This window comes from Heterodontus francisci, chromosome 30 (genome assembly GCF_036365525.1).
Source record: "Heterodontus francisci isolate sHetFra1 chromosome 30, sHetFra1.hap1, whole genome shotgun sequence".
NCBI lineage: Eukaryota > Metazoa > Chordata > Chondrichthyes > Heterodontiformes > Heterodontidae > Heterodontus > Heterodontus francisci.
Window position 1 is genome coordinate 55937093 of NC_090400.1, and position 1103394 is coordinate 57040486.

Sequence of the window (1103394 nt, forward strand, 5' to 3'; positions counted from 1 at the left end):
CACAGCGCAGGAGTGGGGTATAGGCCAGACCTGCGCCACGTACAGCAACAACGTGAGCGCCTTGCACTTGATGACCAGGTTCTTACCCACAATGGAGAGAGATCGCTGCTCCCACTTGCTCAGCTTGTGTTGTACCCTGGCTACTCACTCCTTCCAGGTTTTGGTGCATGCCCCGGCCCTTCCGAACCATATCCCCAACACCTTCAGGTAATCTGACCTGACGGTGAAGGGGACAAAGAATCGGTCGGCCCAGTTCCCAAAGAACATGGCCTCACTCTTGCCGTGATTTACTTTGGCTCCCGAGGTCAGTTCGAACTGGTCACAGATGCTCGTCAGTCTGCGAACGGACAGCAGATCCGAGAAGAAGACAGTGACGTCATCCATGTACAGGGAGGTTTTAACCTGAGTGCCTCCACTGCCTGGGATTGTCACCCCTCATATGCTCGCATCCTTCCTAATAGACTCAGCAAAAGGTTCAATACAGCAAACAAACAAGACAGGGGACAGAGGACAGCCCTGTCTGACTCCAAATTGGATCGGGAAACTTTCTGATTCCCACCCATTGATTGAGACTGCGCTACTGATGTTTGTGTAGAGCAGTTTGATCCAATTGCAGATTCCCTCCCCAAACCCCATTTTGGAGAGCACATCCATCATGTAGGTGTGCAATATCCTGTCAAAAGCCTTCTCCTGGTCCAAGCTGATGAGGCAGGTGTCCACCCTCCTGTCCTGTACATAGGAGATTATGTCCCTGAGTAGCGCGAGACTACTCAGATCTTCCTGCCGGGTACAGTGCAGGTCTGGTCAGGGTGAATCACCAACTCCAGAGCAGACTTGACCCGACTGGCAATGACTTTGGACAGAATCTTGTAGTCTACATTAAGCAGTGAGATGGGCGGCCAATTTCTGATTTCTGCTCTCCCCCTTCTGCTTGTAGATGAGGGTGATGATGCCTTTCCTCAAAGATTCTGACATTTTTCCGGCCAGAAGCATACTCTCGTATACTTCCAGCAGGTCTGGGCCGACCCAGTCCCACAGGGCCGAATACAAACTCAACCGGTAAGCCGTCGCTTCCGGGAGTTTTACTCGTCTCGAAGGACCTGACAGCCTTTGTCAGCTCATCCAGAGTTAGCAGTTTGTCCAGATTCTCCCGCATTCTTTCATCTAAGACCTTCGTGATAGATGACAGGAAGGACTGGGAAGCCGTGCTGTCCGTGGGCTCCATGTCGTACAGCTCAGCATAAAAGGATTTGCTGATCCTTACTATGTCGGACTGCGAAGACGTTACCAAGCCATCCTCTTCCTTCAGGCTGATGATCACAGAGCTCTCTCTGTGTACCTTTTGGAAGAAGTAACACGAGCACGTCTCATCCTGCTCAATGGAGCGGACTTTGGACCGGAAGATGATCTTGGAGGCCTCCGTGGCAAAGAGCGAGGCCTGCTGGCTCTTCACCTCTTGAAGATCCTCCTTGACCTCTAACCCCATCGACTGCAGCCAGAGCAGATCTTGCATACTTTTCGGAGTTGGGACATTTCCCTCTGTCTCTCTCTCACCCTGTGAACACCTTTGAAGATAAAGAACCTCTTGATGTTCTCCTTGATCGCCTCCCACCAGTGAACTGGAGACTCAAAGAGGGGTTTCGCGGTCCTCCAACCTTTGTAATCCCTTTTGAGTTCCTCAACATTCTCTGAGATTAGCAGTGTAGCATTGAGCTTCCATGTCCCCCTGCCAACCCGCTGGTCGTCCTGTAAGTGACAGTCAGCCAGTAAGAGGCAATGGTCGGAGAAGAACTTGACGTCGGTGGATCTGACCGTGACAGCACGGGACACAACCAGGAAGTCAATCCTGGAACGGGCAGACCCGTCCAATCTTGACCAGGTGTATCTACACTGCGCTCCGTCTGCAGGTTTTCTGGCAATGTCGTGCAGTTTGGCATCTTTTACTGTTCCCATTAGGAATCTGGACGTAGCGTCCAGTTTGCTGTCGTCACTGCCGGATCGTCCAGCTGCATCGATGATGCAGTTGAAGTCACCGCCTAGGATGACCGGCCTGGACGCCACCAGCAGCAGTAGGAGCTGCTGGAAGACGGTCAGCCACTCGCTGCATTGAACCGGGGCGTACACGTTGATCAACCGGAGCGGAGCCTTATTGTACATTACATCTGCTACGAGGAGGCAACCGCCCACCACCTCCTTAACTTCGGAGATGGTGAAGTTACCTCCCCGCAGCAGAATACCCAGGCCGGAGGAACGGGAATCATTACCCCCTGACCAGATTGATGGCCCGTGGGACCACCATCGCGACCACTGCCTGTAGGTGCTGAGGTGCGGTATCCCAGCTGGAACAGTAGGTCAGCTTTGACCTTGGCAAGGTAACACAAGGTCGAAACACATCGCCGAGTGGATTTAATGCTACGCACATTGATAGAAGCAATCTTTATATCCATTTAAAACTGGATGTTGCTTACCACACCAGGTGTCCTTACTAGTCCCAGTCCTGGGGTATGTTCCTGCGTACCCATAGTGTACACAAGCTGTTGCACATGGGTTGGGCTCAGAAAACCCTTCTGGTCACTCACAGGTGCTTTGGTCTGCTGGGGTAACATTGGGGGGGGGCGGTGTTTAGTAGGCAGCAAGGTTTGGTCTGTCCTCTTCTGGTGGTGTCTTTCCCCTCTGTTCCTCCTCGAGGATGTTTCTGCTCCCGGCTTTCTGGAGCTGGAGTGCTCTGGACACTTTGCTGCTCTCGATCTTTCGGAGCTGGGGTGCACTGGGCATCTTGCTGGGCTCAGCATTTTAGTGTTGGGGCACGCTGGGCCCATCGCTGTTTCCAGTGCCACAGAGCTGGGAGGCTTTCTCTTCCAGCTCCTTTGAGTTCTGCCACTTCTTTTGCAGGTGCCGTCTTTCCAGTCCTTCCTCGTCCAATGAGGAGCAGTTGCTGTAGTCCGTCTCAGACGGTAGCCTCCTCTTGCCACTGGTTTGGATGGTGACCTGTTCATTTTTTTGGGGCTTCTACTTTGTGGTTTTCCTTTTGACCACTTGTCAATCATCCGATTGTCCATCTGCTGCCTCCTCCTCCATGGATTCTGTGTGTCGAGGAGGAGATTCCAGGCACGGGGTAGGTGTTGGTTGCAGCTGCCTCCCCTTTCCTCTCCTTCTCAGATGGATTTTTCTCGCTGCGGAGAGGGTTGCTGGTCTCCTTTGCAGCACGAGGCGCATTTACTGTTCCTTCTTCCGGCCTTTCCTTGGACCTTGCCGCCTGAGCATAACTGAGGCAGCGTTTGGGACAGGTTTTGTAGAGGTGACCTGCTTCACCACATAGGTTGCAACACTTACTCTGCTTACAGTCCTTGGTCTGATGGCCTTCCTTCTTGCAATTCTTGCAGACAACTGTGCTGCAGTTAGCTGCCACGTGACCAGATTTGCCACAGGTGCGACAAACTCTGGGCTGCTCCGCGTAAACCAAGAAGCCTCGACTTCCCCCGATAGCTGGAGGGAGGATGGATGATGGCTCCATTGGCATCGAACTTCAAGGTCGCCTTGACCTGCCGCTTGCTGGTCCAAATCCCAAAAGGGTCCTTGACATCAGTACTGCTGCCGGCCACCTCGACGTACCTGGCAAGGAAGGTGAGTACATCCAGGACAGGAACATAAGGGTTGTAGACGTGAATTGTCATCACCCAGTCACATTACGATGGCAGTGTGAAGAGTGGCTCCACTGTGAGGATCGACAGCATCGCCTGGTTTCCCTTCTCCTTGAACACCTTCAGGAACTTGATGCACTCCGCCATGTTCTCGAACGTCACGTTGAAATATCCACTGCTGGGGAAGTCCTGCAGGAAGAAGATGCCCGTAGCTTGGAATTCACAGCAATCGATAAGGATTTTCTTAATGAAGGCGCGGTCGATGGTTGCACATCCTTCGCTATCTTTCACCGCCACCTTAACGGTGTTACGCACTCTCTGGCCTGAAGCTCTGATGTTGGTGGCCGCCATTTTTTGCTTGAAATGCCGTAAATACAGTGCTGAAACCTCCCCAAAAAAATCCCCAAAAAAACACAAAAACAGCACCTGCAGGATCAAAGCCCACTGATCATTGTCTCTCCCCTGCCAGGTAAGTGCATGTGTGGAGGCGACACATATCGCCCCATGAAAATTGCGCGGAATCATTTGAATGCTAAACCTGCCAGTGTCTGTTTTAGCGTCTGGAGATACATTTAAGTCATGGCAATCGTCAGTTAGTCCCAAAACTGTGGGTTAAAATTAGACTTTCGAACAGGCTTGTCTTATTAGCACAGCACCCACTTAACACCTGATTTCATCATTTCCCCTAAATAACACCCGAACAGTCAGTTAAAAAGAAGTTTAGTCGTGTGAAGTGTAAATGGACACCTAAATACTGTAGGGCACTAGGACCATGGGGAGTGGAGGAACCAACTAGGCTATCAATAAGTGATCTCAGGTGGCTCTGATTAAGTTTACAAGCAAGGCACACAATGTCTCAGCTCATGGGCAGACCTTGAGGGAGGGGAGATGGGGTTTTGTGCTAAATGTGTATGTTTTTTGTTGTCTTTGTGAACAAAAGTGTGCAGGATTCCTGAACTGTCATCAGCTGAACAGGTTGAATTGGTGCTGAGCTCATGAAGGGATGACACAAGTGTAGGCCATCCTGACATGAGAGGCACTTGGTCACAGTGGGGAAACTTGAAAGCTGGGAGGGAGTAGTTAGGTGAATAGATTTGGGGAGGGAGTTGCAGAAAGCACCAAGATAATGACTGTAACAGTCTCCAATGATAGAGTGGTGGCTATCCACGGTATAGGGTGCCTGCAGAGATGTATGACGATTGGATATTGCTGAGATAGGATGGGTCTAGGCCATGAAGGGATTTGAAAGAGAGATGAAATAAGACTTTTAGAATAAATTACTGTTGTATGTTCTTGCCTGTCGAAAGATAATGGTTCATAATGCTCATGTTTGGAAGAGAGAACGTTTGTGCTTTTTATTAGCCTAACATACAGAGCCAGTGAGTAGTGTCAAAAGGAAGATGCCCATGCAGGAGGGAAAATTCATCTATTTTCCTATAACATGCAGTAATTTACTGGAGTGTGTGAGTGAAAGATGGACAGAGATTCAGTCTTGAATTGCTCTGAAATGTGTTCCAGGTGCTTTGATCCATTGTGTTTGACAGGTGGTTGTAGAATGTCCCCACCCTATTAACTGGTTGTATGAATTCCCCATTAGTAGACAGGTTTCAACTTTCTTTTTGTGTTCTTTAACAGCGGATGAAAAATGAGTGTACATGACTACATGACTAGTCAAAAAGAAAAAGGAAGCATTTGTAAGGGCTAGAAGGCTGGGAACAGACGAAGCCCTTGAGGAATATAAAGAAAGTAGGAAGGAACTTAAGCAAGGAGTCAGGAGGGCTAAAAGGTGTCATGAAAAGTCATTGGCAAACAGGATTAAGGGGAATCCCAAGGCTTTTTATACGTATATAAAGAGCAAGAGGGTAACCATGGAAAGGGTTGGCCCACTCAAGGACAGAGGAGGGAATCTATGTGTGGAACCAGAGGAAATGGGCGAGGTACTAAATGAGTACTTTGCATCAGTATTCACCAAAGAGAAGGACTTGGTGGATGATGAGTCTAGGGAAGGGAGTGTAGATAGTCTGGGTCATGTCGTTATCAAAAAGGATGAGGTATTGGGTGTCTTGCAAAGCATTAAGGTAGATAAGTCCCCAGGGCCTGATGGGATCTACCCCAGAATACTGAGGGAGGCAAGGGAAGAAATTGCTGGGGCCTTGACAGAAATCTTTGTATCCTCATTGGCTACAGGTGAGATCCCAGAGGACTGAAGAATAGCCAATATTGTTCCTTTGTTTAAGAAGGGTAGCAAGGATAATCCAGGAAATTATAGGCCGGTGAGCCTTACTTCAGTGGTAGGGAAATTATTAGAGAGGATTCTTCAGGACAGGATTTACTCCCATTTGGAAACAAATGAACTTATTAGCGAGAGGCAGCATGGTTTTGTGAAGGGGAGGTCGTGTCTCATTAACTTGATTGAGTTTTTTGAGGAAATGACGAAGATGATTGATGAAGGAAGGGCAGTGGATGTTGTCTATATGGACTTCAGTAAAGCCTTTGACAAGGTCCCTCATGGCAGACTGGTACAAAAGGTGAAGTCACATGGGATCAGAGGTGAGCTGGCAAGATGGATACATAACTGGCTCAGTCATAGAAGACAGAGGGTAGCAGTGGAAGGGTGCTTTTCTGAATGGAGGGATGTGACTAGTGGTGTTCCACAGGGATCAGTGCTGGGACCTTTGCTGTTTGTACTATATATAAATGATTTGGAGTAAAATGTAGCTGGTCTGATTAGTAAGTTTGCGGACGACACAAAGGTTGGTGGAGTTGCGGATAGTGATGAGGATTGTCAGAGGATTCAGCAGGATATAGATCGGTTGGAGACGTGGGCAGAGAAATGGCAGATGGAGTTTAATCTGGACAAATGTAAGGTAATGCATTTTGGAAGATCTATTGCAAGTGGGAAGTATACAGTAAATGGCAGAACCCTTAGGAGTATTGACGGGCAGAGAGATCTGGGCGTACAGGTCCACAGGTCACTGAAAGTGGCAACGCAGTTGGATAAGGTAGTCAAGAAGGCATACGGCATGCTTGCTTTCATCGGTCGGGGCATAGAGTATAAAAATTGGCAAGTCATGCTGCAGCTGTACAGAACTTTAGTTAGGCCACACTTAGAATATTGCGTGCAATTCTGGTCGCCACACTACCAGAAGGACGTGGAGGCTTTGGAGAGGGTACAGAGGAGGTTTACCAGGATGTTGCCTGGTCTGGAGGGCATTAGCTATGAGGAGAGGTTGGATAAACTCTGATTGTTTTCACTGGAACGATGGAGGTGGAGGGGCGACATGATAGAGGTTTACAAAGTTATAAGCGGCATGGACAGAGTGGATAGTCAAGCTTTTTCCCAGGGTGGAAGAGTCAGTTACTAGGGGACATAGGTTTAAGGTACGAGGGGCAAAGTTTAGAGGGGATGTGCGAGGCAAGTTCTTTACACAGAGGGTGGTGAGTGCCTGGAACTTGCTGCCGCGGGAGGTGGTGGAAGCAGGTACGATAGTGACTTTTAAGAGGCATCTTGACAAATACATGAATAGGATGGGAATAGAGGGATACAGTCCCCGGAAGTGCAGAAGGTATTAGTTTAGACAGGCATCAAGATCGGCGCAGGCTTGGAGGGCTGAATGGCCTGTTCCTGTGCTGTACTGTTCTTTGTTCTTTGTTATGACTTAATGTAAGTGCGATCCCAAAAAAGAGAGAACACAAGATGTGCAAAGCAGTTTTGTTCAAATGTTGTGCAGACACTGCCAAGTTGGTCACTATTGATACCTGGTATCCAATGTGTGAATGGCACTTGGGGTTAAAAGGTATGCTGTTGTCAACATTTAGTTACATATTCATTGTTTCTACACTGTTCTTGTATTTTTACATTTGACTTGCAGTGAAAAGCACATTTTAAAAAAGCACAAGAAATGCAGGTAGTCCGTGTGTAAGAAGGTGCAATCTCCTTCCTTGTCCTTCACAACCACCCGAACGGTGTTACGCACTCCCTGGCCTGAAGCTCGAAGATTGGTTATAGCCATTTTATTCAAAGCATAACCAGGATCAAAAGCCACTGATCATGGTTTCTCCTCATCCAAGTAAGTACTGATAAGAACAGATACTACACTTGATCTTAACCAAAAGGCAGAGAAACGAGTTGTGAAACAAAAGTCTGATTGTAACTGGGCAATGCTGTCTACCAGGAATTTGTGCTGCAGGTATGTGCAAGCATGTAAAATTAATTCTGCACTTTTAGAGTGCTTTCAAGCATTATAAATAGTCAAAGTACCATTTGACAATACTATGGTCAAAGTTCTTGGAGATTTATATTCTTTGCCTGGTTGCCAAGTTGGCAACTTGTCAAACGTTTTTTCAAAAGCATTATCAGTGAATAATTGTTGACACCAGTGATTTAAATACCTTCTCAAAACAGAAGCATTCTTGCCCTACTACTTAAATATATAATCCTTTAGTCTTTGCTTATCTGTTTAACCATCTGTGTTCTTGATGTTCAAAGGTTGTTGTTGATCTCTGACGAGCAGCATAATAGGAGCTGATTTGTGAAGTGAAGAAAAAGGAAGAGTTAAATCATTGATTACTTTTCCCATGTTTCTAGTCAGTATGCTACAGCCTTAATATTAAAAAAAAAAGCACTGTTACACAATTGTCATCCCTTGCCTGTCTGTATTCTACAGAGCCTGTAATCTGTAGGATCCAATTTTGAGTAATCTTTGGCATATGAGGTAGCAGTTGCCATGCTTCTTTTAATATATATTCTCCATTCTTTACAGTCTCTCAGAATCTGTGGCTCCGAGGTTTGATAATTGACCACCTTCCATAATGTATTTAAATGAGGCCCAAGTCCATATTGCTGTTGAAAGGCTGAGCATTGCTTAATTTGCTCAGTGCAAGTGGTAAATGGGGAAGCCCAGTAAAATGAATAAATCCTGGGTATCCCTGACTTTGCATTAAGATCTAGCTTTCAGAAGCCAAAAGTTATTTACATATTGCTGTTGCCTCAAACCTCACCCACCAATCCTCCTTCCTGAGCTCTGAGCATTCCAAGCACATTCATTTGCTGGGAGCAGCAATTGTAATATTATAAATGAGCTTGTGGCCTGGGGGCAACTCATTCAAGCGCAGCCCCGGCCAGAACTCCGAAGTGTCAATCATTAATCCCCAGGAGCTGAGTGCCCTTCTAGTGACTTCCCTTCTGATATTTGCCCCACTCAAGTTACCAACCCCCACCCCCAACCTGGCACCTCTCTGACTGGGTAGTTTGCATTTGAATCATGGACACAATCCCACAGCCACCCTTCTCCAATGTTTGTTTTCTTGTTACTATAGTTTCTATTCTTGACTTTTCTTTCTTATGCAAGAGTAAATCCTTGTTTTACAGTGCTGTTGCTACACTAATGGGGAAAACCCACTCCTCTTCTTAGGCAGTTCCTCGGAAACGAAGATGACTTTCTTCCACTCCAGGGATGTGGGTCCTTAGGTGACTGAATAGTCCAATTCTGGATCCGCACTCTGCCACAGGTGGGGCAGGTGGTGTTTGGTGAGGCGAGTGAATGGGATGCTCAAATTTCCGAACGCTCCTTCCGCTGTTTGCGCTTGGTCGCTGCCTGGACATGTTGACGTTGTTCGAACTAGCTGGCACCTTCGCAGATGCTTCTTCTCCATTTTGGGCAAGAGATTCCTATGAATCAGTGGAGATGTCATATTTTTTCAGGGAGGCTTTAAGTGTTCCCCCTGCCCTCCTGGCAGCCTCTTGCTGTGACAGAGCTCGGAGTAGAAAGCTTGTTTTAAGAATCTTGCGTCAGGCATGCGGACGATGTGGCCCGCCCAGTGTAACTGACTAGCCATGACCAATGTCTCGATACTGGGGGTGTTGGCCTGAGAGAGGACACAGATATTGGAGCCCCTGTCCTGCCACTGAATTTGTAAGATCTTGCGGAGGCAGGTAATACTGCGGCCCTATAGACCATGAGTTTGGTGCCTGGTTTGAAGTCTTTGTCGTCAAACACTCTTTTTCTTCAGATAACCGAAGGCTGCGCTGGGACACTGGAGGCGATGCTGAGTTTCATCGTCGATGTCTGCTCTTGCTGAGAGGAAGCCCCCAAAGTATGAGAAACGATTCACATTGCCCAGTGGTTCGCCGTGGATCCTGATCGTCAGAGGGCAGTGTTGCACTGCGGGAGTAGGCTGGTAGAGGACTGTTGTCTTCCGGATGTTTAGCTTAAGGCCCCTTCTTTCAAACGCCTCCATGTATACATCAAGGGTTTGAAGCTCGGCCTCTGGGTGTGCGCCCTAGGCCCTAGTTATCAACTCCATTTTTTCATTTTATCTTTCCTAGTCTGTTTTTCACTTTCCTTCACTGTATTTTGATTTTGGTCTTCTCCCCTGCCACTCATTATTCCCTCTCTGCAATGAATTATTTTTTTAAATTCAATATCTTTCGTTAATACTCCAAATCAGTCTGGCCAGAGACTTTTGAGCCATAAATTTCATCTTGCATTTCTTTTTAATTAGTTCAATAAATTATGTAGAAAAAGGAAATCCTTCAGAATAGCTAAGCCTTTCCACCTATTAGGAGTGCATTTGTTTTTAAATAACGAGGATCTTTTAACAAGTTCTAAATTAATTTCTGTCCACAAAGGATTGGGGGGGGGGGGGCAGGGGAAGGAGAAGGAAAAGGAAAAGGAAAGAGAACCTATCAAGTTGGTTTAGACCCAGTCATCAAACACACAGACTCCATTCGGCCCATCGTGCCTCTTTGAAAAAGCTATCCAATTAGTCCCACTGTCCTAATAAATAAAAACAAAAAGTGCTGGCAATACTCAGCAGGTTTGGCAGCATCTGTGGAGAGAGAAACCAAGTTAACATTTCAGATCTGTGATGTTTCACCAGAATTGGCAAACATTAGAAAAGAATTAGGTTTTAAGCAAGTGAAAGTGAAGGGGGTGGGGGAGAGAACAAAGGGGAAGGTGTTTGATAGTGCAGGAGAGATTAAATAACAAAGCTGTCCTGGGACAAAGGCAAAGTGTGTGCTAATGTTTATGGTGAAAGACAAAGCATTAGTCCGGAGAGTGTTAATTGCAGAATAATGAGCTGCTCTGTCGATATAAAAAGCAGGCACATGGTTAAAAATAAAATATTAAAAAAAGGTCAGTTCCATTGTCCTCTTTCCCCATAGCTGTTCTTTTTCACGTGTATAGATCTCTCCAGTTACAATTGAATCTGCTTCCACCACCCTTTCAGACTGTGAATTCCAGATCATGACAACTTGTTATGCAACAATAGTGAGTTTTCCTTAATAGTGTATCTAATTAGATTAATATTCCAATAAACTGAAACAGAAAAATAACTGGGTGAAATTATTTACATATTTTCCGAAATGAAAGCAAATGTTGAGAGAATGCACTAATCCCACAGTTATTATCTCCAAGTGGCAGTGACCAAAGGAAGCAGCCAGTAAAAAGCTGCGTGGACAGGTACTGTTATCTTGTGTTTTTTTTTCCTTTTGTGTTAATGAAGTTCATTTCAAGGTCATGTTGCAAATGAACCTTGTTACTAAGGGCTGTAAACAGGCTAATGGCAGCTGTTGCAGTTCTGATAAAGCCACAAAACTATTAGTTCTGTAATTCCGTAAAGAGCATAGGGGTCCTAAGTTTACTTGTAAGTAGGCTTCTAGTCAACTTCTGACATGACTCAAACCACGCTGGGTTTCCCAGTTTAATCCTTGACAAATGAGTTGCGTTATCTCTTCACAGTCAGTAACCACAGTATGTGTTGCCTGAGTTGGCATTCTCCCTTAGCCCGAACTGGATTGAATAATATGGTTTATATTTTCTGTTGATTCAGGATTGGAATTACCTAACTATTGAACTTGCAGCTGGAATCCAGTCTTACAAATCTTTCAGCCACCCTTTCCTCTCGACAGGGTATGTACAACTAGGTTTGTTTGTCTTCAGTAAATCAGGTGTAACTACTGTTTTTAAGGCTTACAACTGATGAAATGCCTACTTGTTGGTATAGGAGAAATATTTTGTTGAGGATGAAACAGGTTTTTGCGATAAATAAATTAATATTTGTATAGAATCTTCAGGCTTAATGATTGCACTCATTAAAAGTTTCAACCATAAAAATGCAAACAAAGTGTTGGGGTTCATTTCTAGAGGGGTGTAATTGAAAAGCAGAGAAGTTGTGTTAAACTTGTATAGAATCCAGGTTAGTACTATGCACAGTTCTGAACTCCATATTGCAAAATGAATGTATAAACACTGAAGAGGGTGCAAAAATACAAAGATGATTTCTGAATTGAGATTATAAATCATCAGGAAAGACTGAACAGGTTGGGGTTCCTTTTCTCTAGATAGGATAGACGTAGTGAAAATGTTTTCATTTATAGGGGAAACTAAAGGTAGGGTTCAAAGATATAAGATAGTCACTAATAAAGCCAGTATGGAATTCAGGAGAAATTTCTTTATCCAGATAGAATATGGAACTCACTATGACACGGAGGCGAATATCATGATGCATTTAAGTGGAAGCTAGATAAACACTTGAGGGTGAAATGAATAGAAAGATATGGATGAAAGAGTTTGATGAAGGTGGGTGGGAGGAGGCTCCTATGGAGGAAACACTGGCAAAATTGGATCGAACGACCTGTTCAAAAAATAAAATTAGAACTTATAGCTGTTACGGCAGGAGGAGTGCACTGTCTTTTCTAGTTCCACTTCTCCACAGGTCACAGCATATATTTAATTTATTTCCCATTGACCGGTACGGTCAATCATAGACTCTGGCCGGAATTTAACGGTAGGCAGATGGGAGCCAGCCACTGACTGAAAAGTCGGTGGCGCACCAGCTTCCGCCTCACCTGGGGATCCGACCCGTATTTTGCGAGTCTCCGGGCTTCAATTGGTGTGAGGCGGGACTTCCACCCGCTTGAGGTAGGAAGTCCCGCTTAATAGAACTGCCGGCCAATCAGCGGGCCGACTGCTCTTAGTCCCTGCAGTGCCACTGGGAGTGGTGGCCACTGCTGGGACTGCAGCCCAGCATGAAGACAAGATGCCTGGGAGCCGGGAAGGCAGGTACGTTTTGGTTGCCTTGCCGGGGGTGATCGGTTGGGCCCCGGCAAGGCAAGGATGGTCAATTGTGGGGGTGGGGGAGGCATGTTGGTTCTTGGGGGTGGTTGGGATAGCAGGGGTGGCCCTCATGATCGGGAGAAGCCACCTGCTTTTGTTAGACGGCTTCTCCCGGCTTCAGGACACGCACTTGCCATGCATAAAATTCGCATGGAGGCAGGTGAAGGCCCTTACATGGCTGTTAAGTGGCCACTTAAGGGCCTTGATTGGCCCGGGCCGGGTGGGCTGTTTTCCGCCGCCGCCCTGCGTAAAGTGGTGGTGGAGGCAGGAGCGGGTCAGGAAGGTCTCCTGGTACCTTTCGCTCCGTTTTACGCTGCCCCTCCATCACCATCCTGCTCGTCGGGGTGGTGTAAAATCCCAGCCTCTATTTTTATCCCAGAATAAAACACACCAACCAGGTTTCTTGAATAAACAAGTCTTAACCAGTAATGAAGTAAAGCATAAACACACAGATTGAAGTATAACAGTTCTCTTTTTACCTTAGCCCCTCACACTCACACACGTGCATACATACACACACACGGCACAAGTTGGGAGTGCGATGGAATACTCTCTACTTGCATGGATGGGTGCAGCTCCAACAACACTCAAGAAGCTCGACACCATCCAGAAAAAGCAGCCCGCTTGATTGTTTGTGGATGGGGAGCCAGTCACCCCCTCCACCACCGACACACAGTGGCAGCAATGTTTACCATCTACAAGATGCTCTGCAGCAATGCACCAAGGCTCCTTCGACAGCACCAAGGTTCCTTCCAAACCCGTGACCTCTACCACCTCGAAGGACAAGGGCAGCAGATGCATGGGGGAACATTACCACCTGCAAGTTCCCCTCCAAGCCACACACCATCCTGACTTGGAACTATATCGCTGTTCCTGGATCTCCCTTCTTAACAGCACTGTTGGTGTACCAACACCACATGGACTGCAGCGGTTCAAGAAGGCAGCTCACCACCATCTTCTCAAGGGCAATTAAGGATGGGCAATAAATACTGTCCTAGCCGGCGACGCCCACATCCATGAACAAATTTTTTAAAAACTCCCTAAGGCAGCGAATTCCACATTTTCACCTTTCTTTGGGTATTCTGAATTTCCTATTGAATTTCTTGGTGACTATTTTGTATCGATGGCCTCTAGTTATGCTCTTTTTCACAAGTGGAAACATTCTCTCTTCATCCACTCTATCAAAACCTTTCATAATTTTGAAGACCTCTCTTAGGTCACTCCTCAGAGAAAAGAGACCCAGCCTGTTCATATTTTTTCAGAAATATACCTTATTCATAAAAATTTGTAAAAATTACATTACAAAACAATTCAAATTTGACATTTTGGAAGTGCAATAGAAATCCGATTCATTTGATACAGAACATGAGGTGCCTCACAACTCTTGCCATTCCATTTTATATACAATATACGTTGGCAATATGTGGCAAAAAACATTTTTTGGTGCATTCAGCCTGGAAGGTTTTACACAGTTTTCAGACCCTCGGTCTAATATAGTGGGTGGACCTTAGACAGTGGTCTTTCCCCATTGAGCCTTTGCTGCGGCTGCCCCAAGCTTTAGTGCATCCCTCAGCACATAGTCCTGGACCTTGGAATGTGCCAGTCTGCAACACTCGGTTGTGGACAACTCTTTGCGCTGGAAGACCATCAAGTTTCGGGCAGACCAAAGGGCGTCTTTCACCGAGTTGATGGTCCTCCAGCAGCAGTTGATGTTTATCTTGGAGTGCGTCCCTGGGAACAGCCCATAGAGCACAGACTCCTGTGTTACAGAGCTGCTTGGGATGAACCTCGACAAAAACCCACTGCATCTCTTTCCACACCTGCTTTGCAAAAGCACATTCCAGAAGGAAGACCAGCAAGTTTTGGGCAGACCAAAGCATGTCTTTCACTGAGTTGATGTCTATCTCGGTAGACTTCCCTGGGAACAGCCTGTTTCGGAGGTGTTTGGGATGGACCTCAACAAAAACCACTGCGTCTCTTTCCGCATCTGCTTTGCAAAGACACATCTGATTAGGATCCACCATTCTCAGTTCAGTCTTTCCTGATATGTATACCCATGCATTTCTGGTATCATCCTTGTAATCTTCTCTGCACCCTCTCCAGTTTCTCTATATACTTTTTATAATATGCCGACCAGAATTGCACGCAGTACTCTTTGTGGTCTAACTAAGGTTCAGTACAGATTCAGCATAACTTTCCTACTCTTCAATTTTATTCCTTTTAGAAATGAAGCCTCGTGCTTGGTTTGCTATTTTTTTTATGGCCTTACTAACCTATGGCAGAACTTTTAGTGATTGGTGTATTTGTACTCCGAGACCCCTTTGTTCCTCTACCGCACCCCCCACCCCTCGACTTCCAAATAATAAGTGGCCTCCCTATTCTTCCGACCTAAATCTACTACCTCACCTTTATCTGTGTTGAACTTCATTTTCCAATTATTTGCCCATTCTGCAAGTTTATAAATATCCTCCTGTAATTTTTGCAGTCCCCCTATCAGTATTGACTATCCTCCCCAATTTGGTGTCATCCACAAATTTAGAGATTGTATTTTTGATTCCAAAAAAAATCTGGTCATTGCTATTTGTGGGAGCTTACTATGAGCTTACTTGGCTGCCATGTTTCCTACATTACAAAAATTACACTTGTCATGCTCGCCCCCCACCTGCCAAGAAGGAGGCACATAAATTTTGTCATGAACATTGATTTTTAACTATTGGAGCGAGGAAATGACTTGCTAAACAGATCAGCCATGATGGGAAAAAAATGTACATACCAAAGACTTGCAGGTTGATAGGTAAATTGGCCATTATAAATTGTCACTAGTATAGGTAGGTGGTAGGGAAATATAGGGACAGGTGGGGATGTTTGGTAGGAATATGGGATTAGTGTAGCATTAGTATAAATGGGTGGTTGATGTTCGGCACAGACTCGGTGGGCCGAAGGGCCTGTTTCAGTGCTGTATCACTAAACTAAACATAAACAGACATCAAAGGTGAGGAAGTGCATTCCAGGGCCTGCTAAGGAGGATACAATCCACAAGGGCCAGGACTGGTTAGACCAGCTGGTCACATGACTACTGTTCCAGGGTTTTCTTTTGAACTGGCCACAGAGAGTTTGAAGGCAGAGTGTCTGTTTGCTCCTGGACTGAAGATCTCTCCTGTCTGCTCCCATCTCTTTCTCACAAGCCTCTGAATCCACTGAAGACACATGAACCCCAAGAGAAAAGTCTCCTACAGTGAACAAGGTTTAAGAAGAATACTGGGCCCCAACAAAAAGCAAGATCTACCTACAATCAAGGACTCTACAGTGAGCTCGAATAACCATAACAACAACTCTTCAGATATTGCCTCAAACTTTTCCACTTTATTTTCTTCTCTTTTCTGTCTCTATTTGCATGTGTGTATCGTGTATGCATGCTAGCGTGTGTGCGTTGTGCACCTGTATGGGTCAATCGAATTAGAGTTTAAGTTTAATAAATTTCAACTTTTCTTCTTTAAACCTAAGCCTGTTTGTGCTGGTTTCTTTGCCTTATAATTGGAAAGCAGTGAACAAGGATTCACCAAGGGGGAGCTAAAAACGCTGTTTAAAAATAAAACCCTGTTATTGTAAGACCAGGTGAGAAAGAGGCCTTGGGTTCCCTTTCAGCCTTCACCTGGTCATAACACTTTAAAAAAAAAGTACTTCATTGGCTATAAAGCACTCGAGTCATGAAAGGCTGTAAATAAATGCACATTCTTTCTTCAGTGATCAGGAGTGGAAAGCTTCTCCCTCACTCATCCCCTTCCAAATTCTGGAACCCTGAGTTGATCTGTAGTTGCCACACCAGCTTAGATACCATATCTCTGTATAGACAAGGGAAAAGATCTGGAACTTTTCTGCTCTGTATTGCTCAGTTACACACTGTTTAACAACTGAGCCCCTAGGGAGCTTATATTTTTAATTTTATTTATCATTTTAGTTTCAACCTCTTTAAAGAAGCTGTACACCATAAATAAAACTGTTATATGTTATTGCGTAGCCCCACTGGGAAACAAGTGGAACTGATGAGAGTTACTTAATAAAAGCAAAATACTGCAGATGCTGGAAATCTGAAATAAAAACAAGAAATGCTGGAAATACTCAGCAGGTCTGGCAGCATTTGGGGAGAGAGAAGGGTCACTGACCTGAAACGTTAACTCTGCTTCTCTCTCCCCAGATGCTGCCAGACCTGCTAAGTATTTCCAGCATTTCTTGTTTTTATTATTTATGATGAGAGTTACAGCCTTTTAGAGAGAGATAACTAGAGGGATGAGAGGGGAGAATTCTTCAATTATTTGAAATTTAGACGTGCATGAACAATCTATGTTTAAATTTTATGGTTCTTTTCAAAAACTCAGCCTCATTGATCCAACTTCTCTTTAAGATTGTCAGGATTGCCCTTTTGGAAACTGGCCTCCAAACACCTATATACTGCTTTTCATATTGGTACCATTTAATTAAGACTTGCGGGCTGGCTCTTGACACTGTTGCTAAATCTGGTTAACTTATCTTGGCAGCAGTCTTGTGGTCCTGATTTTGTTTTCCCCGTGGAAGCAACAATATTGGGAATAATTATATCCAGGTGTTGAATTGCATGCACCAGTATTAACCCCTTTAAAAAGAAATAGATATATCCTTTTTGATGGAGATCTGTATATGGGTTAACTAGATCAGATTTTTCACACTCTGAGACTGGGTCTATTCATTTGTGAACGGTTTGCTTTAAGGGTGATTGGTTACTACAAAACTAAAAAAAATCAATGTTTTTTTAAAAAAAAGATCTTTGTTCAGGAGCAACAAATTTATAAAAAAACAGAGTTGGCAAGTACTTGTTTTAAAACCCTCAGCCTGCTTAAAGCTTGTAACTCCTTAAAACCAATGTTTATCATTTCATTTTGGGTCACTGGCAGGTAAAAATACAAAAGATCAAATGGAGAGGTATCGTCTTTGTTTTGTCCTCAGTTCCTTGTATGTGAGTTTGAGAGAGAGGAAAATTGAAAATGTTGGAAATCTCATGGGATCAACTTGGCTTGTACTTCCTTGAGTACAGAAGATTCACGGGTGATCTAATCAAGCTGTTTACAATGTTAAAAGGATTTGATAGTTTTCCTGTATCCAACCAATTTCCTCTGGTGGGGGAAATCAGGAATAAGGTGACATCTTAAAATTAGCCATTTAGGAAAGAAATCAGGAAGCACTTTCTCCACTCAAAGGGTAGCAGAAATCTGGGAAAACTCTCTTCCCCAAAAGGTTGTGAATACTGGGACAATTGGAACTTTCAAGATTGAGATCAGTAGGTTTTTGTTAGGTGGGGGATGTGGAGATAAATTGAGTTGAGGTACAGATCAGCATTGATCCAATTGAATGACTGAGCAGGGTCAAGGAGCTACATTTGAAAGAAAAGATGGGTTAAGGTTTTGAGTGGGTGTCCTTCATTAGAACTGGTGTAGGACAGACATTTGGCCCTTATATTACAATGACAAAAACAGAGGGAAGTGACAACAACTGGTATTTTCTGGAATAGAAACAAGCTAATGATGTTTACAAAGAAGAAGCTACCTTTTATTGGGCTGAGAACAAGTCTCACATGAGGTTTTTTTTTATCTTGCCTGAACCCTTTGGGCTCTGTATAGGGAAGCAGGAGCATCATTGGCCACAGAATGTTTCCAGAATGACGTTAGAACAGGTTGATTGCCAGTCAGCAGGGAAGTGATGTTTGGTCAGAACTGAACAGAAAATAAAGGGGAGGTAAAACGTGGAGCAAAATTGCAATAGTTAGTTACTTTCAGAAATACAGGTGAGGAGGTATAAGTGAGAATCCTTGTCTTGGGGAGAGAAAAACTTGCGAGTGTTCTGTTTACTATCCGGTGACACCTGCTTAAAGGTGCGAGTAGATATCAGGCGACGTATGAATCAGGGTCACTTGCTATGAATCTGTGGAGTGGCTGCTGACACTTGCTGTTGAGGCTCAGTTGCAAAGAATGGCTATTTGGGTCCTGTATTGGCTACAAGTGTGTACTGGAATGTTACAGGTGTATGCCTTCATGAGAGATGGGGATAGGTTTTGGATAGTGCATGGAAAAAGATTGCAACACAAACTTCTGTAATACAGCTGCCAATTTTGATGGAGACAAAAGCTGTTGTTAAGATTTTTTCATTTTAATATAAAATTCACTTTTCCTTATATCTGTCATTTTTGTAGTATTTACTGGAGATGGACTGAAACAGGAACTTGCAGCAGAAGGATTAGGAAAGCCAAGAGAACAGAACCACTGATAACAGATAAGTGGGCAGGCATTCAGAAGTATGAATGCAATGTCTTATCTGTGTTTGTCAGCAGAAGTTGTTTTGGTTAATAAAAACAAGAAATGCTGGAAATACTCAACAGGTCTGGCAGCATCTAGGGAGAGAGAAACAGAGTTAATGTTTCAGGTCAGTGACCCTTCTTCAGAACTGGCAAATATTAGAAATCTAAAAGGTTATAAGCAAGTAAACATTTCTAATAGTTGCCAGTTCTGAAGAAGGGTCACTGACCTGAAACGTTAACTCTGCTTCTCTCTCCACAGATGCTGCCTGACCTGCTGAGTATTTCCAGCATTTCTTGTTTTTATTTCAGATTTCCAGCTTCTGCAGTATTTTGCTTTTGTTTTGGTTAGTATCTGGTCTGTTTTGCATTCGTTGTGGAGCTGAGTTGTATATGCCGAATTGGTGCCAGTTTTAATGACCTGGACTGCATAGATAGGCTTCAAATAAGTGCCGTTGTAGACTTGGGCCAAATAAAACTTGAGCCAGCCCAGCAACCAAATTCTACCTCTTCCGTCCACTTAATGCCAGCTGCATCCGTGTACCCAACTCCAATACCTGATATCCATTCCAAGTGTCTTTTATGCCATCGTATTGCTTTTAACAGGTGCAAGTATAAATCATCTAAGTACATGCCCACAAGACTCAAAAGTGTGGGAAGCTTCCTGGATTGACATTTTTTGGTTTTAGATATTGTGGAGGGGAGGGGTAGTGGATGTGTGTGGGGTACTTTTCTGCTGACCTTCCTTGAAAACCTTAACCTCCTCTATGCCTCCATATCATAAAAAGTTGGTCTTTATTTCGGAATAAGATGAGTTCATCTTTGTATTTAATTTTGTGGACAGCAGGTTGGCCACACACCACACTTGCAGGTTTATATACTGAACCCAGATTATGGCTCTGGCTCTTGGTAGGAACAAAAGCAAATGTTTTCTTCCCTGAGCAATATTGGCTGTGTCCTTAATATCTATCTATCAAGTTGCTAGGAGTTCAATATTCCACTGTGGAGTGAAACTGCTCCACACAGATTGTGCACCACTTTCTGTCTGAATTCAAGATTATAGGCTCACTGCAGAAACGTCGACAGAGCATTAGTTGCTTTAGTTTTTCACAGGATCTGCATTTAATGTACCCATCTTTTTGTGTTTTATTTCCTCCGTCAGAAGTTTAACATTTTACGTAATTTCCCTTGACCATTTTCTTTCTATTCTATAGAGGGCTTTCTGAATAGTGGGGATTGTGGGTAAGCAGAGCTTCCATTATTCTTGTATTTAGGTTTTCCATGCTATTGATTTACAATTGGGGAAGAAAATTGTTCTACCTAATTTTAAAATCTTCTTGCTTTTAAGATCTCTTTAATATTGCATGGACCAGATCATATCTGAAGTAATCTGAAGTGTGAGACGCATCTGTAATGAGAAACTTGAAGGTATATTGCATCTTTACATATTTATTGTTACCAATTTTATCCACTCTCCTCCTCTCCTGAAGCTTGGTTATTTCATGTGAACCTGGGCAATGATTGATTGTCACCGGATTGTTTTATTATGGGGGAACCCCATAGCTCATCCTGTTCTTTTCCGCTGTTCGCCCAAGTGCACTTTGAGCAGCAATTACTGGATAATAAGGAGCAGGGATCACATGTTTATTCTTCTCCCTAGCTACAGGGGCCCTGAAACCAATTGTAGCATTCCCACTGCCACCCCAGCTGAGATTAGTTTAATATACATTTCAAAAATCATTTTGCTTGAGATGATGCAAGTCATACTCCATACAATAATTAGCCAACTTCTCTTGGAATGATCTTTGTCCTTCCAATTTAGTGTAGCACCCTTGTCATGTTAAATAGAAAAAACCCAATTAGCTTACTAAAGTTCTAAATGAATCAATAAAACTGTTGCTGCTTTCTGCTTTTGTATCGAGAACTTCTGCCGTGATTTAAATGATCATTTATATTTATGATGTGTGTTTAAAGTAGTAAAAATAAAAAACCCTATTACATTATTTTGTAATCACTAACCACTTTAGATAACTGTGTGAATCTTTAAAATTTCAGGGCAAATTTAACTGTTTGAACATCTGAGGTTTACCCCTTTCACTCCCTGTCCCCAGCCCCGTAATCTAAATTTGACTCTGCTTTTAAGTGCTCTGTTCCTACCTAATGTTGAGACAATGACTGCAAAAGAAGAATGAAATTCGTAATGCAATCTTTTTTCACGTATGTCTCCGCTTTGCCACTCTGCATCCTCTATATAATACTGAACAGCCGTTTTTATTGGTAATCCATAACTGCAAATAAAATCTCAATCAAGATTGTTATGGCATTCAATTTTTCTGTCCTTTGTCCTTATGAAGTTTATTAGTTTTCATCTAGATCATATTATCTGGACTGATGTTCAGCTGGCAATACAAAAAGGTAAAAGTGGTAAACTTTTTTTTGTAAAATTCTTTGTAAATTGCAAACAGTAACAAACTCTTGACCATGAATTTAAAGTGTAGACTTTCTGACTGGGTCTATGGACCCTAGGGAATGTGAACTCATCAGATTTCTCTTGGGCTGAGGCCAGGCATATTGTAGCCCATGAGGGCTCCAATATCTCAAGAATTCTGAATTCTATATGCTTTTTTCATGTTTCTGTTGACTCGCAATATTATTTCTATACATAAGCAAATGTTCTCTGTAATGGCACTGTTTTCCTTTGGTTAGCTAATGCTGTCTTTTTAATGTTCGAATAGGGATTTCATTGGAGCTTGTCAGTATTTGCAAGGGGTGCCATGTAGTGTGTCAATGTTTGCGTGAGATCTTTTGACGCACAACCTTTTCTCACTGTTTATGACACTTTTGAGCAGTGTCGTTAAATAACTAGTTTACAAATACATACCATGATTATATGTCCGGGAAGGTGGTGGCGTAGTGGTAATGTCACAGACTAGTAATCCAGAGCCCAGGCTCTGGGCACATCTTGCATTGGCAGATGGTGAAATATGAATTCAATTAATAAAAAAAAGCTGGAATTAAAAGCTAGTTTAATGGTGACCATGAAACTATTGTCGATTGCCGTCCTTACCTGGTCTGACCTACATGTGCCTCGTAACTGCCCTCTGCAAAACAATAGCAAGCCACTCAGTTCAAGGGCAATTAGGGATGGGCAATAAATGTTGGCCTAGCCAGCGATGTCCATAAGGGATAACTGGGCAGGGGTTCAGAAATATGAATGCAATGTCTTACATGTGTTGTCAGCAGAAGTTATATTGATTAATATCTGATCTATTTTGCAGAGTCACAGTATGTTATGATGGCATATGGAAAAATTCACTTTCTTCCCTTCCCCAATAAAACATTTTTAAATGAGAAAATTGCTTCCTGAAGGATTTTAAGTACATTTAAAAGTAGAATAATGGAGTAAATTGCAAAATGTACATTTTTCTATTATTTGGTAAAATATTGGCACATTATGAAAGGTGGCATATTGCAACGTAACCAATTTCTTGGAGTAACACAACTGGAGTGTCTTATGCATTAATAGTTGCAGACCTAATTTTACACCTGACAGTCTTTTTGGTTTAAATATAACCTGATCTTGTTTATTAGGTTTGCAATTTGTGTAAATGTTGCCCTCTCTCAACATATTCCTAATGTCGACAGCTCTCGAGTTAGAAAGAATTTTTTTTTGTATTTACACAAGACGTTATCAATTCTGGAAACATTTCAAAGCACTTTGCACAGACCTAGAGTTTGTGACTGCTGTGTGGCTAAATTTGAGTTTTTAATAGAGAAAACATCTGAAAATGGGAAGGGAGGAAGAAGAATCAAGTGCAGACATTGTGTTGTACTAAAATGCGAGACAGTAAGTTAAAGATAAAGAAAAATAATTAAAAATAAGTGCACTGGACATCTTGTTTGTGTGTGTGTGTGTGTGTTTATTTAGCCTGCCTTCGTTCAGCGCCCCCAGTGGCCGCGGGTGGGCAGTGCGCCTGCTTGTTGGGCTGCGCTCCATCGCGCCCCCAGCGGCCGCGGGTGGGCAGTGCGCCTGTTTGGGCTGCGCTCCATCGCGCCCCCAGTGGCCGCGGGGTGGGGGTGGTGGTGGTGGTGGGGGGAAGGAGGTGGTCGGAGCGCGGCTGTCGACCGCGTCACGTGACGGTGCCTCCGCCATTAAGTCTGGGACTGAGGCTCTCATTAAAGGCCAGGGACTGAACACAAACCCGAGTCGCAGAGAGAGAGAGAGAGAGAGAGACGAGTAACGGGGGGGTGGGTGGGAGGGAGGGAAAGGAAGGAAGGAAGGAAGGAAGCGAGGAGACAGATGCCTTCACCTCGTTCCTCTCTCAGAGGAGGAGGAGGAGGAGAAGAAGAGCGAGGAAAAAAAGAAAAGCAACCAAAGGGCAACTAAATAAAAACACCTCAGCTTTCATGTGGAGAAAATATTTGAGGGAATTTTCCTGAGGGGAAGGACTTTTTAAATTTTTTTTTTCTGTGTACATATTTTTTTTCCTTTCGAAGTGCGCGTTAAATATTCGTCGACGATGCAGGGATCGTGATGATGAGTTCGTCCGGCTGCTGGGTGGCGAACGGGGCGAGTTTGGAGGATTGCTATTCCAATCTCTTCTCTCTGGTGAGCGATTGAAGCGGCCGTCGCGCAGCCATTTTCAAACCGCGGCCTTTTTACTCAGGCGCAGTGAAGGGAGATAGTGAGGAGGGGGTGTTTAAAAATACCTCATAACCTCTCATTTTAATATATTTCTAAAACAGACCAGATCCAAACAACTCCAATTTCTCTTCTTTAAAAAAAAAACTTTAAAAACCGTCCACTTTTTAAAAAAAGAACACTTTCCCTTTTAGTACTGTTAATGTTTTATTAAATGTACAACTTGCACACGTTTTGTAAATGTCTTGAGATGAATACCTGTGATTTCTGGCGATAAACATTGTTTATTAGGCCAAATGTCTAAACTCTTAAACTTGCCGTCAAATAAAAGGCGACTTTGCCTCTTTTTTTCCTCCTTGGCTAGTCACTTATACTGAAGGTAGCCTTTTCTGAAAATATATCTGCCTGTACTTTTAATTTTTACATGTTGAGCTGTGGGTATTTTAGTTGCCATTTTCCAGTCAATTTCGGAACGGTATTTTAACAAACAAAACTGGGGGTTGAAATGTTTAAAAACATAAAAATTACGAAAGGCTCCAAAGCTGTCATTTTATCTAAGACGATTTAAGTTTTTAAATAATTATAATGAAGGGTTGCATGTAGAATGTAGTCTATCTTTTTTGCACTACCCCCCCGGAGGCGAAGAGAGTAACTGCGTCGTAAAAGGGAAGTGTGTTTTCAAACCCCAGAGAAAAGCAAAAAAAAAAGCAACCAGTTTCAAAATGAGAACTCCAATCGGCTGAGGAGAGAAAAATTGAACTGTCAGAGTTTTAATGTAATGGCAGGGAGGTTGTTTTCTTGGGTGTGTAACTTTTTTCCCTTGTGGAATGGAAAATCTTTCTAAATTCACGAAGTGAAGGGAAGTTGTCAAAGGTCACTTTTTACTTGGATTGTATTTCTAATTGTATCGGGTGGAGAGAGTATATGTTTCAGGCACCTTTTTGTCTTGAGCAAGGCAGTCGAAGCGATATGTGAAATAAAAACTTTAAAAATATTATTTCTAATCCAAGCTTGTTGATTGCTATCGGAACAAATTTGGCCAGTGCATTCCTCTAAGCTAACAAAGCTTGCTCATATCGTCTTTGATTTTATTAACATTGGATATAAGGAAAGGGGGTGATGAAATGGAAAGTTTCAGACCCAGTGTTTCCTTTTTGGTCATATGGGAGTCTTAAATGATCTTGGACATAGAATCATAAAGATTAAGGCACAGAAAGAGGCCACTTGGCCCATCGTGTCTGTGTGGCTTTTAAAAAAAGTTTTTTTTAAACCTCAACTTCTTGAGAAGGCAGCTGGACAGCCATATTAAGATGACTACAGTTGCACTCATTCCAGTTGAATGTGTTGCTGCTTTTCAGCATTTTTTGAAGTGGAAAATGTGGATGAGTTTAAAAAAAATGCAAATAGAACATGGAAAATAAAGTGGACTTCACTCTGGGATTTCAAGGAACAAATGTTGTGGTGGAAAGTGACCAGTACAGTTTGAGCCAGAAAAGTAGAATTGACTTTTAATTTTAAAAAGACCCTATTTTCGTTCTTTTCTGCCCTCCCCTACACCTCAAATCCATGAGGAACTCTCATTTTGTGACGACAACGCCGCCTCCTCTAGCTGAGATAACATGAATAATCTAAGCTGTAGACTTCATGACTGCTGTAGTTTTCATTGGTGCCTGGCAAGAGATCTGATCAAATGGAGTCAGAACAAAATTAGTTCTTCCTCCTGTTCTGTTCCCAAAAAAACATGAGAACTTTCATCTTCAGTTTGGCTGAAAAATATTACCAAATGCTGAAGGAGGTTTCAAGCAAGCTGTTAAACTGACACTTGAACCTGTGATCTCTGGTTGGGATGTGGGTGCTTTTGTATTTATTTCCTGTATTGGTTTGCCACAAGGTCCTGCCGACATCAGTGAATAATATTTTGAAGATCTACTGTTGGGGAAACAATCTTTCTCCAAGCGAAGTGCCAATATAATTTTTATAATTTAGTTGATCTAAAGTAGATGGCTAGCACAGGCTTGTGCTCAAGATTTATGGTTTTGTAGTGAGTGGTACAGCCTGCACTTCTTTAAATGAAAAGATGTTATGCAGTTTTCCTCCCTTTTTATTAATTTCCATTTCCTAATGTCACTGTCAGTGCAGACCTGATAGGCCAAATGGCCTTCAGCTGTGCTGTGCTGGACTGTACAATAATTCTACGATTGTTGCTGGCGTTTGGCTTCACGGATGCTGGCTAACCTTGTGTTACTTCTGCCAAGCAGGCCTTCTTCATATTACATGTAGACAGTGAAAGCTGACAGCTTATTCATTTGGTGGTGGGGTGTGGAAATCACAGCCAAGCCCAACCCTATGTTAACTGGTGTACACTTTATAGTAAGAAAGAAAAGAGACTTGCATTTGTATAGTGCCTTTTATGACCACCGGATGTCTTAAATGCTTTCCGGCCAATGAAGTAGATTTGACGTGTAGTTACTGTTGTAATGTAGGAAACATGGCAGCCAATTTGCGCACAGCAAGCTCTCTCAAACAGCAATGTGCTAATGTCCATATAGTCTGTTTTTGTGGTGTTGATTGAGGAATAAATATTGGCTAGGGTATCGAAAATAACACCCATGTTTTTTGAAATAGTGCTATGAGATCTATTGCGTCCACCTGAGAAGGCAGATGAGGCCTTGGTTTAATGTCACATCTGAAAGATGACATCTGACAGTTGGAGTGTCATCCTTGATATTTGTGCTCAAGTCCTGGAGTGGGACTTGAACCCACAACATTGTGATTCAGTGGTGAGAGTGCCAGCATCTGAGCCACGGCTGATGCACAGTAAGGCTTAATAGATGGCAATTGAGTGTGAACCATGACTCTAGTTCCTCACCCCCCCCCCCCCCCCCCCCCCCCCCCCCCCCGGTCACACTTCCCAGTCCACTATTACTCAAGTCCAGTTTTTAGCAGCGTCTTTGCTCATCTGGCTGATATCAACACAGACTAAGAATTGAATATTCTTATCTGTGTTGCTTAGCACATTAAGGTGGTGACTTTGCTTAATAGGCCATAAGGAGGGCTGCGTCTTAAGCGGAGATAAGTGCTTGTACTTCATTATACCAGGCTGTTCTACATTGTTTGCTACCCTGTTGTCAACTGAAGAGTAGTCTTTCCGTAATTGATCCCTTCCAGTAGTAGCAGTTTGTGACTGAATTCTGCAATGAAAGCTGTCAAGAACATCATGCTGTGCTGTTCTCTATGGTATAGTATCTTCTTAAAGGGGGAATGCCTAAGAGGAATACAACTTTTTATAAATAAATCCATGCATATGCATACTTTCTGGCCAGAGGCTTGCCAGATCTGATCTTGCGGTTGGGCTGCTCTATGATGTCACTGATAAAATATCCTGGAGTGACTCCATTGAAAACAATTGATTTCAGACTTCGGAGCAGATCTAGAACCAGTCAAGCCCAGGAAACCTAGCCTGGGTTTGGCAGCACTGCATTGGCTGTCTCTAGCCAGTCCAAGGTTGTGGGCTACTCCTCTTTTTTTTTTCCCCCCATTTGTTTCAGCATAGCCACTCTGGGATCCATGGGACTGCTGCCTAGTAGCGATGTCATCTGAGCACCCGAATAGTGAGGAGATCTAACCTGCAGGTTTCTGTTCTGGTTTAAAAAGAAGTTGTATTTAAAAAAAAAAACTGTGGGGAGGAATTGCTCAACATATTGCACCCCCCCCAAACCCCCCAGCTTACTTTCCCCTTAATGAAAACAATGATGTTGAGTACATACAGAATTTGGAAGAAAATAAATTGATGCCTGTCTTTTGGGACCCACTCTGGAATTGACTACATATTATTATCCTTGATTTTGAGGCCTAGCCTTTAATAGGAGCTATATCAATCCTGTCCTCTGCCAATGTGCTTGCCTGTGCTGCAAGGTCATTACCTCGCAATCCAGAATGGGAACTCTTGTTATTTTTCCCCCAACTTGCTGCTTTCTCTTTCTCCTGTCCCCCCCGCCACCCCCAACAAAACCTGGGATGTTGAGGCCAATTGTAGTGCCTCCCTATTAAAACTTCTTGATCCATATAGCTATGTTACTTATTGACCCATTGGGAAGCTTACAGTGTGATGTACTTTGATTTTTAAATTTTCATTTCCTTCTCTCCTGACTCGCTTGAATTTGACACTTGCTGAGGCTTGGGTATGCAGTTAGCTACTGTACATTGTTCACTCGTGAGCTTTGGCAGTGAATAATAAACTGTAATATTTATATTGGGAGTATTGTGGCCAAGCCCTGTCCATCTTGTCAACACAAGCACTTTTCATAATGGTTGGTGTTGGTCTAGGGGAACCCTGTTACGAACATTTTTTTAATTTGTTTGTGGGATGTGGATGTCGCTGGTTAGGCCAGCATTTATTGCCCATCCCTAATTGCCCTTGAGAAGGTGGTGAGCTGCCACCTTGAACCGCTGCTGTCCATGTGGGGTAGGGACACCCACAGTGCTGTTAGGGAGTTCTAGGATTTTGACCAAGTGACAGTGAAGGAATGACGACTTACATACGAACATACAAATTAGGAGCAAGAGTAGACCACTGCTCCGCTATTCAACGCTATCATGGCTGATCTGATTGTAACCTCAACTTCACATTCCTGCCTCTAAAGTGTGGCTACCTGACCTGAACCAAACTGGACCAGACCCGACGACAGGTTTGGGTCAGGTCTCTCTTCTGGGTCCAGCGTTCGGGTTGGGCTGGGCGTGGACAGTGCTGTCTTGCTCCAGGAAGTAATCTTAAATGAGTATTCAGGACCTCAAGGCGGGAAATGTGCAGTCTGGACTCCGCACTCTGCAGTAAAGCCTGGCTACCTCACCAAACCTGACTACGTGTGTCTGGGTCGGCATTTAAAAAAATTAAAGGACTCTGGCCCGGGTTGGGTTCGGGTTGGCTATTGTTGGGGTGGGCCCGTGTCAGATTTAAATTTTATACCCGAGCCAGGCTTTACCTGCCACACGCAATAACCTTTCACCCTCTTGCTTATCAAGAATCTCCCTACTTCTGCCTTAAAAATATTCAAAGACTCTGCTTCCACTGCCTTTTGAGGACGAAAGTTCCAAAGACTCATGACCCTCTGAGGAAAAATCTATCCACATCTGTCTTAAATGGGCAACCCCTTATTTTTAAACAGTGACCCCCTAGTTCGAGATTCTCCCACAAGAGGAAACATCCTTTCCACATTCACCCTGTCAAGATCCCTCAGGATCTTGTATATTTTAGTCAAGTCGCCTCTTACTCTTCTAAACTCCGGCAGATACAAGCCTAGCCTGTCCAACCTTTCCTCATAAGACAACCCGCTCATTCCAAGTATTCTAGCATACCTGCTCTGAACTGCTTCCAACACATTTATATCCTTCCTTAAATAAGGAGACCTGTACTGTACACAGTACTTCAGATGTGGATTTGCCAGTGCCCTGTATAACTGAAGCATAACCTCTCTACTTTTGTATTCCATTCCCCTTGCAATAAACGATAACATTCTATTAGCTTTCCTAATTACTGGCTGTACCTGCATTCTAACGTTTTGCGATTAATGCACTAGGACACCCATATCCTTCTGCATCTCAGGGCTGTGCAATGTCTCACCATTTATATAATATGCTTTTTTTATTATTCCTGCTAAAATGGATCTTTGCCAACTCACTTAACCTATCTATATCCCGTTGTAGCCTCTTTGTCGTCTTCGCAACTTGCTTTCCTACCTATCTTTGTGTCATCAGCAAACTTAGCAACCATACCTATGGTCCCTTCATTCAAGTCACTTATATAAAATTGTAAAAAGTTGAGGTCCCAGCACTGATTCCCTGCGGCACACCAGAAAATGACCCATTTATGCCTACTGTCTGTTTCTTGTTAGCTAGCCAATCTACTGCCCATGCCAAAATGTTGCCCCCTACACCATGAGCTTTTCTGCAAAACCTTTGATGTGGCACCTTATCAAATGCCTTCTGGAAATTCAAGTACAGTACATCCACCGGTTTCCCCTTTATCCACAGCACATGTTACTACTTAAAAGAACTTGGCTATTTTTCAATGTAATGGAGCCTTCCCCGAATCTAGGGAATTTTGGAAAATTAAAACCAATACATTAAGTATCTCACTAGCCACTCTTAAAACCCTAGGATGAAGTCCATCAGGACCCGGGGACTTGTCAGCCCGCAGCTCCAACTATTTGTGATTGTAATTTTCTTGAGTTCCTCCCTCCCTTCCATTTCTTGATTTACAACTATTTCTGGGATGTTACTTGTATTCTCTATAGTGAAGACCGATGTAAAATACTTGTTCACTTCATCTGCCATCTCCTTATTTTCCCTTATTAATTCCCCAGACTCACTTTCTATAGGACCAACACTCACTTTTTGTTAATTTTTCTTTTTAAAATATCTATAGAAACTCTTACTATCTTTTTTATATTTCTAGCCAGCTTTCTGTCACTAATTTTTCCCTACTTATCAATCTTTTAGTTTTTACTGTGTTTATATTCTGTCCCATTTTTGCGGAATTATATGCTTTTTCTTTAAGTTTGATACTAACTAACTTTTTAGTTAACCATGGGTGGTGGGTCCACTCCTTGGAATTTTTCTTTCTCGTTGGAATGTATCTATTCTGTATATTTTGAGATATTCCCTTAAATGTCTGCCACTGCGTCTCTATTGACCTATCCGTTAACCTACTTTGCCAGTTCACTTTTGCTAGCTCTGCTTTTGTGCCCTCATAATTGCTCTTGTTTAAGTTTAACATACTTGGACCCACTTCTCTCCCTCAAACTGAAGTAAATTTCAATCATATTATGAACACTGCTGCCTAGGCACGCCTTCACTGTGAGATCATGAATTAATCCTATTCTGTCCAGAACGGAGCAGAACAGGGTGGCGCAGTGGTTAGCACCGCACCCTCACAGCTCCAGGGACCCGGGTTCAATTCTGGATACTGCCTGTGCGGAGTTTGCAAGTTCTCCCTGTGACTACGTGGGTTTTCGCCGGGTGCTCCGGTTACCTCCCACCGCCAAAGACTTGCAGGTCTTTGTAAATTGGCCATTGTAAATTGCCCCTAGTGTAGGTAGGTGGTAGGGAATATGGGATTACTGTAGGGTTAGTATAAATGGGTGGTTCTTGGTCGGCACAGACTCGGTGGGCCGAAGGGCCTGTTTCAGTGCTGTATCTCTAAATTAAAAAAAAAAATAAATAAAACGTGCTGTTCTAAGAAACTATCCGGAAAACATTCTATGAATTCCTCATCTAGGCTACCTCTGCCCATCTGATTTTTCTAGTCTATATGTAGATTAAAATCCCCTGTGATTATCACCATACCTTTCTGGCAAACACCCATTATTTCTTCCTTTTATACCCGTCCTACAGTGTTGTTACTTTTAGGGGTCCTAATTACCACTCTTACAAGTGATGACTTGCCTTTATCATTTCTCATCTCAAATCAAACTGCTTCTACATCCTGGTTTCTTGAACTTGGGTCATCCCTCTCTATTGTGCTAATACCATCATTAATTAACAAAGCCACCCCTCCACCTTTTCCTAGCTTCCTGTCCTTCCTAAATGCCATGTATCCTTCAATGTTCAGGTCCCATTCTGTCATCCTGCAGCCATGTCTCTCTAATGGCCATCAGATAGTACTTATTTCTTTCAGTTCACCTGCCTGCTGGACTCTTGCTCTTGGCTGCAGAGAAAAGTGTCAATCCCCCTCACTATACTGTCCCCTACTACCGCTACTTCCCTTGCTCCCCCCACTTGAATAGCTTCTTGTACCATGGTCAGTCTGCTCATCCACACTACAGCCCTCACTCTTGTCTATACAAGCTGCAAGAACCTCAAACTTGTTGCTCAATTGCAAGGGCTGAGGCTCCTCCACTTCCACCTTCTCAATTTCCCCTTACCAGCCTGACTGTCAGTCACACCCTCCTGTCCCTGACCACTGACCAAAATAGATGACCCTATCCTAAGGGGTGTAACTGCCTTCTGGAACGGTGTCTAGGTAACTTTCCCTCTCCCTGATGGATGGCATTGTCTGCAGCTCGGCCTCCAGCTCAATGACTCTTAGCTGAAGCTCCTCAAGCCGCAGACATTTACTACAGACATGGTTGCCATGGATTGCCGTGGCATCTAGGAGCTCCCATGTAATGCAACCGTGACACATCACCTGTTCTGCCATCATTATTGTGTTAATTTAATTAACTTTATTTTCCTTAATTAATTTATAGTGCCCTTCCTTACTGAACTCCCTCACTTACCAAACTTCCTTCTCACTCTGTGCCCTCTAGCAGTACTCAGTGCAGACTGTTTCATTTGTTTCCTTTTCCACATGGAGGCACTGAGACCTATTTTAACACCTCTGCTGCAGTGACTTGGCACAGAGCAAGGATCTAACCTAGTATGTATATAATTGCTTTTAATTTGAGCTTGAACTTGTTTTGAGAGACGCTTTACTGATTTTTATATCAGAGATTTTACGTTCTGTGTCTAAGCTGAGGTGTTCTGGACTCAATTGCAATTATTGAGACCCAAAGAATGGAGGGGACTGCACCCTGTGTTTAACATAACTGAAATTGGCAGCCTTATCGGCTCAGAACAAACTTGCATCCAGAAACACTACGCAGTCAATGAACTACTTTTGAAGTGTAGTCACTGTTTTGTAGGCAAATGTGGCAGTAAGGCCCCATGAATGCCATTGAGATGAATGACCAGTCGATTTATTTTTGCTGGTGTTGGTTGAAGAGTAAATGTTGACTAGAACACTGGAGTCATTTTCCCCCCCCCCCCTTCAAATAGAGCGAAAGGATATTTTGCATCCACCTGAGCCGGCAGACAGGACCTCAGTTTAATGTCTTGCATGGAAGATAACCGCTCCAACAATGCAGCATTTGCTCAGCATTGCACTGGAGTGTCAGTTTAGATTATGTGCTCACGGCCTGGAGTGGGATTTGAACCTGACATTTCTGATTCAGAGCAAGAATGCTACCAGCTCACCCAAGGCAGGCAGTTAAAGTTGGGATTTGTTTCTTTTGTAGCCTCTGGTATTTATGCTATGGAGTGTATCCCACCAGTGGCAGCTGTACCCTGTCTTGTACTTTTGTAATGTAGGACAATTTATGATGCACCATGTTGTAAGTAGATTTACCTATTAACCACATGAGTTATTCAGATTGTTTTAATGTGGCTAGGTTCCATGATGATCCATAGTCCTGTGATATCAGTGTACAGAAGAATAGTTTTGAGGCGAGCTGCTGCAGATTGTCTTTTAAGTGCAAGGCGGATGCAGTGTGCAGCAGACTGTGTGTATTTTAATAATGGCAAGGAACTTCTTAATGGGTGCTATTAATGGAATTCTTGCAGGCCCAAAATTTAGTTTTGAAGGAAGGTAAGGTATTTTGGCTGGCTTTGGAGGTTAACTAGTTTTCATTGAAATCAAGATATAAATATCTCTAAAGCATATAGCAATGGATGCTGCCTAATCTCTCAAGAATTAACTGTCCATTTCCTTTGTTTTAATGTGGTTATAATGCTATGTTTTTGAGTTTCTATTTAAAAAAAAGTAATGGGCAATCTCTAACAGTTGTAGATTGCAGAGATTGTGTGTTGGAACTTGGGATAAATGGCATGAAGTTGGCAGCAATAAAGGAGAACATTACTTGCAAAGGGGTTGTATTTTCTGTGTGTTGCATGTCTCTTGATTTTCTCTCCATTTTTCCCCACCCAAATAAATCTTGTGTTGTCCACAGAATACGACTTAGAAGTCTCTCTTGCTACAATATTTGGTTTAATCTCTACCTGTAACAGCTTATTTGAATGGGATGGGATTCTTCATACAGGAATGAAGTGCTAGCCAAAATGCTAACTCGTATCTTTCACCTGTCTTTGTCTCTGGTTCCACTGGAATGCTTGCAGTACTCCTGACCTAAAATATCAACTGCTCATATTTGTGCAGAGGGTGCTGGTTGTGGATTACAACATTTTGCACTGGAAATACTTCCTTTCCCTCCTTCATGCAAATTATATTTTTTACATGAATAAATAGGCAAAAAGCCAATTTATTTGTGAGGATAAATTAAAAGTTTATGTATTTTTTTTTATATGCACAAGCTACTTGCATTTATATAGTACCCTAACTTTTAAAATTGCCCCAAAGTGTTGCACTGAGGTGTGACCAGGGCAAAAAAAGGATGCTGAGCCAAAGGATGAGATATTAGGTGGGGTGGCCAAAAGTTTGGTTGCTAATGTGGGTTGGGGAATTTTTAAAAGTGGAGAAGGTTTGGAAATTTGGGCTGGTTAATTGTTTGGGTTCAAATGTTTTTAAAAAGTTTATAGTTCAGATAAGTGTTTTGTATATTCCTGAAAAGGATTGCTAATATGGTTCCCTGTTGTTTGTCTCATTATTTCTGTAATAGAACAAATTTTTTAAATTAAAATAACTGCCTTAAAAACTTTGGGTATTGCCGTTATTTAAAAAAAAAAACTAGCACATGTTTTGGCCGTTGGTCATGAGACCATGTAATATGCTGTTGAGCTGCTATTGTATTTGTATTTTTTACTGAAAGGTAGCAACATTAATCATTCAATATGTTACATACCTAAATTGAATGTTCATTTTCTTAAATCAAATTTAAATCTTAGAATTTCATGGGGGTTTGCATTAGGTTAGAAGCTTAGTAAAATAGGCAAGTTTTTTTTTTTTTGTCTTTCACTAGTCAAAGGAACAGATAGGTGACCTGCATTTGTCTTTCGAGAATTGTCATTTAATAAGGTGACTGTTAGGAAATGAATATGACATGATACAGTCTTGTATTTGTTTTCTTTGCCTCCCAGTAGGGTTCTGATTAGTAAAGGGCTGAGATCTTGAACCTGCGACGAGAGGGTTGCTGGCATTGAATAACTCCACCACTCAGTGGCACAAAGCATTGAGGACACTTAATATGCTATCCAAATTTTAAATTTATATGAAATGGTATTTCAGGAACAGCATGAGCAGCAACTGTTATGTTGAGACAGGCAGAGTAATTAAGTTATTGCTGTGCTTGTTGGCGAATATGTACATACATACATACATACGCCCGCGTTAGGAGCAGGATTAGGCCACTTGGCCCTTCGAGCCTGCTCCGCCATTCAATAAGTTCATGGCTGAACCGATTACTCCACATTTCCACTTACCCCCGATAACCTTCCACCCCCTTGCTTATCAATTCAAAGACTCTGCTTCCACCGCCTTTTGAGGAAGAGAATTCCAAAGACTCACGACCCTCAGAGAAAGAAATTCTGCTCATCTCTGTCTTAAATGGGCAATCTCTTACTTTTAAACAGTTCTAGATTCTCCCACAAGGGGAAACATTCACCCTGTCAAGACCCCTCAGGATCTTGGATGTTTCAATCAAGTCGCCTCTTGTAAATTCCAGCGGATACAAGCCTAGCCTGTTCAATCTTTCCTCATAAGACAGCCCGCCCATTCCAGGTATTAGTCTGGTAAACCTTCTCTGAACTGCCTCCAACACATTTCCATCCTTCCTTAAATAAGGAGACCAGTACTGTACACAGTACTCCAGATGTGGCCTCACCAATGCCCTGGATAGTTGAAGCATAACCTCTCTACTTTTGTATTCAATTTCCCTCGCGATAAAGGATAACATTCTATTAGCTTTCCTAATTACGTGCTGTACTTGCATACTTACCTTTTGCGATTTATGCACTAGGACACCCAGATCCCTCTGCATCTCAGAGCTCTGCAATCTCTCACCATTTAGATAATTTAATTATTCTTTATTCTTCCTGCCAAAGTGGACAATTTCACACTTTTCCACATTATACTTCATTTGCCAGGTCTTTGCCCACTCACTTAACCTATCTATATCCCTTTGTAGACCCCTTATGTCCTCTTCACAATTTGCTTTCCTACCTATCTTTGTGTCATCAGCAAATTTAGCAATCATACCTTCGGTCCCTTTTATCTGAGTCATTTATATAAGTTGTAAAAAGGTAAGGTCAGAGCACAGATCCCTATGGCACACTGCTCGTTGCATCTTGCCAACCAGAAAATGACCCATTTATACCTATTCTGTTTCCTGTTAGCTAACCAATCTTCTCTCCATGCCAATATATTACCCCCTACACCATGAGCTTTCTTTTTTTCTGCAATAACCTTTTGAGGCTCCTTATCAATTGCCTTCTGGAAATCTAAGCACATCTGTTCCCCTTTATCGAGAGCACATGTAACTCCCTCAAAGAACTCCAATAAATTGGTTAAACATGGTTTCCCTTTCACAAAACCATATTGATTGATTACGTTGAATTTTTCTAAATGCCCTGCTGTAACGTCTTTAATAGTGGCTTGTGACATTTTCCCTAAGACATGTTGAGCTAACTGTTTTCTGTCTCCTTCCCTTTTTGAATAAAGAAGTTACATTCGCTGATTTCCAATCTAACGGAACCGTCCCCGAACCTAGGGAATTCTGGAAAATTAAAACTAACGCATCAACTATCTCACTAGCCTCTTCTTTTAACACCCTAGGATGAAGCCCATCAGGACCAGGGGAGTTGTCAGCTGGCAGCTCCAACAATTTGTTCAATACCACTTCCCTGGTGATAATTTTCTTGAGTTCCTCCCTCCCTTCCATTTCCTGACTTACAGCTAATACTGGGATGCTACTTGTATCCCCAATAGTGAAGACCGATGCGAAATATCTGTTCAGTTCATCTACCGTCTCCTTATTATCCATTAATTCCCCAGACTCATTTTCTTTAGGACCAATGCTCACTTTTTGTTAACTTTGAATAGATTGTGCATGAGGCAGGTGGCTTGTTCTTGGAACTTACTGTAGCCAGATCATGGTGATGGGAGAGTGATTGAAGTCACATATCCATGTAGTGGGAATAAATTTGTATAAGTAGACAAGGGGGTACTGTGTAAATGGGACACGAAGATTAAACTCTAGATGGATTTGTCAGCTTTTTTTCTCTATCTCTCTCTAGATGAATGAATTCCAGAACTATTGATGCAGGGCGAATCTCTTGAAAGTACTATTTCCGTTTCAATTTAAATTGCTTTTGCGTAGTTAAAACCTCATTGAAGTCTTCGTGTTAGAACCACATGACGCACAAGCCATGTGAGTAAGCTTCTGGGAGGAAATCCAAGTTTGTGGCAAACTCGTACTTGCTACCTTTAGGCTAAACTGCATTAATTGTATCTGTAGTTTTTTTAGTGGTGGTTTCTATCTTTTTTTCAGTGGAATCCTGGTTTTTGAATGATTTGTGTGTGGCCCAAATGAATTGCCTGTGTGCAATAGTTATAAATGTTTGTATATTTTCACTCGAAATTAGGGGACTGAGGGCTGACTAATGCCTTTACTTAATTTGCTGGAGGTCCCCAATACCTAGATTAAAATCTAAACTGGAGTGTCTACGGTGGTCTTTTGAACAGGGCTTCCCTGTAACAGTGAGTGAGAGCAGATATGCTAGAGTAGCAGCTGGTGGGGGTGGAAAGTGGGAGACGTGAGCACCTTCTGTGAATTTGCTTTACAGTGTGAGGTTTGATGTTTATAGTTTGGGCTGGGTTTGGTGCGAAGTAATCCCTACACAAAAAGTTAGTCTGATTACTTATGAGATGATGGATTTTGAGATCTGTATTGTGTAACAGATGTGCTCAAGGGGCTTGCCACCCAAGGTATTCGGTGCTACTATGTGAAGTGAACGGAGAAGCCCTATTTGCAAACAAAGTTTTTAATAAAGCAAACTTGAATATACACTTGATTATTTTTCCATGAAAATTTTGGAGTTTGAGGGTGTGAACTTTAGCTGGAAAAATTGAATTTGTTCTGAGTGTCACTTTTTGGTATGTGTTGATGGCTGTATCCCCATCCAGTCACATTGAGGGTACTGTACTAAAGCTACTGGGTAAAATTTTAATAGTCATGACAACTTCTATGCTTGAACAATGGGCGTAGCTTTCATGTAGATGTCAGCCGTGGCTCAGTGTTAGCACACTTGCCTCTGAGTCAGAAAGCCATAGGTTCAAGTCTTGGCTTGCACTTCACTGCAGTTCTGAGGGAGTGTTACACTGTTGGTAGTGTCATCCTATAGATGCGATAGTAAACTGATGCCCCATCTATCCTCAAGATCACATAAAAGATCCCATGGCACTATTTGAGCTGGGGAGTATGTAATGTAATGCATTGATCCCTCAACCAACATCACTAAAACAGGTATTCTGGTCTTTTACCACATTCCTGTTTGGGGAACTTGAGTGCATAATGACTGCAGAGTTTACCAATTTTACCACAATGAGCCAGTCGAGTCAAGTCTGCTCTGGAGTTGGTGATTCACCCCGATCAGACCTGTACTGTACCCGGCAGGAAGATCTCTGATAGTCTCGCGCTACTCAGGGATACGATCGCCTACGTACGGGACAGGAGGGTGGACACCTGCCTCATCAGCCTGGACCAGGAGAAGGCTTTTGACAGGATATCGCACACCTACATGATGGATGTGCTTTCCAAAATGGGGTTTGGGGAGGGAATCTGCAATTGGATCCAACTGCTCTACACAAACATCAGTAGCGCAGTGTCAATCAACGGGTGGGAATCTGAAAGTTTCCCGATCAAATCTGGAGTCAGACAGGGCTGTCCTCTGTCCCCGGTCTTGTTTGTTTGCTGTATTGAACCCTTTGCTGAGTCTATTAGGAAGGATGCGAGCATAAGAGGGGTGACAATCCCAGGCAGCGGAGGCACTCAGGTCAAAACCTCCCTGTACATGGATGACGTCGCCGTCTTCTGCTCGGATCCGCTGTCCGTGCGCAGACTGATGAGCATCTGCGACCAGTTCGAACTGGCCTCGGGAGCCAAAGTTAACCACGGCAAGAGCGAGGCCATGTTCTTTGGGAACTGGGCTGACCGATCCTTTGTCCCCTTCACCGTCAGGTCAGATTACCTGAAGGTGCTGGGGATATGGTTCGGAAGTGCCGGGGCGTGCACCAAAACATGGGAGGAGCGAGTAGCCAAGGTACGACAAAAGTTGGGCATGTGGGGGCAGCGATCTCTCTCCATTGTGGGTAAGAACCTGGTCATCAGGTGCGAGGCGCTCACGTTGTTGCTCTACGTGGCGCAGGTCTGGCCCATACCCCACTCCTGCGCCGTGGCAGTCACCCGAGCCATTTTCCGCTTCGTCTGGGGATCTAAAATGGACCGGGTCCGGAGGGACAGGATGTTCAAATCTCTGGACATGGGCGGGAAAAATGTACCCAACGTGGCCCTCATCCTGATGACCACCTTCGTGTGCGGCTGCATCAAGCTATGTGTAGATCCCCAGTACGCAAACTCCAAGTGTCACTACGTGCTGAGGTTCTATCTGTCCCCGGTGTTGCGAAGGATGGGCCTGGTCACATTGCCGCGGAACGCACCATGCAGTTGGGCCGTGCCGTACCACCTATCCTTCGTGGAGCAGTTTCTGCGGGAAAACACCTTTGACCACCGGTCCATCAGGCAGTGGTCTGCACGGAATGTCCTCAAGGCCCTACGGGAAAAGGAAACGGTGGATCCTGTCGGATGGTTCCCCGAGCAGACCGTCAGTCATTTGGCGGAATGCCTCATCACCAGAACTTTCAAACAAGCACCAAGACGTAGCTTGGCTGGTGGTGAGAAGGGCCCTCCCCGTCAGATCCTTCATGCACACCCGAAGTCTCGCCCCCTCCGCACAGTGCCCCCGCGTTGGCTGTGGTGGGGAAGAGACGGTCGCCCACCTCCTCCTGGAATGTGCCTTTGCAAAGCAGGTGTGGAAAGAGATGCAGTGGTTTTTGTCAAGGTTCATCCCAAGCAGCTCTGTAACACAGGAGTCTGTGCTCTACGGGCTGTTCCCAGGGAAGCACACCGAGACAAACATCAACTGCTGCTGGAGGACTATCAATTCGGTGAAAGACGCCCTTTGGTCTGCCCGAAACTTGCTGGTCTTCCAGCGCAAAGAGTTGTCCACCACCGAATGTTGCAGACTGGCACATTCCAAGGTCCAGGACTACGTGCTGAGGGACGCACTAAAGCTTGGGGCAGCCGCAGCAAAGGCTCAGTGGGGAAAGACCACAGTGTAAGGTTCCCCCACCAAGCTGGACTGAGGGGCTGGATCCATGGGAAACCCCTCGAACTGTATCGTTAATATTCTGAATTGCTGTAAATGTAAAACTGTAATTGACATGACAATTGTGAAAAGGAAGGGTTGGGAAGAAACTCATGACAGTATTGAAGGAAACTGATCTCCCTTGCAATGTTTGTATTTTTTGGTGCTGTTTGGAAACTGTTTGGCAATGTAATTTTTACAGATTTTTATGAATAAAGTATATTTTGGAAATAAAAAAAATGATTATGCTTCAAAAATAATATTTTGGCTGTGAAGTGCTTTGGGACATTGTGAAAGATGCTATATAAATCCAGCTTTAATTTTTTAAAGGAGGTTGTTTAGTCTATTCTACACTTGTGTAGAGATCAACTTTTTGTGTGGCCACTCAAAACAATTTAGGTGCGGAATTTGGTATAGGTGAATATCTACTTGTAATCAGTGGTTAGTACATGGGTGAGAAGGGCAAGTGACCATGCATTTGTTACACAGCCTGCAACTGAGAGTGATGTAAACAAGCTCAAGTAAATAGTTTTCTAGTGGGGTGATCTTTATCTGAACATCCCCAGCTTATCTTTTTATTAATCTTTACCAGGAGTGGAAACAAGTTTGTTTTCAGCATTCTTTTCAAATCTGTGGTGGTTGAGAAAACTTTTGGTCCACTTCAGAAATTTATATAGATTTCTGCTCAAATACAAAAAAACACAAGTATCGGAGTTCTTTGAGTAAGTAGCCTTCAAACAGGAAATTGTGACTCAGATACTGTAGTCTTTAATGTGTTGACTTGCAAAATAACATAACATTTTAGCAGTGACTTCCTGTTTTCAAATTTTAGCTGTAGTCTTGCATAGAGGATAGTGTACATAACCATCTATATTTCTATACTTGTTGGATTTTGACCAGAGTGTAGACTCCTTCATAATGTAGTCTGGCGCAGCACCCTGTAGTTGAACATCATCCCAGCATACCAGTATATTTGTGCACAGAGTTCTCCAGTAGTTTTTTTAGCTGTACAAATGCATTCCAAAGCAGCTAGAAAAGTATTAAATCTGCTGTTTACTTTGCCATAAATATCTGTAGTAAAAGCCAGGAGGTTGGTCCAGAGTACTTAATGGATTTTCTATTGTTTTAAAAGTTTAGTTGGAGTAAGCTTCTTGAAGTTGTAACATGGGAATAATTTCTTTTAATTGTGTTTTTCTTCTTCATATTTTCCCGCATCCCACCCAAAGGCATTGATTCCCTTACTAGGATATACAATTCTACAGATGCTTGTCACTCTGAAGGAATCCTGAGGGATATTTTGACTATTATTAAAACTCAGCTTGGAAAATTTTTCCAGACTGTGAAACTTAGGGCTGGAAAGAAGTTCTGTACTTTTCAGGCTTTTTTGCCATACATCAACAGAATGTCAAAGGCCTTTTTTGTTAACAGGATTGGGGGAAAGGGCAATGATAAGTAGATTGAGAAGAGAAGTTCGCAGTTGGCACTGAATTGACTTGAAGAGTGGGATACAGGTAGCCTGTAATTGAGCATTGAAATTGAATATTCAATTTTGGCATATAACTAAATCTCTAGAAATTAATTTTAGTTTAACTATAATTATTCGTAGTGAACTGTGTATGCAGTCTCAAATGAAACTCTTTAATCCCTTGTAAATAAGGACCATAATTGGGATTTTAATTTTATGATCAAAGCATTGTTATCTCTGCAACCATTTATTGTTACTGGGCTCAAAATTAAAGGCATCGTAGGAAGAATAACTGTCTAGTTAATCTGTACACTGCTCCTCTATAATAACTTTGAAATGCCTGTACATAAAGAACACTGACTTCATTTTTAAGCAGTTTATAATAAGTACAAGGAGCTTCTTGCATGTGGGAGTGTACAATGTAGTAAGCATGTGTTGGTTTTGGAATGTGTTAACTTGTGTTATACTATTGTCATTGATTCACAGTTGCAATAACTGGTCTTAATTGAGTCTGCCAGTACTAATTTTGAAGCCTGTGAACAGTACAACTCCTAGTTAATGTTGCAAGGAGCAAGTTGTACTTTTGAATGTTCCTTCATGACTCTGAGTCTATGCATTGAAGTCAATACAGTACTTTTAGCATACATCCTGAAGCTGCTTATTATTGAATTACTTGAATATCTTCTTCTGCATCTCTTTTTTTTCTTCTTCTTTCTATCCCACCACCATCACCTGTTAGTCATAGTACATCGTTGGAGATTCATCTTTTTCAGAAAAATTAAAACAAAACCACTGTGATGGAAGAAATTGAAGAATAGAGTACCTTGTTTGGTTATCTTGCAATCTTTGATCCTGTGTTATACTTTCCTAAACATTTTTGCATGCTCTTCCCATGGAACTCATTTCAGTTGGATAGAATATGGTGTTCTAGATCACTGTTCCCATGGCTGTGCTTAATGTGTTCTGTGGTAGTCTAATAGATATGTCAAAAATCACACATGATGTTTTTCTGCCCTCGAACTGGTGACCTGGCTGAGAATTGCTGAAACTTGTTGGTGGTTTCAGTGACTGGCAGTCCTGGAACTTGAACTTGTGCGCGTCTGGCTGCAAATCAAATGTGCCAAAATTTTGAAAGTTATCTTTACAATGGATTATACACTTGTTTCCTGTTATGACACAAACTGCTGTGGGCAGTTGATTCTTTAATAGCTTAACCTCTTGTTTTTCTGTTTCCCTCTAGGCTGACCTGCCTGGAATTAAATGGCGACGTTATTCGTGGCAAGGTCCTGTAGGGACACCGCTTGTTATCCCGGTAGCTGAAGACGATGCCATTCTCTGCAGTTTTAGCCGCTGCTTGAAGGCTAATGTACTTTGTGTGTGGCGAAGGGACATGACACCAGGCCACAGAGAGCTTTGGATTTTCTGGTGGGGTGAAGTGCCAAATTTTGCTGACCTCATTCACCATGAACTCAAAGGTGAGAATGAATCTAAAGTTTTTCAAGAAAAAGTTTGATTATCTTATCAACACCCTGATCAAATAGTTTGACAAGCCTCTCCATGGAAACTTGTATATAAAATAATGAGGTCCACAGTGATTGGTGCTGCATCCCAACAAAGGATTGGGTAAGGGACGGATGGAGCTGGCAAGATGAGGGTGGAGCAGAAGTGAGAGCAACTTGCAGTCATTTTTTGTTTTTCCAATTGATGCTTTTGGCCGTGGCAAATGGTCAAGATCGTTTGCCAGATATAGGTGGCTTCCCAGGGTGCGCAGGGATAGTTTAAGTGGTGGAAATTGTAATAAGATAAACATTTTTAAAAAGTCTCTGTCGAAGCTTTTTTTTCCCTTTGCTGAAGGACTTGCTCCAAAATAAGCAGATAATTTGGCAAATGGACTTTAAGCACCACCCTTGACTCCTGGTCCTCCCAATGCCTCAAATTTAAAATTCTTCTACTCCTGTTTAAATTCTTTCATAGCCTTGCTCCTCTCAATCTCTGTAACCTCCTCCAGCTGCCCCCACCCACTTTGACCACACCATGGCATCTGAACTCATTCCTCTGACTTTGGCCTAGCATGCACTCTCACTACCTTTTTATCATTTGGTGGTTGTGACTTAAGTCAATTAGGTACCATAATCTGGAGCTCCATCCCTTAATCCTTCCTCTTCTCCATCTCCTCCTCAGTCTTTTAACGGCCTCCTTAAAATCCACTACATTTGATCATCCCAGCTAATGTCGCCTCCTTTGGTTTGGTTTTTTATTACATCTCTTGGGAAGCTTCTTGAGATGTATTTTTACACGTCTGGTGCTATTTTTAAATTCAAGTTGTAGAATTATTTTCACTAGTAAGCCATATTACCTATTGGAATAAAATTAGTCTTATTACTCCTCCATGCAAAGATAAGGTTAATATTTTGCTAGTTTTTGTGGTATTCAGTGTATTTCAGCTTGTCTTGCAGCTTTAGCTCCTTAGTGGTCTGTAAGCAAGAAATATCTTTTAAGTAGTTTTTTTTGGTTCATGTCTTCCAAGGGAAGAGCATGAAGTAGAGGAAGAAGGATTTGTAGACTTGATTAGCTTTCTGACAGGCTGTGATTATGGTAAACCTTTATATCAGCCGATGGGGTGATGAGTCATACGGTTAGTGGGTTTTCTGTGCTGCGATAACTCTAATGTGATTGGTCGGGGGGAAAACACCCAGACCCACACCCAAGTGAATATTCTGGATGCCTACTCACAATTCAGAGCTGGCACACTGGTCTTTGCACCTGTCTAGTTCGAGCCCTGCAAGCGTGCTCTCAGACTGTGAGGTTATTACATTACTGAGATGTGTTATGATAACTTCATTATCTAATGGAATCACACTACCTGTTTTACAAATGCGAATAGCCATGGTTAAATTGTTTTGTATTCTGAACATCTGATTTACTCGAATGATGTTGTGCAGAAAGAGTATGAGATTTTTCAGCACTTCTTTAATGGGGTGGGGGGGGGGGGTGGATTTTGTTGGTCATTGTCCTTTATCTTAATATTGGACTTCAGCCACATGCCCTCATGAGCATGTTTCAAGTTAAATCTGTTGCTGCTTTCCTTGATAGTTCATTTACTGCATAAATGAATCTAAAAGTAGGTTCGCTACTAAAATTGGAAAATCCGGGGTTGGTTGGGGGAGGATAGAAGATGGAAGAAATTTATAACTGGTTTTTAGCACCTATAAGCAGACAATGTATGGTGTTTTCAGTGTGTTGGATAGGTTCTGATGAAGGGTAGATGCCCAAAATGTCAGTTATTTTTATTTCTCTTTACAGATGCTGAATGACCTATATATTTCTAGTATTTTTTTGATTGTGCACTTGCAATTCTTTTTCCTCAAATTTCCTAAGTTGTTTCAAGACATAGAGTAATTCCTGTTGCACGGATGTAATTGCATTAAAAGCAGTTCAGAGAAGGTTCACCTGACTGATTCTAGGGATGGAAACAGTCGAGAAGGGGTTATCTTGTAAAGAAAGGTTGGACAGATTGGGCCTGTATCCATTAGAGTTTAGAAGAATGAGAAATGATCTTACTGAGGGGACTTGACCGGGTGGATGCTGAGAGGATGTTTCCCCTTGTGGGAGAGACTAGAACTAGGGGACGCAGCTTAAAAATAAGGGCTCTCCCATTTCAGACTGAGATGAGGAGGAATTTTTTCTGCGCGTCATTAGTCTGTGGAATTCTCTTCCCCAGAAAACAGTGGAGGCAGGGTCATTGAATATTTTTAAGGCTGACTTAGATTCTTGACAAGCGAGTCAAAGGGTAGAGGGGGTTGACAGGAAAGTGGAGTGGAGGCCACAATCAGATCAGCCATCATCATATCAACTAACGGAGCAGGCTCGGGGCCGAATGGTCTACTCCTGCTCTTTGTTCGTATGTACGTACGCATTGCCACCTGCAGGCAGCATGGATCTTGCTCAGTTAATCATTTTATGAGCAATTTCTGGTAAGTTAGAGGTCTGACCCAGGGACACTGCTCAACTATCTGTGTTTGAAAAGCATGCTGACTGTAAAACCTCCGCTGCAGTCCGAGTTATGATCTTCTGCTCCACGCAGGGCAAGCGTTAAATGTGGTATCTTAAAATTCTGTACTACCAAGTACTCTTGATGCATTTTCCCTTTGTAGAATCTTCTAATGCAATACTTTCCATCAGTATCTCCTTTTTTAAATATAGTTAAATTAATTTAGTCAGCTTCTGTGTTGGTGATCTCATCCGGCACTATCTATTGGCTTTCAGGAATTGCTGAGAAACAGTGATGGAGCTGAATTAGCTCAGACAGCTGAAGCGTTATGTTAATTACTTTATCTTTGATCAGAGATTGTCTTCAGTGTGAAAGATCGAAACTAGGGTTGTTACAGTGCCCTGTAAGACGGTACAGTGACATCAGAGCTTATCTGGAAAAAAAATTTAGGTTAAAGTAAAAGGATGTAAATGGCTTTTTCAGCAGGATGCTGTTGATCACCAGTTGGGGACAGACATTTGATCTGTAGTTGTAATCTTTTTCTTACTTTGATTAACCCTGATTAACTTATTTTGGTTGCAGTATGCAAGTTCATGTGTGACTAGACATATTGGGGCTGCTTGTTACATATTCACTTAAAAAATACAATTCTTTACTTAACAATTTCCTTGAGGAATCCTTAATCTTGAAGTTGATACTGGGAGAAATGTGTGTTTTTAAATGGAACTTGTACTGTAAGGACAAGTCCTCAGTTCAGAGTCATTGTTAATGAAGCAAAGCTTAAATATTTTTGTGTCCCAATAATACAGTAAAGTTCACTATCAATTTCTTTTGAAACATCATGTGCATTTCTTTTTGTAATGTTTGTTATAATTTATACTCCTGCTTCCTTGAAAGTTTGAACTTAAGCATATTGTTCTCAGTGGCAGCTTGTAGCATGGTGTAATAGGCCATGGTACGTCATCTAATTTCTTGACATGAGCAACTCTCTGTCGGAGAGGTTGAACCCAGGTCTTGCTTGAAGGGGTGGAAAATCTGGGAGTGGAAAAAAAAAACTTCTCCGGGCACACACACACTCTTCCTAGCAGCTGGCATTAGTAGAGATCTGGGAGCAGATTGCTTATCTGTCTGCCCTCTTGGTAGTAATTGGTATAAAGTGGGGGTAAGATTTGTTTACAAGGAGGGAGATTTGACGTGAACACAAACACCAAAGAAGTTCGGGCTCGAGCAGCCATGTCGAGCAGAGAACCCAGAAGAATTAATCCAGATTGCTGTTGACTTTTTTTTTCCCGATTCTCCTCTGTCTCCTCTTGCCTGCCCTTCCCCCCTCCCCGGCCAATCCCCAGAAGAACTGTCTCTGGTTTTTCCTGTCACCAGTCTCTGTCTTCACGTTGTTACCTTTAAACATTTATGGGTAAATTTCCTGCTTTGCAAAATGCCAGAGTGTATTTTGAGGAATTGAGCACCTACTGTCCATGATTTTCCATCCTTTGAAATGAGTACACCGAAATGGCAAGCTGTAGAAATTAATTTCCCGAAATGTGCCAAGAGCACAAGACTGAAAATTTAGCTGTTGGATCGATGTGTTTAATTTATACTGTCTTCAAATAAGAAATGTCCATAAAACAGAAAATTACATTATAATCAATTTCCTACAGTTGCCATATTTTAATAAAAATCCCTTAAGCCTCAAGTGATTCAGACTAAAAATATTTATTCAAAAAAGGAGGGAGACAGAAAGCAGGAAACCACAGGCCAGTTAGCTTAACATCTGTCTTAGGGAAAATGTTAGAAGCTATTATTAAAGACATTGTAGCAGGGCACTTAGTAAAATTCAAGGTAATCGGGCAGAGTCAACATGGTTTTGTGAAAGGGAAATCATGTTTAACCAATTTATTGGAGTTCTTTGAGGGAGTTACATGTGCTGTGGATGAAGGGGAACGGATGGATGGATGTTTTGTACTTAGATTTCCAGAAGGCATTTGATAAGGTGCCACATTAAAAGTTGTTGCAAAAAATAAAAGCTCATGGTGTAGGGGTAACATTGGCTGGCTAACAGGAAACAGTAGGCATAAATGGATCATTTTCTGGTTGGCAAGATCTAACGAGTGGTATGCCACAGGGATCTGTGCTGGGGCCTCCACTTTTTACAATTTATAGAAATTACTTTGATGAAGGGAACGAAGGTATGATTGCTAAATTTGCTGATGAAACAGAGGTAGGAAATCAAGTTGTGAAGAGGACATAAGGGGTCTACAAAGGGATATAGATAGGTTAAGTGAATGGGTGAAGATCTGGCAAATGGAGTATTATGTGGAAAACGTGAAATTCTCCATTTTGGCAGGGAGAATAAAGCATATTATCTAAATGGTGAGAGATTGCAGAGCTCTGAGATGCAGAGGGATCTGGGTGTCCTAGTGCAAGAATCGCAAAAGGTTAGTATGTAGGTACAGCATGTAATTAGGAAAGCTAATAGAATGTTATCCTTTATCGCGAGGGGAATTGAATACAAAAGTAGAGAGGTGATGCTTCAGCTATCCAGGGCTTTGGTGAGGCCACATCTGGAGTACTGTGTACAGTACTGGTCTCCTTATTTAAGGAAGGATGGAAATGTGTTGGAGGCAGTTCAGAGAAGGTTTACTAGACTAATACCTGGAATGGGCGGGCTGTCTTATGAGGAAAGATTGAACAGGCTAGGCTTTTATCCGCTGGAGTTTAGAAGAGTAAGAGGTGACTTGATTGAAACAGGTAAAACCCTGAGGGGTCTTGACAGGGTGGATGTGGAAAGGATGTTTTCCCTTGTGGGAGAATGTAGAACTAGGGGTCACTGTTTAAAAATAAGGGGTTGCCCATTTGAGGCTGAGAAATTTTTTCTCTGAGGGTCGTGAGTCTTTGGAATTCTCTTCCTCAAAAGGCGGTGAAAGCAGAGTCTTCTGAATATTTTTAAGGCAGAGTTAGATGGATTCTTGATTAGCAAGGAGGTGAAAGGTTATCGGGGGTAGGTGGGAATGTGGAGTATTCAGTTCAGCCATGAACTTATTGAATGGCGGAGCAGGCTCGAGGAGTCGAGTGACCTACTCCTAATTCATATGTTTGTATGTATTTGGAACTAAATTTTCTACAAAATTGAATTAGCAAGTGATGCCCATATATTGCCCACTCATTTTATGGGTTTCACAGCATAATTGATTGTAAAATTCCCAGGGCGCTATTTTTAATAAAGCTGGAATTTGACTTATTTGGTGGCGCTGATGTTAGCTCCTACGTAGCTAAATACTGCACCCCTACATGGTATAAGCACTGCTATTACTGTGACCGACATTACAGAATATTTACTAGTGTTCTAAGTATGGTATGAACAGTCTGTAGACTCATGCTGTTCATAAGTATTGCATTTTAACTATCTTGCTTCTATATATTTATTCTGTAAGTAAATAGTGACTGATTTTAGCTTGTTCATTCTGGTCTGATGGCATGATATTTTCTGCTTTGGAGAATATTGCATCCTGCATAATCTGTAGTTGGATAACTGTTGATTCTAGTTGTGTCACGTGGGATAATAAAAGGATGAAGATTTTTGTATCATCAGAAGCTCTGCTTTGGAAATTGTTGGGAACACAAGACAATAATGGTAGGTTGAGGTGGGAGGTGAAGAAGCCCGAATTGCAACTCGAGGGTCTTGGAACAACCTGAAGCATTTTGATAACTGGGTGCAATTTCATTATTCTCCTCCTTTTAGAAATGAATGCTTTTTATGGGCCAAATTTATAGTAGAAATTGATAATTCAATCTGTTGAACGTGAATGCCCACTGTCCGAGAGCTAAGTGTGCATTTCTACTGATTAATACTTCCAATAAACATTGTACTAATGGCACCAAAAATTAGTATTTAAAATGTGTTCCTTTTTCCTCATACTTTTGGACCTTTCTCATTTAAACTTGTTGGGACCAACTTGTCTGTAGACAAACTGCAGTTTCACAGTTTAATTTGGCTAAAGCTTGTTCCACGTTAGATTCTTCTATTGTTTGTTTTTCCAGAGCTCTGACTCAAAATTGCAGCTTGGAAAGCTAAATCATCCCCTTATCCCAAACCTTTGTTTTTGTACACAATCGTTGGGTGAGGCTATTTATAAGTTCAAAGTGGCCCGTGAGCAACTTCCACCTGTCATGAAAGGCTGAATGCTTAAAATGTATCTAGAGTCTTTTTCTTTATGGGCCATGCAGAGCATGAACTTCATGCAAAAACACCCAATTTAGATCAGACTTGTGGAGCTGAGTAGTGCAAGTTTCAAAATTGTGTAACTTTACATCAGTTAAATGAATGCTCAACCTACATTTCAACTCTAAACACTTTTTTTATTTATTTCTTCCCAAGCCCACAATAAGTTTTGCTATCTGGTAAAACAGATGGACCAATACATTTATCCTCAAATACATGGCATGCTGTGCACTTTGCTGAAATTGGGTGCTTCCTCATTGACTTCTATACTGGTCTAAAAGTGTTAGGTTCTTGAGATTTGTGGAGCTGCTTTGAGATGCTTCCCGTTGATCTTGTCAGAACTGCTGTGGTGTGAAGGTGACCTGGGGTGCCTTTGGGATGATAATTACACACTACTTTAGCTTTTTTTTATTAGCCCAGATGTTGTTCTTGTGTTGCATTTTGAGGTACATTTTTTGAGGTAGTGTAGAAGGATATGTGAATTAGATGTTGAAACAACTATAATTGCAAAATCAGGGAAAAGTACTGATATTCTCTCTCTTCATTGTCAATTGACAACATGTTTTGAGTAAACTGATGTTTGTTTTTGGAACTTGCTTACACATGATTGGCATTTCCTTGTTTTTCAGTTGACTCTTGCACTAATTAATATTTCTACCAATACATGTGATTCATTCATGCAGGTAATATAATGGAATAAGGCCTTCTGTGATAGTCTGCTTCCTGTTCAGACATTCATTGGCTTTATCAACCATGATACTTAGCAATGTGTAAAATTCCAATTAAGTGAATAGAAGATTCATGCATTTTGTGGGGAAAAGCTAGGTAAAAATTACTAAGATTGGCATGTGTCTGCAACATTGTTGCCATCAGTGATGTGTAATGGTTGTGACTTTTTCTTTGTATTTTGCCAAATTAAACTGGAAAAACATCCCTGAGTGCAACTGCAGGTCTTGGCTGAAACTTTCTGCCTGGCAAGACCATATTGAACTTGTACTAATGAAAAGTAATGGTGAAAGTGCTCTTTAAAGTATTAAAGTACATGTATTAGTTTTTTAAAAAAACACTTAAAACAGACTTCAATCTTGTACTGATGGTCGGCATCCTTCCATCTGTGAAAGATGATGGGAATGTAGCCTCAACTAGGCTGAGGTCAGATGAAATCTGCTGCACTTCTTTTGATGGCTAAACAAGCTGATTCTGCAGAGGCAAAGTCTGCCACACATGAAGTTGCCCCATGCCGGTGGTGTGGGACGATCTCTGCTGACACCTTTTTCACACGGCTGGCATTGGCTTTGGAGCTTCTGAACTGCCATCTCTGCATGATGGCGAATTCCTGCCCACAGCTGCTGTTACCATTTGTATCAGTCGTCAACTAGAGTTTCTCGCTTGTCGTGATTGATGAGAGCATGCATTCTCTTTTGACAGCACCCTTGATTTCAGAGCTTTGGGCACCCAGTTGGTCTCTTGGCATGGGCTACCTCCCTATACAACATATCGTCCGGGATGTAGCCATCTTGCATCCTGTCCACATGCGACTGGGAGAATTCCATCTCCGCGCATCTGTTCTGATGATGCAGCCTTCCACAGCAGCGCTTCTGACATGTCTTCCTTTTCCTCAACTGAGGATTCACCCCCCCCCCCACACTGTGGTTAGCAGGGGCCTCATTTCCTGCACTTCTGCCCACACCCTTTCCCCTCCCTCCCAGAACCATGACAGGGTTCCCCTTGTCCTCACTTTCCACCCCACCAGCCTCCACATCCAAAGGATCATCCTCCGCCATTTCCGCTACCTCCAGCGTGATGCCACCACCAGACACATCTTCCCTTCCCCTCCCGTCAGCATTCCGAAGGGATTGTTCCATCCGCGACACCCTGGTCCACTCTTCCATCACCCCCAACACCTTGTCCCCTTCCCACAGCACCGTCCCATGCAATTGCAGGAGGTGTAATACCTGCCCTTTTACCTCCTCTCTCCGCACCATCCAAGGCCCCAAACACTCCTTTTAGGTGAAGCAGGGGTTTACTTTTACTTCCTTCAATTTAGTATACTGTATTCGCTGGTCACAATGCGGTTGCCTCTACATTGGGGAGACCAAACGCAGATAGGATGACTGCTTTTGCGGATTTCCTCCACTCAGTCCGAAAGTATGACCCCAAGCTTCTGGTTTCTTGCCATTTCAACGACCCCCCCCCCCTCTGCTCTCATAACCACATTTCTGTCCTTGGCTTGCTGCAGCGTTCCAGTGAACATCAATGCAAGCTCAAGGAGCAGCACCTGATCTTTCGATTAGGCACTCTACAGCCACGCGGACTCCACCTGATTTCAACAATTTCAGAGTATGACTGGCCTTTTTTATATTAAATTTTTATTTTTTAACCATGCCTGTTTTTTCATGTGGACAGAGTTGCTCATTACTCTTGCCATTAACACACTCTGGACTAATGCTTTATCTTTCACCACAAGCATTAACACACACTTTGCCTTTGTCCCATGACAGCTTTGTTATTTAATCTCTCCTGCCCTCTGACCTATCACGCACCTTTCCTTTTGTTCTTTTGCCACCAAACTCCACCCCCACCCCTCGCCCCCTGCCTTAGCTTGTGTCAGGCAAACCCCACCTGCCAAGACTGAGGCACACATTATTTTGCCACATGAACATTAAAACTTAAAATTGCAAAACTTGACCGGAAAGAAATTTCCATGGTAACAGACAATGTTGAAACAATGGGAATCCAGCAGTTGCTTCCCCAATACACAGAAGTGGTCAGACCAGTTTTAGTCACATGACTAGCTGTTGCAGAGTTTTGAACTCCCAACAAAAGGAATTGCCAGACAAAGCCATGGTCTCGTGGCGTAAACACCTCTCTTGGAACTGAAGCAAGAATTGCAGCCTCTTCTGTCTGCCTTTATCTCTTCGCATGGAACTGAATCTTGTGAAAACACGTGAAGCTAAAAGAGAGAAAGATTTCCTACGTGAACAAGATTTAAGACTAATACTGGACCCCAACGAACCACAAGACCATATCTTAAATCAAGGACTACAGCAAGTTCAAAACAGTGACCAGATGTTGCCTCAAGCTGTTCTAGTTATCTTTTCTTTATTCCTATCTGCATGTTTATATTGCGTGGGCATGCAAAGGGGAGCTCAAAACGTAGCGTGTTTATTTAAAAAAAACCCTGTTGCAATAAGACCAGGTAAAGACAGCAAAAAACCCTTAGTCATTGCTCGCCTGGTCGTAACACTAGCTTAAAACCTAATTATTTTCTAATCTTTGCCAATTCTGATGTAAAGTCACAGACCTGAAACGTTAATTCTGCTTCTCTCTCCAGAGATGCTGCCTGACCTGCTGAGTATTTCCAGCACTTTGTTTTTATTGCAGATTTCCAGCATCTGCAGTATTTTGCTTTTATTTTAATTAATCCTGTTGGTACCAATATGCAGTATATCCATTATTAATGCCAAAATTAAGTAAATTTGGGTACAAAAACATTTTTTTATTATATATGTGGGTGATCTGCTCCCAGATCAGTCAGTAACAAAAAAAAGTTGCAATGTGTCATTTTAAAGTTCTTTTGTTTTGTATTTCTGCTGGAACTGCAGGAGAGCATCTGTGATGCCAGTCCTAGGTTGGCCAGTAGAAAGCATTCCAACTGTTGCCCTTGAACCCATAAAATTGTGAGGTGAGTCTCAGGTGCTGATGCAGGTGTGGAATTTGACTTGTTTTACGGTTGTATTATAAAATTGATGTATTACTGTGCTGCTGACACTGGCCTTCACACTTGCTACAGAAGTACAATTTAAACTTGCTGTTTACCAGCATGTAATGCTCCCTGAACATCTGTTAATAGCACTTTGGAATGCTAGCCATTCCAACTGTGATATGCCTTGTGTCTTGTAAAATCACACACAAGATTATTGTATTTGGTCTTGGAAAACCAAAAGACATTTTTAAACTATCAAATGTTTCGCTGCCAACTTGCAGAAGGTTTTAAAAAGTTCTCCCTGATGCCAGCAGTTTTTTGTGATGGGAAGCAATCACTGCCATATTTTAACTTTTTTTTAAACTAACTACAATGCTTGTAGCAACATTTAAACAATTAAGTACCTTGCTTCACATTGCCAGGTTTGCAGTTTTAGTTCGAAAAATAACCACTCCTGATGCACAACTGATTTAACTGTTTAGGGTTGCAGTTCCACAATCGTGTTCATTTTGGATTTATGTAAAATGGAGGATTGAATAAATTTTGGTTTGGGGTGTGGGGAGGGTGATGGTGGGAGAGGAGATTGTGAAATGTCCACAATACAATTATGCTTAGAAAATTTAATAATTGAAATGTGTTGACTGCACTTTTCTCAGTATATCCATGCGTGAAAAACACCACTTACCAAGATCAAGTCGGGAGATGTTCATTAATTAGTAACGTGCAGTCAGATAATGCTATCAGACTATTACTTTGGGGAGTAAAGGGATGATTTTGCTCTGCTTAATGACCTCTGTTGTAAGCATCCTTCTGTGCATTATAAACGCTGCACTGGTCAAAAGAAATTAATCGGTGGAATTAATGGGTAAGTATTACTGTAATTACTGGTATATAAACTTGCACACTGCTTTGAGATTCACTGGGCCATTTTCAAATTTTCATATTGATTGTTTATTGGCAGTTTGGGTAGTTGGATTGTTGAACAATTGACTCAAAGGTTTGAACTTTGATGCCCAGTGTTGGCTACAATCCAAGTTTAACTACTGTTGAGTGTGTTTCTTCAATGCTAATTATTGCCTCTAGATAGAACACTATGGATGTTTCTCATGAGGTTAGTAGAACCCAATTCTCTGGGGTGTGGAGACTAATTGCAACATCCCAACTGGGGATTGGGCCTAAGACTTTCCTGGTCTGTGTGGCTCAGCTTCTTGCCAGATAAACCTGCTGAGCCTTGAAGGACCTGGGCATTGTACTTGTTTGTTTAAATGGAGGAAGTTTCTTTTTCATTTACTTGGAAAATATACTTTCACTTACACTAACACTGTAGTCTGCAACCTTTTTTAACTTGAAGTGCCTTTTTAAAAAAAAAATTGTGGCTCCCAATAGTTCGTTCTTTAGACAAGATGAAAATTCAGCGTTTCTAACCCAAATACGTGGCAAATTGCCAAGCATCTTTGGTAGACTGCATAATTTGCATATTGAATACTTCAACACATTTTATTTATCAAAATTAAAACAACTAACTCTGAATTATTGTGTTTTTTGACTTACTATAATTTTTGTCAGTAACGTCATCTTTAAAACAAACTTTAGTCTAATTCTGTGCATCTTGAGATTATTTTTTTCAAATATTTCCTGTGATTTTTAAAAATAAAAGCTTCTGTAATAGCACATTCAGAATAATTTATCATCTCCGCTATATTAGAAACAATAACAGTCGCAACCATAAAACTTATTCCTTGAATCAAAGGCATAATCTATAACCATGGTGTAGCTATACCACTTGAACAGGTTTATTTGGAGAATGATTATGGTTTTCGTTGAAATCATTTGAAACTATAAAGTGTACCCACAATAAAAACGCAGCTCTTTGCTTTTCTTTGACATTTTTAGGCTTTTAACATGTTAATGTGATCCAACTGGAAAAGATTGGGAGCCGCAAATGAGATGTTAGAGCTGCATGCGGTTCTGGAGCTGTAGGTGGTAGACCCCTGCACGCACCAATTGAATCTCCCAGTTGTGACCTAACATTGCCTTGTACAAATTTATCACTGCTACTTAACTTGCCCTTTTATTATTTATAAAACTCAAATGGAATGGCAATAAGGGGACCTTGTATTTTTAGTGACAGTGCTGTTTTAAGTCAACCAAGAGTTGTGGTCTCTGTGGAGTGAGTTGTCAGTATCCTGTCCCAAATGCAGTTTGTTGACGAGATGATTCTAGTTAGACAAACGGTGAACAGCTTTTCGTTGCTCTGTGCTGCATGATTTTAGTAAGTCAAACTCTTCCAGTACATGGGGCTCCCCCTTTTGCCTCTTGCCAATTGCCACCTAATTGAGTAACTGAACTGTACCCCTAATGGGGAGAATGTGTGCATTCCATAGAGAGGAAAATGTTGCTCGTGTGGATGTCTGAGTAGTGTGGTTTGGAAACAAACTTGGTGAAAGGTATCCACATATCTGAATATATTTAAAAAAAAACACTCTGTTCAAATCTGCTGATAGTTTACTTTCCCACCGAACTTTCTGAAGAGGCCACAGTTTGCAAAGGGTTATAAATGGGTTGAACGGGCAAGAAGGTGGCGGATGGAGTATAATGTGGGGAAATATGTGATTCACTTTGGTAGGAAGAATACAATAACTTGTATTTTATATAGCACCTTCAATGTAATAAAATATCCCAAGGCATTTCAAAGGAGTGTTGGAAAGCAAAATTTGACACCAAAGTAGGGCAGATGACCAAAAGTTTGGTCAAAGATGTGGGTTTTAAGGAGCATCTTTAAGGAGGAGAGAGGTAGAGTGGCAGTGAGGTTTTGAAGTGAGTTCCAGAACTTGGGGCCTTGCCATCTGAAGGCACAACCACCAGTAGTGGGGCAATTAAAGTCAGGGATGCTCAAAAAGCCAGAATTAGGAGTGCTGATGCATTGGAGGGTTGTGGGGCTAGAGAAGATTAGAGATAGGGAGGAAAGGGAGAATTAAGAACTATTACACCAGTGTACCAACTGGAGTGAATTGTTGTAGAAGGACACCAGTCTTGCACCTGTTTCGTGATGTGTTCTAGCTAGGTTGTGGGTAAGGCAGCAAGCGAACGGCCGTCATCCATTTCCTTCAGGCACCTGAATAATCCTGGATTACTCTTGTGGATGTCTTGGGAGTCAGTATAGAGCTTCCTTGGCTGAACAGTGGGATCAAGGATTCTTTGCTCTTCTAGAGGTGAAACGGATGGGGTGAAGAGAGGGGCAAAACGCAATGGCAAGAAAAGTAGTCTTGTTTACCCACTCAAAAACAGATACGAGGTTGCAAGCTACCATCACGTTATGAAGTACAAAAGTAAATCTTGAATGTTTAATCAAAATTATGCAGTACGTGCCAAGTTTAAAAGGACGTTTACTTTGGAAGACTGGTGAAGTTATGCAGGTAGATTATCCTAGTCCCAGCACTTCAAATCTTTGTTATGACGTTGGCATGACAGTATTTATCAAGCTTATGAAGTTGTATCAAAATTGATGAGTTTAAATTTGTTCCGGCTTTAAATGAGTAGCTAATTTGTGTAACTTTCAAAAATAAATTGGTCTGTTGATGTTTGCCAAGTGTGTAAAATAAAAGGTGAAGTTGATGTAATTTCACTTTTTTGTCACCATCTTTACTTTTGCAAAATGTATGACAGCTGTGAGGTGTATTATATGATTGGTCACTGCACAACTACTGTTTTTCTCCAGTTAAATTTTGGAAGCAGGAGTAGAACAAAGGACACAAGCAATACTCAAAGCCCTCCTTTTTCTTCTGCTCATTGCTACTGTTGCCCTTGTTTGCTTAAACTCTTATCTGTTAATACCACAAATCTGCCTAATTTGCATAATACTATGTGCAACTGTGTATACATCTAATTTGCAGGAATATGAAGTAAATCTACCCTTTTCATTACATTTTCTTCTACCAAATTTTAAAAATTAAATTTGCCCATGTTAATGAGATACTAAATGGTCCCACTGTTGCTGACATGTATTTTTCAGTCCTGTCTTTTTCAAATGGTATTGTGCCAGGATCTTTGTGGTATCCTCTGCAAATTTTACCAGATTATTTTAACACCTAACAATGCACTCTGTGCATTAAATGCATATCCTGCTGTTGGCTGTGCATTTAGAGAGTTTGAAAATAGTTGCTGCTGATCTATGTCTGAAATTCCTGCCAGACAGCCTGTCAAATCTCTAAAATGAAGACTTGGATTGATGAGGGCTCGCAAATCCATGTGCAGCATATGTATCTATGCCTCCTAAAAGAAAAATCTATCTGCTACCCTTTTGGCTGGTTAAAATGTATCCTGCCAACATTTTGAATGGTCTAAATGTAGAGTATGCCATGTTTAAGCAGTAATTTTATAAAGGAAACACCATCTTCTTGGAATTCTATCTCAAATTAAACAAAATCACATTTAGGACCTTCAAACCACTTTTGGAAGGCTGGCTGTGGCTTAGTATAAATGATATGGGAGCGGGGGGTGGGGGGGGGGGGGGGCGGTGGTGGTGGTATTGTAATTATTGCAATCAACCCTATTTTGCATACACCTTGTGTTTTCCAATGTTGTCATTCAGATTCTGACATTTAACTGTTTGGTATACTACTATAATTAAAATCTGACTTGCAATTGTTAAACAAAAAATCAGGAAGCATTTTGAATTTAGAAAATTCAGGAAGTGTAATGGTAGGTGCCATGTATTCCTATGAGGGAGGTTCTGATTTACTTTTGGCAGCAAGTTTTGGTTATGTTTAGAAAGATGTAAATCTCTAACGAAGGATAGTTTGTGTATCTGTGGAAATTTTTAAATAGGCAAGTAGTTTATGCTTAACCTTGATCCTTTTGAGAATTGTAATTTCATTTTTGCACCTCCTGCTTTGCAAAGAAGAATCCAAAGAAAATATTTTCTATTGCAAACACTTGCTGAATTTTATTTTAATCACAGTTCAGCAATTATTGTAACTTTATTGTAGCAAGTGCAAAATATTAACATGTTAGGATTTCTGTAGAGTGTAATAGGGTACAAGATTTACTTTATGATGCAATATCCCGTTGAGTAATGGAAAATGGAGGATGTGAAAGAGGGGGTACCAGTGTAAAAACTATAGACCAAGCCTGTAATTCTGCAGGAAGCCAAAGAAAATGTGGCAGGAGAATATAGATTCTGCATTCGGCTGCCAGCAATGCAGACCATCTGTTTGGCTACTGTAGATGAAGGATATGTTGCAGAAAACACAGAAGCTGCTTAATGAGTGTCCAACACCAAGTAGACAACAGGGTGTTTTGAGGGAACCCTTCACAAGGAAGTAGTTCTGTGATTTTTAGCTGGTTGGGTGGCACATAGTTCACTTCGTTTTCCTTGAATTTTTTTTTGTTGCAACCTCCGGCAGTTCAGGTGCTGTGGGTTGGACTTGCTCCTGTTAACTGCGTTTGCTGACTATGAACACTTTCCAAATGTTTTTGGAATCTACAATAAGCAAATAGTCATGGTGGGAGCTGAAAACAACAGTCTCCCAGGCACACTTTGAAAATTAGGTTGGAGGGGAAACTTACCATGTTTTTTCAACCACCTGAACCAGTAGAGGTCCTGGTTCTAGGCTGTTCTTCCAAGTATGTCTGGAGTGACTGTTGAGCTGTATAATAGTATGTTGGAGTACTGCTAGATATTGGTTTGTAATTTGTGATGGAGCCAGTTTGAAGTGATGAATTAAGTATCACACAGGCAGCACATGGCATAACATTAAAGTATATTCCCTTAAGTAATAACTAGTTTTACTTTTTTAAACCTTTCCTTAGTACTTCTGTGCAAAATATACCCAGTGACAGTATTGCTGAAGTATTAAAAGGTTGTATCCCAGTGAAAAGTTACTATATCTACTGTTTGTGAATGTTGTCTAAACAATAATATTGTATTATAACCTTGAACTCTGAGCAGGCATTTGTTACTTTGTAACTTTGCTTTTATGAAAATCTATCTGTTCTATGTTTCGTGAGCTCTTTGTTCCCTTGTGTTCACGTCACACTGAGTGGCATCAGGAAAACTGTTGCAACACTACATGGGTGATTGAATGTGAATTATATGCAGGGCTGTAACAAAGCTTGAATCTCTGGGACTTTGTTCAGTCCAGCTGGATTTTGGCTTTCAATTGTTGGGTGCCAAATAGTCATTTGAGCTTCTGACCCGAAGTGTTTTTACTGTCTTTGGCACTTGTATTCCTGTATTTCCTGCATTTGTGTGGCACAAAATACTGTTCAAAGCATTGGTAATGTAGTCAGTCAGAGGCTTGAATATACAGATTTGCTGCAACTCTAATTAGAAAGTTGTAGATTTTAGAGTATTTGTTTCCAGATTGTGTGCCAGAACTTGTACAGGATAGTTTACAGTCTCAGAAGATTGAATGGGACTAGAATGTTTTACTGCTGCTTATTCAGAAAGCTGTTAGCGATCCTCTTATTAAATGGCATGCACCCCAGCAATATAGAAAGGCAAATATCACTGAGTTTGCAATGACTAACACTTTCAAAGTCCCTTTTTACTTAGTTGGTTCACAGGATAACCTTAATGATTTGTGTTTTCCAATTGTGACATTGTCTGAGGAGAAAAAGGCCATCTTTTTAAAAAAAGATAGTCTTTTCTACACTGCATGGAACTAGCGTTTCCATGAAAAGCAAAGCAAGCTGTGGCAGTTTCCGCAGCACAGTTGGGTACTTGCCAAAGTTTAAATGGATTGTTGATTTTTCTAACTTCTTGCAAATGGCAGTAGTTTATTCACTGGTTTCATTCCAGTGGCTACCCCAGATTGATTGATTTAACTTTGTCATTGGGAAATTGTATTCCTTTTCTAATAAGGGAGATGAGAATTGCACAAATTTTAAATTGTGAAACAAGTTATAAGCTACTTGACTGCCAACAGCCATTCAGATATAACCTGAAATCCGCATATGGATATTTATATACGCACACACACTTCTGCTTGGATTGTTAAGGTGTTTACTGCCTTGTTAAAATCCATTGGTAAATCCAATCGAGTTGATGTTTGTCCAGCTTCTGCTGCCTGCTTTTGGCAGCAGTTGCAGTTTTCTGTTTTACAATGCTCAGCTTCTTCAAGGTCTGCCAAGAGTGTCAAAACTCACTACGCATTGTTCCCACCCTCCCTTATGCTAGAATTCTTTAAATGCACTTTTTTTAAAAAACTGGTTCATGTATGGGACCCACATCTTCCTCATGCTTTTGAAGTTTTCTCTGGTTAAGCATTCAAATGCAGATAACTACATCATGTGATCATCACATTGACACTGATAGTTATAAGCGCAATTGCATTGGCTGGTTAGAGAATTGCTTGCAGAATTACTGAGTGTTCTACTTGGCAGCAAATGGTTGTACTGTAATCCAAACCAACACATTCTACTGTACGTGGATGTCCATTTGACATTAAAAGAATAGCATCAAACTGAATTCTGAACCCTCTAGGTAGCTGATGTCTACTATATTAGATTAACAAACCGCAAGCATCAGTTCAACAATATTGCTGGATGTAGACCCTTTCTTTAAAATTATGTTTGATAGGCAGCTGATAGTTACAAGAGAGCAATTCATTTGATTAATTCTGATATGACTTCACAATTTGAGTTTGTGAACACCAGCAAAATCATGCAATTGAATTTACTACCTTGAGGCTTACTGCCAGACTTTTTTGTTTATGCAGTGCAGTCACTTTTACAGTATTCATTCATTTTTCAAACTGTTATGCAGTTGCTGTAAGTGTTGTAGAAACAAGTGTGACTTAAGCAAAAGCCGAATCTGATGCACAGTAGTGTGTAGTATTTTTTCTTTGCAGTGGGGATATTTTTATTATAGACTTTCTTCATGTTTGCATGGAATTGATGCCTTTTCTTGTTTGTTTTTCCCTCTGCCTCCACCGAAATGTGATTTAAAAAAAAAAATTGTAACTGTTAAATGGATATATTTACCTAAAGCTTTTGCATTGAGCAGATATCCGACTGGTAGCTGAGCTTTAATATAAGTTGTTTTGGTTTTTTTTAAAGTATTCAAATAGATAAATATTCCTTTTTTTTTTTGGAAAGAATATGCTCACACTTGGCGAAGGAACGCCTTGATTTGCTTCAGTAATCCATCAGCCTGACAAAATTTTCCCTAGTTGAGCAAACAGATTGCAGTGACAGCAAGTCTTGGGACAAGCTTACAACCTTCTAATTGAGTTGGACAATTCCTTTGCTTCAGCTTAGCCCCCTTGTGGTTTGTGCTAAACTGTCTTGTAATCCATCTATTCAGCTACAATATTGAACTGTAGGTATTTTTCTGTTAATTGTATACAGAGTTAACTTTTTATTTCTAAGTACTTACTGAATAAAACATATTTCTTGTCTTAAGCAACTTTTACAACTCCTATCAATTGGGTGTGCTATTCTACCCCATGGATTTTCAGATAAAGCAGGAGGATGGAAACTTGGGAATGGGAGACAAAGGGCAAGTAAATAAAATGCAAAACTCTAGGTGAAGCTTGCTAACTTGTCAGTTCTGTAAAATATATCTAGGATACTACTACATCATTTAACTCTGAAATAAATTTGTTGTTTTGAAGACCCATAGGAGCAATGTAGGCATTTAGCCACTGTTGTGGGTCACCCTTAGTAGGCCTCAGTGATTTATTTATTGAATGAATGGATATGTTAAATTTGAGCTCTGGAAAATAGTGAAATATAATTCTTTTTTTAAAAAAAAAGGTCTTATAAAGATGACAGTGTGTTATATTACTCGAAGCTGGTTATATTAGCATGTAATTCCTGTTGTTCACCAGTCTTTAGTTTGGCTATATTAAATCAGTGGTATCCATTCAATATTTTTGACTTTGTGTGTTACATAGTTACGGTGAATGTGAAGTTTAAGTTCCATATTTCCTTTCATTTTGGCTGAGTTGGTGATACTAATCTTGGTATTCTGACTAAGCGTTGTTGGCTCATTAAGTGTTACTTTTAGGCTGAATTCACTAAACAAACACTCAAGTGCAGAAAATCTCAACAGGACAAAGTAGTAAATAAGAAATACAAGTGGAAATGGGACTAAGTTACCTGTGATTATGGGCCATAGTTTGGACATCATTGATCTCTGGTCTCGAAGAGGGGTGGCAGGAAGAGCAGCAGTCAGAATGACTGATCAACAGTTTATTTTCCTGTGATAACTAAATGCAAGTTGTCTTCACTGCGTAGTTTTTTTAAAATTACGTTTTGTCAGGGAATAACTTTTAAATTGCCTTTTTCGTTTTGCAGTTGAAGAGGAGGGATTGTGGGAACAGGGACTGTCTTACGAGTGCCGAACATTGCTTTTTAAGGCCATTCACAACTTACTGGAAAGGTATGTGCTATAATATCCTATCAGCTATTCAGTGGAACTTATTTGCTGTGCCTATTATCAACATACTCTACTGATCGCAACTTTAAACCTATTCCTGATCATTTTGAAAGGCTGGATTGTTTGCAGATATTTTTCTGCTTTGACAGCCAATCTTCCTGATTGAAAAATGTTGTTTGAGGGAAAATTGGGGTGGGGGGTGGTGTTGGCAGGTTGAAGTTTGAGATGAAGAAAATTTGATCTTGTAAATTCTTAATACTTTTTCATTACTAGCATCCTCAAATTTAAATATGAGAAGGCTAGTAATAGTTATTGTGTAGTGTGGAATAGGTGCAGAGGAAATCTCATTACACCTGTCCCAGCAATGCGTCTTAACCACTTGCAGAAGAATTTTATTGCACTCGTGACCTTTCCATTTCCTACACCAGTAATATCTCTCTCGTCTTTGTGTGAACTTCCTGAAGTGTTCCAAATTAGGACTAGTCATGTGTTTTAGACTCTCGCTTGCTTGTAGCTGGGTTGTTATGGGTCCTAAGCTCGTGGCTTTCATTTGAGCAGTACCAGATGGATTGAGCCCAGTTTCAGAAAGCTATGTTGCAGTTCACCACACCACCCCTAGTTACCTACAACATATTTTCATTTTCTCAACTATGAATTGATTTTGTATTGTATCCTGTTGTTTAGATAGAACGTAGACTATCTGCCTTAAATCCCTCCTTCACTCCCCACCCAACTGTATGTTAATCCTATAAATGAAACCCCTTGTCTATTTGCAAATACATTATTTTCTAACTTTAGAAATTTCTTTGGTAAATTTTATGTTTTCATCTCCCTGGAATTTTACTGTTCTCATACAGTTTAACTCTGTACCAGTCTTGGATACAATTGAAGGCTGATAGTGTCCTAATTGAAAGCTGGAACAACCATGTATTTTCTATTCCTATTTTGCCAATTGAATTCTGCACATAAACTGGGCTGCTCCTGTCACTCATAGCTAAATGCTTGATAAGCTAATGTGAATTTTGTATGCAAGGCCGTAACACTTTTCCCATTTTTTTTTTCCAGTTTAGCTTTTTTATTGCAGTTTAATAAATATATTGTGAAACTTGTGTTAGTCACTGATTTTTGATGATTTGAAAACATTGTGGTGTGATTTGAATAGGTCAGCTGCATTTAATTATATTTAATTTACAGTACAAATAAACTAAGCTTAAATTAAAATCACGTGCTTCGGCCAAGAGAAATTTGTCGGAATCTAGTCTGTGTTTCTGGTCTACAATCAATGACCAACTGATAAGTCAGCATTCTATGTGTAGCCCAGGCACCATATAGGATGAACATGTTGATCCACCTGACTAAGTTAGTTGAGTGAGTTATGCCAGACATACATATGGTATGCAGTTATCACTTATGATTGCTAATGACAGCAAGGTAGATATGGACGAGGGCGGCCATTCAGCCGTCTTCAAATCAAAGACCCTTAGCTCCCCCACGGCAACACCTACTGTTTTTCTTAAATGATTCCAGTACTCTACCTGAAAGCCTATGCCATTTATTAATCAGCTTTTGTATGAAATCAGAGCAAAATTTGCATTTTTCCAGTTTAAACCTGACCACTTCTCGGATTTTAATTTCAAGTAATAGTCGCAATTGACTGTTTACATATCGTTTATCATCATGTATATTATAAATGAAGTTGCCCTCTTTTCCAAGGCTGAAAAGTTCCATGTTTGTCCAGTCTTTCCTCATAACCTCCGACAAGGTGGGGGTTTGATCAGCCTCATGGCTCTTCTCTGAATTGCTTCCTGCACTTGGATGTCTCCTTTACGTAACTGACCAGAACTCGGGATAGTATTTAATTATCTGTTCACTAGTTGTGATATGCTTTGCGTACCTTGTACGTCTTGTATCTTGTGCCGTAACTGAAGAAGCATTGCAGATCTTAAAAACCTTGCTGTAATCCAAAAAATATTTTGTTTTTATGTCATTCCTGTAGAGTTTCACATGTATTGGGTTGTGAGATGTCTGCTTTATAGATTTGTTTTTTAACTAACCGTCTGGAATTAAAGGAGTGGTCTTCAGAAAGCTGAGAAACTGCTGTTTTAATCCAAAATTCTAGCCTATTGTGCACATTACACTCATTCTGGCAGTAATGGGGCCAGTTTTAAAAAGGAAAGCTGGATCTAGTGACTTTCGTCGAAGAGAACACAGATTAACTTCAAACATTTATCATTCTAAGTCTACTAATATTCATTATAAGCCTACCGACTCCCACCGCTACCTTGACGACACTTCACACCCTGCCTCCTGTAAGGACTCCATTCCATTATCCCAGTTTCTCCGTCTCCGCATCTGCTCTGATCATGCACCCTACCATGACAGCGCTTTGATATGTCTTCCTTTTTCCTGAACCGAGGATTCCGCCCACTGTGGTTGACGGGGCCCTCGACCGAGTCCGGCCCATTTCCTGCATCTCTACTCTCACCCCTTCCCCTCCCTCTCAGAACCGGGACAGGGTTCCCCTTGTCCTCACTTTCCACCCCACCATCCTCCACATCCAAAGGATCATCCTCCACCATTTCCACCACTTTCAGCATGATGCCACTACCAAACGCATCTTCCCCTCCCCTGTCAGCATTCTGAAGGGATCGTTCCCTCCGCGACACCTTGGTCCACTCCTCCATTACCCCCAACACCTCGTCCCCTTCCCACGGCACCTTCCCCTGCAATCGCAGGAGGTGTAATACCCACACTTGTACCTCCTCTCCCCTCACTATCCAAGCCTCAACCACTCCTTTTCAGGTGAAGCAGGGATTTACGTGTACTTTCAAATTAGTATATTGTATTTGCTGCTCGCAATGTAGTCTCCTCTTCATTTGGGAGACCAAACGCAGATTGGGTGACCGCTTTGCAGAACGCCTCTGCTCGGTCCGAAAGCATGACCCCAAGCTTCCGGTTGCTTGCCCCCCCCCCCCGCCCCCGCCCCCGCCCCATTCTCGCACCCACATATATGTCTTGGGATTGCTGCAGTGTTCCAGTGAACATCAACGCAAGCTCGAGGAACAGCACCTCATTTACCGATTAGGCACGCTACAGCCTACTGGACTGAACATTGAGTTCAATAATTTTAGAGCATGACGGGGGGGGCCCCCTTTTTGTTTTCCGTTATTTTTTTTCTTTTTCTTTTATTTTAGTTTGTTTCATCACTCATTTTTCTTAGCATGTGCCTGCCCACTGTTTTTTTCATGTTGGTGCTTTGGGCCAGGGCTGTTCATTTTTCTATCCATTAGCACCCTCTCTGCACTAACGCTTTGTCTTTCAACATGCCATTAACATACCGTTTGCCTTTGCTGCGTGACCTTCTGGTTAGTTATTCTGTGACTCTGTCTTATCAACACCTTTTGATATCACCTGCCCCACCCCTGTTTTATTTGCTTAAAACCTGTTGCATTTCTGACCTTTGCCAGTTCTGATGAAGGGTCACTGACCTGAAACGTTAACTCTGCTTCTCACTCCACAGATGCTGCCAGACCTGCTAAGTATTTCCAGCATTTCTTGTTTTTATTTCAGATTTCCAGCATCTGTAGTATTTTGCTTTTATTATAATTCTAAGCAATTTGAATAAGAATTTTCAAGCCAGATTTTTTTGATCCACCAGGATGCAAATGGGAAAAATTGCAAATGATGGCAATTGGAAATGAAAACAGAAAACGCTTTTTAAAAAAAAAATCTGTCAACTTCTTTAGAGAACAAAACCTCATTCATGTTTCAGGTATAAGTCCCTGCCTGAAATCCTCGAGTTTGGAGGAAGGAACTTGCATCTAAATATTAACCTGTCTCCTAACATGCACTGACAGTATATTTCCAGCACTGAACGTAGATATGCTTGCCTTTTTTCCCCTGCTGAATTTACTGACTTGCTGAGCGATTGATATCTTGCCCATTTGTGCTCGAGCATAGAGTGTTGATAGGCTGTTCGCAGGAGGGACGGGGGCAAACTGTATAATAGCCAAGCCTTATTTTGACTACGTGTTGTCTACATATACATTTGCATCGGAGGTTACCGTTCCTTTAGCCAGGGCACTGAGGCTAATTATAGTGCTGTTTTGTCACCTGGCTGAGATTTGTTAACTTAGCAGAGAAAATTTTATTTTGTGTTTTTAAATATTGATTGACAATATTAAATGTTGTTCCAACTAGATTTCCATACTTGAAGTGGGTGTGGTGCTAATGACTAAAATAGGTACAGTGCTCGAGTTTAGAAATTGTTCCCTCCCTCTGTCTCGCACTCTTCTCTCCTCTGCTCTTCCACCACCCCCCCACCCTGAGTCAAAAACCGTCCTGCTTGCTTTTCTACTTCTCTCCCTCCAAAAAAAAATTGTTGAGCAAGCATGTTTTAATAAATTACTGTAACATTGAAAAACCAGTTACAGCAGCTGCTGATGAGGGGATTTGGTTGTGATTAGGTGAAAAGTGGCTTATGGTTAAGACCAACTGCTCCTTGCATCTTGAAAGAGGGAGTTTGTTGAGACTCTTCACACTAGGGAGAAAAAGTGATGATCCCATTTTAATGCTCACAGTCGTGCCCTCCACCCAGAGAATTGCACTTGCCAATCTGAGGAACACTAAAGCTCAAAATTCCTCTTCCAATCCCCAGGTCTTGCAGGCCTAACCATATTGTATCGGGTACATTACGATTTTCTCTCGACACTTTTTTCCCTTGCCAACCACCCATTATGCAAAATTCCATTCTGTGAATCTTGTCAGATTACACCAATTTTTCCTGAACAGCGATACATAGCTTTCATATGTTATTTTTGTTCTTCTCCGGTACCCAATTAAAAAAAAACACACACAGGTGTTGATTTTATATTTAAACCTCTCTTCATTATACAATGTTTACATCTCTTCTGCTCCTGTATAATGTTTTCTGTCCCAGTCGAATTCCTTATTTGCCTGTAGCTTTTCCTGTTTTTTTTTGTCTTCCTTTCCATGCTGCCAAAACACTAGCTGAGAAGATTTCAGAATCTATTATCCAGTGAATCCTACTGGTAAGAGTGTGGACAGCAGGCGAAGACAGAATTGGATTCTCCTTAATGCCTCCCCACAGTTGAATAGCCTGCTCCCATTTGTGCATGCATAAAGAATGGCCACTAGGATAGGCAGCTGGAAGGTGACTGACTTCCATGGACTTGAGCTAGCAAGAGTTATTCAGATTAGCCATCTGGATAACACCTGCGAAAATTCATTACAGCCTGTGCTACTCTTTCAGGAGAGGATTGAGTGATAAAAATGAAGAATCCACAAGTAGATTAATGGCTTATTTGCCTTGTCTTACAATTGCAAGTTTACTATTTAAGTAGGAGAACCTGCTGTTTCAAATAGAATGCAGACACTGTATTATCTCCATGGCCAGCTGATTAATGTCAGGCCTGGCTTGAAATTACTTTGCTTATGCCATGACTTTGTAGCTATTTCAAATTAACTACTTATATTTGAACTGATAAAGCAAAACATAAATAGATGTCACACATATTGCTGCTATTTCCAGCAGTTAGAGGCAACTGTTAACAGTCAAGTTCAAAAGTTACCATGTTACCTGTAGGAAATTCTTCTGTACTTTGTAACAAAAGCAGGAGTAACATGAAAATGTTCGCATTTTCTGGGAGGAAAATACTGGCAGTGTCAATTTTGCTCTTGTGATAGATAGCACACGGTGTTTAAAACCAAGACAAGGTGTTGGCTTTCTCAGAGTGCAGCTTGAGGTTGTAACTGCTAAAGTGCCATAGGTGAACTCCAGGCACCTTGGGTCCTGGCCCCCTGCCCCATGTATAATCTCAAGCTGAATTTATTCAAGATCTTGCATCCGTAAGTTCCAGAAAATAATCAGTAAAGCAAGTGACCAAGATCACCCTCTGGCCACCCAAATTCTGTGACTTCCAGTCTATGCCATCTGTTGAACCTGTATTGGGTATTGATGAGCTTTTGTGGTGTGCCTCCGTTAAGATAAATTGTACAAACCTCTTGCATATACAATCTGTTTATGAAAAGCTAGAAAAACAATGAGCAAGTAAAACTGAATGCAAATATTCTTGACAGCTTTTCAATGTATTTCATATTCTTTAATGATTATCCCTTGAGTTTCAAAATCAGTGACTGAAATCGCATGTGCATTTGACTTAATTTTTGAAGTAGAATGATCAATAGAAGGGCAACTGCAGCGAGTTTTAAATAACTTTTACAATAGTGTCGTTTTTCTTTTTGCAGCATTTTCTTAACTTTTCTTTCCCTCACTTGGGTCTCTCCATGACCTGTTTGAACTATTTCAAGGAATCTGCCACTTAGTCTAGAGCTGATAATTTGAAAGTAAATGTGAACTTGGATTAAATATATTTTTGGCCTTCCCTTCTCTGGGGAATGGCTGGGTGTTTGCTCAGTGTGTCTCCTGTGTGGTGAGCTTGGCATGTTGAGCTGGAACCCAACTCCAAACAGGATCAGAATTTCTAATTTCTTACATTATTTCTTTTCTAGGAAAGAAAATCAGTTTGAATATTTGCAGTGACTTGCAGAGATTTCCAGTGGTGCAGTTCAGAGTGCTTTGATCTATGACCTTGTGTTCCTTTTATTTTCTTTCTGAAAGATGCCTGTTGAACAGGAACTTTGTGCGGATTGGGAAGTGGTTTGTGAAACCATATGAAAAGGATGAGAAACCGGTGAACAAAAGGTAAGAATAGTGACTTTTGCAGCAGAGCTACTTTTTATTTTATATACATCTGTGGAATTCTTGACTGAGAATTTGGGTTTCACATTTTGCATATGCTGACTTTCATTTTTGCTGAAATTTCGACAATCGACTATACTTTTCCAACCTGTTTGAATCATGGGTTAGACATTGCTAATCTCTAGAAAATTTCTAGCCTCCACTGTCTCTGGATAGATCTGACCTTTGAGTTTCTGTTACCTGGCCTCTGAATTCCTAGGTGAGTTGTTTTCTCGTGTGTGCGTGTGTGTATATGTATGTATATGTGTATATATATATATATATATACAGTCTGCACCTGTGGGCCTGGTCCTGTGCATCCATCGGGCCAGCTGAGGGAGCATCCACCCGTGCGCCGTGGCAATTGCATACTGCTATAACCAAGAGGAACCACCCCTCCGTCCCCTGCTTCAGAGCATGGGCAGGACAAATGTGAGAATGGATAGATATTATGACGTGTTGCTTGAATACCTCCTGGAATTATAGAATATTCATTCACAGGCTTTCCTTGTATATTGTTGCACCCCATGTTCAGTTCCTGCACTGTGGAAGGGATAGACTTGATGGCCAAATAAATTCCATGTTCCCTGACGAGAATGGGAAAGAAGCATAAAATCGACAACCATCAAACTATTTTCCCCTCTGAAAGCTAGTTGACTGCAAGCCAGCAGAATGTGACTAAAACTACAGACTACTGTCAGTCTGGAGTCTATGATCTTTGGTGTTGTGGTTGAAGATTCTATCAATAAACAAAAATATAATTGGTTTATCAAAAATTCCAAACACATTTAATTCCTTCATTATTGCTTAATGTATCTTTTTACACCCAGATGGAATGGATATAGTGTTTAATGTTGTGATATGCATGGTCATGTGTGTGTTTGTAGTTTGTTCAGAGTTATCATTGGTCCCTAATTTCTGTCTTTAGTTTTGTGGCCTTGTTCATTCAGATCTTTTACAAACTTCATCAAAACCAGTTGGAATAAAGACCCTCTTTCCTTGGTTTGCAACTTTAAAATTTCAGTTCTCATTATGTGGCATTTCACAAGGAAAATTTAAAAATAACTTTGAAAAATGGAATCTTGCCAGTAATGCTATTTTAAAGAGCAAACCATTCAGGAAGAGTCATGATTTAACTGACTTTTTTTAAATTTTGGCTGAAGCAATGGGAGGGGTTATTTGTATTTTCTCTGAGGAAACACAGTTGAAATGGCCAGGTTGTTAAGCTACCCTTTTGTTTAGTGAAATGCCACCGCACATATCCAAGCTTAACAACTGCACTAATCTGTTTTTCCTCTGAAGTTGGTAGTATTCAATATATTAAAGTGAATCAAAGTTAAATGAAGAGGAAGAATGATGTGGGCAAATGGACTGCTGTGATAACTGAGCCGCATAGACTAGGAAAGCACGTTTTGATTTGAGCTGATAGCTGGAGTTGGCTGTGGCTTTAGTACTTTTTGGTGAAGGAAAAGAATAAGCCAGGGTTCCTCCTGATTTCTATCTAGTGACCTCTGCTGGAAAGTGAGCCAATGGATATCTAGTGAGGACCAAAATGACTACAAAGCAGTTATGAGTGGTTTGGATGTGCATCTAAACCACAAAACCAAAGCGGGAGCATTTGATGGTGTCTGTCTGAGCCCTGGAGGCAGGGCTACAGTGAAAGGATTTCCTGTAGATAGGCTTCACATACAATTTTTTAAATTAAAAAAAAAAATAGATTTTGGCTAGGTCGCTTCATATAGTTGATGAAAAATAAAGGGTTATGACCTAATGGCAGCAGCTTTTGTTTTGCAGTGGTCTGCAGCTGGTTACCAGAATTCAGTCTATGGGATGTTGAGAGTTAATTTTAAAAAAGCTGATTTGGAAACCTCATGCATATGATGAATTTTACTCCTTATTAACTTGGAGACTTGCATTCACTGCACCATCTGGAGCTTTTATCAAAGAATCACAGAATTGTTACAGTGCAGAAGGAGGCCATTCAGCCCATCGTGTGCGCACTGGCTCTCCGAAAGAGCAATTCATTCAGTTCCATTCCCCCGCCTTCTCCCCGTAACCCTGCTTCAGTTGAACCTGCCTCCACCACACACTCGGGCAGTGCATTCCAGACCTTAACCACTCACTGTGTGAAATTTTTTTTCCTTGTCACTTTTTTGCTTCTCTTACCAAATACTTTAAATCTGTGCGCTCTCGTTCTTGATCCTTTCACAAGTGGAAACAGTTTCTCTCTATCAACTCTGTCCAGACTCCTCATGATTTTGAATACCGCTATCAAATCACCTCTCTGCCTTCTCTTCAAGGAAAACAGTCCAAACTTCTCCAATCTATCTTCACAACTGAAGTTCCTCATCCCTGGAATCATTCTCCTGAATCTTTTCTGTGCTCTCTCCAATGCCTTCACGTCTTTCCTAAAGTGCAGTGCCCAGCACTGGACACAATACTTCAACTGAGGCCAAACTAGTATCTGATACAAGTTCAACATAACTTCCTCTTGTACTCTATGCCCCTATTAATAAAGCCCAGGATACTGGATGCTTTATTAGCCACGCTCTCTCTGTCCTGCTGCCTTCCTCCCAGGTCCCTCTGCTCTTGCTCCCCTTTCAGAATTATACTCTTTATTTTATATTGTCTCCATGTTCTTCCTACCAAAATGAATCATTTCACGTTTCTCTGCATTGAAGTTCATCTGCCACCTGTTTGCCCATTCCACCAACTTGTCTATGTCCTTTTGGAGTTCTACACTATCCTCTTCACAGTTCGCCATGACTCCAAGTTTTGTATCATCTGCAAACTTTGAAATTGTGCCCTGTACACCAAGATCTCGGTCATTAATATATATCATGAAAGCAAGGTTCCCAATACAGACCCCTGGGGTACTCCATTACAAATCTTCCTGCAACAAGAAAATTATCCATTAGCTGCTACTCTTTGTTTCCTATCGCTCAACCAATTTCGTATCCATGTTGTTACCATCCCTTTATTCCATGTGCTATAACCTTGCTCACAAATTTGTTGTGTGGCACTGTATCAAACGCCGTTTGAAAATCCATGTACACCACATCAACAGCATTGCCCATATCAACCCCCTCTTACCTCCTCAAAAAAAACTCCAGCAATTTGGTTAAACATGATTTTCCTGTAAGAAATCCATGCTGGCTTTCCTTAATTAACCAGCATTTATCCATGTGATTATTAATTTTGTCCCAAATTATTATTTTTGAGATGTTTCCCCACCACCGAGGTTAATATGACTGGCCTGTAGTTGCTGGGCTTATCTTTACACCCTTTTTTGAACAAGGGTGTAACTTTTGCAATTCTCTAGTCCTCTGGCACCACCCCTGATTCTAGGGAAGAGTGAAAAATTATCTAGTAAATGGATGAACTGTACAGATCGAGTAGTATCCAGGTTTGATCTCTGCCTTGTTCTGGGGTGGCAGTGGAGCACTACAATTGCCCTTAAAGCCTTAGTTATGGAGAGGAAGTTGATCCAATGTTCTGGATCATGGTTGATCTGTGATCTGCGCCCACTTAAAATTGTGTGTGTGGGCAAGGGCTCAGCTTGTTTCTTCTGGCCCAGTTGAATGAAAAACCATGATTTTAATAGCTGAATGTACAGTTTTGAGCTATAGTTTCAAGCTCTCCTTTTCAAAGTTGTAAACTTTTTTTAAAACGTCAATCCATCAGTGTCTCCTTCCCTGCTTCACTCCCTCCATGTCTCTTGAAAATGGTGACTCGTGTATGAGGTAGTTTAAGTGTCTTGTGATGTTTTACCATGTTATGGGTTCTACGAGTGCAAGTTGTTGGTGCATCGTTTAAGTAGTTCCTTTCTACACGAGTACTGCAAGGCTACTTAACTGTAGTGGAGCAGGAAATTGCTGTTCTGGCTAAGTCGGTGTTGCACAAGTACATTTTCTTGTACTTTTTTTGAGATGTTAAATTTTGAATTTGAGTCTGCATAGTCTTTCAAAAGTTAGAAAGATAAAACAGTAAGCTTGCTTTTCTTCTAACAGCTTAAAAGTCCTACAAGGGATAAATTGCGATGAAGCAGGACGCTAATTGCAGTTGGAGATATAGAGAAGGAGGACATTCTAGCATATTCAGTAAAATGCTGTTGGATCATAGTGGGAATAGTTCCAGACGCACACATTTGCAGGGTTTTGGGTTGCACAGAAAGTGGATACTCTGCCACCCTAATGGCTGAATGTTTGTTTGATAGTGGCATGCAAGTCAGTAACCAACATTGTTACTGCAATGCTGCTAGGCAAGATAATCATGGATACATCTGTTAACTGACAGGAGATTATTCAAATAGATATGTGCAGCTCCTGAGGAGTGACTTTAGAGACTGTTTGGGGTAGGGTTATGATAGTGAGGAGGAAGTACTTGTAGATCCTGGATTTTAAAAACAAGTTGGTAATGAAGTTATTATTTTTTCAGGTACAAGACTGATTTTGATTTTGCTAGGCTGGAGAGAAACTGATGTAACTGGAATTTATCTTCCAACAACTTTGTCACTTGAAGGCAATATTATATGAACCTCTCCAGATACTTTATACCCGACACAAAAGCTAATTCCCAAAGATAGATGCATGCTTGTTATGAAATGCAACCTTGTTCACAGAGTAACTTGGGATAGCTTGCCCTGCATGAACATGAAACCTGTTTGCTCTTCCCGGATTACACACCAGGATTTCCAGTACATGCGTGACGTTTCAGAAGGCTACGAATATCAGTCAAATTAAACAAACTGTCTTGTAGCAGGCAAAACTGTCAGACTGATTTACTCGCTGATAGTTACTGAGCTGCTTTTTGATATAAATTACTGAGGAGTTGGTTAATTAGAATAGCGCAGCAATTTTGAGCCAGTTCGTGAAAGATTTAAACCTTTAGCACTTTTCAAAACAATGGGCAAGCTCATCTTGGAAGGGAGTGGCTGCCTGATTAATATTGGCTCGTTTTTCTTAGAATTATGCAAGTGCTCCTACCCTCAGTGTTGCATCGCTTGTGGCTGAGTCAAATCCATAACCAGCTGGTACATCAAACACAAAAGGCAAATAATATAAATTTGAAATAATCTACATCACAAAAGCAGATTATCTGGTCATTATCATATTGCTGTTTATAGGATCTTGCTGTGTGCAAATTGGCTGCCGTGTTTCCTCAACAGTGATTACGCTTCAAAAATACATGCTTTGGGAGGTCTGAGGTGGTGAAAGGTGCTAGATAGAAGTCTGTCGTCTTGCCTTTGAGAAGCAAATCTGAGACACAATGATATTTGATGAATGGACAGCAAGCTGCATAAAATATACAAAAAGGCATTCCAGTAGCCATCTGTGTTCACAGTTGCTATATATGATAGGGCTATCCTGATTTGGATTATGTTGTTGACGCACATTCTGTTTCTAGAAGTTTGGGTTGCTTATTAATTTTGTTTTCCCCAGACAGGCGAATAATCATGTTTCTAATATATATGCAGAACTAATGAAATAGAATATATTCTCCCATTATCTAGTTGCAGTTTTTTAAATGAAACTTTTAAGAGCCTGCAAACTATGGGCAAAATTGCATTAACATTTTTGCACATTTCTGTTACAGAACTCTTCAGTGATCATATCTGATCTTTCTCAAATCTAGCTTTAATTAGTTATGAAAAAACACTCAATGTTATGAACTTTTTCCTTTTGGCTGGAGCAGGAGAGCTGAATGTTGAAATATATTTTTCATACTGCACAAATTTGTTTTTCATACTGCAGCAAGTGATTTTTTTTCTAAAATCCTGGTCAACTATCCAGAGTGAGAAGATTATGTACTGTCTAAAATTGATCAGTCAACTATTGCTCAGGGTCTTTTTGTGCAAACTGCAACTTGAAGCTTTGGAGAGGGTAACTGAATTAGAACTATTTGTACTTGGCTTAAAATGAACTCTGCTATAAAGCTGTATACACAGTTGCTTGTTGAAACTTTCATGGCACTGATCTATTTCCATAAGTAATAAATTAGTGACCTAACCCATTCGTTTATGGGTTAAGCTGTTAGAGAAGGGTCACATTGCTTTTTTAAAAATTGAGAAATATGATTGAAGGTTGCACACCTTGATTTTTTTTTGTCTTTCTAACAGGTAAATAAATTAGTATTCCCTTAACCTAGGGGAGCAGCAGGTACTCTAGTAGAGTAATTGTACATGAGCTATGAATGGATTAAGTTGATAGGTGGTCTGGCTTTTAATTTCAGAATTTATTGTGGCTTTTCATTTGAATATACTTTGAAACTTTTTTCTAGCTTTGTATTTATCAATTTGTTTTATATCTATAGGGTTGATAGCTGCTATATTCTGTTTTTGACGAAGGTTCAAGAATTAAAGTAACTGACTCTGAATGTAAAACTTGGTTATCCTGTAATATATACTTTCCTCAAAATTGCTGTTCATGAACTATCTATATCCAGTAAAATTTATAAGTATTATATACAAATGATTAGGACTTGGTATTTGAGCATTCAAGCACCACTTCGGATGACGTTGAAGCCTCTGAGCTTGACTCTTGTGACTTATGTATACTCTGAACTCCATATGTATTTCCCATTTGTTCCTCATTTTTAACTGAGGGCTGTTTTGGACTTGTCCATTGAAACTTTTGACGCCATAAGTTTGTTTTAATATGTAGGCCTGGCCAGCAGCTGTTTGCAAGATAGTTATGATCTGTATGTGTGGTATAGTGCCATGAAATATAAGAAATGGGCTTATTTATGGGGAAATTGCAGCCAACTTCCTGGTCTTTGGATAAGATGGTTGCTTCAAGCCCCATTCCAGGACTTGAGCACGTAACCTAAATTGACACTGAGTGGGAAGTGCTGTTTTTTGGATTAGATGCCGCATCTCCTGGATGCGTGGAAAAGATCCAGTTTATGTGCAAATCCCTTTATAGATAAACTATTTATAATTAAAACAAAAAATATAAATAGTACTTGTACCATAAATACTATCTCTGCAACTAAAAGAAAATAATACATGCACACCTAATGGGCAGCAGTTACACAGTACCACTAGTTAGATCAACAAGTACAGGTTACAGCCTGAAACGCCTTAGTTAGACTGTTGGCTGTGAATCTTGCTGAGTAGTTTTGTGCACTGGTAGAGAAGAACGAATGAGCAATTTTGCACTTGTATAGTGCCTGAAAACGGTGTGCAGATTGCAGGCAGAGTGTGGAGATACAGGTTTGGGTATTTTTAAGTGTCAATATCTTTCTAAATATCTGGTCTGTAGTTAGCATTTAACTGGGATTTACCATCTAAACAAATTAAAGTAAGTTAAAGTAAATTGTTTCTTCCAGCCTAAGGCAAGTATCAACCAGCTCGACTGCAGAGGAGCAACATCGACTGCAGACCCCATGAAGTCTCATGGCATCAGGTCAAACATGGGCAAGGAAACCTCCTGCTGATTACCACCTACCGCCCCCCCCCCCCTCTCAGCTGATGAATCAGTACTCCTCCATGTTGAGCAGCACTTGGAGGAAGCACTGAGGGTGGCAGGGGCGCAGAATGTACTCTGGGTGGGGGAACTTCAATGACCATCACCAAGAGTGGCTCGGTAGCACCATTACTGACCGAGCTGGCCGAATCCTAAAGGACATAGCTGTTGGACTGGGTCTGCGGCAGGCGGTGACGGAAGCAACAAAAGGGAAAAATATACTTGACCTCATCCTCATTAATCTGCCAGTTGCAGATATATCTGTCCATGACAGTATTGGTAGTTGTGACCACCGCACAGTCCTTGTGGAGACAAAGTCCGGTCTTCAATCGAGGATACCCACCATCGTGTTGTGTGGCATGACCACCATGCTAAATGGGATAGATTTCGAACAGATCTAGGAACTCAAAATTGGGCTTCCATGAGGTGCTGTGGGCTGCCATCATCAGCAGCAGAATTGTACTCGACCACAATCTGTAACCTTATGGCCTGGCATATCCCCCACTCTACCATTACCATCAAGCTGGGGGACCAACCCTGGTTCAATGAAGAGTGCAGGAGGGCATGCCAGGAGCAGAACCAGGCATACTTCAAAATGAGGTGTCAACCTGGTGAAGCTGCAACCCAGGACGACTTGCGTGCCGAACAGCATACACAGCATGCGATAGACAAAGCTAAACAATCCCATAACCAACGGATCAGATCTAAGCTCTGCAGTCCTGCCACATCGAGTCGTGAATGGTGGCGGACAGTAAAACAACTAACTGAAGGAGTTGGCTCCACAAATATCCCCCCCCCCCCCCCCCCCCACCAATGATGGGGGAGCCCAGCACATCAGTACAAGAGATAAGGCATTTGCAACAATCTTCAGCCAGGAGTGCTGAGTTGACGATCCATCTCAGCTTCCTCCTGAAGTCCCTTGCACCACAGATGCCAGTCTTCAGCCAATTCGATTCACTCCACGTGATATCAAGAAATGACTTGACATTGGATACTGTAAAGGCTATGGGCCCTGACAACATTCTGGCAATAGTACTGAAGGTGTGTGCTCCAAAACTTGCCGCACCCCTAGCCAAGCTGTTCCAGTACAGCTACAGTACTGGCATCTATCTGGCAATGTGGAAAATTGCCCAGGTATGTCCTGTACACACAAAGCAGGACAAATCCAACCTGGCCAATTACCGCCCCATCAGTCTACTCTCAATCATGAAGTGATGGAAGGTGTCATTGACCGTGCTATCAAGCGGCACTTGCTCACTAATAACCTGCTCAGTGACGCTAAGTTTGGATTCTGCCAGGGCCACTCGGCTCCTGACCACATTACAACTGTGGTTCAAATATGGACAAAAGAGCTGAACTCATGAGGTGAGAGTGACTGCCCTTGACATCAAGGCAGCATTTGACCGAGTATGACATCAAGGAGTCCTATCAAAACTGGAGTCAGTGAGAATCCGGGAACATTCTCTGCTAGTTTGAGTCATAGCTAGTGCAAAGGAAAATGGTTGTGGCTGTTGGAGGTCAATCACCTCAGCTCCAGGACATCACTGCAGGAGTTCCTCAGGATAGTGGCTGAGGCCCAACCATCTTCAGCTGCTTCATCAATGACCTTCCTTCAATGATAAAGTCAGAAGTGGGGATGTTCGCTGATTGCACAGTGTTCAGCACCATTCGCGACTCCTCAGATACTGAAGCAGTTTTAGATTTAGAGATACAGCACTGAAACAGGCCCTTCGGCCCACCGAGTGTGTGCCGACCATTAACCACCCATTTATACTAATCCTACACTAATCCCATATTCCTACCACATCCTCACCTGTCTCTATATTTCCCTACCACCTACCTATACTAGGGGCAATTTATAATGGCCAATTTACCTATCAACCTGCAAGTCTTTTGGCTGTGGGAGGAAACCAGAGCACCCGGAGGAAACCCACGCAGACACAGGGAGAACTTGCAAACTCCACACAGGTAGTACCAGAATTGAACCCGGGTCGCTGGAGCTGTGAGGCTGCGGTGCTAACCACTGCGCCACTATGCCACCCATAGTCTGTGCAGTCCGTACAGAAATGCAACAAGATGTGGACAATGTCCAGGCCTGGGCTGATAAGTGGCAAGTAACATACACGCCACTCAAGTGCCAGGCAGTGACCATTTCAAACGAGGGAATCTAACCATCTCCCCATGACATTCAATGGCGTTATGATTGCTGAATCCCACACTATCAACCTCCTGGGGTTACCTTTGACCAGAAACTGAACTGGTGTAGCCATATAAATACCGTGGCTGTAAGAGTAGGTCAGAATGGAGCTGGGCGAATAAATTGGAGTCAAAGGTTGGCAGGAATAACAGTAGATGAACAATGGGCTACCTTCAAAGAAGATATAGTTTGGGCACAGTCAAGGTATGTTCCCTCAGCCAGGAAAAGTAGGGCAAACAAATTTTGAGCTCCCTGGATGACAAAAGAAGTAGTGATTAAGATAAAGAAGAAAAATTGTGCTTATGATTGATGCTAGGTAGAAAATACTATTAAGAACCAGGCTGGATTATAGAGGTCCAGAGGGGAAGTAGAGAAGCAAAGAGCATGAAAAAGACGGGCAGCTAACATTAAAGGGAATCCCAAAGTTTTCCATAGACTTATAAATAGTAAAAGGGTGTTAAAAGGAGGAGTGCGGCCAATTCGGGACCATAAAGGGGTTTTATGCATGGAGGCAGAGGGCATAGCTGAGGTCTTAAATGAATACTTTGCATTTGTCTTTACCTGGGTTGCATCATCTTCCTTGGTAATGGTGAAAGAGGAGGTAATTCAGACACTAGAAGGATTTAAAATTGATAAGGAGGAAGCATTAGATAGGCTGTCTGTACTTAAATTGGATAAAGCATCAGGACCAGATGAAATTCACTCGGATACTGAGGGAAGTAAGGATGGAAATTGCGGAGGCACTGGCCGTAGTTTTTCTGTCTTCCTTAGACTCGGCGGTGGTGCTAGAGGACTGGGGAATTGTGAACATTACACCCTTGTTGCAAAAAGGGTGTAAAGATGAACACAGCCATTACAGGCCAGTCAGTTTAACTTTGGTGTTTTTAAAAAAATATATTCGTTCATGGGATGTGGGTGTCGCTGGCTGGGTCAGCAATTATTGCTCATCCCTAATTGCCCTTGAGAAGGTGGTGGTGAGCTGCCGCCTTGAACTGCTACTGTCCATGTGAGGTAGGTACGCCCACAGTGCTGTTAGGAAGGGAGTTCCAGGAATTTGACCCAACGACAGTGAAGGAACTGCAATATAGTTCCAAGTCAGGATGGTGTGTGACTTGGAGGGAAACTTGCAGGTAGTGGTGTTCTCATGCATTTGCTGCCCTTGTTCTTCCGGGTGATAGAGGTCGTGGGTTTGGAAGGTGCTGTTGAAGTAGCCTTGGTGGGGAAACTTCTAGAAAAAATAACTCTGGGCAAAATTAATAGTTGCACGGACAAATGCTGGTTAATTAAGGAAAACGGGCATAGATTTCTTAAGGGAAAAATCATGTTTAACTTGCTGGAGTTTTTTTTGAGTTAAGAGGGTTGATGAGGGCAATGCTGTTGATGTGTACATGGTATTCACAAGGCATTGGATACAGTACTGTGCAAGAGTTGTGAGCAAGGTTATAGCTCAGGGAATAAAAGGGAAGGTAGCAACATGGATGTGAAATCGGCTGAGTGACAGGGCACAGAGTAGAAGTTAATGGATGTTTAACGTGCTGGAGGAAGGTTTGTAGTGGAGTTCCCCAGGGGCCAGTGTTGGGACCCTTCCTTTTCCTGATTATGTATTAATGAGCTAGACCTTGGTGTACAGGGCACATTTTCAAAGTTTGCAGATGATACGAAACTGGAAGCATTGTGAACTGTGAGGAAGATAGTGTAGAACTCCAGAAGGACATAGACCAGTTGGTGGAATGGGCAGACAGGTGGCAGATGAAGGTCAATGCAGAGAAATGTGAAGTGATTCATTTTGGTAGGAAGAACATACAGACACACTATAAAATAAAGGGTACAATTCTGAAGGGGGTGCAGCAGCAGAGGGACCTGGGTGTATGGGCAGCACAGTGGCGCAGTGGTTAGCATCGCAGCCTCACAGCTCCAGCGACCCGGGTTCAATTCTGGGTACTGCCTGTGCGGAGTTTGCAAGTTCTCCCTGTGACTGTGGGTTTTCGCCGGGTGCTCCGGTTTCCTCCCACAGCCAAAGACTTGCAAGTTGATGGGTAAATTGTCCATTATAAATTACCCCTAGTTTAGGTAGGTGGTAGGGAATTGAGGGAAGGTGGGGATGTGGTAGGAATATGGGATTAATGTAGGATTAGTATAAATGGGTGGTTGATGGTCGGCATAGACTCGGTGGGCCAAAGGGCCTGTTTCAGTGCTGTATCTCTAAATAAAAATAAATAAAGTCATTGAAGGTGGCAGGGCAGGTTGAGAGCACGGTTAATAAAGCATACAGTATCCTGGGCTGCTTTAATAGGGGCATAGAGTACAAGAGCAAGTTATGTTGAACTTGTATACCAACACTCAGCTGGAGTATTGTGTCCAGTTCTGGGCGCTGCACTTTAGGACAGACGTGAGGGCATTGGAGAGAGCACAGAAAAGATTCAGGGGAATGGTTCTAGGGATGAGGAACTTCAGTTACGAAGATTGAAGAAATTTTGGACTCTTTTTTTTTTTCCTTGGAGAAGAGAAGGCTGAGAGGTGATTTAATAGAGGTGCTCAAAATCATGAGGGGTCTGGACAGAGTAGAGAGAACCTCATCCCACTCGTGAAAGAATTGAGACCGAGAGGGCACAGATTTAAAGTATTTGGTAAGAGAAGCAAAAGTGACATGAGGAAAAACTTTTTCACGCAGCAGTGTTTAAGGTTTGGAATGCACTGCCTGGGAGTGTGGTGGAGGCAGGTTCAATGAAAGCATTCAAAAGGTAATTAGACTGTTATATGAAAAGGAAGAATGTGCAGGGTTGGGGGAGAAGGCGGGGGAATGGAACTGAGGTGAATTGCTCTTTTGGAGAGCTGGTGCGGACATGATTGACCGAATGGCCTCCTCCTGCACTGTAACGATGCTGTGATTCTTTTATGACCGTGGGCATTCTCGGGAAGGGCTTGCCCGTATGCATGATTCAGATGGTAGAAACTCTGCATGTTTTGAGAATGTAGGTGAGACTTGCACTTTATATTAAAAAAAAAACGCAGTGCTTCAGTTTAATAAGTGACTTGGAAAATGATCAGAATTAAGTACTTTTTTGCAGGTCAACATGACATTGCCATTCCCAATGGGATTTTATACCACTGGTTTCACATCTGCTTGGGACCCGAGTCCAGAACTTTACTGTCACTTCTGCGTTGTTCTGAAGCAGAAATTTTATTCGCGACAAGACGACTAGCAGTATAAGTGCGCCTCTTGCAGTTGGATTAAAATGTAGTTTAGATTGTAACTAGGGAGCAGGTCACCACCTTGTGCTCTGAGATTGTGCAGCAAGCAGGTGGCTGGCGGAGTGGGGAGGAAAAAGACAAATTCAAGCACGATCCATCCTGAAAGGATCACAGCTATTTGGTCATACTGCACTGCCATGGTACCCAAAAAAGTACTCGACCTAATAAAAGCAGACAATGCATAATTCAGTGAAATCAATTTATTGGCATCATTCCAGCTTGTGCGAGTGAAACGTATGTCAACATGCTGCTACTCAACTGTTAACAGTAGAGCAACAAGAAACTTTGCTTCTGTGGTCCACCATTTCCTCGTATGTGCCAGTAATTTGAAAATAGTCTGCAATGCAAAATGAGAAGTACATTGCATTCACTGAAGTGCCAATTCATCAAATTCCCTCACTCTGCTAATTGACATTACTTTTATTAGTGCAGTGATTGAAAAACTGAATTTTTGCTTGTTCATATCTCCCTCTCTAACCCCTTTTGAGCCTTCGGAGAAAAATTTTGGCCTTGAGGAAGAACTATTGTGGTCTAAAGTGCTAATTTTATCTCCCGGCTTTCTCTAGAACACACTATTCCAGGGGGGCTATCATGTGACCAAGCTACTCCTGAGTTTATGTAGCACTTTACCAGATCTAATTTCAAATCGTCTGCAATACAAGCTAAATGTCATCACTTCTGACTGCTACTCTTGAACAGTTACAAAATGATTGCGCAATTCACTTGAACATGCAAATTGAATGATCAAATGTTAAAGTCCAGAAGCCATCCAGATTCTAAAAAAAAAATTGGCTATTGAACTAACTGGGACTGAAGCATGCGCACTTTTACCCCCCCCCCCCCCCCCCAAAAAAAAGAGTTGAAATGCTTTATTGATACTTGAACAATGCAGCAGTTTTACCCAGAGCTAAGAACTAAGATCTTTTTAATTTTGAAAGCAGGGCTCTACTCTTTGCTCCTCCTCCTGACACCCTCTGTTTCTCTTTGCCCCCCCCGCTCCATCAGTGTGGCACAGAAGCAGTAAGAAACACACTTATAAATTCCTTTTGTGGGGGAAGTAAAGCCATAGGTGCAAGGATCAAGTGCAGTTAGGTACCTCAGTAAACTTAATGAATCTAGCTTCATTTAAATTTGTCTTATGACTTGTTACCAATGTTTTAATAAATTTATGACCAATGAATTTCAGGTTGTCTGGGGCAAGATTCCTGCTGTAAATTGCACTCCAATAATCTATCATATAGGTTTCCTTCTGATCTTTTTTTTTAAGACCGCAACCCATATTGGCATACAGTTCCATGGATGCCAACTGTTCTTCAAGAGCTCTGCCAGTCCTTGTGAAATGAAGACAAATGTCACTCAGCCAGTTCATTTTAGGGGCATTACCATTGGAGCCAAATCTTGCTCTTAACAGAGACACTTAAGTCACTGGGTATTGTGAGCACTGGTTGATTTTCCGCCTTGCATCTATCAAGCAACCTAAAGTCAGTTCTAATTATAATTGACCCAACTGAAGTCCGTTAACTCAAACCAGGGATCAAACCCAGTTCTTCCTGATTGTTTTGGCACAGTATTACACCAGTCATTACATTTACTCACTAAGCCATCAGAGGAACTGGTGTATTTTCAGGTCAAGGTGGTTTAGGTATCAGCCATGGCCAAGTTGGTAGCACTCTCGCGCCTCGAGTCAGAAGGTTGCGAACGCAAGACACTCCAGTACGGTGACTGAGGTATGTTGCACTGTCTGAGGTGCCATCTTTGTTTGATATTTTGAAGCGAAGCCCTTGCTGCTTTTTCAAGTGGATGTAAAAAAAAAATCCCATGGCAATCTATGAAGAGCAGGAAAGTTTTTCCCCAGTGTTCTGGTGCAAATTTATCCCTTAATCAACATCGCAAAAACATATTATCTGGGTCATTATCACATTGCTGTGTGGGAGCTTGCTATGCATAAAATGGCTGCTGCAATTTGTACCTTACAACAGTGACTACACTTCAGAAAGTACTCCATTGACTGTAAAGTGCTTTGGGATGTCCAGTAGTCGTGAAAAACACTATATAAATGCAAGTTTTTTTTTGAGACTCATAATGAGAGAAAATAAAAGTGGAAAAAAACTATTGATTTAGATCAATTAAATTTTGTAATTGGAGGGGAAAAAAGCATTAAGCTAGCTAATGTGTACATAGCAGCAAAGCATGGATTTCCTCAAGGGAAGAAAAATCCCCACTTTAGTGCTCTTCAGAGGATCGGTGTTCATTTCCAATTACAGATGCCAAACTTCAATGTCAATAATACAGTGTCAACAGAAAGGTTGCTGGCTCTCATATGCTGTAGCTCTCACTTGCAGTATGCTGTAGCAATGAAAGCTTGGATACCAGAACTTCTGGTATCGTGCAGGTCGCTTGCCAGCTCTAGGGGTGGGGGCTGGGGCCTCATTAAAAGGCACTTAGTGCCTGAACGAGGGACCCAGCATCAGGTGGGGATGGGGAAGGCAAGACCCCTCCTGCCCTGATCTACCCGTAGCCTGGGTCCAGTGCCACTCCTAGGCTTCGGGTGGGTGCTCCACTGGCAGCAGACACCGCCTCTGTGGTGGCGTTGCTCCATTAAAAGAGCTGCCAGCCTCTCATTGGCAACTCTGAGGGCGGGACTTCCATCACCGGGGTCCTTGATCCCATGGAAGGCCCGCCACAGCCCAGTTAAGTGCCTAATTGGTACTTGACTTGGGCCTCCCACAGAAGGGGCGACGCAGAGTTCTCGCCAGCGTTTTGCCAGAGGTCAGAACCCCCAGCATCCAGATAAAATCCTTGCCCCTCCCTCTCTCTGATAATGCAGTACTTCCTTTTAGTATTGTTTGACAAGATTGTTACTGTGCTGAAATGTGACTTGAAACCATACGATTTTGACTCTGAGGGAGTGCTACCACCAGAGCAAGCTGACATCACTTCTGACTTGCATGCTACTATTTTGGCTATGCCGTTAAACATTCTATTTGATTTTGATTTTATGCTCTTTATTTGTTGAAAATGTACAGCATTGAGTATCAGAACATCACCTAATATTCATTAGCTATTTCTACACCATCTATGTATGTTTGTCCATTTTTCCTTCCTGCATGTATTCTTTACACTGGTCCGGATCAAATTCCATCTGCCATCATTCTGTCCACATATTTTGTTCAACTTTTGTAATTTGAATTTCCTCCTTTGATTCTACTGCCGTCTGGGTTTGGTATCATCAGCAAATTTTGACTAATTGTCATTGAGTTTCTGAATCATAAGTTGTTGAAGCAAATTTTAAAATGGTAAGTGGTGTTAGCGCTCAGCCCTAGGGCAATCCCATTCATTACTTTTTTCCCCTCTACGCTCATCCTGACTTGGCAGCTTTTGATGAAGCCCTACTCTGTAATTCAGATAGTGTCTTTCAAGACTTTAGGATGCTTTATCGCCGATGAAGTGCTTTTGAATTGTAGTCAGTTATAATATAGGTTTATCATTTGCATGTCATGCTTCAGATGATGCTGTTTTCACGTGACGATCTGTTGCACTATAGAATTTAATAACTTCTCTGAACCAGTATATCTAAAGCAATTGGCAACATGCATAATTTAAACAAACAATTACAAAGCTCATAGTGTAAAATTTTATTTGAAAACTGGTGCTAATGTTTGTAACCCTGGTTGTTTTAGTTGACATTCCCTTTTTGTGTCTGTGTCCTTCCCCACCCCATCCCAACAGCAGCCATTTGGCCTAGATGTGGTACACCACCTTGCTAGATGTGCAGCAGTAACTGTCTGCATTGTTGCACACACAGGAAGCATTGTGACCACGTAACTGTTCTTGTCTTGTACAAGCATTTTGCAGTAACTGAAGGGGTTCACACAGGTCAATACTTCCACTCAACTTACAACTTGTCAGTACTTAAGCGCACCCAGCGACCATGATCTATTTGATTCAGTTCAGTGAAAGACCAGAGGGTTAGGGAGTAAAGGCCTGCTCATGTCTGCAAAAAAAAAACCTGACCTGAGCCTGACCCAGCCCGAGTCCTTCCATTTTTACCCGACCATCAGTTAACCTACCTTCCGTTTTACACTTTGTTGCTGATCTGCACAAGCTTAAAATAATTGTAACAAAACCACGTTTTTAGTCCAAAAATGAAATTAACATTGGAGCCACTTACCTGTGATAGAGCATGCTGGACCCGGAGGTGCGACCCAACCCGACACGTCGTCTGGTCCTGTCTGGTTCGGGTCAGGTAGCCAGCCTTTATTTGGGAGTAAATATGGTGGGCTAGAGAAGAAATGACTATCCTTTTTAGCAAATTAGAGTATTGCTATGCATGTGCATGAATTGGTTGTGTACAAGAGAGGAGTGTTGGTCTAGAACTTTTTTTAGAAAAAGCAATTAAAAAAAAAAACAAATATTGAAGGAACTAGTAATGGGAATATAAAGCTTTGAGTGAGAAAAGGCCACCAGACCCATCAACCCCACTCCACCAGTCTGAGAAACTTACCAATTTGTGAAAACTAAGGTTAAAATGAAAAAATATGAATGCTCGCTTGAGTATTTATAACCTGAAACCTACTTTACTTTTTCAGATGCAGATTCACTTTGTGTGCGTTTTTTTTAAAAGCCTTTCTGTTTCGCGTAAAGGGACGAATTACATTCCAGCACAACTGTGTGGAATACTCCATGTACATCTTCAAGTAACTTTCTGTAGCAATGTTAGCATTTTGCTGATTGTGTTACACTAAGGATTAAAAAAAAATTGTCCTGAACTACCTTTGATCTGAAGTCTGTTTTTTAATTTAGATTTTTCCATTTTCTGTAGGTAGCTTACATAGAGTGCATTGGTCATAAAATTTGTACGCAGTTAATTTTTTATGGATTTACTGATGTGTTCTGACAGCCTGTGTTCTTGGGTTGTGAGGGACTTAAAACTCATGTAACAGTAAGAGTTACAAGCCATTCAGTGTAACATCTTTTAGTTGGTCTGATTTTTGTCTGGGCTGATGGAATAATGGGCAGCCATAAAGGCGGGGCTAAAGTGTGGCGAGTCGAAGAGACTTAGCAGTTGGCAGGAAAAAAGACAGAAGCACAAGGGGAGAGCCAACTGTATAACAGCCCCGACAACCAATTTTATCCGCAGCGCCTGTGGAAGAGTCTGTCACTTTAGAATTGGCCTTTATAGCCACTCCAGGCGCTGCTTCACAAACCACTGACCACCTCCAGGCGCTTACCCATCCTCTCTTGAGACAAGGAAGCCAAGAAGAATAATAATAATGGTGGGCAGTTGTCATGCTAGATTCCTACCTGCCAAGAACGAGGCACATTAATTTTGTCATGAGAATTGATTTTAAACTGTTAATGGAGTTAAGAAAGAACTTGTTAAACAGATCAGCCGTGGCTGGAAAAGACACTTGCATATTAACAACCAGTGTTTGGAAGGAAAAGCAGCCATTCCCTGACGTTGAACTCTCAATGGACTTTTGATCACCAGATGTTGAAGGTGGGGGAGCTCGCATTCCAAGTTGACTGCTAAGATGGCCGAATACACAAATGGACATGGTCAAATCAACTAGTCACATGACTAACCTGCTGGGCAACCTGAGTTTTTTTTGAATTTGTACAAACAGTTTGAGCAAAAAGTCTGTTTGCTCTTGGACTGAAGATCTCTCTCCTGTCTGCTCCCATCTCTTTTTTGCAAGCCTCTAAATCCATTGAAGACGCATGAATCCCAAGAGCGAACAGTCTCCTACAGCGAACAAGGTTTAAGAAGAATACTGGGCCCCAACGAAAAGTAATATCTACCTACAATCAAGGACTCTATAGTGAGCTCGAAGAACTGTAATTAAAAACTCATCAGATATTGCCTCAAACTTTTCCACTGTGTTCTTTTTTCTGTCTCTAATTGCATGTGTGTATTGCATATGCGTGCTAGTGTGGGCGCATCGTGTATCTGTAGGCGTCAACTGAATAAGAGTTTAAGTTTCATAAATTTCAACTTTTCTTTAAACCTAAGAAAGCTTGTTTGTGCTGGTTTCTTTGCCTTATAATTGGAAAGCGGTGAACAAGGATTCACCAAGGGGGAACTAAAAACAGTGTTTAAAATTAAACCCTGTTATGGTAAGACCAGGTGCAGGCGATATTTGTGTGTGTGTGTGTGTGTGTGTATGTGTGTATATATGTACTGATTATGTGGAAAAGGTGTTTACATAAACCTCCCATCTCTTCTAAAGAAATTGTTTATAAAAAACCTCCTCATCCAGTTGTCAACTAATAATATATTTTGAGAGAGACTCAAGTGCTATGGTTAAGTCAAGTTCTTCTTTGGCCTCCTTATCTCGAGACACAATGGGTAAGCGCCTGGAGGTGGTCAGTGGTGTGTGGAGCAGCGCCTGGAGTGGCTATAAAGGCCAATTCTAGAGTGACAGGCTCTTCCACAGGTGCTGCAGAAAAATTTGTTTGTCGGGGCTGTTACACAGTTGGCTCTCCCCTTGCGCTTTTGTCTTTTTTCCTGCCAACTGCTAAGTCTCTTCGACTCACCACACTTTAGCCCCGCCTTTATGACTGCCCGCCAGCTCTGGCGAACTCTGGCAACTGACTCCCACGACTTGTGATCAATGTCACAGGACTTCATGTCGCGTTTGCAGACGTCTTTAAAGTGGAGACATGGACGGCCGGTGAGTCTGATACCAGTGGCGAGCTCGCTGTACAATGTGTCTTTGGGGATCCTGCCATCTTCCATACGGCTCACATGGCCAAGCCATCTCAAGTGCCGCTGACTCAGTAGTCAAGTATAATATAGCTAACTGCAGTGTCTTTGTTCTATTAACCATCCCAATGCAAATTCAAAAAAACCCCCAGTAATCGATTACCAATGCTTCAGTATAAGCGCCAGCCGTGGCTCTGTTGGTAGCACTTGAACGCAAAAATGTAGGTTGATGTTCCAGTGCAGTACTGAGTGCTGCATTTCGGAGTGCCATCTTTCAGGTGAGATGTTAAAACAAAGTCCAGTCTTACCCCCTCAAATGAACGTAATGGATCACGTGGCATTATTTTTGAAGAGCAGGGGAGTTATCCCTGGTATCTTGGCCACTATTTATTCCTGGCCAATACTTATCCCTCAATTAACGTCACAAACAGATTATCTGGTTGTTATCGCATTGCTGTTTGTGGGAGCTTACTGTGTGCAAATTGGTTGCTGAGTTTCCTATATTATATCGGCGACTGCATTCTGAAATACTTCATTGGCTGTAAAGCGCTTTTGGGACATCCTGCCATTGTGAAAGGCTCTATATGAATGTGTCTTTTTTAATCTGAAGGTAAAATTGCATTTTCATTTATCCTTTCCCTTTTATTTAAGAAAGACTGTTTAGATTCTTGAATTAAATTTTTGAAGACAGCACTTGAGCAATATTTGCCTTCGATCCTTTTTATTTTCTTGATTTTTAAAATTCTCTTCCTTATTTTCAATCCCTCCACAGCCTCGTCCCTCCCCTATCTGTTATCTTCTCCAACCCCACAAACCTCAAATATCTGTGCTCATCTAATTTTCTCCTTCTTAAGCATTCTTGTTTGTTTTTTTAATTGCTCCACTATTGGTGGCTGTGCCTTCAGTTGCCTAGGACCTAAACTCTGGAATTCCCTCGCTACACCTCTCCACCTCTCTACCTAGCTTTCCTTTTTAAGACACTTTTTTAAAAAAAAAACCCTACATCTTTGACCAAGCCTTTGGTCATCTGACCTGACATCTGCTTATGTGGCTTAGTGTCCTTTTTTTAATCATGTAGCTGTGAAGTGCCTGCGGACTTTTTATTATGTGAAAGGCACTATATAAATACAAGTTGTTGGGATGTAGGAATTTGAGAATTGCCGCAATTGTCTGAATGGTAGTAGTAATAAATCTCTAACTCAATCCTTTAGCAAAATTTAACGATGTGCCAAGGTTTTTCACTAATGGTGTCCTAAATAAAGTAGCAGTCTTGGTAATGCAGTGAGCACAAGATTGCTGGCTTTTTATATTGTTTTGGCTTCAAGCGAGCAGCAGACCAGTAAGCTGTGAGGAACAGTTAATGAGGGCTACCTGCAAACTGCTTCCTTGTTTATATTCTACTGATTCTCTGCCATGTACATTCAACTGCCATCTAGTTCGGGAAAGTTTTCTAGAAGAGAAAAACAATTATATTTGACTGTGTCTGGGGAGGCTGCAGACCATCTCGAGCCTGCCACTCAAGCAATAGTATTGGGGTTTGAACCAACCTGGCTATTTATTTGCCTGTTATTATTGAAGGCCATGTTCTCGATCAGTTTCTCTTGAGCATTCAAGTACACCACACTGCATCAACAAGTGGTTGCACTTCTGTGGTTTTTTTTTTTTAGCTCCTGCCCCCCCCACCAGCAAAATCAACTTCATACTTTCATTGTGCATGTTTTGGTTAAGAGGGGGAGGAAAAAGAACCAGTTCAGTAGTGCTATTTTAACAGGGCTCTTACTTTTATTAGAAAGTAAGAGGGAGCAATGCTGAATCCCAACCTGGTCAACACTGGGCAGTTGCACAGGCTGTAAATACAGGCCTAGAGCTGCAGGAGGGAGGCGGTCAGCCATTGAAAGTGTTATGAAAGTGATACTGTTTTTGGTTAAAATATGTTTTAAAAGAATTTATAGTTAAATTGAATAAATGTTGGACCAGGTTTTTAAAAAAAGAAAGCGGTCAAGAGGACACTGAGGGAACCGGAATGACAACAATGTTGCTGGTTGTTACAGACTCAAGTTAAAGATAGAACAGAAACCCTGGTAATGGGCAGAGAACAAAGTGACAAGCTCCCCTTTAATTGGACAAGCCCAGTAGCAGCAGAACATCTGGGGTGGCAGAAAGCTCGAGCTTTCTGGACATATGTCAGTGTGTGTTTTACCTTCAGAACTGAGAGTCAAATTTGCTGAAGTGTAAAAAGGAGAGAAGACGACAACTCAGCTCACTTTCCAAAATCTCTGAAAGACCTGTGAAGTCCACTGTGTCAATTCATCTTGTCTCCTGTCTCTGAAGAAAGCCTGCTAATATTGAATCGCAATGCGGCCTGAAAAAAACTGTTCTAAAAGTTCCCAGTGACCTGTCTACGTGTACTCAAGTTAGACTGCATGCCACTTTTGGAACAATATATCTCTCCTGTTTTCTTCAAAAATGAGAAAGTAATCTGCCCAAGCTTTTTTTTTTGTCTGTAACAGAGCTCTGAATTTATTAAAAATCCTTTTTTATCTTTTTTTGATTAACCGGTGTATATGTGTGAGTGTGTGAAGGGACAAAGTTAAAAAGGGAACTTGAAAATTTAAAATCTGTTTGTTTTACTTCATTACTTGTTAAGACTTGTTTTATTATAAACTGATATTTTTGTTCAGTAAAGAAAACTGGTTAGTGTGTTCTATTCTGTATATTGACCATATCTATAAGTGGGAAAATTTAAAATATGTTGTGACGTGTGGAGAAGTGCACTCAAACAAACCGTGCACTCATCCTGCCTCGATCGTAACAGTCACCACACTATTATTTTTATTTTTATTTAATTTATTTTATTTAGAGATACAGCACTGAAACAGGCCCTTCGGCCCACCGAGTCTGTGCCGACCAACAACCACCTTTTTATACTAACTCTACAGTAATCCCATATTCCCTACCACCTACCTACACTAGGGGCAATTTACAACGGCCAATTTACCTATCACCTGCAAGTCTTTGGCTGTGGGAGGAAACCGGAGCACCCGGAGGAAACCCACGCAGACACAGGGAGAACTTGCAAACTCCGCACAGGCAGTACCCAGAATCGAACCCGGGTCACTGGAGCTGTGAGGCTGCGGTGCTAACCACTGCGCCACTGTGCCGCCCATGCATTATGAATCTGTCAAGAATGTTGTGGAGATGTGAATATCGGAGAGACTTGTTTCTGTTAGTCCTATTCAGTATATTATTACAGGCAACCAAGCCCACAGGATAAGGTATATAGCAGAGTTAATGCATCCGATGAAAGGTCATCGACCTGAAACGTTAATACTTTTTTTTTCTCTCTCCAGATGCTGCCAGACCTGCTGAGTATTTCCAGCACTTTGTTTTTATTTCAGATTTCCAGCATCTGCAGTATATTGCTTTTATTTTAGGTATATAACCATATTATTTTTCTCCCTTCTATAGTGAGCACTTGTCCTGTTCCTTCACGTTTTTCTTGCATGGAGATAGTAAGGTCTGCACCAGTGTTGAGATAAACCAGCACCAGCCAGTGTACCACCTGAGTGAAGAGCATGTTACTGCTGCCCAGGGATCCTCCAACCCCTTCCAAGGTAAGAAAAGGATGCTTTACCTCTGGCAAAATAAAACTGTCAAAAGGTTCTTTTGGTATATGTCAGTTTGTGTGTGTGTGGGGAGGGGGGGGGGTGCGGTGGCTTGGTGGGGAGCGCGAAAGAAAGAAGTAAGGCTTAGCTGGGATTGATTTTTGGTAAATGTGTTGGTAGCTATATCAACCACGCCCCCCAATGGCCTTGTGGATAAAGACAATGTCTGGACTACCATTAAACAATACTGGCAAAGAGAATACAGCCTGTCCTAAGTTAGCTGATCTCATTTGGGGTGCAACAAATTGTCTCCAAGCTTCTGATGAGCATCCATTGATCTCGACTGGAAAGTGCACATCTATAGCTCTCTTTTGAGAACAGAATTTGGCTTGGCTGTGATGCTCTCCATAGACAAGCAGTAAGCACCTTACTCTTGTCTATATTTTTCTGTGCTGAATGACCAGAATGAAGGGTTGAGAGACAGCTGGAACCTATCGAGTTTGAGTCTGTACCTTCAGAAAGGAGAGAGAAATGTAAAATTGTAATATGCAGTTGTTTTTGAATTGGTTTAGAACATAGTTCTTCAAAGTTGTTTAAGTGAATAGGGCATTCACAGTGCAGAAGGAGGCCACTTGGCTTGTGTCTATGCTGGCCCTTCCCACAGCCTTCTATCATCTGCCTCAAATATTTATTTCCCTAAAAGATACATTGGCTTATATCAGAACTATATTCCTTGTGACAAGGCATTTCCTGCTGCAACAATCTATGTAAAGATTCTTCTCTAAACCTCATTCTTTTGAGAGATCATCAATCTAAAAGTCACTTATCACTGGCTCCTAAACTAATTAAAAAGCCTTTCCTTATTCACCGTTCAAAATCCTTGATCATTTTATTTTTTAAAAAATGTCCTCAATTTGTTGATGTGGCTTTCTATTCTTCCCCTTTTACTGGACATGTGGATGATCTGTATCTAGGTCTATAAGAATGCAACTTCAGCCAGCTGCTGAAATGTGAGGGTGGTGTGGCAATTCTTAACTTAAATTTTTTTTTCCATTGTTGTTGCTGCATCCTCAGGAAATGCAGCATTTTTACCCTTTGGGCACCCACTGCTGGTATCAAGTACTCCCAGGTTAGGTTTGGAATGCTAGATACTGAGTTAATCTTCCTTTTACTTTGATCCAGCAATGTGCCTCAATTAAACTTCAGAAAGCACCCTTTGTTGCAGCATGTAAATTTTTTCCATTATTTACATCATGCATCCTCATGCTGACTCTCTTGACACTCCGTTCCTGCCAAAATGGAGGGAAATTTTTGCTCTGAGCTTGTACTTGGTTGGACCCAGTTTTGAGATTGCCCTAATTCATTCCACATAGGTTATTTTTATTCCATGGAAGATACTTACAGACGGTAGATTTGAAGAGTATTTAATCCAGTCAATCTGTATTGCATTAGAACTAGGTCCCGGAGGTGAGAGGACCGGTTGCCAACTCTTAACATTCAGCTCTAAATTTATTCAGTCTTTGTTAACGTATTTTGGTTCTTTACTTGCAGTGATCCTCAGCCCTTTTGGATTAAATGGTACCCTGACAGGTCAGTCATTCAAGCTATCTGATCCTCCCACTCTTAAACTGATAGAAGAATGGAAGCAATTCTATCCAATACAGACCAGCTCAAGGGAATCAGACGACAAACAGGAGGAGGTAGACTGGGATGATGACTCAATTGCAGCTGTAGAAGTCATTGTTGGTAAGTGGAAATGAAAAGGCTGAACCAGTTTAGCAGATCCAATGGAGCTTTCTGTAAATTACATTGTTTTAGTTTAAAATATCTACAAAATAGTTGGTAATTTATAGCAAAAAAAATCAAAACATAGAAAGCACAAAGCAAACAGATCTTTTTGTCAGTGAAAGTATCTGAGCCAAATAAATTGGTGAATTTTTGTTTGTTTAAAAGGCATGTCTTAAGTGATAACTTATTCCATGATCTATGCCAGGATAATTTTGGGAGAAATGTAAAGGTAACAATTTGTGGGTAGAATCTGGGGTTTTCCCTTTCATTGAGAAATTTCTCAGCCATTTTATTGGAAATGCAGAAGAGAGAAAAAGTCTATTACAGAGATTGAGTACTAAGATTAACATGGTGTGTTTTAGTGATTCTGTTTCACTATTTTATGTCACAATACATTTGATTTATTTACTTAGCAAGTTGTAAGAGAAGTGTATGTTGGAAATTAATTGAGAAATAATAGATTCTGCTCTGCTTCGCATTTTGCTTTCCGCTTCCCTTGTCCTTTTGTATTCCATATGCCTTTGCTTGTTGAGACCACCTGTATTCTATAGGTTGGCTGTATCAGCCCTTTATTTTAGTTTTTGTTAATTAAATTCAGTAATTTAACAATGTGATTCAACATTAGGTCCACAGAGGTGCTTTCCCTTGCTGTTTGCTGCTGGTCACCACTCACTCCCCACTCACAGCTCCTTCGCCGCTGGAGCAATTGTCTAGGCCCCGAGCTCTGCGATTACCCACCCCCACACCTCTCCACCTTGCTTTCCTCCTTTTAAGACACTCCTTAGAACCTACCTCTTTGACCTAGCTTTTGGTCATCTTACCGTGACCTTTTGTGGTTTGGTGTCATACTTTTGTTTTGTAATGCTCCTGTGAAGCGCCGTGGGCGGTTTTATTATGTTAAACGCACTACATAAATATAAGTTGTTGTCGGTCCTCGTCATTGTGCCTTTATTAGATCAGTATTGTTTTGACATTATATGCAATTTGATTATGAATATTAATATCTATCAAGTACAAAAAAAATGCATTTAAATCAAAAGCTGGTTTTTGTTAATTATTTTATTTTGTTTACAGCTGGTGTGCGAATGGTGTACCCAGCTTGCTTTGTGCTAGTGCCTCAGCCTGATGTTGCCACTGGCATCTTGAGCAGCTCCACTGGGACTTCACATTGTACAGCTGCATACTCAAGTGCCCACCAAGTGCCTGCCCCAATGAGGGATCCAGCCATTTCCTCTGTGACCTTGACTCCACCCACATCACCAGAAGAGACTGAAACCGGTAATGTGACAGGGAATTGTATAGTTATGGATGTTGCAACTTATTTCTCACCACAGATACTATTCCCAGCATCCACGGTATTGTGCTTTCTGCATCTCGTGTATATTGCCATTTAAGGAAATTTTGAAAGGGGTATTAATTTATTCAGCAAGTTTTAATATTCTAACTTGCTCAAAAATCATTTTTGAACTATAGTGGTGTGCTGGGCATGATACTTTGGTGTTTGCAACTCCCGTTTATTTTCTTGAGATTGAACTGCTTTCCAGTCACATGATTGACATAGCATCTTACAGCACACAGTGGCCATTCGACCCATTGTCTGTACTGTCCCTTTCAAAGAGCTTTCAATTTCATTCCATACCTGAGCTTTCTCTGCATAATTCTGCAAGTTTGTTTTCTTGCAGGTGCAATTTAATGTGGCTAAGTGTGAAGTGATGCACTTTTAGAAAAACATGGCGAAGCAGTATAATCTAAATTGAATTATTTCAAACATATTCTCAGTTGCCTTTTGAAAGTTCCTGTGGAATCTGATTCCACCACCTTTTCAGTGCTTCCAAATCATAATCCTGCTGTATTGTTGCTATACTTAAACATTAAGTAAAGTTTTAAAAAATTGATAATTACAATTTTTCTTTCCTTCTAGCTGAAATTCAGTCCACCCAGAAGTGGGCGAAGCTTACTTCAATGTCTGAGGTGTTTAATATGGAGAATTCTGGGCACGGTGGAAAAATTCCTAGAAAATTAGCCAATCAGGTAGTAGAGAAGGTGTGGCAGGAGTGCAATCTCAACAGAACCCAGAAAAAGTGAGTACTTTGTGAACTGTTATTCTCGACAACTTTCGGGCAAAGAAATTGAAAGGTATGGTACAGTGAGCAGTCCTAGATTACGCTACTTTCTATCCCCCAGCCCAATTTTTGCTCTCAGCAGAAAGAAAAGGAATGCTCTTGGGGTAATATTAGTATCTACAGCTCAAATTCAAGTACTGTAACTGTTAACACTCTTTAGGCTCGGATGGAAATAAAATGCTTTTACTTCCTCTTTTCCTTCTTGGGGAGGCTGAGATAACCGGTGCATCTCCTAATTGCCACTCAGTTGCATGGAGCAGGAGTAAGAACAGCACTGGTTTCTGACAACTGATGGTGTCAGGCTAGGGTTGTATAGACAGTGGGGTGGCAGGAAGGCATTGACTTACGAGATGAGCAGGATCAGGAGTGTGTGTAACTGAGAACATGTGGCCTTTGTTAAAGACCTGGATATAATGGGATGCTTTTCTTTGCAGGTGATATTAATTTGTCTTCAAAATTATGATTTGAAAACTTTGTAAAATGTACACTAAATTCTCCGCTCAAAAGTTAAATCATAGTAATGTTAAGTTTATATTAGTGAATCATGGAAATTCTTGTGCCAAGTGAACCTATCCCCCTAAACATTCACCATTTTATTTAGTTAAAAAACTACTTGTGCCAGTAATCGTTAATGTTGTCATACCTTGTGTGCTTTAATATCTCAAATTGCTGCCACAAGTACCATTGCCAGCAGCAGACCTATAACAACTCGTACTTCACTCTAATGTGTGATAGTTTAAAGTGCACTAACGACAAACTGTTGGGTGTTCATCACAATTCAAGTGGACATTGTACAATAATTTCACATACTTCCCATTTGTGTTTACTGAAATTTCAGTGCCAGCCCTGATCCAAGCTGCACTTAGTTTTGGTGCTTAGATATTGCACCTGCATTATATTTTATGAATATTTGAGAATCTTCAATGTATTTAAATTTGTTTTCAAATTAGATTGTTTTTATTCTGTCTTTAATCTGACACCACTACTGTGTATATTTTTTAAAAGCGCATTTAATATCCTTTCCACTTTTGTTACTACATATTGTTGAGAAGGCAGGCAAAGCATCCTGATTTGAAATCTTCGGGAGTTTTGCCCAAGTGAACACCGGGAAGTGTATGGGCCTGATGGTCCTTGAGCATCTTCGGTTCAGAGTTGTTGAGCTGGAGTCCAAACTGCAGACATTGTGGGGCATCAGGGAGAGGGAGAGTAACCTGGACACTTTTTGTTCGAGGAGGCAGTCACATCCCTTAGATTAAGTAGAACTTTAGAATTGGTCAATGGTAAGGGACAGGAGGGTGTGACTGCGAGTTAGGCAGGTAAGGGGATCCAGGATGTCGTGATGGAGGAGCCTCAGGCCTTTGACTTTGACCTACAGTTATGAGGCTTGCTATCTGTGTGGATGAGAACAAGGATTGCAGGATGGATGGGCAAATTAACCATATGGTGCAGGAAGCCATTCAAGTGGGGGGAGTGTAAAGGAATGTGGTAGTGATAGGGGACAGTATAGTCATGGGGATAGATTACAGTTTTCTGGAACAGTGACTGGGAATTCCGAAGGTTGTGTTGGTTCTCTGGAGCCATGGTCAAGACACCTCCTCGCGGGTGGGGAGAGTCAATTGTCGCAGTCCAAGTAGGAACCAGCTACATAGGTAGAACTAGGAATGATGTTCTGAGGGAGTTTGATGAGTTAGAGTCCAAATTAAATCACGGAACCTCAAAGTTGATCTCTGGATTGATACCTGAGCCACATGCCAATTGACGTAGGGTCAAGCAGATTAGAGAATTAAATGTGTGGCTGAGTGTGGTCCGGGAAGAAGGGGTTTTGATTTGTGGGGCTCTGACACCAGTACTGGGGAAAGAGGGAGCTGTTCCATTGGGATGAGCTCTACTTAAACCAGGCTGGGATCAGTAACCTGGTGAATGGTATAAGTATGGGCTGCGGATAGGGCTTTAAAGTAAAAGGTAGGGGGGAGGGGTTAGATGAAGGGAGGTTTAGAAACCTAAAGAGAAAAGTTGAGACCAAAGAGCAGTTCAGCGGTTTGGGTAAAGACGAGCAATGCAGGGCAGGAAGGGAACAGTGTTTAATGGTAATAGTGCATCAGTGAGTAAGGTCCATGCAAAGAACAGGGTGGGTGGGGGGGGTGGTGAAGAGTGATCATCATATAATTGAATTCCATGTTAAGTTTGAAAGTGACAGACTCCAGTCCCAAACAAGAATCTTGAACTTAAAGCCAATTACATAGATATGAGGGGAGAGCTGGCTAAGGTTGATTGGGTAAATGTGTTTAAAAGGTATGGCAGTAAACAAACAGCGGGGAAACATTTAAAGAAACAATTCAAAATGTTCAACAAAAATATATTCCATTTAAAAAAAAAACTCAGCAAGCAATATCCATCTGTGGCTTACTAGGGACATTAAGGGTAGAATTAGATTAAAAGAAGAGGCTTATAATCTTGCAAAAATAGTAGTAAGCCTGAGGCTTGAGTGTTTTAGAAACCAGCAAAGGGTGACCAAAAAGATAGAATGAGAGTAAACTAGTCAGGAATATAAAAACAGATTGTTCAAGCTTTTACAAATATATAAAAAGGAGAGTAAATGTTCATCTCTTAGGCAGAGGCGAGAGAAATTATCCTGGGGAGTGAGGAAATGGCAGAGATGTTGCATCCAAACTAGTTGTTCAATCAGGTTTCTGCCCCCACCACAGTACTAAAACTGCTATCAAAGTCAGAAATTACATCTATATGACTGACAGGTAAACTTTCCCTCCTCGTCCTTCTCGATCAGTCTGCAGCCTTTGACACAGTTGACTACACCGTAGTCTTACAATGTCTCTCTACTATCGTCCAGCTGGATAGGACTGCTCTAACCCAGTTCTATCCTTAGCTATCTAATTATAGCCAGAGAATCACTTGCAATGGCATCTCTTCCTGCTCTCGCATCATTACCTCTGGTTTACCCCAAGGATCTATCCTTGGCCCCCATCTACATGCTCCTCCTCAGTGGCATCATCTGAAAGCGCAGTGTTAGTTTCCACCTGTATGCTGACTACTCTCAGCTCTACCTCACCACCACTTCTCTCGACTTCTCCACCATTGCTAAATTATCAGACTGCTTCTCTGACAGCCAGTAGCCAAATGAGCAGAAATTTCCTCCAATTAAATATTGGGAAGACTGAAGCCATTATTTTCAATCTCCGTTCCCTAGCTACCTACTCCATCCTTCTCCCTGGTAACAGTCTGAGATTAAGCCAGTCTGTTTGTAACCTTGGTGTCACATATGACCCCGAGATGATCTTCCGACCTTGCATTCATGCCATCACCAAGACCACCTACTTCCACATCTAATGTGTCTGACTTCACCCCCCCCTTCTCAGCTGATCTGCTGAAACCCTCATTTATGGCTTCGTTACCTCTAGACTTGACTATTCCAATGCACTCCTGGCTGGTCTCTCAATTCTATACTCTGTAAACTTGAGGTTATCCAAAACTCTGCTGCCTCTGTCTTAACTCAGTGCAGGTCCTGTTCCATTATCAACCCTGTGCTCACTGACCTACATTTGCTGCCGGTCAAGCAACGTCTTGATATTAAAATTCTCATCCTTGTTTTCAAATCTCGCCATGACCTCATCCCTCCCTATCTCTAAACTCCTCCAGGCCAACAACCCTCCACGATGGAATATAAGCAGGGAGCTATATAAAGCACTATTTAGGCCACAGCTTGAGTATTGTCGGCAGTTGTGGTCACCTTCATTACAGAAAGGATGTCATTGCACGAAAGAGGGTACTGAGGAGATTTATGCAAATGTTTACAGGACTGGAAAATTGCAGTTATGAGGAAAGATTGGATAGGCTGGGCTGGTTCTTCTTGGAACAGAGGAGGCTGAGGGGAGATTTGATTGAGGTGTACAAGCTTGTGAGGGGCCTGGACAGAGTGGATGGGAAGGGCCTATTTTCCTTAGGGGAGGGGTCACTGACTAGGGGGCATAGATTTGAAGTGATTTGTCGAAAGATTAGAGGGGAGATGAGGAAAATCTTTTTCACTCGGGGTGGTGGGGGACAGGAACTCACTGGCTGTAAAGGTAATAGAGGCAGAAAACTTCATCTCATTTAAAAGGTGTCAGGATATGCACCTCAGGTGCTGTAACCTGCAGGGCTACGGACCAGATGCTGGAAAGTGGGATTAGGCTGGATGGCTTTTTTTTTTCAGTCGACGCAGACGCAATGGACCAATTGGCCTCTGCTGTAAAATTTCTATGATTTTATATCTGTACTCCTAATTCTGGCCTCTTATGCATCCCTGATTTTAATGGTTCCGCCATGCCCTCCCTACACCTCTCCACCTCACTTTCCTCCTTTTTAAGGCATTCGTTAAAACCTACTTCTTTGACCTATATCTGACCTATATCTCCTTTTGTGGCTCGGTGGCATACTTCGTTTTATAATTTTTTTATCTGTTCATGAGATGTGGGCGTCGCTGGCTAGGCTAGCATTTATTGCCCATCCCTTATTGCCCACTGAAGGCATTTAAGAGTCAACCACATTGCTGTGGGTCTGGAGTCACATGTAGGCCAGACCAGGTAAGGACAGCAGGTTTCCTTCCCCAAAGGACATTAGTGAACCAGATGGGTTGTTACAACAATCGACAATGGTTTCATGATCACCATTAGACTAGCTTTTAATTCCAAATTTATGAATTGAATTCAAATTTCACCATCTGCTGTGATGGGATTCAAACCCATCTCCCCAGAGCATTAGCCAAGGCATCTGGATTACTGGTCCAGTGACATTACCACTACTGTTACCATTGCCATTACTGTTAGCACTACGCCACCACCTCCCTCATACTCTTGTGAAGCACCTTGGGATGTTTTATTACATTGAAGGTGCTATAAGTTGTCTGTCTCATCAGTAGAAGACACACATTACATACCAGAAAGAAAGGATAGCCAAGGGACTAAGTGAGGAAATTAAGGTAACTAATTAAAAAAAATTCTTTCTTGGGATATGGGTGTCATTGGCAAGGTCTGCATTTGTTGCCCATCCTTAATTGCCCTGGACCACTGATTGGCTTGCTAGGCCATTTCAGAGGGTACTTGAGAGTCAACCACATTGCAGCCGGTCTGGAGTTGCATGTAGGCCAGACCAGGTAAGGATGGCAGGTTTCCTTCCCTGAAGGACATTAGTGAACCAGTTGTGTTTTTATGACAATCGATGATGGTCTCAGTAATGGTGCTATGAAACTAGCTTTCAATTCCAGATTTTTATTAATTATCAAATTTAAATTCCACCAGCTGACATGGTAGAATTTGAACCCGTATCCCCAGAGGATTAGCCTGGACCACTGGATTTACTAGTTAAGTGACATTACCAATATGCCACCATCCCTATCAGCAGAGATGAAATATTGGAGCAAACTAAGGGACTAAAAGCTGATAAATCCCCCAGGACTTGATGGCCTACATCCTTGAGTTCTAAAAGATTTAGCTGCAGAGTTAGTGGATACACTGGTTATGATTTTCCCAAATTTCTTAGATTCTTGAATGGTCTCAGCAGATTGGAAGTTAGAAAATGTAACACTGCTATTCAAGAAAGGAGGGAGAGAAAAAGGGGATCTACAGACCAATTAGCCTGACATCAGTCATCAGGAAAATGCTGGAATCTATTAACAATGTACTTCGAAATAGTATGATCAGGCAAAGTCAACATGGTTTTACAAAAGGGAAATTGTGTTTGACGAAACTTATTGAGTTTTTATGAGGATGTAACTAGTAGGGTAGATAAAGGGGAGCCAGTAGATGTAGTATTCTTGGATTTCCAAAAGGTGTTCGATAAGGTGTCACCAAAAGTTAATTTTCAAGATAAGGGCTCATGGAGTTGGAGATAATAGCATGGTTGGAGGATTGGTTAACAGACAGGAAGAAGAGAATAGAGGTGAAAGGGGCATTTTCATGTTGGCAGGTTGTAAGTAATGGAGCACCGTAAGGATCAATGCTGGGGTCTCAGCTATTTTACCATCTATATTACTGACTTAGACCAGATTGGCCAACCTTTTCGCGTGGAGGGGTCACATTACAATTTTTGTGTTAAGTGGGGGACTGGTGAGACAATTTCAAAAAGATAAGGCATTAAAAAGTAATACTATTCAAAATAACGTGCATTTTTGTGAAGTTTTAAATGAGAAGATTGATTGATTGACTTACTTTCTCATTATGTTGGACACTGATTTAGTGCGATACCTGTCATTTGTTTGCTTACACAAGTAGTCACTGCCTGCCTGCTCACTTTTATGGCGATGCGGGGTATTCTGGAGAGATAATCCTCTCTTTTCTCTCTCTTTCTTCCTTCCTTTCTTTCTTTTCTTCCTTTCTTTTCTTCCTTTCTTTTCTTCCTTTCTTTTCTTCCTTTCTTTTCTTCCTTTCTTTTCTTCCTTTCTTTTCTTCCTTTCTTTTCTTCCTTTCTTTTCTTCCTTTCTTTTCTTCCTTTCTTTTCTTCCTTTCTTTTCTTCCTTTCTTTTCTTCCTTTCTTTTCTTTCCTTTCTTTTCTTTCCTTTCTTTTCTTTCCTTTCTTTTCTTTCCTTTCTTTTCTTTCCTTTCTTTCCTTTCTTTTCTTTCCTTTCTTTTCTTTCCTTTCTTTTCTTTCCTTTCTTTTCTTTCCTTTCTTTTCTTTCCTTTCTTTTCTTTCCTTTCTTTTCTTTCCTTTCTTTTCTTTCCTTTCTTTCCTTTCTTTCCTTTCTTTTCTTTTCTTTCCTTTCTTTTCTTTCCTTTCTTTTCTTTCCTTTCCTTTCCTCCCCCCCCCCCCCCCCCCCCCCGATGAGGAATGGCCCATGGTACAGTGAACATCCGCGGGCATGTTCCTAGCACGTGGATCGTATGTAGGACAACGGTGACGCTGAGAGTGATGTATCTAAGTTTGCTTACGATACAAAGTTAGGTCGGAGTGTAGGATGTGAGGCTAATACAAAGATATTGAGAGGTTAAGTGAGTGGGCAACAGGATGGCAGAGGAGTATAATGTGGGAAGTATGAGGTTATTCACTTGTTAATAAGAATAGGAAAGTAGAATATTTTTTAAAAGGCGTGAAACGATGTTCAGACTTGGGTGTACTCATTTAAGGAATGCAAAACATTAGCACGCAGGTGCAGCAAGCAAAAGTCATGTTGGTCTTTACTACAAGTGGCTTGGAGTACGAGTAAAGTATTCCTACAATTGTACAGGGCTTTGGCGAGAGCACACCTGGCGTTTTGGTCTCCCTATCTGAGGAAGGATATACTTGCTTTTGAGGCAGCGCAGTGAAGGTTCATTAGGTTGGTTCCTGGGATGAGAGGCTTGTCCTATAATAAGAGGCTGTGTAAATTGGGCCTATACTCTCTGGATTTTAGAGGGATTAAAGGTGATCTCATTGAAACATACAAGATTCTGAAGGGCTTGACAGGGTTGTTTCTTCCTTGAACAGAGGCCCAACCAGTCCCCATCCACCACCCCCTCTGCTTGGCAGAACTTGTTCTTGCATTCAACAACTTCTCCTTCAACATTCACTTCCTTCAAGTAAAAGGGGTTGCTAGGGGTACCCACATGGGTCCTAGTTATGCCTGTCTTTTTGTGGGATATGTCGAGCATTCCTTGTTCCAGTCCTACTCGGGCCCCCTCCCTGAACTCTCTTTCTGATACATTGATGACTGTATCGGTGCCATTTTCCTGCTCTTCACCCACCTCCCCCCACCCCCCCCCGAACTGGAAAACTTTATCAACTTTGCTTTCAGTTTCCACCCTTCTCTCTCCTTTTACATGGTCCATGTCCTACACTTCCCTTCCTCGACTCCTCTGACTCCATCTCTGGGGATAGGCTGTCTACTAATATTCATTTATAAGCCCACCCACACTCTCAGCTACCTTGCGTACACTTCTTCACAACCTGCCTCCTGTAAGGACTGCATTCCATTCTCCCAGTTTCTCTGCCTCCGAAGCATCTGTTCTGATGCAACCTTCCACGACAGCGCTTCTGGTATGTCTTCCTTTTTCCTCAACCGAGGATTTCCCCCCACTGTGGTTGACAGGGCCCTCAACCATGTCCTCCCATTTCCCGCACCTCCACTCTCACCCCTTCTCCCCCCACCCCCCCCCCCCCCCCAGAACCGCGACAGGGTTCCCCTTGTCCTCACTTTCTACCCCACCAGCCTCCACATCCAAAGGATCATCCTCTGCCATTTCCGCCACCTCCAGCGTGATGCCACTACCAAACGCATCATCCCCTTCCCCTCCCCTGTCAGCATTCCGAAGGGATCGTTCCCTCCATGACACCCTTGTTCACTCCTCCATTACCCCCAATACCTCGTCCCCTTCCCAAGGCGCCTTCCCGTGCAGTCGCAGGAGGTGTAATACCTGCACTTTTACTTCCTCTCTCCTCACTATCCAAGGCCTCAAACACTCATTTCGGGTGAAGCAGGAATTTACTTGTACTTCTTTCAATTTAGTATACTGTATTTGCTGCTCACAACGTGGTCTCCGCTGCGTTGGGAAACCAAACGCTGTTTGGGTGATTGTTTTGTGGAACGCCTCTGCTTAGTCCGAAAGCATGATCCCATGCTTCCAGTTGCTTGCCATTTCAAGCCCCCCCCCCCCCTCCTGCTTTCATGCCCAGATATCGGTCCTGGGCTTGCTGCAGTGTTCCAATGAACATCAATGCAAGCTCGAGGAACAGCATCTCACTTACCGATTAGGCACGCTACAGCCTGCTGGACTGAACCATGGGTTCAATACTTTCAGAGCATGAAGGGCCCACCCGTTATATTTTGTCTTTTTATTTAATTTTGATTTTATTTTAGTTTGTTTCATAGTTCATTTTTCTTAAAAATGCCCACTTTTTTTTTTGTGTTTCTGCTTTGGGCCAGGGCTGTTCATTTTTCTGCCCATTAACACCCTCTCTGCACTAACGCTTTGCCTTTCAACACACCAGTAACGTACCGTTTGCCTTTGCTCCATGACCTTCTGGTCAGTTATTCTCTGACCCTGTCCTATCAACACTTTCACTTTTGTTAGCTCTTGCCCCACCCCTGCTTTATTTGCTTAAAACCTATTACATTTCTAACTGACCTGAAGCGTTAACTCTGCTCTCTCCGCAGATGCTGCCAAACCTGCTGAGTATTTCCAGCATTTCTTGTTTTTATTTCAGATTTCCAGTATCTGCAGTACTTTGCTTTTATTATAGATAGAGAAGTTGTTGCCCTGGTTAGAGAATCTGGAACATTGGGCACAGCCTTAAGGTAAATCGATCATTTCGGACTGAATCGAGGAGAAGTTTCTTCACTCAGGGTTGTGAATCTTTGGAACTGTCTACCCCAGAGGGTTGTGCATGCTCTGTTGCTGAGTATATTCAAGATTCAGATTGGTAGATTTTTTTTTTGATCTCTCAGGGAATTGAGGGATTTGGGGAGCGGGCAGGAAAGTGGAGTTGTGGTAGCAGATCAGCCATGATTGTATTGAATTGTGGAACAGGCATAGGGACTTGAATGGTTTACTTATATTTCTTTGGGTTCTGTTTAGGCCCCTGTTTTTTTTTTTTGAGTGAGGTTAATGTCACAGAGTGCTGGTTAAGTGTTGCTCCTGCTGATCTTTATAGGCCTTTTGGGTTGCCAGTATAAAATGTTTACTTTGGAACCACAACCATTGGCCTGTTTCTTCCACTGATACATTTAGTGCTCCAAGAGGTGGTTGAATTGTTATTGCAGTTACCTGATGAGCAGGTCATTGCCAAGTTGAACTTCCAACCCAGGAGTTCAGAGTTGAAATCTTGAATGGGAACTGACATTTGAGCTTATCTGTTTAACTGGATAACTTTAATCTATTCTTTGCTAGGTTTACTTATTTTAAGATTGGTGAAGAGCAGAGACGGAACCATCTTAGAAATAATTCCACCTTGAAATAAGTCTCTGTATAAAAATACTTAAATTGATTTAAGTATAGAATTGAAAGAGTTGGGAATAGGCCATCTTTTCTTGGGATTGGGAAATACTTATTCACTGTTCTATATTTAAGAAAAAAAATCTCCTGGCCTCTTGAGTTTTGCATATAGGTGAACTTGCTCCAGGTCTCTGTACTACTTGAGCCATTGCTGGAACTAAATAGTTGGGGGTCATACTTGCGTCCCATTGTTTCTTGAATGTAAGAACATAAGAAATAGGAGCAGGAGTAGCCCATTTGGCCCTTCGAGCCTTCTTCGCCTTTCCGTAAGATCATGGCTGATCTTCTACCCCAATTCCACCTTTCCCGCACTATTCCCCCTATTACTTAATTCCCTTGGTACCCAAAAATCTATTGACCTCTATCTTGAATAGAACGGTCATGGCTGATCATCCACTTCAATGCCTTTTTCCCCACACTTTCCCCATATCCCTTTGTAATTTGTATTTAGAAATCTGTCAATCTCTGCTGTAAACATACTCGATGACTGAGCTTCCACAGCCCTCTGAGGTAGACAATTCCAAAGATTCACAACCCTCTGAGTAAAGACATTTCTCCTCATCTCTGTCCTAAGTGGCTTCCCCTTTATTTTGAAATTGTCTCCCCTGGTTCTAGACTCCCCAACTGGGGGAAACATCTTAGCTGCATCTACCCTGTCTATCCCTTTAAGTATTTTCTAGGTTTCAATGAGATCACCTTTCATTCTTTGAAACTCTAGAGAATACAGGCCCAGTTTCTCTTCATAGGACAGTCTTGCCATCCTGGGAACAAGTCTGGTCACCCTTTGTCACACTCCCTCTATGGCAATAATATCCTTCCTAAGGTAAGGGAACCAAAACTGCGCACAGTACTCCAGGTGCGGTGTAACCAAGGTTCTATACAATTGAAACAAGACTGCGCTACTCCTGTCTCAAATCCTCTTGCGATAAAGGCTAATATACTATCTCGATCCTAAATGACTGACCCCTTATTCTGAGCCGGTGACCCCGTGTTTTAGATTTCCCTAGGTAGGGGAACATTTGCATCTACCCTGACAAGCCACTTAAAATTTTACATGTTGCAATGAGATCACCCCTCATTCTTCTAAACTCCAAGTCTATTCATCCTCTCCTCATAGGACAATTTCCCCCACCCCCCCAACATCCCAGGTATCAATCTTCGTGAACATCTGTTGCACTTTCTTCAAGGCAAGTATGTCCTTCCTTGGGTAAGGAGACCAAAACTGCACACAGTACTCCAGGTGTGGCTTCACCAATGCCACGTATAATTGTAGTAAGATTTCAGCCTTATACTCTCATCCCTTTGTAACAAAAGCTAACATACCATTTACCTTCCTAATTGCTTGCTGTACCTGCATGTTAACTTTGTGATTTGTGTACAAGCACAGTCAGGTCCCCCTGAATGCAAACATTTCCCAATCTCTCTCCATTCACAAAGTATTCTGCTTTTCCACATTTCACGTCATCACTGTTTTAACTTCACACTTTGCCGCATTGTATTCCATCTGCCATGTTCTTGCCCACTCACCCAATCTGTCCGTAACCCTTCTGCAGCCTCCTTGCATCCTCCTCACCCCTTATTTTCCCACCTAACTTTGTATCATCAGCAAAGTTGGATACGTTACACTCAGTCCTCTCATCTGAGTCCATAATATAGATTGTAAATAGCTGAAGCTCAAGTACTGATCCTTGCAGTACCCTGCTGGTAACAGCCTGCCAACCCAAAAAATCTCGTTTACTCCTGCTTTCTGCTTACTGTCTATTCAACCAATCCTCAATCCATGCTACTATATTACTCCAGTCTCATGAGTCCTGATTTTGTGTAATGACCTCTTGTTTGACACCTTATCGAATGCTTTTTGAAAATTCAAATCCACTAAATCCACTGATATCCCCCTTATCTGTCTTAATAATTAGATCCTGAACAAACTCAATAAATTTTTCAAATACTTATTTCCCTTTCATAAATCTGTGTTGACTCTGCTTAATCATATGATTTTCTAAGTGACCAGTTACCACTCGTCCCTAATATTAGATTCTAGCATTTTGCTTACAACTTATTTTAGGCTAATTGGCTTATAGTTCCCCTTAGAATTGCATTCTAGTGGTTCTGGTTGAATGCATCACCTGCTGTATTTTTGTTTCTTTGGGGTGGGAGATGGCAGTAGTGCATTTATAGTAGACTTTCTAATTTTTAAAGACCACCCAATAAAAAAGGAGTCTGCAAAATGGGATTGTGAATAATTGCTGTTTGCCCCATGTACAAATTCCTGTGATTGTTCTTTGCAATTTATAAACTGGGTGCTAAGTTGAAATGAAGAGTAATTATTATCATTTATCTAGTGAAGCAGATTTTAAGGTCACAATTTCTGGACGTGTGTGTGTCCATGATTTTTCTTAGTATGAACAGGTATCCTTTTGTATTGCATGAAGTGACCTGTTTAGGTTCTAATTCTGTCTTTTGTTACCTGTTGCACTTTTAAATATTGATTGCCAGGGCAGTGTTATGATTGTAAGAGTTCATAAAATAGCTTTTCAGTACTGTTCCTGCTTCCTATTTAAAACATTGGGAGTTTTCCTTAATTTCTGACCGATCACTGAAAACTTCTCCATCTGTTTTACACAGGATATAATGGATTTTAAAAAAAACTTTCCGAAAATCTCTTGTCTCCCAATCTGTGGAACATGATTTTGAAACCTAGCCTTTAACATTTGGTAACTCCATTAGTGATTTGTCTTTGCATGTTACGTGCCGTGAAGGTGTTGAGCTAAAGGAAATGAAGGGCTTTGTTGTCACAGAGGTGAGCCAGAGACCAGTTCTACTGTGATTTTAAACAGCAAAAATACTGATATCTCCCTGTACTGGACTGAGCTGCTTGTGAGCCAGCCAACCTAGGAAGGCAAAATATAGAGTGGGAATGCAGATTTCCTAGCCTGCAGCTGGTTGTCTAGGTTCTGACAGTCTGAGTTGCTACTCAAGCTGGTTTATAGGCACGTTATAGTCTTATTTTGAAATGGTTTTGGGCAGAACTTCGGCAATAACATTGATCAATATCAAACTTACTTCAAATGTGATCACTTCCAGACGAAAATATTCCACTGTGAATGGTTGTGAAGAAAATGCAACTGGCAAAGAGACATCTTGGGATTTTGTTGAAGCTACGCATAGAGTGAGTTGCAACTGTTCAAGGTAGAGTGATATTTTCAAAATATTCAAATTTAAAAAAAATGGGACAGGAACATTGTGATGCTTTAAGGTCAATAATACTTTCTAATATGTACTTTTTGTGGTTTTCTTTCTTTGTTTAAAAAATTTAGTAAGTAAAACATTTAATGTGGAAAATCTAATAAATGACATGCTGTGCATTTTCCACTAAGAGGAAAGATGATAAACATGTTGGTTGGGATCCTTCAGTCAGGATCTCTTCTGATGATCCAAATAGTGGCACTGAAGGAGGCCATTTGGCTCATCATGTCCATGCTACCTCTAGAGCAATCCAGTCAGTCCCATTCCCTTGCTCTAACCCTGTAGCCCTGCAAGTTTATTTTCCTCGAGTGCTCATCCAGTTGCCTTTTTAAATCATTGATCGTCTCTATTTCCACCATCCTAGTAGGCAGCGAGTTCTTGGTCATGATCATCGGCTGCGTTTTAATAAACAAAATTCTTCCTCGCATCCCCCTTGTATCTCTTGCCCAAAACCTTAAATCTGTGTCCCTTAGTCAATACCAATCTCTTTCACATGTTGACTGTGTGTTTTTGAGTATTTTCTTTTTTTTTTAATGAACAGTTAATCCCCGAGGTGCTGCTTATGGGCAAAACTATGTCAGTCATAATGCACAGAAGGAGGCTGTTCGGCCCAGAGTCCATGCTGGCTTTGTGTAGAGCAACCACATCAGACCCGTTCCCCGGCTCTATCCCCATAGCTGTTCCAATTTAGCGAACTGTCCTGTTAGTTGCCCTGGACCTAGCATAAAATAGAGTTATTCAATTAAAAAGGCCACAGCAGGTGCCACTCTAGACTGGGGTTGCTGGTTTATCCAGTATGCTTGAGCTTCCCTCAGTGATTGGCCAGTACTTCTCTTCAGCTCAGCAGAGTTAGAATCAAGCTAGCAGACTCCCAACCTTATTTTGTTATAAGCTAAACTTTTGGTGACAACTTTTATATGTTTAGTTATTTCTATTCATATTGGAAATGGGGTTGAAGGACTGATTGGTAAATGGAAAACTGTTATGGCTGCTGAAAGGGAGCTGAACTTTGGATAGAAAAAAGAACAGCAATCCTCACTACTGTTAAAGATGTTATCCATTCATTAGAGCATTTAATGCGATTAAACACTAGTTCATCTCCTGTGGAGTTGCTGATGGACTGAAATATCATTATTTGTTTCGGAGTGTATACTTTTTTTTCTTCATGTCTGTTTTTTCCTCTTCCCTCTATTTTTCTGTTACTCTGTGCCTGTCATTGTTGCTTTTCTGGTTTTACTTATTTGTACCGCTTCCCCCTTTAAAAAGCCAAAGCATTCAGGCAAATGTCAGCCAGCAGGTGCTGCATTGGAGAATATGGGAACTACATTAACATGTATGGACAAATGAACTCCTGGGCTAATGGGCCTTGGGCTGTGAGGGGGTAAAGCCTTGCGTTGAGGGTGTAAAGGAGTGGTGGTTAGTTACTTTTCCATGAAAGTTCTTTTCTGTCTTCAATTTTTGTTTCATTTAAGTGTCTTTTCCTCTGTTTTGCTGTTTTGATGGAGGGTGATGGAGCAAAATCATTGGTGGAGGGAATGTTTGAGAATGAAGAAATAATTTAGTCTTGATGAGAGCAAGGTCAAGGTCGGGTATTGGGAGGTTGCATTGATGGTAAAAAGAATCTACCTACATTCTTGCAAACACTTACAAACTCAAAACTTTTAATACATGTAACAAATTCACACATTAATATCTTTATGGGGGAGGTGGTGGTGTCGTGGTAATGTCACTGCACTAGTAATCCAGAGGCCCCAGGCTAATGCTCTGGGGGCACCGGTTCGAATCCCACCATGGCAGATGGTGAAATTTGAGTTCAATTAATAAATCTGGAATTAAAAAGCTAGTCTAATGGTGATCATGAAACCATTGTCGATTGTTGTGAAAACCCATCTGGTTCACTAATGTTCTTTACGGAAGGAAATCTTCTGTCCTTAGCTGGTCTGGCCTAATGTGACTCCAGACCCACAGCAATGTGGTTTACTCTTAAATGCCCTCTGAAATGACCTATCAAGCCACTCAGTTTCTCAAGGGCAATTGGGGATGGGCACTAAATGCAGGCCTAGTCAGCAAACGCCCACATCCCATGAATGAATAAAAAAGAATCATTCAATGAGAGGCACTCTTCTGTGCTGTATCGGCCCATTGTACCTGTGCTGGCTCTTTAGAGCTATTCAATTAATCCCAGCCCCCTGCTCTTTTCCTATAGCTCTGTAAATTTTTTCCTTTCAAATATTTATTGAATCCGCTTCCACCACCCTTCAGGCAGTGCATTCCAGATCACTGTAACTCGCTATGTATATTAAGAAAAAGTTTTCTCGTGGTGTCCCTTGTTTTTTTGCTAATTGCATTAAATATGTGCCCTCCAGTTGCCAACTCTTCTGCCACTGGAAACAGTTTCTCCTTATTTACTCTATTGAAATCATTTATGACTTTGAGCACTTCTACAAAATCTCCTCTTAACTTTCTCTGCTGTAGGGAGAACAATTTCGGCTTCTACAGTCTTTCCGCATAACTGAAGGCCCTCATCCATGGTGCCATTCTTGTAAATCTCTTCTGCATTCTGTCGAAGGTCTTGACCACCTTCATAAAGTGTGGTGCCCAGAACTGAATGCAATAGCGGAGGCCTAATCAGTGTTTTATTATCCGTGCTTTTCTGCTCCCTTCCTCTACTAATAAAGCCACGAATCCCATATGCTTTTTTTAAACAGCTTTTTCAACGATTTGTTTGGATACATCCTTGGGTCTGTCCACTCCCTTTTAAAGTTGTACCATTTAGTTCATATTGCCTCTGCTCCTACTTCCTACCAAAATGTATCACTTCGTACTTATGTTAAATTTTATCTGCTATACCGCTTCCCATTTTACCAGTCTGTTTTGTGTCTGTCCGTTTCCGTTGTTAACTGCATTTGAGTTTCATGTCCTATGCAAACTTTGAAATTATGACTTGTATATCCAGGTCATTAATAGATATCAAAAAGAGCAGTAGCCGTAATACCAACCTCTGGGGAGCACCACTGTATTGAAACACAACAGTTGACCACTACTCTCTGCTTTCGGTCCCTTAGCCAATCTTATATCCATGCTGCTGCTATCCCTTTAATCCTATGGGCTTTAATTTTTCTAACGAGTCTATTTATATTTGTAGTTTTGGCTCAGTAGGGCTTTGGGAATATTAAAATTGGACAGCAATGAGAATCAAAAATTGGCAAATAAAATTAAATCCTGTGACATTTTTTAATGGCAATTTTCAGTCCTTTTCTTTTCCTAGGAGGATACTATTAAACACTTCTGTGCATTTGACGAGCATGATTAATCGCATCCAGAAATCAGTGTTTATTTTTAGCTAGTGTGTCTAAATTTTTTAATCCCTACGTATCTTTGATTATTTGCGAGGTCTCCTGCTGCTTGAACTGTACTGTAATAAATGTAGATATTTTTGTAAAAATAAGCAATATTTCATGACAATTATTTGCTACTCAAAGAACAAAAATAAGTAGAGCGGTTTGCAGTGCTGGAGATCGGGGGTGGGTGAGTGGTGCAAGATACAGGGTGCAAACCCATGAAGGGATTTAAATATGAGGATGATGGGTTTTTAAATTGGAACTGCAGAGGGATTAGGTGGTGTAGGTCAGCAAGGACAGGAGTGAATGGGATTTGGTGCAGAATAGTATGTGGCCAGCCATGTTTTGCATGAGCTGGTTTATGAGTTGAAGTTAGTGGAATAGTTGAGTTGGAGGTGATGAGGGCATGGATGACATTTTCAGCAATAGATGGGCTGAGGTAGGAGCAATGAGGAAAACAAGTTAGTACTGTAAGCAGTGGTCATCTGATGTTGAATTAGACTATCTCATCAAGTCAACAGTAAGCAGTCTTACATTTCTGATCTATCTAATACCATTTGATCTAAAAGATTTTGATAAAAGAAGGCTTCATTCTCTCTAGAGTAGTGGTGCCTTCCCTGAGTTGAGTTACCTCATATCCTCAGTCAACTTGATGTGAATTCGTGCATGTGTTCTATTTTTAAAATACATTTTTTTGTAAAAGCAAAATGCTTAATCTGACCACTATTAATCTTGCAAATATTTTTGCAGGCATAAAAATAAAAGAGGCACTGGTGTACAAGGACAGTCTCAGCCTCCTGGCCCACAACAGTCAACCGCACTCAAGCACAAAACGAACGACAAGCAAGAGAAAGGGGAAAAACAACAGAAGCGACCACTAACTCCTTTCCATCACCGTAATTCAGTATGTGATGATGTTGCAATGGAGCCGGACTCGACTAATCACAGACTTGGAATCAGGCCGCAGGACAGCAGAGGGAGATATCCAAACACAAGGCCTAATGACCTTGTTAGCTCCACAAAATCCTCACAGTTACACATGCCAGAGATGGCAAACTCTCCACCACCACCACCCCTCAGCCCTCATCCATGTGAGAGGGGTGAAGATGTAGGGGATGCATTTAAAAATCCATTGACACCTCATAGTCAATCATTCTGCCAGATGCCTGCACCTGATCCACAACTTCCAGCCAAAGCTGTTGAAGACAGGATGGAGACTCTTCCCACCCAAGCTTTCCCATTGGGTTTTTCTGAAGTGTTGGAGCCTACAACCTACAGCAGCAGTGTGGTGCAGTTTGCAGATGACGGGCCTGATGTCACTTGGAAATGTTATCGACTGCCCACTCGGAAGGAATCTGAGTTTGCACCACCACAGCTGCCATTAGACAAATACAGGGACGAGTATACTGCAGTGAGCAACCAAGGACATGCACTTTCTTCTGTCTCAGAGTAAGTGTTTACAATGAACCATTCTAATGATTAATTCTCAAATGTGCATCCAGTGCTATTTTTATCTACAGCCAAGCAGGTCTTAATTTGGTTTATGGGTTGATGGTTGTTTGTATCCATAGTATTTTTGGAACACTTCAATTTCATTAGTAAGAAAGGTCTTTAAAGGTACCCTTGGTTGTTCACTGTTTCTATAGCAAATAGCTGAACCGTACAGATAAAGAAAATCCTAAATTTGATCCTTCTCACATACTGAGTCAGCTGTCAGGACAGAATTTAGGGACGTTATAATTGGGCGTAGTGCCCCTTGTTCAGGGAGGCCAGCTGCTGATAACTGAATCCAACTTGGGAAATTTGTATTGAGTGAGAACAAAACGACTTGTCCCCTCTTTTTCCTTGATATGGACATGCAAAAGCATAGTTGAATAGCTGACTCTGGGTGTCTAGGCTCACAGCAGAGTGGCTAATGCTGCTCATGACCTAACAGGGCTTGCTGCGGTGAGATGAAAAAATAGGAGAAAATTTAGCAGCTAAGATGAATTGTATGCTGAGCAGTGCACTTGCACACTAATGCAGTGTTTTGTCCAGTATGTAGGCTGAATCACCCTGGACTTTTTTTTATCTTTATAGAATGTCAGCAAGATGAACAAGATTATTTCAACAGAGATGAAAAACTAAACGTGTGGGAGGGATGTATATGTGTGCCATCTAGGAACTGCTTTTAAGCATTGCATTGGCAGAAACCAAAGAGTAAAATACTGGTGTATATGTCTTGAGGTTTGAGGAAAGACAGAGAAGCAGAAAGGAAAGAGAAAATGTAATAGATAACTGGCGAGGATAGTGGCATGCAGCCAGCATTGTTAAGACACTGAGTCATGAAGCTGAACGGTCAAAAGGTTTCTGCCAATGTAAGCCATTCCTTGTGAAAACTGTAATTCCACAAGAGCACAAATGATTTATTTAGAAAATATATTTTGGGATATATAATCTCTTGAACCTAAACAAAATTCTATAAGAACTAATTATACAATAGATTCTCCCATCTGAGGGACACGAAAAGAATTACTGAAGCTAATATTTTATCTTCCCTCAACCCCCACCAAAACTGGTTAATAGTGTATTTGATAATTTCATCAAATATGAGCCACTGTCATTAATCTAGCTTGAAGATTATGGGGAAATGTTGAAACCGAGTACTTACAGCACAGAAACACACCTTTATGTAATTGTGGCTGCAGTGTTGCTCTGGCGCAGAATCTTTGATACACCGATGATCAAGCTAGATGATATTAGGTTGATATCCTGGTGCTTTCCCTTGATTACTTTTGAATTGGGTTGTAGGAATTTCTGAGCTTAGTCAGGGAAATATCTGCTGTTATGGTTCCGAAGTCTGTCTTTCCCTCGCTCCCCTTTTTATCTTCTCCCCAAATCTTTTTCTTAAGATTTTAACTGTGACTAAGCTCCACCTGCATTTATTTTATGGTTTCTTGCCAACTTCTGTTTTAGGACTCGGCGATGAAGTGGAGATGATCTCTATCTGTAATATCTCTACCCCTATCCTTTGTCAGCATCCCTCAGAAGACTGCATAAATGAGGTTGATCCTGACCATTAAAATTGTCAACCCATTAGAGTAGAAATAGGTCACTGCTGAAACCCACTTTTGAGTTCATCCTTGGGATATGGCTGGCAAGACTGGCATTTATTGCCCACCCTAGTTACTCTGAGATGGCGCTGAGTCTTCTTGAACTGCTTTTGCTTGGTATGATTGGCTTGCTAGGCCACGTCAGAGTGCAGTTAAGAGTGAACCACATTGGCATGAGTTTGGAGTCCCATGTAAGCCAAACCAGGGAAGGGCAGCAGGTTTCTGTCCCTAAAGGATATGAGTGAACCATTTAGGTTTTTTATGACCATTCAACAGCTTTTACTACTCTAGCTTTAAGAAAAAAAACTTTTTTTTTTCCAAAACTAAAATCTTCCCCATAGATAATTACTCCAGGCCTACTAGTCCAGTAATATAACCACTACATTTGAACCAGCTTCTTCTTTGACCTTTTTATGCTTTATATGAAATGGGAATAGAAGGTTGTCCTTGTTCTATAAGTGTTTCCTTTTTGATTGTATGTTTCATTAATGTCCATTGTTCAAGGACAGCTACTAAACTCAAGGCTAGTAGGAGTGCATTTGGCAACCAACAATTTTTGAAAAGCAGGTTTTACGTTTTACTGAAGCAAATATGAAAGTTAATTGGGATTTCTTAGTGTTCAGTTGTATTATCAATAGGACCAGATACTTTCGGTCCCCTTAACATCAATTAATATTATGAGGTGAGAATAATAATATGGATGTGAGTGTCGCTGGCAACTCATTGCCCATCTCCAATTGCCCTTAAGGTAGTGAGCTGCCGCCTTGAACTGCTGCAGTCCATCTGGTGTAGGTACACTCACAGTGCTGTTAGGAATGGAGTTCCAGGTTTTCGGCCCAGGTTGGGATGGTATGCAACTTGGAGGGGAACTTTTGTTCCCATACGTCTGCTGCCCTTGTCCTTCTAGGTGGTAGAGATCACTAGTTTGCAAGATGCTGTCGATGGAGGCATGAAAAGTTGCTGTAGTGCATCTTGTAGTTGGTGCACACTGGTGTCACTGAACGCCAGTGGTGGAGGGAGTGAATGTTTAAGGTGGTGGATGGGGTGCAAATCAAATGGGCTGCTTTGTCCCAGATGATGGGTGAGCTTCTTGAGTGTTGTTGGAACTGCACTCATCCGAGCAAGTGGAGAGTATTCCATCTCACACCTGACTTATACCTCGTAGATGGTGGAGAGGCTTTGGAATTGGAAGATGAGTTGCTAGCTGCAGAGGTGGCTAATGAGGTCGTAGATGCATTGGTGTTAATTTTTCAAAATTCTCTAGATTCTGGAAACTTTTCATCAGACTGGAAAGTAGCAAATATAACTCCTCTATTTAAGAAGGTGGGGAGGCAGAAAACAGGTCATGGGCCAGTTAGCTTGATGTCCTGTCATGGGGCAAGCGTTAGATTCGATCATTTCGGAGGTTATAGCTGGGCACTTAGAAAAACTCAAGGTAATCGGGAATAGTCAGCATGGTTTTGTGAAAGGGAAATCCATGTTTAACCAATTTATTGAAGTTTTTTGAAGGAGTAACATGCACTGTGGATAAAGGGGAACCCATTAACATACTGTACTTGGATTTCCAGAAGGCATTTGACAAAGTGCCACATAAAAGATTATTGCGCAAAGTAGGAGCTCATGGTATAGGGGGTAACATATTAGCATGGATAGAAGATTGGCTGGCTGGCAGAAAATGGAGCATGCATAAATTGGTCCTTTTCTGATTGGCAGGACGTGATTAGTGAAGTCCTGCAGGGGTCTGTGCTGGGGCCTCAACTTTTTACAATTTATATCAATTACTTAGATGAGTGGGGTGATGGCGTGGTAGCTAAATTTGCAGATGACCCAAAGATAGGTAGGAAAGTATGTTGTGAAGAGGGCATAAAGAGGCTGCAGACAGATAGGTTGAGTGAGTGGGCAAAAATCTGGCAGATGGAGTATAATGTGGGAAAATGTGAAGTTGTTCACTTTAGCAGGCAGAATAAAAAAGCAGAGTATTACTTAAATGGACAATGACTGCAGAATTCCAAGGTGCAGAGGAATCTAGGTGTTCTAGTGTGAGAGTCACAAAAGGTTGGTATGCAGGTACAGGTAATAAAGAAGGTGAATGGAATGTTATTATGAGAGGAATTGAAAATAAAAGTAAGGATGTTATGCTTCAGTTATACAGGGATTTGGTGAGACCACTGTGTGCAGTTGTGGTCTCCTTATTTAAAGAAGAATGTAAATGCATTGGAAGCAGTTCAGAGAGGAGGCTTACTAGATTGTTACCTGGAATGAGTGGGTTGTCTTATGAGGAAAGGTTGGACAGACTGGGCTTGTTTTCACTGGAGTTTAGAAAAGTAAGGGGAGACTTGATTGAAGTATATAAGATCCTGAACGGTCTTGACAAGGTGGATGTGGAAAGGATGTTTCCTCTTGTGGGTGAGTCTAGAACTAAGGGGCATTGTTTTAAAATTAGGGGTCGCCGTTTTAGGACAGATGAGAATTTTTTTCTGAGGGTTGTGTGACTTTGGAACTCTCTCTGCCTCAGAAGGTGGTGGAGGCAGGGTCATTGAATATTTTTTAAGGCAGAGGTAGATAGATTCTTGGGCAAGGGAATCGAAGGCTATGGGAGTGTAGAATTCGAGAGACAGACAGATCAGCCATGATCTTAATTGCAGAGCAGGCTCAAGGGGCCTACTTCTACCCCTAATTCGTATGTATTCCCAGCCTCTGACCGCTCTTGTAGCAACAGAATTTATATGGCTGGTCAGTTACGTTTCTGGTGAATAGTAATCTCCAGGATATTGATGGTGGGAGAATCAGCAATGCTGTTGACTGTCAAGAGGAGTTGGTTAGATTTTCTCTTGTTGGAGATGGTCATTGCCTGGCACTTGTGTGTGCGAATGTTGATTGCCACTTAGCTCAAGCCTGAATGTTGTCCAGTCTTGCTGCATGCATGCACAGACTTTTTCCGTTTCTGAGGAGTTGCGAACGGTACTGAACACTGTGCAATCATCAACAAATGTCCCCACTTCTGACCTTATGATGGAAGGAAGGTCATTGATGAAGCAGCTGAAGATATTTGGGCCTAGGGCACTACCCTGAAGAACTCCTGCAGCAATGCCCTGGGGCTGAGATGATTGGCCTCCAACAACCACAACCATCTTCCTTTGTGCTAGGTATGACTCCAACCGGTGAAGAGTTTCCCTCTAATTCCCATTGATTTAAATTTTCCTGGGGCTCCTTGATGTCACGCTTGATTGGTCAGATGTTCTCTTGATGTCAAGGGCAGCCATTTTCACCTCAGCTGTAGAATTCAGCTATTTTTGACCATGTTTCGACCAATGAGGTTTGGAGCTGAGTGGCCCTAGCGGAACCTAAACTGAGCATTGGTGAACAGGTTCTTGTTGAGTGCCACTTGACAGCGCTGTCAGTGACATCTTCCATCACTTTGCTGATTTGAGAGTAAACTGATGGGGCGGTATATGGCCAGATTGGATTTGTCCTTTTAGTGGACAGGACGTACCTGGACAATTTTCCACCTTGTCGGGTAGATGCCATTATTGTAGCTTACTGGAACAGCTTGGCTAGGAGTGTGGCTAGACCTGGAGCACAAGTCTTTAGTACTACAGCCGGGACGTTGTCGGGGCCCATAGCCTTTTACTGTATCGTGCTTTCAGTCATTTCTTGATATACCGTAGAATGAATCTAATTGTTTGAAGGCTGGCCTCTGATGGTGGGGACTTGCATCTTTTTCTTGTGTTCTTGTTCAGGGAATCAAGGGATATGGCGAGCAGGCAGGTAAGTGGAGTTGAAGCCCAAGATCAGCCATGATCGTATTGAATCGCATTGCGAAAGGGATTGAGTTTAAAAGCAGAGAGGTTATGTTGCAGCTGTATAAGGTACTGGTGAGGCCGCACCTGGAGTACTGTGTGCAGTTTTGGTCTCCTCACTTGAGAAAGGATATACTGGCACTGGAGAGGGTGCAGAGGAGGTTCACTAGGTTGATTCCGGAGTTGAGGGGGTTGGCTTATGAGGAGAGACTGAGTAGATTGGGATTATGTTCATTGGAGTTCAGAAGAATGAGGGGGGATCTTATAGAAACATATAAAATCATGAAGGGAATAGATAAGATACAAGTAGAGAGGATGTTTCCATTGGCAGGTGAAGCTAGGACAAGAGGGCATAGCCTCAAGATTAGAGGGAGCAGATTTAGGACTGAATTAAGAAGGAACTTTTTCACCCAGAGGGTTGTTAATCTATGGAATTCCTTGCCCAGTGAAGTAGTTGACGCTTCTTCAGTAAACGTCTTTAAAGCTAAGGTAGATATCTTTTTGAACAATAAAGGAATTAAGGGATACTGTGGGAGCGCGGGTAAGTGGATCTGAGTCCACGAAAAGATCAGCCATGATCTTATGAATGGCTTGATGGGCCATATGGTCTTCTCCTATTTCTTGTGTTCTTGTGAGATGGATTATCCGCTTGGCACTACTGGCTGAAGATGGTTCCAACTGCTTCAGCCTTTTGCACTAATGTACTGGGCTCCCCCATCATTGAAGATGGGGATATTTGTGGAGCCGCCGCCTCCTCTGATTTTCCACTACTATTCACGACTGGATGTGGCAGGACTGCAGAGCTTTGATTTGATCCGTTTGTTTTCGGGTCGTTGTCTGTAACATGCTGCTTCTGATATTTGGCATGCAGGTAGCCCTGTGTTGTAGCTTCAGCAGGTTGGTACATTTTTATGTATGTCTGGTGCTATTCCTGGCATGTTCTCCCAGATGGTAGTGCCACGCTACGTAATGGAGAGCGCCCTTAGTCTGAAGACTGGACTTTACAAAAGCTGTGAGGTGGTCGCGTCTACCAATGCTGTATTGGACAGATTAATCTGTGACCGGTAGATTGGTGAGGGCGAGGTCAAGTAAGTTTTTCCCTCGTTTGGGCCTGCAGCAGTTGGCGAGAACACATTCTGGCAGATGTGTCTTTCAGGGCTTGCTCAGTAGTGGTGCTGCCAAGCCACTCTTGGTGATGGAGATTGAAGTCCCCCACCAAGAGTGCATTTTGTTTCCTTGCTACCCTCAGTGCTGCTTCCAGGTGGTGTTCATGGAGGAGGACTGATTCATCTGTTAAGGGAGGTTTCCTTGCTGATGTTTGACCTGATACCATGAGACTTAATGGGGTCTGGAGTCAATGTTGAGGACTCCGAGGGCCTCTCCCTCCTGACTGTATACCACTGAGCCGCCACCTCTGGTGGGTCTGTCTTGTAGATGGGGCCGTGCAATAGTGGGATTTGAACTCGTGTCCAAAGCATTAGCCTGGACCTCTGGATTAGTACTCCAGTAACACTACCATTGTGCTACCGTTCCCTCCTTTTCCTCCTTTAAGACGCTCCTTAAAATCTACCCTAATGCTCTGTTTGCTTTGATATGGCCTTATTAACCTGTGTCACTACTTTTAGTGATTTGTGTTTATTTGTACTGCCAGATCCTTTTGTTCCTCTACCCCATTTTGATTCTTATTTTCCAAGTATTATGTGACCACCTTATTTCTCATCAAAATGTACTAGATTTCACTTGGCAATGTTGAAATTAATTTGCTAATTTTTGTCACTGCAAGCTTATTAATGTTCTCTTGTAATTTGTTGCAGTCCTTGGCTTCTTCAAAAATAAAGTGCTGATGCCACTCAGGAGGAGAAACCAGTTTAGTAAATTATTGAACTTGACTGAGACGAGATGAATATTGCATATAGTTGATTCTAAATCATCCTAAGGTTTATAACTCATCTGTGCTAAAGTTATTATGTTCCACAGGCAGGCTTGGTGGCTCCCAGAAGGCAATATCCGTAATGATGCAAGTTGCGAGTGTCCAACTATTTGGAGTTGGGGGCCAAATCTACATTCACGCAACCATTGGGTGGATTATTAGAATTAAAATGCTTGGGGGTTGTGTAGTATTGCATTGAAATGCCAACAAATATTTGAACAAACATCTGCAAAACGCAAGTTTGCTCATATATTAAATTTCAAAACAGTAAAAATCCACGCCCCACCTCTGCCCCTCCCCCAATCCTATGTAAACTGTTTAAGGCCCCCACGTGCTAAGAACCCCAAATACTTGCATGCTGTAAATTTGATGCATTGTGCCCCCCTCCTGCTGTTCCTCTTCTACCACTGTGGGGCGGCGCAGTGGTTAGCACCGCAGCCTCACAGCTCCAACGACCCGGGTTCAATTCTGGGTACTGCCTGTGCGGAGTTTGCAAGTTCTCCCTGTGTCTGCGTGGGTTTCCTCCGGGTGCTCCGGTTTCCTCCCACATGCCAAAGACTTGCAGGTTGATAGGTAAATTGGCCATTAGCAATTGCCCCTAGTATAGGTAGGTGGTAGGGAAATATAGGGACAGGTGGGGATGTGTTAGGAATATGGAATTAGTGTAGGATTAGTATAAATGGGTGGTTGGTGGTCGGCACAGACTCGGTGGGCCGAAGGGCCTGTTTCAGTGCTGTATCTCTAAACTAAACATGCCAATCCACTGCCACCTACTCCCTGCTTCTCACTGTGTCCATAGGACCATATCTCAGCTAACAGTCAGCACATTCAGGAGAGGTATTTTTTCCTCTCTATATTAGGTGTGTGTGGACCCTATGATGTTATTTCTTACTTAACTGGCAGGGCAGAGACCATGATCAGCAGAGCTTGATCCTGCAGGTGGAGGTTATGTTTTTTTTTGGGGAGGTTTCAGAGCAGTTTTTACAGCATTTCACACTTTGGGATTGGAGATCTATTGTGGTGGTTGTTTTCCTGTTGGTTTGGATCTTAGTGCCTGTCCTGGGAAGGCTTCAAGCCTAAAATGGCTGCAACCAACGCCAGAGCTTCAGGCCAGGGGATGCGTAACACCATTAGGGTGGCGGTGAAAGATAGCGAAGGAGTTGCACCCTTGGACCTGATCTCCTTCATTAAGTGAGTCCTGTTTGAATGCTGTGGATTCGAAGCTGCGGCCATCTTCTGCCTGCAGGACTTTCCCAGCAGCGGCTACTTTGTGACGTTCAGGAACGTGGCGGGATGAACAAAGCTTCTGAAGGTCTTCCAGGAGAGAGGCAACCAGACGCTGCTATCGATCCTCACGGTGGAGCAGCTCTTTATGCTGCCGTTGCAACGGAACCGGGTGATGACCATCCACCTTGACAACCCCCATATTCCTGTCATGGATGTGCTTGCCTTCCTTGCCGATATGTTGAGATGGCCGGGAGCAGCACTGAGGCCAAGGACCCTTTCAGCATTTGGACCAGCAAGCAGCAGGTCAAGGTGACCTTAAAGGTGGATGCCAGTGGAGCCATCCTCCACCTTCTCTCCAGCTTCGCTATCGGGGGAAGTCTGGGCTACCTGTTCTTTGCGGGGCAGCCAGGGTTTGTCGTACCTGTGGCAAATCTGGTCATGTGGCGGCCATTTGCAGCAGAGAGCTCTGCCGAGCTACCAGCAGGAAGGCCATCAGACAAAGGATTGCAAGCAGAGTAAGTGCTGCAACCTGTGTGGTGGGGCAAGCCAACTCTACAAGACCTTCCCAAAGCGCTGCCTCAGTTACGTACAGGTGGTGAAAACCAAGGCAAGGCAGGAGGAAGGAACGTGGAATGTGGCTGGCGCCAGGGAGACCAGAAACCCTTCCCACACTGAGTCCCCCATTGAGGAAAATCTGTCAAAGGAAGACGAGAGAAGGAACGGCATCAAGCGACCAAACACCAGCACTGTGCCTGGAGCTGCCGCCTCAGCAAACAGAATTAATGCAGGAGGAGCCAGCTGAGTGACAAGTGGTCAAGAGGAAAACCACAAAGAAGGAGGCCCAAAAAAAGGAACAGGCCACCCCCTAAACCAGTGGCAAGAGGTGGCTAAAGTCTGAGACTGACTACAGTGGTTGCTCCTCATCAGATGAGGCAGGGCAGGAAAGACGTCACCAGAAAAAGTGGCAGAATGCAAGGGGGCAAGCCCCCCAGCTTCGAAACACTGGAAGCAGCAATGGACACAGCTCACCCAACCCCAAAGCGCCGAACGTAGTGAGACGCCCAGTGCATCCCAGCTCTGGGAAGCTGGGATTAGCAACGTCTTCGAAGAGGGACAGAGGAGAAAGACATCACCTGCAGAGGACAGCCCAAACCTTGCTGCCTACTAGACAACACCCCCCCCCCACACCCCCCATCCCGGATGTCACCCTGGTGGGTGAGTGACCAAGACAATTTTCTGAGCCCAACAACTGTGCAACAGTTTGCGAACACTATGGGTATACAGGAACATACCCAAAGACTGGGACTATAATGACAGCTGGAGTGGTAAGCAACATGCGGCTTTAATGGGATTGAAGATTGCTTCCATTAACGTGTAGTGTTAAGTCTACTACACAATGTGTTTTGACCCTGGGGTACCTTGTCAAGTTCAAAACTGACCTGTTTTTGTGTGGAATACCGCACCCCAACACTTACAGGCAATGGTCACGATGGTGGCTCTGTGGGCCATTGATCTGGTCAGGGGGAAATGATTCCCGTTCCTCTGGCCTGGGTGTCCTGCTGCAAGGAGGCAACCTCACCTCCAAAGTTAAGGAGGTGGTGGGTGGTTGCCTCCTTGTAGTAGACATAACATACAAAAATGCTCTGGTTAATCAATGTGTACTTCCCAGTTCAATGCACCGAGCAGCTGACTGTCTTCCAGCAGCTCCCACTGCTGCTGGCGACGTCCAGGCCGGTCATTCTAGGTGGTGACTTCAGCAGCATCATTGATGTCTTTGGACGATCCAGCAGGGCCGACAGTCAAATGGGCGCCACATCCAGACCCCTGATGGAAACTGTAAAAGATGCCAAGCTGCATGATGTCTTCAACCCTGCAGGCGGAGCACAGCATAGATGCACCTGGTCGAGACCAGACGGGTCCGTTCATTCCAGGATTGACTTCCTGTTTGTGTCCAATGCATTCACGGTCAGATCCACGAATGTCAAGCTGGTGTTCTTCTTTGACCACTGCCTCCTACTGGCGAACTGTCACTTGCAGGACGACCAGAGGTTTGGCAGGGGTATGTGGAAGCTGAACATAAAACTGATCCCAGAGAGTGTCGAGGAACTCAAAAGGAATTATAAACGTTGGAGAAATGTGATGGCCACCTTTGTTTGTGGCTGCATCAAGCTGTGCGTTGACCCCAGTACGCAATCACCAAGTCACTAAGTGCTGAGGTTCTATCTGTCCTCAATGAGAAGGATGGATCTGGCCACTTTGCCATGGAACACCTCATTCAGTTGGACTGTGCCGTACCATTTGTCCTTTGTGGGAAAGTTTGTGCAGAAAAGCACCTTTTGACCACAAGTTTTAGGTCAAATTCTTGGAACTCCCTTCCTAACTGCACTGTGGGTGTACCTACCCCACATGGAATGCAGCGGTTCAAGAAGGCAGCTCACCACCTTGAGGGCAATTAGGGATGGGCAATAAATGCAGTCCTAGCCAGTGATGCCCACATACCATGAACAAATAAAATAAAAGGTCTATCAGGCAGTGGTCCGCACATAACATCCACAAAGCCCTGTGGGGAAAGGAGATAGTGGATCCTGTTGGATGTTTTCCTGAGTAGACTGTCAGTCATTTGACTCACTGCCAGAACTTTCAAACAAGCACCAAGATGTCACTTTGCTGGTGGTGAGAAGGGCGCTCTCAGTCAGATCCTTCCTGCACGCCCCGAGTGTCTCCGCCTCTGCACACTGCCCTTGAGGTGGCTGCGATGGGGAAGAGTCAGTCATCCATCTCCTTCTGGAATGTGCCTTTGCAAAGCAGGTGTGGAAAGAGATGTATTTTTTGTTCATTCCAAGCAGCTCCGTAATGTAGGACTCTGTGCTCTACAGGCTGTTCCCAGTGGTGCACACCAAGATAAACACCAACTGTTGCTGGAGGACCATCACCTCCGTGAAAGAAGCTCTTTGGTCTGCCCGAAACATGCTGTTCTTCCACTGCAAAGAGTTCATGACCGTGTTGCAGACTGGCAGATTCCAAGGTCCAGGACTACATGTTGAGGGATGCACTAAGCCGTCGCAAAGGCTCAGTGGAGAAAGGCCCTCCTGCCATATTATAATGAAAGGCTGGAAACTGTGTAAAATCCCTGGGGCAGTATGCACCAAAAAGTGTTTTTTGCCATGTAATGCCAATGTATGTATTTAAAATGGAATGGCAAGAGTTGTGAGGCACCTAGTGTTGAGTATCGAATTAATCTGATCTCTATTACACTTTCTGAAATGTCCAATTTGATTTTTTTTTAACAAATTTTATGAATAAAGTGTATTTTTGGAGAAAAAAAGTTATTTTGAGGTGGTTAACATCAGATCCTCTGGTATTAAAGAACACAGTTGCTGCTCAGTGACCCAGGTGGTTGGCACAATCAAATGTGTTAACACCTTGTTGATTTGATCTGCAAATCTTTTATAGGCTGCCAAAAATACCTTTAACCAATTTGTGTTTTTTTAATTTTAATGGAATAATAGAACACTCCCAAATTATCGAGATGAAAAAAAATCCCCCATTACTGAGATGTGAAGTACACTAACAAAGTTGTTCACCTTTAGAACTATTAGTCATTACCTGTGTGTGCAAACAGACCCCAGGCTCCTGCCAGACTCTGGAGCCTGTGCTCAGTTGCACCCACATTGTTGCCAAACCATGGAAGGATAAACGAACAGAACTAATTGACATTACTGTATCTTGCAGGAAACTAAATTGTAGGCTAATTTTCAGGCAGTGGTATTTCCAGTCTTGCCTTGGTTTTTAAGCAAATGTTTTGAGTTTAAAAAGTTGCTCTTGTTCAAAGTAATCTTGAAGTTATTTTGCAAGTGCTAGCCAGCAATGTACCCTTTAATTTATTTTTGGAGTGGGTGGGTGATTTATTTAAGTGCGTGGCCCCTTAATATTTTTGTGCATGAGTGGTAACTTAAAGGGGTCGACTTGCATTCAGCCTGTATATAGGGAGCGCTGCTAGCCAGTTACTTTTGGGAGGCAGTTAATTATCTCTACTTTTTGCTCTTGACTTCTGTGCACCAAACTGTGCCTGAGCAACCTAACCCTCAAGGTACTTTTTAGTTGAAAGGAAATGCAACAGTGGGCTGCAGTGGTTTGCTTGCTGATTTTTGTTATTCTGATGTGCTGCTTTCCACCCCCCACCTTGTTAGGAAGTGCCAAGTCTCTGACACCTTTTTGGTTTCTCCTTCTTCCTTGTTCCCCACTCTGCTATGAGGAGAGGGAGATCTAGGTGAAAACTCACATGTTATAATTCCTGGCACATTGGAAGACCCAAGCTTAGTGCCATCTAGTTACATCTGACTGTAAGTTAGTAAACCATACACATATACATTTGATGCTTTGTATTGTCTCAAAAGGAACAGTGTAGCTTGGGTGTGAAGTTGCCTGAATAAACTCAGGTGGGGAATTCGAGACCAGGTTGAAGAAATTAGTTTGGCACTGCTTTGGCGTACTGTTATATTCCTGTCTACAAATTTGAGACTGAAGTCCAGTGACTAGTAGCCCTTTACATTGAGAGAGTATTTGGTTGAATATGGCACCGAGGAACTCGAGCAAAACTGTGGGCAGTGGAGGGGGGGTTAAAATGAAAACCGTGCAGTGGCTGGAGTCATGCCTGACCAAAGAAAAATGTTTATGGATGTAGGAGGCCAGTCATTACAGCCTTAGGGCATAGTTGCAGAAGTTCATCAATGACCTTTCCTTTATAAGGCTAGGCTGTTCACTGACCATTCCATGTTCCACCCCATTTACAAGTTCTCTGATCATGAAGCAACTCAAACCAGGTTACAGCAGGACCTGGATAATATCCAGGCTTGGACTGACAAACATGTGTTCTTCTGTTACTTTGACAGATGAGCGTTCAGCAAGGAGACTGGTTGTTCACATTCTAGGTTGGCGCCACCTCATATGTGATAAACCAAATCTTGATTTGCAGATTCAATTGCAAATATTACATATGAAGTCATTGGAGGGGTGGGTGAAGGCACTGGCTTTGTGGTGTGCTCACTTGTCCTGTAGGGACCTGACTCTCCTTTTCTCCTCAAATGTAGAGATTGCTTGATGACCGAGATGGAACTGTCCATGGTGGTTGTTTTATCCCATGTAGTGATGTCCAACTTACAGGCTCGAAGATTGGCTTTCAGAATGTCTTTGTATCTAAGTTTGGGACGCCCTATGTTGCAGGCTCCTGTGCTCAGCTGGTTGCAGAATACCGCCTTTGGTATGTGGGAATCCTTCATGCGAACCACATGGCTGATCCAGTGAAGCTGAGTTTTGAGCATGTTCTCTATACTAGGCATGTGGCACCTTGCAAGAACTTTGGGATTTTGTCCTGCCACTTGATGCAGATAGATCTTGAGCAACAAAAGTAGAATGCATCTCGCTGCTTTGTGATGCCAATGGGTTGTTCATGCCTCATAGCCATGGAGAGGTGGTGTGAGAACCACTATCTGGTAGACTCTGATCTTTGTTTTGAGACAGACTCCATGCTTTCTCCAAAGCCTATGGGTGAGTCTGTTGAATGATGAGCTTGCTTTTGCCAGACAATGGTGATTTCATCATCCAACGTGGTGGTGTTGGAGAGGATACTCCCAAGATAGCAGAACTTCTGAACTGAGTTGAGGGGTGTATTGTTGTTTGTGACTACGGGGTCTTGGGTTTTGTGGCCGGGGCAGGTTGGTATAAGATCTGTCTTTTTCAGACTTATTATAAGGCCGAAGTGCTCTGAGGCTTGGGCAAATATACACATTTGGTAATGACTATTGAACAAAATAAAGTCTAGTCACTCCCACTGCCCTTTTAAAGCCATCATCATAGACATCTTCGGGGTTGCCACGGACCAGAAACTTAACTGGACCAGCAATGCTGATACCATGACTACAAGAGCAGAATAGAGACTGGGTGATTTGTGGCGAGTGTTTCTCCTGCCACCTCAAAGCCTCTTCACCATCCACAGGGCTCAAATCAGGAATGTGGTGGAGTGCTCGCCACTCGCCTGAATTAATGTGTGACACTAATATTACCTGCCAGATTCTATCTCTCTCCCCTCCACAGTAGCACTAAGTTTACTCACCAAGGTTACTCTGTTCCCTTGCGGAGAAGTGCAGGAGCAGCAATGTTGTGGGCACATCATAATGACCAGGTTCCCCTCCAATTGTACATAATTCTGATGTGGGCTTATATTGCTGCTCTTTCATTGTCACTTGGACAATGTCCTGGAATTCCTTACCTAACAACATTGTGGAAGCAGTATATATATGTACGCTGCAGCAGTTCAAAGAGAAGGCCCTCTTTTTAGGGTAACTACATATGAACATACAAATTAGGAGCAGAAGTAGGCTACTGAGCCCCTTGAGCCTGCTCTGCCATTCAGTAAGTTCGTGGCTGAACCGATACCTCCAGATTCCTGCTTACGCCCAATAACCTTCCACCCTCTTGCTTATCAAGAATCTATCTACCTCTGTCTTAAAAATATTCAAAGACTGAGCTTCTACCACCTTTTGAGGAAGAGTTCCAAAGACTTATGACCCTCTGAGAAAATTTCTCCTCATCTGTCTTAAATGGGTGACCCCTTATTTTTAAATAGTGACCCCTAGTTCTAGACTCTCCCACAAGAGGAAACGTCCTTTTCCACATCCACCCCATCAAGACCCCTCAGGATCTTGTATGCTTCAATCAAGTTGCCTTTTGCTCTTCTAAACTCCAGCTGATACAAGCCGAGCCTGTCCAACCTTTCCTCATAAGACAACCTGCCCATTCCAGGTATTAGTCTAGTAAACCTTCTCTGAACTGCTTCCAACGCATTTATATTCTTCCTTAAATAAGGAGACCAATACCTCTATCAAATCACCTCTCCACCTTCTCTTCAAGGAAAGCAGTCCTAACTTCTCCAGTCTATCTTCAGAACTGAAATTTCTCATCCCTGCAACCATTCTCGTGAATCTTTTCTGTGCTGTCTCCATTGCCCTTGTGTCTTTCCTAAAGTGCGGCACCCGGAACTGGACACAATATTCCAGCTGAGTCCGAACTAGTGTCTGTATACAAGTTCAACATAACTTCCTTGCTCTTGTACTCTATGCCCCTATTAATAAAACCCATGATACTGTATGTTTATTAACCACTCTCGCAACCTGTCCTGCCACTTTCAATGACTTATGCACATATACATCCAGGTCCGTCTGCTACTGCACCCCCTTTAGAATTGTACCTTTTTTATTGTGTCTCCATGTTCTTCCTACCAAAATGAATCACTTCACATTTCTCTGCATTGAATTTCATCTGCCACCTGTCTGCCCATTCCACCAACTTATCTATGTCCTTTTGAAGTTCTACACTATCCTCTTCACAGTTCACAATGCTTCCAAGTTTCGTATCCTCTGCAAACTTTGAAATTGTGCCCTGTACACCAAGGTCTAGGTCATTAATATATAATCAGGAAAAGCAAGGGTTCCAACACTGGCCTCTGGGGAAATCCACTACAAACTTTCCTCCAGCCTGAAAAACATTCATTAACCACTACTGCTTGTTTTCTGTCACTCAGTCAATTCCGTATCAATGTTGTTACCGTCCCTTTTATTCCCTGAGCTATAATTTTGCTCTCACATCTGTTGTGTGGTACTGTATCAAACGCCTGAAAGTCCATGTACCCCACATCAACAGCATTGCCTTCAACCCTCTGTTAGCTCCTCAAACTCCAGCAAGTTAGTTAAACATGATTTTCCCTTAAGAAATCCATGCTCATTTTCCTTAATTACCCACATTTGTCCATATGATTTAATTTTGTCCCAAATTATTTTTTTCTAGAATTACCCTACCACTGAAGTTAAAGTGACTGGCCTGTAGTTGCTGGGCTTATCTTTACACCCTTTGTTGAACAAGGGTGTAACGTTTGCAATTCTCCAGTTCTCTGACAATACCCCCAAGTCTAAGGAAGACAGAAAAATTATGGCCAATGCCTCCGCGATTTCCACTGGCACTTCCCTCAGTATCCTTGGATGCATCTCATCCGGTCCTGGTGCATTATCCACTTTAAGTACAGACAGCCTATCTAATAAGTCCTCATCAATTTTACACCCGTCTAGTGTCGGAATTACCTCCTATTTCACCATTGCCTGGGTTGCATCATCTTCCTTGGTAAAGACAAATGCAAAGTATTCATTTAAGACCTCAACTGTGCCCTCTGCCTTCATGTGTAAATCCCCTTTTATGGTCCATAATCAGCCTAAACCTTATGATACAATGATCACTATCCCCTAAATGCTCTCCTACTGATTGATTCACATGGCCCATCTCATTTCCAAGAACCAGGTCAAGCGTGCCTAGTTTCTCGTTGGATTAGCAACATACTGCTGTGGAACATTTTCCTGAATACGCTCTAGGAATGCTTGCCCCTCACCTGCCCTTTACACGACTATCCCAGACTATGTTTGGATAATTCAAGTCCCCCATTATAACTACTCTATAATTTTTGCACATTTCTAATTTCCTTGCAAATTTGTTCCTCCATGTCCCCGTCTCTAGCTGGTGACCTGTAGACAACGCCGAGCGATGTAGCTGCACATCTTTTGTTCCTTAGCTCTAGCCAAATTGATTCTGTCCTCGACCCCACTGGTATATCCTTTTTCTCCAACACCACAATGTTCGCCTGAATCAATACTGCCACCCCACCCTGTTTTTTTTTCTCTTTCCTGTCTTTCCTGAATAGCTTGTAACCAGGAATATTTAACACCCTGCCCTCCTTTGAGCCAGGTCCCTGTTCTAGCCACGCCGTCATACTTACCGCACTCAGTGCATTCACATACATGCACATGAACCCTGATTTAGACTTTATTACTTTCTCCCTTCCAGGCGCTGCTCCACACACCACTGACCACCTCCAGGCGCTTACCCATTGTCTCTTGAGATAAGGAGGCCAAAGAAGACTTTCTCCCTTACTCTGACCTCACCTAATAACATAATATTCCTTACTCTAGTGCTATCTATCTCCCCCAGTATTCTGTGTAACTTGATATTCCTCTGATATTTCCTCCTGGTTCTCGCACCCGACAAATTACCAGTTTTGCTTCCCTCCAATTTGACCTCCCTCTCGGGTCCCTATCCCCCTACCAATCTAGTTTAAACCCTCCCCAACAGCAGTAGCAAATCTCCCTGCGAGGATGTTCATTCCAGTCCTGCTAAGATGCAACCCGTCCATCTTGTACAGATCCCAGAGCCTCAGAAATCTGATGCCCTCCCTCTACACCAGTTCTCCAGCCATGTGTTCAATCGCTCAATTCTCCTATTCCTGTGCTTACTTGCACATGGGACTGGGAGTAATCCTGAGATTACTGCTTTTGAGGTCCTGTTTTTTAATCTTCCTAGCTCCCTAAAATCTGCTTTCAGGACCTCTCCCCCTTCATTAGTGCCAACGTGGACCATGACCTCTGGCTGTTTACCCTCTCCCAGAAGAATATCCTGTATCCGCTCCTTGACCCTGGCACCATCCTGGAGTCACATGTATAGCTTCAGAAAGACCTGTCTGTTTCTCTAACTAACAAATCCCCTATCACTACTGCTCTTCCACTCTTCCTCCCCTCCTGTGCAACTGAGCCACCTGTGGTGCCACAAACGTGGCTCTGACTGCACTCCTCTGAGGAACCATCATCCTCACCAGTATTAGATTACAACTTTATTCTTGCTCGACACAGTGGTTTACCCTCATTAATGTAAAAACCCCAATCCAAGCCAGCATTTCCTGGCAGAAGTGCTTGTGCATTTATCAAGATTCTGCTGTGTTTGCTAAATGTTCAGCAGCAGTACCAGCTGTTGCTTTCTGTGCTTATACGTGTACCCAGGAATTTTACTTTTCTCAATTAAAGGAGCCCAACTTTCTTTCCAAAAATGCAGTTAAGGCAACAAAGTTCCAGATCTGCCTAATGCAGGTGGGCATGATTTTCATCCACTTGAAAAGGGGCATTGTTGCTGCTCTGGCATGTTTTTGAGCAGGTTCAGTACAAATAGCACTGTTCAGAAACTGGGAATTTTCCACTACAGCAAACGCTATACAAGTGAATTGGGAGCTTCTGTAATTCAGCTTTTGCTTTTCCTCAAGGTCTAGTGGTGCACTCACTTCACTCTGACATAAAGTCATAGAGTTGTACAGCATAGAAACAGGCCCTTCGAGCCCACCGCGTCCATGCCGACCATAATGCCTATCTATATTAATCCCACCTGCCTGCATTAATTCCATATTCCTCTATGCCTTGCTCATTCAAGTACCTGTCCAGGTGCCTCTTAAATGTTGCTACTGTTCCTGCTTCCACCACCACCTCAGGCAGCTCGTTCCAGATACCCACTATTCTTTGTGTGAAAAATTTACCCCTTTGATCCCTTTTAAACCTCCTCCCTCTCACTTTAAATTTATGCCCTCTAGTTTTAGTCACCCCTACCATGGGAAACAGACTCTGGCTATCTACCCTATCTATGCGCCTCATAATTTTATATACCTCTATCAAGTCACCTCTCAGCCTCCTTCGCTCCAGGGAAAACAGACCCAGCCTATCCAATCTCTCTTTATAACTCAAGCCCTCCAAACCAGGCAACATCCTTGTGAATCTTTTGTGCACCCACTCTAGCTTAATCACATCTTTCCTGTATTGCGGCGACCAGAACTGCACACACTACTCCAAATGCGGCCTAACCAATGTTATGTACAACTGTAACATGATGTCCCAACTCTTGTACTCAATGCCTTGGCTGATGAAGGCAAGCATGCCATATGCCTTCTTCACCACCCTGTCTACCTGTGTTGCCACTTTCAGGGAACTATGTACTTGCACCCCAAGGTCTCTGCTCAACAACACTCCCCAGGCCCCTGTCATTCACTGTATATGTCCTGCCTTGGTTTAACTTCCCAAAATGCATCACTTCACGCTTGTCTGCGTTAAATTCCATTTGCCAATCCCTTGCCCATTTTCCCAGTTGATCTATATCCTGTTGTAACGTTAGACAACCTTCTTCACTGTCCACTATACCACCAATTTTGGTGTCCTCTGCAAACTTACTAATCATGCCCTTTACATTCATATATCCAAGTCATTAGTATATATGACAAACAACAAAGGGCCCAGCACCAATCCCTGCGGCACACCACTGGTCACCGGCCTCCAATCTGAAAATCAACTTTCCACTACCACCCTCTGCCTCCTATCACCAAGCCAATTTTGTATCCAATTGGCTATCTCACCCTGGATCCCATGTGTTTGAACCTTTTGGACCAGCCTACCATGCGGGACCTTGTCTAAGGCCTTGCTAAAGTCTATGTAGACAACGTCCATCGCCCTGCCCTCGTCAATCCTCTTGGTCATCACCTCGTAAAACTCAAATTCGTGAGACATGATTTCCCACGCACAAAGCCATGCTGACTATCCCTAATCAGACCATGCCTTTTCAATGCATATTAATCCTGTCTCTCAGAATCCCTTCCAGTAACTTTCCCACTACTGATGTAAGGCTCACCGGCCTGTAGTTCCTTGGCTTATCCCTGCTGCCCTTAAATAAAGGCACAACATTAGCTATCTTCGGTCAAACACCTTGTAATACACTCCTGTGGTGATATTACAGTAGTCTGAAGATTTGGCTGACTTTTGGTTGCTGTAGACGATCCATTTTTTTATTTGATTGTTTTGACCACACGAAGGCAAAGTCTTCGCAGAACAGGAGGCGCAGTGGTTAGCACCACAGCCTCACAGCTCCAGGGATCCAGGTTTGATTCTGGGTACTGTCTGTGCGGAGTTTGCAAGTTCTCCCTGTGACTGCGTGGGTTTTCGGCGGGTGCTCCGGTTTCCTCCCACAGCCAAAGACTTACAGGTTGTTAGGTAAATTGGCCGTTGTAAATTGCCCCTAGTGTAGGTAGGTGGTAGGGAATATAGGATTACTGTAGGGTTAGTATAAATGGGTGGTTGTTGGTTGGCACAGACTCGGTGGGCCGAAGGGCCTGTTTCAGTGCTGTATCTCTAAAAATAAAAACAAAAAATCAGTGCTGAGTGCCTAATATTTTATGAAAGACTGTAAAAGTAGTAAAGAACAGTATTGTAGTTTGTTTTAAAGCAACTGTATAATGTTACAACCAAGGCGGGAGCAATGCACTGTTAATTCAGCCACTACTCCATAGGTCATTAGCATATTAATGTTTCACACCTACTGGAAAATAGCCAATTTTGCATATGGCAAAATGCATATGGCATATGGCAAAATAGACACTGCTATTTGTTGCCTAGAATAAAGCACACCAAACCAGGTTTCTTTTAAACAACAACAAAATTAACTCTTTTTATTAATAAAGTAGTCTTAAACAAATCTAAATCAGGGGACACAATCACTGACCAACGCAAACAAATGGACCGCTGGGTGGAACACTACCTAGAACTGTACTCCAGGGAAAATGTTGTCACTGAGACCACCCTCAATGCAACCCTGTCTCTGCCAGTCATGGATGAGCTGGACGTACAGCCAACAAAATTGGAACTCAATGATGCCATTGATTCTCTAGCCAGCGGAAAAGCCCCCGGGAAGGACGGCATTACCCCTGAAATAATCAAGAGTGCCAAGCCTGCTATACTTTCAGCTCTGCACGAACTGCTTTGCCTGTGCTGGGATGAAGGAGCAGTCCCACAGGACATGCGCGATGCCAATATCATCACTATAAGAACAAGGGTGACCGCGGTGACTGCAACAACGACCGTGGAATCTCCCTGCTCAGCATAGTGGGGAAGGTCTTCGCTCATGTTGCTTTAAACAGGCTCCAGAAGCTGGCTGAGCGTGTCTACCCTGAGGCACAGTGTGGCTTTTGAGCAGAGAGATCCACCATTGACATGCTGTTCTCCCTTCGCCAGCTACAGGAGAAATGCCACAAACAACAGATGCCCCTCTAATATAAAAGCAAAATACTGCGGATGCTGGAAATCTGAAACAAAAACAAGAAATGCTGGATTCACTCAGCAGGTGAGTGATGCTGCCAGACCTGCTGAGTGAATCCAGCATTTCTTGTTTTTGTTTCAGATGCCCCTCTAAGTTGCTTTCATTGATCTCACCAAAGCCTTTAACCTCGTCAGCAGAAGTGGTCTTTTCAGACTACTAGAAAAGATTGGATGCCCACCAAAGCTACTAAGTATCATCTCATTCCATGACGATGTGAAAGGCACAATTCAGCATAGCGGCGCCTCATCAGACCGCTTTCCAATCCTGAGTGGCGTGAAACAGGGCTGTGTTCTCGCACCTACACTGGGATCATCTTCTCCCTGCTGCTCTCATGCATTCAAGTCTTCAGAAGAAGGAATTTTCCTCCACTCAAGATCAGGTGGCAGGTTGTTCAACCTTGCCCGTCTAAAAGCGAAGACCAAAAGTATGAAAAGTCCTGATCAGGGAACTCCTCTTTGCTGACGATGCTGCATTAACATCTCGCACTGAAGAGTGTCTGCAGAGACTCATCGACAGAATTGCGGCTGCCTGCAACGAATTTGGCGTGACCATCAGCCTCAAGAAAAGAAACATCATGGGACAGGACGTCAGAAATGCCCCATCTATCAATATCGGCGACCACACTCTGGAAGTGGTTCAAGAGTTCACCTACCTAGGCTCAACTATCGTCAGTAACCTGTCTCTCGATGCAGAATTAAACAAGCGCATGGGAAAGGCTTCCTCTGCTATGTCCAGACTGGCCAAGAGGGTGTGGGAAAATGGCGCACTGGCACAGAACGCAAGTCCAAGCGTATCAAGCCTGTGTCCTCAGTACCTTGCTCTACGGCAGCGAGGCCTGGACAACGTATGTCAGCCAAGAGTGACGTCTCAATTCATTCCATCTTCGCTGCCTCCGGAGAATCCTTGGCATCAGGTGGCAGGACCGTATCTCCAACACAGAAGTCCCCGAGGTGGCCAACATCCTCAGCATATACACCTTACTAAGCCAGCGGTGCCTGAGATGGCTTGGCCATGTGAGCCGCATGGAAGATGGCAGGATCCCCAAGGACACATTGTACAGCGAGCTCGTCACTGGTACCAGACCCACCGGCCGTCCATGTCTCCGCTTCAAAGACATCTGCAAACGCGACGTGAAGTCCTGTGACATTGATCACAAGTCGTGGGAGTCAGTTGCCAGCGTTTGCCAGAGCTGGCGGGCAACCATAAAGGCGGGGCTAAAGCGTGGCGAGTCGAAGAGACTTAGCAGTTGGCAGGAAAAAAGACAAGTGCAAGGAGAGAGCCAACTGTGTAACAGCCCTGACAACCAATTTTACTGCAGCACCTGTGGAAGAGCCTGTCACTGTAGAATTGGACTTTATAGCCACTCCAGGCGCTGCTCCACAAACCACTGACCGCCTCCAGGCGCTCGCCCATTGTCTCTCGAGACAAGGAGGCCAAAGAGTGAAGAGTGAGTCTTAAACAATATTAACCCTATATTTGTGAAAGGATTCTTTTCAAACAACTTCTTCCTAACCCTCATGCACACGAATATACATTTAAAATAAATGGTTAACCAGAAGAAAAGGATGTTTTAGTTTACAACTGTTTCTTGGGCATGATATAATTAGGTTGTCAAGTTCTGCTAGGATATTTCTGGGTCGTTGAGGTGTCCCAGAGTCGAATAGTCGGATGCCACTCGAAGTGTCTCGAGGTGAGGTTGATGAAGTGTGATGGGTAGGCGTTCACGGAACTTGGTCTGCAGCAGGCATCACACACATCTTTCAGCAAAGGGTGCAGCAACAGGTCTATTTGGCTTTTTAAAAAGCAGTCTAGCAATAGAAGCTTTCTTGAATTTTCAGAATCTCCCAAAACATAAGAGGCAATAGGAATCACTCCTGAGGCAGAGATTTTTCGAGACTGGAATTGATAGGAATCTGCTACCTTTTAAAATGCAGGGCTTCTTCTCAGTAAAGGAGCCTTTCTCCACAGAGAGCAGCAACTCCAGTTTTCCTGGGTCTTTTCCTCTGTCCAGGCAGACCACAGCCACCACCTCAAATGTAGAAATTCTTTTTGAGAGAGGCAAACCTTTTTCAGGAAGAGATCTTTTTATTTGTTCTGCAAAAAACAGGTCCCAGCTATTTTGTTCCGCCTCCTGCTTGTCCAGCTTACTGGTCTCCACAATGCAAAAAATGAAACAAATACTAGCAATCAAGTCATGTGACCTGTCATTTCCCTTGCTGTTTGGAACAGGTGTCTTGCAGTCTGTCTCTCAGTTCAAGTATCAGGTTTTAGCATTCAATGTTCACAGAAAACTCCCCTTTCTCAGTTTTTAAAAACACACAGAATTGTTAGCTTTCAATATATAAAAAATTTGTGACAATGAACAAACTATTTATTCCCAACTTCTTTCTAGATAAAGCAGGTAAATATTATTTTTCAGCATTTGCAATTAGTTTTTGGAGGAACGATTCCGAAACCTCAACCGTATAATTTTGTGTCTGGAAAAGTCAGTTGGAACAAAATTGGGCTGGAAATTGGTGCTTCAAAGCCTTTTTTTTTGCTTTTTACATACAAATCGGGCAAGGCAACTTTCAGTGCTTATTCATTGCTATACAAGTTGAATAATTTTGTTTTTGCTTTTAAGTTTGGTGGTACGCTCAAATAAGCCATTGAAGATTTCTGAAGAGCGAGTACAGGGATACATCCAGAGTAGAAACCAGCACTACAAGAACTTTCGCCTAGAGGCTGATTCCAAGTTGGAAGTTGATCCATATGCATTTGATGATGGTGATGAGGAGTTCAGCTTTCTTGATAAGAAAGACAAGCAAGGCAGTGAGAGGGACCCGGGAAGGAAACATGCACAAAAGGTGAATTATAATTGATGTGTTTTCCCATTAATGTTATATTTCAGGGAAAATTTAGTTTGTGCATGGTTTTAGTGTGGTCGCTAGGACTTCAGTAAGCATGAGCATGTGAAACTTTACAGTATGCCTGAATTGTGAACAAAGAACTGCCTAAATCACTCATCCTTATTAAACTTGTATAATTCAGAAATGCTTTCTATGCATAAGAACACTATAATGGTCATGGATCTGTCATTCAATAATGGAACCCATTTGAGGTACACTGAAAATATTGGTACAAAATTAAAGCAGATTATTTTTAACTGTTATTTTTTTTTTCTCCTGAAATACTAACTGAACCTAATGGCAACACTTGCTAAATTTGCTGAGAGCTGCTTTACGGTGTGTTTCTGCTTTTAGTTGCAATGTGCCCGAGTATTAAACTCTGCATTGCCAGATTATAAAATCCTTCTTACTTAACTGATTATCAACTGAAGTAATCTTATTCCTCCAACAAGTATTTTGTGCCTAAATTTCCTGTTTATTCAGTGAGTGTTGCTTTGGATCAGAGTTGCATTTTATTTTGATATTTCCATTTGCTTTGTAAATATTGACTGTTCAGAAAGTTGAAAGTGGAAAAGATCTGCTAACCAGTTAATTTCTAATAACACCTCTCTTCCCTCCTTTTTGAAGTTCATATTGCTGCATTGTACTGTCACACCATTTCACAGCTGGGAAAACTTGCTTGGTCTATGTTGTGGGCTTTGTGGTGGTGGTGGGTGGTTGAGCCTCAGGTAGGACTGGTCCTGCCAGTTATTCCTACACCTACCCCTGACTCTGAACAGCTGCTATTTCTGTTCATTGTCTCTAAAGTGTGTCATTGCCTTGTTTGTGAGGGTGATTAAGTGATTAAAATTTTTTAACAAAAAACTTGCTTTTATTTAGTGCACTTCGCAACCTCAGGATATCCCAGAGTGCACCATAGCTACTTCTATTACTTTTTTGAAGTGTTAATATTTGTCCTGTAGGCAAACTGCAGCCAATTTCCCACAAGCAGCATGAGAAATGACCTATTAATCAGTTTCTTGATGGTGTTTGATACTCGTGTATAGACTTCACTAATGACGAGGGCAGGTGAAATCTTTTCAGCCTGACGTAACATAACTTAAATTAATATACTATGTTTTGCGTTGAAAACTGTCCCAAGGCAGTTCAGTGGCATAATTGGGAAAAATGGACACTGAGCCAGGGAAGGAGATATTAGGAAGGATAACCAAAACCTTGGTCAAAGGGGTGGATTTTAAGCAGGTCCTTTAAAGGAGGAGTTGGAGATGGAGAGGCAGATGGGTTTAGGGCAGGAATTCCTGAGCATGTGGCTGAAATGACTGAAGGCATGTCCATCAAAGGTGGAGTGAAGGGAGAGGGAGATGCACAAGACATAAGAGTTAGAGGAATGGAAAGTTCTGGGGTGGAGTTGGATGGTATGGCTGGAGGAAAGTTAGAGATGGGAAGCGTTGAGGTCATGAAGGGATTTAACCACGAGGATGAAAATTTTAAATTGCATGCACTGTGGGCCTGGGAGCCCATTGGTTCAGCAAGGAATGGGGGTGATAAGTGAACAGAACTTGATGTGGGTATACGGGCAGCAGAGTCCATAGTTCAAAATGTACTCTGCTGTATTTAGGTTGGAGATGGTTGTCAAATCCAGTGCATATGGAGCTCCATGCACTGTTCCAGGCAGAAGTGGAAGCACAATTTATAGACTAATTCTGTATAAAGTCTGTTACAGAAGCAGAGCATATATTTTCTATCTGTCTACCCAGTAGATTCTTGCATTTAGCAGCAGGTTGATGGTGTTGGAAAGAACAGTGAAGTTTATAGAACAAACATTTATATATATTTGTATAAGAAAATTGCAAGGTTTGCTTGTAGTGTGTAGTTTTAGTCTATTGTAATTTTAGTGATGATTTTGATTTAGTTAAGCTGTATTGTTTGGATAAAAACCACACCACTTGTTAACTCTGCTTGTGTTGTGGGAAAGGGTTGCCTGTTTGGCTTTTTCAGGCTGCGGCATGAAATGTAGAAAAGACAACTGATTGTTTTCTCATTGTCACTGTTTTCAAACTGCAGAGACGTATACAATTACTTACAGATTTTTTTTTTTGGTTGCACTTTATCGATCTCTTAATTCCTCCGTTTCCCACCATTCCTTTTTGAGTGCTGTCCTTCCTTCAGGCCTCTGCCTATGGTACTCTAAAGCTAATTGCAAAGTGTGTAAGATGTGTTCAGGTGATTTGCTGCCACTTTAACTTCCTTTGTTGTGAAAAGCCTTGTGGCCTATGCTTGGTGTGCCCAACCGCCCCTTCCAACCGTACGTCAGGAGGATTGTGACTTGAAGGCATTTTATTTAGATTTCAGTTAAAGGAACATGTTTTTAAGTGTTGGTATAATGTTGTCAGTTACATCCATCTTCCACTCTCCACCTATCCAAATTAAATCTGAATGTGAATTGCATTAGTTAGACATGGATATGTGTGTAAATTTCAGTTTCTGTATTACAGGGAGACAACGACAATGCTGGTGTATCCCACTCAACACTACCAGCGGAAGGGGAGGATGCCATGTCAATATTCAATTCTGGAACAAAGCCAGGTATAATATATTGTATATTAATTGCATATTAATTGTGTTTAATTATATGCAGGTGATGGGCATTAACTAGGGATTCACATGTGCTCCTATAAATAGGAGCAGACAAACTGCAGTGGCTAGGGTAGGAGGTGCATGTTTGTAATACATCTATCTGTAAATAAAGCTTATAAAAGTGTGTAAAGATTTGTCTCCTGTTCTATCCCCAACCTCTTGGCTTTCTGAACAGAACATAGTTGACAGTTGCTTCCTCTTTTCTCCTGCTGCTTCTCTCCCCAATAAACCATCATCTCTATGACTAATAAAAGTGCAACATTTGGAAGTATATGTTTTTGTTTTCATGTGACTGCATTTTGTTTTGATACAAATAAGTGAAAGATGCTGCAGGTTGCCCATCATCTGAAAGTAGGTTAACATTTTGGGTAGAAACACTTGGTCATAATTTTTGTTTTTTCTGCTTGGTTACTACCTTACTTAAAGGTGCTGACTGCATGGTGATGAACAAGGTTAGTGCTGTTGAGGGAGAAAGGAAAGTGCTGGAAATGCTCAGCAGATCTGGCAGCATCTGTGTAGAGAGAAACTGAGTTAATGTTTCAGTTCTGTGCCCTTTCATCAGAACTGGCAAAAGTTAGAAATTAGTTTAGTTTAGAGATACAACACTGAAACAGGCCCTTCGGCCCAACGAGTCTGTGCCGACCATCAACCACCCATTTATACTAATCCTACACTAATCCTATATTCCTACCACATCCCCACCTGTCCCTATATTTCCCTACCACCTACCTATACTAGGGGCAATTTATAATGGCCAATTAACCTATCAACCTGCAAGTCTTTGGCATGTGGGAGGAAACCGGAGCACCCGGAGGAAACCCATGTAACTGTCTTTGAGTAGTCCTGCTCAGGCCCCCCTCCCCTAACTCTCTCTTTCCGGTACATTGATGACTCTGTTGGTGCCGTTCTCCTGCTTTCACCCCAACTGGAAAACTTCTTAAACTTTGCTTCCAATTTCCACCCTTCTCTCCCCTTCACATGGTCCATCTCCAACACTTCCCTTCGCTTCCTCAACTTCTCTGTCTCCATCTCTGAGGATAGGCTGGCCACTAATATTTATTCTCAGCCTACAGCTACTTCAACTACACTTCCTCACATCCTGCCTTCTGTAAGGATTCCATTCCATTCTCCCAGTTTCTCTGTCTCCGATGTATTTGTTCTGATGCAACCTTCCACAACAGCGTTTCTGTTATGTCTTCCTCTTGCCTCAGTTGAGGATTCCCCTGCACTGTGGTTGACTGGGCCCTCGACAGGGTCCACCCCATTTTCCACACTTCTGCTTTCGCCCCTTCCCCTCCCTCCCAGAACTGCAACAGGGTTCCCCTTGTCCTCACTTTCCACCCACCAGCCTTCACATCCAGAGGATCATCCTCCGCCACCTCCAGCGTGATGCCAGCACTAAACACATCTTCCCCCTCCTCGCCCTTCAGCATTCTGAAGGGATCATTCCCTCCGTGACACCCCGGTCCACTCTTCCATCACCCGACACTTCGTCCCCTTCCCACAGCACTTTCCCATCCAAGGCCCCAAACGCACTTTCCAGGTGAAGCAGCGATTTACTTCTTGTACATTCAATTTAGTATACATATTTGCAGCCCACAATGCGGTTTCCTCTACATTAGGAAGACCAAATGCAGATTGGGTGACCGCTTTGCAGAACACCTTCGCTCGGTCCGCAAATATGACAAAAGTTTCTGGTTGCTTGCATTTTAATTCACCAACCTGCTGTCGTGCCCAAATTTTTGTCCTTGGCCTGTTGTTGTGTTCCACTGAAGCTCAATGGAAGCTTGAGGAACAGCACTCATTTTCTGATAGGCATTCTACAGTTTCTGGACTCCATATAGAGTTCATTAATTTCGGACCATGAGCCCTGTTTATTTTTATATCTTTTAACAATGTGCTAGTCTTTCGGACAGACCTGTTCATTATTTTGGTATTAGCACACTCTCTGGACAAATGCTTTATCTTTTACTACAACTATTTAGCACTCTGCTTGCCTACTATTCCATAAGATCTGTCATTTAATCTCTCCTGTCCTCCATCGTGTCACAGATCTTTCCTTTTGCTGCTGCTGTTCTATTTCTTCCCCCACCCCCTCCCCCCCCTCTCCCCCATCCCCCCCCCCTTCACTTGCTCAAAGCCTATTTCATCAGAACTGACATAAGTTAGAAATGTAAGGTCACCGACCTGAAACATTAACTCTGTTTCTCTCTACACAGATGCTGCCAGACCTGCTTAGTATTTCTAGCACTTTCTGTTCTCCTTTGAGTTCCAGCATCTGCAGTATTTTGCTCTTATTTTATGCTGTTTGTGCTTGAACAGTATCTTCAGTTTCAAATGTTTCTTTTCAGAGCTAGAAATCAAAGAATAGTAGTTACGTTGATGTGGGAAATCGCTGATTATTGGGCACTTGATGTAATTAAATACTGTCAGAACTTTTTTGTGCCAACCTAATGTATATTTTATTGTCTTCAGGCATTTGCCAAATTTGAAAAAGTGATGCAGAAGAGAGGATTGTTTAGATGTTGCCAGTTTTAGAAAATTATCAAATTTCTGTTAGCTGCCCTCCCCTTATTTTGAGTTGAAAATAGTACAATACATTGATCTACTGTTTTGTTAGCTTGAGTAATTATTAACTAAATGATGCCTGATTCCAACGTCAGGTATCTTTCAGTTTCAGAATAGTCTTTTTCTTACATGTCATTGAAATATAATTGCTTTGTGGGTGATTAAGACTGCTGTTTGGACCTTTATTTGATCTTTGGCAAAAACATTTTTTAAGATCGATGTTGATCAGAAACTTAACTATACTCGCTAATAGTAAAATAAATCAAGTGAATGAACAGTAATCCTGCTTACAGTGACCACTCGACTGCTAATGCTTGTTTAGTTCATATATCGGGGTGTGGTATCTGTGAGCTACTTCCCTAAATTTACATGGCTAAAACCAGTTATCTCATCCTGATGGCAAGATCGTAGACCTATGAAAAACTGAGTCTGTCGGGGTAATAACCTAACTTAACAGGCAAGGATGCCACGGGAACGGATGAAATTTACACCCCACCCAATATTACTCTTCCTTGACTTCAGTAGGGAACAACATTGGGCAGGATGTAGACCCAGTGTTGCACCTGGTTCCATAAGTTTCTCAACAGGCATGTTAAGTTAAAATTGAATCCCCTTGATTCTGCTGTTGGAGATGGGAGTTATTTTAGCAGTGTAAACACATGAAGCTAGTGTACAGATGCCAGTCTCCTACATCCAGATTAAACAAAGGGCAGTGTAAAAGTGCATTAAATCAACTTCGTTCACATTCTGCATGTTAAATAATTTGATTTGGAATGTGAGCTCATTCACAATTGACAAAGTAAATGCTTTGTCCTGATTTACGAACATATGAAGTAGGAGTAGGCCATTTGGCCCCTTTGAGCCTACTCTGCCATTTAATATCATGGCTGATCTGATTGTGGCCTCCACTCCATAAGGGGAGACATCCTTTCAGCATCCTCTCTGACCAGATCCCTCAGGATCTTATATGTTTCACTAAGATCACCTCTCATTCTTCTAAACGCCAATGGATAGAGACCCAACCTGTCCAGCCCTCATGAGATAACCACCCCATACCCCATCCCTGGAATCAGTCGAGTGAATCTTCTCTGAACTGTCTCTCATACATTTATATCCTTTCTTAAATAAGGAGACCAAAACTGTACACAGTGCTCCAGACGTGGTCTCACCAATACCCTATACAACTATAGCAAAACATCCCTACTTTTATATTCCATTCCTCTTGCAATAAACGACAACATTCCATTTGTCTTGCTGTATCTTCATACCAACCTTTTGTGATTCATGCACCAGGACACTCAGATCCCTCTGTACCTCAGAGTTCTGCAGTCTCTCTCCATTTAAATAATCTGTTTTACTACTATTCCTGCCAAAGTGGATAAGTTCACACTTTCCCACATTAAACTCCATTTGCCAAATTTTTGCCCACTCATGTCCTCAGTGCAACTTACTTTCCTACCTGTCTTTGTGTCATTAGCTAATTTAGCAACCATACACTTGGTCCCTTCATCCAAGTCATTGATATAAAATGTAAATAGTTGAGGCCCCAGCACTGATCCCTGTGGCAATCCACTCATCACATTGTGCCAACCCAAAAATTACCCATTTATGCCTACTGTTTCCTGTTAGCATGGATAGAGGATTGGTTAGCTAATATGTTACCCCCAATGCCATGAGCTCTTATTTTGCTTAGTAATCTAGTATCATCACCTCATTCCATGACGATATGAAAGGCACAATTCAGCATAGCGGTGCCTTATCAAACTCCTTTCCTATCCTGAGTGGCGTGCGACAGGGCTGTGTTCTCGCACCTACACTGTTTGGGATCTTCTCCCTGCTGCTCTCTCATGCATTCAAGTCTTCAGAAGAAGGAATTTTCCTGCACACAAGATCAGGGAGCAGGTTGTTCAACCTTTCCCGTCTTAGAGCGAAGACCAAAGTACGGAAAGCCCTCATTAGGGAACTCCTCTTAGCTGACGATGCTGCTTTAACATCTCACACCGAAGAGTGCCTGCAGAGTCTCATCGACAGGTTTGCGGCTGCCTGCAATGAATTTGGCCTAACCACCAGCCTCAAGAAAACGAACATCATGGGGCAGGATGTCAGAAATGCTCCATCCATCAATATCGGTGACCACGCTCTGGAAGTGGTTCAAGAGTTCACCTACCTGGGCTCAACTATCACCTGTAACCTGTCTCTCGATGCAGAAATCAACAAGCGCATGGGAAAGGCTTCCACTGCTATGTTCAGACTGGCCAAGAGAGTGTGGGAAAATGGCACAGAACACAACAGTCCAAGTGTATCAAGCCTGTGTCCTCAGTACCTTGCTCTACGGCAGAGAGGCCTGGACAACGTATGTCAGCCAAGAGCGACATCTCAATTCATTCTATCTTTGTTCCCTCCGGAGAATCCTTGGCATCAGGTGGCAGGACTGTATCTCCAACACAGAAGTCCTCGAGGCGGCCAACATCCCCAGCATATACACCCTACTGAGCCAGCGGCGCTTGAGATGACTTGGCCACGTGAGCCGCATGGAAGATGGCAAGATCCCCAAGGACACATTGTACAGCGAGCTCATCACTGGTATCAGACCCACCGGCCTTCCATGTCTCCGCTTTAAAGACGTCTGCAAACGCGACATGAAGTTCTGTGACGTTGATCACAAGTCGTGGGAGTCAGTTGCCAGTGATCGCCAGAGCTGGCGGGCAGCCATAAAGGCGGGGCTAAAGTGTGGCGAGTCGAAGAGACTTAGCAGTTGGCAGGAAAAAAGACAGAAGCGCAAGGGGAGAGCCAACTGTGTAACAGCCCCGACAACCAATTTTATCTGTAGCACCTGTGGAAGAGCCTGTCACTCTAGAATTGGCCTTTATCGCCACTCCAGGCGCTGCTTCACAATCCACTGGCCACCTGGAGGCGCATACCCATTGTGTCTCAGGACAAGGAGGCCAGAGAAGAATCTTTGTGGAACCTTGTCACATGCCTTCTGGAAATCTAAGTATAGCACATCCACAGATTTTGTGTACAAAATCATGAGAGGTATAGACAGGGTGGATAGCAAGAAGCTTTTTCCCCAGAGTGGGGGATTCAATTACTAGGGGTCATGAGTTCAAAGTGAGAGGGGAAAAGTTTAGGGGGGATATGCGTGGAAAGTTCTTTACGCAGAGGGTGGTGGGTGCCTGGAACGCGTTGCCAGCGGAGGTGGTAGACGCAGGCACGATAGCGTCTTTTAAGATGTATCTAGACAGATACATGAATGGGCAGGAAGCAAAGAGATACAGACCCTTAGAAAATAGGCGACATGTTTAGATAAAGGATCTGGATCGGCGCAGGCTTGGAGGGCCGAAGGGCCTGTTCCTGTGCTGTAATTTTCTTTGTTCTTTGTTCTATTCCCTTTTATCCACACTGTTTGCTAGCTCCTCAAAGAACTCCAATAAATTAGTCAAACATGATTTCCCTATCATAAAATCATGTTGACTCTGCCTGATTGTATTGAGATTTTCTAAGTGCCCTGCTATAACCTCCTTAATAATAGATTCCAGCATTTTCTCTGACCGATGTTCAGCTAAGTGGCTTGTAGTTTTCTGCTTTCTGTCTCCCTCCTTGAACAGAGGAGTCACATTTGCTATTTTCCAACTTGATGGGACTTTTCCAAAATCTAGAGAATTTTGGAAAATTAAAACCAATACATCTTCTATCTCAGCAGCCACTTCTTTTAAGACTCTAGGATGAAGTCCATCAGGACCTGAGATCTTGTCAGCTTTTATTTATTTATTTTATTTAGAGATACAGCACTGAAACAGGCCCTTCGGCCCACCGAGTCTGTGCTGACCAACAACCTCCCATTTATACTAACCCTACAGTAATCCCATGTTCCCTATCACCTACCTACACTAGGGGCAGTTTACAATGGCCAATTTACCTATCGCCTGCAAGTTTTTTTTGGATGTGGGAGGAAACTGGAGCACCCGGCGAAAACCCACGAAGACACAGGGAGAACTTGCAAACTCCGCACAGGCAGTACCCAGAATCGAACCCGGGTCCCTGGAGTTGAGGCTGCGGTGCTAACCACTGCGCCACAGTGCCGCCCAATCTTTCAGTACCCTTTCCCTGGTAATTGTAATTGTTTTAAGCTCCTCCCTCCCTTTCACTGCCTGATTCACTATCTCTAGGATGTTATTTCTCTCCTCTACAGTAAAGACAGATACAAAATATCTGTTCAATTCCTCCATCATCTTATTTTCCATTATTAATTCCCCAGGCTCCAGAGGACTAATGCTCACTTTAGTTACTCCTTTTTCTTTTTAAATACCTGTACTCAATGGTGTTGTGTATTCAAATGAAACAGACTGTGAACAATGAAAAATTGTTTAGAGGGGACATTGCTCAGTACTTTACCACATGGTTATTAAAGTAACTGCATCATCATGTAGTCTTAACTATGGTTGCTATTTGATATGTATATGTTGTTTGGCTACTTTGTTTCCCCTCATTCCCATTGACCTTTACTACCTTATTTGAAGTTAATGACTTTCTCCACCTGATGAGTATTTTGAATACGTCTTGGTTGTAATGTGCCGTATTTTGTGATTTGACCTGGTTTGCAGGTGACCATTTATGTTATGAATTGCTCTGGATGTCAGACCTACAGTTAAATATATTACAGCTGTCTCTAGTTATAATATTGACTGGGCTGGATTATGAGAAAAGGCTGGTTAATAATATAGTTTGTAATTCTTAAAATAAAGGTAGTGAGGGTTACGGACAGCAAGGAGGAAGTGAGAGCAGGGAATCAAATTTGTAGAATTCTTTACTGTTAATCTGTGTTAAGACCGAGGTGGGAGCAATGCACTGTCAATTCAGTCCCATCACTCCACAGGTCGCAGCATATTATTTAAGTTTTCCCTTCCAACCGGAAAACAGCCAAATTAAACACTCTAGTAACCCCCAGAATAAAATAGACCAAACCAGGTATCTTTAGACAACAACAAATTAACTATTTATTAAAAACTAAATCCTAAACCAATGTGTAAAGACCTTGTAACTTATTTTACCTTAACGGCCCCCCCCCCCATTCTCACTCAAAAATCAATGGTTACCGTTTTTAAAAATTAGCTGTTTCTTAAGAATAAATAAATAACTAGATTATATTATTTTGTGGGTTACGTTCCTGATGGGTGAAGTATCCTAGTTTAAACATAATCAAATGCCACTCAAAGTCTTCACGCGGGTTTGATGAAACTGTCTTTTCTTGGGCATTCAAAGCACTTTGACACTTCGGCTGCAGCAGGCGTCAAACAGTTCTTTCAACACTAGGTATAATGCCAGGTCTATGTTTGGAATTTAAAATTGGTAGGTTTCAGTCGAAGCTTTACTGCGAATTCCACAAAACACAATCAGTCGAGAGAAAGTCAATCTTGAAGCAAAGAGTCTTAGATTGGAAGTAAAGAAAAAGGAATTTTCTCCCACCAGTAATACGAATGTTCTCTTCAGAAGGGATTTTTTTCTTCTTAGGCAATTAACACAGCCTGTGGCTCATTGTAGAATTTCTGCTGAGAGAATTCTCTTCTTTCAAGGCAAGCACGCTTTGCTGGAGTCTCAACTGGTTTTAGCTGGTTTTTACTCTGTTAAAAGTTACGTTACACCATGTGATCTCTCCACTCTCCAGCTGTTGCCTAGGTAGCAGGTGCAGCTGTGCTATTTTAATCCTAAAATTGAATTTGAGTACACAGGGGTCTGCAACAAAGGGACGAATATATTAAAAACCATAAAATTTAGGATAGAGAGCAAGAAAACCTTTTTATTTTTTCCAGAGCTAGTGATTAAAGTGGAGATCATGTCAATATTTAAGAATATATTATGTAATTTTATGTAAAAACTTGTGTTTGGGTGATCATACATTGGTAACATCATGTGATTTCTTTTAGTCAGCTACTGTTTGACTTTATAATCTGTCAACAGGTGAATAAGATGGACTTTTTCAGAGTTTCCTGCTGCCTTAACCACTAAAGCTACCAGACTCTGGTTTCAATTGAAAGAAATAACTTGCATTTATACAGTGCCTTTTACATCCCCAGGATGTCTCAAGGTATTTTACAGCCAATGAAGTAGTTTAGAAGTGTAATTATTGTTGCATTTGTAGTGAGACATGGGAGCCAGTTTATACTAATTTACTGCATTTGTCACTTGCCACATTAAGGTTTAACAGTAATCAGAAGTATGAGTCTAGAACTTGTACAAGTCGTCATGTGCATTTTTAACAGATTTTCTCTATTGTATTGTAGATGGACAAAAATCACCCTCACACAGTCGCACTGCATCCACCAGTCTCATGAATGAGGTTGATCTGGTTGTCTCATACAAAGACCTTGACAATCTGTTTGATGATGAGGATGAACTTGGGGTGAGTTATTTTGCCCGGTTTGAAATGTTTGTTTACCCATGCTTTCCTTGGTTGTTCCAGTGGGGACATAAGGCGACCTGAACTCTGGTTCTGTCAGCTGCTAGTACATGCATAGCAGAAGATTGGGAACTAACTGCCATACGTGTAGGATATTACTTGACTTGTGCTGACCACCAGGCTTCCGTGCTGTATGATGTGGGCTACTCTCAAGGCAGGGATCTTTCATACATGCATAACAAACTGCACATGGGGGTGCATACTTTTTTGGGAGAGGAGAGCACAATTTGGTTGTATTATTTTTAAGAGTATGCTATTAAAACTTTCTGACCGTGTGCCACTAGAAAGCTTAACTTTTTTCCCTCTTAAGTCAACAAGATATTGTCTTTATTAAATGTAGAAGAAACGTGAACAAAAATGTGTTCTTACAAAGCAATAATTGAGGTTGCACGGTTTACTTAATATAGGTGCAAATAGGTCTTGGAATTGGTTTCTCTACCAGATTATGCATCATTTGTAACTATGGAAAGGCAAAATGCCAATAGATATCAGTCAGAGTTTTGGGATCCACTATTCAGTAAAGAAATGACTGTTCATATTTTTCAGCAGACTGGTTCTCGAAATGCACATGTTGGATCTGATGAGAAAATGGGAAATAGGGATTCGAAGGCGGGGCCTTTTGACACATTCCCTTGTATAAGTAAGCACAATTATTTTGAAAAAATATACTCCATGAATAATCCAAAATCCATTATAATTGTCTCCCTGATTTATACAAATTGTTTCCTTTTAAAAAGGAAAGTGCTGTTGTACCTTTTTCTTTTGACCATTGAAGATGGCACTGTAATTAATCATTAAGATTAGCCATGTCCCAAATAAGTATTTCACAACTTACACTTGTTTTAAACAACTGAGAGCACCTTATTACTTGTGTGGGAGGAGTTGGTTGTTCATTTGTGCTTTCAGCTCATTAAGAAAAGGTGTTTATATAACATTTAACTAAGAACCTGAATGGCTTATTCTTATATCATGGGTATCTTAATGATCATAAAAGTTATAGCCCTCGCTATATAGATTAATAGAGCAGAGTGTTCTGCCTTGGGCTTCAGGCCTCTGTGCATCCTCCTAGAAGCTGATTAAAGAATAGTGGTATGGACTTGAACTAAGCATAAGTATAGAAATGTGACAATTGTGGGTTGTGTAGTTAAGTAAACTATTGACTCAAAAGTTACAGCAGGTGACCACAGTGTTACTGGCTTCAGTTAACTTCTAGCCTGAATAGTTTAATAATCTTACAATCCTGAATTTTTCCCCCCAAGTTTATTCTTGGATTACTTTGTTCTTGTAGGTTCTGCAGATCTGCAGCAGATGTTTCCAACGCCTCCATCCTTGGAACAACATGGCCCAGGCTACTCTCCAATGAATATTAACTGCAAAGAGTTTGGAGGCCTGGATAACACTCCAGGAATGACTCTGGATGGCCACCATTTTACTGCAACAAGTCTGAATCATTTCAAGGTTGAAGTGGAAGAGGGAATGGGTAGCCCTAAACCTTCAGAGATCAAGGTGACAAAACTAAAAATGTATAACTCTCAACTACTTCAAAACTCTATTTGTAAACCTGAAGTTTTTAAAAGGATTATTTGTTGTCATGAATTTAACGGATTAATTTGGTTATATAGACTGTAATGACATGCCCTCATGCTCAAAGACTTTAGTAACATGGCTGTGACGATCTGTTATCAAAACAAAAACTTGCATTTATGTAATGCCATTATAGTAAGGAATCATTCCAAGATGTTTCACAGGAGGAAATGAGAGAAAGTGGACTGGTTTCTATGAAGCTGTCTATGGATCTAGCATTGTTACTCATGTTGTAATAAAACCTTACCTAACGTCGTCCTCTTTTTTCTTCCTCAGGATTTTTCTTATGTTTATAGCCCCGAGAAGTGCCAAGGTTATGTGGGTTGTACTATGTTTGCACCACTGAAAATCTTACCAAGCCAGTGTCTGCCTCCTGTCAAACTGCTGGAGGAGTGTGTTTACCGACCTTCTTGTTCGTGGACTGTGGGCAAGCTGGACCTGCTTCCTCCTGTACCTCCCATGCCGTACATCCGGGACATGTAAGTTTAGGCTGCACATTGGTAAAGCAAGTGCAGGCAGTTTACCTGCAAACTGAACTCAAACATAACAGGTATCAAACAAATTGATTCCAATGTAGCAGAGAAGATTTAATAAGTTTTAAAAATATTAAAGATTCTCATTGGGCAAGACTATTTCACTTTCACTATTTCCTCTGGCTGTCGGTGATAAGGAGGTCATGAATTTAAAATCAGTAAGAGAGTGAGGAGCGTGACGTGCTTTGCTGCAGGGAGTAGTTGCAGCTTTTAAGGGAAAGTTGAATAAATATTTGAAGCGGGGAAGATGCAGGGCAATGCGAGAATAGGATTATTTTTGAAATAAAAACACTGTGGGAAATAGGTCTGGCAGCATCTGTGGAGAAAGAAAGAGTTAATGTTTTAGGCCAGTGACCTTTCATCAGCACTCCTCTTCACCACCTCCCCCCTCCCCCCAAAACTTTCTTAACAGCCTTGCTGGTAGCCTTTGCACTTTTCACCTGGCATGATTCAGATCAGCAACAGGAATCCATTGGAATGGAACCTTTGTGCATGACTGGTGCTGTCGATGCCATGAATAGGGGAGTTAACTCCAATGAGCATTTTGGATCTGTAACTTTTAGAGCAGGGGTTCAACCCGTGTTTATCGCGTCTTGTAACAGAGAATACTGTAACTCTCAGCTGCTATGCTACCCTTCCAACAGTTCATGATTGCTGCCACCTATTTAGAGAGTTTCAACTAGTGTAGGTTTTGGTGTGGAATTGAGTGGTGCGTTTTGTGTATGCATTGCTTTTAGATGAAATGTAGTAATTTATAACTCAAGCATCTTAGTTTAGTTTAGAGATACAGCACTGAAACAGGCCCTTCGGCCCACCGAGTCTGTGCCGACCATCAACCACCCATTTTTTACTAATCCTACACTAATTCCATATTCCTACCACATTCCCACCTGTTCCTATATTTCCCTACCACCTACCTATACTAGGGGCAATTGCTAATGGCCAATTTTACCTATCAACCTGCAAGTCTTTGGCATGTGGGAGGAAACCGGAGCACCCGGAGGAAACCCACGCAGACACAGGGAGAACTTGCAAACTCCACACAGGCAGTACCCAGAATTGAACCCGGGTCGCTGGAGCTGTGAGGCTGCGGTGCTAACCACTGTGCCGCCCACTGTTGCAACATTTTACTGATGACCAAGTGTACTTGGAATATATACTGTATGCCAGTGTCGCAACTTATTTTGTATACGGAATAAGTAGACTACAGATTTGAGGCTATTTTAGTCCTAAAATTGAATTTGAGTATGCATTTCAAGACTTGATGGTGGTTACTTTCTTTGGGTTTAACTGATGATCTGCTTTGTTATCTAGAAACATTCCCAGTGTTGGCAGTGGTATGGATCAGGATTACATTCAGACCTGCACGCCACAAACGCATACCCCATTTGGAGTGACGAACAGTGCTCCTCCCAGTAATAGTGGTGCCGGTGTCCTTCCATCGCCTGCCACTCCACGCATCTCTGCACCAACTCCAAGGACACCAAGGACCCCACGCACTCCTCGTGGATGTGGGGGTCCAGCCAGCGTTCAGGGCTCTGTGAAGTATGAGAATTCCGATTTATATTCACCTGCCTCTACACCTTCGACTTGTCGCCCACTGAATTCAGTCGAACCTGCAACGGTGCAATCCATCCCTGAGGCGCACAGTCTTTATGTGAACCTCATCCTATCTGATTCTGTCATGAATCTCTTTAAAGACTGCAGCTTTGACAGCTGCTGTGTCTGTGTCTGTAACATGAACATCAAAGGAGCTGATGTTGGATTATACATCCCAGACCCTACCAAAGAGTCACAGAATCCATGCACTTGTGGATTTAGTGCTGTCATGAACCGAAGGTTTGGAAACAACTCCGGGCTCTTTTTGGAAGATGAAGTGGATATCATTGGGCGCAATACAGACTGCAGTAGTGAGGCTGAAAAGCGATTAGAGGACCTCAGGAATGTTTCTCTTGAACAGTGCGAAGGAGGCCCCAAGGAACCTGAGAATTTGCCTGATGAGTTGATATTGCTACTTCAGGACCAGTGCACTAATCCCTTCTCCCTGTTGAGATCAGTGGATCCTTCAGTAGTGGCAAAATTGCGAACAGTGGGACCGCCAGTACGTGTGGAGGATAGAGACTACTACAGGGAATGTTACACTGCTTTGGAACAGGGGTATCAGTTCATGGATAATATGTCAGGAGGGAAGCTTGATGAAGCACTTGTGAAAAGTTCTTGTTTACATCTCTGGTCAAGAAAAAATGGTGAGTTACTCGAATTTGATGGACCAGGAATAGAGCTCATCTGTTATTCAGAAATGGACTAATTTTTCACTAATTGTTCCTCTTTTCCAGTTCTGTACAAAAGTGCTCCAGTTAAAAAATCACATCAGATTCTGTTTTCCTTTACTTGAGCATTTTGTTTAATGATATCTGGCAAGCTATTTAGAAATGTTACGGAAAAGCTTTGAAGGAAGCTGAATTAATTTTTGGTGAAAGGTTGATTTAATATTTGAAGTAGTCCCAGGTTTGTACTTCTGTGTCTGAATGTAGCTCTTTTGCATTATCAAACTTCTAACTTTCTCAAGCCTAGTTTCACAAATGGTCTTCAACACTTGACTTGTGTGACAGACCATTCAAGTTCTTTTTTTAAAAACTGAGGTTGGCAGCAGCTCATGGCGCTATTTTGAGCCTTCCTACTAGAAATAAATTATGTAGTAGGACTCATTTCTAGCAGATGTGTAGTTCAGTGAGAATTTGCACGCTTCTGCTCCGGCACTCAGACTATGTCAATTCACTGTTCGCACGTTGAAGGAATTGATTTTTCTCCCTTTTAGCTTTACCTTTCGATTTACCTGGTCATTATCCCTTTCTGTCTCTTATCTCCTCCCTCCCCCACTCCAACTAAAAAGTCTTTTTTATTAAGCTTTTACTATTTTGTCTGAACTAATATATTTTCTTACATAGAATTGTAGAATGGTTGCAGCACTGAAGGAGGCCATTTAGCTTGTGTCCGTGTTGGCTCTCTGCAAGAGCAAATCCACTAGTCCCACTGCCGTGCCCTTTCCCCATAGTCCTGCAATTTTTTCTCTTCAGTTGCTTATCCAATGCTCTTTTGAAAGCTGTGATTGAATCTGTCTCCACCACGGTCTCCAGGCAGTGCATTCCAGATCCTGACCACTAGCTGCATTTTTTTATATACTTAAAAAAAAAAAGCTTTTCCTCATGTTGCTGTTTTGTTCTTTTGCCATTCACTTTTACATCAATGTCTTCTGGTTCACAACTCTTCTTCCAATAGAAACACTTCATCTATCTACACTGTCTAGACCCCTAGATTTTGAGCACCTCTATCAAATCTTCCCTCAACTTTCTCTAAGGAGAACAACCCCATCTTAAAATTTAAAAAAAAAATGCAATCCTATGTGTGCATTTCTTCTCACCACCTAATTTGGAAGTGGAAACAACTTTTCAAAAGTACTTTTAGTTGGTTAAGGGGTGGTACCATGGTTCAAATGTTTTACACCTTTATAATATGTTTTGCCCCATTCTCCCTTTCCTACCAATTCTTAACCTTACTTTTCTGTTGTCCAGAACTGCCCTGAGTTAGTGTTGGTTTGCAGTAGTTTTAACATAACAGGAAAGTGAAGGAAAAACCTGGATGTGTATAATGCTTTTCACATCCTCAGGACATCCTAAAGCACTTTGCAGCCAATGAATTACTTCTGAAGTGTGAACATTGTTTTCTAGGCAAACCTGGCAGCCAATTTTGTAACCAGGAAAGTGTCGCAAACGGCAGTGAGTTGGTTAAACAAGCAGGTGATGGTCAAGGGGTAAAGTTTGGCCAAGACCCTTTAAAATGTTAAGCAAAAAGTACCTTCAAAACATAGTGCTTCCCCCTGTTATTCCCTTCTCTCCAGTTGATTAGAAGAAACTGATTTGATGTTTCAGAATGGTAAGAGCCTATGTCGCACTCTGACGTGTGCTACAAGATCAATCTGAATACCTGCATGGTATGGTGTTCTTTGCAGCCAATTTGTTCCCAGCTATCATCTCCTAGCTGAGTAAATTCATCATAAAAACAATGCTGGAAATACTCAGCAGGGCTGCAGCATCTGTGGAGAGAGGAATAGAGTTACTGTTTCAGGTCTGTTTATCTGAGTAAGTTCATAGCCACTCTTTTTTATTCATTCCTGGAATGTGGGCGTTGCTGGCTAGGCTAGCATTTATTGCCCATCCCTAATTGCCCTTGAGAAGGTGGTGGTAAGCTGCCACCTTGAACCGCTGCTATCCATATGGGGTAGGTACACCTACAGTGCTGTTTGGAAGGGAGTTCCAGGATTTTGACCCAGTGACAGTGAAGGAATGGTGATAATAGTTCCAAGTCAGGATGTGTGTCTTGGAGGGAAACTTGCAGGTGTGGTGTTCCCATGCATCTGCCCTTGTCCTACTAGGTGGTTGAGGTCGCGGGTTTGGAAGGTGCTGTCTATGGCGCCTTGGTGTGTTGCTGCAGTGCATCTTGTAGATGGTACACATTGCTGACACTGTGCATCAGAGGGAGTGAATGTTTATGGATGGGGTCCCTGTGAAGCAGGACGACATAACATACTTCTACCTTGATTTTGTTTTATGATTACATACTATGCTTTGGATGTGAACGAAGCCTAGAAATTACCATTGGGTATATTAGCTGATGAGCGCTTAACCTGTCTATATGGCATTCATCTGTTCATTTTTTGGGAACGATCATTGATCCTTATTAAAATAAACAGTTTAATGCCTTTGTTAAAATAGCAGACAAACATGTCATGAGAATGTGTTCTGTTTGTCTTTTTAATAGCAACAACTGTAGTTTCTAGCCTAAAATTAAACTTGAAGAAATGTTCTGAAATTTTGAGTATAAACCAACTCATAGAAACATAGAAAATAGGAGCAGGAGTAGGCCATTCAGCCCTTTGAACCTGCTCCGCCATTCATTATGATCATGGCTGATCATCCAACTCAGTAATCTGTTCCTGCTTTTCCCCCAATATCCTCTGATCCCTTTCTCCCAAAGAGCTATATCTAACTCCTTATTGAAAACATTCAATGTTTTGGCCTCAACTGCTTTCTGTGGTAGCGAGTTCCACAGGCTCACCACTCTCTGGATGAAGTAATTTCTCCTCATCTCAGTCCTGAAAGGTTTACCCCGTATCCTTAGACTATGACCCCTGGTTTTGGACTCCCCTGCCATCGGGAACATCCTTCCTGCATCTACCCTGTCAAGTCCTGTTAGAATTTTATAGGTTTCTGAGATTTCCCCCCCCCCCCCCCCCCCCCCCACCCCGCTCACTCTTCTGACCTCCAGCAAATATAATCCTAACCGACTCAATCTCTCCTCATACATCATTCCTGCCATCCCAGGAATCAGTCTGGTAAGCCTTCGCTACACTCCCTCTATAACAAAAACATCCTTCCTCCGATAAAGAGACCAAAACTGCACACAATATTCCAGGTGTGGCCTCTCCAAGGCCCTGGGTAATTGCAGCAAGACGTCCCTGCTCCTGTACTCGAACCTTCTCGCTATGAAGGCCAACATACAATTTTGCCTTTTTTTCCCGCCTGTTGGACCTGCATGCGACTGGTGTACGAGAACACCCATGTCTCGTTGCATATTCCCCCTCTCAGTTTATAGCCATTCAGATAATCTGCCTTCCTGTTTTTGTTACCAAAGTGGATAATGTCACATTTATCCACATTATACTGCATCTGCCATGCATTTGCCCACTCACTCAACTTGTTCAAATCATCCTCAAGCGCCTCTGCATCCTCCTCACAACTCTCCCTCCCACCCAGTTTTGTGTAATCTACAAATTTGGATATATTACATTTAGTTCCCTCATCTAAATCATTAGTATGTATTGTGAATAGCTGGTGTCGTAGCACCGATCCCTGCGGTACCCCACTAGTCACTGCCTGCCATTCGGAAAAATATCTGTTTATTCCTACTCTTTGTTTCCTGTCTACCAACCAATTTACTATCCATCGCAATACACTAACCCAAAACCCACGCGCTTTAATTGTACATGCTAATCTCTTATGTGGGACTTTGTCAAAAGCCTTCTGAAAGTCCAAATAAACCACATCCACTGGCTCCCCCTCATCAACTCTATTAGTTACATCCTCAAAGAACTCTAGTAGATTTGTCAAGCATGATTGTCCTTTCGTAAATCCATGCTGACTGTCAGATTCTACCACTGTTCTCCAAGTAGTCTGCTATAAAATCTTTGATAATGGACTCTAGAATTTTCCCCATCAGCTGACTGGTCTATAATTCCCTGTTTTCTCTCTACCTCCCTTTTTAAATAGTGAGGTTACATTAGCTACCCTCCAATCTGTAGGAACTGTTCCAGAGTCCATAGAATCTTGGAAGATGACCACCAATGCATCCACTATTTCTAGGGCCACTTCCTTAAGTACTCTGGGATGCATTCCATCAGGCCCTGGGGATTTATTGGCCTTCAATCCCATCAATTTCCCCAATACCATTTCTCTACTAAAACTGATTTCCTTCAGTTCCTCCCTCTCTCTAAACTCTGTGTTTCCCCAACATTTCTGGTATGATATTTATGTCCTCCTTTGTGAAGACAGAACCAAAGTATGCATTTAGTTGGTCAGCCATTTCTTTGTTCCCCATAATAAATTCCCCTCTTTCTGACTGTAAGGGACCTACATTTGTCTTTACCAATCTTTTTCTCTTCACATACCTATAGAAACTTTTACAGTTAGTTTTTATGGTCCCCGCAAGCTTGCTCTCGTACTCTATTTTCCCCTTCTTAATCAATCCCTTGGTCCTCCTTTGCTGAATTCTAAACTGCTCCCAATCCTCAGGTCTGTTGTTTTTTCTGGTGAATTTGTATGCCTCTTCCTTGGATTTAATGCTAGCTCTAATTTCCCTTGTAAGCCATGGTTTGGTTACCTTTCCCGTTTTACTTTTGTGCCAGACAGGAAAATATAATTGTTGCAGTTCATCCATGCACTCTTTGAATGTTTGCCATTGCCTATCCACCGTCATCCCTTTAAGCAACGTTTCCCAATCCATCATAGCCAACTTGTGCCTCATACCTTCGTAGTTTCCTTTATTAAGATTCAGAACCCTGGTCTCAGAATCAACTGTCAGAATTCTTCATCAGGATGAAGAATTCTATCATATTATGGTTGCTCATCCCCAAGGGGTCTCGCACAACTAGATTGTTAATTATTCCTCCCTCATTACACAATACCCAGTCTAGGGTGGCCTGTTCTCTAGTTGGTTCCTCAAGGTATTGGTCCAGGAAACCATCTCTTATACGCTCCATGAATTCCTCCTCTACAGTATTGTGACTAATTTGATTTGCCCAATCTATATGCAGATTAAAATCACCCATAATTACAGATGTTAATGATCTATTCTCATGTAATGGACAACATTTATGTTCTTTCTCCAGCCGTGGATGTCAGCATGCTATGTTCGCAAGATCTTCTGCGCCTGCTTCTTTCACTTCAGCCTGTTCTGCAGGATGCCATTCAGAAGAAACGAGCTGTCAGGTCGTGGGAGAGCATCCAGCATGTGCAAGGGCCCCTCACTTGGCAACAGTTCCACAAATTAGCTGGTCGGGGATCTTATGGTAAAATGCTCTTAACTTCCACCTATTACCTTTGGATGTAATATATTTTTGGAATATTTACACTACATTAATGCAGATTACAAGAACAAACACTACTCTGATGAGAGCAATGTTTTAAACAATATTAATCATCTGTTTCTTCTCTGGATGCCTGAATCCAACTGAAATCATGATTATCAGGATAATTTAAGGTAGTTTGGACATCATTCCCCACCCTCTTTCCCCCCCCCCCCCCCAAACTGTGAGTGTGTTAGTTGCAGGAAAGGTATATTGTTTTTAATCATTGTTGTCCTGTGTTGTACTGTGAAATTGAAAAAGTGTTTGATACCTGCCAAAAGTCTAATAGTCTGATCAGTTTCTCGTGCACTATTGAGGAAGAATTTGTAGGTTTTCGGCATGGGGCTTGCGTTTGAGCCAGTAGTGGATTCCATTGACTATAGTTAACTTGTAATGTATATTGAGAAGTTTAAATCAGATTTTAAATGTTATTTCTTTGTGCGCATATGTCTAACTGAATTTGTGCCATTGTCTTGGGCAATGCAAGAATAGAGCTACATCTGGTATGTCAATAATTTCTGCTGACCAAAATAGTACAAAATGCTGTTTACATTTTTTTCATGCAATACGCTGAGGATTGTCCTAAACTTAAAACATGTAGTTAAGAAGCAAAGGTGAATGAAAATTGAATTCTGTTGCTGTCCTAGAGTAAGTAGTTCACAGCTGCTTGAGCAATCTAAGTTGCCACAGTTTGATTGGGATTTGCAGTTTTTGGTCTTTACTTTTTCACCTTTCCCTCCCTTGTTTTTGTCTCTGTCTTCAGCTGTTTATCATTTGTACCAAATTCAGTTGCTTGGTAATTTGGTTTTCTTCGGCTTTAAAAATTGGGTGAAATCCTAAGCTTCACATTGGGAGCAAATATTAAAACAGCAATGCCTATGGGAAAGGTGGCTGGTGAGTTCAATTCAATGAGGATATCACCAGTTTGGTAACATCGGCTTTAGCAAAAGAGAATTCAGGAGGACTGAAGGGTGGAGAGTTCCATTCAGTTGAGACATTTACTCTGTGCTGCAAAGGGTGGGGATGGACACACGAGATTTGGAACAAACATATTTCAGTTCTGTTAATAAACACTGGAGTTTAAAGTTTTACTTGGGTATTGGTGGGGTGAGGCAAAGGATGAAGAACAATTATTGGATCTCTTCAGTCTAACTTGAACATTGAAAAGCATATTATGCATAAATAGGAAACTTGAAATATGCTATGTAATCCATGAATGAGGAAAACCACATAACCCACAAGGGCTAAAGTAATCTGTTTATAAAAGAATTCCTCATGAATGGTGAACTTGGGCTACTGGGCACAGTTTTGCTTATGTGTTTTGTAGCTGTTCAGTGCATAGAAACCTCCATTGTGATCATATTTTATCTTTACAGAACCTCTGCCCATTAGCTATAAATTACACATGGCTAAATTGTCCCTTAAAAGATTCCTGTCGAACTAAAGGTGAATTCCAGACTGCTGGCAACTGAAGTTTAATTCAAAGAGCCAATCAAATCATAACTACTTTATTTTGAGGTGCTAGTGTGAACATAATGGCCAAAATTCAATTCTTTTAATTCTTCAGCAATGCCAACTGAGTTCAGGATGCCCAGAACTTCATTTATGTAGAGTGATTATCTTTCCCTTCGCTTTGTCCCCCTCCACTCAATGTCTAGAAGAGAAAATAAATGCTCTAGCCCATTTGTTGGACAGCGTGATCTTTTGACCTGCTGTTTGTTGTTGAATGCCTATACTAACTGGATGATTAATCACAGATTGTAATGGTTCTCACCTGTTCACAATAGATCATAACTAGGCGTGATCTTTGACGACATGCTAGCAAAAAAAATGCAAATGAAAAGTTAGAAGAAAGTTAGATATCACGTAAGCCCCCTCCCCCTACCCTGGCAGTCCTCTCCCGATCTCAATCTATAGCTGGTAAGTGTATTAAAATAGTGTTTATTAAGATACAACGCTCCCAGTCAAACAGTATTACTATTCCTGTTTATTGGACAAAGCTGTATTTAATCCAAATCCTTAAACCTGAACAGAGCAGGGGTATGCTGTGTTAAAGCTGAGGCAACATATGAAGAGTTAGTTTATATCAACTAGTTGATGCTGGTTAAAACTGGAGTGGAGCGTGATGTAAAACTACTCATTATTGTGTTTTATGTCTTTCAGCTGTCTCATTAACATTATGATTGCCATGAATGCTGTTATACTATTGAACAAATGCTGTACTGTTGAGCTAGAAATGCGTGTTTTCAAAATAAAAACATCTCAATAACAAGCAATTTATATTGCTACCACGACATTTACTGTAACTCCAAGTTTAAGCCATCTAACTGCAAAGAAATTGCTTCCAGTATGTTTTCCTTGAGAAGTGGTGAGGGGAGCACAAACCTGCTACCTTCAAGAGCTACTTTGCTGCCTGCATCATATACTGCACTGTACCACACATCTATCATCCTGTCCTTGCTGACCTGGTGGTCAGAGGTTGATTTTAAGGATGATCTTGAAGGAGGAGAGGGAAGTTTTTAAAAAAAAAAAAGCAGTAGGTCTTAGGAGGGAACTCCAAAGTGTTGGGCCTCGATGGTTGAAGGCATATCTGCCAATGGTGGGATAAAGGGAGGGGCGATGCACAAGGCCAGAGTTGGAAGAATGCAGAGTTCTTGGGGACATCAAACCCCTGAAGAGAGTTTAAACACAAGGATGAGAATTTTAATTTGGGGGAACAGGGGATCACTAGGTCAGGAAGGACAGGATGATAGATGAGTGGTACAGTGCAGGATATGATGTGTGCTGCAAAGTTTTAGATGAGCTGAAATTGAGGGAGGGTGGAGGATAGGGGGCTGACCTGAGGAACATTGGAATAATTGAGTCCAGAGTTGACAGAAGGCATTGATGAGGGTTTCAGGAACAGATGGGCTGCGGCAGGGGTGGAGATGGGCGATGTTATGGAGGTTAGAAGCTGAACTTGGAGTTCACGTAGGTCACTCAGATTGTGAACAGCCTGGTTCAACCTGTGGCAGTAAGGATGCCAGAAAAGGGATGGAAACAGTGGCGAGGGTATTGGGTAAGTGGCGGGGTCTGGAAAGTGACCTTGGTCTTCATGTTTAACTGGAAGAAATTGCAGCTCATCCAAGATGGAATGCCAGATGAGCAGTCTGAAAAAAACGCAGTGACTGATTGAGTTAGATGGTGGAGAGGTAGAGGTAGAGCTAGGTGCTGTCTATACATGATGTCACTAAGGGCCAGCATGTAGATGAGGAAGAGGAGGCAGAGAAAGGATTCTTGGGGGACTGCAGAGGAAACATTGCAGGGCAGCAAGAGAAGCTGCCTTTGGCGATGCTTTGGTTGCAGTTGGATTGGTAAGGGCAGATCTGAGTGGAGGTATTCTAACTGAGCTAGACAGCAGAGGAAAGTCAGTATAGTATGGTTGACTGTTAAAGGGTGTACAGAGGTTGAGAAAGGATAGTGCATTATTGTTGCAATCACAGCATGTAATTTGTAACTTTGGCTAGTGTTTCAATGCTGTGGCAAAGGTGGGAAAATTCAAACGTGAAATTGTGGGAAAAGTGGCATGGAGTTCAAGAACTTTGGAGAGGAAGGGGATGTTGGAGATGGGGCAGTAGTTTGCAAGGAAAGATTGAGAGTCTTTTGAAGAGGTGGGGAGCTAGTGGTTTTGAAAGTGGGAGCAGTATCCAATAGGAGGAAAGCATTTATGATATCAGTTAGCAGAGGGTCAGGAAGAAAAGTCGGCTAGTCAGCAGTTTAATGGGAATGAGGTTGAGGGAGCAGAAGGTAGGTGTCATGAAAAAAATGGGCTTGGAGAAGCCGTAAAGGGAAATGGGAAAGAAACTGCGAGTTCAAGAGCTAGGGTAGGGAAGAGCCTTGAGGTAGGTTTAGTCTGGAAATTGCTTGTTTGGATCACTAACTATTTTTCTTGAAAGTACTGGAATGTTGTAGTTGTGAATTTCCCTAAAATGCAAACCTTCATCTTGTGTCGTTGGCCAATGCTGAGCTTGAGCATTCCTTCCTTTATGATTGATGAGTGATTGTCATTTAACATGTCATTTATCATGGAGTAACAATTTCTAATGGTTTCTGTAGAGAAAGAACTTGTGTTTATAAATGATGCTCCAAAGTGCTTTACAACCAATGAATTGCTTTTTGAAATGGAGTCACTGTTGCTTAGTAGGCAGCTAGTTTGTGTGTAACAAAGTCCCACAAATAACAATGAAATAATGACTAATAATTTTTGTGATGAAAGGTGACCAGAATATAAGGTGAACTCACCTGCTCCTTTTTTGATTAATGCCATGGGATTTTTTTTTACGGACTCCCTAGCGGGCGGACGGGGCCTTGGTTTTATGTCCTATCTGAAAGACAGCGCTTCCAGTAAATCAGCATTTCCTCCGTGCTGCATTGAAGTACCAGCCTAGATTATAAGATCAAGTCTGTGGAGTGGGATTTGAACTCACACCCTTTTGACTCTGGCAAGAGTGTTGCCACTGAGCTCCTTTTGTGCTCATCCTGCAGAAATATAGAAAATAATCTTAAAGAGCACTTCCTTTTTTTTCTTGGATTACGATATTGTCAAAACATCTTCACATGCTTCACAATTTTGGAGTAGAGTGACTTATGTCGACAAATGTGGTAACCGTTTTGGTGTTGCATTCTTCAACACTTTTGTTTTTAGAGTTTCTTAACATAGTGGGCACATGGCATTAGCAGTACTGCTTGGGCCAAAAAGCCTGTTTCCATGTTGTAATTCTGTGCCTGGATTATGCACTCACTCCTGGTGTGGGACTTAAAACTAAAGAGGTGTCATCAAGGCCAGGTTGATGCAATAACCTCCAAATGTGTGGTTATAAAGGTGCAGCTGTATTGTACAAATTATCAGTACTCCATTTATAGAGGGGAGGCTATTTGGAACACAGCAGAAGCACCTCACATATTGGCTATTTTGAGCAAGCAGGCCTTGACTAATAGTCTCTCTTGTCACACAGGTACAGACGAGTCTCCGGAGCCGCTACCTATCCCAACATTTATGTTGGGTTATGAATGCGATTTTCTGGTGTTATCTCCATTTGCGTTGCCATACTGGGAGAAGCTGCTTCTGGAGCCATATGGATCACAAAGGGATATTGGCTACGTTGTGGTGTGTCCAGAAAATGAGGCACTTTTAAATGGAGCAAGGAGTTTCTTTCGTGATCTCAGTGCAGTCTATGAGGTAAATTGTCATGCTTGAATGACTTCTGTGAATGTATCTAAGTATGTTCAAAACTAAATTCTCACATTATCAACTTGTATAATAGTTTGATGTACAAACCTCAGCATGCAGAATTATTGATGAGAATTTTAAAATTACTTTGAAATGTAGTCCTGCAGACTTGGGCAGCACAGGCCCATCTCAAAATTACTTCCTGATGGGATCATGAAAGTGGGGACCAAAGCAGCCTTGAAAATTGCAGAGCAGCCGGTAAATGACTGGTTCTCTCAGCACTGTGTGAACGCTAGCAGTGAAGCATTTTCCAAACTGAAACTTTACGCTCAAGTGTGCAGACATGATCTGGGTAAGTATTTGTGACAGCAGTAAAGGTAATGTAATATTACTTCAAGCTATTTCAAAAGTGAACTAATATCTTGATCACTGTATTGGCTGAGGTTTACATTGGTTGCTTTCTGTCTGAATAAAAACAAAATATTGAAAATAACAGAATTTTCATGGACATGGGTGGTCATTAATACGTAGAAACCCTACAACAGTTTTGAATCTGACTGCCATGCGCGCGCTCTCTGCTGCTTCTGTCTGTCTTCGTGGTGCGATGAGAATCTAACGGGTGCAGAGTCTGACTGTCTAGTACTACTATTATGGATTGTACAAGCATTTACCTCTCTGCAAATCGGAGACATTTCCTGACTACTTTTAGTAGTGAAAGTTGCCATGTCTGCCATTGTACAATCTTGTTCTAAAGGAAGGCTTTAGGATGCTTTAGCTTCACACACTCATTTACTCCCATGTACTACTACTACTACAGTCCCAGGTTGTGCAGACATCAGACATATGCTGGAAATAGGAACAAAAAAATGCTGGCAGTGCACAATGCTTTTGTCAGCATCTGCAAAAAGAATTAACATTTCAGATTGAGAACCTTTATCAAAACTATTAAAAGGTCTCAACCTGAAAAGTTAACTTTGTTTTATCTTTCCCCTTTTCAGATACCTGCTGTGTATTTCCAGCATTTTTTTGTTTTTTTCCTTTGAGAAATGCCTGAGAGATTTGAAGTTAATGTATTTAAAAGATAAATTGTTTCCTCTTGTTTCAGGCCCATATCTTGCTGGTCAAACGTTGGACAGTTCTTTGCTATCCCAGTCCAACCCCATTTCCTCTTCTAGCCGGTCCAGTACATCTCAGACTCCAGTACAGGTTCCTGCTGGGAATTCATCTGCCACATCCTCCACCTCTGCTCCTGTACCAGCCAGTACTTTAGCAAACACTGCCATAACTGCCACAGTCACCAGTAGTACTACATCGAGTGTTGGCTCAGCACCTGTAAACTTGAGCAGTGCATCATCTGCAGTAAAACAGTCTTCCTCCTTTCCTCCATTTGCACATTTGAACAACTCCTCTAGTGCTCTGATTACACAGGGTTCAGCCTCCCAGAGTGGACAGCTAGTCCAGCAGAATAATGGAACATCTGGTGACTCAGCAGGTGGAGCAGGGCAACAGCACCAGGAGCCTCCAGAGAGGTGAGAAGGATGTATTTTGCATGGTGGTAAAAATGTTTACCTACACTATTGCCTTCCATTTCATGTGCAAACGTTGGGGACGTTGAAGCTTAGTTACCTCATTTGTTGTCATTATTTCTGAATGCAACCAGATTATAAGAAACTTGGTTTCCTCCTTGACCTATGTGAAATTAACCACTCTGCACAATCAGCAGGCTTTTTAAATAAGTATAGATACTATCATACTGCACTGCAGTTTCAGGCTTAACATCAGGCAATCAGTGCATAGGAACAGGAGAAGGCCATTCAGCCTTGTGAGCCTATTCTGCCGTTCATGAACAATGAGATCATAACTGATCTGTATCCTAACTCCATCTACTCACCTTGGCTAGCAAAATATCGATCTCAGATTTGAAATGATTAATTGAGCTAGTATAAGAATTGTTTCCAAACTTCTGTCTTGAATGGCCTGGCTCAGGTTTTAAGGTTATGTCTCCTTGTCCTAAACTCCCCCACCAGTGGAAAAACTTGCTCTGTATTTTTCCTATTCGTTCCTTTCAAAATACTAAAAATGAGAATAAAATCACCCATTAACCTTCTATATTCCAGAGGGTGCAGACTCCTAGTTTATGAAATCCCTACTCATAATTTAATCCTTGGAACTCTGACAACCTTATGGTGAATCTGCATTACACTCCTTCCAAGGCTGATGTATTCTTTCCAAGGTGTGGTGCCCAGAACACACTCCATACTCCAAATGTGGTCCATCCAGGGCTTTGTAATATAATCTTTCTCTTGTGCCTTGTAATACTTTAAGGATTTGTAACAACAGTACTTAAAAAAAAAAAATAATGCAATGATAATGGAACAAATCTTAAAGGGCATTTCACTGATTTTTGTATGTGTTCCTCTGTGGATATTACATCTGATGCTGATTTTGCACACTCTAGAGATCTGCACTGAATCACAGATCTAAGAAAATATATAAAATACAGAACAATGTATTTTTTAAAAAAAAGTTGACCTGGAGCCTGAAATTTTGCAAACTTTGACTCCAATTTACAAGCAGTTACATTTCCTTGTTTGGACCAGTTTCCGCAAAGAGAGTTACTTGAGCTGTGGCCTTAAAACAATTATGCCAGATAAATAGCTAAACATCGCAACTCTACTCCAGTCTACTCGTTAGCAACATGATCTGCCAGTATGAATAAATCAGAAGTGGTGCTTGTGGTACTATCCTGGTGGTGTTGCAGCCCCAATCTGCCACACTTGGGAAATCAGTTACGTGTGTTCCTTTGGTTTCCATTCCTAGCCTGCCAGCATTGAGAAGATGGGATTCTGTGGTCCTTGACACAATAGTGAGCAGCACTTTTATAGCTATTAATGGATTCCTCTTGCAGGAATTGAATATTGACTTTAGCTTTCAGTTCAGAAACCTATTGAATATCTCGTGTGGTAGCACCCCACTTGGTTTGCTGTTGCATAATTTACCTTTTTGAACTCCTTTTTTGGGAAGGTTGCGGGGGGGGTGGTGGGTGGGTGATGGTGTTGGTGGGCAGGGTGGTGTTTTTCCTCCTCATGCCTGAATCTTTGAGGAGCTCGAGATAAGGTTTCTATTTTGAACTTTAGAAATAAGTTGGTGGCTAGAATTGACTAGTTGAATTATCAAACGGGCACTTTTGTTTGGGGCTGTAAAGTCTGACATGTCTTTGTTTAAAAAAAAAAGGTGTGAAAATGTTGTGCATTTTCCCATGGGGAAGGAAAATTGGTATGAGTCACAGTAGACTGCTCTTGTGCACTTCCTGGTAATAAAATAGAGACCTGGTAGCAACTAGTCTTTGACTGTACCTTTATCGTGCTTTGGGATAATCAAGCAGAAGGAGAGGAACTTTTTTTTCAAAAAAAGTTGAGTTCATGAAACAGGGATGTTAGTGTGGGGAAATGTAATATTTGCTATTTCAGACAGCCAGTTTCAGTATTAAACACTCCCAGCTTCAGTGAAACATATTTAGACACAGAATAAAGCTCCCTCTACTCAGACCAACAATATGTTACAGTCCCAGTCTCAGAAGAGCATCCCATGCAACACCACTGATTTTTTTTTCCATTTCCCGTGTCAGCCAATCTTGAACCTGAGTGACATTGCCAGTTAATGTCGACTTAGTAGACATATGCCTATAGCACAAACTATCCTATGAGCTGGATTGAGACTGCCCAAACTCATTCGTCTTGTGTTTCTAATCCGCTACCTCCAGAGGACTTGGATCCCTTCATTGTGGCTGGATTTGAACCCAGGTCCAAGAGAGAGCCATTAGCTAATTCTGTACTCCCAGTTTCCACAAAAGGTGTTTATCAGGTTAATTGCTGAAGCAACTTGAGTAATTATATGCGGTCTGTGCTGTGCTAAGGTGTGTGCTGATTTGATTTTTGTACTTTTATTTGCATTGTAGCACCATGGAAAGGGATAAAATTGGGGTCCCAACAGAAGGGGAATCTCATGCCATCAATTACCCACCGTCCATTGTTGTGTATATTGTGGATCCTTTTACTTACAATGCAGAGGATGAAAGGTCATCACCTTCAAATGTTTGGACGCTCGGGCTATTGCGCTGCTACCTAGAGATGATTAATTTCTTACCGCAGAACATCAGGAATGCAATATCTGTACAGGTGAGTGCAGTTCTTTTAAATGTAGAACAGTCAAAAATAATTGTAGAAGACAAAGTAGTGTACTAAATTTTCTAATATATGTTCCTTCTGTACTGTTGCCTTCAGTAGTCAGAGAATAACTCTTATTCCACTTCTAAGAACTGCATGTGGTGTAACTTCAGTTGAAACCAAGCTATAGCCACTGTTTAGAACCCATATAGTGGATTTAACACTTTTTTTACCGTACTACTTAGAGTGGTAGGAATGGATTTGTACAGCAGAGATTTCCTACTTTACTGAGGCTATAAAGAGGAGCATCTGTTGAGCACTAACAGTACTGTGTTACAGCAAGATGAAGATTGGAGGGTCAAATCATCCCATTTACTCTTGTACAAGCCACTAGAAGGGAACACAAATAAGAATTGGCAGAGGCTTATGGACATATCAACCTGGCGTTTCAGCCAGGGTGCATGGTACAAGGACAAATTGAATCCTTTTCCAAACTGCGGTGCCTCAAGTACTAACTTTCAGTTAAATCCCATCACTAATAAAGTTAATAGCCCCGTCTTTCATTAAGTGGGAGTTAAAATAAATATATTGCAAGCTTCAAATGTTCCAATAAAATAAAGAATGTGTAGAGCTTTCTTCAAAAAGCTGTGTAAATGTTCAAAAGCATCTACTCATTTTCTAAGAGTTGCATAGGGCTGTTTTTGCTAACCTAATCCTTTTAAACAATATGATTATAATTGTACTGTTTTAAGTATTCTCATAATTACAAAAGTGCCCTGGGTTTTTTTTTCCCCCAGAGTAAATGTTTTTAAACTAATCATGTAGGCCTGGAATAGGAGCTGTTTTAAAAATCGGAGAAGTTTGCAGTTGGTTTAACTTGGTAGTTATAGTATACTAATCCCTTTAAATGTGTTCGTAACACTTGTCTGGCTTTTCTAATTTGGCTCCAATCGCCCTATTACTCATTTTATGGACTGGGAGGGAAAACTCAGTGGCTATTTTGCCCACCCTGCTATAACTTGCAAATAAAATAATAAATGTATACCAAATTGAAGTATTCTTAAAAACATATTTTACTAGTACTGTTACCCATTATGTTTTAGCCATGTGTTGGTCAATTTTTACCTCCCCAACCTTGCCTTTTTAAGTAATCTTGCCTTTGGCCTCTTTTTTTTTACTATTTTCATCACCCTGCTAATTCTGAGGCCCTTGAGTGTTCTAATGACCTCCCTCCTGCCTTTGTGCTAATGTCGGGGCTATCCCAATGTATTTATATCTGGTGAGTAATGCCATGGAGAATTAGCCAATCCTTACAAAAATTCGCAACCTTTTAGGAAGAAATGCATTCTTTTGTAATACTGTCACTGGACATTCTATTAGCTATTTAAATTATTTCTAATATTTGAAACTGTTCAGGGATATAATAATTATTATGAAAGTCTCTATTTGGTTAAGCAGGAAATGTTTGGAGTGTGTCACTTGCTTGAACTGTGTTTTCTCAGCTTGCGCATACGTAATCCGTTTGTTTTGATCTGCTGTAGTCTTCAGTGGCATAGGATCTGAAAAAAATAATGGATGTGTGTGTATTTGTAACCGAATGGTTCCTGTGCCAGTACTAGCTAGCCTGAGGACAAGAGAGTAGCTGATTCTTATTTTTGTTTGTTGAGATGCTTGCTGTTTGATCAGAACTATATAATTTAGTTGAGTTTCAATTAAATACTAACATCAATTATCATCACTTGATTGGATCCTTTACTTTGAGCCGAGGGAGGATGTAAATGGGAGCATGGCCTTAAAATGGTCTATGCTTCAGTAACACTGCTTGGTTACGGCATGTAGCATAAGAAATGGGTTTTGCCCCAAAATACATTGCTAGACCCAGTTAAGTAAATTGGCACAGCAACATCTGAAGGTGGAGAGAGGGGAAAGTCCACTTGTGCTGCTCTTATCTCCTAGTGGCTAGCTTACGTGTTAGCAGAGGCTGAGTGTTTTGTTCCTTTAGGCCAGATGCTGTGGTATGTTGTAGCTGAGGAAAAGTGTTCCAAAGGCACAAGAAAATAAAGTGTTAATGATTCACAAGGGTAATTAAATTATTGAGAAGCTTCCATTTTGTCACTATATGGCCTCTTGCAGTGAATGAGGTGTTTTTTTATTCCTTCACGAAATGTGAGTGTTGTTGGTATGGCTAGCATTTGTCCATCGATTATCCATTGCCCTCGAAGTTAGTGGTGAGTTGCCTTCTTGAACTGCTACAGTCCATCTGGTGTAGGTGCACTCGGTGCTGTTGGGGAGTTTCCCATACATTGAATACATAGCATTCAATGGGGCAGCTTGAAGTGAAGAAGGGGCAATATCAAATTGGATTGTTTTAAAGTACCAATTGGTTGTCAAAATTTCCATGTGCAAACGATGGAAAGGAGCATAGGATCAGGAGTAGACCATTTAGCCAATCGAGCTTGTTCTGCCATTCAGTGCTATCATGACCATTTACCTGCCTTGGCTCCAAATACCTTAATACCCTTGTCTAGCAAATATCTGTTGTTCTCAAATTTAAAGTTATTTATTGAGCCCCAGCATCTTTTTTTCTGCGAATTCCATACTTTTACCATCCTTTGCCTGAGGAAATGCTCTTGAATGGCATGGCTCTGAACAAAGAACAAAGAACAGTACAGCACAGGAGCAGGCCATTCGGCCCTCCAAGCCTGCGCCGATCTTGATGCCTGCCTAAACTAAAACCTCCTGCACTTCCGGGGCTGTATCCCTCTATTCTCATCCTATTCATGTATTTGTCAAGATGCCTCTTAAACGTCGCTATCGTACCTGCTTCCACCACCTCCCCCGGCAGCAAGTTCCAGGCACACTCCACCCTCTGTGTAAAGAACTTGCCTCGCACATCCCCTCTAAACTTTGTCCCTCTCACCTTAAACCTATGTCCCCCAGTAACTGACTGTTCCACCCTGGGAAAAAGCTTCTGACTATCCACTCTGTCCATGCCGCTCATAACTTTGTAAACCTCTATCATGTCGCCCCTCCACCTCCGTCGTTCCAGTGAAAACAATCCGAGTTTATCCAACCTTTCCTCATAGCTAATGCCCTCCAGACCAGGCAACATCCTGCTAAACCTCTTCTGTACCCTCTCCAAAGCCTCCACGTCCTTCTGGTAGTATACACGCAATATTCTAAGTGTGGCCTAACTAAAGTTCTGTACAGCTGCAGCATGACTTGCCAATTTTTATACTCTATGCCCCGATCGATGAAGGCAAGCATGCCGTATGCCGCCTTTACTACCTTATCCACCTGCGTTGCCACTTTCAGTGACCTGTGGACCTGTACGCCCAGATCTCTCTGCCTGTCAATACTCCTAAGGGTTCTACCATTTACTGTATACTTCCCACTTGTATTAGACCTTCCAAAATGCATTACCTCACATTTGTCCAGATTAAACTCCATCTGCCATTTCTCCACCCAAGACTCCAACCGATCTATATCCTGCTGTATCCTCTGACAATCCTCATCACTATCCGCAACTCCACCAACCTTTGTGTCGTCCGCAAACTTACTAATCAGACTGCTATATTTTCCTCCAAATCATTTATATATAGTACAAACAGCAAAGGTCCCAGCACTGATCCCTGTGGAACACCACTAGTCACATCCCTCCATTCAGAAAAGCACCCTTCCACTGCTACCCTCTGTCTTCTATGACCGAGCCAGTTCTGTATCCATCTTGCCAGCTCACCTCTGATCCCGTGTGACTTCACCTTTTGTACCAGTCTGCCATGAGGGACCTTGTCAAAGGCTTTACTGAAGTCCATATAGATAACATCCACTGCCCTTCCTTCATCAATCATCTTTGTCACTTCCTCAAAAAAACTCAATCAAGTTAGTGAGACATGACCTCCCTTTCACAAAACCATGCTGCCTCTCGCTAATAAGCTCGTTTGTTTCCAAATGGGAGTAAATCCTGTCCCGAAGAATCCTCTCTAATAATTTCCCTACCACTGACGTAAGGCTCACCGGCCTATACTTTCCTGGATTATCCTTGCTACCCTTCTTAAACAAAGGAACAATATTGGCTATTCTTCAGTCCTCTGGGATCTCACCTGTAGCCAATGAGGATACAAAAATTTCTGTCAAGGCCCCAGCAATTTCTTCCCTTGCCTCCCTCAGTATTCTGGGGTAGATCCCATCAGGCCCTGGGGACTTATCTACCTTAATGCTTTGCAAGACACCCAACACCACCACCTTATTGATAATGAGATGACCCAGACTATCTACACTCCCTTCCTTAGGCTCATCATCCACCAAGTCCTTCTCTTTGGTGAATATGATGCAAAGTACTCATTTAGTACCTCGCCCATTTCCTCTGGCTCCACACATAGATTCCCTTCTCTGTCCTTGAGTGGGCCAACCCTTTCCCTAGTTACCCTCTTGCTCTTTATATATGTATAAAAAGCCTTGGGATTTTCCTTAATCCTGTGATTTTAAGTTTACTTCCCCATGTCTTAAACTCCCCCATCAGCAGAAGTTTTTGTATGTACCCGAACAATTCCTTTCAAAGTCTTCCATCATATCACACCATAACCTATGTTCCAGTGAATACAAGCCTAGTTTGTGTTATCTCTCCTCATAATCTAATCCTCAGAGTTCTGGTAACATTCTGGTGAATACTTGCTGCACTCCTTTCAAGGCCAGTATAGTATTTCTAAGATGAAGTGCCCAGAACACTACACAGTATTCCAGGTGTGGTCTAAACAGGGATTGTATAACTGTAGCAAAATTTCTTCCCTTAAAATTTCAGCCTAGATAAATATAGATAACCATTTTGATTATTTTTTAGAACCTGACAGCTCAATTTTAGTGACCTGTGTATATGGACCCCCTAAATATCTTTGGAGTTCCACTGTTCCTACCTTTTCAACATTTAAAACATATCTCTAATCTAATCATGGTGGGCCGAAGGGCCTGTTTCAGTGCTGTATCTCTAATCTAAAAAAAAACCTCAGATCTATCATTTTTGGTATTAAATGGTTGACCTCACTTGCCTATGCTGAAACCCATGTGCCACAGTTTAGTTTAGTTTAGAGATACAGCACTGAAACAGGCCCTTCGGCCCACCGAGTCTGTGCCGACCATCAACCACCCATTTATACTAATCCTACACTAATCCCATATTCCTATCACATCCCCACCTGTCCCTATATATTTCCCTACCACCTACCTATACTAGGGGCAATTTATAATGGCCAATTAACCTATCAACCTGCAAGTCTTTGGCATGTGGGAGGAAACCGGAGCACCCGGAGGAAACCCACGCAGACACAGGGAGAACTTGCAAACTCCGCACAGGCAGTACCCAGAATTGAACCCGGGTCCCTGGAGCTGTGAGGCTGCGGTGCTAACCACTGCGCCACTGTGCATGCTCATTTAATCCATCAATGTCTCTATGTAATTTTGAGGCCCCAACACAGATTCCTTTGGGACAGTACTGGTCAGAGGACGGGAGGAAATAGAAAGATGAGCTTGGGATATCTGGTTCTGGTTTGCTGTCCAATTCCCAATGTTAGAAGGAGCAAGTATGAGCACTTGGATTGGTTTTGGCCTGTGTGTCTTTCCTCCCTCTGCTACTCCTTATAGTCACCATTGTCACTCTCATACAGTCTAAGATTTGTTTCTGAAGCTTGTACATGTAGAAATGCCATTTGGGCAAGAAACTAAAGGACTTCCAGTACTGTGGAGCTACATCTCAGCATAAACACTGCTTCCCTGGAGGGATTGATAGTCCCAACTAAAGGCCTGCTCGGTACAAAATTAAAACCCGACCTGGGCTGGGCTCAGCCCCACCCGAACACAGCCAAACCGAATCCACTGGAGCCCGAGTCCTTTAATATTTTTTTCATGCCCAACCCGAATAGCGCAATGAATTTAATAATATCAAACGTTATTGAAATAGAGAAAAATCGTGTCAAAACTTAGATTACGTGTTCGGGTTGGGTAGCCAGGCTTTAGTCCCAATCTCCTCACTGTTAGGTACTGTACTAATCTAGTGTGTTAGAGTAGTAAAAAGACATAAAAGGAAAGAGTAACTTGAATTTTTATAGCGCCTTTTCATGACCTCCGGGCATCCCAAAATATTATCATGAACTACTTTTGAAATGTAGTCACTGTTGTAATGTTGGAATTAGTTCGCAGTCTCTGTGGAACTGCCCTTCTTTCTCCTTTCAGAAGGAAGGATTGTAAAGTCTGGCCCCCTTGCAGTACTCTTGCATACTGCAGGAGTGGTATTGGAGAAACCTAACTGCCCTGACTAAATATTCGACCAGGACATAATGCATCTTATTGAGGCTAGAACTTTTCCGAGTATAAGAGTAAGATTTTAATGAGGCTTACTTGATTAAAAATTTTAACAAACTGGGCCTAGGTTCACTTCCATATTTTCTTATCTTTCTTTCTCTTCACAGATTGTTCCATGTCAGTATCTGTTGCAACCTGTGAAAAATGATGATCGGCACCTGTACTCTCAGCACCTTAAATCACTGGCGTTTTCTGTGTTCACTCAATGTCGGAGATCCTTACCACCCTCCACCTATGTCAAAGCACTGACTGGCTTTGGCCCAGGATTGGCCTTAGACAGCACCTTAAAAAGTCCAGATGTAAGTAATGTGTCTGCCTTTTTTGAAAAAAAAAACTCTTCATTCCCCACATAACCTAGGAGTCTGGTCCACTTCTGGGGGAATTGCCACCAATGTGGCCACCATGACAGTATGTCTGTTTGCTTTTCCCCAGCTCTAGAATTGAATTTGTTGCTCCTACCATTGTTTGTTTCAATTCTTGTGCCTGCCTGTAAGAAATGGGTTATGTAGATTTTCCCTTGGGCCAGAGTGTCATGGTCCTGATAAAACTCCTGCTTGGCATTTTCAAGGTGCGCTGCTTAAAAAGAGGAATGCCAACAAGCAGAATTTCTATGCTGTGATTTCTGATCCACTTTGAATGGAGAAGATGGCTCCTTCAATCCCTTTTGAAGTGTTTTGTAAAGATTATAATTGCCCCTCGTTAGTAATAGATGGGCATGAAACATAAATAAAAGGTCTGACACCACAACACTGGGAATTGCAGCACTTGCCTTGGGGTCTCTGTACCTGTAAGGGGAGAGTATTTTGCTCAACCTGCATGTAGTGTGATGAAGCAAAAAGCAAGAAAAGAAAGACTTTCATTTAAACAGTGCCTTTCGCGACCACTAGACGTCTCACAACGCTTTACAGCTAGTGAAGTACTTTTGAAGTCTAGTCGCTGTTGCAATGTAGGAAACGTGGCAGCCAGTTTGTGCACAGTAAGCTCCCACAAACAGCAATGTGATGATTTGTTTTTGTGATATTGAATGAGGGATAAATATTGGCTAGGACACCAGGGGTAACTCCCTGCTTTTCTTTGAAACAGTGCCATGGGATCTCTTACACCCACCTTTTTTCTTTATTTGTTCATGGGATGTGGGCGTCGCTGGCTAGGCCAGCATTTATTGCCTATCCCTAATTCACCTTGAGAAGGTGATGGTGACCTGAGTGGGCAGAGGGGGCCATCCGTCTCATCCAAAAAATGCACCTCTGACAGTGCAGCACTCCCAAAGTCATGAAAACTGAGATTACAGATGAAAACTTACAGAATTTTCTTTGGAGTATTCTGGCACTAAATCTCCATTGGATTTGAGCCCATGGGAATCTTGCCTAGTACTAGCTGTGCATAGGTATCCATAGGTACCAAGTGCACAGATGCTGCCTGTCTGCAGATACCAGTGCCTTTTTTCTCAAAATATACTTTATTCATAAAAATGTGTATGTAAAAAAAAAAATTACAAAACAGTTCCAATTTGACTTTCCAGAAAGTTCAAAGAAATCTGTTGCCTTCGATACAGAAAGTGAGTTGCCTCACAACCCTTGCCATTCCATTTTACATGCAATGTATATTTGCATTGCACCGTAAAACCATATTTTGGTGCTTACAACCAGAGAGGTTTTACACAGGTTCCAGCCCCTCAGTTCACTATGGCGGGAGGACCTTACACAGTGGTCTTTCCCCATTGAGCCTTTGCGGTGGCTGTCCCAAGCTTTAGTGCATCCTTCAGAACGTGATCCTGGACCTTAGAGTGTTGCAGACTGGCACATTCTGTCGTGGACATCTCTTTGCACTGGAATACCAGCAAGGTTCGGGCAGACCAAAGAATGTCTTTCACCAAGTTGATGGTTCCCCAGCAGCAGTTGATGTTTATCTCTGTGCGCGTCCCTGGGAACAGCCTGTAGAGCACAGACTCCTGTCTTACGGAGCTGCCTGGGATGAACCTCGACAAAAACCACTGCATCTCTTTTCACACTTGCTTTGCAAAGGCACATTCCAGAAGGAGGTGGGCAACGGTCTCTTCCCCACCACAGCCACTTCAAGGGCAGCGTGTGGAGGCGGAGAGACTCCGGGCATGCAGGAAGGATCTGATGGGAAGGGCCGGTCTCGACACCAGCCGCACTACGCCTGTTTGAAAGTTCTGGTGATGAGGCATTTTGCCAAATGACTTTGGCAGTCTGCTCGGGCAACTATCCGACAGGATCTACCATCTCCTTTTCCCGTAGGGCCTCGAGGACATTCCGTGCAGACCACTGCCTGATGGATCGGTGGTCAAAGGTGTTTTTCCGCACAAATATTTTCATGAAGGATAGGTGGTATGGCACGGTCCAGCTGAATGGAGCATTCTGTGGCAATGTGGCCAGACCCATCCTTCGCAACACCGGGGACAGATAGAACCTCAGCATGTAGTGACACTTGGTGTTTGCATACTGTGGTTCTGCGCACAGCTTGATGCAGCAGCACACGAAGGTGGCCGTCAGGATGAGGGCGAAGCTAGGTATATTTTTCACCTTTATCCAGAGGTTTCAAAATGGTGTCCCTCCAGAGACGCTCCATTTTCGATCTCCAGGTAAAGCAGGAGATGTCTCGGGTGATCGTCACATTGCAGAAGTGGGGTATGAACCAGACCTGCGCCACATACAATAACAACGTGAGGGCCTCGCACCTGATGACCAGGTTCTTACCCACAATGGAGAGAGATTGCTGCTCCCACATGCTCAGTTTATGTTTTACCATGGCTATACGCTCCTTCCAGATTTTGGCACATGGCCCGAACCATATCCCCAGCACCTTCAGATAGTCTGATCTGACGGTGAAGGGAACAAAGGATTGGTTGGCCCAGTTGTCAAAGAACATGGCCTTGCTCTTGCTGTGATTTACTTTGGCTCCGAGGCCATTTTGAACCGGTCGCAGATGCTCATCAGCCTGCGAACGGACAGTGGATTTGAGCAGAAGACAACGACGCATCCATTTACAGGGAAGCTTTTACCTGAGTGCCTTCGCTGCATGGGATTGTCACTCCTCTTATGCCTGCATCCTTCCTAATGGACTCGGCAAAAGGTTCGATGTGGCAAACAACCAAGACGGGAGAGAGGACAGTCCTGTCTGACTCCAGATTGGATCGGAAACTTCCTGATTCCCACCCATTGATTGAGACTGCGCTACTGATATTTGTGTAGAGCAGTTGAATCCAATTGCGGCTTCCCTCCCCAAACCCCATTTTGGAGAACATGTCTGTCGTGTAGGTCTGCGATATCCTTTCAAAAGCCTTCTGGTCCAAGCTGATGCCCACCCCCCTGTCCTGTACATTGGTGATTGTATCCCTGAGTAGCGCGAGGCTATCGGCGATCTTCCCGCCGGGTACAGTACAGGTCTGATCGGGGTGAATCACCAACTCCGGAGCAGATTTGACCCAATTGGTGATGACTTTGGACAGAATCTTGAAGTCTACATTAAGCAGTGAGATGGGCTGCCAATTTCTGATAGCCGCCCTCTCCCCCTTCTGCTTGTAGATGATGCCTTTTCTCATGGATTCTGACATGCTGCCGTCCAGAAGCATATTCTCATATACTTCCAGCAGATATGGGTTGATCCAGTCTGAGTCGAATACAAATCAACCGGTAAGCCATCGCTTCCGGGAGTTTTACTGGTCACAAAGGACCTGATGGCCTTTGTCAGCTCATCCAGAGTTAGCGGTTTGTCCAGACTCTCCCGCATTCGGTCATGTAAGACCTCATTGCAGATACTAATGCCCAGCTAGAGACTGGGCATAGAGACCAAATCAACAAAGCATGCTGCCAGCTCAACTGTTAGCACTCACTACTGACCTCCATTTAAGCGCCACTGGTTAAGATTGTTACCATGTGACATTTTTACTCATTAGGCGGTGATGGATGCTGAAGAAATATAGCGTCACCCTGCGCTGATGACTCATCAGCAGTGAGGAGGCTCTAGTGCTATGGTGTATCTCAGAAGGTCTTCAATGAATTTATCACGCAGCATCTGCGAATTGTACTGGAAGTATCCTGCAGTCCTGGCCAAAGTACCATACAATTTTAATAATCTAGTATATCCCATAAACTAGAGTGAATGTCCTAAACATGCAAGCCCCCCACCCACTGCCGATCCTCAATCAAACTGTCATTCCTGTTAAAACCAAATACTCTTGGGAAGTGGGATGTCGCTTGAGAAATCTGCTGAACCCATATTACACAAGACTGGGATAGAGCCTTGGACCTCCCCATTATGTATCAGTCCTGCACTAAGGTGTATTTACTCACTCAGCTATTTGTAGAGCTGAAATGTTTAAAATGTGACCCAATTCTGAACCTCTGTTTTTCTTTTTGCTACAGAGACCAGAGTATTTGCGGATTTACAGCCCTCCGTTTATCTTGGCTCCAGTGAAGGATAAGCAGACTGAGCTGGGAGAGACATTTGGAGAGGCTAGCCAGAAGTACAATGTTCTTTTTGTTGGCTATTGCTTGTCACATGACCAGAGGTGGCTGCTTGGAACATGTACAGATCTCTATGGAGAGCTGCTGGAAACCTGCGTCATTAATATAGATGTACCAAACAGGTATATAGACTACTGAAAAAACATCAAAATATAAGCTAATTCACCCAATCTAGTCAAAAAGCTTGTCTTAAAATTGCTAGCAGCCCAGACTTGCAAGTGTTTACAGAAAAGAACAGATCATCCTAGTTAGACTAGATGCATCTTCCAATCTGTCTTCACATAAAAAGACGTGTATTTAGAAGGTGTTGATGCACAAAAAAAAAATTAAGCAGGCATTAGAGACACATGCTGGTAACACATGGCGAGTCATGTGCAAAGTACACTCAATTGCTACTAAAAGCTCCTGTTAGGAGTCTCAAAGCTGTGTAGCCTTAAGTAGGGTTGGCACCACTTCAGCAGCAGACTTTCGCCAGTGTTGAAGGTAATGAATTTTTTTGAGCATTGATTGGTTTGTTCTGCTAACCCAATTTTAGCTTTTGCCTGTGAAGGGTTAGCATAAAATATTATGATCAGCAAAATGATTTGAGAGGAAAATTGTAAGAAAAAAAGCAAGAAAATAAACCCTTTTTAAGGTCCCAATCCATTTTATCAATCCTAGGGTTCTCTTATTTCACCCATGTGATAGCGCTGCCATGAGTCAGTATTTTGGAGAATTGTGGGTGTGTACCTACATATCTGACCATTCTGTGACTCAGCAAATTGATGTTTTCGTGTGCTGCAGTATTCAGCTTTTGCTCCTATATCTGTTTTTCTTTGTACCCCTTTACTTCCTCCTCAAGTTAAATGCTGAGAAAATCCTCATGCCCTAGAAGGAATTAACTCGTAGTGTTACTACTCTTCTATGGGTCCCAGTCAAATTCCTATGTACCTTGCCCAAGTGGCCATTGTTTGAACCTAGCCAGTAAGTGTTGGACTATTTGACCAAGAGTGATGTTACAACCAAGCCTAATTTTGATCTTTCTCAGGTTGCTGAATGATTTTTCCCTACCAAGACAGAGATTGATAGATTTCTAAGTATTAAAGATATCAAGGGATATGGGGATAGTGTGGGAAAATGAGGTAGATGATCAGTCATGATCTAATTGAATGGCAGAGCAGGCTTGAGGCCTGCTCCTGCTCCTAGTTCCTATGTTCCTAACCCAAGCAAATAATAATGCCCCTAGATCAACTAAGTCCATGCAAGGAACAGGCTGGGGACCTTTCTTTTTTGTGTGGCTCAGCTGAGCAAATAGGTGAGGTGGATGCATTTTTGGTTTAATACCCAATTTAATTGGAGGCCTATAATACAATTATTTGCATTTTAAAGGAAAGTGGGATGAGTGAATCCATTTTGCACAGTTAAAGTGGTCATCCAGCCTCTTAGTTCCTCAATCACACAGTCTGCTTCTACCTCCTTCCTAAAATCCACAAACAGGACTGCTATGGTCGACCTGTTGTTTCAACTTGTTCTTGCCCGATGAAGCTTATTGCTCCTCATCTTGACCCTTTTTTTCCCCCCCTCCCTTTGTCCACTCTCTTATCTACATTCACGACTCTTGCGACATCCTTCACCACTTTGACAGTTTCCTGGCACTAACCATCTCCATTTCACTATGGCTGTCCAATCCCTCTACATCTTCATACCCCACCGAAACGGCCTGAGGGCGCTCATTTCTTCCTTGAATGGAGGCCCAACAAGTCTCTCTCCACCACCACCCTCCCCTGCCTGGCTGAACTTGTTCTCACATTGAACAGCTTCTCCTTTGACTCCAGTCACTTCTTCCAAACTAAAGGTGTTGCTATGGGAACCTGTATGAGTCCTAGCTATGCCTGCCTTTTCATGGGATATATGGAACATTTTTTTTGTTCCAGTTCTACTCGGGTCCCCTCCCTCATTCCTTTTCTAGTGTATTGATACTTGTAGCCGTGCTGTTACCTGCCCCAAACTGGGAAATTCTTACCAACTTTGCTTCCAATTTCAGAATTTCCCTCGCCTTCACATGGTCTGTCTTTGACTCTTCCCTTACTCGACTTCTCTGTCTCCATTTCTGGAAATAGGCAGTCAGCCAGTCTACACTATAAGCCCACTGCCCCTCTCAGCTACCTCAACTATACTTACTCCCCCCTCCCCCCCCCCCCCCCCCCCTTGCCTCTTGTAGGCACTCTTCATTCTCTCAGTCTGTCAAATCAGTTCTGATGAGGTCACCTTCCATACTAGTGCTTTTGATATGTTTTCCTTATTCCTTAACTGAGGATTCTTTCCACCCCTCCCGTGGTTGCCAATGGCCTGAACCGTGTCTGTTCTATTTCCCACATGCCCTTTCCCCTCTCTCCCAGAACTGCAACAGGGTCCCTCTGTCCTCTCCTTCCATCCCATCAGCCTCCAAATCCAACTGATTATTTTCCGCCACCTTCAGCATGATGGCACCACCTAACATATCATCTCCCCACCCCTTTCGGCATTCCAGAAGCACCGTTGCCTTGGAGAGACACTGGTCCACTGCTCAGTCAACCCCTCCCCTTCCTACAGCACCTTCCTGTGCAAGCACAAGAGCTGTAACACCTGCCATTTTACCTCCTCCCTTAAGTCTAGGGATTTGAACACTCCTTCCAGGTGAAACAGCGCTTCACTTGTGCTTTCAATTTAGCATACTGTATTCCTGCTCACGATGCAGTCCCCTCTGTACTGGACACCAAATGCAGATTGGGTGCCTGCTTTGTGGAACACCTCCGCAAGAGTGACCCTGACCTTCCGGTGGCATGCCATTTTATTTCTCTGCCCCACTCCTACTCTAACCTCTTTGTCCTTGGCCTCCTACACTGGTTCCTGTAAAGCTCAACATAAGCGCAATGAACAGCACCTCATCTTTGGATTAGGTGTTTACTCAACATTGAGTTCAATGATTTTAGATAATAACATCTGACCTAATTTTTCTTTTTGGATGACAGCTGTTGATTCATGCTCATTTACATGTCCTCGTGGCTCATTTACATGTCCTCGTGACTCATCTTTTACTTTCCTTGTTCTGTTACCATCTCCTTTTGCCTTGCACCATCATTCCTTTTGTCATTTAATCCCTCTTGCCTTCCACCCTATCTCAGACTTTCCTTTTTTGTTCTTTCCCCACCTCCCCCCTTTCCCTGCCTCTACTTGCTTAAAACCTGTCCAGCGTTTCCCAGTTCTGACAAATGGTCATCGACTTGAAATGTTAACTTTCTCTCTCCATATGTACTGCCTAACTTGCTGAGTATTTCCAGCATTTCCATTCTTATTAAAGTGGTGATTCGTTATTATCTGACAGGGCTCGTAGGCGGAAAGGTTCACCCCGGAGAATGGGTCTTCAAAAACTTTGGGACTGGTGTTTGGGCATCATGCAGATGACATCACTACCCTGGAGGGTTGTTATTGGGCGTCTTGGGAGGATAGGACACGGAGAGTTAAAAGGTAAAGCAAATGAACATCCTGCGACATCTTACAAACTGGCACATGGCATATTTATTTAATAATTTTCTTCGTATGTTACTGGAAAATATAATCATTCTTGAAGTATTGGTTCCAGATGTGAGCACTGCCTAATGGGGATTGTTCTCATTATAGACACATATGAAACAGCTATACATATTAAAGAACAATTTTACCAGACCTGTGCTGTTCCTCACTAAATTGGGTGATATGCTACTTTATAAGAGGAATGTTGTATTGTGTAACCTACAACATATTTTTCCACTTTTAGAGAGAGCTTTGGGCCAAGCAGAGTTGTCATTTGAGAGAACTGCACATTGCAAGATGCTTATAAATTTTAGGCTGCATATCAGCACTCTTTTGAGATTGTCTTATATCTGTAACAATGCAGCATACACTCTGTCTATCACACTGCATTTTGTTTCTATTCTGTCTTATCTATCATGACTGCCATGGATAGAAAATTATGGGAGACCTATATACAAATGTTACTTCATTTTCTTTTTCATACTGCTTTATTATAAAGCATACATTAGTGCTTAAAACATTGTGTATTTGTAGAAGAGCACTATTGTCCTCGTTCCCTTCTCTCCTGGATGCTAACTCCTGGTAGATACTAGCAGTCCTCATTAAATGGCCTTTGTTTATGTGTGAACCAAGATTAAAGTGGCAGGTTATTTGACTTTAGGGAGCCAAGCCCAATCTTTTCATCTGATTTCTAAAAATGTACTTTCTAGTGGGGCTCATTTGATAGTGATCAGGAGCAGGAACTCTTTTTTTTTCACTGTTTTCAGTGCACTGAGGCCAATTATAGCACCATAACCCGACTGAGATCAGCTAACTGGGAACATACTGGGAATTGAACATGTTTTTTTAATGTCTAGAAGTTAACTTTTGGGAATATTGGACAAATGCTTCACCCTTTGATATGGGATTTCTTTACTGGTTTAGTAGAGTCTCTAGTTCATTAAACTACAAATTAATATAGCAGATGAAAGAATGTCATACAAATGTTAAATGTCCGTCTGCTGGTCCTAAAAAATGACTTCTGGGTTGAACATATACCAACAAAGCCATTGGGAGAGCGTTAATAGAAACGTGCCTTTATCTTGAGTGCACGTTTATGTTCTGACTGCTGTCTCGGCAACTCATGCTGTTCTTTTTCATTTCCTACAGACTGGAGTTGCTTGCTTGGCCGTCGCACTTTGCAGTCCCTCAGCCGGCACCTGAAGGACACTTGCAGAATGTGCGGTATTTCTGCAGCTGATTCTCCAAGCATCCTTAGCGCTTGTTTGGTTGCTATGGAGCCACAGGGATCATTCGTGATAATGCCTGGTAAGAATAGTTTGTGGAATGTACAGTTTGTTGATCAGTTTCAACCTGGTAAAGGAAGCAACATGTAGTATGGTTTTTAACAAATGATTAACCTGCTAAAGAATGTGAATTGAATCTATGTTCTGGTTGGACTTCTCAACTCTCCATTTGAACAGCAGCTCTTGGTCACTTGGCAAATGTTTTACTTTCATAATTTACATGTGAAATGTTGAGTTTAATATTGATTTATACAACCACCTCTGCCTGATGAATGGATATGTTTCAGACTGGGAAATGGCTTGTAGTGTTCTTCAAGGGTCAGTTTCGGCTGCGTGAATCGTTTCAATTCTTATCAATGACCGACTTGGGCATAGGGAGCAGTATTTGCCATTTGGAGATGATACTAAATTTGGCAAAGTAGTAAATAATGAGGATAGTTTTAGACTTTCAGGTGGTGAAATGGGCAGAAGCATGGCAGATAAAGATTACCGTGGAGAAGTGTGAAGTGCTTCATTTTGGGAGGACTTGTATGGAAAGACAGTATACTACAAATGGCACAATTCTGAAAATGTAGATGAGCAGAGTGATCTTGGTATCCATATATGCATGTCCTTAAGTCACAGGGCAAGTAGATAAAGTGGTTAAAAAAGGGTTAATTGGGTTTATAAATAGAGGCATAGAATATAAAAGCAAAGAGATCATGCTAGAACTTTATAAATCAATACAACAGGGATATTGTGGCCAATTCAGCAAAGATGTAAAGACCTTAGAAAGGATATGCAGGAAGTTTACCAGGATCTTCCCAGGGATGTTGGACATCAGTTAGGAGGAGAGGCTGGAGAAGTTAGGACTCCTTGTTGGAAAAGAGAAGGTTAAGAGGTGACCTATTAGAGGTTTTCCGGATGATGGGTTTTGATAGAGTGGATAGAGAAAGACTGTTCCCTCTGGCAAGTGGGTCAATAACCAGAGGTCATTGACAAAAGCTCTGGAGGAGAGAAGAAAACCTTTTTTCAGTTGTTAGGATCTGGAATGCTCTGAAAAGGTGGTGAAAGCTGATTCCATAAATAATGGAGTTGTGCAGGCATTTGAGGATGAGGAACTTATAGGGTCACAGACAAAAAGCAGAGATGTAGGGCTAAGCACGACTGCCCTTTCGAAGAGCCAGCACAGGCATGAAGGGTCGAATGGTTTCTTCCTGTGCTGTGCATTTGTGATCTTTGGTGCCATCATTGCTGAGACCATAGCCAACAATATTCTGGAGATCACCATTGAGCAACTAACTAGACCAACCATACCAACACCGGCTGCAGGAGTAGAACAAAGGTTGGATATAATGCAATGTGCAATGTGTGACTCATCTCCTAAACCCTCAGCCTCTCCGCTTTCTACAAGATTCAAGTCACGAGCGTGATGCAATATTCATCACTCAATGGATAGGCGCAGCTGAAACAATCAACAAGTTCAATGACATTCAAGACCAAGTAGTCTGCTTCATTGGTGCTCCCGTGGCTACACTCTGAATCCATCACCTCCACTCTGATGCATTGTTGCCCCAGTATGTACTATCTACAGGATGCACTGCAGCAACTCACTAAGCTTACTTGAACAGCACTTCCTAGCCCTGTGACATCTACTGCAAAGAAGCGCCAGGCCAACCAAATCTCGAACACAATCGCATCCAAGTTACCTTCCCAACTCTTGTCATTGTGATTTGGAGATGTATGCATTGTTGCTGCTGAGTCAGAATCCTGGAATTTGCTACATAGCACTGTATTGGAACTACCATCAGTATGTGGATTACAGTGTTCAAGGAGAATATCCACCACTACCTTCACAGGACAGCTAAGAATGGATGATAATTGTGGCCTTGCCAGCATCATCTATATCTTGTGAAGAAGAAATGTTTTAAAAAAAAAAAAAAAAAAAAAAATTTTGGATTACAGTTGAGTGTCATCAAAAAGAATCATAGGAACTATGCCACTAGGCCAAATATTGAAATGGGGAGAAGGGCTTTATGATATGTATTGATGCCCCACTGTGGGGCATCGTGTATTGGTAGACTTTGGCTTTATCTGTGATTTACTAAGTGTTGAAATTTCCCTTTGTTGTTGTGGTGCAAACGTCACTGGAAAAGTAAATGCTTCACATTGAGAAGGGGTGAAGAAGTCATCCTGGGCATACTGCTTCATGTTTCTTGCCTCATATAGCCACTGTACTTGAGTTTCCACCAGCAGCAGGAATTTTATTAGAGCGAATCCTGTTGTGTTAAGGACCTGATGCTGTTGTAATTGAAGATACCAAAACCCTTCAAAGTAGGGTTATTTGGTGACTGTCAACTTCATTGCTTAACAGTTCCTTCGATGTAATTTCGGTTGTATTTGCTGTTGGATTCATCAATTTGGGTCTGCTTGAGAGTAAGTTAGCCTGTCACCCTATTTATATATAGACCTCACTCAATATTCGAAGGTCCAAACAGATTGACGAAAGTTAGGAGTGTGACTTAACTGGGCATCTGCATTACGCAGTTGCCATTTATGAGCAATTGCCTTTGAATATATACAATTTTTCACTTATTTTCATTGGGCATGGCTGTAATCTAAAATCCAGCATCAGTTCTGGGGTAGAACTGAAGCAACTTTGGACAACAGAAGATGAATGTTGCCACACTCTGCATTCAGAGGCAAGGGGTGAGAAAATGAAAGACCACAGATAGGATCCAAGTTATACATACTAAAAGTAAATATATTTGAGAAATACTGCGCTATGCACCCTATTATGTTGTCAAAGAGTGCTCACAAAATTAGTTTTTGAAATGCAGCTACTGTTGACGGAAGCAGCTATCTATAATGACAGTGTCTGGGAAGCAGTGACTTGAACGATGACCTGTTTAGTGGTTAAGGGAGGAATGTTGGGCAGGACACTTGGAGAATTCTGTGCTGTTTTTTAAATAGTGCCATGGAATCTTCAGCATTGACAAGTTTTGCCTTCATTGTACAGCAGAGCGAGTGCATAATTTTGAAATTGTTAAATCTTTCTAGCCTTGGTAATTAAAATCAGGGGTTCACAAACTATTTCAGCTCTTCGAGGGGTGAATGTGTTGCAGATCTCTAAGCTATCAGCAAATCGTATTTTCAACATTTTTTTTCAAGTCGCACACTGGTGTGAACCATATGAACCAATTAGTTGCATCAAAGAGCTGAAGGTTCTTTTGAACTGAAGGTTCATATTCTGAAGTCATTAGAAGGAAACTTTCTTTTTATACCTATACTTGTTTGGCCTATTGTTGAGGACTTAACAGAAAATCTTTATTTTGAAATGTTTAAGACTAAATTTTTTGTTGTTGCTATAGACTCTGTGTCAGTCGGATCGGTATTCGGTCGTGGCACATCTCTCAACATGCAGACATCACAGCTCAGCACTCCGCAGGATACATCGTGCACTCACATCCTGGTGTTCCCTACCTCTGCAATGGTGCAGGTGCCAACTGGGAGCTACGAAATAAACGTTGGTTAGTCTTGTGTGTTGTCTTTCCCTGGTATCAACTGGATTCTTAGGTGGTAGATTTCCAGAGTTTGAATTGGGGTATGATGTCTCTTCTGTATTGGATCTGTTGATTTATGGAATACTCTGACATCCATCTAGTGGATGGTGGCTTAGTTGGTGCATCAATTCCTGATTCAGCAGTAGACGTAGGTTTGATAGTTTTTTTTTAAATGGTCAGATTGGTCCTGAAGCAGAAACTGGCTCAATGGCATCGTATTTCTGGCTGCTGCAATGGCTCTGAGTTGAGCTGCTAATTAGTTAGCTGTTCAGAACCAGGAAGCCAATGGTAGCCACACTCCTAGGAGTGTACTATAGACCCCCAGATAGTGAGGGGGAGATACAAGAACAAATAAGTAGGCAAATTCCTGAGTGCAAAAACAATAGGGCAATAATAGTTGGGGATTTCAACAACCCTAATATCAACTGGGATACAAACAGTGTGAAAGGCACAGAGGGAACAAAATTCTTGAACTGCATTCAAGAGAACTTTTTTAGCCAGCATGTAACAAGCCCAACAAGAGGGGGTGCAATTCTAGGTTTTAGTTTAGGCAAGCATCAAGATCGGCGCAGGCTTGGAGGGCCGAATGGCCTGTTCCTGTGCTGTACTGTTCTTTGTTAGGTTCAGTCTTGGGGAATGAAGCTGGTCAAGTAGATGAAGTAGCAGTAGACCATTTTGGAGATGGTGATCTTAATACAGTTAGATTTAGCATAATTATGGAAAAGGACAAGGTTAGAACAAGAGTAAAAGTTCTAAATTGGGGAAGGCAAATTTTATGAAGCTGAGAGGTGATCTGGCGAAAGTGGACTAGATACAGCTACTTGAAGGAAAATCAGTGGCAAACCAGTGGGAGACTGGTGATTCTATGGACATAGTGTATACATGTCCCCACAAAGAAAAAGGGTGGTACTGCCAAATATAGAGCCCTCTGGTTATCTAGAAGCATACAGGGTAAGATAAAGCAGAAAAAGAAAGTTTATGACAGTCGCAGAAAGCTTGGAGGAGTCTAGAAAGTGAAGTAAAAAAGGAAATTAGGAAAGCAAAGAGGACATGAAAAATTATTGGCAGGTAAAATCAAGGAAAACCTCTGCTCCTAATTCGTATGATTGTATAGCACATTAAGAGTAAGAGGATAACTAAGGAAAGGGGAGGGCCTATCAGAGATGTACAAGGTAACCTGCATGGATGCAGAAGATGTAGGCAGGGTTCTTAATGAGTACTTTGCCTCTGTCTTCACAAAGGAGAGGGATGAAGCAGACATTGTAGTTGAAGAGTGTGAAATATTAGATATGATTAGAATAATGAGGAGAGGAAGTACTAGAGGATCTGACATCCTTGAAAGTGGATAAATCACCAGGGCTGGTTGGATTGTATCCCAGGCTGTTAAAGGAAGCCAGGGGAAAATAGCAGATGCTCTGAGGATCATCAAATCCTCACTGGCTATAGGCGAGGTACCAGACTATTGGAGGTCTGCAAACATTGTACCATTGTTTAAAAATGGTGCAAGGGATGGATCAAATAATTAAAGGCTGGTCGGTCTGACCTCGGTGGTGGGCAAATTATTAGAATCAATTCTGAGAGATCGGATAATCTGTCACTTAGAAAGGCATGGATTAATCAGGCATAGCCAGCATGGATTTGGTAAGGGAAGTTCATGCCTTACTAACTTACTTGAATTTTTTTGAGGAAGTAACCAGGAGAATTGATGAGGGTAGCGCAGTGGATGTTGTCTATGCGGATTTTAGTAAGACATTTGACAAGGTCCTACATGGCAGACTGGTCAGAAAAGTAAAAGCCTATGGGATACAGGGGAATGTGGCGAGTTGGATCCAAAATTGGCTCAGTGACAGGAAACAATGGGTAATGTTTGACGGATGTTTTTGCAAATGGAAGGCAGTTTCCAGTGTCGTTCTGTGTTGGGTCCCTTGCTGTTTGTGGTATGTATTAATGATTTGGACTTAAATGTAGGAGGCATGATTGAGAAATTTGCAGATGTCACAAAAATTGGCGTAGTTGATAGAGAAGAGGATAGCTGTAGATTCCAGGTATCAATGCTTTGGTTGAGTGGATGGAAAAGTGGCAACTGGAATTCAATCTGGAGAAGTGTGAGGTAATGCATTTGGGGAGGGCAAACAAAGCCAGGGAATACACAATAAACAGGAGGATATTGAGAGGGGTAGAGGAAGTGAGAGACCTTGGAGTGAATGTCCACAGGTCCCTGAAGGTGGCAGGGCAGGTAGATAAAAGTGGTAAAGAAGGCATATGGGATGCTTTCCTTTTTTGGCTGAGGTATAGAATACAAAAGCAGGGATGTAATGCTGGAACTGTATAAAACGCTGGTTAGGCTACAGCTGGAGTATTGCGTACAGTTCTGGTCACCACGTTACAAGAAGGACATAATTGCTCTGGAGAGAGTACGGAGGATATTGACAAGAATGTTGACAGGGCTTGAAAATTGCAACTCAGGAAAAATTGGATCGGCTAGGATTGTTCTACTTAGAACAGAGGAGGCTGAGGGGTGACTTAATTGAGGTGTACAAAATTGAGGGTTCTGGATTGAGTAGACAGGAAGGACCTCTTTCCCCTAGCAGAGATGTCAGTTACCAGGGGACACAAATTTAAGGTAATTGGTAGGATTAGAAGGGACATGAGGAAAAACTTTTTCACCTAGCGGGTGGTGGGTGCTTGGAATTCACTGCCAGGTACGGTGGTGGAGGCAGAAACCCTCAACTGCACCTGAAGTGCCGTAACCTGCAAGGCTACGGACCAGGTGCTGGAAGATGGAATTAGATTGGGCGGCTAGTTTTTTTCAGCTGGCGCAGACATGATGGGCTGAATGGCCTCTTTCTATGCCATAACTTTTCTATGGTACCAAGTTCAGTGTCTGATGCTTGCTAGCTTATTGCAGCTGTAGTAACGGCAGGGGTGCTACATTTGGCTTCAATACCCCATAGTTTGTGGTGGATGGAAAACCAGAACTACACTTGGATTCAATGCTGTTGAGTTATGAGGGAAGCTGAGCTAGGATTCCTGCTCCATGAACTCTATGGGGGAATGCATGTCTGAATACTTGAACAAACTATTTCCTGGTGTATTCAATTGAAATGAAAAATAATTGTTAATAGGAGGGATACAGTGTGTCAGCAGAGGACTTGGATGGCTTATGAACCATGAAGGTGAAATTTTAGTAGTTTATAAAAACGTTTGAACTTGTGGTTTGTGGCCCCCTCCCTACACCCTGAGCTGATGAGATAACGACCCATGCTACTTTGTGACATAATATCCTGCTCATTGAGTAACAATCTGCTATAGATCAGTGCTAATCTGCACACCTGGTCTGTTTCTACTGTGAGTGACGTCATGATTAAAAGCACCATCTGGTGTACTAACCAGTACAGACCAGGTCTAAGATTCAGTCCTCCACTAGGGCAGAGTTTGGGATATTACAGTTTGGTTTGTGAGCTAAGAATGGGAAAATTCAACCAGGGTTCCCACTTCTATTGAATATGTGGTGGACAGGGTCCTACATGGTTAACTAACCTGTTGATAATTGGCAGAATTACACGTGAAGAATGGTTACTTGTGGAAAGGTACTGGGGGGCTGCTTCGGATGGGGTAGGGGAAACTGAATTCGCACACCAGTGTGAATTGGGGTGGGGATGGGAATCAATTCCTCCTGTCAGTTTACAAATTATACAATGCGATGTTTTGGAACTAGGACTTGCTAGAATCCTGCATATACTGGTGATGGATTGATGATGATCCAGCATCTTGTGTTGCTCTGAACTATTCAGCCACGTTCTGCCGGTGATAACTAAGTGTGGACTGAATTTTCCACTGGACCATCTGTCTTTAGATATACCTTTTTTAATTGGGCTGTGGTGAATGAAGCAGTATCACTTAACGTTCCTGGTAACTGAGCAACTCTTAATATTGAGTTGATTGCTGCAACAGGTCACTCGGAGAATGCTTATCCTTTTATAAGTTGTTTTTGAATATCATGTTCCCCTATTCTTACCTGACTCCCTTCGGTTTGATTTGCAGAGGAAATGGGGATCTTTGAATTACTGGATCCAGACGATGATCTCATAATTAACTTGCCAGCATCTCCATCCACATCTCCAGTACATTCACCAGGCTCTCATTATCCACACGGCGGTGACACCGGCAAGGTGAGGCTGTTGTGTCATCACATCTGTTGCCCTTTATTAAAATTTTCAGCCAATGGTTCAATAAATCACCACCAGATACAGGGGAGACTGGTGCATTTTAGTTCATTCATCAAGACTCTGCTGCCTTTCTTGCTTATTTCTCCCCAATATCAAGTTAAATAATTCCAAGGTTTTGCTTTGTTCCTGTAAGAGCTTTCCACATGTTGAGCTACCTCTGTGAAAAGAATAGCTTCTTGGTGTCCATCCTAAATTTGCTGTGTTTTGGTTTCACACTCTGCCCCTTTGTCCTAATGTCATGGTCTAGCTTATATTGATATTCTGGATGTACCCTTTTCTACATCATATGTTGTTGCTAGGTTTCCTTGCAATTGTCTCCATTTCCCTTTCTGTCCCCTCCCTTGCTCCCAGGTTGTCCTTGTTTTCCATGGATCCATAATGTGTCCTGATATTTAGTAAGTGGTACAGCATGACATCAGAACGTTGTAACAGTTGCCAAACTCCAATGTGAGTAAATTGCCTTGGGAAGAGTTTCTTCTAACTAGAGACCTCTGGGCTGTGATATGTTAACAAGATGGTGCTGGAAATCTGCCAAGAATTGAACTCTCTTTTCGTGCAGAATGCCATAAGCATTCTATAGGAAAGTTTTTCTATTCTGTTGAGGGTTGACCCTTAAGATGTTTGATTTTTTTTGTTTTGGGGCCATGTTAAATACTCTTTCTTTTTTACCTCCTTTTGTGTCATGACTCATGAAAACATTGATACTCTTACAACAAATCTCTACCTTCACTACACATTGCAGCGGTTCAAGAAGGCAGGCCACCACCACTTTCTTGAGGGCAACTAGCGATGGACAATGAAAATTCTAAGCATATGCTGCCTTACACTCTGCTGAAGGATAGACTGTAAAGAAATATATTATCTCAGGGTTATTCACTGGTTTTCAAAGGCCCATATTTCTTCAAACAAAACAGTTTGTTTCCAGGATAAATTTGCTCAATTACCACAAATAACCTGCTGCAATCTTTTAATTACTAGAACTAATTTGTTGCTTTTACGTTTTCAGGGCCAGTGCACAGACCGACAGGAATCTCATGATGAAGTAACCATTTTGCAGCAGCCCCTGGCACTAGGATATTTTGTCTCGACAGCTAAGGCCGGGCCACTTCCTGATTGGTTTTGGTCAGCCTGCCCTCAAGCACAGAACCAATGTCCGCTTTTCCTCAAGGTAACCCAACCCACTTTTTGCATGTGTTTTTCAGTAAACTTGGGGAGTTTGAAAGTCAGTTGGGACTCCTTTGAGTAAATTGCTGTTGAACCTTGCTGACCGTTAACTAGTAGCAAATGTTATCTGTAGAGCATTAAGTTGCTGTCCAATCTTAAGCTGCATCCCTGGTTAACTACTAAACAATGTATTTTAGCCCAGACACTGAATTGCTAGGAGTATATTTCTCTACTAGAACACAATCCTTTTTAAAATAGTGCTCCTGCTAATAAGTAAATACTGTTCCTCATAACTATTGTTTGTAATTTCCTCTCATCCACTGCCTCCTGCCCCTGGCCACCCCCATGCTGTTTAGCAAAGCTTTGGAACAAAAATCAAGTTTAGTAGGAGTGAAACATGGATGCTGCAGAGTTGCCCAAGTGAGGGGGCCAGGCAGTGATCCCTCTTGTTTTGGAATGACCGAAAGCATGAGATTTCACCTAACTGCTTCTATTTCTCTCTCAACATCTGTTGAGGAGAGATGCTGACAGTAGCTGGAGAGCAGGGATGTCAGCAAAGGAGAAACATATCACTTTCCTGGCCAGTGTACTTGAATGGTAAAATGCCGATTGTTGTAAAAGCCCATCTGGTTCACTAATATCCTTTTGGGGAAGGATATCTGCTGTCCTTACCTGGTCTGGCCTACATGTGACTCCAGACCCACAGCACAGTGGGCGGCACAGTGGCGCAGTGGTTAGCACCGCAGCCTCACAGCTCCAGGGACCCGGGTTCGATTCTGGGTACTGCCTGTGTGGAGTTTGCAAGTTCTCCCTGTGTCTGCGTGGGTTTTCTCCGGGTGCTCCGGTTTCCTCCCACAAGCCAAAAGACTTGCAGGTTGATAGGTAAATTGGCCATTATAAATTGTCACTAGTATAGGTAGGTGGTAGGGAAATATAGGGACAGGTGGGGATGTTTGGTAGGAATATGGGATTAGTGTAGGATTAGTATAAATGGGTGGTTGATGTTCGGCACAGACTCGGTGGGCCGAAGGGCCTGTTTCAGTGCTGTATCTCTAATCTAATCAATGTGGTTGACTCTTAAATGCTCTCTGAGAATTAAGGGCAATAGGGATGGGCAATAAATGCTGGCCTAGCCAGTGAAGCCCACGTCCCATGAACGAAAAAAAAAAGTTGATGGTGGGGGGATTCACCTCAAGTTGGAATCTTTTTAAATTCACTATATGATTAAATTCAAAGTAAGAAACTGCTTTTGAAATCTTAAAAAAACTGGTGCACCCATTACTGTGGTAACTTCAGAAATCATTTGCTGGCTGTAATTTTGTGTAATAAGGTTATGTTACACTGGTAACAATGACTGCTACCATCTAGTGGTGAATATAGTAATGAAATAACATGCTGAGTTGAACCATGTGTATATCTAACATTTACGTGAGTTTTAATTTCTTGGTTTTCAGGCCTCGTTGCACCTCCATGTGCCTTCAGTGCATTCGGATGAGTTGCTTCATAGTAAGCACTCTCACCCACTTGATTCAAACCAGACCTCTGATGTGCTCAGGTATGGGATGCTGCATTAGTTCATAGAGAGATACAGCACTGAAACAGGCCCTTCGGCCCACCGAGTCTGTGCCGACCAACAACCACCCATTTAGACTAATCCTACATTAATCCCATATTCCCTACCACATCCCCACCATTCTCCTACCACCGACCTACACTAGGGGCAATTTATAATGGCCAATTTACCTATCAACCTGCAAGTCTTTGGCTGGATTATTCTGGAATTAAATTAGAAGTAATTTTGGAGGGCTTAGTGTGCATTCAGATACTTCTCATTTTGTAAGTTATTGAATGTTTTCCCTACTTTTTAAAATTTAAAAGCAATGATCCCTTGTGGGGAAAATAAAATACCTGGCTGTACAATTGTACATAAATGCCCTGTCCTATGTGGGTTGTTTTGTGAAGGGAATTATTGGGATTTACGCAGAACTAAAGTGCTGGTAGATCTGAATGAATGCTGCACAGTGAGTAGTATCATCCTTCCTTCTGGTAAGGCATTAAACCAAGATCCCCACCTGTCTGTTTCCATGTTGCCGTATGAAGAAAAGCAGCAAGTTCTCAATAATGTTCTGACCAATGTTAACTCCTCATCCAGCACCCAACAGCATTTGGCCATTTATCACATTGCTGTTCTGTAGGATGTTAGTGATTGCACACAGTACTGCACTCTAAGTGTGCGAAACGATGTGTTTCAACTGTGTGCTCAGGAGCTATTTCGGAGGTAGCCTGACAGTTCACTTTTCTTGGTATTTGTTACTTCATGTAATTGCTTCACCAGGTTAACAAATGCCAATTTAATGTTTGTGGCCCGTGAAGTGCCAAAGAATGTGACCCAGAAATACAAAGAATTTGGACATCCCTGGGTTTGTAAACAGTTATTTTCTTGCTTTTTCTGTAAGTGGATTTCAAATTGTAAAATTCCTTAACTCTAGGTTTGTTCTCGAACAATACAATGCTCTTTCTTGGCTGACCTGTGACCCTGCCACCCAAGACCGCCGCTCCTGCCTCCCTGTTCATTTTGTGGTGCTGACACAGCTGTACAACTTCATCACGAGCATGTTGTAGACCTCGCAGGGAAGCTGCGAGGGATTCAGGACTAACTCTTGGAAAAGGGATATCATTTGAGAGGTTCATCGAGGGCAGGAAGGGAAGCGGACATTACTCATGGAGAACACGGAGGGATTCTTGGAATTGGGTCTGAAGGACCCCAGGATGCCCCCCTTAATTGCTTGGTGGGTTTGAAAGCCACAGGCAGTTATCCAAAAATGCCTGCATCTTAATTTATTGTAAGTTTTTAAATGTTGTATAAATTGTCTTATATTTTGTATTTTTTTTAATTTTTCAAGAAGGTTTATACTACCTTCAGGCTTTAAAGCATTTGTTGTACTAAAATATCTATAATCGTCTTAAGAGTTTGCAGTAGGTTGCTATAAAGTTGGGGGAGGGAGAGCAGCAAATATCTATTGGCTCAGTGTACATTTTAGTAGGGGTGGGGTTAGTGTTAACCATACCTTGTGTGTGGTGAAATCGCAGCGAAGCTGTGGATGCAGAGTACTTGTACAGTAAATATGTTCACTGTGTTTATAACTGAAAAGTACATCTTACAGCATTTCTTATCATGCATTGTGAAGCCAGCGCTAAAAAGTGGAGGGGGTGGTGGGGGGAAACGGGACTGAGGAGGGGGGTTGCTCTGATCAAGGTCAGTCCCAGTGACCTGCCTATTTGTATATAACAAAAAAAGTCAGTAACTTTAATTTGTTACTACTGTATAAAAAAGAAAAATTGTGCAGAATGGTAACTAAATTTTGTAGCAACTGAATTTTTTTCCAAAATTGAATCAATGCAATGCAGGTGTGTTGGTCTGTTGTAGTGTTAAGGTTTCTAGGCCCAGACTCTTATCATTGTCTGAACTTTAGTGGCTTTAGTAAATGGACCGCTTGACTGATCCAGGTACCACCTTCTTGAGAAAGTGACACTAGTGTGCTTTCTTGTTTTGTTCCCCTTACCTTTTTATATTGTGATTTAATAATCACCAGACTTGATATTTTTCCACAATTAGACTCCATAGCTCCTTGATCTATTTTTTGCATAAAATACAAGTCTTTTTGCCACTGTTAATTCATCACTGTGTACAATTATAGACCTCAGTTAAGATTTGGAATATTGAAAATTATTGGGACATCTGAACTTTTTTTAAAAAAAAAGCTTTAGCACTCAATTGTGGGTAACGTAGATTAAGATACAGTTCCTCAAGTGAGAGTAAATTTAAAAAAAAAAATCTGAACTTGCATCACTTCATTTCCCCTGTCATGTTACACTGAGTCTCTTGCAGGGGTTTTATTTTTGAGAAGTAATGTTTCTAAGTATTTTTAATGACTGGTCAATTTCCTATGTAGACACAGTGCCTTTCTTCTTAACTTAACATTTTTAAAAACATGCCTGAAGTAAAATATACAATTTCAATAAAATGATTTTAAGTGCAGCTAATTAAATGGCGTAAATAATTTGAAGCTAAAGTAAAGGGTGTATTTATTTTAGAAAGTTAAATTCAAAACTCTCACTTCAGAGGCATGTTTGCCTACAATGGAATTTGAAAGAAAAATCAAGAGTTGCTTCATGACTTATTTTATTATTAATCAATCTCCTGTGGTGGTGTTGTACATGGGGAGTCGAGACCAATTGTTGGCTCCAGCTGAAGGGTACAGAAGAGGATAATTGGACCAGGCCATGCAAATGTAATTCAATCCCCATTTTAAAGTCCCACGTTCTGTCCTTGTTTTTTTAATATATTCCTGTTATAAATTCTTGTGTCCATATGAAACTGTCTGGGAAAACATGTCGGGCTGTAATAATAATACCCTTCTGCCAGTAGTGATGCTATAATACTTCCACTTGGAGAGGAAGATGTAATTACAGCCTGTCAAATTTACATAGGCAGTTTCCCTTATAAATATGGACATAAGAACCTCTGAAAAAAGTTCACAGGAAGATGTGCAGATAGATTTCTAATTTTGTATTTCTGTATGTGTCTAACACAAACTCGACCATGAAGTTACTGTAAATAAAAGTACTATAACTGCTAAATGATATTTTAGCCTTGGCAGCAGTGAGATCAAAACAGTTTTGAATTGAAAATATTTTAAAAATAAATCCTAAAATCTCATAGGTTTACAAAATATGCCTCCAGCATCCATTAACTTAAAATTAATTTATTAAATTACCACTTGTCTGAGTTGTTTATATCTTGATAATTTCTGGAAGTCTTTGATCAGGTTTCTGTGAAATTTGATTAAAGTTGTTTCCTTGAGTTCTTTGAAGATGGGATTAATGAGAGCGCCTCTCTAGTACTGAAACATTTTGTTAGACAGTAACTCCTTGAAACCCTGATCGGCACTACTTTGTACAGTCCAATCCTTGAAAAATATAAGTTGTGCAAGAACACTAAAATGAGACCCAACACTTCAAGCCTTTCACATTCCATTGTTTCGGCTTTAATAAGTGTGCGCTTAACTTGTGAACACCCTAAATAATTTAACAAACTAAATTACTTTTTTTGGGAGGGAAAGAAAGTTTTTTTAATAAAGATTGCACTGAGCCTTAAATGCTAATACCTTCATGAATAGTGGGCACAGGAATTTTACAAGAACATGTTTCTACATTCATTACTAATGTACAGTGTAATCTCAGCCCATCCTCTACTCCTTGAACTGAAGGCACTCTTGTTTAAGCTGTTGAGCACCTGGCTCCCAGCCTTAAAATCAGCGAGTTGGAGTCTTGAGTCGTCAGCCTCTTGAGTTCTTCGACCTTTTTGCCTGACTTGAGCATTTTCTTCTCGTCACTGGACGAGACCGCTTGTAGCAGCAAGATATTCGCTTTCAAGTTTCTGCAAAGCCACGTGGGAAAGATGAGACCAGTGTGTTTTGACCAAAGCAGTATAGATAGGGTGCAAATGTGTATTAAATCTATAATAGAGTGTATGTTGTATTCAGACTTCCAAAAACCATCCCATCTATTGAGCACAATGATGAATTTGTGTACATTCTTGATACATTAAACCTTTAATGCAAATAAACTGAATACTTGCTGTAGAAGATGCAAGCAATTCAACTCTTCAGTTTTGTTAAATTCTAAAATCATTTTAGGTCATTTGAATCATGTCTTATGTTGTGGAATAGCCCTTCCTTCTTAAAATATCCCCAGCCAATCTTAACAATTATATCACAGAAGGACAGTGCTCTGCCCAATGTGCTTCTGTGGGTGCTAGTCCCACATTGGAGCTATCGGTACTAATCCCATTTCCTGCTCTTTCCCTGAACATTTCTTTGTATTTTATCTAGTTCCCCTTTAAATGCTGCAAGTGTTACCTTCCATGTTGAAATGTATAGCAGAATAAGCCCCAGTGCCATATTTGTATTTGTCATGGACAGTGTTTAGCTCTTAAAACAGGTGCACAGTGATTCCCTTGTTCATTTAATCTGTGTTTAAGCACACAATTCCAGAACAGAGCTGAGCTATAAAGGAATTGTTCTTGGGAACACTGACATTTGAAGAACTGCAATATCTGCACACTTCGTTCCTAAATATAGTATGTCAAAGATAAAAAAATTAAGTAAATTAAGTTTAATGTTTTCTCCCTTCCCCAGCATCCACCTGGCAACGTTGTGTTCATTTTCAAATTTTAGACCCCTCAGCCCACTAGTTCTGTATGAGAAGGTGGGTGCACAAATTGTTCAGAAGGCAAATAGTAGGCGATACCTCTGAACTCTGTGTACCTCCACTTGTCACAGGTTGTTTCGTCTCAAAGGCGAGATTGGTAACTATGCATGGGGAATAGCAGGCACTAAGCTGACCTCTACAATATGATACATTGGTACATTAAACATGCAGAGCTGTGAATGCTGTGTTTTTACTTCTCATTGATGCTGATCACAGGACATTAGTGAGTAGATATGTTACTACTTGCCCTACTGGCTTTAGCGCTGCTCTGCTCACCTTTTGGTTTCCATTGATGTTGCTTTACTTTGTCAAAACATTGGAATTTTTATTACAAAATTTACCTATTTTTAAATTTAGAACAGTAGGTAAAGGATTGTTCATAAAGCAGCAGTAAAAATATATATTTTGCTGTCAAATTTCAGTTCATTTAAATTTATAATTTTTTGAAGACCAGTTCTAGCAGCTGTGGGTTTTGTGAAATATTGTTTGCATTAATATTTACAATAATTGCAATCACTGTTTGCTTTAACTGGAAGACTTGGTCTTTTCCTGTACATCGCCACCTAAATTGTATTAGTTGTATTCATTGGCATTCTTGACACCTGATGCTTGTGCATGGCCTTGTGGTTACACAGTAGTTCTAAATAAATAGGTAACCATGGCTTTATTAAATGAGTGCATAAAAGTTGCATCACAGTGCAAGTTTTCTACTGTTACCCACAGTTTATTGCTAAGGTTGTTTTCCAATGTAGAGAAAAGCAGTCATTTAACTGGGTTGTCATTATAAGGTATGAATGCCTGAAAGCAGATGCTTTTCTCTATTGCCAGAGTTTGACTGTATGGTCCCTGCAGACCCTCTTCCCAATGTAGTTAATTTTTCCTGACCTCCCCGTCATGTTGAAACCAGGATCTGAAAGTGGTCCATTTCATTGTGCAAACACTAGCAATCCCAGTACTTTAATAATGCATTGCTTAAAAGTTTTTTTGTCTTATTTAAATTTCATAATTTAATCTTTTGTCAAAATATTTATAGATTTTTTGAGCTGAAATTGCAGTAGATTTTAAAAAAACTCCTTAAATTTTATTAATTGTTGGATTTTACAGAGTTGATGCCTTGCTTATTTTTTAAAAAGAGAAATATTGGGAGAATAATGTCATGTTTTACTGAACAGTTGGTTGCCTGTAACAGCTGGGCAAGCAGTGATGAAACCCCAGATGAGATGAGGACCAGTCCATTTTTTTTGTGTCCTACTTTGGTATAAGAACATCCTGCTTGCAAAGCTGCAGTTGTAGTTCCTTTTGAGTCTTTCAATGAATTATGAACAAATTTTAGTCTGGAGATTGTGGCAAACACTAAAAGCTACATACAGTCCAAAAAAAGCTTAAAGTACAAATTATGGTTGAATTGTTGAAAAGGTTTATACTTTTTAAACATTTTCAAATGAAAATAAATAATTTATTCATAATATTGGTATGACCCTGTTTTGTGTTTTCATTTCTCTACTTACTGCAGACTATTCAGAGAATGTATTGCATCTACCCTATTGAGATTGCAGAGCTAATATAGCTGGTATGACTATTTCTTGGTAGTATCACCTGCGTGGAAGTATCCTGTGAATTTAGTCACCTGAAACCTCATGTTTTCCAATTCCAACCTCCCTTCACTTTCCCAGTAAAAAGACTGGAGAGAGAGAAGTAATGATTAGTATCTAATGATTCTCGCTGCAGAAAGAAGCTTTTTTGACTTCTGGTGCTTGTTTATCACAATGATGCATAAATCTTTTTAATCATAATTAAGAGGGTGGCAACTGACTCATCAAATTACTGGGAGGGTAGAAGTGGATCACGGAGGGCTGTTGTGCTACAATAAAATTAAAATAGAACTTTCTATATGAGGTAATTCCAAAGTTGCATTTTGTACAGTTCCTTTCAATTCCCCAGGTGTACTTTCTAGCCAATGATTTACTTTTGAGGTTTAGCCAACATTGGTTGCCACATTTCCCAGCTAAACAATTTGCACTGTTTAACCTAGACACTAGAATGGGACTGCTCCCTGTGGAGTCATTCCTTTGATGCCATTCTTAATATGGTACCTCAACATTAGTTAAATTGGCATTGAAGTTTTTAACAGTTTTTAGATATTGTGCATTAAAGGGGATGATGATTCAGCTGTATTATCACAATTCAAACTCCTGTTTTTGCTTTAAAACTGATTAGGGGCAGCCTGCATGCAGATTTGCCTTTGCAGCAAGAGTAGAAAAAGGTGCAGAATTGACAGGCAAGCTTGGAGATTTAACTACTTGACTTCTAGTTTTAGAAGTCTAGGCATGAATTAAATTTGAAAAGCCTTTTCAAAGTTGCCCCATTCAATGTCCATATAAATGATATTACTATCATGCACTGCCTTCACCACTCCCTACTTTTTTTTCCTACTTTCCCTGTAAGGAATACTAAATTCCTTCACCACCTGCCTTTTATAAAAAGTATGAAGTAGTGTGTTATCTCTTCAACCTATGTTTTCCCTTCTTGAATGCTATTGATCCAGTTCCTTGATTGCATCAATTAATTCAATCAACTACTTTCCCTGGGAGTCTTGAGCTCAAGCCTTATATTTAATCTGCAGTGTTAAGAACTGTCATAAATAAAATATCAAGTGACATGGTACAGAAGCACTGTGGAAGGAGATAAATGTAGCAATGATCTGTTAACATGAAGCTATAGAAAACAGAAGAAATTGAAGACAGGGAGGTAAGGCATGCTAATATAAAATTGGCCCAATGCTTATTCAATATACAAAAGTTTCTTTGATACCACAATACTGAGACAAATTAATAGAAGTTTTAAAAATGCCTGGAAGGGAGATAGAAAATTATCTTTGAAAGAGAACATAAAAATGATCAAGTTCTGATTCTTGTGGCTATATTGTCAGGTAATTTTACATTTTGGATGTTATGTCTAAATGGGGATTCTTTATTACAAAGCAAGTATAATCTGCAGTTTTACTCATATATAAAGGATCCCCTCATGGGGGGGAAAAAATGTACATTTAAAAACTTTCTATGACAACATATTCAACTTACCACCACATCTAATGGTAGTCACATGCTGACATTGCAATCCAGTTCAGTATTTAAACAAAGATTGGATTCTTCACAAAGTATAACCAAATACATCTGGTTCTGATGCAAAGTTGCAGTTTCAAGTGTCCCAAACCATGCCAGTCACCACATTTTGTGGTAGCACCAAGTTGGAGCTGGTGTAGTGGCTCTCATCTTTTTGACATGCAGCTTTCTTGATTCTGATGCTAAACTCCAACAACAGCTGTATTTATTATCTCCAGAAATGTTGCTTCAACACGCTGGCACAGAAGCACATCAGGGTCCAAACTCTCTGGCGTGATCTCGCCCTTTTTAATCCTGTCTGAAGCTGCACTGCGGTAGAGGTCAGGGGTCACTTCCAACTTCTCCTTTAGATACTTAAGACCTGTGTAAAATATCTCCCATTGTGAATGAGCTAGAGTACTTACCATGAGACAATTAGTCATGTACTCAATTGTGTTCTTGAAATGTATAGGAGGAGGTACCCAATGCACCTCCAAAGCTGCTGGTTTACACAAATCTGGGGCCAGACAGTCTAGCTACCCTCCTTTTCAGGATCTGGCGAGGTCTAAAGCAAGTGTTGTATTTTCCACATTCCTGCAGTTAAAGCAGAAGCTATTTTTCCATGTTGTATTGCTTTCTCTTTCTCTCTTTCCCTCCCCTCCAGCCCTCTTTGCTCCTCTCCTGAAAGTGGAGACTCCTGTTTGGATATATTTTCATGTCCTCCAGTATCTCTCATTTTTCAGGGAGCTATCACTGAGACACATCAGGACTGAGCCTTATCCTATTGCCACACTTTCCAGTGCGTCATTAGCCGGAGACCAGGAACCTAGACTAAATACATTCATTTTTTTTTTTGTTTCCCTTTCCAACCCAAAGATGCTGAAGCCAATTGGACAACTCCAATTACTACTCCGCAACTACCTCAATACTGATTCAATCTTGTGTTCAGGGCACGCAAAGCATCATCTCCACTAATTGACAGAACTAAAGTTTAATTACATAATTTGATTTTTAGTTAATACTCAAATACATACGTGTAATGATGGGGTCAATATCCTGTGCCTGAGTGGCAATATGTGAGGCACAGACTTGTCCAGTCTGGATCAGTAATGAGGTTATGTCATCATATAGTGGAGGAAAAGCTCGGCAAAAAGACACCAAACATGGCAATGTAGGCATGAAGAAGGCAAACCGCTTAGCCTGAGTTAACACTACGAGGAGAAAACAGTACAACAGTGAATAATGCTTCAAAGTTTATTCATTGTGGAGGTTTTACTCTGCATATACCACTCTAACTATCAGCTTTCAACCTCCATTACAATGTCAACAAAATAAAGATACCAGTTAGTGTGCCTCTGAACACTGATAAACTTCAAATACCCTCAGACATGGAAGGCAGCTCACCACCACCTTCTCAAGGGCAATTGGCAATAGAAACACAGAAGGAGTAGGCCATTTGGCCCTTCGAGTCTGCTCTGCCGTTCAATATGATCCTGGCTGATCATCCAAACCAATAACCTGTTCCTCCCCATATCCCTTGATCCCATTAGCCCTAAGAACTATATCTAACTCTTGAATATATTTAATGATTTGGTCTCAACTGCTTTGTGGTCGAGAATTCCACAGGTTCACCACACTCTGGGTGAAGAAATCCCTCCTCATCTCAGTCCTAAATGGCTTACCCCTTATCCTTCAACTGTGACCCCGGGTCCTTGACTCCCCCACCATCGGGAACATCCTTCCTGCATCTAACAGTTAGAATTTTGTAGGTTTCTATGAGATCCCTGAAGCCAGCAATACCCACATCCCATGAACAAAAAAAAACAACCACTTGCTCCACCTGCATTGATTTGATTTTTTGATTTAGAGATACAGCACTGAAACAGGGCCTTCGGCCCACCGAGTCTGTGCCGACCATTAACCACCCATTTATACTAATCCTATATTCCCCTACCTATACTAGGGGCAATTTATAATGACCAATTTACCTATCAAACTGCAAGTCTTTTGGCTGTGGGAGGAAACCGGAGCACCCAGAGGAAACCCTCGCAGACACGGAGAACTTGCAAACTCCACACAGGCAGTACCCAGAATTGAACCCGGGTCGCTGGAGCTTGAGGCTGCGGTGCTAACCACTGTGCCGCCCATTGTCAATGTTTATTTAATAGAAGACCTACCACGGATGCATTCTTTTCCAAACGGTCAGAACTGTGGAACACATTACCCTGTCAGTTTTCCCCATCCTTCAATCTGCAGGCTTTAAAAAGCCCAGCATGAGAAGTGCCAATTTAGACATTCAGAGCAAATCCTAGAATTATTTATGATCAACATATGGTGACTTTGGCCACTGTCCCATAGATAGATGTTTCAGCAGGTGATTACCCCTCATTTTGAATTTTTGATCTTAATTTGTGCTTTCTGGAAAACAATAGGAAATGACTGGTACCTTCCCTCCAGGAGCAAATCTAGCATTCAACACACAATGGACTTGTGCAGGCTCTACAGAATGGTTCCGATCAGTGACAGCAGGGGTTACAAAGATGGATATGTACCCCTTTAAAAGGGGTTGAGCAAGGTCGATCTTGCAGATAATGAAATGCAGGCATATGCTCATATAAAGACTGTGATACATTTCATGCTAAAATTTAAAAAGGATATTTTAATGTCTTACCAGCAGTAGGGAACCTCACCTGTGAGTACTGTTCCCATGACATTGATGGATAACCGTGCTACACTGAGAGACTTGGGTAATGCATACTGGATACACAAGTGGGACAAAAGCTGAATGGCAAATATCTAAACAGAAAATGAGTTAGATTTTAAAAAAAATAACAAAAACATTTAGGGACCTGTGTATATAGTTACATTTCATTCGACAGTTACTGGTCAATTTAAACTGATTAGTACAGTGGGTTTACCTCAGGAACTTAGTTTTGGAGCTAGCATTGACTAATAGGACCCTGACAATTGGCACAGAGGAGACCTTCACAGCATCAGTACTGTTTTATGCAGTTTTCATGAAGTAAGAATCTATAGGATAAAATTGCTCAGTTCAACGCAAAACAGCAATAAGGCCCAAAGGACAGCTAGTGTAGAGAAATAAAAACAAACCTCAAACTCGGGAGCAGCACTGGCGTCAAGGCATGATTTTGGGGGAAGCTTTAATGTGCATTAAACCTATACAATGCCTGCATGGGAAAGTTGATGCCAACATTTCCACACCTTAAATGAATGCAAAAAACTTGAAAAAAACGTGACCACTTAACATGCAGAGACAGTTCAGCTCTCTTACATCTGAAAGTAGAAAGTACCGAATTTTTCTGGTGGTGTGGATTATTTTCCTTAATCAGTTTTAATGAAGTTCATGATGGTATAGTGGTTTTAAACACACTATTCACAAATTGGTCAAAGGTGGGTTTAAAGCCATGACTCTCCTTCTCCAGGTTGTCAGCTAAACTGGAAGTCTCTGTCTCTCTCACACAAACACAAGTTGGCTAGAGGCATAATCTGCAAGTCAGAGCTGAGTTGCTCCACTCCCTCCCTTTCTAGGAGACTTGGCATAAAACGGGCAGGAGCTAATTTTTGCTGGAATTTTTCTCACTTTGTGGTCAGAGGTAGTTTTTGGGAAAGGACAGGTAGTGATCGAAGTGCCATCTTAAGCAGTTCGTCACTTAAATTGAAATGTTAATTTGCAAGTGTTCTGCCATTCTGGAATTCAGGATGTCAGATTAAATCACACCCATATAAAGTATGTGCAGGATTACTAGATGGCAGTAAGAATACAGAATGTTATTGTAAATGTATTTCAACACTTAGTTTTTCTTTCACTCAGCCTGCCATTCATGCATACACGCAAACTGTGTGTGTGTGTGTGTGTGTGTGTGTGCACGAGAGAGATACAATAATTACATTTATAGATTGATAGTTATTGAATTACCTGTTTCTCCAGTTGTGGTTGTGCCAAGAGTTCTGGAATGAAATCCAGGCATATGTGAATGGAGGGAATTCCAGCCACAGTTAGGGGCAGCAGCTCACTCGGGTAACCCTGTGTAAACATCACCTAAATTAATATTCTCAAATTACCAAGACATAATGACCAGACAACAAAGTCTTTCTGAAATCTTGCTATATGGGAAAGGGAGAAATAAACTGGGGTAGAGGGCCAATCTTTGCCGGAGCCCAAAACCACTTCGAAGAGATGAGCCGGCTGCAAATTGTTATCCAAGTAGAGAGCAAATCTTTAAGACTCAATAATATATTTAAAATTACAAATGTTATTGCATAAACCTTTGCTTTTGTACCATGAAACCTTTTGCCAATTAATCTTTCCTGCCCTCAACCCATCGCAGACCTTCCCTTTTGTTCTTCTTCCCACCCTCCCCCCCTTTCACTTGCTCAAAACCTATTACATTTCTAGCTTTTCCAGTTCTGCTGAAAGATCACAGATCTGAAACATTAACTCTGTTGGTCTCTCCACAGATGTTGCCTGATCTGCTAAGTATTTCCAGTTTTCATTTCCAGCATGCACAGTATTTTGCTTTTGCATAAATCAATGTTTGATTTTCTAGCCCTCTTCTCCTGAAGGTGCTGCTAGTTTGAGTCCATGGTGCCCTGTGTTGGCTCACTCGGCCATTTCATGTGCACTGCACGAGTAAAAGCTTTTTGACCATGCAGCAGTGTCAGAATGCACCTGGATTTTACCCTCATCTGAGGTGTGCATTCATGCACTTTACAACACATGCCACTGGAAAAGAAACCCTTGGGAAGATTGAGGTCCGTCATGGCATTGGAACTGCCGTGTCTGCTGCAGGAATGCTACCACTGAACCAAGTGTTAGGTTGGCTCGCTGGTGAGATTAAGCACCACCGCAAGATCTGAACATGAGCTAGACTGACAATCCAATGTAGCACTTAGGCACTGTCTGAGGAGCTATCTTTTAGATGAGATTTTAAATGGAGGAACAATTTCCTTGTTCATGTGGATGTAAAACTATTCTCTGAGTAGGAGGGGAGTTCTCCCATTGCCCTGGGTAAGTTTTTGTCTCAACCACCACCAAAGAGATTAAGTGGTTATTCGTCTCACTGGACATTTGTGGCACTTTCTTTTATGTGAATTGACTGCCATATATGCCCATAAAACAGTGAGTACACTTGAGAAGTAATTCATTGGTTGTGCAGTGCTTTGGAACATAATGAGGATGTGAAAAGTGCGTTACAGAAACACAGAAAATTTACAGAACAGAAGGATGCCAGTCAACCCTGTCCAGGCTAGTTACAAAAAACACCGTTTCAGCCTAATTCCACTAACACCTTTTGGTCTTGTAGTCTGTGTAGCTCAGCTCTACACTGGTTGGTGAATTTTCCAACTAAGACATTGAGAGAGTGGTTTTTCTTTTCTAATAATAAACCAAATTATCTAGGATTCCCACTAAGATATCAGTTTCAAAGTATTACAGGGAGAAGGAAGTTCAACACTCAATAATACCTGTTCCAGTTAGTCTATTGCAAATGAATGTTTTAATGACAGGATAATTTTCCATGTGGTAAGAGCATGATGCCACGCCCTCACTTTTCCAGCAAGGTTGAGTTCAATTGGCTCAGCACACAGGACAAGCCATGACCAACTTGCTCGATGCCACTGTGTGTAATGAGACTGCACATTCTTGCTTTCTGGATTGTGTTTGTGGACTACAGCACATTTTTCAGCCAGAAGTATTAAATACAGAAGAGGGAAAGGAAGAAAAAAGGGAAATTGCAAGACAAAAAAACAGAAATAGCAATGAACAAACACAATCCTGAGCAGTACGTGGGGAATGCTGCACTGCCAGAGGTGCTGCCCTTTCTAAGAGACATCAAACTGAGGACCACCACTCCCCCCACCCCCCCCCCAAACAACACTGCCAGCTCTGGTGGTGTAGGTGGACAGTATAGATCCTGTGGCTCACTACTGTGTTCTCCTGGTGTTCTAACCAACATTCTTCCCTTAACCAATAGCACCAAAAACGATTAAACCAGTCAATCATCTCGTAGCTGTTGGGAGATGTTCCTGGCACATGTACCTGCCACATAACACAGCGTTTGCACTTAAAAAGCAATTTCTCCTGTGAAGCACTAACAAACTTGATGAGGCACCATATAAATGCAAGTATTAGAGTCATATTTGGCACAGGAGGCCATTCGGCCCATCGAGTCCATGCCGGCTTTCCACGGAGCTATGCTGTCAGTCCCACTCCCCGCTCGATCCCCATAGTCCTGCAAGTGTATTTCTCTCAACAGGCCATCCAACTTCCTCTTGAAGTCATTCACCAACCTTGTGGGCAGCGAGTTCCAGGTCATTACCACCTGTTGCATAAAAAAAGTGCCTCCTCATATTCCCCCTGCATCTTTTGCCCAAAACTTTCAATCCTTGTACCAGTTGTTAATGGGAACAGCTTTTCCTTGTTTAACTTATCGAAGTCTGTCATAATCCTGTACACTTCTATTAAATCTCCCCTCAATCTCCTTTATTCAGAGAACAAACCCAGCTTTTCCAACTTAACCTCATCACTAAAATCCCTCATCCCTGGAACCATTCTGGTAAATCTCCTCTGCACACTCTCAAGAACCCTCACATCCTTCCTGATGTGTGGTGACCAGAACTGGATGCAATAGTCTAGTTGAGGCCGATAAGTATATATTGCCTTTCCCTATTCCTTCTGTCAATCTGCATCACCTTACATCTGCCACCTGTCTGCCCATTCTGCTAGCCTATCTACGTCCTGTTGCAGGCGGTTCATATCATTGTCACTGGCCACAACTCCAAGTTTGGTGTCATCAGCAAATATTTAGATTCTACTCTGTATTCCAAGATCCAAGTCATTTATATACATCAAAAAAAAACACTGGTCCCAGCACTGGGGAACACCACTGTCTACCATCCTACAGTCTGAAAAGCAACGATTTACTACAACTTGCTGTAAATTACTTAAATATATAGTACTGACCTGAAAATGAACGAGTTTGGCAATATTTGGATCTGCAATAAACATCTGATGCAGGAGACAGCAGATGAGACACTGCACCTCCCGGACATTGCTAAGTAAAGTCTCCGGAGTGTTTTCCAAGGATTCAGAGAGACTGTTGGTTTGGTGCTGCTTCTTCAGGACCCTTCCTGCACCCCGAGACCTCTCCTCGTCAGTAGGTAAGCAGATCTCCAAAAGAATCTGAACGGCTGCACTGTCCTATAAGGAGAGTCCATTTACGTTAAGGCATCAGATTCACCTTCTTTAAGTAACCAAAACAAAAAATTGCCATATTATGTAAAGGCCATGCAAAAATAAATTTTTAGTTCAATTCAACTGGATACTATTACTGGGACTTTATATATCTCAGCATAACCACACTTTAAAGAGTTATGATCTAGAATGCGCTGCCTGAAAGGGTGCTGGATGCAGATGCAATAATAACTTTCAAAAAGGCAACTGATAAATACTTGAAGAGGGAAATATTTGTAGGGCTACTTGGGACTAATTGGACAGTTCTTTCAAAGAGCCGGCACAGGCATGATGGGCTGAATGGCCTCGAGTTGTGTTATTCTAGGCTTCTGATTTTTTTTTTTTGGTAAGTGGGGATTGGGGCTGGCTTTCAGTTAAAGTTGGCTTTACATACGAACATATGAATTAGGAGCAGGAGTAGGCCACTCGACCCCTCGCGCCTGCCCCACCATTCAATAACTTCATGGCTGATCTGATTACTCCACATTTCAACCTACCCCCGATAACCTTCTACCCCCCTTGTTGATCAAGAATCTATCTACCTCTGCCTTAAAAATATTCAAAGACTTTACTTCCACTGCCTTTTGAGGAACAGAATTCCAAAGACCCGACCCTCAGAGAAAGGAAATTCTCTTCCTCTCTAACCAATCTTCTATCCATGCCAATATGTTACCTCCTACACCATGAGCTTTTATTTTCTGCAATAACCTTTGATATGGCACCTTATCAAATGCCTTTTGAAAATCTAAGTACAGTACATCCACTGGTTCCCCTTTATCCACAGCACATGTAACTCTCTCAAAGAACTCCAATAAATTGGTTAAACAGGATTTCCCTTTCACAAAACCATGTTGACGCTGCCTGATTACCTTGAATTTTTCTAAATGCCTTCCTATAATATCTTTAATAATAGCTTCTAACATTTTCCCTAAGACAGATGTTAAGCTAACTGGCCTGTAGTTTCCTGCTTTCTGTCTCCCTCCCTTTTTGAATAAAGGAGTTACATTCGCTATTTTCCAATTGAAAGGAACCTTCCCCAAATCTAGGGAATTTTGGAAAATTAAAACTAACGCATCAACTATCTCACTAGCCACTTCTTTTAACACACTAGGATGAAGTCCATTAGGACCCGGGGACTCATCAGCCCGCAGCTCCAACAATTTGTTCAGTACCACTTCCCTGGTGATTTTGGAGGGATCAACTTCCCAACCAGCTCCAGATAATCCTGCTAACCAATACTCTGGACCACAGTCCTCTGTGCGGGCAAACTCCGAACTTTTAAGCTGATTAACCCAAGGTACCTCTATAATCATATTCAGAAATATGGGCGGCACAGTGGCGCAGTGGTTAGCACCGCAGCCTCACAGCTCCAGCGACGCGGGTTCAATTCTGGGTACTGCATGTGCGGAGTTTGCAAGTTCTCCCTGCGTCTGCGTGGGTTTTCGCCGGGTGCTCCGGTTTCCTCCCACCATCAAAGACTTGCAAGTTGATAGGTAAATTGGCCATTATAAATTGCCCCTAGTGTAGGTAGGTGATAGGGGAATATAGGGACAGGTGGGGATATGGTAGGAATATGGGATTAGTGTAGGATTAGTATAAATGGGTGGTTGATGGTCGGCACAGACTCAGAGGGCCGAAGGGCCTGTTTCAGTGCTGTATCTCTAAATAAAAAAGAAATAAAATAAAATGAAACCCCCAAACCTGGTCTCTGAGCTACCTTCACCCATGTTCTGCAGTGACAGAGAGAGAGAGCATGCATTTTACATCAGGCAAACTAACAAATTGTGACTTTCTCAGCAGTTTGGTTTGGAGAAACAAATGGGGGTTTCTGTGTGGGTCTGATAATTGGCTTCGTTTTTGTACCACCCTGCTCTGATTTTCATTCTTCCAGGCTTCAGTCTATTCTAGGACTAACACTGCTTCATAACGGAGGATGCAGAATACTCACTTTGGAACACATACCAAATTATATCTGAGATGCTGCGGCACTGATCATCTGACTCCTGTGTTTTTACCTGGGCTGATAACAAAGCGTTTTTCAGCTCCTCTTTTGTGACCTCTGGGGCTTCAGGTTGTCCCACAACTCCCATGGTGTTATTCTGATACGGTTTGCTGTCCTGATCCACGTTCTCCTTGAGGTGAGCACTCAGGTAGGCCTTTGAAGCCAGAAGGTAACCATTGAGCATATGCAGCGTAATGTCCATTAGTGGAGGGCACCTGGGGTTAAGACACAAACAAAAAAAGGCACTGAAACAACTGGACTGCTGTAAACATGGAACAACACATGTCTAGCCAAACAATAAGTATTTGTTTGATTTTCATGTTTCAATGAAACCTGGGTAACTTGAATCTGAAATTAGAATTTTACTCTTAGGGTCACTGAAGGCCAAACACCATAATCATTCCAAATATCACAACCCACAGACATTGCTATGGAGATGCACCAAGAACTCTGAGAATACTTACTTAGTACAATGCACAGCAAACCTGATAAGAACCCAAGATCCCAGAGCTCTGCATAAACACAGGAACATAGGAGGAGTAGTAGGCCATTCAGCCCATCGAGCCTGCCCCGCCATTCAATATCATGGCTGATCATCCCCTTTCATGTCTTTTTCCCACACTATCCCCATATCCCTTTATGTCATTGACAGATTTCTTGATACCAATCTCTGCTTTAAACATACTCAATGACTGAGCTTCCACAGCCCTCCATAGTAGAGAATTCCAAAGATTCACAACCCTCTGAGTAAAGAAATTTCTCCTCATCTCTGTCCAAAGTGGTTTCCCCCTTATTTTGAAATTGTGTCCCCTGGTTCTAGACTCCTCAACCAGGGGAAACGTCTTACCTGCATCTACCCTGTCTATCCCTTGAAGTAGTTTCTAGGTTTCAATGAGATCACCTCTCATTCTTCAAGACTCTAGAGAATACAGGCCCAGTTTCCCCAAACTCTCTCCAAAGGACAGTCCTTCCATCCTAGGAATAAGTCTGGTTAACCTTCGTTGCACTCCCTCTATGGCAATAATATCCTTCCGAAGGTAAGGGGAACAAACTGCACACGGTACTCCAGGTAGGTCTAACCAAGGTTCCATACAATTGAAGCAATACTTCGCTACTCCTGTATTCAAATCCTCTTGCAATAAAGGCTAACATACCATTCGCCTTCCTGACTGCTTGCTGCACCTGCCTGTTAGCTTTCAGTGACTTATTGACGAGGACACCCTGGTCCCTTTGTACATCTACACTTTCAAAGCTCTTACCATTTAAGAATTACTCTGCACATCTGTTCCTCTTACCAAAGTGGATAACCTCACATTTTTCCACATTATATCCCATCTGCCATGTTCTTGCCCACTCACTAAGTCTGTCCAAATCCCCTTGAAGCTGTTCAATAAGATCATGGCTGATCTGCTTTAACTCCTCTTTCGTGCCAGCTTCTCAAAGCCCTCAACTCCCTAATATTTCAAAAATCTATCTACACCCTCTTTAAATACTTTCAGTGACCTAGCCTCCACAACTCTCTGGGGTAGAGAATTCTAGACATTCACTACCCTCAGAGAAGAAATGCCTTCACATCTCAGTTTTAAATGAGTGTCCCCTTGTTTGAGATTCCCCCACTAGTGGAAACATCTTCTCAACATCTACCCTGTCAATCCCCCTCAGAATCTTGTACTTTTCAACAAGATCACCCCTCATTCTTCTAAACTCTAATGAATAAAGGCCTAACCTGTTTAGCCGCTCTTGATGAGTCAACCCCTTCATCCCAGGAATCAGCCTCGTGTATCTCTTTTGAACTGCCTCCAATGCCAGAATATCCTTTCTTAAATATGCAGGCCAAAACTGTACACAGTACTCCAGGTGTGGCCTCACCAACACCCTGTACAGTTGTAACAAGACTTCCCTATTTTTAAACTCCAACCCTCCAGCAATAAAGGCCAAAATTCCATTTGCCTTCTTAACTACTTGCTGCAGCTGCATGCTAACCTTTAGTGTTTCATGCACAAGAACACCCAGATCCCTCTGTGCTGCACTCTTTTGGAGTCTCTCTCCATTTAAATAATAATCTGCCTTTTGATTCTTCCTACCAAAGTGCATGACCTCACACTTTCCTACATTAAACTCCATCTGCCAAGTTTTTGCCCACTCACTCAACCTATCTATATCCCCTTGCAGATTCCTTATGTCCTCTTCACAACATGCCCTCCCACCTATTTTTGTATCATCAGAAAATTTGGATATATTACACTCTGCCCCCTCCTCCAAGTCATTAATATAGATAGTAAATAATTGAGACCCCACTAGTTACATCTTTCCAACCTGAAAAAGATCCATTAATCCCGACTCTCTGTCTTCTGTGAGTTAACCAATCCTCAATCCATGTTAATACATTACCCCCAATACCGTGAGCTCCTATCTTGTACAATAATCTTTTATGTGGCACCTTATCAAATGCCTTCTGGAAATCCAAATACACGACATCTACCGGTTCCCCTTTATCAACTCTGCTTGTTATATCCTCAAAGAACTCCAGCAAATTTGTCAAACATGATTTCCCTTTCACAAAACCATGTTGACTCTGTTTGATTGCATTAAGCTTATCTAAATGTCCTATTTCTTCCTTAATAATGGACTCTAGCATTTTCTCAACGACCGATGTTAGGCTGACTGGCCTATAGTTTCCTGCTTTTAGTCTCCCTCCCTTCTTGAACAGGGGCGCCACATTAGCAGTTTTCCAATCCGTTGGGACCCACCTGGAATCCAGTGCGTTCTGGAATATTTCAACCAATGCCTCCACTATCTCTGCAGCCACTTCCTTTAAAACACTTGTCTGCCTTTAGTCCCATTAGTTTGTCAAATACTTTGTCCCTCATGATAGAGACTGTTACAAGATCTTTCCTCCCATTAGCTCCTTGCTTATCTGATATCTGTGGGATGTTTATAGTGTCCTCCACCGTGAAGACCGATGCAAAATATTGGTTTAAATTATCTGCCATTTCCCTGTTCCCCGTTATCAATTCTCCAGTCGCATCCTCCAAGGGTCCCACGCTCACTTTAGCTACTCTCTTTTTATATACCCGTAGAAGCTCTTGCTGTTTGTTTTTATATTTCTTGCCAATTTACTTTCATAGTCAATTTTCTCCCTCTTTATTAGCAATTTAGTCATCTGCTGCTGGTTCCTAAAAAATTCCCAATCCTCTGGCCTACCACTAGTTTTCGCTGCTTTGTATGCCTTAGTTTTTGATTGGATACTCTCCTTGACCGCCTTTGTTAACCACGGGTAGTTCATCCTTCTCATCGAGTCCTTCTTTTTGACCAGGATAAATTTTTGCTGAGCGTTATGAAATATCTGCTTAAATGTCTGCCACTGCTTATCCACTGACCTTCCCCTTAGTCTATTTTCCCAGCCCGCTTTAAACAACTCTTTCTTCATACCTCTGTAATTGCCCTTGTTTAAGTTGAGGACACCGGTTTGAGACCAGAGTTTCTTGCCCTGAAACTGAATTTGAAATTCTACCATATTGTGATCGCTTCCCCCTAGAGGATCTTTAACTATGATATCTCTTATTAATCCTACCTCATTACACATTACTAGATGTAAACAACTACCGTGGAATCTCCCTGCTCAGCATAGTGGGGAAAGTCTTTGCTCAAGTCGCTCTAAACAGGCTCCAGAAGCTGGCCGAGCACGTCTACCCTGAGGCACAGTGTGGCTTTCGTGCAGAGAGATTGACCATTGACATGCTGTTCTCCCTTCGTCAGATACAGGAGAAATGCCGTGAACAACAGATGCCCCTCTACATTGCTTTCAATGATCTCACCAAAGCCTTTGACCTCGTCAGCAGACGTGGTCTCTTCAGACTACTAGAAAAGATTGGATGCCCACCAAAGCTATTAAGTATCACCACCTTATTCCATGACAATATGAAAGGCACAATTCAACATGGTGGCTCCTCATCAGAGCCCTTTCCTATCCTGAGTGGCGTGAAACAGGGCTGTGTTCTCGCACCCACACTTTTTGGGATTTTCTTCTCCCTGCTGCTTTCACATGCGTTCAGGTCCTCTGAAGAAGGAATTTTCCTCCACACAAGATCAGGGGGCAGGTTGTTCAAACTTGCCTGTCTAAGAGCGAAGTCCAAAGTATGGAAAGTCCTCATCAGGGAACTCCTCTTTGCTGACGATGCTGCTTTAACATCTCACACTGAAGAGTGCCTGCAGAGTCTCATCGACAGGTTTGCGGCTGCCTGCAATGAATTTGGCCTAACCATCAGCCTCAAGAAAATGAACATCATGGGGCACGATGTCAGAAATGCTCCATCCATCAATATTGGCGACCACGCTCTGGAAGTGGTTCAAGAGTTCACCTACCTAGGCTCAACCATCACCAGTAACCTGTCTCTGGATGCAGAAATCAACAAGCGCATGGGAAAGGCTTCCACTGCTATGTGCAGATTGACCAAGGGAGTGTGGGAAAATGGCGCACTGACTCGGAACAGAAAAGTCCGAGTGTATCAGGTCTGTGTCCTCAGTACCTTGCTCTATGGCAGCGAGGTCTGGACAACGTATGTCAGCCAAGAGCGACGTCTCAATTCATTCCATCTTCGCTGCCTCCGGAGAATACTTGGCATCAGCTGGCAGGACCGTATCTCCAACACAGAAGTTCTCGAGGCGGCCAACATCCCCAGCTTATACACACTACTGAGTCAGCGACGCTTGAGATGGCTTGGCCATGTGAGCCGCATGGAAGATGGCAGGATCCCCAAAGACACATTGTACAGCGAGCTCGCCACTGGTATCAAACCCACCGGCCGTCCATGTCTCCGTTTTAAAGACGTCTGCAAACGCGATTTGAAATCCTGTGACATTGATCACAAGTCGTGGGAGTCAGTTGCCAGCGTTCGCCAGAGCTGGCGGGCAGCTATAAAGGCGGGGCTAAAGTGTGGCGTGTCGAAGAGACTTAGCAGTTGGCAGGAAAAAAGACAGAGGCGCAAGGGGAGAGCCAACTGTGTAACAGCCCCGACAAACAAATTTCTCTGCAGCACCTGTGGAAGAGCCTGTCACTCTAGAATTGGCCTTTATAGCTACTCCAGGCGCTGCTTCACAAACCACTGACCACCTCCAGGCGCTTATCCATTGTCTCTCGAGATAAGGAGGCCAAAGAAGAAATGTAAAATAGCCTGTTCCCAGGTCAGTTCTGGAACGTATTGCTCTAAGTAACAATCCCTGATGCACTCGACAAATTCGTCTTCCATGTTACCTCTGCCAATCTGATTTGTCCAGTCAATATGCAGATTAAAATCACCCATGACAATTGCAGCACCCTTCTTACACTCCTCCATTATTTCCTGATTTAATCTTTGTCCTACAGTGAAGCAACTCTTCGGGGACCTATAGACGACTCCCACCTGTGACTTCTTCCACTTGCTATTCCTTATTTCCACCCAAACTGATTCCACATCACGATCTATTGCACCTATATCACTACTCACCACCGCACTGATAGCTTCCTTTATTAACAAAGCTACCCCATCTCCTTTTCCGAAACATCGAATACCCTTGAATATTGAGTTCCCAGTCTTGGTCACCCTGCAACCACATCTCTAATAGCTATCAAGTCATATTCATTTATTTCTATTTGTGCCGTCAACTCATCTATCTTGTTACAAATGCTGCGTGTATTCAGATAAAGAGCCTTAAGCTTTGACTTTTTACCATTATTACTCATTTTGGTTCTAATTTCTGCTACACTCTTCTGCTTATTTTTTCTGGCCCTTCCTGTCACACTTTGATTACCATTCGCCTCTTCATTACCATGCACCTCTGCTCTCTCGCTTCTTTTTGATTTTTTAAACTTCCCTTCAATTGAACCCTCCCCCCAACTAATTAGTTTAAAGTCCTATCTACAACCCTAGTTAGACGATTCGCCAGGACACTGGTTTTAGCTTGGTTCAAATGAAGCACGTCCCAACAGAACAGCTCTCTCCTTCCCCAGTACTGGTGCCAGTGCCCCATGAATCGGAACCCATTTCTCCCACACCAATCTTTGAGCCATGCGTTTACCCCTCTGATCTTATTTACCTTACGCCAATTTGCACATGGCTCAGGTAGTAATCCGGAGATTATTACCTTTGTGGTTCTGCTTTTTCATTTAGCCCCGAGCTGCTCATAGACCCTCAGCAGAACCTCTTTCCTAGTCCAACCTATGTCGCTAGTACCTCCGTGGACCACGACAACTGGATCTTTTCCCTCCCACTCCAAGTTCCTCTCCAGCCCAGAAGAGATGTCCTTAACCTTGGCACCAGGTAGGCAACACAGCCTTCCGGACTCCTTGTTTTTGCTGCAGAGAACAGCATCTATTCCCCTAACTATGCTATCCCCCATTACTACTACATTTCTCTTTTCTCCCCCCACTTGAATGGCACTCTGAACCATGGTGCTGTGGTCAGTTTGCTCATCCTCCCTGCAGTCTGTGCCCTCGTCCACACCGGGAGCAAGAACGTAGTACCTGTTGGATAAGGGCACTGGCTGAGGCTCCAACGCTAAATTCTGGATCCCCATACATGCCTCACTCGCAGTCACACCCTCCTGTCCCTGACCACGGCCCAAATTTGATGTAATTATTCTAAGGGGTGTGACTGTCTCCTGAAACACAGTATCCAGGTAACTCTCCCCCCCCCCCCCTTTTTGTGTCTCAATGTCCACAGTTCGGACTCCAGCTCATCAACTCTGAGCCGAAGGTCCTCGAGCAGCCAACACTTGCTGCAGATGTGGTCACCGTGGATTGCACCAGCTCCCACATACTACAGCTGCAATCAGATCATTATTCTACAAGTGTCAATTTATCACATCCTTTAGAATAGATTCTAGCATTTTCCCTACTTCTGATATAAGGTTAACAGGTCTGTTGTTCCCCTTTTCCTCTCTCCCTCCTTTCTTAAATAATGGGGTTACATTTGCTACCTTCCAATTTGCAGGAATCGTTCCAGAATCTAGAATTTTGAAAGATAATCACTAATGCATCCACTATCTCCATAGCTACATCTTTCAACACTCTGGAATATAGAATATCAGGTCCCGGGGACTTATCAACCTTCAGCCCCATTAATTTCTCCAATACAACCTTCTTACTAATACTAATTTCCTTCACTTCCTCAATCTCCCTTGTCCCTTGGATCTCTAATTCTGGGAGATTTCTTGTATCTTCCTCAGTGAAAACAGACACAAAGTAATCATTTAATCATAAACAGGTGAGAAAATTCAGTTCCGGGCACCACGTTAGGATGGATATATTGGCCCTGGAGGGAATGCAGCATTGATTTACCAGAATGGAAGAGAGAGAGGAACCGTGCTGTTTGGGGAATCTACGGCTAGGGGACATAGTCTAAAAACAAAAGCCAGACCGTTCAAGAGTGAAGTTAGCAAATACTTCTACACACAAAAGGTGGTACAAGTTTGGAACTCTTCTACAAACAGCAATTGGTGCTAGATCGCCGGATGCTCCGGTTTCCTCCCACATCCAAAGACTTGCAGGCTGATAGGTAAATTGCCCCTAGTGTAGGGAGGTGATAGGGAATATGGGATTACTGTAGGGTTAGTATAAATGGGTGGTTGTTGGTTGGCACAGACTCGGTGGGCCGAAGGGCCTGTTTCAGTGCTGTATCTCTAAATAAAATAAAATAAAATAAATCAATTATTAATTTTGAATCAGCGATCAATAGAATTTTGTTAACCAAAAGGTATTGAGGGATATGAGGCAAAGGCATTTTGGGGTAAGGTTACAGTTTTAGTTTTAGTTTTAGAGATACAGCACTGAAACAGGCCCTTCGGCCCACCGAGTCTGTGCCGACCATCAACCACCCATTTATACTAATCCTACACTAATTCCATATTCCTACCACATCCCCACCTGTCCCTATATTTCCCTACCACCTACCTATACTAGGAGCAATTTATAATGGCCAATTTACCTATCAACCTGCAAGTCTTTGGCATGTGGGAGGAAACCGGAGCACCCGGAGGAAACCCACGCAGACACGGAGAACTTGCAAACTCCACACAGGCAGTACCCAGAATTGAACCCGGGTCGCTGGAGCTGTGAGGCTGCGGTGCTAACCACTGCGCCACTGTGCCGCCCAGACTAGCCATGATCTCACTGAATGGCACAGCAGGCTTGAGGGGCTAAATGATCTCCTCCTGTTCCTATGTTAGATGGCTCCAGTTGAAAAGCTTCTACCTCAATACATTCAGCAGATAAGTCTTTCACCAGGACGTCTAAAAGGTCACATTCAGGCTCCAAAATAGTTATGGTAATCCAGAGAATACGGTTCAAAATTCACCATGGCAGTTTGAGGATCTTAATTCAATTTAAAAAAAGGATCTGAAAATTAAAAAGCTGGAATCAGTAAAAGTCACCATGAAGCTGTTGGATTGTTGTAGAAATCCAACTGGTTCACAAATGTCCTTTAGGGAAGGAAACCTGTTGCCTTTACCTGGTCTGTGCCTATATTTGACTCCAGTCCCACACCAACATGGTTGACTCTCAACTGCTCTCTGAAGCCACTCAATTGTATCAAAGAATATCTCACAGACTGTAGCAGGTCAAGAAGCCCATGACCACCTTCAAAGGCCAACTAGGGGAGGGCAGTAAATGCCAGCCTGGTCAACGCACCAAGGTTCCTTAGACAACATCTTCCAAACCCGCGACCTCTATCAACGAGAAGGACAAGGGCAGCAAATGCATGTGAACACCACCACCTGCAAGTTCCCCTCCAAGTCATACACCATCCTGACTTGGAACTATATCGCCGTTCCTTCACTGTCGCTGGGTCCAAATCCTGGAACTCCCTTCCTAACAGCACTGTGGGTGTACCTACACCAGATGGACTGCAGCGGTTCAAGAAGGCAGCTCACCACCACCTTCTCAAGGGCAATTAGGGATGGGCAATAAATGCTGGCCTGGCCAGCGATGCCCACATCCCATGAATGAATAAAAAAAAGGTGTCCAAATCCAGAGGATAAAGAAAAACTGAAAATGCACGAGAATGTTTAAGAACAGGAAAAAGCTCAGTAGGTCTGGCAAGTCCATCACTTTTAGATTTCAAACCAGATCTTCCAACTGAGAAGCAACAGTGCTACTGAGCCAAGTTAATACTTTGACTTAGTATATTCATGGTCCTGTCATTATTGGTGACTCACCTGTACACTCTCCGGTCACATCGCAACACAATCAGCGGATCAATCATCAGGTCGTTCTGAGTGTACTTCTGTTGGCGCAGCAGCTTGGCTTTTGGCTGCAAAGCATTCACTGTCATCACCCACAGCCTTCACAACACATAGAGACATGATGTTAGCAGTGCTTCACAGAGGTTATTGAAAGCTGACAAGGCTGTACTCAAGCAAGATGCTTACAGTGACTCCCCTTTACAGAGAACACTGCCAATGATAAAACTCTTTAAAGAGAAAATTTCAAAATGATCCGAATGATTAGGGAAGAGAGCCATACGTTCATACTGATCATAAACATGTAAATTTACCCATCTCACACCAAACTCTGCAATGATCTTTGGAATAAAGACAGACATGTAGATTTAAAAAATAATGCTGCTGCAAAGCTTCCGCTGGTCAATTCACTGTTCAGTGTGAATCAGTCCCATGGACAGGGAGAGTCCAGGTTCCACCTCCAATCTCTGATAAGTTAACTGATCTCACCTGGGGCTCTAGAATTGATCTCAGCAGCGCTGGTCAGAGAGAGGAAAGAGAGGAATCAGGGTCCCTGCTCCTGATTATCATCTTGTGACCACTGCTGGCAAGATGGCACATGTGACTATCAAGATTAGACTTCATGGCGATGCTATCCATTATTATATATCCTGTCAACACTCACCAAAGGATCACATTTTGAACATTGATCACATATTGAACTGGTCATTTAGATGAGGTAGCTAAGAGAACTGTACCCCAGCATGAGTCAGTCAGCACCTTCAGGATAAGAGAGGAGCATGGTACTAACTGGTAAGTACAATATATTTAGACAAAAGATCTGATTAAAAACAACAGATTTTGGTGATTGAGTTACATCAGTTGATTCTCAATTAGGAATTCCATGTTCAGATCAGTCTTCGTTGATGACAATCAGTGTGGATGGAGGAATATTTGTTGAAGCTTGCCAGAATCATTTAGAAGTATAACAGACTCATACTGACGTGACTGACAGTGCTCTCTCCTGACTGTTCAACTGAGCAACAGTCCCTGGACTGTTCCCTTCTGACTGGAGATAGTTTGGGTAAAGGAGTGCACTTTCTGATGCATGTCATTGAGAGATTATAAAACACCCCAGCTTAGAAAGATGACTGAGGTCCTAGGAAGGGCTTTTACACATCAACTTCTCTTAAGATTATTTAAGGCAATGATGTTTAAAATACCAGATAAATTAATTCGCAGACGATTAGGTAATATGTGTATCAAAGGCGCTGATACCTCCTTGGCATAACGGTGTTGAGAAGCATCCAAAGCTGGTTGACTGTCTGGAGAATTCGTCGGGGAACGCCTGGATCCAGCAACCGGTACAAATCTGACATTAATTCTTCTGCAAATGGAATCAGCTCGCTGGCTGACAGGAGCGTCAGGTCCTCCAAGGTTTGCATCAGTTGAGTGTAATTGGTCGAAGCCATCTGGAAAGCTGGAGATGACAGGACTAATTGGAATTGTACAACAGATAAGCAAATGATACAAGAAAGGGAATGTCAGAATGCAGGTTATACTCTCAAATGCCTGGCAAATACCAAAGTGGAAGTGATCAAGGAACTATAACCAATTTGTTACAAGCAGCCAGCTAGATACAATATACAATACAAAGGACGGCACAGTGGTTAGCACAGCAGCCTCACAGCTCCAGTGACCCGGGTTCGATTCTGGGTACTGCCTGTGCGGAGTTTGCAAGTTCTCCCTGTGACCGCGTGGGTTTCCGCCGGGTGCTCCGGTTTCCTCCCACAGCCAAAGACTTGCAGGTTGGTAGGTAAATTGGCCATTGTAAATTGCCCTTAGTGTAGGTAGGTGGTAGGGGAATTGAGGGAAGGTGGGGATGTGGTAGGGAATATGGGTTTAATGTATGATTAGTATAAATGGGTGGTTGATGGTCGGCACAGACTCAGTGGGCCGAAGGGCCTGTTTCAGTGCTATATGACTCTCTCTCTCTCTAAATATATATGCATGACACCAAAACACTCTTTTGCATTGAAATGCTCAAACATTTTTCCACTACTAGTGATATTTGAATGATTTATAGGCATCACCTGAACAGCTCAGAGGCTCCTCTGGTTTGTGCATATAATCATGAATCAGTTTGCATTGAATTACCTTCCTGCAGCTTCTTGGGCGAGTGGTGCTTGGCTCGGCTGGTCAGCAGCATCCTGGCGAGCAGCGCGTCTGTGCCCGTCACTTCCTCCTCGCACATCCAGTCATCCACCATGCACAGGTGAGGATAGTTAGTAGCCAGCAGACGCAGCAATGCAGAGTGTAGGCCTAAGGGACAGGAAAACCTCAAGTCGGTTTAGGATGTGCCACACGGTATATATTCATCATTTTCTCGACATCTGATTTATCAGCCATTCTTCATTGTATCATTTAGCTACTGTGACCTCCCCCCAACAATTAGAACGTACATTTAGGGATCCCAGAGAAGCCATTTAAAACATCCACTTGGCCAATATTCTGCTTCACACTGCTGTATGTTTCCACCATGTCTGGTGCTTGACTTAAACTAATATAGTCTCTACACCAGGCTGCCAGCTACACATAGAACTTCGTTGGAAGTTTAGATGGCTCTCTAAGATCAAACATCATGTTAAAAGAGGGTGCTAACTATTTGGAAGATTGTAGCTAAAGCTATGCATTAGAATTAGAGCAAGATTACAGGGCAGTCGTGTAGGGCAAGTGAGTTGAGTTTGAAGTCCAGTCTCTGTGCTCCTTTCCCTCTACTGACGATGCTCATGCTTGCTGAGTTCCGAGCTCACCAACAGCATCCTAATAACTGTTCTTCAGTTGCGAGTATTGACAGCAAGTATGGGAAGGCATCATAGTTTTTAGTTTAGTTTAGTTTAGAGATACAGCACTGAAACAGGCCCTTCGGCCCACCGAGTCTGTGCCAACCATCAACCACCCATTTATACCAATCCTACACTAATCCCATATTCCTACCACATCCCCACCTGTCCCTACATTCCCCTACCACTTACCTATACTAGGGGCAATTGCTAATGGCCAATTTACCTATCAACCTGCAAGTCTTTTGGCTTGTGGGAGGAAACCGGAGCACCCGGAGGAAACCCACGCAGACACAGGGAGAACTTGCAAACTCCACACAGGCAGTACCCAGAATTGAACCTGGGTCGCTGGAGCTGTGAGGCTGCGGTGCTAACCACTGCGCCGCCCCAAACATATCTTCCTCTCCCCTTTCAGCATTCCGAAGGGACTGTGCCCTCTGCGACACTCTGGTCCATTCCTCAATCACCCTTAACACCCCTTCCATGCAGGTGTGGGAGATGCAACACTCGCCCTTTTACCCCCCTCCCTCCTCACTGTCCAAGGTCCCAAACACTCCTTTCAAGTGAAACAGCAATTAAATTGTACTTCTTTCAATTTAGTATACTGTATTTGCTGCTCACAACACTGTCTCCTCTACAATGGGGAGAACAAACACAGATTAGGCGATAGCTTTGCAAAGCACCTCCATTCAGTCCACAAGCACGACCCCGAGCTTCCATTTGCCTGTCAGTTTAATTTTCCACCTTCCTCCCACTCTGTCCTCAGCTGAGACTAGTTAACCCGGTACAAACCTGAAATCTTCCCCGATTGGAATGGCCCAGTACCACACTAGGCACCACCTATACTCACTAAACCATTGGAGGACCTCTAGTCATAATATCTGGAGATGAATCCCAATGGAATTTTCTTTCAATGAGGCTGAATGGATTACAAAACAATCATTTGTGACAAGACGCATTTTCAAATACAAATGGCTGTACCAGAGAATAAAAGTATGAGGGCTGGCTTGCAATTTGTTTGCATCAGAACCTCTGGATTCCATTGGAGCCTGAAGACACTACTGAAGCCCCTGCATTTACCTCCCAGCTCCTGTTGCAGCCCCTGTGCCTGGCGAATCAAGTACTTGATAGGAATCTGGTCCATCAGTGCAGCAGAGTAAGATTTGGGCTTCTTCTGTACTGTCGCTGTTAGAAATATGCAAGAGTGAAGGAAATGGTCAGCATGTGCACCAGTGAGCCACTTCGACAGCAGTAATCTAAATGTTTCAAATAAAAAATAACAAATACAGGCTTCAAACCAGAGAAGTAAAACCTTCATCAGGTCAACTCAATCTGATAAAAAAAATAGGTGGTGGCTATCTGGCCAACTCAAAGAAACAAAATAAAACCAAACTTCAAGACACCCAAAGCACTTTGCAGCCACTGAAATACTTTTGAAGCGTAGTCACTCTTGCAGTGTGACAAATGCAGCAGCCAATTTGCACACAGCAAGCTCCCACAAATAGTAATGAGATAATAAGCAGATAATCTGCTTTTGTGATTTTGGTTGAGGGATAGGGGCGGCGCAGTGGTTAGCCCCACAGCTCCAGGGACCCGGGTTCAATTCTGGGTACTGCCTGTGCGGAGTTTGCAAGTTCTCCCCGTGTCTGCGTGGGTTTTCGCCGGGTGCTCCGGTTTCCTCCCACATCCAAAGACTTGCAGGTGATAGGTAAATTGGCTGTTGTAAATTGCCCCTAGTGTAGGGAGGTGATAGGGAATATGGGATTACTGTAGGGTTAGTATAAATGGATGGTTGTTGGTCGGCACAGACTCGGTGGGCCGAAGGGCCTGTTTCAGTGCTGTATCTCTAAATAAAAAAAAATATTGGCCAGGAGACTGGGAAGAACCCCCCTGCTCTTCAAAGTACTGCAATGGGACCTTTTACATCCACCTGAGAGGACAGTTGGGGCCTCGGTTTAATGTCTCATCCAAAAGATGGCACCTTCAAAGCTAAGTACTATACTGAAGGGTCAGCCTGGATTTTGTGCTCTACGACATGAATGCATAACCGTGGGACTCAGAGGCGAGAGTGCTACCCTGGAGCCATGGCTGACACTGATAACTTGGATGATCTCTCCGTATGGGAAAGACCATGTTTGGTCTGCCCTGCTTGTGCTCTGCAGGTTGGTCTGTTGGTGAATGAGACAGAAGAAGAAAAAAACAGCCAAGCTACAAGTATGGAAAGCATTTCCCTCGAAAGTTGTACCCACTGTAGATTAATGAGGGGTGGGGTGCTGTGGAGGAGAGTGAGTGCGATAGCGTGAGCGTGTCCGACTACCTGCCTTCAACTTGAGCTACTGAACCTGATGGAGAAATCCTCAGGGTGAGGGTAGGGGTAGTGAGAGAAAAGAGGAGGTTAAAACATAACCCACTCTCCTGGGTGAGGCAGAAACACACAGACACACACACACACACACACCCCCATACCTAGTGGCTTCACATTGGACAATAGAGTCTCCTCATATGACAGCGTGTAATAGAGGACCAGCAACTGGGCTGTGATGCTGTGTCTCTGTCGACATCGGTTGTTCTCACCCTACGTACAAGCATAGGAAAATGATTAAAGTGGTTCCCTCTAAATGGTTGATTTTGTATTTCATGTTCTATACCCTTGTAACTTTTTCCACATGTGCCCTTCAGTCACAACTTTAAAACAAATCCACATTCAATAAAGTGATGAATAATAGGGATACTTCAAAGAGCTAAATCTTTCGTTACTTCTAGGATTAAAGTGAAGGAATGTTGAGTGGAATGCAAAACCCTTCACTGGGTGGAATTTGTCTCATTTTATTTATAGTGACAAGCAGCTCTGCAGGAATACCAGTCAGAAGGCAAAAATTATACGAAGAGCTCAGTCACCCTGAATATCACAATTCTACACCAATGAACCCAATAACATAAAATCATACTGGGTTGAAGGATGGGCATTCCATCAAATGTTCCCACTCATTAATACTGGCATTTAACTTTGATTCCCAGTTAGGAGTTTGAATACTAGCATTTTATTTTTGCTCGTAAGGTTTTTAGCCCTTTACTGGGATTATGGTCCCAGAGACAATGACCGTTATCCTATATCTCAGTCACATGGCCGTTCTTCCTGCTTTGGCAGGCTTTGTAACTGTTAAGGCACCATGCCAAGCCTAATCCTGTCCTTATCCTGCGTTTACACTTGTGCACTTCCAGCAAAGGAGTCAATCACTGTATAGTAATCGGGTATGGAAATCCTTGCAAGGTATTGCCTTATGCTGCCCAACATAACTCAGTGCAGACTGGGATTGAATATGGGTCCTTCCTCATTTATATAGTTCAGACACAGTGGACCTGATTTTCATTTGCTTAATGCACCAGTTCCCAAGATATTATGCCCAAGGATTAGGAGTGGAAACTCACTGTGTAACTTCCCTTCCCCAATTTCCTGCATTAATTCCCCAGGTGGCGGTAAAGCTTTGTGCTCATATAAGTTATTGAGACAAGCTGAATTTAGAAATAAGGGCAGGTCTGGAGAGAAAGCAGGCCTGTGACACGGAACTGGGATAGGGGAGGGGGGAGGGATTAGCAGAGCAATCTTTTTCAGGTTTTTCATGTTCATGCTAGTGGCATACAGTATCTTGACAATGCATTTGAAATGTACCATCAAGGTATAGTAGATATGCATTATATACAGCATAAAGCACAACTCTTAACACTTCATTTCAGACCCGTTGGCTGTACAGATGCTGGTCTCACCCAAGTCAGGCCATTGAACACATTGAGAACTTCCTGTTCTGTGATTGGTTGATTTGTGGCTTCAGGATTGGCTTTGGATGCTGGGGTTAGGATGGAGTTGATGTAAACATCGATCAGAGGGATTAGCTGAGGGTGCAGAGGGGTTGTCGTCTCACACATCTGTCTGTAAATCCAATCCTAGAAGTGTAAACAACAAACAATTCTTAAAAATGGACTACTTATTCTCATCAGCTTTCAAAAGAAACACAAGTACAGTGGCATTGTCACTGGCTACTAGAAACCGGACTGCAGACAGAATTTCCAGTGTCCTTAAGGTTTGGATCAGGTAACTAGGCTAAGTCCTGATTGGAAAATGCCTAGACCCCAGACACACACACAAGCTGGACTGAGAACAACAATTATTAATTTCACTGACAAGTCTTACAGCAGAAATGTTCATGCCAATTGTCTAGGTTGGATTCAAATCCAGGTCCCTGAATGTTAGATATTTACGCATAGATATTTGATATCAGTGACTACAGAACCTCCCAGCATCTGCAATAGCCATCATAGGAGCAATAAATTGGAGAAATAAGATGCTCTTCAGGCACCGACCCATTTTCAGTAGGTATTCAGGCTATTCTCCCTGCTCCGCACCAAGGAAAGTCACATCACTTATTTTGTAACATGAGCTTTTCTACATTTTCTTAATTATTGCTAAGGTGACATTCAATGTTGAACTTTTCTTAGCAATTAATCCTTCTTCCTCAGTGCGAGACAGATAAAGTACAAGTAGCCTCTAGGACATGGCCTGTAATCATCTGGGAAAGTCAGCAGGGATTGCAAGAGAGTAATACTGACTTGCAATTCCTTTCCCCTCCCTCCTCAGTGCTGCCCAGATTAAGAGAAAGAATTCAACAGGTGGGAATCACAGGACTTCAATTCCAAGAGCACAGGGTCAAAGCGGAGTAAAGAACAGCACTGCTGCAAGTGTCTTTTAGATTCTAGTTTTTAATGCAGTCACTTCAATCTTTTGTCTCACTCATTAGCAGGAAAGTATTTCTATTCTTTGTTTCCACAGCATTTTCAGAGGGGACAGGTAATTTCACTGTTTTATAGCTTTCACCTTGGTGCTGTTTTGTATCTGATGGCTGCCTAGATTGATCCAGTTTCATATTTTCCCTTGTCTGTGGATTGGCAGGTAGCTCCTGTGTGGGCTCCTTCAGAGATCAACCAATCAGTTTTTTTTGTATCCTTCTCTGCAATTTATTTCCTTTCCCATAGTGAATTAGGGCTAAGCTGATCATTGTATGATATATTGTAGATACTGGTTTGAAACCAGTAGCTATAGAATCTGTTCCAGCTGGGCAGCACACAGTCATTATATTTTCTGGACCCGAGTCAATCTCAGGAGAAGAGAATTCTGTGTATGCGGAAAACCCCACTCCCTGCACCTGAATTTTACATGCTGTGAGAGCACAAATCATTTAAAAGCAACTCTGCAAACTCAAACCAGGTTTGATGCTATGCAGATGTTATATATAAAGCAGTCACAAGATAATTACAGATGAGGACAGTATACTGTACTATGTTCTATGCAGGATTTAAATTATACAAGAATTATTCCCAAGTTGTCTCTGCAAAGACATTAGAGTGAAGTGTAAAATGATGTTAGAAATGAGCTGATTGACATTCTCATTTTATGTTTGTGATGCAGTTTCACAGCAGCAACCTAGAATTGTAATAAATAACCTTAGTGTTCAGGCTATGTTTGCGTCACTAGAAAGCGATTTCTACTTAACTACACAAAAGTGTGGGTGTTATTCTGGAGTCGCATCTCAACCTATCTGTGGAGCAAAGCATTCATTGTCTGACGGTGGGTAACGTCGTGGGCAAACTACAAGTCCACATTTATATAAAAGAAATTACATTTCCGACTACAACAAATGCAGTAAAAGTACTTCAGTACCTTGATGGAAACCTTGTGCTTGGTGAAAGCACGACTTCTTAACAACTGGTAAATACAGTGTATGGGCAAGAACCCAGTGATGGTGGCACTCAGGTTGCTGGTTACAGGTACTCGCACAGCATGGGCAGTAACTACCTAGAATTAGAAAGAATTGAGAAAGTGATTGGCATGTCATTCAATATTATATTCAAAATTCAAGTCTCCCCCATCAAAATTTATCCCATGCATTGCCATCACACAATGGCAGGAAGGAGATTTCCATTTGTCATCCTTCTACTTGCTCCGGTTTCTGAGCTTAGGCCTGCAGGAGGTGCTGAAGAACTTCACCCCTGGCCAGGAAAAAGTCAGCAGGGTGACCATTACTGCACACAACCTGGTAACTGGTTATGAAGGGCCACTAGCAGCTGTCTGGAAATGCACCAATTCACCCAACAGCTGGACATTCCACTAAATGATGGGGTAACAGACAGGATGAAAAGCTTCTTCTCATTTTCACTCTCTCAAACTAAACATATAAACGTGAAAACTGAGAGGACAAAATAATCTTTAAAAAGACAGCATGGACAGCAAGAACTCTAACCCTCAGTGCTACGAAGTGGGAGGAGCACGGTTGGTCTTCCAGTCCTCAGAAAGTTAGAGGATCCATCCTGGTTGGTGTCTCAGGCATCCTGGAAGCCAACAGAAGACACACTGGGCACCAGGCTGCATCTCCACTCTCCAAGTTGCAAAGATATGAATCTAGGTGATAAAGAAAAACTTAAATTCTGTTTTATAAAGGTTACTGTTTCCATGGAACCTGTCTGTGTTCTATACTATGCTTCCCCAACACAACAGAGATAAAGCCAGTTGCACCCACATAAACTGTCCTGTGACTGATACTTGTTTCTGCCTAATTAGCAACTGTGTATATTTTCCTTCTAGTTTTCACCTACCTCTCCTGATTCATGCTGTGGTATATCTCCACAGCATCCGTTTATGTGGTACCTTGCTCAAATGGCAGCGGTTTATGTGGGAGCTGAGACAGTGAGCATTAGCAGGGAAGGTGCTGGTGTCACCCAACGTCCACACACATGCATGTTTCATGTGGGATTCACTGGGTGGCATTCAGGTGCAAGAATTCTGCCCACTGTTTCCTCTAACAAGCCCAGAAATAAGAGCAGGAAATGTTACCATCAGTCTATCATGGGGGTTAGACAACAGTATGTGTATATAACAGGCATGTGGAGTGTGGTGGCTCTAGGTAGGAATCTTAAAACGTTAAACTGAGGTCCTATCTGCCAGTTCCAATGGTTCAACTGAACATTAAAGATCCCATGGCACTATTCTAAACACATCTCTGTCTCCTGACAAACATTGCTCCTTCAACCAACACTGTCAAAAATAGATCAAATGGTTATTCAGCTCAATACTGTATGGGGAATCCTGTTGTGCATACAATTGCTGACACATTTGCTTAGAGAGCAATAGTGACTACACTTCAAATTAGCTCATTATATGTGGCGCACTTTGGGATGCTTCTGCGAGATGTGATGAGGCCTGCGTAAATGCAAGTTATTTTTTTCTAAGTTTGCTGAAAAACAATGGAAAGTGCAGAGGGTCATAGATGAAAGTCTCAAATCAAGAACAAATGAGATTTGTGATTCAAATTGGTCAAGAATTGAAAACTTTACAGGCACAGATAGTATTCCCATGTACAAATGTAAAGGTAAAGGTGCGTGCAAGCTGTGGACTCACCTGCTCTGTGAATATTTCCTGCGTGAAGATGGTTTTCATCCTGTTCAGTGAGCTCGGTTTAATTGCAATCTGAACCAGAAATTACAAGGCTGTTATTTTCAGTTTCTTTCAACATGGACGACCAGATAGAAAACAGCAGCATGGCTTCAACACAGCCCCAACAAGCAAAGCTTCATCTCAGAGCAATGTACATTTACAAAGTTAACTTGTAAAGAATCAATTTCTGACTTCACATAACTGGAATTTCCAATATGCACTACAGGTGAGGGAGGCTCTCTTCCTGAAGGGTGCAGTCAGAATATTGGCCACCTACCACAGCCCATCTGTTAATGAAACTTTCATCCATGCTATCACCACCAGACTTGGCTATTCCAATGCTCTCCTGGCTGACTACTTGAGCTCATGTAAAACCCTGTGGCCTATATCCTATCAAACACTAAGCACTACTAACCCAAAACACCACTGCCTTTGTTGACCTACGTTGGATCCAATACCTCAAGTTCAAAATGATCATCCTTCTGTTTAAATACCTTCATGGCCTAACACCTCCCCAACTTGTTTAACTTCTCCAGCCCTACTACCTCTCTTACTCCTGCTGACCTCTCCATTACTCTGACAATGGTCTGTTGTGTATGCCCCCTCCCTGTGCCCCATAGCTGGCAGTATGTCTTCAGCCATCTGGGTCTCATTCTAAACACCTCCAATTTCTCATTCTCCTTTAAAAACCTCTAACACCCACCTTTCACTAATCTTTTGGTCACCCCCACCCAATATCTCTTTCTTTGTCTTGATTTTTCTACATTGAAGATGCAATTTAAATACAAGTTGTCGTTGTTTAAATGCAACATTCTTCCCCCAATCACACTGTATATTTATTACCTTTCTTGCTGTCACACCATGTTTCAAGCCTCGGTTGAGGGAATCCTCTCTACTTCTGGAAGACTACCCTGTAATCACGTCATCAGGATGAAGTAGTGGACTCAGATGGCCCAATACATACTTCAGTTTTTACCCTCCATTCTTCAGGGGAGAAGAGGAAAACTCCCCTACACTCTGCTCAGTTTCTCTTCCCAATGGGAAAGGCAAAATTGAGAACTTGCTACAAGGAAACTCCCGAGTAAACTTGAATTTTAACACTTGAGGGCAGCACTTCAACGTCCTGCCCAGTCATATTATTTCTATTCCTGCAAAATTCAGTTTCTTTTTTGTATAAAAATGTCACAAATGTTTTTCAATGTTTTTGTATTTGACTGGCAAAACATTAAAGTTTCACTATTCGTCATGAACAGCTAGAAATTAATGAGGTTAACAGTCACAGCACCACCACCAGCAACTTCCAACATCTGCTCCAATACGACAGCAGAACCCAGAGGGAGGGATCTTTAGCCCCTGTTTTGATGTTGTATGGGCAAAGTAATTCATGACAACGCTACTTCATCGGACAACGTCATCAGGATGCGCCGCGGTGCGCACATGCGCAGACGGTCTCATGCCCCCTGCGCATGCGCTGCAGTCCGGCTTACCAGGACCGCTTTGCGCATGCGCAGACGACACGGTACGCGCATGCGCACACAGTCTCCTCATCTCTGCGCATGCGCTGCGGTCCGACCTGCCGGTAAGGTTGTGCGCATGCGCAGATGACGTCATCGCGTTATTTCGTCTTCCTCGCCGACGCGCCAGTTTGGCCTCTGCGCATGCGTCAAAGCTTCGGCGCGACTTTTTGAAAGTGGAAGGAGGGGAGGTTTCGTCGGGCATTTTATCTGAATTATTTATTCGTTTTGGAGACTTGCTTCATTTTTATTTGACACAGGAGATTGTTCCAAGGTAAGTTGCTCTGCCTTTGTAAGTTGCTCTGAAAACATTTCCATTGTCTGGGCCACCGCATGTTCTCCAGTCCCTGTTGTAAGTTGCTCTGAAAACATTTCCATTGTCTGGGCCACCGCATGTTCTCCTGTCCCTGTTGTGAGTTGCTCTGAAAACATTTCCATTGGCTGGGCCACCGCATGTAGCAGGATGAAGGCACAGTGACTGTGATTTCTGGCGCCAAACAGTACACACTGCAGATACATGATGGCCAGGCTACCTGCAGCTGCATCTTCTCCATTCAGACTTTGTTGCCCTGCAAACATGCTGTTGTTGTGCAGAGGCATCTGGGTCTGCCTTTGGACAGGCTTGCCCCCAATTGTCACTGGCGTGCATCTCAGACACCAACGACGACAGGCATGGCTGCTGCCATTGTGATTACAGAGGAACAGCCAAGGCCCCTCAGCCACAATGAAAAATACCGCTTGCTTTCAGATCAATTGTACCAGCTACAACAGGCCATTCTGCAGAGTGGAACGGCAGCATTCATGAGGAGACTGGACTGGCTGCGGCAACAGACTCTCCGCTGGCAGCAAGGACTGGCTGATGAGATGGAGCCATTTACTATGCCCAACAATTGCCCGGAAGCACCTTCGGATGGAGGTGGCCGCGCGCTGGACATCAGTCACGTGTCACAAACCCTGGATCCTGAGCGTCTCACCCCCTGGCCTAATGATCTGATGGACCATACATATGCCTACCTGTTCAAATCTCCACTTCCCCTAACTGCGGTACCCTCTCCTTGCTGCTCAGTTACACAGTCACCTGCTCCTACACCCATCAGGGCAGTGCACATGGGCACACAGTTACCTGCTCCTACACCCATCAGGGCAGTGCTCAGTTACACAGTCACCTGCTCCTACACCCATCAGGGCAGTGCTCATGGGCACACAGTCACCTGCTCCTACACCCATCAGGGCAGTGCACATGGACACACAGTTACCTGCTCCTACACCCATCAGGGCAGTGCTCATGGGCACACAGTTACCTGCTCCTACACCCATCAGGGCAGTGCTCATGGACACACAGCCACCTGTTACCCCATCTGACGTTGAAACAACCATGCAGAGCCTTGTGAGACTCCGCAATTGCCAGTTGCTGCCTGTCAAGCAGAGAGGGCGTCCAAAGGGGTCAAGCACTTGGGGAACATTCAGCAAGAAGAGACTGAGCACTAAAAGAAACAAGCATGCCGTGTCCAGTGGTAGCAGAAATGTGAATGCTCTTGCTGTGAACACAACTGGTGATAGTAGTAGGCAGGATTAAATGGGAATGGATGGAAAGACGCACGAGTAACATAACCACTGGCAGGGAACTGCTGGGCTAAATGGACAGCTTTATGTTCATAGCCCAAAAGAAATGTGCTTCTTTTCCAGCACCCTCACATCATTCATGTTTTCCCTGAGAGCAGCATTGAACCATCACGAGATAGGGACAGTAACATCATCCTGCCTCCTACAGCTGAGGTGGGTACTAAGTGATTCATTGGCGGTGTTATCAGTACATGCCTTTACCGCAGAACACAAAGCATTCTCAACAGTAATTTCATTGGAGGGAGGGAAGCTCTGACACTGATGTTCTTTCCTTATTTTCTTTCATGTAAAACGTGCCCTTGAGAAAACAATCCTTGACACTTAAGGACGGCATTCAAGCAAAGGAGGCAGTGCGGGAGAGGACGCAAGGATGTGCTGATTCCTGCATCTGAGGTGGGTAATAAGTGCTTCATTGGCGACGTTATCAATTGGTGCCTTCACTGCAGAACTTAAAAAGGTGTGCACAACAGTAATTTCAGTGGATGGAGGGAGGCAAGCTCTGACTCTGATTTGCTTTATTTCTTTTCATGTAAAACATGCCGTCGAGAAAACAATCCTTGAGACTTAAGGTCAGCATTCAAGCAACGAAGGCAACTAGATCATGCTGCGGAGCTCATCACGATGTGGAAAGGAACATTGCATTTATGGATGAATTGGGAATGCACATTGGGATGCGCTTGGGGAACATTCACCAAGAATAGACTGAGCTCAGACGCTTGTGACTTTGCCTTCTTCACATGGACAATACAGTAGTGGAATAGAGAGCCAAGCATTCATTCACCACAAGGCTCTCCAGGAATAATCTTTTTAGCTGTGCATAGCAGAGACTCGGCCTGTCTGTCTAACGGGAATGCTGGACACAACACTCATGTATCCATGCACAGCAGTTCCTCGGATACTTAATGAACTTAATAAAACTTTTCAATAATTAAACCCAGAATTGTTGAGGTTTTGTTTTGCATGCTATTTCCCCGACTTTGCAACTGCACTTCAGATATTCAACTATGGTGGGGGGGGGTAGAGGGAGGGGTGGGTGAAGAGGGGGAGGGGTGGGGAGTGCGGGGAGGGGTGGGGAGAGGGAGCATGCAAAATGCAGGGACCAAACAGTTGCAATGCCTGAAGTACTGAGGAGAAGTAGAGAAAGCAACTGGGTAGGGGAGAAAGCAACTGGATTGGGCATCCGCAGCTGGAGGGAACGGCTGAATGGAGAGGGCCGGAAGCGAGAGGCCGTAGAGAGCCGCGGGGAGCGAGCGTGCGAAGACCTTGGTGTCACCGGGTCCAGGGACTGGCCAGTAAGTCTTTTGCTGTTGTGTTTATGGCGCATGCACAGAAAAAGGCACTCCTCTTCCGTTCTGCTGCTCCCCCCCCCCCCCACTCTCTCCCCTTCCTCCCTCTCCCCCCAGCTCTCCCCCTCCCCCCTTCCTTACCCCTCCCTCTCCCTCTTTCACCCTCCCTCCCCCTTTCTCTCCCTCTTTCTCCCCCCCTCCCTCTTTCTCCCCCCATCCCCTCCCTCTTTCTCTCTCTTTCTCCCCCCCTCCCTCTTTCTCCCCCCCTCCCTCTTTCTCCCCCCCCTCCCTGGCACCGCTACCGCTGGTCTCCCCGCGCTGCTCTCCACGGCCCCCCGCGCTGCTCTCCACGGCCCCCGCGCTGCTCTCTCACTCCAGCCATTGTATTCTGCCACGTGTTTGTTAGGTTTCATCTCTGTGATTTTTTGAGCAGCGCCATCTTTAGTCCTGGCAGCTGCAACAGTCGCAGGCTGTGACGTTTTCGTGGCACATGCTGTATCTGCGCATGTGCCAAAACAGCACCACCTACCGATCGCCTTGTCAACAATTGCGGTCTTGTATGGGCCCTGGTGACGAAGACAGTATTAGCTGCAGTGTGGGTCAGGTCATTTACAAATGATGGACAGCCCTGGGTGAAGAGAATGAAAAAGTGTGTGTGTGTGTGTTGAACATCCCCCCGAAGAAAAATGTTTTGAAAGAGAAGTCTTTAGATCAAGGCAACTGCTTTTGTTTTCTCAACTCCAGTAAACTATTACAAAAAGGGATGTTGTCAGACTTACCTTCATACCCAGAGTGGAACAGACTAAGTCGATGATGGCGTTGAGTTGATTGCTATGGAAGTACATTGCAACCAATAGCAGCATCTCACCAAATGAAGCAGAGACCCCTGTGGTACTGGAACATACACAAGAAAACAGTTTTACTTCATTCTATTCAATTGTTGTGGGTAAGCCATTATCCTATCAAGGTGAAAGTGGAAGTTTGGGGACAGCATAATGTGTTGAAACATGTGACCTATCTTCTAACCCGGCCCAGTCAGATCTAAAATGAATCATATTACTGAGGTATTTTCCCCATTTCGGTTTCTTTGTCCCTCCCCATTGGGCGCTCAACAGGCTGCTCACAGGATGCTGTCAATGTTGTTCAAGTTGGCCATTTGGAAGTGCACTGTTTTGAAAAAACCCATCACACTTTAGCTGCTCTTTGTTATCTTCATACAAATTGAAAATTCTAACCAGAGACCTTATCTTAACAGGTATTTTTTTTTTCCAAAAATATACTTTATTCATAAAAATCTGTTAAAAAAAAATACATTACAGGACAGTTCCAAGTTGACATTCCAGAAAGTGCAAAAGAAATCAGTTTCCTTCAATACAGAACGTGAGTTTCTTCACTACCCTTCCATTCCGTTTTACATGCAATGTACATTTGCATTACACAGCAAAACCATATTTTGGTGCATACAGCCCGAGGGGTTTTTCATGGTTTCAGACCCTCGGTAAACTAGGGTGGGAGGACCTTACACTGTGCCCTTTCCCCATTGAGCCTTTGCGGCGGATGCCCCAAGCTTCAGTGCGTCCCTCAGCACGTAGTCCTGGACCTTGGAATGTGTCAGTCTGCACTCGGTCATGGACAACTCTTTGCTCTGGAAGACCAACAAGAGCATCCGTCACCGAATTGATGGTCTTCCAGCAGCAGTTGATGTTTATCTCGGTGTACGTCCCTGGGAACAGCCCATAGAGCACAGACACCTGTGTTATGGAGCTACTCGGGATGAAGCTCGGCAAAAACTACTGCATCTCTTTCCACCTGCTTTGCAAAGACACATTCCAGAAGGAGGGCAGCATGCGGAGGCGGAGAGATTATGGGCGTGCAGGAACAATCCGATGGGGAGGGCCCTTCTCACCATCAGCCAAGCTACATCTTGGTACTTGTTTGAAAGTCCTGGTGATGAGGCATTCTGCCAAATGACTTTGGCAGTCTACTCAGGGAACCATCCGACAGGATCCAACATCTCCTTTTCCCGTAGGGCCTCGAGGACATTCCGTACAGACCACTGCCGAATGGATTAATTGTCAAAGGTGTTTTTCTGCACAAACTTCTCCACCAAGGATAGGTGGCAAGGCACAGTCCAACTGAATGGAGTGTTCTGCGGAAATGAGGCCAGACCCATTCTTCATAACACTGGGGACAGACAGAACCTCAGCATGTAGTGATACTTGGTGTTTGTGTACTGGGGTTCTACACACAGCTTGATGCAGCTACACACAAAAATGGTCATCAGGATGAGGGCGACGTTGGGTACGTTTATTCCCCCTTTACGGATAAAATGTAGAAATACTGCATGGACCCAACATTAAATCTCACCTCTCAAAATATGCCTCTTCTCTGATCATCCAGCTTAACCACATCACGGTCATTTGTTCCTGTTCAGGAGTGCTGCAAATAAAATTAATTGAAATATAAAATTCTGAACACAAGGGTTAAACCTGCAGTCAACATTTTTTTGTCTCTTCCCTCCCTCTTGAAGTTATTCTTCACCATGCATCATCGATCATTTAATAATAAAACTTCCATTTATAAAAAGGACCTTATTCTGTAGAAACATCTCAAAGTGCTTCCAACAATGAATTACATTTTAAGAGAGTGTAGCGATTATGTTAGCAAATGCACCAGCAACCTTCCAAGAAACATCTATGAGCTGATTAACTCTTTAATCTGTTTAATGGTGGTACAGGTTGAGGGAAGAGTGTTGCCCTGGACACCCTTGCTCTTTAGAGTCACCTGTAGCTCAGTTGGTCGCACTTTCACCTCTGCATCACAAGGTTCTGGTTTTAAGTCCCACTCCAGGGCTTGAGCACAAAAATCTACTTTGACATTCCAGTGCAGTACTGAGGGAATGCTGCACTGTCAGAGGTGCCGTCTTTCGGATGAGACGTTAAACCGATGCCCCATCTGCCTGCTTGGGTGGACGTAAAAGATCCCGTGGCATTATTTTGAAGAGCAGCAGGGAAGTTACCCCGGGTGTCCTGTCCAATATCTATCCCTCAATCAACACATTATCTATTTTTTTTAAATTTAGAGATACAGCACTGAAACAGGCCCTTCGGCCCACCGAGTCTGTGCTGACCATTAACCATCCATTTATACTAACCCGACACTAATCCCATATTCCTACCACATCCTCACCTGTCCCTATATTCCCCTACCACCTACCTATACTAGGGGCAATTTATAATGGCCAATTTACCTATCAATCTGCAAGTCTTTGGCTGTGGGAGGAAACCGGAGCACCCAGAGGAAACCCACGCAGTCACAGGGAGAACTTGCAAACTCCACACAGGCAGTACCCAGAATTGAACCCGGGTCGCTGGAGCTGTGAGGTTGCAGTGCTAACCACTGTGCCGCCCCTCATGATCATATGATCATATTGCTGTTTGTGGGAGTTTGCTGTGTGCATACTGGCTTCCGCGTGTCCTGCATTACAAAAGTGACTATACTTCAACAAACACGTAATTGGCTGTAAAGCGCTTTGAGACGTCCGGTGATCGTGAAAGGCACTATATAAATGCAAGTCTTTCTTTTCTTTTTTTGTTCTGTGTAGCATTTACAAGATGCACTGCAGCAACTCACCAAGGCTTCTTTAACAGCACCTTCCAAATCCATGACCTCTATTGCCTAGAAGGACAAGGGCAGCAGATGCACGCTAACACTGCTACCTGCAAGTTCCCCTCCAAGCCACACGCCATCCTGACTTGGAAATACATCACTGTTCCTTTATTGTCACTAGGTCAAAATCCTGGAACTCCCTACCTACTTGCACTACGGGAGCACCTTCACCACAGAGACTGCAGCAGTTCAAGAAGACAATTCCCCATCACCTTCTTAAAGGAAATTAGGGGTGGGAAAGAAATGCTGGTCTTGCCAGTGATGCCCACATTCAGTGCATGAATAAATAAAAAAAAAAGGTATGGGACTTTTAATGTCCATCTGATGAACTACTGGAACTTTGGAACCCAGGACTCATCTGGGGGTACAGCACAGCTAACAATACAGGACTCCACTTCTGTGCTGCACATCTTAACTAACCCCTAAATCTCTACTGTAGCAGACTGGCAACAAGCTGCTGGGTGGTGAATGAAACTGCCTCCAATTCTCTCTTCCTTTGCGAACGCACCTTTATCTGCTGCCCTTCGCATCATTAAAACAGAGCTAACGTTTCAGGTCGATGACCTTTAATCAGAACTGGAAAAAATAAGAAATGTAATAGGTTTTAAGTAGGTGAAATGGGGGAGGGTGGAAAAAGAACAAAAGGGAAGTTCTGTGATAGGGCAGAAGATGGGAGACATTAAATGACAATAGAGTTGGTGTTGTAAGGACAAAAGGGAGTTGTAATGGAACAAGTAAAGAAACAGAAGGAATGTCCAGAGGAGCTGTAAATGGCAGAATAATGAATAGCTGCCATCTGTAAACTGCCCAGTCAAAAGATGATCTGCTGTTTCTCAAGCTTACGCTGAGCTTCATTAGAGTACTGCAGCAGGCCAAGGACAGAGGTCAGTGTGAGGGCAATGTGGAGAATTAAAATGGCAGGACACCGGAAGCTCGTGGTCATGCTGCAGACTAAAGAGAGATGTTCTCACAACATTTACAAAGTATTTAGATGAGCACTTGAAATGCCATAGCATACAAGGTTACGGGCCAAGTGCGGGAAAATGGGATTAGAATAGATAGGTGCTTGATGGCTGGCACGGACACAATGGGCCTGCTTCTGTGCTGTATAACTCTATGACTCTATTAAGAGCTACCGCATGAGGGATGGTATACAGAAATCTAATCCAGCTTTATCTGTGACTGTTCAATGGGACAGGCTTTGCTGCAAAAGAAACTAAATTTTTTTTTAAATTATAACTTCGCTCACACCGTCTTGGTAAGGAAAAGGACAAACATTATATAGCATCTGAGATGTCATTTCTATCAAGGAGCTGGAGATTTATTAAGATTACTTAACCAGAGTAAACAACCTTGGATACTTAGCCAAAACATGTAGGTTTGCCCTGAAATAATTGCAAACAAAGATTTAAAATGATCTTGGTTAAGAAAGTAATATTGTCGAAATGTTTCAGATTCTGATATGGAAAGCAGATTATCAGAGAACAAGAATCCACATGTGACACATGCTGAGCCTTACAGAATAGTTAGCGGATGGTGGGGTAAAGAGAATCATGACCTTGGTTATAAAGAACCGAAATGATACTTGCTCATTTAATCACTTCTAGAGAAGGAACCATTCAGCCATTTTGTTTATGCATTTGTCTGGTATTGATGCGGCCACATCTGTAAATTTTTTTCGGAAGGGCAGAGATTCTCTTTGTCTGGCCCTTTCATATTGATCACCTTTGGGTTCTGCATGAAGAACATGAATTGTTAACTTGTCCCAAGACACCCATCAATGATACTCCAATCCAGTCACTTTTTGACCTGGGCATGACACTTCCTCTGTTTGTGTTCCTCCCTGTGCTCAGTGTCTCCACTAAAAACAGTGAGGCTTTGAACAGAATGTGGTAAAATGAAGGAATTGAACTTGTGCTCTCTACTCTGTAGATTTTATGACTTTTTAAACAAACTTCACAGCATTCCAACTCACTAATGGAACCAGGCTTCTGTAAAGTATTAAACTATGATGAAAGGTCACAGACCTGAAATGTTAACTCCTCTTCGCTCTCCACAGATTCTGCCTGACCTGCTGAGTAATTCCAACACTTTGTTTTTATTTCTGTAAAGTATTTTCTTCTTACACTTTTCTCTTTTCTGTATAGGTTCTTCTGGTCCAAACACCATACCTTAAGCATGAAGGCAACCTATTTCCAGACTGCAGTTCATGCCACCCTGTGATTAGGCAACTGGAAATCACTTGGGATTGATTCTCCCTTCCTTCTGGCAGCTATAGGACAATGTTCAAGTGGCAATTTGTTACAAGTGAGCCGAGGCAGCGCCAATCACACACATTGTCATGGAGTCCAACCCTGTACTCCCACTGTCCACACTCCTGCGCTTCTTAATTTGAATCACATTTCTTGTGGCAATTTTCTTCCCTTCCTTGGTTCCCTGGGTGCTGTTTCTTTGATTAAGGGCCCTTTCTTTTCATTTATTTTAATTTTAAACATTGAGCTCAGCCTAGACAATAGCTCATCAGGGGAGCAAGATGTTTATGAAGAACTGTGCTTACTTTTGCTTCAAAACAGGTCACTTACTAAACCAAAATGAGTGACTACCAAGGAAGCCATTCGGTTTCTACTGAGACACGCAGGAGATGTTTCTCACACACCTGTGTGTGCATGCAAGTTAATGATTGCATATAGGGTAAATGACTACAGGGCACTAATTGAATCAAGGGGTTAAAGTGACTTCGTAAACCAAAGGATAAAAATACGTGGTTTAGACTATCCTTTGTAACGGAAGATTAGAATGGTTTTAAATATCGCTCCCTGGTTTCCACTGTTTAGTCTATTTTCAATTATTCAGTGCTGTCAACAGCTGTCAAGTGTGGATGCAGACTGTCAAAGCGTATTGTGTCCTTGAAGCATGATGAGGTTTGTTCAGGGATAAATGTGTGGTTAATTACTGTCAAATTCTGTGCTCAGCATATAGATTTACAATCAGATGTTAAAATCCTCAGCTCTTGTGTTACAATCAGTGCATGTGTTATTTATTTTCCTTCTCCTCTCAATTTCCTTTCCTTGTCTCTTCAAGGCACTGACTCTTGCTAAGGTGCAGGCCACAGGCACCGCCATCCCTCTAGGACCTTTCTTCACTTGTGACTGTTTATTTGCAGTCAAGTCTGATCCTGCTCTTGCCAGATTTCCACACTTGCACTTTCGAGCAAGGTGGTCACTAAATAATGAATTGGGACGAGAACCCTGGTTGATTTTATGCACCCCCCCCCCCTCAATCATGGGGCCCTGAGCCAACTGTAGACCTCTTACTTACCTGACTAAACTGGGGAATGCCAGCAGCATGCAGAAGGACAAGGACACAAAGCGGACACCAGCTGGAGTTGCTGGTGGACGGCTTGTCATCAGCTGTAAAAGCTGCTCAGCTTCTTCATCAGTAGGCCTGAATAACAAGATCACACACAGCATTATAAAACAAAGGCACTGCTGATTACACACAGGTTATGATTGGACTTCCACTAGGAGCTATCAATCAGGTGTGGCAACTAAATTCCGTCTCTCTGGTCCATGAGCCTGCAAAGCTGAATGTAGCATCCCTACCACTATCCCAAGCAGAGATCTGCTAGCTCAGTACACACTAAGGATTGAAGCTGTAACTTTGCTGCTTTAATGACTTGCTGAGCTGACTGTGTACATTTTCATGCAAATATAGCTTACCAATTATAACACAAAACAAACCCCATCCCCAAAGTAATAGATCTACAGCAAAAGCATATATGGATTTTTCACATTCCTATAACAGGGTATGATCCATACCAACAAAGACAGCATGATCAAGCATACATAATCAAGATATGAAAAAATTGGTTATAATGGTTAGTTACAGAAAACGTTGTTGCTATTAAACAGCTTAGTTCTTAAGTGACTTTTGACGGCATCACCTGCAAAACTGGTGAAATGTGAATCTGCATTTTTACCCTGACTTCTGGTTCCCTTTTCTAATAATTCAGTAAGCTATGACACACAGCTCGCATGCAATATCCCTCGAACAATAATCCCTGCCCAGAAACCTTTTATGTATTATCTCAGTCCGTACTTGAGTCCAGCGATTCCCATAAGTGCACAGTACAGCCGCAGCATTGCGCTTGCCTTCACCACGTTTTCCTCCTTCAGTGCAGAGTACACGGATATGTTAGGTTCCATGTCTGTGTCTGCCGTGTCCTCGCCAATGCGACCGCTGCTGACCGTTGGGAGAATTGCCATTAGTTCCAGCAGCAGTTGCCGCCTCATCTGCCACAGCACCGAGCTGCTGCGTTCCCGCTTCCGCTGCATGACAAAAAACTTGGGAATTACACTCTGTTCTCAAATAGTTTTCACTGGGGCAGGGGAAAAGACTAGCAGGTTAGTAACCAAATATTTGTAGCGAAGCCATCTCTACAACCTCAGATTGCAAGAAATAGGAGAAGTAGGCCGTTCAGGCCCTCAAGCCTGCCCCGCCATTCAGTAAGATCATGGCTGATCTTCTGCCTCAGCTATACCTTCCCGCATTATATGGGAACAGCACCATTGTGGTAATGTTACTGGACTAGAAATCCAGAGGCCTGGACTAATGCTCCAGAAACAAGTTCAAATCCCACCACGACAGCTGGGAGATTTTAAATTCAATTAATTATTAAATTTGGAGCATCAGTAATGATCATGAAACTTCCAGATTGGCACATGTGATTCCAGACCCGCAGCACAATGGTTAACTCTTAATTGCCCTCTGAAATGGCCTGGTAAGTCGCTCAACCCACTTAATTGGCAACCCATCCACCATTCACTCCCTCCCTACTGGTGCACAATGGCAGCAGGGTGTATCTACAAGCTGCATAGCAGCAACTTGCCAAGCCGCCTTCGACAGCACCTTCCAAACCCACAACCTCTACCACTTAAAGGGACAAGGGCAGCAGATGCATGGAAACTCCACCATCTGCAAGTTCCCCTCCAAGCCACACATCACCCTGACTTGGAATTATATCGCTGTTCCTTCTCTGTCACTGGGTCAAAATCCTGGAATTCCCTCCCAAAGCAGTACTGTGGCTGGAGATACACCACATAGACTACAGCGGTTCAAGCGACTCATTACTACCTTCTCGTTGGTAGCGACACCCACATCCCATGAACGAATATTACAAAAAGAAAAGCCTCGATTCCCTAGAAAGTCTCTCTCAAAATGGAATCCATAGAGAAGTTTCAGGGGAGTCTGTGAAATAGTCGATCAATATGCAAATGAGCTACCGATGGAGGCAGGATTGATGTGAGCTGGGAGGAGGAAGCGGAGCAACACCACCACATGTGCAGCACAGAGTGGGCTAGCTGTCTTACCTAGGATGGGAGCATGTATGGAACAGTGAGCAGAGTGGTAGGAAGATGGTCAAGTAGACCTGTGGTTACCAAGGCTGGAGGTGGGAGTCCGGTAAGTTCAGCCTTGTTCAAGAGAGGGGAGTTTATAAACATATTTTTACTGCTTAAACTCAAAGAAAGGGGTCAAAGTAAAAGTTCACCCAGCTATTATGAGTATTATAGTTTTGATTGCCAGGGGGTTGGAATCAGTGATTACTAATTGTTAAGAGGTGAGAAAGATGTCTAGGGGTCCCTCTCAGCCTTCACCTGGTCTTACCATAACAAGGTTTAATTTTAAACACACCATTTTTTTCGCTCCCCCTTGGTGAATCCTTGTTCACCGCTTTCTCATTATAAGGCACAGTGGCGCAGTGGTTAGCACCGCAGCCTCACAGCTCCAGGGACCCGGGTTCGATTCCGGGTACTGCCTGTGTGGAGTTTGCAAGTTCTCCCTGTGTCTGCGTGGGTTTTCTCCGGGTGCTCTGGTTTCCTCCCACAAGCCAAAATACTTGCAGGTTGATAGGTAAATTGGCCATTATAAATTGTCACTAGTATAGGTAGGTGGTAGGGAAATATAGGGACAGGTGGGGATGTTTGGTAGGAATATGGGATTAGTGTAGGATTAGTATAAATGGGTGGTTGATGTTCGGCACGGACTCGGTGGGCCAAAGGGCCTGTTTCAGTGCTGTATCTCTAATCTAATCTAATCTAAACCAGCACAAACAGGTTTTTTTTAGGTTTAAAGAAGAAAAGGTGAAATTGATTAAACTTGAACAAACTCTAATTCAATTGACACCTATGGATACACAATGCGCCCACCCAAGCATGCATACGCAATATACACATGCAAATAGAGACAGAAAAGAGAAGAAAAATAAATTAGAAAAGTTTGAGGCAATATCTGAAGAGTTTTTGTTACGGTTCTTTGAGCTCGCTGTAGAGTCCTTGATTGTAGGTAGATCTTGCTTTTTGTTGGGGCCCAGTATTCTTCTTAAACCTTGTTCGCTGTAGGAGACTTTTCTCTTTTGGGGTTCATGTGTCTTCAGTGGATTCAGAGGTTTGTGAAAAAGAGATGGGAGCAGACAGGAGGGATCTTCTCAGTCCAGGAGCAAGCAGTCCTTTAGAGTTCAAACTCTGCGGCCAGTTCAAAAAAAACCTCCTGAAACAGGCAGTTAGTCATGTGACCAGCTGGTCCAACCAGTCCTGGCTCTTGTGGATTGTATCCTCCCTAGCAGGCCCTGGAATGCGCTTCCTCACCACTGATGTCTATTAGTATGTAAATGTTCTTTTCCAGCCACGGCTGATCTGTTTAACAAGTGATTTCCTCGCTCCAGAAACAGTTAAAAATCAATGTTCATGACAAAATTAACGTGCCTCATTCTTGGCAGGTGGGGGCCTAGCATGACACTAATCCATTTGAAATGAGCTCCTTCAACCACAACAGTTTGAGAATCACTGGCCTACAAGATAGTAAAGCCTGGAAAGCTTTTCAACAGAACCTTCCTGCTCATGAAGACTGGAGACAGAGCGAGAGAGAGAGGAGCAGGCGGGAGTGGAGGTGTAGAAAGCACGCCAAAAGCCCACAGTCGGAGACCAGAGACAGAGAGAAGAGCACAGAGGAAGCAGCAGGAGCTGAGCAGGGAAAAATCAAAAAGTGACATCACAATCAAGAGAGAGAGCAGGGAAAGAGAGATCCACCGGAGTGAATATACAGGTAAACTTTTAATTTAATTTAAATCAAACATCACAGACAAGCAGGTAGGTGATTGGTTTGGGAAGAAGCTACCTGTTTGAAGAGTATCTGTTAAGTGATTAAGGTCCATTCTAATCCCAATGCTTAAAATAGTAAAGGGAACTTATATTAAAAAAGGAAAATAAAATAAAATAATTAAGCAGTTAATTAAAACACATTAAGGATGTCAGGACAGGTAATGAGTCACAGGTGCAGCATGTGGGAGCTCCTGGATGCCAGTATGTTCCAGGGCAAACACGTCTGCAGTGTTTGCGGCTGGAAGAGCTTTTACTCAGAATCATTGAACTGGAGTCCGAGCTGCAGACACTATGACACATCAGGGAGGGGGAAAGTTACCTGGACATTTTGTACCAGGAGGCGGTCACACTCCTTAGGATAGGGTCTTCTGATTCGGTCAGTGGTCAGGGACAGGAGCGTGTGGCTGCAGCTGAGGCAGGTAAGTGGACCCAGAGGGCAGGAGTGCAGCAGCCTCAGCCTTTACGATTGTCCAACAGGTTTGAGGTTCTTTCAGCTTGTTTGGATGAGAGTGGGGGTTGCAGGGTGGATGAGCAACCTGACCATGGCACAGGAGCCATTCAAGTCAAAGGCCTGTTACCCAACCCGAACCCGACAGTCCCTCTTCCGGGTCCAGCTTTTGAGCTCGGGTTGGGTCGGGTTGGGTCGAGTCCTGGTTGGGCCAGGCCCGACACACACGGTAAGCGCTCTGCTGCTAAGTATTGAAATTTAAAAACTGGCATAGGGCAAACAAGATTAGAGAAATTAATGCGTGGCTCAAAGACTGGTGCAGTAGAAGTGGATTCCAGTTTGTGGGGCACGGGCACTAGTACTGGGGAAAGTGGTGGCTGTACTGTTGGGACGGTCTACACCTGAACCGTGCTGGGGACGGTGTTCTAGCAAGCCACATAACTGGGGAAGTGGAGAGGGTTTTAAACTGAATAGTGGGGGCAAGGGATCAAATTTGGGAAGATATGGTAAATCAAGGAGTAGAGACAAGGCAAGAGAGAAAGGTATTAATATGGGAAATGATAAATAGACTGTGACAGGAAGGGACAGAGCACATGAATCTAAGAATAAATCAACAGATAAGGCTAGAGGTTATAAAAATAAAAGAACAAAACTAAAGGCTCTGTATCTGAATGCATGTAGCATTTGAAACAAAACAGATGAACTGAGAGTGTAAATAGTAATAAATAAGTATGATCTGATAGCCATTACAGAGACATGGCTGCAGGACGACATAGATTGGGACCTGAGTATTGAAGGATGCATTAATGACCTCATACTTAAGGCGCCCCTAGGTAGCAGCGATCATTATTTGATTGAATTTTACATTCAGTTTGAGGGACAGAAGAGTGGGTCCAAGAATAGTATTTTATACTTAAATAAGCGCAATTATGAGGGCATAATAGCAGAGCTAGCTAAAGTGAACTGGCAAATCAGGTTAAAGGATAGGTCAATAGAGATGCAGTGGCAGACATTTAAGGGGATATTTCAGAATACACAGAATAGAAACATTTCAACGAGAAAGAAACATTTCAACGAGAAAGAAAAATTCCAAGGGTGGGACCCGCCATCCGTGGTTAACTAAAACAGTTAAAGATAGTATCAAACTTAAAGAAAAAGCCTATAATTGCACAAAGATGGGAGGCAGGTCGGAAGATTGGACAGAATAGAAAAAACAGCAAAGAATGACAAAAATTGATAAGGAAGGTATAATTAGAGTACAAGAGAAAGCTAGCTAGAAATATAAAGACAGATAGTAAGAGTTTCTATAGATATTTTAAAAAAGAGTTAACAAAGTGAGCGTTGATCCTATAGAGAGTCTGGGGAATTAATAATGGATAAGAAGACGACAGCAGATGAATTGAACAGATATTTTGCATCGGTCTTCACTAATGAGGATACAAGTAACATCCCAGTATCAGCTGTAAGTCACGAAATGGAAGGGAGGGAGGAACTCAAGAAAATTACAATCACCAGGGAAGTGGTACCGAACAAATTGTTGGAGCTGCAGGCTGGCAGGTCCCCGGGTCCTGATGGACTTCATCCTAAGGTGTTAAGAGTGGCTAGTGAGGTAACTGATGCGTTAGTTTTAATTTTCCAAAATTCCCTAGATTCAGGGAAGGTTCCGTTAGATTGGAAAATAGCGAATTTAACTCCTTTATTCAAAAAGGGAGGGAGACAGAAAGCAGGAAACTACAGGCCAGTTAGCTTAACATCTGTCTTAGGGAAAATGTTAGAAGCTATTATTAAAGACGTTATAGCAGGGCATTTAGAAAAATTCAAGGTAGAGTCAACATGGTTTTGTGAAAGGGGAATCACGTTTAACCAATTTATTGGAGTTCTTTGATGGAGTTCCATGTGCTGTGGACAAAGGGGAAATCGGTGGATTACTCGGTACTCAGTGGTACTTAGATTTCCAGAAGGCATTTGATAAGGTGCCACATCAAAGGTTATTGCAGAAAATAAAAGCTCGTGGTGTAGGGTGCAACATACTGGCATGGTTAGACGATTGGCTAGCTAACAGGAAATAGAGAATAGGCATAAATGAGCCATTTTCTGGTTGGCAAGATGTATCGAGTGGTGTGCGACAGGGATCTGTGCTGTGGCTCAACTTCTTACAATTTATATAAATGACTTAGATGAAGGGAACGAAGGTATGGTTGCTAAATTTGCTGATGACACAAAGATGGGTAGGAAAGTAACTTGTGAAGAGGACATAAGGGGGTTACAAAGGAATATAGATAGGTTAAGTGAGTGGGCAAAGATCTGGCAAATGGAGTATAATGTGGGAAAGTGTGAAATTGTCTACTTTGGCAGGAAGAATAAAAAATCGAATTATCTAAATGGTGAGAGATTGCAGAGCTCAGAGGTGCAGAGGGATCTGGGTGTCCTAGTGCATGAATTGCAAAAGGTTAGCATGCAGGTAGAGCACGTAATTAGGAAAGCTAATAGAATGTTATTGTTTATCGCGAGGGAAATTGAATACAAGAATAGGGAGGTTATGCTTCAGCTATCCAGGGCATTGGTGAGACCACATCTGGAGTACCGTGTACAGTACTGGTCTCCTTATTTAAAGAAGGATGTAAATGCGTTGGAGGCAGTACAGAGAAGGTTTATTAGACTAATACCTGGAATGGGTGGACTGTCTTACGAGGAAAGATTGGACAGGCTGGGCTTGTATCCGTTGGAATTTAGAAGAGGAAGAGGCGACTTGATTGAAACATAAGATCCTGAGGGGTCTTGACAGGGTGGATGTGGAAAGGATGTTTCCCCTTATGGAAGAATCTCGAACTAGGGGTCACTGTTTAAAAATAAGGGATCGCCCATTTAATATAAAGATAAGGAGAAATTTTTTCTCTCAGAGGGTCGTGAATCTTTGGAATTCTCTTCCTCAAAAGGCGGTGGAAGCAGAATCTTTGAATATATTTTAAAGCAGAGGTAGACAGATTCTTGACAAGCAAGGGGGTGGGAGGTTATCGGGGGTAGATGGAAGTGTAGAGTAATCAGTTCAGCCACGAGCTTATTGAATGGCGAAGCAGACTCGAAGGGCCAAGTGGACTAATCCTGCTCCTAATACATATGTTTGTATGTCTACATTACCATATCTCCAATACCCACTATCACCAGTTTGGAAGGCAGGTAAGTGATCAGTTCCAGAATCACACTCTCTTCCTTTAAGGAAGCGCCTCCACTCTCCGTCAACTTTGCTTCCCTCTAAACCTACAAAATGTTATTTTATTACACACACAAAAATTCCTTCTTGGCCTCATGACGACCATTAACATTTATACAGCATCTTTAACATAGTAAAATGTCAGCAAGGTGCTTCCCCGGAGTTTTCTCAGACAAAAACTGACACTGAACAAAAGAAAAAGATATTATGACAGGTGATAAAAGCTTGGTCAAAGAAGTAGGTTTTAAGAAATGTCTCAAAGCTGGAGAGAGAGGTAGGGAGACAGAGTGCTTAGGGAGGCAATTCCAGAGCTTAGAGCCAAGGCAGTTGAAGGTATGACTGCAAATGGAGGTGGGGCGGAAAGGGAAGGATGGGCAAAAATGCAGACTTCTTAGAGGGTTATAGAGCTGGAGGAAGTTATAAAGGTAGAAAGCAAGATCATGGAGGCACCTGAATATGAGAAAAAAAGTTTAAAATCGAGGCCTTGGTGGATCAGTAGTCAATGTAGCAGCAAGCACAGCAGTGAAGGGCGAGCAGAGGGTGGCCTTGCCTATGACTGAGATACTCTGAAAAAAGGAGGTCGAGGTGCAGAAAGGGTTTGGAGGAGGAATTCCAGAGCTTAGGCAGTTGAAGGTCCGGCTACCAATGGTGGAGCCATGAACAAAGAACATATGTATGTCATGATTTAAAATTGCAATGTGGTATTAGCACATACAGCGTACTAGGCTATCCATGGTTCATGCTCTAATGTTTAAAAAACCCTCATTAATCATTTATACAGCATGAGGTAGACAAGAAGGCATGCCCATTAGACCGCAAATTCATTTTCCAAATCAGCTGGATGAGGCTACTCTTTCAGTCTGTCCCTACTTCTCACCTGCTGCCCATTGCGGATGAACATTCCAAACCAGGTTCTCACTTTCGCATTAGTTCCCAGCAATAAGCCACTAACAAAGGAGACCAGGTCAGTCACAGTATCTTCGGAGCCATCATTCTTGCACTGATCCAGAGTCAGAGCTACTCCAAGGCCTGGGAGGTGACATTCCTCCACCTGTTACACAATACAAAAGAGGAGATAACAGAAGAAAATCCAGAGTCATGAAAGGCCATTCAGCCTGCTCCATCCACAATCCATGTATGATCATTTTACCAGTGGACACCTCCGCCTCCTGTTGATCCTCCACTTGCAGCACCAAGTTCTTATCTCAACCTTCCTTCAAATATAAAAAAAATCAAGTCATGTTATTGGCCAAGAGTTTCTGCTTTGGATGCAATCTACGATCTGGACTTAGTGCAGTTTTGAGGACAATTTGTTTTCCAAAGTCAAGTTTTTGCTCAGACTGATTTGCCAATTGAATGTAAATCTTCCAAGAACCAGTGCAAATAAGGCAACATTTTCATGGACTCATAGAATGATTACAGCATAGAATTCAATTTTTAAAAATTTGCATTAAAAATATTCCTTGATATATTTAAGAATGGTTACCTGAAGTTTACTAATACAGCTGAAAATGATTGTCACAAAAAATAAGCATTTTTAATCAGTGTCCACCACCTGATAAACTGACTAATAACCGAAAATAACTTTAAAATTTAGACGATTTACTAGTATATTGGTGCACAGTAGTCAGATTCTTAATAAATTAGAAATAAAATTTAAAAATTTAGTGCCCTTGCATCAAAAAAGCTTTAATTTTAAGAGCCTCTTTGAAGGCTGGAAAACGAGCACAATTAGTGGACACTCCCTTGGTGATTAATTCAGCCTGAGGGTGTAGCCAGTTTTGTGGGCGGGGCCAGCTTCCAGCATGTTTTTGCACTGGAAATTCCTCAATCTTTGGTACTAGATTGCTCGATTTTGGGCGAATTCACAGCACAACCTAGCGGAAACTCCAGGCCATTATCTCTATATAACTCAATCCTCATTCTTAGCAGATCCTGCTCCCTTTTAAAAGCAGCCAGCTGACTGCAAAGCAACGGGATTTCTATAGTTCTTTTAGAAAACACTGATAGCTTAAGTAAATTTTACTGAATTTAAAAATGAGATGTGATGGATATGGATAAGTACTAGATGTTTTCATTATAATGACAGACAACATAGCTATAAAACTCCATTCCAGTGTGTCTGCAGCATTGCCAAGAATGCTCAGCAGTACCAACAGCTGAGCAAACAAATTGTATCCTCTTTAAGGGCTGACACCAAATCCACTCAGGTATACTCTGAAGATGAACGTAAATGAAAATGGACTGGTTCTCAAGTTGAATAGGTGAATGAAATGTTACATTGCTCTACTCTGCTGCTGTACGCTACCAAGTTTCTGCCAGTGCCTCCCCACGAATTACAAAGTGCAAAAACATCTCTTACCACCATGGCTCGGACATTTAAGGCTTGGGTAGGATTCATTTTGCACAGCTGTCGAAGCGCCTCAGTTCTACGTCGACCCCCGACACTCTCCTCATCCTGTCGCTCACCGTTCTTTATTAAGCCCCTGCAAACTGAACAGCAAAAGGCTCCGCGTTACACACAATATTGTCACAGGGAAAATCACAATTTGGTGAAAATCAGAGCTCAATTATATTTGTATAACTATAGTTATATTTTTAATTACTATTTTTCTTCCATTGTGAACTTCCCCAACACCAAGCACCTCCTTTGGCCAAGCAAGTAGATGGATAACTAGCTCCTAGACCTCTGCCACCTTATAACTAGCTACCAGAAGTGGGTTTGGTGGCAGGAATGGGCAGGTGGGGGGGGGGGGGGGGGGGGGGAGGGGGAAGCGCAATACTTCTCTTCCATATAAAAATAATTGGATCCCATTTGGAACTTCTCCATGACAATATCATAGAGAATAGTAACTCACTGCGAGAAGGTGGCACAACCCCTTAGTTTATCACTCTGGCATACTTCAGAGGTGGCATCATGGCACTTTTGATACCTTGTGGTTTTCTCTCTCTACCTACCCGATACCCAAGTGAATGATCTTGGCAAGAACGAACATAAATTCCTACAGAATAAAAAGAAAATCTCATTCATGGATCCTTGGATTTTCTCAGGCAGTTTATTAAACCAGTGACAGTATTAAAGGAAGTTTGTTACCTTCATTGAAGCTATCAGGGACGTTGGCTACTAACAAACACATGAACCAGGAACCATTCCGAACATGCAGCAAAGCCTCAGCTACTTCAGTAATTGGCAACAGCGATGGAAGTTCTGGGAGGTGGAAGGAAGAAATAAAGCATCATACAAATTATATATTAACAGTATTTTCTCCTTGTGCTGCCCCAAGCAATTTATTTTGGAAAGTTAAAATGCTAAAATTGTATAATGATACCAAGGAAATCAGGATAAGCAGATGATTCACTTTCTCCAAATTAATCAGTTATTTTCAATTCCCTGGCCCTGCACCATCAGCAAACTAATTTCTGCTATCAGTTTAGCTATCTCATCAGCCACTACCTCGTATTTCTTGTTCTTATCAGTTTTAGAGGGAATCTCTCCACTGCTGCTGATGTCCTGCAGTGAGCGACTGATCCACAACTCGTCTAAATCTATATTTTAAAATACACACTACTTAAATCCGAGAAGCGTTATGATCTTTAATTTCATTGATGCTATAAATCTTACCTGCTTGAAGGATACACAGCACATCTGCAACTTCATCCAGATACACCGGGCTCTCAAACAGTTCTGAAGACTTCATAAAAAATTCTCCATTTGAATCAGATACCTTCAACACACAGACACACACACACAAAAAATGTTTGTGTTAACTTAAATTTGTTTATAAATGAATTTCTCTGCTCCCTTCTTTCTCTTATAGTCTTCCCATTCTAAGTGCCTCCTTGCCTGAAAATACAGGCTGCAGACTTGCTACCAGTCTCCTGCTGCTTTTGAGCTAGCTAGGTTTTGAAGTAACCCGGGTACTTTTTTTTTTCACACTCCCTGTTAAAAAAAAACTTTATATTGAGAAATGGATAACATGTTCCACTGGGTCAGGTGGATGTTAAAAATTTCATGGCAATGTTGAGAGGAGCAGAAATTCTCCCCAATAATTCTGTTGGGAGAGGATGCAAATCCACATCTTACCACCATGTGGCACCACTGTGCCATTGTCAATTTAAAAGGATTGGGGACATTTCAAAAGGAAGGTATTCAACAGGAGCTTTGATATTATTGTATTAGACCATTTAGAACAGAAGGAATTTTCATTTATGTAGAGCTTTTTGTGTCAGCAGGACATGCTAAAGTGCTTCACAACTCTTGACTGACTATTGAAGTATAGTCACTTTCCCCTCCCAAAAATATACATTATTCATAAAATTTGTAAAAGTACATTATATAACAGTTCAAAATTTGGAATTACATAAAGTGCAATACAGATCAATTTCTTTCATTACAGCATGTGGCACTCTAGCTGTAGTGAGGCATCTCAATTACAGGTTTATTTACAACGTATATTTCGTGTCAAACATACAGCCCGAGAGGTTTTATACGGTTTCCAGCCCCTCAGTGTACTATGGCAGGTCTCAGACAATGGCCTTTCCCCACTGAGCCTTTGTGGTGGCTGCCCCAAGCTTTAGCGCATCCCTCAACATGTGGTCCTGGATCTTGCAGTGTGCCAGTTTGCAACACTCGGTGATTGACAGCTCTTGGCACTTGAAGACCAGCAAATCTCAGGCAGACCAAAGAGCATCTTTCACCGAGTTGATGGCCCTCCAGCAGCAGTAGTATAATCACTGTCGTTATGTAGGCAAACCTGGCAACCAAAACTGCACACAAGATGCCACAAATAGCAAATTAAATAAATGACCAGTTAATCCCTCCTGGAGGTGCTGATCAGTCCCTATAACCCTTCCTTGCTCTTCTCCAAACAGTGCAGTGGGATCTTTCGTATCCATTGAAACAGGTAGGAACACCTTCAATTTAATGTTTCATCTGAAAGATGATGCCTACCACCATGCAATACTCCCTTAGTACTGACCTGAAGTGTCAGCCTTGACTTTGTGCTCAAGCACAGGGGAAAACCTTTACTGAGAGATGGAATTAAAAATCACTCCTGTGTTTCTCTACAAACAATATAATTGCATAGCTGTGGACCAGTTCTCTGCACAATTGGTAACTGACAAAAAAAAAAATTGCCATTTCATCCTTTTTCCTCCAACCTCTTCTGAGGATTGCACCATGTGTACAGGGACAGACTCCATAGGGAAGACGATGGAAGCAGTTAGCACTGATCCATTTAAATGCAAATTAGATTATTTTATTTCAGAAAATGACAACATTTGAGCATGTTAAAAGCACATAAGAAACAGGAGCAGCAGTAGGCCATTTGAGCCTGCTCCACCGGTCAATAAGATCATGGCTGGCCACCTACCTCAACTCCACTTTCCTGCACTATTCCCATATCCCTTAATACATTTTATATATTGAGACATTATATATTAGTAGGCTTGGGAGGAACAGGGACTTTGGACCCATGGTTCCCAAAGTTCTCCATCACTGGGGTTTTCCTCCCCTCATGTCGGGATCTGTTGTAGACTACTTGATAGAGATTGATTGTTAGGACTAGCGAACAACTCCATTATCATTGGATCATATGACAACCAAAATGGGAGAAGGCGAACTAGGTGCCATTTGGTCTTTTTCCGTCTCACAATTCCTATGTATAGTATCATGGGCAGCTGCAGCACTACCACAATCCACCCTGCCTGGCCACAGCCAACCTTCAACACCACCCCTATCCATCAAGGCTACTCTCAGCATTTTGTCCTTTAATTAGGATTTCTGTAAACTGTAAGTTAAAAAAAACACCCCAGCAAATTTGCAATTCTGAGTAGAACAGAAATTTCATTGCTCATTCAGGGATTCAGCAAGGATAAAAAACAGAACAATGCCCTGAAACAATCATTGGTTTCACTGTGATTGTGGCTCCTCCCTGAATAACGTTTTTTTGGCCATATTGTTACGATTGCACCTAGTTTATGAAGGTTTCAGTAACTGTGCTGCTTGTTATCCAGTGGAACCCCCCCCCCCCCCCTACTATTAAGTACATAAGTGTGGAGTGTGGATGAGGAAAGTTTCAGTCCCCTCCAAGGTCAGAGAGCACACGTGGATCAGGTATGAGCTTATAGAGTCATAGAGAGATACAGCACTGAAACAGGCCCTTTGGCCCACCAAGTCTGTGCCGACCATCAACCACCCATTTTATACTAATCCTACATTAACCCCATATTCCCTACCACATCCCCACCATTCTCCTACCACCTACCTACACTAGGGGCAATTTACAATGGCCAATTTACCTATCAACCTGCAAGTCTTTGGCTGTGGGAGGAAAATGGAACACCCGGCAGAAACCCACGCGGTCACAGGGAGAACGTGCAAACTCCGCACAGGCAGTACCCAGAACCGAACACGGGTCGCTGGAGCTGTGAGGCTTGGGTGCTAACCACTGCACCACTTTGCCGCCCAATCTGGACCTAAATAATGGGAATGTCAAGGAGCAAGATGTTGAAAAAAAAACACAAGTTTCTACCTCAGATTTATTCAGGCCCTTTTCCATTACCTTGTTCATGATCACCAGCAGCTCACTCAGTGCTAGGCGGAGGCGACGAGGAGAGTCGCTGTGTTCAAACTCCAAAGCCAGACCGTGCTGCAGCTGTGACACTAGGATACTCTCTCCATTTGCTCCACCTAACTTGTGCCTTTCAAGAGAAAGTAATGGCTTTCAGGTACATTCTTAAAAAAAACAAATTACAGTGGAAGTAATTCAAGCAAGAAAGAAAGAACTTGCATTTATGCAGCACCTCTCACTACCTCAGGACATGCCAAAGCACATATTTTTGAAATGTAGTCAATGCTATAAAATAGGAAACAGGGCAGCCAATTTGTGTACAGCAAGGTTTTAGAAACAGCACTGAAATAATGACCAAATAATCGGTTTTAGTGATACTGATTCTATGATTCAACATTGGTTGAGGGATAAATATTGGCCATGACACCGAGGAGAACTCCCTTCTTCGAAACAGTGGCGGTGGGATCTTATGCATCCACCTGAGAGGGAGGATGGGGCCTTGGTTTAATGTCTCATCTTGGGCTACTGACAGATTGAGCGAACTTAACAATTACTTGATATTTACATTAACTTGGGATATACAATAAATACCTCAGCTGCTGTTCTTTGGTAGCATCCTGCTCCAGTGCATGAAAATCCACTGATAATAAAGCCACAATAGAGTTGACAGCTTCGACCCCAGACAGGAGACGCAGGATGAGTTTTTTGTCTTGAGCCCAGGCCTCACTCTGATCAGCTGGGGCACAAAGTGCCATTCTCACCAGGCAGGGCAAGAGTAGCCTCAGCTCTGGATCACTCAGAGCTGCCAGCTTTACCACATCTACCTTCTGCATTGCCTCAAATGCAAAGGAACTCACAAACTGCAGGCATGTAAACTCCGCCATCTTCACCAAAGGCACCTAAACAGAAAAACATTTCATAGAATCATAGAAAATTTACGGCACAGAAAGTGGCCACTTGGCCCATCGTGTCTGCACCGGCTGAAAAAGAGAGCCACCCAGCCTAATTCCACTTTCCAGCATTTGGTCCATGGTCCTGCAGGTTACAGCACTTGAGGTGCATTTCCAGACACCTTTTAAATGGGTTGAGGGTTTCTGCTTCTACCACCTTTACAGGCAGTGAATTCCAGATCCCATCACCCTCTGGGTGAAAAAAAAACTTTTCCTCATCTCCCTTCTAATCTTTCTACCAATCACTTTAAATCTATGCCCCCTAGTCACTGACCTCTCTGCCAAGGTAAATAGACCCTTCCCAACCACTCTATATCCAGGTCCTTCACAATTTTGCACATTTCAATCAAATCTCCCCTCAGACTTCTCTGTTCCAAGGAGAACAATCCCAGCCTATCCCATCTTTCCTCATAGCTGCATTTTCCCAGGCTTGGCAACATCCTTGTAAATCTCCTCTGTAGCCTCTCCAGTGCAATTACATCCTTTCTGTAATGAGGTGACCAGAACTGCACACAGTTCTCAAGTTGTGGCCTAACCAATGATTTATACAGTTCCAGCATGACCTCCCTGCTCTTATATTCTATACCTCAGCTAATAATGCAAAGGATTCCATATGCCTTCTTAACCACCTTTTTGATCTGTCCTGCTACCTTCAGGGATCTGTGGACATTCACTCCAAGGTCACTCACTTCCTCTGCACCTCTCAGTATTATCCCATTAATTGTGTATTCCTCCTTGTTTGACCTCCCCAAATGCATCACCACACACTTCTGAGTTGAATTCCATTTGCCACTGTTCTGCCCACCTGACCAGTCCATTGATATTCTCCTACAATCTACAGCTATCCTCCTCGCCATCAACCACATGGCCAGTTTTTGTGTTGTCTGCAAGCTTTTTGTTCACACCCCCTACATTTATACCCAAGCTGTTAATATAGACCACAAAAAGCAGGGGACCTAGTACTGAGCCCTGCAGAACCCCACTGGAAACAGCCTTCCAGACGCAAAAACACCCATCAACAATTACCCTTTGTTTCCTGCCACTGAGCCAATTTTGTATCCAGACTGCTACATTTCCCTGGATCCCATAGGCATTTATTTTTTAACCAGTTTGTCATGTGGGAGCTTGTCAAAAGCTTTGCTAAAATCCATGTAGACCACATCAACTGCACTATCCTCATCAATCCTCCTTGTTATTTCTTCAAAAAATTCAATTAAGTTAGTCAGACACGATCTTCCCTTAACAAATCTATGCTGACTATCTATTTATTTTTATTTATTTATTTAGAGATACAGCACTGAAACAGGCCCTTCGGCCCACTGAGTCTGTGTCGACCAAGAACCGCCCATTTATACTAACCCTATAGTAATCCCATATTCCCTTCCACCTACATACACTTGGGGCAATTTATAATGGCCAATTTACCTATCACCTGCAAGTCTTTGACTGTGGGAGGAAACCGGAGCACCCGGCGAAAACCCACGTGGTCACAGGGAGAACTTGGAAACTCCGCACAGGCAGTACCCAGAATTGAACCCGGGTCCCTGGAGCTGTGAGGCTGCGGTGCTAACCACTGCACCTTTATTAATCTGTGCCCTTCTAAGTGACAGTTTAACCTGTCTGTCAGAATTGATTCCAATAATTTGTCCACTACGGAGTTAGACTGACTGGTCTGTAATTACTCGATCTATTCCTAGCTCCCTTTTTAAAGAAAGGTACAATATTAGCTGTCCTCAAATCCTCCGGCACCACACCTGTATCCAGCGAGGACTGGAAAGTCTCCGGCATCTTTTAACAGCCTGGGGTGGATTTCAACTGGCCCTGGTGATTTATCCACTTTCAAGGATGCTAACCCCATTAATACTTCTTCTCGCCTTATGTTTATTTAATACTTCACACTCCTCCTCCTTAACAAGATAGAGTCATATTCGGCACTGGAGGAGGCCATTCAGCACATCAGTGCATGCCGACTCTCCACGAAGCTATGCTGTCAGTCCCACTCCTCTGCTCGATCCCCGTAGTCCTGCAAGTGTACTTTTCTCAATTGGCCATCCAACTTCTTCTTGAAATCATTCGCCACCCTTGTGGGCAGTGAGTTCCAGGTCATTACCACCGCTGTGTAGAAAAGTGTTTCCTCTTAACCCTCTTTTGCCCAAAACATTCAATCCGTGTTCCCTAGTCCTTGTACCATTTGCTAATGGCAACAGCTTTTCCTTCTTTAACTTATCAAAGTCTGTCATAATATTGTACAATTCTGTTAAATCTCCTTTATTCCAAGGAGAACAAAGCCAGCTTTTCTAACCTAAGCTTGTAACTAAAATCCTCCATCACTGGAACCATTCTGGTAAATCTCCTCTGCACCTTCTCAAGGACTCTCACATCCTTCCTGATGTGTGGTGACCAGAACTGGATGCAATACTCCAGTTGGGACCTAACCAGAGCTTTATAAAGGTTCAGCATAAGTTACCTGCTTTTGGACTCAGTGCCTCTATTTAGGAATCCCACAATCCCATATGCTTTACTAACCACTCTCTCAATATGTCCTGCCACCTTCAAAGATCGCTGCACAAGCGCCCCCAGGTTCTTCTATTCCTGCACACTATTTGGAACTTTGCATTAAGTATATATTGTCTTTCCCTATTCCTTCTGCCAAATTGCATCACCTTACATTTGTCAGTATTAAATTCCATCTGCCACCTGTCTGCCCATTCTGCTAGCCTATCTATGTCCTGTTGCAGGCGGTTCATATCATCCTCACTGCGTGCCGCACCTCCAAGTTTGGTGTCATCAGCAAATTTTTAGATTCTACTCTATATTCCAAGATCCAAGTCATTTATATATCGAAAAAACCACTGGTCCCAGCACTGACCCTTGGGGAACACCACTGTCTTCCATCCTCCAGTCTGAAAAGCAACCATTTACCACAACTTGCTGTTTTCTGTCCGTAAGCCAATTTTTTTTTATCCAATTGGACAATGACCCTCCGATTCCATGAGCTTCAATTTTCTTAACCAACCGTTTGTGTGGTACCTTATCAAAAGCTTTATAAAATCCATACAAACAATATCCACTGCATTCCCTTCCTCAACCTTCTCTGTTACTTAACAAATCTAATTGAATTTTTTGATGAAGTATGATCTGCCTTTTATAAATCCATGCTGGCTATCCTTAATTAACTCAAACCTCTCTAAGTGTCTGTTGATATTTTCCCCGATTATAGTTTCTAAAACCTTGCCCACGACTGATGTTTAAACTAACTGGCCTGTAGTTACTAGGACTGTATTTATACACTTTCTTGAATAAGGGTGTCACATTTGCCACTCTCCAATCCTCTGGCACCTCCCCTGTATTCAGGGCAGATTGGAAGATTATGGCAAGCCCTTCTGCTATCTCCACCCCCACCCCCTTTAGCAACCTGGGATGCAAACCATCCAGACCAGGTGCCTTATCTACCCTAAGCATACCCTTTTTAGTACCTCCCCCCTCTCAATTTACATCCTATCCATTGCCTCTACTCTCTATGCTTTTACTGATATTTTGTCAGCCTCCATTTCCTTAGTGAACACTGATACCAAGTATTCATTAAGCCTTGCCCTGCGCCTCTAAGCATATATTACCCTCTCGGTCCCTAATAGGCCCCACTCCTCCTCTTTCTACTCACTTACTATTTACATGCACCATTTCCCTTTTTGTGAAAACAGATGCAAAGTATTCATTTAGAATTATACCACTTTGGTAGGAGGAACAGAAGTGCAGAGTATTTCTTAAATGGCAAGAGATTAGAAAGAGTAGATGCACAAAGGGACCAGAGTGTCCTTGTCAATAAGTCACTGAAAGCTAACATGCAGGTGCAGCAAGCAATTAAGAAGGCTATTGGTATGCTAGCCTTTATCAGAAGAAGATTTGAGTACAGGAGTAGTGAAGTCTTGCTTCAATTGTATAGAACCTTGGTTAGACCACACCTGGAGTACTGTGCGCAGTTTTGGGCCCCTTACCTTAGGGAGGATATTATTGCCATAGAGGGAGTGCAACGAAGGTTCACTAGAATTGTTCCTGGGATGGCAGGACTGTACTATGAAGAGAGATTGGGGAAACTGGGCCTTTATTCTCTGGAGTTTTGAAAAATGAGAGGTGATCTCATTGAAACCTAGAAAATACTTAAAGGGATAGACAGGGTAGATGCAGCTAAGATGTTTCCCCTGGTTGGGGAGTCTAGAACCAGGGGACACAATTTCGAAATAAGGGGGAAGCCACTTAGGAAAGAGATGAGGAGAAATTTCTTTACTTAAAGGGTTGTGAATCTTTGGAATTCTCTACCCCTGAGGGCTGTAGAAGCTCAGTCATTGAGTATGTTTAAAGCAGAGATTGACAGATTTCTAAATACAAATGACATAAGGCGATTTTTTTTTTTAAGAGATACAGCACTGAAACAGGCCCTTCGGCCCACCGAGTCTGTGCCGACCAACAACCACCCATTTATACTAACCCTACAATAATCCCATATTCCCTACCACCTACCTATACTAGGGGCAATTTATAATGGCCAATTTACCTATCACCTGCAAGTCTTTGGCAGTGGGAGGAAACCGGAGCACCCGGAGGAAACCCATGCAGACACAGGGAGAACTTGCAAACTCCACAGACAGTACCCAGAATTGAACCCGGGTCCCTGGAGCTGTGAGGCTGCGGTGCTAACGTCTGCGCCACTGTGCCGATATGAGGATAGTGTGGGAAAAAGGCATTAAAGCAGATCAGCCATGATCATATTGAATGGCAGGGCAGGCTTGATGGGCTGAATGGCCTACTCCTGCTCCTATGTTCCTATACTAATATCTCCGCCCCTACACATAGCTTACCTTTTTGGTCTTTTATGGGCCCTGCTCTTTCCATAGTTATTCTCTTACTGTCCATTGATAAAACACGCGTCTGCAAACACAACATGAAGTCCTGTGACACTGACCCCAAGTTGTGGGAGTCAGTTGCCAGTGATCGCCAGAGCTGGCGGACAGCCATAAAGGCGGGGCTAAAGAGTGGTGAGTCGAAGAGACTTAGCAGTTGGCAGGAAAAAAGACAGAAGCGCAAGGGGAGAGCCAACTGCATAACAGCCCCGACAACCAATTTTATCTGCAGTGCCTGTGGAAGAGTTGTCACTCTAGAATTGGCCTTTATAATCACTCCAGGCGCTGCTTCACAAACCACTGACCATATCTAGGCGCTTACCCATTGTCTCTTGAGACAAGGAGGCCAAAGATGATGAAGAAGAATGCATTGATAAAACATCTTTGGGTTTCCCCTGATTTTGCTTGCCAATATTCTTTCATATTCTCTCTTTCCTTTCCAAATTTCCTTTTTGATTTCACCCCTCCATTTTCTATACTCCTCTCAGCTTTCTGTAGTATTGAGTTCTCGGTGTTGACATAAGCTTTCCTTTTCTGCCTTATCTTACCCTGTAAACTCCTGGACATCCAGTGGGCTCTAGATTTGGCCGTCGCACCCTTTTCCTTAGTGGGAACGTTTACTCCGAATCCCTTGAATCTGCCCTTTGAATACCTCCCATTGGTCTGACACGGATTTACCTTCCAGTAGCTGTTTCCAAATGAACTTATTCTTTTCAAGATGATTATAAATCCTATCTCTTATAACCTTTTCCAACATTTTACCCACAACCGAAGTAAGGCTCACAGGTCTATAATTACCAGGGCTGTCTCTACTCCCCTTCTTGAACAAGGGGACAACATTTGCTATCCTCCAGTCTTCCGGCACTACTCCTGTCGACAATGACGACATAAAGATCAAGGACAAAGGCTCTACAATCTCCTTCCTAGCTTCCCAGAGAATCCTAGGATAAATCCCATCTGGCCCAGGGGACTTATCTATTTTCACACTTTCCAAAATTGCTAACACCTCCTCCTTGTGAATCTCAATCCCATCTAGCCTAGTAGGCTGTATCTCAGTAATCTCCTCGACAACATTTTCTTTCTCTACTGTAAATACTGACGAAAAATATTCATTTAACGCTTCCCCTATCTCCTCTGATTCCACACACAACTTCCCACTACTATCCTTGATTGGCCCTAATCTAACTCTAGTCATTCTTTTATTCCTGATATACCTATAGAAAGCCTTAGGGTTTTCTTTGATCCTATCCGCCAATGACTTCTCGTGTCCTCTCCTTGCTCTTCTTAGCCCTCCCTTTAGATCCTTCCTGGCTAGCTTGTAACTCTCAAGCGCCCTAACTGAGCCTTCACGTCTCATCCTAACATAAGCCGCCTTCTTCCTCTTGACAAGTGCTTCAACTTCTTTAGTAAACCACGGCTCCCTCGCTCGACAACTTCCTCCCTGCCTGACAGGTACATACTTATCAAGGACACGCATTAGCTGCTCCTTGAATAAGCTCCACATTTTGTTTGTGCCCATCCCCTGCAGTTTCCTTCCCCATCCTACACATCCTAAATCTTGCCTAATCGCGTCATAATTTCCTTTCCCCCAGCTATAATTCTTGCCCTGCGGTATATACCTGTCCCTGCCCATCGCTAAGGTAAACCTAACCGAATTGTGATCACTATCGCCAAAGTGCTCACCTACATCTAAATCGAACACCTGGCCGGGTTCATTACCCAGTACCAAATCCAATGTGGCATCGCCCCTGGTTGGCCTGTCCACATACTGTGTCAGAAAACCCTCCTGCACACACTGGACAAAAACAGACCCATCTAAAGTACTCGAACTATAGTATTTCCAGTCAATATTTGGAAAGTTAAAGTCCCCCATAACCACTACCCTGTTACTCTCGCTCCTGTCGAGAATCATCTTCGCTATCCTTTCCTCTACATCTCTGGAACTATTCGGAGGTCTATAGAAAACTCCCAACAGGGTGACCTCTCCTCTCCTGTTTCTAACCTCGGCCCATACTACCTCAGTAGACGAGTCCTCAAACGTCCTTTCTGCCGCTGTAATACTTTCCTTGATTAACAATGCCACACCCCCCCCTCTTTTATCCTCTTCTCTGTTCTTACTGAAACATCTAAATCCCGGAACCTGCAACATCCATTCCTGCCCCTGCTCTACCCATGTCTCCGAAATGGCCACAACATCAGGATCCCAGGTACCAACCCATGCTGCAAGCTCACCCACCTTATTCCGGATGCTCCTGGCGTTGAAGTAGACACACTTTAAAGCAAGTTCTTGCTTGCCAGTGCCCTCTTGCGTCCCTGTAACCTTATCCCCTATCTCACTACTCTCAACAGCCTGTACACTGGAACAACAATTTAGGTTCCCATTCCCCTGCTGATTTAGTTTAAACCCCCCCGAAGAGCACTAACAAATCTCCCCCCCAGGATATTGGTACCCCTCTGGTTCAGGTGAAGACCATCCTGTTTGTAGAGGTCCTGCTTGCTAATTTTCTACCTAGCTCCCTACATTCTGACTGCCAGACCACATCCCTCTTTCTACCAAGTCTTTGGTTCCAATGTGGACCATGATTACTGGCTGTTCCTCCCCCCTCAGGATGCTCTGCAGCAGCTCAGTGATAGCCTTGACACTGGCATCAGGGAGGCAACACACCATCCTGGAATCATGTTTGCTGTCACAGAAACACCTATCTCCTCCCCTAACTATAGAATCACCTATCACTATGGCTCTTCCATTCTTCCTTGTAGCCCCCTGTGCAGATAAGCCACCTGTGGTGCCATGGCCTTGGCTCTGGCTGCACTCCCCAGATGAGCCAACACTCTCAACAGTATTGAGAACTGAATACCAGTTGCAGAGTGAGATGCATGCAGGAGAGGAGACTCCTGTACTACCTGCCTGGTCCTTTTTGACTGCCTGGTGGTCACCTCTCTCCCTGCATACTCTTAAGCTGTGGGGTGACCACATTTATAAACGTGTTATCCTCACAGCTCTCAGCCTCACGGATGCACCACAGTGATGCCAACTGCTGCTCAAGTTCCGAAACCTGGAGCTCAAGCTGCTGCAACTGATGACACATCCTGCACATATAGTTATCCAGGAGCGGAAAAGTGTCCTGGAGTTCCCACATTGCACTGGATGTACAGTCCAGAGATTGGAGCAGCCCTGCCATTCCTTTATTTATTAAATTATAAACTCTGCTACAAATAAACCCTGCTACGAATGAATACTATGAGTTGAGAATAAAAGTTTAAAAAAAAGGAAAAAAATAAAAATACTCGCCAACAAACCTGATTCCCACTAATGTCACTCTATTTTCCTTAGAATGCTGTTAGTCATTTCAGAACCCATAGACTGGTTAGTTCCTGCACAGGCCCGCTGTTTATCCTTCTTTATTGTGTTAATTAAATTAAATTTATTTTTCTTAATTAATTTGTAGTTCCCCTCTTCACGGAACTCCCTCACTCACCAAACTCCCGTCTTCATACTTTGTGCACTCAAGCAGCACACAAGGCACTCAAAACATCTGTAAGTCCTTTTCAATTTAATAAATCGGGAATGCAGTAGTTTTATAGCATCAACAAAAAAAATTTCCAAAATGTACCAAATTCAGAAATGTTCCTCTGTACTGGTGTATCATGCTCCTTGCAACTCAAAATGTGCTGTCCTACATGCACCTCCTCCTCTCTACGTCCCCACAATGACGAAATCCAGATTTATTGCAGTCTCCTGTCCCTAACTTCGTCTCTGGAGTTCAAAACCATGAAATAGATGACCTCTATCGGATTTTCCTTCCCCTTGAAATCTAGAAGGTTTTAAAAATCCATCCTAGGCATCACTCAAGAAACATTAGGAATAGGTCATATGGTCATGGCTGATCTGCACCTCAACTCTGTTTACTCACATTTGTCCCATATCCCTTGATACAATTACCTAACAAAAATCTATCCCAGTCTTGAAAGCTGCAACTGACTCCCAGCATCTGCAGCTTTCTGAGGAAGAGAATTCCATATTTCTACCAAGCTTTGTACAAAAGTGCTATCTGATTTCTCTCCTGAATACTGTAGCTCTATTTTTAAGATTACGACCCCCCGCCTTGCTCTTGGTTTATTCACCAAAAAAATTGTTTGCCTGTATTTACCTTACTGAACCTCTGCATTGTAAATACCCTCAACATAGAGTGATCTGCTCATATTTTTATCAAAAGATTGTTATTCCAAAATTCCAGAGTTTACCAAATTCAGAAATGTCTGCGTCAAACAAAATTTGTACAATAGCTCAGCAACCAGTTTCCATGACAGCATGTAAATATGAGTGCACACCTTATTTGCTGGCAATTTTTATTTTAATAATGTTTTCCAAATGTGCCAAGCACTTGAAGTGATCCCAATGTCATTGTGACAGCAAATGCAAGGAACTGGCCAGTTCGAAAAACAAAACTTCCCACCAAGACAAGTTGACAGGAAAATGTTGCTTCATAAGGGCTTCCTGTATATTGGGCCTATTTGTAGTGATAATCTGCAAAAATCTTTTAAAGCTTTCAAGCAAGGAAATTAACTTAATTATACAAACATATGAACTAGCAGCAGCAGGCTATTCGTACCCTGGAGCCTGCTCCACTATTCAATAAGATCATGGCTGATCTGTCTGTGGACACAACTGCACTTTCCTACTTATCCCCGATACCCTTTGACTCCCTTGTTTTTCCAAGAATCTGTCTACCTCTGCCTTAAAAACATTCACTGCTCTCCAGGGAACAGAGTTCCACAGACTCATGACCCTCAGAGAAAAAATAATTTATACTTTATAATTACCTTGTATATAATTCATAAACAAAATATGGTACACAATAATTTAAAACATTGAGAGCAATAACATTCCTATTATCGTAATGTGCAATAAATGCTCTTTGATGATATTTTGCCTATAGAAATAATACAAGATTTTTAAATTATTCTATCACAGGAAAACTTTCATAATAAACTGCCTCAACATCTCACTTAACTATAATTTAAAAAATTCACCACTTAGTTTTATTTCAATTAAATTACGTACCTTTTAGGAACCAAATAATATCCTTTTCTAAAAAAGGAATGAAAGAAACTTGATGAACGGGGCCTAGTTCTAACTTAGTCCCCAGAGTCGCGTAATCCAGTTAGCCGAGAAACTCATCCTGATCAGAGGCCTCACTATCCGCCGATCCCCTAGTTTTAACTCCCTTCTTCCCTAATTGGCGAAATTATTAAACTGAAATTTAGCTAAGTGGCCTCAAACAATTCCACACAGTTACAGTTCGAGGAGGGAAGGTACAGTACATATAACAACTAATTTTGATTTTCACAATTAATTTTTCTCTCAGCTCTTGGGTGCTTCTGACAGAACCGAAACACGATTCCACTAGAGACACCGTACCAACCACCACATGGGATTATGGGCCGTGCCGAGTAACGATAGCAACTGCCCGTGAAGGACTGTCATCATCCGCCGAAACCATTCAGTTGACCTCCCCTCACTCAAGTGCCGATTGGTTATAAGGTTGCCCATTTTTCTATTGGCTTACTAAGCTGTCACTCGGCGCTCACTGGCCGGTTCGTGACCACTAACCAATCGTTGATTGGCTGCAGTGCCGCAGTTTGTTGTACGCCGATTGGTGCAAAATGGTATTCAATTCCCACCCGCCGATTGGCTCCAGATGTTTCGACCGATTTCTGATTGGTCGACAGCTCGAGCCGGAGGTGATCAAATTTGCGTCTTGCGCATGCGTGGTGATCACGAGCTGAAGGCGCGAAGTTATGTTGTTGGATTGTCTGAAGTGAAAAAATATTGAAGAGCTGTGAGTAAAATAGTTTTCCAAAGTGAAGTTAATTAGAAGCACATTGTGCCTCACAGCTTAGAATCCATGGTTAAAAAAACTCATTCATTCTTAACAGGTAATAGTAACTGAATTTGCAGGATATTTGTTTCCTGCCACTGAAACCGTCATCTGTCTCCTCACCATCCATTCATTCTAACATATAAAATTTGGCTGTACAAAGTCTCACTCGCCCATCAGCTCCTTGCTGATAACATTGGCTGCATATCCTCCACTGTATGTCGTTCAAACCTGTTACATTGAATTTAAGTACGGAAACGGGCCATTCGACCCCATGCTGTTTAGATTATACGAGCCTTACTTCATCTCACCCTTTCAGTTTATCCTTCCACCCCTTTCTCCTTCGCCTGCTTGTCTAGCTTCCCCTTAACAGCATCTATTTTGTTTTTTGTAACTACACCCTGTGGTAATAAGTTCCACATTCTAACCACTCTCTTGGTAAGAGTTCCTCCTGAATTCCCACACCTCTTGCAAGTTTAGTTTAAACTTTCCCCAATAACACTAGTAAATTGCCCTGCAAGGAAATTTGTCCTGACTCTGTTTAGGTGTAACCCATCCAGCCTGTACAGGTCCCATTATACCTAGAGCCAGTCCCAATGCTCCAGGAATCTAATGCCCTCCCTCCTGCACCATCTTTCCAGCCACATATTTATCTGTTTTATCCTCCTATTTCTCTACTCACTTGTGCATGGTACTGGGAATAATTTGGAGATTATTACTTTTGAGGTCCTGCTTGCTAATTCCTTACCTAACTCCCTAAATTCGTACTGCAGAGCTACATCCCTCTTTCTGCCTATGTCATTGGTACCAATGTGGACCACGACTGCTGGCTGTTCACCCTCCCCTTCAGGGTGCTCTGCAGCTGTTCAGTGACATCCTTGACCCTGGCACTAGGGATGCAACACCCCATCTTGTCTGCAGCCACAGAAACGCCTGTCTGTCCCCCTAACTATCGAATCTCTTATCACTACTGCTCTTCCAGTCTTCCTTGTGTCCCCCTGTATAGCTGAGCCACCCATGGTGTCATGGACATGGCTCTGGCTGCACTCCCCAGATGAGCCATCACTTCCATCACCATTCAAAACCGAATATTGATTGGAGATTGAGATGCACTTGGACTTCTGCGCGACCTGTCTATTACTACTTGATTGTCTGGTAGCCACCCATTCCTTCCCTGCATAATATTGAGTTGTGGGGTAACTACATCTATAAATGTGCTACCCACAAAATCTCTCAGATACACCGCAGTGATGCCAGCAGCTGCTCAAGTTTTAAATCCTGGAGCTCAAGCTGCTGCAACTGAAACACTTCCTGCACATGTGGTTATCTAGGACCCGAGAAGTGTCCTGGAGTTCCCGTATAACAGGATGTGCACTCTAGAGGTCAGAACAACCCATCCATTCCTCTATATTCAATAATAAACCTTAGTACTACTACTAAAAAAAATCTTGCTACTTGTTAACAACAGACCTGTTGATATCTTTGCAGGCAAACTGCGAACAGCTATGATATACACAATCCATCCGTGTTGAATTAGTGTAGGATTGGTATAAATGGGTGGTTGATGGTCGGCACAGACTCGGTGGGCCGAAGGGCCTTTTTCAGTGCTGTATCTCTATAAAAAAAAAAAGACTTTTACTTAGATTTAATTTTTTATAATGAGTATATGGTGTGGGAGATGCTGCAGTTAGCAACACTATGAAATATTTTGAAGTATTGGTATTTCTTCATTTAAAAACTGAATCATTTTAAAGTAAAATAAAAGCAAAATATTGCAGATGCTGAAATAAAAGCGAAGTGCTGGAAATACTCAGCAGGTCAGGCAGCATCTTTTGGGGGTGGGAGTGAAGCAGAGTTAACATCTCAGGTCTGTGACCTTTCATCAGAACACTTTAAAGTAAACCTATATTTCTATAAACTAAAGGAATCTAATACTCAACTAAACAGATTTGAGTATAAGGAAGTAATGGCGAAAGCTTTTTCAGTTATGTGAAGAATCAGAACTGTCAAAAGGTCTGTTTTGGGCCCTTGAAGGACATTCAAAGATCGATTACAAAGGATCACTGGGTATGGTAAAATATTAAATGAGTACTTTGCATTTGTCTTCACTCTTGAAGATGATGCTTGACTATTAGAATTCATTTAAATAAAACTAGTAATAAAATAGCTGAACATATTGTTTTAGCTCGAATTAAGAACTTGAAAACTGAGCAGCTGGACTGCATAATATTCACCTGAGGGTCCTTGGGGAGATGGGATTCATGCTGTGTGAGTCCCTAGCCCATATTTTTAATAACTTGCTGCACCCTGGAATGGTTCTCATAGACTGGAAGGAAGTTAATGTAGTCCCATCTTAAAGGTGACAAGACGGACCCGGATAACTATAGGTCCATTAGTTTGACATCAGTAATCAAAGATGCTTGAAGGAATCACTAGGGAAGTGATATATAATTTTTTGGATCCAGAGGGACATAGTAGGAACACCCAACATGGCTTCATTAAAAAGGTCATATCTTACAAACCTGGTTGTATTTTTTGATGTTATGAAGTTGGTGAATGAGGAAAGCCCAGTAGATATTGTCTACTTAGACTTCCAAAAAACCTTTGATAAGTTATGGCACAAGAGGCTTCTCTCCAAAATCGAAGTCACTGATATTAGTGGTAATAGGCTGAGCTGGGTTGCGAACTGGCTCAAAGCAAGTAGGCAAAAAGTTGTAGTTAATGGATTTGGATCTGTTTGGAGACTGGTCACAAGATGCCCGGTAGGGATCTGTGTTGGGACCGTTGCTCTTTACTATTGTTACGACCAAGGTGGGAGTAATGCACTGTTCAGTCCCACTACTCCACAGGTCACAGCATATTAGTAACGTTTCCCACCTACTGGAAATTAACTAAATTAAACACCCTATTTGTTCCCCAGAACAAATTCTGGGGAATTGTGTTCATGTGGGCAGGGCAAATGCTCAACATATTTATTCCCTTCATAAGAGAAAGAAAGAGATGTGGCCATTCTAGTGCATACATCTCTAAAGGTACACGAGTAATGCAGTGAAGCAATAGCTAGAGCATATAGGGTGTTCTTAGAATGATTGTATCTTTATACATGACCTTGGTCACGTCTCACTTGGAATACTGTGTCCCATTTTGGTGTCCTGGTGGATAATATTGAGGCTTTGAGAAAGGGTGCAGAGGAGGGCCACTAGACTAATAGTATAAAGTATCTTCGTTATCAAGATGGGCATTTTAGAGGTTTATAAGATGATGAAGGAAACTGATTGTTTTTGTTGACAGTTTGTTTCAATCAGATAGTTTAGGGAGGATCAGGGCAAAGTTAAATTGCATAAGGCCAGTTCTAATTTATATGTCAAGAGGATAGTGAACTTCTGGAACAGGCTGTTGTCTTGCTGAATTCCTACAAGCGAGAGCTGGACCTGTTTCTGGCTGGGGTAGACATCCCCTCTTACAAAGGTGGGTACTGCAAGGAATTCGGGGCCAGAGCGATCTCCTGGACTAATAAAAAAAACTTTGTAATGATAATCAGCAGTGAGTAGAAGTTGAAAGACATACACATCCACCTATTACATACAAACCGATATAAAATAAACACTACATACAAATTTTCTATTTTTCAGTACAAAGAATAACTGAACATAACAAGAACTAGGAGCAGGCGTAGGCAATTCAGCCCCTTGAGCCTGTTCCGCCATTCAATGCGATCATGGCTGATCTCATCTCGGCCTCAACTCCACTTTCCTGCCCGTTCTCCATAACCCTTCAACCCATTGCTAATTAAAAATCTGTCTATATGCTCAAATTTACTCAATGTCCCATCATCCACCGCACTCTGGGGTAGTGAATTCCACAGACTCATGACCCTTTGAGAGAAGTAATTTCTCCTCATCTGTGTTAAATCTGCTACCCCTTATCCTAAAACTATGACATCTCGCCTAGATTGCCATACAAGAGGAAGCATCCTCTCTACGTCTACTTTGTCAATCCCCTTAATCATCTTATATACCTCAATTAGATCTCCTCTCATTCTTCTAAACTCTATAGAGTAAAGGCCTAAACTGCTCAATCTCTCTTCATAAGACAAGCCCCTCATCTGTGGAATCAATCGAGTGAACCTCCTCTGAACTGTCTCTATTGCAACTACATCCCTCCTCGAGTAAGGGGACCAAAACTGTATGCTGTACTCCAGCTCTGGGCTCACTATTGCCTTGTACAGTTGCAGCAACACTTCCCTACTTTTATACTCTATTCCTTTAGCAATAAATGCCAAAATTCCATTTGCCTTCCTTATTACCTGCTGTACCTGCATATTAGTTTTCTGCGATTCGTTGCTGAGGACACCTAGATCCCTCTGCACCGAAGTACTCTGAAGTTTCTCTCCATTTAGATAATTTGCCTCTCTATTCTTCCGACCAAAATGGATAACCTCATGCTTATCCACGTTAAACTCCATTTGCCAAATTTTGGCCCATCTCTAATGAAAACAGTTACTAGGTACTGTACTTTGTGGAAACAAACTATTAAATAATTTATGGAGACGCTCAGAAGGTCTGGTAGCATCTGTGGAGAGCGCAACAGAGTTAACATTTCAGGTCTGTGACCTAAACTGATGAAAGGTCATGTCACAGACCTGAAACATTGGGCTGCATTTTATAAGCCCGCTGCTGAAATTCGCGGTGGGCAGAAAAAAGGTGGCCCGCACGCGTAGGCTGCATGCCAAAGAGCTGCTGCGATTCCAAGCTGCTGCGGTTTTACTGGACGGGGATCCGACGGTTCCGGCTGCTGGGGTGAAGATCGCAGTGGGACATCAGGAGGTGATGTGAAACTAATTAATTCAGATATTTTAATTTACTTAAATATTTAAATTGCAGTCCTGTTGCTGAGCGGCGGGGATGGGGCTGCCACCGCTGGTAATATTGGGCTGGGCCCTGCCGGCATTGAGGTCCGTGGCGGGCCTCATCCGGGGCCATTTTCAGGCCTCCCACTGCCACAGATCCCGACATCGAGGTCTCCTTAAAATCCAGCCCATTAATTCTGTTTCTCTCTCCACAGATGCATCTGACCTTCTGAATGTTTCCAGCATTTTCTGTTTTTATTTCAGATTTCTAGCATCCCAAGTATTTTGCTTTTGTATTAAATAATTTGTACATGTTTTTGAAAAGGCTTATGCTTTCCAAAAGGTATTTCCATTTATAGAATGTCAATAGGCATTTCAGAATTATCGATCTGTTTTAGGGTACAATTTAGATATGGAAAGATTATTAGTAAGCATCTTGTTAATTGGTGTTTACATGAGGGACTATGTCAATATTGTTCATTGTGTCACACAGACTTGTAAGTCTTTTAAGGTATTCCCACAAGATCATGATGCTTAGAGATGAGCGAGGCCTATCTAAATTCATCCTTCCATTAAGATCCTAAAGTCCACTTGTTTCTTGAATGAATCCAAGAGTTTCAGCTCCATTACTGTAACTGAAAGTCAATTCCACAAGTTTATCACTTTGCTCAGAAGCATTTTCTGTTATCCCTAATTTTACCCGTTTACTAGTTTGAACCTTTGTCCACTTATTTTACTTTCACATCTGTAAATTTGGCAATACATTTCTAAATTCATTTCATTATATAAATTAAAAACAGCATAGTCCCAAAACTGAACCCGGGATACCCCATTCAATATACCCTACCCAGCCCGACATATCTCTTACATTGAGTACTTTAGTCTGTTTTTTATCTTATCCAGTCCCAAGATTTACCCTGAATCCCCACAGCTTTGAGTTTAACTAATCATTCTTTGTGTAGTATTGAAAATGGAAAGGAATACATTTTAATATTGAATATGTTAGGGCGGCGCAGTGGTTAGCACCGCAGCCTCACAGCTCCAGGGACCCGGGTTCGATTCTGGGTACTGCCTGTGCGGAGTTTGCAAGTTCTCCCTGTGTCTGCGTGGGTTTCCTCCCACATGCCAAAGACTTGCAGGTTGATAGGTTAATTGGCCATTATAAATTGCCCCTAGTATAGGTAGGTGGTAGGGAAATATATAGGGACAGGTGGGGATGTGATAGGAATATGGGATTAGTGTAGGATTAGTATAAATGGGTGGTTGATGCTCGGCACAGACTCGGTGGGCCGAAGGGCCTGTTTCAGTGCTGTATCTCTAAACTAAACATGTTCTTCTGTCTAGATAAAGTGTTATAAATCTCCTTTGCAGATTGAAACACTAAGGTGTCATTTTCTTGATGTCTCATGATTAGCTAATAAAAATGGCATCATCAACCTCGGAATACACTATTGGTGGAGTGAAAATTATTTTCCCATGCAAGGCGTACCCATCTCAGCTTGCCATGATGAATTCAGTAAGTGTATTGGTTTCATATATTCTGTTAATTGAACACAAAATTGAATGACTGGTGACCAGTTTGTGACTATTCATAGGGATGGGCAGGAGATAGGTGGGGTCTCTTTGGGACTAAGGTGGTTCTAAGATAACACACCCGGTGATGGAAGTTTGAAATCACATGAACCCTATGTGGCAGCATTGGTAATCTAATACTTGTGCAGACAGGTCCACAACATTTTTAAGATTGATCAGCTAGGCATGTCACTGATGGAATCTGGAGGGGCAGACCTATCACTGGAAGCTGGGATTCTTCTAACTCAACTGAAAATAACTGCCAAGTAAAGCCCTAAAGGGTAGTGTTGTAGCTAGGCAAGCAATGGAAAGCCTATAAGCAAGTTATGCAGCTGATTTGCTCTAGTAAGCAGTATGGTATTAGCTTCTTAAATGCCAGTAGAACCTCTGTACACACTTCAGGGTTCTTAAGTCATAACTCTGCCAACCTAATGTTTGCAGATTTAAGTGGTTTGTTACCCTAAAGGAAGAGTGTGTATACTCTGTATTGGGCAAACAGAAACTCTGTGGTGAGTATATAGTTTTCATTAGCTTGAATTGGAGACTCTTAAATATGGTGATGGGTTCCTGCATTTGTTGGATGCCTGGTGACCAATAAAAGGAGTTTGTCGAGCTTAGCAAGTTTTCTTTAATGGTAACTTAGCATTACAGCCTAAAATACAATCGTCTTACTGTTCGTTACTCTTTTTTTATCTTGATGTTGTGATTGGCTGAATTAATGCAGAGATCCACATTGGTCTGATTTGCTTTTGTTCAGATTGTTCGAGGTTTGAACTGCCAACAGCACTGTCTGTTAGAGAGCCCAACTGGAAGTGGAAAGAGTCTTGCACTGCTTTGCTCTGCATTGGCCTGGCAACAATCTCAGTATGGTATGGTTTACTGTTTATTTCTTCATATCCTGTCTGAAGCTGTGAAGGGTTAACGATGCACCTTTGTTGTTTGCTACTGCTTGCTTTGATAAAGTTATCTTCACTGCAAATGAGTAATAATTCACTTGAGTGAAAAATAAGTCAATTTACACAGGTAAACTATCATGTTGGCAGTGCTATAATGTATAGCAGCCAATTTGATACATTGAGAATTAACCTCAACTCCATCTTAAAGTTCCTTGTTCTGGCTAAGCGAGTGCTTGATTTGCTAATTGGGGTAAGACTAGGGGACGAGCTGATATTTTGATATGTAATGTTTTTAGAAATCTTTCAATTTTTGTCCTACATCATTAGGCCATGCCTTTTGGCATAAGCTCGTATATTTTATGGAACTTGATTTTACTGGCCTTAAATAGCAAATCTCTAAAAATAGTGTTTACTAAAGCCCCTCTTCCTCCTTCTGATTGTGGACCAAATCTGGGACCTGACTTGTTTTGAGTCAGCCTCTCACTCAATGACTGAACATGTTGAACCTTTCTAGTTTGAACCCTGTATCTTTTTTGGCATAATAGAGCTACAGAGTTTGAGGGCACATGACTGATCTGGCATTATGCCTTTTCTAATGCTGGTCTTTACTGGCCTTTGAGAAGTATGGAAGAGGCCCATGGGCAATCTCTCCCTGATTTACCCTCTATATTGTAGGAAGCTTCTTGATCTGACTTGCAATATAGTGGAGATGGAAAACTTGTTGAACATTGAACCTGTACCCAACAACCTTGTGCTGCTCCACATTACTGTTCTCAATATGCTTTACTGCCTAACTGTTTATTTGCACTATAAGCATTTTTTAAATACTGTGATATATTAGTACAACATTGTGACATTCCTAGTATTGGGTAACAGAAATTGTTGCATAATAAATGTATTACTTCTGGTATTAATAAGCAATTTGTCTTATACAGAGAAAGCTGAAAATAGCAGTTGTCTAAATGATTGTAAGAAACAAGAAAACATGCCTGTGTGCGATTGTGCCTGTCACATAGCAAGAATGCCTTCTGCTCAAACAGCAGGAACAAGCCAGACCAATTCTGCTGTTGCAGAAAATGGAAAATCCTCACCAAGTTCAAACCAAGGTAACAACCTTCTGTAATCTATTTATTCACTGCATGATCATTTAGTATAAGAATATTTCACTTAAAATCCATTTATTTGGACAAATAGTAAGTTAAGTACTAACTGGCTGTTTTTAAGATTGTGACTGTTCATGCACCCTATTCACTGCTAAATGTTCTGTTTGATTGTGTCATTTGAGAGTCTCTTGTCCGAGAAAGATACCAAAAATTACAGCAGCCAAGGATGGGCTGAATGGTTGCTTAAGATGCCAGACTCAAAGGAATGAAGAATTTTGACGGTGGGGGAGTTGTATTGTCGGAGGGACGAAGCTCTGAAGGAACTTAAAGGCTAGGACATGAGTTCAAAATTTGAGACACTAGGGGACTGGAGGCCAATGCAGGGACTGGAGCATCAGGCAGATACTTAATGAGTTCTTCCATTGAGTACAAAGAGTAAACGTTTGGAGCCATTATTGTATATTCCCTACAAAACTATTAAATCTCCCATGTTGTTGCTCACAATAAGTGGGAGGATATATTTAAAGAGTCTGAAGAGTGAGAAGGAGTGAAATTCATGGTGTTGCTGAGGTGAATTGAAGGATATGTTTTTTAGAATAGCAGCTAGTTAGGTAAACCGTATTGGAGCTGAACTAGCAGGCCAGCAGATGTGCTTGGAGTCCATGAATTAATTAAATTATATCAATGGCCAAGGTATAATATTAGGAGGCAGGAATTATATAAATAATATTGTAGGTCAGAAATTAGAAGAAAGATAGCTACAGAATTAAATAAATAATATTGGAGCAACCGAATAACAATTTTGGGTTCAGGAATGAAATAAATATCGGTTTCAGGAATGAAATAATAATAGAGTTACAGAATTAAGTAAATATGCTGTAACAAGCAATAGTTAATATTAGAATCACATAATTAAATAACATTAGGTCAAGAATAAAACAATAATCGAACTGGCCGGGCTCTTTGGCAGTATGCATGGAATCCATAATATAATATACTTAATATATTTAGAGATGTATTGGGGAATCAATAACATAAAAACTTAGTTTGGTTCGGAACAAAATGACAACTCATTTATGGCTGACTTGTGCCACAGGGACATCCAGTGGTGTCATGCCTGAAACTACAGCATGACAACCAGATAAATATTTCCCATTATCAAAAATGTTGATAAAGAATGTTGACAAAGATCTAGCGCTCATTATGACATAGCAAGTAAGCTTATGTCAAAAGTGCACCATATGCAAAACATCCAATATAGTAATGATAGATCTGTGTTGTTGCTCATGGTTATTCCTCTCCTCACCTGATCTTTTTTTGTCTTCCACTTTCTATCTGTGTGTTTCTTCCCCCCCCCCCCCCCCCACAACCTTGCTTATCTCTCCAATCTGTTTTCAATAATATCTCTTCTCTGCTCTGTCTCCTTTGCACTTTTCTCTACCACCAATTCTGTCTTTTCTTCCCTCTCTGCCCCTTCGACTACATCTCTTTCCCTCCCTCCCTCTCTTCCTTAGGGGGCTGGGGGTCATGCAGGGTTACAGTGTTTTCATTTTTAAAAAAATTTGGCATGGTGGAAAGGACTGTGGGACCAAAGTTGCCTTAGAGTGGGGAGTGGGCTGCAGAGTTTGAGGAGATTAATTTCTGGCTATATTGGGACAGGTAGGACAAGGCCAAAAATAGGGTATAAAAATTATTTTAAGGCAAGGCCAAGCAGTAGGAAACTGTGGTACCAGAGGGACTGCCAAGACAGTAGCAGGACCAGAGACAAAAGGCAGTAAGAGCCGAGAGAGGACACGCATCTGAAATAATTTTTAAAGGAATTTTTACTCACCTGCAGTTGATTGCTTGCATGGCAGAGAAACTGGCAGAACAAGATACAAAAAACGTCTTCACCTTTTGTTATCTGTACATAAGGATGGGGAAGGCTCAAGACCACCATGTGGTGGTTTGCTAGTGGAACATGAAGCTCTAGTGTGACAGGGAGCCATGAGAGGCTAATGGACTATTAACATTGTAATCCCATTAGGTCAAGGCCACCTACTTGCATCACAGGAAAAGTGTAGTAACTACTTGTGGATATTTTAAAGTGGAACTTTCATAGGAATGCTTACGTTAACTATTTTTCAATGGAGTGACTGTCCCTGTAAGAGTTTTAATATAGGATATAGACAGTTAATGTTTTTTATTTCCCAGATGCTGCAAGTAGACCAAGAAATACCTTAGCCTCCAAGTTGCACACCATGATGAAAACACCTCTAAGAGAGGATGGTGATGATTTTCAAACAGAGAGAAAAAGGATCCGTATGCCTTTAAATGACCCACAGGTATTTTTCATACTAATATTTATATGTGCCTAAATAGTGTAAATAAGTTAGCATACATTGGATTTTTCCAATTAGGTTAACATCAGGGTTCCATTCTGGCATCTTGCGTTTGCACCAATTGCACAGGTTAATACAACAGATGCTAATCAGAAAATAGCTAAGTTTTGCAAACCAGCTAGGGTGGTGTTGGATAGTCTGTTAGAATTCTTCTTCTTTGGCCTCCTTATCTCGAGAGACAATGGGTAAGCGCCTGGAGGTGGTCAGTGTTTTGTGGAGCAGCGCCTGGAGTGGCTATAAAGGCCAATTCTAGAGTGACAGGCTCTTCCACAGGTGTTGCAGAAAAATGTGTTTGTCGGGGCTGTTACACAGTTGGCTCTACACTTGCGCTTCTGTCTTTTTTCCTGCCAACTACTAAGTCTTTTCGACTTGCCACACTTTAGCCCGCCTTTATGGCTGCCCACCAGCTCTGGCGAACGCTGGCAGCTGACTCCCACGACTTGCGACCAATGTCACAGGACTGCATGTCGCGTTTGCAGACGTCTTTAAAGCGGAGACATGGACGGCCGGTGGGTCTGATACCAGTGGCAAGCTCGCTGTCCAATGTGTCTTTGGGGATCCTGCCATCTTCCATGCGGCTCACATGGCCAAGCCATCTCAAGCGCCGCTGACTCAGTAGTGTGTATAAGCTGGGGGATGTTGGCCGTCTCGAGGACTTCTGTGTTGGAGATACGGTCCTGCCATCTGATGCCAAGTATTCTTTGGAGGCAGCGAAGATGGAATGAATTGAGACGTCGCTCTTGGCTGACATACGTTGTCCAGGCCTCGCTGCCATAGAGCAAGGTACTGAGGACACAGGCTTGATACACTCGGACTTTTGTCTTCCGTGTCAGTGCGCAATTTTCCCATACTCTCTTGGCCAGTCTGGACATAGCAGTGGAAGCCTTTCCCATGCGCTTGTTGATTTCTGCATCTAGGGACAGGTTACTGGTGATAGTTGAGCCTAGGTAGGTGAACTCTTGAATCACTTCCAGAGCGTGGTCGCCAATATTGATGGATGGAGCATTTCTGACGTCCTGTCCCATGATGTTTGTTTTCTTAAGGCTGATGGTTAGGCCAAATTCGTTGCAGGCAGCCGCAAACCTGTCGATGAGACTCTGCAGACACTCTTCAGTGTGAGATGTTAAAGCAGCATAGTCAGCAAAGAGGAGTTCCCTGATGAGGACTTTCCGTACTTTGGACTTCGCTCTTAGACGGGCAAGGTTGAACAACCTGCCCCCTGATCTTGTGTGGAGGAAAATTCCTTCTTCTGAGGACTTGAACGCATGTGAAAGCAGCAGGGAGAAAAAAAATCCCAAAAAGTGTGGGTGCGAGAACACAGCCCTGTTTCACACCACTCAGGATAGGAAAGGTGTCTGATGAGGTGCCGCTATGTTGAATTGTGCCTTTCATCTTGTCATGGAATGAGGTGATGATACTTAGTAGCTTTGGTGGACATCCAATCTTTTCTAGTAGTCTGAAGAGACCACGTCTACTGACGAGGTCAAAGGCTTTGGTGAGATCAATGAAAGCAATGTAGAGGGGCATCTGTTGTTCACGGCATTTCTCCTGTATCTGACGAAGGTAGAACAGCATGTCAATGGTCGATCTCTCTGCTCGAAAGCCACACTGTGCCTCAGGGTAGACGCGCTCGGCCAGCTTCTGGAGCCTGTTTAGAGCGACTCGAGCAAAGACTTTCCCCACTATGCTGAGCAGGGAGATTCCACGGTAGTTGTTGCAGTCACCGCGGTCACCTTTGTTTTTATAGAGGGTGATGATATTGGCATCACGCATGTCCTGAGGTACTGCTCCCGTCCCAGCACAGGCAAAGCAGTTCATGTAGTGCTGAGAGTATAGCAGGCTTGGCACTCTTGATTATTTCAGGGGTAATGCCGTCCTTCCCAGGGGCTTTTCCGCTGGCTAGAGAATCAATGGCATCACTGAGTTCCGATTTTGTTGGCTGTATGTCCAGCTCATCCATGACTGGTAGAGGCTGGGCTGCATTGAGGGCAGTCTCAGTGACAACACTCTCCCTGGAGTACAGTTCTAGGTAGTACTCAAGCCAGCGTTCCATTTGCTAGCTTTGGTCAGTGATTATGTCCCCTGATTTAGATTTGAGGGGGGCGATCTTCTTGATGGTTGGCCCAAAAGCTCTCTTAATGCCATCATACATTCCTCTGATGTTTCCGTAGCACTTGAAGAAGCAAGAAGCACTGCACAAAGAACAGCCAGGCGCTGCGCAAATGACTACTGGCAACACCTATGCAGTCATATTCAGCTGGCCTCATACACCGAAAACATCAGAGGAATGTATGATGGCATTCAGAGAGCTTTTGGGCCAACCATCAAGAAGATCTGTTAGAATTAAGGATAACCATTACAGCTAGAAAACACATTGTTAGTTTAATATATTATTGTGATGAGATTAAATCATATGACAAAGCCAGCCAAGGGGTTAAAATAAATTGAACAAGTGTTTAAGATATAAATTATTTGAGTAATGCAACATGCAGGGAATTCAGATGTCATTCAACCTGTAATGTTGAAGCCAGTGCACCTGCATTGCCCAGAATTATTGAGAACTACACTATCAAGGAGGGAAAGTTAACAAAGAAACAAAAAATAAACCTTTAGGTAATGTTATTGATTTTCAACTGAAAGGTGAAATTGTATACTTAAAGATCATATATGTAACAAAAAATCAAACCCATATGTCACAATATAACTACAGGTGATGACCAGTTCCTTTTGATTTTTAGTATGCACTCTGTGTTTTCCTGTGCTCTAGTACCCTGTGTTTCCCACACACATTGAGGACACTAATGAGATAAGAGTTCATGGGCGAGTAGTTCCATTTATCTGTGGTGTTATTTTGTAGGCTCGAAAGCGTAGGTGTATTGAGAAGGGAGTCCATTATATTGATAAAACTACAGTGGATGAAGGCAACGCCGGATTATGGTCATGCAAAGTTAATTTGAATTCTGAGGCCCAGCATGTTCTGCCTCCTCCAGAAATATTGGTAAGTCTCCTTGTTGAATACATTTGGCGCCAATTTTCTTTTTTGAAGTAATGCATGTTTTGTGCAATCCTGGATATCAGGGAATTGACATACCAATACAATGTCCAATTTTAAATCCCGTGCGAAAACAACATCATGACTTTTATGCTGAAAGATTGACTTTTAGACTTTCAGATTAAAAAGTCCCGTTTGAAAATTCAATTTGTGCTGCAGATTTTAGGGTAGGTATTTTATCAAAATGACAGCCATGGGAAGGCTTTGTATAATGTGATTTATAATCTGAATTTTTCAGTAATTTGTGTGACAAGTTAGTGTGCCATATTTTGTCTGTGCAATTGTGATGGAACTCATTTCTGTATTTATTTTACATAGTTTGAAGTAGAGAGGATTAAAATGGCGATTGCACTCTATGTACTAAATTTCAAAATGAAAAGTGGGGCACTAATTTGTAATCTTGTCTAGCTCATTCAGACACTCTCAAAATTAATTCAGATAAAGGTATTTTCATCTTGGTGGGTTGTACTCCATACTGTAAAAGACTAGCAGTTACTTGAGACTTGGGCCGTGTGGAGTTAACTCCTCATGGGGAATTGTTGTATATTGTGCCTTTGAATGTTAGCCCCATTGCTTTTAGAGACTAAACTGTAAATTTTCCAGTTTTGATACTTTTTTTTAGTCCTGTAAAGATAGCAGTGGCAGTGAGAAAAGCAAATCAGATGTTGGGATGTATTAAAAGGTTAATATTGAACCAAAATAGAGAGGTAATCCTGCCACTTTATAAATCATTGGTGCAACCACACTGTGCATGCTGTCTACAGTTTTGCTTGCCACAGTACAAGAAGACTATTGCAGTTATTGAAAGGATACAGAAGAAAGCAGCCATACTGATCGAGGGTTTGGATTATGGAGAGTGACTATGTATTTTGGGCCTGATCTCACTGGAAAAGAGATGGCTGAGAGGTGATTGCTTTTTTTTAGGATTCTAAATGGACTAGAGAATGTAGACCATGACCAGCTATTTCACCTTGTCCAGAACAGTAGAACCAGAAGACATGACATGTGCTTGAATTGGGTAAATTCAAAACTAATCTGCAAAAATAATATTTGTGAACAGGTGTATCTATGGATTAGATTTCCTAGGAAGATGGTGGAAGCTGTTACAATACATTTAAATTCAAATTAGGTAAACGTCTTTCTGAAAATAACATTTTGGGACACAATATATGAGTAATTTGAGACATGATATATGGAAAGTGTAATATGCTTGGGAGGAACAGGTGAGTTTGGACCTACAATTCCCAAAGCTCATTTCCCTCGTGTCATGTCTGGCTCTGCTGTAGACTAATTGAAAGTGATTGATTACTATGATTAGTCAACAACTCCATCGTATCATACGACGCAGAATGGTAGATGGTGAACTAGATTGAACTTGGTTATTTTTCATCTAGCAATTTCTATCTTCTGACATCCAGACCCCGAGTACATGTGACTTGGGCATAGTACCTGTAACCTCATTGGACAAGGACAGAAAAACTGGTGTAATTTTCTCTTCAACAGAGGATGTATCAAAATTCTCTACATGAAGAAGGAAACACTGAACAGGAGGAATAGGGGAACAAAATAAGAGTTGGGAATAAAGATGCCAGAAAAGAGGATTTGAGAAGGAAATGGTGAAGGAGGTGGTTACACAGAGTAATCTTTGGAGGAAATTTCAGAGGACAGGAACATAGTGGTGGAGTAGTAGAAAAGGAGTAACCTTGTGCCAGAGGGGCCGATTATGTATATGCCTTGATTAAATGTTTTAACAACAGTGTCCAAAGCACAGAATGTCTAATGAACCAACCAGCATGTCTGACTGAAGGAAATTGTTATCATAGGGTGGGATAAGGCTGGAGGGATTTGAAAGGGAGGATGGGGAGATTGAAGTTGACTGGATGGGGCAATATCATTTGAATCTTTGACGAGACAAGGAGGCAGAATTGGGTGTCTTCAGTGTGCATGTGAAAGTTGGTCCCATGCTTCCAGATGGGACCAAGGATAACACACAAATGCTGAACAGTTGGGGACCAAGGATGGAGTCCTAGGATTCTATATGAAGAAATTGTAAAAAGCATCTTAATGGAAGGGTATATATACCACTTTGTAGACCAGTTCCAGTTCAAATTGGACTTTTCAGAGTCTTTCCTGTGTCTTTTGCTTCTGTGTATCATTTTTATTCATACATTTTTGCTGTAATTTCAGTGACTGCATAGTGGTCTGGTATTTTCCATTGGTTGAGTTGACCGAAGAATGTGGTGAGCAATTTACTGCGATTCAGGGTTAATTGAGTTATGCTAATCCAAACAGCAGAGAGTAAAATGAAGGCTTTTGTTCATTGGTTTAACAACAGTTTCCATAAATCAGCATTTAGTCAAGAAAATGTAGTTGTGGGGGAAACCAAAACTGTAACAGTACTATGATGTATAATTTATTGGGCTGTTCAAATGAACCCACAACCTTCTAACTCTCGAGTCAAGACTGGCACCTAAATTATGGGGAAGATTGCAATACGGGGAGGAATTGAAAAGATTGGACAGGCTAGGCTTGTATCCGCTGGAATTTAGAAGAGTAAGAGGTGACTTGATTGAAACATACAAGATCCTGAGGGGTCTTGACAGGGTGGATGTGGAAAAGATGTTTTCCCTTGTGGGAGAATCTAGAACTAGAAGTCATTGTTTAAAAATAAGGGGTTGCCCATTCAAGACAGTTGAGGAGAAATTTTTTCGCTGAGGGTTGTGAGTCTTTGGAATTCTTTTCCTCAATAGGCAGCGGAAGCAGAGTCTTTGAATATATTTAAGGCAGAGGTAGATAGATTCTTATATAAAAGCAAAATACTGCGGATGCTGGAAATCTGAAATAAAAACAAGAAATGCTGAAAATACTCAGCAGGTCTGGCAGCATCTGTGGAGAGAGAAGCAGAGTTAACGTTTCAGGTCAGTGACCCTTCTTCAGAACTTAGATTCTTGATCAGCAAGGGGATAGAAGGTTATCGGGGGAAGGTGGAAATGTGGAGTAATCAGTTCAGCCATGAATTTATTGAATGACGGAGCAGGCTTGAGGGGTCGAATGGCCTACTCTTCTCCTAATTCATATGTTTATATGAATCTTTGAGAAAATGAATCACATTTTTTGCTGTTGTGAACCTCTAATAGGTCAGCCATCAAAATAATAGATCACATTTTGAATGTTTTGACTTTTTTTTACTTGTGTTGGATGTGGAGGCAAAAATTAAACAATGTTACGGACAGAATTGCGAGAGAACTGAAACCCCAGTTCTTTTCCCTTTTCTGTCTGTAATCAGTGTGTTTTTGACCAGGAAGATGTGTGTGTTTCTTAATCCCTGAGAGTATGGCCAATTTGAATAACCAGCCGCACACTTTTTGTGCGTTTAAATAAGATTATTTTTATTCAGATGTTCAACCCGAAACTCACTCACTGGCCCCTCTCTCCTGCGTGCGCCACACGCGCTCACACACACTCTCACTGGAGAAAGTCGTTAAAACGTGAGTACGCTTTTACAAATTGCAAACAAAGGAATAGTTCTTAAGTCACGTGATTTGGATCGTCTTGGGGGGGGGAAAAGGCATGTGTTGCGGGCCCAGCGAAGAAGGCGTTTTCACTCCTGGTGTGTAGTTAGGTGGATTTGATAGCTGGAGTCATATATTGAAGTCGCTGCCAGATTCTCTCGAAGAGGTGGATTTTCAGCATGTTGCAAAGTTAGTTTCTTGTAGTCTCATCACTAGGATGTTGGTTTTCTGTACTGGTGGGCTGAGAAAGGAACAGGGTTGGAAGCCTTAAGATGTTACAGCCTCCAGTTCTTTTAAGGCACGATGGTACTGCCTTGTCTGCTTGCTACCTTTTTCTGCAGATTGTATTTTAAAGATTATGGTGGCTGCCCCACCATGTGATTTCTCTCTTCCTTTTCCAAATATGGTGAGGGTCTAGGTTGATTAGTCCTTTCCTAATTTATTGTTGTAAGACAGTCATCCTGAGGAGGGTTAAGACAATCACCTTTGTTTCAGAAGAAACCCATTCAATTCAGGAATGTCTCCTGATGGTTTCAGGATGGGTGTTGATCACAACTCGTAGTCTTTTTGCGATTGTGAGTCAGTTTTTGAATACACAGGCCAAAGGTCAGCTGACCTTTGGTGGCCATCTTTGCAGCCCATGTCCACTTTTCATGTCCATTGTGGTTCATTTAAAACAAAAGGAAAATTCAATTCCAGAAGATGCTAAGCTCAATATACTCCATATTTAAAGTTATGTATAGGGCATGCCTTTACTGGGCATGACAACAGGAAAAGGAGTCTTTTGTGCTGTTAAGTAATTAGAGGGAGGTTATGCTCTACGTACTAACTGCTGACCGTTAATGTGCATCCCAATGAAGGGAACAACAAAAATAATGTTTTCCAGTATGATAGACTAAGAGACATTGAAGTTAGTGAATGCTGAGAAGATGCCAGAAGGAAATTTCTTTGTTTAAAAAAAAAAATTGCAGGAATGAATTTGCATTTTTTTTAAGCACTGTTATTCAATAACAGGGTCCTTTTGAAATTGTCAGATGACTCTTGTTCTTATTAGACATGGAAAATTATGGGCACAATTTCTATATACTGAATTGCAATATTTCTAAATATAAATGACAACCGTAAGTTAAAATTCAGTTAATTGTTTTGGGGTGCTAAAGTATTTTCTGTGTTCAAAAATTTAGTTATAAAACAAAAAATGCAAATGAATTTTTAAAAAACACAATAGTAAAGCACAATAAAGTAAATATTACAATTAGAAATACAGTCAAAATTAACATTGCATTTTGAAAATAAATCCTGTTTGCCCTTTCCAAACGTCATGTGGGTATTGAAAAAGTGCGATGTGTAGTTCAGTTCTATGGACAGTAGGGGATGTTATTGTTCTGTAGCAGCAGGCCTACATACATGATACAGGGTTTCACATCTCGCACTGAGGACCTATGAAGGCGACCACCTCTGATTGAGGTACCATATTGCATTGCCTGTGAAGGAGGAAGAACCTCCGCTCAGAACATACTTGTCTTCTTTCAGGTACTTAAGATGTTTACGGCGCAGAAGAAAGCTATTTGGCCAAGTGGACTGAATTTCACTAGCCTTCCAACATCGGGGGATGTGGCGAGGGGCCCTGGAAAATTCTTTCGGGAGAGGCCCGCCACGACCCCCGATGCCAAGAAGGCCCTGCTGCATTTTACTGGCGGTCAAGAGGCCTCGGTGTGGCCCTTTTTCCCCCCCTACCCCCACCCCGGCCACTGGGCGGCGTCACCTTAATTTTATTTAAATTAATTGAAATATATGCAAATAAACTTAGCTTGTCCCGGTGCCTGTCCCATGCCGATATTCCAGCCACCGTGTTGCGAGGCGTGACACTCGTGGGGAAGGGGGAGGAGTGAAATTATCAGGGCAGGAGGGGGGTAGTGGAGAAAATACTTTGTATTGCCTGAGGGGATGGTGGGAAGGGGTTGAAGGGCAAAGATAACTAGGTGGGGGGGTGGGGGGGGGAAAGGCCTACAGATTTTATTTAATTTTTTGAACATAATGCACAATAATACTTTAAAAATTCAAATTTCTTCTAAGGGCTTAAAGCCGGACGCCATTGCCAGGGACGGAGGTACCGCCCCCCTCTAAGTCATTGGGGGCGGCCGTTCCGTCCCCACTCTTTAAATGAGCCCCCGTGGGGGCTCGGCAGTGGCCACTCCACGCGGGCAAACTGCTGACTTCAAAGAACACTGCTGCGATGTGCGGCACGCGCTGGTAAAATTCAGGCCATTGTTTCTGTGAGCTAATTTTTTGAGCATTCCATATCCAATCTTACTGTCTTCACACAGCCATATATGCTACTTAGCTTCAAATGTTTATCTGGTTTCCCCTTAAAGGCAATGGCTTCTGCCTAAATATTCCATATTCCATCCGTGCTCTGTACTGCCTAAATATATTTCTCCTAACCTGTTTCCTCACCCTCTAAGAAGCATTTTTAATTTGATGACCTCTTGCCACTGACTCCCCATCAGAAATGGAAATAGTACATTTAAAAAAAGACTGTAGAAAAGAAGCTGTTGCTTGATTTTGGCCATGAGATCAGGGTTAGTGCCAATTGAACACAAGGCACTTTCACTGGTAGGGAGGGAAAAAGTCAGAAGGCAATTGGCTGACTTGAGAGTGGTGTTAGCAGAGATCTGGAATCAGATTACATGTTTGAACTCTTCGCTGGTAACTTAAACAGCAAAGTAAATGCATAATATATTCTTTTTAAAGAGGAAGGAACTGGTTCATAGATGTGAAAATTAAAAAGAAATAAATACTTTGTGACTACTAAAAGTTTGGAGTTTGAGAGGGTTAATTTTGTGTTTGCGATGATCTTCAATTAACTGCATATAAATTTTACCAGAACAGCTGTTTCTTATTTACAGTGCCAGATTCATATATCATTGATCCATAATAAAAATCTAAAACTACTTTCTCTTCTTAAACCCCACTTGAAAAAGAACAGTTACAACATTCATATACAATCAATATTGGGCATACAAGTCGATGCTAATGAGGGAATGTTGACAACATAACTCATTGGAGATTTGTTAAAACAAGATTAACTGATGAAATATTAAGTGTCCAGAAATGCACACGCAAGTACTGTTCTCATGTGAGGGTTACATAGTACTTACCAGCCACCCTATATTTCTGGAGACAGACTCCTGAAAGAATGGTCATGTCTAGAGGTACAAGGATCCTCGAATTTAAATAAATTACATATTTGGCCCAAAGTTAATTCCAGGCTAGCAAAATAAGTTGCAAATTCTTGCTGTGATTGTAAATTGCTGTGGGCTTAAGTTTGGAAAAACTGTGCAATAAAAGTATAAATACTTTTGAGGTTGTCATGAAAATACTTTAGGTAATTTTCCCCATAAACTATGTGTGCTTTTAGGCGGAATACTGGCACAACTTGTGAACCTACATGCTGCGTAACAGATTTGCCAAAGGTCCATTTAAACTTCAGTTTTGCTTTGCATTAATACTAAGGTTTTGCAGTGCTAATGCAGAACATTTCCTGATCATGTATTCCAAGTGTGTGCTGCCTTTTAGATGGGAAGTTTTGTGATTTCTCTTATTTCTAACTTCCTAATTTGTATACTTATTCTGATATGTTTTGTTGTAACTGAATTAAAAAAAAATGCATATTCTCACATATGTACACACTATAATATAAATTATTGTACTGTTGGAGAGAAGGACTGAATGTATTTAGCTGCACAGCACTTGTATGTTATGAGAATAGATTTCACCAATGACCATTGTTACGACCAAGGCAGGAGGAGTGCACTGTTTTTCTAGTTCCACTTCTCCACAGATTGCAACATATATTTAAATGTTTATCCAGTTGCTGATATGATCAATTGTAGACTCTATTTTTATCCCAGAATAAAATAAAATCCACCAACCAGGTTTCTTTAATAAATAACAAAATTATTAGTTTATTGTAAAACAAGACTTAACCAGTAACGAAGCAAAGCATTAATACACGGATTTGAAATATGAAAGTTCCCTTTTTACCTTAGCCCTCACACACACAGGTTAATCGAAAAATAGAAACTTTCTCTTTAGAGCTCTGTTACAAAAAAAGACAAAACAAAAATACTTGGGCCAAATACTTCCTAATTCTTGAAGAAAAAGATCTGGAAAGATGTCAGTTGACCCTTTTTGGTTTGCCATCCCGAATTCGCATAGACTGCTGTCGCTGGGCTATATCTAGAACAGTTCTTTTCTGGCGACGTTGAAGATCAGTTTGGCAGGCTTTCCAGGAGAAATGCAGCATCAATTTCTCTCTTTCTTGCACTTGATTCTCAGGAAGTTCTCAGAGATGGAAGAGGGTGCTGATGGTGACTGCTGTCTTGGCTGGTTTTCTCCAACTGCCTTCAAAACAGTTCACACCTCAACACGCTGTCCAAAGTGAAACCAAAAACAATATATCGAGTCAATCCTCCTGACCCCTATAAATCTTGACCTGTCACTTCTTTGTAAACATCTCCCTCAAGTCAAAAGCCCCTGCTGGATATTTATCTGAAGACGGGTGACTTCCAGTAAATATTGTTTTCAAACAAGATCTGTGTCCTTTCAATAACCCCAGTGGAAAAAAAATATTCATTGAACCCTTTTCAGTTTTCCCAAATAATACAATGTCCATAATTCTAAAATACTTGAGTCCTCAAAAAAAAAACTTAAATATAGAAGCACCATCATAACAGTGTTTATAAAATTGAGCAATAGTCTGCATTAAGTGATGTCAACATGCTGTAGAACAGCACAGTCATGCTTGAGTTAGGAAACCCGAGGTGTGAATCAAACTTTCATTGTTAACTGCTGTGGCGCAGCATGTGCTGTAACAATACCATACTGTGGTACCATAAAGGAGGTTTAATGAAAGAGAAATAAGCTGGGATGGGAAAGAAAGCAAGGGGAAAGTAGAGAACATAAGCTAAAAAAGACACAAATAGCAAAGCGAAAACAAAGCACAAGTAATACAGAGCATAAAATTACGCCATTGTATACAATCTCAGATTTGCTGATGACATTGTCCTTACAACAACGACTAAACCAGATTTGTAGAAACTAATTGATAAGGTATATGTGGAAAGTAGAAGATCTGGATTACATATTAACCTGAAGAAGACAAAAGTCACACCCATAATTTGCTGTCAAAATAATGGTGAGGCGAATGGTGCTCGTTATTATTTGCAAATGATCCAGCTACTTCAGGTGAGGGCAGATGTGCAGGTAAACACAGAAATCCATAAGTTGCTATCTGAGATGCACTGCTTCACTGTTACCTTCAGGAAAGATGCATCTCGCTGACTTGCTCACCGTTAATGCATAGAGCAATGTGAAGTTGCTGTATTTGTGTGGTTGATAGGAACTAAGCTCACACAGAAAGTTAGAGCTGATCTGAAAAGACACAAGTAGCCTGATTTGGAGCCATTTAACATCAGTGTATATTTAATTAAACCTGGATTGGCTATCAGTTTCTTTTAATGATGTGTGAAGTGTTAATTACTGTCATTGAACCTCTGACAAAAGTTAACTGTTACAAGTGTGGAGTCTGACTCCTTCAGGTTTTAATTGTTGCTGGTTATTTTAAAAAGTTTAATTTTTTTCAACCTTTCTGTCTCTTTTCTCTGCCCCTTTTTCTAATCTTTCCCTCTATTTCTCTTTCTGTACCTGATTTGCTGTTGAATTCATCCAATTTATAATTTATACTTGTCAATCCTGATGCTGTTAATTTCATAATCCATCAATCTGGTTAAAGAGATGAACAGTTGCTTACCAGCTCACACTTTTCCAGCAACTTGCAGTTCAGAATATCGAGATTAAACAGACAAGGGAAAGTCTAACTAATGGCGGATGCTGTTCATTGCCCTGCTACATCAAATTATGGGGAGGGTCTTTTAGAAGCATCAGGAAGATCCCCACACTACAGTGGGAGAGGTGCTGCTGGACATGCAGAATAGTTTCTATAGATTGGTTGGTGAGTGTCAGAGAATGGGTGTTGTGAAGACATCAAGAGAAGGATTGTACTTGTTTCTGCTGCTTTTTGGAAGATTAACCAAGAAGTGGAAGGCTAAAGACATTTTGGCAAAAATGAAGGTAAGCGTTTATGAAGCAATGGTTACCCCCATATTGTATGGTTTTGTGTTGGAGAAAATTTGATGAGCGAAGGATATAAATAGAGATGAGTTGGTTAAGATAAATATTGGGGTTATTCAAGATGCAAAGGATCAAAAATGATATAAAAACATGGCTTGGACAAGAAACAACACTTGCACAAAAGATTCAAGAAAGGTAACTGTGATGCTTGGCCATGTTTCAAGAGTGGAAATGACTGCAATATTTTTTATGGCCCTGCATACAGAGGTACATGGAACAAGAGCTGAGGAAGACTAAGGAAGCGCTAGATAGACCCTGTCAAGCGTGACTTATCACAGAAAGGGATACTGATGATTGAAACGGCCTGACCAGTTCAGAATTGACAGTAGTGGAATTAATTCAGTCGGCTCTATGGTTTCTGCTGAACCAATGGATAGGAATTTAGTGGTATTGATTGTGCGAAAGTGACTTATTTGAAACACTTTTACTGATAGTGGTGCTGAGTCAGACCTCTGAAAATGTGGTGCAGTAATATAGAAATACATTAATAGCATTATGTAAGGTTATAGAAAGATGTAAAGATGAAGTCACCTTTTCAGGATAAGTTGTAAACGTTACGTCAGGATGTGGGAGGAAACCAGAAGCTGCCTTTAAAAAATCCAGCAATGTATGCAATGTAGATCAAGACTAATTTAGAGTCCACAGTAAATTAGAAAAAGGTAGAAGTAGCCATCTTAGAGTGTGAAATGGTTGATGTGTTGATGTCTCATTGTTGTAGCAATGTGTTATAGCCGCATAATGGATCATATCATGGTACTGTTCTGCCTCCCAAAAAAATAAGTTGCTCTTTTCCCCATAAATGCAAATTGTTGTTGAACACACTCCGAACTAAGGATTAGAATTTGTTTTTCTGTTCATGGAATGGTTATTTGTAGCAAAACTCAGTTAAGGCCAAGTTAATTAACTATTACAAAAAAGTTGGATAATGTTGTAAAGGGTTTGGAGACTATGGGATAGATGTTGTTTTGAATTTTTGATTGCTTAATCTGGAAGACTTATTTCTGGGAGCAAACATCTTGTGTGCTGCATTTTGCTATGCATTCATCATTTTTCATGTGCTTATATATTTATACACACATACACAGACACCTATTGCAGGTTGAGAGAGAGCTGGAAGTTCTGAGGACTGTTAAAGCACTTGGCACATCCAATTATGCATTGAAAAGAATCTTTGTGCTAGTATGGCAGTCTTTCACACAATGCCGTACTGCATAGAGGTTTCTTTACAACGTTCATAATAGATTAAGAGCGACTTCAATTACAAATTTCTGGAGACTGGCAGTCTATTACAATGGAAGTCATAGCAGTGTCTGAGGGTAATTTACAGTAATAGGATGAAGAAAGTTGAGGATTTGTATTACACTCTCTCACCTGACACTGCATTTGATCCGTTTCCTGTTGATTGACATTTTGAATGGGCTCTTTGAAATAAGCTCCAGCTTAATTAAAATGTTCGCTAAGTTAGCTGCGATCAGTGAGTGCCTGTGATAAATATTGAATTGAGTTCACCTGCTGGTTACAGAGAGTGCATAAACAGCTGCTTTGTGCCGTGTACCATGAGATCATTGAAGGAGAGCACCACTCTTGTAAGAAAAGGAACAGAAAGAATAGATGATGAGTGATAGTATTGCAAGCTCACTTCACTTCTGGTATCTTTTTCAGGTGTGAGTGTGAGATTTCACACGGTAGGAATTCAGAATTGTATCATTCAGATGCCTTTGTAACTGTATGAAGTGGAAAAAGTTTGCTTTATGTGGCACCTTTTTTCTCCTTTCATTTTCAACAGTGAAAGGAACAGTCAGTTCACAGAATATTAAACTACACTCACAAGCGTGTTTGTTGATTAAAAAGTTCAATCCATAATAGTTTTTTTAATGGTTCCAAGTTACGAGTCCAGAAGGTTACAATGCTTTCCAAGGGTTACAGTAGTCAGCAGACTACCATCTTAAGTGTACTTCATAAACTACAATAGATGGCAGCATATTCCGCCTTTGAAACCAGTGCATCTGTGTTCTGCCAACAGGAGGCAGCCTTGTGGGATAGAGGCAAGCTACATGCATTTGCTACCCATTTAGCCCCGTCACTTACTTGGCATTTGAATTGATCTAGACAGATGATGCAAATCTTGGGAATGGCTGGCCATTTCCATTGTAGACCAAGTGAAGTTTAGATCTAGGAATTATGAGTTTTAAAAGTAGAATCTCGCCTGTTATTCTTTAGAGTTGCTGCTTTGATAGTATTTAATGGAAATCTAACTAGTGTGGTGTAGCAATGTTGGCAGTTTCAGTTTGAGTCATTGGTTGGCAAGACCTCAGTGCTTGGGCTAAAATGGTAGCTGGAAGTAGCAGCAAGATTGTGGTTGAAGGAAGGGCTGAAACTGGAGTCAATAATTATTTGGAACTAAGATAATTTTTTTTTTTATTCGTTCATGGGATGTGGGCGTCGCTGGCCAGGCCAGCATTTATTGCCCATCCCTAATTGCCCTTGAGAAGGTGGTGGTGAGCTGCCTTCTTGAACCGCTGCAGTCCATGTGGGGTAGGTACACCCACAGTGCTGTTAGGAAGGGAGATCCAGGATTTTGACCCAGCGACAGTGAAGGAACGGCGATACAGTTCCAAGTCAGGACAGTGTGTGACTTGGAGGGGAACTTGCAGGTGGTGGTGTTCCCATGCAGTTGCTGCCCTTGTCCTTCTAGTTGGTAGAGGTCGCGGGTTTGGAAGGTGCTGTCTAAGGAGCCTTGGTGCGTTGCTGCAGTGCATCTTGTGGATGGTACACACTGCTGCCACTGTGCATCGGTGGTGGAGGGAGTGAATGTTTGTATCACTAATTACAGCAGCAGCTTGAATTTATAAAGCACTTTTAACATTAAAATGTTTCAAGGTGCTTCACAGGAGCATTATAAAGCAAAACATGATACATTATAAAGCAAAATAGGGGTGGCGCAGTGGTTAGCACCGCAGCCTCACAGCTCCAGGGACCCGGGTTCAATTCTGGGTACTGCCTGTGTGGAGTTTGCAAGTTCTCCCTGTGACCGCGTGGGTTTTCGCCGGGTGCTCAGGTTTCCTCCCACCGCCAAAGACTTGCAGGTGATAGGTAAATTGGCCATTGTAAATTGCCCCTAGTGTAGGTAGGTGGTAGGGAATATGGGGTTACTGTAGGGTTCGTATAAATGGGTGGTTGTTGGCCGGCACAGACTCGGTGGGCCGAAGGGCCTGTTTCAGTGCTGTATCTCTAAATAAAAATAAATGACTCTGAGCCACGTAAGGAGATATCGGGGCAGATGACCAAAAGCTTGGTCAAAGAGGTAGGTTTTAAAGTGTGACTAAAGGAAGAAAGAGAGGTCGAGAGGCAGAGAGGTTTAGAAGGAGAGTTCCAGAGTTTAAGGCCTTGGCAACTGAAGGCACGACCACCAGTGGTGGAGAATTAAAATCAGGGATGCTCAAGAGGCCAGAATGAGAGGATCAAAGATATCTTGAGTTATGGGGCTGGATCAAGTCCCACTTCATGACTTGAGCACAAAACCTAAGGCTGATTGTCCAGTGTAGTACTGAGGGAGTGCTGTGACATCAAGAGTTCTCATCTTTCAGATGAGAGAGCAGACAGGACCTTAGTTTACTGTCTCAAGATGGACGTAAAAGATTCCTTGCCACTATTTTTGAAGAAATGTAAGGAAGTTATTCCTGGTGTCCTGGCCAATATTTATTCCTCAATCGACATCACAAAAACAGATTATCTGATCATTATCACATTGCTGTTTGTGGGCGCTTGCTGCATGCAAATTGGCTGGAGCTTTTCCTACATTGCAACGTCCAGTGGTTGTGAAAGGTGCCATATAAATAAAACTTTTTTTCTCCTGGAGTAGATTACAGAGATAGTGGGGTGGGTGGGCTGAGACCATGGAAGGATTTGAAAACAAAGATGAGAATTTTAAAATCAAGGTATTGTTTAACTGGGAGCCAGTGTAGGTCAAGAAGCACAGAGGTATCGGGTGAACAAGACTTGGTGCGAGTGAGGACATAAGCAGTAGAGTTTTGGATGATCTCAAGTTTGTGGAGGATAGCGTGGGAGGCCAGACAGGAGTGCATTGGAATAGTCAAGTCTAGAGGTAGCAAAGGCATAGATGATGGTTCCAGCAGCAGATGAGCTGAGGCAGGGGTGGAGCCTGGCAATGTAGTGGGTTACAATGTATCTTTGTCGATAAATCCTCAGCTTTGTAGACCTGGAACAGTTACAAAAACAGTTATAAAGCAAAATACACAAAAGTGTGTTATGAATGCTGGACTTTGGAGTATGATTACGTTTTTAAAACTGTAATCTTTAATGCAGTGTAAAACGGACGTTTGGAGGAAACATGTGACCTCAACAAAATCTGCCCAGGGACAAGCCAGGGGTCCTAGTTACCATGAGAACAAGGAACCCAGATCAAAGACCCTTTTGAAAGCAGGGTGCAAGGTTGTAACACCTAAAGAACAATGGGTTTCGCTCTCCCAGACTGTCAGATTGCAAACAGGGAGCCAGGGGTTCTAAAATGCAGATTTTAGTTTTAGTTTAGTTTAGAGATACAGCACTGAAACAGGCCCTTCGGCCCACCGAGTCTGTGCTGACCATCAACCACCCATGTATACTAATCCTACACTAATCCCATATTCCTACCACATCCCCACCTGTCCCTACATTTCCCTACCACCTACCTATACTAGTGGCAATTTATAATGGCCAATTTACCTACCAACCTGCAAGTCTTTTGGCTTGTGGGAGGAAACCGGAGCACCCGGTGAAAATCCACGCAGACACAGGGAGTACTTGCAAACTCCACCATTGAGTTGCAATTTTTAACATCTGGAAACAAAGGAAGGCACTGGTGGTTTTGCCCTGGTCAGACTTATGGTCTCTGAGAATTGTCAAAGGCAAGCAACTATTGACTTTGATCTGGATAAATCTGAGAGACTTTCCTAGGTCTGGAGACTGGAAAGGAAAAAGTGAAGACCAACAGTCAGCCTAGAGAGAGAACTGTGGGCTGTTTTCTGGGAAACAGCTGCTCTCATCACTGATCAAGCAAAAAGCTGCAAAGATTTGAACCTGATTCAAAGGTGCAAAGACCAACTGGGTCACCAGAGATTGCCTTATTAACAGAAGTCCAGTCGAATGTGCTCAGAAGTGAGCAAAGAGGATGTTGGCTTTGAGGACACTGGGAGATTCAACCCATTGCAGCTGGGAGGAGTTTGGGACTTTTAACTGCAAGGATACCTTTTCACTGAGAACACTGTGTAATGTATAAATGTGATGTGGGGTTTTCGAGTATTTAGTTAATGGGAATTATCTTTTTCTCTAATTTATGTGATAGCTACCTACTAAATACTGTTTAATGTTGATTTTTAGTTTAGTTGTAGTAAATGTCTTAAAATGTGAAATCTGGTTCTTTAATCGGTCACTGGAAAGTTCATATCTCTTGTTTTAGTGGTCTCTACTGACGGAACAAGTGAAAGAGCCATTAAAAAAAATCTTCACTCTTGGAATTGAGTATTAATGAGTTGGCTGGTAATAACTTGTCTTGCACCTGAGATTGATGATTTGCTTCACGTTGAAGGGCCAGGAAATTGTCCTGGCAGTAGTATTCCTGCCATAGATTGTCTTAATAGGGCACAGCAGTAAAGTTCCAACGTGCTGTGAGCTGGAATATTAAGATAGGAGTTTGTGTCAGTGATTCCCAGTACATTGAGTTCCCAATTTCACTCTTGGTTTTAGGGAGATGTTAAATTGAGGCCAAAATGCTTCCCCACAGTAAAGGAAATAGCTGGTTGCAGGGTAGCATTGGTGGAGATTTGTTTGCCCTGCCAGGCCTCTTGGACAGAGCTTGGTGTAGAAATCCCTGAACTAGAAGAAATGTAGACACAAAATAACAACAACAACTATTGCGTTAAAGGTGCTATATAAATATAACGTCCCAAGGCGCTTCACAGGAGGATTATAAAACAAATTATGACACCAAGCCGTATAAGGAAATATTAGGTCAGATGACCAGAAGCTTGGTCAAAGCGGTAGGTTTTAACAAGTGTTTTAAAGGAGGAAAGTGAGTTAAAGAGGTGTAGGGAGGGAGTTCCAGAGCTTAGGGCCAAGGCAACTTAAAATACAGCCATGAATTGTGGAGCGATTAAAATCGGGGATGCTTAAGAGAGCAGAATTTGATGAGCGCAGATATCTGAAGGTTGTGGGGCTGGAGGAGATCACATAAAATAATTTTAAAATGTCATGGAAAGGAAAATTAAGTAATGCGTTAGTGTAAATCCAAAACATAATTGCACAATTTTTGCAAGAAGCTATGTAAATGAAAGCATCCTTTTGTAATGTCTGATCTAGGTCAAAAGTGCAATAATTGTATAAGCAATCACTGAAGAACTTCAATGAATTTCTGTGAAAAAGAATTTTGCGAATTAATTTCTTGTGTTCACTGATCTTAGTCAAAAAGAAGGGTTCATGGTCATGTATTTAAAAATAAAGATGGTGATTCCACCAATTTATAGCAAACAATTGACTACATTTCTAATGTCTGTCGTGGGAATGTGCCCTATGAGTGCTATTTATACCACACCTTCATGTAGCAGTTTCTTAAAAATGGCTTTTACAACAAGTATGCATTTAAAATTATTCCTGTTTGAGTTTGGCTAAATATTCCAACATCAATTTAGTGAACGAAACCTGATAGCAATGTGGGCAATGCCGAGCAACACAATAATGCAGATGATTCAATGAGGTCAAGTAAAAGATTTAATTGTACCAGACTGATTAAAAAAATGCGGAGGAAAGGAATCTTTATTTGCAAAGAATTTTGTAAGAAATGGGAAACTGGTACAGGTGGCCAAGAAGGATACTATCATCTGAGTTTCATAATCTAGATTAAATATTGTGAAAACCATGGCACCACCATGTGATTTGACATGGTGATCCGTTGACCTTAGTGGATTTAGGTGGTGGCTTTCCATCATGATTACTCCAATGCAGAAAATGCAACTGCTATCTTTGGGTGAAACAGTATGGTGTAAGGTATTAAAAGCTCAGAAGATCGTAAATCGCTACTAATCCATATACGGCATAGAAAAACAATAGGGATTATAAAATAATTTCCGATTTAAATCCCTTCTATGAACTCAGTTTGTTATTACACTTTTTGTTTGCAGCTAGATGATAACTGCAATTTTACAAAGACGAAACTGAAGCTGACCATGCACTAGTGCTTTTCATCATGTTTTAATTTCCACACATTTATGTTTTAACTGTTTTAGGTTGCCACTGCTTGGCACGCTGATAATCTCTCAATCACAACTGTTCCGAGTTTTAAAAAAAAAATCTTCCTTTTTAAATTTAATTAATTCTTTATATTTGTTCAGGCTTAATATTTGTTCATTATTTCATGGTTGAAAAAAATGAGCAGGAGGCTCATTTCTGTTGGGTTTCTGTTAATGAGCCATGAGATGTTTAATAGTGGCTGGGTGCATCATTTGCTGATTTTTTTTTTTTGTCCTAACTTTTCTGTTGGTAAGCACATAGTTTTGTTTGATCCTTCTCCTTGACAGCAAGGGCAAAATCAAAAACTTCTTTATTGTTTCTAAACTGTTATCGGCTGTCTCAATTTCTCTGCTCTCCTTATCTACTCTAACTTACTGCACTCTTTTTGCTAAGGTCCAACCCTGACGTTGTCATTTAAACTCTCTGGAAATGTTGCCTGACCTGCTGAATACATTTACAGCATTTTCTGTTTTTATTTCAGATTTCCAGCATCTGCCATATTTTGCTTTTGTATTGTCACTAAACCTTTTGACAAGGGTGTTACTGTTATTTTGCGAACAGACTTTTACCTTGTGGAAACAGAATGATGACTCTCTGGCACATCTTCCTGCCTTCCCCCAGACCAAAACTCCATCACCAAACATCAAGTCATTGTTTCCCAGACCATTACTCACCTCATCACCTCTGATCTACCCCACGGCCTCCAACACCATGGTCCCCCAACCCTGCACAGCCCACTTCTATCTCCTTCCCAAGATCCACTAGCAGGACTGGTAGACCATTGTTTCAGCTTGTTCTTTCCCCATGGAACTTATTTCTTCCTATCTCAACTCCTAGTTTTCTCCCCCTGTTCAGTGTCTCTGACCTAAATCTGCAACTCTTATGACTCCCTCTGCTACTTTAACAGTTTCTAGTTTCCTGACCCTTTTCACCATGGGTGTCCAGTTCCTCAACGCCTCCATCGCCCACCAAGATGACCTGCGGGCTCTTGGCTTCCTCCTTGAACGGAGGCGCAACCAATTTCCATTCACCACCAACATCACCCTCCTCCGCCTGGCTGAACTTGTCCTTCCATTGATCAATTCTCCTTTGACTCCACTCTCTCCAAATAAAAGGTATCCATATGTGAACCCGTACGGGTCCTAGCTATGCCTGCTTTTTTGAGGGATTTGTGTTTTGTTTCATTCCTACTTGGGTGGCCTCCCTTGCCTGCTTATCCAATACATTTATCAGTGTATTGATACCGCTTCCTGCTCTCCCCCTGAACTGGAAAATATTAACTTTGCTTCACGTATCCATCTCTCCCTCGAATTCACTTGGTCCATCTCTGACTCTTCTCTTCCCTTCTCTTCATTTCCTCAACTTCTCTATCTCCATTTCTGGGAATAGGCTACCAATCAATATCTACTGTAAGCCCATTGATTCTCACAGTTACCTTGATTATACTTAATCTCACTCTGCTTCCTGTAAGAACTTTATTCTTCCAGTTTCTCTGTTTCCATTACATCTGTTCTGCTGATGCCACTTTCCACACCAGTGCTTTGATATGACTTCCTCATTCCTCAACTGAGGATTCCCTCCACTTTGGTTGACAGGGCACTCAACTGTGTCCGTCCTGTTTCCTGCACATCTGCCTGCACCCTTTCTCTTCCCTCCCAAAACCACAATACGGTTTCTCTTGTCCTCACCTTTCAACCCACCAGCCTCCACGTTCAGCAAATAATACTGTGCCATCTCCAGCATGGTGCCACCTTCAAACATATCTTCCCCCTCCCTTTCAGCATTCTGAAGGGACTGTTCCCTCTGTGACACCCTGTTCCACCTTTTAATCACCCCTCCTGTCCCCCAGACATCTCCCCTTCCCACTGCATCTTCCCATGCAAGCGCAGGAGATGGAATGCCTGCCCTTTCACCACCACCTCTCCCACCATCCAGGGCTCCAAACGCTCCTTCCAGGTGAAAGTGATTTACTTATACTTTCAATTTAGCAAACTATATTGTCTGCTCATGAAACTGCCCCCTCTACATTGGGGAGACCAAATGCAGATTGGGTCACTTCTTTGTTAAAACAGTTCAGTCCGCAAGTGTAACCCCGAGCTTTCGACTGCTTGCCATTTTAATTTTCTGCTCCACTCCCTCTCTGGCCTCTCTGTCCTCGGCCATCTGCACTGCACTAATGAAGCTCAAGGAACAGCAGCACCTCTTTCAACTAGACGCTTTAGAGCCTTCTGGACTCTCCTAAGAGTTCAATAATTTCAGATCACAACCAATAGCCCCATTTTTTCCCGATAACTGGTGCTGGTAATGATTCTGCTGTTGCCAGTTACAGCTCCTGAAGACCCATTTTTTTGTTTCTTTACTTCCATTACCACCCCCTTTCCTTGCACTGTCATCAATCACTTTTTATTTTTTAATCCATCCTGCTTCCATCCTATCGCCAACTTTTGCTTGTATTTTCCCCTCTCCCTCCCCCACCCTGCTTCCCTACCTGCTTATTTGTTTAAAAGCTTAATCTCTAACATTTTTCAGTCTGCTGATAAGTCATTGACCTGAAAAGTTTAATATTTTCCTCTCTTCAGATGCTGCTTGACCTGCTGTTTGCAGCATTTTCTGTTATTTCAGATGTCCAGCATCCGCACAATTTTGCTTTTGTAGATATGAATACCGCGTTTTATTTTTGAAGGAGTTAATTGAAGTACTATCAACTGCTTTTGCTCGGAGTCAATTTCTCACACTTTATTTTTTGAGAGCGGGGAAAGGAAGTTTCTTGATAGATGTAAGTTAATTTTGAACTTTGATCCTATAGCTCTGCAATTACAATCCAAATTCTGATGGAAGGTCATTGACCTGAACGATTAACTTTTTGTTTCTCTCTTCTCAGATGCTGCCAGACCTGCTGAGTATTTTCAGCATTTTCTGTTTTTTATTCCAAATTAAATAACCTGTTTAAGTCCAGGCTATATGTGCCCCTTTTAAGTATTATGTGCCCTTTCACCCTTCTTTTCTATAAAAATTCCTTGAGTCTTTCTTAATAGTTTATGCCTGAAGTCCCAGGATCATCTTAGTCCTCCTTTTGAGCTCTCGTCAATGCTTCAATGCTCTTTTTATAGGGGAACCAAAACTGCACAGTATTGTTTGGCCCTGGCTTGTAAAATAAAAATATTTCTGGCAATCACGTGCTATAGAATCATAGAAATTTACAGCACAGAAGGGGGCCATTCAGTCCATTATGTCTGTGCTGACCAAAAAACAGCTATCCAGACTAATCTCACTTTTGGTCTGCAGCCTTGTAGGTTTTGCACTTCAAATGCAAATCCAAGTACTTTTTAAATGTGGTGAGGGTTTCTGCTTCCACCACCCTTTCAGGCAATGAGATCCAGACCCCCTGGCTGAAAAAGAAATTTTCCTCTACTCCCCTCTAATCCTTCTAATTACTTTAAATCTGTGCCCCTGGATAATGACCACTCTGCTAACAGAGATATCTAGGCCCCTCATAATTTTACATACCTCAATTAATCTTTCCTCAGCTTCCTCTTCCAAAGAAAAAAAACCCAGTCTACCCATTCTTTCTTCATACCCAAAATTCTCTTGTCCTGGCAACATTCTCTTAAATCTCCTATGTACTCTCTCTAGTGCAATCACATCCTTCCTGTAGTATGGTGACCAGAAATGTACACAGTACTCTAGCTGCAGCCTAATTAGTATTTTATACAATTCTCGCATAACCTCTCTGCTCTTATGTTTGATGCCTTGGCTAATAAAATAAAGGAAAGTATCCCTTTTGCCTTCTTAACCACCTTATCTATCTGTTCTGCTACCTCAGGAATCTGTGGACATGCACTCCAAGCTCTCTCTCTCCCTCTACACTTCAGTATCCTACCATTGTGTATTCCCTTGCCTTGTTTCCCTCCCCAAATGCATTACCTCACACCTCCTGATTGAATTCCATTCGCCGCTTTTCTATCCACTTGACCAGTCTATCGATATCTTCCTGCAGTCTACAGCCTTCTTTCTCATGATCAACCACGTGGCCAATTTTTGTATCAGCTGCAAGCTTCTTAATGTCTCCTACATTTAAGTCTAAATCATTGATATTTACCACAAAAAGAAAGGTACCTAATATTGTGCCCTGCTAAACCTGCTCGTGAGGCGTTCTAGGACAGGATTCACAATACTGATAGCTTCACTTTGATTTGGATAATATTGTGTTCCATAAACATGAAGGATAATTTAAATAACCAGCCAAATAACCAGCATTTTCATTGTCTTGGATACAGGCACTGTTAAGCAAATTAGGCATTATTCATTTGCAACTAAAAATCAACTAGTGAAGTATCTTATCATGCTTGGTTGTTTTTGGCAATGTTATACAATATAGAAAATTGTCTTTTAATCCTGATTCTATTACCAGCACATGAAATGTACAAAAAATTTGATTGGTGATTATCAACCAAAAAATATGAAATAAATGGAATGGAGAGGGCTGTAATGCCATGTATGCTAAATATTAATTCTCTGTTTTGTAGCAGAACAAAGAAATGTTTTCAGTCTGTTTAATAATGAATAGACTGACTTGCCGCTACAGTAATCCCTACCATGGATTAAGCATGCAGTATTACTGATGTTGAAGGGTTTTCCACACCATTGACGTCAGTGACATTCAAGGTGATCTGGAATTGAAAACAAAATATTTTTCAAAGCACATGATTAAATCAGTAGCTGGATTGACTCTCCTCTTAGCAGAAGATGTTTGCGTGAAGTGGAGAAAATTATGGATCGGGGAGAGTGCATAGGTTAAATATAACAAAAGATATTTGTTTCTTAACTTTACTCTGCCCTTTCCTGGTTGATTGAAAGCTCTTTGCAAATAGTTTTGAAATTAAGTAACTTAAACACAACTTAAATTGAGAAACAGTTTGTTTCCATTATGAATTTTGTATAGCCAATTGAACTCAATTCAATGCATTGTTACTTGTAACTTTTTGAGTGCCATGTTATCAGAATCATACCTGTGCTGTGGACTCTAAACAAATGGAGGACTCAAAGGCTTGCTGCAGTTTTCATTTCAAGCGACAAGTATTACTATACAGGCACAAACTTGTCCAACATCACAGCACATATAGCTTAAGCCCATGTGTCAGCTGATTCCTGGCTTTCTGCTGACAAGAGTCCCATTCATAATTCTTTTTATCCTTGCGATGAATAAGTAATTATTCAATATGAGGCAGGATATTTCGATCAGGCTATTTAGTGTGCCAATGTAATGTAACAAAATCTGATGTCATTGGCAACCTGAGAGGAGAATGTTAGAGTTCCTGCACCGATGTAACATTAGCTGCTTTGAACGGCTGTTTATTTGGCACATCAATGAACCTTTTATTCCAGTAACTGACAGCACAGGATGGGTCACATTTACCCCTATTCTTTTATGTATTGTAATATTTAATGGCAGACAAGGTTGAGTGGAATGGTGGGTAATTTGAACTTGGTTTTCCACAGATCAGAGGCTAAAAAACAAGTTGATCCTTAGTATTATGCCATAACCCAAATAGTGATTTAGCATTTGTTGCTGGTGAATGATCTTACTGGTTTAAAAGGAAGGAGTGTTTCTTTCTATTTGAGTATGGTCTGGTTGGAGTTGGATAGCACAGAACAGCAACAGGGTAAATCTCTGAACACAATAGCTTGAAAATTTTCCTGACTGCTGTTTTTTTTTCCCAAGAGCTCTTAATGTTAATATTTCACATTTTTTATTGGTCGACTAGGTTCGTTTTCTCCAATTTGTTAAAAGAATAGAGAATATTTTACATTTTGCATGTTTACAGTCAATATTTGGGAGAATAAAGCTGTGCTGCAAGTCGGGAGCTGCCGGGCTTCAATGTTTAATTGGGAGAATGCAAATACAGGGAACATCCCCCTACTTTTATTACCTAGACATGTTTACACACTGGGGTCCAGTTGATGGAGGGCGAACGGGGTGTCTATCTGAGGCTGCACACCAGTACTGTAAAAGAATTATAAATCTGTAGAGTTCAAGCTGATAGTGCTAGGTTCTTCCAGAACTATGAACTATTTTACAAATGTCAGCTAACTTCTCCGGTTAGTTGATATGATGTGTGTTAATATGTGTTAAGTCCTTAAAAAAGGATTTAGAAATCTGAAAGGTATGCCAAAATGAATTTTAAAATCCAAGAGTAAAGTTATAATTTTAACTTCAAAATGTTAGAAAATAAATGGACTGAAATGTGTTTTGTATTTCAACTCTTGCTGTCTTGTATTTTTCCTCATTGCGTTATTTGAAATACAAGAGAAAAGTGATGTGTGTATAATGAAATAGTGCGTGTTAAAGCTTTATAGATTTTAGTTGAACTTTATACTATGAAAGTATGAAAACTCCTTGAAAACAATTTAAGGATGAAAAAATCTTGATTTGTGATGCAAAGCCTTTGGGCTTGAAAAAGAAAATTCAGCAAGGGTTCCTTTTTTTTTTAATGTTTGTTTCATGGGATGTGGGCGTCATTGGCAAGGCCAGCATTTGTTGCCCATCCCTAATTGCCCTTGAGAAGGTGGTGGTGAGCTGCCTTCTTGAACTGCTGCAGTTCATCTGGTGTGGGTACACCCGCAGTGCAGTTAGGAAGGGAGTTTCGGATTTTGATCCAGTGACAGTGAAGGAATGGTGAGATATTTCCAAGTCAGGATGGTGTGTGGCTTGGAGGGGAACTTTCAAATGATGGTGTTCCTATGCATCTACTGCCCTTGTCCCTCTAGCTGGAAGCGGTTGTGGGCTTGGAAGGTGCTGTTGAAGGAGGCGTGTTGAGTTGCTGCAGTGCATATTGTAGATGGTATGCACTGCTGCCATTGTGCTTCGGTTGTGGAGGGAAAGAATGCTTAAGGTGGTGAATGGGGTGCCGATCAAGTGGGTTGCTTTGTCCTGGATGGTGTCCAGCTTCCTGCGTGGTGTTGGAGCCGCACTCATCCAGCAAGTGGAGAGTATTCCATCACACTCCTGACCTGTGCCTTGTAGATGGTGGACACGCTTTGGGGAGTCAGGAGGTGAGTTACCTGATGCAGAATTTCCACCCTCTGACCTGCCCTTGTAGCCACAATATTTATGTGGCTACTCCAGTTCAGTTGCTGGTCAGTGGTAACCCCCAGGATGTTAGTGGAGAAATTCAGCAATGGTAATGCTGTTGTAAATGTCAAAGGGAAATGGTTAGGTTTTCTCTTGTTGGCAATGGTCATTGCCCGGCACTTGTGTGGCGTGAATGTTACTTACCACTTATCATCCCAAGCCTGAATGTTGTCTAGGTCTTGCTGCATATGGACACTGACTGCTTCAGTATCTGATGAGTTGCAAATGGTAATGAACATCGTACAATCATCAAACGTCTGCACTTCTAACCTTATAATGAAGGCGATGTCATTGATGAAGCAGCTGAAGATGGTTGGGCCTAGGATGCTCTCCTGCTCCGGATGAAAAGTGTGTGTGCATAATGTCCCCTACAGCTGAACAGTCATTCAACATCCCAGTTTAGACTCATGAAGAGTGGTAACTTGGCAGAGAACGCTCCTGCTCCCCCTCTCTTGCACTTGTTCCTGTGCTTTTATTCGCTTCCCCTCACTTTCTCTCTTTTTCCCCCCCCCCCTTTTATATTTCTATCTCAGTAATCCCTTTATCTTTCTCTGTCGTGCTGTTATCCCAACTAAAGACAACCTCCACAAATGTCATGATGTAGCTTTCACACTCAAACTGCTGTAGTATTTCTTTTCAGACTTTACTAAAATGCAAAGCCTACAGAAATTCCTTGTATAAGATTTAGACAATAAGAGGAATGGAGTATATTGCACATCTCAGGAGGTTTGGAAATGAAACTGTCATCAGTAGGACTATTTACTGGAGTACTTTTGAGGAGATTACAGAATTGTTGGATAAGGCTGAGGCAGTGGATGATAGCTATCTGGATTTCAGAAGGACATCGACGCTATCGTATATTACAGACATTCTAAGGTGTGAGTATTAGGCTGGATTAATACATGACTGAAAGGCATACAGTAAAGGATGGTGGCATATGTGGAGGTGCCAGAGTGGAAACTAATTGCCAGTAGTGTCGTACCTGGGTTGGTGCTTGGGAAGCTTTTTAAAATTATTTTATTGGATGTGGGCGTCGCTAGCATTTGTTGCCCATCCCTAATTGCCCTTGACAACTGACTGGCTGGCTTACTAGGCCATTTCGTAGGGCAGTTGAGAGTCAACCACATTGCTGTGGGTCTGGAGTCACATGTAGGCCAGACCAGCGAGGAGTTTAAAAGAGAGGCTGCAGTGATGGGAAGAAGCAAGACTAGCGAGGAGTTTAAAAGGGCTATCCTAGCCAATCCAGTCTGTAGCTCCAGAGCAGCCCAACCGTATTCTGAGAGGAAAAAAATTCAAAGTTTGAGGACACAGGAAAACAGGTAGTTGATAAGTATTTTTCTCATATATATCTGTCAAAATTTGGGTGATTGTAAGGTTTTATTAGCTGTAGTAAGGTTTACCAATAGCAAATCTCATTAGATTGGCTGGGAGTATTTCCTAGTTATCACTAGTTATTACTATTGGTGACGTTATTAATACTATTGGTATTGTTTTAGCATTGGTTAAGTTTAGTCGTATTGGTAGGAGCAGGGTTTATTTGTAGTACCAAGGTTTATTATCTAATAGATAGAGGAATGGTAGGGCTGCCTCAACCTCTGCAGTGAACATCCTCTGCTATGTGGGAACTCCAGGACACTTCTCAGGTTCTGGATAACCATATGTGTGGGAAGTTGGCTCAGCTGTGCAGGGATACAAAGAAGACTGGAAGAGCGATAGTGATAGGAGGTTCGATAGTCAGGGAAACAGACAGATGTTTCTGTGGCCACAGATGTGAATCCAGGATGGTGTGTTGCCTCCCTGGTGCCAGGGTAAAGGATGTCACCAAAGGGCTGCAGCACACCCTGAATGGGGGAGGGTGAACAGCCAGAAGTCATGGTCCACATTGGTACCAATGACATGGGTAGGAAGAGGGATGTGGTCCTGCAGAAAGAGTTTAGTGAGTTAGGTAAGCGATTAGAAAGCAGGATCTCAAAAGTAGTAATCTCCGGATTACTCTCCGTACCATGCACAAGTGAGTATAGAAGTAGGAGGAGAGTGCAGATGAATGCATGGCTGGAAAGATGGTGCAGGAGGGCAGGCTTTAGATTCCTGGGGCATTGGGACCAGTTCTGGAGAAGGTGGGACCTGTACAGGCCAGATGGGTTGCACCTGAACAGAGCTGGGACAAATTTCCTTGCGGGTCGATTTGCTAGTGCTTGGGAAGGGTTTAAATTAACTTGGCAGGGGTGTGGGAACCAGGAGATAATACAAGAGAGAAACACCAAGATACACAGAGTTGGAAGAGACCTATAGCACTTGAGTAGGAAATAGTAAAGTATTAGGTGGGGTCAGAGTGAGAGTGTTCGACCGTACCAGAGAAGGGAGTAGTTCCATATTAGACAGGAGTGGACTGCGAAGGACTACGAGGAATTCAAAGACAGGATTACAATGCATGTGTGTAAACGCACAAAGTGTGGTGAATAAGGTTAGTGAGCTACCAGCACAAATAGCAGTATGGGAATATGATGTAGTGGGAATAATGGAAATGTGGCTTAAAAATGGCAAGGACTGGGCACTCAATATACAATGATCTAAAATGTTCAGAAAAGATAGAGAAGGGAAAAAGGAGGTGGGGTGGCAGTCCTGATGAGGGAAGGCATTGTAGTGCTGGAAAGGGAGGATAAGGGAAAAGGACAGAATCCATTTGGTTGGAGTTGGGGCGCCTAAAGGGTATGATCACACTACTAGGGGTATTATATAGGCCTCCAAGTAGTGAGAGAGAAGGGAGCAAATCTGCAGGGAAATCTCTCAGATGTGCAAGAACTATAGAGTGGTGATATTGGGGGACTTTAACTATCCAAATATAATTTCAGAGTAAAGGGTAAGGAGGGGGGAGGAATTTCTAAAATGTGTTCAGGAGAACTTCTTTGGTCAGTATGTTCTCAGCCCAACTAGAAGCGGCATTGCTGGATCTGGTGCTGGGAAATGAGGCGGGCTATGTGGACCAAGTGTCTCTGGGGGCGCATTTGGGTAAGAGTGATCATCGTATCATGAGGTTTAGACCAGTAATACAGAAAAGCAAGGAACAAAATACGATGGAATGTCTAGGTTGGAAAAGGGCTAATTTCAACACTGTGTGAGAGGATCTAGCCAGGGTAGAATGGAACTGAAGACTGGCAGGAAGAGCTGTATAATGAATAATGGGTTATCTTTAACGAAGAGATGCTTCAGGTACAGGCTAGGAACATTCCAACAAGGGTGAAAGGTAGGGGAACCAAGAACAGGGGTCCTTGATTGACAAGGGAGATAGAGGTGATGAAACAAAAAAAAGTGTATGATGCATGTCAGGTCAACTCATCAAGTGAAAACCAGACCCTATACAATAAGTTGAGAGGGGAGGTGAAAAGGAAAATAAAACAAAGAGAGAATATGAAAATAGAATGGCAGTCAACATAGAAGGGAACCCAAAGATCTTCTACTGGTATGTAAATAGTAAACGAGTAGTAGGCGCAGGAATAGGGCCTATTAGGGACAGAGAGGGTAATATATGCTTAGAGGTGCGGGGCAAGGCTAATATATTTAATGAGTGCTTTGCATCATGTTCACTCAGGAAATGGAGGCTTACAAAATATCAGTAGAAGGGGAGAGAGTAGAGGCAGTGGAGAGGATAAAAATTGAGAGGGGGGAGGTACTGAAGAGGTTGGTTATGCTTAGGGGTAGATAAGTCACCTGGTCCAGATGGCTTGCATCCCAGGTTGCTAAAGGAAGTGGGGATGGAGATAGCGGAAGGCTTGCTGTAATCTTCCGATCTTTCCTGGATGTGGGGGAGCTGCCAGAGGTTTAGAGTGGCAAATGTGACGCCCTTATTCAAGAAAACGTGTAGGTATAGTCCTAGCAACTACAGGCTAGTTAGTTTAATATCAGCGGTGGGTCAGGTTTTAGAAACAATAATCAGGGAAAATAGCAACAGACACTTAGAGGTTCGAGTTAATTAAGGATAGTCAACATGGATTTGTAAAAGGCAGATCATGCTTGACAAATCTAATTGGCTTTTTTGATGAGGTAACAGAACAGATTGATGAAGGGAATGTGGTCGATGTTATTTATATGGGTTTTAAGAAAGCATTTGATAAGGTACCACATAAAAGGCTGGTTAAGAAAACTGAAGGTCATGCAATAGGAGGGTCATTGTCCAATTGGATAACAATTGGCTTTTGGCTAGAAAACGACAAGTCGTAATAAATGGTTGCTTTTCAGACTGGAGGATGGTATAGACAGTGGTGTTCCTCACTGTTGGTGTTGGGACCAGTGCTTTTTTGATGAGTGTATTGGATCTTGAAATATAGAGTAGAATCTATAAACAATTGCTGACGATACCAAACTTGGAGGTGCAGCAAACAGCGAGGATGATCTGAACTGCCTACAACAGGACATAGGCTAGCAGAATGGGCAGAGAGGTGGCAGATGGAATTTAATACTGACTAATATGAGGTAATGCATTTTGGCAGAAGGAATGGGGAGAGGCAATACAGACTTAATGGTACCGTTCCAAAGAGTGCAGGAACAGAGGGACCTGGGGGTGCATGTGCAGTGATCTTTGAAGGTGGCAGGACATATTGAGAGAGTGATTAGTAAAGAATATGGGATCTTGGGATTTCTAAATAGAGGCATTGAATACAAAAGCAGGGAAGTTATGCTGAACCTTTATAAAGCTGTGGGGTTAGGCCCCAGCTGGAGTGTTGTGTCCAGTTCTGGTCACCATACTTTAGGAAGGATGTGAGGGTCCTTGAGAGGATGCAGAGGAAATTTACCAGAATGAAATCCTCCATCACTGGAATCCGTTACACGGTTAGGTTGGAAAAGCTGGATTTGATCTCCTTAGGAGATTGAGGGGTGATTTAATAGAAGTGTACAAGATTATGACCGACTTCGCTGTTCCCATTAACTGATGGTACAAGGACGAGGGGGACTCATTGAAAATTTTGGGCAAAAGATGCAGGGGGGATCTGAGGAAGCACATTTTTTATGCAGCAGGTGGTAATGCTCTGGAACTCGCTGCCCACCAATATGGTGGAAGCAGAAACTGTCATGGACTTAGTTGGATGGCCAGTTGAGAGAAATAGACTTGCAGGACTACGGGGATCGAGCTGGGGAATGGGATTGATAGCATAGCTCTGTGGAGAGCTGGCATGGACTCGGTTTGCCAAATGGCCTCCTTCTGTGCTATAAATGACTCTATTACAGTGATTGGGTAAGGATGGCAGATTTCCTTCCCTAAAGGACATTAGTGACAATAAAAGGACAATCAATGATAGTTTTATGGCACCATTACTGAGACTAGCATTCAATTCCAGATTTTTTAATTAATTAATTGAATTTAAATTCCATAAGCTGCCATGGTGGGACTTGAGCCTAGCATACAAGATCCAGGCATTAGCCTGGACCTCTGGGTTACTAATCCAGTGACATTACCACTACGCCACCACATTCCCTGATGCTGTATCAATGATTTAGAGCAGACTATTTTGTATGAACTATCTAAATTTTCATAATACCAAATTGGGTGCAGTGGCCAATGATAATTAATGTGCAATAACCCAAAAGAATCTGGGAAAGCTAGGTGAATGGGCTGCTGCAGCATATGTGTAAAGCAATGAAATTGAGTAAAGGAACGTGGATTACATGTTGAGTGGCAATGTGCATGTGTTAATGGAGCAGGAAAGAGATTTTGGAGTTTTGGTGGATAGATTGTTAAAACTTCCAGTATTTGTAGGCAGTGTAATAAAGCAACTAAAATGTTGGGATGTATTGCTAAGTGTATGATTTACCTCGTCTGAGGAAGTGATGTTGAAGTTGTATCTGGCCTTGTGAGTACTGTGTTTGGTACTTTGGCCTGATGTGGGATTATTGGTGAGAGACTGGAGAAGGCTAAGAGGTTGATTTTTGAACTTTGGACTCACTTATGAGGAGTAATGGTCCATCATTAGATTTTACTTTCTGGATCCAGGCAAGTTGTTCTAGGTACATGATTTGGGGACTTGGGAAACAATTTAAAGTGAAAGGTATCATAAGATGATAGGAAATTTAAACAACTTTAAATTGTGGAATAGATTACCACCTGGGGTGGTGGAACAGGCATTTTATTTTATAGAAAAAAAGGTCTGGATGAATTTCAATTTAAAAAAATTTACTGAATTTTTTAGTTGCAGAAACACAGTACAGAAACAAATAGAATTTGAAAGGTAGGCTAGATGGACCAGTGGGCTTCTGCCAAAACATTATTATGTACTGTTTACTTGGGTAATCCTGCTAAGAATTAGAGCTTCATTAATGGGATTGAAGACATTTGTGTAGTTTTTTATGCTATGACTGAATCAAAATTCTGGAACTCCCTCCCTAACAGCACTGTGGGTGTACCCGCACCAGATAGGACTGCAACGGTTCAAGAAGGTGGCTCACCACCACCTTCTCAAGGGCAATTAGGGATGGGCAACAAATGCTGGCCATGCCAGCGACGTCCACATTCCATGAAAATACCATCAAGACTAGTACAGTAACTCTTTGGAAGATATTGATCTGTATAAATTATAGGAGGAGTAGTTGCTTTTTCTGAATTCCAAGATACTGTAAATTAATTACCAGCTGTATCTTGGTTTGTACTGTTTTATTTTCTGTTCATACAATTAACATAGTCCTTTTATATCATATCACCATACAGATGTAAAGCTAACAAAATTCCAATTATATTTAAAATATTAATGGAATGATTAAAATGTAAACTGTAATGTAATAGTCACATTTTGCGCTTCAGATTATTCCAGATATGGGCGGCACAGTGGCGCAGTGGTTAGCACCGCAGCCTCACAGCTCCAGCGACCCGGGTTCAATTCTGGGTACTGCCTGTGTGGAGTTTGCAAGTTCTCCCTGTGTCTGCGTGGGTTTCCTCCGGGTGCTCCGGTTTCCTCCCACATGCCAAAAACTTGCAGGTTGATGGGTAAATTGGCCATTATAAATTGCCCCTAGTATTGGTAGGGAAATATAGGGACAGGTGGGGATGTGGTAGGAATATGGAATTAGTGTAGGATTAGTATAAATGGGTGGTTGATGGTCGGCACAGACTAGGTGGGCCGGAGGGCCTGTTTCAGTGCTGTATCTCTAAATAAAAAAGTAAATATATATGCAGTGATATTAAATTGTTTGCTTACTTTCCCTTACAGGTGCCTAGCCCCTGTACTCTCTGTACTTGCACTAGTGCAAAGACGAGAGGAAAAAATGAAGATGGTGCAAAAGGGAAGAATAATGGGAAACCACAAGTCCCAAAGATATTTTTTGGGACTCGTACGCACAAGCAGATAACGCAAGTCACTCGTGAACTGCGTCGTACAAATTACTCATGTGTTCGGATGACTATCCTGTCTAGCAGAGATCACACCTGTGTCCACCCCGAGGTGTCAAGTAGCTACAACAGGAATGAGAAATGCAAAGATCTACTAGATGGAAAAGATGTAAGTAATATTTACTCAATTTTTATTGTTAACCAGCCAGGCAGAGGTGTGATTCTCTTGGGGTATCTTGGACAGTCTCCTTTGTTCCCCAATATGAGATACTAAATGAAGCTGGAAACTGCAGATGGTTTGCTCAGTGTCATTGCTCATCAGAATTGCAACATTTTAATTGTATGTCTCGTTAAGTGATTTGGCCATTATGGAAACTCAGCTGCTTCATTTTGACTCTTGATTAATGCAAGCTAGCTCTGCAGTCTCAAATATTTATATTTCTGTCTGCTTTGCAGGGACTGGTGGAGTAGTCATATTGTCTGCATTTATTTTAGATGTCATGTAGGAATCTGCCTCCCTTGCCATAAGCAGCAGCATAGATGAACAGCCTTTGGTCATTGCAATTGCAATGGACAGCCAGAAATAATTTAATTTTAGAAAACTAGATCTAACAACAGAAACTTTGAAGCAATCATACTGGTGATCACTGAATAGTACAATAAAATTAAAGGAAATATTAATTTTGCTTATGAACACTTTTTTCTGTTTGTACTTGGGGCTGCAAAAAATTCCTTTATGTTTAGAAACTTGCAATAGAATTGCAGGAAGTGGACAATATTTAGTTAAAACAGATTTTGAAGTATTAACCTAGTCTAGTAACAATTCAGAGCACCTATCTGATGTGTGAACTGGATATGGAGGCAGTTCTTTAAGTTTGTGCTGATGACTTGCTTCTCATGGTGAAGGATCCCTCAAATCTGCAGAGGATGCCTGTGTGTTGGCAACTGTGCTCTGTAGCAATCTGTAAAAATCAACTGGGATAGGTGCTCTGAAGTTTTGGTAGACTAGTGGAAGATAGATTCCCTGTTGGAGGATCTCTGTGCTTTTAGCTGGAGCACCACATATATGTATCTGGAAGACTACCTGAACCCCACAGAATAGCTGGCTCTCAAATTGGATAGAACTGGAAACAAAATCCACTGCTTGTCTCTGATGTGACGAGATGGCTAAGTGTTTTTCTTTAGGGGCAGAATGTTGGTCATAAACCACCTGGTGGCTGCTGCACTTTAATATTGGTTTGTCACTTTGATCTCTTCCCCCTGAATTTGTCACCAGTAGCCAGAAGACACCGATTTCTTAAGGGACAAACTTCTGAGTATCTTGCTTGGAGAGGTTGGTCAGGCACCCAGGTGACCACTTCTTGCCTTCGGCCTTTGTAGAGATACCCTTTTACATTGAGGATCCTTTGAATTGGCATGTGCGGGCAAATAGCTGTTCTAAATTACCTACAAAGGATACCTCTGCTTGCATTGCCTGTCTTTTATTGGGAAGTGGTAAAAGCCTGGAGCTTGGTTGCTTCCAGCATAGTTTCTCTTGTGGATGTTTTATCTGATAATTTACCTTTTTTTTCCCCCCAGTAAAATAAATTGTGTAGAGTCCACGACTGTGCTATTTGCATGTGGTCTGTTCGAAGAATTTGTGCAGAATGTTTGGCCCAAAAGTTTAATGAGGTAATTGTTTTTAAAAAAAACCCCTGAAAATGAAAGTTTGAGTGGCAGGTTTTGGATATGCCGCAGGTGCACCTGTGGCTTAGTGTCTGAGTCGAAGGGTCCAGAGACCTGAGCACAAAATCTAGGCTGCCTTCACTCCAGTGAAGTACTGAGGGACTGTTACCCTGTTTGAAGCTGTCACTTTCAGATGAGACTTTAAACTGAGGTCCATTTTGCTATCTCAGGTGGATGTAAAAGATCCCATGGCACTATTTTGAATAAGAGCATGGGAGTCCTGGCCAATATTTATTCCTCAACCAATATCACTAAAAACAGTAAAATAAAAGCAAAGTACTGTGTCTGCTGGAAATCTGCAATAAAAACAAAGTGTTGGAAATACTCAGCAGGTCTGGCAGCACCTGTGGAGAGGGAAACAGAGTTGATGTTTAGAGTCAGATATGACGATTCTTCTGAACCCAGGGTTGACTTGAGTGTTGCCAAAGCTGCAAAGTTTATATAAAAGCAATCAACTTTTGGGCTATGGCCTTTGTGACCTGGTATTCATGTTAGAACCGAGAGCCATCTAATATAAACTTTTAACTTAGATTTATAATTCATTATATTTCTGCCAGGGCTGACTTCATAGCATGCTTCGACTGCGTATTCTGTTTGACAAAACAAAAGTGTATATATTTTTTGAGTTAACTTAAAGAAGGATGCTGTACACTACAGCTTTGTTGTAAGGTTGATTTCCTGTAAAGTTGTCTTTTATTACTGACAAGCTTGTCTAATTTAATTTCTAATGGATCATAGCATTAACAAGAACTGAGTGTACCTTGTTCTGTTATAAACAGTACAACTAATTGCAGCTAGTTCATGTAAGGTATCATTTTAAATTCCTATGCACTGACTCCTGGAATTTTATTAATGAATGGAAACTGGCATAGATGGGATAAACACTTTTAACCTAGAGTTTACACATAATAAAAAGCAAGGAGTTAGGGGGCAAAGCTCCTTGAGGACTGGGTGTGGTAGAAGAGTCTAACAGACAACTATACAATTTGAGAGATACCGTCAACTATTGTAATATAAACGCTGTGTTTGGGTTTACCTTTACCACAGCCCCAGGTGGCAATTAACATGAAAAATGCAGCCACTCAATTACTGAGTTGTGTTATAGTTCATGTCAGAATGACAAAAACAGATTTATGCTTATCGGGTATAGCTGAGCATTTATGTTACACGTTCTACAGCCTGAGGGAACTTGGGATTTATAATGATCAGCAATTACACTGGCAGCATTGGTGCGTCTGTTTAGAAACACTGCATTGTCCTTACAGAGATGAGATGATAAATAGATAGCTGACATTGAGAGTGAAAGGATGTTTAAGACCCATTTAATGTGTGATCACACTTCTAGTGACAGCTATATCCGAATGCTTGTGTTACAGTATTGTAATAGATGGTCTTTTTCATTCTGCCATCAGTCTTCAAGTCAACAGTGTTAAAATCAGAGAATTGATCTGGGAATGCTGAATCAAATGCTATGCTTTAAATTAGCACTATTACCATTTTATAAGCCATCATTATAAAACTGTCCAACGTATCTCTAAATTTACACTTGCTTTCAGTAATGTAGAGTCCTAAAATTGTTCCATTTGGAGTTGAGCACTATTTTCTTGTGATCTGTTTTTTAAAAAAAAAACAATTGTAATGAGAACCACATGGTAAATTCAGAGGAGCCTCTGGTAATTTGACCTATTTAGAACTTCATGTGAATAGAAGTAAAAGTAAATTTTTTTCATTCAGTTTTGAGATTGTATGTCTAATGTGGTTTTAAGAGCAAGAAACTGCATCTTACATTTCATTTACATGTATGGGCTTGGATGAATTGTATTGGCAATTTGGTATAACAATTGATTAAAGGCATGGAAAAGACATGGAACACTTATTTCCCCTATTATAAGAAATATCTTTAGAACCTCTCTGTGGCAAACATTACTTGACTGAGTAGCAAGACCTGTTCCGAGGCTGCTGCCTATGAGCTTGCCATGGGATGCATGCTACCCTTGTTAACTCTTTCTCTTCATCAGTTTTTATGCTGGTTTACTTGATTTGCCAGGAGGTCAGTTGAATGACAAATTCAGTGTCCTTTGCGATGACTTGAGTTGTGATCTAAGATCCCGTAACAGAGTGGGCTGCAAGAAGGCTGTCATCATCAATGCTGATATAGTTTTAGTTTGGATTCTGGGGAATTGGAGTCCTAGATGCTAAATTCAACTCTTGCATCCCTGTGGTGAGCCTGCCGATCCAGTTTTCTGAGGATCCATGGATAAGGAAGATAGATTTAAAAGCTTAAACTCCAAGACTGCTCACGGTTGGTGGTTTCTTGTAATACACATTAACACAGTGCTAGTATAAAAATGCTCTTGCACGCGCTGTTCCCTTCCCTCCCTTCATGTGAGGAAGTACTTAATCTCTCCTGGTGACCTGTTGATCAAAGGTTGAAAACTTTGAATGATGGAACTCTTGGGTCGAGGTGGTGGGAAAAGAGAAAAACTATATTCTACTCCTCAGTGGCATAACATGCCATTGTGTCAACACTATACCAACATGCTGCCTTAAAGGTTCAACTCAGAAATTATGAATATGGGGTCTAAAAGCATAAATAAACTTAATTACATAGTATTTACAGCATAGAAACAGACCATTCGGCTCAACTGACCTGTGCCAGAAGTTATACTCCACCCAAGCCTCCTGCCAGTACTTCATCTAACTATCCTTCTATTCCTTTCTCCCTCGTGTTTATCTAGCTTCCCCTTAAATGTATCTATGCTAGCCGTCTCAAGTACTCCATGTGACAGCAAATTCCACATTCTCAACACTCTGGGTAAATGTTGCTTCTGAATTTTTATTGGATTTATTAGTGCTTATCTTGTATTTATGACCTATAGTTTTGGATTCCATCACAAATGGAAACATCTTCTCTACATCTACCCTATAAAACCCATTCATAATTTTAAAGACTTTAATTATGTCACCCCTCAGCCTTGTTTTTTTTGTTGAGAAAAGAGCCCCAACCTGTTCAGTTTTTCTTGCTAACTAAAATCTCTCGGTTCTGGCATTATCCTTCTAAATCTTTTTTGCACCTTCTCCAGGGCCCCTCTGTACTTTTTGTAATATGGAGATGGAACTATGTATAGCATTCTAAACATGGTCAGCCAAAGTTCTATATAAGTTTAACATAGCTTTTCAATTTTATTCCTCTAGAAGTGAACACCAGTGCTTTATTTGCATATTTTGTGTTTTTAATATATTACAGTTGCTAACAAAACTTGTAAGTTTTCCTGAAGACTCAAATGTTAGAAATGTTTCAAAATGCCCCACTATTTGAAGACGGAATGATATAAAGTGAAAAGAAAGGAATTTATGGAACTATAGAATACAGCTACTTCTAAGTTATTTCTCTTGAAACTGTGTGTTTCTATTTTGCGGAAGTTATAACTATTTGACCATACATCTTGAAAGGATTTCTTTTAATGCTGGGTTACAAAGAAAATGGATAACATTTTAATACTTGTAGAAACTATTATCTAAATATTACATCTTGGAACATTAAGTTTACCTTATTTAAAGGTGAAACAGCTATACTGGCAAATGGAAATAGTTACCAGTAACGTAAGTAAAAAAACTGGTACAAGTTATTTAATTGTAATAGTTTAGGGCAAGTTTTTGGCAGACAAGTCTTATTATCATCAAAAGGCCAAAACTTACTGACAGGAATCCAATAAAATTGAAGTAATTAGATCAGAACTTTCTAGTTATTAAGTCTGGAGGATGGTAGCATAGTGGTAATATTACTGGACTAGTAATCCTGAGGCCTGGACTACTGCCCTGGAAACATGAGTTCAAATCCCACCACAGCAGCTGGGGAATTTAAATTCTATTAATTAATAAATATGGAATCAAATGTGGCTCAGTAATAATTATGAAACTACCAGATTGTCGTAAAACCCATCTGATTCACTGATGTCCTACAGGGGAGGAAACCTGCTGTTCTTACCCGGGTCTGGCCTACATGTGACTCCAAACCCACAGCAATGTGCTTGACCGTTAACTGCCCTCTGAAATTCTATCAAACTGCTACAGAAAAAAGACAGACCAATGGCATCAACCTAGGCACCGGAAATGACAAAGGCACACCCTGCCCAGTGAACCCTGCAGAGTCCTCACTAACATCTGGGGTCTTGTGCCAAAATTGGGAGAGCTGTCCTACAGACTAGTCAAACAAAAGCCTGGCATAATCATATTCACTGAATCATACCTTGCAACTAATGTCCCAGAATCCTCCATCACCATCCCTGGGTATGTCTTGTTCCTCTGGCAGGACAGACCCACCAGAGATGGTGGCACAGCGGTGTAGCGTCAGGAGGGAGTGGCCATGTGAGTCTTCAACATTGACACCAGACCCCATGAAGTCTCATGGCATCAGATCAAACACAGGCAAGAAACCTACTGCTGATTACCACCTACTGCCCTCCCTCAACTGATGAGTCATTGCTGTACAATGTTGAACACCACTTGGAAGAAGCAGTGAGGGTTAGCATGGGCACAGAATGTACTCTGGGTGGGGACTTCAATGTCCATTACCAAGAGTGGCGTCAGTAGCACCACTACTGACCGAATCCTGAAAGACACATCCGCCAGACTGGGCCTGCAGCAGGTGGTGAGAGAACAAACATGGAGGAAAGTCCTATTTGACCTCGTCCTTCGCAATTTACCTGTCATGGATGCATCTGTCCACGATAGTATTGGTAGGAGTGATCACCGCACAGTCCTTGTGATGAAGTCCCATCCTCACACTGAGTGCACCCTCCATTGTGTTTTGTGGCACTACCATCACGCTAAATGGGATAGGTTCAGAACAGATCTAGCAGCTCAAGACTGGGCATCTATGAGACGCTGTGGGCCATCAGCAGCAGCAGAATTGTAATAAACCACAATCTGTAATCTCATGGCCTAGCATATTCCTCAATCTGCTATTACCATCAATCCTGGTTCAATGAGGAGAGCATGCCAGGAGCAGCACCAGGCACGCCTAAAAATGAGGTGCCAACCTGGTGAAGCTACAACCCAGGACTATATGTGTGCTAAACAGCGGAAGCAGCATGTGATAGGCAGAGCTAAGCGATCCTACAGCCAACAGATCAGATCAAAGCTCTGCAGTTCTGCCATGTCCAGTCGTGAATGGTGATGGGCAATTGAACAACCAACTGGAGGAGGAGACTCCACAAACATCCTTATCATTAATGATGGGGGAGCCAAGCATGACAGTGCAAACGACAAGGCTGAAGCATTCGCAGCCACCTTTAGCAAGAAGTGCTGAGTGGGTGGTCCATCTCTGCCTCCTCCTAAGGTTCCCAGCATCACAGATGCCAATCCTCAGCCAATCTGATTCACTCCACGTGATATCAAGAAATGGTTGAAGTGCTGGATACAGCAAAGGTTCTGGGCCCTGACAACATGCCAGCAGTAGTACTGAAGACGTGCTCCAGAACTAGCCGTGTCACTAGCCAAGCTGCTCTAGTACAGCTACATCACTGGCATCTACCTGGCAATATGGAAAATTGACCAGGTATGTCCTGTACATAAAAAGCAGGACAAATCCAACCTGTCCAATTACCGCCCCATCAGTCTACTCTCAATCATCAGCAAAGTGATGGAATGTGTCGTTGACCATGCTATCAAGCAGCACACGGCAATAACCAGCTCACTGATGCTCAGTTTAGGTTCCACTAGGGCGACTCAGCTTCTGACCTCATTACAGCCTTGGTCCAAACATGGACAAAAGAACTGCATTCAAGAGGTGAGGTGAGAGTGATTGCCCTTGACATCAAGGTAGCATTTGACTGAGTATGGCAACAAGCAGCCCGAGCAAAATTGAAGTCAATGGGAATCGGGGAAACTCTCCACTGGTTGGAGTCGTATCTAGCACAGAGGAAGATAGTTGTGGTTGTTGGAGGCCAAACTTCTAATCCCCAGGACATCACTGCAGGAGCTCCTCAGGGTAATGTCCTAGGCCCAATCATCGTCAGCTGCTTCATCAATGACCTTTCCTCCATTATAAGGTCAGAAATGGGGATGTTCACTGATGATTGCACAATGTCCAGTACCATTCACAACTCCTCATACAGAAGCAGTCTGTGTCCACATGCAGCAAGGCCTGGGCTGATAAGTGACGAGTAACATTTGCGCCACACGAGTGCCAGACAATGACCATTTCCAACAAAAGAAAATCTAACTATCTCCCCATGGCATTCAACAGCATTACCATTGCTGAAATCCCCACCATCAATATCCTGGGGGTTACCATTGACCAAAAACTGAGCTGGAGCAGCCACATAAATACTGTGGCTACAAGAGTAGGTCAGAGACTGGGAATTCTGTGGTAACAAACCTGATTCCCCAAAGCCTGTCCACCATTTACTAGGCATAAGTCAGGAGTGTGATGGAATGCTGTTCACTTGCCTGGATGAGTGCAGCTCCAATAACAATCAGGAAGTTTGACATCATCTAGGACAAAGCAGCATGCTTGATCAGCAACCCACCCACCACATTAAGCATTCACTTCCTCCACCACCGATGCACAGTGGTAGCAGTGTGTACCGTATACAAAATGCATTGCAGTTACCCCAGGATGGTGATCACGGTGTCTGGGATATTGGCTGTAAGAGATGATTCGGTGAGTATGACTATGTCAGGCTGTTGCTTGACTAGTCTGTTGGACAGCTCTCCCAATTTTGGCACCACTCCCCAGATGTTGGTGAGGAGGACTTTGCAGGGTCAACAGGGCAGGATGTGTTAGTGCTGGGTAGCCCATCCGGTTTTATTATTATTCGACTTTTCTTTAGCGGTTTGGTACAACTAAATGGCCATTTCAGAGGGCATTAAGAGTCAGCCACATTGCTGTGGGATGGGAGTCACAGCAGATTTCCTTCCCTAAAGGGTATTCGTGAACCAGATGGGTTTTTACAATCTGCTAGTTTTATGGTCACCATTATTGAGAATAGCTTTTAATTCCTGATTTATTAATTAATTAAACCAGCTGGTTTGGTTGGATTTGAACTCATGTCCCCAGAGCATTAGTTGGGGCCTCTGGATTATTAGTCCAGTAACATTACCACTATGCCACTGTCCCCTCTGGTCTCATTCCATCTACTCCTGGTAGACTTGAACGAAGTTTGTGACACACTACTGCTTTTATTTTCCAAATATCATCAAACCATTGTCAGGCAAACCCCCCCATCTGCCAAGACTGAGGCACATATGATTTCGCCACATGAACATTAAAACTTAAAATTGCAAGACCCTGACTGGAAGGACATTTGCATAGTACTAGCAGTGTTGGAACAAAAGGGACCCAGTCATTGCTTTCCCAATACACAGAAGAAGCGGTCAGACCAGTTTTATTCACATGACTAGCTGGCTGTTGAGGTTTGAACTTCCAACAAAGCATTTGAACAGAGAAAGTTCCTGGCTTGATGAGATCTCTCTCCAGTCTGCCCTCATCTCGTTTTTACCAGCTCCGGAAATAATTGAAGACAAGTAAATTCAATGAGAGAAAAAGTCTTCTACGTGAACAAGATTTAAAAGGAACACTGGGCCCCAATGAAATGCAAGACCATATCTTCAATCAAGGAGTATAGCGAGCTCGAAGCACAGTAACAAGAGATTGTCTCAAACTGTTCTACTTATCTTCTGCCCTGTTCTTTCCCTATTTGCATGTGTGTATCGCGTGTGCATTCTAGTGCGGGTGCATTGTATATCCACAGGCGTTAACTGTATGAGTTTAAGTTTAAGGTTTAATAAATTTCATCTTTAGAACAAAGACAGCCTGTTTGTGCTCATTTCTTTGCCTTATAATTGGAAAGTTGTGAACAAGGATTCACAATGGGGAAGCTCAAAACAGCGTGTTTAAAATTAAACCCTGTTACAATAAGACCAGGTGAAGACAGCAAAAGACCCCTAGACACCCTTCTCGCCTGGTCATAATACCATGATTAACTCTTTATTTTCTAACTTTGTTTTCATGGATTAATTTTGTAATTACTAAATGCAGTCAGTAGGTTTTTGCAATGAATCCAGTAAAATTTTTCCAAGGTATATTGCATCTAATGCGAAATAGATAAGCTCACTTCCAACCTTCAAAATCTAATTTCAACTGGTTTTGTTCCTTCATATTTTATATGACTGCTAGCTGAGTGTCTCATCAGTGTTTTCTGGCATCTCTATATTTACTCCTTTGTCATCCATTGGTCTAGCAGCATTTAAGTTTGAAAAAAGTGTCTAATCTTATTCCCAGGTTCCTGTCATTGTTGATCTGAAACTGGCTGCAGGAGGGTTGTGCAAAAGACCGTGTGGTTTTCTATCTGTTTTCCACCCTCCCCACCCACTGTGGGGATGCATCAGTGTTCTGCTTAAAATAAGCCTACAATTGGCAGAACTTTGAGATAACTCAACTATTAGTGTTAACAGCAAAACACATTTAATCAGATTAAAACCAGAGCCAAGTCGAGATTTGAAGTTTGATGTGTATTATTATAGATCGTTGTGTGTTTGTGCAGAGGGCTTTCCTCTGAAGGTGTATTTTTGGTACATATTTAATTGACTTTAAAACTGAAAGAATATGTAGTACAGTACTACTTTCCTCCTTTGCATAATGGACTCTTTGGAACTCCTGTGGAAACCTTTCATACCTTTTGAAAGAGTGGTATTCTGAAACCGGGAATGATTTTTCTACATGTCACTAGAGGGAGTTACACACCAAATTTGCCTATATTGTATCCTCACTATTTTACCTTGAGCACTGAATGATTGATACTGTCACCAGATCAAAAATGAAATGCTGCCTTTCCCTGTACTGTCATCCCCTTTCTTGATGAGCACAAATGTCTATTATCATCTTTCACTCCCTTAAAAATAATGAGAAATATTTGAGAAATACACATTTGTTCAATAAATGGTATTTTCTAATAACTTGGCACAGTATAAATGAGATGCAAATTGATGCAAGTCGCAGCCTAATTAAATGTCTGTTCAGAACTTGACTACAGATTTCTAAGAGATTCTAAAGTGTTAAACAACTACGTGTTAATTCTTGATCTGGTTAGAGTAAATGAGAATATACAAAGGCATCAACATGATTTCTTGAAGCTTTTGAAGTTAGTTTACAATCAGACTATTCTAGGTTTGGAAAGAATTTTTATTTTAAACACTTTATGCAAATTTTTCATTGGCTCTGTGGCAGAAATCTGACCTCTGTGAGACAGAGAACTTTTTTTTATTCTTTCCTGGGATATGGGCGTCACTGGCATGGCCAGCATTTGTTGCCCATCCCTAATTGTCCTTGATAACTGATTGGCTTGCTAGGCCATTTCAGAGGGCAGTTAAGAGTCAACCACATTGCTATGGGTCTAGAGTTACATGTTGGCTAGACCAGGTACGGATGGTAGATTTCCTTCCCTCAAGGACATTAGTGAACCAGATGGGTTTTTACAACAATCAATGATAGTTTCATGGCACCATTACTGAAACTAACTTTCAATTCCAGATTTTTAAAATTAATTGAATTTAAATTTCACCAGCTGCCGTGGTGGTATTTGAACCCATATGCCCAGGGCATTAGCCTGGGCCTCTGGATTACAAACTCAGTAGCCTTACCACTACACCACCATCTCCCAAGAGCATGCTCCATTCCAGGACCTGAACACGTAATCTAGGTTAGCACTCCAGTGCAGAACTGAGAGTATTTTATCGTGCGAGGTCCTGTCTTTTGGATGAGATGTTAAACTGTGGCCCTATCTGCTTGAGTAGGGTGGTTGAAAAAGATTTTTGCCTGGTTATAATGTAGGTTTTGTGACTTTAGTGTCATATATATGCAAAAGCTGCAATGCAATCTAATAATGAAGCCACCAGTTTGAATGACACATCAGTTTCTACCCCCTGAGTGCTACTGCAACTTGCAGTTATGTTTTTGTTACTTAAAGCCTCAGCTAAGTGAAAACAATATTAACACTATTAGTTCAAATAGTGCTTAATGCTGTTTTTTAAAAATAAAATGAAGACTGCAGAGGTAGTGCTATTCTTTCAAATACATGTTAAAAATCTATGAAAAATTCTGTATAACTAAGGATGCATTGTTATATGATTGTGAAGGATTGCAGAGTAAAGACTCCAAAATTGCTGATTTGTCCATGCTAACCAGGTGGCCAACGCAGACCAATCTGATTCCAAAACCAAAACCGAAACTTGCTATCAAGCCTAGTCTCCTTCACCTTCAGTCTTTATGGCCAACTCCAGTAACCTCATCATTGGCAATTCCTTGAGTTGTTGATGATTCTTCCTTGCCGATGGCTGGGTTGAAGTAAAATGTCATTGTTGACTGTGGATTTGCACATGGCTTATGAGCCCTATCTTGGCGTTGAGGCTCTCCCACAGTGAGGACATTGGTTGTCAGCCGGTAGAAGTGGTGTCAGATTGTTGGCTTTCGCTGCTGTCCTCTCTTTCCATCATTGTTGCTGTTCTCTCTCAGTGGCTGCTGATTGGAAGGTCTTGACACCATTCTTGATGATGAATCGCCATTTTGGTCATGATTGCATTTCTGCTTCCCATGATAATAGAGCAGACCTTCATGGCTTTGAGATTGTCTGTCTTTTGTAGTGTTTCCTTTGGCTCCCATGTGAACAGACTCCCTGGCGTAGCTCTGCGTAGAGCACCTGCTTGAGCAGTCTTGAGTTGGCCATCCTGACATGTCCCATCCATCTACGCTGATGTGAGATTATCGTGGTCTCTATACTTGGCATATCTGTGTCTTGGAGAATGCTCATGTTTGTTCTTTTATCTTCCCAATTGATTTGCAAATCCTTATAAGACAGTGTTGCTGATGATTTAGGGCCTTGATATGGTGTCTATATGTTGTCCAAGCTTCAGCATCGTCGAGAAGCGTGGGAGAACCAATGCTCAATAGACTTTGAGTTTAGTGTCAGGTCTGATAGCATGATTCTCAAAAGTTCGAGTACGTAATTTACCCTAGACTGAGATAACACATTGGATTCAGTGGTGTACTTCATCAATGTCAGCTTTTTGGGATAGATAACTTCCAAGATATGGGAGGGAAGAGATATTTTCCAACACTTCACCATGAATCTCAATTGAAGGCATTGAATTTGATACATTTGGTGTGGGTTGGTAGAGGACTTTCGTCTTCCTGATGTTTAGGGCAAGTCCCATGCTCTCATATTTCGGTGAATATGTTAGCTATCGTAGTTCTTTTTCAGAGTGAGCACTAACTTGTGTGTCGTCAGCATACTGTAGCTGTATTATAGAAGTGGTTGTTGTCTTGGTTTTAGCCTTCAGCTGGTTGAGGTTGAAAAGTTTACCATCAGTGCGATAAGTAATTACCACGCCTGGGGGGAGCCTGTCAGTAGTGTGCTGCAGCATTTCTGCAAGAAAGATTGAGAATAGTGTTGGTGCAGTGACACAGCTCTGTTTGATGCCTTTTTTGACAGGGAAGGGGTCTGTAGTGGAGCCATTGCATAGTACTGTTTTTTGCATATTGTCTTGTAGGAAACAGATAATGTTTGTGATCTTAGCTGGGCATCCATATCACTGCGGACAGCAGTGACAGGGAGTGTAGGGTGGGCGAGGTAGAGAGTGTTGCCTCTACATCATTCAAAATCCCCATAAACCTACTTTGCAGCACCCTGTGACATGGCGAGCAAGGGCTGCCATTCAATAAGTCCTACCATGACAAAATCCTTCAACGGTGGATCGGCTAACGGCTACGAAAGCAGACGAAAGGTTGCAGAAGGGCTTTGTCCTCAATTATGCAGAATCATCTGAGCATTGAAACCAGACAATGCCCTGCCAAGTCAGCGTGGGGTCTGTTGTGCAACAGGCCTCCCACTCTAAAATACACCATGCACACGCTCTTCTACAGATGGCAAATTTTCTCAAGCCCTGTGGCGATCAGCTAGTGGTGACGGAGGCAGGGTCATGATATCTGGGAGCTTCCAGTCACAATCTGACACAAAGGCGGCAATTGCCAATTAACTGCTTCACTCTAAATCAAGGCAGAAGGGTGGTTTGGGGTTTGTAGCTGTGTCTGAGCAACCCGCTTCAGGATTAGCTCTGCTCACCCTACTAGGGGAAGGGGCTAGAAAAGGTGCCGTAAAATAGCCTGCCTCACTCCAAATCCAGCATCTAGCAGGATCATCCATCAGTGGTCGAAACTCTCAAAAACAAAAAATTAAGATAGGATCTTGGAATATCAGGTCGCTAATGGATATTGACCTAGATGCAACTTTGGCAGCTCTACAATCTCCGTCAAAGATCATACTTCTGGGATTTCGATGCCAGGGTGAGGACAATCACACCCTTTGGCTGAACACCATTGGAAAGCATGGAGTTAAAAAGTCCAATTCCAATGGTTTATGCCTCCTTACTCTGCACAATACATCTTGGCAGCATCCAAGATCAAAGCACTGGCACTTAATAGACTATGTGATAGTCAGGACCAGGGATCGAAAAGATGTGCACATTACATATGTATGTTTACAGCTAACAAATGCCGGACAGACCGCCGACTTGAGGCGGCCCCCAAAAGGAACAGACAGCCGCACAGCTACAGAGAAAACGCGAGGTTTCTGGCCTGTCAAATGACACCATGCTCAAGGAATTTCAAGAACAAATCAGATGGAAACTACAGGAATGGATGGTTACACTATCAAGCAACATCCAAGATGACTGGCAATCCAGTAACCTATCAAAAAGTAAATGCTATACAACAACTCACATACCAGTGCTGTGTGTGTTGCCTTTGATGATTTTAGTCACCTGATGTCATTCCCACCACTTGCGTTACTGTCGCTTACTTGAGTCCATCTGTTTCCCACACATTCCCTACCATTGGATCCCTTTGACCCCCACTGATTAACTCCAGATTTAGACTGCCTTCCATCAGCTCTCTTCCAGCAAGGCCTCTTGTGCTTTGTCACTATCCTGGACCCACTTTATTCTGTTTTAGGCCCAGCAGAGATTTCCCTGTGTCTTTGTGAGGAACCTGCTGCTCCACAATAGGGTAGTAGCTTTAAGCATCTGTGTAAAGTCAGTCAGAGTCAGGCAGATTAGTTGATTTTTGCCACTGCTTTACAGTGGAGCAGTGGTTGGCACCGTGGCTTCACAGCTCCAGGGACCCAGGTTCGATTCTGGGTACTGCCTGTGCGGAGTTTGCAAGTTCTCCCTGTGACCGCGTGGGTTTTCGTTGGGTGCTCCGGTTTCCGCCCACAGCCAAAGACTTGCAGGTTGATAGGTAAATTGGCCATTATAAAATTGCCCCTAGTGTAGGTAGGTGGTAGGGAATATGGGATTACTGTAGGGTTAGTATAAATGGGTGGTTGTTGGTCGGCACAGACTCAGTGGGCCAAAGGGCCTGTTTCAGTGCTGTATCTCTTTTTAAAAAAAAAAAGTGGCAAGAATGATGTTCTGTGAATTAGCTTATCCAACAGTCCTACTATTCTAACAGTATGCAAGATTGTGCAGCTGTTTAAAACTCCAATCCCTGCTTGAGGTACCACAAGCAAAGACTGCCAGTGAGCAGTGAGAATAATTAAAAAAAAAAAATCTTACCTGATGTCCTTTTAAAAGGATTGCCCGTACATGAATCAGCTGCTTATTTCCATTGTAAAATTTCTATTTATAAATAACTGATTCTGCCTCATTGTTGACCAGGAAACCAGTTCTTGTTAAAATGCTGCATCCCTTTATTGTACATGGGTTTTTTTCATCTCTGCAGTTAAAATTTTGTTTGTTTTCCTATTACAGGGAAGATCATGCCGTTACTATCAGGGTGTCCATAAAATGAATGAACAGAACATTTTACAATGGAGTCATGGTATGCATTTGGCTTGGGACATTGAAGAGTTGGTGAGCCTTGGAAAGAAACTTCGTTCATGTGCCTACTTCGTAGCGCGCGAGTTGATGCAAGAGGCAGACATTGTATTCTGCCCATACAATTACCTAATGGATCCACAGATAAGGGAGAGTGTAAGTGTTTTTGAACATAAACTATTTATTACACAATTTTTTTGTTCCTCATGGACCAGCTGAGTAATCTGTACACGGTACTTTCCATTGCTATTGCTTTTTTACATTTTCTTTTGGTCTTGTAATAGATGAAGATTAGCTTGAAAGACCAAATCGTTATCTTTGATGAAGCACATAATGTTGAAGACTGCGCACGGGAGTCATCTAGCTTTAATGTCATGGAAAGCCAGCTATTGTTTGCTCGAGAAGAACTGGATAGCATGGTTAACCAAAACATCAGGAGAAGTGATCACGAGGCACTGCGTGCTGTCTGCTATAGTTTTACCAAGTATGCAACGTTTGGCTTGCAATGCGTTCTATTTAAACATATTTATTAAGTGTTTTTAATTTTAATTATCTGCTAATGCTTGATAAACTTGCTTTGAGAAAGTTACAATTGCTGATCCTTCAGTATAGACATCATTACATGTCAGCTACCTGGAGCATGAGAACTGTTAGTGACACCTCTCTTTTAAAACAAAAATTGAATAAAATTGCTCCCACAAACTCCATCGTGTATATATTATTTAAAAGAGCTTATGTGGGAGTAATTATAAGGCTGCAATCCCATGTGGATCAGATGATTGTGTACTGATCCCTCTTCACTGTCCCATCTCATAGTCATAGAGTTATACAGCACCAAAACAGGCCCTTCGGGCCACCATGTCCGTGCCGGCCATCAAGCCTATCTATTCTAATCCCATTTTCCAGCACTTGGCCTGCAGTATTATATGCTATGGCGTTTCAAGTGCTCATCTAAATACTTAAATGTTATGAGGGTTCCTGCCTCTACCACTCCTTCAGGCAGTGTGTTCCAGACTCCAACCACCCTCTGGGTGAAAAAATCTTTCCTAAATTCCCTCTATACCTCCTGCCCCTTACCTTAAATCTATGCCCCCTGGTTATTGACACCTCCGCTAAGGTAAACAGTTTCTTCCTATCTATGCCCCTCATAATTTTGTACACATCAATCAGGTCCCCCCCTCAGCCTTCTCTACTTTAAGGAAAACAACCCTAGCCTATCTAGTGTCTCTTCATAGCAGAAATGCTCCAGCCCAGGCAACATCCTGGTGAATCTCCTCTGCACCCCCTCCAGTGCAATCACATCCTTCCCATAGTGTGGCAACCAGAGCTGTACACCGTACTCAAGCTGTGGCCTAACTAGCATTTTATACAGTTCCATCGTAACCTCCCTGCTCTTGTATTCTGTGCTATTTCAGCTTTCATATTCTATGACGTATGACTGATGAGATATTGCTCAGGTTTCTACTATTCTAGTGTATTCAATTTTAAGACATCTATTGTACAATATTGCAGGTGGAAGATACAGCTTTCTTTATCACTACCTTCTGTCCCGAAAGAAAACTAAACTGCTTACAGTGGATTACAAATTATGGTCAGTCCACACTTAGTGTTCAGAAAGCAAACTGAGATAATTTGGTTTTCATCAGGGTCTGTGAACTAATTAATTTTGGATTTTCCCTGAAATATCTGGTGCATTCTGCTTTTTCTCAGATCTGTGTGCGGTTGGGAGGTTGTGCTGAGAGGAATATTGATTTTGCTGAAGAATCGGGTGGCCAACTTTTAAAATGAATTATATGCTGCCCTTTGAAATATGCATTACTCATGTGTATTGTACACTGTTCTTACTGTAATTACAAATATATCATGCAAGAAATATTAAAACCTAACTCACAGATATGACTTTTGACATTTTGTTTCCAGTGACTTATTTGAAATCCAATTGTACTTTTTCATTTCCTCTCTGATTTTTTTCTAATTCTTTCACTTTCCCTAACTTATTCACCTGTTTCCTCCTTCAATCCCTGGTTATCTAAAAATTTTGTTTCCTGGTTATTTTGTGAACTTGGGAAGAAATACAGTTTTTCTTGACGCTGCTTTGCTTCATGATATTTTCGCTTTTTGGATGATTTGCATCTGATTTTGACATGGCACTCTAGTGACATGAGAACCTAAGTGAAAGTCTTCTGAAGCTAAAACGCAAACAGTTTTCATCCTAAGTGGAGAAAATATCAGCTGATCCTTTAATATCATTTCTCAGTAAGATTGCTAATCATTAAATTGGCGATGCTTTTGTGGAGTTCTACTGTAATTATTAATGGCTGATTGTGTAAGTTTCTTGTTTACAGCTGGCTAAAGGAGAGTTCTGGCAATCTGGTGGAGAAGGAATATGAAACATCCTGCAGGGTCTGGAATGGGAAGGAAATGCTAAATATTTTTCATAACTGGGGATTAACCAGTGCTACGTTTTCCATTTTGCAGGTAAATTGGTTATTTAATAAGAGTAGCGAGACTTTCATAAAATAAGAATCCTTTGATAAAGTATGAAGCCCTCTGTTTTCAGGCTTTGGACTTTGTTTGTAGTTCTTATCTTGCTTCCCCCTACGACAATCGGATTAAATGCTGGCTGAGAGCTCAGTGTAAAGAACTTGCAAAGAATTAGGAGTTCAAGCAATGCTGCTCTAAACTAGTTTTTAGACCACTAACATTGGTGATGATTCCTGAGTTGGTGCTGTAACGCTATTGTAACTACCAGGAAACGACTGGTAGTTCCCCACAATGTGGAAAGGAGAACTGTTTTTATATTGACTGTGATTTGTAGCTGGCAAGATACCTGCTACATAGCTGTGAGCTGCACTCTCTCACTGTCTCTACCAGAGCTCTCTGCATAAGCATTTATTTTTCATTTTTATATAATCTTCAGTGGGGTTAGAGGCTGGAGGGACAGTTGAACCTAGTCTGTAATTTGGTCCCCATTTTAACAGCATATATTCTGTCCTTATTTTTATATTATAAATTCCTATGTTTGCATTTATAATGGAAATTGCCTATGTAAACCTGTCACGTCGTAATTACACCCTCCTTCCTCCCACTGGAGATGCTGCAGGGCCACAACTGGTGGGGCGGTATAATTATAGTGTAGTAAGTTTACATACTGTTTCTGTTGTAAATGTGGAGGTCAAAATAGTTAACAAGTGCATATTTAATATATTATAGATGGTTTTAGAGTGAGTATGAATGTTTTTCAAAGCACTTTTAAAAAAAAACTCTGCTTAAGTTTCTGAATCTGTTGGCCATCTGAGCACGTTTTAAACCTGGTTTGAAACCACATTGGGTTTACAGTCTACATGACATTTAGACCTGAGAGGTCTTGCACTGCTGTCATCTGGAATCAGATCAGAAGCTGAATCTAGAGTTCCGCAGTGCCGAGGTGGGAATATAATTGCATCCTTTAGTTGCTCACGTACCAGCTTATGGTCAATTATAGGTATGTTTTGCTGAGATCTGGGAGCAGGTAGTCTGTTCGGCCCCCTTTCAGTTAAGGATGGTGTATGAAGACCAAGAAGGGAGAAGAGGAGAAATGCAATACAGTTTAAAAGATTAGTAGTATGTATTTAATTTCTAAAACTTGGTTAATTCTTCTGAATGGCAAGTTAAGGTCTCTGCAGTACAATTAGTATTAATAAATGGCTTCAGAATTCCCGCAATTAAAATAATGGAGCCAGTATCCCAGGTTTACTTCTGTGAGATAGGTGACCACAACCCAATGACTGATTCATAGAACTATATTTTATTGGCCTACAGTAGTCAGTTCCTTGTTTATATTTAGCAGTGCAACTTATGGAGGGAGAACTGTATATTTGTAGTCAGCTGCACTGTTTTAAAGTAAATGATTTTACTGTGCTGTACAGTCTACTTCTACAGCTGTTTACATTCGGAAGTGCAGCACTTAATGTAGGTGATTAATGGGCAAAAGCCATAACTTATTCAGTAGTTTCTTTAATCTGTGCTGCTTCAGGCTGTGTTTATTATTGTAACTTTCCTTAAATGGTATATATGAGTGAGCTTTTAATGTGCAGAAACAACTGGATGCTGTGCTTGAGAAAGAAGAGAAGGTACTTGTGCTGAATGGACAGCAAGAGTCAGTAACAGTTCCAACCGTATGTGCTTCAACACAGATGGTGCTGAAAGGACTCTTTATGGTGCTTGATTTTCTCTTCAGGGACAGTAGCAGGTGAGTGCTGGAATCTTTTTGATGGATCCGTTCACACTTTGGAAGCTATGTTTTTTAAAAAACTATTAAAATGAGTTGTGGTATAATTTATTTGGAGCTATATCGCTATAAACATTTTATGCTTTAACAAGCTAACTATAAAGTTCAGAGTACTTGTAATTTGAGCACAATCTGATTATAAAGTGCAATTTCTAACCATAGTGGGAATCTCCATTACATGTGCTCTAATCATCTGACAGAGTTTTGTAGGACAAAGCCTTGAGTGAGCTGGCACCTCATTCATATTTTGTGAACTACAGACTCCTTGTTTGATGTAAATCAACCACAGAACAGAAAAAGGCTTCCAATTCTATTTGTTACTTTTATTGTGCTTGTTTTCATTCCCATCCCTTAAGCTATTGGAATACCTTAATTGTAAAACCAAAATTTGGGGTATCTCATTTATCTGCCAATTTCCATTATCTACCATGGCATTCATTTCTATTATGGTCAACAATTAAGTTTTCACTATGTTTGTAACACTGTATGTGGATAAATTAAAAGCCAAGAGAAGTTAAATTATCCATAAATTCATTTTCTAAAATAGTAAAGAAAATAGTTTCAGCACTTGGCAATAATAGGGCATTTGGATGGCAGTTTCATAATGTCACTTGAATCTTTGCAATTAACAATAGTAGTAGAGTACTGAGCTTTTATGCAAGCCTGATATGGAAGGCTGTAACATGTCCATCTCTCAGCAGATAGTTGTAGGTTAATTATTTTTGTGGACTTTGTATTGATCAATTAAGGAATGTTAGTACTGGGAAATGGAAAATTCACTATTTCAGCTACCTAATGTCTTTATTAAGCACTCTGGTCTAACTCCCCGTATTCTGCCCAAATAATGTTTCAGTCTGACCTTGGAAGAATAGTCCATACTGCAGCAATATTAGTATTTTCCTACTTTCAAAGCCTGTTATCCTTTGCGATATTTTCTGAATTAGTTGAAGTTTTGCGTTGTGGCAGTTTCAATTCAGTCACTCCTGAGCACTCCCCTTAAAAAAAAAAAAAAATACTGGATTAATATTGTTTGAGCACATTTCATATTACAGGCAACATACAAGATTTTAACCCTGGTCTTAGAGGTGAAACACCAGTATCTACTTCAGTGCAACACGCAGTTTCCACAAGTGATTGTAGAATCAAGACCCAGGATTGTGCCAATTAAATGTACCTGCAGTTGTTTTAGAATGAGTTGTATGAATACTCATCACTAAATGAAGCTGCTTACAATGAAAAGGGTGTTTCATTTTGATTGTTTCCATCTATGAGTGAAAATAAATGTTTTAAAGTTTTAAATGAAATGTGAAAATTTTAGAAAAGCGGGTTTCAGGTTTTACTTAAATCAACTTGCATGCAATTAATATTGTAAAAATTATCATTGCTCACCTAAATTACTAGTTGTGGTACCCTGTAAAAATGCTCTCATCTTGGAAAAAAGAAAAATTAACGTTGTCCATATCACTCCAAAGTAAATATATTATTGGCTGAATATGGAGCTGCATTTGTGTTTTCAAAGAAGTTTCTAACTTTGCACAGTTCATCATTCTAACTCAGGGAAGTGTTACGACCAAGGCGGGAGAAATGCACTGTTAATTCAGTCCCACTTCTCCACAGGTCACAGCATATCAATGAATTATCCCACCTACTGAAAGAACAGTCAATTAGAAACTCTATTTGTCCCCCAGAATAAAGCACACCAACCAGGTTTCTTTAAAGAACAACAACATGAACTATTTATTAGAAAAAAAAGTCAACCACAAATGAGATAAATCTATATATATGAAAAGCTCCTTATTTCCCTAGCCCTCATGCATGCACACACACATACATTCGAAAAAAAATGGTTAACTAGGGGGAGGGTTTGGGTTTACATCTGTTTCTTAGGAATGGAAGGAATAATAAAATAAATGAGTTTGTCACGTTCTAGTAGGAAATTCTTTGGGTTGGGTGAGGTGTCCCAGAGTCAAATAGTCTGAGACCAGTCGAAGTCTCTCCAGGCGAGGTTGATGAACAGTCTGTGATAGGTAGGCATTTAAGGCAATTGGGCTACAGCAGGCATCACATAGTGGGTAGCAACAGGTCTGCTTCGGACTCACAGTAACCGTATAGCAGTAGAAGCTTTCCAGGTTCCAGGATTTCCCAAAACACACAGGAAACAGGAGCCACACTGGATGCAGGAATTCTTCAGAGACAAGAAGCAATAGGAATCTGCCACCTTTCAAGTACAGGATTGCTTTTCAAGAGATGCAGGTTTCCTTTATAGAGAGAGGTCTTTTTCTCTAGTCTCCAGGCAGGCCAGGTCAAAGTTTCAAATGCCTGCTCTTTGCACAACTCACTTGTTTTTAAAAGGGTCCAAAGTAAAAGTAAACCTTCCTGAGCTGATCACCTGACCAGACACTGGGCTGAATTTTATTAGTGCGCCACACATCGCAGCGGCGCACTTTGTAGTCGGCAGCCTTCAGGCGCAGAGGCGCCGTCACTGAGCCCCCATGATTTTTCGTGCAGGGGCTCATTTAAATGGAGGGGGTGGAGCTGCTGCCCCCAATGGCGCACAGGTGCTGGCACCATTTTTAAAAGGGCTTCAAGCCCTTACTTTAAAAATTATTTTTTTTCCTAAATTTGCTGTGGATTTTCTTTTTTTAAAAAAAATTAAAAGCTGGAGGCCCTTTCCCAACCCCCCCAATGTTCTTTTTATTGGCCTTTATCATGAACATTAACTTTATTCCTACCTCGAACTCCCCCCAACCCCCCCCCCCCCAATCTCTTCATATTTGCCCTTCAACCCCTTCCCACCATCTCCACAGCCAATAAAAATGTTTTTCCCACTCCCCCCCCCCCCCCCCCCCCCCCCCCCACCCCCACTCCCCACCTCGAACTGCAAAAGGGCTTCCGAAGACATGGGAGTTGCAGCCAGTGACCGTAATATTGGCCGGACCCAAGGTAGGTTAATTTGAATGATTTAACCTTAATTATAATATTAAAATGAAGGCCCCGCCGCCGAGCAGCGGGTGGGGCCGCACTGAGGCCTCGCTGCCACCAGTAAAATGCGGCGGGGTGTTCTCCGCATCCGAGGTCATGGCAGGCCTCTCCCAGAAGAATTTGCTAGCCCCCCCCCCGCCCCCCACCACGATCCCCGACGCCAGAGGCCTCATAAAAATTAGCCCAGTGTCTCCCCTGTCATTCAAAGTGTTGCTTTGAGGAGGTCAAAAGCCCTGCTGGCTTCCTTGAAACTGCTTGCTTTCCTAGTCTTGTATACAAAGTCAACATCCATAAAATCTCAGCTATTTGCAGGTGTCCATGTCCACTGAAAATTCTTTTTTCAGTTTTGTAAAACACACAGACTTCTAAGATTTTAGTACAAAAATAAAACCTCTTGTAACAGAAGACTTTCTGATACCATTGGGATAACAATTAGTACATTAATAACAATTGTGTCTTTTGATGGGAAGGTTGCTGTGATAAAACATTAGTATCATATTTTTGATATGGTAAATTGTTTCCGTAGATTTGCAGATGACTATAGGGTGGCAGTGCAACAGACTTACACATGGACCAACCAGCCAGATTTTTCAGATGAAAATGGTTTCTTTGCACGCCCTCGAAACAGGAGAAGTTCACGCAAAAAGACAGCTGTACTAACCCTAAACTTTTGGTGTTTAAATCCAGCAGTGGTGAGTGTTGTACTCCAGTGGTATAGTTTCCTTTATTTTTTGCTAAGTTGCATGGTTGGAAAGGCAGAGTCTTGTATGGGTAAGTGCACATATTGAAAACACTGAATTTTTAAGGTATGTACAGTGAAACCTATGCTCTGTTATTTACCATAAAACCTGTTGCATTTGTAGGGATTTTAATTTGTGAATTTATCTCTCTTCCCTCTGTCCTCTGTGTTCTCTCTTCCCTTTCTCTGTGTGCTCTCCCCTCGCTCGCACTCCTTTCGCTCTTTTTCCATCTTCCCTGCTACCAGAATGAGAACCATATGGCTTCCTGCTACCCACTTGGCAGCAAGGCTAGTGTTAGAAACTTTCTTATTGGTGAATTTTACCTGATATCTATCACGCCATGTCGCACCTTTTTTTTTTGTTAAGCCTCCTAATTAATCCATGCAGTTGAATTTATTGATAGACACTGAAATTAACATGTGTTTTGTTATACCTTTCTCTAGGCTTTTTCAGATCTTAGTGGTGTGAGGACAATTGTCCTAACATCTGGAACTTTGTCCCCAATGGAGTCATTCTCCTCGGAGCTGGGTGTGAAGTTCAGTATCCAGCTGGAGGCTAATCATGTCATTGACAATTCTCAGGTAACCAGCTACATTATTTATTTCCCAACTAAAGATTTGGTAACCAGAGGCGGCCTTGAAGCTATAACTGCTCTTCTGTTAAATTGCAAGTATTTGTGATAACACATGGAATTTAAGAAAGCATTTGACAAAATACCACATAAAAGGCTGGTTAAGAAAATTGGGGTTCATGGAATAGGAAGGTCAGTGTCCAGTTGGATTAAAAAAATGGCTTAAGGGCAGAAAACAGTGAGTCATAGTAAATCGTTTTTCAGAGTGGAGGACGGTAAACAGTGGTGTTCCCCAAGGGTCAGTGCTAGGACCACTGCTTTTTTTGCTATATATAAAATGACTTGGATCTTGGAATACAGAGTACAATTTCCAAATTTACCAAAGATACCAAACTTGGAGGAGTGGCAAACAATGATGATGATGTGAACCACCTGCAACAGGACATAGGGTAGCAGAATGGGCGGACAAGTGCCAGATGGAATTTAATATAGATAAGTGTGAGACGGTGCATTTTGTCAGAAGGGATAGGGTGAGGCAATATAGACTTAATGGTGCAGTTCTAAAGAGTGTGCAGGGACAGAGGGACCTGGGGGTGGATGTGCATGACCTTTGAAGGTGGCTGGACATATTGAGAGTGGTTTGCAAAGCATATGGAATCTTGCGCTTCATAAATAAAGGCGTAGAGTACAAAGCAGGGAAGTTTGCTGAACCTTTATAAAATGCTAGTTAGGCCACAACTGGAGTATTGCATCAGTTCTGGTCACCACACTTCAGGAAGGGTGTGAGGGTCTTTGAGACTGTGCAGAGGAGATTTACCAGAATGGTTTCAGGGATGGGGGACTTTAGTTGCAAGGTTAGGTTGGAAAAGCTGGAGTTGTTCTCCCTGGAGCAAAGGAGATTGAGGGGAGATTTGATAGAGGTGTACAAGATTATGACAGGCTTAGATAAGTTAGGAAAGGAAAAACAGTTTTCATTAACTTATGGTACAAGGATTAGGGGACACAGATTGAAAGTTTTGGGTGAGAGATGTAGGGGGAATGTGAGGAAGCACTTTTTTACGCAGCGACTGATAACCTGGAACTTGCTGCCCATGAGGGTGGTGCAAGTGGAGACAATCAATGATTTCAAAAGGAAATTGGATGAGCACGTGAAGGAAATAATCATGAAGGGCTGCAGGAATCGAGTGGCATAGTGGTAATGTCACAACTAGTAATCCAGAGGCCCAGGTTAATGCCCTGAGGACACTGGTTCAAATTTCAATTCAATTAATTAATAAAAATCTGGAATTGGTGGTAATGGTGACATGAAACTATTATCGTTTGTTGTAAAATCCCATCTGGTTCACTAATGTGGGGCGGCACAGTGGAGCAGTGGTTAGCACCACAGCCTCACAGCTCCAGCGACCCGGGTTCAATTCCAGGTACTGCCTGTGTGGAGTTTGCAAGTTCTCCCTGTGTCTGCGTGGGTTTCCTCCGGGTGCTCCGGTTTCCTCCCGCATGCCAAAGACTTGCAGGTTGATAGGTAAATTGGCCATTAGAAATTGCCCCGAGTATAGGTAGGTGGTAGGGAAAATATAGGGACAGGTGGGGATGTTTGGTAGGAATATGGGATTAGTGTAGGATTAGTATAAATGGGTGGTTGATGGTTGGCACAGACTCGGTGGGCTGAAGGGCCTGTTTCAGTGCTGTATCACTAAGTTAAACTACCCGGTCTGGCCTACATGTGGCTCCAGACCGACAGTAATGTGGTTGGCTCTTAACTGCCCTCTGAAATGGCCTAGCAAGCCACTCAGTTCAAGGGCAATTGGAGGTGGGCAACATATGCTGGCTTTGCCAGCAACGTCCACATCGCATGAAAGAAAAAAAAAAATGGGAGAATGGGACTGATTGATCTGTAGGGAACTGGCATGGGCCAAATGGCCACCTCCTATGCCGTAAATGCCTCTATGATTTTAACATCATGTCGAACAAATAGATTTCTCTTGTGATCAACCCCTCAACACACAAGATATCAAACTTGCAGAATGGCATGTAATTAGCAAATTAATTTCAATATTTTGAAATATGACATGCATTTACTAAGAGAAATAAAAGAGGCCACATACTCAGAAAATAAGAGTCTCAATGGGGTAGAGGAGCAAAGGGATCTAGCGGTACAGATACATGAAGAATTAAAAGTAGCAGCACTGTGTAATAAGGCCATGAAAGAGCAAGCAAAAAACTGGGCTTCATTTCTAGACGGATAGAGTTGTAAATCAGCTAAGTTATGTCAAACTTGTATAGATCATTGCACACAGTTCTGGCCTGCATGTTACCAGAAGGATTTAGATGAACAGGATAAGATACACAGAAGTTATATCTTTCATTAAAGGTTGAACAGGCTGGGACTTTTTTTCACTACTAAGGAAAAGACTTGGGGACTTCCACATCCGGGTCTTTGAGATGATATAACTTTTTTATTTTATTTATTGATACAGCACTGAAACAGGCCCTTCGGCCCACCGAGTCTGTGCCGACCATCAACCACCCATTTATACTAACCCTACATTAATCCCATTACCCTCTCACATCCCCACCTTCCCTCAATTCCCCTACCACCTACCTACACTAGGGGCAATTTTATAATGGCCCATTTACCTATCAACCTGCAAGTCTTTGGCTGTGGGAGGAAACCGGAGCACCCGGCGAAAACCGACGCAGTCACAGGGAGAACTTGCAAACTCCGCACAGGCAGTACCCAGAATCGAACCCAGGTCGCTGGAGCTGTGAGGCTGCGGTGCTAACCACTGCACCACTGTGCCGCCCATGGTTGACATGGGTAAGGTAGTTCCATTTGTGCAGAGTCTAAAACTACGAACCATGCATATTAGGTAATCACCAATAAATCCAATAGGTAATTCTAAAGGAATAGATTTAACCAGAGAGTGGTTAGAATATGGAACTTACTATCACAAGAAACAGTTGAGGCAAATAGCATAGAATGCAATAAATGGAAAGATAAATAAACACATGAGGGCGATCAGAAAAGCATGTTATACTGATAGTTATTTAAAAAGGGAGGAGGCTTGTCTTGAGCATAGGCACGGGTAGAGAGCCTATTTACTGAAGTTCAAATGTACATCTAATACCCCATTTATCCAGAAGTTTTAAATACACACTAATAGTAAATATGCAGTCATATTAATTAGCCAAGCACGCTCATGTTTCTCTTTCTTTCTGATGGGCAACTGGAGATTCTGATAAGACTAATGAAAGCCTAGTGCAAATCTCCTGCACATTTGACCTGAAATTGAATAGTCAGCGAAAGCATTGTACTTGGAACATAATACTTCCTGACAGGTAAATTTGTGATGGTGGCTGGAATTGGGGGTCACGTGGGAGGGGACACTTGCGAGCAGTGATCGTCCCTGTAAACTCTGTTCAGTTTCCCATTACCCGCGAAGTGTTAGACAAATATAAACGGTGTTTCAGATAAGCAATCTTGACTAACTGATACACAATTAGTCCAATCTGCACATGTGTATTCCATTATATTTTTATAAAAAAGATTGTTTTGAAGAATAATTGTTCCTAAAATTTTATATTTTCATATTACTGTAAGACTGGTTTATATGTGGAGATCTCCCTCTGCCTTAGGCACTCGGTTAAATATAAATGCCTAACTTCATCTGCTTGGAATCTATTTGGCTAGTTACAAATGAGACTAGGTGGGTGAAAGAGTTAAACAACTAGAAACGAAGCATGGATATAGTCCACATACACAACCCATTAAATCAGTTCAAAGTTCTACGTTATGTAGATGCACCACAGGAATGTTTGAGACTTCATTAGGTTTATGTTTTTAACTTGAGATTATACCATCTGGTGAGGCCTGCTAATAGCATTCTTTATTTTGGTTAACTTGAAATAATGAACGACGTGCATTTTATACCGAACAGAACATGTGTGCACTTAACTCTTATTTAAACCTTATTAATAAATACTGCATTAGATCAAAGCAAACTGGGGGTGAAAATTGCACTGGTCTGCAAAATGTTAGTGTAGAAAGTTGACTGGGAGACCACCAAGGTAATGAATACAGGAGCAGATAGCATGGTTGGCAATAAAAGAGTGATATATGCTCTTAAAATTTACATTTAAAATGTACTGTTTTCATTACACTGCAAAACCGTGCGTAAAAAGCAAGAGCTTTTTCCAAGTCTATTGTTAGTGCATCTAAAAGTATTAAATGGGAGGAACCTTTTAACAATCCTGTACACTTTCATTGATTAAAAAGTGAGGGTAATCAACATTATGCCCAGGCTCTAAGATCAGTCTGTAGCAATTTAGGCAAGCCTGCTTAAAGCTCTGTTTGTACCTTTTATACCCCTAAAACGACATTTAGTTCAGGTCAGGATGAACAGAGCTTGCAGTGAGAGCTGGCACCAGTAAGTGCACCTGCAGGATAGGTTTTCACACATACACTTCTGTTCATGACTTCAATTTTCAGTGAAAGAAGAACATAGTGATGCAATCTACTCATGGCCTATCAACACTTGGACAGATAAAGAATCCCACTGTGATAATATATGAAATAAATAAATAAAAATTTGCAAGTCAATTTGTTGAACAAATATTAGTCATAGAGAGATACAGCACCGAAACCGGCCCACCGAGTCCATGCCGACCATCAACCACCCATTTATACTAATGCTACATTAATCCAATTTTTCCTCACATCCCCACCTTCCCTCCATTCTCCTACCACCTACCTACAGTAGGGGCAGCTTTTTTTTTACAATGGCCAATTTACCTCTCAATTCTCAAGTCTTTGGCATGTGGGAGGAAACCAGAGCACCTGGAGAAAATCCACGCGGTCACAGGGAGAACTTGCAAACTCCGCACAGGCAGTATCCAGAACCGAACCCGGGTCGCTGGAGCTGTGAGGCTGCGGTGCTAACCACTGCGCCGCCCACCATCAGTATTCATCAGTTTTTTTGTTTAGAATCGCTGAAGTTTCTAACCAATCAGAGATATTAGTGCAAAATTAGTGTCTTCACTCAGCCAATAATGCATTAAGCTTGTTCTGAAGATGATCTGGCTTAGGAATATATATTGCTCTCAGCAGAATAGGTGTGAGCTCCTAACCCCTGCGCCCCAATAAGTAAAATATTAAAAGAAACAAAATTCACAGATTTAGTGGCAACATCAATATTAGATTAGATTAGATTAGAGATACAGCACTGAAACAGGCCCTTCGGCCCACCGAGTCTGTGCCGACCATCAACCACCCAGTTATACTAATCCTACACTAATCCCATATTCCTACCCAACATCCCCACCTGACCCTATATTTCCCTACCACCTACCTATACTAGTGACAATTTATAAAGGCCAATTTACCTACCAACCTGCAAGTCTTTTGGCTTGTGGGAGGAAACCGGAGCACCCGGAGAAAACCCACGCAGACACAGGGAGAACTTGCAAACTCCACACAGGCAGTACCCAGAATCGAACCCGGGACCCTGGAGCTGTGAGGCGGCAGTGCTAACCACTGCGCCACTGTGCCGCCCCTTCATTTTTTAAAAAACATACTGCGGTAGTATAGGAGTTTTGTTGGCTGCATGGTAAGATTTTGTTTTGATTTTTCTGGGTTTGTTTCTAAGAGAAGATAATAAGGTTTGTTTAATGGTGTACTAAGGTGCACTAATGAAATAATAGATTATGGGTAACTCCACTTGGAAAGTTAGCCACGCAATGATTATCAGTCTGAGAGATTATTTAGAGGAGTGGGACACTTTCACCGAGGCAGGAAAAAATAGAAGAGTAAATTATGCTGTTCCATTCTCATGTTCCTTCCAGAATTTAAAAACTTCAATTCATATAGCAGCTTATAGCACCTCTCAAAAGTGTCTCAAAGTGCTTTACATTCAATTAATTTGCAGTACAGGGACTCTGGTTATGCAGGCAAACATAACGGTTGTTTTATGTACACGATCCCATAAACATCAATGAAATGAGTGACCAGCTAATTTGTTTCGGTTGAAGAGGGATGTTGAATATCAGACTAAGTTCTTGCTATTCTTTGAATAGTGCCATCAAATCTTTAACGTCCACTAGAACAGGCAGGTGCGAACTTGATTTAATGTTGCATCAGATGGACTCATCTTAGTGTGTATGGGGGAGATATAAACAGGTTTGCCTACTTGGCCTCTTGATAATGGAGCTGTAGCTAAATATAAAACTTAACTTCCAGATTTGGGTTGTGTTTGGGTGAACAGTTACTGTTGAGAATGGAAGTTCAGTTAGACATGTATTAGGAATGCTTCATTCTACTGTCATTTAAACCTAATGTTCAGTATCAAAGAACATGTTGCAGCATATTTCTGCATTTTCCCATATTTTTTGTGCCCTACCGCAATCATGCTTTTGCCCTTTCCCATCAGTCCTGATCTTGTGTTTCCCAGCTGTAGTCTTAATCCAAAATAGTGACCAAAGCTTCATTATCTTTTACAGTTGGAGCTTCAAAGCTAAATAAAAATCACACTTCGTTACAGCTCTAGTTTAAATGTCAGCAGTTGGGAAATTACCTGTACATCTGTAAATTGTCAGCCAACATCAGTGCTAGAGTACCACTTTATGAGTTAACAGTGGTTATTAGTAACACAGTTAGCCTCATAATGTCTTTAGTTTTCCTCCATTGGATCTGTGCAATATAATACAGAAGTTTATGTTACACTTGTGTAGTTAAAAAATATATTGGTTGGTAGATACCTTAACCACTTCACTGCTGAAAGTCATAACAATTTTAATGAAATTTCAGTATCTCTTAAGAACTTTTGCTTATAGGTTCCCACAAGCAGGCCTTCAGTATGTTTTTAGTGGGTACAGGATATCATATGCATGTAGAGTGATTTGAATATTTATTTGTGCAAGGCAAATTGATCCATTTCTTATGCCATGATGTCTGATCTATATTTTTTTTTAAATACATCAAATTGAAAAACCTAGAATATATTGTGCTGTAGAATCACAAGCAGCAGCAGTATCAATTAGCAATAGTTGTTCTTCCCTATGCTCCCCCCCGCCCCCACCCTGACCATTTTCACAAGTCTTTTGCTAAATGTCCTGATGCATTCTTCTATGAATGCCAGCAAACTCTGCTTTGTTGTCCAAGTGGCCATATTTCATGTTGAACCTAATGACTTACAGTCTCAGAATAAGGGGTCAGCCATTTAGGACTGAGATGAGGAGAAATTTCTTCAGTCAAAGGGTTGTGAATCTTTGGAAATCTCTACCCCTGAGAGCTGTGGATGCTCAATCGTTAAGCATATTCAAGACAGAAATTGATAGATTTTTGGATACTAAGGGAATCAAGGGATGTGTGGTAGTGTGGAAAGGTGCAGTTTAGGTATAAGATAACCATGATCCTTTTGAATGTCAGAGCCGACTCGAAGGGCCGAATGGTCTACATCTCCTGTTTCTTATGTTCTTGTGTTCCAACAGAGAGACCCTGGAAGACATCATAGCTGAGACTAATACTGTCATCGTCTGACATCCTATATGCATTTCCCAGCGGGGGTCACTCTGTAGCAATCAGAAAGAGGAATTTTTAAGGACCCCCTCCTCACCCTCCCCACTGTTCTGTAGCCCGGGGATGCCAAAATCAATTAAAACATTTCAACTGATAACACCTAACTAAGCACACCAGGGGTTAAATGTGACCCAATCTGATCTGGCTTAGTATCACATAATGCAATGCATTTACCTAGAAAGTCATTGGGGGAGCTTTAAAGTAAGTTCTAAAGAATAATAACGTTTTAGTGACTCTGACAATAGTGTGGTTAATCAAAAATAAGCAGCTTTCAAAACTTCATCAGATTATGTCTTGGGTATAAATAGTGAGATGTCTTTGAGGCCAACTTGTTACTGTGGAGTGAAGAAGATTTTGTTTTATGTATTTGCCACTCTTGAGTCTTAGATTAAACTATTCAGTGAGATCTGAGAGAGCAAATAATTATATCTTTTCTTTGTCAGTAATAGTATGACGTATTCAGCATGTTGAATATCCTAGTCACTGAAAACTAGTTAAAAATTGTGTTCTAAATCTTTTGTCATCCTCATGAAATTTGATTTTGCTGCGTTCTAGCTGTGTTGCTTCTTCACTATTGTCATGGTCTTTCTGTACTCATTTGCCAATGTGATGTAATTTTATTCTGCTCTTCCCAGATCATGACTTTTTCTGATTTCACCTCCACTCTGCTAACCTCATGTTCTCCATCACTTTTCCATTTCTAATTTTAGTGGGATGCAAGTGCTGAAGTCAGGAGATTGAGGCAGATTGTTTGGAGCATGGCAGCCATACAAGATGCCACTCCTAAGAAAAATTTTAGACTTGGCAAGGAAAGTCATGCAACTTTGTTATTTGACACTAATATTTAAGAGTAGCAGTTGGATGATACAGTAGACAGGGTGTTAGTCCAATGATATACAGCGTTAAGGGGGAATGATACAACAATGGTCTGCAGTCAATTCGGAATCAGCTGAGGAAGGATGGTGCTGGGGGTAATGTACAGAGAGAATATCATACAAAAGAGTCAGTCCATGTTACTTATGTACACACCTATCTGTCTATTATATAATAGTGTCAGTATGGACCAGATTAATTCACTGTTTTTGTTGGCAATGGCATGAAAAATGGTGCGAATCTGTTTAGGCGTTGCCTTATTGATATTGCTGAGTTAGACTGCTGATTTATATTCATGTTTCTTTGAAAGCAATGTGAGAACAGAATGCTCCTTCAATCTTTCGTAACTAAATAATCTAGGAGCAATCTTTGTGACCCATTTTCAATTCATAAACTAAGTAATTTTTGGGGTGGGGACAGAGAAACTGATTTGTGCATGTGACATTTATATCAAACTATTTCTAATGTCCTGAATTCCTGCACTACTGTTGTAATTATAACCAGTTTACTTATTTTTCTCTAGGTATGGGTAGGAACGATTGGGGCAGGCCCAAATGGGCGAAAACTCTGTGCTACTTTCCAACACACAGAGACATTTGAGTTTCAGGATGAAGTTGGAGTTTTGCTGCTGAAGATTTGTCAAGTTGTCACTCAGGGAGTACTCTGCTTTCTACCTTCATACAAGGTAACAAAATAATAACCAATATTTCACTAATCCCTTGTAAGTGTGCTGTAGCCAAGTATTTCCTGCTGATAATGTAGCGAATGTTAATAATGGATTTAAATGTTTATGATGCCGTCTACTGCAAAATAGCACTTCTATAGTTTTGCACACTTAGAAAATATTCTAAATTGTAAAGGGACAACTGTCTCACTATGTAATGTTATTTTACTTGGCAAAGCCAGTTGTTGTTTTCATAAAAGCAATGGTGCTGAAGTAAACACCATTTTCGATGGAAATATTTCCGAAATACTTTTTTTGCACCTGTTATTTCAAAATCCAATGGCTGTAATCAATACTCCATATATTTGATATGTATCAATATGTTAAGATGAAGTTATAGGCAGTTACAAAATAACATGGATGAAAGGTGGCTATGAAATAAAATTGAAGAAAAGTTATTGCTGTTCTGAATTCCTGTGAATAATTTCATTAAAATTACCAAGCCCCATTATTTGTCTGTTTCTATAAATGGACTCTGTGCTAATCGAGACGTCGTCAGGTTGGAAAGTCTTAGTGTATCCAGTTACTGCTCTGCATTCCTGTTTCACATTTGGACTGGTCCAATGGGCTGGCAAACATGCAAAATATTGAAATCACTCTGTGATTGAGAGTTACTCTGGTTACATACACCCTGCCGTAACTTACGCAACAAGTAGGAACCCTAAATGCCAGACCTCCATAGGAAGCAAAATAACTCACTGGACTTAATACCTCATTATTATGAAATATTTTTGTTTTCTATCTTTACTCTTGGAAAACAAGGAGAGTAATTTGTTGGAAGTGCACTCTTTCTAGCTCCACCATCTTTTAAAGCAAATGTGCATAGCAGGTATCTCAGTCAATTTTACTCTGAAGAAAAAGAAGCTAGGACAGGTTGGCATAATGGGTTAGATACAGTTTTTCCACCAGAAGGAGCTATTCAAATCCAATGTAGACAAAAAGGATATAAATCTACTCCCTCTGATGAGTTTAGGGGAGTCTTGATCTCATTCCTTCTGGCTGCTTAAAAAAAAAATTGTCCATAGTTTAGTTGAAAGTAGTGCAAACTATCAGCGTAAGTCAGCCAGGTCACGAGGAGAAAGCCTAGTGCAGTAGGTGGCACTCTTAATGCAGCTTTATTCTGCATCTGACCTACTATACCTGACCATGGAGTGTTTGCAGAAAGGAGGAAAAATGGAGAAATTGTTAAATTTTTGAGCATGGATACGAAATAAATATAAAAATGAAAAAATATTTTGAAAAGGACCTTTCTTAATTGTATATTAATTTTATGGATTCTGGAGACTGAAGTAGGTTAAGTTGCAGTATACTTTTTTAATAGATCTTTAAATTTTTGGTTAATCTGAATTTTGAACAGTACACTTTGAGTAGTAGACTACTTACTGAATGAACTAAGTATATTTGAGATTGGTGCTTAGTTTTAATTTATGAACTGAAGCTAAAATTAACAAGTACAACAAAACATTTTATGACTGCAACCTTTGGGACTGAATTGTGGTGGTCCTTTTACATGGGTGGTCACGCAATCGTGATTCATTTGCTGTTGGGACCAACAATAATGTTTGCTGTAAACAGGTGGTCTCTGTACAAGTGTTCTGCAAGGGGGGTTTTTACTTTAGATTACAGAATATAATGTTTGTTAGAACTTGGTGCTTTGTGTGTTGTGACTGGATAATCCTGACCGTGATGTATATACACCAAATGATGACAATGGCAGAACTGTTGTTGTGAATGATCGAGATGGTGGGAGGGAAATGGCGATACTACAGCTTAAAACATAGTGATTGGACTATTAATGTAACTGTGTTGATAGAATTAGAGGAGCTGTTATTGTGAAACTCAGATGTTGACAATATATGGATTAAATTGATATTTCAAATAGTAGAATAAAAGCAAAATACTGCAGATGCTGGAAATCTGAAGTAAAAACGAAGTGCTGGAAATACTCAGCAGGTCTGGCAGCATCTGCAGGTACAAATTGAGCAAGGGGAATTGGAAACCATAGGTAATTTTTTTTCTCATCTTATGGAAGCCAAGGCCAATTGTAGAAAGGTTAACCAATTCCTCAGATGATGCCACCTAATATAGTATAGCTGGAGAATCGAACCATCCTAGTCTAGGCTCAGTTGCATGCTGCCTTAGCCAGCTGAGCCATTGGGAGAACCCAGAATTGAGGCTGCTTTTTGAAGCACATTTACTTGTCTTCAGTTAAAAGAAAAAACACAAGTTATGCCATGAAACAAAAATGTAATTTGTGGCTGACGCAGTGGTGTACCACTGCTAACTCTGTAGAATATTGGGCATTAGGATCACAGCCATAATTCCACACAAAGCGGGTCCTTGATCACGTCTGTTGGAAGAAGCACTGAACAAAAATTTTTGATTCAATAGTTGATGAACAGTATTTCTGGAAATTTGTCAGCTTTCTCAAACAGGGAAATAGGACAGAGAAACCTAAGGCAGAAGTCAAAATTATTTCTAAAACTGGAGAAATAAGAAAATATTTAGAAATCTGGCATTTGAGGCTTTTAATAAGGGGGCGAAAAGTACTTGGAATGGCTGAAGAACAAGATAATTTCATAAATTAAAATGAATATTTTTACATTAACCGTATAGTTTGAGATCTGAAAAAGTTACTTACTTGAAGCAGTTACTTAATGGGTTGCACGTAACAGAACTTTATAGAAATACATAGGAGAAAATTTTGGTCTAACACTCACAATTATATTTGCCTGATCTATCTTTAACTATTTCATTAAAACCAGTTGACATTGGTACATTTAATTAAATCAGTTATTCTGCAGTGTCTAGTTTTAGCAAATGTCTTGGCTAAAGCTCTGCTTAGATTGCACACACAAACAGATGCCCCATAAACTGTTTAAGATTTAATAAGAATAGTTTGAGACTTCAGCATCCTATGTAGTACATGTGTGTAGTGTAGTTTCTGTGAAGATCCATCAGATGGCTGCAAAAGCCAAGATTTGTAGGTATGTTGTAAATTAATACCTCCAGCATCTCTCTTTTAACTTTGTTGTCGCATGTACTTTAGAGAATAAATAACAGATTATTGATAATGCCATTCCAACTTCTATGGCCAATTTGGGAGGAGTTCAGATGCAGCAAAATACTTGGTCCATAGTAATTTTGGCAATCACTGCCTGTCATGCTGGCCTCCACCTGCCAAGAATGAGGCATATTAATTTCACCACATACTATTAAATCTCAAATTGTTGCTGGGACAAAGAGAAGGCCTATTACAAAGGCTGCCAGACTGACTGGAAAGGCATATTTGCATATTGACAGACAGTACTTGAAAGGACAAAGGGGCTATTCCCTGCTCCAATTTAACCCACAATGGACCTTTTGATCACCAGGTATTGTGTATAGAGGAGACATTCCAAGTCTGCTAGGACAAGACAGTCCGCAAGGACCAGGACTGATTAGGCCAGCTGGTCACGTGACTAATTGACTGTTGCAGGTTTTTTTTTAACTCGCCAGAGAGAATTTGAACTCAGAAAGCTGTTTGCTCCTGGACTGAGAAGACCTCTCTTCTGCTTGCTCCCACCTCTTTCTCACGGAACTGAAGACACATGAACCCCAAGAGAGAAAAGTCTCCTACAGTGAACAAGGTTTAAGAATAATACTGGGCCCCAACGAAAAGCAAGATCAACCTACAAAGGGACTCTACAGTGAGCTCGAAGAACCGTAACAATCGCTTCAGATATTGCCTCAAACCTTTCCACTATTTTTCTTCTCTTTTCTGTCTCTATTTGCAATTGCGTGTCACGTATGCATGCTAGCGTGGGGCACGGTGTGTATCCGTAGGCATTAGCCGAATTAGAGTTTTGAGTTTGTTTAATAAATTTCACTGTTCCTCTTTTAAACCTAAGGAAGCTTGGTTGTGCTCATTTCTTTGCCTTATAAATTGGAAAGTGGTGAATAAGGATTCATCCAGGGGGAGTTCAAAACACAGAGTATTTAAAAATCAAACCCTGTTACAGTAAGACCAGGTGAAGGTGGAGAGGGACCCCTAGCCACCTTTCTCACCTGGTCATAACAGAAGTTTGGGTGCTAGCGTCCGGAATTGACCCACAGACAAACGAGAGAAATTGGGAACAATTTGGCTTCCCACTTTCAATCAAAAAGAACAAGATTAATACAGGTTTTCTTGTGGTTGTGTGTGATTGGATACTAACATGTCTGCAACTGAAGCTAGCAGGTCTTCCAGCCAGGGTGAAGTAACTTGGGATAAGTTAAAAGCACTGTCTATAGAGGTGTTGAGGAAAATGGCTGAGCATGCGGGATCACGGTACGTGGCAAGACTAGGAAGTCTGAACTCTTAAGGCTAGTGGCCAACTATTTTTCCCTTGGATCTGAAGAAGCAGAAACAGGGTTAGAAGTACACCCAGACTGAGTATTGTTAGAAAAGATACAATTGGAACAAAGGAAACTTGAATTAGAGGAAAGAGAAAAGGAGACAGAGAGGGCAAAAGAGTGCACCTTCCAGAAGGCACGGGAAGAGAAAGAGAGAGCGTTTCAGAAGGAACGTGAAGAAAATGAAAGGCGAGAGAGAGACAGAATATTCCAGAAAGAATGCGAAGATAGAGAGTTGAGGCGGCTTGAGTTAACTGGGGGGGGGGAGGGACAGTGACCCCAGTGAAAGCATGGCCAATATGGAGGAGCATAATTCGGGGCTGGGTACCAAATTGCTAAAACTAGCTCAACTAATTCCAAAATGCAATGAGGAAGATGTGAAGGCATTTTTTATGTCCTTCGAGAAACTGGCAAGGCAACTAAAAGAGACCTGGTCTCACTGCAAAGCAAGCTAACTGGAAAAACCCATGAGGTTTATTCGCTGTTGCCGGCTGAGAATTTATCAAGTTATGAACTGACCAAAAATTCTATCCTCGGGGCATATCAATTAGTACCTGAAGCCTATCGTCAAAAGTTTAGAACCCTCAAAAAGCAAGCTAATCAAACTTATCTGGAGTTTGAAAGAAGTAAGCAGCTGGATTTTGACCAGTGGCTGAGAGCTCTTAAAGTACAGCTCAGCAATGAGAAACTCCTAGAAATAGTTGTTAGAGATACAGCACTGAAACAGGCCCTTCGGCCCACCGAGTCTGTGCCGACCAACAACCATCCATTTATACTAACTCTACAGTAATCCTATATTCCCTATCACCTACCTACACTAGGGGCAATTTATAATGGCCAATTTACCTATCACCTGCAAGTCTTTGGATGTGGGAGGAAACCGGAGCACCCGGAGAAAACCCACGCAGACACAGGGAGAACTTGCAAACTCCGCACAGGCAGTACCCAGAATCGAACCCGGGTCCCTGGAGCTGTGAGGCTGCGGTGCTAACCACTGCGCCACTGTGACGCCCCTGTGTTAGAGGAATTTAAAAACTCACTCCCACTCTCAATAAAGACCCATGCAGAGGAGCAGTGGTTTCAGAGAGCCTGGCAAGCGGCTGTTCTGGTCGATGAGTTTGTTTTAATTTATAAGTCGGTTTCCCAGGGGAGAACCTTTCCTCATCACCCCCACAAATCCAAAAAGGACAAAGGGTGGGAAGGTGATCTCCACCTGGAAGAAAAAGGAAAGCGGGAGACACTGGGCCGCCCTTCAGCTAAAAAGGAAGGTGGTGTGATCAAGAGTGCGACCCAGAGACCTGTGTGCTTCCATTGTAATAAGGCAGGGCATTTAAAAGCTGACTGCTGGAAACTAAAGGGAAAACCGGTAGGGTTAATCAGGGCACACCTGCTCAATGAGGACTGGACCCTGATGAAAAGCACCGCAGAACAAGCTGTGGCTTTAACTGCAGTAAGAGTGCAACCCGGAAACTTACAACGGCCAGTACAGGAAATGCTAATAGGATTCCTGAAGGCTATCAGGGTTTTTTGTTTGAAGGGAAAGTAACCCCATGCCCCTGGAATGGGGCCAGCAAGTCCATAATGATTATCAGGGACACGGGGTCACTAGATCCCTTTTACTGGGAAAAGGCCTGACCTTTCCCCCAGAGAGTGCGGTGAACCCCAAAATGGTGGTGAATGGTATTGGAGGGCAGTGTATGCCTATACTTGTACACCAGGTGCACCTGGAGTACGATTTAGTTTTGGGACTGGTGACTGTAGGAATTGGCCCTAGTTTGCCTGTGGACGGAGTTGACCGACTCCTAGGTAATGATCTGGCAGGGGTGAAGGTGGTAGCCCCCCAGTAGTGAAAGAAAGATTGCAGGAGGTCAGAGACAGGGCATTGGCAGGAGACGGTCCCCTGCAGTTTCCCTGAATGTGTCGTGGATCAGGCCATGATCAAACCAGCTTCCCCCAGAGGTGACTGCACTGCATTGGCACTGCAGGCAGATGACCATGAGGTCTGCCTGTCCAAGACTTTCTTTGGAAAGGTAGGAGACCCAGGGAATTAATTAAATGGATTTTCCCTAGCTGAGGCTCAGCAAGCCGACCCAGTATTGCGGGAGTTAGCACAGGCTGCCCAGTCTGAAAGTGAAGTAGAGGGAGTCCCTGATTGCTACTATTTAAAGAATGAGGTACTGATGAGGAAATGTAGTTCTCCTCAGACCTGAGAGCAAGGAGTGGACAGTAGTTCACCAGTTAGTGGTGCCGCAGAGGTACCGGAGAGAAATATTAAAAAGGGCCCACGAGACTACAGTGGCTGTACATGTGGGTATACAAAGGACCAAAGCCCACATAAGACAGCAGTTTGACTGGCCAAAACTCCACAAAGATGTGGTGGAGTACTGCAGGAGTTGCCACATGTGCCAGGTTGAGGATTAGCCCCAACCTACAGTGAAACCTGCACCCCTAAGTCCTGTACCAGTGTTAGGAGGACCCTCCAGCAGAGGGTTGGTGAACCGTAAGGGACCCCTGCTGAGAAAAAAAGGGGACAGGAAGGCACACGGCTGGCAAACGTTTAGAAAGAGAAGGGAAAAAGTGACCAAGAGGGCAAGTTAAAGGAAGTCCAGGAGGAATCCCGGATGAAAACCCCTGCTGTCTGGTCAGCCACCCCCGAAAAATGTGAAAAGTTGGACCCCATATCCTCCTATGTAAATGCAGACTTTAGAAGCACCCCACCAGAGTTGGTAACAGCACTTACAGGAACCTGCAGAGACAAAGACCGACCTCTAGGAGGCAGAAAAACTGAGGGTGATGCCTCACCTAGTTGCAGTGCCACAGGGCAGTGCAGTACAGTCTGCACACATACCTGCAGGCAGAAATGTCCCAGAGAACAAAGGGGAGATTAACGAAGAATCTTCCCCCCCCCCCCCCCCCACCACAGTCAGAGGAAAAGGGAACCAGCCATCCCCTGAAGTCAAAAGCCTTTGCATGACTCAGCAAAGCACTGAAAAAGAGTTCAGGGTAGACCCGCCCACTAACTTTCCTGAAAAAAAAATGACCTCAACAGGATCCAAGACCCTAGGCAGTCATGGCAATAGGAAACTGAACAAAAAGTTCTCCAAAGAACCACTTGGTTACTGGGATGCCAAAAAGGGGAAATTAAAGCAGCACTGGCACCCAAAAAAGACAATTTTAATAAGCTTTAAGATTTATGAATGAATGGAAATGAATGAGAGAAATGCATGGTTTTTCTTTCTGTATCTTATAATTTTCTCATGCCCTTTAATAAAAGCGTGCTTCTCAAATCACATTTCATTCCCTTGGGTGTGGAGGTGTCGTGCAGGCCCCCACTGCCAAGAATGCGGCATATTAATTTTGCCACATGGACATTTCAAATTGTTGCTAGGAAAAAGAGAAGGCCTGTTGCAAGGGCTGCCAGACTGGCTGGAAAGACATTTTTTGCATTTTGACAGACGGTACTTGAAAGGACAAAGGGACTATTCCCTGCTCCAATTTAAGCCACAATGGACCTTTGATCACCAGGTATTGTGTGTAGATGAGACATTCCAAGGTCTGCTAGGACAAGACAATCCACAAGGACCAGGATTGATTAGGCCAGCTGGTCTCATGACTAACTGGCTGGTGCAGGTTTATTTTGAACTTGCCAGAGAGAATATGAACTCTGAAAGCTGTTTGCTCCTGGGCTGAGAAGACCTCTTCTCCTTGCTCCCATCTCTTTCTCATAGAACTGAAAACACTGAACACACATGAACCCCAAGAGAGAAAAGTCTCCTACAGTGAACAAGGTTTAAGAAGAATACTGGGCCCCAACGAAAAGCAAGATCAACCTATAAAGGAACTCTACAGTGAGCTCGAAGAACCAAATCAAATACTTCAGATATTGCCTCAAACCTTTCCACAATTTCTCTTTTCTCTTTTCTGTATCGTGTATGCATGCTAGCGTGGGGCGCGGTGTGTATCCGTAGGTGCTTGCTGCGTTAGAGTTTTGAGTTTAATAAATTTTACTTTTCTTCTTTAAACTTAAGAAAGCCTGGTTGTGCTCATTTCTTTGCCTTATAAATTGGAAAGTGGTGAATAAGGATTCACCCGGGGGAGCTCAAAACACTGTGTGTTTAAAAATCAAACCCTGTTACAGTAAGACCAGGTGAAGGTGGAGAGGGACCCCTAGACACCTTTCTCACCTGGTCATAACACTGACCCTTAAAGTCCACCAGCTATTATCTGTGATTAATTTTGTTTCCATGTTGTGCAGCCTTTGGAAATGTGACACTTCAGTTGCTTTCGCCCCTTCTCTATTGCTTCTGTTTCATTAACAACAGGTTTGGAAAACATACTTTGTGGACGTAAGGATCTTGGGCTTGAAAGTCTCAAAACATGCAGCTCCTCAGGTGTTTTCAAATGCCTAAACTAGTGCGAACCTGTCTTAAACTGTAACTGCATAGCATTAGTGATTAGTTTGGCTTTGAAGTACTCGAAGAGTATTGCATGCTCAGCTTTTATATATAACCTATTTGATACTGTACTCTTTTATATCTTGCTAATTACCATAATGCACAACTTTGAAGGTGATTTTAATAAGTAGGTTTCTCGTGTCTGCAAAGTACATTATAATGTGCAAACATCTTTCAGTAATCTTTGTATTTGTGTCCATTGAAACATTTCACAATCATGCAGGTAAAGGTCATTCATAACTGTACGATACCTAAAGAGGATTTGTCTAGTATTTTAATGATACAGATAAGAGCTACTACTTTTTGGGGGCCCTCAGTGCCAATAGTAAAGTGCTGTCAAGTGGCAGGAGAGGTACTACATCATCCCAGTGACTCCTCATAGGTCCAGCAGGATGATGCAAGATATTTTCTGCAGATGCTTTAATTTTTATCAGCCTCTAAAGTGCAATATTTATAAGGCTTTGAAATGTTTTTATAAACAAGTTAAATGATGTGAAAAAGTAATTTGCATTTTTTGAAAATTCTATTCTTGTAAAGTGAACGTTTTTATGTCAGAAATTGTCAGAAATCCCCCCCCCACCCCACATCCCATCAATTAAGTACCTCAGATAGCAGAAGACTTGTGTTGTCATGTGTTGATGATGTTGCAGTCCATTCTGTGTTATCAAAAGATTCTTCTACGTGGTCACTTGATCTGCTGCCGACCATTTCTCACTCCAGAGGGAAAAGTAGGTGATTTATATAATACAAAACAACAGACAGGAAGGATCGCGGTAGTGTATGGGTTGCAGCCTAATGTTGACCTTGCACTTAGAGCCCTGTGGCTTTATCACTTCTGTACACACTGACCCAAAACCAACTCTCAACCGTGTGCATCTCTGTACTGAATCCCAACTGTTTGTTCTACGTGCCATGGTTCTCTGTGTTTAATTCCTTCCTGTTAAATGTATAACTGATTTTCAGCACTGTTTTACACACTTAGCTAGCACATGCACGAATAAGAAATAGCTATAAGGCATGCTGTAGTTGGGAAAAAAAAAAGGATTTATTGTGAGAAACAGAGGATGGATCTCAGGCCTTGGTGAAATACCATATTTAAACATTGTACCTTACTCCGTAGCTAACATAAAGGACAATGTCACGTTAGTGCTATATCTGTCTGGATAGAATCTAGTGACACAGTCTGACGTACTGCAGGTACACCCACAGTGCTATTAGGGAGGGAGTTCCAGGATTTTGATCCAGCGACAGTGAAGGAATGACTATGTATTTCCAAGTCAGGATGGTGTATGGCTTGGAGGGGAACTTGCAGATGGTGGTGTTCCCACACGTCTGCTGCCTTTTTTCCTTCTAGGTGGAAGAAGTCACGGGTTTGGAAGGTGCTGTCGAAGGAGGCATGGTGAGTTGCTAACATTTATTGTCTCTACCCTGCGGTGTGACAAAGGTCATGGGCTACTTCATTGCCTGTCGAATTTTGTATTTACAAAAGGACAGTTTAGAATTGCTTGAAGCATTTTGAATATTATAGTTTCATTGGTTAGGTTCTATTGACAACTAATTACAATGGCATTTGCAGTATTGAATTGTGGATATGGTGTTGCAGATTATATACTTATAAGCTATTATAATATGCATAACAGAATAGGTTTTCACAAATTAATAGGGAAGAAATTTTGAATTTTGCAAAATTTATTTGCACCCAAAAGCACATTGTCTTCAAATGTGCTGCACCACAAAGTGATAATGTGGGTTTGAGTTGATGGTTTCCCCACAAGTTCTTGATCTTGGCCAAGGCTTCTGCATTGGCTGTAAGTAAAGGTTAGGTATATCCTTATTGGAAGAAGAGGAGAACTGAAAATTGAGTTCCTTTTGGATTTTAAAAAAATTCTTGTTTGAGATGTGGGCAGCACCTGAAAAGCTGCATTTTATTGCCCAGAGAAGATGGTGGTGGGCCTTCTCATTGAACTTCTGCAATCTTTGTAATGGCACTTCTACAATGGTGTCGCATAGGGAATTCCAAGATTCTGACCCAGCAACAACAAATGATCACTAAAATGTCCAAGTCAGGGTATTGTGTGACTGAAACTTGAAAAAGGTATTCCCACAGCATGCTGCTCTTGATTGTTTTGGGGGTGTAGAGGTCACAGAAGAGGAATATGCTGCCGAAGTAATGTTGAGCTGCTACAGTGCATCCTGTAGATTGGACATACTGCAACCAGTGTGCCAGTGGAGGATGGGGTGAATATTGAGTCCGTTGAGGGGGGCACTGATTAAGTGAACTGCTCTATTCTGGATGGTGTCAGACTTATTACAGTGTTTCAGCTGATCCCATCCAGGTGAGTGGTGAGTATTCCATCACACTCCTGATGAGCATTAGGGATGGTGGAGATGCATTGAGGAGTTAAAAAGTGAGTCAATTGTTGCAAAGTACCCAACCTCTGTGGGGTTCTTGTAGCCTCGGTATTGGATTGGCTGGTCCAATTTTTCTTCTGGTCAGTGGTGATCCAGGGTGTTGTGTGGGTCTTAATGATGGTGTACCATTGAATGTCAAGGGGAGGTGGCTGAGCTTTCTCTTGTATGAGAACATTACCTGGCACTTATGTAGCTACTCTCTAGGTCTGAGCAGCTGATTAGTGTGACATTGTTGGTATTTCTTCTTGCTGGACAGAATTCTGTTGGCAAGAAGAAAATAACTTTGAAGTGCTGAACAAAATATTGTAAGTATGTTTAGCTATGGTTCCAAATTTGTTTCTGATGTCTTCTAGAAGATACAACTGATCACTTGGCACCTTTTAGCCCAAGACTGGATGAGGTTTTTAAACCTACATCAAGTCTACACTATAAAATACATTAAATTATCTCCTTGGACAGTTAGAAACAAATAATGTAACTTGAATGTTCACCTTTTGGCAACTCTAACAATATTTACACACAAAAATAAAACCTATCTGGTTGCAATTTTAGAATTCAGAAAATACTAATCTTTGCTTTTCTGTAAGTTTCCTTCATAATATTGACTGACTTACAATAATAGTTTACAAATTTTCCAAAATACTACTTTTCCATTGGATTTTTTTTGCTTTGAACGAAACTATGTTCTGTCCACATTCCATGCTTGATTCCTAGATCTGCCAGTGTTGCTTTATAAGTTGTCACTCGGAGACTGGTCTTGGGGATACAGTCTCTACTTTTCATTCCGGGTACTAGTTTCAACTGGATGTCTTATCTTCTAGTCACCATTGGTAATTCTCTGCAGATGTGTGACAAAATGGGAACATTTTCAAAATTGTTAACGGTGCTTAAAAGGGCTAAAGGTGAGGATTTTGCAGAATTGAAAAGTGAAAGTCAATAAATGGTTGATTTCCTACAAATGGGTAGCTTAGATATTCTGAGAAGTAAACCTACGAAGGCTTTTATTTTTCTGACAGTAACATATCAAAATGTGTTGAACTGCTACATAATGCTATGTTTGTGTATTCATTGCCCAATAATTAAACTCTATCAAAACTGGGCTATGGTGTGGAAGTCAGAAGTTAGTCGATCAAGCGCTATGGTGGTATCATGGTTGGCTTCTATGGATCCTTTGCTCAAATCTGTACATGTGCCAGTTGGACACCAGTTAGGTATTTGTATTAGTTTGAATTGCTTGAAGGAGGTTATTTTATCTTGCTGGTAATCTATTGGTGATTTTTGTTATAGCATAATATGTCTTGATTTTGAAGTTTGGAAATAACAGTACAAAAACTAAAGTTGCCTGCTCCCATAAAGGAAAAGGAGGGTTTATTTTATTTTTAAAAGAAATATAATTCTAAATTTATGAATTTATTTGGTGTCAGTTTTTAACCAACTGGAATGTAACTTCCCGCCCATAATGTAAATAAGCAACATCTGTTTTCTAAAATATATTTCTGTGAATAATCTCCCCTTGTTCTCCATCTTCCACAAAACACTTATGCTTTTCCCATATCACATGTCAAGCGATAGTGTGCTTATAGGTTACCATTGACAAAAACGTTATCCTGCTGTGTTTATTATGCACTTTATATGAATTATTTATTGCATTTAAGATGTCTGTCAGCATTAGAGTTAAGTGGGTTTAGTAACATTCTCAAGTAACTTGTAGGAATCAATGAAGAGGCCGAAGCAGTTACTGTGACAAATGGGGTGGCTGATAAACCACAGTCAACAATTTGTTAATTGTATTCTCTGTAAAGGAAGAGTATTTACATTTAATTTTTTATGTTTCTTTTTATTGAGGACTTAAATAGTAACATATTTGCAAACTTTAAAAAAAAACCTCTTCCCCTTATATTGTAAGTTGCTGTCTACATTATTAAGTGTCATGCACCAATCTTTAACTGAAGCTCCTTGCAAAATTGTCAGAGATGAGGGAGCATCACAGGTTGTGTGCACCCTTTTGTCATCTGAAGTGGCTCACTTCTTAGTGGCTGCCCTACGCATATTTAATTATAGATAAAATAATTGTAGTTTTAATGTATAATTCTTTCATGAGAGATTGTACTGCACTTTATAGGTGAACTGAATTGTATTTTTTCAAGAATGCTCCTTTGAATATTTTCTTGAATTTCATGAAAGAAAAAGCCAGGTTTTTATGAAGAGCATTATCATTGAATTATCATTTTCCTCTCCCCAGAAATTCAGAATTGAAAGAGTAGAGTAATTATTTAATAACAGTGAAAGATATGAAGTATTCCAACATCCTGCAATAGAAAGAGACTTGCATTCCTTATAATTTAAAGGTCAAACCAACAGAATAACAAATGGTCCAAAATTTCTCTCTCAATGAAAAATGTTTCCGACCATAATTGACAACCCACTGACAAAGTCGCAGGAAGACACAGCTTTGAAGTGTGCAATTTCTGAGAATGCATTTCCATTTGTGACTCATAAATGAATTAAAATATGGAAGAAACCCTGTTTTTTGTGAAGAATAATTCTCCTTCCCTCCCATGACTATTGGACCCAGCATGGAATAAAGTATTTATTCAATATCTGTAATTCTGATCAAGGTTAAAGCAATAAATATACTGAATATACATAGATTATGCTGGTTGCTTATGTGACAGAGTAATACTTTGCCTATTACATCTGCAGTTAGCCCCCAAATTTGTTATGACTACATATTCATGTGTTCTGATCTTTAATATCTTCCCTGGCTATTAGAATGTCTGGATTAGGCTCACATATTGGAGCTGTCCTATTAACTAACTGATTCAATGATTTAGTATATAATACAAACTTGAAAAGCAGTTGAATTGGTAGAGCATGGGAATTACAAATATTTAGTGATTTAATTGAAGACATTTGTGATGACGCCAGTGGCTTTGACAGCAAGTCTGAAGAAGTTTTTGGGTTGAGGAGGAAATCTTCCCGCACGTCGATTCAAATAGTTCTCAATACTTGGATTTGAGTGCAGAACCATAGATCTGAAAATTATGTGTCCTAATCATGTGGTGCTGGGTCATCATAAAAGTCTGATCCCTCAATCAGTGGCTAAATATGGTCACCAAATGTGAGGGAGATAAAGAATTCACTCACTCCTTGTAGTTCAACTGCATGGTGTAAGGAGAAAAATCCATGAACTTCACCAATGCTTGTGGGAATGTGCGAAGTGTGCCTACCAGGAGAAAGCTCCGATCGCTATTATTGCTTGTAGTATTCTTTTATCAAGACTTTTTTTCTTTTTAAAAAAAAAAATGAAATTTTGAACAGGAGGCAGAGTATTAATGTGGTTGAATTAAACATTAGAGATTGAAACTTTTAAGTTCCTTGAAAATTACTGAACAAATTATTAATTGTATATGTACTGATTTTGTGTACTTTTAAATTGTGTTAGAAGTTCTTAAGGTTTCTTTTAAACATAGCCAGGAAAGTATCCTTGGTGTATTTATGTTAGTGAGATAAAATGGTGTAATGTCCCTTATTACAAAAACTGCCTTCGCATCTGCAGTGTTAGAAAGGGAGTGTCAGAAACTAGAAGGATCACTCAGAAATCCAAGATGCTTTTACACAAGATCAAGATAAGGACCATTAGGGTCTGTGTCGCCGCCCTGTCTGCATTAAGATAAAAACTGGCCTGGCGCCTAGCACTAGGATGATCCATTCAATATGTGTCATATCAAAGTGGAAGCCTTCAGCAGACATGGAAAAATTGCTGGCCTACATAAATTTTAACAGTGCCTTGCTGCGCTCTTAATTTTGCTCTGCCTTGGCTTTGTTCTGCAACAAAGCTTACAACCTAATAATCTGTTCAAATGTATAGCCTTGATTTATGGGATAATGAGCTAAAAGAATTCTCTTTATACTGGGGGGTTAACTCACAACACTTAATATTTATTATTAATGTTGTGCCCAAAAATGCTTACAGGTTTAAGTTTCACATCTGTATATTATTCCAGAATCTGTGTTTATAGATTAGATGATGATTATGGCTCTTGGGACGTTGAACTTTACATTTCATGCCAGGAAGTCCATTACTATTTGCAATATTTCTTTAACAGTGCAGCAGTAAAAACGTAATTGTTTTTGTTTGCATTCATTTTGGAATTTTTTTCTTTATATGTGGTTTTAGCCTGAAAGGCCAGTGATGTATCTAGTTTAGACTTTAAAGTCTTTCGCACCTGCATACTTTAGTGCTAACCGATGCAGTATTAATGCCAGTAGTGATGTCACTTCAGCCAAAAGGTAAGCAGGAAATCTTTAATTATTTAAGAAGCACAATAGTATCCAACAAAAAATGTTAATTAGTACGGTAATTTCAGATATCGATTATTGTCAAGTATTACCAAACACCTGAGGATCTTTGGAGCACATGGAACACTGAATGTTCTTGGCTTTGAAATTCCATCTCTCCTGGTATTAACACCTTCAATGCGATAGTGTTAACTACTTCCAGTAGAGTTCAAAGGGACTGGCGCCACACCTATGTAGCATATTGATTTTATATTTGAAGATTTTTTTCAGATTTAGATTCTGTTTTTCTCATCCTCCTTGACACTTTGGCCTATGCCTGTACCTATTTCCTATTTCCCATCCCGCGAAGCCTGTTCTGTTAGATCATAGCTGGTCTGTACCTAAATTCAATTTAACCATTTTTTAAATTTTAGTTTGTTTCATAGAAACATAGAAAATAGGAGCAGGAGTAGGCCATTTGGCCCATCGGGCCTGCTCCGCCATTCAAAAAGATCATGGCTGATCATCTCATTCAGTACCCTGATCCCGCTTTCTCCCCATATTCTTTCATCCCTTTGACATTAAGAAATATATCTGTCTCCTCCTTGAATATATTTAATAACTTGGACTCCACTGCCTTCTGCGGTAGAGAATTCCACAGGTTCACCACCCTCTGAGTGAAGAAACTTCTCCTCTCTGTTCTAAATGGCATACCCGTATCCTGAGACTGTGACCCCTAGTTCTGGACTCCCCAGTCATTGGGAATATCCTCCCTGCATCTAGCCTGTCTAGTCCTATTAGAATTTTATAGGTTTCTGTGAGATCCCGTCTCATTCTTCTAATCTCTAGTGAATATAGGCCTAGTTGACCCAATCTCTCCTCGTACATCAATCCTGCCATCCCAGGAATCAGCCTAGTAAATCATCTTTGCACTCCCTCCATGGCAAGAACATCCTTCCTCAGATAAAGAGACCAAAGCTCTACACAGTACTCCAGATGTGGTCTCACTAAGGCCCTGTATAACTGCAGTAAGACATCCTTGCTCTTGTACTCAAATCCTCTTGCAATGAAGGCCAACATACCATTCGTCTTCCTAACTGCTTGCTGCACCTGAACGCTTGCTTTCAGCGACTGGTGTACAAAGACACACAGGCCTCATTGCACCTCCCCCTTTCCCAATCTATCACCATTCAGATAATCTGCCTTTCTGTTTTCACAACCAAAATAGATAACCTCACATTTATCCATATTATACTGCATCTACCAAGCCTTTGCCCACTCACCCAACTTGTTCATATCACATTGGAGCCTTTTTGCAACATCATCACAGCTCACATTACCCCTCCCCCTCCCCCAAAGCTTTGTGTCGTCTGCAAACTTGGAAATGTTATATTTAGTTCCCTCACCCAAGTCATTAATATATATTGTGAACAGCTGGGGCCCAAGCACTGATCCCTTTGGTACCCCACTAGTCACTGCCTGCCACCTGGAAAAAGACCCGTTTATTCCTGCTCTCTGTTTCCTATCTGTCAACCAATTCTCAATCCATGCCAGTATAATATCCCCAATCCCATGTGTTTTAATTTTGCACACTAACCTCCTATGTGGGACCTTATCAAAAGCCTTCTGAAAATCCAAATACACTACATCCACTGGTTCTCCCTTTATCTATTCATCCTAAAAAAAACTCCAGTAGATTTGTAAAGAATGATTTCCCTTTCATAAACCCAAGCTGACTTTGTCCAATCCTGTTTATGCTTTCTAGGTGTTCTGCTATCACATCCTTTATAATAGACTCCAGCATTTTCCCCACTACTGATGTAAGGCTAACTGGTCTGTTTTTTTTCTCTCCCTTTTTAAATAGTAGGGTTACATTTTCCATGCTGCAGAGTCTATAGAATTTTGGAAGATGACCACTAATGCATCCACTATTTCCAGGACCACTTCCTTTCGTACTCTGGGATGTAGATTATCAGGCCCTGGGGATTTGTCAGCCTTTAACCCCATTAATTTCCCTAGCATAATTTTTTTTTATTAACTGATTTCCTTTAGTTGCTCCCTCTCATTAGACCCTTGATTCCCTAACATTTCTGGGAGATTATTTGTGTCCTCCTTCGTGAAGACAGAACCAAAGTACGAGTTTAATTGTTCTGCCATTTCTTTGTTCCCCATTATAATTTCCCCTGTTTCTGACTGTAAGGGACCTACGTTTGTTTTCACTAATCTTTTTCTCTCCCCATATTTATAGAAGCTTTTACAGTCAGTTTTTAATGTTCCCTGCAAGTTTACTCTCATACTCTATTTTCCCCTGCTTAATCAACCTCTTTGTCCTCTTTTGCTGAATTCGAAACTGTTCCCAATCCTCAGACTTGCTGCTTTTTCGGGCAGTTTTATATGCCTCCTCTTTGGATCTAATACTGTCCCTAATTTTCTTTTGTAAGCCGCAGTTGAACCACCTTTCCGTTTTTATTTTTGCGCCAGACAGGAATGAATAATTGTTGGAATTCATGCACGCGTTCTTTAAATATTATCCATTGCCTATCCACCGTACTCGTGCCTCATACCTTTTGTAGTTTTCTTTATTTAGATTCAGCACCTTAGTTTCGGATTCAACTACTTCACTCTCCATCTCAATGAAGAATTCTATCATGTTATGGTCGCTCCTCCCCAAGGGACCCCGCACAATAAGATTGTTAATTAATCCTTTCTCATTGCACAATACCCAGTCTAGGATAGCCTGTTCTCTAGTTGGTTCCTCAACGAATTGTTCGAAAAAACAGTCACGTACACACTCCAGGAAGTCCTCCTCCACAGTATTATTGCTAATTTGGTTTGACCAATCTACATGTAGATTAAAGTCACCCATGATTACAGTTGTACTCTTATTGCATGCGTCTCTGATTTCCTGTTTAATGCCATCCCTTACATCTCCACAAGTGTTTGGGGGTATATAAACAACCCCCACCAACATTTTCTGCAACTTGGTGTTTCTTAGCTCCATCATTCATTCTTAGTTTCATCATTTTTTTTTTTTACCATGTGCCTGACCACTTTTTTTTCATGTTTGTGCTTTGGGCCAGGGCTGTTCATTTTTCTGTCCATTAACACCCTCTCTGCACTAATGCTTTGTCTTTCAGCACACCATTAACATACCGGTTGCCTTTGCTCCATGACCTTCTGGTCACTTATTCTCTGTGACACCTGTTCTATCAACACCTTCACTTTTGTTATCTCTTGTCCCACCCCTGCTTTATTTGCTTAAAACCTATTACATTTCTAACCTTTACCAGTTCTAATGAAAGGTTACTGACCTGAAACATTGGCCGGAATTTTACTCCACCCCAGCGGGTCGGATGGTGGTGTGAGGGCGGCGTAAAATTGAGCGGCAGGCTCCGGGAGGCCTACCCGCCCCGATTCTGCCTCCGGACAAGTTTACGACAGTCGGGCGGAGTGGGGGGGGCGGTGGGAAACAGCCCGCCCACCTGAGGCCAGTCAAGACCCTTAAGTGGCCACTTAAGGGCCCTCGCCCACCTCCACGGGTATTTTACCTGTGGCAAGCGGGTGTGCTGGGGACATGAAAGGCCGCCCAGCGATAGCTGCCGGCCCTTCCGTGCCCTGGGGGGGGGCACGTGGGCGGCATAGCAGTCGGGCACAGGGTGCCCGATTGAGGGCCGCCCCTGCCTCCCAAGACACCCCCCCCCCCCCCCCCACAAAGGAGAACGCCAGCCTCACCAGGGAAGGACCAATCCCCCGGTGAGGCATGCCCCTCCTTACCTTCCCTCCTCGATACATGGTGTCGGCTTGGCTGCAGTCCCAGCAGTAGCCACTGCTCCCGCTGATTGGTCGGCAGCTCACTGAGGCGGGACCTCCTCCCTCAAATGGATTGAAGTCCCGCTTCGGGACAATTAAAGCTTGGGGATCCGTAAAATACAGGCCGGATCCCCAGGCTAGGCGGAAGCGGGTTCGCCACTGACTTTCACGACGGAGTCCGGATCCCATCCATCCACCGTAAAATTCCGGCCATTAACTCTGCTTCTCTCTCCACAGATGCTGCCAGACCTCCTGAATATTTCCAGCATTTCTCGTTTTTATTTCAGATTTCCAGCATCTGCTGTATTTTGCTTTTATTTTATTCAATTTAACCATGTTTGATCCATACCCCTTAAAATCCTTGGCTAACAAAAATCTATTCATTTCAGTCTTGGACAATTTCAACCAGCATCCACAGCCTTTTGGGGGAGACTACCCTTTGTGTGAAAAAATGCTTCCTGATTTTACTCCTAAATGGCCTAGCTTTAATTTTAAGATTATGCTCCATTGTTGTCAATTCACCCTTATGTTCCGCTGACAGGAGGGTGTAATAACAGACAAAGTTTACACATCCAGTTTTCATTATAAATATGTCCAGAGTAAGTTATAATGGGAAAAGTTGACAGAAGATATGTGCAGATATAAGATTCTTTAAAATATATAACATTTTGGTTTTGCCACTTGGGTGTAATTTATCAAGTGAAATGGGTGCTGTATTTCACTCCGGTGCTATTGTATTTGTCAGCTGTGGATCAGTTGGTAACACTGTCACCTCTGAGTCAGAAGGTTATGGGTTCAAATTCCAATCCGGGAGTTGAGCAGAAAAACCAAAGCTGACACGTCAGAGTGTCCACTGAGGGAGTGCTGTTGGTGTCATCTTTTGGATGAGACCTTAAACCGAGCCCCGTCTGCCCTGTAAGGTGGACTTAAAAGATCCCAAGGCACTATTTCGAAGAAGAGCATGGGGGCGTTATCACTGGTGTCCTGGCTATTATTTATCCCTCAGTGAACCTCCCAGAAGCAGATTATTTGGACATTGTTACATTGCTGTTTGTGCGCAAATTACCTACCATTTTTCCTACATTACAACAGTGACTACATTCGAAAGTACTTGTTGGCGGTAAAGTGCCTTGGGATTTCCAGGTATCGTGAAAGACGCTGTATGAATGTAAGTTTTTTTTTAAAAAAAAAATAGTTTTTGAGATGTGAGTGTTGCTGGCATGGCTAGCATTTACTGCCCATCCCTAATTGCCCTTGAGCTGCTGGCTTGAACTGCTGCCATCCATGTGGTGTAGGTATACCCACAGTGCTGTTAGGGAGGGAGTTATGGGAGTTTACCCCAGCGAGAGTGAAGGAACGGCAATAGAGTTCCAAGTCAGGATGGTGTGTGACTTGGAGTGGAACTTGAACGTGGTGGTGTTCCCATGGGTCTGCTGCCCTTGTCCTTCTAGGTGGTAGAGGTCATGAGTTTGAAAGGTACTGTTAGAGGAGGCTTGGCGAATTGCTGCAGTGCATCTTGTAGATGGTACACACTGCTGCTACTGTGTGTGAATGTTTAAGGCGGTGGATGGAGTGCTGATAAAAGCGGGCTGCTTTGTCCTGGATGGTATTGAGCTTCTTGAGTGCTTTTTCTTTCATTGACGTTTTATTCTAGATACTGAACTTGTATCGAACTTTAGTTACACCACAACACAAAAGCGAAATATTGCGGACATCTGAAATAAAACCGTAAAATGCTGGAAATACACAGTAGGTCTGGCAGCATCTATGGAGAGAGAAACAGTTAACATTTCAGGTCTTTGACCTTGCACATTAATTTTGTTTCTCTCCACAGATCCTTTGAGTTGGTTAGACCCCACTTGGAGCACTGTGTGCAGTTCTGGTCACTATATTATAGAAGCACTGAAGAGGGTGCAAAAAAAGATTTACAAGATTGATACCAGAACTGCAAGGTTATACATATCAAGAAAGGATGAACAGCCTGGGCCTCTTTTCTCTTGAAAATAGAAGGCTGAGGGGTGACCTAATTCAGATCTTTAAAATTATGAAAGGTTTTGATAGAGTAGACAGTGTTTTTACTTGTGGGGAGGAGCAAAACTGGAGGCTATCAATATAAGATAAGATATAAGCCAAGAAATCAAAGAAGAAACTTCTTTACCCAGTGTGATGGGAATGTGGAACTCACTACCATAGAGAACAGTTGCATGGAATAGAATAGATGCGTTTAAGGGGAAGCTAGATAAGCATATGAGGGGGAAGGGAATAGAGGATTATACTGATCGTTCGATGAATAAGGATGAGAGGATACAAAGTGGAGGATAAAGGCCAGCATGGATCAGTTGGGCTGGCTTCTGTGCTGTATATTTTATGTAACTCTTTGTAATGCTTTATGGTCTGCTAAAATGCAAGGGAGCTTAGAACTATCATAGACCCAGCTTTCTTAAAAAGGAAAGTTGCAAATTAATTATCCTTTTACCTTTCTAACAAATGGTATGTCTGGAGGGCTGGCTTTTAGGTCTTATTGGTATTTGAATTGTATCTAAGTTTACTTCTGAGAAGGTAAAGTAGTATTGAAAAAAATTCACGGGAAGGAAAAATGGCAATATTGGACATTCAATCAGTGAGCAGTAAAGAAAAGCTGAGACTGCTAAATCTGTTCTCCTTGAAACGGGAACATTTAATGCAAGTTTCCAGCCTGAAACAAACAGATTGGCTTTAGAAACCAGGAGATGTAAGCTAAGAAGTGAATGTGAAGGCCAGTGTTATTAACTTCTGGAATAAAGTTCCACCAAGTACACTGAATGAAGAATTAATTCAACTCGTGAAAAAGTGATTTTAATTCTTGATTCAACAATATGTACTGAGCACTATGGCAGAAGAGAAATAAAAGTGGAGTGTGGACCCAAACAAGGATGAACTAAAATAAAATTTTTTCATTGTTAAATTCTCAAGTTCCTATGAGTGCCCCAGATCGTGTGCAGACGCTACAATATAGGGTTATGACCGTTAGCCAGAATTAGTGATTCATGGATATTCACAGAATAGGTCTCTATTAACCATCCATATAACTGGTTACATATGTTGGGATCTTGGGCTATTCAGACCAGTCCAAAGTAAGAAGATAGTTGAACTATCTTCCATGCGATAGTTTCCAACTGGTTCATTCTTCATGTAAACAGAGGGAATTGCACCTTTTATAGAATTCATAATTCAGATTGTACTTGGACGAATGCGTCTTTGAAAGATTTTAGGTATACAAAGGCAGTTGCCATCATACTATGGAGTCAGTGGGGTATGTAGTGGCAGAGTCATTAGTGATGGACTGTCATGATGAGGTACCTTTTTCTTAATACTCTCAATAGACACTTTACATCCTCGGTTCAAGAACACAACTAGGTGAAAAATGATGTCCAGGCACCTCGTCATAGTATCTAGCCAAGTAGAAAAATATTCAAACTCTAAGTACTTCGGGATGCTTGGTTGACCTTTGGACCACAGTGGGTTGGTAAAGTAAATCCAGAAACAAGAAAGACTAGGCTTTTTTTTCCAGTGGGGTTGGGGGTTAGTTCTGGCAGCTGGAAATTGATATGGATATGAGCATATTATAATAAATTGAATACTGTTACTTTGAAATATGGCACATTTTGAATTTTTATTTTTTGTTTAAAATATTCATCAGAACTCAGGTCACAGACCTGACACGTTAGCTCTGTTTCTCTCTCCAGAGATGCTGCCAGACCTGCTGAGTATTTCCAACACCTGTTTTTATTTCAGATTTCCAACATCTGCAGTATTTTGCTTTTATTTTATTGGATTATTGCCAATTATCTTGTCCAATATCTCTCTTACTGTTCTTTATAATAGTTGGTCTACTTGTTAGTCCACCTCTGTAGATATCAAGAATCAATCATGTATTTTGAGATTGGAGTCACGTAGGCTGAACCAGGTAACAGCTGGTAGGTTCTCTTCCTTGATGTGTATTAGTTTGGTTTTGATGACAATCTGCCAGCCTTTACAGCCATCTTTCTGGTGTAGCCTACAAATTACCAGATATATTAAATTCAGTTTCACAACTTTATTCAATTTCATTAAGGAGGCTATAGCTGGGCACTTAAAAAAAACTCAAGTTAGTCGGGAATAGTCAGCTTGGTTTTGTGCAAGGAAAATCATGTTTAAACAATTTATTGGAGTTTTTTAAATGAGTAACATGTGCTGTGGATGAAGGGGAGTCCATTGACGTACTGTACTTGGATTTCCAGAAGGTACTTTACAAGGTGCCACATAAAAGGTTACTGCGCAAAGTTGGAGCTTATGGTATGGAGGTAACACATTAGCATGGATAGAAGATTGGCAGGCAGCAAACAGGGCATATGCGTAAATGGTTCCTTTTCTGATTAGCAGGCTGTGACGAGTGGAGTCCTGCAGGGGTCTGTGTTGGGGCCTCAACGTTTTACAATTTATATCAATGGCTTAGATGAGGGGAGCGATGGCATGGTAGCTAAATTTGCAGATGACACAAAGATAGGTAGGAAAGTATGTTGTGAAGAGGACATAAGGTGATTGTAGACTGATAGGGTTGAGTGAGTGGGCAAAAATCTGGCAGATGAGGTATAATGTGGGAAAATGTGAAGTTGTTCACATTGGCTGGAAGAATAAAAAAGCAGAGTATTACTTAAACGGAGAACAACTGCAGAATTGCGCGATGCAGAGGGATCTAGGTGTTTTCCAGTGCATGAGTCACAAAAAGTTAGTATGCAGGTACAGCAAGTAATGATAGAATCCTATTAGCCTTCTTTCTTTATTAAGAGAGGAATTGAAAATAAAAGTAAGGATGTTGTGCTTCAGTTATACAGGGCATTGGTGAGACTACATCTCAATACTGTGCAGTTTTGGTCTCATTTAAGGAATGATGTAAATGTGTTGGAGGCGGTTCAGAAGAGGTTTACTGGATTGATAACTGGTATGAGCTTATGAGGAAAGGTTGGACAGACTGGCCTTATTTTCACTGGAGTTTAGAAGAGTGAGGGGAGACTTGCTTGAAGTTTATAAGATCCTGAATGGTCTTGACAAGGTGGATGTGGAAAAAATGTTTCCTCTTGTGGGTGATTCCAGAACTAAGGGGCACTGTTTTAAAATTAGGGGTCACCATTTTAGGGCAGAGATGAGGAGAAATTTTTTTCTGAAGGTTGTGCAACTTTGGAACTCTCTGCCTCAGAAGGTGGTGGAGGCGGGGTCATTGAATATTTTTAAGGCGGAGGTAGATAGATTCGTGTTAGGCAAGGGAGTCAGAGATTATCGAGGCTAGATGGGAGTGTAGAATTCGAGATACAAACAGATCAGCCATGATCTTATTGAATGGCGCAGTGGCTGGAGGGGCCAAAAGGCCTACTTCTGCTCCGAATTCTTATGCTCATATGTAACTTGCCTTGCTTCGATTTGAACTCGCCACATCTGGGTGGCTCGCCCAGTATCCTAATTACTAGGCTGCTACGCCTATGATTTGTAACATGAAAACACATTTACAGGAAAAATCACTAAACTGACTTTGTTAGAAGTATTTTCCTCAAGTTTACCATTAGATGTCTGTGCCATGAGATGTTTGATCCTGAGGCTCATACCTGGATAGACCTTTCTTGCTGTCGAAACTCATCACGATTGGTGGCTACAGCTTCCAGCGTGCATCTATGACAACACCAGAATTTTTTTTTGTGATTGACAGCAAGACTGACCATTTCACAGAAAATATGTATACCTGAAGTGAAAAGTGGTGAGTTGGTGGTGCTTTACTGGGAACAATTTGGAACAAGGCTTTTTTTTTTGTAATATAAAACATGATCTGTGTTTCTTTTGTGTACTGTTGTATCAGTTACCAAGAAAGCAAATGATTCTTATAAACTGTGGTAAGTTCTGAATATACTGTATCATTTTTGAAATTTTGAGCAAGGTGTTGCAATAAAGTCCAGAATTTAAATATATTTCCTTAAGCAGAACATTTTGGCAATACTTATTTGATTCAAAAGGAAAGATGCAGATTAGTTTAATCTTAATTTCAATATATTCCTTGGCCTTAGCTATAGAAACTTACACTGTACGCTGTTGGGCAGTATACATGTGCTTACATGCAGAGATTCATTTATAGAAATATAGTATGTTAGCAAAACAAGCGCATTTATTTATCTACTGCATTGGATTGGAAAAAAACTAATTTTCCAGGAACCAACCTAAAATAACTGACTTTATGGAGCTCTCTTAGAAACTCCTTTCCATAGCTTTTTTAATGGATATTGGCTGGTGATTATTGAAGAATGGGAGAGGAAATTGAAAATTGTACAATTGACATGTCTTTGCACTGTTAGGTATACATAGGGAAATCAGATATTGCAGGGTCACCTTTTAATATGAGTTGAAATCATGCCCACAGAAGACTGCCAAGCCATTGGACTCCCCTGATAAGAACTTAAGATTATAAGATGGAGGAGTAGGCCATATGGCCTCTTGAGCCTGGTCCGCCAATCAGTAAGATCATGGCTGAACTATTACATGAGCTCTACTTTCCTGCTCCGTTCCCATATCCCTTGATTCCCTTAGTGTTCAAAAATCTATTGATCGCGTTCTTGAATATAGTGAGCATCCAGAGCCCTCTGGGATAGCAAATCCCAAAAATTCCCAAGCGTCTGAGTGAAGAAATTTCTCCTCATCTCCATCCTAAATGGCCAACCCCTTCTTCTCAGACCGTGACCTCTAATTCTAGACTCGATAGCTAGGTGAAGCAGCCTCTCAACTTCTTCCTTGTCAACCCCTCTAAGAATTGTATATGTTTTATGATAGCAATTCATGATGTCCCACTGGCAGGACAGACCCAGCAGAGGTGGCGGCACAGTGGTATACAGTTGGGGGGTTGGGGGGGGGAGTTGCCCTGGGAGTCCTCAACATTGACTCTGGACCCAATGAAGTCTCGCCATCAGGTCAAACATGGGCAAGGAAGCCTCCTGCCAATTACCACCTACACCTCCCTTCAGCTGATGAATGAGTACTCCTCCATGTTGATCACCACTTGGAGGAAGCACTGAGGGAGCAAGGGTGCAGAATGTATTCTGGGTGGGGGACGTCAATGTCTAACACCATTACTGACTGAGCTGGCTGCGTCCTAAAGGACATAGCTGCTAGACTGGGTCTGCGGCAGGTGGTGAGGGAACCAAAAAGAGGGAAAAACATACTTGACTTCGTCCTCCCCAACCTACCTGTTGCAGATGCATCTGTCCATGACAGTATTGGTAGGAGTGACCACTGCACCGTCCTTGTGGAGACGAAATCCCACCTTCACATTGAGGGTACCCTCCATTGTGTTGTGTGGCACTACCATTGTGCTAAATGGGATAAATTTCAAATAGATCTAGCAACTCAAAACTGGCCATCAGCAGCAGCAGAATTGTAAACCTTATGGCCCTGGATATCCCCCACTCTACCATTACCATCGTGCCAAGGGATCAACCCTGGTTCAATGAAGAGTGCAGGAGGGCATGCCAGGAGTAACATTAGAACATTACAGCGCAGTACAGGCCCTTCGGCCCTCGATGTTGCGCCAACCTGTGAAACCATCTGACCTACACTATTCCATTTTCATCCATATGTCTATCCAATGACCACTTAAATGCCCTTAAAGTTGGCGAGTCTACTACTGTTGCAGGCAGGGCGTTCCACGCCCCTACTACTCTGAGTAAAGAAACTACCTCTAACATCTGTCCTATATCTATCACCCCTAACAAAGCTATGTCCCCTCGTGTTTGCCATCATCATCCGAGGAAAAAGACTCTCACTATCCACCCTATCTAACCCTCTGATTATCTTGTATGTCTCTATTAAGTCACCTCTCCTCCTCCTCCTCTCCAACGAAAACAACCTCCAGTCCCTCAGCCTTTCCTCGTAAGACCTTCCCTCCATACCAGGCAACATCCCAGTAAATCTCCTCTGCACCCTTTCCAAAGCTTGCACATCCTTCCTATAATGCGGTGACCAGAACTGCACGCAATACTCCAGGTGCGGTCTCACCAGAGTTTTGTACAGCTGCAGCATGACCTCGTGGCTCCGAAACTCGATCCCCCTACTAATAAAAGCTAACACACCATATGCCTTCTTAACAGCCCTATTAACCTGGGTAGCAACTTTCAGGGATTTATGTACCTGGACACCAAGATCTCTCTGCTCATCTACACTACCAAGAATCTTCCCATTAGCCCAGTACTCTGCCTTGCTGTTACTCCTTCCAAAGTGAATCACCTCACACTTCTCCGCATTAAACTCCATTTGCCATCTCTCAGCCCAGCTCTGCAGCCTATCTATGTCCCTCTGTATCCGACAACATCCTTCGGCACTATCCACAACTCCACCGATCTTCGTGTCATCCGCAAATTTACTAACCCACCCTTCTACACCCTCTTCCAGGTCATTTATAAAAATGTCAAACAGCAGTGGCCCCAAAACAGATCCTTGCGGTACACCACTAGTTACTAAACTCCAGGATGAACATTTGCCATCAACCACCACCCTCTGTCTTCTTTCAGCTAGCCAATTTCTGATCCAAAGCTCTAAATCACCTTCAACCCCATACTTCTGTATTTTCTGCAATAGCCTACCGTGGGGAACCTTATCAAACGCCTTACTGAAATCCATATATACCACATCCACTGCTTTACCCTCATCCACCTGTTTGGTCAGCTTCTCGAAAAACTCAATAAGGTTTGTGAGGTACGACCTACCCTTCACAAAACCGTGCTGACTATCGCTAATGAACTTATTCTTTTCAAGATGATTATAAATCCTGTCTCTTATAACCTTTTCCAACATTTTACCCACAACCGAAGTAAGGCTCACAGGTCTATAATTACCAGGGCTGTCTCTACTCCCCTTCTTGAACAAGGGGACAACATTTGCTATCCTCCAGTCTTCCGGCACTATTCCTGTCGACAATGACGACATAAAGATCAAGGACAAAGGCTCTGCAATCTCCTCCCTGGCTTCCCAGAGAATCCTAGGATAAATCCCATCTGGCCTAGGGGACTTATCTATTTTCACACTTTCCAAAATTGCTAACACCTCCTTGTGAACCTCAATCCCATCTAGCCTAGTAGTCTGAATCTCAGTATTCTCCTCGACAACATTTTCTTTCTCTACTGTAAATACTGACGAAAAATATTCTCCTCTGATTCCACACACAACTTCCCACTACTATCCTTGATTGGCCCTAATCTAACTCTAGTCATTCTTTTATTCCTGATATACCTATAGAAAGCCTTAGGGTTTTCCTTGATCCTATCCGCCAATGACTTCTCGTCTCCTCTCCTCGCTCTTCTTAGCTCTCCCTTTAGATCCTTCCTGGCTAGCTTGTAACTCTCAAGCGCCCTAACTGAGCCTTCGCGTCTCATCCTAACATAAGCCGCCTTCTTCCTCTTGACAAGCGCTTCAACTTCTTTAGTAAACCACGGCTCCCTCGCTCGACAACTTCCTCCCTGCCTGACAGGTACATACTTATCAAGGACACGCAGTAACTGCTCCTTGAATAAGCTCCACATTTCGATTGTGCCCATCCCCTGCAGTTTCCTTCCCCATCCTACACATCCTAAATCTTGCCTAATCGCATCATAATTTCCTTTCCCCCAGCTATAATTCTTGCCCTGCGGTATATACCTGTCCCTGCCCATCGCTAAGGTAAACCTAACCGAATTGTGATCACTATCACCAAAGTGCTCACCTACATCTAAATCTAACACCTGGCCGGGTTCATTACCCAGTACCAAATCCAATGTGGCATCGCCCCTGGTTGGCCTGTCTACGTACTGTGTCAGAAAACCCTCCTGCACACACTGGACAAAAACTGACCCATCTAAAGTACTCGAACTATAGTATTTCCAGTCAATATTTGGAAAGTTAAAGTCCCCCATAACAACTACCCTGTTACTCTCTCCCCTGTCGAGCATCATCTTCGCTATCCTTTCCTCTACATCTCTGGAACTATTCGGAGGTCTATAGAAGGCTCCCAACCGGGTGACCTCTCCTCTCCTGTTTCTAACCTCGGCCCATACTACCTCAGTAGACGAGTCCTCAAACGTCCTTTCTGCCGCTGTAATACTCTCCTTAATTAACAATGCCACCCCCCCCCCCCCTTTACCATCTTCTCTGTTCTTACTGAAACATCTAAATCCCGGAACCTGCAACATCCATTCCTGCCCCTGCTCTACCCATGTCTCCGAAATGGCCACTACATCGAGATCCCAGGTACCAACCCATGCTGCAAGCTCACCCACCTTATTCCGGATGCTCCTGGCGTTGAAGTAGACACACTTTAAACCAAGTTCTTGCTTGCCAGTGCCCTCTTGCGTCCTTGTAACCTTATCCCCTACCTCACTACTCTCAACATCCTGTACACTGGAACTACAATTTAGGTTCCCATTCCCCTGCTGAATTAGTTTAAACCCCCCCGAAGAGCACTAGCAAATCTCCCCCCCAGGATATTGGTACCCCTCTGGTTCAGGTGAAGACCATCCTGTTTGTAGAGATCCCACCAGGCGTACCTCAAAATAAGGTGTCAACCTGAAAGCTACAACCCAGGACTGATTGTGTGCCAAACAGTGTAAACAGCATATAAGAAATGGAGCTAAGCAATCCCACAACCAACAGATCAGATCTAAGCTCTGCAGTCCTGCCAATCCAGTCGTGAATGGTGGTGGGCAATTGAACAACTAACTGGAGGAGGTGGCTCCACAAACATCCCCATCCTCAATAATGGGAGAGCCCAGCACATCAGTGCAAAAGATAAGGTTGAACCAATTGCAACAATCTTCAAGCCAGAAGTGCCGAGTGGATGATCCATCTCCTCCTCCTGAGGTCCCCAGCATCACAGATGCCAGTCTTCAGCCAATTCGATTCACTGCCCGTGATATCCAGAAACGACTGAAGGCGCTGGAAAGGCAATGGGCCTGACAACATTCCGGCAACAGTACTGAAGACCTGTGCTCCAGAACTTGCTGCGCCCTAGCCAAGTTGTTTCAGTCAAACTATAACACTGGCATCTACCCGGCAATGTAGAAAATTGCCCAGGTATGTCCTGTACACAAAGCAGGACTAATCCAAACCAGCCAATTACCGCCCCATCAGTCTACTCTCGATCATCAGTAAAGTGATGGCAGGTGTCGTCGACAGTGCTATCAAACAGCATTTGGAGTCATAGTCGTTTATGGCATAGAAGGAGGACATTCGGCCCATCAAGTCCAGGCCAAGTTTATTTCCTTCAAGTGCCCATCCAAGTTCCTTTTCAAATCATTGTCTCCGCTTCTCCCACCCTCGTGGGCAGCAGGTTCTAGGTCATTACCACTTACTGTGTTTTTAAAAAAAAAAACTGCTTCCTCATATTCCCCTGCATCTCTTGCCCAAAACCTTCATTCTGTGTCCCCCAGTCCTTGTACCATCAGCTAATCGGAACATTTTTTCCTTCTCTTGCTTTAACCTGCTCAGTGACGCTCAGTTTGGATTCCACCAGGGCCACTCAGCTCCTGATCTCATTGTAGCCTTGGTTTAAACATGGACGAAAGAGCTGAACTCTGTGTGGTGAGAGTGACTGCCCCTGACATCAAGGCAGCATTTGACTGAGTGTGACATCAAGGAGCCCAAGCAAAACTGGAGTCAATGGAAATTGGGGAAATCTCTCCGCTGATTGGAGTCATACTTAGCGCAAAGGAAAATGGTTGTGATTGTTGGAGGTCAATCATCTCAGCTCCGGGACATCACTGCAGGAGTTCCTCAGGGTAGTGTCCTGGGCCCAACCATCTTCAGCTGCTTCATCAATGACCTTCCTTCAATCATACGGTCAGAAGTGGGGTTGTTCACTGTGCAATATTCAACACCATCCGCAACTCCTCAGATACTGAAGCAGTCAGTGTAGAAATACAACAAGACCTGGACAATATCCAGGCTTGGGCTGATAAGTGGCAAATTACATTCGCGCCACACAAGTGCCAGGCGATGACTATCTCAAATGAGAGTGAGTCTGACCATCTCCCTGATCGCTGAATCCCCCACTGTCAACATCCTGGGGGTCACCATTGACCAGAAACTGAAATGGAGTAGCAATATAAATACCGTGGCTACAAGAGTAGGTCAGAGGCTGGGAATCCTGTGGCGAGTAACTCATCACCTGACTCCCCAAAGCCTGTCCACCATCTACAAGGCACAAGTCAGGAGTGTGATGGAATACTGTCCACTTGCATGGGTGCAGCTCCAACAACTGTCAAGATACTCAACACCAACCAGGGCAAAGCAAACCTGCTTGATTGGCACCCCATCTACAAATGTTCTTTCCCTCCACCACCAATGCACAGTGGCTGCAGTGTGTACCATCTACAAGCTGCACTGCAGCAACACACCAAGAGCTCCTTCGATAGTACCTTCCAAACCCGCGACCTCTACCACCTAGAAGGACAAGGGCAGCAGATGCATGGGAACAGCACCACCTGCAAGTTCCCCTCCAAGCCACACACCATCCTGACTTGGAACTATATCGCTGTTCCTTCACTGTCACTGGGTCAAAATCCTGGAACTCCCTTCCTAACAGCACTGTGTGTACACCTACCCCACATGGACTGCAGCAGTTCCAGAAGGCAGCTCGCCACCACCTTCTCGAGGGCAATTAGGGATCGTCAATATATGCTGGTCTAGCCAGTGATGCCCACATCCCATGAATGAATAAAAAAATAAATAAAATCTCAAGCTGAAATAGTGTGTGCAGGGAGAAAATTGTTGGATCCAGCTCTTGGATTGACAAATTATTGACACCTCAGTACTATATTTGCTTTTCTAATTTTCTTCCTTTCTGTCGTCTTCTGACTGCACGGACTCTTGTAATGATAGCAAATAACAGTTCTAAGTGGGCATAGTCTGTGTGCTCGCTATCAAGGATTGCACATAAATAATGGCCATTTAGTACTGTAGTTTCTACCATGAATGTATTTTGTTAAATTGTCTTTTTACCTCCTGAAATGGTAATCGATATCAAGTTTTATCAGCTGTATGAGAGATTTGGAAACTTTATGAATATGAAAACAAACTGAAAGGTAGCCCATATTGCTCTCTTTGATTTACATAGTCACTACTGTATAATAATTGTAGTTTACTAACGGCTCATAAATTTGGACAGACTGTTGCTTAGTCTAAAGGAAATTTTATTGGAGGCAGACAGCCAGTAAAATTCATCTCCAGATTTCTTGGAACAAAATTTATCTGGCTGTGAAAGTGATGATCAAATTAAGACATTTGAAAGACAAACAAAAGTTTATAATGCATTTTCCAGTAACAGGAGATTGGACTGACTACCTTAATGAGGAGGAATAGTTTTTAAAAATGTAAATCACTCTTGCTAAGATTTCAGAAAAGAGATTAGATTTGATGCAGTAATAACATTTGAAACATCTGGAAATTGAGCAAGTGCAGTCTGCTATCAGATCTGATTTGACTTCCTCCTTGGTGAAATTACTGTGTTACAAGCTAAAGGACAATTGAATGAAAATATCCAGACCACAACAAGATTTCTATATTTTGTTCACATCATCAGCAACGCAATGTAAAATATGCCCTTCCAGTTTCATTTGAATTACTTCATAAAGTTTTATTCATATCACTTAAATTTATTTGAACTTGTTAGGAATTTTATCAGAAAAAAATTGTGGTTGTTTTGAACGTTTAGTTTATCAAAAAAACATTTAATTGCAGCTATTTACTAGGACTGAATCAAATTCTTAAGAATTTTGTTTTTATCAGATATTTGTTCTGTCCTAAATATGCTGATCAGTCTTGTCCTGGATCTTGTGTTTATATGCTTCTACTATAAATAGGCTCACTAAAGTGCTACAAACAGCTGCAGCATGATGGTGATAATTATATTTTGATAAATAATTTTAGTCATTGGTTTCAGGATAGTTTAAAAATAATGCTGTCCCCTCCACACCCCTCCTGAACCACCCTCCAAATGTGCGTGCGTGGGACTGAGACTGCAATTAAAATTAAAGCGGGCATATGAAGGTACAGAGGAAATTTACTACAGCTAGCCTTTTGCCTTTGTCGCAGTGGAGCTAATGCTATTATTGTAGTCTGGATTGTGTTCTTGGTGGCTTCAACTTAAATCTAATAATTCAGACCTTATGTACTTCTCTCTGGGAGAGGCAGTGATAAACTTGTCCTCTTCACAGTATGCTTATGCTTGTCCCAGACAGACGAGCCAAGTGGTTATTTTGAAGTCTTGATACTCTGCAGTCTGTTGGTTTTACAAGAAGTTATTAATTTTACAACTGTTTAGGACTGGAATTTAGTTAAAGTGCACAAAGTATAATTTAATGAAAGAGCAGCTTTATTTTTCTTAAAGGTTTATGGGCAGTGTTCAGAGAAAATGTTAAAGTGCACTGTATTTCCATGGGGATGTCACTTTTTGACCTATTCATCTGTCAAGTGCTTTGAGACGTCCTGTGGTCGTGAAAGGCGCTATATAAATGCAAGTCTTTTTTTCTTTTTGTTGCTTGAACACTGTAATCTTAAGTACTAAAGGCCATTATGACCTCAGGGTATGAACTTTTGATTTGAGTATTCTCTAGTCTGCTGATATGTTGATTTGCTCATATGTTTTTGAGAAAAAGTTAGAACCTGCATAACAAGCCTACTTGTTTTAAGGTTTGTGGCAGCATTAGACTTTGGTCTAAATTAAACTTTTAGTTTTTGCCAATTTCTTTACACTTGAAGCCTAAAGTCACACATGGAGAGAAAGTTGGAACACTCCCATGCCGTCTGGATGCTGGACAATATTCAGTCAGTGATCTTTTAGATTGAATTGATTCATTTGCAACTGTAGCATCTACTGAAAAGTTACATTTACTTCATTGTTGACAAAAAGGAAGAATTCAATTAATTTTGCATTTTAGAATACACTAAGTGCATGCCTTGAAGGTTAACGCCCATTATTTGCACATCATGAAGGAGAAAGTGTAGGGCGGCGCAGTGGTTAGCACCGCAGCCTCACAGATCCAGCGACCCGGATTCGGTTCTGGGTACTGCCTGTGCGGAGTTTGCAAGTTCTCCCTGTGACCACGTGGGTTTCCGCCGGGTGCTCCGGTTTCCTCCCACAGCCGAAGACTTGCAGGTTGATAAGTAAATTGCCCCTAGTGTAGGTAGGTGGTAGGAGAATGGTGGTGATGTGGTAGGGAATATGGGATTAATGTAGGATTAGAATAAATGGGTCGTTGTTGGTCGGCGCAGACTCTGTGGGCCGAAGGGCCTGTTTCAGTGCTGTATCTCTCTATGACTCTATGAACTTGCCCTTTTTCTTTTGCATAATCCATTTAAGAAAGTGGTTGAGATGCCACCTGTTAAATATTCTATGATTGTGCAAGTAAATTATTATACATTATAGGCTAGCTAAAACCTTAGCCTCGTGACTCATTAAAACTAAAATTACAAAAAAAATGTTAACTGGTAATGAAGGCATTCCTCGGTTCCTCTACATTGTGGAGGTTAGGAAAGGTGGATTGATACTTGACTAAATTGAGAAATACTTATTTTAGGTGCTTAATAGTAAAGCTGGAGAGTTAGAATATGTATTTGTAGTATTCACATGAAAGAATTTAAATAAGCTTGATAGATGTTTCAAATTCATTGTTTTGAGGACTGTAATCCTTGCGCAGAGGATTTTGAAGGTGGTCACCAAACATCTCTGGAGCAAGGTGAAAGTTTGACATAAAAACAGAAAGTGCTGGAAATACTCAGCAGGTCTGGCAGCATCTGTGGACATCCACAGATGCTGTCAGACCTGCTGAGTATTTCCAGCACTTTCTGTTTTTATTTCAAATTTCCAGCATCTGCAGTATTTTGATTTTATTACAAAGATGAAAGTTATTTGATAAATTTGGACAGTTACTTTAATTCAGTGCTCACTGGAATTTCATTTTTTTTAATTGAGAAACCAAAGTGAAGGGTATCGGGCAAGTAAGAGTCAAAGAAAAGACCAAGCAAATCAGGAAATAATGATTAGATTATGTCAAACTTGGGTTCTAAAAGCCTGGAGAATAGGAAGACTGAGGGAGCTTGCGTTTCCACAGTTTTAAAGTCCTAGGAAAGGATGAGTTAGAGTATCCGATGATGTGCATCTTTGTTTTTCAGCACGGTGGAGATGTAGGAAAAATTAGAATATGCAGAGGTTAGGAGGAATGAATAGTAGAAGTTCAGAAGATCATTGTCCATAATACTGATTTAAATAGAGAAAGACAGGAAGGTTGAGAGGCAGGAGGAAGTTGAGGAAGGAGTAAGTAAAAAGAGAGAGATGATATTGGAGGCTAGTAGTGAGAGAGGAACAGGCAAAGAACTTTTATCTGATATGTAAGAATAGCCAGCACTGTTATTTTGTCCCTCTTATTTGTAGTAGAAATTTATACACACCTAAAATGGGGCACATCCTCTATTTATATGCAGTGTCCATGACAGAGAAAAAAATAAACTTTTGGTACAAAACGCACTTTGTGACATACTGTTAGCATTTTTCACTGTCGCTTTGTTCTGCCGTGTGAAACATTTCATGTTTTATTACTGAGATTTACGTTAATGTTTTTCAATATTCAGGTAGTCTGTAAAAAATTGATGCTTTGTTGGTACTGAGGAGACATTCTGCAGACAGCAGTGTTGATTTATGGCAGAGAGTACAGTTCAGTGCTGTAGCCCTGATGTTTCCAAGTATTGCAGTATCCCTAAAGAAAAGTCACACCAATGAACTTGCATCTGTAAATCTGGGTAACGCATGTATTCTTTTTCCAGAAAATCTGATGCATTATTTAGGGTATTTATATCCGTGTTTTATCACCTTCATTACTAGATTTCCAATTAAGTTATAACCAGCAGTAGATTTGTTTGACATTTGATGGAGAGCTGTTACTTTTCTTGTCTGATCACTTTTTTGTGATAGATCTAAAACAATATTGAGCTCAATGCAGTATATAAAACACTGATAAAAATGATTCTAATCGCAAGAAATTGATGCACAAAATTCAAATATATACTTAATTAAAATATTTATATTCTCCATATAAAAGAGGATTGACAATAGGTTACTCTGAAGGAATCAATGTACAGATAAACCTTGCCAATAACTGAGTTTAACACATATTAGAGATGCATACATTTGGGCTTTACTATGTTTCTAATTAGATTCTACTTGTGGAATGGAATCATTTAAATTTTGTTTCGTAGAAACATTTGGGGGAGAATAGACTGCGATTTTAATCCCTTGTTTATTGTATGACATTTAAAAGTATTTAGTTTAAAAAGCAATTTCCATTTCTCTCAATCACAATTTAAATATACTGAATTTCATGCAGTCATAATTTTGTAGCAAATTATACAGTTATGGGTCTCATTATCAGATGCAGTATTTCCTTTACCCAGTCTATATAACATGGTGCTGTTCTGAGAGGGCCAACCAGTTGGTGACTAGCTAACAGACATTATGCTTATGTTAATCTTCGGAGAATATTGCTATCTGAGTTATATCTAAGCTTGTTAATTTTATGATAGCAGTATTTTGTTAAATCACATTGTGCCCATGTTTGGACCGTGTTTACTCACTTCCAGTAAATGGAAGAAAAAGCTGGCATTATCAATTCATAAATCAATATATCAGACACTTGGTTAATTTTAAAAAGTCTTTTGTAGATAATTGCAACTTCAATGAAAAATATCAGTAGACACCTTCTCAATTCCAACTTAGACTCCAAAACAGATAAATACTTGCAGATGTCAGACCTGGAAGAAAAGCACCTGAGGTAGCATCGTATTTTGCTTGGCAAAAAAACCATGCCATTTGTTTGGTGTTCAGGTGATTACAAGTGCTCCTTACATTGGCTTATACCAGTTAAAACAATTTTGGCAAAAGTGCTAATTAAAATTCTTCTGCTGCTGATTGTTTTTAATTTGAGGTCTATTTTGAAGAAAATATCTTCAGGGATAGCAATGTTTTATTTATCATGTTGCTTTGCAATCTTGCTGTTGCATAGCTAAATTAATTTGACTCTTGTTCAGCATTTTTTAGGCGACTTGAAATTCCAATTAAGTATAAATTTAAAAGGCACAGCTTTTTGTCTCTGCAAAATTATCCAATGAATAACTGAGTAATACAGACCAAGAAGATAAATTAAAACAACATGCCGCAAATAGTCATCAGGTCGTGCAGCATCTGTGGAGAGAGAAACAGAGCTGACATTTCAGATTCCCAGCATCTGCAGTATTTTGCTTTTGTTTTAGCCTGTGCTCAGTTAGCTGACCTCAGTAGGTGCTCTACGAGTGACCTGTCTCAGGGAGGAGAAATATCTTCAAGATTCTCACTTCTAATTGTCCTGCTTGAAGTTGACGTGCGTAGACATTGGTCAAGACCAGGCTTGGGTTTCGGTGTGATGCACCCATATTAGAATAGCTTCTCACATCTGTTATCAAGGTTCACGTGAATAAAATCTGCAAGGGTGCCTGACAGCTGTGGAACCCTTCCACAAAAAAGAATGTGCTTTAAGGAGGAGAGAATATTGGAGCGATAATAAGTTTCAAAAGACGCAGCAACCATATTGATCAAAGAAACTAAATACAAACATCTTCATGACAGCATATGTAAGTTGTAATAGGATTTGCATTAGTGTATTAGGTGGGTAAAGAGTTTAATGTGCAATAAATGTAGTCATCTGTAGTCATTTGGAACACTCAGTTAGAAGGAAAAGGCCTTGTGCTGAAAGCCCTGTATGCATCCTGTATCAAATGGGGGATGTTTTAATGTGCAATTTTGAAACCAGAAGAATGAAGATGGAAGTTGACATCCCTTGATCGAACCTCCAGGAACACAGGCAGGTACTTCAATATGTGAATTAATTGTGTTGCAGAAGTTTGGTTTAAACAGTAATGATTTTGTTGGTCCTCTGAATGACATTGGGTATTTGATATGTAAATTCCAGCTTTTGCTCATCACTCAACAGTGTAGTTTCAGTTGTTGGCATGGGTATGTGAGTTTAGAAACTAATTGCATTTTTAATGACTACGCTATCAAGGGCACTTTTGTTTTGATGAGAAGGTGGATTGTAAATTTTTAAAAGCATTGACTGATATAGGAGCACTGGACAAGATGTAGTTTCGATGGTCAGAAAATGTCAGTAGCAAATCAGATCTGAGGGAACCTGTCTTTACGTCAAAGAAAGAATGCCCAGTATATTTGAGACCAGTCCAATGTTTTACAATTCCTTGCTTTTACACTGCCTGTATCATGTAAGGTGGCTGAAGGGGCAGCTGAGTAATCTCCCAAGTATATACACATCAGAGGCTGTCGAAAGCTATTGAACAGAATGAGTGTATTTTTTCTTCTTCTGAAGCAATTAATGTATTGTACTAGTTTTGTGTTGACTTACTTCACACAAGGTTTTAGTTAATACTATCTACTTATGGGAATATGGGCTGAACCTTAACTCTCCCAAAAATAGAGTGGTTTGGGATCGTGTCAAAGGTTAAAACGCAAAAAGTCTGGAACAGGAACCTAACCCACCTCTAACCTGCCACTTCGGTTTTAATGGGTGGGATGAGGGGCAGACGAGCAACCAACCCATCCGCAGGAAGCATTTAAACATTATAATCAGGCTGCGTGCCTTTATTTTAACGGGCATTCCAGGTTTCCCTGGCCTCTGAGAAACTTGGCAGCTTAAGGATGAGAGCTGAATCCATGAGGCAACAGCCTTTACAGCAGTGCTGGTGGAGCAGGAGTGTTTCATCTAGGTGCAACAAGCTGTCCAATAACCCTCGCCCCCACAATCTGTGTGCTCCTGCCCAGGCCACTATCCGATCCTCACCCAGCAATTGGACCACCATGAATCCTCAACCTGCGATCGTCACCCCTGCCAAATGATCTCTCGCACTCACTCAGTACACCTAACTGGTCTTGTCGCCTTTAGCCCTGCGAAGCAGGTTTCCTGCTGAAAGGCCTCCAGCCTGTCAGTCAGGCTGCCTGTGGGTGGGAAACCAACAGAAAATAATTTGAGGCAGCCCTGCGGTTAAATTCTGCAGGATATTTGGGAAAGCCATTCTTCTGGCTCATAACAGTCCCCGATCGCCCCACTCCTATCCCTCCCTCTGGCCGGGAACCTGCCTCGAGGCAAAAGTCCAGGCCTGTCTCCCTGCTGTGAATACTAGCCCACAGTTTTTGGAGAAAGCTTGAATTCTAACAGGCTCAAATGCAGTCCAGATTGGTGGCCGGGCAGCCAGTTTTTCTAATTCAAAGCAACCTTCTGTAGTTAATCAGGCTACTATCCAGATCGCAACATACCATTACAAATGAAGCTGATCGGCAAAATTGAATTAGAGTCTTAAACTAACTACTAGTTATTTCTTGTTTCTAAATAGGCTTATTAATTTTTTTTTTTAAAAAGCATCTTTAATCATTATGTTGTGAGCATGCCAAGCACAGCAGGTGTGATTGCCAAGTTCATGTTGTTTAACCTTTAAGCTGAGGCCCAAGCTCTTCGGTCTTGTCAGCCAAGATATGCATGAATGAGTCAATAATGTTTTTTAAAAACTTATCTGTCTGTATACGTTCAGTCCCAGGCTAGGATCAAACTGGGTCTTGTATACAAAAAGCTGAGAATTGTAACAGGTCAACAATCCCTTGTTGCATTTTCATTGCTTCATCATTGGCGACTGTGCCTTCAGTTACCTGGGTCCTAAACTCTAGAATTTACCCCCTAGACCTCTCTGCTTCTCTACCTCTCGCTCCTCCTTTTAGCATCGTACTGGCATTGAAATTCGTATTTCACATTACTCATGTGATAGGCAGGACGTCTTTTTGTCTTGACGGCAGCATCCTGTTAGTGGCAAACACCACACGTGTTGCTACTGCATAGTAGCAGCATGAAACAGCTAGCTTTATCTGTTCAAATCTTTGGGATGCATTACCCTGACTGGGCACTTTTCAGGGCCAAAAATGAAGGCATTAGGCCCGTTCATATGTTTGCGCGATATACAGTGAGAAATGATCTGATCAGGGTGGCCTGATCTTAAAACCTACCTCTTTGGCAGAGCTTTTGGTCAGCTGGTTTAATATCTCCTCTGTGGCTCGGTGTCAAATTTTGTTTGACGCTCCTGTGAAGACTCTTGGGATGTTTTACTATATTAAAGTTGTTGTATAAATAAAAGTTGTTGCTGTGTCACGATATTTTCTGTTATACACATTCAACAACATTGGACAGTTAGTGTCAAAAATGACTGGAAATGTTGATATATGAGGCGGAATCTTCAAGGTAGCTCAGCCCTACTTTTCGCTGTCAACCAGTGTGGTGTCCTATAAAGTGCATATCCACTCAATGATGAAATATTGTATCTGTATTTCACAAGCTGCTGAACAAATACCTCACTTGTTCCTTCACTGTCCATAGCACACACTATTGACTGGATTTGAATATCCTACATCATGCTAGAAGCCACATACAGCTTCAAATAATGTGATTAGGCTGTCCAGTATCTCCGATTGTGGTCAGAGCAGCATCATATAAGTTCCTCTAACTCTTGATAGAAAATAGAGACCTGGCTACCCTGATCAGATCATTTCTCGCTGTATATCGCGCAAACTTATGATCAGGCCTAAGGCTGTCATTTTTGGCCCTGAAAAGTGCCCAGTCTACCTCAATTTGCCCGGGAAGTGTAATGTATCCCAAAACTTTGAGCAACAAGAAAAGCTAGCTGTTTCACGCTGCTGTGCAGGAGCAACACGTGTGGTGTTTGCCACTAACAGGATGCTGCCGTCAAGCCAAAAAGAAGTCCTGCCTATCACGCAAATGAGTAATGTATATGAATTTCAATGCCAGTGCAATGCTAGGTATATCGGCCGTATATCCCAAAAACTGGTGGATCGTGTCAAACAGCATGTCCCTTCCGCTGTTCGCAACGGGCAAGGTACAGGCTGTACCCAACCAGCCCATGCTTGCAAAACTCAAAACAAAGTGTTTAACAATAGATGTGATTCCGTGATTGGACAACATTTGCTAAATAATCCACAGTGTGCTAAGAATTAGGCTGATAACCAATTTAGGATTGTCAGTAGGGCTCGCAGTGTGGCGTATTTGCATGTACTGGAAGCTACATATATTAATACACAGGGCCCTGTTCTTTGCAGACCGAAAGAACATGTACACACGTTGCGCCTGTGTCAGCTGAACAAAATAAGTGTCAGCCATTCACTGGTTCATTCCTCAGGGCAATGCCTTGGCCAATCAGAATTAAGCTGCCTGGTTTAAATTTCAAACAAAGCTTGGCAGTTAACTGTCAGTTACCGTAAACTGGTACATTCTCCATGGCAATGCCTCTACCAATCAGGGTACACTTACCAACCAATTGGCACTCTCTTATGAAGTATAAGTTGTTGTTTTCCCTTACATTGGTTATTTTTGTGTATTGTCCTGGTGAGTGCAAGACGAAAAGCTTTGACAGCATGTCTCTATTTTCAGCAATTCTCAAGTTCTGTACTACCAAACAACTAAGAGCTCGAATTGTTCAAAATTATGAATGGTTTTGGAGATGGGAAAAACAACATTCACTGGCCAGTGTGTCAGTATCTAGCGGGTATGATTTTAAAAACATCACTGCACTAGAGCAGTCTCTGCACAGCATTGCATGTAAACCCTGTTGGGAGCAGGTGGGATGGTTTGTATTGTCTACTAAGTTAGAAAACATGGCATCATCCAACACACTGTGAACATTCTTGCTTTTGAGTGAGAAGTTTGAGAGTTGAAAACCCACACCAGGGCTTCGGCAAGGAACAGGCTGGCGGCAGTGCAGTGCAGAGGCATTGTTGTGAATGTCATCTTTTGGGTGAGCCATTAAACTGAGCTCTGTCAGCTGGACTTTAAAGATCCTGTGGCAATATTCAAGGAGTTAGAAGTTTGCCCAGAGTCCTGGTCAACATTCTTCTCTCACAAATACCACTTACATCATCTTGCTGTTTATGGATTCTTGCTTTACATAAACGTTTTTTCATTTTGCTTGCATACGTCATTGCAATTCTAAGTAATTTACGATACATAGTGCGATTAGATGTTTGAGAAAGACTATGAGACAATATATGTAATTGCAATGTTCAAATTCTTCTTCAGAAGTGCAGTTTTGCAAATGCTGAAATATCATATCCAAGAAAAAATATATCTATTTTATATAATGTAGGAAGGTCAAATTGGCATCAATAAATTAAGGCTGCTTTGATAATTCTATCGATATTTTGTTTTTATGTTCAGATGACCAAACAAAATCATGATGAGTTTGAATACTCGAGTTATGGTATGAACATTTGAACTGTTTGTTTTTAGTACATTTTTTAAAACAATGAATAGATGTAATTACATTTTAATTAATTACTGAAATGATTTAACTAAGATTTTAGCTCCAAGTGAATGAGCAGCTATAATTCTTGACTTGAGTTTAGATCCCAGTTGTAAGTCTCTGTTGTCCTTGTCCATTCAGTTGAGAAGAAATGTGCTGCCAAGAATCAGCACAGTCAAGTAAAAATGCCATTACTGGGATATTTCATTTCAATAATTAACTAGCTCAAAATGGTGTGAATATTAAAAGGTGTAAAAGAATTTTGGGATCTGACAGCGGAGGCTTTCTACCATACACCACCGCTGGAAAGCTTTTGAGCAGTGGTGAGGTATTTTTGTATTATCTGCTTCGTGAACTATTTTCAATTTTTTTCTTGATTTAAACATTATTATTGCAAGTACAAGTAAGTTGGAATATCATTACAAGCTTCTGCCCCAAAGCCATTGTTGAGAAGCGACTTACTAAGAAAAGATACCTTCTTGGGTTACTGTTCATCACAGCAGTTTAGTGCACACAATCTGCTCACCTTTAGGGTCTGGATGTGAAAATAGTTCAGACAGTTTGCAAAAAGGCTTCCACCTGGCTTGAAGAGTCTTGCATGAAATGAGCTTTGGGATCAGTTCATCCTGTCGTCAATGGCTAGATTTACAAAATAAAACCATCCCTAATTTGGCAGCCTCGCTCAGAAAGGGCATTTGTTAGGAAATGGAAAATATTACACTTCTACTTAAAATATACATCATAGCAATATATAAACCATTGTCCTATTTTGTGTTTGGTATTCTAGTAAACTACTTTGTCACCAATGTGTTAGTTATTTCCCTGTATTTAAAAGGCATAAAAGCATCCATGAAGGAATTTTAGACCAGATTTGCCATACTGTTGTAATCTTTCACTTCAGTGCTCTTTTTGTTACATTTGTTTTTTTTCCCCCTTACTCCAAGTTGACTTGCATGAAGTGCTCTTCTAATCCAAACCCGATGTCAGGTGTTCCCTCTCAGTTGCAGCAACCTTGCTTCCTTGCTCAAATGCTGTTCACAGTGACATCACCAAAAGCAGGAAAGAGGTCTAACTTCAGCACATGACTAACTCACTGGGGGGGACCTGCCATATATATCCTTATAATGTCAATTTCCGTAATAAGTACAAGACAAGCTATAAAAGAATTTCGAAAAACTATTATTAGTACAATGTGTGGCATAAAGCTGTTCAATAGAGCATGACAAAAATATTGATGTAAGGAATCCATCACAAAATCAAAGTGAAAATAAAATTGGTACGGTTAAGAATTGAATGTAATGGCTTTTCCAGCTTTTCATAAGTTCTTGTAGCTGTGTTCATAAAACATATACTTTTAATGTACTGTATGAATATTTTGCTGCTTGCGTGCATTCTCCCAGTCCAGTAGGTTTTTCGAACATTGTAATTATGCAAATTAATACATATTTCAGAGGAACAGTTGACAGGTCAGTGGAGTTCCAAGCTTGATTCTACGCAGATGACTGGCTGCGTGAGAGACTGGGAAGCAGAGTCTGTCACTTTGTTGCAATGAGCTAGACTTCTGTATGAGCACAGAACGCAGACTTTTCTCAACAGACCACAAAAATGATGTATTGATGCACAATAAAAACAGAAAATATTTGAAATACTCAGCAGGTCTGGCAGCATCTGTGGAGTGAGTAACAGTTAACGTTTCAGGTCTGTGACCTTTCATCGGAACTGGGGAAAGTTAAAAATGTAGTGGGTTATAAGCTAGTGAAGGGGGACAGTGGGAAGAACAACAAAAGGGAAAGTCTGTGATAGGTTGGAGGACAGGAGCGCTTAAGTGACAAAAGGTTTCATGGTGCAAGGCTAAAGGGAGTGGTAATGGGACAAGTAAAACAAACAGTGTGACTAAAGGAAGGGTGAAAGGTTTGCAGCAATTTGCCAATTACATTTCTAACTTTTCTCAGTTCTGATGAAAGGTCACAGACCTGAAAAGTTAACTCTGTTTCTTGTTTCACAGATGCTGACTGGGCTGCTGTGTATTTCCAGCATTTTCCATTTTTATTTCAGATTTCCAGCATCTGCAATATTTTGCTTTTGTATTTATTGATACATTGCTGTTCATTGCTATAAGTAGTTTTTCAATGCATTTGAAAGTAAGAAAGAACAGGTGTTAAGCACAAAGTTCATGATAAAGAAATAATGAAGAGGCAATGTTCAATTTGTGGGCATGCTCAGTTTTGATTTGGCTTTTCAACAACATAAACTGTTGGAGATTATCTTCTGTGGTTACCGTCACAACAGAATCCAATGACGATAACTCCACTTATGATTCACACATGACTCATTTTTAAAATAACAAGCTTTATTAACTTGACCGGTAAGAGCCTTCCTTTTATATTAAATGACAAGATGACATACAAATAATACAATTTGGTTCCCAGGCTCTGACCACCGATAAAGCATGCTCTGACCCAAGAGAACAATACAATTCACTCCTGAGACCTGGACCAACCTATTCCAGCTGTCCAGGCCCTCTGCGTGGCTTCTGGCCTCAAATGCTCTGCTTTATATTCTTATACTGTAATACGACTTTGTCCCATGCTTACAAATTATATAGGTTGTACACTTAGCTACGGCAGCATTTTGTGGTGTTTCCCCAGCTTCTAACCTTTTGAACTTTTACCTTTTGTGCTACAAGCTTTGTCTATAATGCAGTAAGTGTGTCGGCCAAATGTTTATCTTCTGCTGTGGCAAATGGTGTCTTGGCGACAAATCTGTTCTCAGGGTATGAGCATTTTTCTTTTCGTGAGATTAGGAAACACTTCTACACACAAAGGGTTGGTAGAAGTTTGGAACTGTCTTCTGCAACGGCATTTGATAGATCAATTGTGAATTTTAAATCTGAGATTGATAGATATTTGTTATCTGAAGCTATTAAAGCATATGGGCCATGGTCTCATTGAATGGCAGAACATGCTCGAGGGGCTAAATAGCCTATTCCTGTTCCTATATTCCTATGACCTTGGTGTTTCCATTCTCTTGCTTTTGTGTTTCCAAATTGTGTATTGATTTTTTTACATAGTGACACAATTTAAAAAAAATACCTTTCTTCTGACAATTTGCTCTTACACTAAAAATGCGAAAAGAAAGGAGTGCTGGGAAAGTTTGACCGTTTAAATCATATTATAAATATCCTAACACAAACCAAATTAGAAATCACTGTGCCAGTTCCATCCAGTGAGAGAGAACAAAGAACAGTACAGCACAGGAACAGGCCATTCGGCCCTCCAAACCTGCACCGATCTTGATGCCTGCCTAAACTAAAACCTTCTGTACTTCTGGGGTCCGTATCCCTCTATTCCCATCCTATTCATGTATTTGTCAAGATGCCTCTTAAACGTCACTATTGTATCTGCTTCCACCACCTCCCGCGGCAGCAAGTTCCAGGCACTCACCACCCTCTGTGTAAAGAACTTGCCTCGCACATCCCCTCTAAACTTTGCCTCTCGCACCTTAAACCTATGTCCCCTAGTAACTGACTCTTCCACCCTGGGAAAAAGCTTCTGACTATCCACTCTGTCCATGCCGCTTATAACTTTGTAAACCTCTATCATGTCGCCCCTCCACCTCCGTCGTTCCAGTGAAAACAATCCGAGTTTATCTAACCTTTCCTCATAGCTAATGCCCTCCAGACCAGGCAACATCCTGGTAAACCTCTTCTGTACCCTCTCCAAAGCCTCCACGTCCTTCTGGTAGTGTGGCGACCAGAATTGCACGCAATATTATAAGTGTGGCCTAACTAAAAATGTTACCTTCTGAGCAATAGCTGAAGTTGTGTGGGCATGATCTGAAATTTGCTGCCAAACTAGTGAATAATAAATATTTTCTCAAGAAGCAGGATGAATAATTTAAATTGTGTAAATACAATATAAGTAGAGTTGAGCATTTTTAGTTTTTATTAATTCTTTCAAAAGAACTTTTGAGCCTTTATCTGCTGTTGCAGGTCATCTCGTGGTGCCTGCCATTAGTTAGACTTGCCCTTGCATATTTAGGGCTGAATTTCGTCATCCCATCGCGGGTCCCGGTGGCAATACCAGAAGCAGGTGCCGTCACTGCATGTCACGTGCGGCCAGCTGACCGCGATTATGCAGTGGCCGACCAATTAACATAATCGAGGCATGGGCCCATCCTTTTGCAGGACGGGGCGGGCTCACGTGACTCGTTTTCAAAATAAGGACGGAAACACAGGTGCTTTAAAGTGATGTCAGCCCTGCTTGTCTGCTGCCTTTCACTGATCAAGTGAATCTGGAGAGCTGCTGGATCCCCCAAGCCCTGCCACTGCTGCTGTTATTCCTGGACCCCCCTCTACTGCTGCTGCAACTCCTGGACCTCCCTGCACCTGGACTGGACGGAGCGGAAGCCAACTGGGACCATGTCCGAGGCGGTATAGCGATGCTTCCCTGGAGATTCTCCTCCGGGCTACAAGGGAAAGGTGGGAGGTCCTTTTTCCAAGGGATGGCAAGGAGAGACCCTCCCGCCTGACCAAGCAAGCCTGGATGGAGATTGCAGAGGAGGTCAGTAGCTGTGAGGTCACACCCCGGAGGTCACCCTGGGTCCAGTGCTGCAAGAGGGTCAATGACCTCCTTCGCTCCTCCAAGGTGGGTCCTCCATACCTATCCACTCTTAGGGGCTTGCATGTGGTTACGCGGAAGTGAGCGCTACATGGGAAAGGACTAAACACAAAGGCGATGTCAAGAGGGCGCGGCATCAGCACATCCTGTCAGATACATAGCTGCGACTCGATGACTGGCTTTTTTCGGAGCTCACCTCCCACTATGTACCCTGAGAGAGGACGTGAGGAGGAACCATTTGGGAGACCTCCATCAGGGCACAAGGGGCTGGAGTAGCATGTGTCCTGTTCTTTGTGCAAGGTCAAACTGTGTCCCTCTTTCCACTTGCTGGAAAAATGGGCTCATAACATTAGGGAGACATCAAGCACTGGCGGTGAGATCCCTGATATGCATCTCTTCTGGCAGCAGCGTACGGGCTCTGGAGCTAGCGGTGGCCCAGGGTGGCCAGTCAATCGCTGACAGTGAGACTGGAGTGTCCACGCAAGAAAATAAGGAAACACTTGTTCATGTGTCCTCCACCACGCCTTTTCGGAGATCCACATCACACATGGTTGGCTTGAGGGGATCTGAAGAAATGAACCCACGAATATTTGTGTGTTCTCATGTAGGTCTCTGCACTTTGGAGGCAAGCTCAGCTGCTGGGACAGAGGGCCTGCTGGCGACCTCTGAGGAGGAGGAGGAACAGTCACAAGGTGCACCGTAACGTTATTCTCCTGCACCCTCCACCAGTGCAGATACCCTCATGTCAGTGGATATGCTCTAAGGCTCAGATTCAGAGCCACAAGCTAGTGAGTGCAGCACACACACACCGGAGCAGCTGACGGAGGCTGTGACAGCTGAGGCCACTGACAGTCAGTGGACTGTGGAAGGCTAGGCTGGTGATGAGCCTCTGGTGTCGGCAGCACATAACATGCTGGAATTGCAGAAAGAGGTAAGGAAACATCTGGGAGAGCTGCCAGTGGCAATAAGTGGATGATGCAGGAGTCCATCCATGCCATGAGTCCTGCCATGTCTCGGGCATGTGAGTGCATGACTTCCTCCATGAGAGGTTGGTGACCATTGTGGAGGGGCAGATCCCACAGATGTGCGCAGAACTGCATACCATTGCCTTCGCCATGAGCTCAATGTAGCAGTGGCAAGGCGAGAGAGGGATGAGGTGTATGGAGTATCCAGCAGGTCTTTGTCCCTTTCAAGTTAGCAGGAGGTGGAAGGGAGGAGGAGAGTCCCTTCCACAAAAGGGGGCTCCCCTCAGCGTGCTCAGAGTGTGGACAGCGGTTCCTCAGCCTCTCCGACAGTAATCCCAGCCCGAGCAGCAGCCTGCCTCCACCTCAGCTGCCAGTGCAGGGGTTGCACTACATAGAAGCACATGAAAGCGTATTAAGAAGAGCATTTAGATGCACTTGGGGTTTTATGGGTGTGTTAATCATTGCCTTATTGGTTGCTCCAGTTGTGTAAATAAATGGACGTTAAAGTCATTGCTGTAAATGGCTCATGCTTTTGTTGCTGCCTTGTCAGATACAACCTTCATCCTTGCTCCCTCAATAGGCTGCCAATGTAGGCACAGGCTGTGTTTGGTCAGTGTCTCATATGTCAGAGCACATGGTGAACCTGGGCGCTAGGCATTGGAGTGCGCTAGGAAGGAAGTGACGAGTGGAATGAGATGTGGTGAGTCTTAATTGAATTCACTTTGAGAGGCCAGCATGGTGGCAGGAATTGGGTTTGTATGAGATTGTCCTGTGCCTCCCTTGTGTGTATCTCAATGGCCCTGGTCTCCAGTGCAAGGGACTCTAGATCCAGTGCTGCCTGCTCAGTAACCACCTCCACATCCTCCTTGTTGAATGAGGACTGGTAATCAGTCATGTCAATGACACCTTGCACCTGGCAGAATCCAATGATACCAAAGTCGATGACCCTCTCTGCCTGACTATTGGAGTCGGTCTGATAATGCACATAGTTGCTGGCCCTCTTGAACATGGCATCAGTCACTGCCTTGATGCATCAGTAGGCTGCTGCCTGGAAGACCTCCTGCATGTCCCCAGTGGATCCCTGGAAATGGCTTGATACGTAGAAGTTGAGTGCCACAGTAATCTTCAGGGCCACAGCAATTGGGTGTCCTCCTATGATACAAAGATAGGTAGGAAAGCAAGTTGTGAGGAGGAGGACAAAAATATGCAAAGGGATAATAGATAAGTTAAGAGATTGGGCAAAAATTTGGCAGATGGAGTATAATGTTGGAAAATGTGAGGTTGTCCACTTTGACGGTAAGAATAGAAAAGCAGAATATTATTTAAATGGCGACATTGCAGAATGCTGCAGTACAGAGGGATCTGGGTGTCTTTGTATATGAATCACAAAAAGTTAGCATGCAGGTACAGCATGTAATTGGGAAGGCAAATGCAGTGTTGGCCTTTATTGCAAGGGAGATGAAGTATAGAAGTAGGGAAGTCTTGCTACAACTGTACAGGGCGTTGGTGAGACCACACCTCGAGTACTGCATGCATTTTTGGTCACCTTATTTAAGGAGAGATGTACTTGCATTGGATGCAGTTCAGAGAAGGTTCACTAGGTTGATTCCTGGGTTGAAAGGGTTGCCTTATGAGGAAAGGTTGAGCAGGCTTGGCCTTTACTCGTTGGGATTTAGAAGAATGAGAGGTGATCTTATGGAAACATAACATTCTGAGGGGGATTGACAAGCTAGAGGCTAAGAGGATGTTCCCTGAGTGAGATGAGGAGGAATTTTTTCTAAGGGTCATTAATGTTTCCCCAGCAAGCACTGGAGGCTGGATCATTGAATCTATTCAAGGCTGAACTAGACAGCTGATTATTGGGGGGAGGTGGGGGGGGAGCAGGCAGAAAAGTGGAGTTAAGGCCATAATCAGATCAGCCATTATCTTGTTGAATGGTGGAGCAGGCTCAAGGGGCCAAATTACCTACTCCTGTTCCTATTTCTTATGTTCATATGAAGCCCATGGGTTGCAGCTTGTTCTTCAGCAAGGCACGTAAGTCAGTGACTGCCTCCCTAGCGGTGTAGTCCTCGCTGACACTGCCGCTTGACGTTTGCAGGTAGTTGAGGTGAGTCCAGTACACATGCTGGTACATGTAGGCCCTTCTTGGCATGGCCGGCTGCTGCCGCTTTCCAATTGGTGCTTCACGGATGTGCCTAGCTGGATCCTTACCCTCCTTCTCTTTGAGCAGCTTTTGCATGGCATGGGCGTATGTGACCCATGCCAGCTGGTCTCTGCCCCTCCTTTGCGCTGTTCTTGGAGAGACAATCTTGCATGGGAACCTTCCTGCTGCTACTCCCCTCTGAAGACGTGCTACTGCCCCTCAGCGCACACCCGCTCTCTCTTCCCCCACCACTGCGCCTCCCCACCCCCACTCTCATTATCAAGGGTGGCGCAGTGGTTAGCACCGCAGCCTCACAGCTCCAGCGATCCGGGTTCGGTTCTGGATACTGCCTGTGCGGAGTTTGCAAGTTCTCCCTGTGACCACGTGGGTTTCTGCCGGGTGCTCCGGTTTCCCCCCACAGCCAAAGACTTGCAGGTTGATAGGTAAATTGGTCATTGTAAATTGCCCCTAGTGTAGGTAGGTGGTAGGGGAATTGAGGGAAGGTGGGGATGTGGTAGGGAATATGGGATTAATGTAGGATTAGTATAAATGGGTGGTTGATGGTCGGCACAGACTCGGTGGGCCAAACAAAGGGCCTGTTTCAGTGCTGTATCTCTCTGACTTGGTCCCTGTGTTATTTGGAGCAGCTAAGTTTATAAACTTGTAATATCCTGTTCAATACCTGTAAGAATCTCTACATCCTTGTCTAATTCCATACCTCCCCCTGCCCTAGTCACTTGTTAAACTTGTGTTCTGGTATCTGACTGCCGCGAGCTAACCCTGCATCCAGTCCATTACCAAGATGAGCTTTTCTGCGTCTGAAATATTACCCACCTCTGTCTCTATTTCAACTTCCGTTGCTAAAGTTCTCATTCATTCCTACATTGCCTCTAGGCTTGACTTTTCTGGTGTCTGGTCACCTGTGCTCTGGGGGGTTGGCATCCTTGCATCTACGAAAAATGATGGACACACAGCAAACAATCCATTTAGGTGGGGTGTCTTGAGGCACCTTTGCTGATGGCTGTGAAGTCCAATCTTTGAGAGGCAGGTTCTACCACAAGTGCTGCACGTGAAGCTGCCAAGTGACGCTACCAAGTGGCACTGTGATTTGTTGTTTTTGACATTGGCGCCTGTTGCCAAGCTGCTGTAGCAACTGGTTATCGTGGTAGTGCACAGGAAGTGTCGCCATTTCCCTGTTTTGCCAGCTAGTGACCCCCAAGTGCGATAGTCAACATTTAGGGCCTTCATGTCATGTTTGCAAGCATCCTTGAAGTGGAGCTTTCCGCGTCCCACTGGTCAGCTGGCCCTGGCTACCTCACCATACAGAAGGTCCTTGGGTATGCGACTGTTTTCCACCCTATGGATGTGTCTGATCCACCGAAGCTGCCTCTGTTTGATTTGTGCCAATACACTTGGGAACTCTGCCTTTGAGAAGACTGTCACATTTGTGATTTTGTCCTGCCAGGATATACCCATAATGTGCCGCAGACAGCAAAGGTGGAAATTATTGAGTTTCTTTTCCTGGTAGCTGTAAGTCAGCCATGTCTCAGCCATACAGCAAGGTGCTGAGAACACAGGCCTTATAAACCATCAGCTTGATCCTAAGGGTCAGCTTGGTGTTATCCTATGCACGTTTCGCAAGTCGGCCAAAGGTGGTAGCTGCTTTCCCTATCCGAGTGTTGAACTCTGCATCAAGGGAAAGATTGTAACTTAGAACCTGTGCTGTACCTTACTTACAAACCCACCTAGAGATTTGCTGCCTGTGTCCTATCCTGTTAGGAAACTCACACTCAACTATTATTCCATTCATGCTCTCCATTCCCAAATGTATTGATACCAAAATTATCTTCCTCCTTTACAGATTCCTTCGTGATCTTACTGTAGCCTAATTCTACCAGTTCCTCCAATCCTATATCCCAGCTTCAACCCTTATTGCTTTTAACTACGGACTTGCGTGCACTCCTGTCTCACTCCACTCCATCATTGTTGGTAGGGCGTTCAGCCATCAAGCTCCTGCACTCTGAAATTTTCTTGCTTATAGTTCTTTCGCTTGCTGCACCTTACCCATTTTTAAAAGCCCCCTCAAAGCCTGTCTGTTGGTGGATTCCTTCTGTTCTCTTCCTTAACTTTTTCCCCTCTGTTCCTGCTTGATATCTTTATCTGTCCATTTGAATGTTTTGCTATACTCTTGACATTATACAAGTGTAAGCTGTTAAATATTATCCCTTTGCTTTGGCAGTTGTATACCTTTACATGGACAGACCCAGCCTAGGTAGTATCTGTGTACTAGAGCAAATAGGCTCATTATCTGAGCAAATTACCAATGTTCTCATTAAAACAGGACTTAATTTAAAACATTCTGGATGAGATTACAACTGCCCTAATCTGTCATGATCAGTGGCAATCTGCTAAATACAGTGCCATCATTGAAAGTACGTAGCACATGATCTGAGTACTCAAATTTCAAATCAATATCTCTATAAATTAGACAGAGAACTCCCCTACATTTGTAGTATTACAATTTAGTTAACAGTTAAACTTGACACATGTGTTAGTACACTCTCCCTGAATGTAGGTGATGGATTCAAGCCTCATTCCATACCACAGTCCATAATCCAGTTTGAGACTCTCGTGCAATACTGAGGGAGGTTCAGTCATTTCGATTACATTAAACTGAGTAAGGATATAACTATTCCAATGGTTCAGATGGATGTTAAAGTACCTATTCACTGAGCAGGAAGTTTTCCCTGTATTCTCTCAACAAATAACACTGTTTATGCTCTGTGCAGAATGATGACTATGTTTGTCTATTTAAACTTGACTTCAAAGTAACTTTTTTTTATTTGCTCATGAGATGTGGCTGTCACTAGCAAGGCCATTCCTAATTGTCCTTGAGATGGGCTGAATGGCCTCCTTCTGTGCTGTTATGGTCCAGATAAGTTTCTAGTAACCCCCAGGATGATGGGGGATTCAGCGATAGTGATGTCATTTAACGTTATAGGGAAATGGTCAGATTCTCTTTTGTTGGAGATGACCATTGTCTGTCAGTTGGCTGCTGCGAATGTTATTTGCCCCTTAGCAACTCAAGCCTGAATGTTGTCAGGTCTTTTGGGCACAGACTGCTTCAGTATCTGAAGCATTGCAAATGGAACTTAATAGGATGCAAACATCAGCAAACATGTCCACTTCTGACTCTATGATGGAGAGAAGGTCATTGATGAAGCTGCTGAAGATGGTTGGGTCTGGGCACTACTACCCTGAGGGACACTTGATGTCGTGTCCTGGGGCTGAGATGATTGGCCACAATCCCAACAACCACAGCCATCTTTTTTTGTGCTAGGTATGACTGCAACCAGTGGATGGTTTTCCTCCAATTTCCACTGACCTCAATCTTGCTAGGGCTCCTTGATGCTACACTCGGTCAAATGCTCCTTTGATGTCGAGGACAGTCACTCTCGCCTCACCTCTTGAATTCAGCTCTTTTGTCCGTCTTTGGACCAAGGCTGTAATGAGGTCTGGAGCCGAGAGGCTCTGGCAGAACCCAAATTAAACATGGTGAGCAGCTTATTGCTGAATAAGTGCCCCTTGATAGCACAGTCGACGACACCTTCCATCACTTTGCTGATGTTTGATGGGGCAGTAATTGGCTGGATTGGATTTGTTCTTTTTATGGACAGGACATACCTGGGCAATTTTCCACATTGTCGGGTAGATGCCAGTTTTGTAGCTTTAATTTATTCTATGTGAAGTGTTTGAGATGTGATGAGGTGCAATGTATAACTGCAATAGTGTATTCTGATGTTCTGTGTGTTTCCATGTTAATTTTTCATATTCTTGATTGACTCATTTGGATAACCAACTTTATAAATGATGCAGAAAAGCATTTGCGGGTTCTCTTGCCATTGTACTTCTGTTACGGCCAAGGTGAGGAGGGGGTCACAGTCACCCCCTCTTGACCGCAACAGGGTTTATTCCTTTTAAACAGTGGTTGTGCTTACCACCTCAGTGAGTGTTTTACCTTTTGCCTTTAATGTGATTGTGAAAGAACCAATCGGACAGGTTTTCTTGAGTTTAAACAAGAAAGAGGTAGGTTTATTATACTCAACAAGCTAAATCTGATTTAAAATAATAAAAAATACACTACACGTTCACTCACCCATTCACACGATGATCTCTCACACACAAATAGATTACAAAGTGGAAAGTAGGTTTTTTGGTTGGATTAAAGTCCAGAATAAGTAAAAGTTAAATATACAGTCTGAAGTTGGATGATTCAATGAACTTCCGGCTGGAGTTGTATTCTTAAAGTCATAGAGAGATACAGCACTGAAACAGGCCCTTCGGCCCACCGAGTCTGTGCCGACCATCAACCACCCATTTATACTAATCCTACATTAATCCCATATTCCCAACCACATCCCCACCTTCCCTCAATTCTCCTACCACCTACCTACACTAGGGGCAATTTACAATGGCCAATTTATCTATCAACCTGCAAGTCTGGCTGTGGGCGGAAACTGGAGCACCTGGCAGAAACCCACGCAGTCACAGGGAGAACTTGCAAACTCCGCACAGGCAGTACCCAGAAGTGAACCTGGGTTGCTGGAGCTGTGGTGTTAACCACTGTGCCGCCCTGAAATCTTAATCTTTGGCTGGTCAAAGTGCACTTTGTGGTTGGCCTGCTTTGCTCAGGGTTTTCTTGGAGGCTGAATTGTAGGTAACTCTCTTCCCCTGGTGTCTCGCTGTAGCTATCTTTAGGCTTGGAGGGTCCACAGTTGTAGATGCTTTTCAAACTTGATATTTTCTAGAAAGAGAGAAGGGACGGCACACAGCCTTCTCTGCTGCTGCAGTCTCAGTCACTGCTTGTCTCATGTCTGTGTAACAAAACTCTGTTTTTTTCAGAGATGGACAGATGTTCACATGACTGCCTCAGGATGTTCTCTGGAACCTTCTAATGAGATACAAGGTTCAGAATTGCCTCCACACGGCCCAGGATGTTAATATTCTCAATACAGTTGGAGGGGTTTGCTCTTTCAAAGTCAGTGTGTCAGGATTGCCTTGACTGCCATGCTAATTAAGCAATTCTAGGTAATTCAATTACTTAGAGCAAGCCATTAATTTGGGTCCAGGGCCTCTCAGACTTTAGGCTCTGGTTGTGCCTTAGAATGTACAAAGATGTTTCCGATACAAATTGTGGTGGCCATCTTGGCTGCCAGTTTTTTAAAAAGTTAATTGTAGGGCGGCACAGTGGCGCAGTGGTTAGCACCGCAGCCTCACAGCTCCAGGGATCCGGGTTCGATTCTGGGTACTGCCTGTGCGGAGTTTGCAAGTTCTCCCTGTGTCTGCGTGGGTTTCCTCCGGGTGCTCCGGTTTCCTCCCACATGCCAAAGACTTGCAGGTTGATAGGTTAATTGGCCATTATAAATTGCCCCTAGTATAGGTAGGTGGTAGGGAAATATATAGGGACAGGTGGGGATGTGATAGGAATATGGGATTAGTGTAGGATTAGTATAAATGGGTGGTTGATGGTCGGCACAGACTCGGTGGGCCGAAGGGCCTGTTTCAGTGCTGTATCTCTAAACTAAACTAAACTAAAAGGCTAATGTAAGTTTCCAACCGATGAATTCATATTTCTCATTTGGCATATGGGGTTTTCTTGACATTTCTAATGGTTACATTTTGGGGTGGTGCACCAATTGATAAGGTTGGGGAAATACTGTTCCAGTATGCGATTGCAAGCAACAAGGTTACAAATACTTTACTCATTTGATTAGTATCGTCTTTATGCACGCTGTCAGAAATACTGGACGTCAGGTATAGATCATATTGATCATTGTGTACTCCCATTCCCTGGGAAAAGGATACAAATATAGCTATACTGTAATGTCTTTTAAATCAGGGTATGTAAATAATGTAGAAGTGGAAGAGGTTAATGATTTAAAGAAAGTTATTTTCTCTCTGTATGGTTCCATTGGGATTTAGCACTGGAAGTCATTTCTGCTCTCTCATATTAAGATCTGGAAGGTTTTATACTGATTAAGAACTTAAACTTGACCTTTTGTGACCCACTTCCAGCTTAGTGGAGGTGCTCCTTGATTTTGTTGCTATGCTTATTCACAGGGAAAATCCAGAAGTAAAAACTGAAAGGTTGATGTGTGGGAAAGGGCTTTTAGATCAATGTTTGTCCCAAAGGATTATTTTAACTGATCCAAAGACATGAACACTGGAGCAGTGATATTACAGCAGATTTAAAGTTGAATTAAAACTACAGGCTCTCAAAAACAGGAGTAGAATTTTTTAAAAAACATTGCTATAGATTTTTTGTAGTTAAATTTAATTTTAAGATTTTGGCTTTGGCTCTCATTTGAATTTACATAACCATGGTAAGAATTCTAGCAGACCAACCAACAAAATGGTGCAAAGACTGAATTCACTTTATCACGCTAACGAAGGGAACAGTGAGGAAATATGAAATGAACTGGAAGAATTCTGAAATAAAAGTGAACTGTTGAACTGAACCACAAGAAAATGGACATATTTGTGCCACAGATAAAATGGAGTAGCGATCAGGTGACCCCTCCTGTCCTGTCAATAAACAGATCTGTCTGTTGACTCAAATCCATTATCCACATCTGAATTAGCTTTGGGGGGGGGACAAAAACCCATTCCATGCAAACAACTCCTATCTTCAGGAATGGAGCTAACAAAGTCCGTTGTAGACAGACTGACTCCGTAGCCAAGACTAAAATAATAGGTGTGAAGTAGCACCTATTCAGAGTGGACCACATTCAGGTGCCATCATGGAACAATGGTTCCCATATCCTGGAACATTGTATGAATCATCCCAGGGGAGAGAGCCATTAGTCACTTGACCGAAACACCAACCTGACAGGTTTTTACCTTAAACTGTACCTGTCTCAAGAGAAAGAGAGAGAGGGGCAGAATAGCTGAGAAACAGTTCCAGATAAGCAGGAGCCTTGCTGACAACACCTTTCAACTACTGCAGCAGAGAAATTGCAAGGTGACTTTGGAACTCCCCCACCTGCGAAAGCGAACCAGGATTTTCACTATCGACACACTGTTTGTTTGTTTGTTTGTGTGTGTGTGTGTGTGTGTGTGAGGCGACGAATATTTTTCAGTTATTGTTAAATAAATGTTATTAAATAAATTTTTATCTTTTTTAACCTACAAGAAAGCCTGTTGTTTGTTTGACCCCTAAAACACAGACTAAAACATTATCTGTGGTCAGTTGAAAGGTGAAAAGTGGAAGTCACCCACACCACCTCCCACGTGCCCATAACAATGTAATAACAGAGAGCTTGAGAAAATGGCAAATTTTAAGCTGATATAGAAAGACTACATCAGTGCATAGAAATACCTAGAAGTTACAACATGTCAGCAAACCATTCAGTTTGTCAAAATTTACCCTCCACTTGAGCAAATAAATCTAAAGTTGATCCAATCACATTTCCCACTTCTTCCTGAATCCCTTCCACTTCTTTTCCTTCCAGCTATCTGATTTATCCTTGAATGTTGACATAGTTTCTGCCTGAATCACTATTGAATTCCCCATTGTCAATTCTCGATAGAGTTTTCTCCGACTCTGTGGCAAATCTCTTGCATTGAATCAATATCTATGATCTGACTCAACCTTTCATAATGTTAAATGCTTTCATCATATTGCTCTGTAATCTGTATTGTTCTAATGAATAAAGACCCAACTTTTCAAGCCTTTCTTTGTATTTGAATTTTCCTATACCAGACATCACTCTAGCCCTCCGCCATTTCCGCCACCTCCAGTATGATGCCGCCACTAAACACATCTTCAGCTCCTCTTTCAGCATTTCAAAGGGACTGTTTGCTCTGCGACACCCTCGTCCACTCCTCAGTCAACCCCAACAGCACCCCACCTCCCCTTTCCTGCAGCACCTTTCCATGCAGTGCAGGAGATGCAGCACCTGCCCTTTTGCCTCCTCCCTTCTCACTCTCCAAGGCCTCAAACTTTCCAGATGAACCAGCAACTTACTTGCATTTCTTTCAATTTAGTGTATTTTATTCCATACTCACAATGTGGTCTCGTCTACACTGGGGAGACCAAATGCAGACCAGGTGACCGCCTTGTGCAATGCTTCCATTCAGTCCACAAGCATGACCGAGTTTCCAGTTGCCTGACATTTTAATTCTCCACCCTCTCCCTACTCTGACCTCTCTGTCCTTGGCCTCCTACAGTGTTCCATTGTAGCTCAGTCCAAGCTCCTGGAACAGCACCTCCTCTTTCAACTGGGTTCTTCACAGCCTTCGGGATTCTACACTGAGTTCAACAATTTTAGATCATAACCTCTGTTCTCATTTTGTTTTGTTTTTCTTTTTTTTTTCTCTCTCTCATGTCCGAAAGCAGAGAAAAGGAAGTTAGCTATTCAGGATGCTGCCATTTGTACCTCCTCCACTCACCTTTTTGTTTCTTTACTTGTCCCATTGCCATTCCCTTTGGCCTTGTACCATAAAACATTTTGTCATTTAATCTCCCGCCCTCGACCCCATCATAGACCTTCTCTTTTTGTTCCTTTTTCCACCCTCCCCCTTTCACTTGCTCAAAACCTATTACGTTTCTAACGTTTCCCAGGTCTGATGAAAGATCACTGACCTGAAATATTAACTCTTATTTCTCTCTGCACAGATGCTGCCAGAGATAGTGAGTATTCTCCGCCTTTTCTGTTCTTATTTCAGATTTCCAGCATCCAGTGTTTTGCTTGTGGGTCACTCCAGTGAATCTGTGTTGACCCTTTCTAAATCCTCAATATCATTCCCATAGTGTGGAACCCAATACTGAACACAGTACTCTAAGTATTAATCAGGTTTTCGGTAGATTCATCATTACCTCATCTTTTGCATTCTGTCCTTCTTGTGATAGAACCTGATTCCATAACTTTTTTTATAACCGTATCAACCTGACCTATCTTTAATCCCTCTATTCTTCCACAATATTGAGTCTAATTTATTTATTTATTTAGAGATACAGCACTTCTACTTCCATTTTCTTTAATAAAGACCGATGCAAAGTACTTATTGAATACTTATGCCATTTTTTGATCATTGTTTACAAATTGATACTCCTCCCCTCAGAGGTTTCACTTCACTTTTAATGATTTGTGTTTTTACTGATATGCTGAGAAATGGCTTATTGTTCCTTTTGATCTTTTTAAATCCTCAGACTTTTGGCATTCTTTTATTTTCTCTCATTCTCCTTTTAGTTTTTTCATTATTCTAATAGTCCTCTTCGATTTTGTTTGGTTTCTAACCTCTTTATTTAACCTTGGCACATTAAAACTGCTTGTGGTTTCCTTTTTAATACAATATACTTATTCTGATTATTGTACCAATTTCTCCATCCACCTCACCTAGCTCACTCAAGTTTCTATAATCTGCCTTCATCCAATCTAGTGGTCTAGTATTCTGACTTTTTTTTTCTGTATTAGTTATATCTTAAATTTGCATTGTGTTCATTACTCAGAAGGTACTCCCCTATCTATTTTATTACTCATGATCAGGTCAAGCAATAGCTCTACCATTGTAGCCCTACTAACATATTGCTTGAGGAAGAAGTCCTGTACACATTTATAGAGCTCCATTTCCTTTTCTCCATTTACTCATGCTCTATCCCAATTGATAAGTGGATAATTCAAATCTCACAGAATGATAAATTTATTATTCTTACTTATCTCCCCAGTCTAACTGCTGGTTTCCTCTCCACAATTTGGAGGTCTGTAATGCATTCCTACTAATGCAACAAGCCCTTTTCATCTTTGAGTTCCAACATATTGGGCTGAATTTTATTTGTGCCGCAGCTGAACCCTCACAATATTTCGCACGGGTGCTCATTTAAATGGAGGGGGCGGAGTGGCTGCCCCCGATGACGTAGAACGGGAAGCTGCTCCATCCTTGGCAATGGTGTCTGGCGCCATTTTTAAAGGGCTTCAAGCTCTTAAAAAATAAATTCGTATTTTTAAAGTTATATTCATTTTTTAAAGAAATAATTAAAAGCTGGAGGCCCTTTCCCAACCCCCCCGCCCCCAATGGTTTTTTTATTGGCCTATATGTTGAAAATGTATTTTATTCCCAACGCGAACTCCGTCCCCCACCCCCCAACCTTGTCCCATTTGCCCTTCAGCCCCTTCCCACCATCCCCACAGTCAATAAAAAGTGTCTTTCCCGCTTCCCCCTCCCCACTCCACTAATGTTACTCATGCCCCCCCCCCCCCCCCCAAACAATGTCTCACCTCGAATTCCCAAACGGGCTTCGAAGGTGTGGGACTTCCAGCCACTGCCCGCAATATTGGCGTGGGATGACCATCCGGACCAGGTAAGTTCATTAACCTTTTTGAATAAATTTGAGTAGGCAAATGAAGGCCCGCAGCTGCACGGAGGCCTCGCTGCCACCGGTAGAATGCGGCGGGGTCTTCTCAGCGGCAGGGGTCGTGGCGGATCTCTTCCGTGAGTATTCTCCTGCCCACCCACCGCCACCACAACCCCTAACTTTGGGGGTTGGTAAAATTCAGCCCATAGTCTCTGTCTATACCCCTTTCTTGTGTACATCAGTTTCTCTAAAGCATGTATTTTCCCTCTGTTAGCAATGATGCCATCCCTTCTATATCTTTTCCATCCCTCTAAATATATTGCATCCCAATATGTTTATTTTCCATAAGAAAGACAAGAAATGCTGGAAATACTCAGCAGGTCTGGCAGCATCTGTGGAGAGAGAAGCAGAGTTAATGTTTCAGATCAGTGACCCTTCTTCAGAACTGGCAAATGTTAGAAATGTAATAGGTTTTAAGCAAATAAAGCGGGGGTGGGAAAGAGATAACAAAAGGCAAGGTGTTGATAGGACTGAGGGTCATAGAGAATAACTGACCAGAAGGTCATGGAGCAAAGGCAAACAGTATGTTAATGGTGTGCTGAAAGACAAAGCGTTAGTGCAGAGAGGGTGTTAATTGACAGAAAAATGAACAGCTCTGGCCCAAAGCACAAACGTGAAAAAAACAGTGGGCAGGCACATGGTAAAAAAATGAATGACGAAACAAACTAAAATAAAAATAAACAAATAAAAAAATAATAAATTAAAAAGAAAAAATAACTAAAAATAAAAACTGGGGCCCGTCATGCTCTGGCGTTATTGAACTCAGTGTGCAGTCCGGCAGACTCTAGCATGCCTAATCGGTAAATGAGATGATGTTCCTCGAGCTTGCGTTGATGTTCACTGGAACACTACAGCAAGCCCAGGACAGAGATGTGGGCATGAGAGGTGGGGGGGCGGTGTTGAAATGGCAAGCAACCGGAAGCTCGGCATCCTGCTTCTGCACTGAGTAGAGGTGTTCTGCAAAGCAGTCACTCATTCTGTGTTTGTTCTCCCCCCATTGTAGAGGTGACCAAATTGTGAACAGCGAATACAATATACTAAATTGAAAGAAGTACAAGTAAATTGCTGCTTCAGCTGAAAGGAGTGTTTGGGGCCTTGGATAGTGCACGAGAAGGTGCCCTGGGAAGGGGACGAGGTGTTGGGTGTAATGGAGGAGTGGGCCAGGGTGTCACGGCGGGAACGATCCCTTTGGAATGCTGACTGGGGAGGGGGTTTGGCAGTGGCGTCACTCTGGGGTGGCGGTAATGGCGGCAGATGATCCTTTGGATGTGGAGGCTGGTGGGCTGGAAAGTGAGAACAATGGAAACCCTATCGCAGTTCTAGGAGGGAGGGGAAGGGGTGAGGTAAGAGGTGCAGAAGATGGGCCAGACATGGTCGAGGGCCCTGGCAACCACAGTGGGGGAATCCTTGGTTGAGGAAAAAGGAAGACCTATCCGAAGCGCTGTTGTGGAAGGCTGCATCATCAGAGCAGATGCGTCAGAGACGAGAAACTGGGAGCATGGAATGGAGTCCTTACAGGAGGCAGGGTGTGAAGAAGTGTAGTCGAGGTAGCTGTTGGAGTCGGTGGGCTTATAATGTGTGAGTAGACAGCCTATCCCCGGAGGTGGAGACAGAAAAGTCGAGGAAGGGAAGTGTCAGAGATGGACCATGTAAAGGTGAGAGAAGGGTGGAAATTCTTGACCAGTTTACAGCTAGATTTTTGTTAATTCTAATATGTCTAAATCTTCCTGTAAAACAATTGCTTCCAGTTCCCACAATTTAATTTTTGCAATATGTATTGTATGTATACAGTTTGACCTTTAAATCTGCTACTTTTTCAATGTTTTTTTTTGTCTATGCTGCCATATAGCTGTCAGAGTGTAAAATTGTTCTGTTCCCTAGCACTGTTGTCCTTCATTTCTGATAGGCATAAATAATATTTACATTTTAGATTTGTTGAGGTACTGTCATCTTGGAAAAATAAATAATATAAGGTCCAGGATGTTATATAGGTTCTTTTAAGATATGAAATCATTAGCTTCAATGTCTAAAAGTTTAAGATATTAGAATAAATAATAACGTGTATAGGTAAATAGGCACTCAATTAGGTAAATAGGTTTCAGATATGTTGAATGCAAGTAATGCATGCTTTGTTACTATTAAATTTCTTCATAGCATTAACTTAAATATTTAATCATGGAGTCAACATTTCTGATTTAAATTGTGCGTATTGTAAAGAGAAAGGTTTGTTATATTTCAAGTTGAATGAGAACAGCAAATCAGTCAGATCCTGTGCTTTACACTCTGGATGCTATGAAACATTGCCATTTTTCTCCAACCCGGGCATTGCCTACAAATTATATGAGAAAAAAAACTACCTTATGTTTACCAACATTATCTTGGGGCTGAAGGAAATATTTCAAGTCAGCTTAGAGATATAGTTTATTGTCTACTTGTCAGCTTGGCTCAGTTGGGTGCATTCTTCCCTGCTGAGAAGTTGTGGATTCAGGCACTGCTTCAGGACTAAAAACATTATCTAGGTTGGCACTTCACTGCAATACAGTGGGAATGCTACTTTGTCTGAAGTGCTGTCTGTCAGATGGATGTTAAATCCTGTCTACCTACTCGGGTGACTGTAAATGATCCTTTTTTGAAGTGGTCTCTTGTATCTTAGCCAACAGTGTTCCCAAAACTTACTCCATAAAACACAAAATAACTGGTCATTGAACTCACTTGCGGTTTGTAGGATTTTGCTGTGTGCAGGTTGGTTGTCATGCTTATCCATAGAAGAGATTTAGCACCAAACGAATTAATTGGATGTGAGCTACTTGCATGTCCTGAGAATTTGATAACCTGCGTATTGTTAAGTTTCTTTAGATATTGAGATCGGTTGCTTTCAAGTTTGGTGTTAATAAAAAATTTTAATAGCTTAAGCTCAAGCATCTGTTTCTGACCAGAATCTTGATTGCATCACAGTTTATTTTGAAGAAATTTGAGTGAGTGTGCAAAGTTGTCTTTTTTTCCAAGCTGGAAAAATGAAAAATATATTTATTAGTTTTACAAAATCTTATTAAATTCACAGATTAGCATTTGACTTGCCTTAAAATCGCTGCTTGAAATTTTACAAACAGAAAATAATCCTCTGGGGAAGTTTTGGATCACTGAGTATAGAAAATGGTGGGGAGAAGGGATCATCTTCCATGTGAATCTCTGTGCTAGATGGTACTGTGGTTTACTTTAGAACTGTTCAGGACTCAGCAGCACCACTCCTCTCTTACCAACACTGATCTTCCACTAGTTTTCCCTCAGCTCCCAATCTCCTGCTTGTCTCTCTTAAGCTCCTTGTCTGCCACTCTTTCTCTCCGCAGCATACTAGTATGCTATCTAAGTTTACATTGCATTTTTTTTTTAAACATAGTAGCCACTTTGCTGAAATAAAAGAATTTGTTTTGGTTCTAACGAAAGTTATTTTTCCCAATTTCCTGTACTTGACTGTGTAATTGTACTGTGGTGACAGTGCATGAAACAGTCAGCACACATTAAAATCAAATTTCCCACTCTCTGGGGAGTCACTGTGACTTATTGGATGTTGTTCCAGAGTGGGAGATTTGATTTTAATGAGTGCTGACTGTTCCATGTCACCACAAAACACCAATATAATTGGGGAGAGGGGGTTTTGGAGTTAAATTGTTTTAATTAATCTTCAGAATAGAAATCATCCTTCCAGCAAAGTGAAGACAGTAATGCAAAGTTAGAATTTTAAGTAAGATTGGAGGGGATGAAATGGCACGCCAGGAGCTGGAAGGGCAATTGTACTGTCAGCCTCAGATGTTAACATAAAGTTTAGGTCAAAAGGTGATTTCCTTGCAGCTTCTTGATATTAATATGATTGCAAGAGGCAGGTCCTGTGCTGCTGTTGTAATTTTTATGTGCAGGTCATATAAGTTTTTGAGCTTTTTATAAGGGTAAAAAATAGTGATAGGCTGTCTTATCTATGCCTGAAATATGAGTACAAATTGTACAATTTTGATATGAACACCGGACTGAACAGTATGGTAATGAGTTACTGTAGAACATAAATAGTCAGAGATTTCTTAAAGCATTGGAATGACTTTTATGACCAGGTGAGGAAGGGGTCTAGGGCCTTCCTCTCGGCCTTTTCCTGGTTTGGCCGTAACCGGGTTTAACTTTTAAAAAGTGTTAGCTTCCCCTCAGTGAGTCCTTGCTCACTGCTCTCGAATTGTAATTGTAAAGGAATCAACCAGACAGGTTTTCTCAAATTTAAACAAGAAAGGTGTATGTTTATTAACCTTAAAACTCTAACTCAGTTAAAACTACTAAAAATACGCAACTCGACCAGGCTAGCATGCATAACGCGATAAACTCACACAAATAGATACAGAGGAGGAGAAAGAATTAAAGGGGGAAAGGTTTGAAGTAGTAGATGGAATTCAGTTACTGGTTTTGGGTTGGATGTAAAGTCTTTGAAGCTAAGTCTTGCAGATCTTGTTGGGGCCCAGTGCACACTTTCAAACTGATTTCGCTGGTACCAGAAGGCTGCAGGGGTCTTCTGTCTTGTGGCTTAAGTTATTTCCGTGGGTCTCTGGAACTTTGCGTGAGAGGGAGACAGAGAGAGGGACCTTGCTTCTCTTTGGTCTTCAAAAGCAGTCTGCCTCAAAACTTTACTGTGAGCACAATTCAATAAATTCTCAGATTGGCCTGCAGGTTAGGCATGTGACTAGCTTTGTTTGAGACAACATCGCCTGCGAGGTTTGTTGATTCTTCAAAGCTTACCAACACACTCAGTGGGAGGTGGGATGCTGGCTCTTATACAGACAATGACTCTCAATGTCTTCTAATCATTACTATTCACAAAACCCATCTGGCTAATTGAATCTGGGAGTACTCTCTGTGCAACTGTCTCTCAGAATGCAAATGTGCATCCATGTTTTCAGCCACTGCTCTGTGGTCTTTTGAAGCAAGTTATTTTCAGTGTCCAGTAAGCATTCAAATAGTGTTCCATATGATGAAATTAATATGTTTCCATTTGGCAGGTGTGGTTTCCGTCACACCTCCACATCCAGCCGAAAGAAATGCGACATTGGGAGAGCATTTCTTTTATAAATTAGAAGGAAGAGAAAGTACAGAAAAACACACACATTTCTCTCATTCATTCAGAAATCTTAAAATTGTTACAATCTGTCTTTCCTTTGTAGCTGCTTTAAACTGCCCCTTTTCTTGAGGTGGGTCTGAGATAGCTATGTGTTGCCCAAGGGGTTTAAAGTTTCTTCATCAGCCTGCAGTACATTCTGAATGGTCATCCCAATAAACATGTGATTTTTTTTTTTGGGAGGTTTGAAGTTTGCACATTTCCATGACTGCCTAGGGTGCAGTTGTTCCTGTTGAGGTCTGCAAAAGGGGGATGGTTAGATTTATTTAGCCCTGGTTTGAGTCTGATCATAGAAAACAAAGAAAATAGGAGCAGGAGTAGCCATTCGACCCTTCGGGCCTGCTCCGCCATTCAAAAAAGATGTGGCTGATTGTCTAATTAATTACCATTTTCCCGCTTTCTCCCCCATATGCCTTGATCCCTTTTGACATTAAGAAATATATCTATCTCCCTCTTGAATATATTGAATGCTTTGGCCTCCACTGCCTTCTGCGGTAGGGAATTCCACAGGTTCACCACCCTCTGAGTGAAGAAATTTCTCCTCATCTCGGTTCTAAATGGCATACCCCATATCCTGAGACTGAGACCCCTGGTTCTGGATTCCCCAGCCATCAGGAACATCCTCCCTGCATCTAGCCTGTCCAGTCCTGTTAGAATTTTATAGGTTTCTATGAGATTCCCCCCTCATTCTTCTAAACTCTAGTGAATATAGGCCTAGTTGACCCAATCTCTCCTCATATGCCAATCCTGCCATCCCAGGAATCAGCCTAGTAAATCATCTTTGCACTCCCTCCATGGCAAGAACATCCTTCCTCTGATAAGGAGACCAAAACTGCACACGCTACTCCAGATGTGGTCTCACCAAGATCATGGGAGTGGGCAGTAGATGTATCCACTCTGATCTCTCTTTCAGTGCTCTGACGAGTCATGCAAGTGATTTTCACTTTAGGGTATGGTTGGTTCCCTTTTTTCCTGACAGTGGGGGAGGATTCTTTGTTAATCTTCCCTTTGTCCTCTGGGACATTCCTGCTTGTAGGTAGTTGTCCAGATTCTACTGCACTCCCCTGCAGCACTTCGACTAGGTGAGTCATCACCCTCACTGTTTCTCTGCCCTCTTGAGGACTTTCTTTGTCCCTGCAGGTTTCTATAAATGCTGTTAGCAACTCTGGTGGGGTGCTTCTGGTGTCTGCATTTACATAGGAGGATGTGGGGTCTACGTTTTTCAACATTTCGGGGTAGGCTGACCGGACAGTAGGGGTTTTCATTTGGGAATCCTCCCGGACTTCCATTAACCTGTCCTCTTTGTCCCATTTTCCCCTTTTCTGTCTAACTTTTTGCCAGTCCTGTGCCTGTCTGTCCCCTTCTATTCTCGGCAGGGTTCCCTTACAATTCCCTGCTGGAGGATTTTCCAAAAGCCGATGCAGGAATTAGGGGTGCAGATTTCGCTACAGGTTGGGGTTTCTCCTCTAGCTAGCACATGTGGCAACTCTTGCAGTACTCCGCCACATCTTTGTGGAGTTTTGGCCAGTCAAACTGCTGCCTTATGCGGGCTTTGGTTTCTCGTATACTGATATGAACAACCATTGTAATCTCATGGGCCATTCTTACTATTTCTTTCCGGTACCTCTGCAGCACCACTAACATGTGAACCACTGTCCACTCTTTGCTCTCAGGTCTGAGGAGAACTCCACTTCCTCATCAGTACCTAATACTTTAAATATTAGCAATCAGGGACTCCCTCTGCTTCAGTTACAGTCTGGGCAGCTGTTGCTAACTCTTTCAGTACTCAGCTAGGGAAGATCCATTTAATCCATTCCCTGGGTTCTCTAACTTTCCAAAGTAAGTTTCAGACAGACAGACCTCATGGTCATCTGTCTGCAGTGCTAATTCAGTCTCCACTGGGGGAGCTGGTTTGGTCATGGCCCAATTCACTACACATTCAGGGGAACGGCAGGGCACTGTCTCCTGCCACTGCCCTGTCTCTCTGACCTCCTGTGGTCTCTCTATCACTACTGGGGGAGCTACCACCATCGCCCTGCTGGATCATTACCTAGGAGCAGGTTAACCCCGTCCACAGGCAAGCTAGGGACAAATCCCTAAGGTTACTGGTCCAGAAACCTGGTCGCACTCCAAGTGTAAAGGTACAGGTGTGCACTGTCCTCCAATATCATTCACCACCATTCTGGTATTTACAGTGCACTCTGGGGGAAAGGTCAGGCATTTTCCCAGTAAAAGGGATCTGGTGGCCCCTGTATCCCTGAGTATTATTATGGGCTTGCTTGTCCCACTCAAGGGGTATGGGGTTACTCCCCCTTCAGACGCAGAATACTATTAGCATTTCCTGCACCCACAGCAGTATGTTTTCTGGGTCTTACTAGCTGCAGTTAAAGCCACAGCTTGTTCAGCTATGCTTTCCATCAGGGTCCTTTCTCCTTCACAGAGTGGGTGTGCCCCGAATAGCCATACAGGCTTTCTCCTTAGTTTCCAGCAGTCAGCTCTTGGATGACCTGCCTTATTACAATGGAAACGCACAGGTCTCCAGGCCTCACTCCTACTTTTTGGCTGGAGGAGGGCCCCCCTTGAGTCCTGCTTTTCTTTCTCTCCCAGGACTGCATGAGGTCTTATCACCTTCCCATCCTTTGTCCATTTTGGATTTGTGGAGGTGACTAGGAAAGGTTTTCCCCTGGGGAACTGACTTGTATATTAGAGCAAACTCATCAGCCAGAACTGCGGCTTGCCTGGCTCTATGTACTTTTTGTTCCTCCACGTGGGTCTTTATGGAGAGTGGGAGAGAGCTTTTAAATTCCTCTAGCAAAATTACCTCTCTGAGGTCTTCATAGCTGGGCTGCACTTTAAGAGCCATTAACCATTGGTCAAAAGCCAACTGCTTACTTTTGTCAAACTCCAAGTAAGTTTGATCAGGTTGTTTCTTGAGGGTTCGGAACTTCTGGTGGTAGGCTTCGGGTACTGGCTCATATGCCCTGAGGATAGCATTTTATGTCAGTTCATAATTTGATGAACTCTCATCTGGCAACAAGGAATAAACCTCATGTGCTTTTCCTGGTAGCTTACTTTGCAGCAGAAGAGTCCAACTCTCAGCCGGCCATTTTAACTGCCTTGCCAGTTTTTCAGAAGATGCAAAAAATGCTTCCACATCTCTCTCATTGAATTTTGGCATAATTTGGGAAAATGTTATTTTCTCGTATTTTCCAAGCTTTCACTGGGGTTACTCTGTCGCCCCCTAGCTAACTCGAGCTGCCTCAGCTTTCTTTCCTCCCGTTCCTTCTGGAAGGTTCTTTCTCTTTCTCTCTCTCCTGTCTTTCTGTCTTTCCTCTCTCCCTTTCTCTCTCTTTCCCTGTCTTCTAATTCAAGTTTCCTCTGTTCCAATTGTATCTTTGCTAACATTATCTGTTGTTCTAACCCTGTCTCTGATTCTTCAGATTCGAAGGAAAAATGATTGACCGCTAATCTTAGGAATTCAGACTTCCTAGCCTTGGCACGGAAAGTGATCCCACACTGCTCAGCCATATTTCTCAACTCTTCAATCGACAGTGCCTTTAATTTATCCCAAGTTACTTCACCCTGACTTGGGAGTGTATTGACTTCGGTTGCAGACATGTTAGTATTCTAGCACACACAGCCACAAGAAAACCTGTATTGAGATCTTTTCTCTTTTTGATTGGGATCAATTTGATTTCCCACTTCCAATTCCTCGTTTGTCTGTGGGCCCAATCTCTGACCCTAGCCCCCAAATTTCTGTTACGGCCAGGTGAGGATGGGGTCTAGGGCTCCCCCCTCGGCCTTTTCCTGGTTTGGCCGTAACAGGGCCTAACTTTTAAAAAGTGTTTTTAGCTTCCCCTCAGTCCTTGCTCACTGCTCTCGAATAATAATTGTAAAGGAATCAGCCAGACAGGTTTTCTTGTGTTTAAACAAGAAAGGTGTAAGTTTATTAACCTTAAAACTCTAACCCAGTTAAAACTACTAAAAATACACGACACGACCATGCTAGCATGCATATGCTGCAGAGGTCTTCTGTTGAGGCTTAAGTTACTTCCATGGGTCTCTGGAACTTTGCGTCAGAGGGAGACAGAGAGAGAAATGTTAAATGGAGGTGACTGGGAAGCAGTACACAACACGTGAATGCAGATGGGCAATTATTGGCTCGTACTTGACGGTGTAACATTCATCTTCTATCAGAATCAGTTTGAAAGCCTTTAACTGCAAATAGCTGTACCACTAACATGATTGAAGAAAGTGAGGGTCGATGAGAAAGATGGTTGGCTGAATAGAATGTGTGGCCTTTATTTTGTTTTTGTGCCATGTACAGATGTAGTTAGGAATGGTATGCACTATTTTAAAATGTTGTTTTGAAAACACAGTTAAATAGAGATCACCTCCCCAAAGAAATTGTCTAATTTTTAAAGTTGTGATATTCAAGTTCCTTATTGATGAATCAACAAATATATACTTATTCATGGAGGGTGGTTCTTCTGGTCCTTTTATTTATTTATTTATACTTCAGTATATTCAGTATAACCATCAGCCTCAAGAAAACGAACATCATGGGGCAGGATGTCAGAAATGCTCCATCCATCAATATTGGCGACCACGCTCTGGAAGTGGTTCAAGAGTTCACCTACCTAGGCTCAACTATCACCAGTAACCTGTCTCTAGATGCAGAAATCAACAAGCGCATGGGTAAGGCTTCCACTGCTATGTCCAGACTGGCCAAGAGAGTGTGGGAAAATGGCGCACTGACACGGAACACAAAAGTCCGAGTGTATCAGGCCTGTGTCCTCAGTACCTTGCTCTACGGCAGCGAGGCCTGGACAACGTATGCCAGCCAAGAGCGACGTCTCAATTCATTCCATCTTCGCTGCCTTCGGAGAATACTTGGCATCAGGTGGCAGGACTATATCTCCAACACAGAAGTCCTTGAAGCGGCCAACACCCCCAGCTTATACACACTACTGAGTCAGCGGCGCTTGAGATGGCTTGGCCATGTGAGCCGCATGGAAGATGGCAGGATCCCCAAAGACACATTGTACAGCGAGCTCGCCACTGGTATCAGACCCACCGGCCGTCCATGTCTCCGTTATAAAGACGTCTGCAAACGTGACATGAAATCGTGTGACATTGATCACAAGTCGTGGGAGTCAGTTGCCAGCATTCGCCAGAGCTGGCGGGCAGCCATAAAGACAGGGCTAAATTGTGGCGAGTCGAAGAGACTTAGTAGTTGGCAGGAAAAAAGACAGAGGCGCAAGGGGAGAGCCAACTGTGCAACAGCCCCAACAAACAAATTTCTCTGCAGCACCTGTGGAAGAGCCTGTCACTCCAGAATTGGCCTTTATAGCCACTCCAGGCGCTGCTTCACAAACCACTGACCACCTCCAGGCGCGTATCCATTGTCTCTCGAGATAAGGAGGCCCAAAAGAAAGAAAAGAAAAGAATATTGCTGTGGAAGCAATATCATGTTAATTACTTGGTATAATCTATCTAAATTGCAGAATGTGGAGTAATACTATCCCTCTGGTACTGAGTTTGTCTATGCATAATACTGTCTAGTCACTGGGCTTGTTGGTCAGTTTATGAACTAAATGAATTCATAGTAGATGTAATTAACGTGATGTTGGAAGACATTTTAGCATTCCTGTTTTTATGAAAGAAACATGGTGTGAGTGGAATGGCACTTAATTACTTGTAAAAAAAAAAGTTGAGCCGTGATGCTAATGTAAGTCTTTATATTCCCTTTGTAGAAAGGGATGGCAACAGAGTATATACTTCACCAAGCTTTGGATGGGGGAGTAACCTACATTTGAATCTTCAGTAAAACTGTAAAATACCAGTTTTGTATTTATATATCTACAGTGACAGTGTAGTTAATCTTTTGCTTGATATTCTTCTAGCAACATAGGCTAACTTTGCCATCCTTTGATTCTAACATTATTATGATAAAGGGGAGACGGTGGCATAGTGGTAATGTCCCTAAACTAGTAATCCAGAGGCTCAGGCTAATTCCCGGGGACAGGGTTCAAATCCCACCATGGCAGCTAGTGGAATTTAAATTCAATTAGTTAATGAATTCAATTAATGAATAAAATTCTGGATTGAAATCTGGTTTCCGTAATGGTGCCATGAAGCTATCGTTGATTGTCGTTAAAACCCATCTGGTTCACTAATGTCCATTAGGGAAGGAAATCTGCCATCCTTCAATGGGTCTGGCCTACATGTGACTCCAAATCCACAGCAATGAGGTTGACTCTTAACTGCCCTCTGACATGGCCTAGCAAGCCACTCAGTTATCAAGGGCAATTAGGGATGGGTAACAAATGCTGGCCTTGTCAGTGATGCCCACATCCCATCAAAAAGAATTTTAAGTGCACTGGACATTAAATATTTGAGCTCTAAACATAGCTCGAAAAGAAATTAGAAATAGTAATTGCATTGTTAAACCTGGTAACATTTTTCTGTTGAGTATGAATTTTGTGCCTCCCCGCACTCCCTCAAATTAGTCATAAGGGTTATACTGCACAGAAACAGGCCCCTCGGTCCACCGTGGCCACGCCGGCCGTCAAGCCTATCTATTCTAATCCCATTTTCCAGCACCTGGCCCATAGAATTGTATGCTGTGGCATTTCAAGTGCTCATCTAAATACTTCTTAAATGTTGTGAGGGTTCCTGCCTCCACTACCCCTTCAGGCAGTTCCAAATTCCAACCACCCTGTGGGTGAAATTTTTTTTCCTCAAGTCCCCTCTAAAACTCCTGCCCCTTACCTTAAATCTATGCCTCCTGGTTATTGATACCTCCACTAAGGGAAAAAGTTTTATCCTATCTATGCCTCTCATAATTTTGTATACCTCAATCAGGTCCCCCCCCCTCAGCCTTCTCTGCTCTAAGGAAAACAACCCTAGCCTAGCCAGTATCTCTTCATAGCTGAAGTGCTCCAGCCCAGGCAACATCCTGGTGAATCTCCTCTGCACCCTCTCCAGTCCAATCACATCTTTCCTATGGTGTGGTGACCAGAACTGTACACAGTAATCCAGCTGTGGCCTAACTAGCATTCTATACAGCTCCATCATAACCTCCCTGCTCTTGTATTCTTTGCTTTGGCTAATAAAGGCAAGTATCCCATATGCCTTCCTACCACCTTTATCTACCTGTGCTGCTGCCTTCTGTGATCTATGGACAAGTACACCAAGGTCCCTCTGACCCTCTGTACTTCCTAGGGTCCTACCATCCATTGTATATTCCCTTGCCTTGTTAGTCCTCCCAAAATGCATCACCTCACACTTCTCTGGATTAAATTCCATTTGCAACTGCTCTGCCCATCTTACCAGCCCATCTATATCATCCTGTAATCTAAGGCTTTCCTCCTCACTATTTATGACACCACCAATTTTCAAGTCATCCACGAACTACTGATCATACCTCCTATATTCACGTTTAAAACATTAATGTACACTACAAACGGCAAGCGTCCCAGCACCGATCCCTGTGGTACACCACTGGTCACAGGCTTCCTATCGCAAAAACAACCCTTGGCCATCACCCTCTACCTCCTGCCACTAAGCCAATTTTGGACCCAAATTGCCCTGGAACCCATGGTCTCTTATCTTATTGACCAATCTCCCATGTGGGACCTTATCAAAAGCCTTACTAAAGTCCATGTAGACTACATCAACTGCTTTACCCTCATCTACACACCTCGTCACCTCAAAAAATTCAATAAAATCTGTTAGACATGATCTCCTCCTGACAGTCATGCTGCCTCTCCAAGTGGAGATTAATCCTGAACCTCTGAATTTTTTCAAATAGTTTCCCTACCACTGATGTTAGACTCACTGGCCTGTAATTACCTGGTTTATCCCTACTACCCTTCTTGAATAATGGTACCATATTTGCTGTCCTCCAGTCCTCTGGCACTTCTCCTGTGGCCAGAGAGGATTTGAAAATTTGTGTCAGAGCCCCTGAAATCTCTTCCCTTGCCTCACATAGCAGCCTGGGATACATCTCATCTGGGCCTGGGGATTTATCCACTTTTAAGCCCACTAAAACTGCTGATACCTCCTCCCTTTCGATGCTAATTTGTTCAGGTATATCGCAATCCCCCTACCTGATTTCTATACCTACAATGTCCTTCTCCAAAGTGAGCACAGATGTCTTGTAATTGTCTAGTGAGTTTGGAATCTACCATTGGCATAGAAGATTCAGGGGAGAGAGATTACAGAAGAGGAATTTCATGGAGGCAATTCAGTAAGCAAACCAGCCACTAATCTAATTGAAAGAGAGGTAAATTAACACATGCCATCTGTATTGTAACTGCCCACATCCATAGTTGGAAATTTGAAGTGTTGGTGTAACAGTGGACTGCAAGGCAGTGGCGAAATGTTTCTTATCTTTGGACCTGCTGTGTGATTTTTGGAGGTTTTTCATTTTGTTAATTTTTAAAAAATCAAATAGATCATCATTATTCTCACATGGCAGTTTGGTTCTAAGATTTCACAGCAACAGAATGGTCTGCATGATCACCTGATTCAGATTCAGGTCCGCACAGTGATGTGTAATAAGATTCGAAATATTTTATGTGCACTATGGTCACAATGGAAAATGTTTCACAGCTGAAAAGAAAAGAACATGCAATTTAACTGTTGCTGTAGGGGATTGAGAGAATACATTGAGGTCGAACAGTTTATGATCACTTGTGGGGCTATCTATTTGATTGCTAACTGTAAGAAAGAAAGAGGACCTGGAATTTCACTGTGCACTGTAGTCTGCAGACGGCTACCAAAATAATTAGGGTCATTGGACAAATAAAAGGGGAAAGCTGCTATTGTTTTAATTGGAAATGCAAATAGTGTTGCTGGCCTATTGAAATATGACTTTCATTTCCTAGAGTCTCCTGGCTTGTCTACAAAGTTATAAGTTCATCAAGTTTTGGCACTCAAGCCACAGCGAGGAATGTGAAACAGCAACCTTAGCTATTATGTTGCCTCATCAATATGGTTCCATTAGTGTTTTATTTATGTTAAATAATTTGTACCAATTCCTAAAATTGTGTGTGTGTCTGCATCGATCTTCTATGGTGTTACAAATGACGAGTCAAAACCAAGTGTGATATTCAGGTCAAGCAGCATTAGATAATGGGAGATCATTGGATCCAAGCAGAGAACAAAGAACAGTACAGCACAGGAACAGGCCATTTGGCCCTCCAAGCCTGCGCCGATCTTGATGCCTGCCTAAACTAAAACCTTCTGCACTTCCGGGGTCCGTACCCCTCTATTCCCATCCTATTCATGTATTTGTCAAGATGCCTCTTAAACGTCTCTATGGTACCTGCTTCCACCACCTCCCCCGGCAACAAGTTCCAGGCGCTCACCACCCTCTGTGTAAAGAACTTGCCTCACACATCCCCTCTAAACTTTTCCCCTCTCACCTTAAACCTATGTCCGCTAGTAAATGACTCTTCCACCCTGGGAAAAAGCTTCTGACTATCCACTCTGTCCATGCCGCTTATAACTTTGTAAACCTCTATCATGTCGCCCCTCCACCTCCGTCGTTCTAGTGAAAACAATCCGAGTTTATCCAACCTCTTCTCATAGCTAATGCCCTCCAGACCAGGCAACATCCTGGTAAACCTCTTCTGTACCCTCTCCAAAGCCTCCACGTCCTTCTGGTAGTGTGACGACCAGAATTACATGCAGTATTCCAAGTGTGGCTTAACTAAAGTTCTGTACAGCTGCAGCATGACTTGCCTATTTTTATACCCAATGCCACGACCGATGAAGGCAAGCATGCTGTATGCCTTCTTGACTACCTTATCCACCTGCGTTGCCACTTTCAGTGACCTGTGGACCTGTACGCCCAGGGCGGCACAGTGGCGCAGTGGTTAGCACCGCAGCCTCACAGCTCCAGGGACCCTGGTTCGATTCCAGGTACTGCCTGTGTGGAGTTTGCAAGTTCTCCCTGTGTCTGCGTGGGTTTTCTCCGGGTGCTCCGGTTTCCTCCCACAAGCCAAAAGACTTGCAGGTTGATAGGTAAATTGGCCATTATGAATTGTCACTAGTATAGGTAGGTGGTAGGGAAATATAGGGACAGGTGGGGATGTTTGGTAGGAATATGGGATTAGTGTAGGATTGGTATAAATGGGTGGTTGATGTTCGGCACAGACTCGGTGGGCCGAAGGGCCTGTTTCAGTGCTGTATCTCTAATCTAATCTAATCTCTCTGCCTGTCAATACTCCTAAGGGTTCTGCCATTTACTGTATACTTCCCACCTGCATTAGACCTTCCAAAATGCATTACCTCACATTTGTCCGAATTAAACTCCATCTGCCATTTCTCCACCCAAGTCTCCAATCGATCTATATCCTGCTGTATCCTCTGACAATCCTCATCACTGTCCGCAACTCCACCAACCTTTGTGTCGTCCGCAAACTTCGTAATCAGGCCAGCTACACTTTCCTCCAAATCATTTATTTATAATAGAAACAGCAAAGGTCCCAGCACTGATCCCTGTGGAACACCACTAGTCACAGCCCTCCATTCAGAAAAGCACCCTTCCACTGCGACCCTCTGTCTTCTATGACTGAGCCAGTTCTGTATCCATCTTGCCAGCTCCCCTCTGATCCCATGTGACTTCACCTTTTGTATCAGTCTGCCATGAGGGACCTTGTCAAAGGCTTTACTGAAGTCCATATAGATAACATCCCCTGCCCTTCCTTCATCAATCATTTTTGTCACTTCCTCAAAAAACTCAATCAAATTAGTGAGACATGACCTCCCCTTCACAAAACCATGCTGCCTCTCGCTAATAAGTCCATTTGTTTCCAAATGGGAGTAAATCCTGTCCCGAAGAATCCTCTCTAATAATTTCCCTACCACTGACGTAAGGCTCACCGGCCTATAATTTCCTGGATTATCCTTGCTACCCTTCTTAAACAAAGGAACAACATTGGCTATTCTCCAGTCCTCTGGGACCTCACCTGTAGCCAATGAGGATGCAAAGATTTCTGTCAAGGCCCCAGCAATTTCTTCCCTTGCCCTCCTCAGTATTCTGGGGTAGATCCCATCAAGCCCTGGGGACTTATCTACCTTTAATGCTTTGCAAGACACCCAACGCAACCTCCTTTTTGATAATGAGATGACTGAGACTATCTACACTCCCTTTCTTAGGTTCATCATCCATCAAGTCCTTCTCCTTGGTGAATACTGATGCAAAGTACTCATTTGTGGGAAGTGGAGAGGTGAAGGAGGATAGGGAAAGGTCGACAAAAGAAGGTGGCAGGAACATGGGTAGAGGAAGGGAGATGGAATGGGGATATGGTTTGGGGGGGCAGGGGCATGTCCCCTTATACTGAGTATGTAAGCATAGAACTTCCATTCTAATTTATAGAATGGAACATTGTCAATTGAATGGAAACTGGTGCCTTCAATAATAAAGCAAGCTTTATATCTGGAATTATAGCTATATAAGTGAGCAAAACATCCCTGAAGATGCTGGAAGCTACTTTTCTTGATATCTCATGATTAGTTTTCATGTTAATATGAGCAAAATACTGCAGATGCTGGAAGCATTTATTTGCTTTTATTTTGGTGTTTAATTCACTGCCACTTCTCTTCCAGGAATTCCTACCTTGAAGCTCTGCTCTTTTCTCTGTGATTTTCGTTTGTTTCTTTTACCTTGTTCACCTTCATTACTTTCTGCTTTGCTCCATGACTTTCTGGTCAGTTATTCTCTGTGACCTTGTCCTATCAACACCTTCACTTCTGTTATCTCTTGCCCCACCCCCATTTTACTTACTTAAAACTTATTACATTTCTGGCTGTCAGTTCTGATGAAGGGTCACTGACCTGCTGAGTATTTCCAGCATTTCTTGTTTTTATTTCATGTTAATGTGACTCTTTTACATCGCTAGATAAACTGTGACATCCTGATATTGAAAATCATTTAACTTTTTGATATGTTGAATATACTCCGCACATTTACCTACAATATATTGAATACACCTGCTGTCAACTGGTTCAGTTATAAATTCCCAAGTCCACATTCATAATGGAAGCTGCCTCTGTAAATTTATTCCACATAATTATGTGCAATTATTGAAGCCTCTGCACTGCCACCACTGGCAGGTGTGGGTAATTACACCATGACAATTCACCGGCTTCTGCTCGGATCCGCTGTTGGTTTGCAGACTGATGAGCATCTGCAACCATTTGAACTGGCCTCGGGAACCAAAGTAAATTACAGCAAGATCCTTTGTCCCCTTCATCAAGTTAGACTACCTGATGGTGATGGGGATATGATTTGGAGCGGCAGGGGCATGTGCCAAAAAACTGGAAGGAGTGTATAGTCAAGGTGAAACAGAAACTGGACATGTGGGAGTGATGCTCCCTCTCCATTGATGGCAAGAACCTGGTCAAGAGGTGGAAGGTGCTTTCGGTGATTCTCTACGTGGCGCAGCTCTGCCTTCTGCGCTGTGGCGGTCGCCCGAGCCATCTTCCGCTTTATTTGGAGATCGAAAATGGGCCACATCCACAGGGACTTGATGTACAAATTTCTATAAAGGGGAGAAAACGTACCTCATCCTGATAAGCACTGTTGGGTGCAGCTGCAACAAGCTGCGTGCAGACCATCGGTATGCAAACACCAAGCGTCACCACATGCTGAGATTCTATCTGTCCCCCAGTGTTGCGGAGATGGGTCTGACCATATTGCCATGGAGAAAGGAGATGGTGTATTCTGTTGAGTGGTTCCCTGAGCAGATTGTCAAACTCATTTGGCAGAATGCCTCATCGCCAGAACTTTCAAACAAGCACCAACATGTAGCTTGGCTGGTAGTGGGAAGGGCCCTCCCTGTCAGATTTTTTCTGCACGCCCAGAGTCTTGGATCCACCGCATGCTGCCCTCGAGGGGGAAGAGACCGTTGCCCACCTCCTTCTGGAATATGCCTTTGCAAAGCAGGTCTGGAAAGAAATGCGGTGATTTTTGTCAAAGTTTATCCCGAGCTGCTCCATAACACAGCACTCTGGCTCTACTGGCTGTTCCCAGGACCGTACACCAAGATAAACATCAACTGCTGCTGGAGGACCATCAACTCGATGAAGGATGCTCTTTGGTCTGCCCAAAACTTTCTGGTCTTCCAGTGCAAAGAGCTGTCGACGACCAAGTGTTACGGACACATTCCATGGTTCAGGGCTATGTGCTGAGGGACGCAGTAAAGCTTGGGGCAGCTGGCTCAAAAGGGAAAGACCACTGTCTAAGGCCCTCCAACCATACTTAGTATATCAAGAGGCTGGAACCCGTGTAAAACCCCTCGGGCTGTGTGCACCAGAGCATGCTTGACACAAAATATAAATGTCCATTATAAATATAACCTGTAATGGCAGGTGTAGTAAGGCACCTCATGTGCTGTATTGAAAGAAACTGAACTGTATTGCACTTTAATGTCAAATTTGAACTGTTATGTAATGTACTTTTACAAATTTAATGAATGAAGTATATTTTTGGAAAAAGAAGTAATTACACCATGACAGTCTCACATAGGAAGTTTCTATTTTAAATGTGGACAAAGGAACTTGGTTAAGTAATAAAGACTGAATGTATGACTTTAAAAACTGATGTATGCATGCTCTGATCTAATTATTCCTTTTGTTGTTTAATTCCACTTCATCTGAAGACTATACTGATTTTAATTCCCCAAGTGCAATGCCATGGGATGTCAACTAATTTATAAAATGTATAAAATACCTATCTAAAATTATACAATGCATGAAATTCGTTCCCAAAGTATTACAAAACATACGTTTTGAAGTTTTGGAAATATTTTTTGCCCTGCCTCTTTAAATTATACTGGGGAATTATTAACTGAGAGGTTTGGTAAGGCAGCTGTGTAGAAGCTGCAAAGGTTGGCTCACCCTCCAAAAGCTGCAGTCCCTTTTCTGCAAATATGCCTTGCATTTTCTCTCATCAACCAAATCATCAATATCAGACTATGAAACTTGCTATATGAAGGACAAAACAGGAGGATATGCACTTGCTAGTTGAACTTGATGTGCTGCTACTGCTGGAAATAGCACTCACCGTGTGGCACTTTTTTAACCATGATTTTTCCCTTCCCCCTACAATCTACATGAATGCAAAAGCCATGTGTGGCATCACCTTTTGCTTTACCTCCATTTCCCATGCATTCTTTCAATTTTGTTGGTTTGTTGCAATCTGGATCTTGGTGCTTCATTTGAATTTTTTTAGTAGTAAAAATATACTTTCCATTACTGGTTTATTGCTATTGTACATTTGCAATTACCTTTGAGACAAAGAGAGTGGAAATTTGCCCAGCTAATGCACAGGTAGATTTTCAGTTGATTTGTAAACATCCTCAGGCCATATTGGAATCCAGATAATAAAATGCTATGACATAAACCCCTGGCAGCAAAACAATATTGTTGTCTTGTTAAATACTCTTCAGAAACATGTGTGCAGTCATTGTCAACATTGCTGCTGATTTAATTTAGTTTTTGACATCTTAATCACTGTGAAATTAAATTTATAGTAGGTTCCTATATCCAGAAAATATTTCTTATCCCTACTTGCAGATGCTGGACAAGCTACAAAATCGCTGGATGATCACAGGATTGTGGGAGAAACTGGAGGAAGTCAAAGCAGTTGTCGTTGAGCCGAAGGGGGGTGACAAAAGTGATTTTGATGGATTGCTGCAGTCCTACTATAATGTAATAAAGGACAGACTAAACAAAGGTACATAAGAGAGAAGTGTTTGCCTTTTCACCATTTGAACTGGAATACAGTTAATCTGTGTGGACTAAACCTCAAATAGGGTCCCAAATCCATAAGCAGAACTGATGTATTATAAGGCCATGTCAACATGAAGTTTTATATAGCACACTCTTAACTGTATGATTGATTTTTGTTCATTTACCAACTAAGAAAATATAAATTATGTTTTAAAGCTAAAATTACTATCGGGGAAAAAAGTCATGTATATATTACATTGACTACAGAATTTTATCAAGAACTGTTATCCATTGAATCAAGTTTGGGTGTGAGGAACTCTACACATAATGATATGTTCATTATTAAGTAGAACCATAGCTAATTCTGGTGACAACATTCTGTGATACTTCCCAACACCTTCCCTTGTATCCTACTTAATCTTAATGCTTTTATCTTAGTTGCCTTAATTATCGGTTACTGTTCCAATTCTACCTGATATCCTCAATACTCCACCCAAGACTATTGAACGATGCTACAATTCCTGTAATGATTAATGAGGTCTCTGCCAACAATGATATATTTCTTATTTAAAAACTTTGTGTAGAGTATGTGCTGGGTGTCCAAAAACTATACTTCCTGCTGTTATGATTTTTGTCACACTTTTGTGTCAACACATCCCTATCAACATTTAGTATTGAATTTTCCTATGTCAATCTCATAATTCTATCCTTAGGCCAATAGCTTTGGCAACCAGGTGGCTCTCTATGCAATTGCTCGAGTCTTGAAACTCCTCCTTTTTGCCATTAGATGGATGTACAACACATTTCTGAACACTTTTTCTCAACTTAGTCACCATATTACTTTTTGCTTCTAAATAAATTATTTTTGATATTTTTATGTACTATAGCTTTCAGGCTTTTCCTCATCACTCTCTGCTTCCAGTTTCTCCCTTTTCTTTCCCCACTGATTTTTCACACCCCATTTTATTCTGGACTACTTTACGCCCTCTTGCTCGTTGCTTCTTGCCCAGTAGCACTTTTCTCGGCTGTCTGACCAGTGGCCTCCAGAAGCTTAGCGCATGTCACCTCCTGTCTCAACTGTCGCAGACCTTGACTCTTTGCTCCAGCTACCCTTCCACACCCATTGTTCTTGGACACCATGACAGAGGGCAAGGAGGAAAGAGAGATGGTGGAAAGAAGAAAAAGAGGGCAGCTTCAAGCCCTTGGCTATCTGTGTTCTAGGTACTTACCTGTTGCTGTAGTGCACCATCATGAGCCTCAGCTGTTTGCCATGGGTGTAGGAATTTATAATGGTATGGTTGACAGGATGCCTGTGTAGCCACAAGATTTTCAATATATCAAGAGAAGGTAAATATTCCAATGTAGTCTTGTCATAATGGATTGTAGTAGTTATCTAAAGTTTCAGAACAGATTGCAGGTACCCACCGTACCAGCACCACTTCTCCAACCCTTCTCCCTCTGACTTAATATGAGTAACACCATGGGAGGTTCACTAGTGTGCAATAAAACTCTTGAGACTTACTATTTGTGACATTTGTTTCCTTGTGCAATGGTTTAGCATGTTTTTATGACGTTTCAGAGTGCCTAGATGTAATGCCTAGGGTATGACTAGCATACCTGCTTCTGTTACTTTTAGTAGGTAAAGAAAGAACTTTTTATATAGTTGCTTTCATGGCTTCAGGTTATCCCAAAAGCGCTTCAGAACAAATGAATTACTTTTAAATTGTTGGTACTCTTATGTAGGAAAATAGTATGACGCTTACCATTCAATTCTCCTACCACTAAAAGCACTGCCCACTCCCAGTTTTGTCTCCCAGTTGCATTCACTAAAATAATTAAAGCTAAAAGCATTTGGAGGCTTTGAGGAAACTGTTTTTCTTCTCTGTTGTTCCATTAGGAATTGATACACTTGCTTTAGCTGCACCAAAAATTCCTTGCTGGTCCTGGCAGCAAAATAAATACTGCGTTACCCATTCAGGTTGTTAGCTATTCAGTCCATAATAACACTGAAAAAATAGTTTAAGGCTTAAAACAGTATGTAAATGCACTTTCTTCTCCTAGAAGTTGATGTATGAATGCTATTGAATCCCTGATATTTTCCCACTGATCCAGACTACTGAAGAAATAAATAGCACACCACCATTTGAGCTGCTGGCTGCTATTCCTGCTTTTCCCAGAGGTGGCACTATAACCTCTGTGTGGCAAAATAAACACAAGGGGTTCATTTTAACTTAACCTGCCTGGGTGGGAAACTGACAGGATCGGCTTGGCCGTTTGTTTACATTGTGGAAAGTAAAATTGGGCAAGGTGTAAGAAGAGCAGCTAATCCGATCCTGTCATTTTCCCGCTGATCAGATCAGGTTAAAATCACCCCTGTAGCATTTCTTCCAACTAACCGAGAGCAAAGCCACGGGTGATTCACTTGTAGATAGTCTGTGCTTCAGTGTAATAATGAGTAAAGCATATACCTAAGGCATCTATTGCATGGGATATATTTGGAAAGAAGTTGCTTTACTGAAATTACTGTACTTATGTTTGCTATACAGAACTGCAGCAACATGTTTGGGGGTTAATGGTGAATATTTGAAGTCTCCAACCCAAGTTAACTTCCCTGCAAGCTCAATAGTATCATACTGCGAAATATTAACAAAAGATGTCTCATTTGATTTCCATTCTGTGCTGTGATCTCAGGTGGTTGGGATGGTAACAGATGCAGTCAGCCTCAGCATTTCTGAGTTGAGGAGGCAGAAGCCGGCAGGGGTAATCGGTCAGGATTCCCACTCCTGATCGTCATTCAGTGACTGCTGCTCTAATTATGTAAATGCTGTTAAGGTCAATGTTGGCCTCTGCTGCGATGCCTCTTACTGAGGAGCAGCCTGCTGACAATCATTGCCTAAATTTTCATGTTAGTCTTTACTGGATGGAACTGCACCCCAGTGTGAATCAATACCTTCAGGTAAGAAGGCTAGAAAATTGGATGAAACAGCCCACAAGCTTACATTTGAGTTGGGTTTAGTTAGTTGTTAGCTGTGAGGTGGAGGAATTCGCATTGGGTTGCACGTGTCCCATGACAGATGAATCATCGTTGAGGAAAGTATTCCATTTTGAAGTTGAGAACACAGCCCTTATCTGATTTCCTCTGTATCTTTGCTGAAGCACAGATCAGTCAAAATTTGCAATATCTCAAAAGGGAGACACAAACCTTCTGTTGTAGTAAACTAGTTCTATATTACGTGGCTCTCTCCAAAATAATTCTAATTATGAGAATTATTTTGGACAGTTTAAGCATACGTAATAATATGTTTGACCCGTACATATAGGTAATACGGGTGAATTAAGTGGTGCTGAAAAAACACAAACAAAAACATGTTTCCAAGCTGTACATTTATGGAATTAAGTAGGATGTGGTGTCATAACCAAAGCCAGTGCAGAATAATCTGCATATATGATGGACTAAATTGACTGAAGTTTGCTGGACCTTTTAGCCCCGAGTCAAAATGTTAAGCTATCCATCTTTTGCGAGCTGATTTATGTTTACCCTTTTAACTTTCCTTTTGGTGCAGTGCCTTGATTTTTCTTTCTGTTTTTATTCTTAGGTGGCGCTCTCTTGGTAGCTGTTTGCAGGGGAAAAGTCAGCGAAGGACTTGATTTCACTGATGATAACGCCCGTGCTGTGGTTACAATAGGCATTCCTTTTCCAAATGTCAAAGACCTCCAGGCAAGTAATCAAAACTAAGGAAGGATGGGCTGCTGAAACCTTTCCACTTGCAAAAGAAAACCCATAAAAATGTATAGGTTATAACAAAAAATGCCTGCAGGATCACATAAAAAATATGTTTAGTACCAGCGCTTTTGTTATTGTGAAAGTTCGTGCAACAACACATCTGTGCTGCATTTTGTTCTCAAGTCTGCTGGCAGAAATGTAATACTAAACTAATTTAACCTGTTTTTAAAAAAAAAACACTAGTCAACAGAATGTACAAAAGCCAACTTCACACATGTGCTTTTCTTAAAGCCGTAATAAACCAATATCTAGTGATCCAATTTACATTGGAAATTGCAGGAATACTTATGGGTTAAAATTTCTATTATTTTGTGCATGCATTCTGTAGGGAAAACAATAACTTTATTGCAAATGTTTCCTGATTTTCTTTACAATTGAAAATGACCTCTGTAAAGTGATCAAATTGGTTGAGATCTGCTACAAGTCTATTCAAAATTGCTTTAAAAAATTCAAAAAGTTAGACTAGCCTTAGTTGAAAACTTTCATGTTATACTAAAACCTCATTCCAATTGGACATGTAGGGGCCAGCCAAAAATTAACTATTATATGAGGTATTGACGTTAAAAGGCCAGCACTTCAGCAGTTCTCTTCTCTGTATTTTCAGTCTTATGCCCACTTTTCTCAATTCCAGTAACCCATAACTAAATGACAACAAAGGGTAAATCTCATGCCTAATTTACTGCTGTGTACATCTTCAGTCTGCCTCTCAGATCCTCTTAACTTGAGCTGTTCACATCGTGTTCTTCCACTCTAGATATTTTCCATTATTCCCCTTGATTTATGAAAGCAATAAATATTGTTGCAATACTCTACTGAAATTGAGTTCTTTGTGCAATGTGGCTCAGTATAATAGTTTTTTGTGTCTCTCACAGTGCTTGGCTTACAAAACAGAGATTTTGCATTCTAAATTCAGCTGTATTTCTTCCATAATCTTTCTTGCTTGTTTTGCTATATCACCGGCCTGTCCTTTACATATTTGTATATATTTTCTCTCTCTCATGCAGTCCCCCTATTCTCCTTCGCCTGAAGATGGTGATTCCATGCTGGGTATGGCTTCACAGGTGGTAGCGTCATCCACACTTCATTCAATTGGCTATTATCCTCTGGGTGGAAACCATCAAAGATGGGCTAGACACTCTGTCCTTCTCCTCCTGTCTGCGAATGCAGGGTAAACACAGGGACAACTAGTTAACGTCCAGCACTGGAAATTTTCTTCAGTTTTCTGAACTTCCTCCCAAAACTGAAGATGTGGCAAATGTGGTAGTCCATTGTTTCAGTAGCTGACATTTGCACCTGATCACAGGGAATGAATCAGGGATTTTGCTGGTCTCTCGGCCAAGCACAACAGCACGTGCATTTACTCACTGAGCCATAAAATGTCTGAAATTCCTATTTGCATCAAGCATGTTTTTTCCACTTTGAAATGTATTCAGAGAGTTTTGCTTCCTATCTGCGATTCTCTTGACTGGTGCGTAAAGCTGACCTGGGCATTGTTACACATTGCTAAATTTTCTCAAAAATAAGAATGCAGTCTTTTTTTTAAAAAAGAGCAAAAGGATGTGCAGTACTCTATTGTGCGAATTTCCCTGTACATGATACAGTCATGACTGTGACTAAATGATTATAACCTTCATCCTACAGAGATCCCTGGTTGATGTTTTCCATATGGTGTAAGGGTGATCTGAATTGCCTTTCTGTGTTTGCATTTTTTGTTGTTGGAGCCTCTGAGCCACAGGGGTTAAGAATGGAATACAGATCTTGCAGGTGGTTTCTATCCTTTTTTGCAATGGATAGAAAGAGCAAGCAACTGAACTTGCATTTATATGCAGCCTTTTATGTCCTTGGATGCCCCAAAGTGCTTCACCAACTATTCATTACTGAACTTCCTGTTCTTCACCTCATGCTATGAGATCTTTTGCATTTGCGGTGAGACAGGTGTAATCAAGCACAGGGTGAAACAAGGCTTTCTATTATCACCATTGCTCTTTAAATCTATGTGGAAGCCATCATAAAAGAAGCACTAGGTGAAGTACAGTAAGATGTCAAACTAGGGGCTGGAATTTTACCTTGCGAAATCGGGTCCCGTCTGAGGCGGCTTGGAGGTGAAATGATGTCGGGTCGGGTCCCCAGCGTCATGACACACAGACGCCATTTCACGACCCAGGAAGTCGGGCGAGATCGAGACGCTGCTCGCCGCCCGACTGCAAGTAATTTAAAGGCAATTGAAGCCCTTGAAAACCCAATTGATTGCAAATTTACCTGCGCCGTCTGATTATACGGCCGTAAATTGTGTCATTGAACGTGTCAGGGACCTGGCAACGTTAAAAGGGCAGAAGGCAGGCAATCGGTGAGGGTGTAGGTACTGCTTTTGGTGTTTATCAGGTGTGAGTTTTTGTGTTTTATAAATTGTAGACGTTTGTAGCTTCTGCTGAGGGCTCCAACTGACTGACTCACTGCAGCTCGGGACCCATCTGCTCTGAGTAAGTGAGTGGAAAGAAGGGGGTGTGTGCGCCCGTACTGACAGCTGGAAGGTAAGAGATTTTGTCATTGAATCTGGTAACCAGTCCAATGATGGGAATTGTGCATTCTGGACACAGCTCTTCAGATGAGGAGGACTATGCCCCAAGCAGGGACAGAATGACAGCTGGGCATGGAACGCGCAACCAGCTGGTCAAGTGCCTCCCCGTTACGTGGGAGGGAGAGTAGGTGGCAGAGTCAGCCGAGAGCGAACACATGTCCAGAGACGCGCCAACCCAACAGGCAGGGTATACCGCCCACGTCTGAGCTACCTGCAGCTGTCTGGACGCCAGTGCAGAAGACTGCATCTGTCACGTGAGACTGTGACATCCCTTTGAGATGCTGGCAGTGAATGTAGCCTCAAACTGCTTCGGTGGCCATCCAATGCCGGTCACTCTAAAGGTGACCATAGCTCTTAACTTTTGTGTGTGTGGCTCTTTCCAGGCTTCAGCGGCAGATTTGTGCGGAGTTTCCCAAGCAGCTGTGCACCACTGCATAAAGGTTGTGACTGATGCATTGTTCAGACCTGCTAACAATTTCATATCTTTTAAAACGGACAACACCAGCCAAGCTGAAAGAGCAAGAGGTTTCAGCGCAATAGCTGGGTTCCCAATGGTTCAGGGCGTGATAGACTGTACTCCTGTGCCAGTTAGAGCACCAGCAGGTCAGTCAGGGGCATTCATTAACTGAAAAGGATTCCATTCATTGAACTTTCAGCTTGTAGAGTGGTTGGAGAGGGTTTAAACCAAAATGGCAGGGTGGTGGTAACCTTTGCAAGGAGTAAGAGGAGGGGGGATCAAAGACCAGAACAAAAGACAGTAAGGGGAATAAGAAAAATGATAGGCAGAGAAATCAATGGCCAGAATCAAACAGGGCCACAGTGAAAAATAGCGGGAAGGGGACAAGTAATTTAGTTGGTCAGCCATTTCTTTGTTTCCCATAATAAATTCCCCTGTTTCTGACTGTAAGGGACCTACATTTGTCTTCACCAATCTTTTTCTCTTCACATACCTATAGAAACTTTTACAGTTAGTTTTTATGTTCCCCGCAAGCTTACTCTCGTACTCTATTTTCCCCTTCTTAATCAATCCCTTGGTCCCCCTTTGCTGAATTCTAAACTGCTCCCAATCCTCAGGTCTGTTGTTTTTTCTGGCAAATTTGTATGCCTCTTCCTTGGATCTAATACTATCTCTAATTTCCCTTGTAAGCCATGGTTTGGCATAAAAAGACAATCCTTAAGGCTTGTGCCTTAATGCGCGGAGCATTCGCAATAAAGTGGATGAATTGCACAAATGGATGTAAATGGGTATGATATAGTCAGGATAATGGAGACACGGCTGCAGGGTGACCAGGGATGGGAAATGAACATCCAGTATTTAGGAAGGGCAGACAAAAAGTAAAAGGCGGTGGAGTTGCATTGCTGGTTAGAGAGGAAATTAACGCAATAGTGAGGAAGGATATTGGCTCTGACGATGTGGAATCTGTATGGGTAGAGCTGAGAAACACTAAGGGGCAAAAAACGTTAGTGGGGGTTGTATATAGACCCCCAAACTGTAGTGGTGATGTTGGGAATGGCATGAAACAGGAAATTAGAGACGCATGCGATAAAGAAACATCTGTAATTATGGGTGATTTTCATCTGCTTATAGATTGAGCAAATCAAATTAGTCACAATACCGTAGAGGAGGAATTCTTGGAGTGTATACGGGATGGTTTTCTGGACCAATACGTTGAGGAAACAACTAGAGAACAGGCCATCCTAGACTGGGTATTGTGTAATGAGAGAGGAATAATTGACAGTCTAGTTGTGCGAGACCCCTTGGGGATGAGCAACCATAATATGATAGAATTCTTCATCAAGATGGAGAGTGACAGTTGATTCTGAGACTAGGGTCCTGAATCTTAATAAAGGAAACTATGAAGGTATGAGGCGTGAGTTGGCTATAATGGATTGGGAATCGTTACTTAAAGGAATGGTGGTGGATAGGCAATGGCAAACATTCAAAGAGCGCATGGATGAACTGCAACAATTGTTTATTTCTGTCTGGCGCAAAAGCAAAACGGGAAACGTAGCCAAACCATGGCTTACAAAGGAAATTAGAGTTAGCATTAGATCCAAGGAAGAGGCATACAAATTTGCCAGAAAAAACAACAGACCTGATGATTGGGAGCAGATTAGAATTCAGCAAAGGAGGACCAAGGGATTGATTAAGAAGGGGAAAATAGAGTACGAGAGCAAGCTTGCGGGGACCATAAAAACTAACTGTAAAAGTTTCTATAGGTATGTGAAGAGAAAAAGATTGGTGAAGACAAATGTAGGTCCCTTACAGTCAGAAAGAGGGGAATTTATTATGGGGAACAAAGAAATGGCTGACCAACTAAATGCATACTTTGGTTCTGTCTTCACAAAGGAGAACACAAATATCATACCAGAAATGTTGGGGAACACGGTTTAGTGAGAGGGATGAACTGAAGGAAATCAGTATTAGTAGAGAAATGGTATTGGGGAAACTGATGGGATTGAAGGCCGATAAATCCCCAGGGCCTGATAATCTACATCCCAGAGTACTTAAGGAAGTGGCCCTAGAAATAGTGGATGCATTGGTGGTCATCTTCCAAGATTCTATAGACTCTGGAACAGTTCCTACAGATTGGAGGGTAGCTAATATAACCCCACTATTTAAAAAGGGAGGTAGAGAGAAAACAGAGAATTATAGACCAGTCAACCTGATGTCGGTGGTGGGGAAAATTCTAGATCCATTATCAAAGATTTTATAGCAGAGCAATTGGAGAACAGTGGTAGCATCGGACAGAGTCAACATGGATTTACGAAAGGGAAATCATGCTTGACAAATCTACCAGAATTCTTCGAGGATGTAACTAGTAGAGTTGATGAGGGACAGCCAGTGGATGTGGTTTATTTGGACTTTCAGAAGGCTTTCGACAAAGTCCCACATAAGAGATTAGCGTGTAAAATTAGTGTATTGCGATGGATAGAAAATTGATTAGCAGACAGGAAACAAAGAGTAGGAATAAACGGGTCTTTTTCCGAATGGCAGGCAGCGATTAGTGGGGTACCGCAGGGATCGGTGCTAGGACCCCAGCTATTCACAATATATATTAATGATTTAGATGAGGGAACTAAATGTAATATCTCCAGATTTGCAGATGACACAAAACTGGGTGGGAGGGTGAGTTGTGAGGAGGATACAGAGAGGCTTTGGGGTGATTTGGACAAGTTGAGTGAGTGGGCAAATGCATGCCAGATGCCGTATAATGTGGATAAATGTGAGGTTATGCACTTTGGTAGCAAAAACAGGAAGGCAGATTATTATCTGAACGGCTATAAACTGAGAGAGGGGAATATGCAATGAGACCTGGGTGTTCTCGTACACCAGTCGCTGAAGGTAAGCATGCAGGTCCAACAGGTGGTAAAAAAGGCAAATGGTATGTTGGCCTCCATAGCGAGAGGATTTGAGTACAGGAGCAGGGATGTCTTGCTGCAATTATACAGGGCCTTGGTGAGGCCACACCTGGAATAGTGTGTGCAGTTTTGGTCTCCTTTTATGAGGAAGGATGCTCTTGCTATAGAGGGAGTGCAGCGAAGGTTTACCAGACTGATTCCTGGGATGGTGGGACTGACTTATGAGGAGAGATTGAGTCAGTTAGGATTATATTCGCTGGACTTCAGAAGAGTGAGGGGGATCTCCTAGAAACCTATAAAATTCTAACAGGACTTGACAGGGCAGATGCAGGAAGGATGTTCCCAATGGTGGGGGAGTCCAAAACCAGGGGTCATTGTCTAAGGATACGAGGTAAATCTTTCAGGACTGAGATGAGGAGAAATTACTTCACCCAGTGGAATTCGCTACCACAGAAAGCAGTTGAGGCCAAAACATTGTATGTTTTCAAGAAGGAGTTAGATATAGCTCTTGGGACGAAAGGGATCAAAGGACATGGGGGAGGTGGAAAGTGGGAACAGGTTACTGAGTTGGATGATCAGCGTGATCATAATGAATGGCGGAGCAGGCTTGAAGGGTCGAATGGCCTACTCCTGTTCCTGTTTTCTATGTTTCTATGCAATCATCAGAAGAGAATCATGCAGGTTTGTGCACGTTACTGAGGGAGCTGCTATGATGCATTCATTCTCAGAAACTCTTAGGCACCTGCTCTTTTCAGTCCCCCGGACAGACTGGAATGTTGGATAATTGCTGACGGGGGTTATCCTCTGAAGACATGGCTGATGACACCCATGAGAATCCCAAGGGGTCATGCTGAGGCACACTTTAATGAGAGCCATGTGGCCACCAGAGTGACAATCGTTCAAAACGATTGGCTTGTTAAAGATGAGGTTTAGGTCTCTGGACCGCTCGGGTGGAGCACTGCAGTACGCGCCAGCACGAGTCTCCAGGATTATTGTCGTTTGCTGCACCTTGCATAACCTAGTGATGGAAAGGAGAGATGCCATTGAGGAGGTTCAAGATAATCGTGAGGTCTCATCAGATGAAGATGGAGTTTCTGATGAGGAAGATGGGCAGCACCCACATGATGGAAGGGAAGAGGAAGCAGAATGTCCTCTGGAATTAAGTGCAAGAGAGACCCGAGGGCCCTAATAGGCAAGCGTTTCTCTTGAGAGGATCGCTCCATGCAAAGATTTGACATTGTGGTATGCAATGAGTCATTGTGGGATTCTGAGAGGGGGGAAAACACACACATCAAAGGGAAGAGATGATCTGATTTAAGAACAGCATCATGTCACGATGAACCCAACTCAATTGTGTGACCTCTTGAGCCACGCAACAATGTCTGATGCAGCTTCATGGATGATATATGCAAAGTTAAATTATCAAAGCACAGTTATTTACAATTATCTCATGTACAATTCAAATAAATAATTGGAAGGTAACCCAGTGAACCAGATGTGATGTTACAGTGATTTCTTAGTACGTTTGTGTGTGCTCTTGACGATTCCTCGCCACCAGACTCACCAGAGGCAGGTGGCTGATCAGGCTTCCGCCCTGTTCTTGATGACTTTGGCAGTCGTCCTCTGCCTGCTTGTGGCCGTGCAGGCTGCAGTATATCAGGGTGCTTGTGAGAAATATCAGGAGCACCCTCTAACACCCTGGGAGTTTGCAGTTCATATGTCACTGGCGGAGGGAGCAAGGAGCTGCATGATGCATCAGGAGTGCCCTGAGAGGAGCTCCCATGTGCTCAGCTGCTGCCCCTGTGCCCTCCTGAGGCTCGGCTGGTCCCAAACTGACCTCAGAGGGATGAGCAGCCTCTACCTGCCGCATGTGCATCTGAGATTGCGCTCTGATGGCCTGGTCCAGGGAGGCTACGTCCGCCCTGTGATCACGGATCGCTTTCAGTACTGGCCCCTTCACTGCAGCCGCCAATCTTTCAATGGAGGATGCCAGATGGACAAATGCCTGAGAGTTTGCAGCTGACATGCCCTGGATGGACGTTTCCAGAGAATGCGATATAGCTTGCAGCGTCTCTGGCAACTCCGCCTTATGTCCATGCACCACGTGCTGTACCTGCAACATCTCCCGTCGAATGGATGTTCTCAGAGGCTCGTCATCAGCTTGCGGCTCTGCACTGGCCTGGCATCCCACACTCCTCCGAGTGTGTGAGGCATCGGCCGGTTCTGCCTCTGGATTGATCCGGCAACTGTGCTGTGCTAACACCTGTCAGTGCATTAGTTTCCGCAGGTACAGTAATCCCAAGCGTGGTGCTTGGTGAGGTGCAATGATGTGACAGTGCACCCTCTGAGGCGATCTCCTCATCCTCAGAGGTGGACTGGTGAGCCACTAAGACCCTTCCTGGCAACTGATGTGTTTCACCTGCAGGGAAAATCAGATTGATCAGTTTGATCAGCACTCCAGATTTAAGGACATGTCCCTTACTACATTTTGGTCACATTTGTGTGATTCAACTGTTATTGGCACACTTCAGTGCAGGAGACGATCACCATGTCAATGGCCCCCACTGCCCACCACCCCCCTTACACCCTCCCACCACGTTATGGGTCACTCACTCTGACGGCCAGGTCCTCCAACCTCTCCATCTACGGCGCCTCCTCCGTACCACACTGCGGCTGCTGACCATCTCTGCGGCCTCCAGCCAGGCCCTCTTGGTCACTTGTGATGACCTTCTGCCATCAGAATTGAATAGAACATCACTCCTCGCCTCCACCGCCTGGAGGAGGACCTGCAGAGATTCCGCTGAGAATCTGGAGATTGTGCTGAAACTTCTACCCTCTATCACTCTGGATATGTTCTGCAGCCTGTTCAAACGTTTTTTTGTCCTTTCCTGCCCCTGGGCACTGCCAGTCTTCCTTAAGTTCTTGAAATCACGCACACTTGTTTACCTTGAGACTTCCAGCGGTACTCAAAGCTCTTCATCTGATGTAATCCCCTATGCAGCTGATCAATTTCGATGCTGTAAGCCTTTTTAAAGGGCTTGCAGTACCCATTCCCAGATTTTGCCCCGCCCTCAAAGCTGATGAGTAACTCGCCCGCGCGTGCCCTTTCAGGTGCCGTATACACCGCGGGGCTGCTAATTGGCATGATGCCGGTGGGCGGGAGGTGCAGAGCGGATTCGGGTTACTCGTCTGCCCCGGAGTCACCAAGAGCCGAAAAATTCCGACCGGGAGATCAGTTGGTGAAGGTAGTGAAATTTGCAGATGACCAGGCCCTAGTGGCTAGCACATCAGAAGATCTACAGATATTAATGGATAGAATGAATGAAGTGGTGAAAGCTTATGGAATGAAAATTAGTGTAAAAAAGACTAAAGTTATGAAGATTGAAAGACATAATGGTGGGAAAGCAGAGGTCAAGATAAATGGTCGACAGCTAGGACAGGTATCACAATTTAAGTACCTGGGAAGCATCTTGTCAGCAAATGGTTAATGCCATAACGAAATCAGAGCTAGAATAGTAATGGCAAAGAACGCATTCTCCAAACATAAATAATTGCTCAGTATAGGAGTAAGTAGAGATCTTAAGAAAAGAATTATTAAGACTGTGATTTGGAGTGTCTTGTATGGGGCTGAGACATGTACCTTGAGAAAAGCGGACATTCATCGCCGAGAAAGTTGTGAAATGTTCTGGAGAAGGATGGAGCGGGTCACTTGGAGAGAACACAAAAGCAATGAAGACGTTCTCAGGATGGTGGAGGAGGATAGATCAGAAGTGAATATCAAGAAAAGGCAACAAGATTGGATTGTCCATATTCTAAGGCATGAGAACTTGGTGAAGGTGATTGAAGGAAGATTAGAGGAATGTAGACCAAGAGGGAGAAAGAGAATAATGATAAACAACTTGCAATTGAAAATGGGAGTCACCTATGAGCAACTGAAGAGGAAAGCACAAGACCGCAAGATGTGGGCTTCAGTTTAATATTTTCTGAAATGGTACACTGCTCCCTCGGTGCTATACTACTGTTAGCCTAGATTTTGTACAGGAGCGGAGCTTGACCCCACAACTTCTTTACTCTGAGGCAAAGTGCTATCAACTAAGTCAAGCTAATGCTATGTTTTTGGTGTGTATAAAATACACACACAGCTCAAATAAGCTGAACTGTATTGTAAACCTTTTCCTCTTCAGAGTTGGTACCCCTAATTACATTTCCTTTATTCAGCTGATAATTTTTTGCTTGGAGATTTTTAATGCTGTGGCAAGAAATGCCCTACTTGATTCTATTCTTGCAGAAGGCAGAGGAGCTGAATCAGATTATGATTCAGCTACCTCACGCTAGAATTTTCTCTCAAAATTTGTGTTGCTTCTATTAGAAATTTGGCGAGAAAATCATTGTTTGACAAGGACATGAGATTCCAGGCGACCCCTCACACGGGCCAGCGAGAAGCGATACTTAGATTTTTTTTTTTCTTAGTGTCTTTATATAGTGGTTTGAACTTTTTTTACTTTGGACACAAGAGGCATTGTATCCTTCCTTGGTGGTTGGGGATGGAAACTGGCAAGTTAGTGGTAGTGGATGGAACAGTACAATATCTTCCAAACATCAGTTTAAAACTTTTACTTTCCCCTGTTGTTTTTTTGAGTTGTAAGTAATAAGTCTGTGAAGATGGCAGAGCAGTCCAGCTTTTTCTTTGTTTATCATGTCCTTAGCAAGTTGCATTGACCTTTAAGATTTTACTTTCGATCAAACTGTGCACAGAGTTTGAAAAGTGGAGCTGTCACCTTGGGGATTCTTAATAATGATTGACACTTATAGTTCACCTTAGACACAGTGGCATGAAGCATATAGCAGTGATGTACCCCCAGGGAAGCTGTTTGATTTTTTTTCACTTCCGCTTGGCTGGCAGTAGATTGAATTTGCTGTTCATAAGAGAGTTTTGGTTGCATTAGATTTTAATCATGTCACTTGTTCAGAATCCCTGGAAGCAACTGGGATTGAGATGAGTAGATGAGACCAGGGTAAATTTGCACCATAATTTCTTGAAGCATAAAGTTTTGTGTTTGTTGAAACGCTGCATGCTGTGCTACTTATTCTTTGCAAATACCTGTCCCTTACTTTAACACTGTCAAAATTAGACAGTTCGGAGAAAAATATTGTGGAAACTACACAAGCAAACACTTGGAGCTATAAACACTTCATACATCTCAGTGCCAATATGATTATTTAGTATTTACACACTTTGGTGAAAATATCTCACTACTCACTAATGAGGTCTTTATTTTCTAATTTTATAATTGTGAAGGGTCAAATGGCCTCATTTTTTGCTGTAGCATTCTATGATTCTTTTATGAGTTCAGCTGGAATGGCATTTGGGGTATTGCAACTGGCTTTGATACCCTTGGGTTAGGAAGGGATTAATCGTCCAGTATTCAAAGTGTTGGTTCACATCCATTAACTCCCGTTGACTAGTTCTTGTGCATAGATGTGGGGTGACAATTTTGATTTTGTGAAATTTAAGTAGATATTTCACTGTTTTGTAGACCCAGCAATTTTCTATTGCATACCAATCAAGAATGCACTATCACTTCCATTCTTAACCTCCTTCTTTACCTGCTGCTGCTCATCATCTAACTTGGTTATTGCCTCCCTTTGCCGTTACTATCTTTTACAGTATACTGCAATTTTTATGTTGGAGCAAAGCTGTATTGTGTAGGTTCTGCATACTACTACCTTTGATCTGACATTACGGGCTGGAATTTAAGGGGCCCTCGACATCTGGATCCGTGGTGTGAGGGGCCTGAAGATGGCCCCGATCGAGGCCCACCACGGACCTCAAAGCCGGAAGGGGCTGGCCTGATATTATGGGCGACGTGAGGCCTCGTGGCGGCCCCCAGGCGCTTAGCGACGGGGCTGAAATTTAAATAAATTAAAATACCTGAATTAATTACTCTTCCGTCGCCTCCTGATAGCCCATTGCGATCTTCACCCCAGTGGCCAACAGTGCCACGCCTTTAGATCCCAGTACAGGGAAACGAAGCGCAATGCTGGTGGAGGGGCGGGGGGGGAGGGATGAGGTACGTTTATCAGTGCCGTGAGGAGGGGAGGGGAAATGGGGTCAAATTAATGTCATGGGTATAGGGGATGGTGGGAAAGGTTATAGTTTACATTTTGTGCAGGGGGGAGAGGTCAGATGGCAAAAGTAAGTATTTTGGGGCAGATGGGCAAATAATTAATTTAATTGTTTTGGGGGGTGGGAGAGAGGCAAAAGAGATGTTTTTATTTATTTCAAATCCATTTTGCTTTAAATATTTAAATTTCCTGGTAGGGCTGACAGCCGTTTAAAAATGGCGTCAGCGCCTGCGCACAGGCAGTTGACTCCATTGCCGGGGACAGACAGCAACCCCCCACATGCAGTCGGGGGTGGGGGGGGGGGGCGGCGGCCCGCCCCGGCTAATTTGATGGAGCTAGCAGAATGCAATGTCTGCAGTGTGACTACATTCAATGTGCGTTCAGCGGTCTGCTGCACAGGTTTCTCATTGAAAGTAGCATCCAGCCCACTCCATTAACAGGTTAATAGGGCTGTTAAGAAGGCATATGGTGTGTTAGCTTTTATTAGTAGGGGGGATCGAGTTTCGGAGCCACGAGGTCATGCTGCAGCTGTACAAAACTCTGGTGAGACCGCACCTGGAGTATTGCGTGCAGTTCTGGTCACCGCATTATAGGAAGGATGTGGAAGCTTTGGAAAGGGTGCAGAGGAGATTTACTAGGATGTTGCCTGGTATGGAGGGAAGGTCTTACGAGGAAAGGCTGAGGGACTGGAGGTTGTTTTCGTTGGAGAGAAGGAGGAGGAGAGGTGACTTAATAGAGACATATAAGATAATCAGAGGGTTAGATAGGGTGGATAGTGAGAGTCTTTTTCCTCGGATGGTGATGGCAAACACGAGGGGACATAGCTTTAAGTTGAGGGGTGATAGATATAGGACAGATGTCAGAGGTAGTTTCTTTACTCAGAGAGTAGTAGGGGCGTGGAACGCCCTGCCTGCAGCAGTAGTAGACTCGCCAACTTTAACGGCATTTAAGTGGTCATTGGATAGACATATGGATGAAAATGGAATAGTGTAGGTCAGATGGTTTCACAGGTCGGCGCAACATCGAGGGTCGAAGGGCCTGTACTGCGCTGTAATCTAATTCTAATTCTAATTCTAAGTTCTTGGAAATTTAATTGGTATTCAGTAACAAGTGAACAGAGTACATATGTGCGGTGTTCTCGCTTTAACCTCATAATGTCACTTTAATCCTTGCTACCCACCTTGTCAGTAATAAATGTGTCCCCGATGCTGCACTAGTTGTTGTGTATACCAGGATATCAGAGAGCTATTTGAATCATTTGTAAGATATATGAATCTTTATCTGAGCATTAGTCTGTAATGTTAATCCCAAGGTGCAAAAAATACTTGGTTAAGTGTGCAGTACTTTTGTTACATTTTTAATGATTTTTGTTTTCACAGAGCTAAACTTAAATTATTTAACATCTGAGTGACAGATAAAAATGGAAAATGCTTTCTGCTACATGTCTCAATGAAACAAGTTATCACTGTTTTATTATTTCTCCTAGTTTAGAAAGCTTTATAGATTCATATTGCTCAATTGCTTGTTCTCTAACACTACCACTGACACATTACATTAACTAAAAATAGTACATTTCTCTGGTTTGATTGCATTTTTGTCCACAGCTTTTTTTTTTTTAGTATGCTTTACATTTTACTTCAGTTTTGTACTTGTATTTCCCTGCATGTATCCCTTGCTGCCTGCTCTCCTCCTTCAACTAGAAAGGCAGATTTTTTTTTTTTATTCTTTCACGAGATTTGGGCATCACTGGCTAGGCCAGCATTTATTGCCCATCAAAGGTGGTGGTGAGCTGCCTTTTTGAACCACTGCAGTCCATGTGGTGTAGGTACACCCACGGTGTTGTTAGGAAGGGAGTTCCAGGATTTTGACCCAGCGACAGTGAAGGAACAGCGATATAGTTCCAAGTCAGGATGGTGTGTGGTTTGGAAGGGAACTTGCAGGTGGTGGTGTTCCCATGCATCTGCTGCCCTTGTCCTTCTAGTTGGTAGAGGTTGCGGGTTTGGAAGATGCTGTCGAAGGAGCCTTGGTGAGTTACTGCAGTGCATCTCGTAGATGGTACACGCTGCTGCCACTGTGCGTAGGTGGGAGAGGGAGTGAATGTTGGAGGTGGGTGGATGAGGTGCCAATCAAGTGGGCTGCTTTCGTCCTGGATGGTGTTGAACTTCTTGAGTGTTGTTGGAGCTGCACTTATCCAGGCAAGTGGAGATTATTCCATCACATTCCTGACTTGTGCCTTGTACATGGTGGACAGGCATTGGGGAGTCAAGAGGTGAGCTATTTGCCACAGAATTCCCAGTCTCTGACCCGCTCTTGTAGCCACAGTACTTATATGACTGGTCCAGTTCAGTTTCTGGTCAGTGGTAACCCCCAGGATGATGGTGGGGGCATTCAGCAATGGTAATGCCATTGAATGTCAAGGGGGGATGGTTAGATTCTCTCTTGTTGGAGATGTTCATTGCCTGGCACTTGTGTGGCACAGATGTATCAGCCCAAGCCTGAATGTTATCCAGGTCTTGCTGCATATGGACACGGACTTACTTAGTATCTGAGGAGTCACGAATGGTGCTGAACATGGTGCAATCATCAGCGAATATTCCCACCTCTGACCTTATCATGGAGGAAAGGGGAAGCAGCTGAAGATGGCTGGGCCTGGGACACTACCCTGAGGAACTTCTGCAGTGATGTACTGGGACTGAGATGCTTGACCTCCAACAACCACAACCTGTGGCACAGATTCTTCAAAATGTCTGTCAGTGGCACAATAGTTGTTTGGGAGGTGCACTTGTAGCAATCATGGATGCCAATCCATTTCTCTACTGCTTTTTTTATTCATGTGCATTCCTATTGAACTCTCGGGACACTGTTCAAATGAGTCCCTTTTATTCTGCTGATAATGTGCTTTACCTCTGAACCTCCCATTTATAAATGTGTATGGTATACCTTCTATTACCTAATCTAGTGCTCCATCCCCCAATGAAAGGTCAAATGTGATTGGTGGGTGTTGTCAATGCCAACCTCTTGAGATGGAGATAATCAATGTGCCTCATTGAAATGGCCCTGCAATTGCTGACATCACATCTAATGCTGGTCTTGCCCTTTATTCTCTCCAGCACAGCATGAATTATTTCAGTTAGAGTAATTAGGTGGGATCTGCATGGCATTGCGCTTAGGGACTGCCATCGTTTATGTCTACTCCTGCCATTCGCCCCCTACTGGGCACTTTATTAATGCGTCCAGTGATCTATTTGGGAGCAGAAACTGCATAATAGGCAATCATTAGAAACTTTGCATTATATCTCAATTCATTTTTTCCCACTGTTTAAAAATCAATGAGACTGCTTGAATATTGGAACCAAGCTGGCTATAATTTAGTGACAACTTTCATTAGAGAAATTGTCACTTGGGGTTCCACTGCAGATAGCTTTAGTAGTGGTCATTATCTCCATAATGTTCTATATTCCTGTTAGGTGGCATGTGTCACTGTGAGTACACACCCCCATAGTTTCCTTGAAACTTCACAAAATGCACGGTGCACGCTTAAATAACTATATGATACTGTATGCTCATGTTTTATATATGAGACTTTGTTTGCAATAAGCTCTGAGGTCCCAGACCTTCGGCTTAGCAGCTAATGGAGGACTCATATGATCATATGAATTAGGAGCAGAAGTAGGCCATTCGGCCCCTCGAGCCCACTCTGCCATTCAATAAGATCATGGCTGATCTATTTGTGTCTCGAATTCCATGCTCCCATCTACCCCCAATAGCCTTTGATGCCCTTGCCTAACAGGAAGCTATCTACCTCCATCTTAAGAATATTCATAATGACCCCGCCTCCACCATCTTCTGAGGCAGAGAGTTCCAAAGTCACACAACTCTCAGAGAAAAAACTTCTCATCTCTGTCCTAAAAGGGCGACCCCTAATTTTAAAACAGTGGCTCCTAGTTCTGGACTCACCCACAGGAAACATTCTTTCCACATCCAGCTTGTCAAGACCGTTCAGGATCTTATATACTTCAATTTAGTCTCCCCTCACTCTTCTAAACGCTAGTGAAAATATGCCCGTCTGACCAACCTTTCCTCATAAGACAACCCCTCATACCAGGTATCAGTGGGGATGTTCGCTGATTGCACAATGTTCATCACCATTCGCGACGACTCAGATACTGAAGCAGTCCATGTAGAAATGCAGCAAGATCTGGACAATATCTAGGCTTGGGCTCATAAGTGGCAAGTAACATTCACGCCACACAAGTGCCAGGCAATGCCTATCTCAAACAAAAGCGAATCTAACCATCTCCCCTTGACATTCAATGGCATTACCATCGCTGAATCCCCCACTAACATCCTGGGGGTAACCATTGACCAGAAACTGAACTGGTCGAAATACCATGGATACAAGAGCAGGTCAGAGGCTAGGAATCCTGTGGCGAGTAACTCACCACCTGACTCCCCAAAGCCTGTCCACCATTTACAAGGCACAAGTCAGGGGTGTGATGGAATGCTGTCCACTTGCCTGGATGGATTCAGCTCCAACAATACTGAAGACACTCAACACATTTGGGCAGCGCAGTGGTTAGCACCGCAGCCTCTCAGCTCCAGCGACCCGGGTTCGGTTCTGGGTACTGCCTGTGTGGAGCTTCAAAGTTCTCCCTATGACCGCGTGGGTTTCCGCCGGGTGCTGCGGTTTCCCCCCACAGCCAAAGACTTGCAGGTTGATAAGTAAATTGGCCATTGTAAATTGCCCCGAGTGTAGGTAGGTGGTAGGAGAATGGTGGGGATGTGGTAGGGAATATGGGATTAATGTAAGATTAGTATGGATGGGTGGTTGATGGTTGGCATGGACTCGGTGAGCCGAAGGGCCTGTTTTGGTGCTGTATGTATCTCCCTCTCCCTCTCTGTCTCATTGGCAGCAGTGTGTACCATCTACATGATGCACTGCAGCAACGCACCAAGGCTCCTTAGACAGCACCTTCCAAACCCACAACCTCTACCACCAAGAAGGACAAGGGCAGCAGTTGCATGGGAACACCACCATCCGCAAGTTCCTCTCCAAGCCACACACTATCCTGACTTGGAACTATATAACCGTGCCTTCACTGCCACTGAGTCAAAATCCTGGAACTCCCTTCCTAACAGCACTGTTGGTGTACCTACCGCACCCCCCCATGGACTGCAGCGGTTCACAAGGGCAGCTCACCACCACCTTTTCAAGGGCAATTAGTGATGGGCGTTAAATGCTGTCTCAGCCAGCGATGCCCACATCCCATGAATGAATAAAAAGAATCTAATAAACTTCCTCTGAATGCCTCCTACGCATTTACAGCCTTCTTTAAATAAGGAAACCAAAACTGCACACAGTGTTCGAGATGCTTGTTCATCCTCGCACTCTGAATCACCCATGCTTGCTCTCAACTCAGTAACTGAACCCACCATTCTCCCTAAGTAGATGCATCTGTACTGGCTGTGAAGTAATTATGAAGTGATTTATATGATGTGGTGGGAACTCGGTAGATATTGACCTTTTGGGGATCTTCTCTAAATGTCCATTTGCCAACCACCGATTCCATCTCTCTCCCTAGCCACTTTGAGGCTGAACCAGATCGTTTGTAGCCTAAGCATCCTATTTGACCCTGAGATGAGTTTCCAACTACATATTTGCTCCTTCGGACTACTAGCAAAGATCGGATGTCCACCAAAGCTACTAAGTATCATCACCTCATTCCATGACAATATGAAAGGCACAATTCAGCATAGCAGTGCCTCATCAGACCCCTTTCCTATCCTGAGTGGCGTGAAACAGGGCTGTGATCTCGCACCTACATTGTTTGGGATCTTCTCACTGCTGCTCTCACATGCGTTGAATCTTCAGAAGAAGAAATTTTCCTCCACACAAGATCAGATGGCAGGTCGTTCAACCGTGCCTGTCTTAGAGTGAAGACCAGAGTACGGAAAGTCCTCATCAGGGAACTCCTCTTTGCTGATGATGCTGCATTAACATCCCACAAGGAAGAGTGTCTGCAGAGACTCATTGACAGGATTGCAGCTGCCTGCAATGAATTTGGCCTAATCATTAGCCTCAACAAAACAAACATCATGGGACAGGACATCAGAAATGCTCCATCCATCAATATCGGCAACCACGCTCTGGCAGTGGTTCAAGAGTTCACCTACCTAGGCTCAACTATCACCAGTAACCTGTCTCTCGATGCAGAAGTCAACAAGCACATGGGTAAGACGTCCACTGCTCTGTCCAGACTGGCCAAGAGGGTGTGGGAAAATGGCGCACTGACACTGAACACAAAAGTCCGAGTGTTTCAAGCCTGTGTCCTCAGTACTTTGCTCTATGGCAGCGAGGCCTGGACAATGTATGTCAGCCAAGAGCAACGTCTCAACTTATTCCATCTTCGCTGCCTCCGGAGAATCCTTGGCATCAGGTAGCAGGACCATATCTCCAACACAGAAGTCCTCAAGGTGGCCAACATCCCCACAATTTTCACCCTACTGATCCAGCAGCGCTTGAGATGGCTTGGCCATGTGAGCCACATAGCAGATGGCAGGATCCCCAAGGACACATTATACAGCGAGCTCATCACTAGCATCAAACCCACCGGCCATCCATGTCTCCACTTTAAAGACGCCTGTAGACGTGACATGAAGTCCTGTGACATTGATCACAAGACGTGGGAGTCAGTTGCCAGTGATCACCAGAGCTGGTGGACAGCCCTAAAGGCGGGGCTAAAGAGTGGCAAGTTGATGAGACTTAGCAGTTGGCAGGAAAAAAGACAGAAGCGCAAGGGGAGAACCAACTGTGTAACAGCCCCGATAACCAATTTTATCTGCAGCGCCTGTGGAAGAGTCTGTCACTCTGGGATTGGCCTTTATAGCCACTCCAGACGCTGCTACACAAACCATTGACCACCTCTAGGCGCTCACCCATTGTCTCCCGAGATAAGAAGGCCAAAGAAGATCTGCTCCATTACCAAAATCGCCGACTTCCACCTCAATAATATCATTTGTCACCAACCCTGCCTCAGCTCATCTTTGGTTGAAATCCTCATCCATGCCTTTTGTTACCTCTAGACTTGACTATTCCAATGCTCCACTGGCCAGTCTCCCATTTTGCACCCTCCATAAACTTGAGTTCATCGAAAACTCTGTTGCCTGTATCTTGCATCACACCAAGTTCGGTTCACTGATCACCCCTGTGCTTGCTGACTTACATTGGCTTCCAGTCTTGTAACATCACGATTTTAAAACTTCTCATACTTTACAAATTCCTCTGTGGCCTCATTCCTCTGTATCTCTAATCATTGTAGTCAATATCATTGAATGTTCAAGGGTATTTGACAGTTAGGAAGGATAGGCAAAAAGGAGGTGGGGTAGCACTGTTAATAAAGGATGAGATCAGTATGTTAGTGAGAGGATCTTGGATCAAACTTTCAAGATGTAGAATCAGTTTGGGTGGGGCTAATGAACGGTAAGGGGCAGCAAACGTTGGTGGGAGCTGTTTACTGTTTATAGGCCACCAAGCAGTAGTGGTAATGTAGGACATGGTATAAATTAAAGGTGCATTAACAAGGGTTATACAGTAATCATAGGGGACTTCAAACTACATATAGACTGGGTCAACCTAATTAGCACTAATGCTGTAGAGGATGAATTTCTGGAATGTATACAAGATGGTTTTCTAGAACAGTATGTTGAGGAACCAACTATCTAGTATCGTGCAATGAGAAAGGGCCAATTAATAATCAGCCTTTAGTGAAGAGTGACCATAATATGATATAATTTTACTTTGTTGGAAAGTGATTAGTTTCGGATTAAACTACAAGTCTTAAATTTAAACAAAGGAAACTATGAAGTCATGAGGGGCAAGTTGGCTGTGGTAAATTGGGAAACTACATTCACAGGTATGACTGTAAACAGGCAATGGCAAGCATTTAGAGAATTAATATGTGATTTACAACAAATATACATTCCCTTGAGGCACAAAAACCCAACAGGAAAAGTGACCCAACCGTGGCTAATAAGAGAAGTTAAAGATTATATTAGATCAAAGGAAGAGGCATATAAAGTTACCAAAAGAAGTAATAAGCCTGAGGATTGGGAGCATTTTAGAATTGAGCAAAGGAGGACCAAGAAACTGATAAAGGGAAAATAGAATATGAAAGTAAACTAGGGAGAAACATAAAAATGGACTGTAAAAGCTTTGATGGGTATGTAAAAAGGAAAAGATTAGCAAAGACAAATGTGGGCCCATTACAGGCAGAGATAGGAGAATTTGTAATGGGGAACAAGGAAATTGCAGAAAAACTAAACAAATACTTTGTGTCTGTTTTTACGGATGAAGATACAAAAAATCTCCCAGAAATACTAGAGAACCAAGGGACTAGTGAGAATGGGGAACTGAAAGAAATTAGTATTCGTTTAAAAAAAAAAGTAGTACTGGAGAAATTAATGGGACTGAAAGTTGGTAAATAACCTGAATCTAAATCCCAGAGTGTTGAAAGAGATGGCTGTAGAGATAGTGGATGCGTTGGTGGTCATCTTCCGAAATTCTATAGATTCTGGAACATTTTCTGCAGATTGGAAGGTAGCAAATGTAACTCCACTATTTAAGAAAGGAGGGAGAAAGAAAATGGGAAACTAGGATGTGATAACTTGAGTGGTGGGGGGTGGGGTGGTGGTCTCGACTAGAACCAGGGGACACTGTCTCAAAATAAGGGGTAGGCCATTTAGTACTGAGATGAGGAGGAATTTCTTCACTCAGAAGGTGGTGGTGAATCTTTGCAATTCTCTACTCCAGAGGGTGGTGGAGGCTCAGTCATTGAGTATGTTCAAAACTGAGATCAATAGATTTCTAGATATTAAAGGGATATGGGGATAGTGTGTGAAAATAGGGTTGAGGTAGAAGACCAGCCATGATCTAGCTGAATGACAGAGCAGGCTCGAGGGGCCGAATGGCCTACCCCTGCTCCTATTTCCTATGTTCCTCCACTTTTTGCCTCTTATGCATCTCTGATTTTAATCGTTCCACCATTGGTGGCAGTGCCTTCAGCTGCCTCGACTCTAAACTCTGAAATTCCCTCCCTAAGCTTCTCCACCTCTCTAGCTCTCTATTCTACTTAAAACTTACCTCTTTGACTAAGTTTTTGGTCACCTGTCCTAAGATTTCCTTATGTGGCTCGGTTTCAAACTCTTAGATAGTGCTCCTGCGAAGTGCCTTGGGACATTTTACTACTTTTAAAGGCGCAATATATGCATGTTGTCATCTCAAGGTCAATTTAAATTCAGAAGAAGAACAGATCTTAGAATGACAGCAGTAAGACACCCCTTCAAATAGGACTTGCATAGCAAGAGAATGTGTGTTGTGTTACTCCATTTTGAGCCTATGTGAATGCGTTAGAGGGGAAATTATAATCAAGGAATGTTACACTCAGATTTTGGGGGAAGCTGCCAATAACTCTATGACTCTATTCCCTGCCCCCACTCCCACTCCCTAGAATTTGAAGGGCTCTTTCACAGGGACTCTGGAGTTACAAGGTCAGCATTTATTCACATTTGCAATTTTCGATGGTGCTGCAGACCCAAGCCCTCTACTTTATTCTCTTGTCCCCTCTCGAGCCTTTCTTGTCTCTGAGTTATACCACACCTGTCCGTTCTTCTGCATCCGATCATTGCCAGAGTATCTCCAACAATGTTTTCTCTTTCCGTCCCTACTTGTTATCAGAGTACTCGTTTGACTTCCTGTCTCGGGGAGCCCCAGTTAACAATGGGAATACCATTGTTTAACTAGTTGCTGGCACAGGAATAAGATTTTAATGGCACGGCTGAAGACTGAAGCCCTAACATAAATTGTGTCTCCTTATCACTGATTCCATTTTCTCCCTGGCCACCCTCTCTGGCTGAACCAGATTGGTTGTACCCTCAGCATCCTACTTGGTCCCAAGCTGAGCTTCCATCACAAAGACCACCTACTTCCACCTGCATAACATCTCTCCTCCATCCCTACTTCAGCCCATCTACTGCTGAATCCCTCATCCATACCTTTGTCCCCACTATTAACAGATAACCACATACTGTCAGTTTGACTATGTTTTAATTAGGAGCCACAGCTGTCTAAAAGCTGTTGACTTGTCAGATATTCAACCTGCATACTCAGTTAATTATTATAGCATGTTGACCTTGTGAAGTGACAGCACTATAATGGGACTGCATAATCAGCTCCAGTATTTGGAATCTTCCTCACAACTCAAACTGAAGCTCAATCATCTTTCTGATTTTCTAATCTGTGACCGTAAACCATTATGAATTTAACATTTTAATATTCAGTACCTGTATTTTGTTTGTTCTGAATTTTCTAAGAGTATTCTTTATGCTCTGAGCAGGTTCAATAGAACCTACCTTGTGTGTAGCTCTTGGAGTTTAAAATAGGAAATCAGTGCATTTGATATCACATGATATGGGCACATGCAGTATTGCAAATGAACATTTTTTGTATTTATCTCAATTTTTGTGGGGAAAAAACATGCTACTTGGTGCTGACACAGGATTTTTAGTCCATCTTTCTTTATGGTTTGATAAGTTGATTTACTTAAAGAGAAACAGTTAAGATGTCATTGATACATTTATGTAAATCCAATCAGTGTTGCACTTTTGGTCAGTGTGAAACTGAAAACCTGCATGACAGGCACTGGCGTTTTCCAGTGTGAGATTGGCATTTGTTACATTGGTTACCTGAGATGGAGCGAGATAGTTTTGTATGTTGGCGCTTACTGAATCTTTCTTATGCCAAGTTCAACCAGCCCCTTACAAAAGATTAATGCTCTTATGTTTTCAAAACCTCTCTATCACTATTTCCAAACAACATAGTAAACATAATTTGCTCTGACATATTGCAACATGTGTCAGGCTTGAAATCAAGGAAGGCAATTTTTGTGACTTGGGTTGTCTTGTTCATCATTGTCATGTATTGTCCTTTAGCTGACATAGTTCAGGAGCATTTTGCAACAATTGTGTTTGATCCGAGGGAGTTTCTTTTCTGTTTGATGCCGTGCTGTCAAGAGATTTCTGCATAGTAACACTTTCAGTGTCAGATTCTGCCCCAAAGTTGATTATATTACGCAGTCATTATCCCAGCTCATATGCTATGGATTTGTATCATTTCTGGTGCATAACTATAGTTATTTTGCACCAGTGTTAGCCAAGGGTACTAGTTAAACAGCTTATTGAATATGTGCTGCATAGTCATATCCTATGGGTTAGAGTAAAAGTCTAAAGAGATCTTACCTGTATTTACTTGGCAGATATAGTTTTGGTTTAATGCACAATAAAAATTTTCATTCGTCTTTATGGTTCAGTACTATATTAATTTTATTCATTTCTGATTACATATAGATATGTATAAAGTCATAGAGTCATTATGGTACAGAAGGAGGTCATTCAGCCTATCGACTCCATGCCATCTCCTTTCGAGCAAGTGAATCAGTCCCATTCACCCACTCTATCCCTATTGCCCTGCAAGTTTATTTCCGTCAAGTGCCCATTGAATTTCCTTTGAAATCATTCATCGTCTCTGCTTCTACCACCTTCGTAGGCAGCAAGTTCCAGATCATTACCTCTCGCTGCTTAAAAAGGTTCTTCCTCATATCCCCCTGCACCCCTTGCCCAAAACCTTAAATCTGTGTCCCATAGTCGTTACACCATCAGCTAATAGGAACAGCTTTCCTTTGTGTACCTTATCTAAACCTGTCATAATCTTGTACACCTTTATCAAATCTCCCTTCAAACTACTTTGCTCCAAGGAGAACAACCCAGCTTCTCCTTTCGACTAAAAAAATCCCTCATCCCTGGAACCATTTTGGTAAATCCCCTCTGCACCCTCTCAAGGACCCTCACATCCTTCCTAAAGTGTGGTGACCAGAACTGGATACTATACTCTAGTTGTGTCCTAACCAGAGCTTTATAAAGATTCAGCATAACTTCTTTGCTTTTGTACTCAATATCTCTGTTTATGAAGCCCGAGATCCCATATGTTTTGCTAACTACTCTCTCAATATGTCCAGCCACCTTCAAAGTTCTATGCATATGAACCCCCAGGTTCCTTTGTCGCTGCACACTCTTCAAAACTGTGCCATTAAGTCTGTATTGCCTTTCCCTATTCCTTCTGCCAAAATGCATCACTTCACACTTGTCAGTATTAAATTCCATCTGCCTTGCCTGCCCATTCTGCTAGCCTACCTATGTTCTGTTGCAAGTTGATTGGTATCATCCTCACCATCTCACATCTCAAATTTTATTCTGTATTCAAATATCCAAGTCATTTATTTAAATCAAAAAAGCAGTGGTCGTAGCACTGAACCTTGGTGAACATTACTGTCTACCACCCTCCATTCTGAAAAACAACCAGTTACCCCGACTCGCTGTTTTCTGTCCTTGAGCCAGTTTTTTTTTTATCCAAGCTGACACTGACCCTTCTATTCCATGAGCCTCAATTTTGGTAACCAGCCTTTTATGTGGTGCTTTATCAACGCTTTCTTAAAATCCATATAGACAATATCCATTGCTTTCCCTTCATCAACATTCTCTGTTACTTCATCAAGAATTTCAATTAGATTAGTCAAACACGATCTGCCTTTTATCAATTCATGCTAGCTATCGTTAATAAACTCAAATCTCTCCAAGTGCCTGTTGATTTTGTCCCTGATTATTGTTTCTAAAACCTTACCCACCACAGATGTTAAACTGACTGGTCTGTAGTTTCTAAGAATGCCCTTACATACTTTCTTGAATAAGGGTGTCATATTTGCTGCCCTCCAATCCTCTGGCATCTCCCAGTATCTAGGGAAGATTGGGAGATTATGACAAGCCCTTCCACTATCTCCACTCCCACTTCCTTTAGCAACTTGGAATGCAAGCTGTCCGGACCAGCCGACCTATTCACTCTCAGCGTTGCCAGCCTTTCCATTACATCCTTCCTATCAATTTTCACCCCATCCATTACCTCTACCATCTCCACTTCTGATATTTTTGTCAGTATCCTCTTAGTAAACAACAATACAAAGTATTCATCAAGTATTCTAGCTTTGCCCTGCGTCTCTAAGCATATATCACACTCTTTGTCCCTAATTGGACCCACCCCGCCTCTTACGAACTGCTTACTCTTTCAATGCCAGTGGAAGATTTTTGGGTCCCCTTTTATGTCAACTGCCATTCTATTTTCTCTTTGCCAGTCTTATTTCCCTCTTCACTTCCCCTTTCAATTTACTGTATTTAGCCTGGTTCTCTCTTTGAAGAATTCACCTGACATGCACCATACAACCTTTTTTTGTTTCATCATATTCTTTATCTTGGTTGCCTTACCTTTTGCCCTTGTTGGAATGTAACTCCTGTCAATCTTTGGTTCCATTTTACCCTGGCTAGATCCCCTCTCATCCCATTGAAGTTAGCCCTCTTCCAATTTAGAAGTTCTACTTTAGATTGTTCCTTGCTTTTCTCCATTAGTGGTGTATACCTTATGATACGATGATCATTCTTAACCAAGTGTTCCCCAACAGAAAATCAGTCCACTTCACCGACCTCATTCCCCAGCACCAGATCCAGCAATGCCTCCTTCCTAGTTAGACCAAGAACATATTGGTCAAGAAAGTTCTCCTGAACATAGTTCAGAAATTCCTCCTCCTCCTTACCCTTTAATCTAATGTTCTAGAAACCTAAGGGAATAAAATCCAACCTGATGGCCTACATCCTCGGGATCTAAAAGAGATAGCTGCAGAGATGGTGGATGTTCTAGCTGTGATTTTCCAATATTCCTTAGATTCAGGAACAGTCCCATCAGATTGGAAGTTGGCTAATGTAACCTCGCTTTTCAAGAAAGGAGAGGGGAAAACGGGGAACTACAGGCCAGTTAGCCAGATATCAGTCATTGGGAAAATGCTAGAATCTATTATTAAGGAAATCTTAACAATTCACTTAGAAAAGTATAGTATGATTAGAACAAGTCAACATTGTTTTATGAAAGGGAAACCCTGTTTGACAAATTTGAGTGTTTTTTGAAGATGTAACTAGTAGGGCAGATAAAGGGGAACCAGTAGATGTAGTATTTCTGGATTTCCAAACGGCATTCGATAAGGTGCCACACAAAAGGTTAATGAGCAAGATGGATTTGGGGGTAATATATTAGAATGGATAGAGAATTGGCTAACTGACAGGAAGCAAAGAGTGGGAATAAATGGGACATTTTCAAGTTGGCAGCAGTGACTAGTGAAGTGTGAAGTTATTCACTTTGGTCGTAAGAATAGAAAAGCAGAATATTTTTTTGAACGGTGCGACACTTTTAAATGTTGATTTTCAGAGAGACTTGAGAGTGCTCGTACAAGAAACACAGAAAGTTAGCATGCAGGTACAGCAATCGGTTAGGAAAGCAAAAGCCTTTATTGCAAGGGAATTGTAGTATCGGAAAAGAAGTCTTGCTATAATTGTACAGGGCTTTGGTGAGACCACATCTGGAATAGTTTTGATTTTATATTTAAGGAAGATATACTTGCATTGAAGGTGGTACAGCGAAAGTTCACTAGATTGGTCCCTGGGTTGAGAGAGTTGAAGCTGAGTAAATTATGCCCATATTCTCTGGAATTTAGAAGAATGAGAGGCAATCTCATTTGAAAGATCCTTGGCTTAACACAAGTTGAAAACTTTGAGATCAAGCCTGCTGTATCATCAACAGTTAAGTTTGTATTGGATAAATCTCCATTGTGGCTTGATAGGGTAGACACTGGAGCTTGATAGGTTAAACACAGATTGTTTCAACTGGTCAGGAAATCTAAAACATGGGGGCACAGTCTCAGGATAAGAGACTGATGGTTTAGGACTGAGATGAGAAATTGCTTCACTCAAAGGATTGTGAATCTTTGCAATTCTGTACCCCAGAGGGTTGTCGATGCTCAATTGCTGAATAAATTTAAGGCTGAGGTAGACAGATTTTTGGTGTCTCAGGGAATCAATGGATATTGGGATCGGGTGGGAAAGTGGAGTTGAAGCCAAAGATCAGCCATGATTGTATTGAATGGTGGAGCAGGTTCAACGGGCCATATGGTCTACTCTGTTCCTATTTCTTGTGTTATCGTGTTATCCCAATTGATATTTCGGTAATCAAAGTCCTCCAATACCATCACTTTATAATTCTTCCACATTTCTGTGATTTCCCTCCAGATTTGCTTCTCTCTCTCTGTCTCTGTCTCTCACTCACTCACTCACTCATTGAAAGTCTATCGAATACCCTCAGTATGTGTTCTGTATTCTTTCATGGGATGTGGGCGTTGCCGGCAAGGCTAGCATTTGTTGCCTATCCCTAATTGCCCTTGACAACTGAGTGACTTGCTAGGCAATTTCCATTTTTTGATCATACCCTTTTTGTTTCTCAACTCTAACCAAATGGATTCACTCTTTTCCCCCACAACATTCTTTCTTTCCAACACCATAATGTCTTCCTTGACCAGTACTGCCACCCTACCTCCATTTTTTTTCTTCCTATCTTCTCTGAACGCTTTGTATCCTTGAATATTAAGCACCCAGTCCTCACCATTTTTAAGCCATGTTTCCGTTATTGCCACTACATTGTGATCCCACATGGCTATTTGTGCTTGTAGCTCACCAACCTTATTCACCACACTTTGTGCATTAACATACATGCATTCTAAACTGTCTTTATATTTATGTATACTTTCAGACTACAAATTTTTAAAAAACTGATTGCAAAAAATTTAGAGGAAACAAGTATACAGTTTGTTAGTTATTGTGCCACATATACTATCCATAAAGTAGCCAACATTGCACCCGTTAAAGCATTTGTTGTCCAAAACCTATGTGGCTTCTTTTGCTGTTTTAGGAAGCAAAACTTCACATGGCCACCTGCAATTCTTACTCTGGTATTAATGGCAGCTGCCTGAATGTTCATGCCAGCAAAAAAAAAAAAGCTTTGTATTGTGAATATTTGTTTGACGGTTATTCTAATTCCTACTCAGTTTGTCCCTTCTCTTTCATTCACCATTCACAAAATAAACTGCATAAAATCTTGTCGAAAAACCTTTCTTATATCATTTATCAAACTTTATCTGGTCATTTCTTCAGGTTAATGACTCCACTGTATACTAATTTGCCAACTTTCTCTACATCATCTGCCCTGAAATCATTAATTGTTTGCTGGTTACGGTTCTGTGTGCAGTGGGTGCCTTCCAGCATTCCACGTATGTGAACCTAGACAGTATGTGCTGGCGAGTTATTAAGTGGTAGATGCATCATAGCTGACTTCGATCTTACCTTCATCCAACGGTTGTAGCAGGGATTGCTGTATAATGATCGGAAGCTAGAAACCTGTACGATTTTTCTGTTCCTAAACGAGCCTAAGTCCAAGAATCGCAAGTCAGAACACAATGATAATTGTTCTCACTCCACGTCATGTTCCTGTTGTGAGATGCCACTGAGTCACACAAGGACTCCTTGGCTTAACACAAGTTGAAATCTTTGAGATCAAGCCTGCTGTATCATCAACAGTTAAGTTTGTATTGGATAAATCTCCATTGTGGCTTTAAACACCTCAAAGGATGGGGTTCTTATCCTTGTTATTCTGTGTGGTCTCTTATCCTGTAGTTTAGTTCAGTGTTGAGTGAGAAGCTGAACAGACATTCTTATGATGTCAGTTCTTCAGCCATCACCCTTACATTCAATGTAAAACTTCTGTCGAGTCTTTTTAAGTACTATTTGTTATAAAGAATCAAACTTTGATCTCTAAATGGAGAAACCAATGCTTTATACACCACTACAGCTGGTTAACTTGGCAACAAACCTAACTAGTTGACTTTTTAAATTTCATTTCATCATGCAAGTGACAATGGATCACATTCTAGAATGAGAGAATTACTGGTTTAACTTAGAATTTGATTTTGACTTAAGATATATGTTAAACATTCAAGTAAGCTTTACACTTGCATAACATTACTTTTCAGAGTTTGATATTGGGTTTATCTTTTGGTTGAATAGAATTGTCTTTGGTTTTACCGTCAGAGTCTTTAGCTCATGGTTTACATAAAATATGGATTCCACTGTACCATGTAATCCTCATAAACTTGCATAGAAGGAAATGAAAATGCAGATTGCTAATCAATGACACAATTTTCTTGGAAATATTAGTGTCCTCTCACTGCCAGGCTTTTTGGTTGAAGTTTTTGTTTCACACTTCATTGGGTGGTTCAAAGGCTAATTGATGACTGACTTGTTCATCTACTGCAGAAGAAGAATTCTTGCCAATGCCATCTTTTAAATAAAAAAAGTCAACAAAGTATTATGTTAGATGTGGCATTTTTTTCTTCTTCTGTCTCTTTACCTATCTATTGATGCATCTTCTGGCCTTGCACAGGTACGTAGGTATAGACCCGCTCTATTATTTATCATACTGCTTACTGCACTATCTCAGGGTGGTTGCTTTTGCCTCAAGGGGGTTGGAATACAAAGAACAGGAAGTTATGCTTCAGTTGTACAGATTCAACTTGATCCAATGCAGCAACAACAGCCTATGGGGGAGTGAATTCCAGATTTCCACTAGCCTTTGTGCAGAAAAAAAAGTCTCTTAATTTCACTCTTGAATGACCTATCTCTAATTTTAAGATAATGTCCCCTTGGTTTCGATTCCCCACCACAAGAAATAATGCTCTGTATCTACTCTATTGAAGCCCTTAATAATTTTAACCACCACAATTAGGTCACCACCTACCCCTCCCCACCCCACACCCCCACCAACTTTCTAAACTCGTGGGAGTATAAGCCAAGTTCATGCAACTTGTTCTCATGACCCTTTAAGCCCTGATATAATTCTGGTGAATACATACGAACTAGGAGCTTAAGTAGGCTATTCGGCCCCTTGAGCCTGCTCTACCATTCTATAAGATCATGACAGATCTGTTTGTGGACACAACTCCACTTTCCTGTCTACCTCCGATTACCCTTTGACTCCCTTGTTTGTCAAGAATCTGTCTACAACTGCCTTAAAAAAACATTCAATGACCCTGCCTTCACCTTTTTCCAGGGAAGAGAGTTTCACAGACTCACTACCCTCAGAGAAAAAATTTCTTCTTCGCTGTCTTAAACGGGAGACCCCTTATTTTTAAAATCTGCCCCCTAGTTTTAGTCTCTCCCACAAGGGGAAACATCATTTCAACATCCACCCTGTCAAGTCCCCTCAGAATCTTACGTTTCAATATGATCACCGGTCATCCTTCTAAACTCCAATGAATACAGACCCAACCTTTCCTCAACGTAACCCTCTCATCCCAAGAATGATTCTAGTGTGCCTTCTCTGAACTGCTTCCAATGCAATTATATCTTTTCTTAAGTAAGGAGACCAAAACTCTGTACACATGCTCTAGATGTGGTCTCACCAATGCCCTATACAATGGTAGCAAAACATCTCTACTTTTATATTTCGTTCCCCTTGCAATAAACAACAACATTGCATTTGCCTTCTTAATCACTTGCTGTACCTGCATACTAACTTTTTGTAATAAAAACAAAGTGCAGGAAATATTCAGGTCTGGCAGCATCTGTGGAGAGAGAAGCAGTGTTAATGTTTCAGGTCAGTGGCCTTTCATCCTTTTATTTACTAACTTTTGTGTTTCATGTACTGAGACACCCAGATCCCTCTGCATTTCAGAGTTCTGCAATCTCTCTCCATGTAAGTAATATGTTGCTTTTCTATCTTTCTGGCCAAAGTGGACAAGTTCACACTTTCCCACATTATACTCCATTTGTCAGATCGTTGCCCACTCACTTCACCTATCTATATCCCTTTGCAGACTCCTTATGTCCTCTTCACAGCTTACTCCCCTACCTGTCTTTGTGTCAACAGCAAATTTAGCAACCGTACATTCTGTCCCTTCATTCAATTCATTGATATAGATTGTAAATAGTTGAGGCCCAGCACCGATCCCTGTTGTACTCCACTAGTTAGAGCTTGCCAACCTGAAAATGACCCATTTATGCCTACTCTCTGTTTCCTGTTGGCTACCCAATCTTCTATCCATGCTAGTATGTTATTTCCGATACAAAGGGCTCTTATTTTGTTTTAGAACTTTTGATGAATCTACACTGTACCCCTTCCAAGACCAATATATACATGAGTAAACATCGATGGGCCAAGAGATATTTTTCTTCATCCCTGACTTTTCTTATGTTGTTAAACACTGCTATTGTGATCAATTTTTGCCTGCCTTCAAGAGTGCCACAGTTGAAGACCACCTTAATCAGTCTTTCATTTTTAGGGCATTCACATGTTTCTGCTAATTATCAGTTAGCCATTTTTATCTTCTGAATCACTTCATATATTTATTAAAAAGCACTTTTTCTACATTTAGTTCTCATAGTTGAAAACAAAGTACAGAAATTCTTTGACTTTGCACAAGTTAAAATGCTTCTTTTCTGGCGTATACGCAGCCAAATGTCCAACATGTTGAGCTACAGAAACAGGTTTTTAAAATGATGTGACCTGGAATAGTGTCCAGCTACATCTTTTAAAATTTGATTTTAGCTTTTAAGTCTAAGCCTTTCAAGGCATCTCATCTGTAGCTGAGAAAGCTGTTGGGATGGCCAACCTGCGCTTCAGCAATTAAGTCAATACTGAAGATATTAGAAGAATGAGCTTAAAGCTAGCAATAAGTAGTAAAAAAAGAAAATCTCTTGAGCACATTATTTTGCTTACAGGTCATAGGCATCAGGTTGCTTGTAGTTTTTTCATTGCTACTAACCCAGTCCATTTGGCTATTGGCAATTACAGCTACTGTGGCTAATTATGGCGGCTAGTCAAAACAATTAACTTCATTCCTTGAGCTGTCAGGTTTAGCATGACATATCAGTAGACTTGAGGATAATTGCTTACTGTTGTAATTCTGTTTGAGGTCAGTGCACATTATAGTGACATAGAAATATGACTAGTGCTCAGATTTAGTACTAGCTGAATAGAAAATTGCGATTTTATTTCAATTTTGCTTTTCTTCATTCCAACTAGTTACTACAAAATGCTACTTGCAAGTTTGCAACAGTTTCTTTTCTGGGTACACTACTGTTTGAATTATTAAGCAAATTGATGTCAGGTATGCCTTAGATTTTTTTTTAATGAACATATTTCATGTATGAATGATAGAAATCAAAGTTTGAACAAAATTACTCTGGATACCATCACCGACAATAATAGATAATGGGAAGTTTGCAACAAAAATATAGAACTGATGCAAAAGAGAAAATGTTGAAAGGTTGTGCAGCATCTGCAAAGAGAAAAATGGGTTATTGTTTTGAGGGTAGGTGCTTCATCAGAATTGAACTGAGATGAGCAGCCCCTTTTTGGGAGACTGAACAGAACAAAGTAGAAAATAACAGATAAAAATTAATAAATTAAAAGCAAAATACTGTGGATGCTGGAAATCTGGAATAAAACCAGAAAGTGCTGGAAATACTCAGCAGTTCTGGCAGCATCCGTGGAGAGAGAAACAGAGTTAACAGCCAGAATTTAACACCCCCGCCCCCGCTCAGAGGCGGGGGGGGAGAGAACATATAATTGTGTGGGAGGTGCCGTTCACGTCACCTTCCCACCCCAGCTACAATTTTACGAGCAGGGGAGGTGGCATACGGCCTTCCCTCCTAAAGCCATTTGAGGTCCTTAAGTGGTCAATTAATTGCCACTTAAGTGCCTCCTCCCTCTGCCCCTGTTATATTACCAGCAGCAGACGGGCAGTTCGTCAGCCATGGAAGCCAGTCAGTAATACCTGGCAGCCTCCTTTCAGGCCCAAGATGTGGGGGGAGGGGCCTCCTGATCGGGCACCCTATGCCCTACGGAGGGCCCCATCCCTGCTGGTGCACCTCCCTCTGCCCTCCTGGTTGACCCGCAGCCCCCCCTTGCCGGGGCCTAGCCGATTGTCCCCAGCAAGGTCCAAAACCCCACTTGGGGAGGGCAAACAAAGTGAGGGAATACACAATAAACAGGAGGATATTGAGAGGGGTAGAAGAGGTGAGAGATCTTGGAGTGCATGTCCACAGGTCCCTGAAGGTGGCAGGAGATAGAATGGTGAAGAAGGTATATGAAATGCTTTCCCTTATTGGCTGAGGTATAGAATACAAAAACAGGGATTTAATGCTGAAACTGTATAAAAAGCTGGTTAGGCCACAGCTGGAGTATTGCGTACAGTTCTGGTCACCACATTACAGGAAGGACATAATTGCTTTGGAGAGAGTGCAGAGGCGATTTTCAAGAATGTTGCTAGGGCTTGAAAATTGCAGCGATGAGGAAAGTTTGGATTGGCTAGGGTTGTTTTCCTTCGAACAGAGGAGGCTGAGGGGTTACTTAATTGAGGTGTACAAAATTGAGGGGCCTAGATAGAGTAGACAGGAAGGACCTGTTTCTCCTAGCGGACAGGTCAGTTACCAGGGGGCATGGTTTTAAGATGATTGGTAGAAGGATTAGAGAGGAAATGAGGAAAAACTTTTGCACCCAGAGGGTGATGGATGTCTGGAATTCACTGCCAGGAATGGTGGTGGAAACAGAAACCTTCAACTCATTTAAGAGGTACCTGGACATGCACCTGAAGTGCTGTAACCTGCAAGGCTACAGACCAAGTGCTATAAGGTGGGATTAGATTGGGTGGCCAGTTTTTTCGGCCAGGGCAGACATGATGGGCTGAATGGCCTCCTGTGCCATAATTTTTCTATGGTTTTACCATTTTCGGCACCAGCATCCATGATCCTCCTGAAGCTGGGTGCAGTCCCAGCTCCTGGTGGCGCTACTGGGACTGCACCCAGCTTCAGGAGGTTCATGGGTGCCTGCACCAAAAACGGTAAGTGGGGTTTTGGGCCTCACTGGGGACAATCGGCTGGGCCCTGGCAAGGGGGGTGGGGGTTGACTAGGAGGGCAGAGAGAGGTGCACTAGCAGGGGCAGCAGATGGCGCTGCTTGGACTGAGGAGCTACCGGCCCACTAATTGGCCAGCAGCTCCTGAAGGTGGGACTTCCTACTTCAGAGGGGCAGAAGTTCCACCCAAGGCCAGTTAAGGGCCTGGGCCCTGTAAAATCTCTGCGTGCCTCCCAGGCCTGGTGGAAGCAGGCTGACCTCTGACTTTTAAGGTAGTGGGTGGGCCTTCTGCCCCAGCTTAAAAATTCCGGCCAGTGTGACAGGTCTGTGACCTTTCATCAGAACATCAGAAAAATCGATCACTTTGTTAACTTCCACCGTAAAGAAACAGATAATGATTAGGGTAGAATAGCTGGTGAACAGATTTGCTAAGATTTGGAAAGAGATGAAAAGATGCTGGATGATACCAAAAGGTCATTTCAATCAGGTAATGGAAAGACAAAAATGGGGCAAAAAAAATTCCAAAATGCAGAAGATTGAAATGAAAGTTGGAAGGAAAATTGGGGATACAGCTAGTTGTTAAACTCCAGAAAGCTGCTTGTGGAAGGATAATGCTGGAGCCTATCTTTACTCAGTTTCACATTTATTGTACAGAGTAAAAGGATTACAAACATATAGCTCCTCACTCAAACCCTTCACCAATCTCAGTGTCTGTTTATAAAACCCCAGTTAACACCCTCCACCTGCATATAATTAAACAATTGACATACAATTAACAGACAAATATTAGGGTCTGAATTTGATGGCCATTGTTCAGACCAGAGGAGATCACATAGCATTCATGAAGTTTGTATTTATCTTGGTTAAACATTGGAGAGACCCAAGACAGGAACAATGGAAATGAGAAGAACCGTTCAATTGGTAAGCCACAGGGCAGTTGGAATGATAGTTGTGGGTGGAACTGAGATTTTCACTAAAGTGGTGAATGATTTATGTTTGGTTTCCCAATTTAAGCAACTGCACTGTGAGCAGCAAATATAGTCGACTAGATTGCAAGAAGTGCGTGTAAGCTGCTGCTTCACTTGGGATGTGTGATTTGTGACTTGCCAATGATGTGGAAATGGGTAACTGGACACATTTTGTATCTGCTATGTTTGTTTGTTTCTGTATGCCCTGTTTAAGGGCTAGCTAAACTCGACTTTTGGGCACTCAAAACTTACTTAAGAGTTAACCTCTGAAACAACAGGGTCATCCTGTAAGTTAATTATTGTGCTGGAGGGAGTGTGAGAGAAGCTCCACATGAAAGTTTAGTGGTCAAGGAGATGTTGGTACATTAACTCAATTCTACTGCACAAAGGTCTTGGTTCCTGCTGGTTCAAATAAAGCAACCCTTTTTATTTTCCATTTCATATTAATTGCACTCCTCCACCTCTTTGTCCTTGAATTGTCACATTTGATATGATGTTGTAAAGATTAAGTAATACTTCTTTGGCCTCCTTATCTCGAGAGACAATGGGTAAGCGCCTGGAGGTGGTCAGTGGTGTGTGGAGCAGCGCCTGGAGTGGCTGAAAAGGCCAATTCTAGAGTGACAGGCTCTTCCACAGGTGCTGCAGAAAAATTTGATTGTCGGGGTTGTTACACAGTTGGCTCTTCCCTTGCGCCTCTGTCTTTTTTCCTGCCAACTGCTAAGTCTCTTCGACTCGCCAATTAGTAATACTAATTGTGTTTTTTCCTGATTTAGTTTTGTTAATAAGCTGTTTGGATTTGAAACCAAGTGCTTTGCCTGCAGATCAAAGTTCTTAATGATTGTCTGGAATGGCACAGGTCTAGTTTTAGCTAAATGTAAACTGTAAAACATAAGTGATACTTTAATTGTTTTGCAGGAATATTTTTTCATTGTTCAAACTGCTTTAAAATTAGTGTCATATTTTCTATTAATTTAGTGTGTTTTGTAATTTAGGAAATTATTTAAAATTATATTTAAAGGCCAGGCACTGCTCTGTTCCCTGTTCATTATCCCTTAATGAAATTTCTCATTAGTAAAGTATTACAGAAACGCACAATCTTTGGATTGATGCCAGTGAAAATGGTTGAAGATTGATAAAATAAGTAATGCACTATTAGTTGAGTGGCATTCATAAAGAAATCAACCATCTCTGCATTTCATGCTTTTCAAAATAATGCGTTATCCCTTTGTGGACTAGCCTTGAAAGTATGTGGGCTGTTGTTTTGCTATGCATGCCAGAGTCATTAATTCAATGAAGAAAAAGTGGTAGGTGCCATTCAAGCTTTCAGTCAGAACTGGTACTGATCTACTGTGGAAGTTCAAAAGAAAAGGGATATCCCATGTTTCATTTTTGATTCTTTATTACCTGTTCATATCAGTTGTATTTCTGTGCTAGTGAATTAATACAAACCTATTCAATCAATTTTTCAAGAACTTGATCTCTTATCAAAAACATTGACTCATTGCCATGTTGCCTTTTACTGGAGCATTACTTTGTATTGTGGAAACTACTATTTTTTTAATTGAGAAAATGGCTGTAATGATTTGAAGAGCTGATTAGATCTCCAACGGTGTCTGCTTTTGTGATTAATTATAAGAATCTATTTCCTTCCCCAAGTCAAAACTGTCTCGGAAGTTTAGAGGAAAAGCATCCACATGATCACAGATGTTGATCTTCAGCCAACTCAATTCACTCCACATGTCATTAAGAAAAGACTGAGCGCACTGGATGCAGCAAAGGCTTTGGACCCCAACAACATCCCAGCTATAGTACTGAAGATCTGTACTCCAGAATTAGCCAGACCCTTAGCTAAACCTTTCCAGTAGCACTACAACATGGGCATCTATCCAACAATGTGGAAAATTGCCCAGATATGTTGTCCACATAAAATAGGAGAAATGCAAACAGCAATTTACCACCCTATCAACCTATGCCTAAACAACAGAAAACTGAAGGAAGGAGCCATCAATTGTGCTATCAAACAGAACTTGCTCACCAGTGCTCCAGTTGGATCTGCCAGGACCACTGAGTTCCAGACTTCCTTGCAACCTTAGTTCATAGAGGGACACAGGCTAAATCCCAGAGGTGAGTTGAGAGTGACTGCCCTTGTCAACAAGGCACTAAAGAGCCTTAGTAAAACTGAAGTCAGTGGTTTCAAGGGGAAAAACTCACCACTACCTGGCAACATATCTGCTATGTTGTTGGAAGCCAATCCTCTCAGCCCTAGGCCAGGCTGCAGGAGTACCTCAGGCAGTGTCCTCGGCCAGCTAACTACTACTTCATCAATGACCTTCCATCCATCATAAGATCAGATGTGGAACTGTTTATTGATGATTGCACTGTATTCAGCTCCATTTGCAATTCCTTAGATAATGAAACAGGCCATTGTTGTATGCAGGAAGACCTCAGCGGCATCCAGGTTGGGCTGGTAAATGGCATAAACGTTACTTGCCACTTAAGTGCCAGGAAATTACTATCTCGAACAAGAGAGATCCTAACCTCCTCCCCGAACCATCACACAATACAATCAACTAGTTGCATGCATGTTATTCAAGTGCATTTGACAATTTCACATGTAAAAGCATTGCATCAAGAAATGATTTGAGCAGAAGTGCAATTCTGTTCAGATTTGCACCAAATGGTCTTTTTCTCAGAAATTTCATCTTAGTTATTATTCATTTAAATATTGTAAATCATGGGCTGGGAGATTGTCACTGGCCCACCAGATCAAGACCTGAGCAGTAATTGATCAATAATAGTAAGAGTAGATAGTCACACATTGGAACATCAGTATCCACTCTTTGCACAGTATTGTCCCATGCGCCCGCACGTGCGTGCGCACACATACACACGATGCTTTTTTCCACAGGCTTTGAATGAATAATCTCCTCGCTTCCAATAATACCTGTGTATAAGGTAAAATAATATTTTAGGTGCTATTATGTTTTATGTAGATGAACCAATGTTTTTTTGACAAGCATGTAACTTTATCATTCCCCAGTCGTTCTGTAGCTTTCATTTTAAAACCTTGAAGCAGGAATAAAGAACCCTGGGAAATTTTAATGGGAACGAAGATAGAGACTTTGTGCCAAGACAGGAAGGAAATGAAAATGGTCTCTTCTCAACTTTGACCTAAATAACAAACTGAGCTAGAGGGGCTGCATACCTTTTATCCCAATTTTTATCAAACCAGGTTTAAATACACATTTATGAAAGAGTGTAGAAATACAAGTACGCTTTAAACTAAAAGGCAGAAAAATATCAATAGAACAAATGTTGCCAAATAAACAAGTAACATTTGAAGTTTTGAAAGAGTTTCAATGTTTTAAAGCATAACACCATAAGATCTCAAAATTGATTTGAATTCATTTATAATATTTAAAAAGGAGTTGGTTCAATAGAAGTGGGGTGAAGAGTTATGCATATTTAACTTTTTTCAGGGGAGGTCAGGGAAGGAAATTAATGTTCACTAAAATGGGATACCAGGTGATTTAGGAGAGAAGTCAGTGATAGAGTAATCATTCATGGATTCTAGATGATATGGTTCTCAATAGGTTGAACAGCCTATACTCATATGTTCTTAACTGCAAAAGACAGATATTTATCTACACAGATTTCTATAGTCAGAGTAGTAGAATTTTTTTTTAAAAAACAGTTACAACAAAGAAAATTTTATTATTTTGTGTGAAAGAAACCACAGAACAACTAGTAAATATTTGAAATAAATGTAAAATTTAAAATAGGAAGTAAAGATGTAGAAAATGGGGTAAAGAGATGGAGCAGGGCAAAGTTAAAATTTTTAAGTATTTTAATACTATAATATATTATAGTGCTAATGCTACTCTTGACATCAAAGTAGCATAATTACTGTAATTTGTCTCTGTGGTTTAGTTGGTTAAAGCATTGTCTGGTAAACAGGAGATCCACTATTCAACTTCTAGCAGGCCCTCTGCTTAATTTAGGAGGTTTCCATCGTGTAACAGCTATCACATTCACCTTGCACACAAAGCATCTCCATTTCAAGCCAGGATGAACACCATAGTGGGACTAATTAGATAGCTCTTTCAAAGAGCTGGCACAGGCATGATGGACCAAATGGTCTCCTGTGCTGTATCATTCTATGATCCGATAACTGGAGATCTTTTTCAGCAACACGATCACAAAACTTCCATGAAGTGCCAGCAGTATATAACTGTTAAAATGACTTAATTCATAGTACTTGCAGAACAATATTGATTAGTACATTTTACATGTTGGGAATAATGTATTGTGTTTGGTATAAGTGTGGTATAACAGGACATTTTGGTCAGGAATTTAAAGATGTTGGCTGTCCTGTCCTGTTAAATTTATTTATTTGTTCACTTCACTGCAGTTGAGGGACAGGGAAACATTATTACTGAGCAGGATGAAGCCAGCAGTGAGCAAATAGATCAAAGTGCACCCTTTCAGACAAACAATAACTACATGGCTGCTTAAGAACATATATAACAATGATTAATACAATGGACAGTAATAAATAATTGGACTGTACAAAATTGTGTGTATACTCCATGTGAGTACTGCTGATACTGCTTAGAGAACACAGCACTCTACAAGTAACAGCTAATCTCTCATTAGAATATTACAAGGAAATTGAACCAGAAGAGATTAAATTATAGTTTGTCCAAATGGAAGATTTGAATTCAGAGAACTATTTCAATCGGCAGTAGAGCTGGGTAGGAAATTGTTTAACTTAACAAACTTTCTGGTATAGCTAGAGTAGGAGCAGAGGAAAAAAATCGGTAAGATTATAAGTGTTAATCTGTTAATTGTGTATCAGTTGTTTGATTATATGTAGATGGAGGGTGTTAATTGGGGTTTTATAGAGTCATAAAGTTATACAGCACAGAAACAGGTCCTTCGGCCCATCGTGTCCATGCCAGCCATCAAGCATTTATCTATTCTAATCCCATTTTCCAGCACTTTGCCCGTAGCCTTGTATGCTATGGTGTTTCAAGTGCTCATCTAAATACTACTTAAATGTTGAGGGTTCCTGCCTCTACCACCTCTTCAGGCAGTGCATTCCCGATTCCAACCACCCTCTGGGTGAAAAGAATTTTCCTCAAATCCCCTCTAAACATCCTGCCCTTTACCTTAAATCTATGCCCCCTGGTTATTGACCCCTCCGCTAATGGAAAAAGTTTCTTCCTAAGTAATCTATCAATGCCCCTCATAATTTTGGATACCTCAATCATGTCCCCCCTCAGCCTTCTCTGCTCTAAGGAAAACAACCCTAGCCTTTTCAGTCTCTCTTCATAGCTGAAATGCTCCAGCCCAGGCAACATCCTGTTACTTGAGCACTTAGAAGCAGACAGTTACTGAGACTGGTGAAGGGTTTTGAGTGAGGAGCTACATGTTTATAATCCTTTTACTCTGTGCAATAAATGTGAAACTGAGTAAAGATAGGCTCTAGCATTATCCTTCCATAACAAGCTTTCTGGAGTTTAACAATAAGCTGCTCACACACAGCTGAAAGTGCCTTTTTTAAAGTGTTAAAATGTTTTGCAAGTTTTCTTTCATATTTGTCAATGTTTAGTGGTTGTTCATTTCAAAAGGAATTATTTATAGTCTCCTTTTCCATTTAACAAAACATTCCAGAATAAACTAAAAGCGAAATACCACAGATGCTGGAAATCTGAAATAAAAACAAAGTGCTGGAAATACTCAGCGGGTCTGGCAGCATCTGTGGAGAGAGAAACAGAATTAACATTTCAGGTCTGTGACCTTTCATCAGAACTGACAACAGTTAGACATGGGATTTGAGCAAGTGAAAAAGGGGAGGGGAAAAAGAAGAACAAAAGGGAAGGTGTGTGATAGGGCAAAGGGCGGGAGAAATTAAATGGCAGACACGTCACGGAACAAAAGGCAAAGGGAGTGCTAATAATTTTAGTTAAAGACAAAGCATGAGTCCAGAGAGAGTGTTAATGGCAGAATAATGAACAGCTCTGTCCAAAAGCAAAAACATGAAAAAGGTTTAAGACAGGCACGTGGTTAAATAATAAAATAAAATTTTAAAAAAACAAAATTGCAGTCATGCTCTGAAATTGTTGAGTTCAATGTTGAGTCCAGAAGGCTGAGGAGTGCCTAATCAGAAGATGAAGTGCTGTTCCTCAAGCTTACGTTGAGCTGAGTATTTACAGCATTTTCTGTTCTTATTTCAGAGTAAACTCTTCATTAAAAAATTATTGTGGTTTACAATACTGCAAAATTATTGAAAATAATTTTTCACGAATTGGAAGTCAGTCATTTTAAGTTGTGAAATTGAGTATAGCACTGCTCATAGATAACTGAAAGTATGACCGTTTCCTCCTCCATCCCCAGTATTCAGTGTTCGTTACTATCTTTAATAAACATCACTGATTCCTCCTGACTGATTAAGTTTCTGCAGTACATTGGTTTGAATGATCTTGTATAGCTGCTCAGATGTTGATCCAGTGAATCTAGGCTGCTTCATAGTTTGTGCTAAGTTTTACCAAATAAGCGTTTATTATAACAATCCGTTCAGGAATTCCAAATGTCCCTCATATTTACAGCTCAGCTCGATGTTTGGTCTGTTAGATTTTAATCTTGCACGCTTGATTGGCTTTTTAAAAAATATTATAAACTTGCCATGGGCAACTGTTAACGTGCAACTACAGCTCGTATTCAGTTCCTGCTTTGATCAACTGTAAATTCTTGTGTCTGATCCAGTTAGTTTACCTGTAATAAATGATACACGCAGAAAGACCTGTTTAATGCAAAATCTCAGGGTAAGTTTAACTAGTGCTTATTTAGATTGTGCAGGATACTGGCAGTCATTAAAACTACAAAAACAGTTCACTCGCACTTAGTTTTTTTTAATATTTAAACATGCTTTCCATTTAAACCTGCTGTGCTTGCAGTATTAGAGTCCATGTTTGTATCTGATTTTGCTGAGCCTACACACTTTTGATGCATGCTTATTTGGTTTCAGATGTGCAATATGTACCTTTTCAGGTAAAATCATTGTGTACATTAGAAAGATTCATTTAAAACCATTGCTACTCTAAAGTTAAATTTTGTGTATTAATTTGTGGTGGTTCAGACCTTTATCAGATTTTTTGAAACAATTTGTTTATATTAATTTTCCATTTATACTCAAAGGTGCCTGGGATATAATCTTTCAACCAGACAGCATTTTAATTTCCTTCATAACTTTCATTGAGAGAATTTAATTTCAGATTCTGGAGCATTGATATGTGTAGTTTGTATTTTAAGTTTGACTTATTTTGTGGATGTCGATATGAGGAATACTAAACCTGGGGAATGGGACACTTTGCATTTCAAGCAACCAGTATCAAAAATAAGCACTGACAAATTAGGCACCACTTGGTTGAATGCAGTGGAGAGCTATCTCTGCTCAAATAATGAATTGCAGCTCAATTGCAACCCCAAGAAAGTAATTCATACAACACCAGCATGCCATTTTCCAAACTCGTCATCCTGTCGGTCACAGTTTGCGAATGCAGTGTCGAATAAGGGGCAATTTTATGTTATAGTCCCATATCCAGTAGGAACTGGGCTGAGACTACCCAAATCCAATTGCAACTAATTCCCATGTTACCTCTTGTTGATGTCAATCAGTAGAAATTTTCTGTCCTTTGCTGTTCTGTGCTTTCCATAACCAATTAAGATAATTGCCTTAAAGGATGACATTCCATATCAAGTACAAACAAATTGCTGTATCCTGATGCAACATTTGGAAGTAGGCGACCTGGTGCAGTCTAGCAAAAACAGGGTAATCGGCTGTGGTTATAATCCAGGACGTGGCATTTATTGGATTTGCTTGGCTATTTTGCACTGTGCACCCTTTTATACACTAATGCATTATGTAAGACAGGTGAATTCTTCTAAGACCCGAGTGAATCACCTTTTGGAGTCAAATTAAGTAAGTTTTTGAGAATTGTTTTCAGACTATCTGCCCTAATAACTTGGTTGAAAAAAAATAATAAATGAACATCATGTCAATTACGTTGCTTTGAAAAAACAAATATATATGAAATTGACAACATTCTAAACACTATTCAGAGGCTTGATAGTTTGAAGATGAATATTAAAATATGATTAAAGATTGTGTATACTTAAAGAAAGTTAAAGCTATGTGAATGTTATTTGGTTTTACATTGAGTGCTTTGCTAATGCCTTCAGGTTAGGATATGGTGAGGTTTTACCAAATACTCATACTGAAGATATCAACCTTGCTAAAGGGGATGGAAACCTAGAGGCAGTTCAAAATAATCTTTTTTATGGAAGGAAATGTTAAATATATCTTTTGTACTGAGACTCCAGAGTAGGTTCCCCCTCCCTGCTGGTCCACTGTGGTCCTGTCAACAGAGGGGCAACAACTTAGAGTGGTTTATTCCGGACGATAGGGGAGAGGAGCAACTCAAAGCTGGGTTGAGAGCTGCCATGGATCTGTGAGATCCCAGAAACCATGCTTATAGTTATGGAATTCTCCATTGCCAATCCAAAGCATAATTTCCCAGATTCTGATGGCACTCAGAGCACCATAGCCCTTCCTGTTTTAATCAATCTATTTTGGAACTTTTAAATTTATGTCATTAGAGAGGCCTAGCTAAAAAGTTATCCTACTTCAGAATCTCGATGACAGTAAAAGAGCTGATTTTTTTTTTAAAGAAAGGACATTTTAAGGTGCAACTATCACTCCTACAAAACATTTTTAACAAAAAGTCACTAAACAATTTTTTAAATTGTTATTTATTGATGTGTCAGTAATTCTACGATGGCGTGAATATCTGCCATAAAAACTGCCATTACAATTGGCTCTGAAAACACAATAATCTTGTTTAGTGGCTCTGTAACTAATTCCTTGCCTACCAGAGATATAAGTGGTATGGAAAATTACAGTAATGTGTTTCTTACATTTTAGGAATCTTCTACAAATTGATACAATGCATTGTGGTGCTCAGTCATTTAATTTACATAAAAATACATTGTGTTCTCCAGCTATGAATGTGATAGATAACTAACCATTCATGGGCCAAATGACTCTGGAGATTAACTTCCAGGCTCCCACACCTTTTGGCCTACCTTAATTGCCTGGTTGGAAAAAATTGACAAATTAATGTAGCTTAATATAGTGCTAATGCTGTTTTTAAAAAGAAAGTACAAGAAGCAGACACAGACCTGTGCACTCTAAGGCTTCAACTTAAACTAATGTCTGCACGACCTCCCAGATAGATCAAAGAGTTATTGCTCTGACAGCTACAAGACGGGAGAGCTAGCCGTAGGCCTCTTGCGGATCATCCGCAGAGCTGCTGTGTCTGTAAAGGATGGCTGGTGGCTAATTGTCTATTTTGAGGATGAGCAGGTAAGGAAAGGGCTCTCTGCTGACATTTGGTTAATTCCTGGTTGCCTGTGGTTTATTGCACATCCTGGATATTTGCTAGCAGGAGGGATTGGCTTTTTCACATATGTAACATGTCATTTTTAATCAAACAAAAAAGCGCTGTTTGAAATTGCAGTATAATAAGTTGAAATAGATTCTGATTGCATGGATGTGACACATGTTGCCTGTGGGTGCTGTCCTTTATCTCCACTGGCTTTGATGTTCACAGTTAACTCTTTTGAGTGCAGACTAAAATCACACGATACAAAAACTACCCTACGACTTAAATTTCCAAATTCACTTAGTTATATTTAACTTTTCCTGAGGATAGGTTTTCCGTATTAACCTCTCTTCAACCTGTTGATTGTCCAATATAATTTCCCTATCTCCCAGAATGTACTGTTTGTTCCATTTCACAACAAAGATTAAACAAACATGTCCATAAAGGTACTCATTTTAATCAGTGGTGTAAATGTCATTTAATAGGTAACAAAGTAGCTGTGTTCTGTATTAATTGGGATGTGCTGGCACTAGGCAGTGTAGCTGAGAAAGGCAGCAGGATTGTGCTTTGTCACTTCAACAGGAAACTGTGCCTACCTGAATTTCATCCTTTGACCACATTGTAGGTTGGAAGTTTTGGTTGATGGTGAACTTGCTGTTTTAAACAGTTTATTATTAAAATGGGAAATCTTTTGAGGATAGATATTACTACAGTTTTAATTATTTTTTTTTAACTTCACTTAGAGTTTGTAATTGGCTGTTAGTGGTTTATATAATTTTTCTGGATTTTGCTTATATTTATATTAAAGATTTTCCATATACTACGAAGTTCGTGTAACATCATTGTTACTTCCTATCATAATTTAGTACATCCTCTGACTTGTGAGTAATGCCAGGATAAATCTGAAATATAAACAGAAAATGCTGGAAATACTCAGCAGATCTCGACAGCATCTGTGGAGAGAAAAACAGAGTTAAGGTTTCAGGTCATCTGATGAAAGATCATTGATCTGAAATATTAACGCTGTTTCTCTCTCCACAAATGTTGCCAGACCTGCTGTGTATTTCCAGCAGTTTCTGTGTTTATTTCAGATTTCCAGCATCTGTGGTATTTTGCTTTTGTTGCCATGGTAAATCTGCTTGTGTTTTATAAATTGAATCTGAGAAAAAATTCTTTGAGGTTGCAAAGCTTCCTGGTTTAGATAAGAAAAAATAGTATTTTCTAATACTATACCCTAAAATAATTATGAAGGACAATGGCAACATTTAGAGGCATTGCAATGCTTTTCCAATTAAGTCTTCAACCATATCGATTAGTTCCTTATCAATAAAATAATCACTCTGTTCTCATCCTTGAATGTGAAGTGTACACTGGGGAAATGCTTTCAATGCAGAGCAATGCTCCAACCTACAGCAACATATCTTTATATCACCTTTAACAAAAAAAGTCTCAAAGTACTTTGCAGGGTGTAATAAAAAAGAAAGCTGAGCCCAAGAAGGAGGGATTAGGAGGTGTGACCAAAAGTTACTCAAAGAGGTGAGTTTGAGGAGGAGAGGGACATAGAAAGGTGGAGGATTATAAGAGGTAATTCTAGAGCTTGGGACCTGATCAGCTGCAGGCATGGCTGCCAGTGGTGTCTCAAAGAGGGAGGGATTTTCCAGTGTCAGAGAGGTAGTTTGAAGGGTTGAGGGTGGCGTGGGATGTGTGGTAGAGTGATAATGCTGGAGGAGATTACAGGGTGAGACTATGGTAAAATTTAAGTATGAGGATGATCATTTTAAATTTGAGATGTTGGGGAACTGGAACTGCAGTAGGTCAGTGAGGACGGGGAGATGGGTAAATGGGTAGTGCTGGATATGATAAAAACAGAAGAGTTTTGACTAAGCTGAAGCTTACAGAAGGTGAATAGAGGATTGGTTAGCTAACAGGAATCAGAGAGTAAGGATAATTGGGGCATTTTCAGGTTGACAAGCTGTAACTAGCGGAGTGCCACAGGGATCAGTGCTGGGGCCTCAACTATTTACAATGTATAAGTGACTAGGATGAAGGGACCGAATGTATGGTTGCTAAATTTGCTGATGACACAAAGATAGGTAGCATAGTAAGTTGTGAAGAGGACACAGTCTGCAAAGGGATATAGAAAGTGTTATGAAAGTTCTTCCATTTTTTAATAAATATTTTTGAGGACTCATATTTAAAGTGTGGAAATAGATTCATTTTGGAAGACTGAAGATTTCATCGATGCTGGATTTTTTTTTTGTTGAAAGTTCACTGAAAGGACACAGATGTCTTGTTTGAAAACAGCCTTTACTGGATATCACATGCCTTAAGCTCAATAAACAACAAGAACTTTGGTGACTTGGGGGAGATGTTTACAGAGAAGTGACATGTCGAGATTTATGAAAGTCTGAATCTGGTTTTGCTTTTGAGGTATTGTTTTGGTTCATTTGAGGTGTGGACATGTTGAAAAGCAGTTGGTTTTGTAGCCTGCTGAAAAACAAAACCCCTAGCTCATCTTTCCTGCACCTCTCCAAGAGACCCTGAAAAATCCAGTGTGTCAGCTCCTCTCTCTACCTCTTTGAAAAACCCTGCGGATCCAGAGTGTGATGAATGAAACCCCGATGCCATATTTCTCCTGGAAAGCCTACCAAACTACTTCTTGACATCTCCAGAAGAAACTGCTTCTGAAAAGATCCCAGTGACCCATTTCCATATACCCAGACGCCAGATCACAAGGGGCAACTGACATCCTTCCATAAATTTTTTTCAAGAATTAACAAGTACTTGGCCAAAGTATTCCTTTTTTTTAACTTTTTTTTGTAAAAGATCTCTGCAGAGAGAGTTTCTTTATTTTTTTCCCCTATGTGTGTGGGGGTGGGTGGTATTTAAAAAGTAAACTTTCATATTTTAATCTGTTAATACTTTGCTTTGTTACTGGATAAGTCTTGTTTTATAATAAACTTATAATTTTGTTGTTTATTGAAGAAACCAGGTTAGTGTATTTTGTTCTGGATAAAGAGTAGAGTATATGATTGACCATATCGGTAACTGGGTAAATGTTTAAAATATGTATTGTGACCTGTGGAGAAATGGAAAGACAGTGCATTGTACCTGCCTCGGTCATAACAATGGGTTAAGTGAGTGGACAAAAATTTGGCAGTTGGAATATAATGCGGGAAATTGTGAACTTGTCCACTTTAGCTGGAAGATTAAAAAAGCAGTATATTATTTAAATGGAGAGAGATTGCAGAACACTGCAGCACAGAGTGATCTGGGTGTCCTGGTACATGATTCACAAAAAGTTAGTATGCAGGTACAGCAAGTGATTAGGAAAGCAAATGGAATGTTGTTTATTGCAAGGGGAGTGGAATATAAAAAGGAAGTTTTACCAAGGGCGTTGGTGAGAATACATCTGGAGTACTGTGTACTGTTTTGGTCTCCTTACTTGGGATATAATTGCATTAGAATCAGTTCAGAGAAGGTTCACTCAACTGATTCCTGGGATGAAGGGGTTATCTTATGAGGAAAGGTTGGGCAGGTTGGGTCTGTATCCATTGGAGTATAGAAGAATGAGAAGTGATCTTATTGAAACATATGAAATCCTGAGGGTAGATGCTGAAAGGATGTTCTGCCTTATGGGAGAGACTAGAACTAGGGAACACTGTTTAAAAATAAAGGGTCTCCCATTTAAGATGGAGATGAGATGAAATTTTTTCTCTGAAGGTTGTTGGGGTCTGTGGAATTCTTTTCCCCAGAAAGCAGTGGAGGCAGGGTCACTGAATATTTTTAAGGCTGAGTTAGATTGACTTCCTTGTCAATCAAGAATTTAAGGTTATAGCAAGTAGACAGGATAGTAGAATTGAGGCCACAATCAGATCAGCCATGATCTTATCAAATGGTGGAGCAGGCTCGAGGGGCCGAATGGCCTACTCCTCCTAATTTGCATGTTCATTGTATTTTCGTTTGTTCGTATGAAAGATGGAGGGGGCAGCCAACAGAGCATCGGAATAGTCAATAAACAACAGCATAAATTAGGGTTCCAGCGGCAGCTGGGCAGAGGTGGGGAATGTTATGGCAATAAGCAGTCTTTCTGATGATGAAAATGCAGTCAGGAGCTCAGCTCAGGGTTGTGAACAATCTGGTTCAGCCTGAGACAGTGGCTAGAAATGGGGACTAACTTGGTGCTAAGTTTGCTGAGTTAACTGAATTTGTGGCGAGATCCAAAAACTCAACTCCAAAGGCTCACCAATCGCCAATTAATGCAGTCACTCTTGTTTTATGTAGAGAAACCTGACAGCCAATTTGTGCGCACCAAGGTCCAACAAACAGCAAATAAGATCTATTTTTGCTGGTGGCATTGAAGAGGCTCTTCAAATAACGCTATGTGATTTTTTTTATATGTGTGTGCCGGTAGCTGAGGCCTTGCGTAATGTCCCATCTAAAATACGTACCTCTAACAGTAAAACAGTCCCTTATACGATTGAAGCTTTGATGTTTTCAGTAGCATAACTATTAGAAAATTACAGTAGATTCTGTGACGGCTACATGGTTGGATAACCTTCCTAAACACCAGCATTCTCCCACTCCTGATTTGGCTTTGTGCCTTGAAAGGCAGTATACTCATTAGTGTTTATTGGAAGTGATAATTACTTATTCAGTGCTTTGTTGTGGCTTAAGAGAATTACTAAAATAGTATTTTTGAGAATGCTCCTAAATTTGACAGGTTACGCCATGACAGGTTTTTAGTATCAGTCTATAAAATAAACCTTTATATCAAATAGTACAATATCACTGTTCATCAAGGTCATGTTTGATTGTGGGAGCCTGCTGTTCTTTCCTGATTCCTATCACCCTGCAGGCCAAAATAAAGAATTGGGGGTAAGAAATCATTATATTTCAATATGCTATACAGAATAATAGAGTTTACATTCTGTTCCAGGCAATGGCATATTTTAGAGTTGAGCTGGTGCTGATAAATTGCTGAAGCTTCGCTCTGCGGCTTATGACATCATCTGAACTCATTGATAATACTGCCTCTTAGAATATTGCGGATTATAAGACATCATATAAATAAAGCTCTTCAGTTAAATGTTGAGGGTAAGATTGTTGTTTGAATTTCCAAATCATGTAAACTGTCACACGTGCTCAAGATAAATACAGTGGATCCTTACTGCAATGAGGTGTTTGGGACATAGCCAAAATTCGCATTGTAATAGCTAGTAGGTTTTATATCCACTACAGAACATGAAAATTGTAAAGCCTCATTATTGAAATTGTGACCATCATAATAGAACCACATAATTGTGTTGTGTTAAATTATTTGCAAATGCAGATAACTTTTTTTCTCTATTGTTGTCTTTTTCCCAATTTCCAGGAGTCTTCAGAGTTGGCAGTTGATTCACTCCAGATTAACAGGTTACAGTGTGGAAAATTCAGTAGTAGATCACATGGGGTTACCACTGCCACTTATGCTCAGACCCTACATGGATGTTCAGGTCCTGAGATGGTTGCCAAACTCTTTATTTTTGTCCTTTTCATCTTATTTCCCTCTCACTGCCTTGTGGGTTACCTTGCCTTCTTTCCTGTTCCTTTCAACTGTGGTTGTGTCCTGAACTATTGGACCTGGCATTTCTCTGAGGTGACTCAATTTAGGGAAAAAAAGTAATCTCTGGCAATCTCTGAACAACCACAACCACACTGATATAACTACTCTATGCCTTTTCAACAGTTTGGAAGAATATTGTGTTCCTCATAATTTTGGGACATATGTAGGCCAGCTTGAGTTTAACTATATGTGCTCAAATGCTGGTTCATTTTACACTGCTTTAAAGAGAAATTATGTTTAAATAATGGGCTCTTTTAATAGTCTGGAGCATTATTTCATTGGTGTTGAGATACTGAGGTTGTTATATGTGATGCAATGTTTCCCCATTAAGAACCATAATTTGGGGCAATTTTCCTAATCTTCTGTGACTTGCTATATGAACTAACTGTTTGCCTCCCAATTCTAGTGGGCAGTAATGCATTGCTGCATAAGTTTCAGTGAACATAAAAGAACTTTTACTTTCCAATACAGATTTAACCACTATGATGTACATGAAATTTATTTTTACTTTAGGCGTCAAACAGACATGTGTCTATCCATCTTAAAACCAGAAGAGACCATTCATTCAAATGCAAAGCCTTTTCTGTCTGCTATTTCACTTTACAATCTTTTTGTTTCCTTTTACACTTCTTGACATTTTGTTGCTGTTATTATGTTGTTTAAGGTTTTCCTTCTATTCTCGCTGTTAGCCATTTCATTATTTGACCTTTTCACTCTACTTTGCCTTAAATCCTTTCAGCTTTGCTTTCATACTCCATCCTGTATGCTCATTTTGTACTTTCTCATTATCTCCTGTTTGTCCTTTCATTGTTTAATTTTACTTCTCCTGATTCCTTTTTTGTTCCCCAGTTATTTCGTTGTTTAATCTTTTATTTGCTAGGTTGGAATTGTAATTCACTGGCTGTTAGTCATCTTTCTTCAATTGCAATTCTTTTACGCCTAACTTGAATAAGTAAACCTTTACAAACAGTGGACCATGCAGTGAGTTTTTTTTAAAATCCTCTGGTATTTTATGTGAAAAGTAGTTGAAGTGCCAAACTGAGAGGTGGGAAATGATTTTATTGGGAGCCTTAGTACTGCAGAGCCACAGTTTGTTTGGCAATGGGTAGTGGTGATGATAATATCTTAAATTGGAAATAAGCAAAATCCCATTTATAACCAGTTCAAGCCAACTTAGAGGAGCTTGTAGCCAAGTTCACATTCTGTGCAACTAAGTTGGGTTAATATTATAAAATGCTCTTTATTATTTATCTGAGATAGCTACTTTTCCATGAATTGAGTAAGGAAGATTTGTGGCAGATTATTATAGTTAGGTAGACAAATATTAAACAAAACTATAGTTTCCATCATACTTTGAGAATGATTCCACAAAAGACGAGGTGGGGAGAAGGATGACTAGCACTTTTTTATGGGAAAGTATAAAAACAATAGCATTTTCATTTTACTAAATCATTTTTACTATTTTGTTCTTCCCTGAAGACGCTTAAGACCTGCTTGAGTATAGTTCCGTGGATACCCCATCCAAGAGCTGCTAGTGTGTGTAAACAGTCGTTTTTTTTAAATTCATTCGTGGGATGTGGGCGTCACTGGCTATGCCAGCATTTATTGCCCATCCCTAATTGCCCTTGAGAAGGTGGTGGTGAGCTGCCTTTTGAACTGCTGCGGTCCATGTGATGTAGGTACACCCACAGTGCTATTAGGAAGAGTGTTCCAGGATTTTGACCCAGCGACAGTGAAGGAACGGCGATATAGTTCCAAGTCAGGATGATGTGTGCCTTGGACGGGAGCGTGCAGGTGGTGATGTTCCCATGCATTTGCTGCTCTTGTCCTTCGAGGTGGTAGAGGTCGTGTGTTTGGAAGGTGCTGTCGAAGGAGCCTTGGTGCGTTGCTGCAGTGCATTTTGTAGATGGTACACACTGCTGCCACTGTGCGTCGGTGGTGGAGGGAGTGAATGTTTGTGGATGGTGTGTCAATCAAGCGGGCTGCTTTGTGCTGGATGGTGTCGAGCTTCTTGAGTGTTGTTGAAGCTGCACCCATCCAGGCAAGTGGAGAGCATTCCATCACACTCCTGACTTGTTCCTTGTAGATGGTGGACAGGCTTTGGGGAGTCTGGAGGTAAGTTACTCGCCGCAGGATTCCTAGCCTCTGACCTGCACTTGTAGCCACGGTATTTATATGGCTACTCCAGTTCAGTTTCTTGTCAATGGTGGCCCCTAGGATGTTGATAGTGGGAGATTCAGCAATGGTAATGCCATTGAATGTCAAGGGGAGATGGTTAGATTCTCTCTTGTTGGAGATGGTCATTGCCTGGCACTTGTGTGGCGCAAATGTTACTTGCCACTTATCAGCCCAAGCCTGGATATTGTCCAGGTCTTGCTGCATTTCTACACAGACTGCTTCAGTATTTGAGGAGTCGTGAATGGTGCTGAACATAGTGCAATCATCAGCGAACATCCCCACTTCTGACCTTATGATTGAAGGAAGGTCATTGATGAAGCAGCTGAAGATGGTTGGGCCTAGGACCAAGTGAGTACTGGGAGGCTATTTGATCATTGGCCTTGACTCTGATGTCCTCAATCAGATTTTCACTCTATTCACTCACGTGCCTGCACTTTCGAGCTGAAATTGCTGGATAGCGATCAGAAGTGAGCAGGAGCACTGATTTTATTACCCCTGTAGCCCAAGAGCATTGCAATCAATTATAGCACTCTTTGCTGGGATCATCAAACCTGAGGCCTTCTGGTCTATTTGGCTAATAACCATACTATACATGCCTTTATCCATTTGGCATTCAGGTGGACCCCATTTTTTCATTTTCAATAGTTATATGAATTGACCTAGTCAAAAATATCAGCCAGCAGGTAGGAAACCCTAGATTTTGTCCACTAGCAAATTTACCCTTGAAAGGACCACAGCAAATCTTTATTCTTTAAAGCAAGGCTGATTAAATATGTTGTGGTGATGAATAAGTAACAATAGAACTTTTAAATGGTCATGTTGAAGATTATATGAAACATTTAAATTGAGAGGTTATACTTCTGAGATGTTACATTAATGTGAACTGTAGAGCATTATGATCAGATTTGTAAATAATGGTCAACAGCAATTATTTTTTGACCGGCAGCATTTTATGTCAAAAGAATATTCACTTATGGTTGTAAAGAGGTTGACGTGAGTAATCATTTCTTCTTTGTGTTTTATGGACAGATTACCTTCTTTGTCAGTCAGCTATTGCAATTTTTATAATTATTAATCTGTTGAGTACATAAGCACTTTTCAGCTTTCAAAGCGCCCATATTTTCTATCACATAACATTTACAAAATTGCTTTACTATGGATTTCTGAAGCAGAATATTTTAATGTAGAATTAGTGAATTGTGCGGAACACTTCTTTCTTCACAGCGTCCTCTGCTTTTGATAAACTAACGAGAAATGTAACATATATAGAATATAAAATACCCTAGTTTTTAAAAAAAGTGACATTCTCTTCTGTCGTATGAAACTACTAAATACTTTATTTCTCTAACCCTTCCTGTCCAAAGTCATAATCTTGTATTTTCTTAAAAAAAAAGGGCAAGCACAACCCCTTGTCTTGCACTGTAAAACTAAGAGCCTTAATTGTAATTGTAGATGGTAATTGAATAGACAAATAGACAAAAAGTATTGTGGTTGCATACGATTAATGTACTGGTGGTATAGGATCAGTATTCTGATGTGATGATCACTTTAAAGAAAAAGGGGCGGCACAGTGGCGCAGTGGTTAGCATCGCAGCCTCACAGCTCCAGCGACCCGGGTTCAATGCCTGTGTGGAGTTTGCAAGTTCTCCCTGTGTCTGCGTGGGTTTCCTCCGGGTGCTCCGGTTTCCTCCCACATGCCAAAGACTTGCAGGTTGATAGGTAAATTGGCCATTATAAATTACCCCTAGGATAGGTAGGTGGTAGGGAAATATAGGGACTGGTGGGGATGTGGTAGGAATATGGAATTAGTATAGGATTAGTATAAATGGGTGGTTGATGGTCGGCACAGACTCGGTGGGCCGAAGGGCCTGTTTCAGTGCTGTATCTCTAAATAAAAAAAAATAAAAAAATTATCAGCAACAAAATGTGGAAGCTCTCGACGAAGATTTCGAGCCAAGGGGCAGTTGGTACTTTAACAGATGCCAATTCCATTTTCTGATATGAGTAATGTGTTTTATCAGTGATGGATAGTTATGTGAGTAGGTCCCTGCTCAATCTAGGTGTATGTTTAATTTACTTCATTAAATAGAAAACTTTTCATTCCAAGTGCAGTACATGAACTTACCCCTAAAACTTTGTATTAAATTCAGAACTCGGAAATTGAAAATGTAACTTTCTGGGACTGACCCCACATTGCTCTAATTGCCCTTTTTCTTTCTTTATCCAAATTTTTCCTAAATTGAAGATGATTGTTGGCTTTTATTTAATAAAAGGAAGCATCACACATGTACTAAAATAAGGTTTTGTCCCCAATTCTGTTTTACATTTATGGAAAATCTCCATGTATGGACATAAATGTAAAATCCTGCTCTGACAAATGAGATGCCTGGAAACCGTATGGAACAGTCATTATATCAGTGACCTCATATGCTTTTAATGAGTTGAAATGGATATCTGTGCCTTTTATATTGGACAGAGCTAGTTCCACCGATTAATTCAGCTTGAAGTTCCCTATTACAAAATAATGAATTGAAATGATTATTACTACAGAGGAAGATCTTAGAAATTCATTGTTAGAATGACAAATACATAGATCATATGGTTCCATGTTTGATTCTTTTATGTTTATTATAGGAGTGAAGACTTATACCATACATTAATGCCACCTCTTGAAGTAAATGGAATCAAATTATTCAATTAATTTGGAAAAGAATAATGTAAATAATACTAGGAATAAGACATGGGTGGTGCAATTAGAAGCAACTGTTCTGTTGGTGGATTATCACTTGTATGTGTAAGCATCTTTACACTGGCAGTTATGGGAGTTACGAATTGGCCAGAACTGTTGTGTTCCTGTGAAGCGTACTCATTCACTGTTATACATTCTTCATCATGATTTTGTGTTCATTTGTTCTGTTTATGTGTAGCACATTGAAATTGCTTCCTAATTCTTAGAACATTGTCACTCAACATTGAATTGAGTTGCACATATTGGTTGTGGTGAGGATGATGCACTGATTCATATGAAAGCATATTGGAATCAATGTAAAGCATATTAAAATGAATGCTGCATCTATACTTCATGGTTGCTTGATTTCCAGCTAGTTTATTTTTTATGCTTGTTTGAATCAAGCATATTGAAATAAGCATCAAACACACTGCCTCGTGGCTTTTAAACAGTTTTTTTTTTAAATTCAGTTTCTGTACAGGATTAAAATGCAACTATTCCTATAATGGAATCAACTTTAAAGTGGCAGATTTGTGCAAAGGTATAGACCCAGATTTTGCGGTTGGAATGATGATGAAATTGTCAATATTCGCTGTTGTTCTGTGAATCTGACAGCAACTTCTGACATCCAAATAGGCGCAGTTAAATGTGACAATCCAGAAGTTGTTGTCAGTGATTCCCCGCTCCTCCACAGGATGCGCTATTGAAGTCCTTGCAGATGGAAATCAATCAGTAGTTAATGAATTGATATGAACTTTCACTTTTTACACTACCATTCTTGCTACAAAAAACCTTTGGAAAAAGTTGCACCTTGTTGAATGTTGAGTTTTTTAATAGCATACTAAAGTCATAATTACTGCTGAACATCCTCTCTGGCCCTGAACAGCTGATTGTATATTTGTGAAATGTCAAATTTCTCCATTCGATGATATAAGTTCCATAAATTTTTAAAATAAATTGATAGTTTGATATTTCAACTTGTATCTTAATCCCATGTCTATGCCTCAATCTTTATTGTGTTTTCTGTAAAATTGGAAAATGTGATTGATAAAGCCTGTATACTACTTCCTGGTTTACTACCTGAGAGAAATCATAAATGTAATTGGCCGCTTAGCCTGCTTGATAACATAACTGTTTCTGGACACCAGAGATCCCCTACAGCTGGTGCCAGAATGCAATTAGCAGCAGGAAAGGTGAAATCCACACCACAAAGCTTGCTAGATCTTTGTGGGCTGTTTTCTTCAGGGTCATTGGCGAGCACCATCACTTGCCACTGACTGCAAAATGTTTTGTTATATTCAAAATGAATTAGTTTGTGATCATTTCATTTTCCCACATGATGTTAGTAGATCGATCAATGAATCTGTTATCTTATGTCAGCAGAGAGTGGGTATTAATGTGTGGTAAAAACCTACATTCTGAGAACAAATTCAGATTCCATTGCTCAATATATACAGCATCTATATACTAATGGTCACAAGGAAGTTTCTGCGTGTTTTAATAGTGGAAGACTAATAGAGTTGTCTGCAGCATTTGGTAAGAATTCATGCTTTAACCAGCCTTTCTCTATTTCTGTATTTCTTTTTAAATTAAGTGTTCATTATCATTGAAACTGGTTGTGTATATTGTTATGACCAAGGCGGGAGGAGTGCACTGTTAATTCAGTCCCACTTCTCCACGGGTCATAGCATATCAATAAATATTCCCACCTACTGAAAAACAGCCAATTACATACTCTATTTGACCCCCAGAATAAAGCAGCCAATCAGGTTTCTTTATTCAACAACAACATTAACTATTTATGCTAAAAACAAGTCTTAACCAATAATGAGATAACTCTATATACAAAAAGCTCCTTATTTCCCTAGCCCTCATGCGCGCACACAAGCATTCAAAAAAAAAAGTTAACCAGGGAAAAAGGATTTTGGTTTACAGCTGTTTCATAGGAATGAAAGGAATAATAAAATAACTTAGGTTGTCACATTCTAGTAGGAAGTTCTTCGGTTTGATAAGGTGTCCCAGAGTCAGGTAGTCAGATGCTACTCGAGGTTTCTACAGGCGAGGTTGATGAACAGCTTGTGATGGGTAGGCATTCAAGGCAATTCCACTGCAGCAGGCTTCACATAGTTCTTTTATCAGGGGTGTGGCAACAGGTCGTCTTAGGTTCTTCAGATTTCTGGATTTCTTAAAACACAGGAAACAACAGGAACCACTGATGCAGGGATTCTTCAGAGACAGCAGGCAATAGGAATCTGCCACCTTTAAAATACAGGGTTTCTTCTCAAGAGATGCAGGATTCCTTTGCAGAGAGAGGTAACACTATTTCTGGGTCTGCTGTCTGATCTCCAGGCAGGTCAAAAACCACATTTCAAATGCCTGCTCTTTGTCCAACTCACTGGCTTTTTAAAGGGTCCAAAGTAAAAGCGAACAAAGTACAGCACAGGAACAGGCCATTCGGCCCTCCAAGCCTGCGCCGATCTTGATGCCTGTCCAAACTAAAACCTTCCGGGGACCGTATCCCTCTATTCCCATCCGATTCATGTATTTGTCAAGATGCCTCTTCAACGTCGCTATCGTACCTGCTTCCACCACCTCCCCCGGCAGCAGTTCCAGGCACTCACCACCCTCTGTGTAAAGAACTTGCCTCACACATCCCCTCTAAACTTTGCCCCTCGTACCTTAAACCTATGTCCCCTAGTAACTGACTCTTCCACCCTGGGAAAAAGCTTCTGACTATCCACTCTGTCCATGCCACTCATAACTTTGTAAACCTCTATCGTGTCGCCCCTCCACCTCCGTCATTCCAGTGAAAACAATCAGAGTTTATCCAACCTCTCCTCATAGCTAATGCCCTCCAGACCAGGCAACATCCTGGTAAACCTCTTCTGTACCCTCTCCAAAGCCTCCACGTCCTTCTGGTAGTGTGGCGACCAGAATTGCATGCAATATTCTAAGTGTGGCCTAACTAAAGTTCTGTACAGCTGCAGCATGACTTGCCAATTTTTATACTCTATGCCCCGACCGATGAAGGCAAGCATGCCGTATACCTTCTTGACTACCTTATCCACCTGCATTGCCACTTTCAGTGACTTGTGGACCTGTACGCCCAGATCTCTCTGCCTGTCAATACTCCTAAGGGTTCTGCCATTTACTGTATACTTTCCCACCTGTAATAGATCTTCCAAAATGCATTACCTCACATTTGTCCGGATTAAACTCCATCTGCCATTTCTCTGCCCAAGTCTCCAACCGATCTATATCCTGCTGTATCCTCTGACAATCCTCATCACTATCTGTAACTCCACCAACCTTTGTGTCATCCGCAAACTTACTAATCTGACCAGCTACATTTTCCTCCAAATCACTTATATATACTACAAACAGCAAAGGTGCTAGCACTGATCCCTGCGGAACACCACTAGTCATAGCCCTCCATTCAGAAAAGCACCCTTCCACTGCTACCCTCTGTCTTCTATGACCGAGCTAGTTCTGTATCCATCTTGCCAGCTCACCTCTGATCCCGTGTGACTTCACCTTTTGTACCAGTCTGCCATGAGGGACCTTGTCAAAGGCTTTACTGACGTCCATATAGATAACATCCACTGCCCTTCCTTCATCGATCATCTTTGTCACTTCCTCAAAAAACTCAATCAAATTAGTGAGACATGACCTCCCCTTCACAAAACCATGCTGCCTCTCGCTAATAAGTTCATTTGTTTCCAAATGGGAGTAAATCCTGTCCCGAAGAATCCTCTCTCATAATTTCCTTACCACTGACGTAAGGCTCACTATAATTTCCTGGATTATCCTTGCTACCCTTCTTAAACAAACCTTCCTGATCAGGTCACATGACCAGATATAGCATCTCCCTTGTCATTCAAAGTGGTGCTCTGAGGAGGTCAAACCCCTTGCTGGTGTACTCGAAATCACAGGGCGGCACAGTGGCACAGTGGTTAGCACCGCAGCCTCACAGCTCCAGGGACCCGGGTTCGATTCCGGGTACTGCCTGTGTGGAGTTTGCAAGTTCTCCCTGTGTCTGCGTGGGTTTTCTCCGGGTGCTCCGGTTTCCTCCCACAAGCCAAAAGACTTGCAGGTTGATAGGTAAATTGGCCATTATAAATTGTCACTAGTATAGGTAGGTGGTAGGGAAATATAGGGACAGGTGGGGATGTTTGGTAGGAATATGGGATTAGTGTAGGATTAGTATAAATGGGTGGTTGATGTTCGGCACAGACTCGGTGGGCCGAAGGGCCTGTTTCAGTGCTGTATCTCTAATCTAATCTAATCTAGTCACCTGCTTTCCTGTCTTTGTCCTTGTCCTTGTATACAAGTTCAGCTTCCTTTCAAAACATCCAAAAATTTCAGCCATTAGCAGGTGTCAATGACCACTGAAAAATCCTTCTTCAGTTTTTTAAACATACAGGATTCTAAGTTTTTAATACAAAAGCCTTGTAACAACATTGATACTATTATATATATATTTCCAGTAAATCATCTTAAAGTGTTCGTTTTCTTGAAGCAACATTTAAAACCACCTACATTTTAAAGCTTTTTTGCTTTCAAAGTAAGAAAATGCCAGTGTACCTCTCATATGTTAGACAAGGAGAAATATATTGAATCTTGTGATACGATTTAGTTTATATGTCAGCAAATCATTTTCTCTACATTCAACAGTTTTCCATTATGAATCTAACACTGTGTAAAACAGTCCATTAGTCTGCCTCATCTCATGAGTTTCACTTATGAGACTGTTCTATCTGTTATAAAGTAGCAGTGTGTGTGTTCTCAATCATCAGTTCATTCTCTTTTAAATGAACATAAGAACACAAGAGCTAGGAACAGGAGTAGGCAATTCAGCCCCTCGAGCCCGTTCCGCTATTCAATACGATAATGGCTGATCTCATCTCGACCTCAACTCCAGTTTCCTGCCCATTCTCCATAACCCTTCAACCCATTACTAATTAAAAAATCTGTCTATCTCCTCCTCAAATTTACTCAATGTCCCGGCATCCACCGCACTCTGGGGTAGTGAATTCCACAGACTCATGAACCTTTGAGAGAAGTAATTTCTCCTCAGCTCTGTCTTAAATCTGCTACCCCTTATCCTAAAACTATGACCTCTTTTTCTAGATTGCCCCACAAGAGGGAACATCCTCTCTACATCCAGGGAATTTTGGAATATTATAATCAATGGATCCACTATAGTTAATAGAGGGGATCACCGAAAATGGCGGAGACACTAAATCAGTATTTTGCCTCGGTTTTCACCGTGGAGGACACTAGTACCATCCCAATAGTAACAGGTAATGCAGAGGTTGTAGAAAGAGAGGAACTTAGAACAATCATCATTACGAGAGAAAACGTACTGAGCAAACTATTGGGATTGAAGGCAGACAAGTTCCCAGGGCCTAATGGCCTACATCCTAGGGTCTTAAAGGTAGTGGCAGCGGAGATAGTGGATCCATTGGTTGTAATATTCCAAAATTCCCTGGATGCGGGAAAGGTTCCAGTGGATTGGAAAAAAACTAACATGCCCTTATTCAAAAAGGGGTGGAGGCAGAAAGTAGGAAACTATAGACCAGTTAGTTTAACATCTGTCGTTGGGAAATAGTTATAATCCATTATTAATCAAGTAAAAACAAGACATTTAGAAAGTCAAAACGTAATCCATCAGAGTCAGCATGGTTTTATGAAGGGTAAATCGCGTTTGACTAATTTGCTAGAGTTGTTTGAAGCTGTAACAAGTAAAGTGGATAATGGGGATCCTGTGATGTAGTATATCTGGGCTACCAGAAGGCATTTGATCAGGTGCCGCACAAAAGGTTAATGCACAAGGTAAGATCACATGGGGTTAGGGACAATTTATTAGCTTGGATGGAGGAGTGGCTAACCAACAGAAAACAGAGAGTCGGGATAAATGGGTCTTTTTCTGGTTGGCAAGATGTAACTAAGGATCAACATTCACTTTAGCTACTCTCTTCCCTTTTATATACTTACAGAAGCTTTTGCTTTCCGTTTTTATATTTTGCGTTAGTTTTCTTTCATTATTTACCTTTGCTCTTTTTATTACTTTTTTAGTAACCCTTTGTTGATCTTTCATAACTTACCAATCTTCCAGCCTGTCCCTGGCCTTTGCAATATTGTATGCCATAGTTTTTGTCTTTGTTATCCTTAACTTCCTTGCTTAGCCATGGATGTTTTTCCCCCTCTTAGAATCTTTCTTCCTCTCTGGAATATATTTTATTTGGGAGGAATTGAATATCTCCTTAAACATCTGCCACTGCTCATCAACTGTCCTACCTTTTAGTCTTCCTGCCCAGTCCACTAGGGCCAAATCTGTCCTCATGCCTATGTAATTACCTTTGTTTAACTCCAGAATGCTAGTGTGGGACTCCAGTTTCTCACCCTCAAACTGAATTTGAAATTCTAGCCTGCTATGATCACTCTTCCCTAGAGGATCCTTAACTATGAGATCATTAATTAATCCCACCTCATTGCACAATACCAAATCTAAAATAGCCTGCTCTCTGGTTGGTTCCACAACATATTTCTCCAAAAAGCCATCTCTAATACATTCATTTATAACAACAATCAGCCTCATCACTAACCTGCACTCCTACCCTCTCCTTTAACTTTGACTTCCTAATTTTCCATGCAACTGAACCCTCCCCCCAACTATTTAATTTAAAGTCTTATCTACAGTCCTGGTTATGCAATTCGCCAGGACTCTGGTCCCAGCATGATTCAGGTGGAGCCTGTCCCATCGGAACAGCTCCTTCCTTCCCCAGTACTGGTGCCAATGTCTCACGAATTCGAATCCATTTCTCCCACACCAATCTTTGAGCCACGCATTTACCTCTTTAATATTATTGACCCTGTGCCAGTTTGCTCGTGGCTCCGATAGTAATCCAGCGATTATTACCTTTTTGGTTCTGCTTTTTAATTTAGCCCCTAGCTACTCATATTCCCTCAGCAGAACCTCTGTCCTCGTTCTACCTATATCGTTGGTATCTACATGGACCACGACAACTGGATCATTCCCCTCCCACTCCAAATTCCTCTGCAGCCCAGATGAGATATCCTGAACCCTGGCACCAGGTAGGCAACACAGCCTTCGGGATTCTCGATCCTGGCCACAGAGAACAGTGTCTATGACCCTAACTATACTATCCCCAATTACAACTACATTTCTCTTTTCTCCCCCTAATTGAATGACTCCCTGTACCACGGTGCTGTGGTCAGTTTTCTCATCCATCAGTCCTTGCTCTTGTCCACACAGGGAGCAAGAATCTCGAACCTGTTGGACAAGGGCTGAGGCTCCTGCAACACTACCTCCTGGATCCCTCTACCTGCCTCACTCATAGTCGCACCCTCCTGCCCCTGACCATTGGCAGAATTCAAGGTAGTTAATCTAAGGGGTGTGACTGTCTCCTGAAACACAGCGTCCAGGTAACTCTCCCCCTCCTTGATGTGTTGCAGTGTCCAAAGCTCAGACTCCAGCTCATCAACTCTGAGTTGGAGTTCCTCGAGCAACCAACACTTGCTGCAGATGTGGTCGCCAGGAACCACAATGGGGTCCACCAGCTCCCACATCATGCAGGTACAACACATCACCTGGCCCTGCATCTCTATTTTATTTACTTAGATTTTAATTTGTTTTTTAAATTTCCCACTGGTCTTTAGTTTTTTAACCTGCTTTAGTTTTTAGTTTATATACTAATAAATCGATCAAGTCTTACTCTATTTGATTTCAATTTAAAAGCTTACCTGAGTACTGACCCCAGCTGCTTTTCTGTTTCCCTGCTCTCACTGTTGATTGTGACGTCACTCTGTCACTTTTCGATTTTTTTTTTTTTTTTCCCTGCTGTTGTTTTCAGCTGTATTTTTATGAATGCTGCCGCAGGAAGAAAGATGAGTTTGAAAAAACACCCTGGCACTACCATATGTACCGAATTGCACGAGGACTCGCTCAAGATCAGATGCTTTACATATCACAGCCTACACAGGCTTCACAAATTCCTACCCTCTGTATTGGATGATTGCTGGAGGGGGCTGTAGCCAGGACTATACTCTCCCAAACATGTTCTTATCATGCCACAAGCCTGTGACTGGCCTCACAATCTTGTAACTCCGTTTCGTGTCACCTAAGCCAACACTGAGAGAGCAAGCTGGCTCAACGGGCAAAGTTGCACTGTTCTGACTGCTTTCTGGAAGATATTACAATGATGTTTTCCCCATTATGGAGGTGCACAGTCCCTACAGCAGCATGTGGCTGAAAGAACATACCAAATCAGATGAAATAATGATCGTCCTCCATCTGGAATTGGGGAAAAATGAAGTCGTTTGTAGTGTCTTTCTAGTGGTTCACTTGACACAGGCCTCCACCCCTCTCCTCAACTCAGAAACTGCCTTTATAAACCGATGTTGTAAAGTGAGAAATAGCGTAGGCACAATAACATTTTCCTCATTTTGACATCACTATAATGAAACTTTGTACTGTACCTCGGACATTTGTTCATGGCTGTAGGTTGGCACCAATATTACTAATTTCTGCTTTTTTACCAACCAAATTCACATCCTCGAGATATCCCCAAGGACTTAATTGCCGATGAATTAATTTTTGAACTGTAACCACTTGTTTTTGTAAGCAAATACAGCATCCAGTTTGCACACAGGTCCCACAAACAGTAATGAAATGAAGAGACCAGTTTATTTGTTTTGGTTTCTGGCTGTAAGATGAATGTTAGCAGCATTCTGCTTTTCAAAAAAAAAGGATATTTTGTGTCCAGGTAGAGGGGGCCTAGGTTTAATATCTCATGTGAGAGGTGGCATCTCTGACAGTGCAGCAGTCACCCAGTACTGCACTGAAATGTTAGCTTAAATTATGTGCTTAAGATCTGAAGTAGGTCTTGCTCCCAGAAGCTTGTGGCTCAGGGAGGAATGTTACCAGTGAGCCAAGCTGACATTGTTACCAACTTTCAAATAATTGAAGCCATTCAGTAGTGCAAGCTAACTTGTTGACAAGAATGGGACACAGATGGGTGGTAATTTTCTTCATTGCAGGAACATTTGTTAAAAACTAAACTTAAAAAACAGTAATGCATGAAACATACTTAAGTGGGTTGGGGGTGGCAGGAAGAGACAATCCTGTTTTACCTAGCTCAGTGATGACAGCACTGGTCTCAAATTAGTTATTTGAATTAGTGAGGCAATTGTTTGTGTGTAGTGAGAGAGTTGGATTTTTTATTAAAATTACCTTTTTATAGAGGAGCATTGTAAATAAATAATCTTTAGCAGTATGCTTTTTGTATTTTCCTTTAAGAAAAACAATTGAGAAATCAGTATACAGAACTCACTTCACCCAGCTGTGCTCAATCAACTCTACTTTCTGACAAGGCACTACTGTCTGTTGGGGGAAATCACACTTGAGCCTGGATGTGGATAAAGCAATTTTCTAACGTGTATATTTATTGCGATGTTATGATGAATTGCTTTGTGGAACACTACATTCTGTCCAGCTGTTGTACTGAAGACAACACTGTGTTGCTCCACTTTTGGACTTGCTGATGGAAGAGCATTTGAAATGAGTGTAACTTGCTGATTTTTGAGAAGAATAAGTTTGGGTGAAAATGGAACCACGTATTAGTGCATATGTGCATTGTTGCCTCTAAATGTTAATGTGCTATTTTGATATTTAGTTGCAGAATTGTGCAATACACATAAATGCAGTGAATGCAAAATTGAACAGTGCATCACTCATTGATTAAGTCACTTTTTCTGTACTTTTAAATATGTTCTTTAAATACTGTGAATACATCGGAGCTTCCTTCATCAGAGTACTCTGTTGACTTATTTTAGCTCTTAACACTGCCACATCTTTTTTTCCTTGCCAGTAATTATGAGTAAATTCTGTTGCTTTCTTCAACAACTCCTGTGTAAAATTCATCCCTAACTAACTTTGCCATCATATACCTGCAATTTTCATTTGTAAAGAATGAATGAGTGATCCAGCTGATGGAACATGAAATAGCTAAGAAACTTTCACAGTATTTAAACACTAAGGAATGAGCAATGCAGCGCAAGGAATGATACACCAGGGTATAGTGTCCTTTTAACCCATTTATGCATTGAGATATATTTCATCAATCAGATACAGTAGCATTACCTGCTTTGTCAAGAAATTCATTGAGAACTCTGTAGCGTAGTTTTCAAGGAAGGAAAAGAAAGAAAAGTCAATATAATGTATCCCATTATTGACTTTAAATTGTGATTTCTGCTATATCTTAAACTTATTGATAGCAGCAATAAATAATTAAATGAAGGAATTTTTTTCTAATCAACATGATGACAAATGTGAGTTCTGTGATCTTTTTGATTTCATTAAGTTTGAGTAGATTATGTGGTGTTTAAATATGCCATCATGTTTGTTTTTTGGTTTATGATCAGGAATTTCTGTTCTCTGTATCATGACATTAGTAGTTTGGCTATCTAAAGGGTGCCAGGAGAACATATGTATCCACATTTAATTATTTGGTATACAGAATTGCACAAAAAGTCAAAGTGGATAATGTTTCCCTGTGCAGATGTGAAAATAAACATTCAAATATTTTATCATTTATAGTTCATAGCTTGAAATTGTTATGCATTTTTTGTTTTGTAAAGTTGAATTGTTTATTACATATATTGTATACACACATAATGTAGTACATGTATATCTTTACATCTAAGTATACTGCATGTAATTTGAATATTTATCATATAGCATCTGCAGCAGTGGCTTCCTTTCCTGCTTTTGGAGTTCCCCAAGGATCTATTCTTGTTGCTTCATCTACAAGCTAACCCTTGGCGCTATGTGTAGATGTTGTGCCAATTTCCACATGTATGCTCTTGACACCCAGCTCTCCCTCTCCACTATGTCTCTTAACCTTCCACTGCCTCTGTGTTAGTCTGCTTGGATAAACCATAGTTTCCTCTCGCTAAATATTGGTAATACTGTAACTGTTGGCTTCTACCTCCAAATTCCATATCCTTGCCATTAATTCTGTCTCTCTCTCAGAAGACTGGCTCAGAGAGAGCTAGACTGTTTGCACCTTTTGTTGTCCACTTCAACCCTGAGCTGAGTTCCAAATCCCATGCTCTCTTCATTACAAAGACTGTCTATTACCACCTCCTAACATTGCCTGCCTTTGCCCTGTCTCAGCCCATCCACTGCTGAAAACCTCTTCCATGCCTTTGTCATCTCCAGATGTAACTATTCCAATGTCCTCCTGGCCAGCCTCCCATTCTTCCTTGATAATCTCCATCTTATCTAAGCTCTGCTGCCTGTATCCTATCCACACCAAAAACAAGTGAACCGTCACTCCTGTTCTTGCTCTGACTCCCAATCCTTACGCACCTCCAGTTTAAAGTTCTCATCCTTATGTTTACATCCATTTATGGCTTTTCCCTTGCCTCTTTCTTTAGTCTCTTTTTAGATCTTTCTTAACCAAACTTTTGGTCACCCCTTGTAATATTTGCTTCTTTGGTCAGCTGCCGCCACTTTATTTTGTGCCTCTGTGAACCACCTTGGGACCTTTTTTATAATGTTAGAAAGTGCTATGTAAGTGCAGGTTGTTGTTGAAATATTTGGATTCTATAAGTCTTATTGGAAACCTCTTATATAACATTCAGAAAGCAAAATACTACAGATGCTGGAAATCTGGAATGCAAACCGAAAACCTTCAAAACATTCAGCAGGTCAGATAGCATCTGTCAAGGGAACACAAGTCAATTGACTGCATTGATATTTTTGTTTTTGGTTTTTGCTTTATATAAAGGTTCAGCCCTGTTGTACAGGTTTTGGCAATTTTAATGCCAACTATTTGATTTGTGTCTGTTATTGCCCTCCAGGTTGAACTGAAACGGAAATATAATGACCAGTATTCACGGACACGTGGTTTGCTTCCCGGTAGTCAGTGGTATGAGATTCAGGCATTTCGAGCATTAAATCAAGCCCTGGGCAGGTAAAAGTTCATATTTCAAGTAATGAAACTCTCCAATCTGCCAGGGGTTTGTAGAAGAGCTAATGATGTGGGGTGGGAGGGGGAGAAGGGAATGGGTGGAAAGTGCGGGTTTGGTTTTTAGTCCATTAAGTAGAGCCCAGTGACTGGGAGGGTAACGAAATCAAAAATCCTGAGATGGATGATGCAAGCCTCAATAAAATGGATTTAGCAGAGCATGATTCTGGTGGAACAGCATTGCAATAGGCCGTTCGATGGTGTAGCAGATGTACAAACATAAATAATCTACAAGTACGGCATGGACAAATTTGCATACATATCCTGATATTAGGAAGGAAATAGGATCACAGGTCATAGGTGGATGAATTTTGATTGATTCATGGTGTTAAAATTCAAACAAAATTTTGAATGGAGGCCTAACCAGCCCAAATCATAAAACATAACTTGGGCACAACCTGAGGCTTGCTGAATTACCCTGGTACATGTGTAACTATTGCAAACTCGTTTACAATGTACAAGAAGTGCAGTCACCACACCGGATAAGTGCATTTTCTAGGATCAAATCCCTTAAAGTAAATTGTTCACCTGACTGCATACTTTTTTTTTTAAAACTGCTTCTCGCTGAGGAGTGTATAGGTGATTTGTTTCCAGTCCTCTGCCACTACTCCTAAATTTGTTGTTGAGAGTGCAATAAAACATTTGCCCATTAATGTTTAGCCCTATTGGGAGGTTTTCTGATCATCATTTCCGATAGTGCTACAGTGGATCCTGAAGCCATCTAATGGAATACTTTTAAAATTGTTGGGATAAGTAAAGACCAGTTTATCCAGTGAATCAAATGGCCAAAGTATTGCTAAATTAAGATTAAAACAAAAATTTTAATAAATTCAAGTTACTTGCGCCTTTGAAAATATTTTTACATACCATAGCTTCAGAAATGTTTTAATTTTATTTGAAATAATTGTTCATTATGTTTATACTCTCTAACCTGCCTTTTCCCTTTTTTGATCCCTTACATGTACCTTCTCACAGACCTACCTTCTACCTTAACAGGAAGAATGGTATAATCTGCAGTGCGCTCACTCGTATTTGGTTAACCAATGCACTTCTGTAGGGAGGAACTTACCTCCCTTGAGTGGAAAGTTGTCAGTGCTCCATCCAGCAGTCCTGCTTAAACACATCCTAGCCTTTAGATTTTTGATGGAAGACGATTTGTTTTTTTTAAAATTTTATTTGTACATCATAAGGCAAGATGATCTGGTATTGCAATGCATCACATCATAACCTACCAATGATAGCCCCAACCAATGCCACTCTGACGCGCTGCTAGATAAAACTCTAAGATATAATCTAGAGTATTCCAAATATAATAGTAAATGTCATGATGAAATAAAAATCCGTTCTGTAGATTAACAACATATGGTTCCATCAGAAATTGCAACAGTATTTTTGGAAGCACCTTTTTCATATTCCTCCCTCCACCCACCCTTTTTATCTAACACACATCATTGTAAGGTCTATAGATCAAGCGAATTAACCAATACCAATTCAGTTACACCAACGGCGTTGTACTTGCCCCAGTTAGTGCCACTTCACAGGTATATACATGAAACAGTGATATACATGCATACTTTGTGTCCGTGAAAACATTGAGTTTTGGAATAAACAGAAGGATTGAGGGGATACAGCTCACTTCATTTAGCTACAAACATTCAATTCTACTTGGGGTGTGTGGGGGAATCACTCCAGAGCCTCAATGTAGTTAAAGCAGTTTCATAAGGTGTATTTTGGGGCGGCGCAGTGGTTAGCACCGCAGCCTCACAGCTCCAGGGACCCGGGTTCAATTCTGGGTACTGCCTGTGTGGAGTTTGCAAGTTCTCCCTGTGTCTGCGTGGGTTTTCTCCAGGTGCTCCGGTTTCCTCCCACAAGCCAAAAGACTTGCAGGTTGATAGGTAAATTGGCCATTATAAATTGTCACTAGTGTAGGTAGGTGGTAGGGAAATATAGGGACAGGTGGGGATGTTTGGTAGGAATATGGGATTAGTGTAGGATTAGTATAAATGGGTGGTTGATGTTCGGCACAGACTCAGTGGGCCGAAGGGCCTGTTTCAGTGCTGTATCTCTAATCTAATCTATCATCGAATTCTGAAACCATGATGTGTACTGGATTCTGGCACACTGCACCTTCTCCAGTTGTTTTATTCAAAACAGCAAAATGTGACTCCAATTTGTTTGTGCATGCAGAAAAGGGCATTGGGGCCATGCATTGTTACCCATATTTTGGATGATTCCTTCCATGCACACAACCATCCCTTTCCCCTATCACCTAGCAGAAGCAAAAAAAAGATCTGGAGCCAGTTCAAGTGCCCTCTGTTAAAAATTTCTCTTTGGACGCCTGTGATCAATCAGGTAACCCACCAATTACATTAATTATTTTCCAGGAGGATCTGTTCTTTTCTTCCATATGCGATCATCCCTTTTCTAGAAGAATATCTATCACCTTGTTGAAGGAATGTAAGGAAATGGTCTGTGCTACTTCCTCTAGAATCATCTTCTACAGGTCAATCACCCTTTGGGAAAAGTAAAACTTAGGGCTGTCTGACCTCAGTCCCTGCTTTCCCAGTTTCTATGGGTGGCTCCTAGTTCTATCCATCACAAAGATCTCTCACACACCATCTACTTTTATTACCTTTGTGTTTCACACTTGGATCCAATTTCCTCTAAGTTGTATAATAAAAGCAAAATACTGCAGATGCTGGAAATCTAAAATAAGAACAAATGCTGGAAATACTCAGCAGGTCTGGCAGCATCTGTGGAGAGAGAGAAGCGGCGTTGATGTTTCAGGTCAGTGACCCTTTGTCGTCTTCCTGTTCTTTGTGAAGGAAGAATATAATTTGCATTGCAAATTGTGCAACTTCTCTGGGGCTCCAAGGTTGAAGTATTCTTTATCTTACTTAGAATCAGAAATGTACGAAAATCAGTGCCTATTTTAAAAGCTGAAAATATAATTTACTATGGAGAGGGATATTTTTGTTAGAAAATAATTGGTAGCAGATTGTAATGAGATTTATTCACTTACAGGTGCATTCGACATAGGAATGACTGGGGAGCACTGATCCTGGTTGATGACCGATTTAGAAGTAATACCAAAAAGTATATAGGTGGTAAGGTGCTATTATCAAGTCATTTTAATATTTTTGTTTTTAAATTGATTAGAATTTGGTGAGCTCTGGCTTTCTTTAGGGGCTGTTCAGTTAGTTGAGAAGGGTGGTTATCTGTATGCCTTATAATAAATAATCAAAATGATCATTTTAATATTACATTGCTGGGAGGTGTTCAACAAAAGGCTGCTCTTTGTGAAAAGTTGAAAATTCTTTAATTGCTTCTTAACAATGCTGTATCCTGTTTGTTTTTTAAGCTATTTATATATTCTCTTTTAGTGATTGCACCACACCATGTACCATCCTTGGCTGAGGGCAGATGAGCACTTTGCTCCCAGGTTACTGCCAATTCCATACTGAAACAGGATAAGGGATTGGCCATTTAGGACTGAGATAAGGAGAAATGTCTTCACTCAGAAGGTTGTGAATCTTTGGAATTCTCTACCTCAGAAGATTGTGGATGCTTAGTCGTTCAGTATATTCATAACTGAGAGATTTTTAGACACCAAGGGAATCGAGGGATAAAGAGATAGGGCAGGAAAGTGGGGATGAGGTAGAAGATCAGCCATGATCCTACTGAATGGTGGAGCAGTCTCAAGGGACTGTATGGCCTACTCCTGCTCCTATTTATTATGAAACTAACAACTAGGAGGTGAACGAGTTCCCCCAAGTTTTCCTTTTCTCCCTGTGGGAAATTGTCAGATCTCTACTTTGTGACTTCTCCATGAAAGCTGATTTGAAATCTGAAGTTGGTGATCAGCGAACCTAGACTCAAATTTGTACTTCACCACTGTGATCCAGTGCATTAGAGCAATGCTCTATACCACTCTATACTGCTCCACTGTATGAACAAAAAAAAAATACAGATAGTGCAACACATTGATATGCCAATTTGCTGGAAAATGCAGGTTTAAACCCACAAATCTATATCTGTTAAGTTTTGAGTCTCACCGTTATGACCAGGAGGCTGCTGGGGAAGGAGTGGTTTGACCAATTCATTCTAGCTCCTTTCAGGTTTGTCATTCAGTCGCTTAGAAATATTAAGGATCAGCTTAGTGCATCATCTATCTGAGATCAAAGATTTGTGTGCATGTTTTTTCAAGACACAAACCTGAATCATGTCATACTCTAGTATTCGTGTTTTAACTCACGTCATCAGGCCCCTGCATTTCTACGTGAACATCATTCAAAAAGTGACCTCAGTCTTCAGGTTCCATTTCCATGATGGCCATTTTTGGTCCATGTTGGATTTATCTAGAAATTAAAAAAAAAAAATACTCTCCACAGTAAGTTGCTAATCTTGGCTGGGCTCTCAGGAGGGAATGAAAATTGGATGGCTTAATCAACCCACAATGCTCTTGTGCACCTCCATTGCAGTGACTTAAAGAAATTTATAGGCATTGTCAAGGAGGAACGTCATTGCTGTCTTGTTGGCCAGAAAAGGTGAATCTTAAAAAAGGGAGTAAAATATTTGTTTAAATTGGAAAAATAGAAAGCTGGAATATTGTTCAGCATTGGAATTGCTGGATCAAACTGAAAATTTGCTCTAAACATTGCAAGAAAATTGCGAATGGCAGATTACTGCCCTTTTGTCACTGGATGGTGCTATAACTCTGTTTTGGCGTTCAGATTTTGAAAATAATGCGAAACAGCTGCTTCAGATATGACTTGACCATAAAATCTTTATTTGCATTGGATTCTTAAGTAATGCTGCTGTTACTTGCCAATGTAGCGGAATTTAGCTGAAAACGCAAAGTTATGTCATGAGTGTTATACTGAAATTGTGCTGCATTAACCTTTTTCTCTGTTAAATAATGCATTATGATTAACACAGCAAAAACAATGATCTAATGCTTTAAGGGTTAAGGAAAAATAGTCAGTTCCTAGTGTACCCATGAGTGTTTGATTTGTAAAATTTTATAGAGCACATGAGCACCTGTAAATTTTTAGAGGGTACACTCAAGCGAAGTCTTATGACTTTGAGAATTCCATGCATTTGAAGTACAGATAATGGGAACTCCTCCAAAAGCTAAGGGGGAGTTGGGAGGTTCAGCAATTTTACAAAAGGTTTCTTATCCCATCATTTTTCTTTTTGCATTTATTTTCTCACCTTTTTTACATTCCTTTACACCATAGATATTTCCTAAACTGCTTCCAATGTGCTTCTAAGTCAGTCAGTAAGAGGTGGCCTCCTACTTGCCCTCCTCCACCCTCTCCTTTGTGAGAAAATGTAAAAGTAAATCTTTCTCCACTGTTCCAACAATATGCCTTGGCTTCAGCTTCAAAAGACCACCCCATAATACACAAGTGTGTTGTTTTCATTTCCTACACGAGCCATTCTTAAGGGCTCTTTGAGTCAACTGCCAATTAGTGCTGAATAATAGGCACTTTTATACTGCGGATTCAAGCAGTAAGAACTGGATCAGCACTGCCCCAGTTCAATTCAGTTTTAAGAGAGATTTTCATCACATTAGTTAGGCTGAACTCCCAACCTGCATTCCAAAGGTGAAAGGGCAGTGTGCAGACCCACTGCGCCTAGTTGGGTGATATTTTAAGAGTTCCATTAGTGTCCAGTATTGAGAATGGAAAAGTTATCCATTATTCCTGCTCCTGATCACTATCCGTCGACTCCTGGGGAATTCGCATATGACAAAAAAGCTTTTGTTAATCTCTGGTAAAAATGGGGTGGATCTCGGCTGTGATGTTCCATATGGATAAATAGCCTTCCAACATCCACTGTTAAAGCTGACGTGTGGATAACAGCCACTTAGGTGAGGAACCATAGGGCAAACAGTAGCTGTTGAATTGTATACGAGTAAGCAGTCAACATTTTCAGGAGGGGAAGGAAGAAAATTGATGAGAAATGAGCGGGGTGAATTAAATGTGCAGAAAATAAAGCATCAGTTGACAAAAAATAAGGAAGGATGGATATATGGTACACTCCAAAAAAAAAAAACAACAAACTGATGTGACAAATAATAGTTACATGGTTGCAAATCTGTGCAAAAGAAATAATAGTGCCCCATTGCAGAGTTCAGTGAACAACCTGGACAATGAATCCTCCTACCCGTCTCCCTGCCTGCTGTGACTGATTTGCTACGGTTCCTGATGTCAGAGTTGTAGCCTAGTGCGTGGTAAGCCCTCCTTAATGGAGCACTACAGGACAAAGTGTCTGACTTCCAAGATGTCCCTTGTGGGTGCCTGTGTTGCTGAAATTGAGGGCAGTGTAGATGTTCACTGCTTGTGCATTGCTACTAGCTAAGTCATTGCAGGTCTTTTTGCTTCAGGTGGCAAGTCTCAGTCACAGCTATCCTGAGGAGCGCGTCCCCTTATGCAGTGCAGGTTAATTACCAGATAACTGACTCTGTTGTGGTTGATCTACTACCTGTTGTGAGTTGTGCACTGCCTGTGTGTTGACCTCCCAAGCTGCCCACTCTTTTTTTTCCCATTCCTCTGTACTACTAGACTAACCTGTTATGTTCCTGCTCCACTGTATGCTCCTGCGCTGACCTATTCTTCCTCATCAACTGTGATATACCCATCAATACCAACTGCACCTATGCTGTAGGCCTGGAAATTCTTTTCTGTTCCATTACTGCAGTGGCAGTTTTTGAAAATTTTCATCTTTGCCTATTTCTACCTCCATAATATCGCCCGACTTCGCCCCGCCTCAGCTCATCTGCTGCTAAAACCCTCATTCATGTCTTTATCACCTACGCATTCCTTGCTGGTCTCCCACAGTCTTAACATCATCTAGAATTCTGCCCGTGTCTTGCATTGTCCCATTCACCTATCACCTCTGTGCTTGCTGACCTACATTGGCTCCCGGTCATGCAATGTCTTGATTTTAAAATTCTCATCCTTGTTTTCAAATCCCTAAATGGCCTCGCCCCTCCCTATCTCTGTCATCTCCAGGCACACAATCCTCAGATATTTGTGCTCATCTAATTCTGGCCTCAAGCAATAAATCTTGAATAAAATGCTAGTTCCATTAATAATGAGCATAAACCTACCAGATTGTCGTAAAAACCTATCTGCTTCACTAATGTCCTTCAGGGGAGGCAATCTGCCGTCCTTACCCGGGTTAATCTACATGTGACTCCAGGCCCACAGCAATGTGGTTGACTCTTAACTGGCCTCCCAAAAAGGCCTAGCAAGCCACTCAGTTGTAGGTGGCTCACCACCACCTGCTCAAGGGAAATTAGGGGTGGGCAATAAATGCTAGCCTTGCCAGCAACGCTCATATCCTAAGAATGAATTTTTTTTTTAAACCCCTGATTTTTATCACTCCATCATTGGTGGCTGTGCCTCCAGTTGCCTCGGCCGAAGCTCTGGAATTCCCCTCTATATCTCTCTACCTCACTTTCCTCCTTGAAGACACTTCTTAAAATCTACCTCTTTGACCGGCTTTTGGTCATTTGACCTAATATCTCCTTATGTGGCTCGGTTTCAATGTTTGTTTTATAATGCTCCTGTGAAGCCCGTTGGGGCTTTTTTTTTTACATTAAAGACGCTATATAAATATAAGTTGTTGATCAAGCTCAGTAATGGAGTAAAATATTCATTTTACCATGTATCTACCCAGTTGTGGAATTCTGCATGGGTTCAACATTAATGACCTTTAGCAAGGCCTTGGTTAAATAAGTCCATTTCTCAATTTTGAATTTTTTTAAAAACTCCTTTTTGAGAATATTGTAACGTTCAGGATGGGCCGAAAGCAGACAAAGTAGTATTCCTTGACACTTTGTTTCAACAATCTGCTACTTTTCACGTCTTTTTATTGCTAAGTTTGGCAAACACAGGGATGACGATAGATCTCAAGCACTGGTGCATAAATCAGGTTCAGAGATCATAACAACTACCCCAAAAGGCCAACTTATGCACATATGATAATTTGACACAACCAAAACTCTGTCGTTTTCACTGCGCACATAGTTGAAAATACATTTATTGGAGCCACTCCAATGGCAGACAGCATTTCACTGAGTATTACAAGTTGCAGTTTCAACTGCCGAACCAGCCAAGTCATTTATATGAAAACATCCATTGGAGTAATAGTTGTTTTAGAGTGCGTTATAATCTCTACATAACCTATCCATACTTGGATAATCTCTGTTAAATGAAAATGCCGAGCAAGGACAAGGTGACTTTACATATGGAATTGTGACAAAACCGCATCAGCTGAGAGAAAATAACTTGGAAAATAGAAGAAAAACACTTTGTAAATGATTTCATATATTTTAACAATTTTAAACAATTCATTTGAATACAAATATAGAAAATACAAAAATCATTTTTTTTAGAACTGTAGCAATGGCTATGAGGCAGCAATCAAAATGATAAATTGTTAACTGTCCTGTTTCTAAATGAGTAAACATAGAAAGTTGTGAAGGTTTAAAAAAAAAAGTTTCTAAAATTTGGGTTTTAATGGCTTGAGTTAAAATGCCCAAATGGTTGGTTAAGCATTTTATAGTTTTGGTGCTGCAGTAGTTGCAGAAGTGGTGGGATTTGAAATGAAGTCGGTAAAGAACAGTTTTGAAAATAAATACAGTTGCTTTAATAAACCTGTAAATTATATGTCGCAAATTAATATGGAGAATACTGGCTGGACAAGCAACTTTTTTTATTCAAATCTTGTTAGGCTTTTGGAAATAAATTTCAATAACATGCTTATATTGAAAGGAAAGAAAAACCCTTGTAATGGTTGTATGCTTTCTTGTGTTGAAAATTGGATTGTTTTTCACAAACTTCTGTTGACCCTTCACTTTTTTGATGCATGTTAAGAATGATGTCACATAAAATCTATAAATCATATTTTAGGATGCTTGTCACTGTTTTCGATGCTATGTTCTCATTTTTAATTTTTATTGTTACAATTTTTTGTTTAAATATAGGTCTGTCAAAGTGGATCCGTCAACAGGTCCAACACCACCCAAACTTCAACTGTGCATTGGATTCATTGTGTATGTTTTCCAATGCTTACCAGAAGGGTGGTGTTCATATACCCAAGATCCTCAATACAGTACCTGCACATGTTGAGAACAATGATTGTCCGTTACAGATTGTCAACACAAAAGGCTTGTTGGAAAACGGTATTCCGAAGTGCACCCAGCCTATTGCTATCGTCACAAACCAGAAGACTAGTCCTAGTCCCAGTCCTACCCCTCCCTTCTGTGATACCAGTAAAATGAGCACAACAGGAATATCTGGTTAGTATTCATAAAGTGCAATTCATTATAACAGTTAACTTAATGGTTTAGTATGACCTATAAGAAGAAAATATAAAGATTTTTTAATGAAAACAGACAATGCTGGAAATACTCAGCAAGTCTGGCAGCATCGGTGGATATAGAAACAGAGTTGACATTTCAGGTCGATGACCCCATCATATTTCCAGTATCTTGCTTTTGTATTATATTTCAATTGATTTTTTTACTTTATAAACTGCTTTCCCCCACCAACTCCCCTGTTCCCACCCACCCCCCCCCCCCCCCCCCCACCCCTCCCCACAACCAGCCTTATGGCTAGCACTGCAGGCCAAGGTGAGATATTATAGGTTGTAGGTATTTTCATGCCCAGTGACACCCTTGCTCTCCGATCAGTTAACAGTAAAAGCCTGCCAGCCGACAGGACCCTGACAACATGTGTTGGGTTCGGGTCGGGTCGCACTTCCGGGACCGACATTTGGGCTCGGGCCGGATCGGCCACACTCTGTCACCACCTCAGGTAAGTGACTCTAATTTAATTTACTTTTTGGACTTTGAAGGTGGTTTTGTTAGTTATTTTAAGCTTGTGCAGGTAAGGAACAAGGTGAAAAACGGAAGGTAGGTTAACTGATGGTTGGATCGAGTGAGGAAAAAATGGAAGGACTCAGGCCAGGCTGGGCTCGGATGGGGTTCTGTCGGGCTCAGATCGGGTCTCATTTGCAGACCCGAGCAGACCTTTAGTTAACAGAGGTTATGATTCTTAGGGAAGGGTTGGTTCTGTTCCATTTCTTCTCCCCACCCCTCAGATGTGGAACACTTGGCCACTTGCTAAGTGTTTCGCATATGATCTGGCTCACTGTTTCAAATTTGAATAGTGTTTGAAATTATCAAACGTTTAGTATAGAAGAAAGCTATTCATTCCAGCTTGCCTGTTCCAGTGCCCCAGTTTATCCAGTGGACCTATCCATTCTAATGCCATTTCCTGCTTTTCCACTTTCCACTTTTTTTCTTCACATGTATATTTAATTTCTTGTTCAGTTTCTGTATTGACTAGGTTTCAATACTTATGGTAATACATTACATATTTTAATACCAAAATAAAAGCAAAATACTGCAGATGCTGGAAATCTGAAATAAAAACTAAAAGTGTAGTTCTGATGAAAGGTCACTGACCTGAAACGTTAACTCTGCTTCTCTCTCCACAGATGCTGCCAGACCGGCTGAGTATTTCCAGCACTTTTTGTTTATATTCCATATTTTAATACCTTTTGTAGGGAGAAAATCTCTCTAACATCCTCCTTTATGCTTTCTGTAGTAATCTGGAGTTTATATCCTCATCTCCCTTTATTACCAACTGGTGGAAATAATTTCACCATCTACTGTTGTGTTGTAGGGTTTATATTAGTAGCATTGTAGGGTCAGACTCTGGTAAAGGTTAACTAACAACTCTTATTTACAGTTATATACACCGTCAGCAAGTCACCTAAGCTAGCATCCTTCGTACTGCTATACCTTCTTCTCAAGCCTATCTCATGTGACTGTTACATCATCGTAAAGCCTAGCTACCGACCGGACCCAACTACGTGTGTTGGGTTCGGATCCGGTCCGTTCTATATTCAGTATCCAACATTCGGGCCCGGTTCGGGTTGGCTGTGGTCGGTTTTTGTTTTGTATTTTCTTTTTAATCTACATTTTGAAGCAATTTTATTTTTCTGTATTAATGACATGTTTGATATCTTCGGGTCGGTGTTTGATATTTTCGGGTCGGTTCAGGCATTAAAAAAAATTGAAGAACTTGGGCCCGGGTCGTGTTCGGTTGGCTGTGGTCAGGTCGGGTCCTAGTCGGGTTTTAATTTTATACCTGAGCCAGGCTTTACATCATCACTCGTACAGTGGGAGGGGTCTCTCTCACTGTCTTCGCTATTAACCCTTTACATCCTTATGCTACATCTACCTTTTTAAACGTTGTCATTAATTTTGAACAGTTTAGTTATTCTTAACCTTTGATCCCTCAAATATGCTCAAAATCTCTCCATAACTTTTATCCTCTCATCCCCGGTATCATCCTAATTCTTTTATCGTATCTCTAAAATATCCTTTCTCTAGTGTGGTGCTCAAAATCTCTCCGATTACTTTACAGCAATGGCTCTATTTGAGAGTTCAGTACTGCACTGGTGATTAGTAGGCTTCTATGAACTTGCTTAACATGATCCTTTACATCAATCATGATCTGCGTGCATGATTTATGCTCAAGTGCTGAAAATAAGAAATTTAATCATGCTTTTATTTCATTTTTTGAGTAGATTTTGTATACTTGTGCAAAGTGAATGTTGACCTAAGTTGTTAGGGTAAAATTGTACTGTACTGACATTTCGTGACTTTTGATGATCATTTCTTGGCTTACAGATAACGAGGAAGCGAATTCCACAACTATAATTACCAAGACTCCGCTCTTCAGAAATGCCAGTATCAAAGAGAAAAATTTTAAAAATGGTGACTCAAAAAATGCATCAGGATCTATCATGCAGTACTTCAAAAAAAGGCCCCTGACTTCAACACCTATACAAACACCACCAGCACAGTCACATTATCCAACTATTCAGCTGACGCAAGATAGTCATTGTAAGAACACGCTGTGTAACTCTATTGGACAGGGACAACAGAAAACAGAAATAACTTCACTTCAGTTTGAGACCATGTTACAGAAAGATACTTCTACGTCAATAAACATCAGAGAGGATGTATTACCTAATGCAGTAAAATGTGAGTTACAGGAAAATAAGGAAACCCAAACTGCTTATGACAGTGCAGAAAATTCTTTTAACAGCTCCATGGTTGTATCACCCTCCTCTGTTGTGGGGTTGTTAAGCGAGGATGAGGCAGAAGTGATGGGAATAGTATCCTTGCTTGGCACTGATATGCAGCAGCCTGCAGAGGAAGATGAAGATATTACGGAGGATGAGGCATTGTTTTTCACTCCTGAGCTTTTTGACGAGGATCCAGAGGAAGAACGTTTAGAAACAGCAAGGGGAGATAGTTCACCAGATGCTGTCAAAGCTGATGATATCTATGATTGTGCTGCTGTGCCTGAGAATAAAGGAACTGAATACATGGAAATGGTTCAGAGTATAAATAGAGGACCCAGCTACTTTGATGAGCTGACAAAATCTAATGAAAATAATATGATGCACTCAGTTTTTGAATGGAAGGAAGATAATCTCACCAATCTGTGTTCCAACTTGGAAATGAAAGACGAAAGTGTGCCTAAATTAGCTATACTGATAGATGATAAGACGGATGCCAGTGTAAGACATCAGCACGTTGACGACCTGGCAATAACTGACAAAATAGCAAAGAGCAAAAATCATAGGCTGTCCAGGTCTAGAAATAAAGGTACAGGCTTAACTGACAATGTTTGTACGCAGCAGCTAAGTTTCCCTGCAGACAATAACTAATATGAAATAAATATCCTATCGTCAGATCACTGATCTGAAACGTTAACTCTGCTTCTCTCTCCACAGATGCTGCCAGTATTTCCACAATTTCTTGTTTTTATTTCAGATTTCCAGCATCTGCAGTATTTGGCTTTTATCTATCCTATCATGTTGACTCATTCTGATTTAAGAATGTGTTTATAAATCTAGCCAAGCTATTTAATTTTATCTCTTATTCTGTAGCTTTTTTAATTTTTTGTTTAAGACAAGGAGTGTTCATGTTGGGGAATAGAACATCCTCTTGCTTTAGGCACCCTGTGCCCCATTAAGTCAGATGTAGTATGGAGGGATACCTCCACTCAGTCCCAGCAATATGCTTCAGTCCCAACCTCTGAAGTTTATTTCATACTGCACCAGCATTTTAAATGTTCCATTTCCTAAATAATATGGATCTCACTGTACGAAAGAACTAATTAATCCCAAATTCGGTGTGATTTTGTGACATGGTCCAATGCCAGCTATGAACTGAGATTTCCCGTACACATTTCAAATGTCACCTGCGAAGTCACCAGACGAAAGTATTAGGTAATGATGCTAGTAAATCCAGACCACCGCAAGAACAATAGATTTATGTGCCTTTTTAAATGAAAATTAATCATAGTATTACATTGGGTTCTGTTATACTTTTATTACTATGTGTTAGTTCACTCAGTAAGTCAGCATCCCGATATGCTAAAGACATCTGGTGGCAGTTATACAATATTATGTAGTTGTGCAAAGCACATTTATTGAAAGATTTTGTTAATAAGTTTTTTTATCCATGGGCTAGAGATCCAGGAATTTGATCTTAAAATAGCTATGGACTAAAACAGGGAACTAATGATTCATTCATTCATAAATAAGACTAAATGTAAAAACAAAAGCAGCTAACCAATGTCTTTAACACTACAACAAATGGAAATAGCTTAGCGCAATGATGATGTTTGTTCTTAAACTATCATACCAAACCATCTTCTAGCACAACATTATTGCCAGTGAACATTGGGTAGATTTAGGGATATCAAGTATAGCATTGGTTAGGCAGTAATTGTGTAATTATGTTTTTCAACAGTTTTTAAGTTAACTTTTATTGCTGCCATTTTTTGCAATGACATATGGCACTTCTGTGAGGAAATTCTTTGGTAGAACTGCTGTGACAGCAGTCTTTGACAATAATCCATTGCTGATCTAGCTGCAATTCTTGAGTGCTTTGTGTTGGAATAAACTATTTCTGTGATTGCTACTTCATAAATAGTTTGTTTTTTAAATAATGAAATGTGGTGATTGGAAAGCAAAAATCATAGTGGGTCCAGCATCACATACCCTGCTTCTTTTGGTACCACTTAAAGGCAGAGGGGTAGAAATTCGTCTTGGGCAGTGGTGCAAAATGGATGATATCGGATCGTCCGTCTGCCCATTATGCATAGCGGCTGACATTCAGTTCCATTATCTGAAAAGTTTTTTTTTTTATCCCACAGAGTACTGCCTGTTTCTCATAGATTATTTTGCAAAACTATACAATCAACTGTGTTAGGTATAATTTCTCTTTATTGTGTTGAATTTTTTTTTGTTCCCAATAATGAACATATCTCTGACAACATTCAACCTGAAATTTAGGTCTCTAGGGTACCACATTGTGATTCAAATAATGAGAGTGAAAAAAGGGAGAAGAACATTCCTATAGAGCATCCTTCTCCTTTGTGACTGTTACTTCAAAAGTAAGGAGTGTAGTTTGGCAATCTGGAAAAGCTGCTTTTCACAATCAAGTAACTGGCACGTTTGTATCAGAAGCTGTAAATGTAATTCTGTTTGTAAAAGAAAAATGATTAAGTTGGTTATTAAAGAAAATGTGTTAAACTTGTCAATTTCAACTACACATACGAACTATATCATGTGTTTTTAAAATGTTTATTGATTTAAGGTATTGGTTACTATAATAAATATAAAAACAGCTAAAAAAAATTTTCAGGAGCCATTTCTTGTGATGAAATTTCATATCTGGAATTCATTGTCTAAATGGCCTATGTATTATAATTTTGGCTTCGGATATCATGAAATATGTTCAAATGTAATCTCTAGATGTAGAATCGTATAGTTAGTGTAATGTGAAAAAAATCTCATTGGAGTTGTTGCGCTTCATTTTACAAGCCATTTGGCAGTGTGACAGTTCTCAGTTGACTTCACTGATTTTTGCTGCATAAACCCGAGAACACTTTATGCATCAAATCTGTCATGAGTAAGAAGGTTGAGGCCTCCTTTTTAAAATATTTTTTCCCCTTGGTCATTCTTGGTTTTCTCACACCATACACAAATCCCACCGAGGAAGTGACTTTTCCCCAAACCTCTCCCAATTTTGTTCTGAAACCAACCAAGAAGCATGGGAGAGGAGCCCGCAAGTGACTGTGACTTCAACTTATCCTTGCTCTCTTTGTTGGAACATCTGTCCTCTGCTTGGAGCCTCACCATGGTGGCATAGCTGAAATAATGGATTTACTGGGAGTCAAGGAGCTGAGCTTAAGGCCTATAACTCCATGCTGCAATACATTGAGGCTCCAATTGCCTGTTATCCCATTGGCTGCTATCGAAAGTTTCGGCACTCATGAAAAATTGCTAATTATAAATGTTACGATTGGTTATTTATACTGATACAAATCTGTCTGGTTCTACATTCTGTTAGGATACTGTTTTCCATTGTTGTGTTCTTCACATCTTTTCTGCAAATAGATAGGACTGCACTTGAATGAGATCTCACTGGAGCTGCTCTTTCAGACTGTTCAAAATGAAAACACTAATCTTACAACAACCCAAGTGCTCTATTTTTCACGAAGGTGGGGGAGTGGAGAGGAACAAAGGGTGGAATTTTCCCCAAAATAGCCCAAAAAATTACCTAATCAGCCATTTTCAAGAAGCATTGTAGGTAATCAACTGGATAGTGAAGCCACTTTGGGTAACACACTTGTGCTGAGGGTTGTTCTGTTACACAAAGTCACCTCACCCCTACTAAAATTTTGACCATTCGCACTTTGAAGAAAAAATGGGAATAAGCTGTAGGCACTTGACTTTTAGACAAACAAGTGCTTTGAATTTACAACCCTACATTGCAAACATTGACCAGGAGAACTCTGATTTACGCTCCATGCATTTCAGAGTCTTCAATTTAGGATAGAACTCCTGCCATTTAAGAATTTTCTTGAATTTTTCCTACGCCATGACCAAGAGAATCGTTAGCTAAGTACCATAGTGCCCTGACAAAATAGTTAAAATTGGGCCTGTACCTAAGTTGTCACTATGAAGACAGGTGCTATATAATCACTCATCTTGCCTGTTGTGTTGAAGTTCTTAGCCTCTGAATGCAGTCGCCCTACAGCAGCACAAATGACGTTTAGAATTTAGAGCTTTATTTCTTCCCTTTTATCAAGATGAAAATTAAAACCCTGTCATCGTATTTTTGAATCACTAACAAAATGGCAGGAATGCATGGTTTCGAAATATGCACTTGCTAAGGATGCAAGAATTAAAGATTTATGCATTTTACTGAACTTATTTTTTTAAAAGTATCGCAATGATCCTTTAATATTCTCAAGCGGTTAACAAACCACTTCTTAAAGCTTACTAATGTGAATATTTATTCAAAATTGTTCAGTATCAAATCCCACTTTAACATGAGAGCCTGTAAGTCAGTGTTACAGACATGTGAAAGAGACAGTAGATTATATATTAAAAAAATAACTACAGGCTATAACCAGTTAACAATTTTATTAGATAAATTGATGTTTGTCATAGGGCTTAAATTAATCTGAAATTGGATAAGGTGCTGGTCAGTTGTTTATGCAAGGTGGAGGGTGCTTATCACTGTTATAAATAGTCAGGATGCTTGTAGCTGTTGTAAATGGTCAATGTAATAGTACAGAACCTGCCTCTGAAACATTCCAATGAATCCTCTGCCTCCAATGAAATGGGCAGGAAGACAAATACTTAAGTGTTGAAAGAGTCGATATATAAAATATATATACTTTTATGTAGTTTATTTTATTCAGAAGTGTGACCACTCTCACTATATAAAGTATCATGTTCCATTTCTTTGCATAACTGTTTTCCCTAGATATATACTCTTGTTACAATGTCAGTAGAGACAGTTAACTTTAAAACAAGAGATATGAACTCCCCAGACCAATTAAAGAATTACAGCACAAGATTTCATGTTTTAAGACTTTTACTATAACTAAACATTAACGACACAGTAATCAGTTGGTAGCTAACACACTAAATTACAGAGATAGGTATTCCCCATTAACTTATTAACACACTTGAAAACACTGCACTACATTTATACGTTGTACCATGTTCTTGTCAAAAAGGTATCCTTGCAGTTAAAAGTCCCAAACTCCTCCAAGTTGCAATGGGTTGGATCTCCCAGTGTCCTTGTCAAAGTTAATTCGTCCTCTTTGCTCATTTCCTCTGAGCACATTTGACTGAATTTACATTCATAAGGCAATCTTTGGTGACCCTGTTGGACTTTTCTCATCTGCAAATCTTGAACCTTTGAACCAGGTTCAAATCTTAGCAGCCTTTTGCTGTATCAGAGTTCTGCGAGCAGCTGCTTTTCCAGAAAACAGCTCTCTGTCTCTCTCTCTCTCGGCTGTGCAGCTCTGAGTTCTTCCTTTCGACCTCCACACCTGTGAAAGCCTGTTGCACTTATCCAGATCAAAGGTAAATAGTTGTTTGCCTTTTACAATTCTGAGTCCATAAGTCTGGCCATACCAAAACCACCTGGCCTTTCCTTTGTTTTAAGGTGTTAAAAATTGCAAGTCGAATTTGCATTTTAGCGTCTTGGCTTACCATCTGAGAGTCTGCAGAGCAAACCCATTGTCCTTTAGGTGTTACGAGCTTGCACCCTGCTTTCAAAGGGGGTCTTTGAACTGCGTTCCTTGTTCCCATGGTAACCAAGTCCCCTGACCTATCTCTGGGCAGAATTGGAATGAGGTCGTATGTCTCCTCCGAATGTCCATTAAAGATCACCGTTTTTAAAACATAAGCATGCTACAAAGTCCTGTGTTCATAACACTCTCTGGAAAAGTAAATATAATTGTAGGCAAAGAATGGCTTTTGTCCTCAGATTAGCTGTTGGCTAGACTTTTTCCTGGGAATGGATAACATGTTAACTCATAAATTATATTCACAGTTCACCAGGACAAAGTCAAATATTCGTGACAATTTCATTAATTTTCTTCAAATACATTTAAAAAAAATCTTTTAGCACCCAGATGGTTCACTGGAGTAGGTCAGTATGCCTCCCAGTTTAACAAATTATTCTGGTAACTTTGTACCCAGTTTATCCTGAAGAAGTTTCAGGCAGAATCCTCTTACCTTTCCTCACTGATTCTGATTCCACTGTCATTTGCCAAGAATTGCTAAGCATGTTATACTTCACATTGATTAAGCTCACTAATTAAATGTATGAAGGAATAAAGTATTCACTTTTCCATTTGACTGTAGAACTGAGAAAAGTTTCATAAGTTCTTTATTAAATACCTTAAGGCCATGTTAAGCAAAAATTGTGTTTTTATTCACGTTCCTAATATGAGTACATTTTTTAAAATGAGGAATATTCAGAGTCCAGTAGATAAATTATCAATAAATGCTTTCTGCCTATATGGCACTGTTTACTTATGTCTAATGTTTTCGTAAAATTAACAATCAGAACAAAATATGGCCCTTTTGTGTATAGGAGATCCTGACTATGAAATGTATTTTACCATTTCAACATTTCCTGGTGCACAAACTGGGACAATAATGCATTGTTGTGCCTTGCATCTTTGGGATTTCAAAATATTTCTTGTTAGAAAAACTAGTATTTGCTTGGCACAAGACCACAACATTTTTATTCAAAATTTCTGTTTTATTGCATGTATCTGTTTTCAGTGATCCTTTTGTGAGTAGGAAATGGCAAGTGCCACAAATAATGTATGCTGTTTTTCTTAAAGAAAATTAAGAAAGATCAAATTAGGTAAATAAAATCACCTTCAATATGTCCCACACATCAATGGAGACAAAAAAGAATGTGATAGAAAGTATCCTTTATTCAGTTGACAAACTGTCTTCTAATATCATTTATTCTGATATTTCTACATGACAAGGTTCTGATTTGTATATAATGGGGGGAGGAATCTGGAGGAATTAAATTTCATCTAAAAAAAAATACATTAGGTTTGGAAGAAAATTTATGTTCTATCCTCCTTGATCAAGTGAAATTTAAATTTATTTCACTAGATTGAGCTACAGATCCGTTAAAGCTATCAACACTGAAGAACCAGACAGCATAGAAGGATGCTATTTGGCCCATTGTAAGAGCTATCCATTTAATGCCACTCCCCAACTCTTTCCCCATAGCCTTGAAAAATATTTTTACTTTTCAAGTGTATATTTTGAAAGTTACTATTGAGTCTGTTTTCACTACCCTTTCAGACAGTGCATTTCAGGTCATCATAACTTGCTGCTTTAGAAAATTCTCTTAAAATAGCACCAAATGCCAAGCTTGTTGCAAATTGAAATAAATTAAAATGTTTCTTTAAAAGCTCATATTAACAATTTAATACTGTCTAACATTTTGAAGCCTGTAATGTGTGTGCAATTTACTGGGTTGCAGTGCTTTGTAGAAAACTATATTGTCCATGAGCAAGTCCACTCCAGCTTTCCCATAGTTCTTGGTTGGTAGATTCAGTGTTTTTTTGTGTGGATTTTAATGAGCTTAAATTGCTATTGGTGTCAATACATTGTCCTCTTTATTTGGCCTGTGACCAGATATTAAATTGAAAAATTTTCAAATTTGATATCCATTGCACTTAAAATGACAGTAGTCAAGAAATTCATTGTTTAAAATCTCATTTATTTTCCATCTTGTTTAAATTTCTTTTCCCAGGTAGTAATAATTCCTCAGCTTTTTCTGGTGGGAAAAGCCAAACCACTTTTCCTAATGAGGTTTCTGTGGCTTTATCAAAGCCCTCTGTGCAGGAGAGACAAAGCGACTTTTCAGATCACAACAGTATGCATCTAAGAAATGGAAAAATGGTTGCAAACCAGAATAGTGTTAAACAACCAATACCAAGTGCACTAACTAAGCAAGAAGATAATACAGAAGCATCCCAGCCCAGCCAAAAAGACAATGGTCCTGTTAAATGGATCCATCTGCACAAAGAAAGCAAAATAAATGCATGTGAATGGAGCCATCTGGCGAAGGGGAAGACTATGAAACCCCTCCATAGGAACATTTTCCAAACAGCAAAAGAGAACTCGTTTGTGGAGGAGTTAATGGAAAGATCCACTTTGAGTGGATCAAGCATGCAAATTAATAACGTGAAGAAAAATCCAATAAAGAGTAAATCCATTTTATCTGGTACACCTGGTTTCAAGAGACAGAGGAAAACTAGAAGAGAAAAAACAGAAAATATACCTTCAAATAAAACAGACTATAGATTAAGAAGTATGTATGTGAATATACTCTCCAAAAGACTTGTGCAAAACAGAACGCAGATAGAAAAACTAAATCATAGGAATAATGAGATATGCAGCCTGGTAACCCAGACTGATGGAGCATATGATGCCCCCCATAATAAAAAATCCAGCAAAGTACTTTTTCCCAAGGAATATAGAAATAAGGTTACAAAATCTTGTGATTCTAAAACAATCACCAGATTTCATATAAAAAAAAGACGAGGAAGAAAATGTTTCAGTGCCCAGCTCTCTGCTACCTCCTCACAGTTTGTGAAAGCACATAATGGGAAGTCAGAAACTGTCAGAGCGAAAGCATCCATTTTTCAGTTTGAGATATTAATACCAGAACAGTATTCTTCCCCATTGGAGATTGCCCAATGCAATGAGGATAAGCTACAATTTAAGGCTGAAATTGATTTTTTCAAAGATAACAATAAGACAGCTGTCCAGGGCAACAAACATTCAGAACCAGTAGACAGACTGCTTCAACTAGAAGAGGATACAAAAATAAATGAAATTAATCCAGCTTTCAATATAGGTAGTGATGCCCTGATTTTAAAGAAAAGATCGGGAAGTAATTCATCAGCTGCAAAAAACATAATCTCTGCCACAAAAATGAAAAAGGCCAGCTCTCAAGGTGAGAAATTTAACTCCATTTGTAATGTTTTTCTATATTGTATATCACCAAGCTATTTAAAATACAATATCAGAGGGAATTAAATTTAGAAAATGTTTACCCTAAAATGGTCAACTTGTTTTCTAGTAAACTGAAATAAATTAAGTTATAGGTAACAGCAGCATAGTTCTAAAAGATATAACTAATAGTTTAAATTGCCAAACTATTGTCTCCAAACTCTGTTCTCTCTAAATATAAATGGAGAGACAGGGGTGTAGTAGTGATGTCACTGGTCTAATAATATAGAGGCCCAGGCTAATTCTCTGGGGACATGGGTTCAAATCCCACCATGTCAGATGGTGGAATTTAAATTCAATTAATACATTAACTTAATTTTAAAAGTCTGGAATTGAAAGTTAGCTTCATGGCACCATTACTGAAACCGTCATCGATTGTCATAAAAACCCATCTGGTTCACTAATGTCCTTTAGAGAAGGAAATCTGCTATTTTTACCCAGTCTGGCTTATATGTGACTCCAGACCCACAGCAATGTGGTTGACTCTTAACTGCCCTCTGAAATGGCCTAGCAAGCCATTCAGTTGTCAAGGGTAGTTAGGGGCGGGCAACAAATGCTGGCTTTGCCAGCGACATCCACATCCAATGAAAGAAAAAAAAGTTGCAAAACATATCATATGTTTAGTTATAAAGGGCATAGGCCCTGAGCAAATGAAGCGTGTTTGGTGAGAGCTTGAAAAGTACATACAATATAAATGGAGTCCTTAAGAATTATGGAACTAATGCCAGATTATATTTGTATGAACTAGTATTCAAGCAATTTTGAAAAATTAATAAGGTATGCCAAAAGTCTGTAGGCTGGCAATTTTTTTATTTTAGTTCAAAAAAGGGAAAGAGGATAGCATTGAGGTGACCATAAACTAGATAGCCTCACATCAGTGGTAGAAAAAGTGAGATATGTTAGAATAAGGGATAACAAACAATTAGAAAGGTATGAGTTAATCAAATGTTGTATACACGAATTTGAAAAGGCAGTTCATCCTTGACTAATTGAATTTTTCAAGGAAATTGCAAAATGTGTAATCCAGGGGATCCTGTGGAGGTGACTTTATCTTTTATTCGTTCATGGAATGTGGGGGGTCACTGTCAAGGCCAGCATTTATCGCCTATTCCTCATTGCCCTTGAGAAGGTGGTGGTGAGCTACCTTCTTGAACCGCTGCAGTTGTGTGGTGTAGGTACACCCAAAGTGCTGATAGGTAGTGAGTTCCAGGATTTTGACCCAGTGATAATGAAGGAGCGGTGATATATTTCCAAGTCAGGATGGACATGACTCGAAGGGGAGCTTGCAGGTGGTAGTGTTCCCATGCACCTCCTGCCCATGTCCTTCTAAGGTGGTTCTAGATGGTATTAAAGGTAAAGTGGTAGCATGAATACAAGGACATCTAAAGAATAGAAAGTAGGAATAGATAGATATTTTTTGGATTGACAAGCTATCTCTGGTAGTGTGCCTCAAGGGTGTCTGTGTTGGGACCGTTCTTGTTTTTCATTTTCTCTCTTTCTCTGTCTCAGAATTGGGACTTTTACTAATTAAAGGTGCCACATAAATGTAAAATGTATAAACCAGGGGATCCTGTGGATGTGTGCAAGTTGTTTATGTATAGCAATAAATAAGAAGATTTGGGCATAGGTATAAGGGGAATAATATAAAAAATGTTGATATCATTGGGACATAGTTGGAAGGCTTCAGGAGGCAATGGACAGGCAAGGAGTGTGCTATGTAGTTAACCATAGTAAAAGTGAAATAGTAAGCATTGGAAGAGGGGGGGAAAAAAGCAGAGAATGGAAATAAGCCCTAAATGGTAAAATTCTTAAAGGAGTGGAAACATGCAGAGAGAACTTAAAAAGTGTAAACTTCCACACAATGGTAGAAGTCTCTGAGTATGAAGATTCTGGGTTCAGGTGGATAGAAAAGATCTTATGACAATATTCAAAGAAAAGAAGTAGAATTTTTTCAGTGTCCTGGTCAATATTTATCTCCAATCAACATCGCTAAAACAGATTATCTAGTCATTTATCTCACTGCTGCTTGCGGAACCTTGTGCACAAATTGACTGCCACGTTTCCCTACATTAAAACAGTGACTACACATTAAAAGTACATCATTACTATGAATCATTTTGGCATAAGGATGTGAAAGGTATTACATAAGTACAGTTTATCTTTTCATTCAAAGAGTTCTTAAAATATTGAACACATTGCTCTGGAGTTTTTCACAAGTAGCTATGTTAATCACTGTTTTAGATGCATTAATTTGTTGAGAGATGGACACAAATGGGCACATATCAATTGATCCTTTTGATTATTCGAAGAACACAGTCTATAAATGTAATAAAGATTTATTGTGGTTAATTTTTTCTTTTCCGGTGCAAGTTGCTTTTTCAGAACTAATTGCCTCTCGAAAAGGTTAATTGCGATTTAGTTAGTGTAATTAAGTGTTATAGAAGGAAGCAGTCTAACATTGTTCCAATGTAGGCCAGAACAGAAGCAAGACCTTGATGTCAAGTGAAGTGAGGAATTTGAAGCCAGATTTGAGAGAAAAACTACATCCAGGTCTTATCCACATCTTTACCAGAGCTCATACACCACCTTCTGGAAAGGTAAACCAGAAGAGCACTGACTCCACGGGGTTGACTTCGCCATAAAAAATGAACTAACCGACCGCCTCAGCGAGCCCGCTTGTGGATGAAACGATCATCTCATAACCCTCCGGCTCACCCTAACCCAGAAACAGCACACCACAGTCTTCAGCGCGTATGCCTCAAAACTAGAAGCAACAGATGAGGCGCAGTGGTTAGCACTGCAGCCTCGCAGCTCCAGGGACCTGGGTTCAATTCTGGGTACTGCCTGTGGGGAGTTTGCAAGTTCTCCCTGTGACCGTGTGGGTTTTCACCGGGTGCTCCGGTTTCCTCCCACAGCCAAAGACTTGCAGGTTGATAGGTAAATTGGCCTTTGTAAATTGCCCCCAGTGTAGGTAGGTGGTAGGGAATATGGGATTACTGTAGGATTAGTATAAATGGGGAGTTGTTGGTCAGCACAGACTTGGTGGGCCTAAGGGCCTGTTTCAGTGCTGTATCTCTAAATAAATAAATAAGAGGAATTCTACTCCAGCCTTGATCACTTGCTGTCCCGTGTTCCCAAGGAAGACAAGCTGATCCTCCTTGGACACTTCAATGCCAGAGTTAGGAGGGACACAAACCTTTGAAAAGGTGTGATTGGCAAGTAACATGTTGGAAGGGTTAACATCAACGGAGTCCTTCTTCTGATGAAATGCCTTGAACATGGCCTGATCATAACAAGCACCCTATTTCATCAGAGAACATGAGAACTAGGAGCAGGAGTAGGCAATTCAGCTCCTCGAGCCTGCTCTGCCATTCAATGCGATCATGGCTGATCTCATCTCAGCCTCAACTCCACTTTCCTGCCCGTTCTCCATAACCCTTCAACCCATTACTAATTAAAAATCTGTCTATCTCCTCAAATTTACTCAATGTCCCAGCATCCACCGCACTCTGGGGTAGTGAATTCCACAGACTCATGACCCTTTGAGAGAAGTAATTTCTCCTCAGCTCTGTTAAATCCTGTACCCCTTATCCTAAAACTATGACCCCCTCGTTCTAGATTGTCCCACCAGTGGAAACATCCTCTCTATGTCTACTTTGTCAACCTCCTTAACCATCTTATATACCTCAATTAGATCTTCTCTGATTCTTCTAAACTCGAGAGCAAAGGCCTAAACTGCTCAATCTCTCTTCATAAGACAAACCCCTCATCTCTGGAATCAATCTCGTGAACCTCCTCTGAACTGCCTCCAATGCAACTACATCCCTCCTCAAGGAAGGGGCCCAAAATTGTACGCAATACTTTAGATGCAATCTCACTAATGCCTTGTACAATTGCAGCAACACTTCCCTACTTTTATACTCTATTTCTTTAGCAATAAATGCCAAAATTCCATTTGCCTTCCTTATTACTTGCTGCACCTGCATGCTAGTTTTCTGCGATTCGTGCACGAGGACACCCAGATCCCTCTGCACCGAGGCACTCTGAAGTTTCTCACCATTTAAATAATAATTTGCCTTTCTATTCTTCCTACCAAAATAGATAACCTCACACTTATCCACGTTAAACTGCATCTGCCAAATTTTGGCCCATTAGCTAACCTATCCATATCCATTTGTAAATTTCTTATTTCTTTATTGCAACTTACTATCCCACCTATTTTAGTGTCATCTGCAAATTTGGTTGTAGTACCTTCTATCCCTGCATCCAAGTCATTAATATAGATTGTAAATAGTTGGGACCCGAGGACCGAACCCTGTGGCACCCCACTAGTTACATCTTGCCAACCAGAAAAGGATCCATTTATCCCGACTCTCTCTCTTCTGTTGGTTAGCCAATTCACCATCCAAACTAATAAATTGCCCCTAACCCAATGTGATCTCACCTTGTGTATTAACCTTTTGTGCGGCACCTTATCAAATGCCTTCTGGAAGTCCAGATATACTACATCTACAGGATCCCCATTATCCACTTGTTACATCTTCGAAGAACTCTAGCAAATTAGTCAAACACGATTTACCCTTCATAAGACCATGCTGACTCTGGATTGCGTTTTGACTTTCTAAATGTCCTGTTATTACTTACTTAATAATGGATTCTAACAATTTCCCAACGACAGACGTTAAACTAACTGGTCTATAGTTTCCTACTTTCTGCCTGCCTCCCTTTTTGAATAAGGGCGTTATATTAGCAGTTTTCCAATCCACTGGAACCTTTCCCACATCCAGGAAATTTTGGAATATTATAACCAATGGATCCACTATCTCTGCTGCCACTTCCTTTAAGACCCTTGATGTGGGCCATCAGGCCCTGGGGACTTGTCTGCCTTCAATCCCAATAGTTTGCTCAGTACTTTTTCTCTCGTGATTACGATTGTTCTAAGTTCCTCCCTTTCTATAACCTCTGCATTACCTGTTACTATTGGGATGGTACTAGTGCCTCCACCATGAAAATTGAGGCAAAATACTGATTTAGTGTGTCTGCCATTTCTGTGTTCCCCACTATTAACTCCCCAGTCACATCTTCCAATGTACCACCATTCACTTTAGTTACTCTCTTCCCTTTTTTATACTTATAGAAGCTTTTGCTATCCGTTTTTATATTTTGCGCTAGTTTTCTTAATTTACCTTTGCTCTTTTTATTACATTTTTAGTAACCCTTTGTTGACCTTTAAAAGTTTCCCAATCTTCCAGTCTGAACACTGGCCTTTGCAATATGGTTTGCCATAGTTTTTGTCTTTGTTATCCTTAACTTCCTTGCTTAGCCATGAATGTTTTTCCTTCTCTGCAATATATTTTAGTTGGGAGGAATTGAATATCTCCTTAAACATCTGCTACTGCTCATCAACTGTCCTACCTTTTAGTCTTCCTGCCCAGTCCACTAGGGCCAAATCTGTCCTCATGCCTATGTAATTACTTTTGTTTAACTCCAGAACGCTAGTGTAGGACTCCAGTTTTTCGCCCTCAAACTTAATTTGAAATTCTAGCATGCTATGATCATTCTTCCCTACAGGATCCTTAACTATGAGAGACAAATTCAAGACCTCCTAGCAGCACCCTAGGTCCAGGCATTGGCATTTACCTGACGATATCATCGTCCGAGTGAAGGACCACAAGGATGTTCGCATCTCCCATGCCATGATGGGAGCCGATGACTGCTAGACCAACCATTGCCTAATCCGAGTTACTATCTCCAAAAACCCAGTCCAAAAACAGGAGCAACAGCAGAAGCATTGCCGCAGGAAAATCAATGTCGATGGTGTCAATGACCCTGCGAAGAAGGACCTACTCGGGCAGCATCTTACAAGCAACTTGGCGACACTCAATGAACAGGAACCACAGAATGTCCATTACACCTGATCTGCCCTCAAAGCTACCATAATCCGCACGTGCGAAGATGCTCTTGGTTTCTCGACCGGGAAACATCAAGACTGGTTTGACGAGAACAACCAAGAGATCCAGGAGCTACTAAATGCAAGCACAAGGCGTTCCTGAGCTGGAAGCATCACCAAAATTCAAGAGATTAAAAGCAGGTATACAAACAATTGAAGACCGAGGTTCAACAAACAATCCGTGACCTAAAGAACAGCTGGTGGGCTGAAAGAGTGCAGGAAGTACAGCAGCTCGCTGACAGCCACGACATGCCTGGATTCTTCAGCGCCGTCAAGACCCTTTACGGCCCAAGTATAATTAAATTTCAAGTTAATTGGATCACTGACTGAGTTTATTGCTTTTATGCTTTTCTACTGAAGCATTTTCAGAACCTATAAAGCTCAGTAATGAAAATCGGCTTGATAGAGAAATATAATTTTTACTATTTTTTATGGACTTGATGCTGACCTTGTCAAATGAATGTTATTGTAAAAGGAAGACAAATTATAATTGTTTTTTCCATTATGAATGAGTTAATTTAGTAATATATTTTAGTTTGCTTGCCTCTGCAATAACTCCTGTTCATAAAACATCAAAACTTGATACAATTTTGATGAATAATTATATAACTGAAATCCTTTTCTCAGTTCTTACTGCAGACTTTCTCTTCTACATTTTTGAGCAAGCATAAGTTCAGTTCATCATCAAAAAGTCAATGTAGATTTAAATTACCCCAGTGTCTGGGAGTAGAGACAAAAAATAATCCATTTTGTGGTTTGTAATTGTGATATTTTCTGGTGCCTTGCACCATGGGTCTTGGCCCTACACCCATGTTTTTAATAAATAAACTAGAAAATGGCAATTTCAACTTTTATTACAATATATAATAAGGTAAATAAGGGTGAAGCCCTTTTATCCCATCTTAACATGTAGCATTTTAATCTATCTTCTTTTGGGCCTCCTTATCTCGAGAGACAATGGATACGCGCCTGGAGGTGGTCAGTGGTTTGTGAAGCAGCGCCTGGAGTGGCTATAAAGGCCAATTCTGGAGTGACAGGCTCTTCCACAGGTGCTGCAGAGAAATTTGTTTGTTGGGGCTGTTGCACAGTTGGCTCTCCCCTTGCGCCTCTGTCTTTTTTCCTGCCAACTACTAAGTCTCTTCGACTCGCCACAATTTAGCCCTGTCTTTATGGCTGCCCGCCAGCTCTGGCGAATGCTGGCAACTGACTCCCACGACTTGTGATCAATGTCACACGATTTCATGTCGCGTTTGCAGACGTCTTTATAACGGAGACATGGACGGCCGGTGGGTCTGATACCAGTGGCGAGCTCGCTGTACAATGTGTCTTTGGGGATCCTGCCATCTTCCATGCGGCTCACATGGCCAAGCCATCTCAAGCGCCGCTGACTCAGTAGTGTGTATAAGCTGGGGGTGTTGGCCGCTTCAAGGACTTCTGTGTTGGAGATATAGTCCTGCCACCTGATGCCAAGTATTCTCCGAAGGCAGCGAAGATGGAATGAATTGAGACGTCGCTCTTGGCTGGCATACGTTGTCCAGGCCTCGCTGCCGTAGAGCAAGGTACTGAGGACACAGGCCTGATACACTCGGACTTTTGTGTTCCGTGTCAGTGCGCCATTTTCCCACACTCTCTTGGCCAGTCTGAACATAGCAGTGGAAGCCTTACCCATGCGCTTGTTGATTTCTGCATCTAGAGACAGGTTACTGGTGATAGTTGAGCCTAGGTAGGTGAACTCTTGAACCACTTCCAGAATCTAGTGACCAGTAAAATATATCAGAAAAGATTGAGTTTATAATGAGTTAGTCTTGGAATCTACAAACCATTTTTCTTTTTACCCTGAACATGTACAACAATACCTGCTTACTTTGTAGGTTTGATATATGCACACCTTGTGTGTGAGTTTCCCTTTACTGACTCAATTCCTGGTAGTCAGTCTACTGTATGCACTATTGCATCAGTAATTGAAAGCAAAATTAAATTACTAAAATATGTGATACATATCAAATGTTTCTTTTTTCATTATGGATATCATGCCTCACTGCACCCAAATGATAACTTATATAGTACCTTTGATGTAGAAAAAGATCTCAAGGGGCTTCACGGAGGTATAATCAGAAAATGGCAAAAAAGATAATATTAGGAGAGGTGAGCAATAGCTTGGTCAAAGCGGCTGTTTTTGATGACAGTTAAGGGAGAGACTGAGGGGTTCAAAAAGACAGTTCCGCAACGTGGGCTTGGATGGCCGAAGGTACAGGTGCAAATGGTGAGGTAAGGTGGGAGGATGCTACTCGAGGTCGGAGTTGGAACAATAGAGTTCTGGTAACTTGTAAGGCTGTAAACGTTTATAGAGCTGGGACAGGGCAAGGGTGTAAAGGGATTTAAATCGAAGGATAAGAATTTAAAATTTGAGCTATTGGGGTGCCAAATTGGGTCAGTGTTAGAAGTGAAGTGTGAATGGAAACCGATGTTGGATAGAATGCAAGCAGCAGCACTTTGGATGAGTTGCTGTATGAGGGTGGAGGATGGGAGGCAAGTCAAACGAGCATTGGAATAGTCCAGTCTAGAGGTGACCAAGGCATGGTTGAGAGTTTCAGTAGCAGATGGTTGAAGCACAAGCGGAGGTCGGAGATGTTACAGATCGAAATGTGGTCTTTCTGATGGAGAGGATTTGGGATCAGAAGCTCAGTTCAGGATAAACATGGACTTTGAGATTGAGAACAGTCTGGTTTAACCTGAGATGGTGGCAAGGATACAGAATTTGTGGCAGGGGCCAAAGATGATAACTTTAGTCTTTCCAACGTTTAACTTAAGGAAATTCTTCTTCTTCTTTGGCCTCACTGTCTCGGGAGACAATAGGTAAGCGCCTGCAGGTGGTCAGTGGTTTGTGGAGCAGCGCCTGGAGTGGCTATAAAGGCCAATACTGGAGTGACAGACTCTTCCACAGGTGTTGCAGATAAAATTAGTTGTCAGGGCTGTTTCGCAGTTGGCTCTCCCCTTGCGCTTCTGTCTTTTTTCCTGCCAACTGCTAAGTCTCTTCGACTCGCCACATTTTAGCCCCGCCTTTATGTCTGCCCGCCAGCTCTGGCGATCGCTGGCAACTGACTCCCACGACTTGTGATCAATGTCACAGGACTTCATGTCGCGTTTGCAGACGTCTTTAAAGCGGAGACCTGGACGGCCGGTGGGTCTGATACCAGTGACGAGCTCACTGTACAATGTGTCCTTGGGGATCCTGCCATCTTCCATGCGGCTCACGTGGCCAATTGCAGCTAATCTAAGTTTGGATGTGAGGCAAGCAATATGAAAACACAAAAGCAATGGAGGGGCCAAAAGTGATGGTGGAGAGGTAATCGGCATACATGTAGAAGTTGATTCCATGGGGGGGGAGTTTATACTTAGCTGACCTGCAGGGAGCAAGTTGTGGGGAACCTGCAGTTTAGGATTCTCCCACAGGATATGGAGTTTTAATTTCACAGGGTGTCAGTGACTTGACAGCTGAGCCTCCAGTCAGGTGGGGAGCCTGTCGGTGAAGGTTACAGCAGCTTATAACTCTGCACTGGGAGGAGGAGGGCATTCGATCAGGGATTGTGAGAGGAGGGGCTGTCAATTGGAGGGGCTTTGTTTGGAAGGTCAATTGGAGGGTCTTCAATCGTGGGGTGGGGGTATTGATTGTGTGAGCTGCCGATCCTGTTAGAGGGAGGGATTGAGGCATCGTGATTGGGGAGATCGGAGGCTGTTGCGGGGGCAGGGGGAATTGGAAATCTTTTGATAAAAGGGTATCATCCGGGAACTGGTGGTGGTTGGAGGCCTCTTGCTGGGATCGGAGGCCTCGTGGTGTATGTTATTGGGTGCGAGTGTCCAGTCGCAAAGGCTGCTCAGGTAGGCACCATTTTTTATTCATTCTTGGGATGTGAGCGTCACAGGCTAGGTCAGCATTTATCGTTCATCCCCAATTACCCTTGAGAAGGTGATGAGCCACTTTCATGAACTGCTGCAGTCCATTTGGTGTAGGTAGAAGTTAAAGATTTTATCAGATCAAAGGAAGGGGCTTATAAAGTTGCCAAAAAGTAGTAAGCCTGAGGATTGGGAACATTTTAGAATTCAGCAAAGGACCAAAAAACTGATAAAGAAAGGGAAAACAGAATATGAAAGTAAACTAGCAAGAAATTTAAAAATGGACTGTAAAAGCTTCTATAGGTATATAAAAAGGAAAAGTTTAGTGAAGACAAATGTGGGCCCATTACAGGCAGAGACAGGAGAATTTATAATGGGGAATAAGGAAATGGCAGAGAAACTAAACAAATACTTTGTGTCTGTCTTCAGGGAGGAAGATACAAAAAATCTGCCAGAAATACTAGAGAACCTAGCTAGAAATGGGAGCTGAAAGAAATTAGTAATCGTTAAAAAGTAGTACTGGAGAAATTGATGGGACTGAAAGTTAGTAAATCAGCTGGACCTGATGATCTATATCCCAGAGTGTTGAAAGAGGTGCCTGTCGAGATAGTGGATGCATTGATCATCTTCCAAAATGCTATAGATTCTGGAACGGTTCCTGCAGATTGGAAGGTAGCAAATGTAATCCCACTATTTAAGAAAGAAGGGAGAGAGAAAACGGACAACTACAGACCTGTTAGCCTGATATCAGTAGTAGGGAAAATGCTAAAATCTATTATAAAGGATGTGATAATGAACATAGAAAATAATGGTAATATTGGGCAGAGTTAACATGGATCTATGATAGGGAAATCATGTTTAACAAACCTGTTGGAGTTTTTTTTGAGGATGTAACTAGCAGAATATATAAGAGGGAACCAGTGGATGTGGTGCATTTGGATTTTCAGAAAGCTTTCCATAAGGTTCCACACAAAAGGTTAGTAAATAAAGTTAGAGTACATGGGATTATGGGTAATATACTGGCATGGATTGAGAATTGGTTAACTGGTAGAAAACAGAGAGTAAGAATAAATGGGTCAATCTCAGGTTGGCAGGCTGTGACTAATGGGGTACCGCAAGGATCAGTGCTTGGGCCACAGCTATTCACAATCGATATCCATGATTTGGATGTGGGGACCAAATGTTATATTCCCAAGTTTGCTGATGACACAAAACTTGGTGGGAATGTGAATTGTGAGGAGGATGCAAAGAGGCTTCAAGGGGATTTGGACAGGCTAAGTGAGTGGTCAAGAACATGGCAGATGGCATATAATGTGGAAAAATGTGAAGTTGTCCACTTTGGTAGGAAAACAAAAATGCAGAGTATTTCTTAAATGGTGAGCAATTGGGAATTGTTGATGTCCAAAGGGACCTGGGTGTCCTTGTTCATGAGTGACAGAAAGCTAACAGGTACAGCAGCAAGTAATTGGGAAGGGAAATGGTATGTTGGCCTTTATCACAAGAGGATTTGAGTACAGGAGTAAAGATATCTTGCTGCAATTGTACAGAGCCTTAGTGAGATTGCACCTGGAGTATTGTGTACAGTTTTGGTCTCCTTACCTAAGGAAGGATGTACTTGCCACAGAGGAAGTGCAACGAAGGCTTGCCAGATTCCTGGGATAGCGGAATTGTCCTATGAGGAGAGACTGGGGAGGCCGGGCCTGTATTCTCTAGAGTTTAGAAGAATGAGAGATGATCTCATACAAAATTCTTACAGAGCTCGACAGGGTAGATACAGGAAGGATATTTCCCCTGGCTGGTGGGGTCCAGAACTAGGGGCACAGTCTCAGAATAAGGGGTAACCCATTTAGGACTGAGAAGGAGAAATTTCTTCACTCAAGGGGTGGTGAATCTTTGGAATTCTGTACCCCGTAGGGGTTGGAGGCTTAGTTATTGAGTATGTTCAAGACAGAGATAAATAGATTTCTAGATATTAAAGGCATCAAGAGAAATGGGGATAGTGCATGAAAATGGTGTTGAGGTAGATGATCAGCCATGATCTAGCTGAATGACGGAACAGGCTCGAGGGGCCGAATGCCCTACTCCTGCTCCTATTTCTTATCTTCCTATGTGCTGTTAGGGAGGGAATTGCAGGATTTTGACCCAGCAACAGTGAAGGAGTAGTGATATATTTAGAAGTCAGAATGGTATGTGTATTGGAGGGGGACTTGCAGGTGGTGGTATTCCCATGCGCCTGCTGCCCTTTTTCTTCTAGGTGGTAGAGGTCACGGAGTCGGAAGATGCTGCCGAAGGAGCCTTGGCAAGTTGCTGCAGTGCATCTTCTAGATGGTACACACTGCTGCCACTGTGCAAAGTTGGTGGAGAGGGTGAATGTTTAATGTGGTGAATGGGATGCCGAATATCCAGGCAAGTGGAGAGTATTCCATCACACTCCTGACTTGTGTCTTGTAAATGGTGGTCAGGCTTTGGGGAGTCAGGAGATGAGTTACTGTCTGCAGAATTCACGGCCTCTGACCTGTGCTTGTAGCCACACTATATGGCTGGTCCAGTTAAGCTTCTGGTCAATGGTGACCCCCAGGATGTTGATGGTAGAAATTCAACTATAGTAACAGCATTGAATATCAAGGGGAGATGGTTATATTCCCTCATGTTGGAAATTGTCATTGCCTGGCACTTGTGTAGCATGAATGTTAATTGCCACTTATCAGCCTAAGTTTGAACGTTGTCCAAATCTTGCTGCATGTGGGCATGGACTGCTTCAGTATCTGAAGAGTTGCGAATGGTACTGAACACTGCAGTGATCAGCGGAAATTCCAACTTCTGACCTCCTGTTGGAGGGAAGTTCATTAATGAAGCAGCTGAAGATGGTTGGGCCTAGGACACTACCCGGAGGAACTGCTGCAGCAATGCCCTGAAGCTGAGATGATTGGCCTCTAAAAACCACAACCATCTTCCTTTGTACTAGGTATGACGCCAACCAGTGGAGAGTTTTCCCCCAATTCCCATTGACTTCAATTTTGTTAAGGCTTCTTGACACCACATTCAGCCAAATGCTGCCTTGATGTCCAGGGCAGTCACTCTCACCTCACCTCTGGAATTTTGCTTTTCTACCAATGTTTAGACCTGATGCCATGAGACTTCATGGTGTCCAGAGTCAATGTTGAGGACTCACAGGGCCACTCTCTCTTGACTGTGTACTACTGTGCTGCTACCTCTGGTGGGTCTATCCTGATGGTGGGACAGGACATACCCAGGGATGGTGATGGAGAAGTCTGGGACATTGGTTGTAAGGTATGATTGAGTGAGTACGACTGCATTAGGCTGTTGCTTGACTAGTCTGTGGGACAGCTCTCCCAAATTTGACATAAGTCCCCACATGTTAATGAGGAATTGTGAAGGCACTTACCTCCTAAATCCACCAAGTTCTCACCTCTAAGTTGCCGGGTTCCTTGACACTTGGGAAACCTGGCCAATAGGAGTTAAAGTGGGAAACCTGAATGACAATGAGCTTGCAGCCTCATTATCATGTTTAAAGTTCCAACCTATCTCCTTGAAACAGGTTGGTCATCCGTCCACCTTCTGGCCTCAGTTAAGGCCAGAAATGGGTGGGTTTGGGTCAGGAAATGGACTTTAACACCCACCCTTACCCAACCTGATGCAAACCCACTCTTTTTTTAGGTTCAATTTCCCCCATGTCTTCAGATGATGTCACCAAGTGCAAAATATCGGTGAGGAAGACGGTTGGATCACTGATAGATCTATGGGGTGGGGGTGGTGGGTGGCGAGGAGAATGACAGATACTAAAGGTCGAGGAGGGAACAAAGTCACTTAAGAAGGTTCCGAAGAAGGGTCACTGACCCAAAACGTTAACTCTGCTTCTCTTTCCACAGATGCTGCCAGACCTGCTGAGTGATTCCAGCATTTCTTGTTTTTGTTTCAAAGTCACTTAAGAACTCATTTGTGATTTTAGTTAGACCCCTTTCAGTGTGATAGAGCCAGAAATCTAATTGGAGAGATCCAACTGAAATGGGCGCAAAGGCAAGAAAATAGCCACACTGCCACTTGAAGTAGCGTCAAGAGACCAGAACTATTTTCGCATTCAGGCCTTTTTGAATGTAGTCTGCATGCTATACGGGCACTCCACCTTGGGTAGGGAACTCCAGGGAATGAACGCAAGCCAGAAATGAGCCACAGTATTCCTGCTCCTTCTGGCCTCTCAAAAGTGCCTCACCTTCCCTTCCCCCACCCCATCAAAATTACTGGGCCTTTTGTGTGCAGGCCACCAGCGGTGCTTTTAAGGAATGTTGGGTAGGCCACTCGCCCTCCTGGTGCAAATGGATGAAGCGTGCAAGTGGTAGTCCATCCATTTGTACCTGAAAATTGTAATTGAGATCTTACAACAGGTGTAGGTCCCCGATTTAAATATATAAGCAATCTCCCACCTGAAAGGGGAGTTGTGCTGCTTGCACATTTACAGACCTGCCTGAAAATTGCATTTGGTGTGCCACAATTGAGAGGTTGCCCACCCCCACCCCTCCCCCTCCTGCAGTTATTAACTCTTGGGCGCTTGTTTGTTCAGGTGAGAAATGGATGTTGAAATTTGCCCTGACATCTTCCATGTCTTCTACCTTTTTTGTAAATTGTGCCCCTGGCGTTCCAGTTTTGGATCAATGCCCAGGTAATTTCTTCTGTAAATGGATTGTTGCCCCTCGCATCTAAAATTACTTCCTTGGCAGAATTTGTGGAACAGGGGATTAATTATATTCAGTTCACATTAACTGCTACCTTGATTTAGATTAAATGTAGTCTTGTGCTACACTTAAGCACTCCACCTGGGTGGAAATATTGCCATGGATTGATGTTTTGACAGCTATTCAAACTTATTTACAAGATATGGAATATTGAGAATGAGAACTAAAGTACAGCAACAATAATTTAAAATATAAAGCTCAAGTGAGCTCTCAGTAAGCCTCCTTCAATGGTTAGAATAGTCTCTTAGAATAAAACAACATCCTAAGTACTAACAAACAGACTATTAACAGTTTAATCATTCTTGCCCCCTTGATAAATGAAATGCAAGCTTGGAGTATATTTCTTTGTTGGGGAGTTTAATGTGAATGATGTAATTCCAATTTATGGAGCTGTTTCTCCAGCAGAACTTTCACAGTCTATTAAGATCTAAGCAAAGTTAGATGTATTCCCCCACCCTCCCTTCCTCCCTCCCCACCCACCCTTCCTCCCTCCCCACCCATTCAAAGTTCTGGATGTGAATAGACTCCTAGTTAAAGCAGTTAAATTTGTGCCACTACACTGGCTGTAAAACACATTGGGTTGTCCTGAGGTCATGAAAGGTGTTATATAAATGCTCGCCTGTCTTTAGAAACAAGCTTTATGAATACCTGGTAAGTAATGGGATTGAGATTTATGAAGACAAGGAGAGATGGAGATAATTGAATGATGTCTGGAACATAATAGTTCCTGCACACCTAGAGGTATCTTGCCAAAGATAGCAACAGTAAAGGGCAAATGACATCGGCTGACCAATTTCCTGAGTTTGTGCTGCTTACAAGGTACCTTGCCCAACAGTCACCCATACTGGAAAATTATAGGTGAGCTGCCCACGATTTTCTGTCCATTGATCTTCCAATATGTGAAGTCAGCAGATAATGCTTCATATTAGTGCAAATTCGGAAAGCTATCCCCATAATACAATGTTAAATTGATATTTTCAAGTTTTGCTTGATTTACCTTTGAGAGAATATGGCCTTTTCTCAGAATATTAAATGGATTGCATAGAGCCCATGACAGAACAGACTGAAATTTTTGTCTCCATACTTAATGTTCTACTAACACAAATCTTTTTTTTTAGGGTTAAAGATACACCGGTCATGCAACGGCAGTGCTAGCAGAAGAGCTACAGCAAAGAGTAGATATAAAGAGAAGAGGATTCTGCCACATGGAGTAGGGACAATCAGCTAAGAAAGAAAATTCTCCAGCATTTTAGACATTAGCTTCTAAATATAATATTCCTAGACCATGCATTTGATATAACTTGTATTAATAAGTATAAATATTTTAAATTCATTTTAACAAGCATTTCAATTTCAAATGAGGACATTTCACGAATAGAACTTTGCTGCATTCTTGATACTTTTTCCTGTCAATTTATTTATCTCTTCTCCTGAAGGCATTGATTGCTTTGGGTATGGTTCCTTGGATCCAAGCTGCTCTCTAGTGCATCACACAAGTAGCCATACTTTTCTGAGCCTAGGCTATGATACTCAGCAGACAAATAATTTGTTCAGAATATCTCAGCAAAGCCCATTTGTGTTCTCAGCTCTTCCATGCATGAACTGAATATTGATCTGGAATGGGAACCCTGGATGATTTCCCCACTCAAGCCCAAGGTTGCTGAGGTCAACTGTAGCAGTTCCACCCTGATTGATGTCAACTAACTCAGCACAGATTGGAGATTGAACCAGGGACGACCTCCATATCCCATATGGCTCAGCTATTCATTTAACTAATTCCCCCTAGCTGAGACATTTTGGTACTTTGCAGCTTCATCTGCCTTCCTTGCAAAAACAATCATGCAAAACTCCCACTTTGCAGCTTTATTAGCTATGAGATTTTTCTTAATGCTCCTGAACCTACTGCAAGAGTTCCCTGTTGATCGGTACAGAACTTGTAGCATCCTGTTACACATTTTGTATTCAATTTGATCTGAAAATTATTTAAAATGGAAAATTTGGTGAGCTAGTAATGCAGAATATGAGCTGTGCAATTGAATGAGTGTGGCAGGATCCAAAATATCTTTTGGCACAGTGGCGCAGTGGTTAGCACCACAGCCTCACAGCTCCAGGGACCCAGGTTCGATTCTGGGTACTGCCTGTGTGGAGTTTGCAAGTTCTCCCTGTGTCTGCGTGGGTTTTCTCCGGGTGCTCCGGTTTCCTCCCACAAGCCAAAAGACTTGCAGGTTGATAGGTAAATTGGCCATTATAAATTGTCACTAGTATAGGTAGGTGGTAGGGAAATATAGGGACAGGTGGGGATGTTTTGGTAGGAATATGGGATTAGTGTAGGATTAGTATAAATGGGTGGTTGATGTTCGGCACAGACTCGGTGGGCCGAAGGGCCTGTTTCAGTGCTGTATCTCTAATCTAATCTAAAAAAAATCTTCCATGATTCCCAAGATATTGAGTTACTAATTTTATTCAAATGGTCTAAACTCAGGAGAAGTTAACTCATTGTGCTTTCAACTGTCTCCCAGTGGTCAGATGAAGATTGGTATTAGAATAAGTTTAAGAACCAATAAGCTGCTTGCTTTCTTCGTCAAGAAACAATCCCAGGGAACATATTATTTCAAGTCATATTAACTTGGTAAGATGCATTTGAGCTGAAGTAGCAAAGTAGAATATGAAGTTTAAAAGTTTTCAGGGTATTCTTTTATTTTGGGAAATATTTTTAACTGTCTATATTGAAATAGAGCCTTGAACTGCTCATTAGCTTTAGTGGTACAATATTAATGAGTGGTTGAAAATACCGGCCTGTAGTTTCTGCTCGGTTGCACCTTTTTTTGTCGCAATTCGTCCAAAAGCAGCAAAATCAGCGCAAAAGATTGTGGAATTTCAACCGCAAATTATATCCATCACAATTCAAGTTTCGGCGATCTTTTACATTGTTCCAGAAGCTGGCTCCAACTACAGAATTCGTCACTCCCCACCCCCCCCCCCCCCCCACAAATCAAATTGATTGCCTTTCCGAGATTCCGCCAATTGTGCTTACTTGCAGGTCTTCCAGGACTCTAGTTGTTTGAGGATCAAGGACACTAATAGACACATTTTAAAAGCATTTGATTATAGTTTTTTCTTAATTTACTAAGAAACTTACTACTCTACACCAATATAACTAACAAATAGTTCTGAATAGTTTTTTTGTCACTTTCAGTTATTTAAAATCAGATTACTCACTGGCGGTCCAGGACGCTGTTTAAAAATGTCTATTTTTGTGGGGGGGGAAACATTTTTAGCTATATTAATTAGACTATGTCAAGTTACCATTTCTAAATATGCCAAGGAATATGTTTTGAAACCAAAAATAAAAATCTGAAACCGTGCCCAATTGAGCTGTTTCATAGCAGATTGTGTTCAGCAATATCCAAATGAGTTTAAGTGGAAACTTGAGGGGGAAAAAACGCTTCTCAATTTGTGCCCATATTGCACCCAAAACAGAAATTCTACCCCACGTTGTATAACACGGATCAAAAATATATTGTCAGTTTCATGTTGCCAGTAGCTCTGAATGCTAATAGGCTGAAAATGCACTCTGTTATGTGCTGCAATCCGCTTTTAAGGTTTAAAAGTTGTAACTACAGGTTTACTCAGAACTAATTTAAAATTAATTGCTAGTAAACATCAGTATATGTTAAAATAATTTACTCAACATGGAGCATACCCTGGATAAAATAATTTTATTAAAGTCTGCATAAATACAGTATTCCCAATTTAAGTTATTTTTTTTGTTTAAAAAATGGCCTATATTAAACACAATGTATTCTTATGCACATTCTATATATTTCAGGAAAAGAAGCAAAGACTGCAGCCATGCCAACCTGGATTATACTGTGCATCATGTGGTGTTGAACTATTACAAAATGCTGCAGGTAAATGTCAGCAGCATTTTAGAGTTAACTGATCATTTCCATTTCAAGAGAAGTGACCTACATGTCATACTATATAAAGCAGGGCTAGTAATAGTTATTAAATTTTCAGGTTTTATCTAGATATTTCTTTTCTGTTCTGTGCCAAAAGCCATTTGCGAAAGTGAGCCCTCATTCCCTACAAAGCATTGTGACACCACACACACTATATGTGGTAATGTTGCATTGAGCCGGAAACCCTTGCTACTGTTCTTAGTAGCTTTGGTGGACATACCCAGTAAGCTAAGTATCATCACCTCATTCCAGGACAATATGAAAGGCACAATTCAGCAAAGCGGTGCCTCATCAGACCCCTTTCCTATCCTGAGTGGCGTGAAACAGGGCTGTGTTCTCGCACCTACACTGTTTGGGATCTTCTTCTCCCTGCTACTCTCAGATGCATTCAAGTCTTCAGAAGAAGGAATTTTCCTCCACACAAGATCAGATGGCAGATTGTTCAACCTTGCCCGTCTAAGAGCGAAGACCAAAGTACGGAAGGTCCTCATCAGGGAACTCCTCTTTGCTGACGATGCTGCATTAACATCCCACACAGAAGAGTGTCTGCAGAGACTCATCGACAGGATTGCTGCTGCCTGCAACGAATTTGGCCTAACCGTCAGCCTCAAGAAAACGAACATCATGGGACAGGACATCAGAAATGCTCCATCCAGCAATATCGGCAACCACGCTCTGGAAGTGGTTCGAGTTCACCTACCTAGGCTCAACTATCACCAGTAACCTGTCTCTAGATGCAGAAATCAACAAGCGTATGGGAAAGGCGTCCGCTGCTATGTCCAGACTGGCCAAGAGAGTGTGGGGAAATGGCACACTGACATGAAACACAAAAGTCCAAGTGTATCAAGCCTGTGTCCTCAGTACCTTGCTCTATGGCAGCGAGGCCTGGACAACGTATGTCAGCCAAGAGCGATGTCTCAATTCATTCCATCTTCGCTGCCTCCAGAGAATCCTTGGCATCGGGTGGCAGGACCGTATCTCCAACACAGAAGTCCCCGAGGCGGCCAACATCCCCAGCATATACACCCTACTGAGCCAGCGGCGCTTGAGATGGCTTGGCCATGTGAGCCGCATGGAAGATGGCAGGATCCTGAAGGACACATTGTACAGCGAGCTTGTCACTGGTATCAGACCCACCGGCCGTCCATGTCTCCGCTTTAAAGACGTCTGCAAACGCGACATGAAGTCCTGTGACGTTGATCACAAGTCGTGGGAGTCAGTTGCCAGTGATCGCCAGAGCTGGCGGACAGCCATAAAGGCGGGGCTAAAGAGTGGCGAGTCGAAGAGACTTAGCCGTTGACAGGAAAAAAGACAGAAGTGCAAGGGGAGAGCCAACTGTGTAACAGCCCCGACGACCAATTTTATCTGCAGCGCCTGTGGAAGAGTCTGTCACTCTAGAATTGGCCTTTATAGCCACTCCAGGTGCTGCTTCAGAAACCACTGAGCACCTCCAGGCGCTTACCCATTGTCTCTCGACACAAGAAGGCCAAAGAAGAGTATGACGTGTACCCTCTGAAGATCTAGACTTTCAAAAGCAGAAGAATAAACCCTTCAAATCTTGAATTAGGCTACAGAACAATTTATTAAGATAGATGCACAGCAGCACTAAGCAATGCAGCAGCTTGCTTGTAACCCATGCTCCCTTTTGGTTCAAAAATACCCACTTCAGGCTCACTTGTACTCATTTGCTAAGATTGGTGATAGAGAAAAATATTCTCTTAATATGGATTTACATCGGTATGCATATCAGAAAAGGATGAAAAGGCTAAGGTAAAAGCAAAATACTGCAGATGCTGGAAATTTGAAATAAAAACAGAAAATGCTGATAGGCTGATGAAAGGTCACAGACCTGAAACGTTACGTCTGCTTCTCTCTCCACAGATGCTGCCTGACCTGCTGAGTATTTCCAGTGTTTTCTGGTTTTATTATATATGAAAAGGCTGGGGGTCTCTTTTGAAAAAAGAAGGCTGAGGGGTGGCCTAATAGAGGTCTACTATGAAGGGTTTTGACAGCGTGGATACAGAAAGAATGTTTCCACTTGTGAGGAAGAGTATAACTGGAGGCCAGCAATATAAGAAATCCAACAGGGAATTCAGAAGCAACTTCTTTACACAAAGAGTGGTGAGAATGTGGAACTCACTACCACAGGGAGTGGTTGAAGTGAATAGTATAGATGTATTTAAGGGGAAGCTCGGCAAGCATATGAAGGGGAAGGGAATAGAGGGTTCTGATAGGTTTAGATGAGGAAAGATGGGAGGAGGCTAGAGTGGAGCATAAACACTAATGAACTGGGACGAATAACCAGTATATCATATATGTAATTCAATGTAATTATTGCTGTTCTGTTCCATTTTTGGTCTGCCTTATGTTGCTTGTAGTTCTCAGTGCCAATGGATGAGGAAAGACATAGCACTCCTGATCAATTTTTGTTGTTCTTTCATGGGATGTGGGCATTGCTGGCAAGGCCAATATTTTTTGCCCATCCCCAATTGCCCTTGACAACTGGGTGACTTGCTAGGCTAGTTCACAGGGCAGTTAAGAGTCAGCCACTTTGCTGTAGGTCTGGAGTCACATGTAGACCAGACCAGGTCAGGACAGCAGATTTTCTTCCCTAAAGGACATTAGTGAACCAGATGGGTTTTGATGACAATTGATAGTTTCATGGTACCATTACTGAGACCAGCTTTCAATTCCAGATTGTTTTATTAATTCACTTGATTAATTGAATTTAAATTCCACGAACTGCTGTAGTGGGGATTTGAACCTGTGTCCCCGGGATATTAGCCTGGGCCTCTGGATTATTCATTCAGCAACATTAACACTATGTCAGCGTCTCCCCTCTAAATTAAACCCGGACGTCCATTAGATGGAATCTATATGTGGTGTCTCATCTACCCACCACAGAGCCTCAATGTACCACCTTCACACTATTCCCATTTTGTCAGAGATTAGATCAAAAGTGGCGATATTAAGAGACTTTAATCAGGATAATTTTCTGTAGTTCAGAAATAATACTCTTTCAGAATGTGGGCAAATTTAGATACAGGGAGCATGCGTTTAATTAGATCCCTAGCTATCGCCGTACTCTTCAATGTAAGAAGGGGTGGTTGCCATCTGTTTTAGTCATAGTCATAAATTCCGAACTTCATAGAACAGATAAATGAAACACTTGAGAAAATGGAATGAGTCAAGTAAGTCTTGCTTCTGTTCTCAGTGATGATTTTCATTTTTGAGGAAACAGTATCATCACTTATGCTCAATACTCTCTCCTGTCTTAACGGTCATTCAGAAGATTCTAGTAACATGAAAATTTCATAGTCGTCGTACAGCAGAAAAGCATCTTAAAATAAGTAAACATATTATGAAGGCAGATCCGTTTTGGTATAGGAAGGAAGGATGACTGAGATAAAACAAAGATGTTTTCAAGTACACAAGAAATAGGAGCGGGAGTAAACCATGTGCCCGTCGAGCCTGCTCTGCCATTCAGTACAATCATGGCTGATCATGGGCTCCACCTTCACTTTCCTGCCAGCTCCTCATATCCCTTGATTCCCTGAGAGACCAAAAATCTGTCTATTCCAGCCTTAAATTATATTCAACGATGGAGCATCCACAACCGTCTGGGGTAGAGAATTCCAAAGAGTCACAACCCTTTGAGTGAAGTAATTTCTCCTCATCTCAGTCCTAAATGATCAGCCCTTTTATATTGAGACTGTGCCCCTGTGTTTTAGATTCCCCGACCAGTGGAAACAATTTCAGCATCTACCCCATCAAACCCCTTCAGAATCTTGTATGTTTCAATGAGATCGCCTCTCGTTCTTCTAAACTCCAGAGAATATAGGTCCAGTTTACTCAGCCTCTCATCATTGGTCCCTGGGATGAGAGGGTTGTCCTATCAAGTGTACCTTTGCTGTACTGCCTCCAATGCAAGCATATCCTTCCTTAAATATGGAGACCAAAACTGCACACAGTGGGCTGAATTTAATGGGCCCCCGGAGACAGATTCAGAGGCCGGGTGGCCACAGAATTGCAACAAGGGACGAAGAGCCCCTTGCACTGGAATTTAGACGGGGGCGGCTGACGATGACCTTCCCACCCAGAGGCCAATTGATTCCCTTAAGTGGTCTATTGCTGGCCTCTTCCCGCCGCCGCTGGGATTTAACCAGCGGTGGGGGGGGGGGGCAGCCTTCACCATATGGGGAGGACACCCAGTAAAATAAGGTGGCCTCTCTGTGGGCTTGGGGGAGTTCTGCCCTCCTCCCTGGGCAACCTGTGGCCCACGGAGGGCCCTCATCAGGAAACACTCCACCTACGTTACCCCTTCTCACTGCCTCCCTGCCAGGGCCCGCTGGTCTGGCTGCAGTGACCCCTCTTCACTTACCTTTGGGTCTGGGCTCTAGCGCTGGGCCTGGGTTCAAGGCCTCTTGTAGTATCGACAGTGGCCATAGCTCTCAGTGGCGCTGCTGATACCATTTGAGCTGCCAGCAGCTCTTGGAGGTGGTATCCCTGTCTTTAAAGGAACAGGGATCCCAGTATCAGGCACTTATGTGCCTGAGTGCTAATAGATCGTGCCAGGGGAGCTCCAAAAGACCGAGGCAGAGTTCCCCATGCTTTTTTGGCCTGGCGCTGGGAGCCCCTCTGGCGCAACAAAATCCAGCCCAGTATTCCAGATGTGGTCTCACCAAAGTTCTATACAATTGTAGCAAGACTTCTTTATTCCTGTACTCCAAACCCCTTGCAATAAAGGCCAACATGCCATTCACCTTCCTAATTGCTTGCTGTACCCGCATGCTAACTTTCTGCATTCCTTGTTTTCATGTTAGAATTTCTAGTACTGACACATATCTACTTAATGTAATTTATGTGGCATAAAATTCATCCTGTTAATTTGAGAGAATAAACTAATAATAGTAATGAACCCATTAACTGTTTAATGAGCCCAAGTCTTTGAAGTGTGATGATAAGCACAATGTTCCAGCCTTGTCAAAAAATATTCTTTGGCATCAGGGGAAAAAAGCCTCTCAACATTACCTGTAATGTAATCTAATCATACATTTTAGAACATTATTTACGAATTGCCTACCCTTAACCAATCCAGTCTGATCTTAAATGGATTTTGGGATCATTACTTTAAGTCTTACAAGCAAATCTTGACCAGAATCTTGATGCTGTAACTTACAATAGGGTTGAAATAGTGGAAGCACAGTTAAGAGGATCATTCCCTACTAGTGGTTGACAGTATCTTCCATAAAGGCATCCCAGCCTAGACAATGAAATGATATAGATGAAAATGAGATTGTTGTATTCACAAGTTTTTTTCCTAAGCTCCTACTTCTGTGCATTCCTTACTAGAAAGCGCTGGTCCTGATGTGAGGATATTCTCAGCTTATCTTCCCATGAGAGCAACTCTCAGTGTACATTATGTAGATAAAGGCTAAATTAATTTATAAGTAGACCCCTTTGCTGAACTGACTTTCAAGATGGTATTGTTTTTCTTAAGTTCTATTTGTCATTAGATGAAAGTGGAATTAATAAAGTGTACAGACCATAAAGCCTTTAAAAATTAGGATGTGAATTATGAAAAAAAGGATTAATAAGGCTTCATTCCTGCATTCACTCAGTTCTTTAAAATTTTAAAGCTTGCTGACTGCATTTTTCCCTACCTAAAATCAGTGACCAATATCAAAATTATCAGATGCTTCTACAAAGTGTTTGCTTATCTTAGTAGTAGCAGTCTTGCCTTGGAACCAGATGTTTAGGTTCAAGCCCCATTCCAGAGACACATGATCTAGGCTGACACACAAGTGCAGGCCTGAGGGAGTGTTGCATTGTTGGAGATGCCATCTGGATGAGGTGTTATACTAAGATGTCTGCTTGCCCAGATAGATGTAGAAAAACCCTTAGCACTAGTTGAAGAAGAGAAAGGGAGTTCTTTAAGTGCTTCAAACAACATTTATCTCTCAACCAGTGTCACTAAAACATATTATCTGGTCAATTATCTTACTGTATTTTGAGTCCTTGCTGTGTGCAAACTGTCTGCCACACTTCCTTATAGGAGCAACCACACTTCAAACATTTGGCTGTGAAGTGCTTTTGGAAGTTTTTAAGATGTGAAAGCTGCTATATAAATGAAAGTTCATTTTTCCTTTCTGTAAATTCATATACATTTCAGTCAAAATTCTAAGTACTAAATCTTTGTTGACATTTTGGTTCTTTCTAGTCTCTTGTCATGGAGGCACAAGCATCAGATCAAATCTAATTGCAGGAATGCTATTTTAGTTCTGAAGGAATTAATAAGAGCCCTGACCTGTTTGCCAGTTCAGCTTCATTCCCTTAAGGATGTGTAGGTCAAGATGAACCTAATGTTGAAGTAATATGTCAACACTTTGAAATTTTGTGAAAGTTGAACCGGAAAGTGAATTGAGTAGGAATGGGCAAACTTTCAAGTAAAATTCCTCATTTCAGATGTATTGTTTTAAAGGAATAGTTTGGAGGAAAGCATTACTTTTAAATAAGGGATAAGTAAACTTTTATTTAAGACTAAATCGTTTAAAAGTTATATTGGAAGCACGCACTATTGGATGTTGGAGTTTTTAACTCGATCAGTGTACACACACTGGTGATGTTTTTAAATGTTGTAACAGAGTTGAGGTCTATTTTCAGAATCAATGGTAAAAACTACCTATAACAGAGACAACATGAGTAAACTGAGGAATGTAATCCAAACTGCTAACAAAAAATTCAGCCTTCAAAAACTCTGCTGCAGCTGTCGGAATGAAACAGATCATACCACAGACTCCAATGAAATTCTGTTAGTTGTTGAAAATGAAAGAGGAATTTACAACCTTAAGAAAAACACACAGGCTTATGAAGTTACGGTCGTGAGTCAAGGTATGAATAAAGTCAATCCTCATTATAAACTCATTGGGATTTGAATTTTTTTTCTGTGCACTGTTTTTAGCACTATGGTGCATTCTTGCCTTTGCTACTATTATTGTTTTAAGTATATTAATTATTACTGTGCTAAAATAACACAACCAGGATTCGAACCCATGAAACATTAACCAGCATAAAAAATAGTGGACAGAGAAAATTTAACGCCATAGTGGCTCACCATGATCTTCATATTGTGGCTTAAATTTAGCCAAGGATCAACTACACTGACATTGGAGATTTACCTGGATCTAACGAAAAACTTTAATAGAGTTACACAACTACAAATCCCACCATATCTAAGCATCCTCCTCCAGTTGTATCTTCAAAGGTACACCCTCCACTTTTCTGACTATCCTCCAGTGTATTCCTCGTCTCTCTATGGTACTATTGATGATAAAGTCTTCAGTCATCTCAGTCCTACATTCTGAAACTTCCATACAGCCTTCAGCCTTGCTACTTCCCTCCAAATCTTCAGGATTCTCTTGAAAACCTACCCCTTTGGTCCGCAATCGGGCTAGCTCTCCAGTCAAGGGACTGGAAAATGGGGTAAATAGATGGTTACATCTGTGTACCGCCACTGTTTCTTTTTATTTAACTCCAACCATTATATGGGGCCATAGGCCTGTGTCAAAAAGGTATGTCAGGGAGTTCTTGGTTATCCTGGAAATTGTGCCATTTTGCTTTTGAAGCACCTTAGTACAACTGGTTGATTCCTGGCAAATTTGAACCAGTAAAAAAGATACCTTCCCACTATCCGCAACTTAATTTTGTCCATCAAGTTTTCTACCATATTTTCTGACTCTCCAATAGCAACAACCAGCATATCAGCATGAATAATAATTATTGTGAGTAATTACTAATATATTAGAAATAGCTTCAATTCCAGAAAAACCAAATTCTTATTGCAATTTTTGTTATATTTATTGTTTTTAAAGCTAGAATCTTAATTGTACATTCATTTGTTCTCAACATCGTTGCAATTGTAAAGAAATGTCTTATTTGAACACCATTGCAAGAAAAACAGTGGGGGTTGCCCAGATTCATTATCAGACAGCGGAATCCAATTAGTCGCTATAATCAAAGCGTTTGAATTCTATAGAATCATTGTTGTACCTTTTGTAAAATCCAGATCTGTGATAGTAATCTAATTTTTAGGTTCCTGTGTTTTTAACTGAGTTGTCTCTGTGTAAATCAGCATACGGATGCATATGGTTTCATTCATAGTTCAACAGTTCTGTTTTTTAACCAGCAAGTTGACCTTTCATTCCTGTTCTACTGGCTCTAGTGCTTAGCAGTTTTGTTATTTTAATTAAAATAAGATACTGGTGAAGTTGCCTGGAGCAGCAACAGGTTCTCAGGTCCCTTGGTATTTATGCAAAAGCTGATAGATGGCACACAACTAGCTCTTTTAATTACAAATTAACGACAGCAAAACTTGAAAACTTGATCTCATAATAGTTAATCCTTTTACAAAAGGGATTATTTGTGCAAAACTGCAATATTGGCATAACATGGCACAATTATATACTGTGCATCATTGTGACATGCCATCCTTTGTGTGTTTGAAATATGATGAATTTAATCAGAAAAATTAGCCATTGTGAACATTTAAATAAACATTTTAAAATGGCTAGTCCCTAGATTTAACAATCCCATATTAACGTAAATCCTAACCTTAACCCCATTCAAAATAGCTATTGACATCTTGTACAGCTATAGCCAGCCCCAGAACTCTTTCCAGTTTTTTTTGTTTGCTCAAATATTTGCTTTTCCTTTCTTCACATCCATTTGATGTGTTACAAAAATGTGATATAGTAAAACATCTCCAGACCCATTTGCAAATGTGAAATTGAGCAGTCAGCAGAATCTCTATGTTTCCGTACACCATCCCACAGTCATTTCCCTGTCTTTTGTTTGTTTGATAGGCATGCAACAGACTGGCCTATCGTTAAATGCCATCTGGAATTCACAGGAATGTACTTTGACCAGCTACTTACAATGCAGAAACTGTGTCAGCCAGTCAAATCCGCAATGTTTATTGGTGGGTGCTGAAATAATACAACTGAAAAACTTTGGAAAACCAAAGGTAGGGAACCCACACCAGAAAATTATTTATATGTTGACCAGTATGTAGACAGCCATAACATTTTTAAAACACCAGGGATTTACCTTTTTTTTCCCAAAAATGGCTTACAATGTTCCCTTAGACTAAAAAGTTATTTACATTCATAGAAAAAGTGTTAATCACTTTCTGGCAGGAGGAGAACACATTTTCAGGTATCATTCATTAGAGCTCTTAATGGAAAAATTACGTAAGTCTCACAATTTCCAAGTTAAGGGAATATAGCAGTTTCTGGTTTAAAGCAGTGTGATCCGCACATTTTGTAACTTTAGGCAGAGTTCAGTATAATAACCTAGCACATGTTAATACCTTAACACACAGGAAATGAGCCTCCTTTAAGTCAGCTGTACTGATCAGAAAATTGTGATTTATAGTTCAGAAATCAATAGGTCGTCACATTATTGGTTACTAGTGTGTCTTTCCTTGTCCATAATGTACTGCCCTGGAAATGACTATCTTGGGCAAATGACCCCATGCACTCGGAACTATGCCTATGAGGAGATCAGAAGGCTGGTAAAGTACTGTCCCTACTACCGGAATAATCTGGTGGAAGGTGCGTTAATAACTCCATGATTTTAAAATAGCCAACAATTTCCTTCAACTGCCAGGCTACAAACATCACCAGGGCAGGCCACAGAAACCTAAAATACTAAGGAACCAACAGAAACCTGTGGTGAAATCCTTTAGCCTCGAAAGGCCAGAAGTGGTGACTTAGGTCAAAATGAGGCATTTTACCAAGATTCTCTTAATTGCATTCCATTAGACAAGTATCCTTAATTATTATAATTAGTTCACAAAAAACGTTGGAATACATGCTATGCCTGGAAAAACATTCTTTAAGTAAATATTAACTTGACTTCAGTATCTATACATGAACAACACTTGTATTACCTAATAATACCCATCTTTTACTCTTTAAAGAAGGTTGGCTGTTTGACATCCTTCCATCTACAAAAGGTGATGGACACTCAGCAAGCAATACATTTAGGTGGGGTGTTTTCTCTTGGTACACCTTTGCTGATGGCTTTGAAGGCCAATCCTTGAGAGGCAGGTTCTGCTACATGAAGCTGCCAAGTGACACTGAGAGTTGTTTTTGGCATTGGCGCCTGTTGCCAAGCTGCTGTTATCACTGGTTGTCGTGGTAGTGCACGCCAGTCCACAGGTTGTGTCGCCATTTCCATCTTTCACCAGCTAGTGACTCCCAGATGCGATAGTTGACATTTAGGGCCTTCATATCATGCTTGCAACTATCTTTGAAGCGGAGCTTTGGGCTCCCCACTGATTGTGTGGCCCCGGCTACCTCACCATACGGAAGATCGTTGGGTATGCAGCTGTTTTCCATCCTGCGGATATGTCCAATCCACCGCAGACACCTATGATTAGTGCCAATGCACTTGGGAGCTGTCTTTGAGAGGGCTATCGCATTTGTGATTTTATCCGGCCAGGATATACCCATAATGTGCTGCAAACACATGCTAGGGGGAGGCGGTGGCGTACTGGAATTGTCACTAGGCTAGTAACCCAGAGACCCCAGGTATTGCTCTGGGGACATGGGTTCGAATCCCACCACAGCAGAAGGTGGAATTTGAATTCAATTAACAAATCTGGAATTAAAAAGCTAGTCTAATGATGGCCATGAAACCATTGTCGATTGTTGTAAAAACCCATCTGGTTCACTAATGTCCTTTAGGGAAGGAAATCTGCTGTCCTTACCTGGTCTGGCCTACATGTGACTCCAGATCCACAGCAATGTGGTTGACTCTTACATACCCTCAAAATGGCCTAGCAAGCCACTCCGTTCAAGGGCAAGTAGGGATGGGCAATAAATGCTGGCCTGGCCTGCGACGCCCACATCCCATGAAAGAATTTTAAAAAAACAGCAAAGATGGAAATTATTGAGCTTCTTTTCCTGATAGCTGTAAGTCACCCATGTTTCACAGCCAGACAGCAAGCTGCTGAGAACACAGGCCTTATAAACCATGACCATGGTCCTAAGGGTCAGCTTGGTGGTGGATATGCTAGTGCATTATGCATCAAAAATCAGAGTTACCAGTACAAGGGCAAAAACATACATTAGAGCCACCTGTAACTCCATAAGTAAGTGAATCACAGTGTGTGAGCATAGAATCATAGAAATTTACAGCAGGGAAGGAGGCTATTCTGCCCATCGTGTCCTCGCTGGCCAACAAGTAGCCATCCGGCCTAATTCCACTTTCCAGCTCTTGGTCTGTAGCCTTGTAAGATATGCACTTGAAATGTGCAACCAAGTACTTTTCAAATGTAATGAGAGTTCCTGCCTCTACCACCTTTCAGGCAGTGAGTTCCAGATCCTCACCACCCTCTGGGTAAAAAAAAGTTCCCATCGAATACCTCCTAAACCTCCTACCTCTTACCTTAACTCTATGCCCCCTGGTTATGGACCCCCTCAACCAAGGAGAATAGGACCTTCCTATCCATTCTATCTAGATCCCTCATAATTTTATACACTTCAGTTAGGTCTCTCCTTAGCCTCATCTGTTCCAAAGAAAGCAACCCTAGACTATCCAATCCTCATAACTAAAATTTTCCAGTCCAGGCAACATCCTGGTAAATCTCCTCTGTACCCCTCTAGTGCAACCTTTCCTATAATGCGGTGACCAGAACTGACAACAGTACTCCAACTGTGGCCTAACTAGTCTTTTATACAATTCCAGCATAATCTCTCAGCTCTTATATTCTATGCCTCAGCTAATAACGGCATATGCCATATGCCGCCTTGACCAGCTATGTACCTGTCCAGCTACCAGCAGGGATCTATGAACATGCATTCCAAGGTTCTTCCTCTACACTTCTCAGTATCCGACCATTTATGGTGTGTTCCCTTGCCTTGTTAGCCTTCCCCAAGCAGTCATGGAGCATGAGAACTCGGTATTTCCGTTGGTTGTGTGCAGATTGCGAGGGGCTGAACAAGACTTAAACTCAAGTTTCAAACAAAAAGGCAGGAAGGCCGATGGTTTAATAGAGCCATCTTCAAAGTGATTGTGTCAGAGTAGCAATATGATATTTACAGTGTTGTAACTAGCCTGGAATAGAGGATGGGATAATCCATCTCTGAGGTATGTTATGTGGTAGATCATTGGCTGCACTACAGGCCACTGTGGAGAGAATAGCAACTAATATGGACTGTACGCCATTCCTCTAAACAGAGGACTAAACATTATAGAGGCATTGTTCCAAATGCTTTGACTTGCTTAAAGTCTCCTATGCAAGGATTGGAGAGACTTTTAGAGAGGTTGCAGTCAATCAAAAAGCAAGAAAAAAAACAAAGGCAAAATACTGAAAATGCTGGAAATCTGAAATAAAAGCAGAAAATGCTGAAATACTCAGCAGGTCTGTCAGCACCTGTGGAGAGAGAAACTGAGTTAACGTTTCAGGTCGATGACCCTTCATCAGAAGAATTACATTTGTCCAATCTAAAACTGGATTTTTTGGATCAGCATAACCAGCACTTGCCTTTAGTACAGCAACTTGAATGTAGAAAACGTCCCATACCGCTTCACATTGGCATATCAAAAGAAAAACTGAGATTCTATTGGGTCGAAATGTCACAGGTCGAAGAAATAATGGCATACTTACTGAAGGAGAACACTAGCAGACTTATGCAGATACAGAAGATATTTACAACATTTGTCAGTCAGAAATTGTGGCAGTCATTTACAGTAGAATTTTCTTGATCATCCCTGAACACTCATCCTGCTTAATTCTTTCTTTGCAAATAAGCACGGAGTCTCTATGACAAATACAGCAAATTACTTGACTAGCATTTGAAGTGTTAAAGTACATTTCCTCATGCATAAATCCATTTCAATGTATTATAATGTGATTTATTATCTGTAAGATTAATAGTTCCGTTTCAGATTACTTTTTTTTTAGATAATCCATTCAGTCCAGGATGCTTTAAAATAAAATTATCCACCCTCCTTTCAATTCCATCATGGTTTTTTTATGTGATAATTATATGAATCTTGATTGCTGCACACATTCTATTAACAGCCAAAATAATGACCTGAATTTTGCAGTAGTAATGACAGTGAAATTGTCAGCTTTCACTTATCCTGCTTCTCTGAAACTGAAAGCAATTTCTGGAGTCCACACTCAGAGTTAAACGTGGAAATCCAGAAGTTCTGTCACTGATTCTACGCTTTGCCATAGGGTACACTGTTGAGGTCTGCCCCCCGTCCCCACAACCTCGCAATCAATTAGAACTGACAAAAACTTGCCCTTTTACACTATTAGTTTTCTGTAAAAACCCTTGAAAAAGTACCTTGTTGAAAGGTGTGTCTGGGTTTTTAAAGGCATACTAAATTCATAATTACTGCTAATAAACCTCTCTGATGTATTACAACCAGGTGAGGAAGGGGTCTCAGGCTCCCCTCTCAGCCCTTTCCTGGTTTGGCCGTAACAGGGTTTAACTTTTAAAACATTTTTTTTTTTAGCTTCCCCTCAGTGAGTCCTTGCCACTGCTTCTAACTGTAATTGTAAAGGAATCAACCAGACAGGTTTTCTCAGATTTAAACAACAAAGGTGTAAATTTATTAACCTGAAAACTCTAACTCAGTTAAAACTGCTAAAAATACATGACGCTAGCATGCAAACGCGATAAACACACACACAAATAGATACAGAGGAGGAGAAAGAATTAAAGGGGGAAGGTTTGAAATAGTAGATGGAATTCAGTTACTGGTTTTGGATTGGATGTAAAGTCTTTGATTCAAAATTTTACTGTGAGCACAATTCAATCAATTCCCAGGATTGGCCAGCACATTAGTCATGTGACTAGCTCTTTGTTTGAGACAGCATCACCTGCGAGGTTTGTTGATTCTTCAAAGCTCAGTAGACACACTCAGTGGAGGTGGGCAGGGGGGTGGGTGGAATGCTGGCTCTTACACAGACAATGACTCTCAATGTCTTTTGATCATCACTATTGACAAATCCCATCCGGCTAATTGAATCGGGGCACTCCCATAGTCTCTCTAGGCAAATGTCTCTCAGAATACAAATGTGCAGCCATGTTTTCAGCCACTGCTCTGTGGTCCTTTTTCAACAAGTAACAGTTCAAATAGTGTTCCATATGACAAAATTAATATGTTTCCATTTGGCAAGTGTGGTTTCCATCTCACCTTGAAAAACTAATTTTATATTTGTGGAATGTCAAATTTCTCTTCTATGATTAAAAAAAGTTTTAATTTTTTTAAAAGTTTATTTATGATTAGGGCATGAATTAAGGTAGAAGCTGAAATAATCATTTATTTTGCTCTGTAAAACTTATATAAAAGTGAAGGGTAATCAGTGTATTTTAGCTCCTGGGTTGCTGTCTGAGAGAATACATCAGTGTGTTGGCTGTCTACCCTGCTTGATGACGTCACTGTTGCCGGAAGGCTGGAGATCCCCCTTGACTTGACGCAGGATTCAAGCTTAATTTTGGGAGACAGGAAATCCACGTCACAGAGATCACTAGATCTTGCCGACTCTTCTCCTTTTATCTCCCCTGTGATGTCAAGGGTTAAATATGAATTGTAAATTGAAAATATTGGGAATGCACACCTATGTTAGTCATAATCCGAAAGAGAAAAGATAGGTAATGTTAATGTTTGGGTGGGATATTTCATCAAACTTTCATCGGTTGTGAAGAAGGGACTTAACCAGAAAAATTCCTTTCAGGTGCAAGAAGTTCTGCCATACATTTCCACCATTTTCTGTTTTTGTTTTGGACTTTTATTTTGATCTACCAAGTTCCAGAAGAACAATGTTGGAAGGCAATGTAAAAATTATTTAAAGGTCAGTTTTGGTGGAAAAAGCTCATCCAGCAAGCTTAAAAAATTGTGGTTAATAGCCATTACTTTCAACAACAGCAACTTGCATTTATATAGCACCTTTAATGTAGTAACACTTCACATGAGTGTTATCAACCAAAATTTTACACATCAGATATATGGGCACATGCCAAAATCTTGGTCAAAGAGGTAGGGTTTAAGGAATGTCTTTAAGATGGAAATTGAGGCAATCTTACTCATTACTAATAGTATTTAAGCTACATTCATATTGCAGTATTAATGTCATCGTCAAGCAGTTACAGTGTAGGTGCAGCCTGAAACCAGTGCCAACAAGTGCAAAGCGAAGTGAGATTCCCCATAGAAGAGAAGTCTCACTTTTCTTTGTTTCAGAGTCAGTTCAGGCCTTGACACCTAATTTTTACTGTGGCAATTTTATTACCTAAGCAAAACCAAGACTATTTTACAATAGTGCTAAATTTGCTGTGTATATGCATTATTATTAAATTAAAAATAAAAATTAAAGCTGAATAACTTTGGAAATACACAGTCGATATAGATTCCCTTTTCTGTGATAGTAATTAATAGATATACTTGGTTTAAACTAGTTAGTACTTTTGATGACTGATTCTATCCTAGATTATTTTGAATTTTATTGCATGTGATGTCACTGTCCCATGAAATAACCCTTTGAATTTATGGTCATACAATCCTTCCTGTTAAGTACATGAAAAAATTGTGGAAAGTCAGTATGTATCTCTGCATTAAACAAAATTTAGAAAAATGTTTCCATATTTACTATAATGGAATGACCTCAGGCTGTTATAGACCTTACTGTGGTAATACACTGTATCAACTATTTACACCATGACTGGTTGAGAACATGGATGGCTGGAATGTGATTATAGATATAAATGAGGCTTAAACGAACATGTCAATTTTTGGTATTTGCTTAACAGAGCAGGCTCCCATAGAAATTAACTGATGGAGAAAGGATTTTGAAAAATTATACACTTAAATAAATAGACTGTATTACCTTTACAATATTGACCCTCAAGTAGCCTACATCTAACCCTGTTTTTCACAGTAGTCAGTTACTGACACATTCTGTAAAAATTGAAAATTGAACCCAGAGGACATATGCGTGCAAGTGAAGGGATTTTCAGCATTATTTGTGCAGTGTTGTTAGAGAGGGATGTATTTGTGTAGCCGGTGTCAGCAATCAATAGATTTCTGAACCTAAAATAAGTGTTTTTCAAAGGTGTTGATATCTAGTACAGCAGGTGGTTCATGTTCAATTGTGTGATCAGCTGCTTCTAGTTGTACTTACTTTGTGTTTTTGTAAAGCATAGAAATAACAAACCTGACATTCTCTGCCTACGGCAGGTCTTGACTTTACTCTGTTTCCTGCTTTGACAAGAGAGGCCAAAAGTTTAATGTATTCAGTTAGATTCATGCTACACATCAAGTGCTACAACTACCATTGTTTACTCATTGTATCCCAATTACTTTGTAATAATATTTTTGGTTTTATTGCAGCTTTTCCTTTCTGTTCTTATGAGCAATAAGTTGAATCAAAGATCCATGCTAACAGATGCACTTGGTATAAAGGGCAGTAAACAAATGGTGGCGCTGGCAAGGTGTAGACAAAAGTTTGTGTCTGTTGATGATTGACATCCATTTTCTGTTGAGTAGTCTACCATGGGTGTGAACTTGAAGAGTTTGTTTCAAACTACTAAAATAAATCTTTAATCTTTTGCCAATTTATTTCTGAAGAACAGTTAGCAAAACAAAAGTTGTCTTTAAACCCAACTGTTTTCTCACCTCTTTATGATTTGAAGTTCTCAAGTGTCTTAACCCTTACCTTCCTTAGGAAATGAGAATTCCGCAGTTCAACTAGTGGCTAAAAAGCTACATGTATGCAGAGTGCTGTACAGCCTTGTAAAATAACATGTATTCGAAGGGAAACTGGTATAGATTTAGGGACAAATAATGCAATTCAGCATCAGTTCTGCTGGGAATGGATGGCATGGGCTTCTGTGCGTGGTAGCAGAGTGAAGAATTGAGCTTACTGTCGATTGCATTCTGGTCATTCATTTCATTGTATTTTGAGAGAAGTTGCTGGCTGTTGTGTTTGCCCATATAACAGCCCATATATACTTCAAAACAAGTAATTGTCTAAAGCATTTGAGACATTTTGGTGGAAAGGTCCTATATTAAACAAGTTTTTATTATGTCCTGGTTTGGATTGTCAAGAAAACCCTATTAGTATTAGATTCAAAGGGGGAGGCTTATAAAGTTGCCCAAAAAAAGTCATAAGCCGGAGGATTGGGAGAATTTTAGAATCCAGCAAAGGAGGACCAAGAAATTGATAAGGAAAGAGAGAATACAATATGAATGTAAACAGGCAAGAAATATAAATATGGATTGTAAAATCTTCTATAGGTATGTAAAAAGGAATAAATTGGCAAAGACAAATGTGGGTCCATTACAGGCAGAGACCAGGAGATTTATCATGAAAAATAGAAAAATGGCAGGGAAGCTAAATAATTACTTTGTATCTGTCTTCACGGAGGAAGATCCAAGAAGTCTCCCTGAAATACTTGAGATCTAAGGGTCTACTGAGAATGAGGAACTGAAAGAAATTAGGATTAGTAATATTAGTATTAGAGAAATTAATGGGACTGAAAATTGACAAATCCCCGGGACCCGATGATCTTCACCCTATAGTGGATGCATTGGTGATCATCTTTCAAAATTCTATAAATTCTGCAGTGGTGCCTGCAGATTGGAAGGTTGTAAATGTAACCTCATTGTTTAAGAAAGGAGGGAGAGAGAAAACAGTGAACTACAGACCTGTTAGTCTGACGTCAGTAGTAGGGAAAATACTAGAATCTATTATAAGGACTGTGGTTACTGGACACTTAGAAAATAATAGTCTGATTGGGTAGAGTCAGCATGGATTTATGAAGGGGAAAACATGTTTGACAAACTTGTTAAAGTTTTTTGAGGATGAATAAGGGGGAGCCAGTAGATGTGGTATATTTGGACTTTCAGAAGGATTTTGATAAAGTCCCACATAGGAGGTTACTAAGCAAAATTAAAGTGCATGGGACTGGGGGTAATATACTAGCTTGGGTTAAAGATTGGGTAACAGGCAGAAAACAGAGAGTAGGAATAAATAGGTCATTCTCAGGTTGGCAGGCTGTGATAAGTTGGGTACGGCAAGGATCAGTGCTTGAGCCTCAGCTGTTCACAATCTATATCAATGATTTGGATGTGGGGACCAATTGTAATATTTTCAAGTTTGCGGATGACACAAAGCTTGGCGGGAATGTGAGTTGTGAGGAGGATGCAAAGAGGCTTCAAGGGGATTTGGACAGGCTGAGTGAGTGGGCAAGAACATGGCAGATGGAATATAATGTGGATAAGTGTGAGGTTATCCACTTTGGTAGGAGAAACGGAGGTGCAAAATATTTCTTAAATGGTGAAAGATTGGAAAGTGTTGGTGTCCAAAGGGACCTGGGTGTCCTTGTTCATAAGTCACTGAAAGCTAACCTGCAGGTGCAGCAAGCAATTAGGAAGGCAAACAGTGTGTTAGCCTTTATCGCAAGAGGATTTGAGTACAGGAGCAAAGAAGTCTTCCGTCAATTGTATAGAGCATTGGTGAGGCCACATCTGAAATATTGTGTGAAGTTCTGGTCCCCTTGCCTGAGGAAGGATATGCTCGCCATAGAGGGAGTGCAGCAGAGGCTCACCAGACTGATTGTCCTATGAGGAGACATTGAGGAGACTGGGCCTGTATTCTCTGGAGTTTAGAAGAACGAGAGGCAACCTCATAGAAATGTACAAAATTCTTAAAGGGATAGACAGGGTAGATGCAGAAAGGATGTTTCCCCTGGCTGTGGGGTCTAGAACCCAAGCTCAGAATAAAGGACGAGTCATTTAGGACTGAGATGAGGAGGAACTTCTTCACTCAGAGGGTGGTGAATCTTTGGAATTCTCTGCCCCAGACAGTGGTGGAAGCTCAGTCATTGAGTTCAAAACAAAGATTGATAGATTTCTAGTTGATAGCTACATCAAGGGATATAGGGATAGTGCAGGAATATGGCGCTGAGGTAGGCGATCAGCCATGATCTAGAATGACGGAGCAGGCTGGACGGGCTGAATGGCCTACTCCTCCTATGTTCCTAAAACACGATATGCCAAATGAGCGATTATTAATTCAGCGTTGGAAACTTGCATTAAACTTCTAATGGAAAAAAGCCTGCCGTTAACTTTAAAATAAAATCTAGCAGCCAAGATGGCCACCACAATTTGCATCTGAAACACCTTTTCAGATTCCAAAGACCCACCCGGAGACACAGGTCTGGGCAGCATGGACCAGAACAATGGCTTGCTCTAATTGATTGAATTACCTAAGATTGCTTCATTAACACAGCATTCAAGGCAATCCTAACACCTTGACTTTAAAAGAGAAAACTCCCTCCAAGTGTAAATATTGGCATTCTGGGGCCTGGGGAGCCAATTCCAAACCTTGAATATCATTAGAAGGTTCCAGTGACTACACTGAGGCTATCATGTGGCCATCTGTCTATCTCTCTGAAAGCTAAAAGTTTCCTTGAACAAAGACAGATGGGCAGTAACTCAGACTGTGCAGCAGCAGGAAGGCTGTGTGTGTCTCTCTCTCTCTCTCTCTCCAGATAACACAAGTTTGAACCCCCATCTGCAACTGCGGATTCTCCAAACCTACAGATTGCTACATACAGAGACCAGGGGAAGAGTGCCCCCTACAAGTCTGCCTCCAAGAAAGCCTTGAGCCAAACGGGCCAGCCACCAAAGTGCACTTTGACCAGCCAAGGACTTACAAGAATACGACTTCATTCGGAAGACCACTGAATCATCCAATTTCACAGACTGTATTTAATTTTCATTTATTCTGGACTCTAATCCAACGACAAAATCTACTTTTCCCTCTATAATCTATTCGCGTGTTTGTGAGTCTTGCGTGCATGTGTAGCGTAAACTTATTCTTTTTCCAGATCGGTTTTAGATTAAGTGTAATAAACTCACCTTTCTTTTTTAAACTCAAGAAAACCTGTCTGGTTCTTTCACAATCACATTAAAAGTAAAACACTCACCAAGGTGGTAAACACAACCACTGTTTAAAAAGGAATAAACCCTGTTGCAGTCAAATAAGAGGAAGGACAAGAGGGGAGCCTGGGACCCCCTCCTCACCTGGCTGTAACAGGATATATAGTTCTATAAAAATTCTGAAATACATGTCTTATTCAAACTTTTAATATCCTTTTTGTTCCCATTCTTTGTAGTCTAAATGTGTGGTTGCGAGGTTAAAAAAAAGAGAGACAGAAAGACCTGCAGAGGACAGAGAAAACAATTAAGTAGGGCGGAGATTGTTGACAGGGAGAGGTGCCTAATGAGTGAGAAGGATTCTGAAGAGTGTGTGTCATGATCAGCAGGGGGCCTCTGCATATGTTCCAAAGTCATTCCAGCAGTGGCATCTAAGACCCATAAACCACTTAGAAGTGCCACAGGCATAGCATATAAACTTTATGAAAACACAGCTGTGTACCTTTAATGTGTCTATTGAGGTGTCAATTTTGGCCTGATATATTATATATTATATATTTTTGTATATATATTGCTGTTGTGCAGAAGCACATTTGGTTTGTTGAAGCACTATCCAAGAGGACTTTATTCATGTAGCATACAAAAGATAGTAACTCATACACCAACTCAACTATTATATTTTAGGTATTTAAGATAATGTATATTTGTTTTTGTCTTAATTTGACATTAAAGCATGGACTACCAATGTAGTTAATGCAAATAGATTTAATTCAGTAAGATTTGTAAGCAATGATGCCACTGGGTATCCTTGTCTCTTCTCTCTATCCCTAAAAGGGAGGAAAACCTTGTGGAAACATAAATCAAGAGCTCATTGTTTTTCTTTCTTTCGTATGATATTTTCCCTTCCCGTGTCATGTCTCTCACTGTTCTTTGGCCAAGAAAATAAGAGGCAGCTGTCCCCAGACCACCACAAATTCCACTTTGTAACTACAACAATAACTTGCATTTATAGTGTGCTTTTAACTTAGAAAAACATCCCAAAGCGATTCACAGTCATAATCAAAAATAAGACACTGAGCCAAAGAAGGAGATAGATGAGAAGGAATGACCAAAATGTCAAACAGGTGGGTTTTAAGGAGAGTCTTAAAGGAAGAGGGGGCAGTGAAAAGATGGAAGGGTTTAGGGAATACCAAAGAATGGGGCATAGGCAGTTGGAGGTGCAGCCGCCAATCATGGAGCAAAGCTAAGAGAGATGAATAAAAGACCGGAATCAGATGATCTGAGAGAATGAGGAGGTGCTGTAGGATGTTACAGAAATGGGGAGGAGCGAGGCCATGAAAAATTTTATATTTGAGTTACTAGAAATGTAGGTCAGCACAAACAGGTCTGATGAGCATGTGAGACTTAGGGCTGAATTTTATCAGCGCGGCAGGCTGCAAAGTCGGTGGCCTTCCGACACGGAAGTGCCACTGCTGAGCCCCCGCAATATTACGCTTGGGGGCTCATTCAAATGGAAGGGGCGGAGCAGCAGCCCCCCAATGACGTAGAGGAGGCAGCCGCCGCATCCCCGGCAACGGCGTCTGGCGCCACTGCCATTTTTAAAGGGCTTGCAGCCCCAAGATGAAATTTATATTTTTCAAGGTGCCAGGTCAATGAAACTTTACATTCAGATTTGTGCACACCTGCAATCCCCTCTTCAACACCCTGATGTGCAAGGTTTTTTTTTTTGGCCTATTCCCCCCACCACAAAAAAATTAGTTATCAGTAACAACCTCTCCCCCAACAAAATTCATTCCTTTTGACCCGAAACCCCTTCCCACCTTCCCCACACCCAATGAAAAAGGTTTAAAGGTTTTCCACGCTTTCCACCCCGCCAACCCCAATAATTTTATTCCTCCCCCCCTTCCCACCAGTCTCTCACCTAGGAACTCTATGGAGTTCCGAAGGCGCGCGAGTTGCGGCCAGTTGGCTGGAAAATCGACATGGGATGGCAGCCGTCAGCAGGTAGGTTCATCTGCATGTTAATTATCTTCATTTTAATATTTTAATGAAAGCCCCTCTGCCAAGCAACGGTGGGGGGCTCACCGAGGCCTCGCAGCCGTCACTAATATCCGGCGTGGTGGATCGCTCCCACTAGCATTTTATGGGTCTCCCGCCACAACCCATGACATCGAGGGACTGGTAAAATCCAGGGTTGCAGAGTTTTACATGAACTGAAATTTACAAGCTGTGGAGATTGGAGGCTGACCAGGAGAGCATGAAATAGTTGCATCTGGAAATGACAACGGCATAGGTGAAGGTTTCAGCAATTGATGAGCTAAAGTAGTGACAGAGTGGATCAGTGTTATAAAGGTGGACACAAACGATTTTGTTTTGAAGAGAATATAGGTAAGAAGCACAATTTGGGATTAAATAGGATGTTGAATTTGTGAACAGTTTAGTTCAGCCTGAAACATCCTAAACCAAAGTGAGGGAGGGGAATGCAATTGATCTTAATGGGTACAGAGTTTGTGGCAGGAGCCAAAGATAATGCTTCTGATTTTGCTAATATTTAACTGGAGGAAGTTCAGGTTTTCCAAGACTGGACGTCAGATGAGCAGAGGCAGTGGAGAGGTAGAGCTGGGTATCATCAGTTTAAGTGTGTCTTGGGATGATGCCACCATGAGGCAGCATGTAGGTGAGGACGAGGAGGGGACCAAGGATAGACCTTTGGGGGACTCTGAATGTAATGGTTGTGGGGCGGTGGGGTCGTGAAATGGAGTTTGCAAGAAGAGAAGCCATTGCTGAATATGTTCTGATTACAACTGGATAAATCTGCTGGCCCTATCTTAAGTCCCATTCCCCTAGCACCCGCTGTGCTCGCTGACCTACATTGGCTCCCAGTGAAGCAACGTCTTGATAAAATTCTCATCCTTGTTTTCAAATCCCTGCATGGCCTTGCCTCTCCCTATCTCTGTAATCTCCTCCAGCCCCACAACATTCCAAGATATCTGCACTCCTCTAATTCTGGCCTCTTGTGCATCCCTAATTTTAATTGCTCAACCATTGGTGGCCATGCCTTCAGTTGCCTAGGGCCCAATCTCTGGAATACCCTCCCTACATCTCTCCACCTCGCTTTCCTCATTAAAACCTACATCTTTGACCAAGCTTTTGGTCATCTGACCTAATATCTCCTTTTGTGGCTTGATGTCATACTTTGTTTTGTATTGCTCCTATGAAACGCCTTGGGGCATTTTATTACGGTAAAGGCACTATATAAAAGTTGTTGTCAATGAGAATGGAGCCATGATGGGTAGGAACCAAGGTCTGACTGAGCTGGACAGTGGAAGAAAGGCATTGAAGGAGAATGATGTGGTCGATTGTCAAAGGCTGCAGAGAGGTTGGGGAGGCATAATGCATCATGGTCACACAGGGGAGCTAGCAGCTAAGGAGTACATGAGAGTAAACCTTTTTGGAAATACTGTTGAGATTGAGAACTGTGGAATTTTTAACTCTATGTAAACTGGATAGGATAGAATTGCAGTGTGTTGAAGCTCAAATACATTTTGTTGTAGAATAGAATTACCTCCTGTTCTATGCCAGTGGTTGCTTCACAGCAAGATAGGGAAAATCAGACCATGACTAATCTTAGGTACTAAAATAAAAGCAAAATACTGCGGATGCTGGAAATCTGAAATAAAAACAAGAAATGCTGGAACCACTCAGCAGGTCTGGCAGCATCTGTGAAAAAAGAAGCAGAGTTAACGTTTCGGGTCAGTGACCCTTCTTCGGAACTTGCTTATAACCTGTGACCTTTCTAATATTTGTCAGTTCTGAAGAAGGGTCACTGACCCGAAACGTTAACTCTGCTTCTCTTTTCACAGATGCTGCCAGACCTGCTGAGTGGTTCCAGCATTTCTTGTTTCTAATCTTAGGTACCTCCTGGTGGCTGCTGATGCAGTACCTTTAGCAATCCTAGGACCAATTTATTAGCTTCACACCTCACCTGGAGCTCATGCATTTGACAGGAAGAACACAGAAGGAGAAAGAAAAAAATTGTAAAAACTCTGTATATACTCAGTATTCATGTCGTTATGGTATCTAAAATATTATGAATTCCTAACCACTCAGTTAATCTGAGATTACAAGTTATTTTTGACCTATAAAATCTAGTTTTATTTTCATTAAATTTGTAATCTATTATGACATCTAAAATGATCTTTGTAAAAATGAAACCATCCATAGTGTTGTAGCAATGAGAATTTTGTGCTTTATTAGGCTGAGTTCAGGTAAGGTACAGCAAAGGGGCAGAAACAGATCATGACGTTTTAGTATTAACATTCTCATAGTCATGAAGACCATTGACTCAGGTCTCCCAGATTGCCAGGCTGCTTGTTGAAGTCATTGGTGGGCAATTGGCATCTACAATCTCAATGGCTCCACAGGAAACAGTAAGTGATACAATTTCCACCCAGCCACTCCAGACTCCTGGGGACCCATAAATCTTTACTAACAACTGAGGGAATGGAAATATCCTGATTTATAGCATGGAATTCTGGGTTCTCTGACTCTGGACGAGCTCTCGGACAGGCTTGCTGTCACTGGCCCTGTTTCTGCTGATTAGTACGGGCCCATTCTGGGATGCTCTCATTGGTGATATTAATGGAGCATCCATTCCCGAGCCTGGTCGGGAAATTTTCCTTTATGGTCCAGATCATCAGTGAGTTGAAGTTTTGTTTTCAAAGACAAAAATGATCTCTGACTCTGCACCTTCACACACATTGCCTAGCTGCTGTTTCCTTGTGTCCATTTCCTCTGCAGTTTGTGTGCAGATGGTGGGCCATCTTATCAGGCAACAAATTCAGGCATCACGCTGGATTTGCATTGCAATAGGTTACCTTACAATTAGCATCAGCTTGAATTCTATCGTTATATCTGGGTCAGTCTAGATAGATTCTGCTCAAGCGTTTGTTGTTTTCCACTGAGAAAATTGGGTCTTGAAATTGGAATTGTTAAAACTGGGTATTCATTATGAGCAATATAAGTTATAGTGAAGTTTTACTGTATATGAAATTCAAAACAACCAATGAGCTTATATAGTGAAATACTGAGGACTTTGTTTCCTGCTTATTGCAATATCAAGCCATGTTATTGTTCAATAAAAGGAACACCTGTTATAGCACATTAAAGAACCTTCAGTGCCCCACTATTACTCAACAACACTCTGGAAGACGAGTTTGCGGCTGACTAGGAATTGATCCTTCAATGATGCTTTGTTGAGGATTCTGTTTCCATATTCTGCTTTATTTAATTGAGGCTCTCAATAATGAGTCCCGTCTATCAGGCAGAATTGTAGGAATTAACTCAAAACAGCATTGTCAGTGGCTGAACTCATAAACAGACTGTTTGTGTAATTCGTAGAAACCATAAATTCCATATAAGCCCCAGAGGCTTTCAGTACTCAAGCTACACTTCTGTCATTGAAAAACAACTTTTAATAAAGCTGTCCCCATTTTCCTAAAAGGACACAAAAATTAATAATTTTCTCAGATCTCTTTTCTAATACATTTTAAAAGCCTTGTCATCCTTTAAAATGAATTAAATGTAAACTACTTTTAAAAATAAACAATTTATTGCTCTCATCCTTGCAGTAGGTAAATACCATTTTTACCAAATTGCTAAAGCATGACCGGGTGTATGAGGTATTAAATAATATTAATGGGGTGTTGTTTTCCATATGAGGGGGTGGGTGGCTGCAAATGGAGGGGACAAATAAGCTGTACAAGCAGCAGTCCATATTGAACGCTATCCCTGTGGATCCCACGTGGAATTTCTTTCTCCTCCTCCTCCTGTAGATACTGCAATACAATTAACATTGGAAGGCAGTGACGTAGTGGAAATGTCACTGGACTAGTAATCCAGAGCCCAGGCTAATGCTCTGAGGGCATGGGTTCAAATACCACCACAGCAGATGGTGAAATTTGAATTCAATTAATAAATCTGAAATTTAAAAAAATCTAGTCTAATGGTGACCGTGCACCACTGTCAATTGTTGTAAAAACCCATCTGATTCAGAGATGAGGAGAAATTTTTTCTCTGAGGGGCATGAGTCTTTGGAACTCTCTTCCTCAAAAGGCAGTGGAAGCAGAGTCTTTGAATATGCTTAGGGCAGATTTTTGATAAGGGGGTGAAAGGCTATCGGGTAGGTGGTAATGTGGAATAATCAGTTCAGGCATGAACTTATTGAATGGCGGAGCAGGCTCGAGGAGCTGAGTGGCGTATTCGTATGTTCGTATTCATTAATGTCCTTTAGGGCAGGAAATCTACTGTCGTTACCTGGTCCGGCCTACGTGTGACTCCAGACCCACAGCAATGTAGTTGCCTCTTAAATGCCCTTTGGAATGGCCTAGCAAGCCACTCACTTCAAGGGCAATTAGGGATGGGCAATAAATGCTGGCCTTGTCAGCGACACCCACATTCCACAAATGAATTTTTAAAAAATTCAAATACCACCATGGTAATTTGGAAACTGAATGTAAGGCATCTGATCATTTGTAGGCTGGCACCAGGAAAAACTGTCTCTCAATTTTTACTGGTTCATTAAGGTACATCAGGAAGGAGCCTGCTGCCCACTACCTGGTCTGACCTACATGTAACTCCAGTCTCACATTGTGGTCGACTTTTAATACACTCACCTCAACAACAAATGTAAAAAAAATCAGCAACTGGCACTTGAAGAGGTAACTTTGGATTTATAAACAGTATTAATCATTCAGATTAGAGAAAGCTACACAAAACAGTTATCATTAACAAAGAACAGTATTAGAAAAACTAACGAGCTAGCGAGGAGGAGGATAGTTGGAAATGGGGCAATGCGGAAGAATTCTTTGCTTATGTTGGGAGTCAAAGGGTTCATTCTTACTCTGGGCTGATTTTATTGTGGCAATGGGGGTCCCAGCAGCGGGCCAAAAGGGAGACCCCACCTTGACCCTCTGTTGGACCCACCCCCCCGTTGTTATTTCATGGTGGGCAGGCAATTAACTGCCTGCCGTCAGTGGCACTCTCTTTAAGGTTTGAGCTCCCGCCTCCAGAGCCAATCAGAAAGCCAACTGGTCTGCGGTATGAAGACTGGAGAAGAGCCCAGGAGAGGCGAGTGGGATGGGGTTCGCCACGGTCATTCACGCAAGCCCGGTGACGGGGTGGGGGTTGGAGTTTACTGGGTCATGGATTGCCCCCTAAGGAAGGACCCCTCCCCAATCCCGCTAGGAGGCCGCCAGGTCTTACCTGGCGCAATCTCCCCGCAGCAGCAGATCCCTCAAAATTGAGGTGGAGACAGGAAGAGGCCCTCAAGTAGCTATTAATTGGCCACTTAAGGCCTCAATTGGCCTGGGACATGAAGGCCATCCTTGGCCTTCCTGGCCCTGGACAAAATGGCAGGGCGCCTGAATGACATTGGAAACCGTGCCCCCTGCCATTTTGTTTTCCCCCTCCCCACTTTCCGTCTCCGTACCTGCATCCAAGAGCAGAACAAATCCTGATTTCTGTCCATTAACCAATTCTTAATCCAAGCTATTACCCCAATCCCATGAGGCCTAATCTTGTGTAATAATCTCTTGTGTGACACCTTATCAAATGCTTTTTCAAAATCCAGATATACTAAGTTTGTTGGTTCCCCCTCATCTACCCTGGTTGTTGCACCTCAAAATATTCTAATAATTTGTCAAATACTATTTCCCTTTCATACAACTGTTGATTCGGCCCAATAATATGATTTTCTAAATGTCCCGTTATCATGTCCCCAACCATAGATTGTGCATGACATTTAGGCCTCATGTTAATTAAGGAGAAATATGATCAAAAAATTGGCTGTCAGTAAAAGGGTTGTTTTAAATGGAATAGCCTCCCAATTGGGTCTGATTGTGAAGGTGGTGGCCCAGTGCTGGGCCATTTCTGTGTTTTTATATTCAATAATGATCAGCAGAATTGCCTAGACAGCACATTAATTAAATTTGTGAATGACACAAAATTGTGTGTTAGAGATAGTAACATACAAAAGGGAAATTGAATACAACTAGATTTGCATAGTAGTCCAAAGTGCATAGAAGTAGCCCGAATCTGCAAATGTCCTTCAATGTAGACAAGTATGCAACTATGGACAGTAAGTACACAAAAAGGGTACATATTGTGATTTCAGTGGGTGTCAACTAAAAAGAATTGAAGGTTAAAGATTTGGTTTGCTCATTGATCATTCCATCAGATGAAGCTCAATAACAGGAATGCAGCCAAAGGCAAACAGGGCCTTGACTATTCATTACAAAGTTAGGACCATAATAATATGATCTCGTTCGAAATACCAGTTTTGATCCTCCTACTCCAGGAAGGACATTGCTACTGAGAGGGCAACAAGGATGATCACAAGCCTTTTTTTATACATTCACGGGATGGGGACGTTGCTGTCAAGGGCACCATTTATTGCCCATCCCTAAATGCCCTTGAGAAGGTGGTGGTGAGTCGCTGCCTTAAACTGGTGTAGTCCTTGTGGATTATAGCTTTTCATAGCAATTTTGATACAATTCAGTGGCAGAGGGCAGTTAAAAGTCAATCACATTGCTGTGGGTGTGGAATCAGGTATAGGCCAGACCGGGTAAGGACAAAAGGTTTCCTTCCCTAAAGGACATTAGTGAACCAGTTGAGTTACAACAAACCTGTAGTTTCGTCGTCACCGTTACTGATGTTAGCTTTTTATTCCAGATTAATTTAATTAACTAAATTTAAATTCCCCCATCCTTTCCTGGTGGGATTTGAACTCATGTCTCTGGATCACAGTTCTAGTAACATAACCATTATGCTACCGAAGTGTATCAAGCTATGAAAATAGATTTGAGGCTTTGTGTTTTTACCTGCTGGGAAGACAGAGGCTTACAGAGGATCTTTACCAGACATTATAAAAATGTATGGACTTCATGTAAAAGGTAATGCTTGATGTGATGAGAGCAATAAAGCAACAGGTGAGATTGGACAACTGGAAATTTCCCAGAGGGTGATTGACCTGTTGAAAGAATTCTGGAGGAAGTAGTGAGGATTGATTACTTAAAATCCTTCAAGAAAGTGCTGCATGGATGGCTGAAAATCAATGCCATCACGTCATATGGTAGTTAAGAGTACATTTGTCCTGAATGATAATTAGTCTGAGTTCTCCAAGCATTTGCCCGATTGCCCATGAGGGGTCGAAGAGGTGTTTTTACCAGAGGACTCCTGAATTGATTCGATTTCTCTACACATTGTCATTAACTCAATCACTCCTGCTTATGTGACCACTTCTGCAACTACACTTCTATTATATCAAGAATTAAAAATGGAAAATGAGTCGAATATATATTGTAAATGAAACTTGAGTGTTTTTGTTATGCCCTATGTTCGTTTCTGCCTTTCATCCTCAAAATAATTTTAATGCTTCTCTTCACACATCCCCACCTTTCATTTTATGCCTGGGCTTGTAGGATGTATTGAAAATGGACTCGGATTTCCTTAGTTTCCTATTTTTGCATCTTTTTAAAAAGATGCTATCAATATGTTTAGTTAGTTGGTAGAAAACTGCTTTTAAAGTCCAAGAGGTACCCAACTCCTGTTTTGTTAGAGTGATCACATACATACAAATCTTGCAGATTTTTAAACTTTTTTATTTCTAAAGGTCCTGGCTGCTGCTAAAAGAAAATTATGTAAAAACTATTTAACTAACATACTGCAAACATTCAATTCAACACTATTATAAATTTGTGAAAATCTCCAATACAAATACCAGCCCATTATAAATCAGGCAGAGCATGGCCATAATTTATTTAGACACCTTTATTTAGCAGAAACATTACTTGACACTATTCTAGAAAACATACTGAATGGAGAAATATGCTAGAGCAGATTAATCCTGTTGGATCTCATTAAAAATATTGCTTCTTATCTCCCTCCCCTAGTAGACTAAAAATAAGGATAAAATCATTGGACATTATATTGCCTTTACTTCCATACAACCTTCAAATAACCAGAACAAGTCAATAAAAAGGAATGAAACCGGACGGGCCACCCAGCATTGACCTAGACACTGGAAACAACAATGGCAAACCCAGCCCTGTCTACCCTGCAAAGTCCTCCTTACTAACATCTGGGGGCTTGTGCCAAAGTTGGGAGAGCTGTCCCGCAGACTAGTCAAGCAACAGCCTGACAGAGTCATACTCACGGAATCATACCTTACAGACAATGTCCCAGACACCACCATCACCATCCCCGGGTATGTCCTGCCCACTGGCAGGAAGACCCAGCAGAGGTGGCAGCACAGTGGTATACAGGTGGGAGGGAGTTGCCCTGGGAGGCCTCAACATCAACTCCAGACCCCATGAAGTCTCAATGGCATCAGGTCAAACATGGGCAAGGAAACCTCCTGCTGATTACCACCTACTGCCCTCCCTCAGCTGATGAATCAGTACTCCATGTTGAACACCACTTGGAGGAAGCACTGAGGGTGGCAAGGGTGCAGAATGTACTCTGGGTGGGAGACTTCAAAGTCCATCACCAAGAGTGGCTCGGTAGCACCACTACTGACTGAGCTGGCCGAGTCCTAAAGGACATAGCTGCTAGACTGGGTATGTGGCAGGTGGTGAGGGAATCAGCTAGAGAGAAAAACATACTTAACCTCGTCCTCACCAATCTGCCTGCTGTAGATGCATCTGTCCATGACAGTATTGGTAGGAGTGACCACTGCACAGTCCTTGTGGAGATGGTCCCGCCTTCACATTGAGGATACTGTCCATTGTGTTGTGTGACACCATCACCGTGCTAAATGGGATAGATTTTGAACAGATCTAGCAATACAAAACTGGGCATCCATGAGGCGCTGTGGGTCATCATCAGCAGCAGAATTGTACTCAACCTATAACCTCATGGCCCGGCATATCCCCCACTCTACCATTACCATCAAGCCAGGAGACCAACCCTGGTTCAATGCAGAGTGCAGGAGGGCATGCCAGGAGCAGCACCAGGCATACCTAAAAATGAGGTGTCAACCTGGTGAAGCTACAACAGAGGACTACTTGCATGCCAAACGGTGTAAGTAGCATGCAATAGACAGCTAAGTGGTCCCATAACCAACGAATCAGATCTAAGCTCTGCAGTCCTGCCACATCCAGCCGTGAATGGTGGTGGACAATTAGACAACTAACTGGAGGAGGTGGCTCCACAATTATCCCCATCCTCAATGATGGGGGAGCCCATCAGTGCGAAAGATAAGGCAGAAGCATTTGCAACAAACTTCAGCCAGAAGTGCCGAGTTGATGATCTATCTTGGCCTTCTCCTGAAGTCCCCAGCATCACAGATGCCAGACTTCAGCCAATTCGATTCACCCTGCGTGATATCAAGAAACGACTGAAGACACTGGAAACTGCAAAGGCTATGGGCCCTGACAATATTCCGGCAATAGTACCGAAGACCTGTGCTCCAGAACTTGCAGCATCCCTAGCCAAGCTATTCCAGTACAGCTACAACAGTGGCATCTACCCGGCAATGTGGAAAATTGCCCAGATATGTCCTATACACAAAAAGCAGGATGAGTCCAACCCGGCCAATCACCACGCCATCAGTCTACTTTCAATCATCAGTAAAGTGATGGAAGGTGTCATCAACAGTGCCATCAAGCAGCACTTGCTTAGCAATGACCTGCTCAGTGACGCTCAGTTTGGGTTCTACCAGGGCCACTCCACTCCTGACCTCATTACAGCCTTGGTTCAAACATGGACAAAAGACCTGAACAAGCAGTGAGGTGAGAGTGACTGCCATCAAGGCAGCATTTGATCGAGTATGGCATCAAGGAGCCCTAGCAAAACTGGAGTCAATGGGAATCGGGGGCAAACTCTCCGCTGGCTGGAGTCATATCTAGCTTAAAGGAAGATGGTTGTGGTTGTTGGAGATCAATCATCTGAGCTCCAGGAGATCACTGCAGGAGTTCCTCAGGGTAGTGTCCTAGGTCCAACCATCTTCAGCTACTTCATCAATGACCTTCCTTCAATCATAAGGTCAGAAGTGGGGATGTTCGCTGATGATTGCACAATGTTCTACACCATTCGCGACCCCTCAGATACTGAAGCAGTCCGTGTAGAAATGCAGCAACACTTGGACAATATCCAGGCTTGGGCTGATAAGTGGCAAGTAACATTCGCGCCAGGCAATGACTATCTTCAACAAGAGAGAATCTAACCATCTCCCCTTGACATTCAATGGCATTACGATCGCTGAATCCCCCACTGTCAACATCCTAGGGGCTACCATTGACCAGAAACTGAACTGGAGTAGCCATATAAGTACCATGGTTACAAGAGCAAGTCAGAGGCTAGGAATCCTGCGGCGAGTAACTCATCTCCTGACTCCCCAAAACCTGTCCACCATCTACAAGGCACAAGTTAGGAGTGTGATGGAATACTCTCCACTTGCCTGGATGGGTGGAGCTCCAACAACACTCAAGAAGCTCGACACCATGCAGGACAAAGCAGCCTGCTTGATTGGCACCCCATCCACAAACATTCACTCCCTCCACCACCGACACACAGTGGCAGCAGTGTATACCATCTACAAAATGCACTGCAGCAACGCACCAAGGGTGTTCCTACCCTACATGGGCTGCAGCGGTTCAAGAAGGCAGCTCACCGCCACCTTCTCAAGGGCAAGTAGGGATGGGCAATAAATGCTGGCCTAGCCAGTGACACCAACATCCCATGAATGAATTTAAAAAAAAGATTCCTCCTCCCTGAATTCAAATGCCACCCTGGTTAATTGACAAAACAACAATTGATTGGCTGTTAAACAGATCTAGCATTTTCATTCAGTACAGCTCTTCATTTTAAGCCCACCAGTCCCAACATTTATTTTTGTTACAATTCAGTTTGTGTGCCACGTGATAGTAAATTGATAACGTACACTGAAAAGTATGTTGCTACAAAATATATGAGGGAAAGTTGCGTACTGTGCCAATCTGATGTAAATCTGGTGTTAAACTAGTTGGATTTCAGTTGAGCTAACACCCTTTAAACCATGGACTTTAATCCAGAAATGCCCCAATGCTGTAAACAGTGTGGAGTACTTTTTCCCAAGATACCTATTAGCTTAGCTGAACTGCAGTAAAATTCATCCTACATATATTTAGTGTTTGCAACTGTTAATCTGAAACTATAGCAATGGTAAACAAACATCCCAAGCACTATACTGTGGGGTTCTTGCTAAAAATCCTTTTTGGTTATTTTGTTTTCTGTTAGACTTTTTGGTTTGTATTTAGTGTTTTTCATGCTCTCCCCAACAAGATATAGCTAGATACCTTTTACTATGGTTAGTTGCAGGGTTAAGTGCTCTCTATTCTGCACCATTCTGATAAAAGCACATTCTGTTGCCCAAACCTATTTCACATAGGGTCCTTTTAATGCAGCACTAAAAATGGGTCAGTGTCTAATCTATTGTACCATCCGTTATTTCCTTGTTTTCTAGGTTTTTTTATATTGACATAGGGGAAGTTTGATTTCCATTAAAATACTACCATTACATGAGAATATTGAAGAAAATGTACAGGCATTTAGAACCAACAGATCTGGTCCTTTTCGGTAGAACTCAACCCCATTTACCTGCCTGACTTTGTTTCTTGACTGCTAACTTTTAACATTGAGCCATTATCAAGCAATTCTGTAAAGGATTGAAGTGCATTGAGGTGTGCCTGGGCAATGGGCCTGTCACTGGCTTTATACTTGTGAGATCTATACTGATGGGATGGAAGGATCCTGATATCTGAATTGGTGTCCATTTTTTTGTTTACATGACTGAGAAGTACCTTAGGATGTTTTTCTACATTATAGGTGGTACAAGTTCTTGTTGTAGTAAACAATTTGCCTGGATAGTTACAGAATGTACAAGACATGTGGAAGAGTGCACTGAATCACTTGTCATGGGTTGTAACATTAGGTGTACACACTTAGATTGTGTTTTTTTTACAATTACATACTCCAGTCTGCTAATAAATGTGGTTGTTGGTTTACAATAATTTTGGTAAGTAGGTGGGAAATGTAGCTCCTATTTCTAACCTTACGAAATATATTTCAAAGCTTCTTTAAAACATGTATATTTTGAAACACCATAATAACTTTTATTACACCCTTTGGAGCTAAGCAATCAAACACCTTAATATGTTAGTGTTTTGTATATCAGTATGGTGCCATACAAACCAGTTATCGGTTTCTAACACCTTGTGTGGATATTAGAATTTGGAATTCTTCCAATAGATATTTGAAAAACAAATGTTCAGCTTTAAACAATGGAGAATGGCTTAATGTACACATAAGTGCATAGTCATCACTCCCAGCAGGGAAGCCATTCTCAAAGGGAGAGCTGGTTAGTGATAGGACTACAATATTGTAGCCTGATTCTCTGACCTGTGCTCTCTTTTGATTGCAAGTTCTCACTGGGTGCTTGGGGATTGTTAACTTTACCCAGTTTTTGTATACAGCATAAAATTCATATCTCTGAAGTTCGAGTGAAAAACATTGAATAATGTTGTCAAAAAGCACATTCAACAGAATCCAAAGTATCACAAAAGCAAAGTACTGCAGATGCTGGAGATCTGAAATAACAGAAAATGCTGGAAATACTCAGCAGGTCTTGCAGCATCTGTGGAGAGAGAAACAGAGTTAACGTTTCAGGTCCTTGACCTTTCATCAGAACTGGGAAAGGTTAGAAATATAGATTTTGAGCAAGTGAAAAGGGGAAGGATGGGTAAAGGAACAACAGTTCTGATGAAAGGAATCCAGAGTTAACTTGACTTAGTTGGTAGCAAAGAAATAAGTTTTCGTTGTACTTTGTGTTGCATAAGAATTCTCAGTTCTGACCAAAACAGAAACACTTGCATTTATGCAATGGGTTAATGCGTTTTTAGAATGCAGTGTTGCTGAAACAGCTTAAACTGGTTGCTACTGAGTTATTAGCTTTCATATAAAAATAGATAAACTTTTGCTGCATTTAAGTCCTGCCTTCCTGAATACTAGCCTGACCTCAATCTGTAAAAGAGCCTTACAGCTGGCATGAGGGACGATTGGAAGAGGTGGCATTTTTTAAAGACTACATTTGTTATTGCATGTTAATCGGATTCATCGTGTGATAAAGATTTCATCTGCCACGTGAGCGCATAATCAGCTGTTTCCAAGCGCTTGTCTCTGTCTTGAACAGATTGTTCACTCCTTATTAGTGGAAACCAGAGACCTTATTAATTTGCTTTACATTGTGATTTCCAGCAGATCAGTCTAATCAATATGCAAGCTCTGTGCAAGACAGCAGTTGTTCTTGGTGTTTCATGTTATTAATTAATAGAAGACCCTAATTGCCAATTCCTTTTAGCACACAAAATAATTGCAGACTATGCTTGGAAAATTGTCTGTTGCTTGTTTTTATTAAATATGCAAACTACACAAAATGTTGGTCTTTTCTGTTTGTAGTGCTGCTAGGAGTAACTTTGGTTACTCTTTCTTCATAAAATTGTTATCTATTTGGGGAATGACTTTATATGGCATGTGTGAAATTTTTCTTGAATGGCATGTGTGAAATTTTTTGTCAACATTGTCAGTTATAACAGCATAGAAATTTCTTTTAGTGATATCAGTAACTTTAGTGAGGTTATATGCCATTCCTCTGTCTGCTATTTTAAGACAGGGATAACTTCTTTCCTCCACATAAATAGTGGTCAGAGGAATGATATACGACCAAATTAAGTTGATAATTATTCCAACACTAACTTCTGTGCTTAAAAGACATGCTCAGATATAATATTTTCAAAGAAATTAAAGAATTGTGAAAACACCAATGTATTAAAGACTTTACATATATACTGCATCGTCCAATGTTGACAAAATTGAGGCCACGCTTACTGGTGGCACAAGCACAGATAATGGGTGTGTGGAGGCTAGTCTTGCCAAATTTTCCATGACCAGGCCTTCCTCTTCATTGGACTAGGTTCCTTTTATATGCTTTCTGGTCATGTGTTTTGACTGAAGATTGTAAATAGGGAAAGCTAGCAGCTCTTTAATGATTCTAGATGGAGAAACTAAGATGTGTCAAATGGCCTTCCTCACTGCAACTGTCTTGTGGTGAGGCTGGTGCCAATAACTTCAGTACTGAATTGTTGGAAGATGTTATTGCAGGAGGTGCAGCAAAGATGAGCATGTGGGATAGACCTATTTGGTGCTAAAATATCCCCATCTCTCAAGTGGAAGTGCAAGCTGCTTAGTTGAAGGTTGCAGAGTCTCCAATGACCTTGGAGCAGATCAGGAAAAAATTCATTGCCATCAGGACAAATCCTAAGCTAAGTGTAACCATCTATGGGTACATGATTATTCTTCTTTCATACAAGAAAGGAAGAACTTGCATTTATATAGCACCTATCACAACCTCAGGATGTGCCAAAATGCTTCACAGCTAGTGAAGTACTTTTTGAAGTGTTGTCATTGTTGTGATGTAGTAGCCAGTTTGCACACGGCAGGGTCCTATAATGAGATAAATGACCAGTTAATTTGTTTTCATTGAGGGAAAATTATTGGCCAGGTCACTGGGAGAAGATTCTTGGTAGCGTAGATGAACAGAGAGATCTTGGTGTCCAGGTGCATAAATCCCTGAAGGTTGCTATCCAGGTTAATAGGGCTGTTAAGGCATATGGTGTGTTAGCTTTTATTAGTAGGGGGATCGAGTTTCGGAGCCACGAGGTCATGCTGCAGCTGTACAAAACTCTGGTGAGACCGCACCTGGAGTATTGCGTGCAGTTCTGGTCACCGCATTATAGGAAGGATGTGGAAGCTATGGAAAGGGTGCAGAGGAGATTTACTAGGATGTTGCCTGGTATGGAGGGAAGGTCTTACGAGGAAAGGCTGAGGGACTTGAGGTTGTTTTCATTGGAGAGAAGGAGGAGGAGAGGTGACTTAATAGAGACATCTAAGATAATCAGAGGGTTGGACAGGGTGGATAGTGAGTCTTTTTCCTCGGATGGTGATGGCAAACACGAGGGGACATAGCTTTAAGTTGAGGGGTGATAGATATAGGACAGAAGACAGAGGTAGTTTCTTTACTCAGTAGTAGGGGCGTGGAACGCCCTGCCTGCAGCAGTAGTAGATTCGCCAACTTTAAGGGCATTTAAGTGGACATTGGATAGACATATGGATGAAAATGGAATAGTGTAGGTCAGATGGTTTCACAGGTCGGCGCAACATCGAGGGCCGAAGGGCCTGTACTGCGCTGTAATGTTCTAATTCTAATTCTAATTATCCTTGTTTTCTTTGAATAGTGTCATGGTATCTCTTGTGTCCACCTGAGCGGATATACGGGGCCTCAGTTTAATGTCTTGCCCAAAAGATAAGGCATAAACTCAATGTAAATGTTCATCTGTTTAAGATAACCTGCAAAGCACTCACACATTTTCCCAACATTTCTTCATACTACAGAAACACGTTTGACGTGCGGGCAATCAAAGCAGGAATGCAGCACTTCACAGATCACCAGTAAAAGATTCCTAACAGAAAAGAATACAATGAAAATGAATGTGAAAAGGCCTGGCACATGGAGGGAAGTAGTCAATTCACAGGTGCTGTTTTAGGTGCTTAAGCAGAGCACAGTAATTGTAATATCTTCATTATAGCTTACATGCCAAGGCTGCGAACAACTATCATGAACCTGGACAGATGGTGGGTTACTTGTACTGAAGGCACTCTCAACGTATGAGGAAATAGCCCTGACCCTCTTTGTAGAAGGCATTTAAAAGGGTGAGTTCAGAAGCATGGTGCCATCATCTAGCAAATATCCTACATTTCTTATTTTCGTTCTAAATCTTCAGCACAGTGTCTAGATTTGTTAAGCAGCTGATGATGCCGTAAAGTTTTTTTTATCTTACCTTGCAAGGCCTTGTCTGGGAGAAGCATTATAAATTTTACTCATTTTCTGTTCCTTCAGGTTCATCCTAAGATGAAGACCCCAGAGGAAGTGATGCCACAGTTTCGGATATTTCACAACACAATGCCCCAAACACCCATACAGATGCTAGCATCCTGGAGAATGTACTAAAGGAGTTTGACAAATGATAACCAGTTGAAACACAATTCACAAGTGGAGATGATGGGAGGAAAAAGATAGATCTGGCCAGGCTGTGAGTGTCCATGCCAGTTGAGAACTGTATGGACAATAGATTGGCATTGTACTGGGTCTGCCTTCAGACGAAGCTAATGCAGGAGCAGGAAGCATCAATCAACGGTGCGCCTCCAACATTACTGCAGTCCTGCAGGAGGGATTTACTCAATTAAAAAGTACCATGGAACAAATAAGTAGCATGTTCACAATATCTGTAAATGATCCCCAAAGCAATATGGGAACAAATGCAGACCAACATTCTCTTGTGAGCCTTGTGACTGATGCAGTTGAGACCTTGGTCATTCACTTATAGAAGATTGTTGCTGCCCAATTGGACAGACCTGGAGATCAGTTAGAAACAGTATTCATGGTGAACGTTACCCCCATTGGAGGCAACCTGTGGATGGCTCTCAGGCAGATCACAGACATAAAGTTAAGTGCTCAGCCCTGGGAATGTGGAAAATGTCCACTGAGATGGCTTCCTTTCAAGGTATATGCACATTCTGGCCAGGCCTCACACAGGATTGGGGAAGTGCCAGAGAGCTGCGGGTGTAGGCAGCCACCATGTCATTGGTGTGCTCCAGCTTTTGCAGGGATCTCTCATGACTCTGCCCCAGAGGTTTGAGGCTATGACCATCTCTGCACCAAAAGCAGCCTGCCACCACAATTGCTGTTCTTATTCAGGCAGCACTTAGACCAGACACTGACACGGAACACAAAAGTCCGAGTGTATCAAACCTATGTCCTCAGTACCTTGCTCTATAGCAGCGAGGCGTGGACAACGTATGTCAGCCAAGAGTGACGTCTCAATTCATTCCATCTTCGCTGCCTCCGGAGAATCCTTGGCATCAGGTGGCAGGACCGTATCTCCAACACAGAAGTCCTCGAGGCGGCCAACATCCCCAGCTTATACACACTACTGAGTCAGCGGCGCTTGAGATGGCTTGGCCATGTGAGCCGCATGGAAGATGGCAGGATCCCCAAAGACACATTGTACAGCGAGCTCGCCACTGGTATCAGACCTACCGGCCATCCATGTCTCCGCTTTAAAGACGTCTGCAAACGCGACATGAAGTCCTGTGACATTGATCACAAGTCGTGGGAGTCCGTTACCAGCGATCGCCAGAGCTGGCGGGCAGCCATAAAGGCGGGGCTAAAGTGTGGCGTGTCGAAGAGACTTAGCAGTTGGCAGGAAAAAAGACAGAAGCGCAAGGGGAGAGCCAACTGTGTAACAGCCCCGACAAACAAATTTTTCTGCAGCACCTGTGGAAGAGTCTGTCACTCTAGAATTGGCCTTTATAGCCACTCCAGGCGCTGCTCCACAAACCACTGACCGCCTCCAGGCGCGTATCCATTGTCTCTCAAGACAAGGAGGCCAAAGAAGAACTTAGACCAGAATTATAGGTTGAGAAATAGGACGAGTGCACCTATAGGCACACTAAGGGGAAGCACAAGTGTAGGACTCAGATCACAATACTGTAACAATAAAGATCTCTTTATTTATCGTTTGTATCAATAGTGTTGATTGATTTGGGATAAATGCAAGGAAGGATCCTGAAAAATGGAATGGCACCTTTGAGTACAAGGAATGGGTACCATGTTCTTGGGGCTGCAATATCTGTTTATTCATAAGGAAGTCCAACATTGATCAGCAGTGGGAGGTGTCCACAAAATGTGCTTGTCAACAATAGAATTCTGCATCAATCTTCCTGCTTGCTCATCGCTTCACGATCCCCTCCTCTTCCTTATTCTTACCTTCTTTCTGGAAGTCTGCAATCCATTAGGCCTTTTTTCTGACCTGCTGCATGCTCAGTCCTCCTTAGAAGACAGATTTTGCAGTGTGCAACAGCTGGTTTGATCTTGGAGTTTTTTAACTGGATTGTGGAATAGCACTGCACTGAATGGTCTAAACAATGGAATTGTTGCTTCAGCACACCCATGGTGTGTTCCACAGCGAATTTCCTTAAATATGCAGATCAGGCTCCCATAATATAATCGGAGCCTGAACTTTTTTAATCTGAGGTCTGACTGGAAAAGATGTGGTGGCAATCAGGGTCCAAAGAGATCCAACAAAGTAATTTTTAATTTTTGTTTAGTTTTCCTTGTGGAAGAGCAGGTGTGTTCTTCTGGATCCCACAAGGGAACCTTGGGCCTCACCTTCCCAGGGCTTTTCCCCTCCCCTCCTGCCACTGAGATTCCCACTGACCTTATGTAAGGAACCATACCCCTATGTCCCGAGTGGCAGCGTCCTGCCACACGACTTCCCAGCAGTTTTGGTCAGAAATTCAGCAAGTGTCATAATAATGAGGCCTGGTCGTTAAGACCATCCAAGCCTGTCTGCTGCCATTCCCAGGCAGGCATGTTACTTGCTTTGCAGCATTTTCACTAAAATCGAGCCCCTAGTTAAAACTGAAATTTTCTCAGCCTTAGGAATTAAAGGATGACTATATGGAGGGTTTTGTTAGGAATTAGCTTAGCAATCCATTTAGGCAATGCAATAGTTTAATTTAGAGATACAGCACTGAAACAGGCCCTTCGGCCCACCGAGTCTGTGCTGACCATCAACCACCCATTTATACTAATCCTACACTAATCCCATATTCCTACCACATCCCCACCTGTCCCTATATTTCCCTACCACCTACCAACACTAGGGGCAATTTATAATGGCCAATTTACCTATCAACCTGCAAGTCTTTTGGCTTGTGGGAGGAAACCGGAGCACCCGGAGAAAACCCACGCAGACACAGGGAGAACTTGCAAACTCCACACAGGCAGTACCCAGAATTGAACCCAGGTCGCTGGAGCTGTGAGGCTGCGGTGCTAACCACTGCGCCACTGTGCTGCCCTGTGACAGCTCCAATTTTAAAACAGGTAAAATTTGAATGAGTGATTTAATTCTATCTGAAAAACTGGAATGCAGATTTATATTTGTGGCAAATTGTCATCTTTTAAGAAGTCATTGTTGCTTAAAAAACTAGATATTAAGATTGCTGTAACTAATTGCCCAGATTCCATCAATATGCTACTTTTTAAAGAAAAACTGTCAGCCTTCTGCCAATAGGATTCAACAAATACCTGCTGTAAGTACTCTTTTGTGCTTTTTCAAAAGGATCTTTGGACAAAAAGTTATGTATGAAAATTTAGTGTTGCTCAATTTCAGGCAATTATAAAAGATTCTATTCATCTGATGCTTAATCTCTGAACTTTTAGTTGGATTACTCTCTGTTGTGTTTAATATGCTGTGTAACTTCTCATTTGTTTTGAAGTGGCATTTGTACTTTCTCACGCTTTGCAACTTGTAACATAGTCATTCACTTTGTCTTCCTTCAGTGCCTCTCCCCTATGATTCACCTCCATAACACCATCCTATCACACTTTTACTTGCCTCAAAATATCAGTATTTTGTCTCCAATATTTTTTCTTGCTGTTCCCACACAGTCAGTTCAGAAGCTCCCTGTTAGGAAAACATGCTATGTTGAATGAGGATTTTTAATTCGTCCATTGGAAACCTACATTAAACTTTTAGAAAGGAAAGCTGGAATCCTACATTCAACTTTTAAAACTGGCAGCTAAGATGGCCACCATAATTTGCATTGAAGTACCTCACATTCCAAGGCATTGCAATGGAAACCCAGGTCTTAATAGCTCGCATTCAGAACAATGGCTCAAACAGTTGAGTAAATTATCTGGTATTGCCCTCGTTAGCAAGACATTCAAAGCCATCTTGGAGCATTTACTAGTGGAGATGAACCTCCAGGGGGTAAACATTGAAGCAATAAGACCCGAGAGAGATTTGGGATTCTTAGACTATGGATCTCATTGAAGTGAACAAAAGAATACACTGAAAGAATCACGTGACAGTCTCCCCAGTCTGTGTGTAAACTTAGAGTTGCTGTTACACATAGCAGACCAGCTAATCAATGCAGGATCCCGGTGGGGCTGTGTCCCCCTCTCTCTCTCTCTTTCTCTAGGTATACTGCAAGCTTTGAATCCTGTCCAAGTTTATTGTCGCTACAGATAGACACCCCGGGGGAGAAAGCCACCTACATCACTGTCTCCAAGAAAACCCTGAACCGGGTGGACCAGCTGCAATTACACCTCTACCAGCCAAGAACTTCAGAACCACGAATTCAGCCAGAAGACAACTGAATTACCAGACTCCACAGACTGTATACTATTTTTATTTGTTCTGGACTCTAATCCAACCAAACTATTCTTCACCACTCTTGTAACCTTTGTGTGTGTGTGTGTGTGATTCTTGTGTGTGTGAAAGTTAGAACGTAGTTTATTATTTTATTTAGATCGGGTTTTGATTTTAAATACAATAAACTAGCCTCTCTCTTGTTTAAACTCAGGAAAACCTGTCCGATTGGTTCTTTTATGATCATATCACTGAATTGGTAAGCAGGTTCACTGTAGACTCCAGAATGATATCAATGGTCTGATTGAGTGGGCGGAAAAGTGGCAAATGGAATTCAATCCAGAGAAGTGGGGAAGGCCAACTTCAATGGAGTAAGAATGGAGCTGGGGCAAATAAATTGGAGTCAAAAGCTGGCAGAAAAACCGGTAGATGAACAATGGGCTACCTTCAAAGAAGAAATAGTTTGGGCATAGTCAAGGTATGTTCACTTGAAGGGGAAAAGTAGGGCAAGCATATTCAGAGCTCCCTAGATGATAAAAGAGGTAGAGATTAAGATAAAGAAGAAAAAGTGTGATTATGACAGATGCCAAGTAGAAAATACTACTGAGAACCAGGCTGAATATAGAAGGTCCAGAGGGGAAGTGAAAAAGCAAATAAGAGAAGCAAAGAGAGAACATGAGAGACTGGCAGCTAGCATTTAAGAAATCCCGAAGTTTTCTATAGGCATATAAATAGTAAAAGGGTGGTAAAAGGAAGAGTGGGGCCAATTAGGGACCAGAAAGGAGATTTACACATGGAGGTAGAGGGCATTGCTGAGGTATTAAATGAATACTTTGCATCTGTCTTTACCTAGGAAAATGATGCAACCCAGGCAATGTTGAAAGAGGAAGTAAGACAGACACTAGAGGGGTTTAAAATTGATAAAGAGGAAGTATTAGATAGGTTGTCTGTACTTAAAGTGGATAAAGAAACAGGACCAGATGGGATGCATCCAAGGATACTGAGGAAAGTGAAGGTGGAAATCGCAGAGGCACTGGCCATAATCTTTCAGTCTTCCTTAGGCTCGGGGGTGGTGCCAGAGGACTGGAGAATTGCAAACAAGGGTTGTTCAAAAAAGGGTGTAAAGATAAGCCCAGCAACTACAGGCCAGTCAGTTTAACTTCAGTAGTGGGAAAACTTCTAGAAAAAATAATTTGGGACAAAATCAATAGTCACATGGCCAAATGCGAGTTAATTAAGGAAAGACAGCATGGATTTCTTAAGGGAAAATCATCTTTAACAAACCTGCTGGAGTTTTTTGAGGAGGTAGCAGAGAGGGCTGATGAGGGTAATGCTGTTGATGTGGTGTCCATGGACTTTCAAAAGGCATTTTATACAGTGCCACACAACAGATTTCTGAGCAAACTTGGAGCTCATGGAATGAAAGAGACGATGGCAACATGGATACGAAATTGGCTGAGTGACATAAACAAAGAGTAGTGGTTAATGGATGTTTTTTGCGCTAGAGGAAGGTTTGTAGTGGAGTTCCCCAGGGATCAGTGTTGGGACCCTTGCTTTTCCTGATATATATTAATGAGCTAGACCTTGGTGTACAGGGCACAATTTCAAAGTTTGCTGTTGATATAAAACTTGGCAGCATTGTGAACTGTGAGGAGGATAGTGTCGAACTTCAAAAGGACATAGACAAGCTTGTGGAATGGGCAGACAGGTGGCAAATGAAGTTCAATGCAGAGAACTGTGAAATGATTCATTTTGGTAGGAAGAACATGGAGAAACAATATAGAATAAAGGGTACAATTCTAAAAGGGGTGTAGGACCAGAGGGACCTAAGTGTATATATGCATAAGTCATTGAAGATGGCAGGACAGGCTGAGAGAGCGGTTAATAAAGCATACAGTATCCTGGGCTTTATGAATAGGGCATAGAGTAAAAGAGCAAGGAAGTTATGTTGAACTTGTATAAGACACTAGTTCAGCCTCTGCTGGAGTATTGCGTCCAGTTCTGGGCAACGCACTTTAGGAAAGATGAGAGGGCATTGCAGATAGTACAGAAAAGATTCACGAGAATGGTTCCAGGGATGAGGAATTGCAGTTATTAAGATAGATTGGAGAAGTTGGACTGTTTTCCTTGGAGAAGAGAAGGCTGAAAGATGATTTGATAGAGGTATTCAAAATCATGAGGGGTCTGGACCGAGTAGATAGAGAGAAACTGTTCCCACTCGTGAAAGGATCGAGAACGAGAAGGCACAGATTTAAAGTAGTTGGTAAGAGAAGCAAAGGTGACATCAGGAAAAAAGTAAGGTCTGGAATGCGCTGCCTGAGAGCATGGTGGAGGCAGGTTCAATTGAAGCATTCAAAAGGGAATTACAGTTATATGAAGGGGAAGAACGTGCAGGGTTATGGGGATAAGGCAGGGGAATGGAACTGAGGAAATTGTTCTTTCGGAGAGCCGGTGCTGGCATGATGGGCCGAATGGCCTTCTGCACTGTAACGATTCTGTGAAGTGTGAGGTAATGCATTTGGGGAGGGCAAGCAAAAGGATGGGAATACACAATAAATGGAAGGATATTGAGAGGGGTAGAAGAAGTGAGAGACCTTGGAGTGCATGTCCACAGGTCCCTGAAGGTGACAGGACAGGTAGATACAGTGGTGAAAAAGGCATTTGGAATGCTTTCATTTATTGGCCAAGGTATGGAATACAAAAGCAGGGATGTAATGCTGGAACTGTATAAAACGCTGGTTAGGCCACAGCTGGAGTATTGTGTACAGTTCTGGTCACCACATTACAGGAAAGACATAATTGCTCTGGAGAGAGTACAGAAGAGATTTACAAGAATGTTGTCCGGGCTTGAAAGTTGCAGCTATGAGGAAAGGTTGGATAGGCTAGTGTTTGTTTCGTTAGAACAGAGGAGACTGAGGAGTGACTTAATTGAGGTGTACAAAATTATGAGGAGCCTAGACAGAATAGACAGGGAGGACCTATTTCCCCTAGCAGAGAGGTCAATTACTAGAGGGCACAGATTTAAGGTGATTGGTAGAAGTATTAGAGGGGACATGAGGAAAAACCTTTTCACCCAGAGGGTGGTGGGTGTCTGGAATTCACTGCCTGGATTGGTGGGGGAGGCAGAAACCCTCAACTCTTTTAAAAGGTACCTGGACATGCACCTGAAGTGCTGTAACCTGCAAGGCTACGTACCAGGTGCTGGAAGGTAGTATTAGATTGGGCGGCTATTTTTTCTGGCCAGGGAGGCTGAATGGCCTCCTTCTGTGCCATAAATTTTTTATGGTTCTGTGGTTTAAAAGAAATAAACCCTGTTGCGATCAAACAAGGAGAGGAACAAGAAGGGAGCCTTTCGACCCTTCCTCGTCTGCTTGTAACACTCTGCAAGACTCCACCCTTCACCACTTCCTCTCTTTACTTACATGCTGTCCCTCAGTAACATCAAGAGGAAATAAAGGGTCCCATGCCCAGGTTCATCTCTCTTTCATTATCTTTGATTCCACTGTGCTGTTTGACAGCCAAAGAACAGTACAGCACAGGAACAGGCCATTCGGCCCTCCAAGCCTGCGCCGATCTTGATGCCTGCCTAAACTAACACCTTGTACACTTCTGGGGCCCGTATCCCTCTATTCCCTTCCTGTTCATGTATTTGTCAAGATGTCTCTTAAACGTCGCTATCGTATCTGCTTCCACCACCTCCCCTGGCAGCATGTTGCAGGCACTCACCACCCTCTGTGTAAAAAACTTGCCTCGCACATCCCCTCTAAACTTTGCCCCTCGCACCTTAAACCTATGTCTCCTAGTAACTGACTCTTCCACCCTGGGAAATTGCTTCTGACTATCCACTCTGTCCATGCCGCTCATAACTTTGTAAACCTCTATCATGTCGCCCCTCCACCTCCGTCGTTCCAGTGAAAACAATCCGAGTTTATCCAACCTCTCCTCATAGCTAATGCCCTCCAGACCAGGCAACATCCTGGTAAACCTTCTCTGTACCCTCTCCAAAGCCTCCACATCCTTCTGGTAGTGTGGCGACCAGAATTGCATGCAATATTCTAAGTGTGGCCTAACTAAGGTTCTGTACAGCTGCAACATGACTTGCCAATTTTTATACTCTATGCCCCGACCGATGAAGGCAAGCATGCCGTATGCCTTCTTGACTACCTTATCCACCTGCGTTGCCACTTTCAGTGACCTGTGGACCTGTACGCCCAGATCTCTCTGCCTGTCAATACTCCTAAGGTTCTGCCATTTAGATTAGATTAGAGATACAGCACTGAAACAGGCCCTTCGGCCCACCGAGTCTGTGCCGAACATCAACCACCCACTTATACTAATCCTACACTAATCCCATATTCCTACCAAACACCCCCACCTATCCCTATATTTCCCTACCACCTACCTATACTAGTGACAATTTATAATGGCCAATTTACCTATCAACCTGCAAGTCTTTTGGCTTGTGGGAGGAAACCGGAGCACCCGGAGAAAACCCACGCAGACACAGGGAGAACTTGCAAACTCCACACAGGCAGTACCCGGAATCGAACCCGGGTCCCTGGAGCTGTGAGGCTGCAGTGCTAACCACTGCGCCACTGTGTCGCCCTCACTGTATACCTCCCACCTGCATTAGACCTTCCAAAATGCATTACCTCACATTTGTCCGAATTAAACTCCATCTGCCATTTCTCCGCCCAAGTCTCCAACCGATCTATATCCTGCTGTATCCTCTGACAATCCTCATCATTATTCGAACTCCACCAACCTTGGTGTCATCCGCAAACTTACTAATCTGACCAGCTACATTTTCCTCCAAATCATTTATATATACTACAAACAGCAAAGGTCCCAGCACTGATCCCTGCGGAACACCACTAGTCACAGCCCTCCATTCAGAAAAGCACCCATCCACTGTTACCCTCTGTCTTCTATGACTGAGCCAGTTCTGTATCCATCTTGCCAGCTCACCTCTGATCCCGTGTGACTTCACCTTTTGTACCAGTCTGCCATGCGGGACCTTGTCAAAGGCTTTACTAAAGTCCATATAGATAACATCCACTGCCCTTCCTAAAATTAAAACCTGATCTAAATAAAGTAATAATGTATGAGCCAGTCGTCGATTCTACCAATTTCCCAGTTGCTCATTCAGCCCAAACCGATAATATGCAGCATGCCTTCACAACATTGTCTTCACATCATCTCTGTCACCAGTGAGATGATCTTCCACAGCTTGCTGGAGCTGATCTGCCACTCCTGCTGCTATAAATTTGGCAACATTTAAACTGGTGGGGGGCTCACTATGTGGTCATCGAAATATTTTAAGTTCGATATACTAATTTAAGTTTTATGTACAGGGGACCCACCCCCATTCCCCGTAGTTACAGAAGGGTCATGTATACTATTTCTATTATGACTGAATGTCATGCCATTTAAGCTGGTGTGGTTTCCCATATATTTATTCTTGCCTTTCAATCATCCCAAGATATTTATTTCATGGTATGTGGTGCTATGTTGGTGTGCTCACAGCATCATCCTGACTAACTCTTGACCCTAACTCTATGTAACTGTTACGGCAGTACACCATCAACTTAGGTGATAAGTGAATCAGTGCCAGTAAAAATGCCTCGACATGCTTATAAAGCTTGCACAGTCTCTATCTTACTGTGATGTTTAGTAATCATGCACAACCTTAATGTGTGAGAAAGTCCTAACATGTTTCTCTGCTTTGGTGCATGATCACAGATTTTTGAACAAAGATGTGTATGCACCTTTTGCTAATCCCAGCTTCAGGCCTGAGACACTAATATGTGCACACATGCTGTAAAGGCACCAGGACCATTTAATACTAATGTGGTTTACTTACATAAACCTTACCGCCATCTCGGCTGTGTGCTTCTGTGTAAATGGAGTAACTTAAAGTTATTCAAGTTAGTACCTGGTGCAACTTAAAATAGAGCAGCTGCAACTGTATTAACAGCATCGTGCAGTTCATCCCTGATGTACATACAAACTTATTTTATGGTTGACCTGTTAATAAAATCTCTACAGATTGCCTTGGTTTATAAGATGCAATCCTATATTTAATAGATAGGAAAGCACCTATGCCGGTGTGCTGAATGTACCACATTTTACAATGTCTGATTCAAGTGTAAAGAGCCAGTGTACGAAATATCTTACCATTAAGACCTATGGTGTGGAATTCCTAATGCAAATATAAGACACAAGCACAAAATGTAAATCTGTATTCAAATATCCCCTAACCATTTTGTTAATCAGTTTCATTCCTAAAGTTCCAAAAGGACCAATACAGTATAAAAGTCTGATCAATTTTGTGTAAAGTACCTAATTGTATCAAATATTTGAAACAAAAACAGAATATGCTATAAATGTATAGCAGATGTGTCTGTCTCTGAAATAAAAGATTATTGTTTTGACTTGATATTTTTTACCACAAACTTAAACTGTGTTTTCTCTCCCAGATGATGACAAATGTTCAGTGCATTTCCAACCTTTAGTATTTTTAATTAACAGTTTTTCTCTGTCTTTCTCTTATGCTTTTGGTCCTCACAATTTCTTGAAATGAAACCCCAAGTTATGCTGGGATTACGGCTTCCCATGTCGCCCAGCACCAATCCTGCTGGGGCTTGTGTGGTCATTAAGTTGCATGATGCAGCGATACTTTTTTGACCCCTTTTCCGTTCCATGAGCAAGGAGTTGTTCAGACTCCACCACCCAGCATCCACAACCTCTTTGGCCGATTTGGCAAGTAGTTTTTAAAAAAAGTTATCCTTTTGTGGTTTATGTCTTTTACCTGGACTCCACTGAAGGGAACCATTTTTCCCTATTTGGAGGCCCATACACATCGACTGACTCAGCATACCAGCGGCTACATACAAGTCCGAGCCCTGACTGTGCCAATGGAGCATGAACTCTGTACTTCCATTGGGGAAGCCGCACTTGAAGAGAGCACAGGTTGGAGATAGGGCAACAACTTTGCAGCCCTGATTCTCTGACCCATGGCTCCATGCTAGAAGCTTGGGATCATAGAAATACCACTATGAATTCCATGCACATCCCGAGGTCGTGGTCCACATTAGTACCAACGATATAGGAAGAAAGAGGGATGAGGTCCTGCAGGCTGAGTTTAGGGGTTAGGAACAAGATTAGCAAGCAGGACCTCAAAGGTAGTAATCTCCAGATTACTCCCAAAACCACGTGCTCGTGAGTATAGGAATAGGAAAATACACCAAATGAATGCGTGGCTAGAGAGATGGTGCAGGAGGAAGGGCTTCAGATTTCTGGGGCATTGGGACTGGTTCTGGGGAAAGTGGGACCTGTACAAACCAGACAGTCTACACCTGAACAGGACTGGGACAAATATCCTTGCAGGGTTTGCTAATGTGGTTGGGGATGGTTTAAACTTGTTTGGCAGGGGGATGGGAACCTGAGTGCAGTCTTAGATGGGACAATTTCAGGGCAGGGAATGGGAGGCAGAAAATTAGCGTGTGACTGAAAGACAGAAGCAGCAAAGGTTAAAAAGTGTGCAGCACAGGAATTTGGAAGTGTTAAAAGGTATTTATTTAAATGCAAGGAGTATAGTAAATAAAGCCGATGAGCTGAGGGCACAGATAAACATGGCAATACGATATCATTGCTATAACGGAAACTTGGCTTAAAGAAGGGCAAGAATGGCAGCTCAGCATCCCTGGATATAGAGTTTTCAGGTGGGATAGAGAGGGGTATAAAAAAGGAAGTGGGGGTGGCATTATTAGTTAAGGAACCAATAACAGCTTTGAGGAGGGATGATATGCTAAATGAATCATCAAACGAGGCCTTATGGGTGGAGCTCAGAAATAAAAAAAGGGCAGCCACACTATTCTTTCTTTCTTTTGGGCCTCCTTATCTCGAGAGACAATGGATACGCGCCTGGAGGTGGTCAGTGGTTTGTGAAGCAGCGCCTGGAGTGGCTATAAAGGCCAATTCTGGAGTGACAGGCTCTTCCACAGGTGCTGCAGAGAAATTTGTTTGTTGGGGCTGTTGCACAGTTGGCTCTCCCCACACTATTAGGAGTGTACTATAGACCCCCAAATGGTGAGAGGGAGATAGAAGAACAAATATGTAGACAAATTTCTGAAAAAACTATAGGGCAATAATAGTTGGAGCCTGGGATACAAACAGTGTGAAGGACACAGAGGGCACAAAATCCTTGAACTGCATTGAAGAGAACTTTTTTAGCCAGCGCGTAACTAGCCCAATGAGAGGGGGCACAATTCTAGGTTTAGTCTGCGGTAGTGAAGCTGGGCAAGTGGATAAAGTAACAGTGGGTGACCATTTTGGAGATAGTGACCATAATAGAGTTAGTTTTAGCATAATCATGGAAAAGGACAAAGATAAAACAGGAGTAAAAGTTCTAAATTGGGGAAGGCAAATATTATGAAACTGTGATGTGACCTGGCGAAAGTGGACTGGATACAGCTACTTGAAGGAAAATCAGTAGCAAACCAGTGGGAGGCATTCAAAAGCGAGATACTACAGGCAAGTGTAGGCATGTCCCCACAAAGATAAAGGGTGGTACTGCCAAATCTAGAGCCCCCTTGTTATCTAGAAGCTCAGAGGGAAAATTAAAGCAGAAAAAGAAAGCTTATGATGATCACAAAAAACTAAATACTTTAGAAAGTCTAGAGGGGTATAGAAAGTGCAGGGGTGAAGTAAAAAATGAAATTAGAAAAGTCAAGGGAGGACATGAAAAATTATTGGCTGGTAAAATCAAGGAAGACCTGAAGATGTTTTATCAGTACGTTAAGAGCACGAGGATAACTAAGGAAAGGGTAGGGCCTATCAGAGATGTACAAGGGAGCTTATGCATGGATGCAGAAGATGTGGGCAGGGTTCTTAATGAGTTTTTGTCTCTGTCTTCACAAAGGAGAGGGTTGATGCAGACATTGTAGTTAAAGAGGAGGAGTGTGAAATATTAGATACCATAAGCATAATGAGAGAGGAAGTACTAGAGGGTCTGACATCCTGAAAGTGGATAAATTGCCAGGGCCGGATGGATTGCATCCCAGGTTGTTCAAGGAAGCCAGGGAGGAAATAGCGGATGCTCTGAGGATCATCTTCAAATCGTCACTAGATACAGGCGAGGTACCAGAGGATTGGAGGTCTGCGAACGTTGTGCCATTGTTTAAAAAGGGTGCGAGGAATTGGCCAAATAATTATAGGCCAGTCAGTCTGACCTCTGTGGTGGGTAAATTATTAGAATCAATTCTGAGGGATAGGATAAACTGCCACTTAGAAAGGCATGGATTAATCAGGGACAGTCAGCATGGATTTGTTAAGGGAAGGTCATCTCTTGCTAACTTGATTTTGTTTTTTGAGGAAGTAACAAGGAGGATTGATGAGGGTAGTGCAGTGGATGTAGTCTACATGGATTTTAGTAAGGCATTTGACAAGGTCTCACATGGCAGACTGGTCAGTAAAATGAAAGCCCATGGGATACAGGGGAATGTGGCCGGATGGATCCCAGAATTGGCTCAGAGACAGGAAACAAAGGGTAGTAGTTGACGGATGTTTTTGCGAATGAAAAGCGGTTTCCAATGGCGTTTCACAGGGCTCAGTGTTGGGTATATTGTTGTTTGTGGTATATATTAATGATTTGGACTTAAATGTGGGAGGCATGATTGGGAAATTTGCTGATGACACAAAAATTGGCCGTGTAGTCGATAGTGAAGAGGATAGCTGTAGACTCCAGAATTATATCAATGATTTGGTCGAGTGGGCGAATGGAATTCAATGCAGAAAAGTGTGAGGTAATGCTTTTGGGGAGGGAAAACAAAGCAAAGGAATACACAATAAATGGGAGCATATTGAGAGGGGTAGAAGAAGTGAGAGATCTTGGAGTGCATGTCCACAGGTCCCTAACAGTGGCAGGACAGGTAGATAGAGTGGTGAAGAAGGGATATGGAATGCTTTCCTTTATTGGTCGAGGTATAGAATTCAAAAGCAGGGATGTAATGCTGGAACTGTATAAAACGCTGGTTAGGCCACAGCTGGAGTATTGCGTACAGTTCTGGTCACCGCATTACAAGAAGGACATAATTTCTCTGGAGAGAGTACAGAAGAAATTTACAAGAATGTTGCCAGGGCTTGAAAGTTGCAGCTATGAGGAAAGATTGGATAGGCTAGTGTTGTTTTCCTTGAAACAGAGGAAACTGAGAGGTTAGTTAATTGATGTATACAAAGTTATGAGGGGCCTAGATAGAGTAGACAGGAAGGACCATTTTCCCCTAGCGGAGGGGTAAATTACCAGGGGGCACAGATGTAAGGTGATTGGTAGAAGTATTAGAGGGGACATGAGGGAAAACTTTTTCACCCAGAGGGTGGTGGGTGTCTGGAATTCACTGCCAGGAATGGTGGGGGAGACAGAAACCCTCAATTCTTTTGAAAGGTACTTCGACATGCACCTGAAATGCTGTAACCTGCAAGGCTATGGACCAAGTGCTGGAAGGTGGAATTAGATTGGGCAGCTAGTTATTACAGCCTGCACGGACAGGTTGGGCTGAATGGCCTCTTTCTGTGCCGTAATTTTTCTGTGCTTCTATGATGTCTTTTCAACAATTTCTCCATGATGAGCTTGCTCTCGGATCCAAACCAGCTCTCCTGGTTAGAGGTCTGGCAAGTTTCATGCCTTGTGACATTTGTAATAGTTTCACATATGGCTGGAACAATCTTTGTCCTCTTTCTGTTTCACTTTGTCCAAGTCATCAACTCGGACTTACGGCATGAACATGTGTGAGAGTAGGGAGTTGGGTTTCTAGTCTTCCCATTAAGAGTTCACATCGTGCTAGAGCATTTTGGATTGGAATTGAACGATAGCTCAGAAGTGCAAGTTGGATCTCATCATTCTTCAGCAATGCTTTCACTGTATGCACTCCTCTTTCAGCTTCAGTGTTGACTTGAGGGTATCTTGGTAAACTGGTGGTCTGAACAAATCCATACAATGCCCTGAACTCTTTAAAGTATTCATTGGAAAACTGCAGCCCATTGTCTGAGATTGCAAGGTCTGGGATTCCATGTGTTGCAAATATCACTTTCAACGATGTAATTACGGCTTTAGAAGTGTGATCTTGCAGTTGCTTGATTTCTATCCTTCTGAAGTAGTAGTTTACTGCAATCAAGAACATTTTACCTCTGTGTTCGAAAGGGTCCATCCCAAGACGTTCCCATGGTCGTGATGGAAAGGAAGATGACATCAGCAGTTCTCTTGTTGCCTGACGATGAATAGCACAAGTAATACAGCTTGATATCATCTCCTCTAGTGATTTTGAGAGACTCGGCCATCAAACAGAATATCTTGCTCTGGATCGACATTTTTTGATGCCCAAATGTCCTTGTTGCAATCTTTGTAGAATATCGAGTCTCAGAACTCTTGGAATGATACTCTCTCTTCATAGATGAGTAACTACACTGAGGTGTCCTCTCTGTTCATAGTACTGTCTGAGAATGGGATTACATGGCATGTCTGCTGGCCGTCCTTTGACACAGTACTCTCTGACCTGAGCACATTCTTCATCATATTTCTGTGCATCTCTGATTTCATTCCGTCACTGAGTAGTTGCTGGTAGGGTTGTAATTGTTGTCGATGCCAAGGTTTCTACCTCTTCAACAAGAAATACATCACCTTGTTCAGGTCTTGCCACTGGGATGTGGGACAAAGCATCCAATGTAATCTGCTGCTTTCCCGGAACATACTCTGCCTTTGCGCCATACCTCATAATCTTCAGTCTGAATCATTGTACTCGTGGAGGCATTTTTGCTAACTCCTTTAAATTTAAGAGAGTCACCAAGGGTTTGTGGTCTGTCTCAATCTTGAAGTGGAGACCAAGAACATAATCTGCAAACTTCTCACAAGCCCATATAGCTCGTGCTTCTTTCTCTATCACTGCATATCTCTGTTCAGTCTCTCTCAGTGAGCAAGATGCATAGTAAACTGGTCTGCACTTTCCATCCATCTGTAAGTGAAAGAGTACAGCTCCCAGTCCTGTAGAAGATGCATCTGCAGAAATGATAGGGGGTAGCTCTGGGTCATAGTGAGCTGAGACATCAGGTGATATCAGTATCTCTTTGATTTTCTCAAACGATCTCTGTTGTGTTTCCTCCCAGCACCATGTATTGTCCTGTTGCAATAGTTGATGCAGTGGCTCATTGACGACAGTTATGTTGGGCAGAAACGTTCCGACTTGATTTACCATATCTATGAATCTCTGTAGTTCAGTCGTTTTCCAAGGAGCTGGAAATTCCTTGATTGTTCTTGTCTTCTGTGGATCAACTCTGACACCAGATGCATTCACAATATGTCCAAAGAACTTGACAGTTGGCTGCGAGAATTCTCATTTGTTTTTGAGTATGAGTCCTGCTTCCTCTAGGTGTTGCAGCACAGCTCGCACTCTATTTATTAATAGATACAGCACTGAAACAGGCCCTTCGGTGCACCGAGTCTGTGCCGACCAACAACCACCCATTTATACTAATCCTACATTAATCCCATATTCCCTACCACATCCCCACCATTCTCCTACCACCTACCTACACTAGGGGCCATTTACAATGGCCAATTTACCTATCAACCTGCAAGTCTTTGGCTGTGGGAGGAAACCGGAGCACCCAGCGGAAACCCACGCGGTCACAGGGAGAACTTGCAAACTCCACACAGGCAGTACCTGGAACTGAACCTGGGTCGCTGGAGCTGTGAGGCTGCGATGCTAACCACTGTGCCGCCGACACTGCACCACTGTGCCGCCCATGCTGTCATGCCGTGTCTGAGTGGATCCATGACATCATCCTTTTGACATATGATTCCATCCAGTCCTCTAGGATGCTTGACATTGTCCTCTAGAAGATTTCAGGCACTGTGATATGATACCAAAGGGTAGTCTGTTGAAACAAAACATTCCAAATGGGGTAATGAAGGTTGTAAGCAACCTAGATGCTTCATCGAGGGGTAGTTGCCATAAACCACTATTTGCATCTAGCTTTGTGAAGATTGAACTCTTTTCCAATTTAGCTAAGCTCTCGTCCACAGATGACATAGGATGAACTTTGCATTCAACTGCTTTGTTCAGCTGTTTAAGATCGACGCAAATTCTGATAGATCTGTTGGATTTTGGCACCAGGACCATTCCTGAACACCAGCTTGTAGGTTCTGTCACAGGTGAAATAACTCCTTGCTTCACCATAGAGTCAATTTCCTTCTTTACTTTTTGGCAAGAGTGGGTGAGGAATTTTTCTGGGTGTAAACAAGCAAACTGGCTTTGTTTCTGGATAGTTATGTAGTATTGAAGTGATTTATGACTTTAACCCGTCATAGGGACTAAACCAAATCAGGAGTACATCCCTATGAATCTCCTTTAATCAAGTTCAAACCAGACAAATTCTCAGACACTTATTTGGGTCCAAAGAATTGTACTAGCTTTCCCTTAAAGAAAGAAAACCAACAGAGAACATCTTTTGGATAGCCTATTTTTAATATTTATGGCTGTCATAAATATCCCAGATATTATAAGGGTCTGGGAAACTCTCTTCAATACATATCTTTCCACTTAAAGAGACACAGTGAGGGGGTTCTTGTAGTTGTATACAGAATACATGAGATGATTTATTAACTTTTATATATTTATTAAATAATTTAACACGCAATAAACTTCTTAAGTGGATAAGTATATCACAAAATCAAATATTACTGAGAGATGTAACACATATTCTTATTTCTAACGTAGAATCCAAAAGTTTAACCTTGCTAATGTTACAGCAAAATTATCTTAGAATATACATCAAAATTTAAAGTAAACTTTTACCTTAAATCCCCCGAGTAAGGCATGGGATGAGAAGTGTTGTTTGAGGATACAACACCTCTGAACTTTGCTTTCAAAACCTCTCATTTTTATACTATTCCTAAGGTGTCATCTGACTTCATAGCATATATGTGACCTTCCTGTGTTCCTTGTAAAATCCATATCTTTAATTACCATTTCCACTTAATGTTTTACTGGAATTTGAAATTGTGAGCTTTTATCTGGTAAAAATATTCCTAATTATGTTTACGTAACCTCTTGTTCCTGTAAGTCCATTTTCTATAATTGACTTTTTATGGTACCTTAAAGCAACCTCCGGAGCCGATTTGTCTACATCAACAACCCCATAAACTATTAAGTTAATTGCTACCTCTTACTGATGTCACACAGGATATTTCAATGTGTGTGTTTACCTTCCAATTCCCTGGTAACAGAAATTCTATTCTAACAGGGACCTTGAAATATTTATCTCTACCTTCTTAAAGGGGAATTTCAGTGAGGTCTGAAAACTGCCCATTTTTTAAATCTTTTACTCTAAAAGGTATAATACACTAACTATTTCTTAATTCTACTTAATTAAGCCTATTATACTTATATTCCATCACAGTATGCTGCATTCAGCTTCCCTAGTCCTGTGAACAGCTGTGAGAATTAAGCTGTGAACTTCTTTGGCTGATCTTCTTTGCTTTCCAGTTCCTCTACTCTGCAAATCAGATGCAAATCAATACAGGCCTTTCTGCTCAAAAGTGAACAACTCTGGTTTGGATCACATACGATGTTTCTGTGATTTCTTTTTCTCGATATTGGAGGGTTTCCCTCACTTCTCCTATGACTTAAAGTTCTATCCCTCCATCCCATAACATTTTTTTTGCCTGATGACTGAAAATCGCTTCTCTCTAACCATTTTTTGGCATCAGAAAGAACCGAAACTGCTTCTCCAATGACTAGCTTAAAAGTGCGTCTTGTTTCCCTCTACTAGGATCTCTGCACTCCAGCAACTTCTGCTTGATTTCTGGATCTCTCCAAGGAAAGGCACCTCAATATCATGAATATCCTCTACTTCATGGCTTTTGCCACCTTTTGAAGGCATTTTGCTACAGCACACCGCCTGGAAGTGGCCCATCTTTCCACATAAATGGGATTTGGCCTCTTTGGCGGGGCGGTTTTCCCACCTGTGTCTCTCTCGCTGTCTCGGCCACACCTGTTGCAGTTAGCTTGGGCTGCCAATAGATACTCCTCCAGTCTCCCCTGCTTTTTTAATGCCAGCTTTCCCTTTTTATATTTAACAAACTCCACTAATTCAGCTTCTTTCGAAAAGAGGCTCAACCTGTCACCTCGGACCACGGATTGATTCTGTTTCTTGACCTCCGCTTGTCTGCTCAGTTGGATTGCCTTTGCTAAGTTTAGATCACCTATTGACTGCAAGTGGTCAGACAAGGCGTCATCCAACTGTCCCATGACAATTCTGTCTCTGATCAGTTCATCTTTCAAGTCACCATATTCATAGTCCTCTGCAGGTTTATGCAGGTCATTTATAAATGCATCAATACTTTCGCCTTGACATTGGATACATTTGTTAAATTTAGCCTGCTCAACAATGATATTCTTTCTCAGATTAAAATATGTATCGAATGCTTTGATTACTTCATCGTATGCGGCTTTCTCCTCATCAATACCCTGCATGATGAGAATATCAAGTGCACAGTCACCCAGTACGTATAACTGCACTGCTCGGCTTTGAGGCGAGGCCCGACACGGTGCGATATCTGACAGCTTGATTTACCCCTGTGACTTTCTCGAAGATTTCCAGTAAAGGTAGGGACTTTTCCATCATTATTTTTCACCCGCTGCCACCATAGAGTATTCTAAGTATTGTTAGTCTAATGCCGTAGGTGGTCAAAGCTGACTCATAGATGGCGTCTCTGATGTGGGCCCACTTGGTCTCAGCATCCCCTGTGGGAGTGTTTTGAAGGGCTGTTACAAGTGAATTTAGAAATTTTTGTAACACCTGTGGATGAGAAATTCTGCTCGTGTTGATGCACGGGTTGCCCTTCTGCTTGGAGTGATGCAACTTCTTTGGTCTGAGTCTAACCTTGCTGCACACCAGGGAGCGGTCGGTGTCACAGTTCGCACTGTGGAAGCTGCGTGTGATTTGAACACTGTTTAAGGAGGCTCGCCTTGTGACGATGAGGTCCAGCTGGTGCCAACGACGCGATCTTGGGTGCCTCCATGAAACCTGGTGACAGGGTTTAGTGTGAAAGAACGAGTTGGTGATGCAGAGGTTATGATAGGTACACAACTTAAGCAGTCTCTGCCCGTTCTCATTCATCCTTCCAACGCCATAGCGCCCAAGGCAGGAGGGCCATGAGTCATGGTCGGCCCCAACCCTGGCAGTAAAGTCCCCCAGCAGGAACAGGGTGTTCGGTGTTGGGGATGCTGCTAATGATGTTATGGAGTTCCTCAGAGAACAATTAGCTTCAGGTGGGGAGCAGAGTGTTGGAGCATAGATGCTGAGTAGGTGTACTGGACCAGAGGTGGTGAGCAGTCGGATGGACAGTATGCGTTCCGAGCCATTTGAGGGAGGCTCTATCATGCTGAGCAAGGAGTTTCTGATGGCGAAGCCCACTCCATGCTGTCTTGGTTCTTCAGGATCCCTGCCCTGCCAGAAGCAGGTGTAGTCTTGCTCTGCAAGAGATCCACTCGCGGGGAGGCATGTCTCCTGAAGTGCTGCAATGTCTACATTGAGTCTACTGAGCTCGTTGTTAATGATGGCGGTCTTCCGAGAATCATTGATTTGTCTAAGGTCTTCCGACAGGCCAGGACACATAGTTCTGACGTTCCAGCTTGCAAAGCGAAGGGCTGGTACCTTCTTTCCTTTTTTCATGTTGTTTGGTGCGGTGTTGCAGTCCACCTTTCGGACAATGACCCAAGTGGGCCCACATTAGAGACGCCATCTATGAGTCAGCTTTGACCACCTACGGCAAACGTGCGAAGGGAAATGCAGACTGGTTTCAATCTCATAATGAAGAGCTGGAACCTGTCATAGCCGCTAAGCGCATTGCACTGTTGAACTACAAGAAAGCCCCCAGCGAGTTAACATCCGTAGCACTTAAAGCAGCCAGAAGCACTGCACAAAGAACAGCCAGGCGCTGCGCAAATGACTACTGGCAACACCTATGCAGTCATATTCAGCTGGCCTCAGACACCGGAAACATCAGAGGAATGTATCATGGCATTAAGAGAGCTTTTGGGCCAACCATCAAGAAGATCGCCCCCCTCAAATCTAAATCAGGGGACATAATCACTGACCAACGCAAACAAATGGACTGCTGGGTTGAGCACTACCTAGAACTGTACTCCAGGGAGAATGCTGTCACTGAGACTGCCCTCAATGCAGCCCAGCCACTACCAGTCATGGATGAGCTGGACATACAGCCAACAAAATCGGAACTCAGTGATGCCATTGATTCTCTAGCCAGCGGAAAAGCCCCTGGGAAGGACAGCATTACCCCTGAAATAATCAAGAGTGCCAAGCCTGCTATACTCTCAGCACTACATGAACTGCTATGCCTGTGCTGGGACGAGGGAGCGGTACCGCAGGACATGCGCGATGCCAATATCATCACCCTCTATAAAAACAAAGGTGACCGCGGTGACTGCAACAGCTACCGTGGAATCTCCCTGCTCAGCATAGTGGGGAAAGTCTTTGCTCGAGTCGCTTTAAACAGGCTCCAGAAGCTGGCCGAGCGCGTCTACCCTGAGGCACAGTGTGGCTTTCGTGCAGAGAGATCGACCGTTGACATGCTGTTCTCCCTTCGTCAGATACAGGAGAAATGCCGCGAACAACAGATGCCCCTCTACATTGCTTTCATTGATCTCACCAAAACCTTTGACCTCGTCAGCAGACGTGGTCTCTTCAGACTACTAGAAAAGATTGGATGTCCACCAAAGTTACTAAGTATCATCACCTCATTCCATGACAATTTGAAAGGCACAATTCAACATGGCGGCACCTCATCAGAGCCCTTTCCTATCCTGAGTGGCGTGAAACAGGGCTGTGTTCTCGCACCCACACTTTTTGGGATTTTTTTCTCCCTGCTGCTTTCACATGCGTTCAAGTCTTCAGAAGAAGGAATTTTCCTCCACGCAAGATCAGGGGGCAGGTTGTTCAACCTTGCCCGTCTAAGAGCGAAGTCCAAAGTACGGAAAGTCCTCATCAGGGAACTCCTCTTTGCTGACGATGCTGCTTTAACATCTCACACTGAAGAGTGCCTGCAGAGTCTCATCGACAGGTTTGCGGCTGCCTGCAATGAATTTGGCCTAACCATCAGCCTCAAGAAAACGAATATCATGGGGCAGGAGGTCAGAAATGCTCCATCCATCAATATTGGCAACCACGCTCTGGAAGTGGTTCAAGAGTTCACCTACCTAGGCTCAACTATCACCAGTAACCTGTCTCTAGATGCAGAAATCAACAAGCGCATGGGAAAAGCTTCCACTGCTATGTCCAGACTGGCCAAGAGAGTGTGGGAAAATGGCGCACTGACACGGAACACAAAAGTCCAAGTGTATCAAGCCTGTGTCCTCAGTACCTTGCTCTATGGCAGCGAGGCCTGGACAACGTATGTCAGCCAAGAGCGATGTCTCAATTCATTCCATCTTCGCTGCCTCCGGAGAATACTTGGCATCAGGTGGCAGGACCGTATCTCCAACACAGAAGTCCTCGAGGCGGCCAACATCCCCAGCTTATACACACTACTGAGTCAGCGGCGCCTGAGATGGCTTGGCCATGTGAGCCGCATGGAAGATGGCAGGATCCCCAAAGACACATTGTACAGCGAGCTCGCCACTGGTATCAGACCTACTGGCCGTCCATGTCTCCGCTTTAAAGACGTCAGCAAACGCAACATGAAGTCCTGTGACATTGATCACAAGTTGTGGGAGTCAGTTGCCAGCGTTCGCCAGAGCTGGCGGGCAGCCATAAAGGCGGGGCTAAAGTGTGGCGAGTCGAAGAGACTTAGCAGTTGGCAGGAAAAAAGACAAAAGTGCAAGGGGAGAGCCAACTGTGTAACAGCCCCGACAAACAAATTTTTCTGCAGCACCTGTGGAAGAGCCTGTCACTCTAGAATTGGCCTTTATAGCCACTCCAGGCGCTGCTCCACAGACCACTGACCACCTCCAGGCGCTTACCCATTGTCTCTCGAGATAAGGAGGCCAAAGAAGACAAAGAAGTTAGTCTAATGCAGAATATCTAATGTCTACTGAGTTAAAAGCAACAGGAGTTTTATTGAAACACGTCTTACTGCTTTGGCTTACATCTTCCAAGAGACTGCATGAGGGATCCAAACCACGTGGTGTTACATCACTTCCTGTGATGAGGTACACAGTATAATTAGCATATTAACTATTTAGAATTAACCCATTAACAACCCAATGTCCAATATAAACACATTATACTACACAATAATATGATAGTGGGCACTAATCGTCTATTATTGAGTGTGGAAGGCTGAGGCCTACCATATACTTGCCACACTCTGTCAATGCGCAAAGTGCTACCAGTGTTCAGGTACCAAATATTACACAAATTCCTCACAATGGAACTGGAGTCATGCTCAAACAGAACACTGAATTATAATTTTAGTGGATAATGATTTAATGAAATTAGCTGCTTTATTTTATTAATATTCTGTATCAAACCAGTTTTGTGGATATCTAAATGAAAAAATGGTTCAACGTCTTGCTACCTGACCTTCCAATTATTTGTGTTTTTTTAAGTTTAATATCAATCCTAGTTAATAAATATGAGCATCTCCTTTAATCTATCTGTTATGGAACCCCGAGACCTGACTGTGAAGTTTTCATAACTCAAGGAATAAAATGCTGATCTGTTAAGTGTTTTGTTTGGCATTGGCCACATAATCTATCTTGCCAATTTACCAACAATAAGCAGATCTAGATCCAAATCGATAAAGGCCGAGTTTGTTGTTTACTTCTTCAAACCTTCCAATAAAGTAACCAGTCATTATCGGACAAGGATTGGCAATATTTGTCACATAAACAAATTATCTTTTCAAGATATAAGGATCACTGCACTTCTATAAATCCTTGAATGTAAGTGCTAGAACGACATCTAGTCGTGATTTGGATATCAGGGTTCCCAGATTGTTATTTGTCTGCTGTTTAAAGATATATACAAGGAAAGTAATCTTGTGTTTGTATTAGGACTATCTGCTCCATTTTAGTTAAAATGTACTATGACTGAGTGTGAATATTGTTTTCTTCATTCATGTCAGCAATTAATGTAAAAGATTTGTTTTTTTAACCTTTTTATCTTTAAATTTCTCTAAAAGTAAACATTTCTTGTTGCATTTGAAAGTTTCTTCCAATAGAGTTTGACAATTTTACACAGATTGCTTTGAGTGGGGAATCGTGTCACAAATCTGCATCCTTTTATGTTGGCACCTTGATGCACTACAGCTGAGACCATCTAGGTCATTTTGCATTTAAAATTGTACATTGTTATTCTATACAATATTATTTTACAATATTCAGAATTTTATTCCATGTTTACAACAATAATTTTAAAAAATAGAAGTTTTATTTAGGAAGATTTAGAATTGTCATAAAAACAAATATTTTATTAAATGCAGTACTTAATATAAACCTTAAAACAATTTAATTGTCCAGTGGTTTCTGGTAAAGTTTCTCCATCAGATCTCTTGGTTTATGTTGCTCCTTCATTCAAGCAGTTTTCTTCTCCCCTCTGCTGCTGCTTTTAAACTTCTGCTGCCTCGTCTCTTTTTCATTTTTTGGTTTAATTTTATTGGGTGGGAGGAATGGATGAGGGGTGAAAGGAAATCACAGTTACTTATTTTGACTATCCTTTGCTCTGGTCTTTCCATTCTTCTTGAGACTCTTTCTTCCCTTATTCCAGAGCTGTAACTTTTCTTGAGTATTTGCATGGCAGTCTCAATGCTAAATTTTTATTTCAGACCCTATTGCTCTCTTATTAAAAGGAGAAAGTGTAACGATGGGATGATTTTTTTTAAATAAGTGAAGAATACAAAAAAAAACATTATTTTAAGTATAAATGCACCATAATTATGCAATGGAGATATATTTAACATATCCATTGAAGACAGAATGATGACTTCAGACCCTCTTTCCATAAATGGTATTAATTCGCCTCACCACCAAAAATACAGCTGCAATCATACTATATTGCAGAGTAACATTAAAATTTAATAAAATGTAAAAACACTCCACTCAGGTGTTTTCTATAAGTGCATTGTAACGTTGCCTCACAGTTAATACCATTAGCAGCGTCACTGGAGGATGATGCTTATTTTCAGATCAGTCATGCAGCAGCCCTTGGTCATAAAACAGTAATGCAAAATCATAGAAATGTTTTTGTAACATCTCTAGCCTTCTCAGTTGGAACACTTGTTGCTGTCACTCATTAGTCAAATACTGACTGCAATCCATTATGACTTCACACCCAAACACATCTCAGCAACTGTTAATTGGACACCGCATCTGTGTGGGCGTCTGTTTTTCTTCCTTTTGTTTATTTATAAGGGTTTTATGTAGGTCAGCAACAAAACTGAATTGCCCCCAGTGCTCAATACTATGTTTTGTGGATGTCACATCTAATTTGAAATAGGATAGTGTAAAATATGTAAATAGCAGCCACTTTAGCACCTCTTGTACAGTACGTGAAGAAATAATAGATGCCGAATTTACCACATAACTCTGAATAGCCAACACTTATATTTTAAAAAGTTTGCCTGATTTTAAATATGTCTTCAATACCTGTATTTAACTTTTTAATATTTTTTATTCTGTTTTATGTTACACTCCTTCATATAATATATTGAAAGTGATAATCAACTGCAGATATTACAGAGATCCGCAGTGAGCATACTGAATTCTCACTTGCCTACAAAAAGGTATAAGTATCGGTTATCATGATCCATGCCGATCAAAAAGAAGGACTTGCATTTATATAAAGCCTTTCACAACTTCAGGACATCCCAAAGCATTTTACAACCAATGACGCACTTTTGCAATGTGGTCACTGTTGTAATGTCCGAAATCAGATTAGATAGACCCAGAATTTTCTATCCATTAAATTGTGGATTATCTGGAGGCAGAGGCTGGTTACATCCCCACAGAAAAAATAAGAGGGCCCCAGGTTTACTGTTGGCAGCCTCCTACACTTTGATTTGATAGTGTCAGCAGCAGAGGCCTAGAATTCCTCGGCAAACAATGCTGTTGGCCCAGGGAAATTTGTGAAAGTTAAGAAAGATCTTTTTAAGAAAGTGTAAAGTTGTAAATTCTGTAAAACTAACAATAATGCAAGGCTATTGAAAAGTTTATAATTTACATCATTTTAATAATGTCATATTATTTACTTCAAAGTTCAACTTCATTTTTTTAACCTAATCTTGAAAGAATAAAGCAGACTACTACCCTTCTACATTATGTATGTGCAAATCACATATGGATCCAATAGCTGTAATTTTAGATTCATGTTTTTATTAGAACGTTCTAAATATATTTATTTTAAAGATCAATAGAATTCATTGAACCCAAGTATTAATTATCTTTGAACAACTAACAGTAGCAGCTGTCTGGAGTATACGTAATATTACAGTTGTCTAGTTTATAATAAAATGAATAGTTATTGTCAAGCCGCAGTGCATTATAGATAATCATTATGTCTTATTCACAGTGCAGCTGCTACTGACCTCCCAATTTATCACAACAAAAGACGCCTTTGTCATATGGTATGAGAAGTGATAGCTGTGTATATATGCTAGTTCAACATTGCACAATAAAATAATTCAAAGTGATTTAAGGATTTGTTTTTCTTGTCCTACAGAGAGGAAACCAACACAGTATTATGATTGCCTTGGCAACAAATTGGTTGAAAGTTAGCTGTGCTTGGATTTTTTGACATTTGTTTTAGAAAGCTGATGTACGACGTTGCCTTATCAATTGAAGGCAAAATGCACAGGGCAGCAAATCATTGAGATATATTTCAGAAAAAAATGTTTATTCCTTAAGTTTATCCTCTATGAAAGGAAAGAACTTCCTTCATGTTAAACATTACCAACTCATCTTAGTATGAAATCTCTCAAAAAAAAATTAATATAAGGGGAATTTTTTCAGTGCTTTGTTATATGTCAGCATGGCCCAGCAGTAGCAATTTCACCTCTGAGTTAGAAGATTGTTGGTTCAAGCCTTACTTCACAGACTTGAAAATATAAGCTGACTAGTGTAATACTGAGTAAGTGCTGCCTTATTGGAGGTGTTGCCTTTTGGATGAAATCTTAAACCAAAGTACTGTTCAGGTGGACTTATAAAAACCTAATGCGCTAAATAAATCCTATGAATGAAGTAGAACTTGAGAATTCTTATGGTGTTCTATCCAAGATTTGACCCCCAAACCACACAATCAGAAACAGATTAACTGGTCATTTATCTCATTGCTGTACACAGATTATCTGCTGCACTAGTCTACATAACAACAGTGACTATACTTTGAAAATAATTCATTAGCTGCAAAACACTTTGGGATGTTATGAGGCTGGGAAAGGCGCTATATAAATGCATGCTCATTCGTTCTTGTAGAGACTTTGCATTTGATTTTTACCTTCATGGTTAAAGTCAGTACTAAATAATCAGGAATTCATGCAAATCTGGCTCAAAATGTCAACTGACACTTAATGCCTGATGGAAGCTCATTTGCATAATTACTCACAACACCACATGTAAAATGCAGGGAGGTCTGGAAAGGACATCAGTGGTAGGAGGGGAAAATTGTTAGTCAAATTTGGAATCATGTAGATAATTAAAGACGAGTGTCACAGTGGTGGGGGTGGTAAAAAAAAATTTGACAACCTCAAAAAGCATCTCAACCCATCAGCCGCATTGTGAAGTCTGAAGGGCCAGAGGATTATGAAGTCGTAAGCAACAATGCAGGAAAAAGGCACCCTAATTACTGGCACAAGTCTGCAGACAAGTGATAGAGCAGCCCAGCACCATGCTTGGTGGCTTTTGAGGTTGTGATAGTGCTGCATGAAATGCTTGCAAGAAGATTGTCCTCTCTCTTCAACTGCTCCATACCTAGAGGTCAGCATTGCAACATGCTTGTGAGCAGGTTCAATCAAGTTTCAGGCCACAGTTAACCATTACTGTCTCTGTGTGTCAGCTCAATGAGGAATGCTAGCTGTAGGTGCCCTACTGCAAATTAGACAGCTCTGTATCTGCCTTTCTGTTGATCCAGGCCATTGGAGGACAGATTTTTGCAGTAATGTACCAGAGTCTGCAGAATTGATAGTATTTTGGTGGTACAACAAATTGCACAGTCTATCATTCTGTCTAGGAGCCCAGGTGGCATGATGGACACCAAAATCTGCCCCTCTGTTGGAAAATATAGTTTTAAAAAATAAAGTTGCTATAACATTAGTCACAAAAACATATGAATTATATACTACAGTAGTTCTCATGTAAACAATTCTAGTGCTGAATTATTGGCCTTTTCCATGTTTCAGCAATCTTCCTTCAGCTTTTGACCTGAGGCTGAAATAGCTTCTGTAATGTGTAGTGCCAGAGCATCTACCTTGAACTGCTTTGAAACAAGAAATGAGAGATAAATTTTCAATTTGTTATTTCTCTGTTTTCCCTTAAAAACAAGGCAGTAGCAGAACCAAAATTAAGTGGGTGGTAGAAGCACAAACTTACCACTGAATTAACATCTGAAACAGCAATGGTGGGTGCATGTGGGGTTGCAGAAACCTCATGCATAGATGCAGATAATGGTCAGATAATGTAGTTTGGATCCTGCCACCATTTTGTCTCTGCACACATTACTACTTCCACTTCCTGCTCCCATCCACAAGCCATTTTAGGTACAAGTCAGGAGGTGGTCATTTTCAGTGATACTTAAAGGAATCATCTGCTACTCTTTGGTAAAGCCGCATAGAGCTTTTACAGACTTTTTTCTTACATTAGCTTGTGGAATCTTTCAACATAACAATTGAAGGTACTTGTAATTGCTACTGAGGCTCTGAACTGTTAAGGGCTTTTGGCACTGCATGTCTTTCTTCATAGGCTTCCGTTGGAATCCAACTCTGGGAAGGAGCAGGAGCAAACACAGCTGCAGCTGATCTGCAAATAGAAGAAGGTCTGCCCAGAGGAATCTTTATCATCCTAACAAAGGTTTATAGGTTCAGAACCAACATACCTGCAGTTCTCTGAGGAACAATTGTTACAAGAGTTTTGTTTTTGTATTGAAAGCTTAGAATTCTGTGTGTTTTTAAAAACTGAGAAAAGGATTTTTTCTCTGTGGACATTGCTGAAACTTGGTCGGTTTGAACTGAGTGAAATACACAGACTGCAAGGCACCTGTTTCCAAACAGCTCAGCAGTAGAATGACAGGTCAAGATTTATAATTGTCATGTGTCTTGATTGCTGAAGCTAGTTTCACTTTTGGATTGTGAAAAGACCAGTGAGCTGGACAAGGAGCTGGCAGTTGAAATCTGGCTGTGACCTACCTGGAGACTGGAGAAAAAGACCTCTCTCTGTAAAGGAAGACTTGCATCTCTTGAAAAGAAATCCTGCATTTGAAATGTGGCTGAGATCTGCCTGGAGAGAGAAAAAAGACCCAGGAAACAAAAAGTTACTTTTCTTTGTAGGGGAAGACTGCTTTTCAGAGAAGAAACCCCTGTATGTCAGAGGTAGCAGATTCCTATTGCCTCCAGTCTTTGAAGAATCCCTTCCTCAAGAGTGGCTCCTGTTGCCTCCTGTGTTTTGGGAGATCCTGAAATCTCAAGAAAGCTTCTACTGCTAGACTGCTGCTTCAAAACCCAAGCAGACCTGTTGCTACACCTTTGCTGAAAGACCTGTGTGACACCTGCTGCAGACAAATTGCCTTGAATGCCTACCCATCACAGACTGTTCATTGACCTCACCTGGAGAGACTTAGAGTGGCATCTGACTATTTGACTCTGGGACACCTCACTGTACCGAAAACATCTTACCAGAATGTGACAAACTCAATCATTTTATTTTTTCCTTTTTATTCCTAGCAAACAGCTGTAAACTAAAAAATTCTTTCTCCCTGGTTAACCATTTCTTTTGAATGCACGTGTGCATGAGGGTTAAGGAAATAAGGAGTTTTCATATCTGTAGATTTAATCTCATTAGTAGTTCAGACTTATGTCTTTTCCAATAAATAGTTAATGTTGTTGTTGTTTAAAGAAACCTGGTTTGGTGTGCTTTATTCTGGGGGACAAATAGAGTGTCTTATTTGGCTATTTAGTAGGTGGGAAACTTTCTTGATATGCTGTGATCTGTGGAGTAGTGGAACTCAATTAACAGTGCAATACTCCTGCCTTGGTCGTAACACAATGCATAAAGAGGCTCGAATTCTCTAGGGTGGCTATGACAGAGTTGTGCTACGTTCTGCAACCAATTGCTAGAGTTAGCATAGCATTGCCTGTTGCAGTCAAGATCATTGCAGCCCGAAACTTTCTTTTGAATATATTGACCGTGTAGGTTGTACCGCAGAGATGCACCAAAATGAAACCAGGGCTTAAAGCATTAAATTAGTGAATGTACATGGAGAAGGTAGCACAAAACACCAATGCCATTAACATTGTCCCCAGGACCTGGTGCAGTGCAGGAAAAAGAACAGTAATGATCTGACCAGGCCTGCCAAGGCAAAACATTTCTCATATCTTCTGCACAACCCTGCAGGACCTTAGCTTTATCAGTTCTATTGAGTCTTCACTTGCCACATCTCTCCATAAGTCAACAGGAAAGACTTCACTGCAATAAAAGCAAAATACTGTGGATGCTGGAACTCTGAAAGGAGAACAGAAAGTGCTGGAAATACTCAGCAGGTCTGGCAGCATCTGTGGAGAAAGAAGCAGAGTGAACATTTCAGGTCTATGACCTTCCATCAGAACTGGCAAAGTTTAGAAATGTAATAGGTTTTAAGAAAGTAAAGCAGGGGTCGGGGCAGGAGGGTGGAGAGAACAAAAGGGAAGGTGTGTAATAGGACAGAGGGCCAGAGAGATTGGTGTACAGGGCACAATTTCAAAATTTGCGAATGATATGAAACTTGGAAGCATTGTTAACATTGAGGAAGATAGTGTGGAACTTCAAAAGGACATAGATAACTTGGTGGAATGGGCAGAAAAGTGGCAGATGAAGTTCAATGCGGAGAGGTGTGAAGTGCTTAATTTTGGTAGGAAGAACACGAGAGACAATATAAATAAAGGCTACAAATCTAAATGGGGTGCAGGAGCAGAGGGACCTGGTGTATATGTGCATAAGTCATTGAAGGTGGCAGGACAGGTTGAGAGAGCAGTTCATAAAGCATACAGTATCCTAAGCTTTATTAATAGGAGGCATAGAGTACAAGAGCAAGGAAGTTATGTTAAACTTGTATACAACACAGGTTCGGCCTCAACTGCAATATTGCGTCCAGTTCTGGGCACCGCATTTAAGGAAAGATGTGAAGGCATTGGAGAGACTGCAGAAAAGATTCACGAGAATGATTCCAGGGATGAGGAACTTCATTTGTGAAGATAGATTGGAGAAGTTGGGACTGTTTACCTTTGAGAAGAGAAGGCTGAGAGGAGATTTGATAGAGGTATTCAAAATCATGAGGGGTCTGGACAGAGTAGATAGGGAGAAACTGTTCCCACTCTTAAAAGGATCAAGAACGAGAGGGTACAGATTTAAGGTAATTGGAAAAAGAAACAATGGCAACATGAGGAAAAACGTTTTCACGCAGCGAGTGGTTAGGATCCATACAGTGTGTGTAGTGGAGGCAGGTTCAATTGAAGCATTCAAAAGGGAATTAGATAGTTATCTGAAAAGGAAGAATGTGCAGGGTTATGGGTAGAAAGCGGGGGAATGGCACTGAACGAATTACTCACTCAGAGACATGATGGGCCGAATGGCCTCCTTCTGTGTGTATTTATTCTGTAATTCTGAAAGATTTGCTTCGATGTTGGTGCATCAGGAAAGCTGATCAGTTTCAGCAGCACATATTCAGTCCGCTTTGATCAATGTACTCACAAAACTTTCTCTGCTTCAGGCAATACAAGTGGACCTTTTGAATACCGGAGGTTGAGAGGAAAAGCTGGTACTCATGCTTAACCAACTCTTGACCGAGTCACCACATAAGCCTAGACTGTTGCTTTGCTAATTGAGGTTTAACACAATCTTAATTTGAATTTTTAAGGGCTTAAAAGAAACTTCTTAATGTCTTGAGTTTGCTGATTTGAGTAAGTGTACTAAAATATGTGTTTTGATACTAGCACAGCAGGGCATCCAGTGGGGAGCCACTTTAATTAATGCAGAGTAACATTTAATCCCCTGGAGCAGAACAAGTCAGCTGTTACTGCAGTAATTATGTTGAGAAATATAGTTGTCCAGGCAAAGGACAGCCACATTCACATATGAGGCTATTGGATACCTGCTTGAAGAAGTGATGGAGAGCTGAGAGATACTCGATGGGACAGATGAACACTTCTCCCTCCCCCGCAAGCACTTGGTACACTAAGCATGGAATCAAATCATAGATCACTGGTGTATTCCACATCCCCAGGACATAGGAGTTTATCAGGAGAAGATGTCATGCTCAAAGTAATCTGCTAAGGTTAGCTGTTATGCAATACAAGACCTGCCATAAGTAGATATGCAGGAAAGTTATCTCTGCTAACTCTATCTTACTTTAGTCTTGCTATAATAGAAGTAGCCTAAGAAATGTGTTTTGCTTACGGCAACATATTTGCACTCAGAGGGCTGTGAATCTTTGGAATTCTCTACCACAGAGAGCTGTGGATCCTCAATTGTTGATTATATTCAAAACTGAGGTAATAGATTTTTGGACACTAAGGGAATCAAGGGATGTGGGGATAGGTCAGGAAATGGAGATGATGTAGAAGATCAGCCATGATCTAATTGAATAGTGGAGCAGGCTTGAGGGACTGAATTATCTACTCCTGCTCCTATTTCTTATATTCTTATTCAGTGTTGTTTTAAATCCCAATCATATGTTCTATAATCACGCTGGTGGCAGCATAAGCCTTGTATAACTGATGCAACAAGATCATTAACCATGACTAGAGTGGTTTCCTTTGTCTCTTGGGAACCATCCTTCCACTCTGCCTTCAAATAAGGCTGGCATATGATTGACATAAAATAATAGCATCACAAGCTTGCAAGGAGGGCCTTCAATTAAAACAAAATTCTTTTATGGCTAAAAAGACAGTCCTGTGAGGGAAACAGCAAGCAATCTCTTCTATCTAGCAGTATAGCAGTCTCTTCTGAAAAAAATATAAATTAAGTAAAGCTTTTTTTAGATATCAAAATGAAACAGCAAAAGCAACAAGAAAGTAATCTTTTGTTTTCTCTTTTGTATAATGTAATACATCAATGTATACTTTTGTTGTAAGAAGACTATCTTGTTGATTATAGATGTGTGATTTCTCAGAAAATGTAAATTATAGTAAAATGTCATCTTTGGTTTGAAATGTGGTGAGATTGTTTGGAGTCCAAACATCATAAATAGTAAAATATGACGCACATAACTGATGTATGCGTTATGATGTTGACATTGTACATTTGTGTTCAAAGGGTAGATTATGAAATTCTACATAGCATAACAAGATTAACATTTTTTAAATGTAAAAAAAAATTGAACTACTATTCAGATCTCACTACCCCCCACCACCCCCCCCCCCCCACCCCCCCTCCCCAATATAAATAAATTTACTACAGTGTGCGCTGTAAAGACTAAGCATCTGAGAATGTGCTCAAATGGATCTGAATCCTGGATCTAATGTAAAAACTGCTGGTGTCTCCTCCAGTTCAATGAAGACTTGGTTGAGTTCCACTAACTTATATTGCTTTTGAAAGAAGATATGAGTTCAAATGTAGTAAAGTGCAGAGTAATCCAGATATTGGTCTTGGATTTGCATTTAACATTATGGAATAGCCACGCTTTCCATATATATTGTCTGTATGTTATGTTTAATACATTGGTACTCACCTTCCTTTTTGGGAGGGTTTGTTGATTCGTGCGACGTTGTTAGATTTATAGAAATGAATCTGATAGCCGGGATAAAATATCAGAGCTGGTATCACTCAGTGAAACTGTAGCTGTTCACAGAGCAGCATTTACTATGCTTGTTTTTGCAGAATATTCAGCACTTGACTATAGCTTTAATACAAAACTAAACTTCTTTAAACATTCCATATTCATGGTCCTCCTTGCTCAGTGTGCAAATGCATCATCTGTATTACATATTTAGAATGCAACAGCTACAGGGGCATCTCACTCCTTAGCATCACAGGGAAGGCCTTTGCTAAAGTGTTGCATCTCTGCCTCTGATCACACTAAATAACACCTCACTGGGAGTGGTTAGCAAATTCTGCTACCTTGAGTCCACGGTGACAGACAATCTGTCCCTCGATGCAGAGTTCAATACACGCATAGGGAAAGCAGCTACCACCTTAGGCCAACTTGCGAAACGCACATGGAATAACACCAAGCTGACCCTTAGGATCAAGCTGATGGTTAATAAGGCCTGTGTTCTTAGCACCTTGCTGTATGATTGTGCAACATGGGCAACTTACAGCTACCAGGAAAAGAAGCTTAATAATTTTCCATCTTCGCTTTCTCAAGCGCATTATGGGTATATCTTTGCAGGACAAAATCACAAATGCAGCAGTCCTCTCAAAGGCAGAGCTCCCAAGTGTGTTGGCACGAATCAAACAGAGGCGGCTTTCGTGGATCGGACACATCTGCAGAATGGAAGATGGTTGCATACCCAAGGTATGTATGGTAAGGTTGCCAGGGCCAGAAGACCAGTAGGGCATCCAAAACTCCGCTTCAAGGATGCTTGCAAGCATGACATAAAGACCCTAAATGTTGACTATTGCACTTGGTAGTCACTGGCTGACGAAAGAGGGACATGGCGACACATCCTGTGGACTGGTGTGGACTACTACGATGACCAGTTGCTACAGCAACTTGGCAACAGGCGCCAGCGTCAGAAACAACAACTCACAGCATCACTTGGCAGCTTCACGTGCAGTACTTGTGGCAAAAACTGCCTCTCAAGGGTTGACCTTCCCAGCCATCAACAAAGGTGCACCAAGAGAAGGTGCCCCACCTAAATGGATTGTTTGCTGCAGGTCCATCATCTTTCATAGATGTAAGGATGCCAACCATACATGTTTAGAATCCCCAAATTCAATCCTAGAACAGAATTCTAGGATGCTAAAGCAAGTCTTCAGAGCCTTCAACTAGTCAGGGGGATGGTCCATACAGTATATTGAATGCTGCACAGTATTACTGTGTCAGCTTGTTCTCAATGGCAACACTCTCACCTCTGAGTCAGAAAGTTGTGGGTTCGAGCCCCACTACAGGACTTGAGAATGTAATCTCAGTTTACACTTCAGCAATCACCAACAAGAGGGGAGTTAGGTACATAAGGGTCTTTTTATCCAGTTCTACAACTGGGCAGCATTACTTACTAATGTACATATTTACTATCACGGAAACAGTTTGCTTTAACTGTTTTTTTACAACAGATTTCATATCTATACATGTACTGTACAGCCATTTTACAGTAACATTCTTTTTACAGTCATGCTATATCTTAATCATGCAATGTCATGTTGCATGTTTCGTCTGTTGCATCTCAGTTACGGTGTATTCTAATTGTGCTGTAACCAGGTTTTATATAACAAGGAAAATAACATTTGTCCTGTTTTTTGACAAAAGTGGGAAATGAGGCCCAAAGTGATGTATGAATCTCTATAAACAGGATATTCGTTGTCCTTTTCTCGAAGCTATGCTGATTCCACCATCTGGATAATACATGACATTTTAGTAATTCACATTATGCTTCACAGATGATTGTATCATTCCCAACTCCTCTGATTTTGAAGCAGTTCTTGTCCACATGCAGCAAGACCTGGACAACATTCAGGCTTGGGGTGATAAGTGGAAAGTAACATTCGTACCTCACGAGTGCCAGGCAATGACGACCTCCAACAAGACAGAATCTAACCATCTTCCCTTGACATTCAATGGCATCACCATCGCTGAATCCCCCACTATCAACATCCTGGGAGTTACCATTGACCAGAAACTGAACTGGAGCAGCCACATATGTACTGTGGCTACAAGAGCAGGTCAGAGGCTGGGAATTCTGTGGCTAGTAACCCACCTCCTGACTCCCCAAAGCATGTCCACTATCCTCAAGGCACAAGTCAGGAGTCTGATGGAATACTCTCACTTGCCTGATTGAGTGCAACTCCAACAACAGTCAGGAAGCTTGACACCATCCTGGACAAAACAGCCTGCTTGATCAGCACCCCATCCACCACCTTCAACATTTACTCCCTCCACCACTGACGCACAGTGGCAGCAGTGTGTATCATATACAAGTGGCAGCAACTCACCACACCTCCTTCGACAGCACCTTCCAAACCTAGGACCTCTTCCACCTAGAATGATAAGGGCAGCAGATGCGTAGGAACACCACTCTCCAAGTCCCCCTCCAAGGCGCACACCATCCTTACTTGGAAATATATTTCCGTTCCTTCACTGTTCCTGGATCAAAATCCTGGAACACCCTCCCTAACAGCAATGTGGGTGTACCTACACCAGATGGACCGCAGCGGTTCAAGAAGGCAGCTCACCACCATCTTCTCAAAGGCAATTAGAGCTGGCCAACAAATGCTGGCCTTGCCAGCGACACCCACATCCCATGAAAACAAATATTTTTAAAAGTTGCGGTCTTCAGTTTAGGATCTGCAACATTTGAGTTCAAGCCTCTTAATACACTGTTAACCTCTTTGTTAATTGATTTCAACAATTGTCAGTTTATTAAGCTAGAAATAACATTTTCATTGATGTAGCTTAACTCCTGCAGATAATATTTCATTGCAAACTCTGTATTTTTTATCTGATCCAATTTAGTTGCTGATGGGCATAATAAAAACAGAGAAATCTTCAAAATTTGACATTTAAAACTTGTTTTTTTAACAAGATATGACAGTTCAGGATGTATCTGTAGGAATTAGTGCCAAGAATAATGTTTACACTGGCTAAACCTGACTGCTGCTGAACTGTGAAGTGTTAAACTGACATAATTAGCTGAACAATGAAAGTATTAGGGCTGAATTTTCCCAGCCCCATGGTGGCAAGCTTGGAGGCAGGGTGGGGGGGTGGCGCCGGGAAAATAGAGGGGGAGCCATATTGGTCAGCTCCCTGATGCACTCCCACCGTCACGGAACTTTCCCAGGGCTGGGAAGCCTGCTCCACAGAGGGGGGCAGTGAATTTGCATTGTTAAAGTGCCAATTGGGAGTGATCTTGCAGACTCACCGGTATTTTGCCAGTTGTAGAGCGGCCCCTTGCTGTATGTGGAGGCCATCATCTCCTTGGAAGTGGCCTCCCTGCGGCAGGGCGTAGGGGGCCATCGGAACCAGAGGCTTCATGCCGCAAAGAGGGGGCTGCATTTATAAAAGGCTACTGTTGCAGCAAGACCAACCCAATGGAGGGCTTGTCCCTCCACCCCACTTGACATACCAGTCTAGATCTGAGTTTTTGAGAAGATCATAACAATAGGAGGAGAAGCCAGCCATTCAGCCCCTCGAGCATCTGATATGCAGGCCAGCCAGACTGCCTTCATGTTGAGGCACCCTCGCAGTCCCCAACCTGCCTCAGCAGCATCCCGCTTTCCCTCTGATTGGGCCGGCAGCATCAATCGCGCACCCGCTGTCCTTAAGAGGACAGTGATGTCGGAGGCCAATTAGGAGGTCACCTCCGGGAAAATTGCTCCACCGGTCTTGCTCCTGGCAAGTGCGGGCTCAGGACCCCTATTTGTCCCATATGTCGGAGTCCCAAAGCCTGGGGCTAAATCCAGCCCTTAGTGTCTAAATGGAACAAGTAGAAACCATTAACTTTCTGTACAAATATGCATTGTGCATAGGAACTGCAAAACTACACTAAATAAAAATTTCATTTATTATACTTTTAATTATCAAGACAGTAAAAGGGATACCGTTTTTATTATTTAAAGATATGTATGCAGTTAAACAGTATATTTTTCTATACACTTATGAGTAAAACAATAGGTATGTAAAACGTCATTTGGCCTGTCCAATTTAAATCTTGTTTTTAGATCTCTATTCTATGTTGTCTTTCTAACATTTCCAGTGTCAAACTTGGATCCTTTCGTTCCACTTGGAGCAGGAATTTCTGTTCATCCTTAAAATAATTTAGGCAGATTCTGTATTCACTCTGCTTAATAACTTTAAGTGAGAAATGAGTCTCAAAGGAACAGTTCTCTATTTTTAAATGTAGATGAGATGGTTGCAAAAAAAGAGCTACTGTGCTGGACAACACAAGGAAGCCAAACAGCAACTATTTCCTAGAATTGTGTTATCAGCACTCATTATTTGAATTTAAAATTACAAGGTGACATATAGAGGCCATTTGACTGCATTAGCTCATCCATTCAGAAGAAACCAACAGCTCAACATCCCAGCATCCAACTGTTTCTTTAATGATTCCAGGGTTTTGTCTTGACCCTTGTCTTCGAGGTATAGATTACAAAAGCAGGGAGGTCATGTTGGAGTTGTATAGAACTTTGGTAAGGCCACAGCTGGAGTACTGTGTGCAATTCTGGTCGCCACATTATAGGAAGGATGTGATTGCACTGGAGCGGGGTGCAGAGGTGATTCACCAGGATGTTGCCTCGGATGGAACATTTAAGCTATGAAAAGAGGTTGGATAGGCTTGGGTTGTTTTCGCTAGAACTGAGGGGTGACCTGATCGAGATGTACAAGGTTGTGAGGGGCATGGACAGGGTGGATAAGGAGCAGCTGTTCCCCTTAGTTGAAGGGTCAGTTACGAGGGGACACAAGTTTAAGGTGAGGGACAGGAGGTTTAAGGGAAATTTGAGGAAGAACTTTTTTACCCAGAGGGTGGTGATGGTCTGGAATGCACTGCCTGGGAGGATGGTAGAGGCGGGTTACCTGGATGAGCGCTTGGCACGTCATAACATTCAAGGCTATGGACCAAGTGCTGGCAAATGGGATTAGGTAGACAGGTCAGGTGTCTTTAATGCATCAGTCCAGACTCGATGGGCCGAAGGGCCTCTTCTGCACTGTATTATTCTGTGATTCTGTGACAGTACTGTCTAGAAATTAATTCCACCCTTTGATTATAGTTCATGTGAAGGAGACTTCCTACATTTTCCTTTTATCATTTGAACTTGTGCCCCCTTGAGCTATCCCATGGCTTAATTTGAAGTTGTATTCTAGATTTACTTTTTCTATAAAATTTACTATCTTGTATGTCTCTTTGAGGTTCCCTCTTAGGCACTTCTGTGAAGAATGAAAAGCCAAAGTTCCTTCAGCCTTTCCTCAGCATCTTGGCTTTTTACTGCACCACTTTCAGGGCCTGGATGTCATTTTGTGTCTCAGTGGCAAAAACTGGATGCAGTATTTGAACTATGGGCTGTGCAAGGCGATGTACATTTTCAGGGTGATATATTTCAGCTTGTAGCTATGTTTAGATTAGAGATACAGCACTGAAACAGGCCCTTCGACCCACCGAGTCTGTGCCGAACATCAACCACCCATTTATACTAATCCTACACTAATCCCATATTCCTACCAAACATCCCCACCTGTCCCTATATTTCCCTACCACCTACCTATACTAGTGACAATTTATAATAGCCCATTTACCTATCAACCTGCAAGTCTTTTGGCTTGTGGGAGGAAACCGGAGCACCCGGAGAAAACCCACGCAGACACAGGGAGAACTTGCAAACTCCACACAGGCAGTACCCGGAATCGAACCCGGGTCACTGGAGCTGTGAGGCTGCGGTGCTAACCACTGCGCCACTGTGCCGCGTTGTTGAGCATTGCTTTAAAGTGAACAGAAATAACAAAAGAAAGAGATATTAAAAGTAATAGATAATTATTTGCAGCCAATGAATCTCTACTTCTAAATGCAAAGAGAAATTGGAGCTCTTTGTTAAGATCGGGATCCTCGTTCTTCCTCACCTTTTACACAAAACGCCAATCTGTTCTTCCTGGAGATTCCTAACTCAAGCCATTTTTTGCCTTTCATAGTACATGTTATTTAATGAGGCATGGAGCCATCAATGCTGAGCTCAAACTTATCAGCTATCACGCATACAGCGCAGCACAGTTTCTGACAGGCATTGCTGGATAGCAGTAAGGAACACCAAAGTCTGTTCACACAATCCATTTTATCCCAATGTTAACGGCAATGATTCTTTTTAATTACAAGTTATGGTGAACTTTATAAAGCTCCGGCTAGCCCCAAACTGGAGTACTGCATCCAGTTGTGGTCACCATACTTTAGGAAGGATGTGAGGGTCCTTGACAGGGTGCAGAGGAGATTTACCAGAATGGTTCCAGAGATGGAGGATTTTAGTTACAAGATTAGGTTGGAAAAGCTGGAGTTGTTCTCCTTAGAACAGAGATTGAGGGGAGATTTAATAGAAATGTACAGGATTATGACAGGCTTAAATAAGTTAGACAAGGAAAAACTGTTCCCAATAACTAATGGTATGAGGACTAGGGGACACAGATTGAAGATTTTGGGCAAGAGATGCAGGGCGAATATGCAGAAGAACTTTTTTTCACAGCAGGTGGTAATGACCTGGAACTGGCTACCCACAAGGGTGGTGGAAGCGGAGACAAACAATGACTTAAAGAGAAAGTTGGATGGCCACCTGAAGGAAATAGACTTGCAGGGCTATGAGGATCGAGCGGGGGCGTGAGACTGACTGAATAGTTCCGTAGAGAGCCGGCATGGACTTGATGGGGCGAATGACCTCCTTCTGTGCCATAAATGACTCTATGACTCTAAGTGCTGGTATTAAAATAAAACTTAATGGACTTGAAAATTAGAGCAATTCCTGTGCCTTTTCGATGGTGGACTTCAACAATCAACAACATCAACTTGTATTTATATAGCTCCTTTAACATCATAAAACGTCCCAAAGCACTTCACAGGAGTGCTCAAAAACAAAATTTGACACCGAGCCACATGAGATATTAGGCAAGAGGTAGGTTTTAAGAAGGAAAGAGAGGTGAAGAGGTTTAGGGAGGGAATTCCAGAGCTTAGGGCTTGAAAACAAGGATGAGAATTTTAAAACCGAGGCGTTGCTTGACCGGAAGCCAATGTCAGTCAGTGAACATAGGGTGATGGGTGAATGGAGTTTTGTGTGAGTTAGGCCATGGGCAGCAAAGTTTTGGATGACTTCAGGTTTATGGAGCTTTTAATGACCATTGGTAGATCACATTTTCCTTAACCCAGGCCAGTTTTGCATGGTGACCTCAAACAGGTTTTAGGCTCCTATTTGCACATTCAAAATGACTAACGTTTGTTTCAAGCTTAGGCCCTGGATGTGTCTTTTTCTGCCTTTACCAATATGGTGGGCAGCGCACATTTGTCACATAATCAGTATGAGCACTCCACCCACCATACTTAGGTGCCTATTTTGTACCTGAAAAACAGGTGCAGTGCCACCGAATTTCTAGGTTGTGGGCTATCTCAAACAGGGAATCATTTCTAGAAATTGGATAATAGGTGCTAGGTTTGCAAGTGATCTGAGCACCCCCATACCTCAGCAGTTGTTTACACTAGCTATGAATCTATCTGCTGCTGAAATATCTGCCATGGTATAGAATAGATTCTTTGTGTAGTAGGGAACATAAACATTAATTACTGTCATTTAATGGCAGCTTTCCACACACAACAGTGGTATCATTTAAATAGTCCTTTGCTAAGATGACCTATAGTCAACATAGAAAAAAATGTTTGATGACAGTTATTCTAATTGCAGGATACAGACTGAGAAAAGAACATGGATATCCAAAATGTAAAATAAATATTTTAATTCCATTTTATAATTATATAATTGAATTAACTGTAATGGAAGTGAATGTAAATGTCTCTTGGGAAGGGAAAACAATCTCAAGGCAAAGCATCTGCTGGCCATACATCATCCATTAGAACGCAGCAGGGAATTTGTAAAATAAATGTATAGTTATACGTGTAACTAGTCATGTCCAATTGTACTAATTAGACACAACTTTTAGCCAATAACGAAACGATGGAAGGCAGGGGTAATTGGTAATGATGAATTATTTGAAGTCGTGTGCATAAGATTAGTTATGCTTATGTTGCCTGGTAGTTAGGGAATTATAGAAGCTGTAAAGAAAAACTACAGTTGAAGGTTGTTGTACTAATACATGGGTATAGTAATTTGATGTCACTGGACCATTTTGCAGGCATGAAGTGGGTGCCCAAGCATCCAGTATGGTTGGGGGTGGGGGGGGGGGGGCGGTGCATAGGTACACACATTGACACGCTGGTACATTGGTAAAGGCAAAAAAAGGCATGCTGGGCCCACCCCTGAAACAGGTGATACGTGCTTTGCAAATTCAAATAGGTATGTACGTAGCAGCCCGAATTTGAAATACTCTTCGCCAACGAGCTGCCAAGTGCCTGCAGCTTGCAGATCTGATGTAAATGAGGACCAAGACCCAACAGCATGTGCATCTCGGGCCTACCCATTCCAAAGGAGGGATCTTTCCCAATTTCTAGGCCATGATGTATGAATAGCAGACCTAAAGAGTTCCGTGACAGCTGCTGCTGCTTTGATTCTCCGGCCACCCAGCCATGGAACCCACCGTCGGGTTGAGAACAAAATCCAGCTCTAAGTGTGGCACATATTTCCTATTTATTTGCTGTAGGCAGTAAATGCTATCACTTTCACAGTAAAATCAGCTTGTAATGCTTTGTATCCTTATTATTGTTGAATGTCAATATAGTGTGCATTTGCTATAAAAATCATAGAGAGTTACCTCATTTCATTCTGATGTAACTCACACTTGAAATATATGTGTTATAAATTTATAATCTTTCATGCGAATGAAATCTAATGGCTGAACACGAATTTTTCAGCAACCTTAATAGCATGGAAAAGAGAGAACTTTTATCATGTTGAAAGGCTGTTCAGTCTGGATCCTATCTGTAGTGTGTACAGAAAGAAAGATTTGCATTTATATAGCACCTTTCACAACCTCAAGAGATTCCAAAGTGCTTTACAGCCTTTTTTTCCCAAAAATCTGTAAAAAAAAAAATACATTACAAAATAGTTCAAAACAGTTCCAAGTTGACCTTCCAGAAAGTGCAAAAGAAATCAGTTTTCTTCAATACGGAACGTGAGTTGCCTCACAACCCTTCCATTCCATTTTACATGCCATGTACATTTACATTACACAGCAAAATCATATTTTGGTGCATACAGATCGAGGGGTTTTACACAGGTTCCAGCCCCTTGGTTCACTATGGCGGGAGGACCTTATCTGCCCCAAGCTTTATGCATCCTTCAGTACATAGTCCTGGGCCTTGGAATGTGCCAGTATGCAACACTCGGTCATGGACAACTCTTCGCACTGGAAGACCAGCAAGTTTCAGGCAGACCAAAGAGCGTCTTACAGCAGCAGTTGATGTTTATCTTGGTGTACGTCCCTGGAAACAGTCCGTAGAGCACAGACTCCTGTGTTAGAGCTGCTTGGGATGAACCTCGACAAAAACCACTGCATCTCTTTCCACACCTGCTTTGCAAAGGCACATTCCAGAAGGAGGTGGGCAACAGTCTCTTCCCCACCACAGCCACCTCGAGGGCAGCGTGCGGAGGCGGTGAGATTCCAGGCATGCAGGAAGGATCTGATAGGGAGGGCCCTTCTTACACCAGCCAAGCTACATCTTGGTGCTTGTTTGAAAGTTCTGGTGATGAGGCATTCTGCCAAATGACTTTGGCAGTCTGCTCAGAGAATCATCCGAAAGGGTGCACCATCTCCTTTTCCCGTAGGGCCTTGAGGACATTGGGTGCAGACCACTGCTTGATGGATTGGTGGTCATAGGTGTTTTTCTTCACAAACTTTTCCACGAAGGATAGGTGGTACAGCACGGTCCAACTGGGTGGAAGGTTCCATGGCAATGTAGCCAGACTCATCCTTCACAACACCAGGGACAGATAGAACCTCAGCCTCAGGAATGCATATGGGATACTTGCCTTTATTAGCTGAGGCATAGAATATAAGAGCAAGGAGGTTATGATGGAGCCGTACAAAACACTAGTTAGGCCACAGCTGGAGTACTGTGTACAGTTCTGGTCGCCACACTATAGGAAAGATGTGATTGCACTGGAGAAGATGCAGAGGAGATTCACCAGGATGTTGCCTGGGCTGGAGCATTTCAGCTATGAAGAGAGGCTGGATAGGCTAGGGTTGTTTTCCTTAGAGCAAAGAAGGCTGAGGGGGGAACCTGATTGAGGTCTACAAAATTATGAAGGGCATAGATAGGGTAGATAGGAAGAAACTTATTCCCTTAGCGGAGGTGTCAATAATCAGGGGGCATAGATTTAAGGTAAGGGGCAGGAGGTTTTGAGGTGATTTGAGGAAAGATTTTTTCACCCAGAAGGGGTTTGAATCTGGAACGCACTGCCTGAAGGGGTGGTAGAGGCAGGAACCCTCACAACTTTTAGGAAGTATTTAGATGAGCACTTGAAACGCCAGAGCAGACAAGACTACGGGCCAAGTGCTGGAAAATGGGATTAGAATAGATAAATGCTTGATGGCTGGCACGAACACGATGGGCTGAAGGGCCTCTTTCTGTGCTGTATAACTCTATGACGTAGTGACACTCAGTGTTTGCATACTGGGGTTCTACGCACAGCTTGATGCAGCCGCACACAAAGTTGACCATCAGGATGGGGGCGACGTTTGGTACGTATTTTCCCCCTTTATCCAGAGGTTTAAACATCGTGTCCCTCCGGACACGGTCCATTTTGGATCTCCAGATAAAACGGAAGATGGCTCGGGTGACTGCCACGGCACAGGAATGGGGTATGGGCCAGACCTGCGCCACATACAGCAACAACATGAGCACCTTGCATCAGATAACCAGGTTCTTACCCGCAATGGAGAGAGAACGCTGCTGCCACATGCTCAGTTTATGGTGTACCCTGGCGACTCGCTCCCTCCAGGTTTTGGCACACGCCCCGGCCCCTTTGAACCATATCCCCAGCACCTTCAGGTAGCCTGATGGTGAAGGGAACAAGGATCAGTCAGCCCAGTTCCCAAAGAACATGGCCTCACTCTTGCCACGATTTACTTTGGCTGCCGAGGCCAGTTCTAACTGGTTGCAGATGCTCATCAGTCTGCGAACGGACAGCGGAGCCGAGCAGAAGACAGCGACATCGTCCATGTGCAGGGAGGTTTTGACCTGAGTGCCTCCGTTGCCTGGGATTGTCACCCCTTTTATGCCCGCATCCTTCCTAATGGATTCAGCAAAGGGTTCAATTCAGCAAACAAACAAGACAGGGGAGAGAGGACAGCCCTGTCTGACTCCAGATTGGATCGGAAAACTTTCTGATTCCCACCCATTGATTGAGACTGCGCTACTGATGTTTGTGCAGAGCAGTTTGATCCAATTGCGGATTCCTTCCCCAAACCCCATGTCCATCATGTATGTGTGTGATATCCTGTCAAAAGCCTTCTCCTGGTCCAAGCTGATGAGGCAGGTGTCCACCCCCCTGTCCCGTCCATAGGTGATCATATCCCTGAGTAGCACAAGACTATCAGAGATCTTTCTGTTGGGTACAGTACAGGTCTGCTCAGGATGAATCACCAACTCCAGAGCAGACTTGACCAGACTGGTGATGACTTTGGACAGAATCTTGTAGTCTACGTTAAGCAGTGAGATGGGCTGCCAATTTCTGATTTCCGCCCTCTCCCCCTTCCACTTGTAGATGAGGGTGATGACGCCTTTCCTCATGGATTCTGACATGCTGCCAGCCAGAAGCATACTCTCATACATTTCCAGCAGGTCTGGGCTGATCCAGTCCCACAGGGCCGAATACAAGCTACTTCTGGGAGTTTTACTCGTCTTGAAGTACCTGACGGCCTTTGTCAGCTCGTCCAGGGTTAGCGGTTTGTCCAGACTCTCCCGCATGCTGTCATCTAAGACCTCCGTGATAGATGACAGGAAGGAGTGGAAGGCCGTGCTGTTTGTGGGCTTCACGTCGTACAGCCCGGAATAAAAGGATTTGCTGATCCTTAGTATATCAGACTGCAATGATGTTACCGAGCCATCCTCTTCCTTCAGGCTGCTGAGCACAGAGCTCTCTCTGTGTACCTTTTGGAAGAAGAAACGTGAGCACATCTCATCCTGCTCAATGGAGCGGACTCTGGACTGGAAGATGTTCTTGGAAGCCTCCGTGGCAAAGAATGAGGCCGGCTGGCTCTTCACCTCTTGGAGGTCCTCCTTGACCTCGACCCCCATCGATTGCAGCCAGAGCAGATTCTGCATTCTTTTCTGGAGTCAGGACATTTCTCTCTGTCTCTCTCTCACCTTCTGAATACCTTTGAGGATAAAGAACCTCTTGATGTTTGCCTTGATCGCTTCCCACCAGTGCACTGGAGACTCAAAGAGGGATTTCATGGTTCTCCAACCATTGCAATCCCTTTTGAGTTCCTGAATGTTTCTGGGGTCAACAGTGTTACATTCAGCTTCCGTATCCCCTGCCAACCCGCTGGTCATCCTGTAGGTGACAGTCGGCCAGTAGGAGACAGTGGTCAAAGAAGAACAACAGCTTGACATCAGTGGATCTGACTGTGACAGCACGGGACACAAACAGGAAGTCAAAACTGGAACGGGCAGACGCGTCCGGTCTTGAAAGGGTGTATCTACGCTGCGCTCCATCTGCAGGTTTGCTGAAGACGTTGTGCAGCTTGGCATCTTTTACTGTTTGCATTAGGAATATGGACGTAGCGTCCAGTTTGCTGTCGTCACTGCCGGATCATCCAGCTGCATCAATGATGCAGTTGAAGTCACCACCTAGAATGACCGGCCTGAACGTCGCCAGCAGTAGCGGCAGCTGCTGGAGGATGGTCAGCCGCTCTCTGTATTGGACTGGGGTGTACACGTTGATTAACCGGAGCGGAGCAGTGTTGTGATTTACGTCTGCTACGAGGAGGTGACCGCCCACCACCTCCTTAACTTCAGAGATGGTGAAGTTGCCTCCCCGCAGCAGAATACCCAGGCTTGAGGAATGGGAATCATTTCCCCCTGACCAGATCGAAGACCTGTGGGTCATGACCATTGCCTGTAGGTGCTGAGGTGCAGTATCCCACATTCCTGCAGAAACAGTAGCTCATCTTTGACCTTGGCAAGGTAACACAAGGTCGAAACACATCGCCAAGTGGATTTAATGCTACGCACATTGATAGAAGCAATCTTTATACACATTTAAAACTGGATGTTGCTTACCACACCAGGTGTCCTTACTAGTCCCAGTCCTGGGATATTTTCCTGCATACCCATAGTGTGCACAAGCTGTTGCACATGCGTTGGGCTGAGAAAACCCTTCTGGTCACTCACAGGGGGTTTGTCCCGCTGTGGTGACATCGGGGGGCAGCAAGGTTTGGTCTGTCCTCTTCTGGTGGTGTCTTTCCCCTCTGTTCCTCCTCAAGGACGTTTCTGCACCCGGCTTCCTGGAGCTGGAGTGCGCTGGACACTTTGCTGCTCTCGGTCTCCCAGAGCTGGGATGCGCTGGGCATCTCGCTGGGCTCAGCGCTTTGGGGTTGAGTCACGCTGGGCCCATTGCTGCTTCCAGTGCCACAGAGCTGGGGGGCTTTCTCTTCCAGCTCCTTTACGTTCCACCACTTCTTTTGCATGTGCCGTCTTTCCGGCCCTTCCTCGTCGGATGAGGAGCAGTTGCCGTAGTCCGTCTCAGATGGTAGCCTCCTCTTGCCACTGGTTTGGGTGGTGACCTGTACCTTTTTTTTGGGGCTTCTTCTTTGTGGTTTTCCTTTTGACCACTTGTCAATCATCCGATTGTCCCACTGCTGTCTCCTCCTCCATGGATTCTGTGTGTCGAGGAGGAGTTTCCAGGCACGGGGTAGGTGTTGGATCACCGTTTGCAGCTGCCTCCCCTTTGCTCTCCTTCTCAGACGGATTTTCCTCGCTGTGGGGAGGGTTGCTGGTCTCCTTTGCAACACGAGGCGCATTCACTGTTCCTTCCCCCAGCCTTTCCTGTGACCTTGCTGCCTGTGCATAGCTAATGCAGCACTCGGGGCAGGTCTTGTGGAAATGGCCTGCATCACCACACAAGTTGCAGCATTTGCTCTGCTTACAGTCCTTTGTGTAATGACCTTCCCGCTTGCAGTTCTTGCAGATGACTGTGCTACAGTTGGCCGCCACATGGCCAGATTTGCCATAGGTCCGACAAACTCTGGGCTGCCCCGCATAAACCAAGAAGCCTCAACTTCCCCCAATAGCGAAGCTGGAGGGAGGATGGATGATGGCTCCGTTGGCGTCAACCTTCAAGGTCACCTTGACCTGCCGCTTTCTGGTCCAAATCCCAAAAGGGTCCTTGACCTCAGTGCTGCTGCCAGTCACCTCGACGTACCTGGCGAGGAAGATGAGCCCATTGAAGACAGGGACATGGGGGTTGTATAGGTGAATTGTCACCACCCGGTAACGTTATGACGGCAGTGTGAAGAGCAGCTCCACTGTGAGGATCAACAGTGACGCCTGGTTCCTCTTCTCCTTGAACACCTTCAGGAACCTGATGCATCCCACCACATTCATGAATGTCACGTTGAAATATCCACTGCTGGGGAAGTCCTGCAGACAGAAGATGTCCACAGCTTGGAATCCACAGCATTCAATCAGGATTTTCTCAATGAAGAAGGCGTGGTTGATGGGTGCACATCCTCCGCTATCTTTCACTGTCACCTTAACGGTGTTATGCACCCCCTAGCCTGGAGCACTGGTGTTGGTTGCAGCCATTGTTTGCTTGAAGCTTTCCTAGGACAGGTACTAAAACCCTACCAACAGGTGGCTGTGGTGGGGAAGAGATGGTTGCCCACCTCCTTCTGGAATGTGTCTTTGCAAAACAGGTGTGGAAAGAGATGCAGTGGTTTTTGTCGAGGTTCATCCCAAGCAGCTCTGTAACACAGGAGTCTGTGCTCTACAGGCTGTTCCCAGGGACGCACACCGAGATAAACATCAATTGCTGCTGGAGGACTATCAATTCGGTGAAAGACGCCCTTTGGTCTGCCCAAAACTTGCTGGTCTTCCAGCGCAAAGAGTTATTCACGACCGAATGTTGCAGACTGACACATTCCAAGGTCCAGGACTACGTGCTGAGAGACGCACTAAAGCTAGGGGCAGCCGCGGCAAAGGCTCAATGGGGAAAGACCACTGGGTAAGGTCCCCCCGCCAAGCTGAACTGAGGGGCTGGATCCATGGAAAACCCCTCGAACTGTATCTGGAAAATATTTGTTTGCTGTAAAATGTAAATGGAATGTAGAATGTAATGGAATGGTTGTGAGGCAACTCACTCCTGTATTGAAGGAAACTGATCTCCTTTGCACTCTTTGTATTGTTTGACTTGGTGCTGTTTGGAACTGTTTTGTAATGTATTTTTTTTTACAGATTTTTATGAATAAAGTATATTTTGGGAAAAGAACCCTACCAACAGGAAAACAACAACCACGGTAGATCTTCAACCCCAAAGGGCGAAATGCCGTAAAAACAGCGCTGAAACCTCCCCCAAACACCCCGCCCCCCCACAAAAAAACCCCACAAAAACAGCACCTGCAGGATCAAAGGCCATTGATCATGGTCTCTCCCCTGCCAGGTAAGTACAGCCTACACCATACTTTTGAAGTATAGTCACTGTTGTAATGTAGGAAATGTAGCACACTGCAAGCTGTCATACACAGTAATGTGATAATGACCATGTAATCTGTTTCTGTGATGTTGATTGAGGGATAATCATTGACCAGGACACTGGGGAATAACTCTCCTGCTCTTCTTCAAAATATTGCGATGCGATCTTTTATGTCTAGGAACCTCTGTTTAATGTCTCAACTGAAAGATGGCACCAGAGTGCTTCAGTCCCTCAGTACTGCACTGGAGCGTCAGCCTGGATTTTTGTGCTCAAGTCTCTGGAGCGGGACCTGAACCCACAGCCTTCTGACTTAGAGGTGAGAGTGCTTCCCACTGAACCACAGTTGCCAGTTCCTCATTGAATAGTAGGATAAGACAAAATAGAATATTATGGAAAATCAAACAGATTTACACAGAATCATAGAAATTTGAGCTCAGTCAGAGGCCATTCAGCCTATTGTCTATGAGCTGATGATAGGTCCACTTTGGAGAAATCTACTCTAAATCGATTTCCCTGTTCTTTCCCTGTGCCTTTTAGTATTTTTCTTCTTGAAGTATTTATTTATTTTTATTTTAAAGTTACGGTTGATATAGCTTCAGTTGCTATTTATGGTACTATATTCCATATTCTAATAACTTTTTGGGTGGGGAAAATAAATCTTCTAACCTCTCCCCTTGTGTTTCTGTTGCTAATTTATGGGGTTTGCTTTACAAAAAAACATTGTTTTGCAAGGTCTTTAGATCTTTTATTCTATTGAGTGACTTTGACCCTGTTATTCTCATGGAAAGGATTCAGTGGTGGAGATGAACAATAAAGATAAAGTCTACTTTCTTTAACTCTCGCCTCTTGGTTGCCAAGCAGAATTTGTGAGTTATAAGAAGTCTCAGGTTAAAGAAAGTCAGCATATGCTACATACCTTAAGGGATTTTCTTTTTGTATTATTTCATTAATATGGTAAAATATTATAATGGATTCTGTGCAGATTACTAATGCATTTTTTGTACCTGTATATATGTCCATGCCTCAACAAACAGTCTTACTTTAGACAGCTTAAAACTGCTTTTGTAAACTTTTCTTGTTAATTCACTTCCTGCAGCTCCTGTTGTTGACCTGCAACCAAAGCCAATTCTCTTAAAAATTCTTATTTGCAGTGTTACCCTTTGGACTGGAAATGTTTTGAATTTGTACCATTTATGGGCAGAAAATGTACAGAATGAGGGCCACCATATTTATATAACATTATTCTACTGAAATAAACATGTTATTCAATTGGATTACAGAATTAAATTGTTCTCAGATGCTTGAACAGTTTTAATTACTTATCCTGTCCCATATATGATTTCAGCTAAGACTATTTTATATGCTGTTCAGTGAACTGTTCGTGTGCATTAATGTTAAAATGGAGCTGGAATTCTGAAAAGTGGACGACAGGCAGTTGGAAATCAGAGGGGACACTTTGGCTGCCCCATTGACACCTGAGGTCTGCATGATGCAATTTTCAGACAAACCTGTAAATGGGCAAGCTGTATACCCATCTCTTTCTGGCAAGAGGCTGCTTAAAAATGCAAATAGGTGGCTGTAGGATTCCGCTTGTTATTTCCAGGTACAAGTGCTGTGTTCTTAAAGGGAGTTCTGATTGCCACTCAAGAAAGGATCTAAAATTCGTTTTGAAGGATTTTTTGTGGGACTGGAATTGCACAGGACTGCTCTATGAAAATATTACAGCCAGCAGCCAGCACAACCCCCACCCACCCAGACCCAACCTGCTGGCCAGCTCAACAATGCGAGCCAACTGATTTCCTGTCCTCCCATCACTGACAGGCTGCTGCAGGGTGGCCATTTGGCACATGCAGCTCGCTTGTAGCATTCGAACAAGGCTTGTACCTGAAAGTGTTTTGGGCATCCCGACCCTGACTTTGAAGTGGGCAACACGGCTGTTCCGCTAAACTCATGCCATCTTTGGGCGTTGGTCAAAAATTGCCCCGAGATCTGAATTTCAGCATGTTTTACCAAGGTGAATTAAAGAGATCTACGTCAATCAAGGACACTGTTTCCTTGCCCTCTAATAAGAGATTTAAATGTTAAATGCAGATTCGGTGTTTTGCTTCACTTCAACCTTTTGGTTCTACTCACTTTTAAAAAGCATTTATTAAGGAACTAACTGAAGGCACGAGCAGTTAGTTTACTAGACAAAGAAAGATGTGACAATGGTCTTGAAAGAATGGCTGTCTGTGTCTTTGAAATTGTTTTATTGCTGTGCACATAATGAGTCTTCTTCTTCTTTGGCCTCCTTGGCTCGGGAGACAATGGGTAAGCGCCTGGAGGTGGTCAGTGGTTTGTGGAGCAGCGCCTGGAGAGGCTATAAAGGCCAATACTAGAGTGACGGACTCTTCCACAGGTGCTGCAGAAAAATTTGGTTGTTGGAACTGTTACACAGTTGGCTCTCCCCTTGCGCTTCTGTCTTTTTTCCTGCCAACTGCTAAGTCTCTTTGACTCGCCACACTTTAGCCCCGCCTTTATGGCTGCCCGCCAGCTCTGGCGATCGCTGGCAACTGACTCCCACGACTTGTGATCAATGTTACAGGACTTCATGTTGCGTTTGCAGACTTCTTTAAAGCGGAGACATGGACGGCCGGTAGGTCTGATACCAGTGGCGAGCTCGCTGTACAATGTGTCCTTGGGGATCCTGCCATCTTCCATGCGGCTCACATGGCCAAGCCATCTCAAGCGCCGCTGACTCAGTAGTGTGTATAAGCTGGGGATGTTGGCCACCTCGAGGACTACTGTGTTGGAGATGCGGTCCTGCCACCTGATGCCAAGTACTACCTGTTTTAGTCAAGTACTTTTTCACACAATTGAGGTCTTTGGAACTTGAGGTTTTTGGTCTGATAAAGTTACTTGCATAATATTCTAATTATTCCCTTTTTTTTTACATAAAATGTTCATGCACATACAGGCCCAAAAATCCTTGAGTCTGCAGGCACACTGGGACCAGGAGTAGACCATTAGGTAAAAATTCATCTGCGTCAGCTTTCAGGCATGAAGTCAGTGATAGGGCCTTAGTGCATGAATGAGCTAACAGGGAAGTCCCAGACTGTCTTTCATCAGTTAAATCGGTTTGACTCTAGTTGAATACTGGTAGATGTCAGGTTTAAAAAATTCTGTTGGACTCTTAAACTATCTAGACCTGAGCAGATGTTCAAAATTAACTGTTTCTTCTGTTTCTAAACATTGATTTTCCTTGTCACAGTTTGTGCTCAGCACAGTATACAATATCTGGACATTGCTATTAGTGTGTAATATAGAAAATGTTTGTAGTGTAGCAAATTCTTCCATAAAATTATCCTTCCATCACTGGAGGGAATTTTCTATGTAACGCTACCTCTCACTGGCCCCTCAAAGCGGAACCACTTCATTATAGAAAAGCTTCCATTAAGTTTGTTGATTTTTCGGAAAACTTTTGTTTTTGACACTATTTAAATGTACTTGTTCTGCAATTTCTTTTAAAAATAATCCATTTCAGAGTAACTGATCTGAGGGGTAAGAATATGATGCAACCCAAAAAAGTACTAAAAGCATTCAACACATCTTTTAAAGACACTTTTATAATGTCAAAGGTTGAAGGAGAAATTTAGTCACTTTAACAGACAAGATGCTAAACCTACAAGAACAAAATTGTTTTCTTTTGCAACTTTCAGGATATATGTGAAATAATTTTACGATGTCCACTTAAAGGAGTGGTTTATCTTTAAATGTATATGTTGGTAGATGAATCACTGGTCTTATCGGAAGAATCCACTCAAAATTACATCTATAGAAACAAAGAGTTTGCATTTATATAAGTAATTTTAACATCCTTGGGGCATTCCAAAGTACTCCACAGTGAATGCATTACCTTTGAAATGTAGTCACTGTTGTTTTGTAGGCAAATGCAGAAGCTACTTGCAAACATCAAGGTCCCACAAAAAGCAGTAAAAAAAGTGACCAGTTAATCTGTTTTTTGGTAGTGTTGATTGAGGGATAGAACTTTTCCAAAACACTGAAAGGACCCCCCCACCCACCCCCCATCCCCCCTTCAGCTAGTGTCATGAGATCTTTTATGTCTATTAGAACAGGCAGACAAGACTTTGGTCTCACTTCTGATCCGAAAGGCAGCACCTCCAACAAATAGTTTCAGCTGGATTATGTACTCAGTCCCAGAGTGAACCCACTGATTCAGGGACACAAAATTACTGCCCTGAGCCAAACTGAAACTCGTGTTGCCTTCAAAACAACAGAGGCTACATTTTATAGTGTAAGATTATTACATTGAGGGCCACCACTTTGCATAGAAGCAAGTTACAGCTCTCTGTCACATCTGTTAGTAGCTACAACATATAAGAATAGGGACCAGTTAGCAACGTAAGACTTTTTTCAAAACATGTCCTCAGCATGATGAATACCAGGAGGATATCCATCTATTTGGATAGATGGCTGCACCATGCAAAGTCATATTTTCTATGATTACTGCCACTGCAACACTGGGCACAAGTATTAGCACTATGCTAATGGTGTCCAATGTCAGTGGAATGTGTTTTAAATTCCCCTTACTCCCTCCCTTCCCTCCCCAGCATCCCGGTGAGTGAAATTGGTTGGCGGGAGATCAATGCATTCTTGAACACCAACAAAGTTTGCCAGTCAAGGGCAAATCCCCAATATCATTTATAAAGACGAGCAGGTAGACCCTTTGACCTGCTGCAAGCAGATGAGTCCTCCAGCAGCTGCAATATTTCAATGCCCTCCCCGCCCCACCTGCCTTTGCACTTTGCATTTTCTACATTGAATTTAATTTGCCACCTGTCTGCTGAATTCCCAAATATATTCAAATTCTCCTTTGTTAACCTTGTATCAAATTTAGCCACTGTGCTTGTGACTCCTAGCTCCTCCAGGTCATTTTATATTAAACAAAACAGGTCCCTGTAGGGCATCACTGGTAATATTCTCCCAGGCTGATGACAATCCCGTACCACTACCCTCTGTGTTTGTATCAAGCAACCAAAAATATAGCAAAAAGCTTTCTATGGAAATGTTGACATGTAATACAATAGCAATAAACTACAGACATTCCCAGCATACTCATCAAAAATTAATGTGAATAACTTAGTTTGTCACCTTGGCATTAATTTAAGCTCACAGGAGCTATTTATTGCTTCGTAGATGTAGGATTCTGAATTTTATTGCTTTAGTATGTTTCAAAGAGTTTTCTGCTGCTTTCAGCAGAAATTGTGTGCAAATTTTGGCATGCAATTGTTATGAAATAGATGGCTAGAAATTGCTATTGGTGATTAAGCTGATGAATGCTTAATATGTTTATATGGCATTCCTTTCTCTGGTATTTTAATGGCAGCTTTAACCCATTTAAATCATAACCCATTATCACCAACAGTCATTTCTAGCCTAAAGCCTATTTCGCACTTTACCCACTGTTATTCAGCAGAAGACTGTTGCAAATTTGCTTGATATGAGCTGCAAAGTGATGATGTAATTAATATACTTGTCATTTTTACTGCTGCAGGCATTTTATGTCTAATAAACATAGAGCATCAAAAACAAAAACAAACATTTCAAATGTTCATATTGTACCAGATGCAAAGCTTGCAACAGCACAAACTTAACCTTAGAGGCCAACTGGGAGATTTTCAGCTAAGTATGCTTTCAGCCTGTCGAAAAACTCTTAAGTGCATACCGCCTTTTAAAAGGCATAATTTACATCTCTATTTTAGCAACACTCCAAACTCTAAATGTAAATGGTAATATTTCAACCTAAATTCTTGTATAGGAAAGACTCCAGTCAAGTGAATAATATTTCTACCAACAAGTTATTCACTCAACAAGGATCAACTTCCTATTTGTTGAAGCATTCCTGATAGGCAGCCTTTATTATTAGTAAAAGTGTCATTGTGATGTTTATGTCAAAGCATGTCAAATAGTTACTGCATTTCTGATGAGTGAACCGTGAATGAGCTGCACAGCTTTAGATAATCTTAACAAATGAATTGTGGTGAAAGGTGGCTCCTTTAATTTGTAGGCAGAGAGGTTTGAGAACAATAGATGTGCCTATTGCAGGTGAATACCAACATTCCATATATTCTTTTTACTCCTTGTGTGATTTGCCTATGGCCACAGCATCTTTTCTGTGATCCAACCCCTGCAAATGTTGCATATGTAACTCTGTAAACTGTAAATGGTCAAATGTGAGAATTCAGGAATTAAGTGCTATATAGCAGGTGACCCAGGAGTGACATTCATATTAATTATTTCTCGTCTGTATTTACCATGGAGAAGGTCATGGAAGCTAGTGAGTTCAAGGGAGGGAACAGCGATATCCTGGAGCATATCAACATTACAAAGGAGGACATGTTGGCGGTTTTGAAGCGCATTAAGGTGGATAAATCCCCAGGGCCTGACCAGGTGTATCCTAGGATGCTATGGGAAGCAAGGGAGGAGATTGCTGGGGCCCTGGCAGAGATTTTTGCATTATGGTTAGCCACAGGTGAGGTACCGGAAGACTGGAGGATAGCTAATCTTTTGCCTTTATTTAAGAAGGGTAGCAGGGATAAGCCAGGGAACTACAGACCGGTGAGCCTTACATCAGTAACAAAAACAAGAAATGCTGGATTCACTCAGCAGGTCTGGCAGCATCTGTGGAAAGAGAAGCAGAGTTAACGTTTCGGGTCAGTGACCCTTCTTCGGAACTGACAAATATTAGAAAAGTCACAGATTATAAACAAGTGAGGTGGGGGTTGGGCAAGAGATAACAAAGGAGAAGGTGCAGATTGGACCAGGCCACATAGCTGACCAAAAGGTCACAGAGCCTTACATCAGTGGTGGGAAAGTTATTGGAAGGGATTCTGAGAGACAGGATTTATATGCATTTGGAAAGGCAAGGTCTGATTAGGGATAGTCAGCATGGTTTTGTGCGTGGGAAATCATGTCTTACGAATTTGAGTTTTTTGAGGAGGTGACCAAGAGGATTGATGAGGGCCAGGTGGTGGACGTTGTCTACATGGACTTTAGCAAGGCCTTTGACAAGGTCCCGCATGGTAGGCTGGTCCAGAAGGTTCAAACACATGGGATCCAGGGTGAGCTAGCCAATTGGATACAAAATTGGCTTGGTGATAGGAGGCAGAGGGTGGTAGTGGAGGGTTGTTTTTCAGATTGGAGGCCGGTGACCAGTGGTGTGCCACAGGGATCAGTGCTGGGCCCTCTGTTGTTTGTCATATATATTAATGACTTGGATGTGAATGTAGGGGGCATGATTAGTAAGTTTGCAGATGACCCCAAAATTGGTGGTATAGTGGACAGTGAAGAAGGTTGTCTAAGGTTACAGCAGGATATAGATCAACTGGGAAAGTGGGCAAGGGACTGGCAAATGGAAATTAACGCAGACAAGTGCAAAGTGATGCATTTTGGGAAGTTAAACCAGGGCAGGACATATACAGTGAATGACAGGGGCCTGGGGAGTGTTGATGAGCAGACAGACCTTGGGGTGCAAGTACATAGTTCCCTGAAAGTGGCAACACAGGTAGACAGGGTGGTGAAGAAGGCATATGGCATGCTTGCCTTCATCAGCCGAGGCATTGAGTACAAGAGTTGGGATGTCATGTTACAGTTGTACATAACATTGGTTAGGCCGCATTTGGAGTACTGTGTGCAGTTCTGGTCGCCACACTACAGGAAAGATGTGATTAAGCTAGAGAGGGTACAGAAAAGATTCACAAGGATGTTGCCTGGTTTGGAGGGCTTGAGTTATAAAGAGAGATTGGATAGGCTGAGTCTGTTTTCCCTGGAGCGAAGGAGGCTGAGAGGGGACATGATAGAGGTATATAAAATTATGAGAGGCATAGATAGGGTAGATAGCCAGAGACTGTTTCCCATGGTAGGGGTGACTAAAACTAGAGTGCATAGATTTAAGGTGAGAGGGAGGAGGTTTAAAGGGGATCAAAGGGGTAAATTTTTCATACAAAGAATAGTGGGTATCTGGAATGAGCTGCCTGAGGTGGTGGTGGAGGCAGGAACAGGAGCAACATTTAAGAGGCATCTGGACAGGTACTTGAATAAGCAAGGCATAGAGGGATATGGAATTAATGCAGGCAGGTGGGATTAGTATAGATAGGCATTATGGTCGGCATGGACGCAGTGGGCCGAAGGGCCTGTTTCTATGCTGTACAACGCTATGACTCTAATTGTGGTAGGTTATCAGGGAGAAGAATGAGAAAATATAGAAGGGGAATTTTTGGTTAAAGTACTTCTCTAACAACCATGTTAAAAAATAAACTTGATTACCTTACAAAAATAACTTGGACATTTGCTGCCTGGCAGAAAATTTGAAATGCAGTTCTTCTACTCTCCAGAGCTTAGAGTGTGCAACAATATCCAGCTGGTTCTGTGCTTTTTCTGTGGGTGTTGGGGGGTGGGGGGGTGGTGGTGCGGTGGGGCTGGTTGGCGGAGAGGGCAGAGGATTTAAATGGTTACATATTGGGAATTAGGACTAGGCCACCTACTATGACGACAAGAATTGGTCAGAGGTTGGGAATTCTGCGGTGAGCAATTCACCTCCTGACTTCTCAAAGCCTGTCCACCATGTACAAGTTAAGAGTGTGATGGAATACTTCCCACTTGCCTGGCTGAGTCCAACAACACTCAAGAAGCTCTATACCATCATACACAAAATAGCCTGCTTGCTCGGTACCTCGCACACCACCTTAAGCATTCACTCCTTCCACCACCCGCATACAGTGGCTGCAGTGGGAACCATCTACAATGCACTGCAGCAACTTGCTAAGCCTCCTTTGAAAGCACCTTCCAAACCTGTGACCTCTATCACCAAGAAGCATAAGGGCAGCAGACGTATGGGAACACCACCACCTGCATGTTGCTCTGCAAGTCCCACACCATCCTGACTTGAAATATATCGCCACGCCTTCGCTGTCGCTGGGCCAAAATGCTGGAACGCCCTCCCTAACAGCACTGTGGGTGTAGCTACACCATATGGACTGCAGCAGTTCAAGAAGGTGGCTCACCACTACATTCTCAAGGGCAATTAGGGATGGGCAATAAATGCTGGTGTTGCCACTGATGCTCACATCACATGAATGAATAAAAAAAAGTTTGACGTTGGAAACCCACAGAAATGGGGATTAGGGTTGCTCCAGGATGCAGACAATTCAACCCATGAGTAACATCTCTGGAGCAGGTCTGGAAGGAAGAAAACACAAATATGAAGAGATTTTCCCCCTTGTAAAATTAATAAATATATATATTGATAAACAGAGAGAGAAATGACTAAGTGATATTGTACAAATATGTAGCATACTCGTTTCAAATTCCTCTCCACTATTTTAACCAAGATTGTAATCCACCTAAAAATAACAGACATACAAATGAACATATGAATTAGGAGCAGGAGTAGGCCATTCGGCCCCTCATGCTTGCTCTGCCATTTGATAAGATCATGGCTGATCTGATTGTGGCCTCAACTCTACTTTCCTGTCTACCCCCTGTGCCCTTTGACTCCCTTGTCAATCAAGAATCTAAATAAAATAAAAGCAAAATACTGCGGATGCTGGAAATCTGAAACAAAAACAAGAAATGCTGGATTCACTCAGCAGGTCTGGCAGCATCTGTGGAAAGAGAAGCAGAGTTAACGTTTCGGGTCAGTGACCCTTCTTCGGAACTGACAAATATTAGAAAAGTCACAGATTATAAACAAGTGAGGTGGGGGTTGGGCAAGAGATAACAAAGGAGAAGGTGCAGATTGGACCAGGCCACATAGCTGACCAAAAGAATCTATCTAACTCAGCCTTAAAAATATTCAAAGACCGTGCCTCCACTGCTCTGTGGGGAAGGGAATTCAACAGTCTAACGACCCTCTGAGAGAAAAAAATTCTCATCTCCATTTTAAATGGGAGACCCCTTATTTTTAATCTGTGTCCCCTGGTTCTAGTCTCTCTCATGTGAGGAAACATCCTCTCAGCATCCACCTGATCACGTGCCCTCAAGATCTTATATGTTTCAATAAGATCACCTCACATTCTTCTAAACTCCAATGGATTCAGGCCCAACCTGTCCAACCTTTCCTCATAAGGTAACTGCTTCACCCCAGGAATCAGTCAAGTGAACCTTCTGTGAACTGATTCTAATGCAATTATATCCTTTTTTAAGTAAGGAGACCAAAACTGTACACAGTACTCCAGATGTGGTCTCGCCAATGCCCTGTACAACAGTAGCAAAACGTACTACTTTTATATTCCATTCCCGTTACAATAAACAACCACATTCCATTTGCCTTCCTAATCACTTGCTGAGCCCACTTACTAACTTATTGTGATTCATGTACCAGGATACCCAGATCCCTCTGTACTGCAGAGTTCTGTAATCTCTCTCCATTCAAATAATATGCAGCTTTTCTATTCTTCCCTGCTAAAGTGGACAAGTTCACATTTTCCCACATTATACTGCATCTGACAAATTTTTTCCCACTCACTTAACCTATCTAAATCCCTTTGCCGACTTATAGCCTCTTCACAACTTACTCTCCTACCTATCTTAGTGTCATCAGCAAATATAGCAACCATACATTCGGTCCCTTCACCCAAGTCATTTATATAGATTGTAAATAGTTGAGGTCCCAGCACTGATCCCTGTGGCACTCCACTAATTACAACTTGCCAACCTGAAAATGACCCATTTATCCCTACTCTCTGCTTCTTGTTAGCTAACCAGTCCTCTGTCCATATTAATATGTTACTCCCTACACCATGAGCTGTTATTTTGTGTAGTAACCTTTGATGTGGCACCTTATCAAACGCCTTTTGGAAATCCAAGTATACCACATCTACAAGTTCCCCTTTGTCCGCATTGCTTGTTATTTCCTCAAAGAACTCTAATAAATTAGTCAAGCATAATTTCCCTTTCACAAAACCAAGTTGACTCTGCCTGATTGCATTAAGATTTTCTAACCTTCTTAATAATAGATTCTAGCATTTTCCCTATGACAGAAGTTAGGCTAACTGGCCTACAGTTTTCTGCTTTTTGTCTCCCTCCTTTCCTGAATAGAGGAGTTACATTCACTATTTTCCAATCTGATGGGACCTTTCCAGAATGTAGAGAATTTGGGAAAATTACAACTAATGCCTCTACTACCTCTGCAGCCACTTCTTTTAAGACCCTAGGATGAAGTCCATCAGGTCCTGGGGACTTAACAGCCTTTAGCTCTAATAGTTTTCTCAGTACCCTTTACCTGGTGATTGTAATTGTTTTAAGTTCCTCCCTCCCTCTCACCTCCTGATTTATAAGTATTTCTGGGATGTTATTTGTGTCTTCTACAGTGAAAACAGACACAAAATATTTGTTCAATGCTTCAACCATTTCCTTATTTCCCACTATTAATTCCCCAGACTCACTCTCTGGAGGACCCACGCTCACTTTTGTTACTCATTTCTTTTTTAAATACTTGTAGAAAATGTAATGAGTTCTTTATGTTGTCTGATGCAACATAAAAGAGATGTGTCGAGTCCAAGTTGTTGAAGATCTCTAACAGATTTATTAACAGCTAAACTATTATAGTACAAAGCAAACTATTTACAGAACCTTCATCTGGGTGTTACAGTTGCAGATTGACTCTGGTTTATAGTCACATGACTATATCCTGGCACCTAGCTCAATTAGCATACTGAGTTCTTAAAGGGACATCACTCTTAAAGCGATCATATAACATCCCCTTTCTTTCCAAAGATAGGTCTCGTATGCTACAAGTAAAAAGACTTAAAATCAGATAACATCAAAATTAGTTATACGAGATATAGATTATAACATTTACAGGTATAAAGGATAGGGATTGTGAAATTTACAAATGCAGAGGCTTAAAAGTCCATATATAATTTCAGTGATTTGCCTACTCTTGCTCGGGGAACTTGCGTCTCATCTGTTGCTGTTTTTTCCTAAGTTGCTCCCTCTCTGCATTCAGTTTCTGTTGCTCTGCTTTCAGCCTCACGATGACCATTTCTGAGGCCTTGTCATTCTTGGAAGGTTCCGGCACCTCATCTCGAAGAGCCAACAGACAATGCTTCAACTCATTCCTCCTCTGCCTCTTCATGACATTGTGTGTCCTGCTCCTCTCCTCATCCTCCATGTCTGAGGGACTGGGCTCAAGGTCAAGGACTTGTGGGGTAGAGGTCCTTGGCCTCATGGAGGTCCTGTCTGTGCTGGCTCGTTGTGGTGCTGTCAGTTCCCTGGAAAGCAGAAGTGACGTTGTGGCATAGTTGTGCTGTTGCTGGATTTCCAGACTGCACTGTTTGATGCTGGCCAGAGTCTGTGAGCAGGTTCCAGTCCTTGGAGATTTCCCCTTGGGAGTGCTCCTTACTGCCAGCCTTTGCTTCTCAGTGGTTACAACGTTGATCTCTTCTTCTGAGTTGCTGGAGTGAGAAGAAACACTGTCTGTTGACAAAGAACTTTCACCATCTGAGTTTGGATCTTTATTCTTTAGGTGTGGCATCTCTGAGAAGGGGCTGATACTCTCCAAACCAGAACCACGGAGATCCTGGAGGAACTGTGACTCTTCTGCTGTAATTGGTACCTTGGTGACCTCGTGAATAGTTATGATGTTGAGGTCCTTGCACGCTGATAGTCCTGCCACTGCTGGTCCGCTCGTGACTACCAGGTAAAATATTTGTGATTTCCATGCTGACTTGCCATAGCTGCATAGCATTGTTAGTGTGCCACTGCAAGGGTTGGGTGACCCATTGTATGCAGATAACTTTGCAGTTGTCAGTTGCATCATTAAATTCCAATGACTCCGGTACATATCCTTCAGGATTCGGACTGGTGGGACATTTGCACTAGCTCCGGTATCAATCTTAATCCTGACTGTATGCTTGCTAGCTTTCTTTGGGGACATGATGTTAATAGTAGCAAAAACTTCCAGTTATTTGACTTCATCAACGCAATGTGTCAAGTTCACAATGTGAAGCGCCTGCTTGTCTTCTGGCTGAAAGTCACTCCTCTCTGAGTCTTGTCTCAGGTCTGTTTCGTTGTGGACTTTGTGTATCGGCTTGCATTTATGCTTTCCTTGCTGCTGTTGCTCTGTTGCTGCGCCTGTCTTCTGTTTGCTTGTGTCCTACTGTGACTTCTGGCTGCGTCTTTGGAGCCAGATTTCTTATGTAGGTGGGCACAGTGTCCTTTTGCAGTGCATGCCTTGCACACGTCTTGAAATGCAGGACAACTGTCCGGTCAGTGTGACAAACCGCACTTACCACACAGCTTGCTTGCTCTTTTCAACCTGGTTATCACGCCTATATTGTTGGCTGCACCTAGTGCTTACAGATGCTTTTGTGCAGCTACAATGGCTTTGTATTCCTGCCATTTTCTGCCAGCGCATCAATGCCATGACCTTTCTTTTTCCCCAAGAGGTCTTTCTGAAATGCTTCAATGGGTGTTGAGACAATCACCGGCTCCATTAGTCGCTCTGACAGCTCAGTTTCTGAAAAGTTGCATTCGTTGTCCTTGCTACGGCATCTGATGAACTGGTCTATTGATTCCCATGGCTGTTGCCTGTAGGACATCAATTCCAGGTGATTAACTCTAAAATTCACTCTTAATCGGAGCTGATCTTCTAGAACTTTCCATATCTTTGCGGGATCTTTCTGGTCCTCTTCAGATAAGCCAGAGGTATTGATTCTGTATAACCCCTCATTTCCAACTGCTATCAGTATTTTTAGAGTTTGCTTCTCTGGTTCTACAATCACTTGGTCTGTGAAGCATAACTGCAATCTCTGTTTGAAAAGTTTGAACTTGGATAGGATATCAATGGCCTTCCAGTTCATGTTGGGAAATTTGGTATCCATCTTTCTGCTCTTTATGTAACTTTGTTCAGTTGTGTGTGTGTGCCTCCAGCACTATATTTATTATAACTTTTCTATTTGTGGTTTGAAACTGGTTTTAAAACTTGTTCTATACACTGTTTCCCCTTTAAGAAATTCTCTTGTTTAGTCTGGCTGCTTCCATGGAGAGGAGCAGGTGTTTGACAGTGCTGTCTGTTTATTTTGCTTGCAGCACTTAGCTTGTCTGTTTACACAGCTGTTCAATAGGCAGTTCAATACCTTTTTTTCTAGAGTTTGTTTATGTTTTTCATGCTCGAGTGGTTCAATGATTTATTATTTTAAACTTTGGTTGTGTAAATGGAGACTCTTCTTCATGCTCGAGTGGTTTAATGATTTTTTAAAACTTTGGCTGCATGAATGGAGACTTTGCAGTGGTCGGAGGTTTCCTGCACTTTGCTATTGGACGCCACCTGTAATGGCGCTGACCTCAATCAGCTTGGAGAGGGATCAGATCTTCCCCCTTTTTTTTACAGAGCTTTTGACAAAACAACAACTTTTTAAGCACTTCAATGCTTTTTTTTAAAACGGGGATTCCTCTATCATTGGCACAATGACACACCCGATCGCAGGAATTTACTTGCAGCCTGTTGTTCTGAGCTGTGTCTTCTACAACTTGAGATAAGTTCTTTTCTCTTTCCGCACCGCAGCCTCACAGCTCCAGTGACCCGAGTTCAATTCTGGGTACTGCCTGTGTGGAGTTTGCAAGTTCTCCCTGTGCCGGGGCGGCGCAGTGGGTAGCACCGCAGCCTCACAGCTCCAGCGACCCGGGTTCAATTCTGGGTACTGCCTGTGTGGAGTTTGCAAGTTCTCCCTGTGCCTGCGTGAGTTTCCTCCGGTACTCCGGTTTCCTCCCACAGCCAAAGACTTGCAGGTTGATAGGTAAATTGGCCATTATAAATTGCCCCTAGTATAAGTAGGTGGTAGGGAAATATAGGGACAGGTGGGGATGTGGTAGGAATATGGAATTAGTGTAGGATTAGTATAAATGGGTGGTTGATAGTTGGCACGGACTCGGTGGGCCGAAGGGCCTGTTTCAGTGCTGTATCTCTAAACTAAACTAAACTAAACCATTTGGGCCAGTATTTCTTTGGAATTTGCTCTCTTGCGGCTGTAGGCAGGGTCATTTTCACAGCTGTTTTACCCATGGTCTTCAAACTTAGACTTTGTCTTCTCATCACAACTGCTACCATGTAATCAGTTCTTTATGTTGTCTGATGCAACATAAATGAGATGCGTGGAGTCCAGGTCATTGAAGATCCCCAACAAATTTATTAACAGTTAAACTATTATATCCAGTACAGAGAAAACTATTTACAGAACTAGGTTCTTCATGAGTAGAGTGTACCAGGCTGAATAGTGACTATCTTCAATCATAAAATTAGATTTAGACAGGTATGGAACTTTAACTTATACTAACTAGCTGACAAATTGTGGCACTGCCTTGTTTCAACTGCCTTATGGTCAATTTTTGCTGTGTTATTACTGAGCACACATCTGTGCTTTTCATAAGCATACTTACACTGGTATACTTGGGAAAATAGCTAACTCTGAAATATTTTTGTTTGAGAGGCCATGGTTAGGGCCTAGACTGCACCTCTGCACCACTTTTCCTCTAGTTCCTTCCAAGCTACCACAAGGAATATCAGCAACATCAGTGAATCTGCAGTCTACACAGATTAAACAGCTGACTGATGCCTTGTTTGCAAGAACACACAGATTCATCATTTTCTGTGTGGGCATCCAAATTCAGCACAATGGGACTATGAGGTTCAACAGATTGCAGGATTCACCCAACTCCATGGTGTCATTGATGGCAGCTCCATCACAACAAACCAAACATATTTGTGAATTGTAAAGGATACCACTCCATTAATGTTCAGCTGGTCTATGATGACCAGTAGTGTATCATACAGACCTGTTTCTGCTTTCCTGACAAACCATGCTGGTTTTATATTGCATCAATTACCATTACCCCACTGTCTTCCCCTGCACAGCACATTAAAGATTATTGTGTGTTGCATGCTGCAACAAGACAGCATAAGGAGGGAGAGGACACTGCTGACATGGAGGTTGGCGAGTAAGCAGAAGGGAACCAACAGTTGTCTGTGGTCAGAGCTGTTGAGTGGCATTCATTGAGAAGTACTTCAGCTTAATGAATTATGCTCCCCTGCATTGACAATCATGTCCAACATCTATCACAGTCCTTCCTTCTGTTGGTGAGGGCAAGTGAATAGCATTAAACTTTTTGTCATCAGCCTATCCGGTATTAGTGTCTGAGTCTGCTTATGGATCTAGAGTAAAAGGGAGAATAAGAGTTAAATTGTGGTTTAATTGACAAACAATTGTTAGATTGCTGGTACCACCATGGCACACACCACGTTGTTCTTCTGAGTATGTTAGTTATGTGATTACTTAATTACTTACTTTCAGTATGGTCTTCCTTGTCTATTAAATGTAATTGAATCTCTATGTATGAAACTATCTCTCATCCCTCTTATTTTTGCCTCTGACTTAGATCGGTTAGAGATTATCTCGTATCTGTGTCTGTTTAGCTCGTTGTACATGTACTTCATGCAACTCTAAATTGAGGTAGCATTTCAAGTGTGGGCAGAGGGACCATGGAACTAACTTGCCAATTCATAAAAATTAATTCTTGTAATGTGGGCATCAATGGTAAAGCTGTTTTTTTATTGCCCATCCCTCGTTGCCCTATGTAAGTGGTGGTAGGCCTTCACAACTGAGTGGCTTACAAGACCAATTCAGAGGGCAGTTAAGAGTCAACCGTATTAGTGTAGGATTGGAGTCGCAGATAGGCCATACCGGGTAAGGACGGCAGGTTTACTTCCCTAAAGGGCATTTGTGAACCAGTTATATTTTTACAACAGTCCTACAGCTTCATGGTCACTTTTAAATATCAGGTTTTTATTTCCAGATTTTTAAAGTGAATTCAAATTCTCAAATTAACTTTTGGGATCTGATTTCATGTTCTCTGAATTGTTAGTCCTGGCCTTTGGAGTACGAGTCTAGAAACAATGCATCACTGTAAAAGTCAGCATCCAGTCATTCTCCTGATAAGGATCCAAATTTTTCTCTGCAGAAGGTGAATTAAATTACATTCAAATAAGGAAGACCATACTGAAAGTAAGTAATCTACCATTTTAGGTTTATAGCTTAAAATGCTGGACAGCATATAAATGTAGCATAAAGGCATAGTATAATACTTGTACTCTTTTTGAATGCACCTTTTTGAAGTGCTTTATAAGTTAAAGGTGCTTTATAACTGTAAGTTATTCCCATTTAACTTTCTTCCATGGATAAGTGCATTTATGAACAGCATCATCTGGGAATCTGGACATTCATGAGAGCAGGCATGATGATCTCAGGCATTATCTGTCATGTTTACAATTGTGATTTTTCTTCTTTGTGAACCGAGAAAACACACAATACTGGAGCTTCTAAATGGAAATTACTGCAAAACTAGACAGGAATCATTGTAAATAACTGCCAGAAGACCAGTAGCCAACTTGGGCAGTTTCCTGATGGCTATTTTCAGCTGATTTGTGTGGTGGATGAACAACTCTGTTACTTTTAAAGAACAAATGGCTTTATATAACCTTTTTAATGGCTGTGTTATTGTATTTTAGCTTGAGTATTCATCCCTCATTGCTTGAATCAAAGTCTCTTGATTGAAAAGAGGAATTTATTTTGTCTAGATTGATAATTTATGAAGTATGGGCGGGATACAGGATGGAAGTGGGGAACAAGGCAACAACAATACGAGTCTGGCATCAAGGAGTCCTAGCAAAACTCGAGTCAATGGCAATCAAGGGGAAAACTCTCCGCTGGTTGGAGTCATCCCCAGCACAAAGTAAGATGGTGATGGTTGTTGGAGGTCAATCATTTCAGTTCCAGGACATCACTGTAGCAGTTCCTCAGGGTAGTGTCGTGGGCTCAACCACCTTCAGCTGCTTCATCAATGACTTTCCTTCATTCATAAAGTCAGAAGTGGGGATGTTCGCTGATGATTGCACAATGTTCAGCACCATTTGCAACTCCTCAGATACTGAAACAGTCTATGTAGAAATGCAGCAAGACCTGGACAACATCCAGGCTTGGGCAAATAACATTCGCGCCACACAAGTGCCAGGCAATGACCATCTCCAACAAAAGAGAATCTAACCATCTCCCCTTGACATTTAACGACATTATGATCGCTGAATCCCCCACTATCAACATCCTAGGGGCTACCATTGACCAGAAACTGAACTGAAATAGCCATATAAATACCGTGGCTACAAGAGCAGGTCAGAGGCTAGGAATCCTGCAGTGAGTAACTCATCTCCTGACTCCCCAAAGCCTGTCCACCATCTACAAGGCACAAGTCAGGAGTGTGATGGAATACCTTCCACTTGCCTGGATGGGTGCAGCTCCAACAACACTCAAGAAGCTCTACACCATGCAGGACAAAGCAGCCTACTTGATTGGCACCCCGTCCACAAACATTCACTCCTTCCACCACCGACACACAGTGGCAGCAGTGTGTACCATCTACAAGATGCACTGCAGCAACTCACCAAGGCTACTAAGGCAGCTCCTTCCAAACCCGCGACCTCTACCAACTAGAAGGACAAGGGCAGCAGATGCATGGGAACACCACCACCTGCAAGTTCCCCTCCAAGCCACACACCATCCTGACTTGGAACTATATCGCTATTCCTTCACTGTCGCTGGGTCAAAATCCTGGAACTCCCTTCCTGGACACTGTGGGCGTACCTACCCCACATGGACTGCAGCAGTTTAAGAAGGCAGCTCACTACCACCTTCTCATGGGCAATAAATGCTGGCCTGGCCAGGACCGCCCACATCCCATGAAACAAATTTTAAAAAAACAGATAACCTTCCCCAAAACCTCTTAATAGAACAAAAGAACACATATCTACGACCCCTTTGCCCTTGTGTAGCATTCTCCTCTTTACATAGTCAGTCATGCTCAAGGTGTTTATACAACAGGAAAGTTATCTGTTGAAGTGGCGAGTGACAATTGTTATTAAAAGCTAGTCAAAAAGTTCGTCATCATTCAGCTTTGGTATTAAAAGTGAATGTAATTTATTACAATAATACTTTTGCCTGCAAATGCAATGTTAAGTGTTTCAGTGAAACAGAAAAGGAATTGTTCAGACAAAGTGATGCGCAATTCAGGTGGTATCATAATAGCTCCAATCCATAGCATCTGAAAAATTTGCATGAAAATCTAATAATTTTTGCTCAAGCATAAATGGGGTATGTGTTTCATAGTTTGTTCATTGCAAGATGAGTCCAGAGAAAATTCAAGGATCTCCAGGCACAATAAGGGATCTAGATTAACCATAAATACGTTACATGATTTTTTTTCTCTTCTGTCTTTTCTAAAATAGTAGTTTTCTTTGTAGTTTATAAGGGATAACATACTGCGTATTGAAATATGTTAATCCTGTAATAGTTATAGTGCCTGAAATGTTGATGAATGATCAAAATGTTTTTAATACTTTGTGACTAAGAGATAAAGAATTAAAAAGTCTACACAAGGATACAGTGCCATTTTAACAATGTGTGTTTTCCATCATACCACTTCACTCTTACTGATGTACCTACATGAAAACTTGATCAAATTGTGTATAAATGAGCCATTTTATCTTATATATTTTAGGAAAAATTAAAGGCCTGAAATTCTTGTGTTGGGAAGGAATTAAGTCTCTCTTTACTCCTTTGCAGGACAGCAATTTGGGCCACAATTGAAGTCTGCCAGATTTCTGATCCAGAAGCAGCCTGGGTTAAACTTTGTTGAGATTCAGGACATGCTGAATGGCCTCTCAATGGCAGCCATATGTAAATGACAGGGTTAGGATGCGAAGTTCCCCTGCAAATCTACATATATCACCGTTCTTCCATTGTTAGTGAGGCCAAATCCTAGAATTCACTACTAACCACCCTGACAGCACCATCACCATAGGAACTGCAGCAATTCACCCACCAGCACCTTCTAAGGATAGCTAGGGAGGGATGGGCCTTTAATCAATCTTGCCACATCTGTGAGCAAATAAAGATGTGGCATTCAAAGGTGTTAGAAAGAAAACAAAAATCATCATTCCTTAAAAGTTGTGATAAGTTAAACAGATAAAAACTGATTCATTCAGTATGAGTCATTTTTAAATGTTGCCTGCAGCGCTTGTTCATGATGTGCATTTAATGACAGTGGGTGTATATAACAAGCAGGATGTGTACAGAGAAAACACCTCAAAAACAAACAAGGCCTATTCTGGCCCAGGGAAGAACAGCAGCCAAAATTCTCCCTCTGAATACAGTTGTTGTATTTCAAGATTGCCTTATTCCATTAGAGAATCATTCTCCAAAATGTACTTACTGCTTTATCCATAACAAGAGCTTTGATAAAGATACCATAAAGGATTCAAAATTATCTTTTTGGCAGCTAGAAGTTATATGTTTGCCTGTAAGGAACTGAATCCCACTCCAGCTTTAGGTTTTAAAAGCATTACCTAATGTGATGTATTGTCATATTGTTCAAACCTTATTTTACATACTGTACCAAATGTGCATAGGGTGTGCGTCAAAATACTTCAATAATAATACAAAACCTATAAGCATAATGGACTTTTAAAAATTGCAATACTTCGATATTTTTGAAGCATCAATGTAGTTTTTTGTTGCAAAGGTTGGTAATAAGAATGTACAGTTTTCAATTTCTTTTTAACATCTATATTTCGTACTTTTTCAATTTGCTCAGTGTGACTTGGCAGCACCAAAACCGAGTCACAAATGAAGATCACAACCTGTCCCCTTTGCTGATGTGTCGTAGAAACAGCTTTTGGAAGCTGCTGGGCTTGGAAAACATCTGTAAATCATTAAAGATGCAAAGTCTTTATTTTTCAAATGTATTTCCCCTTTCTCTCCTTCTGAAACTGCTGACACTACCTAACAATGGGTTCACATTAGCTGGCATCTCTCCACCTCTCTCATGCAATTGGTGATTCTTCATGAATAAACCTAGACTTTGGATGTTTGACAGGCTAATTGACCATGGCATTATTATAGCTGAGCTCAATCTTGCTTTCAGCTGATTGCTATCCTGCTGGAAAGTGCAATCAGGAACAGAAGAAACCTTTACTCTCCAAAACCCAGGGGCACGAAGGGCAACTATAGTGCTTCAACTCCTTTTCAATGGGTGGTGACCACTGGGTTATGCCTTCACCAAGTACACTGTGGGGAAACACTGGATTTTGTTAAGCAAAAGAATTAACTTATTCAATACAATTTCGATTCAAGTAAAGACTTAGTAGTGACAAATCCATATGCAGTGGAGTCAACTTTGACTTTCGGGCCACTGATAAAGCTCACGATCGTGCCAGGACAACCACCAGTAAGGTCAGTTGTGAGGTGGGGTCCTGATCACGGAGGATGGAGGTCCTGGGACAGCAGAGGCTCAGATAGTTTCATAGGCCCCAGTACTCTGGTTCCCACAAAAACAATTCAACACTTAACCATTGACTGGCTCCTTCGGGTCCAAGGCCTGTGTAAATCTTCCTCACCTGATCTCTCCTGGATGTGCACCGGGTGCCAAATTAGCCCAAGTGAGGCCCAAGGTCCAATTTCAATCAGGCTTAGGCCGCAGTTTTTTATTTAATTTGTTCATGGGATGTGAGCATCACTGGCAACCCCAGCATTTGTTGCCCATCCCTAATTGCCCTTAAGAAGCTGGTGGTGAGCCACCTTCTTGAACCGCGGCAATACAAGTGGTGTGGGGACACCCACTGTGCTGTTAGGTAGGAAGTTCTAAAATTTGACCTAGCAACAGTGAAGGAATAGTGATATAGTTCCAAGTCAGGATAGTGTCTGACTTGGAGGAGAACTTGCAGGTGCTGGTGTTCCATATATTGGCTGCCCTTGTCCTCCTAGGTGGTAGAGATTGCAGGTTTGGAAGGTGCTATCGAAGGAGGCCTGGCAAGTTCCTACAGTACATCTTATATATGATGCACACTGCTGCCAGTGTGCGCCAGTGGTGGACGGAATGAATGTTTAAGGTGGTGGATGAGGTGCCGATCAAGCAGGCTGCTGTGTCCTGGATGGTGTCAACTTCTTGAGTGTTGTTGGAGCTGCAATTATCCAGGCAAGTGCAGAATATTCTATCGCACTCCTGAATTGTCTGTTGTAGGCGATGGACAGTCTTTGGGGAAGCAAGAGGTGAATTGCTCACTGTAGAATTCCCAGTCTCTGTCCTGCTCTTGTAGCCATAGTACTTATATGCCTGGTCCAATGAAGTTTCTGGTCAATGGTAACCCCCAGGATGTCGACAGTGGGGGAATTCAATGATGGTAATACCATTGGACATCAAGGATTCCTGGTTAGATTCTCTCATGTTGGAGATGGTCATAGCCTGGCACTTGTGTGGCGCAAACGTTATTTGTCACTTATCAGCCCGAGTCTGAATGTTGCCTAGGCCTTGCTACATGCAGGCATGGCCTGCTTCAGTATCTGAGGAGTTGTGAATGGTACTGAACACTGTGCAATTATTAGCGAACATTGCCAATTCTGACCTTATGATGGAGGGAAGGTCATTGATGAAGCAGCCGAAGATGGTTGATCCGAGAAACTACCCTGAGGAATTCCTGGGTGATGTTCTGGGGCTGAAATGATGGCGTCCAAGAGCCACAGCCATCTTTCTTTGTGCTAGGTATGACTCCAACCAGTTGAGTGTTTTCCCCTTCACATCAATTTTGCACATTCAGTCAAATGCTATCTTGGTGCAAGGGCAGGCATTCTCACCTCACCTCTGGAATTCAGCTCTTTTGTCATTGTTTGGACCAAGGATGTAATGAGGCCTGGAGCTGAGTGGCCCTGGCAGAACCCAAACTGACCATTGGTGAGCAGGTTATTGCTGAGTAAATGCCAAATAGCACTGTTGACGACACCTTCCATCACTTTGCTGGTGATTGTGAGTAGACTGAGCAATTTTCCACATTGTCGGATAGTTGTCAGTGTTGTAGCTGTACTGGAACAGCTTGGCTAAGGGTGCAGTCAGTTCTCAAACACGAGTCTTCAGTACTACAGCCGGGATGTTGTCAGGGCCCATAGCCTTTGCTGTATCCAGTGTGTTCAGCCATTTCTTGATATCATGTGGAATTAATCAAAATGGCTGTAGAATGGCATCTGTGATGCTGGGGACCTCAGGAGGAGGCCAAGATGGATCATCCACTTGGTATTTCTGGCTGTAGATGGTTGCAAATGCTTCAGCGTCATCTTTTGCACTGACATGCGGATGGGAATGTTCGTGAAGCCTCACTCCGCCTCCTCTGGTAAGTTGTTGAAGTGTCCACCACTGGATGTGGCAGGACTGCAGAGTTTTGATCTGATGTGTTGGTTGTGGAATCGCCTATTCTGTTCAGACCCCTCATGATTTTGAAAGCTTCTATCAAATCTTCTCTCAATCTTTTCTTCCCTAAGGAGAACAACCTCAGCTTCTCCCTCATCCCTGGAACTATACTCATAAATCTTTTCTGCAACCTATCTAAAGCATTCACATCCTTCCTAAAGTGTAGTGCCCAGAATTGGACATAATACTTCAGTTGAGGCTGAACCAGAGTTTTATAAAGGTTCATCATAACTTCCTTGCTTTTGTACTCTATGCCTCTATTTATAAGGCCCAGGATCCCATATGCCTTTATAACCACTTTCTCAACCTGCCCAACCACCTTCAATGAATTGTGCTATGTAATTCCAGATCTCTCTGCTCCTGCACCCACTTTAGAATTTTCCCCTTTATTTTATATTGACTCTCCTCAATGTTCCTACCAAAATGCACCATTTCACACTTCTCTGCATACAATTTCATCTGCCACATGCCCACCCATTCCACCAGCCTGTCTATGTCCTCTTGAAGTCTATTACTATTCTCCTTACAGTTCACAATACTTCCAAGTTTGCTGTCAGCTGCAAATTTTGAAATTCTGCCTTGCACACCCGTCTAGGTCATTAATATATATGAAGAAAATCAGTGATCTCTAGTTATTGACTCACTTGCCAGAGGGAATGATTTTTCCCTATGTACTCTAAAACCTTCATCATGTTGAAAACCTCTATGAGGCCAGCTCTTAACCTTCTCTGTTTCAAAGAGAACAGTCCTCATTCTTCCAATTTCTCCTCATAATTGAAGTCCCTAATCCTGGTAACATCCTGGTAAACCTCCTCTCTATCCTTTCTATGGCCTTTACATCATTCCTGAAGTGTGATACCCAGAATTAAAAGCCTACTACCCGACCCGAACCCGACGGGACCCAATGACATGGGTCAGGTCAGGTTGTACTTCCGGGTCCGGCATTCAGGCTTGGGTCGGGCCAGGTTGGACACGCTGCATCACAGGTAAGTGGCTCCAATGTGAATTTAATTTTGGACTAAAAAGGTGGTTTAGTTACAGTTATTTTAAGCTTGTGCAGATCAGCAACAAAGTGAAAAATGGAAGGCAAGTTAACTGATGGTCGGGTCGGGCACGGGAAAAAATGGAAGGACTCAGGCCGGGTCGGGTTCGGGTCGGATGTGGTACTGTTGGGCTCGGGTCGGGTTCTTTTTTGCAGACCCGAGCAGGCCTTTACCCAGAATTGTCCACAGTACTGCAGCTGAGGTCTAACCAGTGATTTCTGAAGTTCTGGCACGATCTCTTTGCTCTTATGTTCTATTCCTCTAATTATAAACCCAGTAACCTCTGCTTTTTAGACACCTTATCAATTGGCTGAGCCACCTTTAAGGGTTTGTGTATATGGACACACTCTCTATGCTCAGCTACACTTTTTAAAATCACACTGTTCTTTCTTTGCTGTCTTTCCATATTAGTCTTCCTAAAGTACATCACTTCACACTTCTCCGCATTGAACTCCATCTTCCATGCTTTAGCTCATTTCTCAAGCCTGTTTGTGACATCCTGAAAGCTATAACTATCCTCATCGCTACCTACTATTGGTGTCAGCTGTAGCTCATTTGGTAGCTGTCATGCTAGGCCGCCACCTGCCAAGAATGAGGCACATTAGTTTTGTCGTGAACTTTGATTTTAAACTGTTACTGGAGTGAAGAAAGGGCTTGCTTTAAAAAAAAGTTGCCAAATCTTGGCTGAAAAGACATTTGCATATTAACAGACAGTGTTTGGAAGGACAAAACAGCTATTAGATTAGATTTTTTTAGATTAGAGATACAGCACTGAAACAGGCCCTTCGGCCCACCGAGTCTGTGCCGAACATCAACCACCCATTTATACTAATCCTACACTAATCCCATATTCCTAAGAAACATCCCCACCTGTCCCTATATTTCCCTACCACCTACCTATACTGGTGACAATTTATAATGGCCAATTTACCTATCAACCTGCAAGTCTTTTGGCTTGTGGGAGGAAACCGGAGCACCCGGAGAAAACCCACGCAGACACAGGGAGAACTTGCAAACTCCACACAGGCAGTACCCAGAAGCGAACCCGGGTCCCTGGAGCTGTGAGGCTGCGGTGCTAACCACTGCGCCACTGTGCCGCCCCTATTCCCTGACACATTCAACCCACAATGGACCCTTGGCTGGAAAGACATTTGCGTATTAACAGACAGCACTTGGAAAGGACAAAGGACCATTCCCAGACACATTCAACCCACAATGGACTTTTGATCACCAGACGTTGAAGATGGGGAGCTCGCATTCCAGGTTGACTGCTAAGATGGCCGAATACACAAACGGACATGGTCAAACCAGCTAGTCATGTGACTAACCTGCTGGGCAACCTGAGTTTTTTGAATTTGTATGAACAGTTTGGGCAGAAAGCAGAATGCTCCTGGATTGAGAAGATCTCTCCTGGCTGGTTCGCCACAAACTCTCATGTCTGCCTGCTCCCATCTCTTTCTCACAAGCCTCTAAATCCACTGAAGACACATGAACCCCAAGAGAGAAAAGTCTCCTACAGCGAACAAGGTTTAAGAAGAATACTGGGCCCCAACAAAAAGCAAGATCTACCTACAATCAAGGATTCTACAGTGAGCTTGAAGAACCATAACAAAAACTCTTCAGATATTGCCTCAAACCTTTCCACTTTATTTTTCTTTCTGTCTCTATTTGCATGTGTGTATTGTGTATGCATGCTAGCGTGCGTGGGCGCGTTGTGTATCCGAAGGTGTTAACTGAATTAGAGTTTAAGTTTAATAAATTTCACCTTTTCTTCTTTAAACCTAAGAAAGCCTGTTTGTGCTGGTTTCTTTGCCGAATAATTGGAAAGTGGTGAACAAGGATTCACCAAGGGGGAGCTAAAAAACAGTGTGTTTAAAATTAAATCTTGTTACGGTAAGACCAGGTGAAAGCTGAGAGGGACCCCAAGACACCTTTCTCACCTGGTCGTAACAGTAGCACTCTCACCTTTGAGTAGCAAGGTTGTGAGTTTAAGTCCTACTCCAGGCCTTGAGCAGAAACATGAGGCTGACATTTCAGTGCAGTGCTGAGGGATTGTTGGAGATGCTGTCTTTTGGATGAGATGTTAAACTGAGGCCCTGCCTACTCTTTCAGGTGGATGTTAAAGTTCCCATATCACTATTTTGAAGAAGAGTTATCCCCAGTGTCCTGGCCAATATTTATCCCTCAATCAACATCACCAAAACAGATTACCTGGTCATTATCACGTTGCTGTTTGTGGGATCTTGTTGTAGACAAATCGGCTGCCGCATTTCCTACATTACAACAGTGACTAAACTTCAAAAGTACTTCATTGGCTGTAAAGTGCTTTGGGACATGCAGTGGTCATGAAAGGCACTGTATAAATGCAAGACTTTCTTTTATTTTACTAATTTGCCATGTTTTGTATCATCTGCAAACTTTATAATACTGCTCCCTATATGCGAGTCTAGGATGTTTTAAAAAATTGAAGAATAATGGTCCTAAAACAGACCATTGGGGCACACCACTGCAAGCCACTTCCCAGTCTGAGAAACATCCAACCACCACCACCCTTTGCTTCCAGTCACTGAGCCAATTTTGTATCCATAGTGCCACTTTCCCCTTAATTCCATGAGCTTCCATCTTCTAAATAAATTTCCCGTGTGGCATTTTGTCACCCTTCCGAAAGTCTACCTTGATCAATCTTCTCTGTTACCTCATCAAAGAATTCAAATAAGTTAGTCAGAAACAATTTGCCTTTAACAAATCCATCATGGCTCTCCTTGGTGAACTCATGCCTTTCCAACTGAATATTTATTTTATCCCTGATAATGGTTTCCATTAATTCCCTACCACTGATGTTAGGTTGCCTGGCCTGTAGTTTCCTCATTTATCCTTCTCCTCTTTCTTGAACAATGGTGTGATATTAGCATTATTCCCATATCCAATGAAAGTTGAAAGGCTGTGACCAATGCCTCTGCTATTTCTACCTTTGCTGCTTTGCGCAACCTAGGATGGATTCCATCTGAACCAGGTGTTGTACCAACTTTCAACCTTCTATTCAGATAATCAATTACTACAAGCATGGGCACAAGAAGGGAAATGGTTTATTCACTGGCCAATATGATAAAGTCCACATGAAAAGCGGGCAGATAACATTCCATTAAATGGAAAATCTATTCCCTTGTTTTTTTTTGCCTGTTGTAGGTAGATGAAAAATAAAGTAAAAGTATCACTTTAAGTGTGAGTAATTTACCTTCTCTGTCTTTTGGTCTCAACTCCAGTGAAGAATATCTGTGAAATGAATAATTCTTTTAATTAAAAATAAAACGTACTGAAAATGCTGAAAATAAGATCAGTTAGCATCAAACAGAAAAAAAAATCTTCTGGATGTAATTCTTTGTCAAAACTGAAAAGTGAAACATATACAAGTATTTTAGTAGGGTTTGAAAAATGGAGAGAAAGGAACAACAAGTAATTCAATCAGAGAGGAAATTGAGTAAATTGAGTAAAATAAAAACAAAATACTGCAGATGCTGGAAATGTGAAATAAGAACAAGAAATACTGGAAACACTCAGCAGGTCTGGCAGCATCTGTGGAGAGAGAAGCAGAGTTAACATTTCAGCTCAGTGACCCTTCATCAGAATTGGCAAAGGTTAGAAATGTAATAGGTTTTAAGCAAATAAAGCGGGGGTGGGCAAGAGATAACAAAAGGCAAGGTGTTGATAGGACAGGGTCATAGAGAATAAGTGATCAGAAGATCATGGAGCAAAGGCAAACGGAATGTTAATAGTGTGCTGGAAGACAACGCGTTAGTGCAGAGAGGGTGTTAATTGACAGAAAAATGAACAGGCCTGGCCAAAAGCATAAACATGAAAAAAAGTGGTAAAAAACATGAATGATGAAACAAACTAAAATAAAATAAACTAATAAAACATAAATAGAAAAAATAACTAATAATAAAAGAGGGGGGCCCATCATTCTCTGTAATTATTGAACTCAATGTTCAGTCCGGCAGGCTGTAGCGTGCCTAATTGGTAAATGAGATGCTGTTCCTTGAGCTTGCATTGATGTTCACTGGAGTACTGCAGCAAGCCCAGGACAGAGATGTGGGCATGAGAGTTGGGGGGCGGGGGAGGTGTTGAAATGGCCAGCAACCGGACGCTCAGGGTCATGCTTTCGGACTGAACGGAGGTGTTCCGCAAAGTGGTCACCCAATCTGCGTTTGGTCTCCCCAATGTAGAGGAGACCACATTGTGAGCAGCGAATACAGTATACTACATTGAAAGAAGTACAAGTAAATTGCTGCTTCACCTGAAAGGTGTGTTTGGGGCCTGGGATATTGAGGCGAGAGGAGGTAAAAGGGCAGGTATTACACCTCCTGCGATTGCATGGGAAGGTGCCATGGGAAGGGGACGAGGTGTTGGGTGTAATGGAGGAGTGGACAAGGGTGTCGCGGAGGGAAGGATCCCTTCGGAATGCTGACAGGGGAAGGGAGGGGATGATGCGTTTGGTAGTGGCATCATGCTGGAGGTGGCAGAAATGGCAGAGGATGATCCTTTGCATGTGGAAGCTGGTGGGGTGGAAAGTGAGGACAAGGGGTACCCTGTCGCTGTTCTAGAAGGGAGGGAAAGGGGTGAGGGTAGAGGTGTGGGAAATGGGCCAGACACGTTTGAGGGCCCTATCAACCACAGTGGGGTGGGGGGGGGGGGGGGTGGGTGGGGAATCCTCAGTTGAGGAAAAAGGAAGACATATCAGAAGCGCTGTCATGGAAGGTTGCATCATCAGAGCAGATGCGCCAGAGACAGAGAAACTGGGAGAATGGAATGGAGTCCTTACAGGAGGCAGGGTGTGAAGAGCTAAACTGAGAACTGTTACATTAACCTGAAAGTACATCTCTGTGAGGTAATAGAAAGACACATCAAGAAAATGGGGGAAATTGGAGAAAGTAAGGAAAAATACCTTTAGATGCAGCAAGTTTGAAATGGAAAATGCTGGAAACACACACTAGATCCACCAGGCCCAAAAAAGAGATTTAAAAAAACAGGCAATTGTCTGGGCACAGACCCCACTGCTGTAACTGTGTTCTGGCAAATGGTCTACACCTAAAATGTGAACCTTTCCCCTGAATGCCAATAGACGCATCATACATCACCAGGACCAGCTACCGTCATGATAATGGGGGATATAATGAAAGTCTGAAGTTACTAAAGACAGCTTTCAGAGCAGAGGATTGCTGAGTGCCCGAGATAAATGAACACTATCCCTGAAACCAGTGACACTGCCCAATAAACCCTTTGGTTCTCCTACAACAAGCACTAAAGTTTACCAGAATTATTTGTCCTGTTTTAAAGTTGTTTGAAAATATTTCTATTTTTGCAGCAATACCAACATTACAGTGCTCACTTCAGGCCCAAGTGTGCAAGTTCCAGACTTCTGTAGGTGCTGTAGATGTGTATCACTTCCTAACTTACACCTGTAGATGTCAGTCTATCACTAGTTTTTATGAATTTTTCACTGGAGGCTGTGTGACCTCGAAACATTTTTTGTTGACAAACCATGTGCCCAATCTTTTGTAAAAATTCATTTAATACTAACTGTTTACCCATTTGTAGAACTGTGAGCGACTTCAGACTATTGTAGAATCATGCTACACTTCAAAAGCACTTAATTGGTTATCAAGCACATTGGGAAATCCTGAGCTCACGGTGGGCATTATATTCTTGCATGTTGTTCATATTATCTCTAGGGCACTTAGACATCAATATTAAAATAAAATGATAACCTAGTAGTGAGCTATGTATTTTAATGTGCTAAATAATTAAAGTACTCCCTGATGTAGATAGGGGTTATAAACAACTCACCCAATAAAAGATAAGAATGTTTATTTATAGGACTTCTGCACGGAACCTCATTTAGCCTCCATCTATTTTGGAAACATGAGGTGGTCACTCTTGCAATCCCTGTTGTCTGTGCCTGTAAATTGTTGGTGCCAGTAGGATTAATCTGTTTAGTGTTTAATTTCTAGTCGCCTTTAAATTTGACTCCACCTAATACTTGCTGAAACATAGTAATACATTAATTAAACTAGCTTCCAACATCTTGCAAACTGTTTTGTAATATCCAAGTACACTGACAAATCAGTACAATCTTAATCAGGCCTAACATATAGGAGTTTTGAAAAATGTTAAGTTGAAGGAAAACACTGCAGCTGTAAGTTAATTATATGTTTTTAAATTAATATTTGTTGGAAGCAACAATTCATTATTACCGTGGATACTCAATTTCAATTACCAAAAGTATTCTGTGTGTACAAAAAAAAAATCACCATCCAGTTCTATTGAAACATTTCTGTTCATAGTGTATCCATCTTCTGATTCTGTGAAAGAGGCATGCAAGCAAATGCATCTCATCCATTCACAGCACAGGCTGAGCTGACCATGAATGTCATTGATCTGAGAAAGCACAACTGAGCTTTTAAAAACTCTTTGAGTCCTGTTTGTTTAACTGCTGTGAAATGGGCAAAAAAACCCGATAATTGGCAGTAACAAGATACCTGTGCATTAAGGTCCATATATCACTCATTTAATGAGGATTATGAGAAGTATGAGATCGTAGTTAAAAAGGTAGCACATAATAAAAAGCAAATATAATTAATGAGAGGATACACAATAGGAGGTTTAAGAGGGTCTGACCTGACTCTGTGAAATGGATATTCATATACTACCCTGAGAGGAGATAGTTGTGTAAAAGCGTTTTGTTCGAATACTAAAGCAAGCCTGGCAATCACATGCTTAACAAACTGTACAGGAGATTAGTCCAGTTGTTTACTTTCTGCTGGCTTTTTTTGACTGGCACTGGCTTGTTGAAGTAAAATATTTTGTTTAATAAGAAATATTTTTTTGCTTCTGAATGGATCTGTTGCAATGACCCAAGCAAAGTGTGAAACCATTTTTGTGCTTTACGTTACATTATCAGGGAATCAGCCCCATACACTGGAAGTATGCAGAGAAGGACTACAAGGGTTATACCCAGTTTATACCTCGTTCAAATTAGTTAAATGCTTTTTCATTTGGGGAAATGAGGGAGCAGAGGACAGATTTTCATAACTTTGCATTCAGATGTAAGGGAGAAAATTTTCTGTGCTATAAAATTTATATATGCATTATAAAAGATTCTCCTTTAGTGACTAACAGCAGAGAGACCCATGTCTGCCATGTCTCTGAGGATTATGAGACCTGTCAACAGACCTAATAAAATTATTTCTGGGTAGATTATGACCGTCCTTCCAGGGACACTATGTCACACGTACAAAAGCTCCCCCAAGTAGACAATACACCTTCTCTAATTGATCCTTACATTTCCAGCAATTATTATGAGAAGCCCATGCTGAATAATTTATAAATGTCTAACATTATTGGAATTTTTATTGTACAGGCTTCAGTTGAAGCCATGAAGCTACATATGCATGTCGCTAATTACTCATCTAGAATGTTATTAGAGCAGGTCAGGTCCATCTTTAGAAGTTTCCCCATCAGCTTCACCTCATGCACTTATAACTTAGTCATGTAATGGTTTGTGCTGTGGTAGGTAGGTTTTGCAGTGGGATGGTCTAGAGGAAGTTGTCCCCCCCTTTGGGAAAATATGGATAGTATTATAGTTGGAAGTGAAGCCAACATCAGTAACTAACATATTTCAGCTTGAAAGAAAGACTCCATCATTTAAGTCTTGATGAATCTGGCAAATCAATCGCCCATCACCCTTTTTTCAGTAATACTACCATACAGTCTGCTAAATCATGGGCAGTAACGTTTAGTGTGAATAACTTGGACTTAAATGGCTCTTTTGAGATAGTGAAACACCCCAAGGTAGTTCACAAAAAAGCAGATCAGATACCAAGGAGGAACAGGGAAAGTGTTAAAGGAGGTTACGGTGTGGTCGAACATAGGTTTTGAAAGTGGAGAGATGAATTAGATTTGGAAACTGAAATTCAGACTGCAGGGACTGAAAGATGAGTAAATTGAGTAGGACATTCACAATAATCCAGATTCAGATGAGCAAATGTTCAAGCTGGAGGAGGTGGAGTGCAGTAAGACTCTGGAGGGATTTGTATATCAGGGTTTTGAAGTAGTATCATTGTTAAAATAGAGGAATGGATTTTGAGGTTCCACTTGCAAATAAATGCTATTAAGAGAGATGGCAACATATACTGTAAGTTTCCAAGTTAGTGTGAAGGGTTAATTGTACGGCTTTTAATTTTAGAGGGTGAAAAGTATGCTGGTGTTGAAGAAGAGGAAGAATGCCCATTGTGTTACTTTGCCTGCCCTAGTTATGCCATTGAACTTGCAGCACTGGCATACAGTTCTGGAAGTGGGAGAATTAGCACTCAGTGACAATTCTACCTTTCTCCATGTGGAACAATGCTTATTTTTTATGGGTCCTCTTATGGAGATTCAGCAGTCTGTTAGTCCTCTGCTTAATCTCCTCCAGTCAATTCTTCTGCTGCTTGCAATGTCTTTGTTGCCTCGTCAGCTATCCGTTCCAGGTCCTCCAGTAAAAGACGTTTTCAATAAGTGAGGGGAAAAAATCACATGTATGACATCTACTAAAATTATTTGAAAATGAAATCAATAATCCAAACATTTTCCCACTTAGCTATTGCTCCCCAGACTGCTGCTGCTGCAACGTTCAGCCAGAACAGCGTTTCTAAAGGTTACATTCTAGCTTCCAAAGCACCACCTTTCTTGTATTTAAATGAGCTAACCTAGCAAATTTTGGCGGATTCAGCTCTGCAGAATACCAGTAGGTGCAACTCCAGGCTCATTGCAAATCTGGTGCAACTTGCCATGTGGAATTTTGGAACCATAATATGTGGTGAGATCCCTGGAAGCTTGAAACTAGTCAGAGTTGAGGCTGGTATTGCAGGCTCGAACAGCTCTTTTTAACAAATAACAATATACTGGTGTTAGCTTAAGAATTATCTGCAGTTTGTACTGACAGGTTCGGTATGAAGAATAGTGTTGCAGTGTTTGCATTGTCAGTAGTAACATATTAGTAGGTTTAGAGTTGACAGTTTAAATTAGTTGCTGGCATGTCTAAATTCACATGATCTGACACTTAGTTGACAGGTTTATTGGAAATTAATGGTTGCATTAACAGGTCTTGTGTACAATAGCTTAAACCTCTATTGACTTCTTATGGGAGTGGGGAAAATTCTCACAAGTTATTAGCACAAGTCACGCAACCTTTTTTTCAGAATGTAATACCATTCATTAACGAGATTCTTTCTGCCCTCAAAGAATTCTGTTATACAGTATTTCTATGATCCAAATATTCAAATAACAAAAATGTAAAAATTTAAAACATTGCGTTTCTCATTATACTGATAGAAATTATGATCTACATAGCTATTCAAGGTTATACCTAAGCAAATTGGATTGTTTAAAAATTCTTTATCTGCAACCTTGCTGCATGTGGACAGTGAGAGCTTAGTGTCAAGGCAAAATATTTGCCACCACAGCTAATTTTCTCTGACAGTAATCCGTTAAATTTTAATATTTCAATTTTTTGCGGGCAGATTTCTAGTATTTTAATGATCTAGATGTAGAATTACACTAGTATTACGAGGAGGATGGGACATTTAGCCCAGTAGTGAATTAGGCATTGGAGGAAGATATCATAACTTTGCTTTACAAAACCCTGCCCTCAAATGCATGTGCACAATATAACAGGATGTCCTCTTTACCCAACATGACAAAAATAATAGTTGTGTGATAAAAGCCTTTTTCCTCACCAATTTTCACCCCTGTCCTGAAGGTGCGGATCTTCATTGTAGCACCATTCCACAAGCTGCTGGCCAATCTCTGGCTTCTCACTCAATGTGGCTATTCTTCAGGTGCCAACCTGTACAGTGAACATCGGCAAGCTATTCAACCAGGAAGATATCATAACAAAAAACAATCCTGTTCACTTTCCAGTGGAGTCTTTGGACAACAGTCCAGGCCAGAGGGTCCTTATCTGAAATTGTAGCTCCCTCGCCAAGGATGCTGAAGCAAATTATCATGCCCCAGCTGAGATCAGCTGACTCCGCATGTGCTCAGAATCAAACTTGAGACCTTGCCCTGAATTTCGACAATGTTAGTTATACGACGAAGAGGTTGAAAAGAAAGGTATGTCAGCCATTTGCCTCTACAGTAGCCTACATATGGGTTTCCTGATGCAAGATGTGCACGTTTCAGAAGAGCAGAGCAGAAACCAAGTCTGGCTTCATGTCTGGCATATTGACCCCGCCCCATTTACCGCTGCCCCAAGTTGCATTGACATGCAACCAGGACTAGTCAGGGCCTCTATCTCCATGGAAGCACAGACTGCAGCTCTGAGGACCATAAGGACAAATTGGAGACTATTGATAATGTTGTGTCTTAGTGCTCACAAAATCTCTCAGCTGTCATTTGTCAAGGGGCACTTTGCAAAATGGCTTTACATGTCGAGGTTGTAAAATGGCCTGGCATAAATTCACAGCTTATGAGTCAGATCATCAGATACAAAAAAGAGAAGATACACTGTATGAGTGGAATTTAAGTGCTCTGTAGATCATGAATAATCTGTGTTTATGATCCATCCACAAGCAAAAGCTTGTGGCCATATCATGCAGAACTCAATATTCTCCTTTGGCCTCCTTATCTCGAGAGACAATGGATAAGCGCCTGGAGGTGGTCAGTGGTTTGTGAAGCAGCGCGTGGAGTGGCTATAAAGCCAATTCTAGAGTGACAGGCTCTTCCACAGGTGCTGCAGAGAAATTTGTTTGTCGGGGCTGTTACACAGTTGGCTCTCCCCTTGCGCCTCTGTCTTTTTTCCTGCCAACTACTAAGTCTCTTCGACTCGCCACACTTTAGCCCCGTCTTTATGGCTGCCCGCCAGCTCTGACGAACGCTGGCAACTGAATCCCACGACTTGTGATCAATGTCACAGGATTTCATGTCGCGTTTGCAGACGTCTTTAAAGCGGAGACATGGACGGCCGGTGGGTCTGATACCAGTGGCCAGCTCGCTGTACAATGTGTCTTTGGGGATTCTGCCATCTTCCATGCGGCTCACATGGCCAAGCCATCTCAAGCGCCGCCGACTCAGTAATGTGTATAAGCTGGGGATGTTGGGCGCCTCGAGGACTTCTGTGTTGGAGATACGGTCCTGCCAACTGATGCCAAGTATTCTTAGAATTAGAACATTACAGCGCAGTACAGGCTCTTCGGCCCTCGATGTTGCGCCGACCTGTGAAACCATCTGACCTACACTATTCCATTTTCATCCATATGTCTATCCAATGACCACTTAAATGCCCTTAAAGTTGGCGAATCTACTACTGCTGCAGGCAGGGCGTTCCACGCCCTTACTACTCTCTGAGTAAAGAAACTACCTCTCACATCTGTCCTATATCTATCACCCCTCAACTTGAAGCTATGTCCCCTCGTGTTTGCCATCACCATCCGAGGAAAAAGACGCTCACTATCCACCCTATCTAACCCTCTGATTATCTTATATGTCTCTATTAAGTCACCTCTCCTCCTCCTTCTCTCCAACGAAAACAACCTCAAGTCCCTCAGCCTTTCCTCGTAAGACCTTCCCTCCATACCAGGCAACATCCTAGTAAATCTCCTCTGCACCCTTTCCATAGCTTCCACATCCTTCCTATAATGCGGGGACCAGAACTGCACGCAATACTCCAGGTGCGGTCTCACCAGAGTTTTGTACAGCTGCAGCATGACCTCGTGGCTCCGAAACTCGATCCCCCTACTAATAAAAGCTAACACACCATATGCCTTCTTAACAGCCCTATTAACCTGGGTAGCAACTTTCAGGGATTTATGCACCTGGACACCAAGATCTCTCTGTTCATCTACACTACCAAGAATCTTCCCAGTAGCCCAGTACTCTGCATTCCTGTTACTCCTTCCAAAGTGAATCACCTCACACTTTTCCGCATTAAACTCCATTTGCCATCTCTCAGCCCAGCTCTGCAGCCTATCTATGTCCCTCTGTACCCTACAACATCCTTCGGCACTATCCACAACTCTACCGACCTTAGTGTCATCTGCAAATTTACTAACCCACCCTTCTACACCCTCTTCCAGGTCATTTATAAAAATGACAAACAGCAATGGCCTCAAAACAGATCCTTGCGGTACACCACTAGTAACTAAACTCCAGGATGAACATTTGCCATCAACCACCACCCTCTGTCTTCTTTCAGCTAGCCAATTTCTGATCCAAAGCTCTAAATCACCTTCAACCCCATACTTCCGTATTTTCTGCAATAGCCTACTGTGGGGAACCTTATCAAACGAACCTTATCCAGAGGCAGCGAAGATGGAATGAATTGAGACGTCGCTCTTGGCTGACATACGTTGTCCAGGCCTCGCTGCCATAGAGCAAGGTACTGAGGACACAGGCCTGATACACTCGGACTTTTGTGTTCTGTGTCAGTGCGCCATTTCCCCACACTCTCTTGGCCAGTCTGGACAGCAATGGAAGCCTTTCCCATGCGCTTGTTGATTTCTGCATCTAGAGACAGGTTACTGGTGATAGTTGAGCCTAGGTAGGTGAACCTTTGAACCACTTCCAGAGCGTGGTCGCCAATATTGATGGATGGAGCATTTCTGACATCCTGCCCCATGATGTTCGTTTTCTTGAGGCTGATGGTTAGGCCAAATTCATTGCAGGCAGCCGCAAACCTGTCGATGAGACTCTGCAGGCACTCTTCAGTGTGAGATGTTAAAGCAGCATCGTCAGCAAAGAGGAGTTCTCTGATGAGGACTTTCCGTACTTTGGACTTCGCTCTTAGACAGGCAAGGTTGAACAACCTGCCCCCTGATCTTGTGTGGAGGAAAATTCCTTCTTCTGAAGACTTGAACGCATGTGAAAGCAGCAGGGAGAAGAAAATCCCAAAAAGTGTGGGTGCGAGAACACAGCCCTGTTTCACACCACTCAGGATAGGAAAGGGCTCTGATGAGGAGCCACCATGTTGAATTGTGCCTTTCATATTGTCATGGAATGAGGTGATGATACTTAGTAGCTTTGGTGAGCATCCAATCTTTTCTAGTAGTCTGAAGAGACCACGTCTGCTGACGAGGTCAAAGGCTTTGGTGAGATCAATGAAAGCAATGTAGGGGGGCATGTGTTGTTCACGGCATTTCTCCTGTATCTGACGAAGGGGGAACAGCATGTCAATGGTCAATCTCTCTGCACGAAAGCCACACTGTGCCTCAGGGTAGACGCGCTCGGCCAGCTTCTGGAGCCTGTTTAGAGTGACTCGAGCAAAGACTTTCCCCACTGTGCTGAGCAGGGAGATTCCACGGTAGTTGTTGCAGTCACCGCGGTCACCTTTGTTTTTATAGAGGGTGATGATATTGGCGTTGCGCATGTCCTGGGGTACTGCTCCCTCGTCCCAGCACAGGCATAGCAGTTTATGTAGTGCTGAGAGTATAGCAGGCTTGGCACTCTTGATTATTTCAGGGGTAATGCTGTCCTTCCCAGGGGCTTTTCCGCTGGCTAGAGAATCAATGGCATCACTGAGTTCCGATTTGGTTGGCTGTATGTCCAGCTCATCCATGACTGGTAGAGGCTGGGCTGCATTGAGGGCAGTCTCAGTGACAACATTCTCCCTGGAGTACAGTTCTAGGTAGTGCTCAACCCAGCAGTCCATTTGTTTGCGTTGGTCAGTGATTATGTCCTCTGATTTAGATTTGAGGGGGGCGATCTTCTTGATGGTAGGCCCAAAAGCTCTCTTAATGCCATCATACATTCCTCTGATGTTTCCGGTGTCTGAGGCCAGCTGAATATGACTGCATAGGTGTTGCCAGTAGTCGTTTGCGCAGCGCCTGGCTGTTCTTTGTGCAGTGCTTCTGGCTGCTTTAAGTGCTGCGGATGTTAAATCGCTGGGGGCTTTCTTGTAGTTCAACAGTGCAATGCGCTTAGCAGCTATGACAGGTTCCAGCTCTTCATTATGAGATTGAAACCAGTCTGCATTTCTCTTCGCACGTTTGCCGTAGGTGGTCAAAGCTGACTCATAGATGGCGTCTCTGATGTGGGCCCACTTGGTCTCAGCATCCCCTGTGGGAGTGTTTTGAAGGGCTGTTACAAGTGAATTTAGAAATTTTTGTAATAGCTGTGGGTGAGAAATTCTGCTCGTGTTGATGCACGGGTGGCCCTTCTGCTTGGAATGATGCAACTTCTTTGGTCTGAGTCTAACCTTGCTGCACACCAGGGAGTGGTCGGTGTCGCAGTCCGCACTGTGGAAGCTGCGTGTGATTTGAACACTGTTTAAGGCGGCTCGCCTTGTGACAATGAGGTCTAGCTGGTGCCAACGACGCGATCTTGGGTGCCTCCATGAAACCTGATGACAGGGTTTAGTGTGAAAGAACGAGTTGGTGAAACAGAGGTTATGATAGGTACACAACTCAAGCAGTCTCTGCCCGTTCTCATTCATCCTTCCAACGCCATAGCGCCCAAGGCAGGAGGGCCATGAGTCATGGTCGGCCCCAACCCTGGCATTAAAGTCCCCCAGCAGGAATATGTGTTCGGTGTTGGGGATGCTGCTAATGATGTTATGGAGTTCCTCGTAGAACTGATCTTTAGCTTCAGGTGGGGTGCAGAGTGTTGGAGCATAGATGCTGAGTAGGTGTACTGGACCAGAGGCGGTGAGCAGTCGGATGGACAGTATGCATTAAGAGCCATTTGAGGGAGGCTCGATCATGCTGAGCAAGGAGTTTCTGATGGCAAAGCCCACTCCATGCTGTCTTGGTTCTTCAGGATCCCTGCCCTGCCAGAAGAAGGTGTAGTCTTGCTCTGCTAGAGAGGGGAGGCGAGTCTCCTGAAGTGCTGCAATGTCTACATTGAGTCTACTGAGCTCGTTGTTAATGATGGCGGTCTTCCGAGAATCGTTGATTTGTGTAAGGTCTTCCGACAGGCCAGGACACATAGTTCTGACGTTCCAGCTTGCAAAGCGAAGGGCTGGTACCTTCTTTCCTTTTTTCATGTTGTTTGGTGCGGTGTATCAGTCCACTTTTCGGACAATGACCCTGAGCTCCAAGCACCCATTGAAGCAGGTAGACTGTGGCGGGACAGAACCTTATTGACCGGGGGCTGCCCGGTTTGAGGCGGGCGGTAGCTGTCCAGTGAGGTGCGATGACCTCTCCTACTGACGAAGGCAACCCGTGGCGCCCAGTTTCTACGCCAATTTATCTGGAATTATAACCCGTAACTGCTGCCTTCCGTGTTGTTTCAGTCGCTGTGAGGCAACTATGGAGTGACCTCTCCATGGCGTATGCCTGGGCGAATTTATGGAGGTTGAGAGTTGCCCAGTCGTCAAAACCCCCCTCTCGGCCTTTCTGGTGGGGTTCAAAGGAGTGCAGAGCACGACGTTTGGCACCGGTATGGCTGCAGGAACTGCCGGAAACATGCCAAAGGTGACACATGACCGCCTACGGGGTTCCGCTCCGGATTATCTGTTAGGGTTTGCTCCCTTAGCCTTGGTCTCTCCCGAGACGCCCACAAGGCAGTGGGGTTGTTCGGGCCCCTACACACGTGTAGGATGATGCCGATGGGAGGAGGTGATGCGAGGGGAAGGGGTGGAGGGAAGGGGGTGCGAGGGGGAGCTGGGAAGGGGGCTGTAAGGGGGTGGGGGGGTGCAGGGGAAGGGGGTGCGGAGGGAAGATGGTGCGGGGGGGGGGGGGTGCTGGGACGGGGTTGTGAGGGGGTGAGCTGAGAGGGTGGAGCAGGGAAGGGGATGGGATGGGGTGGAAGTGGGGGGAAGGGGGGGGGAAAGCGGGTTCAGGTAATAAGCCATTTCCTCAGTGCCCACCATCGACGTCCGGAAAGCTCATCCACGTCCTTCGGGAGGTGAAGCATCTTTTGGCAGACTTACAAAGGTGATTATATTCGTTCAGGGTTTTTTGATGTGGTTTATATAAAGGCATACAGCATTGCCGACAGTGCGCTGCAGATGCTCTCCGAGCCATCTCCCGCGGGCGCTTTGATGTTGCGGCTGGGGAGCCGTTCGTTGATATAGCCTGGTAATAATCCATAGTATTTCATTCTAGAGGTCACATAAAAAGACAATTGCTTTGAAGTGTTAAAAGCTAAGTAATAAAAATATTATATCAAAACAAAGTATTTATTAGACATATTTGTAATGATTAATTTAAATGTTTTAGTTATCCAACTAAAAATATTGTAGCTAATTATTTCTAGAAAGATATACCCATTACCAATGTACCTGCAAAGATGTTGTCTATGACTTATGCGAATCCACAACTTACTGAGTTAACGTTTATTATTCTCACATGCATGCAGAAGAGTATTAAATGTGAAGTTACAGACCCACTAGTGGCTACAAGTGTTAATAATGAAGCTTCAAAACTTAAGAGAGATACTGCACTGAATTTTGTAGAGCCCTCGACATTAGGAACTGTGACGGGGCGGGGGGGGGGAGGGGTTGCATGAAGATTACTCCGGATGAGGCCTGCCACCAACCTCGATGCTGGCAGGGCCAGTCCCGAACTTGGCGGCGGCTCGGCCTTGTGGCAGCCCCCCTTGCCACTTGGCGACAGGACCGCCATTTAAATATTCAAATCAATTTACATACCTTAAGTAATGAAGTTCCCGTCACCTCCTGAAGTGCCGTCACGATCTTCAACCCAGTGGCCGGCACTGCCATGCCTTCGAATCCCCGTCTGGGGAAATAAGATGCGACACCTGTGGGGAGGGGGGAGGACGTATGTTTATCAGTGCGGGAGTGGGGGACCGAGGTCAAACTTACTTGATTGGTCTGGGGGTGATGGGAAGGAGTAAAGGTAAAAGGTTCTGAACTTTGTGGGGGGGGGGGGGGGCAGGTCATATATTCAAGGTAAGTATTTTTAGGGGGGAAGGGCAGGAATGACATGTAATGCTATTTGGGGGGGTGGTGTGGGAGAGGGCCTGGAAAGATTTTTAAAATAAATGTAAATTAACTGTTCCTTTAAAAATTTAAATTGTCATTTAGGGCTCTGGGCCTTAAAAATGGCGACGCCGCCCGCCCCCATGTCATCGGGCGGGCGGTCCGCTCTGGGTATGTTAATGAGCCACCGAATGAATGCACATTCACATAAAATCCAACCCACTGTTATTCAGGATTTAAAGTCCCTGTGCCTGTCCAGACTAGTCTGAATTAAGTCTGCAACAATCTATTTTGATTTTTAAAAAAGCATGAAGATATCCAACTTGCATTTTGGTAATTTATCACATTGCAAATGCATACAGAAAGGTGTGACCACACATACACATGTTGATTTCCTTTTTTTAAGCAAAGGCATAAATCCGTTAAGAAACACTGCATTTGCAGATTTGTTCAAGCTAACACGTAAATGAAAATATTGGGCATCATGTTGCAAGAATCTGAAGCAGTGCTGAAAAGCTGATTAGAGTTCAATTGTTTTTTTTCTTTTTGTTTTATTTTCTTGCTGCAGAGGGCAGTACAGGGTTATTCTCTAAAGTCTGTACGCAGTTTTTCTGGGTTTGTTCGCAGGACCAATTACGCTCAAGTACCAAGGCAAAGTAAGCAATGTGACCAGAAGACAGAGTCGGAACCAACAAGCAATGTTTAACACAATAAATTAACCCTTCTAACACTAACCATCAGGCTTTGTGATTTGCTGGTAATTTTCTATTTACTTTAGAGCGTGTGATGGTTAGTTCAATGAACTGGGGCCCTTTCCCATAAAAAAGTAATTACAATACAATCAAGGGATTCAGATAGTGTCCTAATCTGTGAATGAATCTCGCGTGGAATCCTGCGATTGTTATGGTGACTAGTTTGTTTCTGCTGATTATTTTAACATACAAAAGTAGATATTGATTAATATAGAAGAAATAAAGTTTCCATTTGATAAATTGGCAATAACATCTAGGTCTTCCGAGCTGCTTTTGGCTCTTTTAATATGAAAGACCAGAATTTTCCTTTTTTTTTGAACTTGAACAAATCTGCAAATGCATTGTTGGTAAACTCATTTAGAGATTTGTTAATAGGGGAAATCAACATGTGTGTATGTGGTCACACTCCTATATGCAAAATTGTACATCATGATTGACTAAAATGTAATATTCATTAAGCAGCAACAAACCACAACTGAGCAGTAGAAAATTCACCAAACACAAATGGGTATATAAACTTCCAATGTAAAGATACCAACGACAAATTAAAACATACAATTAACAATGCGCAGTAAGTAAAAGCTAAAGCAGAAGGGGAACTAATTAGATCATCCCAAAAAATTTTTGAAATCCTTTTTGATGCCATTTGTACTGTCACAAGCTGATTACTAGAAGCAAAGTTTGTAACATCATAAAGGCACAAAAATACAAAGAATGTATTAAACTTACCTGTAGATCAGCATTTACTGTATTCAAAATGCCTTCAATAACACTTCTGTGAGAAAGCAAAGGCTTGAAACCTTGGTGCTTGCTCGGGCCATCACTCTGTCACCTGAAGACACTCAATCCAGCCTACACCTCCAGCCCAGCAATAGGGGAACTACTAACAGGACTAATAGCCAGGGAAAACATTTTTAAGAGCAGTTAAAATAAATGTGTTTGTCTTTTTATATAAAACAAGGTCAAAACCAGCTAACACATGACCTTTTCATTTTTTTTCTGAGATTGTTCTTCTACAAAATTATGTAAGTTAATATCTTTAGCCGTTTACACAATTCCACATCCCACCAAACCCCACCCTGCAACAACATAACCTTTGATTTACCATACATAATACTACTAATTTTATATTAAGTACAATGCGATGGACAAAAATAATTGAATGATGCAAAAATGCTGCCCTTTTAGTTTTAACTTTTCAGGTGTAACAAAGCAAAATTTACAAGGGGTAAGGAGAGTGTTAACATCTTGAGGCATCTTCAGTCTGTATACAAAAGATCTACAACTGAAATGTTAACCATTTTTCTCTGCGCAGATTCCTACAGACTTGAATTTCCAGGATATTCTAATTTTATCTTAGTTTCTACTATCTGCACCTCTTGCTTATTAATCTGCACTGCATGTTGCGATCCTTGGCGAGCAGACACACAAATATAATCATTTGTCTGATAAAAGAATATTAGAAGATATTCTCTTTTTTGTTTTACTATTGCCAAAGAAGAATATTGTAAAACATTTGTGCATGTTTTTACAGTCTCCAAATATAATATAGCAGGTTATGTGGTGCTGCAGCCTTTAAATCTGATTTTATTGTACACATGTGAGTCAAAACTAAGATTGTGCAGTGACTCCTTTACTCATAGAGTCATTACGGCACAAAAGGAGGCAATTCAGCCCATCAACTCCATGCCAGCTCTCCGTCGAGCAATCCAGTCAGTTCCGCACCCCCGCTCGATCCCCATAACCTTATTTCCTTCAAGTGTTCATCCAATTTCTTTTTGAAATCATTGATTGTCTCCGCTTGCACCACCCTCATGGGCAGCGAGTTCCAGGTCATTACCACTCGCTGCGTAAAAAAGTGCTTCCTCACATTCCCCCTGCATCTCTCGCCCAAAACCATCAATCTGTGTCCCCTTGTCCTTGTATCATTAGTTAATGGGAACAGTTTTTCCTTGTCTAACTTATCCAAGCCTGTCATAATCTTGTCACCTCTTTCAAATCTCCCCTCAATCTCCTATGCTACAGGGAGAACAACCCCAGCTTTTCCAATCTATCCTTGTATCTAAAATCCCCCATCCCTGGAACCATTCTGATAAATCTCCTCTGCACCCTCTCAAGGACCCTCACATCCTTCCTAAAGTATGGTGACCAGAACTGGATGCAATACTCCAGTTGGGGCCTAACCAGAGCTTTGGCCCAACCAAAAGATGTTGGCCTTGAAGTTCCACTGGGGTTCTCCTAGTTTCCCACCGTAGCTTAAGTGAGAGGTGAAATTTCCACAGAAATTGCATAAATGGCCGAAAATGTCCAATTAATTGTTTTTCAGGAGTGGGGGGTGGGGGAGTGAGGAACTTGGGGCTCTCCTACTGAAGTTCCATCAGAAGGTTGAGAGAAACCCCCTAGAATTTCCAGGCCATTGTACTAGGATAGAGTCCCAGAAATATCTGATCTAGAGCTTATTTGCTTCTGTTTTGGTGAACTTTGTCCATTTTTAACTGAGCTGGTATATCTGAGCATTCCATCCCTAGGAGGAGGGGGAAAGAAAAGAGCAAGATAAATAAATTGTGGACTAGTGAAGTTGTTCTCATGAGTAAAGTAAATATGTGAAATGACTCAGCAACATAGTTATTCCGTGCATGACATAAAAATGTACAAACCATTCTCATCTTTGTTGTGATGATGTGGTTTTGCTTTTAAAATTCACAAATATATGTTATGGCCCATTGCTTGTCTCTTGCTTAGCAGTCTTCAAAGATTTAATCCTTATATGGTATATTTATATTGTGTTTTGGGATTTTTTTAAACCATTTTTCCACAGTAAGGATTTGGAAAAATAAAGTTACTGTTAAATGTTGGGTTTTTAAAGCAAAATGTGTTCACCTCAATTTTAAAAAGAGACACTGAGCCAATAGGTGGTTAAATGCTAATAAGCTAATCTTTGATGTTGTTTACCCACTGAAAACAAGAAGCAATTCAATAACCTGTCTCAGCAATTGATAAACACCTCCTCACACCCATTGTGTTAGGAAGACTCTGATCCCCTTTGACTATGAAGTAGAAGCAGTCAATCAGGTCCAACAAAGACTACAGGGTCAGTAAGGTTTTTAAAACAGAAAGCTGTAAGAGCAAGCTTTCACATGCTCAGAAGGAGAACATTGATGTGGGGAAGCATACCATTATTCATTATTTTGTACTATTCTGCACAAACCAGCTATACTGTTTGAACTACACGAATCAGTTCATAACTGTAGCTCTATATGTTCACTTGCTGTGAAATCAGCTTAACGATTCACATTGAAGAGATTAAAGAAACACATATGCAAACGACATGAATATCCAATTCAGATCACAAGCAGGCACTGTTGTTATAACCCTGGGCTAGGCTATCCTATAGTTAGCTATTGGGCAGTACCAGTACATCCCTAAATACAAGCCACTTGATGGTAGATTTTAACTATCAGCTGCCTGAACACTTTAGCAGGAGGCCCAGTCCATTTTGAGGTTGAGATTTACATGCAGGTGGCAAACTGCTAGCTCTGAACAGACACCCCCACTACAACTCGCTGACTCTGGATCTGTGAAATTTTGAGTGTTCCAGAAGCTGCCCAGGCTGGAGGAAAGGCAGGTATCTGTGGAAGGGTGGACCTAGAGCTGCACCAGCTCACATTATTCTTGAGGAGCCCAGAGGTGCACTCCATTGGGAACTGGATTGAGATTCTTCACTTCATCTCAGGTCCATTCAGCCAGCAGATAGATGAGACACATTGGGCAGGATTTTTGCTCCGGGGGCAGGAAACAGAGGTTGGGACTGTTTCTGGGTTCCAAACCTGCCCCCAGGGGAAACAGCCACTCATTGTGATTTTCATGGGGGCAGCCCCTTAATTGGCCTGGAGACGGGCTTGCCATCCCAATAAGGACAGCGGGTGGGCTCTTGAAGCTGGAGGGTCAATCAGAGGCCTTCTAGCTTGAAAGGAGCAGCAGGCTGCAATTAAGGGTAAGTAAAGGAGAGGGTGCTTCAAGATGGAGGCGCCCTTTCTCCACCTTTTTAAAATCTAAACTAAAAAGTGGATCTTGCAACCAGGCCACCACTGTGGCACGGTGTTGGTGGGGGGGAGTCCCTTTACAGGACAGCCTGTGGCTGCTCCTGCACACAGGTAGGCAGCGACGGCTTCTAGACTTGCCTGGAGTGCAGGCCCCCCAACCTGCCACTGGGAGGCCACCTCTAATGGCCCCCGCTGCCTGTCAGAACCTCGAGACTGACTGGAAAATTCTAGATGGCCTCCTTTAATTGGCCTTAAGTGGTTCTTAATGAGCCATGTTGGCTACCTGCCACATGCAGGCAGGTAGCTTTGCTGTCCTCCAATTCCACCTCCACAAAAATGACCCGGAGGTCAGAAGGAGCCGGGGAACCGGCACGCTGGCCGGTGGGGCTATGTTTTAGCTCCTGCCTGCCTCCGATCATGGCCCCGTCAGGGACTGAAATCCTATCACTCATATGGATTCAAACCCAGCTCCCACAGATGACTGCACACTGCACCACCCAGTCCCCCTGAAGATTAGTTTTTACTTGTTGCAAGTATATAACGTTTGAACAAGATCATTTTTCAGCCCAGGATTTCTGAAATTAGTAACTCAGATTTGAAACCCAACTTTGATAAGTATATAAACTCGGTAGTTCCCACTGACAGAGTTTCACATACTCTGACTTTTTTGAAGTTGACATGCTCTGACTGGGTAGTTGCAAAACTAGCAGGGAGCTGCATCTTTGGATGAGGCAGAAGTAAAGTTTGCCAGGATGATGAAAGCCAACCCACAAAGAAGTCTGCCTGGCAACTTAAATGAAACTTCATTGGCAATCATGGTGAAACTGATGGCACAGTCTAGCCCACCTTGTTAGTTTAAACAAGGACAGCATGGGCTAGAAGTACAAATTTAAAGAGGGAAGGTAAATGCATTTTTGCTCTATAACCTTATTTTGGGATTTCTCCAACACTTCGCTTTGTTGGGTTTATCACCTACAATTCCTGATAGAAAATGACGACCACATAAATTGTTCCTAGATCACTTACTATCTGACTGAGAATATCCTTTTGACTTAAATGCCTGCTCAGGTATGAGATTGAAACCTGACCCGGGCCCGAGTCCTTTGATTTTTCTTCCCGCGCCTGACCCGACCCGACCCAACCTCCGTAATAAAGTTAATTACATCAAACAGGTTATTGTGCTCTACCTTGTCCAAATGTTGTGATCCTCCATTCCGGCAGCATGTTTCCTGCCTTGACGTCCCGGCTGAATGTTCAAATTTTGAAGACTACTTCCCTACCTGAGCAAGGCAGCATTGTGTCCACGTCCAGCCCGACCTGACCCAAGCTCAAATGCCGGATCCGGAAGAGAGACCCAACCCGACCTGAGCCCGACACATGTCATCGGGTCTAGTTGGGCTCGGGTCGGGTAGCCATGCTTTATTTTGAGTCACTTATTTGGAATTGCACAGCAGCAGTCCAGAGTAATCCATCTACTAGTATTTTTTAATTGCTGGTTTAAATGTAAGTAGTTACTAACTCTTTTCTTTCATTAATTCCTTCATCATTCCCTCCTCCTACAACAAACTGGAAGCTAATATTTCTCTGATGGCTATATATAGGGTGGCACAGTGGCGCAGTGGTTAGCACCGCAGCCTCACAGCTCCAGGGACACAGGTTCGATTCTGGGTACTGCCTGTGCAGAGTTTGCAAGTTCTCCCTGTGACCTTGTGGGTTTTCGCTGGGTGCGCCACAGCCAAAGACTTGCAGGTGATAGGTAAATTGGCCATTGTAAATTGCCCCTAGTGTAGGTAGGTGGTAGGGAATATGGGATTACTGTAGGGTTAGTATAAATGGGTGGTTGTTGGTCAGCACAGACTCAGTGGGCCGAAGGGCCTGTTTCAGTGCTGCATCTCTAAATAAAACAATAAAATAAATAGCAATATTGTGAGTGTGCTTGTGATGATTTCTTCTGTTCAATATATCTAGCAAAATCTTTAATGTGTTATTTTAAAATAGAAGTACCAAACGGAGATAAAACTTTACAAATGTATTGAAGCTGCACATAGCAATCTCAGGAATTTTAGAGTTTAGAGATACAGCACTGAAACAGGCCCTTCGGCCCACCGAGTCTGTGCCGACCATCAACCACCCATTTATACTAATCCTACACTAATCCCATATTCCTACCCCATCCCCACCTGTCCCTATATTTCCCTACCACCTACCTATACCAGGGGCAATTTATAATGGCCAATTAACCTATCAACCTGCAAGTCTTTGGCATGTGGGAGGAAACCGGAGCACCCGGAGGAAACCCACGCAGACACAGGGAGAACTTGCAAACTCCACACAGGCAGTACCCAGAATTGAACCTGGGTCGCTGGAGCTGTGAGGCTGCAGTGCTAACCACTGCGCCACTGTGCCGCCCCGCTAACAGTTTGTTAGCACTGTAGCATCACTCACATGTTGCTGTCTCAAATAATCTTATTATGTTAGCTTTCCCTACAGATTTGTACTATACATACAGTGTACAATGTCTTGTCAGCTTTTCCTGAAAAATAATGCAAGCCAGATTATATAGTGCTCACTGAAATTAACTCTCAAATCCTGAAAACATACCTCAAATACTGACCATAAAACCCTTGCAAAAGAATAGTAGCGTGTTGCAGGTCTTCGAAATTGCTCAGTGAAGGCAAAAGATAATTCAAGAGGCAATTATTTGTTTTGACAGAGAGCTCATAGGTTACTATAGAAAGATGAGATGAATAGGCTAAATGGTCTCCTTCATCTGTACTTTGTGATGGTATTTTACAGGCCAAATTTCTGGAGACTTCCCAAGTTGTTTAGTCTTTATTCTTAAGGTTTCTCAGGATGGAGTTTCATTGTAGTAGGGCTTCAGGTCGGGCTGAGCGGTTGGGCCAGCCAACTGATCATATGATTGGCTAATTTTGATGGTCTGGCCTCAATTCCATGCAATTGGCACTCATTGGTGGCAATGACGGGTGGTCCAGCCAATTGGTGACTGGAACTTAGAGGCCTGAATGGACTTCTTAAAGTTAGGTGTCCTTTCACCGAGAAGAAACAGTGGCTGGTTGGGTGAATTTTTAAAGGTTGGATATCCAAGTCAAGAGTCTTCAGGTTCTATGACACAGCAGTGGAGGTCCTGGTGGAACAGGGCATGGGGGCAGATCCTCTTTCTTCAGATGGCACCATGGTACCTAAGCAAACCTAGCAGGAAATCTTGAAGGAGGTAGCTGAAGTTGTCGATGCCCACATCATCATCCCATGGTCATGGGTCAGTGCTTTTTTCATTCTTTCATGGGATATGAGCAGCGCTGGCAAGGCCAATCCTTAGCTGCCCTTAAGAAGGTGGTGGTGAACCACCTTTTTGAATGCCAGCAATCCATTTAGTGTAGGTACACCCAACATGCTGTTCAGGAGAGAGTTTTAGGATTTTGACCCAGCAGCACTGAAGGAATGGCGATATAGTTCCAAGTCAGGACAGTGTGTGGCTTGGAGAAGAATTTGCAGGTGTTGGTGTTCCCATGCATCTGCTGCCCTGTCCTTCTAGGTACTGGAGGTTGTGTGTTTGGATGGTGCTATTGAAGGAAGATTGGCAAGTTGCTGCAGTGCATCGTGTAGATGGTACACACTGCTGCCATTGTGCACCGGTGGTGGAGGGAGTGAATGTTTAATGTAATGGATGGGGTGCCAATCAAGTGGCCTGCTTTGTCCTGGATGGTGCTGAGCTTCTTCTTGAGTGTTGTTAGAGCTGCACTTATCCAGGCAAGTGGAGAGTATTCCATCACACTCCTGACTTGTGCCTTGTATATAGTGGACAGACTTTCGGGAGTCAGGAGGTGAGTTACTCGCCACAGAATTCCCGGCCTCTGACCTGCTTTTGAGGCCACAGTATTTATATGGCTGGTCCAGTTAAGTTTATGTCAACAGAAAGCCCCAAGACATTGATGGTGGGGGAGTCAGTGCTGGAATGCCATTGAACAACAAGGGGAGATGGTTAGGTTCTCTCTTGTTGGAAATGGTCATTTCTTGGCACTTGTGTGGCGAGAATGTTACTTGCCACTTATTAGCCCAAGCCTGAATGTTGTCCAGGTCTTGCTGTTTGTGTATACGGACTGCTTCAGTATCTAAGGAATTGACAATGGTATTGAACACTGTGCAATCATCAGCAAACATCCCCACTTCTTATGTTATGATGGAGGGAAGGTCATTGATGAGCGGCTGAAAATGGTTGGGCCGAGGATACTCCCCTGAGGAACTCCTGCATCTGCTGCTACACAACCTTTAACAGCCATGTTGACATTTTTCTCTTTCACTATCGCTCACTCCATCCAACCCAAGAACCAGCACAGAAAGTGAATCCCAGTAGGGATAGGTAGTGAGCTAGTGGAGATGCACAATGTGATCCTTAGAGTATAAGTGAAAAGGGGAGCCCAGGAGATGAGTCACAGGAGGGCAGGATCAGGTTAGAATTAGACATGCTGCCTAGGTGTTATAATGCAGCTCCATGGGAGTGGTATGTTGAGTGTTGGTTGAGTGTTGCCATCTCATGATGACAGCATGTCAGTTCCCTAGCCACCCACTCAACTAATGGCCACCATTGTACAGGAAAGCCAGCTGGACCAGACTGTCCCAGTAGCAGCCAAGATGTTACAGGCTGCAGCAGGTCCTGAGGACACTGACAATGAACATCTCAAACACTCTCATCTGAGCACCAGCTGCCTTCCACCTATGCTCAAACCTATAGGGGAGCACCTCTTGGAAGCAATAGAATACACAGGAAATGTTATTATCACTTGGGTGATTATCTTATGTTATAGTACTTGTGCCAGCCATTAAAAAGTCACACAATAGCAAAGTGCAACTTTGTAAAGTGTGTGTTTTAGGAGGAACTGAGCCAGCAATGGTAGGTGGCATCTATGTCAGTGGATGAATCATCTTTATTTCTGAGTAAATTAACTTGTTCATATGGTGTGGTTAACTTATTGTAATGTTGGGGTGTGCTGGTATGGCTTTCCTTTCACTTTTCCCCATTCTCGCTGTCTTTCAGCTTTCTTCATCAGATGATGGCAGATCTTCTGTTTAGCTGGTACAATTTCATTCCCTGTTAAAATGCTACATTGTGCAGAACGCAGCAGGCTGCAACAATAGAGGATGTTTTTGTGACCTGTACAGCAAGAATTCCCACTCAGTCTATCCAGGCATCTAAGGTGTTACTTGAACACAATTGTTTGTTCTATTATTGATATAATGCTGCCTTGGTTCGCATTGTATCTTTGTTCAGCCAGAGTGTGAGGGTTCTACAGAGGTGCCGAAAGCAAATAGTACTGAGGCTATCCTTTGTCCCCAGTAATCAGCCTGAAGAGGTGGTAGAGGCAGGAGCCATCACAACATTTAAGAAGTATTTAGATGAGCACTTGAAACGCCATAGCATACAAGGCAACGGGCCAAGTGCTGGGAAATGGGATTAAAATAGGTAAGTGATTGATGGCCGGCACAAACACGATGGGCCGAAGGGCCTGTTTCTGTGCTGCATGACTCTATGACATGCATCATTTTCTGGTGGTGATCCCATACACGTTAAGGGGCTGATACTCTATCCTAATAAGGAATGGCACTGGCTCATGTGGGAATCTCTGATGGTCATATGTGTGCAGCTTTTTCCTGTTGGTTCAAGGCATCCATGGGAGCTTGATCTACTCAGCCTGTACCGCTCAGTATTACCGGATGGGTTGACCAACCTGCGCTACTTCCACATTGATCAGTCAATATGGCATCTGGGTCCTATGGATGTCACAAGAACCTGACTTAAATATCTAAATGAGCCTCCTGCCTGTTTTAGGTGGATGCCTGAGATGCCTAGCAATAGGACCCAAACAAAATGGTATTTGCCAGATTGCCAATGGGAATGGTGAGTAAGTTTTGTCCCACGATTATTGTGATGCTACAGTCCCATTTCCACCGGCAGAGCCAGTGAAAATCTACCCATGGTGTCATAGAAACTGGTTAATTGTGTTAATGCCTTGTAGCATGCTCCCAGCCAGCTGTTATCCCAAATGATGCTTGTCAAAGCTCATTTTGTATATGCCTCTTAACAGTTCACAGAAAGAGGAGACCATCAGCTCCTCATAGCTGGAATCAAATCCAGGCTCCTGAGGAAGAATACAGTGTTCTTACACACTGCAACACCTAGTCCCCCATGGACAAGTTTTGCCCTTCGAGGGAATACTGCAGATGAAGTCAACAGGAAGTTTGGCAGTGGAAGAGTAAGGAACATCTTGTGTGTAATAATACTGCTAATCTTAACTTTTACAGCATTTTAAATCATTGCTGAAAATTTTTATGTAATAAAAAATCTGGTAAATAGTCTCTGAAATTTTTTTTTTATTATTCTTCACAGTTCTGTTAGTGAACCACTACAGTTCGTTGTTCTGTACTGTCACTATTTTTGATGAGGGCTGAAATGATTTGTCATCATTCAGGAGCTATTCAGGCTCTTGAATCTTTGGCACACGTAACACAGTGACATAAGGCAGAGGTACAGTCTCATTCTTGGAGTTAATGCAAAGTACTTCAAAATATTTTGTTTAACACACCACAGATCTGTACGTTACAAAGTATTGGTGTTAATGTAATAAGTGTTAACAAGTAAATGATTCTCACCCACTTACATGGGCACTAATTCTAACAGTGCTAAGTTATTGCTGAAGGAAAAGAGTCTTCTAATTGAATGAATTAGTGAATGGCTTTACAATTTTTATTTTCAGTTTTAAGTGCTGATACAGATAAGGTCAGCCAGAGATTGGTTTTAATTCATATCGTCAAATTTCTTTTTAACAGTTCTTAAGTTAGATTAGATTTTTGCATAAAACCAAGTCCTTACAATGAGTAATAACATTTCTGAATTCTTGTTCCTCTTTGGTAACAGAAATTTCTTTTGGCAAGTAGGGAATTTCTCATTGAATACAGAAGCCAAATGCTTATGTAGCTGTATGGTCTGAACAGCCTACAATATAAACTGGTTAAAACCTGCATTAGCATAGCACAAACAGGAATTTGATAAAAGTGCACTCAAAGGAGTAGACAGATGAAATTAAACTGCATTAATGATGTAAACATCAATATTTTTGATAATTCAGTAACTGAGGATTTATTCAGCACCTTTACCAATTATGTATGTTCGTCTTTTAGTTAAAATACTAATATTCTAGTAGGTTAGTTTTTTTGAACCAACATTATCCCCTGTTACGAGCTCATCACATTGTCTGGAATGCCATAATGACCGAAGTGTGCTTTCAGGCATTCTACAATCTCATTGGTAGTCATTGAGGTCAGCTGGTCTATCTCCCAGTTGTCACTATTCTATCTACGGTGACTAGATAATCAGTTCCTGCGAGAATGAAGAGGTCTACTCCCAGCTTCATCCCTGGTCTCTCTGGGATGTCATGTGTCATCAGCGGCTTTTTAGCTTTTCAGCTTTTCAGCCCCCCCATCGTTGTACTCCTCTAGGATTTGTTCTGCAGTCATCATACAGCCTCAATCTTACTTTTGAGGGCTTCATTTTTGGATCATCATGTTGAGCTACTTTGCACAGGCCTGTGAAAGTCATGATATTGCATGACGCACCAGTGTCCATCTGACACTTTACGTTGACTTGATATTCTCCTTCTGCAGTCATCATTCCAACAGTCACAAACCATTTATCATCTATCGACCTGACTGAACTAACCTGTTGTATGGTGTATAGTGATTCATCAGAATCTTCGGCTGATATCTCTCCAGTGGCCATGTGTACCTGCTTGTTGTGTTTCCTTCTAGCCAAACACTTGTGTGCAAAATGATTCGGCTTCTTGCAGTGAGAACACTGCTTTCCGCACACTGGACATGCCTTCTTTTCCTTTGTGTGATGTCTTCCGCAGTATTTGCATCCTGCCCTTTGTCCATGATCTTTCTTCCCTATCGGCCTAGAATGTCTTTCAGCATAGCGCAAGGCTTGGTCTGCTCTATCATGAATATGCTCTGGCTGCTGATTTACGACCTCAGTGCTTCTGCACATGTCGATTGCTTTCCTAAGAATAAGATTGTCCTCTCTCCGTATATGTGCTCTCACTGCCGGATCTCTTTTGGCTAATATAATCCTGTCTTTATTTAGATCATCTTTTAGTTTTGCAAATTCACAGGATTCTGCGAGCTGTGTTAATGCAGTCACATATTGATCAATCACCTTGAGCCCTAATATTGAACAGATACTATTTATAAGTTAAGTTCACTTGGGGTTCAAAGCATGCCTTCAAGGCTTTCACAATTTCTGCTGTCTGTTTTTTTTTGTTCTTCGGAGAGATTTAGGGTGGTATACATTTTGTAACAGTCTCTCCCCAACAGTGATAAAAGTGTAGCTGCTCGTTGATGGTCTGGTTTGTTAACTAAATCTGCTGCAATTTTGTAATTTTGCCATTGAGTGGAAAAACTGTCAGTTCTGCTTCATATCACCTTTCATTTCGACTGGCACTGGGAGAGGAAATTTTGCAGCTATTGTGTCTTACCCAGTGTTTTCAGTTGTGGCCTGCTTCTTTGTTCCTTTTCTGAGGCTTCCTGTGGCTTTTAGCAGCTTTCAGCAGCTCTGAACATTCCTGTGTTCCTCTTAGTAGCTGTGCTTGTATACAGGTCTTCAACACTCAATCTCAGCTCCACTCTGACACCATGTTACTCACAGGACAACAGTCTTGCTTGTATTGTGTCTTTATTGAACTCAACTTGTGATGGCTGCCTGCTATGAGTGCCTCATGGTATAGGTCACATGACTACAGCAAGCCAGGAGGCACATTAGTACAGTATTGCATTTGTAACCCAAACATCCCCCAAAGCCGTTTCCTTTTATTCCCTCCTGAATCAGCAATTACACTTTTTTTGAATACTTCAGTAGTCATTGTTGTTGTGCTGGTTAGCATCTATTTTCTCAGTTAACTTAAGGTATGAAGGTTATCCTTAAGTTAGAGTTAGCTGAAGCTTCTTTTAGTGTCTGATATTTGTCCACTGGTTCTCCTATCTCAACTTGGACAATAAGCATTGAAGTAACGGATACAGGGCTCAAGATTAGAAAAAAAACTTTCCCCCTCCACAGACAGCAGACATGTGGAATACGTTCCCAGAGAAGGCAGTTTTTTTAAAAAACGTCATGCATGGGATGTGGGCGTCGCTGGCTAGGCCAGTATTTATTGTCTATCCCTAATTGCCCTCAAGAAGGTGGTGGTGAGCTGCCTTCTTGAACCGCTGCAGTCCATATGGGGTAGGTACATCCACAGTGCTGTTAGAAAGGGAGTTCCAGGATTTTGACCCAGCGACAGTGAAGGAACAGCGATATAGTTCCAAGTCAGGGTGGTGTGTGACTTGGAGGGGAACTTGCAGGTGGTGGTGTTCCCATGCATTTGCTGCCCTTGTCCTTCTAGTTGGTAGAGGTCGCGGGTTTGGAAGGTGCTGTCTAAGGTGCCTTGGTGCGTTGCTGCAGTGCATCTTGTAGATGGTACACACTGCTGCCACTGTGCATCAGTGGTGGAGGGAGTGAATGTTTGTAGATGGGGTGCCAATTAAGTGGGCTGCTTTGTCCTGGATGGTGTTGAGCTTCTTGAATATTGTTGGAGCTGCACCCATCCAGGCAAGTGGAGAGTATTCCATCACACTCCTGACTTGTGCCTTGTAGATGGTGGACAGGCTCTGGGGAGTCAGGAGGTGAGTTACTCGCCGCAGAATTCCTAGCCTCTGACCTGCTGTTGAAGCCACAGTATTTATATAGCTACTCCAGTTCAGTTTCTGGTCAATGGTAGGCCTTAGGATGTTGATAGTGGGGGATTCAGCGATGATAATGCCGTTGAATGTCAAGGGGAGATGGTTAGATTTCTCTCTTGTTGGAGATAGTCATTGCCTGGCACTTGTGTGGCGCGAATGTTACTTGCCACTTATCAGCCCAAGCCTGGATATTGTCCAAGTCTTGCTGCATTTCTACACGGACTGCTTCACTATCTGAGGAGTCACGAATGGTGCTGAACATAGTGCAATCATCAGCGAGCATCCCCACTTCTGACCTTATGATTGAAGGAAGGTCATTGATGAAGCAGCTGAAAATGGTTGGGCCTAGGACACTATCCTGAGGAACTCATGCAGTGATGTCCTGGAGCATAGATGATTGACCTCCAACAACCACAACCATCTTCCTTTGCGCTAGGTATGACTCCAGCCAGCGGAGAGTTTTCCCCCTGATTCCCATTGACCTCAGTTTTGCTAGAGCTCCTTGATGCCATACTCAGTCAAATGCTGCCTTGATGTCAAGAGCAGTCACTCTCACCTCACCTCTTGAGTTCAGCTCTTTTGTCCATGTTTGAACCAAGGCTGTAATAAGGTCAGGAGCTGAGTGGCCCTGGCGGAACCCAAACTGAGCGTCACTGAGCAGGTTATTGCTAAGCAAGTGCTGCTTGATGGCACTGTTGATGACACATTCCATCACTTTACTGATGATTGCGAGTAGGCTGATGGGGCGGTAATTGGCGGGGTAGGACTTGTCCTGATTTTTGTGTACATGACATACCTGGGCAATTTTCCACATTGCAGGGTAGATGCCAGTGTTGTAGCTGTACTGGAACAGCTTGGCTAGGGGCACAGTATGTTCTGGAGCACAGGTCTTCAGTACTATTGCCGGAATATTGTCAGGGCCCATAGCCTTTGCAGTATCCAGTGCCTTCAGTCGTTTCTTGATATCACGCGGGTAAATCGAATTGGCTGAAGTCTAGCATTTGTGTTATTGGGGACTTCAGGAGGAGGCCGAGATGGATTATCAACTCGGCACTTCTGGCTGAAGATTGTTGCAAACGCTTCAGCCTTATCTTTCGCACTGATGTGCTGGGCTCCCCCATTGATTCAGAGTTATTGGTACCTTTAAAAGAATTGGACTGATAACTGCTGAGAAGGAAGATTTGGGCAGTGAGGAGTGGTGGTGTGGGGGTGGGGTTTCACACACATTAATATCACTGCGTGATTCTTTCTCAGGTGAGATGGGGGAAGGAAATTAGTGCTAAACTGCAAGATCAACAGGATGTGTGGGAGAGCGTCCATGATAGAATTATCACACATGGACTTTGGATGCAGCAGGCTTGATGGGCCCCAACATTTACCCATGAAGAGAGTGGGGGGGTTGGAATTCCAGACAGGATACCCAGAAGTATGAGTTTCCCGGATGTAGAATTTAACTGCAGAATGTCTTTTACATTTTTTCGGTAGGTTTCATAGAGTCGTACAGCATAGAAACAGGCCCTCCGGCCCATTGTGTCCATGCCGACCATAATTCCTATCTATACTAATCCCACCTGCCTGCATTAATTCCATATCCCTCTATGCCTTGCTCATTCAAGTACCTGTCCAGATGCCTCTTAAATGTTGCTACTGTTCCTGCCTCCACCACCTCCTCAGGCAGCTCATTCCAGATACCCACTGTTCTTTGTGTGAAAAATTTACCCCTTTGATCCCCTTTAAACCTCCTCCCTCTCAGCTTAAATCTATGCACTCTAGTTTTAGTCACCCCTACCATGGGAAACAAATTCTGGCTATCTACCCTATCTATGCCTCTCGTAATATTATATACCTCTATCATGTCCCCTCTCAGCCTCCATCGCTCCAGGGAAAACAGACCCAGCCTATCCAATCTCTCTTTATAACTCAAGCCCTCCAAACCAGGCAACATCCTTGTGAATCTTTTCTGCACCCTCTCTAGCTTAATCACATCTTTCCTGTAGTGCGGCGACCAGAACTGCACACAGTATTCCAAATGCGGCCTAACCAATGTTATGTACAACTGTAACATGATGTCCCAACTTTTGTACTCAATGCCTCGGCCGATGAAGGCAAGCATGCCATACGCCTTCTTCACCACCCTGTCTACCTGTGTTGCCACTTTCAGGGAACTATGTACTTGCACCCCAAGGTCTCTCTGCTCAACAACACTCCCCAGGGCCCTGCCATTCACTGTATATATCCTGCCCTGGTTTAACTTCTGAAAATGCATCCCTTCGCACTTGTCTGCGTTAAATTCTATTTGCCAAACCCTGGCGCACTTTCCCAGTTGACCTATATCCTGTTGTAACCTTAGACAACCTTCTTCACTGTCCACTATACCACCAGTTTTGGTATCATCTCCAAACTTACTAATCGTGCCCCCTACACTCACATCCAAGTCATTAATATATATGACAAACAACAAAGGGCCCAGCACCGATCCCTGCGGCACACCACTGGTCACCGGCCTCCAATCTGAAAAACAACCCTCCACTACCACCCTCTGCCTCCTATCACCAAGCCAATTTTGTATCCAATTTGCTATCTCACCCTGGATTCCATGTGTTCGAACTTTCTGGACCAGCCTACCATGCAGGACCTTGTCAAAGGCCTTGCTAAAGTCTAAGTAGACAATGTCCATCACCCTGCCCTCGTCAATCCTCTAGGTCACCTTCTCGAAAAACTCAATCAAATTCGTGACATGATTTCCCATGCACAAAGCCATGCTGACTATCCCTAATCAAACCATGCCTTTCCAATGCATATAAATTTTCCCACCTGAGCCAACCAGATTGACAGGCTGATTGCCTGTCAGGTTGCAAGGGACTGGGGGGAGTCAAAGATCACAGGAGGAAGTTGAGGGTTGGGGTGGATCCACGATTACAGGTCTGTAAAGAGGTTAGCTTGTTGGGCCTGGAAGAAACACTCCTGGTCCTCCTGGCCCACAAGCAGTGTTGCAAATGCACTTGCCTCATGGATTCAGCCCTTCTTGCCTCCTTTATCTTGATGGATTTCACAATCCTCAGGAAACCCAGCCTCCATGGGTTAAAGATAGGAATTCATATCAACATTGAGACACAAAGCCTCCTTTAAATCTTTTATTAACTGACACGCCTCCTGAGAGCAGATTGGTTGTCCACCTCCTCCCTGACCCACCTCCATAAAACTGGAAGGAGACTGGTTGGGGTCGGGTTTCAGATTTTTGAAATTTTCATATCCCATCTGCCCCCAGTGTAGCTGTTTTGGGGATTAAAATTCATCCCATAGTCTTTTCTGATTACAAATTTTCTTATGTTTTAAAATACCTCTCTATATCTACCTTATTGGTTCCTTTCATTATCGTGAATACTACAATAATATTCTTCCTTAATAGAAATTCATTTTTAAAACTATCATACATACAGCAATGTGTACTGCTGTTGTTAATTTTGCCCACACCAACATTTTTGATACTTAAATACACTGTTCTACTTCTCAATTGGTGGTGTTCTACAATGCCTCCAAATATGTAGTATTTAAAATTATCCGCCCTTTTATCTGTCTTATGTGTCCATGTATTGCAGCACAGAACAGTAGAATGCGTGATCTGATGCATTTTCCTTCATACAGCAAGTTGACAGTTTCAGCTGGCCCATGGTGGGGTGGGGGGGGGGGGGAGGGGGATGGGTGCCAAATGGAAGCCAGATATTTATCGAACATTAGAAGGCAAAGGTCAGGGAGACATTATTTTCCATGTTTGTACCCTTCGTAGCTTCTGTATGGCTTGCAAGTCAGCATTTGCCTAGGCCTCAGAGCTGTCCAGTCACCGAAACACTTGACTTGAGATATTATCGTAAGAGAGAGATATATAACATTTTTTTAATCATTAAAGTCTACATACCTAGCACATCCTTGCTCTTGCTCTTTTGTGAGTAAATGATTACTTTAACTGTTACTGTCACTAAATATTTACTTATCTAACATTATTAAACTTCTGCCTGGCTGCCTCTAGTAGCTTGCACTGCATTCAATTTCTCCTGTCACGATGGAAATGAGCGATCTCACTTGAGATGGTCGACACTACGCTCTTTCCTATAAATGGTGGGAAGGCTTTAGTTTATTTAACAAGTAGAGTTTAATTAGAAGTTGCTTTCAGAAAATGGTACATGTTGTAATGGAATGTTACAGGACAAAAACAGGTCATTTGTCCCATCAAATCTGTGCCACTGCTTTTCTCTGCATAAAGCCACCAAGTCTAATCCCACTTTCCTACTTCCTCTCCATAGACTTTAACATTCCTCTTTTTCAAGGAGCTATTTAATCTCTTAAAAGAATTTATGTACTGTGCTTCAACAACCATTTGTGGCAGAGAACTCCACATTCTAACTATTCGCTGTTTAACGATTTCTTTATCTCGTTTTCCCCTTTAATTTTTCTTGTGATTATCATATGGTTGTGTCCTCTTAGTACTGTCTGACCATCAAGCAGAAATAACCTATTACAATTTACTTTATCAGAAACCTGCACTATATTGAAAGTCTCCATAACCCTTTACCTTCTCTTGTCCAAGGCAGAGAATATGCAGTAAGAAAATGCAAAATAACTAGATGGTTTATCTTGCTCTTGGCAATATTTGTAACAAATGCATTTGTTAACCTGTTTATTTTAATCAATAATGTGTTCCAGATATTCCTTAGATTAATTTCAACCATCATATTATATTTCATTGTTGATAACTGACTAACACTTTGCAGGATCCTGTGACCAATGTAATGTTAGAAATTTGTTGGCGCCTCGCCCATTTTACAGGCATAAAATGGGTGCCTAAGTGTCTAATATCGCAGGTGGCATGTGTGCACACATTCCATACCAGAAGTGTGCCGTCCAGCATATTGGCAAAGGCCGAAGTTTCAGGGATCTGTACCTGAAACAGATGTTAGGCTTGTTGTAAATGGAATAGTGAGCCGAACACCTATTTCAGGGCTCCTTCCCAGACAAGATCGGTTTAGTTATATTGGTAACATCATTTTGACGAGGAGCTATGACTATTTTAAGTTGGATCTGCTACTTTTTTCAAGGTGGAGATCATATATAACTTTCAATCTTGACATACTCCAGAGATGGTCATAAGGGACTTTTTATTGACTTCACCATCTTTCACTCTGTTTACCCTTAATAATGTCCTGCAGTTTAGCCCTGGCCCTTCACCTAACTTACTCAAAAAAAAAAGTGCCAGTATTAATCGAAGGAGCTGTAAAGACAATTTTCTTCTAGTTTTTGTGCCCTTGAGTGTGTTACAAGGTAAGGTTGTTATCTTAAATATTATCCCTGTGTAGATCAGTAAGAGCTCACTGCTCCTTCAGAGTTAAAACAAATTCTCACAGTTTAATACATTTTTGCACTTGTGTTTTCATGTGCTGTATTAACCATGTTACATTAACAAAACAATGGCCCAAAGGCAATATGCAAAGGGCATCAGTACGGATGGCAAACAAAAGGGTCTCCTGCAGGACTTGTTTTGTGTACAGTATTTCTAAAACTTTTTTTTATCCATGCCGACATCTGATGTCCCACAGGCAGCCTGATATCTGTTAAATCACTTTGATTCATGACCAGCACCTCAGACATGGAAAAATTGACTGTCTGCATCACATTTCATATCTTTCTAAAGCTTGCATGTTAAGTGCAGAGTCAGACACTGTGTCTTGATAACTTCCTGCTTGACTAATTGTATCAGTATATTGTTTGTGTAGTAGAAAATTTAAGTACACAGTTACTTGTGAGTGTTTTCTGATACAGTGGAACGATAAGCGTCGCAGCTCAGAGACATGTATCAGCAGGATCAGTGCTTGCCCAGATTGAACCTGTAGTTCTGCAGAAAAGGTACAAAGATTCATGAAAGAGGAATGTGTGTCCTTAAGAGATTAATATGAGTTTAACATAAAAGAAGCTTGCGGTTCTAATAGTCCTACCAATGTTAGCACTTGTGTAATGACTTAAACTGTGCATCAAAGGAAAGTTTGCTTTCATGCCTTTCCATAGAATATAAAAAAATTATACCAAATAAATAGGGATAAAATATAATTCATGGAGGAAACAGTTCACAATGTTTGTTAATATTCTGAATATATTTGTGTGCACTGGTCAGAATGAGCACAGAATCGGTTACAATCTGCCCACCAGTGTGCATTATGACCCACTTGAAATCTGATTGATGATATAAAGCAGATTCGCCTCAGTGGCTGGTTTCAAACTGGCACCAATTCAGAATACACCAGTATAAACCTGGCTCCAGGCTCATTAATGAATAGCTCAAGTCTGCCTTCCACACCCTGTGCCATGCATGCTCCATTCTTATTGCACTTCTAACGTAGAAGGGTTAATTATCAATAACTCCATTAATTTACAAACATAGTCTTCAGATTGAGTACAAATTACAGCACAAGGTCTGTGTATAACTCTGGGCTGAATTTTGTTGAGACAGCAGAAGTCCCGCCACCGGGACCAAAAGAGGGAGGCGACCCTGCTTTGGCTGGAGGCAGGACCCGGTATGGCATATTGTTGGTAGTGGTCAACTAAGAGGCCGCTGCCGGGGCAACCATCCTTATCTGACAGGGGAGAGACCATGATCCTGTTCCAGGTATATTTTGAGTAAAATGGCTGTAACCAATTCTAGAGCTTCAGGCCAGGGAGTGCGTAACACCGTTCGGGTGGTGGTGAAGGATAAGAAAGGAGATGCACCTGTTGATCGTACATTCTTCATTAAGAAAATCCTTATTGATTGCAGTGGATTTCCCAGCTGTGGATATTTTGGCGAGACGTTCAAGAATGTGGTGGGATGCATCAAATTCATGAAGGTGTTCAAGGAGAGGAGAAACCAGGCGCCACTGTCCATCCTCAGAGAGGAGCCGCTCTTCACACTGCCGTGGCAACGTGACAGGGTGGTGACATTTCACCTCTATAACCCCCATGTTCCTGTCGTGGATGTACTCACCTTCCTCGTCAGGTACGTCGAGGTGGCCGGCAACAGCACTGATGTCAAGGACCCATTTGGGATTTGGACCAGCAAGCAGCAGGTCAAGGTGACCTTGAAGGTCGATGCCAAAGGAGCCATCATCCATCCTCCCTCCAGCTTCACTATCAGGGGAAGTTGAGGCTTCTTGGTCTATGCGGGGCAGCCCAGAATTTCTTGTACCTGTGGCAAATCTGGTCATGTGACAGCTAACTGCAGCACAGTTGTGTGCGAGAACTGCAAGAACGAAGGCCATCAGACCAAGGACTGTAAGCAGAGTAAGTGCTGCAAACTGTGTGGTGAGGCAGGCCACCTCTACAAAACCTGCCCCAAACGCTACCTCAGTTATGCTCAGGTGGCAAGGTGCAAGGAAAGGCCGGGAGAAGGAACGGTGAACACGTCTGGAACTGGGACGAAGACAAGCAATCCTCCTCGCAGCGAGGAAAGTCTATCTGAGAAGGAGAAGACAGGAGAGGCAGCTGCAACCAGCGACCCAACACCTACCCCGTGCCCGGAAACCCCTCCTCTACAGACAGAATAAATGGAGGAGGAGGCAGCAGATGGACAAACTGGTCAGTGGCAAGTGATACAAAGAAGATGCCTCCAAAAATGGAACAGGTCACCACCCAAACCAGTGGCAAAAGGAGGCTACCATCTGAGACAGACTACGGCACTTCCTCCTCATCGGAAGAGGAAGGGCCAGAAAGACAGCACCTGCAAAAAAAGCAGCAGAACTCAAAGCAGCTGGAAGAGAAAGCCCCCCAGCTCCAGGGCACTGGAAGCTGTGACAGGCCCAGAGCGCCCCAACCCCAAAGCGCTGAACCCAATGAGATGCCCAGCGCATCCGAGCTCCAGGAGACCGAGCAGTGAAGCGTCTAGCACACTCCAGCTCTGGCAAGCCAGGAGCAGTGATGTCTTCGAGGAGGGACAGAGAGGAACGACACCGCCAGCATAGCACAGCTCAAATCTTGCTGCCTACATGTACCTCACCCCCCCCCACCCCGCCCCCGATGTTACCCCAGCAGAACAAACCCCCCATGAGTAACCAGAAGGAGTTTCTGAGCCCAACAAATGTGGAATAGCTTGTGTACATTATGGGTATGCAAAAACATACCTAAGGACTGGGACTAGCAAGGACACCTGCTGTGGTAAGCAACACCCAACTTTAAAATGGGTGTAAAGATTGCTTTGATTAATGTGCGTAGCATTAAATCCACTACGCGATGTGTTTCAACATTTGACTACCTCGTCAAGGTCAAAGCCGACCTACTGTTTCTGTAGGAGTGTGGAATACCACACCTCAGCACCTACAGGCAATGGTCGCGATGGTGGTCCCATGGGCCATCGATCTGGTCGGGGTAATGATTCTCGTTCCTCTGGCCTGGGTGTTCTGCTGCGGGGAGGTAGCTTCATCATCTCCGAAGTTAAGGAGGTGGTGGGCGGTCACCTCCTCGTAGCAGATGTAATGTACAACAATGCTCCGCTCCGGTTAATCAACGTGTACGCCCCGGTTCAATGCAGCGAGCGGCTGACTGCCTTCCAGCAGCTCCCACTGCTGCTGGCGACGTTCAGGCCGGTCATTCTAGGCGGTGACTTCAACTGCATGATTAACGCAGCTGGGCGATCTGGCAGTGACGACAGCAAACTGGACGCTACGTCCAGATTCCTAATGGAAACAGTAAAAGATGGCAAGCTGCACGATGTCTTCAGCAAACCTGCAGATGGAAGACAGCGTAGATACGCCTGGTCAAGATCGGACGGGTCTACCTGTTCCAGGATTGTCTTCCTGTTTGTGTCCCGTGCTTTCACGGTCAGATCCACCAACGTCAAGCCAGTGTTCTTCTCTGACCATTGCCTCTTACTGGCTGACTGTCACTTACAGGATGACCAGCGGGTTGGCAGGGGGACATGGAAGTTAAATGTTACACTGCTGATCCCAGAGAATGTTGAGGAACTCAAAAGGGATTACAAAGGTTGGAGAACCGTGAAACCCCTCTTTGAGTCTCCAGTTCACTGGTGGGAAGCGATCAAGGAGAACATCAAGAGGTTCTTTATCCTCAAAGGTGTTCAGAGGGCGAGAGAGAGACAGAGGGAAATGTTCCTACTCCAGAAAAGAATGCAAAATCTGCTCCGGCTGCAGTCGATGGGGGTCGAGGTCAAGGAGGATCTCCAAGAGGTGAAGAGCCAGCAGGCCTCGCTCTTTGCCACGGAGGCCCCACAGATCATCTTCTGGTCCGGAGTCCGCTCCGTTGAGCAGGATGAGATGTGCTCGTGTTATTTCTTCTGAAAGGTACACAGAGAGAGCTCTGTTATCAGCAGCCTGAAGGAAGAGGATGGCTCGGTAGCAGCATCGCAGTCCGACATACTAAGGATCAGCAAATCCTTTTATGCTGGGCTGTACGAAGTGAAGCCCACGGGCAGCAGAGCCTCCCAGTCCTTCTTGTCATCTATCATGGAGGTCTTAGATGACAGCAAGAGGGAGAGACTGGACAAGCCACTAACTCTGGACTAGCTGACAAACACCGTCAGGTCCTTCGAGACGAGTAAAACTCCTGGAAGTGATGGCTTACCGGTTGAGTTGTATTCGTCTCTATGGGACTGGGTCAGCCCAGACCTGCAGGAAATATATGAGAGTATGCTTCTAGCTGGCAGCATGTCAGAATCCATGAGGAAAGGCATCATCACCCTCATCTACAAGCAAAAGGGGGAGAGGGTGGAAATCAGAAATTGGTGGCCCATCTCACTGCTTAATGTAGACTACAAGATTCTGTCCAAAGTCATAGCCAGTTGGGTCAAGTCTGTTCTGGAGTTGGTGATTCACCATGACCAGACCTGCACTGTACCCGGCAGGAAGATCTCTGATAGCCTCGTGCTACTCAGGGATATGATCACCTATGTACGGGACAGGAGGGTGGACACTTGCCTCATCAGCTTGGACCAGGAGAAGGCTTTTGACAGGATATCGCACAGATACATGATGGACGTGCTCTCCAAAATGGGGTTTGGGGAGGGAATCTGCAATTGGATCAAACTGCTCTACACAAACATCAGTAGTGCAGTCTCACTCAATGGGTGGGAATCAGAAAGTGTCCCGATCCAATCTGGAGTCAGACAGGGCTGTCCTCTCTCCCCTGTCTTGTTTGTTTGCTGTATCGAACCTTTTGTTGAGTCCATTCGGAACGATGCGGGCATAAGAGGGGTGACAATTCCAGGCAGAGGAGGCACTCAGGTTAACGCCTCCCTGTACATGGACGACATCGTCGTCTTCTGCGCGGATCCGCAGTCCGTTCGCAGACTGATGAGCATCTGCGACCAGTTCGAACTGGCCACGGGAGCCAAAGCTAACCACAGCAAGACCGAGGCCATGTTCTTTTGGAACTGGGCCGACTGATCCTTTATCCCCTTCACCATCAGGTCAGACTACCTGAAGGTGCTGGGGATATGGTTTGGAAGGGCCAGGGCATGTGCCAAAACCTGGAAGGAGCGAGTAGCCAGGGTATACCATAAACTGAGCATGTGGGAGCAGCGTTCGCTCTCCATTGTGGGTAAGAACCTGATCATCAGGTGCGAGGCACTCATGTTGTTGCTGTACGTGGCGCAGGTCTGGCCCATACCCCACTCCTGTGGAGTGGCAGTCACCCGAGCCATTTTCCGCTTTATCTGAAGATCCAAAATGGAACGGGTCCAGTTGAATGATGTTCAAACCTCTAGATAAAGGGGAAACAACGTACCCAATGTCGCCCTCAGCCTGATGGCCACCTTCATGTGCAGCTGCATCAAACTGTGTATTCCTGTACGCAAACACCAAGTGTCACTATATGCTGAGGTTTTATCTGTCCCAGGTGTTGCGAAGGATGGGCCTGGTCACATTGCTGCAGAACGCTCCATCCAGTTGGACCGTGTCGTACCACCTATCCTTCGTGGAAAAGATTGTGCAGAAAAACACCTTTGACCACCAATCCATCAGGCGGTGGTCTGCATGGAATGTCCTCAAGGCCCTACGGGAAAAGGAGATGGTGGATCCTGTCGGATGGTTCCCCGAGCAGACTGCCAAAGTCATTTGGCAGAATGCCTTATCACCAGAACTTTCAAACAAGCACTAAGACATAGCTTGGCTGGTGGTGAGAAGGGCCCTCCCCGTCAGATCCTTCCTGCGTGCCTGGAATCTCAACGCCTCAGCATGCTGCCCTCGAGGTGGCTGTGGTGGGGAAGAGACAGTTGCCCATCTCCTTCTGGAATGTGTCTTTGCAAAGCAGGTGTGGAAAGAGATGCAGTGGTTTTTGTCGAGGTTCATCCCAAGCAGCTCTGTAACACAGGAGTCTGTGCTCTACGGGCTATTCCCAGGAACACACACTAAGAGAAAGATCAACTACTGCTGGAGGACCATCAATTTGGTGAAAGACGCCTTTTGGTTTGCCCAACACTTGCTGGTCTTCCAGTGCAAAGAGTTGTCCACGACCGAGTGTTGCAGACTGGCACATTCCAAGGTCCAGGACAACGTGCTGAGGGACGCACCAAAGCTTGGGGCAGCTGCCGCAAAGGCTCAATGGGGAAAGACCACTGTCCTCCCACCAAGGTGAACTGAGAGGCTGGACCCATGGAAAATCCCTCGGGCTATATACACCAAACATGGTTTTGCTGTAAAATGTATATTGCCTGTAAAATGGAATGGAAGGGTTGTGAGGCAACTCACTCCTGTATTGAAGAAAACTGACTTCCTTTGTACTTTCTGGAATGTCAACCTGATGCTGTTTTGAACTGTTTTGGAATGTAATTTTTACAGATTTTTATGAATAAAGTATATTTTTGGGAAAAAAGGCAACCAGCCTTAATCGGACGGTGACCTGCCCCCAAAAGTTGTTGGCCCAATCAGAGGGCCGGCAGCAGCCACTAGTGGTGGTCATTGCTGAGAGTGCAACACCAGGGAGAGGGTGCTCTTAAGGCAAGGTGCCCTCAAAGAAAGGTAAGTGGGGTTGGGGGACAGCGAGGCCAGACAGGCATGGGTGGGTGGTCGTGTCATTGAACGCTGGCAGTGCTGTTGCCACGAGGGTGGCCGTTGTCGCCGAGGGGGGGGACCTCCGTGGGTCATGGCCCATAAAGAAGTGTCCCCCACCCTCCTGGACCCCACTGAGAGGCCACCAGTTTTAACCCAGCGGTCTCCCCATGCGGTATTAGACCCTCTCGATGTGGGCAAAATGCCCGCTTCAGCGAGAAGTAGCCTTAATTGTCACTAAAGTGACTCAATTGGCCAGAGCAGGCATCCAAGCTGCCAACTTCCCCACTGCTGGTAAAATGGCATGGCAGTGGGAAGACGTTTGTCATCCCTTCCCCCCCCACCCACCCTGCTTTCCCATGCCATTTTGCCATCCTTTCCACCTCCCAGCCCATCCCCAAAAGGTCCAGAAAATTCCAGGCTCTGTCTACATTGTCCTTTTGTCATGTGAAGCTCATCATGCAGAAAAATGTAAGACCCTTAATCTTCAAGGTAAGGATACAAAGAGAATGAATTGCTGATTAACATTAATGTCTACTTAACCATAGCATTCATATCTGCTTATCCCTGAATCAATAAAATTTTTTCTTTAAAATATTTAGATTTTTCCTGTTGTCTGGCTTGCCACAGGATTTATCTAGCATATAAACAAAACACATTATACTGTTTGCACAAAAACTTAAAAGCATGTTTTTGGTTGCTTACTGCAGTGTCAAACCTTCAATTGACCCATGACTGCATTGACCCATAATGCTTACTGAAAACCTCACATTATATTGCTGTGTTTTATTTGCTCTGAGGCTTGACTTCACATTCATGTATGTTATTTATTTGTTTCAGTTTTTAAAAAATCATTCAGAGCATGGAACCAATTTGATCTAGCCAATTACATGCAGCCATATTAATGTTTACCAAGCCTTTATCGCTCCTAAACACAGCTACATGCATACATTAAATGTTGCAATGTCTGCTATTTGCCCTCCACACCAAACACCATTCTTGAACCTCCATATGAATAGGCTATTAACAGGTCTCGCCACTGCAACCTTCACAAGTTGATTGTTTCCTTGGTAGGTCACTACAGGGGAGTAGCTTTTTGACATGTAAGGTTTCTGGTGACGAGAGTCGACAAAGCTTCTAATTGTCTTGTCTGCTTTGATACAATGGTTGTGTGGTCTGTAATAATGTTTTGCATTAAATGATACTGAATTATTACATTTATTGAATTGGATAAAGTGTGTTTCATTCACTTGCTGCACGGTTTAAAGTAAATGAAAGTAATGCAAATCTGTTTTTGAACAGCCATTATTAAGCTGTAGGTTACACCCTGGTGTTTTGACCTGTGAAGCATGATTTTTTTTTATTGAGCAATCAAGGGGTAGGATCAAAGTCTGTAGTGCAAGGGACCACTAAAATGCAGTGAATCAGATGATGCCAAGTTGGATTTTAAAGGACTTAATTGCACACAAACCCAAGGGACATTGGAATGGAGGTGAGGAAATCTACAGTTTCGAGGTCTTGGAAAAAAATTGGGAGAAAACACAATGGCTCTTGATTTGAACACAAGTAGGTTGCTGGAGGAGGGAATGTGTAGGCCAGCATATGTGCAGTTTAGGAGGAAAAAGAGAGGGGTTGGATCTAGGTATTTTATCTGTTGATACAGTGGAACACCAAATTTCTATTCAAGCAGAGTTAAATGGTTCCAAGTCTGAGGTTGCAAAATGGATCTGTTCTGAGTTAATTGAATTGGAGTCACGGCGAGTTGAAGTACATGCAGTGTCTTTTTACAAAATAATTTATTCAAGTGTATATACTTAAAAAGACTAAACTTTTCTTTCCGAAAATAGTGAAAGAATCCAAACCCTTTTGCCTTGACATGCTCAAACTTATCTTTTGTGGTGCTACTTTTTCTACCTGTCAAGTCAGATGTTCTTGTAGTCTAAGACACTGACTCTCCAGGTGTGTTGCTGCAGTGTCATCTTGACTAATATTGAGTTAGATTATGCTCTTAAGTGGTATAGCATTACCAAGGTCAATTTGACAATATACTTGAGGCTAAAACCATTAATTTAACCAAATCCCTTTTTTTTAAATGACACACCCTATTTGTTTGGCATATTTTTATTGAGACACTTCTTAGAAACTTTACTGTGCTTATTTTATTTTTGACAGCTGCCACAATTTGTAACAAGGATGTAATGGAAGGGTGTGTTGCACACTGATTTGTGGCTCAGCTCAAAGCCCCATTGATTAGTATACAAAAATAATACAAAAGTCCTATAAAAAAGAGACTCTGCTGCTCCATAGTGTCTATTGTACACTGTAGAAATCTGCAAAATGGTACAGAAAAGCACTGTGCACCCCTACAAGTCCTACCGAATGTTCTTGTCTGGTGTCATCACTTGGAATGCCACCTTTTGTCAAGTTGAAACCAGACAGGAATAGGTGAAAGGGAATTAGCATGAGTACGATCAGAGCTTTAGTTTTAATATTGTTATGATTGTTATGATGGTGATGATTGTTAAGCTCCTACTTTACAAGTCAGGCAAAAATGGGACCATCTGGCCCATGGCTTTGGGCCATCCTTACCTGGAGCCTGGAGAATTTTGTGATGAGAACCACTCCCCCTAATTTGAATAGTTATTTTGCACAGGAAATGTTGGCCAGAGAGCTTGGCCTGTAATGTACTTGGCCAATGGACACAGAATCTGACATGGCAACAACTCTTAAAGGGCTGCAGCTCACTATAAAAAGAAAAAGTTATTGCGGTAATAAAATATTGCAATTGTTAATAGCACAGCGGAGACATACAGCACTGTACTAAAGGTGAGTCGCCCGCCTTAGTTCGGTTTGAAGACCACTCTCTAGTAAGACACAAACATCAGCTACGTGGAGGGCGGGGATGAACTGAGCCAATACAATCAATTAGATCTCCGACAGCTGACTGCAAATAAGGAAAAATTTTGCTAATTTCAGAAACAATGCAAAGATTTGTGTGCACCTCAGTTTTGCTTACTGTCCTTATTGACCCATTAAGTATGGCACAAAACTGAATTTGAGAACTGCCACATAATCTTGGAGGTTCTGTTTGAAGCATTGGGCACAATGATTGCTCTTTTGTGCTCTTTCATTGTGGCTAATCTGTATGGCTAACTGTACATCCTGTCCAACTTATGTTGCCCCTTGAAAACCTAAGCACTGATATTTCAGGGGTTGAGCTCTGTTAGCAGGTGAGTTGGAGTGCAATCTCTGTACACTCTAGCCCTGGGCTGCAGATACCACCCTAAATTTGGGAATGGTGAGATCTCATGGCCGAGGCTGGTGCCTTATACCTACAAGGGCACTTAAAGTTTAAGCCACCCCAAACCACCAGTGAAATGCCATGCCACTGCAGTGGCAGAGAGGAGGTCCTTAAGGAAATGGCCTGTGTTTTGCTCTCTTGTTCTCAAAGGAGTGGATAGGTCAGCTGGGAATATAAATGGTTCTCCACCCCTCCTCCCCTGATCCAGATGTTGCTTGCAGGTTATTGTGCAACAAATAAAGCACAAGGGATTTTGTTTCTCCTGAGTCACTTCTGCTTTTGGGTGGCAGCTGTGGCTCTGTTGGTAGCACTCTTGTCTCTCAGTCTGAAGGTTGTGGGTTTAAGTTCTGCTCCAAGACTTGAGCACAAAATTCTCGGCTGAACTCCAGTTCAGTACTGAGGTGGGTGCTTTCTTTCAGATCAGACATTAACCAAGGTCCTGTCTGCCCTCTCAGGTGGATGTACAAAGTCCCATAGCATTATTTCAAAGAACAGCAGGGGAGTTACCCCTGGTGTCCTGGCCAATATTTATCCCTCAATCAATATCATAAAATCAGATTATCTGGTCATTATCAGATTATTGTTTGGAGGAGCCTGCTGTGCACAAGCTGCCCCATTTCCTGTATTACAACAGTACTTCTTTGGCTGTAAAGTGCTCTGGAATGCAAACCTTTCTTTTTTTAAAGCCTGAACCACCATCTATGCTATCCAACTTGAATTGGTTTGAAATAAAAACAGAAAGTGCTGAAGAGTCATATTCGACTTGAAACGTTAACTCTGTTTCTCTCTCTATAGTTGCTGCCAGATCCACTGAGTATTTCCAGTACTTTCTGTTTTTATTTCAGATTTCCAGCATCTGCAGTATTTTGCCTTTTATTTTAGAATTGGTTTGAATTGAGTTTATTCAGAAATTATTTTGAAACTCATTACTAAAATTCATATCAACAATTTTATAGCTTTGTATAAACAAGTCTTTAATGCTGTCTCTTGCTTTGCAATTTTTCTTCTGTTACAGATGCAAAAATAGATCAGATTTAAGACCCACTTAAAGCCATCTGTATGGAAGGTGTTTTATTATCAAAGGAAGAGAGAGGGCAGTGAAGCTTTTTTTAAAGAGATATATTTCAGTCCACATGCAAACATGAATCCAATAATCGCCTTGAGGGAATTTTTAAACAGGAAGCAGGCTTGTTCAAAACCAAACAACTCAGGAGACGTAGGCTGTTGCTTCCTGTATTCATCATGTCAATTTTCCATTTGGAGAAATAATAGCCACCAAAGTGGGAGCCAGTGCACCTGAAAATGTATTATTCCTGACATAGAATATTTTTATTATGCCCCCATAGATTGATAGGAAGAATGTTCCAACCTCACTCTGCTGAGTTCCCAATGTCAGCTGTACTCCTGTGGGAAAGTGAGGTGCTCCCCCAAAGCAAAAGAGGATTGGAAACAGAGAAATCATTGGCTAGTCTTGATGTTGGCAATGGCTGGGGTCAGGTTTCCTGCTGAACTTCCCAGTTACAGATGTGTAGACAATAAAGAGGGAGATAACATTTGGAGGATGGGAGAATTTTATAAATGGTAATAGACTACAAATATTTTGGAAATGTGTATGAATAGTAAGTACGTCTAAATATTCATAAATCCTTAAGTGCAACACACAAAATGAAGACAGCTCTTTATAGAATCATAGAATGGTTGCAGCAAAGAAAGAGGGCATTCCTACGTCCGTGCCAGCTGTCTACAAGAGGAGGTTGGCTATTCCCACTCCCCTGCCTTTTCCCCATAGCCCTGCAATTTTTTTCCAAATTTGTTCAAGTTTGGCTGACAAAAAAATGATTAGCTTTAATTAGAAAGATATTCTTATCTTCTGGTTTCATAGTTTCTAAATATTTTCCAGAACTATGTATCTTGTTTGTGTCTGTAGCTTATCAGCACATGCTTAGGTGATGAGTTTCACAGTTTCAGGTCAGACAAGCCTGCTGTATCTGTGGGCAAACTAATAATCAGGAAGTGAAAGTGTGTAAATAGATCATTATCTTAGAATCTGGCGTCAAAATTATATTGTGGTTTTAAATAACATGTTGACACTGTATTTGACACCACAAAAACATCTACTAGGTTCCAGGATGACCTTTTGAATGTTGGCCCATCCCAGTTCATTTTTAGTCTGTGAAATATGTAACACCTTATCATGTTATTGATGTGAGTTTAGGGCATACCCCAAATTGAGTTATCTGCTGCTTCCTGACAGAAAACAATTAGCTTGTCTATCAGCTGAACCCCAGTTCAAATTGATTTTTTGCTGTGGGTGGCACAGTGGCGCAGTGGTCAGCACCGCAGCCTCACAGCTCCAGCGACCCGGGTTCAGTTCTGGGTACTGCCTGTGCGGAGTTTGCAAGTTCTCCCTGTGACCACATGGGTTTCCGCCGGGTGCTCCGGTTTCCTCCCACAGCCAAAGACTTGCAGGTTGATAGGTAAATTGGCCATTGTAAATTGCCCCGAGTGTGGGTAGGTGGTAGGAGAATGGTGGGGATGTGGTAGAGAATATGGGGTTAATGTAGGATTAATATAAATGGGTGGTTGTTGGTCGGCACAGACTCGGTGGGCTGAAGGGCCTATTTCAGTGCTGTATCTCTAAATAAAATAAATAATAAAAATAAATAAATTCTAACTACATAAGAAAGTGCTAACACAATTCAATGCAGTATTATTTTCTGTACTTTTTCATAGTTACAACTAGAACATTCTAGAAACAGAATCTGAAATTAGCAGCATGTTTTTAAACTCTGATAGAAAATAGACCTCGAATTTAAATAAAATGTTCAAAAATCCAAAACTCAGCAGATTCACCTAAAACTTTGTCAGAATACAGAATATTTTTCCACTCCCTTAATGTAAACTGTTCTGTCATTGAATGAAATGTCAAATTATGGCCTCCTTAGCAACTTGGAAGCAACATCAATTCAACAGTAACATTAAAAATACAACCTATTGAATTTAAAATCTTTGTAAAATTAATTACTTTGCAACATTTTTTAAAGCTTGTTGTTTGTTAATATGTTTTCTTTCTTGAAATTGTTATGGCTCTTACAGATTGGAGTAATTTTTCCCATTACCCAGCACTAGTTTTCTTTGTCTGCAATTTTCCACTCACAAATCAGAATTGCAAGTCTGACCGGCAACCAAAGACTTCACAGCAAACTCAAAGGACAGTAAAATAGAAACCCATCTATTGCCTCAAACTTTTCCCCTTTATTCTTTTCTACTTTTCTGTCTGTATGTGTGTGTGTGTTTATCGCTTATGCACGCTAGTGTGGTCGCGTCGCATGTTCGTAGTCGGTAACCAGATTAGAGTTTAAGATGAATAAACCTCTACCTTTCTTGTTTAACATCTAAGAAAACCTGTCTGAATTGATTTTTTTGCCTTACAATTAGAGCAGTGAACAAGGATTCACTGAGGGGAAGCTAAAAACATGGTATTTTTAAAATTAAACCCTGTTAAGGTTAAACCAGGCAGAGGCTGAGAGAGAACCCCTAGACTCCTTCTCATTTGGTCGTAACAGAAATTTGGAGGCTACCATTCTGGATTTGACTCACAGACAAACAAGAAATTGGAAGTGGGAAGCCAAATTGTTCCCAATTAAAAAAAGAGAAAAGATTTCAATACAGGTTTTCTTGTGGTTGTGTGTGCTTGAATACTAACATGTCTGTGACTGAAGCTAGTAGCTCCCCAAGCCAGGGTGAAGTAACTTGGGATAAGTTCAAAGTACAGTCTATGGAGGAGTTGAGGAACATGGCTGAGCAGTGTGGGATCATTGTACGTGGCAAGGCTAGGAAGCCTGAACTCCCAGACTAGTGGCCAACCATTTTTCCCTTGAATCTGAAGAAGCAGAAGCAGGGTTAGAAGTAGACCCCGACAGGGTATTGCTAGCAAAGCTACAATTGGAACAGAGGAAACTTGAATGAGAGGAGAAAGAAAGAGAGAGACAGGAGAGAGAGAAAGAAAGAGCCTTCCAGAAGGAACGTGAAGCCAAAGAGAGGGAGGAGAGACAAAGAGAAAGAACCTTCCGGAAGGAATGCGAAGACAGAGAGCTGAAGCGGCTTGAGTTAACTAGGGGGTGACAGAGTACCCCCAGTAAAAGCATGGCCAATATGGAGGAGCAGGGCTGAGTACAGAATTGTTAAAACTCTCCCAACTGATCCCAAAATTCAATGAGGGAGACGTGGAACCTTTTTTGTGTCTTTTGACAAACTGGCAAGGCAGTGAAAGTGGCCAGCTGAGGCCTGGACTCTGTTGTTACAGAGTAAATTAGTAGGAAAAGCCCATGAGGTTTATTCCATGTTGCCAGATGAGAGTTCACCAGATTATGAACTGACAAAAAATGCTATCCTTGGGGCATAAGAGTTAGTACCGGAAGCCTATTGCCAAAAGTTTAGAACCTTCAAGAAGGAACTTGATCAACCTGACCTGGAGTTTGAGAGAAATAAGCAGCCTGCTTTTGACCAGTGGCTGAGGACTCTCTTAAAGTGCAGCTCAGCTATGAAAACCTCAGAGAAGTAATTTTGCTAGAGGAATTTTAAAACTCTCTCCCACTCTCCATAAAGACACATGTAGAGGAACAGAAGGCTCATAGATCCCAGCAAGCCGCAGTTTTGGCCGATGAGTTTGCGTTCATTTATAAGTCGGTTTCCCAGGGGAAAACCCTTCCCTAATCACCAGCACAAATCCGAAAAGGACAAAGGGTGGGAAGGTGATAGAAGCCCAAGCAGTCCTGGGAGGGAAAGAAAAGCAGGAGACAGAAGGGGCCCTCCTCCAGCCAAAAAGGAAGGTGCTATAAGCAAGTGTGAGACCTGGAGACCTGTCTGCTTCCATTGTAATAAAGCAGGGCATTTAAGAGCTGACTACAGGAAACTAAAGGGAAAACCTGTAAAGTTAATCAAGGCACACCCGCTCAGTGAAGGAGAAAGGGTCCTGATGGAAAGAGCAGCAGAACAATTTGTAGCTTTAACTGCAGTGAGAGTGAGACCCAGGAAACTTACGGCTGCAAATGCAGGATAATTTAATAGGATTGCTGAAGGTTATCAGGGTTTTGTGTCTGAAGGGAGAGTAACCCCATACCTCTCGAGTGGGGCAAGCAAGCCCATAGTAATCCTCAGGGATACAGGGGCCACTAGATCCCTTTTACTGGGAAAAAGCCTTACCTTTCCCCCAGAGAGTGCAGTAAATACCAGAATGGTGGTGAACGGTATTGGAGGCAGCGTATGCCTGTACCTTTACACCGGGTGCACTTGGAGTGCAATCTGGTTTTGGGACCGGTGACCGTAGGGATTGTCCCTAGTTTGCCTGTGGGCAGGGTTGACCTGTGTCTAGGTAATGATCTGGCAGGGACGAAGATGGTAGCTTCTCCAGTAGAGAAAGAGAGACTGCAAGAGGTCAGAGAAGTGGCAGGAGATGGTCCCCTGCAATTTCACTGAACGTGTAATGAATCAGGCCATGATCAAACCAGCTCCCCCAGAAGAGACTGAATTGGCACTGCAGACAGATGACCATGAGGTCTGTCTGTCTGAGGCTTTCTTTGGAAAGTTAGAAGACCCAGAGAATGAGTTAAATAAATCTTCCCTGGCTGAGGCTCAACAACTGACCCAGTATTGAGAGAGTTAACACAGGCTGCCCAATCTGAAATTGAAGCAGAGGGAGTCCCTGACTGCTACTATTTAAAGAATGAGGTACTGATGAGGAAATGGAGTTCTTCTCACAGACCTGAGAGCAAGGAGCGAACAGTGGTTCACTAGTTAGTGGTGCCACAGAGGTACCGGAGAGAAATAGTAAGATTGGCCCATGAGATTGCAGTGGCTGTCCATGTCGGTATATGAAAAACGAAAGCCTGCATAATACAGCAGTTTGACTGGGCAAAACTCCACAAAGATGTGGTGGTGTACTGTAGGAGTTGCCACATGTACCAGGTTGAGGGGAAACCCCAACCTACAGTGAAATCTGCACCCCTAAATCCTGTATCGGCGTTTGGAGGACCCTCCAACAGAGGGCTGGTGAACTGTAAGGGACCCCTGCTGAGAACAGAAGGGGACAGGCAGGCACAAGGCTGGCAACAGTATAGAAAGGAAAGGGGAAAAAGGGACCAAAAGGGCAGGTTAAAGGAAATCCGGGAGGAATCCCAGATGAAAACCCCGACTGTCTGTTCAGCCAACCCCAAATGTTTGAAAAATTAGACCCCATATCCTCCTGTGTAAATGCAGACGCTAGAAGCACCCCACCAGTAATCTGGGAAATGCCATTGGTAGCACTCATGCAAAAATGAGCTGTATGATGAAGGGCTCTCTAAACCTGGCTTATCTTCCTCCCCATGCTATGTGACAGAGACTGGTAACATTTGTAATGGTAAAAGTTGTGATTATTAGTCAAAACTGGGATTCTGACTTGAGTTTCCTAGTTGGAAGTACCACCAGATCACAGTGTTTAGGCCATCATTTATATTTCAAAGCTTGTCTATGGATACCTTTAATTTGACTCATTGAGCAAGTTGAAATGTATAGCATTTTCATGGTAGGTATTGCAGTCTAACTTCCTTTTTTGTTGTTGATGCAATTTAGTTTATTAGCAATGTAGAAATTAGCTCATTTTGCTATCTGTGCCTTCACAAGAACATCAAGACCTTCAAATATGTGCATAGTTCCATGTGTAATGTTCAACCCTGATTGTTAGACATCTTTCTTACTGTATGCAGACCTTACAGCAGTGAGCCCAAATCAGTCACAGACTTATTCACAGCTCAGTCCTACTATTCAGGTGGCAAAATGCTGTGGTAACTTTGTGTGAAAGGGGGATGGTAGGGAGAGATTTTTAACTCGTTGTTACCCTGGTGTAAAACTGGTGTTGTGGATCCCAGTTATAGAAACTGCCCAATTTTTATTTCCATTAAGTTCACAGATGGAATTGCCTTGATATTATAAAATGTCTCTCTCCTGACACCTTCGGAGAACTGCCAAAACTCAGTAAATATGTGTCTGATAGGTTCAGGTGTCATTTAGGAATTAAAATTACAGTCATTGAATTGTGAAATGGGCACCTTTGATAAAATTTTGATACCCAACCTCACAGCTTTTTTTTTAGAACTGGTGCAAAATTCTAATCAAAGACTAATAGTAAAATGCTAATAGGAAAACCACAAGATATTGACATACTGAGCATCCCAGTACATGATGCACTGAAGAACCAGCTAGCATTGTGACTTAACCATTTATCAGCTTCCTGGTTAATCCAATAAGATTATTACAGTGTTTTCTAACAGATAGTTTCTTCCTGAAGAACTCTGCTTTCAATCCCAACTACTTTTCCAGAACGTTTTAGACTTGGACTTAGCCACACATTTGAATCTAGAATATTTTAATACATAAATTTTTCTCATTGTATTTTAATGTTCAATATCAAAGTTGGAAAATGTGCAAATATGTCAGGAAAGTTTTCAAAGAAGGAAAATTGGCAAGCTTTCTGTACTTTCTAATCACTGTCAGCCACTAAATCTAATTTATGACTTGGGGACACCGCCCATTGACCGTTTCCAATTTGCCTGATTTGAGATTTATGAAAAACTTAATTATTTTTATTTCTATAGTTCCAGGAGGAAAAAAATCTTGTAAGATACAGGAATAACAAAACGATAACCGGGTTTCACTCAGTCAGTATAAAAGTTAACATTTCTCAACAATTAAAATGTTTGAAAAATATTTTTATTTAATTATCTTCTTCCTGTAAAGGTATTCACTTATTTTAAAGGGCTAATGTTTGTCATGAAACAAACTATAAAGGAATATTACACAAAAGCATTAAATGTTCATCTGCTAATATTGAAACAGTAATATCTGTGGTATTTTCTGATGCATTTGGGTATGCTTATGCAGCAAGAAATATTAGGGAAGCAGATGTAACTGCGCCAACTGTTTTAGTTCAGATGTATTGATTAACATGCATCATTCTATAGGTTTATTAATTCATTTCTATGGGCATCAGAAATTAGTATTTGGTTGTATGAAGTAGTTGATGAGTTTAAGCATTTATTTTATATCAGTCATAGAGTTAACACCATCCCCATTTGTCATTATTGATGACAGTTGTTAGCCTGCATGTTTCCTACATTACAAAAGTGACTACACTTCAAAAGTGGCTGTAAAGTGCTACCCATATCCTGTGCAACATTAAGTACCATTTACCCATAACACTTGTCCTTGCTGACCTACGACAGTTGCCAGCCCCTTGATGTCTTAACATCTTCAACATCACATTGCTCCATGAACTCATCGCAACGATCTCGGTTATCTCCTCTATCCCCTCCCACCTCCTTGAACTCTCCGACTTTGCTTATTTTTGCATACAACTATTGATGGTAGAGCCACCCACTGCCTCTGCCTCTATTTTATAGAACTCCATCCTGAAACCTCTCTGTCCCTTGTCCTCTTCCTCCCCCTTTAAAATTTTTATCAAAGCCATCTTTTCAACCAAGCTTTCAGTTACATGTACAAATCTCTCCCTGCAAGGCTTGGCATCAGTTCCTTTGTCTATTTCTAATTTGTGCCCCCCCCCCCCATAAAATACTTGTAACATCAACCAACAAAGCTTGAACTCCCTTTAACATCAGATATTTAGATGAGTATGTTAGTATGAATTCTGTCCCAGGAATAGATTTTTTCCTACCCATGTAATAATTCACTTTCAGAGATGGACAACTCAGCTTCCAAGTATTGCCTCACTGTTATCAGTATGTTGATGGCAGTGCCTGGTTGTTACTGAATTAGGAAATTAATGGGTACTCCAAAATAGCATTCCAATAACAAAAGTGAAAGTCTGGAAAGTCCATTGCGGACAATCTCTTCGAGCAAGACTTTAACCAATTAAGGCAACAGGGTACTGGATTACTAAGTCCAGAAAGTTTATTGAGAGTAAAACAATACTTGACAATTAAAAGTAAAACTATACTTAACAAACTTGGGAGGTCAGGTGAAAGTGACTGCCCTTGATATCGAGGCAGCATTTGACCGAGTATGGCATTAAGGAGCCCTAGCAAAGCTGGAGTCAATGGGAATCGGGGGAAAACTCCCCGCTGGTTGGAGTCATACCTAGCATAAAGGAAGATGATTGTGGTTGTTGGAGGTCAATCATCTCAGTCCTAGGACATCATTGCAGGAGTTCTTCCGGTTAGTGTCCTGGGCCCAAACATCTTCAGCTGCTTCATCAATGACCTTCCCTCCATCATAAGGTCAGAAGTGGGGACGCTCACTGATGACTGCACAATGTTCAGCCCCATTCACGACTCCTCAGATACTGAAGCAGCCCGTGTCCAGATGCAGCAAGACCTGGACAACATCCAGGCTTGGGCTGATAAGTGGCAAGTAACATTCGCGCCACACAAGTGCCAGGAAATGACCATCTCAAAGAAGAGATAATCTAACCATTTCCCCTTGACGTTCATTGGCATTACCATCATTGAATACCCCACTATCAACATCCTGGGGGTCACCATTGACCAGAAACTGAACTGGACCAGCCACATAAATGCTGTGGCTACAAGAGCAGGTCAGAGGCTGGAAATTTTGCAACAAGTAACTCACTTCCCGGCGCCTCAGTGTCTGTCCACCATCTACAAGGTACAGGTCAGGAGTGTAATGAAATATCTCCACTTGTCTGGATGAGTGCAGCTCCAACAACACTCAAGAAGCTCGACACCATCCAGGACAAAGCAGCCCACTTGATTGGCACCCCATCTACCACCTTCAACATTCACTCCCTCCACCACCGACGCACAGTGGCAGCAGTGTGTACCATCTACAAGATGCACTGCAGCAACTCACCAAGCCTCCTTCGACAGCACCTTCCAGACCCGTGACCTCTATCACCTTGAAGGACAAGGGCAGCAGATGCATGGGAACACCACTCACCGACAAGTTCCCCTCCAATCCACATACCATCCTGACATGGAACTATATCACCGTTCCTTCACTGTTGCTGGCTCAAAATCCTGGAACTCCCTTCCTAACAGCACTGTGGGTGTTCCTACACCACAAGGACTGCAGTGGTTCAAGAAGGCAGCTCACCACCACCTTCTTGGGGCAATTAGGGATGGGCAATAAATGCTGGCATAGCCAGCGATGCCCACATGCCCTGAACAAATAAAAAACATAACTTTCCAGCTCTAGCAGCTACGCTGACTGGTCAAGCTTGGTTGCAGTGTGACATGGTCCTCTTTCTTCAGTCTAGATCCCTTGTCAGGTGGAGAGCCTGGCTGATGATCTGTGCTTTTACCACCAAGGTTTTCTAGTGTCCCTGCGCAATGAACCTTTACAAGAACCCTGCTTTTAATCCTTGGAAGGCCATCACACCACCTCAGAGTCAGGCTCTTGTAAAACAATGATTGGTTCTTGCTGTTGCTAGGTAAATTTAATTGGTCCTTAATCACATCTTCCTCTAACAACTACCTGGCCTCAGAATCTCAGACATGAATACTATGCATCTGATCTTAAACAACTTTCTATTCATTAAAGCCAGACTCTCGAAGGCCACGATGTACTATCCCATGGGCTTTATCAGGATCCCAGAAAGGTCCATTGTTTGAACTCAGCTGATGGTATGCTTTAAAACATAGAGCAAACTTATAGAAATTAAACTTAACAAACTTTAAAATGAAAACCTGCTCTTTCTAAAATGATTACTGATTCATTCATTATAACTCAATCCAGGTTCATTACTTTTATAATCAGCTGTTTCATAATGGGTTACTACTTAATACAGTGATTTGATTAATATAGTAATTAATACAGAATACAAAATGGCTTTGTTAGTCACGTTAGTATCAAAATGGCTTCCTTGACCTTGTTAGCTTTACAGTAAATGCAGTACAAAAATGGTCATGTTAAACTAAAATCTAACTACCCAAGCCAACCTACAAAAGCGATGCGATCTGTGCTATTGTCAGTGCATGTAATTACTAACTGAGCCCACAGCTGACCGCACATCAAAGCCTTTAACTTCTGGGAGGTGTGCAGCAGCACCAAATCAAGATTTTACCGAAAAGAAATATATTTTAAACTTTTAAGGAGAAAATCTAAAAGGGGATAATACTCTACATTGTCCATACTTATTCTTTGAAGTATTTTTCAATGTAAAGAGAATTATTTTCAGCGTATTACCAGATTAATTTTATGTCTGTTTAGTACTGAAGATGAGCTCAGTCACAACAGATGAAACCATGGCTTGCCCTTCTAGTTGGAAATTGTGCTTCATTTAAAGAGGGAGCCTAGACAAAGTGTACTCTTCATGTGACATGGGATTGGAGGCAGGGCACAACTGAATCATGGTATGTAATTTGGACATCAGAATTGGTTGGAGAATAGGAGTTTCTCTTCCTTACAGATTGAGGACTGGGGATATGCAAAACAGAGATGATATATTGCCACTACAGGTGGGGGAATGTAATTACTATAGTGTGAGTTTACGCAGGCAGTTTCCATCATAAATGTGCACATAGGTATTTAAAATGGGGAAAAGTTGACAAAAACATGACAAGCAAGGTTTTATAAACAGAAAGTGTGTACAGACAAAGGCTTTTCACATCTTATGATATTAGGATCTTTATTATGTGGTCCTTGAACCCTTGACTGCCTGTTTGGGATCTTGGCTGTACTGGTTTACTGCAAACTATACTGCAAACTTTTCTAGGCTTGTCTTTCAGTTCTTCTAAATCCTCTGGAATGGATTTTTAATTACCAAGGCTGCTGAAAGCCATATGCTTTTAGAAGTTGGACATTCTGTACTGTATCAGTAATAATGTTAATTTCTTATTTTCCCAGTTGGATGCCAGTATTTTGCTAGGATCATAGGAAATAAAAGCAGGAGTAGGACATTAATCCCGTCGAGCCTGCTCTGCCATTCAAACAGATCATGGCTGATCATCTACCTCTATGCCATTTTCCCCCACTATCCCATATCCCTTGATGTCATTAGTATCCAGAAATCTATCGATTTCTGTCTTGAACATGCTCAATGATTGAGATTCCAGAGATTCACCACCCTCTGAGTAAAGAAATTCCTCCTCATCTCAGTCTTAAATGGCCTTTCCCTTATTCTGAGACTGTGTCCCCAGTTCTAGACTCACCAGCCAGAGAGAACATCCTATCCACATCTACCCTGTCACGCCCTGTAAGAATTTTGTAAGTTTCAATGAGATCATCTCTCATTCTTCGAAACTCTAGAGAATACAGGCCCAGTTTCTGCAATCTCTCCTCATAAGACAATCCCGCCATCCCAGGGATTAGTCTGGAGAACCTCCATTGCACTCCTTCTATGGCGAGTATATCCTTCCTTAGAAAAGGAGACCAAAACAGTACACAATACTCCAGCTGCAGTCTTACCAAGGCTTTATACAATTGCAGCAAGACTTCTTTACTCCTGTACTCAAATCCCCTTGCAATGAAGGCCAACATACAATTTTTCTTCCTAATTGCTTGCTGCACCTGTATGCTAGCTTTTAGTGACTCATGAAGAAGGACACCCAGGTCTCTTTGAACATCAACACTTCTCAACCTCTCACCATTTAAGAAATACTCTGCCTTTCTGTTTTTTTTTACCAAATCATTTCATACTTATTCACAATATATTCCATCTGCCATGTTCTTGCCTATTCACTTCGCCTGTCCAAATCCTCTTGAAGCCTCCTTGCATCCTCCTCACAACTTGCATTCCCACCTAGTTTTGTGTCATCAGCAAATTTGGAAATATTTCATTTGGTCCCCACATCCAAATCATTTATATAGATTGTGAACAGCTGTGGCCCAAGCACTGATCCTTGCAGTACCCCACTAGTAACAGCCTGCCATCCTGAGAATGACCCATTTATTCCTGCTGTCTGCTTTTTGTCTGTTAACCAATTCTCAATCTATTGCAGTCTATTACCCCCAATCCCAAGTGCTCTAGTTTTGTTTGGGACCTTATCAAAAGCCTTCTGAAAATCCAAATACACCACGTCCACTGGTTCTCCCTTATCTATGCTATGAGTAACATCCTCAAAAAACTCCTCCAGGTTTGTCAAACATGATTTCCCTTTCATAAATCCATGTTGACTGCCCAATCATATCATTATTTTCCAAGTGTCCAGATATCTCATCCTATTTGTGTGTTTTTCTGGTGCTGAAATAAACTGTATATAGGATCACATTGCCAACAAGTTCCATCTGGAAATTCAATAATTATTCATTGGATCTAGGCCATTCTGCCCAACAGGTTTATGCTCTCCACACAAGCCTCCTCCCACCCTACTTCATCTAACCCCATCAACATATCCTTCTATTCCTTTCTTCTTCATGTGTTTATCTAGTTTCCCCTTAAATGCCTCTTAGTCACCTCAACTACTACTTGTGGTAGCAAGTTGAATATTCTAACCCTTACAAGAGTAGGCCATTCAATTCCCCTAGCCTGTTCTGCCATTCTATTAGATCATAGATGATCCGTATCTTAACTCCATCCATCTGCCTTGGTTCCATATCCCTCAATGTCTTTGTCTAACAAAAATCAATCAATCTCAGTTTTGTCACTTTCAATTTACCCCCAGGCTCAACAGTTTTCTGAGGGAGACAGTTCCAGATTTCCACAACCCACCTTGTGTGAAGAAGTGCTTCCTGATATTACCTCTGAATGGCCTAGATCAAATTTTAAGTGTATGCGCCCTTGTCCTGGACTTTGCCCACCAGATTAATTAGTTTCCATCTACCCAATCAAATCTATTTTCTTTATTATTCATTCGTGGGATGAGGGCGTCACTGGCTGTGCCAGCATTTATTGCCCATCCCTAATTGCCCTTGAGAAGGTGGTGGTGAGCTGCCTTCTTGAACCGCTGCAATCCATGTGAGGTAGATACATGCATAGTGCTGTTAGGAAGGGAGTTCCAGGATTTTGACCCAGCGACATTGAAGGAACAGCGATATAGTTCCAAGTCAGGATGGTGTGTGACTTAGAGGGGAACTTGCAGGTGGTGCTACACACACATGCCACTGTGCGTCAGTGGTGGAGGGAATGAATGTTTGTGGATCGTGTGCCAATCAAGCGGGCTGCTTTGTTCTGGATGGTGTCGAGCTTCTTGAGTGTTATTGGAGCTGTACCCATCCAGGCAAGTGGAGAATGTTCCATCACACTCCTGACTTGTGTCTTGTAGATGGAGGCCAGGCTTTGGGGAGTCAGGAGGTGAGTTACTCGCCGCAGGATTCCTAGCCTCTGACCTGCTCTTGTAGCCACGGTATTTATATGGCTACTCCATTTCAGTTTCTGGTCAATGTTAGCCCCCAGGATGTTGATAGTGGGGGATTCAGTGATGGTAATGCCATTGAATGTCAAGGTGAGATGGTTAGATTCTCTCTTGTTAGAGATGGTCATTTTCTGGAACTTGTGTGGCGCAAATGTTACTTGCCACTTATCAGCCCAAGCCTGGATATTGTCCAGGTCTTGCTGCATTTCTACACGGACTGCTTCAGTATTTGAGGAGTCGCGAATGGTGCTGAACATTGTGCAATCATCAGCGAACATCCCCAATTCTGACCTTATGATTGAAGGAAGGTCATTGATGAAGCAACTGAAGATGGTTGGGCCTAGGACACTACCCTGAGGAACTCCTGCAGTGATGTCCTGGAGCTCAGATGATTGACCTCCAACAACCACAACCATCTTCCTTTGCTCTAGGTATGACTCCAACCAGCAGAGTTTTCCCCCTGATTCCCATTGACTCCAGTTTTGCTAGGGCTCCTTGATGCCATACTTGGTCAAATGCTGCCTTGATGTCAAGGGCAGTCACTCTCACTTCACCTCTTGAGTTCAGCTCTTTTGTCCACGTTTGAACCAAGGCTGTAAGAGGTCAGGAGCTGAGTGGCCCTGGCGGAACCCAAATTGAGCATCACTGAGCAGGTTATTGCTAAGCAAGTGCTACTTGATGGCACTGTTGATGACACCTTCCATCACTTTACTGATGACGGAGAGTAGACTGATGGGGCGGTGTACAGGACATACCTGGGCAATTTCCCACATTGCCGGGTAGATGCCAGTGTTGTAGCTATACTGGAACAGCCTGGCTAGGGGTGCGGCAAGTTCTGGAGCACAGGTCTTCAGTACTATTGCCGGAATATTGTCGGTACCCATAGCCTTTGCAGTATCCAGTGCCTTCAGTCGTTTCTTGATATCACGCGGAGTGAATTGAATTGGCTGAAGAGTGGCATCTGTAATGCTGGGGACTTCAGGAGGAGGCTGAGATGGATCATCAACTCGGCACTTCTGGCTGAAGATTGTTGCAAATGCTTCTGCCTTATCTTTCGCACTGATGTGCTGGGCTCCCCCATCATTGAGGATGGGGATATTTGTGGAGCCACCTCCTCCAGTTAGTTGTCTAATTGTCCACCACCATTCACGACTGGATGTGGCAGGACTTCAGAGCTTAGATCTGATCTGTTGGTTATGGGATCGCTTAGCTCTGTCTATTGCATGCTGCTAATGCAGTTTGGCATGCAAGTAGTACTGGGTTGTAGCTTCACTAGGTTGATACCTCATTTTGAGGTATGCCTGGTGCTGCTCCTGGCATGCCCTCCTGCACTCTTCACTGAACCAGGGTTGGTCTCCTGGCTTGATGGTAATGGTAGAGTGGGGGATATGCATGGCCATGAGGTTACAGATTGTGGTTGAGTACAATTCTGCTGCTGCTGATGGCCCACAGCGCCTCATGGATGCCCAGTTCTGCATTGCGAGATCTGTTCAAAATCTATCCCATTTAGCACAGTGATAGTGCCACACAACACGATGGACGGTATCCTCAATGTGAAGGCGGGACTTCGTTTCCACAAGGACTGTGCGGTGGTCACTCCTACCAATACAGTCATGGACAGAAGCATCTGCGGCAGGCAGATTGGTGAAGACAGGGTCAAGTATTTTTTTCCCTTGTGTTGGTTCCCCCACCACCTGCCGTAGACCCAGTTTAGCAGCTATGTCCTTTAGTACTCAGCCAGCTCGGTCAGTAGTGGTGCTGCCGAGCCACTCTTGGTGATGGACATTGAAGTCCCCCACCCAGAGTACAGTTTGTGCACTTGCCACCCTCAGTACTTCCTTCAAGTGGTGTTCAACATGGAGGAGTACTGACTCATCAGCTGAGGGAGGGCGATAGGTGGTAATCAGTAGGAGGTTACCTTGCCCATGTTTGACCTGATGCCATGAGACTTCATGGGGTCCGGAGTCGATGTTGAGGACTCCCAGGGCAACTCCCTCCCGACTGTCGACCACTGTCCCGCCACTTCTGCTGGGTCTGTCCTGCCGGTGGGACAGGACATACCCAGGGATTGTAATTACAGTGTCTGGGACATTATCTGTAAGGTATGATTCCCTGAGTATGACTATGTCAGGCTGTTGCTTGACTAGTCTGTGGGACAGCTCTTCCAACTTTGGCCCAAGCCCCAAGATGTTAGTAAGCAGGCCTTTGCAGGGTCGACAGGGCTGGGTTTGCCGTTGTCGTTTCCGGTGCCTAGGTCGATGCCGGGTGGTCCGTCCGGTTTCATTCCTTTTTATTGACTTCGTAGCAGTTCGGTACAACTGAGTGGCTTGCTAGGCCATTTCAGAGGGCATGTAAGAGTTAACCACATTGCTGTGGGTCTGGAATCACATGTAGGCCAGACCAGGTAAGGACGGCAGATTTCCTTCCCTGAAGGACATTAGTGAACCAGATGGGTTTTTACAACAATTGACAATGGTTTCATGGCCATCATTAGACTAGCTTTTAATTCCAGATTTATTAATTAAATTCAAATTCCACCTTCTGCTGTGGTGGGATTCGAACCCATGTCTCCAGATCAATGCCCTGGGTCTCTGGGTTACTAGTCCAATGATAATACCACTACGCCACCACCTACCTATTAATAACTTAAACACTACAATTAGATCTTCTATACTCAGGGGAATACAAGCATAGTATATGCAACCTGCCCTTGTAATTTAATCTCTGTATCATTCTGGTGAATCTGTGCTGCACTCCGTTTGCTGCACCCCCCTCCAAGGCCAATATATCCTTCCTGAGGTGTGGTACCCAGAACTGAACACAGTACCCCCAATGAGCTCTAATCAGAGATTTATACAACTGTAACATAACTTCCACCCTTTTGTATTCCAGCACCCCCTTGAGATAATCATGTTTTTTCTGTGATGTCATGCTCAGAGTTGGTCCAATGATGCATATTGCAGTATTTAAATAGGCCACAGTGCATTTGAAGATGTTAAATAATACAACTGAATTATTTTGATCAAATATAATCCTAAACACTGTTAAGTAGTAGCCAAATTATTTGTTGCTTTGTAAATTCCTTATCTTTTCAAATCGCACCACTTAAGAGATTAAGGTTTTACATTTAAAAGTTTAATCTGCATTTTGAACTACAATTATAGCTGTTGTTGGGTCCTGCTGAGTAGAATAATTATGTAGAAAATAATGGCTAGTACAGAATTACAAAGCACGATTCTAACATGCATTTCCCATGACATTATGAATCACAAATGCATTTTGAACACTGGTAGATCCTAGGGACTGAAACAACTCATATATAGTTCATTTATTACTATACAGTGAATATGCTTACTGTCATTGAAAGTGGCATGATGTGGGTGAAAAGATGAAAGTAATTTTAGTTTAGAGATACAGCACTGAAACAGGCCCTTCGGCCCACCGAGTCTGTGCCGACCATCAACCACCCATTTATACTAATCCTACACTAATCCCATATTCCTACCACATCCCCACCTGTCCCTATATTTCCCTACCACCATACTAGGGGCAATTTATAATGGCCAATTTACCTACCAACCTGCAAGTCTTTTGGCTTGTGGGAGGAAACCGGAGCACCCGGAGGAAACCCACGCAGACACAGGGAGAACTTGCAAACTCCACACAGGCAGTGCCCAGAATGGAACCCGGGTCGCTGGAGCTGTGAGGCGGCGGTGCTAACCACTGCGCCACTGTGCCGCCCTTTGATGACATATAACCTGATTTATCCTTTCCCCAGCAACCATGGTTAATTGTGTTAATTGAGGAGGCGGTGGCGTAGTGGTAATGTCACGAGACTAGTAACCCAGAGCCCCATGCTAATGCTGTGGGGACATGGGCTCAAATCCCACCACGGCAGATAGTGAAATCTAGTCAACCAGATGGGTTCTTACAGCAATCGACAATGGTGTCATGGTCACCATTAGACTAGCTTTTAATTCCAGATTTATTAATTGAATTCAGATTTCACTGTCTGTCCTTTAGGGAAGGAAATCTGCCGTCCTTACCTGGTCTGGCCTACATGTGACTCCAGACCCACAGCAATGTGGTTGACTCTTAAATGCCTGCTGAAGTGGCCTAGTGATCCACTCAGTTGTATCAAACTGCTACAAAGCCTAAAAAAAGCAATGAAACTGGACGGACCACCTGGCATCGACCTAGTCACCAGTAACGACAACAGCAAACCCAGCCTCGTCAACCCTGCAAAGTCCTCCTTACTAAAATCTCGGGGCATGTGCTAAGATTGGGACAGCTATCCCACAGACTAGTCAAGCAACAGCCTGATAATAGACATACTCATGAAATTATACCTTGCAGACAATATCCCGGATACCACCATCACCATCTCTGGTTATGTCCCACCGGCAGGACAGACCCACCAGAGGTGGCAGCACAGTGGTATATAGTCAGGAGGAGTTGCTCTGGGAGTCCTCAACATTGACTCTGGACCCCATGAAGTCTCATGGCATCAGGTCAAACATGGGTAAGGAAACCTGCTGATTACCACGAACTGCCCCCCCCCCCCCTTGGCTGATGAGTCAGTACTTCTCCATGTTGAACACCAATTGGAAGAAGCACTGAGGGTGGCAAGGGCACAAAATGTACTCTGGGTGGGGGAATTCAATTTCCTTCACTAAGAGTGGCTCAGTAGCACCACTACTGACTGAGCTGGCCGAGTTGTAAAGGACATCGCTGCTGGACTGGGACTGCGGCAGATGGTAAGGGAACCAACAAGAGGGAAAAACCTACTTGACCTCATCCTTATCAATCTACCTGTTGCAGATGCATCTATCCATAACAGTATTGGAAGGAGTGACCACCGTACATTCCTTGGGGAGACGAAGTCCCATCTTCACACTAAGGGTACCCACCATCGTGTTGTGTGGCACGACCACCATGCTAAATGGGATAGATTTCGAACAGATCTAGCAGTTCAAAGTTGGGCATCCATGAGGCGCTGTGGGCCATCAGCAGCAGCAGAATTATATTCAACCACAATCTGTAACCTCATGGCCCAGCATATCCCCCACTCTACCATTACCATCAAGCCAGGGGACCACATTTGGTTCAATGAAGAGTGGAGGAGGGCATGCCAGGAGAAGCACAAGACATACTTAACAGTGAGGTGGCAGCCTGGTGAAGCTACAACACAGGACAACCTGCATGCCTAACACCGGAAGCAGCATGCAATAGACAGGGTTAAGTAATCCCACAATCAACGATTCAGATCTAAGCACTGCAGTCCTGCCACATCCAGGCCGGGATTTTTCCCTCGGCAGACAGGAGCTGTCCACCAAATGAAAAGTCAGTGGCGAACCCGCTTCCGCCTGGCCTGGGGATCCGACTCGCAATTTGCGGTTCCCTGGCCTTTAATTGTTCCGAGGCCGGACTTCCACCTGCTTGAGGCAAGAAGTCCCACCTAATGAAGCTGCCAGCCAATCAGCGGGCCGGTAGCGTCACTGGGAGTGGTGGCCACTGCTGGGACTGCAGCAGCCCAGCTTCAAGAAGAAGATGTCAGGGAGCCGCGGAACCAAGGTAAGTTTTTGTTGCCTCACCAAGTCTCCTTTGACAGCACCTTCCAAACATGTGACCTCTGCCACCTAGAAGGACAAGGGCAGCAGATGCATTGGAACACCACCACCTGCAAGTTCTCCTCCAAGCCACACACCATCCTGACTTGGAACTATATCATCGTTCTTTCACTGTTGCTGGGTCAAAATCCTGGAACTCACCTCCCCACCCCACCAACAGCACTGTTGGTGTACCTACATCCCAAAGACTACAGCGGTTCAAGAAGGCAGCTCACCACCACCTTCTTGGGGCAATTAGGGATGGGCAATAAATGCTGGCATAGCCAGCGACGTCCACATCCTCCAAACGAATATATAAAAAAAAGCAAAATACTGCAGATGCTGGAAATCTGAAATAAAAACAAGAAATACTCCATTCCATTCTCCCAGTTTCTCTGTTTCTGGCGCATCTGCTCTGATGATGCTACCTTCCACAACAGCGCTTCTGATATGTTTTCCTTTTTCCTCAACCGAGGATTCCCCCCACTGTGGTTGACAGGGCTCTCAACCGTGTCCGGCCCATTTCCTGCACCTCTACCCTCACCCCTTCCCCTCCCTCCCAGAACCACGACAGGGTTCCCCTTGTCCTCACAGTTCCACCCCTTCAGCCTCCATATCCAAAGGATCATCCTCCGCCATTTCCACCACCTCCAGCATGATGCCACTACCAAACGCATCTTCCCCTCCCTTCCTCTATCAGCATTCCGAAGGGATCATTCCCTCCGCGACACCCTGGTCCACTCCTCCATTACCCCCACCACCTCGTCCCCTTCCCATAGCACCTTCCCTTGCAATCGCAGGAGGTGTAATACCTGCCCATTCACCTCCACTCTCCTCACTATCCCAGGCCCCAAACACTCCTTTCAGGTGAAATAGCGATTTACTTGTACTTCTTTCAATATAGTATACTGTATTCGCTGCTCACAGTGTGGTCTCCTCTACATTGGGGAGATCAAACTCAGATTGGGTGACCGCTTTGCGGAACACCTCCGTTCAGTCTGAAAGCATGACACCGAGCTTCCGGTTGATTGCCATTGCAACATTCCCCCCTGCTCTCATTCTCACATCTCTGTCCTGGGATTGCTGCAGTGTTCCAGTGAACATCAACGCAAGCTCGAAGAACAGGATCTCATTTACCAATTAGGCACACTACGGCCTTCTGGACTGAACATTGAGTTCAATAATTTCAGAGCATGATGGGCCCCCCATTTTACTTTTATTTTTACTTTTTTCTTTTTTCTTTTTAATTTTTTTTGTGTTTATTTTATTTTATCTTAGTTTGTTCAATTTGCTTACCCACTTTTTTTTTTCATGTTTGTACTTGCGGCTGTTCAGTTTTCAGTCCGTTAACACCCTATCTGTTTTAATGCTTTGTCCTTCAACACACCATTAACATATTGTTTGCCTTTGCTCCATGACCTTCTGGTCGGAGCATTTCTTGTTATTCTCTGTGACCTTGTCCTATCTACACATTCTCCTTTGTTATCTCTTGCCCCACCCCGCTTTACTTGCTTATAACCTTTCACATTTCTAATATTTGCCAGTTCTGAAGAAGGGTCACTGACCTGAAACGTTAACTCTGCTTCTCTCTCCACAGATGCTGCCAGACCTGCTGAGTATTTCCAGCATTTCTTGAATATAAAAAAAAACTTGATCTACCACCATGTCATGATTTGAATCGGACACACCTGATACATAGTCTTTCTCCTCTCCAATCTTTAATGAATACAAGCTGCTGTACAGAATGAGGGGGACACTACATAAAGATTTATTTTATTAGGACAGTTTGTCAGTACCTATATGTATTTTATAGTTCCTTCCACTGTAACGGACAGTTTACCAGAAATGTTATAAAATACATGGTATCAATTTCATTGATCACCAGGTCTTTTTAAACACTTTCTGTTTAATGTCATTCTCTCTAAGTCTTTATTTTTTCAAATAGATTCCCACTTATTTATCATTTTCAGTGCTTAGGAATGAACTAGGAACTATAAAAATATTGTGTTTGATTTTAATCCCTAGCTGGTTTCGGGCAGGCAGGAGTGGGGGGGTTGGGTGAGTACAAAACGTACTTGCAGGCCTAAATTTGAGGTCTGGGGCATTTTAAATCTCAGATCTCATCTGCATGCCACTCGTCAGACACTCTAAACAGACAGAAAGAGGAAATTGGGTCGATTAGGGGAGCAGAATTTCAGGCTAGCACCTAATGAAGGCTTGCCGACATAGGCAAGTAGTGGGGAAGGGGTTTCGGGACGTGTTTGTGGATAGGGGATTGAGACAAGTGAGGCTGCAACTTTCCTTGTGGGCCTGGTGGAACAGGAGTTTTTCATTTACCTTGTTAGGACTTATTTGGCCTCCCGACGGCTGATGACCAGCATTTACCTGACAGGCAAGCCACGATGGCTTCCCTGCTCAGATCTAGCTTAAAATGCAGTTGTGGCCTCAGTGACATGATGGGACCTCGGTTTACATAAATTCTCGAGGCTCTTGCCTGCTTCTGCTGGGCGTCTCAGCAGTTAAGTGGTGGCCAGCAAAGATTCCAAGCTGAAAGCTCCACTTTAAAGGTCATGCCCCCTTCCCTCCCATTCCTGCCTGGCAGAGGGAATTAAAATCCCTCCACTGCTCTCCCCCTTCCTGTTATGTAGGTTCGATACTCTTGCTTGCATGTATCAAAACTCTTTAGCTAAATTGATCACCAGTTTTACATGGGGAAGGGAATGATGTTGACAGAAAGGGACAATGAGCAAAAGCACACAAAGCAAGATAGGAGTTCAGCAGTTAGCTAGGCAACTCCAGCACCAGATGGGGCATTATATGCAGGCCAAAAGTTGACCTGCAAGAATGAGTATGGTGTTAGTATAGTCTGATTACAGTGGCTCCTTTTTCCTGCTTTGTATCTCCAGGCACTCTTTATTATCAAGTCCCCATACAGTTACTTCTTACAATCATTTTTGTTAATGTATTCATTTACTTCTTGACACAATCTTCAGTGCTACAGTAGGTCTTCACACAGAGAAAATGATTATCATAAAAAACTTCAAATGCCACCAAACTGAAATTTAAAACATAAATTGCAAATTGATCTGAGCATCTGGAGAGAAAAGATGAGTTAACATTTTGGTTGTGGGCCTTTTGTTATAACTTGTTTACTGTATTATTTAATTGTGAAGAGGTTTTTGTTGGAATATTTTCCTGAGAAAAACACTGTCATACTATAGTCAAGCCATATTATTATCGTGTATTATGTGCTCAGAACACTGAAGTTGACAGGAGTGCCTAGTACTAAATATTCTAGTGAAAATTTCTGGTGAGTGAATATTGATAATATATGAGTAAAGTAATGCAACAGATCATTTTGTTTTAATAGAGGATTAAATACAATGGGTTTTGATATAACATGTTCTTATTTTTTGGTACACTCATCACTGTCAAGTTTTACCTCACCTTGGTACACGTTCACAGCTATAGCCTTGGAGATTTCGGTAATCTAAAGCGGTCACATTCTGTTTAGTGACAGGCTTAGTTGTAAATCATTTTTCAGTTAGAAGATTTAGAGACAGCATTCTGGACTTAAATCTCTTAGTTTGGCTTTCCAAACTAGCTTAAGCCACTTGCCGAGCATCATTACAGTTTGGCTCACAGGATTAGGCACAAGGTTTTCGTAGATGTAAAATACCACAAAAGCAGCTTTAGAGAAAATGTTATTATCCTGTAATAGCACAAAAAACTAGTTACATTTTAAAATTTCATTTGCACTTGATGCATTTTTGGGAGTAGGGTTCTGTCACATTTTGAAGTTCATTTTCTGGGGTCAGTGCCAAAGGTATTGAGCACAGTGTCACTTCAAAACATAGTGAGTGTTCCTGAAGTGTTTCAGTATCCAAAATAATTTGATAATACTGCTAAAAGAACACAGGTTTTAAAATTCTACATCAGAAGGCAGTGCTGCATAATGGAAAGCATAACACAACAATTACCAATGGTTTCTGTAACATCATCTGCTCTTTTAAACAGTATTTTATGCTTTACAATTCATTATCCACTCCATACTAAGAAAAGAAAAATGAGTTGGGATTTACAAAGCACCTTCTCACATCCCAAAAGTGCTTTACAACTAATGGATCACTTTTTAAGTGCAGTCACTGTTTCGTAGGCAAGCATGGCAGCCAATTTGTGCACGGTAAGGTTCATAGAACAACACATGACCAGTAAATCTGTTTTTGATAGTATTAGTTAAGGACGAAATGTTGGCCAGGACACCAGGAAAATTCCCTGCTCTTCTTTGTATAGTGCCATGGGATGTTCTAAGCCATGTATCAATGAATTATGGACAGTAATCCAATCTCATGGTTCAAATGAGGCACATTGGCCAGTCATACACTGCTCCAGTGATTCATGGTGTCATCTGGACTCCCTTCATTTGGATTATTATCTCTTCATCCACTGACAGCTGACTATAATTCACATAAAATAGTCTTTACTGATGCCAAGACCTGTTGCTTAGAACCAGTTCCTCTCTCAGCCACTTCCCATTCCTTTTAATTCCCATTTCATAGCCTCCCTAACAGGGATGTAGATCTGTGACATTCACTGAAGTACTTCCTTGTACGCAGTTAATAACTTTCTTTTCCCTCCTGGAGATTTGCCCGTAAACATTCTCCTTTTCTGACTAAGTGGTCAGGTTGCCAACATCTCTGGATACTAAATGATCTAGGGAAAATCACAGTCAACCCCTTTGCTGGGTGTCAGCTTCCCAGGACCTAGAGAAATTTCCCATACAAGCTCTGTAACAGCATTAGATATTTTGATATTGTTATTTTTCTGAATTAGCTAGGATCAATTGCACCCTCATTTTATTCATATATGGGGTAATTTTAGCCCTCCATCCCCCCTTCTTCCTGCCCGCCACATCTCTTTTTGAAGTTGATGAATGTGATATTTTCTACAAATTGCATGAAATGGATATAACAAGCTTTTTTAGGTTGAATCAGAATGGTTATGGAACAGTAGAAGGCCATATGGCCAGCCAAGTCTGTTGTATGTTTGGTTAGTCTGCCACCATTTGTGTATATGGTTAGTCTAGCTAAGAGAGATTACTGAGTCTTCAGTAATTTTAACATTAACTCATTTGTTACATTTTAACTATATAGAGCTTTACATAAGTCTGTATGACTCCTCTAAAGCCATGCTGCTTCTCCCTCCAGTCGCTCTCACATGTACTGTCTTACATCATCATGGTGGGAGGCATTCCTCACACTGGCACAAACATTAACCCTTTCAAACCCTTATACTACAAAGTCCAGGCTGGATAATTTTTATCAGCTGTCCTCCACATCCCCGCCAATTCCCTGATTACACAAATTAGGCCTGTTTTCGCTAGAATTTCGAAGGTTAAGGGATGATCTGATCGATCTTCAAGATATTAACAGGAAAAGACAGGCTTGATAAAGATAAACTATTTCCACTGGTTGGAGATTCTAAAACTAGGGGGCATAGTCTAAAAATTAGGACCAGACCGCTCAGGAGAGATGTTAGGAAGCACTTCTTCACACAAAGCGTGGTAAAGGTTTGGAACTCTCTCCCACAAACAGCAGTTGAAACTAGAACAGTTGTTAATTTTAAATCTGAGATAGATATATTTTTGTTAAGCAAAGATATTAAGGGATATGGGCCAAAGGCAGGTATATGGAGTTAGGCTGCGGATCAGCCATGATCTCATTGAATGGCGGGACAGGCTCGAGGGGCTGAATAGCCTACTCCTGTTCCTATCTTCCTATGTTCCTATGGCCCTGAAAATATTTTCCCTTCGGTTGCTTATCCAATTCCCTTTTGAAAACCATGGTTAAATCTGCCTCCACCACCCTTTCAGGCAGTGCATTCCAGTTCATAACCACTCACAACATCAAAATATTTTTCCCCATGTCACCTTTGGTTCTTTTACCAATTACTTTAAATCTGTGCCCTCTGGTTCTTGATACTTCTGTCAATTGGAACAGTGTCTCTATATCTACTCTGTCTAGACCCTCATGATTTTGAACACCTCTATCAAATTTCCTCTCAACCTTCTCTGAGGAGAACAAGCCCAACTTCTCCAATCTGTCCAAGTAACTGAAGTCCTTTATCCCTGGAAGCATTCTCATAAACCTTTTCTGCATCCTCTCTAAAGCCTTCACATTCTCCCTAAACTGCAGTGCCCAGAATTGAAAACAACACTCCAGTTGTTCATCAAAACTACCTTGCTTTTGTACTCTATGCCTCTATTTGTAAAGCCTAGGATCCTATATGCTGTTTTAACCACGTTCTCAACCTGCCTTACCACCTTCAATGATTTGTGCACATATACCCCCAGGTACCTCTGCTCCTGCACCCCCTTTAGAATTGCCTCTCATCATTCTTCCTACCAAAATGTATCAATCACTGTTCCCTGCATTAAATTTCATTTGCCACATGTCTGCCCATTCCACCAGCCTTTCTATGTCCTCTTGTAGTCTATCACTATCCTCTTCATAGTTCACTATATTTCCTAGATTTGTGTCGTCTGCCAATTTTGAAATTGTACCCTGTACACCCAAATCTAAGTCATTAATATATATTAGGAAAAGCAGTGGTCCTATTGCTGACCCATGGGAACACCATTGCATACGTTTCTCCAGTTGTAAATACTCCCTCTTGCTTCTGTGATCCAACAGGCATTTACCTAATATCTTTAGGACTCAGGGTTCTCAAATAAGTTGGTAACAACTGACGAGGGGTTGTTTTGACTTAGATTCTCATTTGCTGATCACTATTTGCATTAGAGTAATTTACGTCATAGAAGGAGGCTATGGGGCCCATCAGGTCCATGCCAATTCTCATGTCAAGTTTCAGATGTAACTGTCCCTAGATTTACTCTCCTCTGGAGGATGTTACTCCAAATGTCACGAGGCAAGAGCTGGCCACACATGCTCGATTTACTTTTTATTTACTCAAGATTTAGCTCCCCCGCCACCCCCACCCCCGTTACTGCGAACCTTATTTCGAGGGCAGCTATTTGGATGTGTGATGGGGTCTGTTCCCTCTGGCTAACTAGTTCAAAGGGATTCCCCTAATTAGCAGAAAGTTTCTGTTCACATTAGACCTTTTCTGTGACCTCTTTGGAGGCAGCTCAGTAATTGGCAGGTGAAGATCCTTTGCTGACAAGGCTCTTTCATTCCAAACTTCAGGTATGGGCTACTGGGTGCTCAAGAACTCACTGTGTGGTTAACAGTGCTCTTGGAGTTAATTTTACCCTCCTAATAATTTGTGATTACTCCATACTTGTTTCACATCTAAGTTTATAGTTCCTAGGATTTTGCAGGTTTATCACTGTTAAAGCATCAATAGACAGGGGCATTATTTGAATGGTTTCTCAGCAGGATTGAATTTGAATTTAAATCATAAGCTAGAGTATTTCCTGGTAATCAGATTAAACGTATTCAAATAATGGTCATAAACAAGCTTTATATGACCCTATACAGCTCTTTTAGGTGACCATCAAGCCAAGAACAGCAATGACCTGCATTTATATAGCACTGTTAATGTGGTAAAATATCCCCATGGCTCTTCACAGGAGAGTTACAAAGCAAAATTTGACACCAAGCCACATAAGGGGATATTAGGGCAGTTGACCCAAAGCTTGTTCAGAGATAGAGGTTTTAAGGAGTGCCTTAAAGGATGAAAAAGAGGTAGAGAGGGGTAGATGTTTAGGGAGAGAATTTCAGAGCTTAGGGTCTCGGCAGCTGAAGGCACTGCCACCAATTGTACAGCAATTAAAATGGGGGATGTGCAAAAGCCCAGAATTTGAGGAGTGCAGAGATCTTAGAGGGTTGTAGAGCTGGAGGCGGTCACAAAAATAGAGAGGGGTGAGGCCACAGAGGGATTTGAAAACAAGAGTGACAATTTTAAACTTGAGGCATAGATTAACTGGGAACTAATGTAGGTCAGTGAGCATAAGCATAAGGGTGAACAGCACTTGGTGCGAGTTAGGATATGAGCATCAGAGTTTCGGATGAGCTTAAGTGGAAGGTGGAAGATGGAAAGCTGGCGAGGAGTGCGTTGGAATAGTCATGCCAATATAATAGGTGTAGTGAAAATTTAGCTGTCTTTTGCTTGGCTGTGAGATTGTTCCAGGGCCATTGTCTATTAAAAATATTATTGGGAATTTTCTGAGATTCTTAGCTGTAGTTTGATGATTCTGAATGTGTCCATGCCTTCAGTAAGGTTGTCATATAAAGTTCTTACTGCCTAGTTTGTACTTCATGAACAAATTACAAATCTTGGATAATAAATGTCAACTTAATCCTGATTGCAACTTCATCTATCTTATAGCTCATCTCCAGTGATAGTTTGATGAAGATCAAGTGTGCAGATTGACATATCTGGTCTTGCTATTGGCAACTGACAGAGGAACTAAACAGGCTTAAGCATCCTGAAGGTGATTTTGCTATTGTGGAAGAGTCACACAGATAGCCTACTGTCCACTGTCTAACCAATGGCATTTTCTGTTTGAAACAAAAAGATCACAACTCCTGAAACAAAATTATCACAACATCTGGGAAAGGGCCTCGATTAGTGGTGGTTGCCAGTATGATGCAAACATGGCCTAATGCAGCTTGCTGGTCTGTGCTTCAGAAACTTCAGCAGGCTCTGACACCAAGCCAGATAGGTCCCGGGGGTGGGGGTACGGGGGTGAATGCTACCCAGGTGTTGGGAGGGATGGTTGACGTGGCAGGGGGTCACATTATTTTTGTGGAGCCAGAAAGAGCTCCACTCTTTATCCTGGTTATGCAGAAATTAAATTATAAAAAAATTCTATCTTTTTGTGGGCAGCCTCCAGTGACAACTGCGCAGAGCATCTTCAGACTAGGCTGCACCCAATTGATGACCAATTTCGATCAAAACAGTAGAATATCCATTTTATCCCATGGATGAGAAGGGCTTTCACTTGCTACTTCACAACTGGTGAATTAAACAGTGTATTTTTGTTTTGTTCTCTTTTCTCTGTGGCAATGTGTCCCACCTCCACTAGGTACCCAGATGGAGTAATAGACAGATCTGCCCTAGGACACAATCTCCTTAAACTAGTACTCTGTTCCACAATAGGGTTTTTAAAAAAAATCTTAAATTTAATCTTCAATCAACAAAAGTTCTTAGTTGTGAGCTTTGAGTGATTTAGTGCACAAAATGACAAACCAAGTTGCCTTGCATTCATCTGCTTCCTTCTGTAGGCAGATAATCACCTTCAGGATGCTCAAGCTTGTTTAGTTCTTATGTCAGTCGTCAATACCAAGACCCACAATAAGCCACATTTGTCAATCTGAAGACTTGATCTTCATCAAACCATCGGCTGGAGCTGAGTTATAAGACGCTGGATGAAAGTCGCAATCAGGATTAAGTAGATATTTATTATCTGAGATTTGTAATAGCTTTTGCTACTTAATCCGAAGATCTGTCTCCTCAAGTATTTTTACAAAGTCACGCTACAGCTGTACTTACTTAAGTGATGACTGTTGGTCAATGCAGAGAAGTGAAGCATCTTGGGACAGCTAGCGTGAAAGGGGAGGTTACTGTTTAGCCTTTACACATTGACACCAGAGATAAAGGCCTAATTCCTTTCATTTTCCTTAAGTCTCTTTGTTTCCCATCCATAATAAAAGGATTTTTACTAAATTCTACTTTATGAAAACTGTAAAAATTGGTAATTTTCTGATAAGATGGATGGATTTCATATCTCCATAAACCAGATTTTAACCATTTATAAGGCTTGGTGCTTCTGGATACAGTGTTGGTACATTGGATTCGCAAGTAGGAGAGCTGTGTTTCAAAATAGCCTTGACTGATATTCACTGTCAGGCATCCCAAAAGAATAAGTTCTCTCAGTCTTAACTGGAGGACTTGGGATTGGGGGCGGAACAAGCCCGTGTTGGGAGGAGTTAAAGGACCTGCACCACTCATAGCTATGGAGGGATTTCAAAACAAGGATAAAACTGAGGCATTGTCAAACCAGGAGCCAATGTCAGTCAGTGAACACAGTGGTGATGGGATACCAAGACTTGGTGCAAGTTAAGATGCCAGCAGCGAAGTTTTAGATGAGCAAAAGTTTATGTAGATGGAAGATGGGAAGCCAGCCAGGAGCGCATGGAATAGTCAAGTCTAGAGGTAACAAAGGCATGACTAAGGGTTTCAGCAGCAGATGAGGTGGAAATTGGTAGATTTGGTGATGGTGTGGATGTCTGGTCAGAGGTTCATCTCCGGGTCAAACATAAGACCAAGATTGCCAATGATTTGGCTCAGCTTCAGACAGTTTCCAGGGATGGAAACGATGGTCAGGGAGCAGAGTTTGTGGAGGGGACCAAAGACAATGTCTTCAGTCTTCCCAATATTTAGTTGGGGGAAATTTCTGCTGATCCAGTTTTGGATGTCGGCCATACAGTGTGACGAATCAGAGACAGTGACAGTGGAGGGGTCAAAAGAGGTGTCACATTATTACACATAATAGCAGGGAAAACATAAGGAGAGTAATTTTGACTTTGTGTGATAGTTTAAAACAGGCGATAGCAAGTCTGCAGCCTGTTGTACATCTCTTCTGATTTTCATTTCTATTAACTTCATTGTTTTGCTATTGCCCATTTTACCCTATTGCACAAAGTGGAAACTACCCATAAGGTTTTTCTCACTAGTTAGTAGCTCTTTTGTTGGGCTGCAGGACAGAGATAAGCAAACTGATACCTCACCTGGGATTAATTTATTATGTCCAGTGTCCAGAGCTGGCTTGATGTCTAGATATTGGGCTATATATGTTTCCTGAACCTATTTCTCCTTTACATTGCATGATTATATTTGCCCCATTAAAGGCTGCAGTTCACTCATTTCTACAAAGGAGGCTGAGATCAGAAGTGACAAGATCAACAAAAAAAAACTTTTTTAAAGGAAATTAAGGAAAAAAGAAATTCAGGAAACAAAGAATTGATGCACAATGACAGCGTTAATTTTTGAATAGTGGAATAAATTGTATATGCATATCATCAGATTCCACTTTAGTATTAATCACAAGTAGCAAGTGGGTAGCTGCTGAGTCTTATCTTTTATTTTAAATAAGATTTATTTTGAAATAAGGTTTATTACTATTGGGGAGGTTATTACTACTATTGTTAGCATTTTAGTATTGGTAGGTTATATTAATAGTGGTAAGGCAGAATTGTATTGGTAAAGTTTAGTATTAGCAGTAGTAAGGTTATTATTACTATTGGTATGGTTATTAGTATTTGTAGTAGCAGGGTTTACTTGTAGTACCAAGGTTTATTATCTAATAGATGGAGGAATAGCAGGACTGCTCCACCTCAGGAGTGCATATCCTTAGCTATGTGGCAACTCCAGGACGCTTCTCGGGTCCTGGATAACCATATGTGCAGAAAGTGTTGTCGGTTGTAGCAGCTTGAGCTCTGGGTTGTGCAACTTCAGCAGCAGCTAGCATCACTGTGGCACAACCATGAGGACAAGAGCTTTGTGGATAGCACGTTTATAGATGTGGTCACCACAGGGAGAGAGGGAATGGGTGACCACCAGACAGTCGAGGAAAAACAAGCAGGTAGTGCAGGAGATCCCCGAATGCTTCTCACTCTCCAACGGGTATTTAGTTCTGAATACTGAGGAAACTGATGGTTCATCTGGGGAGTGCAGCCAGAGGTATCATGGGTGGCTCAGCTGCACAGGGGGGCACAAGGAAGACTGGAAGAACAATAGTGATAGGAGATTCAATAGGCAGGGGAACAGACAGGCCTTACTGTGGCCGCAGACGTGAATCCAGGATGGTATGTTGCCTCCCTGGTGTCAGGGTCAGGGATGTCACTGAATGGCTGCAGAGCACCTGAACAGCCAGCAGTCGTGCTCCACATTGGTACCAACGATGAAGGTAGGAAGAGGGATGTAGTCCTGCAGAAAGAGTTTACTGAACTAGATAAGAAATTAGCAAGCAGGACCTCAAGAGTAGTCATCTCCTGATTACTCCTAGTACCATGCGCAAGTGAGTATAGAAATAGGAGGATAGTGCAGATGAATGCGTGGCTGGAAAGATGATGCAGAAGGGAGGGCTTTAGATTCCTGGGACAGTGGGATCAGTTCTGGAGAAGGTGGGACCTGTACAGGCTGGACAGGTTGCATCTGAACAGAGCTGGAACAAATTTCCTTGCAGGGCGATTTGCTAGTGCTATTAGGGAGGGTTAAACTAACTTGGTAGGGGTGTGGGAATCAGGAGGAAATATCGGAGAGGAATACCAAGATGCACAGAATACTGGGAGAGATGGACAGCACTAGAGTAGAGAATAGTAAGTTATTAGGTGGGGTCAGAGTAAGGGAGAAAGTAATAAAGTCTGAATTAGGGTTAATGTTCATGTATGTGAATGCACAGAACGTGGTTAATAAGATTGTTGGTGGGTGGGATGGGAGCTGGGATGTTGACTTTATACCTGTGCCAATTAGGATCCATTCCTGTACAAGCATTGGCAGACATGAAATCAACTCTTCTCTCCTTACCCCACTGCAACCATTGCATCCGCTTCCCAAATGCACACCACAGTCAACCCACGCCTCCTGTCAGTTTGATTTCGAATTTTGTCAAAAAGATTAAATTTTTTGATCAAACTCATATATGTAAAGCATATGTACAAAAAATGCCATATGGATTTCTACTTACAGCCACCCCCTGAAATCATATAGCATAGTTGAGGAAGCTCTGTACAATCTACCATTGTAGGTTTGAAATATAGAACCGACAATATAGCAGCAGTTTCAAGTCTAACACAGCATTAATATAAGACAGCTGCTTTTATATGGTTCTTTGGTCACCAGTTTCCGCAGCCTGAGCTCTCTCAGCCGTTGGCGCGATGAAGCTAATATGACTGGTTTTGTTTGACCAACAACCAGGAAGATAATTCTTTCCTCTGGATGTTTGCATCTGTTACCAATCTAGATGTGCCTAGTAAAAATGCTGCTCTGGCAGCAGTGTGATTAATGTATGCCCATTTGGTAATGTCATAAGGCATAGGGCCCTCTCCCAATTATGCTTTGCACATTGTGGTATCACTAGTTGATGGCATCATAGCACAGTCACTTTGCACATGCACAATGTTCAATTTGTCATAACTATTCTGTGCATAGTTCTAATCTGCCATTAGTTCACAACGGAATGTGATTTAAAAGTAAATCTAGAAGAACACTTCTTTCCTGAGAGAAAGCTTACAATGTAAAAGGCCCTGACAGTTTGACTGCAGACATATAACAGCACCTAAGCAACATTGGTCCATTTCCCCCCTCAAAGTGAATTACATTTTTCTTCCCCAAGCTAACTGCAGTCACTTAATGGAATCTTCCTCCATTTAAATTGCTTCTAGCGTGTTGTTTCTACTGCTGGTAATGGCCTATTGATTCTTGGCAGTATCCAAAAAGGTACAAATAATGGACTAAATCATTTAGCAACTTTTTTTCTTCTTTCCTGGGATGTGAGCATTGCTGGCAAGGCCAGCATTTGTTGCCCGTCCTTAATTCCCCTTGAGAAGGCGGGGGTGAGCCACCTTCTTGAACCACTGCAGTCCATCTGGTATAGGTACGCTTACAGTGCTGTTAAGAAGGGAGTGAATGAACAGCGATATAGTTCCAAGTCAGGATGTTATGTGGCTTGGAGAGGAACTTGCAGTTGGTGGTGTCTGCTGCACTTGTCCTTCTAGGTGGTAGAGGTCACAGATTTGGAAGGTGTTGTCGAAGAATGCTTAGTGAGTCGCTGCAATGCATCTTGTAGATGGTACACACTGCTGCCATTGTGAGCTGGAGGTGGAGGGAGTGAACGTTTAAGGTGGTAGATGGGGTGCCGATCAAGCGATTTTATCCTGGATGGTGTGGAGCGGTTTGAGTGTTGTTGCAGTCACCTAAAAATGAAACATACTGTTCTGTAACAAAATAACTTCTGTAGAGCTGGTATTGTACAGCTGATTGTGATTGCTGACACAAATGAAGTTTTTGCTGCTGCATCTGCCAAATACATATTTGTAGTGATGATGACTTTTTTCTGCGCACAATGTAAGTTCCTTCATAATGTTGTAATATAAATAGCTTATAAGTGATGTTTAATACTTAATCCAATACAAACAGTAAAAAAAGGAAAATTGCAAATGCTCGAAATCTAAAATATAAAACAGAAAAATCTGGAAATATCCAGAAATTAAGTCAGCATCTATAAAGGTAATGGACAGTTGTGATATTTTGGGAATGTACCCTTCATCAGAACTGAGAAATAAGCAAACATTTCAGTAAAGATGGAAGGGAGAGGGAAAAACCATCAGATATACCAAACATAGAGAAGGAGGGGTTATATGTTAAATGACCTACAACCCGCTTAATAGAAAACAGGTGATTATAAAATTTACTCCTCACAATTTAGCTTTTTCTTCAGCAGAATAATAGTGCTGTTAGGACATCAGTCATCCTATGATTATTTTCCCAAGACAATGTTAAGTCATTTATTTTATATACTCCAGCAAGTATAAGTTGATGTCACTGTGACTGACATGAACCCTTTGTTTTGGTGTGAAAACTTGGGGCTTACTAAAAAAAAAAAATTGAGGCTATGTATTAATTATATAAAACAATAAAACATTTGACCCTCCAGTAGGAGAATGGAGCTTAAGTTGCGGCCTGAATTTACAATAAAGCTGACGTGTCCTTGAGGGGGCAAATTTAACAGGTTTGGGCTGCAGGGGTAAGGGAATCCTTTCATATCCAATTCAAGTATCTGTCCAAGAGGTTGACTAAAGAGGAGGTTGACAGTCTCTGTGGACATCTGACTATCCTAACATATGACGCCATTGATTTGGAGGAGGTAGAGCCGTAACTTAGGGAAGAAAATCACAAAACAACATCAAAAAATTATAATGTGAATCAATTTATTTTCTCGAATGTGTGTTTATTGTTCCATTCAAGGCATTCGGTTCCTGCTTTCATCTTGCAGAAATTTCTGTTTCATTTTTCTTTTAACTGCTTCAAGATTTTTCCATATTTTGGAAGAGCATGTTGATCTGTACACTAAAGCTATGAAGTGCAAAGAAGGCTGCGAGCTTTTTATTTTTAAATTGTTAAAACTTTGTGTCTAGTCCTGAAGTTATTTTACTTTTGCACCGTGTGCAGTTTTAAAACTGATTTTTTTTCCTTTGGCTGGTGTTGCATTTTGCTAACAGTAGAGGTCCTCGTGGCCTCAGTTCCTGAATTTTAAGCGTGCAGTTCCCAGTTCTCACTTCAAGGCCACGAGTAACATTCACTGAAACATACTCTTCCCTCCACCACCAGCAGAACGTGACTACAGTATGCACACATACGAGATGCAGTGCAGAAACTTGCTAAGGCTTCTTGAACAGCACCTCCCAAACCTGCAACCACTACCGACTAGAAAGACAAGAGTAGCAGGTGCATGGAGACACCATCACCTTCCAAGTTCCTCTCCAAGTAACATACCCTTCTGACTTGGAACCATATTGCCACTCCTTCACTGTGGCTGGGTCAAAATTCTGGAACTCCCTACTTAACAACATTGTGGGAGTACCTTCACCACACAGACTACTGTGGTTTAAGAAGGCAACTCAGCACCATCTTCTCAAGGGCGATTAGGAATAGGCAATTAATGGTGGCCTTGCCAGCAATACCCACATCTTGAGAATGAATAAATATTTTTTTTTAAATGCTGCAATAGATGTTAACCACCCTCAGTTTGAGGATCAGGCTCTCACTCTCCAAATAAAACCCTCTCACAGAATCATACAGCACAAAAGGAGGCCATTCAGCTCATCATGCCTGTGCTGGCTCTTTATAGGATCTATCCAGTTAGTCCTACTCCCGTGCTCTTTCTCCATAGCCCCGGAAATTATGTGTGTGTGTATATATATAATATATATATATAAAATTAAAAACTTGTCTGGTATATTGTTATGACCGAGGCTGAAGGAGTGCACTGTCTTTCTCTAGTTCCACTTCTCCACAGGTCACAACATCTATTTAAATGTTTTACCCAGATACCAATACGGCCAATTATATACTCTATTTTTATTTCAGAATAAAATCCACCAACCAGGTTTCTTTAATAAACAACAAAATTATTAATTTATTATAAAACAAAACTTAATCAATAAAGATGCAAAGCATTAACACACAGGTTGATATATGAAAGTTCCCTTCTAAATTAGCCCAATACACCCATGCACACCGGTTAAAGGAAAAAGAATATAGTTTTCTCTGCAGAGATCTCTTTACGAAAAGACAAAAAAATACTTTGGCCAAATACTTGTTAGTTCCTCAAGGAAAAATGGGCAAGATGTGCAATGTTCTCTGCTGGCCCTTTTAGTCTGGCATCCAGATACTCGTACAAGGCTGTCACTGGGATATTTTTTGGAGCAGTTCTCTTCAGGTGGCGTTGAGGATTAGTCTGGCAGGCTTTTCAGGAGAAATGCGGCATCAATTTCTCCAGTCCACTCATTGGATTCTCAGGGTTTTTCAAAGGGGAGGAAAAGGATGAGCTGGTGACTTCTCTCCTAGCAGGCTGACCCCCAACTGACTCAAAACAAGATCCAAAACAGAACCAACTCTTGACCACCATAAATCTTGACATGTCACTTTTCCGTAAACAACTCCCCTAGTCACTAAGGCTCCTGCTGTTTACTTAGCTTAAGGCATGTGACATCCAGTAAAGGGTTGTTTTTAAACAAAATCTCAAGTCCTTCCAGTGACCTTTAAAAAGAAAACCAGAGTTCAGCATCTATGGAATCTCTTCAGTCTTTCAAATAAATCCATTTCCACAATTTTAAAATATTTAAAAGTCCTCAAAAAATATTTTAAAAATGGAAGCACTTTCAGAATACTTCCATCCTTGGAGGAATGAAACACCATTTTTAAATGTGTTTCATTACAGAGTGGAAAAAAACAGAAAATGAAAAAAAAAATTAAAACACATTTACACACTCATTCTCAAAGAATCATTACAGCGCAGAAGGAGGCCATTCAGCCCATCGCATCTGCACCGGCTCTCCTAACTTAGTGCCATTCCCCGTCTTCTCCCCGTAACCCTGCACATTCTTCCTTTTCATAAAAAATTCTAATTCCCTGTTGAATACTTCAATTGAACTTGCCTCCACCACACTCTCAGGCAGTACATTCCAGACCTTAACCACTCATTGCATGAAAACGTTTTTCCTCATGTCACTTTTGCTTCTTTTACCAATTATTTTAAATTCTCATTCACTCTTTACCTGTAACCAATGCAATTATGTCCTGTACCATCTTTGTACTCAGATAACTCCAAGCAAGGTTAAATTCGAGGCAAAGCATCAGCAATTACGTTATTTATCCCCACAACATGGATGATCTTTAAGTGATAGGGCTGTAATAATAAACTCCATCAAAATAGTCTGCATTCTGGTTTTTGAATTTTTCCACAAAGGCTAGGGGGTTATAGTAGTGCCTTTCTGTAGATGTGGCAGACATACACTTCAAAATGTTTAAGAGCTAGTAGTAAGCCCAGGGTTCATTTTCCACTGTAGAGTATCTCTTTTGGTGTCAATTTAGCTTTTTTGAAAAGTATCTCACTGGCCTTTCTATGCCCGATTCTTCATCTTGTAGCAGGACTGCACTGACCCCCAGGTCATTAGCATTAATTGCTACCTTGAAGGGCTTGGTGACAACACTGGTTCATCAATCAAAATGACTTTCAGCCTCTTAAAAGATGCTTGGCATTCTCCTGACTACACTACCTTGGCTTTCTTTTTTGTAGCAAATCCATCAGTGGGGCAGCTATATAGCTATAGTTGGTACAAACCTGCGGTAGAAACCACACATCCCCAAAAATCTCATGATTTCTCGTTTAGTCTTAGGGGCTGGGAACTCCATCAATACTTGTACTTTTGCTGTTCTTGGCAACACTGTCCTTGCCCTACTATATGCTGTAGAGAGGTTGCCCGTGCTATTGCAGATTCACTTTTGGCAAGGTTTATCACCAAATCAGCTGACTGTAATTTTCTAAATAGAGCTTCTAGTTGCTCCAAGTGATCCTTCCAAGTGTTATTGTATACCAGCACCTCATCAAGGTAACCATTGGCTACCACTTGGTTCATTCATCTCTGGAAAGTTGCTGGGGCATTTTGTTAACCCGAATGGCATCTCCCGGCATTGGAAAAGACCATCTAGTGTGACAAAGGCTGATATTTCTTTAACTCGTGGTGTTAAAGGAACCTGCCAGTAACTCTTTAACAAATCTATTTTGGTAAGAAATGTGGCACTGCCAACTCTGCCAATACAGTCTTCCAAGTGAGGACTTTGGGTAGGAGTCTGCCTTTGTTACTGCATTAACCTTTCTGCAGTCTATACAAAATCTAGTTGAACCATCAGGTTTCAGCACTAACATGACTGGGGAACTCCAGCTGCTTTGACTGGGTTCAATTTGGTGGTTTTCCAACATGTATTGGATTTCTGCTTTCATCTGGGCCTGTTTCTCTGGACTTAAGTGATAAGGATTTGTTTTATAGGAGAAAATTTCCTACATCCATGTCATGTATGGCTGAGGTTATACATCCTGGTTTATCCCTACAGACTCCTTTAAATGCTGTGAGTAGTCTTGTTAGGTCTTCTCGTTGTTCTGCATTTAAATATGAAAGCATAGTGCCTAATCTCCCTAACAATTCAGTATTAGCTAATTGGATAGTAGGAAGTTCAATTTGAGAATTGTCTAGGCCTCCTTCTGCCTCATCCTCACTATTCTTTTCATCCTTCACTGTCCCTACTATCTGACATACCTGTGCTTGCTTATCCTCCTCCCAGCGGTGATATGTTTCAACATATTGATGTGACACAACCGATTCTTTTTCTGGCGATCTGGGGAGTCAATCAAATAATATACTTTACCAATCCTTTTGGCTACTCTATATGGTCCACTGAACCGTGCTTTCAGGGTTCACGCTGTAAAGGCAGTAATACTAACACCTCATCCCCTCGTTGAAATGTTCGGTTCTTGGCATGCTTGTCTGCCCATTTCTTCATGGGTGCTTGGGAAGCCTTTAGGTGATCCTGAGCCAGTTTTCAGGTTCTCATGAGCCACTCCTGGAACACGGATACATAATCCAACATGGAAGTTTCGTCCCTCTGTATTACAAACTTTTCTTTGATTAGTTTTAGAGGACCTCTTACCTCATATCCATAAACTAATTCAAATGGACTAAAACCGGTAGACTCATTAGGTGAATCTCAGATGGCAAACATGGGAAATTCCAGCCTTTTGTCCCAATCATGGGGATATTCATGACAATATTCCCTGATCAATGTTTTGAGGGTCTGATGGTACTGTTCTAAAGCCGCTTGTGTCTGTGGGTGGTATGCTGAGGACTTAGTTATACCTAGATTACTCATAACTTCCTGAAAAATTTTACACATAAAATTGGAATCTTGATCTGCCTGAATCTCAATCAGTAATCCATATTGAGTGAAGAACTGGGTTATCTTCTCTACCACTACCTAAAAAGAAATTGTTCTCAAGGGAATGGCCTCTGGTAACCGAGTAGCTATATCCATAATAGTGAGTATATATTGATGTCCCACTTTTGTTTTTGGTAAAGATCCTACACAGTCTTATCAACACACACTACTAAACGGTTCCCCAAAAACTGGTATGGGAATTAGAGGTGCCAGTTTTATGGCAGGTTGTGGTTTTCCCACAATCTGGCACGCATGGCATGTTTTACAAAACTGCACCATGTTCTTGTAAAGACCTGGCCAGTGAAAATGTTGACTTTACTTGATTGGGTCTTCCGGATCTCCACGTGTCCCGCCATAGGAATTTCATGGGCTATCATTAATATTTCATGGCCATACTTGGGCAGTACCTGGTACTACCATCCATTCTTCATCCGCAGGTCTGTGAGGTGGTCACCACTTCCTCATCAGAATCCCACTTTTAATATAGTAGCCTTCCAGAACTCCCTTTTTCTTCAGCTTCAATTAGAGCCAATTGTGGCACTTTACTTAACTCTGGATCGGCTTGCTGAGCCTTGATCAGAGAAGACTTACTGAACATTTCCTTCGAATTATCCAAATCCCCAAAGAAAGTTTCAGATATTCAGCTGTCTGTGGTGCCAATTTGACCACTGACAATGGAACTTGTTCAGTCATTGTTCAGGTAACTACACATGAAGGAAACATTACTGGAACCTTTTCCTGCAACTGCTCTGTCCCTTTGACTTCACTTGGTCTTTCCATAACTACTGGAGAAGCTACTACCTTTGCTCCAGCCAAATCATTCCCCAGGAGTAGGTCAACTCTGACTACAGACAAACTATGGACAACTTCTATGGTTATCGTTCCAGATATTAGGTCACACTCCAGGTGCACCCGATACAAAGGTAGGGTATATACTCGCCACCAATACCATTCACTAAAACCTTGGCATTCAGTGTGCTCTCTGGTGGAAAAGTTATGCCTTTCCCCAGCAAAAGAGTTTGGTTGGCTCCTGTATCCTTAAATATAACTAGGTTTACCTGTCTCACTTGAGGGATAAGGAGTTACTTTTCCTTTTGACAAAAATTCCCTATAACTCTCAGGTATCTTGTTCACGTCCCCCGCACTCACAGTGGCTTTTGTATTTGGCCTTACAGCTGCAGTCAGAGCTACAGCCTGATCTGCCGTACTCTCCACCAGGGCCCCTTTCTCTGCATTGGCCTTGTGTACCCCGACAAGTCCCATGGTTTACCCTGCATCTTTTCTTATGTTCTATGTTCTTATGTCCCTGAATTCTTCACGAAGGTGTCCCACCTGTGGCAATGGAAACACTTGGGCTTTCAGACCTCACTTGCACCCTTGGCATCTCCCTTCTGGCCTGAGGAGGAGATCCCGGGGCATTCCCAACTGTCTCTTCTTGTCCCTGGCTGCTTGCCTTCCTTTCACCCTCCCACCTGCTATCCGTCTGGGGTTTGTGGGGGTGACCAAAAAAGGGTTTGGGCTTGTAAACAAGCTCATAATCATCAGCGATCTCAGCTGCCTGTCTGGCTGTTGAAACCTTCTATTTCTCAATGTGGGTCCTTTCTAATGGAGGAAGTGAATTTTTAAATTATTCCAGAAGAATTATTTCCCTAAGCATCTCATACATGGCCTCCAACTTTAATGCCCGCATCCAATGATCAAAGAGCTGGAACCTGTCATAGCTGCTAAGCGCATTGCACTGTTGAACTACAAGAAAGCCCCCAGCGAGGTAACATCCGTAGCACTTAAAGCTGCCAGAAGCACTGCACAAAGAACAACCAGGCGCTGCGCAAATGACTACTGACAACACCTATGCAGTCATATTCAGCTGGCCTCTGACACAGGAAATATCAGAGGAATGTATGATGGCATTAAGAGAGCTTTTGGGCCAACCATCAAGAAGATTGCCCCCCTCAAATCTAAATCAGGGGACACAATCACTGACCAACGCAAACAAATGGACCGCTGGGTGGAACACTACCTAGAATTATACTCCAGGGAGAATGCTGTCACTGAGACCGCCCTCAATGCAGCCCTGTCTCTGCCGGTCATGGATGAGCTGGACGTACAGCCAACAAAATCAGAACTCAGTGATGCCATTGATTCTCCAGCCAGCGGAAAAGCCCCTGGGAAGGACGGCATTACCCCTGAAATCATCAAGAGTGCCAAGCCTGCTATACTTTCAGCACTGCACGAACTGCTTTGCCTGTGCTGGGACGAGGGTGCAGTACCACAGGACATGCGCGATGCCAATATCATCACCCTCTATAAGAACAAGGGTGACCGCGGTGACTGCAACAACTACCGTGGAATCTCCCTGCTCCGCATAGTGGGGAAAGTCTTCGCTCGTGTCGCTTTAAACAGGCTCCAGAAGCTGGCTGAGCGTGTCTATTCTGAGGCACAGTGTGGCTTTCGAGCAGAGAGATCCACCATTGACATGCTGTTCTCCCTTCGCCAGCTACAGGAGAAATGCCGTGAACAACAGATGCCCCTCTACGTTGCTTTCATTGATCTCACCAAAGCCTTTGACCTCGTCAGCAGACGTTGTCTCTTCAGACTACTAGAAAAGATTGGTTGCCCACCAAAGCTACTGAGTATCATCACCTCATTCCATGACAGTATGAAAGGCACAATTCAGCATAGCAGCGCCTCATCAGACCCCTTTCCAATCCTGAGTGGTGTGAAACAGGGCTGTGTTCTCGCACCTACACTGCTCGGGATCTTCTTCTCCCTGCTGCTCTCACATGCTTTCAAGTCTTCAGAAGAAGGAATTTTCCTTCACACGAGATCGGGTGGCAGGTTGTTCAACCTTGCCCGTCTAAAAGCGAAGACCAAAGTACGGAAAGTCCTCATCAGGGAACTCCTCTTTGCTGACGATGCTGCATTAACAGCTCACACTGAAGAGTGTCTGCAGAGACTCATCAACAGGTTTGCGGCTGCCTGTAATGAATTTGGCCTAACCATCAGCCTCAAGAAAACAAATATCATGGGACAGGACGTCAGAAATGCCCCATCCATCAATATCGGCAACCACACTCTGGAAGTGGTTCAAGAGTTCACCTACCTAGGCTCAACTATCACCAGTAACCTGTCTCTCGATGCAGAATTAAACAAGCACATGGGAAAGGCTTCCTCTGCTATGTCCAGACTGGCCAAGAGAGTGTGGGAAAATGGCGCACTGACACAGAACACAAAAGTCCAAGTGTATCAAGCCTGTGTCCTCAATACCTTGCTCGACAGCAGCGAGGCCTGGACAACGTATGTCAGCCAAGAGCGACGTCTCAATTCATTCCATCTACGCTGCCTCCGGAGAATCCTTGGCATCAGGTGGCAGGACCGTATCTCCAACACAGAAGTCCTCGAGGCAGCCAACATCCCCAGCATATACACCCTACTAAGCCTGCGGCGCCTGAGATGGCTTGGCCATGTGAGCTGCGTGGAAGATGGCAGGATCCCCAAGGACACATTGTACAGCGAGCTCGTCACTGGTACCAGACCCAGTGGCCGTCCATGTCTCCGCTTTAAAGACATCTGCAAACGCGACATGAAGTCCTGTGACACTGATCACAAGTCGTGGGAGTCAGTTGCCAGTGATCGCCAGAGCTGGCGGGCAACCATAAAGGCGGGGCTAAAGCATGGCGAGTCGAAGAGACTTAGCAGTTGGCAGGAAAAAAGACAGAAGCGCAAGGAGAGAGCCAACTGTGGAACAGCCCCAACAACCAATTTTATCTGCAGCACCTGTGGAAGAGTTTGTCACTCGAGAATTGGCCTTTATCGCCACTCCAGGTGCTGCTTCACAAACCACTGACCACCTCCAGGCGCTTACCCATTGTCTCCCGAGACAAGGAGACCAAAGAATGAAGTAATCAAATCTTAACCAGTAACGAAGCAAAACATAAACACACAGATTAAAATATTAAAAGTTCATTTTTTACCATATCCACTCACACTGACACACACACACACACAACCCAGTTAACTGAAAAATTAAAAAGATTTACTCTTTAGAGCTCTAGCACAAAAAAAATACGTTGGCCAAAATACTTGCTAACTCTTGAAGAAAAAAAATGAAAAGATGTCAAATATCCTTTTTAGTTTGGTGTCCCAAATACGTATCGATGGCTGTCTCTAGGATCTTCCAGAACAGTTCTTGTCAGGCAACGATGAAGATCAGTTTGGGCAGGCTTTCCAGGGAAAATGCAGCATCGGGAGTTTCAGGCAGTTTCTTACATTTGGGTCTCAGCTTCTCAAGAGATGGAAAACTGACAGGCCTTTCAAAGAGCTGAAACTGACTGAGCTGGGGTTTTGCTCCCTTGGCAAGTTTTCTCCAACTGGCTTTTTAACACATTGTCCATATCCCAACTCACTGTCCAAAGTGAAACCAAAAACAATGTCACAAGAGTCAAGCCTCCTGACCCCTATAAATCTTGACTTGTCGCTTCTTTGTAAACATCTTTCCCCAAGTCAAAAACAACCCCTGCTGGGTAATTATTTGAAAAAAGGTGGCTTCCAGTAACTGTTTATAATCCAGACCTCTTAGTGACCCTTGTAAAAAAAAACATGGACTCCTTTTCAGTTTTTAAACACAAATCCTCAAAGTTTAACAAAAAATGGAAGCACTCGTAACAATCTGTCTAGCTATCTTTTCAAAAGAAATGAAAAATGCCTGTATGTCCCGTTGCTCAAATTTCAGGAGGGCTTGCACAAATTTAAACAGCTCTCCACTGGGTCCTGGGTTGGAATCAGGTCTTTCCTCAGCAGAATTTTCACTGGGGTCAAGGCCACCCTTTTTTTGTTCTAGCTTTTTTGATTGGAATATTCTTTCTTGCTCTGTTTCTTTTTCTCTTTCTCCTTTTATTTTTGTCTCTCCTGCCACTCAGCTTGCTCTTTTTGAAATTCTAGTTCGAGTTTTCTCATTTCTTTTTCTCTTTCAAGTTCAAGTTTTTCATTCCTTTTTCTCTTTCAAGTTCAAGCTGCTTCATCTGCAACTGAATTCGATCTAATTCAACTGAATGATCATCTGCATTGCCTTTCTGTCTTCCAATTTCAAATGCTGTGCTATTACTTCAATTATGTCTGCTTTCTTAGCCCCTAATTTTAACTCTAACTCCAACTTTTCTGCCAATTCGTTTAGCCTAGCCTTGGTTAATTTTTTCAAATCACTCAGGGATAAGTCCTCCCCCTCCAGAAAGGTTGTAACAACTGACAAAACCATTCCGGTAGTGTGAACTGTAATCTAATGCTCAAGGAACCTGGAGTTTTCCTTTTCCCCTTTTCAATTATTATTACTTCACTTACAATTGCATGTCGTCAGCTTTGGGATATCCTGCACAGAGCCCCCAGTTATATGTTATGACCGAGGCTGGAGGAGTGCACTGTCTTTCTCTAGTTCCACTTCTCCATGGGTCACAACATATTTAAACAAAATCTCAAGTCCTTCCAGTGACCATTAAAAAAAAGAGTCCAGCATCAATGGAATCTCTTCAGTCTTTCAAATAAAACAATTTCCAAATCTTTAAAAGTCCTCAAAAATATTTTTAAAATGGAAGCACTTTCATAATGTTTAAGAGACATCTTGACAAATACATGAATAGGAAGGGAATAGAGGGATATGGGCCCCAGAAGTGCAGAAGGTGTTAGTTTAGGCAGGCATCAAGATCGGCGCAGGCTTGGAGGGCCGAATGGCCTCTTCCTGTGCTGTACTGTTCTTTGTTCTTTGTTATAACAATATTCCTGCTTGGGACCAGAAAAACAAAAAAACATAGCTGACAGAGGAATCACACATTAAAATAATTTTTAAAAAGATAGAATTTTGTGTCAATCTTTTTGATTTTCAGAGCTGAACTTACTTTTTTTCACTTTGGAGAAAGTAGTTGGTTGAGGGTAGGTGACAGTAACAGCTCTTTCAACAGAAAGTTGTTTTCCATGAACTAGATGATTAGACCTCTTACCGTCAGAAAATAGTTTTACCATTTAGCTTTATCTGCTGCAGAATTGAAACAAGCAGTGAAAATGCAAATATAAGTTGATACAATCTCGTTGCAGCCAAATACACTTCCCACACCTTTCTGATGGATTAATTCATCAAGCTACTGTTATAAGTGAGGCTGGAACGTGCAATGTCTTTCTCTAGTTCCACTTCTCCACGGGTCACAACATATATTTAAATGTTTTACCCAGTTGCTGATATGGCCAATTACAAACTTGATCTATTTTTAGTTTCAGAATAAAATCTACCAACTAGGTTTCTTTAATAAAGAACAAAATTATTAATTTATTGTAAAACAAGACTCATTCAATAAAGATGCAAAGCTTATGAACACCCTGGTTGAAATATGAAAGTTCCCTTCTAAATTAACCCAACACACGCACACTGGTTAAAGAAAAAATAAGGATGTTTTCTCTGCAGAGATTCACTTTACTAATAAGACAAAAAAAAACTTTGGCCAAATACTTGTCAATTCTTGAAGGAAAAGGATAAGATATGGAATGTTCTCCGCTGGCTCTTTGATCTGGCATCCAGAAACATGTAGAAAGATGTCACTGGGATCTTTTTGGAGCAGTTCTCCTCAGACGACATTGAGGATTAGTCTGGCAGGCCTTTCAGGAGAAATGCTGCATCAGTTTCTCCGGTCCTCTCACGGAATTCGCAGGGTTTCTCAAAGAGGTGGAAAAGGATGAGCTGGTGGCTTATCTCTCAGCAGGCTTACCCCCAGCTGACTCAAAACAATATCAAAAAACAAAACCAATTCTTGACCATCATAAATCTTGACATGTCACTTCTCTGTAAACAACTCCTATAGTCATCAAGGCTCCTGCTGTTTACTTAGCTTAAGACATGTGACTTCCAGTAAGGGTTTGTTGTTAAACAAAGTCCCAATTCCTTCCAGTGATCTTTTAAAAAAAAACCCAAGTCCAGCATCTATGGAATCTCTTCAGTCTTTCAAATGAATCAGTTTCCACAATTTTGAAACACAAGTCCTCAAAAAATATTTTAAAAATGGAAGCATTTCATAACACTATGAAGAGTTCTGCAAACCTGAATGGAACTCCCAACATTTACCATAATTTTTTTTCTTACGCATCTGAACTAAATTTGCCAATGAAACATCGCCATATATCAAGTACTAAACAAGATTTTTTTACATTTCTTCTAGGGATGTGAGCATTGCTGGCAAGGCCAGCATTTATTGCCCATCCCTAATTGCCCTTGAGCAGGTGATGGTGAGCTACCTTCTTGAACTGCTGCGGTCTATGTACTGTAGTTACACCCACAGTGCCTTTGGGAGGAAGATCCAGAATTTTGGCCCAGCAACAATTAAGGAATGGCGATATAGTTCCAAGTCAGGATGGCATGTGACTTGGAGAGGAACTTGAAGGTGGTGCTGTTCCCATGTGTCTACTGCCCTTGTCCTTCTAGGTGGTAGAGGTCGCGGGTTTGGAAGGTGCTGTCGAAGGAGCATTGGTGAGTTGCTGCAGTGCATCTTGTAGATGGTACACACTGCTGCCACTGTGCACCAGTAGTGAAGGGAGTGATCTTTCAGGCAGTTGATGGGGTGCCAATCAAGTGGGCTGCTTTGTCCTGGATTGTGTTGAGCTTCTTGAGTGCTGTTGGAGCTGCACTCATCCAGGCAAGTGGAGAGTATTCCATCACACTCCTGACTTGTGCCTTGTAGATGGTGGACAGGCTTTGAGGAGTCAGGAGGTGAGTTACTCGCCGCAGAATTCCCAGCCTCTGACCTGCTCTTGTAGCCACAGTATTTATGTGGTTGGTCCAGTTACATTTCTGGTCAATGATAATCTCCAGGATATTGATGGTAGGAGATTCAGTGAAGGTAATGCCTTTGAATGTCAAGGGGGGAATGGTTTGATTCTCTTCTTGGAGATGGTCATTGTTTGGCACTTGTGAGACATGAATGTTACCTGCCACTTATCAGCCCGAGCCTAAACATGGTTCAGGTCTTGCAGCATGCTAGCACGGACTGTTTCAGTATCTGAGGAGTTGTGAATGGTACTCAGCACTGTGCAATCATCAGCAAACATCCCCACTTTTAACTTTATGTTGGGGGGAAGGTCATTGATGAAGCAGCCAAAGATATTTGGGTCTACGACACTACCCTGAGGAACTCCTGCAGTGATGTCCTGGGGCTGAGATGATTGGCCTCCAACTACCATAAACATTTTCTTTTCTGCTCAGTAGGACTCCAACCAGTGAAGAGTTTTCCCCCGATTCCCATTGACTTCAATTTTGCTTGGGCTCCTTGATGCCACACCCTTGGTCTCAAAGGCAGTAACTTTAGCCTCATCTCTGGAAATCAGCTCCTTTGTTTGGACCAAGGTTGTAGTGAGATCTGGAGCTGAATCACCCTGACAGAACCCAAACTAAGCATCGGTGAGCAGGTTGTTGCTGAGTAAGTGCTGCTTGATAGCACTGTTGATGACACTTCCATCACTTTGCTGATGATTGAGACTGATGGGGCACTAATTGACTGGAATGGATTTGTCCTGCTTTTTCTACATTGTCGGGTAGATGCCAGTGTTGTAGCTGTACTGGAACAGCTTGGCTAAGGGTGCAGCTACTTTTGGAGCACAAGTCTTCAGTACTACAACCAGGATGTTGTCAGGGCCCACAGCCTTTGCTGTATCCAATGCCTTCAGCTGTTTCCTGATATCACGTGGAGTGAATCGAATTGTCTGAAGATTGGCATCTATGATGGTGGGGACCTCAGGAGGAGGTCAAGATGCATCATCCACCCTGCACTTGTGGCTGAAGATGGTTGCGAATGCTTCAACCTTGTCTTTTGCACAGAGGTGCTGGGCTCCCCCCATCATTGAGGATGGGGATGTTTTTGGAGTCTCCTCCTCCAGTTAGTTGTTTAATCGTCCACCATCATTCATGACTGGATATGGCAGGACTGCAGAGCTTTGATCTGATCCACTGGTTGTACGATCACTTAGTTCTGTCTATATCATGCCACTTCCGCTATTAAGCATGCATTTAGTCCTGTGTTGTAGCTTCACCAGGTAAGCACCTCACCTTTAAGTTTGCCTGGTGCTGCCCCTGGAATGCTCTCCTAACTTTTCATTGAAACAGGTCTGGTCTGATGGTAATGGCAGTGATCTATATGCCGGGCCATGAAGTTACCGATTGTGGTTGAATACAATTCTGCTCCTGCTGATGGCCCACAGTGCCTCATGGATGCCCAGTTTTGAGCTGGTAGATCTGTTCTGAACCTATCGCATTTAGCATGATGGCAGTGGTACACAACATGACAGAGGGTGTCCTCAGTGTCAAGACAGGACTATGTCTCCACAAGGACACAAGGACTGTGCATTGGTCACTTCTACCAATACTGTCATAGAAAGATTGGTGAACATAAGAACAAGTAGGCTTTTCCCTCACCACCTGCTGCAGGCTCAATCAGGCAGATATATCCCTCAGGACTTGGCCAATTCAGTCAATAGTAGTGCTACCGAGGAACTCTTGATGAACGTTGAAATACCCCACCAGAGTACATTCTGATCCCTTGCTACCCTCAGTGCTCCTTCCAAGTGGTGTTCAGTATGGAGGAGCACTGATTCATCTGCTGAGGGAGGGCAGTAGATGGTAATCAGCAGGAGATTTCTTTGCCCATGTTTGACCTGATGCCATGAGGGTTGGGAGTCAACGTTGAGGACTGTCAAGGCTACTCCCTCAGTATATCACTGTGCCTGCACCTCTGGTGGGTCTGTCCTGCTAGTGGGACATGACATACCCAGGAATGGTGATGGAGATTTCTGGGACTTTGGCTGTAGGGTATGATTTGGTGAGTATGACTGTGTCAGGCTTGTCTAGACTGTGGGACAGCTCTCCCAATTTTGACACAAGTCCCCAGATGTTATTGAGGAGGACTTTGCAGAGTCAACTGGGCAGGGTGTGCCTTTGTCCTTTCCGGTGCCTAGCTGATTCTGGGTGGTCAGTCCAGTTTGATTCCTCTTTCACTTTTCTGCAGCGGTTTGATACAACTGAGTGGCTTGCTAGGCCAGTTAATAGGACAGTTCAGAGTCAACCACAGTCAAGACATGCCACTCACAGACCCATTGCATTTTATATTTGTGCCACATGTCAATTTAATCGATTAAATAAATACTTCCTGTCGCGATACACATCACCAAAGGGAACATGTGAGAGCCATAGAAATGCATCTTGCTGCATTTTGAATGACTTTCCCATGTTCACTTAATTGCTATTGTTTTCAACAAAGGAAAAAGTGCCAACTACTTGAATGACTTATTGAGGAAAAGATTTCCTGCCTAAAAAATACAAATTAAACATATGAATGTTTACAGATTATCCCAACAAGACAAGTTTTATATTAAAGTCATTGGCTGAAATATTGTTTACCTCAAGCATAATCTTCTCTCAATTACAGAATTGCAGACCAGTCAATAATGTGCTAATTTGGTAGTTCACAGTTGGGTTAGTAGTGTAAATGTGCACAACGTCATCACAAACCAGCTGTGTGATAAAGGAAACCAGATGGGGAACTGAGGTATATCATGAATTATTACTGCAGTTTTATCCACAAGAAAACTTTCATAACCTATGACTAACTTTTAGTTCTTCCTTATGTGTGTTAAGGTATCACCATTGAGTGGCCTCTGGCTTACCAGTCCAGTAAGCATGAGTTCAAATCCTACCATGACAGTCTGAACATTTGAATTAGCTCTAAAATGAATCTGGAATTAAACAACAGGCATCAGTGAAACCATGAAGCTGCTGGATTTTCTTTAAAAACCAACTCGCTGACTAATATTCTTTAGGGAAGGATACCTGCCTTCCTTACTCAGTCTGGATCAGTGAGCAGTATTTTATGCTCTCCCCTGTGTCAAGTTTGGATGAGGGGAGGGCATTTAATCGGCGGGATGGTGGCAGGTGGGGAACATAGGACCCTGCCACCTTCCCGCCTACACCCAATTAAGTTCATGGTAGGAAAGCCTGTGGCTGGCCTTTCTGCCCCACTGCCAATTGAGGCCCTTAAGGGGCAATTGATGCCCAATTAAGCACCTCTTCCCACCACTGCTGGTATTAACCCAGCAGCAGGCGGGCCTGATGCCACATGGAAAGCATGGCATACAAACCCGTATGGGATTACTTGTGGTGTTCCGAGATGGTGGGGGGGTGGGGGGAAGGGGGTCCCTCATTCAAAGGCACTCAGTGCCTGATCAAAGGATCTGGCATTGGGAAGGGGAGGCCCGCTGAGAGCTTCTTGAGTGTTGTTGGAGCTGTACCCATCCTGGCAAATGTGCCTTGAAATGGTGGACAGGCATTGGGGAGACAGGGAGGTGAGTTCCTCGCCACAGAATTCCCAGCCTGTGACCTGTTCTTGTAGCCACAGTATTTATGTGGCAGGTCCAGTTCAGTTTCTGGTCAATGGTGACCCCCAGGATGTCAATAGTGCCCCTCTGTAGTCAACCAGTAGGATGTGTATGAGAGTAGGGAAGATTCCTTATTAATATTTTGCTTCATTTGTCTGCAGAGATGCACTTTAACTTGTCAAAAAAATCTCAGTTCTTCAATAAAAGCGAAATACTGCAGATGCTGGAAATCTGAAATAAAAACAGAAAGTGCTGGAAATACTCAGCAGGTCTGGCAGCATCTGTGCAGAGAGAAGCAGAGTTAACATTTCAGGTCTGTGACCTTTCATCAGAACATGGGTTCTGATGAAAGGTCACTGACCTGAAATGTTAACTCTGCTTCTCAGTTCTTCAATGTTTTGTTTATGCTGCCTCTCAGTACAGGTCATCCAGTGTCACCCCAGACCCAACTAAATCATGTTCAGCAACGCATCAGTAATTACCAGTCTGGGATGGTCTGCAGGCGTCTAAAGAGCAAACTTCAGTGCACAAAGAAATCGACATATTAATATACAGCTTTTGAGGAAGGGGTTAACATTTTCCTTGAGAAAAGATATTCAAATGAAGCTTAATGCCATTAAAACTACATAGTGGAAGGTCAATGGCAATGGAGGTTTGCTCATTCCTGCAGCCATGAAATTTACTACTTGATAGTTGAAGCACCGAAAGCATCAATGAGGCAACTTCACCAAAAGAAGTTGAAGACTCTGTATAATGAAAACAAACTCCTGATTTTTCACACACAATAAATAAAACCAAATGAATTACGTTGTAGGTTACATTCATATTACTGCAGAGAAAGTAGAGTGAAATAAAATAAAACAGAACTTCGGCATACATTTTTCTCTTATACTGTCCAATATAAATTTGGTTAAAAAGTTGCTTGTTTCTTAATATATTTAGATTTAACTCTCCAAAATTCAGTGGTCAAATCACAAAATATGAACAATTAAAAAATACGCAACAATGAAATACTACTTCACGGGGTCATTTTCTTAAATTTCAATAACGTACTTTTGTTGATGGCAATATGTTCAGATTTGCAAATTCCAATAGTCTGTCAGTAATAAATGGGGTAAAAAGAACAACAGTCAAACAAGTGTGAATCTTTAATGAACTTTATTAGGCCATTTGTGTTGTAAGCGCATTGTTTCTATTAATTCTAAAAGTGAGTCTTCCCGAGAGACGCCAAGGAGTTAGATGTTTACAACCTTACGGTCTGGCTTGAATTCTCAGAGCTAAAGTATAGAATTAACATGAAAGGAATGCAACATGAATAAGTTTTGATCCAAGATCGAGTGCAATGATTATTTAAATACAGACACTTACATGGAAAGTCAAGTGACAAGACATCAGCTTTACTCGCATGTGGATCAAATCAAAATTATCCAGTAATTGACTCTTTACAAGGTCCAACAGTATTGTAATGGACTGGCTATTAAGTTTCTGAGCATTTATAGATAGGTCCAAAGTTTTTGGATGAAGGCAGCATACCGTTAAGAGCTGTTTTACAAGTCTGTAGAATTAAATGTATTAACCTAAAAATGCACTGGTGCTGACTCCACCAGCCTGGGATTAAAATGATTGTAGCAGCACTTGTGTGAACTGGGTAGCACTGAGCTAGTGGGAAATAGGGAATGATCTTTTAGAAATGAACTCCAGATGAGTCTGTCTGGCTGTACCAGAGACAGACTCTATTCCTGTGATGTCCTGAGGATTTGCTGGGCCCTGTTTAATAGAGATCGGCTGTATTTCTTTTACTGGAAGCTTCAGTATTGTGAATGTTTGGAGTTGTCTGGGAATCTAATGAACTTTGGACTTGTATAAATGATATAAACTGAATCAGAAACAGTTCACTTGATTTTTACTTTAGATAATATGTATCTCAGGTCATTGAAATACATCCTCCCCGCAACCTCCACTGATAGAATTCTGATCAGTCTCAGTAAGAGTAAAACATTTTGATTAAATGTTTATCTATTTAACTGTAAGCACATTACTAATCATTCCTTCCTTACTATATCATCAGGAATGAGAAAATGTTTATCAGTGAATGAGGATAGTGCTATAAGTAGTTAGTAAGTACAAGGAATTCCAGTGGAACTACAGATAAGTTCTGCACCGTAAAACATGAAATGGAGACTATTTACACACAACAGATGTATTTTGAAACCAGTGGTATCATAGCCACAAATTGGAGAGTCTATGAATCTTCCTGGTTAAGGCTATAAAGCAAACACAGAGACAAACCCACATTTGATGTCTGGGACTCTGCATTAAACAGTGGAATCCAGCACATCTATACCTGAGTATATGGGGTTGAGAGTGCCACATAGATTTTTCTTTTTCTTGAAATGGAATATTTTACCAGATGCACAAGCACCAAAGTAAAAGCATATTTCATTATATAATCCATCTGAAGTATATTGAAGGATCTAAGTATTGTTCACACTTCTTGTAAGTATCACAATTTTGGTAATTTTTTCCCATTACACTTTGTTAGTGACAATATTATTATGAAACACAATGGTGTAGAAATTGAACCTTTTTGTGCCTGTTTTATGCATGTAAAATGGACGCAGTGAAGTCCAATTCACAACCAACATCTTGCACTCCGAGATCACCTGAAAGATGCCCAACCCAAAATTGGATCAGATAATTATTCAGGCTTCCTTGGTGGCCACCTAAAATGAGCACTAGGCCCCTTACATATGTTAATGATGGACTCAATGTCTGATTTTAAGACCCCTAAAGAAATTGGTATCCCAAGGAGCTGAGCATGCTTGCTCTCAGAAAGGCCTGCACTTGGACAAGGCAGACAGCTGCAGAAGACATCCTTTGATTAATTCTTCTCCATTTATGTCAAGCATTATTTGTGGCACAGTGAATTTTTAAATCCATTTTTATTAATAATTACCAATAATGATTAAAATGAAACTGATCTAAATTTATATTGGCCCCAAAAATCCGCAGACAGTGATCCCTGTGACTTTGACAGGTTTGCTCCCACTTGTGCCCTCCAGGTATTCCTTTGCAGGGTCAGTAAGAGGGCCTCTAATTTGCAAGGGGGCAAGCAGGCACAAAGTAGGTGTGGGCACATCTACGGTTCCCGTCTGACTTAGGCAACCTGAAAATCCAACTTCTGCATACCTTTTGCAAACTTCCCAAGCTTCCCACACACCACCACCACCGCCACTATCATCCCCCCACCCCACCTCACCTCAGACCACAGTCATCCTCACTTTAAGCACCCTGTGTAACAAGGCTAATTAAGAAGTTTAAAAAACCTTAGTGGTCTTCAGGAATTGATGACACTTGCCTGACCTAGAGTCCCCCTGGTGGGGCTAGCTTCTACCCATTTGAACACTGTTATGTTTCATCTCACTGGGAAAACTAATCTGCAGTGTAACACAAAGTCCTGAATGAGCCAAGGAAGCATGAACTCCAGATTTAAGGAGCCCTAGATCCACCACTGACAAAATGTGACTTGGAAGGGACAGGGCAGAGGCTCTACCCCCTACATGACAGGCTATGTCCCAGAAATGGTGGAGACCCAACATACCCAGGTCCCTGCTGTTTTCCATTGGGTTGGAATTACAGGGTGGGGGCTGGAGGGGGGTGGGAATCAGGTGGAATAGCTGCAGATTTCCAAAACCATAATATATTGCTAACATTACATGCAGAATGGTCACGCAAAATCAGTGCTTGCAAGACTCCCAACACTTAAAATCTAAGCAACTCTTCCACATACCAGGCTAGTCAGCAGTGGTTAAGGCTTGTCACAGATTCAATAAGTTGAGCTAATGCCAGTCACAGACTATGCTGTTGCTCTGACTTTGACAAAGTTTACCATGCTGTGGGCAAATTGTGAGTATATAAACTACAAACATTTAGTCACTGTGTGCCCTCAGTGTGCTTATATTCCCTCCCAATAGTAAGTTGTTAGTACCATTTTTGCATTATACGTCAAGTGTTCCCATGAGTGAATATTCATAAAATTTGAGCATTCCTTCTGTTGAACTTCACACTTCATTAAGCTCCATCCATATAGATAGGATATTGCAGGTGTTATCGTGCCCAAACATATTGAAGCAGTGAAAAAATACCAGGTTCATTTCATCCACTTGCCTGGACGGGTGCAGCTCCAACAACAGTCGCGAAGCTCTACATCATCCAGGACAAAACTTGATTGGCACCCCATCCACCACCTTCAATATTCACTCCCTCCACCACTGATGCACAGCGGCAGCAGTGTGTACCATCTACAAGATGCACTGCAGTAACTCACCAAGGCTCCTTCAACAGCACCTTCCAAACCCGTGACCTCTAGCACCTAGAAGGACAAGGGCGGCAGCTGCATGGGAACAGCACCACCTGCAAGTTCCCCTCCAAGCCACACACCATCCTGACATGGAACTATGTCACCATTCCTTCACTGTCACTGGGTCAAAATCCTGGAACTTCCTTCCTAACAGCACTGTGGGTGTACCTACACCCTGGGACTGCAGCGGTTCAAGAAGGCAGCTCACCATCACCTTCTCAAGGGCAATTAGGGATGAGCAATAAATGCTGGCCTAGTCAGCGATGCCCACATCCCATGAATGAATAATAAAAAAAAAGACAGTGTAATCATAGAATCATAGAAGGTTTAAGGCACAGAAAGAGGCCACTTGGCCTATCATGCCTGTGCCAGCCGGAAAACAATCCACCTATTCTAATCTCACCTTCCAGCATTTGGTCTGTAGCACTGCAGATTATGGCACTTGAGGTGCATATCCAGACTCCTTTTGAAAGAGTTGAGGGTCTCTGCCTCAACTACCCTTTCAGGCAGTGAGTTCCAGACCCCACTCTGGGTGAAAAAGGTTTTCCTCATCTGCCCTCTAATTTTTCTACCAATCACTCTAAATCCATGCCCCCTCGTCACTGACCTCTTTGCTAAGGTGAATAGACCCTTCACCTCCACTCTATTCAGGCTCCTCAAAATTTTGTACATTTCAATCTGATCTCCCCTCAGCCTTCTCTGTTCCAAGGAGAACAATCCCAGCCTATCCAATCTTTCCTCATAGCTGCATTTTTCCAGTCCTGGCAACATCCTCGCAAATCTCCTCTACCCTCTCTAGTGCAATTACATCCTTTCTGTAATGAGATGACCAGAACTGCACACAGTACTCAAGTTGTGGCCTAACCAATTATTTATACAGTTCTAGCATAACCTCCCTGCTCTTGTATTCTATACCTCGGCTAATAAAGGAAAGGATTCCATATGCCTTCTTAACCACCTTATCGATCTGTCCGCTACCTTCAGGGCTCTGTGGACATTCACTCCAAAGACCCTCACTTCCTCTACACTTCTTAGTATTTTCCCATTAATCATGTATTCCTTTGCCTTCTAATCTTCCTTTTATTATTCTTTGGTCTCCTTATCTCGAGAGACAATGGCTAAGCGCCTGGAGGTGGTCAGTGGTTTGTGAAGCAGCGCCTGGAGTGGCTATAAAGGCCAATTCTAGAGTGACAGGCTCTTCCACAGGTGCTGCAGATAAAATTGGTTGTTGGGGCTGTTCCACAGTTGGCTCTCTCCTTGCGCTTCTGTCTTTTTTCCAGCCAACTACTAAGTCTCTTCAACTCGCCACACTTTAGCCCCGTCTTTATGGCTGCCCGCCAGCTCTGGCAAACGCTGGCAACTGACTCCCACGACTTGTGATCAGTGTCACAGGATTTCATGTCGCGTTTGCAGACGTCTTTAAAGCGGAGACATGGACGGCCGGTGGGTCTGATACCAGTGGCGAGCTCGCTGTACAATGTGTCTTTGGGAATCCTGCCATCTTCCATGCAGCTCACATGGCCAAGCCATCTCAAGCGCCGCTGACTCAGTAGTGTGTATAAGCTGGGGATGTTGGCCGCCTCGAGGACTTCTGTGTTGGAGATACGGTCCTGCCACCTGATGCCAAGGCAGCGAAGATGGAATGAATTGAGACATCACTCTTGGCTGACATACATTGTCCAGGCCTCGCTGCCATAGGGCAAGGTACTGAGGGCACAGGCCTGATACACTCGGACTTTTGTGTTCCGTGTCAGTGCGCCATTTTCCCATACTCTCTTGGCCAGTCTGGACATAGCAGTGGAAGCCCCATGCGCTTGTTGATTTCTGCATCTAGAGACAGGTTACTCCTGAGAAAATATAAGACAGTTGATTCGCACTTGTGGTTTTGCTGAGTTATATACGTGTTATTACGACACTTTGTCGTAGTTGAGCCATCTCATTTATGGCACTGTGGTTCTATATTCGATTTTGCCTTTGGAACAATTAGGTTGTGGCTGAAAAATTCTTCTGTGGAAACATTCTGTTTTCATTAAAAATATAAAGTTATGGTCCAATTCTGTCACGTACACCATGTATTCATAGCTCCGGTCTCCATTCTTCAAAACTTAACGGTACTGTATAAACAGTCCACAGCTTTTGTTACTCTGCTGTATTGAATAGGCAGAGCAGTTAATGATGTGTTGATTGCCTCAAACTGTCCTCTACTCATGTATGAAAACAAGCTGACCAAACCTAGTTATTCTAAATTGCCAAATTATTTTGGCTCGGATATTCTGTTTTATGAATGTTTACGCAGACTTTTTAACCCATTTATGGATGTCCTTCATGTTAAAGCAAGCTTTGACATGGACAGTATTTATACCAGTTTGGTAACAGTTATAATAAAAGCAAAATACTGTAGATGCTGGAAATCTGAAATAAAAACAAAAAATGCTGGAAATATTCAGCAGGTCTGGCAGCATCTGTGGAGAGAGAAGCAGAGTTAATGTTTCAGGTCAGTGACCCTTCATCAGAAGTGACAAATATTAGAAATGTAAAAGGTTTTAAGCAAGTAAAGCAGGGGGTGGGGCAAGATAACATTGACCTTCTGGTCAATTATTCTCTGTGACCTTGTCATATCTACACCTTCTCTTTTGTTATCTCTTGTGGATAAGATGTATTAGTGGATTAAATGTAAAAGTTCAGCCATGATCTTACTGAATGAAGATGCATGCTCAAGGGGTTACATGGCCTATTCCTGTTCCTATTTCTTATGTTCTCATGTTCTAATCAAAAGCAAACCTTACATTTCTTCTGACCAACATTTACCCTCAACCAACACTACAGAAAAAGATTATCTGGTCATTTACCTCATTTGCTGTCTGTGGGAACTTGTTGGGCAGATTTTAATGCAGGAATGGTGGTGTGGGGACTTGGAGAATCGAATCGGAGCCATCTGCCTGGAAATCCGGCGTCGTGACTTCGGTTCCGGATTTTGTCAGAGGCAGGAAAGCACCAAGGTGGCATTACCATCCCGACGCGACAGGGATCTCATTTAAATTGCTGAGCAGATGATTGTAAATGCATTTTCATCTAATCCACCTCAATTTAATCGTGGGCTTGTGATTTGGTGGATGGCACTCACGTGCCTTTGGCTTCACGGCCGTTAAAAGCTGACGGCACTGAGACGAGAGGCTTCAGTGCCATGACGGGAAGGCAGCCATAAACAGTGCTGCATAGGGAAAGAGGGGAGTGCAGAGGCCATTGTCGAGCTGTGTTGCTATGTGCTCTGCAAGGGGAGTCAGGGGTTCAGGGTCTCGGGGTCTCTGACGGGCGAGGGTTTGGGTTTGGGTGGCTGTATTAGGTGACAAAACTGTTGTGCGAGTTGTTTGGTTGCCTATACTGTGGATGAGAGGGTCGGCTATCAGCAAGGGTGGACATTGAGGGCCGTCAAGGAGCCCTCCGGGAGAAGTGTCAAAATTTCAGTTTCCAAGGCAGGGTTGTTGACCGTGCTCTGTAGGCCCACTGGTCACCTGGCATGGGTCTCATACATCCTGTCTTTTAGGACCCCCAACGCCTGATGTGATGCATCTGACAGAGGGAGGGCCAAGAGGCAACTGCGCCTGCCCGTGAAGCTCCACAACCAGAGCAGCAGCAGCCAGCCATGGCAAGAAGGGCCCAGCTGTGCCAGAGAGTGTATCAGATGCGAATCAGCTACCTTCAAATGTCCATGCGGTATTGTCAGCAAGGACTACGACTCTTCAGGGAGGCAGTCACCGACTTATGCACCCTGCTGCAGGAGGAGTCGCGACCTATGGGATTTTGGGGGTCACCCTATGCCAGTGGCCCTAAAGATCACAGTGGCACTGAACCTTTACACTTCTGGATCTTTTCAAGGATCCATCGGGGACATGTGTGGGCTCTCACAGGCAGCAGCCCACTGCTACATCAAGGAGGTGACCAAAGCCCTGTTCAAGAGGGCCGACGACTATGTGCACTACCAGACCTGAGAGTCAGGCCGAGAGGGCCATTGGATTTGGGGCCATTGCTGGATTTCCCCGGCTGCAAGGTGTGATAGATTGCGTGCATGTGGCCATCAATCCTCCCATGGACCAGCCAGCCACGTTACTCAACAGGAAGGGCTACCATTCAATCAGTGTTCAACTGGTCTGTGACCACCAAAAGCGTTTCCTGCAGGTGTGTACGTGCTTCCCGGGAAGCAGCCACGACGCCTACATACTTCGATAGATGCAGGTGCCACAGCTTTTCAGGCCCCCCACTCATCTTCAGGGATCGATTCTCGGGGACAAGGGCTACCCATTGAAGACATGGCTAGTGACACCTGTGAGGAACTCTCACAATGCAGCGGAGGAGAGGTACAACACTTACCATGGCTCCACCCGAGCGACAATCAAGCAGGCCATTTGGCTGCTGAAGATGAGATTCCGTTGCCCTGATCGATCCGGCAGAGCCCTGCAGCATGCGCCAGCAAGGGTTTCGCATATCGTGGTGGTCTGCTGTGCTCTGCACAATCTAGCAGCGCAGAGAGGAGAGGCCTTATATGACAATCAGAAACCTGAGCTACACTCCTCCACTGACAGGATGCAGAGGAGGGAGAGGAGGAAACGGCACTGGATGTTGAAACACTTGCACCAGAAGCCAGGCAGATTGAGCGATATGCCAAGAAGGCAAGAGACAACCTCATATTCACACGCTTCCATCATCCCCAATGCCCACTCATAGTGAAAGCAACAAAAACTCACACCTCAATGCATGTAATCTGTTGCATCCTTTCCATTTGTGGCTGCAGGACGATATAGATTGGGGCCTGAATATTGAAGGGTACATGGCATTTAGGAAGGGCAGGAAGCTAGGAAAAGGTGGAGGGGTAGCTCTGTTAATTAATGATGGTATTAGTGCAATAGAGAGGGATGACCCAAGTTCAGGAGACCAGGATGCAGAAGCAGTTTGGGTAGAGATGAGAAATCATAAAGGCAAGAAGTCACTTGTGGGAGTGGTGTACAGGCCACCTAACATTAACCACACTGTAGGACGGTGTATAAAGGAAGAAATAATGGCAGCTTGTCAGAAAGGTACAGCAGTAATTACGGGGGATTTTAACCTACATACAGACTGGAAAAATCAGATGGGCAGAGGTAGCCTAGATGAGGAGCACATAGAATGTTTTTGGGATAATTTCTTGGAACAATACGTTCTGGAGCCAACCAGACAGCAGGCTATACTAGACCTGGTACTATGCAACGAGATAGGATTAATTAATGACCTCATAGTTAAGGCGCCCCTTGGTAGCAGCGATCATAATATGATTGAATTTTACATTCAGTTTGAGGGAGAGAAGGGTGGGTCCAAGAATAGTATTTTAAACGTAAATAAGTGCAATTCTGAGGGCATGAAAGCAGAGCTAGCTAAAGTGAACTGGCAAATCAGGTTAAAGGATAGGTCAATAGAAATGCAGTGGCAGACATTTAAGGGGAGATTTCAGAATACACAGAATACATACATTTCAATGAGAAAGAAAAATTCCAAGGGTGGATCCGCCATCCGTGGTTAATTAAAACTGTTAAAAATAGTATCAAACTTAAAGAAAAAGCCTATAATTGTGCAAAGATGGGAGGCAGGTCAGAAGATTGGACAGAATATAGACTAAAAGATTGATAAGGAAGGTAATATTAGAGTATGAGAAAAAGCTAGCTAGAAATATAAAGATAGATAGTAAACGTTTCTATAGATATTTTAAAAAGTGAGCATTGGTCCTATAAAAAGTGAGTCTGGGGAATTAATAACGGATAATAAGGAGGTGGCAGATGAATTGAACAGATATTTTGCATTGGTCTTCACTATTGAGGATACAAGTAACATCCCAGTATTAGCTGTAAGTCACGAAATGGAAGGGAGGGAGGAACTCAAGAAAATTACAATCACCAGGGAAGTGGTACTGAATAAGCTGTTGGAGCTGCGGGCTGACAAGTCCCTGGGTCCTGATGGACTTCATCCTAGTGTGTTAAAAGAAGTCATTAGTGAGATAGTTGATGGGTTAATTTTAATTTTCCAAAATTCCCTAGATTTGGGGAAGGTTCAGTTAGATTGGAAAATAGCGAATGTAACTCCTTTATTCAAAAAGGGAGACAGAAAGCAGGGAACTACAGGCCAGTTAGTTTAACATCTGTCTTAGGGAAAATGTTAGAAGCTATTAGTAAAGATGTTATAGCAGGGCATTTAGAAAAATTCAAGGTAATCAGGCAGTCAACATGGTTTTGTGAAAGGGAAATCATGTTTAACCAATTTATTGGAGTTCTTTGAGGGAGTTATATGTGCTGTGGATAAAGGGGAACAGGTGGATGTATTGTACTCTGATTTCCAGAAGGCATTTGATAAGTTGCCACATAAAAGGTTATTGCAGCAAATAAAAGCTCATGGTGTAGGGGGTAACATATTGGCATGGATAGAAGATTGATTAGCTAACAGGAAACAGAGAGTAGGCATAAATGGGTTATTTTCTGGTTGGCAAGATGTAACGAGTGGTGTGCCACTGGGATCTGTGCTGGGGCCTCAATTTTTACAATTAATATAAATGACTTAGATGAAGGGACCAAAGGTATGGTTGCTAAATTTGCTGATGACACAAAGATAGGGAGGAGAGTAACTGGTGAAGCGAACATAAGGAGGCTACAGAGGGATATAGATAGGTTAAGTGAGTGGGCAAAGACCTGGTAAATGGAGTATAATGTGGGAAAGTGTGAAATTGTCTTAGCCGACCCCAATGCCAGGGTTCCTCCCGCCTGCAAGCTCACAGGCTCGCAGTGCAGCAGCATAGCTCAGGAAGTGTCTCCTGCTCAGCTCTGCAGACATTGCAGCTTGATGCAACTTTCAAAGCAAAGTTTGCTCCTCAGACGGAGAAAAGAGTAGAAGGCTTAGGCAATGGCAGCCAGATTTACAGAGATGGACTGGAAAGCACCTGATGTCCCAGGTGAGTTCAAACTGTTTAAGCAGAGGATTGAACTACGCTTTCTAGACGGTGAAGTTGTGGATGCAGAGAAGCAGGCGATTAAAAATTAAGATTGCCATAGGAAACGAAGATCTGCACAGAATCAATACCTCTGGTTTATCTGATACTGACCAGAAGGATCCATCAAAGCTGTGGACAACATTAGAAAGTCAGCCTAGGGTTAAAGTTAATTTCAGAGTGCACCACCTGGACCTCATATGGAAAGCCAACTAGAGCTTGGACGACTTTGTTAACCGACGCAGAGAGAAACCAAAAGAATGCGACCTCTCGGAATGAATTATGGAGTTGGTTGTCGCCTCCACACCTATTGAGGCATTCCAGAAAGACCTCCTGGAAAAGACAAAGGGACATAGGGTGGAGAGTATGCTACAGAACGAATGCAGATATGAGGCAATTGTCGCAGGGAGAAGGTGTTCGGAAGCCTTAGGGTCAGAAACGCCTGCCAGTACAATATCCAAAGCACCAAGACAGAACAAGGTATGCAGTAACTGCGGGCTCTCCCACCAACTGCATAGTTGCCTGGCATATGCAGACGTATGCAAGGGAAGTGGACTTAGAGGGCACTGGGCCAAACTTTGCAGAAGGTCCAGCAGCAGGAACACTGGGAGAAGCCAGAGCGGGCGGTGCTCAAACCACAAAATTATGCTACCCAGAGACAAAGAGAAGCAAGGCAATTCCATGTATCGCCAAAAGCATAGACTCATCCACAAAATAGGGGAATGCCTGACCAAAATGGATGAGGTGAATCATGTGAAGATAGTACAGGTGAACAGCTATTTCACATGATCATCTTAGCAGAGCAGATCCATTCTGTTAGCAAAACAGAAGCTTTTGCAGCACTTTTATCAGATCTGGTTGTTCCTGTTGGAAGCCAAAGATCACAATTCCCATCACTACAAGAAAGGAACTTTAGCACCAGCCAAATCCAGCAACATTTTGCAAGACCCACACACAATTCCCAATCGTGAGAACTGAGGAAATTCCTGTCACTGGGATCAAAACTCCATGGGCCACAATCCTGGCTGGTGCCTTCTAGCACTGAGCATTACAGAGTTTGCAGGGCAGAGCACCCTATTTGCACAGGGTCAGTGGTCACCTGCACTAGTTCAGATGCCCATCTGCACTATGCCAGCTGTCAGGCTTGGTGAGAGAGGTGGTGAGAGAATGTCCCATTTCCCCATCTTCCCACAACTTGAAGACCCTGTTGGCTAAGAGGGGGCAAGTATTAAACCGAGCAGATTTTAACTGACCTCTGATCAGCAAAGCTACCTGTTCCGAGGGTGAAGAGGCCAGAACCAAGACCCAATTTCAGACCTGAGGAATTTCGACTGGCCAAGCTGGCCTATAAGTAGGACCAGAATAGAGAAGAGAGAGACAGTATATTTGTGAAGCCAGGAGAAGCACTCCTATTCCTGGTTCCACAAATCATATAACAGTGCAAAAGTTTCTGGGGCCGATTTTGGAGTGGTCCCTTTAAGGACCACTGCTTCAACCGTTCAACACCTGTGTGCACAGCGCATGCTCCACCAATAACTGCAATTGGGGTCCTATATATGTCATTGGACCCTGATTTGCATAATCAAGAGGCCTACCATCAAACTCCTGCCAGACTTGCAGTGGGTATTGGTTAAGAGTCAGGGAAATTTTTCTCTTACAATTTTAATGTTTCTTCTGGTAGTTTAGGGCATCAGTGTACTGACAAGTCATAGTCATACGGCACTGAAACAGGCCCTTCGGCCCACCAAGTCTGTGCCGAACAACCACCCATTTATACTAATCCCATATTCCCTACCACATCCCCACCTTTCTCCTACCACCTACCTACATTACAGGCAATTTACCTATCAACCTGCAAGTCTTTGGCTGTGGGAGGAAACCAGAGCACCCGGCGGAAACCCACACGGTCACAGGGAGAACTTGCAAACTCCGCACAGGCAGTACACAGAATTGAACCCGGGTCGCTAGAGCTGTGAAGCTACGGTGCTAACCACTGCGCTGCCCAAGTGTCCTAGAGCAGCAAAAGGCAGTTTCTCACAAACAATTCTGAGCAGTTTAATTCTCAGTTTCAAGCAGACTGTGCACTTGGAGGGTTGTCAAACAGAGCCTGCTCGCAGAAAAATTTGGACAAGTATCTCTCAAACTTGGACCCAGTTGAGGATTAGCAGCAGAAGCTGAAATTTACCCTGGTTATATGAAAAGATACTCTGGTCCCAGTTCCTTTAATAACAGGAGCTACTTCATGGTGTTCATATTTTCCTTATATTTGTTTAGTTTAGTTTAGTTATACAGCACTGAAACAGGCCCTTCGGCCCACCGAGTCTGTGCCGACCATCAACCACCCATTTATACTAATTCTACACTAATCCCATACTAATCCCATATTCCTATCACATCCCCACCTGTCCCTATATATTTCCCTACCACCTACCTATACTAGGGGCAATTTATAATGGCCAATTAACCTATCAACCTGCAAGTCTTTGGCATGTGGGAGGAAACCAGAGCACCCGGAGGAAACCCACACAGACACAGGGAGAACTTGCAAACTCCGCACAGGCAGTACCCAGAATCGAACCCGGATCCCTGGAGCTGTGAGGCTGCGGTGCTAACCACTGCGCCGCCCTGAAAGTGCTTCATGCAGTCATTCTTCTTGATGTGTATCATTGACTTTGCAAATTATGTGTACTTTATTTTTACTACTCTACAATATTTAGGGAAATATTATCATCTTAAAAAATCCACTCTATTTATGACATTTAAGTTTGTCTGAAAAGTCTACGACCTGATATTGAGCCTTGAGCCTCATTTATACGATGGCGACAGACGCCTCCCCCGGCACCACCCTGGTGAAAAGCGTTTCCTTCGACAGTGGCTCTCAGGTAAGACATGGGGCAGCAATCTGGAGTGTAGTGATCCTGAAGGATGTGATCGGGAGAGAGAAGGCAATTAGGAGGGACGGGGAAACGATCAAGAGGGGTTTGATTGGGAGGGAAGGAGTCTACCTGGAGAGTGGAGGGTTGGCAAATGCAAGACGGGGTGGAGCGATCAGGAGGGATTGGGCAGTAAACAGTCTTCGACCCTGCACTGGAGCAAGGAGGAGCATCCTGCACCTCTCAGCTCTGCATTCAGGTAAGTATATATTTTTAAACTTACTTTCTTGGTGGCAGCCTTTAAGGACTGCTGGTTAAGCTGCCTATAGACGACGCTTTCCTGAACCAACTTTCCTACTATCAGCTGCGTTCAGGGCACCTCAATTTTACATAAAGGGCCTCAGACAGGTGCTCAGCCTCCCCTATTTGAATATGCAAAGGAGCTAACGTCTGCTTGTGGCAAGGATTCTGCACACCTCCTTTTCTGCCTTCACCAATATGATGGATTGTGCACTTGCAGTCTGTATTGAGTGCAGCACCACGTTGACCTTATTGTGTGTTTAGGTGATGTTTTGTAACTGAAAAATGAGCATGCTGGAATCAAATTTCTAAACCTATATTTGTTCCCCATTACTCAACTACCTTTATATCAGCACCATTTATATTGCAGTACAATTTTTATTGGAAGCAATTGTGTGACGTGCCAGTTTCCTTTAATTCACTATTTTTGCTGTCGGGCAATGTGACAGTAAAAGTTAAGTACACGTTCACAATGCAGTAACTTCAAAGTCACAAATGTGATTGGCATGGAGTAAATATATATAAATAGTGAAAACTTTTCCAGTCTCCTCATGCCTTTGTTCAATGTTGGGGAAATGTGTGCATAAAAGATTGGCACAAGTTTCCTGGAGCAAATTCTCAACATGCTGGAGCAAAATGATATTTTATTTTTGCATTTTTAAGCCCGCCTTTGCTCACAGTTCACACACATGAAATGTCCATTCTTGACAATAAACATAATCAAAGATTTAGTTGTATTTGACTGTTTTATTTTAAATTCCAAGAAAAAAATATGCTCGAAGGGTTCAGAGAAAGGGGAATACAGATACATAAATCATTAGAAGTAGCAACAGAACTGGATAAGGCTATGAAGAGTGAAAAGTACTGGAATTTCTTTCTAGAGGAATATAACAAAAAGACAGGGAGGTAATATTAAACTTAAGGTTTAAGCCTTGGCTGAATGTTTGTACTCTCGCCTCTGAATCAGAAGGTCATGAGTTTAAATCCTACTCCAGAGACTTGAGCACATAATCTAGGCTGACACGCCAACTGTAATACTGAGGCATTGTTGTTTCTTGGATGAGATGTTAAACTATTGCACGGCCGTAAGAATCATAGAAAGTTTAAGGCACAGAAAGAGGTCATTTGGCCCATCGTGTCTGTGCCGGCCTAAAAACAATCCACCTATTCGAATCCCACCTTCCAGCATTTGGTCCGTAGCCCTGCAGATTACAGCACTTGAGGTGCATATCCAGACTCCTTTTGAAAGAGTTGAGGGTCTCTGCCTCAACTACCCTTTCAGGCAGTGAGTTCCAGACCCCACCACCCACTGGGTGAAAAAATTTTTCCTCATCTGCCCTCTAATTTTTCTACGACTCTAAATCTATGCCCTCTCGTCACTGACCTCTTTGCTAAGGTGAATAGACCCTTCACCTCCACTCTATTCAGGCCCCTCAAAATTTTGTACATTTCAATCTGATCTCCCCTCAGCCTTCTCTGTTCCAAGGAGAACAACCCCAGCCTATCCAGTCTTTCCTCATAGCTACATTTTTCCAGTCCTGACAACGTCTTCGTAAATCTCCTCTGTACCCTCTCTAGTGCAATTACATCCTTTCTGTAATGAGGTGACCAGAACTGCATACAGTACTCAAGTTGTGGCCTAACCAATGATTTATACAGTTCTAGCACAACCTCCCTGCTCTTATATTCTGTACCTCGGCTAATAAATGAAAGGATTCCATATGCCTTCTTAACCACCTTATCGACCTGTCCTGCTACCTTCAGGGATCTATGGACATTCACTCCAAGGTCCCTCACTTCCTCTACACTTCTCAGTATTTTCCCATTTATCATGTATTCCTTTGCCTTGTTTGACCTCTCCAAATGCATCACCTCACACTTCTCTGGGTTGAATTTCATTTACCACTTTTCTGCCCATCTGACTAGACCATCAATATCTTGCTTCAGCCTACAGCCATCCTCCTCGCTATCTCCCACATGGCCAATCTTTGTGTTGTCTGCAAACTTCATGATCATGCCCCCTTCATTTATGTCCAAATCATTAATATATACTACAAAAAGCAAGGGACCCAGTACTGAGCCCTGCAGAACGCCACTGGAGACAGTTCTCCAGTCGCTAAAACACCTGTCAACAATTACCCTTTGTTTCCTGCCACTAAGCAAATTTTGTGTCCCCATTGCTGCATTTCCCTGGATTCCTTGGATTTTTTTTTAACCAGTCTGCCATGTGGGACCTTGTCAAAAGCCTTGCTAAAATCCATGTAGACCCCATCAACTGCACTACCCTCATCTATCTTTCTTGTTACCTCTTCATAAAATTCGATCAAATTGGTCAAACAAGATCCTCCCTTAACAAATCCATGCTGACTATCCTTGATTAACCCTTGCCTTTCTAAGTGACAGTTTATCCTTTCTCTCAGAATAGATTCCAATAATTTGCCCACTGCTGAGGTTAGACTGACTGACCTGTAATTATTCGGTCTATCCTTCCCTCCCTTTTTAAACAGAGGTCACCGTTAGCAGTTCTCCAATCCTCCGGCACCACTCCTGTATCCAGTGAGGACTGGAAAATGATGGCCAGACTTTCTACTATTTCCTCTCTTGCTTCTTTTAACAGCCTATAGTACATTTCATCTGACCCTGGTGATTTATCAACCTTCAAGGATGCTAATCCCATTAATGCTTCCTTTCTCCCTATGTTTATCACATCCAATACTTCACACTCCTGCTTCTTAACTACAATATCTGCATTGTCCCCCTCTTTTGTGAAGACAGACGCAAAGTATTCATTAAGAACCATATCAACATCTTCCGCCCCTACACATAGGTTACCTTTTTGGTCTCTTATGGGTCCTACTCTCTATTAAAGGTTCCTTGGCACTATTTTAAGAAAAACAGGGGAGTTCTACTGGTGCCTTGGCTAACATTTATTGTGAAAAGAACTAAAATATTGGATTACAGTGAAAATAAAAGGTAAAAAAGAAAGGAGCAACTGGGACAGCAGTTCCTCAACTCCAACCAACAGTTGTTCAGTATGCCAGAAGCATCCCATATGTAACATGGGAACCATGCTAGAGGAACACACCACACCATCTGAAGATAACACAACCAAAGGTCGGGTGGAAATGACTCTGCAGGCAAATGTACCTCAACATCTATAGTGATCCTGGGGTCATCGACAAACCAAGGCACACTGCAGAACTCACATTATAAGATGCATACTATCACTTGTTATCACATTGTTCCTTCTGCATTACATACTGCACATTGTGACAATGTATTATAACCATTAAAAAATTCTAAATTAATTTGTTTTTGCTCACCAATATCATTTTAGTGCAGAGAAATGGAATAATTTTATCATCCAGTTAGTTTCTTCTTCAAGTATTCCTTAATTATGTGGAGCACAAACAAATGAAAAGTATAGCTCCTTCTACTCTGGATTAAATTATCCATAAGCACAGCTTCAGAACAACAACTTCTGCTGCAAAGACGGTCCATGATGATATTTCCATAGTCCCGGAGTGAAGCTTCACTTGTAGGTAGCAGAGTTTAGAGGATTAGAGCTACAAAGATGTGAGTCTGTCTCCAACTGGCATTCCCTTTAAGCACGTTATCCCTGCTCTGAATATGCGATCATAAAATTACCCTTATAATTCCTAGTGGATGGCAAATTTTCAACTTTGGGGACAAATTTAGATTCTTTCATTCCTTAAGAACTTGTTGCTGCTTAGCTAGTCTTCAAAGGTACAAAGTTACTCCTTAAAACTGTCCTAAACAAGTAGTCAGTTACACACGTCATATGACATTTCTCTTCATGCCACTTTATTACAGTGTGGAACTGGAGTACTTTCATCATAATCTAGTATAATAATTTTTGTCTGTCCTGACTCTTTTGATTGTTCAGTTTAAGGGGCATGTCTGTTGGTGGGCATGTTTAATGGGCAGTGCATGATGCACAGGGAGGCACATGGGGCGTGTGGAGTGCATGACACATGTACAGTTTGCAACGGTTGGTGGTGGCAGTGGAAGGTAAGGGGAGCCCAACAACAAAGTTATCCTGGCTGGAGAGCTTGTTTCCATGAGGGTTGGGATGGCATTGATGGGGATAGGAAGAACAGGTTGGAGATGGCATGAGAAGGAAGGATGGAATGAGATGGTGATGGCATGGGAGGGGTAGCTGATGAAATTGGTTAAGTGTGGCAAAATGGGAGGGACAGTTATTTGACACAGCCTATTATTGAAAAGCTATTCTTTGTGCTAAAAATGAAAATTCACTAGATTTGAATGAAAAAGGTTTTTGAAAAGTTGACAGGTAAATTAAAAGAATACATCAGTATTGATTCTATAGATGAAGAAGGTGATAACATACTATATCCTCCAGAGTTTCTACACAGTTTAACTCCAATGGACATACCACCACACAAACTTAGACTCAAGGAAGGAGCAGTTATAACGTTGCTACCAAAATTGAATCCTAAACAAAGATTTTGTCATGGAACAAGATTGGTAGTTAGGAATCTGTTTTCTTCAATGATAGATGCCGAAATTATAACAGGCAGATTTCAAGGAAATAGAGTGTTTATTCCTTGAATAATATTGAGCACATCAGATGTAAACCTGCCTTTTCAATTCAGGAGAAAACAGTTTCCAGTTAGGCTTTCATATTCTATGACTATAAACGAGTCACAAGGCCAGACTCTTGACAAGGTTTTTATTTATATTCCTAGGCCTGTTTTCACACATGGGCTGCTTTATGTAGCTTTTCCCAGAGTGAGAATTTCTGATTCTGTTCAAGTCTTTGGTGAAAGAATAACTAGAAATCCTGTATTTAAAGAAACACTGTTGCAATAAAGATACTAATTTGAGTGCAAATGTTTTGTGGGTCTCTGCTAGTTTTACTGAAATGATCTATACTTTCAAGGCCACTTCACTTGAGAGGTATTAAGAACTTGGCCAAAGCAATTGAACTTTCTTTTAAACTTAATTATATCTGCACTAATGTATTTGCTGTAACCTTTCATTAAGCAGGACAGAATCAGGTACAGCCTCTATCCTGTAACTTACAAAAGTCATGGTACAGTATAACATAAACTTTTTTTTCTTTGAACCACAGCAATACCCATAATCTATCCCTATCTACAGCTCGTCAATATGCCATTTTTTTCACCAGCTAGGTGTCAGATAAGTGTAGATATTCATCATTATGTTTAAGTGTCTGCTAATCAAGCTATTGAGAAATCCATACCCGCCTTTAATGTTTCTGTTTGCCAGTTATGCCCTATTTATCTAAATCCAGAAAGATCAGGTGCCGGTTGGCATAGCCAAGGCTTAGAGGCCCCTTAATGTGCACAGGGATATTATAGAATTGCAGAATACAGAACAGAAGGAGGCCATTTAACCCATTAAGTCTACACAGCTCTTCAAAGAGCAATCCAGTTAGTCCCACTCTCCCCTGCTCTTTACCCATATCCGTGCAATTTTTTTCTCCTTCAAGTATTTATCCAATTCCCTGTTGAAGGCAACTATTAAATCTGCATCCACCATCCTATCATGCACTGCATTCTGAATCCAACCACTCGTTACATAATAGTGTTTTTCCTCATGTCGCCTCTGGTTCTTTTGCCAGTCACCTTAAATCTATGCTTGCTAGTTTTCGATCCTTCAGTCATTGGAAACAGTTTCTCTTTATTTACTCTATCTAAACCCTTCATGATTTTAAACACCTCTATCAAATCTCCTCTTAGCCTTCTCTGTTCTAAGGAGAACAATCCCAGTTTTTCCAGTCTATCCATGTAACAGTAATTCCTCATCCCTGGAACCATTCTAGTAATTCTCTTCTGTACCCTCTCCAAAGCCTTCACATCCTTCCACTATTGGAGTTTAACATCTATAACAGAGCTGATTACTGGTAAGTTTCCTATTGTTTATCCAGCTAGGACTACCTTACTAATGAAAGCTTTGGCCTGTAAAATGATCTGGAGGCAAATAAAAAGAATTCAAGCCCATGGGGATAATTTATCTCTTCAGATTCCATTAGTGAGGAGATTGGTTAGTCGATATATATGTAGGGTGTATATGTTCATAAGTCATTGAAGGTGGCAGGACAGGTTGAGAGAGCGGTTAATAAAGCATACAGTATCCTGGGCTTTATTAATAGGGGCATAGAGTACAAGAGCAATTACGATATGTTGAACTTATATAAGACACTAGTTCGGCCTCAGCTGGAATATTGCATCCAGTTCTGGGTATCGTACTTTCGGAAAGACGTGAGAGCATTGGAGAGAGTACAGAAAAGATTCACGAAAATGGTTCCAGGGATGAGGAATTTCAGTTATGAAGATAGATTGGAGATGTTAGGACTGTTTTCCTTGGGGAAGAGAAGGCTGAGAGGTGATTTGAAAGAGGTATTCAAAATCATGAGGGGTTGGGACAGGGTAGATAGAGAGAAACTATTCCCACTCATGAAAGGATCGAGAATGAGGGACTTAAAGTATTTGGTAAGAGAAGCAAAAGTGACATGTGGAAAAACTTTTTCACGCAGCGAGTGGTTAAGATTTGGAATGCGCTGCCCGAAAATGTGGTGGAGACAGGTTCAATTGAAGCATTCGAAAGGGAATTAAACTGCTTATATGAAAAGGAAGAATGTACAGGTTTATGGGGAGAAGGTGGGGGATTGGAACTGAGGGAATTGCTCTTTCGGAGAGCCAGTGCAGACATGATGGGCTGAATGGCCTTCTTCTGCACTGTAATGATTCTGTGATCATTAACAGTGCCTTGGTGGTCTGTGGATCTTGCCTGGCTTCGATACTAGATTACCAGGTCTGTCAGAGTGTTGATGTGGTTCTGAACTTCCACTGGCATATGTGTCTTGACACCACCTGGATCCCAGGACAACCTTGCCTACCTACCTACTGAGAAGCACAGTCATTGCTTGTTATTAAGTACCTGACAAGTACAGATTTGAGCCCTCAGTAGGTAGACAGAAGAAGCTCTTGATGAGCATCATGGTGAGTAGCACAACTCACTACAAAAAGTGTGAGTATATTGCCATTGTCCTTCTAACCACAGCATCAAAGCATACCAAACCAAAAATCCACCTCACACTTTGGTCCTGTATCTCATACACAGGCTGGAGGAAGCCTTTCTGTTGTAGGTGCAAGAATTCTGAACCGTGAAGCAGAAATGTTCGGACACAGGACACAGAAAAGACCAGAATGCCCTATGTGTCTTCTTCCAGGCTGAAGTTGGCATCCACCAGGTTCTCAGTAACGGACACAAATCAACACCTGGCTGAGTACTTTGACCTTCCAATTGATCCAAGATCCCCTCTTCAGTTGTGTAAGGCCATTAACATTGCACTGATAGCCCGTTGTTGAAGATGAGGAGTAGATGCCACTTTGTGGTTATGATGTGAAAGTGAAGCAACTAAGTGTAGCATTCACAATGAGAGCTTCTATTGCCCACAGTGGTGCAGCAGAGCTGAAGGGATAGTGCTCTATATAAACACAAAGCTTCATATTTCCCTTTGGCACAATGTGTAAAATACAATCAACACTTTTATCTGACAACAGTTTCTATACAGCCTTTCATAAACATAATGTGTACAGTAAAGATAAGTTTTGCTTGCAGCTGTGCAATGAATCTTTAATTGAAGAGATTCTTGGTGACATTTAACTTTGCTCATTAAACACATTACAGGGTTATTGGGTTGAGCTGTCATTTGACGTGGCAAACAATTCATTTGTATTTTCCCTAATGGTTTTCATTTATTTCAACCTTTCAAGTATTGTGAGGGACATTGCACTGTGCACAGATCAGTAGTTTAAGATTTGGAACAATATACTAAACAATGGAACTGCATGACTAATTTGCACACATAATTCTCCATATACCAAATTCCCAACCTCATCGATGCCATTGCAGGAAATACATGGCAACAGTTTAGGCACTTCCTCTCCAGGGAATGAAAAAAACTGAAAACATAAAGTGCGGTAAAGGACCTTGAAGTAACTCGTTCTGGAAGAACATTGGTAAGGCCAAGGGAACATCTTGCCTACCTGTTCCTCCAAGGAATACTGAGTGTAGTTACTGTAGTTACAGTGCAATGCTGCTCTTCTTCCATTTCTAGATTTTATTTATTTCTCACATTCCTCACCCAAGAAAATCATGATCGTGCACAATTGCCGTTTGCAACAACTTGCATGTTTCAATTTTTAAAAAAGAGATTGGAAAAACTGACAGTATTTATTTAAGAATTCAGAATTTTGGAATCATTTTTAAACATATTGAAAAACATTGAGCACAATTTTAACCCTATTAACAGAAATTGGGCAGGTGGGCAATTAAAAACAAACAGTTGACTTACCTGCTCGAACGTAACCCTTTCCCAACATTTCCAATTTTATTCTGCAGGCGGATGAGGCACCCGCCTAAATGGAATTCATGAATGAATTAAATCAGGCTCCTCTAGGACTCAGATTGCATTATAACTGAGGCCTGAGCAGGGAAATTGTTGCATTGTTCCCGCAAGGCTAACGCAGGTCAACTGCTGGTCTTCAAACAGAAGAGGTCCTCCAAGGTAAGTGTAAAACTTTACATGGCCAGGAGGTGCATAAGTGGTCCTCCAGGTCCCACAAGGAAACTCGCAACCTCCTCTGACCCAGAGTCCAATCCCCCACCCCCTCCCGTTCCCTCTCTGCAGACTGGCCAATTGTTCCGTGTCAGCAGCTGCTCTGCATCCTCTACCACCCATTCCAAATGGGAAACAGACCAGCAGCATTTAAAAGGCAGCCAGGAGTTAAAATATCCCTGAATCCCAAACTCTGGCCAGCTAGTGCATTTCACACTTAGAATCAAAGATTGGACACTTGCCCTGACCACTGCCTGCCTAAAGCTACTCAGGGTTAAAATCGATCCCAATGTATATGTATCGTCTCACCATAAGCATTGCCATCTTTGGCTTGAGACAAATGATCAATTTTGTAGATTGCTAATTACCATTTCTTCTTGTTTCTGTAGGTCTGGTTGGTTCCCACAGCTGTTTGGCATTGCCCATTGCTTGGAATTCCTGATACCACATTGGCAAAATGAGAAAGGAAACAGTGAAATCTGACACGGAAAATTGGCTTTTACTGTAGTTTCTTCACCTAGTCAATTTCTATATATGAAGCAGGTCTTTTATCTGCAACAGACATCTGATGACTATGTTTACAGCCTATGTTTTAACTTATGTGGTAAACTTACAAGCCTATAAAAACATAAGTAACAAAATCACAGTTTCTGTAATTTTCAGACATTCGGTAAGGCCATTTACTTAATTTGGACATTAGAATTCAATCCTATAGCTGTTCTTTTTCAGATGCATTTTACTGTGTGATGACAAATTTGAATACTTCAGAATCAGTGCTACTGCAAGAAATGTACTGGCACTTTTGTCACTGGAGTATGTTTAGAATTGATTGTGACACCTGATTCGTTCAAAAAGAATGCAGTCTCCAAGGCTAACCGCAGGCTGGAATGAATGTCAAACTAAGCCAGGTTATGCAAAATCTCTGGAGAATGCACAGTAATTGTCCTCTTTAGGCATCCATACCATATATCTCATTAGTCTGGTTCAATTCAAGCTAGGCATTTTAATTAACCCTTTCAGTGCCGAAAATTCTTTGCACATTCTGTGTTAGCTGGCAGTTGTTTCCTGTTGTACTATCTCTGTAAATGTTGTGGGCTATTATACTGTGGAATTAACAAAATGTTTTGTGCATTTTCTACTTTACATCAATACTTTCACCTCATTAGAAGGCATAGATTAGAGACATGTTCAGTTTCCCCAACCAATACAGTATCACCAAGGAATCGAATACATAATCCTCTATTTCTCTGATAGCACATCTGGTGCATACTCCAGTGACTTGCTGTTCAAAGCAGATATGAAACATCAATAGAACTTGTATGAAAAACTTCTACCTAATCCTGCATTCATCACTCACAATTAAAGGACCTGTACCAAACATGCATTTTTAAAGTCAAAAGTTAACACCCCATTTGAAAGTGAGTCAACTGTTTTATTCCTTTAAAAATATTCCCATTGCACACGTTCTTTTTTATATGATACAGGGGTGGCACATGCTTAAACAGCCAGTTAGCTGGCCTGTGCACATTTCTGCAGTCAATTCAAGGACTGATATAACAGGTAATCAGTTCTGTATGTGAACAAACTAAAATTATGGAAATTGGGTCAGGTAGTGGGAATGACCAGCCACAGCTGCCCAAGCTGGCTCTAATCTAAGGTATCGTACATTGTATGAAGGAAGGCACTTTTAACTTAGTTTGCAATTTATGTACAGTTTATGCTTGCACTGTGACTAAAATGTGTACGATCTAAAAATGCACTGTAGCAACTCGCCAAACTTTCTTCGACAGCACCTCCTAAACCCAGGCCCTCCACCACCTAGAAGAACAAGGGCAACATGTGCATAGGAATGCCACTGCCTTCAAATCACACCATCCTGACTTGGATATAAGTTGTCATTCCCTCGTCAGCGGGTCAAAATCCTGAGACTCCCCACCTAACAGCCTTGTGGGAGTACCTTCACTATATAGAATGCAACACTTCAAGAAGAACCTTCTCAAGGATAACTAGGCAATAAATGCTGGCTTTGCTAGTAACACCATGTCCCAAGAATGAATTTTTAAAAACCTGTAAGCGGAGAAATAATTGTTAGCCAGAAATCATCTTGTAATGTAAGTCATTTGACCGCATAAGTGTAAAGGTTGATCTCCGAAAATTATTAGAGTTGGTTTTAGATGCTGTTCGGCTAAGTGAAACGATGTTACAGGACCAGATTGTTTATGTGTTGGATGTCTCAATTTACTGAGAGGAAATTAGAAAAGCGGAGGAACAAAAAAAAACATTTAATTGTAAAAAAATGTATGATTTCACATTCAATATGATTTTAAAACAACAACAGTCACAAACCTAAATAATCAAGCACTACTAATGTAGTTGGTTTGTGTAATATTCTGGTAACTATTGAATTAGTACAGAATATAGATATACGTGTGAGGGTTAAGGTAACAGGAGTTTATTTACACACGTCTTGCATCTAAGGCTTTCACTATATTTCTTAGTTATCTTAGAGATACAGCACTGAAACAGGCCCTTCGGCCCACCGAGTCTGTGCTGACCATCAACCACCCATTTACACTAATCCTACACTAATTCCATACTCCTACCACATCCCCACCTGTCCCTATATTTCCCTACCACCTACCTATACTAGGGGCAATTTATAATAGCCAATTTACCTATCAACTTCTTCCATGAGGATCTGTACAGATTATATTACATCACTTTTTGTGATGCTCACAATCTATTTACATATTCAGCCCAGTAACAACCCTACATTGATTATATTAATCTCCCCCCCCAAAGTTTGGCTTCTCTTTTCAGATTCATAATCGCTGCGGTGTTTTCACAAGTCTGCCCTAACGTGCTTTTCTTTCTTTCAAAGGGTTTGAGGTTACAAGTCTTCCAATTCCTCCTCCTGACTTTGAAGTGTTTGAGTAGAACTATTGGATGACTCAAGTTCTTCATTCGGGTAGTCCTCTGGGTTACTTGATTATTGCAGCATCACTGGTTCATCAAACCTTTGAGATGATTGGGCCTCTTGTTTTTGCTGCTTCTTTGGTATCATCACCAATGACCTTCTGTTGCTTATCATCCCTTGGTCAGTTTGGACAATGTATGATTGTGGATGCGGTGATTTATCTATCACTTCTGCATACTGATTTTGGTGTCTAACCCAAACTGATTCCACAGGTTGATGTCTGACAAGTTTCTTGCTCTCTGACGTCTGCCATAATTTTCTGATTGATTCGACCACTCTCCATTCTCTCTCTCTCTCACTTGCTCCAAGTCTTCTGCGCTTACTTGTGGCTTGAGTGTACTTGGGAGTGTAGGAAGCTGGGTCTTCAACCTTCTTCCCACTAACAGTTCACATAGGGCTAAACCATTCTGAAGAACTGTCAATCGATAACTTAAAAGCGCTAGTTGAAGATCTTCATTCTTTTTTAACAATGTCTTTACAGTCTGTACTCCTTTCTGTGCTTCACCATTAGCCTGAGGGTACCTTAGTGAACTAGTGATATGGACAATGCCATATACTTCTGTAGACTCTCTGAAGCATTCATTTGCAAATTGCAGCCCATTGTCAGATATCACAATATCTGGAATTCCATGCGTAGCAAAAATTTCTCAAGGATGTGATTACGGCTTCTGAACTTTGACCTTGTAGTTGCTTAACTTCAATCCACTTTGAATTATAATCAACGTTTTACTCTTATGTTCAAAATAATCCATTTCTAAATGCTGCCTTGGTCTGGGTGGAAAAGAAGACATGAGTGGTTCTGTCATCTCCTGTTGATTGACAGCACACATGATACATCTCGATATCATCTCTTCAATTTATTTTGATATACCAGGCCACCATACTGAATATCTTGCCCTGGCTCTACACTTCATAATTCCCAAATGTCCTTTGTGAAATCTCTCCAAGATCTCTAATCTCAATACTCTAGGAAATAACTAATCTCTCATTGTAGATCATTAAATCATCAACGATGCTTAGATGACCCCTCAGTTTGTAATAGTGTCTTAGAACGGGGTTATGGATACTCTGGCCAACCATTCAAGCAATATGCCCTGATTTTTGCATTTACGTCATCTGTTTTCTGCGTCGTCAAAGCAAAAACTTCTCCTTCTTCAAGAAGCAATATATCTCCTCCTTCTGGTCTTGCTGCTGAAATACATGATAAAGCTGTGATCTGTTGTTTTCCTGGAACATATTCAGTTTTCCTGTCAAACCTTATCAGTCTTAATCTAATCTTCTGTACTCTTGGTGGTAATTTCGCAAGCTCCTTTGAGTTCAAAAGAGTAACTAATGGTTTATGATCTGTTTTGATTTTGAAATGAAGACCAGGATGTCATCTGAAAATTTTTCACACGCCCAAGTTGCTGCAAAAGCTTCCTTTTCTATGACTGCGTGTCTCTGTTCAGTTTCAGTTAATGAATGAGAAGCAAAATATAAAGTCTGTGTCTTATGTCTTTCTGGACTTGGAAATAGGATTGCTTCCAATCCTGTTGATGATGCATCTGCAGTTATAATGGTTAATAGTTCTGGATCGTAATGTGCTAACCCTTCTGCATACTAGCATTTTCTTGATTATTTCAAAGGATTCTTGTTAGGCTTCTTTGCAACACCAAACATTATCACTTTTCAACAACTGTTGTAATGGCTCATTGATCATGGCTAAATTCAGTAGAAATTTCCCTACTTGATTCACCATTCCCAATAACTTCTGAAGCTCTGTAACATTTTTAGGCTCTGGGAAATCCTTTATCGTCTTTGTCTTTTGTGAATCTGCTTTAATACTGGACTCGTCTATTATATGTCCAAGAAATCTTATCATTGGCTGTGAAAAAACACATTTCTTGGTCAATGTGAGCCCAGCTTCATCCAATCTCTGTAATACTGCTCTCACTTTTGTATTATGTTCCTTCTGATTGGCTCCATGAATTAAGGCATCGCCCATACGGCGAATGATCCCATCTAATCCTTCCAGGATCCTCAACATCATCCTTTGAAAGATCTCCAGTGCTGACGTAATTCCGAGTGGCAGCCGGTTAAAACTGAATCTTCCAAATGGTGTTACGAATGTTGTTAAGAGCTTAGATTCCTCATCCAATGGTAATTGCCAAAATTCACTGTTAGTGTCCAATTTGTTAAAAATTGAGCTCTTCCCTAGCTTTGCCAAACTCTCTTCATCTGCTGGCATTGGATGTTTTCTCTTTCCACTGCCTTATTCAGTTGTGTGATGTCAACTCAAATTCGAATGGACTCATTAGGTTTCTTCACTGGAACCATACCTGAGCATCATCCTGTAGGTTTTGTTACAAGTGAAATGACTCCTTGTTTTTCCATTAATTCAATCTCCTTTTTAACTTTCGCTAGGAGTGAATGTGGAACTTTCCTAGGTGTGAACAAACACACTGGCTCCAGAGCATGGCTACCTGATCCAAACCTGACAGGACTTGATGACGTGTCGGGTTCAGGTCAGATCCTAGTTCCAGGGCCAGCATTCCGGGTTGGATCGGGCTGGGTCGGACACACTCTGTCTTCACCTCCGGTAAGTGGTTCCAATGTTAATGTACTTTTTGGACTTGAAAGGTTGTTTAGTTACAATTTTTTTAAGCTTGTGCAGATAAGCAACAAAGTGAAAAATGGGTTAACTGATGGTCGGGTTGGGCTCGGGTCAGGTTTTGTTTGCAGATCCAAGCTGGCCTTTAACTGGCTCTGCTTCTTTTCTCAGAATGATGTGGTATGCCATTTTTAACTTCCCCAATCCTCTCAATAATCTTGGAAATTCAGCTCTAAAATCTCTAGATTGCTCTTCTTTACATTTGAGCTCTTCTGCTCTACATATTAGTTGTAAGTCTATGCTAGCCTTTCTACTTAGGAGTGAACAACTTTGATATTTTTATTATTTGTTTCATGGGATGTGGGCATCATTGGCCTGGCCAACATTTATTGTCCATCCCTAATTGCCCATGGAAAGGTGGTGGTGAGCTGCCTTCTTGAACTGCTGCAGTCCATGTGGGGTAGGTACACCCACAGTGCTGTTAGGAAGGGAGTTCCAGGATTTTGACCCAGCGACACTGAAGGAATGGCGATATAGTTCCAAGTCAGGATGGTGTGTGACTTGGAGGGGAACTTGCAGGTGGTGGTGTTCCCATGCATCTGCTGCTCTTGCCCTTCTAGTTGTTAGAGTTAGTGGATTTGGAAGGTGCTGTCTAAGAAGCCTTGATGCATTGCTACAGTGCATCTTGTAGTGCGTTGGTGGTGGAGGGAGTGAATGTTTGTGGATGGGGTTCCAGTCAAGCAGGTTGCTTTGTCCTGGATGGTGTCGAGCTTCTTGAGTGTTGTTGGAGCTGTACCCATCCAGGCAAGTGGAGAGTATTCCATCACACTCCTGACTTGTGCCTTGTAGATGGTGGACAGGCTTTGGGGAGTCAGGAGGTGAGTAACTCGCCACAGGATTCCTAGCCTCTGACCTGCTCTTGTAGCCACGGTATTTATATGGCTACTCCAGTTCACTTTCTGGTCAATGGTAACCCCCAGGATGTTGATAGTGGGGGATTCAGCAATCGTATTGCAGTTGAATGTCAAGGGGAGATGGTTAGATTCTCTCTTATTGGAGATGGTCATTGCCTGGCACTTGTGTGGCGCGAATGTTACTTGCCACTTATCAGCTGAAGCCTGGATATTGTCCAAGTCTTTCTGCATTTCTACACGGACTGCTTCAGTATCTGAGGAGTCACGAAAGCAACAGCCTGACATAGTCATACTCACAGAATCATACCTTACAGACAATGTCCCAGACACGACCATCACCATCCCTGGGTATATCCTGTCCCACCAGCAGGACAGACCCAGCAGAGGTGGCAGCACAGTGGTATACAGTAGGGAGGGAGTTGCCCTGAGAGTCCTCAACCAACTCTGGACCCCATGAAGTCTCATGGCATCAGGTCAAACATGGGCAAGGAAACCTCCTGCTGATTGCCACCTACCGCCCCCCACCTCAGCTGATGAATCAGTACTCCTCCATGTTGAACATCACTTGGAGGAAGTACTGAGGGTGGCAAGGGCGCAGAATGTGCTCTGGATGGGGGACTTCAATGTCCATCACCAAAAGTGGCTTGGTAGCACCACTACTGAGCGAGCCGGTGGAGTCCTAAAAGATATCTCTGCTAGGCTGGGTATGCGGCATGTGGTGATGGAACCAACAATTGGGAAAAACATACTTGACCTCATCCTCACCAATCTGCCTGCCGCAGATGCATCTGTCAATGGTAGTATTGGTAGGAGTCACAACCGCACAGTCTTTGTGGAGACGAAGTCCCGTCTTCACATTGAGGATAGCCTCCATCGTGCTGTGTGGCACTACCACCGTGCTAGATGGGATAGATTTCAAACATATCTAGCAATGCAAAACTGGGCATTCACAAAAAGCAGGACAAATCCTGCCCGGCCAATTACTGACCCATTCGTCTACTCTTGATCATCAGTAAAGTGATGGAAGGTATCATCAACAGTACTATCAAGTGGCACTTGCTTAGCAATAGCCTGCTCAGTGAAACACAGTTTGGGTTCCGCCAGGGCCACTCAGCTCCTGACCTCATTACAGCCTTGGTTCAAACATGGACAAAAGAGCTGAACTCAAGAGGTGAGGTGAGAGTGACTGCTCTTGACATCAAGGCAGCATTTGACTGAGTATGGCATCAAGGAGCCCTAGCAAAACTGGAGTTTATGGGAATTCGGGGGGAAATTCGCTGCCGGTTGAAATCGTACCTAGCGCAAAGGACGATGGTTGTGGTTGTTGGAGGTCAATCCTCTCAGCTCCAGGACATCACTGCAGGAGTTCCTCAGAGTAGTTTCCTAGGCCCAACCATCTTCAACTGCTTCATCAGTTGACCTTCCTTCAATCATAAAGTCTCAGGAATTTCTTTTCCCTGGTAACTCGATGATGTTTTTAATTCTCCTGTTACCTTTGTTACGACCAGGTGAGGAAGGGGTCTCAGGCTCCCCTTTCGCCCCTTCTCTGGTTTGACCGCAACAGGGTTTATTCATTTAATGCAGTGATTTAGCTTACCACCTCAGTGAGCACTTACTCCTGTTCCTCTAATTACAATTGCAAATGAAACAATCAGACAGGTTTTCTTGAGTTGAACAAGAAAGATGTAAGTTTATTTACCTTATCACTCTAAACTGGTTAAAATTACTCAAATACGCAACGCATCCACGCTCCGATTCACACGAGAGGCACACACATGCACACAAATAGGTTACAGAGGGAAAATAGAGTTGGGAGGTTAAAGTGAAGTCTGTAATAAATGGAATTCAAATACTGAGTCTCAGTGTCTTTAGTTGAAGTTAAAGTCTTGAAGTCCTCGCTGGGCCATGTGCACAATTTGGGCTTGCTTCTCTGGTTCCAGAAGGCAAAAGAGGTGCTTTATCCGTGTTCTCTTTGTTATTGACTGTGAGGATCTGTAGATTTGAGGCTTAGCTGCAGCTCCGGCTTCCCTAAGACTTCCCTGGAGTTACACAGGCAGCCATGTCATGTGACCACCTCTTCATTTGAAACAGCATCTTCTGGAATGATCCTTGAAATTCAAGGCGGTTCAGACATTCTTGGTGGGGGGGGGGGGGTGTGGTGGGTGGGGGTTGGCTCTTTCAAAGTCAATGGGTGTCAATGGGTTTCAATGATCAACATTGACAAAACTATTCTAGGTCATTTAATCAGAGAGCACCCCCATTGTTCTGGCCAGACTGCGTAACCACCTCTGTCTCCAGCCAGCCTATGGCTTTTCATGTGCAAATTCATGCGTGGCCATCTTTAGCTGCTCTGTTCTGCTTTTTAAAAGTTATTTGTAATAATGTCCAGTAAAAGTCTCAGGCAAAGTTCCATACGATGAAATTAATATTTCCATGTGGCATGTGGGGTTTCTGTTACATCTTGAACTCAATGCCTCCAGATCCATATAACTTTTTACCTGTTGGTTTAAGACTTTTCTTTTTCAGCTACTGTTCTGTGTCTGATAAAACTGAAACGACTGCTCCAGTATCCAGTTTAAAGTTGGTCTTGTTTCCTTCTACAAGAATTTCTGCTGTCCAGCAATTCTCACTGGTTCCCTAGATCTGCTAAATAGGGTATTTCCACACTTTGGACGTCCTGTGCTTCGTTAACTTTCTTGCTGTCTCGGGATTTTTCTTTATTTATCTACAGCGCTAATTTTTTACTGCAACATACTGGCTGGAATTGTCCCTTCTTCCTGCATAAGAAACATTCTGCTTCTCTGGCTGGGCACTTTTCCCGCTGATGCCCACACCTACTGCAATTAATGCAGGGCGGCACAGTGGCGCAGTGGTTAGCACCGCACCCTCACAGCTCCAGCGACCCGGGTTCAGTTCTGGATACTGCCTGTGCGGAGTTTGCAAGTTCTCCCTGTGATCGCGTGGGTTTCCGCCGGGTGCTCTGGTTTCCTCCCACAGCCAAAGACTTGCAGGTTGATAGGTAAATTGGCCATTGTAAATTGTCCCTAGTGTAGGTAGGCGCTAGGAGAATGGTGGGGATGTGGTAGGGAATATGGGATTAATGTAGGATTACTATAAATGGGTGGTTGTTGGTCGGCACAGACTCAGTGGGCCGAAGGGCCTGTTTCAGTGCTGTATCTCTAAATAAATAAAGAAAAAAAATTAGTTGCTGCTGTTTCTAGATGTTTTTCCCATCTTTCTGGCTTTTTGGCGCATTTTTCTCCTTTGTTTTTCTAACGAATTCAATTGAGTCTGATGCCCTCGAAATCAGACTCTCTCTGTCCCCTCGAACCACATGTCATTTAAACTTCCTAATGTTTGCTTGTCTGCTCAATTGAATGGCTTTTGACAATGTTGAATCATCCCTCAACTGTAGCTGATATGAAAGGGTATTGTCTAATACCTTGACTATGATCCTGTCCTTAATCAGCTCTTTCCATAAGCTGCCATCTTCGCAATCCTCCGCAATTTTATATGAATCGTTAATAAACAAATCGATACTCTCCCCTTTCTGTTGGGTACGCTGATTAAATTTGGCACACTCCACGATAACATTTTTTTCTTACTTTAAAGTAAGTCTCGAGTGCCTTGGTAATTTCTTCATATGTAGCCCTCTTTTCGTCTATGCCTTGGGTGATGAGGATGTCTTCTGCACACTCCCCCATAGCATACATTAATGTACTGACCTGCTGTTTGTCTGGCCTCCATGCTAGACCCGATGCAGAATGGAGCCTTTCAAACCCCGGGATCCATTTTGACCATGCCTCAGCTTGGTTTGGTCCAGCTACACTCTCAAAGTTTTCTGGTAGAGGCAAAAACTTTTCCATTTTTTTTGCTTTCTTCTGCAGTTTTCCATTATTATAATCGCCTCTCTGCTACCATCATATAATATTCTGGCAACTATTGACTTAATGCAGAATATATATATATGAGTCTGAGGGTTAAAGTAACAGGAGTTTATTTACACGTCTTGCATCTAAGGCTTCCACTACAATTCTTCCATGAGGTTCTGTACAGATTACATTACAACACTTCCTGTGATGATGCTCGCAGTCTATTTCCATATGGTGCCCAGTAACAACACTATATTACACTATAGTACAGTTTGCTGGAGTTTTTTGTTTCCATTAGGACCCCAGAATTTTATATTTTGAAATTGTAAGGACTAATTCTGAGAAAGTCATAAGATCAGTTCAAATGAAAAAGGTTTTTTGGCCTATTTGATTCCAGCCTTTCGCAAAACCAGCCTTACCATCCCTCCATTACAATTTTTTTTTAAATCCACCTCTATAGCAGACAGAACCTTAATTTAACATCTCATCTGGAGGACAGCCTCCCTTGTGAACTAGAAGCGGAGAAGACAGATCTCATCTAAGAGGCCTAGCTAGCACTGTTGGTGTTAGGAAATGCATAAACAGGGATATGGACAGATGCATACAAGGTGCACGAGGTCTAATAGAAACTCCCTTTCTGGTCTCTTTGTAAATTATCTTCCTTCTCCAAATCTTGAAGTGTCATTTGAATTCCCAAAGGGGCATCCCATTCTGAGCACTTTATTTGCTACAAGTAAAGCTGTTGTAGGAAAAGGAGTGATAAATAAAAGTTTTGTATTGCAAAAGATTAGGCACATATAGCAGCGAGAAGGAATGCACTAATGAAAATGAGAAGCAAAGTAGCTAGTAAGTGAAAAGAAATACAAGTTTCAAATCAACACGCAAAACTCCATCACAACTTTTAAGAATCCAACTTCAAAAAGCCAGACGAGTCAACCAGTTCTGTACCTGTTTTGTATGCACAAGCTGCACAATGGAGGAGAAGGTGGAACAAAAGACATGAAATGCAGCTTGAGATCCATTGAATAAAATTTAAAGCTGCAATGAGGCTTATACTGGTCAGCAGTTTGGCTTTCACAAAAATATATGACTTATCCTCGCTCCAAGTGTAGCTCCCCACTGGGACTATGGGATCAGTTCTTTCATATGTACCCCACAATTTTCGCACTCACCCACCCCTCAATATCCAGGGTTCATTTTATTTTATGTGGAGGGTCACTTGTTTCAAATAAAATTAAGGCAAATAATTATCTATACAATTACAAAATACTTTCAACTTTGTGATTAGATGTTTTAAGTGGCCCTAGTTTTATGATGAAAAGGGTTTCACTGAGTACACTATGCATTCTGGTATTCTTGAAGCCAAATTGAACGGACTAGAGAGGGTTAAAAAGTTTGAATTGACTCTGCTAGTGGCTTGGCTGGTTAAAACTCTTAAGTAGTTGAGCTGTTCAGACCTGGAATGCCCCCATGATCCGTGCTGTATTAGTTATTCTCACTTGGGGTGTAGGTAAGGGAACCACAATTGGCCTCTACATCCCTGTGATAGGGAAAGGATAATCAGTCAAGATTCCCCCTCTTAATAGCCAAAAAATGACCCGGTTGGAAGTGGAAGGGGGCACCGGTTTCTATGACTGTACACAAGCTAGGGGTCAGCCACTTCAAAGGAGGGGAGAATATTGGAGGAAAAAGTAGAGGAAAAAAAAGAATATTGGGTACTTGTTGATGCATTATTTTGCAGTATCAATACACATCTCTGCAGAGGGATTAGGTGCAAGAATAGACCTGTCATTTCTCAAACATTAACGTCCCATTCTTAGGCATACAGTCTGGGGGAGGTGATAGCTGGTATCTAGAAGGGAAAGTTGCATAGTAAACTGCATCATTTTCAAGCATTTCTTAATGGCCACTTTAAAAATTGGCATAATCTGGGAATAAGTTTCCTACTCATAGGCTGAAATTACACTGTAAATTGCTACTCTTATAGTGTAATCTGGAGCCTCAGTCCATTTTGCTCTAAAGTTGACTTGGGCCCTGATTCTGGGCTGCATTTTACAAGATAACTAAAATTGACGTGAAGAAAAACCTCAACAGTTGTAGTTCGGAAGTCTTGTAAATGAAGGGGGAATGGGAACTAAATGGGAGAAAAATAACAAGAAATAGAGGGAAGAATAAACAATGAATCTATCTATTTTCTTACGCACGGATTGTCTACAGCCAAATACACATGGTTGAAAGTTTGTTTGAAAACTTTATGCAAACATCTTAGAACAGTAGTTGACAGAATCAGTTTTATAATGTTGAAAACATTCACCTCTATATCTTAATACAATAAAGTTACAGGTTACAGACAACAACATTAAGAAAAATGTTTCTTATCCCAAATATTGTAAATTCCAAAAAATGTGACCAGCAATTTGTTTACATTTGGACCAAACTTCTAATAGGGCTCGTCGAATCATGTGGCAGCTAGAAAAATCTTTCAAGACCACTAGAGCACAAACCTTCACAAAATCAAGGTACCTACTTTATAAAGATCCAAATATACCACCTACCAAATAGGTCAGATATCGGAGCCTTAGAGGATGATCTCCCATACTACAGTATGATATTGAGAACCTCCTAACCAATGTAGAATATGGACTATTGTTTGGACCAGAGGCATGGTAAATGCTAGTTTAGAGTTGCTACAGGTCTGACAGACAGCTAGCTTCAGAGAAAGAGCACTGGAATCCCAATCCCAAAAAGGAGACATCGTTTTGAATGGTGAAACATGTCTTGTCTCATTGAGTAAGTGATGCCAATGCGTAACTAGATTCAGAGAAATACACAACTGATGCTGGTAAATCTGCCTTGCTGATAGAGCTGGAAGAATCCAGTGGTACCTATAAAAATCTTGCAAGACCACTATAGTACAAACCTTCGCAGGTGAATGGGCTGGCAGCCAACGTCAAGGTGCATTGAGACTGATCTCTGTCAAATGGTGTTATCCTTCTGACTGCAGCAGGAAGCATAGCAGGTGCAGGCAGCATTACGTGGTGAAATATTTATACAATACCCAACAAAAAATAAAATCTTATTGGCTTTGAAACAACTACTTACAAAGCTTTTTTTCATCTCCAACTTGTTTGGATTGGGAACTAAATGGGAGAAAAATAACAAGAAACAGAAGGAAGAATAAACAATGAAGCTATCTATTTTGAGCAGAATGCAAATATGTGAAACATTAATTTGTATGTTCATATGTTCGTATGACAAATACTCTGAGTAATGATCCTCCCCTGAATTCCTGAAAAGACACATTGTTCTATCATTTAAATATACCAAAATATGGTTAAAACCATGCTTCTAGTCTCTGGCAAGATACAACTTCTATTGGATATGATTTTTGTTAACAGAGCTGTTTGTAATCAAAATATGGAAAGTGCTAATGCGGTTCAATTAAAAATTACAACCACAATACATTCATAGCGAGTATGTCACAGTCAATCAGTTTCTCAAATGAAGATTAATACTTAATTTTTGGTCCCACATGCCCTGTCTCCACCACTGCATGACGCTGGAAACAATTTGACTTCTCCGTTCAGCTCTCCTTTGGCTCTTAGCCCAATATGTTTCTATCATTGGCCCAGAATAGTTTCTAACTGTACAATGATATCTTCATAGGCTCCAGGTTGCAGGTTGAAATGGGTTCTGCTCAGCCATCAAGTTTAAACCATTGAAGTCGTCACTCAATTAATCCACCAGATAAGTCTGTCAGTATTTTCTTTTTGAAAGTTAATTGTTTTTAATGCAGCAACCTGACTATGGTATAAATAACAGGTTGGGTTCTTGCTGAATACAATATTCACACAGCTCATGGACCAGATAACGTATGTCTGAATTTGTTATTAGTGTATTAAACCACTGAGTTTCTTGTATAACATACAAAATATGTATCCCTTATAGATATGTTTAAAACTGAATATAATGTAGTATAATGTGATTAGAAAAATGTTTATTACTGTATAACATATTCCTTCATTTGGTCAAAATTGTTGACAGATTCCTTAAAGAATTTTAGGTAAACAGACTATTTACAGGTAAAACCCATGGCAGAGAATATACTAAATATCTGATTAATATTTTTGGAATCATCAAAGCAATATTTTTTCTTGAAGTTAAATTGAAGCAAATGTTTACTGTAAGGTGACATCATTTTATTGAGAAATGTAGGCCGGAATTATACGGTAGGGAGACGGGAGCCGGCCATCGACTGAAAAGTCGGTGGTGAACCTGCATCCACCCGAGGATCTGACCCATATTTTGCAGATCCCCTGGGCTTCAATTGGTGTGAGGCGGAACTTCCACCCGCTTGAGGTAGGAAGTCCCGCCTAATAGAGCTGCCGGCCAATCAGCGAGCTGGCAGCTCTTAGTCCCAGCAGCGCCACTGGGAGCGGTGGCCACTGCTGGGACTGCAGCCCAGCATGAAGGGAAGATGCCTGGGAGCCGGGAAAACAGGTAGGTTTTAGTTGCCTCGCCAGGGGTAATCAGTCGGGCCCCGGTGAGGCAAGGGTAGTTGATTGGGGGGAAGGGAGGCCTGTTGGTTCTTGGGGGTGGTTGGGTTGGCGGGGGTAGTCATCCATCGGGCACAGGGTGCCTGATCATGTGTGCCACCCCGGGACGCTCTGAAGCCACCTGGTGTTGCCAGGCGGCTTCTTCGCTGCTCCGCTGCCCGACTAGCTACACGTAAAATCTGCATGGAGGTGGGAGAAGGCCCTTCAGTGGCCGTTAAGTGGCCACTGAAAGGTCTTGATTGGCCTGGGGTGGGCGGGCCGATTTTTGACCCCACCGCCCTAAGTAAAGTGGTGGCGGAGGCGGGAGTGGGTCGGGAAGACCTCCTGGAACCTCCTGCTCCATTTTATGCCACCCACCCCGCCAGCATCCCATTCATTGGGGTGGTGTAAAATTCAGCTCGTAGTTTCTTAAACAGTTGTGATAAGTAGAATGGGTTAGATTGTCTTGTGGCTGTGTAAATGCTGGCACTAAAGTGCTTCATGTAGGAGACGTGCACTGTTTGTGCAGCAAATGCTCCATTTTTATGGGTCCATTGCTAATGGAAAATGAATGTTGACTCTGCTAGCACATGTCACCTTGTCCAGCACTCAAATGTCAACACACAACCTATCTCTAAATGAAGAATTACAAATATTTACAGCATTGAAACAGGCCATTCAGCCCAACAGGTCCATGCTACACACAAGTCTCCTTTCACCCTTCTTCATCTAACCCCATCAACATACCTTCTATTAGTTTTTTCCCTATGTGCTTATAACTTCCCCTTAAATGCATCTATGCCTCAACTATGCCTTACAGTACTGGGTTCCACATTCTAACCACTCCCTGGATAAAGAAATTTCTCCTGAGTTCCCTATTGGATTTATTAGTGACTATATTATACTTATAGCCCCTAATTCTGATCTCAGCTGCAAGTAGAAACACCTTCTCTATGTCTACCTCACCAAATCCTTTCACAATTTTAAAAACCTCCAATAAGTCACCCTCAGTCTACTCTTTTCTAGCGAAAACAGCCCCAACCTGTTCAATCTTTCCTGATCAGTACAACGACTCAGTTTTGGTATCATCCTAGTCAATCTTTTTTGCACCTTCTCCAGTGCTGCTATGTTATTTTTTATAATATGGTGACTAGAACTGTTCACAGTACTCTAAGACTTAACACTAAGATCTCTATTAATCTTAAATGCCAACTTGGCTCAGTGTAGTGTGCTTGGCTTGAAGTAGTGGTGATTGTGGATTTAAATCCCACTCCAGAAATTACATGCATAAATTTAAAAATTGGGAGTGATGTAAAATAGGTGGCTGATTCGCCATTACCCATTTTACACTATAATGCAAAGTCAAAATGACACCCATATGTGAGGAATCATGAGGCCAAATCCATATCCTACCACACTGGGAAATACACATCCTTATTCCAATCAGCTGAGTTTATTATAACCTAATTGTGGGAATTACATTCTGTAGTAGAGAGTTAAATTACCTAAGATCTAAGTATTCAGGTGTGGTTAGGTGGAATCTGTCTGTTTAATGGAACCAAAAAGCATGGAGGTTAAGGGCAGTGCTATTTCTGAAGCCCTTGTGTGTCTTTGGTATACTTTATTTAAAAAAAAGCTTTTGTGAAAACCTGTGTGTAAGTGTGTAAGAATAGGGTTAGGCTCCTTATTCTTCCTCTGACACTTAGGCAGTCATTTTAAATTAGCATGCCTGCCACTGTTCCCTCTAAGCTGCATAACCATGCTCAAGTCACCCCCTTTACTTTACCATGCATGCACAGCCGCACAAAAAAAACTTCAAGGGCTGGCGCGTTTAAGTAAATCGCCCGTGTTCTACAAAAAAATTAGATGGTACGTTGGCCCCCGCCCTGCCAGCAAATAGATAGTTTTCTCTGAGTAGCTGTGCATAGAAAGACACCATTTTGGGTTGCTGTGTACGCTTGTTTATATATGCCTTGATTTTAAAATTCTCGTCGTTGTTTTCCAATCCCTCAATGGCTTCACTTCCCCACCTCTCCCATCTCTGTAACCTCCTCCAACCCTTCAATCCTCAGAGACCTCTGCAGTCCTCTGACTCTGGCCTCTTGCAAATCCCCATTTTTCATGCTCCACCATTGACAGCCGTGCCTTCAGGTGTCTAGTCCCTAAACTCTGGAATTCCCTTCCTAATCATCTCTACCTCTCTACCTCTTTTTCCTCCTTTAAGATGCTCCTTAAAATCTACCTCTCTGACCAAGCTTTTGGTCACCTGTCCTAATATATCCTTATGTGGCCCTATGTTAAATTTTGTTTCATATCACTCCAATAAATGCAAACTTTTGTGTGTGATATTCTTTAATGAATCGGTAAGCACATTTGCAAAACCATTTACAGATTTATAATGGTACTGGGGCTGATGTTGGTGTTAAAGCAATTATAATAATACTAATCTGCCGAAGACAAGTTATCTTTTAAAACTGCCTGTGGATCTCTGTGTAACGACAGAAAGGCAGGAAATTCAGCCAGCCTCACTGATACCTGGAATTATTTCCACGCAGAAGTTTTTTTATCAACAGATTATGGTGCTATGTTGTCAATTTTAGTTTATCTGTATTTGTTTTTTTGAGTAATTTTATTTCCTTTAGTACTACTAACAAGTAATTGTAGTCTTTTCTACTGCAGATACAAACACTTATTAACCAATTGATTGCTGAAAACATCCTCATTATTTTAATTTTCAAAAATACTGTTCACAACATGCTTTTGAAGCTGTGTTTTACATCTGCATGAGACACAGTCCCAATGCAGTGTGCCGCCGGTTGTGAATCTGGAGCGACATTTGTGGCTTTTTAAGTTATAAAAGATGTTTCGCCACAAGACACAACTTGTGGCCTTCATGGCATCTGGTAGTTCTGTTTATGCCCCGTTTTTGGACTTAGTGAAGGTACAAATTGCCAGTTTGCCTATAAAACAACATGATTATGTTTCAGAACAATCCATCAATTTCAAAGCACTTTGATACATCGCAAGGAAGTGAAAAGGCACTAAATATAAATGCAAGTTCATTCATTCAACATGCGGTGAACTACTGATTGAATGGAGCGCACGATAGAAACTATTTTATGGAAGCATCCATTTGGCGCAAGGAGCAAAATCGAAGAATTGAGACCAAACCAGTAGCTTCAGCTTGCGCGGCACTGCGCTGCAATTATACTTTTCATACCAGTTTAATATTTGCAGAGTGAATTAGGCTTTCTGTTATTTTAATGTTAGGATATAGGTTTATTTCTGTTTTTCCTTTTCAATAGTCTTCTGACGTTGACCAATTGTAACAGGAACTACAGGGTGATGCTTGCCAGTTCTATACAGGGGAGAAGGGGAAAAACGGAGTCTGAGTCCCGCAGGGTCATCTTATTTACCTTCTAGAGGAGGTGACAGAGCGCGCAGAGGTTAGCTACCTACCCTTTTGGTTGAAACAATGCACTGAGTCACAAAGAAAGAATGTTACAAAGATCAAGGAGAGATATTTTTCTGTGCAGGGTATAGAGAAATTGTACAACCTATTTATAAATATTATATTTACAGTTTTGCCACTCTTTACGCACGGGGAAATCTTCCCTCTCCCAAAAGTGCGTGCGAGTTTCACATTTTCCTTATCTAGAAGACTCTACAATGCTGCACGATATCAGAAAAAATATTGAAGAAATCTTGTCAACAACATGCACTGAAAAGCAGCTTTTGAAAACAGAATTAAGAGGTTTAATGAAGGTCAACAGTTGATTGACATCTGACTGGACAGGGTTGCAGCGGAGTTAAGTACTAATCTGTGTCACCAATTGGAACGCAAAGGGCTAGGCCGCTGGTATGGGTATCTGAAATGTTTGCAAAGATTCAGTAAAGGTCTAAATTTAGGACGGGGTTTCTGAAAAGTTTCTCTCAAGGTGTTTAATATTTTAAAGCCACAATTATTTACCAAACGGACTCACTTACTACGTACATGTGGATAAAGTACTTCCCCTTTTTCTATGTTCTCTGCGTCAATAATTGAATATCGCTTCCTGGTTTACATAGGTTTTACACTGCAAACAATTGATTACCCAGGTTTGCAAACAAGTGAGGTTTCTTATCAGAAACTGCATGTAAAAAACTGTATATTTGTGTCAAACTATGCACATGAAAATGTCTAGCTTACATGGGTAATTAAGCAAACATATATATTTGGCATTATTCAGTAACTGGACACTTCTTCAAAGATCAAATAACAAAAAAGTATTACAAGTTGGTGTTTCTGGCAGTGTAGTGGTTTGATTCATTCACTGACACACTGCATCACAGAATGTTCTGCCCACAAACATCAACCAGGGTCAACCAATGGAAGCTGCTGCTGGGTTAAGGTGATCCCTTTCCCAAGTGAGGAAGATCAAATTGGCAAGCAATTAATAAAACTTTTTTGCACTTCCCTGGGACCAATTCAGCACAGTATCGGCAGATAGCTGGCAACAAGTTCTCTGGCCACACTCCACAGAATGAAGAACGACGTGAGCAAACAATAGGAAATGGAGGGGATGGAGAATAAACCTAGCAGAATGGGGGTTGGTCAGAGGAAGCAAAATTCAAATATAATTACTGCTCCAGCCACTGAATTCACAGTCATCAAAAATTATTCATAGATAGATGATTTGAAAAATAATATGATACTGTTCTTTATATATTCCACTATTGGATATAAGCACAAAATACTTGTCTTTTAGCGCTATCCATAATGCACACAAGGATATGCAGAATGCTTAGATTTCCCGGTCTAGTCACACAGAACTTCACAATAGGAGATTACTGCCCTTTATGTCTTTCTTAGTTTACTTAACACACCTTTGCAGAACACATCTGTACAGTTGGTCTCGTCAACTCAACATTGAACAAGAAACATATAATCTGAAGTAAGTAGTGAAAAACAGGAGTATTCTTGGAGAAGTCTTCTTGAAGACAATAATAAGATATCTCTGGTTTAGGAGAGTCAAAGGTAGGGAATGTATTGAGGTTAATTCTAAGCTTCTGAAGTATCTGTCCAACGTTAGAAACCCAAGCCTTTTTCCTGCATCCTTCTTATTAATACTGCTTGGCTAGATCAGTCTGAGTCAGCTGTCTGTCCAGTTTGTCACAGGCCCCAAACCGGAATGGTATTGGGTCGGTAGCTCTCTCGGTAATGATAGGCTTTGTGAGAAAAGGAATTCCCGAGCGTTTTGAGCATGAGGAGAAGGTGGGACTCTCTCATGTGGCGAGAGAGGAATTCTGTCTCGTGGGGAACACGAAGAAATGGGTACCCGCTGTCGAACCTGGTGCTGAGGTGGTGAGTGATATCCACTGAACTGTGAATCGCAGGGAGGCTGTGAGCTCTGTCCTGGGATGGTGGAGAGGTGGGGCATCATAGCCGTGGTGGTAAAGTGAGCTGAGAAATGCTGATAAGGAACGGTTTCCATGGTCTGAACACTGCAGTTACCGTACGGTGGAACGGAAGCCCACATGTTGCAGTTTAATGTTTGAGGAGGATGCTCCTCGGCTGCGGCTCCTCCAGGCACATCACCGCCAGGGGTGGAAAACATGCAGGCGTCCCGTAGGTCTGCTTCGTTCCGATAGGATGGGCTCATCACCTGTTGGTCGTATGGTGCTGGACGAAAGTAGTGTTCTTCGGCAATGGAAGCAGGGGCTTCTAGAAAAGGCCGCTTACAGGACAGTTCTGGATGACCATGGGCTTCTGAAAGGGGGGTAAAAAAAAATAGTGTCATTGTTGTAAATCGTTTTGGAAATGAAAATTACTGTTCGTTATCGCTGCAGTCACGTGACAGTGATAATTATCAACTGTGGCGGCACACCATTGAAAACATTATTCATCTTTGTTTCCACTAATGTCAACTCAAAGCTTGTTTGCTAATTCAAAAATAAAACTTTAAAAAAAGTCTGTCCGTCTGTCTCTTTCCCTGTTCCCAATTTTTAAAACTACTTTAGCTAATTTTTTGTGATTATCAAGGCGGCAGATGGTACTGCTGGAAAATGGTACATATTTACGGTTTCGTTTGATACCGCTACTCTAACCCATTGCACTATTGGATTGAGTATCACCCAATTACTCCCTCTTTTGAAGTGTTTAGTTCCAGGAAATAGTTTTTAAAGCTGCAAACAAACTAGGAATAGCACCAACTGGTCAAATAATGATTTTAGATTTTACCTGAACTGATAGTGTGGCTAAAAAGAACATTTCAACATACAGCCTCACTATTCTCATCAAACTGCCAATCCTCCGTGCAGTACATCAACACTAAAAACCTTCCCTTACAATTCACGAGTGAAATAACCTCTGTGCTTGCTTTTAGTCGATAATGTTTGAGTACAAGAAATGTAATTGGAGATTAGGTAATTTGCTCAATGAGTATATATTTATACGGTCCATCAGATGTTCTTGCCCCTGATGTAACACTGTGATACTCAGGGCTTCCTCCTGTAGCCAAGGTTAGGACTGGTGGAAGCCAAGTGAAGATGGGGGTTAAGGGGATTAGGTACTTCAGCCAATAGGGGAGGCAGTGGCGTAGTGGTAATGTCACTGGATTGATAGCCCAGAGGCCCAGGCTAATGCTCTGGAGACATGGGTTCGAATCCCATCATGGCAGATGGTGAAATTTGAATTCAATTAATAAATCTGGAATTAAAAAGCTATTCTAGTGTGACCATGAAGCCATTGTCGATTGTTGTAAAAACCCATCTCGTTCACTAATGTCCTTTAGGGAAGGAAATCTGCCGTTCTTACCTGGTCTGGCCTGCATGTGACTCCAGATCCACAACAATGTGGTTGACTCTTAAAATGCCTTCTGCAATGTCCCATCAATGAATAAAAAAATATATAACTATGCAGGGAATCATGGCGTAGCTTTCTAACTTTGTCCGTATTATACAATCTGGTGAAGTGTTTTCTTTAAATTTTGAACGGTCGCTATTGAATAGTCGGATCAGAAACACACTGATATTGAATATAACCTTTTACTTTTTGTTGTAATTCTCTGTTAACAAGCCTTCAATTTCAGTAAAAGCAAAATACTGTGGATGCTGGAAATCTGAAATAAAAACAAGAAATGCTGGAACCACTCAGCAGGTCTGGCAGCATCTGTGGAAAGAGAAGCAGAGTTTCGTTCCGTAGAAGGGTCACTGACCCGAAACGTTAACGCTGCTTCTCTTTCCACAGATGCTGCCAGACCTGCTGAGTGGTTCCAGCATTTCTTCAATTTCAGTGTCTGCGATACACTTATATGTTTGAATATTTTCTAATCTGCAATCCAAAAATTATTTTAGATTGAATTTTATTTAATGTAATTTGGTCCACAAGGGTATGCATTCTTCTCCTGTAGTTCCTTCACAATCCCCCAGGCTTCCCATCGTCTGCTATTGCCACTGTAACCAAACACCAAGAGGTGCATGAGAAACTCAGTTGATTTGCCCTATTTTCTCCTTTGCTGAGTGTGGAAGTATGGATTGTCCTCCAGTATGTAAACAACAGGGTCTAACGCCTACCAGAAACCTAACGCAAAATTCTGAGGGTAAGTGTGCAAATTGCACTTTGTATAGGAGCAGCGCGGGTGAGAATAATTAATTAAAGTCATCAACAAGACCGAGACTCATAATGTAACAAAAGCTCTGAAGCCAGAAGAACAGAAACAATTGAGCCTGAGATAGAGATCAGAGTGTAACCTACAATGTAAAATGAAGTCCCAGGCAGATCTGTGAAAATCTACTTTCTATGGGAAAATAGACTGACACTATCCACTAGGCCCAAAGGTCCAACGATTGAGGTTACTGCATGAAGCGGGGGTCAGAGGACATGCAACTTACAGGTAGACCAAAAGTCTGAATACAGGGTTATTACTCCTGGAAACAAGTTAAGGTTTGTTTGTTATTTGTAGAGAAACTCCTTTGGTGGAACTTTTACTTTTGTAAATAAAATTCATCTTCCTTTACTGGACGTCTGATTACCAGTTATCTCTTCCCACATCAATTGAACCTGGGATGTTTGGGTTTAGCTGGCCTGATCCCATAGAAATGTACAAAAATAATGATCTTCTTAAAGGACGTATGCTCAGTCTGAAAAATAATCAGCAATAATAATATTAAATAATAAGGGGGAGATTTAATAATAGGTGTTCAAAGTCATGAAGAGTTTTGATAGAATATATAAGAAAGTTTCCACTGGCAGAACGGACTTGAGGACATAGAGTTAAAATACTTGGCAAACCAATCAGAAGGGAGATGATATTTATTAAGCAGCGATTTGTTATGATCTGGAAGGCATTGCCTGAAAGTGGTGGAAGCAGACTCAATGGTAACTTTCAAATAGGAATTGGATATATACCTGAAAAGAAACATTTTGTAGGGTCATGTCGAAAGAGCAAGGCAGTGAGATTGATTTTTCAAAAAACCGCGCAGGCATGATGGGCCGAATGGCCTCGTTCTGTGCTGTATTCTATGATTCTCTAACTTTTGAAGAATCACTATCAATGGGGCAATGGGGTAAAAAGTATTCGGCAATATATCTCTGATTTTCTCTATTCTTATATCTGCCGTCTGTAGTTATGCTCCACTGTTGCACACTGAAAATTAATAAACTCCCAAGTATTTATAGTTAGAACCTGAAAAATGTATGAACTACAGTTCTGAGGCTGGTATTGGGAAGTACAAGTGTAATCGAGAATGATACAAAATGCTTTAACTAGGTCGGTTTTGCCTAGGTTGCACTGAAATTGTAATGTAACTTCTTAAAAAGGATTCCAGCAGTGTCAATCTATAAACTTGCCAAGAGGAAGGATTCAGCAACGGTACTTTTTGCTACCGCGTGTTCGCACTGACAACCTGCGCGACCCAGTGTCCTTTTCCTCGCAGCTCCCCATTTACTGAATTCTACATGTGAGGTGCAGCTGCATCAGGACTTTAGGTGAAGAGATCCCCCACAGGATGGAAAGTTTTTTTCTGAGAGGGAGAATTTATCCCTCACCACTTTTGTCTACCCCAAGCTCTATAATTTTTGGGACACTTGCCCATTTTCTCAGTCAGGACATAACTTTACAGGAAATATAGAGAAAAGTAGGGATAAAAATACAGTCAGACATATAGGACGATGGCTAAGGAGCTTGCCCGGTGTGGAACAGAGCCGCATTGACCAGGAAGGCCCCAGTCTGAGATTGCCAATGCGTATTGAGTTGAAAGAGGGTCTCAGATGTCCCTGAAGCAGAGCAAGAGTGAACGCGGGGAAAAGGATGCGGGTTTACCCTGGGATTCCTCGTTACAGCAAAATCCTGAAGTTGGGTGAAATGTTGGTAAGAGATACCAAGCAAAAGAGTTCCTCAGTGTAGACAAGGACTGATTGATGGCTAGGCTGTAATCTCCTGTCAGCTGGTTGGTAAAGCACAGACCCATTGGCAAAAGAGCAGTTTGCCTGTCTGACCTGCCCCGTCAGCTGGGAACTATGTAGCAGGTAGGAATGTGAAAAAGTGAATAAAATTACAGCAAAGTGAGGGAAACAAAAGTAACTTTCTAAAGAAACTAGTTTTTTGTCAGTAAAAAAGCTGATTTCCAAGCTGTTGTTTACACTGGCTTTTTAACTTTTTGTTAGAAAAACCTGGAAGTTTCAGTAATTTATTGGCATGCATTATCTTGTATAAGTAGAAACAGCTAGTCCAAGGAGAAATCAGAAGATCGTATCAGCTCTCCGTTATAAAAATACCATTACTGTACAGCTACAAAGACCAAACTTCTTAACATCGATCAACACAAGGAATGCTTATCAGTCTGAGTTCAGTTAATTACTGACAGTCTGTTTCCAGAGTCTGTTCTTGCACTTACCCAGACTCCCGCAGCACTTATATTTACGTGTCACATTCCCTGACAAGATCAAGCAGCCCTTCTCATTTACCTTATCTTTCCCTTTCCTCCCATCTTCACCACAGTCAAATTACATTTCCCATTAATGTCAGGAGGATAATAACTTCATGTGGATAGACACAATAGTGGGCAACAACATATTAACTTCTTGGATGCAAACATATATAGCTCATTATGTATTTACATACACAATGTATGGTTTATAGAACAAGATTTATAGTTTGATAAATAATGTTCATAGGTAACATAAGGTGATTCAGCGATTATTCAGTTTCCAGCAACATACAGCATTGGCAGAAAAACCTGCCAGGAAATCAAGCACCCTATGGTTTGACCATTGACTATGGAAGAAGGTCTGTGATTTCTGACATGCTCACTGTGAGCGCTTCTGACAGCAGAGGTGCAGGGTCTGACGCAATCGCCCATCATAGGTAATATCCTTGCAGTTTAATCATTGCTACATAAATACTGTGTGTATGATATACTGCGTGACGTATAGTTTATAGAATGTACGTGCTATATGAGCATAGAGAACATGATTTGTGATCATACATAACATTTCCATATATAGATTATGGGTTAAATTTTATGAGTTAGCATGCACAATGCGGGGCCTTACTCGGCAGGACCGCCGAACTGACGACGTGTGGAAATCAGCGCACCCGCATCATGGCCCTGCCAATTTTTCAGTCATAAAATTAATGACTAGAGATTTGATAGAGGAGCAAATTGGGGCATTTTCTGTAATGCTGCACACCAGAACTTGTAAAATCCAAAAGTATGCAGCATATAGTACAGAAATAAATGATAATACCAGTCCTATATCTTCAGGCTATACTTTACCTTCCCATTTGTGTCACAACACCTTATTTATTTGGTGCACCATATATGGGAGGAAAAATCAAAACAAAGATTAATAAAATATATGCTATATTGATAAGTAAATAGCAAACAGATGACAGCAAGATTAAAACAGTAACCGAACTTTAAGGTTTTGCTGCCAAACGTTTTTGCCATGAGGTCAGTTTGATTGAACCATGTGCTGCATTGTGACATGCTGCACACCGTCTATCATTCTGTATATAACACCCGAACCGATAAAGATACAAAGAACTTTCGCTTTTGGCTGCAGATTCATTCTTGTTATTTGATTCAGCAGCTACTCACAGGCAATACATTTCATGCCATGGAATAACAGAACAATCTGTCTTGGGGGATGGGAGGGCATCAGCAATAGGAAGATTTCCTTGGTTTGCTTTTTTATATCCAAACAAGAGGAATATAAGGGAGAGAGGAGTGTGTGTGTATGAGGGGCGGGAGTTGGTGGGGTTGATGTGGAAGACTATCCAATGTGTACTTTAAATCTTCCCGAGTAGAGGTAATCCTTTGATATTTTGGGAAGTAATCTAAAATTCTTTGAAAGCATTGATTACTGTATCAATACCAACCTTTACTCTTTGCTTAATCCTCATATATCAATCATCAGTAAGTATGCACTTAAACTTTGTCACCAGTTACCTCTTGGTTTAAAACAGTGATAGATTAGCCCCGAATCTCTCTGAGCTGCAAAAGGACTGAGTGCCAGATCCTGAGTGCCCGATGCAGTTAACTGTATGGATCCGTTGTTGTCGTACGGGTAGTGCTGGTGACCCTGCGTCCCGTGTGGTGTGTTGGCTTCCATTTTCGGTGTCAACTGACCATGGTTAGAAATGAGTCTTTGCCTAACAATGCTTTTTGAAATGACTGGATATTCCCTGCAAAAAAAAAAGTTTTTAAAAAAAATTTGTACAAATTGAATTCCTGGAACATTTCGCATAGGGTTTCAGAACCAAGAGTAGTCTGGATTAGACAGGGGAGGTAATTGTTCGGTGTGTTCAGAGATAAGATTTTGAACAATTTCTCTGCAGTGCAGACTCGGGAATTCTGAGATCCTCAAGTGCCGCCACTGTTGGGAGGGTGTAATTAGAGTGTAACAAGTTTACATAGAGAGATTCCATTATACCTGCGGGCATATGATTTTTAAAAATCAAAAACGTTGACACATAAGTGTTGACAAAACATGAGGAAATGAAGTAAGATTCTTAGACAGTAAGTTAACTGGAAGAAGGTATACAGCAGTGTTCCCCAGCGGTCAGTACAAGGACCACTGCTTTTCTTGATATATATTGATGACTTAGACTTGGGTGTACAGGGCACAATTTCAAAGTTTGCAGATGACACAAAATTTGGAAGTATTGTGAACTGTGAGGAAGATGGTGATAGACTTGAAGATGAAATAGGCTGGTGGAATGGGCGGACACGTGGCAGGTGAAATCTAATGCAGAGTAATGTGAATTAATACATTTTGGTAGGAACAACAAGGAGAGGCAATATAAACTAACGGGTTCAATCCTAAAGAGGAGGGGGGGGGGGGGGGGGCGGTGCAGAAGCCGGAAAGGGTTGGGGACATATGTGCACAAGTTGTTGAAGATTGCAGAGCAGGTTGAGAAAGTGGTTAAAACAGCATACAGGTTCCTGAGCTTTATAAATCGAGGCATAGAGTACAAAAACAAGGAAGTTATGATGAACCTTTATAAAACACTGGTTCAGCCTCAACTGGAGTATTGTGTCCAATTCTGGGCACTACACTTTTGCAATGATGTGAAGGCTTTAGAGAGAGTGTGCAGAAAAAAAAACGAGAATAGTTCCAGGGACTTCAGTTACGAGGATAGATTGGAGAAGTTGTAGTTGTTCTCCTTAGAAAAGAGAAGGTTGAGAGGAGAATTGATAAAGGTGTTCAAAATCATGAGGGGTCTGGACCAGAGTAGATAGAGAGAAACTGTTCCCTTTGGTGTAAGGGTCGAGAACCAGAAGATACAGATTTAAGTTGATTGGCAAAAGAACCAAAGATGACATGAGAAAACATTTTTCTATGCAGTGAGTGGGTAGGATCTGCAGTGCACTGCCTGAGAGTGTGGTGGAGACAGATATAATCAGTGTTTTCAAAAGGGAATTAGATTATCACCTGAAGATTTTAAAAAAATGTGCAGGGTTACGGGGAAAGGGTGAAGGAGTGGGAGTATCTGAATTATTCTTGCAGAGAGCTGGTGTGGACTCGAGGGGCTGAATGGCCTCCTTCTGTACTGTAATCATTCTAAGCCTAGACACAGCATTTTTAATTAAAGGTAAGTTTAAAAAATCTGGGCTGAGGCAAAAGTTTATTTTTCACAGAAGACACATGTCTTATAAACACTGATGTCAGGTTTCCATATTGAGGAGAAATAAGCCCTTTTATCCTTCCCCATTTCACCTTCACTTTTCATGTAAAACTTTTCCATTCTGACAAAAGTTCCTTTATTTTAAGGAAGGAATCTTATCATCAAAATGCCCCTTAAAGTCAAAGGGAGCAAAGAGTTTTGATTGACATTAACATAGAAATACACAGAAATTACAACACGGAAACAGGCCACTCGACCCAACCAGTCTGTGTTACTGTTTAATCGCCACAATAGCAAATGGTCCGAATCACCTGTACCCATCCTGTTCCTTCTGACCCTTCTCCCCTCATCCTCCTTTTCTCCACCCAACTGTCCAATCTAATCCTGCCAGTTGCTTCAACCATTAACCCTGAAAGTGAATTCTCCAGACGCTTCTACACTTCCTTACTTGCATTTTATTTTGAATCCGTGGCCTGTTATTCTGGACTTGCAGCTATTGGAAACAGTTTACCATCTATCGTGTCCCATCTTTTTAAAATAATTTTTAACACTTCTATCATATTGCCTCACAACATGCAATGTGCCAAAGAGGGCAGCACAGTGGCGCAGTGGTTAGCACCGCAGCCTCACAGCTCCAGCGACCCGGGTCCAATTCTGGTACTGCCTGTGTGGAGTTTGCAAGTTCTCCCTGTGTCTGCGTGGGTTTCCTCCGGGTGCTCCGGTTTCCTTCCACATGCCAAAGACTTGCAGGTTGATAGGTAAATTGGCCATTAGCAATTGCCCCTAGTATAGGTAGGTGGTAGGGAAATATAGGGACAGGTGGGGATGTGGTAGGAATATGGAATTGGTGTAGGAGTGGTATAAATGGGAGGTTGATGGTCGGCACAGACTTGGTGGGCCGAAGGGCCTGTTTCAGTGCTGTATCTCTAAACTAAAGTGTTACAAGTGTTTTTTTTTTGGTTTTGGAATTTCCTCACACCAGGAAATATCCTAATAACTCGACACTATGTCTTCTCTAAAGTCTCATTAACCTTCCTATAGTGTTGATCCCAATACTGCACACAGTATTCTAACTGGGATCTTACAAAGGTATGGTATAGATTTGGCTGTTATATTCTATATCCATTGAGATAAAATCTAGAATTCGATTACCTTTTCCTGCAACTGTCTTATCAACCTGCTAATGCGCCAGAGCTGGCGGGCAGCCATAAAGACAGGGCTAAATTGTGGCGAGTCGAAGAGACTTAGTAGTTGGCAGGAAAAAAGACAGAGGCGCAAGGGGAGAGCCAACTGTGCAACAGCCCCAACAAACAAATTTCTCTGCAGCACCTGTGGAAGAGTCTGTCACTCCAGAATTGGCCTTTATAGCCACTCCAGGCGCTGCTTCACAAACCACTGACCACCTCCAGGCGCGTATCCATTGTCTCTCGAGATAAGGAGGCCCAAAAGAAAGAAAATGCGCATGATTAGATTTGACATTTGGATGAAGGAAAAGGATGAAATAAAAAGGGTCGAAGAAAATTGTTTTCACGTCCTGCGAAACCTATACGTTCAAATCGCTCTGATCTTCAATAACACCGAGACTACTTCCATTCAAAGTATTTTTTTATGAAAATGCAAGACTTCACACTTGCTGACTTTGATTCTATCTTCCACTTTTTAGCCCATTCCCACATTTTATCAAAGGCCCTTTGAAGCTTCCTTTGGTCTCCACATAATTTTCTGATTGAAAACACCCGCTTGACGCTTGAAAATGCATATTTCCGATTGGAAAATCTAGATAATTCCCTGACTTCTACTCAACTCTGGAAGCGAAATTGACCACTTTTCCATGCCTCGAAAATACATGATGTGATGAGGGAGGGAACCCTGTAGAAAAAGACTTTTCGAAAAATAATGATATTAAAAGAAAAAGATTTTTATTCGTTTAAATGAAATGTAGTACCTGCATGTTTGTTGCATAACGTACCTCTGCAAACGAGATACGCGCAAGTCACTGTCATCGCCCCCTCTGAATCCCTTAGCAAATGGATTGTTTTCAATCTTTAGCTGGGTAATCTGTAAGGATAAGACACAATATTTATATTAATTTGCTCTCTAACAGCTTATTTCAGTGTCATTCAATCTTTCGAAAAAATATTCAACACAGTTCATGTTCTTCCCCACCCTTTTAGAATGCAATAGCTCATCCACTACCGCTGATTAATTATGCCATAAAGTATGAACTAGCGTTTTCCTTAATCATAGGCTTGTGAGTATTTATTCCTTACTTACATTGCTTTAATTAGAGTTGCTGACTACTGTCACCACCAGTGAGGAAGGGCTCTCAGGCTCCCTTTCGCCCCTTCTCTGGTTTGACCGCAACAAATTGATTCAATTTGCGGGCTGGAGGAAGGTTTGTAGTGTAGTTCCCAGGGATCAGTGTTGGGACCCTTGCTGTTCCTGATATATAGTAATTTCCCAGACCTTGGAGTACAGGCCACAATTTCAAAACTTGCGGATGCTACGAAACTTAGAAGCATTGTGAACTGTGAGGAGGTTAGTGTATAACTTCAAAAGGAGATAGACAAGTTGGTGGAATGGGCAGACAAGTGGCAGATGAAGTTCAAGGCAAATAAATATGAAGTGATTCATTTTGGTAGGAAGAACAAGGAGAGACAGTATAAGATAAAGGGTACAGCTCTAAAAGGGGTGCGGGAGCAGAGGAACCTGGGTGTATATGTGCATAAGTCATTGAAGGTGGCAGGACAAGTTCAGAGAGTGGTTAATGAAGCATACAGTATCCTGGGCTTTATTAATAGGGGCATAGAGTACAAGAGCAAGGAAATTATGTTGAACTTGTATACAGACACTAGTTCGGCCTCAGCTGGAGTATTACGTCCATTTCTGGGTGCTGTATTTTAGGAAGGATGTGAGAGCATTAGAGAGAGTGCAGAAAAGATTCAGGAGAATAGTTCCAGGGATGAGGAATTTCAGTTATGAAGATAGATTGGAGAAGTTAGGACTGTTTTCCTTAAAGAATAGAAGGCTGAGAGGTGATTTGATAGAGGTATTCACAATCATGAGCGGTCTGGACAGAGTAGATAGAGAGAAACTGTTTCCACTTGTGAAAGGATCAAGAATGAGAGGGCACCAATTTAAAATAATTGGTGAAAGAACCAAAAGTGATATCAGGAAAAAAGAATTCTGGTAAGTGGTTAAAGTCTGGAATGCACTGCCTGAAAGTGTGGTGGAGGCATGTTCAGTTGAGGCATTCGAAAGGGAATTAGACTTATCGAAAAAGCAATGTTCAGGGTTACGGGGAGAGGGCAGAGGAATGGCACTAGATGAATTCTCATTGAGAGAGCTGGTGCAGACATGATGGGCCGACTGGCCTCATTCTGTGCTGTAATAATTCTAACAGGGTTTATTCTTTTAACATTTATCTTACACATTGATTTATCTTACCACCTCAGTGAGCACTTGCTCACTGTTCCTCTAATTGGAATTGTAAATTAAACAATCAGGCAGGTTTTCTTGAGTTTAAACAAGAATGATGTAAGTTTATTAACCTTATCGCTCTAAACCGGTTAAAATTACTAAAATTAGTGACGTATCCACGCTCACATTCATATGAGAGGCACACACACACACAAATAGATACAGAGGGGAAAAGACAGAGTTGGGAGGTTGAAGTAAAGTCTGTAATTAATGGAATTCAAATACTGAGTTTCAGTGTCCTTAGTTGAAATAGATGTCTTAAATCCTCGCTGGGCCACGTGCGCAATTCAAGCTTGCTTCTTTGGTTCCGGAAACCCGAAGAAAAGGTTTATGCATCCTTTTTGTTCTTGACTGTGAAGGTCTGTAGATTTGAGGGTTAGCTGCAGCCGAGGCTCCCGTGGGACTTTGCAGGAGAGTGAGACAGGAGAGAGAGATGTCCTTTCCTTGGAGTTTAGTTACTGTCTTTCTTCTTTTCTAAGGCATAATTCACAAACTCAGAGTTACACAGGCAGGTGTATCATGTGACAGAAAACAGAAGTTTCTGGAAGGTTTTTTGAAATTCAAAGTTCTTCAGACATAATTGGTTGCGGGGGAGGGGGTGTGTGCAGTTTGGCTCTTTCAAAGTCAATGGGTGTCAACGGTGTTTGACGACCAATATTGATCAAAATAATTTTAGGTAATTGAATCAGAACACACCCCTGTTGTTCTGGCTAGACGGTAATTACCTCCGTCTCCCAGTCGGCCTTTGGCTTCTCATTTGCAAATTGTGTGTCGTCATCTTTAGCTGTTCTGTTCTGCTTTTTAAAAGTTATTTGTTATAATGTCCAGTAAAAGGTCTCAGGCAAAGTTTCATATGACGAAATTAATATGTTTCCATTTGGCATCTTGGTTTTCCGTCACACTAGGAATAGGAGAAAATTGTGTGTCACTTGCTTCCGTACTGCATTTGAAGCATTGCGAATGAGAGAGCAGATGAACTACAAAGCAGATACCCCTGAATCCTTCATGTGCTGAATACGACTGGAATGAATCCCTGTCTGTTCTCGTAGAACTAAGGCTGGGAGGTGGAGCGGACGCTACTCTCCTCATTCCAAAGTGACTATTTCATACTCCCACTAAACAGACGCTTCCCTTTTGGAACATAAAGATGTCTTCAGAACAGATTTAAAACACGATAACGGGATCATCATCAAGATGTCAAAATTCTAACTCGATGACACCAATAACCTGTAACTGGGCACAGGAGTTTCGAACCAGCGGCTGTTGTCCAGATGGTGTTGCGCTGGAGGTCCAAAGCTTCCTGTCTCCAGAGCTCAGTTGCTTGCTCCCTTCATAGTTCAAGAAAAGCCCGTTACTGAAATGATATATTTGAAGCTCCAAGACATATTAATTTAATTCAGTATTTTAAATCGGAGTAAAAATAAGAGAAAGCGCCATATTTGAGACATTGATTCTATTGTCAGCAATAACGGGCAATTTCATCTTAGATCATCCCTAATGTGATCGGGTCCAATGCACCTCTTGTGATCATCTTCTCTCTGTAGTTAAAGATAATTCCTATAGGGTATATTTGTTTCTTTTTATATTAGTCTTAAGGGGAAAAAAATGACACGCCACAGAAAATTCAATGATTCAAAAGATTCAAAGATTCATATTTGGCTCACACTGTAACCCTGGTTATCTTATTTTACTCCCTAAACGAAGACAGGCATACCCTCCGCCGATTCGTTTGTTTGATAGATGATCACAATAAAATGCAACATTTGGGGGAAAAAATGAAAATATTACTTTGACTAGAGACAGACATTGGTAGGATCAATCAGGACCACCTCAAACTGTTGTTATCCAAACTTATCATCACATCTGGTAACATTGCACTGCCACAAGTCCCTTAACCCATTAGCGCAGCAGTAAAGATAATCTTTACTCCACGTTTAAAAACTGTTAACTTTAGTTTCATTTTCCCGGCTACAATTTGACGGTTTCTTGAGAACTGTCTTCTATTTCAGCAGTCCAACAGCAGCTCCCACAAGCAGAACTTGTCACCTAAGATCCAGGATCGGTACCGTTCCGTTGTTACACTCTGTCCTTGCAGAGGTGCATTCCAAAAATGACTGACAGTCGCCCCTCTTGCATCAGTCGGTTTACTAAGTGTGTGTACCGTTGTCTCACGCTACGCTGCCAAACCTTTTGCTTTGGACATGATCACACACAGGTTTATAGACTAAACTGACGATAATATTAATTTACAATGGAATACACTATGCGCAATCAATCAATATTAAAAATAGTGTCCCTCAATTTCCTGTCTTATTCTGCCATTAAAATCTGTGTGGTGAGAGCGGAGAATTGGACAGGATCTCATTCCTTTCTCAGCCCTTCGGAATTTCGGATCAGGTGCATCACCCAATGTAATTCCGCAGCAAGGGACGCTTAAACATCCTTGGTGCCCAGTATTAAATAAGGGGTCCTGGCAGATTTCAAATTTAAAAGGTTTCCCCTGCAAAGCGACAGCTGTACGGAAACTGGCCCATTTTTTTTTGGAAAATCTTTCTGCAGTCACGGAGCCGGGTTACACAGCGGCGAAGCACCGTAGTGAGTTTCCAAACCCTCAGCCCTATCTGAGGCAGGAGGTCAAGGGACGGGACAATGGGACAGGTAGCAGTCCCGCTCTGCCAAACTTATGACAGCAGAGCAAGACAAGCGGAAATGTTACATATCTAAACATGTAACCTTCTCAACGGCAATTAGGGATGGGCAACAAACGTTGGCCATCCGACGCGCTCATCCCACAAAAGAATATAAAAAAAGTCAAACATCCTTCATAAGACTTGCTTCTGATTGAAGAGTCTGTTAAATATTGCACAAATCCTAGCACATAATTTTCAATACATTAAAATTAAGATAAGGTTAAGATAAGGAAAGACTAAAAAAAATAGCCAATTCTACAATCAAGCCAATTTTTCCAAGAGCTCGTACAATTCCCAGTGCCAAGGACTCTTCCAAATGACTTATTCTCCAGAGAGAAAAGCTTGAAGAGGAACAATTCAGCAGATTAACAACAATAGTTGTTATTCCATGTTGGTTGGCTGCATTTTACTTCTGCCATTAGCACTATTGCAGTAGCACAATAACCATTGTGTTCAATAGACTATTTGTATCTATAACCATAGCTTTGTATCCATTTCTCCTTTTAGAAAGTCTTACTCAAAACTATAATATGTTCCATTGTGGTGTTAATTTAATTGAGAAATTATTATGTTATTCCTGATCAGTTGGGGTGCTATTTTACGATGTTGGAAAACACTCAATGGAACCGAGAGATGTTGGGTATGCTGGAGGGCGTTATTTCATTTTAATTTTCTTTTTGGCAGCATAGGAGCATGTCGTAAAGACTGTTGGAGTTTTATTTCTGTAGTTACTTAGTCATAATTTAAAATATAACATTTATAAAAAATATATAATTTGGACAGATTTGCCATGATTTATTGTACTGGTACATGCCTTGGAGGGAGCAACAAAGGTTCACTAAACTGATTCCTGGGATGAGGGTATTGTCCTATAAATGAAACTAGGCCTGTATTCCCTAGAATTTAGAAGAACGAGAGGTGATCTCATTGAAACATATAAAATTCTTAAGGAGCTTGATAGGGTTGATGCTGGGAGAATGTTTCCCAGGAAGGATGTGAGAATCCTTGAGAGGGTACAGAGGAGATTTACCAGAATGATTTGCAGGGATGGAGGATTTTAGTTACAAGGTTAGGTTGGTAAAGCTGGATTTGTTCTCTTTAGAACAAAGAAGATTGAGGACAGGTTTAATAGTGTACAAGATTATGACAGGCTTAGATAAGTTAGACAACGAAAAACTGTTCCCATTAACAAATGGTACAAGGACTAAGGGACACAGATTAAAAGTTTTGGGCAAAAGATGCAGAGGGAATATGAGGAAGCACTTTTTTATGCAGCGGGTGGTAATGCTCAGGAACTCACTGTCCACAAGGGTGAATGGAAGCGGAGACGATCAATGACTTCAAGAGAAAGTTGAAAGGCCACTTGAGAGAAATAGACTTGCAGGGCTACAGGACCCAAACCGGGCAGTGGGACTGACTGCATAGCTCCATGGAGAGCCAGCATAGATTTGATGGTCTGAATGGCCTCATTCTGTGCAGTAAATGACTCTATGACTCTAACATGGGGTCACTGTCTCAGAATAAGGGGTCAGCCATTTAGGACCGAGATGAGGAGAAATTTCTTCTCTGAAAGGGTTGTGGATCTTTGGAATTTTCTACCCCGGAGAACTGTGGTTGCTCTTTCATTGAGTATATTCAAGACAGAGATCAATAGATTTTTGGATATTAAAGGATATGGGGATTGTGCGGAAAGGTGGAATTGAGGTTGAAGATCAGCCATGATTGTATGACATGGCAGAGCAGGCTCGAAGGGCTGAATGATCTACTCTTGCTCCTATTCCTTATGTTTTTATGAAGGTATTTATTTCCAAGATGAGAATGCCTTGTTCTGACTCCCAGCCATGTGATAGAGCCATTCCCCTGATGAATCCTGACTCTACAGCACAAGGAGAAATCTCAAAGATACACAACAGTGAATAAAGGACCCAAGACAGGCTGCTACTTAAACTCTCAAAATTAGATGTTGTATCTGATGTTTATCCCATGACCTTCCTCAGCATGTTTGTATTCCTATCTTCATTCTCTAAAAATTTTTTCCTAAAATTGGGAATGAAGCTTTTACACAAAACCTGGAATGGATTTTTTCCCCACAAGAACCAGCAATGGATTTGCATTTCTGGATTACAAACTAAATGTGGAGACAGACTTTTTAAAAACAGTACAGTGTGTTTCTCCTAAGAGCATCTCCTACACCTACACACTCAGCTTGAAGTTGCTTACTGTTACTGCACTGTCAGTTTATACTATCAAATGCCCAAAACTAGGGGCCATAAATTTAAGATAGTCACTAATAATCCAATAAGAAATTCAGGAGAAACCTTTTTACTCAGAGAGTAGTTGGAATGTGGAACTTGCTACCATATCGTATGATTGAGGCAAATAGCATAGGTGCATTTAAGGGAAAGTTAGATAAATGCAGGAGGGAAAAAGGAATAGAAGGATATGCTGATGTGTTGATGGAGAATGGTAGTATAATGGTTATGTGACTGGACTAGTAATCTGGAGAGCTAAAGACCTGGACTAATGCCCAGAGACTTGAGTTCAAATCTCACCACAGCAGCTGGGGAATTTAAATTCAGTTAATTAAATAAATCTGGAATAAAAAGCTAGTGTCAGCAATGGTGAAACTACCAGATTATGGTAAAAATCCATTTGGTTCACTAATGTCCCTTAGAGAAAGAAATCTACTATCCTTACATGGTCAGGCCTATATGTGACACCAGACCCACAGCAATATGCTTGATTCTTAACTGTCCTGTGAAATGGCCTAGCAAGCCACTCAGTCGTATGTAGCTTCTAGGGTTAGATGATTTCGAGTGGTAGGAGGCTCATGTGGAGCATAAAAACTAGCATTGACCAGTTAGGCTGAATGGCCTGTTTTGTGCTGTAAGTTCTATGTCACTGACAGATACACCTGTAATTACAAATTTCTGTGTTTCAGATTTGAGGTGCAGTTACTTGGTCATAAATCCCACTCCTGCAGATGTCATTTCTGCTCTCCTGCTGCCACTGTTGTATCAATACAAAGTGGATTTAGTTGTGCAGCAGAGCACAAGGTGGCAATGCAAGTCCTAGCCTCACACCGTTAGCCAATACAGTCAACGACTGTGCCCAGGTTCCCATCACACACTACTTCAGGTTCACACAGGCTGCAGTTTAACTCCAGCACAGTATGAAGCCAAAGTACCCAGATGGTTCATTGGATTTTCAGTGAACTTAAAACATTTTCATTGTTAGGGACAAGTGAGCACTTGTGCCATTCACTCCTAGTGTAGAAACATTGCTACTGAAACAGCTGGACTCTGGTCATCTGGCTGCTTTGATATTGGCGCTGGTTAATTCAGATTCCAGGAGACTGGCATTTATGCTGCTAAGTCCTGGTGTCAGACTTCTGGACCCATTTTTTTCAAGGATTGACAAGTCCTCCAGTTTTAAGGGAGCTTGACATAGCAGTGCAAATGCTGAGAGCTGAATCATGGACACCAGTCTCCCGGACTCTGAATTAAACAACACCAGTGTAAAAGTAGCCTAATAAAGAAGACACTGGTATCAGGTCTTTACCTGTAATATAACTGTGGCCTCCCTCACCTAAAAATGAAATTCTGTGGATGTCTATTGCAAAAATGAGAGAAACGCTGCTCAATCTTTCTCAGAGATGTCTTACAAAGAGAACTTCAGTGAACTTTTGCTCCATTTGTTTGCTTGTGATATAATCATAGGTTTTTACTTCTGAGGAAGTACAATCATAATATGTAATGTCCACTATAGAGTTCAATAGTATTCTGATTCATATGATATCTGTCATCATTAACTTACATTCAAAAAATTCTGATAAAATTGCAGCTGCTGTTCTATCAGATCTTTAATATTAAGTCATATCCATTCATATTTCCAAGAATTCTGAACTCTACCATGATCTAAATTTACTTTCTGGTTACACTTAAGTCAATCTGTTTGAATTTGCACCAAATAAGCATTTATGGTTATAGCAAATTGTCACGGTAGGTAAAATAGGCTTTGAAAAACACAAATTTTAATGAGAAAATATGAATATATTTGAGATTTAAAGAAATAGTTCAAGTTATAATGAAGTCTCAGCCTCAAAATGATTACCTTGTGTTCTAATTTGATTTATTTGAATGAGTTGAATTTACCCTGGGACAACTGACATATTGATATTTCGTATTTCAGGTGAAGACACAAATCCTAGTTTGTATATGTTTTCAATATATGACAATGATAGTGCTAACAATTCTATCTTTGCAGTGAACATTTGATTGTTACTACCATGTCAAATGTTATTTTAATTAAAATATTGCTTTGGGATGAAGAGCCAATCATCTGTTTTGGTTTTTGCAATGTGACAACATGTTTAAAGGGGCATATTACTGTGTCCTGGTAGGATGTACTCTTCACCAAACATCAGTCCCTTATCCTACCCATGGTGCCTTTTTTATTGTATAAGCATTGCAAGTGACTCGCTGTTGTCCAATGCATTAGTCACAAGCCATATGTGGCTAATTGGGAATTGCAGATGTTGCCAGTAAAATTTTTGTTCAGTAAATAAAATGTGAGTAATATAGGAACAGGAGTAGGCCATTTAGCCCCTTGATACCAGTTGTGCCATTTAATTAGATCATGGCTGATCGCTGCATCAATTGCATTTACCCACTTTTGCTTGATATCCCTTGAATATCCTTACCTAACAGAAATCTATTGACTTCAGTCTTGAAAATTTGAATGGTGGTAGATGTTTGTTAAGTAAATGCACACAAAGTACATTTACCTGTATTGTGGGTAAGGCACACTCTAATAAATAAAATTAGTACATGTGGCGAAAACAGTATCACCATAACCAAACTTGTGGCTGTTCCACAATTTCTATTGGACAACACTGTTTTGACTTACTAGAAGGTATGTTTTTCAGGCTTTCATTTGAGTTGTTAGTCTTAGTTATATGAAATCAATGTATAGTCAATCTTTTGGCGATGACTATTTAACTTGCCTTAATAATAAGATTACTGGATTGCACGATGTTACAATAAACAACAACAATGTGCATTCATGTAGTGCCTTTAGCATAGGAGTATAATCACACAAATTGTGTGAACTGAACTAAAGAAGGAGATATAGGTGGGACAGGACTAGGTACTGATCTATCAAGCAACAGCCTGACATAGTCATACTCACCAAATCATACCTTAGCTCCAATGTCCCAGATTCTTCCATCATCATCCTTGGGTATGACCTGTCATGGATGGTGGTGGACAATTAAATAACTAACCAGAGGAGGAGGCTTCACAATTATCCCCATCCTCAATGATGGGGGAGCCCAGGACGTCACTGCAAAAGACAAGGCTGAAGCATTTGTAACCATTTTCAGCCAGAAGCGCCAAGTGAATGATCCATCTCAACCTCCTCTTGAGGTCCCCAGCATCACAGATGCCAGTCTTCAGTCAATTCGATTCACTCCACATGATACCAGAAAATGGCTGAAGGTGCTGGATACAGCAAAGGCTATGGGCCCTGACAACATCCTTGCAGTAATACTGAAGACGTGCTCCAGACATGCTGCGCCCGAGCCAAGATGTTCCAGTACAGCTACAACACTGGCATCTAACCGACAATGTGGAAAATTATGCAGATATGTCTTGTCCGCAACAGGCAGGACAAATCCAATCTGCCAATTACTGCCCCATCATTCTACTGTTAATCATCAGCAAAGTAATAGAAGGTGTAATTGACAGTGTTATCAAGCAGTGCTTACTCAGCAATAACGTGCTCACCGATGCTCAGTTTAGGTTCCACCAGGGGCACTCAGCTCCAGACCTCATTACAGCCTTCATCCAAACATGGATAAATAAGCTGAACTCCAGAGGTGAGGTCAGAGTGACTGCCCTTGACATCAAGGCACCATGTGATCAAGTGTGGCATCAAGGAGTCCTAGCAAAATTGAAGTCAATGGGAATTTCCATTGGTTGGAGTTGTACCAAGCACAAAGAAAGATGTTTGTGTTTGCTGGAGGCCAATCAAATCATCTCAGTCCCAGAACATCACTGCAGGAGTTCCTCAGGGTAGTGTCCTAGGCACAATCATCTTCAGCTGCTTCATCAATGACCTTCCCTCCAACATAAGGTCAGAAGTGGGGATGTTCACTGATGATTGCACAATGTTCAGTACCATTCAAGACTCCTCAGATACTGAAGCATTCTGTGCCAATATGCAACAAGATCTGGACAGCATTCAGGCTTGGGCTGATAAGTGGTGAGTATATTCACACCTCACAATTGCCAGGCAATAACCATCAACAAGAGAGAATCCAACCGTCTTCCCTTGACATTCAACGGCATTACCATTGTTGAATCCCCAATCATCAACATCTTGGGAGTTACCATTGACCAGAAACTTAACTAGACCAGTGATACAAATACTAGGGCGACAAGAGCAGGTCAGAGGCTGGGATTGCTGTGGCAGGGTGAGTCCCCGGCTGAGTCATCAGCTGTGTCCCCAAAGCCTGTCCACCATCTACAAGGCACAAGTCAGGAGTGTGATGGAATGCTCTCCACCTGCCTGGATAAGTGCGGTGCCAAAAACACTCAAGAAAGTTCGACACCATACAGGACAAAGCAGCCCACTTGATTGGTACCTCATCCACTGACTTAAGCTTTTACTCCCTCCACCACCGGTGCACAGTGGCAGCAGTGTGTACCATCTACAAGATGCACTGTAGCAACTTGTCAAGCCTCCGTCAACAGCACCTTCCAAAACCACGACCTCTACCATCTAGAAGGACAAGGGCAGCAGATACATGCGAACAATACTACCTACAAGTGCCCTCCAAGCCACACACCATCCTGACTTGGAACTACATCGCAGTTCCTGCACTGTTGCTGGGTAAAATTCCTGGAACTCCCTAACAACACTGTGGGTGTACCTACACCCCAAGGACTGCAGTTCAAAAAAAGTGGCTCACAATCACCTTCTCAAGGGCGATTATGGATGGGCAACAAATGCTGGCCTTGCCAGTGCTACCCACATCCCATGAAAGAATAAAAAATGGTTTGAATCTCATGAAATCCCAGCTGTTGAATTTAAGGACTCATCAAGATAGGAAGCTTCATATTGCAATTTCTTTGAAAGCAACTGGATTAGGAGGGTGAGAAGTCTTTATTTCTTCTATGCTTACCTTCTTCTCTAGTCTTTCCTTATTTGGCGCAATGTGAAATTATATTTTTAACACTCCCCATTAGAGGTCCTGCATTCCCGTTAAAGCCTGGCTCGGGTATAAAATTAAAACACAACCCGGGCCCGAGTCCTTTAATTTTTTTAAATACCCGACCCGAATCCAACACATGTAGTCGGATTTGGTGGGGTAGCCAGGCTTGACTGCAGAGTGCAGACTGCACATTTCCCACCTTGACATTCTGAATGTTCAATTGAAGATTACTTCCCGGAGCAAGGCAGCACTGTCCATGTCCAGCCCAATCCGAGCCTGAACGCTGGACCCGGAAGAGAGACCCGACCCGAACCCGAACCCGAACCATGTCATCGGGTCTGGTTGGGTTCGGGTCGGGTAGCCATGCTTTAATTCCAGTTTATGCTTCTGAAATCTCCATAGCGATGAACTATTGCCAAAGGTTAAGAAAGTGACTGAAGAGTGAACATTGACTTCTGTTACCCGAGGCATAACTGCTCACTAACTGCACTTGAATGTTTCCTTGAAGCATAACATAAAATGTTCTGAGGTGATTTACAGAAGCATTATCAAACAAATTTGACACTGAGCCACAAAAGGCAATATTAGGGCAGATGACCAAAAGCTTGGTCAAAGAGGTAGGTTTTAAGGAGCATCTTAAAACGAGGCAAGAGAGTTAGAAAGGCAGAGAGTTTTAAGGAAGGAATTCCACAGTTAGGGCTGAGGCAGTTGAAGGTACTGCAACCAATGGTGGAGTGATCAAAATTGGGGATTTGCAAGTGACCAGAATGGGAGGGGCGCAGGTATCTCAGAAAGTTGTAGGGCTGAAGAACATTTCAAAGATGGAGTGGTGGGGGGGGGGGGGGGGGGGTGGTGCGGTTGCATGGTGGCATTTAAAAACAAAGATGAGAATTATAAAATTGAGGCGTCGCTCAACTGGGAGCCAAAGTAGGTCAGTAAACACAGGATTGCTGGGTAAACAAAACGTGGTGTAAGTTAGGATACGGGCAAAAGAATTTTGGATGAGTTTAATTTTATGGAAGGTGGAAGATGGGAGGCCAGCCAGGAGTGCTTGGAATAGTCAAGTCTAGAGGTAACAAAGGATAATACTCACCGTTTCAAGAAACAGGAGGTCAGACATTTACTGAGTGAAGAAACATCTTCTCATTAAGTCAGCACAAATAAGATTATCCGATGGCACCTACAGCCTTTATGATAATGAGGTTGTGCATTTTAAATTTAATGGGAGTTGCAAATGGGTTATTTCAAATAATATTGTTGTGACGTCACTAGGTCAAAATCCTGGAACTCCCTACCTAACAGTAGAGTGGGAGAGCTCCACTACACACACTGCAGTGGTTCAAGCAAAAGCCTCAACACCATCTTCTCTAGGGTAACTAAGGAGGGGCAATAAATGTCAGTTTTTCCAGTGATACACATACTCTGAAAATAAACTTTCACTGATTTGTGATTAGCTCCCATAGTATTGTAAGTCAAGGTGCTCATTTTGAATTTTGAGTTTCTTTGTGCATCTCCAGTTCTCGCAGCTATCAGCCACCTTTATTGTGTTCATTTTTTAAATAGTATAATAGAATATAATGAGGCCAGCAGATTCTGTGTTAGGGGGGAGGTTCTGTAAAGTTACCCCTCGGTTGGAGACAGTCACAACGGAGAATATGGGTAAAAGAACAGGAAACACTGAAAATGCATAATTTGCCCATCAGCATCTCCAAACTAGAAAAGATGGGTTAATTTTTCAGGTATGAACTCCTCATCATACTTTCTTGAAACATTAACCTTTTTAATATTTTCAGATGTCAATCAACATGCTGCGTATTTCCAGTATTTCTATCTTTTTATTTCTGTTCCTCAGTCACCTTACTTTCACTTTTTGTTATTGGTATTAGAAAGGGATCCCCACTGGAAACATGTTCAGAGCAGCACGTTCATTTTTATTGTGCTGGTGTTGTACACGAGGCATGATGATGTTTGCTGATGTGAATCCCGCACTTCTCCAATTCTGGCCTCTTGTGCATCCCTGATTTTCATCACTCCACTATTTGTGGGTGCTCCTTCAACTGCCTAGGCCTGAAGCTCTGGAATTCCCTCCTTAAATTTCTCAATCTCTACCTCTCTGTCATCCTTTAAGTTGCTCCTTAAAATCTATCTCTTTGATCAAGCTTTTGGTCACATGTCCTAATATCTCCTTATGTGGCTCTGTGCCAAAGTCTGTCTGATAATGCTCCTGTGAAGCACCCAGGACCTTTTTAATATAGTAAAGACACTATATAGTTGCAAGTTGACATTGAATGGAGCTGTCATGTTGCAAGTTAGGAAGTAATGGCCCTAGTTTTAACACTGGTGATGGCAGACATTGCCCTCTTGATCATGAGTCCAAACCCAACCCATAAAAAGTGACATGTTTAGCTGCTTGGGAATATTTCAGTAAAATTCATTGATGGTCTCTGAAGGTATTGCAGAGTTGCTTTGCCTTTTTAAGGTAGACAGGATCATGGCTATCCATCCACTGCCCTGCCCCCATCTATCCCATACAAGAGTCAGAGGTTCTAAAGGAAAATGTTTTCCACCTGTGTAGGACAGGACAGTACTATTGCCGGCACCAGTCTGAGCTTTCCCATGTCAGGGGGCAACAGTCTGTACACTGTCCCCTGCTGATGCCTCTGTGAACTGTTGTCCTCTGACCCCATTTAACAAACAATTAAGGAAACATTTCGTACCACGCAATGACCCTTCAGCTAATCACTGTCAGCAGTTAGGTTCCAGTGTAAGATAAAAAGGACTAGACACATTTGATAATGGAAACAGCTGTTTATTTTATGGATGTGGAGTGTATATTGAAAATGTCTATGAAAAGGATAGAGTGCTGACTGGATGTTGGAGGTATACACATCTGGAATTGAGTGGTTTGGTAATGCTTGTTTGGAGCCCATTCACTGACCTCAGTGCTGTATTATTATCTATATTCTACTGACATGATACCACTTCATGGTCCTTTGTCCTAACTTTACCACACTTAGATGCTTTCAGCTAATTGTAGTAACTTGTGTCAGACCTGAGCTGGGTCTCACATTCACCGAAAACCACAAAATAAACTTGCCAGATTCATCAGGAAAGACTTGGTTAAGACAAATTAGTTCTTCCAGCCATCAACCATAATGAATGCATTAAATTTCCTTTGGTGTTGCCACTGGTTGCATGAAACCCACCCATTGTGAGCCTCTGGCACTGGCACAGCATTTACCCAAATATAAGAGAAGCTACTGTTTAGAACTCAGATTGCCTCTCACAATCAGCCTGTCCAATTCAGTAAATAATTTTTTTTGCCAAAAATATACTTTATTCATAAAAATCTGAAAATACATTACAAAACAGTTCAAATTTCACATTCCGGAAAGTACAATAGAGAACAGATTTCTTCCATACAGAAAAACATGAAGTGCCTCACAATTCTTGCCATTCCTTTTTAAATGCAATGTACATTGGCATTACATAGTAAAAAGACATTTTGGTGCATACAGCCCAAGGGGTTTTACACAGGTTCCAGCCCCTCAGTTCACCTTGGTGCGAGGACCTTACACAGTGGTCTTTCCCCATTGAGCCTTTGCAGCGGTTGCCCCAAGCTTTAGTGCGTCCCTCAGCACGTAGACCTGGAACTTGGAATGTGCCAGTCTGCAACACTTGGACGTGGACAACTTTTTTCTCTGGAAGACCAGCAAGTTTCGGGCAGACCAAAGTGGGTCTTTCACCGAGTTGAGGGTCCTCCAGCAGCAGTTGATGGTTATCTTGGTATACGTCCCTGGGAACAGCCCGTAGAGCACAGACTCCTGTGTTACAGAGCTGCTTAGGATGAACCTCAACAAAAACCATTGCATCTCTTTCCACACCTGCTTTTCAAAGGCATATTCCAGAAGGAGGTGGGCAACAGTCTCTTCCCCACCACAGCCACCTCGAGGGCATTGTGCGGAGGCATGCAGGAAAGATCTGACGGGGAGGGCCTTTCTCATCACCAGCCAAGTTACGTCTTGGTGCTTGTTTGAAAGTTCTGGTGATGAGGCATTCTGCCAAATGACTTTGGCAGTCTGCTTGGAACCATCTGCCAAGATTCACTGTCTCCTTTTCCTGTAGGGCCTTGAAGAGAAATGCCGTGAAAAACATGTGCCCCTCTACGTTGCTTTCATTGATCTCACCAAAGCCTTTGACCTCGTCAGCAGACGTGGTCTCTTCAGACTAGTAGAAAAGATCGGATGTCCACCAAAGCTACTAAGTATCATCACCTCATTCCATGACAATATGAAAGGCCTGATGGATTGGTGGTCAAAGGTGTTTTTCAGCACAAGCTTTTCCATGAAGGATAGGTGGTACGGCATGGTCCAACTGGATGGAGCATTCCGTGGCAATGTGACCAGGCCCATCCTTCGCAACACCGGGGACAGATAGAACCTCAGCACGTAGTGACACTTGGTGTTTTCGTGCAGGGGCTGTACGCACAGCTTGATGCAGCCACACACGAGGGTGGTCACAGACAGCAGGTCCGAGCAGAAGACGGCAACGTCATCCACGTACAGGGAGGTTTTAACCTGAGTGCCTCCACTGCCTGGGATTGTCACACCTCTTATGCTCGCATCCTTCCTAATAGACTCAGCAAAAGGTTCAATACAGCAAACAAACAAGATGGGAGAGAGGACAGCCCTGTCTGACTCCAGATTTGATCGGGAAACTTTCTTATTCCCACCCATTGATTGAGACTGTGCTACTGATGTTTGTGTAGAGCATTTTGATCCAATTGCAGATTCCCTCCCCAAACCCCATTTTGGAGAGCATATCCATCATGTATGTGTGCGATATCCTGTCAAAAGCCTTCTCCTGGTCCAAGCTGATGAGAGGCCAGGTAAGTAAATCCTTTCTAACATTACAAGTTACTGAAAAATAGAATGGATTCTATTTATATAGCATCTTTCCTGAATCAGGATGTCCCAAGGCACTTTACAGTCAATGAAGTACTTTTGAAGTGTCGTCCTGTTGTAATGTAGGAAAGGCAGCAGCCAATTTGCATACAGCAATTTCCCACAAACAGCATTGTGATAAGGACCAGATAATCTGTTTTAGTGTTGTCACTGAGACCGCCCTCAATTCAGCCCAGTCTTTGCCACTCATGGATGAGCTGAACGTACAGCCAACAAAATCGGAACTCAGTGATGCCATTTTTTTTTTAGATTAGAGATACAGCACTGAAACAGGCCCTTCGGCCCACCGAGTCTGTGCCGAACATCAACCACCCATTTATACTAATCCTACACTCATCCCATATTCCTACCAAACATCCCCACCTGTCCCTATATTTCCCTACCACCTACCTATACTAGTGACAATTTATAATGGCCAATTTACCTATCACCCTGCAAGTCTTTTGGCTTGTGGGAGGAAACCGGAGCACCCGGAGAAAACCCACGCAGACACAGGGAGAACTTGCAAACTCCACACAGGCAGTACCCGGAATCGAACCCGGGTCCCTGGAGCTGTGAGGCTGCGGTGCTAACCACTGCGCCACTGTGCCGCCCACTGTGATTCTCTAGCCAGCGGAAAAGCCCCTGGGAAGGATGGCATTACCCCTGAAATCATCAAGAGTGCCAAGCCTGCTATACTTTCAGCACTGCACGAACTGCTTTGCCTGTGCTGGGACGAGGGAGCAGTACCACAGGACATCCGCGATGCCAATATCATCACCCTCTATAAGAACAAGGGTGACTGCAGTGACTGCAACAACTACCGTGGAATCTCCCTGCTCAGCATAGTGGGGAAAGTCTTCACTCGAGTCGCTTTAAACAGGCTCCCGAAGCTGGCTGAGCGTGTCTACCCTGAGGCACAGTGTGGCATTCGAGCAGAGAGATCCACCATTGACATGCTGTTCTCCCTTCGCCAGCTACAGGAGAAATGCCGTGAAAAACATGTGCCCCTCTACGTTGCTTTCATTGATCTCACCAAAGCCTTTGACCTCGTCAGCAGACGTGGTCTCTTCAGACTACTAGAAAAGATCGGATGTCCACCAAAGCTACTAAGTATCATCACCTCATTCCATGACAATATGAAAGGCACAATTCAGCATAGCGGCACTTCATCAGACCCCTTTCCTATCCTGAGTGGTGTGAAACAGGGCTGTGTTCTCGCACCTACACTTTGGGATCTTCTTCTCCCTGCTGCTCTCACATGCGTTCAAGTCTTCAGAAGAAGGAATTTTCCTCCACACAAGATCTGGTGGCAGGTTGTTCAACCTTCCCCGTCTAAGAGCGAAGACCAAAGTACGGGACGCCCTCATCAGGGAACTCCTCTTTGCTGACGATGCTGCATTAACATCTCACACTGAAGAGTGTCTGCAGAGATTCATCGACAGGATTGCGGCTGCCTGCAACGAATTTGGCCTAACCATCAGCCTCAAGAAAATGAACATCATGGGACAGGACATCAGAAATGCTCCCATCCATCAATATCGGCGACCAAGCTCTGGAAGTGGTTCAAGAGTTCACCTACCTAGGTTCAACTATCGCCAGTAACCTGTCTCTCGATGCAGAAATCAACAAGCACTGCTATGTCCAGACTGGCCAAGAGAGTGTGGGAAAATGACGCACTGACATGGAACACAAAAGTCTGAGTGTATCAAGCCTGTGTCCTCAGTACCTTGCTCTACGGCAGTGAGGTCTGGACAACGTACGTCAGCCAAGAGTGACGTCTCAATTTATTTCATCTTCGCTGCCTCCGGAGAATCCTTGGCATCAGGTGACAGGACCGTATCTCCAACACAGAAGTCCCCGAGGCGGCCAACATCCCCAGCATATACACCCTACTGAGCCAGCGGCGCTTGAGATGGCTTGGCCATGTGAGCCGCATGGAAGATGGCAGGATCCCCAAGGGCACATTGTACAGTGAGCTCGTCACTGGTACCAGACCCACCGGCCGTCCATGTCTCCGCTTTAAAGACGTCTGCAAACGCGACATGAAGTCCTGTGACATTGATCACAAGTTGTGGGAGTCAGTTGCCAGCGATTGCCAGAGCTGGTGGGCAGCTATAAAGGCGGGGCTAAAGAGTGGTGAGTCGAAGAGACTTAGCAGTTGGCAGGAAAAAAGACAGAAGCGCAAGGAGAGAGCCAACTGTGTAACAGCCCCGTCAACCAATTTTATCTGCAGCGCCTGTGGAAGAATCTGTCACTCTAGAATTGGCCTTTATAGTCACTCCAGGCGCTGCTTCACACACCACTGACCACCTCCAGGCGCTTACCCATTGTCTCTCGAGACAAGGAGGCCAAAGAAGAATCTGTTTTAGTGATGTTAATTGAGGGTAAGTCTTGTCCTGCACACCAGGGAGAACTTCCCTTCTCTTCTTCAAACATTATCATGCGATATTTGATCACAATCTGAGTTGGTACACTTAATTTAAAGTCTTATGAGTTGATTTGTGTTTAGTCCTTACTGTAGTGAAGTCATTAGAAAGAAAACCTTTAAGTTGTGAAATATTAGGTATATACCATGGCTCTTTTACAATGTTTCTGTCCGGGAATGCAACTCATTGCACCACTCTCCCACTTTTTGGCTTTCAGCTGGAAGCCTGTTGTAATGGACATTGCTGTATACTGTGGGATCAAATTGCTTAATAACCTTCTTTTATATCAATCTTTTGCTACTAGCTCCTGATATGCAACTTTCATATAACTGACAGCAACTTTTTCATCAGCCTCTACAATTTGCTAAACCCAGCAGCCAGGAAGACCCATTATTTTACTGGATCCTTCACAGCCATGCATCATCAACACACAGACACACATAGTTCAGCATGGACTTTGATGCTAGCAATTTACACATGCATTGTCAGATATACTGTCTTTCGGATGAGATTTTTAAAATTATTATTCCTTCATATATGTGGGCGTCGCTGGCTAGGCCAGCATTTATTGCCTATCCCTAATTGCCCTTGAGAAGGTGATGGTGAGTTGCCTTCTTGAACCGCTGCAGTCCTGGGGGTGTAAGTACACCCACAGTGCTGTTAGGAAGGGAGTTCCAGGATTTCGACCCAGCGACAGTGAAGGAATGATGATATAGTTCCAAATCAGGATGGTGTGTGACTTGGAGGGGAACTTGCAGGTGGTGGTGTTCCCATGCATCTGCTGTCCTGGTCCTTGTAGAGGTTTGGATGGTGCTGTCGAAGGAGCTTTGGTGAGTTGCTGCAGTGCATTTTGTAGATGGTACACACTGCTGCCACTGTGCGTTGGTGGTAAAGGGAGTGAATCTTTAGGTGGTGGATGGGGTGCCAATCAAGCGGGCTGCTTTGTCCTGGATGGTGTTGAGCTTCTTGAATGTTGTTGGAGCTGCACCCATCCAAGCAAGTGGAGAGTATTCCATCACACTCCTGACTTGGGCCTTGTAGATGGTGTACAGGCATTGGGGAGTGAGGAGGTGAGTTACTCACCGCAGAATTCCCAGCCTCTGACCTGCTCACGTAGCCACAGTATTTGTGTGGCTGGTTCAGTTCAGTTTCTGGTCAATGGTGACCCCCAGGATGTTGATAGTGGGGAATTCAGCGATGGTAATGCCATTGAACATCAAGGGCAGTTGGTTAGATTCTGTCTTGTTTGAGATGGTCATTGCCTGGCACTTGTGTGGCGCGAATATTACTTGCCATTTATCAGCCCAAGTCTGGATGTTGTCTAGGTCTTGCTGCATCTGGACACGGGCTGCTTCAGTATCTGAGGAGTCGCGAATGGTGCTGAATATTGTGCAATCATCATCGAACATCCCCACTTCTGATCTTATGATTGAAGGAAGGTCATTGATGAAGCAGCTGAAGATGGTTGAGCCTAGGACACTACTCTGAGGAACTCCTGCAGTGATGTCCTGGAGCTCAGATGATTGACCTCCAACAACCACAACCATCTTCCTTTGTTCTAGGTATGACTTCAACCAGTGGAGAGTTTTCTCCCTGATCCCCATTGACTCGAGTTTTACTAGGGCTCCTTGATGCCATACTTGGTCAAATGCTGCCTTGATACCAAGAGTAGTCACTCTCACCTCACCTCTGGAGTTTAGCTATTAAACTGAAGACCTGTCTGCCTTCTCAGGTGGATATGAAATATCCCATGACACTATTTAAAGAAAAGTAGGGGAGTCCTGGTGAATATTTATCCCTCTACCAACTTGGCTAAAATACATGATGATCTAGTCATTATTGTTTGTGGGATCTTGCTGTGTGCAAATTAGCATTACAGCAATGACTACATTTCAAAAGGACTTTATTGGCTGCAAAGCACTTTGGGATGTCCTGATCCTGAGAAATACAAGTTCTTTCTTTCCTCTATATAAGTTTCTTGCAGCCACTCACCCGATTAGTAACTTGCTTTTTGGGCACAAATGCACATCCTTTACCCCTTGTGCTGCCCAAAACAAGGAGACCATCAGAGACGAGTGCCCCGATTGATATCAGATCAGAGGGACCTTGGTGTACTTGTCCATAGATCACTGAAGGTAGATAAGGTGGTTAGGAAGTCATATGGGATACTTGCCTTTATTAGCCGAGGCATAGAATATAAGAGCAGGGGGGTTATGATGGAGCTGTATAGAATGCTAGTTAGGCCACAGCTGGATTACTGTGTACAGTTCTGGTCACTGCACTATAGGAAGAATGTGATTGCACTGGAGAGGGTGCAGAGGAGATTCACCAGGATGTTGCCTGGGCTGGAGCATTTCAGCTATGAAGAGAGACTGGATAGGCTAGGGTTGTTTTCCTTAGAGCAGAGAAGGCTGAGGGGGGACCTGATTGAGGTATACAAAATTATGAGGGGCATAGATAGGGTAGATAGGAAGAAACTTTTTCCCTTAGCAGAGGTGTCAATAACCAGTGGACATAGATTTAAGGTAAGGGGCAGAGGTTTAGAGGGGATTTGAAGAATACATTTTTCACCCAGCGGGTGGTTGAAATCTGGAACACACTGCCTGATGGGGTGGTAGAGGCAGGAACCCTCCCAACATTTAAGAAGTATTTAGATGAGCACTTGAAAAGCCATAGCATACAAGGCTATGGGCCAAGTGCTGGAAAATGGGATTAGAATAGATAGGCTTGATGGCTGGCACGGACACGGTGGGCTGAAGGGCCTGTTTCTGTGCTGTATAACTCTATGACTCCACAATCTTTGATTATGCTGTCAAGAGATGTGAGCAAAGCCTCAGGCACAAGTAGCAGAGAACTCCGATGCGTTTGGAGTGTTTATATCACGGAGTGTAAACAAGTCACCAGTTGGCCCCATTCCTTCACTATGAAAGAGTACATAAAAAAGTCTTGTAGCCTCAGAGGCTGTGCAGGTTCCATCACACAGGGCTGGTACAATCTCCACCTATTTACCTCGGCTCTGATCTCATGCTCCCTGCTTCTCATTCCATCTCCTCAGCCTTGACTTTGTGATCTGGATCACTCAGCCCCAATCACTTCCTGTGGGCCTGATCTTGGTCACAATCCAGATGCAGATGCAGTTAATGGGAGCCAAAACATTAGTAGGAGCTGAACAATTCCCAAGAACACTCTTCACTCTGACGAAAGTGGCCAGCAACAAGGAACTGAATAATTTTGAAAGGGGAGCATTAAGAGGAGGCAAGAAAGGCTTACCTTGTGGTTCTGATATGATGTGACTGAAATGAATGTTGTCTCCGTGAATACATGGGTGGAAAAGGCAGTGTTTTTCGAACCAAACGCATTATTTTCATCTGCTTTTACAATGTGGAGTCTTGGTTGGTATTTGTGCATAGAATTCAAAATGATCTGTGGAGAGGAAGATAAAAAGAGTAATTATTAGAATCATAAATTATTGAGATAAATAGAAAGATGCTGTTCTCTGAATTATTTGTCCAGGTTGGTGCAGTGTGTGAAAGAAGAGCTACAGCTCTGTATGACTGTCCTTCTATCTGCCCCATTATAGCTCAGTAGTGTGGAGTAGTTGGCAGGAAGCCATGTCCCACTGGTTTGAGAGTGCACTAAGGTCTGTGTCACAGCAGCAGGCACATTACACAGAAATCATTCTAAATCACACCAACCACCAACAACAGGGCAACTGGGATTTCTCCTGGACGGATTCACAAGTCAAGTATGCGACTCTCCATTTTTAAGATATTTCATTTGCTTTTGGTCTCCCTTTACCATCTAACACTGCCTGATATTCCCTTCTGCTCTCAAAAATACAGTCTAAGGACTTTCTCCCATCCTCTGTAGCTGTGCTCGTAAACACTGGCCAATGTGACACATGTGAGACTGCATCAGGTGACCCCTCCTCCAATCTATTGCTCGCAGTCTGGCTCAGTGGGTACCGTTCTCATCTCTGAGTCAGGAGTTTGTGGATTCAAGCCCTACCCCAGAGACCTGGGTACACAATCTAGGCTGACGCTCCCAATGCAGTACTGAGGGATTGCTGCACTGTCAGATGTGCCATCTCTCGGATGAGATATTAAAGCGAAGCCCTGCCTACCATCTCAAGTTGATGTAAATATCCTGTGGCACTATTTCAAAGAAGGGTAGGGGAGTCCTGGCCAATATTAATCCCTCTACCAACATGGCTGAAAAAACACGATGAACTGGTCATTAATGTTTGTGGGATCTTGCTGTGTAAATATTATCATTTCCTACATTACAGCAGTGAATACACTTCAAAAGGATTTCATTGACTGTAAAGCGCTTTGGGATGTCCTGATCCTGAGAAATGCAAGTTCTTTCTTTCCTCTATGTGGAGAAGTTTCTTGAGGCCAATCACCAAATTTATTTGATGTCTTTGGCACCTGATTAATAACTTGCTTTATGGGCACAAATTCACATCCTTTACACTTTGTGCTGCCCAAAACAAAGAGACCATTAGAGACCAGTGTCATGTTTGTCTCAGTTGATATCAGATTCCGCAATCTTTGATTATGCTGTTACGAGATGTGACTAAAGCCTCAGGCACAGTGGCGCAGTGGTTAGCACCGCAGCCTCACAGCTCCAGGGACCCGGGTTCTATTCCGGGTACTGCTTGTGTGGAGTTTGCAAGTTCTCCCTGTGTCTGCGTGGGTTTTCTCCAGGTGCTCCGGTTTCCTCCCACAAGCCAAAAGACTTGCAGGTTGATAGGTAAATTGGCCATTATAAATTGTCACTAGTATAGGTAGGTGGTAGGGAAATATAGGGACAGGTGGGGATGTTTAGGAATTAGAATTATTAGAATTAGAATATTACAGCGCAGTACAGGCCCTTCGGCCCTCGATGTTGCGCCGATCATCTGACCTACACTATTCCATTTACATCCATATGTCTATCCAATGACCACTTAAATGCCCTTAAAGTTGGCGAGTCTACTACTGTTGCAGGCAGGGCGTTCCACGCCCCTACTACTCTCTGCGTAAAGAAACTACCTCTGACATCTGTCCTATATCTTTCACCCCTCAACTTAAAGCTATGTCCCCTCGTGTTTGCCATCCTCATCCGAGGAAAAAGACTCTCACTATCCACCCTATCTAACCCTCTGATTATCTTGTATGTCTCTATTAAGTCACCTCTCCTCCTCCTTCTCTCTAACGAAAACAACCCCAAGTCCCTCAGCCTTTCCTCGTAAGACCTTCCTTCCATACCAGGCAACATCCTAGTAAATCTCCTCTGCACCCTTTCCAAAGCTTCGACATCCTTCCTATAATGCGGTGACCAGAACTGCACGCAATACTCCAGGTGCGGCCTCACCAGAGTTTTGTACAGCTGCATCATGACCCCGTGGCTCTGAAACTCGATCCCCCTACTAATAAAGGCTAACACACCATATGCCTTCTTAACAGCCCTATTAACCTGGGTAGCAACTTTCAGGGATTTATGTACCTGGATACCAAGATCTCTCTGCTCATCTACACTACCAAGAATCTTCCCATTAGCCCAGTACTCTGCATTGCTGTTACTCCTTCCAAAGTGAATCACCTCACACTTCTCCGCATTAAACTCCATTTGCCATCTCTCAGCCCAGCTCTGCAGCCTATCTATGTCCCTCTGTACCCTACAACACCCTTCGACACTATCCACAACTCCACCGACCTTCGTGTCATCCGCAAATTTACTAACCCACCCTTCTACACCCTCATCCAGGTCGTTTATAAAAATGACAAACAGCAGTGGCCCCAAAACAGAACCTTGCGGTACACCACTAGTAACTAAACTCCAGGATGAACATTTGCCATCAACCACCACCCTCTGTCTTCTTTCAGCTAGCCAATTTCTGATCCAAAGCTCTAAATCACCTTCAACCCCATACTTGCGTATTTTCTGCAATAGCCTACCGTGGGGAACCTTATCAAACGCCTTACTGAAATCCATATACACCACATCCACGGCTTTACCCTCATCCACCTGTTTGGTCACCTTCTCGAAAAACTCAATAAGGTTTGTGAGGCACGACCTACCTTTCACAAAACCGTGCTGACTATCGCAAATGAACTTATTCTTTTCAAGATGATTATAAATCCTGTCTCTTATAACCTTTTCCAACATTTTACCCACAACCGAAGTAAGGCTCACAGGTCTATAATTACCAGGGCTGTCTCTACTCCCCTTCTTGAACAAGGGGACAACATTTGCTATCCTCCAGTCCTCCGGCACTACTCCTGTCGACAATGACGACTTAAAGATCAACAACAACGGCTCTGCAATCTCCTCCCTGGCTTCCCAGAGAATCCTAGGATAAATCCCATCTGGCCCAGGGGACTTATCTATTTTCACTCTTTCCAAAATTGCTAACACCTCCTCCTTGTGAATCTCAATCCCATCTAGCCTAGTAGGCTGTATCTCAGTAATCTCCTCGGCAACATTTTCTTTCTCTACTGTAAATACTGACGAAAAATATTCATTTAACGCTTCCCCTATCTCCTCTGATTCCGCACACAACCTCCCACTACTATCCTTGATTGGCCCTGTTCTAACTCTTATCATTCGTTTATTCCTGATATACCTATAGAAAGCCTTAGGGTTTTCTTTGATCCTATCCGCCAATGACTTCTCGTGTCCTCTCCTTGCTCTTCTTAGCCCTCCCTTTAGATCCTTCCTGGCTAGCTTGTAACTCTCAAGCGCCCTAACTGAGCCTTCACGTCTCATCCTAACATAAGCCGCCCTCTTCCTCTTGACAAGCGCTTCAACTTCTTGAGTAAACCACGGCTCCCTTGCTCGACAACTTCCTCCCTGCCTGACAGGTACATACTTATCAAGGACACGCATTAGCTGCTCCTTGAATAAGCTCCACATTTCGTTTGTGCCCATCCCCTGCAGTTTCCTTCCCCATCCTACACATCCTAAATCTTGCCTAATCGCGTCATAATTTCCTTTCCCCCAGCTATAATTCTTGCCCTGCGGTATATACCTGTCCCTGCCCATCGCTAAGGTAAACCTAACCGAATTGTGATCACTATCGCCAAAGTGCTCACCTACATCTAAATCAAACACCTGGCCGGGTTCATTACCCAGTACCAAATCCAATGTGGCATCGCCCCTGGTTGGCCTGTCCACATACTGTGTCAGAAAACCCTCCTGCACACACTGGACAAAAACAGACCCATCTAAAGTACTCGAACTATAGTATTTCCAGTCAATATTTGGAAAGTTAAAGTCCCCCATAACCACTACCCTGTTACTCTCGCTCCTGTCGAGAATCATCTTCGCTATCCTTTCCTCTACATCTCTGGAACTATTCGGAGGTCTATAGAAAACTCCCAACAGGGTGACCTCTCCTCTCCTGTTTCTAACCTCGGCCCAGACTACCTCATTAGACGAGTCCTCAAACGTCCTTTCTGCCGCTGTAATACTTTCCTTGATTAACAATTCCACACCCCCCCCTCTTTTACCCTCTTCTCTGTTCTTTCTGAAACATCTAAATCCCGGAACCTGCAACATCCATTCCTGCCCCTGCTCTACCCATGTCTCCGAAATGGCCACAACATCATATGGGATTAGTGTAGGATTAGTATAAATGGGTGGTTGATGTTCGGCACAGACTCGGTGGGCCGAAGGGCCTGTTTCAGTGCTGTATCTCTAATCTAATCTAATCACAAGTAGCAGAGAACTATTACCTCATCCAATTAATCCACATGTACCCTAATTAATAGTCTGTTAGGGCAGGTCCGAATTCGTGTCACACTAGATATCAATCCAGTTTTCTAAAGACCATACTCACTGGGGTTGACTAGAATGGGGCGCGAACCTTTCACCTTCTGACTCAAAAACAGTGGGAGATGGCTGCATAGCGGCAATATCACTGGACTAGTAATCCAGAGGCCCAGGCTAATACCCTGGGGCCATGAGTTCAAATCCTGCTGTGGTACCTGATGGAATTTAAATTTAAATTGTGTTATGAAACTATCATCAATTATCATTATAAACCCATCTGGTTCACTTATATTCTTCAGAGAAAGAAATCTGCTGTCCTGGCTGACATGTGATTCCAGACCCACAGCAATGTGGTTGACTCTTAACTGCCCTCTGGAATGGCCTAGCAAGCCACTCAGTTCAAGGGCAATTGGGGATGGGCAACAAATGCTGGCCATGCCAGCGATGACCACATCCCATGAAAGAATTAAAAAAACACTAAAACTTGCTTCTGAGTAACTGTAATAACTGCTAAATGTCACTTTAATTTTTATTGTTGATTTCTTCCAGAGAGCAACAGGGACAACAGCTGAAAGAATGTTTGGAATGTTAGGAGCTCAAGAGCATTTCAACTCACCCAGAGCTCCTTTACACTGGAAGAAAAAGTAATTTAAAGGAGACGGCTCTTATATAAATGATTTCTGTTACTAGACCAGCCTTTATTGAAGAAAATGGAGCCAAATGCACTCTCAACATCGGGGAATGGGACACTTGTTTTCCTGCTGGTGTTTCTCCAGGCAGTGATCTCAAAGTGAACTACAGTACAGTTGTCAGCCATGGCTCAAAGGGTAGTGCTCTCACCTCTGAGTCAGAAGGTCAGGGACTCAACTCCTGCTGCAGAGATTTCAGCGCAAAATCCATGTTGACACTACTGAAGGAATTCTGCAATGTCAGAGGTGCTGCCTTTCGAATTGAATGATAAGCCAAGGCCCTGTCTGCCCTCTCGGGTGGTTATAAAAGATCCCATGGCACTACTTTGAAGAAACAGTTTTCCTGGTGTCCTGATCAATATTTATCTCTCAACCAACATCATTAAAATATCTGGTTATTTTTGTGGGACCAGCTGTTTGCAAATTGGCTGCTGCATTTACTACATTAAAGCAGTGTGTTATAGCCATATGTTGCAATCTTTCAATCATGCGAGAAACCTACGATCATCTCAGGCCTGCACCCATCGAGAACTTGATTTCCAAGAGAATTCAACAGGTTTATTGTGACCTCACTGCCCGCCGCCCCCCCCCCCCCACTAAAAATTCATTTTCCCTTTTTCCCTCTCTATCTGTCTCTTGTGTGCGTGTGCGAGCGAATGTGTAAGTCGATGTGGCTGCAGTCCTTCCAAGGCTCTTCCCCACCCAAAGAACCAGATTCTAAAAAAAATTCTCAGCTCCAAAGTGAGTCAGCTGAGACAATCAATCGTCTCCAGAGTCAGTTCCTTGCGCCAGTTCTGGCAAGGATGCAGTTGAGGCTAATGGTGGAATTGCCAGAATAGCTCTGGAACTCTTCCAATCACACAGCTCCTTGATATGGGGTGGATTAGGGTGTGGTTAGGGTTGGGCAGTAGATACAAACATGCCCGCCCCCTGCCAGAAAATGGAAGGACAGAAGCTGCAGTAAGTGGCACCAGTGAACCTCACTAACATCATAGAGTACGGTTGCCTAGACATTATGATACTGGACGTACAATCCCGAGATAATGGGTTCAAATCTCACCATGATAAATTGTGAAATTGAGCTTATTATATCTGGTCATTTTTTGATTATCACCAGAAAATCCCCCCACAGAAGATTGTTGGAAAACCCCAAATGGAAAACTAAAAGGAAACCTGCCACCTGTCTGGCATACAAATAATTCAACTTCCCCACTATGAGAATATCCTCTCAAGCAACAAAGTTCAATAATAATAAGAAAACAAACAGACTATTGGCAATGACCCAGAATATGACTAAGGCAATTTAGCCCAATAATCACTGCACTCACCTCACAACTCTCCCAAAATGGATTAGTCTCATAGACTAGTGAAACAACATTAGTCATACTCACAGAATCATATCTGTCAGCCAATATTCCTGTCTGTCCCACTGGCAGGATAGACCCACAAGAGCAGCGGAGCCATAAGATATTGTTGGTTGGGAATCTTTAATATTGACTCCAGATCCCATGAATTTCCAAGGATTAAAGTTTGTAATTGGTCACCTGTTTGGCCTTCATAGATAACTGATAGAGCAACTCACAATATCAAAGTGCCTAGTGAAGCCTTGAGGCTTGATTTCTCCACATTCTCCTTTGTCAGCCTTCCTTTTGCAATCCTACATAAATTCCAGTTCTACAACCTCAATCCTATCCCTTTGCAGAAATCACACAACATCCCTGTTACTGACAACTCTTTCTCTATAAAATTCTCCAATCCTCCATCTCAGAAAGCTCCCTGCTTTTCTGTCTGGTCCCCTCCCTGGCTGAACCAGACTACTTGCAACCTCCACCTCTTATTTGATCCTGAGCAGAGGTTATGACCTTATATCCTCTCCATCTCTAAGAAGACCTATTTCCACCTTACCATATCGCCTGCCTCCATTCCTGCCTCAGCCCAATGGCTGCTGAAATCCTAATCTTCCTTGAAACCTACCTCCTCCTCAAAACCTAATTTTTTGATCAAGCTTTTGTTCATCCGTCCTTATATCTCTCGATGTGGCTCAGTGTCAAATTTTTTCTGGTAATGCTACCACGAAGCATCTTGGGGTGTTTTACTGCATTAAGGGTGCTGTATAAATGCAAATTGTTGTTCTTGGTCTGTCATTCATATTCCCTCCACTTTCCCAAGGACAGTAGAATCTTCACCCACAAATGACCCAGCAATTGGAATTTCCCCCCGAAGTCTCTTTACTCTGCTACCTCTCTCTTCATTGTCAAATCTCCTCAAAAACCTTAACTCACTTTCTTGTCACTGTCCAGCATTTCTCCTATATGGTAGCTTGAAATATAAATGAAAACCATTGAATTAAAACATCCCACTGAATGTCACTTAAATTAAACGACAAAATGCTCAATTGGCCAAATTCCCATACAAGTGCTTAATTCGCTACAATGCTGGTTCTTTTATGCAATATTTTTATATAGACATTAACCCAGTTCATTGAAAAAGGAGCACATACAGGAATGCAGTTACCATGAACTTTGCCAATCGATATTTCTGCTCTCTACATTATCAATCAACTGTAATCAGCAGGGTATTTGGTCACCAATAAACAATCTACACTTTGATAATTGCTTTTATTTAAAATACACTCAGTAATGGTTCACATTTAGTGCTGTCTAAAAGCTGTGACAATAAAAAACCAAGCCCAGTCTAAGTGACCCTACAAGCCAGTAACCAGTGCCATTAACTGCGCACACCAGTTAGCAGTGTTTAATAAAAAAGAATTGATCTCTATTCTTTGTCACAATGAGGTCTGGCCTGGACAACAGAGTGCTTTCTGCTGTCTTCCTCTGTCCCAAATCCCTTTCTTGTCATTTGGAAATGGGGCAAGTGGTTCTGACAACAAGGTTAAGCTTGTGCGTTTCAGACCGAAGACCTAATGAGCTCAAATTTGAGAAAATACAATGGAACAGGCACTTCAGGGCTCCCTTGTGTCCGACTGCTCTTTGCTCACGTCACAGTGAAAAGTAAGTTTCTTTAGTGAAACTCTTTTCCAATTTTTTACAGTTGATTAACCACAGTAGTTTTTAAAACCTGCAATTACTTTCTTCTTCAGACCCTGTTGGTATTTCTCAGAGTTTTGAATGAGTTCAAGTTTACGGGAGGTAGAAGATGTGAGGTCTGCCAGGAGGGCATTGAAATAGTTTTTATTTCAAATTTCCAGCATTCGCAGTATTTTGCTTTTGTGTTGGAACAGTCTGGTGTGGAGATATTGTTTTGGGACTTTATTGTGGTATTCATGCCCTGTGATGGTGCCTGTGCTATTAATCCCACTGCCTCTGCTCTTTCCTCATTTTATCACATCAAACTGCATTCTGTTAGCATGTTTGTAGAGATATGGTTTGGTGGGCAGCAGATACATCATTCAGTTTTTATTTCACAGGCGAGACATTCAGTGAGGTTAGATTTTGAATCCTAAAATTTAAATCACTGTTTATGTATCGCTGACTGGAATTAAAATGAAAAGTTGAAGTTTATTTTATGGGTTATAAGTATTTCCTCTCTGTGTTTGCCATTCACCTACATAATCAGAGGGAAGAGAATTACTGTATTTTGATTTATGTTCTGGTTTGCATCACTAATCTTTGATGTACTATGGAATAATTCCCCAGTTTAGCAAGAAGCAGAAATTGGAGAATTTTGTTTATTTAATTAACTGAATTTAAATTCCCCAGTTGCTATGGTGCGATTTAGAACTCATGTTTCATAGATCATTAGTCCAACACTCTGGATTACTAGTCCAGTAACATAACCACTATGTTACCATGTCTCAGGGTTGCTACCAGCTTATCTCAGAGGTAGCTCTCTCACCTCATAGTTAGAAGGTTCAAGTTCCACTTGGTCTTGAGAACATAAATAAAGCTGACATTTTAGTGCTGTACTGAGGGAGTACATTTTGTCAAGAGTGCAGTCTTTCAGGTGAGACATTATACCAAAGCTCTGTCTGTTCGGGTAGTCCGAAAAGATTGGAAGATGAGCAGAGATAGTTCTGCTGGTGTCCTTGCTATTGTTATCCAATATCACCAAAACAAATGAACTTGTTATTTCTCTCATTTCTTTTTGTGGGATCTTGCTACATGCAAAATGACTGACACATTTCCCTACACAACAGCTGTGCCTGGGCTTCAAAAGTAATTCATTGGCTGTGAAGGGTCTTTATGATTTACTAAGGTTGTGAACTATGTCATATGAATTTAAATTCTGCTTTCTTTCTACAGTCTTGTAGCCCTATCTCCAATCCATGATCCCTGCAAGCACAGGATCATAGAATTGCACTTTAAATCTATCATTTTGAAGTGGCACTGTGCAATATCAGTGTGCAAATACTTCAGGCACTCATTTCAAGTTTCTTTGGCTGCAATTTTAACAAAAGTTTTAACAATTTAAAATAAATGGCCCAAAACATCATTAGTATATGAGATGAAGGAATTTCATTTAAACACATTAAATGGTTTGTACACTAATATTGCACAGTATAGTTTCATGCATTGCAGATTGCTTGGATCATTCACTTATTGCTTACATTCATATTGATACACTGTCTGCCCCAATAGTTATTGCACAAACACCCAATTCTGAGAAATTATTTTTGTCAGCAGCCATGAAAAACTAGCTTCATAACATGATGCACCTGCAATAACAATCCTTTAAATATGCACATACCAGGAGGTCACAGTGCTGGACAGATGATGGAACCACAGACATGAAACAGCTGACTATGTATGAGTTAGCTATCTTTGGTTTATTCAGAAGGGAGATTCCAGAAGGCGTTGGTACAGTGGAGTTTGGAGAGATACACAAAACTATCAGTGTTGCCAGGACCTATGGTGATAGGCTTTATAGCTGAGGCCTGATTCACACATTCAGATAACATACAACATAATTCCACTAGACTTGAATATTCCAACGCACTCCTGGCCAGTCTCCCACATTTTATCCTCCATAGACTCAAGGTCATCTGCAACTCTGCTGCCCATGTCCAAACTCACACCAAGTCCTGTTCACCCATTATTCCTGTGCTCTCTGAACTACATTGGCTCCTGGTTAAACAATGACATGATTTGAAAATTCTCATCCTTGTTTATGAATCCCTCCGTGGCCTCACGTCTCCTTCTCTCTGTAATTTTCTCCAGTCCTGAAATCCACTGAGATATCTGCCTTCTCTAATTCTGGCCTCTTGAGCATCCCTGATTTTCATTTCTCCACCATTGGTGGCTGTACCTTCAGTTGCCTGGGCCCCAAGCACTGGAATTCCCTCCCTAAACCTCTCCACCTCTTTACCACTCTTTCCTCCTTTAAGATACTCCTAAAAACCAAACTTTTTGGTCATCTGTCCTAATATCTATTTATGTGACTCAATGCGAAATGCTATTTGATAACACTCCTATAAAGTGCTGTGTGATATTTTACAACATTAAAGGTGCTATATAATGCAAGTTGTTGTTGTAGATTAGAGATCTCATGCTAGAGCATCAGACTTGGCTTAGTGGGTAGGACACTCACCTCTGATTCAGAAGGTTATGGGTTTAAGGTCTCACTCCAGAGATTGAGCACAGTTTCTAGGCTGACACTCCCAGTGCAGTAGTGAGGGAACACTGCACTGTCAGAGGTGCCATCTTTTGGATTCTTTGAGACATTAAACCAAGGCCCCCATCTGCCCTCCCAGGTGGATGTAAAAGATCCCAAGGCATTATTTTGGAGAAGTGCAGGGGAGTTTTCCCTAGTGTCCTGGCCAATATTTATCCCTCAACCAACATCACTAAAACAGATTATCTGGTCATCATCACATTGCTGTTTGTGGGATCTTGCTGTGCGCAAATTGTCTGCCATGTTTCCTACATTACAAAACACTTCAAAAGTACTTAATTGGTCGTAAAGCTTTTGAGAAGTCCTGATGTCTTGAAAGGCGCTATATAAATGCAAATCTTTCCTTTAGAAGTGCCGCTGTCATCTATGGTTAATGATTTAATTGTTGCCTTAATCAGCCTGTGAAACAAGCTGACCCTCAGCCCTGCTCCCATCCCATGGACTGATTGCTGCTTTGCCAATCAACATCTTCACAGCCTGGATAAGGATATGGGAAACTGCCCGTGAATGCAAGACGACAACATAGAGCAGCTGAAACGGGAGTTGACAGTCACGTCTCCCTGGGCTGGGAACCAAAGGCTCCATTCTGTCATGGGTGTCAATATTGAATAATTGGTGAGCATTAAGTGTCTTTGGCTGTTTGCTCACTCACATGTCCAAATGGATCCAGGTGATTGTTGGTCAGCTTCAGCTTCTGAAAAGAGACGAGTTGTCTCATCCAGTGTGCTCCCGTTGCTGGCGAATCTGGGTGTACATACAACCTCCCAGGCATGGCAGGCTCAGCCTTTCCAGCCACCATCCTGGAACAAAATGAGGAACAGTTAAATGGGTCATGCTGCGTCCATCGGGTTGTATTGTGCTGTGTGCAGAAAGTGGAAGAGGGGAGGTCCATAAGCTGTAAGAAAAAGAATTTCTTATATACAAAGTAAAACATCTACTTGAGGTCAGCAATCAGTGTACTGAGTCACTATGATGCTGAGATCATGGGGCCAATATTAGCCTGACTCACTCTGTGGGAAACAGACCCAATTGAGTTAAAAGCTGTTCACACCCTGCGCTATTTAGAGCAAACTCAGGTGGGTTGGAACACAGGCATTTGACGCCATCAGGTCCATTTTCTGCCAGAATGGTTAAGTCAAGGTTATGCTCCACATCTCAGCGGAGAGACTAAAGAAACTGGGATCGTTCTCCTTACAGCAAAGAAGATAAAGGGGAGATTTAATAGGGGTGTTCAAAATGATGAGGTATTTTGATAGAGTAGACAGGCAGAAACTGTTTTCACTGGCAGGAAGGTTGGTAACCAGAGGAAACAGATCTCAGATAATTCACAAAAAAGCCAGTGAGGAGATGAGGAGAATTTTGTTTCATGTAGTGAGTTGTGATCTGGAATGCACTGACTGAAAGGCTTCTGGAAGAAGATTCAATTGTTACTTTGAAAAAGAATAATTTGCAGGGCTATGGAGAAGTGGGATTTATTGGATAGTTCTGTAAGAGAGCTTGCACAGGCACCATGGGCTGAATGGCCTCCTTCTGTGTTTTAAGATTCTCTGATTTCTGGGAGTAATTTTTGATACAGCCCACCCACTCCCTGGCCCAGTGTGAACAACCTGTTCCCTTCCCTGTACCAGGTACCTCTTTGATCAATGGCAGGTTTCAAGTTCCAAACACTCACCACTTGTTATCACAGAACTTATAACGATGGTCATCTGCAGGCACAATGTCAATCAGTAGAATGTACTTTGTTTTGGGATTCATCCCTGTAACTTTCACCTTGTAACTTGGAAACATCCGCCTAAAGAGAATCAGAAAGAGGCAGGTTACAAAGTGACACCAACGCAGCAAATTCCGATTGCAGACAGGTATTCCATTGCAGAAAAGCTGCTCCTTCATCGTTGCTGTGTCAAATTTCTGGTGCTTCCTACCTGAACGCATTCACCACACAGACAGCAATGGTTCAAGAAGGTGGCTCACCATCACTTTCTCAAAGACCTCTAGAGATGGGCAATAAATGCTGGCCTTGCAATTGGTAGCAGGAAAAAATGGACAGAGCACAAATTACAGAGGTTAAATTATGAAGACAGTTTGCACAGATTAGGCTTGTATTCCATTGAGTTTAGAATTTAAGGTGATTAAAGGAATTTTCAGGGTAGATAGAGAAAAACTATTTCCTCTGGTGGGGGAATCCATAACAAGGGGGCATAACCTGAAAAGTTTGGCCATTCAGGGGTGATGTCAGGAAGCACTTGTTCACACAAAGGATTACATTACATTACATAGGATATATGGCGCAGAAACAGGCCATTTGGCCCAACCAGTCCATGCCAGCATTTATGCTCCACTCAAGTCTCCTCCCATCTTTCCTCATCTAAACCTATCATCGTAACCTTGATTCTCTTTTCAGTTATATGCTTATCTAGCTTCCCCTTAAATACATCTATACTATTCGCTTCAACCACTCCCTGTGGTAACAAGTTCCACATTCTCACCACTCTTTGGGAAAAGAAGTTTCATCTGAATTCCCTATTGAATTTCTTGGTGACTCTCTTATATTGATGGCCTCTACTTATGCTCTTCTCCACATTCTCTCTGTATCCACTCTATCAAAACCTTTCATAATTTTAAGGACCTTGATTAGGTCACCCCTCAGCCTTCTTTTGTCAAGAGAAAAGAAACCCAACCTGTTCTTCCTTTCCTGACATGTAGACCCATGCATTTCTGATAATATTCTCTGCATCCTCTTCAGTGCCTCTATATTCCTTTTATTATATGACGACCAGAACAGCATGCAGTTCTTTGTGGTCTAACCAAGGCTCGATATAGGTTTAGCATAACTTCACTACTTTTCAATTCTATCCATCTAGAAATAAAGCCGAGTGCTTGGTTTGCTCTTTTATGGCCTTGCTAATCTGTGGTGCACCCGTTAGTGATTGGTGTATTTGTACTCCGAGATCCCTTTGTTCCTCTTCCCCACATAGACTCACATCTTCCAGACAATGTGACCTTCCTAGTCTTCCTATTGAAATTATTACCTCACATTTATCTGTGTTGAACTTCATTTGCCATCTGGAAAATCTAGAATTTTCCTGCCAAAAATTGTTAAAGCTAGGTGAAATGAAAATTTCAAAACTGATTTTTGTTCGACTAGGATATTAAGGGTTCTGGAACCAAAATGAGTAGGTGGACTTAAAGTACAGATCAGCCATGATCTAACTGAATGTCAGATAGGCTTGAGGGGCTGAATGGCCTACTCCAGTTCTTATCTTTCTATGTAAATGAATATGGTTGATATTAGTGGACAAACTCTTAATGCGTTCACATACTAGTCCTTTGCCCTCTACTTCATCAGTGCCATTAGCCCATTTAAAATAATCAGGTTAACACCTGCATTGAAATAGCAGACAGAAGAATGCCACGTGGAGCCTATTGAGTTAGTGTTTGTCCATTAATATTGTCCACAATTATTTCTGGGCTCATGAAAAAGAACATACGATAGATGAGGTGCTCTAGTTAGAATTAGATCCCTGGACTAAGGAGGGATAAAATGTGACAGGGTTCCTGCTCTTGGTTATTGTTCACTAACATTTGATGGCTTATAGACATTTGTGACTGTCCAGTGAATACAGGGTTTGGGTTTGGCTGTGATTTTCTCCATGGCAAAAAAGCTAATTTCTCTCTGGGTTCATGCAAAGAATGGTTGATTCAGTAAGGTGTCGCAAACTGAAATCACACCTGATAAAAAGTCAATTCTTGACCAGATGAAGATAGGACAGACCCAGCAGAGGTGGCAGCACAGTGGTATACAGTTAGGAGGGAGTTGCCCTGAGAGTCCTCAACATCGACTCTGGACCCCATGAGGTCTCATGGCATCAGGTCAAACATGTGCAAGGTAACCTCCTGCTGATTACCTCCACTTACCGCCCTCCTCAGCTGATGAATCAGTACTCCTCCATGTTGAACGCCACTTGGAGAAAGCACTGAGGGTGGCAAGGATGCAGAATGTACTCTGGGTGGGGAACTTCAATGTCCATCACCAAGAGTGGCTCGGTAGGACCACTACTGACTGAACTGGCTGTCTCCTAAAGGACATAGCTGCTAGACTGGGTCTGCAGCAGGTGGTGAGGGAATCAACAAGAGGGAAAAACATACTTGACCTCGTCCTCGCCAACCTGCCTGCCGCAGATGCATCTGTCCATGACAGTATTGGTAGGAGTGACCACCGCACAGTCCTTGTGGAGACGAAGTCCCATCTTCAAATTGAGCATACCCTCCATCGTGTTGTGTGGCACTCTCACCGTGCTAAATGCGATAGATTTCAAACAGATCTAACAACGCAAAACTGGGCATCCATGAGGTGCTGTGGGCCATCAGCAGCAGCACAATTGTATTCAACCACAATCTGTAACCTCATGGCCCGGCATATCCCCCACTCTACCATTACCATAAACTCAGGGATCAACCCTGGTTCAGTGAAGAGTGCAGGAGGGCATGCCAGGAGCAGCACCAGGCATATCTCAAAATGAGGTGTCAACCTGGTGAAGCTACAACCCAGGACTACTTGCATGCCAAACAGCATAAACAGCATGCGATAGACAGAGCTAAGCGATCCCACAACCAACGGATCAGATCAAAGCTCCCACATCTAGTTGTGAATGGTGGTGGACAATTAAACAACTAAGTGGAGGAGGTGGCTCCACAAATATCCCATCCTAAATGATGGGGGAGCCCAGCACCTCTGTGCAAAAGATAATGCTGAAGCATTTGCAGCAATCTTCAGCTAGAAGTGCTGAGTTGATGATCCATCTCGGCCTCCTCTTGAAGTCCCCAGCATCACAGATGCCAGTCTTCAGCCAATTCGATTCACTCCATGTGATATCAAGAAATGACTGAAGGCACTGGATACTGCAAAGGCTATGAGCCCTGACAATATTCTGGGAATAGTACTGAAGACCTGTGCTCCAGAACGTGCCGCGCTCCTAGCCAAGCTACAACACTGTCATCTACCCAGCAATGTGGAAAGTTGCCCAGGTATGCCCTGTACACCAAAAGCAGGACAAATCCAATCCAGCCAACTACCACCCATCAGTCTGTTAATTGTGTGATTTTATGCAAGTGAAGGGAGTTAATTGGGTTTTAGTTGAGCACTTAAAGCAGACATTCACTGGGACTGGGAGGGGGATTTGTGTGAAGAGCTACATGTTTGTAATCCTTTGTTTCTGCACAATAAATGTGAAGCTGAGTAAATATAGGCTCCAGCATTATCCTTCTATAACAAGCTTTCTGGAGTTTAACAAGTCTACTCTCGATCATCAGTAAAGTGACGGAAGGAGTTGTAAGCAGTGCTATCAAGTGGCACTTGCTCAGTGATGTTCAGTTTGGGTTCCACCAGGGCCACTCAGCTCCTGACCTCATTACAGCCTTGGTTCAAACATGGACAAAAGAGCTGAACTCAAGATGTGAGGTGAGAATGACTGCCCTTGACATCAAGGCAGCATTTGACCGAGTATGGCATCAAGGAGCCCGAGCAAAACTGATGTCAATGGGGATCAGGGAGAAAACTCTCCGCTAGTTGGAGTCATACCTAGCACTAAGGAAGATAGTCGTGATTGTTGGAGGCCAATCATCTCAGCCCCAGGACATCACTGCAGGAGTTCCTCAGGATAGTGTCCTAGGCCCAACCATCTTCAGTTGCTTCATCAACAATCTTCCCTCAATCATAAGGTCAGAAGTCGGATGTTCGCTGATGATTGTGCAATGTTCAGCACCATTTGCGACTCCTCAGATATTGTAGCAGTCTGTGTAGAAATGCAGCAAGATCTGGACAATATCCAGGCTTGGGCTGATAAGTGGCAAGTAATATTCACGCCACACAAGTGCCAGGAAATGACCATCTCCAACAAGAGAGAATCTAACCATCTGCCTTTGACAGTCAATGGCATTACCATCGCTGAATCCCCCAGTATCAACATCCTGGGGGCTACCATTGACCAGAAACTGAACTGGAGTAGCCATATAAGTACCATGACTACAAGAGCAGGACGAGACTAGGAATTCTGCGGTGAGTAACTCATCTCCTGGCTCCCCAAAGCCTGCCCACCATCTACAAGGCACAAGTCAGGAATGTGATGAAATACTCTCCACTTGCCTGGATGGGTGTAGCTCCAATAACATTCAAGAAGCTCAACACCATCCAGGACAAAGCAGCCCGCTTGATTGGCACCCCATCTACAAACATTCACTCCCTCCACCACCGATGCACAGTGGCAGCAGTGTGTACCATCTACAAGATGCACTGCAGCAATGCACCAAGGCTCCTTCGACAGCACCTTCCAAACCCGTGACCTCTACCACCCAGAAGGACAAGGGCAGTAGTTGCATGGGAACAGCACCAAGAACAAAGAACAAAGAACAAAGAAAATTACAGCACAGGAACAGGCCCTTCGGCCCTCCAAGCCTGCGCCGATCCAGATCCTCTATCTAAACATGTCGCCTATTTTCTAAGAGTCTGTATCTCTTTGCTTCCTGCCCATTCATGTATCTGTCTAGATACATCTTAAAAGACGCTATCGTGCCCGCGTCTACCACCTCCGCTGGCAACGCGTTCCAGGCACCCACCACCCTCTGCGTAAAGAACTTTCCACGCATATCCCCCCCTAAACTTTTCCCTTCTCACTTTGAACTCGTGACCCCTAGTAATTGAATCCCCCACTCTGGGAAAAAGCTTCTTGCTATCCACCCTGTCTATACCTCTCATGATTTTGTACACCTCAATCAGGTCCCCCCTCAACCTCCGTCTTTCTAATGAAAATAATCCTAATCTGCTCAACCTCTCTTCATAGCTAGCGCCCTCCATACCAGGCAACATCCTGGTGAACCTCCTCTGCACCCTCTCCAAAGCATCTACATCCTTTTGGTAATGTGGCGACCAGAACTGCACGCAGTATTCCAAATGTGGCCGAACCAAAGTCTTATACAACTGTAACTGACCTGCCAACCCTTGTACTCAATACCCCGTCCGATGAAGGAAAGCATGCCGTATGCCTTCTTGACCACTCTATTGACCTGCATTGCCACCTTCAGGGAACAATGGACCTGAACACCCAAATCTCTCTGTACATCAATTTTCCCCAGGACTTTTCCATTTACTGTATAATTCACTCTTGAATTGGATCTTCCAAAATGCATCACCTCGCATTTGCCCTGATTGAACTCCATCTGCCATTTCTCTGCCCAACTCTCCAATCTATTTATATTCTGCTGTATTCTCTGACAGTCTCCTTCACTATCTGCTACTCCACCAATCTTAGTGTCGTCTGCAAACTTGCTAATCAGACCACCTATACTTTCCTCCAAATCATTGATGTATATCACAAACAACAGTGGTCCCAGCACGGATCCCTGTGGAACACCACTGGTCACACGTCTCCATTTTGAGAAACTCCCTTCCACTGCTACTCTCTGTCTCCTGTTGCCCAGCCAGTTCTTTATCCATGTAGCTAGTACACCCTGGACCCCATGCAACTTCACTTTCTCCATCAGCCTACCATGGGGAACCTTATCAAACGCCTTACTGACGTCCATGTATATGACATCTACAGCCCTTCCCTCATCAATCAACTTTGTCACTTCCTCAAAGAATTCTATTAAGTTGGTAAGACATGACCTTCCCTGCACAAAACCATGTTGCCTATCACTGATAAGCCCATTTTCTTCCAAATGGGAATAGATCCTATCCCTCAGTATCTTCTCCAGCAGCTTCCCTACCACTGACGTAAGGCTCACCGGTCTATAATTACCTGGATTTTCCCTGCTACCCTTCTTAAACAAGGGGACAACATTAGCAATTCTCCAGTCCTCCGGGACCTCACCCGTGTTTAAGGATGCTGCTAAGATATCTGTTAAGGCCCCAGCTATTTCCTCTCTCGTTTCCCTCAGTAACCTGGGATAGATCCCATCCGGACCTGGGGACTTGTCCACCTTAATGCCTTTTAGAATACCCAACACTTCCTCCCTCCTTCCACCTGCAAGTTCCCCTCCAAGTCACTGGGTCAAACTCCTCGACCTCCCTTCCTAACAGCACTGTGGGTGTACCTACCCCACACGGACTGCAGCGGTTCAAGAAGGTGGCATACCACCACCTTCTCAAGGGCAATTAGGGATGGGCAATAAATGCTGGCCTGGCTAGCGACGCCCACATCCCATGAACGAATCAAAAAAATATCAGCAATAACTGTGTACAGAATGAAAGATTTGCATTTATATAGCACCTTTCAAAACCTCAGGACATCTCAACTGCTTTATGACAAATGAAGTACTTTTCAAGTGTAGTCACTGTTGCAATGTAGGAAATGCGGCAGCTGATCTGCACACAGCAAGATCCCACAAACAGCAATGTGATAATGACCAGATAATCTGTTTTAATGATGATGGTTAAGGGATGAATGTTGGCCATGACACCAACAAGAACTCCTCTGCTCTTCTTTGGAATAGTGCCATGGGATCATTTATGCCCACTTGAGAGGGCACACAGGGCCTTGGTTGAAACATTTCACCCAAAAGACAGCACCTCGGACAGTGCAGCACCCCTTCAGTACTGACACTGGGAGCGTCAGCCCAGATTATGCACTCAAGTTTTATGCCTAGGTTTATGAACCCATGACCTAGTGACTCAGAAGCTGAAGAACTTGTCACTGAGCCTGTGCAGATTTAGGGCTGGGGGATTAAAGGAATCAAGAAGAGAAAGGGCTTGAATAGATGTAGGAACATATACACTGAAACAAAAGGCAAGGAACAGAAAGCACAGAAAGGAAGAGAGAAAGAGAGGCCGAGAGTGGGGGCAATTAATGAGATGTATGACCAGAAGGAGCGTCATACCCACTGGGATTTATTACACGTAGCTTCTGGATAATAATTTGTTGCTCAGCCCACATGCCTGAAGTTAGCAACTAAAGTAGCCTGGCCTTATAAATTTTAAGTGCTTTTTTAATGGCAATAAAAAGAGTCGAGGCATGTGAAATTCATATTGTTGACATATCTGGACATTTTTAAGTGGGTTCACACAGAACTCAAGTAGCAGAATTATAGTCGGCTAAAGTAGCTGAAAGTAACAGAGCTTTTCCAGAGTGGAAATGCTTTTTTGAGCTTTAGTAGGAGAGCAGGCTGCCCAGTTTACCTGCTGATCTCTGGTTTTCATTTTGTGTTGTTTTTATTAACATCCTTGTAGGGTTTTTAACTGTCTATGACCCGCTGTGAATTTTCTGGACCCTGTCACTGAATATGACGCAATTGAAATGTGTCAGTTTATACTTGGAGAATTCAATTAATATTGTTTTATATGTTGTTTTAAACCCCCTTCATTTCTTTTTCTTCATGTAATTCCACAGGACTGTTGATTATTTTGATAGGGAGGTTGTTGTATGACAGCACTCCAGAGATAAGTTGCTTTTAAATGTTTTCTTAACATTAAGCTTGTCTTTTATTCCTCTTCCCTCCTCACCCCTTCACCAGCAACATTCCTGATGGCTCCCTTGCCATGTGCCGTCGTTAAAATAAGTCACTTGTGATAAAACATTGCCTGATGTTTCACCTTGTATCACAGCCACCAGTGTCAGCTTGTCTCCTCACCTGCCAATGTCAGTGCTAGTGTTCCGAATGTCACTGCCTGCCGGTTTGGTGCAAATGTTCAGACTGTCACTGCCTGCCAATGTCATTACCATTGTTGCAAATTGTATCCATCTATCAGTGTCAATGCCAGTGTTCTGACTGTCACTGCCTACTTAATCATGAAGGGAGCTTCCATCTGGCACAGAAACTGGCTGATTTTGCCATCAGCAAACACTCGGTTCTCCTTCACCCACCGGGCACATTCCAAAATTTAAATCTGAAATAAATGGGATTGCTTTCAGAAACATTTTGGGATACAGCATATGAGTGACATGTGGTGAGTGTAGCAGGCTTGGGAGGAACAGGTTGCTTTGGTCCTATGGTTCCCAAAGCTCTCCACCACTGGGGGTTTTCCTCACCTCATGTCTGGATCCATTGTAGACTAATTGATAGAGATCGATTGTTAGCATTAGTCAACAATTCTATTGTTGTTTCATGTGAAAATGTAACGAGAGAGAATCTAACCATCTCCCCTTGACATTCAACAGCATTACCACTGAATCCACATCATCAACATCCTGGGGGTTACCATTGACCAGAAACTGAACTGGACCAGCCACATAAATACTGTGGTTACAAGAGCAGGTCAGAGGCTAGGAATCCTGTGGAAAGTAACTCACCTCCTGACTCCCCAAAGCCTGTCCACCATCTACAAGGCACAAGTCAGGAGTGTGATGGAATACTCTCCACTTGCTTGGATGGGTGCAGCTCCAACAACACTCAGGAATCTTGACACCATCCAGGACAAAAGCAGCCCGCTTGATCAGCACCCCATCCACCACCTTAAACTTTCACTGCATCCATCACCAACACACTGTGGCAGCAGTGTGTACCATCTACAAGATATACTGCAGCAACTCGCCAAGCCTCCTTCGACAGCACCTTCCAAACCCGCAACCTCTTCTACCTGGAAGGAACAAGGGCAACAGACACATGGAAACACCACCACCTGCAAGTTCGCCTCCAAGCCGCACAATATCCTCACGGAACTATATCACCGTTCCTTCACTGTCACTGGGTCAAAATGCTGGAACTGCCTCCTTAACAGTACTGTGAGTGTACCTGCACCAGATGGACGGCAGCGGTTCAAGAAGCTGGCTCACGACCATCTTCTCAAGGGCAATTAGAGTTGGGCAATAAATGCTGGCCTGGCCAGTGACACCCACATCCCATGAAAGAATAAAACAAATGTGACTACCAGGATGGTAGAAAGTTCTGTGCACTGGCACTACAATCCAAAGTCTGATTTTTGAACAGTGCCAGTGCCCAGAGCAACAAGTACAAACACAAAAGCAAAAATACTGTGGATACTGGAAAGGGCATAGACCTGAAATGTCAACTCTGTTTTTCTCTCCACAGATGCTGCTAAGTATTTCCAGCATTTTCTGCTTTTTATAACAACAACTTGCATTTATATATTGCCTTTAATGTAGTAAAGCATCCTAAGATACTTCTCCCAAGTCCTAAGGAGCAGAGGATGTGCGAGGTATGAGAGTAGCTGATTAGGCTCAACACACACTCCACTCACTGTCCCATTTAATTCACACTCAGACTTTGAACAGAATAGGCCACATGCTGATGGTAAGACTAGGGGGTTACTGTACCATCTGGAAACCTCCTATGTTTACAGGTGGGCAGGAAAGGCAAAACACGGGCATTTTCAAGCACACCGTTGATTAATTGAAATTGACTAATGCTGATTGGCAAATGCCCTGGGATTTTGCCTTGTCTCCTTCTTGATTGCCCTGCAATTTGGCAATGCTTGCTATGCTAAATTCTTTGTCCTAACTATACTTGGGAAGAGAAATGAGCCAGTTTCCTTTTTTTTTATTCATTCATGGGATGTGAGCGTCGCTGGCCAGGCCAGCATTTATTGCCCATCCCTAATTGCCCTTGAGAAGGTGGTGGTGAGCTGCCTTCTTGAACCGCTGAAGTCCATTTGGGGTAGGTACACCCACAGTGCTGCTAGGAAGGGAGTTCCAGGATTTTGACCCAGCGACAGTGAAGGAACGGCAATATAGTTCCAAGTCAGGATGGTGTAGACTTGGAGGGGAACTTGCAGGTGGTGGTGTTCACATGCATTTGCTGCCCTTGTCCTTCTAGGTGGTAGAGGTCGCGGGTTTGGAAGGTGCTGTCTAAGGAGCCTTGGTGCATTGCTGCAGTGCATCTTGTAGATGGTACACACTGCTGCCACTGTGCGTCGGTGATGGAGGGAGTGAATGTTTGTAGATGGGGTGACAATCAAGCAGGTTGCTTTGTCCTGGATGGTGTCGAGCTTCTTGAGTGTTGTTGGAGCTGCACCCATCCAGGCAAGTGGAGAGTATTCCATCACACTCCTTACTTGTGCCTTGTAGATGGTGGACAGGCTTTGGGGAGTCAGGAGGTGAGTTACTCGCCGTAGGATTCGTAGCCTCTGACCTGCTCTTGTAGCCACGGTATTTATATGGCTACTCCAGTTCAGTTTCTGGTCAATGGTAACCCCTAGGATGTTGATAGTGGGGGATTCAGCGATGGTAATGCTGTTGAATGTCAAGGGGAGATGGTTAGATTCTCTCTTGTTGGAGATGGTCATTGCCTGACATTTGTGTGGCGCGAATGTTACTTGCCACTTATCAGCCCAAGCCTGGATATTGTCCAGGTCTTGCTGCATTTCTACACAGACTGCTTCACTATCTGAGGAGTCACGAATGATGTTGAATATTGTGCAATCATCAGCGAACATCCCCACTTCTGACCTTATGATTGAAGGAAGGTCATTGATGAAGCAGCTGAAGATGGTTGAGCCTAGGACACTACCTTGAGGAACACCTCAGATGAGGTGGAGCTCAGATGATTGACCTCCAACAACCACAACCATCTTCCTTTGCTCTAGGTATGACTCCAGCCAGCGGAGGGTTTTCCCCCTGATTCCCATTGACCTCAGTTTTGCTAGGGCTCCTTGATGCCATACTCAGTCAAATGCTGCCTTGATGTCAAGGGCAGTCACTCTCACCTCACCTCTTGAGTTCAGCCCTTTTGTCCATGTTTGAACCAAGGCTGTAATGAGGTCAGGAGCTGAGTGGCCCTGGCGGAACCTGTATAAAGACCTGTATCAATGCTGCTGTGTGACTGTGTGCCAGCAGATGTACAGGACTAACCTGCAGTGGATGAGACAGTTTACTGTTTCCTTTCCCCCCTCCACCCAGTCACATATTGGAAAGTATTGCACCCCCCCCCCCCCCCCCCCCCCACCCCCAGCTCCGTGCTCTAGTGACTGGGATATTGGCCATGGCACAGTGTGTAGCACTCTCACCTCTAAGTCAGCAGGTTGTGAGTTCAAGTCTCTCTCTCCACATGTGACATTAAGCCCAGACCCTGTCTGCTCTCTTGGGTGGATGTAAAAGATACCATAGCATTATTTGGAAGATGAGTAGGGGAGTCCAACCAATGTCAATGAAAAACTAAACAGCCATTGTCATGGGCTTGAGTTCTACTATCCTGTGGTGCATATATGTTGAAGAGACAGCATGCAGCATTAATACTTAACACTTTTTAAATTGTAGTTTATTTCCCCTGAAGCTTTCCATATTCTGGCTGTGAGGGTTCATAAATGATGCACACCTCCCAGCCCATTGTGCTCTTCAGCAATCTAGCCTTATCTGAGAAGTCTAATAGATGTGGTGCAGGTAGGATACGAATCGATGTTTTCCATTCATGGTGGTCCATCTATATTTTCTAGACCTTTATTCCACATGGATAAGGCATGATCACTTAGGATCAGAATCATTTGCTACTCTGAAGAAGTCCATTTATACAATCAAGGCCTCTCCTAATTAAATGGTTAACTCAAAATGGGGCCAGATTTCCTCTGGTCACTATTGGTAGAGGAATATGTTCATAATTTCACTGGAAATAGGAATCTTCCCCTCCTGAGGACCCAAAACCACTTCACACACAATGAATATATTGTAGGTGAATGCAGCAAGGTCCTACAAATAACAATGAGATGAATGAACAACTGACCAATTAATCTGTTTCTGGTGGTCTTGGTTGAGGAAAGACTATCAATTGCCCTGCTCTCCTTCAGTAAGTATCATTTTTAACATCTGAATGACCAAACAGAGCTCCAGTTTAACATCTCATCCAAAGCACAGCTCCTCTACCAGTGCAACATTCCCCTAGTATCGTACTGAAGTGTCAACTTAGATTAGTTGCTCAAATTCCTGGAATGGGCCTTGAACCTGCAACCTTCCAGCTCAGAGGCTTGATTGCTACAATTGATACAAACAGAACTGAAATTCACATGAGATGCTTCTCATTTTGCACCATGAGTGAGAGAAAATGTCATGAAATTCTCTGGGTTTTCCTATTCCTAAAACCAAATGAGACGAAATGATGAAGCAAAGAGAATGATTAATCTCAGTGAATCAGTATCGGAGCAAATTGCTTTTAAAGAAGAAGGGAAAAAAACTTGCACTGTATCGCGTCTTCACAGCCTCAGGATATCCCAAACCGATTTACAACCAATCAAGTATTTTTGAAGTGTAGACGTTATTTTAATGTAGAGAAATGTATCTTAAGATGCACTGGAGTAATTTCCACTCTTGGCGAGGGTGTAAAACTGGTAGAGGATTTGCCACACTTTATACAGTGCACCTCTCAGCCCAGTCCCTACTCCTCCCACCTGATTTTCCTATCTAGTAACTTCTGTTGGGCTGTATAACCAACAACCAAACACTACTGCCTGTACAAGCCCTCCTTCCACCTGTTCCAAACCCCCATTTCAACACTGCCCACCTGTACAACACTCCTCCGCCCATACAACCTCCACCCGTTTAACCTACCCCCGCCCTTCTAACACCGCCTGTCTATTCCAACTCGTAACCATTCCACACCCCCATCCATTCCAACCCCGCCTCCTGTTTCAAACCCCTCTACATGTTCCAGTCTCGCTCCCCCATTGACCCAGATATATCACTATAGAAAAAATATAACACACACATTGCAAAGCTCTCTCACAATTAGACTATCTTGCTTTCTGTCTGGCTCCTAATTAGTTGATGGTATCATCAGAAAACAGGCCACTACTGACTCTTAGACACCACAGTTTTGCCAGAGCCACATTTAAACATGTCTGATTCTTTCAGTTGTATTTTCATCCTGTATATTAGGACCCAGGTTCAAGCTTCTTTCAGCCACATGAACCTTGGTTTTCACTCCAGTGACTGTGTGCTGTATTAAACTGATTGCTGAGTAAATGCTTTTCTGATCAAGTAACAACATTTAAGAAATACTAGAGAACAGAATCACCGCAGCTAATATACATGGAGCAAGATTCCACAAACAGCAATGTGACAATGACCAGGTCATCTCTTTTAGTGATGTTAGTTGTGGGGTAAATATTGGCCAGAACACTGGGGAGTATTCCATTGCTGTTCTTCGAAATAGTGGCTGTGGGATCTTTTACGTTCACCTGAAAGGGCAGAAGGGGCTCTGCTTTAATGTCTCATCTGAAAGACAGCACGTCCGACAATGCAGCACTCCCTCAGTACTGCACTGGGTGTATCAGACCTGGATTGTATGCTCAAATCTCTAGAGAAGGATTTGAAACCATGACTTTCTGACTGCATACTGGCCACTGAGCCACAGCTGACACCGAGGGGCAGTATGTTGCAGAGGGGAGAGAGGAGAATTTGAAATACCTGAGCAAATGAGCTAAGAATTTTCATTGTTTCCACTGCACAATTATCACACAGCCCATCCCTAATTGCCCTTGAGAAGGTGGTGGGGAGCTGCCTTCTTGAACTGCAGCAGTCCATCTGGTGCAGGTACACCCGCAGTGCTGTTGGTGTGGGGGGGGGGTGGAATTCCAGGATTTTGACCCAGCGACAGTGAAGGAACAGCCATCTAGTTCCAGGTCAGGCTGGTGTGGGACTGGGAGGGGAACTTGCAGGTGGTGGGTGTTCCCATGCATCTGCTGCCCTTGTCCTTCTAGTTGGTGGAGGTCACGGGTTTGGAAGGTGCTGTCTAAGAAGCCTTGGTGCGTTGCCGCAGTGCATCTTGTAGATGATACACACTGCTGCCACTGTGCATCGGTGGTGGAGGGAGTGAATGTTGAAGGTGGTGGATGGCGTACCAGTCAAGCGGGCTGCTTTGTCCTGGATGGTGTCGAGCTTCTTGAGTGTTTTTGGAGCTGCATCCATCCAGGCAAGTGGAGAGTATTCCATCACACTCCTGACTTGTGCCTTGTAGATGGTGGTCAGGTACAGGGGAGCCAGAGGATTTAGGCACCTTTTGGATAAATTAACCCATTGCTTTTAAAAGCTGTGTTATTTTATGGCGTTGTTCTGGTTGCCCTTGGAGCCGCTTTGCTTTTAGTGCCTTGTGATGGATTTTTACTTTAACAAAAAACTTTAGAGAAGATCAAAGGGAGGGGGCTCCCGACAGACCCTACTCGTCTTTAAGTATTTAAATACTTTCAGTCTCTTCCTCTTATCACTGCTCTTCCACCAGTCCTTCTGGTGCTGTGTATACAGTGAGGACGGTTCACTTTGAAGTGCTGGATTAGAGTGCGCCAGAGGCAATTCACGGAATAACAAACAATACCAGTTCAACGGGAGTTCTTGTCTCATGTTAATTTTTCAAATCCAACTTCACTGTCACTAACACAAGCAAAAGAAGTGAACTCTCTGGGCACGAGGGGTTATTGTCTGCAGGCAGATTAATCTGATGTCAGACCTGTGACCTGTGGACAAAATGCTTTTTGTGCTCTGCTGGAATCTGTGAGGCTGAAAAATGAATTCTTCAGATTTCTGACAAGACACTGGCTGTATGGATTTCAGTCCCTCTCTCATTCACCTCATGTATGAGGGATGGAATATGCATTTGCTTTATCACTGCCATCCCCAACCCCACCCCCCACCCCCCCCCCCCCCCGCCGCCCTGTGTCATTCCTCCCCAATGCCTCAAATGGTGAGGACTGCACTCGCACATTTCTTTGAATGGACTGACAGCACCTCCCGAGGGCTTGATATCTTTACTATCCCAAACACGCAATGTGGGGACATGTCCAACACACAGGATTCATTCCTGCCCGGTGACAACTGCAACTGACAAGTGGCCACTGGGGATCACAGTGCGGATTAGCACCTGACTCTTCTTCCAGTTGTTTAATGCTGATAGGGAGAGATGAAATAGGGGAGCATAAATGCCAACATGGAACAGTTGGGCCAAATGGCCTTTTTTGTGCTGTAATTCTATGTAATCATAGCCCCAGCTCAGGCAATGTATTCTCATTCCCTTGTAACTGCCCCGAAGGCTTCACAGCATTTGGACCTTCAAAACGTTTAGCACTTCAAGGTCCAACTGCCTTTACGGATCACAGATGACGTCAACAGGTTAATGGCAGTGAAAGGGTTAAGTGCTGTCTTACATTTTATTTTGTTATTCTCAATTGTGAGTTTATTACCCATCTGTTGAGCGTCTTATTTCCACCTGGGCCTGCAGACTGTACACTAACCGATATCTCAGTTCTCCATCCTCTTTCGACTACATTGAAGTAGCTGCATGCCTGGTTATTCTCGAGCTGCTAAGCACTACAGACGTGCCGTCCCCACTCAGCTCCCTGAAGCCTTGCTTCTGTCTCTAGAAGCAGACACAGCTCTTCCTGGTGAATGTCCGCACAGAAATGACATCCACAAAGCATGGGTCTGTATCAGGAAAATGTATCCAGCACTTCCCCAGATTTACTCAGGGGATAGAAGGCAGAGCATTAAACATTCCTAACTACCTCCCTTTCCTGATCACTTTAATGAATTCTGAAAGCCACTATCCAGGGGTAAAATATACTCGCTCTCTCCCAATAACCAATGGTTAATACTGTCAAGTGCAGACTAATCCTTACCTGATCCCAGTGTCACCCCAGGTCAGGTTTAAACTGCAGGATACCATTCTCAGTCAATCTTACGAGATGGAAATCTTGACTTACATTTAATTCTGATCCAAGGATAAAAATCTGGCAAGCCAGCTTTATCGTTTTCACATCACGGCCGAAAATACTGAAACAGTAAGGGGATGGGGGGGTGGGGAGGGAGGGGGGGTCAGTATCGGGAGGTGGGTCGTTATCTGACAGTACAGGACGTGGGTCGGTATCTGACAATATCGGGAGGTGGGTCGGTATCTGACAGTACAGGAGGTGGGTCGGTATCTGACAGTATCCAGATGTGGGTCGGTATCTGACAGTACAGGAGGTGGGTCGGTATCTGACAATATCGGCAGGTGGGTCGGTATCTGATAGTATTGGGAGGTGGGTCGGTATCTGACAGTATTGGGAGGTGGGTCGGTATCTGACAGTACAGGAGGTGGGACAATATCTGGCAGTATCGGGGATGGGTTGGTTTCTCACTGTATCGGGAGGTGGGTTGGTATCTGACAGTATCGGGAGGTGGTTCGGTATCTGACAGTATTGGTGGGGGTGGGTCGGTATCTGATACTACGGGAGGTGGGTCAGTATCTGACAGTATCCAGATGTGGGTCAGTATCTGACAGTACAGGAGGTGGGTTGGTATCTGACATTAGGCGAGGTGGGTCAGTATCTGACAGTATCCAGAGGTGGGTCGGTATCTGACAGTACAGGAGGTGGGTCGGTATCTGACATTAGGCGAGGTGGGTCAGTATCTGACAGTATCCAGAGGTGGGTCGGTATCTGACAGTACAGGAGGTGGGTCGGTATCTGACATTAGGCGAGGTGGGTCGGTATCTGACAGTATCCAGAGGTGGGTCGGTATCTGACAGTACAGGAGGTGGGTCGGTATCTGACAGTATCCAGATGTGGGTCGGTATCTGACAGTACAGGAGGTGGGTCGGTATCTGACAGTATAGAACATGGGTCGGTATCTGACATTAGGCGAGGTGGGTTGGTATCTGACAGTATCCAGAGGTGTGACGGTATCTGACAGTACAGGAGGTGGGTCGGTATCTGACAGTATCCAGAGGTGGGTCGGTATCTGACAGTACAGGAGGTGGGTTGGTATCTGACAGTATCGGGAGGTGGTTCGGTATCTGACAGTATTGGTGGGGGTGGGTCGGTATCTGATACTACGGGAGGTGGGTCGGTATCTGACAGTATCCAGATGTGGGTCAGTATCTGACAGTACAGGAGGTGGGTTGGTATCTGACATTAGGCCAGGTGGGTCGGTATCTGACAGTATCCAGAGGTGGGTCGGTATCTGACAGTATCCAGAGGTGGGTCGGTATCTGACAGTACAGGAGGTGGGTCGGTATCTGACATTAGGCGAGGTGGGTCGGTATCTGACAGTATCCAGAGGTGGGTCGGTATCTGACAGTACAGGAGGTGGGTCGGTATCTGACATTAGGCGAGGTGGGTCGGTATCTGACAGTATCCAGAGGTGGGTCGGTATCTGACAGTACAGGAGGTGGGTCGGTATCTGACAGTATAGGACATGGGTCGGTATCTGACATTAGGCGAGGTGGGTTGGTATCTGACAGTATCCAGAGGTGTGACGGTATCTGACAGTACAGGAGGTGGGTCGGTATCAGACAGTATCCAGAGGTGGGTCGGTATCTGACAGTACAGGAGGTGGGTTGGTATCTGACATTAGGCGAGGTGGGTCGGTATATGATAGTATCCAGAGGTGGGTCGGTATCTGACAGTATCGGGAAGTGGGTCGGTATCTGACTGTATTGGGGGTTGGGTCCATACCTGGCAGTATCGGGGATGGGTTGGTTTCTCACTGTATCGGGTGGTGGGTTGGTATCTGACAGTACAGGAGGCGGGTCAGTATCTGAAATTATGGGGGGAGCGTGGGTCGGTATCTGACAGTATTGAGGGGGTGGGTCTGCATCTGACAGTATGGGAAGTAAGTCGGTATCTGACAGTAGCGTGGCTGGATCGGTATCTGACTGTATTGGGGGATGGGTCCATATCTGACATTACAGGAGGTGGGTCGGTATCTGACAGTATCCGGAGGTGGGTTGTATCTGACAGTATCAGGAGGTGGGTCGGTATCTGACAGTATCAGGAGGTGGGTTGGTACCTGACAGTACGGGAGGTGGGTCAATATCTGACATTTAGGGAGGTGGGTCAGTGTCTGACTGTATAGGAGGTGGGTTGGTATCTGACAATACAGGAGGTGGGTCGGTGTCTTACAGCACAGGAGGTGGGTCAGTATCTGGCAGTATTGGGGGATGGGTCAGTATCTGACAGTACGGGAGGCGGGTCAGTATCTGACAGCATGGGAGGTGCTTCGGTATCTGGCAGTACAGGACGTGGGTCGGTATCTGACATTAGGCGAGGTGGGTTGGTATCTGACAGTATCCAGAGGTGTGACGGTATCTGATAGTACAGGAGGTGGGTTGGTATCTGACATTAGGCGAGGTGGGTCGGTATCTGACAGTATCCAGAGGTGGGTCGGTATCTGACAGTACAGGAGGTGGGTTGGTATCTGACATTAGGCGAGGTGGGTCGGTATCTGACAGTATCCAGAGGTGGGTCGGTATCTGACAGAACAGGAGGTGGGTTGGTATCTGACATTAGGCCAGGTGGGTCGGTATCTGATAGTACAGGAGGTGGGTCGGTATCTGACAGTATCCAGAGGTGGGTCGGTATCTGACAGTATTGGGAGGTAGGTCAGCATCTGACAGTACGGGAGTTGGGTCGGTATCTGACATTAGGCGAGGTGGGTCGGTATCTGACAGTATCCAGATGTGGGTTGGTATCTGACAGTACGGGAGTTGTGTCGGTATCTGACAGTATTGGGGGGTGGGTCCGTACCTGGCAGTATCGGGGATGGGTTGGTTTCTCACTGTATCGGGAGGCGGGTCGGTATCTGACAGTATTGAGGGGGTGGGTCTGCATCTGACAGTATGGGAGGTAAGTCGGTATCTGACAGTAGTGTGGCTGGATCAGTATCTGACTGTATTGGGGGATGGGTCCATATCTGACAGTACAGGAGGTGGGTCGGTATCTGACAGTATTAGGGGATGGGTCGGTATCTGACATTACGGGAGGTGGGTTGGTATCTCACAGTATTAGGGGATGGGTCGGTATCTGACTGTATCGGGAGGTGGGTCGGTATCTGACAATATCGGGAGGCGGGTCGGTATCTGACAGTACAGGAGGTGGGTCGGTATCTGACAGTATTGGGAGGTGCTTCGGTATCTGGCAGTACAGGACGTGGGTCGGTATCTGACAGTGCAGGACGTGGGTCAGTATCTGACATTAGGCGAGGTGGGTCGGTACCTGACAGTATCCAGAGGTGGGTCGGTATCTGACAGAACAGGAGGTGGGTTGGTATCTGACATTAGGCCAGGTGGGTCGGTATCTGATAGTACAGGAGGTGGGTCGGTATCTGACAGTATCCAGAGGTGGGTCGGGATCTGACATTAGGCGAGGTGGGTCGGTATCTGACAGTATCCAGATGTGGGTCGGTATCTGACAGTATTGGGGGGTGGGTCCGTACCTGGCAGTATCGGGGATGCGTTGGTTTCTCACTGTATCGGGAGGCGGGTCGGTATCTGACAGTATTGAGGGGGTGGGTCTGCATCTGACAGTATGGGAGGTAAGTCGGTATCTGACATTACGGGAGGTGGGTTGGTATCTCACAGTATTAGGGGATGGGTCGGTATCTGACATTACGGGAGGTGGGTTGGTATCTCACAGTATTAGGGGGGCTGGGTCGGTATCTGACTGTATCGGGAGGTGGGTCGGTATCTGACAATATCGGGAGGCGGGTCGGTATCTGACAGTACAGGAGGTGGGTCGGTATCTGACAATATCGGGAGGCGGGTCGGTGTCTGACAGTACAGGAGGTGGGTCGGTATCTGACAGTATCGGGAGGTGGGTCGGTATCTGACAGTACAGGAGGTGGGTCGGTATCTGACAATATCGGGAGGTGGGTCGGTATCTGACAGTACAGGAGGTGGGTCGGTATCTGACAGTATCGGGAGGCGGGTCGGTATCTAACAGTATCGGGAAGTGGGTCGGTATCTAACAGTATCGGGAGGTGGGTCGGTAGCTGAGAGTATCGGGAGGTGGGTCGGTATCTGACAATACAGGAGGTGGGTCAGTATCTGACAGTACAGGAGGTGGGTCGGTATCTGACAATATCGGGAGGTGGGTCGGTATCTGACGGTACAGGAGGTGGGTCGGTATCTGACAATATCGGGAGGTGGGTCGGTATCTGACAGTACAGGAGGTGGGTCGGTATCTGACAATATCGGGAGGTGGGTCGGTATCTGACAGTACAGGAGGTGGGTCGGTATCTGACAGTATCGGGAGGCGGGTCGGTATCTAACAGTATCGGGAAGTGGGTCGGTATCTAACAGTATCGGGAGGTGGGTCGGTAGCTGAGAGTATCGGGAGGTGGGTCGGTATCTGACAATACAGGAGGTGGGTCAGTATCTGACAGTACAGGAGGTGGGACAATATCTGGCAGTATCAGGGATGGGTTGGTTTCTCACTGTATCGGGAGGTGGGTTGGTATCTGATAGTATTGGGGGGGGGGTCGGTATCTGACAGTATCGGGAGGTGGGTCGGTATCTGACTCTATTGGGAGGTGGGTCGGTATCTGACAGTACGGGAGGTGGGTGGGTTTCTGACAATACAGGAGGTGGGTCGGTGTCTTACAGTACGGGAGGCGGGTCAGTATCTGACAGCATGGGAGGTGCTTCGGTGTCTGGCAGTACAGGACGTGGGTCGGTATCTGACAGTGCAGGACGTGGGTCAGTATCTGACATTAGGCGAGGTGGTTCGGTATCTGACAGTATCCAGAGGTGGGTCGGTATCTGACAGAACAGGAGGTGGGTTGGTATCTGACATTAGGCCAGGTGGGTCGGTATCTGACAGTATCCAAGGTGGGTCGGTATCTGACAGTACGGGAGTTGTGTCGGTATCTGACAGTATTGGGGGGTGGGTCCGTACCTGGCAGTATCGGGGATGGGTTGGTTTCTCACTGTATCGGGAGGCGGGTCAGTATCTGAAAGTATGGGGGGAGCGTGGGTCGGTATCTGACAGTATTGAGGGGGTGGGTCTGCATCTGACAGTATGGGAGGTAAGTCGGTATCTGACAGTAGCGTGGCTGGATCGGTATCTGACAGTACAGGAGGTGGGTCGGTATCTGACATTACGGGAGGTGGGTCGGTATCTGACAGTATTAGGGGATGGGTCGGTATCTGACATTACGGGAGGTGGGTTGGTATCTCACAGTATTAGGGGATGGGTCGGTATCTGACATTACGGGAGGTGGGTTGGTATCTCACAGTATTAGGGGGGCTGGGTCGGTATCTGACTGTATCGGGAGGTGGGTCGGTATCTGACAATATCGGGAGGCGGGTCGGTATCTGACAGTACAGGAGGTGGGTCGGTATCTGACAGTATCGGGAGGTGGGTCGGTATCTGACAGTACAGGAGGTGGGTCGGTATCTGACAATAGCGGGAGGTGGGTCAGTATCTGACAGTACAGGAGGTGGGTCGGTATCTGACAGTATCGGGAGGTGGGTCGGTATCTGACAGTACAGGAGGTGGGTCGGTATCTGACAATATCGGGAGGTGGGTCGGTATCTGACAGTACAGGAGGTGGGTCGGTATCTGACAATATCGGGAGGTGGGTCGGTATCTGACTGTACAGGAGGTGGGTCGGTATCTGACAGTATAGGGAGGTGGGTCGGTATCTGACAGTATCAGGAGATGGGTCGGTAGCTGACAGTATCGGGAGGTGGGTCGGTATCTGACAGTACAGGAGGTGGGTCGGTATCTGACAATATCGGGAGGCGGGTCGGTATCTGACAGTACAGGAGGTGGGTCGGTATCTGACAGTATCGGGAGGTGGGTCGGTATCTGACAGTACAGGAGGTGGGTCGGTATCTGACAATATCGGGAGGTGGGTCAGTATCTGACAGTACAGGAGGTGGGTCGGTATCTGACAGTATCGGGAGGTGGGTCGGTATCTGACAGTACAGGAGGTGGGTCGCTATCTGACAATATCGGGAGGTGGGTCGGTATCTGACAGTACAGGAGGTGGGTCGGTATCTGACAATATCGGGAGGTGGGTCGGTATCTGACTGTACAGGAGGTGGGTCGGTATCTGACAGTATCGGGAGGTGGGTCGGTATCTGACAGTATCAGGAGGTGGGTCGGTAGCTGACAGTATCGGGAGGTGGGTCGGTATCTGACAGTACAGGAGGTGGGTCAGTATCTGACAATATCGGGAGGTGGGTCGGTATCTGACAGTACAGGAGGTGGGTCGGTATCTGACAGTATCGGGAAGTGGGTCGGTATCTGACAGTACAGGAGGTGGGTCGGTATCTGGCAGTACAGGAGGTGGGTCAGTATCTGACAGTACAGGAGGTGGGACAATATCTGGCAGTATCAGGGATGGGTTGGTTTCTCACTGTATCGGGAGGTGGGTTGGTATCTGACAATATTGGGCGGGGGGGTTGGTATCTAACAGTATCGGGAGGTGGGTCAGTATCTGACAGTACAGGAGGTGGGTCGGTATCTGACAATATCGGGAGGTGGGTCGGTATCTGACAGTACAGGAGGTGGGTCGGTATCTGACAGTATCGGGAGGTGGGTCGGTATCTGACAGTATCAGGAGGTGGGTCGGTAGCTGACAGTATCGGGAGGTGGGTCGGTATCTGACAGTACAGGAGGTGGGTCGGTATCTGACAATATCGGGAGGTGGGTCGGTATCTGACAGTACAGGAGGTGGGTCGGTATCTGACAGTATCGGGAGGTGGGTCGGTATCTGACAGTATCGGGAGGTGGGTCGGTATCTGACAGTACAGGAGGTGGGTCGGTATCTGGCAGTACAGGAGGTGGGTCAGTATCTGACAGTACAGGAGGTGGGACAATATCTGGCAGTATCAGGGATGGGTTGGTTTCTCACTGTATCGGGAGGTGGGTTGGTATCTGACAATATTGGGCGGGGGGGTTGGTATCTAACAGTATCGGGAGGTGGGTCGGTATCTGACTCTATTGGGAGGTGGGTCGGTATCTGACAGTACGGGAGGTGGGTGGGTTTCTGACAATACAGGAGGTGGGTCGGTGTCTGACTTTATAGGAGTTGGGTTGGTATCTGACAATACAGGAGGTGGGTCGGTGTCTTACAGCACAGGAGGTGGGTCAGTATCTGGCAGTATTGGGGGATGGGTCAGTATCTGGCAGTACAGGACGTGGGTCGGTATCTGACATTAGGCGAGGTGGGTCGGTATCTGACAGTATCCAGAGGTGGGTCGGTATCTGACAGAACAGGAGGTGGGTTGGTATCTGACATTAGGCCAGGTGGGTCGGTATCTGATAGTACAGGAGGTGGGTCGGTATCTGACAGTATCCAGAGGTGGGTCGGTATCTGACAGTATTGGGAGGTAGGTCAGCATCTGACAGTACGGGAGTTGGGTCGGTATCTGACATTAGACGAGGTGGGTCGGTATCTGACAGTATCCAGATGTGGGTTGGTATCTGACAGTACGGGAATTGTGTCGGTATCTGACAGTATTGGGGGGTGGGTCCGTACCTGGCAGTATCGGGGATGGGTTGGTTTCTCACTGTATCGGGAGGTGGGTCAGTATCTGAAAGTATGGGAGGTAAGTCGGTATCTGACAGTAGCGTGGCTGGATCAGTATCTGACTGTATTGGGGGATGGGTCCATATCTGACAGTACAGGAGGTGGGTCGGTATCTGACAGTATTAGGGGATGGGTCTGTATCTGACATTACGGGAGGTGGGTTGGTATCTCACAGTATTAGGGGGGCTGGGTCGGTATCTGACTGTATCGGGAGGTGGGTCGGTATCTGACAATATCGGGAGGTGGGTCGGTATCTGACAGTATCGGGAGGTGGGTCGGTATCTGACAGTACAGGAGGTGGGTCGGTATCTGACAATATCGGGAGGTGGGTCGGTATCTGACAGTACAGGAGGTGGGTCGGTATTTGACAATATCGGGAGGTGGGTCGGTATCTGACTCTATTGGGAGGTGGGTCGGTATATGACAGTACGGGAGGTGGGTGGGTTTCTGACAATACAGGAGGTGGGTCGGTGTCTGACTTTATAGGAGTTGGGTTGGTATCTGACAATACAGGAGGTGGGTCGGTGTCTTACAGCACAGGAGGTGGGTCAGTATCTGGCAGTATTGGGGGATGGGTCAGTATCTGACAGTACGGGAGGCGGGTCAGTATCTGACAGCATGGGAGGTGCTTCGGTATCTGGCAGTACAGGACGTGGGTCGGTATCTGACAGTGCAGGACGTGGGTCAGTATCTGACATTAGGCGAGGTGGGTCGGTATCTGACAGTATCCAGATGTGGGTTGGTATCTGACAGTACGGGAGTTGTGTCGGTATCTGACAGTATTGGGGGGTGGGTCCGTACCTGGCAGTATCGGGGATGGGTTGGTATCTCACTGTATCGGGAGGTGGGTCAGTATCTGAAAGTATGGGGGGAGCGTGGGTCGGTATCTGACAGTATTGAGGGGGTGGGTCTGCATCTGACAGTATGGGAGGTAAGTCGGTATCTGACAGTACAGGAGGTGGGACAATATCTGGCAGTATCAGGGATGGGTTGGTTTCTCACTGTATCGGGAGGTGGGTTGGTATCTGATAGTATTGGGGGGGGGGTCGGTATCTGACAGTATCGGGAGGTGGGTCGGTATCTGACTCTATTGGGAGGTGGGTCGGTATCTGACAGTACGGGAGGTGGGTGGGTTTCTGACAATACAGGAGGTGGGTCGGTGTCTTACAGTACGGGAGGCGGGTCAGTATCTGACAGCATGGGAGGTGCTTCGGTGTCTGGCAGTACAGGACGTGGGTCGGTATCTGACAGTGCAGGACGTGGGTCAGTATCTGACATTAGGCGAGGTGGTTCGGTATCTGACAGTATCCAGAGGTGGGTCGGTATCTGACAGAACAGGAGGTGGGTTGGTATCTGACATTAGGCCAGGTGGGTCGGTATCTGACAGTATCCAAGGTGGGTCGGTATCTGACAGTACGGGAGTTGTGTCGGTATCTGACAGTATTGGGGGGTGGGTCCGTACCTGGCAGTATCGGGGATGGGTTGGTTTCTCACTGTATCGGGAGGCGGGTCAGTATCTGAAAGTATGGGGGGAGCGTGGGTCGGTATCTGACAGTATTGAGGGGGTGGGTCTGCATCTGACAGTATGGGAGGTAAGTCGGTATCTGACAGTAGCGTGGCTGGATCGGTATCTGACAGTACAGGAGGTGGGTCGGTATCTGACATTACGGGAGGTGGGTCGGTATCTGACAGTATTAGGGGATGGGTCGGTATCTGACATTACGGGAGGTGGGTTGGTATCTCACAGTATTAGGGGATGGGTCGGTATCTGACATTACGGGAGGTGGGTTGGTATCTCACAGTATTAGGGGGGCTGGGTCGGTATCTGACTGTATCGGGAGGTGGGTCGGTATCTGACAATATCGGGAGGCGGGTCGGTATCTGACAGTACAGGAGGTGGGTCGGTATCTGACAGTATCGGGAGGTGGGTCGGTATCTGACAGTACAGGAGGTGGGTCGGTATCTGACAATAGCGGGAGGTGGGTCAGTATCTGACAGTACAGGAGGTGGGTCGGTATCTGACAGTATCGGGAGGTGGGTCGGTATCTGACAGTACAGGAGGTGGGTCGGTATCTGACAATATCGGGAGGTGGGTCGGTATCTGACAGTACAGGAGGTGGGTCGGTATCTGACAATATCGGGAGGTGGGTCGGTATCTGACTGTACAGGAGGTGGGTCGGTATCTGACAGTATAGGGAGGTGGGTCGGTATCTGACAGTATCAGGAGGTGGGTCGGTAGCTGACAGTATCGGGAGGTGGGTCGGTATCTGACAGTACAGGAGGTGGGTCGGTATCTGACAATATCGGGAGGCGGGTCGGTATCTGACAGTACAGGAGGTGGGTCGGTATCTGACAGTATCGGGAGGTGGGTCGGTATCTGACAGTACAGGAGGTGGGTCGGTATCTGACAATATCGGGAGGTGGGTCAGTATCTGACAGTACAGGAGGTGGGTCGGTATCTGACAGTATCGGGAGGTGGGTCGGTATCTGACAGTACAGGAGGTGGGTCGCTATCTGACAATATCGGGAGGTGGGTCGGTATCTGACAGTACAGGAGGTGGGTCGGTATCTGACAATATCGGGAGGTGGGTCGGTATCTGACTGTACAGGAGGTGGGTCGGTATCTGACAGTATCGGGAGGTGGGTCGGTATCTGACAGTATCAGGAGGTGGGTCGGTAGCTGACAGTATCGGGAGGTGGGTCGGTATCTGACAGTACAGGAGGTGGGTCGGTATCTGACAATATCGGGAGGTGGGTCGGTATCTGACAGTACAGGAGGTGGGTCGGTATCTGACAGTATCGGGAAGTGGGTCGGTATCTGACAGTACAGGAGGTGGGTCGGTATCTGGCAGTACAGGAGGTGGGTCAGTATCTGACAGTACAGGAGGTGGGACAATATCTGGCAGTATCAGGGATGGGTTGGTTTCTCACTGTATCGGGAGGTGGGTTGGTATCTGACAATATTGGGCGGGGGGGTTGGTATCTAACAGTATCGGGAGGTGGGTCAGTATCTGACAGTACAGGAGGTGGGTCGGTATCTGACAATATCGGGAGGTGGGTCGGTATCTGACAGTACAGGAGGTGGGTCGGTATCTGACAGTATCGGGAGGTGGGTCGGTATCTGACAGTATCAGGAGGTGGGTCGGTAGCTGACAGTATCGGGAGGTGGGTCGGTATCTGACAGTACAGGAGGTGGGTCGGTATCTGACAATATCGGGAGGTGGGTCGGTATCTGACAGTACAGGAGGTGGGTCGGTATCTGACAGTATCGGGAGGTGGGTCGGTATCTGACAGTATCGGGAGGTGGGTCGGTATCTGACAGTACAGGAGGTGGGTCGGTATCTGGCAGTACAGGAGGTGGGTCAGTATCTGACAGTACAGGAGGTGGGACAATATCTGGCAGTATCAGGGATGGGTTGGTTTCTCACTGTATCGGGAGGTGGGTTGGTATCTGACAATATTGGGCGGGGGGGTTGGTATCTAACAGTATCGGGAGGTGGGTCGGTATCTGACTCTATTGGGAGGTGGGTCGGTATCTGACAGTACGGGAGGTGGGTGGGTTTCTGACAATACAGGAGGTGGGTCGGTGTCTGACTTTATAGGAGTTGGGTTGGTATCTGACAATACAGGAGGTGGGTCGGTGTCTTACAGCACAGGAGGTGGGTCAGTATCTGGCAGTATTGGGGGATGGGTCAGTATCTGGCAGTACAGGACGTGGGTCGGTATCTGACATTAGGCGAGGTGGGTCGGTATCTGACAGTATCCAGAGGTGGGTCGGTATCTGACAGAACAGGAGGTGGGTTGGTATCTGACATTAGGCCAGGTGGGTCGGTATCTGATAGTACAGGAGGTGGGTCGGTATCTGACAGTATCCAGAGGTGGGTCGGTATCTGACAGTATTGGGAGGTAGGTCAGCATCTGACAGTACGGGAGTTGGGTCGGTATCTGACATTAGACGAGGTGGGTCGGTATCTGACAGTATCCAGATGTGGGTTGGTATCTGACAGTACGGGAGTTGTGTCGGTATCTGACAGTATTGGGGGGTGGGTCCGTACCTGGCAGTATCGGGGATGGGTTGGTTTCTCACTGTATCGGGAGGTGGGTCAGTATCTGAAAGTATGGGAGGTAAGTCGGTATCTGACAGTAGCGTGGCTGGATCAGTATCTGACTGTATTGGGGGATGGGTCCATATCTGACAGTACAGGAGGTGGGTCGGTATCTGACAGTATTAGGGGATGGGTCTGTATCTGACATTACGGGAGGTGGGTTGGTATCTCACAGTATTAGGGGGGCTGGGTCGGTATCTGACTGTATCGGGAGGTGGGTCGGTATCTGACAATATCGGGAGGCGGGTCGGTATCTGACAGTACAGGAGGTGGGTCGGTATCTGACAGTATCGGGAGGTGGGTCGGTATCTGACAGTACAGGAGGTGGGTCGGTATCTGACAATATCGGGAGGTGGGTCGGTATCTGACAGTACAGGAGGTGGGTCGGTATTTGACAATATCGGGAGGTGGGTCGGTATCTGACTCTATTGGGAGGTGGGTCGGTATATGACAGTACGGGAGGTGGGTGGGTTTCTGACAATACAGGAGGTGGGTCGGTGTCTGACTTTATAGGAGTTGGGTTGGTATCTGACAATACAGGAGGTGGGTCGGTGTCTTACAGCACAGGAGGTGGGTCAGTATCTGGCAGTATTGGGGGATGGGTCAGTATCTGACAGTACGGGAGGCGGGTCAGTATCTGACAGCATGGGAGGTGCTTCGGTATCTGGCAGTACAGGACGTGGGTCGGTATCTGACAGTGCAGGACGTGGGTCAGTATCTGACATTAGGCGAGGTGGGTCGGTATCTGACAGTATCCAGAGGTGGGTCGGTATCTGACAGAACAGGAGGTGGGTTGGTATCTGACATTAGGCCAGGTGGGTCGGTATCTGATAGTACAGGAGGTGGGTCGGTATCTGACAGTATCCAGAGGTGGGTCGGTTTCTGACAGTATTGGGAGGTAGGTCAGCATCTGACAGTACGGGAGTTGGGTCGGTATCTGACATTAGGCGAGGTGGGTCGGTATCTGACAGTATCCAGATGTGGGTTGGTATCTGACAGTACGGGAGTTGTGTCGGTATCTGACAGTATTGGGGGGTGGGTCCGTACCTGGCAGTATCGGGGATGGGTTGGTATCTCACTGTATCGGGAGGTGGGTCAGTATCTGAAAGTATGGGAGGTAAGTCGGTATCTGACAGTAGCGTGGCTGGATCAGTATCTGACTGTATTGGGGGATGGGTCCATATCTGACAGTACAGGAGGTGGGTCGGTATCTGACAGTATTAGGGGATGGGTCTGTATCTGACATTACGGGAGGTGGGTTGGTATCTCACAGTATTAGGGGGGCTGGGTCGGTATCTGACTGTATCGGGAGGTGGGTCGGTATCTGACAATATCGGGAGGCGGGTCGGTATCTGACAGTACAGGAGGTGGGTCGGTATCTGACAGTATCGGGAGGTGGGTCGGTATCTGACAGTTCAGGAGGTGGGTCGGTATCTGACAATATCGGGAGGTGGGTCGGTATCTGACAGTACAGGAGGTGGGTCGGTATCTGACAGTATCGGGAGGTGGGTCGGTATCTGACAGTATGGGAGGTAAGTCGGTATCTGACAGTAGCGTGGCTGGATCAGTATCTGACTGTATTGGGGGATGGGTCCATATCTGACAGTACAGGAGGTGGGTCGGTATCTGACAGTATTAGGGGATGGGTCGGTATCTGACATTACGGGAGGTGGGTTGGTATCTCACAGTATTAGGGGGGCTGGGTCGGTATCTGACTGTATCGGGAGGTGGGTCGGTATCTGACAATATCGGGAGGCGGGTCGGTATCTGACAGTACAGGAGGTGGGTCGGTATCTGACAGTATCGGGAGGTGGGTCGGTATCTGACAGTACAGGAGGTGGGTCGGTATCTGACAATATCAGGAGGTGGGTTGGTATCTGACAGTACAGGAGGTGGGTCGGTATCTGACTGTATCGGGAGGTGGGTCGGTAACTGACAGTATCGGGAGGTGGGTCGGTATCTGACAGTATAGGAGGTGGGTCGGTATCTGACAGTATCGGGAGGTGGGTCGGTAGCTGACACTATCGGGAGGTGGGTCGGTATCTGACACTATCGGGAGGTGGGTCGGTATCTGACAGTATCGGGAGGTGGGTCGGTATCTGACAGTACAGGAGGTGGGTCGGTATCTGACAATATCGGGAGGTGGGTCGGTATCTGACAGTACAGGAGGTGGGTCGGTATCTGACAGTATCGGGAGGTGTGTCGGTATCTGACAGTACAGGAGGTGGGTCGGTATCTGACAGTATCGGGAGGTGGGTCAGTATCTGACAGTATCGGGAGGTGGGTCGGTAGCTGACAGTATCGGGAGGTGGGTCGGTATCTGACAGTACAGGAGGTGGGTCGGAATCTGACAATATCGGGAGGTGGGTCGGTATCTGACAGTACAGGAGGTGGGTCGGTATCTGACAGTATCGGGAGGTGCGTCAGTATCTGACAGTACAGGAGGTGAGTCAGTATCTGACAGTACAGGAGGTGGGACAATATCTGGCAGTATCAGGGATGGGTTGGTTTCTCACTGTATCGGGAGGTGGGTTGGTATCTGATAGTATTGGGGGGGGTCGGTATCTGACAGTATCGGGAGGTGGTTCGGTATCTGACAGTATTGTTGGGGGTGGGTCGGTATCTGACAGTATCCGGATGTGGGTCGGTATCTGACAGTATCCGGATGTGGGTCGGTATCTGACAGTACAGGAGGTGGGTCGGTATCTGACATTAGGCGAGGTGGGTCGGTATCTGACAGTATCCAGAGGTGGGTCGGTATCTGACAGTACAGGAGGTGGGTCGGTATCTGACAGTATCCAGATGTAGGTCGGTATCTGACAGTACAGGAGGTGGGTCGGTATCTGACAGTATAGGACGTGGGTCGGTATCTGACATTAGGCGAGGTGGGTCGGTATCTGACAGTATCCAGAGGTGGGTCGGTCTCTGACAGTACAGGAGGTGGGTCGGTATCTGACAGTATCCAGATGTGGGTTGGTATCTGACTGTATCGGAAGGTGGGTCGGTATCTGACAGTATTGGGGGGTGGGTCCATATCTGGCAGTATTGGGAGGTGGGTCGGAATCTGACAGTATCCAGATGTGGGTTGGTATCTGACTGTATCGGAAGGTGGGTCGGTATCTGACTGTATTGGGGGTTGGGTCCATATCTGGCAGTATCGGGGATGGGTTGGTTTCTCACTGTATCGGGAGGTGGGTTGGTATCCGACAATACAGGAGGTGGGTCGATGTCTGACATTACGGGAGGTGGGTTGGTTTCTGACATTACAGGAGGTGGGTCTGTATCTGGCAGTATCGGGGGGTGTGGGTCGGTGTCTGACAGTATTGGGAGGTGGGTCAGTATCTGACAGTATCGGGAGGTGGGTCGGTATCTGACAGTATGGGAGGTAAGTCGGTATCTGACAGTAGCGTGGCTGGATCAGTATCTGACTGTATTGGGGGATGGGTCCATATCTGACAGTACAGGAGGTGGGTCGGTATCTGACAGTATTAGGGGATGGGTCGGTATCTGACATTACGGGAGGTGGGTTGGTATCTCACAGTATTAGGGGGGCTGGGTCGGTATCTGACTGTATCGGGAGGTGGGTCGGTATCTGACAATATCGGGAGGCGGGTCGGTATCTGACAGTACAGGAGGTGGGTCGGTATCTGACAGTATCGGGAGGTGGGTCGGTATCTGACAGTACAGGAGGTGGGTCGGTATCTGACAATATCAGGAGGTGGGTTGGTATCTGACAGTACAGGAGGTGGGTCGGTATCTGACAGTACAGGAGGTGGGTCGGTATCTGACAGTACAGGAGGTGGGTCGGTATCTGGCAGCATAGGAGGTGGGTCGGTATCTGGCAGCATAGGAGGTGGGTCGGTATCTGATACTATCGGGAGGTGGGTCGGTATCTGACAGTACAGGAGGTGGGTCGGTATCTGGCAGTATCGGGGGGTGTGGGTCGGTGTCTGACAGTATTGGGAGGTGGGTCAGTATCTGGCAGTATCGGGGGGGTGGGTCGGTATCTGGCAGTATCGGGGGGTGTGGGTCGGTGTCTGACAGTATTGGGAGGTGGGTCAGTATCTGGCAGTATCGGGGGGTGGGTCGGTATCTGGCAGTATCGGAAGGTGTGGGTCGGTGTCTGACAGTATTGGGAGGTGGGTCAGTATCTGGCAGTATCGGGGGGTGGGTCGGTGTCTGACAGTATCGGTAGTGGGTCGGTATCTGACAGTCCAGGAGATGGATCAGTATCTGACAGTACGGGAGGTGGGTCGGTACCTGACAGTATCGGGGCATGGGTCAGTATCTGACAGTATTGGGGGTTGGGTCGGTATCTGACAGTATGGGGGCGGGTGGGTCGGTATCTGATAGTATCGGGGTGTGGGTCTGTATCTGACAGTACAGGAGGGGAGTCGGTATATCACAGGATTGGGATGAGGGTTGGTATCTGACAGTATCGGGAGGTAGGTCAGTATCTCACAGTATTAAGGGGTGGGTCGGTACCTGACAATACCGGACGTGGATTGGTATATGACTGCATCGGGAGTTGGGTCGATTTCTGACATTTCGTGGCGTGGGACGGCATCTGACAGTACAGGGGGTTGGTGGGTATCTGGCAGCATAGGAGGTGGGTCGGTATCTGATACTATCGGGAGGTGGGTCGGTATCTGACAGTACAGGAGGTGGGTCGGTATCTGACAGTACAGGAGGTGGGTCGGTATCTGGCAGCATAGGAGGTGGGTCGGTATCTGGCAGCATAGGAGGTGGGTCGGTATCTGATACTATCGGGAGGTGGGTCGGTATTTGACAGTACAGGAGGTGGGTCGGTATCTGGCAGCATAGGAGGTGGGTTCGTATCTGACATTATCAGGAGGTGGGTCGGTATCAGACAGTACAGGAGGTGGGTCGGTATCTGGCAGCATAGGAGGTGGGTCGGTATCTGATACTATAGGAGGTGGGTCTGTATCTGATACTATCGGGAGGTGGGTCGGTATCTGACATTTCGTGACGTGGGTCGGCATCTGACAGTACAGGGGGTGGGTCGGTATCTGGCAGCATAGGAGGTGGGTCGGTATCTGATACTATCGGGAGGTGGGTCGGTATCTGGCAGCATAGGAGGTGGGTCGGTATCTGATACTATCGGGAGGTGGGTCGGTATCTGACAGTACAGGAGGTGGGTCGGTATCTGGCAGCATAGGAGGTGGGTTCGTATCTGACATTATCAGGAGGTGGGTCGGTATCTGACAGTACAGGAGGTGGGTCGGTATCTGGCAGCATAGGAGGTGGGTCGGTATCTGATACTATAGGAGGTGGGTCTGTATCTGATACTATCGGGAGGTGGGTCGGTATCTGACATTTCGTGACGTGGGTCGGCATCTGACAGTACAGGGGGTGGGTCGGTATCTGGCAGCATAGGAGGTGGGTCGGTATCTGATACTATCGGGAGGTGGGTCGGTATCTGGCAGCATAGGAGGTGGGTCTGTATCTGACATTATCAGGAGGTGGGTCAGTATCAGACAGTGCAGGAGGTGAGTCGCTATCTGCCAGCATCGGTGGTGGGTCGGTATCTGACAGTATCTGGAGGTGCGTCGGTATCTGACACTCTCGGGAGTTGGGTCCTTATCTGACGGTACAGGAGGCAGGTCAGCATCTGGCAGTACAGGAGATGGATCAGTATCTGACAGTACGGGAGGTGGGTCGTTACCTGAGAGTATCGGGGCGTGGGTCGGTATCTGACAGGATCAGGGGTTGGGTCCGTATCTGGCAGTACCGGGGGGTTGGTCAGTATCTGACAGTATGGGGGCGGGTGGGTCGGTATCTGATAGTATCGGGGCATGGGTCGGTATCTGACAGTACGGGAGGTGGGTCAGTATCTGACAGTACAGGAGGTGAGTCGGTATCTAACAGTATTACGGGGTGGGTCGGTACCTGACAATACAGGGGTGGTTCTGTATCTGACACTATCGCGAGGTAGGTCGGTATCTGACAGTACCGGATGTTGATTGGTATCTGACAGTATCGGGAGGTTGATCAGTATCTGACTGTATCGGGAGTTGGGTCGATTTCTGACATTTCGTGACGTGGGTCGGCATCTGACAGTCAAGGTATTGGGTTGGCAGCTGACAGTACAGGAGGTGGGTCGGTATCTGACACTATCGGGAGGTGGGTCGGTATCTGACAGTACGGGAGGTGGGTTGGTATCTGACAGTACGGGAGGTGGGTCGGTATCTGACAGTATCAGGAGGTGGGTCGGAATCTGACACTATCGGGAGTTGGGTCGATTTCTGACATTTCGTGACGTGGGTCGGCAGCTGACAGTACAGGAGGTGAGTCGGTATCTGACACTATCGGGAGGTGGGTTGGTATCTGACAGTACAGGAGGTGAGTCGGTATCTGACACTATCGGGGGGGTGGGTCGGTATCTGACACTATCGGAAGGCGGGTCGGTATCTGACAGTATCTGGGGCTGGGTCAGTATCTGACAGAATTGGAAGGTGGGTCAGTATCTGTCAGTACAGGAGGTGGGTCGGTATCTGACACTATCGGGAGGTGGGTCGGTATCTGACTGTATTGAAAGTTGGGTCGACTTCTGACATTTTGTGACATGGGTCGGCATCTGACGGTACAGGAGGTGAGTCGGTATCTGACATTATCGGGAGGTGGGTCGGTATCTGACAGTACGGGAGGTGGCTCGGTATCTGACAGTACGGGAGGTGGGTCGATTTCTGACATTTCGTGACATGGGTCGGCATCTGACAGTACAGGAGGTGGGTCGGTATCTGACACTATCGGGTGGTGGGTCGCTATCTGACAGTACGGGAGGTGGGTCAGTATCTGACTGTAACAGGAGTTGGGTCGATTTCTGACATTTCGTGACGTGAGTCGGCATCTGACAGTAAAGGTGGTGGGTCAGTATCTTACTGTATTGGGAGGTGGCTCGGTATCTGACAATATTGGGAGGTGGGTCGGTATCTGACAGTACGGCAGGGGCGGGTCAGTATCAGACAGTATCTGGTGGTGGTTCGGTATCTGACAGTACAGGAGGTGGGTCGGTATCTGACAGTCTTGGGAGTTCGGTCGGTATCTGACAGTATCAGGAGGTGGGTCGGTATTTGACAGTATCGGGTGGGGGTGAGTCGGTATCTGACAGTATCGGGAGGTGGGTCGGTATCTGACAGTAGGGGAGGTGGGTCGGTATCTGACGGTATCGGGTGGGGGTGGGTCGGTATCTGACAGTATCGGGAGGTGGGTCGGTATATGTCAGTATCTGGAGGTGGGTCGGTATCAGACAGTACGGGATGTGGGTCGATATCTGACAGTATAGGGAGGTGGGTCTGTATCTGATAGTACAGGAGATTGGTCGGTGTCTGACAGTCTTGGGAGTTGGGTCGGTATCTGACAGTAAAGGAGGTGGGTCAGTACCTGATCGTATCGGGGCGTAGGTCGGTATCTGACTGTATCAGGGGTGGGTCGGTATCTGACAGTATCAGCAGGTGGGTCGGTAACTGACAGTTTTGGGAGTTGGATCGGTTTCTGCCAGTTTCAGGGGGTGTGTCGGTATCTCACATTTTTGGGAGGTGGGTCAATATCTGGCAGTATCATGGGGTGGGTCGGAATCTGACAGTATGGGAGTTGGATCGGTATCTGGCAGTTTCAGGGGGTCTGTCGGTATCTGGCAGTATCGGGAGTTGGTTCGATATCTGACAGTACGGGATGTGGGTCGATATCTGACAGTATTGGGAGGTGGGTCTGTATCTGACAGTACGGGAGGTGGGTCGGTATCTGACAGTATTGGGAGATGGGTCGGTATCTGACAGTACGGGAGGGGCGGGTCAGCATCAGACAGTATCTGGCGGTTGGTCGGTTTCTGGCAGTATCGGGAGGTGGGTCGTTATCTGACATTACGGGATGTGGGTTGGCATCTGACAGTATTGGGAGGTGGTTCGATATCTGACAGTATGGGATGTGATTCGGTATCTGACCATATTGGGAGGTGGGTCGGTATCTGACAGTACGGGAGGTGGGTTGGTATCTGACAGTACATGAGGTGGGTCGGTATCTGACAGTCGGGAGTTCGGTCGGTATCTGACAATTCGGGAGGTGGGTCGATATCTGACTGTATCGGGAGTTGGGTCTATTTCTGACATTTCGTGATGTGGGTCGGCATCTGACAGTACAGGAGGTGGGTCGGTATCTGACAGTACAGGAGGTGGGTCGGTATCTGACACTATCGGGAGGTGAGTTTGTATCTGACAGTATGGGAGGTAGGTCGGTATCTGACAGTACAGGAGGTGTGTCGGGATCTGACACTATCGGGAGTTGGGTCGGTATCTGACTGTATCGGGAGTTAGGTCGATTTCTGACATTTCGTGACGTGGGTCGGAATCTGACAGTACAGGAGTTGGGTTGGTATCTGACAGTACAGGAGGTGGGTCGGTATCTGACAGTACAGGAGGTGGGTCGGTATCTGACACTATCGGGAGGTGGGTCGGTATCTGACAGTACAGGAGGTGGGTCGGTATCTGACAGTCTTGGGAGTTCGGTCGGTATCTGACAGTACGGGAGGTCGGTCAGTATCTGACATTAGGGGAGGTGTGTCGGTATCTGACAGTACAGGAGGTGAGTCGGTATCTGACACTATCGCGAGTTGGATCGATTTCTGACATTTCGTGACGTGGGTCGGCATCTGACAGTACAGGAGGTTGGTCGGTATCTGACAGTACAGGAGGTGAGTCGGTATCTGACACTATCGGGAGGTTGGTCAGTATCTGACAGTACGGGAGGTGGGTCGGTATCTGACAGTACAGGAGGTGGGTCGGTATCTGACAGTCTTGGGGGTTCGGTAGGTATCTGACAATTCGGGAGGTGGGTCGGTATCTGACACTATCGGGAGGTGGGTCGGTATCTGACTGTATCGGGAGTTGGGTCGATTTCTGACATTTCGTGATGTGGGTCGGCATCTGACAGTACAGGAGGTGGGTCGGTATCTGACACTATCGGGTGGTGGGTCGCTATCTGACATTATGGGAGGTGGGTCAGAATCTGTCAGTACAGGAGGTGGGTCGGTATCTGACAGTCTTGGGAGTTCGGTCGGTATCTGACAGTATCAGGAGGTGGGTTGGTATCTGACAGTACGGGAGGTGGGTCAGTATCTGACTGTATCAGGAGTTGGGTCGATTTCTGACATTTCGTGACGTGGGTCGGCATCTGACAGTATCACGAGGTTGGTCGGTATCTGACAGTATCGGGAGGTAGGTCGCTATCTGACAGTGCGGGAGGTGGGTCGTTATCTGACAGTACAGGAAGTGGGTCGGTATCTGACAGTACAGGAAGTGGGTCGGTATCTGACAGTACAGGAAGTGGGTCGGTATCTGACAGTCTCGGGAGTTGGGTCATTATCTGACGGTACAGGAGGCGGTTCGGCAGCTGACAGTACAGGAGATGGATAGGTATCTGACTGTACGGGAGGTGGGTCAGTACCTGACAGTATCGGGGCGTGTGTCGGTATCTGACATTATGGGAGGTGGGTCAGTATCTGACAGTACAGGAGGTGAGTCGGTATATCACAGGATTGGGATGAGGATCGGTATCTGACAGTATCGGGAGGTGGGTCAGTAGCTGACAGCACGGGAGGTAGGTCAGTATCTAACAGTATTACGGGGTGGGTCGGTACCTGACAAAACAGGGGTGGTTCTGTATCTGACACTATCGGGAGGTGGGTCGGTATCTGACAGTATCGGGAGATGGGTCGGTATCTGACAGTACCGGACGTGGATTGGTATCTGACAGTATCGGGAGGTGGGTCAGTTTCTGACAGTACAGGAGGTGGGTCGGTATCTGACAGTCTTGGGAGTTCGGTTGGTATCTGACAATTCGGGAGGTGGGTCAGTTTCTGACAGTACAGGAGGTGGGTCGGTATCTGACAGTCTTGGGAGTTCGGTTGGTATCAGACAATTCGGGAGGTGGGTCGGTATCTGACAGTAGGGGAGGTGGGTCGGTAAATGACAGTATCGGGAGTTGGGTCGGTATCTGACAGTACCTGACGTGGATTGGTATCTGACAATTCGGGAGGTGGGTCGGTATCTGACAGTAGGGGAGGTGGGTCGGTAAATGACAGTATCAGGAGGTGGGTCGGAGCTGACAGTAGGGCAGGTGTGTCGGTATCTGACACTATCAGGAGGTGGGTCGGTATCTGACTGTATCGGGAGTTGGGTCGATTTCTGACATTTCGTGACGTGGGTCGGCATCTGACAGTACAGGAGGTGGGTCAGTATCTGACAGTATCGGGAGGTGGGTCGGTATCTGACAGTACGGGAGGTGGGTTGGTATCTGACAGTCCAGGAGGTGGGTCGGTATCTGACAGTACGGGAGGTGGGTTGGTATCTGACAGTACAGGAGGTGGGTCGGTATCTGACAGTCTTGGGAGTTCGGTCGGTATCTGACAATTCGGGAGGTGGGTCGGTATCTGACTGTATCGGCAGTTGGGTTGATTTCTGACATTTCATGATGTGGGTCGGCATCTGACAGTACAGGAGGTGGGTCGGTATCTGACAGTACAGGAGGTGGGTCGGTATCTGACACTATTGGGAGGTGAGTTTGTATCTGACCGTATGGGAGGTAGGTCGGTATCTGACAGTACAGGAGGTGGGTCGGTATCTGACACTATCGGGAGGTGGGTCGCTATCTGACAGTACGGGAGGTGGGTCAGTAACTGACTGTATCAGGAGTTGGGTCAATTTCTGACATTTCATGACGTGGGTCGGCATCTGACAGTAAAGGTGGTGGGTCGGTATCTGACAGTATCGGGAGGTGGGTCGTTATCTGACATTACGGAATGTGGGTTGGCATCTGACAGTATTGGGAGGTGGTTCGATATCTGACAGTATGGGATGTGATTCGGTATCTGACCATATTGGGAGGTGGGTCGGTATCTGACAGTACGGGAGGTGGGTTGGTATCTGACAGTACATGAGGTGGGTCGGTATCTGACAGTCGGGAGTTCGGTCGGTATCTGACAATTCGGGAGGTGGGTCGATATCTGACTGTATCGGGAGTTGGGTCGATTTCTGACATTTCGTGATGTGGGTCGGCATCTGACAGTACAGGAGGTGGGTCGGTATCTGACAGTACAGGAGGTGGGTCGGTATCTGACAGTACAGGAGGTGGGTCGGTATCTGACACTATCGGGAGGTGAGTTTGTATCTGACAGTATGGGAGGTAGGTCGGTATCTGACAGTACAGGAGGTGTGTCGGGATCTGACACTATCGGGAGTTGGGTCGGTATCTGACTGTATCGGGAGTTAGGTCGATTTCTGACATTTCGTGACGTGGGTCGGAATCTGACAGTACAGGAGGTGGGTCGGTATCTGACAGTACAGGAGGTGGGTCGGTATCTGACACTATCGGGAGGTGGGTCGGTATCTGACAGTACGGAAGGTGGGTCGGTATCTGACAGTACAGGAGGTGGGTCGGTATCTGACAGTCTTGGGAGTTCGGTCGGTATCTGACAGTACGGGAGGTCGGTCAGTATCTGACTGTATCAGGAGTTGGATCGATTTCTGACATTTCGTGACGTGGGTCGGAATCTGACAGTACAGGAGTTGGGTCGGTATCTGACAGTATCGGGAGGTGGGTCGGTATCTGACAGTACAGGAGGTGGGTCGGTATCTGACAGTATCGGGAGGTGGGTCGGTATCTGACAGTACAGGAGGTGGGTCGGTATCTGACAGTACAGGAGGTGGGTCGGTATCTGACACTATCGGGAGGTGGGTCGGTATCTGACATTAGGGGAGGTGTGTCGGTATCTGACAGTACAGGAGGTGAGTCGGTATCTGACACTATCGCGAGTTGGATCGATTTCTGACATTTCGTGACGTGGGTCGGCATCTGACAGTACAGGAGGTTGGTCGGTATCTGACAGTACAGGAGGTGAGTCGGTATCTGACACTATCGGGAGGTTGGTCAGTATCTGACAGTACGGGAGGTGGGTCGGTATCTGACAGTACAGGAGGTGGGTCGGTATCTGACAGTCTTGGGGGTTCGGTAGGTATCTGACAATTCGGGAGGTGGGTCGGTATCTGACACTATCGGGAGGTGGGTCGGTATCTGACTGTATCGGGAGTTGGGTCGATTTCTGACATTTCGTGATGTGGGTCGGCATCTGACAGTACAGGAGGTGGGTCGGTATCTGACACTATCGGGTGGTGGGTCGCTATCTGACATTATGGGAGGTGGGTCAGAATCTGTCAGTACAGGAGGTGGGTCGGTATCTGACAGTCTTGGGAGTTCAGTCGGTATCTGACAGTATCAGGAGGTGGGTTGGTATCTGACAGTACGGGAGGTGGGTCAGTATCTGACTGTATCAGGAGTTGGGTCGATTTCTGACATTTCGTGACGTGGGTCGGCATCTGACAGTATCAGGAGGTTGGTCGGTATCTGACAGTATCGGGAGGTAGGTCGCTATCTGACAGTGCGGGAGGTGGGTCGTTATCTGACAGTACGAGAGGTGGGTCGGTATCTGACGGTATCGGGAGGTGGGTCGGTATCTGACAGCATCGGGAGGTGGGTTGGTATCTGTCAGTATCAGGAGGTGGGTCGGTATCTGACATACAGGAGGTACATCGGCATCTGACAGTACAGGAGGTGGGTCAGTATCAGACAGTATCTGGTGGTGGTTCGGTATCTGACAGTATCGGAAGGTGGGTCTATATCTGACATTATGGGAGGTGGGTCGGAATCTGTCAGTACAGGAGGTGGGTCGGTATCTGAGTCTTGGGAGTTCGGTCGGTATCTGACAGTCGGGGAGGTGGCTCGGTATCTGACAGTATCGGGAGTTGGGTCGATTTCTGACATTTCGTGACATGGGTCGGCATCTGACAGTACAGGAGGTGGGTCCGTATCTGACACTATCGGGAGGTGAGTTTGTATCTGACAGTACGGGAGGTGGGTCCGTATCTGACACTATCGGGAGGTGGGTCGGTATCTGACAGTACGGGAGGTGGGTCAGTATCCGACTGTATCAGGAGTTGGGTCGATTTCTGACATTTCGTGACGTGGGTCGGCATCAGACAGTAAAGGTGGTGGGTCGGTATCTGACAGTACGGGAGGTGGGTCTGTATCTGACAGTATCGGGAGGTGGGTCGGTATCTCACAGTATCGGGAGGTGGGTCGGTATCTGACAATATCGGGAGGTGGGTCGGTATCTCACAGTATCGGGAGGTGGGTCGGTATCTCACAGTATCGGGAGGTGGGTCTGTATCTGACAGTATCGGGAGGTGGGTCGGTATCTCACAGTATCGGGAGGTGGGTCGGTATCTGACAGTACGGGAGGTGGGTCGGTATCTGACAATATCGGGAGGTGGGTCGGTATCTGACAGTATCAGGAGGTTGGTCGGTATCTCACAGTATCGGGAGGTGGGTCGGTATCTGACACTATTGGGAGTTGGTTCGATATCTGACAGTACGGGATGTGAGTCGATATCTGACAGTATTGGGAGGTGGGTCTGTATCTGACAGTACGGGAGGGGCGGGTCAGCATCAGACAGTATCTGGTGGTGGGTCTGTTTCTGGCAGTATCGGGGGGTTTGGTCGAAATCTGACAGAATCGGGAGGTGGGTCTGTATCTGACAGTACAGGAGATTGGTCGGTGTCTGACAGTCTTGGGAGTTGGGTCGGTATCTGACAGTAAAGGAGGTGGTTCAGTACCTGATCGTATCGGGGCGTAGGTCGGTATCTGACTGTATCAGGGGTGGGTCGGTATCTGACAGTATCAGCGGGTGGGTCGGTATCTCACATTTTTGGGAGGTGGGTCAGTATCTGGCAGTATCATGGGGTGGGTCGGAATCTGACAGTATGGGAGTTGGATCGGTATCTGGCAGTCTTGGGAGTTCGGTCGGTATCTGGCAGTATCGGGAGTTGGTTCGATATCTGACAGTACGGGAGGTGGGTCTGTATCTGACAGTACGGGAGGTGGGTCGGTATCTGACAGTCTTGGGAGGTGGGTCGGTATCTGACAGTACGGGAGGGGCGGGTCAGCATCAGACAGTATCTGGCGGTTGGTCGGTTTCTGGCAGTATCGGGGGGTTTGGTTGAAATCTGACAGAATCGGGAGGTGGGTCTGTATCTGACACTACAGGAGGTGGGTCAGTACCTGATCGTATCGGGGCGTGGGTCGGTATCTGACAGTATCGGGAGGTGGGTCGGTATCTGACAATATCTGGAGGTGGGTCGGGACCTGACACTACAGGAGATGGGTCGGTATCTGACAGTACGGGAGGGGCGGGTCAGCATCAGACAGTATCTGGCGGTTGGTCGGTTTCTGGCAGTATCGGGGGGTTTGGTTGAAATCTGACAGAATCGGGAGGTGGGTCTGTATCTGACACTACAGGAGGTGGGTCAGTACCTGATCGTATCGGGGTGTGGGTCGGTATCTGACAGTATCGGGAGGTGGGTCGGTATCTGACAATATCTGGAGGTGGGTCGGGACCTGACACTACAGGAGATGGGTCGGTATCTGACAGTATCGGGAGGTGGGTCGGTATCTGGCAATATCTGGAGGTGGGTCGGGACCTGACACTACAGGAGATGGGTCGGTATCTGACAGTATCGGGAGGTGGGTCGGTATCTGGCAATATCTGGAGGTGGGTCGGGACCTGACACTACAGGAGATGGGTCGGTATCTGACAGTACGGGAGGGGCGGGTCAGCATCAGACAGTATCTGGCGGTTGGTCGGTTTCTGGCAGTATCGGGGGGTTTGGTTGAAATCTGACAGAATCGGGAGGTGGGTCTGTATCTGACACTACAGGAGGTGGGTCAGTACCTGATCGTATCGGGGCGTGGGTCGGTATCTGATAGTATCGGGAGGTGGGTCGGTATCTGACAATATCTGGAGGTGGGTCGGGACCTGACACTACAGGAGGTGGGCCGGTATCTGACAGTACAGGAGGTGGTCCGGTATCTGACAGTACAGGAGGTGAGCCGGTATCAGACAATACAGGAGGTGAGCCGGCATCTGACATTATCGGGAGGTGGGTTGGTATCAGATAGTACACGAGATGGGCCGGTATCTGACAGTACAGGAGGTAGGCCGGTATCAGACAGTACAGGAGGTGGGCCGGTATCAGACAATACAGGAGGTGAGCCGGCATCTGACATTATCGGGAGGTGGGTTGGTATCAGATAGTACACGAGATGGGCCGGTATCTGACAGTACAGGAGGTAGGCCGGTATCAGACAGTACAGGAGGTGGGCCGGTATCAGACAGTACAGGAGGTGGGCCGGTATCTGACAGTACAGGAGGTGGGCCAGTATCAGACAGTACAGGAGGTGGGCCGGTATCTGACAGTACAGGAAGTGGGTCGGTATCTGACAGTCTCGGGAGTTGGGTCATTATCTGACGGTACAGGAGGCGGATCGGCAGCTGACACTACAGGAGATGGATCAGTATCTGACTGTACAGGAGGTGAGTTGGTATATCACAGGATTGGGATGAGGGTCGGTATCTGACAGTATCGGGAGGTGGGTCAGTAGCTGATAGTACGGGAGGTAGGTCAGTATCTAACAGTATTACGGGGTGGGTCGGTACCTGACAAAACAGGGGTGGTTCTGTATCTGACACTATCGGGAGGTGGGTCGGTATCTGACAGTATCGGGAGATGGGTCGGTATCTGACAGTACCGGACGTGGATTGGTATCTGACAGTATCGGGAGGTGGGTCAGTTTCTGACAGTACAGGAGGTGGGTCGGTATCTGACAGTCTGGGGAGTTCGGTTGGTATCTGACAATTCGGGAGGTGGGTCGGTATCTGACAGTAGGGGAGGTGGGTCGGTTAATGACAGTATCAGTAGGTGGGTCGGTATCTGACAGTAGTGCAGGTGGGTCGGTATCTGACTGTATCGGGAGTTGGGTCGATTTCTGACACTATCAGGAGGTGGGTCGGTATCTGACAGTACGGAAGGTGGGTCGGTATATGACAGTATTGGGTGGGGGTGTGTCGGGTTCTGACAGTACGGGAGGTGGGTCGGTATATGACAGTATTGGGTGGAGGTGGGTCGGTATCTGACAGTACGGGAGGTGGGTCGGTATATGACAGTATTGGGTGGGGGTGTGTCGGGTTCTGACAGTACGGGAGGTGGGTCGGTATCTGACATTACGGGATGTGGGTTGGCATCTGACAGTATTGGGAGGTGGTTCGATATCTGACAGTATTGGGAGGTGGGTCGGTATCTGACAGTACAGGAGGTGGGTCGGTATCTGACACTATCGGGAGGTGGGTCGGTATCTGACAGTATCGGGAGGTGGGTCAGTTTCTGACAGTACAGGAGGTGGGTCGGTATCTGACAGTCTTGGGAGTTCGGTTGGTATCTGACAATTCGGGAGGTGGGTCGGTATCTGACAGTAGGGGAGGTGGGTCGGTTAATGACAGTATCAGGAGGTGGGTCGTAGCTGACAGTAGGGGAGGTGGGTCGGTATCTGACAGTAGTGCAGGTGGGTCGGTATCTGACAGTATTGGGTGGGGGTTGGTCGGTATCTGACAGTACGGGAGGTGTGTCGATATCTGACAGTATGGGATGTGGGTCGGTATCTGACAGTATTGGGAGGTGGTTCGATATCTGACAGTCCAGGAGGTGGGTCGGTATCTGACACTATCAGGAGGTGGGTCGGTATCTGACAGTACGGGATGTGGGTCGATATCTGACAGTATTGGGAGGTGGGTCTGTATCTGACAGTACGGGAGGTGGGTCGGTATCTGACAGTATTAGGAGGTGGGTCGGTTTCTGGCAGTATCGGGGGGTTTGTTCGAAATCTGACAGAATCGGGAGGTGGGTCTGTATCTGACAGTATAGGGAGGTGGGTCTGTATCTGATAGTACAGGAGATTGGTCGGTGTCTGACAGTCTTGGGAGTTGGGTCGGTATCTGACAGTAAAGGAGGTGGGTCAGTACCTGATCGTATCGGGGCGTAGGTCGGTATCTGACTGTATCGGGGTGGGTCGGTATCTGACAGTATCAGCGGGTGGGTCGGTAACTGACAGTTTTGGGAGTTGGATCGGTTTCTGCCAGTTTCAGGGGGTGTGTCGGTATCTCACATTTTTGGGAGGTGGGTCAATATCTGGCAGTATCATGGGGTGGGTCGGAATCTGACAGTATGGGAGTTGGATCGGTGTCTGGCAGTTTCAGGGGGTCTGTCGGTATCTGGCAGTATCGGGAGTTCATTCGATATCTGACAGTACAGGATGTGGGTCGATATCTGACAGTATTGGGAGGTGGGTCTGTATCTGACAGTACGGGAGTTGGTTCGATATCTGACAGTACGGGATGTGGGTCAATATCTGACAGTATCGGGATGTGGGTCTGTATCTGACAGTACGGGAGTTGGTTCGATATCTGACAGTACGGGATGTGGGTCGATATCTGACAGTATTGGGAGGTGGGTCGGTATCTGACAGTACGGGAGTTCATTCGATATCTGACAGTACAGGATGTGGGTCGATATCTGACAGTATCGGGAGGTGGGTCTGTATCTGACAGTACGGGAGGTGGGTCGGTATCTGACAGTACGGGAGTTGGTTCGATATCTGAGAGTACGGGATGTGGGTCAATATCTGACAGTATCGGGAGATGGGTCGGTATCTGACAGTACGGGAGGTGGGTCTGTATCTGACACTACAGGAGGTGGGTCTGTATCTGACAGTACGGGAGGTGGGTCAGTATCTGACAGTATTGGGAGATGCGTCGGTATCTGACAGTACGGGAGGGGCGGGTCAGCATCAGACAGTATCTGGCGGTTGGTCGGTTTCTGGCAGTATCGGGGAGTTTGGTTGAAATCTGACAGAATCGGGAGGTGGGTCTGTATCTGACACTACAGGAGGTGGGTCAGTACCTGATCGTATCGGGGCGTGGGTCGGTATCTGACAGTATCGGGAGGTGGGTCGGTATCTGACAATATCTGGAGGTGGGTCGGGACCTGACACTACAGGAGGTGGGCCGGTATCTGACAGTACAGGAGGTGGGTCGGTATCTGACAGTATCGGGAGGTGGGCCAGTATCTGACATTATCGGGAGGTGGGTTGGTATCAGATAGTACAGGAGGTGGGCCGGTATCTGACAGTACAGGAGGTAGGCCGGTATCAGACAGTACAGGAGGTGAGCCGGTATCTGACAGTACAGGAGGTGGGCCGGTATCTGACATTATCGGGAGGTGGGTTGGTATCAGATAGTACAGGAGGTGGGCCGGTATCTGACAGTACAGGAGGTGGGCCGGTATCTGACATTATCGGGAGGTGGGTTGGTATCTGACAGTACAGGAGGTAGGCCGGTATCAGACAGTACAGGAGGTGAGCCGGTATCTGACAGTACAGGAGGTGGGCCGGTATCTGACATTATCGGGAGGTGGGTTGGTATCAGATAGTACAGGAGGTGGGCCGGTATCTGACAGTACAGGAGGTGGGCCGGTATCTGACATTATCGGGAGGTGGGTTGGTATCTGACAGTACAGGAGGTAGGCCGGTATCAGACAGTACAGGAGGTGGGCCGGTATCAGACAGTACAGGAGGTGGGCCGGTATCTGACAGTACAGGAGGTAGGCCGGTATCAGACAGTACAGGAAGTGGGTCGGTATCTGACAGTCTCGGGAGTTGGGTCATTATCTGATGGTACAGGAGGCGGATCGGCAGCTGACAGTACAGGAGATGGATCAGTATCTGACTGTACGGGAGGTGGGTCGGTACCTGACAGTATCGGGGCATGGGTCGGTATCTGACAGTATGGGAGGTGGGTCAGTATCTGACAGTACAGGAGGTGAGTCGGTATATCACAGGATTGGGATGAGGGTCGGTATCTGACAGTATCGGGAGGTGGGTCAGTAGCTGACAGTACGGGAGGTAGGTCAGTATCTAACAGTATTACGGGGTGGGTCGGTACCTGACAAAACAGGGGTGGTTCTGTATCTGACACTATCGGGAGGTGGGTCGGTATCTGACAGTATGGGAGGTGGGTCAGTGTCTGACAGTACAGGAGGTGAGTCGGTATATCACAGGATTGGGATGAGGGTCGGTATCTGACAGTATCGGGAGGTGGGTCAGTAGCTGACAGTACGGGAGGTAGGTCAGTATCTAACAGTATTATGGGGTGGGTCGGTACCTGACAAAACAGGGGTGGTTCTGTATCTGACACTATCGGGAGGTGGGTCGGTATCTGACAGTATCGGGAGATGGGTCGGTATCTGACAGTACCGGACGTGGATTGGTATCTGACAGTATCGGGAGGTGGGTCGGTATCTGACAGTCTTGGGAGTTCGGTTGGTATCTGACAATTCGGGAGGTGGGTCGGTATCTGACAGTAGGGGAGGTGGGTCGGTTAATGACAGTATCAGTAGGTGGGTCGGAGCTGACAGTAGGGGAGGTGGGTCGGTATCTGACAGTAGGGCAGGTGGGTCGGTATCTGACACTATCGGGAGGTGGGTCGGTATCTGACTGTATCGGGTGTTGGGTCGATTTCTGACATTTCGTGACGTGGGTCGGCATCTGACAGTACAGGAGGTGGGTCGGTATCTGACAGTATCGGGAGGTGGGTCGGTATCTGACATTACGGGATGTGGGTTGGCATCTGACAGTATTGGGAGGTGGTTCGATATCTGACAGTATGGGATGTGGGTCGGTATCTGACAGTATTGGGAGGTGGGTCGGTATCTGACAGTACGGAAGGTGGGTCGGTATATGACAGTATTGGGTGGGGGTGGGTCGGTATCTGACAGTACGGGAGGTGGGTCGGTATATGACAGTATTGGGTGGGGGTGGGTCGGGTTCTGACAGTACGGGAGGTGGGTCGGTATCTGACATTACGGGATGTGGGTTGGCATCTGACAGTATTGGGAGGTGGTTCGATATCTGACAGTATTGGGAGGTGGGTCAGTTTCTGACAGTACAGGAGGTGGGTCGGTATCTGACAGTCTTGGGAGTTCAGTTGGTATCTGACAATTCGGGAGGTGGGTTGGTATCTGACAGTAGGGGAGGTGGGTCGGTTAATGACAGTATCAGGAGGTGGGTCGCAGCTGACAGTAGGGGAGGTGGGTCGGTATCTGACAGTAGTGCAGGTGGGTCGGTATCTGACACTATCGGGAGGTGGGTCGGTATCTGACTGTATCGGGAGTTGGGTCGATTTCTGACATTTCGTGACGTGGGTCGGCATCTGACAGTACAGGAGGTGGGTCGGTATCTGACAATATCGGGTGGGGGTGGGCCGGTATCTGACAGTATCGGGAGGTGGGTCGGTATCTGACAGTATTGGGAGGTGGGTCGGTATCTGACAGTCCAGGAGGTGGGTCGGTATCTGACTGTATCGGGAGTTAGGTCGATTTCTGACATTTCGTAACGTGGGTCGGCATCTGACAGTACGGGAGGTGGGTCGGTATATGACAGTATTGGGTGGGGTGGGTCGGTATCTGTCAGTACGGAAGGTGGGTCGGTATATGACAGTATTGGGTGGGGGTGGGTCGGTATCTGACAGTACGGGAGGTGGGTCGGTATATGACAGTATTGGGTGGGGTGGGTCGGTATCTGTCAGTACGGGAGGTGGGTCGGTATCTGACATTACGGGATGTGGGTTGGCATCTGACAGTATTGGGAGGTGGTTCGATATCTGACAGTATGGGATGTGGGTCGGTATCTGACAGTATTGGGAGGTGGGTCGGTATCTGACAGTCTTGGGAGGTGGGTCGGTATCTGACACTATCGGGAGGTGGGTCGGTATCTGACAGTACGGGAGGTGGGTTGGTATCTGACAGTACAGGAGGTGGGTCGGTATCTGACAGTCTTGGGAGTTCGGTCGGTATCTGACAATTCGGGAGGAGGGTCGGTATCTGACTGTATCGGGAGTTGGGTCGATTTCTGACATTTCGTGATGTGGGTCGGCATCTGACAGTACAGGAGGTGGGTCGGTATCTGACACTATCGGGAGGTGAGTTTGTATCTGACAGAATGGGAGGTAGGTCGGTATCTGACAGTACAGGATGTGGGTTGGTATCTGACACTATCGGGAGGTGCGTCGCTATCTGACAGTACGTGAGGTGGGTCGGTATCTGACAGTATTGGGAGGTGGGTCGGTATCTGACAGTCCAGGAGGTGGGTCGGTATCTGACACTATCAGGAGGTGGGTCGGTATCTGACAGTACGGAAGGTGGGTCGGTATATGACAGTATTGGGTGGGGATGGGTCGGTATCTGACAGTACGGGAGGTGGGTCGGTATATGACAGTATTGGGTGGGGGTGGGTCGGGTTCTGACAGTACGGGAGGTGGGTTGGCATCTGACAGTATTGGGAGGTGGTTCGATATCTGACAGTATTGGGAGGTGGGTCAGTTTCTGACAGTACGGGAGGTGGGTCGGTATCTGACAGTATTGGGAGGTGGGTCAGTTTCTGACAGTACGGGAGGTGGGTCGGTATCTGACAGTATTGGGAGGTGGTTCGATATCTGACAGTATTGGGAGGTGGGTCAGTTTCTGACAGTATTGGGAGGTGGTTCGATATCTGACAGTATTGGGAGGTGGGTCAGTTTCTGACAGTACAGGAGGTGGGTCGGTATCTGACAGTACGGGAGGTGGGTCGGTATCTGATATTACGGGATGTGGGTTGACATCTGACAGTATTGGGAGGTGGTTCGATATCTGACAGTATTGGGAGGTGGGTCAGTTTCTGACAGTACGGGAGGTGGGTCGGTATCTGATATTACGGGATGTGGGTTGACATCTGACAATATTGGGAGGTGGTTCGATATCTGACAGTATTGGGAGGTGGGTCAGTTTCTGACAGTACAGGAGGTGGGTCGGTATCTGACAGTCTTGGGAGTTCAGTTGGTATCTGACAATTCGGGAGCTGGGTCGGTATCTGACAGTAGGGGAGGTGGGTCGGTTAATGACAGTATCAGGAGGTGGGTCGTAGCTGACAGTAGGGGAGGTGGGTCGGTATCTGACAGTAGTGCAGGTGGGTCGGTATCTGACACTATCGGGAGGTGGGTCGGTATCTGACTGTATCGGGAGTTGGGTCGATTTCTGACATTTCGTGACGTGGGTCGGCATCTGACAGTACAGGAGGTGGGTCGGTATCTGACAATATCGGGTGGGGGTGGGCCGGTATCTGACAGTATTGGGAGGTGGGTCGGTATCTGACAGTATTGGGAGGTGGGTCGGTATCTGACAGTCCAGGAGGTGGGTCGGTATCTGACTGTATCGGGAGTTGGGTCGATTTCTGACATTTCGTAACGTGGGTCGGCATCTGACAGTACGGGAGGTGGGTCGGTATATGACAGTATTGGGTGGGGGTGGGTCGGTATCTGTCAGTACGGGAGGTGGGTCGGTATCTGACATTACGGGATGTGGGTTGGCATCTGACAGTATTGGGAGGTGGTTCGATATCTGACAGTATGGGATGTGGGTCGGTATCTGACAGTATTGGGAGGTGGGTCGGTATCTGACACTATCGGGAGGTGGGTCGGTATCTGACAGTACGGGAGGTGGGTTGGTATCTGACAGTACAGGAGGTGGGTCGGTATCTGACAGTCTTGGGAGTTCGGTCGGTATCTGACAATTCGGGAGGAGGGTCGGTATCTGACTGTATCGGGAGTTGGGTCGATTTCTGACATTTCGTGATGTGGGTCGGCATCTGACAGTACAGGAGGTGGGTCGGTATCTGACACTATCGGGAGGTGAGTTTGTATCTGACAGAAAGGGAGGTAGGTCGGTATCTGACAGTACAGGATGTGGGTTGGTATCTGACACTATCGGGAGGAGCGTCGCTATCTGACAGTACGTGAGGTGGGTCAGTATCTGACTGTACCAGGAGTTGGGTCGATTTCTGACATTTCGTGACGTGGGTCGGTATCTGACAGTACAGGAGGTGGGTCGGTATCTGACAGTATTGGGAGGTGGGTCTGTATCTGACAGTATGGGAGGTGGGTCGGTATCTGACAGTATTGGGAGGTGGGTCGGTATCTGACAGTATTGGGAGTTGGTTCGATGTCTGACAGTACGGGATGTGGGTCGATATCTGACAGTATTGGGAGGTGGGTCTGTATCTGACAGTACGGGAGGTGGGTCGGTATCTGACAGTATTGGGAGGTGGGTCGGTATCTGACAGTACGGGAGGGGCGGGTCAGCATCAGACAGTATCTGGTGGTGGGTCGGTTTCTGGCAGTATCGGGGGGTTTGGTCAAAATCTGACAGAATCGGAAGGTGGGTCTGTATCTGACAGTACAGGAGATTGGTCGGTGTCTGACAGTCTTGGGAGTTGGGTTGGTATCTGACAGTAAAGGAGGTGGGTCAGTACCTGATCGTATCGGGGCGTAGGTCGGTATCTGACAGTACGGGATGTGGGACGGTATCTGACAGTATCAGCGGGTGGGTCGGTAACTGACAGTTTTGGGAGTTGGATCGGTACCTGCCGGTTTCAGGGGGTGTGTCGGTATCTCACATTTTTGGGAGGTGGGTCAATATCTGGCAGTATCATGGGGTGGGTCGGAATCTGACAGTATGGGAGTTGGATCGGTATCTGGCAGTTTCAGGGGGTCTGTCGGTATCTGGCAGTACGGGATGTGGGTCGATATCTGACAGTATTGGGAGGTGGGTCGGTATCTGACAGTACGGGAGGGACGGGTCAGCATCAGACAGTATCTGGCGGTTTGTCGGTTTCTGGCAGTATCGGGGGGTTTGGTTGAAATCTGACAGAATCGGGAGGTGGGTCTTTATCTGATCATATCGGGGCGTAGGTCGGTATCTGACACGACAGGAGGTGGGCCGGTATCTGACAGTACAGGAGGTGGGCCGGTAACAGGCAGTACATGAGGTGGGCCGGTATCTGACAGTACAGGAAGTGGGTCGGTATCTGACAGTCTCGGGAGTTGGGTCATTATCTGACGGTACAGGAGGCGGGTCGTCAGCTGACAGTGCAGGAGATGGATCAGTATCTGACTGTACGGGAGGTGGGTCGGTACCTGACAGTATCGGGGCATGGGTCGGTATCTGACAGTATGGGAGGTGGGTCAGTATCTGACAGTACAGGAGGTGAGTCGGTATATCACAGGATTGGGATGAGGGTCGGTATCTGACAGTATCGGGAGGTGGGTCAGTATCTAACAGTATGACGGGGTGGGTCGGTACCTGACAAAACAGGGGTGGTTCTGTATCTGACACTATCGGGAGGTGGGTCGGTATCTGACAGCACCAGACGTGGATTGGTATCTGACAGTATCGGGAGGTGGGTCGGTATCTGACAGTCTTGGGAGTTCGGTTGGTATCTGACAATTCAGGAGGTGGGTCGGTATCTGACAGTAGGGGAGGTGGGTCGGTATCTGACAGTAGGGCAGGTGGGTCGGTATCTGACAGTAGGGCAGGTGGGTCGGTATCTGACTATATCGGGAGGTGGGTCGGTATCTGACTATATCGGGAGTTGGGTCGATTTCTGACATTTCGTGACGTGGGTCGGCATCTGACGGTACAGGAGGTGGGTCGGTATCTGACAGTATCGGGTGGGGGTGGGTCGGTATCTGACAGTATTGGGAGGTGGTTCGATATCTGACAGTATGGGATGTGGGTCGGTATCTGACAATCCAGGAGATGGGTCGGTATCTGACTGTACGGGAGGTGGGTCGGTACCTGACAGTATCGGGGCATGGGTCGGTATCTGACAGTATGGGAGGTGGGTCAGTATCTGACAGTACAGGAGGTGAGTCGGTATATCACAGGATTGGGATGAGGGTCGGTATCTGACAGTATCGGGAGGTGGGTCAGTAGCTGACAGTACGGGAGGTAGGTCAGTATCTAACAGTATGACGGGGTGGGTCGGTACCTGACAAAACAGGGGTGGTTCTGTATCTGACACTATCGGGAGGTGGGTCGGTATCTGACAGCACCAGACGTGGATTGGTATCTGACAGTATCGGGAGGTGGGTCGGTATCTGACAGTCTTGGGAGTTCGGTTGGTATCTGACAATTCAGGAGGTGGGTCGGTATCTGACAGTAGGGGAGGTGGGTCGGTATCTGACAGTAGGGCAGGTGGGTCGGTATCTGACAGTAGGGCAGGTGGGTCGGTATCTGACTATATCGGGAGGTGGGTCGGTATCTGACTATATCGGGAGTTGGGTCGATTTCTGACATTTCGTGACGTGGGTCGGCATCTGACGGTACAGGAGGTGGGTCGGTATCTGACAGTATCGGGTGGGGGTGGGTCGGTATCTGACAGTATTGGGAGGTGGTTCGATATCTGACAGTATGGGATGTGGGTCGGTATCTGACAATCCAGGAGATGGGTCGGTATCTGACAGTACGGGAGGTGGGTCGGTATATGACAGTACGGGAGATGGGTCGGTATATGACAGTATTGGGTGGGGGTGGGTCGGTATCTGACAGTACGGGAGGTGGGTCGGTATATGACAGTATTGGGTGGCGGTGGGTCGGTATCTGACATTACGGGATGTGGGTTGGCATCTGACAGTATTGGGAGGTGGTTCGATATCTGACAGTATGGGATGTGGGTCGGTATCTTACAGTACAGGAGGTGGGTCGGTATCTGACAGTACAGGAGGTGGGTCGGTATCTGACAGTACAGGAGGTGGGTCGGTATCTGACACTATCAGGAGGTGGGTCGGTATCTGACAGTACGGGAGGTGGGTTGGTATCTGACAGTACAGGAGGTGGGTCGGTATCTGACAGTCTTGGGAGGTCGGTCGGTATCTGACATTTCGTGATGTGGCTCGGCATCTGACAGTACAGGAGGTGGGTCGGTATCTGACACTATCGGGAGGTGGGTCAGTATCTGACTGTACCAGGAGTTGGGTCGATTTCTGACATTTCGTGACGTGGGTCGGCATCTGGCAGTACAGGAGGTGGGTCGGTATCTGACATTATCGGGAGGTGGGTCGGTATCTGACATTATCGGGAGGTGGGTCGGTATCTGACTGTATCGGGAGTTGGGTCGATTTCTGACATTTCGTGACGTGGGTCGGCATCTGACAGTACAGGAGTTGGGTCGGTATCTGACAGTACAGGAGGTGGTCGGTATCTGACAGTATCTGGGACTGGGTCGGTATCTGACAGAATTGGAAGGTGGGTCAGTATCTGTCAGTACAGGAGGTGGGTCGGTATCTTACTGTATCGGGAGTGGGGTCGGTATCTGAAAATTCGGCGGGTGGGTCAGTATCTGACAGTATCAGGGGGTGGGTCGGTATCTGACATTATCAGGGGCGTAGGTCGGTATCTGACAGTATCGGGAGGTGGGTCGGTATCTGACAGTACAGGAGGTGGGCCGGTATCAGACAGTACAGGAGGTGGGCCGGTATCTGACAGTACAGGAAGTGGGTCGGTATCTGACAGTCTCGGGAGTTGGGTCATTATCTGACGGTACAGGAGGCGGGTCGTCAGCTGACAGTACAGGAGATGGATCAGTATCTGACTGTACGGGAGGAAGGTCGGTACCTGACAGTATCGGGGCATGGGTCGGTATCTGACAGTATGGGAGGTGGGTCAGTATCTGACAGTACAGGAGGTGAGTCGGTATATCACAGGATTGGGATGAGGGTCGGTATCTGACAGTATCGGGAGGTGGGTCAGTAGCTGACAGTACGGGAGGTAGGTCAGTATCTAACAGTATTACGGGGTGGGTCGGTACCTGACAAAACAGGGGTGGTTCTGTATCTGACACTATCGGGAGGTGGGTCGGTATCTGACAGTATCGGGAGATGGGTCGGTATCTGACAGCACCAGACGTGGATTGGTATCTGACAGTATCGGGAGGTGGGTCGGTATCTGACAGTCTTGGGAGTTCGGTTGGTATCTGACAATTCAGGAGGTGGGTCGGTATCTGACAGTAGGGGAGGTGGGTCGGTAAATGACAGTATCAGGAGGTGGGTCGGAGCTGACAGTAGGGGAGGTGGGTCGGTATCTGACAGTAGGGCAGGTGGGTCGGTATCTGACACTATCGGGAGGTGGGTCGATTTCTGACATTTCGTGACGTGGGTCGGCATCTGACAGTATAGGAGGTGGGTCGGTATCTGACAGTATCGGGTGGGAGTGGGTCGGTATCTGACAGTATTGGGAGGTGGTTCGATATCTGACAGTATGGGATGTGGGTCGGTATCTGACAGTATTGGGAGGTGGGTCGGTATCTGACAGTATTGGGAGGTGGGTCGGTATCTGACAATCCAGGAGATGGGTCGGTATCTGACAGTACGGGAGGTGGGTCGGTATATGACAGTACGGGAGGTGGGTCGGTATATGACAGTATTGGGTGGGGGTGGGTCGGTATCTGACAGTACGGGAGGTGGGTCGGTATCTGACATTACGGGATGTGGGTTGGCATCTGACAGTATTGGGAGGTGGTTCGATATCTGACAGTATGGGATGTGGGTCGGTATCTGACAGTATTGGGAGGTGGGTCGGTATCTGACAGTCTTGGGAGGTGGGTCGGTATCTGACAGTACAGGAGGTGGGTCGGTATCTGACACTATCAGGAGGTGGGTCGGTATCTGACAGTACGGGAGGTGGGTTGGTATCTGACAGTACAGGAGGTGGGTCGGTATCTGACATTTCGTGATGTGGGTCGGCATCTGACAGTACAGGAGGTGGGTCGGTATCTGACACTATCGGGAGGTGAGTTTGTATCTGACAGTATGGGAGGTAGGTCGGTATCTGACAGTACAGGAGGTGGGTCGGTATCTGACACTATCGGGAGGTGGGTCAGTATCTGACTGTACCAGGAGTTGGGTCGATTTCTGACATTTCATGACGTGGGTCGGCATCTGACAGTAAAGGTGGTGGGTCGGCATCTGACAGTACAGGAGGTGGGTCGGTATCTGACACCATCGGAAGGCGGGTCGGTATCTGACTGTATCGGGAGTTGGGTCGATTTCTGACATTTCGTGACGTGGGTCGGCATCTGACAGTACAGGAGTTGGGTCGGTATCTGACAGTACAGGAAGTGGGTCAGTATCTGACAGTACAGGAGGTGGTCGGTATCTGACAGTACAGGAGGTGGTCGGTATCTGACAGTACAGGAGGTGGGTCGGTATCTGACAGTACAGGAGGTGGGTTGGTATCTGACAGTACAGGAGGTGGTCGGTATCTGACAGTATCTGGGACTGGGTCGGTATCTGACTGAATTGGAAGGTGGGTCAGTATCTGTCAGTACAGGAGGTGGGTCGGTATCTTACTGTATCGGGAGTTGGGTCGGTATCTGAAAATTCAGCGGGTGGGTCAGTATCTGACAGTATCAGGGGGTGGGTCGGTATCTGACAGTATCGGGAGGTGGGTCGGTATCTGACCGTACCGGAGGTGGGTCGGTATCTGACAGTATCAGGGGGTGGGTCGGTCTCTGACAGTATCAGGAGGTGGCTCGGTATCTGACTGTATTGGGAGGAGGCTCGGTATCTGACAGTATTGGGAGGTGGGTCGCTTTCTGACTGTACGGCAGGGGCGGGTCAGCATCAGACAGTATCTGGTGGTGGTTCGGTATCTGGCAGTATCGGGATGTGGGTCTGTATCTGACACTCTCGGGAGGTAGGTTGTTATCTGACAGTGCGGGAGGTGGGTCGGTATCTGACAGTCTTAGGAGTTCGGTCGGTATCTGACAATTCGGGAGGTGGGTCGGTATCTGACAGTATCGGGTGGGGGTGGGTCGGTATCTGACAGTATCGGGAGGTGAGTCGGTTTATGGCAGTATCGGGAGGTGGGTCGGTATCTGACAGTAACAGGAGGTGGGTCGGTATCTGACAGTATCGCGAGGTGGTTCGGTATCTGACCGTATCGCGAGGTGGGTCAGTATCTGACACTATCGGGAGGTGTGTTGGTATCTGACTCAATTGGGATGTGGGTCGGTAGAAGACAATAAGGAGGTGGGTCGGTATCTGACAGTACGGGAGGTGGGTTGGTATCTGACAGTACTGGGGGTGGGGCCGTATCTGACAGTATCAGGGGGTGGGTCGGTATGTGGCAGGATCAGAGGGGCGGAGATCTGGGTCGGTATCTGACAGTATCGGGGGGTGGGTCGGTATCTGACAGTATTGGGGGTGCGTCAGTATCTGGCAGTATCGGGGTGGATTGTTTTCTGACTGTACGCGGGGGTGGATCGGTATCTGGCAGTATCGGAGGGAGAGGAGGTGGGTCCGTATCTGACAGTATCGGGGGAGTGGTTAGGTATCTGACTGTACCGGGGTTGGGGGTGTTGGGTGGTGGGTCGGTATCTGACTATCAGAGGGTGGGTCGGTATCTGGCAGTATCGGGGGATGGGTCGGTGTCTGGATGAGAAAACAGGTTAACGTTTTAGTGCAGATTTTCATCATCTGCAATGTTACTATTTAACAATGTGAGTTTTTCCATATCTAACAGGAATAAAGAAAAATAATGTGCATTTCTATAATGTCTTTCACATCCAAAGTACAGTTATTGTTGTAATCTAGGAACGCAGCAGCTAATCTGCAATAGCAAGGTGCCTCAAACAGCAATGTGATAATCTACTTTTTAATGATGTTGGTTGAGGTATAAATATTTGCCAGGACACTGGGGAGAACTCCCCTGCTCTTTCTTCCAAATAGGGCAGTGGGATCTTTAACATTCACTTGAGAGGGCAGTTGGGGCCTCGATTTAATATCTCATCCAAAAGCTGGATAATGGATTGAAATGACAGTATTGGTGTTACTCACCTTTGTCCAAATCCTCTTTCTGCTATTGCAATGCCAGTGTTAAACCTGTTCAAAATTTGATACAAACGCATTGGATCTTCTCTTCTTCTTTGGCCTCCTTGTCTCGACAGACAATGGGTAAGTGCCTAGAGGTGGTCAGTGGTTTGTGCAGCAGCGCCTGGTGTGGCTATAAAGGCCAATTCTAGAGTGACAGACTCTTCCACAGGTGCTGCAGAAAAAATTGGTTGTCGGGGCTGTTACACAGTTGGCATTCCCCTTGCGCTTCTGTCTTTTTTCCTGCCAACTGCTAAGTCTCTTCGACTCGCCACACTTTAGCCCCGCCTTTATAGCTGCCCACCAGCTCTGGCAATCGCTGGCAACTGACTCCCACGACTTGTAATCAATGTTACAGGACCTCATGTCACGTTTGCAGACATCTTTAAAGCGGAGACATGGTCGGCTGGTATGTCTGATACCAGTGATGAGCTCGCTGTATAATGTGTCCTTGGGGATCCTGCCATCTTCCATGTGGCTCACATGGCCAAGCCATCTCAAGCGCCGCTGACTCAGTAGTGTGTATAAGCTGGGGATGTTGGCCGCCTCGAGGACTTCTGTGTTGGAGATACGGTCCTGCCACCAGATGCCAAGGATTCTCCGGAGGCAGCAAAGATGGAATGAAGTGAGACGTCGCTCTTGGCTGACATACGTTGTCCAGGCCTCGCTGCCGTAGAGCAAGGTACTGAGGACACAGGCTTGATACACTCGGACTTTTATGTTCCATGTCAGTGCGCCATTTTCCCACACTCTCTTGGCCAGTCTGGACATAGCAGTGGAAGCCTTTCCCATGCGCTTGTTGATTTCTGCATCGAGAGACAGGTTACTGGTGATAGTTGAGCCTAGGTAGGTGAACTCTTGAACCACTTCCAGAGCTTGGTCGCCGATATTGATGGATGGAGCATTTCTGACGTCCTGCCCCATGATGTTCGTTTTCTTGAGGCTGATGGTTAGGCCAAATTCATTGCAGGCAGCCGCAAACCTGTCGATGAGACTCTGCAGACACTCTTCAGTGTGAGATGTTAATGCAGCATCGTCAGCAAAGAGGAGTTCCCTGATGAGGACTTTCCGTACTTTGGTCTTTGCTCTTTGACGGGCAAGGTTGAACAACCTGCCATCTGATCTTGTGTGGAGGAAAATTCCTTCTTCTGAAGACTTGAACGCGTGTGAGAGCAGCAGGGAGAAGAAAATCCCAAACAGTGTAGGTGCGAGAACACAGCCCTATTTCACGCCACTCAGGATAGGAAAGGGGTCTGAAGCGGGTAAAACCTCTGTTCTGATATGTTCACCAAATGTATGTTACCTTGCAGCAAATGTTGTTTAAATTGTCCTTCTCCCTCTCAGATTTACTGAACAACAAACATTCATATCCCTGGTCATAGGAACTGAAATTGAAATTGTTGAAAGATGTGTGACTGAATGGTAGAGTTTAGTTTGATTCAGGCAGGTCTCTGTATGCTTCCATCCTGGATTATTGTGACTGGTTGCAGGTTGACAAACATCTGGGTAATTATCAAGCCTCCCTTAATGCAGAACCGAAAGGAAAAAGGGCTAGATCTGGTATAAAGACACAGGCCCCAGGGATTAGTTACTCTATTTAATGAGGCCTGTAGCTGTGCACTGTTTAAAGTAGGACAATATTGTCTGTACATTTTTAAAGTTATTCTAATGATGTTTTGTCATGAGAAATTTTTGAATTGCAAGCCAAAAATTCTATTTCCCAGCTGGCCAGTGAGTATCTGCACCGCACAGACATCACAGGACAGAAAAGTTCCAGATTTGATGTCCATTCTGTCTTCAGTTAGTTGGGACAGCACCAGGATGCTACAATTGGCCTTTGCCATTCCTCAGTTTGGCAAGGATGAAATCACCCAGGGTCTCTGCTCCTGTTTAGTATCCAAAGACTGCAGGAAGGTGGATGTGTGTGAACATCATGGCAGGACCCAGATTGGACTTGGCCGTCATTGATGCTTCACCAGAGTTGGATAGTCTGCTGGCACTCCTCCTCGGGACTCTCATATGAAGTATATTCACTTCAAAAAGTATCTGTTTGGTGACTTGGTCCAATGCATTATTAATGATGACATTAGGACTGTCTATTTGTTTCTTTATCATTATTTTGCTTTATCCCTGAAATTCTTTCTAATATTTCACCAATTCCTTTTTGAAAGCTACTGTCGGATCTGTATCCAACACCCTATCAGGCAGTGCCTTCCAAATCCACTTGATACATAAAAAGGTTTTTCCTCATATCCCCTTTGGTTCTTTTTCAAATCACTTTAAACCTGTGCCCTTTGGCATCGTCCCTTCAGCCCCTGGGAACAGTTTCTTTTTATTTACTCTATTTAAACTCATTGTGACTTTAAACACCTCTATCAAATCTCTTCTTAGCCTTTGCTGCTCTAAGAAGAACAAGTCCAGCTTCTCCAGTCTATCTATGTAACTGAAGTCCCTCATCTGTGGAACATTCTATTAATCTCTTCTTTACCCTCTCCAAAGCCTTCACACCTTCCTAAAATGTAATGCCCAAAATTGGACACAATGCCCCAGCTGGGGCTGAATTAGTGTTTTTATAAAGGTTCACCATAACGTCCTTGCTTTTGTACTCTGTGCCTCTGTGTATAAAGCCCAGGATTACTTATGCTTTATTAACTACTTTGTTATCCAGACTTGCCACCTTCAAAGATTTGTGCATAGACACACACACAGAAGGTCTCCCTGTTCTTGCATCTTTTATATATTATTATTTGAATTATGGAATTATATATTATAACTATGGAATTCACTCAGGAAAAATATTTATTCAAAGGGAAGTCGACACAACGCATCACTGCTTAAAACTGGAACTCTCTCCCACAAAGAGATGTTGAGGCTGGGGGTCAACTGAAAGTTTCAGAACTGGGATTGATAGATTTTGATTAGGTAAAGGATGTGGAACCAAGGCAGCTAAATGGAGTTGAGATACATCAGCTATGATCTAATTGAATGGTAGAACATGCTGGAGAGGCAGAAATGCCTACTCCAGTTCCTATATTCCTACTGCATGTTCTGCTACTATAAGAAGGGCATATATTTTCCTCTGGGTGCAAAGTAAAGGAAATATTCTTGTAGTATTTTGAAGAAAATTATTGGTTTCTCCCCGGTGTCCTGGCCAATATTTATTCCTCAATCAACATCACAAAAACATTATCTGATCATTATCACATTGCTGTTTGTGGGATCTTGCTGTGCATAAATTGGCTGCTGTGTCTCCTACATTGCAACAGTAATTACACTTCAAGAGTATTTCATTGGCTGGAAAGAGCTTTGGGGCATCCTGAGTTTTTGAAAGTTGCTATACAAATGCAAGTCTTTCTTACTAAAACTGTCATTGCTTTATAACAACAGATCAGTAAAATATTTTTCTTTAACATTGCACACAGAGGCTATCACTGCACAGTCTGTATGTCTGATTTTCATTAGCACATTAGCCTGAAAATTGTTTAATATTATTTCACTGAAACAGACCCAGGTTTTACAGACGTGCAGCTGAAGGAAGGGCAAAGCAGAAACCAGCAACAAGCTGTTTAATATCTCATTCCCAATGAGTGTTGTGGAATTACTAGAATGATACAATAATCTCGGTTATAAAAGCACAATTTCTGTAAGTACACTCTGAATATGACAGTGCGAGAAAAGTTACAGATATATTGATGTTGTAAGATGAGACCAAATTATGTAGCAGTAGAAAGGACATGACCCTATAGAGGTGTGTGGAATAATAAACATAATGGGAAAGGTAAAGGACGTAACTAACTTCACATTAAACCATGGGAATGGGACAATGGGACAGAGACTCACTAGTAAAAAGCTAATTAAGGATCGATGTCAGGAAGTTCTTTACATTGAGGATGGAATGGACTCTGGTGGGGTGGATAGGCAAAAACCCTAGAATGCTTTGAGAAACACTATGAATGCTGCAAAGTCATTCTGAATCGATGAGCTACGATGTGCCAAATGGCTTTCCCCATCTGTATTTATCTAGGGAGAGGGCCTTTCAACCTATCATGCCCAATCCTTCCAGTCTATGTGCAATCTGCTTCTATAATTTCCTGAGGGAAATTCCAGCAAAACATCACACAAATCCAAAGGTTGGTGAAACAAAATTCCACAATCCCTACAATATGACAATCCCATGGTTACAGTGACATAGATATTCCAGTATGTCCCATCGAGGATTGAATCATCTCTGAATTTACTTGTTACTAGAACCTTCAATCCAATTTCTAACAAGTTACTAATAATTATTCAGCTCTTTTCTAATTTTGAGAAAGAAATCTACTTTTTTTTGGATCTCACTATTGAAAGTAGTGGAAAATGGCTGGGGTGTTTAAATTTAAAATTTAATTCAATTGACAGTTAATGCAGGACATTCCCCAAGGATGATAAATGTGTGTTAAAGGATGGAAATCGTTAGGTGATCTAAAGCTTGGGCTTTATGCCAAACCTTTATTAAACATATGTTAGGCCTCTGCTGGAGTATTTGTGTCCAATTCTGGGCACCGCACTTTAGGAAGATGTCGAGGCCTTAGTGAAGGTACAATGGAGATTTACCAGAATGACACTATGGATAAGGAAATTCAGTTATGTGGAGAAACTATAGAAGCTGGGATTGTTCTCCTTAGAGCAGAGAAGATTAAGGGGAAATTTAATAGAAATTTCCAAAATTTTGAAGCGTTTTGATAAGAGTAGATAGAGAGAAACTGTTTCCACTGGCAGGAGGGTCAGTAATCAAAGGACACATATTTAAGTTAATTGGTAAAAAAAATGAGGGGAGATGAGGAGAATCATTTTACACAGTGAGTTATTATGATCTGCAATGCACTGCCTAAAAGGTCAGCGGAAGTAGATTCATTCGTAACTTACAAGAGGGAATTGGATAAATACTTGAAAAGGAAAAATCTGCAGGGCTATGGGGAAAGACTGGGAGATTGCGACTAATTGGAAAGGGCTTTCAAAGAGCAGGGGCAGGCACAATGGGCTGAATGGTCTCCTTCTGTATGGTTCTATAATTAGAAGTGGATTGTAGGAAGTGAGAGAGAGAATTTGGAAGCAAGAAAGTTCTCCGCTTTAAATCTGCTTTTGCAACAAGCACCATGCTTCCAGACAAAATAGCTCCCAGTGACCTTCAGGGGTTGTCTGACAATCTCTGTTACCTTCCGGACTTCATCTGCATCTTGTTCTCAGTCAGCGGTGCTGCAAGTAGGCAAGGCCCAGGAGGATTGAACTGTTCAGATCAGTCATTAATCAAACCCACGTCGAGGCCTCCCGCCTCACCATTTACTGAACATGCTGACTGTTACCTTTCACTTTATTCAGTGAAAGTTGTGGGTGTGGGAGCTGTGAGGCTAGGGCTGAAAGGCCCAATCCTGTGCAGATTCATCCCACTGCCTTTGGTCACTCCAACAACAACTTATTAAAAACACAGACATTTTTGTTTCCAAATTCTCTCTCTCTCTGATTTCAACAACAATTTGGATTTCTATAGCACCTTTAATGTAGTAAGAAGTCCCAAAAGTGCTTCACAGAAGCGCTATCAAGCAAAATTTGTCACTAAGGTGATATTAGGACAGATGGCCAAAAGCTTGGTCAAAGAGGTAGGTTTTAAGGAGCGACTTAAAGGAGGAGAGAGAGGTAGAGAGGTGGAGTGGTTTAGGGAGAGAATTCCTAAGCTCTGTGAAGACACAGCTGCCAATGGTGGAATGGTCAAAATCCTGGATGTGCAAGAGGCTAGAATTGGAGAAAGGCAGAGATTTCAAAGGGTTGTAGGGCTAGAGGAGATTACAGAAAGGAAGGGACAGGACCAATGAGGAATGTGAGCACTAGGATGAGAAATTTCAAATCCTTGTAGATCAGCAAGCACATGGGTGATGGGTGAACGGGATTTGGTGCAAGTTAGGATACAGGCAGCAGAGTTTCAGATGAGTTTAAGTATATAAAAGGGTGGAAGGTGAGAGGCCAGCCAGGATTCAATTGCAATAGTTGAGTCTGGAGGTAACAAATGCACTGATAGGCAGTAAAAATATGGGATAAAAGGAATAGTGGCAGGATGGATGCGAAGTTGGCTGAGTGACAGGAAACAGAGTAGTAGTAAACAGACTTTTGGACTGGAGGAAAGTATATAGTAGAATTCCGCAGGGATAAGCACTAGAACCACTGCTTTTCTTGATATATATTAATGACTTGGATTTGGGTGTACAGGGCACAATTTCAAAATTTGCAGATGACACAAAACTTGGAAGGATTGTGAACTGTGAGGAGGATAGTGATAGACTTCAAGATGACATAGACAGGCTGGTGGAATGGCAGACACATGGCAGATGAAATTTAATGCAGAGAAGTATGAAGTGGTACATTGTGGTGGGAAGAATGAGGAGCAGCAATAGAAATTAAAGGATACCATTCTAAAAAAGTGCAGGAACAGAGATACCAGTGGGTATATGTATACAAATTGTTTAAGGTGGCAGGGTAGGTTGAGAAAGTGGTTAAAAAGGCATAAGAGATCCTGGGCTTTATAAATAGAGGCAGAGAGCACAAAAGCAAGGAAGTTATGATGAAGCTTTGTAAAACATTGGTTCTGCCCCAACTGAAGTATTCTGCCCATTTCTGAGCACTACACTTTATGAAGGATGTGAAGGATTTAGAAAGGGTGCAGAACAGATTTTCAAGAATGGTTCCAGGGATGAGGGACTTCCGTTACATGGATAGATTGGAGAAGCTGGGATTGTTCACCCTAGAGAAGATTGAGAAGAGATTTGATAGCAGTGTTCAAAATCATGAGGGGTCTAGACAGAATAGATAGGGAGAAACTGTTCCCATTAGTGGAAGGGTCGAGAACCAGAGGATACAGATTTAAGGTGATTGGCAAAAGAACCAAAGGCAACAGGAGGAAAAACATTTTTACACAGCGAGTGCTTAGGATCTGGAATGTACTGCCTGAGAGTGCGGTGGAGGCAAATTCAATCATGGCTTTCAAAAGGGAATTGGATAATTACCTAAAGAGAAAAATACTGCAGGGCTATGGGGAAAGAATGGGGGAGTGGGACTAGCTAAATTGCTCTTGCAGAGAGCTGGCATGGGCTGAACAGGCTGAATGGCCTCCTTCTGTGCTGTAACCATGCTTTGATTATATGGGTTGAATTTAGCGCAACTGGCAGGGTTCGCGATGATGGGCTGAAAAAGTGAGGGGCACCCTGCCTTGGCCCTTCGAAGCCCCCCGGTGCAATTCAACAGCGCTCGGGTAATTAATTACCAACGCCATGATCCCTGTCCCTTTAAGGATGGGAATCCCATCTCCAACAGCTGCTAGCCAATCAGAGGGCCGGCAGCTCAGTAGTATCAGCCGCACCATTGGGAGTGGTGGCCACTGTTGATAATAGGGAGTCAAAAATCATTCAGTGATGAAACCAGGAAACACTTCTTCACACAAAAGGTAGGAGAAATCTAGAGTTCTCCCCCCCAAAAGTCTGTGGATGTGGGGACAATTGGAGCTTTCAAGATTCAGATTGATAGATTTTTATTGGGTAAGGGCATATCAAAGGATATGGAGCTGAGGTGGGTAAATGAGTAGATGTACAGATCAGCCAGCATCTAATTGAATGGTGGAGCAGACTGTGTTCTTAAACACATATGAGAGACAATCCTTTGATGTTGAGCTCAGAGCAAATGGCAGTTGACCGTATAACTTGAGTCTGCTTACTGTGCATTATAAGTTGCTCTTGTTAGGTAGGAGTATCACGGGATGTGGAGCAAAGGCAGGTGAATGGAGTTGAAGTACAGATCAGCCGTGAGCTAATTGAATGGCAGTGCAGGCTGAAGGGACTAAATGGTTTCCTCTTGGTCCTGTGATCCTATATTAATTTGGTGCTGTCAGCTCCTGATGACGTGTTAATTTTGTGCTGCTAGCCTTAGCAAACCCAGTAGGCTCATTTTGGGGTTGTCAGTGCTCTGTGAGACCTGCCTGTCAGGAGCCACAAAAAATAGTATTGGCAAGAAAACAATATAAGAACACCTACACCCTCAGAATAATGTATAATTACACTCGAGTCTCATCTGACTTCTGAAGATTATAATTCAAATGAAATAAAAAGATTGTGATCTCAATTCTAATGAAAGTAACACATGAAATGATCATTTTCTATCAAATGCTGTTTCAGCTGCTGTGCACTTTTAGCTTATGATTATTTCATATAATTAAAATCACTCCACAGCTCCTATGTTACTAATTCGGTCGAGAATTTTCAACACTTCACTCTTGTCCTTCCTCATTATTTTTGTTTCCTGGAGAGAACAAGCCAATTTCTCAAAGCTTTTTTTTTCTAAGTTCAATCATCTAACCCTCTTTTATCCTCCTGAAGTTTTGCCCTGATCCTCATCTATCTCCTGGACATTTTAACAGTGAACAGTAAATCTTCTGAACAACTTGTGAAAGGGGAGATATGTCAGATGTTACCAGGGATTCACATTAATTCTAGTGTATGCATCATTGAAAATGTATCACTGATATTTTTCATCTTCATTTCACACTCCCTGATTGGGACATCTGGATTGTTTGTTTCTTTGACCTTCATGCTCAAATGGTATATTTCGTAGAAAATTTGGTTTGTTAGTTTAAAGTACAGTTTTAAATAGATTTTAAACTGAGGTGAAGAATTGACTTGTTCCATTGTAAAGATTTTGATCTAATTTAACCAGCAAACTTGATTGACTCATAAAGGTGAAATGTTTTTGTAACTTATCAGCCGGAATTGTAAGTGGTGAAATCTGTCTACGTTTAATTGTTATTTACGCACAAACCATTTTTTGCCATATTGTTGAAATCTCCTAAATTAATCAGAAGTTGCTTGAAGTAGATGCTCAATTTAATCTGGGAAACAGTACATAGATTTCTACAGTGTTGGAGGTTTTTTCTTTCAGGTGAGGCATTAAACTGAGGCTCTGTCTGCTCTCTCAGCTGGAGGTAAAAGATCTGGTGGCACGATTTAGAAAAAACAGCGGAGTTCTCGCTGGTGTCTTGGCCCCTCAACCAACATTAATTTTTAAATAATGATCTGGGAGTTTGCTGGGCACAAACTGGCTGCTGTACTTCCTGCGTTACAGTTTTGGTCTCCTTATTTAAGAAAGGATATAAATGTGTTAGAGGTAGTTCAGAGAAGGTTCATTCGACTGATACCAGGACTGGGGGAGGGGGTGGGGGCGCGGCGGTTGGGGGTGGAGATTATCTTTGAAGAATGGCTGGACAGGTTGGGTCTGTATCCCATTGGAGTTTAGAAGAATGAGAAGTGATCTTATTGAAACATGTAAAATCCTGAGGGGACTGGACAGGGTGGACACTGAAAAGATGTTTCCCCTTGTGGGAGAGACTAGAACTAGGGGTCACTGTTTAAAAATAAGGGGTCACCCATTTAAGACAGAGACGAGGAGAATTTTTTTCTCTCAGAGGGATGTGAGTCTTTGGAACTCTCTTCCTCAGAGAGCAGTGGAGGCAGGGTCATTGAATATTTAAAGGCAGAAGTAGATAAATTCTTGACTAACAAGGGAGTCAAAGGGTATTGGGGGTCACCAGGAAAGTGGAGTTGAGGCCACGATCAGATATGCCATGATCTTATCAAATAGTGGAGCAGGCTGAAAGGGGCCAAATGGTCTACTTCTGCTCCTAATTCATATGTTCATATAACAGTAATTTCACTTCAAAAGTACCTAATTGGCTGTATAGCGCTTTGGGATGTCCTAAAATTGTGAACGGTGCTGTATAGCAAGTTCTATTTTTTATAAGTAAAAAATAGCTGTGAGTTTAAGGCTGTTGTTCAGTATTGAGGGAGGGTCGGGACGCAGGGGGAGGTTGATGATCTCATACTCTAGCTTTGCTCTCTAGCTTTGCTCTGTAGTTTGATGTCGATCAAACCTGTCTGGTGAATTCATTGTTTCCTACAAGAATGTCTTAAAATCCCCTGAACTTTCCTCTCTTCTTACTCCTAATTAGTAAATATGCCAATCCAATGCACTCTTCCTCCTCTCTGTTTCCTCACGATGTTGGAATGAAGACTTCCTGCACCATTTACTCCTGTAGCACATTCTTTCTCTTTACCTTCCTCCCTCACTCTTCTCTTCCTCTCCTTTTATTTGAAACCCAAACATGGCGTTGTCGACACTGTTTCAATATCACTGTTGTCCTGCACTATGGAGATCACTTTCTTATTCAAAATCACATTCTCTCACAAGTATTTTCAACTTTACATAGTGTTAAGCTGTTGTCAACTTTCAAAGCACGGTTCTGGTCTCTCAGTTACAAAAGGGATCTAGAGGCATTAGAGCAGGTACAAAAAATGTTTACGAGGATGATACCAGAACTGAGAACTATCAGGAAAGATTGAACAGTGTGGGGGATGTTTTCTCTAGAAGTTTCAGGGGTGACCTGATAAAGTCTTTAAGATTATGAAGGGATTCAATAGGATAGACATAGAGAAGATGTTCCACTTATGCAGGAGTCCAAAACTAGAGGCCATAAATATAAGATAGTCACTAATGAATTCAATAATTCAATAGAGAATTCAGAAGAAACTTCTTTACCCAGAGAGTGGTGAGGATATGGAACTCGCTACCACAAGGGTTAGTTGAGGTGATTAGTATAGATACATTTAAGGAAAAGATAGAAAAGTACATACGGGAGAAAGGAAGAGAAGGATATGCTGATAGGGTGAGATGAAGAGGGGTGGGAGGAGGCTCGTGTGGAGCAGGAACACCATCATAAATCTGTACATTTGAATGGCTTGTTTCTGTGCTGTAAATTCTATGTAATACAATGTAAAAGGTAAGAAAATATAAGCTAAAAAAACTTATGACAGTCCCCACCCACCACTTACATGGTCTCATGTTTCCTGGGTAGCCACCTGTATTGGGCAAATGGCTCAAACTGTTTGTCATCACCATAGGTGTTGATTACAAAAGCACCACTTAAACTGTACTAAACACACTGGCTATTTTGGCAGCTCAGTACTCACCAATTTACAAGATCTGCTGATTCAAGCAAAGTCAGGTCTTCAATTGGTTATTTGCACCATTAACAACTACAGCTGATTAAAGGCATCCTCAGTCTCCATTCTCCCCCCAAAGCTGTTAACAGTTTGTTTTTCATATCTTCACACTCTTTCCCTTGCAGAACAGCATGGAGCATTGGAAGGATTCAGAGGCGAATAAACAACCTGATAGGCCACCTCGTGAACACTATCCATTCCTTGAATGGGACTCAAACCCAGAGTCTTCAAGCTTCAAGGTAGGAGTGCTATCAACTGAGCCACAAGACCCCCCACTTTCCACTGTTGACAATGTGACCAGCTGATGGGGAGTTCAGGCACTTTCATTTAGATGCCTTAACTCTTCTGCGTTTGTGGGCAAATTACATCAGTGACTAAACAGTGATCACTGAGTATTCATATTCTAAAGATTGATGTGTACTGATTCCTGCACTGTGATATTCAGCTGATCTCTCTATTCCAATACTGTGAATTGCCCTGTAAACTGACATTTTAGCTTTCTAGAGATTTTTGGGGAGTTCACATTTTGTTATGTAAGATTCAACAACAGCTTGCATCTATATAGCACCATTAACATAGTAAAATGTCTCAAAAGACTTCTCAGCAGCATTGTTGGACAAATTTTGAGATTGAGCTACATGAGATATTAGGGTAAGTGACCAAAAAAAGCATCTTAAAGGAGAGGAGAAAGGTGGAGAGGTTTACGGAAGGAATTTCAGGGCTTAAAAGGCACAGACACCAATGGTGGGGTGAAGGAAATCAGGGATTCATGCGGGGCTAGAATTGGAGGAGCACAGGATTCTCATAGAGTTGTAGAGCTGGAGGAGGTTACAGAGATAGGGAAAGGCCATGGAGGATTTGTATGTAGGGATGAGAATTTTATATTCAAGGCGTTGCTAGTCCCAGAGCCAATGTAAGTCAGTGAACTCAGGGGTGATGGGTAAATGGGACTTGGTGCGAGTTAGGATCAGGCAGCAGAGTTTTAAAGAACAAAGAGAACAAATAAAATTACAGCACAGGAACAGGCCCTTCGGCCCTCCAAGCCTGCGCCGATCCAGATCCTCTATCTAAACATGTCGCCTATTTTCTAAGGGTCTGTATCTCTTTGCTTCCTGCCTATTCATGTATCTGTCTAGATACATCTTAAAAGACGCTATCGTGTTTGCATCTACCACCTCCGCTGGCAACACGTTCCAGGCACCCACCACCCTCTGCGTAAAGAACTTTCCACGCATATCCCCCCTAAACTTTTCCCCTCTCACTTTGAACTCGTGACCCCTAGTATTTGAATCCCCCACTCTGGGAAAAAGCTTCTTGCTATCCACCCTGTCTATACCTCTCATGATTTTGTACACCTCAATCAGGTCCCCCCTCAACCTCCGCCTTTCTAATGAAAATAATAATAATCTACTCAACCTCTCTTCATAGCTCGCGCCCTCCATACCAGGCAACATCCTGGTGAACCTCCTCTGCACCCTCTCCAAAGCATCCACATCCTTTTGGTAATGTGGCGACCAGAACTGCACGCAGTATTCCAAATGTGGCCGAACCAAAGTCTTATACAACTGTAACATGACCTGCCAACTCTTGTACTCAATACCCCGTCCGATGAAGGAAAGCATGCCGTATGCCTTCTTGACCACTCTATTTACCTGCATTGCCACCTTCAGGGAACAATGGACCTGAACACCCAAATCTCTCTGTACATCAATTTTCCCCAGGACTTTTCCATTTACTGTATAGTTCACTCTTGAATTGGATCTTCCAAAATGCATCACCTCGCATTTACCCTAATTGAACTCCATCTGCCATTTCTCTGCCCAACTCTTCAATCTATCTATATTCTGCTGTATTCTCTGACAGTCCCCTTCACTATCTGCTACTCCACCAATCTTAGTGTCGTCTGCAAACTTGCTAATCAGACCACCTATACTTTCCTCCAAATCATTTATGTATATCACAAACAATCATTTATGTATATCACAAACAATTTTGATGAGTTGAAGTTTACCCTAGTTATTAGAAGCAGCAACTGGGGAAATTTGTGATTCTCTCCCTCCACGTCTTTGATGGGACAGCAAACTAATAGCATCTTCATTATCCACCTACTTAACATCCACAATAATAAAACTACTGAGTGGTGTACACAGGGTAGGAAGTGCAAAACAGCTCATTTAACTCACACTTTGTGGTGTGTTTTAAGTATACAGTGTTGTTACTGTTGATATATAACTCCTGAATGCTGCTTTCTGTAACTATCGATAATTAATGTTGAGTAACACACCATCACTACTGTAATTGAATAACCTGGTTGAATTATAAGAGAGGAAGAAAGATGAAATATTAGCAGCTGCTCTTTACCTTGTTCCTCTGTATATCATAGGTAGTGACATTGATCGAGCGTGAGAAAGGGGAAATGAGAAAAGTACATTTGGTTTGTATTAAGCTGACAGACTGTTTGCATCAAAATCATATTCACTATTCAATAATACCTTGATAACAGCAGCTGACATAAAACACTAATATCTACATTATACTTTAACGAAGAAATGTCTGGCCTGCCTTCAAGTCCACTTAATGTGTATGTCAAACAAATAGGCTATAGTCGAGCATTTCGAGAAGTCACAGACTGAAAGAGCAAAACCCCTGTGGTTTATAATTACCGGCAGAAACTCAACTTCTGCCCTAAGTTCACAGTTGTGGACAAAATGTCCGTGAGTTTGCTGACAAAACAACAGTTACTGCACTTTAATGCATCTCAGTGTGTGTGAAGCACTGTGAAACTTTTTAACAGGTATGACAAGGTATTGTGATCATGGTAAATCTTTCTTCTTCTGAATATGTTCTGTAGTATATTGTATCATTTTGGGAGGCCCCAGTTTAGACTTTCCTTCCGTTTTGTGATGATTTCCTAAATCATAGTAGAGAAAGAGTGACTCAGCGAAACAACAACAACAACTGTTATGAATGCTAGACTTTGTAGCTTGATTATGTTTTTAAAAACTATGATTTTTAATGTAGTGTAAGGATTTGGAGGAGACATGTGACCTCACAGCCACTCTTACCTAGAAACAAGTCAGGGATCCTGGTTACCATGCGAACAAGGAACCCAGATCAAAGACCCTTTTGAAAGCAGAATGCAAGGTTGTAAGAAGAATGTGTTTCACACTCCCAGACTTTCAGATTGTAAACATGGAGCCAGTGGCTCTGAAAGCGCAAACTCAAGTTGAAATTTTTAAAGGAAGGCCCAGGTGGTTCTGTGGACTCTGCATATTGGAAAAGGCAAATGAATATTGACTTTTGATTCTGGATAAATTCAACAGGCTTTCAGAAGTCTGAAGGCTGTAAAGAAGACCGGAAGGCACAAAGACCAGCAGTGATAGCCTCAGAAGAGAGAGAGACAGAGAAAACATCTGCTCTCAGAATACTGATAACAGCAAAAGGCTGCTAAGACTTGAACCCAATACAAAAACTGAAGTTTGTGGAGGGAAGTCCAGGTTGAAAGTGCTCGGAAGAAGTGAGTGAAGAGGACATTGACTTTGAGGAGGACTAGGGGAGATGGTGGTGCAGTGGTAATATCAGTGGGCTATTAATCCAGAGGCTCAGGCTAATGCCCTGGGGATACAGGTTCAAATCCCACCATGGCAGATGGTAGAATTTAAATTCAATTAATTAATTTAAAAAATCTGGAATTGAAAGCTAGTTTCAGCAATGGTGCCATGAAACTATCATTTATTGTTGTAAAAACCTATCTGATTCACTTATGTCCTTTAGGGAAGGAAATCTGCTCTCCTTATCTGGTCTGGCCTTCATGTAACTCTGGACTCTTTACTACCCTCTGAAATTGCCCAGCAAGACATTCCATTGACAAGGGCAATTAGGGATGGGCAACAATTGGAGGCCTTACCAGTGACACTTGCAACTCAGAGCAGTTTGTTAACTGGAAAGATATCGCTTCAATAGGGGCATTGTGTAATGGATAAGTGCAGTGTGGGGTCTTCAAGTGTTTTAATAGGTTAAAGGGAAATACCTTTCTCTGTAATTTAGTGCATTAGCTACTTCCAAAGTACTGTTTAGTTAATGCTTATTTTTGGTTTAGTTGTTATAGTAAAAGTCTTAAGTGAAATCTTGTATACTCGTGTTTTAACGTTAACAATCTCACTGAGGTTGTAACACAACTTATATTTATATAGCACCTTTAATGCAGTAAAACATCCCAAGGCGCTTCACAGGAGGGTTATAAAACAAAATATGACACCAAGCCACAAAAGCAGAGTTTAGGTCAAATGGCAAAAACCTTGAGCAAAGAGGTAGGTTTTAAGGCATGTCTTAAAGCAGGAAAGTCAGGGAGAGAGGTGGGGATGTGCAGGGAGGGAATTCCAGAGCTTATGGTCTAGGCAACTGAAGGCACGGCCACCAATGGTGGAGTGTTAAAATCAGGGATGCTCAAGAGGCCAGAATTAGATGGGTGCAGATATCTCAGAGGGTTGTGGGGCTGGAGGAGATTACAGAGATAGGGAGGGGCAAGACCATGGAGGGGTTTGAAAACAAGAATAAGAAATTTAAAATCAAGGTGTTGCTTAACCAGAAGCCATTGTAGGTCAGGGACCAGAGAGGTGATAGGTAAATGGGACTTGGTGCAAGTCAGGACACAGGCAGCAGAGTTTTGGATGACCTCAAGTTTACAGAGGGTAGAATGTAGGAGACCAAGAGTGCATTGGAATAGTCAAGTCTAGATATTACAAATGCATGAATGAGGGTTTCAGCAGCAGATGAGTTGAGGCAGAGGTGAAGTCAGATGATGTTACACATGTGGTCAATAGGCAGTCTTAGTGGTGTTGTGAATATATGGTGGGAAGCTCATCTCGAGGTCAAATATGACACCAAGGTTGCAAACAGACTGGTTTTACCTCAGACTTGCCAGGGAGAGGGAGGTAGCTCCCTCAGAGTCGGTAGCTAGGGAACAGAGTTTGGAGCAGGGACTGAAAACAATGACTTCAGTCTTTCCAATATTTAATTGGAGGAAATTTCTGCTTATCCAGTACTGGATGTCGGATAAGCAGTCTGATGATTTAGCAACAGTGGAGGAGTTGAGAGCAGTGGTAGTGAGGTAGAACTGGATGTCACCAGCGTACATGTGGGAACTAATGCTATGCTTTCGGATGATGTCGCCCAGGAGCAGCATGTAGATGAGAATAGGAGGGAGCCAAGGATAGATCCATGGGGCATACCAGAGGTGATGGTGCGGGAGCAGGAAGAGAAGCTGTTGCAAGTGACACTCAGGCTATGATTAGACAGATATGAATGGAACCAGGTGTCAGCAGTCCCACCCAGCTGGATAACAGTGGAGAGGCATTGGAGGATGATGGTGTGGTCAACCGTGTCAAAGACTGGACAGAGGAATAGTTTACCTTTATTACAGTCACATAGGATATCATTTGTGATTTGATAACCATTTCAGTACTGTGGCAGGGTGGGAAACCTGATTGAAGGGATTCAAACATGAAGTTCCGGGATTGTATATATATAAATAAAATATGCGTTTTCTTTTTCCTTTGTAATATTATATTGTTTAAGTAGCATTTTACTGACAGTGCACTACACACTCTATATTGCATACTGGGATCCAAGTTAGGCCAGTAGTAACTTTGTAATTCTTCAGTTGATTTTACATGTACGACTGAGCATGCTCAGTTCCAAAAATGTGAAGGCGCACCATGCCAAGTTACCTCCTAAATGCCATCACAAACAACAGCTCTATCTTAATTAGGCACAGGAGTCAACCAAATGTGGTTAAAAGTAACTTTATTTGCCACTGAAGTGACTTCATTGAGTTGATCAAATTACAAAAATCAAACAAACTCATGGAAAATAGATAATATTTCAGTAAATCAAAAATCACAGGTATTAAGTAATCTGCCTTGCAATTATTCTTCCTATTCCATATTCATCCATACTTCCTACAATTTTAGGCATAGAAATAATGTTATCTGAACAAAATGACAACAAATTCTAACATATTCAATAGAGAGAATGATCAAAATTGGTCTTACCTACAAATATCGGACAAGCTGATCCATCAGGTTAGAAAGTAGATTTTCATTTTACAAATTTAATAATCAAAATTCAAGAAATAATTAAATTAGCTGACAACTTTCCTTCTTCCAACCTTTCTGTAACAGAACTTATTAGGACTAAAGAGCTCATGTTTATGTATCGTGTCTAAATTTAGAACTTATGTCCAAACCTTTCCTCTTACTTGAATGGTACAATCCTTTAAAGACTTTCTCCCTTAATTAAACTCTTTATAGTTCTTGTTTTTGTGTTCTTTCGCAGATTGCTTTTCAGCGGACATTGACACCTGCAAATAGCTGAAATTTTTGGATGTTTTGAAAGGAAGCTGACTTTGTATACAAGGACAGGAAAGCAGGCTATTTCAAGGAAACTAGCCAGGATTTGATCTCCTCAGAGCAACACTTTGAATGACAAGGGAGATGCAATATCTGGACATGTGACCTGTTTAGGAAGATTTTACTTTCACTTTGGACCCTTTAAAAAGCCAGTAAGTTGGACAAAAAGCAGACATTTGAAATTTGATTTTTGACCTGCCTGGACATCAGAGAGGAAGACCCAAAAAAAGTGTTACCTCTCTCTGTAAAGGAATCTTGCATCTCTTGAGAAGCAACCCTGTATTTCAAAGGTGGCAGATTCCTATTGCCTCCTGTCTGTGAAGAATCCCTGAATCAAGTGATTCATGTTGCCTCCCGTGTTTTAAGAAATCCAGAAATATGAAGAAATTATCTACTGCTATTCTGCTGCTGTAAAACCTAAGAAGACTTGTTGCTACATCCCTGATGAAAGACCTATATGAGCCTGCTGCAGTTGAATTGCCTTGAATGCCTACCCATCACAGACTGTTCATCAACCTCATCTGGAAAGACTTCGAGTGGCATCCAACTATTCAACTCGGGGACACCTCACCAAACCAGAGAGCTTCCTACCAGAATGTGACAACCTAAGTTAACTTATTATTCCTTTCATTCCTATGAAACAGCTGTAAATCAAAAAATCCTTTTCCCCCAGTTAACCATTATTTTATGTATGTGTAGTGTGCATGAGGGCTAGGGAAATAAGAAGCTTTTCATATATAGATTTATCTCATTATTGGTTAAGACTTGTTTTTTATATTAAATAGTTAATGTTGTTGTTGATTAAAGAAACCTGGTTGGTGTGCTTTATTCTGGGGACAAATAGAGTATCAATTGGCTGTTTCGGTAAGTGGGAAAATTTATTGATATGCTGTGACCTATGGAGAAGTGGGACTGAATTAACAGTGCACTCCTCCCGCCTCGGTCGTAACACCTGTCAAACAGTGATCGTACTCACCGAGAGAAGAAGTGCTTTGAACAAAAATGAAATGTCTTTGACTGGAAATGTTAACTCTGTTTCTCTTTCCACAGATGCTGCCTGACCTGCTGCGTATTTCCAGCATTTTCTGTTTTTATTTCAGATTTCCAGCTTCTGCAGTATTTTGCTTTTGTATTAGTGCTTTGAACATCAATCTCCCACCTGGCCATGGCTGGAACTCTTCAGTGTGACTGATCAAAGCCTTCCCAGCTTGTCAGTTTCACTGAAGAAGCCTTCCCAATGTGCATTCACCTCAGTGACCCTGGCGAATTGAAGACACAGTGTGGAACCCGTGCGCTCTTGGGAAAGGGTCTATGGTTAAAAAAGCTCTTAATTGTCTTTTTAATCATCTCAATTGCTTTCCTGCCAGACCTATGGGGGGTTCCTGCTGGACTTGGATCCCAACCCAGGGAAAGCTGAAAGAGGGTGGGATGAAGTTGGGATCCCGAGCTGACGTCAGTTTCAGGTACTTTATCACCCCACATGCACCAATCCTGCCTCCACTTGGTTAGGAAATTCTGCTCCTGAAAGCTAATTTAAGTTGGTTTAAGCTATGTGTTAGTGAGGGAGAGCTGAAGCAATCTCCCTCCCTGCACACCTTTGTTGAAAATGTATAACAATGGCCTGAATTCTGCGGTCAGCAGCAAAGCTCACTGCTCACCTCAAAGAAAGCTGCCCACAAAGAACTAGTGATTTCTGTAGTGGCAATTCCCCCTTTTCCTACAGCAGTTTAAATCAAGGGTTGTCTTGGCATGCAGCACAAGTGATATCAGGCAGCAGGTAGGCAACTAATCAAACTGAAGTTTTCACACACTGAAACTAGTAAGTTAAAACACTTAAAGTCCTTCACTTTGAATTTAAATTTTCAGATAGTGAAATAAATGTATGACTGTATAAGATGGAAGCTAAAATATAGATAAAAAAACTTTTAAAAAAAAGATTTTAATGCTTTTAAACATATATTTAAAATGTGGAATTTTTCATTATTGTGGAGAAATTTGAAATTCCACAAATATAAAATTAGCTTTTCAGGGTCAGGGAGGGTGTTTAGCAGTTATTATGAAGTTAGTACACTGTTAAAAACCCAGTTGCAGCACATTCAACAAGGTGTAACCATTTCCAGGGTATTTACAATGAGACTAACGGTGGAAGCTCTCATCAATTCATAATTGCAATGGAGATTGCTGTTCGTAGGAATCTCTATAGTGCATACTATGGAGCAGCATAGACTCACTGACAGCAACTTCTGGATTTCTGTGTTGTTCTGCACGTATCCAAACTCCCAAAGTTGCTGTCAGTTTCAGTGGAGTAATGAAGGCAAATGCTAGCAGTTTTCTCATCATTACCGCAGCAAAATCTGGGCCAATATTTAATAAAGGGCTAGGAAAACGTATTTTTTCAGTATGACTTTAAGCAGCTCTACACTGCTCAGTTAAATGAAGCATTTTGTTAATGTTGGTGAAGCTGACACAGGTTAGCAACAAGGAAACTGCAGTTGGAAGGAAGGTCAGGTGTAACCTTTCTCAATTAAAGGGCAGTGGAGTAGTGGAGCAAGTTATCAAGGAAAGTCATTGATCTGGACATTATAAGGTACATGCATTCAAGATACAATTAGGCATGTTTCTGCTAGAGAAGGGATTGAGAGATATGATGGAAGACAATTAGTTGTGGTTGAGATCTGTGAACACAGGACAAGTTTGTTGGATCAGATGGCCTATTCCTACAGCTATTAATTCTTACATTACTATTCGATCACCTGTGGCATTGTAGTCTTCAGATGAAGCATGGTTAGAGGGAATAATTGCACCAAGGAATGCAGATTTAAGCCAGACACTATTTTAAAGTCACAAATGTTATCCTTGTTCCTGTATTTCCATTATAGGTTCCAATGTCTACATTTATAAAAGGAACTGCCTAGTTAAACACATTATGCTATAATTACACTTTCCTATCAGGAATGGCGCTTCAACACCTCCATTGAGGAGAGGGTGTAACCACAGTCTGACAAGTTTACCAACGCAGATTCCATTATAGATGTGGATCTAGGAATTTCTATTGGAAAAAGTTAACAGGAACTGCACGCAGACGTAAGATTTCTACTACCTTGTGGATCAATTTATTGTTGACATGTAGAGGGAGGAGCTTGATCTGGTCCCAAAACAGGTATGAGGTTGGTGGAGAGACCATTCCATTAACTGCCCTGTGCCATCCTGAGGCCCAAGTGAAATTCGGCTTTGGGCCTCATCTTAATATTGCCAGCCAACACCTACAGTAGTTACAGGTGTCAAGTCAGGTCTGGGAGGGGGAGGAGGTGATTCGGGGAATGCTGGAGGTGGTTGGTGGTGGGGATTGGTACTTGAACATGCCAGTAGGGAGCTTGAGACTTATTTGTTCTACTGCTTCTCCTGGGCCCACAAAAATAAAAGGTGAGCCTCCTTTTGACTGGCCTCTAGCAGTCCCGTTACAGACTGCTGGTTAGGCCACTCTGCCCATTTGTATCTGAATTGACACTTGGGATCCTACAATCACTGTAGGACCCAGATTTGCATATTTAAGGAGCTTAATGCCTGTTTCAGGCAAACATCCCGGATGCTAAAAGTCTCCCGTGCCAATATGGCACCCGATACACTTCTGGTGTGAGAGATCACGACACGAAATTCAAAGGCCTAACATCCATTATGGGGGACAATAAACACATGGCTGTAAATAGAATCTCTCCCCCATATGGGCTGATTTTCCAAATGGCAGGTGAGGCTCTGTGATAGGACCATGTATTCAGAAAATTGACCCAATGCAGCCAACAGTATCAGAAGGGAATCAGATTTAGGACATTTAAATGATAGGAGTCATAATTACATGGTCAAAAATAGAGAGACAGCTCAGACACACAGCCAAACTCTTGAAGAGTGAGACACATCAACTCAAAATGGCTGAGGCTTGTCAGTTCAATTGGTTGCTACTGTCCTTGACTCAGGAGATCCCCTAAATTTTGGTAAAAGACCATCAAAATCAAACTCACGTTTGCAATATACATGCCCAAAACATTGAAGAATACTTCTGAACAATAATTTGGAAATAGTGTCAAGTAATTAGCGTGAGTCTTTGAAACTGCATTTAAAGATTTGTGTTGCTAGGTGTCAGTTTAGACCAGTGGTAGCACTCTCACCTCTGAAGCAGAGAGTCATAGGTTTAAGCCCCATTCCAGTATTGTGAGCCCATAGTCTATCTGTTACTTAGTATGGTATTCCATCAGTACTGCACCAATTGGAGATGTAAAACATTTGGATGTGATATTAAACTGAAGTTCCATTCAAGTAAATATGAAAGATCCCACAACCCTGATCAAAGAAGCTCAGAGGTGTTCTCCCAGTGTCTTGGTCTACATTCTCGCCACAATCAACAGTACCAAAAACAGATTATCAGACCATTAAACTCATTGCTGATTTTGAGAGCTTGTTGTGCACAAATTTGTTGCCATGTATGTCTACATTTGTGTCAGGGAACTGTTTCTTTTTTTCTCCTCGGATTAAAAACAGTGAGTGGCTTTAAGACACCGATTGAAAACAGTGTGCCTTTAAGACTGAGCACAGGGTACCAGCAGCACCTGTCCCTAGGCCACAGCAAGAGAGAGAGGTCACATGGTGTAATGTTTTGATTTGATTGTGTGTAAAACTGGCAAAAACCGGTCTGAACCAGCCATTGGCACAGCATGCTTACTGAAGGAAAGAGCTGTCTATTTCTCTCAGCAGAAATTCTACAATGAGCTACAGGCCAAGTTAATTGTCTGAGGAGAAAAAAACCCTTTGAAGAGACCATTTGTACTGCTGGAGTAAAGTTTCAACTTAGAGACTGTCAGTTTTTAAAATCCGACTGGACCCATTACTACACTCCTTGTTTAAAGAACTGTTTGATGCCTACTGCAGCCGAAGTACTTTGAATGCCTATCAAGAACAGACGGTTTCATCAAATCCATGTGAAGACTTCAAGAGGCATTTGATTATTTTTACACTAGGGTACCTCATCCATCAGAACGTAACCCACAAAGGCTTACATATTTATTTATTCTTAAGAAACAGCTAATTTTTTTAAAGGATACATTTGCTGACAACACAACCACTAGGTGGTGCAGTACTGGCACAAGCGCAAATGCAGCTTCTTCCACTGAAACGTCACTGTCGGCAACATTCAGGCAGTTGCCAGGATTAAAGATGGCGCTGCTCAACTTATTACAGAAAAACAACCTCAACGCGAAAATCCCCTCAATGGCTGCCATCACCGCCTCCATTCCACCCCCAACAGTCCCCTGCTCCCTCCTGCCATTGCCCGTCTTCTCACCGCTGGCTCCTCGCTGCCTTCCTTTAAGCACTCGCTACAGCCTCGCTGTTATCAACCCCTCCCTCAGCCACCCGCTCCAGACCTCGCCACTGCTCCCCTTCCCCTTCCATCAGCTGATTGTTCCCCGTTCCTCGCTTCCTGCCCCACTACCCCCCAGCCTCCCCGCCACCCTGCTCTCCAGCCACTCGCTCCCCACTTCCCCCCACCCCACTCCTCCAACCGCTAACGCCAGGCCACGCCAATTCCCTCCTCTCGGCCACTCGCTCCCACATTCAATCATTCGCTGTGCGCCGCCTGAAGAAACAAAGCGGGCTGCGAGGGGTGACAGGGTGACGTAGGAGCAAGTGGCCGAGAGGAGGGAAGTGGCGTGGGGGTCTGGCATTAACGGCTGGAGGAGGTGGGGGTGGGGAAGTGGGGAGCCAGCGGCTGGAGAGCAGGGGGGGGGAGGTGTGAAACGAGGAATGGGGGGAACAATCAGCCAAAGGGAGTGGGAGGAAGCAGTGGCAAGGTCTGGAGTGAGTGATTGAGGGGGGGGGAAGTGGCTGCTGGGGAGGAGGGGGGTAGGGGGAGAAAGCGTTGAGGCCTGGAGCAAGTGGCCGAAGGGGGAGAGTGGCCAGTGGGGCGGGAGAGAGTAGCTGAGTTGGGGGGAGCAAGTGACGGGGATGAAGCTCCAGGCTCAAAGTGCCCCATTCAGCTGCTCGATGACGTTAGCATTACACGATGACGTTTTTCCGTGCATGTGTCAATTAGTCCTGGCAAGACGCAGGCTATGCATGCGCTGCATCTCACTGAGAGCAGGAGACAGTTGCACACGTGCACAACTTGGAGCGCTCTGTTGACATCAGCGGGCTGCTGCTTTGTCAGGAGTCACTTTGTTTTTTAAAACACTACTTTTAGAAGTTAACTGTTAGTTTTTGAATATGTGTGTGTGAATGGGAGAGTTAGGTTAAAATAAGAAGTTACAAGGTCTTTAGACATCTGAATAGTGTTTCGATTTAGTTTTAATAAATAGTTAATTTGTTGTCTAAAGATACCTGGTTTGGTCTGTTTTATTCTGTGGTTACTAGAGTGTTTAATTTGGCTGTTTTTCCAGTTGGGTGGGAAAACTTTAATAATATGCTGCAACCTGTGGAGTGATGGGACTGTATGACGGTGCATTGCTCCCGCCTCGCAACAGTGACTACACTTCAAAATATTTCTTTGACTACAAAGCATTTTGTCCTGAGGATGTGAAAATAAATGTAAGTTAATTATTTTCCATATTTATTGCTGTTAGGATGGAATTGCGATACTCTCTTTCCTTGGTATCCTGGCCCAGGCACTGTCTATGAGCAGCTTGCTTCCCAGGTCTCTGCCTAGCCTGTGTAGAGCTGTTCATTATGAGGAACAGGAGAACAGCCTTGGGACAGTTATCTTTGATTTTTCTGTCAGTGGGGAAGTGTCTGGGTTCTAAGTGCCAGTGCTCTGACATCCTAAACTGTCTGACACTAATAATATTTGTAAACGCAACAAACTTTTGCTTTTTTGAGGGTATAGAATCTTAGGATGATGCAACATAGAGGCCATTTGGCCCATCATGCCTGTGCCAGCTGTTTGAAAGAGCCATGCAATTAGTCCTACTCCGCTGCTAGTTCCCCATAGCCCTGCAATATTTTCCTCTTCAAGTATTTATCCAATTCCCTTTTGAAAGTTATTAGTGAATCTGATTCCACCACCTTCTCAGAAAGTGCATTCCGACCACAACAACTCGCTGCACAGAGCAATATTTTCTTCAGGTCACTTCTGTTTCTTTTTCCCCATTAATTTAGGCAGCTAATTTTCACACAGCAAGATTTCACCAACAGCAATGCGATAATGACCAATTTTCCAATAAAAGAACTAAATAAGATCAACAAGTATAAAACGGCACAAATTGACTCTCATTTACACTCACTCACAACAAACCTACCTGCCAGCCTTTGTGATGATCATTTCTGTACCAGCTTCATGAAATTTCTTCCAAAGTTCCTTCTCATGGAGGTAAACCTTGATATTCTCTATGCTCTGGAATCGAATGCATCTCTTTAGTACTGTAAATCTTTTTGTAATGAATAACATTATTTCATTCCTTCAATGCCAATTGGAAACAGCTTAACTTTATAGAATATTCTGTATTTGAAAGAATATTAACGTTCCAATTATAAAATCTTTTGCTGTCAATACACTAAAGAAAAAAATCAAATTAACTTCTAATCAGTAAATGACAAATATTGGATTCTCTGAGAAACTTAGATCAGCTTAATGAAAGGAAATCATAATTGAGCAGGTTTTCTAAGTTGGAATATTGACAGATCCATGAAATGACGAGTTGAACAAATGTGGAAGTGTGGTTGACATTTAAGCACAAGATGGAAACAAGGCAGGTGGATGGAGTTAAGTTACAGATCAACCATGATCTAACTGAATGGCAGAACAGGCTCCGAGGCCTGAACGGCCTCCTCCTGTTCCTTTCGGGATAGGGCAGGAATTTGAGTTGAGGTAGAAGTTCAGTCATGATCATACTGAATTGCAAAGCAGGCTCGATGGACCCCATGGCCAACTCCTGCTCCTATCTCTTATGTTTCTATGTTTTTATGTTCCTATGTTTTTTCTATGTTCCAACAGGCAGCAATGAATTTGAGTGCATATATGTGGGTGGGATCAGCAGCTACCAGATAATAAAACAAGTGGCACCCAATGCATCACTCATGAGTCATAAGTGGCTTGTTTTCCATAAACTACTGCTCATCAACACACATCCTCTTGAAAGGTATAAACAATAGAATATAATGCTTTACAGCTTTAAAAAATATAGGTTGTCTCCTGTGCTTTGGGCACAATTCCAGTTTACTTGTGCAGCAGGTACATGTATGTGGTGAGGTTGTGTGTTGTGTCATCACATGGTTGGCTTTACCATTAGTTTTTAATGTATTTTGTATCAATGTGTTATGTTTCTATGTGATATTGATGCATCATGGTTGGGAAGACCCATGGAAACCATTACCCATTACCCATGGGAACCATTACCCTCTATTCTGCAATTTTCTAAGCATATATAAACCATTTGGGATTTTAGCTCTTTGTCGAGATTCTAATCGGTTTGCAGTCAGTGAAGGATTATGTGATGCAGCGGGATTAGCAAATAGACCTTTCACCTCTGGGACTGAAGAAGTGAAAGTCAACTGTCGTAAGTGGCTGTGAAAATAAATTTGGGCCATTCTTAACCAAGTTGCGAAAGGCTTTGGGTCACAGTTCACTAAAAATTGGCATTAATTCAATGGCCTCACATAGAGAGGACAGTTATACTGGGAAATGTTGACAGCGGATGCCAAAATTTTGAGTGTTCGTTGCCCAGACCTGACATATAAATCCCAAAGAGGAGAAAATATCACCAAAAGAACGTTTGTAATTGGAATCGTTTCTGTCAGTATCGAATGATGTCCAAAGGGACCAGGCTTTTAACAGTGCTGCCAACGGTTGAAGGTGTTTACATGCTTTCCAGCAGACTCAAGAATATTTTAAGAAATTTTTTGCACTTTATTTGAAACATTTCCCTGTGGTCTCCTGATATTTTGTTAATAAAAAGTCAACTGAATGTTAAATTGGTAACTATATATATATGTATATTTTTCCTCAATGTAGCCGACACATCCCCTGCATGGCTTGTCCTGTTCGGCCTGCGGGGTCACCTCTGTCATCACCCAAGGTACCCATCTTGCCCACTCCTATTCCTCATCTGTCGATTGACATAGTGATGTTACTCTTAGCCGTGGGTCAACTTTTGTATGTCCACCAACGATACCCCACTTGAACCATTCACCACCACACTTGATTCTACAACAGTCACTGTGCACACTTGATTGCCTGACTGACATAGTGTTGGGCGTGACCCAGATATTTCTGTACCTTAAACAATGACAAGACCAAAACTATCCCATGGAGCCCATTTCAGAAGCTTTACATGTTAGCCCCTGATCCCATCCCCTTTCCTGGCAGTTTGGTCAAGTCCAGTAGAAAGGCATGCACCCTGGCTGCTTCACCCTACATTTGATAAATCATCAATACCTTTGGCACCTACACACGTCAACTAATGACAAGTTCCTCAGTCACATGCTTTCCATCGCCACTTTACTTATATCCTCCTTGCTAGCCCCTCAAACTCTACCTTCATATAAACTCCAATTCATGCAGAATTCCACCACCTGCATCCTCCTACTACTGTGAAGCACCTTGGGACTTTTTGCTATATTAACGGCACTATATAAATATTTTTAAAATGATGTGTCATTTGGGTTGTTTCTAAAATTATAAATTTGACACCTGAATCAAAGACTTCTAAAATATGACCATGTGATTTAGGGATGATATTCCAATGAGCCTTCTTCTGGCACATCCCAGAGGTGTATATGGCAAAACTACACATTCCCAGCCTACAATTATTCATTGATCATCGTCAATGGGCAGGAAATCACAGGCAGACAGAATACAATTTTGCAATTATGCCTCCTGCGAGTGTGGTCATCTCTGATCACTTCCTTGTATTGCTCTCCACCCACAACCCCCTTCCTCCTCCCAACTCTACTTCCTTCTGTGTCCATCCTTGGAAAAAAAACTCACCCAATTCACTTACAACAAAATCTCAACTGTCTAGCCTTTAGCCCTCCGTTCACCATGATATTTCTGCAGCTACTGATCTGCTCAATCATGCCCTCACCTCCATCTTTGATACCCTAGTCCCCATTAAAGCCATTACTCTCTCTTACCCTTGCCATTGCCCTTGATATGGTCTTCATCTCATCCCTTAAGTTCAATTCACTTTAGTGAATATGGCAGACAAATAGTTTAGCTATTCACCACCAGACATGATTGGATCAGGTCCTGCCCTTATTTACCAAAACTGCTCATTATTCCAGGATCATCCTGGAATACAAAGATATCCCCCTGTTTCTTTTCTCAACTGCAAACTGTCTTCTTAAACCCTCGTCTGTCTCCTCCACCCCCACCTCCAACAGCAAGTGCAAGCAGCTCATGGACTGCTTAGCCATTGAAATTGAGACCATCTGTTCGGTTGCCTCTGCTGCATTCCTGCATTTCCCTTGCTCACCAGGCCAAACTTCCTCTAAAGCTCCCCCCACCCACCGAACTTGCAGCTTACTCTAGTTTCTCCCTATCTCCCATCATGCCTCCTTTGAGCTCACCTTGACAATGAGACCCATCTCCTCCTCCCTCAACCCTATTCCCACTAAACTCTTGACCATTCAGCTTCCAACCCTGGCTTCTTTGTTCACTGCTGTTGTTAACGGTTCTCCCTCCTCAGATACAGCCCCCACTCCTTCCAAGCTGCCGTATCACCCCTCTCTTCAAAAAACCAACCCTTGATCCCTCTGTCCTTTCAAAATACCACCCAATCCCCAACCTCCCTTTCCTGTCCAAAGTCCTTGAACATATTGTCGCCTTGCAAGTCCGTGCCCATCTTTCCCAGAGCTCCATATTTGAATCGGGTTTCTGCCCCTACCACAGTACAGAAATGGCTGTTATCAAAGTCACGAATGACATCCTAAGTGACTGTGACAAAGGTAAACTTTCCCTCCTCATCCTTCTCAACCTGTCTGCAGCCTTTGACACGGTTGACCACATCATCCTCTCCAATGCCTCTCCACCATCCAGATGGTGGGACTGCACTCACCTAGTAATATTCTTATCTATCCAGTCACAGCCATAGTGCCTGTTCCTACTCCTACACTGTTACCACTGATGTCCCCCAAGGATCTACCTTGGCATCCTCCTATTGCTCATTTACATGCTTCCCCTCGGCGCCATCATCCGAAAACTGAGCATCAATTTCCATATGTATACTGATGACACCCGCCCTACCTCAACACCACCTACCTTAACCCCTCCACACTCTCCAAATTGCCAGACTGCTTGTCTGACATCCAGTACTGGATGAGCAGAAATTTCCTCCAGCTAAACTCCATTCCCTAGCCATTGACTCCATTCTTCTCCCTAGCAACTCTCTGAGGCTGAACCAGACATATTTAACCCTGAGATAAGTTTCCAATCACATATCCATGTCAGCATTAAGATCACCTACTTCCACCTACATAACTATGGCCAACTCTGTCAGCTCATCTGCTGATGAAATCCTCATCCATTTGTTACCTCTAGACTTGACTATTCCAACTCACTCGGAACTAGCCTGCCATTTACTACCCTCCATAAACCTGAGGTCATTCAAAACTTTGCTGTTCATATCCTAACACGCACAATGTCCCATTCACCCATCACCCACTGTGCTCACTGACCTACATTAGCTCCCAGTTAAGCTCTATTTTAAAATTCTCATCCTTGTTTTCAAATCCCTCCATGGCCTTGTCCCACGCTATCTCTATAGTCTCCTCCAACCCTATAACCCTTTGAGATATCTGCTCTCCTCCAATTCTGGCCTCGTGAACATCTCCAAATTGATCACTCTATCATTGGCGGCCGTGCCTTCAGCTGCCTGGGCCCCAAGCTCTGGAATTCCCTCCCTAAAGCTCTCCACCTCTCTTCCTGTCTTTTCTCTTTTAAGATGCGCCTTTGTCCAAGCTTTTGGTCATTTCCTGATGTAGAACGGTGTCAAATTTTGGTTAGTAACACTCCTGTGAAGTGCCTTGGAATGTTTTACTATGCTAAAGGTGCTATATAAATACAAGTTGTTGTTGTTGTTGTTGTGCCAGGCGCAGTTCATTAGAATCTTATCTCTGAATTTTCATATATTTAGTATTGTTTTAGGGAAGTGAAGTTTCCAATTTTTCCTTTTTAAATCCTTTTCTACCTTCTTATTTCCATATTTTCATCCTTCATTCTCAACAGCCAACAAGGCTCAGGTTACTTCTTCATGACTGTCAAACTCCCATCCTACCAGTTCTCCCATGTTGCATAGGGGTGGGTGATACTATCTGTGATGATTTACCACCCTCATTACCATAAGGCATATGGGCAAATTAACTGGGAGAGACTGGCTGAATCTGATTGGCAGGACTTTGAATCTGAGCCAAATGTGGAAGCCCATTGTTTACTATTAGAGATAATGGACCATCAGAATAGGAGAGCCACGCTATTGACCTGAAGCTAGACAACTATTCATTCATGATTAGTTTGTGTTGTGCAGCAATTCATAGAAATATTGAAGTAGTGCAGGATGTTATGGGCACTGTGATTTTATTGTTGTGAAAACATAGCATGTCTATTGAGGTGTGTACTAACCTCTTTCATCCTGATCATAAAAGATGCAGGATTTGCTTATGGGAGTAACCAATGATGTTGAACCTAAAAGAATATCTTGTGCAGTCTCAAAATTTGTAATAAGCCGCTTTAATGTAATGAGATACCCCAAGGTGCTTGCTGGTTGAGGGTTGGACTCAAGCAAGAGTAGATGGGAAATTAAGGGAAGTCACTAAAAGCATTGTTTTGAAGAAATTAAGCAAGGTAGAAGAGTTTGGGGGACAATGCGAGTGTAGGTACAAGATGGCTGAAAGCTTTGCCACAGATGGCAGTGGGAAGGGAGAACTTGATAGTCCAGAATCGGAACAACAGTGGATGTAAGAGGGACTTAAGAACAGAGAAGTTGCAGATGTGCAGAAAAGACAGGTCATAGAGCTGTTCATAGATGAGGGTGAGTGGCAGGGAGCCAAGGAAGATCTTACAAGATAGTATTCAGGTGGCTGAATGGTTCAAGAATAGGGAGAGTGGAACTTGGAAGTCCATCAAGAAAGGCATTGGAAAAGCCTGGAGGTAACAGCAATATTTCAGCAATAGATGAGGGTGAGTCAGGAGTGAAGTTAGCTGAGATTCCAGAGATGGAAGTAAACGGTCTTGATGATGGAGTGATGGTCTTGCCACTTCCAGCTACACATTGTTCTTTATGTTATTCTATGGGAAAGGGAGAGATGGTGATTTCTTACCTGGTCGGGGTCCTGTCCCTGGGGGCTGCCTGGAGACATGCTGCTTGCTCCTGGGGCTCCGTGCCCAGGAGACTGCACATTGTGCTCCTGGTGTCCGTCTACTTGAGCTGCTGGAAAGCTCTCGTCACTCTCAGTCACACTTTTTTCTTGCAGCATTTCCTAAAGAACCAGCACAGTAGAAAATACGCTCACTTAAGGACATTATTTATAATGAATACTGACTACTCCATTCAAAATGATACTCAAAGTTTCATACTCAAATTGTAATAGACAGATCTTACTGGTGTTATGAAAATGCTTTTTTAATATATTTTTTGAGGACTCGTGTTTTAGAATAATGGACATTGGTTCATTTGGGAACATTGAAAAGATTCCATGATGTGTTTTTTTTACAAGGGTGACTGAAAGGTATTGTTTGAAAACAAACCTTTACTGGATGTCACATGCCTTAAGCTCGATAAACAACAGAAACCTTGGTGACTCGGGTGAGATGTTTACAGAGAGAAGTGACATGTCAAGATTTATGAAGGTCAGGAGATTTCTGCTTTTAGGATATTATTTTGGTTCAGTTGGGGTGCGGATTGTTTTGAAAGCAGTTGGGTTTGTAGCCTGCTGAAAAACACCCAGCTCCTCTTCCTCTACCTCTTTGCAAAAACCCTGTGAATCCAGTGTGAGAGAGCTAAAATCCCAGATGCTGCATTTCTCCTGAGAAGCCACCAGATTAATTTTCAATGTTGCCTGAAAAGAATTGCTCCAGAAAAGATCCCAGTGACCTGTCTATGTGTACTCGGACACCGGACTGTATGCCATTTTTTGGGACACAGCATATCTCATCCTTTTCTTCAAGAATTAGCAAGTATTTGGCCAAAGTATTCTTTTTTGTCTTTTTTTTGTAACGGACCTCTGCAGAAAACATTTTGTATATTTTTTTAACCAGTGTGTGTGTGAGTGTGTTTGTTGGGTATTTATAAAGGGAACTTTCATATTTCAATCTGTGTGTTAATGCTTTTTTTCTTTACTGGATTAGTCTTGTTTTATAATAAACTGATAATTTTGTTGTTTATTAAAGAAACATGATTAGTGTATTTTATTCTGGGATAAAGAGCAGAGTCTATGATTGACCGTATTGGCTGCCTTCGGAGAATACTTGGCATCAGGTGGCAGGACTATATCTCCAACACAGAAGTCCTTGAAGCGGCCAACACCCCCAGCTTATACACACTACTGAGTCAGCGGCGCTTGAGATGTCTTGGCCATGTGAGCCGCATGGAAGATGGCAGGATCCCCAAAGACACATTGTACAGCGAGCTCGCCACTGGTATCAGACCCACCGGCCGTCCATGTCTCCGTTATAAAGACGTCTGCAAACGTGACATGAAATCGTGTGACATTGATCACAAGTCGTGGGAGTCAGTTGCCAGCATTCGCCAGAGCTGGCGGGCAGCCATAAAGACAGGGCTAAATTGTGGCGAGTCGAAGAGACTTAGTAGTTGGCAGGAAAAAAGACAGAGGCGCAAGGGGAGAGCCAACTGTGCAACAGCCCCAACAAACAAATTTCTCTGCAGCACCTGTGGAAGAGCCTGTCACTCCAGAATTGGCCTTTATAGCCACTCCAGGCGCTGCTTCACAAACCACTGACCACCTCCAGGCGCGTATCCATTGTCTCTCGAGATAAGGAGGCCCAAAAGAAAGAAAGAAGAATTGGTAACTGGGTAAACATTTAAATATATGTTGTGATCTGTGGAGAAGTGAAACTAGAGAAAGAAGACAATGCACTCCTCCCGCCTTGGTTGTAACACTGGTAATGTGTATGACTTGGTCAGAATTCCTCCATCTCCTTTTCCTGCTAATACTACTTTTCAATGATTGCTTCTCAAGGTTCTAAATCTTTCCGGGGTGCTGTTCCACAGGAACTAGGTGATCTGTTCTATTGCACACACAGGTGCTTATTTTGTCACGTGAGTTGAGACAGTCCGCATCAGCCCATTGTTGAGGCATCGCAGCCCAGCTTGATCCTGCTTTCACCTGACATTCACACGTGTATAATCTAAAAGCAGTCAGATAAACCATAAGAGCCCTGGACTATGTCAAACCTGCTCCACCCAGAACTCTCCCCACAACAATTGTCCATCGCTTTCTTTGAGGAGAAAGTCTCTTGTCTTTTCAAGTAGTGTGATTACTAGCTCTATAATGCTCAATATCACATCCTAACAGATATCGGTGCAGCTTCCTTTAAAGGTGATAATTGACCCCAAATTGACCCCCCCCCCCCCTCTCTGGGAGTCTGTTCCACATCCACTGCCCTAAAGGAAATAAAGCTTTTCCTAATATCTAAACTTACTTGAAGCTTGTGACTTCTTCACTCATGTAACCAAATCCTGAGCTCACTGACCAAGGAATCACTACCTAACTGCTCAGGAGTCTTTTGCCTCTCTATGTCTGTGCTCCGCACAACAATCCCATCATCTGCACCACCAGAGATCAGGTGCCAAGTCCAAACAGTTTATTTTGGAGTAGTCCATTCGGCCCTTCAAGCCTGCTCCACCATTCATTATGATCATGGTTGATCATCCAGCTCAGTAGCCTGTTCCTGCTTTCGCCCCATACCCTTTGATCCCTTTAGACCCAACAATAGTACATTTAGTTGTTTGAGCCTTTCTTCAGAATTAGTTCCCGAAAGCTCACTCCATCAGTTGGTTGCCTAAAAATTCAAATCAAGCCCAGTATGTATTGTAAATACATGCCAAAAGATCAGAAGATGAATAAATTCAAGAAAGGCCACCTGGCCTACCTTAGCGCATCTGTCCACAAGGAGTGACCTACAGTCTCATTGTCACTGTGCCACTGCCATGTTTCCTACATTACAACAGTGATTACACTCCCAAAAGAACTTTTTTAGCAGTAAAGCACTTTATGATATCCTGAGGTCATGAAAGATATTCTATCAATGCCCGTTCTTTCTTTCTTTCTTTAATTGCTGTGTACTCAAAAGATAAACTGCGGTCACATCACGAAATGCAGTATAACTGAGAGGAAACAAGAGAAATGGGCTCTCAGAGGTAGATGTGGCAGCACCAGACTTCTCACTTCCAAAACACAAATGCAGGAAGGACAATAGACTATCAGCCAACAGACCACTTGCTACAGTACACAGCATTTCACCTGGGGTTCAGTCCAAGTATTAAACCATTTGTGAGAAGGGGACAGGAATAAGAATATTGAAATAAACATATTTTATAACAAAATTACAGAAATGAATGTAGATGCCAATGTCTCCTGCAGCTTCTTCCTAACTTGCCAACAAGTACTGTGCTTATTACAGACTTGGTGCGTGTTAAAAATCTCACTGACCCTATTTTTTTTATCTTTTAAGTGAGCTGTTTCCAGTTTTTCTCACTCGGGAGGAAAAAATAACAACTTTGCTAATTTCAGTGGTTTTTGCAGCCTACTCACTAATTATAAACCCATTTCAGCGCACTTCACAGCTTTCCCAATTGCTAATGTATAAACGCACCTCTGTTCATTCCAGAGGGCTTCCAACCCTTGTCTTGCCTTTGTAACATTTTACTGCTGGCACTGGTCTCACCTTGGTAAGTAAGAAAGTTACAGGGGAATTCAATATTAAATGGAACAGGCAAGTACCATAGTAAATCACATATAGAATAAAAAGTTTAAATAGCGGTCTTCAAACTATACAATGCTTTTCTGGTGTGGAGGGTTTAAGTGTAGGATCAGGCCTACATCACAGAATCATACAGCAAAGATCAAGACCATTCAGCCCATCATGCCTGTGCCAGCTCTTTGAAAGAGCTATCCAGTTAGTCCCATTCCCTGCTCTTTCCCCAACAGCCCTGCAAAATTTTGCCATTCAAGTATTTATCCAATTCCCTTTTGAGAGTTACTATTGCATCCGATTCCACCACTCTTTCAGGCAGTGCATTCTGGACCACAACAACTTGCTGCGTATAAAAACTTTCTACTCATCTCCACCCAGCTCTTCTGACAATTATCTTAAATATGCGACCTCTAGTTACGAACCCTCCTGTCAGTGGAAACAGTTTTTCCCTAGCTACTCTATCAACATCCTTCAGAATTTTGAATATTCTTATTAAATCTCCCTTCAACCTTCTCTGCTCTAAGGAAAACAAGCCAGCTCCTCTTGGGGTGGCCTATGCCAGTGTCAATACAGCGAACAGCCAACAGAATCAAATAAATTTTTGCATGAAATACAAGTGCACCTGGATCACCTTCTATATACAGGACACATATGTTAACATTTTACAGTCTCAAAGCTCCTGTCAGTATACAGCTGCTAAAATAAATCTGGTACATCCTTAAAATCTCACCTGAACTATTGGAAATCTGGACTTGAGGTTACAACGTCCCATTTTACTGTCAGTTTAGCATCGATACAATATGGCCCCGTTGCTCCAAACCAATGTCAAACATAATGCTACTTGTTAACACACCCAGGCACCCCTCTGTTCTACCTGTAAATTCCTGATGCCTGAAAGGATCCCCCTTCCTTCTCTGATAGCTCAGCTGGTTAAACCAATGAGTGGCTGAGCCAATCAGACCAGTTCTGATCTCATCTGCTGTGGGGCTACAAAATATTCCAAAGTATTCACAGCACAGAAACAGACCATTCAGCCTAACAGCTGATGTATGTTCCGCACGCGTTTCCTCCCACCCTTATTCATCTAACCCCATCAACATATCCTTCTATTCCTTTCTTCCTCATGTGCTTATCTAGCTTCCCCTTAAATGTATTTATGCTATTCACCTCAACTATTCCCTATGGTAGCACCTTCCATGTCTAACCAGTCCTGAATTCCCTCCTGGATTTATTCATGAATATCTTATATTTATGTTCTGGTCTTGCATGCCAGTGAAAACATCTCTATACCTACCCTATCAAACCCTTTCATAATCTTGAAGACCTCTATCAAGTCACCCCTCAGTCTCCTCTTTTCTAAAGAAAAGATTCTCAGCCTGTTCAATTTTTCCTGATGGGTATAACCTCTCAGTTCTGTTATGATTCTAGTAAGTCTTGTCTGTGCCTTCTCTGGTGTCTCTATATCCTTTTTATAATATGGAGACTAAAACTGTTCAGAGTACTCCAAGTGTGGTCTTACCAAGGTTCTATACAATTTTAACATAACTTCTGTGCTTTTCAATTCTTTCAATCTAGAAAGGAACCCCAGTGCTTTGTTTGCTTTTTTATGGTTTTATTTGCCTACATGGATACTTTCAACTGGTGGTAGAGATGGTACAGTTGACCTCAGTGCTCCTGGGTTAAGAAGTGGAAAATGGACATAATACCACGCTTGCTCACTATTCCGGCAACCTCCTTTCTGGAAGCACATGCTTGTAGAGTTCAGGTGTGAACGCGAGTTTTTCTTTTACATCCATCATTAAAGGTGCATGCAGCCTCCCCTGCATTGGCAGTGTGTCCCGTAACTGTCCCAGAACCTGAATTAATTAACCTGTCTCAATAACAGCAGCTTCATATTGAGATCTATAAGGCGATTTTATATCACCGCTGAGAATTTGGAAGGAAAACTGACTTAAGCAGAACCACTGGCTATACTTCAACTGTTTATAAAATCTTTAATTGCACTGCAGCACTGGGTTTATGATGCACAATTGCAATACTAATTTTCATTAAAGTACTTCCATGTGACAGTCCAATAATGGGACAGCTGCCTTTAAGTTGTAACTGTAAAGTGTCAAAGTCCAGTCTAAACTGTTCCCCTCAACATTTCCCTTAAAATGTAACAGAATTGGATCTGTACCTTGAACATTTTTACAGTCCATGGGATTCACCAAGAAGGAGTGACTTTCATTTAAACTGCGCCTTTCACAACCTCAGGACATCCCAAAGCGCTTTACAGCCAATGAAGTACTTTTGAGGTGTAGTCACTGTTATAATGTAGGAAACATTGCAGCTAATTTGCACACAGCAAGCTCCCAAACAACAATGAAATAATGACCAGATTATGTTTTTGTGATATTGATTGAGGGCTAAATATTGGTCAGAACACTGGAGATAACTGTCCTGCTCTTCTTCGAAATAGTGCCATGGGGTCTTTTACAGCATGAGAGGATAAACAAGGCCTTGGTTTAACGTTGCATCTGAAAGATGGCACCTCTGACAGGGCAGCATTCCCTCAGTACCGCACTGAAGTGTCAGCCTCAATTATGTGCTCAAGTTTCATAGGTATAACTTGGACTCACAGCCTTCTGATTTAGAGGTGAGACTGTTACCCCTGAGCCACAGCTAGCACCCTAGTGCACAGTGTTCAACATCTGCTTTAACCACACTAGCTACCTATATTAAATATACCTTCCTCTAACATATACAAAGGGAAATTCATTGATCCCATGCTCAAAAGGAACGTGAGCTGGAGAATTGGCACTGTTTTGTTGGAGCTCTATCTCTGACCCATACTCCCTTCAAGAGCTACTCCCTGCTGGGAGTGTGGGATTGCTGAATTTACCCATAGTCTTTATCGTTTGAACCTAACTCTAAATCTTTTGACTAGCCAAATTGTATTATGGCCCAAAGTGAAGTATATGAAGTTAGGTTGCAGGTCAGCGATGATCTCTGAATAGTGGAACAGGCTGGAAGAGCTAAATGCCTGCTCCTGATTCTATGTTTCAAACCCCAACTCTCAGCATTTTTTTTGTTTCATGTTTCTCCCCGTCTCTCCTGAAGCTAACGATTCTCACTGGCGTACCAGCTGATCTCTAGTCCATTACATCTTGATAACCCTGTTTACTGCTAGAACGTTATTGTTAGTTGACTAAATAAACATGGAGGCAGTTGGGCCCAGTACTGTTTGTGTTGGTATACTGGCTAGCCATCAGGAACAGGAGTCCTGGCTTATTTTACCCTCCCTCAAAATTCAATGGTGCTGAAGCCAAATGTCACACCTCTATCCTGGCCCAGGCTAAGATCCACTAAATCAGCACAAACCTGCCATGTCCTTATTCTTTTAAATCTGACTCTATTTATTATTCATTAACTTGCCACAGTCTATCGTTAGGTATCAGTCGAGGCACAGTGATAGTACTCTGGCCTCTGAGTTAGAAGGTTGTAACCTCAAGCTCCATTCCAGAAACTTGAATGTGTAATCTAGGCTAACACTTCAGTGCAGTCCTGAGGGAATATGGCATTGTCAGGGTGCTGTTCTTCGGATGAGGTTAAACTGTAGCCCTCACTGCCCTCTCAGGTGGATATAAAAGATCCCATGACACTATTTGATGAAAAACAGAAGAGTTTGCTTGGTTTTCTGCCTATTATGTATCCCTGTTGTTATGAATGCTGGACTTTGTAGTATGGTTATGTTTCATAAACTGTGATCTTAATGCAGTATAAAATGGATTCAGAGGAGACATGTGACCTCATACCAAGTCTGCCCAAAGACAAGCCAGGGGTCTTGGTTACCATAAGAACCTACAATTTCTGTTTCTCCCTCCCTCTCCTTATATCTCTGTCTCTGCCTCTCTCTCTGTCTCGCTCTCTTTCTCTCCAACTGCCTTTCCCTCTCTGTCTCTCCCTCCCTCTCCTTCTTTCTCTGCAGGGGATTCCGGCGCCACAGCAATGCAGAGAATCACAAGGACCCAGAGATGGAGAATCGCAGGAAATCAATTATTTTACTCTTCAGTATATCCGGCAGTTTTATCCTGTTATGGGTAATCCAGGTTGAGTCTATCATTTATAGTCGAATTACAGATATTTATTATTATTCCTCCTCCACTGACCCTCTCTTTATCACAGATCACACATCAAAGATGCTGCAGCTTCTCAGTGGCGCAGTGGTTAGCACCGCAGCCTCACAGCTCCAGGGACCCGGGTTCGATTCCGGGTACTGCCTGTGTGGAGTTTGCAAGTTCTCCCTGTGTCTGCGTGGGTTTTCTCCGGGTGCTCCGGTTTCCTCCCACAAGCCAAAAGACTTGCAGGTTGATAGGTAAATTGGCCATTATAAATTGTCACTAGTATAGGTAGGTGGTAGGGAAATATAGGGACAGGTGGGGATGTTTGGTAGGAATATGGGATTAGTGTAGGGTTAGTATAAATGGGTGGTTGATGTTCGGCACAGACTCGGTGGGCCGAAGGGCCTGTTTCAGTGCTGTATCTCTAATCTAATCTAAAAAAAAAACCAGGAACCCAGATCAAAGACACTTTCGAAAGCAGGGTTGCAAGGTTGTAACACCTAAAGAACAATGGGTTTCACTCTCCCAGATTGTGAACAGGCAGCCAGGGGATCTAAAATGTTAATTTGAAATACAAATGTGAATACCTGAAAACAAAGGAAGGCCCAGGTGGTTTTGCTATGGCCAGACATATGGACTCTAAGAATTGTAAAAGGCAAATGGCCATTGACTTTTTTCTGGATAAATTCAACAGGCTTTCCTAGGTATGGAGGCAGGCTATAAGGAAGAAAGGAAGACCAGCAAGCAGTCAGTGGCAGCTTCAAAAGAAAGGGAGAGGGACAGAGAGAGAAACAGCTGCTCTCAGATCACCAAACAGCAAAAAGCTGCTACGACTCGAACCCAATTTGAAAGTTGAAGTTTGTGGAGGAGGAAAGACCAACAGGGTCACCAGAGATTACCTTATTAACAGAAGACCAATCGAATGTGCTCGAGAGTAGTGAGCGAGAGGACATTGGTTTTGAGAAGGACATGGGGAGATCCAACCCATTACAACTAGGAGCAGTTTGGGACTTTTAACTGCAAGGATACCTTTTCAATGAGAACTGTGTAATGTATAAATGTGATGTGAGGTTCTCGAGCATATTAATGAGTTAATGGGAAATATCTTTTTCTGTAATTTGGTGTATGAGCTACCTATTAAGTACTATTTAGTTAATGCCTGATTTTTAGTTTAATTTTTATTGCAAAAGTCTTAAATTATGAAATCTTGCAATGTAATTCTTTAATCAATCTGGCGAGTTCCTATCTCTTGTTTTAAAGTTAACAGTCTCTACTGATGTTGTAACACTATATCAATAAAACATATTATCTGATCATTTTACCTCATCTGTTTTTGGACCTTGCTGCAGGCAAATTCAAAAGTACACTTTAAAAGTATTTCAGTAGCTGCGAAGTACTTTGAGACATCCTGAGGATGTGAAAGGCACTATATAAATGTAAGTTCATTCCTTCTTTATGGAGACAGTTTCCTTTGGTTATTAACTTCATTGAAAAACTAGATTGGAGTAAACAGGTAAATGGCAAGGGAATTTTCTGTTATTACTGTTACTGTGAACCTTTCTGTCATCCTAACATGGGTGAAAGGAAATTAGTGCAAAAAAATGCTGGTTAAGTGTTTGTTAAAAGATCTCTTTCTTAAGAAACACATGCAGAATTGCACTGGAAGTGGGGGATCAGGGAGGACTGTAAAATAAAATTGGATCCTGAACTCACATTCAGGGTGGGTGTTAATTATATGATGGAAGGGAAGATTCTGAAGTGAAAGTTTATGCTTGAATATAGCACAATCTGATACATCAGTACCAGAGAGAATTCAGATATGCTTTTTTTTCAAAAAATACCAATTTATAAAGCAATGGAATTTTTACATGCAAATTTATATTGTAAAATTTCAATAATTACTTGAAAGAAATGTACATAGGAATGAATTGTAGGAATGAGTCATAGTAACCATAGAATGCAGTCATATCATTATCAATAAATTAATGACACCAAATGTGGTAGAATCTCAAAACATTTCAATACCATTAATTTTCAAACAGTGCATTCCAAACTGTGGCAAACATTTTCATGGTTTTGGAGCTCCATCCTTGCGCCATTAGTGATTTTGTGCTGTTCAATCGTTTTCACTGATTAACAGATATGCATGGACTCCCTGAACACACTCCTGTCATTTGTTTTCCTATAATTCAGTTTTGTTTTTATACATTCCCATGTGAATATTCATGAAAGTTTTCAATTCTGATACTTGGTTCATTTTTACTTTATACAGCTGTTATAGTCATTGAGTTTCACCGTGCAGTTTTATGAAGAATTTTGCTTCATGGTTTTGAGCCACAGGGGGGAATTTAGCTAAAAAAAATACAACATATGGACTTCTCTGGTATCAAGGATACAGTGTTATCATTGAAAATTATGCCCAATGTTTGTTGGTTTGGAGCACTGTTATATGTATCATAACTTCTTTTTCTCCCTATGTACTTATCACATCTATCATATAGAGACATATAGTTGCACCATGGAAGTTTAGAACACAGAAGGAGACCATTTGGCCCATTGTGTCAGTGCTGAGCCTTTGTTAGAGGAATTCTATGGTATAAACTTGTTAATTTTGTTAACATTCATGGGTACTTCAGATTAAGTATTACCCTGAGCTTCTGGCATTCTCTTCTTTTGAAATAAAAGCTCATGGAAAACAGCATTTACAAATTATTTTTCCATGTCCAGCATTAAAATTGTTTCTGTGTAATACACTGGGGAGAGCTTTCAACTTTGATCAAGGGATAAAACTTGCAGAATCTGATTAGCTGCCCAATATACATGCTACCCGAAGACAATGGCGAGCATAATCAGGCGGGTATAATGGGCGACTGCTCCACTCCCACTCGTTTTACACCAGGCTGAAGTTGAAAGTTTTGCCCAGTTTCTCAATAATTTATTGAAAGAAAGGATTTGTATTTATCTAGTGCCTTTCATGACCTCATGACATCCCAAAACACTTTACAATGGAACTGTATTGTATTGATTTATATTAGATATATTATTGACTATCAGGGCTTAACTTTTTAAAGCACAGTGTTTTAGCTTCATCTCAGTGAGTCCATATTCACTGCTCTCTAATTATAATTGTAAATGAACCAATCAGACAGGCTTTCTTAGGTTTAAACAAGAAAGATGTAAGTTTATTACCCTTAGCCCTCTAACTCTGTTAAAATTGCTAAAGATAGGCGACGCAACCACACTAGCATGCACACGAGATAAACACAGACACAAATAGATACAGAGGAGGAGAAAGAATTAAAGGGGGAGGGTTTGGAGTAGTAGATGGAATTCAGTTTCTGTTTTTAGTGTTGCTGTAAAGTCTTTGATGTTAAGTCTTGCAGTTCTTGTTGGGGCCCAGTGCACACTTTCAAACTTGTTTTGCTGGTACCAGAAAGCTGGGGAAATACTCTGTCTTGAGGCTAAAGCTGCTTCCATGGCTCCCTGGAACTTTGCTGGAGAGAGAGACAGGGAGGGAGAGGTGCTTTCTTCTTGAAGTTCAATTGCAATCTGCCCTTTCTGTGTGGCACAATTCAAAAAGCCCCCAGGTTGGCCAGCTGGTTAATCACATCATCAACTCTTAGTTTGACACAGCAGCGTCTGCAACGATTGTTGATTTCAAAAGTTCTCCAGTCACACTCAGTGAGGGTGGAGTGTTGGCTCTTACACAGACAATGGCTCTCAATGTCTTTTGATCATCACTATTGACAAAATCCATCTCGCTAATCGGATCAGGGAGCACTCCAATTATCTCTCTATGTAATTGTCTCTCAGAATGCAAATGTGCAGCCATGTTTTCAGCCATTCAACTCGGTGGTCTTTTTAAACAAGTTATGTTCAATGTCCAGTAAAGGTTCAAATAGTGTTCTACATGACAAAATTAATATGTTTCCTTTCAGCCGGTGTGATTTCCGTCACACCTCCACCTCTCACCGTATGAAATGTGACATTAGGTAGAGCATTTCATTATAAATTAGAAGGAAGAAAAAGTACAGGAAATCACATGTTCATTTTTCTTATTCATTCAGAAATCTCAAAATTGTTACAGCCTATTTTTCCTTTGTAGCAGTGCTGCTTTGGACTGCCCCTGTGTCTTTGAGATGGATCTGAGATGTGTTGCACAAGGGATTTAAAGTTTCTTCACTATCAGCCTGCAATACATTGGGAATGGGCATCCCAATAAACATGTGAATTTTGGGGAGTTTTGGAGTTTGCACATTTCCATGATTGTCTATGGTGCCTTTGTTCCTGTTGGGGTCTGCAGGGGGATGTTAGATTTAATTAGCCCTGGTTTGGAGCTCTGATCATGGGAGTTGGCAGTGGGTGGATCTACCCTGATCTCCCTTTTAGTGCTCTGATGAGTCATGCAAGTGCATTTCACTTTAGGGTATTGTTGATTCCCTTTTCTCCTGTCGGTGGGGGTGGATTCTTTGCTGTGATGGAAACCCCACCTGCCAAAATGAGGCATATTAATTTCATCATATGGAACATAAATTTTAAACTCTTACTGGGCTAAAAACATGGCTCACCTGCATTCTAAAAGGACAATGGCTGGAAACATTGCATTCTAAGAGGCAGTTGCCTGGAGAAGACAATGGAACTGCTCCCTGATTCAATTAACCAGATGGATTTTGATCAAAAGACATTGTGGGCGTGAAGGTCAGCATTCCAGCTCCCTACTGAGGATGTCTACTGAGATTGAAAGAATCCACAAAACTAGCCAGGCAGGTTGTCCCATAAAAAAGAGCTTGTCACATGACTGACCTGCTGCCCCATGTTTGGTTTGCATTGAGTTCACAGAACAGTATGGGTCAGACTGCAATTTGAAGACAAAAGTGAAGGAAGGTCTCTCCCTGTCTCTCTCTCTCTCTCTCATGAAAAGAAGAGGCTGCAAATGGATTTCAAGAGATAGAAAACCACTGAAACAAGTTTGAAAGTGTGTACTGGGCCCCAACGAGACGGCAAGATTTAACTGCAATCAAAGACTTTACATCGAACTCAAAAGACAGTAAATGAACTACAGCTATTGCTTCAAACATTTCCTCTTGATTTGTTCTCCTTTTCTGTCTCTATCTGCATGTGTATTTATCACATGTGCATGCTGGCATGGCCGTGTTACGTATTTTTAGTAGTTTTAACCGAATTAGAGTTTTAAGGTTAATAAAGTTACACCTTTCTTGTTTAAATCTAAGAAAATCTGTCTGGTTGATTCCTTTGCCATTACAATTGGAGAGCAGTGAACAAGGATTGACTGAGGGGAAGTTAAAAACACAGTGTTTTAAAAATTAAACCCTGTTACAGCCAAAGCAGGAAAAGGCTGAGAAGGAACCCCTAGACCCCTTTCTCACCTGGTCGTAACATTGATAATCTTCCCTTTGTCCTCTGGGACATTCCTGCTTGTAGATATTTGTCCAGATTCTACTGTACTCCCCTGTGGCACTTTGACTAGGTCAGGCATCACCCTCACTGTTTCTCTGCCCTCTTGAGGACCTTCTTTGTCCATGCAGGTTTCTGTAAATGCTGTTAGTAACCCTGGCGGGGTGCCTCTGGTGTCTGCATTTACATAGGAGGATGTAGGGTCTAATGCTTCCAACATTTCGGGGTTGGCTGACCGGACAGTAGAGATTTTCATTTGGGAATCCTCACGGGTCTCCTTTAACCTGTCCCCTTTGTCCCATTTGCCCCTTTCCACTCTAACTTTTTGCCAGACCTGTGCTTGTCTGTCCCCTTTTGTTCTCAACAGGGGTCCCTCACAATTCACCAGCCCTCTGCTGGAGGGTCATCCAAACACCGGTACAGGACTTAGGGGTGTAGATTTCACTGCAGGTTCGGGTTTCTCCTCAACCTGGCACATGTGGCAACTCCTACAGTACTCCACCACATCTTTGTGGAGTTTTGGCCAGTCAAACTGCTGTTTTATGCAGGCTTTGTTTTTTTGTATACCGACATGTGCAGCTATTGTAATCTCATGGGCCATTCTTAATATTTCTTTCCGGTACCTCTGCAGCAGCACTAACTGGTGAACCACTGTCCACTCTTTATTCCCAGGTCTGTGAGGAGAACTCCATTTCCTCATCAGTACCTCATTATTTAAATAATGGCAATAAGGGACTCCCTCGAATTCAATTTCAGTCCGGGCAGCCTGTACTATCTCGCTTAGTACTGGGTCAGCTCACTGAGCCTCAGCTCGGGAAGATACATTTAATCCATTCCCTGGGTCCTCTAACTTTCCAAAGAAAGTTTTAGACAGACAGACCTCATGGTCATCTGCCTGGACTGCCAATTCAGTCTCCTATGGGGGAGCTGGTTTAATCATGTCCTGATTCACTACACATTCAGGTGAACTGCAGGGGACTGTCTCCTGCCACTGCCCTGTCTCTCTGACCTCCTTCAGTCTCTCTATCACTACTGGGGAAGCTACCACCTTCACCCCCACCAGATCATTACCTAGGAGGAGGTCAACCCCGTCCACAGGCAAACCAGGGACAATCCCTACAGTCACTAGTCCCGAAACTAGGTCACACTCCCAGTGCACTCGGTGTAAAGGTAGAGGCTTACACTGCCCTCCAATACCATTCACCACCATTCTGGTATTTACTGCACTCTCTGGGGGGAAAGGTCAGGCCTTTTCCCAGCAAAAGAGATCTCGTGACCCCTGTGTCCCTGAGAATTACTATGGGCTTGCTTGCCCCACCGGAGGGGTATGGGGTTACTCTCCCTTTAGACACAAAATCCTGATAACCTTCAGGGATCCTATGAAATGTTCCTGCACCCACAGCAGTATATTTTCTGGGTCTTACTATTTCTGCCGTAAAGCTACAACCTGTTCAGCTGTGCTTTTCATCAGGGTCCCTTCTCCTTCACTGAGCAGGTGTGCCCTGATTAACCTTACAGGCTTTGCCCATAGTTTCCAGCAGTCAGATCTCAGATGACCTGCCTTATTACAATGGAAGCACACAGGTCTCCGGGTCTCACTCCTACTTACAGTACTATCCTTTTTGGCTGGAGGAGGGCCTCCTGTGTGTCCTGCTTTTCTTTCCCACCCAGGACTGCTTGGGCTCCTATCACCTATTAAGGGGAGGTGGTGGCATACTGGTATTGTCACTGGACTAGTAACCCAGAGACCTGGGTATTGCTCTGGGGGCATGGGTTTGAATCCCACCACAACAGAAGGTGGAATTTGAATTCAATTAATAAATCTGGAATTTAAAGCTAGTCTAATGATGGCCATGAAACCATTGTTGATTGTTGTAAAAACCCATCTGATTCACTAATGCCTTTTAGGGAAGGAAATCTGCTGTCCTTACCTGGTCTGGCCTACATGTGACTCCAGATCCACAGCAATGTGGTTAACTCTTACATGGCCTAGCAAGCCACTCAGTTCAAGAGCAATTAGGGATGGGCAATAAATGCTGGCCTGGCCTGCGACACCCACATCCCATGAAAGAATAAAAAAAAACCTTCCCACCCTTTGTCCTTTTCGAATTTGTGGGGACGACTAGGAAAGGTTTTCCCCTGGGGAACCGACTTGTATATTAGAGCAAACTCATCAGCCAGAACTGCGGCTTGCCTCACTTCATGTACTTTTTGTTCCTCCACATGGGTCTATATGGAGAAGGGGAGAGAATTTTTAAATTCCTTGAGGAGAATTACCTCTCTGAGGTTTTCGTAGCTGGGCTGCACTTAACAGCCCTCAACCATTGGTCAAAAGCCAGCTGCTTACTTCTCACAAACTCCAAGTAAGTTTGATCAGGTTGTTTCTGGAGGGTTCAGAATTCTGGCGGTAGGCTTCGGGTACTAGCTCATATACCCCGAGAATAGCATTTTTTTGTTAGTTCATAATTTGGTGAACTCTTATCTGGCAATAGGGAATAAACCTCATGTGCTTTTCCTGCTGACTTACTTTGCAACTGTAGTGTCCAGCTGTCAGCCGGCCATTTTAACTGCCTTGCCAGTTCTCAAAAGATACAACAAAATGCTTCCACGTCTCCCTCATTGAATTTTGGAATCAATTGGGAAAATTTTAAAAACTACTATTACTATTACAAATTACTATTCTCCACATTGGCTATGCTTTCACTGGGGTTACTCTGTCACCCCCTGGTTATTTCAAGCTGCCTCAGCTCTCTTTCCTCCGTTCCTTCTTGAAATTTCTTTCTCGCTCTCTCCTGTCTTTCTTTCTCTTTCTCTTCTCTCTTTCTTCTCTCTCATGTCTATTTCTTTCTCCTAGCTCTCCCTTTTTCTCCCACTCTTTCCCTGTCTTCTAATTCAAGTCTCCTCTGTTCCAGTTGTATGTTTGCTATCATTACCCTGTCGGAGTCTATTTCTAACCCTGTCTCTGATTCTTCGGGTTCGAGGGAAAAATGGTTGGCCACTAGTCTTAGTAGTTCCGATTTCCTAGCTTTGCATGGAAAGTGATCCCACACTGCTCAGCCATATTTCTCAACTCCTCCACAGACCATGCCTTTAACTTATCCCAAGTTATTTCACCCTGGCTTGGGTAGTTACTGGCTTCGGTCACAGTCATGTCAGTACTCAAGCAGACACAACCACAAGAAAACATGTATTGAAATCTTTTCTGTTTTTGATTGGGATCAATTTGATTTCCCACTTCCAACTTCTTGTTTTTCTGTGGGTCCATTCCGGATGCTAGCCCCCAAATTTCTGTTACAACCAGGTGAGGAAGGGGTTTCAGGCTCCCTTCTTGCCCCTTTCCTGCTTTGGCCATAACAGGGCTTAACTTTTTAAAACACAGTGTTTCAGCTCCATCTCAGTGAGTCCTTACTCACTGCTCTCTAATTATAATTGTAAATGAATCAGACAGGCTTTCTTAGGTTTAAACAAGAAAGATGTAAGTTTATTAGCCTTAACACTCTAACTCAGTTAAAATTACTAAAATATGTGGCGCAACCACACTAACATGCATACGAGATAAACACAGACACAAATAGATACAGAGGAGGAGAAAGAATTAAAGGGGGAGGGTTTGGAGTAGTAGATGGAATTCAGTTATTGTTTTTAGTTCTGCTATAAAGTCTTTGATTGAAATTAAGTCTTGCCGTTCGCATTGGGGCCCAGCGCACACTTTCAAACTTGTTTTGCTGGTACCAGAAGGCTGGTGAAATATTCTGTCTTGAGCCTTAAGCTGCTTCCATGGCTCCCTGGAACTTTGCTGGAGAGAGAGACAGGGAGGAAGAGGTGCTTTCTTCTTGAAGTTCAATTGCAATCTGCCCTTTCTGTGTGGCATAATTCAAAAAGCCCCCAGGTTGGCCAGCTGCTTAATCATGTCACCAATTCTTCATTTGACACAGCATCGTCTGCGATGATTGTTGATTTCAAAAGTTCTCCAGTCACACTCAGTGGGGGGTGACAATGGCTCTCAATACACAGACAATGGCTCTCAATGTCTTTTGATCATCATTATTGACAAAACCCATCTTGCTAATTGAATCAGGGTGCACTCCCATTGTCTCTCTATGCAACTGTCTGTCAGAAAGCAAATGTGCAGCCATGTTTACAGCCATTCAGCTCTGTGGTCTTTTTAAACAAGTTATGTTCAATGTCCAGTAAAAGTTCAAATTGTGTTCCTTATGATGAAATTAATATATTTCCATGTGGCTGACGAAGTTTCCGTCACACCTTATAGGCAAATAACTGTTCCTTTTTTCATTTCATTACTCTCTATATTCTGCACTCCATGGGAGAGATCAGTGAATACTTTTCCAGTTAAGAGTTATTTGAGAAGTGCCGTTCGTGGTAACAAAACTGCATTTCACAAAATTGTGTAAACACAGCATTTTGATTGGGGTTGTTAAATTCTAAGAAAAAAATAATTTAACCCCATTTGGAGAATACATAGGGACATATACTTGGGCCCAATTTTAACACACTCAAAACCCATTCATTTACACAGAGTTAAAATCAGGCCTACTTAATACTGTATTCTAAATTATTTAAGCCCTCTATAGACAGTCCTATGTTGCAATTATAAAATTATTTGTTATCAATCAAAATATCCTTTATATGGTTTAGGCTAAGGAGCACATTTGAAGAAAATACTTGCATTTCTACAGGGTCTTTCATGATTACAGGATGTCCCAAATCACTTTACAACCAATGAAGTACTTTTAATGCAGGAAATGCAGCAGCCAATTTGACACAGTAAGCTCCCACAAACAGCAATGTGATAAATAACCAGATAATCTGTTTCAGTGAAGTTGGCTGAGAGGTAAAATATTGGCCATAACCTACATAAAACTTAAAGAAATACAAGTTGCTGGGAATATTTATGTTTAAAATATTTTCTCTTTTTATGAATGAAAATAATATTCTTAAATAAAATGTTGATGATTTAAAAATAAAACACATCGCTATCACCGATAAGCAGATATCTGTGTTGGAACTCACTGTGTAAAATGTACAATGTTGCAGGCTTTACAGCAGAAGTGGCCCTTTCAGATTCAAAGCCGTATCATCAGCAGTTTGTGTAACTGGCCTTGTACACACATGTCAAAAAACATTTCATTTACTGTGTTAATCTTATGTTTGTATGGGAACTGTGGGTTGACTGCTTCTGCCTATTTTGGAAGACATGGGAGTTGTTAGAAGGCTTCTTGGCTTAGGGAAACATTGAAAGCTGTTGCCATACGGACACAAAAAGCAGGCTTAAGTTCTGATAATATATGAGTATTTTAAGGTATATAAGGCAGATATAAAGTATAGAATATAATAAAAGACAACGAGCAAAACTGAACCATTCATGTGTTACCACAAGGCCATTTAAAATCGATCACCTCGAAATCTTGTAGACGTTAACAGGTTGCATCTCTTATTTTACAATGTTAGAAGTGTAATTTGTTTTTACTTCCTGTAATACCTTTCCATGTAGGTCATTCTGAAGAGCTCAATTACAGGAAGGATCCCCAACCACCAAAAAGCTTGAGGATCACAGTGCCAGGAATTTCAACAACAAAAATATAACAGAAACTTCACTTTAGAGTACCAAACCTTTGAACAAGACTTCTCTTCCCAGCTTATGGATGATGTATTTTGAACTATTAATTTGTGGAATTTAATTGTAACTTTGCAGTGAGAAAGCAGACATGGTCAAAACATTCAGAAAAGAAATGGATGGACTCCTGCTTCAACTAGTACTCAAGAGCTGCAGGCTGGGTAGTGAGGCTGGAACAAGATGAAGATGGTATGAATGTCTCCTGAACATGGATCCAGATGAGAGACTGAATGAAATGGGAAGAATAGCCTTTTGTTTAACCCATCTCAAGTTCAAGTCCTAATAGTGAAAATTATAACAATTGGGAAATTTCATACAATTAAAAGAGAGGATGAAACGAATATCCTGAGATTTGTACTAACACCGTTGTATATTTGAAGTAAGGAATTATGGAAAAGCCCATAACAATGGTGAGCTGTGGTTTGTACTTGTATAAATACAAGTTTATTCTTTCCTCTAATTGATAAGCATACCGCATGCACTATTAGTGAAGTAGATTCAACGGGCTAAATGCAACTCTTCTGCTCCCATATGCCTTCCAGATATGTCTTCCTAAAATAACTAGCGGATTGTAGTCACTCAGACTATATAACTGTATGATAGTCACCAATAAATCCAAAAGGGAATTGAGGAGAAACTTCTTTACCCAAAAGAGGTTAGAATGTGGCACTCACTACTACATGGAGTATTTGAGATAAATAACAGATACATTTAAGGGGAAACAGAATAAGTGCATGAAGGAGAAAGGAATAAAAGGATCTGCTGATAGCATTAGATGAAATAGGGTGGGTGGAAGCCCGTGTGGAGCATAATGCCATTATAGAGCAGTTGGGATGAATGACTTGTTTCTGTGTCATAGACTGATAGAGTCATAGAGTTATACAGCACAGAAACAGGTCCTTTGACCCATCATGTCTGTGCCAGCCATCAAGCACCTAACTATTCTAATCCCATTTTCCAGCACTTGACCCGTAGCCTTGTATGCTATGGCATTTCAAGAGCTCATCTAAATACTTCTTAAATGTTTTGTGGGTTCCTGCCTCTATCACCTCTTCAGGCAGTGCGTTCCAGATTCCAACTGGGTGAAAAACTTTTTCCTCAAATCCCCTCTAAACCTCCTGCCCCTTCCTTAAATCTATGCCCCCGGTTATTGACCCCTCCGCTAAGGGAAAAAGTCTCTTTCTATCTAACCTATCAATGTCCCTTATAATTTTGTATGCCTCAATCATGTCCCCCCTCAGCCTTCTCTGCTGCAAGGAAAACAACCCTAACTTTTCCAGTCTCTCTTCATAGCTGAAGTGCTCCAGCCCAGGCAACATCCTGGTGAATCTCCTCTGCACCCTCTCCAGTGCAATCACATCCTTCCTATAGTGTAGTGCTCAGACTTGTACACAGTACTCCAACTGTGGCCTAACTAGCATTTTATACAGCTCCATCATAACCTCCCTGCTCTTATATTCTATGCCTCGGCTAATAAAGGCAAGTATTCCATATGCCTTCCTAACCACCTTATCTACCTGTGCTGCAGCCTTCAGTGATCCATGGACATGTACACCAAGGTCCCTCTGACCCTCTGTACTTCCTAGGGTCCTACCATCCATTGTATATTCAATGTAATTCCACATAATATGTAAAACTAACAGCTTTCTCAAACTCACCAGGATCTGGATTAAACATTCATCCTTAAACACTTCAGTGTCACTGAATGAGGTTTTGTTTAGAGCTTACACTTTCTGAACTGATCATGGAAGAACGTTGTTATCAGTTGGGTGACCTGCTGACCTTATATTATAAACATGTATGTTTGTGTATATGTTTTGCCAAAATTAGAGTTGGATAATCCCACATACTTTCACAAATGCACTTATGAAATCTGAACCAGGTTCTGGAATTGACCAAAATGTTGAGTGATTCTAAACCATATTATATCACTGTGCCATTGTTTTTAATAGCTGCTCTGTTTTATATCCAATTCCATCCTTTCCTGCATTTCTGTAGTCTGAATGACTATGTGAAACTGCTTGCTTGGGTGTTGACATGTGAAAAAGTCAATGTGATAGAAGACAAACTAGGACATGACATCTCTTGTGAAGATATGAACTTGAAAGTAATATTTCATCTGGATTGCAGTGGATCTCAACAGATTTAAACTTGAAACTCCTTCGGTAATTATACTCACACCCATCACTTCATAGTGACAGAATAAGTCAAAAGCTGTTTTATTATATGACATTCCAAGACTTTTACCAATATTTTGCAAGCCGTGTTCTGCGATTCCGTACTTTTTCCATGTCAACTAAAAGTTAATGCCTTGCCTACACATACAAAAGGTCTGCTATTCCCTAGAATCAGACACACTGGTTTATGGCAAGTGACTGCGTCAAATTCCATTTTTATTACATGCCATGCCTGGATATTTACCAGTGTTTTGGGGATTACATTCTGGAATCCTGTCCATTTTTTTTCTAAGACCTGCAAACTGTGGCTTTGGTTATACTAGCTTAATGTTGATCTTCTTTCTTCCTATTTCTCTTTTAGAAAATGGGGTGGTAATAGATTTCTGATGAACATAAACCTGCCTCTCCAATGTTGCTAATATTTTAAGTAGGAATAAATCAAAGATTTGTGATAAGCCATTGCCAGGTAATCGTTTTCATATTTCAAGGGCCATCACATCACTTTCTAATTACACAATCCATAGTTCCTTTGAATTTTTACTTCAAACAAATGTTCAAAACAGAAACATATCCAAACCCACATCCCACAATAATAGCCCTGTTGGCACTTACACTGCCTCCAGCTGCAGTGGAACCAAACCACAAAAGGAATCTCATTCAGCAACAAAACCATCTTTTTAACTTCCTTATCGATCTTCCTCATATAATGAAGGTTGCGAGAGATGATTGATGTCCCATTAAATGATAACCATGGTTTTCTGGAATTATCACATTGCTCATGAGTTGCCTTACCTGATGGCCTAGGTCACACCCTACAGCTCTTTGTAGCATTCCCTTATGTACAGGGTCACCTGTCTGGTTAATGAGGCTCTGTATACTGTAAAATCATTTCAGCTTTGCACAATCTGTAGTACAACTCAGTCAAGTTTCTCAAACCATTTGGAGACCACCTGAAGGAAGTAATCTCGCTTGATTTGGCTTCAAACCACTGCAATCTGTGCAACGCAAAAGATTTGGACTATCTAGCTGGACTTCAATGGTCTTCTCAACTCTTATACATTCCTACAATGCTATTTAGAAAGTTCCAGTGGTCCTTTGGACTCCCAAGGAACTTTTTAAACTTTTTTTCTCATGTTATCAAAAGATCAACTGTTTCATCAGTTCTTTGTTACCATTAATATTCAACAAACAGATTCAATAATCACTTTCAAAAGGGAATTGGATATATACTTGAAAAGGAAAAACTTGAAATGGCTATAGGACTAATTGGATAGTTCTTTCAAAGAGTTGCCTCAAGCACGATGGGCTGAATGAGCTCCTTCTATGCTGTAAGATGCTATAATTCTACACTATACAAGAATTTTGATGCAAGTGTGTTCCCAACTAATGAAGATTTGTCTCCACCATGCCACTTTAAGCAGCTGCCAATTGGTACATGCAGTACAAATACACCCCTATCCTTTTCATCAATGTTTTTCATTTGGTAAGCATGTAATTAAAACATGTAAAAATGGAATATATTAATAAAAATAGAAAAGGCTAGAAACACATAGCAGGTCAGTCTGGAGATAAAACAGACAACAGTTTCCATTGGTTTATGGTGATTGCAATGCCATAAAAGTGTTGTGAAAGGGAATATGCATCAGACTTGCTCTTAATCATGAGTGAAAAAACAAACTTCTGCAAATGCTGGAAATTTGGAACAAAAACAGAAAGAACTGGAAACGCACAGCAGGTCAGTCAACATCTGGACACAGCTGCACAGATGCTGACTGACAGGCTGCGTATTTCCAGATTTTTTCAGCTTTTGTTCTACATTCCCAGCATCTGCTTTTTAGTTATTATGAAAAATAAGGCCGACGTGCACTCCTTTTCAGTAAAAAAAATTATGACACTGTATTTGCCATAAACCCAATGAAAGTGTTCAGTTAATAGGGTGTAGATATTGCAACTTTAGCACAGCTGTTATACAGTTCCAGTTTGCAGTAGAGTTGCCAACCCTCCAAGATTGTTCTGGAGTCTCCAGGAACTAAGGATGAATCTCCTGGATGCCGCCGTAGGCAGCAACTGGGAGAAAAATGATAGGGACCGTTAGAAACAATTGTGTATTTTCTTCATATAAGTTTGTTCGCTAATTCCAAAAATGGAAAATGGGGGAGGGAGGATGTTTGACTGACTATAAAGAATCATCCAATCGAGTACCGAGAGTCTGTGCCGTGCACTGCAAGGATGAATGTGACCAATAGCATGAGAGCAGGTTACAAGCAGCAGGGCATTTGATGAAACCTCTCGATGCATGTCCAACCATTGTTGGCAACCATACTTTGCAATGATGTTAAAAGTGTTGGTATAAAGCTGGAGTAAGAGCCTCAACTCACTCAAGAAGGAGGCAGCGTGAGGTTGGAGGCTCTCGGGCCTTGATGTTCTATAGTTTGTAACTGTCATGCAATGTCAGAGTGTTAGACTGTGCTTACAAAAGTGGTCAAAATCCCCCTCTCCCCACTGACCCCCTGGTTGATTTCAATATGTAACGTTAATTGAAATGTTTGGACAGTGCCGCCTGACTCTCTAAACATTTACATGTTTTATTGGTATGAGATGTTATGCATATGCGTATAATCACCACTGTTGAAGAACTGTCTCTCAAGGAGAAAAACAAGAAGCAGTATTAAAAGGGACTGACTAGTCAAAATCCATACAAGGAACTGCCCGGCCGGAACACATACTGTGGACTGCTTGGTCGAAACTCACACAAGGGACAGGCTGGGATTGGTCAGGGTGATATAAATGAATCTTGACTGTAGAAAATAAATTTGAAGTCTTTCAAAGACAGCAGCGAGACAAACTAAACAACACTGCCCAAGCTACACAATTTAGCAAAGAAAATAGAAAGTTATTACATATTCATTAAAAAGAAATCTGTATAGAACAAATCTGGACTGAGTGATGTCACTGGTCCATCATTGCCTGTCTGTCCATCGCCAGATTTGGGTTCGGATAATCTTTGCAAAACATTTTTTTTATATTCAGGAGACACTGTGTTAACTTAAAACAACATTAGGTCTGTTGACTTGTAATCGAACATCCCCGCTCCTTACACCCAGGAACTTAACAGGCGCCAGAAATTCTTAATGATAACTAGCCTTTTCCAAAGAGTAAGAATCCTACTGTAACTTAAGGAAAACAATTAACTCATTGAGATGCGGCGAACATTGAGAGTGGTCTTATTTTGTTGTCTGCTGATATCTCACTATGAGGTTTCCTGCAGAAAGAGTGTGAGGGAATCACAACTATTAATGTTTCTTTAGTCACTAAATATTGAGGATTAGCTGTTGTGGCTATTTTGAAGATAATGGATGGCACATCTTCACATACTGATAGGGGTGGAATCTACAAAGATCACTGGTTAATCCAAAATATATTTGGTTGAATATATTCAGTGTGGAGCCCAAACACTGCGCTAAAACTCCTTAAAATATTTAATCGCATTACTCAGAATTATCTTCTGCTGGAGTTGAGTAACTGTATAAAGATAAAAATATATTTTAAATTTACCTCATTTAAAATAGAACTAGATAAATGTTGGAGAAAAAATATATAAAAAAATAGAAGGAGCAGGGCCAATGGAACGCCAGAGGGAAACTGCAATTGAGATGCTAGTACCGGCATAGACTAGACCGATCGAAAGGCCTCATGCTGTGCAGTTATGTAGATATGAGTAGTTTTTAAATAGTAGCAGTTAACGTTACTAGCACAATTTTTTAAAAGAGAATGTAGAATTATAAATGAAGATTTATTCCATCAATCCTAACTGTGTTAGGGCGGCACAGTGGCGCAGTGGTTAGCACCGCAGCCTCACAGCTCCAGCGACCCGGGTTCAATTCTGGGTACTACCTGTGTGGAGTTTGCAAGTTCTCCCTGTGTCTGCGTGGGTTTCCTCCGGGTGCTCCGGTTTCCTCCCACAGCCAAAGACCAGCAGGTTGATAGGTAAATTGGCCATTATAAATTGCCCGAGTGTGGGTAGGTGGTAGGAGAATTGTGGGGATGTGGTAGAGAATATGTGATTAATGTAGGATTAGTATAAATGGGTGGTTGTTAGTCGGCACAGACTCGGTGGGCTGAAGGGCCTATTTCAGTGCTGTATCTCTAAATAAATAAATTATCAAAAATCTAACATGGACTGCTGCTTGGGGTCCTGGAGGCAGCCCCTCGAAACTGTTCTGACATTCAGTTAGACCATGGCTGATCTACCGGCCCTGGTTCATAGAAGCAGCCATTCAGCCCATCGAGCCTGCTCCGCCATTCAATATGATCATGGCTGTCCATGTCCCTTCATACCTTTGCCTAACAAAAATCTATCGAACTTAATTTTGAAAAATATAATTGCAGGAAATAGCAGGTTCTATACAGTGAACAAACGGAACAGCCTGTCCCCTAACTTACCCACTTATCCAGCCCATTCAGACCAAGCATTTGATGCCATTTGGTCCTGCGTTCTTTTTTGTTGTGATGTGGCTTGTGTCTCTGGGCTGGGCCAGGTTTTGTGCATTTGTTTTGTTGATGAATGGAGTGCAATTTTCCAACTGGAAAAATAAAATATTCTGCAAAGTACACTTCTACGTATCCTTTGTCTTAAAGATATGTTGTGACAGAAAAAAATGGCATGTTTCAAAGCTGCACACAAATCCCTCGCAGTACCAGCCGCCTACTATTTCCAAACAATATAAATGGGCTGTAGTCAAAGATCTCCGTCTGCTTCCTATATGAAATCGGATCAGATCCAGAGCAAAATAGACACACTGATCAGTGATGAATCCTAGATAGTCACATCGAATCACATAGATTATACATCACAGAAACCGGCCATTCGGTCCATCTAGTCTATGCTGGTCTTTATGCGCCACTTCAGTCTCCTCCCGTCTTTCCTGATCTAACAGCATAATCCTCTATTTCTCCCTCATCTGTTTGTCCAGCTTCCCCTTAAATGTATCTGTACTATTTGCCTCAATCACTCCCTGTGGTAGCGAGTTCTATATTCTTACCATTTTCTGGGTAAAGATGTTTCTTCTGAATTCCCCAAACTGGATTTCTTGGTAACTATCTTATATTGATGGCCAATATAAAACATTGATCCTTCTATAATCTTACCTTCTATTCCTCCTTTAAATTCCAAAGAATATTGAAATGTTGTCGCAAACTTGCAGCAAACTACTGGTTTACAGGGGTTTCTATAATACTCCCGACATTGGCTGGTGCTGTTCTCGATCTTTGTCCTTTAAATAAAAATCCATCTTTTTTTCATGAAGGCAATCGATTATAAATGGCCTTGAATGAATGTATTTCTGTGATTGTCTCTTGCAAAAAGAGCCTCCTTGGTTCATTTCCCGCCTCGCCTCCCCTCCCCCTCCCTTTAGCTTCTTGTCAATTCCAGCTTTTGTATTGTTGCTCAGCTCTCAGTACCTGCACTTTCTTATCAGAATATAATATGGCAACGTGGCTATAAAAAATTACAATTATCTATGATATTTGCGAGCACTTGTTTTCTGTGCATAAATGTCCTCCGTCTATTTCGCTTTGAGTTGAAAACTTTCTGTACAAATGCCTGCCGAGACATTTAAGCGGAGCAAATCTGTACTTTTAATTAACAGCCTCCACTACACTGAGTGAATGTTAAATGTCCACTAAATAACACACGAGAGTGGGGAACGAGGGAAATCCCTGCAACTTGTGCGAGGCACGGTGATAATTCACTCAGGTTACAGACAATTAGAAAAAGGAAGGAAAGTTTTTAACTGCAAGGATGAAGCGAGAACCAAGAGGCAAGAGCAAAGCCCAAAACTCGATGCACACAAGCAAAAAGAAATCCACGAGTTGGGCAGTGGGGAAAAGCCACTAGAAGATTCGAGTCGACAAATCTGTTCCCCCTTCTCGCCTTCGATTGGTCTGTTTAATATTTAGCTATCAAAAATCTATGTGTTTTTGTAGTCCAGTGTTTTTAGTTGAAAGAGTTTGATGTTATATTCACTGAAATGCAACACAGCGTAACAGAGAATGTGAACTGTGTAGATGGTGACTGCAAATGGGTTATTTATAGAAAGTGAATAGGGAAAGATTTCTAACAGAGAAATTGCATGTATAAATTAAGAATTTGTTTGAACAGGTACAAATGTATACAGGTTTATCAACGTTTATATGAACATCATCATTTCGGAGCTTTAATATCGGTGTGTTTACACGAGAGAACTAATTTCACAGAATCTGAAAATAAAACAAGCGCGCGTGCCTGTCATGTGTTTCAGTTTCTGCTTTTAAATTCAAAATTTATTTCCTATTTATTTTAATCGAAGGAAATAATTGCAAGATTTGTTTCTATTTTGTTTTTGGTTTGTTCCAGATTCGACACTTTTTCAACAACAGACCCGTTATCCGCGGACGCATCGATCCGCAGTAATCCTCGTCCCCTCGACATTTCATTAACAGTAGAATATTCTATTGTCGTTTATTTCCGCCGGTTGGTTACATTAATTCGGAACCCCATTTTTAAACTGATGTGTAATGTGGCAGCGCCACTTTTCTAACTGAATCGAGGAGCGGTCGAGGACAGGACGGTGGCTGTATCTGCACCTCACTCTAATTTAATGTTGTCCTACTTTGGACGGTTTTGTCATTCTAAAGTTCTGAGGGAATAACGGTCTCTATTATATGCTATTTAGTGCATCTGTCTTTGAGACCGTTTATGAATTTATGAAAAATTGTACTGTTAAAAAAGGAACTCGTTCAGAATTTACTTTATTGTTTAAACTTTCTTCAACAGCCAGATCGATTGTCCTTTAGTATGGGAGGGAGTTTGGCAGATTAAGGCTAAATTAAACAGCAGATATTCTTGAAAAGTCCTTTTAAAGTTGTATTATAATTACCATGTTTCACGGATTTGGCTTCGTTTTTACCTCGTACCTTCCGCAGCATAACTATTGTTTTTTTTTTAAATGATAACTCTATCTGATAATAATCTCTATCCATTTCCCTCACTCGCATTTCTAACCGGGTGTCAGAATGTAAGAATCTACCGCGCCAGAACCCCAAAATAAAGTTTTGCAACATCCTCCTGTGCTTGCCATCGACTTTTCGGGGAGCACGTCACCTCGGTAATAAACCACAACTCAGTGTGTCAAATATATAGCACAAGTAGTCAGCAATAATTTAAACTTGCAACCTTCAAATAACAACTTGGAATGTTTCTGATGGCGCAGTGCAGTGACGGGTCTGATTTATACCGTAATATTTCCCAGCCTCAGAGAATAAATGTCTAGCCTGAGCGAGGGGATGTCGAGCTCCCAGCTTCAGATTCGCTGTCAAGCGCTCGCTTGTTTTAAAACAACAGATACCAAACCCAAGAAAAACAGCCTTTTTGGCAACTGCAGACTCCGTGCGTGCATTTGCTGTACACTCAGACAGAGAGACATTATTAAATGCTTCGGTACAGATGGGCTTACTGCTGATCGTAACGAGAACTCCAACTTTCGCATCCCAACTCAGATACTGAATGCCGCTCTATCTACCCTGACACATGGAATGCACACCAGGAGGCCCGATATATGTAGAATGGACTGAAAACACCTCAATAATAATAATGGGATAATAATAAATACAATGGGTGACATTCTACAACTTTTAAAAATGAAATAAAATATTTTCATACCCTGGCGTCGAGATAGCGTGGATTGACTGCAGAAACACTTCGCTGGTATGAGGAACACAGTAATCTCCCTAAGGCAACTTAAATGAGATCTATTTAACATTTTGTATTCGTGTTTCGATCATTAAGTTTCCCTACTGGACCTTATTGCATATCAGTATATTTACTTTACAGGTCTCTAAATACTCATTTCTGGCTCTGTATGTGTGTGTGTACATATATATATATATACACACACACAATTTATATTCACTTCCAGGTTTGGGCCCTTACACTGCGGACAGTGCAAAATCAAAGTTATTCAAGGGTTTTTAACTGTAACATCGCTTCTAACGGCAGTGATTAAATTAGTAGAGAATTCAGATGCGCTTTAACAATGGACTGATCAGAGAAATGCGTAAGAAACACATTTCTTCCGTAAAATAAAACTTTTAACATGGGGGAAGACCCTCTGTCAATACATAATTGCCAAAATATAAAATGAGGATACGCCTACTGTTTGAAGATTAAAATTGAATTAATTTATGAAGCAGTATAAATCGCATGAACGTAAGTTAAACCAGGAAAGCGAAAGAGTATGGATATAATAATTAGGTTTTGTTAATTTGATATTTATATATGTATTTATGTGGTATCTGCTGTGCGCGAGGCGCGGGATATCAACGCATTCTGTTGGCAGAGATTTACCGCGGGCAAAAAACCGATTTATTTAATAGAACGATATAACTCTGAGTTTAATGTTTTTCTGTAAACTGTCAAATAATTCTCGAATAACTGGGCGGCAAAAATTTGATGTTTATAAAAACGCATAAAGGATCGAATTTCCAATTGGGAATTTTGCGCAGGTGTTAAATGAAGAAGTTGATCTGAAAGTTGAAAGGACAACAGACAAGAGGAGACGAGTTTAAAACACTTTCACTCACTGCAAGACCGCTGCGACCAGACAAGCGGCCATGAGATAAAATAAAATATACAGAAAGGTTACAGCCCGCCCAAGGGTCAAACAGCCGCGGAGAGACAGATATTAGCTTGATCCGCCAGTACTGTGTGAAACAGATGCTGTTAGATTAGGAATTCTGTTTTGGAAAAATGCAAACACTGGGCCCTGCTTCGTCTGCCTGAAAGAAACGTTTCTCTTCATTCTCTGTTGAAAACCTGGAAGAAATTCTGTTTATATGTGTCTTTGTTTTAATTTATATATAATTATACGACAATTTGTAGCTCGGCCTATATTGTAATTCTATATTTTCGGATTTATCTTTTTGCTTTTCGATTGAAGAGCTTTCACGAATGATCACTTACACCAGACTGAAACTGTCTTCTATCCGATTCGTTCAGCGAGTGCCCATTCGGAATGTGACAAAGTGCAGATTCCAAGCTTTTTTTGGGGAGGCCTCAGTGTTTCCACCGGATGAAAATACGACCCTGGATTAAAGTCTCGGAATGTGCAGCGTCGAGCGACCCCAGTAAAAATACCCCAGATCATGCAGTTAGGCTGGTTTCTGCAAAGATCCCCACGATTGAGTCAGTTTCACTTCCCAACTATTCCCGGGATAATTGGGGGGAAATGTTTGATACCTCTATATATAATCTATCAATCGACGTTGAACGTTGTCGCGGTTGGAAGCTCCTGAACGCTGCTCAGTCTGTCCGGTGTTCTGCTCCCCGTTCATGTTCTGGACGTTTTGGGCCTGCTTGCTTCTGTGCTGACGTAGATCCTGTCAATCACAATCCGCCTCAGAGAAGCCTCTATATACACATCTCATAGACTCCAGCACCCTTACATTCAGCGCCTATCGCCTCAGTATTGCAGACTCGTTCAAAAAAAACCTTCAGTGAAGTAGAAGAATAATAAACGGCCCCAGACATCCATCAACAAATCAGCTCCTCAGCCCACAAGCTCCTGCGATAGGACCCAATAGTATTCTGAAATGTATTAAAACAGAACGATCCCTCCCTGAGCAGATTAAAGCGATCCCAGTTCCAAAAAAAAATCACCATCAGTACCATGTGCCCACCTACCTCAGACCATCAAGTGTTCTAAAACCCATCAGTAATACTCGTGGACCCTCTTGCAGTCAAAAGGATGGGTATTACCCTGGGTTACACAGCACACCGGATCCAATTTTCCCCCAATATAAACCCACAGCGCTTTTGATAAAGACAGTCTGTATGGTGCATTCAATCATAGTCAAATATTCGTAACCTTTCCAAAGAAACGTTTCACAAATGTTTACTCCTTCAACGTAAGTCTCATAATATCATTGTAATAGTCACCAAGTTACAGCATTCACCAACCTTCTGAAGTTGCCCAATCTCCCAACAGACAGGTGTCCATTCCTCACAGCCAACCCAGCACAAAGGTCCTAACCCGATAAACAATATTGATGCCACCAATGAGTCATCTCCTCACAGGTGTAGGATGACTCCATTCCCCACCACCACCTCCGCCTCCCCCCCCCCCCAAAAACCGCATCACTCCCCCCAAAATAATTCAACAGTATGTCATTCCAAAGTGGGAATTGTTATCCTTACAGGAGACTTCAATTGAAACCATTTGTATAATATTTACATTCAGTGGAAATCTTCAGCAAACTGGCACCCAACTACATAAAATCAGCAACTTCTTCCCAACAAAAACTGGTCAGCAAAATACTTAGAACATTAACATCACTTTGAAGTAGATTCTTTACCCTCCAAAACAAACTGCACCTTCATACTCATGTTAACTCATTGCGGCAATCCCCCCAAATCCCAGAACTTGAGGAAAAGTCTCAAATCTGTCTTTCACAATGTACCCAGAGCATATCGATTGCTCAGAGCAACTCGGCATGTGTTTGATATTTGCAATGGCCGCCTGGCCAATACATGACCGACCCCAGCACCACGCACCGTATTCAATCCATTCCCTATTCGCCCATTCCTAATGTCAAGAATTTCTGAGTTAAGCAACAATTAGTCCCAGATTATCTGGACCGGGCACATTCCATTGTCATATGCATCGGTGCATTTAGATTTAACCTCTTTGTAAGATGCAGGAGTTTGTCGTGAGAGAAATATAATGCTGAAATAGTAAATGGTAAGCAATATAAACATTTTATTACTATTTATGGAATTTCTGGTCCAAACAGGACAGTTCTGGGGAAAACTAAGTTGGGGTTCTGGGAAGTAAGGACCTGAATAACAATGTGGCTTTGTGGTGTCTCCTCGTGACTGCTCACATTAACCTCCATTGATTATGTTTATAATATAGTCAAATGCGTCTTTGATTCAAGAATAAATAGGAAACACATAGAACTTCATATAATAGGTTGGATAAAATTATTTCGTGATGCCTTTCTTAATGAATCCCCGTGCTTTCCAAGTTAGCCATTTTAAGAATTGGAAATGTGCTTTTTATTTTATTGGTCTTTTTTTTTGTACCAACCTAAGTCTGGACGAGCTAGTTTGAACTCGTGGTTTCATGTGCTTCCAGTAATCTCCATAATGAGAAAAGCGGAAATCGTTTACCTGGTCAATCATGATGAGGAAATTAGAGCATTGAGGACTTTTTGAGATGGTCGTAAAACGGCGGGACAAAAACAAGGAGACTGTGTCTGAGTCCTATTAAGGGGTTTCGGCGGGTTCCACGCCGCACAATGGTCTGTCAACTGAGCCTTACAGTACAGCCCCCAAGCTGCAGGTACCAAAAAAAAAAGATGCAGTTTTACCCCGACCTGAGTTTAGCCAGACAGCCCCTCCACTCCACCACCACCCCCCCCCTTACCCCCACCCCCAACCGCTGCCAAACTGCTGGAATCATCCAGCGGGAAAACTAGATTCCAAGGTGCAATTGAGACAGAAACTAAACAGAAACCATTAAAAATACTGAAGGGCTTGAAGCATTGGAAGAAATCGTCAACGCTGAATTCATTCAGCGCGTTTAAGGTGAATTCCAGTGATTTTTTAACTTGTTCTTTCTCCCTAAATTCAATATTCGCTCCTGATAAATTGAGTAATCTTTTGCTTTTTTAAATATCCGCGTACATCCACAATGACGTGGTATTTATATAAAAACAGTTCAACTCAGCATCATCCGACAATATCACCCACTGAATATTCCCAACACAGATTTCCAGGTTATATTTGGAGGGAGCGAGGTGTCGCGTACAATGACTGGAGGCTGTTTACAAATAGTCGAGCTTGTAACCTCAGCCCAACCATCATCCAGATGCTTATTTAGGAAATTGTAGGGGCTGTTTCATTAATTGTGGGAGAAAACTGGGAGCTAAACTGATTTTCAAATTGGTTTTGGATAAACAAGATTAAATTACGATTCGACATAACCGGCGTTATCCAGAATGTGCCCAGTAACCCGTCAATAATATAATATAGATCAGAAGCGCACATTTAATCCAATGCACAAACTCTGGGCGATTATTCTCAATTAACTGGACTTCTCTACAATCGATACTTTGTTTATTCTGTGTAGATGCTGGACGAGTTTTATGTGATTGGACGGTTATTCAGGTTAAAATTCCGCTTTCCGAATTCAATTGAACTAATGCCCTGAAAGTGTTGCGACTTTCCAAAGTTACATCTGTCATTGGCGATAGGAACAAAAATCATTTCAAACAACTATTTAACTATCAATGGGAAACTTTAATCAAAGTCAGCAATTTGTAGAGCGTGAAAAATATACGAACACTTTGTGCTTTGCGCACTGGTGCAATTAACATTTCAACTCAAATATTTTGTTGATTTTAGTTCTTTTTATATTTAATTGATGATATTTAAGGTGGAAAGGTTTGTGCAAACCGCTTTGCATCGAATGTCAATAGTGACCTAAAAGCGCCAGTGTATGTACAATTTGAAACTATATGCTTCAAACTATTGTTTGGTTATTAATCATCACATTTAAAGTTGTGTTTGCACGATTAATATTTAAATACTCCCAATTCACCGGCTATGTAAAGCTTACTCCACCCCATTCCTCCAGACACAGAATTGAGTTCTTGGCTTTGTATCGCTGCAAAGTTTCTATTTGGCAAATGAACCTTAGCTTTGAGGATGCTTCATCCCTGCCGATTGTCAGATATAGGGACGGTGCCTGTGGATCAGGTTACGTTTTATTTTCAGGTATCAAGATTTTCAGAACGGAAGGCACATACACTGGTGAGATAATACCCTTAACACATCCGCCCGTTCCCCCTGGCACAGTAAGACAGAATATACGCAACTCCGGGTTTTTGTCAAAACAATTATTTTTTTACATCAAGTTTTGTAATTAAAAGCACCTAGTTGAATTGTGAACTAATTATGTAACTGGCGCCTCCAAAATCTATCTAGATCCATTCAATCTTTTCTATTACTAGTATTCTCTACCCGGCGATTTAACAGTTGTTATTAATAATGCTGATATAGGAGTTGGGCGATTTATGAATTGAAACTTCCTTAGAACTGTTTAGATTAGATTAGAGATACAGCACTGAAACAGGCCCTTCGGCCCACCGAGTCTGTGCCGACCGTCAACCACCCATTTATACTAATCCTACACTAATCCCATATTCCTACCAAACATCCCTACCTGTCCCTATATTTCCCTACCACCTACCTATACTAGTGACAATTTATAATGGCCAATTTACCTACCAACCTGCAAGTCTTTTGGTTTGTGGGAGGAAACCGGAGCACCCGGAGAAAACCCACGCAGACACAGGGAGAACTTGCAAACTCCACACAGGCAGTACCCAGAATCGAACCCGGGTCCCTGCAGCTGTGAGGCTGCAGTGCTAACCACTGCGCCACTGTGCCGCCCTGTTGTTTTTCTATTTCACAGATTACGTAGATTGAGTGTCTCCTTGCGACATGTAACGACCGATAATGTAAGAAAAGTGACATCGATTCTTTGGCATATGGAATGTGCGTTTATTGTCTTAATTATATACAATGTGGTCTTAGTTTAGAAAAAAAGATGTTCACTATATCAGATGTTTCATTATCTCAGGGATCTCATTATGGAGACCAACTCCAGACTATTTGGCCGCATCCCCCATCTTTTGGAAGCCACCTTGATAAGGTGGACTCTTATTGTAACAGCATCTCCTAAATTGGCCAAAATTAACTTATCTGGAAATACAGAAAACCAGGAGTTGCTGTGACTTGAGGGCGAATTTCCCTGACAAAAGACGCCATTCTGTGTCGGCATATAATGTCACCATGTCTCCCAAGGATCTGTTGCTCACCGGGATCCTTTCTTTTGAGTTACCTGCCCTGTGATATCATGTAGAGATTCTGCAATATACCTGAGGTCAGAATAGGTAACCCCCACAGATGCGTGTAAATGAGAAATAACAGTAAAGGTTAATCTCCAAGCCATGAACCATCATTAGAATTAATACGAGTAATGGGCCGTGTCCATCGAACTATATTTTATGATTTTATCGTTTAGAATCATAGAATGATACAACACAGAAGGCCATTTGGCCCGTCGTGCCTGTGTCGGATGTATAAAATCTGAAATTACATCTTTAAAACGCTCCCTCGGCCTTCAAACTGGTTTTTTTTTGTACTTTCGCAAACTTTAAATTTTTAGAACGTACCATTTCAGGAATATTTCTCGACTCCAGTGCTGTATTTTAGGCGATTGCAGGTTAAAATCCTAATACCTTTTCAGTCAAATAAGTTGACTTTTGCTCGCAGCTGTCTGTGTGATATGTTTAAAATGAGGCCACAGTTCACAATGATTGCACATCTTCTGTTGTGGGATGTGCTTTAATTAGACTCAATCTCGACAAAACCACTAATTGGTAGTTTTTTTTTCAATAAAATGCTTTCACAGAGGCGTCAATAGGAGAGAACAGACCGTGCCAATAGCCAGCAGCAAACACTTTTTTTTTTCCATCACAGAGAACGACAATTTGTCATTGCTTTCAAGGTTACAGACATATAGATGCTGTCACAATGTCTAAGAGTGTGCGGGAAGCCGCTGGCAGGTAAACTGGGTAGAAAAAGCACAAGTGACGAGTGGAATTGCCTGAGAGATTCATCTGAGGCAAAGTTGGGGGTGGAGGGGCGAAGTCTAAATAAATGCGGTAGCTCATTGCCATTCACATTCTAAACTTCACAATGAAAGTAACTTTTCCAAAACAAAAAACTCCTACTTACACTATAACTAGTAAATTTCCTGTATTTCCGCCGATACAGAAAACTGTTTTCCTCTCAATTTTCAGGGCCCTGTCATAGACCTGTTCACTCCCTATCCGACATGGCTGGCTCGCTGGTGGATAGTTCCTCACAATTTTTTTTAAATGGGCAGGAGTTAATTGAAATTTTTTTATTTAAAAGTTTTATTTTAAAGTTCTGTATTTTTTTTCTCTAGTTAGCCAACCTCGCATTAACCAGGCTATAGGACACTTGCAGTTTGTTATTAGTTTCAGTGCATGTTTCTGTAGCTTTGGAATATTTGCGGTTGAGCCTTGTGATATTCTATTAGTAAATACAGTCCACAAGCCCCAAACACTAACAGATCCGCAATCATTATCACACACGTCAGTCTGGAGTCACCTCTGCTACAATCATCGTTACTAACAGTTCACCCTTCACCACATTCGCCATCTTTACCGGGGAACAGAGGGATAAATATAAACGCTGACCCTTCCTCGGGACCGAATTAAAAGGTTAGACAAAAAGGTTTGAAATTGTGGATTGTTTTGGTCTGCGTTTGATTGGGCACCATCCACCGCCCCGCCCCCAAAACAAAACATTTCTTTTACATTCCTGTAATCATTGAAATAAATGATTTAATGATATTTCTGAAATCTATAATCGACGACCCTCGGTATAAATCAAATGGGACGGCTGGGCCTGAATGATGCAGGTTTGTTTCATGATAACAGGTCAAGTGCATTGTCAGAACTTTTGTATCACGTTGGTTTAAAATGTAATAAATATTCGTTGTAAATAGTGCTCTTTCTCGGTATAATGACCCTTCCAGTGATTTAGTATTTTACTGTAATCACCCGCACATTGCACGGGGGGTTGGGGCGACTATGTTCTAACTCTTAAAAGAGTTAAACTCTTATTTGTAATAGTTTGCTATCGAACGTTTGGAGGGCTGGTGGAGAGGGGGAGGGGTGATATTTGGTGGTGGAATGTCTGACAACACATAGAATCAGCTGAAGCGCCAGATAGCGAGATTTCACCTCGGTTTGCAATTTACAGGAGTAAATTTACAGAGATTATGTCGATTTAGAGCTGGGGTGATAATGGCTGAATGGGAAAAAAAATCATAGAGTCCGCGCTGAAAAAATCACAATACAAACAGGGTTCGGTCTTTCAGCAAAACCTAAGATCGGAATAGCATTCAATCCCATCTACTAAAATTTTTTTTAAAAACTTTCACGTTGATTAGAACCTGATGAGAAATATCAACATCACTCACATTAGTAGAAGCAAATGAAAAATAACAAGAATGCAAATTCTACATCAGCTCCGCCAGAAGAAATGGTCATGTCTAAAGTGTACAAATATTTCAAAAAGTTAGCTTTGACACTTAATTTAAGAGTTTTAAAAATAACCATTTTCTGTCGTTGACCTCTTGGTAAAATAACTAATGAATAGAGGATAAATTATTAATATGAACATTATAATCTCAACATTAACTTTAGCAAATTCTAGTCAACGTCAGCACACACATACACACATACAATGGTCTACACTAGTTTCTTCCTAGTCTTCATGAAAGAGCACATTCATTGTGGATGTTATGTTTGTTTATATTGTCTCTCTATAAAACTCTAACAGATACAGAAACATTCCTCTATATAAACATTCCTGCTCGGTTTGATTTCTTTCCTCCCGCCCCAGCTGTCGGTTTCTCTGTCCCTACACTCGATCCTACTTTCCTTCTTGGCTTCTCCCTTGCTTTGGTCCTTACCCTCTCCTCTGCCACTTGCTTCCAGTAACATCTCCACCCAACCCCCACACCTTGATGGGTTTTCCTCCTATTTATCACCTTCTGTCTGTCATCGCCGTCAAACTTTAAACCAGCCAGAGAATCATCCCAAATCAATTTGGGAAAAAAATAATCTCGTGTTCCATTTAAACACCGCAAAAACTGTCGTTTATATTGAAAATTGGGTGCAACGAGCCGGCAGTTTAACGGCGTAATATATCATTTGAAACTGGCCATTAATATCTAGCCATTCAGATTGTATTCAATTAAATTAAACCTCACTGGCCAGTCGCTGAGATACTCGGCGAAGCCTGTAGGTGTGAGAAAAAGCTAGAAAGCAATTCTCCTGATTAAACTTGAATTAAACTCATTCTAGAATTAATAGTCATATTTTTCTCTCGCTCTCTGTTCAAGAGCAGGTTCTTACCAAAGATGTCCTATCTATCCAAACAGATAATCCACTTTTTGATGAAAGATTTGATGAGCCGCCCGATTTCGCGGTAATAACGATCCACCTCGCAAACTCAGTACTGTAGATTTTTTGGGGGGAAGGATTCTATAGACAGGGGTCGTTCCTTTTAAAAGAAAAAGGAGTGGCGGATCAGGGGCTGTTGGAGCCTCGTTGAATTTAACACTGAATTTTATCTGAGGAGACTCCCCCGTCACGTGACGCAGAAATCGACCCAACTGGAGCACGATTAAATGAGTATTAAAGAGGGCAACCGTTTAACAACTTTTAAATATAATAGTAGGCCCTACAGCAAAATAAAATTTAATAAAAATGATTCACGTAGAATTACAACTAACAGAAGATGCTTCCAGTGATTATATAAATTAACAGTGAGCTTTATAAGTTAAGGAAACTGCAACAAAACTAAAATATACAGTTTATTTGTTTCAATTTGCCATTATCTGAAACCCATTTACTCAGTTTCTGTGAAGAGGAGACTAGCTACTAGTTAGCTAATTAGACAGAAGCATTTTAGGCAACAAGTAAATTCAGACTGAAGTGGGGCGTTTTTTTTTAATCCCCCCTCCCCCCCTCCCCTCTGTACTCTTGCCCTCCTCCCTACAATTATATAGAGCGACCCCTCGGCTGTGCCCTCCACCTCTCGCCTCACTTTAGGCTGTTCCACTGTACAGGGACTGATTGACGTGGCTAAGTAGCTTCATACACCCCCGCCCAAAATAAAAACACAGTCGAGAAATGTTACCAAAGGTTTTCGTGTCAATTAGCTGTCAAAAAAAGAAATTCCCACTGTGTCCAGGACAGAAATCCTTTCACTTAATTTTTCTTCAAATAAATTAGAAATAATTAGTACGAGAATCGGAGACGATAAAAATAACCTAAGGAGTTGTTCTTATGTAATATTAGTAAATATTTAGTATTAATAATAACTATTAGTAATATTAGTAAATATTTGATATATATAGTAAATATAAGCTCCATATTTATAAACAGAATTATCCGAATTAGAGAGAAACAGATTATTGAATGAGAGAGGTTAGGAACTTTTAATAGAAATTTCTATTTAAATGGTTAATGAAGAATATTTTTTAACATTAATCATGAAATAAATACATTATTTATTAGTGGAGAGTTTTACGTGAAACAAATAAATTGTACTTTAATGTTTTAAACTGTGGAAGTGTGATTGTTTTTAAAATTCTATTCTGAAATTGCAGCACTAACCATAGGTGCAGATTTCGATTTTTTCGCATTATCCCAGACAGATGTTGGTTACTGGGTGTCAGTCGAATTTTACCTCTCATCCACAGAGTTAGTCCCTGATTCGCATATTTGGTATATTTGCTGTTTGGATAGTCAGTTCCTAAATAAGCAGGGCGCCGTGTCACACCTTGCTCAGAGTTTGACCCCTTTCATTCAAATCATTTCAATCCCGACACCACTAAATTAACTAAATTCATATTCAACTATAGACCATTTTGGCAAGTGAATTGAGCTTTGTAGCAAAGTTCGATTTTGTTGTTTTGTGGCATTATTTTATGTTATATATTTTATATCTTTGTTTTATAGCTAATTCCAACAGGAATTCTGTAGTAAATTCACGATCTGATTTCACTGTCGCTCAAACCCCTAACTTTTAATTGTTTTTTTTTATTTTTCACAGTATGAGAACACTTTCTAATTTACTGCCTGTCCCTATACTCCAGTGCCAGAGCACCATTCATTTCCTGGACACATATAAATAAGCTGAATCTATACTGACCGAACTTTTATTTGAGTCCCACAGGATTTCCTTTCTCTAAAGCTGTTTTCTAATTATATTACCAAGCACCGGTTCAACGGAGCCTGTGATCCCTGCTCGGTTGAATTAGAATATTTGAAAATTACTTACGTTTGAAAAATAAACTCTGGGACAATCCCGAACGTCATATGGTAAATACGGCACATTGTTTATCTATCACTAAAAAAAACATACCATTTATGGAATATACATTATATTACACTGAACAACCATTTAAACTAATCACCTCTAGTAGTAACAGAATTCTGAATAAAAAGTAAATAGATGTTTGAAAGTAATTTCACCAAGTATTTCTGTGCTGTTTGCATATTTTAACCAGCCGTTGAGGTTTTCTTTGCTTTTTGGTGATACAGGTTAGTGTAAGCGGTTACAAGCTGGTTTACATTGGGTGAAAGTGAGGGAGAGGGTCAGAATCCGAGTTGCAGATTGTGGAGGGACCCCTGGTCAGAGAGTGAGTGACGTGTTTCGGTAGCCTCACCCATGTACGGCGGTTAACATTGAAGAGGCCCACAGATCAGGGAACACGTCGGTGGGACTGAGCAGAGCCCCAGAGACCATGCGCGCACACCATGCAATCCCAACGCTAATGTTATCTTCCCCATGAGCGAATTGTTGATTCGAGAATGACACCGAAGTTGCTTTAAAGAAAATTCAACCCAGAGCGGGAAATGGGAAATAAATAAATAAAGTTCGCAGTGAATGGACTAAAATCTCACTGAAATCACCCACGGCACAATAGCAGGTCCTTTCCCAAGGAGAACAGAGCGAGTCAACCTGATGTAAAGCAGCAATGAGACGCAGTTGTGCGTTTAGGTGAGTACGGGACATCCATTATTAAACACTACAGGTGACTATAACAGAAGATATACCTTTGATTCTGATTTAGGGGGGTCGGACATCCATATCAAACTTTAACTGGCTGCAGGGAACAGATTTCACATGAACGTTTTAAGATTCAAGTACACACACTTTACGATGCGTTTTAGAGGAATTTTAAAATCAAATTCTCCAGTTAAATGTAAAAAGGCGTTTGTCATTTCAATCTTGTGTCAATCTCTTATAGAGGACATTTCTTTGGGGTCTCTGACGCGCCTTCTTTACAGTTGGGCTAAAGTATAATTGTTCTGTGGAAAGGTTGGTACGGAGTTGACCTCAGTCGGTTAAATCTTACCCCTGAGTTTGGTTTTCCAATGGTCTTCTCACAAAATGCGTGAAAGTAGAGCAATAGATTAAGACAGTTTTGATTTGTAAAATATCTCAAACTGATAATAGAAAAACACGAGGGATGGGTAGGGTGTTTCGAAATCCAAATTCTAAACATAAACAGTAAATCACACCCAGCATAAAATGAACTGTTTCGCTTGCATATTAAAATGCAGATACCATAATCAAATCTGTAGCTTATAGAGTGAAACATCTGTCCTCTACCAGGAACACGCATCTGTACAATGGAACCTCATTAAAAACTCGTTACTCTGGCTCATTATAAAAGTTTCACTGAAAGAAACCTTCCCCATGTTAATCGTGTAGTTGAATTGAAATCTCGGTAATGTGGAGCTCATAATTACAGTCCCCAGGAGTTTGCACGAGCCAGGCCTGGACTCGCAATGAAATACATACGTTACATGGTGAGATTAATTATGCTGCTAATACATTCATTGTTGACTTTTGGACGTTAGAGAGAAGGACATCTCCGTTCAGAATGAATGAAATTGACCCTAAAATCTACTGAGATCAAATCCCGGAGCAAACCTGATCTTGATTTCGTGTGGCGTGTTCATCTTTCAATCTTTCTCAACTGGAATTAAAGTCAAAAGTAAATAAACAGCAGCAATTGCGGATAAAACCCACACCCTCAAAGGTATTCCGGAAGTTGTAGCGTGGACATGTTTTGTGTCTAGAGGTTAAATGCGATTCCTAATTTGCAGAAAGCATATCTTTATGTTTGTAAAGTGTGCTGGGGGTTAGTGCGGGGTAAGGTGCAGTACCACTTTGCCATTAAACCGCAAAGTGAGCTTCTACTCTGGGCTGTGTAGAACAAGGAGGGTTCAAGATGAAGGGGAACAAGTAATAAAATATTTTAGTGCTCACACTGTGCATCCAATAACAAAGCAGAACCTAAATCAACTAAGATAACTCCGGTTTACTTAGCTTGAAACACAATATTTTGGGGCTGAAAATAAATTCTGCAGATGCTGGAAATTTGATTTTTTTAAAAAAAGTTTTGGAAACAGTCATCAGGTCAGGTTGCATCTGTGCAGAGAGGAAGGTAAGAGAAAAATGTCAGATCAATGTCAGGTCCATGACGTTTCGTCAGAACCGAACATACCGCCCTACAATCCTCACTCCACAGAGAGTATTTCCTGCATTTTTTTTTTGTTTTTATTTAACAGGTTTGGTCCCAACTGAGAGAAGCAAACGTCTTTTAACCAGTTACTTACACCAGAATCTTATATCACAGAAGGCGGTCTTTCGGCCCATCGTGTCTGTGTCGATTCTTTGAAAGAGCTATCCACCAACCACCTCCACCCACCGCCCCCCCCCCCCAACCCTCGCCTGCGCTTTCCACATAACATTTTTTTCCTTTTCAAGTATTTATCCAATTCCCGCTTGAAAGTTATTATTGAATCTTCTTCCACTGCCCATTCAGGCAGCGCATTCCAGATCATAACTCAGACTGTGCAAAATTAATTCTCCGTATCTCCCCCCTCTGGTTCTTTTGCCAACTATCTTAAATCTGTGTCCTCTGCTCATGGACCCTCCTGCCACTGGAAACAATTTCTCCTTATTTACTCTATCAACACCCTTCATAATTTTGAAAACCCCTATTAAATCTCCTCAACTTTCTCTGCTCTAAGGAGAAAAATCCCCGTTTTTCTAATCTCTCCATAGAAATCAAGTTCCTTATTCCTCCATGTTAGTAAATCTCTGCATCCTCTCCAAAAGCTCGACATCCTTCCTAAAGTGTGGTGCCTAGAATTGGATGTTGCTTATTGCTCCTACAAAACACCTAAACTCCCCTTCCGCTCCCCAGGGTTGTGGATCCAGTTTTAAATCCAATTGATGATGGATTTTTTAATAATCCGTTCAGAAGTGCACGAGAAAATTATTGCCTGTGTAACAGACCCAACAACATTTATATCAGCGCATTTCCACACCTTTATGGGTCAGAAGGATGGGTTGCATATTTCCACCAGTTACTTATTAAACACCGCTCGATTATTTTGAACATTGTGCTGTTCAGATTTAATATTTCTATTTATAAACCTTCTTGCCCATTAAACATTCCTTGTTTACCAAACTGGGGAGTTTTAGCCATTCTCACACACCGTGCAAAACTCGATTTCTCGGAAGGCTGCGAGTTTCCTGACTTTCTGCTCAATTCTCTTCCCCTCCCCCACCCCCACCCCACCTCCACCAAAATACTTGTTTTGCCAACGATAACATCGTTTATGACATTTCAAACTGGAGAAGTGTTAAAATTGCAGACTAGTTACAACTTTGAAAATTAGACCCAAGCGCCAGGATTTGCAATGTTTTAATTGCAGCCTTCGGAAACAAATCTGGCCCCAGAATTGAGCAAACTTTATTGCACACATTTGAGAAAGTGCCCAAGAGGCAGACTGAAACTGTCGTAGAAATAAGCCAACCCATAAGGGGACCTGTAAATTGGGCGTGTTCTTCAGCATCATCTCAACAGTTTAGGGCCTTGGCCAGAACCCACTTTCTATGGACACAAGCAGATAACGAATCACTTACACAGCTTGGTAACAGGAACCTGCAGAAAACTCGGACACTGGTAATGGAGTTTGACCAATTTCCTGGTTGTAACTAACAGAAATATTGGTCACCGCGGATATCTTAAACTGTGTCTAATAGGGAGCGTAAGTTTACGATATAACATGAACGATGAAACCCCATGATACAAGCTGCCCTCCAAAAGGTTTCATAATTTTAAAGAACATTTTCGAAATTTCTATGCATTATGCTAAACAAAAGAGCTTACTTTGAAACTCCCACAGCCATTTGCAACGCTTCCGGCTTCTCGTTTGAGACATTTGAGCCCCTCAACCGTTAAACTAAGCTTTAAGTGGGAAAAAAGGGAACGGAACTACACTCAATGAGGAGAATCAACGTCGAACAAAGATGCAAGTCACAAAAGTTCCTCCTTTTATAACGCCTGCGGTTTAACGATGTTTAGAAAGTTTGTTTCTCTGTAAAATCTGTCAACATTACTTTGAATGTAATGTTTGGACTTTTCTGAGAAACGTGAAGTTCATTTCAATCTATCGTTAGCGCTGTAACTGTATTTTTTATAAAATTAACTGTGACCAGAATGCCCATCTTTTTAACCTAGTTTAGGGGCTTTGAATACCAAGGACTTTAAATGAGATTGTGGGAGTTTCAAAGTAATCTATTTGTTTAGAATAATCCATAGTGATGTCGAGAATATATGTATAAATAATGTAAAAAAAATAGACAAGCAGTAGTTTTTTTTTTCTCATAAGACACTTAAGGTTTCACCGCTGCTGTTATAGTTTGTGTCCTATCCTCAATCTCTAGGTGGGGCAAGCACACTGGGCCGGATATAAATTTGGGTTTATACCCGTGCGTTCACACGTGATCATTTCACTGCTGAAGATATTCAATGTCAATTTCTCCGAGGGACGGAAATGAAATCTAAAGGTGAAGCATCCCATTATATCACTATAATGTGCGGCTACAGAACGGCATTGATAGAGGAACAAATAGACTGTTCGGCCTACTAAGCGGAGTTAACAGTAACAACTTGCTTTTATATAGTGCCTTTAAAATAGCAAAATGTACCAAGGGGCTTCACAGAAGTATTACGAAACAAAATTTGACATCGAGCTCCATGAGGAGATATTAGGACAGGTGACCAAAAGCTTGGTTAAAGTCGTGGATTTTAAGGTGCATCTTAAAGGTTGAGAGATAGAGCGGGGCAGCGGTTTAGCGAGGGATGCTAATGCCTTGGTGAAGGAAATCCAGGATGCACAATAACGTGGAAGCAACATTGGAGTTGGCCATTGCGTTACTTGAGCCTGCTCCACCATTCAGTTAGTTCTTGGCTGATTTGTACCTCCACTATATTTATCAGCCTTAGTTCCATATCTCTTGCTAACGTTAGCCAAAATTTGTGGGGAGACGGGAGGGGAGAAAACCTCAAAACTAAAATGATGCCATCCAAAGTTACCCATTAAGTACACAGTAACTCTGGCAAAAATTGAAATTGGACCATTATCTTTGGAAAATAGAATTAATATGTCCACTATGGCGTTTAAATGCTTTTCTAGAAGGAACCGTCCTAATAAATATCAAATTGTTGCTTATAAAGGAACAGTAGGAAAGCTCACAACATTCAACTTTGGCATAATGTTTAGCTTCAGCATTAATAATAATGGAGATCCTACTAATATTGACATTTAAAAAAAACTTGCATTTATATAGCACCTTCTCACTCTCAAACAATCCAAAATGTATGGCAGTATGAAAGAGGACATATCGAATGACCTTCAACTGTAAAATGAATACACAGAATTCTAGTTCCTATGTCATTGTACTCTCTAGAGAAACTCAGTTAAAGATAAAATCACAGAGAAAGCTTTATGAGCTCTAAGTGAAACCTTTATCTTCACTAAAGGATTTGAACATACGAAGTGTCTCGCGCAAGACCAGAAACTAACAAACTGTCTCTTTGCCGTTGTTGAAAACAGGCATCAAATAGAAATACACTTTTGATGATTGTAGACTAAATTATGGTGTACTGGGAGACATAAAAAAACAATTTAATTTATCTTACTGAGAGTTGAACCTCAATAATTGATTTTGCTGATTTGTCAGTTAGATGAAAGCTCCATTTTGTCAAAATATTTGAGTTGTTCCAACCAGAACGTCAATAGCAATGATCCTGAAGTATATTCAAGGTATTTTTAAACTCATCTGAAAAATTAAGTTGTAGTAAATCTGTCATCTTAGATTGTTGTCTGAGAAACCATTGCTATTTGATAACCTGTGAGGAGACATCTTGTGGAACAGTGAGACAGGACGATGAGAAATATAAGGTGTTAGGCATAAACATTAGGGCAAGCTGTTACTAAGTCCTTAACCATCACCTGCTGTGAAGGGTGGTTATGCAGAACTTTTGTTGAATGTAGGACATGGAACGATGCTGTTTTGGAACGTTCTGAACTTCAACTTTGAATCATTGGCTATTTCTGAAGGTTTACAACCTTTGATTTATCAATTGGCAATAAAAGCAAACAAAGGCTACCATTAACACTAGCACAATGTTTTGCTTGTACAAAATCCTTTTCATCTTCTGAATATCTTGTACATAGAATAGGGAAAGGAATCTCATCAGAAGATGACCTCACTGTTTCTATTAAGAACATTCAAGATAGATTACTGCGTGTGTCTTGGTTATGAAATCAGTGAAGCCAAGATTGAAACTAAACTCTCCCTATTCCTTCAGAATATCACAGCTCCCCTGAGGGCTTAATGAGGTAAGCCAGTGTACAGTGCAGCATCAAGCCATTCTTCAAAAGGTCCCAGTTTTCATTTCCATTTTCTGCTGAGACAGCTGATCTCAGCCAGGGTGGCACTCAAGCTACCACACCTGCCCTCAGTATCCCTGAACTGCAAAGAAATAATGGGTTCCTACTCCAATGGCTCCTACTGACAAGTGCAAATGTGCTGATATGATTAGATTAGATTAGAGATACAGCACTGAAACAGGCCCTTCGGCCCACCGAGTCTGTGCCGAACATCAACCACCCATTTATACTAATCCTACACTAATCCCATATTCCTACCAAACATCCCCACCTGTCCCTATATTTCCCTACCACCTACCTATACTAGTGACAATTTATAATGGCCAATTTACCTATCAACCTGCAAGTCTTTTGGCAGGAAACCGGAGCACCCGGAGAAAACCCACGCAGACACAGGGAGAACTTGCAAACTCCACACAGGCAGTACCTGGAATCGAACCCGGGTCCCTGGAGCTGTGAGGCTGCGGTGCTAACCACTGTGCCATTGGATGAGAATGGAACCAGATTCAATTGTGATGCCATCCACAGTCAACTAGGATGTTAACATGTATTGCCTGGGCTCACAAATGAAGAATGGTTACTTGTGTAAGTTACAGGAGGTTGTGAAAGAGCCTTTAAACATCAGGTAGAAAGTAAATATCAATTGGGAGTGTTAGTGCAGAGCCTGCAGAGTTAGAATTCCACTTACACTACTGGGGTCGATGACAGCCCAACACAGAATAACCACACAAATTAAGACATGGAATTCACTGCAACAGCGTTTTTTTGGCGACAAACACCTCAAGTTGATCCATTGTGCTCCCTGATCCTTCAGTTGTGGATCTACACCATTATTTCCTGGAGAACTGGGTAGAACATGCCACAGTGAGTATCAAGTCAATTCAGATATGGGGAAGCCAATGCCTGATACAGACCCAAGGTGCTGGTGATTGTATTCATTTTTGTTACTGGCCATTTAGGGAAACTGTCATTTAGGGATATCTAAGGGTTTTCCCCTCTAGCTATGCACACACCAAATCTATACATTTATAAAAGGAAGCAGTAGTACAAAGATAGGAATTGATTTCATTCGCACCTGTAGCTGTTATACATAGCAACAATTTCAGTTCTTCGTATATTGCTGGCGGTTAATCACAATTCAAAAGCAGTCCAGAGGGGGCAAACCCATAAAGTGAACATAGCTAACTTCAGAAATAAAAACAAAAAGTTCTGGAACATACTCCGCAGGTTAGGCAGCATCTGTGGGGAGAGAAGCAAAGTTAAAGTTTCAGGTCAATGACCTTTCATCAGAACTGCATCAGAATAGCTAACTTCAGTTTCAGTTTAGGTGTCATCCTTGGTTCAGTTGGTAGCATTCTCACCTCTGAATCAGAAGGTTGTGGAGTTAAGTCTCGTTTCAGAGACCTCAGCACAAAATATAGGCTGACATTCCTAGAGTAGTATTGAGGGACTGCTGCACTGTCGGAGATGCTGTCCTTTGAATGAGACATTACATCAGGGCCACATCTGTCCCTCTTGTGTGCATGTAAAATCCCAAGGCACTTTTTGAAGAAGAGCCAGGGAGTTCTCCTGGTGCAATAAAAAAAAGAAATGCTGGAACCACTCAGCAGGTCTGGCAGAATCTGTGAAAAGAGAAGCAGAGTTAACGTTTCAGGTCAGTGACCCTTCTCCTGGTGCCTTAGCCAATATTTATCCCGCAACCAAAACCTAAAAAAAAGACAATCTGATTAAATAAAAACAGCAAGTGCTGGTAATACTCAGCAGGTCAGGCAGCATCTGTTGAGAGGGAAGCAGAGTTAACGTTTCAGGTCTGTTACCTTTCATTAGATAATCTGATTATTTATCTCATTGCTGTTTGTAGGAGCTTTCTGTGCGCAAATTGTGTTTCCTAAATTTAACTACACTGCAAAAGTAATTAATTGGCTGTAAAGCACTTTGTTTTAGAGATACAACACTGAAACAGGCCCTTCGGCCCACCGAGTCTGTGCCGACCAACAACCACCCATTTATACTAATCCTACACTAATTCCATATTCCCACCACATCCCCAACTGTCCCTATATTTCCCTACCACCTACCTACACTAGTGACAATTTATAATGGCCAATTTACCTATCAACCTGCAAGTCTTTTGGCATGTGGGAGGAAACCGGAGCACGCGGAGGAAACCCACGCAGACACAGGGAGAACTTGCAAACTCCGCACAGGCAGTACCAGGAATCGAACCCGGGTCGCTGGAGCTGTGAGGCTGCGGTGCTAACCACTGCGCCACTGTGCCGCCCCAAGGCACTGAAAGGCGCTATCTCAATGCAAATTCTTCCCCTAATTGCATCTAATGTATTATTTTACCAAGGGTAACTTTCTTCCTGCTCTCCAAATGTATAATTTAATTTTTGTCTACTTTGTTACTTATCGATTTTAAATACCTGTGCTGTCGTTTATAACATTTATAACTGTAAACAAGGACTTATATTTAGTTAGCGTCTTATGAAGTTTCCTAGAAACGTCTGAGCGCTTTGAGTTTGATTTATGAGAATGGATCTGTGAATTTTCTTCAGATTGATCTTGTGTGGATAATTAGGCATCAGAAGCAACGATGTTCTCGAATAAACACATAAATCAGACTGCTGCCAGGTCTCCAAAGCCATTATTTCTCAGTCTAACAGGCAGCTGCCTGAACACAAGTTTAAATATAACAAATTCATAATCACTATTGATTTTAATGGGGAGGGGAGGGCGGAGCTATGATAATTAGTTGTTCAACTATTCCGGTGAGGGTCTAGCTGGAGCAGCTAAAAGTTATGTAATGGCATAAGTCACTCACACCATAATTTCTACATCATACGAAAGAGGTAGACAGTAGTTACGCTGTTGCTGTGGTGCAAGTTTCCAGCAAATTCGGGCATGAAAACTCTATGTTCCATTCTTGCGATTGTTTGTTGATGCAGTTAAAACCAGTCCATCTTTTAATTGAACATGGATCGGATTGATGCCTGGATGTGGAGTGCATCTTGAAGGTCTTAACCTCACTGTATAAACTTACTTTACCGGGGAAGAAGCGTTCACTCCTGTCACTGATACAAGTAACCAGGAGTCAGTGGTCGGATTAAAGGAAGACGGTGAGTGCTTAATAACGTGTTTCAGCTACAACACTGTCAGTCTGTTTTATCACCAGAAGGGAACTACAAGCTTTTGTTTCTGCAGTTTATCATTTTACTCACTTCCTCTATGGGGTATGTTCTTGATTAGAGCGGGCCATATTGTGCTCTGTTCTGTCTTATGTTGTGTAAGAAGGCTGAAGGGCAGATAATTCAATCCATTGAGATAGCTGAAATTTACGAGTTTGACATCTAACACCGTAATGCAAAGCAGCATGGAAATGCTAATTGATTGCCACGTGGACGATGGATGGCCTGGACACCAGAACAATTGTAACTAAAATCAAGGGGGGCGGAGGTGGGAACATCCTACAGAGTCAAAATTTGATGAGCAGCCATTCAAATGAATGAGACAATAACTGGTAAATGACATGATTAAAGAAAGAACGATTTGCATTTATATGGCACATTCACCGCCTTAGGACGCCCCAAAGCTCTTTACAGCCAATGAAGTGCTTTTGGAATGCAGTCAAGGTTGTAATGCACTGCAGCCAATTTGCGCACAACAAGGTCCCGCAAACAGTAATATAATAACCAGCAGATAATCTGTTTTTTTTTGTGATGTTGGTTGAGGAATGAATATTGGCCAGGACGCCAGGGAGAATTCCCTGGCTCTTCTTCGAAATAGCGCCATGAGACCTTTTACGATTGACGCGGAAAGCCTTCCATAGACATAGCAAAGCCAATTACTTCCTTGTGACAAAGTTTGGGTCCGAAACACACACGTTAGTTGTAATAAGGAAATCATATTTTATGGTTCTTTGTGCCCCATGCTAGCCTCTGTCAGTCCAGGCACAACTGCTATTCCCTGGTCTCTTGGTGTGTAATTGCCGGGACATCTGGTCAGAGGGATCCCAGGTTGACTCAACCTCCGAATTTTCTTCCCTCCTTCCGGGGAAGTATTTATCTGTTGGTGTTAAATCGGAGAACTCACTTGGGGAATCAAGGTTGTGGATCTTCATCTGTTCACAAGAAAGTTGCTCCGAAATATCAGAGATTTAAATATTCTTTTATCAGCTTATTTTCTGCAGAGCAGTATTCGGCTGGCCTGTTGATTTGTTCAAATTCTTTCTGATTTGGTAAGATATTAGCGCAAAGGAAGATGGTTGTGTTTGTTGGAGGTCAATCATCTGAGCTCCAGGACATCACTGCAGGAGTTCCTCAGGGTAGTGTCCTAGGCCCAACCATCTTCAAATGCTTCATCAATGACCTTTCTTCAATCATTAGGTCAGAAGTGGGGATGTTCGCTGATGATTGCACAATGTTCAGCACCATTTGCGACTCCTCAGCTACTGAAGCAGTCCGTGTAGAAATGCAGCAACACTTGGACAATATCCAGGCTTGGGCTGATAAGTGGCAAGTAACATTCGCGCCACACAAGTGCCAGGCAATGACATTCTCCAACAAGAGAGAATCTAACCATCTCCCCTTGACATTCAATGGCATTACCATTGCTGAATCCGCCACTATCAACATCCTAGGGGCTACCATTGACCAGAAACTGAACTGGAGGAGCCATATAAATACCATGGCTACAAGAGCAGGTCAGAGGCTAGGAATCCTGAGGCGAGTAACTCACCTCCTGACTCCCCAAAGCCTGTCCACCATCTACAAGGCACAAGTCAGGAGTGTGATGGAATACTCTCTACTTGCCTGGATGGGTGCAGCTCCAACAACACTCAAGAAGCTCGACACCATCCAGGACAAAGCAGCCCGCTTGATTGGCACCCCATCTACAAACAATCACTCCCTCCACCACCGCGCACAATGGCAGCAGTGTGTACCATCTACAAAATGCACTGTAGCATCGCACCAAGGCTCCTTAGACAGCACCTTCCAAACCCGCGACCTCTACCAACTAGAAGGACAAGGGCAGCAAATGCATGGGAACACCACCACCTGCAAGTTCCCCTCCAAGTCACACACCATCCTGACTTGGAACTATATCGCCATTCCTTCACTGTCACTGGGTCAAAATCCTGGAACTCCCTTCCTAACAGCACTGTGGGCGTACCTACCCCACGTGGACTGCAGCGGTTCAAGAAGGCAGCTCACCACCACCTTCTCAAAGGCAATTAGGGATGGGCAATAAATGCTGGCCTGGTCAGCAACGCCGACATCCCATAAATGAATTTAAAAAATTCTAAACTTTTCATAATCTGCCAGGGAACATTGGAGGAATATTAGTCTGAATTTTATTTCACAGGAGCCGAACATTCACTAAGCAAGTGAATGGCTAGGTTACATTGTCAAGTTGCTGTGATGTTACCATTCATTCTGTGACCCTCAACTAGCTGGCAATGTAGTATAAACTGGTTACAATTTAATCCTAGTAAATGATTAAAGATATAATCAAGATTTGACTGAACAGTAGCAATAATCTGTCCTATTTTATGATGGGAGATGGCCATTCAGTCACTCTACCCTGTTCCACATGGCTGATCTGAGTTTTAACTCCATTCATCTGCCTTGGTTCTATATCTCTCAATACCCTTGCCTAACAAAAATAAGTCAATCTCAGTTTTGAACTTTTTTCAATTGACCCCCTGCCTCAGCAGCTTTTTGAGAGAGAGAGAGAGAATTCCGAGAAAATAAAAATATGAAAAATAGGAGCAGAAGTAGGCCATTCAGCCCCTAAAACCTGCTTCGCCATTCAATAAGTTGATGGCTTATCTGATTATGTATGGCCTTAACTCCACTTTCCTGCTGCCCCCCATAATGCTTGACTTCCCTGTTGATCAAAAATCTGTCTAACTCAGCCTTGAATATATTCAATGACCCAGCCTCCACTGCTCTCTGGGGAAGGGAATTCCAAAGATTAATGACCCTCTGAGAGAAGAAATTCCTCCTCATCTCTCTTAAAATGGAGACCCCTTATTTTGAAACTCTGCCTCCTAGTTCTAGATTCCCCCACAAGGGTAAACATCCTCTCAGAATCTTTTATGGTTTAGAAAATGTTTCCAATCTTCTGGCCTACCACCAATCTTTGCAGCATTGTACGCCTTTTCTCTCAATTTTATACCATCCTTAACTTCCTTACTTAGCCACTATGGTGCATCCTTCCAAATTTCCGATATCCTTTATGCTTTCTGACATCACCCCTGAACAGTCCAACTTGAATTTTTAGATTATGCCCTCTTATTCTGGATTCCCCGACTAGAGTAAATAGTTGTTCTCCATCTATGCTATCAAATCCTTTCATCATCTTAAACACCTCAATTAAATCAGCCCTTAATCTTCTATACTCAAGTCAAGAATGATTGATAGATTTGATCCTCCCTGCTGACTAATAACCCAGGGATGTGCAAGCCTTCTGTCTTGCATAGGTGAGTACATGGACCCTCCCAGGCCATATACAAAGTTTACAGCTACGTTCTAATTTGCGGATATCTTGAGCTGCTGATACCAATAGATCTTGATGTTCTGATATAGGTTTGATCCATCAATGATGCATCAGAATGAAGAACTGCCTTTTCCCAGCCTCCAGAACCACAAAATTCATGCTGGACAAACCAAGGAATAACAAAAAATAGAAGCTTGGCTTTGTGGGCTGAATTGTTAGAGGCTGGGGGCCAGAGATGGATGACGGGCCAGATTGGACATCTCAGCATTTGTCCTTTTGTTGACTCCCATGACTTGTGATCAATGTCACAGGACTTCATGTCGCGTTTGCAGACGTCTTTAAAGTGGAGACATGGACGGTTGGTGGGTCTGATACCAGTGGCGAGCTCGCTGTACAATGTGTCTTTGGGGATCCTGCCATCTTCCATGCGGCTCACATGGCCAAGCCATCTCAAGCGCCGCTGACTCAGTAGTGTGTATAAGCTGGGGATGTTGGCCGCCTCGAGGACTTCTGTGTTGGATATACGGTCCTGCCACCTGATGCCAAGTATTCTCCGGAGGCAGCGAAGATGGAATGAATTGAGACGTCGCTCTTGGCTGACATACGTTGTCCAGGCTTCGCTGCCATAGAGCAAGGTACTGAGGACACAGGCTTGATACACTCAGACTTTTGTGTTCCGTGTCAGTGCGCCATTTTCCCACACTCTCTTGGCCTGTCTGGACATAGCAGTGGAAGCCTTTCCCATGCGCTTGTTGATTTCTGCATCTAGAGACAAGTTACTGGTGATAGTTGAGCCTAGGTAGGTGAACTCTTGAACCACTTCCAGAGCGTGGTCGCCAATATTGATGGATGGAGCATTTCTGACGTCCTGTCCCATGATGTTCGTTTTCCTGAGGCTGATAGTTAGGCCAAATTCATTGCAGGCAGCCGCAAACCTGTCGATGAGACTCTGCAGACACTCTTCAGTGTGAGATGTTAAAGCAGCATCGTCAGCAAAGAGGAGTTCCCTGATGAGGACTTTCCGTACTTTGGTCTTCGCTCTTAGACGGGCAAGGTTGAACAACCTACTCCCTGATCTTGTGTGGAGGAAAATTCCTTCTTCTGAAGACTTAAACGCATGTGAGAGCAGCAGGGAGCAGAAAATCCCAAACAGTGTGGGTGCGAGAACACAGCCCTGTTTCACGCCACTCAGGATAGGAAAGGAGTCTTATGAGGTGCCGCTATGCTGAATTGTGCCTTTCATATTGGCAGAAGTTCATAACGATTAGTGATTGTGATTTTCAATCCCTTTTCCTCACCATTCCTCTGGCAATGCACCCTAGCCTCTGTTTGGTCAGTCTGCGTGACTTTGTGCCTCCTTTGTCACAGAGCAAAAATACAGACTCCTAAAAGCCACAGGGAATTGAACAGAACAATTTTAAGTAGCAAATTTAGATGCATATTATATAATTACTTATTAGTAGACATAGTTTCCTACATTACAATGGTGACTACACTTCAAAAGTATGTCATTGGCTATAAAATGGTTTGTAATGCCCAGAGGTCATGAAAGACACCATACAAATACAGTCTATCTTTCTTATAAATAGTCCATTTTAAGACAGTTCTTAAAATAGCCTCTTAAATTATCTATGCTCATAACACTGGACAAAACCTTATTTCTGTGTGTGTTATTTGTGTAATTCTCTCTCAGGAGATTAAATGGCTGGATAAAATCTTTGACAGATTAGATTGGACCTGATATGTAGAGTACTGAACTTGATAAGCAGGATGATTTTTTAAAATTCCATGTTTTGTTTTTAAATTAGAGTAATTTAGTCTCCTGAGGAAGAATTCTGCATAAATAACACCCACTACAGAAATAAGGTTATGTCCACAGTATTATTAGCACAGATAATTTAAGAGTGATTTACAGTGCACAAGGGCAAAAAGCTGTACTCGAAAGGGGCTGCCCATTGACATCAAGGCAGCTATTGATCGCATATGGCACCAAAACTAATCAATAGAGATCAAAGGGAAAAGCCTTCAGTGGCTGTAGTCATACCTGATGCAAAGGAGAGTCGTTGTGGTTGTTGTAGGCCAGTTATCACAGACCCAGGACATCATTGTAGGAGTTCCTCAGGAAAGCATCTTCAGCTCAATAACAATCATTTCCTTTGTTAATGATCTTCCCTCTGCCATGAGGTCAAGAGCAGGATTGTTTGCTGATGATTCCACAATGTTCAGATCCATTCTTAATTCCTCTGATAATAAAGGACCCCACAGCAACCTACAGCAGGACCTGGGTAACATTCAGACTGGAGCTGAAAAGTGACAGCAACATTAGTGTCATGTAAGTACCAAATAATAAGCATCTGACACAAAAGAAAGCTCACCCATATTCCTTTGACTTTCAATGACACTCTCATTATCACCAAGTTCCCGACCATCAACATCCTGTAGAGCACCATTGATCAGTAGCTGAATTGGACTAGTCATATCAAGTGTCGCTTCAACAACAGGGCAGAGACTACTCTGTAATGATTAGCTCACGTCCTGATACCCTCAAAGCATCTTCAGCTACAAGGCTTAAGTCTGAATTGTGATGGAATATTCCCTATTCACCTGGATTGGAGTAGTCATAACAACACTTAAGAAATTCAATACTACTGAGGTCAGAGCAGCTTGTTTGATCACTGCCCTGTCACTGGACTCAAGGTGGCTGTAATATGGGTGGTCTCCAGGATGTGCTGCATCAACCCACCAAGTCTTCAACAGCAGCTCCCTTCCCTGTGGCCTCAACTATCAGGAAGAAACAAGAGCAGCAATAGTGTGGGAACACCATCAGCTCTAAGTCACACCATCTAGAGGTGGCCATATATCTCCGAACAGCATTGCGGGAGCACAATTACCACAAGGACAAGACTGGTAAGAAGGCGGCCCACAACGTCCTCAGGGTAATTAGGGATTGGCAATGAATCTGGCCTTGCCAACAACACCCACATACTAAGAACAAATAAAAGCAGTAGTGTCATGACTGAGGTGGGAGGAGTGCACTGTCTTTTCTAGTTCCACTTCTCCACAGGTCACAACATATATTTAAATGTTTACTCTTTTTATCCCAAAATAAAATACACCAATCGCGTACTTTTAATAAACCATAAAATTATCAGTTTAGTATAAAACAAGACTTAACCAGTAATGGAGCAAAGAATTAACATACCAATTAAAATATGAAAATTCAATTTTTAGAAATTCTCCAATTACACTCTCGCACACTGGAAAAAAATACAAAAATTCACTGCAGAGGTCTGTTACAAAAAGAGACCAAAAAAAACTACTTTGGCCAAATACTAGCTAATTCTTGATGAAAAGAGAAAGAAGATATGGAAGGAAGTCAGTTGTCCCTTTTTTTGGTCTGGCATCTGGAAATACGGAGATGGGTCACTAGGATCATTTCAGAAGATGTCGAGAATTATTCTAGTAGGCTTTCTAGGAAAAATGTGGCATCAAAGCTTTTCCAACAGCACACACTTAAATCGCAGAATTTATTTTTTTCAATTCCTCAGGAGCTATATGGCACCAGGGATTTTTGACTGTTTTGAATCTTGGCATGATTTCTTCAAAAGGTAGAGACGGAGATAAGCTCGGTGATTTCTTTCTCCTTGGCAGGAAAACACCAATTGTCTTCAAACAGTTCACAATACAACTAACGGAAAACAACGTCCAATCCCCAACAGAAAGTCGACCTCCTGACCTCCATAAACCTTGAAATGTGGCTTCTCTGTAACTATTTTCCCTCTAGTCACCACGAGCCCAAATCATAGGTGGCCTCCAGCACAGGTGGCTTTCAAACAACATCTTGTCCTGTCAGTGAACTTGTAAAAAAAAAACACATCCATGGAATTTTTTCAGTTTTAACACAAGTCCTCCAAAAATAAAAATATTAAAAATAAATGAAAGCACTTTCGTAACAGCATAAAAAAGAAAGAAAGACTTGCATTTCTATAACACACTTCACAACCTCAGAATGCCCAAAGCACTTTACAGCCAAGGAAGTGCTTCTGAAATGTAGTCGCTGTTTTAATAAAGGAAAGGCAGCAGACAATTTGTGCACAGCAAGATCCCACATACACCAATGTAATCATGACGGGATAATCTATTTTAGTGATGTTGCTTGAGGGATAAATATTGGCCAGGACACTAGGGAGAACTCGCTTGTTCTTATTCCAAATAATACTGTGGGATCTCTTACATCCACCAGAGAGGGCAGAGGGAGCCTTGGTTTAACCTTGCATCTGAAAGACAGCTCCTGGGACAATGCAACACACCCTCAGTATTACACTGGAGTGTCAGCTTAGATTTTGTCCTCAAGTCTCTGGCATGGGGCTTGTACCCACGACCTTCTGACTCTGAGGCAAGGTGGTACCGACTATTCTGATGAAAGGTCACAGACTTGAAATGTTAGCTCTGTTTCTCCTTCCACAGATGCTGCCAGATTTCCTCAGTATTTCCAGCATTTTCTATATTTATATGCTACCAACAGATGAGCTAGACTGGCACCTTTTGGTTGGTGGAGGCAGTGCTTGAGGAGGGTGGGGGGTGGGGTCACCCCCACTCAGCACCTCCTTCTGTGCAACAAGCTGGGATTGGAGCTTTCCTGTGTGAGATATGGGGTTAATATAGCAACATTCAAAAAACCCATGCAAGTGTGATGAATAAAATCATAGAATCATAGAATTACTACAGCATAGAAGGACACCATTCAGCCCATTATGTCTGTGCCGGTTCTCTATAAGAGCAACTGATCTAGTCCCATTCCCTGTCTTTTCCCTGTAGCTCTGCAATTATGTTTCTCTTCAGATAATTATCCAGTTCTCTTTTGAAGGCCTCAATTGAATCTGCCTCCACCACACTCTCAGGCAGTGCATTCCAGATCCTAACCAATTGCTGCGTTAAAAAAGTTTTTCTTCATGTCACTGTTGCATCTTTTGCCAATCACCTTAAATCGGTGGTCTCTGGATCTGGACTCTTCGGCTAGCGGAAACTGTTTCTCCCTATCTTCTCTGTCCAGACCCCTCATGATTTTGAACATCTCTATCAAATCTCCTCTTAATCTTCTCTTCTCCAAGGAGAACAGGCCCAGCATCTCCAACCTATCCACATCACTGGAGTTCCTCATCCCTGGAACCATTCTCCTGAATGTTTTCTGCACCCTCTCTAATGTCTTAACGTCCTTCCGAAAGTGCGGCACCCAGAACTGGACACAATTCTCCAGTTGAGGCCAAACCAGTGTTTTATACAGATTTATCACAACTTCCTTGTTTTTGTACTATATGCCCCTATTTATAAAGCCCAGAATCCCATACGCTTTATTAACCGCTTTCTCAACCTGCCCTGCAAACTTCAATGATTTGTGCACATATACCCCCAGGTCCCTCTGCTCCTGCACCTGCTGTAGAATTGTACCCTGTAATTTATATTGCCTCTCCTCGTTCTTCCTACCAAAATGAATCACTTCACACTTTTCTGCATTAAATTTCATCTGCCACTTGTCCACCCATTCCAACTGCCTATGTCCTCTTGAAATTTATCACTATCCTCTTCACAGTTCACAAAACTTCCAAGTTTTGTGTCATCCACAAATTTTGAAATTGTTCCCTGCACACCCAAGTCTAGATCATTAATATATATCAAGAAAAGCAGGGGTCCCAACACCAACCCCTGGGGAACCCCACTATATACCTTCTTCCAGTTCAAAAAACAACTGTTCACAACTAATTTCTATTTCCTGTCACTCAGCCAATTTTGTATCCATGCTGCACCTGTCACTTTTATTCCATGGGCTCTAATTTTGCTGGCAAGCCTGTTATGTGGCACTTTATCAAATACCTTTTGGAAGTCCATGTACACCACATTAACTGTATTACCTTCATCAACCCTCTCAAAAAACTCAAGCAAGTTACTGATACATGATTTGCCTTTAACAAATCTGTGTTGGCTTGACTTAATTAATCCACATTTGACCAATTGACTATTAATTTTGTCCCAAAGTATCATTTCTAAAAGCCTTCCCGCCACTGAGGTTAAACTGACTGGCTTGTAGTTGCTGGGCTTGTTCTTACACCATTTTTAAACAAGGGTGTAACATTTCCAATTCTCCAATCCTCTGGCACCACCGTTGTATCTAAGGAGGATTGGAAGATTATGGCCAGTGCCTCCGCAATCTCCACCCTTAATTCCCAAAGTATCCTTGGATGCAATCTCATCTAGTCCTGGTGACTTAACAACTTTAATTACAGCCAGACTATCTAATACCTCCTCTTTATTAATTTTAGCCCATTCTGTATCTCGACTATCTCCTCTTTTACCAGGGCTTGGGCAGCATTTTCTTCCTTGGTAAAGACAGATACAAAGTATTTATTTAGTATCTCAGCAATGCCCTCTGCTGCCATGTATAAATCCCCTTTTAGGTCCCTAATCAGCCCCACTCCACCTTTTATCACCCTTTTACTATTTATGGGCCATAGAAGACTTTTAGATTCCCTTTTATGTTAGCTGTGAGTCTCTTCTCATACTCTCTCTTTGCTTCTCTTTGTTTTTTTCACTTCGCCCCTAAGCCTTCTATATTCAGCCTGGTTCTCAATTGTATAATCCACCTGACATCTGTCATATGCACCCTTTTCCTGCTCCATCCTACTCTCTATCTCTTTCAAAATCCAGGGAGCTCTGGATTTGTTTGCCCTACCTTTCCCCCTCTTTGAAATGTACCTTGACTGTTCCTGAGCTATCTCCTCTTTAAAAGCAGCCTATTGTTTAGTTACAGTTTTGCCTTCCAATCTTTGATTCCAATTTACTTGGGCCAGATCCATTCTCACTCCATTGAAGCTGGGCCTCCCTCAATTAATTATCTTTCCTCTGGATTGCTCCTTGTCCTTTTCCATAACTAACCTAAACCTTATGATGCTTTGTTCACTGTCCCCTAAATGTTCCCCCACTGTCATTTGATTCACTTGACCCACCTCATTCCCCAGAACCAGGTCCAGCAAGGTCTCCTTCTTTGTTGGGCTGGCAACATACTGATATAGAAAATTCTCCTGAACACACTCTAGAAACTCTTGCCCCTCTCTGCCTCTTATACTGTTACTATGTCAGCCTATATGAGGATAATTAAAGTCCCCCATTATAACTACTGTATAATTCTTGCACCTTTCTGTACCTTCCTTGCAAATTCATTCCTCTCTACCCTTCCCACTAGTTGGTGACCTATAGAATACACCCAGCCATGTAATGGTACCTCTACTGTTTCTTAGCTCTAACCAAATAGATTCTGTCATTGCCCCCTCTAGGATATCCTCTCCAGCACTGCACTGTTCTCAATCAGTACAAGTACCCCTCCCTTCCTTTCCTATCCTTCTTGAACACCTTGTATCCAGGAATATTTAGTATGCAGTTCTGCCTGACTCTGCAACCAGACATACACAAGATATTCACTGACACTTAATAAAGCCTCGGTCACTGTACTAAACTAATTTTTATTCGCCAAGGAAGGGGTTAGGTTAAGGATGCGATACCGTGCTGAAGTTTGACGTCAACGAAATGTTCGGTTCAATAAAACTCAACTACACAGAAATCAAACTAAAGGGTGGAATAAGCACACAAAGCATCAGTAACATTCACACAAAAAAAAACCCTGCACAACCCAGGCTGCTAAATCTGTGCAGGACTGAATATCTGCCGAGCAGAAGGTTTGAGCAGCAACTTGCAATTAGAATATAACTGAAACAAGCAAAAGTTAATTCCTCGGATTTAACTAAGGTTGTTGCTTTAAAAAAGAATCAAGCAAACCTTTTGTTGCAGCTCGGGCCAGCTATTTACTTAAAATATTTAAATTTACTTTTTCGTAGAAAATCTATTAATCTGTTGATAATGTTTACATTTACTTCAAGTTTAATTTTTCCCCCAAAATTAATCACCTGAATATCTCGAACAGAGATTGAGGTCTATTTTTAAAGAGGCTGCAACAGTCCATTCACAAGTTTCCGAACGGCTAGACAGACAAGACTTGATTTTATCTTGTAGTTGTCACTGTCTTTGGATGATGGGGAAAGCGAATGAGAGCGACGGTCAGACATGTCCTGAATGTCAGGGTTTTTGTGCCCTTTAAGCTGTTTGACACAATTGGAATTATTTGTGACTTACCCGTTTAACCAGAAAGGATCTGTCCAGAGTGAAATACACTTTCCAAGACAGATAGTTGTGCAGTTGGACAGGTTGTTTAATGGCCAATCTTTATTTACACTGTAACTGGGTCTAGCATAGTCGCTTAACTTTAGTGGGAATATTGCCCTTTGTAGTTTCAAAAATAGTCTCGCTGCCTCTGCAATTCCTCCAGCCTCACAATTCCACCTCCATTCCTCTGAATCTGGATCACTGGGTACACCCCTCCCCCACCGCCAATATAGTCCTGTATTTTTCTCTCTGTCTCTCCCACCCTCAAAACGTATCTCTGGGACTGAGCCTTTGGTCATCTCCTCCAACTCTACTTCCAGTTGATGTTTGCTTTTGAGAATTCCCCCCCTCCCTGGGACACTATATCACATTAAAGGTTCTATGCAAATATAGGCGGAAGTCGCAGTAAGTCAGACGGTGCCCTGACAGGAGTGTGTTATGTGCAGCATGTATACTTTCACTGTTAAATTGGGACCGTGTCCCTTAAGAACACAGCGTCTAAATATTGTAAAGAAAATAGAAATGTATGTCAGCAAAAGTTTCGTGTTTGATGAGGGGACTGTGCAGTTTGTCAGGTTCAGTCTCCAGGTCTGAGGCACTTAGCATTAAGTGACTAGCTGTCTTTTAAATATTATTTTGGATCCGTATCAACGTGTGATGGTATCATGTGCAATGGCGAAAATACATGCTCAATACAATAATTATAATTATACGTACCAACCTTGGCACTGTTCCTGTTTAATCCGATGGTGCATTGATTTATGAGGAGAAGGACATTAAACATGTGTAAGGCACAAGATTCACGCAAGGTGTAGGTGTGTGTCCATGCAGTGCTACAAAGTTTAATATTAAGCAAACACTGGGTAGTTCAAAGTTTCAGTGCTATTCAGACTATCAGAACCCCTGCCTTGTTTCAGAGGAAGGAAAATTATGAGACATTGTGGCCCTATAATTTTGCATTGGCGGATTTTTCTGTACATTGAAAATGAATGCCTTTTGTTCTTTACACTTTTTTAAAATGATGTATTCATGGGATGTGGGTGTTGCTGGCATGACCAGCATTTATTGCCCATCCCTAATTGCCTTTGAGAAGGTGGTGGTGAGCCATCTTCCTGAACCACTGCAGTCCGTGTGGTAAAGTAATTCCCTCAGCGCTGTTAGGTATGGTGTTCCAGGATTCCAGCGACGATGGAGTAATGGCAATATATTTCTAAGTCAGGATGGTATATGGAGGTGGTTGGTGTTCCTATGCATTTGCTGCCCTTGTCATTCTAGGTGGTTGAGGTTGCAGGTTTGGAAGGTACTGTTCAAAGAGCCTTGGGGAGTTGCTGTAGTGTATCTTGTATATGGTACACAGTGCAGCCATGGTGCACTAGTGGTGGAGGGAGTAAGTGTTTAAGGTGGTGGATGGGGTGCCAATCAAGCAAGCTGCTTCATCCAGGATGGTGTCAAGCCTCTTGAGTATTGTTGGAGCTGCATTCATCCAGGCAAATGGACAGTATTCCATCACACTCCTGACTTGTGCCTTGTGAATAGGCTTTGGCAAGTCAGGGCATGAGCCACATTGCAGAATACCCAGCCTCTGACCTGCTCTTGTAGCCATAGTCTTTATGTGGCTGGTCCAGTTCAGTTTCTGGTCAATGGTAACTCCCAGGTTGTTGATGGTAGAGGATTTGATGATGGTAATGCCATTGAATGTCAAGGGGAGGTGGTTAAACTTTCTGTTGTTGGAGATAGTCATTGTCTGGCACTTGTGTGACATGAATGTTACTTGCCAATTATTAGCCCAAGCCTGACTGTTGTCAAATGCGGTCATAGAATGATAGAATGGCTACAGCACAGAAGGAGGCCATTCAACCCAGCATGTCCATGCTTGCTCTCTCCAAGAACAACTCAGCTAGTCCCACTCCCCTGCCCTTTCCCCACAGCCCTACAAATTTTTTTCTGTTCAGATGCTTATCCAATTCTGTTTTAAAAGCCACAGTTGAATCTGCCTCCATTACCCGTTCAGGCAGTGCATTCCAGATCCTAACCACTCGCTGCATAAATATGTTTTTCCTCATGTTGCCGTTGGTTCTTTTGCCAATCACCCTAAATCAGTGTCCTCTGGTTCCTGACCTTTCTGCCAATGGGAACTGTTTTTCTCTATCTACTCTGTCTAGACTCTTCATTATTTTGAACCCCTCCATCAAATCTCCTCTCAACTTTCTCTTCTCTAAAGAGAATGACTCCAGCTTCTCCAATCTATCCACAAAACTGAAGCCCCTCATCCCTGGAACTATGCTCGAAAATCTTTTCTGCACCCTCTCTAAAGCCTTCACATCCTAAAGCATGGACTGCTTCAGTATCTGAGGAGCTGCGAATGGTACTGAACACTGTGCAATCATCAACGAGCATCCCCACTTCTGACCTTATGATGGATGGAAGGCCATTAACGATGCAGCTGAAGATGGCCTAGAAGGTTACCCTGAGGAACTTCTACAGTGATGTTCCTGGGCTGAGATGATGGGCCTCTAACAACCACAACCACCGTCCTTTGTGCTAGGTATGACTCTAGCCAGTGGAGGGTTTTCCTCTTGATTCCCATTGACTCCAATTTTACTCAGGTTCCTTGAGGCCACACTTGGTCAAGTGGTGCCTTGATGTCAAGGGCAGGCATTCTCACCTCACATCGGGAATTCTGCTGTTTTTTCCATGCTTGGACCAAGGCTGTAATGAGGGACCCAAACTGAGCATTGGTGAGCAGGTTATTGTGAGTAAGTGCTGCTTGATAGCACTGTCAACGACACCTTCCATCACTTTGCTGATGATTGAGAGTAAACTGCTGGGGTGTAATTGGCTGGATTGGATTTGTCCTGCTTTTCGTGGACAGGACATAACTGGGCACTTTTCCACATTGTTGGATAGATACCAGCGTTGTAGCTGTACTGGAACAGCTTGGCTAGAGATGCAGCTAGTTCTGCAGCACAAGTCTTCAGCATTACAGCTGGGATGTTGTCAGGGCCCACAGCCTTTGCTGTATGCAGTGCACACAGCCATTTCTTGTTATTACGTGGAGTGAATTGAATTGGCTGAATACTGGCTTCTGTGATGGAGGGGACCTCAGGGGGAGGCCGAATTGGATCACCCACTTGGCATTTCTGGCTGAAGATGGTTTGTCACGTGCTGGCTATTTCCTAACTGTGGCACAGAAATCTGCATTAGACTGTGTATGATGTCTGAAGTCTGATGCATAGGAAGGGCATGTCTACCTAAAGTTTTTATATTATAGATATATATTTAGGTAAGATGGTATAAATGATTTTATATTTGGTGTTTGGTGTTGGCTATATTATTAAGTAATCCCTATGTCGACAATAGGGATAACATAGCATGAAAATATTAGGCTCCACTGACCAGTGCTGACCAAAATAAATGGACATTCATCTTTAGCTTGCCTCAGTCAGCCAAAGTTATAATCAGTCATTGGGGTGCAATCCAGCCTGCCTCATTGTGGATTGCTTCTCTTCCAAGTCTCTGACTTATGCCAGATGAAGTACAGTCTGTTCCTGTTAAGTAAATAAATAGTTTGTCACAAACCTGTGCTCTCCTACCATATTAGAAGGTGGGGATTGTGAGGGAATGTCTGACAAACTTAATGTAATTCAAGCTTTACAAAATCTAATCTATTGTACAATGTTATTTCATTTTGAAATGTTTTTAAAAAACTGAAGCAATATTTTCAGACATTGGAAGCACATCTTTTGAACTGAAATCATTAAATATATGGAATCAGAGCAGAACTATTTATTAACAGATACAATTATTCACTTACTGGGAATAAACCATCAGACCCACTTATCAAATCATAGTGCTGTCAATGTACATATTCACTAAAGGTCTATTCACCAAGGTGGATTTAAACTTTTTTGTGTTCTATCTTGAAAATTACTATTCCTAAATGATTTGGGGGATAATTTCCTCTTTTTTTGAGTAGTGATATTAAAAATACATAAAGTGTGAATGAGGAAATTGAGGATAAGGTCTCCAATCGAATGACTGAACCTACAGACTTGTCCCTTAATCAGTTTAAGTATTTTCAATTCCTCATGTTGCTGTTGGATTGGAACTTCAAAATGGCAAAGAATAATAACTGTGATGGCTTATCTTATGTGCCAGATTTTGAGTGGAAAATGGTGTTGGCTTCCCCTCAGGCTGGGAGAACATAGGGGGTGGAGCACTGGAACTTTGTCTGGTGGTTTAGAAATATTCTCAATAAACCTCAAAAGATGGACCTGAGCCAAACTGAATGTAAGAATATAGAAGAAAGAAAATCTTCCAACTAGTCTGAACACTTGCATCTTTTTCCAGGAAATACGCTGATGATTTTTAAGATATATATCCCATTAACTCTATATTTGCACCAAGTCAATGTCCATCTTTTTGAACAGCAAGGTTTTTTTTTTATTCATTCAGGGGATGTGGGCGTCGCTGGCCAGGCCAGCATTTATTGCCCATCCCTAATTGCCCTTGAGAAGGTGGTGGTGAGCTGCCTTCTTGAACCGCTGCAGTCCATGTGGGGTAGGTACACCCACAGTGCTGTTTTTTGATTGACTTCGTAGCGGTTAGATACAACTGAGTGGCTTGCTAGGCCATGTCATAGGGCAGTGGAGTCAACCACATTGCAGGTGGTCAGTTCCTGAGCATTGTTCCTACCTGCTGACTCAGAAACCTATCCAATTCCGATTCCCCCATTCAAATGCTTCAACTAAATCATAAGAACATAAGAAATAGGAAGAGGAGCAGGCCATACGGCCCCTCAAAGGCTGCTCCACCATTCTATATCATGGCTGATCTTTGACCTCAATTCCGCTTTCCTGCCTGGATCCTCAAGTCCCTTGATTCCTCTCGAGTCCAAAATGGTATCAAAGCTGAGCATCCACAACCCACTGCAGTAGGGAATTCTAAAGATTCATAACCCTCTGAGTGAAGAAATTCCTCCTCACCTCAGTCTAAAATGATCTCCCCCTTATATTGAGACGATGTCCCCTAGTTCTAGATTTTCCAGCCAAGGAAAACCGCCTCTCAGCATCTACCCTGTCAAGTCGTCTCAGAATTTGATATGTTTCAATTAGGTAATCTTTTATTGCTTTAGGTGATACTCTGCTCACAATTCTTGAGTGTGGAAAATCATCCCTTAAATTACATTTAGTTTGTAGGATTTTAAAATTGAAATTTTTTGTGAATTATTTTATAAAAGTGAGAGAAATAAAGAAAATTTACATAGCATCTTTATTGTAGAATAAGCCTCCAAAGGTAAAATACTGCGGATGCTGGAAATCTGAAATAGAAACAGAAAGTGCTGGAAATACTCAGCAGGTCAGGCAGCATCTGACGTTAACTCTGCTTCTCTCTCCACAGTTGCTGCCAGACCTGCTGAGTATTTCAAGCCTCCTAGGGTGCTTCAGAGACACAAAAGGAGGAAATGAATGCATTTTCAGTGCATTATTCAGCCTCAAGTCCCTAGTACTTTTATCTGAGTCAAAGTTTTGAGCTGCATGTCAGGGTTTGAGCTCACAATCCAGGCTAGCAGTACTGAGGGAATGCTGCAACGTCAAATGTGCTTTCCTACAGAAAAGATATGAAATCAAAGCTTTGTTTGCCTATTTCTGTGTCTTGGATAGACCATTCAAAGTTCTCCCAGTTTTCCTGCCAATATTTTTCTCTCAGCTAACAAATTAGCTGATCATTCATTCATTGTTGCGATATCTTACTGTGCACAAAGTGGCTGTCAAAGTTAGCTGAAGTAACAATCACAAAACTTAAAACGTAATTCAATGGTTTGAGACATTTCTGAGAAATGAGAAAAGGAGCAATGTAAATGCAAGTCTATCTTATTCTTTCTTTCCCTAATTTCAGTATTTCCCATTCCCAACTCTAAAATTACATGGGTTAAGTGTAGAATAAAGGTGTCCCAAGAATTGGATCACCACTCCAACCTTAGAACAACTGCCTCCACAGAGTGATGTTTTCATTTCCCATCCCAGTCAAATCACTGTGAATAGGACTGAATTTGTCAATTAATGCTCAATTGGGGTTATGTTGTGCTATGGACATGAACCTACCACACACTGGGCAGAGACTACCCAAACCCATTATAATATGATCACCATATTATAAAAAGAATGTAGAGGCACTGGAAAGGGTTCAAAAAAGATTTACGAGAATGATATCAGAAATGTGAGGTTATCAGCAAAGGATAAACAGGCTGCTCCTATTTTCTCTTAAAAAAGGAAGGCTGGTAGGCAAGTAAGGGTGGGGGGTACAACTTAATAGAGGCCTTTAAAATTCTGAACGTTTTGATGGAGCAGATACAGAGAGAGTACTTCCATATTAGAGAGTCACGGCACAGAAGGAGGTCATTCGGCCCATCGAATCCATGTCAGCTCTCTGTAAAGCAATCCAGTCAGTCATATGCCCCCGCTGTATTCCCATAGTTCTGCAAGTTTATTTCTCTCAAGTGTCTACCAATTTCCTTTCGAAATCATTGATCGTCTCCACTTTCAGCACACTTGACTTGTGGGGAAGAGCAAAACTAGAGTTCATCAATATAAGAAAGTTACCAAGAAGTCAAATAGAGAATTTGGAACAAATTTCTTTACCCATATGAGAATGTGGAACTCGCCACTACAATGAGTAGTTGAGGCAAATAGTATAGGTGCATTTAAGGGAAAGCTAAATAAACACACGAAGGAGAAGAGAAGAGAGGGTTATGCTGATAGGGTGAGATAAGGAACGATGGGAGGAGGCTCAAGTGGAGCATAAATGCTAGAATGGACTGGTTGGGCCAAATGGCCTGCTTCTGTGCTGCACATTCTATGTAATCCTATGAGGTATAAAGTGAGTTCAAATCCAGCTTACAGGGTGAATGGATTATGCAATCCACTTGAGGTCTGCTTGGTATTCATGTTATCACATTTCTTGGTTCTTCTTGATTCTGAATGGAAGATCTATATTTGTTCGTCTATTGGCCCCTTCATTATTTTAGAAACTTGGAGCATGTTGCCCAAGTCTTCTTTTGCTCCAGTGAGAACAGACTTAGCCTCTCACAGCAGCTTTCATAGATCAGTGATTAGTGAGTTCTGTATTTTAACCATTCTCTGGGTAAAGCCTGAGTTATTTATTGGATTTATTAGTCACTATCTTATATTTATGACCCCTTGCTTTGGACACCTCCAAAAGTGGAGGAATCCAAAAATAGAGATTTTGCTTCTGATAGCCTCATCCGCATTATTTATAATAAGACCCTTATTATGACATACCTCATTTAGTGAAATCTAGAAAATTAAATGTCCAATTTACATTTTCTTTACTTTCTCCCCTCTTCAGTTTTTAGGCATGTGGTTCAATTGGGCACAAAGTGATAATACATGTGGGCTGTAGACGGGGAATGTTACTAAGTTATTTGACCATGAAGGGAGGATAGCAGAGCCATGCCCAATCATTGTCTCAAGCATATTCCAGCAGGGGTTGCTGGAGGGTCATCAGGAGTGGAGTCATTAGAGATGGAGACAAAGAAGTCGAGGAAGGAAAGGGAAGTGTCGGAGATGGACCATGTAAAGGTGAGAGAAGGGTGGAAATTGGAAGTAAAGTTAGCGTGGGAGCAGGAAACGGCACCGATACAGTATCAATGTACCGGAAAAAGAGTTGGGGGAGGGGACTTGAGTAGGACTGGAACAAGGAATGTTCAACATATCCCACAAAAAGACAGGCATAACTAAAACCCATGCGGGTATCCATAACAACACCTTTTTCTTGAAGGAAGTGAGTGGAGTTGAAGGAGAAGTTGTTCAATGTGAGAACAAGTTCAGCCAGGCAGAGGAGGGTGGCGGTGGATGGGTATTGGTTGTGCCTCGGTTCAAGGAAGAAGCCCAATTTGCTTTCAATTTCCACCGTTCTCTCACCTTTACATGGTCCATCTCTGACACTTCCCTTCCCTTCCTTGACTTCTCTGTCTCCATCTCCGGGGATAGGCTGTCCACTATAAGCCCACTGACTCCCACAGCTACCTCAACTACACTTCTTCACACTCTGCCTCCTGTAAGGACTCCATTCCATTCTCCCAGTTTCTCCATCTCCAATGCATCTGCTCTGATGATGCAACTTTCCACAACAGCACTTCTGATATGTCTTCCTTTTTCCTCAATCGAGGATTCCCCCCCACTGTGGTTGACAGAGCCTTCAACTGTGTCCGGCCCATTTCCCGCACCTCTACCCTCACCCCTTCCCCTCCCTCCCAGAACCACGACAGGGTTCCCCTTGTCCTCACTTTCCACCCCATCAGCCTCCATATCCAGAGGATCATCCTCCACCATTTCTGCCACCTCCCTCCCCTCCCCTGTCAGCATTCCGAAGGGATCGTTCCCTCCATGACACCCTTGTTCACTCCTCCATCACCCCTACACCTCGTCCCCTTCCCATGGCATCTTCCCATGCAATCGCAGGAGGTGTAATACCTGCCCATTTACCTCCCCTCTCCTCTATCCAAGGCTCCAAACACTCCTTTCAGGTGAAGCAGCGATTTACTTGTACTTCTTTCAATGTAGTATACTGTATTCGCTGCTCACAACGTGGTCTCCTCTACATTGGGGAGACCAAATGCAGACTGGGTGACTGCTTTGCGAAAAACCTCCACTCAGTCCACAAGCATGACCCTGAGCTTCCAGTTGCTTGCCATTTCAACACTCCCCCCTGCTCTCATGTCAACATTTCTGTCTTTGTCCTGCTCCAGTGTTCCAGTGAACATCAACACAAGCTCGAGGAGCAGTATTTGATCTTTCGATTAGGCACTATATAGCCTTACGGACTGAACATTGAGTTCAATAACTTCAGAGCATGACTGGCCTTTCTTTTAATGTTTTATTTTTTAACCATATGCCTGTTTTTCATGTAGTCAGAGCTGCTCATTATTCCGCTATTAACACTCTCTCTGGACTAATGCTTTGTCTTTCACCACAAGCATTAACACACGCTTTGCCTTTGTCCCGGGACAGCTTTGTTATTTAATCTCACCTGCCCTATCAAACACCTTCCCCTTTGTTTTCTCCCCACCCCCCACCCCTCCCCTTCACTTGCTTAAAACCTAATTCTTTTCTAATCTTTGCCAGTTCTGATGAAGGGTCATTGATCTGAAACGTTAACTCTGTTTCCCTCTCCACAGATGCTGCCAGACCTGCTGAGTATTTCCAGCACTTTTTGTTTTTATATTATATATTATATTGTATATTGTATCAGTCAATGAGTTGGAGGCAGGGTGGGACTTGTAGTTTTAATTTGTCCACAGACTCTCTGAACTCATGACCAAAACGACAGCAAAAAGAAAGGAGTAATTTTAACCCCCAAAATAAATGATTTTAGGTCAGGTGGGATGTGAAAATTTAAAAAATCTCAAACCCAACCCCAAACAGCATCAAACCTGGCATAGGCAACCACCCCACTCCCAGGAGGTGGGTTGCTGATTTAAATATTATAATGAGGCTCCGCACCTCAGATATTTTTTCTGTCTTCCAATTTTAACACAGGCTGGCCAGGTTTCCCAGGCCTTGGGAAACTCAACAGCTAAAGGGAGGCGAGGACTGCTGACTGGAAAAGTTAAGTGCTTTTCCAGCACTGCTTTTGTCAGGAGCAGCAGGAGAGCACCTCCAGGCACCCCAAAGTTAAGCTGCTTCTACCCCCCAGGGTCACTGATGGCCTCCCCCAACCTCAGGATCGCTGGGGCCCCTCCCAGAATTGGACCTCCTACAGGATTTGATCCTCCTTCTCATCCCAGAATCAACATTCCCCAAGATTCGGACAACCGCCCCCAGCCCCCCAACCACACTATCAGTACTCTAGCAACAGGGCCCAGTTACAGTTGCTGTGGAGCAGCAGCCTCCTCGGGAGCTTACCCCTCCTGACAGAGAGCAAAGCCTGTCAATCAGGCTGGCTTGCATGCTGGGAAAGAAAGACGCATGCTGTGGAGTCAACACAGTGTATGGGGACTGACCACCACACCCACCCTCCAGCTGGGAAAACCCACCCGAGTCAAGAACAGGCCTAAAGTCTCTGGAGTACAGCTGGATTATTTCTCCAGCAAAATGGAGTGAGAGGAAGATAGTTACATAATGTGTGTAAAATCAATCCCATTCACTTACAGCAGTGCAGTATCCTAGCGTGATTGATGGGGAATTTTTTTTTTTATTCATTCATGGGATGTAGGCGTCGCTGGCTAGGCCAGCATTTATCGCCCATCTCTAATTGCCCTTGAGAAGGTGGTGGTGAGCTGCCTTCTTGAACCGCTGCAGTCCATGTGGGGAGGGTTACCCAATTAGCTCCCTTCTGTCTAAGACTTGTAGTGCCACTATATTTAGCCATTAGTGAGTGGGGGCAGGATTGGAGGGGTGACAGGTCTCCTCTAGGCCCTTCCCCTCCATTGCTGTACTTTGGGGCATTACATCTTATACTATCATTATCTTCCACCATGTGGTCCCAGGGAGCAGCTGTAACTGGGTCTGGTGGGAGGAAAATGGTGGGTGGAGGCTTCACCCACCCCTCAATACTGACTTTGACAATTAAACATGTCAGATTGAGAAGGGGAAGAAAGGCAGCAATAGGCCTCTTCATCACATTTCTATCATTATCCTTCCTGATTTCGCTGAAAAAATGTAACCCTATATTATCAGATGCATTGCCCCATTATGTTGCATCATCCCAAATTAACTAACTTTTTTACACATAATTCATCTTTCATAAACCCATGTTGCCTTCAAAGTACTGCATTTGCTGTCCTGAAGTGCATTTTAATTGCTTTATTTAAGATAGACTCCAATATTTTTCCCATTATTGATTCCGTTTACAAGCCTATTATTCCCAAGTTCATGCTCGTGACTCTTTTTTAAAAATTGGAATAACTTTAGCTTTGTTCTAACCTCATGGTACCAAGGTTGTGCAAAATGAGCTGTGAAAAATTTCTGCCACAACTCTCCTGCTTCTACCCTCATTTTATGAAGTACTGTTGGATGAATTCCATCTGATTCCGATGCCTTATGAATTTTTAAGTACTTCAGTCTCTTAATGATCTTTGTTATTACCCTCTATTTCCTTATGTTCTGAAATGTATATTCTCCCCCTTATTACTGGAAAGAAAGCACCTTTGTCAACTTCTACACTGCCAAATAGTTTGTGCTCGCCTATTATCTGCTATAAAATGCTTGAAAAATCTTCCTTTTTCTTCCCAATAGTTCATGTCTTTTGTTTTTCCAATCGTACTCCTTTCTTTATCAATTTTCACTCCATCAGGGTCAGCTGCCTTCCTATATTTCACACAGTTGGCTGCTCTTTGTGTTGCACTGAGACATTGAGTTGGCAGTTGGTCAACAATGGACACAATCACAGTGAAGCCCAATTCCGTGTTCACCCAATGTCCATACCTGCCTACTTTCTAAGGTGTTGTTGGACAGCATGAAGGAATGGGACCCTGTCTCATTTTGTTTTTCCTAGCCCATGAACATTGAATTCAATTATAATGCCCCTATTGTAGTTGAGAGCAGCTAACTTAGCACAGTGTTGGGAGCAAACCAAATCACTTGGTCTTGAGGCACAAGCCCAACTTTCCCTTTTAATCTGTTAGTGTCATATTAATTTTCTCATTTTCTCTTCTCTGTCTTTAAATCTGTGAAATCAGTTTTGCTTTTCTTTATTACTGTTCTAATCTCCTTTGTTAATGTATAAATTTCATTTGCACCCATTCCACTGCATCCTTAAAATCCAACATGTTTGATGTTTTACCCTCCTTCCATGGTGAATCAGAATGGCAAGCCTCACAATGGACCTGAGCACATAATCTGAGCTGGCACTCCAGTGGAGTGCTGCACTGTCGGAGGTGCCATCCTTTGAATGAGATGTTAAACTGAGGCCCCATAATGGCACAATTTGAAGAAGAAAACAAATAGTCATTTGGTCGTACAGAGTATTGCTGAAAACAGAGACATTTTGTCAAAGCTTTTCGTCTTGCACTCATCAGGACAATCCGCATGAATACCAACGTAAGGGAAGCAACAAATTTATACTGTATGAGAAGAGAGTGCTGATTGGTTGGCAAGTAGTAGAGGCATTGCCATGCAGAATGCACCAGTTTATGGTGACTCACAGTTAACTGCCAAGCTTTGTTTGAAATTTAAACCAGGCAGCTTGACTCTGGTCACTGCATTGCCCTGAGGAATGAACCAGCGAATGGCTGTAACTTATTTTGCTTCGCTGAAACAAGGCAATGTATGTATATGTTCTTTCTGTCTGCAAAGAACAGGGCCCTGTGTATTCATATATGTAGCTTCCAGTATGCGCAAATGCACCACACTGCGAGCCCTACTGACAATCTTAATTCTTAGCACCCTGAGGATTATTTAGCAAATGTTGTCCAATCACGGAATCACATCTACTGTTGGACACTATTTCAGCTAAGCAACGTAAGTTACAGCCATTCGCTGGTTCATTCCTCAGGGCAATGCTTCGACCAAACAGAGTTAAACTGCCTGGTTTAAATTTCAAACAAAACTTGGCAGTTAACTGTCAGTCACCATAAACTGGTGCATTCTCCATGGCAACGTCTCTACTAATCAGAGTCCACTTGCCAACCAATCAGCACTCTCTTCTCATACAGTATAAATTTGTTGCTTCCCTTACATTGGTGTTCTTGTGGATTGTCCTGATGAGTGTAAGACGAAAAGCTTTGACAAAACATCTCTGTTTTCAGCAATACTCAAGAGCAACAAAGTTCTCCCAATGTCTTGGCCAACATTTCCTCCTCAATCAATACCATGTAAAACAAGTGAACTGGTCAATTATCACATTTTCTGTTTGTGAGACCTTGATGTACAAAATTTGGCTGCTGCAATTAACTACATAACAGTAACTGTGCTTCAAAAATACTTCTTTGCTGAAACCTGCTTTGGGATGTTCTGAGGCTGTGAAAGACGCTACATAAATGCGAGTTCGTCTATTTTCCCATTTTGACCATCAAGCTTTTAAAATACCATTCCCTGGATTTTTCTATTTTTATTGTATTATTCTCTGGTTTTACCCCTGCTACAATATCAAATCCAAGGCAGTATTTGTCCTAGTTTGACAGATAGATACTAATACAGAGAAAATAACCTCTAAGCCAATGTACTTTATTGTTTGGGGACACGCTTCGTGCTTAATGCTCTTAATTTGTAACTTAAAATCACCCTCAATACAAACACCATCAGTGACAGATTTGTAACCACTAGTTCTTCATCTTCGTTTTGCACGACTCAAGATATTCTCTCCAGACACAACTGAACTTTGAAGGTACAAAATCTATAATATTTACTGTTGGGTACTTTTTCCACAATTCAGGTGGACTCAGTTTCCAAATTTCCAACACCAATTATTCTGCTTTGTCAAAAACCTTGTGACATTTAGTGGTGTTTTAGTGTTCCTCAACCTCCCATTTTTCCAGAATCCCAGTCTCATTACTGAACATTAAGTCAAGTATAGTCTGTCCAACAGCTCTGCACTAGCCTCATGAACTTACCTGATCTATTCAAAAGATCTCACACTCAAATCTCTTTAATTTGGAATAATTACAATCCCCAATGTTTATTATGCCCTCTTACCTTGATGCACTTGTCAATTTCCTCTTGATTTTCTATGCTCCATAGCAATTTATATTGGTTAATTCCCTCTGTGTCACAAACCTCTACCTAAATTGACAGACTTCTCCCTCAACCAAAGTTAAATGAACTTTCTCAATAACTGTCACACTTTCCATTAGTAGCAATGCACTCTCCTCCATTCCCCCATTTACTCATCTAAAGTCTCAAACAAAAATAAAAATAAACACCCTTGCACAAGCTAGAACCAGAAATTTAACTGGACCAGCCTGTGGCTACAAGAGCAGGTCAGAGGCTGGGAATTCTGTGATGAGTAACTCACCTCCTGGCTCAAAGAACAAAGAACAGTACAGCACAGGAACAGGCCATTCGACCCTCCATGTCTGCGTCGATCTTGATGCCTGCCTAAACTAAAGCCTTCTGCACTTCCGGGGACCGTATCCCTCTATTCCCATCCTATTCATGTATTAGTCAAGATGCCTCTTAAACATCGCTATCGTACCTGCTTCCACCACCTCCCCCGGCAGCAAGTTCCAGGCACTCACCACCCTCTGTGTAAAGAACTTGCCTCGCACATCCCCTCTAAACTTTGCCCCTCTCACCTTAAACCTATGTCCCCTAGTAACTGACTCTTCCACCCTGGGAAAAAGCTTCTGACCATCCACTCTGTCCATGCCGCTCATAACTTTGTAAACCTCTATCATGTCGCCCCTCCACCTCCGTCGTTCCAGTGAAAACAATCCGAGTTTATCCAACCTCTCCTCATAGCTAATGTCCTCCAGACCAGGCAACATCCTGGTAAGCCTCTTCTGTACCCTCTCCAAAGGCTCCACGTCCTTCTGGTAGTGTGGCGACCAGAATTGCACGCAATATTCTAAGTGTGGCCTAACTAAAGTTCTGTACAGCTGCAGCATGACTTGCCAATTTTTATATTCTATGCCCCAACCGATGAAGGCAAGCATGCCGTATGCCTTCTTGACTACCTTATCCACCTGCGTTGCCACTTTCAGTGACCTGTGGACCTGTACACCCAGATCTCTCTGCCTGTCAATACTCCTAAGGGTTCTGCCATTTACTGTATACGTCCCACCTGCATTAGACCTTCCAAAATGCATTACCTCACATTTGTCCAGATTAAACTCCATCTGCCATTTCTCCGCCCAAGTCTCCAACCGATCTATATCCTGCTGTATCCTCTGACAATCCTCATCACTATCCGCAACTCCACCAACCTTTGTGTTGTCCGCAAACTTACTAATCAGACCAGCTACATTTTCCTCCAAATCATTTATATATACTACAAACAGCAAAGGTCCCAGCACTGATCCCTGTGGAACACCACTAGTCACATCCCTCCATTCAGAAAAGCACCCATCCACTGTTACCCTCTGTCTTCTATGACTGAGCCAGTTCTGTATCCATCTTACCAGCTCACCTCTGATCCCGTGTGACTTCACCTTTTGTACCAGTCTGCCATGACGGACCTTATCAAAGGCTTTACTAAAGTCCATATAGACAACATCCACTGCCCTTCCTTCAGACTCTCCAAAGCCTGTCCACCATCTACAAGGCACAAGTCAGGAGTGTGATGGAATGCTCTCCACTTGCCTGGATGGGTGCAGCTCCAACAACACTCAAGAAGCTCAACACCATCCAGCACAAAGCAGCCCGCTTGATCGGCACCCCATCCACCACCTTAAACATTCACTCCCTGACGCACATTAGCAGAAGTATATACCATCTACAAGATGCACAGCAGCAACTCATCAAGCCTCCTTCAACAGCACCTTCCAACACCTGACCTCTACCACCTAGTAGGACAAGGACAGCAAACACATGGGAACACCTGCAACCTGCAAGTTCCCCTCCAAGCCACACCCCATCTTGACTTGGAACTATATCGCCATTCCTTCACTGGCACTTGGTCAAACACCTGGAACTCCCTCCCATAATGCACTGTAGGTGTACCTACACAACATGGACTGCAGAGGTTCAAGAAAGTGGTTCAACACCACCTTTTTAAGGACAATTAGAGATGGGCAATAAATGCTGGCCTTGTCAGCGATGCTCACTTCCCATGAATGCATAAAAAAAGGTTTCAGCAAAACAGTCTCTGTTTTTGTATAAATCTCAAATCTATTCCAAGGTTAGTCCAATTAAATACAACATGTTCCATAAATAACACTCCAGTAGGTTTTTCCTTTTTTATAATTCATTCTCAGGATGTGGGCATCACTGACAAGGCAAGCATTATTGCCCATTCCTAGTTACCAGGATATTTTTAAAATTAAATTCAAATTCTCAAACTGCTACAGTAAGATTTGAGCTCCCATTCTGCAGATTATTACCATAGTAACATAACCAATACACTACCACCCCATTTCCGATAAAAGCTTTGCAATGGTTCAATTTGTAAGTGTGCTGCCACACCGACTGGTTTCAATCCCCAGTCTATGCAGAGTGAAAGTAGACACACACAGAGTAGCTGACCTCTGTGACCTAGGGCTTGGAACGAGAAAAGTCAGCCAGGGCTCCTGCTATCTACTGACTCCTGGAAAAGGCACTTGTGTAGACTTCGGGTAAGCAGACGATCAGCTTTGGTTCTGATGGGCTCTTGTAGTTTGTGACCTCCGGGTGGTCAGCTGTTCCAGTACTTTGCAGGCAGAGTGTCCATTTAGGTGACGGGCTGGAGTGCTCCCAGCACTTATTGAACAGTGTCCCAGCACAACCCTTCAGGAGAGACGGGGAGAAAATTGGAGGGGCCAGGGATTAGAACATCAGAGCATGAATCTATGTGAATATTTCAAATGAAAAAAGTCCGTAAACTCTCTATTATAACCACACTAAAGCATCTTTAATAGAAAGAATGTCTCTCACCTCTAGGTTGTCTTTGAAATCATTTTCCCCAAAATTCTCTTTGAAGGACAGAATCACACAAACCCATTCTTCATCTGTTTCCAATAAAAAGTGTTTTTTAAAATAAATTACTTTTTACATTGGCAGTATTTTCACATGAGCACCTTACAGCCTTGTGTCATTTTTTTTAGAATCCACACCTGTTGGGTGTTCTTGATTTTTTTTTTAATATACAAAAACTATTCAATGATGTCTGAAGTGCAGCCACAATCTACAGTCTGTCTGCCTGAATTTATCTCCAATTTCAATGTCTCATTATGAGGTAGTCAGTAACCCAGGTGGTTCCTAGAATTAATGTCTCCATTCTGCTGTATTTCACTTGGGTTTTGAAAGAATCAGATTTATTTTGTCAGGTTGATTGACATAAAATTGTATGGGGTTATTTTCTTTTTTAAAAAAACACGGGTATTCCTGGAGCACTCAATCATATTAAGCTATTCTATTAAGTCTGTGGATTACAAAAGCACTTTGGCTCCCCTTTCAGAAATGGGAAATAAATTGATCAAGTTGCCTGTACTTTGTGCTCATCACCTTCTGTAATCTTCAGCGTAATATTTTCAGAGAATATCATTTAAACATCGTAGCTGAGAGTAGATTTGAATTATGAGAAATAATTGAATCTTTAAAATCTCAGCTGCGCATATTTTAAGCTGAAGCAGATCATCTGATCATCAGTGCTGATTAAATTTGGCAGCTCAGCAAATAATTAGTAGCTTAAGCAACAAGCAAGTACACTCAGTCTGCTTGACTGAATTTGCAGATTGTTATTTTCTTATAAACAGCAACTATTTGAGCTGAATTTTCTGGTCCTGCTGAGGTCAGGATTGGAGGTGGGCAGAGCCCGGAAATACCAGTGTGGCTGGAATGCCAGTTTGCCGATGCTGTTCCCGGCACTGGCTATGTTCATCAGGGCAGGGAGAGGAGAGGATCACAATCCCGTCACATTTCCCCTCAAGGCCAATTAAAAGTGTTTACAGAGCCTGTTAATGGAGGGAGGGTGGGTGTTGAGAGTTTCACGGGGGCACAGGGCTCCACGTGCTATCTGGGGCAGAGCAGATGAAAGGATGCAGGTACAGAGTTGGAAGCCAGTAATGGTCGCCTCAGAGAATTACCCTGGACCCATAAAAGTTTCAACGGCGCAGAAAGGGACATTGGTAGGCAGGTGCCCTTGGAGCTGCACAGGTATTGGGCAGAGTGGGCAGTCAGTGCTCGGGCAGTGAATGGGGTCGTTGCCCTCCTGTACCCTCATCACCAAAGACCTCGCACCTTGCGACACTCGCCTCTATGCCCGGCCTATAGTGGTCAAAGTCACTGTGGCCTTGAATTTCTTTGCTTCTGGCTCCTTCCAAGGATCACCTTAGTGGCATCTCGCAAACGGCTGCACACTACTGCATCTTGCAGGTCACTGATGCCCTCTTTGCCAAGGCTGGACGGTACATTCACTTCACAACAGGGTTTCGGTCATTGTGGTGGTCTGCTGTGTTCTCCATAACATGGCCCTCCAGAGAGGTGTGGATCTGGACATCGGAGAGGCCCTGGAACCACACAGCTCATTGAAGGAAGAGCAGGAGCAGGAGGGGAGAGAGGGGGAGGAGGAAGTGGAGGCTGATGGGAAGGATGCAAAACACTGAGGTGCTCCAGCTGCACTGGGAGGTGGCCAGGCACAGTGCAGAGCTCAGAGATCTCATCAGGAGGCCATGAATGTTAGGGATCATTTGATCCAGGAACATTTCAGCTGAGGCCCTCTGATCAAGGTTGAAGGGCATGATATGAACCTGTGTTAATACATCCATGCAAGACAAGGCCTGAAACATGTAATCACTTACCGCCAATGAAGGATCCCAATCTGACCAGAGGATTTGTCCTCACAGTGGAGGAACCCTTCATTTCCTTCACCACCTCATACCAGTTTCCTTGTCACATGAGCAATAAAATGAGTCTAGACGTGTGGCTTAAAGTGTCATTATTTATACAGTGCACAGAAAAGGACATTGTGCTCATAGACAGTAAGAAGACATCCCAGTGAGCCACTCAGTGAGCCACTCGGTGACCCAGTCACTGAGCCACTTAGTGCTCTGTGTAACGTGGTGGCCACTGCACTCAACTACTCCCACCAGATGCTCCCCTTGTGGCCTTGGAGGAGGTGGAGGCAGCCTGTTCACGTGTCTCTGCTGGTGGCTGAAATGCATGTGGTGGTCATCCTCATCGTGGAGGTGGCCGTAGGGACATCTCCAGAGGCTGCTGCACCCGCATCATTGCAGAAGCAGCCTCCATCACTTGGCCCTGCAGCACAGAGGCTCCCACTGTCAAAAGAGTCAAGGGGGCCAAGGATGATGAACGCACCCAATGAGGGATGGCACCCTCATTCTCCTCTGTGACATACTCAGCCCTTGGTAGGTGCACCGGATGACTGAGGGGGGACAGACCAGCTGGGGTGGAACTGGCACCCACTCTAAGCATTTCTGTGCCACCAGTGTCACACCCTGCTCCATGCTACACATTATGTCATGTATCCTGTACATGCCAGTGTGCTGCTCCTGCATCCACTCAGAGTGATGCTGCATATGGCTCTCCATGAGGTTTGCCACTCTCTCAATGCAGGAGCTCGTGCACTCAGAACCCTGAGCTGTTGTGAAGCACGTGAGCTGAATGGACTCCTCTATTTATAGTCCATGATTGTGCACTGCATCAGGAAACTCTGACATGGGAACACGTTCCTCCTGCTGTGCCAGGTAAAGCCTCCTTTCTTGTGACTCCTGATGCCCTGCATCTGTACCCAACTGAGCAGGGCTATGTCTGTCTTTCGGTCCTCCAAGGGGAGCTGCCTGTAGCTCCCTCTGCCTCCAACACCTCCTCCTATGCATTGGTGCTGTGCTGTTCACCCAGTGACACTCTCTAATAGCACACAAGGAACCACCCCGAGGTGAGAGTATCTGTGCTGGTGGACAGTACGCTTGTAAGTTGTGAGAGTGCCTCTTCTGCTTCCTTCTGCTGCTCTTGGGCCGCTCCTTGGGAGGGAGAGGGTCTCCATGGATGGACATCTGCATCTGTGGGAGGCACAAGAAAAGATCATGAGTGCAGGCCTTGGTGAGATGAGGCCTCTGCGGTGCTGAGGCTTCCCAATGCAAATCAGTGTTCGGCATGCTTTCGGACGTGGTGGAGTGCAATGCACCCCCTCAATGAGAGCATTGCCCTCTGTGAGTGCCATCTCCACCATGAGTGCCCATTTCGGCATGGCCAGCTTCCTCCTTGTCAGTGATCCTGGTTATTTCCATTGTTTGATCCTCCATGGGCATTATTACATGAAAGTAGAGAATGTCTCCTCCCGTTTGGGCCCTCTCCTTCACGTGTGTGCCTGTTTCTCCTGCATGGACAAAAGAGAGTGAGATAAGGCACTACTGTCCTCTATGGCCAATGCCAGCTGCTCCTATTCATTAGAAGCTGCATGTCTCAGTGGTGACAGCTCCTCAGTTGCACTATGGCTCTGAGCCATTCTGAGTGGTCATTAAGTGCCCTGGGAATACACTGCTCCCATGTTCAGGAGCAGCATGTGACCTGAGGCTGGTGTGTCTTCTGGAGGGTGAATACCCAGAGGCCTGTCCTGAGCAGTGCCACTCACCTTGCCAGAGCGTATGAGATCATTAAAGTGTTTCCAGCACTGGATCCAGGATCTACTGGTTTCACTTCTGCCACTCACAATCACTGCTATGTCCTGCCAGGTTTGCTTTGTTTGTGCAGGAGACCTCCTCCTCTCACCCTGCAAGAAAATGACCTCCCTCCTCTCCCTTACAGCCTCCAACATTGCCTCCAGGTCTGCAGCAAAGAACCTAGGGGCAGCCCTGCCCCAGATTCCAGGCCTCCAGCTCTCCTGAGACATCTTGAATCGGGTCTGCTCTTTAGAAGTCCCGCCTCTGTTCCTGCCCCCGGGGCTGCTTATTGGATGGTGAGCCCATCTCCATACATACTAAGGGGTCGCCCCTGTGAATATCATGTATCATTTCCGCATCCCTCTGGGTGCGGGTTTGCAACTAGGAAAGCGTCCTGGCTCACGTTACCCACCCCCAATGCAAAAATTCAACCCTTTGAATTGATAATGCAACTTTTCAATGTTGAGAAACATCTCAGTGATTTACTGTTTGCCGAGGCAAAGAGGGTGATATTAGAAGAGCTGACCACACATTGGCCAGAGGAGTGGGCTTTAAGGATGGTCTTAAAGGTGAAGAGGGAGAGGTGATCGAAGGATTTAAGGACAAAATTCCAGAGCATAGGGCTTAGATGCTCTCTGAAAATCAGTTTTATTGTTCAGAGTTTAAGGTGAGGAGAATATTTTAGACATAATACGATTGAGTGAAAAACCTATAGCAGAACATTTTCAATATTTGTACATGGATTGGCCATCATTTCAAGGCTAAGAATGAAAGTCAAATGCTTAAATAATGCCTGCAAAAGAAAAGCATGAGGAAAGTATCAAGCAGTAAAATCTTCGTAACTGTTTAACTGTAGATACTAAAACAGGAAACTAACAGCCTTGGCTCAGTGGTTGCTCTCTCACTGCTGAGGTAGCAAGTCATGGATTCAAGCCCCACTCTGGTAACTTGAGCACATAATCTAGGCTGACACATCAATGCAGTGCTGAGGGACTGCTGCACTGTCAAAAGTGCCTTCTTCAAAAGAAATATTAAGCAAGGTACTAATTTCTCTCTCAAGAGGATGTAAAAGATCTCACAGCATTATTCAAAGAACAGCAGGGATGTTCTTCCCTAGGGACTTCAACCCATACCTACCAGATGATCTAGTCATTTGTTAAGTAGCTGCTTTTAGAACCTTGCCATACACAAATTGATTATCTAACTATCTTACTTTCCAACCCTACACAGCAGATATTTTGGCGAATGAAGCTAAAGCGGAAAAAATGAAGAAAGATAAAACGGATGAGGGATTTCAGTTAAATAGAGTGACTAAAGAAACTGGAATTGTTTTCCTTACAGCAGAGATGGTTAAGTGGAGAGTTAATGGAGCTGTTCAAAATTATGAGGGGTTTTGATAGGGATAAATTGTTTCCACTGGCAGGAAGTTCAGCAACCAAAGGGCACAGATTTAAGTTAATTGTCAAAAAAGCCAGGGGGAGATGAGGAGAATTGTTTTTATACAAGTTGTTGTGATCTGGAATGCTCTCCCTGAAAGGCTGGTGGAAGTAGATCCAATAGTAATTTTCCAAAGGGAATTGGATATGTTGTGGGGAGAAGACACTTTGGAGTGAGCTGAAATCAGAAAATCTTTATTACAAGAATGCAGGGGAGAGCCTTCAGCAGACCGAAGCCTCTCAAAAATCATCAGTTACAGCAGGGCTATTCATACAGCATCTTTTCGGGAGGGGTCCCTTGGTATAATGTGTCCATTTGTATAATCACATTTATCCCATACACACAGATAAGCACACCCAGAGCTCAAGTTGGAAAGATACAGAGGGAGAAAAGACAACTTTAACAGTCTGAACTGTGGTAACCCCTCACTTTCCACATCAGGATAAATACTTAAAAAGAAAAAATATGCGGGGCTATTGGAAAGGAGCAACAGAGTGGGACTAGTTGGATCACTTTTTCAAAGAGCTAGCACAGACAAAATGGGCCAAATGGCCTCATTCTATGCTGTAAGATTCTGTGATTCTGTGAAGTAGGAGGAAACAAATCACTCTGAGAATGATTTGTCTTCAGAATAAATTGTTCAAATGCTTGAATGATCATTAGCCTATCAAACTGGACCAGGATTTTCAAACTGGGATATCATATTCTGAGGAATTCCTTTTAAATAGGCTATTTGCTCTGGACATGCAATTTGTATGAGCTGCTGCATGCAGGGTGCTGATTGGGTAGCAAGATGCCAAAGGGCTAAACCACACCCCCTGACAGCATGCAGGACACTGATTAATTTTCAAATGTATGAATTCCAAAGACTCTGTTTTTGGGTATTTTCTCTGCATCGCTCCTAAAGTGCTGTTGTCACTGGTCACACTCCCACTGCACCAGCGGCCAATGATCCCTCCAGGCATGGCCTGTTTATTTTAATGCGCGGTCCCTTTAAATGCTATTGTGCGGCCACACCCACAATATCTTAAAGGGGTAGTTAATGAATGTCCTACGTGATACATTCACGATTATTGGAAAATGAGATAGGATTAATAAGAGATATCATAGTTAAGGATCCTCGAGGGGGTAGCGATCACAACATGGGAAAATTTCAAATTCAGTTTGTGAGCGAGCAACTCAGGTCTCAAACCAGTGCCCTCAACTTAAACAAGGGCAATTACAGAGGTATGAAGAAAGAGTTGTCTAAAGCGGGCTGGGAATATAGACTAAGGGGAAGGTCAGTGGATAAGCAGTGGCAGACATTTAAGCAGATATTTCATAACACTCAGCAAAAATTTATCCCGGTCAAAAAGGACTCGATGAGAAGGATGAACTACCCGTGGTTAACAAAGGCGGTCAAGGAGAGTATCCAATCAAAAACTAAGGCATACAAAGCAGCGAAAACTAGTGGTAGGCCAGAGGATTGGGAATTTTTTAGGAACCAGCAGCAGATGACTAAAATGCTAATAAAGAGGGAGAAAATTGACTATGAAAGTAAATTGGCAAGAAATATAAAAACAAACAGCAAGAGCTTCTACGGGTATATAAAAAGAGAGTAGCTAAAGTGAGCGTGGGACCCTTGGAGGATGGGACTGGAGAATTGATAACGGGGAACAGGGAAATGGCAGATAATTTAAACCAATATTTTCCATCAGTCTTCACGGTGGAGGACACTATAAACATCCCACAGATATCAGATAAGCTAGGAGCTAATGGGAGGAAAGATCTTGTCACAGTCTCTGTCACGAGGGACAAAGTATTTGACAAACTAATGAGACTAAAGGCAGACAAGTCGCCAGGACCTGATGGCCTACATCCAAGGGTTTTAAAGGAAGTGGCTGCAGAGATAGTGGAGGCATTGGTCAAAATAATCCAGAACTCACTGAATTCCGGGAGGATCCCAGCGGATTGGAAAACCATTAATGTGACGCCCCTGTTCAAGAAGGGAGGGAGATAAAAAGCAGGAAACTATAGGCCAGTCAGCCTGACATTGGTCCTTGGGAAAATGCTAGAGTCCATTATTAAGGAAAAAATAGCAGGATATTTAGAAAAGCTTAATGCAATCAAACAGAGTCAACATGGTTTTGTGAAAGAGAAATCATGTTTGACAAATTTGCAAGAGTTCTTTGAGGATATAACAAGCAGAGTTGATAAAGCGGAACCGGTAGATGTCGTGTATTTGGATTTCCAGAAGGCATTCGATAAGGTGCCACATAAAAGATTGTTGCACAAGATAGGAGTTCACGGTAAAGGCCTGCTCAGGTCGGGAAAAAGAACCTGACCCGAACCCGACCGAACCACAGGGGACCCTAGCCCGACCTGGCTCGAGTCCCTCCGATTTTGCCCCGAGCCTGACCCCAACTCGACCTGACCCGAGCCTGACCTGACCATCCATTTGCTTACCTTCAGACTCGGAACCTCCAGGAAGCTGCAGTGCATGCATGATGACGTCACAGTGACATCACTCGCTCACGGTGTAGACTCAGTTTCGTTCCGGACTCCCAGCTCAAGTAAGTTTTTTAATTTCAATACTTACCAGCAGAGCACTTACCATGTGTGTCCAGCCCGACCCGACCAGAGCCGGAAAGCCAGATCCGGAGGATGGGCCCGACCCAGCCCGACCGGAAACAGACACGTTATCGGGTCCCGCTGGTTTCGGGTCGGGTAGCAGGCCTTGAGCTCACGGTATTGGGGGTGATGTATTAGCGTGGATTGAGGATTGATTAACTCACAGAAGACAGGGAGTCGGGACTAATGGGCCTTTTTCAGGTTGGAAAGACGTAACTAGTAGAGTGCCACAAGGGTCAGTCCTAGGGCCTCAATTATTTGCTATCTATATTAATGACTTGGAGGAGGGGGCAGAGTGTAATATATCCAAATTTGCTGACGATGCAAAAATAAGTGGGAGAGCATGTTGTGAAGAGGACATAAGGAATCTGTAAGGGGATATTGATAGGTTGAGTGAGTGGACAAAAACTTGGCAGATGGAGTTTAATGTAGGAAAGTGTGAGGTCATGCACTTTGGTAGGAAGAATCAAAAGGCAGACTATTATTTAAATGAAGAGACTCCAAATAAGTGCAGCACAGAGGGATCTGGGTGTTCTTGTGCATGAAATGCAAAAAGTTAGCGTGCAGGTGCAGCAAGTAATTAAGAAGGCAAATGGAGTTTTGGCCTTTATTGCTGGAGGGTTGGAGTTTAAAAATAGAGAAGTCTTGTTACAACTGTACAGGGTGTTGGTGAGGCTGCACCTGGAGTACTGTGTACAGTTTTGGTCCCCGTATTTAAGAAAGGATATACTGGCATTGGAGCCAGTTCAAAAGAGAGTCACGAGGCTGATTCCTGGGATGAAGGGGTTGACTTATCAAGAACGGCTAAACAGGTTAGGCCTTTATTCATTAGAGTTTAGAAGAATGAGGGGTGATCTTATTGAAACGTACAAGATTCTGAGGGGGATTGACAGGGTAGATGTTGAGTTGATGTTTCCACTAGTGGGGGAATCTCGAAGTAGGGGACATAGTTACAGAATAAGGGGACACTCATTTAAAACTGAGATGCGAAGGAATTTCTTCTCTCAAAGGTTAGTGAATGTCTGGAATTCTCTACCCGAGAGAGTTGTGGAGGCTAGATCACTGAAAGTATTTAAAGAGGAGGTAGATAGATTTATGAAATATCGGGGAGTTGATGGCTATGAGGAGCTGGCATGAAAGAGGAGTTGAGGTCTGGGGCACATCAGCCATGATCTATTGAATGGTGGGGCAGGCTTGAGGGGCCGAATGGCCTACTCCCGCTCCTATTTCTTATGTTCTTATGTTCACGATTGCTGTGCAGCCATGCACACACACAGCTTATAGAGAACATAACCAGCCGCCCTCCTACTTTGTTTAAGTGTCTCGTCTTTACATGTAGAAAGTGAAAACCGGTAGGCTATTCTGATAACTAATAGGGTATTGTAGTCAAATACAATTCAATCATAACAAGTTCCCAACATGTGCACTTTCCAGCAAGAGTTCTCGTATAATGATCCAGGAGCAGGAATCTTGGCTGATTCATCCTATTTTTGTCTATGGGGGCTAAGCAAGAAAAAAATCATTCTTGGCAGTTAACAAATGTGCAAGTTCCAAAAGACCTCCATTACTCAAAAGGGTTAATCTGCGCCGTTTCACAGTTAGCACAGAAAGTAACGTGAGCCTTGGACCTTCTGGTTTTTGTAAGGTTGATTGTCAAACTTGCTTAGCAACCCAGTGATTAAAATTGCCATTGCCTGAATAGTTTCCCAGCAGAAACCTACTCCAAGTTATAGTATGTTTCTCAATTGTTTCTCCATTGAACCTGTTGCTTCCAGAAATTGAGAAAGTAAGAGAGGATAAACACTATACTCCTCTTCCTCCATGTGGAGTATAAACATCAGCACAGACTAGTTGGGCTGAATGGCCTATTCCTGTGCTGTATATTCAATGTTATATCAGATGGTCTTCCTTCCCGCCCCTCCCACATCTGTCCCTCCAAGCTCTGCCATTCCCAAAGACAGCCCAGCAGATTCACAGATAAAAGGTATTAAAAAAATGAAGACCATTTGAATACCTATAATTTTTCTAAATATTTATTCCTCCAGAGTTGTTCAAACATTTTTGTGATCTGCCAAAAATGAGGCACTCGGAGAAAATAGAAAATGTTCTGCCCATCTGAGTGGAATTTCCATCGGATAACTGAAGGGATCAAATGGCATATAGATGCATTTTAGGGGAGGGTAGATGAACACATGAATGAGAAACAAACAGAAGGATATGTTGATGGGGTTAAAAGAATCAAGCTGGGAGGAGACCAGTGAAGAGCATAAAAATCGGCATAGACCAGTTGAGCCAAATGGTCTCTTTTTATGTGCTGTAACTACTACCTACTACATAAGTACACCTTTCAAACACCTATTAGCCATTTTATAAGTTAGTATCACACTGAGAAATCATCAAAATAAGGACAAAGAAAGAGGCCATTTGCACTCACGTGGCTTATCTTTGCATAGAAACTATTGGCCTCCCTCACTGTATTGAACCAATTCTTAAGTAATTTACAGAATATCATTTTGTGTACTAAACACTCCGTGCTTGAAGAAAAACTGCTCTCTGTGTGAAGCATTGACTGCCCCTCAACTGTTAACTGGAGATCAGAGTTATGCCAAAAACGTACTAGTACAAAGGCTTAATGAAATGGTGTCCCATACTTCAGCCACTAGCCACAAGTGGCTAATTGTAAATCTGGTGTGACAAGTTGCATTTCTGATTCTTCTTTCTTCTTCTTCTTCTTCTTTGGCCTCCTTGTCTCGGGTGACAATGGGTAAGCGCCTGGAGGTGGTCAGTGGTTTGTGGAGCAGCGCCTGGAGTGGCTATAATGGCCAATACTAGAGTGACAGACTCTTCCACAGGTGCTGCAGATAAAATTGGTTGTCGGGGCTGTTACACTGTTGGCTCTCCCCTTGCGCTTCTGTCATTTTTCCTGCCAACTGCTAAGTCTCTTCGACTCACCACACTTTAGCCCCGCCTTTATGGCTGTCCGCCAGCTCTGGCGAACGCTGGCAACTGACTCCCACAACTTGTGATCAACGTCACAGGATTTCATGTCGCGTTTGCAGACGTCTTTAAAGCGGAGACATGGACGGCCGATGGGTCTGATACCAGTGGCGAGCTCACTGTACAATGTGTCTTTGGGGATCCTGCCATCTTCCATGTGGCTCACATGGCCAAGCCATCTCAAGCGCCGCTGACTCAGTAGTGTGTATAAGCTGGGGAGGTTGGATGCCTCGAGGACTTTAGTGTTGGAGATATGGTCCTGCTCCTGATGCCAACGATTCTCCGGAGGCAGCGAAGATGGAATGAATTGAGACGTCGCTCTTGGCTGACATACGTTGTCCAGACCATTTCTGATTAGTAAATGAAGAATGAGCAATATAGTCACCAATGTAGGGCATGTGATTTCAATACTGTACTTGCATAGTCAATGAATGTGTACTTGAATCTTTTTTGTGTTTTGTTAGTAAAATAGTAAGACGATGAATAGCATGTGTGAGTTTTCATGCTTTCGCATGCGTTCATGTCCTCAGAAGAAGGAATTTTCCTCCACACAAGATCATGGGGCAGGTTGTTCAACCTTGCCCGTCTAAGAGCGAATTCCAAAGTACGGGAAGTCCTCATCAGGGAACTCCTCTTTGCTGACGATGCTGCTTTAACATGAAGAGTGCCTGCAAAGTCTCATCAACAGGTTTGCGGCTGCCTGCAATGAATTTGGCCTAACCATCAGCCTCAAGAAAGCGAACATCATGGGGCAGGATGTCAGAAATGCTCCATCCATCAATATTGGCGACCATGCTCTGGAAGTGGTTCAAGGGTTCACCTACCTAGGCTCAACTATCACCAGTAACCTGTCTCTAGATGCAGAAATCAACAAGCGCATGGGAAAGGCTTCCACTGCTATTTCCAGACTGGCCAAGAGAGTGTGGGAAAATGGCGCACTGACACAGAACACAAAAGTCCGAGTGTATCAAGCCTGTGTCCTCAGTACCTTGCTCTATGGCAGTGTGGCCTGAACAACGTATATCAGCCAAGAGAGAAGTCTCAATTCATTCCATCTTCGCAGCCTCCGGAGAATACTTGGCATCAGTGGCAGGACCGTATCTCCAACACAGAAGTCCTCGAGGTGGCCAATATCCCCAGCTTATACACCCTACTGAGTCAGCGGCGCTTGAGATGGCTTGGCCATGTGAGCCGCATGGAAGATGGCAGGATCCCCAAAGACACATTGTACAGTGAGCTCGCCACTGGTATCAGACCCATCGGCCGTCCATGTCTCCGCTTTAAAGACGTCTGCAAACGCGACATGAAATCCTGTGACATTGATCACAAGTCGTGGGAGTCAGTTGCCAGCGTTCGCCAGAGCTGGCGGGCAGCCATAAAGGCGGGGCTAAAGTGTGGCGAGTCGAAGAGACTTAGCAGTTGGCAGGAAAAAAGACAGAGGCGCAAGGGAAGAGCCAACTGTGTAACAGCCCCGACAAACAAATTTTTCTGCAGCACCTGTGGAAGAGCCTGTCACTCTAGAATTGGCCTTTATAGCCACTCCAGGCGCTGCTCCACAAACCACTGATCACCTCCAGGCGCTTACCCATTGTCTCTCGAGATAAGGAGGCCAAAGATGAGTAAAATAGTAAGACGATGAACAGCATGTGTGAGTTTTTTGATGTCAGGATGGTGTGGGGCTTGGAGGGGAACTTGCAGGTGGTGGTGTTCCCATGAAACTGCTGCCTGTGTTCTTCTTGGTGGTAGAGATCGTGGGTTTGGAAGGCGCCGCCAAAGGAGTCTTGGTGAGTTGCTGCAGTGCATCTTGTAGATGGTACACACTGCTGCCACTGTGCATCGGTGGTGAAGGGAGTGAATGTTGAAGGTGGTGAATGTGAATGCTTTACTTCCTTGGTTACTGAATGGTGGTAAATATTTGTTAAGTAAATATACATGTGATGTACATTTACCTGTATTGTGTGGATGTGTGTGTGCACACGTGTATGTGAGACATGTATTCTAAAACTAGAGCATGTGACTAAAATAGAATCACCATAGTCACACCTGTGGCTATTCAACAATTTCTATTGAACAGCACTGACCTAATGTAATGTGACAATGATGACATTTATCTGTATTCTCTGCAGGACATATGGAGATTTATGACTACTTGGCTTTGCTGTGCCTGACCTGGGATTGTTCTTCATGGTAAATTTTTACTACATTAAAGGCACTGTTTAGAAAAAAAATATTCATTCATGGGATGTGGGTGTCACTGGAAAAGACAGCTTTTATTGCCCATCCGTAATTGGCCTTGAGGAGGTGATGGTGAGTCACCTTCTTGAACCACTGGCACTCACACACTGCACTCATGGAGGGAGTTCCAGGATTTTGATTCAGCAATGATGAAGGAACATCAATATACTTGCAAGTCAGGATGGTGTGTAACTTGGAGGTGATGGTGTGACCATGTGTCTGCTGCCCTTATCCTCAACTTAGCAGTTGGCAGGAAAAAAGACAGAAGCGCAAGGAGAGAGCCAACTGTGTAACAGCCCCGACAACCAATTTTATCTGCAGCGCCTGTGGAAGAGTCTGTCACTCTAGAATTGGCCTTTATCGCCACTCCAGGCGCTGCTTCACAAACCACTGACCACCTCCAGGCGCTTACCCATTGTCTCTCGAGACAAGGAGGCCAAAGAGAGAAGAGAGAATATCCTACTCAGTGATAGAGGTCGCAAGTTTTATAATGCAATATATCCATGCAAGTTATTGTTGATATAGACTGCAAAAAGTGGAAAACCACCTAATTCCCGGAAATGATGTCACTCTCTTCATTAGCATATAAGAAATATGCAAAGGTGACTGAACGTCTGAGTACCATGTAGCAATAATCTGGGGTAATTTTGAAACGGCTTAACACTGCACCTTCCCATGTTCAACAGGAATCTGTCTGAAAAACAGATATTCCAGTTGACTGTATCCAGGCAGGGTTTAAAGTACCTTTCAATGTAATAGCGATAACTTCCACCTTGATTTCCACAGGTGAAGGATATGAAATCAAAACACTGTGGATTCAGTTCAAGAGGACAATAGATCTGGAGAACAATCAAAAGATGCAGTGGTTTTTGTCGAGGTTCGTCCCAAGCAGCTCTGCAACACAGGAGTCTGTGCTCTACGGGCTGTTCCCAGGGACGCACACTGAGAGAAACATCAACTGCTGCTGGAGGACTATCAATTCGGTGAAAGACGCCCTTTGGTCTGCCCAAAACTTGCTGGTCTTCCAGAGCAAAGAGTTGTCCACCACCGAATGTTGCAGACTGGCACATTCCAAGGTCCAGGACTGCGTGCTGAGGGACGCACTAAAGCTTGGGGCAGCCGCAGCAAAGGCTCAATGGGGAAAGACCACTGTGTCCCCCCAACAAGCTGAACTGAGCGGCTGGATCCATGGAAAACCCCTCGGGCTGTATCCAGAAAATATTTGTTTTGCTGTAAAATGTACATGGCATGTAAAATGAAATGGAAGGGTTGTGAGACAACTCACTCCAGTCTTGAAGGAAACTGATCTCCTTTGCACTTTTTGTATTGTTTGACTTTGTGCTTTTTGGAACTGTTTTGTAATGTATTTTTATGAATAAAGTATAATATGGAAATTTAAAAAAATCTGGGGAACAATCACAATTGACTGTTTTGCATAAATGCCAATTTGGTTCCATGGTGATATAGCCTCAAGCATTTCAGGAAACCTCTGAGCTGCTGTGTTAGTTCGCACACATCCCAGACTCTTCACTTTGTAATTGAGATTGGGAATTTGCTCATATTTAATGACATTTATAAATAAATGAGCATTCTAAATATCAGCTGTACTCAGAAAATCCTCATTTACTTGTCCTTTTTCATAAATAATAACCTTTATTTTTTCCATTGTTTTGGCCGACATTGCTCCTTTTGAAGATTACAATCCTTGTAGTAAAAATAATAAGCACCTGGGAACCATCAAGTTTGGTGCCTTTTCGCAAGTCATGAGCCCAACCCAATAAGCTTGGAAGACCTTGCAGCCAAGCCCTTTCACCTATAAGTGTAAACAACCTTTAATCCTGGATAGGTTACGTGCCATTGTAAAATCCATCTGTGTCTTTCCTAAAATTAGGTAATACTAACAATAAAATTCTGCATTAGATCCTAATGTAATAAAATTCACTCCAGAGATAGTTGGTCATTCTATATATCCACTGCGAAAACCAACCCGGCTATTCAGCTCCTCTGGAACAATGTCTGCAGTTCCATGTCTCCACAACATTGACAGTTTCATGTATTACACTTGATCTGTTATGAGTGCTGCCTTTACATTCCTAAGGGACTTAATGCCTGTTTTTTCTCATCGGTTTCATTTTCCCTAGAATATACGTTACTGCTTTGAAAGACAATTTTTAGTAGAATCATTGGATGAGCTACATATTGGAATACTATTGGCTCCCAGAATTACTGTACTCCACAGCCAAAATAAATGAATTGTTTCCAATGACCAACTTGTTTTATTCTTCAGCTTCTGCCATTATCTAGGAAATGGTCTACAGCCAATGCTCCAACTGGGAAGACGGTACAGGATGTACCAGTCACATGATGGTTTGAGCTACCTCACTAAGGGTCTCTTTATTTCTCAGTTTTTCTCCGTACAAGTTTGGCTTGGTCTGAACTTCTGCTCACCTCCTGACTCCCCAAAGCCTCTAAACCACAGACAAGGCCCAAGTGTGATGAAATTCTCTCCATATGCCTGGATGGGTGCAACTACAACACACAAAAAGCTTGACACGATCCAAGATAAAGGAGTCTGCTTGATCAGCAGCCCATCCACCACCTTAAACATCCATTTCTTTTAACACTGGCAAATCCTGGCTGCAGTGTGTAGTATCTACAAGATACACAATAGCCAAGGGTTCTTTGACAACACCTCCCAAACCCGCAACTTCCACACCTGTAAGCAAAGTAACAGGGTACTACATACCCAGATTCAGACTGACTAGGGCGGAGATAAAGTACAAATCAAGAAATGTATTTTCTCTCTATGTGTTGGTTAAACCTCACCTTAAATTATTGTCTAGCGTTCTGGCTATATAATCATAGAAAGGTTATTATTAGCTTTGAGACAGTAGAGTGCTGAGCAGTAAAAAGGGGTTTGAAATTTCATAGAATCATAGAATGGTTATAGCATAGAAGGAGGCCATTTGGCCCTTCATGACTATGCCAGCTCTCTGCAACAGCAAATCAGCTAGTCCCACTCCCCAGCCCTTTCCCCATAGCCCTGCAAATATTTCTCTTCAGGTGCATATCCACTTCCCTTTTGAAAGCCACAATTGAATCTGCTTCCACCACACTCTCGGGCAGTGCTTTCCAGATCTCAACCACTAATTGCTTAAAGAATGTTTTTCTTTGGTTCTTTTGCCATTCACCTTATATCGGTGTTCTCTGGTTCTTGACTAATCCACCAACAGGAACAGTTTCACTCTGTCTGGTTACCTTATGATTTTGGACATCTCTATGAAATTTTCTCTCAGCCTTCTCTTCTCTAAGAAAAGCCCCAGCTTCTCCAATCTATCCATGTAATGTGAAGTCCCTCATCCCTAGAACGATTCTCATAAATCTGTTCTGCACCTTCTCTAAAGCCTTCACATTCTTCCTAAGTGTGGTGCCCAGAATTGGACACAATACTCCAGTTGAGGCGGAACCAGTGTTATATAAAGGTTCATCATAATTTTCTTGCTTTTGTACTCTATGCCTCTAGTTATAAAACTCAGGATCCCATATGCCTTTTTAACCACTTTCTCGACCTGCCCTGCCACCTTCAGAGACTTGTGCACATATAACCCAGGTCTCTCTGTTCCTGTGCCCCCTTTAGAATTGCAGCCTTTATTTTATATTGCCTCTCCTTGTTATTCCCACCAAACTGTATCACTTCACACTTCTCGGTACATGTCCACCCACTCAACCAGCCTTTCTATGTCTTCTTGAAGTCTATCACTATCCTCCTCGCAGTTCACAATACTTCCAAGTTTTGTGTCATCTGCAAATTTTGAAATTATGCCCTGTACACCATTGTCTAGGTCACTAATATATCAAGAAAAGCAATGGTCCTAATACCAATCACTGGGGGGTGGACCCCACTGTATACCTTCCTCTAATCCAAAAAAACAATCATTCTCCACTACCCTCTGTTTCCTGTCACTCACTCAACTTGGTATCCATGCTGCCACTATCCCTTTTATTCCATGTGGTTCAACTTTGCTGGCAAGCCTCTTAGGGGGCTTTTTATCAAATGCCTTTTGGAAGTCCATGCCCACCACATCAACTGCATTACCCTCATCAACACTCTCCATTACCTCATTAAAAAACTCAACCAAATTAGTTAAAAATGATTTGCCTTCAACAAATCAGTGTTGGCTTTCCTTAATAAATCCACACTTTTCCAAGTGACTTAATTTTGTCCCAGATTATCGTTTCTAAAAGCTTTCCCAGCACCAAGGTTAAACTGACTGGCCTGTAGTTGCTGGGTTTATCCTTATACCCTTTTTTGAACAAAGGTGTAACATTTGCAATTCTCCACACCTCTGGCATCACCCTTGTATCCAAGGAGAATTGGAAGATTATGGCCAGTGCCTCTGTAATTTCCTCCCTTCCCTTAGTATCCTTGGTTGCATCCAACCCGGTCCTGGTGATTTATCAACTTTAAATACAGCCAACCTTTCTAATACCTCCGTTTTATCAATTTTTAGCCCATCTCCAGTGTCTCAACTACCTCCTCTTTCATGATGACAAGGTGTTTATGACAGATGTTATGTTGATAATACAAGGGAAAACCAAGCTGAATAAGGAATATTCAGAGGGGAAGTGAAAAAAGAAATAAGAGAGGCAAAGAGAGAATATGCTAAAAGACTGGCAGCTAACATAAAGGGGAAATCCAAAAGTCCTCTGTAGGCATATAAATAGTAAAAGTGCAGTAAAGGAGGGCAGGGGGTGGGGGGGGGGGGGGAGGGCGCGATCAGGGACCAAAAAGGGGATCTACACATGGAGGCAGAGGGCTGAGGTCCTAAATCAATACTTTGCATCTGTCTTTACCAAGAAATTTAATAAGAAAAGGTGAATTGAGTTGGGGCTTTATTCCACTGGAAAAGAAATTTCTGATGAAATTTTCAATTTATAGGGATAATTAATGGTGATTCAGGCAAATTGATCACGGGGTAGGAGTGTTCAAACTCCAAGATGCATAAATCAGGAATTAACAAGTGATGGTAATAGAGTAGTGGAATAAATTGTATCCACATCGGTTCAAGTCTTCAGAAGAAGGAATTTTCCTCCGCACAAGATCAGGTGGCAGGTTGTTCAACCTTGCCCGTCTTACAGCAAAGACCAAAGTACGGAAAGTCCTTATCAGGGAACTCCTCTTTGCTGACGATGCTGCTTTAACATCTCACACTGAAGAGTGTCTGCAGAGTCTCACCGATAGGTTTGCGGCTGCCTGCAACGAATTTGGCCTAACCATCAGCCTCAAGAAACTGAACATCATGGGACAGGACGTCAGAAATGCTCCATCCATCAATATCGGCGACCACGCTCTGGAAGTGGTTCAAGAGTTCACCTACCTAGGCTCAACTATAACCAGTAACCTGTCTCTCGATGCAGAAATCAACAAGCGCATGGGAAAGGCTTCCACCGATATGTCCAGACTGGCTAAGAGAGTGTGGGAAAATGGCGCACTGACACGGAACACAAAAGTCCAAGTCTATTAAGCCTGTGTCCTCAGTACCTTGCTCTACGGCAGCGAGGCCTGGACAACGTATGTCAGCCAAGAGCGATGTCTCAATTCATTCCATCTTCGCTGCCTCCGGAGAATCCTTGGCATCAGGTGGCAGAACCGCATCTCCAACACAGAAGTCCTTGAGGCCACCAATATCCCCAGCTTATACACACTACTGAGTCAGCGGCGCTTGAGATGGCTTGGCCATGTGAGCCGCATGGAAGATGGCAGGATCCCCAAGGACACATTGTACAGTGAGCTCGCCACTGGTATCAGACCCATCGGCCATCCATGTCTCCGCTTTAAAGACGTCTGCAAATGCGACATGAAGTCCTGTGACATTGATCACAAGTCGTGGGAGTCAGTTGCCAGCGTTCGCCAGAGCTGGCGGACAGCCATAAAGGCGGGGCTAAAGTGTGGCGAGTCGAAGAGACTTAGCAGTTGGCAGGAAAAAAGAGAGGTGCAAGGGGAGAGCCAACTGTGTAACAGCCCCGACAACCAATTTTTTCTGCAGCACCTGTGGAAGAGTCTGTCACTCTAGTATTGGCCTTTATAGCCACTCCAGGCACTGTTCCACAAACCACTGACCACCTCCAGGCGCTTACCCATTGTCTCCCGAGACAAGGAGGCCAAAGAAGAAGAAGAAGAAGACATAGGTTCAAAGGTCAGTGGATGAGTTTCTGGAGAGATAAGGGCTTGAGGAAAATGGTGAGAAGGTTGGTGGGTGAGCTTCTGTTCCACCAAAAAGCAATAAGACCGTTTCCTTTTCCTAAAAATTCTTAAGTTGAATCACATTTTGATCCATATTGATTACATTCTCACGATCTCTCCAATACCCTGCTACACTGCACGTACACACTAAACTGTTTATTCAAGGTTTTATGCAGTCAAGGTTAGGAGCTTTCCAATATTTAGTCACATCTATAAACATGTGAATATCTCATGAACAATTATACAGGAAATATTTATTTGCTCACCCTCTGTCACAAACAATTACACTCAAGGAGTCCCTAATTGTTTACTTGGTCTATCAGAACTCAAGGGTATAATTAACTGGAACATTCTGTAACTAAAGGAAATAACTAGCCATTTTCTTTTTACCAGAACAGCTATAAATTTTTCCTCCAGCACAAGTAAACACACAATATATTTCATACTGTTGACTATATGGAGAGTACTGCAGAATTTAATGTCAGTATGATAATGTCTACATGACAAAATCAGATAGTTAAGCAGGTTTCCACCACTGGATCAATATTCTTGTAATGTTGGAATAAGAGGGAAATAGGACTTTGACTCCAATCCTGCTTACGTCATAATTTATGACCTTTTCCCTTGTTATGTTTTAATCTATTAAAAATCCTAATTAACAATATATTATCGAAAATTATTTAACTCATGGGTATCATGTTCTTCAGTGAACAGGTCTTGGTGAATAAAAGAGCAGTGTGACTCTTTCTACTTGTTCTGGACCTCTGCAGATTATGAAGTAGATTTTTGTAATATTTGTTCATGGGAGGTGGCAAGGCCTAATTGGCTATCCCTAATTGCTCTTGAGAAGGTGTGTAGAAATAGAGATACAGCACTGAAACAGGGCCTTTGGCCCACTGAGTCTGTGCCAACCAACAGCCACCCATTTATACTAATACATTAATCCCATATTCCCTACCACATCCCCACCTTCCCCTATCACCTACCTATACTAGGGGCAATTTACAATGGCCAATTTACCTATCAACCTGCAAGTCTTTGGCTGTGGGAGGAAATCGAAGCACCCGGCAGAAACCCACGCAGTCACAGGGAGAACTTGCAAACGCTGCACAGGCAGTACCCAGAATCGAACCCGGGTCGCTGGAGCTGTGAGGCTGTGGTGCTAACCACTGTATCACTGTGCTACCCATGCTCAAGCAACAAAATTTTTCTTTGTCACTCCATGATTGCTATTTATCTTCATAGCACAACTTTATCCACAAAATGCATTAATCATTTTGTAGATTTAGAATATATGAATATGTATTGTTAAGAATAATCCATGGGCAGTTGCTAATCTATCCAGGGCCAATAAGAGTACAGATGTCAAAAAGAAGTCAATTGCTCCACCCTTGGGTCATTCCCCAATAGCCAGCACAAATGTGCACTGGTAGATGCCAGAAACAATCATCTCCTTCCCTGACTTCTCAGATGAGGATCAGCAACGCCACAGGAAAACCTACTAAGGGGAAGGAAAAGTAATGCTTCAAAGAAGAGGAAACATTGTAAATGAGTAGAGTTGAAAAATACATATATTTTTGATTTCCTTTCCTACAGCCAAGAAACTGGATTTTACCAAGCCCACGACGTCGGGCTTCGTGGTGGGGTGGGGGCTGGAAGATGGTTGCGGCAGGGTTCCGCCATGGATCTTGATGCCAGGAAGGCCTGGCCCAATCCTTCCGGCAGTGGCGAGGCTCAGTGACGTCCCCCGCCACAATCTTCGGCACGGCGGCTGGCACTCCCGTGCCTTCATTTTCCCCATCTGGGGAAAGCAGACATGACACTGGTGTTAAAATCCAGCCAATGTTTCCTACAGATGTAACCAGGAATGAGACTGGGAATATCGTGTGCTGAAATTGGTGGCAAGTATCCGCTGCTGCTCTATAACAAATGTGTTGGTGCGGTAAGCCATTGCAACATCAAGGTTTTTCCGATTTAAAAATTGGAAAATGGCAACAACAACTTGAATTTAGATAGCACCTTTAACATAGGAAAACATCCCAAGGTGCTTCACAGGAACATTATTCAACAAAATTTGACACCAAGATGGAGATGACCAAATGATTGGGCAAAGATTTTTCGGAATGTCACAGGAGGAGAGTGTGGTATAGAGGAGGAGAGGTTTAGGAAAAGAATTCTAGAGCGTAGGGCCTCAGCAGCTGAAGGCACATCCACCAATAACAGAACAATGTAAATCAGGGAATTCCTTTGACAACTCAATGACAACTTAGAGTTGATGGACATTGTCGTTGTCAGTCTTCATCACAGTGAGTCAAAACTTGTAAACTGTCAAAATTAATTCTCTAAAGTACACATTGTGTTCAGGACCAAAAGATCACCGGTAGAACCTCACCAGGTGAATGGTGCACGTGCATTAGTGGTCATGTTCACAGTTTGCCCAGACCAAGAGCCTTCATGTTCTCAGTCTTTTCAATATTTTCAGAGCCACTGACTTGATTCTTCTTGCTTATGTTACACCATACAATGTCCTCATTCTTCCCAATATTTAATTGAAGGACATTTCTGCTCATCCAGCTCTGGATATCGGACAATTAGCATGAAAAATCAAAGGCAATGGAGGGGGCCAAGAAAAGTGGTGGTGAAGTCGAGCTGGGTGTTGTCGGCCTGCAGATGGAATCTGATGTGCTCCTCAGGGCATGCTGTACTGTTGGGTGCACCATCTTTTTCATAAGATGTTAAGCCAAGGCCCTGTCTGCCCTCAGGTGAAGGTAAAAGATTTCATGGCACTATTTTGAAGAAGACCAAGGGAGTTCTCTGGATCAATATTTATCCCTCAATCAACAGATTATTTGGTTATTTACCTTTGCTTGTGTCTATGGGACCTTGCTGTGTGAAAGTTGGCTGCCGCGTGTCCGATGTTATAACAGTAACTACACTCAAAGAACGACTTCATTGACTGTTAAGCACTTTGTGATGGCCTGCGATCATGGAAGTCACGATATAAATGCACGTCTTTCTTTTTCTAAAATTATTACCATCTGAAAGTTTGCACATGTGTGTCATATTCTTGGTGTCTTAATACATTGATGGGTCTATTTGTGGAATATAACAGGACATATGTTTCTGTTTTCTGAAAATACAAACCAACATTTGATTGTTCCTTGTCATATGTTCTGTCTTTCATAGTTCTTAAAGTCATTTACTTCTGATAAACATTTGTGGGAGGTCCTCCTTGTGTTTTGGGTCCAGGGATCCCAACTCTCACAACTACAGAGGTCAGTGACTTGGTGCTTGGTGCTTGTAACCCATTAAGCAATACTGTGCACTTGGCTTTTTTCACTCACAGACTTCCTCAGTTACAAACTGCAGGGGGTTACCACACCAGTTGGCATGGCCACTTCTGATGTTTGCATCATACTTGGCTCTGGTGCCAACCTTGTTGTCACATGCTGATAGACAATTTACTGGCTGCAAGAGCAAAGGATTAAACATTAGAGCAACAGTGGAACACCACCAATCAAAAACCTTCAATTAACATTTCCCTGTACTCGCACAAAGTCTAAAGAAATGCATGGGTTTTCTTGTCTTAGCCTTTTAATTTGTTAAAAGGCCATCTGACCATACTTATGTAGCCAATGCGAATCAACATTGAAATATTTTAAATTAACAGTGCACAATATGTCAAACAACCTAATTTCTCAAGCAATAGGAGACTGATCACTTAAAACATTATAAGGTCCATCAAATGACAACAACAATTTGCCTTTTTATAGTATATTTAACATAGTACAAATGTCCCACAGTGCTTCACAGGAGTGTTATCAAATGAAATTTGACACCCAACCACATAAAGAGGTATCAGGATTGGTGACCAACAACTTGGTCAAAAAGGTCGACTTTAAGGGACGACTTAAAGGAGAAGAGAGAGCTGGAGAAGTGGAGAGCAGGGTCTTGCGTCACTCAGGGATACGGTCGCCGATGTATGGGACAGGAGGGTGGACACCTGTCTCATCAGCCTGGACCAGGAGAAGGCTTTTGACAGGATATCACACACATTGTACAGCGAGCTCGTCACTCGTATCAGACCCACCAGCCGTCCATGTCTCTGCATTAAAGACGTCTGCAAACGCGACATGAAGTCCTGTGACATTGACCACAAGTCATGGGAGTCAGTTGCCAGTGATCGCCAGAGCTGGTGGACAGCCATAAAGGCGGGACTAAAGTGTGGCGAGTCGAAGAGACTTAGCAGTTGGCAGGAAAAAAGACAGAAGCGCAAGGACAGAGCCAACTGTGTAACAGCCCCGACAACCAATTTTATCCGCAGCGCCTGTGGAAGAGTCTGTCACTCTAGAATTGGCCTTTATAGCCACTCCAGGCGCTGCTTCACAAACCACTGACCACCTCCAGGTGCTTACACATTGTCTCTCGAGACAAGGAGGCCAAAGAAGAAGAAGAAGAAGAGAAGACACGATGGACGTGCTCTCCAAAATGGGGTTTGGGGAGGGAATCTGCAATTGGATCCAACTGCTCTACACAAACATCAGTAGCGCAGTCTCAATCAATGGGTGGGAATCAGAAAGTTTCCCGATCCAATCTGGAGTGAGACAGGGCTGTCCTCTCTCCCCTGTCTTGTTTGTTTGCTGTATTGAACCCTGTGCTGAGTCTATTAGGAAGGATGCGAGCATAAGAGGGGTGACAATAACAGGCAGTGGAGGCACTCAGGTTAAAACCTCCCTGTACATGGATGACGTTGCCGTCTTCTGCTCGGATCCGCTGTCTGTGCGCAGACTGATGAGCATCGGCGACCAGTTCGAACTGGCCTCGAGAGCCAAAGTTAACCACAGCAAGAGCGAGGCCATGTTCTTTGGGAACTGGGCTGACCGATCCTTTGTCCCCTTCACCATTAGGTCAGACCACCTGAAGGTGTTGGGGATATGGTTCGGAAGGGCCGGGGCGTGCACCAAACACTGGAGGGAGCGAGTAGCCAGGATACACCATAAACTGAGCATGTGGGAGCAGTGATCTCTCTCCATTGTGGGTAAGAACCTGACCAGGTGCAAGGTGCTCATGTTGTTGCTGTACGTGGCACAGGTCTGGCCCATACCCCGCTCCTGTGCCGTGATGGTCACCCGAGCCATTTTCTGCTTCTTCTGGGGATCCAAAATGGACCGGGTCCGGAGGGACACGATGTTCAAACCTCTGGCTAAGGGCAGGAAAAATGTACCCAACGTCGCCCTCATCCTGATAACCACCTTCCTCTGCGGCTGCATCAAGCTGTGTGTAGATCCCCAGTACGCAAACACCGAGAGTCACTACATGCTGAGGTTCAATCTGTCCCCGGTGTTGCGAAGGATGGGCCTGGTCACATTGCCGCAGAACGCTCCATCCAGTTGGACTGTGCCGTATCACCTATCCTTCGTGGAAAAGTTTCTGCAGAAAAACACCTTTGACCACCAATCCATCAGGCAGTGGTCGGCATGGAATGTTCTCAAGGCCCTACGGGAAAAGGAGATGGTGGATCCTGTCGGATGGTTCCCCGAGCAGACTGCCAAAGTCATTTGGCGGAATACCTCATCACCAGAACTTTCAAACAAGCACCAAGATGTAGCTTGGCTCGTGGTGAGAAGAGCCCTCCCCGTCAGATCCTTCCTGCACGCCGGAGTCTAACCTCCTCCGCACAATGTCCTCGAGGTGGCTGTGGTGGGGAAGAGATGATTGCCCACCTCCTTCTGGAATATGTCTTTGCAAAGCAGGTTTGGAAAGAGATGCAGTGGTTTTTGTCGAGGTTCATCCCAAGCAGCTCTGTAACACAGGAGTCTGTGCTCTACGGGCTGTTCCCAGGGACGCACACTGAGAGAAACATCAACTGCTGCTGGAGGACTATCAATTCCATGAAAGAAGCTCTTTGGTCTGCCCAAAACTTGCTGGTCTTCCAGAGAAAAGAGTTGTCCATGACCGAGTGTTGCAGACTGGCACATTCCAAGGTCCAGGACTACGTGCTGAGGGATGCACTAAAGCTTGGGGCAGCCGCAGCAAAGGCTCAATGGGGAAAGACCACAGTGTAAGGTCCCCCCTCCAAGGTGAACTGAGGGGCTGGACCCATGGAAAACCCCTCGGGCTGTATCCAGAAAATATGGGTTTGCTGCAAAATGTACATGGCATGTAAAATGAAATGGAATGGTTGTGAGGCAACTCACTCCAGTATTGAAGGAAACTGATCTCCTTTGCAATTTTTGTGTTGTCAACTTGGTGCTGTTTTGAACTGTTTTGTAATGTATTTTTTACAGATTTTTATGAATAAAGTATATTTTGGGGAAAAAAAGTGGAGACCAGGAGCTGGGGCATGCGCCAAAACCTGGAAGAAGCCAGTAGCCAGGGTACACCATAAGCTGAACATGTGGGAGCAGCGATCTCTCTCCATTGTGGATAAGAACCTGGTCATCAGGTGCGAGGCGCTCACGTTGTTACTGTATGTGGTGCAGGTCTGGCCCATACCCTAGTCCTGCGCCATGGTGGTCACCCGAGCCACCTTCCACTTTATCTGGAGATCCAAAATGGACCATGTCCGCAGGGACACGATGTTCAAACCTCTGGATAAACAGGGAGAAAACATGTCCAACATTGACCTCATCCTGATGGCCACCTTTGTGTGCGGTCGCGTCAAGCTGTGTTTAGAACCACAGTAAGCAAAAACCAAGTGTCACTACATGCTGAGGTTCTATCTGTCCCAGGTGTTGCAAAGGATGGGTCTGGCCTCATTGCCGCAGAATGTTCCATTCAGTTGGACTGTGCCATATCACCTATCCTTCGTGGAAAAGTTTGTGCAGAAAAACACCTTGGACCACAAATCTATCAGGCAGTGCTCTGCACGGAAGGTCCTCAAGGTCCTACGGGAAAGGAAATGGTGGATCCTGTCGGATGGTTCCCCGAGCAGACCGCCAAAGTCATTTGGCAGAATGCCTCATCACCAGAACTTTCAAAAAAGCATCAAGACATAGCTTGGCTGGTGGTGAGAAGGGCCCTCCCCATCAGATCCTTCCTGCATGCCCGAAGTCTCACCGCCTCCACACGCTGCCCTCGAGGTGGCTGTGGTAGGCAAGAGACGGATGCCCACCTCCTTCTGGAATGTGACTTTGTAAAGCAGGTGTGGAAAGAGATGCAGTGGTTTTTGTCGAGGTTCATCCCAAGCAGCTCTGTAACACAGGGGTCTGTGCTCTACGAGCTGTTCCCAGGGACGTACACCGAGATAAACATCAACTGCTGCTGGAGGACCATCAAATCGGTGAAAGAAGCCGTTTGGTCTGCCCAAAACCTGCTGGTCTTCAAGAGAAAAGAGTTGTCCACGACCAAGTGTTGCAGACTGTCACATTCCAAGGTCCAGGACTATGTGCTGAGGGACGCACTAAAGTTTGGGGCAGCCATCGCAAAGGCTCAATGGGGAAAGGACACTGTGTAAGGTACCCCCACCATAGTGAACTGAAGAGCTAGAAGCTCGGGCTGTATGCACCAAGATGTTTTTTAACTATGTGATGCCAATGTACATTGCATTTAAAAAGGAATGGCAAGAATTGTGAGGCACTTCATGGTTTTCTGTATCGAAGAAATCTGCTCTCTATTGTACTTTGCGGAATGTGAAATTTGAACTGTTTTGAACTGTTTTATAATGTATTTTTGCACATTTTTATGAATAAAATATATTTTTGAGAAAAAAAAGTGGAGCGGTTTAGGGAGGGAATTCCAGAGCTTGGAGCCCAGGCAGCTGAAGGCACAGCCACCAATGGTGGAGCAATGAAAACCATGGATGCACAAGGGACCAGAATTGGAGGAGTGCAGAGATCTCGGAGGAGTTTCCAGATGCAGCAGAGGAGAGGCCATGGAGGGATTTGAATACAAAGAAGAGAATTTTAAAATTGAATCGGGAGCCAATGTAGGTCAATGGTCACAGAGCGTGGGGATCAAACAATCAAGTGAGTTACCAGTTTGAGAATCCAGCACAGCAAAAATGCAAAGGTGATGTTATTCTGGTCCTCTGTTACACAGCTTCAAGATGCTGGTGCAAGAGCAGCATCAACATCATGCAATAAATGCAAGCCAAGCAGAACTAATAAAAAAGGAAGCTGTGCCTTATGTTATGTTTAGTGCTGTAATGTTTTCCTACAGAGATCTGTTTTGTATTAAATGCTATTCCAACTCTAGCAAGCCACCAGTGCCCTGAGGCTCCAAAAGTCTACTGCATCTAATAACACTACACGCTCTGTATTTTCACCTCCAAGGCTCTGCACCTGCCTTAGTTGGAAGTCACAAAATAGCTTAGCAAATGGTGTGCAGGTGGAGTAAAGGATTAATTAGCCTAGAAATCAGCGTTTGACACCAGGGTGCCCCATTTGAGGGGGCAGAGGGGTGGGAGTGAGAATGGGGGTTGGTGGGTGGGTGGGTGGCACAAATTGGTCAGTTCCTGCCCATATCCCCTTCCATATTTTATTATATTCTAATGATTTTCAATCAGTTTTCTTTCCTCCCTCATAATTGGGTTTCCCAACCAGCCAGTTTTGGAATAAGAGAGTCCGACTTTTGATTGGGTTATCTGGAAATTTCTAAAATGTACTCAGGAAACCAAATATCTGACATTAAAAATAAAAATACAAGTAGCCTTCCTGCTTCTGTGCGGAATGATGAGGGCACATTAATTACAGAGATGGTCATTGTTGAAATGATAATAACTGTAATAATCAGTAATCCTCAGCAAAGCAAAGCTTTGAATTTAAAGCTATGATTCTAACTCCAGACCCACTTCATCCTTTGTCTGGTTTTATATTTGATAAAAAGTGACAAACCTTTTTATACAGGAACAACACCCCTCCCCTCCCCTCCCCACCCCTCCCCTCTCCACCCCACCCAACCGGGCAATCTACTCAAAGCCCAAAGATTTTGGTGCTCTTTTGCATCTTATTACAGTTACACAATAATCAGATCTTGGTTGGATTTCATAGGCTGATAGTAATAAATTAATTTGAGAATGTGGTGCTGTTAATTCCAGTGAAATGAAAAGTCACTTCCCGAGGCAAGTACTTTCAACGTAAAATGTGTATTAGAGTTTCCAGTCCAGTACGCCAGTAATATCAGTGCAATCCAGATGGAATCAATACAACTAGCTTGTTCAGAAGAGTGAGGGGGGATCTCATAGAAACCTATAAAATTCTAACAGGACTTGGCAGGGTAGATGCAGGAAGGATGTTCCCAATGGTGGGGGAGTCCAGAACCAGGGGTCATAGTCTAAGGATACGGGGTAAACCTTTCAGGACTGAGATGAGGAGAAATTTCTCCACCCAGAGAGTGGTGAGTCTGTGGAATTTGCTACCACAGTAAGCAGTTGAGGCCAAAACATTTAATGTTTTCAAAAAGGAGTTAAATATAGCTCTTGGGTCTAAAGGGATCAAAGAGTATGGGGCGAAAGCTGGAACAGGTTACTGAGTTGGATGATCAGCGTGATCATAAAGAATGGTGGAGCAGGCTCGAAGGGCCGAATGGCCTACTCCTGCTCCTGTTTTCTATGTTTCTATGTCTATGTTTCTAAAAGATCAGGGAATTTTAAATGTGTGCGTTCCCCCAACAACCACTTATGTTTGTGTTTCCCGTGATCTTTTACATTGGTTTAAGATCAAATTTGCCGGTTAAGCTGTGCCCAGAACCTTGTTGTCACTTGGCAAAAATGGGAGTTTTCTTTGAACTAGTTCGGGAAGGCTCTTCAAATTCCATCTCTTGGTCCAGCCTGGTAGGTTTGGGCACTTCAAGTGCATATCCAAGTACTTTTTAAATATTATGAGGGTTTCTGCCTCTACCACTCTTTCAGCCGGTGAGTTCCAGATTCCCATCACCCTCTGGGTGAAAAAGGTTCCCCTTGAATCCCCTCCAAACCTCCTACCTCTTCCCCTAATTCTATGCTCCCTGGTTTAAAGGCCTGCTCAGGTCTACAAATGAGACCTGACCCGAGCCCAACAGAACCCCATCCGACCCCGAGTCCGACCCGGCCTGAGTCCTTCCATTTTTTCCCGCGCCTGACCCGCTCGACCATCAGTTAACCTACCTTCCGTTTTTCACTTTGTTCCTTTCCTGCACAAGCTTAAAATAACTGTAGCAAAACCACCTTTAAAATCTAAAAAGTAAATTAACATTAAAATCACTTACCTGATGTGGTGATAGAGCATGTCCGATCCGGCCCGACCCAACCCGAGCCCGAATGCTGGATCCAGAAGTGCAACCCGACCCAAACCCGACACATGTTGTCGGGTCCCGTTGGGTTCGGGTCAGGTAGCAGGCCTTTACCCTTCAACCAAGGGGAATTGTTCCTTCCTATCCACTCTACCTAGACCCCTCATAACTTTTTTACACTTCAATTAGGTCTCCCCTCAGCCTCTACTTTCATTAAAAATGCATATTTTTGCATTAAACTCATTTTCAGCTGTATTAAGAAAACTGCACCAGGTTATCACTCTCAAATACATCAATGAATACTTTTTAATAGAAATAAAATGAAAGAAACAATTGTGCTCTATTATGCTGCCTGATTAGCCTTGTTCGTTGAACAATTTCAGCCTCGTTCCTGGCAAGTGTGGGCTCGGGACCCCAATTTGGTCCTGATGTCGGGGTCCCGAAACCCACACAAAATCCACCCCCGTGTATGTGGTATGTGGAGCCCCTTCAACCAATTGGATTATAGAACTAGAGATCATGAGTAATCAATCAGCACTTTAAATATATTTATATGTAACAATTTCTCTGGTATCATGTGTAACCACCCTTGCTCACTCCATTATATACCCTAAAAAGTGGTGGGGTCAAATTAATGTGGAAGTTCTTTTCTCGTTCGCTATAACTTTGATAGAAGTTGGAAATGACCATTGGAGAGATGTATAATGGGCAGTTACCACTGCCACCCAAAATCAAATTTACCCTCATGTCATCTACAGCTGCAACTAATGGAGAGAGGAGCAGATCCCATACATTCAACCAACATACCATACATTCTCCTTTATATATAAGTGGAACCTCCGAATCCCAGCACAACATTAGCGGGACTAGGTCCAGTTCAACTAAACTGACAAAATGTACTGAAAGTAGTATCCCCATTCCCCAGTGACCCACAGCCTTTAATAATTTTCCACAGATGATTCTTCGTACTAAGCATTAGACTAGGCTTCTGGTTACTTATTCGTAGCCTTACAATGCATTGCACGGAAGTGATGGAAAGAGTCCACTCCCACCCGACGAAGGTAAAGAAAGATGGGGTACTCCCATGTCAGCTGTGTCAGTTAGTATCATGCTTGCCTCTGAGCCCAGAAAGTTGTGGGTTTAATTCCCGCTCCAGTGATCTGAGCATAAAAATCAAGGCTGCCACTCCAGTGCAGTACTGAGGGGGTACAGTTGATTGGATGAGATGTTAAACCAGTGTCCAGTCTGTTAGTCCAATGGATGTACAAGATCCCAAGGCACTATCTTGAAGAAGAGCAGGTGAGTTCTCCCTGGTGTCCTAACCAATATTTATCCCTCAATCAATATCGCAGAAACAGACCATCTGCTCATGATCACATTGCTGTTTTTGGGAGCTTGCTGTGCTCAATTTGGCTGCTGTGTTTCCTACATTACAAGAGTGAAAACTACACTTCAAAAAGCACTTCATTGGCTGTAAAGCACTTTGAGATATCCTGTGGTTATAAAAGGCACCATATAAATGCAAGTTTTTTTATACCTTTTGTGTCCTCAGGTTGTCCCAAAGAGCATTACAGTCAATGATGTTACAATTTAGGCAAATGCTATGATGCAAGGTAGTTTGCAAAATGGTCCAGTTTGAGAAAAAACTATGCATTCTGTGAAGCTAAGCAACAGGAATGTTTGAAGATCTGGTCTGTTGCTTCCAACGGGCAACTGCATCAATGCACCCTTACAGGGCAAATCTTCGAGCCAAGAGAAAGTCACAAGACAACAATAGAGAAAGAAAAAGAAAGATTTGCATTTCTGGACTGCTTTTCACAACCTCAGGACATCCCAAGGTGTCCTTTACAGCCAAGAAGTACTTCTTGAAGTGTATACACTGTTGCAACAGGGCAGCCAATTTGTGCATAGCAAGATCCCACAAACAGTGATGTCATAAACAGCTAGATCATCTGTTTTAATGATGTTGGTAGAGGAATAAGTATTAGCCAGGCCACCAGGAGGTCTTTTACTCTTCTTCACATGGGATCTTTTACATCTGCTGAAAGGGCAGACGGGGCCTCAGTTTAACGTCTCATTCAAAAGAGGTGACATGGTTCACAAGATGAGTGTGGAAAAAGACAGGAAATGGAACAGGTGATACACATCTTTGTGCCCAGCAGAACATCATCTTACACACTGAGAACCATTGGAACCCAGCACAAACTGCCACTTATAACTGTATGTGATTTACCTTGAGTTCTATCACATACACTGTACAGAAGCATAAGACTGTAAACCTAGAAAAGCTACATTGAAAAAAAACCTTGCCCTCATTAAAACTAAAGCAAGTTTCATCTAATGAAGCTTTCGTAGTATGGCGCCACTTCAAAAAGCAGTTTTGTAAAGTCGGATTTTTGGTATGAAGCTGGCCTGTTCACACAGTGGGTTTTATCAGCTGGGAAAGTGAAGGATACACGTGTAGAATGAGAGGAATTAAATGAATTATTGAGCAGGTTCACTGAAGCCAATGGAGTATTTGATCCCTTTTTCCATAACAGTGCATGCGTACTGGCAGCAGTTGTATAGAGCTGTCAGATTTGTGCTATCTCTTCCTCAATCACTTATTAACTTTACTACAACAACCAGACAAATATAATTAAGGCCTAACAAGCATGTGTTGGTTTGCAGTGAAAATGGCTAAGGTTTATTTTGCAGCAGATTTTTTTCCTGATCTCTTAACTCATCAAATCAAGGAGAAGGGATGTGGAGATTGACGAGGTTGGTGAGGGGCATGTTGTTGATTATATTCTTTGAGCCCCTGCTCAAAAGTTGGCAACTGTTCCTCTGGTGGCCTAATGTGTAAAGACAGAGAAGGCTGAGGGGAGATCTGATTGAAATGTACTAAATTTTGAGGGGCCTGGACAGAGTGGAGGTGAAGGGTCTATTCACCTTAGCAGAGAGGTCAGTGACGAGGGGGCATAGATTTAAAGTGATTGGTAGAAAAATTAGAGGGGAGATGAGGAAAAGCTTTTTCACCCAGAGGGTGGTGGGGGTCTGGAACTCACTGCCTGAAAGGGTAGCTGAGGCAGAGACCCTCAACATTCAAAAGGAGTCTGGATATGCACCTCAAGTGCCGTAAGCTGCAGGGCTGCAGACCAAATGCTGGAAGGTGAGATTAGAATAGGTGGATCGTTTTTTGGCCAGCACAGACACGATGGGCCAAGTGGCCTCTTTCTGTGCCTTAAATTTTCTATGATTCTATGATTAACCATCAACACCACACTTGGAATACTGTGCACAGTTCTGGTCTAAATATTATAAAAAATATATCGATGCACTGGAGAAGGTGCAAAAAAGATTTACTGCAATGATACCGGAACTGAGATGTTATACCTATCAGGACAAATTGAACCACCTTGGGGTCATTGGAAAGAGAAGGCTGAAGGGTGACCTGATGGAGGGTTTAAGACTATGAAGGGTTTGATAGTGTAAATGTAGAGAAGATGTTTTCACCTGCGGGTGAGAATAGAACTAGGGACCATTAATGTAAGATACTCATTAATCAATCCAATAGGGAATTCAGGAAAAACTTCTTTACCCAGAGAACATTTAGAATGTGGAGCTTGCTACCACAAGGAGTAGTTGAGGCAAATGTAATTGATGCATTTAAAGGAAAGCTAGATAAACACATGAGGCAGAAAGAAATAGAAGGATATGTTGATGGCGTGAGATGAAGAGGGATGGGGAAAGGCTCATGTGGAGCATAAACACTGGCATGGACTTGTTAGACTGAGTGGCCTGTTTTTGTGCTGTAAATACTTTGTAACTTTGTAACCTCAATCTTCGCAGACTCAACTCAGCGCTCCGTTAGCTTGAGCAGCTCTGGGCACTACAATTGGTCTAAACTACCCCGGACGAAGAGGGGGAAATCAGCTCCAGTTTTACTCTATCAAATGGCCTCTGCTGGAACAGAATGTGTGAGTGAGGACAGGATTGGGCTCATTTATGGAAAATGTTCTTAGGATGAGGTTCTCCCAGCATCTGTGGAACCTTAGTCCAGTAACAGTTAGTAGAGAAGGGGATAAACCAATGTGATAAACAACTGAAAACCAGACTTTTCAATGAAATCTCATTCAAGCTTCAGGTAAACTAGCCAGTGTGTCTTTAGTTGAGAGGATAGCGGTCATCTTGGAATTTCTTGGAAAAAATGGGGACCAACAGAAACCATAATCAGTGGATGAGAAAGTGTAAATAGCATCGGAACACTGCAGCATTAGGAACAGGAGTAGGCTATTCAGCCCCTTGGGTCTTCTCTGTCATTCAATCAAATCATGGCTAAAAATCGCATCATAACATAGCTCATGTTCAAATACTTTCTACTAAAGAATGGCCAAAGGATCCTGAATTGTGACTAATAAAAGGCACTGTCAAAGGAAATTTAAGAGTATACATGCAGGATTGTTTATGAACTATTTGGCAACTGTGCCTTCAGACTGAAATAGTCTGACCTGGAAATGGAGGAACAAGAGGCCATTCAGCCCATCAGGGCTGCTCCATCATTCAGTTAGATATGGGCTGATCTGTACCTCACCTTTTCTCCTTATCCCTTGATACCTTTACCTAAGAAAAATCTACCTATTCAGTCTAGACTGTTTCAATTGTCTCCTAGCATCCAAAGTCTTTGGGGGAAAGAGTTCTAAATTTCTTTGACCCTTTGTGAGAGAAAGCACTTCCTGATTTCACTGCTGAACAAACTGGGTATAATTTTAAGATAAAAGCAAAATACTGCAGATGCTGGAAATCTGAAATAAAAACAAGAAATGCTGGAAATACTCAGCATCTGTAGAGAGAGAAGCAGAGTTAACGTTTCAGGTCAGTGACCCTTCAACAGAACAGATTCATTTTAATTTCAAGATCATGTCCGTTTTTTCTCCCACCAGAGGAAATAGTTTCTCTGTATCACCCTCCAACTGGTAACACTATTACCTCTGAGTCAGAATCTGTGGCAACAATCCCCTTACCAGGAGTGTGAGCTCATAAACTAAACTAACATTCCAGTGTAGTATGGTGGGAGTACTGCATTGTTGGAGGTGCCATCCTTCCAATAAGACATTGAGCTTGGGTCCTGTCTGCTTATTTAAATGGCATGAATTAGAGCAGGGAATTCACTTGGTGTCTTGGCCAATATTCTTATCTCAGACAATACCACAAATTACATTTCAACTGATCTCCCATCGTATTGCTGCTTATGGGTTCTCACTGTGTGAATATTACTGCCCTACAAAATAGTTCCTACATCTCAAAATAATTCATTTTATGTCAAGCTCAATGAAACATTTTGGAAGGAAAGAAAAATGTTTTGAGAGACATAATACGATGCTGTATAAATATATTTCTTTCTATTATAACTGTGATGGAAAACCCACATGCCAAATGTAAAAATATGAATTTCGTCGTATGAAACATTGCCTGAGACTTTTTACTGGACGTTGTTACGAATAACTTTTAAAAAGCAGAACAGCTAAAGATGACCACACACAATTTGCATATGAGAAGGCAAAGGCCAGCTGGGAGGCAGAGGTAATTACCTCGTCTAGCCAGAACAATGCGCTCTGATTCAATTATCTAAATTGGGTTTTGTCAATGTGGGTCATCAAGCCATCGACACCCCACATCCTCCGATAAATGCAGACAAAAGGAGCACCCTACCACGGCTGTTAACAACATTTACAGAACAAAGTGACTCCTGACAAAGCAGCGGCCCACTGACATTATCAGAGTGCTCTAAACTGCGCACATGCGCAAACGGTCTCCTGCTCTCAGTGAGATGCTACGCATGCGCAGGGTACGTCTTGCCAGGACTAATTGGCGCATCCACCTGAAAACATCATCAGCTACTCGCTTCCCTCGCCCACTTCCCCCCCACACAGCTACTCTCTCCCACCCCACTGGCCTCTCTCCCCCCTCGGCCACTCGCTCCAGGCTCGACGCTTTCTTCCCCTCGCCCCGCCTCCCCACTGGCTGTTGCCTCCCCCCCCCTCAGCCTCTTACTCCAGACCTCGCCACTTCCTCCCCCACTAACCTTGGCTGATTGTTCCCCGCTCCTCACTTCCCGCACTGCTCCCCCCACCCACCACCCCGTTCTCCGGCCGCTCGCTCCCCACTTCCCCCCCACCTCCAGCCACTAGCTCTTGGCTGCGCCACTTCCCTCCTCTCGGCCACTCACTCCTATGTTGCCTGGTCACCCCTCACAGCCCGCCTTGCTTCTTCGAGCGGCGTGGCAGAGAATGATCGAACGTGGGAGCAAGTGGCTGAGAGGAGGGAAGTGGCGCAGCCTAGATCTAGTGTCTGGATGAGTGGTGGGGGGAAGTGGGGAGCAAGCAGCTGGAGAGCAGGGTGGTGGATGGGAAGCGAGGAGTGGGGAACAATCAGCCGAGGGGATGGAAAGGGGGGGAGCAGTCAAGAGTGAGGGGCTGAGGGTGGGGGGAAAACGGTGAGGCTGAAGTGTGAATGTATGAATTGGGAGATTGTGGAATGGAGGCGGGGTAGGGGGGAGCAAAAATTCACAGTTATTTCCTCCATAAACTTCACAGAGTAAATGTTGACTTCACCATCCTATAGAAAGTTGCTTTACATTCCAAATTTCAATGGCAGTATCATACCAGAGATCTTCTGTATTTGTCAAAAAAAGTCAAATCAGTTGAGCAGCAGACATCCAAGAAATTATACAAATGAAGCAATGGCAGGAGGGAGCGGAGGACGGTTGGGGATGGGATGGAGGTGGCGATGGCAACCTTTGAGGGGATTTTCAGGCTGAAGTGGTTTTTCTGTGATAAATTGAACAGTGGCATCTTTAATCCTGGCAGCTGCCTGAACATCGCAGTCAGTGACGTTTCAGTGGAAGAGGCTGCATTTGCACATGTGCTAGTAGTACGCCACCTAGTGGTTGTGTTGTCAGCAAACGCAGCCTTTACAGACATCTGCAGGGACAAGTAAAGTTCCCAAAAGGGCAGAGGAAGAGAGAGGATGATGCCTCACCTAGTAGAAGTGCCGCAGGGGAGTGCAGTGGAATCTGGACAAATACCTGTAAGCAGAAATGTCCCAGAGAACATGGGGTAGATTAACTAAGGGACCATTTCCACAGTCAGGAGAAAAGGGAAACAAAAATGCCTTAAAGTGAGTAACCCTCGTATGACTTACCAGAGCATTGAAAGTGAGGTCAGAGTGGATCCACCCACTGCTGACTCCCATGATCAGAGCTCAAGCCCAGAGCTAATTAAACCCAACAATCTCCCTGCAGACCTCAACAAGAACAAGGGCCCAGAGGAAATCTCAGACACCTCACACAAGCTTCAAACCACTTTATCACCCAACACAATCACGGGGAGAGAAACTAACAAGGTACGAGAACCCAAAGAGTTAGAATCACACTTTGCAGAAACAGCAGGGACGGGGTTAAAGCTTGTGCACAAGGAAGAACTCACCCTAGACAATTATGGAAATGTGCAAACATCGAGCCTCCCAACAACCACATATTTACGAAGATTGTTTTTTTCCCAAAATATACTTTATTCATAAAAATCTGTAAAAAATACATCACAAAACAGTTCAAAAGAGCACCAAGTCAAACAATACAAAGAGTGCAAAGGAGATCAGTTTCCTTCAATACAGGAGTGAGTTGCCTCACAACCCTTCCATTTCATTTTACATGCTATGTACATTTTACAGCAAAACAAATATTTTCTGGATACAGCCCGAGGGGTTTTCCATGGATCCAGCCCCTCAGTTCAGCTTGGTGGGGGGACCTTACACTGTGGTCTTTCCCCATTGAGCCTTTGCTGCGGCTGTCCCAAGCTTTAGTCCGTCCCTCAGCACGTAGTCCTGGACCTTGGAATGTGCTCGTCTATAACACTCGGTCATGGACAACTCTTTGCTCTGGAAGACCAGCAAGTTTCGGGCAGACCAAAGGGCATCTTTCACCGAATTGATGGTCCTCCAGCAGCAGTTGATGTTTGTCTCGGTGTGCGTCCCTGGGAACAGCCCGTAGAGCACAGGCTCCTGTGTTACAGAGCTGCTTGGGATGAACCTCGACAAAAACCACTGCATCTCTTTCCACAACTGTTTTGCAAAGACACATTCCAGGAGGAGGTGGGCAACCATCTCCTCCCCACCACAGCCACCTCGAGGGCATTGGGTGGAGGGGGTGAGACATCGGGCGTGCAGGAAGGATCTGACAGGGAGGGCTCTTCTCACCACCAGCCTAGCTACATCCTGATGCTTGTTTGAAAGTTCTGGTGATGAGGCATTCCGCCAAATGACTTTGGCAGTCTGCTCGGGGAACCATCCGACAGGATCCACCATCTCCTTTTCCTGTAGGACCTTGAGGACATTCCGTGCAGACCACTGCCTGATGGATTTGTGGTCAAAGGTGTGGTCGGAGAAGAACACTGACTTGAAGTCGGTGGATCTGACCGGGACACAAATAGGAAGTCAATCCTGGAACGGGCAGACCCATCCGTTCTTGACCAGGTGTATCTACGCTGCGCTCCGTCTGCAGGTTTGCTGAAGACGTCGTGCAGTTTGGCATCTTTTACTGTTTCCATTAGGAATCTGGACGTAGCGTCCAGTTTCCTGTCGTCTCTGCCGGATCATCCAGCTGCATCGATGATGCAGTTGAAGTCACCGCCTAGGATGACCGGCCTGGACATCGCCAGCAGCAGTGGGAGCTGCTGGAAAACAGTCAGCCGCTCGCTGCATTGAACCGTTGATCAACCAGAGCGGAGCGTTGTTGTATATTACATCTGCTACGATGAGGCGGCCGCCCACCAACTCTTTAACTTCGGAGATGGTGAAGTTACCTCCCCACAGCAGAATACCCAGGCCGGAGGAACGGGAATCATTACCCCCTGACCAGATCGATGGCCCCTGGGACCACCATCACAACCATTGCCTGTAGGTGCTGCAGGAACAGTAGGTCGGCTTTGACCTTGGCAAGGTAGTCCAAGGTTGAAACACATCGCGTAGTGGATTTAATGCTACGCACGTTAATTGAAGCAATCTTGATACCCATTTTTTAAAGTTAGTTTTTGCTTCCCACTCCATTTGTCCTTGCTAGTCCTGGTCCTTCAGGATGTTCCTACATACCCAAAGTGTACGCAAGCTGTTTCATGATCGTTGGGCTCAGAAACGCTCCTGGTTTTGCATTAGGGTTTGTTTCGCTGGGGTGACATCGGGGGTGGGAGGGGGGGTCTTGTAGGCAGCAAGGATTGGGCTTTCCTCTGCTGTTCCCCTCTGTTCCTCCTTGAAAACATCACTGCTCCCGGCTTCCCGGAGCTGAAGTGCGCCAGCCGTGTCGTTGTTCTCAATGTCCCGGAACTGGGATGAGCTGGGCATGTCGCTAGGTTCGGCGCTTTGGGCTTGGGGCGCGCTGGGCCCATCACAGCTTCCTGTGCCCCAGAGCTGGGGGGCTTTATCTTCCAGCTCCTTTGGGTTCTGCCGCTTCTTTTGCAGGTGCCGTCGTTCCAGCCCTTCCTCGTCCAGTGAGGAGGAGCTGCTGTAGTCTGTCTCAGACGGTAGCCTCCTCTTGCCACTGGTTTGGGTGGTGGCCTGTTCCGCTTTTGGAGGTTTTTTCTTCGTGGTTTTCCTTTGTACCACTTGCCACTGACCTGTTTGTCCATCTCCTCCTCCATTGATTCTGTCTGTGGAGGAGTGTTTTCCAGGCACAGGGTAGGTGTTGGGTTGCTGGTTTCAGCTGCTTCCCCTTTCTTCTCCTTCTCAGGTAGACTTTCCTCGCTGCGGAGAAGGTTGCTGGTCTCCTTCCCAGCACCAGACGCACTCATCGTTCCTTCCCCTGACCTTTCCTTGGACCTTGCCACCTGAGCATAGTTGAGGCATCGTTTGGAGAATGTCTTGGTGGCCTGCCCCACCACACAGGTTGCAGCACTTACTCTGCTTACAGTCCTTGATCTGATGGCCTTCCTTCTTGCAGTGCCTGCAGACGACTGTGCTGCAGTTAGCTGCCACGTGACCAGATTTGCCACAGGTGCGACAAACTCTGGGCTGCCCCGCATAGACCAAGAAACCTCAACTTCCCCCGATAGTGAAACTGGAAGAAGGATGGATGATGACTCCGTTGGCATTGACCTTCAAGGTCACCTTGACCTGCCGCTTGCTGGTCCAAATCCCAAATGAGTCCTTGACATCAGTGCTGCTGCCAGCCACCTCGACGTACCTGGCAAGGAAGGTGAATACATCCACGACAGGAACATGGGGGTTATAGAGCTGAATTGTCACCACCCGGTCACGTTGTGACGGCAGCATGAAGAGTGGCTCCACCATGAGGATTGACAGTGGCGCCTGGTTTCCCTTCTCCTTGAACACCTTCAGGAACTTGATGCATCCCGTCACCTTCTTGAACGTCACGTCGAAATATCCACTGCTGGGGAAGTCCTGCAGGCAGAAGATGTCCACAGCTTGGAATCCACAGAAATCAATATGGATTTTCCTAATGAAGAAGGTACGGTCAACAGGTGCACCTCCTTCCTTATCCTTCACCACCACCCGAACGGTGTTACACACTCCCTGGCCTGAAGCTTTAAGATTGGTTATAGCCATTTTACTCAAAGCATACCTGATCATGGTCTCTCCCCTGCCAGGTAAGTTTATTAAGATGCCCATCCCCAGCTTGTTACAAGCGGATACTAAAGAAACTTTAAACCTATTGCGCAACACCTAACCATCTCAGACCCACCACAAGGGAAAAGGTAGTTTAAATCATCACTTCTGCAGAGAGAAAAAGACAAGCTGCCACAATATTAAGATTTCTGAGTGAATGAGAGAAATTCATGTGTGTTTTAGAACCATAGAAAAATTACAGCACAGGAGGCCATTCAGCCTGCCGTGTCCGTGTTTTCTCTTTTTAACTTATAATAAAATGTTCCCCATTATCGCATTTCATTCAGTGTGGTACAGAGGTGTGATGGAAAACCCACATGCCAAATGGAAAAATATGAATTTCATCATATGAAACGTTGCCTGAGACTTTTTACTGGACGTTGTTACAAATTATTTTTAAAAAGCAAAACAGCTTAAGATGGCCACACACAATTTGCATATGAGAAGGCTAAGACCAGCTGGGAGGCAGAGGTAATTCCTCAGTCTAGTCAGAGCAACACGCTCTGATTCAATTATCTAGATTGGGTTTTGTCAATGTGGGTCATCAAGCCATCGACACCCATCGACTTTGAAAGAGCCAACCCCACTTCCCCACCGCCACCCCCCCAACCCTCCCACCGCACCCCGCCACCCACCCCCCCCCACCCCAAGTATGATTGCACAGCTCGAGAGAAGAACTTGGATTTTAAAAAACAACTTTCAAGAAACTTCTGTTTTCAAACAGAGGTGGTCACATGACATACCTGCCTGTGTAACTCTTGAGTTCGTGAATTGTACCTCAGGAAAAAGAAAGACAGTAACTCAACTCCAAGGAAGGAAGAACTCTCTCTCTCCTGTCTCCCTCTTCAGCAAAGTCCCAGGGGAGCTTCAGCTGCGGCAAAACCTCAAACCTACAGACCCTCACAGGCAGCAACCAAGCGGACAGGTAAAACCTCTCTTCAGCCTTCTGGAACCAGAGAAGCAAGCCCGAATTGTGCACGTGGTCCAGAGAGGACTTCAAGACTTTAGCTTCAATTAAGGACATTGAAACTCAGTATTTGAATTCCATTTGTTACGGATTTTACTTCAATCTTCCAACTCTACTTTTCCCTTCTGTATCTATTTGTGTGTGTATGCCTCTTGTATGAATGTGAGCGTGGACACATTGTGTATCTTAGTAATTTGAACCGGTTTAGAGTGATAAGATTAATAATACAGAATACTTACAGGGTAGATGTTTCCCCTGATTGGGGAGTCTAGAACCAGGGGACACAATTTCAAAATAAGGGGGAAGCCACTTAGGACAGAGATGAGGAGAAATTTCTTTACTCAGAGGGTTGTGAATCTTTGGAATTCTCTCCCCCAGAGGGCTGTGGAAGCTCAGTCATTGAGTATGTTTAAAGCAGAGATTGGCAGATTTCTAAATACCAATGACATAAGGGGATATGAGGATAGTGTGGGAAAAAGGCATTGAAGTGGAAGATCAGCCATGATCAATATTGAATGGTGGAGCAGGCTCGATGGGCTGAATGGCCTACTCCTGTTCCTATGTTCATAAGCATACATTTTTCTCATTTAAACTCAAGAAAACCTGTCTGACTGGTTCATTGCAAGTATATATTAGAGTAACAGGAGCAAATCCTCACTGAGTTGATAAGTTAAATCACTGTGTTAAAAGGATAAACTCTGTTGCGGTCAAACCAGAGAAGGAGCGAAAGGGGAGCCTGAGATCCCTTCCTCACCTGGTTGTAACATAACCATCATTTGAACTCCCTGATCAGCTCGCAGTTTTGAAATTACTCCCATGTGTCTGGAATTGTAAAAAATAATTTGTATGCTCAATATGGGAACTTTCTTTAAATGATTTTATATTTATAAATCGCTCCAGGGAGTAAAACACTTAATTTAAAGTGGCTTAAATGGTTAACTATTGATTATTGAAATACATTGGTACCCAGTTACCTTTAATTGATTGAATTAGATGGTCTTTAAAAACCACTGTCTATAGCTGGTGGTTATTTAGACAGGTAAGGTTCAACTCAACACTCCGCTCATTGATTTTTGGTTTGTTTAGCAGTATCATGGCAGGGTCTTTATGTTGAATATGATAGTCAATTGACTTTTACTTGTACAGTATTAATGAGCTATAGTTATTAGGTGTTAAGTAGTGGGCCAGGAGTGATGTCTACATAGAAAAACAAAATCAATTGACAGTATTTTTGAAATGATATCCATCAATAGTGACACAATAGTAAAGACTGGAGTATAGTTTAACTCTGACTCAATATCTGAAGCAGAGATATAGTGAGGTTATAAAAATCATATATGCTTTAACATAATACTGTAAATCAACATTGGTATTATGGAGAGACTAGAATCACAGAATCACAGACTAGAGAAGATGGGATTATTCTCCTTAGAGCAGAGAAGGTTAAGGGGAGATTTAATAGAGGTGTTCAAAATTATGAGGGGTTTTGATAGAATAGATAGGGAGAAAAAGTTTCCACAGGCAGGAGGACATAGATTTAAGGTAATTGGCAAAAGAACCAGAGGAGAGATGAGAAACATTTTTTGTGCAGCAGTTTGTTAAGATCTGGAATGCGCTGCCTGAAAGGGCGGTGGAAGCAGATTCAAAGGTAACTTTCAAAAAGTAATTGGTTAAATACCTTGAAAAGGAAACATTTGAAGGGCTATGGGGAAAGAGCAGGGAGAGTGGGACTTATTGAATCGCTCTTTCAAAGAAATAGCACAGGCATGATAGGCCAAATGGCTTCCTTCTGTTGTGTATGATTCTGTAACTTCCAAATCCATCTAACATTTTAAATGCCTTGATCAGATCACCCCTCGATTCCTAAAGAAATCCACAAGCAGAAGATTTCCTCTGTATTCGTGATATTCTAATCACAGCAGAAAATCTCCTCTGATTGCTCATTCTGGTGAGACTGTGATCCCACTTGCTTTACTTCACTAGAAATAGGGAAGGTTAGAGATCTTCCATCTGTGTTTCCAGGGGTCCTGAAAACATTGCTGAACTAATAGCAACACACAATGCATTCATTGGCCATTCCTCTGTCCATTATTTTAATTGGGAGTATTTTCAATCAGGTATGCCTTATTAAAGGAGCAAGCAGAAGAATGTTATCCAAATGTGCATTTGCCACAAATGTCCACAGGAATGATTTCCAGGTTATTTTGTGAGTGTCCTTGGGAGGGCAGGGGAAACCATGTGTGTGAGACTGGTAATGAGAAATTGAGAATGAAAGTTAATAAACTTCTGTAAACTTCAGCCTCTCCATTCAGGGCAACCCAATTTCCCAGCAGACTCCTGAAACTGGCATCAGGCTCCTCATTAGCATATTCTTTCTTTCTTTTCTTTCTTTTGGGCCTCCTTATCTCGAGAGACAATGGATACGCGCCTGGAGGTGGTCAGTGGTTTGTGAAGCAGCGCCTGGAGTGGCTATAAAGGCCAATTCTGGAGTGACAGACTCTTCCACAGGTGCTGCAGAGAAATTTGTTTGTCGGGGCTGTTGCACAGTTGGCTCTCCCCTTGCGCCTCTGTCTTTTTTCCTGCCAACTACTAAGTCTCTTCGACTTGCCACAATTTAGCCCTGTCTTTATGGCTGCCCGCCAGCTCTGGCGAATGCTGGCAACTGACTCCCACGACTTGTGATCAATGTCACACGATTTCATGTCGCGTTTGCAGACGTCTTTATAGCGGAGACATGGACGACCGGTGGGTCTGATACCAGTGGCGAGCTCGCTGTACAATGTGTCTTTGGGGATCCTGCCATCTTCCATGCGGCTCACATGGCCAAGCCATCTCAAGCGCCGCTGACTCAGTAGTGTGTATAAGCTGGGGGTGTTGGCCGCTTCAAGGACTTCTGTGTTGGAGATATAGTCCTGCCACCTGATGCCAAGTATTCTCCGAAGGCAGCGAAGATGGAATGAATTGAGACGTTGCTCTTGGCTGGCATACGTTGTCCAGGCCTCGCTGCCATAGAGCAAGGTACTGAGGACACAGGCCTGATACACTCAGACTTTTGTGTTCCGTGTCAGTGTGTGTGAGACTGGTAATGAGAAATGGAGAGTGAAAGTTAATAAACTTCTGTAAACTTCAGCCTCTCCATTCAGGGCAACCCAATTTCCCAGCAGACTCCTGAAACTGGCATCAGGCTCCTCATTAGCATATGCAAGGGGCCTAACACTTGTTTTAGGTGGCTGCCCCAGATGCCTGAAAAATGGTCCAACACAATATTGGGTTTGACGTCTTTCTTGGGACACAGGACACTGGGGCTGGATTTTATCCTTCCCTTGGAGATGGGAACTGAGGTGGGGTTACACAAAATGGCATGGTGTGGTGATGGGTGGTGTGACCGGTTGTCCTGCCCCCATACCATATTATCTGTGGCAAAGACATTGGAAGATGGCCCGCCCACCCAAGGCCAATTGAGCCACTTAAGGGCAGCTTCCTGAGGCTGCTCCCATTTCATTAATGTTGGAGGGGCCTGCCACTGCATGGAGACACCACCAGGTGAGACCTGGTGGCATCCTGGTGGGCTCGGGGAGGGTCCCTCTTTTGGGGGCAATCCATGGCCCAAGGAAGGCCCCCCTAGCAGCGATGACCACGCTTGCGGCAAGACCCTCTCCCACCCTCATCAACCCCACCCCACCCCTTCACGGGGCCTGCCTGACTGCCAACCCTAACCCCACTTACCTGCGTCTTGGGGTCTCCACCAACTTTGCCACTGCAAACCTTCTGCAGTAGCAGCAGTGGCATTGCTGCTGTTCAAGATGGCAGCTCACCACCACCTTCTCAAGGGCAATTAGGGATGGGCAACAAATGCTGGTCTTGGCAGTGTCACACACATCCCATGAAAGAATAAAAAAAATGATAATTGTGTTTCGTCCGTTACAACAGTGACTGCACTTCAAAAATACTCCATTGACAGTGAAGCACTTTGGGGGTGTCCTGAGGTTGTGAAAGGTGCTACATAAATGCAAGTCTTGGCTTTCTTTCAAGCACCGTCTCCTGCACAGTGTACTGTTAATAGAAATGGATGGGCAGTTGTTGTGAATGGGCAAAGCCTCTTCCATCAGTCTTTGTGACACTTTCTGAAGGAATGGCACCTCCTCTAATTTTTTATTCATTCTGGGGATCTTGTGTCACTGGCCAGACCAGCATTTATTGCCCATCCCTAATTGCCCTTTGAGAAGGTGATGGTGAGCTGCCTTCTTGAACCGCTGCAGTCCCAGGGTGTAGGTACACCCACAGTGCTGTTAGGATGGAAGTTCCAGGTTTTTGACCCGGCGACAGTGAAGGAATGGCGATATAGTTCCAAGTCAGGATGCTGTGTGGCTTGGAGGGGAACTTGCAGGTGGTGATGTTCCCATGCATCTGCGGCCCTTGTCCTTCAATTTGGTAGAGGTTGTGGGTTTGGAAGGTGCTGTCTAAGGAGCCTTGGTGCATTGCTGCAGTGCATCTTGTAGATGGTACACACTGCTGCCACCGTGCGTCGGTGGTGGAGGGAGTGAATGTATGTAGATGGGTTGCCAATCAAGCGGGCTGCTTTATCCTGGATAGTGTCAAGCTTCTAGAGTGTTGTTGGAGCTGCAGCCATCCAGGCAAGTGAAGCGTATTCCATCACACTCCTGACTTGTGCCTTGTAGATGGTAGACAGGCTTTGGGGAGTCAGGAGGTGAGTTACTTGCTGCAGAATTCCCAGCCTCTGACCTGTTCTTGTAGCCACAGTATTTATGTGGATGGTCCAGTTCAGTTTCTGGTCAATGGTGACCCCCAGGATGTTGATAGTGGGGGATTCAGCGATAGTAATGCCATTGAACATCAAGGGGAGATGGTTACCTTCTCGCTTGTTTGAGAGTCATTGCCTGGCACATGTGTGGCGCGAATGTTACTTGCTGATGTGGACATGGGCTGCTTCAGTATCTGAGGAGTCGCGAATGGTGCTGAACATTGTGCAATCATCAGCGAACATCCCCACTTCTGACCTTATGATGGAGGGAAGATCATTAATGAAGCAGCTGAAGAAGCTTAGGACACTACCCTGAGGAACTCCTGCAGTGATCTCCTGGAGCTCAGATGATTGACCTCCTACAACCACAACCATCTTTCTTTGTGCTAGGTATGACTCCAACCAGCGAAGAGTTTCCCCCCTGATTCCCATTGACTCCAGTTTTGCTAGGGCTCCTTGATACCATACTGGGTCAAATGCTGCCTTGATGTCAAGGGTAGTCACTCTCACCAACACTGCTCTGAATGTGAAGAGGGAGATTTTTTCAGTGCCGGTTACTTCGCCTCCCTTAGTCGGCGGCTTGTCAGAAATTTCTACCATCGTTCTGACATCGGTTTTACAGCGTTTTTTAAAAAAAAAGCCTGAATTGGCTTAATAATTCAAATTTGGGCTTTAATTCAAAATTCCTTTTGAACGGGAATGACTTTTATTTCTTTTGTGTCACTAATAAGAGAATGTTTTGTTTTTATATTAATATTAATCAGAAATCGACATGATTCCTTATCAGTCAGTGGAATCTGCTACTGTTTCCCAACACTGTTGTGTTCTGGAGCAGTGTTACATAAACAAACGGTCAACAGGAGATTGCGATTGTCGATTGAATGAGCTTCAGTGAAACGCAAGCCAGAGTCTCGGAAGTACAAACTGAGGCTCCAGTCTGGACACGGTTTGATCGCGACTAATCTAGAGGCACATCGATGTGATCTGGAATGAATGGGTAGAAGTTTGATCCAGATCTACGCCGCCTTTTCCTGGAATTCCCGGATCCAATGTAGATTGCATGAAGCGAGCAGCGGCAGTGAGACTGAGGGACGTAATGGTTTCGGGACTGAGACCATGTAAAATCCGCTGTTCACTGTCTCAGATCCTGCTGCCGATATTTGGTTTTGCTCCTTCACTTGCCTTTGGGAACTGCAGCGGAAGGAAGAAAAAAATAGACACCCATCCCTGGAATTGTGCTGCGGATTTACTGAAACCCCAACTATAAACTCTGTTATCTAGAGTAAAAGAACAATGGAAATGATGAGAAACCTGGCTCTTAGACCCATCAGCCCCTGTTTTATAGAGTCTACATGCAACCCACTCTGATTCTGTTCCCATAATTCACAATAATGTTTCACTCTAAAACCTCATTAACTTTTCATAACCAGCTTTTAGCGGCGGTCCTCGCCACCAATGCAACTGGAATCTCTGTTCGCGGAGGTAGTGGGCTAGAAAAGATCCTCATAGTAGGAGCCAAGTGGGATCATTAATTGACTGGTATCCTTGGATTGTCGCGTCTTTCTGATAACACTAATATCGACTTTAGGGTTAAGATGTCTGAGTCTAAGGGCGGCCTATTTCTTCAACCTGTTGTGTCAGCTGTTTGTCCCTGTATCATGAGTTTTGAATCTCAGGAGCTCCATTGTGAGGACACTGTCCACCTGGAGGAACAGAAGAGACGGTGGCGTGGGGGTAATGTGTGTTCAAATCCCAAGATGCTGGTGGAATATAAATACAATTAATGAGTAAAAATCTGGAATTGAAAGTTAGTCTCAGTCATGGTGCTATGAAATTATCATCATTTGTGGTAAAAAAAAACCATCTGGTTCACTAATGTTCTTTAGGGAAGGAAATCTGCCATCCTTACCTGGTCTGGCCTACATGCGACTCCAGACCCACAGCAATGTGGTTAACTCTTAACTGCCCTCTGAAATGGCCTAGCAAGCCACTCAGTTCTACAGAGAAGTCTATGGAAAGCAGCAGTTCAAGAAGATGGCTTGCCACAACCTTCACAAGGATAATTAGGGAGGGGCAACAAATGCTGGGCTTGCCAGCAATACCCACGTCCCATGAAAGAATAAAAAAAAGTCCCAAAGTGCTTTATAGCCAATGTAGTACTTCTAAAGTGTAGTTACTGTTGTTATATAGGAAATGGGGAACCAATGTGCATGCATCAAGCTCCCACAAGCAGCAATGAAATAAGTAGCCAGATCACCTGTTCTTTTTAGTGATGTTGGTTGAGGGATAAATATTGGCCAGGACACTGGGGAGAATTCCCTTGCTGTTCTCGAAATAATGTCAGGGGAGCTTTTACATCCAGCTGAGAGGGCAGATTGGACTAAACATCCCATCCAAAAGATGGCACTTCTGGCTGTGCAACACCCCTTCAGCACTGCATTGGAGTTTTGCCTTAGAGTTTGTGCTCAAGTCTGTTCAAGTGGGACTTGAATCCGCAACCTGTTGATCCAAGGTCTAGAAGTAGAAGTTGACCCTCCTCTCCGTGGGGGTTAATCAGTGGCAGAAAAAAATTTCAAAGGGAAAAACATAAAAATAAGTCATAATTTATCATCTTTTGGAAGTGATCAACATTAAAACTTTCGAAAGTGCCAATGTATTAAAATATCTTGAAGGTGCTGCTAACATAGTGAAAGTCCGGATACAGTGAAGTTCCTGATATAGTAACATGCCCAAAATAATGTTTGAGGTCAGAAAAGTGAGTTATTCTTCCATGTTGACGCAGTTGGCTTCAAAGTGTTACCTTGTACCTTTGCATCATATTTATAAAGATGTGATTAATCCTATGGAGATGGGTAAAAATGAGACACATGCAGTTATGGTCTATTTCAATTGGGTATCTTTGGAGCAATTTACACCAGAACTCTTGAGCTTTTCACCATTGTGATCATCAACATAACATCTAATTTCATGTAACTGCTGTTTTCTTTAAATCAGTCTGTTAATCCCGGTGGCACTGGGCATGCCCGGGCCGGCGGCTCTCTGCCTCTGTAGCGTTTTATCATTCAGAGCAGAATGAAAGATATCTGCTGGCCTTTTAAGTGGGAAGATTCTTTCACAACCACTCACTGCACAAAAAAGCACTTAACCTCAAAACAAAAAAAAAGACTTTATCACAGGAACAGAATCAGATTAATAGCACGAGATCTCACATCATCAAACCCGCAGGTGAAAAGCCAAATAGTGCAGAGTGGGAGGTGGGTGAGTCTGGCTGAACGTATTGTTTTCTGCATTGGCCTGAATTGCGGATTATAATTGAGTAAGAAGAGTGAGGTTACTGAACAAGAGAACATTGAGCCTGGACAAGATGAAAATCCAATGAATGGTGGTGAGTAAACCTGTTAGAATATCGAACAACAAAGTGAAACTCAAGCGTTTGTTTCAAAGTAATTCCGGATTCAATTCTGGACCACTTAATAAAAAGTTATAGTTAATCTGTTTAGTTAACAGTGGTCCAATGAGCTCAATAATAACTCAGCAAAGAACATTGAATCCGGCTTCGATCCTTATTGGATTTCTTTGGCAAAGTATTATCTGGGTTCAATGTTAGATTTAGAGTTAGCAAATATAAAAGAAACTGAGCTTTTCAAACAAGGAAGAATTAACTGTGGCATTTCCTTCAGAAAAAATGCAGGGCTATGGGGAAAAGCAGGGCAGTGGGGGCAATTGGATCGTTTTACCAAAGAGCCAGCACAGGCACGATGGGCCGAATGCTCTCCTTCTGCGCTATGAGGTTCTATTTGATTCGGGATCGTCGGAATGAATGTGTTACTTGATTCCTTTTTTAATCAGGAAAATTGCAGGAGATTTTTATTTACTAAATTACGTTTCTTTCAATATTATACATATATGTTAAAGCGAGCTCTACCTGACTTAGACGGTTTCCCCCGAGGTATTGAGAATATCTAGAAAATAATAGATAATAAAAGCAAAATACTGCAGATGCTGGAAATCTGAAATAAAAACAAGAAATGCTGGAAATACTCAGCAGGTCTGGCAGCATCTGTGGAGAGAGAAGCAGAGTTAACGTTTCAGGTCAGTGACCCTTCTTCAGAAAATAATAGAACTGACTGATTGTGGATGAGGTTCTTCCAATCCTCTCCAACTCAACCTCAGCCTCTTTTACCCAACCCCTGTTTTTTTAGCTATATGTGTAACTCCGATTTGATGCAAATCTAATATTTAATCCGGATAATAATCCGACAAAAGACTCCAAACTCAGGCGATGATCCAATTAGTAAACTATTACTGAATTTGTTCGATCACCATTAACTAAAGAGATTGAGGATAAATGTATTATCAAGTATCCTTTTTGAAAATTTAGCTGTACTATAAACTAATCAATGATATTTCATTTTAAGGATCAAAACAGTGACACAGTAAGGATCACTTTGCTGCTTTACGTTTTGCAATTGTTAATAGTATGGTAACGGGAAGCGCTTCTAACGTTAATAAACTTCTTCCAACATTGATTCAAAGTTGATGAGAACTCCGGCACTGCTCCTGGGCGCAAGTCAAGACTTGTGTTTATGTTACATCTCTCAGGGGCGTCCCGCACCACAATACAATTCATTATTTGGACGTGTTGTCACCGTTTTAGTGCAGACAGACATACGCAAATACACACGCACACATACATATACATACACAAATACACATATTCACACAAACGCACATGTAGACGCGCACAAACATATGCCACCATAAAAAGCGACATGTGGAAAAACTTCTTCCGGCAGCCAGTGGTTAGGATCTGCCTGAGAGTGTGACGGAGGCAGATTCAATCGAGGCCTTCAAAAGGGAATTCGATTGTTATCTGAAAAGGAAGAATGTGCAGTGGGGGGGGGGGGGGGGGAGAAGTAGAGAAAATGGCATTAGGTGAATTGTTCATTGGGAGAGCTGGTGCAGACTCGATGGGCTGAATGGCCTCCTTCTGCACTGTAACAATTCTGGAATTCTGTATGGGTAAACAAATGTGCACATATACATGTTTATAATATTTTAATTAAATGTTACCTGACTTATTTTCTGGTGGGGAGTTACAGCTGGTGGTGAAGGGAAGCTGAGCACCAAAGTTTTAACTTATACAATGTTTAATTGAGAAAGTCTCTTAGTGGGTCCCATCAAACACCACAGTTGTGATGTAAAAGGAGGAATAAATTAACAGCAGATCCCCCTGCTGTCAGGTGTCCTTGTGAAAGTCGTTAGTACATAAAAAATAGGAGCAAGAGTCGGCCATATAGCCCCTTAGAGCTTTCTTCACCAATCAATAAGATCATGGCTGCATATTTACATTAATTCCACTTTCTCATTCTACCCCCATATCCCTTGACTCCCTTACTGCCCAAAAATCTATTGATCTCAGTCTCAACAACAGCACAGCCCTCTGGGTAAAGAATTCCAAAGATTCACAACCCGCTAAGTAATGACATTTTTTTTATTCATTCATGGGATGTGGGCGTCGCTGGCTTTATTGCCCATCCCTAATTGCCCTTGAGAAGGTGGTGGTGAGCTGCCTTCTTGAACCGCTGCAGTCCATGTGGGGTAGGTACACCCACAGTGCTATTAGGAAGGGAGTTCCAAGATTTTGACCCAGCGCCAGTGAAGGAACAGCAATATAGTTCCAAGTCAGGATGGTGTGTGACTTGGATGGGAACTTGCAGGTGTTCCCGTGCATTTGCTGTCCTTGTCCTTCTAGTTGGTAGAGGTTGCGGGTTTGGAAGGTGCTGTCTGAGGAACCTTGGTGTGCTGCTGCAGTGCATCTTGTAGATGGTACACACTGCTGCCACTGTGCGCGGTGGTGGAGGGTGTGAATGTTTGTGCATGGGGTGCCAATCAAGCGGACTGCTTTGTCCTGGATTGTGTCGAGCTTCTAGAGTGTTGTTGGAGCTGCACCCATCCAGGCAAGTGGAGAATATTCCATCACACTCCTGACTTGTGCCTTGTAGATGGTGGACAGGCTTTGGGGAGTCAGGAGATGAGTTACTCGCCGCAGGATTCCTAGCCTCTGACCTGCTCTTGTAGCCACGGTATTTATATGGCTACTCCAGTTCGGTTTCTGGTCAATGGTAGCCCCTAGGATGTTGATAGTGGGGGATTCAGCGATGGTAATGCCATTGAATGTCAAGGGAAAATGGTTAGATTCTCTCTTGTTGGAGATGGTCATTGCCTGGCACTTGTGTGGCGCGAATGTTACATGTCACACTTATCAGCCCAAGCCTGGATATTGCCCAGGTCTTGCTGCATTTCTACATGGACTGCTTCAGTATCTGAGGGGTCACAAATGGTGCTGAACATTGTGCAATCATCAGCAAACATCCCCAATTCTGACCGTATGATTGAAGGAAGGTCATTGATGAAGCAGCTGAAGATGGTTGGGCCTTGGACACTACCCTGAGGAACTCCTGCAGTGATGTCCTGGAGCTCAGATGATTGACCTCCAACAATCACAACCATCTTCCTTTGCGCTCGGTATGACTCCAGCCAGTGGAGCATTTTCCACCTGATTCCCATTGACCTCAGTTTTGCTAGGGCTCCTTGATACCATACTCGGCCAAATGCTGCCTTGATGTCAAGGGCAGTCACTCTCACCTCACCTCTTGAGTTCAGCTCTTTTGTCCATGTTTGAACCAAGGCTGTGATGAGGAACTGAATGGCCCTGGCGGAACCCAAACTGAGCGTCACTGAGCAGGTTATTGCTAAGCAAGTGCTGCTTGATGGCACTGTTGATGACACCTTCCATCACTTTACTAATGATTGAGAGTAGACTGATGGGGCGGTAACTGGCTGGGTTGGACTTGTCCTGCTTTTTGTGTACAGGACATACCTGGGCAATTTTCCACATTGCCGGGTAGATGCCAGTGTTGTAGCTCTACTGGAACAGCTTGGCTAGGGGCGCGGCAGGTTCTGGAGTACAGGTCTTCAGTACTATTGCCGGAATATTGTCATGGCCCACAGCTTTTGCAGTATCCAGTGCCTTCAGTCGTTTTTTGATATCACGCGGGGTGAATTGAATTGGCTGAAATCTGGCATCTGTGATGCTGGGGACTTCAGGAAGAGGCTGAGATGGATCATCAACTCGGCACTTCTGGCTGAAGATTGTTGCAAATGCTTCAGCCTTATCTTTCGCACTGATGTGCTGGGCTCCCCCATCATTGAGGAGGAGGATATTTGTGGAGTCACCTCCTCCAGTTAGTTGTTTAATTGTCCACCACCATTCATGGCTGGATGTGGCAGGACTGCAGAGCTTAGATCTGATCTGTTGGTTATGGGATTGTTTAGCTCTGTCTATCGCATGCTGCTTACGCAGTTTGGCACGCATGTAGTCGTCTGTTGTAGCTTCACCAGGTTGACACCTAATTTTTAGGTATGCCTGGTGCTGCTCCTGGCATGCCCTCCTGCACTCTTCATTGAACCAGGGTTGGTCTCCTGGCTTGATGGTAATGGTAGAGTGGGGGATATGCTGGGCCATGAGGTTATAGATTGTGGTTGAGTACAATTCTGCTGCTGCTGATAGTCCACAGTACCTCATGGATACCCAGTTTTGCATTGCTAGATCTGTTCGAAATCTATCCCATTTAGCACGGTGATAGTGCCACACAACACGATGGATGGTATCCTCAATGTGAAGGTGGGACTTCATCTCCACAAGGACTCCTCATCTCAATCCTAAATGGCTGGCCCCTTATCCTGAATCTATGACCCCTAGCTCTTGACTCTCCTGCCATGGGAAACAGCTTCTCAGCATCTTCTCTGTCAAGCCTGCAAAGAATTTTACATGTTTCAATGTGATTTTCTCTCATTCTTATAAACTCCAGAGAGTATAGGCCCATTCTACTCATTTCTCCTCATAGGATAATCCTCTCATCCAAGGAATCAATCTAGTGAACCTCTGTTGCACCCTCTCCAAGCCAAGTTTATTCTTCCTTAGGTAAGGGGACCAAAGCTGCATACAGTACTCCAGGTCTGGTCTCACCAAAGCGATATACAATCCCTTACTCGAATACTCCAATTCCTTTGCAATAAAGGCATACCATACCATTTGCTTTCCTAGTTGCTTGCTGTACCTGTATGTTAACTCTCTGTGATTCTTGTACAAGGACCATAAATCTCTCTGCATACCAACATTTGCCAGTTTCTTATCTTTTAAAAAATGAACTGCTTTTCCATTCCTCCAACCAAAGTGGATAATTTCACATTTTCCCACATTGTACTCCATCTTCCACCTTCTTGCCCAATCACTTAACTGGTCTGTGCACCTCCTCACAGCTTACTTTCCCTCCTAGCTTTGTATCATCAACACACTTAGAAACATTGTGTTATAGAGTGTGTAACAAGTCAGTGTTTCAGTGTATGTAACAAGTCAGTGTTTCAGTGTGTGTAACAAGTCAGTGTTTCAGTGTGTGTACCAGATCAGTGTTACAGTGTTTGTACCAGGTCAGTGTTACACAGGAACAGAAGTAAGCCATTTAGCCCCTGGAGCTTGTTCCACCATTCAATGAGATCATTGCTGATCTGTGGCCTAACTCCATATAGCTGCTTTTGCCCCATATCCTTTAATACCTTTGAATAAAAATCTATCAGTTTCAGATTAAAATTAATAATTGATCTAGCATCAATTGCCATTTGTGTAAAAGAGTTCCAAACTTCTACCATTCTTTGCAAGTAAAGTGTTTTCTAATTTCACACCTGAAAGGTCTCGTTCTAATTTTTAGACTATGTCCCCTAGTCCTAGACTCCACAAACAGCGGAAGTAGTTTCTCTCTATCTACCCTATCGATTCCCTTAATATCTTGGAAACTTCAATCAAATCACCACTTAACCTTCTAAATTCCAGGGAATACAACTCTATTTTTTTAACCCTTGGGAGTCCAGGTATTTCTGGCAAACCTATGCTACACTCCCTCCAAGGCCAATATATCCTTCCTAAGGTGTAGTGCCCAGAAGTGCTCAGAGTGCTCCAGGTGTGGTCTAACAAGAGCTTTGTGTGGCTGAAGCATGACTTCTACCCCCTTGTATTCCAGTCCTCTAGATATAAAGGCCAGCATTCCATTAGCCATTTTGATTATTTTCTGTCCCTATTCATAACATTTAATGATCTGTGTACCTGGACCCCCAAGGCTGATTGGACTCCACTGTTTTTAGCTTTTCACCATTTAGAAAGTGCCTGTTCTATTCTTTTTAGGTCCAAAGTGGATGACCTCACATTTTCCTGCTGTGAAATTCATTTTCCACAGTTTGCCATTCATGTAATCGATCTTAGAATTTTTTTTAGAACATTACAGCGCAGTACAGGCCCTTCGGCCCTCGATGTTGCGCCGACCTGTGAAACCATCTGACCTACACTATTCCATTTTCATCCATATGTCTATCCAATGACCACTTAAATGCCCTTAAAGTTGGCGAGTCTACTACTGTTGCAGGCAGGGCGTTCCACGCCCCTACTACTCTCTGAGTAAAGAAACTACCTCTGACATCTGTCCTATATCTATCACCCCTCAACTTAAAGCTATGTCCCCTCGTGTTTGCCATCACCATCCGAGGAAAAAGACTCTCACTATCCACCCTATCTAACCCTCTGATTATCTTATATGTCTCTATTAAGTCACCTCTCCTCCTCCTTCTCTCCAACGAAAACAACCTCAAGTCCCTCAGCCTTTCCTCGTAAGACCTTCCCTCCATACCAGGCAACATCCTAGTAAATCTCCTCTGCACCCTTTCCATAGCTTCCACATCCTTCCTATAATGCGGTGACCAGAACTGCACGCAATACTCCAGGTATTGCCTCATCTACACTTCTGACAATACCACCTACCCTTGTGTTATCAACAGACTTGGATCTGTGGCTTTCTATCCCATCATCTAAGTCATTAATAAATACAGTGAATAGTTGAGGCCCCAACACAGATCCTGGCAGGACACCACTAGTCATATCCTGTCAATCAGCATACCCCTACTCTCTGTTTTCTGCCGTTCAGCCAATTTCCTAACCAGGTCAAGAATTTTCCTTCAATTCCATAGGCTTCAACTTTAGCTCACAGTCTCTTGTGATGGACTTTATCAAATGCATTCTGGAAGTCCATATAAATAACATGTATGGACATTCGCCAGTTCACTATTTTGATCACCGCTTCAAAAAATTCAAACAGGTTCATCAGGCATTACCTACCCTTAACAAATCTATGCTGGCTGTCTCTGATCAGCTGAAAATTTTCAAGGTGTTTAGCCACTTTATCCTTAATTATAGAATCTAGTAATTTCCTGATATTCGGCTAACTGGTCTATGAATACCTGGTTTCCCTCTCTCACTTTGTTAAATAGAGGAGTGACATGTGCAATTTTCCAATGTAAAGGAATAGTTCCCAAAGTGAGGGAATGTTAGAACGGCAACAACAGTTGTTGTATCAAGAGGACTTTGGAAGATTATAGTTCAGACATATGCAATGTTCTCACCTACTTCCTGACCACCCTCTTTTATCCTAATATAATTGTAAATTTTAGGGGGATTGATTTTGATATCCCTTGCAAGTTTCTTTTCACACTCCCTTTTTGTAGCTCTTACTACCTGTCTTGTCACCCTTTGTTGTTAGAGAATAGTAACATAGAAAGATTTACGGCACAGAAGTAGGCCATTTGGACCATCGTGTCCATACAGTCAATAAAGAGCTATCCATCTAATCTCACCTTCCAGTTATTGGTCCATAGTCCTGTAGGCTATGGCACCTCAAGTACATATTCAAATGTATAGAATGTATCTTCCCCATTTGCCAGGATGTGTACATTCTTTTGCATTTTTGTATGCATTTTCATTTAATTTTATGTTGTTTCTTACCTCTTTAGTCACCCATGGCTGTTCTTTATGGCAAGCCGAGCTCTTGCTGTTATTGGGGACCCTATACACAAATCCCACTAGTCTTAAATCCTTTACTATTTCTTAATTCTATACACAAATTCTCCACTGCCTGCTTACCCGTTATCATATCCTCTCTTATCATTGATATTGCGCCTGCAATTCATTCAATTTGTTCCTTATGCTCCATGCATTTGTATAAAGAATGCTTATTGGGCCACACACCCTAACCTGTCCTTCAGCTCTAATGTTTTACTCACATGTTTCTTATTCCTCTGTCCTCTGTTTAAGTTTAATCACTTTACATCTTTTAGTTTTCTCTTTACCTGTAGTGCCTTAAGCATAATTTCTGACTGGTACTCTACTCTCTTCCCTTTCATTTGTTTTTGAACTATTATTAATGCTACCTTTTCCAGCTGAGCCTTCCACTCCCCCTCCCAAACATTTAGTCTAAAGTCCTTGTGACTGCTCTATTTATCCTTTTTGCTAGGACCCTGGGCCCAGCCAGTTCAGGTGGAGCCTGTCCCAAAGGTACAATTCTTTTCACTCCCACTACTGGTATCAGTGTCTCATGAAATGGAATCCTTCCTTCCCACACCAGTCCTTTAGCCAGATGTTCACCACCCCTAATCTGTTCATCCCTCTGCCAATTTTCATGTGGCTCAGGTAATAATCCGGAGATTATAACCTTTGAGGTCTGTTCCTTAATTTAGCTCCTAGTCCCTGGTACAGTCCAAACTGTCAACATCCTGGGGGCTACCATTGACCAGAAACTGAACTGGACCAGCCACATAAATAACGTAGCTACAAGAACCGGTCAGAGGCTGAGAATTCTGCAGCAAGTAACTCACCTCCTGACTCCCCAAAGCCTGTCCACCATCTGCAAGGCACAAGTCAGGAGTGTGATGGAATACTCTCCACTTGCCTGGATGGGTGCAGCTCCAACGACACTCAAGAAGCTTGATACCATCCAGGATAAAGCAGCCCGTTTGATTGGAACTCCATCCACCACCTTCAACATTCACTCCCTCCACCACCGACGCACAGTGGCAGCAGTGTGTACCATCTACAAGATGCACTGCAGCAACTCACCAAGGCTCCTTTGACAGCACCTTCTAAACCCGCAACCGTTACCACCTAGAAGGACAAGGGCAGCACCACCTGCATGTTCCCCTCCAAGCCACACACCATCCTGACTTGGAACTATATCACTGTTCCTTCACTGTTGTTGGGTCAAAATCCTGACTATACCACCGTTCCTTCACTGTTGTGTCAAATTCCTGGAACTCCCTTCCTAACAGCACTGTGGGTGTACCTACACCCCAAGGACAGCAGCAGTTCAAGAAGGCAGCTCACCACCACCTTCTCAAGGGCAATTAGGGATGGGCAATGAATGCTGGCCTAGCCAACAACGCCCAAATCCTACGAACAAATAAAAAAATGGACCTCTTGCCTACTCTTCCCTATATTATTGGTCCCAGCATGGACCACAATGACTGGATCTACCCCTCCCTCTTCAATTTCCTTCCAAGCCAAGTCCTTCACCCTGACACCAGGCAGACAGCATACCATGTGGAACTCTCAGTCCTGCTCACAAAAGATTCTATCTGTCCACTTAATGACTGAATTCACTGCAACTACCACACTAGACTACACCTCCTCCTTCTCATTCCCACTTTGGACAGCCTGCTGCTCCAAGATTTGCCTTCTGGCTGTCCTTGCGACAGTCTTTGTCCTTATCCTCACATAGAAACATAGAAAATAGGAGCAGGAGTAGGCCGTTCGGCCCTTCGAGACTGCTCCACCATTCATTATGATCATGGTTGATCATCCAACTCAGTAATCTGTTCCCTCTTTCCCCCCATATCCTTTGATCCCTTTCACCCCAGGAGCTTTATCTAACTCCTTCTAGAAAACATACAATGTTTTGGCCTCAAATGCTTTCTGTGGTAGCGAATTCCACAGGCTCACCACTCTCTGAGTGAATAAATTTCTCCTCTTCTCGGTCCTGAAAGGTTTACCCCCATATCCTTAGACTATGACCCCTGGTTCTGAACTCCTCCACCATCGGGAACGTCCTTCCTGCATCTACCCTGTCAAGTCCTGTTAGAATTTTGCAGATTTCTATGAGATCCCCCCTCACTCTTCTGAACTCCAGCGAATATAATCCTAACCAACTCAATCTCTCCTCATACGTCAGTCCCGCCATCCCAGGAATCAGTCTGGTAAACCTTTACTGCACTCCCTCTATAGCAAGAACATCCTTCTTCAGGCAAGGAGACCAAAACTGCACACAATATTCCAGGTGTGGCCTCACCAAGGCCCTGTATAATTGCAGCAAGACATCCCTGCTCCTGTACTCAAATCCTCTTGCTCTGAAGGCCAACATACCATTTGCCTTTTTTACTGCCTGTTGCACCTGCATGCTTACCTTCAGCGACTGGTGTACGAGAACACCCAGGTCTTGCTGCATATTCCCCTTTCTCAGTTTATAGCCATTCAGATAATAATCTACCTTCCTGTTTTTGCTACCAAAGTGGATAACCTCACATTTATCCGCATTATACTGCATCTGCCATGCATTTGCCCACTCACTCAACTTGTCCAAATCACCCTGAAGCGCCTCTGCGTCCCCCTCACAACTCGCCCTCCCACTCAGTTTTGTGTCATCTGCAAATTTGGAGATATTACATTTAGTTCCCTCATCTAAATCATTAATGTATATTGTGAATAGCTGGGGTCCTAGCACCGATCCCTGTGGTACCCCACTAGTCACTGCCTGCCATTCGGAAAAAGACCCATTTATCCCTACTCTTTGTTTCCTGTCTGCCAACCAATTTTCTATCCATTGCAAAATGTTATTTAATTTTACATGGTAATCTCTTATGTGTGACTTTGTCAAAAGCCTTCTGAAAGTCCAAATAAACCACATCCACTGGCTCCCCCTCATCAACTCTACTAGTTACATCCTCAAAGAATTCTAGTAGATTTGTCGAGCATGATTTCCCTTTGGTAAATCCATGCCGACCTCGTCCGATTCTCCCACTGTTCTCCAAGTGTAGCAAGTACATGGCACCTGTTGAATAGCATCAGTTTCCGCGGTCCTAGATCTATATCTTAGCTGGGTTCCCCTTACTCTGCACACTGTAGGTAATGTCAACCCCATTCTGAACCTGCACCTCTCTACGGGGTGTGAGTTAAGTTTGGAGCAAACTGTCCAGATACTGTCCCCCACCCCCCACCTCCCCTCTGATTTGTCCAAATGTCTCCAACTCACACTCCAACTTACAGGTCAGTATTCCAATGTGCCAAACTGAGTAACCTTGTGTAAAACTAAATACAACGAGAATTCATCATAATGAAGAGACGTTAGTCAGCCTGTCACATATCTGCCAGCTGTAACGCACACGGAGATGCATGTTCGTACCGGAATGTTGGAATGCAGAGCCAGTGTAACGGAATTCCCAGGATATACAGGGATTCTGTTAAAATATAATGTTATTTGTTTTACGGAACTGCAAAGGCGTCTAGCTAACACAAACTGAAAACAATTTTGAAGAGTATTTAGGCTCAAGAGAAGATACACGAATATTAATGGTTGGTGACCACATGTAAAATTCAGTGATTGAAGCAAAAGTTCAGCTCTTTTCGAGCTAATTCCTTGCGTCAGGACTTGTATGCAGAGGGATTTAAACCGGAATCGAGACTAAAGGCACAATTCTGGGGTTCGGATTCTTGTAGAGATCTGTCTATGATTCAGTTTACATTTAATGTTTCAAATTTAAGGTAAAGTGTGTCACTTTCTGTTCCATTTGGCTTTTTTAAAACTGCGCCGATTTCTATGGACTGATAGTTCTAAGTTTTTTTTAAAAACTCAAATCGAATTGGTTACATCTCGGGATTTTTTTTACGTCGATGATCAATGTCAGTATTTGAAGACGGTCCCCGGATAAATTCCTTATGATAAATTTGAACGCGCACTCCTGCGTTCATTTAAGTTCCTGTGCTGCTCCCTCTCTCGCTCTCCCTCACTCCCTCTGCTGTGGCCCCGTCACTCTTTATCAGTTTCATTGCCCCTTTCCCATTTGCCAGTTTCAAGTCAGTTTTAATAAAAACTGAAATGCAATTTCTGCTCACCTGGGGTCCGAATTGAAACCACGCCGCCCATCAAACTGAAAATGCATTTTAAATCACACTGATTCAATAATAAGTAATTGAATTAGTGATTGTTCAACGTTTAGAATATTTCAAGATGTTCTATCAAGGCTATTTCCCGTCTAAAATACTGTTTATTGCTGGGTAGTTTTAACTAATTATTTTTGGAATGAACGTAGCGAATCTTATGAAAGATTTACTGTTAACCAGTAATTAAGTACAATGCAGAACAGAAACATTATTGTCATTTGTAAAGGTCCTGGAAATTATCAGTTGTACATGAGGGTTAACGAGTTCACATATTAAATGTAACTTCCGAATATTTAACCAACATTCCCCTGCCATGGTGAATGTTAGTTAGTCTGGAGATTTGGGTCTGTTCCGAATTGGATGAATTTTTCAAAAATAAAACCTCACTTGGCCTCGTATTTATGGAAATTATGAAACCCAGTTCTGATGTTAGTCCTGAGATTTTCATTCAATTCGGATCAGTCATACAACACAGAAAGAAGCAGGCCATTCGGCCCATCGTGCTTGTGCCGGATTTGTTGGTAGCAATGAAAGAAACCCCATTTATTAGGACCCAAATAGGGTTAATTCTTCACATTTCTCGAGCACACACCCCGGCATTAAACGGACAAATATTTCATTCATCCTGCCTACATATGCCCAAAGCTCAGCCGAAAAATTTCCCAACCGCGAATTTGCAAATCCCGTTTTATGGGCTGAGACATAATAATCCCGTTGTATAAGATTATCGAAATGTGTGTGTGGGGGAGGGGGAAGGGGGTGCCGAGCACGTGTTGATTGAGAAATATCCATCATGTCACTGCAAACCAGGGTGAATTTAGGGGCAACCAAAACCTCTTGTTGCTGGGCCTCTCACTGCTAACCTGGGTCCGACTCTCCAGTAGCTTTAACCTTCTACCAGCACTGGCTCAGCGGTAACATTTCCATTTCTGAGTTAGAAGGCTGTGATTTCAAGTCCCACACACATACAAAATCTACACTGCGAGGGCTGAGCCTTCCCTCTCTGGTGGATGTAATCGTTCCTAAGGCACTATTCTACGAAGAGCATAGGTAGTGGCCTGGTCCTTTAACCGGAAATCGGCCGCTGTGTCTTTCTACATTGCAACAGCGACTACACTTTAAAGTACTTCATTGGCTGTGAAGCACTTTGGGGCGTCCTGGGGATGTGAAAGGCGCTGTATAAATGCAAGTCTTGTTTGAAATCTGACAGGGTAACTCCTCATTGGATTTCAAACATTTAAATGAGTGAGCTAACGCCTATTGATTTGACTCTCAGAGTATTTTATTTCAGTTATATCTTTTAAAACATTAGCAATTAACCACATATGTTGATCCTTTCCCTATGAAACGTGGCAGATTTGTCAGGCGTATTTTCATCCATTTCAAGGCGTAACCTGCCAGCAGAAGTCAAGCTGGAGTTGCCAACAGTAGTCAGTCCATAAGTGTAATATAGACTCGCTCCCCACACCCCTTAATCAACCATTGCGTGGGGCAGTGCTCTGCTTAAATTGAATATCTTGTCGTATCTTTTTCAAAATTAATTTAATGACTTGAGTAATGAAGTCTACCTTCATATTTATATACTTATCCAAGCTTCAGAAAAATGACAAAAGTTTGTCTTGACTGGCCTTTAATAAGGAGTTACAGCCATTTTTTGAGTGTCAGCTGCGATTAAGCAGCGTAAAATGAGAAAAACTCCCATTACTGCTTCCTATCATACTGTCCATCTACTTCACTCACACTCCGCTGCCTCACTGAAAATAAACAATGTCCCCGTTTATTCTTGAAATCTGTGAATCATACAGTATTTTGTGTGCTTGGAAAGTGCAGTTTTCGCTTTACATAACTTTCAAAAGGGAAAGTGATAAATATTTGAAGGGGAAAGATTTCCATGGCTATGGGGAAAGAGCAGGGAGTGGGATTAATTAGACAATTCTTTCAAAGAACCGGCACATGCACGACAGGCCGAATGGCCTCGTTTAGCGCTATATCATTCTATGATTCACATTTTACTGCATCTTTAAAACGCAGTCATAACAGTGAAGAAATAAATAATTCCCAACGTAACATCTCAATATTTAACATATTTTGCTTCAGTGATAAGCAATGTGCTCGTGTGAAGTCGCCCAAATCGAACGCTACCTCTTGGGGGGTCTCACCCTGTTTTGTTTTCTACACTGACTGTAGGATAACTACACGCTATGGGCAATAAGATTAATACTGCAATTCCCACACAATTCAAAGGACCAATGCGAACTTCTTAAACTTCATTTAATTATTTTTGATAACAGAACGTGGCTGGTGGGGTAGTTAATATTTTTGTTAAAATTAAAATTTCATTGGATGTTTGGACACAACTGAGCAAAGCTGTCCACATACGTATGGATAAAGTTCCATTTCCCCATGTCAGTCAGAGTTAACCAGCAATAGAATTCGGTTCTTTTCAGTCTTGGCTCGTTCTAAGAAGGTATCTGCCTCATTGAAATATCTGTAATATAAAACATAGGGAAAAAATCCTGTAAATATTGGACATCCGAAATGAAAACAGAAATTACATGTCCAACATAATCCAGTTGCTTGCCATTTCAACACATACCCCTGCTCTCATGCCCCCATCTCTGTCCTGGGATTGCTGCAGTGTTCCAGTGAACATTAATGCAATCTGGAGGAACAGCATCTCACTTACCAGTTAGGCACGCTGCAGCCTGCCAGACTGAACATTGAGTTCAATCATTTCAGAGCATGACGGGCCCCCTTTTCATTTTTAATTATTTTTTATTTTTTATTTTTATTTTAGTTTGTTTCATCATTCAATTTTTCTTCATCATGTGCCTGCCCACTGTTTTTTTTTCATGTTTGTGGTTTGGGCCAGGGCTGTACATTTTTCTGTCAATTAACACCCTCTCTGCACTAATGCTTTGTCTTTCAGAACACCATTAACATACCGTTTGCCTTTGCTCCGTGACCTTCTCGTCAGTTATTCTCTGTGACCCTGTCCTATCAACACCTTGCCTTTTGTTATCTCTTGCCCCAGCCCCACTTTATTTGCTTAAAACCTATTACATTTCTAACCTTTGCTAGTTCTGATGAAAGGTCACTGACCTGAAACGTTAACTCTTCTTCTCTCTCCGCAGATGCTGCCAGACCTGCTGAGTATTTCCAGCATTTCTTGTTTTTATTTCAGATTTCCAGCATCTGCAGTATTTTGTTTTTATTCTATTATATTAATCTGTAATATAAGTGTCCTTAATGCAGTGTGTGCATGCTCATCTGCTCCACTTAATTGAAATTTATTGCTGGAATTTGACACCTCTGGCTTTATGGGTGGGCTCAGGCAAGGTTTACTGTAAGGGGGAAAGCCTTCAGGAGTTTAAGAACATCAGTTCTAGTTAAGGCATCCTCGTACTGGAGTCTGGAGGGCCGAAACATTTCGCATTAAAACTTGGGGCAGCCACCACAAAGGCTCAGTGGGGAAAGGCCACTTTGTAAGGCCCTCTTGCCATAGTATCCCGAGGGGCTGGAATCAGTGTAAAACCCTTCGAGCTGTATGTACCTGAGAATGTTTGACGTGGAATGTACATTATAAATAGAACCTGAAAAGGCAAATGTAGTGAGGCACCTCATGTTCTGTATTGAAAGAAACTGGTCTGTACTGCACTTTATGTTATGTCAAATTTGAACTGTTATGTAATAAAAACAAGAAATGCTGGAAATACTCAGCAGGTCAGGCAGCATCTGTGGAGAGAGAAGCAGAGTTAACGTTTCAAGTCAGTGACCTTTCATCAGAAATAGAAAGCTATGAAGAGAGACTGAACAGGCTAGGGTTGTTATACTTAGAGCGAAGAAGGCTGAGGGGGGGACATGATTGAGGTATACAAAATTATGAGGGGCATTGATAGATTAGATAGGAAGAAACTTTTTCCCTTAGCAGAGGGGTCAATAACCAGGGGGCATAGATTTAAGGTAAGGGGCAGGAGGTTTAGAGGGTATTTGAGGAAAGAAAATTCACCCAGAGGTGGTTGGAATCTGGAACACACTGCCTGAAGGGGTGGTAGCAGCAGGAACCATCACAACATTTAAGAAATATTTAAATGAGCACTTGAAACACCATAGCATACAAGGCTATGGGCCAAGTGCTGGAAAATGGGATTAGAATAGGTAGGTGCTTTATGGCCGGCACAGACCGAAGGGCTGTATGACTCTATGACTCTATTATGCTGAAGTTTTTTAAAGCTCTGGTTAGGCCCCAAACTAGAGTATTGTGTCCAGTTCTGGTCACCACACTTCAGGAAGGATGTGAGAGTCCTTGAAAGGGTGCAGAGAAGATTTACGTGAGTGGTTCCGGGGATGGGGGCTTTTAGTTACAAGGTTAGGTTGGAAAAGCTGGAGTTGAACAAAGGAGATTGAAGGGAGATTTAATAGAAGTATACAAGATTATGACAGGCATAGATAAGTTAAACAGGGGAAATGTGTTCCCATTAACTAATGGTACAAGGACTAGGGAACACAGATTGAAGGTTTTGAGCAAGAGGTATATGAAGAACTTTTTTACTCAGCGAATAATAATGAACTGGAACTCGCTGCCCACAAGGGTGGTAGAAGCAGAGACAATCAATGACTTCAAAAGGAAATTGGCCACAAAGGAAATTGGAGGGCTATGGGATCGAGCAGGGGAGTGGGACTGACTGGATAGCTCCGTAAAGAGCCGGCATGGACATGATGGGCTGAATCGTCTCCTTCTGTGTCCTAAATGACTCTATTGACTCTCAGAATCCCTTCAGTAGGCCCTGGCTGCTGCTTGTTGGCTGACTCTTCCTATCAACGCGGAGCGACACTTAGTGGTGTTTTGATGACATGACGCCTTGTTTCTGTCGAGTGCAACACTATAATCAAATCCAACAACAGTTGTCCCAAAAACCCTTATTTGTTGAACGCTGGGACAGTGTAACTATTTATTCGATATTTCATAATACATACAGTAAAAGCAAGAAAACTAATAATATGCGTAATAAGTATAACTATCTGTCTCTCTCTATATATATATATGGGTGTGTATATATCTATATATAAAATGTGTGTGTGCTCGCTCTGGTTTAATTGTAATGCCCCAAAGTGTTTATGAAATGAATTTGATCCTTATCTGTCGTGTTTCATACTCACCCTGGAAGCTAGTGTGCGTTAAGCGATATTGCAGAAAATACATGGAACAACATTCATGTGTTGCTGCTTTTTAAATATTCCACACATCCCTCCACCTCCCCCCGCGCAATTCTCGCTCCTTGACAACGATTCAAATCTAAAACGTTTAGCGAAGACGCGTTCACATTATGCGATATTTTTGTGCCGTTTAACTATTTTGACAGTCTGTCACTGGGAATTTATTTACTTAATGAACGTGATAGGGACTGTACTTATAGCTGCACTGTATAAGGTCAACATACCCTCTGACTGCACCTGCATGACTCACAGTGCAAACACAGCGAACACAAAGCAAATATCACACAAATGCTAACTTTCAAACCTGCACACACATACACATACCTACAGTAAATATATCTGATACTTTATCATCTCATACAACTTCCCCAACTGCTCAGCTGGTTAAGGCAGAACAAGAAGGATGCAGGTTCGGTCCTGTTCCGTGTTGATCTCAGCTGAGATAATGATAGCGGCGCTACAAATGGTCTGATTCCGCAGCCCCCCCCCCCCCCCCCCCCCGCCCTCAGTTAAGGAGGATACTTGTTTCAGATTGCTGTGTCTGCTGTGTGCTGGAAGTGTCCATGTAAGGACGGGAGTAGGATCCACTGTGGTGACCTAGTCAGTTGAATGATCTACTAATAGCCATTGTTAAGTTTCACGCATGGAGAATGTCAACTTTGCGAAGGCTACATTTCAAAATAATTTTCGAAGGGGGCTAATGGATAGGACTTCAAATGGCCACCTTCTGTGCTGTGTGACTACACCTAGTTCCCCAGAGTCAATGTTTTCGGGAGGGGATGAGGAGGAAAAGGGAGAGCATTTGCAGGAAAATAGTGCCCGGGAGTGAAATATTCTGGGTATTTGATTAGATGGGGTTCGGCTTGTTGCCTTTTGGAGATGGATGGGTAGCAGGATTTTTCTTCCTGAGATTTAATAAGCTGGGTCGAGTCCACATAGCAGTTTGTACATGGTCTGTCGTCTATGTTTGACCAAATGGAATTTACCCATGTATTGCTGTAGCATATTCATGCCCAGTTATAAATGTCCTGAAGCATACACACACATATATGTAAAGGGGCAGACAGATAATATAGATTGACACAATGGTTCATACTTCAATCCACTCATGCATGCATATGTATATTTAGACGCAAAGATACTAGCATACAGTTAAGAGCAGGGGAGTTATCCTTGGTGTACTGGCCAATATTTCTCTTTCAAGCATGATCACCAAAACAGATTATCTGGTCATTATCACATTGCTGTTTGTAGAATCTTGCTGTCTGCAAATTGGCTGCCGCTTTTCCTAAATTACAACAATGACTACACTTCAAAATTGGATGTAAAGCACTTTGGACTGTCCGAGGTAATGAAAGGCACTATAGAAATGCAAGTTTTTCTTTCTTAAATGAATGCTTGCACATGCACACACACTTATATATAAAGGCACAGCTGAACACACATGAGCATCATATTTTCAAAACTGAGTCTGGGAATATGCATACTTAAATACATATGTTATCCATATATATATATATATATATATATACCCAGTATACATACATTCATACGTGAATATATAAATGGAGATTTGGGTGTTCAGTTCCATTGTTCCCTGAAGGTGGCAACGCAGGTCAATAGAGTGGTCAAGAAGGCATACGGCATGCTTTCCTTCATCGGACGGGGTATTGAGTACAAGAGTTGGCAGGTCATGTTACAGTTGTATAGGACTTTGGTTCGGCCACATTTGGAATACTGCGTGCAGTTCTGGTCACCACATTACCAAAAGGATGTGGATGCTTTGGAGAGGGTGCAGAGGAGATTCACCAGGATGTTGCCTGGTATGGAGGGCGCTAGCTATGAAGAGAGGTTGAGTAGATTAGGATTATTTTCATTAGAAAGACGGAGGTTGAGGGGGGACCTGATTGAGGTGTACAAAATCATGAGAGGTATAGACAGAGTGGATAGCAAGAAGCTTTTTCTCAGAGTGGGGGATTCAATTACAAGGGGACACGAGTTCAAGGTGAAAGGGGAAAAGTTTAGGGGGGATATGCGTGGAAATTTCTTTATGCAGAGGGTGGTGGGTGCATGGAACGCTTTGCCAGCGGAGGTGGTAGACGAGGGCACGATAGCGTCTTTTAAGATGTATCTAGACAGATACATGAATGGGCAGGAAGTAAAGAGATACAGACCCTTAGAAAATAGGCGACAGGTTTAGATAGAGGATTTGGATCGGCGTAGGCTTGGAGGGCCGAAGGGCCTGTTCCTGTGCTGTAATTTTCTTTGTTCTTTGTTATTTCTTTGGGACACATGAATATATTTTCACATGCATATTTACATATATAGATGCATCTACACAGATATAGCAACATATGCACACATACATTAATATATTTACACACATGTGCACATGTGTACAGGAGTAGTGAAGTCTTGCTTCAAGACTTTTGGACAGTTTTGGTCCCCTTACCTTAGGAAGGATATTATTGCCATAGAGGGAGTGCAATGAAGGTTCACCAGACTTGTTCCCGGGATGGCAGGACTGTTCAATGAAGAGAAATTGGGGAAACTGGGTCTGTATTCTCTAGAGTTTCAAAGAATGAGAGGTGATCTCAATGAAACCTACAAAATACTTAAAGGGATAGACAGGGTTGATGCAGCTAAGCTGTTTCCCCTGTCTGGGTAGTCTAGAACCAGGGGACACAATTTCAAAATAAGGGGGGAGCCACTTAGGGCAGAGATGAGGAGAAACTTCTTTATTCAGATGGTTGTGAATCTTTGGAATTCTCTACCCAAGGGGGCTGTGGAAGCTCAGTCATTGACTATGTTTAAAGCAGAGATTGACAGATTTCTAAATACAAATGACATAAGGGGATATGGGGATAGTGTGGGAATAAGACATTGAAGTGGATGGTCAACCATGATCAATATTGAATGGTGGAGCAGGCTCGATGGGCTGAATGGCCTCCTCCTGCCTGCTCCTATGTTCCAATATGCAAATGTATATACTCCAATACATTTGCATATACATGTACACAATTACATGTACATACATTTACATACTTACATATATAAATATACACTTACATAGATATTTACACATGTACAGATATATAAATGTTTTTACATATCAATGCATAATATAGTTTAATTTATTCACAGGATGCTGGTGCCGCTGGCAAGGCCAGGGTTTATTGCCCATCCTTAATTGCCCTTAACTGAGTGGCTTGCTAGGCCATTTCAGAGGGCAATTAAAAGTCAACCGCATTGCTTTGGGTCTGGAGTCACATGAAGGCAAGACTGGGTAAGGAAGGCAAATTTCCTTCGCTAAAAGACATTACTGAACCAGATTGGTTTTTATGACAATCTGGTAGTTTCACGGTCACTCTTGCAGATACTAGTTTTTTATTCCAGATTTACTTAATTAACTGAATTTAAGTTCTCCCACTGCATAAATACATAAATACATAAACATGCACAGATCTGTACATGCATGTTGAATGTATATATTGTAAAATAAAAATAAAAGCAGTGTAAAATTGCTCAAACTGTTCACAACAAAACCTGAACAATGTACAACTGTCACAAGGCTAGTAAGTTAAACAATGATGGAGAGAGCAGAGATGGGCTGATTGACATTTCTTTTAAAATGAGATGCGAGGTGACATCGACCTTCAACTATTTTTCAAAGAATAATAATTACTCCAGCAGCTGTAGGCAGTGATGTTGTTGACAAGTTCATGACAAGTTATTTCTAATGAAATCGTAAATGAAAGTGCGCCCAGAAAGCGATCAGAGAACACCTTCATGATCAAGGCCACATTTAAACATTGTGACTAAATTAATACTTCCTCCACCTGAACTGCGTTTTTGAATCAGAAATTTCTTTCAGAAATATTGACCACTACAACAGAGGTAGAAAGAATCATGTTCAACAATTAGGGTTTGCACAGTTTAACACTCACCAGTGTGACCTCACCTGTATGGTAACTGTCTGACACCCACCTATACCACACTAACCTGTAAGGCAACTGTCTAATCCTTACCTGTATGGTAACTGTCTGACTGTCACCTGTAAGACATTTACCTGTATGATAACTATCTAATTCTCTCCTGTATGACACTCACCTGTACGAAAACTGCCTAACTCACCTTTATGTCAACTGTCAAATACTTACCTGTATAGCACTTGAATGACTCTCACCTATAAGATACTCACTTTTGTGGTAACTGTCTAATACTCACCTATAGGTGAGAGTGACTGCCCTTGACATCAAGGCAGCAGTTGACTGAGTGTGGCATCAAGGAGCCCGAGCAAAATTGAAGTCAATGGGAATCAAGGGGGAAAATCTCCATTTTGTAGGAGTCAACCTAATACAAAGGAAGATGGTTGTAGTTATTGGAGACCAAGCATCTAAGCCCCAGAATATCGCTGCAGGATTTCCTCAGGCTAGTGTCCTAGGCCAAACCATATTCAGCTGATTCATCATAAGGTCAGAAATGGGGATGTTTGCTGATGATTACATAGTGTTCAGTACAATTCGCGACATCTCAGATACTGAAGCAATCCATGTCCACATGCAGCAAGACCTGGACAGCATTCAGGCTTGGGCTGGTAAGTGGCTAGTAACATTCGTGCCACACAAGGGCCAGGTGATGACCATCTCCAACAAGACAGAATCTAACCATCTCCCCATGACATTCAACAGCATTACCATCGTTAAATCCGTGGCCATCAACATCCTGGGGGTTACCATTGAGCAGAAATACTGTGGCTACAACAGCAGTTCAGAGGCTGGGAATTCTGCAGCAAGTAACTCTCCTCCCAACTCCCCAAAGCCTGTCCACCATCTACAAGGCACAAGTCAGGAGGGTGATGGAATACTCTCCACTTGCCTTGATGAGTGCAGCTCCAACAACACAAGAAGTGACACCATCCATGACAAAGCAGCCCGTTTGATCAGCACCCTACCCACACCTTAAACATTCACTCTCTCCATCACCGGCGCACTGTGGCAACAGCAGTCTGCACTATATGCAAGATGCACTGCAGCAACTCACCACACCTCCTTCGATAGCACTTTCCAAACCCACGAGCTCTACCACCCAGAAGGACAAATGCAGCAGACGCATGGGAATGCCAGCATTTGTAAATTCTTCCCCAAGTCCCACATCATTCTGTCTTGGACCTATATTGCTTTTCCTTCACTGTCGCTGGGTCAAAACCCTGGAACTCCCTTCCTAACAGCACTGTGCATTTTCCTACACCAGATAGACTGCAGCATTTCAAGAAGGCGGCACCACTACCTTCTCAAGGGCAAAGAGGAATGAGCAACAAATACTGGCCTTGCCAGCAACTCTCACATCCCATGAAAAAAATAACTGTCTTATATTCACCTGTAGGATGCTTACCTGTATGGTAACTGTCTAACATGCTCCTGCATGATACTCACCTGTATGGCAATTGTTTAACATTCACCTGTATGGCACTTATCTGTATGGTAACTATCTAATGCTCTATGATACGGACATGTATGGTAAATGTCTAACACTCATCCTTATGGTAACACATTAATCCTTACCTGTATGGTAACTGTTTAACACACACCTGAATGGCACTCACCTACATGACACTCACCTGTATGACATTCACCTGTATGGTATCTGTATCTACATGTATCTGCACAGGAAAACATGAGGTGCCAACGCCAGAGGTTAACTTCAAAGAGATAAACTGAACAAATCCCCAATATTCTTGCATTCACTCAGTTCCACAAAAAATGCCAGCTGTTAAAATTGCTGTTTTAGTTGTTCTAACTGGTAATTTTTGTAGTGAAATTGGTGAATTTATGCATCTATGAATAATTTAGATATAAATGGAAAACAGAGTACAAATGAAGTATTTTAAAAATAGGTGGAGAATTGATATCTAACCCACTTGAACAATACAGATACTGAACATGTTGACTGTGGGTGCAGGTTTCCTTTTAATCAATATCTGTGAATACAGAGAATTACACACTTTATTGTCATTCTTTTTACTCTTTGTTTCTTAAACCACTTTCTCCCTGAGAGCAACTGATATCCAGGGAATAAAACCATGCTAGTAGATTTCAAAAACATTAATGACTTGCCAGCTAAAAATATTTTGTGGTGATAAGTAAATAAGTTATGGTGAACCTTTATAAAACACTGGTTTGGCCTCAAATGGAGTATTGTGTATTCTGGGCACCACATTTTAGGAAGGATGTTAAGGTTTTAGAGCGGGTGCAGTAAAGATTTATGAGAATGGTTCCAGGGATGAGGGACTACAGTTACGTGGATAGATTGAAGAAGCTGGGGCTGTTCTCCTTCGAGAAGAGAAAGTTGAGCGGCGATTTGATAGAGGTGGTCAAAATCTAGGGGTCTAGACAGAGTAGATAGAGAGAAACTGTTCCCATTAGTGTAAGGGTTGAGAACCAGAGGACACAGATTTAAGGTGAATGGCAAAAGAACCAAAGGAGACCCAAGGAAAAACATTTTTATGCAGTGAATGATTAGGATCTGGAATGCACTGCCTGAGAGTATAGTGGAAGCAGATTCAATCATGGCTTTCAGAAGGGAATTGGATAATTATCAGAAAAGAAAAATTTGCGGGGCTACTGGCAAAGGGCAGGGGAGTGGGACTAGGAGAGTTGGCACGGACATGAAGGGCCGAATAGCCTCCTTCTGTGCTGTAATCATTCTATGATTCTATATGAATACTAAATTTGCTTCACTGAGCACACAGTGAAAACTTCGTTACTGGTAGTCTAATCATAAGTCTCATGTTTCACAATCTTTGGAAATTGTTTACATATTGCACAGTTTATATATTCCTATATACCAGTTACTTAAAAATTTAACAGGAATTTTCAAAACTTTAGTGAACAGTCTTTTTTTAATTGGTTGAAATAATTCTGAGGATTGCCTCCGACCCAACTGCCTGATTGAATTTGAACACGTGAGATGGGGAAGATATAACAGGCACCTTCTGAATGCACGGAGCTGAGTATCCAGAGAGTCTTAATAAGGGGTTGCACTTTATAAGTCTATCTCTTAATGGATGCACGTTGCCACAATATTGTTACTGGAGTTGTCCCTGTTGAAGTATTACCTTGTGGGATAAGGCCTCAAGCTCTGAAATACCCTACCTACACCTCTCTGCCTCGCCACCTCATTTTCCTCCTATAAGAGACTCTTTAAAACCTACCTCTTTGACCAAGCTTTTGGTCACATGACCTAACATCTCCTTTTGTGGCCCGGTGTCATACTTTGTTTTATTATGCTTCTGTGAAGCGCCTTGGGAGGCTTTATTATGTTAAAGGTGCTATATAAATATAAGTTGTTGTTGCTGTGATTGCAGAATGTCTCCTGATCCCTCTGCTGTTGTATTATTGAAACCTGTGTAAGAGTTATGGTGGAGTTTTAAAAGATCTTTTTTGAAATACTGGAGCTGAAAGCCTGCTGATTGTAACAGTCAGCGAAACTTCTTAGAATAAACACAATTAACTATATTATTAACACAACTACTTCCATGTTCCCATGTATGGATTATGCATTGATGTTGCTTAAGTACCTGGAACATGTGTGACGGAATTATTTCATTTTCTTCGTACGATTACAGTGACCCCCTGGGGCCCCTGCAGTTCTACTTGTGAGGACTGTTGCTTTCTACATTACTAGAATCTCTGTTGTTGATCTGTTAGCTTTAACATTGTAAGATGTGTTTTCTCGCTGGCATTTAATGATTCCCCACCAGTCATCAATGAGAGCTTTAACTAAAATTCTGTTTTGTCAGTAAATTCTTGAATGTCATCATAGAATCTTAAAGAAAGAAACATTTGCATTTATATAGTGCTTTTCACAACCACAGGATGTCTCAAAGCACTTTACAGCCAATGTTGTACTTTTGAAGTGTATTCACTGTTGTAACATAGGAAACGCAGAAGGCAATTTGCACACAGCAAGCTCCCACAAACAGCAATGTGATAATGACCAGACAATCTGTTTTTAGTTGATTGAGGGATAAATATTGGCCAGGACTCTTCGAAATAGTGCCAAGGGATCTTTTACACCCACCTGAGAGGGCAGATGGGGCCTTGGTTTAATGTCTCATCCAAAAAATGGCACCTCCGACAGTGCAACACTCCCTCAGTACTACACTGGAGTGTCAGCCTTGATCTTAATGCTCAAGTCATGGAGTGAACGCTCCAAAGAACAGAAGGAGGCATTCAGCCATCGTGCCTGTGCTGACTCTCTAAAAGAGCGATTCCCTGTCTTTCCTCTTATCCCTTTATTTTTTCTTTTCAAGTATATGTCCAAGTTGAAAGTTGAATTTTGAATAAGATTCAAAAAAGCTAGACATTCAAGTTAGCAGAATTACACAAAAAGTCAAAGAAGAGCATAGTTCAAGCTCTGAGCTTGACGGAATAATTCTAGCTAAATCCAATTCTCCTGAATAGAAACAAAAAGTCTATATATTTATAATGATTGGTTTCTAAAGCAACACAAAATGTTACCTGCTGTCACCATCCGCCCACCCACCACCACCCCACCCCCCTACCAACCCCTCCCCCCCAACCCCACATCCCTGAACTATACATAGACACATGTGGGTCGCATGTGGCACAAAAGTCAGTTACTGGCAATTACAATCAGCTTCTTTGTGATTGTAAACAACTGCGTTGCTAAGGTTTGTGGTAGAAATCTCACTTAATCAGCCAGTTCATCTATATCCATGGACTCTGCCATAGGCTTTGTAGCTTAATAAAAAATCCATTCCTCCATTCCACTGTTAACTCCTTATTGATCTGTTGGTGTGTCTTAAAGAGCAGAAGGTTCTGGATTTCATCTTTCTGTCCATGGTGTCCCTCCTCCCTATCTCTGTAATCTCCTACAACACTACAACCCCCTGAGATATCTGCATCTCCTCCAACACAACAAGCTCTGAGATATCCGCATCTCCTCCAACCCTCCAACCCCCTGAGATATCTGCACCTCCTCCAATCCTGCAACCCCCTGAGATATCTGCATCTCCTCCAACCCTACAACCCCTGAGTGCACCTCCTCCAAACCTACAACCCCCTGAGATATCTGCACCTCCTCCAATCCTACAACCCCCTGAGATATCTGCATCTCCTCAAACCCTACAACCCCTGAGTGCACCTCCTCCAAACCTACAACCCCCTGAGATATCTGCACACCTCCAAACCTACGACCCCCTGAGATATCTGCATCTCCTCCAACCCTACAACCACTGAGATATCTGCATCTCCTCCAATCCTACAACCCCCTGATATCTGCATCTCCTCCAACCTTACAACCACTGAGATAACTGCATCTACTCCATTTCTACAACCCCTGAGATATCTGCATCTCCTCCAAGCCTACAACCTCCTGAGATATCTGCATCTCCTCCAATCCTACAACCCCTGAGACATCTGCACCTCCTCCAACCCTACAACCCACTGAGAAATCTGCATCTCCTCCAACCCTACAACCCCTGATATATCTGCATCTCCTCCAATCCTACAACCCCCTGATATCTGCATCTCCTCCAACCTTACAACCACTGAGATATCTGCATCTACTCCATTTCTACAACCCCTGAGATATCTACATCTCCTCCAATCCTACAACCCCTGAGAAATAAACATCTCCACCAATCCTACAACCCCTGAGATATCTGCATCTCCTCCAACCCTACAACCTCCTGAGATATCTGCATCTACTCCAATCCTACAACCCCTGAGATATCTGCATCTACTCCAATCCTACAACCTCCTGAGATATCTGCATCTACTCCAATCCTACAACCCCTGAGACATCTGCACCTCCTCCAACCCTACAACCCACTGAGAAATCTGCATCTCCTCCAATCCTACAACCCCTGAGACATCTGCACCTCCTCCAAACCTACAGCCCCCTGAGATATCCGCATCTCCTCCAACCCTACAACCCCTGAGACATCTGCACCTCCTCCAACCCTACAACCCACTGAGAAATCTGCATCTCCTCCAATCCTACAACCCCTGAGATATCTGCATCTCCTCCAACCCTACAACCCCTGAGATATCTGCATCTCCTCCAATCCTACAACCCCTGAGACATCTGCACCTCCTTCAAACCTACAACCCCCTGAGATATCTGCATCTCCTCCAAACCTACAATCCCCCGAGATATCCGCATGCCCTCCAACCCTACAACCCCCTGAGTGCACCTCCTCCAAACCTACAACCCCCTGAGATATCTGCACCTCCTCCAAACCTACGACCCCCTGAGATATCTGCATCTCCTCCAATCCTACAACCCCTGAGACATCTGCACCTCCTCCAACCCTACAACCCACTGAGAAATCTGCATCTCCTCCAATCCTACAACCCCTGAGATATCTGCATCTCCTCCAACCCTACAACCCCTGAGATATCTGCATCTCCTCCAATCCTACAACCCCTGAGACATCTGCACCTCCTCCAACCCTACAACCCACTGAGAAATCTGCATCTCTTCCAATCCTACAACCCCTGAGATATCTGCATCTCCTCCAAACCTACAATCCCCCGAGATATCCGCATGCCCTCCAACCCTACAACCCCCTGAGTGCACCTCCTCCAAACCTACAACCCCCTGAGATATCTGCACACCTCCAAACCTACGACCCCCTGAGATATCTGCATCTCCTCCAACCCTACAACCCCCTGAGATATGTGCAGCTCCTCCAACCCTACAACCCCCTGAGATATCTGCATCTCCTCCAAACCTACAACCATCTGAGATATCTGCATCTCCTCCAAACCTAGGACCCCCTGAGATATCTGCATCTCCTACAACCTCCTGAAATATCTGCATCTGCTCCAAACTTACAACCCTCTGAGATATCCGCATCTCCTCCAACCCTACAACACCCGAGATATCTGCATCTCCTCCAATCCTGCAACCCCCTGAGATATCTGCATCTCCTCCAAACCTACAACCCCCTGAGATATCTGCATCTCCTCCAACCCTACAACCCCCTGAAATATCCGCATCTCCTCCAAACCTACAACCCCCTGAAATATCCGCATCTCCTCCAAACCTACAACCCCCTGAGATATCTGCATCTCCTCAAACCCTACAACCCCCTGAGATATCTGCATCTCCTCCAACCCTACAACCCCCTGAGATATCTGCATCTCCTACAACCCTACAACCTCCTGAAATATCTGCATCTGCTCCAAACTTACAACCCTCTGAGATATCTGCATCTCCTTCAAAGCTACAACCCCCTGAGATATCTGCATCTCCTCCAACCCTACAACACCCGAGATATCTGCATCTCCTCCAAACCTACAACCCCCTGAGATATCTGCATCTCCTCCAAACCTACAACCCCTGAGATATCTGCACACCTCCAAACCTACAACCCCCTGAGATATCCGCCTCTCCTCCAAACCTACAACCCCCTGAGATATCTGCATCTCCTCCAACCCTACAACCCCCTGAGATATCTGCATCTCCTCCAACCCTACAACCCCCTGAGATATCCGCACACCTCCAAACCTACAACCCATTGAGATATCTGCATCTCCTCCAAACCTACAACCCCCTGAGATATCTGCACACCTCCAAACCTACAACCCCCTGAGATACCGCATCTCCTCCAACCCTACAACCCCCTGAGATATCCGCACACCTCCAAACCTACAACCCATTGAGATATCTGCATCTCCTCCAATCCTGCAACCCCCTGAGATATCTGCATCTCCTCCAAGTCTGATTCTTCAGCATTGCTTATTTTAATCTCTTCACCATTGTTGGCCATGTTTTCAGTTGTCTACGCCCACAGCTCTGGAATTCCCTCCCTAAGCCCGTCTTCCTCTGTCTCGCATATCCCTATATCTCCTTATGCAGCTCAATCTCATATTTTGTTTGATAATGCTCCTGGGAAGCTCCTTGGGACATTTCGCTGTGTTAAAGGTACTATATAAATGCAAGTTGTTGTTCTTGTGTGCTGTTCACAGGCGGATAGGCAATAGAGTCACTAAAATAGGCCTCAGTGCCCCTGTCATAAGTTGGGTTCCTCCTCCTGACGACACCTATACAATGGCTTCTGCTGGAAACTGCATGTGCCAGATTTGGATTCATCTGTGATGCCCTTCCTAGTCTAATAGCCTGCTGACATTCAACGTCCAGATTCACACATTGAGGAATGACTATTATACAAAGTATAGGAAGATTACTAGGACCCAAGGCTATATCCCAATATGAGACAATGCCTCTACAGGACGGGGTGGAACTGACAAACAAAATGTTTGGCTTTGGATATAAACTACTTCTACCAATACCTATCCCTCAGCCAACATCACTTAAACCGACTATCTGGTCATTATTTCATTGCTGGTTGCGGGCCCTTGTGCATAAATTGGCTGCCTTGTGTCCTTATAACAGTGAGTATATTAAAAAAGTACTTTCATCTGATGAAAGGTCACACAGACCTGAAACATTAACTCTGTTTTTCTCTCCACAGATGCTGCCTGACCTGCTGAGAATTTTCAGCATTTTCTGTTTTTGTTTCAGATTTCCTGCATCCATAGTATTTTGCCTTTTTGTTTAAAAAGTAGTTAATTAGCTGCAACACACTTTAGGACATCCTGATGTTATGAAAGGCGCTATGTAAATGCACTTTCTTTCATGACCCAGTACATAGATCTAAAAAGACACCTTAATCACAAGAGGCTCCAACTAATACTGCTATCAGTGAAAAAGAAACTACCAGATTATGGAAAAAACCCAATTAATTCACTAATGTCCTTTGAAGAAGGAAACCAGCAGTCATTATCCAATCTGACCTATATGTGACTCCAATCCCACACCAATCTTAGAATCGTAGCCCGATTTTAACTCTATGCAAGTGGATGGATTTTGAATGAGTTAAAATCTCAACATAGATTCATAGACTGACACGGCACAGAAGGAGGTCATTCAGTCCATCACATCTATACTGGCTCTTTGAAAGAGCAGTCTAATTAGTCCCACTCCATGGCTCTGTCCCCATAACCCTGTAAAATATTTCCCTTCTTGTATTTAAGTCCAGTTGATTCTCTGAAGTGACCCAGCAAGGCATTCAGTTGTACAAGAAATGGACAATAAACGTCAGCCATCCAGATCCTAAGAATATATTTTTTCAAAAGCTTAGCAGCCAAACATTGGGGAAACACAAGAAGGAACGAGATATAATAAAATAAAAACATAGTGTTACTAAGGGGAAGCATTGGGCTGGAATGGAAACACTGAGCAACCATGCATTGGGTATTACAGGACAAAACTTGGATTTATTTTATCACTACTTTGCCTAGACAGTCTCTTTCTGCTGCTGCAGGATAAGGTGCCAGCAATTGCCTTCCTTTATCTTGTATCACTCCAAATGTGCTTTCAAAGCACCTCCTAGCATCAGTTTCACATTGGCTTTCCTAAAAGCACTGCACTCTAGCTTGCAGTTAGATGCCTTGCTACTCTCTGTTGTAGACTGAAAGCTGTTATTATGGGGGTCACTTTACAGATCCTGTTTTCTTCTCAACATCTTCCTGTGGTGTTGATCTCTTGCAAATACTTTCCTTGTGTGTGATATTGGAAACAATGACTGGGCTTCTTGTTTCATAACAGAAACACTTTCTACACCTTCAGATCTAAAAGCAAAGTAAAATTCAACTTACATAGATCCCTTAAGATAGCAGGTATAAGTTGGTTAAGATGGAATACTTTCCTTTATTAGCTGAAGCATAGAGTGTAAGAGCAGGGAGGTTATGCTAGAACTGTATGAAACACAAGTTAGGCCATAGCTAGACTCCTGTGTACAGTCCTGGTCACCGCATTACAGGAAAAGTGTGATTTGACTAGAGCAAGTACAGAGGAGATTTACCAGGATGCTGCTAGGAGTGGTGAATTTTAGCTATGAGGAAAGACTGGGGTTGTTTTCTGAGAGGAGATTTAATTGAGGTGTACAAAATTATGAGGGACCTAGATAGAGTGGAAAGAAAGAACCTGTTTCCCTTAGCAGAGAGGTCAATAAGCCAGCAGGCATAGATTTAAATTAATTGGCAGAAGGTCTAGAGGGGAGTTGAGGAGAAATCTTTTCACTCAAATGGTGGTGAGGGTCTGAAACTCACTGCCTAATAGACTGTAAAGGTAGAAATCCTCATCACATTTAAAAAATACTTGGATATGTACTTGAAGTGCTGTAACCTATAGAGCTCCAGACCAAGAACTGGAAAGTGGGATGAGGCTGGATAGCTCTTTTTTTTAATTCATTCATGGGATGTGGGCGTCACTGCTATGCCAGCATTTATTACCCATCCTTAATTGCCCTTGAGAAGGTGGTGGTGAGCTGCCTTCTTGAACCGTTGCAGTCCATGTGGGGTAGGTACACCTACAGTGCTGTTAGGAAGGGAGTTCCAGGATTTTGACCCAGCGACAGTGAAGGAACGGCGATATAGTTCCAAGTCAGGATGGTGTGTGACTTGGAGGGGAACTTGGTGGAGGTGGTGTTCCCTACATTTGCTGCCCTTGTCCTTCTAGTTGGTGGAGGTTGCGGGTTTGGAAGGTGCTGTCTAAGGAACCTTGGTGCGTTTTTAGTCAGCATAGACAAAATCAGCCAAATAGCCTCCTTCTGTGCCATAAATGGTCTATGTTTCTATGTTAAAAAGACTTAACTATAAAAAAGCCTGTGTCCCTTAAACAGCTGCATCCCACATGTAGGTTAACTTTAGTGCCTTTAAGTAGAATACAGTACTTCTGTCTGATGACTAAGAAATACTGCAGGGAGACCAAATATGCCTCGTTTGCATGCAGGACACAGAATACACACGACATAAAACCTGACTGGAACATTAAGAGCAGTATTGTCAGATGTCCAATTTCTCAGTCCCCACATGCCCAAATGTGGGATTGGAAATGATCTTACCAGTTATAAAATCTACTCTATGTCTGAAGGGACAGAGGAGAAGTAAAGGAACCAATTTGAACTCACGAGCTGAGAGAATCCTTCCAAAATGAGAGAACTCGTTCACCAGCTCAATAGGAAGTCCATCCCTCCAAGTGAAACCAGCTTGTGGAAAACTATAGAGCCGTTGATGAGGTTTTTGCACCGAATGTTTCTTTCGATCCTATACCTCCTTCTCAATGTAAACATACATATACTTACATACCATTATGTAGGTATATATATAGATATGTCATGGCCTTGGAGAGGATTCAGAGGAGATTTACTCGAATGGTACCAGGGATGCTGGACTTCAATTCCATGGAGAGACTACAGAAGCTGGGATTGTTATCCTAAGCACACAGATGGTTAAGGGAAGATTTAATATAGGTGTTCAAAAATATGAAGGGTTTTGATAGAGTAAATAAAGAGTAACTGCTTCCAACGATCTCTAGACTTGCATGAGTGGGGGGTATTCTCCTGTTTAGTGTGAGTGGGTGAGGGTGATCTCCAGACTGGTGTGAGTGGTGGTGGTGGTGGTGGTGGGAGGTGGTAGTGGGTGATCTGACTGTTGTGAATGGCTGAGGGTCATTTCCTGATTAGTGTGATTGGAGAGGGAGAGGTTGATCTGTGGACAAGTGTAAATATTAACTAGACGATAATATTTCCATGGGGCTCTCTACGGTTCTTGCAGACGTTGACATTTTGGTTTCCCCATCATCGCAAAAAATAACCTGACAGCTGGCTCCTTCCATGTTGTAGCAGATTGTAGTGAGAGAGAATGAAATGTCCATGAGGATAGAGGACATGAAAAACTCTTTTTTCTTGGGAATGAGGGAGCAGAACATAAATGTTGACACTATTAGTCTAAGTGTGTAAATACTTAACTTCTATTATTGATTTCATGCCAGTGATTGTTAATATACTGCTGTTGCCAAGAGGCTGAGAGTTCAGTACTTAATGTTATTTATTCTATAAGAGGGAGAATGTCATACACCAACACTAATCTTGGGTGACATGGCGTCACTGTGGCTATAAACCTTCAGTTGTTTGTCCCCACGTGGGACAAATATCTGGGAACATGGCCCAATGTCACAGCAGCAAGGATAACTTGCAGTAAGGATAAAGTCTGATTAATCACTAGACACTAAATGGCAGCCTCTTCCATTTTCTGGGTTTCATTTTGTGTTCAAATCTGGCACACTCTGTTGAATTACATTAGACCAGGATTGCCTTTATGCAGTTTCTATACCCATACCTCCAAAACTGCTAATTCAACTTCCTGAAGATGTTGATGAATCCAGTATTCTACAATCTACTCTTAATCAGTGTGTAATCCCACATTAGGTGATTGTCTGGTTAACGCAAGAGCTGATTTGATCTCTTTATCGATAGAATAGAATCATACAGCACAGAAGGCCATTTGGCTCATCATGCCCATGCTAGCTCTTTAAAAGAGGTATGCAATTGGCTCCACTCCTCTGCTGTTCCCCATAACCCTACAATTCTTTTCATTTTCAAATGTATATCCAATTCTTTTTTGCTAATTACTATTGAATCTGCTTGCATCACCATTCAGGTAGATTACATTTCTGAAGTGATGGACTGTATCTATTTTGCATTAGTTTACCTGTAAGCATATTACTACTGGATTTATTAATTAGAGTACAGTTCTGCAAAGTATAGAGCAGATACATTAAACATTTTTAATGTAATTGTGATATATTCTTTGTCAGACTGTGCAGTTTATTGTCTTTTAATTTTATCTTCATAAATTTCACTAATCTAGAGATGTTGTAATTTTGCACCTGTAATATATTCTTCGTATGCACACAAGAGAGATATTATATTTGGAATAACAATTACTGTATCACACAGGCTAAAATGCTATATCTGGAGAACAATCATTCTATTGAACAGGGTAAGGCGCTATACATGGAATGACAGACACTGTGCGTTGCATGACCCTAACATTTAACAGCTACTTGTGGTGATCTGTTTACTGGATTAAGTACAGTTTTGCACTTCACTTCACACTTTTTCCGAAATGGTGGAATATTAAACACCACCAAGTTTACACTGAGGAATTTTCAGTATTTATTTCCAATGTCGAAGCAATAAAGAATTCAGCAAGTATCATACAATGTAAATATTAAATATACATATATAATGGTTTAATTATTTTTTTGATAAATGTCTTGGGTTAATAACAGACTCTTTGGATTAGCAAACAATGACTTATTCATCCTCTTTCAGTCCTCATATTGAGTGAAATTTAATTGAGATGTACATAACATTAGCTTCACTTTATGGAGTTCTCCTCTCTGATTAAATCCTAAAATTCCCAATGAACTGCTGTACTGAAACACCTTGCAGATATTGCCTATTGAGGTGTCAGATCTAACCATGCCAGGAACTCTCAAACATTTCTTTCCTGGCCAGAGTGAATAATGACTCATGCTATACAAATAGCATATACGAGATTGCTTTTGCAGGCTTGCAGACGCGTTTGCAGGCAAACAGGCAGTGCTTAATGATATTACACTTCAGAAATACAAATAGCTTCCCACCACATTCAATTATAACATAAACAGAGAGCCATTGTATAAGAAAGACACTGAATTAATATAGCATTTTTCACATCCTGAAAACATCCCAAAGCATTTCACAATTAATTACTTTTGAAATGTAGTCACTGTCGTAATGTAGGGAAATGTGACAGTCAAATTGTGCACAGCAAGGCCCCACAAACAGAATGAGATAAATGACTAGAACATCTGTTTTTGTAGCATTGTTTGAAGAATAAATGTTGGCCAGGACATTGGGTCAAAATCTTGGAACGCCCTTCCTAACAACACTGTGGGTGTACCTACACTACATGGACTGCAGTGGTTCAAGAAGGCAGCTCACCACCACCTTCTCAACAGGAATTAGGGATGGACAATTACTGCTGGTGTTGCCAGCAATGCCCGCATCCTATGAATGAATAAAAAAGGACACCAGGAAGAACTCCCTTTCTCTGCTTCAAGTCCTGCCATCTTTTACATCCACCAGAGCAGGCAGGTAGGGTCTCATTTTAATATCTGATCTGAAAGATGGAACCTCTGACAATACAGCACTTCTCTCAGTACTGCATTGAGGTCTCATCTTAGCTTGTATGCTCAAGTGCAACATGAAACCATGACTTTCTTACTCAGAAACAAGAGAGGTAATTCTGTGTTGAGGCTGATGTTATATAAGCTACAATAAAGTACGTTGTCATCTGCCCCACTTTAGTCCATCTACATTCTGCCAGGTAAAGAGTGTGGAACACCTCCATTATAAGTTTATCCAAGACACTGAAAATTCTACTATTTCCATAGAAAGTCATTAGCAATTTAAAATAATTAATCTTTTAAATTGAACTATATTTTAAACAGGCACAAGCAAATCTTCATATTTGTTGTATAGAACTAATGAGGAACTATTTTATTAGAATAACATTCAGCATTATATACAACTTAATAGACCCATTTTATGTTATGTACTGAATATGAATCATTCTATATCATGTAAAGAACCACTATCCATAGAATAACAGCAGCTCTGTATCATATAAAGGTAATCAATATTATAATATAATGAAAACCATTCTATAGGGTAGAAATTAGTATCAGCAATGCTATCATATGGATGTTTAACATACTGATGCCAAATTTCTGTCTCTGTTATTTTAATGGAGACTTAATCACAAAGTATTTACAGCACAGAAACAGACCATTCGGCCCAAAAGGTCTACACCAGTGTTTATGCTTCACATGACCTTCCTCCCACTGTTCTTCATCTAACCCCACCAACATATCCAAATGTTCCTTTCTCCTTCATGTGCTTATCTAGCTTATCCTTGAATCTGTATCGATGCTATTCGCTTCGACTGCTCCTTGTGTTAGTGAGTTCCACATTCTAACCACTCTCTGGGTAAAGAGGTTTTCCCTGAATTCCTTGTTGGATTTATTAATGACTATGCTATATCCATGGTCCCTAGTATAGGTTTTATCTGCAAGTGAAAACACCTTCTTTACATCTAGCCTAGCTGGTTGGCACAGTAGCACAGTGGTTAGCACCACAGCCTCATAGCTCCTGCCACCCAGGTTCAGTTCTGGGTACTGCCTGTGTGGAGTTTGCAAGTTCTCCCTGTGTCTGTGTGGGTTGCTGCCGGGTGCTCCAGTTTCCTCCCACAGCCAAAGACTTGCAGGTCGATAGGTAAATTGGCCATTGAAAATTGCCCCTAGTGTAGGTTGCTGGTAGGAGAATAGTGGGAATATGGGAGTAATGTAGGATTACTATAAATGGGTGGTTGTTGGTTGGCACAGAGTTGGTGTGCCAAAGGGCCTGTTTCAGTGCTGTATAACTAAAACTAAAAAACCTTTCATAATCTTGAAGGCTTGGCACTCTTGATTATTTCAGGGGTAATGCTGTCCTTTCCAGGGGCTTTTCCACTGGCTAGAGAATCAATGGCATCACTGAGTTTCGATTTTGTTGGCTGTTCGTCCAGCTCATCCGTGACTGGCAGACACTGGGGAGCATTGTGGGCGGTCTCAGTGACAACATTTTCCCTGGAGTACAGTTCTAGGTAGTGCTCCACCCAGCAGTCCATTTGGGATTAGGGAGCAGTACCACAGGACATGCACGATGCCAATATCATCACCCTCTATAAGAACAAGGGTGACCGAGGTGACTGCAACAACTACCGTGGAATCTCCCTGCTCAGCATAGTGGGGAAAGTCTTTGCTCGAGTCGCTTTAAACAGGCGGTGGTGTTCCCATGCATTTGCTGCCCTTGAGCTTCTAGTTGGTAGAGGGTGCAGGTTTGGAAGGTGCTGTCTAAGGGGCTTTTGTGCATTGCTGCAGTGCATCTTGTAGATGGTACACACTGCTGCCACTATGCATCTGTGGTGAAGGGAGTGAATGTTGGTGGATGGGGTTGCTTTGTCCTGGATGATGTCGAGCTTCTTGAGTGTTGTTGGAGCTGCAGCCATCCAGGAAAGTGGACAGTATTCCATCACACTCCTGACTTGTGCCTTGTAGATGGTGGACAGGCTTTGGGGAGTCAGGAGGTGGGCTACTCGCCGCAGAATTCCCAGCCTCTGACTTGCTCTTGTAGTCACGGTATTTATATGACTACTCCAGTTCAGTTTCTGGTCAATGGTAACCCCCAGGATGTTGATAGTGGGGGATTCAATGAATGTAATGGGGAGATGGTTAAATTCTCTCTTGTTGGAGATGGTCATTGCCTGGCACTTGTGTGGCGCGAATGTTACTTACTACTTATCAGCCCAAGTCTGGATATTGTCCAGGTTTTGTTGCATTTCTACATGGACTGCTTCAGTATTTGAGGAGTCACGAATGGTGCTGAACATTGTGTAATCATCAGCAAACATCCCCACTTCTGACCTTATTGATGAAGCAGCTGAAGATGGTTGGACCTAGGACACTACCCTGAGGAACTCCTGCAGTGATGTCCTGGAGCTCAGATGATTGACCTCCAACAACCACAACCATCTTCCTTTGCGCTAGGTATGACTCCAACCAGCAGAGAGTTTTCCCCCTGATTCCCATTGACTCCAGTTTTGCTCGGGCTCTTTGATGCCATACTCGGTCAAATGCTGCCATGATGTCAAGGGCAGTCACTCTCACCTCATCTCTTGAGTTCAGCTCTTTTGCCCATGTTTGAATGCTGTAATGATTCTGTTGCCTTCCAGCCCATCCGCTAGAAGTTTTGTCATTTTGTTTTTAGTTCTGAAGTTTTGTTGAAATAATGTAAGCTCATCCTCACTCTGTGAAAACCACGATTGAAGGGTAAGAAAAAACAACCACCAGCATTGGGTAATTTAATATCAACTTTCTGGAGACGTGCTCTATGTTTGCTGAAAGAATGAATATATGAGCTGCAAAAAAAAATTTGATTATCACAAGGCTTATAGCTGCATGATTTAGGCCATGATGTAGGATCGTAAGATCCTTGTTTTCTTTCTCATTGGTCCAACAGCAACCAATCAGATTTTAAAACCAAAAAGCAGAAAGCAGCGATAAAGTTACTGTTTAAGGATGTAAGAATAAGGTAGCAACAACAACCAATTGCATTTTTAACACAGGAAAATGTCCCAACACACTTCACAGGAGTGTTATCAAACGAAATTTGACACTGAGTCACAAAAGGAGATAATAGAGTAGATGACCAAAAGAGGCAGACTTTAAAGAACATCTTAAAAGGAGAGAGCAGTCAAGAGGCTGAGAGATTTAGGATGGAATTCCAGAGCTTAGCCACTTGGCAGCTGAAGGCACAAAAATTGGGGAGGTTAGAACTGGAGGAGTGCAGAGAGTTTGGAGGGCTGTAAGGTTACAGAGATAGGGAGGGGAGGAGGCCTTGGAGGGATTTGAAAACAAGGGTGAGAATTTTAAAATTGAGGCATTGCCAATGTAGGTCTGCAAGCACAGGAGTGATAGATGAATGGGGTTTGGTGTGAGTTTGGATCTGGGCAGCAGAATTTTGAATGAGCTCAAGTTTAAGCAGTGGCAGAGTTGAGAGCTGCACTCCTACTTCAAAGCATGGCAGCAGGAGGTCCATAAGTGGCAGTGTGCAAGATCTCAGAGTGGGACTGTGGTAAGCACCAGAATGAGGACTGGACTACCCATGAGCAACTTCAATAGAATGCTTCTGATGTATTTCCACATCTAGAACATCCCTCATACATTCTTTCCTCCTTATACATCATGGAGTACATCTTCCCCTGACTGGGCTTGAGTGTAAAGCATCTTTTGGGCTCAGGGTGCAGAAAAAAGTCAGGTGTGGAGGATCACACACTGGAGTCCAATTAATTTAAACCTGATTTGCTGAACTCCAAATGCAAGGGCCATCAATGCTTAACTGCTCCCTGATCTACAGTGTCCCTTTCTGTAATATAACAACACACATAAGGGGAGATGGTGGCATAGTGGTTACTTCACTGAACTAGTAATCCAGGGGTCCAGACTAATTCCATGAAGACTTGGGTTCAAATCCCACCACAGCAGCTGGTGGAATTTAAATTCAATTTTTAAAAAAAATCTGGAATTGAAAGCTAGTCTCAGTAATGTTCTGTGAAATTATCATCGATTGTTGTAAAAACCCATCAGGTTCACTTTAGGGAAGGAAATCTTCTGTCTTTACCTGAAATAAAAACAAAAAGTGTTGGAAATACTCAGCAGATCAGGCAGCATCTGTGGAGAGAGAAACAGAGTTAACGTTTCAGATTTCCAGCATCTGCAGTATTTTGCTTTTATTTGAGTGCTGTCCTCACCTGGTCTGGCCTGCATGTAACTCCAGATCCACAGCAATGTGGTTGACTCTGAAATGGCCTAGCAAACCACTCAGTTGCCAAGGGCAATTAGGCCACAAATGCTGGCCTTGCCAGTGATGCCCACATCCCATGAAAGAATTTAAAAAATCAGTCAGAGGGTTTTTCGCTTATATAGCAGCTTTCAGAATGGGGACTACTTCCAAAGCATGCTTACTGTTATATTGTAGAGCAATACAGTTGCCAATTTTCACATAGCAAAATTCCACAAAGAGCAATGGGATTAGTGACCAGATATCCTGCTTTGTGGTTGAGGGATAACTGTTAGCCAGGACACTGGGAGAACTCCCTAGCTCGTCTTCAAATAGTGTTTTGGGATCTTTGACATCCACCAGAGAAGGCAGACGGTGCCTCACTTTAATGTCTCATTTGTGAGACGGCACTTCCGACACTGCAGCACTGAGCCGAGGCTGAAATCACTAAATGATTTTTTAAAAATAATAAATAATCCCTGTTCTATCTCATCACCTGTCCATTTTCTACAACCAACCCCTCTCTATTCTTATTAATAAATATAAAATGGACACTTGTGGTTTAATTGGAGTTTGTTTGATCTGTGATTGATGGTGATTGGTTTGAGTCCCCGCCAGTCGATAATGGGAGGTCACAATAGCCAGGAGACGGGGTGAGGTTCCGAGCTGAAAGCGCCTCCAATTAGGCAGCCACGCTCTCCAGGGGCCGAGGCTTTGCTATTGTCCGCGGGTGTACAGAGGCCGAGAATCCGGCAGCCAGGCGTCAGGCGGAGGGGTGGGGTGTCCCGGACAAAAGCGCTGCCCGCTGTCGACAGCTCTCGACATTCAATTCCGCTCAATTCCCAGCCCAAGACAGGGTGCTTCCCTGAGAGAAGGATCTGACCGCGAGTCCGCCTGACGGGACATCGCGCCCCTCCCCAGAAACAGCCGAATGTCACACCAGTTCAGTCAATGCAAACAGGATCTGCCTGGATAATACTGGAACCACAAGCTTCTGTCAAAAGGTGCACTATTTACACACTCGCACACAATTTACCGGCAATATTTACACACTCGCGTTTGCATTTGTTTGCATTATTTTCACATCGTGTCGATTCTATTTACACTCGCGCGTGTGCTCTACACTGGACACGCTCTCACCGTTTGCACAATTTACATACTCACGCGGTCTGCTCTATTTACACACACAAGTGCTTTCTACACTATTTGCACACTCGCGTGCTGTTTGCACTATTTACGCACACTGCCTGCTGTATTTATACACTCCACTATTTACGCACACACTGCCTTCAGTATTTACATAAAAGCAAAATACTGCGGATGCTGGAAATCTGAAATAAAAACAAGAAATGCTGGAACCTCTCAGCAGGTCTGGCAGCATCTGTGGAAAGAGAAGCAGAGTTAACGTTTCGGGTTTCGTTCCGAAGAAGGGTCACTGACCCGAAACGTTAACTCTTCTTTGGCCTCCTTATCTCGAGAGACAATGGGTAAGCACCTGGAGGTGGTCAGTGGTTTGTGAAGCAGCGCCCGGAGTGGCTATAAAGGCCAATTCTAGAGTGACAGACTCTTCCACAGGTGCTGCAGATAAAATTGGTTGTCCGGGCTGTTACACAGTTGGCTCTCTCCTTGCACTTCTGTCTTTTTTCCTGCCAACTGCTAAGTCTCTTCGACTTGCCACGCTTTAGCCCCGCCTTTATGACTGCCCGCCAGCTCTGGCGAACGCTGGCAACTGACTCCCACGACTTGTGATCAATGTCACAGAACTTCATGTCGCGTTTGCAGACGTCTTTAAAGCGGAGACATGGACAGCCAGTGAGTCTGATACCAGTGGCGAGCTCGCTGTACAATGTGTCTTTGGGGATCCTGCCATCTTCCACGCGGCTCACGTGGCCAAGCCATCTCAAGTGCCACTGGCTCAGTAGTGTGTATAAGCTGGGGATGTTGGCCACCTCGAGGACTTCTGTGTTGGAGATACGGTCCTGCCACCTGATGCCAAGTATTCTCCGGAGGCAGCGAAGATGGAATGAATTGAGACGTCGCTCTTGGCTGACATACGTTGTCCAGGCCTTGCTGCCATAGAGCAAGGTACTGAGGACACAGGCTTGATACACTCGGACTTTTGTGTTCCGTGTCAGTGCGCCATTTTCCCACACTCTCTTGGCCAGTCTGGACATAGCAGTGGAAGCCTTTCCCATGCGCTTGTTGATTTCTGCATCGAAAGACAGGTTACTGGTGATAGTTGAGCCTAGGCAGGTGAACTCTTGAACCACTTCCAGAGCGTGGTCGCCAATATTGATGGATGGAGCATTTCTGACGTCCTGTCCCATGATGCTCATTTTCTTGAGGCTGATTGTTAGGCCAAATTCGTTGCAGGCAGCCCCAATCCTGTCGATGAGTCTCTGCAGACACTCTTCAGTGTGGGATGTTAATGCAGCATCGTCAGCAAAGAGGAGTTCCCTGATGAGGACTTTCCGTACTTTGGTCTTCGCTCTTAGACGGGCAAGGTTGAACAACCTGCCACCTGATCCTGTGTGGAGGAAAATTCCTTCTTCTGAAGACTTGAACGCATGTGAGAGCAGCAGGGAGAAGAAGATTTCAAACAGTGTGGGTGCGAGAACACACACTGCATTATTTACACCCTGTGTCCACTATTTGCACTTACATACTTTCTACATTATTTACATCAACACTTTTTTTTACATCTTCACAAACTGTGCTATTTGCAGTCACATGTTGTATACACCGTTCATACACTAGTAGCACACTGCATCATGTACACACTGACATTCTATCTCAGAAATATACTCACATGCACACTAACTCACAGTCTACACCTACTAACCTATTCTGTTACTCGAAGATACACCCTCATAAATTAATCATGAAACATTTACAAGCTCACACTCACATCAAATTACACTCACATCCTGACACACACACACACTCACATAAACTCTAACATATTCACACAAATCTGACCTTGCCTGAATTTATTTTTTCTTCCATGCTTTTTTTCTTCCATTTCTTTTTCTCTCTTGCCTTTTTTTCATCTTCTCTGGCTGCCTGCTCACTTTCTGTTCTCTCTACTATTTCTACTTGTATATAAACTTTCTGCTGGGATTCTGCTCTGTGTAAATGTGCTAGAACACAAGAACACAAGTAATAGGAGCAGAAGTAGACCAGTCGGCCCATCGAGACTGCTCTGCCGTTCGATACAATCATGGCTGATCTTGGGCTTCAATTCCACTTTCCTGCCCGCTCCCCATATCCCATGATTCCCTGCAAGGCCAAAAATCTATCTATCCCAGCCTTAAATGTATTCAATGATGGAGCATCCACAACCCTCTGGGGTAGAGAATTCCAAAGATTCACAACCCTTTGAGTGAAGTAATTTCTCCTCATCTCAGTCCTGAATGATTGGCCCCTTATCCTGAGACTGTGCCCCAGTGTTCTAGATTCCCTGACCAGTGGCAACAATCTCTCAGCTTCAACCCTATCAAGGCTGTACCTTTACCCACATTGCAACAGTCACTGCACTCCAGAGTAATTTGTTGTATGGGAAGCATTGACTGTGTATCTAGTATGTGTATCTGTGTTCTTGTTTATGAGTTTTTGTTGGGGTTTGTGTGCCTGCATATGTGTGTGCTTGTTTGTATAACTTCGTAAGTCTGTCTGTGCTTGTATGCATCAGTGTGTTTGTTTCTCTGTATATTTGTTGTGTATTTTTTTTAAATTTAATCTGAGAGTGTTGCTGGGCAGTTGGCATTTATTGCCCATTGCCAGTTGCCCTGAAAAGATGGTAGGACTGGGTCTTCTTGAAAGTGGTTTAATACAACTGAGTTCCTTGCTTGGCCACTTCAAAAGGAAGTTAAGAGTCAATCATGTTGGTGTGTTTCTGGAGTCACTGAGCAGCCAGACCAGGTAAGGATGGCAGGTTTCCTTCCTGAAAGGATATTAATGAATCCGTTTGGGTTTTAGGACATCTAATCACTTCATGTTCATTTTTACTGACAACAGCAGATCTTTAAAAAAAATGTCCAACTCCCATTGTGGGGTTTGAACTCACATTCTCTGGATCACTCATGCAGTAACAGAATGACTACACTCCTTTTCTTATTTCCAAAATGTTTTACTTTATATTTTCAACACTGAACTGCATTTGCCATCTAGCTGCTCATCCTCCCAGCTATCTATGTGCTGCAGTCTTTCACAATCATCATTACAGTTTGTTAATTTGGTAACATCACCAAATCTTGATATTGTTCATTAATTCCTAAGTCCTATTCCAGTGTGCATGTGTGTTTCAGCTCCCTCTTCACAAGGTTTACTCTTGAGATCCTATCGCTTTAAAAAAAAAGATTCCATTTATCTTTAATAAAAACAGAAAATGCTGGAATCACTAAGACCACTTACCTCCGTAACATCGCCCGACTTCACCCCTGTCTCAGCTCATCTACTGCTGAAACCCTCGTTCATGCTTTGTTACCCTCTAGACTTGATTATTCCACTGCACTCCTGACTGGTCTCCTACATTCTACTCTCTGTAAACTTGAGGCCATCCAAAACCCTGCTGCCATTGTCTTAACTCGCAACAAGTTCCGTCCCCTATCACCCCTGTGCTCACTACATTAGCTCCCAATCAAGCAACATCTCACCCTTGTTTTCAAATCTCTCCATCGCCTCGCCCCTCCTTATCTCTGTAATCTCCTCCAGCCCCACAACCCTCAAAGATATCTCTGCTCCTCTAATTCTGGCCTCTTGCACATTCCTGAGTTTAATCATTGTGGTGCAGGCCTAGCAGTTGCCTCGGCCCCAAGTTCTGGAAAACCCTCTCTACCTCCCTTTCCTTCCTTTAGACACTCCTTAAAACCTTTGGTTATCTGGCTTAATATCTCCTTATGCGGTTCTGTGTCATACTTTGTTTTATACTGTTCCTGTGATGTTCCTTCGGACGTTTTATTACATTAAAGGCACTATATAAATATAAGTTGTTGTTGGAAACACTCGGCAGGTCAGGCAAGATCTGTGCATAAAGTAACAGAGTTCACGTTTCAGGTCAATTTAACCGGTTCACTTTCTTATCCCTTCTGATTGGGTAATAAATGCAGTCCCTTTTGTATATAAATATTCCAGAAGCGAAGATTAAGACCAGCCGGTCAGTATCTGAACACCAAATATAATGTGAACTCGGAGGAAATCTGTCTTTATCTCACTCTATCGCTCTCTAACTGCCCTCTCTATCACTGCAACCCCCTTCCTATTGTGGCCTCCCTCTCAGTCTTTATAATTTCAGAGTCATGGAGTCATAAAGTTTTACAGCACAGAAACAGGCCCTTCAGCCCAACGTGCCTGCGCCAACCATCAAGCACCCGTCAATCTAATCCCATTTCCCCGCATTTGGCCCGTGGTCTTGTATGCTGTGGCGTTTCAAGTGCTCATCTAAATACTTCTTAAATGTTGTGAGGGTTCCTGCCTCTACCACCTCTTCAGGCAGTGTCTTCCAGATTCCAACCACCCTCTGGGTGAAAACATTTTCCTCTATTCCCCTCTAAACCTCCTGCCCCTTACCTTAAATCTATGCCCCCTGGTTATTGACCTCTCCGCTAAGGAAAAAGTTCCTTCCGATCTATCCTATCAATGCCCCTCATAATATTGTATACCTCAATCATGACCCCCCTCATCCTTCTCTGTTCTAAGGAAAACAACCCCAGCCTATCCAGGCTCTCTTCATAGCTGAAATGCTCCAGCCCAGGCAACATCCTGGTGAATCCCCTCTGCACCCCCTCCAGTGCAATCACATCCTTCCTATAATGTGGTGACCAGAACTGTACACAGTACACAGCTGTGGCCTAACTAGCGTTTTATACAGCTGTAACATAACCTCCCTGCTCTTATGTTCTATGCCTCGGCGAATAAAGACAAGTATCCTGTATGCCTTCCTAACCACCTTATCTATCTGTGCTGCTGCCTTCAGTGATCAATGGACAAGCACTGCAGGTCCCTCTGACCCTCTGTATTTCCTAGGGTCTTACCATCCATTTTATATTCCCTTGTCTTGTTAGTTCTCCCAAAATGCATCACCTCACACTTCTCAGTATTAAACTCCATCTGCTCCGCCCATCTTACCAACCCATCTATATCGTCCTGTAATCTAAGGCTTTCGTCCTCACTATTTAGAACACCACCAATTTTCATGTCATCTGCGAGCTTACTAATTGTACCTACTATATTCACGTCTAAATCATTAATGTACACTACAAACAGTAAGGGTCCCAGCACCGATCCCTGCGGTACCCATTGGTCACAGGCCTCCAATCGTAAAAACAAAACTCGACCATCACCCTCTGCCTCCTGCCACTAAGCCAATTTTGGATCCAATTTGCCAAATTACCCTGGATCCCATGGGCACTTGCCTTGTTAACCAAATTCCCAAGCGGGACCTTATCAAAAGCCTTACTGAAGTCCATGTAGACTATATCAACTGCTTTACCCTCATCTACACATCTAGTCACCTTCTCAAAAAATTCAATCAAGTTTGTTAGACACGATCTCCCCCTGACAAAGCCATGCTGACTATCCCTGATTATTCCCAGCCTCTCCAAGTGGAGATTAATCCTGTCTCTCAGAGTTTTTTCCAATAATTTCCCTACCACTGACTTTAGACTCACAGGCCTATAATTACCTGATTTATCCCTGCTACCCTTCTTGAATAATGGTACCACATTTGCTATCCTCCAGTCCTCTGGTACCTTTCCTGTGGCCAGGATTTGAAAATTTGTGTCAGAGCTCCTGTTATCTCCTCCCTTGCCTCACATAGCAGCCTGGGATACATTTCATCTGGGCTTGGGGATTTATCCACCTTTAAGCCCGCTAATACAGCCAATACTTCCTCCTTTTCAATGCTAATTTGATCAAGTATATCACAATCCCCCTCCCTGATCACTACACCTACATCGTCCATCTCCATAGTGAACACAGATGAAAAGTAATCGTTCAAAACCTCACCTATGTCCTCCGGCTCCACACACACATTGCCTCTATGATCCCTAATGGGCCCCACATTTTCCCTTGTTATCCTCTTGCCCTTAATATGCTTATAAAACACCTTGGGATTTTTCTTTATCTTGTCTGCCAGTGATTTTTCATGCCCCCTATTCGCTCTCCTAATTACTTTTTTAAGTACTCCGCAAAACTTTCCATATTCCTCTTGGGCCTCCACTGTTTTCAGCACTCTGAGTCTGCCATACGCCTCCTTTTTTTTCCTTATCTAATCTATATCTCTTGACATCCAGGGTTCCCTAGACTTATTGATCCTACCCTTCACCTTTACGGGAACATGTTGGACCTGAACCCTCGCAATTTCCTTTCTAAATGACTCCCACTGTTCTGATGTAGACTTTCCTATAAGAAGCTGCTCCCAGTTCACTTTGGCCAGATCCTGTTTTATCATATTGAAATCTGCCTTCCCCCAATTTAGTACTCTTATATCCAGTCCCTCTATCTCCTTTTCCATAACAACCTTAAATCTTACAGAGTTATGGTCACTATCCCCGAAATGCTCCGCTACTGACACTTCTACCGCTTATCCGGCTTCATTCCCTAGGATTAAGTCCAGTACCGCTCCTCCTCTTGTAGGACTCTCTACATACTGGCTCAAAAAGCTGTCCTGGATGGACTTGAAGAATTCTGCCTCCTTTAAGCTTTTTGCACTAATACTATCCCCTCTAATATAGGGGAAGTTGAAATCCCCTACTATTATTACCCTATTATTTTTACACTTCTCTGAGATTTGCCTACATATCTGCTCCTCTATCTCTCCCTGACTGTTTGGAGGTCTGTAGTACACTCCCAGCCAAGTGATTGTCCTCTTTTCATTTTTAGATTCTACCCATATGGTCTCATTAGAGGAACCTTCTAAGATATCATCTCTCCTTACTGCAATAATTGACTCTTTAATTAACAGAGCAATGCCACCTCCTCTTTTACCCCTCCCCTATCACGTCTGAAGATTCTGTACCCTGGGATATTCAGCTGCCAGTCCTGCCCTTTCCTCAACCATGTCTCAGTGATAGCAATAATATCATATTCCCATGTGTTAACGCCCTCAATTCATCTGCCTTACTAGTAAGACTCTTTGCATTAAAATAGATACAATCCAGCCTTGCATTATTTGCTTGAGCCTTAACAGGTCTATATTTACTCTGCCCTCCAGACTGACTTAGCTTCTCATTTATATTTGATTGTACATCACCCCCTACTGTGCTTCCACTCTGTATCCCATCCCCCTGCCAAATTAGTTTAACTTCCCCCCCCCCCCCCCCCCACCAACAGCAATAGCAAACCTCCCAGCAAGGATGTCCGGTTCAGGTGCAGCCCGTCCATTTTATACAGATCCCACCTTCGCCAGAAACAGGCTCAGTGATCCAGGAAACTAAAGCCCTCCCTCCTGCACCATCTCCTCAACCATGCATTCATCTGCTCTCACCTCCTATTCATATACTCACTAGCCCGTGGCACCGGAAGAAACCCAGTGATTGCAACCCTTGAGGTCCTACTTTTTAATCTGCTACCTAGCTCCCTAAATTCTTTTTGCAGGACCTCATCCCTCTTTCTACCTATATCATTGGTACCAACATGGACCACGACCTTCGGCTGTGCACCCTCACCCTCCAGAATACTTTGTAGCCGCTCGGTGATATCCAAGACCCTTGCACCAGGGAGGCAACATACCATCCTGAAATCACATCGGCGACTACAGAAACGCCTATCTGTTCTTCTAACCATAGAATCCCCTATCACTATTGCCCTCTTGTCCCTTTTTCTCCATCCCAGCACAGCTGAGTCACCCTGATATTCCGGTTATGGGATTTCGGTGCATTTTCTCTCTGTCTCTTTCTCACCCTCCGTCTCTTTAATTATCTCCCATTCTCTCGCTCTCTAAAATTCTCTTTCTCTCTGTCTCTCTAATTCCCTCTCTCTCTGTCCCTGTCATTCTCCGAGTCTCTCTACCTCGATAATTATCTCTTTCATTCTCTGCCTCTAAAATTCTCTTCACCGCTGTCGCTCAGTCTCTCTCACTCAGTCTTCTCTCAGTCCCTGTAATTCTCTGTCTCTATAATTCTCTCTATCGCTGTTTCTGAGTCTCGTCTTTCACTCACTCTCTCTCTCTCTCTCTCTCAGTCTCTATAATTCTCTGTTGCGGGTCCATTTTGATCCGTTGTGTGTCAATGGCCAGCTGGTATATGCAATGTCGGGCCAATTCAGCACAGTGCAAAGCGTCTCTGGCGAGGTGAAGCTGGCCAAAGGGAAGTTAATGACAGGAGCAGAGCGATTAGTCAGACCCAATCTCTCACTGTTGCCCTTGGCAACATGTACTCTGTTACTTGTGTAAAATATAACGTGAAAAACCATGTTAATTACTTCAGAAATTTTGAGGATGTGACCTTTATCATTCATAGACCCGATGTGGTAATTATGATCCGCACGAAGATTGCACGCACTAAGGCCAGCTGTATCTGTGTCCGATTTTTCGGCTCTGGAACATAAATATCTTTGCTCATAAACTGGATTTGGCTGAGAGTCAGCTGGAGATGCAGCGCAGGCGGACCCGGTATGCCATGCTTAGCCCAGTGAACGGAGAGTAAAACCCAGACTTTAGGGGCGATCAGTAGAGCGATTAAAATACTGATGTGGCCATCGAGAGCGAGGAGTTAAATATTTACTGAGAATTCTACAGTTAAAGATCGGTGATAAATCAGTGAATAGAAAAACAGAAAATAAATGCTGACTTTCATGAGGACTGGGTCGGTTAGTGAACAACAAATTAAAAAGGAAACTAGGGAACTGTCATAACTTGAGCAGAATATAGGAAAAGATTGCACTTCTTAATTAACTAATTAATTTAAAATTAAAGGGCGTCACCAAACGTTACAACTTTGCCTCTTGTCGGTATTAAATTCCAGTTTCCCAAGTTTATAAGTTTTTGAGAATTGCCCTTTTGCGCGCCTGAGTTCAACGCGGCGTTTTGTCAGAGTTAATTCGGCGTTTGATGAAACGTTTGATGAACTGCATTTTGACGTTCAAACAGAAACAGTTACAAAAATCTGTGCCTTTTACAGTCTAAAAACAAACTGTGCTGGTTAAACCTGGAAAGCGCCTCCCCAACCCCCCGCAATGCTGCAGCAGCCCGGGAGGTGGCGCCCAAGCTGCGCCAAATCTCAGCAGGGAACTGAAAATGAAGCCATCAAGTCCTGACACAAAACCTCGTAAATCTTGCCGGTACGGGGCAATCGGTAATTGGCGAGGAAAAGACTGTTTATTTCATACATTAATGGTCTGAACTTAAAGCCGCCAGGTTGAATTTAAAGTACTTAAGGGCGACCTCCCATCAATCCAGACATCAAAGTGATTTTTCTTTTTAATTTCTTGGCATGGCGTGTGTGAGACTGTAAATAAACGGCTTATGTTTTTAGCCAGGAGGAGGGGGAATCCTCAGGATCACTCTTCAAACAAAAGTCTTGAATAGTTTCGCAAAATTAAAAATCTACTAACCTACCAACCACAGGCTGCCATAAAGAACCCGCTCGATAAATCTGCGAAGCTATTTAACTTTATCAGACATGAGATTGTAAACTTTTCATTGTTGGGAGAACAGTGAATCCCATATCAATGCATTGGCGAGAAGGATTGATTCTAGAGAATGAGAAGGAACTGTTCAAATAATCGAGCTGGATAACTATAAAGTATATTCTGCTAATTCATTTGTAGAGAGTTCAATGCGCATATGTGAGTTTGTATCTGTGCATATCTGCATGTGAGCAGTTCAGCTGTGTATCTCTCAGCTTGTATCTGCGCGTGTGCGTGTACCTGAGTAGCTATCTGTGTGAGTACATGTTTTTCAGTGTGCACCTGTGAGTAGATATGTGTTTCTGTGTGACAGTCTTCATCTGTGGCTATTTTGCTTGAGTGTATATCTGTAAGTATATATTTGTGTGTGTGCCTATCTGGAATATCTCAGTACGTATCTGTGAGTAGATATGTGTTGTGTGCTTGTGTTTGAGAGTGTACCTGTGTCCTTGCAGGTCTGCCTGCTAGTCTCCAGGTGTGTGACTATATCTGTATGGGATGGGATATTGAAACAATGATTGCAATGCTATTTTATAACCTTAGCAGGATTCGGTTTCTCCCTCAAACTTTCTAGGGTATCAGCAATTTTCCTCCTTACTCCCAATTTTCGTTCTTCCGGGGGGGATATGTCTTGTCTCCGGAACTGTCACCCTAATGAATACTCGACAATGAGTCCCGGCACAAGCAGGCCAAGGGTTCAACTATCCTGCAGGTTTTGGCATTTCCTGGATCCAGTCAAAAAAGGATTCAATAAAATGGATTTCGTCTTTTGTGTCCAGTAAAACTCAATAAATAAAAACTCCCCAAATCGATGCCTGATTTTTAAAAAGTCATTTTGCAACTTCTTAGAAATGGTTGATGATTTTGACGTATTTTCCTTATATCAGTCACTTCATTGAACCCACTTCTTCGGCTGTATTGCTCCAGATGATCACATGCTGTATTTTAGTACATTGATTTGACGTTGCTCAGTATAAAAACTAAACTCCTTTGTTATCATATGACTTTGTGCAGTGTCTCCTCCCCGAATCAAGGTGACTAAGTGAGGCGCCTGCCTGCCTATCTACCTGAACTATAAGATCCATCAGCTCTATCCTTTCAAATTCCTTTTAAGTACTTAGATTAGATCCCAGACCAAATGTGTGGAGACTTCACAGCCGCCAAGATGTGTGCAGCTGTCATTGTATTTAGTAAGAGATAATGAAAAAGAATAATGTATTGCAATAACACGAGTGAAAATTTTCCGCATAAACAGATCGAAATATGTCTTGTTTAAGAGACAGACGGCGCATTCTTCGTTTTAACAGGCTGTAATGTTAAGAAATATATACCGGTGTAACGTAACCCAACAAATCGAACCACTCGAGTCTGTGAAAGTCAACACCTGGATCCAGGCACAAAGGATCCTAAGATATACACAAGATAAATTCTAAAGTTGAACTCAGTCGGAATAAGCCCGGTGC

The 1103394-nt window shown here is 42.7% G+C and overlaps 4 protein-coding genes and 1 pseudogene across 23 annotated transcripts; 2 read left to right on the forward strand and 3 right to left on the reverse strand.

Annotated features, from left to right (window-relative positions):
- Positions 1–7635: 7635 nt before the first annotated feature.
- On the reverse strand, positions 7636–7770 carry LOC137346908 (U2 spliceosomal RNA; annotated as a pseudogene).
- Positions 7771–23213: 15443 nt separating this feature from the next.
- med13a (mediator complex subunit 13a) lies at positions 23214–202169 on the forward strand. 2 transcript variants are annotated; one of them, XM_068010720.1, is made up of 31 exons: positions 23214–23694; positions 42564–42798; positions 62543–62627; positions 69265–69348; positions 92474–92619; positions 94162–94356; positions 95473–95676; positions 96320–96479; positions 109562–109666; positions 113815–114513; positions 138733–138955; positions 141493–141583; positions 150484–150602; positions 151206–151299; positions 151948–152165; positions 152520–152722; positions 154091–155022; positions 160221–160400; positions 165452–165675; positions 165826–166018; positions 166772–167195; positions 169625–169844; positions 176294–176485; positions 180575–180798; positions 184020–184162; positions 185357–185515; positions 188844–189002; positions 193080–193207; positions 194271–194432; positions 195883–195983; positions 196918–202169. In XM_068010720.1, the coding sequence occupies exons 1-31, from the start codon at positions 23620–23622 to the stop codon at positions 197048–197050; spliced, it is 6510 nt and encodes a 2169-aa protein (XP_067866821.1). In that variant the 5' UTR covers positions 23214–23619; the 3' UTR covers positions 197051–202169. The 2 variants fall into 2 exon arrangements, with proteins under 2 accessions (XP_067866821.1, XP_067866822.1); XM_068010721.1 differs by having other exon boundaries at positions 151209–151299.
- ints2 (integrator complex subunit 2) lies at positions 199454–269676 on the reverse strand. Of its 4 annotated transcripts, none has more exons than XM_068010736.1 (25): positions 269591–269676; positions 258649–258956; positions 258049–258187; positions 255108–255210; positions 254580–254693; positions 253848–253978; positions 252363–252536; positions 244768–244997; positions 243988–244113; positions 239368–239439; positions 237780–237894; positions 232542–232610; positions 230808–230942; positions 228860–229036; positions 227561–227669; positions 226175–226279; positions 224409–224573; positions 223530–223731; positions 222249–222374; positions 213070–213271; positions 210785–211021; positions 207740–207847; positions 206493–206598; positions 204837–205013; positions 199454–204184 (listed from the first exon to the last, which is right to left on the reverse strand). In XM_068010736.1, exons 2-25 carry the CDS (start codon positions 258939–258941, stop codon positions 204006–204008), a joined length of 3594 nt encoding a protein of 1197 aa, XP_067866837.1. In that variant the 5' UTR covers positions 258942–258956; positions 269591–269676; the 3' UTR covers positions 199454–204005. The 4 variants fall into 4 exon arrangements, with proteins under 4 accessions (XP_067866837.1, XP_067866835.1, XP_067866834.1 ...); XM_068010734.1 differs by lacking the exon at positions 269591–269676 and adding an exon at positions 268971–269360 and having other exon boundaries at positions 199454–199868; XM_068010733.1 differs by lacking the exon at positions 269591–269676 and adding an exon at positions 268971–269360.
- brip1 (BRCA1 interacting helicase 1) lies at positions 269433–912625 on the forward strand. 16 transcript variants are annotated; one of them, XR_010968792.1, is made up of 30 exons: positions 269683–269748; positions 276008–276152; positions 276966–277077; positions 278040–278210; positions 280401–280531; positions 283446–283586; positions 314960–315247; positions 330610–330831; positions 330960–331159; positions 333021–333153; positions 334752–334906; positions 338454–338619; positions 339111–339248; positions 348208–348369; positions 429034–429193; positions 432786–432907; positions 499743–499855; positions 502934–503016; positions 508908–509222; positions 511626–512612; positions 519612–520820; positions 536590–536681; positions 539301–539382; positions 546097–546324; positions 548295–548455; positions 772976–773256; positions 777967–778141; positions 829652–829746; positions 905645–905758; positions 911856–912625. XR_010968792.1 is itself a non-coding variant. In XM_068010724.1 (26 exons), exons 2-26 carry the CDS (start codon positions 276060–276062, stop codon positions 773045–773047), a joined length of 5736 nt encoding a protein of 1911 aa, XP_067866825.1. In that variant the 5' UTR covers positions 269433–269450; positions 276008–276059; the 3' UTR covers positions 773048–773690. The 16 variants fall into 16 exon arrangements, 10 of the variants coding, with proteins under 10 accessions (XP_067866825.1, XP_067866824.1, XP_067866823.1 ...); XR_010968793.1 differs by lacking the exon at positions 829652–829746; XR_010968791.1 differs by lacking the exons at positions 905645–905758; positions 911856–912625 and having other exon boundaries at positions 829652–831823.
- Positions 792607–925381, reverse strand: tbx4 (T-box transcription factor 4). The gene is made up of 8 exons (XM_068010737.1): positions 925226–925381; positions 919210–919304; positions 837095–837214; positions 836075–836222; positions 824615–824767; positions 802532–802644; positions 798908–799143; positions 792607–793223 (listed from the first exon to the last, which is right to left on the reverse strand). Exons 1-8 carry the CDS (start codon positions 925379–925381, stop codon positions 792607–792609), a joined length of 1638 nt encoding a protein of 545 aa, XP_067866838.1.
- Positions 925382–1103394: the final 178013 nt, after the last annotated feature.

What these genes read in the sequence shown, in the direction of transcription:
- med13a (XM_068010720.1), top strand. Translation starts at nt 23,620, where the DNA reads ATGATGAGTTCGTCCGGCTGCTGGGTGGCGAACGGGGCGAGTTTGGAG. An exon ending in GCACTTTCTTCTGTCTCAGA is followed by an intron (nt 114,514 to 138,732) that starts GTAAGTGTTTAC and finishes TTTGCTTTTAAG; the next exon opens with TTTGGTGGTACGCTCAAATA. An exon ending in GCACCTTAAAAAGTCCAGAT is followed by an intron (nt 176,486 to 180,574) that starts GTAAGTAATGTG and finishes TTTTTGCTACAG; the next exon opens with AGACCAGAGTATTTGCGGAT.
- ints2 (XM_068010736.1), bottom strand. Translation starts at nt 258,941, where the DNA reads ATGGCGGAGTTTACATGCCTGCAGTTTGTGAGTTCCTTTGCATTTGAG. An exon ending in GCTGCAACAGGAGCTGGGAG is followed by an intron (nt 224,574 to 226,174) that starts GTAAATGCAGGG and finishes CCTGTCCCTTAG; the next exon opens with GCCTACACTCTGCATTGCTG. An exon ending in CATGGGAACAGTACTCACAG is followed by an intron (nt 205,014 to 206,492) that starts GTGAGGTTCCCT and finishes TTCTCCTCGTAG; the next exon opens with TGTTAACTCAGGCTAAGCGG.
- brip1 (XM_068010724.1), top strand. Translation starts at nt 276,060, where the DNA reads ATGGCATCATCAACCTCGGAATACACTATTGGTGGAGTGAAAATTATT. An exon ending in GTCTGCTATAGTTTTACCAA is followed by an intron (nt 331,160 to 333,020) that starts GTATGCAACGTT and finishes TCTTGTTTACAG; the next exon opens with CTGGCTAAAGGAGAGTTCTG. An exon ending in AAAGGACAGACTAAACAAAG is followed by an intron (nt 429,194 to 432,785) that starts GTACATAAGAGA and finishes TTTTATTCTTAG; the next exon opens with GTGGCGCTCTCTTGGTAGCT.
- tbx4 (XM_068010737.1), bottom strand. Translation starts at nt 925,381, where the DNA reads ATGCTGCAAGAAAAAAGTGTGACTGAGAGTGACGAGAGCTTTCCAGCA. An exon ending in AGGGACAGGACCCCGACCAG is followed by an intron (nt 919,305 to 925,225) that starts GTAAGAAATCAC and finishes ATTCGATTCCAG; the next exon opens with AGCATAGAGAATATCAAGGT. An exon ending in ACCTGGATCCATTTGGACAT is followed by an intron (nt 824,768 to 836,074) that starts GTGAGTGAGCAA and finishes TCCTCTCCACAG; the next exon opens with ATCATTTTGAATTCTATGCA.